Below are 864,906 nucleotides of genomic sequence, written 5' to 3'. Positions count from 1 at the left end.
CTCTCAAATTGGGCTTTTCCTCCCTCTACTCTCTTGGGAAGTGAAACGGATGAAGATTTCTCCCACAAGACAAAAAGCTTGCTCCTACGGGAGAGACAGGGAAGGCACACCGTATTTGCCAGAGATTCCAGGCCGGCACCTTTCTTTCTTGCGCGCAATCGCAGTCATGCCTTAGGAAAACCTAATCACTCCAATTGTGTGTCTTTCCTGCCCCTTCTCCTGAGAGAAAAGAAGGAGATGATGATTCCTTTGAGAACTAACGTGGCAGGAAGGAAAACTCTCGTATCTTATAGAGGGGCAGGAAAGGCACATCAGCTATTCACCTGACAGTCCAGCCCTGCAGCTTTCTGTCTCGGCGCGAGGCACAAAGGCTCCTTAGCAGAAGCTCGTCTTTCAACTTGCGGTGTTCTTCCAGTTCCCTGCTGAGCACTGAAATATAGGAAGACACCGCTCAGGTAAAATGTGTCAGGACAGAAAAGGCTTGTGTCTCTTGAAGGGACAGGGAAGGCAGATCGTATTTATCTGAAATTCTCAGCGTGCATTTTTCTCTCTTGGCAAAAAGCAGAATCGTTTCTCATCGGAAGCTCGTCTTTCAAATTGCGTTTTTCTTCTCGGTTCTCTGCCGAGAGGAGAAACGGATGGTTATTTCTCCCAGAGGAAACATTAGGACACAAAAGCCTTTTATTTCTGGAAGCACGGGGAAGGCACATCATATTCGTTTGAGGTCCCAGGACTGCAGCTTTTTCTCTCGGCGAAAAGCACAACCAGTCCTTAGCAGAAGCTCATCTTTCAGATTGCGTTTTTCTTCCCGCTTTTCTGCCGAGAAGCGAGACGGATGATGACATCTCCCAGACAAAGCAGCTGAAGACAAAAGCTTTTTGCTTGTGGAAAAGCACAGGGAAGGCCGAGCATACGCATCTGTTATTCCGGGCCTGCAGCTTTCTCTCTAGGCGAAAGGCGCTGTCGTTCCTTAGCGGAAACGAATCTCTCCGGCTGTGCTTTTCCTCCCAGTTCCTCCCAGAATAGAAGTCCATGAAGATTACGTTGAGACATAACGTATTGAGACAGGAAACATTTGTGTCTTTTGGAGGGACAGGGAAGGCACATGGTTTTCACTTAAGATTGCAGGCCTTCTGCTGTCTCTCTTGCCTAGAAGCATCATGGCTCCTTAGGAGAAGCTCATCTCTCCACTTGTGATTTTCCTGCTAGTTGCCTGCCGAGAAGTGAAACGGAGGAAGCTTTCTCCGGCAAGACAGTAAGGTTTGCTCCTTGTGCTGGAGCCCTAAGGAAGGCACATCACATTCCTGTGAGATCCCAGGACCGCAGCTTTGTCTCTTGGCAAAAAGCTCAATCGTTTCTTAGGAGGAGCTCATATCTCAACTGCTGATCTTTCTGCCTGTTGTTTCCTGAGAAGTGAAGCTCATGATTGATTACTGCCAGGCTAAAGGAGCCAGGCTAGGAAATGCTTTTTTGCTGCTGGAAGGACAGGGAAGGCACAAGGTATTCATCCGAGATTTCTGGTTGGCAGCTTTCTCTCTAGGCTGAAATCACTAGCGTTTCTCAGCAGAATCTCATCTCTCAAATTGGGCTTTTCCTCCCTCTACTCTCTTGGGAAGTGAAACGGATGAAGATTTCTCCCACAAGACAAAAAGCTTGCTCCTACGGGAGAGACAGGGAAGGCACACCGTATTTGCCAGAGATTCCAGGCCGGCACCTTTCTTTCTTGCGCGCAATCACAGTCATGCCTTAGGAAAACCTAATCACTCCAATTGTGTGTCTTTCCTGCCCCTTCTCCTGAGAGAAAAGAAGGAGATGATGATTCCTTTGAGAACTAACGTGGCAGGAAGGAAAACTCTCGTATCTTATAGAGGGGCAGGAAAGGCACATCAGCTATTCACCTGACAGTCCAGCCCTGCAGCTTTCTGTCTCGGCGCGAGGCACAAAGGCTCCTTAGCAGAAGCTCGTCTTTCAACTTGCGGTGTTCTTCCAGTTCCCTGCTGAGCACTGAAATATAGGAAGACACCGCTCAGGTAAAATGTGTCAGGACAGAAAAGGCTTTTGTCTCTTGAAGGGACAGGGAAGGCAGATCGTATTTATCTGAAATTCTCAGCGTGCATTTTTCTCTCTTGGCAAAAAGCAGAATCGTTTCTCATCGGAAGCTCGTCTTTCAAATTGCGTTTTTCTTCTCGGTTCTCTGCCGAGAGGAGAAACGGATGGTTATTTCTCCCAGAGGAAACATTAGGACACAAAAGCCTTTTATTTCTGGAAGCACGGGGAAGGCACATCATATTCGTTTGAGGTCCCAGGACTGCAGCTTTTTCTCTCGGCGAAAAGCACAACCAGTCCTTAGCAGAAGCTCATCTTTCAGATTGCGTTTTTCTTCCCGCTTTTCTGCCGAGAAGCGAGACGGATGATGACATCTCCCAGACAAAGCAGCTGAAGACAAAAGCTTTTTGCTTGTGGAAAAGCACAGGGAAGGCCGAGCATACGCATCTGTTATTCCGGGCCTGCAGCTTTCTCTCTAGGCGAAAGGCGCTGTCGTTCCTTAGCGGAAACGAATCTCTCCGGCTGTGCTTTTCCTCCCAGTTCCTCCCAGAATAGAAGTCCATGAAGATTACGTTGAGACATAACGTATTGAGACAGGAAACATTTGTGTCTTTTGGAGGGACAGGGAAGGCACATGGTTTTCACTTAAGATTGCAGGCCTTCTGCTGTCTCTCTTGCCTAGAAGCATCATGGCTCCTTAGGAGAAGCTCATCTCTCCACTTGTGATTTTCCTGCTAGTTGCCTGCCGAGAAGTGAAACGGAGGAAGCTTTCTCCGGCAAGGCAGTAAGGTTTGCTCCTTGTGCTGGAGCCCTAAGGAAGGCACATCACATTCCTGTGAGATCCCAGGACCGCAGCTTTGTCTCTTGGCAAAAAGCTCAATCGTTTCTTAGGAGGAGCTCATATCTCAACTGCTGATCTTTCTGCCTGTTGTTTCCTGAGAAGTGAAGCTCATGATTGATTACTGCCAGGCTAAAGGAGCCAGGCTAGGAAATGCTTTTTTGCTGCTGGAAGGACAGGGAAGGCACAAGGTATTCATCCGAGATTTCTGGTCGGCAGCTTTCTCTCTAGGCTGAAATCACTAGCGTTTCTCAGCAGAATCTCATCTCTCAAATTGGGCTTTTCCTCCCTCTACTCTCTTGGGAAGTGAAACGGATGAAGATTTCTCCCACAAGACAAAAAGCTTGCTCCTACGGGAGAGACAGGGAAGGCACACCGTATTTGCCAGAGATTCCAGGCCGGCACCTTTCTTTCTTGCGCGCAATCACAGTCATGCCTTAGGAAAACCTAATCACTCCAATTGTGTGTCTTTCCTGCCCCTTCTCCTGAGAGAAAAGAAGGAGATGATGATTCCTTTGAGAACTAACGTGGCAGGAAGGAAAACTCTCGTATCTTATAGAGGGGCAGGAAAGGCACATCAGCTATTCACCTGACAGTCCAGCCCTGCAGCTTTCTGTCTCGGCGCGAGGCACAAAGGCTCCTTAGCAGAAGCTCGTCTTTCAACTTGCGGTGTTCTTCCAGTTCCCTGCTGAGCACTGAAATATAGGAAGACACCGCTCAGGTAAAATGTGTCAGGACAGAAAAGGCTTGTGTCTCTTGAAGGGACAGGGAAGGCAGATCGTATTTATCTGAAATTCTCAGCGTGCATTTTTCTCTCTTGGCAAAAAGCAGAATCGTTTCTCATCGGAAGCTCGTCTTTCAAATTGCGTTTTTCTTCTCGGTTCTCTGCCGAGAGGAGAAACGGATGGTTATTTCTCCCAGACGAAACATTAGGACACAAAAGCCTTTTATTTCTGGAAGCACGGGGAAGGCACATCATATTCGTTTGAGGTCCCAGGACTGCAGCTTTTTCTCTCGGCGAAAAGCACAACCAGTCCTTAGCAGAAGCTCATCTTTCAGATTGCGTTTTTCTTCCCGCTTTTCTGCCGAGAAGCGAGACGGATGATGACATCTCCCAGACAAAGCAGCTGAAGACAAAAGCTTTTTGCTTGTGGAAAAGCACAGGGAAGGCCGAGCATACGCATCTGTTATTCCGGGCCTGCAGCTTTCTCTCTAGGCGAAAGGCGCTGTCGTTCCTTAGCGGAAACGAATCTCTCCGGCTGTGCTTTTCCTCCCAGTTCCTCCCAGAATAGAAGTCCATGAAGATTACGTTGAGACATAACGTATTGAGACAGGAAACATTTGTGTCTTTTGGAGGGACAGGGAAGGCACATGGTTTTCACTTAAGATTGCAGGCCTTCTGCTGTCTCTCTTGCCTAGAAGCATCATGGCTCCTTAGGAGAAGCTCATCTCTCCACTTGTGATTTTCCTGCTAGTTGCCTGCCGAGAAGTGAAACGGAGGAAGCTTTCTCCGGCAAGACAGTAAGGTTTGCTCCTTGTGCTGGAGCCCTAAGGAAGGCACATCACATTCCTGTGAGATCCCAGGACCGCAGCTTTGTCTCTTGGCAAAAAGCTCAATCGTTTCTTAGGAGGAGCTCATATCTCAACTGCTGATCTTTCTGCCTGTTGTTTCCTGAGAAGTGAAGCTCATGATTGATTACTGCCAGGCTAAAGGAGCCAGGCTAGGAAATGCTTTTTTGCTGCTGGAAGGACAGGGAAGGCACAAGGTATTCATCCGAGATTTCTGGTCGGCAGCTTTCTCTCTAGGCTGAAATCACTAGCGTTTCTCAGCAGAATCTCATCTCTCAAATTGGGCTTTTCCTCCCTCTACTCTCTTGGGAAGTGAAACGGATGAAGATTTCTCCCACAAGACAAAAAGCTTGCTCCTACGGGAGAGACAGGGAAGGCACACCGTATTTGCCAGAGATTCCAGGCCGGCACCTTTCTTTCTTGCGCGCAATCACAGTCATGCCTTAGGAAAACCTAATCACTCCAATTGTGTGTCTTTCCTGCCCCTTCTCCTGAGAGAAAAGAAGGAGATGATGATTCCTTTGAGAACTAACGTGGCAGGAAGGAAAACTCTCGTATCTTATAGAGGGGCAGGAAAGGCACATCAGCTATTCACCTGACAGTCCAGCCCTGCAGCTTTCTGTCTCGGCGCGAGGCACAAAGGCTCCTTAGCAGAAGCTCGTCTTTTCAACTTGCGGTGTTCTTCCAGTTCCCTGCTGAGCACTGAAATATAGGAAGACACCGCTCAGGTAAAATGTGTCAGGACAGAAAAGGCTTGTGTCTCTTGAAGGGACAGGGAAGGCAGATCGTATTTATCTGAAATTCTCAGCGTGCATTTTTCTCTCTTGGCAAAAAGCAGAATCGTTTCTCATCGGAAGCTCGTCTTTCAAATTGCGTTTTTCTTCTCGGTTCTCTGCCGAGAGGAGAAACGGATGGTTATTTCTCCCAGAGGAAACATTAGGACACAAAAGCCTTTTATTTCTGGAAGCACGGGGAAGGCACATCATATTCGTTTGAGGTCCCAGGACTGCAGCTTTTTCTCTCGGCGAAAAGCACAACCAGTCCTTAGCAGAAGCTCATCTTTCAGATTGCGTTTTTCTTCCCGCTTTTCTGCCGAGAAGCGAGACGGATGATGACATCTCCCAGACAAAGCAGCTGAAGACAAAAGCTTTTTGCTTGTGGAAAAGCACAGGGAAGGCCGAGCATACGCATCTGTTATTCCGGGCCTGCAGCTTTCTCTCTAGGCGAAAGGCGCTGTCGTTCCTTAGCGGAAACGAATCTCTCCGGCTGTGCTTTTCCTCCAAGTTCCTCCCAGAATAGAAGTCCATGAAGATTACGTTGAGACATAACGTATTGAGACAGGAAACATTTGTGTCTTTTGGAGGGACAGGGAAGGCACATGGTTTTCACTTAAGATTGCAGGCCTTCTGCTGTCTCTCTTGCCTAGAAGCATCATGGCTCCTTAGGAGAAGCTCATCTCTCCACTTGTGATTTTCCTGCTAGTTGCCTGCCGAGAAGTGAAACGGAGGAAGCTTTCTCCCGCAAGACAGTAAGGTTTGCTCCTTGTGCTGGAGCCCTAAGGAAGGCACATCACATTCCTGTGAGATCCCAGGACCGCAGCTTTGTCTCTTGGCAAAAAGCTCAATCGTTTCTTAGGAGGAGCTCATATCTCAACTGCTGATCTTTCTGCCTGTTGTTTCCTGAGAAGTGAAGCTCATGATTGATTACTGCCAGGCTAAAGGAGCCAGGCTAGGAAATGCTTTTTTGCTGCTGGAAGGACAGGGAAGGCACAAGGTATTCATCCGAGATTTCTGGTCGGCAGCTTTCTCTCTAGGCTGAAATCACTAGCGTTTCTCAGCAGAATCTCATCTCTCAAATTGGGCTTTTCCTCCCTCTACTCTCTTGGGAAGTGAAACGGATGAAGATTTCTCCCACAAGACAAAAAGCTTGCTCCTACGGGAGAGACAGGGAAGGCACACCGTATTTGCCAGAGATTCCAGGCCGGCACCTTTCTTTCTTGCGCGCAATCACAGTCATGCCTTAGGAAAACCTAATCACTCCAATTGTGTGTCTTTCCTGCCCCTTCTCCTGAGAGAAAAGAAGGAGATGATGATTCCTTTGAGAACTAACGTGGCAGGAAGGAAAACTCTCGTATCTTATAGAGGGGCAGGAAAGGCACATCAGCTATTCACCTGACAGTCCAGCCCTGCAGCTTTCTGTCTCGGCGCGAGGCACAAAGGCTCCTTAGCAGAAGCTCGTCTTTCAACTTGCGGTGTTCTTCCAGTTCCCTGCTGAGCACTGAAATATAGGAAGACACCGCTCAGGTAAAATGTGTCAGGACAGAAAAGGCTTTTGTCTCTTGAAAGGACAGGGAAGGCAGATCGTATTTATCTGAAATTCTCAGCGTGCATTTTTCTCTCTTGGTAAAAAGCAGAATCGTTTCTCATCGGAAGCTCGTCTTTCAAATTGCGTTTTTCTTCTCGGTTCTCTGCCGAGAGGAGAAACGGATGGTTATTTCTCCCAGAGGAAACATTAGGACACAAAAGCCTTTTATTTCTGGAAGCACGGGGAAGGCACATCATATTCGTTTGAGGTCCCAGGACTGCAGCTTTTTCTCTCGGCGAAAAGCACAACCAGTCCTTAGCAGAAGCTCATCTTTCAGATTGCGTTTTTCTTCCCGCTTTTCTGCCGAGAAGCGAGACGGATGATGACATCTCCCAGACAAAGCAGCTGAAGACAAAAGCTTTTTGCTTGTGGAAAAGCACAGGGAAGGCCGAGCATACGCATCTGTTATTCCGGGCCTGCAGCTTTCTCTCTAGGCGAAAGGCGCTGTCGTTCCTTAGCGGAAACGAATCTCTCCGGCTGTGCTTTTCCTCCCAGTTCCTCCCAGAATAGAAGTCCATGAAGATTACGTTGAGACATAACGTATTGAGACAGGAAACATTTGTGTCTTTTGGAGGGACAGGGAAGGCACATGGTTTTCACTTAAGATTGCAGGCCTTCTGCTGTCTCTCTTGCCTAGAAGCATCATGGCTCCTTAGGAGAAGCTCATCTCTCCACTTGTGATTTTCCTGCTAGTTGCCTGCCGAGAAGTGAAACGGAGGAAGCTTTCTCCGGCAAGACAGTAAGGTTTGCTCCTTGTGCTGGAGCCCTAAGGAAGGCACATCACATTCCTGTGAGATCCCAGGACCGCAGCTTTGTCTCTTGGCAAAAAGCTCAATCGTTTCTTAGGAGGAGCTCATATCTCAACTGCTGATCTTTCTGCCTGTTGTTTCCTGAGAAGTGAAGCTCATGATTGATTACTGCCAGGCTAAAGGAGCCAGGCTAGGAAATGCTTTTTTGCTGCTGGAAGGACAGGGAAGGCACAAGGTATTCATCCGAGATTTCTGGTCGGCAGCTTTCTCTCTAGGCTGAAATCACTAGCGTTTCTCAGCAGAATCTCATCTCTCAAATTGGGCTTTTCCTCCCTCTACTCTCTTGGGAAGTGAAACGGATGAAGATTTCTCCCACAAGACAAAAAGCTTGCTCCTACGGGAGAGACAGGGAAGGCACACCGTATTTGCCAGAGATTCCAGGCCGGCACCTTTCTTTCTTGCGCGCAATCACAGTCATGCCTTAGGAAAACCTAATCACTCCAATTGTGTGTCTTTCCTGCCCCTTCTCCTGAGAGAAAAGAAGGAGATGATGATTCCTTTGAGAACTAACGTGGCAGGAAGGAAAACTCTCGTATCTTATAGAGGGGCAGGAAAGGCACATCAGCTATTCACCTGACAGTCCAGCCCTGCAGCTTTCTGTCTCGGCGCGAGGCACAAAGGCTCCTTAGCAGAAGCTCGTCTTTCAACTTGCGGTGTTCTTCCAGTTCCCTGCTGAGCACTGAAATATAGGAAGACACCGCTCAGGTAAAATGTGTCAGGACAGAAAAGGCTTGTGTCTCTTGAAGGGACAGGGAAGGCAGATCGTATTTATCTGAAATTCTCAGCGTGCATTTTTCTCTCTTGGCAAAAAGCAGAATCGTTTCTCATCGGAAGCTCGTCTTTCAAATTGCGTTTTTCTTCTCGGTTCTCTGCCGAGAGGAGAAACGGATGGTTATTTCTCCCAGAGGAAACATTAGGACACAAAAGCCTTTTATTTCTGGAAGCACGGGGAAGGCACATCATATTCGTTTGAGGTCCCAGGACTGCAGCTTTTTCTCTCGGCGAAAAGCACAACCAGTCCTTAGCAGAAGCTCATCTTTCAGATTGCGTTTTTCTTCCCGCTTTTCTGCCGAGAAGCGAGACGGATGATGACATCTCCCAGACAAAGCAGCTGAAGACAAAAGCTTTTTGCTTGTGGAAAAGCACAGGGAAGGCCGAGCATACGCATCTGTTATTCCGGGCCTGCAGCTTTCTCTCTAGGCGAAAGGCGCTGTCGTTCCTTAGCGGAAACGAATCTCTCCGGCTGTGCTTTTCCTCCCAGTTCCTCCCAGAATAGAAGTCCATGAAGATTACGTTGAGACATAACGTATTGAGACAGGAAACATTTGTGTCTTTTGGAGGGACAGGGAAGGCACATGGTTTTCACTTAAGATTGCAGGCCTTCTGCTGTCTCTCTTGCCTAGAAGCATCATGGCTCCTTAGGAGAAGCTCATCTCTCCACTTGTGATTTTCCTGCTAGTTGCCTGCCGAGAAGTGAAACGGAGGAAGCTTTCTCCGGCAAGACAGTAAGGTTTGCTCCTTGTGCTGGAGCCCTAAGGAAGGCACATCACATTCCTGTGAGATCCCAGGACCGCAGCTTTGTCTCTTGGCAAAAAGCTCAATCGTTTCTTAGGAGGAGCTCATATCTCAACTGCTGATCTTTCTGCCTGTTGTTTCCTGAGAAGTGAAGCTCATGATTGATTACTGCCAGGCTAAAGGAGCCAGGCTAGGAAATGCTTTTTTGCTGCTGGAAGGACAGGGAAGGCACAAGGTATTCATCCGAGATTTCTGGTTGGCAGCTTTCTCTCTAGGCTGAAATCACTAGCGTTTCTCAGCAGAATCTCATCTCTCAAATTGGGCTTTTCCTCCCTCTACTCTCTTGGGAAGTGAAACGGATGAAGATTTCTCCCACAAGACAAAAAGCTTGCTCCTACGGGAGAGACAGGGAAGGCACACCGTATTTGCCAGAGATTCCAGGCCGGCACCTTTCTTTCTTGCGCGCAATCACAGTCATGCCTTAGGAAAACCTAATCACTCCAATTGTGTGTCTTTCCTGCCCCTTCTCCTGAGAGAAAAGAAGGAGATGATGATTCCTTTGAGAACTAACGTGGCAGGAAGGAAAACTCTCGTATCTTATAGAGGGGCAGGAAAGGCACATCAGCTATTCACCTGACAGTCCAGCCCTGCAGCTTTCTGTCTCGGCGCGAGGCACAAAGGCTCCTTAGCAGAAGCTCGTCTTTCAACTTGCGGTGTTCTTCCAGTTCCCTGCTGAGCACTGAAATATAGGAAGACACCGCTCAGGTAAAATGTGTCAGGACAGAAAAGGCTTGTGTCTCTTGAAGGGACAGGGAAGGCAGATCGTATTTATCTGAAATTCTCAGCGTGCATTTTTCTCTCTTGGCAAAAAGCAGAATCGTTTCTCATCGGAAGCTCGTCTTTCAAATTGCGTTTTTCTTCTCGGTTCTCTGCCGAGAGGAGAAACGGATGGTTATTTCTCCCAGAGGAAACATTAGGACACAAAAGCCTTTTATTTCTGGAAGCACGGGGAAGGCACATCATATTCGTTTGAGGTCCCAGGACTGCAGCTTTTTCTCTCGGCGAAAAGCACAACCAGTCCTTAGCAGAAGCTCATCTTTCAGATTGCGTTTTTCTTCCCGCTTTTCTGCCGAGAAGCGAGACGGATGATGACATCTCCCAGACAAAGCAGCTGAAGACAAAAGCTTTTTGCTTGTGGAAAAGCACAGGGAAGGCCGAGCATACGCATCTGTTATTCCGGGCCTGCAGCTTTCTCTCTAGGCGAAAGGCGCTGTCGTTCCTTAGCGGAAACGAATCTCTCCGGCTGTGCTTTTCCTCCAAGTTCCTCCCAGAATAGAAGTCCATGAAGATTACGTTGAGACATAACGTATTGAGACAGGAAACATTTGTGTCTTTTGGAGGGACAGGGAAGGCACATGGTTTTCACTTAAGATTGCAGGCCTTCTGCTGTCTCTCTTGCCTAGAAGCATCATGGCTCCTTAGGAGAAGCTCATCTCTCCACTTGTGATTTTCCTGCTAGTTGCCTGCCGAGAAGTGAAACGGAGGAAGCTTTCTCCGGCAAGACAGTAAGGTTTGCTCCTTGTGCTGGAGCCCTAAGGAAGGCACATCACATTCCTGTGAGATCCCAGGACCGCAGCTTTGTCTCTTGGCAAAAAGCTCAATCGTTTCTTAGGAGGAGCTCATATCTCAACTGCTGATCTTTCTGCCTGTTGTTTCCTGAGAAGTGAAGCTCATGATTGATTACTGCCAGGCTAAAGGAGCCAGGCTAGGAAATGCTTTTTTGCTGCTGGAAGGACAGGGAAGGCACAAGGTATTCATCCGAGATTTCTGGTCGGCAGCTTTCTCTCTAGGCTGAAATCACTAGCGTTTCTCAGCAGAATCTCATCTCTCAAATTGGGCTTTTCCTCCCTCTACTCTCTTGGGAAGTGAAACGGATGAAGATTTCTCCCACAAGACAAAAAGCTTGCTCCTACGGGAGAGACAGGGAAGGCACACCGTATTTGCCAGAGATTCCAGGCCGGCACCTTTCTTTCTTGCGCGCAATCACAGTCATGCCTTAGGAAAACCTAATCACTCCAATTGTGTGTCTTTCCTGCCCCTTCTCCTGAGAGAAAAGAAGGAGATGATGATTCCTTTGAGAACTAACGTGGCAGGAAGGAAAACTCTCGTATCTTATAGAGGGGCAGGAAAGGCACATCAGCTATTCACCTGACAGTCCAGCCCTGCAGCTTTCTGTCTCGGCGCGAGGCACAAAGGCTCCTTAGCAGAAGCTCGTCTTTCAACTTGCGGTGTTCTTCCAGTTCCCTGCTGAGCACTGAAATATAGGAAGACACCGCTCAGGTAAAATGTGTCAGGACAGAAAAGGCTTGTGTCTCTTGAAGGGACAGGGAAGGCAGATCGTATTTATCTGAAATTCTCAGCGTGCATTTTTCTCTCTTGGCAAAAAGCAGAATCGTTTCTCATCGGAAGCTCGTCTTTCAAATTGCGTTTTTCTTCTCGGTTCTCTGCCGAGAGGAGAAACGGATGGTTATTTCTCCCAGAGGAAACATTAGGACACAAAAGCCTTTTATTTCTGGAAGCACGGGGAAGGCACATCATATTCGTTTGAGGTCCCAGGACTGCAGCTTTTTCTCTCGGCGAAAAGCACAACCAGTCCTTAGCAGAAGCTCATCTTTCAGATTGCGTTTTTCTTCCCGCTTTTCTGCCGAGAAGCGAGACGGATGATGACATCTCCCAGACAAAGCAGCTGAAGACAAAAGCTTTTTGCTTGTGGAAAAGCACAGGGAAGGCCGAGCATACGCATCTGTTATTCCGGGCCTGCAGCTTTCTCTCTAGGCGAAAGGCGCTGTCGTTCCTTAGCGGAAACGAATCTCTCCGGCTGTGCTTTTCCTCCCAGTTCCTCCCAGAATAGAAGTCCATGAAGATTACGTTGAGACATAACGTATTGAGACAGAAAACATTTGTGTCTTTTGGAGGGACAGGGAAGGCACATGGTTTTCACTTAAGATTGCAGGCCTTCTGCTGTCTCTCTTGCCTAGAAGCATCATGGCTCCTTAGGAGAAGCTCATCTCTCCACTTGTGATTTTCCTGCTAGTTGCCTGCCGAGAAGTGAAACGGAGGAAGCTTTCTCCGGCAAGACAGTAAGGTTTGCTCCTTGTGCTGGAGCCCTAAGGAAGGCACATCACATTCTTGTGAGATCCCAGGACCGCAGCTTTGTCTCTTGGCAAAAAGCTCAATCGTTTCTTAGGAGGAGCTCATATCTCAACTGCTGATCTTTCTGCCTGTTGTTTCCTGAGAAGTGAAGCTCATGATTGATTACTGCCAGGCTAAAGGAGCCAGGCTAGGAAATGCTTTTTTGCTGCTGGAAGGACAGGGAAGGCACAAGGTATTCATCCGAGATTTCTGGTCGGCAGCTTTCTCTCTAGGCTGAAATCACTAGCGTTTCTCAGCAGAATCTCATCTCTCAAATTGGGCTTTTCCTCCCTCTACTCTCTTGGGAAGTGAAACGGATGAAGATTTCTCCCACAAGACAAAAAGCTTGCTCCTACGGGAGAGACAGGGAAGGCACACCGTATTTGCCAGAGATTCCAGGCTGGCACCTTTCTTTCTTGCGCGCAATCACAGTCATGCCTTAGGAAAACCTAATCACTCCAATTGTGTGTCTTTCCTGCCCCTTCTCCTGAGAGAAAAGAAGGAGATGATGATTCCTTTGAGAACTAACGTGGCAGGAAGGAAAACTCTCGTATCTTATAGAGGGGCAGGAAAGGCACATCAGCTATTCACCTGACAGTCCAGCCCTGCAGCTTTCTGTCTCGGCGCGAGGCACAAAGGCTCCTTAGCAGAAGCTCGTCTTTCAACTTGCGGTGTTCTTCCAGTTCCCTGCTGAGCACTGAAATATAGGAAGACACCGCTCAGGTAAAATGTGTCAGGACAGAAAAGGCTTGTGTCTCTTGAAGGGACAGGGAAGGCAGATCGTATTTATCTGAAATTCTCAGCGTGCATTTTTCTCTCTTGGCAAAAAGCAGAATCGTTTCTCATCGGAAGCTCGTCTTTCAAATTGCGTTTTTCTTCTCGGTTCTCTGCCGAGAGGAGAAACGGATGGTTATTTCTCCCAGAGGAAACATTAGGACACAAAAGCCTTTTATTTCTGGAAGCACGGGGAAGGCACATCATATTCGTTTGAGGTCCCAGGACTGCAGCTTTTTCTCTCGGCGAAAAGCACAACCAGTCCTTAGCAGAAGCTCATCTTTCAGATTGCGTTTTTCTTCCCGCTTTTCTGCCGAGAAGCGAGACGGATGATGACATCTCCCAGACAAAGCAGCTGAAGACAAAAGCTTTTTGCTTGTGGAAAAGCACAGGGAAGGCCGAGCATACGCATCTGTTATTCCGGGCCTGCAGCTTTCTCTCTAGGCGAAAGGCGCTGTCGTTCCTTAGCGGAAACGAATCTCTCCGGCTGTGCTTTTCCTCCAAGTTCCTCCCAGAATAGAAGTCCATGAAGATTACGTTGAGACATAACGTATTGAGACAGGAAACATTTGTGTCTTTTGGAGGGACAGGGAAGGCACATGGTTTTCACTTAAGATTGCAGGCCTTCTGCTGTCTCTCTTGCCTAGAAGCATCATGGCTCCTTAGGAGAAGCTCATCTCTCCACTTGTGATTTTCCTGCTAGTTGCCTGCCGAGAAGTGAAACGGAGGAAGCTTTCTCCGGCAAGACAGTAAGGTTTGCTCCTTGTGCTGGAGCCCTAAGGAAGGCACATCACATTCCTGTGAGATCCCAGGACCGCAGCTTTGTCTCTTGGCAAAAAGCTCAATCGTTTCTTAGGAGGAGCTCATATCTCAACTGCTGATCTTTCTGCCTGTTGTTTCCTGAGAAGTGAAGCTCATGATTGATTACTGCCAGGCTAAAGGAGCCAGGCTAGGAAATGCTTTTTTGCTGCTGGAAGGACAGGGAAGGCACAAGGTATTCATCCGAGATTTCTGGTCGGCAGCTTTCTCTCTAGGCTGAAATCACTAGCGTTTCTCAGCAGAATCTCATCTCTCAAATTGGGCTTTTCCTCCCTCTACTCTCTTGGGAAGTGAAACGGATGAAGATTTCTCCCACAAGACAAAAAGCTTGCTCCTACGGGAGAGACAGGGAAGGCACACCGTATTTGCCAGAGATTCCAGGCCGGCACCTTTCTTTCTTGCGCGCAATCACAGTCATGCCTTAGGAAAACCTAATCACTCCAATTGTGTGTCTTTCCTGCCCCTTCTCCTGAGAGAAAAGAAGGAGATGATGATTCCTTTGAGAACTAACGTGGCAGGAAGGAAAACTCTCGTATCTTATAGAGGGGCAGGAAAGGCACATCAGCTATTCACCTGACAGTCCAGCCCTGCAGCTTTCTGTCTCGGCGCGAGGCACAAAGGCTCCTTAGCAGAAGCTCGTCTTTCAACTTGCGGTGTTCTTCCAGTTCCCTGCTGAGCACTGAAATATAGGAAGACACCGCTCAGGTAAAATGTGTCAGGACAGAAAAGGCTTTTGTCTCTTGAAAGGACAGGGAAGGCAGATCGTATTTATCTGAAATTCTCAGCGTGCATTTTTCTCTCTTGGCAAAAAGCAGAATCGTTTCTCATCGGAAGCTCGTCTTTCAAATTGCGTTTTTCTTCTCGGTTCTCTGCCGAGAGGAGAAACGGATGGTTATTTCTCCCAGAGGAAACATTAGGACACAAAAGCCTTTTATTTCTGGAAGCACGGGGAAGGCACATCATATTCGTTTGAGGTCCCAGGACTGCAGCTTTTTCTCTCGGCGAAAAGCACAACCAGTCCTTAGCAGAAGCTCATCTTTCAGATTGCGTTTTTCTTCCCGCTTTTCTGCCGAGAAGCGAGACGGATGATGACATCTCCCAGACAAAGCAGCTGAAGACAAAAGCTTTTTGCTTGTGGAAAAGCACAGGGAAGGCCGAGCATACGCATCTGTTATTCCGGGCCTGCAGCTTTCTCTCTAGGCGAAAGGCGCTGTCGTTCCTTAGCGGAAACGAATCTCTCCGGCTGTGCTTTTCCTCCCAGTTCCTCCCAGAATAGAAGTCCATGAAGATTACGTTGAGACATAACGTATTGAGACAGAAAACATTTGTGTCTTTTGGAGGGACAGGGAAGGCACATGGTTTTCACTTAAGATTGCAGGCCTTCTGCTGTCTCTCTTGCCTAGAAGCATCATGGCTCCTTAGGAGAAGCTCATCTCTCCACTTGTGATTTTCCTGCTAGTTGCCTGCCGAGAAGTGAAACGGAGGAAGCTTTCTCCGGCAAGACAGTAAGGTTTGCTCCTTGTGCTGGAGCCCTAAGGAAGGCACATCACATTCCTGTGAGATCCCAGGACCGCAGCTTTGTCTCTTGGCAAAAAGCTCAATCGTTTCTTAGGAGGAGCTCATATCTCAACTGCTGATCTTTCTGCCTGTTGTTTCCTGAGAAGTGAAGCTCATGATTGATTACTGCCAGGCTAAAGGAGCCAGGCTAGGAAATGCTTTTTTGCTGCTGGAAGGACAGGGAAGGCACAAGGTATTCATCCGAGATTTCTGGTCGGCAGCTTTCTCTCTAGGCTGAAATCACTAGCGTTTCTCAGCAGAATCTCATCTCTCAAATTGGGCTTTTCCTCCCTCTACTCTCTTGGGAAGTGAAACGGATGAAGATTTCTCCCACAAGACAAAAAGCTTGCTCCTACGGGAGAGACAGGGAAGGCACACCGTATTTGCCAGAGATTCCAGGCCGGCACCTTTCTTTCTTGCGCGCAATCACAGTCATGCCTTAGGAAAACCTAATCACTCCAATTGTGTGTCTTTCCTGCCCCTTCTCCTGAGAGAAAAGAAGGAGATGATGATTCCTTTGAGAACTAACGTGGCAGGAAGGAAAACTCTCGTATCTTATAGAGGGGCAGGAAAGGCACATCAGCTATTCACCTGACAGTCCAGCCCTGCAGCTTTCTGTCTCGGCGCGAGGCACAAAGGCTCCTTAGCAGAAGCTCGTCTTTCAACTTGCGGTGTTCTTCCAGTTCCCTGCTGAGCACTGAAATATAGGAAGACACCGCTCAGGTAAAATGTGTCAGGACAGAAAAGGCTTTTGTCTCTTGAAAGGACAGGGAAGGCAGATCGTATTTATCTGAAATTCTCAGCGTGCATTTTTCTCTCTTGGTAAAAAGCAGAATCGTTTCTCATCGGAAGCTCGTCTTTCAAATTGCGTTTTTCTTCTCGGTTCTCTGCCGAGAGGAGAAACGGATGGTTATTTCTCCCAGAGGAAACATTAGGACACAAAAGCCTTTTATTTCTGGAAGCACGGGGAAGGCACATCATATTCGTTTGAGGTCCCAGGACTGCAGCTTTTTCTCTCGGCGAAAAGCACAACCAGTCCTTAGCAGAAGCTCATCTTTCAGATTGCGTTTTTCTTCCCGCTTTTCTGCCGAGAAGCGAGACGGATGATGACATCTCCCAGACAAAGCAGCTGAAGACAAAAGCTTTTTGCTTGTGGAAAAGCACAGGGAAGGCCGAGCATACGCATCTGTTATTCCGGGCCTGCAGCTTTCTCTCTAGGCGAAAGGCGCTGTCGTTCCTTAGCGGAAACGAATCTCTCCGGCTGTGCTTTTCCTCCCAGTTCCTCCCAGAATAGAAGTCCATGAAGATTACGTTGAGACATAACGTATTGAGACAGGAAACATTTGTGTCTTTTGGAGGGACAGGGAAGGCACATGGTTTTCACTTAAGATTGCAGGCCTTCTGCTGTCTCTCTTGCCTAGAAGCATCATGGCTCCTTAGGAGAAGCTCATCTCTCCACTTGTGATTTTCCTGCTAGTTGCCTGCCGAGAAGTGAAACGGAGGAAGCTTTCTCCGGCAAGGCAGTAAGGTTTGCTCCTTGTGCTGGAGCCCTAAGGAAGGCACATCACATTCCTGTGAGATCCCAGGACCGCAGCTTTGTCTCTTGGCAAAAAGCTCAATCGTTTCTTAGGAGGAGCTCATATCTCAACTGCTGATCTTTCTGCCTGTTGTTTCCTGAGAAGTGAAGCTCATGATTGATTACTGCCAGGCTAAAGGAGCCAGGCTAGGAAATGCTTTTTTGCTGCTGGAAGGACAGGGAAGGCACAAGGTATTCATCCGAGATTTCTGGTCGGCAGCTTTCTCTCTAGGCTGAAATCACTAGCGTTTCTCAGCAGAATCTCATCTCTCAAATTGGGCTTTTCCTCCCTCTACTCTCTTGGGAAGTGAAACGGATGAAGATTTCTCCCACAAGACAAAAAGCTTGCTCCTACGGGAGAGACAGGGAAGGCACACCGTATTTGCCAGAGATTCCAGGCCGGCACCTTTCTTTCTTGCGCGCAATCACAGTCATGCCTTAGGAAAACCTAATCACTCCAATTGTGTGTCTTTCCTGCCCCTTCTCCTGAGAGAAAAGAAGGAGATGATGATTCCTTTGAGAACTAACGTGGCAGGAAGGAAAACTCTCGTATCTTATAGAGGGGCAGGAAAGGCACATCAGCTATTCACCTGACAGTCCAGCCCTGCAGCTTTCTGTCTCGGCGCGAGGCACAAAGGCTCCTTAGCAGAAGCTCGTCTTTCAACTTGCGGTGTTCTTCCAGTTCCCTGCTGAGCACTGAAATATAGGAAGACACCGCTCAGGTAAAATGTGTCAGGACAGAAAAGGCTTTTGTCTCTTGAAAGGACAGGGAAGGCAGATCGTATTTATCTGAAATTCTCAGCGTGCATTTTTATCTCTTGGTAAAAAGCAGAATCGTTTCTCATCGGAAGCTCGTCTTTCAAATTGCGTTTTTCTTCTCGGTTCTCTGCCGAGAGGAGAAACGGATGGTTATTTCTCCCAGAGGAAACATTAGGACACAAAAGCTTTTTATTTCTGGAAGCACGGGGAAGGCACATCATATTCGTTTGAGGTCCCAGGACTGCAGCTTTTTCTCTCGGCGAAAAGCACAACCAGTCCTTAGCAGAAGCTCATCTTTCAGATTGCGTTTTTCTTCCCGCTTTTCTGCCGAGAAGCGAGACGGATGATGACATCTCCCAGACAAAGCAGCTGAAGACAAAAGCTTTTTGCTTGTGGAAAAGCACAGGGAAGTCCGAGCATACGCATCTGTTATTCCGGGCCTGCAGCTTTCTCTCTAGGCGAAAGGCGCTGTCGTTCCTTAGCGGAAACGAATCTCTCCGGCTGTGCTTTTCCTCCCAGTTCCTCCCAGAATAGAAGTCCATGAAGATTACGTTGAGACATAACGTATTGAGACAGAAAACATTTGTGTCTTTTGGAGGGACAGGGAAGGCACATGGTTTTCACTTAAGATTGCAGGCCTTCTGCTGTCTCTCTTGCCTAGAAGCATCATGGCTCCTTAGGAGAAGCTCATCTCTCCACTTGTGATTTTCCTGCTAGTTGCCTGCCGAGAAGTGAAACGGAGGAAGCTTTCTCCGGCAAGACAGTAAGGTTTGCTCCTTGTGCTGGAGCCCTAAGGAAGGCACATCACATTCCTGTGAGATCCCAGGACCGCAGCTTTGTCTCTTGGCAAAAAGCTCAATCGTTTCTTAGGAGGAGCTCATATCTCAACTGCTGATCTTTCTGCCTGTTGTTTCCTGAGAAGTGAAGCTCATGATTGATTACTGCCAGGCTAAAGGAGCCAGGCTAGGAAATGCTTTTTTGCTGCTGGAAGGACAGGGAAGGCACAAGGTATTCATCCGAGATTTCTGGTCGGCAGCTTTCTCTCTAGGCTGAAATCACTAGCGTTTCTCAGCAGAATCTCATCTCTCAAATTGGGCTTTTCCTCCCTCTACTCTCTTGGGAAGTGAAACGGATGAAGATTTCTCCCACAAGACAAAAAGCTTGCTCCTACGGGAGAGACAGGGAAGGCACACCGTATTTGCCAGAGATTCCAGGCCGGCACCTTTCTTTCTTGCGCGCAATCACAGTCATGCCTTAGGAAAACCTAATCACTCCAATTGTGTGTCTTTCCTGCCCCTTCTCCTGAGAGAAAAGAAGGAGATGATGATTCCTTTGAGAACTAACGTGGCAGGAAGGAAAACTCTCGTATCTTATAGAGGGGCAGGAAAGGCACATCAGCTATTCACCTGACAGTCCAGCCCTGCAGCTTTCTGTCTCGGCGCGAGGCACAAAGGCTCCTTAGCAGAAGCTCGTCTTTCAACTTGCGGTGTTCTTCCAGTTCCCTGCTGAGCACTGAAATATAGGAAGACACCGCTCAGGTAAAATGTGTCAGGACAGAAAAGGCTTTTGTCTCTTGAAAGGACAGGGAAGGCAGATCGTATTTATCTGAAATTCTCAGCGTGCATTTTTCTCTCTTGGCAAAAAGCAGAATCGTTTCTCATCGGAAGCTCGTCTTTCAAATTGCGTTTTTCTTCTCGGTTCTCTGCCGAGAGGAGAAACGGATGGTTATTTCTCCCAGAGGAAACATTAGGACACAAAAGCCTTTTATTTCTGGAAGCACGGGGAAGGCACATCATATTCGTTTGAAGTCCCAGGACTGCAGCTTTTTCTCTCGGCGAAAAGCACAACCAGTCCTTAGCAGAAGCTCATCTTTCAGATTGCGTTTTTCTTCCCGCTTTTCTGCCGAGAAGCGAGACGGATGATGACATCTCCCAGACAAAGCAGCTGAAGACAAAAGCTTTTTGCTTGTGGAAAAGCACAGGGAAGGCCGAGCATACGCATCTGTTATTCCGGGCCTGCAGCTTTCTCTCTAGGCGAAAGGCGCTGTCGTTCCTTAGCGGAAACGAATCTCTCCGGCTGTGCTTTTCCTCCCAGTTCCTCCCAGAATAGAAGTCCATGAAGATTACGTTGAGACATAACGTATTGAGACAGAAAACATTTGTGTCTTTTGGAGGGACAGGGAAGGCACATGGTTTTCACTTAAGATTGCAGGCCTTCTGCTGTCTCTCTTGCCTAGAAGCATCATGGCTCCTTAGGAGAAGCTCATCTCTCCACTTGTGATTTTCCTGCTAGTTGCCTGCCGAGAAGTGAAACGGAGGAAGCTTTCTCCGGCAAGACAGTAAGGTTTGCTCCTTGTGCTGGAGCCCTAAGGAAGGCACATCACATTCCTGTGAGATCCCAGGACCGCAGCTTTGTCTCTTGGCAAAAAGCTCAATCGTTTCTTAGGAGGAGCTCATATCTCAACTGCTGATCTTTCTGCCTGTTGTTTCCTGAGAAGTGAAGCTCATGATTGATTACTGCCAGGCTAAAGGAGCCAGGCTAGGAAATGCTTTTTTGCTGCTGGAAGGACAGGGAAGGCACAAGGTATTCATCCGAGATTTCTGGTCGGCAGCTTTCTCTCTAGGCTGAAATCACTAGCGTTTCTCAGCAGAATCTCATCTCTCAAATTGGGCTTTTCCTCCCTCTACTCTCTTGGGAAGTGAAACGGATGAAGATTTCTCCCACAAGACAAAAAGCTTGCTCCTACGGGAGAGACAGGGAAGGCACACCGTATTTGCCAGAGATTCCAGGCCGGCACCTTTCTTTCTTGCGCGCAATCACAGTCATGCCTTAGGAAAACCTAACCACTCCAATTGTGTGTCTTTCCTGCCCCTTCTCCTGAGAGAAAAGAAGGAGATGATGATTCCTTTGAGAACTAACGTGGCAGGAAGGAAAACTCTCGTATCTTATAGAGGGGCAGGAAAGGCACATCAGCTATTCACCTGACAGTCCAGCCCTGCAGCTTTCTGTCTCGGCGCGAGGCACAAAGGCTCCTTAGCAGAAGCTCGTCTTTCAACTTGCGGTGTTCTTCCAGTTCCCTGCTGAGCACTGAAATATAGGAAGACACCGCTCAGGTAAAATGTGTCAGGACAGAAAAGGCTTTTGTCTCTTGAAAGGACAGGGAAGGCAGATCGTATTTATCTGAAATTCTCAGCGTGCATTTTTCTCTCTTGGTAAAAAGCAGAATCGTTTCTCATCGGAAGCTCGTCTTTCAAATTGCGTTTTTCTTCTCGGTTCTCTGCCGAGAGGAGAAACGGATGGTTATTTCTCCCAGAGGAAACATTAGGACACAAAAGCCTTTTATTTCTGGAAGCACGGGGAAGGCACATCATATTCGTTTGAGGTCCCAGGACTGCAGCTTTTTCTCTCGGCGAAAAGCACAACCAGTCCTTAGCAGAAGCTCATCTTTCAGATTGCGTTTTTCTTCCCGCTTTTCTGCCGAGAAGCGAGACGGATGATGACATCTCCCAGACAAAGCAGCTGAAGACAAAAGCTTTTTGCTTGTGGAAAAGCACAGGGAAGTCCGAGCATACGCATCTGTTATTCCGGGCCTGCAGCTTTCTCTCTAGGCGAAAGGCGCTGTCGTTCCTTAGCGGAAACGAATCTCTCCGGCTGTGCTTTTCCTCCCAGTTCCTCCCAGAATAGAAGTCCATGAAGATTACGTTGAGACATAACGTATTGAGACAGAAAACATTTGTGTCTTTTGGAGGGACAGGGAAGGCACATGGTTTTCACTTAAGATTGCAGGCCTTCTGCTGTCTCTCTTGCCTAGAAGCATCATGGCTCCTTAGGAGAAGCTCATCTCTCCACTTGTGATTTTCCTGCTAGTTGCCTGCCGAGAAGTGAAACGGAGGAAGCTTTCTCCGGCAAGACAGTAAGGTTTGCTCCTTGTGCTGGAGCCCTAAGGAAGGCACATCACATTCCTGTGAGATCCCAGGACCGCAGCTTTGTCTCTTGGCAAAAAGCTCAATCGTTTCTTAGGAGGAGCTCATATCTCAACTGCTGATCTTTCTGCCTGTTGTTTCCTGAGAAGTGAAGCTCATGATTGATTACTGCCAGGCTAAAGGAGCCAGGCTAGGAAATGCTTTTTTGCTGCTGGAAGGACAGGGAAGGCACAAGGTATTCATCCGAGATTTCTGGTCGGCAGCTTTCTCTCTAGGCTGAAATCACTAGCGTTTCTCAGCAGAATCTCATCTCTCAAATTGGGCTTTTCCTCCCTCTACTCTCTTGGGAAGTGAAACGGATGAAGATTTCTCCCACAAGACAAAAAGCTTGCTCCTACGGGAGAGACAGGGAAGGCACACCGTATTTGCCAGAGATTCCAGGCCGGCACCTTTCTTTCTTGCGCGCAATCACAGTCATGCCTTAGGAAAACCTAATCACTCCAATTGTGTGTCTTTCCTGCCCCTTCTCCTGAGAGAAAAGAAGGAGATGATGATTCCTTTGAGAACTAACGTGGCAGGAAGGAAAACTCTCGTATCTTATAGAGGGGCAGGAAAGGCACATCAGCTATTCACCTGACAGTCCAGCCCTGCAGCTTTCTGTCTCGGCGCGAGGCACAAAGGCTCCTTAGCAGAAGCTCGTCTTTCAACTTGCGGTGTTCTTCCAGTTCCCTGCTGAGCACTGAAATATAGGAAGACACCGCTCAGGTAAAATGTGTCAGGACAGAAAAGGCTTTTGTCTCTTGAAAGGACAGGGAAGGCAGATCGTATTTATCTGAAATTCTCAGCGTGCATTTTTCTCTCTTGGTAAAAAGCAGAATCGTTTCTCATCGGAAGCTCGTCTTTCAAATTGCGTTTTTCTTCTCGGTTCTCTGCCGAGAGGAGAAACGGATGGTTATTTCTCCCAGAGGAAACATTAGGACACAAAAGCCTTTTATTTCTGGAAGCACGGGGAAGGCACATCATATTCGTTTGAGGTCCCAGGACTGCAGCTTTTTCTCTCGGCGAAAAGCACAACCAGTCCTTAGCAGAAGCTCATCTTTCAGATTGCGTTTTTCTTCCCGCTTTTCTGCCGAGAAGCGAGACGGATGATGACATCTCCCAGACAAAGCAGCTGAAGACAAAAGCTTTTTGCTTGTGGAAAAGCACAGGGAAGGCCGAGCATACGCATCTGTTATTCCGGGCCTGCAGCTTTCTCTCTAGGCGAAAGGCGCTGTCGTTCCTTAGCGGAAACGAATCTCTCCGGCTGTGCTTTTCCTCCCAGTTCCTCCCAGAATAGAAGTCCATGAAGATTACGTTGAGACATAACGTATTGAGACAGGAAACATTTGTGTCTTTTGGAGGGACAGGGAAGGCACATGGTTTTCACTTAAGATTGCAGGCCTTCTGCTGTCTCTCTTGCCTAGAAGCATCATGGCTCCTTAGGAGAAGCTCATCTCTCCACTTGTGATTTTCCTGCTAGTTGCCTGCCGAGAAGTGAAACGGAGGAAGCTTTCTCCGGCAAGACAGTAAGGTTTGCTCCTTGTGCTGGAGCCCTAAGGAAGGCACATCACATTCCTGTGAGATCCCAGGACCGCAGCTTTGTCTCTTGGCAAAAAGCTCAATCGTTTCTTAGGAGGAGCTCATATCTCAACTGCTGATCTTTCTGCCTGTTGTTTCCTGAGAAGTGAAGCTCATGATTGATTACTGCCAGGCTAAAGGAGCCAGGCTAGGAAATGCTTTTTTGCTGCTGGAAGGACAGGGAAGGCACAAGGTATTCATCCGAGATTTCTGGTCGGCAGCTTTCTCTCTAGGCTGAAATCACTAGCGTTTCTCAGCAGAATCTCATCTCTCAAATTGGGCTTTTCCTCCCTCTACTCTCTTGGGAAGTGAAACGGATGAAGATTTCTCCCACAAGACAAAAAGCTTGCTCCTACGGGAGAGACAGGGAAGGCACACCGTATTTGCCAGAGATTCCAGGCCGGCACCTTTCTTTCTTGCGCGCAATCACAGTCATGCCTTAGGAAAACCTAATCACTCCAATTGTGTGTCTTTCCTGCCCCTTCTCCTGAGAGAAAAGAAGGAGATGATGATTCCTTTGAGAACTAACGTGGCAGGAAGGAAAACTCTCGTATCTTATAGAGGGGCAGGAAAGGCACATCAGCTATTCACCTGACAGTCCAGCCCTGCAGCTTTCTGTCTCGGCGCGAGGCACAAAGGCTCCTTAGCAGAAGCTCGTCTTTCAACTTGCGGTGTTCTTCCAGTTCCCTGCTGAGCACTGAAATATAGGAAGACACCGCTCAGGTAAAATGTGTCAGGACAGAAAAGGCTTTTGTCTCTTGAAAGGACAGGGAAGGCAGATCGTATTTATCTGAAATTCTCAGCGTGCATTTTTCTCTCTTGGCAAAAAGCAGAATCGTTTCTCATCGGAAGCTCGTCTTTCAAATTGCGTTTTTCTTCTCGGTTCTCTGCCGAGAGGAGAAACGGATGGTTATTTCTCCCAGAGGAAACATTAGGACACAAAAGCCTTTTATTTCTGGAAGCACGGGGAAGGCACATCATATTCGTTTGAAGTCCCAGGACTGCAGCTTTTTCTCTCGGCGAAAAGCACAACCAGTCCTTAGCAGAAGCTCATCTTTCAGATTGCGTTTTTCTTCCCGCTTTTCTGCCGAGAAGCGAGACGGATGATGACATCTCCCAGACAAAGCAGCTGAAGACAAAAGCTTTTTGCTTGTGGAAAAGCACAGGGAAGGCCGAGCATACGCATCTGTTATTCCGGGCCTGCAGCTTTCTCTCTAGGCGAAAGGCGCTGTCGTTCCTTAGCGGAAACGAATCTCTCCGGCTGTGCTTTTCCTCCCAGTTCCTCCCAGAATAGAAGTCCATGAAGATTACGTTGAGACATAACGTATTGAGACAGAAAACATTTGTGTCTTTTGGAGGGACAGGGAAGGCACATGGTTTTCACTTAAGATTGCAGGCCTTCTGCTGTCTCTCTTGCCTAGAAGCATCATGGCTCCTTAGGAGAAGCTCATCTCTCCACTTGTGATTTTCCTGCTAGTTGCCTGCCGAGAAGTGAAACGGAGGAAGCTTTCTCCGGCAAGGCAGTAAGGTTTGCTCCTTGTGCTGGAGCCCTAAGGAAGGCACATCACATTCCTGTGAGATCCCAGGACCGCAGCTTTGTCTCTTGGCAAAAAGCTCAATCGTTTCTTAGGAGGAGCTCATATCTCAACTGCTGATCTTTCTGCCTGTTGTTTCCTGAGAAGTGAAGCTCATGATTGATTACTGCCAGGCTAAAGGAGCCAGGCTAGGAAATGCTTTTTTGCTGCTGGAAGGACAGGGAAGGCACAAGGTATTCATCCGAGATTTCTGGTCGGCAGCTTTCTCTCTAGGCTGAAATCACTAGCGTTTCTCAGCAGAATCTCATCTCTCAAATTGGGCTTTTCCTCCCTCTACTCTCTTGGGAAGTGAAACGGATGAAGATTTCTCCCACAAGACAAAAAGCTTGCTCCTACGGGAGAGACAGGGAAGGCACACCGTATTTGCCAGAGATTCCAGGCCGGCACCTTTCTTTCTTGCGCGCAATCACAGTCATGCCTTAGGAAAACCTAATCACTCCAATTGTGTGTCTTTCCTGCCCCTTCTCCTGAGAGAAAAGAAGGAGATGATGATTCCTTTGAGAACTAACGTGGCAGGAAGGAAAACTCTCGTATCTTATAGAGGGGCAGGAAAGGCACATCAGCTATTCACCTGACAGTCCAGCCCTGCAGCTTTCTGTCTCGGCGCGAGGCACAAAGGCTCCTTAGCAGAAGCTCGTCTTTCAACTTGCGGTGTTCTTCCAGTTCCCTGCTGAGCACTGAAATATAGGAAGACACCGCTCAGGTAAAATGTGTCAGGACAGAAAAGGCTTTTGTCTCTTGAAAGGACAGGGAAGGCAGATCGTATTTATCTGAAATTCTCAGCGTGCATTTTTCTCTCTTGGTAAAAAGCAGAATCGTTTCTCATCGGAAGCTCGTCTTTCAAATTGCGTTTTTCTTCTCGGTTCTCTGCCGAGAGGAGAAACGGATGGTTATTTCTCCCAGAGGAAACATTAGGACACAAAAGCCTTTTATTTCTGGAAGCACGGGGAAGGCACATCATATTCGTTTGAGGTCCCAGGACTGCAGCTTTTTCTCTCGGCGAAAAGCACAACCAGTCCTTAGCAGAAGCTCATCTTTCAGATTGCGTTTTTCTTCCCGCTTTTCTGCCGAGAAGCGAGACGGATGATGACATCTCCCAGACAAAGCAGCTGAAGACAAAAGCTTTTTGCTTGTGGAAAAGCACAGGGAAGTCCGAGCATACGCATCTGTTATTCCGGGCCTGCAGCTTTCTCTCTAGGCGAAAGGCGCTGTCGTTCCTTAGCGGAAACGAATCTCTCCGGCTGTGCTTTTCCTCCCAGTTCCTCCCAGAATAGAAGTCCATGAAGATTACGTTGAGACATAACGTATTGAGACAGAAAACATTTGTGTCTTTTGGAGGGACAGGGAAGGCACATGGTTTTCACTTAAGATTGCAGGCCTTCTGCTGTCTCTCTTGCCTAGAAGCATCATGGCTCCTTAGGAGAAGCTCATCTCTCCACTTGTGATTTTCCTGCTAGTTGCCTGCCGAGAAGTGAAACGGAGGAAGCTTTCTCCGGCAAGACAGTAAGGTTTGCTCCTTGTGCTGGAGCCCTAAGGAAGGCACATCACATTCCTGTGAGATCCCAGGACCGCAGCTTTGTCTCTTGGCAAAAAGCTCAATCGTTTCTTAGGAGGAGCTCATATCTCAACTGCTGATCTTTCTGCCTGTTGTTTCCTGAGAAGTGAAGCTCATGATTGATTACTGCCAGGCTAAAGGAGCCAGGCTAGGAAATGCTTTTTTGCTGCTGGAAGGACAGGGAAGGCACAAGGTATTCATCCGAGATTTCTGGTCGGCAGCTTTCTCTCTAGGCTGAAATCACTAGCGTTTCTCAGCAGAATCTCATCTCTCAAATTGGGCTTTTCCTCCCTCTACTCTCTTGGGAAGTGAAACGGATGAAGATTTCTCCCACAAGACAAAAAGCTTGCTCCTACGGGAGAGACAGGGAAGGCACACCGTATTTGCCAGAGATTCCAGGCCGGCACCTTTCTTTCTTGCGCGCAATCACAGTCATGCCTTAGGAAAACCTAATCACTCCAATTGTGTGTCTTTCCTGCCCCTTCTCCTGAGAGAAAAGAAGGAGATGATGATTCCTTTGAGAACTAACGTGGCAGGAAGGAAAACTCTCGTATCTTATAGAGGGGCAGGAAAGGCACATCAGCTATTCACCTGACAGTCCAGCCCTGCAGCTTTCTGTCTCGGCGCGAGGCACAAAGGCTCCTTAGCAGAAGCTCGTCTTTCAACTTGCGGTGTTCTTCCAGTTCCCTGCTGAGCACTGAAATATAGGAAGACACCGCTCAGGTAAAATGTGTCAGGACAGAAAAGGCTTTTGTCTCTTGAAAGGACAGGGAAGGCAGATCGTATTTATCTGAAATTCTCAGCGTGCATTTTTCTCTCTTGGTAAAAAGCAGAATCGTTTCTCATCGGAAGCTCGTCTTTCAAATTGCGTTTTTCTTCTCGGTTCTCTGCCGAGAGGAGAAACGGATGGTTATTTCTCCCAGAGGAAACATTAGGACACAAAAGCCTTTTATTTCTGGAAGCACGGGGAAGGCACATCATATTCGTTTGAGGTCCCAGGACTGCAGCTTTTTCTCTCGGCGAAAAGCACAACCAGTCCTTAGCAGAAGCTCATCTTTCAGATTGCGTTTTTCTTCCCGCTTTTCTGCCGAGAAGCGAGACGGATGATGACATCTCCCAGACAAAGCAGCTGAAGACAAAAGCTTTTTGCTTGTGGAAAAGCACAGGGAAGGCCGAGCATACGCATCTGTTATTCCGGGCCTGCAGCTTTCTCTCTAGGCGAAAGGCGCTGTCGTTCCTTAGCGGAAACGAATCTCTCCGGCTGTGCTTTTCCTCCCAGTTCCTCCCAGAATAGAAGTCCATGAAGATTACGTTGAGACATAACGTATTGAGACAGGAAACATTTGTGTCTTTTGGAGGGACAGGGAAGGCACATGGTTTTCACTTAAGATTGCAGGCCTTCTGCTGTCTCTCTTGCCTAGAAGCATCATGGCTCCTTAGGAGAAGCTCATCTCTCCACTTGTGATTTTCCTGCTAGTTGCCTGCCGAGAAGTGAAACGGAGGAAGCTTTCTCCGGCAAGACAGTAAGGTTTGCTCCTTGTGCTGGAGCCCTAAGGAAGGCACATCACATTCCTGTGAGATCCCAGGACCGCAGCTTTGTCTCTTGGCAAAAAGCTCAATCGTTTCTTAGGAGGAGCTCATATCTCAACTGCTGATCTTTCTGCCTGTTGTTTCCTGAGAAGTGAAGCTCATGATTGATTACTGCCAGGCTAAAGGAGCCAGGCTAGGAAATGCTTTTTTGCTGCTGGAAGGACAGGGAAGGCACAAGGTATTCATCCGAGATTTCTGGTCGGCAGCTTTCTCTCTAGGCTGAAATCACTAGCGTTTCTCAGCAGAATCTCATCTCTCAAATTGGGCTTTTCCTCCCTCTACTCTCTTGGGAAGTGAAACGGATGAAGATTTCTCCCACAAGACAAAAAGCTTGCTCCTACGGGAGAGACAGGGAAGGCACACCGTATTTGCCAGAGATTTCAGGCCGGCACCTTTCTTTCTTGCGCGCAATCACAGTCATGCCTTAGGAAAACCTAATCACTCCAATTGTGTGTCTTTCCTGCCCCTTCTCCTGAGAGAAAAGAAGGAGATGATGATTCCTTTGAGAACTAACGTGGCAGGAAGGAAAACTCTCGTATCTTATAGAGGGGCAGGAAAGGCACATCAGCTATTCACCTGACAGTCCAGCCCTGCAGCTTTCTGTCTCGGCGCGAGGCACAAAGGCTCCTTAGCAGAAGCTCGTCTTTCAACTTGCGGTGTTCTTCCAGTTCCCTGCTGAGCACTGAAATATAGGAAGACACCGCTCAGGTAAAATGTGTCAGGACAGAAAAGGCTTGTGTCTCTTGAAAGGACAGGGAAGGCAGATCGTATTTATCTGAAATTCTCAGCGTGCATTTTTATCTCTTGGTAAAAAGCAGAATCGTTTCTCATCGGAAGCTCGTCTTTCAAATTGCGTTTTTCTTCTCGGTTCTCTGCCGAGAGGAGAAACGGATGGTTATTTCTCCCAGAGGAAACATTAGGACACAAAAGCTTTTTATTTCTGGAAGCACGGGGAAGGCACATCATATTCGTTTGAGGTCCCAGGACTGCAGCTTTTTCTCTCGGCGAAAAGCACAACCAGTCCTTAGCAGAAGCTCATCTTTCAGATTGTGTTTTTCTTCCCGCTTTTCTGCCGAGAAGCGAGACGGATGATGACATCTCCCAGACAAAGCAGCTGAAGACAAAAGCTTTTTGCTTGTGGAAAAGCACAGGGAAGTCCGAGCATACGCATCTGTTATTCCGGGCCTGCAGCTTTCTCTCTAGGCGAAAGGCGCTGTCGTTCCTTAGCGGAAACGAATCTCTCCGGCTGTGCTTTTCCTCCCAGTTCCTCCCAGAATAGAAGTCCATGAAGATTACGTTGAGACATAACGTATTGAGACAGAAAACATTTGTGTCTTTTGGAGGGACAGGGAAGGCACATGGTTTTCACTTAAGATTGCAGGCCTTCTGCTGTCTCTCTTGCCTAGAAGCATCATGGCTCCTTAGGAGAAGCTCATCTCTCCACTTGTGATTTTCCTGCTAGTTGCCTGCCGAGAAGTGAAACGGAGGAAGCTTTCTCCGGCAAGACAGTAAGGTTTGCTCCTTGTGCTGGAGCCCTAAGGAAGGCACATCACATTCCTGTGAGATCCCAGGACCGCAGCTTTGTCTCTTGGCAAAAAGCTCAATCGTTTCTTAGGAGGAGCTCATATCTCAACTGCTGATCTTTCTGCCTGTTGTTTCCTGAGAAGTGAAGCTCATGATTGATTACTGCCAGGCTAAAGGAGCCAGGCTAGGAAATGCTTTTTTGCTGCTGGAAGGACAGGGAAGGCACAAGGTATTCATCCGAGATTTCTGGTCGGCAGCTTTCTCTCTAGGCTGAAATCACTAGCGTTTCTCAGCAGAATCTCATCTCTCAAATTGGGCTTTTCCTCCCTCTACTCTCTTGGGAAGTGAAACGGATGAGGATTTCTCCCACAAGACAAAAAGCTTGCTCCTACGGGAGAGACAGGGAAGGCACACCGTATTTGCCAGAGATTCCAGGCCGGCACCTTTCTTTCTTGCGCGCAATCACAGTCATGCCTTAGGAAAACCTAATCACTCCAATTGTGTGTCTTTCCTGCCCCTTCTCCTGAGAGAAAAGAAGGAGATGATGATTCCTTTGAGAACTAACGTGGCAGGAAGGAAAACTCTCGTATCTTATAGAGGGGCAGGAAAGGCACATCAGCTATTCACCTGACAGTCCAGCCCTGCAACTTTCTGTCTCGGCGCGAGGCACAAAGGCTCCTTAGCAGAAGCTCGTCTTTCAACTTGCGGTGTTCTTCCAGTTCCCTGCTGAGCACTGAAATATAGGAAGACACCGCTCAGGTAAAATGTGTCAGGACAGAAAAGGCTTGTGTCTCTTGAAGGGACAGGGAAGGCAGATCGTATTTATCTGAAATTCTCAGCGTGCATTTTTCTCTCTTGGTAAAAAGAAGAATCGTTTCTCATCAGAAGCTCGTCTTTCAAATTGCGTTTTTCTTCTCGGTTCTCTGCCGAGAGGAGAAACGGATGGTTATTTCTCCCAGAGGAAACATTAGGACACAAAAGCCTTTTATTTCTGGAAGCACGGGGAAGGCACATCATATTCGTTTGAGGTCCCAGGACTGCAGCTTTTTCTCTCGGCGAAAAGCACAACCAGTCCTTAGCAGAAGCTCATCTTTCAGATTGCGTTTTTCTTCCCGCTTTTCTGCCGAGAAGCGAGACGGATGATGACATCTCCCAGACAAAGCAGCTGAAGACAAAAGCTTTTTGCTTGTGGAAAAGCACAGGGAAGGCCCAGCATACGCATCTGTTATTCCGGGCCTGCAGCTTTCTCTCTAGGCGAAAGGCGCTGTCGTTCCTTAGCGGAAACGAATCTCTCCGGCTGTGCTTTTCCTCCCAGTTCCTCCCAGAATAGAAGTCCATGAAGATTACGTTGAGACATAACGTATTGAGACAGAAAACATTTGTGTCTTTTGGAGGGACAGGGAAGGCACATGGTTTTCACTTAAGATTGCAGGCCTTCTGCTGTCTCTCTTGCCTAGAAGCATCATGGCTCCTTAGGAGAAGCTCATCTCTCCACTTGTGATTTTCCTGCTAGTTGCCTGCCGAGAAGTGAAACGGAGGAAGCTTTCTCCGGCAAGACAGTAAGGTTTGCTCCTTGTGCTGGAGCCCTAAGGAAGGCACATCACATTCCTGTGAGATCCCAGGACCGCAGCTTTGTCTCTTGGCAAAAAGCTCAATCGTTTCTTAGGAGGAGCTCATATCTCAACTGCTGATCTTTCTGCCTGTTGTTTCCTGAGAAGTGAAGCTCATGATTGATTACTGCCAGGCTAAAGGAGCCAGGCTAGGAAATGCTTTTTTGCTGCTGGAAGGACAGGGAAGGCACAAGGTATTCATCCGAGATTTCTGGTCGGCAGCTTTCTCTCTAGGCTGAAATCACTAGCGTTTCTCAGCAGAATCTCATCTCTCAAATTGGGCTTTTCCTCCCTCTACTCTCTTGGGAAGTGAAACGGATGAAGATTTCTCCCACAAGACAAAAAGCTTGCTCCTACGGGAGAGACAGGGAAGGCACACCGTATTTGCCAGAGATTCCAGGCCGGCACCTTTCTTTCTTGCGCGCAATCACAGTCATGCCTTAGGAAAACCTAATCACTCCAATTGTGTGTCTTTCCTGCCCCTTCTCCTGAGAGAAAAGAAGGAGATGATGATTCCTTTGAGAACTAACGTGGCAGGAAGGAAAACTCTCGTATCTTATAGAGGGGCAGGAAAGGCACATCAGCTATTCACCTGACAGTCCAGCCCTGCAGCTTTCTGTCTCGGCGCGAGGCACAAAGGCTCCTTAGCAGAAGCTCGTCTTTCAACTTGCGGTGTTCTTCCAGTTCCCTGCTGAGCACTGAAATATAGGAAGACACCGCTCAGGTAAAATGTGTCAGGACAGAAAAGGCTTGTGTCTCTTGAAGGGACAGGGAAGGCAGATCGTATTTATCTGAAATTCTCAGCGTGCATTTTTCTCTCTTGGCAAAAAGCAGAATCGTTTCTCATCGGAAGCTCGTCTTTCAAATTGCGTTTTTCTTCTCGGTTCTCTGCCGAGAGGAGAAACGGATGGTTATTTCTCCCAGAGGAAACATTAGGACACAAAAGCCTTTTATTTCTGGAAGCACGGGGAAGGCACATCATATTCGTTTGAGGTCCCAGGACTGCAGCTTTTTCTCTCGGCGAAAAGCACAACCAGTCCTTAGCAGAAGCTCATCTTTCAGATTGCGTTTTTCTTCCCGCTTTTCTGCCGAGAAGCGAGACGGATGATGACATCTCCCAGACAAAGCAGCTGAAGACAAAAGCTTTTTGCTTGTGGAAAAGCACAGGGAAGGCCGAGCATACGCATCTGTTATTCCGGGCCTGCAGCTTTCTCTCTAGGCGAAAGGCGCTGTCGTTCCTTAGCGGAAACGAATCTCTCCGGCTGTGCTTTTCCTCCCAGTTCCTCCCAGAATAGAAGTCCATGAAGATTACGTTGAGACATAACGTATTGAGACAGGAAACATTTGTGTCTTTTGGAGGGACAGGGAAGGCACATGGTTTTCACTTAAGATTGCAGGCCTTCTGCTGTCTCTCTTGCCTAGAAGCATCATGGCTCCTTAGGAGAAGCTCATCTCTCCACTTGTGATTTTCCTGCTAGTTGCCTGCCGAGAAGTGAAACGGAGGAAGCTTTCTCCGGCAAGACAGTAAGGTTTGCTCCTTGTGCTGGAGCCCTAAGGAAGGCACATCACATTCCTGTGAGATCCCAGGACCGCAGCTTTGTCTCTTGGCAAAAAGCTCAATCGTTTCTTAGGAGGAGCTCATATCTCAACTGCTGATCTTTCTGCCTGTTGTTTCCTGAGAAGTGAAGCTCATGATTGATTACTGCCAGGCTAAAGGAGCCAGGCTAGGAAATGCTTTTTTGCTGCTGGAAGGACAGGGAAGGCACAAGGTATTCATCCGAGATTTCTGGTCGGCAGCTTTCTCTCTAGGCTGAAATCACTAGCGTTTCTCAGCAGAATCTCATCTCTCAAATTGGGCTTTTCCTCCCTCTACTCTCTTGGGAAGTGAAACGGATGAAGATTTCTCCCACAAGACAAAAAGCTTGCTCCTACGGGAGAGACAGGGAAGGCACACCGTATTTGCCAGAGATTCCAGGCCGGCACCTTTCTTTCTTGCGCGCAATCACAGTCATGCCTTAGGAAAACCTAATCACTCCAATTGTGTGTCTTTCCTGCCCCTTCTCCTGAGAGAAAAGAAGGAGATGATGATTCCTTTGAGAACTAACGTGGCAGGAAGGAAAACTCTCGTATCTTATAGAGGGGCAGGAAAGGCACATCAGCTATTCACCTGACAGTCCAGCCCTGCAGCTTTCTGTCTCGGCGCGAGGCACAAAGGCTCCTTAGCAGAAGCTCGTCTTTCAACTTGCGGTGTTCTTCCAGTTCCCTGCTGAGCACTGAAATATAGGAAGACACCGCTCAGGTAAAATGTGTCAGGACAGAAAAGGCTTGTGTCTCTTGAAGGGACAGGGAAGGCAGATCGTATTTATCTGAAATTCTCAGCGTGCATTTTTCTCTCTTGGCAAAAAGCAGAATCGTTTCTCATCGGAAGCTCGTCTTTCAAATTGCGTTTTTCTTCTCGGTTCTCTGCCGAGAGGAGAAACGGATGGTTATTTCTCCCAGAGGAAACATTAGGACACAAAAGCCTTTTATTTCTGGAAGCACGGGGAAGGCACATCATATTCGTTTGAGGTCCCAGGACTGCAGCTTTTTCTCTCGGTGAAAAGCACAACCAGTCCTTAGCAGAAGCTCATCTTTCAGATTGCGTTTTTCTTCCCGCTTTTCTGCCGAGAAGCGAGACGGATGATGACATCTCCCAGACAAAGCAGCTGAAGACAAAAGCTTTTTGCTTGTGGAAAAGCACAGGGAAGTCCGAGCATACGCATCTGTTATTCCGGGCCTGCAGCTTTCTCTCTAGGCGAAAGGCGCTGTCGTTCCTTAGCGGAAACGAATCTCTCCGGCTGTGCTTTTCCTCCCAGTTCCTCCCAGAATAGAAGTCCATGAAGATTACGTTGAGACATAACGTATTGAGACAGGAAACATTTGTGTCTTTTGGAGGGACAGGGAAGGCACATGGTTTTCACTTAAGATTGCAGGCCTTCTGCTGTCTCTCTTGCCTAGAAGCATCATGGCTCCTTAGGAGAAGCTCATCTCTCCACTTGTGATTTTCCTGCTAGTTGCCTGCCGAGAAGTGAAACGGAGGAAGCTTTCTCCGGCAAGACAGTAAGGTTTGCTCCTTGTGCTGGAGCCCTAAGGAAGGCACATCACATTCCTGTGAGATCCCAGGACCGCAGCTTTGTCTCTTGGCAAAAAGCTCAATCGTTTCTTAGGAGGAGCTCATATCTCAACTGCTGATCTTTCTGCCTGTTGTTTCCTGAGAAGTGAAGCTCATGATTGATTACTGCCAGGCTAAAGGAGCCAGGCTAGGAAATGCTTTTTTGCTGCTGGAAGGACAGGGAAGGCACAAGGTATTCATCCGAGATTTCTGGTCGGCAGCTTTCTCTCTAGGCTGAAATCACTAGCGTTTCTCAGCAGAATCTCATCTCTCAAATTGGGCTTTTCCTCCCTCTACTCTCTTGGGAAGTGAAACGGATGAAGATTTCTCCCACAAGACAAAAAGCTTGCTCCTACGGGAGAGACAGGGAAGGCACACCGTATTTGCCAGAGATTCCAGGCCGGCACCTTTCTTTCTTGCGCGCAATCACAGTCATGCCTTAGGAAAACCTAATCACTCCAATTGTGTGTCTTTCCTGCCCCTTCTCCTGAGAGAAAAGAAGGAGATGATGATTCCTTTGAGAACTAACGTGGCAGGAAGGAAAACTCTCGTATCTTATAGAGGGGCAGGAAAGGCACATCAGCTATTCACCTGACAGTCCAGCCCTGCAGCTTTCTGTCTCGGCGCGAGGCACAAAGGCTCCTTAGCAGAAGCTCGTCTTTCAACTTGCGGTGTTCTTCCAGTTCCCTGCTGAGCACTGAAATATAGGAAGACACCGCTCAGGTAAAATGTGTCAGGACAGAAAAGGCTTTTGTCTCTTGAAAGGACAGGGAAGGCAGATCGTATTTATCTGAAATTCTCAGCGTGCATTTTTCTCTCTTGGCAAAAAGCAGAATCGTTTCTCATCGGAAGCTCGTCTTTCAAATTGCGTTTTTCTTCTCGGTTCTCTGCCGAGAGGAGAAACGGATGGTTATTTCTCCCAGAGGAAACATTAGGACACAAAAGCCTTTTATTTCTGGAAGCACGGGGAAGGCACATCATATTCGTTTGAGGTCCCAGGACTGCAGCTTTTTCTCTCGGCGAAAAGCACAACCAGTCCTTAGCAGAAGCTCATCTTTCAGATTGTGTTTTTCTTCCCGCTTTTCTGCCGAGAAGCGAGACGGATGATGACATCTCCCAGACAAAGCAGCTGAAGACAAAAGCTTTTTGCTTGTGGAAAAGCACAGGGAAGGCCGAGCATACGCATCTGTTATTCCGGGCCTGCAGCTTTCTCTCTAGGCGAAAGGCGCTGTCGTTCCTTAGCGGAAACGAATCTCTCCGGCTGTGCTTTTCCTCCCAGTTCCTCCCAGAATAGAAGTCCATGAAGATTACGTTGAGACATAACGTATTGAGACAGGAAACATTTGTGTCTTTTGGAGGGACAGGGAAGGCACATGGTTTTCACTTAAGATTGCAGGCCTTCTGCTGTCTCTCTTGCCTAGAAGCATCATGGCTCCTTAGGAGAAGCTCATCTCTCCACTTGTGATTTTCCTGCTAGTTGCCTGCCGAGAAGTGAAACGGAGGAAGCTTTCTCCGGCAAGACAGTAAGGTTTGCTCCTTGTGCTGGAGCCCTAAGGAAGGCACATCACATTCCTGTGAGATCCCAGGACCGCAGCTTTGTCTCTTGGCAAAAAGCTCAATCGTTTCTTAGGAGGAGCTCATATCTCAACTGCTGATCTTTCTGCCTGTTGTTTCCTGAGAAGTGAAGCTCATGATTGATTACTGCCAGGCTAAAGGAGCCAGGCTAGGAAATGCTTTTTTGCTGCTGGAAGGACAGGGAAGGCACAAGGTATTCATCCGAGATTTCTGGTCGGCAGCTTTCTCTCTAGGCTGAAATCACTAGCGTTTCTCAGCAGAATCTCATCTCTCAAATTGGGCTTTTCCTCCCTCTACTCTCTTGGGAAGTGAAACGGATGAAGATTTCTCCCACAAGACAAAAAGCTTGCTCCTACGGGAGAGACAGGGAAGGCACACCGTATTTGCCAGAGATTCCAGGCCGGCACCTTTCTTTCTTGCGCGCAATCACAGTCATGCCTTAGGAAAACCTAATCACTCCAATTGTGTGTCTTTCCTGCCCCTTCTCCTGAGAGAAAAGAAGGAGATGATGATTCCTTTGAGAACTAACGTGGCAGGAAGGAAAACTCTCGTATCTTATAGAGGGGCAGGAAAGGCACATCAGCTATTCACCTGACAGTCCAGCCCTGCAGCTTTCTGTCTCGGCGCGAGGCACAAAGGCTCCTTAGCAGAAGCTCGTCTTTCAACTTGCGGTGTTCTTCCAGTTCCCTGCTGAGCACTGAAATATAGGAAGACACCGCTCAGGTAAAATGTGTCAGGACAGAAAAGGCTTTTGTCTCTTGAAAGGACAGGGAAGGCAGATCGTATTTATCTGAAATTCTCAGCGTGCATTTTTCTCTCTTGGTAAAAAGCAGAATCGTTTCTCATCGGAAGCTCGTCTTTCAAATTGCGTTTTTCTTCTCGGTTCTCTGCCGAGAGGAGAAACGGATGGTTATTTCTCCCAGAGGAAACATTAGGACACAAAAGCCTTTTATTTCTGGAAGCACGGGGAAGGCACATCATATTCGTTTGAGGTCCCAGGACTGCAGCTTTTTCTCTCGGCGAAAAGCACAACCAGTCCTTAGCAGAAGCTCATCTTTCAGATTGCGTTTTTCTTCCCGCTTTTCTGCCGAGAAGCGAGACGGATGATGACATCTCCCAGACAAAGCAGCTGAAGACAAAAGCTTTTTGCTTGTGGAAAAGCACAGGGAAGTCCGAGCATACGCATCTGTTATTCCGGGCCTGCAGCTTTCTCTCTAGGCGAAAGGCGCTGTCGTTCCTTAGCGGAAACGAATCTCTCCGGCTGTGCTTTTCCTCCCAGTTCCTCCCAGAATAGAAGTCCATGAAGATTACGTTGAGACATAACGTATTGAGACAGGAAACATTTGTGTCTTTTGGAGGGACAGGGAAGGCACATGGTTTTCACTTAAGATTGCAGGCCTTCTGCTGTCTCTCTTGCCTAGAAGCATCATGGCTCCTTAGGAGAAGCTCATCTCTCCACTTGTGATTTTCCTGCTAGTTGCCTGCCGAGAAGTGAAACGGAGGAAGCTTTCTCCCGCAAGACAGTAAGGTTTGCTCCTTGTGCTGGAGCCCTAAGGAAGGCACATCACATTCCTGTGAGATCCCAGGACCGCAGCTTTGTCTCTTGGCAAAAAGCTCAATCGTTTCTTAGGAGGAGCTCATATCTCAACTGCTGATCTTTCTGCCTGTTGTTTCCTGAGAAGTGAAGCTCATGATTGATTACTGCCAGGCTAAAGGAGCCAGGCTAGGAAATGCTTTTTTGCTGCTGGAAGGACAGGGAAGGCACAAGGTATTCATCCGAGATTTCTGGTCGGCAGCTTTCTCTCTAGGCTGAAATCACTAGCGTTTCTCAGCAGAATCTCATCTCTCAAATTGGGCTTTTCCTCCCTCTACTCTCTTGGGAAGTGAAACGGATGAAGATTTCTCCCACAAGACAAAAAGCTTGCTCCTACGGGAGAGACAGGGAAGGCACACCGTATTTGCCAGAGATTCCAGGCCGGCACCTTTCTTTCTTGCGCGCAATCACAGTCATGCCTTAGGAAAACCTAATCACTCCAATTGTGTGTCTTTCCTGCCCCTTCTCCTGAGAGAAAAGAAGGAGATGATGATTCCTTTGAGAACTAACGTGGCAGGAAGGAAAACTCTCGTATCTTATAGAGGGGCAGGAAAGGCACATCAGCTATTCACCTGACAGTCCAGCCCTGCAGCTTTCTGTCTCGGCGCGAGGCACAAAGGCTCCTTAGCAGAAGCTCGTCTTTCAACTTGCGGTGTTCTTCCAGTTCCCTGCTGAGCACTGAAATATAGGAAGACACCGCTCAGGTAAAATGTGTCAGGACAGAAAAGGCTTTTGTCTCTTGAAAGGACAGGGAAGGCAGATCGTATTTATCTGAAATTCTCAGCGTGCATTTTTCTCTCTTGGTAAAAAGCAGAATCGTTTCTCATCGGAAGCTCGTCTTTCAAATTGCGTTTTTCTTCTCGGTTCTCTGCCGAGAGGAGAAACGGATGGTTATTTCTCCCAGAGGAAACATTAGGACACAAAAGCCTTTTATTTCTGGAAGCACGGGGAAGGCACATCATATTCGTTTGAGGTCCCAGGACTGCAGCTTTTTCTCTCGGCGAAAAGCACAACCAGTCCTTAGCAGAAGCTCATCTTTCAGATTGCGTTTTTCTTCCCGCTTTTCTGCCGAGAAGCGAGACGGATGATGACATCTCCCAGACAAAGCAGCTGAAGACAAAAGCTTTTTGCTTGTGGAAAAGCACAGGGAAGTCCGAGCATACGCATCTGTTATTCCGGGCCTGCAGCTTTCTCTCTAGGCGAAAGGCGCTGTCGTTCCTTAGCGGAAACGAATCTCTCCGGCTGTGCTTTTCCTCCCAGTTCCTCCCAGAATAGAAGTCCATGAAGATTACGTTGAGACATAACGTATTGAGACAGGAAACATTTGTGTCTTTTGGAGGGACAGGGAAGGCACATGGTTTTCACTTAAGATTGCAGGCCTTCTGCTGTCTCTCTTGCCTAGAAGCATCATGGCTCCTTAGGAGAAGCTCATCTCTCCACTTGTGATTTTCCTGCTAGTTGCCTGCCGAGAAGTGAAACGGAGGAAGCTTTCTCCCGCAAGACAGTAAGGTTTGCTCCTTGTGCTGGAGCCCTAAGGAAGGCACATCACATTCCTGTGAGATCCCAGGACCGCAGCTTTGTCTCTTGGCAAAAAGCTCAATCGTTTCTTAGGAGGAGCTCATATCTCAACTGCTGATCTTTCTGCCTGTTGTTTCCTGAGAAGTGAAGCTCATGATTGATTACTGCCAGGCTAAAGGAGCCAGGCTAGGAAATGCTTTTTTGCTGCTGGAAGGACAGGGAAGGCACAAGGTATTCATCCGAGATTTCTGGTCGGCAGCTTTCTCTCTAGGCTGAAATCACTAGCGTTTCTCAGCAGAATCTCATCTCTCAAATTGGGCTTTTCCTCCCTCTACTCTCTTGGGAAGTGAAACGGATGAAGATTTCTCCCACAAGACAAAAAGCTTGCTCCTACGGGAGAGACAGGGAAGGCACACCGTATTTGCCAGAGATTCCAGGCCGGCACCTTTCTTTCTTGCGCGCAATCACAGTCATGCCTTAGGAAAACCTAATCACTCCAATTGTGTGTCTTTCCTGCCCCTTCTCCTGAGAGAAAAGAAGGAGATGATGATTCCTTTGAGAACTAACGTGGCAGGAAGGAAAACTCTCGTATCTTATAGAGGGGCAGGAAAGGCACATCAGCTATTCACCTGACAGTCCAGCCCTGCAGCTTTCTGTCTCGGCGCGAGGCACAAAGGCTCCTTAGCAGAAGCTCGTCTTTCAACTTGCGGTGTTCTTCCAGTTCCCTGCTGAGCACTGAAATATAGGAAGACACCGCTCAGGTAAAATGTGTCAGGACAGAAAAGGCTTTTGTCTCTTGAAAGGACAGGGAAGGCAGATCGTATTTATCTGAAATTCTCAGCGTGCATTTTTCTCTCTTGGTAAAAAGCAGAATCGTTTCTCATCGGAAGCTCGTCTTTCAAATTGCGTTTTTCTTCTCGGTTCTCTGCCGAGAGGAGAAACGGATGGTTATTTCTCCCAGAGGAAACATTAGGACACAAAAGCCTTTTATTTCTGGAAGCACGGGGAAGGCACATCATATTCGTTTGAGGTCCCAGGACTGCAGCTTTTTCTCTCGGCGAAAAGCACAACCAGTCCTTAGCAGAAGCTCATCTTTCAGATTGCGTTTTTCTTCCCGCTTTTCAGCCGAGAAGCGAGACGGATGATGACATCTCCCAGACAAAGCAGCTGAAGACAAAAGCTTTTTGCTTGTGGAAAAGCACAGGGAAGTCCGAGCATACGCATCTGTTATTCCGGGCCTGCAGCTTTCTCTCTAGGCGAAAGGCGCTGTCGTTCCTTAGCGGAAACGAATCTCTCCGGCTGTGCTTTTCCTCCCAGTTCCTCCCAGAATAGAAGTCCATGAAGATTACGTTGAGACATAACGTATTGAGACAGGAAACATTTGTGTCTTTTGGAGGGACAGGGAAGGCACATGGTTTTCACTTAAGATTGCAGGCCTTCTGCTGTCTCTCTTGCCTAGAAGCATCATGGCTCCTTAGGAGAAGCTCATCTCTCCACTTGTGATTTTCCTGCTAGTTGCCTGCCGAGAAGTGAAACGGAGGAAGCTTTCTCCCGCAAGACAGTAAGGTTTGCTCCTTGTGCTGGAGCCCTAAGGAAGGCACATCACATTCCTGTGAGATCCCAGGACCGCAGCTTTGTCTCTTGGCAAAAAGCTCAATCGTTTCTTAGGAGGAGCTCATATCTCAACTGCTGATCTTTCTGCCTGTTGTTTCCTGAGAAGTGAAGCTCATGATTGATTACTGCCAGGCTAAAGGAGCCAGGCTAGGAAATGCTTTTTTGCTGCTGGAAGGACAGGGAAGGCACAAGGTATTCATCCGAGATTTCTGGTCGGCAGCTTTCTCTCTAGGCTGAAATCACTAGCGTTTCTCAGCAGAATCTCATCTCTCAAATTGGGCTTTTCCTCCCTCTACTCTCTTGGGAAGTGAAACGGATGAAGATTTCTCCCACAAGACAAAAAGCTTGCTCCTACGGGAGAGACAGGGAAGGCACACCGTATTTGCCAGAGATTCCAGGCCGGCACCTTTCTTTCTTGCGCGCAATCACAGTCATGCCTTAGGAAAACCTAATCACTCCAATTGTGTGTCTTTCCTGCCCCTTCTCCTGAGAGAAAAGAAGGAGATGATGATTCCTTTGAGAACTAACGTGGCAGGAAGGAAAACTCTCGTATCTTATAGAGGGGCAGGAAAGGCACATCAGCTATTCACCTGACAGTCCAGCCCTGCAGCTTTCTGTCTCGGCGCGAGGCACAAAGGCTCCTTAGCAGAAGCTCGTCTTTCAACTTGCGGTGTTCTTCCAGTTCCCTGCTGAGCACTGAAATATAGGAAGACACCGCTCAGGTAAAATGTGTCAGGACAGAAAAGGCTTTTGTCTCTTGAAAGGACAGGGAAGGCAGATCGTATTTATCTGAAATTCTCAGCGTGCATTTTTCTCTCTTGGTAAAAAGCAGAATCGTTTCTCATCGGAAGCTCGTCTTTCAAATTGCGTTTTTCTTCTCGGTTCTCTGCCGAGAGGAGAAACGGATGGTTATTTCTCCCAGAGGAAACATTAGGACACAAAAGCCTTTTATTTCTGGAAGCACGGGGAAGGCACATCATATTCGTTTGAGGTCCCAGGACTGCAGCTTTTTCTCTCGGCGAAAAGCACAACCAGTCCTTAGCAGAAGCTCATCTTTCAGATTGCGTTTTTCTTCCCGCTTTTCTGCCGAGAAGCGAGACGGATGATGACATCTCCCAGACAAAGCAGCTGAAGACAAAAGCTTTTTGCTTGTGGAAAAGCACAGGGAAGGCCCAGCATACGCATCTGTTATTCCGGGCCTGCAGCTTTCTCTCTAGGCGAAAGGCGCTGTCGTTCCTTAGCGGAAACGAATCTCTCCGGCTGTGCTTTTCCTCCCAGTTCCTCCCAGAATAGAAGTCCATGAAGATTACGTTGAGACATAACGTATTGAGACAGAAAACATTTGTGTCTTTTGGAGGGACAGGGAAGGCACATGGTTTTCACTTAAGATTGCAGGCCTTCTGCTGTCTCTCTTGCCTAGAAGCATCATGGCTCCTTAGGAGAAGCTCATCTCTCCACTTGTGATTTTCCTGCTAGTTGCCTGCCGAGAAGTGAAACGGAGGAAGCTTTCTCCGGCAAGACAGTAAGGTTTGCTCCTTGTGCTGGAGCCCTAAGGAAGGCACATCACATTCCTGTGAGATCCCAGGACCGCAGCTTTGTCTCTTGGCAAAAAGCTCAATCGTTTCTTAGGAGGAGCTCATATCTCAACTGCTGATCTTTCTGCCTGTTGTTTCCTGAGAAGTGAAGCTCATGATTGATTACTGCCAGGCTAAAGGAGCCAGGCTAGGAAATGCTTTTTTGCTGCTGGAAGGACAGGGAAGGCACAAGGTATTCATCCGAGATTTCTGGTCGGCAGCTTTCTCTCTAGGCTGAAATCACTAGCGTTTCTCAGCAGAATCTCATCTCTCAAATTGGGCTTTTCCTCCCTCTACTCTCTTGGGAAGTGAAACGGATGAAGATTTCTCCCACAAGACAAAAAGCTTGCTCCTACGGGAGAGACAGGGAAGGCACACCGTATTTGCCAGAGATTCCAGGCCGGCACCTTTCTTTCTTGCGCGCAATCACAGTCATGCCTTAGGAAAACCTAATCACTCCAATTGTGTGTCTTTCCTGCCCCTTCTCCTGAGAGAAAAGAAGGAGATGATGATTCCTTTGAGAACTAACGTGGCAGGAAGGAAAACTCTCGTATCTTATAGAGGGGCAGGAAAGGCACATCAGCTATTCACCTGACAGTCCAGCCCTGCAGCTTTCTGTCTCGGCGCGAGGCACAAAGGCTCCTTAGCAGAAGCTCGTCTTTCAACTTGCGGTGTTCTTCCAGTTCCCTGCTGAGCACTGAAATATAGGAAGACACCGCTCAGGTAAAATGTGTCAGGACAGAAAAGGCTTTTGTCTCTTGAAAGGACAGGGAAGGCAGATCGTATTTATCTGAAATTCTCAGCGTGCATTTTTCTCTCTTGGTAAAAAGCAGAATCGTTTCTCATCGGAAGCTCGTCTTTCAAATTGCGTTTTTCTTCTCGGTTCTCTGCCGAGAGGAGAAACGGATGGTTATTTCTCCCAGAGGAAACATTAGGACACAAAAGCCTTTTATTTCTGGAAGCACGGGGAAGGCACATCATATTCGTTTGAGGTCCCAGGACTGCAGCTTTTTCTCTCGGCGAAAAGCACAACCAGTCCTTAGCAGAAGCTCATCTTTCAGATTGCGTTTTTCTTCCCGCTTTTCTGCCGAGAAGCGAGACGGATGATGACATCTCCCAGACAAAGCAGCTGAAGACAAAAGCTTTTTGCTTGTGGAAAAGCACAGGGAAGTCCGAGCATACGCATCTGTTATTCCGGGCCTGCAGCTTTCTCTCTAGGCGAAAGGCGCTGTCGTTCCTTAGCGGAAACGAATCTCTCCGGCTGTGCTTTTCCTCCCAGTTCCTCCCAGAATAGAAGTCCATGAAGATTACGTTGAGACATAACGTATTGAGACAGAAAACATTTGTGTCTTTTGGAGGGACAGGGAAGGCACATGGTTTTCACTTAAGATTGCAGGCCTTCTGCTGTCTCTCTTGCCTAGAAGCATCATGGCTCCTTAGGAGAAGCTCATCTCTCCACTTGTGATTTTCCTGCTAGTTGCCTGCCGAGAAGTGAAACGGAGGAAGCTTTCTCCGGCAAGACAGTAAGGTTTGCTCCTTGTGCTGGAGCCCTAAGGAAGGCACATCACATTCCTGTGAGATCCCAGGACCGCAGCTTTGTCTCTTGGCAAAAAGCTCAATCGTTTCTTAGGAGGAGCTCATATCTCAACTGCTGATCTTTCTGCCTGTTGTTTCCTGAGAAGTGAAGCTCATGATTGATTACTGCCAGGCTAAAGGAGCCAGGCTAGGAAATGCTTTTTTGCTGCTGGAAGGACAGGGAAGGCACAAGGTATTCATCCGAGATTTCTGGTCGGCAGCTTTCTCTCTAGGCTGAAATCACTAGCGTTTCTCAGCAGAATCTCATCTCTCAAATTGGGCTTTTCCTCCCTCTACTCTCTTGGGAAGTGAAACGGATGAAGATTTCTCCCACAAGACAAAAAGCTTGCTCCTACGGGAGAGACAGGGAAGGCACACCGTATTTGCCAGAGATTCCAGGCCGGCACCTTTCTTTCTTGCGCGCAATCACAGTCATGCCTTAGGAAAACCTAATCACTCCAATTGTGTGTCTTTCCTGCCCCTTCTCCTGAGAGAAAAGAAGGAGATGATGATTCCTTTGAGAACTAACGTGGCAGGAAGGAAAACTCTCGTATCTTATAGAGGGGCAGGAAAGGCACATCAGCTATTCACCTGACAGTCCAGCCCTGCAGCTTTCTGTCTCGGCGCGAGGCACAAAGGCTCCTTAGCAGAAGCTCGTCTTTCAACTTGCGGTGTTCTTCCAGTTCCCTGCTGAGCACTGAAATATAGGAAGACACCGCTCAGGTAAAATGTGTCAGGACAGAAAAGGCTTTTGTCTCTTGAAAGGACAGGGAAGGCAGATCGTATTTATCTGAAATTCTCAGCGTGCATTTTTCTCTCTTGGTAAAAAGCAGAATCGTTTCTCATCGGAAGCTCGTCTTTCAAATTGCGTTTTTCTTCTCGGTTCTCTGCCGAGAGGAGAAACGGATGGTTATTTCTCCCAGAGGAAACATTAGGACACAAAAGCCTTTTATTTCTGGAAGCACGGGGAAGGCACATCATATTCGTTTGAGGTCCCAGGACTGCAGCTTTTTCTCTCGGCGAAAAGCACAACCAGTCCTTAGCAGAAGCTCATCTTTCAGATTGCGTTTTTCTTCCCGCTTTTCTGCCGAGAAGCGAGACGGATGATGACATCTCCCAGACAAAGCAGCTGAAGACAAAAGCTTTTTGCTTGTGGAAAAGCACAGGGAAGTCCGAGCATACGCATCTGTTATTCCGGGCCTGCAGCTTTCTCTCTAGGCGAAAGGCGCTGTCGTTCCTTAGCGGAAACGAATCTCTCCGGCTGTGCTTTTCCTCCCAGTTCCTCCCAGAATAGAAGTCCATGAAGATTACGTTGAGACATAACGTATTGAGACAGGAAACATTTGTGTCTTTTGGAGGGACAGGGAAGGCACATGGTTTTCACTTAAGATTGCAGGCCTTCTGCTGTCTCTCTTGCCTAGAAGCATCATGGCTCCTTAGGAGAAGCTCATCTCTCCACTTGTGATTTTCCTGCTAGTTGCCTGCCGAGAAGTGAAACGGAGGAAGCTTTCTCCCGCAAGACAGTAAGGTTTGCTCCTTGTGCTGGAGCCCTAAGGAAGGCACATCACATTCCTGTGAGATCCCAGGACCGCAGCTTTGTCTCTTGGCAAAAAGCTCAATCGTTTCTTAGGAGGAGCTCATATCTCAACTGCTGATCTTTCTGCCTGTTGTTTCCTGAGAAGTGAAGCTCATGATTGATTACTGCCAGGCTAAAGGAGCCAGGCTAGGAAATGCTTTTTTGCTGCTGGAAGGACAGGGAAGGCACAAGGTATTCATCCGAGATTTCTGGTCGGCAGCTTTCTCTCTAGGCTGAAATCACTAGCGTTTCTCAGCAGAATCTCATCTCTCAAATTGGGCTTTTCCTCCCTCTACTCTCTTGGGAAGTGAAACGGATGAAGATTTCTCCCACAAGACAAAAAGCTTGCTCCTACGGGAGAGACAGGGAAGGCACACCGTATTTGCCAGAGATTCCAGGCCGGCACCTTTCTTTCTTGCGCGCAATCACAGTCATGCCTTAGGAAAACCTAATCACTCCAATTGTGTGTCTTTCCTGCCCCTTCTCCTGAGAGAAAAGAAGGAGATGATGATTCCTTTGAGAACTAACGTGGCAGGAAGGAAAACTCTCGTATCTTATAGAGGGGCAGGAAAGGCACATCAGCTATTCACCTGACAGTCCAGCCCTGCAGCTTTCTGTCTCGGCGCGAGGCACAAAGGCTCCTTAGCAGAAGCTCGTCTTTCAACTTGCGGTGTTCTTCCAGTTCCCTGCTGAGCACTGAAATATAGGAAGACACCGCTCAGGTAAAATGTGTCAGGACAGAAAAGGCTTTTGTCTCTTGAAAGGACAGGGAAGGCAGATCGTATTTATCTGAAATTCTCAGCGTGCATTTTTCTCTCTTGGTAAAAAGCAGAATCGTTTCTCATCGGAAGCTCGTCTTTCAAATTGCGTTTTTCTTCTCGGTTCTCTGCCGAGAGGAGAAACGGATGGTTATTTCTCCCAGAGGAAACATTAGGACACAAAAGCCTTTTATTTCTGGAAGCACGGGGAAGGCACATCATATTCGTTTGAGGTCCCAGGACTGCAGCTTTTTCTCTCGGCGAAAAGCACAACCAGTCCTTAGCAGAAGCTCATCTTTCAGATTGTGTTTTTCTTCCCGCTTTTCTGCCGAGAAGCGAGACGGATGATGACATCTCCCAGACAAAGCAGCTGAAGACAAAAGCTTTTTGCTTGTGGAAAAGCACAGGGAAGGCCCAGCATACGCATCTGTTATTCCGGGCCTGCAGCTTTCTCTCTAGGCGAAAGGCGCTGTCGTTCCTTAGCGGAAACGAATCTCTCCGGCTGTGCTTTTCCTCCCAGTTCCTCCCAGAATAGAAGTCCATGAAGATTACGTTGAGACATAACGTATTGAGACAGAAAACATTTGTGTCTTTTGGAGGGACAGGGAAGGCACATGGTTTTCACTTAAGATTGCAGGCCTTCTGCTGTCTCTCTTGCCTAGAAGCATCATGGCTCCTTAGGAGAAGCTCATCTCTCCACTTGTGATTTTCCTGCTAGTTGCCTGCCGAGAAGTGAAACGGAGGAAGCTTTCTCCGGCAAGACAGTAAGGTTTGCTCCTTGTGCTGGAGCCCTAAGGAAGGCACATCACATTCCTGTGAGATCCCAGGACCGCAGCTTTGTCTCTTGGCAAAAAGCTCAATCGTTTCTTAGGAGGAGCTCATATCTCAACTGCTGATCTTTCTGCCTGTTGTTTCCTGAGAAGTGAAGCTCATGATTGATTACTGCCAGGCTAAAGGAGCCAGGCTAGGAAATGCTTTTTTGCTGCTGGAAGGACAGGGAAGGCACAAGGTATTCATCCGAGATTTCTGGTCGGCAGCTTTCTCTCTAGGCTGAAATCACTAGCGTTTCTCAGCAGAATCTCATCTCTCAAATTGGGCTTTTCCTCCCTCTACTCTCTTGGGAAGTGAAACGGATGAAGATTTCTCCCACAAGACAAAAAGCTTGCTCCTACGGGAGAGACAGGGAAGGCACACCGTATTTGCCAGAGATTCCAGGCCGGCACCTTTCTTTCTTGCGCGCAATCACAGTCATGCCTTAGGAAAACCTAATCACTCCAATTGTGTGTCTTTCCTGCCCCTTCTCCTGAGAGAAAAGAAGGAGATGATGATTCCTTTGAGAACTAACGTGGCAGGAAGGAAAACTCTCGTATCTTATAGAGGGGCAGGAAAGGCACATCAGCTATTCACCTGACAGTCCAGCCCTGCAGCTTTCTGTCTCGGCGCGAGGCACAAAGGCTCCTTAGCAGAAGCTCGTCTTTCAACTTGCGGTGTTCTTCCAGTTCCCTGCTGAGCACTGAAATATAGGAAGACACCGCTCAGGTAAAATGTGTCAGGACAGAAAAGGCTTTTGTCTCTTGAAAGGACAGGGAAGGCAGATCGTATTTATCTGAAATTCTCAGCGTGCATTTTTCTCTCTTGGTAAAAAGCAGAATCGTTTCTCATCGGAAGCTCGTCTTTCAAATTGCGTTTTTCTTCTCGGTTCTCTGCCGAGAGGAGAAACGGATGGTTATTTCTCCCAGAGGAAACATTAGGACACAAAAGCCTTTTATTTCTGGAAGCACGGGGAAGGCACATCATATTCGTTTGAGGTCCCAGGACTGCAGCTTTTTCTCTCGGCGAAAAGCACAACCAGTCCTTAGCAGAAGCTCATCTTTCAGATTGCGTTTTTCTTCCCGCTTTTCTGCCGAGAAGCGAGACGGATGATGACATCTCCCAGACAAAGCAGCTGAAGACAAAAGCTTTTTGCTTGTGGAAAAGCACAGGGAAGGCCCAGCATACGCATCTGTTATTCCGGGCCTGCAGCTTTCTCTCTAGGCGAAAGGCGCTGTCGTTCCTTAGCGGAAACGAATCTCTCCGGCTGTGCTTTTCCTCCCAGTTCCTCCCAGAATAGAAGTCCATGAAGATTACGTTGAGACATAACGTATTGAGACAGAAAACATTTGTGTCTTTTGGAGGGACAGGGAAGGCACATGGTTTTCACTTAAGATTGCAGGCCTTCTGCTGTCTCTCTTGCCTAGAAGCATCATGGCTCCTTAGGAGAAGCTCATCTCTCCACTTGTGATTTTCCTGCTAGTTGCCTGCCGAGAAGTGAAACGGAGGAAGCTTTCTCCGGCAAGACAGTAAGGTTTGCTCCTTGTGCTGGAGCCCTAAGGAAGGCACATCACATTCCTGTGAGATCCCAGGACCGCAGCTTTGTCTCTTGGCAAAAAGCTCAATCGTTTCTTAGGAGGAGCTCATATCTCAACTGCTGATCTTTCTGCCTGTTGTTTCCTGAGAAGTGAAGCTCATGATTTATTACTGCCAGGCTAAAGGAGCCAGGCTAGGAAATGCTTTTTTGCTGCTGGAAGGACAGGGAAGGCACAAGGTATTCATCCGAGATTTCTGGTCGGCAGCTTTCTCTCTAGGCTGAAATCACTAGCGTTTCTCAGCAGAATCTCATCTCTCAAATTGGGCTTTTCCTCCCTCTACTCTCTTGGGAAGTGAAACGGATGAAGATTTCTCCCACAAGACAAAAAGCTTGCTCCTACGGGAGAGACAGGGAAGGCACACCGTATTTGCCAGAGATTCCAGGCCGGCACCTTTCTTTCTTGCGCGCAATCACAGTCATGCCTTAGGAAAACCTAATCACTCCAATTGTGTGTCTTTCCTGCCCCTTCTCCTGAGAGAAAAGAAGGAGATGATGATTCCTTTGAGAACTAACGTGGCAGGAAGGAAAACTCTCGTATCTTATAGAGGGGCAGGAAAGGCACATCAGCTATTCACCTGACAGTCCAGCCCTGCAGCTTTCTGTCTCGGCGCGAGGCACAAAGGCTCCTTAGCAGAAGCTCGTCTTTCAACTTGCGGTGTTCTTCCAGTTCCCTGCTGAGCACTGAAATATAGGAAGACACCGCTCAGGTAAAATGTGTCAGGACAGAAAAGGCTTTTGTCTCTTGAAAGGACAGGGAAGGCAGATCGTATTTATCTGAAATTCTCAGCGTGCATTTTTCTCTCTTGGTAAAAAGCAGAATCGTTTCTCATCGGAAGCTCGTCTTTCAAATTGCGTTTTTCTTCTCGGTTCTCTGCCGAGAGGAGAAACGGATGGTTATTTCTCCCAGAGGAAACATTAGGACACAAAAGCCTTTTATTTCTGGAAGCACGGGGAAGGCACATCATATTCGTTTGAGGTCCCAGGACTGCAGCTTTTTCTCTCGGCGAAAAGCACAACCAGTCCTTAGCAGAAGCTCATCTTTCAGATTGCGTTTTTCTTCCCGCTTTTCTGCCGAGAAGCGAGACGGATGATGACATCTCCCAGACAAAGCAGCTGAAGACAAAAGCTTTTTGCTTGTGGAAAAGCACAGGGAAGGCCCAGCATACGCATCTGTTATTCCGGGCCTGCAGCTTTCTCTCTAGGCGAAAGGCGCTGTCGTTCCTTAGCGGAAACGAATCTCTCCGGCTGTGCTTTTCCTCCCAGTTCCTCCCAGAATAGAAGTCCATGAAGATTACGTTGAGACATAACGTATTGAGACAGAAAACATTTGTGTCTTTTGGAGGGACAGGGAAGGCACATGGTTTTCACTTAAGATTGCAGGCCTTCTGCTGTCTCTCTTGCCTAGAAGCATCATGGCTCCTTAGGAGAAGCTCATCTCTCCACTTGTGATTTTCCTGCTAGTTGCCTGCCGAGAAGTGAAACGGAGGAAGCTTTCTCCGGCAAGACAGTAAGGTTTGCTCCTTGTGCTGGAGCCCTAAGGAAGGCACATCACATTCCTGTGAGATCCCAGGACCGCAGCTTTGTCTCTTGGCAAAAAGCTCAATCGTTTCTTAGGAGGAGCTCATATCTCAACTGCCGATCTTTCTGCCTGTTGTTTCCTGAGAAGTGAAGCTCATGATTGATTACTGCCAGGCTAAAGGAGCCAGGCTAGGAAATGCTTTTTTGCTGCTGGAAGGACAGGGAAGGCACAAGGTATTCATCCGAGATTTCTGGTCGGCAGCTTTCTCTCTAGGCTGAAATCACTAGCGTTTCTCAGCAGAATCTCATCTCTCAAATTGGGCTTTTCCTCCCTCTACTCTCTTGGGAAGTGAAACGGATGAAGATTTCTCCCACAAGACAAAAAGCTTGCTCCTACGGGAGAGACAGGGAAGGCACACCGTATTTGCCAGAGATTCCAGGCCGGCACCTTTCTTTCTTGCGCGCAATCACAGTCATGCCTTAGGAAAACCTAATCACTCCAATTGTGTGTCTTTCCTGCCCCTTCTCCTGAGAGAAAAGAAGGAGATGATGATTCCTTTGAGAACTAACGTGGCAGGAAGGAAAACTCTCGTATCTTATAGAGGGGCAGGAAAGGCACATCAGCTATTCACCTGACAGTCCAGCCCTGCAGCTTTCTGTCTCGGCGCGAGGCACAAAGGCTCCTTAGCAGAAGCTCGTCTTTCAACTTGCGGTGTTCTTCCAGTTCCCTGCTGAGCACTGAAATATAGGAAGACACCGCTCAGGTAAAATGTGTCAGGACAGAAAAGGCTTGTGTCTCTTGAAGGGACAGGGAAGGCAGATCGTATTTATCTGAAATTCTCAGCGTGCATTTTTCTCTCTTGGCAAAAAGCAGAATCGTTTCTCATCGGAAGCTCGTCTTTCAAATTGCGTTTTTCTTCTCGGTTCTCTGCCGAGAGGAGAAACGGATGGTTATTTCTCCCAGAGGAAACATTAGGACACAAAAGCCTTTTATTTCTGGAAGCACGGGGAAGGCACATCATATTCGTTTGAGGTCCCAGGACTGCAGCTTTTTCTCTCGGCGAAAAGCACAACCAGTCCTTAGCAGAAGCTCATCTTTCAGATTGCGTTTTTCTTCCCGCTTTTCTGCCGAGAAGCGAGACGGATGATGACATCTCCCAGACAAAGCAGCTGAAGACAAAAGCTTTTTGCTTGTGGAAAAGCACAGGGAAGTCCGAGCATACGCATCTGTTATTCCGGGCCTGCAGCTTTCTCTCTAGGCGAAAGGCGCTGTCGTTCCTTAGCGGAAACGAATCTCTCCGGCTGTGCTTTTCCTCCCAGTTCCTCCCAGAATAGAAGTCCATGAAGATTACGTTGAGACATAACGTATTGAGACAGAAAACATTTGTGTCTTTTGGAGGGACAGGGAAGGCACATGGTTTTCACTTAAGATTGCAGGCCTTCTGCTGTCTCTCTTGCCTAGAAGCATCATGGCTCCTTAGGAGAAGCTCATCTCTCCACTTGTGATTTTCCTGCTAGTTGCCTGCCGAGAAGTGAAACGGAGGAAGCTTTCTCCGGCAAGACAGTAAGGTTTGCTCCTTGTGCTGGAGCCCTAAGGAAGGCACATCACATTCCTGTGAGATCCCAGGACCTCAGCTTTGTCTCTTGGCAAAAAGCTCAACCGTTTCTTAGGAGGAGCTCATATCTCAACTGCTGATCTTTCTGCCTGTTGTTCCTGAGAAGTGAAGCTCATGATTGATTACTGCCAGGCTAAAGGAGCCAGGCTAGGAAGTGCTTTTTTGCTGCTGGAAGGACAGGGAAGGCACAAGGTATTCATCCGAGATTTCTGGTCGGCAGCTTTCTCTCTAGGCTGAAATCACTAGCGTTTCTCAGCAGAATCTCATCTCTCAAATTGGGCTTTTCCTCCCTCTACTCTCTTGGGAAGTGAAACGGATGAAGATTTCTCCCACAAGACAAAAAGCTTGCTCCTACGGGAGAGACAGGGAAGGCACACCGTATTTGCCAGAGATTCCAGGCCGGCACCTTTCTTTCTTGCGTGCAATCACAGTCATGCCTTAGGAAAACCTAATCACTCCAGTTGTGTGTCTTTCCTGCCCCTTCTCCTGAGAGAAAAGAAGGAGATGATGATTCCTTTGAGAACTAACGTGGCAGGAAGGAAAACTCTCGTATCTTATAGAGGGGCAGGAAAGGCACATCAGCTATTCACCTGACAGTCCAGCCCTGCAGCTTTCTGTCTCGGCGCGAGGCACAAAGGCTCCTTAGCAGAAGCTCGTCTTTCAACTTGCGGTGTTCTTCCAGTTCCCTGCTGAGCACTGAAATATAGGAAGACACCGCTCAGGTAAAATGTGTCAGGACAGAAAAGGCTTGTGTCTCTTGAAGGGACAGGGAAGGCAGATCGTATTTATCTGAAATTCTCAGCGTGCATTTTTCTCTCTTGGCAAAAAGCAGAATCGTTTCTCATCGGAAGCTCGTCTTTCAAATTGCGTTTTTCTTCTCGGTTCTCTGCCGAGAGGAGAAACGGATGGTTATTTCTCCCAGAGGAAACATTAGGACACAAAAGCCTTTTATTTCTGGAAGCACGGGGAAGGCACATCATATTCGTTTGAGGTCCCAGGACTGCAGCTTTTTCTCTCGGCGAAAAGCACAACCAGTCCTTAGCAAAAGCTCATCTTTCAGATTGTGTTTTTCTTCCCGCTTTTCTGCCGAGAAGCGAGACGGATGATGACATCTCCCAGACAAAGCAGCTGAAGACAAAAGCTTTTTGCTTGTGGAAAAGCACAGGGAAGTCCGAGCATACGCATCTGTTATTCCGGGCCTGCAGCTTTCTCTCTAGGTGAAAGGCGCTGTCGTTCCTTAGCGGAAACGAATCTCTCCGGCTGTGCTTTTCCTCCCAGTTCCTCCCAGAATAGAAGTCCATGAAGATTACGTTGAGACATAATGTATTGAGACAGAAAACATTTGTGTCTTTTGGAGGGACAGGGAAGGCACATGGTTTTCACTTAAGATTGCAGGCCTTCTGCTGTCTCTCTTGCCTAGAAGCATCATGGCTCCTTAGGAGAGGCTCATCTCTCCACTTGTGATTTTCCTGCTAGTTGCCTGCCGAGAAGTGAAATGGAGGAAGCTTTCTCCCGCAAGACAGTAAGGCTTGATCCTTGTGCTGGAGCTCTAAGGAAGGCACATCACATTCCTGTGAGATCCCAGGACCGCAGCTTTGTCTCTTGGCAAAAAGCTCAATCGTTTCTTAGGAGGAGCTCATATCTCAACTGCTGATCTTTCTGCCTGTTGTTTCCTGAGAAGTGAAGCTCATGATTGATTACTGCCAGGCTAAAGGAGCCAGGCTAGGAAGTGCTTTTTTGCTGCTGGAAGGACAGGGAAGGCAGAAGGTATTCATCCGAGATTTCTGGTCGGCAGCTTTCTCTCTAGGCTGAAATCACTAGCGTTTCTCAGCAGAATCTCATCTCTCAAATTGGGCTTTTCCTTCCTCTACTCTCTTGGGAAGTGAAACGGATGAAGATTTCTCTCACAAGACAAAAAGCTTGCTCCTACGGGAGAGACAGGGAAGGCACACCGTATTTGCCAGAGATTCCAGGCCGGCACCTTTCTTTCTTGCGTGCAATCACAGTCATGCCTTAGGAAAACCTAATCACTCCAATTGTGTGTCTTTCCTGCCCCTTCTCCTGAGAGAAAAGAAGGAGATGATGATTCCTTTGAGAACTAACGTGGCAGGAAGGAAAACTCTCGTATCTTATAGAGGGGCAGGAAAGGCACATCAGATATTCACCTGACAGTCCAGCCCTGCAGCTTTCTGTCTCGGCGCGAGGCACAAAGGCTCCTTAGCAGAAGCTCGTCTTTCAACTTGCGGTGTTCTGCCAGTTCCCTGCTGAGCACTGAAATATAGGAAGACACCGCTCAGGTAAAATGTGTCAGGACAGAAAAGGCTTGTGTCTCTTGAAGGGACAGGGAAGGCAGATCGTATTTATCTGAAATTCTCAGCGTGCATTTTTCTCTCTTGGCAAAAAGCAGAATCGTTTCTCATCGGAAGCTCGTCTTTCAAATTGCGTTTTTCTTCTCGGTTCTCTGCCGAGAGGAGAAATGGATGGTTATTTCTCCCAGACGAAACATTAGGACACAAAAGCCTTTTATTTCTGGAAGCACGGGGAAGGCACATCATATTCGTTTGAGGTCCCAGGACTGCAGCTTTTTCTCTCGGCGAAAAGCACAACCAGTCCTTAGCAGAAGCTCATCTTTCAGATTGCGTTTTTCTTCCCGCTTTTCTGCCGAGAAGCGAGACGGATGATGACATCTCCCAGACAAAGCAGCTGAAGACAAAAGCTTTTTGCCTGTGGAAAAGCACTGGGAAGGCCCAGCATACGCATCTGTTATTCCTGGCCTGCAGCTTTCTCTCTAGGCGAAAGGCGCTGTCGTTCCTTAGCGGAAACGAATCTCTCCGGCTGTGCTTTTCCTCCCAGTTCCTCCCAGAATAGAAGTCCATGAAGATTACGTTGAGACATAACGTATTGAGACAGAAAACATTTGTGTCTTTTGGAGGGACAGGGAAGGCACATGGTTTTCACTTAAGATTGCAGGCCTTCTGCTGTCTCTCTTGCCTAGAAGCATCATGGCTCCTTAGGAGAAGCTCATCTCTCCACTTGTGATTTTCCTGCTAGTTGCCTGCCGAGAAGTGAAACGGAGGAAGCTTTCTCCCGCAAGACAGTAAGGTTTGCTCCTTGTGCTGGAGCCCTAAGGAAGGCACATCACATTCCTGTGAGATCCCAGGACCGCAGCTTTGTCTCTTGGCAAAAAGCTCAATCGTTTCTTAGGAGGAGCTCATATCTCAACTGCTGATCTTTCTGCCTGTTGTTTCCTGAGAAGTGAAGCTCATGATTGATTACTGCCAGGCTAAAGGAGCCAGGCTAGGAAATGCTTTTTTGCTGCTGGAAGGACAGGGAAGGCACAAGGTATTCATCCGAGATTTCTGGTCGGCAGCTTTCTCTCTAGGCTGAAATCACTAGCGTTTCTCAGCAGAATCTCATCTCTCAAATTGGGCTTTTCCTCCCTCTACTCTCTTGGGAAGTGAAACGGATGAAGATTTCTCCCACAAGACAAAAAGCTTGCTCCTAACGGGAGAGACAGGGAAGGCACACCGTATTTGCCAGAGATTCCAGGCCGGCACCTTTCTTTCTTGCGCGCAATCACAGTCATGCCTTAGGAAAACCTAATCACTCCAATTGTGTGTCTTTCCTGCCCCTTCTCCTGAGAGAAAAGAAGGAGATGATGATTCCTTTGAGAACTAACGTGGCAGGAAGGAAAACTCTCGTATCTTATAGAGGGGCAGGAAAGGCACATCAGCTATTCACCTGACAGTCCAGCCCTGCAGCTTTCTGTCTCGGCGCGAGGCACAAAGGCTCCTTAGCAGAAGCTCGTCTTTCAACTTGCGGTGTTCTTCCAGTTCCCTGCTGAGCACTGAAATATAGGAAGACACCGCTCAGGTAAAATGTGTCAGGACAGAAAAGGCTTGTGTCTCTTGAAGGGACAGGGAAGGCACATCGTATTTATCTGAAATTCTCAGCGTGCATTTTTCTCTCTTGGCAAAAAGCAGAATCGTTTCTCATCAGAAGCTCGTCTTTCAAATTGCGTTTTAGTTCTCTGTTCTCTGCCGAGAGGAGAAACGGATGGTTATTTCTCCCAGACGAAACATTAGGACACAAAAGCCTTTTATTTCTGGAAGCACGGGGAAGGCACATCATATTCGTTTGAGGTCCCAGGACTGCAGCTTTTTCTCTCGGCGAAAAGCACAACCAGTCCTTAGCAGAAGCTCATCTTTCAGATTGCGTTTTTCTTCCCGCTTTTCTGCCGAGAAGCGAGACGGATGATGACATCTCCCAGACAAAGCAGCTGAAGACAAAAGCTTTTTGCTTGTGGAAAAGCACAGGGAAGGCCGAGCATACGCATCTGTTATTCCGGGCCTGCAGCTTTCTCTCTAGGCGAAAGGCGCTGTCGTTCCTTAGCGGAAACGAATCTCTCCGGCTGTGCTTTTCCTCCCAGTTCCTCCCAGAATAGAAGTCCATGAAGATTACGTTGAGACATAACGTATTGAGACAGAAAACATTTGTGTCTTTTGGAGGGACAGGGAAGGCACATGGTTTTCACTTAAGATTGCAGGCCTTCTGCTGTCTCTCTTGCCTAGAAGCATCATGGCTCCTTAGGAGAAGCTCATCTCTCCACTTGTGATTTTCCTGCTAGTTGCCTGCCGAGAAGTGAAACGGAGGAAGCTTTCTCCCGCAAGACAGTAAGGTTTGCTCCTTGTGCTGGAGCCCTAAGGAAGGCACATCACATTCCTGTGAGATCCCAGGACCGCAGCTTTGTCTCTTGGCAAAAAGCTCAATCGTTTCTTAGGAGGAGCTCATATCTCAACTGCTGATCTTTCTGCCTGTTGTTTCCTGAGAAGTGAAGCTCATGATTGATTACTGCCAGGCTAAAGGAGCCAGGCTAGGAAATGCTTTTTTGCTGCTGGAAGGACAGGGAAGGCACAAGGTATTCATCCGAGATTTCTGGTCGGCAGCTTTCTCTCTAGGCTGAAATCACTAGCGTTTCTCAGCAGAATCTCATCTCTCAAATTGGGCTTTTCCTCCCTCTACTCTCTTGGGAAGTGAAACGGATGAAGATTTCTCCCACAAGACAAAAAGCTTGCTCCTACGGGAGAGACAGGGAAGGCACACCGTATTTGCCAGAGATTCCAGGCCGGCACCTTTCTTTCTTGCGTGCAATCACAGTCATGCCTTAGGAAAACCTAATCACTCCAGTTGTGTGTCTTTCCTGCCCCTTCTCCTGAGAGAAAAGAAGGAGATGATGATTCCTTTGAGAACTAACGTGGCAGGAAGGAAAACTCTCGTATCTTATAGAGGGGCAGGAAAGGCACATCAGCTATTCACCTGACAGTCCAGCCCTGCAGCTTTCTGTCTCGGCGCGAGGCACAAAGGCTCCTTAGCAGAAGCTCATCTTTCAACTTGCGGTGTTCTGCCAGTTCCCTGCTGAGCACTGAAATATAGGAAGACACCGCTCAGGTAAAATGTGTCAGGACAGAAAAGGCTTGTGTCTCTTGAAGGGACAGGGAAGGCAGATCGTATTTATCTGAAATTCTCAGCGTGCATTTTTCTCTCTTGGCAAAAAGCAGAATCGTTTCTCATCGGAAGCTCGTCTTTCAAATTGCGTTTTTCTTCTCGGTTCTCTGCCGAGAGGAGAAACGGATGGTTATTTCTCCCAGAGGAAACATTAGGACACAAAAGCCTTTTATTTCTGGAAGCACGGGGAAGGCACATCATATTCGTTTGAGGTCCCAGGACTGCAGCTTTTTCTCTCGGCGAAAAGCACAACCAGTCCTTAGCAAAAGCTCATCTTTCAGATTGTGTTTTTCTTCCCGCTTTTCTGCCGAGAAGCGAGACGGATGATGACATCTCCCAGACAAAGCAGCTGAAGACAAAAGCTTTTTGCTTGTGGAAAAGCACAGGGAAGTCCGAGCATACGCATCTGTTATTCCGGGCCTGCAGCTTTCTCTCTAGGCGAAAGGCGCTGTCGTTCCTTAGCGGAAACGAATCTCTCCGGCTGTGCTTTTCCTCCCAGTTCCTCCCAGAATAGAAGTCCATGAAGATTACGTTGAGACATAATGTATTGAGACAGAAAACATTTGTGTCTTTTGGAGGGACAGGGAAGGCACATGGTTTTCACTTAAGATTGCAGGCCTTCTGCTGTCTCTCTTGCCTAGAAGCATCATGGCTCCTTAGGAGAGGCTCATCTCTCCACTTGTGATTTTCCTGCTAGTTGCCTGCCGAGAAGTGAAATGGAGGAAGCTTTCTCCCGCAAGACAGTAAGGCTTGATCCTTGTGCTGGAGCTCTAAGGAAGGCACATCACATTCCTGTGAGATCCCAGGACCGCAGCTTTGTCTCTTGGCAAAAAGCTCAATCGTTTCTTAGGAGGAGCTCATATCTCAACTGCTGATCTTTCTGCCTGTTGTTTCCTGAGAAGTGAAGCTCATGATTGATTACTGCCAGGCTAAAGGAGCCAGGCTAGGAAGTGCTTTTTTGCTGCTGGAAGGACAGGGAAGGCAGAAGGTATTCATCCGAGATTTCTGGTCGGCAGCTTTCTCTCTAGGCTGAAATCACTAGCGTTTCTCAGCAGAATCTCATCTCTCAAATTGGGCTTTTCCTTCCTCTACTCTCTTGGGAAGTGAAACGGATGAAGATTTCTCTCACAAGACAAAAAGCTTGCTCCTACGGGAGAGACAGGGAAGGCACACCGTATTTGCCAGAGATTCCAGGCCGGCACCTTTCTTTCTTGCGTGCAATCACAGTCATGCCTTAGGAAAACCTAATCACTCCAATTGTGTGTCTTTCCTGCCCCTTCTCCTGAGAGAAAAGAAGGAGATGATGATTCCTTTGAGAACTAACGTGGCAGGAAGGAAAACTCTCGTATCTTATAGAGGGGCAGGAAAGGCACATCAGATATTCACCTGACAGTCCAGCCCTGCAGCTTTCTGTCTCGGCGCGAGGCACAAAGGCTCCTTAGCAGAAGCTCGTCTTTCAACTTGCGGTGTTCTGCCAGTTCCCTGCTGAGCACTGAAATATAGGAAGACACCGCTCAGGTAAAATGTGTCAGGACAGAAAAGGCTTGTGTCTCTTGAAGGGACAGGGAAGGCAGATCGTATTTATCTGAAATTCTCAGCGTGCATTTTTCTCTCTTGGCAAAAAGCAGAATCGTTTCTCATCGGAAGCTCGTCTTTCAAATTGCGTTTTTCTTCTCGGTTCTCTGCCGAGAGGAGAAATGGATGGTTATTTCTCCCAGACGAAACATTAGGACACAAAAGCCTTTTATTTCTGGAAGCACGGGGAAGGCACATCATATTCGTTTGAGGTCCCAGGACTGCAGCTTTTTCTCTCGGCGAAAAGCACAACCAGTCCTTAGCAGAAGCTCATCTTTCAGATTGTGTTTTTCTTCCCGCTTTTCTGCCGAGAAGCGAGACGGATGATGACATCTCCCAGACAAAGCAGCTGAAGACAAAAGCTTTTTGCCTGTGGAAAAGCACTGGGAAGGCCCAGCATACGCATCTGTTATTCCGGGCCTGCAGCTTTCTCTCTAGGCGAAAGGCGCTGTCGTTCCTTAGCGGAAACGAATCTCTCCGGCTGTGCTTTTCCTCCCAGTTCCTCCCAGAATAGAAGTCCATGAAGATTACGTTGAGACATAACGTATTGAGACAGAAAACATTTGTGTCTTTTGGAGGGACAGGGAAGGCACATGGTTTTCACTTAAGATTGCAGGCCTTCTGCTGTCTCTCTTGCCTAGAAGCATCATGGCTCCTTAGGAGAAGCTCATCTCTCCACTTGTGATTTTCCTGCTAGTTGCCTGCCGAGAAGTGAAACGGAGGAAGCTTTCTCCGGCAAGACAGTAAGGTTTGCTCCTTGTGCTGGAGCCCTAAGGAAGGCACATCACATTCCTGTGAGATCCCAGGACCGCAGCTTTGTCTCTTGGCAAAAAGCTCAATCGTTTCTTAGGAGGAGCTCATATCTCAACTGCTGATCTTTCTGCCTGTTGTTTCCTGAGAAGTGAAGCTCATGATTGATTACTGCCAGGCTAAAGGAGCCAGGCTAGGAAATGCTTTTTTGCTGCTGGAAGGACAGGGAAGGCACAAGGTATTCATCCGAGATTTCTGGTCGGTAGCTTTCTCTCTAGGCTGAAATCACTAGCGTTTCTCAGCAGAATCTCATCTCTCAAATTGGGCTTTTCCTCCCTCTACTCTCTTGGGAAGTGAAACGGATGAAGATTTCTCCCACAAGACAAAAAGCTTGCTCCTAACGGGAGAGACAGGGAAGGCACACCGTATTTGCCAGAGATTCCAGGCCGGCACCTTTCTTTCTTGCGCGCAATCACAGTCATGCCTTAGGAAAACCTAATCACTCCAATTGTGTGTCTTTCCTGCCCCTTCTCCTGAGAGAAAAGAAGGAGATGATGATTCCTTTGAGAACTAACGTGGCAGGAAGGAAAACTCTCGTATCTTATAGAGGGGCAGGAAAGGCACATCAGCTATTCACCTGACAGTCCAGCCCTGCAGCTTTCTGTCTCGGCGCGAGGCACAAAGGCTCCTTAGCAGAAGCTCGTCTTTCAACTTGCGGTGTTCTTCCAGTTCCCTGCTGAGCACTGAAATATAGGAAGACACCGCTCAGGTAAAATGTGTCAGGACAGAAAAGGCTTGTGTCTCTTGAAGGGACAGGGAAGGCACATCGTATTTATCTGAAATTCTCAGCGTGCATTTTTCTCTCTTGGCAAAAAGCAGAATCGTTTCTCATCGGAAGCTCGTCTTTCAAATTGCGTTTTTCTTCTCGGTTCTCTGCCGAGAGGAGAAATGGATGGTTATTTCTCCCAGACGAAACATTAGGACACAAAAGCCTTTTATTTCTGGAAGCACGGGGAAGGCACATCATATTCGTTTGAGGTCCCAGGACTGCAGCTTTTTCTCTCGGTGAAAAGCACAACCAGTCCTTAGCAGAAGCTCATCTTTCAGATTGCGTTTTTCTTCCCGCTTTTCTGCCGAGAAGCGAGACGGATGATGACATCTCCCAGACAAAGCAGCTGAAGACAAAAGCTTTTTGCCTGTGGAAAAGCACTGGGAAGGCCCAGCATACGCATCTGTTATTCCGGGCCTGCAGCTTTCTCTCTAGGCGAAAGGCGCTGTCGTTCCTTAGCGGAAACGAATCTCTCCGGCTGTGCTTTTCCTCCCAGTTCCTCCCAGAATAGAAGTCCATGAAGATTACGTTGAGACATAACGTATTGAGACAGAAAACATTTGTGTCTTTTGGAGGGACAGGGAAGGCACATGGTTTTCACTTAAGATTGCAGGCCTTCTGCTGTCTCTCTTGCCTAGAAGCATCATGGCTCCTTAGGAGAAGCTCATCTCTCCACTTGTGATTTTCCTGCTAGTTGCCTGCCGAGAAGTGAAACGGAGGAAGCTTTCTCCGGCAAGACAGTAAGGTTTGCTCCTTGTGCTGGAGCCCTAAGGAAGGCACATCACATTCCTGTGAGATCCCAGGACCGCAGCTTTGTCTCTTGGCAAAAAGCTCAATCGTTTCTTAGGAGGAGCTCATATCTCAACTGCTGATCTTTCTGCCTGTTGTTTCCTGAGAAGTGAAGCTCATGATTGATTACTGCCAGGCTAAAGGAGCCAGGCTAGGAAATGCTTTTTTGCTGCTGGAAGGACAGGGAAGGCACAAGGTATTCATCCGAGATTTCTGGTCGGCAGCTTTCTCTCTAGGCTGAAATCACTAGCGTTTCTCAGCAGAATCTCATCTCTCAAATTGGGCTTTTCCTCCCTCTACTCTCTTGGGAAGTGAAACGGATGAAGATTTCTCCCACAAGACAAAAAGCTTGCTCCTAACGGGAGAGACAGGGAAGGCACACCGTATTTGCCAGAGATTCCAGGCCGGCACCTTTCTTTCTTGCGTGCAATCACAGTCATGCCTTAGGAAAACCTAATCACTCCAATTGTGTGTCTTTCCTGCCCCTTCTCCTGAGAGAAAAGAAGGAGATGATGATTCCTTTGAGAACTAACGTGGCAGGAAGGAAAACTCTCGTATCTTATAGAGGGGCAGGAAAGGCACATCAGCTATTCACCTGACAGTCCAGCCCTGCAGCTTTCTGTCTCGGCGCGAGGCACAAAGGCTCCTTAGCAGAAGCTCGTCTTTCAACTTGCGGTGTTCTTCCAGTTCCCTGCTGAGCACTGAAATATAGGAAGACACCGCTCAGGTAAAATGTGTCAGGACAGAAAAGGCTTGTGTCTCTTGAAGGGACAGGGAAGGCAGATCGTATTTATCTGAAATTCTCAGCGTGCATTTTTCTCTCTTGGCAAAAAGCAGAATCGTTTCTCATCGGAAGCTCGTCTTTCAAATTGCGTTTTTCTTCTCGGTTCTCTGCCGAGAGGAGAAACGGATGGTTATTTCTCCCAGAGGAAACATTAGGACACAAAAGCCTTTTATTTCTGGAAGCACGGGGAAGGCACATCATATTCGTTTGAGGTCCCAGGACTGCAGCTTTTTCTCTCGGCGAAAAGCACAACCAGTCCTTAGCAGAAGCTCATCTTTCAGATTGCGTTTTTCTTCCCGCTTTTCTGCCGAGAAGCGAGACGGATGATGACATCTCCCAGACAAAGCAGCTGAAGACAAAAGCTTTTTGCTTGTGGAAAAGCACAGGGAAGTCTGAGCATACGCATCTGTTATTCCGGGCCTGCAGCTTTCTCTCTAGGCGAAAGGCGCTGTCGTTCCTTAGCGGAAACGAATCTCTCCGGCTGTGCTTTTCCTCCCAGTTCCTCCCAGAATAGAAGTCCATGAAGATTACGTTGAGACATAACGTATTGAGACAGAAAACATTTGTGTCTTTTGGAGGGACAGGGAAGGCACATGGTTTTCACTTAAGATTGCAGGCCTTCTGCTGTCTCTCTTGCCTAGAAGCATCATGGCTCCTTAGGAGAAGCTCATCTCTCCACTTGTGATTTTCCTGCTAGTTGCCTGCCGAGAAGTGAAACGGAGGAAGCTTTCTCCCGCAAGACAGTAAGGCTTGATCCTTGTGCTGGAGCCCTAAGGAAGGCACATCACATTCCTGTGAGATCCCAGGACCTCAGCTTTGTCTCTTGGCAAAAAGCTCAACCGTTTCTTAGGAGGAGCTCATATCTCAACTGCTGATCTTTCTGCCTGTTGTTCCCTGAGAAGTGAAGCTCATGATTGATTACTGCCAGGCTAAAGGAGCCAGGCTAGGAAGTGCTTTTTTGCTGCTGGAAGGACAGGGAAGGCACAAGGTATTCATCCGAGATTTCTGGTCGGCAGCTTTCTCTCTAGGCTGAAATCACTAGCGTTTCTCAGCAGAATCTCATCTCTCAAATTGGGCTTTTCCTCCCTCTACTCTCTTGGGAAGTGAAACGGATGAAGATTTCTCCCACAAGACAAAAAGCTTGCTCCTACGGGAGAGACAGGGAAGGCACACCGTATTTGCCAGAGATTCCAGGCCGGCACCTTTCTTTCTTGCGTGCAATCACAGTCATGCCTTAGGAAAACCTAATCACTCCAGTTGTGTGTCTTTCCTGCCCCTTCTCCTGAGAGAAAAGAAGGAGATGATGATTCCTTTGAGAACTAACGTGGCAGGAAGGAAAACTCTCGTATCTTATAGAGGGGCAGGAAAGGCACATCAGCTATTCACCTGACAGTCCAGCCCTGCAGCTTTCTGTCTCGGCGCGAGGCACAAAGGCTCCTTAGCAGAAGCTCATCTTTCAACTTGCGGTGTTCTGCCAGTTCCCTGCTGAGCACTGAAATATAGGAAGACACCGCTCAGGTAAAATGTGTCAGGACAGAAAAGGCTTATGTCTCTTGAAGAGACAGGGAAGGCACATCGTATTTATCTGAGATTCTCAGCGTGCATTTTTCTCTCTTGGCAAAAAGCAGAATCGTTTCTCATCGGAAGCTCGTCTTTCAAATTGCGTTTTTCTTCTCGGTTCTCTGCCGAGAGGAGAAACGGATGGTTATTTCTCCCAGAGGAAACATTAGGACACAAAAGCCTTTTATTTCTGGAAGCACGGGGAAGGCACATCATATTCGTTTGAGGTCCCAGGACTGCAGCTTTTTCTCTCGGCGAAAAGCACAACCAGTCCTTAGCAGAAGCTCATCTTTCAGATTGTGTTTTTCTTCCCGCTTTTCTGCCGAGAAGCGAGACGGATGATGACATCTCCCAGACAAAGCAGCTGAAGACAAAAGCTTTTTGCTTGTGGAAAAGCACAGGGAAGTCCGAGCGTACGCATCTGTTATTCCGGGCCTGCAGCTTTCTCTCTAGGCGAAAGGCGCTGTCGTTCTTAGCGGAAACAAATCTCTCCGGCTGTGCTTTTCCTCCCAGTTCCTCCCAGAATAGAAGTCCATGAAGATTACGTTGAGACATAATGTATTGAGACAGAAAACATTTGTGTCTTTTGGAGGGACAGGGAAGGCACATGGTTTTCACTTAAGATTGCAGGCCTTCTGCTGTCTCTCTTGCCTAGAAGCATCATGGCTCCTTAGGAGAGGCTCATCTCTCCACTTGTGATTTTCCTGCTAGTTGCCTGCCGAGAAGTGAAACGGAGGAAGCTTTCTCCCGCAAGACAGTAAGGCTTGATCCTTGTGCTGGAGCCCTAAGGAAGGCACATCACATTCCTGTGAGATCCCAGGACCGCAGCTTTGTCTCTTGGCAAAAAGCTCAATCGTTTCTTAGGAGGAGCTCATATCTCAACTGCTGATCTTTCTGCCTGTTGTTTCCTGAGAAGTGAAGCTCATGATTGATTACTGCCAGGCTAAAGGAGCCAGGCTAGGAAGTGCGTTTTGGCTGCTGGAAGGACAGGGAAGGCACAAGGTATTCATCCGAGATTTCTGGTCGGCAGCTTTCTCTCTAGGCTGAAATCACTAGCGTTTCTCAGCAGAATCTCATCTCTCAAATTGGGCTTTTCCTTCCTCTACTCTCTTGGGAAGTGAAACGGATGAAGATTTCTCTCACAAGACAAAAAGCTTGCTCCTACGGGAGAGACAGGGAAGGCACACCGTATTTGCCAGAGATTCCAGGCCGGCACCTTTCTTTCTTGCGTGCAATCACAGTCATGCCTTAGGAAAACCTAATCACTCCAATTGTGTGTCTTTCCTGCCCCTTCTCCTGAGAGAAAAGAAGGAGATGATGATTCCTTTGAGAACTAACGTGGCAGGAAGGAAAACTCTCGTATCTTATAGAGGGGCAGGAAAGGCACATCAGCTATTCACCTGACAGTCCAGCCCTGCAGCTTTCTGTCTCGGCGCGAGGCACAAAGGCTCCTTAGCAGAAGCTCATCTTTCAACTTGCGGTGTTCTGCCAGTTCCCTGCTGAGCACTGAAATATAGGAAGACACCGCTCAGGTAAAATGTGTCAGGACAGAAAAGGCTTGTGTCTCTTGAAGGGACAGGGAAGGCAGATCGTATTTATCTGAAATTCTCAGCGTGCATTTTTCTCTCTTGGCAAAAAGCAGAATCGTTTCTCATCGGAAGCTCGTCTTTCAAATTGCATTTTTCTTCTCGGTTCTCTGCCGAGAGGAGAAATGGATGGTTATTTCTCCCAGAGGAAACATTAGGACACAAAAGCCTTTTATTTCTGGAAGCACGGGGAAGGCACATCATATTCGTTTGAGGTCCCAGGACTGCAGCTTTTTCTCTCGGCGAAAAGCACAACCAGTCCTTAGCAGAAGCTCATCTTTCAGATTGCGTTTTTCTTCCCGCTTTTCTGCCGAGAAGCGAGACGGATGATGACATCTCCCAGACAAAGCAGCTGAAGACAAAAGCTTTTTGCCTGTGGAAAAGCACTGGGAAGGCCCAGCATACGCATCTGTTATTCCGGGCCTGCAGCTTTCTCTCTAGGCGAAAGGCGCTGTCGTTCCTTAGCGGAAACGAATCTCTCCGGCTGTGCTTTTCCTCCCAGTTCCTCCCAGAATAGAAGTCCATGAAGATTACGTTGAGACATAACGTATTGAGACAGAAAACATTTGTGTCTTTTGGAGGGACAGGGAAGGCACATGGTTTTCACTTAAGATTGCAGGCCTTCTGCTGTCTCTCTTGCCTAGAAGCATCATGGCTCCTTAGGAGAAGCTCATCTCTCCACTTGTGATTTTCCTGCTAGTTGCCTGCCGAGAAGTGAAACGGAGGAAGCTTTCTCCGGCAAGACAGTAAGGTTTGCTCCTTGTGCTGGAGCCCTAAGGAAGGCACATCACATTCCTGTGAGATCCCAGGACCGCAGCTTTGTCTCTTGGCAAAAAGCTCAATCGTTTCTTAGGAGGAGCTCATATCTCAACTGCTGATCTTTCTGCCTGTTGTTTCCTGAGAAGTGAAGCTCATGATTGATTACTGCCAGGCTAAAGGAGCCAGGCTAGGAAATGCTTTTTTGCTGCTGGAAGGACAGGGAAGGCACAAGGTATTCATCCGAGATTTCTGGTCGGCAGCTTTCTCTCTAGGCTGAAATCACTAGCGTTTCTCAGCAGAATCTCATCTCTCAAATTGGGCTTTTCCTCCCTCTACTCTCTTGGGAAGTGAAACGGATGAAGATTTCTCCCACAAGACAAAAAGCTTGCTCCTACGGGAGAGACAGGGAAGGCACACCGTATTTGCCAGAGATTCCAGGCCGGCACCTTTCTTTCTTGCGCGCAATCACAGTCATGCCTTAGGAAAACCTAATCACTCCATTGTGTGTCTTTCCTGCCCCTTCTCCTGAGAGAAAAGAAGGAGATGATGATTCCTTTGAGAACTAACGTGGCAGGAAGGAAAACTCTCGTATCTTATAGAGGGGCAGGAAAGGCACATCAGCTATTCACCTGACAGTCCAGCCCTGCAGCTTTCTGTCTCGGCGCGAGGCACAAAGGCTCCTTAGCAGAAGCTCGTCTTTCAACTTGCGGTGTTCTTCCAGTTCCCTGCTGAGCACTGAAATATAGGAAGACACCGCTCAGGTAAAATGTGTCAGGACAGAAAAGGCTTGTGTCTCTTGAAGGGACAGGGAAGGCAGATCGTATTTATCTGAAATTCTCAGCGTGCATTTTTCTCTCTTGGCAAAAAGCAGAATCGTTTCTCATCGGAAGCTCGTCTTTCAAATTGCGTTTTTCTTCTCGGTTCTCTGCCGAGAGGAGAAACGGATGGTTATTTCTCCCAGAGGAAACATTAGGACACAAAAGCCTTTTATTTCTGGAAGCACGGGGAAGGCACATCATATTCGTTTGAGGTCCCAGGACTGCAGCTTTTTCTCTCGGCGAAAAGCACAACCAGTCCTTAGCAGAAGCTCATCTTTCAGATTGTGTTTTTCTTCCCGCTTTTCTGCCGAGAAGCGAGACGGATGATGACATCTCCCAGACAAAGCAGCTGAAGACAAAAGCTTTTTGCCTGTGGAAAAGCACTGGGAAGGCCCAGCATACGCATCTGTTATTCCGGGCCTGCAGCTTTCTCTCTAGGCGAAAGGCGCTGTCGTTCCTTAGCGGAAACGAATCTCTCCGGCTGTGCTTTTCCTCCCAGAATAGAAGTCCATGAAGATTACGTTGAGACATAACGTATTGAGACAGAAAACATTTGTGTCTTTTGGAGGGACAGGGAAGGCACATGGTTTTCACTTAAGATTGCAGGCCTTCTGCTGTCTCTCTTGCCTAGAAGCATCATGGCTCCTTAGGAGAAGCTCATCTCTCCACTTGTGATTTTCCTGCTAGTTGCCTGCCGAGAAGTGAAACGGAGGAAGCTTTCTCCCGCAAGACAGTAAGGCTTGATCCTTGTGCTGGAGCCCTAAGGAAGGCACATCACATTCCTGTGAGATCCCAGGACCTCAGCTTTGTCTCTTGGCAAAAAGCTCAACCGTTTCTTAGGAGGAGCTCATATCTCAACTGCTGATCTTTCTGCCTGTTGTTCCCTGAGAAGTGAAGCTCATGATTGATTACTGCCAGGCTAAAGGAGCCAGGCTAGGAAGTGCTTTTTTGCTGCTGGAAGGACAGGGAAGGCACAAGGTATTCATCCGAGATTTCTGGTCGGCAGCTTTCTCTCTAGGCTGAAATCACTAGCGTTTCTCAGCAGAATCTCATCTCTCAAATTGGGCTTTTCCTCCCTCTACTCTCTTGGGAAGTGAAACGGATGAAGATTTCTCCCACAAGACAAAAAGCTTGCTCCTACGGGAGAGACAGGGAAGGCACACCGTATTTGCCAGAGATTCCAGGCCGGCACCTTTCTTTCTTGCGTGCAATCACAGTCATGCCTTAGGAAAACCTAATCACTCCAGTTGTGTGTCTTTCCTGCCCCTTCTCCTGAGAGAAAAGAAGGAGATGATGATTCCTTTGAGAACTAACGTGGCAGGAAGGAAAACTCTCGTATCTTATAGAGGGGCAGGAAAGGCACATCAGCTATTCACCTGACAGTCCAGCCCTGCAGCTTTCTGTCTCGGCGCGAGGCACAAAGGCTCCTTAGCAGAAGCTCATCTTTCAACTTGCGGTGTTCTGCCAGTTCCCTGCTGAGCACTGAAATATAGGAAGACACCGCTCAGGTAAAATGTGTCAGGACAGAAAAGGCTTATGTCTCTTGAAGAGACAGGGAAGGCACATCGTATTTATCTGAGATTCTCAGCGTGCATTTTTCTCTCTTGGCAAAAAGCAGAATCGTTTCTCATCGGAAGCTCGTCTTTCAAATTGCGTTTTTCTTCTCGGTTCTCTGCCGAGAGGAGAAACGGATGGTTATTTCTCCCAGAGGAAACATTAGGACACAAAAGCCTTTTATTTCTGGAAGCACGGGGAAGGCACATCATATTCGTTTGAGGTCCCAGGACTGCAGCTTTTTCTCTCGGCGAAAAGCACAACCAGTCCTTAGCAGAAGCTCATCTTTCAGATTGTGTTTTTCTTCCCGCTTTTCTGCCGAGAAGCGAGACGGATGATGACATCTCCCAGACAAAGCAGCTGAAGACAAAAGCTTTTTGCTTGTGGAAAAGCACAGGGAAGTCCGAGCGTACGCATCTGTTATTCCGGGCCTGCAGCTTTCTCTCTAGGCGAAAGGCGCTGTCGTTCTTAGCGGAAACAAATCTCTCCGGCTGTGCTTTTCCTCCCAGTTCCTCCCAGAATAGAAGTCCATGAAGATTACGTTGAGACATAATGTATTGAGACAGAAAACATTTGTGTCTTTTGGAGGGACAGGGAAGGCACATGGTTTTCACTTAAGATTGCAGGCCTTCTGCTGTCTCTCTTGCCTAGAAGCATCATGGCTCCTTAGGAGAGGCTCATCTCTCCACTTGTGATTTTCCTGCTAGTTGCCTGCCGAGAAGTGAAACGGAGGAAGCTTTCTCCCGCAAGACAGTAAGGCTTGATCCTTGTGCTGGAGCCCTAAGGAAGGCACATCACATTCCTGTGAGATCCCAGGACCGCAGCTTTGTCTCTTGGCAAAAAGCTCAATCGTTTCTTAGGAGGAGCTCATATCTCAACTGCTGATCTTTCTGCCTGTTGTTTCCTGAGAAGTGAAGCTCATGATTGATTACTGCCAGGCTAAAGGAGCCAGGCTAGGAAGTGCGTTTTGGCTGCTGGAAGGACAGGGAAGGCACAAGGTATTCATCCGAGATTTCTGGTCGGCAGCTTTCTCTCTAGGCTGAAATCACTAGCGTTTCTCAGCAGAATCTCATCTCTCAAATTGGGCTTTTCCTTCCTCTACTCTCTTGGGAAGTGAAACGGATGAAGATTTCTCTCACAAGACAAAAAGCTTGCTCCTACGGGAGAGACAGGGAAGGCACACCGTATTTGCCAGAGATTCCAGGCCGGCACCTTTCTTTCTTGCGTGCAATCACAGTCATGCCTTAGGAAAACCTAATCACTCCAATTGTGTGTCTTTCCTGCCCCTTCTCCTGAGAGAAAAGAAGGAGATGATGATTCCTTTGAGAACTAACGTGGCAGGAAGGAAAACTCTCGTATCTTATAGAGGGGCAGGAAAGGCACATCAGCTATTCACCTGACAGTCCAGCCCTGCAGCTTTCTGTCTCGGCGCGAGGCACAAAGGCTCCTTAGCAGAAGCTCATCTTTCAACTTGCGGTGTTCTTCCAGTTCCCTGCTGAGCACTGAAATATAGGAAGACACCGCTCAGGTAAAATGTGTCAGGACAGAAAAGGCTTGTGTCTCTTGAAGGGACAGGGAAGGCAGATCGTATTTATCTGAAATTCTCAGCGTGCATTTTTCTCTCTTGGCAAAAAGCAGAATCGTTTCTCATCGGAAGCTCGTCTTTCAAATTGCATTTTTCTTCTCGGTTCTCTGCCGAGAGGAGAAATGGATGGTTATTTCTCCCAGAGGAAACATTAGGACACAAAAGCCTTTTATTTCTGGAAGCACGGGGAAGGCACATCATATTCGTTTGAGGTCCCAGGACTGCAGCTTTTTCTCTCGGCGAAAAGCACAACCAGTCCTTAGCAGAAGCTCATCTTTCAGATTGCGTTTTTCTTCCCGCTTTTCTGCCGAGAAGCGAGACGGATGATGACATCTCCCAGACAAAGCAGCTGAAGACAAAAGCTTTTTGCCTGTGGAAAAGCACTGGGAAGGCCCAGCATACGCATCTGTTATTCCGGGCCTGCAGCTTTCTCTCTAGGCGAAAGGCGCTGTCGTTCCTTAGCGGAAACGAATCTCTCCGGCTGTGCTTTTCCTCCCAGAATAGAAGTCCATGAAGATTACGTTGAGACATAATGTATTGAGACAGAAAACATTTGTGTCTTTTGGAGGGACAGGGAAGGCACATGGTTTTCACTTAAGATTGCAGGCCTTCTGCTGTCTCTCTTGCCTAGAAGCATCATGGCTCCTTAGGAGAAGCTCATCTCTCCACTTGTGATTTTCCTGCTAGTTGCCTGCCGAGAAGTGAAACGGAGGAAGCTTTCTCCCGCAAGACAGTAAGGTTTGCTCCTTGTGCTGGAGCCCTAAGGAAGGCACATCACATTCCTGTGAGATCCCAGGACCGCAGCTTTGTCTCTTGGCAAAAAGCTCAATCGTTTCTTAGGAGGAGCTCATATCTCAACTGCTGATCTTTCTGCCTGTTGTTTCCTGAGAAGTGAAGCTCATGATTGATTACTGCCAGGCTAAAGGAGCCAGGCTAGGAAATGCTTTTTTGCTGCTGGAAGGACAGGGAAGGCACAAGGTATTCATCCGAGATTTCTGGTCGGCAGCTTTCTCTCTAGGCTGAAATCACTAGCGTTTCTCAGCAGAATCTCATCTCTCAAATTGGGCTTTTCCTCCCTCTACTCTCTTGGGAAGTGAAACGGATGAAGATTTCTCCCACAAGACAAAAAGCTTGCTCCTACGGGAGAGACAGGGAAGGCACACCGTATTTGCCAGAGATTCCAGGCCGGCACCTTTCTTTCTTGCGCGCAATCACAGTCATGCCTTAGGAAAACCTAATCACTCCAATTGTGTGTCTTTCCTGCCCCTTCTCCTGAGAGAAAAGAAGGAGATGATGATTCCTTTGAGAACTAACGTGGCAGGAAGGAAAACTCTCGTATCTTATAGAGGGGCAGGAAAGGCACATCAGCTATTCACCTGACAGTCCAGCCCTGCAGCTTTCTGTCTCGGCGCGAGGCACAAAGGCTCCTTAGCAGAAGCTCGTCTTTCAACTTGCGGTGTTCTTCCAGTTCCCTGCTGAGCACTGAAATATAGGAAGACACCGCTCAGGTAAAATGTGTCAGGACAGAAAAGGCTTGTGTCTCTTGAAGGGACAGGGAAGGCAGATCGTATTTATCTGAAATTCTCAGCGTGCATTTTTCTCTCTTGGTAAAAAGCAGAATCGTTTCTCATCGGAAGCTCGTCTTTCAAATTGCGTTTTTCTTCTCGGTTCTCTGCCGAGAGGAGAAACGGATGGTTATTTCTCCCAGACGAAACATTAGGACACAAAAGCCTTTTATTTCTGGAAGCACGGGGAAGGCACATCATATTCGTTTGAGGTCCCAGGACTGCAGCTTTTTCTCTCGGCGAAAAGCACAACCAGTCCTTAGCAGAAGCTCATCTTTCAGATTGTGTTTTTCTTCCCGCTTTTCTGCCGAGAAGCGAGACGGATGATGACATCTCCCAGACAAAGCAGCTGAAGACAAAAGCTTTTTGCCTGTGGAAAAGCACTGGGAAGGCCCAGCATACGCATCTGTTATTCCGGGCCTGCAGCTTTCTCTCTAGGCGAAAGGCGCTGTCGTTCCTTAGCGGAAACGAATCTCTCCGGCTGTGCTTTTCCTCCCAGTTCCTCCCAGAATAGAAGTCCATGAAGATTACGTTGAGACATAACGTATTGAGACAGAAAACATTTGTGTCTTTTGGAGGGACAGGGAAGGCACATGGTTTTCACTTAAGATTGCAGGCCTTCTGCTGTCTCTCTTGCCTAGAAGCATCATGGCTCCTTAGGAGAAGCTCATCTCTCCACTTGTGATTTTCCTGCTAGTTGCCTGCCGAGAAGTGAAACGGAGGAAGCTTTCTCCCGCAAGACAGTAAGGTTTGCTCCTTGTGCTGGAGCCCTAAGGAAGGCACATCACATTCCTGTGAGATCCCAGGACCGCAGCTTTGTCTCTTGGCAAAAAGCTCAATCGTTTCTTAGGAGGAGCTCATATCTCAACTGCTGATCTTTCTGCCTGTTGTTTCCTGAGAAGTGAAGCTCATGATTGGTTACTGCCAGGCTAAAGGAGCCAGGCTAGGAAATGCTTTTTTGCTGCTGGAAGGACAGGGAAGGCACAAGGTATTCATCCGAGATTTCTGGTCGGCAGCTTTCTCTCTAGGCTGAAATCACTAGCGTTTCTCAGCAGAATCTCATCTCTCAAATTGGGCTTTTCCTCCCTCTACTCTCTTGGGAAGTGAAACGGATGAAGATTTCTCCCACAAGACAAAAAGCTTGCTCCTACGGGAGAGACAGGGAAGGCACACCGTATTTGCCAGAGATTCCAGGCCGGCACCTTTCTTTCTTGCGTGCAATCACAGTCATGCCTTAGGAAAACCTAATCACTCCAATTGTGTGTCTTTCCTGCCCCTTCTCCTGAGAGAAAAGAAGGAGATGATGATTCCTTTGAGAACTAACGTGGCAGGAAGGAAAACTCTCGTATCTTATAGAGGGGCAGGAAAGGCACATCAGCTATTCACCTGACAGTCCAGCCCTGCAGCTTTCTGTCTCGGCGCGAGGCACAAAGGCTCTTTAGCAGAAGCTCGTCTTTCAACTTGCGGTGTTCTTCCAGTTCCCTGCTGAGCACTGAAATATAGGAAGACACCGCTCAGGTAAAATGTGTCAGGACAGAAAAGGCTTGTGTCTCTTGAAGGGACAGGGAAGGCAGATCGTATTTATCTGAAATTCTCAGCGTGCATTTTTCTCTCTTGGCAAAAAGCAGAATCGTTTCTCATCGGAAGCTCGTCTTTCAAATTGCGTTTTTCTTCTCGGTTCTCTGCCGAGAGGAGAAACGGATGGTTATTTCTCCCAGACGAAACATTAGGACACAAAAGCCTTTTATTTCTGGAAGCACGGGGAAGGCACATCATATTCGTTTGAGGTCCCAGGACTGCAGCTTTTTCTCTCGGCGAAAAGCACAACCAGTCCTTAGCAGAAGCTCATCTTTCAGATTGTGTTTTTCTTCCCGCTTTTCTGCCGAGAAGCGAGACGGATGATGACATCTCCCAGACAAAGCAGCTGAAGACAAAAGCTTTTTGCTTGTGGAAAAGCACAGGGAAGTCCGAGCATACGCATCTGTTATTCCGGGCCTGCAGCTTTCTCTCTAGGCGAAAGGCGCTGTCGTTCCTTAGCGGAAACGAATCTCTCCGGCTGTGCTTTTCCTCCCAGTTCCTCCCAGAATAGAAGTCCATGAAGATTACGTTGAGACATAACGTATTGAGACAGAAAACATTTGTGTCTTTTGGAGGGACAGGGAAGGCACATGGTTTTCACTTAAGATTGCAGGCCTTCTGCTGTCTCTCTTGCCTAGAAGCATCATGGCTCCTTAGGAGAAGCTCATCTCTCCACTTGTGATTTTCCTGCTAGTTGCCTGCCGAGAAGTGAAACGGAGGAAGCTTTCTCCGGCAAGACAGTAAGGTTTGCTCCTTGTGCTGGAGCCCTAAGGAAGGCACATCACATTCCTGTGAGATCCCAGGACCGCAGCTTTGTCTCTTGGCAAAAAGCTCAATCGTTTCTTAGGAGGAGCTCATATCTCAACTGCTGATCTTTCTGCCTGTTGTTTCCTGAGAAGTGAAGCTCATGATTGATTACTGCCAGGCTAAAGGAGCCAGGCTAGGAAATGCTTTTTTGCTGCTGGAAGGACAGGGAAGGCACAAGGTATTCATCCGAGATTTCTGGTCGGCAGCTTTCTCTCTAGGCTGAAATCACTAGCGTTTCTCAGCAGAATCTCATCTCTCAAATTGGGCTTTTCCTCCCTCTACTCTCTTGGGAAGTGAAACGGATGAAGATTTCTCCCACAAGACAAAAAGCTTGCTCCTAACGGGAGAGACAGGGAAGGCACACCGTATTTGCCAGAGATTCCAGGCCGGCACCTTTCTTTCTTGCGTGCAATCACAGTCATGCCTTAGGAAAACCTAATCACTCCAATTGTGTGTCTTTCCTGCCCCTTCTCCTGAGAGAAAAGAAGGAGATGATGATTCCTTTGAGAACTAACGTGGCAGGAAGGAAAACTCTCGTATCTTATAGAGGGGCAGGAAAGGCACATCAGCTATTCACCTGACAGTCCAGCCCTGCAGCTTTCTGTCTCGGCGCGAGGCACAAAGGCTCCTTAGCAGAAGCTCGTCTTTCAACTTGCGGTGTTCTTCCAGTTCCCTGCTGAGCACTGAAATATAGGAAGACACCGCTCAGGTAAAATGTGTCAGGACAGAAAAGGCTTGTGTCTCTTGAAGGGACAGGGAAGGCACATCGTATTTATCTGAAATTCTCAGCGTGCATTTTTCTCTCTTGGCAAAAAGCAGAATCGTTTCTCATCAAAAGCTCGTCTTTCAAATTGCGTTTTTCTTCTCGGTTCTCTGCCGAGAGGAGAAACGGATGGTTATTTCTCCCAGAGGAAACATTAGGACACAAAAGCCTTTTATTTCTGGAAGCACGGGGAAGGCACATCATATTCGTTTGAGGTCCCAGGACTGCAGCTTTTTCTCTCGGCGAAAAGCACAACCAGTCCTTAGCAGAAGCTCATCTTTCAGATTGCGTTTTTCTTCCCGCTTTTCTGCCGAGAAGCGAGACGGATGATGACATCTCCCAGACAAAGCAGCTGAAGACAAAAGCTTTTTGCCTGTGGAAAAGCACAGGGAAGTCCGAGCATACGCATCTGTTATTCCGGGCCTGCAGCTTTCTCTCTAGGCGAAAGGCGCTGTCGTTCCTTAGCGGAAACGAATCTCTCCGGCTGTGCTTTTCCTCCCAGTTCCTCCCAGAATAGAAGTCCATGAAGATTACGTTGAGACATAACGTATTGAGACAGAAAACATTTGTGTCTTTTGGAGGGACAGGGAAGGCACATGGTTTTCACTTAAGATTGCAGGCCTTCTGCTGTCTCTCTTGCCTAGAAGCATCATGGCTCCTTAGGAGAAGCTCATCTCTCCACTTGTGATTTTCCTGCTAGTTGCCTGCCGAGAAGTGAAACGGAGGAAGCTTTCTCCCGCAAGACAGTAAGGTTTGCTCCTTGTGCTGGAGCCCTAAGGAAGGCACATCACATTCCTGTGAGATCCCAGGACCGCAGCTTTGTCTCTTGGCAAAAAGCTCAATCGTTTCTTAGGAGGAGCTCATATCTCAACTGCTGATCTTTCTGCCTGTTGTTTCCTGAGAAGTGAAGCTCATGATTGATTACTGCCAGGCTAAAGGAGCCAGGCTAGGAAATGCTTTTTTGCTGCTGGAAGGACAGGGAAGGCACAAGGTATTCATCCGAGATTTCTGGTCGGCAGCTTTCTCTCTAGGCTGAAATCACTAGCGTTTCTCAGCAGAATCTCATCTCTCAAATTGGGCTTTTCCTCCCTCTACTCTCTTGGGAAGTGAAACGGATGAAGATTTCTCCCACAAGACAAAAAGCTTGCTCCTAATGGGAGAGACAGGGAAGGCACACCGTATTTGCCAGAGATTCCAGGCCGGCACCTTTCTTTCTTGCGTGCAATCACAGTCATGCCTTAGGAAAACCTAATCACTCCAATTGTGTGTCTTTCCTGCCCCTTCTCCTGAGAGAAAAGAAGGAGATGATGATTCCTTTGAGAACTAACGTGGCAGGAAGGAAAACTCTCGTATCTTATAGAGGGGCAGGAAAGGCACATCAGCTATTCACCTGACAGTCCAGCCCTGCAGCTTTCTGTCTCGGCGCGAGGCACAAAGGCTCCTTAGCAGAAGCTCGTCTTTCAACTTGCGGTGTTCTTCCAGTTCCCTGCTGAGCACTGAAATATAGGAAGACACCGCTCAGGTAAAATGTGTCAGGACAGAAAAGGCTTGTGTCTCTTGAAGGGACAGGGAAGGCAGATCGTATTTATCTGAAATTCTCAGCGTGCATTTTTCTCTCTTGGCAAAAAGCAGAATCGTTTCTCATCGGAAGCTCGTCTTTCAAATTGCGTTTTTCTTCTCGGTTCTCTGCCGAGAGGAGAAACGGATGGTTATTTCTCCCAGACGAAACATTAGGACACAAAAGCCTTTTATTTCTGGAAGCACGGGGAAGGCACATCATATTCGTTTGAGGTCCCAGGACTGCAGCTTTTACTCTCGGCGAAAAGCACAACCAGTCCTTAGCAAAAGCTCATCTTTCAGATTGTGTTTTTCTTCCCGCTTTTCTGCCGAGAAGCGAGACGGATGATGACATCTCCCAGACAAAGCAGCTGAAGACAAAAGCTTTTTGCTTGTGGAAAAGCACAGGGAAGTCCGAGCATACGCATCTGTTATTCCGGGCCTGCAGCTTTCTCTCTAGGCGAAAGGCGCTGTCGTTCCTTAGCGGAAACGAATCTCTCCGGCTGTGCTTTTCCTCCCAGTTCCTCCCAGAATAGAAGTCCATGAAGATTACGTTGAGACATAACGTATTGAGACAGAAAACATTTGTGTCTTTTGGAGGGACAGGGAAGGCACATGGTTTTCACTTAAGATTGCAGGCCTTCTGCTGTCTCTCTTGCCTAGAAGCATCATGGCTCCTTAGGAGAAGCTCATCTCTCCACTTGTGATTTTCCTGCTAGTTGCCTGCCGAGAAGTGAAACGGAGGAAGCTTTCTCCGGCAAGACAGTAAGGTTTGCTCCTTGTGCTGGAGCCCTAAGGAAGGCACATCACATTCCTGTGAGATCCCAGGACCGCAGCTTTGTCTCTTGGCAAAAAGCTCAATCGTTTCTTAGGAGGAGCTCATATCTCAACTGCTGATCTTTCTGCCTGTTGTTTCCTGAGAAGTGAAGCTCATGATTGATTACTGCCAGGCTAAAGGAGCCAGGCTAGGAAATGCTTTTTTGCTGCTGGAAGGACAGGGAAGGCACAAGGTATTCATCCGAGATTTCTGGTCGGCAGCTTTCTCTCTAGGCTGAAATCACTAGCGTTTCTCAGCAGAATCTCATCTCTCAAATTGGGCTTTTCCTCCCTCTACTCTCTTGGGAAGTGAAACGGATGAAGATTTCTCCCACAAGACAAAAAGCTTGCTCCTAACGGGAGAGACAGGGAAGGCACACCGTATTTGCCAGAGATTCCAGGCCGGCACCTTTCTTTCTTGCGTGCAATCACAGTCATGCCTTAGGAAAACCTAATCACTCCAATTGTGTGTCTTTCCTGCCCCTTCTCCTGAGAGAAAAGAAGGAGATGATGATTCCTTTGAGAACTAACGTGGCAGGAAGGAAAACTCTCGTATCTTATAGAGGGGCAGGAAAGGCACATCAGCTATTCACCTGACAGTCCAGCCCTGCAGCTTTCTGTCTCGGCGCGAGGCACAAAGGCTCCTTAGCAGAAGCTCGTCTTTCAACTTGCGGTGTTCTTCCAGTTCCCTGCTGAGCACTGAAATATAGGAAGACACCGCTCAGGTAAAATGTGTCAGGACAGAAAAGGCTTGTGTCTCTTGAAGGGACAGGGAAGGCACATCGTATTTATCTGAAATTCTCAGCGTGCATTTTTCTCTCTTGGCAAAAAGCAGAATCGTTTCTCATCGGAAGCTCGTCTTTCAAATTGCGTTTTTCTTCTCGGTTCTCTGCCGAGAGGAGAAACGGATGGTTATTTCTCCCAGAGGAAACATTAGGACACAAAAGCCTTTTATTTCTGGAAGCACGGGGAAGGCACATCATATTCGTTTGAGGTCCCAGGACTGCAGCTTTTTCTCTCGGCGAAAAGCACAACCAGTCCTTAGCAGAAGCTCATCTTTCAGATTGTGTTTTTCTTCCCGCTTTTCTGCCGAGAAGCGAGACGGATGATGACATCTCCCAGACAAAGCAGCTGAAGACAAAAGCTTTTTGCCTGTGGAAAAGCACAGGGAAGGCCCAGCATACGCATCTGTTATTCCGGGCCTGCAGCTTTCTCTCTAGGCGAAAGGCGCTGTCGTTCCTTAGCGGAAACGAATCTCTCCGGCTGTGCTTTTCCTCCCAGTTCCTCCCAGAATAGAAGTCCATGAAGATTACGTTGAGACATAACGTATTGAGACAGAAAACATTTGTGTCTTTTGGAGGGACAGGGAAGGCACATGGTTTTCACTTAAGATTGCAGGCCTTCTGCTGTCTCTCTTGCCTAGAAGCATCATGGCTCCTTAGGAGAAGCTCATCTCTCCACTTGTGATTTTCCTGCTAGTTGCCTGCCGAGAAGTGAAACGGAGGAAGCTTTCTCCGGCAAGACAGTAAGGTTTGCTCCTTGTGCTGGAGCCCTAAGGAAGGCACATCACATTCCTGTGAGATCCCAGGACCGTAGCTTTGTCTCTTGGCAAAAAGCTCAATCGTTTCTTAGGAGGAGCTCATATCTCAACTGCTGATCTTTCTGCCTGTTGTTTCCTGAGAAGTGAAGCTCATGATTGATTACTGCCAGGCTAAAGGAGCCAGGCTAGGAAATGCTTTTTTGCTGCTGGAAGGACAGGGAAGGCACAAGGTATTCATCCGAGATTTCTGGTCGGCAGCTTTCTCTCTAGGCTGAAATCACTAGCGTTTCTCAGCAGAATCTCATCTCTCAAATTGGGCTTTTCCTCCCTCTACTCTCTTGGGAAGTGAAACGGATGAAGATTTCTCCCACAAGACAAAAAGCTTGCTCCTACGGGAGAGACAGGGAAGGCACACCGTATTTGCCAGAGATTCCAGGCCGGCACCTTTCTTTCTTGCGCGCAATCACAGTCATGCCTTAGGAAAACCTAATCACTCCAATTGTGTGTCTTTCCTGCCCCTTCTCCTGAGAGAAAAGAAGGAGATGATGATTCCTTTGAGAACTAACGTGGCAGGAAGGAAAACTCTCGTATCTTATAGAGGGGCAGGAAAGGCACATCAGCTATTCACCTGACAGTCCAGCCCTGCAGCTTTCTGTCTCGGCGTGAGGCACAAAGGCTCCTTAGCAGAAGCTCGTCTTTCAACTTGCGGTGTTCTTCCAGTTCCCTGCTGAGCACTGAAATATAGGAAGACACCGCTCAGGTAAAATGTGTCAGGACAGAAAAGGCTTGTGTCTCTTGAAGGGACAGGGAAGGCAGATCGTATTTATCTGAAATTCTCAGCGTGCATTTTTCTCTCTTGGCAAAAAGCAGAATCGTTTCTCATCGGAAGCTCGTCTTTCAAATTGCGTTTTTCTTCTCGGTTCTCTGCCGAGAGGAGAAACGGATGGTTATTTCTCCCAGACGAAACATTAGGACACAAAAGCCTTTTATTTCTGGAAGCACGGGGAAGGCACATCATATTCGTTTGAGGTCCCAGGACTGCAGCTTTTTCTCTCGGCGAAAAGCACAACCAGTCCTTAGCAGAAGCTCATCTTTCAGATTGTGTTTTTCTTCCCGCTTTTCTGCCGAGAAGCGAGACGGATGATGACATCTCCCAGACAAAGCAGCTGAAGACAAAAGCTTTTTGCCTGTGGAAAAGCACTGGGAAGGCCCAGCATACGCATCTGTTATTCCGGGCCTGCAGCTTTCTCTCTAGGCGAAAGGCGCTGTCGTTCCTTAGCGGAAACGAATCTCTCCGGCTGTGCTTTTCCTCCCAGTTCCTCCCAGAATAGAAGTCCATGAAGATTACGTTGAGACATAACGTATTGAGACAGAAAACATTTGTGTCTTTTGGAGGGACAGGGAAGGCACATGGTTTTCACTTAAGATTGCAGGCCTTCTGCTGTCTCTCTTGCCTAGAAGCATCATGGCTCCTTAGGAGAAGCTCATCTCTCCACTTGTGATTTTCCTGCTAGTTGCCTGCCGAGAAGTGAAACGGAGGAAGCTTTCTCCCGCAAGACAGTAAGGTTTGCTCCTTGTGCTGGAGCCCTAAGGAAGGCACATCACATTCCTGTGAGATCCCAGGACCGCAGCTTTGTCTCTTGGCAAAAAGCTCAATCGTTTCTTAGGAGGAGCTCATATCTCAACTGCTGATCTTTCTGCCTGTTGTTTCCTGAGAAGTGAAGCTCATGATTGATTACTGCCAGGCTAAAGGAGCCAGGCTAGGAAATGCTTTTTTGCTGCTGGAAGGACAGGGAAGGCACAAGGTATTCATCCGAGATTTCTGGTCGGCAGCTTTCTCTCTAGGCTGAAATCACTAGCGTTTCTCAGCAGAATCTCATCTCTCAAATTGGGCTTTTCCTCCCTCTACTCTCTTGGGAAGTGAAACGGATGAAGATTTCTCCCACAAGACAAAAAGCTTGCTCCTACGGGAGAGACAGGGAAGGCACACCGTATTTGCCAGAGATTCCAGGCCGGCACCTTTCTTTCTTGCGCGCAATCACAGTCATGCCTTAGGAAAACCTAATCACTCCAATTGTGTGTCTTTCCTGCCCCTTCTCCTGAGAGAAAAGAAGGAGATGATGATTCCTTTGAGAACTAACGTGGCAGGAAGGAAAACTCTCGTATCTTATAGAGGGGCAGGAAAGGCACATCAGATATTCACCTGACAGTCCAGCCCTGCAGCTTTCTGTCTCGGCGCGAGGCACAAAGGCTCCTTAGCAGAAGCTCGTCTTTCAACTTGCGGTGTTCTTCCAGTTCCCTGCTGAGCACTGAAATATAGGAAGACACCGCTCAGGTAAAATGTGTCAGGACAGAAAAGGCTTGTGTCTCTTGAAGAGACAGGGAAGGCAGATCGTATTTATCTGAAATTCTCAGCGTGCATTTTTCTCTCTTGGCAAAAAGCAGAATCGTTTCTCATCGGAAGCTCGTCTTTCAAATTGTGTTTTTCTTCTCGGTTCTCTGCCGAGAGGAGAAACGGATGGTTATTTCTCCCAGAGGAAACATTAGGACACAAAAGCCTTTTATTTCTGGAAGCACGGGGAAGGCACATCATATTCGTTTGAGGTCCCAGGACTGCAGCTTTTTCTCTCGGCGAAAAGCACAACCAGTCCTTAGCAGAAGCTCATCTTTCAGATTGTGTTTTTCTTCCCGCTTTTCTGCCGAGAAGCGAGACGGATGATGACATCTCCCAGACAAAGCAGCTGAAGACAAAAGCTTTTTGCCTGTGGAAAAGCACTGGGAAGGCCCAGCATACGCATCTGTTATTCCGGGCCTGCAGCTTTCTCTCTAGGCGAAAGGCGCTGTCGTTCCTTAGCGGAAACGAATCTCTCCGGCTGTGCTTTTCCTCCCAGTTCCTCCCAGAATAGAAGTCCATGAAGATTACGTTGAGACATAACGTATTGAGACAGAAAACATTTGTGTCTTTTGGAGGGACAGGGAAGGCACATGGTTTTCACTTAAGATTGCAGGCCTTCTGCTGTCTCTCTTGCCTAGAAGCATCATGGCTCCTTAGGAGAAGCTCATCTCTCCACTTGTGATTTTCCTGCTAGTTGCCTGCCGAGAAGTGAAACGGAGGAAGCTTTCTCCGGCAAGACAGTAAGGTTTGCTCCTTGTGCTGGAGCCCTAAGGAAGGCACATCACATTCCTGTGAGATCCCAGGACCGCAGCTTTGTCTCTTGGCAAAAAGCTCAATCGTTTCTTAGGAGGAGCTCATATCTCAACTGCTGATCTTTCTGCCTGTTGTTTCCTGAGAAGTGAAGCTCATGATTGATTACTGCCAGGCTAAAGGAGCCAGGCTAGGAAATGCTTTTTTGCTGCTGGAAGGACAGGGAAGGCACAAGGTATTCATCCGAGATTTCTGGTCGGCAGCTTTCTCTCTAGGCTGAAATCACTAGCGTTTCTCAGCAGAATCTCATCTCTCAAATTGGGCTTTTCCTCCCTCTACTCTCTTGGGAAGTGAAACGGATGAAGATTTCTCCCACAAGACAAAAAGCTTGCTCCTACGGGAGAGACAGGGAAGGCACACCGTATTTGCCAGAGATTCCAGGCCGGCACCTTTCTTTCTTGCGCGCAATCACAGTCATGCCTTAGGAAAACCTAATCACTCCAATTGTGTGTCTTTCCTGCCCCTTCTCCTGAGAGAAAAGAAGGAGATGATGATTCCTTTGACAACTAACGTGGCAGGAAGGAAAACTCTCGTATCTTATAGAGGGGCAGGAAAGGCACATCAGCTATTCACCTGACAGTCCAGCCCTGCAGCTTTCTGTCTCGGCGCGAGGCACAAAGGCTCCTTAGCAGAAGCTCGTCTTTCAACTTGCGGTGTTCTTCCAGTTCCCTGCTGAGCACTGAAATATAGGAAGACACCGCTCAGGTAAAATGTGTCAGGACAGAAAAGGCTTGTGTCTCTTGAAGGGACAGGGAAGGCACATCGTATTTATCTGAAATTCTCAGCGTGCATTTTTCTCTCTTGGCAAAAAGCAGAATCGTTTCTCATCAGAAGCTCGTCTTTCAAATTACGTTTTAGTTCTCTGTTCTCTGCCGAGAGGAGAAACGGATGGTTATTTCTCCCAGAGGAAACATTAGGACACAAAAGCCTTTTATTTCTGGAAGCACGGGGAAGGCACATCATATTCGTTTGAGGTCCCAGGACTGCAGCTTTTTCTCTCGGCGAAAAGCACAACCAGTCCTTAGCAAAAGCTCATCTTTCAGATTGTGTTTTTCTTCCCGCTTTTCTGCCGAGAAGCGAGACGGATGATGATATCTCCCAGACAAAGCAGCTGAAGACAAAAGCTTTTTGCTTGTGGAAAAGCACAGGGAAGTCCGAGCATACGCATCTGTTATTCCGGGCCTGCAGCTTTCTCTCTAGGCGAAAGGCGCTGTCGTTCCTTAGCGGAAACGAATCTCTCCGGCTGTGCTTTTCCTCCCAGTTCCTCCCAGAATAGAAGTCCATGAAGATTACGTTGAGACATAACGTATTGAGACAGAAAACATTTGTGTCTTTTGGAGGGACAGGGAAGGCACATGGTTTTCACTTAAGATTGCAGGCCTTCTGCTGTCTCTCTTGCCTAGAAGCATCATGGCTCCTTAGGAGAAGCTCATCTCTCCACTTGTGATTTTCCTGCTAGTTGCCTGCCGAGAAGTGAAACGGAGGAAGCTTTCTCCCGCAAGACAGTAAGGTTTGCTCCTTGTGCTGGAGCCCTAAGGAAGGCACATCACATTCCTGTGAGATCCCAGGACCGCAGCTTTGTCTCTTAGCAAAAAGCTCAATCGTTTCTTAGGAGGAGCTCATATCTCAACTGCTGATCTTTCTGCCTGTTGTTTCCTGAGAAGTGAAGCTCATGATTGATTACTGCCAGGCTAAAGGAGCCAGGCTAGGAAATGCTTTTTTGCTGCTGGAAGGACAGGGAAGGCACAAGGTATTCATCCGAGATTTCTGGTCGGCAGCTTTCTCTCTAGGCTGAAATCACTAGCGTTTCTCAGCAGAATCTCATCTCTCAAATTGGGCTTTTCCTTCCTCTACTCTCTTGGGAAGTGAAACGGATGAAGATTTCTCTCACAAGACAAAAAGCTTGCTCCTACGGGAGAGACAGGGAAGGCACACCGTATTTGCCAGAGATTCCAGGCCGGCACCTTTCTTTCTTGCGTGCAATCACAGTCATGCCTTAGGAAAACCTAATCACTCCAATTGTGTGTCTTTCCTGCCCCTTCTCCTGAGAGAAAAGAAGGAGATGATGATTCCTTTGAGAACTAACGTGGCAGGAAGGAAAACTCTCGTATCTTATAGAGGGGCAGGAAAGGCACATCAGCTATTCACCTGACAGTCCAGCCCTGCAGCTTTCTGTCTCGGCGCGAGGCACAAAGGCTCCTTAGCAGAAGCTCGTCTTTCAACTTGCGGTGTTCTTCCAGTTCCCTGCTGAGCACTGAAATATAGGAAGACACCGCTCAGGTAAAATGTGTCGGGACAGAAAAGGCTTGTGTCTCTTGAAGAGACAGGGAAGGCACATCGTATTTATCTGAGATTCTCAGCGTGCATTTTTCTCTCTTGGCAAAAAGCAGAATCGTTTCTCATCGGAAGCTCGTCTTTCAAATTGCGTTTTTCTTCTCGGTTCTCTGCCGAGAGGAGAAACGGATGGTTATTTCTCCCAGAGGAAACATTAGGACACAAAAGCCTTTTATTTCTGGAAGCACGGGGAAGGCACATCATATTCGTTTGAGGTCCCAGGACTGCAGCTTTTTCTCTCGGCGAAAAGCACAACCAGTCCTTAGCAGAAGCTCATCTTTCAGATTGTGTTTTTCTTCCCGCTTTTCTGCCGAGAAGCGAGACGGATGATGACATCTCCCAGACAAAGCAGCTGAAGACAAAAGCTTTTTGCCTGTGGAAAAGCACTGGGAAGGCCCAGCATACGCATCTGTTATTCCGGGCCTGCAGCTTTCTCTCTAGGCGAAAGGCGCTGTCGTTCCTTAGCGGAAACGAATCTCTCCGGCTGTGCTTTTCCTCCCAGTTCCTCCCAGAATAGAAGTCCATGAAGATTACGTTGAGACATAACGTATTGAGACAGAAAACATTTGTGTCTTTTGGAGGGACAGGGAAGGCACATGGTTTTCACTTAAGATTGCAGGCCTTCTGCTGTCTCTCTTGCCTAGAAGCATCATGGCTCCTTAGGAGAAGCTCATCTCTCCACTTGTGATTTTCCTGCTAGTTGCCTGCCGAGAAGTGAAACGGAGGAAGCTTTCTCCCGCAAGACAGTAAGGTTTGCTCCTTGTGCTGAAGCCCTAAGGAAGGCACATCACATTCCTGTGAGATCCCAGGACCGCAGCTTTGTCTCTTGGCAAAAAGCTCAATCGTTTCTTAGGAGGAGCTCATATCTCAACTGCTGATCTTTCTGCCTGTTGTTTCCTGAGAAGTGAAGCTCATGATTGATTACTGCCAGGCTAAAGGAGCCAGGCTAGGAAATGCTTTTTTGCTGCTGGAAGGACAGGGAAGGCACAAGGTATTCGTCCGAGATTTCTGGTCGGCAGCTTTCTCTCTAGGCTGAAATCACTAGCGTTTCTCAGCAGAATCTCATCTCTCAAATTGGGCTTTTCCTCCCTCTACTCTCTTGGGAAGTGAAACGGATGAAGATTTCTCCCACAAGACAAAAAGCTTGCTCCTACGGGAGAGACAGGGAAGGCACACCGTATTTGCCAGAGATTCCAGGCCAGCACCTTTCTTTCTTGCGTGCAATCACAGTCATGCCTTAGGAAAACCTAATCACTCCAATTGTGTGTCTTTCCTGCCCCTTCTCCTGAGAGAAAAGAAGGAGATGATGATTCCTTTGAGAACTAACGTGGCAGGAAGGAAAACTCTCGTATCTTATAGAGTGGCAGGAAAGGCACATCAGCTATTCACCTGACAGTCCAGCCCTGCAGCTTTCTGTCTCGGCGCGAGGCACAAAAATATATTCATTTGAGGTCCCAGGACTGCAGCTTTTTCTCTCGGTGAAAAACACTACTAGTCCTTAGCAGAGGCTCATCTTTCAGACTGTGTTTTTCTTCCCGCTTTTCTGCCGAGAAGCGAAATGGATGATGACATCTCCCAGACAAAACAGCTGAAGACAAAAGCTTTTTGCTTGTGGAAAAGCACAGGGAAGGCCGAGCATACGCATCTGTTATTCCGGGCCTGCAGCTTTCTCTCTAGGCGAAAGGCGCTGTCGTTCCTTAGCGGAAACGAATCTCTCCGGCTGTGCCTTTCCTCCCAGTTCCTCCAGAATAGAAGTCCATGAAGATTACGTTGAGACATAATGTATTGAGACAGAAAACCTTTGTGTCTTTTGGAGGGACAGGGAAGGCACATGGTTTTCACTTAAGATTGCAGGCCTTCTGCTGTCTCTCTTGCCTAGAAGCATCATGGCTCCTTAGGAGAAGCTCATCTCTCCACTTGTGATTTTCCTGCTAGTTGCCTGCCGAGAAGTGAAACGGAGGAAGCTTTCTCCCGCAAGACAGTAAGGCTTGATCCTTGTGCTGGAGCCCTAAGGAAGGCACATCACATTCCTGTGAGATCCCAGGACCGCAGCTTTGTCTCTTGGCAAAAAGCTCAACCGTTTCTTAGGAGGAGCTCATATCTCAACTGCTGATCTTTCTGCCTGTTGTTCCCTGAGAAGTGAAGCTCATGATTGATTACTGCCAGGCTAAAGGAGCCAGGCTAGGAAGTGCTTTTTTGCTGCTGGAAGGACAGGGAAGGCAGAAGGTATTCATCCGAGATTTCTGGTCGGCAGCTTTCTCTCTAGGCTGAAATCACTAGCGTTTCTCAGCAGAATCTCATCTCTCAAATTGGGCTTTTCCTTCCTCTACTCTCTTGGGAAGTGAAACGGATGAAGATTTCTCTCACAAGACAAAAAGCTTGCTCCTACGGGAGAGACAGGGAAGGCACACCGTATTTGCCAGAGATTCCAGGCCGGCACCTTTCTTTCTTGCGTGCAATCACAGTCATGCCTTAGGAAAACCTAATCACTCCAATTGTGTGTCTTTCCTGCCCCTTCTCCTGAGAGAAAAGAAGGAGATGATGATTCCTTTGAGAACTAACGTGGCAGGAAGGAAAACTCTCGTATCTTATAGAGGGGCAGGAAAGGCACATCAGCTATTCACCTGACAGTCCAGCCCTGCAGCTTTCTGTCTCGGCGCGAGGCACAAAGGCTCCTTAGCAGAAGCTCGTCTTTCAACTTGCGGTGTTCTTCCAGTTCCCTGCTGAGCACTGAAATATAGGAAGACACCGCTCAGGTAAAATGTGTCGGGACAGAAAAGGCTTGTGTCTCTTGAAGAGACAGGGAAGGCACATCGTATTTATCTGAGATTCTCAGCGTGCATTTTTCTCTCTTGGCAAAAAGCAGAATCGTTTCTCATCAGAAGCTCGTCTTTCAAATTGCGTTTTTCTTCTCGGTTCTCTGCCGAGAGGAGAAACGGATGGTTATTTCTCCCAGAGGAAACATTAGGACACAAAAGCCTTTTATTTCTGGAAGCACGGGGAAGGCACATCATATTCGTTTGAGGTCCCAGGACTGCAGCTTTTTCTCTCGGCGAAAAGCACAACCAGTCCTTAGCAGAAGCTCATCTTTCAGATTGTGTTTTTCTTCCCGCTTTTCTGCCGAGAAGCGAGACGGATGATGACATCTCCCAGACAAAGCAGCTGAAGACAAAAGCTTTTTGCTTGTGGAAAAGCACAGGGAAGGCCGAGCGTACGCATCTGTTATTCCGGGCCTGCAGCTTTCTCTCTAGGCGAAAGGCGCTGTCGTTCTTAGCGGAAACAAATCTCTCCGGCTGTGCTTTTCCTCCCAGTTCCTCCCAGAATAGAAGTCCATGAAGATTACGTTGAGACATAATGTATTGAGACAGAAAACATTTGTGTCTTTTGGAGGGACAGGGAAGGCACATGGTTTTCACTTAAGATTGCAGGCCTTCTGCTGTCTCTCTTGCCTAGAAGCATCATGGCTCCTTAGGAGAGGCTCATCTCTCCACTTGTGATTTTCCTGCTAGTTGCCTGCCGAGAAGTGAAACGGAGGAAGCTTTCTCCCGCAAGACAGTAAGGCTTGATCCTTGTGCTGGAGCCCTAAGGAAGGCACATCACATTCCTGTGAGATCCCAGGACCGCAGCTTTGTCTCTTGGCAAAAAGCTCAATCGTTTCTTAGGAGGAGCTCATATCTCAACTGCTGATCTTTCTGCCTGTTGTTTCCTGAGAAGTGAAGCTCATGATTGATTACTGCCAGGCTAAAGGAGCCAGGCTAGGAAGTGCTTTTTTGCTGCTGGAAGGACAGGGAAGGCACAAGGTATTCATCCGAGATTTCTGGTCGGCAGCTTTCTCTCTAGGCTGAAATCACTAGCGTTTCTCAGCAGAATCTCATCTCTCAAATTGGGCTTTTCCTTCCTCTACTCTCTTGGGAAGTGAAACGGATGAAGATTTCTCTCACAAGACAAAAAGCTTGCTCCTACGGGAGAGACAGGGAAGGCACACCGTATTTGCCAGAGATTCCAGGCCGGCACCTTTCTTTCTTGCGTGCAATCACAGTCATGCCTTAGGAAAACCTAATCACTCCAATTGTGTGTCTTTCCTGCCCCTTCTCCTGAGAGAAAAGAAGGAGATGATGATTCCTTTGAGAACTAACGTGGCAGGAAGGAAAACTCTCGTATCTTATAGAGGGGCAGGAAAGGCACATCAGCTATTCACCTGACAGTCCAGCCCTGCAGCTTTCTGTCTCGGCGCGAGGCACAAAGGCTCCTTAGCAGAAGCTCGTCTTTCAACTTGCGGTGTTCTTCCAGTTCCCTGCTGAGCACTGAAATATAGGAAGACACCGCTCAGGTAAAATGTGTCGGGACAGAAAAGGCTTGTGTCTCTTGAAGAGACAGGGAAGGCACATCGTATTTATCTGAGATTCTCAGCGTGCATTTTTCTCTCTTGGCAAAAAGCAGAATCGTTTCTCATCGGAAGCTCGTCTTTCAAATTGCGTTTTTCTTCTCGGTTCTCTGCCGAGAGGAGAAACGGATGGTTATTTCTCCCAGAGGAAACATTAGGACACAAAAGCCTTTTATTTCTGGAAGCACGGGGAAGGCACATCATATTCGTTTGAGGTCCCAGGACTGCAGCTTTTTCTCTCGGCGAAAAGCACAACCAGTCCTTAGCAGAAGCTCATCTTTCAGATTGTGTTTTTCTTCCCGCTTTTCTGCCGAGAAGCGAGACGGATGATGACATCTCCCAGACAAAGCAGCTGAAGACAAAAGCTTTTTGCCTGTGGAAAAGCACTGGGAAGGCCCAGCATACGCATCTGTTATTCCGGGCCTGCAGCTTTCTCTCTAGGCGAAAGGCGCTGTCGTTCCTTAGCGGAAACGAATCTCTCCGGCTGTGCTTTTCCTCCCAGTTCCTCCCAGAATAGAAGTCCATGAAGATTACGTTGAGACATAACGTATTGAGACAGAAAACATTTGTGTCTTTTGGAGGGACAGGGAAGGCACATGGTTTTCACTTAAGATTGCAGGCCTTCTGCTGTCTCTCTTGCCTAGAAGCATCATGGCTCCTTAGGAGAAGCTCATCTCTCCACTTGTGATTTTCCTGCTAGTTGCCTGCCGAGAAGTGAAACGGAGGAAGCTTTCTCCGGCAAGACAGTAAGGTTTGCTCCTTGTGCTGGAGCCCTAAGGAAGGCACATCACATTCCTGTGAGATCCCAGGACCGTAGCTTTGTCTCTTGGCAAAAAGCTCAATCGTTTCTTAGGAGGAGCTCATATCTCAACTGCTGATCTTTCTGCCTGTTGTTTCCTGAGAAGTGAAGCTCATGATTGATTACTGCCAGGCTAAAGGAGCCAGGCTAGGAAATGCTTTTTTGCTGCTGGAAGGACAGGGAAGGCACAAGGTATTCGTCCGAGATTTCTGGTCGGCAGCTTTCTCTCTAGGCTGAAATCACTAGCGTTTCTCAGCAGAATCTCATCTCTCAAATTGGGCTTTTCCTCCCTCTACTCTCTTGGGAAGTGAAACGGATGAAGATTTCTCCCACAAGACAAAAAGCTTGCTCCTACGGGAGAGACAGGGAAGGCACACCGTATTTGCCAGAGATTCCAGGCCGGCACCTTTCTTTCTTGCGCGCAATCACAGTCATGCCTTAGGAAAACCTAATCACTCCAATTGTGTGTCTTTCCTGCCCCTTCTCCTGAGAGAAAAGAAGGAGATGATGATTCCTTTGAGAACTAACGTGGCAGGAAGGAAAACTCTCGTATCTTATAGAGGGGCAGGAAAGGCACATCAGCTATTCACCTGACAGTCCAGCCCTGCAGCTTTCTGTCTCGGCGTGAGGCACAAAGGCTCCTTAGCAGAAGCTCGTCTTTCAACTTGCGGTGTTCTTCCAGTTCCCTGCTGAGCACTGAAATATAGGAAGACACCGCTCAGGTAAAATGTGTCAGGACAGAAAAGGCTTGTGTCTCTTGAAGGGACAGGGAAGGCAGATCGTATTTATCTGAAATTCTCAGCGTGCATTTTTCTCTCTTGGCAAAAAGCAGAATCGTTTCTCATCGGAAGCTCGTCTTTCAAATTGCGTTTTTCTTCTCGGTTCTCTGCCGAGAGGAGAAACGGATGGTTATTTCTCCCAGAGGAAACATTAGGACACAAAAGCCTTTTATTTCTGGAAGCACGGGGAAGGCACATCATATTCGTTTGAGGTCCCAGGACTGCAGCTTTTTCTCTCGGCGAAAAGCACAACCAGTCCTTAGCAGAAGCTCATCTTTCAGATTGTGTTTTTCTTCCCGCTTTTCTGCCGAGAAGCGAGACGGATGATGACATCTCCCAGACAAAGCAGCTGAAGACAAAAGCTTTTTGCCTGTGGAAAAGCACTGGGAAGGCCCAGCATACGCATCTGTTATTCCGGGCCTGCAGCTTTCTCTCTAGGCGAAAGGCGCTGTCGTTCCTTAGCGGAAACGAATCTCTCCGGCTGTGCTTTTCCTCCCAGTTCCTCCCAGAATAGAAGTCCATGAAGATTACGTTGAGACATAACGTATTGAGACAGAAAACATTTGTGTCTTTTGGAGGGACAGGGAAGGCACATGGTTTTCACTTAAGATTGCAGGCCTTCTGCTGTCTCTCTTGCCTAGAAGCATCATGGCTCCTTAGGAGAAGCTCATCTCTCCACTTGTGATTTTCCTGCTAGTTGCCTGCCGAGAAGTGAAACGGAGGAAGCTTTCTCCCGCAAGACAGTAAGGCTTGATCCTTGTGCTGGAGCCCTAAGGAAGGCACATCACATTCCTGTGAGATCCCAGGACCGCAGCTTTGTCTCTTGGCAAAAAGCTCAATCGTTTCTTAGGAGGAGCTCATATCTCAACTGCTGATCTTTCTGCCTGTTGTTTCCTGAGAAGTGAAGCTCATGATTGATTACTGCCAGGCTAAAGGAGCCAGGCTAGGAAATGCTTTTTTGCTGCTGGAAGGACAGGGAAGGCACAAGGTATTCATCCGAGATTTCTGGTCGGCAGCTTTCTCTCTAGGCTGAAATCACTAGCGTTTCTCAGCAGAATCTCATCTCTCAAATTGGGCTTTTCCTCCCTCTACTCTCTTGGGAAGTGAAACGGATGAAGATTTCTCCCACAAGACAAAAAGCTTGCTCCTACGGGAGAGACAGGGAAGGCACACCGTATTTGCCAGAGATTCCAGGCCGGCACCTTTCTTTCTTGCGCGCAATCACAGTCATGCCTTAGGAAAACCTAATCACTCCAATTGTGTGTCTTTCCTGCCCCTTCTCCTGAGAGAAAAGAAGGAGATGATGATTCCTTTGAGAACTAACGTGGCAGGAAGGAAAACTCTCGTATCTTATAGAGGGGCAGGAAAGGCACATCAGCTATTCACCTGACAGTCCAGCCCTGCAGCTTTCTGTCTCGGCGCGAGGCACAAAGGCTCCTTAGCAGAAGCTCGTCTTTCAACTTGCGGTGTTCTTCCAGTTCCCTGCTGAGCACTGAAATATAGGAAGACACCGCTCAGGTAAAATGTGTCAGGACAGAAAAGGCTTGTGTCTCTTGAAGAGACAGGGAAGGCAGATCGTATTTATCTGAAATTCTCAGCGTGCATTTTTCTCTCTTGGCAAAAAGCAGAATCGTTTCTCATCAGAAGCTCGTCTTTCAAATTGCGTTTTTCTTCTCGGTTCTCTGCCGAGAGGAGAAACGGATGGTTATTTCTCCCAGAGGAAACATTAGGACACAAAAGCCTTTTATTTCTGGAAGCACGGGGAAGGCACATCATATTCGTTTGAGGTCCCAGGACTGCAGCTTTTTCTCTCGGCGAAAAGCACAACCAGTCCTTAGCAGAAGCTCATCTTTCAGATTGTGTTTTTCTTCCCGCTTTTCTGCCGAGAAGCGAGACGGATGATGACATCTCCCAGACAAAGCAGCTGAAGACAAAAGCTTTTTGCCTGTGGAAAAGCACTGGGAAGGCCCAGCATACGCATCTGTTATTCCGGGCCTGCAGCTTTCTCTCTAGGCGAAAGGCGCTGTCGTTCCTTAGCGGAAACGAATCTCTCCGGCTGTGCTTTTCCTCCCAGTTCCTCCCAGAATAGAAGTCCATGAAGATTACGTTGAGACATAATGTATTGAGACAGAAAACCTTTGTGTCTTTTGGAGGGACAGGGAAGGCACATGGTTTTCACTTAAGATTGCAGGCCTTCTGCTGTCTCTCTTGCCTAGAAGCATCATGGCTCCTTAGGAGAAGCTCATCTCTCCACTTGTGATTTTCCTGCTACTTGCCTGCCGAGAAGTGAAACGGAGGAAGCTTTCTCCCGCAAGACAGTAAGGTTTGCTCCTTGTGCTGAAGCCCTAAGGAAGGCACATCACATTCCTGTGAGATCCCAGGACCGCAGCTTTGTCTCTTGGCAAAAAGCTCAATCGTTTCTTAGGAGGAGCTCATATCTCAACTGCTGATCTTTCTGCCTGTTGTTTCCTGAGAAGTGAAGCTCATGATTGATTACTGCCAGGCTAAAGGAGCCAGGCTAGGAAATGCTTTTTTGCTGCTGGAAGGACAGGGAAGGCACAAGGTATTCGTCCGAGATTTCTGGTCGGCAGCTTTCTCTCTAGGCTGAAATCACTAGCGTTTCTCAGCAGAATCTCATCTCTCAAATTGGGCTTTTCCTCCCTCTACTCTCTTGGGAAGTGAAACGGATGAAGATTTCTCCCACAAGACAAAAAGCTTGCTCCTACGGGAGAGACAGGGAAGGCACACCGTATTTGCCAGAGATTCCAGGCCAGCACCTTTCTTTCTTGCGTGCAATCACAGTCATGCCTTAGGAAAACCTAATCACTCCAATTGTGTGTCTTTCCTGCCCCTTCTCCTGAGAGAAAAGAAGGAGATGATGATTCCTTTGAGAACTAACGTGGCAGGAAGGAAAACTCTCGTATCTTATAGAGTGGCAGGAAAGGCACATCAGATATTCACCTGACAGTCCAGCCCTGCAGCTTTCTGTCTCTGCGCGAGGCACAAAAAAATCGTTTGAGGTCCCAGGACTGCAGCTTTTTCTCTCGGCGAAAAGCACAACCAGTCCTTAGCAGAAGCTCATCTTTCAGATTGTGTTTTTCTTCCCGCTTTTCTGCCGAGAAGCGAGACGGATGATGACATCTCCCAGACAAAGCAGCTGAAGACAAAAGCTTTTTGCTTGTGGAAAAGCACAGGGAAGGCCGAGCACACGCATCTGTTACTCTGGGCCTGCAGCTTTCTCTCTAGGCGAAAGGCGCTGTCGTTCCTTAGCGGAAACGAATCTCTCCGGCTGTGCCTTTCCACCCAGTTCCTCCCAGAATAGAAGTCCATGAAGATTACGTTGAGACATAATGTATTGAGACAGAAAACATTTGTGTCTTTTGGAGGGACAGGGAAGGCACATGGTTTTCACTTAAGATTGCAGGCCTTCTGCTGTCTCTCTTGCCTAGAAGCATCATGGCTCCTTAGGAGAAGCTCATCTCTCCACTTGTGATTTTCCTGCTAGTTGCCTGCCGAGAAGTGAAACGGATGAAGCTTTCTCCCACAAGACAAGAAGGTTTGCTCCTTGTGCTGGAGCCCTAAGGAAGGCACATCACATTCATCTGAGGTCCCAGGACCGCAGCTTTGTCTCTTGGCAAAAAGCTCAATCGTTTCCTAGGAGGAGCTCATATCTCAACTGCTGATCTTTCTGCCTGTTGTTTCCTGAGAAGTGAAGCTCATGATTGATTACTGCCAGGCTAAAGGAGCCAGGCTAGGAAATGCTTTTTTGCTGCTGGAAGGACAGGGAAGGCAGAAGGTATTCATCCGAGATTTCTGGTCGGCAGCTTTCTCTCTAGGCTGAAATCACTAGCGTTTCTCAGCAGAATCTCATCTCTCAAATTGGGCTTTTCCTCCCTCTACTCTCTTGGGAAGTGAAATGGATGAAGATTTCTCCCACAAGACAAAAAGCTTGCTCCTACGGGAGAGACAGGGAAGGCACACCGTATTTGCCAGAGATTCCAGGCCGGCACCTTTCTTTCTTGCGTGCAATCACAGTCATGCCTTAGGAAAACCTAATCACTTCAATTGTGTGTCTTTCCTGCCCCTTCTCCTGAGAGAAAAGAAGGAGATGATGATTCCTTTGAGAACTAACGTGGCAGGAAGGAAAACTCTCGTATCTTATAGAGGGGCAGGAAAGGCACATCAGCTATTCACCTGACAGTCCAGCCCTGCAGCTTTCTGTCTCGGCGCGAGGCACAAAGGCTCCTTAGCAGAAGCTCATCTTTCAACTTGCGGTGTTCTGCCAGTTCCCTGCTGAGCACTGAAATATAGGAAGACACCGCTCAGGTAAAATGTGTCAGGACAGAAAAGGCTTGTGTCTCTTGAAGAGACAGGGAAGGCACATCGTATTTATCTGAGATTCTCAGCGTGCATTTTTCTCTCTTGGCAAAAAGCAGAATCGTTTCTCATCAGAAGCTCGTCTTTCAAATTGCGTTTTTCTTCTCGGTTCTCTGCCGAGAGGAGAAACGGATGGTTATTTCTCCCAGAGGAAACATTAGGACACAAAAGCCTTTTATTTCTGGAAGCACGGGGAAGGCACATCATATTCGTTTGAGGTCCCAGGACTGCAGCTTTTTCTCTCGGCGAAAAGCACAACCAGTCCTTAGCAGAAGCTCATCTTTCAGATTGTGTTTTTCTTCCCGCTTTTCTGCCGAGAAGCGAGACGGATGATGACATCTCCCAGACAAAGCAGCTGAAGACAAAAGCTTTTTGCCTGTGGAAAAGCACTGGGAAGGCCCAGCATACGCATCTGTTATTCCGGGCCTGCAGCTTTCTCTCTAGGCGAAAGGCGCTGTCGTTCCTTAGCGGAAACGAATCTCTCCGGCTGTGCTTTTCCTCCCAGTTCCTCCCAGAATAGAAGTCCATGAAGATTACGTTGAGACATAATGTATTGAGACAGAAAACCTTTGTGTCTTTTGGAGGGACAGGGAAGGCACATGGTTTTCACTTAAGATTGCAGGCCTTCTGCTGTCTCTCTTGCCTAGAAGCATCATGGCTCCTTAGGAGAAGCTCATCTCTCCACTTGTGATTTTCCTGCTACTTGCCTGCCGAGAAGTGAAACGGAGGAAGCTTTCTCCCGCAAGACAGTAAGGTTTGCTCCTTGTGCTGAAGCCCTAAGGAAGGCACATCACATTCCTGTGAGATCCCAGGACCGCAGCTTTGTCTCTTGGCAAAAAGCTCAATCGTTTCTTAGGAGGAGCTCATATCTCAACTGCTGATCTTTCTGCCTGTTGTTTCCTGAGAAGTGAAGCTCATGATTGATTACTGCCAGGCTAAAGGAGCCAGGCTAGGAAATGCTTTTTTGCTGCTGGAAGGACAGGGAAGGCACAAGGTATTCGTCCGAGATTTCTGGTCGGCAGCTTTCTCTCTAGGCTGAAATCACTAGCGTTTCTCAGCAGAATCTCATCTCTCAAATTGGGCTTTTCCTCCCTCTACTCTCTTGGGAAGTGAAACGGATGAAGATTTCTCCCACAAGACAAAAAGCTTGCTCCTACGGGAGAGACAGGGAAGGCACACCGTATTTGCCAGAGATTCCAGGCCAGCACCTTTCTTTCTTGCGTGCAATCACAGTCATGCCTTAGGAAAACCTAATCACTCCAATTGTGTGTCTTTCCTGCCCCTTCTCCTGAGAGAAAAGAAGGAGATGATGATTCCTTTGAGAACTAACGTGGCAGGAAGGAAAACTCTCGTATCTTATAGAGTGGCAGGAAAGGCACATCAGATATTCACCTGACAGTCCAGCCCTGCAGCTTTCTGTCTCTGCGCGAGGCACAAAAAAATCGTTTGAGGTCCCAGGACTGCAGCTTTTTCTCTCGGCGAAAAGCACAACCAGTCCTTAGCAGAAGCTCATCTTTCAGATTGTGTTTTTCTTCCCGCTTTTCTGCCGAGAAGCGAGACGGATGATGACATCTCCCAGACAAAGCAGCTGAAGACAAAAGCTTTTTGCTTGTGGAAAAGCACAGGGAAGGCCGAGCACACGCATCTGTTACTCTGGGCCTGCAGCTTTCTCTCTAGGCGAAAGGCGCTGTCGTTCCTTAGCGGAAACGAATCTCTCCGGCTGTGCCTTTCCACCCAGTTCCTCCCAGAATAGAAGTCCATGAAGATTACGTTGAGACATAATGTATTGAGACAGAAAACATTTGTGTCTTTTGGAGGGACAGGGAAGGCACATGGTTTTCACTTAAGATTGCAGGCCTTCTGCTGTCTCTCTTGCCTAGAAGCATCATGGCTCCTTAGGAGAAGCTCATCTCTCCACTTGTGATTTTCCTGCTAGTTGCCTGCCGAGAAGTGAAACGGATGAAGCTTTCTCCCACAAGACAAGAAGGTTTGCTCCTTGTGCTGGAGCCCTAAGGAAGGCACATCACATTCATCTGAGGTCCCAGGACCGCAGCTTTGTCTCTTGGCAAAAAGCTCAATCGTTTCCTAGGAGGAGCTCATATCTCAACTGCTGATCTTTCTGCCTGTTGTTTCCTGAGAAGTGAAGCTCATGATTGATTACTGCCAGGCTAAAGGAGCCAGGCTAGGAAATGCTTTTTTGCTGCTGGAAGGACAGGGAAGGCAGAAGGTATTCATCCGAGATTTCTGGTCGGCAGCTTTCTCTCTAGGCTGAAATCACTAGCGTTTCTCAGCAGAATCTCATCTCTCAAATTGGGCTTTTCCTCCCTCTACTCTCTTGGGAAGTGAAATGGATGAAGATTTCTCCCACAAGACAAAAAGCTTGCTCCTACGGGAGAGACAGGGAAGGCACACCGTATTTGCCAGAGATTCCAGGCCGGCACCTTTCTTTCTTGCGTGCAATCACAGTCATGCCTTAGGAAAACCTAATCACTTCAATTGTGTGTCTTTCCTGCCCCTTCTCCTGAGAGAAAAGAAGGAGATGATGATTCCTTTGAGAACTAACGTGGCAGGAAGGAAAACTCTCGTATCTTATAGAGGGGCAGGAAAGGCACATCAGCTATTCACCTGACAGTCCAGCCCTGCAGCTTTCTGTCTCGGCGCGAGGCACAAAGGCTCCTTAGCAGAAGCTCATCTTTCAACTTGCGGTGTTCTGCCAGTTCCCTGCTGAGCACTGAAATATAGGAAGACACCGCTCAGGTAAAATGTGTCAGGACAGAAAAGGCTTGTGTCTCTTGAAGAGACAGGGAAGGCACATCGTATTTATCTGAGATTCTCAGCGTGCATTTTTCTCTCTTGGCAAAAAGCAGAATCGTTTCTCATCAGAAGCTCGTCTTTCAAATTGCGTTTTTCTTCTCGGTTCTCTGCCGAGAGGAGAAACGGATGGTTATTTCTCCCAGAGGAAACATTAGGACACAAAAGCCTTTTATTTCTGGAAGCACGGGGAAGGCACATCATATTCGTTTGAAGTCCCAGGACTGCAGCTTTTTCTCTCGGCGAAAAGCACAACCAGTCCTTAGCAGAAGCTCATCTTTCAGATTGTGTTTTTCTTCCCGCTTTTCTGCCGAGAAGCGAGACGGATGATGACATCTCCCAGACAAAGCAGCTGAAGACAAAAGCTTTTTGCTTGTGGAAAAGCACAGGGAAGGCCGAGCGTACGCATCTGTTATTCCGGGCCTGCAGCTTTCTCTCTAGGCGAAAGGCGCTGTCGTTCTTAGCGGAAACAAATCTCTCCGGCTGTGCTTTTCCTCCCAGTTCCTCCCAGAATAGAAGTCCATGAAGATTACGTTGAGACATAATGTATTGAGACAGAAAACATTTGTGTCTTTTGGAGGGACAGGGAAGGCACATGGTTTTCACTTAAGATTGCAGGCCTTCTGCTGTCTCTCTTGCCTAGAAGCATCATGGCTCCTTAGGAGAGGCTCATCTCTCCACTTGTGATTTTCCTGCTAGTTGCCTGCCGAGAAGTGAAACGGAGGAAGCTTTCTCCCGCAAGACAGTAAGGTTTGCTCCTTGTGCTGGAGCCCTAAGGAAGGCACATCACATTCCTGTGAGATCCCAGGACCGCAGCTTTGTCTCTTGGCAAAAAGCTCAATCGTTTCTTAGGAGGAGCTCATATCTCAACTGCTGATCTTTCTGCCTGTTGTTTCCTGAGAAGTGAAGCTCATGATTGATTACTGCCAGGCTAAAGGAGCCAGGCTAGGAAATGCTTTTTTGCTGCTGGAAGGACAGGGAAGGCACAAGGTATTCGTCCGAGATTTCTGGTCGGCAGCTTTCTCTCTAGGCTGAAATCACTAGCGTTTCTCAGCAGAATCTCATCTCTCAAATTGGGCTTTTCCTCCCTCTACTCTCTTGGGAAGTGAAACGGATGAAGATTTCTCCCACAAGACAAAAAGCTTGCTCCTACGGGAGAGACAGGGAAGGCACACCGTATTTGCCAGAGATTCCAGGCCGGCACCTTTCTTTCTTGCGTGCAATCACAGTCATGCCTTAGGAAAACCTAATCACTCCAATTGTGTGTCTTTCCTGCCCCTTCTCCTGAGAGAAAAGAAGGAGATGATGATTCCTTTGAGAACTAACGTGGCAGGAAGGAAAACTCTCGTATCTTATAGAGGGGCAGGAAAGGCACATCAGCTATTCACCTGACAGTCCAGCCCTGCAGCTTTCTGTCTCGGCGCGAGGCACAAAGGCTCCTTAGCAGAAGCTCGTCTTTCAACTTGCGGTGTTCTTCCAGTTCCCTGCTGAGCACTGAAATATAGGAAGACACCGCTCAGGTAAAATGTGTCAGGACAGAAAAGGCTTGTGTCTCTTGAAGGGACAGGGAAGGCAGATCGTATTTATCTGAAATTCTCAGCGTGCATTTTTCTCTCTTGGCAAAAAGCAGAATCGTTTCTCATCGGAAGCTCGTCTTTCAAATTGCGTTTTTCTTCTCGGTTCTCTGCCGAGAGGAGAAACGGATGGTTATTTCTCCCAGAGGAAACATTAGGACACAAAAGCCTTTTATTTCTGGAAGCACGGGGAAGGCACATCATATTCGTTTGAGGTCCCAGGACTGCAGCTTTTTCTCTCGGCGAAAAGCACAACCAGTCCTTAGCAGAAGCTCATCTTTCAGATTGTGTTTTTCTTCCCGCTTTTCTGCCGAGAAGCGAGACGGATGATGACATCTCCCAGACAAAGCAGCTGAAGACAAAAGCTTTTTGCTTGTGGAAAAGCACAGGGAAGGCCCAGCATACGCATCTGTTATTCCGGGCCTGCAGCTTTCTCTCTAGGCGAAAGGCGCTGTCGTTCCTTAGCGGAAACGAATCTCTCCGGCTGTGCTTTTCCTCCCAGTTCCTCCCAGAATAGAAGTCCATGAAGATTACGTTGAGACATAATGTATTGAGACAGAAAACCTTTGTGTCTTTTGGAGGGACAGGGAAGGCACATGGTTTTCACTTAAGATTGCAGGCCTTCTGCTGTCTCTCTTGCCTAGAAGCATCATGGCTCCTTAGGAGAAGCTCATCTCTCCACTTGTGATTTTCCTGCTACTTGCCTGCCGAGAAGTGAAACGGAGGAAGCTTTCTCCCGCAAGACAGTAAGGTTTGCTCCTTGTGCTGAAGCCCTAAGGAAGGCACATCACATTCCTGTGAGATCCCAGGACCGCAGCTTTGTCTCTTGGCAAAAAGCTCAATCGTTTCTTAGGAGGAGCTCATATCTCAACTGCTGATCTTTCTGCCTGTTGTTTCCTGAGAAGTGAAGCTCATGATTGATTACTGCCAGGCTAAAGGAGCCAGGCTAGGAAATGCTTTTTTGCTGCTGGAAGGACAGGGAAGGCACAAGGTATTCGTCCGAGATTTCTGGTCGGCAGCTTTCTCTCTAGGCTGAAATCACTAGCGTTTCTCAGCAGAATCTCATCTCTCAAATTGGGCTTTTCCTCCCTCTACTCTCTTGGGAAGTGAAACGGATGAAGATTTCTCCCACAAGACAAAAAGCTTGCTCCTACGGGAGAGACAGGGAAGGCACACCGTATTTGCCAGAGATTCCAGGCCAGCACCTTTCTTTCTTGCGTGCAATCACAGTCATGCCTTAGGAAAACCTAATCACTCCAATTGTGTGTCTTTCCTGCCCCTTCTCCTGAGAGAAAAGAAGGAGATGATGATTCCTTTGAGAACTAACGTGGCAGGAAGGAAAACTCTCGTATCTTATAGAGTGGCAGGAAAGGCACATCAGCTATTCACCTGACAGTCCAGCCCTGCAGCTTTCTGTCTCGGCGCGAGGCACAAAAATATATTCATTTGAGGTCCCAGGACTGCAGCTTTTTCTCTCGGTGAAAAACACTACTAGTCCTTAGCAGAGGCTCATCTTTCAGACTGTGTTTTTCTTCCCGCTTTTCTGCCGAGAAGCGAAATGGATGATGACATCTCCCAGACAAAACAGCTGAAGACAAAAGCTTTTTGCTTGTGGAAAAGCACAGGGAAGTCCGAGCATACGCATCTGTTATTCCGGGCCTGCAGCTTTCTCTCTAGGCGAAAGGCGCTGTCGTTCCTTAGCGGAAACGAATCTCTCCGGCTGTGCCTTTCCTCCCAGTTCCTCCAGAATAGAAGTCCATGAAGATTACGTTGAGACATAATGTATTGAGACAGAAAACCTTTGTGTCTTTTGGAGGGACAGGGAAGGCACATGGTTTTCACTTAAGATTGCAGGCCTTCTGCTGTCTCTCTTGCCTAGAAGCATCATGGCTCCTTAGGAGAGGCTCATCTCTCCACTTGTGATTTTCCTGCTAGTTGCCTGCCGAGAAGTGAAACGGAGGAAGCTTTCTCCCGCAAGACAGTAAGGTTTGCTCCTTGTGCTGGAGCCCTAAGGAAGGCACATCACATTCCTGTGAGATCCCAGGACCGCAGCTTTGTCTCTTGGCAAAAAGCTCAATCGTTTCTTAGGAGGAGCTCATATCTCAACTGCTGATCTTTCTGCCTGTTGTTTCCTGAGAAGTGAAGCTCATGATTGATTACTGCCAGGCTAAAGGAGCCAGGCTAGGAAATGCTTTTTTGCTGCTGGAAGGACAGGGAAGGCACAAGGTATTCGTCCGAGATTTCTGGTCGGCAGCTTTCTCTCTAGGCTGAAATCACTAGCGTTTCTCAGCAGAATCTCATCTCTCAAATTGGGCTTTTCCTCCCTCTACTCTCTTGGGAAGTGAAACGGATGAAGATTTCTCCCACAAGACAAAAATCTTGCTCCTACGGGAGAGACAGGGAAGGCACACCGTATTTGCCAGAGATTCCAGGCCGGCACCTTTCTTTCTTGCGTGCAATCACAGTCATGCCTTAGGAAAACCTAATCACTCCAATTGTGTGTCTTTCCTGCCCCTTCTCCTGAGAGAAAAGAAGGAGATGATGATTCCTTTGAGAACTAACGTGGCAGGAAGGAAAACTCTCGTATCTTATAGAGGGGCAGGAAAGGCACATCAGCTATTCACCTGACAGTCCAGCCCTGCAGCTTTCTGTCTCGGCGCGAGGCACAAAGGCTCCTTAGCAGAAGCTCGTCTTTCAACTTGCGGTGTTCTTCCAGTTCCCTGCTGAGCACTGAAATATAGGAAGACACCGCTCAGGTAAAATGTGTCAGGACAGAAAAGGCTTGTGTCTCTTGAAGGGACAGGGAAGGCAGATCGTATTTATCTGAAATTCTCAGCGTGCATTTTTCTCTCTTGGCAAAAAGCAGAATCGTTTCTCATCGGAAGCTCGTCTTTCAAATTGCGTTTTTCTTCTCGGTTCTCTGCCGAGAGGAGAAACGGATGGTTATTTCTCCCAGAGGAAACATTAGGACACAAAAGCCTTTTATTTCTGGAAGCACGGGGAAGGCACATCATATTCGTTTGAGGTCCCAGGACTGCAGCTTTTTCTCTCGGCGAAAAGCACAACCAGTCCTTAGCAGAAGCTCATCTTTCAGATTGTGTTTTTCTTCCCGCTTTTCTGCCGAGAAGCGAGACGGATGATGACATCTCCCAGACAAAGCAGCTGAAGACAAAAGCTTTTTGCTTGTGGAAAAGCACAGGGAAGGCCCAGCATACGCATCTGTTATTCCGGGCCTGCAGCTTTCTCTCTAGGCGAAAGGCGCTGTCGTTCCTTAGCGGAAACGAATCTCTCCGGCTGTGCTTTTCCTCCCAGTTCCTCCCAGAATAGAAGTCCATGAAGATTACGTTGAGACATAATGTATTGAGACAGAAAACCTTTGTGTCTTTTGGAGGGACAGGGAAGGCACATGGTTTTCACTTAAGATTGCAGGCCTTCTGCTGTCTCTCTTGCCTAGAAGCATCATGGCTCCTTAGGAGAAGCTCATCTCTCCACTTGTGATTTTCCTGCTACTTGCCTGCCGAGAAGTGAAACGGAGGAAGCTTTCTCCCGCAAGACAGTAAGGTTTGCTCCTTGTGCTGAAGCCCTAAGGAAGGCACATCACATTCCTGTGAGATCCCAGGACCGCAGCTTTGTCTCTTGGCAAAAAGCTCAATCGTTTCTTAGGAGGAGCTCATATCTCAACTGCTGATCTTTCTGCCTGTTGTTTCCTGAGAAGTGAAGCTCATGATTGATTACTGCCAGGCTAAAGGAGCCAGGCTAGGAAATGCTTTTTTGCTGCTGGAAGGACAGGGAAGGCACAAGGTATTCGTCCGAGATTTCTGGTCGGCAGCTTTCTCTCTAGGCTGAAATCACTAGCGTTTCTCAGCAGAATCTCATCTCTCAAATTGGGCTTTTCCTCCCTCTACTCTCTTGGGAAGTGAAACGGATGAAGATTTCTCCCACAAGACAAAAAGCTTGCTCCTACGGGAGAGACAGGGAAGGCACACCGTATTTGCCAGAGATTCCAGGCCAGCACCTTTCTTTCTTGCGTGCAATCACAGTCATGCCTTAGGAAAACCTAATCACTCCAATTGTGTGTCTTTCCTGCCCCTTCTCCTGAGAGAAAAGAAGGAGATGATGATTCCTTTGAGAACTAACGTGGCAGGAAGGAAAACTCTCGTATCTTATAGAGTGGCAGGAAAGGCACATCAGCTATTCACCTGACAGTCCAGCCCTGCAGCTTTCTGTCTCGGCGCGAGGCACAAAAATATATTCATTTGAGGTCCCAGGACTGCAGCTTTTTCTCTCGGTGAAAAACACTACTAGTCCTTAGCAGAGGCTCATCTTTCAGACTGTGTTTTTCTTCCCGCTTTTCTGCCGAGAAGCGAAATGGATGATGACATCTCCCAGACAAAACAGCTGAAGACAAAAGCTTTTTGCTTGTGGAAAAGCACAGGGAAGTCCGAGCATACGCATCTGTTATTCCGGGCCTGCAGCTTTCTCTCTAGGCGAAAGGCGCTGTCGTTCCTTAGCGGAAACGAATCTCTCCGGCTGTGCCTTTCCTCCCAGTTCCTCCAGAATAGAAGTCCATGAAGATTACGTTGAGACATAATGTATTGAGACAGAAAACCTTTGTGTCTTTTGGAGGGACAGGGAAGGCACATGGTTTTCACTTAAGATTGCAGGCCTTCTGCTGTCTCTCTTGCCTAGAAGCATCATGGCTCCTTAGGAGAGGCTCATCTCTCCACTTGTGATTTTCCTGCTAGTTGCCTGCCGAGAAGTGAAACGGAGGAAGCTTTCTCCCGCAAGACAGTAAGGTTTGCTCCTTGTGCTGGAGCCCTAAGGAAGGCACATCACATTCCTGTGAGATCCCAGGACCGCAGCTTTGTCTCTTGGCAAAAAGCTCAATCGTTTCTTAGGAGGAGCTCATATCTCAACTGCTGATCTTTCTGCCTGTTGTTTCCTGAGAAGTGAAGCTCATGATTGATTACTGCCAGGCTAAAGGAGCCAGGCTAGGAAATGCTTTTTTGCTGCTGGAAGGACAGGGAAGGCACAAGGTATTCGTCCGAGATTTCTGGTCGGCAGCTTTCTCTCTAGGCTGAAATCACTAGCGTTTCTCAGCAGAATCTCATCTCTCAAATTGGGCTTTTCCTCCCTCTACTCTCTTGGGAAGTGAAACGGATGAAGATTTCTCCCACAAGACAAAAATCTTGCTCCTACGGGAGAGACAGGGAAGGCACACCGTATTTGCCAGAGATTCCAGGCCGGCACCTTTCTTTCTTGCGTGCAATCACAGTCATGCCTTAGGAAAACCTAATCACTCCAATTGTGTGTCTTTCCTGCCCCTTCTCCTGAGAGAAAAGAAGGAGATGATGATTCCTTTGAGAACTAACGTGGCAGGAAGGAAAACTCTCGTATCTTATAGAGGGGCAGGAAAGGCACATCAGCTATTCACCTGACAGTCCAGCCCTGCAGCTTTCTGTCTCGGCGCGAGGCACAAAGGCTCCTTAGCAGAAGCTCGTCTTTCAACTTGCGGTGTTCTTCCAGTTCCCTGCTGAGCACTGAAATATAGGAAGACACCGCTCAGGTAAAATGTGTCAGGACAGAAAAGGCTTGTGTCTCTTGAAGGGACAGGGAAGGCAGATCGTATTTATCTGAAATTCTCAGCGTGCATTTTTCTCTCTTGGCAAAAAGCAGAATCGTTTCTCATCGGAAGCTCGTCTTTCAAATTGCGTTTTTCTTCTCGGTTCTCTGCCGAGAGGAGAAACGGATGGTTATTTCTCCCAGAGGAAACATTAGGACACAAAAGCCTTTTATTTCTGGAAGCACGGGGAAGGCACATCATATTCGTTTGAGGTCCCAGGACTGCAGCTTTTTCTCTCGGCGAAAAGCACAACCAGTCCTTAGCAGAAGCTCATCTTTCAGATTGTGTTTTTCTTCCCGCTTTTCTGCCGAGAAGCGAGACGGATGATGACATCTCCCAGACAAAGCAGCTGAAGACAAAAGCTTTTTGCTTGTGGAAAAGCACAGGGAAGGCCCAGCATACGCATCTGTTATTCCGGGCCTGCAGCTTTCTCTCTAGGCGAAAGGCGCTGTCGTTCCTTAGCGGAAACGAATCTCTCCGGCTGTGCTTTTCCTCCCAGTTCCTCCCAGAATAGAAGTCCATGAAGATTACGTTGAGACATAATGTATTGAGACAGAAAACCTTTGTGTCTTTTGGAGGGACAGGGAAGGCACATGGTTTTCACTTAAGATTGCAGGCCTTCTGCTGTCTCTCTTGCCTAGAAGCATCATGGCTCCTTAGGAGAAGCTCATCTCTCCACTTGTGATTTTCCTGCTACTTGCCTGCCGAGAAGTGAAACGGAGGAAGCTTTCTCCCGCAAGACAGTAAGGTTTGCTCCTTGTGCTGAAGCCCTAAGGAAGGCACATCACATTCCTGTGAGATCCCAGGACCGCAGCTTTGTCTCTTGGCAAAAAGCTCAATCGTTTCTTAGGAGGAGCTCATATCTCAACTGCTGATCTTTCTGCCTGTTGTTTCCTGAGAAGTGAAGCTCATGATTGATTACTGCCAGGCTAAAGGAGCCAGGCTAGGAAATGCTTTTTTGCTGCTGGAAGGACAGGGAAGGCACAAGGTATTCGTCCGAGATTTCTGGTCGGCAGCTTTCTCTCTAGGCTGAAATCACTAGCGTTTCTCAGCAGAATCTCATCTCTCAAATTGGGCTTTTCCTCCCTCTACTCTCTTGGGAAGTGAAACGGATGAAGATTTCTCCCACAAGACAAAAAGCTTGCTCCTACGGGAGAGACAGGGAAGGCACACCGTATTTGCCAGAGATTCCAGGCCAGCACCTTTCTTTCTTGCGTGCAATCACAGTCATGCCTTAGGAAAACCTAATCACTCCAATTGTGTGTCTTTCCTGCCCCTTCTCCTGAGAGAAAAGAAGGAGATGATGATTCCTTTGAGAACTAACGTGGCAGGAAGGAAAACTCTCGTATCTTATAGAGTGGCAGGAAAGGCACATCAGCTATTCACCTGACAGTCCAGCCCTGCAGCTTTCTGTCTCGGCGCGAGGCACAAAAATATATTCATTTGAGGTCCCAGGACTGCAGCTTTTTCTCTCGGTGAAAAACACTACTAGTCCTTAGCAGAGGCTCATCTTTCAGACTGTGTTTTTCTTCCCGCTTTTCTGCCGAGAAGCGAAATGGATGATGACATCTCCCAGACAAAACAGCTGAAGACAAAAGCTTTTTGCTTGTGGAAAAGCACAGGGAAGTCCGAGCATACGCATCTGTTATTCCGGGCCTGCAGCTTTCTCTCTAGGCGAAAGGCGCTGTCGTTCCTTAGCGGAAACGAATCTCTCCGGCTGTGCCTTTCCTCCCAGTTCCTCCAGAATAGAAGTCCATGAAGATTACGTTGAGACATAATGTATTGAGACAGAAAACCTTTGTGTCTTTTGGAGGGACAGGGAAGGCACATGGTTTTCACTTAAGATTGCAGGCCTTCTGCTGTCTCTCTTGCCTAGAAGCATCATGGCTCCTTAGGAGAAGCTCATCTCTCCACTTGTGATTTTCCTGCTAGTTGCCTGCCGAGAAGTGAAACGGAGGAAGCTTTCTCCCGCAAGACAGTAAGGCTTGATCCTTGTGCTGGAGCCCTAAGGAAGGCACATCACATTCCTGTGAGATCCCAGGACCGCAGCTTTGTCTCTTGGCAAAAAGCTCAATCGTTTCTTAGGAGGAGCTCATATCTCAACTGCTGATCTTTCTGCCTGTTGTTTCCTGAGAAGTGAAGCTCATGATTGATTACTGCCAGGCTAAAGGAGCCAGGCTAGGAAGTGCTTTTTTGCTGCTGGAAGGACAGGGAAGGCACAAGGTATTCATCCGAGATTTCTGGTCGGCAGCTTTCTCTCTAGGCTGAAATCACTAGCGTTTCTCAGCAGAATCTCATCTCTCAAATTGGGCTTTTCCTCCCTCTACTCTCTTGGGAAGTGAAACGGATGAAGATTTCTCTCACAAGACAAAAAGCTTGCTCCTACGGGAGAGACAGGGAAGGCACACCGTATTTGCCAGAGATTCCAGGCCGGCACCTTTCTTTCTTGCGTGCAATCACAGTCATGCCTTAGGAAAACCTAATCACTCCAATTGTGTGTCTTTCCTGCCCCTTCTCCTGAGAGAAAAGAAGGAGATGATGATTCCTTTGAGAACTAACGTGGCAGGAAGGAAAACTCTCGTATCTTATAGAGTGGCAGGAAAGGCACATCAGATATTCACCTGACAGTCCAGCCCTGCAGCTTTCTGTCTCTGCGCGAGGCACAAAAAAATCGTTTGAGGTCCCAGGACTGCAGCTTTTTCTCTCGGCGAAAAGCACAACCAGTCCTTAGCAGAAGCTCATCTTTCAGATTGTGTTTTTCTTCCCGCTTTTCTGCCGAGAAGCGAGACGGATGATGACATCTCCCAGACAAAGCAGCTGAAGACAAAAGCTTTTTGCTTGTGGAAAAGCACAGGGAAGGCCGAGCACACGCATCTGTTACTCTGGGCCTGCAGCTTTCTCTCTAGGCGAAAGGCGCTGTCGTTCCTTAGCGGAAACGAATCTCTCCGGCTGTGCCTTTCCACCCAGTTCCTCCCAGAATAGAAGTCCATGAAGATTACGTTGAGACATAATGTATTGAGACAGAAAACATTTGTGTCTTTTGGAGGGACAGGGAAGGCACATGGTTTTCACTTAAGATTGCAGACCTTCTGCTGTCTCTCTTGCCTAGAAGCATCATGGCTCCTTAGGAGAAGCTCATCTCTCCACTTGTGATTTTCCTGCTAGTTGCCTGCCGAGAAGTGAAACGGATGAAGCTTTCTCCCACAAGACAAGAAGGTTTGCTCCTTGTGCTGGAGCCCTAAGGAAGGCACATCACATTCATCTGAGGTCCCAGGACCGCAGCTTTGTCTCTTGGCAAAAAGCTCAATCGTTTCTTAGGAGGAGCTCATATCTCAACTGCTGATCTTTCTGCCTGTTGTTTCCTGAGAAGTGAAGCTCATGATTGATTACTGCCAGGCTAAAGGAGCCAGGCTAGGAAATGCTTTTTTGCTGCTGGAAGGACAGGGAAGGCAGAAGGTATTCATCCGAGATTTCTGGTCGGCAGCTTTCTCTCTAGGCTGAAATCACTAGCGTTTCTCAGCAGAATCTCATCTCTCAAATTGTGCTTTTCCTCCCTCTACTCTCTTGGGAAGTGAAATGGATGAAGATTTCTCCCACAAGACAAAAAGCTTGCTCCTACGGGAGAGACAGGGAAGGCACACCGTATTTGCCAGAGATTCCAGGCCGGCACCTTTCTTTCTTGCGTGCAATCACAGTCATGCCTTAGGAAAACCTAATCACTTCAATTGTGTGTCTTTCCTGCCCCTTCTCCTGAGAGAAAAGAAGGAGATGATGATTCCTTTGAGAACTAACGTGGCAGGAAGGAAAACTCTCGTATCTTATAGAGGGGCAGGAAAGGCACATCAGATATTCACCTGACAGTCCAGCCCTGCAGCTTTCTGTCTCGGCGCGAGGCACAAAGGCTCCTTAGCAGAAGCTCATCATTCAACTTGCGGTGTTCTTCCAGTTCCCTGCTGAGCACTGAAATATAGGAAGACACCGCTCAGGTAAAATGTGTCGGGACAGAAAAGGCTTGTGTCTCTTGAAGAGACAGGGAAGGCACATCGTATTTATCTGAGATTCTCAGCGTGCATTTTTCTCTCTTGGCAAAAAGCAGAATCGTTTCTCATCAGAAGCTCGTCTTTCAAATTGCCTTTTTCTTCTCGGTTCTCTGCCAAGAGGAGAAACGGATGGTTATTTCTCCCAGAGGAAACATTAGGACACAAAAGCCTTTTATTTCTGGAAGCACGGGGAAGGCACATCATATTCGTTTGAGGTCCCAGGACTGCAGCTTTTTCTCTCGGCGAAAAGCACAACCAGTCCTTAGCAGAAGCTCATCTTTCAGATTGTGTTTTTCTTCCCGCTTTTCTGCCGAGAAGCGAGACGGATGATGACATCTCCCAGACAAAGCAGCTGAAGACAAAAGCTTTTTGCTTGTGGAAAAGCACAGGGAAGGCCGAGCATACTCATCTGTTATTCCGGGCCTGCAGCTTTCTCTCTAGGCGAAAGGCGCTGTCGTTCCTTAGCGGAAACGAATCTCTCCGGCTGTGCTTTTCCTCCCAGTTCCTCCCAGAATAGAAGTCCATGAAGATTACGTTGAGACATAATGTATTGAGACAGAAAACATTTGTGTCTTTTGGAGGGACAGGGAAGGCACATGGTTTTCACTTAAGATTGCAGGCCTTCTGCTGTCTCTCTTGCCTAGAAGCATCATGGCTCCTTAGGAGAAGCTCATCTCTCCACTTGTGATTTTCCTGCTAGTTGCCTGCCGAGAAGTGAAACGGATGAAGCTTCCTCACGCAAGACAAGAAGGTTTGCTCCTTGTGCTGGAGCCCTAAGGAAGGCACATCACATTCATCTGAGGTCCCAGGACCGCAGCTTTGTCTCTTGGCAAAAAGCTCAATCGTTTCTTAGGAGGAGCTCATATCTCAACTGCTGATCTTTCTGCCTGTTGTTTCCTGAGAAGTGAAGCTCATGAGTGATTACTGCCAGGCTAAAGGAGCCAGGCTAGGAAATGCTTTTTTGCCGCTGGAAGGACAGGGAAGGCACAAGGTATTCATCCGAGATTTCTGGTCGGCAGCTTTCTCTCTAGGCTGAAATCACTAGCGTTTCTCAGCAGAATCTCATCTCTCAAATTGGGCTTTTCCTCCCTCTACTCTCTTGGGAAGTGAAACGGATGAAGATTTCTCCCACAAGACAAAAAGCTTGCTCCTACGGGAGAGACAGGGAAGGCACACCGTATTTGCCAGAGATTCCAGGCCGGCACCTTTCTTGCTTGCGTGCAATCACAGTCATGCCTTAGGAAAACCTAATCACTCCAATTGTGTGTCTTTCCTGCCCCTTCTCCTGAGAGAAAAGAAGGAGATGATGATTCCTTTGAGAACTAACGTGGCAGGAAGGAAAACTCTCGTATCTTATAGAGGGGCAGGAAAGGCACATCAGATATTCACCTGACAGTCCAGCCCTGCAGCTTTCTGTCTCGGCGCGAGGCACAAAGGCTCCTTAGCAGAAGCTCATCATTCAACTTGCGGTGTTCTTCCAGTTCCCTGCTGAGCACTGAAATATAGGAAGACACCGCTCAGGTAAAATGTGTCGGGACAGAAAAGGCTTGTGTCTCTTGAAGAGACAGGGAAGGCACATCGTATTTATCTGAGATTCTCAGCGTGCATTTTTCTCTCTTGGCAAAAAGCAGAATCGTTTCTCATCAGAAGCTCGTCTTTCAAATTGCCTTTTTCTTCTCGGTTCTCTGCCGAGAGGAGAAACGGATGGTTATTTCTCCCAGAGGAAACATTAGGACACAAAAGCCTTTTATTTCTGGAAGCACGGGGAAGGCACATCATATTCGTTTGAGGTCCCAGGACTGCAGCTTTTTCTCTCGGCGAAAAGCACAACCAGTCCTTAGCAGAAGCTCATCTTTCAGATTGTGTTTTTCTTCCCGCTTTTCTGCCGAGAAGCGAGACGGATGATGACATCTCCCAGACAAAGCAGCTGAAGACAAAAGCTTTTTGCTTGTGGAAAAGCACAGGGAAGGCCGAGCATACTCATCTGTTATTCCGGGCCTGCAGCTTTCTCTCTAGGCGAAAGGCGCTGTCGTTCCTTAGCGGAAACGAATCTCTCCGGCTGTGCTTTTCCTCCCAGTTCCTCCCAGAATAGAAGTCCATGAAGATTACGTTGAGACATAATGTATTGAGACAGAAAACATTTGTGTCTTTTGGAGGGACAGGGAAGGCACATGGTTTTCACTTAAGATTGCAGGCCTTCTGCTGTCTCTCTTGCCTAGAAGCATCATGGCTCCTTAGGAGAAGCTCATCTCTCCACTTGTGATTTTCCTGCTAGTTGCCTGCCGAGAAGTGAAACGGATGAAGCTTCCTCACGCAAGACAAGAAGGTTTGCTCCTTGTGCTGGAGCCCTAAGGAAGGCACATCACATTCATCTGAGGTCCCAGGACCGCAGCTTTGTCTCTTGGCAAAAAGCTCAATCGTTTCTTAGGAGGAGCTCATATCTCAACTGCTGATCTTTCTGCCTGTTGTTTCCTGAGAAGTGAAGCTCATGAGTGATTACTGCCAGGCTAAAGGAGCCAGGCTAGGAAATGCTTTTTTGCCGCTGGAAGGACAGGGAAGGCACAAGGTATTCATCCGAGATTTCTGGTCGGCAGCTTTCTCTCTAGGCTGAAATCACTAGCGTTTCTCAGCAGAATCTCATCTCTCAAATTGGGCTTTTCCTCCCTCTACTCTCTTGGGAAGTGAAACGGATGAAGATTTCTCCCACAAGACAAAAAGCTTGCTCCTACGGGAGAGACAGGGAAGGCACACCGTATTTGCCAGAGATTCCAGGCCGGCACCTTTCTTGCTTGCGTGCAATCACAGTCATGCCTTAGGAAAACCTAATCACTCCAATTGTGTGTCTTTCCTGCCCCTTCTCCTGAGAGAAAAGAAGGAGATGATGATTCCTTTGAGAACTAACGTGGCAGGAAGGAAAACTCTCGTATCTTATAGAGGGGCAGGAAAGGCACATCAGATATTCACCTGACAGTCCAGCCCTGCAGCTTTCTGTCTCGGCGCGAGGCACAAAGGTTCCTTAGCAGAAGCTCGTGTTTCAACTTGCGGTGTTCTTCCAGTTCCCTGCTGAGCACTGAAATATAGGAAGTCACCGCTCAGGTAAAATGTGTCAGGACAGAAAAGGCTTGTGTCTCTTGAAGGGACAGGGAAGGCAGATCGTATTTATCTGAAATTCTCAGCGTGCATTTTTCTCTCTTGGCAAAAAGCAGAATCGTTTCTCATCAGAAGCTCGTCTTTCAAATTGCGTTTTTCTTCTCGGTTCTCTGCCGAGAGGAGAAACGAATGGTTATTTCTCCCAGAGGAAACATTAGGACACAAAAGCCTTTTATTTCTGGAAGCACGGGGAAGGCACATCATATTCGTTTGAGGTCCCAGGACTGCAGCTTTTTCTCTCGGCGAAAAGCACAACCAGTCCTTAGCAGAAGCTCATCTTTCAGATTGTGTTTTTCTTCCCGGTTTTCTGCCGAGAAGCGAGACGGATGATGACATCTTCCAGACAAAGCAGCTGAAGACAAAAGCTTTTTGCTTGTGGAAAAGCACAGGGAAGGCCCAGCATACGCATCTGTTATTCCGGGCCTGCAGGTTTCTCTCTAGGCGAAAGGCGCTGTCGTTCTTTAGCAGAAACGAATCTCTCCGGCTGTGCTTTTCCTCCCAGTTCCTCCCAGAATAGAAGTCCATGAAGCTTACGTTGAGACATAATGTATTGAGACAGAAAACATTTGTGTCTTTTGGAGGGACAGGGAAGGCACATGGTTTTCACTTAAGATTGCAGGCCTTCTGCTGTCTCTCTTGCCTAGAAGCATCATGGCTCCTTAGGAGAAGCTCATCTCTCCACTTGTGATTTTCCTGCTAGTTGCCTGCCGAGAAGTGAAACGGAGGAAGCTTTCTCCCGCAAGATAGTAAGGCTTGATCCTTGTGCTGGAGCCCTAAGGAAGGCACATCACATTCATCTGAGGTCCCAGGACCGCAGCTTTGTCTCTTGGCAAAAAGCTCAATCGTTTCTTAGGAGGAGCTCATATCTCAACTGCTGATCTTTCTGCCTGTTGTTTCCTGAGAAGTGAAGCTCATGATTGATTACTGCCAGGCTAAAGGAGCCAGGCTAGGAAATGCTTTTTTGCTGCTGGAAGGACAGGGAAAGCAGAAGGTATTCATCCGAGATTTCTGGTCGGCAGCTTTCTCTCTAGGCTGAAATCACTAGCGTTTCTCAGCAGAATCTCATCTCTCAAATTGGGCTTTTCCTCCCTCTACTCTCTTGGGAAGTGAAACGGATGAAGATTTCTCCCACAAGACAAAAAGCTTGCTCCTACGGGAGAGACAGGGAAGGCACACCATATTTGCCAGAGATTCCAGGCCGGCACCTTTCTTTCCTGCGTGCAATCACAGTCATGCCTTAGGAAAACCTAATCACTCCAATTGTGTGTCTTTCCTGCCCCTTCTCCTGAGAGAAAAGAAGGAGATGATGATTCCTTTGAGAACTAACGTGGCAGGAAGGAAAACTCTCGTATCTTATAGAGGGGCAGGAAAGGCACATCAGATATTCACCTGACAGTCTAGCCCTGCAACTTTCTGTCTCGGCGTGAAGCCCAACTGCTCCTTAGCAGAAGCTCGTCTTTCAACTTGCGATGTTCTTCCAGTTCCCTGCTGAGTACTGAAATATAGGAAGACACCGCTCAGGCAAAATGTGTCAGGACTGAAAATGCTTGTGTCTTTTCAAGGGACGTGGAAGGCAGATCGTATTTATCTGCGGTTCTAGGCATGCATTTTTCTCTCTTGGCAAAAAGCACAATCGTTTCTCATCAGAAGCTCGTCTTTCAAATTGCGTTTTTCTTCTCAGTTCTCTGTCGAGAGGAGAAACGGATGGTTATTTCTCCCAGACGAAACATTAGGAGAGAAAATTGTTTTTCTTCTGGAAGCACGGGGAAGGTATATCATATTCGTCTGATATCCCAGGACTGCAACTTTGTCTCTCGTCAAAAGCACAACCAATCCTTAGCAGAAGCTCATCTTTCAAACTGCGTTTTTCTTCCTGGTTCTTTGCCGAGAAGCGAAACAGTTGACGACATCTCCTAGAGTAAGGGGCTGAAGATAAAAGCTTTTTGCTTGTGGAAAAGCACAGGGAAGGCAGAGCATATTCATCTGATGTCCTGGGCCTGGAGGTTTCTATCTAAACGAAAGACGGCATGATTTCTTAGCAGAAACTAATCTCTCCAGTTGTGCTTTTCTTCCCATTTCTCTATTGAGAGGTCTAAAATATGAAGAGTACTTTGACACGTAAGGGAGGTGGCACGAGAGAAAAATGCCAGTGTTTTTTGGAGGGACAGGTGAGGCACATCGTATTCATCTAACATGCCAGACCTTCTTTTTTCTTGTGAGAAACACCATGAGTCCTTAGCTGAAGCTCGCCCTGCAAATTACTGTTTTCTTCCAAGTCCTCTGCCGAGAATAGAAATGGGTGATGATTCCTTCCATACTAAATATGCGAGGATGCAAAGATCCTGAATCTTTTTGAGGGATAGAGAATGCACAAAAGAATCTTATAGGCCAGGCTTGCAGCTTTCTCTCTTGGGGTGAACTATAGCAGCACTATAGTTTCTCATTCTCTCAAATTGTGTTTGCCTCCCTGTTCTCTCATGAAGTGAAAAGGAAGAAGATTTCTACGAAAAGAAAAAAGCTTGCCTCCTTTGGAAAGTGTCCTAGTTCAGCAGGAGGGACCAGCTAACCCTGTGTGGGGGTGATCAAAGCTGTGTATTCTACCCCCTCTATTCATTCCCCAAGGACAATGGGCCATTAGCAGCAGCTGCCCAGGGAGCCATTATCACCGTCACACCCAGCCTGAGGGGGGCGGAGCTGCTAATGGGCCATCAACAGTTCAATACTCCCTGGCTCCCAGAGTTGATCACCCATTTTGTGAGTCCCCTCCCAGGGGGAGGGACTGGGTGCTCCCTGAGGGTACATAAGTGGTGGGTAAGAAGACCTCGGGAACTTCTCGTCGGATCCAGAGGAGCAGCAGGACCTTGACAGGAGGAGATCACCGCTCTCGCTCAGACCACAGCCCTCGCCTGCACCAACAGGTTTTTCATTTCCTTTTGCTCTGGACTTGAGGGAACCACAGGGGTCTCAGCACAAGGGCAAACAAACCCCCTTGGGTTTGTGCCCCAGGACACTGGGTTATACTGCTGGGGTTTTGTGAGTTGAAAGCAATTTCCCTTTTGTGTCAGTGTTGTTATTGTAATATTATTATTAAATTTTAGCTCTGACTTATACTCTCTCTCGTGGTGAGTTCATTTCCCCTGCTGGTTTGCCTTTAAACCAGCACAGAAGGACAGACACCGACCCAAGCAGAGAGAAAGACTAAGAACAAACATTTTACTTCCCTAAGAAAACACGGTGGTAAGACGGTGCTCTGGGCCTGGTCCTCCCGTCTCTCCCAGGACAGCACAGTGCATCCTCCTGAGTTCACCACTAGAAGGAACTGGCGAAGTCACTCCCACACTGGCTTTTACAGGGCTTTTATCAAGATTGGCAGCAGCTGGTCAGGAACTAAGCTTAGCAGGCGTCCCCACAGAGCCAACACAGTCTCGATGAAAAGGATGAGTGTCTCTCAGCCCACCGGTCCTATTTTCTCCATTTTATTGGCTCTTCTTTATGCTATGTAGGGCCTGTCCATAGCATAAGGTGATGCCTGGGTGGCAGCCAAACACCATCTATTCATTACATAATTGTCAACAGTCTGCGTATATCCTACTGTAGGGTAGAGGGGCATATGACCCCTGCCCTTATAATCTTCCTCTCATCTTCAGCTGCCTCATCTCCCTGTACATCCTCTACCACTGTATTGCAAACAACTTTGTGTCTCTCTTGCACCGTGGAGCCAAGCCAGAGTAACTCAGCTCCGGTAATAGGGAACATCTGGTGCCTTGCTAGTGTTACAAGAGACCATACAGTTACTTTGTACAATACTTTGACTGGTTTCACACCTTACTATAATTATCCTGCATGCCTCTATGCTCCATTTATCATCTAAATTAAAAGGACTCCTCCTACCCTAGGGGGAAGACATGAAGAAATGGAATGGTGAACCCACCTTCAAGCTTGACGCCCAGGTACACAAATTGAGAGGGAAGAGAGCTAGTGAGAAAGCTGTCCACGCATTTGCTGCAGAGACCCCAGAAAGAAATCAGCGCCCTCTGAAACACAAAAGGATTGAGAGTAACTCCTTTGATCCTGGTGAGGGAACATTTGGTCTGGCATCACAAAGGTCAGACAGTGAGTACTCTGACCAGGAACAGGAACAGAGGGGCCCTGCCTTCAGCCAGGAGGAGGAAAGAGATGACCAACTTTACTGGACTGTGTGGATTCAATGGTTCCCCACATCAGATCTGCAGAGATATAGATATGGGTGCACAGTGAACATTGATGCCATTGAGGCCTAGAAAGTGCAGAGCCCTTCTGGACCTCTGGAGGGACAGGGCCATATAAGGAATTATTAATGATAGAGGCAGAAGTGAGTTGAACAGGTGATAAGTGGGAGAGCACCCCACTGTGACTGCCCCAGAGGCCCCTTGCATCTTTGGTATTGATTACCTCAGGAGAGGATACTTCAAAGTTCCTTCAAAGACGGGCTTTTGGTGTAGCTACAGTGGCTACAGAGAAATTCAAACAATTATCTACCCTGCCTGGCCTCTCTGAAGATCATTCTGTTGTGGGAATATTGCAAGTCAGAGACTAACAAGTGCCAATTGCCACCACAACTGTGCATCAATGACAATACTGAACAAACCTAGACTCTGTGCTTCCCATCCATAAGATAACTTGATGGCTAGAAAGCCAAGGGGTGGTCAGCAACACCCACTCACCCCTTAAAAGCCCCATCTGGCCCGTGTGCAAGTCTGATGGAGAATGGATACGGACTGTGGGCTATCATGGCTTGAATGAAGTTACCCCACTACTGAGTGCCACTGTGTCAGGTGTGTTGGAGCTCCAGTATGAACTGAAGTCCCACGCAGGGACGTAGTACACCACACTGATATTGCAAATGAATTCTTCTCCATCTCCGTAGCAGCAGAGTGCAGACTGCAGTTCGGTTGCACCTGGAAGGGCGTGCGGTATGTCTGGAACATACCGCCACAGGGATGGAAACACAGTCCCACCATTTGCCATGGACTGATCCAGGATACACTGGAGAAGGGTGAGGCTCTGGAACACCTACGATAGAGTGATGACACCATTGTATGTGGGACACAGCAAAGGAAGTTTTGGAGAAAGGAAAGAAAATCATCCAGATTCTTCTCAGAGCCAGTCTCACCCTCAGAAAGAGGAGGATCAAGGCACCTGCCAGAGACATCCAGTTCTTGGGGGTGAAATGGCAAGATGGACATTTTCACGTTCCAAAAGTAGTCATCAACAAGATCAAAGCGATGGCTCCACTGACCAGCAAGAAGGAAACACAAGCTTTCCTGGGTGCCATAGGTTTCCGGAGGAGGCCACATCCCTGAGTATGGCCAAATCATATGCGCACTCTACTTAGTGACTTGAAAGAATGAATTACACTGCAGCCCCGAACAGCAGCAAGCCTTTAAACAGATCAAGCAGGAGACGGCACATGCTGTGGCCATTGGACCAGTCAAGACAGAACCAAACATGAAAAATGTACTTTATTCTGCAGCCAGGGCTAATCATCCTTCCTGGAGTCTCTGACAAGAGGTGCCTGGTGAGGCCCAAGGCTGACCACTCAGATTCTGGAGCCAAACATACAGATTTGAAGCCAAATACACCCCCACAGAGCAGGAGTTCCTGGTGGCTTATGAAGGAGTACAAGCAGCCTCAGAGGCGACTGGCACAGAAGCACAGCTTCTCCTGACATCCAGTTGTCTGTTCTGAGCTGGATGTTCAAGGCAAAGGCATCATGCCACTGAAGGTGCATGGAGTAAGTGGATTGCTCTCATCACACTGCGTGCCTGGTTTGGAAATTAAAAAACACGTAACTCCCCACTCCCTACCAAACTCAATTTCCCCGAGACCAACCCAAGCAGAGAGAAAGACTAAGAACAAACATTTTACTTCCCTAAGAAAACACGGTGGTAAGACGGTGCTCTGGGCCTGGTCCTCCTGTCCCTCCCAGGACAGCACACTGCATCCTCCTGGGTCCACCACTAGAAGGAACTGGCTAAGTCACTCCCACACCGGCTTTTACATTTTGAGATGATGTCAGAATATGGTATGGAACACTAGCAGCTATAGCAGTCAGCTGTCAGTGGGCCCAGCCCAGCTCAAGTCAGCTGATAGTCCCAGGACTAGTCTGAAATCCAAAGCCTAAATTTAGGCCTACCTAGCTAAAGCTAAAGCTGTTGTTATGACAACAGCCTTTATTGCAATCCTAGCTAGCAAAAGAGAAGAAAAGGGTGCAATACTTGATAAAAGCATACCAAAAGGATACAAAACATTGGCTCTTTCAGTAAGCAGTAAGCGGTGTGCGGTGCACCTGCTGTCTAAGTTCTTCAAGGTATCCCATTTTGTCTCTCTTGCACTGTCCTTGGAATGTCAAAAGTTCCTAGCTGCACTTTGCACAGGAAAATGTAATCAGAGAAAAATCTGGTGGGACTTTTTCTCTGCACCTTCCTTCTCAGATCTAACTACACAAAAAAGTCAGCTATACTGCCTTGCATGCCTCTTGGAGCGTTGAGTCTCTTTCATGGTTCTTCCAGCTGAGAAGCAAAAATAAATGTGAGTGAAGTTCTTATGCTGAGAAAGGATGAGTAGTGTCACTTGATGGTGATGTGAATTAAGGTTCTGAAGAGAAGAGGTAAGCTGAAACATAGCATTTTGTTTAAGCATATTTGTGTGAGTGATATTTCTGTAGTATGATTCTCCACTGCTATATATATATGAGCACACAAGCGTCTGGAAAACTGCTTCTATGGCAGGAGGCGAATGCCTTGCACTTTTTTTCTCAGGCTTAAATCTTTTAACTCTACTTTGCACAGGAAAATGTTAGAGGAAAACTTGGTGGGACTTGTGCTCTCCAGTGGTCTCTTTTCAGCTCTAACTAACATCACACAATTTCAATCTCCCAAGACGAGAAGTCTGCTGTACTGCTCTATCCGCAGTTATCTGTGCCCTCATATTGTTTCCAGGTCCCTTGAACATAGTCTCAGATTCCCAATATGAAGTAAAAGTGGTTCAATGAGTTGAACATTGTTTTCTTTAAGAAATCGTCCATGAAATATTGATTTGTTTAAAAATCTATTAGCCACTGATGAAAAACTATCCTCATTTTATATAATGCATGTATGGTCCCATACTTTGCTCTCTGGTCCATTCTCAGAAGGTAAATTATGTGCTGATGCTATCACAGGGTTAGTGATATTACGCCAATTATTTGAAAAGCTAAATTCTCATGCCACTTTTCATCAAAAGCATTAAAAACATCAGTTTGGCCTTTCATTGGAACAGACCTGCTCTATTTTAGCATCTTGTCCAGATTGCCAGTTAATAACAGCTGTAATACCTGAAGGACTCAATCCTCATGGGTTAGAACTCCTGCAACTTTGGCAAACCGATGCAACATATGTTCCTACTGAAGGTAAAGCAGAAGAAATAATTAAGAATCCATTTTCAGGACAATGGCAAGGTCCATATCCCTTTATAACCTGGGGAAAAGGGTTATGCTTATGTTTCTACGTATTAAGGACCTTGATGGGTGTCTTTGCGCTTCGTGAGACCATGTTTTACATCATTCCTTTGACAGCAGCCATGCCTCCTGACTAGTCAGCAGAACATCTTGGTAACACTTGCCATTGCAGCCTGAACAGACACATTGTGGTTGTCCACATTTACTCCATCTGATATGTTTTGTAACTGTATGGTAATCCTTCCCCTCAATCACAGAAAATGGGTTACATTTTTACACAAATATCTGCCACATTGTTCTAGTCCTCACAAAATGGTGTTTACAGGATACATCAATAAGCAAAGTTTTCCTCACTTCCCCATCGGACCTCGAGAGGTAAATATCATAGACAGTCTGCCTGTACATTTTTCTTCCATTTTTATCCCTTTCACCAGCAGGTCAACCTGCTGGCAAATGATGTATCTCCTCCTAGTGGAGTGTATCAGAATGACAGTTTCTGGTGTCATCTACCCAGCCCAACAACCACTAAAGCAGACTTACCGCAACTTGGCTTTCCTGAAGTTATTTTCTTAATTTGCAGGTCACGAGCGTGCAAAGGTATTCCTAGCAAAGCAGGAGGACTTGGCATGATTTAAAGAGCCAAGAGGTTGATGCTGTTTAATCCTTACAAACTGCCTGCAGATAGGCTCATCAAAACACGCAGAAAAGATTTGTGCAACAGTATGACAAAGACTGCAAATCATTTCTGCATTTCTGGGACCTGGACAAAAGAGTATATTCTCGTCTCCTAGCAGGTTGTGGTAGCTTTTGACTTTTGACTTTTGACTTTAGGCCTTAGTTAGGCCTAAATTAGTTAAGGGTAATTGTAGGTGTAGGTTTTCAGCAAGAAGCTACAGAGATGAACACAGAACTCAGCAAGAAAACCTGGAATCTGAGCAAGAGTGAGGAAGAACTGCTGACTCTGCCATTCTGATACAGTGCCACATCTTCCTGGGACCAGAAGCAATTTTAAAGTAAAAGAACTCTTTATTTTACTTCCTACATGGACTATTTTAGTCAATTAACTCATGGTCACAAGAATGTCAAAAATTGATTTATTAAATGTTTGAATAGTTTCAAAAATATTTAGTTCTATTATAGAAGAGTCTATTTGTTTTCCCACCCTCTAGTTTGCTTATCACTCTGCCAGGTATTATAAATTGTTGCACTTGCATTTAATAAATGATTGATATTGCGCCAGCTCGAACAGAGTCAAGTTGTTTCCTGTAGTACATTGAGTCACTACACAGCCCCATTTATTTATCATGTTAATAAAGATGGTTTATGAATAGGGACTGAATCACAGCACCTGATTCACATTATGGTTGTTTCACGGGTGGAATTCGTTTGCATTGTTCTGTTTATGGAAGTTTAATACAGTTTTTACCTTGATGTTTAATAATCAAAAGGCAAGGGGAGATGTAGGGAAGGGGTTTGGTATCTGCAAGATGGCTACTGCATGGCCATTGATGGGAATTGAAGTCCACACCAAACCTGGAAAAAATATACCCAACTGTTCATGCCCAGGAGGTGGACTTTGAACCTCAGGTTCAGGTATCATGAACTCCACCCCATGTAACCACCCCTTCCCCAGGGTTTATAAGCACAGGTTTGACCGTTAATAAATGATTTACATGTATATGTCTCCCAGGGAGCAGTGGGTCTGTGTCATCACTGTCACATCCATTAGATGGAGGTATGTACTTGAAAAATACCTAAATGTATCATAATTCTCTCAGGCCACAGAATGTGAAGATCCAAATTTATATCCTCCACTGCCCTCAAAAAAAACATATCGACACAAAAAATTTCACTAACCTGACATTGGTTTTGCAACTCTGTGTTTGTACAACAATCAAGCAGCAGTTCCTTTTCCTTGCAGACTGAAAACTACAAACACAACCAACCATGGTGTACTGCACCTTCAATCTCTTCTGTTTATAGCATCATGTTTTTTTCATTTCAATCTCAGAGAGTCTGAAATGCCCATCTACTTCTTGCACAGAAATATGTATAGGACAGAAGCAGTCCAACAAACTGCTTCTCCTGAAACATGCCAACGCCATGCCTTTTCCTTGTCAGCTCCACATAGTATCCTGTTCTGTTCCTCTGATAGTCTGAATCTAAACTGTGGGAGAAAATTTCTTATAGAGAATGGAAATGTGAGCAATTGTGCCTGTTTGCATTCTCTGAAACTGGTGTAGAGATAAGCTGAAGCCAGACACCTGCAGTTAATGATGGGAAAGAATAGCTTTGTAATAATTCCAGAATGCTGAAGCAAGAACATAAACACGGCACTCATGGATTTTCTATGTAACCAATAAAAAGCATTATCCTGTTGTGTGAACATACTCATTTAGTCAATTCGGATAAGAAATGGGGCACATGAACAATGATTTGGGTCTATATTAACTGCTGCAGACCATGAATGAATAAATGGCATTCACCTGCTCATATTGGTCTTTGCGTGGTGTCCATTCAATCCTCAACAACATTCTGCAGCACTAAATGGAAAACTTTCCAGCTACATCTTGCACAGATTAAATGTCCCAGGGTAAAAAGCTTTCTCAGACCTTGATGCTTAATTTTGAAAATTTGTATTCATCAAGTGGCAGTCCTTTCCTCTTGAAATACCATTGAGCTCTGCCATTCCTTACTCAAGTACATGTACCATCAAACACTTCCAGTCTTGCAGAATCTGATACACTTCTTGCACAGACCAAACAGAGTTGCTGAATCTCCCCATCACCTTGTAGCCTTTCATGTAAATACCATGAAATTAGGCTATGTACCTTCCTTCTCAGCTGTATGTACTGTCAAAATTTTTCACCATCAGATCCCAGTTTCAAACCTTAAAACAACCAGCAGATGCTCCTATAGAAAAAAAAAAGTAGCAGAACAAAAAGACAGCATTGGCATTATACTTCCTCTGTTGCCTATAAACTACACCAAATACATTCCTCGGCACTTTTCTTCTCAAGTCATCACACTTGATCTCTCTGAATCCATACTGAAAATTTTCCAGCTACAGCTCACACAGACAAATGTGCCAGGACAGAAAACTTTTGCTGAACTTCTCCCTTACTATTCCTAACTTTCAATTCAGACCACTTTCAAGTGGCAGTAATAGCATTCTTGCAGCCTGTAACTTGCACATTCTGCTCATTCAGCTCAGCTATATACACTACCAAGCACTTTCACGCTTGCAGAGTTTAGTGTCCATCTCCGTTAAAGAAAAATGTGTCAGAACAAAAGCAGTTACTGCAACACCCTTTCTCAAGACAGCTTTTCAAGTGCACATCTCACACTGGGGCTATGCTCACTCCTTTCAAGCTCTAGGGATGCAATCTTTTCTTACTCTTGCAGATCCCATTTTGTAATTTTCAGAGTCTGTTCTCTTGTTACCTGACCTAAGAACAGAGGCTCAACACTGGCATTCCCCTTCCTCTCTGTCGTGTGTATACATCTTGCTGTGCTCTGCATCTCTTTTCCCTAATTTGTATGTAACACCACACAGTGTCAAGTTTCATAAGAGATCAAAGTGTCCTTTTCTGCCTTGTTCTTCTGTGAGAGAGGTATAGCAGCTTAGGCATTGAGAGCTGGAAGAGGCATGATGGTATTTAGAGCTGAGAAGGAAGGTGCAGAGCATGAGTCCTGCCAAGCTTTTCTCTCAGCACATTTCTCTGTGCAAATGGTAGCTGGAAACTGTGGGCTTTTCAAGCACACTGTAAGTGACAGAATGGGACAGTCTGAAGAGTTGAGAATGCAAGGCACCAGCTTGCTGCCACAGAAGCACTTTGCTGGACTGCTTCTGTCCTTATCCGTTTTTCTGTGCCAGAAGCAGATGGACATTTTGGACTCCATGAGACTGAGAAGGGTGTGATGCTACCGAGAAAAATGGGCCAGGACACTCATGGCTTGAATTTACCTTTTGCCTTTCATGAACATGCCACACACTAGGGCAGCATTCCTTCCTTCTCAGCTGTGTGTACCCTCACCATTTTTCACTCTGTCAGATCTCAGCTTCAAACCTTAAAATTTCAAAGAGATGATCTCTTAAGAAAAAGGTACTAGAACAAAAAGGCAGCATTGGCATTAACCTTTCCGTGCTACCTAGAAGCAGCACGCAATAGAGCACTGATCAGCACTTTCCTTTTGACCTTCCTTTCTGATCACACCCTTGAAATCTGAATGTAAACTGAAAAGTTTCCAACAACAGCTCACACATATAAAGTGTTTCCTCGCACCCTGCCCCATATGCTTTCTGTCTTGGAACATTTTGTGAGGAAGTCTTTCCCAAACCTCTTCAAGTTTTGCTTGCTTTATGCAAGTTTTCAATGCAGGCTCCCTTAGGGGATGACAGTGCCTTTCTTCTTGGTAAGGTGAAACAACCTAGTCCCAGTCTTGGTGGTGTCCACCACAGACTACCCAGGAGGGGGAAAGGCCAGTTACAGCTTCCTGTTCTGGCATGTTTTGTGTGAGAACAATCAATAGACATTTGCAATTTTGGATATGGTCTGTAAAATTCTGAGCTGGGATTCCAAGAGATGATGCAAGTCTCTTCCCTCTCCCCCTGGTGTTGGTGCAGAGGACAGGCAAGAGGAGCTAAAGGCCTGCAATAACTTGCTTTTCTTCTTACCATTTCTGCAGGAAGTCTCCATAGAAGTTTGGGGAGTTGGAGATTTCATTCCAGCTTCAGAGGTGAGCTTCTAAGCAAGGGTGATAGTGCCTTTCCTTTGAATGGAAAGCACTTATGCCCGGTAGTTTTGGTGAGAGACACGTTGTCCAGGAGATGCAATGGCCTGTAACAGGTTTCTTGGCTTTTGTGTGGGAGCACATCCTCAGTCCCATTCTCCTCTGGGGGTGGTATTCACATTTCGACACCTTTCTTCTGAAAGGCAACGGAAGGGCCTTTCCTCAGGCTGGAAAGTGCCTAGCCCAAGCCTTGGTGATGGCAGATGTTTAGCTAGGCTGCCCAGGGGAGGTAAAGACCACAAACAACTTGCTGTCCTGAAATCTTCTGCATGCAACTCTTCCCCAAATAAATCCCTTCAGGTTTTGGATGCTGTAGTCAAATCTCTGATGTGGGCTCATGAAGGAAATGAGAGTGCATTTCCTTGGCAAGAAAAGCACTTAGTCCCAGCCCTGTTGGTGCTCATGCTAGGCTGGCTGCCCAGGATAGGTAAAGGCTCTCAGTTTTTTGTGAGCGCATTCCTAGACATAATGAAATTTTGACCTGAGCTCCAAATATCTCAGGTAGGCTTTTAAATAAGGCAGAGTCTTTTTCTTTGGCAAAGAAATCAGGCTGCTCTAGTGTTGATAGCGAAAATGATAGTCTCCCCTTGGGTGGGAAGGGCCAGCAACAGTCCTTGTACCTTTGGTGTAGGAGCAATCTCTGGACATTTATAATTAGCTCGGTCCTAAACCAACACAGGGATACATATTGCAAACAGAGCCAGGAAGGTGGTAAGGTGCTATTGCTTTCTTTCTCTTGGTCTTTAGAACAAAGGTTCATATATTGATAATAAATAACTTGGAAAGGTCAAAGTTTTTCTTTTAACATACAAGTCTATATTCTCTTTTTAAACAAGCATTCTAAGAAGCCCAGATGGAAGAAACACTAATGTGGGATCTGATCACAATCTGCTACTTGCTGGTTTACACACCACAGTACCACCTTGTGAAAAGTCATCTCTACTTCCTGACATAGTAGCTCTGGTGTTTCGAGGATGGTCTGGAAGTATGACCCCATGCACTGGGCTTCTTTGGACAATCTGTGACACAAGATGTCATTGCAAGATGTTTGTTTTTCAATTTTTCTTCCATTCCAGAAATTATCACGAAACAGCACTTTTGTAAAGCTAACATTAGTGCATCTTAAAAGCTCATGTCTTCAAAGAAAGCACTGTCCACAGAACTGACATATTACAATTTTCCCTAATAATTTTTAAAATATTGTCATTAAAAAAAGAACACACAAAATATATTCATTTAAGCATTATTTATTTTATTGTATTCTGTACAATATACCGCATTTTGTTCAGACCTCTGGAAAGCGATCAATTTCTTTATTATTTTTCCTCTTGAACAAACATTCACATGAATATTAATACTTTGTCTAATTATGCAGCCCATTTATTTTGTTTAAGTAATTTCATCCCTACCCGAACTCATTTTAACCAGAATTATAATGGCATGTGCTACAGGGTTTGAAGGCTTTTTAAGCTATTAATTTGTTCCTTGACTACTAAAATATAAAAAAAAATACATTAAAAAAAATCTGCCATAGCAGTAAGTTTAGTGGTAATGCTCTGTGGACACAAAGACAGAAAACCAATAAAACGCTCATCAGGATATACCTCATTCCAGTGTAGTAAGACGTTTATGAAATCCATGTGGAGTGCTAAGCCATCAGAAAATACATATCCTTTTTATATTTATTTCTACTGGCTTACTGCTACTGCTAAGTAGCAGTAATGACAGATTCAAGAAAGCATTTATGTATCAAAGTATAATGTCATTCTGAATTGGTGCTACAGCAGCAAGGACTGTGACCAAGAATAAGCAAACCTAAGTCCTGCTATAATTACATGTTTCCTTAAGCAGAAGAGCTACTACCTAAATCCTACCTTCTTCCAAATGGTTTGTTGTCACAACCCTGCAAAAATGTGAAACAGTATTTTTATGTTAACTCTTCAATTCTGTCTTCTCTGTTTACATATTAGGTTTCAGTTCTCCACTCAATGATACATTAAGCATTGACAAGAATGCAATAAATTGTCTCAAAACCCTCTCAAAGAAGGAAATTTCTGTAAGATAAGACACTATGGCAGGAACGTGTGATAAGAGCAGATGGCAACAAGAGGAACCAGGCCTGGTAAGGCAGATCTGGGTAACCTACTTGAGCAAAGATTCCTACTGTGGAAAACTGTAAGAAAGGAATGTGTTAACGACAGACCTAAATGAAGGCGAAGTTTTGAAATTAGCACATTGGACAAAATTCCACTGTGTAAGCTGGGGGAAAATTCCATTGTGTAAACTGCTTACAACCATGCCATTCCCAAGCTGTGGGAACATCTGAGATGCCTCCCGAATATCCGGGACTTGGACTGTATAAAAATGGCACTCCAGAAGCATGACTTTTGGATCTCACCACTCAGAAGACCAGAAGAAGGACCATCGGGATGCTGTCGGAATCCATGTGCTGGTGGTATCTTTATTTTTCTACTTAATCTGTCTCTCTCTCATTCTCCCTCTCTCTCTCTCTCTGTACCTCATATTTACTGTTAAATAAAACCACACTACTGACTTTAGCATATGCTCTCATTTCCACCTTAACTCAGGCAGTCACCTTTCAATAACCGGATCTTAACAAGCATTTACTTGCAGAATCTAACTGTGTAACAGAGATTTAGTCAAGCAATTTTCATCTTATCCTATGCAAATCACACTACCACTTTTCAGAGAACTGCTCAACACAGAGGTTTGGATAGAGCATTTTTTATTTTTAATTTCTGAGTGTGACCATGTTATGAAATTTTAAACAAGCAGGGAGTAGTAACTACCAGATCCAAAAGCAAGAGATTAGCAGGCAGATCTTGAAAAGATGGAGTCAATCATGTATATGATACAGAAACGCTGGCATGGTTAAGCACTTGAATAAATTGCATCTATGTTCAGACTAATACTTGTTATTAACTTTTTGATTATATTTTAACTGCTATAATTCCTGTGGTAGTTTTAGTTAGGCCTTTTGGTAGGCCTCAGTTTTAGTAGGCCTGATAGTGCTATGTAGATTAACAGATACAGGTGCCACCTGATTTAAGCGAAGAAGTATTTCATACCAGATGACGCAAACTGGGATATAAATAACAGTAGAGTAAGAAGTGTTCTTGCAGTTCCCATCATGGCTGAAATAGAGGCAAGACACGTAGCTGCTGTCTTGCTGAAGTGGGCCTTGGCTGCAGCCAACTGGTACTTTGCATTTTGAGTTCAGGGAAGTAAAACATTTTATTATTATTCTCTCTCTTTGGCCTTGCTGGGTGTCTTTTTTGGGGTGCTTTATGGATCTAGAGTGATGGGATCTGTCTTTGGTGGGAAGTAGAGAATTGTTGTTATATCTAACTTGTGTAGGTGTGTGCTGTATTGTAGTTTTAATTTTTTGGTTTTTTGTATAAATATATACAGCTAGTTTGAGGGTTTTTTCGTTCTCCCTTTTCTCAGCGAGAAGGGAAGGAAGATTGACTCTCTATTGGACAGTTGGCATTTTGCCAGCTCAACCCAAGACACTTCCCTAAAGTGGATGAATACGTATTCAGTGTGGATTACAATCAATCCAGCAAATTCCACTGTAACTGGTAGCTAATTTCACTAAATTTTGCTTTACTTTGTCCTTATAAATGTAAATTCCTACTGATTTCTAATGCTTAATAATTTTTGCAATCAGCTAAATATTCCATACACATATTTATTTTTTACATATTATCCTTCCTGTGTCTCGTAGTTTTAGTTAGGCCTTAGTTTAGCAGGCCCTGATAGTGTTATGTAGATTAGAAGGGACAGGTAGCACCTGCCTTAAGCAACCAGAGATATTTCATACCAGCTGATGTCAACACAAGTATAAAAGCAAGTGGAGGCGGAGGTGCTTAGTCTTTTGCACATGGCTGTGGTAGTGAGTGGACCTGCTGTGCTGTCCTATGAGGACAAGGCCTCACTGCCGCCTACTACTACTTTGCATCAGTTTTATCTTAGGGAATTAAACATGCTTATTTAGTCTCTCCCTTTTCCTTGCTGGGTGTTTCTCGGGAGAGTCTTTTGGGGCATTTTGTGGTTGATGTGGTGGAATTTGTATTCAGTGGGAGTGGGAAGTTATTGTTGTTTCTTTCTACCTTTGTATATATGTGATATATTGCATTTTGCTTTTAATTTTCCCTCTTCTGTGTAAATATATAAACTAGTTTTAAGTTTTAGTTCTAGGTCTTTTTTCCCTCCCTCCCTTTCCCTTGAGGGGGGCACTTATCTGACCCTGTAGTCAATACTTGGAATTTTGCCAGGTCAGCCCACTACACTGTGTGCACCTAAGTGTTTCTGAACAATAACATGTAAAATTCCAGTTTTGTTGTGCTGCCTAGTTACATAAAATGCTCTTGGCTTCCTAACACAAGGCAGTAACTGTCTGGGATACTTTGTTTTAAATAGCTTACAAAAGACAATAATTCTAACACTCGAAATACCTATGCATAATGTTTTCATATCCTCAGTCATAATAAATACAGGTTGTTTATATCTAGTTCCCAAGCCACTTGTCAATTGCATTTTCAAATGTTTTTTGTTCCTTTAACCAGTCTTGATGCCACCTAAGGTTCGCAATAACACTTGAGTAATTCAGACCCAAACTTTGTTTCCAATGGATAAACTCTCGTTTGTTATACTCCTGAACAGAAGAAGAAACCTTTGGGTAGTTTACTACAGAGCGGAGTATTTTGTCCAATGAATGTACAATTACTGGAAATCTTATGGCAACATTTGTTAGCTCATCTGGATCGGCAGTAAGGTCTGGAACAAACAAAAAGTCAGTTAATATTGCATTTAAGTAAATTAATGAGTTGGTCAGGACATAAAATTTGTAACATACCAAATAGTTGTGGCAGTACTGAACAGCCATCTGAGTAAGCAATGTATTTCCATTTGCCAGTTCGCAGCATATACACAGAAGAATTCACATTGCACCCATGGAATTCACTCAGCACCCAAGAGGGCCGAGGTCTTCTTTGTGACACTTCACTCTCAGTCTTTTCACATAGCAGCGGTATAAGAGAATACCCACTGAGGTTCTGTGGGACAGGAATTCTTGCTATATCTAAGGAAAGACATACAAAATCAAAATGCAAATCCAGTTTCCGTGATTAAAAAAGGCTAATGCAACACTACAGGTGTCCGAACATTTTATTTTGATTAATTATTCTTTTTGTAGAACAAAGGAACCCCAAAATACTCAATGGAAAGAGCCTTAAGGAACTTCCTAAGGCAAGCTGCCCACCATTAGGATGAAATGCACTATCATCTGTGTCTAACAGAAGTTTCCAAAAAGCAATCACAATGGCCTCATTTGATGGATAGTTCTTTTTTATTTTTTAATTATGGTTATAAACATATCTCTTCCTCTCTGACTAGATCAAACAATGTCATAGTATGAAAAAGCTCCACATTCATTCCTTAAAGAACAATGGTGGTGCTAAGCTCTTACGTAGCATTCTTCATCAGTGAATACTGAAATGCTTTACAAAGCCATTATGGTTATCATCTGTAACTGGTGGGGAAACTGAGGAGCAGGGACACTTGCTTCTTAGGCAGGATTAAAGATAAAGATGGTATCAGAGGTGGTATCAACATGGTGCATGCGAGGAAAACACTATTGACTCCATAGCCCACTAGATGGCCCTCAGAAGATGCTGCAATATCCATAAGCTCCTCAGCATCAACTTTTATCACAAATGCCTCTAGATGCCAAACATCAAGTCAATATTAAAAGGCTGCCAAAGGTTTGTCAGAGAAATTTTGAAAAACATGACTGAGGATCCCAACCATGTCCCCTAAACTTCAGCATGTCCTAAACAGGTATGACAGTGCTGCTATTTTTTTAATCACTCCACTGAATATCACCCCTAGACATTCAATATGCAACACCTTCCATTTCACAGAATGCCGTGTGGTAGTATTTAATCTTCAGTTCTATGCTGAGTGGTGATACTCTGCATATAAATTGCCCATAGATGACTTCTTCCTTTATCAGCACACATCTTACTTTTCATCCTCTGTCCAGCCAGCATCTGACTAAGCACTAGAAATACCTGGAGTGTGCAAATCCAGCAATTCCCCATGAACTTGAACAAATACATACTACATTTCAACAAATGAAAAAGGGATATAGGCTTTTCTGTTATCTTAAACTTGTAATGCAGTTGCATTAACTGCATTTGCAAAGAATGCTCCAGGTACCTTCAGCAGCTCCAGCTTTTCCAATAGAAAACCAAAGGTACTTCCATACAGACCGACAAAACCAAAATTGCCTGGAGGAAAGGTTATGCTACATCCTGTTAAAAAATGCAAGAGCTGCTGCATTTTTGGCTGAATTATGCCTATCACACAGATTCTGCTGGAATCAAAACACCTGTGCCTATTCACAGTCAGTAAAAGAGGCAATCTTGAGCAAAGCATTTGAATGGTGTTTTAAGAGCGATTATTTCCCTGAGACAACACAAAACAAAGTGACTACATTTATCACAAAAATAGACTTGAAATCTGTTTCCTCACTAGCCAGCAGTAGCATATAAACTGAGGACATAATAGACAACAGAAGTGGTTCTCCATGTTTTCACATTCATCTCGACCTATATGCTTTTTGACATTCAGTATACAGAAAAGTGAAAATGCCAGAAGAGAAAGAAAGGATTACACACATGAAGTTCTGGGGAAAGGGTGGAGAAAAAAAGAAGGAAAGATAGAAGGATGTTAAACCACCTGACTAATTACTTCATTCAGGGAAAAGGGACAAAGAAGATAAAAAAAAAAATTTAACTCTTTCTATGTGATACCAAAACATATAAGACACATATCCAGTATAAAGATATGCATATAAAGATTTGATGTCAAATTTGAAAGAGAAGGCCACTCAGATTTTATGTAATATTTTCAACTGGTTCAAAGTTTTTGAGAAGACACAGATAAATAACTTTTGTTCATTTAAAAATAAAACCAATTAAAATAATAAAAAAGGGATATTTTGCTGAGACATTTACTGCTAGAAGTACAATGTTATCTACTACCCTATACTCTCTCAGCCCACCGCACTGTACAGGTGACACCCCTTAGAGAGCCAGCTTTGCAGGCTGGCTTGAAAAGAACACTTCTTCTAACTGGGAGCCTAAAAGATTATACATAGTCTCAAAAGGCAACTTCACCTGATGTTTAGTTCCAACTAGAAACATCTCTTGCATGATTTATGACAGATAACTGCTTAAAAGTTAATTCTTAAAAGTGATTTTGATCAAGGAAATAATCCTTGGTGGGCAAAACAAATAATCCTATATATAATCAGTAAGTGTAAAGACATTGAGGACAGTAACAAGAAACATCTTTATCTCCTTGATTGATTTTTTCATCCATTCTTTACTTCTTCTATTTAGTCTGTATGTATGCTCTACCCATAAATTATCTCCTGCTGTGACTCAAAAAGTGGAGGCATAATTCTGACAAATGCATAATAATGGTAACTGGAAAAAAATTTCATTTGAATTTACTTAACTCACCAAGCATAGTAGGATATATATCCACAAGAGATACTACATTTGCTATTTCCTGCTGTTGTTTTACACCTGGCCCCATAACTAAAAGAGGAACATGGGAACTTCCTTCATACATGCTCATTTTATAGAACTGACGATGTTCCATAGCAAGTTCTCCGTGGTCTGCAGTGAATATAACAACTGTTTTTCTAAGAAGCCCCATATCTTTGAGAGCTGAAATAATCTCACCTGCAATGACAAAAAGATACTTAAAAGGATAGCTTCAAAATACTTCTTCCAACTTCAGTACCTGCAAACCAGTATGCAAACCTCAAGGAATCATCCTAGTCAGAGGGCTGGAAACTCCTCTCTTTTTGCACATACATTTGCGCAATGAAGACACAATATATATTCCCGTCTTTTTGCATGTACATTTGTGGAACAAAGACAGGACCAAGATCAGTGAAGCTGGTAATCAAGCGAAGCACTTAGGCATTTTAAATACTAAAACACTAGAATGGTTCTTGGTTAAACAAACTGGTCAAAATATGTCATAAAATTAAAACCCCAGCTTACAATCCTTTCATTCCCTAACACTGTCAGGGTTCCTTTAACCTTTTAATTCACAAAATGAGGAAGAGTAATTCTGTGTCTTTTAAATCAACTTAACAGGTGTATAAGATTAGCTGATCTATTAAACTTCATATTAGTATACAAGTAAATTTTTTCATTCATGGTCATTTTTCAAATCAAGAAAAAAAATAATACCAATTTGCATTGATATTTTTGTGTATGTAGACCTTACTGCAAACTAGGAAGAATTCTGAATGTCCAATTATTTCTTTACTTCATGCTAAGGGACACTCCAAATCTAACCTTATTGTTTACTTTATGTGTAACAACTGTTATCCAGTCTACACACTTGAAATCAATCTCAAGGAAACCTACTTATGCCCTAAAATGCATCTTCTCTTCCAGCTTTGCTTTGTCAGTCTCTTCCCTTCACAAAAATGTTCCCATTATTTCAGTTAGCATTTAATCAAAGAGCATTTAGTTCATCTTGTACATGGGTCATGCAATGTTTTGTTGCTGGTTTTCAACAGAGCCTTTGACAGGTGGTTGAGATTTCTTTTCAGAGTGCACTGAATTCACCTTGCAAGAATCCAAAAAGCTATCCCATTATTTATCACATAGACTGATCAACCACGATCCACATGACTTGTTTTCTATTTTTTCTCCAAAGATTAGCTGTATCAGCATTTTTCTTAAAATGTCAAAACTAGAAAATCCACTGTATAATGACATATTACCTACCCAGCATGGCATCTGTCTCTGCACACATAGCATAATAAAATGCTCTTATATTTCTCACTTCTTCCTGTGTAAACTCTCCTGTGCAATTCTTGGTGTACGATGAGTAATAGTCTACTGGATGCATCTCTGAAAGAGAAGACCACTTGGGTATTTTAATAGCTTCATAAGTTACCTAAAATAAGAGGAAATTAACATTACTTTAGCAACTGAATTAAACACATTTTTTACACAGATGTAATTAAAACTTTTTAGCAGAAATGTACAGTTCTCAGTTTATGGTCCAGGAAACACCAGCTGCTTATCTGTTACATGATGCTGCTACCTTGTCTGGACTTCCCCGCAGCTTCCACACGTATCAAGTAATTAAAAAAACTCACTATAAAATCACCTAGAAACTAAGGCTAGGAGCCAGAAATATGTGTTTTATCAGCTGCTATAAATTTTTTCTTTTGAGAGAGCACAGAACAATTTTCTAGTACTGTACTCCAGATTAAGTAAAGAAGTATCGGCACAGTGTTTTTATTATTTGTAGGACAACTATAAACCTCATGTACCAAAGAGATTGAGTGTTATGTGAGAAAATACAGACATTAATGCATCCTCGGAAAATCTCCAGGACAGTGATGACAAGTCTTTACATCTTGACTATGTTAATCCAATTTTCTAATACTTTTCTGCTTGTTTCTACATGTATCAATTCATTTAGTTATAAAGAAATTTAAAGATCCATGTGAAACTAAAAAAACAATTAATTTCAAGTAGGGATGGATTTGTATATTCAAACTGGCACACTCATAGATATTGCGTGCTGCAGTACTAGATTTAGAGCCTTGACATTTGACACATACATTTAGCCTAGACTGTCATAAGCATTCCCTTATGTAAGTGCTGCAGTTAATTATTTCTATATTGTAGATTTAAAGCACAAATTACTACAAAGGAGAGAAAATGTAATCTTAGTATGAAAAACGTAAATTTATTAAATTCTAAGCCCACACCTGTTGCCTTTATCTCTGAAAATCTCTAACAAACAGATCAGAGGACTAGATTATGGCACAGCAACACCAGTGTCAGTGAAGTACCATTCCAGGGCTGCAGCCACAGCTCCACTTCCGGGCTGGGCCCAAAAATGGGTAACACTGGTTCCTGATAAAATAACTGAGATACTTACTGTCCAAGGGGCTCCATACAGCACAAAAGCAATCAGACCAAAGTTGTCTCTAGAAGCATTACATTCCTGTTTACTGGTGTAGCAACTTAAGAGTATCAGTCCCATGTTGTGGGTATTGGAACACATGGAAATTAACATCATTGATGGTGAAAGATACACCGTATGCTCAACAGACAGACAATGCACTACAAGCTCCCCAGACAGCTCTTCATTATCCATATTTGGCGGTGTGTTCCAACACCCACAACACTCCACCTCACACAATATTCTCTCTTAATATCTTGTAGATGTATTAAGTGATACAATCATTAAGGCTGGCCAAGATCTCTAAGATAATCAAACCCAACCACTAACCCACTACTGCCAAGCCCACCACCCAAACCATGTCGTCAAATGACATCTACATGTCTTTCAAATTTCTCAAGGGATGGTGAATCCATCACTGCCTTGGGCAGCCTGTTCCAGTGCTTTTCAGTGAAGAAATTTATCCCAATATGCAATCGAAATGGTCCCCGGTGCAACTTGAGGCCATTACAGACAACTGCAAGAGTTAAAGTGCCCACAGGAATGAAAACTGGCTTTGTAATAGTCAAACAAACACATCAAAATCTAAGTTTCCTGAGGCTCTATAGAAAATAGGCTGCTAGAAGAAATCATGGAAGATAAAATAATAGCAGACAATTGCTGCAGTCATCTTCCTACTGCTCAAGGTCCTTGGCTACACGAAGCTACATTTTAGACTTCTCATATTTTATTTCATCTCCATCATCATCATCATCATCATGGTTTGGCTTCGCGAATGAAGATTTGGGAAGGGCACTATCCATGTAGGTGTACCGTTTGAGCCTGCATAGTGGACTTTTTTTTTTTTAGTTAAGGCACAGCATGCGTGAAACTGGCCCCATCCTTTTAACTCCTAAGGCTCATCTGCCACGGCCGAGCAAGCTTGGACTGTGACAGTGAAGTCCTCAGGACTGGAACCTACAGCACCTGGTATTCCCAGGAGGTCTCCCATCCAAGTACTAATTGGGCCTGACCCTGCTTAGCTTCTGAGATCTGACAGCATCAGGTGTCAGGGAGGCATTTAACTGCCTGGATATTGTACTTATTAGCTGCTTAAGATATAATGGGAGCAAGAAGTGTCTCTCTCCATCCATGATTGTTTTCTACAGAACTACAACCTGGATACTCAAAGTCATAATCTCTTTGTCTGTTATAATTCATACCTAGGAAAGAAGTCACATGCCCTGAAAAAGTGACACCTTGTGCTAAATACAGGGGACCATCTGCTTAACAAAACAAGGTTTCACAAACATATCATGTTGATACCCTGTTCTGTAATAGAGCCTCAGTAAAAAGGACATTTAATTCAGTTCTTCATCTATGCAATCAAACTTTTTTATGAGATTATCTTTGTGATTTTCAAAGACTGCTTCTTCCATGACCAAAACACAGCTACACCCAGGAAGAACCAGCCCATGGCCAATAAATGGTAATATGTGGTTCACACAATGCAGTATGTATAAATATAGTTGTGCAAAGGACCTCAGCAAACTATGCTTAAGAACTCTAAATGGATTAAGGATGACAAAAATTTGTCTAAGATGATATAACTGTGTCTGTGACTTGAAAAAAGGTACTTCCGCTTCCCCAGACGCATCTAACCTAGCAATTACCACATAGCAAGTTTTCCTTAATAACTGTGCTAGATCTTGTTTATGGAAATGAAGGGATTTTCCCCATGTTTTTCCTCTCCCTGCAAAATTTTCATTAGTCCCAGAAGAACCCACAACCCTCACTATTACAAAGAAATTTGTGTGTCTCAACCTTCATTTGTATATCCTTTTTTTCTAAGGATCTGCATTTTTGATGCAGCTGGGTAAAGAGCTTTAGCAGTTCTCTGTTACAAAAGGCTGCAAGTTATACAAATCGCATAGAATCATAGAATCATAGAATCATAGAATTGATTGGGTTGGAAAAGACCTCCAAGATCATCGAGTCCAACCCTTGGTCCAACTCTAGTTTATTTACTAGATCATGGCACCCAGCGCCACGTCCAATCTGTGTTTAAAGATCTCTAGGGATGGTGAATCCACCACCTCTCTGGGCAGTCCATTCCAATGCCTGATTACTCTCTCTGTAAAAAATTTTTTTCTGATATCCAACTTAAATTTCCCCTGGCAGAGCTTAAGCCCGTGCCCCCTTGTTCTATTGCTGAGTGCCTGGGAGAAGAGACCAGCCCCCACCTGGCTATAACTTCCCTTCAGGTAGTTATAGACAGTGATGAGGTCACCTCTGAGACTCCTCTTCTCCAGGCTAAACAACCCCAGCTCCTTCAGCCTCTCCCCATAGGACTTGTGCTCCAGTTCCTTCACCAGCCTTGTTGCTCTTCTCTGGACCCGCTCCAGCATCTCAATATCCTTTCTGAACTGAGGGGCCCAGAACTGAACACAGTACTCAAGGTGTGGCCTCACCAATGCAGAGTTGGAGTGGAGTTGCATGTGGAGTTCTTTTTCAAAGCAAAAAGTATTTTCAAACGTAATTCTACTGCTTAAGCTGCAGAGAATATTAAAGTCTTTTTGTAATGAAATCTGTTGTAACACATTTATATTTTATGGCAGATAATGGCAACTGGACACCATATAAGACAGAGAAAAAGGTATTTCTTCTTTGGAATAGAGTGCTATTTGTTAGCTTTACACATACAGACATAACAACTTTTTTGTGTTCTAAAACCATTGAAAACCTACAATAGCACAGAAAATAAAGACTTCTGTTGTGTTTTATGTGGCTTTATGTTCTAGTTTCATACTGCAGGAAAAGTCAATCTTTCACTATAAAACTCAGATAAAATTATAAATAGCATCACTTACAACAAGCAGAATACAGAATATTCACAACAATGAACTTCAGACCATTACTGAAAATAATTTCCAGCTAAGAATAGCAGTATTTTTTTTTCTTTTTAATGTAGTTCTAGCCACTGAACTCCAAACTTCTTTATTGATTCAGTGACTGTGTTCTAGGTGAAGCTGGCAAAATGCCAACTGCCCAACACAGAGAGAGAGTCAGTTTCCCTTCCCCCACCAAGGGAAAAGGGAAAGCAGTGAAAAAAAAACTAGAAGTAAAACAGAAAACTTAAAATGGCGAGGTTTTATATTTACACAGAAGAAAATTAAAAACAAACTACAATATAACACATATATACAAATATAAACTCCACACAAGTTGTCCACCCAAATAATAGATTCAACCACCCCAGCCAAGAAATATCCAGCAAGAGAGGAGAAAACATAAGACAAACAAAAAAGTTTATTTCCCAAACCAAACAGCTGTGGTGACAAGGTCTAACACTGTCAGTAGCAGTTATAGTAGGTCTGCTCAGCACCTGGCCATGAAGGGGAAAGAGGGCTAGGCACCTTTTACACCTTCTTTTATACTTGATTTGACATCAAATGATACGAAATATCTCTTTGGTTGCTTAAGTCAGGTGATGATTGTCCCCTCTAATCTACGTAGTATTTTCAGGGCCTACTAAACTGAGGGCTATTAAAATTAAGGCCTAAACTACCACATACTGCTATACACTCTTTCCTATACTTCTACATGCTTTCCTCACTTCTATTTGCTTAACCTTAAATCAGAAATCTAACATCTCATTCAAGTCCTTTCTTACTGTGTACTGTAATATCAAAACTGGGTCTGACTTGAAAAATCAGGAATAAAATACTCTTATGTAAAAAGTGCAGCTATTAATAAATTTATATTTAAATTTCATCTTCACATACCTGTTCAAGCCAATAGGCAGATGTTAGAAATGTAGAGGATCCAAAATTTTCTCCTGCATAGGGTGATGGATATGGGTGTGGTAAATTTAGTCCCAAGTAAAGAAGGAAAGGTTGAGTAAGGTTAACTGCTTCTTCCTTTATCCAATTAACTGCTTTATCAGTATTCTGCCAATCTGCTTCCATCACTCGAACCTGTTTCCTATCACCCGTAAGGTTTACCATGGGTCTTCCTTCTTGACGGAGTAGGAAGTGAACATCCCTAGTCCAAGCTTCCACACGGTTACTGAAAATATACACACAAAATACATACTCAGCAGAAAGTGTTTTCTTCACTTCGCCTCCAAGCAAAAAGCACTATGAATTCCTGAATAACATCCCCTGTATTTTTAGCTGCAATCTGTTTATAATTCCTACCTAAAGGAGACGACTTGTTCAACTGAGATATAGCTATTGTGCATCTATTTTGTAGTCAAACCTTCAGCCTTTTTTTCCCCTGCTTCTTAATCTTCTTTCTGACTTACTACCACTTCATATCAGAATGGTTCTTCTCACATCTGCAAAATAATATTTAGAAATAGTCTCCATCTTATTGATACTGCTGCACATTCTGGCACGGATTCACATGCTATTTATTTGGTGAGGAGGACCTTAGATTTCTGTTATTTGAAAGAGTTCAATGGGAAATAACTTGCCTGGTGAGGCTCCCTTTAGAAACAACATTCTAGATTTGCATTGTACTATTAAAACATTTTTAAACACACTTAAGACAAAAATAGTTAGAGTGATTTATCTTGTTCAATTGCTTTAGATGTAGTTGGTAAGTGCTATTGAGGGAGTAATAGAGGAGAAGGGTGTAGAGAAAGCAAGAAGAGGGAAAAAAGGCAACATTTTAATGATAAAATACTTTTGGATCAGATTTTCTACTGTAATAACATTTTTTACCTCTCAAAACCACTGGGAAATATGAGCTGCAAATGTCCTTGTTTCTTTGCTATAAGGAATGATGCTACAACTAGAGGAGGAAACAGCCCATCTAAGACCTTGACTAATCTTTATTTTGTTCATGACAATTTCAATATAACAAAAGAAATTATAAAAGAAAGTATAAAACTGCTCGAAGTTTGATCATATACTTTCATCAAAACACAGCATTGTTATCATATAAAGAGCACCAAACCACTTTTATCCCCACAGGAATTTTACCAGCAGTTTTTTAACCTTCAGAAAAGCTATTCAGAATTATCTGTAACAATCCTTTTTATTGTTTTAACTCCTTGTTAAAGCTTATACTTCCAAGCTAAACAGGCTCAAACAAATTACTTAGAACAAATAAAGATCTATAGAGAAAGCATGTTTCACAAACATTAAAATGAAATAATGGTAAAGAAGTGTGAGCGTGTGTCAAATTGCATCTGATGTCATAATACTGACTTATACAGAAAAAAAATACTATGTAGGCCATAGGCCAGTCTGACTATCTAATCAGATTGAGATTTGGATCAAGTTAAAAGAACAAAACCCTTTCAAAATCAGAAAAAAACCCCAAACTCCAACAAACCACACCCAAAACCAAACCTAAAACCCCAATCCAAACCAAAACCACCCCCACAGAAGAACTCCAACAAACCCCACTTCAGACTTTTCCACATTCTGGAGCCACAAAGGAGATTTTTTGACACATCCAAGAGGAAAACTAATCCTCAGGCAGAAAAGAAGATGACCTGTCAAAATAAGACTCTTCAAAAAACCAGGTGGAGAATTGAAAAAGGGTGCAATACTACATTCAAATCTAGAGTTTAAATTGAAAGAGCAAGGACTTGACAGGTAGTTATTTAAAAGCTTTGGAAATTAATGCCAATTTTCAACATTTTCAATGGGAATGAAAAGAGATCATATGTCCTTTGCTAGCAGTTAGTACTCCAGTGATTGTAACAAATATACAATGGGGGAAAAAAGCCATATATAAACAATAGAGCAATGCAATATTGAAGTTTAATGAACTACTGCCATTACTGACCCAGAGAAAGTGACCACATGGCAGTCAGTAACTGTATGTATTTTAAGTGAAATAGCCACCAGTACTCAAAAGCATACACGGAGTCTTTTTGACGGGAAGCAGTCTTGATGTATTCAATAGTTCAAAGACTGAAGATATAGTTCTTTCCTTCTGTTACTATGTATTTCCTAGAAAACCCTCTTCTGCAAATCTCATTCATTCACATCTATGAGTAATTATCTTATTATAAGCAAGTCACATTCAAATGGCTACTTTCCATTATATATTTGTATTTTTAAGATACGTAAACTTCCATAGTTAGAGAGATGATTTGTATTAGCAATGGACAGTTTGCAACAGGTTAGAACAAACCAGAATTAATTTCTCACACACTTAACTTGCAGGAGAAAAGTTAGTATTTTTTTTAATTAGGTAAACATGGGATTAAGGAGCAGAAGTGTTTTTACTGTCTAAAGAAACAACATATATGCTTAAGTAAAATTTCTAAAGAGCTGATACTGCCTGCTGAATCTTGCACTAGCCGAAGTGTTCTATATCCCTTTCCTAGTCTCTCTTTTAACAGGAAATTAAAATAGCAGGACATTTTAAATATTTCCACAACAAAGAGGAATCTTTGTTATAATTCTTTTACACTGTTGATAGATTCCTTGGCTACTTAGGGTTGTCAAATGTCTACAGAGATGCCATGCTGGGAACAAGACATGTATTCTTCTCTGACTGAGGAAGTGTATTTGTAGTTCTCATTTTTTTTAATTAAAAATGTTGTCAACCGCCATTTTCAAATTCTTCTTGAGTAGGTATAGAAAGGCTGACTAACTATGGTTATTTTCTTTTATTCTCAACCACTACATACATTTATTCATCTATACAGTAAGTATAGATCTCAAACTCTCACTGAATGGAAAGCAAAAAAAAAGTATAAAAAATTTGTACCAGGTGAAAAGGTAAAGACCTAGAAAATAAAGACAATTAAAAACTGCAACACCATGGACTTCATAGTCTTTCCCTATTATATTTAAAACATTCATGAATTCAGTCTCATGGGACCTAGCCCTAGGCAAACATGATGTCATTATATGGTTATACCATAGTATGTACTTGTGAAACTCAAACCCATCACTGAAGTAGATAAATCTATACATGCCAGAATTAGGAAAAAGAGTATGTGAATGTTACTCCACTGATTGTCTTGGTTTGAGGGGAAAAACCAAAATGTTTACCCACAAGCAGGGGAGGGGGCCTTCTCCACAATAATCATGCCACTCTTTATCAAATTTAAGAAGAGGAACTTTTAATACAAGAAGGATAACTGTTCTTAACTGCTATATATATATATGTAAACAGACTAGTGCAAACTGCTTCCCCAACACCACAACAGAGAAAAAAAACCAAAACAACAACAAAACCCAACACGTTTTCCTCCAGGAGGAAAGTTATACTTAGGCAGAGTCAGTGTCACGGCCCGGCTGGCTGCGGAGTGAGTTTCCAGACCCTCTCCAGCAAGACAGACGAGTGGTGAGCTCTCAGATGAACTCTGTCTCTTCCTTCTGTGTTCCTTGTCCAAGAAGCAGAAACACCAGCAGCCAGGAGCAGCAAAGAGCAGCAGCAGCAGCGAGCAGCCAGAAGCAGTCCGGGGCAGGCAGTGGCAGCAGCGAGCAGCCAGAAGCAGTCTGGGGCAGGCAGTGGCAGCAGCGAGCAGCCAGAAGCAGTCCGGGGCAGGCAGCAGCAGCAGCGAGACGGCTTCTCCTCAACCCCGCACACACACACAACTCCCAGCCGTGTGTGGTCCCCAAGAACAGAAGAGACAAACCTGCCCCCACCCAAGTGATCAGCAGTTAACTACTTTTTTTGTTAACCACTGGCATGGGCAGTTAGTGGCAGGGGAGAGAATTTACATAATAATTCCAAACTACAACACTGATACTGGTGCTGCCAGTTTTGAAAAGCACTGAATTGGCTTTATTAATTTCTCATCTGACCCCTGACATAAACATTTAGAGTAATACAACAATAACGATGCAAATGTAAAAGTACAAGACACAGTAACATCAAGATTAAAGCATTGATAGCCAGGAAACATGACTGACATCAGCAAAACAGAGCAGCACTGAAGAAGGGGATGATAGTGTTAAGATCACTGTACAGATGATGAGTCAGCAGCATTCTGATAGGAGGACGGCAACTAGTTCATCGGGCACTCTGTGTGCCATTCTTCCTGTTATTTCAAAGGACAAAGTAAAATAGGATAGTCATAATAAGTAAACAAAAAAGGTATTTGCCAAATGTTCCTGTAGACCGAACCTAGCAAGATTTCACTTCAAAATATCACACCACAGCAACTTTTCACTCCTAAGAAGTGCAAAATGCCATTTCATCATTCATGACCAAAAGAAAAATAGGAGAGATCTCACTAGGTGACATTAGTTACCCTATGACATCCCAGCAATCCTGTTCAGACTATTTGAACATGAATTAGTATTTGTGTGTCTGTGGCTATGAGATTGTGAGGTGGCACACTTTACCAACACAAAAAATTAAGCAACATAAAAATCACATTCCTCTTCTATATAGTCTCACGTTACAGTTTTCTTTGCATTAATTTCCATATAATAAAATTTATTTGAGAACTAAGGAGTATCTACTTGTTCAGATTGGCACTCCCCAATCTTTGTACTGGAGTGAGAATTCACCCATGATTGGTGACAATGAAAGCAATACTTCTGGACACAACCGACCTTTATTTCAGTGCAACTTTGTGTTCGAGTTATCATATGAACAGCTATAAACTTCTGCAATTATTTAGAGCTGCTCTTTTAAACCTGGAATTACTTTATAGATTAAACAGATTTCAATGTTATAATACATTTACTTTATCTCAGTAAAAGGCAGGGTCAATATATAGTAGTAGTTTAGACAACACAGAATTTTCTCACAAAATACTCACAAAAGTGATTCAGAAGAGATGTATAAGGGTCTGTATATTACAGCAGATAATTTTAATTTGTAGGGGTAATTTTACTTTACTGAAACACTGAAGCATGATGCATCCTCAGAAGCATTTCTGTCTTGCTTCATTACACAGAACAAAATCTGACTCTACCATCTCAAAGAATCATCTGTTATTGCCTCTTTACAGTATGTCCTTTTAAAAAGCATGAATGCCTGACATAGTCATAACAAACAATCTCTACGCTACAATAATACAAGCATCTGTAAGCAATCATTTAATGTTGTTTCTTGCCAGGGAGAAGAATTTCACAATATTCATACAAGGAGGCACACAGAATCAGAACAATACTACAAGCGATAACTTTCTAGTACATTGTACAAATACTTGTTTCTCATTGGAAGGAAAAAAAAATCAAGAAAAATTGCAAAATATTACAAAAAAGAGCAGAGGTGGAATACTCATCTGATAATAGTTATATGCTGAGTTACGACGAAGAGCTACAGACAGTGACAAGGAAGAAGCACAAGCAGCACACAAATATGTACACTGAGTTGTAAAATACATAAACATGAAATTCCTGCTGTAAGTCATTTGAATAGTCTTTTACATCCACCATAGAACTGGTATATAGAAAAAGAGGGAAAATACTTGCTTTTTTTTAACACTCTCTTAAACCTGAGAAGTTATTACTTTGGCCAGATTCTGAAGTGGATACTATCTATAAAGTACTTTGCAGTTAAAAGCAGTGTGTACACACAACATACTAACTACTCATGTCAGCTTTCAACTTCTGACAGCTCATTTTACTGACGGAAATGAGGAAATTTTAAGTAACTGTAACCTTTTTAATATGAAAGAAAAAGCTATTATGTTTTTTCAACAACAGACATTATTATTAATCAGTGAGACAGAGCATCTTCATAAACACTACATAGAAGGAAGACACCAACTCCTACTCATAGTAAGCTTTAAAACATAGGAAGTACAGCTTCACTGGTTTTGCATGGCAAGGTTTTGGTAACAGAGGGTCTGCAAAGTGGCTTCCCTGAGAAGCTGCTAGAAACTTTCCCCATGTCAGACAGAGCCAATGCCAGCCAGCTCCAAGATGGACCCACCACTGGCCAAGGTCAGTATCATGAGTAATGGTGGTAGTGCCTGTGGAATAACACATTTAAGAAGGAGGGAAAACTGCACAGCTTCAGCAGCCAGAGGAGAAGGGAGTAAGCATATGGAGAGCAAGGAAGGAAGTGGAGGAGCTGCTCCAGGTGCCAAAGCACAGACTCTCCTAAAGCCTGTGGGGAAGATCCTAGTGAGGAAGGCTGTCTGCCTGCAGTCCATGGAACAGATGGACCGTAGACCATGGTGGACCCCATACCAGAACAGGTGGACATCCGAAGAAGGCTGTGATCCTGTGGGAAGCCTACACTGGAGCAGACTCCTGAAAGGATCTGTGGACCCGCCGAGAAAGGAGCCCAGGCTGAAGCAGGTTTGCTGGAAGGACTTGCAACCCTGTGGGAGACCCACACAGGAGCACTGGAGTGCATTCCATGGAAGGGATCCATGCTGGAGTAGTCTGTGAAGAATCTCAACCCATGGAAAGGACATACATTGTAGAAGTTTGTGGAGGACTGTCTCCTGTGGGAGGGACCCCACACTGGAGCAGAAGAATGCAAGGACTCCTCACATTCCCCTGAGGAGGAAGGAGTGGCACAGACAACATGAGATGAACTGACCACAGTCTGTGTTCTCTGTTCCCCTACGCTGCTGAGGTGATTAGCTAGAGAATTTGGGAGCAAAGTTGATCCTGGATAGAAGGGAAGGGTGGGGGTAAGGTGTTTTAAGATTTGGTTTTACTTCTCATTGCCTTACTCTGAATTCTAATTGGAATAAATGAAATTAATTTTTCTGAGTTAAGTCTGTTTTGTCCATGTGTCTGAGTGATCTCTTGATATCGTTAGTTTCATCATTGAGTCTTTCACTATATTTTCTCTTTCCTGCCCAGCTGAGGAGGGAGAGTGATAGAGAAGCTTGGGTGGACATCTGGTGTCTATCTGGAGTCAACCCACCACAACACCAGAAGTCTGTGAACACTTTCAGCCTTCCAAATAAAACCCCACAAAACTTAAATATTTAATAATTTTAATTATGTTTTTTTGGTTCTACTTTTCCTACACTGCTATTACACCCAGGAAGCCAAGAAGTCTCAAGGCAAGGCAAAAACAGTTTATGAATTTCACTTAGGGAGCAATATCAATGACAATGCTGAGCAAACCCAGTTTTGATATCACCTTCCACCTACAGGTAAAAGCCAAAGTGCAGTGGCATAGGTGTTGTAGTTTCGAATGATAATGTAAATTCCCTCTCTGCCACTAACTGCCCATGTCATTAGTTAACAAAAGAAGTAGTTAACTGCTACCAATTCCTTCTTGATCATTTGGGTGGGGGGCAGACTGTCTCTTTTGTTTTGGGGAGATTCCATTTTAGCTCGGGCTGAACACGAAAGTTGTGTGTGTGCTGCTGTGGAGGAGAAGCCGTTTCTCCTGCTCCTCGCTGCTGGTTCCTTTTCTTCTTTGCCATGGCTGTTCTGGTTTGGCACTGGGGCCGCGGTTGTTGCTCCGGTCTCAGTGCCATTGCCCACCCGCCCCCGCCGCGGCAGCGACCCGGGAGAGAGAAAACACAGCTGCTCTCCGGGACACGCTGCAGTTCTCCACTCCCAGTTTTCCTTCTTCGTTTGGGACAAAGGACACACAGAGAGAGACAGAATTCATCTGAGTGCTCATTGCTCGTCTGCCTCACTGGAAAAAAAAAGACAGAACTCACCCTGCAGCTAGCCAAGGTGTGACACTGACACTGTCCATAAATATAACTTATCCAGGAGGAAACCTACCGGTTTGGGGGTTTTCTATTTTGTTTTTGCTTGTGGTGTTGGGGGAGTAGTTTGCTCTGGTCTGTTTACAGTTATATCTATACCTTCATATATATATACACAGTAGTTAAGAACAGTTATCCTTCTTATATCAATTTTCTAATTAAAGTTCCTTTTCTTAAATTCAATAAAGAGTGACGTGATTATTGTGGAGGAATCCTCTTCTCTGCTTTTTGGTAAACATTTTGGTTTTTCCCCTTAAACTAAGACAATAGGATATGCTTGCTTCTGCATAAAATTGCAGGACAGATACCTGCCAAGTACCCAACCAAACTTCTTTTAAATTAAAGCTACTACTATTTCAATCAGAGAAGAAACCATGCAACAGACCATTATAAGATTCATAGCAAGAGAATCTATCTAATTACCTAACTGAATGATGTCCAGAAGTATAGTCCAATTTTCCAAACTTCTGTGCATGGTAGCCATGGTTCTCCATGAGATCCATCCATGTTACGTAACCTGGATCTAGACCTTTGAAGTTATTCCAAGACTCTGTTAAATGAATAAAAAGACCACTCCACATAGCTGGGAACAAAAAAAAAAAAGATGAGTGATTGGTATCCCCTACCTCTGTACTTGAGGCTGGATTAATCTTATTATTATGGAGGTTAAAAGTCCACATTGTAATGCAATAGAACATGGAAAACAAACCATTACTCTTCCAAATCTCATTGTCATAATCAATTTAAGTAACAAAATTTACTCAAATAATCCCCAGAATCGCAGAAGGTGGTCTCATCCTTCCAGGTGCTATGCAATCATTAAGTCAATGTTTTCTTAGATCAGAAAATATTCTTACTGATATCTGAAAGAAAATGGCATGATAGTACAGATCTTGATGAAACAGTCCTGTATTTACATGTGTTTCAGAGTATTATTTCCCCTTACTACAGTTAGATTTTAATATCCATTGAATCATACTTGCAGAGGGAATTAGAATATAGTATTTTCATAAATACAATATGACCTCAATTTTATCCTTTTTAGGTAATCTATTTCACTACCAGCTGCAGAAACAAAGTGAGAATATTAAAGAAGATATCAAGAAGAAATTAAGCCAATGGAAGAGTTGCAAAGGAACTATAAGGGAAGATTGGCTTAGTCAATTCCTATTTCTTTGCCGCTTATTGCAAATTTTTCACTCTTTCCTATGCTAATTTAAAGAGAATCCTAAAATGAAATGAACTCATTCTATAAGCAATAGAAATATCCTGCAAGCATAATGCATCAACCCCATGTGGCAATACTCCTCCTTTCCCCACCCCAAAGTCCTCTTTCCCACTATGTCTTCTGGTATCATCCCTGACACCTCCACAATAGATGCACCCTCAGTTCCTTGAAGATGTCCAAAACACTGGCGAAACAAGACCTGTCCTGCTGGTTCAGAGTCCCACATATGATGACTGATCAGTGGCCACAGTCACGCAAAATGCTACATAGCTGATGAACTATTGAATTCATCATGCCGTCTCTTCATCACTTGGAATACTAGCTGTCATTTTCACAAAACTTATTAAAATTAAATAACACAAAGGTATTGCTCTCGGCAACAAAAATTGGCTGAAAGACTCAAAATCAAGAAAAAGAAAAAAGACTGAGTGCTTGTTCATGTGACCTTGGCCACTTAAAATGTGAACTTCAGAAAAAGAATTGGTGACCAGGTTATCAATAAAGGGAATATTAAAAAGGTTGAACTATATTTGACAGGCTGTGTCTGCTGTTTCTTCCAGTGTATGCTTTGAGAGAAAAGAGGAACCCTGTTACAGCTACAGTGTCTTTGCAACTGTAAGAGTTAGAAACATTTTATAATGTAAGTTTTGATTGAGGAATATAATTTCTTTATCTTTCCAGCAAATTCTGCAAGTCTCCAATGAAATATAGAACATCTACAATAAATAAAGAAAAATACTGTAGTATACAATGAAAGATACATCATGTATCTAAGAGTGTGTTTGGAATAAATGTCATTGGAAGACAGTGACAACAGCCATCATATTATTCAGCTGTTACGATTTATTACTTTTTGCCAAGAACAGGTAAGACATTTATTAACTTTGTATTGGGAAACAAAAGTAGTTTGAGTGTACTTTCAGCATTGCAGCAGACAAATGGATGATTTCTGTATAAATGTTGAAGATTTTTAAAAAATCTGATGCTTCAGTGGAGTTTGCAAAAAAATTTGGGAGCTGAAAAAGGCACCACAAAACCAAAAGACAGGAAGAAGCATAAGAAACAGAAAAGAGAACCAGATGGAACAGGAGAATACTGTAAAAATTCAGACACAAACTGAAAAAGAAAAGAAAGAAAAACAAAGCAAAATCCCCCTCAGTTAAAAACTTTGAAATTTCCCATCATTACCACATTTTTAAATTGATACGTGCAATCTAATGTTTGGCTTTGGTCTACCTGCACGGGAAGGGCAACAAATTGGAGAATTGGTATAGGCATTGAGAAAGACAGTGCCATATCTTTTCATAAAATTTATGAAAGGTAAATCCACAGTCTGATTTCCTGGAAAAAATGTCAAGCGTCCGTCCTGCAATCAAACAGAGAAAAACAACCTATAAACAAGCATTAACACAAATGGCTGCATTAATTCATAGATTTGTTACTTGATCTTGAGTTGCTGAAATGGTGCCACTTCTACTCAGGTATGAAAAATAGTGTTGAGAAGCTTTAATTAGATCAATATAAAATGGATTGCTTATGAAAAAGTGCAATATAAAAGATAACTGGGCTTCTTCATAGTAAAATTCATTTCTTTCTATAACTATATGTATTCTAAGCTCTAGTTCTTCAGGAGTAGGGTCCTACCATGACACATTCAATGGGAACAGGTATGGTGAAAGATGACAAGGAGTCAGGCTGAATCTCAACACAGATGTATGCACTGATATGTACTCATATGAAACCCCTACTGATCCCTCATCGTTATCCACACCATAGCTCTGAACTAATTTTAAACTATGGACTGAAAAGTGAAGGAAAAGCTGAAGAAAGGCTATTCTCCCAGTGACATGCCACCCACAATGGTTCCCTTTTGATAATTGCATAATGATAATTTCAGTTTTGCCTATATGTTTAGAGAGTTTTTAATCAGTAACTTTAAAAAGACTCAACATTTTGAATAGGTACTTTTACAGGAAAAAATTATGATCACTTGAAATCATGTTGCATGTAGACTGATCAATTTCAGGCGATTTTTTTTCCAGTCACTTTTATTAATTTCCTTGCTTCAGTAAGAAGTCCCAACACAGTCCCAGCCTGACTGGCTCTTCAGTGAACAGACAGGTGACAGCGAATCTACACAGCTTTAATTGCAGAAGAAAGCAATTCTCTTCAATTGTTTTCTGGCAGAAATACTCTTGGGATACCGTGGCATTGTAGAGAGTCATTTTATTTGGCACCAGTAGAGCTAACTGTGGCATCCCAGACTCTGAAATCAGAACATGACAAACGATCCATCCACCTAATTTTGTACACTACTACAAATGGCAACTAGAAAAAGCACTGAAAGTCAAGCTGTAATCTGCAATAGGAACTTGAAAGAAATTTTGGACTCAAAGTGCTCTTCAGAGAGTTGTCCTGGTTTTGGCCAGGACGGGCTTAGTATTCACATGAGGGGGCATGGCTAAACATGAAAGTTATTTTATACCACCTCATGTCATTTTTCGGGAAGGTGTCCCTTCTGGGTCAGGGAAGCATGGCAGCAGTACTGCTGTGCTCCTGTACTGTCAGGCTCTACATGATACAGGGGTGAGTACAAATGCATGTGAATCGTTCACCTCTCTTGTACACTCTCTTATTAATATTGTTCTTGTTACTGTTAGTTTCCATATCCTATTGCTGTGTCCAGTAAATTGTTCTTATTTCAACCCGCGATCGTTATCTTTTATGCCTTCAGTTCTCCACTCCAGCCCATCAGGGAGAGGAAGAGAGATGGGAGAGTGAGCAACTGGCACATGGTTTGCAGTGGTTTCAGTGGGAACACTAAATTGAAGAATATTATTCCTAAACTATGACAAAAGTACACAACTGTTGCGTAATCCCATCAGCAATCCATTCTTAAATTTCTTCAAGGAGGCTATGGTTAGCACAGCTGGAAACAGGAGTTCATTATATATTGATACTGTGACATAATATTCACTGACACCTTAGCAAAAGAATTCTGTATACTTTGTGTCATTGTACACTTGGTATATTGAGACATGATTACTATTTCTATAGATGATGCAGGTATTTTCATTGAAAGCTCTGTTCTTGAACAGGCTGAGAAGGTGAAAGCTCCAGCAGCTATTTCAGGAAATCTTCCCTCTAAGAACTGTACAGGATTTGCAGGGTTTGAAATACCTAAGGAAATAAAATTAACACAAACAAGCACATCCATCCAAAAACTTGAGCTGCTTTGCAAGAAAAGCCTGCTATCACCCAGTTTACTCCAAGTAGCAATTCAGGAGTTGAATTGCCTACTAGTACATTTCTTCAGGAAACGTGCAAAAACCAAAATGCCTGATGTGACACAGCAGCAGAAAGCTGGCTGTTCAAGCAAATGGTCACTGTTCTGGAGGTCAAATACAGTCCAGTATCACTGAAAAGAAAATTTTTGTCACACTTGACAAAATAGATGTGAGTCTTTCAGAGGCAGCATGACACAGAGCAAAGGCAAGTACACTTCCTAATGAAAGCCTACACTTTTCAACAGTCTGCAGAACTTAATCTTTTTTCCAGAAAAACTCTTAGTTTCAACAGTACCCAGCCCTTCCTGTTCTCTATTAGTGATGTAATCAAAATGATTAACTTATTTCTGCCTTCAAATCCATGTCAGAAAAAAATCTTACACAACACAACCTTTAACATATTCTTCTTTGTATGCACTATGCAAATACGACACTTTTCAAAGACAGTGCTTTGTTTTTAATTGTTTATGAAAGAACATCAAAACATCTGGAGTTTTAACTTTCTTTTTTGTAAGGGTTACCTCATTCATCCCTGTAATACAGTCATGAAAACATTCCTGTTTACAGGTGACAAAGAGAAGTATAACTAAGACTTGTCTGGAGCTTCTGCTAGTATCTGTAGATAAAATGGACACTGACCAACTCCCGGGACCCTAAATACTGTCAATTCAGCTATTGGTAAATAACAGTTTTAGTAAAAGATGAAAAACTGGAGAAAAAAACATGCCTTACTTTGGAATGTTGAGATGATATACTCAAAATAAAATAAATGAAGAATACAGTCAAAGAAAGGAAAGTCTATAAGAAGCTATTGTACGAGTAAATTAGTTATTCCTTTATCTTTGAGATCACAGCATATGTCTTTTAAGATAGGGTCTGAAAAAAGATAATACATGTTTACCAAGCACGTAGGAAGAATTCATCCCAAGAAGGACAGGGAGCAGGCACGAAGTCAAGTGTTCTGTGCAGTCAAGGCTGGCATTCTGAGAAGACTGGGAATTAAGATGTCTCAGCAGTGAATGAGAAATCATGAGATGTAAAAGCCCTTGGAAGTAATACCATGGAGCTTATGTTTGAATCCTCAATAAGGAGAGCTCAGATGAGGCATAGTGTTCCTCAGAGAAAAGCTTACACTTTCAGTATGCTAGGTGGGCAACTAGAAGCATGGTGAAAAAAGTGTGAAAAATGTGCTGTCTTTCATTGTGTGCAAGGAAACATACACAGTATTTGTGAGTGGGGGGAAAAAAGAGAAATCTTTTCTACCTTTCTAGATGTTAAACCACATGCATCAATAAATCACTGTAATGAAGACACTCAATACCTACCAATTCCTTTTAGTTGCAGATACACATCTGACAAGTTTATTGTGTTGTTGTACCTTCTAAGAGCTGAGTAAATCAGTATGTGATGCTCAGTAAGTCAGTCATTTCATCTGTGATACAGAAATTCTCTATCCTATCTGTTGAGGAGCATTGTTATGATTTTTAATAGGATAACAGAGATTAATGACCTTCCTTTCCTTTTAGCTTCTCAAGTAACAGAAAAGCATGCACTCTACACACCAGCTCTATTCCAGGAGCAGCTGCTGTGCCCCACAGTCCTGATGATATGCCCCCCTGCACCTTAAGTTGTGGTGATAAGTTGTACATATCACACCACACTGGGGGACTCACCTGTTGCAGAGGTATCTGACTATTCTAATGCATCTGACGCAAGCAAGGAACACATTCCTGGGACGAAAGCCGAGTTTGGTTTAGAACATTAAATGCTACCGAGTGTCTCTGCGACACCGAAGGCCTGCCCTTCTAGTCCCAAACGAGACTTCCGCCCCGTGGAAGTGCTGGAAAGTAAACGCCAGCCTTGCTTGCGCACGCCTGTGCGTAGGTAAAGCATCGGTAGGGCCTCGTTACCACATCCCCGGCGGTAACATTCAGGCTACCGCCGAGGGTTTTCTCGCCCTCCTTCACCCATGTGGCGGCCTAGCCTCGCGCCGCCGGGCTGCTCCTCGTCCCCGGCCACTCACCAAAGAGTCGCAGACCACCAGCACCACGCTGGACCGGGGCTGACCCCCAGAGGCGGCGGGCCGCGGCCTCGCCTCCACCCCGGTGGCCATAAGGAGCAGTGCCAGCCCGGCTAGCCCCAGCGGTTCGCTGCCCCACATTGCCCCGCCACCGTGGCCACCCGCTCCCGGACCAAGGGGAGTAGCAACTCCGAAAGCAGATCCCGGGACCCCGGCCGCAGCGAAGGACTTGACGGCGAAGAAACGCAGCCTGCAGCTCCCAGGGTGCCACGGAGATGCAGGCAGACTACAACTCCCAGCGCGCCTCTGGAAGTGGGAACTACATCTTCCACAGTGCCCGAATTAAATTGGCGGTTGACTCGGCGCCTCTCTACCCTGAGGTAAGAGTGCGCCTGCGCACGATCGGCGACGACGGGAGGCGGAGGCGATGGTGGGGTAAGCTAGAACTGTGGCGAGGGGTGGTCGTGGTGGTGGCGGCCCAGCTCATTCTGCCGCGGCTTCCCCTCTGCCACGAGACCTGGCGGCCCGGCTCACGGCGGGGCGAGTGGTTGCGATCTGAGGGACTGCAGACCCGAATCTCCTCCCTAGGCGCCCCGCAGGCCCCGGGCCCTACCCGCGGCCCGGGCTGGGCGCCCTCCCTCCGGCGGCTGGCCGCCACCGCCGTGCCCGGTTTTGCGCTAAAGTGTGTATTTTCTCCCTAGGTGACAGTGGAGCTTGTGCTGAACCGTGCCCGCGGCGGGATGTGCTTGTGGTGACCGAGACGTCAGTACCCGCGTAGAAGCAAATTTGTGTACAGGAGCTGCTGAACAATGCAAGTTTGACAGATGTCTTTATAGGTTTTACAGGGAGCTTTGCAATTCGCTATCATCCTATGTCCTTTCATTACTAAGTTATCAATTGGCCTTTCAACAATTATTTTTGCTTTTCAGCTGCTATAATTTTTTTTGTTCTTCATCTGGACGCCGTTCCCATCTCTCTTGGTGCTGGCACCAGCACCCTTTCTTTTTCAGCCTCATCCCATCTAGGCAGTTTGACTATGGTGTTTTGAAAGTTCATTTAAGATAAAATATCACACACACCAAAACAGTGCATGATTGTGTTGCATTTCAAAAGTGTGAATGTCTCTTAAATGCTTATTCTTTTTCAATTCACGGCTGCAGACAGAAGCAGAATCTGCCGTATGTGTGTGAGAAGGGAGAGGACTGGGCTATGGTGAGCCACACCAGAGTGTAAGTGACAGGCTGGACATGGTGCTGCATACAGAGCATGCTAGAAAAACCCTGATCCCTTGCAACCCCTTGAGCACATGTCTAGGGCAATATGCTGCTTATGTGCAGTTCACTGCTTACTTTGTTTTGTAAAGAGGAATTACTATATCCAGGGAGTTTGCTCATAAGTCTAATGAAGGACTCTTGCAACACTTCTACTGAAATTTTTCTTAACTTGTAACATAAGTTTCATTCTGGGGTACCTATATTGTATCATTTAACTGTTTGGAGTATTGATGGAATCCTGCCTTGCAGCTAAACCTAAGTAATTTTACCCCTGTTATTTTTTTTAATCAGTTTTTGTGCTGTATGCATTTTGGCATATTGCATTATATGTCTGTGTTTAAAATGCTCTCTATGCAATTGCAGTAGGATACAAACATTGTGTATGTGTCAGTATATTTGTTTACAAGAACTGATTATATGCCCTTTTTACTTAGCAGCCACAATGTCAAATAAAGATGTGAAGGCGGCATTAAAAAGTGCGAGAGATGCAATACGAAATAAAGAATATAAGGAAGCCTTAAGACATTGCAAGGTAATGAATTTTTTTACTTGGAAGGTAAGGTGGTTTTTTTGCACTCTTTTTCCTTTTCCTATATCCCTATGGGTGTATGGAAATGCAGAGCATGGAGTACCTTATTGATGTAATAGTTGAGATGATCATTCATGTTAGTTTTCCATACATAATCTTGTATTCCCCTTTCTTTTGCATTTGTAATAAATGCATGTGGCAATAAGAGTAATGTCTAGAATGAGAGAAATAGCAATCAGTTTCTAGTCTAGACCTCACAAGTGTCCTTTAGTTGCTGAGCTACAGATACGGTTACTGGCAGAACACTTCAGATACAAAGCATTCTCTGGCATAAAAAAACTGAAGTTACTAGTCTTAGTGTCTTCCTTAAAATTATTTAGCTTCTAGTATTGCCGTATGGAATGATTCTCCAAACTGTAGTGACAAAACTCAATACTTCGATCTGTAAGCTATATTTTTTTCATCAGTTTAACTTAAAATTGTGTAACTCTAGGCAGTCTTGAAACAAGAAAAAAATAACTACAATGCTTGGGTATTCATTGGCCTGGCAGCAGCTGAGTTAGATCAACCTGATCAGGCCAAAGGAGCATATAAGAAGGCTATTGAACTTGAACCAAACCAGCTACTGGCATGGCAGGTATGTGAATGTGTACTTTTTGTTTCCCTGAAAAGTGTCATGAAGTTAAATATAGGAGCAAAGCAGAATTAAGACTTGCATATTGTTTTCTTGAGGCTCGTAGTTCCACAGAAACTTTGGAGTAGGTGAGGTTCATATTACTTCTGTGTGCAATGTTAAGCCATGGTGAACTTTAGTTTCAGTGTATTTGAATTTGTATTTCTTATGTAGACTACATAGCTGTGAAACATGCAAGGAAAAACATGAATTGAAACAAATACAGTAAATCATTGATGTAAAAATTTCTGTGTTTGTAGCTCAAGAAACCTTTAACAGTGCTTGTCTTATAGGAGAGAAAATGTTTCATCTAGTAATGTATTTTCCACCTTTCAACATCAAGTGAATTGTTAATGAATTTTATTGTTACTTAAAAGGAAAAGTATATGTTTAAAATAGCTGTGTGTGGGTAGTGTGTGCATTACAGTCTATTACAATACAGAGTTACAACGTACAGTTGTGGTATTGGGAGATTTGTGAAGCATAAGATTGCATATTGAGTCTGTCACTGATATCAACAATCAATGTTTTTATAAGGTAGTGAAGTTCTTAGAATTTTCCATATAAATACTATTTTAAAGTATAATTGTTGGGGCCTGAATTCAGTGTATGTTGAAATTGCCTCACTTTTGCAATCAGATTCTGGCCTTATTGATACAATACTTGGGGCTATATATATATATCTACATGTAATATCTTTTGCATATTATATAGATTTTTATTATACAGCCTAATGTACTTTGCATATTGTCTATTCTGCAGACAAGATTATGTAATATATGTAAGTTTCAAAGAGTTGTTGGTATGAATTAAGTGAGGAAAGCTTTTCACCTAATATAAGTAGATCCAGAATGTTACATAGAATTCTGCTCAACAATTTTTACAATAACACTTCATTTAAGGCAATGGAATAATTTTTATAGGCAGAACTGATAGTGTTTTCATGATACATAACCATTGACATAAAAAATTACTTATTTTTACTCTTGATTTTTTTAGGGATTAGCAAATTTATATGAGAAACCCAACCAAACAGATGCCAGAGGAGACTTAGCAAAAGTTTACCAAAAGCTCTTGGAACTCTACAAAGGGTAAAAGATATTGAATGTCTTAAGATTTCTAGTTTAGTGAATACTATTGCTGATATACTGTACAGACTTTGATTTTTTTTAAAAGCCTTCTCATGTCAGTGGGTCAGCACTTTTTGCTAAGGTTTTCTGAAACTACATAAGGTTTCTTGTTCTTGTCCTTTTTGGTAGGGCAAAAACTCTTACTTTAATTGTAGTGAGTAGTTTAGAGAATTCCCTACTATTCTATTCCAAATTCACTGCCTTGAAGCATTTAGCTCTCATAGTTAATTGCCTGCATTAATAAATAGGTTTATTTTGCTCTGCTTTAAGATCACAGCATATATTTCATCTGACTCCTGGAGGTGCAGTTCTAAACAAGTTTAACTCAGCTGTCACTGTAGTTGACAGAAGTGTTTGACTTGTTTCCTTAATTTGAAAATTGATCAAAAAGAAATGTATGGTCCCGAAAAGTAATTTTTTTTCTTATTCAGAGCAGCAATGAGTAAAACTTAGAGGGTGATCTGGAGTATTTATTCTCAATAATAGTTTGACAACTGAACCTATGGAAAATTTTATAATTTTAGCTTATTGGTTGGGGATTTTCTTCCTCCTTTCTAGTGGTGACAAGCAGAAATGGTGTGATGTATGTAACAAACTCGTGGAACTATATCATCAAGAAAAGAAATACTTAGAGGTAAGTCAAGTATTTTCTCTCTTCTAACAAAAATTTTCTGTTTGATTAGAACTATTGTTCATCAGGGAATTCTCACTTGAACTCAGTCTTATATACTGCAGTCCCAGCACTATAAGGCTGCTCAAGAGCAACACAAGCTTTGCAGAAAAGAATATGACTCCTGTCAGTATCATAGGGTGGAGTTGTTAAATACCTGAGTGGTTCAACAGTATTACTTTTTGTACTCTCTATAATAATGTTACAGAATTAATGTTTTGGAAGTATACTTTTCAGTTTTCCTTTGCTATTTGAGAAGGTTGCTTTCTTATAAAGTAGTACATCGTTATACTTCATGTCGTCTTCCCACCTTACCTCCAACAGTGAAAAATTACATAACATAACAGCATCAGGCTCAAGACTATTAATTTGCTCCAAAGCCACTTTTTATACCAATTTCTGAAACTCAATTCAATGCTAATAATTTAGAGTATGAAGCTAGACTTGCTTTGTGTGGAACAGGAAACCGAAGTTAGCTTTTGGAGTTAGTTGACTTTTCCACACTGGAATTTCAACTTGGGTTGTTGCTGCTGTTCTCTTTCTGTTCACAGTGCTGTAGATCCAATAAGGCTTACTGCTTCAGAGTTTATTGAAAGGACTGCTTAGGTCTATTTCTACTGTTGTTTTCCTCCAGCAACCAGAGTCAGAATTCATACTTTTGATATTCTCTACTTTATTTACTGTACCTTGAAGTTAGACAAATCCCACGCAGTGCTTTGTGACTTGTAACTGCTTTAATCAGAAAGCAGGTAAATCTGGGCTGTTACTTTAAATGTTATCTGTTTATCCTAGTATGGTAGAGTTGACTATACTTACATTGGACTCCAGTTCTTTAAATAACAGCATGGTTCAATTGTTCCTGTTGACAGGTGGCTGAAACATGGCAGAAACTAATACAAATGAAACAGGAGGAAGGTGCAGAAAAGGCAGAGCTTCATCAGCTGTGGAAGAAGATGATCCAGTTACTGAAAGACAGTACAAGGACCCAGGATAATAAGACTGAGCAGTTGGTAATGTTTCTCCCTCCTCCTTCAGCTAGACACATATATATATCTACAGTGCAGCTAGACCTCAGTTGAAGCCTATTTGTCTGAATTGTCTCAATGTTCAGTGGTACTAAGCTTCTTTTGTAAATAAAAAACTTTTAAATAGAAAAAGATTAGCATGAATATCAGAAATGAGTTTCACATGCAAATCTGCAGTACACTTTACTGCAGTTTTGAGTAAAGCACCTGAACCTGGAAGGATGCGGCCCTGAAGGCCACACACTATTCAGTATTTCACAGACAAGCTGTGGGCAACTTTTTAGTTAGCATGCTTGTTTGGAAGCCTCCCCTCTGATGCCTTTTTTCTCCAAAATAGATGGAATCAAGAAAAAAAAGACTAGATTTCTAGATAAGAGCAGGGAGAAGGGCTGGCAGCTAACTGTAGAGGATCGTAACCTAAGTTCCTTCTTTGAACTGGGATTAGGTTTGAAGAAGAAGGTATGTTGTTACAAATTTTGCCTTCCTTGTACCATTTTATGTTATGTAGCAGTTTATTATTGCATCATCTTGTACTAGACAATTAATGTGCTTTGGTTCTTGAGTACTGCTTCATGTCAAGGAACTTGCTTCATGAGTTTCTCTGTTCATAGTACAGTGTAAACCTAAATAAAGAGTTGGATCCAGATAATAAGTAACTATCCACCTAGCTATGGAAGGGCTAGAAGTCATGTCCTCTAAGGAGCAGATGATAACTTTGGGTTTGACTTGTTTGGAGGAGACTGGAGTGACCTGGTGTCTGCAGCTTCCTGAGGAAGGGAAGTGGAAAAGGAGATGCTAAGCTCTTCTCCCTGGCATCTAGCGATCTAATATGGGAATGGTTCACAGATGAACTGTGAATGGTTCACAGAACTTGACATGTGGGAGCATTTCTTTACGGAAAGAGTGATCAGACATTGAAATGGCCTTTCTAGAAAGCCACTTGATGCCCCAAACCTGTTGCTGTTCAAAAGGCATTTGGTCAAAGTCCTTAACACAACATGATTTAGCTTTTGGTCAGATCTGAAGTGGTGAGGCATGTGGACTAAATAATTGTGTCTTCCTTCCAACTGAAATATTCTGTTCTATGAAGATAACATTTCCTTGGAGTCATTGTTTTTTGCACTTGTATTTTTTTTTATACAGCTTTTGACTGCATTTGAGCATGCAGTGAACTCTGCTGACACTGTTCCTGGTGAAGACCACCAAAATCTTTACAAGGACTTTATCCAGTGCTTGTCAAAAGTAAGGTTATGTTAAGGTATCTTAATCTGTGAATAGATTAAATATTTCACATCTGGTAATTCACAAAAATAACTATTTACTTCTCTTCCTTTCAAGTTTCCTCATGAGGCAGATAGGTTGGAAAAGGCCTGTAATGATATGATGGCTTTGTATCCTACCATGAGTTTTCCTTTAGAAGTACTTTGCTTGCACTTTGTTAATTCAGGTGAGTGGGATGGATTTAGGCCTTTCTGGGTCTTAAGTTATTTTTTTATAGTTAGTTTTGTGGCAATCTGTTTACAAGTTTTTGTGCCTCACAGCCCAATACAAGTACACTGTCATGTTTCTGTGTCATGTTTCTGGAAATGAAGTATTTAGTCCTGTGACTTGCTATTTTGGTGCTCTGTAACTGAGTGTGACTGTAAATTGACAAAAACATTCTCCAAGTTAAGTCCAACTCTGGCAATGTGTGAGGTGTCAAAGAAAGAATGCCTTACAAAACTTGAAAGCAGCCTCTCCAGACAAATGAAGGTTAACTTCTTAAGCTTATAATAAAAAAGAGTGTTAGCCAGTACTCCAAGGCAGAGGATGAGCTACACTTAACATTAGTCTTGACACAGGTTATCTCCCTTGGCAGAAAAAAACCAGGCAGACAACAATTTCTGAAACTTTCTTAAAAAGTGTGCCTTGTGAATAGGAAATAAGCAGATCTGTTTAGATATGTCTTCTAAGTAGAAAAAGAGAATCTTTGCAGGGGGAAAAAACAAATCATGGTGTGTTCAGAAGTGCAGGGATCTGAAAGTACGCAATTGCTATTTTCAGTACGTCACTAAACATTGCAGTGGTGTTGGTTACTTTCTCAGCATTTCAAAGATAATGACTAGATCTTGTTACTTCATTTTGTTTTTGAAGGCATCAGAAGTTTTAAAACGAAGATTAGGAAAAAGAGTCCTCTGGTTTATATAAAAAGTTAAGACTTTCAACTTAGGCAGAAAAATACCTTTTCCAGTTTTGAAGTCTAATAATGTACCAGCATAAAACAAAAGAGAATTTTTGACTTTTATTAGAAAAGATGAAAGCAAATGAGGCCCAGACTCTAAAATTCTTAAAACATTTGAAAATGCTGAATGTTTTGGAGAAACAGGCAGAAATTAATTTTCAAAGGAAGAAGTTGGCACAGTTCTTGTATACCAATACTGTGACAACGTCTCACCATTCACATGCTTCTTGGAGTGGAGTGGATGCTGGTTATGTTTTAGTAAGGCTGTTTCTTTTTATCTGAGTCATTTTGACTATGCCTTACTCCTTCATGCTCCTCACTTTACAGGCTTGTAACTCATATGCATTGTTATGTCCCCTTTATCAAATGCAAATCAAAGGCAACCATTATGTCAACATGAATCACTAATTTTTAAAAAGAAAATAGTCCCAAAGGTTGTTGCTGCAAGTCACAATTGTTCCTTTTAGCGCTACCAAGACTACAATCACAGCTAAATACAAGTGTCAAAAGTTAGTGACATCAGTTAAAGTTAAACAAAGACATTAAATTATATCGTTTCACAACAAGGTTCTTTCAGCAAGTGCATCAGTCCAGATTTGTAGGTATGCAAGGCTTACTCTGGATGGAAATTATTTTGATTTACTTGTGGCAAATTTTGACATGTGGGTACTCAGCTGGACTTACATGAAAAGCATATGAAGGAATTAGTTTTTATTAACAAAGGAAGTGTACCTGTAATAATTTAACAAAAGTGGATATTGAGGTTTCAGATTGTCAGTTACTTTGTCTGGAGGTAATGAATATTTAGACTACTGCTTGTTTTTGGGGTTGTTTATGGGATAAAGGGTGATAAGTATGTAATGGCTTTGGAAAATTACTTGGAACTGTAGGTATTTATGTAGATAAGGTATGCTGCTGCGTTTTTCAACATTTAAAACTATAAAATGTATCTTTTTCTCAAACCAGGTAGTTTGTCGGAAGAGGCCCTGCACTGTTTTTCTAGGATTGTGGAGATGGACACAAGTAGTGGTCCAGGTGTCATTGGTTTTGGTCTAAAATGCCTCCAAGAAAAGAAATACAAGGAGGCTGTTAAGAGTCTTACTGAAGGTAAATGTGTAATACGCAGTACGAGTAGTCTGTAGTTTGAATAGACATTATTAATTAAAGAGATACAGAATGTTTATACAGCATAGTTAGGGAATCTTATATAGTACTTTGACAGTTCTAAGACCAGCCTTTAAAAGAATACTCACAGTTTCTCTGATTGTTGAAAATTTTTTAAATACAGCTCAAATATAACATCTCTGGAGTCTGTTACTGGTGGTGGTCAGTTCTCTGGTGTTTTAATGTAAGCTCTTTTTAATCCTGCTGTTACTGGGAAAATACCTAGATGAAATAATAAATATAGCAATAGCAATAAACGAAGGAATATGGAATTTATAAAGTAAAATGTAATGCAGCTTCTCTAATTGAGTCAGTGCATTTCTTCACCTGAAAAAAGATTTATTTCCTTTGAAATTACTTCATTTTAAGATCTCTTTAACACTTGAACTGGGTAAACACTTATACTGAGTATCTAAAAAGAAGTATTCAAAGAGTTTCTTTTTTTTGTTGTTTTACAGTAGCCATATTTACTGAAGAGTTAGCTTACTTGTCTGTAGTTAACTTGCTTGCATTGAAATGGCAAAGCTCTTTGTCTTCAGAACTATGCTAGTGGGCAAATGAGACTACCCACCCTCACTCTAGTGGCTATGGCAACTTATTTTCAACATTGCGTAAATAACTATTTGGGATCTAAGTGTTCATGAGTCAGTCAGACTATGCTGTGATATCCTGCATCCATTCTCTTGGATTTAGAATAAAATTGTTTCTGAAATTGAATTTTGGAATACTCTACAGTAGCTTACCCACAGTGAAATAATGACTTGCCTAAAGTGTGAAGTAAAAGTCTCATGTGCTTAAGAGGAAAAAGTGCTCCATGAAAAGCAAATTCTTCTGGCTTAAATGGCCATTGTATGTTTTGACAAAACGTACATCCTGGTTTTGACTAAAGATAGTATTTTATTTTAATTATTTTTTTTCCTATTTTTACTGTTATATGTAGTACTCTGCTCATGAGGGGAGAATACAAATGACAAAGGCTCTTGGTATAATGTATAAATGTATAAGCTTGGAAATTATGTCTTTCCCAATGAGCCAAGCAAGTGTTTGCATCTTAGGCATTATAGTTATATACTAGAGGACAGAAATTCAGATTTATTGATGAATCTTTAATTAAGGCCAGTTCACCAATAAGTTTCAGTGAAACACTCTTGCCATCATATTTTTTGCTGTCTTGAAGTTTTATAGGCCTTTTCTGGTTTCTAAGAAAAACTTGATAAAGCAGTCTACAGGTTTCTGATGGTTGATCAACAACCAAGTGAAGACTTTTTTCTTTTTGAAACAAAAGTGCACCTTAAGCCGGTGTTGTGTATTTTCTCACTTTATACTTGCTTTTTCAGTATATATGTCATTATGTGCAGAAGTAAGCCTAATGCTTATTATTTTTTGTCTTGTTGCATGGATGCCTTTACATCTCAAACTGTCTAAAATAAGACTCAAAGAAGAAATTAACTGCAAGTCTTGTTGTCTGATTGATAATACGGTTTTGATGGCGTTATGTGGTAATACGGCATCTACCAGCTACAGTGTCTTAGTAACTCTAATCAACTTTTGTGATTGCCTTTTTTAAACTCTGACTAGGTTTGCAGAAGACTAACCAGTGTCCAGCAGCATGGCATTATTTAGCAGAGGCACAAATGAAAATTCACAAATACAGAAATGCTGTCCTGTCCTGCAATCAAGGTAACTGCTTGCTAATTGAAAGCGCAACTGCAGAGATACACTGCTTTATGTAGTCCAGCCAAATGGGGCCTTTGTGTTCTAGGTCTGAGTTAGTAGCAGGCATAGTCCCTTGCTTTTTGTAGTCTCATGGCTTGTGCTGCCTCTTGGTTTATGACAGTGGAAAAGCACCTCATGCTGCTTAGTCTTAGGAACAGAGAAAATACTTGGCTAATCGGAACCAGAGAGCTGGTTAACATTTAGAAGGTTTACATTTTCTGGTGTGCTGCTTTGGCTGGTGGTTGACAAATGGTGCCAAACAACAAAGAATTTCCTGAAACTGCAAGGGGTAGGTGTCACATATATGTAGTCTGGTAGACTTCATATTTCAACCTGAAAGATAAGCTTCTAATCAAATTATGTAAAATGCAGAAATGATGCATAGGACATCTGCATCTGAAGAAACCTCATTGAGTATAAAACCTGCATCTGTGCTAGCTGGGAATGAGGAGGGTTATTAGGATCTAGTGATGCATGACCCTGAGATTAGCTCAGTTGGTTAAAACTTGGTTGTAATAATGCCAAGATCATGGGTTCAATCCCCTATGTTGGGCCATTGACTTAAGAGTAGGACACTATGATGCCTGTGGGTCCCTTCCAACTCAGAATAGTCTGTGATTCTGTGATATCTAATCTGAACAGAGCCACTATCTGATGGTTATGAAAGAAGGAGCAATCAAAATGGACATTTTTTGTGACAGGGACAAACGCAATGAAAAATTTCCCAAGAAAGGCTTGAAGAGATAGAAGTATGCTGACCTGGCTGAACAGTCATGGGAAATTATTGATGGCAAGGGAAAGTATTTGCCAGAAAGGGATATTGAAAAGACCTATGAATTTGTGTGGAGGAAATATGAAAACTGAGCAGAGTAGGTAAAAAGAAATTTATTGGAGAAAGAACGAAAATGAGGTAATTCTTTTCCTGTCTTTCCCTCCTTAAGAACTGGCTGAGGATTATAAAGATGAAAATGATGAATTATTAAGGGATTCAAGTAATTGCTTGCTTAAATTGTCTTGGCACTGAAATGCTTGAAAGTATATGGTGTGGCCCTAACTTTTTAAAAGGGTTGTAGGAAATTTCAGGGAAACCACTGACAAGTCTGGTATGTTTAATGGTTTATTTAGTTAAAACTGGAACAATAGAGCTAGGTAAGCGATGTAGAAAAGTATTTTGAGTATAGACAGCATGGATTTCGTTAAGTCGGTTGTTTTGGGTTTTTTTTAGAACCCCTTGAAGGAGGTTATGAACACATAGATAAGGTAGATTTCCAGGTGGTAATTGGTAAGATTTCTTAGCTGACTGTTAAAGAAAGTGAGTCACCTTGGGTTAAGAAGTTGTTGCATTGAGTGTTGGGGTTAAGTTAAAAGGTAAAGCACAGTAATAATTATGTCTGTTTTCAGGCTGGAAGGAGGTGTCTCTGACGTTTGCACCAACACCTGTGCCTTTTTAGAATGTTGAGTAATAAGGTTACACTTCTATTCAAAGCAGACTGCAAAGCTTTGAGAGGATTACCACAGTGTGTAACTAAGTGTTAATTAATAAAATTCTATAGTTTTAAGTGCAGAAGCATAGAGCTGTGGGAAGAAGTGTTCTTACAAAGGTGCCCTACAGTCTTGTTGAAGTAGAGTTCAGAAGAGTCCTTATTCTGTATTAGAAAGAATTAGACTGTTTCTTCTGTGCTTTGCAGGCAAGTCAAATATTAGCAATTTCAGGGAAGGAAATAGTGAAACAGAGTGTCAACATGCATTAAGAACTTCTGCAGCATAGTGAAATCTGTATGCAGTTCTGGTATCCATCCACCCCATCTCAAAAAGAAAATAATAGTAGAAGCCAATAGACTAGTAAATAAGGATGATCAGATACATGAAAAATGCAGCATATGAGAACAAGTCCTTTCCAGCCTAGAGAAGAGATGTTTGTGACATCTGTGAAGGTGCGAATGATATGGAATATAAATAAAGTTCAAGTGTTTTGTTTTCTTTTGTGAGATCTGGTTAGTACCAAATGCAACTAAAATGACAGACTCAGAACAAACAAAGTAAGTTTTATTCCTCCATGCAAGGGGTAAGGTATTTTTAGCTAAAAGATGCTGTTCATGCAGAAATTTTTGGGGTCCAAAGAATCTGTGGAAAGCTGGAGAGAATTCTGGAGAAACATTGCTTTTTGCTTGGCCAGTCTTAACTGTATCAAGTACGACAAAAGTTCATCATACATGCAAATACACACTAATATTAATAAGTAATTACTTGAGTTATGCAGGAACTTCTTGCCTTTGGAGAATCCTGAAGCTCAACAGAGATACCTTCAGTCTCTAAAGTGAGATTATACTGTGCATTGGAAAAGTTATCGGTACTGTGTAGAAAGGTACAAAGTAACCTTCATGCAAGCACAGAGATAAATCTCTGATTTCAGTAAGATTATTTTCTTTAAATACTGAAATGTAAACCAACATATTTGTTGAAAAGTCATTGAGTTCTTCAGAACTCAGATGGGAAAAAGGTGGCATTCTATTCATATGGCCAGCAGCTGAAAAGCAGTCAGTGTCCATGTGTCTGAGAGGACCTCCCTAAAACTGGCTTAGTTCTAAAACTAAAATGGATTGAAATTTTACAGAACAGTTTCTTGAATATGGGGGAGAGTACTTCAAGTGGTGCTATATTAGTCTGAAAAATTGTGATTAACAAGATTTTACAAATACTTGGAACAGTGATGATCTTTATAGTTTTGGGGTTTTTTTAGTTTTACTTGAAAGGTTTTCCTTGCCAACAGCTCTTGAGGGTCTTGGAATTCCTGAGGATCATAATCTTCAGTGGAAGAATCTTGCCCTTCAGTTGAAAGCAGAGTGTTTGATTAAAATAGCTGATGCTGATGCTGCAGAAGAAGCCATTAAAGCACTTGAACAGGTATTTTCATGAACTAAAATGTAGGTTTTTTAAATTTAGAAAAGTGCCCATCTTTCTGTACCCGGGCTGTGTATTTTCCTCCTTTCTACATTCTGTGTGGTTTAGACCATTCCTACCAGCTATAGTGTAATCCAAATATTTCTTTCATCTCTGCTTTTTTGGTTTTGCTGTAGCTCTTTTTCATTTGCAATTCTAGTTTTACAGGTTGTCACTTCTGACATTGTCTGGTTTTGCTCATTTCTTCTGGGCTTATGCAAGTTCTATGGCTGTTGTTCACCTTCATTTGAATTATTGTTATAATCCTGCTTCCTGTGTCCTTCATTCACTTGTCATTAGTCTGCCTGTTTTCGACACCTTTGATTTCTCAGTGTGGGGAGAGAATAAACTGATTCTGGTTTTGTTTGGTTTTCTAGATTATAGGTGCAAGCAGTGACCCAGTGATTTCAGCTATCAGGGGTCAGGCTTATCTAAACAAAGGTTTAATGGACGAGGCTTCTAAGGTTAGTGCTGTGTTGTTATTCCTGTAAGCTATTTTGTAAGTGCAATTCTTAATTTCCTAGAGAAAATAATTAGGGAAAAATTACATTCTTTTTCAGATTTCACAAGAGCTTCTCTTGTCCCATCCTGATCTGGCTGAGTCCCACGCTCTAGCAGGTTACATCCATTATTCCCAGAAGAACTATAAGCAGGCAGAAAGAAGGTAGACTTTTTTTTCCTTTTCTCTAACAGAAATGTTATACGGAGTAGAATATATAGTTTGCGGCTTTTGAGGATTTTTCTGATCTGACTTAAGTTCCTTTCATTTAGTTTTCTAAATGCTATTGAAAGAAATGCAGAAACTGCAGAGTATCATCAGTACCTGGGGCTCACATACTGGTTCATGAGTGATGAGACAAAAAAGGACAAAGGAAAAGCACTCGTTCAGTTCTTGAAGGTAATGGCTACTTTAAATATTCACGTAGGATTAGTGTTTTCTTATGTCAGAAAGCAAAACCAGAAAATATGCTGACTGGAGTGACAGACTTGAATGTTCTGCTTGTTACAATGTATAAGCCTGCAGACCTGTAAACCAAGTTCAGCGGTGCAAAGTGGCATTGTAGGGAGCTGTGCAGTTACCTGGAATCTCCCTGCTTTTATTTTCCTCTTTTCATCTAATTCTTGAGGCCTTTGAATTAGACAGACATAGTGGTGATTGCCTCAGTCTTCATTCTTGTGGGCTGATACATCAAGACCTCTTGATGACCAGCATAGATATTCGAAGACATTTAGAAATGGGGAGGGCAATATTCAAACTGGAAGAAAAGTGAGGAAGGAAAAAAGTTGAGAATGCTGTTAAGAGATTCAACGTCTGGATTTAAGTCTGTAACCCCCCCTAAATTTATATGCTTTTCTAATCTTTTGGTTTTTAGTGATTATGGCTTTTTCTCTGAATATAGGCTATAATGTGAATCCAAAAGATTTAGTCTGATATCTGTATTGATAATATGGGGGTATAGAAAATAAGGCTAGGCATGGTAAACTCACCCTATGACTTCATGGCAGGTACTGGCAACTCAAATCATTGCCTACTGTTTGCAGCTTAATTACACCAGAGTGTCCTGGTGAATGTAGTTGCAGTGGACAGCAGTTTTGGTTCTAAAACATTTTGTATGTTCTTTATTATTGACAAAGCTGTTTTCTACTGCTTGAAGGCTGTTGGTTTCTTATGTATAAACAAATCTGCCAAGTACATCTAAGAAGGAACTTAAACTTTAGAAAAGGCTGGAGTTAATTGTGAGGTAATGTGATAATCTGCCAAGTACATCTAAGAAGGAACTTAAACTTTAGAAAAGGCTGGAGTTAATTGTGAGGTAATATGATAAAAGTATGAGCATAATTTTTGAAACAGTAGAATATGAAAATTATGGGATGTCAGCTAGCACAGCTAGTTTGTAAGTAGTTCATGTATAAAATGCTTTGTGTCATGAGGTGTGCAGCAAATTTTGCAGATACTTAAAACTTGGGTAATCTGCGCCATTTTAAAATAAAGTTTTACGACTCAGATGTGTCACAGAAGGGGCTTAAAAAAGTTGATAAGGAGAGATTAAACAACTAGTTACACTGTACCTGTCTATCAGTGTAATCTTTCAAAATGCTGTCTTATGTTGCATTCGTATTTCCTTACAGGCCGCAAAATTGGACAGCTACTTGGGAAGTGCCTTTTTTTATTTAGGTAACTACTACAGAGACATTGCTGGCGATACAAGTAGAGCTCGTGGTTGCTATAAAAAGGCTTTTGAGCTGGATGAAATGGATGAAGAATCTGGAACAGCAGCTGTAGACTTAAGCGTGGAACTTGGAGACATGGTATTGTGCTTTCAGAATTTCAGATTACTGCTGTTTTGTTCTTCTCTTAATCCTTCTCTTTGAGGAATCACTTCAGGTTTCCTTTGTATTTGAAAATAAGATCCAAAAACAGATACTCTATCATTGCTTAGTAGCTTTCACAGTTGAACCTGCTTCAATTTGATTCTCCTGTTTCAGACTAAATTTATGCGGGGAGGAGGGTAGGAGAACCAAACATAGCATTGGGAGTCATCACATGTGTGATTTAAATGAAGAATTTCTTCAGCAGGAAACATGAAAAGAAAGCTAGAGGGGTTTCTGTATTTAAATTGTGTGACCTCTGAAATTGTCTCATGCTCCACCTTGCTGCTTGCAGGAAAAGCATACAAAGTCATCAGAACGTTTAAAAAACATTTCTTGTTTACTAATCTGGCATTTTTTGTGCTTTGTTAGGATACTGCTCTGTCAATCCTGAATGAGGTAACTGAAAAAGCGAGGCCTGGTACAGCAAAATGGGCCTGGCTTCATCGTGGACTTTACTACCTGAGAAGTGGTCAGCCGTCACAAGCAGTGGTTGAGTAAGAGAACTGGTGGCTGGTTTAAGTCCTTTTCTATAAATCCCAATGAAATGGTCTTTGATCATAGCAAATTTTGAAAATAAGTTAGCTGGTTGCTCGTTCTAAACAATGGGAAATGGGTCTGAGCAAGCTGTGTCTCTCTTCTGTTTCAGAATTCTTAGAATGTAGTCTTGTTAACATAGCAGTGTTCTGTACTAACAAGTGTTTTGATTTAGCTTGGCAAAATGCCAACTGCAGAGAAAGAGAGTGAAGAGAGAGAGGAAAAAAACTAGAAGTGAACCTTTAAAATGGCAAGGTTTTTATATTTACACAGAAGAAAAAAAATTAAAAACAGAATTCAGTATAACACATATATATATCCAAAGGGCTGGAGTGAAGAGCAAAAAAAACCAGAAGCTCCGCCTCCCTCTTTTTTATACTTGCTATGATGTCAGATGATATGAAGTATCTCTTTGGTTGCTTAAGTCAGGTGATGCTTGTCCCCTTCTACCTACGGCACTCTGTCTCGGCCTGCCAAACTGAGGCCAGCTAAAACTAAGGCCAAAACTACCACACAAGCCTGGTGACAGGCACAGACAAGCATTGCATAGCACTGAATAATGAGCCAGGGTTAGGTACAATGCCTAAACTTATATAATATGCTATGAAGATGAAAGTGCCACTGTGCTGTGTTTAAAAGTTGTATATAATTATGCATTTGTGTCATGAAGGTGTATAATACAAAGTTCTACTTTCCAAGTCTTCTGAGAGTATGTAATGCAAGGAAATACTTTATGTTAAATTTTATCACCTTTTATTTAAATAAGTTTATGTCTTGATATCTTCAGTTTGCAGGCAGCTCTCAGGGCTGATCCAAAGGATTCCAACTGCTGGGAGACTCTAGGGGAGGCTTATTTGAACAGAGGTAGCTACTCAACAGCTCTGAAATCCTTCAGGAGAGCAAGTGAGCTGAACCCAGGGCTCATGTACAGCATTTATAGAGCTGCAGCACTTGAGCAGATTCTAGGCAAATATGAAAATGCTATAGCTACCTATCAACAAATTTTAAAGAAGACAGAAAACTATGTGCCTGCACTGAAAGGTAATGTGTCTGAATTTGAAAGTGTTCACTCTTTCTCCCTCTACACACTGTAGTGCTTCAGTCTTTTGAAAGGGTTCTTGGTGTATTGAAGTTTTCCTGCATGGAAGGGATAGGGTTTTATTTTGGCTATGTAGAGCAATGTGATCCCCTGTATGAAAGCTAGTTTGTAGTAGCCCTCAAATATCTGAAGAACTCTTAAGTCATGATGAATGGGACTGATTATTTCTCTTTAAAGTAAGTATGAACAGTAATTAATCCTTGGCCTAACAGACCAAATGCGAAGAATTGAAGATAGGTAGAGGAAACCAGCGAACAGTGCTGCAGTTTCACCTAAAAGACTGGCTCAACAGGCAGTGGAATCAGACTGCCATTTCAAAGAGGTGGGCTTATACTAATTTTCTGCTTCTCTTGATCATTCCTCACTTCTTGTGTTAGCCTAGTTATCCCGAACACTGAGCTTCTTCAAGTAAGGAAATATCCCAGGGGGTCTCACAAGTGTTAAAGGTGACAAGATGTAGAAATTTTCAAAATATATAGCTAGAAGCAGAGAGAAATGGGGCAACTGGAACTTCTTCCTGGTGTTAGAACTGTGATTCTGAAGTTACGGGGATTACTGAAAATTTTAATAACAAATAAATAATTGTTCTGTTCACATTCCTCCTGCCACTTAGTCTTCAGTGATTCTCACCCCACACCCCATATACCTTTCTGAACCAGATGTTGTTTGCTCCTTGATACAAGTATACTTTAATTGTGTGAAAGACCTTTTAATTTTTGGGTGAATCTGAGGTGATTCTTGTAGGACTTAAATCAGAAGTGTTGAGTTACTATTGCAACAGTAAGTTTTTCATCTGAAAGAGTCTTGTTGATACCTCTACTCCTGTATAACTCCATCTAATGGAGTTTGCCAGACTAAGGCGACATGGCAAAAACTCCATGATGAAGTTCGAGAGTATTGTAGATAGACAATTTTACTAGTCATTAGGCAAGAAGGCAACAGCTGACTGCAGCAGCAGTTTGCAAAGGTCTTGTATAGAAGTATGCATGTGTGTATGGCTTTTTTAGTGTCTGTAGGTAACTTTTGACAGTGTTATTTGGAATAAAATGCTTCGAGAATACATAAGTACACAGTATCAAGATTTCCCCCTAACAGTTGCCTTTATACCTACACTTTTCTAACATCTCCGAAATCTTTTCTTCATAATCCCTCCCATCTTAATCTCTGGTTTATTAACTCTAGATCCCACATTGAGTCTCAAAATAGTCTTTGCTTTCTTAGAGGCTGTTTATGATATCTTGTGTGCTAAGTTCTGTAGACCTTCTTAAAACTCTCTGAAGTTCTTTTGCTTTCCTGTCAGTGTTTCCTTGCTACTGTTCTGGTGGGTTTATACAGTTTCTGAGTTGAGTTGTTGGAAACATTGTCTCCTAGTAGGTGAGAAAATAACTGTACTTGAATGCATCTTTTGAATGTGTTTTGGTTTTGTGTTACTAAACAGTATGTTTATTTTGCCTCTGCTCTAGTATATCTTCTAATGAAAATTTTGGGGAATAAAGTTAAGTTTGGTTGTAGATTATAAAGTGTCTTGACATCTGATAAGTTTATGATCTTGGGACTTCCGTGTAGTCAAGACATACCTGTTGGTGCCAAGATTAATATACTTGCAAAATGTAAGTTTGGTATAGGTACGGGGTACATGAGGAGGATAGCTTTAGAACTGTCAAAATAATACTGAGAATAAATGGTACTCATATGCAGTGACTTACTGCCAGATAGAATTACTTCAGGTGCCGGCAAGATATGAACCAAGTAGTTACTGATTCCAAAATGCTAGAAACTGTGGCATTAGATTCCTTTTTATCAGTGGAATTTATTTCTGTTTCTGATGGGTTGACCCATGCATAATTGTCAGAGCGGGGAGAAGCATATTTTGTGTCTTGATCCACAAGTGTGGAGAGGAGAAAAGTTTGCATATAGCAGGAGTGAGATTAAGACACAAGCGAGGCCAAATGTTTGTAACCAAAACTATAGTTCACTCTAACTATACATTCCCTATAAAGAGAAGAGAAAGGAGGAAATGGGACAGAAGGAAGGAGCAAGGTATAGTCACCACCATGGATCCAGTGGCATCCTATAGATCCATTCCTTATCTGCCCTTTTATGGAGGAGATCTCTGTCTGGGTTTGTTGGGTACTTGATTATATATAGGCTAGGTGGCGCGCTTTAGGATACACTATAGTAATGGCACGTTTGACACATAGTCTGTAGCAATGAAATACTTTCTGCACATAGGCATTGGTATTCATGTGACATTCATGTGATATTAGAGCCTATAGGTTAAAGCATTGATACCTGTGTGATGGTTGCATGATCTATCTTGTTTGTGCACAGTCTGTAGGTTGTGGTTAACTGAACATGCTGTTTTTGCAACCATTGTCTTAACTGCAAGTCTTTCCAATGGAGCTTAGGCAATGGTGAAACAAATTGGTTTTTAGTGGTTCTCTATTTTTTTAACAGTTCTCTACACCTTGTTTGGATACCAGCTGCCCAGCAAGCTTCTCTGTCACTTACCTTCTTAGCAGGATGTGAGCAGGGGAGAAAATAAGATGAAAAAATCTCATGGGTCAAAATAAATACAGTTTAATAAAGCAAAAGCAAATGCCAAATGGGGAAGCGAAGGAAAACAAAATTTATTCTCTACTTCCCATCAGCAGTCAAAGTCTAGCAACTTCTCATGAAGTAGGACTTCAGTTTGCCTAGTGCCTCTCTAGAACAAATGTAATAACAAATGCCTTTCACCTCTCTCTTAGCTTTTATGGCTGAACAGATGTGATATGGAATGAAATATCCCTTTTGTCAGTGTGGGTCAAATGTTCTCCTGACTGTGCCTTCTCTCAAGATTTTGACCACCCCTAGCCTACTACTGAAGTAGGGAATGTCAGAGACTGCCTTAATGCTGTTCCAAACATTGCTCACCGGCAGCTGGAACACTGGTGTGTTACCACCAACTTTCCAGCTAGCAATACATATGAGGTTTGCTGTGGGAAAAATTAACTCCATCTCAGCCAAACCCAATGCACCATATGAAGTAAATTCTTACATAAATAGGATTAAATAATGTTGGCTTTGAGTCTTGAAAAAATATTTCCTCTTTTGCGTACTATGACATTTGTTCTTCTTTTTTTGTGTTTCAGGATTCATTTTTGATGTGTGTAAACTGCAAGTTGGTGTGTTTGTCAAAGACTTAGCAGTGCAGAGCAGATTGTTCATGATGGGTTTACTTACTGTTATGTTTATTTTAGTAAGCAAATTATTCCACAGTTCACACTTGACAAGATAGATTAAAAGCAAATTGTCTGTTTTGACCATTGTGAGTCTTTTCATTTTGTGATAAGTTTATAATTTCTGCAGGGCATATATATTTTTCTAATGAACAGGCTTCCACCTTCCGTCACCAGCTTAATTTTTAACCATATCGTAAAAGCATCTCTTTTCATAGAGGATATTTTCTTGTCTTTTCAGGACTTGGTGAGTGCTATTTCATGCTGGCAAGATCAGCCCTTGATAACTATTTGGATAGGAAGGCTCTGGATTACATAGAGCAGGCTCTTGAATATTTTGCGAGGTTAGTACTAAATACTCATTTAATTTCATCTCGGATTGTGCGTTGACAGGCAGTAGAATCAGATTTAAGTGTTTGAGGATTTTCAGTTAAACTGAATTGAATGGACCAGGGCTTCTAATGTGGAGGTAAGAATATACTTATTGAAATGGTTTGAATAATACATTCTAAATGTAGACAGCTTAAATGCATGGTATATACAGAGTTTTGGGTTTTTTTTCTGTTTAATACAGAATCATTTGATTATAACAAAAGTGTGAAATGACTTGCAGTTCTCTTCAGCTGTTCTCCTGATATATGGGTCTGGAAAAAGGGGATTCCTATCAAAAATATTGTATAAGAAGGAAATATTCCTTCCTTCTCTCAATCTTTTTTTTTTGCATTTCATACAGAATGTTTTCGTGTCATAAATTAAGTCTTGGAATAACTACTGTTAGAAAAGAAGGTCCATCACATGTCTGCAGATGAGTAATATGATAGTTTTCTAAAATCCAAGAGTGTATGTAGTCAGCTGACATGTTGATAGATCATGGCTAATTTTTAGAATTTTAGGCCAGACAATGTTGGAATATATTGACATTTTGTGGTTTGTTTTTTCCCCATATTTAATTTTTTGGTTTTGACTGTTTAGACTTATAGCTTGAATAGGAAGAAAGTGAATTAAAGAAAATGAAACAGCTCACTGATGAATTGCATTTGAGTTTGTGCCACTCTTCAAAGTGGCAAACTTTTCTTCAAAAAAGGATATTGAAATACCTGAAGAGATGTTGTGTGGGTTTTCTGTATAATTAATTACAGGGCAATAAAGCACCGTCCTGATATATCTTGCCTCTGGAAACTGTTTGGAGATACCTGTACTACTGTGCATGTTATTTCACCAAGCAAAGTGTGTGTTCAACTACTAGGATCCCTTCTTTGGGGAAAAATGGGTCAAAATGCAGACAAACAGATGCTGAAGAAAAACGAGCTGCTCATTCTGGGAGGAAGGTAATACTTTTTTTATTATCAAGAGCTTCTACGCAGTATAGAGTCTCAAATATTCTACACTATTTAATTTCTAGAAAATTAAAGACACGCTGATCTCTTGACACCTACGTAGTGGGTAAATAGATTCATGTGTTTCTTTCAAGTTACACTACTCATTTCAGGGTAATTTTCCTGTATCGCGTCAGTGGCTCTCAGCACTTCATCTAGCACATGCTGTTCTTGTTTCTGTCTCCACAGCATGACTACATCCTCCAAACTATACCACAAATTGTGCCTCTTTAAATGGGGTGATTGCAGTATTTGGTAACTAATTCTCCCAGGACAACTGAAGTCCAAGATAATAGCTTTCTGTCTGTACTTCTTTCTTGTAAAAATGTCATAAATTCAGAGGTTTAGAGTACATTGGAATAGGGAATTGCTTGTTTTGAATTTCATGATCTAGAAAATATTTGCAGTATTTCCTCCCTCTGAGCTTTTTGCAGCTGGATGTGTAAGGGAAAGAAATGCAGCTGCTTAGTGAATCTCAAACAGTATCTGTAAAGTTATATACTTTCTAGGGAAAGTCTGATGAGCTGTAAAAATTACTGATGTTTAAATAAAAGCGTGCATAATGTAACTGACAGAGCTTTTATTTAATACACACCTACATAACCACACCTGTGGCTTCACAAGTGGTGGGCATTACAGACTACCTCTAACCAGGATAGATTCTGTGACATTGTCTGAATTAAAAAGTGTTGTTTGTTTGCTTTCCATTTTTGTCTGGTGTTGTTTTGATGGTTTAGATTTTTAAGCACTCTTTTGAATGTTCTTTCAGCTTTCTGCTCTTTATGTAGAGACTTGGAATAATTGATTCTGTGATTCCTGTTTCTGTAGGTGTTACGTCACAGCTTTAAAATTGATGCCTTTGCCTAGCATATGGTGTGATCTTGGAATAAATTATTATCGACAAGCAGAGCACCTCACAGCAGTGGGCACTGACATCAAGGAGATCAGTGAACTTCTAGAGAAGTCTTTGCAGGTATTACCTGTTTTTCCTGGTACATCCTTTAAACTGATGGTCATGCTTCTCTGCATACTCACTCTGTCCACAATAAAACGTACATCTCTGAATAAGTAAGTGCGTAAAGTCATAATTTTAGCTCTCCTAATGATTACAATTCACATTTGATTTTCTTCCAGTGTCTCAAAAAAGCTGTAAGACTTGACAGCAAAAGTCATCTTTATTGGAATGCACTTGGTGTAGTTGCTTCTTGTAGTGGTAAGTCTTCAACAACAGACCTAGGTCCTAAACTGGAAGGCAACTTGACTAATGGTATTTTGAAATTCAGTTAGATCTAGCTCTCCTTTTTTTTTTCTTCCCCCAGCTATTGGGAATTATGCTCTTGCTCAACATTCGTTCATCAAATCTGTTCAAGCTGAGAAAATGGTAAGTGCTGTAGGAAGCTTCCATCTGTTTCAAGTAGGCATTTAAAACTTTTCCCCTTTATTTTTGCATAGTGGTTTTAACTTTGCTTTTTCTGTCTAGAATATTGTTGCCTGGACCAACTTGGGGGTTCTGTATCTGGCAACTGGAAATATTGAGGTAGTCTTATTTCCCATTCTCAAGTATAATTTACCTTTTTTTTTTCAAGTGTGTATATGGGGTTGGGAGTGTGGGGAGACAAAAGAAAGTCCGTTTCAAATTCAAGAAATGTACTTTCTTCAAAAGAAATTAAATTGGCACCCACACTTTACTTGAGGAATGCAAATGAATTATTTTTTTCTGGAGGGGATAAGGTTAAGTGAACTGTGAACTGCTGCTGAATTGACAAGGTTGCTTTCCAAGTAACTGGATGGAATGAAAACTTACTGGAAGGACTGAGTAGTGGTTAGTCAAATCAGAGCATGTCAGGTTTGACCAAGAACTTCTAGTTGTAGGTCAGAGACTGAACTTTCAGTGTTTGAGTTCCCATAAGTAGCTACTTTCTGCTCACCAGCAGATGTATGATGTATTGTGACACTCTAACCTTACAGAGTTTCTCTGGAGAAAAATTAGAGTATATTGCAAGGGAAGCCTGGAGCTCTCACGCAGCTAAAGTACATCCTATTTGCTGGTTAGAATTAAATAAATTTGGTTTAACTGAAAATCTAATGATCAGAATTTTTTTCAATAAAAATAACTTGATACTACAGACAGCTTTTATTTTTAAATTTTACTGAAAATTTACTTTTAAATTTAATATTTTAAAATATTACTTGTTCCAAGGGCTAATTTAGCTTCTGAACTCTCTTGGTGTTATCAGAAGTTTTAGAAGGGAGGGTAACTTTCCTGTTGTAAAGTTTTTTATTTTTTTAAAATTTTATTTTAGAGTAAACTGGTTTATTTCTCTGCACAATACATTGTTCTGTGTGGCACGGTAGATATTTTAGTAGTGACCTAATTTGGTTCATTAAATCTTTTATAATACCTGTTAATACCCGTGTGTACTCAGAAGTACTCTGTTAGCATGCCAGACAGTTTAATAGCACTATTATTTTTGTTTTACAGCAAGCTCATGAAGTCTTCAAGGTAGCCCAATCTCTGGAGCCTTCGTACTTGCTGTGTTGGATTGGACAGGTATGATGAATAATATGAAAACTGTGCACCAGACCTAGCTGTCAAAGAGTGGATTTGAACTTCACCCTAATAATTGGCACTTATTTGTGTTCCTAAAAATTTCTGTGGTAAGGGGAACTTACAGTTCCTTGAAGGTGGATAGGACCCTTTGTTTCCATAGTGGTGATACAGTGGAAACTATACTCATCGATGCATTTGCATAATGGCTGATGTTGTAAGTACAGTAAGAAACTATCAACAAAACAACCACTGTTTGTGCTCTGAGGCTTTTATTGACAACTGTCAATAAAGCGTTGTCTTTACAAGGTGATAGTTATTTCAGCTTCAGCTGTACCACTCACTAGCTGTACTCTCTTCTCAGCTCTCCCTTTCTACCACCACTGTTAGAATGAGTAAGCCTCTAATGTAAGTGGGACAAAGCACTTCTCACTTCCTGGGAAGTCCCTTTCTCCCCTACCATTGACAGCTGATGTGGTCCTGCTGATATCTAGGCCATCTGTGAATAGTTGAGGTACTTGTGACTCATACTTCTATGATCATTATAGGAGCACTTCATAATCCCATGCTACTGACCTGCTAATGATAATCTAATTGAAACTCGATTCTAGAAAAGGATGTCACATGTTGAAATTCAGCTCCTGTCAGATGTTGTTATAAGTTGTTCTAACACAAGTCTTTGTCCTGAAGAATGTAGAGTAGCAGCAGAAGACTTGAAATTACTGATACAGTGAAAACTGCTTGTGCCCCTTTTAATTGTGTTTGTTTCTAAAACCAATCCTCCTTGAAGAGTATGAGGAAAAGAAAGTGTCGTCATGTTGAATGTTTAAGAAATGCCTAACATAACACCTACTGAGTATTCTGTCGTCATGATTTTTAAAGTATCTGACTTCAACTCTTGCTTCTCTGTAGGCTCTTATTGCAGAGATGGTAGGCAGTTATGATACTATGGATCTCTTTAGGCACACAACTGAACTCAATATGCATGTGAGTATAACAGTTGTATTGCTAAGTTTTTGTATATCCAATCTCTCTACTTAGGAGATTAACTTTTTTTAAATAGTTGTGTCTTCAATAGTGAAACTTTTACAGTCATGTTTCAAATGAGATTGTCTTACTTCCATGTTGTTCCTGGCTTACATTGGTACAGTATAACAGGTGGTTATGGTATTAAATGCTTTAGTCTCAAGGGCCCAAGAAATTACTTCCATAAATTATGAAAAAACATTCTTCATGTTCCTACAGAATTGGACATAAATCAAAGGCTTAAATTGTAAGTATTTTAGGAGAGAGCAAGGACCCTGAGTTATAAGAAAGTGAAAGCCTTACTCTCGTAGCTTTTTTTGGTTGTCATCCCCACAGTGGTGCAGAAAATTATATGAAGATGTAAGAATTCATTTTGCCCAAAGGGCAAGCTAAAAGTGTGTGTGGAGTAATTTAGTTTGGTATTTTCTTCTTCTTGACACTGATGCAAATTTTTGGCCAAAACTGTCCTAAAACACAAAATTTGTATTATAATCTGTAATTATTTTGCTGTATCTTGAGCAGGTTTAATGACTCGTGTTTTGGGGGGGTGTGTTTGTTTCTTGAGGCTGAGGGAGCAAAAGGCTATGCCCACTGGGTATGTTCAACACTGCAGGACAAAGCCAACAGAAACACTGAACTGTATCTGTACAACATTATTCAAATGAATGCTATTCCAGCAGCCCAGGTGGTCTTAAGCAAATATACAGGTAGGTAATTTAAATACTTCTCTAACCTGTCATGCATAATGTATGCATTCAGAATGAACAGATAAACCTGTACTTTGTATCTGGAGAAGATAGGCTGGCTAAACTGGGGAGAGGCTTTTGAGCTGTAAAGTAATCAAAACAGGGTAAGCAGACCACTGACTTTTCCTGTCACAAAAATGAAACAGATGTAAGTTCTCTTTGCCTACTCAGTTGTGTAGACTTTATTTCAAAGACTAACGAAGATAGAGACCAGAGCCTTGTCATGCTTGTCATAAGGTGCTTGCTCTCAGACTCCCTTTGCGTTGGCTGTATGCATAGGTACGGATAGATGCTAGATCCTCTGCCTCTGTGCCATGATGCTTGGAAGAAGTCTGTTCCTGTGTGCTGTGTAACTCCATAGCCTCAGACATACGACAGTGTTAACCTTCCGTAGGTGATGAACTATGTCTTTTTTGCACATGGTTACAAGCCAGCCTCCCTATTGGAATAGGCTTGAACATGTCTAACCTGAAAAGTAGAGAGAACTAATACGGATTGTTGTTAATCTGCAATGATTACTGTAAATAAATCCTTGGAGTAATCTGTTGCTGACTTTTGAGAGCTAAAAAATAAGGTGCAAGCACTCTAAATGAGATAGATATAAGATTGTATTTCTTTGTGCCATCATTGTTCTTAAGTGAACTGCTGGAGATACTTGCTTCGTAATCTGGGAAGAAGAGTTAGAAATCTGAGATGAGATGACAGCTGAGAAGTCTGTGCCTTACCCATTTTTTGATTCTGTGATTAATTGCTAAGGTTAGAAGAGACCAGAATGGGTCATCTGGCCCAACCTCCCTGCTCAAGCAGAGTGATCCTGTAGTACTTTGCACAGAATTGTTCCAGAGATCTAGTATTAAAAATAAACAATAGGATTCTACCAGTATTTTACTAGAGTCAATATGAGATGAATACTTTGCTATTTCATTACAAAAAAAGAAAAAAAAAGAAATCATGGTGTACTGAGAAACTTAAAATATATTGAGTGCATTAATTCTGTCATAATATTTTAAGCATTTTTGAGCTAACCTGATGTTACATTCTTCTGTATTTGCCTGCAACCTGTCAAAATTATTCTAGTGAGCAACTGACAGAAATACTTAGCAAACTGTTTTGTATATATGCATACACTGTAGTTTCAGTGTAGCAATCTTTGTAATGCTTTTTCACAGCTCTTTCTAATCTTGTTCTCCTGTTGTCAATTCTGATTTTCTAGAAAGAAATCCAGATGATGTATCTGCTTTTACAATGCTTGGTTATTTGAATGAATATTTACATCTAAACCAGCAGGCAGCATATGCCTATGAGAGGTAAACTGTATACCTTTGGAAAGCTTACTTGACTTCTTTTCCATGCATCAGCAGAAAAACTTAAAGTTTTTTCTTTTCCTTGAAAAAACCCTCCTTACTGTCTCAGTTCAGCAGTACGTTTTAACTAAGTGTGTTGTACGGGGAGGTATGGGGATGTTTCTATACCAAATTTGGAATGCAGAACACAAACTGGAAAAGATGTTCCAAGGCTTCTGTGTCTTACCAGGAGATTTAACTAATTCACTATGTGGGATTTCAATAAAATCTTGGGAGTAGGTAAGCTTGATTTTAGTGTTTTAGTTTTATTCTCCATTCCATTCTAATTATTGCAGGTTGGTTGGGTTTTGGTTTTTATTGTATTTTGGCTTTTTGGGTTTTGGGGTTTTTTAGTTCTCTTGTTTTCAAATGGTAGAGGAAGGTGGCAAACAGGAAAATAAGCTCTGTTTGTGTTTAATTAGCATAGAAAAGCTTCTGCGTAAAACAGTTGTCCATTCTGCTCTGAGAACTATTCTCAAAATATGCATGTTACAGTCAAAGGGTGATTATTTTTCACTGTGGTTAATTTCAGGGCAACTTCATTGCTGAAAAACTCTGATGATACTGAGAAATACAATACAGCAATGCAGAACTATGGCAGGTCACTGTGGTAAGTGTTTGTTGACATATTTTCCAAGCCCCTAACTTCAGCTTTGGTTGGAGTGAGTGCAATGGCACTAAACATGATGAGGCTTAAAAGATGGAAGGTCATTGCTAAAAATAATCTATTAAACATCATTCCTAACTGTAGACTGAATTTTCAGTAGGTTTGACTGAATTTTGTATTTGCTCCAGAAATGTGCAGTGAATTAAAAAAAAATCAAATTGCAAGAATTGCTGTATGTCTTCAGAGGTATCAGTGATTTTCTTATCCTTAGCTTGATACTGTAGTCTCTTATTCTAGTCCATACAATGTAGTTGTTGTATGGTCTCCAGAATAAATTGTGATTTTTTTAAATAATTTTTCTTTTACAAACTCCACATGTGAGATATGTAATAGACTTAGTCTGAATGAAGTAGCTACTATTACATTTATTCAAAATACCTCCACCTGCCCTTTGAATTTGTATTGACTTGTACAGCTGGAAGCATGTGTGATTGGGGTGGTGTGTACATCTGTGTGATTCTTCTGCTTGTAGACCCCCTCAGCTGTAGTCCTACTCTAAATTCTAAGTTCCGTTCATGATACCCTTCTGGTTCAGAGGGGATGCAGGGTGCCAGTCTTAACAGATGAAGACTTTCAGACTTCACTGTGATACAAGATAGCTCAAGCTCTGCTAATTAGATATTTGTTAGCTCTCTTCAGAAACTTTGTGTATTCTTAAGTTTGTGTATGTGACACTGGAACTTCCAGCCCATGGTGATGTGGTAATTCATTAACTTCAGATATTTTAGAAGCTATTCTTTAGATTCCCACATCCAAGATGTATGTGTGTTGATTTCTGTGTGCAACTTAGGCAAGAGGAAGCTCTAGTAATTATTAATTAGTTTAATAAAAACAGTATCCTGCATTATTTCTATCAGAGTAGTCTTAGAACAAGAATGCTGTAAGGTCTGCCTGTATGTGCACTTGCCTGTCTGTGTGTGTTCATTGTTTGATTTGCTTTTTCCATGTTTCTCCTTTGCGATTTTATCTCCTTCTTTTGTGTTGACCTTTAAGTGACATCCTTTTATATATATATAGCTGTTGTGCAGATGGGGAGGACTTTTTCCTATCAATTACTTTTTGTTCAATGGATAGTTTGAAAGAGTAACTGCTGTAACTGAAGAAGGGTGGGGAATACAGCGCATTCTTGTCCTAATATGGCTTTTTTCTTGTGGAATCTGCTTAAAACTACTGTGGAAAAGAGAATACTGGTCTTCAAAGACGGTTTGTCTGAATTATAGCAGCTGTTGCTACGTCCTTTATACCAGTAATTTTATTTTTTTCAGTGTCCTTGGTCTGAGTGATAAGGCCATTGAAGTTTACGCATCAATACCCTTAACTGAGTTTGATGGCATTGTGGGATTAGCTTTAGCTTACTTCAAGAAAGGACTCTTAGAAGAAAGTATCAAAGGTAAAATTCTCAGCATTATGGGGCACCTCTCTTGAGGTTAATCTTAAAAAAACCTGTTTCTCTTACCAGCCTAGTTATTCAGTTTATTTTGCTCTTTCAGTCCTATTGCATAAGTACAAACTCCACAATTATTTTAATACGTTGAGTACCATGTGCAGTTTTGGGTACCACATTCAGTTATTAGAAAGCGTACAATGGAGTCATAAGGATGGTGAAGGGTCTGCAGGGGAAGCCTTATGAGGAGTTGCTGAGGTCACTTGGTTTGTTCAGTCTGGAGAAGAGGAGACTGAGGTGAGACCTCATTACAGTCTTCAACATCCTTACAAGGGAAAGCAGAGGGGCAGGTACAGATTTCTTCAGCCTTTTGAAAAGTGACAGGACTCGAGAAAATGGCATTAAGCTGAGTCAGGGGAGGTTTAGGTTAGTTAATCAGGAAAAGGTTCTTCACCCAGAGGGTGGCTGAACACTGGAACAGACTCCCCAGGGAAGTGGTGACAGCACCAAACCTGTCTGAGTTTAAGAAGTGTTTGGACAATGCTCTCAGGCACATGGTGTGATTCTTGGAGTGTCCTGCACAGAGCAAGGAGTTGGACTTGATCCTGATGAGTCCATTCCAACTTAGCCTATTCTATGATAATCATTAGGCTGTTCAGCAGGGTACTAGAACTATTCAAATGTATTAAGGGAAGCTACATTTCTTGACGTGCTTAATTCTTGTCCATTAAGCTTTTTTTCTCGTAGCCCCCCTTCATCTCAAATAAAATGACTTTTCGTGGAAGAATCAGGTCTAGTCAAGATAAGACTGAGAGGTGATCTCATCAATACAGCTATCTCAAAAATGGGTCAAGAAGGTAGTGCCAGACTCTTTGTGGTGGTGCCCAGTGACAAGTCAAGGAGTAATGGACATAAACTAGAACATAAGAAATTCCACCTCAACCTAAGGAAGAACTTACTTACATTAAAGGTGTCTGTGCACTGGAACAGGCTGCCTGGGGAAGTTGTGGAGTCTCACTCTCTGGAGACTTTCAAAACCCACCTGCGCAAGTTCTCTGTCACCTCTTATAAGGGACCCTGCCTTGGCAGCGCAGTTGGACTGGATGATCTCCAGAGGTCCTTTCCAACTCTGAACTGTTCTGTGATAGGAGATTAATTTGTTGTTTTAAGCACTTTAGCGATAAATACAATTCTGTGTCATGGTCTCCACTGCTAAGATGTACTCACAAAAACATGTACTGAATTCTAAGTGTTGAAGTGTAAGCACTCAGAAAGAAGCAGCCGTCTCTATGTTTTAAGTAATCTTTTATTTTAATTAGAGTGATGTGTGTCCATCTGAAGTACCATTTCATAAATGAACTGTCACATGAAAGTATTGATACTGTGTCCTTTCAGACTTTTTCTGAATATCCTGATGCTGCTTTTCAGTTCTGTTTTCACTTGCTACATATAAAACAATTTCCAGGCTTTGAGTAGTAAATCTGTAAGTGTTAGCTGAATTTTTTTTGTCTTCTGCCTATGATTTGAGATGTGAAAATACAGTGAACCTGAATGCAAAGTGTCTCTCTAATACCATGCTTTACAAAGGTTGTATTTTTGATTATACTTCATTTCTGAGTCTTTAATTTTTACCAGCCTATGTAAAAGCCTTGTCTTTTGCTGAGTCTGAAAAAGATAGAGCACAAATCCTGACTGCCTTGGCAATAATAGAATATAAACAGGACAGAGTGGATGCTGCAAAGACACTGCTGTTAAAATGGTGAGTAAAGATAATGGTAATCTGAATATGATATTTTACTGTACTGCTGAATCCTTACATTTCATTTTTGTGGGAACTCAGGTGGGTATTTTCTTTTGTACTGCAGAATAAAAGTGAAAATGGATGCAGTGCTCCTACTGCTGTGATATATCTGGTTTTGTTTCATGGCTTATGTCTTCCACATTTTTAAAGCAGTATGGAGTGGAAGGGCTGGACAGTTCAGGTGTCCAACATACTTGAATGGTAGTTTTAGAAACTTTATCTTTTAAGGTAACATTACTTTGTAGTTTACCTTAGCACTGGGCAGTATTTTTGGAAGAGCTCTAGATGGCTAGTGAAAACCATTTCAGTTAAAACAGTAAGAAATCTCCAGAACACTTATGTTCCAAGAATGATAGACAAGGACAGTCCTGTAGCTTCACCATGAAAAGAAACAGATCTGTATTAGTTGGGCAATTAAGTCATGGATGTCTGTTTTTTGATCTGTGGAACCTAAAAGACTGTTCATCATTGTTAGTCTTCTGCTAACTACGGATTAAGAGTTAACTTCTTAGCCTCTCAGCGTCAACCCTCTGTCAGTAGAGAACTGCAGTAGTGGCAGTACAGCACATCATCTTGCCAGCAGACTCCTGAGGTTCCTGAAGTAGTGAAGTCCATTACCTGGTACACTCTTAAATCCCAAGTAACTCATGATAACGTAGTAGGAATCTGATATTTCCTACATCCTATAAATCACTGCAGACTTCTGTTTTTGTCATAAACATCAACAGTGAGAGTTTTCTAGATGACCTTGTGTGTGCTTAAAAATAAAAAAGTAGTAAAAGTAGGTTTGGGAAGGAAATGTGTAAATATGTTGAGATCAGAATTGGGAGCATAGTGCTGCAAAGGTATATGGTGGGGTTTAGTAGTAAGAACAAAAATGGTGCATTCCAATTCAACAGACAGATGTCTCTGCTGTCTGCAATTCATAGTAGATGACTTAAAGGGCCTCAGTAGGAACTTGAAGAAGCTACCTTTTTAATTCCTCATAGCCAGCTTGACACAGAGGTTTTCAACAGTGAATATGTCTTGATAGCTAATAAGGTAGAATACCATTTCTTACTTGTCAAAGGGTGCCTTCTGCTTATGTTTAACAGCTCTTAATTTTTTCTTTCTAAGGTCTGAAAATAAAACATAGAAACAGAAGCTTACATTCTTGTATTTTTTGAAGGCAAAAATAATCATTAAGAGCTTGATTAGGGAGCTGTAGCTGCCTGATCCTGATCCCACAGTGAGAGACTGTTATTTCCGTATACCATTCATGATTTATAGGTGCAAGAGGAGTCAGAAGTACACAAGTACTTTAATGTTAGCGGTAAGTTCAATTTGTGCTCCAGAATAGTGTCTCTTTCCTTCAACAGCTCATTAAAGGAACCTAGTATGGAAAGTCTGAAGGCTCTGTGCACACTAGGACTGGTAAAGCAGGATGCAACACTTGCAACAGCAGCGCTAAAAGAATTACTGAAGTATGAAAAAGGGAATGATGGGATTTATGAGCAGTGTCTTACTGCATCTGCTATTTATGCATTACAAGGTAGAAATGTGAGGGTCCAGCGAGTAGTCTCCAAAGCAGTACACAGGTAGGTAGTTTGTCTTGCTTTAGATTCCCCTGTAAATGTATTGCTTTGATTACCTTGAAGAGTAAGCAAACTTCTGTTTAGTTATCTCTTAGCCTAAAAAAATTTTAACAAGATTGCTTTTCAGAGGTGAACTCCTCACTTAAGCATCAGCTGACAGAAATTTGCTTTCTGATATATGGAACCAAATGGCAGAAGTTTCATGGCTAACTCAGTTTTTTCTGGTTTTATTTTGGTGGCTTCTTTGATAGCTAGATAAGTTCATTGTTCTATGAAAGCATCTTTCATCATATGTAGCATAAACTTCAGCCTAGAGAATTCTCTAAGGTTTTTACTTAATATTTAAAAGCAGCCTTCAAAGCTATCAGTCCATTAGCTAAATGTCTCTGTTTAAATGTGTTGTGATTAGCATTAACCATTCTATGCCTTTAAGCAAAACACACCTCAGTCTCTCAAGTGTTTTTGGAAACTATTCTGCATGCAAATTGCTTTTCTCCCACTACAATTAAAATTCCTTGTTCTTCACACTATGAGGACAAGACCTGTGGTCCTGAAGTTTATTTGTTTTCTTCCCATGAATAGTGATACGCATATTGTACATTTTGTTTCTTTAGTTAGCAATATAACTTCAATATTGTGTTGTTTGTTTCGAGTTGCTACCCATGTCTGTTTTCTACTACACTGCATTGTTTTCATAATAGAGAAGGATCCATTTGGTGTCTGTAGCCACTACCTACTGAGTCATGGAAGACCAGGTGGATATCTAAACCAGAAAGTCTAATACCCTTTTCTTTCCCCAGTAACCCTGATAATCCTGCCCTCTGGTCTCTTCTGTCTCGACTAGTTCCACTATATGCATCACGAAAGGCAAAAGTAAGTGCATTGCTGCAACATGTGTGCTTTGTACCTTCTGAGTAGAATCTGTTGTTTTTTAACTAAAAAAACCACCACCTCTCAGTATGTGAACTTTCAGTATGTGTGAACTTTCACTAGTTAATATGAAATCTTAAGGCTTTCATACAAAGCAGTGCACAACCACATACAGAAGTTATATGCACTGTTATTTGCATCTTTCTTGAGGTAACAGTTCTGGATCTTCTTGAAATAAACTTAGCAGAAAAGTCTGCTAAAATTATTCCAACAATGAAAGGATATATATTTTTTTGTTTAATTTTATAGAGATGTATGTCTGTAAATATATATTTAAATGTTCAATTTGGTTAATCCAGCCAATTTCACTTTTTGCATTAGCCAATGTTTCCATATTTTTGTTTATTATTAGATTTTCTCCAAATAAATACTCTTTGTCTTAATTTATGTTAATTGTGTAAACAGAAATAGCACCTGAAAAAAACTACTTTATATATAGGGCTAAAATCAGAAACACATCATATAGATAAGCTCTAACCATTAATCTCTCTTCCTAATTTTTATAAAGAGATTGTGATGTAAGCAAGGAAAATCCCTCATTGTGAAAATTCTGTATTTCTGGTTAACAAAGACAAAAAGATACTGACATTATATTTTGCATAAAATACATTAGTCCTGTAACCAAATCAATTGGATTTTTTTAATCTTGCAGGGGGGAGCTGTGGCAGGAAGTGTTGCACATATACTTGATGTAAAGCACGGAAAGGTTTGGCTTTCTTAAAATGAAGATTTTGTAATTCCATAAACAATCCTAAAGTTAGTTCCATCTGATCACTTACAGTTTTAAGTGACTCTTATGTTCTCTTTTATAGGAAGTCCTGCTGAACATTGCAGTTAATCAGTTGGCAACAGGCTGTCATATGATAGAAGATGAGAAAAACAACCCTATTAAAAATATTCAGAAGGCCATCCACATCTGTCCAGGTTACTCTTGTTCTTGAACACAACAGTAATTTTTTAATTTTTACCTATCAGAAACAATTACTGGATTAAGAAAAGTAGATTGCTTTTCTTGGGTTGATTTGTTTGTTTAGGGTTATCCATGTCATTTTGGAGAGAATGGTTAGAGTTGAAATTTTCACTGGCATTCCAAGTTTAGACTATGGGAATTAAACCAGACAAGAAGAAAAATATCACTAGGTTTTAATGTGAAAATATGGGCAATTTCTTAATCTCTCGAAAGGAGAAGATGTAAGTATTATTTACTATGTTAGACAAAATTGAAAAACAAATATTCCCTTACAGTCAATATGCGACACCAAGCAGGAAAGAATTACTCATCTAGCTTCAGGTTAGCACGCTGGTGTTAATGTGAGAAATACTTTAGCTGGCTTTAGGAACAGAATCTTCCTTTTATAATCAGACAAATACTACTAGTTAGAGGCAAGTTATTAACAGAGTCCTTGGGCTGAGTTCTATTACTTGTATTTCTTGTGCCTATCTGTTATTTACAGTGTGTAGTTCCATTGACGGCTATGTTTTTATGCTTTATCTGGTAAATACCATTCTAAATGAACTACCAGCATATTTAGAATGGGCATGAGTTGCCTTTGACCATTCTTTTCTAGATAATCCTGCTGTCTGGGCAGTGCTAATGGCAGCCTGTCATGCTGAAAACACTGTTGTCTGTCTAAACAATGCACAGCTGAAGCGAACAGGTCTAGAGATGACACTTGTGTCTACAGTTTCAGCCAAAAGTAAGCTTTACAAGTTTTCTATTTTAAAAAAGTAAATAAAATTGAAATTATCTAAGCATGCCATTACCATTTTGAACTTGCAGATAGGCTGAGGATTGCTTATTACTGATTTGAGCTGTAACTGTATTTTACACACAAAATTTCTAATGCACAGCTAGGGTTAATTACTTAACAGCAGCTTGCTTTCCCCTCCAGAGCCTTAAGTAGTTTTTAAAATAGTACTTCTGATTCTGATGCCTAAATGGATGGTTGTAGGTGTATTACATTGCAGCAACACTGCTTACAGGGAAAGACTATGGTACCCTTGAGTTCTGTAATTTTTCCAGTTGAGGGTCAGTCTTGCTCAATGTCCGTAATGTTTTGAAAACTGAAATTAAAATTTCATGTTTGATTGATTGTTCCCGAATCAATAACTCAAATGGTGTACAACTTTCCCCCCTCTTGCTCTTAATTTTGCCATCTTTCAATGTTCCTGCTAAAGAAGGAAGTCATGTCAGACTAACACTCCTAGAAGTTCTTGCAGAGCGTATGGCCATGGTGTGGCACTACAGCATAAACACTAATCTGTTTAAGTGTTTTATCTGTCTTTACAGCTGGGAAAAGTAACCTTCCACAGAATTATGTCCATATTCTTGAAGACTGGTGTCTCCGTCAAGCTATTACCAGTCTAGAGGAGACTGATAAACTCTCAGAAGCTGAAGCTCTGTGTAACAAGGTATGATGGCATTATACTGGCAGATTGTGGTAGAATTGTATAAAAATATTTTGTGCATTATACAAAAGAAGTAATCTGTGAATTAGCAATGGTCTGTTCCATCAGAGCTACAAAATACAGTAGTTCACAGAATATTCTGAGTTGTAAGGGACCCACAAGGATCATCGACTCCAGCTCTTAAGTGAATGGCCCACAGGGGCATTGAACCTGTAAGGTTGGTATTAGTAGTATCTTGTCTACCCAACTGTTGGCATATTGTCCCCTCCCCAAGATGGTTATTCTGTTGGCAACACTGAAACTGTGCTAATAGTTAAAACAAGTCGTGTATGTCATGAGAAAGCTAAGTCAGCTCTTCCTGCCTAGAATTAACCTGTATGTATGTATGGCCAGGCTTCATGAATGAAGATTTGAGAAAGGCTCTCCCCATGTGGATGTGCCCTTCAAGCCTGTGCAGTGGGTTTTTTAGGTGAGGCACTGTGTGTGCAGAGCTGGCCCCACCCTTTAAGTCCTAAGGTCCATTTGCCTTGCCATGGCTGAGTGAGCTTGGACAGTAACAGTGAAGTCCTCAGGACTGTCTACAGCACCCAATACTAACCAGGGCTGACCCTGCTTGGCATCTGAGATCTGATGGGATCGGATGGCAGGGAGGCATTTAACTGCCAGGGGATGGTCCCCACTGAGACTCGAATCAGGTCATTTGGGTTTGGAGTCCAGAGTGCTCTTCATTACACCATGGGACCACCCCTAGAATTAAGCAAAACATTACAGAAATTAAAGGCAAGAAGTCCATGTGGAAGACTTGCCTGGGACTGTACTTTCTGTTGAATTGTGTTGTTACTTTGTTTCAGACCCACAAGTATATGCCAGGAGTTTAATTTGTGAAAAGTCTTGAGGCAATGCAGTTGAGGAAGGAGGCTGGGGTGTTAACAATATTCAAGCATGTGTTTCCTGTGTTCATGAACAGAAGACTTGGCAAAAGAGAAGCAGAAAAGCTGTTGAACTCAGCAGTACACATCCTTGACTTTGAAAATCCCATGCAAATGTGCTCCTTGTTTTCAGCAATTCTGTATTAACAGGGATGGTAGTTGGAAAAAAAAAGCAAACCACAAAAAAAGCCAAAACAAACAGATCATTGAATGTGGTTTTCAGGGGAAAGTACTTTCTTGTCTGTCTGTTTGGTGAGAAGGTATTTTCCTTTTCTGGCCAACATATCTACTGATCTGTCTTATATTAACAAGGATCTGAGATTTCTAAACATACAAGGTATGTCCTTCCCCCCATCTTGGCATGGGAGAAGGTTATTGAAGGGTTTTGCATGTGTTTTGTTGATTAAATAACTTGGTGAGAGGGCAGTCAGTGCCTACAATTAGTGAAGAAAAAGGGGAGCATTTTCTGGGACCATAACCTCTCAGTGGCAGTTTTGGACCCTGAAATTCTCAGAAAGCCATATAACTGTTATTCAGTTTGAGACAGGCAATGTGAACTGCACTTGTTCACAGGGGAAAATGGCAGCAAATTTAGCAGCTTTTATTGTGTTTCAGAAGGTCTCTGCATTCTTCATAAAGCAGCAGCTTGTTAAGGATTCACAGGCAACATATTTCAGTTTTTTTAAAAAATGTGTGAAAAGTACAAGTGTTGTTTTTTTAAATTTCTTTGAATTACAATTCTTGGAAGTACTGTGATTTGAGCTGTGAAAATAACATTCAGTGAGGCTTGCAGAAGCTTCATGTACTTCACCTGAGAAGGATAAAGCCACAGATGGCTAGTTTTCTGTCTTTGCTTTTTTGTGTGTATTTATTCAAAAAAATGCTCTATAGGTATCTGATATTACTGAACAGGAAGTGTTTAGTACAGTGTTTTTGTCCAGTGAGAATAAAGCATCTTACCTGAGAGAACTGAAATTGCTTGAAACACAGCCAAGGTCCCTTTTAGCCACAGTACAAGTTTTTGCCCCTGTTAATAGTCCCAAACTTGTAATGATTGACAAACCAGTAAAAACTGTCTTTCAGAAACCTGTAAAAGTAGGAAAAATACAAAATTAAAGATTGACTTCAAATGTATTTTAAGAGGAGTAAAAATGTTGCCTATTTTTATGGTTCAATCCCTGGAACACTCCTTTGTGCAGAGGAGGAAACTGCTGTGTTCCAAGCATCCTAAGAGTGCTTTCAAATGCTGTTTTCTGTAGAGGACAAAATGGAAAGATCTAAGTATCTGTGATATTTGGGAATGATAATTCTTATTGTTTTGGTCTTAGGCTTTAAAAAGCTGCCCTGAGCACCCAGCTCTGTTTTTGCTTTTGAGACAAGTTCAGTGTAAGCAGCTGTTGCAGTCTCACAAAGAACTTCCAGGCAACATTGTGGAGGAGCTTCGCAAGACTGTCATGACCAGTTCAACTTCAGTTGCTGCCTGGCAAGTAAGTGTGCATCCTTTTCCTGACTGGTGTGCCACTCTCACACCCACTATAAAAGGATAAATATTTATTTCACTGCTTGGTTTTATTTATCTGCTGACAGTCAGTGACAGAAAAACTGTATTTAGTTTGTTATAAAGTTCAAACATCATGTTAACCTTCTTACTAGCTGAAATAATACAGACCATTAGTAAGGATGAGTAGACATGGAGACAGGAGAATGAAAAACCTGAGGTGGATCCCTAGCACCTGTGTCTTTAGGGACCTGTGATTTAACATATGAGCAGAAAACAGTGAAATATTTCATAACCCATAAGAATAGATAGAAGTAAAGGATTTCCTAATGTAGTAATTCCTTATGCAGGGTCTGAAAACCTGAGGAAGTCTTTCTTCCAGTCACCTTATCTGGGAGAATTGCTTGAAACACAGTCAAGATCTTTCTCCATAATTTCCTGACTTCAGATGTCACTATTCTTTTAAGTAAGTTGATTCTACAGAGAAGAGAAATCACTGCCAGTGATGGGCTGAGAAAATCTATCAAAAAGGTGTTAGTGAGTGGTCTAGGGACCTCCCAGTTAGTGTTCACTAACTCTCTTCCGTGGCATCATGAGTGATCCTTTGTAGTAGACATTCACTTCTTATGTTGCTTCTGTGAGACAATCTGTGAAGTCTGTCTCCCACATGCCAAGTGATCTTTCTGGTGATGCAGCACATATATTTGTTTATTTTCTAAGAGTTGCTTTTAGGTACAATTATTATCTTCCTTTTCCAAGGTAAATAGCGTATTGTTCAGAAAAATTCTGTGAGGCTTTAGAGTCCTTCATGTACTTGAAGGATTTATGGTGCTCCCTTTCCCTCTTGATAAAATAAAACCTTGGCAGTGGTAAGATTCACTGAAGTTGATTTCAGTCTTAGAAAATCAGTGCAAGGCTGCCTTAGAGATTATCTCATTTGTGACAGGGCTACAGATCTTCTGAAACATCAGAGTATAATTCCTGTAAAGGTGCTTTTCTTGATTTTTTTTTTAATTTGTGATACTTTGTCTTTCTGATGCATAGAACTCATTCAGGCTGGATTTGCAAAATAGAAGGCAGGCAAGACATGACTGTAGCCTCTATTTTAGTAAAATATTTTGGAAAGAAAATTGGGGCTTGTATACATTCTTCAAGCATCTCTTGCATAGCCAAGTCATCTTGCTTACAAGCAGGGAGAATAAGTGAACTGGAAGTGTATGTGGGAGTGGGAGGTCTTGACTGTATTGGTCTTCTTAATCCAGGCCACAGATAAGCTACTTCTGAGGAAGATCATTTCAGTCTTCAATTAAAGAAGGTATTTCTCAGCCCTTACGTAGTGTTTTGAAAAAACCTGGCTGCTACATCTGTTCATAGTAGATAAGTATATATTTTTATGTTTTCTGTCTCCAGACTTCTTAAGAGTGTGATAAATATTTTATCTTACTCAAAAGTATCCATTCTAGTGCCTTACAGTTTCACTAGGTTATAGGGGCCCCTTACTTTTCTTTTTGCTGAGGTTTTGGCTTTTGTTTAAATTTAGGAGTGCTGCTGAATTGCTGTTTTTATGGCTATTCCACTTTTTCTGCGGTGGCTTATCAGGAAAGTAGAGAAAAGCACATCTGGTACAGCTGTCATTGTGCCTTTGCATAAGGGTTCTCTTCTTCAGCTCTCTTGAGAGCTAGACATCTTCTGCTGCAAAGGACTGGCAAGGCAAGCTGGGTTTTTTTCACATGAATGGATATTTTACTTTACGAATGCACAATCTCACTGCTGCTAATTAATACTTTCTAGTGTGTCTAGACGATAAGTTCTGTGCACCAGAAAGGGTTAATAATTTTTGCCTCTTCTACCATCAGGCAGTCTTTAGCTAGCAAAAGTCTAAAGACCATTGCTCAAAAGCAAGGAAATAGGTTTTTTGACCACAACAACCCCATGCAGCCCTACAGGCTGGGCACAGAGTGGCTGGAGAGCAGGCAGGCGGAAAGGGACCTGGCGGTTTTGGATTGACTGGAGGCTGAACTTGAGCCAGCAATGTGCCCAGGTGGCCAAGAAGGCCAATGGCATCCTGGCCTGTGTCAAGAACAGTGTGTCCACCAAGATGAGGGAAGTGATCCTTCCCCTGTACTCAGCGCTGGTGAGGCCACACCTGAGTATTGTGTTCAGTTCTGGGCCCCTCAGTTCAGGAAAGATACTGAGGTGCTGCAGCAGGTCCAGAGAAGAGCAATGAGGCTGGTGAAGTGCAAGTCCTATGAGGAGAGGCTGAGGGAGCTGTGGTTATTTAGTCTGGAGAAGAGGAGGCTCAGGGGTGACCTCATCACTCTACAAATCCCTGAAAGGAGGTTGTAGCCAGGTGGGGGTTGGTCTCTTCTCCCAGGCAACCAGCAGTAGAACAAGAGGGCACGGGCTTAAGCTGTGCCAGGGGAAGTTTAGGTTGGGTATTTGTCTTGGGTTGAGCTGGCAAAACACCAACTGTCCAGGACAGAGTGAAAAGGATTCCTCCTCCCCCTAACCAGCTAAGGCAAAAAGAAGAGTGAGAGGAAAAGAAAACCCTCCAAACCAGGTTTATGCTGATACTAACTATATGTATTTATACAGAAAAGAGAAAACTTAAGAGAAAACTGCAATATAACACACACATAAGTTACATATATATAACAAGAAATAACTTCCCACTCCCCAATTAATACAAAGTGTATCACTCTAAATCTATAAGTATTCTAAAAGACACACAGCAAGAAACAGAAAGAGTAACAACAAAAATGTTTCCACTTCCCTGAATTCAAACAAAATGCAAGCAGAGGCAGCAGGAGCAGGAGCAAGGCCTAACAGAAGAGAACAACTGTAGCACGTCTTCTCTGTACTCCAACCATGGTGGAACCGAACTAACACCTCCCACTACTGCCCCATATCTTAAGTTTGCATCATCTGGTATGAAATACTTCCTTGGTTACCCAGTCAGGTGATAGCTGTGTCCCAATCCGCATAGATTCTCTGTGCCTGCTAATTTGAGACCTAGATAAAACCACTACAACCTCCACCCCTTATTTCATACCAAATGCCGTCAAACTTATATTTTATAAGTCTACATCTATTTATTTCCATGCTTAAACAGTTGTTGTTCTTTCCAGGGCTGTCTTCCACCCCTCCATATTGTAGGCAATAGTCCATTAGGATGGGGTAGGTACTTCAGGCAGGAAAAAACAGTTCATCATTGGACACTAACACCAGTTCAGCTCAGGTCTTCTTCATCTGATGGTTCATGTTCTGCAGCACAGAACTCAAAATGGAAGTTACCTTTTTTCTCAAGGGTAAATATCCTTGAGGCACACATTGAGATCATCCCATCCCCTTTCCAGGAGTCACTATACTCTCATTAGGGTCTCCATCCCCACACCGGGGTTACTATCCCCACAGTGGAGTCTCCCTCCCCTTCTCAGGGGTTTCACAATAGCGGATAACCTGGGAAATAATGTCCATGGTTAAATCCACCCCTCGGCCTCATCCACCTGCAGGTGGCCTGAGGCATCATGGGCCCATTGAGCCAGGAACAATCCTCCCTCATTAGCTCAGCCTTTGGGCACATGGCCATCCACATGATGAATCTCTACAGATTCTACTCAAGCAGCAGTGTTCTGCCACACACCAACAGCCCACATGGGCCTCTTTATGCTTCAAATAATCTTCTTTTATTGATCCAGCCACCCTCAGAGGGGCACTGGCTGCATCTACAAGTTAGTGTAGAGGTACAGTCTTGACTAGTTTTCTGGTTCAGCAATGTTCAGTAGACTTGGTTGTTCTCCTCCTCCTCTTGGCTGGAGGCAGGGCAGCTTAATTGCTGTTCTTGGCTCTGTTCTGGAATCTCTGCTTCAACCTGTGGACAGCTTTTTTTTACCAGCGTTCTTACATTTTGATTTCCATACTTGGACTTCAAGCACAGAAGTAGATGCCCTGTCCCACCTCCTCATGTCTTTCCCCTGGTCACACAGGAAGGACAACAGTTCACTATGTGGCTCACACTTGGGGTTTGCTCTTTGTCGAGGTGAAGCAGGAGAGAAAGACAGCTTGCTTTGGCTGTAAGGCTTCTCCTTGCAGTGGCTACATTCACAGCAGGTACGAGTCGAGCTGTCTGAACTCACAAAAACAGTCAGTGAAAGGAATAAAATGAGGATCCAGTGGCAAGAGAACATCTTTTATCTTACTTGTTCTAGATGTACCAAAGCAATGCAGATATCAAGGAATGTTTCTATAACAATGCTCGCGGGAACTCTGCCAACCTTCTGGGACACTTGCCAGTGGCCTTCGTTTCCCGGCCAACGCACCATTTATCTGTCTTTGGTTGAGCTGGCAAAACGTCAACATTCCAAGACAGAGAGGAAAGGGTTCCTCCTCTTCCCAACCAGCCAAGGGAAGAAGAAGAGGGAGAGAGAAAAGAAATTCTTTAGAGAAAGAGTAATCGGGCATTGGAATGGCCTGGCCAGAGAACTGGTGGATTTACTGTCCCTGGAGGTTTTCAAGTTGAGACTGGATGTGGCACTTAGTTACATGATCTAGTAATCACAATGGTGTTGGATCAACACCAATGTCCTCCAACCCAGTTCATTCTATGATTCATGCATATCATGTACATGTCAGGACTTTGCAAACTTGTGGCTGCATCTGCTTCAAAAAATGTGACATGAATATAGAATTAAAGATCGAGGAGTTAGATTCCTTATCCTTCTCATTGTGAGGAAATCCAAGGACATCTTGTGGTGGCAGAGCAGGCAGCAGAAGCATGAAACTCTGTATCTGAGTTTCTTTTTTCATTTGTTGTATCTGTCACCTCCAGTATGATTCAGCTGGATTGGGAACTCTGTGACACAAGTGTACACCCATCACCTGTACTCATGTTGTAAGGTGTTTGATGTTCCTGGTATAACTCAGATGGGCTGAGAAAATCTATCAAAAACGTGTCAGTGAGTGGTCTAGGGAGCTTCCAAAATAAGTTTCTGTAGTGAGCCAGCTCTGCAGCCGACTACATTTTTCTGCAGATGGGTACGAAGCATATTGTTGGAATGATGTATGGGTGTGTCGTGGTGTTTTAGCTAATAGTATGCTGTGGTACTCTCATAAATTGAACTAAATGATTATTACCTAAGGGATGTGTGTTTTGGTGACTTCATAACTGATTTTGTTGGATGTTTATTTTCAGTGGCTGGCAAAAGTATATCAGTCTCAGAGAATGATGATTGGAGCAGAGATGTGTTACAGAAAGAGTCTGCAGCTGGCATCCCAACAGGGCAACTGGAATGGGAAGTTGTCTAGTCTGCTCAGGCTAGCCATGCTCGCACTGGAAATCTGCATGGTAGGATAACCAGTATAACATAACTGCATGATTTAACAGGAGTGGATGGGATGTAGGACTTCTGTAATCTTTAAATGAAGTCCCTGTTTAAATGACTTGGCATTTTATGAATGAAAGCTAAAGTATAAAATGAAACTTCAAGAGGCAGTGGAGTATTCTTAGAATGTCTTTTTGTAAGAGAGGCTGCAGTGAAAGAATCCCACAGAACCGCTCTGCACATGAAGAGGCTAACTTGTTCAATAAGGCTTATTTGTCTAATAACAATTCAGTTTGATCATCCAAATTGATGTACCCTTCAAGTATCTGTCCTCTTGTTCAGATGACTGCCTTAATAAACATTTTTTTTCTGCACTGGTGCGTGGAGACACCAGTCACATTTCAAGTAATTTTATGCCATATGTAATTTCCAGATATGGTGCCTTGCCTTGTAGTGTAAAAGCAATCTAAGCAAAGTGTACCTTGTGGTGTAAAGAAAATCACTCTGTTCATTGCACTGAGGGGCACGGTGAACATGCCTCAGATTCGTGGCAAGTGTTTATTCTCTTAAGCAGTGTCACTCTAGAAACTTGAAGTGCACTACAGACTGCTTTAAAGCCTCATGTAAAATGTAGATATTGCTGTGACCCTGGCTAATGCTTTTTCATGTTTTTTAACAGAGAACCCAGCTAAGAGCCATAGTCAAAATCAGGCAAAGCAATCTCTTATATTCTGAGATCTATGGAGGAAAAGGCAGTCAGTTTTACTGAGGATAAAGCTGCAAAGCTGTTGCATTTTGGGGGGAAGAGAATCGCCCTCAATGTAGACAAGTGCTTCAAAAGGCCGAATTTATCAAGTGGCAGTATTTTTCCTGCTGTGGTTCTTCTGTCAGTTTTCTAGTGGTTTGCTCCCTGTCTGCTATTGCTCTTAATGCTTCCCAAGTCAGAAGGTACCTTCTAACTTAATCCTACTTCTTTAATTGCTGGCCTGAATGGCTTAAGAATACACACAACTTTGTTTAAAATGTAATTAGCATGAATTTGATTATCTCATCTGTGCTTTCTGAATGAGCAGAGCAGCTGATGTGAGGGGATTTCTTTGCAGACTCTCTAATCTGCACTGGTTTTATTAAATGTGCAAAACCCTGGTGAAAACCTTGCTCAGGACCCAGAAAGCTCTCTGTTTGAAAATTATTTCTCTCCCAGTTATCTGTCCAAATGAAGTACAGGAATTTGAATGCCATCCAGACACAATGGTGATAATAAGGTTTTTCTTAAGCCATTTTTTCTTTTTTCTTTCCTCTTCTTGTAATCTTAAGATGCATGGCTTTGCCTAAAAGTTGCTCCATTAGATAATGACCATCTTGGAGCTGGTTTTCCTTGCTGGTGGAAAATGTCACTTCTGGGGATAAATTCTACATTCTAGAATAGTCTTGTATATAAGATGCAGATTTAAAAGCTGAAGAGCAAACAAGGGTTTCTGAAGCATTACTAAAACTTGTATGGATAAAACAAAAAGATAATTTGCATAAATGAGGAAGTGGAATGCTGGAAAAGCTGGTGCTGTGTCAAGTTAATGTGACTTTTTCCATCGCTTTTAACAACTACTGGTGTGTGTTTCTTTAAAAAGTATCTTTCTAACCTGCTGAATACTTTATATAACTCAGAACAGTGTGAATTAAACATACTTTCTAGAGATCTGCAAACACACTACTATAAAGTCCTTATTTTCTTTTTTTCCCCTCTTTTTAAATTTATTTTATTCTTTTTTTCCTTTATTTTTCACTTTTATAATAGGCTAATGTCTCAAATGAGCACTGGCCATCCTTGGTTCAGGAGGCAACAACTGAAGCTTTGAAACTTTCTCCTTGCCCCCTGGCAGCTCTACTTCAAGCTCTGCTACAGTATAATTGCAAAATTGGAGCAAGGTATGCATGAACTTTTGAGTTCTAAGTGGAATACACTGTCTAAAAATACATGTGGTCATTATTTCCAGATCTAACTCCAAGAACTAAAAGAAAATTGAAAGCAGGCATTAATTCTTGAAATACTATGGGAGTAAAAAAGGGAGAGGAGAGAAGAGTTTAGTAGTGCGGGGAGCGGCTAAATCTTCCTTTATTTGTGAAAAAAATGTTTATGACCTTCCTATCAAGAGAAGAACAGCTGTCATACAATTTTTATTTTAATAGTATGTTATCTAAATAAATTAATCGGGAAGACTACACATTGTCAAAAGGCATGTAAAATAGCACAGTGGAAACAGATTATCACTACCTTTATATACTGTTGGGATTAATTTTAATCCTAATTTGGGCTCCCAGTCAAAGTTCATGTCCATTCCTGAACAAGCAGCTGCTTGTTGTGGCATTTTGAGGAAGGGGAGGAAGATTTGGGGAAGGGGTACTTGGAATCTTTCTATTTTGCCTTTTATAGTATTTTTGTTTCAGCTATGGAAAATTGGAAATTGTTTATGGTTCTCTTCAATAATTCACCTGTTCTGCAGATAATTCTAACAACCTGGCTTACTTCTGTGTGGTCCTTTAAGAAGGCAGCGTAATGTCATTATGTTGGTTGTCGATTATACTAAAATTGAGATAAAAATTAATCAATTAAAGTCAGTCTTACTACAATTTCAAATATTAACTTATGCGAACAGTATATCACAAGATCTAATTGATCTGCCTAAGTGTTTCAAAATCCTGAAAAAAGAAATTAATCTTAAATACAAATAACACATAAAACGTGTAACCTCTCAACAGTTAAGTCAACAAGGTACTGGAAAATCTTATTGGTTATAAAGGACAGAATATAAAGAACAAGAGTCAAAGCTGATGGATGATTATGAGATTCCTAAATGTAATTGGCAGTTTTTCCCAAATTGCTAATGACACTCTGAATTTGAAAATGTCTTGGTTAGGTATAAACTGTTGGTGTTGGAAGGTAGTATCAGCCAAATAGAATTTTAGACTTGAGTAGTACTCTACTGAGATTTCCTTTTGTTCTGCACTTTCAAATCCTCTCTCTGTTTTTGCAGGAACTGCAGTACATTTTGTGAGTGCATGAGTTAAATATATTTGTGCATAATATTAAATTCTTTCAGTATTACTAAGATTCTAGTACCTGCTTCTCTGAGGTGCACCATCTTCCAGAAGATTTGTTTCATAGGTCTTAAAGAGGAAAATACCTGCTGTACTTGTTCAGCAGATACCATACTGAAATCAGAGATTGTGCTGAATTCACAGGTACGATCTTGTAGTACTTGTGAACTCTGCTATGTCAATCTAATTAGGGTTAGTTACTAGTTAAAGAACTAACTTGAGTGTAATATATTAACCACAACAGTGGAGGCAGAATTCCTTAGCATTCTAAATGCAACTACAAAGGAAAGAAAGGAATGTACAACTACTTCTTCGCTTACTTGGGCAGTATGGATATAAGGATTTGCCCTTACATTATTTCTGACTGTTGTTGCTTGTTCTAGTATGTTATATGCAGCCTAGTCAGTTGCACTTGATTGGGATTGTGTTGTAATTATGTTTCTAGGGAGACTCGGCGAATGTTGGATAGAGTGGTTTATCAACCAGGAAATCCAGAAACTATCGTATCGGTGGCACGCTGGTACCTCCTGCAACATCTATATGCCAAGGATGATTGTGAATTAATAGATGTAAGATTCCATTTTATACAGAAATTCAATGTATTTACATTTAATATTACACTTGCAACTTGAAAGTGGGTAGAAGGAGATTCTGGCTAACCTGCTCTTAAGGTGCAATGTATAAAGGTGCTATATTGAAAAAATGTACTTAAGTTTTTGAACTTTATACCAGTTTGTTTGAAAGTCTTCCATTCCTTCATGCATTAGTAATGAAAAATAAACAAAGTGTCTAGTCCAAACTTACAAGAATTCTACTAGTGGCCCTTCTTGAGGACAATTTTATCAAAATTTTACCAGAACATTACAAATTTACTAAAAGATGTCACTTCCCTTGCCTGGGTATAACTTGTAGTATCTCTGACCCAAAAGATCTGAGTGGTAGGATGCTGCACATTCTGTATGGAAGAGTTATATCTGTAATGGTACTTTATTTTCAGTACATAGTAAATGGTACGTTAGTTTTTGTTGGCAGTACTTCAGCGATGGATTTGGCCAAATTTATAAATCCACACAGCTCTTTCATGTAGTGCAAATGAGGGGTCATTCATTTTGACTTGTAATTTGAATCACTTTGCTGCTCAGACTCTGAATACACTCTCCTAATAATCTCCTCACTTGCTGCCATTGTCAAGATGAGGTCTTTTTCCCATATTATTAGCTGTTCCTTGGTGAATGTTGAATCCAATATAAAGTACATTTTTTTTTATTTAGAGGTACAGCATATAAATAGCTCAGCACTGACAAAAAGCCATACACAGACGTGCAGGTTCATATAAAAAAGGCTAGAATTAATGATTTCAGATGATCCTGGTATGATCTCATTGCACTTGCTTCTGCAAAGCCATCTGTACTCCCTCCTAATGAATATGGCAACAATAAAGACTAAAAATTTGCTTGATTCTGCTTAGTGGTTTTCCTTGTTAATATGCATAATGTTATTGGATTACAAGAGAAGTGCCAGAAGCTTAGGAACATTAGTTTGTTATGGGAACTTTTTTAACTAACAGGAAAACTCTAAATATGGTATATGTAAAAAAAATCAAGGAAGTGTGAATTTAAGAGGAGGAGGAAAAAGAATATTGTGGCAGGCTTTTTAAGTAGCTTCAAAGAATGCTTTAGTTTGTCAAATGGAGATTTATACAAAGGCGCTAGCAGGAGACAAGTGTATGTCAGCAGGAAGATAAATCTTTAATTGCCAGCAGGTAACTAACTTGTCAAACTTAGTTTTAGCCTCAAATAACAAGTCATGCTGTTAACAGAGCATTGGAACTAACTACAGGCTTAGCAAGTCACTATAGTATAGGGGTTTGATCTTTTAAGAAAGCTTGTGTGTAATGTTGAATATTTTTCTATCTGAGCTTTATAGGTTTCTATTAGGGAAACTGCCTCGAAGGAATGGAAATACATTTGAGATTGCCAATGAAATACTAGCAGTAAAACCTTAAATTCTCAGGTTTTTATTGTTCGTTTTTCTATGCAGGTGCTTATAGAGAATGCCAAAGCTAATGGAGATGTTAGAGCTCTGGAACTAAATGAGAAGTTGTCAGCAAGTGCCTAGTATGGACTGTCTAAAGCAAAATAATCTTCCATTCATCTAAATTAACTAGTCCACCTTCCAGAAAGATATTTTATTTGCTTATGTTTTATTTTTTCTGTTTCATCAGCTGCAACTTTGTTTTTAGTTTTACTTTTTTTGAACGAAAGTAAGTTATTTTCTTGTTGAGTTACATAATACATAAAAACCACACTTTATTTGAAAAGAAAACCCCAAAATTTGCTTTTGTTTGCTTCTTCACTTAAATTTCATCACTATTCACAACAGACAGTATTTGTCTGTGTTTCCCCTTTGGCCACACACAGAAGTACCGCATTGGCAGTGATGGTGCCAGGCTTTTTTGGCACAGAATCTTAAGAGTTAAGTAGCAGCAAACTTTTCTTCTCTCTTGGTAATTCAGCTGCTGACTCTGTAATTGGATGAATCATGACAGAGTTTCTTAAGAAATGTTGTTACTCTAACTTTATATATGTAAAAATAAAAAAAAAAAATAAAGAACTGACTAACCTGTTGTGGTAGTTTTGGCTTTAGATTTTGCTAGGCCTCAGTTCAGCAAGCCCGGAGAGTCTATGTAGATTAGAGGGGACAAACATGAACTGACTTAAGTAACCAAATAAACATATCATTTTGACAGAAAAATCAAGTATAAAAGAAGATGTAGGTGGTGCCTAGTCAGTCCCTTGATGGCCAAATGCTGAGCAGACCTGCTATCACGGTTGCTGGGGGAGTTGGGCCTCATTCACCACCTCACAGCTGTTTGGTTTGGGAAGTACCTTTTTTTCCTTGCTGTTTTCTCCTGTCTTGGTGGATATCCTCTGTTGGGAGTTTGTTGGGAGTATTTTTGTGAGCTGGGGTGGTGGAGCTCTGTATTGTTGGGTGGGCGACTCAGTTGTTGTTAGTTTGTTTTTTCTCACATTTGTATACATATGTATTATATTCTGTTTTTAATTGTCTCACTTTTGTATAATGCTATTTTGGGTTTTGGGTTTTTTTTCCTCCTCATTGGTTTTTTTTTTTCTCCCTCCTCTTCCCTTGGCATGGGTTAGGGTTAGGGGGAGGGTGGACTCTCTCTCTGTCTTAGGCAGTTGGCATTTTGCCAGCTCAACCTAACACACCTGTTGAACTTACCATGAGGATTTTCACACTGCAGCAAGAGTCGTGATAACTGTCCATCTTCTGGTTTAAAGCTTGTTAAAATTTCTGTCCATCAAAGTCTTAAAATGACTTATGTGATCCTGTATTACAGGATAGAAAGGGCACTTTTAAAGGCATGCAGTGGGACTGCATTGAACATAGACTTGCTTTTGGAATCAGTTGTTCTGAGCTTAGAGTAAACATGATTGCTGGGGTGTTATGGTCAGTAAAATACGAACTCCATCTCAGGGAAGAATGAAGACCTTTATTGTAAAATTTTCAGTCTAATATAGGGTTAGCAACATTGAGAGGCAGGGTTATGCTAAACGTGGAGGGTTTATGTTAACTAAGGGATTATCGTATGTTAATCATGGGGAGAGCAGGTATCTAGAGCTAATCTATTATTCATGAACACAAGGCAGAGGGGAACAAAAGGATGTTGCCAAACAGGTTCAATACAGAGCAAAGAATACACAGAAACTGCAATTCTTGTCAAATGCAAAAGACGGAAGATAGGCCAATATCTGCAAAATGGATTAAGTCTTATCATCTGGGGAGGCTTCTTGATGTTTTTCAGATTTGAATCCCAACACTGGGGGGTGCATCTCTACAACCAGTCATGCACAGTGATCTCTGGAGAGTGTGCCACTATCATTTTAACAGGAAAGCTAAGCTCTGTAGGCTAGGACTTGCCTCTGCAGAAGTGAATAGAAACTTCTGAATCACTCCTTATCTCACAAACTTTCATTCTTCCACATGCTTTAAAAAGATGATTTACTGTAAATTTAGACTGATTGTGTTTTCCTTCACAGCCTGCTGTCACATAGTCTTGAACTATCAGTAACTGCAGACATTAAAAGGGAAAAAAGCAAAAGCAAATTGGTGACTTTTTTTATCTGGCTGCTATTAGAAACCAGGAAAAATTCTTGCAGCCTGTAGTTTGTATCGTTGGCATATGGTTTTGATATATGTTCCACTGTAGTGTCCTCACCAGCCTGATGGCAACACTGTGAGTGACTGCCTGCCCCTGTGAGTCCTAAGTGAAGTCTATACTTTGCTAGCACTAAGCCTTAAATACTTTCTAACATCTTAAAGAATGAATGACAACAGGCCAGAGAAATCAGCTAAGTAATGGTCAACTGTGAATATTCTGTATTAGAAAAAAAAGTACTACAGTTTTTTTTCAATGCAGAAGACTGTAGACACATTTTGGCTAGAAGCAGCTATAGATGAGCTTGGTAGGGTATAAAGCAGACAAGACAGCTGTGGTCAAGGCTGGGGTCAAGGAAAGCAGAATGTAGACTTTAATTAGAGTTGTGGTCAAGGAAAACAGAATGATGAGCAAAAGGCTTGTGATCACAGAAACAGGAGGAAGAACTTGATAAGGGGAACTATGTTATATAACTTTTAACCAATCATCCTGAAGATTGTGAAAAATTTGCTTTTACAGTGCCATCTGTTCATTTACATGCTCCAGCAAAGCAATATCATTGGATGGTTCTTCCCCAAGGTATGAAAAATTCACCTACTGTATACCAGTGGTACGTTGATTTGGCATTGCAAAAAGCTAGAAAACTACGGCCAGAACATCTCATCTATCATTATATGGATGACCTATTGATCTGTGCACAGGAAATGGACAAAGAAAAGGACCTAAGAGTTATCCCAGGCTGTTTAAAAGAATATGGTCTTTTGATTGCTCCCGAAAATATCCAAATGACTGCACCATACAGATATTTAGGATGGCAGGTCATGAACATATGATAATCATAAGACTGCAGAAGCTTCGATTGCATACTCTTACTCAAATGGTAAATCATGTTGAAAAATTGGTTGGAGATATCCAATGGATAAGAAATCACTGCAGAATATCTAACTCAGATTTAGAGCCTTTTTTGAGATGCTTCAATCCTCTACATCGTTATCAGATGCACGGACTTTAAATGAAGAATCGCAAAGGGCACTGATAACCATCCAAGACAAAGTGGCCCAGGCATATTCAGGCAGGTATCAACCACACGAACCAGTCTATTTAGCCATACTAAACTCAGACAAAGAAGTAGCAGGCGTCCTATTTCAATAGCTGCCAGAAGCAGAAAACCCTCTTTGGATTCTTGAATGGATTTATTTGCCCATGCAACATAACAAAACTATTATTACATGATTAGAGGCCTTTGGGATGTTAATTCAAAAAGCGAACAAACGATTTAGACAAGTATCTGGGTACTCTTTGACTAAAGTTATTCTTCCATTAACTGAGGAGCAAATGCAAATAGCCTTAGAGGAAGCAATGACTTTTGCAATAGTCATGATAATGCTGTGATGCCTTCAAATTCATACCCACCTCACCCTTTGTTTAAAACACAGGTCACAATGGAACCAAAAGAAACTTGTTGCATAGAACCGTTACAAGCCATTACGATTTTTTCAGATGGAAGTAGTAAAACAGGGAAAGCTAGTTTTGTTTGGAATGAAAGAGGGCAGTGGCAGTCAGAGCTTGTATTCACTAAAGGATCTGTACAAATAATGGAACTAACAGCAGTAGTTCACATATTCATCGGTCATTGTTAAAACACATGTCTAATCCTATGTTGTTTGTTAGATTAACCCAATTATGGCATTTGCTGAATGCCAGAACAAACCCCTTTTTCATAACACATCTTAAGAGTCATACTAGTAAAGTAAAAAATGTCGATATTTTGAGCTCTCCAGGTTTTGGCGCAGAGTCAAAGATGTAACCTCCATAGGAGTATGGTCAGTGCTCTGATTTATTATTTACATTACACACACACATATTGCATATTTTCTGAGTCCATGAATAGTACAGAAATATAATTGGTCAATGGCTAGGGTGTGCTACCAGCTGGACTGGTACTTTTCTCAAAACTATGCCCTTCTGTATCAATGTGTTTACCTGCTTCTCCCAACAGCTGCTGCATTCTTTCTATTGTTTACTGCTCTTCTTGAAGCAGGCTCAAAGATGCAGGGGCCCCGTTTCCCTCTCCATGGCCTGGGTTGTGCACAAAAACTTCTAAGTTCAAATTTCTTCCTACAATAGCCTTTTTCTTTTTGCACAACCCTGGCTTGGTTAATTGTCTTTAACACTAGCCATTTCATATAACTTAAGGCACAGCTAAGCACAAGCAAGCAGATTAAAGTAGTAGTTAAACACACAACACTTTGCTTAAATAACGTTTGTAGCTACTTGGTAATACACAATGACTTAAACCAATTACTGAAGGGAGAAGTTGAAACTGTTAATTGCTAAAAACTTTCTTGCAGTTGTCTTTTAGCCATCTTAAATTTGCACAAAAAGCCACTGAATGATTTGACAAATTCATGCAGCATATCTATTCAATTTTTCAAAACCAAGGCCTTGAGTTAAAAGCTGTGCTGAAAGCAATGAAAATTAAAAGCAACTCTAATTTGCAGTAATGGATACTTAATACTTATCTAAATCAGTGGTAAGACAGGGCATCTAAATTCTTCAGGTAGTTCTTTGGTGTTATGGGTTTGGCCAGATGGGCCTAAATTTAGGTTTTAAAAGTTCAGCTAGGCCTGGGATTGTCAGCTGATTTGAGCTGGGCTGAGCTAGCTAACAGCTGACTTCTTCTAGCCAATAATATTGTATTCCATACCATACTACATCATCTCAAAGGGTGTAAAATCCAGTGTGTGGGGGTGGCTTAGTCTGTTCTGCTATGGCTGAGGTACAAGCCGGATGTGAACCAGCTTCTGTCTTGGAGCAGGCCTAGCTCCTGCCCCTGCTGCCTCTGCTTGCATTTTGTTTGCATTCAGGGAAGTAGAAACATTTTTGTTGTTACTCTTTCTGTTTCTTGCTGTGTGTCTCTTAGAGTACTTACAGATCTAGTGTAATAGACTTTGCTTTGTATTAATTAGGGAGTGGGAAGTTATTCCTTGTTATATATATATGTAACTTGTGTAAGTGTGTGTTATATTGTAGTTTTCTCCTAATTTTCTCTTTTCTGTATAAATACATGTAGTTAGTTTCAGCATAAACCTGGTTTGAGGAGTTTTTTTTCCTCTCCCTCTCCTTTTTCCCTTAGCTGGTTGGGGAGAGGAGGAATCCTTTTTACTCTGTCCTGGACAGTTGATGTTTTGCCAGCTCAACCCAGGACATTTGGTCTTTTAAAGATGCATTCATCAGTCATTACAAACATCAGAGGATAGATACACACACACACACTGTCCCTTTTTGTAATTGTGCCATAAAACATAGCAACAATAGCTTTCTACAGGGCCCTTGCAGAAGACCAGTTGCACTTGGTGGTAACTACAACATAATTGTCACAATTACAAAAAATCTCCAATTTAGTTTTCACCATAGATAAAAACTTTTTACTTATAATTTATCTATAGTCCATTTTCAAGCAATTTGTTTAGCTATTTTTATTTATCATTCACTCTATTATTCACTCTGTCATTCACTTTTACTGTCACTTTTCTCCCCCTTTTTATTTTTAGAACTAGTAACTTAAATGTTGTTCTACTTGTAAAGCAGCAAGCTTAACTTCAAATAGGAAAAGTACTAGTTAACAATATAGTTAAAGCTATAAATGTAACTTTAATGACTTAAGCTTTTACTAAATTACTATTACTTTGCTAACTTAATTAACATTTTAACTTTTAATTTATTTTGCTTAAGATCTTAGCTTTTTAACAAATTAAAAATATTATTTTATTAGCTTAACAAATTAATTATTTTTAAATTTTTTTAACAAAGGAAAAAGCATTTTTTTTTTGCTTAACATTATTATCTATAACAAATGAAAAAATATTTTTGCCGGCGTTGTCATTGATGCATCAAGAAAAACTTAAAAACTTTAACAGAAATATAACAACACTACACAACATTACTGTTATAAACTGGTTATGTTGCATTGAGTTTTACATTCATAGAAACAGATTTTTAATACTTTTAAGTCTTGCTTTTGTAGTGCTACTTGTGGCAAACACGCATTTTTGCATTCAAAAGAACATATTTTAACCAATTTAATGCTTTATAACTAAAACCATTATTTGTTTTAATTTACTTTGACATTTTAAAAGGAGCTCTTTTTTCTTGAAAATGCCTAATAGATGGAAACACATTAAGCACCGCCAGGTGTTATGAATCTTGAATCTGAGGGATCAAACTTAAAGCTTTAGTTAGTCACTTTAAAGTTCTGTCATCTGAGCTTGATTCAGTCAGAGGAACCTTGTTGTTCTTATCCTATGTTGACTTCAACCTTTGGAGACAAAAGTAGAAACTCTTTCCTAGATTATTAAATGCTTACAACACTTTATAGCCATTTAATAAATGCTGAATTAATAAGGGAATCAGATTAACAGATTTTTCTTAGGCTTTTGTGTTGCTGTCTGAATTGCTGGAGAAAGATGCTGCACTTGGTTTTGCATGTTGTATTGATCGCAGGGCATTAGGTGCTTGTGTCCCGTCGTCTTAAAGGCAAACTCTGCTGATGTGTGTTAAGGTCTGTTTAGGCTGCTTGTTGTCTGGTTAATTGACACAGCTTTCAGTCTGTCAGGGAACACAGTCTGCTGGAACCACAATTCCCAAGGGTCTTTGCCAGACTACATTTCCCATAAGACGTTGCAAGGAGCTGATGATGCAATGCAAAGCTTTGCCTGTCCAACTACAAAAACCACAATGCCCTGCGAGACTTGCGCATGACAGAAAGCTCGGCGACGCATAGGAGGGAGCTCACCTCCCCCTCATCGGAGGGGAGGCTGGTCTCTCCCATCTCGAAGCAGGAAGAGCTATTTTTAAATTACTCAGGAAAAATTCTCTCGCATCAGAAAGCTGGCATACAACTGGTAACAAGGTTTTGCAGCTTCCACAGATGAAAATGAAGCAAAACAGAGTTAAGAGAGCAGTTTTTGGCAACTTACGGCTATTTTGCAGGCTGAAGAGAACGTGTGGAGCTTGGAGACGATACAGAACAAAGCCCATGTGGTGCGATCGGGGCTATACTGTCCTTTGCAAGTACAGATTCGTGTCCCATGTCCTGTTCTGTGCTGTCTTTCTTTTTTGTGCTGACTTTGGGATTGTGTGCCGTGCAGCGAGGGGCGGCGGGAGGGGAAAAGCAGTGATCCCAAGGCAGTGGAAAAAAAAAAGCAGCAGGCGGGAGCGGCGTGGGGCGGTCGGGCAGCAGTCTCCAAAAGCGGTGAGAGCTGGAGCTGTAGCGGTAGTGGCCAGGGCTGAAGGGGTAAAGAGGCAGCAGCAGCTTCCCACGGAGACTGGAGCCGGACCTGCAATGCCAGCTCCGGGCCGGCGAGAACTAGCGGCAGGAGCGAGGGGAAAGCCAGCAGTTGTGCGCGACTTCTAAAGGTGTCCCCTCCAGGGTGGCTTGCAGCGGGGGGCTGCGGCGGCAGGAGCAGGAGCCGATCACGGCTAGCACGGAAAACTGCGGCAGTCCCTTCGGTTTTTATGTTCCACCATGGGTCCCTTGCAAGTTTCCTCTTATTTCTGAGTTCATACCAGAGGTTCTTTCTCATGGCTTCCCACATAAATAATGTGGGCAGGCTTTGGAAAAAGCCTTGCTCTTTAGCCCATACAACGAGCTTTTAAAAGAATTTTTCGCTGACTGCCTCACTTCGCTTAGCTAGTATACCCAGCAAAAGCCGTATCGCAAAAGCTGTCTTGGCTTCCATCTGTTCAATAAGGCAAGACCTTTGGTAGGAGAGAGAGAGCGACTCTCGCTTTTGCTTACCACGACCCGTGCACCTCGCTCCCCCGGCAGCCTCCCCTACCCCGCCTCCTCAGCGTGAACAATCAGCGCAGTTGCACCGGCACCGATCTCAGCTATCTGGTCCAGTCTCCGGTATCGACCTGTGTGGATAATTTATCACCACTTCTTTGCCCGCAAACTCCACCAATTAAAGTAAAAAATGTCGATATTTTGAGCTCCCCAGTTTTCAGCGCAGAATCAAAGACGTAACCTCCATAGGAGTTATTGTTTACATTACACACACACATATCGCATATTTTCTGAGTCCACGAATAGTACAGGAAGATCATTGGTCAATGGCTAGGGTGTGCTACCAGCTGGACTGGTACTTTTCTCAAAACTATGCCCTTCTGTATCAATGTGTTTACCTGCTTCTCCCAACGGCTGCTGCATTCTTTCTATTGTTTACTGCTCTTCTGGAAGCAGGCTCAAAGATGCAGGGGCCCCGTTTCCCTCTCCATGGCCTGGGTTGTGCACAAAAACTTCTAAGTTCAAATTTCTTCCTGCATACTAGTTTGCCCAGACCCACAGTAGAGGGAAATCGATGAGCTGATCAGTTGGTTACTTCTGCCTTTCCTGTTCCCAGTGTTTTGCAGCAAGCTTGCATGTCACATTGTTTTTTCCACCAAAATACTTTGGCTCTAGTACCAGATTTCAAGCTCTCCCTGGCCCAAGTGAGAAACATTGTAGCTGCATGCTCAGAATGCGCTCAGTTACCAAATTTGCAGCTGCAGGGAGTTAATCCACAAGGGCTGGCCCCTCTTCAATTATGGCAGACAGATGTTACTGAATGTTCTAGTTTTGGGCATTTTAAGTATATTCATGTGTCTATTTATACATATTCTTGTCTCACGTGGGCAACTGCAAATGTTTCTCCATCCACTAGGGATACTATCAATCACTTTCTCCATGCTTTTGCAGTTAATGGGAGTCCCTTGAGAGATAAAAACTGATAATGGTCCAGCCTACCGTAGTACACAATTGCAAATCTTCTTCCAAGATGTGGGTATTAAACATGTTTTTGGGGTGCCTCATAACTCTACTTGCCAAGCAATTATCGAGTGAGCTCATTGCACATTGAAACAACATTTGCAACTTAAACAGAAGGGGGAGATGGCTCCCCGCATAAAAAATTGCTAAAGACCCTGTATGTGCTAAATTGGTTGAACTCTAGGGGCAAAGACAATGACACACCAATTCATAGACATTTACAAAACCAAAAATCTGATGACATCATCTATCCACAAGTAGATATTTTTGATCCAGTACAAAACAATTGGAAAGGCCCCTGGAAACTCATTACATGGGGAAGGGGTTATGCTTGTGTCTCAACAGGTTCCGAAATGACCAAGTGGGTACCTGTAAAGTGAGTGAGACCGCACCTAGGTGATAACGCTCTGCCAGGAAGCACAGAAGAGAGAAGCGTTCAGGGAAAAGAAGATTCTGCAACTCTGGGAGAAGGGACTATTGAAGTTGGAAATTGATCCTGATGTGGTAGTTGGACTAACAGGCCTTACACCTGCATTCGGGGCCAGTACAATATTACAACAGCAACAACAAAAATTGGCTTGTCTTTGTATTTGGCATGGCTATGAGTGTACACCTTGGATATGATTAGATTGTCAGAATTGTAAGAAAAAGGTGTGGAGGGCAGCCATTCGGGAGCATGGTGAGTCAAATTTTATTTGTTTAAACTGTTATGCCACTGCTAGCGGGCAGTGGACTCCCGCTGTTGGGCTGTTGGGCTCAAGATGAGCTAGGGTGGACTGGGACTATCCCTCTGTTACTATCTTGCATTGAAAACATTGAGGTAAAATAATTGGTGAGATTTTTATTTGGTGTCAATTCCCAAGTAATACAAGAACAGATCAGAGTAGCCACCACACTCAAAAAGGCAGAGTGTGGAAACAGAATCTTTGTCCCCAGAGCAATACTAGTTGCAGACCAGGAATGGATTCGGGAAAAGGCCTTCTGGAGAAAATACGAAAAACAGGGCTGATCATATTAATGCTTATGTACTCAGTGCTTGTGTGCTCAGTGCCTTATAGCTTAGCGCAATTATTACAGATTCAGCATGGAGAAAATATATGGGTAACAATTGCAAATGAAACAGGTCAAGAATCCTTTTGTCTTTCTATGGCTATGCCTAGCGACCCTCTTCTTACCTGTTTAATTGGATTGCTGTATTTTAATCCCAAAGACTTTGAATCCTTTGGAAGCAAACTAAATTAAGTGGAAGTTTGAAAAAAGTGTCATGAAATGTATAATTGTTCAAAAACTCAGCAACAGGCAGCTTGTTGTCTGGGGGATGAAAATCTAACTGGAGTGGCCTCAGCACTTGTACTCTGGCAATTAAATGTCACCTTATCTTGGGATCCACAAGAATTAGATTTATTGGGATCTATACCTGGGAACCAGTCATGCTTCATGTTTATGGGATCGTATGTGATAGAGATTAAGAAATATAGACAATGAGGTAATGTTAGCTGGAAAAATGTTAGTAGCATGTTCAATATTTATGATTGTGGATCCAAACAAGATTGGTGCCAAAGGGCGATAGGGGATGAAACACAGGGATCACAGTACCAGGTAACCACAAAAGGCAGGAAAGCTAAAGCGCTGCCACATGGGTACTTTTTAATTTGTGGAGACAGAGCATGGCCTGGTATCCCCAGTTATGGTGTTGGCAGACCATGTTATTTGGGCAAACTTAGAGAACTTATGAATCATACAGTCTCCAAAATTACACAGAAACCAAAAAAAAAGGTAAAAGAAGCATCATTCAATTAGGACAGATTGCAATGATAATGTTCAATATTGGGGTGGTATGACCAACTGGTTTGCTACCATGTTTGCTCCAGTGGGGACAAAAAAGGCTTTACAGTTAGTACAAAGATTAGTACTAAGTGCTAAGCAAATGAATTTAACATCTAACATTATTTCAAATCACCACTGATGTAGATAACGTAAGACATGCTATTTTGCAGAATAGAGCAGCTATTGATTTTTTGCTTTTAGCACAAGGACATGGATGTGAAGATTTTGCTGGAATGTTGGTCTTTGTGTGGTGTGTCTGTGTCTCTCTCGGCTCTCTAGATATGGTCTCACCAATGCTGAGCATAAGGGGAAGAATTGTTGAGTCACCACGCAAAACTGAAAATAAGATGTTGAGAAAGGAAAGAAGGGGTCATGAAAAACTCCCTTAAATTAACTTTTTCTAGCATCTTATTTTACACTTGAAATAGATTTTCAAGTGTTACTCTCTACTTGCTTTGTTGAGTTCCTTTACACATTTAGTGTATTTTTAAAATTACCTTTCAGTTAGAAGCTATCATTCTGCAAACAGTTGTGGGAGTTTCTGGTAACTAAAGACTGAGAACGGTAATCAGCCTCCCCTTCCTGGGATAACATAGCCTTGGGTTTTTTTGCAAGTAGGATAAAAATGATGAAAAACAAAATTTCCCCTAGAAATATTTCACATACTATATATTTGGGTTTTTCCCGGTAGTTAATGAAGAGTGGTGTTATGGGTTCACCTAGGTGGGCCTAAATTTGGGCTCTGAAGTCTGGACTAGGCCGAAGCTGTCAGCTGACTTGAGCTGGGCTGAGTTAACAACTGACCTCTTCTAGCCAGTAATTTTGTATTCCATACCACATTATGACATCATCTCCAGGGAAGTAGGAACCAGTGTGGGAGTGGTTAAGGCAGTCGCTTCTCAGCCCTCCTCTTGGGAGGACGCACGATGCTGTCCCAGGGGGGATGGAGAGGAGCAGGCCCACCACTGGCTCACAGGGTATCTCAGGAAAGTAAAATGTGTTGTTCTGGGTCTCTCCTTTCTACTTGGGTTTGTCTCCCTGGGGAATAAGCTTCTTCTTAAGTAATGTGTAGTTAAGACAGTAGAATTTGTGTGTTCATTCAGAAGTTGAGGTGGGGAACTGGACTTTGTTGTTGTTGCAGACTTGTGTGATTGTATATTTGTACTCTCTTCTAATTGTCTCTTTCTTTCTGTGAAAAAATATATGTAGATTTAGTATAAATGCAGTTTGAAGTGATTTTTCTTTCCCTTCTCTTTTCCTCCCTTTCCCTGGTGTTAGGAGGGAGGCTTTTCTCTCTGTGCTTGGGGGGGGTTGGCAGTTGCTTATCTCAAACCAAGACAGTTAATGGTGCCGAAACCTGGGAGCGACGGAGGACCTTGGCGGGTGTCCCAGAATCTTGGCAGGCTTCCCGGGAGGATTGTTGTAGAAACATAGAGTGATAACTGCCTTGTTTAAGTACATCCAGAACAGAAAATGTAAACAACTCTCCCTTACTGTTGAATGCTCCTTTTCACTGTTTCACTGTCTGTGAGTTCAAACAGCTCGACTGGTGCCTGCTGTGAATGTAGCCACTGCAGAAAAGAGAGGCCCATGTAAGCTGTTCGTGTGTGGCAAGACACGGCTGTTTGAGTTGAATCCCTGAGGACTCATCATGTGAATGCTGATGTGCCCAGGAGCCGAGCTGATGAGGAGCATCTCACCTGGACTGGCATGGGGAGGAGGTGTTCCTGGCTCAATGGGCCCATGGTGCCTCAGGCCACCTGTAGGTGGAGAAAGTCGAGGGGTGGATTTACCTGTGAACACTATTCTTAAGGTTATCCACAGTTGTGAAGCATGCTTGCCATTGTGAGACCCCAGTGAACGGGGAAAAGAGGTGCTGCGGAACCCCCTGCAGAGAACCCTACAGATGCGGTGCCCGGAACCAGCGCCTGCAGTGCTGAGCGACCCGCAGGAGCCAGAGCTGTCACTGGCGGGGCTGCCGCCAGGGCTGCGAGCAAGCCGGGGGAGGCTGCGAGCCATGAGAGGCTGTGAGCCGTGAGAGGCTGCAAGCCATGAGAGGCCGTGAGCTGTGAGAGGCCACGAGCCGTGAGAGGCCACGAGCCTTGAGAGGCTGTAAGCCATGAGAGGCTGCGAGCCATGAGAGGCCGCGAGCCGTGAGAGGCTGCAAGCCGAGCCAGGGCTGCGAGCGAGCCAGGGCTGCGAGCCGCCGGGGCTACTTCTGCCTCTGCTGCTTGCTTGTGCTGCTGTCGGGGCTGCTTCCGAGGCTGCCAAAGCTGTTAGGACTGCTGCTAAGGGGGATGGGGTCACATGGTGAACTGTAGTACTTCTGTGTGACCAAGGAAAAAGACATGAAGAGAGGCCTGCGTAAGCTGTTGATGTGTGGTGGGACACTGCCGTTTGAGTTGAATCTTTGAAAACTCGTCGTGTGAGTGCTGATGTGCCCAAGAGCCGAGCTGATGAAGAACATCACACCCTGGACTGGCTGAGGGAGGGTTGTTCCTGACTCAATGGGCCTATGATGCCTCAGACCACCTGTAGGTGGATGAGGCCAAGGGGTGGATCTGACTGTGGTGCATTGGCCGGGAATCGAACCCGGGTCAACTGCTTGGAAGGCAGCTATGCTCACCACTATACCACCAACGCTTTTTTAATATTATCTTTTTTATCCTCTTTTTTAATATTATCTCCAGAACTAAGAGTAGGCTTTTGTAACTCCAGGTTTTCCTTATAGTTAATTTTTGCTCGGTTTCCCTCTAAAATAAAAGTGAACAGAAGAGGAAAGGGAAAGGGATTAGGGAGGATGCTGTTAGTCACCAGATCAGTAATTATTGGGTCAGAGCCATGTTTTGAGGGGTGTGTACATGTGTGTGTGTGTGTGGAGAGGGAAGGGATGGATCAAACCTCATGGAGATGGGGTGACACTGTGTCCCTCATGGCAGGCCCAAGGAGCCCACATGGGGAATCCCCAGAGAAAGCAGCAGCCCCAAACAGTCTAGGCAAATTATAGCACTTCACACCTTCTGGAGCCCCTAACCCAGGCTCAGATTGTCAGGGAAAGTGAGAACGCTGCCTCTCACCCTGGCTTGGAACCCCAGTGTAAAGCAAACTGGACTCAGCTATTCCCTCAAAGAATGGTAAGCAGTGGAAAGGATTCAAAAGGTTTATTTCAGAGGTGAGAATGCTGAAAACTTATAGATCCTATCAGCACTGTACTGTATGGGCAGCACCAGGCCTCAGAGCAAATTAAAAAAGGCAAGGCTTTTGTTGGTTCCTTGGCTTTATCATCACTTCCCCCACCTCGGTTCCCCCATTGGCTGTCAGGGCCTTGCAGCACATCTGTGAATGTTACCTCTCTTGTGCCGGGGGAGTAGTCTTCTGTGAATGCATACAGAGAAACATTCCAAAACTGTGTCTGTGAAAGATGCCTCGTTCCAGCCAGAAAGCTTCCTTAGTGAAAACTAACTGCCTTCTTGGTAGTAGTATCTTTCAGAAAAGAGCTATTTATCACTACACCCAGAGTGGTCAGTGGGTCAAAGGCCCTGCCTGGGAGGTTTGGCTACAGAGACTAAAAGAGAAAAGAGACCAAAACCCCTAGTTATGTGAAATTTCTAATTCTGCTTTGCAAAATGTTGTTTGCATAGCAAGGCCACTTAACTCATGAAAACAGCCATGAAGTGATGGAGTCGCTTTTTTAATGGTACGTACTGTCTAGCAATTATAGAGACCAGTGTACCGTGTATTAGGAGTAATAAATCAAGGTAAGCTAGACACTTCAATAAGATGAAATGGTAAAGATCCAAGATTTTGTATAGTTAAAGTCAAGATTTTACAAGTTTGACAGGTGATGTCATTGAACAAAGAAAAGGCATGAGTCCAGCAGTGATGAAGACACTTCAAGACCACCTGAGGGATGAAGTCAGGAGAACACTACTCAAATTTCAAATCAAAAAGAAAGTTCTGCCCAAGATTACACCCAGTCATCAATACGGAAATTAAAAAGTGTAACTATGAGCTCAAAACTATATAAATGGCTTATTTTACACAAACCAGCCAGCCAAGTTTTTGCCCAGTATGAACTGGCTTGCCTCCAACGTTGTCAATAAATACCTTTGCTGCTAAAAAGATGAAAAGCTTCTTAGTTATTTATTTCAAGGCATTTTTCACTATCAAGACCATAGAGGTGGCATGTGTTGGAGCCCTGCCACCTGGATGTGTGAGAGCTGGTCTTCCACAAAGGCTTGGTGGTAGCTATCTCTCCCTCATTCTCTTTCTCTCTCTTCTTACTCCCTTTCCTTCTTCTTTACTCCTTTCTTGATGCTGTGGGTGGCTTGGAGGTGGAGGGATTGGATTTGATTAAAGTGTGATGAACTGACTGAACATTGACTTCTGTGTTGCTCATTAATACATGCTGAGTTGGTATTGTGGTGTGTGATGGCTTTGATCCATGGCTTCTGTAGTAACCAAGTGTAACTAGGGAAGTGGACATTACATAAGTATTCCACACATGTTTTCCACATAACAGAGGAGGAGGGGAGATAGGAAGTTGTTTAGTCTTCCTTCTTCCAGCAAAGCTTGGAGGAGCAGGAGGAACCTAGACGGTCCCTTGTTTCAGTTGGTTTCCTCGTAGTATAGTGGTGAGACTGTATCTTGGCCAGTTTTCCCTCCTTTCTAAAGGTTTTGACTGTATTTGTCTGTTTTGTGTTTGTTTTTTAACTTGTTTTTGTCCTTCCTTATTCCTTGTTACCCGTTCCCTCTTCCCTTTTCCCCTGGGGGGCCCCCAAATGGTGTGTACTAATTGCATACGTGGTTGTGGATGTTAGAAAATATAATTTCTGTTTTAATTCAATTCGCTTTCCTTTGAGTTTCTTGCTTTCTTTTTTTTTTTTCTTTTGCTGGGAAGACTTTGGGAGGGAGGGAGGAGGGCAGCTCTGGCTTGGCAGGAGAGGTTGGGCTAAACCTAGACATGGGGGCACTGATGCCTCTGTTGCCTGTACCCCTGTGAACAAAGACACTTTGGAAACAGGTAAATGGAGTAATATATATATATATATATAATGGAGTAAGGTTACCTTTATTAGAAGCTTCTAAGATTCAAACCCAAAAGGTCTGACCCCTGACTAGGAAGCTTACATATTTTATACCTGATATTAATGTCCAATCACTATTCTCATTTTCCCATCAGCCCACCCATAGGGGCCTGCCGAACTGCCCCCTTTCCATGGCGGGGGGAGGCAGTTAGGCCCTCTTCTGAGGTTTTGTCTTCTGTTATCTGCAGGTGGCCTCTCACAAACATGTGGCCTTCGCTGAGCCTGAGAATAGCACCCAAACTTGTGAGAAAGACAGTTAATATGTGCACTTAGGATTTGAGCAGTTTAGAAGAACTTATGTGTTTTTAAATCTACCAAAATACATTTAAATTCTTAGGCATCAGCACATTTTGTCTAGCTTGTTGAACCTTTGTCAAGTTCCCTTATTTTCTCCCCTAAATTAATAAAGGAACTCCCAGGGAACAGGTCCATAGCTTATTCTCTCAACACTTTCTTAAGGTATTAAAGAACAATATGTATATAAATATTAAAGTAAAACTCTCAGCAGAGCCTGTGAGCCCACAGCTCCAGGGTTGGAGCATTACAGATGCTGCAAAAAATTTCAGCCTCTTTGGTGAAATTTCCCTAGGTTTCAAAGTAATTCCTGTTCTGTTTAACAGTCCTCTTTGAGGAGATTAACACATATAGAGAATGGACATATAGGTAGAGCCAGTAAAGTATATCTGTAGTAATGCAAAGAAGGCATCTCCTCTGGTAGCCTGCTTGCAGTTGAGACATCTCTAATTTTCTGTGAATATCCAATGGATTTCTAGCAAGATGTCTGCATGTGGAGGAAGATCAGTTGTTCTCCTTACTCTGCCATGTTTGGGCATTTGCCTGTCCATTTGTAGTGCACAGCTTCCTAGTCAGCAATACGCACGAGGCAAACCTGGAACTACCACATATGGCATTGATGTTTTAGGAGAAAGAGAAACTCCCAGGGTAAAGAGATTCCTTCTCCAAGTGAAACTTGAGCCAGAGCATTTAATTTCTCCAAGTTTCTGACCTCACCTGTCCTTAAAAATCAGTAGTTAAGAGCCAGTTATTTGGTTATTTCTTTATTTTCTATTTTATCTTGTGAGATTTGCATTGTGCCTCTCATTATGAGATTCACTGTGAGGCTGTGACAGCAATAGCAGATGTTGATTTCTATCTGATGGAACACCAACATGCCTGTGGTGGGACAGCAGGTTCTCTTCCTGCAGCAGAGGCCTGGGATAAAAGACTTCAGCAGACTCACTGGTCAATAGTCCAGCTGAATTTATGGCAGGCATTTGGGATGTGGTTTTTGTCATTTCAGTTTCTCCTGGACCAGCATTGTCCCCAGCTCCCTCTGGTGTTAGTGGTGGCTTGGCAGGGACTGTGCTACTGTAGTTGTAAGATGGAGCCCTGTAATGTTCATATGCTCTTACAGGGAGAATGAATTATCTCATAATATGTATGTGGTTCACAAAGTTGGCAAAGTGTTGGTAGTATGAGCAAAAGACACTGAACGGAAGGACATGTTCATCTGTTACCTTCATGCTGGTTCCTGTGAGCTGAGTGGTCAGAATGCCTTAGAATCAAGGAATCAAATAATGATTTAGATTGGAAAAGACATTTTAAGGTCATCAAGTCCAACTGCAAACCTAGCACTGCCAGGTCCACCACCATATCTCTTTACAGATTGAGAAGGGAATCATCTTTTTGAAGGCAGAGTCTTGAACTATGAACTGCCTCCATAAAAAGTGCAAGGGCTAAACCATCTGATAACTCAGTTTTCCTTGTTTGTCTCTGGATGACAAAGCTATGGTAACAGGCCATGCTGTCCAACTAGAGAGTATTAAAACATCTTTAGTACTTGTTAGAGGGGAATGGCAACGCAGCCTTGCTTGTATATTCATTAAGAAACTGTTTTCCCTAAAGCTGTGGGCTGTCCACACTTTTCAAGAAATAAAGTGCTTGTAGATTGTGTTTCGCTAAAAAACTGTTAGAGGACTAGAAGAGAGCTTGCATCAAGCTACTTATAATGGGTTCATTTCTGCTTCGGAAATTAGTATTACACTCTTGGGTCAGGTTTGTCTGTTCTCTTTGCAAAGATGTTTTTCTGCCTCAGATATCTGATGAATCAGTTTGAGATTCAGATGGATTCCTGAAAGAATGAGTATGGTCCAACCCCACTTTTCACAGGATTTCAGGACCTTTCTCAAGCAGATTCCTTTTTTTCATCTTATTCAGTGATGGAGCTAACATCTGAATTGTTTGTCAAGTCTTTGAATGACAGGTGTGGTTTTCTACATTTAGTACACTCTAGGCAGCCATGTGTTTTACCATTAGAGGACTGGACCTCCTGTTCTCCAACCCAAGAGCAACACTGGTACCTTTCACTAGCAAACAGTATCCTACTTCGTAGCTGATTTCCCTCCTGCAAACTGTCTGTATATATCAGAATTGGGTTAAGGAATGACAAACCTACAGAAGTACCAAGGTGATGACAACTTTTTCTCATCTCACAATGTTTGTATCCACCTGGATCTTGTAGTTTCTGTTATCCCCAACTTCTCATGGCCACAGAATGAGAACGCTGACAGCAGTCATCATCACTGGGGCCTCCATGAAGTTCTTGAAAGGCCTGGGCCAATCCATCCTTGAGACTGTGAAAATGCTCATCTTAGTGAAGAGGTGCAATCTTCTGTCATGGGACTAATAGTCTCACATTTCAGCATTAGCTTTCATTTTTAGTGTGTAACTATGGCATTATCCTGGTTCTGACAGGACAGATTTTATTTGTTGCAGTAGCTAGGAGGCAGCATGGCTAGGACAAACGGGTTATTCTGTACTACCTCATGTCATCGCCACAGGTAGGGGAAAGTGGTTGTAACAAATCACTTTTTTCAGAGAATATAATCTGACGTGTCAAACCGATGATCTTAGCAAAACCATGTTTAACTAAAAGCAGTAGTTGTACTGGTATGACAGCAAAATGGGTTATTTCAGAAAGAATAGACTGATACAGATAGGTCTGCACTTACGATCTTGATGAAATTCTGCTTGCAAATTTGTAACCCAATAGTTGAAATAGTATTTCTAAACTTTGCATCCTACAGAAGAATTGCTCATCACTAGTGATTAAAAACTTAGAATTTATCAAAGCAGAACTAGACAAAGGGAAACAAAGCAATAACATGTATATTTAAAAAAACCTGTTACATAACCACTTAGAAAGTGGTCAAGGTAATATACTCTTAAGGACAAAAAGAGGAATAAGAGTGTGGAAATGCAATAAATAATTATCCATGGTTACCTATATTTAAAACAAATATCTCCTTCAGTCATTAAAAAGCTTGCATTCCAAATCCCTGTGCTAGCAATTTGATTTTTGTAGGTGAAACATTGTGTTTGTCAGAAACACTAATAACCCTAGAAAGGTTTGTCATGATTGCAGCTGTTGCTTTTCACAGAGGAGAACATAGAGGTGATCCAGCAAGGGAGGATAGTAACATGGGAAAAAGGTGGAGAGGCGAGGACAGCCATCTAGCAGAACTGGTAAGGACGCAGTAGTTGCTTTCTTGAACAATAGATTTGTAATCTAAAGAAGGGACTATTTGTTCCTATTTTCTGTTTGCTGTACTGTGTTAAGCTCTGTAACGATGCTATGGAAGTAAAATTCTATAGTAGATTTTGATGAATAAATGTCTGCAACCTGATTTTTTTTGGTCTCAGGGTATGGAGGCAGAAGGAAGGAGGAAGAACTTGATGGTTTCTTTGCCAGTATCTGTATTTGTTTACTTTCTTTTGCTGCTGGACAAGGTTAGTGCTTCAAATGAAAAATGGAATTGAAGTATACTTCTGAATACTAAAAAATTTCAAAATGTTAACATGTTTGCATATTCAATTATTATTTCTGCATCTGTTCATTACATTTTCAGAAAGAAATGTAGCAAGCTGACAGTAATGAGTTTGATACTGAAAATGAGCACTTGCTTTTCATTGTTTTCAAGTAAAATCAAAGAGCAAGAGTCAGTACAGTTGTCACCAAAAATATTCTGGTTATCCTGTGGATGTAAGTGATCAGTCTTGCCATTTGGTTTTTAAGTGCTTTCAGCAATAGCCAAAAACTTTGGAAATAGGATGACTTTTTAAAGCACTGATAAGTCTGGTTTAGCCAGAGTGTATTTCCTGACAATTTGTAGATGGTCATATACAGAGCATTATGACATATGTAAAAGTATGTATCTGTATGTATGTGACTAATGCTAACAATAAAATATATTTATTCTGCAGAAATAACATTGAATTTATAGTTTTTGTATGGAGACATTGCAGAGAAGCAGATATGCACTGCTGCCATTATGTGATAATGCCATCGTGTACATAAAATCTGACTTTTACATCAGTATGTTTTATCTGATTCAAAATCTTCACAACAGTTGAGACTTTTCACATTTGTTATACATATTCATATCTTTTCTATGGGGAACAGCTGTTTTATGACAAGCTTCAGTAAAGTAGGCAGTTTCATCTGAAGCCATACATGTTTAATCACAAAGCATATTATTAGTGCATATAAAATGGTGCTAATAATTTCTGCACATTTCCAATAATATTTAAAATCCCAGAATGTTCTTTTACATTGCTGTTCAAATGAATTCACATCATACATCTGCTTTTTTATTTAGGGAGTAAGGAGAGTGGAATGAATGAGGTGAAGTGAGCTGTATAGCTGTTTTTACTCTGAAGTTCCTCAGTTTTCTCTGACTTGCCATCAACCAGAACACTAGTAAAAAAGTGTTGTTTAGGGCATGCTCACCGTAACTCTTAAATTAGGTAAGTACTTTGAGCAATTAAAAATTCCTTGTCACTTGACTTCATTGTTGTGACTTTTGAAGCAGTCATTCCCATTAGTTGCTCTGGCAAGGCTTTGATAGCCATTTGGATATTCAGTTTCTGAATTCTTGTAAGCAGGTGTTTTCAAAGCATAAAGCTTTGACAAGTGACCTGAAGAAATCAGTGTAAGACACATAGTAACTGGAGTGGAAAGTTATGCTTATGTGATTTTAAAGACATGGTTATATCACTTCAAATTTTTTTTAATCTTTAATTTTTAAATTTAAAAAATTGTTATATTTTTAAAAAAATCTGAAAGTTGGTAATATTTCATACTCTGCTGTGAACCTGTGACTATTGATGTTCTGCTTTTTTTAACTTGCAGGGAACTTTGTTCTAATTTCATCTGTTGTGTGTAACTATGGAAAGGAATGCTGGTTTCTTTTACTATCCCACTTCCTGAAAAAGACCCCAGCATATGATGGTTGATGCAGCCTTGACACTTGACATTCTTTATATAGCTTTATCTACCAAAGGAAACATTGTTGCTGATGCCTTTGTTGTATGCTGGAAAAATATAATTGCTTCATTGCTTATCTTATCAGTGGCAGAATATTGAAATGGAGCTCCAAATCAATAGAGCTAGTGCCTAAATGACTCAGATAAGAATATCACTTCAGTCTTATTCATATGCATTTACAAAATATACTTTGAAGTGCAGAGGTGTAGTTCTGTTTTGGTTTTGGTTTTTTTTTTAAACTGCTAAATATTTTCAGTTTTGGCATTGCACAAATTAGAACATTTTAGAATCTGTTCTTCTGAAGTTGTAATAGTTTTCTGCAGCAGAGAGTTCCTTAGATCTCTTATATCCCTTGAATTCCTGGCAGAGTGTCATGCTGATGTATGGTATACAAATTGTAGGAGAGCAGCAAAGCCATTGATTTCTTTGGTTGGTTTAGCTGATTAATTTTTAGAACTATTAAGAGCTTTGAAGGAGAATGTTGGTATTCATCATTATATAAAATGGTGATAGTTTCCAGCAGCAAAAATAGTGGTAATCTTCAGGGCATCAGTCTGGAAGAAATTAAAGAGTTAGCCTGAAATTTTGTGATGTGCTTTGTAAGAAGACAGCACAAATGTTGTTACTGATTCTCACCTTTCAGCCATAAATTGCAAGTCTGATAGATTTCAACAGATTTACCCTTGATTTTAGCAATGCACAGTGACCAGAATCAGATTCACTATCTTCTTGTTTTATAGTGTGTTTTACATGAACTGTGGAAAGTGTTATGATATAAGAATGGTGATGATTTTAGCCATCCTATCAGTTTCAAACAGGCATCATTTTTCTTGCATGCTAAGGTGGAACTGGGTTCTGTCAAACGAACTCTTCACTGGGCGCTCAAATAGTGTGTGAACTTTTTCCTTTCTTTACTGGTATGAAGCTACTCACAAGTATCAACCTATCAGCTAGCTGATAGGCCTCTTACAAGCTTGACTTTTATTTCAATTACAAAAAAGTAGTTTGTTCACTTAGTCATTTAACTTCTAAATTTGGAAAACCTATTGAAGTGTCTGTCACGATGCGAACAATGGAAGTGGAAGTACTTGTCCAACTTTTCATGTCACTGAATCACAAAGGATTTAGTAATCAACAGCTTCATGTTGTAGCTGTAGTCAGAGCTTCCAGCTGCTCTAGAACAGTTTTGGTTTAAATAGAAAATATTTTTTCTTTACATGCCACAGAACTGGAATTTAATAAAGAAAGATCAAAACGTTTAATTGTCTTTTTGACCTTGTTTGGGTTTTGTGTCAGTTTGGCTATCAGAAACTAATGAATACTAGTCACAGGCATCCGAAAACTACTTTTTTTTGAGGGACAGACACTGCATTGGCTTTTTTGTGTCCTCTAATGTGACAGTGGCACAAGGCCAGTACCAAGGCACGTTTCTCTTCAGCTCCCTTTGATTTCACATATCTCCAGACTGGCAGATGTCTCAGTAAATATCTAAACCCTAGAGCTTCTGTAAAGTGAGCAAACCTGTTATTTTACATTGTTAGACTAGCAACTTTACATGTACTTTATTACACATGCAGTAATGCTGTCTTTGATCTGAGAACCACTTAACAGTGCTGGATGTTTTTTAGTTAGAAGTTACCCATTCTGTTGGTTTTGGTAGTTTTGAGCATCCTGTGTCCACTATGGGCTTGCCTTGTGTACTGTAATATAAAAGAGTTCAGCTGACTTACAGCTGTTAAATAAATAACCCAGCTCAATAATGGTTGTTGGGCTGATTTGGAAACTGTAAAATTATTTTCTTTCAGCTTTCTGGCTGTTTGGAAATAGTCTTCTTTGAGATCTCAGTTTAGTTCGTTTAATATGGATATAGTTCTTGAAAAACAGACTCTTAAAGGAGGACTGCTGTTTGTAGGAGCCATCAAAAGCATGACCAGTGCGAGCTCTGCATTCAGTTTGGCTCAACAAAATGTTGCATTTTCTGGGCATGTTTGAGCATCACTTGCTATGCCACAAGTCAGAAGGGAGTTGCAGCTGCAGATTCATTTAAGTGCTAGGTATTGAAGAACTTCTCTCAAATGTCCTACAGAAAGTGAAAGCAGGTCCTGCTGTTCTTGTTTGATAGGAGAACAACCCAGGTGGGTTTCTTATCTAGTAAACAGCAGAATGAGACTGAGGACAAGTATGGTCGTCAGTTCCTTTGTCCTGACTTTTGTACATGACCTGTTTTCAAGATGACCAGTGTTTTTTAAACTCTGTATTGAAATACAGGGTTTCAGTGTTTGTGCCAAAGAATAAATGTCCCTTAAAAAATGACTAATTTTGATTTTATGGGTAATTTTATGGTCCAAGAATTTAGTCACATTTAAAGTGAAAAAAAGTATTCTGAAGTACAATACTAACAGGCCACACCTAAGAATTAATTCAAAGGATTTAATTCAGGCACTATCTTCCCCTAGATGAAAATATGGTTATTGCCTTTCTGGTCTTTGTCTGGAATCTCAACATTTTTGTTAAAGATTTATTAAAAGTAATTTCAACACCTTCTATACATTTTAGACACAAAAAATGAAAGTACCCTTTCTTTGTCAGATTTGGGTTCATCCTGTAAGCAGTCAGTAAGAAGCAGCCTTGAGGCTATAGACTTCTAACTGTGAGGGGTTTGTGTTTTAGTGGGGCTTTTATGGGTTGTCCACCCCCTTCCCTCCTCCCTCCTTCCCCTTTCCTCCTCCCTCCCTCCCCCCCCTCGGCACCCCCTCTAAGTATAGAGAGCTTTTTTCTTGACACTGTTAGAATTATTCTGAATGCAGAAGTTCAGAAAATCTTGTTTTGAAAGGGTTCCATGGCTAGGGCAATTGTAGGCTTTCATGCATGCTCCCAAGTTGCTCTAAATATTTCTAACTTTAGTTCATTACTACAGGCCACACAAAAGTGGTTTTTTGTTTCTATTTTAATTTTTGGAATCATTAATTAAAAAAGATGATTGAAAAAATGATTTATTGACAGCTGTATTTATTATGGCAGCCTTCAGTTTTAATAGAATGATACTTCAAATGGTACTATTGGGATGCAGACATACTGGTTTGACTTTCCATATGCTTACAGATTGTTAATATCTATTTGCTTATTGTTTAACTGTTTACATCCTGGAGGCTTGTTACATTGCTCACTTAGGTGTTTCTAGCCTCCTTGAGCAGCTGAAAAACTGATTAATAAAAATATTAAAAATAAAGTGGAGCTCTGTAACAAGAGAAAAAGAAGGAAAAATGTTGAAAAAGAGGTGAGAAAGAAAAAAGGAAGCAATATGGCACTGTTCAAACCAAGAAATTTTAATGTAGAGCTTGCATTCTACCTCAGAGGGAAAGAGAGAAGGGAGCTTGGCAAGGAAGAATATATGTGTTGGGAGCCATGATGTTCTTTTTGTGACTGCAAAATCTTGTAGAAGGGCAAGAAAGGGGAAGGAAAGTTTTGCTTTTTGTGGTTACTCCAGAACATATTTCTTTGTTTCACAATATCGTGATGAATGCTGTGGCCATAAATGAGGCTGGGGCCATTATATAGTTTTTTCCTTATTTCTGACTGGACTAGATAATAAGCACTGCAGGAATGAGGTCACTGTTGTCAGTCTGGTATCCAGCAGACAGTGGACTAAACAAAACAGAGAAAAAATGAAATGGTGAGTGAAGAGTTAGTTATTTAAAAGAAGGTGGTGGCTGCCTTCTGCAAGAGTCTTGCAAGTCTTTTGATATTTTCAGGCATGCCTCAGCAGTTACTTTACAAGGACAAAATGAGGAGATAAATGTTGCTAGATTTCAAGAACAACACCCCCAACCAAATCAACACTCATCTAACTATTTTTTTGGAAATGCGATAGTGGTGAAAAAATTTCATTGCTGTGGAACTGGGGAGCATATCAGCATGCAATTTGGCCAGCATTGTATGTGTGGCAGCAAAAGGTTAGTATTTTAGGGCTCATAGTTATGACTGGAATAATGAGAATAAGCCATATGTTGAAGTGCCTTTATTTTGTGCCTTTCTTTGTGCTTTTGCTTCATTGGGTTTATTAGGAAGAAAGAAGACAAAACTTGTTTCTTGTTGAAATGGTATAGCACTTGGTACACATGTGGTCTCTGAGATGTTTCTATCATGCTAGTGTTTTTTTTTCCTTGCAGAGGACCCATAATCACATAATAAAATATTAATAGCACTGCTTTAAAAAGATTTTCCCCCTAGCATGAGCATATGTAAGTATGGTGTTCAGTGTAACAGATAAAGCTTCTGTACATACTGTGAATGTATATTCAATATAGTTGTTCTAGTCTTAAAATTAAATGTGATGTTCTAAGCACACACTTGTCTTGGGTTGAGCTGGCAAAATGCCAACTGTCCAATACAGAATCTGTCTCACTCCCCCTACCCTGCAGAGAAAAGAGAGGGAAAAACCCACCTCCAAGATTTAAACTTAAACTCGTTATGTATATTTATACAGAAAAGAGAAAATTAAAATAAAACTACAATATAACACACACACACACCTACAAAAGTTAAATATAACAACAACCCTCTACTGCCCACTGAAAACAGATACCATCACTCAAGATCCATAAAGCACCCCAAAAGACACCCAGCAAGAAACAGAGAGGAATAACAATAAAATGTTTATTTCCCTGAACTCAAACAAAATGAGAAGTAGCAGTGGGCAGCAGCCAAGACCCACCTCAGCAAGACAGCAGCTGCATGTCTTGCCTCTACCTCAGCCATGATGGAAACTGAGAGAACACCTCTTACTCTACTGTATTTATATCTCAGGTTGTGTCATCTCGTATGAAATATTTCTTTGGTTGCTTAAGTCAGGTGACACCTGTCTCTCCTAATCTATGTAAGACTGCTAAACTAGGGCCTTCTAAACTGAGGCCTACCAAAAGGCCTAACTAAAACTACTACAACACTGTAATTAGATTCTACCTACAGAGAGGTGTCTTAAAAACTATTTTGCAAAAGCTTATGTATAGTAAGAAATACAGTTTCTCTCTTGGTCATTTGGGACAGAAATGTGATTATTGTTCATGCAGCCTGGAGGTCCAGAGAGTTCCTTGCATTCTTATTTCCTTTATTGGTTTGGTTAGGGGTTTCTTTATGATATATTTTATACAAATAACTAATCTAAGAGTCATTGTCCTGCCATGCAGAGCTACAGCTACATTTAATATCTATATGATTATTTCCCCCTCACAGCTTCCCCCAAAACCCTATGGAAAAAACCCAAAACGCTGCTGTAGCTAGCAAAATCTTAATTCATATATATTTGTTTTATGCATAGATTATCACTATTGGATAAACACAGCATTTGAGGGTACTGGTAATGATTAATCCAAATCATACTGTAAGGTCTGGCTTTGTTTTTTCTTATTTATTTTGCTTTAGTGGGCCAGGACTGTATGTGGATATAATTAAAAGTGGAGACTCATAGAATCATCAAATGGTTTGGGTTGAAAGGGACCTTAAAGACCTTAGTTTTAACTCCCTTATATCAAAGAACTACTTTTTCAACCACGTTTTAAAAATAATATATTTAACTATCAAGCTGTCAAACAATTAATTTTTGGGTGGTTGTTCATCTGTTTTTGTTAAAGAAAAAGGAATCTCAGGAATTCCTTGGTGTTGGGTATTAGCTCTGAGGTGGGGGAATGGAATACGACCTCATATTAGTTCAGTAGGATGGTAATACCTTACATGAAACTCTTAGTAACATTAGCTATTGTGTTTTTATTTCCCCCCACAACCCAGAGAACAAATTTGGTTGGAATGAATAGTGCCGATTTTCCCTCTGGGGACCCTGGAATGTACCAGTTGGATGTTACTCTAAGAAGAGAACAAAACCTAGCCGCTCAGGACCGTGGTGGTAAGTGTGCTGTTAAACACTACCTTAATGATTGCACAACTACATGTTCATTGTGTAAAATTACAATTAAGATTTGTCTTATAAGTCTGTTAGTTTAACTCTGCCTAAAACTTTGTACAAGTTCTTTGACTTAAGAGCGTGAAGTGAAAAGACCTAGCCCCACACAGGTGGAGTAATAAAACTTAGCTAATATTGACTTAATGCTTCTAGACAATTTTTCTCCCTTTCTGAATATTTCAAATGAAGAAAGGTGCATTAGATTTATTTTAACCATTTAGCTTTGTTCTTTCTTGCTCACACATGTGCCACCTTGCTGTTTATGTTTTTCCTTCCCTGCTTAACTGTTAAACCCCGGAGTTGTGTTTAAAAACAGAAAAGTAAAACCCCTGTATTGGTTGTGTCCAGGCTTTGCCTGTTGACCAGTGTGCCGATCTCATATTGGCATTTTTCAGTCTACTGTCAGAAGTGTACTGCACACATAGTTCACATGAAGAAAGGATCCCTAAAAGTGTTTTTGTTGCATACAACTCAGTGTCTTTGTCCATACAACTGTAGCTCATATTTAAAATTAGGTAAATCAGTAATCCACTTTCTGAACAGTGATGTAAGCATGATAAATCTAGCTAACAGTGTATTTTGGATTAGCTGTAGTACATTTTCTGTGAGAGAGAAGAATCCATATATTGCGCAGGACCTTTTCATACTTACATGATAAAGCTATATGACTGCTTTCAGATCGCAGATATGGCAGCAGAAACCTAAAAGGCTGTTTACACTAATAGGAAATTACTCCACTGATATTTATGTCACTGAAATCAAAATTTTAATACACTCAGTGTTATAAGAATAAACTTTTCCTGCTCTAGATATATTGATATTTTGTCAAGCTTTGCTTAATATTCATTAAACACGGATACTCAAATGTTTTTGTTGCATTGCATGAGCTAGAGAGACTTCCCCAGTTTCTGAATTATGCTTTGAAATTGTCACATCCATTATTCATATTATTTAAAAATAGACAAAAATGGAATGTAAACATGATTCTTATGCAAGGGAGACATATGTAATTTTGTCTCCCACAATAACGGAGTCTAGGTCTAGAGTAAACAAAGAAAAAGAGATCTGATCCCGAGGTGGAATCTCTCACTGTCAGAAGTGAATACCAGGTTCTGTATAAAATGCCAAGTGCTTTAAAAGGCAATTTCAGAAAGCTACTGCTTTAGCATCAAGGAAGCCTGCAAAAGCTAACTGGGAGGCAACATGGTGGTATTTTTTCAGTACTTATTAGTCCTAGAGTTCATACACAAGGGCTACAGTGCATGGTCTTCTCCCACCCTGTTTCAGAGCCAATAATTTGCTTTGGATGGTATATACTTACAACCTCCCAGAAGCCTGAGCAAGTGTTAGTTCTCCTTTTGAAAAGGTACAGGGGAAGGTTGTTGGGCTCTGGAATCACAGAATAGTCTCATAACTTGAATTCTTACCAAAAAAGCAAGATACATGGATTATTTTTTGCTCTCTTTCTGAATTTTTTCTTCTCCCTGAAACAGCTCAGCAGTCCCATCTTAACCAATCAAGGGAATGTTTTACCAAGCTTGTCAGGAAGGAGAGTGTGCGTTGCACCTTAGTGAAGTATAGAATTTCCTTCAGACCCAGTGGGAACTACAGGTGTGTTCCCACCTGCATTGGCCAGCTTTAAGATCTCAGTTGGGTTTGGGCTTCTAGCAATGAGCTTTTGTTTCTTAAGGGCAAAATACAGAAACTGCATTTTGTACTGGGATATCAAATCAGGACCCATCCACTTTTGACTCAATGTCCTGGCAGCTATCCAGCGTTTCCCTTCCTTTTCTTATGCAGCTCCCTGGAGTGAGATTTAGGAGCACTTGCAGCATCTGAATTGAGGAGACTTTACAGGCATTAGTCAGGCACTTAGTGGATTCAGATAGCAGCTCAATAGGAAGTGCATGGAAAGAGGCTTGATTTGCGTAGTTGGTTTTGTCTAAATAATTTCTTGAGTATAATAGTAGCTCTTCTTTATTTATGGCTGAATATATCACTGTGGTAATCTGGTGGTGTTTCACTAAGAAACTGACAGGTAGAAGTCATTTCTTACTGGAAGTTTATGTGGCTGCAGAGGCTATTCAGTGAGTTCACAAAAGAATAAAACGCAAAAGGCTTTGAAATCTGAAGGTCTCTGCTGCAAGTTCTTGATGCCTGAGAGGGCATTGAAAGGATATTTACCTGTCATCTTGGTTTTTTATTAGTGTCTGCTTATGGCCCTGATGGAGACAAAGCACTGAACTACTAGGACCTTTGGTCTAGGCCAGTATCTGTGTTTCTGTGGCACTGCCAGCGTGCTGCAGCAGTGCTTACAGCAGGGGTTACAACACAGAAAGTGATTAGAGGGCAGTCTGTGGAAGGCACTGTGTAAGAATATATATCCAAATTCTAAATGGATCTACTGAGACAGGTGTGATATATATTAAGACATCTTAGAAGATTTATCCCAGGACTGTCTCAAAGGAGTCTTATACTATAAGTCTGTAACATTGCGTAACACTCCATTGTTCCACATTCTTTCTCAGATCCTCCAGTTAAAGTCTGATATTAGAATTTTTCCCAAGTAGTGTGAATTTCACTCTAGAATAGTACTTGAACTTGACTTTCAGTTTTGTTTTAGCTTTTTGTTCTTCAGTTTTTGAACTGCAATTTGATGTCACTTTTTAGAAACTTGCATATTGCAGTCTCGGAATTCAAAGTTGAATTCTCATTTGTGAATATTCTGCTCAATTTTTTCCCCCCAAATTTATAAAAAGAGATACTACAACATTTTCAGAGGAATAGGGGGAAGATTAAAGGCATATTTATGTGGCTAGAAATATCATGACTATTCATTGATAAATGGCAGCACCGATAGTCATAACAAAAGGGGAACAAATGTTCTTCATGAGAAGGCCAACATCTTGCTGTTGTCTTCTCAAAGGACTAAATATCCTTTGTTATAACAGGCAGTATTAAGTTAAGGAAACTTCCCAGTCCAACCATCGAGAAGCCGCTCTGGCAGTCACACTCCCACCGCCTGAACTGGGAACGAGGCCTCTTCACAGCTACGTACCCCATACTCACACAGTCAGACCAGGTTTCCTTACCAGCTCGAGTCCAGGTTTCCCATAGCAGAGTATCAGACATCCTGATCTTTGAAGTTATTTAATCTCAGTGCAATAAGTAAGTAACAAAATCATAGCTTGAGCTGAGTGCCTGCAATGAGAGAGGACCCCAAACAAAGGAAACACTGGACTTATATATCCTTACGGTCCAAAAATGTGTAGGTCCTTTGCTCCTGCTGTCTCTGAGTGTCTGGTCCTGAAGGCCTTTGTTGTGCAAAGCATCAGCATTTCATGGCCTACTTATACTGCAGCTGCACACTGAGCTACCTGTGAATGTATTCCTCAACAATTAATGCTCTGTTGTGTGCAGTATGACAGAAGGAAATGTAATTAATTTTAACTCTTCTTCACAGGAATCCTGGTCTTCAGTCTGATCAAGCTTTCCTTCCAAATACCCTGCAGCTGTGGTATCATAACTTCATCTCAGCTTATGTAATGAAAGAGTTTATATTTTAGCTTCTGGAAAAATTCCATAGTAGTTTATAACACACTATCGTGGTTTAACCCTAGCCAGCAACCAAGCACCATACAGCCACTTGTTCCCTTCCTCATCCCTCAGAATTCAGGGCTTCTAAAGTTTTAGCTAGCTTTTCATCTTGGGCATGGCACTCCAGGGTTACATTTGAAAGTTTCACACATTTTAATGGAGTAACCACTAGGATGCTTTTCTGTGCCATCTCTCTAGCATTTTCATCTGCTAGTCGGTTCCCAACATTAGGTGATGTGTTTCCAAACTGATGAACTTTACAATGCATAATAGCCACTTTGATTGGTAACTGAACAATTTTTTGTTTCATTGTTTAATGATGTCTCCATACTTGACAGGAGAAACTTGTGCTGAAAGAAGCCCTCTTTCTTTCCCGATAGGTCCATAGGCATGTACTACTCCAAATGTAATTAGAGTCAGTCCAGTTGACCTTCTTACCTTCAGAGAATTCTAGGGTTTGCTGCAGAGTGATGAGCTCAGCTTTGTGTGCAGAGGTGTTAACAGGTAATGGGTTAGCTTCGATTAGCTCTGTTTGAGTTACTGCTGCATACCTAGATTTCCATTCTCCTCACAAAACTGCTCCAATCTGTGAACAGTTCTGAGTCTGGATCTTCTATTGGAGTGTCGTCTTCCCTGCTGGAGTCAACCTGCTCAATAGTTAGGAGACAGGCATGTTGTAGGGCCTCTTGGTGCTCTGGTACAGATTCAAGGAACACAGCTGTGTTCAAGGCAATAGTCGTTTTCAGTTTCACATTGGCCTGTTTCAGCAAGACAACTTGATACTCATGCATTTTATTTGGGGACATCCAGTAACTCCCCTTTTATTGTAGGACATGAACAGTTATTTCCTGGCCTATGGTCGGTTTCCAGAATTCATGTATTAAAAGGACAGTTGCTGCTACAGCTCTTAAGTCAGGTGGGCCATCCCTTATTTACATTGTTCAGTTGTTTGGAAAATTATCCCATAGCCCTTCTCCATGCCCTCAATCTCTGAGCTAGTACTCGTAATGCAAGGTATAAGCATTACGCACAAACAGTTCAAAAGTTTTGGCCAAGTCAGGTAATCCCAATGCAGTAGCTGACACGAGAGCACTTTACAAGTCTCTGCCACCTGTCTGGCATTCTGGAGTACATTGTAGTATCTCTTTAGGGTTTCTCAGGGCCTCATATAAAGCTCTATCAGCAGACCATTATTCAGAATCCGTGGCTGATACTAATGAACTATTCCTAAATATGTTCTTAATTCACATACAGACCTCAGCTCTGGACTTTGGCAAATCATCTCTGTTTTTTCAATTCTGGGTCTTTGTAGTCCCTTAGAAATTGTGAATTCCAGATACATATCTTATTTTCTAACTATTTGGGCCTTCTTCTTGGATACCTTGTAACCAGCTTGTCCCAAAACGTTTAGTAAAATTATAGTCATTTCAATACATCCACTTTGGATTCATTATAGCTATTGGTATCACCTACAAGCTGCAGCCAATGTGATTTCTTCATTTTCCTTTTTTCATGCTTCCAATTCTTTTGCCAGCTGGTTCCCAAACAAAGTGGGGCTATTTTTGAACCCTGGTGGGAGGACAGTCCATGTTGATTCAGTTTTATGTCCTATCTAGTGACTTTTCCATTCAAAGCAAACAGAGATTGACTTTCTCTTTCAAGGGATGTGTAGAGGAAAGCATCTTGAAGATCCAAAACTCATCAGATCCTTAATTGTGGCTAGAATTATACAAGGATTTGTTACTACTAAGTGTATTGCACTATTTTATTAATAGCTCTTGTACTACTCTGTATGCATAATGAATATGTGGCATTTTTACTGGTAAGATGGGAATACTATATTCTGACTCACATTGCTGCAGTAAACATGTTGCACACATTTAGTAATTAATTCCTCTGACCCTTGTCTATCTCCTAATTTCAAAGGATATTGTTTCTGCCATACCAATCTGATGTCTGGTTTCAGCTTGATTCTGTCTGGCTCTGCTGCTTTTGACCTCCGTGGAATTCCAGGGTAACAGTTTTTTCCACCTCCTCTGGGATATCCTTTGTTGTGTTTGGTTCTGTAACAGCATAAAATCCTGTGTCAACAGCTTTTCACTATAAAAAATTAGATACTTGTATTTGTTAATTTTCAAACATTGTCTCTTTCTAACAAAGGCATTGGGCATTCAGGCATATATAGAAATTGATGTGTTGACCACTGTTTCCCTATCTGGAATTTTTAAAGGTTGGAAAAAATGGCAAATTATTGCTTTTCCCTGTTGCACAGTGGCATTTACAGTATTTTAGCTCACAGCTCTTTTGCACGTATTGAAAAATAATAAACTGCCCTTTATCCACCACAAAAATACCAGTTCATTCCCCAGCATCAAAGAGTCAGCTGGAAATGCCTCCCCCTTGTTCTCTATCTAATTTATTGTTAATTCTTTATCTGCTGGTTTCTGCAAAATGTCCCTGGGAGTTCATTCCAGATGTCCAACATCTTTCTTAGACTTTGTTAATGGAAGCAGATCAAAGTTAGTTTAACGAAACTTACACTCTTAGTACTTTTCCCATGCTATATTCTTACATAACTATCTTATAACAATTTTTCCTATATGCTGGTTAAAAGTGATATAGTGCCTAACACAGCTTATGATTAATTAAAACTATATGTCAAAACGAAGTATTAGAAAAGTTGTATTATTTTCCACAGTAGTTCCGCTTTGTTCAAAGGGTAAAAATACTGTAGAGGAATATGGAGGCTCTTGTGTCATCCTTTCCATCTCACTAGCAGTCTCAAGCTCATTACTCATTCTTGTACTTACATTCACACTTGTGTTCACTGTTGAATTTTGTGCAGCTACCAGTTTATCACACAGATTGCATTAAGGAAAAAGCCTGTTCAGCAAATGGCCTGTTATGAAGCCTCATGAACCAGTTAAGAAAACATATATAATTTTATGGGGAATTCATATTCTTTTTATCCGATACAACCTGGATGCTGGCCAAGTTTGTCATCATTGTAGTTCCACTCTATTAACAGCTGTGGTTCCTTCCAAAAAGTAGTTAAGTATGCCTGTCAGCAAATATCTCCAGAAAAATATTTTTAGTATTCCTTCTGTGTGCTTATCAGATCTAATCTATGTCCTGAATTTGCAAAGTGAAATGCATTTTAGGAGATACCTGCAAAAAGAGAGAGGAATGTTAGACCTTGATGTTAGTGCTGGAGTTGGACCTGCAGGACCAAAGGAGAGCTTACTTAACCCAGTCAGGTTAGAGTGAGTGCAATAATGTATAGATTCTCTCCTGGACACTGGCAACATTTTTGAGTGAATTAAGCCAGTGTTTCCTAGGAATAGAGAGATTGCCACCCTGTGCCACGAGTCCTTACTCTCTTTACACAGGTAATGTTAGGGCTTCAGCAAGAGAGCAGTCTCTCACAATTTGGTTTTTTTTTGGAGAGAAGGTTTTCTGCTGTTTAAATCAATTCTTACATACATGCACATAGACACAAAGAAGTATGTACAAACGTATGCAAAGCGAAAAATTCCCCTTAAGTGAAATAGGTTAGGTGCCTTGGCATTTTTCAAAGGCTAGAGGACTGAGCCTTGAGAATTACGGGAATTATCACCTGTCCAAACTGTAGGCTATCAGCTTCTCTGAGGAGGATGTTGTGGGAAACATTATTAACGACTTTACTGAGGTCCAGGTAGAGAACATCCACAGCTTGTCACTCATTCACTAGGTGGGTAACCTGGTTCTAAAAGGAGATCAGGTTGATCAAGCAGGACCTGTCTTTCCTAAACCCCTGCTGGCTGGGCCTGATCCCTTGATTGTTCCATATGAGTCATGTGATCACACACAAGTTAATCTGTTCCATAACCTTCCCAGGCACTGAGGTCAGGTTGACAGGCCTGAAGTTCCCTGGATCCTGCTTCCAGCCCCTCCTGTGGATGTGCATCATACTGGCCAGGACAGATCATGGAGAGCTCCCTCAGTATCCTTGGATGAATCCCATCTGTCCCACAGACTTAAAACTATCAAAATGGCTCAGCAATTCATTAACTACTTCCTTCTGGATTACATGAGGTTTATTCTGCTTCGTGTCCCTGCCTACAAACTCAAGGACTGGTTTCCCTGAGGATAACTGGTGTTGCTATTAAAGACTGAGGTGAAGAAGGAATTAAGTACCTCAGCCTTTTCCTCATCCTTGGTGACAATGTTGCCCCTCACATCGAATAAAGGATGGAGATTTTCCTTGACCCTCCTTTTACTGTTAACCTATTTTTAAAAACGCTTATTATCTTTCACAGCAGTATCTAGATTGAGTTGTAGCTGAGCTTTTGCCTTTCTAATTTTTTCTCTACATGACCTAGCAACATCTTTGTACTGTTCCTGAAATGCCTGCCCTTTCTTCCGAAGGTCGTAACACCTCTTTTTTTCCCAAGTTCCAGCAAAAGCTCCCTGTTTAGCTAAAGTAAACAATATTTAATAGCGGAGGAATAAGGACACCACACACAGACCAATGTGATCGAGCGAATCCCATTTATTACACACAGCACACAGTTTATATAGGGTTAAGGCTATGTTCTATTGGCTAAATTGAACCTCACACCATCTAACTGCAATCTCTTGGTTATAATCCATATCTCACAAGTCCAGTGTTTTGGTGAACTCATCCTGACTGTTTTCAGGTAAACCTCCAGAGTCCTGTGGGAAGTTTGGAGAGTTCTCATGAGAAACTTCTGGGGAGTAACTGAGAGCTCCGCAGGAGTGATTTCCTCCCTATCACTCAGCAGCAGCTGTGGCCCTGTTTATTCTTAGCTGGCAGCTCTTTCAATCCCACAGGGTCCATATAGATCTGAATTGTTCACATTTCATTTCTCAGTACCAACATTTAGCCAGGCCCATCTTCTTCCCTGAGAGCTCGTCTTTCAGTAGAGAGGGACATCCTACTCCTGCATCTTTATGATTCCTTCTTAAAGTATGTCCAGCCTTCCTGGACCACTTTGTTTCCCAGATATTCTCTGAACCAATATCATGAACAAGCTAAAGTCCACCCTCTGGATGTCTAAGATGGAGGTTTTGTTGATCCCCTTCCATTACCATGAATCGAAAACACTATCACTATGCCCAAGGTGGATTCTGACCACCTAATATCCCACCAGTCCTTCTCTGTTCATAAACAGCAGGTCTACCGGGGCCTTACCCCAGTAGCCTCACTTACCAGCCACAAAAGGAAGTTGTCTTGCACATGCTCCAGGAACCTCTTGGACTGCCTTTACTCTGCTGTGTTTTCTGCAGACAGCTGTCAAGTTGAAGTCCTCCACAGGAACAACTTCTGGTGATCATGAAATGTCAGCCAGCCATTCAGAGAATACTTCACCTGCTTCTTCATCCTGGTTGGGTAGTCTATAACAGACTCCCAACAGAATGTCTGCCTTGTTAGCCTTCCCCCTGATTCTTACCCATAGACATCCACCTTATCATCACTATCCTTGAGCTCTACACAGTCAAAACACTCCCTTAATGTAGAGACCCACCCCACAGTCTGATCTTCCTCTTCTGTCCCTTCTGAAATGCTTCTAACCATCCATTGCACTCCAGTCATGCAGTCATTGTACAATGTTTCTGTGATGGTGACTATGTCATAGCTTTCCTGCTGCACAATGGCTTCCAGCTCCCTTTGTTTGTTGCCCCTGCTATGTGCAGTGGTATAGAGGCATTTCAGATGGGCTATCAATTTCACTCCCAACACTGGCATGCTACCCCTAGGCTTATCTCTAGTGAGCCTGGTCTTATCCCTTTCTGCCTACAAACCTAGTTTAAAGGCATCTCAGTTCAACCTGTCCTACACACGAGCTAATATCCTTTTCTCCCTTTTAGATGTTCCAGGGCTGTAAGGGGATGACTGAAATTGCCATCTCCTGTCTTTCAAGTCAGTGCCACTCTCACCTTAGCCATGCAATAGTTCCTAGTACAATCAAGGGGGGGGGGTTCATTGCCAAACTCCTTACACAAAGGCCAAGGCCTAATGGGATTCCTGATGTTGTAGAGTGGTCCTGAGGAGCATGGGGATGGGTGTAATGTGAAGAATATTCAAAATATTCTTCACATTACACAGAATTAATTCAAATACCTGATCCCTGTCTTCAAAATCACCACCACTAAATAACCAAGGAACAAGTTAATTGTGCTAGACAAAAAATTTTTATGCCACAGAAACTGTGCCCAAGTAATGACAGATGGAAATTACTGTCAACTGGTCACATGTGACACCATGGTTTGCCACTGCTATAGCTTTTTTAAAGGGAGATGTAACTTTAGGTAAAAAATGCTGACATCTTCTGACTGGATGAAATAATGCAAAGTGCTCTGATCATACCCCTCTTATCTATGTTTAGAAGAATGTTTTGCAATTTTAAGAAAAGTGAGTGATTGTATTTCCCAGTGGATACAAATGCAAACTTGTAAAATATGCCAGGCTTGTGAAAAGTCTTAAAAGTTTAAAAAAAAAAGCCTTATCATTTTACTGCTGTTCATGAAGATGCAACTGTTATGCCATAGTTATTTTTTATTTTAAGGTCATCATGGCTAGGCTTTGCAAACGAAGATTTGGGAAGGGCACTACCCATGCTTGCTGCAAGCATGCTGGTGGCTAAAAAGGCCAAAACGGGATAGGCAGGTCCGGTCATAAAAGGCACAATGGAACGTCTCTTTTGGTGATATTGGTGAGGAACAGTTCTTCCTGTGTTGTCTTTTCTCATCGAGACTTACTCTGCGTGCATACTCAAAAGAAGCAGCAGCGTTGTGAATGGTGTGTCTCCGTGAATCCCAATTGGAGGCCAGAGTGGACCATTGATGGCAGTCAATATGGCCAAGGCTGAGGTGTTGTTTCAGGGAGTCCTTGTATCTCTTCTTCGGGGCTCCTCTCTTGTGGCAGCTGCTGGTGAGTTCACCACAGAGCACAATCTTCGGGAGGCGGTGATCCTCCATCCTGGAGACGTGCCCTGCCCAGCGCAGCTGCGTTCTCATCAGCATGGCCTTGATACTGCTGACCCCTGCCTGTTCAAGAACAGACACATTGGTCACGTAATCAGACCAGTGATGTTTAGGATTGAACTGAGGCAGCGCTGATGGAAGCATTGGAGAAGCCGCAAGTGGTGGTGATAGATGACCCAGGATTCAGACCCATATAAGAGAGTAGACAGAACTCAGACTCTGTAGACACTGATCTTTGTACTTTTCTTCAGATGTTTATTGGACCAGACTCTTTTATGGAGTTTTCCAAAGGCTCTGTATGCCTTTGCTACTCTGTTGTCTATCACTTTGTCGATCTTACCGTCTGAGGAAATGATATTTCCCAGATAGGTGAACTGATGGACTGACTTAAGCTCTGATTTGTCTATGGTGATGTGCGGATGATGGAAGACTTCCTGAGGTGCAGGTTGGTAGAGAACTTCTGTCTTCTTCAAGCTGACTTCCAGCCCAAAAAGCTCAGGAGCCTCTGCAAAGCAGGATGTTAGGCGCTGCAGAGCTGCTTCTGTGTGAGCAACAAGGGAGGCATCATCAGCAAAAAGCAGGTCACGGACAAGGTGATTCAGGGTCTTGGTGTGGGCCTTCAGTCGCCTTAGGTTGAAGAGGCTTCCATCGGTACGATATGAGATGTAGATGCCGTTTTCTTCATCGAGGTTTGCTGTGGCTCTTTGGAGCATCATGCTGAAGAAGATTGTGAATAGAGTTGGTACAAGAACGCAACCTTGTTTCACACCGTTGGTTATTGGAAAGGGCTCAGAGAGTGCATCGCCATATCTGACTTGTCCACGCTGATCCTCATGTAGCAGGATGATCATTTGAGGAACTTGGGGGGGACATCCTAAACGTTCCAAGATCTGCCACAGGCCTATTCTGCTTACAGTGTCAAAAGCTTTAGTGAGGTCAATGAAGGTTACATAGAGACCTTTGTTCTGCTCCCTACACTTCTCTTGCAGTTGTCTGAGAACAAATACCATGTCTGTGGTGCTCCTATTGGCTCTGAAACCATACTGGCTTTCAGGTAGAAGTTCTTCTGCAATAGTGGGTACTAATCTTATCAGAAGTATTCTTGCAAGGGTTTTACCAGTAATGGAGAGCAAAGTAATACCTCGGTAATTTGAGCAGTCCTATTTTTCTCCTTTCTTCTTGTACAGGGTGATAATCACTGTGTCACAGTGCCACAGAGATCTGATGGTAGTTCCCCTGGGGAACACCCAGCAATGCACAACAAGCTCGTGGAATTTGGCATGGAGTGCTTGACCTCCATGCTTCCAGATTTCGGGTGGAATTCCATCAACCCCAGCTGCCTTGCCAGTCTTCACCTGTTGTATGACCTTAAGTGTCTCTCCCATAGTAGAGGCTGCATCCAATTCATTTTTCACTGGTTGTTGTGCCATGTGCTGAATTGCTGAGCCTTGTACTACATGGCTGGCACTGAAGAGAGTCTGAAAATGTTCAGACCATCGGTTCAGGATGGAGGTTTTATCTGTGAGAAGCATTTGACCATCTGCACTGAGTAGGGGGCTTTGAACTGGGTGTGTGTGTCCATACACTGCTTTCAGGGCCTCATGGAATCCTCTTTGGTCACCCAAATCTGTGCATAGTTGTGTCTTTTCTGCTAGGTTGAGCCACCATTTGTTCTGGATGTCTCAAAGTTTCTGTTGGAGCTTACTGCATGCAAGACGAAAGGCAGCTTTTTTCCCATGGCGAGATGGCTGAGCAAGGTGTGCTTGGTGTGCAGTTCTCTTCTTCTTCAACAATTCCTGGATCTCTTGATTGTTTTCATCAAAACAGTCTTTGTTTTTCTTGGAGGAGAACCCTAGGGACTCTTCAGAGGACTGCAGGATGCAATTTTTAATATGTTGCCAAAGCACGTCAGGAGAGGGATCTATGGGATTATCTGTAAGTCTAGTTTGAAGGTTTACCTGGAAGCTGTCTCTCACTGTGGCTGTTTGAAGATTGCTGACTTGGAGCCTCCTCCTTTGAATGCCGCCTCTCTTAGGTTTGGGCTTGAGTTGGAGGTTAAGTTTGCAGCGCACAAGGCAGTGGTCTGTTTGACATTCTGCACTAGGCATCACTCGGATATGACAGACATCGCTGACATTTCTCTGTTGCACTAAGATATAGTCAATGAGGTGCCAGTGCTTGGATCGAGGATGCATCCAGGTTGTCTTCAGGCTGTCTTTCTGTTGAAAGATAGTGTTGGTGATGGTGAACTGCCATTCTGCACAAAACTCTAGCAGGAGGCATCCGTTGTCGTTGCAGTTTCCAACGCCATGCTTGCCTAGGACTCCTTTCCAGGCTTCAGAATTCTTACCTACTCTATCATTGAGGTCACTGAGGATTATGATCTTATCATCTTCAGGAGCCTTTTGGGTGAGGCGGCGCAAGTCAGTGTAGAATCTGTCTTTTTCCGCTGGGTCAGCTTGGAGAGTTGAGGCATAAACGCTAAAAAGAACAACATGTTGCTTGTTGTGTAGAGGGAGCCATAAGGACATAATGCGGAACCCTTCAAGCCTGCGCAATGGATTTTTTAGGTGAGGCACAGCGTGCGCAGAACTGGCCCCACCCTTTACTCCTAAGGTTCATCTGCCACGGCCTAGCGAGCTTGGATGGTGACAGTGAATACCTCAGGACATAGGTTTGGTTAGAGTATCCTTCTCTGAGATGGATGGCCTTACAGGGCTAAGCGAGCTCCATCTGCCTGGGTTTGGGGTTGGAGTTGTCCTTCTCCTAGGACGGTTGCCAGACGGCTAGTGAGCCCATCCTGCCCGTGGACACACTTTGTCTGACCCTTCTGGCATGGGAGACCCTACTGGTGGCACAAAACCACCGCCAGCATAGCTCTCAACCTCATGAGGGCATGCAAGCTTCTCCCCCACGACAAGGGGGTGTCCCTGGAGAAGTATTTTAAGGTAGTCTTTGATCAATTGGTCTAACATGTGCTCCTGAATGACTAGTCTCTGTGCCCACCAGAGAGTCCTCCTTTCACAATTTTTTTCTTGTGACACTACACCCACATCCCATGCATTCTCTTTTCATGCCATTTTTAACATTTTTCTTTCAGTATCCTTCAGAGTTGTCTTTTTGGTCACAGGTAGTTGTTACTCAATTGTATCAGGGGGCTTAGACCTGTGCTCTCTGACAAGTAGGTGATTGCTGCAAGAAACATGTTGTGGACCTTATGGCCTGACTTTAGAGTTGATTTTCATACTGTGAGTGTTGTAGGAAGTGAGTCTGGACACAACAGAGTCAATGGAGAGTTACAATAGTGGTGTCAGTGGACCATGTGCCTTTTCAAAGACACAAGATAGTTAGATTAATATTTTACAGTAGTAATTTCAACTATATGAGCTAATTTGTGTGGTTCTATTAAGATAATATCCTAGCCTTAATAAAGACATTGTTCTGTTAAGTAAAACCAAAACTAAGGTAGCCAGTATTTCATGTGTGACTTTGAGAATGGATTGCAAACAACAGAAAGTGATGCAAACACCCATTTGATGTTGAGTCAATTACCTGAGTAATAACACCCTGGAAAATAACAGGTTGTGAGAATACAAAGTTATTTCATCAGATGCTGTTTTCAATTTTACTATCTATAGAAATTAAATTTTGTTCTGTGTGAAGTAATTTAGTCTCCATTCCCTTACTGTAGTACAAAGATATAATTAACAGTATATGTGTCTTTAACAGGAACTAGTGATCCATATGTCAAGTTCAAACTTGGAAGAAAAGAAGTATTTAGAAGTAAAACAGTATACAAGAACCTCAATCCTATGTGGGAAGAAAAAGCCTACATTCTTATAGATAACCCAAGAGAACCATTGTATATAAAGGTAAGACACTATCTTATATGCCAGACAATTAAAACAGAAGAGTTATTGAAAGATTTTAATTTTGTGATTTTTGTATACTGAAAAATTTGTTATACAATAGTGCATTTCTAAAGCCTATTTAGAGTGAAAATTATTTAAATTACACCTGCAGAAAGATGATGTCAATGTTTTAAAAAGTGGAATTTTTTTCATGTCAGGCACATCATTGTTTTGTATTTCTTTAGTGTGATTTTAGCAAGAGAACACAGAAAGGAAACTGATTTATGGTGATGGGATGCCATTTATTTATGGAAATACTGCATAATTCTGATATGAAACGTAACCTGTCCTATTAGAACCATTCTCTGTTGAGGTCAGTTTGAGAATTTATCAAGATTTATGCCTGATTTTCCTAAGTTTTCTAATTTTTCTGTTGGTACTAAACACAGTGGGTTTGTTTCTATATTAATCTGTATCTCTGAAATTTTTTTTTGTATTTTAACTGCCCTTAGTATGTCATAGGGAGGATGCTTTTGTCATATAAGCAACACCTTATTACTCTGGAATAACAGATAGCTTGAGTTTAAATCAAAAAAAGCCCAGAGTGATAAGCAGCAGTGCCACTAGTACTTAGCTCTCTGCACGGAATGGGAACTAGAAAAGCTGTGATCATTGTTTTATACCCACAGAACAGAAAGTTACTTTTCTGGCCCCAGTAGTTTGTGGTGATCTATATCCAAAACTGATCCTTAATTGTGTACAGCAAAGTAGATAAAAATCAAGTTCTAAAAACTGTTATCAGAAAAACTGTAGTCTTAGGATTCGAAGTAGTTAAACCTTTGAATGGATATGAAATTTGGTGGTGTTTGGATCAATATCAGTTCTAATCTAAAATTTGTGACAGATTTTTTAACAGAAATATCAGTGAGAGAAGGAGATGCAAAAAAGGACACTTGTGCCAAGTACCAACCCTGCAATAGGGTAACAAGGTGTGTGTGCAATTTTTTCTTCCCTAGAAAAAGTGTGTCAAGTGGTATAATGTTTATCATGGTTGTATTCTGAACAGTTAAAGGCCACCCTGACACCCAATCCCATCTGATCTCAGAAGCTAAGCAGGTTCAACCCCGGTTAGTACTTGGATGGGAGACACCTCCAGGGAATATCGGGGGCTGTAGGTTCTAGTCCTGAGGAATTCACTGTCACTGTCTAAGCTCACTTGGCCGTGACAGATGAGCCTTAGGAGCTAAAGAGTGGGGCCAGTTTTGCGCATGCTGTGCCTCATCTAAAAAATCCACAGTTCAGGCTGGAAGGGTACACCTACATGGGTAGAGTACTTCCCAAATCTTTGTTTGCAAAACCTAACCATGATTCTGAACATACTGTGAGAAATATTTCAGGTTTTATAGCTGGTTCAGATACTCTTAGACATGACTGGAAATAATGACTCTTAGCTGGAAATAATTATTTGGTGTTTTCCCCTTGGTAATTTGTAGAAGGAGAAAGGGAGAAAATAATTCATCTTTGCACCATGAACTGAGATTTCGTAATTTGTTTTCTTTTCCCATTAGAATGAATAATAGACATACAAAATGTGAGGGTACATACTCCGGTAGATCAATGCATGTGAGGGGCTTGTGGTCCCATACTTGCATTCAACACTTTGAGTTCTGCAGCAATGTTGCAGCTTTTGGGCCACAGGATTTCTGTTACTGCTGTCTTAAAACTGTTCATATATTAAGGTGTTTGTGGAAGATGAACTGTCTTGCCTCCTGGAAAAGAAATTCTGTAATACAATAGTTGGAGTATTTGCATTAATATTGAAGAACTTGAACTTAGTCCTGTCCTAGCTCAGTTAAATGTTCTCCTGACAAGGTGTCACAACTCTCACTCTTACTTAGCTGAAGGTATATTCTAGTCCTCAGAAATCCTCAGGACAATGTTTACCAAAAAAAAAATTAATTTACCTTGAAAGTTGATTTTGATAATTGATATTTCCCCCCTTGTCCTAGTTTAAAGGAAACCAAGGTGTCTAGCAAGACTAGAGGAGGGGACTCCTCCTCAATAACCACTTTACCCCTCATTAAATTTAAAAGAACTTTAATTTGAAAATTTATAGAAAGAAGAATAACTGCTCTTAACTACTGTATATAGATATATAACTTTAAACAGACCAGAGCAAACTACCCCACTATACCAGAACAACTTCAAAACAGGAATCTCTTCCTGTTGCCATTGTATTTCTTGACAGCAGGTGGCAGTGTCACACCTGGGCTGGCTGCAAAGTCAGTTTCCCAGTCTTTTCTCAGCGAAGTAGAGACAGGAGGCAGGAAGAGGTGCCGGCCTTTGATGACTAACATGGTAATGGCAGTCATACAGGACAGGATGGAACCTTCTCTGTGAGGAAAAGTAGACTTTCTCCTTGTCCTTTGTTCAAAGAAGGAAGTGCTGGGAGTTGGGGTGGTGGTGGCTCTTAGCAAACCCCCTGCAGCTGAACTCAGTCCTGAGTAAGTCTGCAGCTCATCCAAAAGCAGCCATGACATTCACTCTCTCTCTCTCTCTCTCTTTCTCTCTGAAGCTCAGGGCACACAAAGTTGGAGGGGGAAAGGGGGGAATAGCAGAGTCAGAAGGAGCATCCTCCAAGGCGCAGTCTCGCCAGCTCAGCAAAACAGTGGCTTCTGGTCACTGCAGGTGCCCAAAACAAAGTGAACTCCAGCACCAGGAAAAAACTCTCTCCCTCCCACCTACCGCCCTGCCATTAAGCTGGAATCTAGAGTCATCAACCACACTTCTGTTCTTGGTCTTGGCCCTTCAGCTCCCAAAACCTTTGTGTTGGTAGGGAGAGAAAAATTCACTGAAGGACCCCCACACACCTTTTTTTATTTTGAACCTTTAACACCCCTTTTTTTTCAGTTTGTGTCACATCTTTTCTTTGTTGTCATACACATTTTTTATTTTCCTGCTAATGCTGTCCTCAGTTTATTTGTTGTTCTTTCTTCTGACTTAGAAATGTGTAACCCATCTCAAAATAATCTGTACCACTCAATGCACTGGCCACAGATTTCTGTCTGGATATCAGTCAATTTGTTCAGATGCTTTCTCTTTAGGTAACAAATTAGCAGGCAGGGTTCTCATAGTAGATTATTGAAAGTCATTGTTTCCTTACACATATCCATTAAGTTTTAATCTTAGACTGTAGTATTTCTAAACCCAGAAACTTACACAACCTTCAAAATGTACAATTACATTATTCTTAATACTGACACAAGTGCTGTAATAACCTGCTTTTCATAACCATATTCTGCCCTCTATTTTGAAGAATTGATAAAGGAATCAATGTATGGCAAATCAGTGATTTTGCTTAACGTAATTATTCTTTTGATCTTCCTTCTTTCAGTGCTAATGTTTACCAGAATGCTTTGCTTTTTATAAAATTAGTATTTTTCACATACATAGTCTAACAGTAGTATTTGCCAGTGTCTCTATGTGATGCAGTCTGACTTTAAAACAAGCAGTTTCAAGCTTGATTTTCTGGCCAGAAAGTTTCAGATTACTTTCAGTTTGTCCTGGTGAGAAACGTGAAGTTATAACTCTGGGAAAGGAGATTTAAGAACCATTCATGAAGTCAGAAAAGCTCAAAGAAATTAGATTTCTAGTACTGAAAAATGCCTCTGTGCATCTTAGGTGGACTATGTCTTCGGACTTCAAGATGACTTCATTGGTTCAGCGGTTTCGTGTAGGGAAAAAGCTCAGCTGTTGTGGTAGTGAGAGGTTTTTCCTTGTGCCAGCCTCACCATCCCTGACGACACCCTGGGTTTCAGCATCCGGATACCTGGATGAATTCTCACAGACATAAAGGTCCACAGTCCAAAGTGGGTTAAAAGAATGTTCAGCATTACTTTATTGAGGGGGGTGAACAGCTTCTATAATGTTTTCTGGGGTACATGTGAACTGGGACAGCTTAGGGATAGGTCAAGAGGTCTGTGCACGAGGCAAGGGTCTCTTTTCATTGGCTGAAAGCCAGCTACCACGACCTGGCCACACGTTGGACAGCCCAACCTCTGGCGACAGGCTGTCGCTGTCTTGGGGTGTTTACCTCCTTCTTCGGGCTACCCCAAGGTCAGGCTGACCTTGCTAGCTTGCTAGGTCCTAACGTGAGGTCGTGCATGTGCAGGGCCTGGGGCCAAGCCTCTCCTACAAATCCCCCACTGTTTTTGTGCACGAACACACGTTAGGTTTGCTGAGTACCTGTTGGTAACCTTATTGCCTTCTTAAGCCTTTGGGGTACAAGACTTTTGAACAGGGTACAGTAACATTTATCAAGTCATAGTACAGTACCTCTTTAGCCAGGTGGAGTAAGTGAGATTGCTAATGTTAGCAACACACAAACTGAGGTATGTAAGGCTTGCTTATTACTAACAACTTACAAACTTACAACCGTTATGTTATGCGCATAAACATGAGCTTTTTCTCACGTGAGTTATGAAGATCCATTTGTGCGATTGTCACTGCACGGCCCACTGTTTCTGTGCCAGGAGACCAAACTAAACAAGGGCTCCTTAGCAATGTCCATTTTGTGGAAAGTGTCCATGATGAGTACAGAGTGGCTTCAATTAGCAAAGAGGCAGCTCCAGTCCAGCTGAGCCAAATTCTCTTATGCAGCCTTTCAAGGTCAGTTCTCAAAACTTCTGCGTGGCCACTGTAGAGTTTACTGAGAGAAAAGCTTTGATTCTCAGTCACTTTAGACACTCCTGGGACTACAGCAATGCTGTCTGGAAACAAAGTGTTAACATGCAAAGAAAATTCACAGAGGCTAAACATGGTTAACACTGTAAGTAGAGCAAATGCTGATGATCTTACACTCTCTAAAAGATGTTCTGCAGCTGAGGGGATAGGTGTTTTTACCTCTGCAGCTCTACTGAGTAGCCAACTTAGCAGTGCAATGAGCTGAAAACTGCTCAAGCTCATTCTTTTTCACTTAGCTGAAATTAACAGTGTTCACCTGACAAACTTTCAGACACCTTTGTGCTTTTTGGAACTATTTGCAATTTGGAAGTACAGGCTAAGAACATACCAACTTGAACCGGACTGTTCTTATTTGATTGACGTTAAGGACAGTTAACGACAAATCCTACTAATAATAGCAATCAAACAAATCATAGTAACAGCCAGAACTAAAGCTCCCTGTTCTACTAAAGCATCTTGCCAACTGATTAAGCTCAGGGAATAAACCCATCTTTCTAAAGGAGAAATGTTGGTAGTCAACTTGTTAAAATTATGTTTAACTATTTGTATTTTATCATGAACTTGTTTGGAATGGATGGCTAATTCTGTGTGACACATTCCTTTAAATTCATCACATCTGTAACCATGAATCATTAACAAGAAATTTAGAGTTTCTCTATTTTGCAATACTGCTTGCTGTATCTTATCTGTTTAAAAATTATCAACCATTTTGGTAATGATGTTTAGTTGTTCTAGTACCCAGTAGTTTAACATTCGTACCAAATGTAGTGCTCTGTCTACACTAATTGGGGCAAACACTGATGCTAGCAAATTTCGTGTGTCACTCTAATGTTCTAATGTGTTATTGTCAGCTTGAGGGCTAAAGTCTTTAGACCACCAAACACGATTTTGCATCGATTGTGTAAATTTGGTTAGCTTACCTAAATAGCAAGGTCCACCTTGTACCTGAGCAGGTATGCTATTCCATGCTCTAATACCACAAATCAAGAAATATCCAGGAGGCAATGCTCTTCTCTGGTTATCTTTTGTACAAACAACTCTCATTTCTGGAAAACTTGTATCTTTTGAACCAATAATATTCCAGCACCATCTGCCATTGGTATAACTTTTATTATGAGCCGTAATGTCTGTGATTCCCACAGGAAAGTATTGCTGAGACTAATGTTCTTTTTTCCATTCTGTCATACTAGAATAGACAGGATGAAACTCAACACAAGACCCATTACCGGGGAAAGACTCCACTAACCTTAGCTCTTGGGGTTCCCTCTCAATTGAGGTATTTAACTTCCACATGACTCTTTTGCCTTATCTATGCCATATGGAATGAGGGGGCGTTCCTATAAGGCACACTGTTTTGTTCATTGACATTGTTACCTGAACAGAAACTTTCCAGATCTACTTGTTGAGCAATACCAACCACATGTTTTGATTTACACCCCAACCAGTAGCAACAGCAACAAAGCAAAACACACAAATAAGAAATACACTTATTTCTGGTGTTAGACCATTCAGAGGGTCAGCAGCCTGATGAGGTCGGGCTGCCTCTACCCTAACCAGTCTTCTCCACTCCTTATCCCACAGGATCAACTGGGAAGGAGAGAGCAGATACCTTGCATTGTTTTTACAGTCAGTTGGACAGTTGGTCTGTGTGGTGTGTAACCAGTCTAAAATTGCTGTTCATGTCTCTGACCATAACCCATCTCCTTTTAGGGTATTCTTAGCTTGCTGCATCACTTTCCACTGTTGTGGCTCATACTGGCGTGCGACATTAATGTTTCTGACCACTGGGCATGCCACAATTGATATTACATTGCCTGTCCCTTTAAGAAGTGTTCGGTCTTTGCAAGCTGCGGCTCTGTTTGCCTCAGTCTCTCTGCTGATTAGGGAGGCTGAAATGGGCATGGCGGTCATCGTGGGAACTGGAGGAGGCGTGAGAACCACATTTGAGTGACAGCTAAGTCTGGCCCCTTCTGTAAGAAAACTTTCTAGGGCTTCTGGGTTTACCGGCAGTGTGTCTTCAGCCAGAGGGGAGGGCATTTCTGCCTCTGCTGTTTTCGCGGGCTTTTCGGCCATGCGGCAGTCCCTTTGTTCCTACGGCCACGCGGCTTGGCTGCCTGGCACGGCGCGCGGCTCTCCCCGCCCCGGGATACACCTCTCCCCCCGTTTTTTCAGATTTTAGATGGAGCAACAATTCACTCACGCTTAATCTCGGCTGGGCCACCATCCCTTTCACCGCGAAGCTGCTTTTTGCAACTCTGCTTGGGACTGGCTCCAGTGCCGTCGCGCCTGCCCCACGGCCGCGGTTTCCAGCGGCTTGGGCAGCGCAGCAGCTCCAGTCCCGTCGCGCAGGTCAGAGCCCAGCGGCGGGACGATCCCAAACAGCGGGACGGCTCCGGGTGGTGGCGGGGTGGCTTGGAAACACCTGGCAGCTCCATCCCTGGCGGTGTGCGGCTCTGGCCCTGACGCCGTGGCGGAGAGCAGACACGGTGTTTCACACAGCGGCGCAGAGGGGAGCAGAGGTGGCACGGCAAGGGGGGCCGGCTGCATTAGCTCTAATGGAGGAGCGGAGGGGGAAACTCGGTCCCCTCCACGTGTAAGCAGTCCCATTACTTCGGCAGCTAGCCTGGTCTCTGCTTTGAACTGATTTAAAGCGTCATACACTATTTTCCAGGTATTGCGCAGAGGGGCTCTGTCTTTATCTTGGTTCTCGAGGTGTTCTTTTCACATTAATTCACCCAAATCGTTCCATTTTTCCAATTCAAACAGGGCGGGAGGGTTGGAAAGCTTCTTTTCCGTGCCCACGTGATCAGGCTACTAAGGGATTTTTCATTGGCTGCTTCGCCTCTCTTTGCCGTAATATTAATTAAGAGGCTCTGAGCTGTGGCATATCCAAGCTCCATTTTTGTTCATATTAATGATCCAGGTTCCAGTCGCTCACGATGAACCAGTGATCTCCCGGTCCCTTTCCCTAGTGACCGGCCACGACAGAGGGGAAACTTAGAATTTTTCCTACCCGGTTCAGGCATGTTTAGTCCTGATCCTTTTTCCTCTGTCCGTCTTTCCAACTAAAGTGGGCTCCTTCTGCCCGACGACAGGGAGAGGATGCACGCCTCCTCTTTCCAGGCTCGACAAGTCCGTCTTTGGCCCCCTGTCCCGCTTTCTGCCTCTACGTCTTGGCTCGGCTCGATCCCCCCGTGGTCCCAGCCCCGCGGCGGCAGTTCCATGCCAAGGGGTGGTCAGCAGAACACACTCACCCTTCAACAGCCCTATCTGGCCTATACGTAAATCAGATGGAGAATGGAGACTGACTGTGGACTATCGTGGCTTGAATGAAGTTACGCCACCGCTGAGTGCTGCTGTGCCAGATATGTTGGAGCTCCATTATGAGCTGGAGTCCAAAGCAGCAAAGTGGTATGCCACTATTGACATTGCTAATGCATTCTTCTCCATTCCTCTGGCACCACAGTACAGGCCACAGTTTGCTTTCACCTGGAGGGGCGTGCAGTACACTTGGAACCGATTGCCTCAGAGGTGGAAACACAGTCCAACCATTTGTCATGGGCTGATCCAGGCCACATTGGAGAAGGGTGAGGCCCCAGAACACATCCAGTATATTGATGATGTCATTGTATGAGGAGACACAGCAGAAGAAGTCTTCGAAAAAGGACGAAAGATTATTCAGATTCTTCTCAAAGCTGGTTTTGCCATGAAAAAGAGCAAGGTCAAGGGATCTGCCAGAGAGATTCAGTTCCTTGGGGTGAAATGGCAAGATGGATGTCGCCAGATTTCAACCGACGTCATCAATAAGATTGTAGCAATGGCTCCACCGACTAACAAGAAAGAGACCCAAGCATTTCTGGGAGCCATAGGCTTCTGGCGAATGCACATCCCAGAGTACAGCCAGATCGTGAGCCCTCTCTATTTTGTGACACGTAAAAAGAACATTTTCCAATGGGGTCCTGAACAACACCAGGCTTTCAAGCTGATCAAGCAAGAAATCGCACATGCCGTGGCTCTTGGACCAGTCAGGACGGGACCAGATGTGAAGAATGTACTTTATTCCACAGCTGGAGATAAAGGTCCCTCCTGGAACCTCTGGCAAAAGGTGCCTGGTGAGACACGAGGGCGACCACTTGGTTTCTGGAGCTGAAGCTACAAAGGCTCTGAGGCCAATTACACCCCTATGGAGAAGGAAATCCTAGTGGCATATGAAAGCATATGAGCAGCCTCAGAGGTAATTGGTACTGAAGCACAGCTTTTCCTGACACCTTGACTACCAGTGTTAAGCTGGATGTTTAAGGAAAAAGTGTCCCCTACACACCATGCCACCGATGCCACGTGGAGCAAGTGGATTGCTTTGATTACACGACGTGTTCGAACTGGGAGCTCGAATCGCCCTGGAATTCTAGAAATTATAACCAATTGGCCTGAAGGTGGGAACTTCAGCCTGGCAGATGAAGAAGAGGAAGAGTCAGTGAGTCGAGCTGAAGAAGCTCCACCATATAATCAGCTGCCAGATGAAGAGATGCGCTACGCCCTTTTCACCGATGGTTCCTGCCTTATCGTAGGCAGGAGCCAGAAGTGGAGAGCAGCTGTGTGGAATCCCACCCAACGGGTGGCAGAAGCCACTGAGGGGAAAGGCGAATTAAGACAGTTCGCAGAACTCAAAGCTGTCCAATTGACCCTACACATTGCAGAAAGAGAAGGATGGCCAAGGCTCTACTTGTACACCGACTCATGGATGATAACAAATGCTCTCTGGGGATGGCTAGACCGGTGGGAGAAGATGAATTGGAGGTGTAGAGGGAAGCCCATCTGGGCCGCAGATCTGTGGCAAGACATTGCTGCCAGGGTAAAGAAATTGAACCTGAGAGCACGCCATGTAGATGCCCATGTGCCCAAAGGTCGAGCTAATGAGGAACAAGACAATAACAGACAGGCAGACCGAGCTGCACAGATTGAGGTGTCACAAGTAGATCTCGATTGGCAGCAAAAGGGAGGATTGTTCCTAGCTCAATGGGCCCATGATGCTTCAGGCCATCAAGGCCGGGACGCAACCTATAAGTGAGCATGAGACCGAGGGGTGGATTTAACCATGGGCACTATTTCCCAGGTTATCCATGATTGTGAAACCTGTGCCGCCATTAAGCAGGCAAAAAGGTTGAAGCCCCTTTGGTATGGTGGACGTTGGGACAAGTATAAATACAGAGAGGCCTGGCAGGTTGACTACATCACATTGCCACAGACTAGCCAAGGTAAGCGCTATGTGCTTACCATGGTTGAAGCGACCACTGGATGGTTAAAGACATATTTGGTACCACATGCAACGACCTGGAATACTATCTTGGGCCTTGAGAAACAGGTCTTGTGGAGGCATGGCACTCCAGATCGCATTGAGTCAGATAATGGGACTCATTTCAAGAACAGTCTGCTGGCCACTTGGGCACAGGAGCATGGTATTGAATGGGTATATCACATTCCATATAATGCACCTGCTGCTGGAAAGGTTGAAAGGTGCAATGGACTGGTAAAAACAACTCTGAAGGCACTAGGTGGAGGAACCTTCAAGAACTGGGATAAGCATTTAGCCAAGGCCACCTGATTGGTTAACACCAGAGGCTCTGTCAATCGAGCTGGTCCTGCCCAAGCAGAATCCCTCCACACGGTAGATGGAGACAAAGTTCCAGCGATTCACTTGAGAGGCATGTTAGGGAAATCTCTTTGGATTACTCCTCCCTCGGACCAAGAAAAACCCATTCGTGGGATTATTTTTGCCCAAGGGTCCGGAAACACCTGGTGGGTAATGAGGAAAGATGGTGAGATCCAGTGTGTGCCCCAAGCCAATCTAGCCTTGGGGAAAAACTAATTATGTGCTTTGAGTTGTGTTTTTCAGGAAACCAGACACCAGATGAGAAAGACCGAAACAAAGCCGGTACTGGTATCCCATGATGTCCAACAATAAGGCAGCCCTAAACTGTGAACCAGGCCTAAACTTGGAACTGTGACTTCAACCAAAAGGCAATGGAGTAAAGCTGAACTGATGCTGGTGTTGATCCTTGATGACAAGACATCTGCCTTGAAGGACCGCATATGAACTATATATATATACATAAATACATATATATATATATATATATATATATATATATATATATATATATTTATATATATCTATGTGCGGGATGTAAGCAAATGCAAGAATACAAGGATCGCGTGAAAAGACCAGTGTGGAATAAGGGGTGGAGAATGTAATGGTTTGACCCATGGCTTCCGCGGTAACCACTGTATTTAAGGAAGTTACAAGTATTCCACACGTATCTTCCACATGGCAGGGGAGGAGGTGTTTAGGCTCTCTTCTTCTCTCTTGGCCGAGGAGCTGGTGGGAGGTGGTTGGAGTCTGGTCCTTCCGGTTGTTGGTGGTTCTGCTGTCCTGGGTGAGATTGTTTCATTCTTGTTCCCCTTCCTTGAGGTTTTTAATTGTGTTTGTTTTCATTCATTTGGTTTCTTTAAGTTGAGTTGGTGTCTTCCCTATTTTCTGGCTAATCAATTCCCTTTTTTCCCTTCCCCTCTCCCCTGGGGGTGGGATCCTATGTACTGTGTATACAGTGTGGTTTGTAAATGTTAGAAAATATAATTTATTCTTTTCATTCAGTTCAGTTTCTTTAGAGTGCGTTTCTTTTCAGTGTTTTTTTTTCCTTTCCTTTGCTGGGAAGGTTCTGGGAGGGGGAAGGGGGACCAGTCCAGGGTTGGCAACAGCTAGGCCAAACCTGCAACAGTGACTTAGAGCACAAGAGTAAACTTTAAATTCTGAGATCAATTTGAGTTTTCTTATTCCTAAAATAGCACTGAATAGTGTTTCTGGTATAGTAGTGCATGCGTCAGCTGAGTTGGATCCTTCCTGAGACAATAATGAGGGATCCAGATAGAACATAAATGCTTAGCAGTTTTAGATAAAGTCAGCTGGTGAATGGTACTGATTAATATGGAGAAACATCAGTACACCGCTGGTTAAGAACTTGGACCTAGTGTAATTTTCTAGGTTTATTGTAATTCCTTCATCAGTCTTAGTTTTCTGAGCTGCTTAGTAAAAATAGTTTCCAGTTTTTCAGGTTGTCCTGGTTGTGATTAGTTGGATATATTTTACCAGCATTCTGTATGTTGACTTTTGACTTGGGTAGTATAATTATGGCAGAAACAGAAGAGATGGCATCTCACTTAGAGGTTGTAAAATAATGTGAATTCCTTTGATTTCAGAGAGGCTGAAGTAAATCTCTTGGACCTTGCAGCTAAATTTTGCCATGAACAGGCTGGTTTTGAATTACAGGAGAAATTGCTATTAAGCAATAGGTCCTGTAGAGACAGGGTAGTGGGTTTTTTTGTGCCAGTCTCTTTCCTGTACCAACAGCCACCAGTGTGCAGCCACAAAAATCAGAACATTTACTCAGAAACTTTACCCAGACACTCAGACACACAGACACACATACTGAACCCCATCCCAACCCCTCATACCACCAGACTTCCAGCATCTTCCAGAAAGAACACTGCAAATAGTCAGAACTCATCCAGAAGGAGGTATTGGGACATTTACTGGGAGAACCAGGATCATAAATCCCCAATTTTTGACATGTATGGGGGCCCCCTACAGACCATGATCACCCATGCATCACTGGAGCCATGGGTGGTGGTACCTTTCTCTCTCTTCTCCTATCTCTTTTTCTCTATTTTTCTCTTTCCAATTTTCCTCTCTTAGGATGATCATACACTCCAGAACAGCTATACACCCCTTTTCCAATCCATTACCTTTTTTCCCATTTTTGATTTCAAAGCAGTTGTTTTAATAAAATTTGGTTTTATATTGGTTATTTATCATAATTTTGTTTTAATTCCCCCACAAGGATCTGTTAACAATGAACCTGGTTGCCCTGCCTCAGAAGTGCGTTGCAAGAGGCTGAGACAAAAGCATTGATCTGATGAAATTTTCCATGGGTATGGTCAACTACAGGTTTTTTGTAAGAACATATGTTTCTATATACTGTTGTGTGAGACATCATCCTGTTCCATATCTGAGGACTATTGACAGGTTATAATGCTGTTCTTTTTCTACTTTTCTCCCAGATAATGTTAAATAACCTAGTAAGTCAGTTACTGGAACTAGGTGTTTGGTATTTAGTATAACAGTGATGTAGAGTTATGCAAATGGTTTTCTCCTCTGTTAATTTTCCTCATAACAATTCTGTTAGCACTTAATAAAAATAATGGATTATGGTAATAGTGTACATCTACCTTGTTTAAACAGTATTTTATTCATTTTTAGCAATATGGTTGTCCAATCAATTCAGAATTCTGTCTTGCAAATTTGCACCACAATAGTGTTTGTTACTCAAATGAAAAAAAGTTATTTAATTTCAGATTTTTTTAAGACCAGCATTTCTGAGGCAGCTGGTAGTTGCCCTGTTTTTCCAAGTGGCTTTGGCACTGTCCTGCCATAGTCCTAAATCATGAGGCACAGAAATACTGTATTTTTATGTTGGATGCCATTATGTAGACAGCACATTAGTTTCCTTTTTTCATCATACAGAGAGAATAGTACTGTGCTGGTCCATGTTGTTGGCTTTAATACAGAGAGTGCTAAAGACAATTACAGGTGAGAAAGTGAAATTAAGACACTACAGTGTAACCTGTCTTTCGTAAGCATGTTGGTGATTTAGCAACAGAATGTCAAAAGTATTTGGAATGCCATAGACTTGCTGGGTAGCAATTCGTTTTTATATCCAGCTGATTAGTGACAATAGGTGGAAGAATTGGGTTTTTGCTATTACATATTTCACTGTGAGCTTTTTTTTAGTTTACCTCAAGTGAACAAATTTTAATCCCATTCAAACTGTTAAATGGGACTTAATTCTGAAAATGTCCAGGATTCCAATAAAGAATCTGATTCCTAATCTGAATCTTAATATCTATTATTAGAAACCAGTCTTCCAAAGATACAGATCTTAGAGCAGTTCTGGCAAAGTTGCAGTAAAATCAGAGAATTTATGTCACAATGCAGGAAAGATGACCTACAAAATTAATATTGAATTGCTGTATATGATTGTATTAGTGGGTTCGTAATTCAAGACTCAGTAATCTTTTACTCGGTTAACACATGTACTTATTTATTTATTAGTTTTCATTTACTCTGTAAGGAGAAGATATATTACAAAATGTATCACTCCAATTAAACTGTCATCTTTGGTTATTTTTGACAGGTTTTGTAATAATGAGGATAATTTTTATTGAAATTATTATGATTGAGATCAATCAATTTTCAATTGTTATAAGATCAAGACTAATTCTTGTCCACTCTTGAAATGTGTACCATACAAAGCACCAGTTAAAGCAACTCTTACATTCACAATCTGTGTAACATTCTGTTTGAATGATTGTGTCTCCCTCACTTCTTGGATATATCTATTTAAGTAATAGTTAAAGTATAGTTAAAATGTATAGATAAAAACCTGTGAACACCTTTAAATATGCTTTAATGACTGCTGCATAGAAGACATGATGTCTTTTCACATCATGTGCATTTTTTTCCTAAGTAATTTCAAATTTACTTAAATCCCATTTGTTTGATATCCCTATATAGCTTACATTTCCAAACCATATTTCCTTCTGAGTAGGTTTGATTTTCCTCAGGTTGCTAAGCGGTGCAAGTCATTAAGTAATTTAGGTAATGTTTTACCATTTTACACCATTTATATGTTGTCACACATAAAGGGTATGAAATGGTTAAATCATAGAGATGAATATTTCAGAAATTAACTGCAAGTACTTAAATTGAAGGTAGTATAATTCCATATATTTAAAATGAGAGTGTTTATTAAGACTATTGGGGAAATTAAAAGTAGGAACAGCTTCAACAAAAGAAATGTTAGGTTTCCCATGTCGCCAAAGAAGCCACATTACATTTTGATCCTGTATTTTGGGCAGGTCTATAGCCAGATTTCAAATCCCCGTTGAACAAGATGATGTTTGTTATGTGTCATTTGCTAACTTGATGTGGATGACACTTTACAAAGAGATCCTTTCACTACCTGAACTGCAGTGAGGCCTGTTTTGGATGTCATGTATTGATGCACAGGTAAAGTTTTTGGAGGGTGTATTTGTGTGTCTGGAGAAGAGGTCCGGTAGCAAATGTTTCAAAATAGTGTATTTGCATGCTACAGGAAGATGCATCCTGTCACACTGCCTAAGAAACAGTGATGCTGCTGGAGGATAAGATATTCACAAATGAAAGTTTGATGTTACATGGGACAAAATTGAGGGCCTTGTTGTATTTTGCCACCTGTCTTTGAGAGAGTTATTATTGCAAATGATTTTAAAAATAAGCAATCAATTTTAAAAAGTAATAGATTATTTTGTTTTGTGTGAAACCTTGAGGTGTGAAAAGAAATGAGAGAGATATTTGATCCACACTGGAGAATTTTCTTCCTTATTTTAGTGAAAAAAATTCTGATAAAGTTCAGATTTTCTGCATACTGACTGATGAGATGATATTCAGAGTTATAGGTGCAAGGTCCCATTTCCTCAGATCAAAACAGTATGTTTTTGGATTCAGATATCAATTAAGAATATTAACGTGTACATATGTTCATATCATGTAAAATTATACTGCACTGACATGGAAAGGGGAATATTTATTTTTCAGTCCCGGTGGACTGTGTAAAACAGTGCTTAAGTAGTTTGTCATTCGGTTTTTCCCACAGAAGAATATTGGACATAGTTTTAATTGAAGGAAATTCAGTATGCTAGTTTCATAAATAAGAACACATTATTCGATTTTGTGGTACATTTTATGTGAAGAAAATGCAGAAATAGTCTGCAATTATTGAATATTAATGTAAGAGTATGGGCAGGGAAACAAATCAAAATTTCTAGCAAATCTTGTGTCTAAGTATCCCTGCCTTTTGCTACCTAGTGCTTGTTCTAAAGGAATAAAAATGTGAACATTTGAAGAAATAATCTTGTAATGTCTCATTCAAGCTATGTACATGAATAGAAACGTAGCCTTTATGAAGTTATTAGATTGATTTTTGACAAATGAAGGCAATCTGATGTGTTATGATTTTTGAACAATCATAAATTGTGAATCAAAATTGATTAGTGAATTTTTCTTATTACACTATAAAAATTTGAAAGTTTTTAATATTTGTGAAAAGTATAATCCATTTCCAGTCTAACACAATTAAGTTACTAGTTCCAATAATTAATTTGCATTTGCTCTGTGCTGGTAACACTACTTGTTCTTCACATTAATGCAGAATTTTAACCATATTGCTTTGAGAGAGCAGATAACTTAGGCAAACTAAAGATGTAAAATTTATTTTACAGAATGGAAAAAGTATGTACATATAAAAATGTTAAAACTTTGAACTCTAAAAATTCATTAATTTAAACTCCATTTCTGAAAAATAATGTGTTTATGATGTACTTTCTGTATTTTTCATTAATTTCTCCTTTTGATGACCAGTTTAAAAGAAGTCAGAGCCAGCGATTACTCTTTTTTTGTTCATGGACCTGCTCCAACTAAACTTATTTTGTTTCTTTAATTCTGAGAGTGTTCTGTTAGTATTTCTCTGTGGATACATGTAGTGCTGTGCATGCTGTTGTGCTGTATGGAATTGCACGCATGTGCATGGGCTTCTTGCGGATTCTGTTTGGTGTTGTAGTTGTGGGTGTCGCAGTGCATGTGACTTTTTATGTCTCTTTCTCCATCAATGTTCAGCACACAGATTTCACCACTGGAAAACTTCCAGTGACTGTAACTTCTTCAAGAGCTGCATGTTACTTCACTGCAACAGCTGTTTCCTACCTGGGTCTTACAGGCAATTTTCTGCTACAGGAGATGATGACAAAGTTGGTAGCTTGATGAGAACTGTTGCATAGGGACCAGCAGAGATTGGGGAGTACTGTTCACCACTGTGAGCTGTCTAAGAAGCAAAGAAAATGGGAAAAAAGAAACATAAAAGTACTGCTTGAATGTTGTCATTTAATGAGATTAAAGTTCAAAGCATTCTTTTTTCCCTAAAGTGATCTATCTCAAAGGCTGATTTTTTTTGCTTCTTATGAAAATATTAACAACATTAATATGCTGTCAGTTTCCTTCCTGTTTCAAAACTTATCATACAGTATTACTGTTTATTTATTTAGTTATTTATTTGCCAGAGGGATTGTCTTGGTTTGAGGGGAAAAAACCATAATGTTTACCCACAAGCGGGGGAGGGGGCCTTCTCCACAATAATCACGCCACTCTTTATCAAATTTAAGAAAAAAGGAATTTAATATAAGAAGGATAACTGTTCTTAACTGCTATATATAAACAGACTAGTGCAAACCGCTTCCCCAACACCACAAGAGAAAGAAAAAAACAACAACAAAACCCAGCAGGTTTTCCTCCGTGAGGAAAGTTGTACTTAAGCAGTGTCAATGTCACAGCCCAGCTGGCTGCTGAGTGAGTTTCCAGTCCTGCTCCAGCGAGACAGATGAGTGGTGAGCTCTCAGATAAACTCTGTGCCTCTTGTCCCAGATGAAGGAAAAAGAAAGCTGAAAGTTGGGGACTGCCACGTGTCCTGCAAAAGCAGCTGCACACCTCTCCCTCCCGGGTCACTGCCCCAGCTGGGGCGGGCAAGCCGTGACGGTGCAGGCAGTGGTGAGACTGGAACAGAGGCCGGGATCCCAGATGCAGGCACCAGGAGAAACAGTCACTGCGAGGAGAAAAACAGCATCTCAGTCAGAAGCCCCAGCAGTAGCCAGCAGAGGAGCTTCCCTCCTCGGCAGCCACCGCTTCCACGTTCTGCCGAGCTAAGAATGGAATAATGTCCCCAAAAACAAAGAGACAAACCTACCCCCACCCAAGTGATCAACAGTTAACTACTTCTTTTTGTTAACTGCTGGCATGGGCAGTTAGTGGCAGGGGACAGAATTTACATAATAATCCCAAACTACAACAGGGATAATAACATGATAGGAGAAAAAAGATGGAGACAGACTGAGCATATGGAATATTTTCCAGTTAAAAAGTTCCATGTAGATCATTTATCCTAATCTGCTCTATGCTATATATTTATTTTTTTAACTTCTAAGGATGGTTGCTATCACTTCAGCTTATCCTGCTCTAACTGGTAACGATGCTTAAGAAGTATGGTCATATGTTTCTGTAGCTACTACTCAAATTGAACACCTCAGAGTTGAAAAAATCATAGAATCAGAGGGTGCTTTGGTTTCCAAGGGACCTTAAAAATCATCTAGTTCCAACCTCTTCCACTAGACCAGCTTGCTCAGGGCCTCATCCTACCTGCCCTTGAATACTTGCTGGGATGGGGCAGCCACAAGTTCTCTGGGCAGCTTATTCCAGTGCCTCACCACCCTCATGGTGACAAATTTCTTCCTAGTATATAATCTAAACCTACATAGTCAATTCAGCTGTTGGACCATATTCTCTTCCTTGTTTACATCCTGGTCTGAAGTCCAGTGAAGCTGTGTTTGTGCTCTGACCTGTAGCTGTGTAGGATTCAGAAACAACGAAGAAGGGAGGAGCTGTGCTGTGCTGGACTGGACCCAGGAACTCAGATATTTTCATCAGGGCCTGCTGTGGACCTCAAGCTGCATAATTTTTATGTGTCTCTCCTGTAAAATTGAGTCCAAGGGCTTTCTCCAGCTTTATATAACATTTGGTATCTGTATATATTTTTCAAAGCCACAGTGCTACAATTACCATTAACTTACAGCAAAGCCTTTGGGATGTAACTGTCCACAGCAACTTAAAATGTTTCCTCAGCAGTGGTTTTTCTTCTCCCAAAAAGCTGTGCCTATCTGAAAAAAATTCTGGATACTTCAAGCATGTAAGTCCCACATATTTTATTTTAATTTTTCCTCAAGATATAATTTAATTTCTTAACAAGGAAAATGTTTGCCTTTCAAAATTTATTTCCATTATCTGAAAAAGAAAGTTGTCTGCGTTTAACAAGACAAAAGTGTCTGCTAAGGAGCCTTCCTAGTGTAGAAAGATGGAAAGCTCCTCCCTGCAAGTTCTTTCAAAATTAAGAGGCTTCAGGCACAAAATGTAGAAAAGGGAAATAACAGTTCTTTACTTTTATATATATAAACCAAAACCAGAGCAGAACAACAGCAACATGGTAACCAAAACTTTCAAATAAAGCCCCACATTAGCCCCTTCGGTGGAGTTATATTTACAAACAGCAGGGCGGGGGGCCTGCCGGGCTCCTGCGAGGAAAAGACACTGAGGGAGTGGTGTCACTTCCAGAGCTCATGTGGGAATGGCGGCCACAGAGAGAGGCTGGAACCTTTCCCGTGGGCAGTGTAAGGACCCTCTCACACCCTTTTCTCCAAATCGTTGAGGGAGTTTAGAAACTCCTGTGCAGATGGTGTCAGGCCCTTGATAAGTCCGCGGCAAATCCAGGCAGGGCTGGCAGTCTGCTCAGGGGAATAGCATGGAGTCAGGGGCGAACCAGGAACCCACTCCCAGCACTGCCACCAGCCAGCAAGCGGCAGGTGGGCACCCAAGCAGATGAGAAACATAGGTGTAAGGCACTGCCAAAAAATGAACACAGAGAAACCTCGCTTTGACCACTTCCCAAGCCAGAGAAAAAGTGAAGTCCAGAAAAAAAAAATCCATGAAAGATTTTGAAACAATAACAAAAGCATTTTAAAAATAGCTAATAAAAATTAAAAATTATGTTTGCCTTTCATTACGAAGGTTCAAAAGAGATTAATGGCCTTTGATTTATTCTTGCTCAATGTCTGTAATAGGGTGCTAGATGTTATTAAGTTGTAGAAAATGAGTTCTCTGGGTTTCCACAGAACTGCTTTAAGCAACGGTTGTGTTCATAGATAAATTGTACCCAATCTACTTGACCATTATGTCTCCTTGATTTAATGATGAAGAATGTCGACAATTTGCCTCCCGGCATGTCAGAGCATGATGCCTAGCAGTGCCAAGGTTTTGTGGGTTATTTAGATACTGGGACAGGGCAAGTAAAATTTTGATTTTTTAAGGAGTGAAAGTATAACTTTGTTTTGTCCCTCGTGCATAATTATCAAACTAATCAAACTATCAGCTGTTTTTACTGCTTTGAAATGAGCTAGCATTGGTAACCTTAAGAATTTTTTAATAGGTTCATAAAGGAGCTTTATGCAGGACTTCTATTATATGGCTACACTTGTGAGTTAAACAGTGGTATTCCAAAAAATTGTGTATCTGTTGCTGGAGTGTACATGTTGTGGTTTCAGTTGTAGTGGTGGTTAAATGTAAATTGTCCTGTTGGAAACACTTAGACTCCTTTTCTGTATTGCAGAGGAAAGGTAATTAAAATGCTCTATTCCATTTTCAGACAAGGCTAATGTGGAACAGTTGGAAAAGACCAAGTAAGGTAACTGTTATTTTTAGCATGGAGTCTTCTGACCTTTTTTTTTAAAATGGAACAACTGTGATGTTTTACCAAACATGACATCTAGGACTATAAAATTCTGACTCGGGATTCACTTTCCTTAAACATTTTTAATGACATTGTTTTTGTTTCATCAAATCAAAATCAGGAAACATTTTTTAATATATCAGCTTTCACTATAATCATAAAACCTGTGAACTTTGTTACAGCATTTTTAACCTATCTTGAAGTCATCTAGTAACTCAATGTAAATTGCCTTTGTTAATTGCCTCAACTTATTGCCTTTGTTAATGTAAAAAAGCAATTCATGCCAGAGGATAACTTCCATTTTCTTATTACTTACTCTTCTTACCCATTAGAATTTTGGTATGCTGTTTTCACAGTGGTGCTTCTCAAAGATAAAGTTCCTCCATCACTGGTCATGCATAGGTGACAGTCATAGCTAGGCTTTATAAGAGCAGAATGCTTAAGCAATCATTCTTGCTCTCAACTTTTTAAAACTCTTTAGATGCCTGTTCAAACGAATTCAGTATCTGGCTTTTTCTCTCTTAGGAAGTGATAAAAAATGAGCACTGTATACTCTTTTCCACAGGGGAAAGGCTGAGGGTTTGACTGTAGTGGAACACAACCAGTTTTTACCTTTCTTTTTTGCTGTATGTGTCTCCAAATAGATAAAGAAAATGTGTACAATTTCTTAGTAGTTTTCTAGCCAGTCTTACCTAATGCTACCATTCTGTTTTAAGCCTTCTCAGTATTTCCATTGATAAAAATAGAATTAAAATTGAGCTTGTGTGGTAGATACAGGTTTTTTGGAGATGCTATCATGTAAATGAGAAGTGAAATAGCTATGTAGAATGATTCACTTATCTTGTGAAGTTGTTTACTCTTCTAGCATATTAATGCACAAATTTAAATACAAGGTTTTTAAGAAATAATGTTGCATATGGTGCTCACTTGAATATTTGTGAACTTTTTAATCTTTAAAAAATAAAAGGGAGCAGTGTTCATAATTCTTGGGTTATGGATGGGTTTTTCACACAATCTGCTTCTGTGATGCAGGACAATACCTCTGTTTCCTTTTTGAAATTTGTGAAGCAAAGATATTTAGTGAAGTGATGATATGCAGTATTTTGATTCTCATATTGTTCATGTAACTTCATGAAATTCTAAGATGCTCATACTCCTGAAAAAGGTAAGGAAGAGCTGTGAGAATGGTGAAGGGTATAACTGTTTTGCACAATGAAAGTGATGTATGTTAACTACTGGTGTGCTAAATATGTATTTGTTCCTGTACTTCAAATTACAAATTGATCAAACTTTGAGCTTCAATCATCCAGAATGAATGGCACAACATGAGAATTGGAAATTCTTTAGAGCTCTTCAAGTGAGTTATTTATCCCTGATACCCTATGTTACATTCATTTGATAACATTTCGTTCAGTAGTTGGCATTTTTCCAAATCAGCCTAGCAAACTATTTGTCAAATAGTGAATGTACAATTTTAAATAGTGTAATTTTCTATGGTTATCTTAGCCAAAGTAAAAATTTAGGCTAGAAGCGTAATGTATGTACAATATCTTTCATGCATCGTTGCGTTTATGATTTATATACAGAAGAATCTCAGCTAAAACACATAAGCTCATTGACCTTGTAGGTCTATTCCAGACTTCCAAATATTTATCTACTGTCAGAAAAACAAATGAAAAAATATTTTATTTATGAAGAATTGCTTCAAAAGAGTTGCTGTTCTCTAGAGTGCAGGATAATCAGTGTTAAATAAGACGTCCTTTGCAGATTAAAAAAAGTGTCTAAAAATAGGTGCTTAATCATGTTAGGTAATAGAGAAAGTGCACCCTATTTGAGATCATTCTTCTTCAGCAAGTGTTTGTCTTATGCTCCTGAGAACTGAGAAAAAAGCAGAATACTAAAATTTTTTAAAGATTTCATTATACAATTTTCTATACCTATGTTTTAGGTCTCTAGAGACTTTACCGTGACATGTCTAGTAAAAATTAATCTGATTTTACACTATTCTTCACTTTTTAGAGTTTATGCCCTTGAAACCTATCTTTTGTGTAACATAGCTTGAAGTTAAGGTGTAACAATGCAGACCACTGTGGCTTTCCTTGTGGTCATGAACTGCAGTTTACCTACAATTCCTTGGGCATGTGTAATAGCTATAAAAAGAACAGTAACTAATCGCTATTATAATGTTAACATGTTCAGGTACTTGCAGACAATTACTTTGGACAAATTCTGAGTCTCTGCTTTAAATACTACTCTCCTTTGAAGTTGGGGTATTAAGAAATACTCAGGTCAATGCAGCTGTGCATTTTATCTGTGTGTAAACCAGTGTTTTCAAACACAGTAGTGTTATAAACACTTGTTAGTGCCATTGTAAAAATGAAACACCACTTATACTTTTATTGTAAGACTTTTTCCTCTGTTGCTGTTGGGTTTTTTTGTTTTAGTTCTCCCTGTCATGTTTGCTTTTTACCAAACATATTCATTGTCAAAAGTCATGGAAACCAGATCACTCCCTATGTTGTCTAGGTCAGAAGGAGTACTCATCTTTCACTGAATCTAACAAAAATTAAATTCATGAAATTTTGAATTAGAGCATTTGTGTCCTTCTCTTGTGAAAAGAAAATTCATATTTCCTGTCTTCGTTGACAGGCTGTTGGGGAAAAACTGTTATTTAAAAAAAAACCAAACAACCAACTTCTGCTGGGAAGATATAATTTGCTTTTAGTTTTAAATTGATTGTTTTGTTTCATCCACAAGTGTTTTGATTTGAATACTTTGGCAAAATGCCAAGTATAATCCAAAGCAATGAATCTCTCTTCTGCCAAGAAAAAGGAACTAAAAAAACCTCTAAAACCTAACCAGTTTCTAGAAAGAAGGAAAATGAGAAGTAAACTACAATATAACACAATATAAGAATATATACGAAGGTAAAAAGAAACAACAATAACTCCCCACTAGTTGCCCACCCAGTAATACAGATTCCACTACTCTCATCTACAAAACCACCCAAGAGAAAGCTCAACCTCCTGAGGGACAGACACAAGCAAACTAAGAATAAACATTTCACTTCCCTAAGATAACATAGTAGCAAGTGGTCATGCTGGGGCCTGATTTGGAGATAGAGAAGCTCCTTCTCTCCATTCTTTTATACTTGAGATGACATCAGAATATGGTATGGAATACCATTGGCCAGTAGAAGTCAGCTGTCATCTGGCCTGACCCAGCTCGAATCAACTGATAATCCAAAGCCTACTCTAAAAACTAAAACCTAAATTTAGGCCTAACTAAACCCAGGACAACAAGCTGGGTGTTGCATTAAATCAAACTAGAGGCTAGTGATTACATTTTGACAGGTTGGGCTGTTTGGTGTATGGTCTGGGAGAGGAAACACTACACCAGTGGTTGAATTTTCAACCACTACTGCAGATATCTGTACTAGGATCCATTACCTTTACCTCAAGTAAAGGTGGAAGTGACTTATTCAATGTTTCATGCATTTTTAATGCTACAAGTGTTTGTTTAATAACCTCAGTGTCGCTGTGCCTCACTTTAGGGTTTAGTTTGTTAGATATTATATGAGTTTGCAGACAAGCGCTACAGCAAAAAGATGGTGCTTGTATAATCTGAATAGTCAGTCATTCTTTTAAACCAAATAGAGTATCTTTTACCTTCGTTTTTCTTTTTAAAAAGCTATTGGAAAAGCTTTCACGTGTGCAAAATGGCTTTTCTCTGTGTATGGATCTGACCTGTTCTACTTCTTTGTTTCTCCACTTCCATCTCTCCTTAGGGTAGATTTCCTTTTTGCATTAATTCCTCTGCTGCAGATGCAGTCTTTCCTGATGCCTTCCTGCTTATCTCTTTCTTTCTTAACTGCCTAGATGCCAGATCTAATTTGGTACAACAATGGTTGCAGTTCAGGGAATAGTCAACACCACCTCTGATAGTGAGATGAATAGTGCTAATTGCAGAAGCAATTTCTATTACAGAATCCCTGAGGTATCAGCTATCTGTGTGATGAGAAATAAAACTGCTATTTCCAATAGAAGCTATCACAGACTAGTTGGGAAGAGTTATTTTCTACTTTGTTAAGAAAAGAATACCCATAGCTTGTATTTTTGGGAGTTGTCAAGTTTTTCTACCTTCATTGAAAATTATTTGCTTGCAATAACTCAATTAGAAGCCTTTCTTTGGACATGCTCTCTCCAAGACCATTTCATTTTATAGAGAGCAGGCAGAATTCTCTCTAAAGAATCTGTGGATACCAGTAACTATTTTATTAAAAATCACTTATTCCTTCTACTGCTGTACAATTTGCTGCATGTTTACAGGAGGTTAATTCAGAAAAGCATAAGGGGTAATGGTTTCAGGGGATGCTGTTTAGTTCCAGGGTAATGCACATAAAGCTTGCTTTGAAAGTTTTGAACTCACTGTGCTGAATGGGGGAAATGGAGGCAAAAAGATATGAGACAGGGACCCTTGGAAAGTAATTGTAATGCCTCTGGAAGATGAGACTGATGGTAATGCAGGTATGTGCTGGTTTAAAGGTAAACCAGCAGAAGAAATGAATTCAACACAAAAGAGATTAAAGTCAGAGTTACAATTTAATAAGGGTATTACAATAAATGCAATGATACAAAAAGAAATTGGTTTTAACCCACAAACCCCAGAAATATAACCCAGCACCCTGGGGCACAAACAGGGTTTGTTAGCTCCTGTGCTGAGACTCACGTGGTTCCCTTGAGACCAAAATAAAAGGAAGGGAAAAACCTCTTGGTGCAGATGATGGTCACAGTCTAGTTGAGAGTAGTGGTCACAGTCATGTCGAGGTTCTGGTCCTGCTCTGAATCTGATGAGTGGTACCAGAAGTCTCCAAACCCCAAGATTTATATACCCTCAGGTTCAGGTGGGACCACCCAGTACCTCCCCCAGGGTGGGGAGTTCCACAATGGGTGATCTGACTCTGTGAGTCATGGAGTATTTTTGGAATCATTGATGGCCCATTAGCAGACATGACCCCTCCAGCTGGGTGTGAGGGTGCCAATGACTCCCTGAAGGAGAGTTATCTCAGCTCCTATCTCATGGGCTTCTTAAACACTCACATTTTAGCCTGAGGGGTCAGGTGTGCCCTGGGCAGCTGCTGCAAATGGTCCATTGTGAACAGTTCATGAGAAATTGCTTAGAGGGTGTAGAATACAGAGCTTTGGTCACACCCACACAGTGATAAACTGGTCCCCATTGCTAAACTAGGATAAGGTAGTGTTGGACATACCAAACCTCTCCAGAATTTTGGATGTCTGTGATACTAAAAAAATCTAAGTGTGTGCAGGGTAGGTATGAAAAAGACAGAAAATAGAATTAACAGACTGGAAAGTTGTCTTCCTACCATGAAATGGGAACAATGACAGCTAAACTATGTTTAACAGGTGTTTGTTTAATTTGTCCTTAAAAATCACAGCAATGGATATTTGACAGCTTCTCAGAGAGCCAATTCCAGTGTTTAACTATCCCTCACATTAAAAGCTGTTCTTTTCCCTAGTGTATAACAGTATCTGCCATGATGCAAATTAAGCTCATCTCTTCCCACAATACAGATGGATATGTTTTATTACAGTGATTTGGGCACAATTTATATATACATTTTAGAGCGAGCCTGAAAAAGTGATTCTTTGAAATACATTTCTATATTTGTATTTGTACACACACCTTCATTCAGAGGTAAATTTTGGGTGCTCAAATACTAATGATTAGGGGCATGTGAGAGGAAACAAACCAGTGATATTTGGAATGAAGTTTTACTGTGAGAAGAAAATACGTCAAGATGAATAGTGAGAAGATGGGAAAAATTACCAGGTTTGTTGGGCTGGACTCACCCATCATGAAGCCTTGATGGTGTGCGAGCACTGATCACCAGCAGCCAACATATGGCTGTGTTGTCAACACTGGTTTAAGTACAAATGTAAAGTATGTCTTCCCCTTTCTGCTGTAGCAGAGAGGGACTTGACACAATGTGGATGTACTGGACATTCCCATCAAAAAGATGAATGTATTTGGCTTTCATCTGAGAACATTCATAAACATCATTGTGTTACTAGACCTTCAGGACAATAAATTACACATCTAAGATGAGAGCACCAAAGTCTGACACCTGTTGAAAAGTTCTGGTAGTTTATATAGGGCACATAGAGTGTGCTACTCAAGTAAGCAAAATATCCATTTTTATCAAAATAATTGATAGGAAAGTTCAGCATCTGAATGTTCCTGTCCTAAGCTTTCAGTGTGAAAAACATCTGGAAATTAAACTTGGTTTCTTCGGTGGTCACCATGTCTCCCCTTTCTGCTTACTTAAATGACAAGGCAGGAGTATGAGAATGAACAAGCTCAGTCTGTCTATTAATTTAGATCTGCCAAACTGAAGATGATAAGATAGCACTGTAATTTTTGCCTCATAGGCAACAGTTGTCCTCCCTGCTTGGGAACTTGGATAGTAACTTTGTCTTCAGTAGGCTGTACTGATGAGTTAGTGATTCTGTAGATACTCACAGAGAGGATGGGTATCCTAAAACCATAATATTGGCTTACCAAGTTGTTTATGTTCCTCTTTTTTTTTTCAAAGTTCTGATGAAATTGGCATTTTCCCACACAGAGGTCAGATTTTCTCAGAACAGTATTTTCTGATGGTTTGTCAGGAAAAATCAGCTCCAATAGTGGATGTGTGAGGTGTCGTACATATAAATGGTTTATTTTAACAAATCCTACACTCCTAGAGAACAAATGAATATACTTGCTATCTCTTCTCCCAGCTGAACAACCTCAACTCTCTCAGTCTGTCTCCATAAGGCTGGAACTCCAACCCTCTGAGCATCTTTGTGGCCTCCTCTGGCTCTGCTCTTTTCAGTCCATTCCCTTCTTATATTGAGAGCCTCAGAGCTGCACACAGTAGTCCAGATGGGATCTCACTAGAGTGGAGTAGTGTAGAATCACCTCCCTCAACCTACTGGCCACAGATGTCTTGGTGCAGCCCAGGACACAGTTGACATTCTGATCAGCAGCAACATATCACTAAGTCATGTTGAGCTTTTTATCCACCAACACCCCCAAATCCTTCTCCTCAGGATTGCTCTCAAACTATTCTCTGCCCAGCGTGAATTTGTACTTGAGTTTACCCTGGTCCAGGTGCAGGAGTTTCAACTTAACCTTGTTGAACTTCATGAGGTTCACATGAGCCCCTCTCAGTGGCAACTGAGAAGCTACTTCTGATTAATTAGAATTGGAGATAAAAGTGTGTATTTACTGCCTAGAGCAAGTGAATTAAATTGATTTTTAATTTGCATTTAGATAACTGTATTTGCTCTAATTCAGCTTTAGAAAATTTTGCATATACTTCTAACCTGAAAAATAGAAGTTGTGAACATTTTAAACAAGAATTGAATGGCAACATGTATGGCTTTTAGTTCCTAACTGCTGACTGATTTTCAAATTTCTTTTAGAAGCTTTTCTGAAATTATGTGTGTTCCAGTTGCACAAACTAAAGTGCCAAAACCTATGGCCTTAATAACTGATGCTTTTATGCCTGACTCAAAATATTTATTTTCTGTGGCTTCTGATTTGCATTTTCCTAGTATCAAAAGCCTTATGAAACTTTTTCTGGTTCTTTAAAATTGAACCAAAATGCTTTTCCACTGAAATTAGATGCCTCTTGAGTAGAGACTAAAATTATTAATAGCAAATCATGGTATAAGTATTGCAAACACAAACATAAGCATAGAGTTGTATGATATTTCTTAATTGAAGAGATTTACAGTCAGTTCAAGTTTTTAACCAGAATCTTTCATCTAAAACTCTGTGGAATTTCATAATAGAGGATAGAATTCCTGCATTTGGGGTTTTGTGAACAATCTTCTAAGACTGAGAAAATATACCTGTTTTTTGTAAGCTGTGAGGTTCTAGATGTCAGTGTATCGCTGTAAATAGTGCTTGAAGAAAAGCTGCTAATAGAATAGAAGTAAAAAAAAAAAGTCACAATAGAGACACGTGTCTGCTAGACTTCTAATTATAAGAATTATGCAAATATTTGGTGAGGCTTATATTTCCATTAATTGCATGTGAATGATAACAGATGATCTAGTTACAAAACCAGCAGAGTAACACTTCAGTGTGGGGGTTTCTGGATTCATGCCTTTAGTTTCAAATGCAGTGGGAGTTTCCTTTAAGTATCAGTGGCCACCATCCTGCTATGTATCACATTGTACTTGTTTGAAGGTAAACCAGTAGAAGAAATGAACCTGACTCAAGACAGATTACAAGTCAGAGTTATAATTTACTTTAAAATATTACAGTAATACACTGATACAGAGCAAAATTGGTTTTAACCCACAAAAACCAGATATATAAACCAGGACCATGGAGCCTAAACAGAGTGGTGTTAGCACCAGTAAAAAGCAAAAGGAATGAAAAAACGTATTGATAAGGACAGTGGTTGCAGTCTTGTTGAAAGCGGGAGAGTAGAATCACCTCCCTCAACCTGCTGGCCACAAATGTCTTGATGGAGCCTGGGACACAGTTCTGGTCCTTCTCTGGATCTGACAAGTGGTACCAGAAGTCCCAAAACACGAGGATTATGTATACTCAGATTTAGGTGGGCATGCCCAGTACCTTCCCCAGGGTCAGGAGTTTCACAATGGGTGATATACTCTGTGAGTCATGGGGTATTTTGGAACTGTTGATGGCCCCTTAGCAGACATGACCTCTCATGCTGGGTGCAAAGGTCCTAATGCCTCCCCAGAGGGAAGTTATAACAGCTTCTTTCTCACAGGCTTCTTAAACACTCATGTTGTAGCCTGAGGGGTCAGGTATGCCCTGGGCAGCTGCTGCAAATGATCTGTTATTAGCAGTTCATGAGAAATGACACAGAAGGTGTGGAATACACAGCTTTAGTTACACCTACACAGTCATAAACTGGTTCCAGTTGCTGAACTAGGACAGCAGTCCACAAGTTTCTGCACAATTCTGGACAGAGGTTCTCCAGCATTGTTTTGAAACTCTGAAACTTATGTGATGATATTTAGTGCATGTTTCTGAGAATACCATGCTATTTTAGAGGCCAAGATGGAGGAATTTACATTATTCTAGTGGAAGTTTTGTATTCTCACTAGTTTTTATGTTTATTTTACTGTTTGTTCAAATTCATTCAGTCATATACTACTAATGGTAACATTTGTAACATTTTTTTTGTTCTACCAATAGAGGGAGAAGTGATGCAGAAAACTCAGCTTTTTTTCTTTAATGCACATTTCCCTAGGTAAAATTTGTTCTGTTTGCTTTTTTAAAAGCAGCATATGACACTACCTGCTTAATTGTCACTACTTTTTTCCTCCCCAAGTAATTCTATGGAACATAGTTTATTATTAAATAACTTCAGAATGGCTTAAAGTGGTTGTTTTACATTCATAATCATGTGAAATTAAAAGCAAGGATGTTTTTGGAATTGTGTAAACAAATCTATGCTTTTGTTTCCCTAAAGTTCCAGACCCAGAGTTTACATCTCTCAGATGTGCACAGAAGGTCTCAGCTGTGGAGAGGGTTAGTTAGTGTTACCTTAATTGAAGGTTGTGAACTTAAGGCGATTGATGCAGGTGGGCTAAGTGATCCTTATGTGAAGTTCTGTTTGGGGCATCAGAAGTACAAAAGCAAGGTAGTTTTAGCTGTGACTTAAAATGTTTTTGAAATACTTTGCTCCTGTTTGGGATTTTTTAGTTTTTAATGATATTCAATGGAGGTCATCATCATCATGGCTAGGCTTCACGAACGAAGATATGGGAAGGGCACTACCCACACTTGCTGCAAGCATGCTGGTGGCTAAAAAGGCTAAAATGGGATTGGCAGGTCCGGTCACAAACGGCACAGCGGAATGTCTCTTTAGATGATATTGGTGAGGAATGGTTCTTTCTGCATTGTCTTTTCTCCTCAAGACTTACTCTGCGTGCATTCTCAAAAGAAGCAGCAGTGTCATGAATGGTGTGTCTCCATGAAACCCGATTGGAGGTCATAGTGGACCATTGATGGCAGTCAATATGGCCAAGGCTGAGGTGTTGTTTCAGGGAGCCCTTGTATCTCTTCTTCGGGGCTCCTCTCTTGTGGCAGCCGGTGGCAAGTTCACCACAGAGCACAATCTTCGGGAGGAGGTGATTCTCCATCCTGGAAATGTGCCCTGCCCAGCGCAGCTGCGTTCTCATCAGCATGGCCTTGATACTGCTGACCCCTGCCTGTTCAAGAACAGACACATTGGTCAAGTAATCAGACCAGTGGATGTTTAGGATTGAACGGAGGCAGCGCTGATGGAAGCGTTGGAGAAGCTGCAGGTGGTGGTGATAGATGACCCAGGATTCAGACCCATATAAGAGAGCAGACAGAACTCAGGCTCTGTAGACACTGATCTTTGTACTTTTCTTCAGGTGTTTATTGGATCAGACTCTTTTATGGAGTTTTCCAAAGGCTCTCTATGCCTTTGCTACTCTGTTGTCTATCTCTTTATTGATCTTACCATCTGAGGAAATGATACTTCCCAGATAGGTGAACTGATGGACTGACTTAAGCTCTGATTTGCCTATGGTGATGTGCGGATGATGGAAGACTTCCTGAGGTGCAGGTTGGTAGAGAACTTCTGTCTTCTTCAGGCTGACTTCCAGCCCAAAAAGCTCAGGAGCCTCTGCAAAGCAGGATGTTAGGCGCTGCAGAGCTGCTTCTGTGTGAGCAACGAGGGAGGCATCATCAGCAAAAGCAGGTCACGGACAAAGTGATTCAGGGTCTTGGTGTGGGCCTTCAGTCGCCTTAGGTTGAAGAGGCTTCCATCGGTTCGATATGGGATGTAGATGCCGTTTTCTTCATTGAGGTTTGCTGTGGCTCTTTGGAGCATCATGCTGAAGAAGATTGTGATGGAGTTGGTACAAGAATGCAACCTTGTTTCACACCGTTGGTTATTGGAAAGGGCTCAGAGAGTGCATTGCCTTATCTGACTTGTTCACGCTGATCCTCATGTAGCAGGATGATCATTTTGAGGAACTTGGGGGGACATCCTAAACGTTCCAAGATCTGCCACAGGCCTTTTCTGCTCACAGTGTCAAAAGCTTTGGTGAAGTCAATGAAGGTTACAGAGAGATCTTTGTTCTGCTCCCTACACTTCTCTTGCAGTTGTCTGAGAACAAATACTGTTGCAGACCAAGCTCTAATGAGACTGCACACACCAATATGATGTTCAAGCAAATCCAAAGTTTATTCAAAAACACAGGTATATATCACCTTAAGTGACCCCACCCTAGGTGCGGAGGTCTGACTCCAATTGGTTGAGGCTGGAAACATGTCCTTTTAAGGTGAAAATGAAACTTGTAAGGTGGTCCTTCAGACCCACCAAAATCAGGGGCTGCAACATCTCCCCCTTTTGTTTGAAAGAACAAAGCAAAAATGCAAACAACATAATATACGTAATAACACTGCAGTTTTAAATCTTAGCTCCTTAGCTAACATCCAATGGGAAAATTGTTACCATTACGATCATGCATATTGCAACTTGAACAGAAAGGCTGAAAAGTTTGAAAATTGAGAAAAAACATTTTGAAGATTTTAGATTTTGCTAATTCAAGACTTAACAGGGTATTTTGCGGGTTACATATCCCTACCTCCCCCTCTCTTTTCCAAATAGACCTTTGGAAGGAGGTACAGTAACCTTTGTAAACTAACACAAATTAATACATGACTAAGACATGTATGTTTGGAATTTGCAAACTTACAACTAGTGCAAAACAAGAAACTTTTCTTTCACACGGGAAATTGTGGTCTTTTTGTGCAGTCGTCACCGCACAGACCACTGTAAACAAAACTACAAATTTTATTAAATTTTGTGCAAAGTGTCCAAGAGTGCAGAGTGACTTTACTTTGCAAAGAAGCAAGTTCAGTCCAGCTGAGATAAACTTCTTCATGCAACATTTCAAGGTCAATTCTCAAAACTTCTGTGTGGCCACTACAGAGGTTTGAGAATAGCCTCGAGTCTCAGTCACTTTATACATTCTTGGTAAAGCAGTAATGCTGTGTGGAATTTCAAAATACAATCTAAACAACATGCTAACTTGAACTGGACTGTTCTTGTTTGATTGGACAGTTAATGACTAGTCCTGCAAATAAGAGCAATCAAACAAATTATAATAACAACCAGGATCAATACTCCTTGTATCAGTGCTGCTTCTTGCCAGCTTATTAGGCTCAGGGAATGAACCCATTTCTTTAAAGGAGAAATGATAACTGTTAGCTTGTCAGAATTATTTTTCACTCCTTGTGCTTCTTTGGAGTGTTTGCTTAATTCTTTGTAACATATTCCTTTAAACTCATCACATTGGTAACCATGAACCATCAACAAAAATCTTAGGGCTTCTCTGTTTTGTAATACTGCTTGTTCTATCTTATCAGCATCTGTTGAGAAATCATTAAGCATTTTGGCAATGATGTTTAGTTGTTACACCAGCTGGGGAAAAAACTGATGCTATCAAATTTCCTGTATCACTCCAATGTTCTATGGTGTTTTCCTCAGCTTGAGGACTAGACCACTTAACATGCTCTTGTATTGATTGTGGAAATTTGGTCAGTTTGCCTAAATAACAAGGTCCACTTTTTACCTGGGCAGGTATTCCAGGCCATGCTCTATTACCACAAATTAAGAAATATCCAGGAGGCAATGCTCTTCTCTGGTTGTGTGAACCAATCTTGGTTTTGGGTAACTTGTATTTTGTGAACCAACAACATTCCAACAACAACTGTTATTGGTGTAATTCTTATTATAAGCAGTGACATCTGTGCTTCCCACAAGAAAATATTGCTGTGACCAGTGTTTGTTTGACTATTCAGATACACTACAAGGCACAGGGTAAAATTTAACACATGACTTATTTCTAGGGAGAGCTCCTACTAACTTTAGCTCTTGCGGATCTCTCTCTAAGGAAGTATTTAATTGCCATATGATATCTGCTTCCTCAATACCAAAAGGAATGAAATCTTTGATGTTATGATAAGGTATTCCTATAAGGCACACTTTGTTTGGTTCTCCTGCTTTAACCATGTTATCTGAGCAGAAATTTTTCAGATTTGCCTGTTGAGAAAGCCTTATCCATACATTTTGATTAGTACACTTAGATACTGTCTGGATTTAACTACCCTTTGTATTATGGTGGCTAGATGCTTTTCATCTGGCTTGAAAATAGCTGTGAAAGCTTCTGAAATGATCTTTTGAGTTACCAGAGTCTTCCCTGTTCTAGGAAGGTTAGAAAAGGCAGCTAGGGCAGCATTTTTGGATCTTTCAAATCCCTTTTTTACTTCATCGTGATTCCTGGCTCCCCCTAGCACGTCCCAAACAGAGGCTTCTTTTTCTTTCAGTGCCATGCTTTTAAGCGGCTGTGGTGTTGCTTTCCATTTTGGGATGCAGCCGGTGGGTGTGGCTGTCGGTTATGGAGGCTGCAGGTACCAGCCTGTCAGCGCAGGGGGTTCCGGTGCCGGTGTTGGTGGCTGCGGGCAGCGCGCGGCTATCCAGGAGGGGGTCCCCACCGGCGCTGCAGAGCTTGGGTCCTGTGCGCCCGGCGCTGTGGGAACTTGTTCCCAGGACACTTACACTGTGGAGGGCGCGCAGTGAATGGGATGCCCGGGGGGGCTCTGCTGCCTCTGCTTCACTGGGGAGGAGCGTCTCCCCTCTCCATGACGCAGTCGATGGGCGTATCCATCCACGCAGGAGGTGGTGGGGGTGGCACGAGAACTGATGTGCCCCAGGGGCGGTCTAATTCCTCCCGTACCCCGGCCCCTGCGGGCTGTGGGGGACTCACGCCTTGCACATGCGCCTTGATTGGCAAGCAGTAGGGAGGGGGGTTGGGCGGTCCTGGCACCTTGTGGTAAGCGCGCGCAATTCCTTTGTTTGATTTCGCGGGCTTTTCAATCACGTGGTCTCTTTGTTTTCCTGGCCACACGGTTATGGCGGGCGGCTGTAGCCCTGTTGGAATGTCTCTCGCGGCAGTCTTCTGCCTCAATGGAACGACTCCGGCGTACCTGCGGGGCGGCAGGGAGCGCAGTGGAGCGGCCCCAGCCCCAAGGTACCCTCAGGGCATTGGCGGTGGCGGCGGCGCCGAAGGTGGACGGACGGGGGAAAGCTGCTTTCCCTCATCTCTCTCTCGGCTGAGGGCACTCCCCATCGCGTTTTCTCGGACTCAGGATATAAATAAAAGTCACTCACGGTTTGGAATGGCTGGATGTTTTCTGCAGTGTGTCTTGTGGGGTTCCAGGGTTACTGCTGAGGTCCTGCCACTCCTGCAGCGGCAGCCGGTGGTACAGGCAGGTAAAACATGGGCTCTGGGCTCATTTGCTGTGCATAGGCTGTTTCTTGGTAGTTATAAGCTGGTGCAAAGATAACTTTTTGTTTCTGTTGGATGTCTGTGCTTTTTGCAGCAACGAACGGCGTGGAAAAGCCTTGATTGCATGGTTGCTGTGAATTTGTTGGGTTTTCTGGAGCGGGAGCGGGCGGTGCCGTGTGTGGGTACAGGAACGGCACAGCGCTGGCTCCGCGGCTCGGCTCCGGGCTCCACGCTTGTGGATAAGGGCGGCTGCGATGCTGAAGGGAATGGCAGCGGGGGTCCGACAGGCGGCATGGGCAGAGAGGGGTACCGCGGCGGCATTTCCACGAGCAGCAGTGCCCGCAGTGGTGAAGAAGGATGCTTAGGGGAAAAGCCACCCTGCAGAAGCAGGCTTTTTTCCTTTCTCTCAGGTAGTTCGAGGTTTTCTCGGGCTTGCTCCACTTGAAGGAGCATCTTTCTCATAGCTGTATATGACAGAATAAGCGGCAAAAATTCTTCAGGAGCAGTTTGCACTAAATTCCACAAATCTGCCCCAATATTGTCACATAAGTCTATGGAAAACATGGAATTGGCATCAGTTAAGTGCCCCCGACTAAAGCACCAGTCCAAAAATTTTTGTAATGCTTGTCTTTCAATGTTTGTTTTTGTAACTTGAGCTAATTTTTCAAATTTATCAAGCAATAAGTTTGTCTTAGTCGACTTGGAATTTCCCATGGTTCTTTAACTCACCAGTTTGAAGGTTGTGGTTCCTTCAGTCCACATTCTTCCAGCAGCTCTCAAGGCCACTACAACAAACTCCCTAATTTACGGGAGACAGAAGCTCTCAAAGGCTTCTCCACAAAGCACCCAAAAAACTGGGGCACAGCAGCTCTCGGGGCCACTCCTTAAGGTTCTAGGCAGGTCTGCAGATGGCTTCCATGTTCTGAGACACGTCAGGGTCAACCAATTGTTGCAGACCAAGCTCTAGTGAGACTGCACACACCAATGTGATGTTCAAGAAAATCCAAAGTTTATTCAAAACATACAGGTATATATCACCTTAAGTGACCCCGCCCTAGGTGTGGAGGTCTGACTCCAATTGGTTGAGGCTGGAAACATGTCCTTTTAAGGTGAAAATGAAACTTGTAAGGTGGTCCTTCAGACCCACCAAAATCAGGGGCTGCAACAAAATACCATGTCTGTGGTGCTCCTATTGTCTCTGAAACCATACTGGCTTTCAGGTAGACGTTCTTCTGCAATAGTGGGTACTAATCTGTTCAGAAGTATTCTTGCAAGGATTTTACCAGCAATGGAGAGCAAAGTAATACCTGGGTAATTTGAGCAGTCCGATTTTTCTCCTTTCTTCTTGTACAGGGTGATAATCACTGCGTCAAGGAGATCTGATGGTAGTTCCCCTTGTTCCCAGCAATGCACAACAAGCTCGTGGAATTTGGCATGGAGTGCTTGACCTCCATGCTTCCAGATTTCGGGTGGAATTCCATCAACCCCAGCTGTCTTGCCAGTTTTCACCTGTTGTATGGCCTTAAGTGTCTCTCCCATAGTAGGGGCTGCATCCAATTCATTTTTCATTGGTTGTTTTGCCATGTGCTGAATTGCTGAGCCTTGGACTACACGGTTGGCACTGAAGAGAGTCTGAAAGTGCTCAGACCATCGATTCAGGATGGAGGTTTTATCTGTTAGAAGCATTTGACCATCTGCACTGAGTAGGGGACTTTGAACCGGGTGTGTGTGTCCGTACACTGCTTTCAGGGCCTCATAGAATCCTCTTTGGTCACCCAAATCTGTGCATAGTTGTGTCTTTTCTGCTAGGTTGAGCCACCATTTGTTCTGGATGTCTCAAAGTTTCTGTTGGAGCTTACTGCATGCAAGACGAAAGGCAACTTTTTTCCCATGGCGAGATGGCTGAGCAAGGTGTGCTTGGTTTGCAGTTCTCTTCTTCTTCAACTATTCCTGGATCTCTTGATTGTTTTCATCAAACCAGTCTTTGTTTTTCTTGGAGGAGAACGCTAAGGACTCTTCAGAGGACTGCAGGATGCAATTTTTAATATGTTGCCAAAGCACTTCAGGAGAGGGATTTATGGGATTATCTTTAAGTCCAGTTTGAAGGTTTACCTGGAAGCTGTCTCTCACTGTGGCTGTTTGAAGATTGCTGACTTGGAGCCTCCTCCTTTGAATGCCGCCTCTCTTAGGTTTGGGCTTGAGGTGGAGGTTAAGTTTGCAGCGCACAAGGCAGTGGTCTGTTTGACATTCTGCACTAGGCATCACTCGAGTATGACGGACATCGCTGACATTTCTCTGTTGCACTAAGATATAATCAGTGAGGTGCCAGTGCTTGGATCGAGGATGCATCCAGGTTGTCTTCAGGCTGTCTTTCTGTTGAAAGATAGTGTTGGTGATGGTGAGCTGCTGTTCTGCACAAAACTCCAGCAGGAGCCATCTGTTGTCGTTGCAGTTTCCAACACCGTGCTTGCCCAGGACTCCTTTCCAAGCTTCAGAATTCTTACCTACTCTGGCATTGAAGTCACTGAGGATTATGATCTTATCACCTTCAGGAACCTTTTGGGTGAGGCGGCACAGGTGGTGTAGAATTTGTCTTTTTCCGCTGGGTCAGCTTGGAGAGTTGAGGCATAAACGCTAAAAAAACCCAACATGTTGCTTGTTGTGTAGAGGGAGGCGTAAGGACATAATGTGATCGGAATGACCTGGCGGCAGATTTTCGAGTTTGGAGGCACTGGAGTTTTTAATCATGAAGCCATCTCCTGAAAGGTGTCTTTCAGTTTTGGGTTTGCCAGACCAGTAGAGTGTGTAGCTGGCACCATGTTCTTTAAGGCTGCATTCCTCATGAAGATGAACTTCACTGAGAGCAGCAATGTCAATGTTGAGCCGTGACAGTTCGTGGGCATTTCGAGCAGAACGACGCTCAGGACGTCCACTATCCCCAGTATCAAGCATGGTTGTGATGTTCCAACATGTGAGTGTTAGTTTGAGCACACCTTTGCAGGCAGGTGTATGCCTTTGAAATCTCTTTGTTCCTGTTTGACCGCACGGAAGATGCCGGTTGGCCGCGGTTATCCAACCGAGTGTGGAGATGAGTTTTGTTTAGGCCACCTTTTCCAGACCCCTCTCCATGTGGAGCAAGCAGTGCTGTCCTTAGAAAAGTCTGCTTGGTCATTCAGGATGCAACCCCACGAGACTGTCATCTCCATGGTCAAGTCTCGAATGACCAATATCCTGAACTGCCTGCATGCAGCTGCTTCCTATCACTTGCCATTTTCGACCCTTGCCTGTTGCTACGGGACTTTGCAAAGAGGGTGAACCCTTTGAGCCTGCGGAATGGATTTTTTAGGTGAGGCACAGCATGCACAGGACTGGCCCCACCCTTTACTCCTAAGGTTCATTTGCCACGACCTAGCAAGCTTGGATGGTGACAGCGAATACCTCAGGACATAGGTTTGGTTAGAGTATCCTTCTCTTAGATGGATGGCCTTACAGGGCTGAGTGAGCTCCATCTGCCCGGGTTTGGGATTGGAGTTGTCCTTCTCCTAGGACAGTTGCCAGACAGCTGGCGAGCCCATCCTGCCCTGTGGACACACTTTGTCTGACCCTTCAGCTGAGACCTGTCTGGCATGGGAGACCCTACTGGAGGCACAAACCACAGCCAGCATAGCTCTCAACCTCATGAGAGCACGCAAGCTTCTCCCCCGCGACAAGGGGGTGTCCCTGGAGAAGTGATGGAGGTATATTGCTGTAATAAAAATTTGCTCTCAGAGCAGCTGGAGGTTTGTTTAGATGTCTCTTTTTATTTCATTAGAAACAAAAATAGTACTAGATGGTGAAAAATGTAGCACTGAAAAATGTGGGTTTGCAGGGGGGCACACCTGATATTCCATACGTATTTTGTTAGTTTTTATTTCCTGTTAGGGGTTATTCATGGGAGGTGAAAGATGCACAGTGATTGTGACAAGTATCTTCCTGGCTTGATGCCGATTGCCTCTTGGATCCTTTGCATTGTCTTATCCTCAGACTATATCTTGCTCATATTCTCACTTTCCTCTTTGTGTCCTTACATCAAGTTTCATTGAAGTTTTTTATGTATGATCTTCACAGGTGGAGAGGATTGATGAGGGAGAAAATTATTTTGGTACTTGTTTGGCCTTCTTGCTATTATTTTTTTGTTCCCCTGCTCCCCAGTGTTTTTAAAATTGCTGTTTATGGAAGATGCTGGGACTGCCAATGATGCATATGACCTTCCTCTCTCAATGGTGATGATGGCAGCTGTGTTTTTCACAGCCAGATGAAGGGGAAATCGAGGAAGAAGGCAGGAACTTATAGTTGCAATATTTACAGAGCTCTGAGCCTGCATTAGGGCTGTCTCTTAATCTGAAATTAGAAGAAATCAATTTTCCTGCTTTTGTGAATTAAAAAATTTCATAATCCTCTCTGCATTTTCCATTTTTTTCAAGCCAGTAGAACTGGTGGGTGTAAGAAGTAGTGTTTCCTTAATAGGGAAGGTACTAGGTAGTGTCTTGCTCAGGACAGGTGTGACTGCTGTAAGTACTGCTTTTGCATCATGGTAGAAAAATCTATAAGCTTTCCATTCAGCACAGTGTGCTCAGAAGAACATAAACTGAAATTCACTGAAGTCAGAAGTAACTGGCCTGAAAATGATTGAGAAATCTACTTTCATCTGAGTTTTAAAGAAAAAACCTGATTTTATTCCCTGCAAAGTAAACCATAGCATCATGTTTCTCTCAGTATTACTGCAGCTGGGGAAAAAAATACATGGTAAAATGGTTTGTTAAAGTACTTAGAGTCACCATTGACTTGTTGTCTCAAGTGCTTTGTTTTCCTTTGGGCTTAGATGCACAACTTTACAGCTGTCACTTAAAAGAGGACATAATTATTCTAGAGAGAAATGGCTCCATTCCCAGAGCAAATCCTTTGTTCAGGAGGCTTTTGAAGGTGGATAAGTTGCAGGATTTTGGAGGTTGCTGTTAAGTCAGAAAGGCATGAGAGAACTGGCCAGTAGTCTTTCCTGATAACTATTTTTTAATTCTCTGCTCCAGCTACTGATATTGAAGACAGAAAAAACTCCATGAGCAGACTGTAAAGATCAAATTTACAATTCAAGAAAGTGTATTCCTACACAATGCAGTATGACTTTCTGTTTTGATCTCCTTTTAGATTGTGCCAAAAACTTTGAATCCTCAGTGGAGGGAGCAGTTTGACTTTCATCTCTATGAAGAACGAGGTGGAATTGTTGATATTACTGTGTGGGACAAAGATGCTGGTAAAAAAGGATGATTTTATTGGCAGGTTTGTGCAATTCTGGCTTCCTTCCTCCCTGGGGATGAGAACAGATGATTAAAATGAGCCTCGCTGTTGAAACTGTATCTTATGACTGTTTCTTGGTTTTGTTGTGTGGTTTGTTCTTTTTGAAATTCTAGGAGGATTTTCTGCAATGTACAAGAACAGTTTGCTGCACTGATGTAATTCTTTGATGATTTAAACTAGTTTTTATTGACCAGTAGGTGGCAGCCTTTACCAACTGATAGACAGGTTTCTGAAAATAAAAATCCCCGGTTTAGAGCAGTTACCAGGATGCAGGAGGTTCCATACAGCACCATCCAGTTTGGAAGAGAAATAACTCTTTTAATTTGTAAGAGGTGCATAAGACCAAATTTATGTATCAATCCACTTGGTACATGAAAATAGAATATTGAAAAACTACACCCATATTTTAGGGCAAAGAAATAAGATCATTCACTAATTCATATTCAGGAAAAGAGAATCTGTCTTAGAGCCAAGAAATAGTATGTATTTGTGTGGCTGTGGTCCATTTTACAGAGTAGGAAGTGGCATTAACTGTTAGCTAATAGGGAAAAAGCTGTGCTTTTAGATACTACAAATTAGGTGATGTTTGGAAAGCTCAGATATTTGTTCACATTGTACTTTAATTGATATCCATACAGTTATAACAATAGTATTAATAATTATTAATCCTGTATATTTTGGTTGTTTGTGAGAGTATTGGTTGTAGGTGCTTTCACTAGGGCATTGATACTGTTAACTAGCAAAAATGGGGGGGGGGGGGAGGGGTTAGTAGTTAAAATCAGGAATGGAAATCCCACACACCAAGCCTTGTACTTTTATTGTCAGTATGGCAATGTTTCTGCTGCCTTTTCCTCCCTCTCATGCCATTTAAGATAGTGGCTTTCTTTATCAAATTAGGTGAGTTGAATAACAATCTCTGTTTATTTCCTACTATGAATTGTTCAAACTCAGAATATGTACAGAGTCTGTGGCAAGCAGACAGCCTTAACATTGACAAAAACATTTCTCAAAAGTATACACAGTAGGATTTTATTTTACACAATGAAACTCTTTGGGTTGGGTGGTTATTTAGAGTTTATATTGTATTTTTTTCCCTTGCTTGATTTCAGTTGACTTATATGGTAACAGTAAGTTATTTTCTGAAGCACTGTAAAGTTTTCATGTGTGACTTTTCAAAACAGCATAATTCAAGCAGCACTTGCTGAAATCTTGCTCATCTTGATTTTTGTAAACTTATTGTCAGTGTTTGTATAATTGTTTTTCAGTTTGTCCTTTCAGACCATCTCTCATATCACCTTCTGTGAAACAAATTCCTCTTCCTGAAGATTTCCATGAAAAACCATAATTTGGCAAGCACAATTTGAATACAAAAATGGGTCTTAATATTTCCCCCTCCTGATATTATTTTCCAGTCACTGTGGATAAAAAGCACTAACACCTGTCAGCTCCACTTAATAATGACCTCTCTTCTCCAGTTTTTCCTTTAAAGGCTGCCTCTAAGAACTGGAAATACTTTGGTGCAGGCACTACAGATTTGTGCTTTGTGTGTGTGTGTTATGATAAGTGTATATTAATTTTTAAAAGCATGACTGAGTTTGACTCCATGACTAAGGCTCTATGGCTCTCAAGGCACAGGCACATGTAATACATTGAATATTTTGATTCAGATTCCAGAAGAAGTGGTAATGAGGCTGTGGAAGGAAAACAAAAGACCTCCTGGTAGCATTCTAGCATTGCTCAAGAATAGAGGGTAATTCATTTCACCTGCTTGCTTGACTAATGTGCAAGCAGCAGCTATAATATTATATAAGAATATTTCTATTAAATGCAAATAAAACCAATTGTTTCTTGAAGATGTCCTGCCTGGCCAAAGAATGGTTAGGGAGAAGGCACACTTGATGGAATAGATCCTATTCATTGAAAGAACAAATCAAATTGAGAAAACAGAAGAAAAGGTTTCCCAGGTGGAAAGTTGAAGGAACAAATTCCAGGAATTTCACTGAAAATGACACAGGAAACCTGTGTTGTTACTGTGCTAAACTGAGTTACTTGCCAATGCTATTCCAAACCAGAATGCCATAAACTCTCCTGGAATGATACTATGTCTTAGCTGTACTTTTGGGAAATAAAAGAAGCATGGAGTAAGAGGCAAAGACTTCTGTGGACCTTGTACATTTTTTAGCCTGGAGCATGGTAAGGGCCAGGTGAAAGCTGGGATTGTTGACACAGTGGTGATGGCATGTGTGTGAGGGCTTGGGCTTGGTATAAATTTCTGAGGATAAGAAGATGCAGAAAAAGATTCAAGAAGCCTGAAGACATGGAAGTGAGATTCTGGTTTTGGGGTGACATAACAGAGGGACAGAAGTGGAAAGGGGTGGCATGCGAGAGGGAGGAAAGTGTTAAGAGGGTGAGAGCAACAGCATGGCATCCTTGTTGAGCAAAGGAGAAGAAGATATCTGTCACATAAGGCTCCATCTTCATTTGGATGCCCATGCACCTTCAGCATGGTGGTTCCTGAAATGAAATGCTGACTGGTTGATTTCTATTCTTCACTTGGAGCACTAAATGTTTATAAAATTCATTTGAGTTTCAGTTGTGTGCATTCTCCATGAGAGTTTAAGGGCTGTAGCACCTTGTGAACTTCCATCTTAGAATACTTTAAAAAAAACCCAAAACCCTAGGACCAATTCAATGTTTATTTTAGGTCCTCAGAAATCCTGGGAAAAGACCTCATTCAAAAGCTTTGAGGAAAATGTATTTCCAATCATGTGCCGCTTTGTATGAGAAATCACTGGTCTTGACCAGAACTGAGCTGCATTTTACAGGAGGTGAATTTCTAGCATTCTTAATATAATTTCTTTAAAAAAAACAACCAACATTCTAGGACCAAATACATGAGGTCTAGAGGTTCTTTTTATGGAAAGCACCAGGAGCTAAAGCTACACAGGCAGCCCTCTTGCATTCGAATATGCATGTAGACTTGCGTAAGTGGTATTATTCATTGCTTTGGCTGATATGTAGAAATACGTATGTATGTATATATATTGTTCACTCTGACTACATATGATATTCATATTGTTTTGCTATGAGCAATTAATTTATGTTCTGTATCATGTCATTATGATCCTGTGATTAAAAACACATTGCAGTAAGGTTATGTATTGTCATGTAATTATTTGATTTTCTTATAATTTGTATTTTTGAAGGCGACTCTGACTATCATCTTTACGATAATCAGTTAATAAATCCTCATGGTTTTTACACCTTTATGCATAGCAGTAATCTGAACAAATTAGCTGCTGACAGCTGCAATGAATTACCAAGAATGAGTGCTGTCACAGAACAAGTTGTTTCTGTGAACATACAGGATAAGTAGATACCATGTCATGCAGTTTTATTCAGCTGAAGTTATATGCAATCCAGTGCAGCAGGATTTATAACATTATTTATTAGTATGAAAGATACATATTTATCTTTACACTGACATGGACTTTTGTTCCTATTTTCTGCCAGAAAATTACTGTTTTTATAGATGCTACTGTCTTTTTTCCCATGTGATGCAAATTAAGAAAAAAGAGACACTGTGTATAGTATATTCATTAAGGCTATGTATTAATTTTATCTGTAGCAAACTGAAATTTCCCACAAACTCTAAAATATCGAAAATAAAGTATTTAGATTTTCATATTGTCTGTTTTGTCTTCTCTCAGTAACAAAGGTATAGTTTTTGGATCTACATAAATAAAATCAATATGCAACTAGGATTCTCTGATTAATCTGAAAGCACTGGGATATGCTATCAAAGTTCTAAACTAAAGTGAGATTTTATTTTAAAAATATAAAATTTTAATGTTTACGGTTTGGAGTTTTTTCCCACTAACATTTATGTGGTTTCACTATGGAAGACTGAGCATTATCACAGAGAACTGAGTGATGCTGTAAAGCTGTGTATGTGTACTCCAACATGCATAGAAAGTTGGGTGAAGGACACTAAATATGCCACTGCAAGTGCTTCTTCCCAAATTTCTTTCTAGAGATCATGTGGACACTGTGATAAAATAGCAGCAATTTTATTTTTAAAATATTGTTGTCCAAGAAGAAGGTTTTGAACGCTATTTGTGAAAGTCAATGTTAATGTTGAAATTGCCAAGTCTTTGAAGTTTTCTTGATTTTTGCAGAACTCTGTAGTGAAGATTACTTCCTCTGGAATTGTAGGTAGTAGTTTATTATGCCAGTCTTTAAAAAATGCTTTTCACATAGTAGTTTGAAAATTTCTGCATGTTGAAGTAACTTTGGAAGGATGTATTGCATTAAAAATGTAAATAATACGCTGTTGTAATTTGAGATTTGAACTCTGTGAGCACGTGAATTACACAGCAATTCTGTACAAACATAGAGAATCACACAACCAACAGCCTGTCTGTATAATCGTTTGTTGATTTTACATGATAAAGGCAGTTAAATGCCACCCTGATGTCCGATACTGTCAGATCTCGGAAGCTAAGCAGGGTCAGGCCCAGTTAGTACTTGAATGGACGCCTCCCGTTAATACCGGGGGCTGTAGGTTCTAGTCCTGAGGACTTCACTGTCACAGTCCAAGCTTGCTCAGCCGTGGCAGATGAACCTTAGGAGTTAAAGGGTGGGGCCAATTTTCACAAACGCTGTGCCACACCTAAAAAATCCACTGTGCAGGCTGGAAGGACATACCCAAGTGAGTAGAGCCCTTCCCCAAATCTTTTTTTGCGAAGTCTAGCCATACATACATACATACATACATGTTAAGTAAAATTACTGCAGATGAATTTCTTGACAGAAAATAAAGATTTTTCTTGAAGCATTAAATTCTAAAAATGCTATTGTAAGGCCTGCTGTTGAAAAAGCCTGAGATGTTCTGAGCCATCTCCATTTCTGATCATTGTCAAAAAGAGCTAAATGTAAACACTGCATCTCAAAATTTGGCCTTCAGGTGTTCCACAACTTACTTATTCCTATCTCTGCCTATATTTACTAATGCAGAGGCACTTCTGTTCTGTTAGAAAGCCAAAAAAGTTTCAGTTTTGTGTCACAAATATTCAATAACTTTCTCTTACTGGATACTTTATTATTTAAAGCTTTTACTAACAATTGTTATTGTCACATTCTATTGTGAAATTGATAGTATTCCCCAATGTATTCTGGTAGACAGGGAGAGGGAGCTGAATAGCCCTCCTGTATTCCAGGAAGATATAGTTACTGACTTACTGAGCCAGATGGATCCTAACAAGTCTATGGGACCAGACGGGATCCATCCCAGGGTGATGAGGGAGCTGGCAGAAGACCTTGCCAAACTGCTCTCCATCATCTTCCAACAGTCCTGGCTCTCTGGGGAGGTCCCAGATGACTGGAGGTTGGCGAATGTCACCCCAATCCACAAAAAGGGCTGCAAGCAGGACCCTGGCAACTACAGGCCTGTCAGCCTGACCTTGGTGCCTGGCAGTGTTATGGAGCAGTTCATCCTGAGTGCAATCACACAGCACCTTCAGGGTGGACAAGGGATTAGACCCAGCCAGCATGGGTTTAGGAGGGGCAGGTCCTGTCTGACCAACCTGATCTCTTTTTACGATCAGGTGACCCATCCGGTAGATGAGGGGAAGACTGTGGATGTGGTCTATCTGGACTTCAGCAAGGCCTTTGACACTGTCTCCCATAATATACTCCTGGAAAAGCTGGTAGCCCATGGCCTGGACAAGTGTACCCTCTCCTGGATTAGGAGCTGGCTGGAGGGTCGGGCCCAGAGAGTGCTGGTGAACGGAGCTGCATCCAGCTGGCGGCCACTCACTAGTGGTGTTCCCCAGGGGACTGTGTTGGGTCCAGTCCTGTTTAACATCTTTATTGATGATTTAGATGAGGGGATTGAGTCCATCATCAGCAAATTTGCTGATGACACCAAGTTGGGAGGGAGTGTCAACCTACTGGAAGGCAGGAGGGCTCTGCAGAGGGATGTGGATAGACTTGAGAGATGGGCTGATTCCAACGGGATGAAGTTCAATAAGGCCAAGTGCCAGGTCCTGCACTTTAGCCACAACAACCCCCTGCAGCGCTACAGGCTGGGCACAGAGTGGCTGGAGAGCAGCCAGGCGGAAAGGGACCTTGGGGTACTAATTGACAGGAAGCTCAACATGAGCCAACAGTGCCCAGGTGGCCAAGAAGGCCAATGGGATCCTGTCCTGTATCAAAAATAGTGTGGCCAGCAGGACCAGGGAAGTGATCCTTCCCCTGTACTCTGCGTTGGTGAGGCCACACCTTGAGTACTGTGTTCAGTTCTGGGCCCCTCAGTTCAGACAGGATATTGAGGTGCTGGAGCGAGTCCACAGAAGAGCAACGAGGCTGGTGAAGGTACTGGAGCACAAGCCCTATGGGGAGAGGCTGAGGGAGCTGGGGTTGTTTAGCCTGGAGAAGAGGAGGCTCAGAGGTGACCTCATCACTGTCGAGAACTACCTGAAGGGAAGTTCTAGCCAGGTGGGGGCTGGTCTCTTCTCCCAGGCACTCAGCAATAGGACAAGGGGGCAGAGGCTTAAGCTCTGCCAGGGGGAATTTAAGTCGAATATCAGGAAAAAAATCTTTCCAGAGAGAGTAATCAGGCATTGGAATGGGCTGCCCAGAGAGGTGGTGGATTCACCATCCCTAGAGATTTTTAAACACAGATTGGACGTGGTGCTGAGTGCCATGATCTAGTATAGTAAATGGACTAGAGTTGGACCAAGGGTTGGACTCGATGATCTCGGAGGTCTTTTCCAACCCAATCGATTCTAGGATTCTAGGATTCTATGATTCTATGAAATAATTGAATGCTACATACAAGCTGGGTTGCTTATGGATCCTTCTTCTGACTCTATGTCTTCCCACATGTGGAAATGTACTACTAATTGATGAGTGGCAAAATAAGAGGAAGAGAGAAAGAAACATGGAATGGCTGCTTATATATGAGGAGTGTGACAGTATGTGGAAAATGGTGAAGGGTGCAGATAGGGTGTTATGAGGATTTCTGAAAGGCACAGATTGCAGCTGTGGAAAAGCTCTTGCAAAATTTCTTGGACCAACTAGTAAGGGAAGAACCATATAGGGAAACATAATGTTCATCAAAACAATAGAATGGTTTAGCAGATGAAAGTGTTACTTTTGCTGCAAAGGAATTGGTTTGGTGACAGCACTAACAGTCTGTAGTGTATGGCTGTGTCATAGGGACAACATAGGAAATATCACATCTTAAACCATTTTAAGTATGTTTTTCTGCCTGTGCAATTTCAAAAGTAAATCTGGAGTTTTATAATGAAGAGCTGTGCTTTGGAAGAAGTTAATTTCTCATTTCCAAGTTGGAATTTTTGTGGCATGGATTGTATTTATTTTAACAAGCAATAAACACTTGTTCTGTATTCAGGCATTGCTTGATGACTGGTGAGATTGTCCTGTATTTTATGTATTTCTTTTGCCATGACTTACTCACCCAGTACTGCAGGCCTCTTTCCTGAGTAACATGTGTTGCTACATGGCAACTGACAGCACTGTTCCCCAGGTCTTGCTGAGGTCTTCCCCCATAGCTTCCCAGGAATCCCCTCCAGCTTACCCAGCTCACTACCACTCTTGTCCTCAGTCAATGTCCTACTTAGATGAGTTATGGTCTCCAATTCCTTTGGGAGCTTTCCTGATTTTCAGTATATCACCTCTATCAAACACCTCTCACAAGCATAGTGTGAAGTCCTCAATTTAATTTATTTTTCATTATCTTTACAGTTTGAAATGTCATGCTCTGATTCTTCTAAGAAGTTCACATTACTGCAGTCAACATTGAGTGTTTCTGAGATGTGTCATTTTCTGCCAGTGCTTTGCTGAATTTTCCCTCTCCTTTTGTTCCTTGGTTGTACTGTAACATTTTACTCTGCTCATAAAGGATAAGGAGTTTAACTAATTGTAGCAGTTCATGCCTCACTGCTTCTGATGTGTCCAGCTCAGTTCTAATTGTGGAATCATGCAGTTTCCTCTCCTTGGCATCCTTTGGAGCAGCATAGATCTGGATCACAGTGGAGTTGAAAGGCTGTGTTCCTGAACAAGTTATGATGGTAATTAAGTTGCCTGGTTTGTAGCCAAGTAGTGCTTTTCTGTCCCTATCACTTAGGATTGTGCCAGTTCCTCCTTTATGCTTTATTTTGTCATGTGAGAAAATGATCTCACTGTTGCTGTCTCTCACTTGCCTGGCCACCTGGCTTTTAAGAGGCCTTCTGTGTCGTGTTGCTGCCTTTGTAATTCATTCATTAGCAACGATATTTCACCAGGGTGCCATCGCAGACTTACATTCAGGTTCTTTTAGAATTAGAGAGGGGAGGTGATTTTTACCTGTTAGACATACTGATAATAAAATGCTACATAGAGTTCTGTCTTCCACACTTTAAAAAGGATGCAGGAGAATTTCACTGGATCAGAAAAGTTACAAAAAGTCATTTGAGGCCTGTAGGAGATACCTTCCTAGGAAATGTATAGGGAGCTGAAAGTGTTTAGCATATCAAAAGGAAGATGAAGAAGATACATGATTATAGTGTATGAGTACTTTCACTGGAAGAAAACATGAAACACTAAAGGCTTTTTCAACTGGATAAAGAAAGGCATAAAAAGAACCAAAGGCCAGATATATTCACATAAAAAATAAATCTGAAATATATTTCTAAAGGTTTGGATGATTAACACACTGAACAGACAAGTGGTATATTCCCCTTGAACCTTCAAAATTTCCTCCATGTGATCTGTTTCTGATCAATTTACCTGTAACAACTTTGGCACATTAGCTTGAAACATTTACCTGTTTTTTCACCCTTCTGTTCTCTCAAGGCCTGAAGATACAAATACACGTGGTACTTGATAATGTTCATATGCAGAACTGATGGGAGGAAGCATGCCCCCAGTGCATCTTTCTGAGGGGTCAGCCAATCATGGAGACGGTTCCCGTGCCCCAGCACACCAGATGTAGTGCTGCCACCGGTGTGCACTGAAGGGGCCATACAACATGGAAGATGTGGAAATACTCAAAGTGCCCTAAAAACTATAGTTCTCTACTATGTGATTTATAGCCATGCTTGGAAATCTGTCTGTGAAGTTAATGGCAAATTTTTTGCTCTATTTCTTCAGGCTGACCTCCTTACAGGCAGAGAACTCTTGCAGCAGCATCATGTAAATAATAATTCCTTAAGAAACTGGATTGGTCAAAGTTACTATTATCTTATGCTTTCACTGTAACAGCTGCTGGTCTTATGCAACTTATGGCCTTCTCAAAATGGCTGTAATTTTTCATGGTCCTCAAGTTGAGAAAATGGAACAAAAATTTCTCACTCATTCTGCACCATTTTCTGATAACATTGAAGTTCACCTTCATCCTCAAAGCATCTCTGTCCTCCATGGAAACAGTTATAGGTGAAAACTGTCTTTTAAGAGAACATCTTGACTGATATAAGTCAGCATTACTAAGCTTTAAAGCTTGGAGTACTTGTACATACTGTCAGTAAAATGAATAGGATCATCATCAACTTGAATTTTCCAAAGATATTCACATTTAGAAAATAGAAATTTTCCAAACAGATACTTAACTTCGGAAGTATTTTATTAATTCAGTCCTCCTAAGAAAATGTAATACAAAAAGAAGTTTTGTAGTGTTCCTATTGTTGTCTGTCAAGGTTATTCTAGAATAGAGATGGTGTTTAGATAATGACTTAATAAAACCAGACTTCAGTCACGTTTTTTTGGTCCTGTACAAAGATCTGGTGAGGACAAAGTAGATATAACAAAAAAATTTTTTTTTCATTATTTTAAAAGAAAATTTGACATAAGAGCAAAGTTGATTTTTAGCATGAAAAATTCAAATACTAATGGGGAAAAAATTGCAATTTTTCTTATAGTGTCTGTAAATTGGAAAGTCTTATCATTTAGCTGAATCATATGTTTTGTAGATGCACTCACCTTATGCTGGATGCTCCTTGAGCATCAGCACCCTTGAGTTAGGCACATGTGAGCTGCATCTCCTGCAACGCCAGGGGAGAGAGGATCTGGCAGAGAGTGAGAAATGTGCTTTCACCTGACTGTGTATGCACTGGGACTCTCTTAACCTGGACTTCCATAAAGCACAGGGGTGATACTTCTTGATGGAATAACCCTAGAACAAGCTCATGATGGGCTGTTCATAGAGATTTATCAAGCAGATGATAGAGACATACTTCTCAGGTAATCTATTCTAGATATGGTGCATTTAGGAGTATTTCATAGCTGTAGGAAGGGAGCACAGATAAAATTGATCAGTTGCTTCTCTTAACCTAAATAAAAAATAACATGGACTCCTAGTGTTCCAAAAGTGTTGTAACTTCAAGAATTGGAGGAATTGTATTTTGTAGCTCTGATGTAGACCCTGAAGTTTAATATTTCATTTTTCTGATGGATGTAGGTGGGTTTTTCTCCAAAAAAGCTTTTTTGCCTATTTTTGAGTGAGGGCTGGATTATTTCTGCATCACTAGGGCTGGATTATTTCTGCATCATAATGACTTTCTGATTCTTTTACTGACTTTAAGAGAGTTTAGGCTGGTTCTTTAAATGATTATTGGTTGAAGTCTCAATATTGTTGCTGGGCCCTGTTTTTGAGGGGTATCTCTTTTGAAATAAATTGTCAAAGAGTATTTAAGACCAGGGGTATTTTTACCTTCTCAAGCTTCAAATGCTTGATTACATTAGTTTTTATGTTAAGGAGGGCTTTAAATTTCTCACTTTATCCTAAATAAAAATTGGACAGTCTGTGTACGTGTCCAAGATTTGTATTGACCATCAGCCTGCACTGACAGCAATAGCTTTATTATTACTTAGTTGTAAATTTAATTTCTCACTCCTTATCATATGAAGACTTCAAAACAGAAGGTGAGCATTAAGCTTAGAATGCTATGTCAGTTAGAAATTTTTCATTGTAATATAATTGAAGCTTTTTACTGCATAGGCTTTGTAGTAGTTTGGACAGCTGCATAACAGACAGTAAATTAAAAAAAAATGACAGTTTTTCTGTAGCAAATCTAATCTGCCTGTGATAGCACAATGCCCATTTTATAAGTGTTATGGGTTTAGCCAAGTAGACCAAGAAGTTAGGCTTTAAAGTTCAGATTAGGCTTGGGGTTGTCGGCTGGCTTGAACTGGGCTGAGCTAGCTAACAGCTGACTTCTTCTAGCCAATAATATTGTATTCCATACCATATTGCATCATCTCAAAAGGGGTAAGAGCTAGTGTGTGGGTGTGGCTTAGTCAGTTGCTTCACACCTGGACTAGCATAAGGGAGAGTTGTTCCTGGCTCAATGAGCTCATAATGCCTCAGGCCACCTGCAGGTGGACGAAGCTGAGGGGTGGATTTAACCATAAACATTATTTCCCAAGTTATCCACTATTGTGAAACCCCTAAAAAGGGGATGGAGACCCCTAAGAAGGGGATGGAGACCCCAGTGTGGGGGCAGTAACCCCAGTGTGGGGTTGGTGACCCTAATGAGGGTATAGTGACCCCTGAGAAGGGGATGGGATAATCCCAATGTGTGCCTCAAGGACATTTAAACTTGAGAAAAAAAAAAAAGGTTTTTTTTTCCTCTCCCTGTCCTTTTTCCCTTAGCTGGTTGGGGGGAGGAAGAACCCTTTTCACTCTGTCCTGGACAGTTGGCATTTTGCCAGCTCAACCCAAGACAATAAGGCTGCATTTATTCTCATGACTGGCTATTTCTTGTCCTTAAATGGCTAATTATTCATTTCTGCCATGTTTTTCTTAGTTTATTGACCCTGTGGTGACCAGTTTCTCTTTTTCTTCAATATCAACTGATATTTTATGAATAGAGTCTGCGAGATGTTTAGTGAGTTAGTGGCAAATAGTACATGTGCTTGTCACGTTAAGTAATCACTGTTGATAGTAGAATATTCAGTGGCTAAACTAGATATAGAATATATGCATTTATTTCAGTATTGTTACTGTTTTTAGAGTAATGAGTTGGAAAAACTTATTTGAGGATGCTACAAGTATTCCAAATAGTGCTTTTTCACAGAAATTCCTGTGCATTGCAAGCTGGCATTACATGTGGCATGGACACTGAATTTCTATACATGCTCAGAGTTGTAGTCTGGGAAATTTGAAACTTGTGTATTATACAAATTAAAATATTAAAACCACTAGGTGTGCACAGACTAATTACTAACCCCAAAGTGCTACTGTTTTATTTAAACACTTATGTTCAGGTCTTTGATAGAAGTTCTCCTGTTTTTCTTTCCATGCTTTGCCTTATATTTCTGAAGGTGTTGCAAAGCTGTTTTTGCTGTCTGGCATGTGTAGAGTCATTCTTCATTAGTCCAGTTGGAGTTAATCAGAAAGGGATCAAGCAGGGCTGATTGGCTTCAGCCACTCTGCACAGTTATAAGCAGTCCCTGCTCATTACAAAGTGAGACATCTTATTATATTGAGTGTTGTGGCATAAGATTTTATCCTGGCTGCCTGCATGAAGCTTTGATCCTGAGCCACACACAGCTTACTGCAAGAGAGCTGAGTCTTTCAGGTGGTGCTCAAGTTGAGTTTTTCTATGCTCAGTCATTTTAATGCCATCACATTTAAGTCCACACAGATTTATTTTTTTAAGAAAGTATTGTTACTGTTGTTAGTTGAACAGTATGAAAAATGTTCACATCAGAACTTACATTTTTTCTTTATACAAGAGATAGTTAAAAGTAAATTTGATCTGAAGCAGAATTTTTTAAAATTGTCTTTGTATTTGAGTAACCTTATGTCTAGTATCTATACATTCTTTTTAATATTTATTGTTCACTTCAAAACAGGTTGTGCAGCCTTAAAATAAAAAAGAAAATTAAAAAAACTGTCATGGATTAAAGCTGAAAATAAATTTGGAAACTTTTCCAGAAGCTGGGAGGAAATTTCTACTTACTTGTGGGGGGGTTGTCCATTTGAATGCAAGTAAGTCAATGTGCTCTTGTTTAATGTAAGGAAAACCACATGCTGATGTAGAATGTGTTTCTAGGTGCCATGTTGACCTGTCGACTCTGAGTAAAGAACAAACCCACAAGCTGGAGATGACGCTGGAGGAGGGAAAGGGATGCCTGGTGTTGTTGGTTACTCTCACAGCCTCAGCTGCAGTCACTATCTCTGACCTCTCTGTTAACTCCCTGGAGGACCAGAAGGAGTGAGAGGAGATACTGAAGAGATATGTATGAAGTTCTCTATTAACCTTTGTTTGCAAAATGTTTGCCTATATAGAAAAATAACTATCAAAAATCTAAATAAATCTCTTATATTCTAATAACACATAGATAATGACAGTCATTTAAACTAGTTAATAATGTCAAAATAGTTAGGTAACATCAAGGAGGCTACAAGTGCTCTTCATACAGTAAGGTAGTTTTTACATGGTAATTCAACTGTTTGATCTGATGTCATATAAGGAAGTTAGTTTTACTGCCTTGCAGATAATTTTTACTAAGCATAAAGTGACTAAGGGGTCACTCAGTGAATGTATAGTTTCTAGTGATTTTTATATCAAATAGTTTGAGTTCCCTATAGTTTTCATTTTTTAACATCAGTGATAGAGCAAGAAAACTTATTTTTTGTCTTCCTATTTAAGGCTGAAGCAGTATTTTATATAATCTAACTAATTGTTGTAAACAGTATTTCCACTTCAAAATATTCTGAAGTAAATTACTTCCATTTCCCAGCATCCTCACATTACACAGAATCTTTGTAGTTTTATCAAAGCAACAGAGAGGGGAGCTCTTACTCCAGCATTTGCTAGTTCCTGAATCCCTAAAAGTAACTATCTCACTATGCATGGAAAAAGAAAGAAAAAAAGCTATTTCCACCTACAATTACAAAGCTTTTATTGTAAGGTGCTGCCAGGTGTTTAGAAAGGCTTCTCTAGACACTCAGCCATTAAACCAAGCTCTGACTAACAAAGAGCTGCTTAATTTATTTTCAAGATTTTAAAATACTCCTATTCCATGACTGACATCCTTTCAATAACTGAATTTAATAAAGATGTACCTTATCAGGCTGTGCAGATAACATGAAGTGCTAGTACTAATGCTGTACAATATTCTTCAAACAGATTAGCAGGATGTGTGCTTCAGCAAATTTATTCTGGCTATCTCCAGTGAATCAGCTGTCTACTAATGCTTGTACAACTCATATACCAATAGTGTTATCATAAACACAGTTTAATAGAGGTGACTTAGATAAGCTAAATATAATATTCCTAAGTGAACTGAAAGTTAAAGTATTATCCAACATATTTGAAAAATAATTAAGAGAGTTATTGCAAATTTTGGAATCCACCAAGACAGTCTGTGGTTGTCAGAATAGATGTCTGTAAGCAGAATAAATTTCTGATGGATATGTTTTTGGGGTGTCATAGTTCTTGCTACCAAGAGCAACAATATCCTGTTTCTGGGGTTTATTCTGTGTGATGATATCACAGACAAGTGATATTGATAATTTTGATTATTTCAGTAGCAGTACAGAAACATGTTATAGCTGTGTACTATTGATCAGTTTTCCTAAACTCTCAATTTTTTGTACCCAGTTTAAAGCAAAATTATATGGCGTAATATTGATCTGATTTATTCCTGATTCTTGCATATACATGGATATATGTTTTTTCTTACACTGCTGTATGCATTTGAAAATATTCGTATTTTAGGAAGGGATTCATATTTCTGAAGTGTGAATATCTCATGTGCTTCTGAAAATTGTGGCATCTAGATACCTTTTTGATAAATTCTACTGGTTTTATTAAAATGACCAGCAGAAGAAAGAAATTACCAGGATTAGCATAATTCAAGTAGTTTATTTTCACTGATGTTCAATTTGTGTTTGATTTTCTTATCTCCACTTCAGAACTGATACAAAGACAACATATGAGAATTAGCAAGACCTACAGTTCTCCACTGAATGGCTGTAATTTTGGTTGTATTTTTTATCCACGTAAAAACACCCCCCAAATCTAGTTTCCATTACCAAAATGTATTTTCCACCCTTTCTGCAGCCGAAAACAGTTAATGAACTGACCTTGCCATCAGACCAAATAGCCTTAGAAAATTACTCTATTACTGTCATTTAACTGTTTGTAGCTGAACATCAGAGCCTTAAAAATTAAACAGGCATTACTGTTTGAATAATCATTTTACCACAATTGTCTGAAAATATTAATTTCTTTTGGGGTGAGGAGAGGGGCACATTAATGGGTACAGACCAAGAGAGATTTTGTAACCTTTTCAGAACTGGTGTGCTGAACCCATGGTCCCCCTTGTCACAGTTTAAAAACCAGAGGAGCTAGTTTAGAGAAGTTGTTAGCATTCCATTTTTATTATGACATTTCACAGTCATCTGATTTAATGTCCCTTGGCCAGATTGTCCACTGTGAGATGATGGGCTTGAAATGTTATTTAGAGCATTGATAAAAGGTGAGCAGTTCTAAGATGACAGCAAGTCATAAAGCTGGTGGTGTGACATTAATTTTCTCCATAACAGAGATGGAATAAGACATCATGGTGACAAGCTGTCAATCAGTACTGGCCCCTTAGTGTATCTCGATGCCATAGGATGGAGTATTGCTTCTCCCATAATAGAGCTGAACTGAGATGCTCTTCCTGACAGCTGCTGCAGCCATACAGAAAATATATTATACTGGCTTTCATTAAAAAAATAAAGAGGACTCATCTCCAGAGCATTTCAATCTTTACCCATCTATTGAGGGCTGAAAGATTCCTAGCAAATCACAGATTCTTCTGCTATGGAAATTTCAGTCTTCAGAAACCATGTGGATTTTGATATCTTTAACTATAATCATAAATAAGAAGGCAGAATATCATCTGATAAATCATTACTTAAAGTTAGGTATTTAAAGTAATATATTAAAGTACTATGCTTCTCCAAGAGCCTCTGCTGTGGCATTATATACTTTTTCAGCAGTATCCAGAGTTATGATGTGCTGTAAATGAATCTGAAGCAGCTGACTTGTCGGAACTAAAAGTTCAAAAATAATTATTCTGCGGGATTCTAACAAAAATTGCAATGCGAAATACAGCACTTGTGCCCTTCTGAAGAGTGATCTTACCAGGATAAAATTTGGAAAAAAAGGGACTGTATGGCATCCTAGGAAGTGGGGGCAGTCACTTGTCTTACTTTGTATTTGGTTTTTGCTTTGTTTTATTTCTACAGCTTGGTGTTTAGTTTGGTCATTGGGAAACTTGGGTGGAATGTGGAAACATTTTTGTAAGGCCTTTCATTCTGATCATGGTATTAGAACAGAGTTATCTCTGTTGTGGCATCAATTCTGATAAGCTCTCAAACCCTAATGATTATTGTAATAAAGGAGGGATGGTGCCAAGATGCATTTGAATTAAAGCAGTGCTATCTGTAACACCATCTCTGCCATCCTCAGCTTGTAAGGACATAATCAGGGGGTTGAGTGTGTGTTGATTCAAGTTGACCATCAGTATTTTGAAGTCGTATTTATGATGATTAACTTATTAAAATAGGTAAAAATTTATTAACTGTTATCCTGTGATAACATGCATGCATGTGTTTGTATTAATGTAATGTGGACTGCTACATTTAGCTGGATTGCTCAGTTCAATATAGCAAGGTCAAATTTTCAGTGTAAACAGTAAATAAATGGTCAATTGGGGCTTGTGAAGTTAATATCAGTGTGATTTAACTGTTTGAATTGTTTTATTAATAGAAAGACAGGGATGCATATTATATGTCTAACATCTTAATGTGTAGTTTGTCTATATATAAACATAGCGTTGTTTTTGCAAACTGACATTTAATGTTTCATTTAAGCAACATGTGTGGTTCTTAGATCTAATGTTGTTACTTATTCTGGTTTTCCATAACAGTAAGTTTTGCCTTTGTAATAAATAAAAGAATTGCTGATTTGGTGTTTTATTTGATGTTTGCATTTTGTAGAAATCTGGACACTGTAATAGGCAGTGGAAAAGGTTTCACTAGATTTTAAAATAAAGTTATCTACTACTATTTATAAACAATGCTTGAAAAACCAACCAAAAATTAGGCCACATACTTATATATGATTTTAAATGAATTTGCAATCCATAATTTTAGTCTATTCTTTTGGAGTTCCTCCCCTAGGTTATCAAACTGAATTGTAAAGCTAGGTTAATTACTAGTTGATGGAAGACTCAAAGTTGCACTCAATGTTGTATCATTTGAAACTTTGCAAATTTTAAATTATCTTCAAAGTTAGAGGCTGAGAATTATAACATGTCACACCTAATTAGTGCAATACTCTCAGTTTGTTAGTTTTAGTTACTGGGGAAAAAATCAACAACATAACATGCCTTTCAATGAGCTTTCTAAGTCAGTGTTGGATGAATAAACATAAATGTTAGTCTACTCTTCAGTTTTTCTTTCTCTTTTTAATATATGTAGATATTGGAGAAATTTGTACTAAAGAAATATAATGATTTATGGTAAAAGCTTTTTGCAATTTTATTTGAAACATACTTTAATTCCTTTTTTATACTTTTTTGCATGTGATTTTGAAAATTATTAAGTTGTTGCTATCCTCTTTTGATTGCTTTTGCTCATGCTATTTGCAAGCTTATATAGGCATATATGTTATATGCAAGCTTTCCTGGAACAGTCAACTACAAAAAACCCTAGGTCACTGTTAAGATATTATTGGAGCCATCAAAAGGAAAATGTGAACATAGATTTTGCAAAATAATTCAGGGAGAAGAATACTTTCATTATTTGTGTTAATTTTGATAATTCACTGCTATAATTTCAAATTTTGAAGTACAGTTGTTTATGTACTATTATGGGATTATTTCACTAGAATTAGTGTTATATATAATCATTCATATTTTAATTTTTCCTTTGTAATTTTCATTAGTTAAAATTGCAAAGTACAGAAGGAAATGCTGACAGTTGTACTTCTTCAGAGAATGATATTTAAAAGTCTGAGTATATAGATATAATTACATAGTAATTTATGTCTGGGCTAGGGAGGAGACTGTTAATATTGCTTTTGGTTTGTCTTTTTCACAATCCAGAATTATTTTTCTTTTTATTATTTTTAGAGTCCAGTAATGATCCATAATATCAATGATGTGGGGTTTCTCCAGAAGAAGGTCATCAGAGCAGAAGCATTGATGGCAGCTGATGTCATAGGCAAGGATCCATTTAGTTTCTGTGACAGTAAATACCATAGTAAAACTGGGTCTTTTTTAGAAGTGGGAAAAGATGTTTAAAACAGAAGTTAATCTATAGATTATATTCTGTTTGTGCAGTGTCACCTTTTGCTCAGTAATGAAAATTTTAAACACAAAGAAACAAAACTTTTGTAAGCAAAGCAGCAAGTCATTCTAATGCTAGCATAGCCCTGGATAGGTTATTTCATAAGTGTGAAATACACATTTTTCTCCATTAGATACCCTGTAAAAATGATATGAAAAACTTCCTTTTCTTAGTAGATGAAACTATACAAAATTATCAACATTAAAGCTGAATTGCAAGTAACAAGGCAAATGGAAGGTTCTAGACTTAGATACTACTTTAAAGTTGCTAAAAGAACCCACTAATACCTGTCATATATTTAGCGAGGCTGTTGTTGGTTTCAGTCATTTCAAATACATGCAGTTCATTGTAACTACTGCTTATCTTTTTAAGAAGGGGAACAAGAAATTTTTTGTTATTTTGTTATTATTTGTTATTTTTGTTATTTTGTTATTTTATGTGATGTCAGTTAAATGATTAATATGACATTTTGTTTTTCAAAATAAAGGAAAAGTATTTGAGCCATACTGACCATATTTCTCCAGAAATGTCCAAGTTTTCTATTCTAAAGACAATCACCCTCATACTGCACACATTGACTGAAGGAAAAAGAACTGCATCTGTGCGAGAAAATAGCTATCTCTGCTTTAAAAGAAGGAAGACAGGCAAGGCAAGGCAGAAAAGAAAGAAAGAGAGAAAGAAAGAAAGAAAGAAAGGAGAAAGAAAGAAAGAAAGAAAGAAAGAAAGAAAGAAAGAAAGAAAGAAAGAAAGAAAGAAAGAAAGAAAGAAAGAAAGAAAGAAAGAAAGAAAGAAAGAAAGAAAGAAAGAAAGAAAGAAAGAAAGAAAGAAAGAAAGAAAGAAAGAAAGAAAGAAAGAAAGAAAGAAAGAAAGAAAGAAAGAAAGAAAGAAAGAAAGAAAGAAAGAAAGAAAGAAAGAAAGAAAGAAAGAAAGAAAGAAAGAAAGAAAGAAAGAAAGAAAGAAAGAAAGAAAGAAAGAAAGAAAGAAAGAAAGAAAGAAAGAAAGAAAGAAAGAAAGAAAGAAAGAAAGAAAGAAAGAAAGAAAGAAAGAAAGAAAGAAAGAAAGAAAGAAAGAAAGAAAGAAAGAAAGAAAGAAAGAAAGAAAGAAAGAAAGAAAGAAAGAAAGAAAGAAAGAAAGAAAGAAAGAAAGAAAATAAGAGGAAACTGGTTTAATTGCTGTGAGGACGTAAATGTTCTGTTACAGGAGCAGGTGTAGATATATAGCAACTTACTCACTTCTAATATTCTTTTGATAATTAGCGTGACTACCTGTACTTCAGACAATGTAACAGTGGAAATATTTTATTGCTGAAACTGATACAGGTTTTGGCAAACAAAATAAGATATTGTATTTTTGGGGAGGTTGGAGGAATGCTTCTAAAGACTCCTCACTCTGCTTTGACCTTGTAATTCAATGTTGTCTGAACAGAGAGAGAGAGATTCAGTTATTCAGGGTAAATGGGATAATTCAGTTGCTGATCTCATTCAGTTTTTGACTTTTCCAAATCAACAGGTTATTTGTGTTGGTTGAGCAAATTTTTTGAGACACGTTTGATGCACTTAAACATGTACAGAGCTCCCAAAAATTTTCAAACTTTGCATTTAGGATGACAGTCAGGAAAAAGATGAACACACAATATCTTCCCGTGTCTTATAATAACTAAATATTCTGTTTGTTAGTAACATAGAGCATTTATACAGCAGGTATGTTTACTAAGATGGCTGCACATTTCAGATATGACAGAGGTCATTGTATATTTTGGACAAAAGTATCTGGTATTTTGAAAAAAGGGCCAAGGGGATTTATCATCTACTGTAATTTAAATTTAAAGCTATTTTTAGTAACTTGTTGGTATGTACAAATCATTCAATTAAAATTAAACTTTGAATAGTAATATTGAGAAATAACATGAAGTAGCTATTTGGTGACTGTCAATAAATCATGTTTGCAAAAATTTTGTCAAAACTTGCCTTTTTTTAACTGAGCAATAGTCAATGAGGAGAGTGCTTTTTTAACTAGTCAATGAGGAGAGTGCTGTCATTAGTGGTGTTGCTTAGACTACAGGATTGCTTCTGTAAATAAAAGCTAAGGACTAGTTTGCTTTTCTTACTGTATTGTGTTTTCAGAGTTAATCTTTTGCCCATGAGTCTGAAAAGTAGCTAAACAACTGTATAGTATCTGTGTGATTTGCTCTGCTTCCTGCCTGCTGAACATATCCCATTTCACTTCCAGGAATCTTTGCATGTGAAGTAGTAAATCAAATTTTATTATTTTGGGCTGAGTATATTCTTAAAAGCCTTAATATTCCATCATTAAGCATAAGGACAGACAGAAAAATATTTCTGTAATCTTTTAAGTAGTCATCAATATTACTCCTGTTGCAAGGATTCTTTTTTCCTTTCAAAACATGAAATTTTTCTTTTGTTACTATACATTCATTGAGCAGCATTGTAATATTGTGTGAATAAAGAGCAATTGAGACTCCTGTTGAATGAATGAGTAAAAAAACACAAATTAATTTTAACAAAACCCTCAATTCTTCTTCTGTCAGAAAGCTCACAGCCTTTTTCAGCTGAATGCTACTACAGTAGGTCACTTCAGTTAAACCCCTAAATAAACCATTGGTATCTAAGAGCAATTTTTTTCTCCAGTTTCAACACCCGGTGTTGGACAGTGCACTTTAAATCTTTAAAGTTAGTACAGAATTTTTTATTAAAAGGGAATGATTAAGGATGGTGGTTCAGACCTCTGCTTACAAACCTACTCTCACACACATGCACTGAATAAGGTGCCCGGGTAAGTTGAAATTTCAGTTGAATTGTGGGCATTGGAGCAAGTGGGCACCACCAGTTTTGAAATGGGGTGCTGATAATTAGGTATTGAAAACATCCTAATAAAGGACAAAGTCACACTTCTCAGTCGAACCACTTGCAAGGAGGTCTAGAAAAAGAAGAACTACTGAGGGGCTGAGTGATTTCACACTGATGCTTGAAAGCTCACTTTGATTTTGGGGAGAACTGAAAAATAGGGCACCATTCAGGACCAGGGCTTTTGGGAGAATTGCTGTGTCTGTGAGGGTGTTTTCTCCCAGAAAACCAATGTCTTTCAATGTTCAAAACACAATTTTAAGGATTCTGCTAATGCAAAATTGTGTTCTGTTGGAAATTATGGTCACAGCAAATACACCTTCCTCAAAATTACATTTTTTTAGGGTGACTTTTTGAAACTGTAGTCTAACAAATGGAGGGACATTGAGCATGGAGTTTACTTTTTTCTTCTTGCGCTGAGAAGAAATTTGCAACTGAATCTTCCACTGTGTTTTAGCTATTCAGGGCATGGCTATTTCTCCCTAAATCCTCTGTTAAAAGGAGTTATATTTTCCTTTTCCCCTACAGCTTTGCTTGTTTGTGGTTTCTCTGACAGACCTTCTCAAGGGTTTGGCTACTTGTCTAGCCCTCTGATGGCGCAGTGAAACCTGAAGGATAATGGACTCGTCATGACAGTTGGCTTCTGACATATAGTTTTCACCTAAAGCCTATAAATTTCAGAAAGAAATAGGTTCTCTACTGTGACAGAGTTTAGGTTTAGGAAAGAGTCAGATATATATATTCCTTTCTCAGCATAGTTAAATGTAAGTGGGTTGTGGTCGAAGGCTGCTGACTTTGCAAGACAGTGAATCCCTCCTTAACCTTGTGTCACAAAATAAAATTCAAAATCTCTTCCTTATGAGAAGCAAGCAGTGTGGAAAAAGATGTGCCACAGGTCTGATCTATTTCAGTAAAAGTACTGTGTTTTTAAGGAATAATAGCGACTCAGATTCATTAGCAGAGCAAAACCCAAACTCCATGAGATGGCCTGCCTAGAAAACAGTTTGTTTTGCTGTCTTTGGGCTTTAATTAAGATGTGTTCTATTCTAGCCACTAGATCCCCCTCTTCCCCTACTCCCACCCCTCTTGCTGTGTTACAGACCACCGATCAGACGGTTTCAGATGGTCCAGCCCATAACTTTGACCTTCTGTGCAGTCTGGCGTTCCCTGGGGAACCGTTCAAGCTCATGAGATCTGATTTCACACTTCCAGGATGCCTTGACTCTCATAACAATGACAAGGAGACAAAGGCCTTTAGAGTGAGCTGCATGGGGACTTGTTTAAATTGGAAACTAGAGAGGAGTCAAGGAACAAGGTTACAGGCTACCAAATAGTGTTTTTAATAAAGAGCTCACAGCTCTGGTTCAGCTCAGAGAGGACTACCTCTGTACAATTAATTGAGACATTTATATGGAGCATCTTAGGTCTCCACTTTCTCACAGAATTATGTGGTAAAGAGGCAAATGAGATGTGCATGAAATGAATTTTTAACACTTTGATTACTGTGTCTCCAGTCTTCATTAGAGGTAAATTTATGTGTATTTCTGACCTCATTATTAATCAATTGTCTGCATTTTTTCTGGGTACTGTAATTTCAGAACTGGAATATGAGATGGACTTTACTAAAGTGCTCAGTGATATTTAGGTTTGTGGTCAAAACTTTTTAGGCTTCTCCTCCTCTGAAGAATAGAAACTAAGCAAAGAAAATTAGTCCCATTTTTCCTTTTTTTTTTGGTCGCATTTTTTTTTCTTCTTTTTTTCACCCTTCAGTTTTATGCCTGGAATTCAGCCCCTCTTCTAAGAAAATCCCATGTTAAATTTTTGATTACAATACTTGAAAGTACAATAAAGACACCAAGATGTCTAATTGTGCAGAATGTAAATGACTTTTCTAAAATCTGTTCTATTAAACTGTCCTAGCATGACATGTGCAAAAATGGTCTTTGAAATTGTTCTTCAAAGGCTAGGAAATGTCAGACTACATAGACATTAAATTTGTGAAGATATGGAACCCCACGCATGTAAAATTAAAGAAATAAATTCAGACGCCCGTTGGAAATAAAGTTCCAATATCACATACTGCAGAACTACTGTTTTCTTAAGTACCAGTTCTAGGATAGTAAAGGCACAATTAGAATTTAAAAGATATTTTTAGAACATATTTTATTAAAAGGTATTTTTTGTTAACTATAACATTTACAATTAAATATACAGTGAAAGGATGACTTGTGTTTATTAATTTTTTTTCTGTAAATATTCAGTGGAAATGAGTTTAACTTGATATGGCACTACACTACCTCACCTAGTAACATACCTCAAGCATTCATAATATCGGTCTGTTGAACATGTTTGCATCGGCACAGATAGAGTGGAATGATAATTTTCATTTTAAAGATGGAACACTTATAAAGGTTAACTGACTCAGCTAAGGCCAACAGAACAAGGCCTTCTCAAAGCTGGCATTTGGCTTGGGTCCTGCACTTAATCCATTAGGCAAGGCAGCTTCTTATGCTATTGAGCCATTCCTCCTCCTGACCAAAGGTCAGACTGACTGTTCTGTTGCAAGCAGCTGGCTGGCAGGGAGCTTGGAACAACATTAGTGACATTAGTGTCTGCATGAGTAGCACTGACCCCCAGAGTCATGAACTGGCTGTCTTGTCTTCTCAAAAAATAAAGGCTTTTCTTTTTGCCGTGGAGACTTAGATCCATAATGGATAGGCATGGCCAGAGGTAGGAGAGAACCATAACAGCTTATGTAATATTCAAATAATAATATTTGGGTTTTAAACTGTCTAAATCATTTTTAGTTCTGTTCTGATAATGTAATTTCAATAATACAAAAAATGATGTAATATTTAGTTTAGAATAAGGTTAGAAATTTGCTTTAAGTTGGTTCCTGGTCTAGCTAATGCTGAAGTTGACTTTCTATCAATTTATATAACTTTATGGACTGAGCAGTGGCAAGTAGATGTTAAGTGCCAATCTATATCTAGCCTGCCACATAGTTTCTTTTGTTGAGAATACATTTGATAAGGCAAAATTAGGAAATTATTTTTGTCCCTGGAGGTATACTCTAGCACTGTATGTTTTCTATAGCCATAGTAGAAGCACCTCTGCAGGGCTCATGAGTATCCAGCCCAATGTTATCTGCTGTCCCTTGTGAGCTAATATATATGAAGTGCAGTAAGTTTTTGAGGGTACAGATGGGTCTGCCATGTGCTCCTTTGCCTGCATCTTTTCTGAAGAGCATTTACATCCATGGTGGTTGCTAGTAAGAGCCCAAGGCAGCCCCAATTAAGAAAGAGAGTCTGTCTACAGTGACTGATGATCTTTCTGATTTTTTGTTTTCTTTACTAAAGGCTGACATTTCAACAATGAAAATAGAAAAGCATGTTTATTACTGTACACAAGTGTTTTCTTTCTCTCTAAAACAGAAAAACATCCTAGTGCATAAAATATGGATGTTTCCATGGGTTCGTTTAGTATCCTTTTTTTTGCAATAGTAACTGAATAATATGCAAATGACGTGCAGTTTTCTGGAGACAAATACCTGCACTTAGTAGAGTTTTATCATAAAAGGACATCGCAGTCGAACTTCTGCAAAACCTGGCAAGCAAGAATTGCAAATTCATGCTGTGATAGCTTTTCATCAAGGAAAATTCTACTTTGTGTACAAGTGGAACTGGGAATTGAGTGCGGAAGTGCAGTTGTGTCGAAGTCTGTTTGAAAGAATTGCTATGCCACAAAATGAATTTTTGCTGGGAAAAGAGTTTACCAAGAGACAAAAATTTATTTTGGACATTTTCCCCCTCAGGGACCACTGAAGGACAGATTTATTTAACCTGCCCAGAAATATGAATTATGTCGTATTGCAGTTTGACAGCTCTAATGTTCAGGTGAAGTTCAAAATTGTACAAACAAAAGATCCTTGCATCTGAATTTGTCACATGTCTTTACCTCCTCTTTTGACAAAGTAGTACTTTTGTAGTTCAATTTGAGATGCCCTCTAAACTGGACAGAGTCCAGCTCACCTCCATCCTGGAATATGAGTTGCATTGGTGTGTGTCCACCAGCCCATGACCATAATTTCACATGGGTTCGCAAGTCACCTAGTGTGTTTGGTGCTTGCTTATGAGTTCCAGCACAGAGAGTCATCTGATCTACAAATGTGGAAGTCCTGTGGTGTTTGAACTGATGAAAAGGGCCTTTTCCAAACTTTTCCAAGAGAAAACCACAGACAATATGGTTCTGTAGCTACTTGAGAAGAAAACTCAGAAGCTAAAATTGTGTGGAGATTTAAGTTTTGTTGATTTTCTAAGTATTTTGAGAGTCAATTAAAAGTTACTTCTATCGGTCACTATTTAGGTCTCTTTTCCTTGATGAAAAAGCATATTTTATATACTTGCAGGAGAAAAATGTTTTGGTGGCCAACCTTCCAGGATGCAGATCTAAGCTCTGAGCTAATTTTAATTAGTTTGTGAAGGACTTCCTGGGCTATGGGGGACACTTGAGTTTTGAAGCGAACAACAAATAAGACATCTCTAGTTCCTGATTGTCCTCTGTTAGAGAGTTGGGCTAATTTCAGGTTATGGGTGTTCATCCAGGGACTTGTGGTAATTCTGAGAAATAATGCGACAAGTAAATGACTGTAATTGTGATTACTGTATGCATCATGTATAATGTGAGGAACACAGTGCTAACTGAAATAAAATAGTTTTCTTAGATTGAAGTAGTTTGTGCTCTGATCTACTGACTGTCTAAAGATTAAATGCAATACAGCCTAGCACAAACAAGGGTATCTGTTGAACTAGATGCAATGTGTGGCATAAAATGGGAAGTTTCAGAAGATGAGTAGTTTTTTATGTTAGTGTACATTATAAAGTAAAAGTCCTTTAGATTTTCAGATAGTCCACTTCTGTAATGGATAAAGGGGGAAAAAGGGTGAGAGAGATCTATCAAAAGGCATACTATTTTCCTTTCCAGTTCTGAATATTATGTAAATTAGATGTTTGTTTCTGTAATTTCTTGAGCCCTTAGGACCATACAACTAGAGCCCAAAAAGCATGAGATGTTACAGCAACAGAACAGATTGGTGAGATTTGTTGTGCTTTGTGTTGAGGTTTTCTGCAGGTCTGATTTCAGTAAGTGGGAAGATGTACTTCGCTTTTTACTACTTACTTTTATGATGGCTTCCTTTGAATGTTGGTAGGCGTAATAGCAGCTAGTCCCACTGAGGCCATGGGATTACTCAACATTTTAAGGGCTGGTGTTGGTGCTGCTGGGAACATGCTTTTACCGTATAAGTGCCATGTGCAGGTGGTGGTTGTCTTACCCTTGCATAGTGCTGAGCACGTGCTTTGGGCTGTATTCAGAAGTCTTTTGTAGATGTCCACCTGGTCAATAGCTAAGTGCCTCTAAAGTCACTGGAATAGTAGCTGGAGACCTAGTAGCATGGAGCAGGGGCTGCTAGTTGGAAGATCCTTGAGTAGACACAGAGGTTTGGGTAGACTTTCTTGACATGCGACAGGTTGTATATAGGTATATACAACAGTTGTGATTTAGTCTCTAGTGAAAGGCATAGTTGTGATGACAAATAGGCAACGCAACTCTTATCAGAGATTTTTAAGTGTACTTTTAGAAAAGCTAAATGGAGAGCATATGCTTTTCTGAACATGCTTTGTTCTTTTATATAAAAATGAGGTAAACTATTTCTGTATTGAAATTGCTAATCCCATTGAAACAGGCATTCAGCTTTATAGAGTTAACTGAGAAACTGTGAAACTCACATTCCATGTGAATGGTACTACTACCTTATCTAAATGCTGGATAAATTGTTCTACCCTAGATGTGTGTCAAAATGTACTTAAAACATCCTTTTAGTCACAGATTGATAAGATGTTCACTTAAGGAGGACATGAATCAGAAAACTGCCTGATGTCAAGCGCCGTGAGTCAAGAGAACAAAGAAAGTTGAAAAGTTCAAAGCAAGGAAGATGAGTAAGAAGACCCCTAGCGAGGCTGAAGGCACAGGAAAGACCCCACAAACCATTCCCTGAAAGAAGATTCTAGCTAGACTCCTCCTCTAACTCTGCCTTAACCCCACCTCTTATGAATATGCATGTAAAATGTCAACCCCATCCCAATACTGCATAAAATCCCCCAAATTCCTACCCAAAGTTGGAAGTGAACTTTCAGCAGTATCCACTGCCTCACTTCCCCTGCACAGCAAATAAATACCTTCTGCTAAAAGATAAAAACTTTCTCTTAGCAGCATTCATTTTGGCCTTTTCTTGGCATCACCATTAACTGACAGAAGTCTAAGTCTGCCTTGTTTAGAGTATGTATTATGCTTAAGGTACTGGGCTTGAATGATGTAGTGGTGCTGGATCTTTTTGGTCATTCTAGGAACCAAGGACCTAAGGACATCTTCTAATATTTTAGGGCTCTCTTAAGGCTTTCATTGGGAACAATCTCATTATTTTGAACACTCTCACAGTGCAGCAGGTTGCCAAGGTTGTCAGTGAGAGTTAAGAATGCAGTTAGTCTTTCTAACTTGAAAGATGACAAAGGGATATGAATTTCACCAAGTCTTTGTGCATTGCTCTGTCTTCATCTCTCTGGATCATGTTCACTTATTTGAGTTAGTATCCTAAAAAGTGAGGAGTTGTGCCTTTCTGATACCCATCTTGATTATGAGTATTTTAGCATATGGAAGAAGTGCCCATATGCAATAGTGAAAGGCTTTCCATATGGGAACTTCATAGCCTCTTTATATGATAAACCCAGTATTCCTGAGCAGGGATGTTGAAATGTCTACTTGTCAGCTGTGATATTTGGACCTTCTTTTAAACCATTTCTTGATATCGCCTTTATTCAAATTTGGTCTTAAACAGTTTTCAGATGATAGGGGAGAGGAGACATGAAATGTTGACTGAATCATGGATTTTCTTATTTCTGAAAACTGTTTGTCTTTGGTTTGTTTGAGGAGCTCTGTAATTAATGTTACATATTATTGGTTGATATCCATATAAATCTATAAGAAGAGTCATTGAAAATTCACATGCCATCAGGTGCAGAAAATAAATATATGTAGTAAATAACCTCTCTTTGTTTATAGGAGATGGCCTGTATATGCTGCAGTGAGTTTTCCTGTGTCTGTATACAATTAATAAGCTCAACTCACATTGCATCACCATATGCAAATATGATTGATAATACTTTAAAAAATGAGATTAAGTTTTGTGCCTCCTGTGTCAGTGCTGCCATGTTATTTTAACTATCTTTTGAGTGTTTCGTTTTCAAATACTGAAACCTAAAGAACTCAAATAATATGAATTGTTTAAGGTTCCTACTGCCTTTCAGCCTTGTGAAGTAGGAGAACATTGAGATGTGTGATATGTCCATCTCTGTTGAATAATGAATAATTTTTCAAGATAATGGGAAATATTCAGCAGTATATTGTTTTCTAGAGAAAGTAAACATCAATTAAATGTAATTCACAATGTGTTTAAAAGAATTATTCTTATCATTAAAGTTAATAATTTGTACATTAACCTCTGATGTAGTCAGAATCAATATTACAATTTGAAAGATGTGACCCCTGCAGAGCTTTGTCTAAATATTCACTTCAATTTCATTGGTATAAGGTATGAAACAAATTATGTGGCTCCCTAATATTGTTAAAGTAGCCACATTAATTTAGCTACTCAATTTATGGCTTCTGATAATGCATGAAAAACTCATGCAGTGTTATGGAAGACATTGTGAAATACAGTTGCTTAGTGTCCTGGATTTGATTTTGGAAGGCCAATGCCAACATTCAATATCTTTCAAACATTTTACTGTCCAAAGAAAGTCTAGAGACAAGCAAACCATGCTGCAGTATGCAACTCAGTTAACAGTTTTCCTCAGACAAAGTTCTCTTGGACCCAGGGAGCAGCAATTTGTTGATTATCTTTCTGCTTACATGTTTGTAGACTTACATGAAAATTATGTATATGCACTTATCTTCCATGCTGAAGGCAAAAGTTACTCCCTTCACTTGCTGGACAAGATAAAAATAGCATCTCTCAGTTTGGAACAGTATTCATACAGTTGTCATTACTATCAGAATTTGAAATATGAGTTAAATAACTTAGTCCACAATGTGATTTCTTTCCTTTATTGCCTCTTTATTGCAACTGTCCATACACCATGACCCTCATATTTTCTTTACTGCTCTTTCCACCATAGCTGTTCCTCAGGTTTATCTCGCAACACCTTCTTACCCTTCCAGGAATTTCAGGAGTGGCCTGAAACCCTGGAAATACCAATCTTGCTGCCTTTTGCTTCCTCCCCCTTTGAAGAGCTCCTTTTTACACAGCCAAGCTGTTGTTAAGCATCAGATTCAGTTGTCTACTTTTCTTCTTATCCTTTTGTCCTAGTTTCAGCCAAGGATATGGGGTGGCAGAGCCTGGAGCCATGTGGGCATCTCTATGTTGTTATTCTATACCAGGCACATCCTTGCTAAGGGGATGGGACAGAAGTAAGGGATTCTCACTTCCAAGAAGAAAGGGCATGACTTTGCCTGGAGGAAAAAGACAGCACATAGAGGTTCCATGGCCAGTTCATCCTTTTCCAGGGGAATAGACAGCAAGCAGAGTGGTCGGGTGGTGCTGGTCCCAACTGCAGGGTTTGTCTGCATTATGGTTATTTTGTTGTCCTGGGCTTGGGGGAAAAAATGGGGTGGTGGTGTAGTGCCAGCTGCAGCCACAGTTGCATCAGCCTTGGTGTGCATTTTGCGTATCATCACCATCTTTTATACACTGTTGTTATTAGTATTGTTGCGTTAGTTTTCTTAACTCTCATTGCTGTTTTCAGTAAATTGTTATCTCAGCCTGTAATCTCTGGCTTTAGTCTCCCTCACCTGAAGTGGTGGCAGGAGGGGAGCAGCTGCATGTGGCTTAATTTCTAGCTAGCTTGACCACAACACTTTAGGGTAAGTTTCATGCTGTACCTCCTAAAGTTGTGGTCAGGATTATTTTTCATGCTCTTAGCTGTGTATATTAGCCCTGTTAACCTGAAGTATTTTGCTATAACTTGCATATTTCACATTTAAGCACACACACACACACACTTTTTGTTTCCCCATTTTTTGTCTCTTGATTAAGAAAAAACAACCTTCATATCCATTTCCATTGTCCAGCTTCCATTTTCAAAGCAACATCTTCATACTTTCTCTTCTGGTGGCTTTCATGCTGAAGGACCAACCTCTTTGTAAATATATGCAAAGTTACTTCATTGTATAGCTCAACCATATTTTACCTTGTGTTGTTCTTTGGACTACAGCCCATTAGTCCAGCTGGTATCATCTTACTGTTTAATTGTACTTGCACTCTTTCTCTGGTGTTTGGCTTTTATATGAGACTATCTTTAGGGCTCTTTGACTTTGGGGAGAGGATTTGAACACTGTGAAACATGTAGGGCATAGTAATCTTTGGATAAGTCTCATAGGGGCTGTGTTATTACAAATAATATGAAATAATAATTTTTCTTCATATCAAAATGTGCTGATTATGTTGTCATTACAGTCAGTGGAGGATGGGCACCATTAAAGTAAAGTTCTCTTAGATGTCTTAGAAGGGTGCTCGGCACCTTTTAGAAACATTCTGGTTTTTTCATCAGAAAAGTCTGTATGGTATTTTTTTTCAGACAAAAATACATTCTTTTAACAAAGAATGTTGATAGATTACAGAGATGAAAGCCTGTTATGAATATCTGGAATATAATGCAGACCATAGGACTTCACTGAATAATTCTTGAGAGAATTACTGTATAGCTTAGGAGAAGAGAAAAATCAAACAAACTAGTTTTTATTTAAACTTTTCTCATCATGTGTTTTCTTAGTTCATAAAATTTGTTCCATAATTTCCCTTATAGATAAAAGTGACCCATTTTGCATAGTTGAACTGAACAATGACAGACTGCTGACACATACCGTCTACAAGAACCTCAATCCAGAATGGAACAAAATCTTTACATTGTAAGTGTTTGGATTTAGTTAGGAGAGGGGTAGGCAGTGGCTGTTTGGGTTGGAAGAGGGGGCAGTGGTTTTTGGGTGGGTTTTTTTGGAGGAGTGGTGTGTTGAAGGGGATACATACTGAGAGTTTTGAAGAAAAGTAGTGGTGACATAATGATGTTTCTATCTGAATACTTTTTTGAGGATTAAAAACATGAAAAAAATAGAGAAATTATATCATTTTTAAAGGTAAAAAACCCAAGTCTGTTTCTTGGAAACCAGGTATATGTAATGTGGAGCACTCAATGAGAGTTTCAAGGGACAAATCCAGTGTGATGGATTTGCCCCTGAAGTTTTGGGAGGGAAAAAAGAGATATTGTGGTTATGACCTTCATTAAAATGGAGGTGTTAACTTTAAAAAATATTAGATAACCATATAAAATTAGAAATTCTAAATTTACTCATATATCTCTGAATGAAGATCAAATACTTTCCACTTCTTTCCATTTAATAATTGCACTTTTCACCATACTCTCTACTATGATACCCATACACTGCAGTTGTTGGGTAAAATGCAGTCTAAACTATTTAGTTTGTTGTGAAATAATGCTATTGGATTTTTTATCCTTCTGTTATTTTGAAGACTGTAAAAGGCTTTAACAAAGTAAGAAAAAAATTCTTGCATAAAGAAAATGTCTTGCTCAGTTGTCTTCTTTTTCTTCCTTCTCTCTGATTGCAGTGTGACACTAGTGAGTAGAAAAAACTGATCATTGCAGAGTCTCATTGCTGCTGAAATCAGCAAAAAATCCTCTGCAAAACCAGTGGAAGCTTTAGCTTTGCGTACACTTACTTCACTTTATCATAAATGAAAAGGCAATATTTTGCTCTTGATCTTAAAATTCAATCTGCTCTTAATATTTTTCCCTTCTGAATTTGTCAGTCATATATTTGGCATCCATAGGTTTTCTTGACCTGCAGTGAGCTCTCAGGAATGAACTCAGGACAAAAGGAAAAATCTCACAGTAGTTTTACTTTTCAACAGCTTATTATTATTGTTCTCATTTCTATATCTGCAAAACCATACTAAATTCTTCATTAATTTACTTTTAATTATACACAAATAGAGCCAATAACTAATAGTCCCCTAATGCTCCGCAGTGTACTTTGCCCAAGGAATTGTCTGGATTTGTACAGGACAAAAGACTGAAAAGGAATCAAATAGAAAACCTCTAAAGGCCTTCAGGCACTTTTTAACTATGTATATTTGCATTGAATATTTTATTGAGCTCCAGATTTGTTAATTAATTTTTGGTCTAGCAATCCCTCATCTGGAGGCATATATTTTACTGAAATTAAACTGCTTTGCTTGAATTTGTGTTTGCTGGATCAGTCACTTGATCAAAAATGAGTTCTCTCAAATAATTATTTTTCTCCAAATAAAGAATAGGAATTTTTCACTCAAGAATTTACAATGTACAGTGATGTTTCTAGCACATGGCAGTGGAGTGTTCAATAGCTTGCAGACTGTTTTGCCTCAGTATTAGCTGAGAAATGCATTGTTTCTATTGTTTGTTCTTTATTTGTTGTAATGACTGTTGTTTATTTGTAATTAAGCAAGGATTTCAGAAATAAAGAGCTTGTTTTCAGTGCAAGGATATGATCTTGCAGATTTTAATTATTTTCATTTACAAACCTACAGATTTCACAGTATTTGCAGTAAGAATTGCAGCACTGGCAACAGTGTATAAGGGATAGCCTTTAAAAGCTCTCAGTCCTGCTACTGGTGGCTGTAAATCTCCCAGTGCTGCTCCTTACAGGTCATGCAGTGCAAACCCTAGGTAGGAGATTTAAAGCAACATCTTTCAGAAACCTTGTGCTGGGAAAACCTTGCAAAGACAGAGGGAAAGTGCGCAATCTCAGCAGCCCTTAGAAAACATTTTGGTTATATACAGGGAGGCCTCATTTACTTAAGTTCTGTTCTCCTCCATAGGTTGGAAAAATAGATGGATATCTGTTTGTGCTTTCACACTTTAATTCTTGGTACCTGCTGGTGTAAGTGACTTCTCTCTACTGTGTGCACTACTTTCTTTGTAGTAATATAAAAGACATCCACTCAGTGCTTGAAGTGACAGTTTATGATGAAGACCGTGATCGAAGTGCTGACTTTCTAGGCAAAGTTGCTATACCATTGCTGTCTGTAAGTTTCATTCACCTGACATACTGCTGAATTTTTCTTGGTGAAGGAGGGAAAAAAAGAAAAAAAATTGCAGCTCTGTATCTGTCATTTATCAACCAAGGTCTGTAACAAGAACACTAAAATTTTAACATACTCTATTCATGGCCATGTTGAATCCCATGATAGTTAATTTTTCCTGACAGACTTGGTCCTGGTAATGAACAGGTACTTGTCAGACTTGCCACAGTTGTTTTGGGTTCTCTGTCAGTTTCAGCAGCTGGGGGTCAGGGGTCACTGGGGGGTGTATTCAGCGGAGACTGTGAGACAGACGGCTGTCATGTCCTTTTCCTGCAGATTCAAAATGGTGAACAGAAAGCCTACGTCTTGAAAAACAAGCAGCTGACAGGGCCAACAAAGGGGGTCATCTATCTTGAAATAGATGTGATTTTTAATGCTGTAAGTCTTAACTTTGGCTTTTTTGTACTGCTAAAGAGTTCACTTTCATGAGGGCTTTTGTTTCTGATTTGTAAAGAATTTCTGTCATTTCTCATTTTCTCAAACCTTGATGCATACTAGAGAATACTCTTCTGCCAATGCCTTACACACCCTCTCTTTTTGTTGCTGCTGCCACTATTGATGCTAATGTATCGAGCAGTAACCTTGTCTCTATGTATGCTTACGTGTTGCGGGCTTGGCAGCCATGACTTTGAAAGTTTGTAATTTTTGCAAATTGAAGCATGTGCTATTAGTAAGGAATAAGTAAGTTTGAAATACTGACACATATTTTAATGTATAGGTGAAAGCCAGCATAAGAACATTAATGCCTAAAAAACAGAAGTACATTGCAGAGGAAGACAGACTATCTAAACAGGTAAAGAGTATGGAAACACTAATCCCTTCAAAATCCTTAATAGCAAGTGTGCACGTCCAAATATCTGGTCTCATACTACTGAAAGTAAAGAATAACATTTGCATTGCAGGTTTACAGAAGAATACGATAGGTTGAAGAAGGCAGAAACAAAATACATGGGTTTATTGTGTCTCCTCTATAAATTGCAGCTTAATTTCCATGAAATACATGAATAAGAACACAGTTGAAACCAGCAGGTTCCACACATATCGGATTATCACCCAGGTGCATGTAAACTAAGTCTTGCATAAATTTTTGCTGGGAACTTTGACCCAAAAGTTCTTCATTTGTTACAGGATGAAGAGTCTTTCAACATTCTTTGAGCCAAATTTTAAATAAGTTATTTGAATCAAAGGTGAAAGCAGACTAAACACTTGACATTACGGAGAGTCGTGGGTGTGGGAAGTGTCTGGACTCTTTCCCCTGGATATTTTTGCTACACACAGTTTTAACATTTTGATAAAGAATATTTACACACACATGTTTTTCTCCACTTCAGCTATTTTAGATTCAGTTTTTCATGTTCCACAAATGATGTCTTTTACATAAAGTGATCTGGGCTTTTTATTGGATTGTCGGGACAAGATTTTTGTTGTTTTCAGTGAAAAGGCAAAAGTCTCAGGGAGTGATTTTTATTTTGCTGAAAGCTTATAGGTTTGAGCATATTTTAAATTACCTGCTGGATGAATTTTTCATCAGTTATGATGTAGTTCATTAGAAAACATTTCAAAAGGCAAAATATTTCTTTCTTTACTGTTGGGAGTAATGCTGTTGCTAAAGCTACATTTTGCACTACTTTTCCAGAAAAAAAGCAACAAGACCTTTTACTCAAGATTAATACTTCCCACTTTCTTACTGGAAAGTGGCATTGTGACTTTTGCAGGTGGCAGGAGGAATGATCATTTTCTATGCAAATCAGTACACAAATCATTCACTTGTTTGTTCTCTTTTTTTTTTTTGGTTGGTCAAGTCATTTTGAAGGATTTAAGTACATTTTTCTGAATCAAAACAGAGCTGTTATGTTGTGTGTCTGTGTAGTCTGGAAGAATGCAATTAAAAGTTACTTTGGTAAATACTTAAAACCAGGTTTTAAAAATACATGACAGCAGACAAATTTGTTACAACTGTTAAAGGGTGAACATGATCTTCATTAGATTAGAATATTAATTTTGCATGGTTTTGGGTTAGTGTTCTGCAGCATCTCTATATTAAGAAAGACCAACATTTGTTAAGAAAGTCTCGATAGAACTGAAATTAATAGAATAATTTGTGAAACTTTACAAGTGGCTCTTTTATGTTAAACAATTTGTGTACCTTCTAGAATTAAGTTCAACAAATACCAATTCACAAAACTAATAAATTCCCTCTCTTTTGAGAATTTTGAGATTTTAAAATAACTTGATCAATTTGTGAGCTAGAAAGCTTGTTATATTTTCAGTCTTCACCTTAATTAAGAAATTAAGAATGAAAGCATTGTAAGCATGAGCCTCTTCTGAAACTTTTTGGGGTTTTGAAATATTTTCATTCTTCCATCTGTTTTACAGCTAGTGTTAAGGAACTTTATCCGGATGAAGTATTGTATCATGGCGCTTGTAACTGCAGTCTGCTACATTAGCAGTTGCTTTGACTTGGATTCTCCCTCAAGGAGTGTAGCTGCTCTTTTGGTATGATCTTCTTTATACCATTTCTAATCACCCGAGTGTGTTTCTGTTCTAGACTAAGAAAATACAGTGTAAATATGGGGGATTCCTTATTTTATTTAATATCATGTTTGTTCAGGGTTTTTTAAAAAGTAATTAAGTTTAAAAGTCACACAAAAAAGATAGGGGTTTTTTAAAAATTTATATCTATATAGATATATAAATAAATGTATAAATATAATTACATATATAATTTGTAAGTGAGTGATGCAAATCAACACTGAGTGGGTGAACTATGGATAATATATCTTAAGCTTCTCACAAATTACTTCCATTAAATCTGCTTTGGTGCCTTTGTATATTGCATATTTACTCTTCTACTTGTTTTGAATGTTATTTATTTATTTACATATAATTAATATAAAATTAGTGGTCTTTTGTCCTCCACATATCAGTATATGTTACACCTGTAGCTTTTTTAGAAGTACAAAAGTACAAAAAGAAGTACTCTGGACCCAAATACCTGCTTTCCTGTTAAGAGGTAGTGTTCCTGAATAAAAAACAAACTCCTTACAAAAGAAAGCCAACTTGAAAACCATTAATGTAAGCTTTTAGTACCTTTTAGACAGCAAGCTCTCATCATAATTTAGTTTTTAGTGAATGGATTTTTAGTGATTTAAAGAAAACTGCTATTAGTCTTACCCTTTATTTTCTTGTTAATTTTGAAAATTCCAAGCATAGATATAGAATGAATTGTGTTTCAGAGATAAATATCCTTCTATTTTCAAAATCATAAGAGCTACAAACAAGGCCAGAGTGTCCATTTGTTTTTTTCATGAGGGAGTCCCACTAGGAGTAAAAGTGTATGCATGGACACACTTTCTGGAAAGTCTAAATTTATTAAGTTGACTGAAATATTGAGATTATGAGTCTGTCCACCATGAATATGAACAGGGAGTGGTTTGCAATCTAACTTTGAATAATTATGGAGGGAGTCTGGTAACAGTACTCTTTACCTGTGTGCCTGATGGTCAGGTACCTCAAATCTGGAGAAATCAAACCAGGTGTTGAAGCTGACTGTGCAGTAAAATGGAGTAGTTATGTGTGTTGCTAAGTCATGATGTTTTGCAGGAAATTTCTTCTAGTAGGGCTCCACTTGTACTGTGCTACTTGTTTAACCACCTTTTGCCTGTCAAGGATGGCAGCACACTCTCAGTTATTGTTGCAGAGTTCATCAGAAGTACAGGAGATATGTGTGCTCTTCTAAGAGTTGGGGGGTTTATACTGATGTTTATAGCCATGACACTTAGATGTGAAGATCTAAATATACTTGCTGCTGTTTACTGTAGAAAGGCAATTTGTCATTTCAGTTAAAAGTTATCAACATTTTTCATAGGAAAGTGTAGGCTTCTACGTAGAAGTATAATGTTCATATAGCTATTACTCCTCCAGTTAGTAACTACTCTTCTCTCTAATTCTCATTTTAATTCAAATGTGGAACACTCACCAGATGCCAGTGGAAGAATGGGAAATGGAAAGACATGTTATTCTTTGGAGCAAATTAAATTATTTTTTGCCCATGGCACACTGCTGTAGCCATGGAAGACATTGTGTTGCTGTTAAAATAGAATTGGTTTTGGTCATAGAAAAAAATCAGTGTCATAATAAGTAGTTGGAAATACATAAAACATGGAATTTGAGCCGGTAGGTCTATAATCAGTATACATAGTTGTTGTAGTTACAGTGTATTGCAGTAAAAACATGTTTTTATATGTGTATTCATATTTTACATATCACTTGCATATATAGAGAGAGATATCAAAAGTCTGATTTTCTTAGTTTCCTTGCAGCATTTGTTTTGCTGTGTAGTGCTTGTGGTAGTTATGGCTGTATTACATTTACACTAGTGTTGTGACTGCACAGCTGTATTCCTTCTCTGTATTGAAAATGCATCCTGTGCTTTTTGACTTGATGTTATTCTCTCCAAGGATCCGTCGGGCAAAAAAAGCTTTTGGTAGCCAAGTGAAATGTATGTTGTGGTTAGTCAGGCCCAGACCAGGCTTTAGTTTCTTATAGTAGGCCCCAAAAGTGCTACATAGATTAGAAGGGACACAGGTTGTCAGGCTGACTTTAAGCAACCAAAGAAATGTCACACCATATGACATAAGCCAGAGTAAAAAAGGGGGGTGAAGATGTGGGGGTTTGTGAGTGTTGCGTCAACTAGTGAATACTTGACATTCTGCCAATGTCTAAACCACAACATATGTGAATTTCTATCATGATTATAAGCTTTCTGTTTAGATTGTTTCTAGACCTCCATAAACTCTTGAAATCTTGAGCGTGGTCCACTTGCATGTGTAATGCTGAATCATACTTGCACCAAGGTTATGTTTGAATTTAGTAGAGTGCATAAAATAAATGTACCTATATGTATCCTTTTTGTCTCTTCACTATTATACAAATTATATCTCCTCTTGTCTAGCAGAGGTTAGAGAATGTCACAGTGAAATGTCAGTGCCAGAAAGGATATGAGAAGTAATCTATTCTGGATGTTTCCAGCTCTTTAGGCAGACTAACAAAAAATGTACAAGAAGTAAACTTTAAGCTAACCGTTTCTTCCGTCCTGTTGGATTTGAAGATGTACCTTGATGGTTAACATCCTGATGCAGATTTACAGCTATTTCACATAAGTTACATATGTGTGAGTTGATTTTTCATATCTCCCCAATGCCCCAGGTCATTAGCATTACAATTACAGGTACTTCTGTCTAGAAGCTTACCCCATCACTTTACTTTCTGATGGGGATGCGCAAGACCACAGGTGAAGAAATACTAGCAGATTGGTTCAGTTTTCAGAATTACAATTACTAAGATCAATCTGGAAAAGAAAACTACTCTTGGAAACCTCCAGAAAGGCTTGATTGATACTATAATGAGCTACTGTTATATGCTTTATACACCTTGTACACTCTTCACTACATCTCTTTCTAAAGTCATTCTCCTTGGAGAGTCACAATATTAGTCATCAAGACTAATAGTGTTTATTGAAGGGGCTTGCTGATTATTTGTATTCCAGAACTTAGTGTCTCAAACCTTAGGTAAGGAAATGCTGTATTAAAGGTTTAGGGTGATTCTTTCTAAAATCTGTCCAAAGGCACCAGCCCAATGACTGGTGTTGCCTATGCTATACCTACAGGTAGAGAAACTTAGAAGTTAAATCTTCAATGTTCTGGATTATGTATTTCCTCAACTAAACAATATTTTACCTATTTCTGTTGAACTTCATAAGCTCATCGCCTTCACTGGGGATTTTGCCTGAATGACTTAATGCTTTTGCTCCATTTCTTTTTTCTGTGCTTAGGTAATTCACAGCAGAAGAATAATTGCTACCAACATGTAACTTTTAACATTTTCACTGTGACATACTACTAGCTGTTATTTTTCAGATATTCAAAGATATTCATAAATAGCTCATGAACTGTAGGTTGATCTGCCTAGCATATGACTTTGGATTAGAACAATAGGAAAATTTAATATTCTCTCCTGCTTTTTCATATTTATTTCCTGTTAAATAAAGGAAGTGCATATCAACAATGTTAAATTAATGTTTCAATTCCAGCTCAAGAATGTGTTATGTACTTGTGTTTGTGCTTCTTAAGCACCTAAATGCAATGGAAAAGAATAGAATATGTACAGAGAGCCTTTGCTATAAACTTACATCATTTTATGTATTTAAAATAGACCTCTAGAGTATTTAGCAGGGGCTTTTTTGTTGTTTTAATTCAGTAAATAATATGGTATGTTTGAGGCAGAACTTTATATGAGTATGCAAAAGTAGGTGGGCTTTTTTTTCAGATTAATCCCCTGTGGGAACTGAAATGTCTTTTAAAGTGGGCCTAATTACCATCAGCTTCTAGACCAGACATTTCTGTTCTTGTAGATCACAAAATTAAATGAACAACTGAGCTATCAGTAAAAGGAAACACTTCAGTGTGAATGAAAGAATTATTTTACGGCACAAACTTCAATCTTTAATAGTGATTGTGGATAATTTGTGCTACTATCTGTCTGTTTGAAATTCTTCTAGCCTTTTCAGTCATTATACAGTAAGAACTGTTGTATAACACTAGCTTTTGATACACATTTAATCTCTGTAGTGCTGCATGGTCCTTAGGGAGCTTTACTCTAGTGCTACATGAGAGACAAAGTATTGATCAGTTAACATTTCAGCTACATTTATGTATGTTTCAAAATTAATGAAAATGCCAGACAAAAATGTCAGAGTGCACAAAAAGGTAGAATTTAAATCAGTAGTTTAATGAAAAGTTTAAGATGTGCATTATCAAAAATGTCCTTTTGCCTTTAAAATACAATTCACAACTGAGTAACTAAAAGGAACCACATATTTTACTTAGAGGAACACTAAATATGAAATATGCGGGAATATAATCTTCGGAGTGTTTGGTATCCCAAAATGGCCTCAGCAAAGTACTTTAATTCCCTGCTTGAACATTTAACTGTTGCTCATGAAATAAACCCTTTTCCTTTCTCACTTGGAAGCAGAGTAGCCTCACACAATCACACACACATCCTCAAATTAAAGCTTTCTATTAATATGCTCTCCTATTCCTGTTTTATTCCTCTGATTCTTTCTATATGTGCATATGCATGCATAGAGAAAATCCTTTCTCAGCTTTTCAAATATTGGTAAAATTACTTTCCCTGCATCCAAGTAATTTGTCAAGTTTAACTCACTTTGACTTTGTCTTCTAACATTACAGAATTCATGTGTAAAAATGACATAATAGTGTCCCTAGCCTTTATTCAAGTGTTTGTTCTCTTGCACATCCATCATTTAGTTGTGGAGGTGTCGTGCTAATTTACTGTAAAGGAAAAAGGATTGAAAAGAGCTGGTTTCTAAAAGGATGTGAGGCAATAAAGCAGTTTTATCAACTTGCTTAGCTTTTCCCTGTTAAAAAGGGAAATGATCACTACTGCATATTTTGGAAGAAACATTCACTCACAGCTGAAGAACAAAGATTATGTTTTGGGAGAGACTTGATATGACACCATCAGGAGTTGGAATGACTTGTGCTAGTTATTACATATTTTTCCTTTTTTTTCACATTGTAATTGTAGGAGAATCAGACTTTTCAGACACGTTTAAAAACTTGTTGATACCCATATTTGAAGATATAACATATAAGCACCTTCAAATTACTTTTTACTAAACCTGATTGAAATTATCATCAACTTTTCTTTGCCACCTCATGTCTGGAATTTGAAATTGAAAGAAGTGATGATAAAGTAGTTGAAAAAGCTTCTTACATTTCAAAAAAACCCTTTCCAAAATTTTCTGTTGCTGTCCAAACTTCCTGTTCTCAAAAGAGAGATTTGCAGAGGTAAAGTGACACGGCAGTGAGTAGCAAGGCCAGGTGCAAGATTCATTTCTGATGCACATTGCACATACGTGCAAGAGTCAGCTTTTTGTCAGCTCTATTTTCAGCACTGGGAAAGAGAAAGAACTGGACCAGACATCTGTGGCATTTTGTTTGGATTTTTTCTTTGGTTGGTTGGGTTTTTCCAAAGTAAAGCAGACAAAAAGAAAACTTGTCTAAGTTCTGTTTCCTCTTTTCAAATTTTCCATAGACGAGCAGAACTGATCTTGAACCTCTGCAAAATTACAGTGGAATTTGAGCTTTCTGCAATGCTTAGCTATACTGTGTGCCAGGTTTTAGAAGGTAGGATAGGAAAGAGGAACAGTAAATAGTGGAACCTCATATATATGACCATAGAGAACCCCCTTAAGTATTCATACTGAAAGAACCTATCCGGACAAGCCGTGATTAAAAAATCCCTCTTTTAGTTAACTAGAACAAATGAGGAGTGATGCTAGTGTGGAAAAACTGGTGTAATCAGTCCATATCTTGTCACATTGTGTGTTTACCAATCTGATACAAAGAAAGAACTAGGAAGTATTTATATACAAAAAAACTTCTTTTAGTATTTTATTTTCTTTCTAAAAGAAACTGTCATTTGACTTTGTTCACAGAATGAATGCATACTTGCTAGCCAATTTAACAGTGAGATTCATTATCCAAGCACAGACCTGGTATTGTTTTCAGTAATCTAGAGCATCCTGTGTGCTGCTTAACTGCTGTACCAACTTGTATCTGTCTTAGTTTCTCTGTCATTTCTGCCATCACCGTTCAGGTGACTGGGGTGCCCACCTGAGGGTGTCTAAAATGGCACCAGCTCTACCCTTAGGCACTTCACTTGCTCCCTTAGGTGTTTATTTTACCTGCATATATATTTTAGGTGCTGAACTATATTCTCTTCTGAGTTTCCTCATAATTTTACAGTGTTAAATCTGAAAAATACCTATGCAAAGTGGGGAATTACTTTCCTTACTTTGTGATTTCTGAAACAAGAAAGAGACAGCAAAATAGAGCAATGGTATCCCAAGTCTTGGACTTTTCCCTCCACTACCAGATCATTCTTCTCACCTGTTTTCCTTAGAAAACTGGTATTTTAGTGTACTGAAAGTATTTTATTATCCATGAAAATGGTTAATTAAAAATTGTAGAAATTGACAAAAACTATTACTTACTCTCCTGTATTTAGAGTTACCTAAAAAGTTCTAAAACTAATTTTAGATTTCCTGTTAATACAGTGATGTGACTAGAGATCTGAGCGGCCAATTTGTGTGAGTTGCAATTTTACTCTGCATTATGTTTCTGGTAACCCAAGGCATGTATTAGGCAATCTCCCGCTGCCTGGTGTTAGTGGAAAAGTTGCAGAGTAAATGCATCATGGTTATGTGTCTGGAGAGGGCTTGCACTGCATCATGTATTTGTACTCCCACTGTGCTGAATGGAAAACTTTGCACTTCAAGGAATTTAGACATCAATGATACTGATTTTGGTTAATTATTTAGTAATAGTGATCTAAGGTAATTGTGTGCCCTGTCATCCTTGTGTTCCCTGAGGTGCTCTTTCACAGCTGTTGTAGGAAATCTTATCCATTTAAACTTTCATGACTTAAATAGTGCACACAGTTTGCTTTTAAGATATCTTACTTTTTCATCATTTTTTAGTCATGACTCATATGAGAAGAAACATCTTCACATAGCCACAGCCACCTTACTGGTAAAGCCTGCATGTTTTCAATGACCTGTCTTGCACAGTAACTTCTTTTACTGGTCATGGCAATATAAAGAGGAGCAAAAACTGCCTTGAAAATCTTGTCTAGGTAGTATTTTAATATGTGAAGGAGCATGGATGGAATGTTAAATTTTTACCAAGTGTGTTGCATAAGTGATTGCCCTTCAGCAGGAAAGGGGAATTTCAGTTGACCTTGAAGTAAAAAGTCTGTAAATGTCATAGCCATTTATGTGATAGAAGCAGAAATTTTTATTTTTAGCTTATTTACATATCAAAAGAAAAATAATAGATGTTTATATTGTTGCCGTAAAAGTCTGTAAAAAAGACTCCGAGCCAAGTTTTTGTAGGAGATAAGATAAAGGGTAGTCACTTTAATGAGCAACCCCGCTCATCCAGGAATACATAGACGCACGCGTGTGCAAGCTTTAATTTCTATAGCTTTTATAATACTTTTATAATCACAACCTTACACATGTCCAGTTCCACCTCTGTCCCCTCCCAGAGGCTTGGGGTGTCAGGACCCTCTGTCTTCATCCACCTCCTCTTCTTCAGCACATAAAGGTCTTTTGGATGCTCTCCAGTGCTTCAGGTCACTCTGCTCTATGTTTATGTTTCCCTCTGATATCCTCCAATCTTGTACCTTGAGAAAGAGACTAAATAGCTGGCAGATCTTAGCTGCCTGTTCTGGAGCAGGGGTAGAGATAGAAGGACCTTATACTATAAGCTGCTAAATATTAACCCACTAAAATTTACAGTGTTAATTCCTAAAATCTACAAAATATGAAAATTGGAAAATCAAAAACCTCTCCGGCATCTTGTCCCCCCTTTTAGAAATGGACAAAACTCAAATTTTGTTCACTTCTACTTTCCATACTTGAAATTGTACCAAAGAGATGACCAGCATTTGCAACATTTGATCATGCAATAAGTGATTATGCAAACATCAATTACATATATCACTAACAAAAACAGCTGTTTCCTCCTGGTCCAGTTCGGCAACCATGAAGTGAGCTTGTGGAAAATATCATCCAGGCCCAGTGAGACATTATCAAGGGTTATCTGATGTAGAATTTTGGTTTGATTTCAAATTGCAGCCAAATCTTTGTCAATTCTTCCACTTTGGTCTATGTAGGAACAGCAACTAGTGTTAACGACTTTACACACATTTCCCTGTGAGGCTAGTATCAAATTCAGGGCCATTCTATTTTGTAGGACTACACGAGAAAAACTGTGGACCTCTTTTTTTAAAGCTGGAATGGCATCTGTGGTTTCATCTTGCAGATTTTCAAGGATAGCTGAGATGTTAACAACTGCTTTCTCTAATTCACTTACTCCCAGGGATGGAATCGCAGCCCTGATTATGCTGTGGAAAAGTGTGGGACGATCTATAAGGGGATTATTGGTTCTCTTTACCCTTCTTCGATAGATTCTTCCCCATTCCTCTTGTTCATCAGTTCGGTCGAGGATTGTTATGTTTGGTATCACAGTTCCTAAGGCACAGACCCTATGTTTATTGAGGGGTAAAACTTTCCAGGCTTCATTTTCATAGATCCAGTACCACCCTGACCCCTGTTTAGGGACTATTCTCCAGGGTCGTGCTGCCATTTTTATCACCATTTTTGGGATTAGCCCTTTAGTAGCTGTGCTTGTGTCACAATAGGTAGGAAGGGTGACATTTCCTGTAACATTAAACAAACAGATAGGGAACAGTTTGATCGACTTGACCAAGAATTACATTGCTCAGGGATATTGAATAATAGCCTCTCTCAACTGGTTTCCATGTCCCCGGGACTCCGAAAGTCTCACCAAAGTTTGTTTCATTCATTAAAATGCCAATTAGGGGTCAATCACTTTCTTTATCATTAATCACTAGCATTTGTGTACAAATCCAGCAGTCAGCTTTGTGAAGGATTTTAGACACATTTTGCACTAGGGTCACATGTAAATTTTGATTCCACACTTGCATCATAGTTACCAGCTGTACAGACCACATGTACAGAAGAAGCAGTCTTAAGCCACATCGGTGTCTGGTTCTGATTTGTTGGTCGTCCCAGGAATCGATGCTTTATTCACTCTGGAGTAATGAAACCAGGGTCCTTTCCTGGCAACTTTAACTGCAGTAAAAGAAGTCAGCAGGACTTGGAATGGTCCTTTCCATTTAGCTCACAGTGGATTTTTGTCCCACCATTTAATGTAGACCCAGTCTCCGGGCTGGAACTGATGAGCAGGTGTGTCTAGTCCGATTGGTCTGGATAGTTCAAAAAATTTCTTGAGTTTCTGTAAAGTAGAGCTTAAAGCAATTAAATACTTCTGCAAATCAACCTTCCCTTTTATGTGAATGTCCCCTGGGAGGTGCGGAGCTTGGTATGGTCTCCCATACAATATTTCATAAGGACTTAAGTTATCCCTCCACGTGGGTTGTATATGAATTCTCAGGAGAGCTAAAGGCAGAGCTTGAACCCATGACATGGATGTTTCTTGACAAATTTTACTGATTTGCATTTTGAGAGTACCATTCATGCGTTCAACTTTGCCACTTGCCTGAGGTCTGTAGGGGGTATGCAAGTCCCAAGTAATCCCCAGGGTGTGACACACTGCTTTAACTACGGTTGCAATGAAATGTGTCCTTCTGTCTGATGACATTCCCAGAGGAACTCTAAATCTTGGAATTATGTGGTTAAGTAAAGCTTTCACCACTTCTCTTGCTGTGTTTGTGCAACAGGGGTATGCCTCAGGCCATCCACTAAATGTGTCAACTAGTACCAGTATGTATTTGTACTCTTCTCTGGGTGGTAACTCAGCAAAATCTATTTGCCAATAATCTCCAGGAAAGTCTCCAGTCTTTGTTACCCCTAGCACCACTTTCTTAGTTGTGTCAGGATTATTTTGCCTGCAAATTTCACATTTGCTATCAATGGATTGCACAACCTCGGTCATGCCTGTCCCTATTATTACCCTTTTCAAGTGCTTTAGAAGGTTTTTTCCTTCCCAGTGTGTAGCTTCATGTTCCCGCAGAGCTATTTCCCTAAGGATTGGGGGTGTAACTACGACCTGTCCTGTGGGTGTGATCGTCCATCCACTTTCTTTGATTTCTGCATTAAGGGACTTAATTAACTGCTGGTCTTTTTCATGGTATTTTGGAGTAAATCCTGTCAAGTCAATTTCTTTTTGTGGTATTACTGGCAGGATCCCTTTTTCTGCAGCCCTTTTTGCTGCCTGATCAGCAAAATGGTTTCCCAATTCAGGGGCTGTTTTTCTCTGCAATGAATGATAGACACCTTTTCTGGTTTCCAAATGCTTTGCAGAAGTGCATTATTTGTTCTGCGTGTTTGATTCCACTGCCCTGAGCAGTTAGCAGGCCTCTTTCCTTCCAAATTGCTCCGTGGGCATGAACCACGCTGAAAGCATATTTAGAATCTGTCCATATATTTACCTTCTTTCCTTCACTTAGTTCCCGGGCTCTTGTTAATGCAATTAGCTCTGCTTTCTGGGATGATACATCTGCTGGTAAGGCTTTTGCTTCAATCACCTCGTCCTTCGTTGTGACTGCATACCCTGTCAAACACTTACAATCCTGCATGAAGCTGCTCCCATCTGTGTACAGCTCCCAGTCTGGATCCTCAAGGGGTGTATTCCTCAGGTCTGGTCTGCTGGCATAGACCTCCTCTAGTGTCTGTAAACAATCATGCTCAGGCACACTGTCAGTTAATGTTGAGGACAGAAACATGGCAGGATTTACATTGGATGTTGTTTTCAGGGTAACATCATCCTGTTCCAAGAACACAGCTTTGTTACTTGAGCATTCTGCTAGGGGACAACCAGTGACCTCCCTTTTTTTCAAGCACTGCCTGAACTGCATAGGGTACATACACGACAATGCACTGCCCCAGGGTAAGTTTCTGAGCTTCTTGGATCAGGATGACAGCTGCAGCCACAGTTCGCAAACATCCTAGCCATCCCTGGTTGACATTGTCTAGCTGTTTGGAGAAGTAAGCCACAGCCCTGCGCTGGCATCCTAGGGTCTGTGACAGTACCCCCAGGACAACACCCTGTTGCTCATGTGTGAACAGTTCAAAAGGTTTGGTTAAGTCTGGCAGTACCAGTGCTGGAGCTGACATCAAGGATTGTTTCAGCTGTTTAAATGCAACTCTAGTTTCATCTGTCCATTCCATGACTCCTCCCCAGGCTGCTTTCAGTGCTCCATATAGGGGTTTGACTAATAATCCATAATTAGCCACCCAAAGTCTGCACCATCCTGCCATGCCCAGGAAAGCCTGCATTTCTCGGACAGTGTGGGGCTCTGGGAGATGGCAGATGCCTTCTTTTCTGTCTGCACTGAGCTGTTGATGTCCCTTGTATATTTCCAGCCCCAGGTAGATGGCCGCAAAGTCGCAGTCCCATCAGTCGTTTGTGGAGCATCAGCTCTGCTTCCACCAACCTGCTCGCTCTGTGTCGCCAGGCATCCTGGTTTTGGTAAGGGGACGAGCAACCCCCCGTCTCCAGTATCTCCAGCAGCCACTCCTGTGTCTGCTCCACCAGGTCCCACCGGCACCCCTGGTCTGGGAATTGCTGCTCTAACAGCCCATGCCCCTACGCCAGGACCAGATCCTGCAGCCCCTCCCTCTGCTCCAGCCCCATAACCAGATCCAGCCCCTCCGGCTGCTCCAGCCCTCACCTTTGGAGCAATTAGGAGGTCCCAATCCTCTTCCTTAGGGATATAAACCTGGCTAATATCCTGTTTCTCAGATTTTTCACACCGTTTCCTCTTTGCCTTTGCCAGAACAAGCACAGGCTCTCCTGGGTCCCCAGCTGGGGAACCATCCTTGGAATTACCCTTCTCATACCCTCTCATCCATTCTGGATGGGACAAAAAGGCCAAAAACAATTCAGCATACTTCACTTCATTCCATCTTTCCTCTGTATGCAAGATTGAAATTAGCTGTAACACTTCCTCTAACACAAAAGACTCAGTCTTGGGCCAAAACCTTTCCCCCATGCTTACAATGCAGTGACCACATATTAAGACAGAACCTACACAGTTCCTGCTTTTTCAAAGATGTTTCAGAACCAGTAAGAGGACTCCAGTGATCTAAAATCAAGGCCAAAGGGGAATCTTTTGGTATCTCTTCCACCGAACTCTGAACACAGCCCATAGTGACTACAACAGGCAAATCCTTCTAGCAGCACCACCAGTGCCTCAGGCTAAACCAGACAGCTTTGACTCGGGAGTTTTCAAGAGGTGTCCCTCCCGCAGCTAGCTTCTCAGCCAGCCACCCTCCTGCAAATGCTGTGTGCTTTGCCCTTCCCAAGGCTCAAGGGACTACTCTGTCCCTCCCAGGCCAAATCCCTTGCCCTCCAAGGCCAGGAAACTGGCTAGGCCCAAGGCCAGTTCTCCCTCCCGGCCCCTCTATATTCCTACCAGGGACAAAAATCCCCCCTTTCCATAGCCAAATGCTACAGAAACCCAAAGTAACTGCTTGGATGACCCTCAGTGGTCTGGGGTGCAGGCTTCACACCTGTAGCTGTCTAGCGACAGAGTAGTTCAATTCCACCTTTCGGGCGCCAAAACCGTTGCCGTAAAAGTTTGTAAAAAAGACTCCGAGCCAAGTTTTTGTAGGAGATAAGATAAAGGGTAGTCACTTTAATGAGCAACCCCGCTCATCCAGGAATACATAGACGCACGCGTGTGCAAGCTTTAATTTCTATAGCTTTTATAATACTTTTATAATCACAACCTTACACATGTCCAGTTCCACCTCTGTCCCCTCCCAGTTCCCACTCCCTGTTGAATTGAGGCTGGGCGTGTCAGGACCCTCTGTCTTCATCCACCTCCTCTTCTTCAGCACATAAAGGTCTTTTGGATGCTCTCCAGTGCTTCAGGTCACTCTGCTCTATGTTTATGTTTCCCTCTGATATCCTCCAATCTTGTACCTTGAGAAAGAGACTAAATAGCTGGCAAATCTTAGCTGCCTGTTCTGGAGCAGGGGTAGAGATAGAAGGACCTTATACTATAAGCTGCTAAATATTAACCCACTAAAATCTACAGTGTTACATTTACTGTGTTCCTAAAATCTACAAAATATGAAAATTGGAAAATCAAAAACCTCTCCGGCATCAATATCCCCACATCTGTTTAGTACTTAGAAATAAATAAGGCAGCATAATTTAAAAGCATTGCTTATTTTGAATTTACTGGTATTTATTGTATTTATTCTAGAATAGCTATTTAGTCCAGATTGTATTTATTCGAGAATAACTATTAACACTTATCCAGTTGAGATAACTAATGTTGTGACCACAGTTGCTACTAAAGGGGAAAAAAAGTTAACAACTTTGAGCCAAATGGCAGCAGCTGATACTGCATAGGCTTACAACTGCATGGCAGATCTTTGAGTTTGTATATTTCCATGAATGACATCTGCACAATTACTGTAACTTTGAAGTTACAAAATTCCGACCGCTTTTCAGAGACACAAGTACTGTATGAAAAACCCACTGATTTTCAGTAGTAAAAAATCGACATAAAGCAGTCTGGTTTATTTGAGATTGACCACTGCTCTCACGGCTGTTGTTAGCACTGCAAAGTTCTCTGATTATATAGTTTGAACTTCTTTGACATTTAGTGTGTAACACTGGCTGAATAACAGACAAGATTCTCAGGTGTATAGTAGCTCTGATGAGATGTGCCAGATCTAATTGGCTGGCCTCTAAGTAGACACTTCTCATTAATGGCTGGAGAGAGAGACTTTCTAACCCCATTAAAAAAAATCAAATAAATGTGCTCAAAAATGAAGAAAGTTAATTCTGTTTTGATATACAGAATACATGTTTTGCATTCATCACTACAGGCAGTGGCTCTGTGTATTTGGGAAAGCTATGATTAAGACAAAAATCAAGCTTACATCAATGCATATCTGTGATTCTCTGCACTCAGTATGTCTATTATAACTTGAGGGGTAAACATGTTAAGTTGAAGGTAAGTATCTACTCTAATAATACACTTGTGTCCAGCCAGGAAAAGGTTAATTTATGCAGTAGCCAGGAGAGGACATGACTAGGACCAAGAGGTTATTCTATACAACCTCCTATCATTGCTGGAGGTGAGGAGAAGGAAGAGGTGAAGCCTCCAGGGAGAAGGAGTCCCTTCTGGGTTGGTGTAGTGTGGTGGAGAGAGCAGTTGGGTATTGTTGTTTTCAGGAGCATCATTCACCTCATTCTTGTACCCTCTGTCAATAGTGTTGTTGCTGTTACTGTTTGTTTTCTTATCTAATTGCTGTTTCCATCTCCAACCTGTGATCTTCTGTGCTGGTTTAAAGGCGAACTAGCAGGGGAAATGAACTTACCACGAGAGAGATTATAAATCAGACCTAAAATTTAATAATAATATTACACTAAAAACACTGACACGAAAGGGAAATTGCTTTCAACTCACAAAACCCCAGCAGTATAACCCAGTGTCCTGGGGCACAAACCCAAGGGGGCTTGTTAGCCCTTGTGCTGAGACCCCTGTGGCTCCCCCAAGTCCAGAGCAAAAGGAAATGAAAAACCTGTTGGTGCAGGTGAGGGCTGTGGTCTGGGTGAGAGCAGTGATCTCCTCCTGTCAAGGTCCTGCTGCTCCTCTGGATCCGACGAGAAGTTCCCGAGGTCTTCTGACCCACCACTTATGTACCCTCAGGGAGCACCCAGTCCCTCCCCCTGGGTGGGGACTCACACAATGGGTGATTGACTCTGGGAGCTAGGGGGTATTGAACTGTTGATGGCCCATTAGCAGCTCTGCCCCCTCAGGCTGGGTGTGACGGTGATAATGGCTCCCTGGGCAGCTGCTGCTAATGGCCCATTGTCCTTGGGGAATGAATAGAGGGGGTAGAATACACAGCTTTGATCACCCCCACACAGGGTTAGCTGGTCCCTCCTGCTGAACTAGGACATCTTCACCTTTTGTGGCTCCAGTTCTCCTCTCCATCAGGGGAAAGGAGAGCAGGAAGATAGAAGAAACAATTGAGTGGTGTGTGGTTATGAGTATCTCAGTGGGAGCACTAAATTGGGGAATATCATTCCTAAACCATGACAAGTAACAAGGACAATTGACAGGATGTTTTTTGAAGTTGAGTGTATTTTTCAAAAAAAATGGTATTCATTTAAGGCTCAGGCACAGTGTATTTTCTGCCAGTGAGTAGAAATGCATTAGGGTTTGGTATTTCCTCACATTTCTCCTCAGTTTTTAAGGATACAAATACATAGTGTCTGTTTAGTTTGAGATGCTGTTTTCTGGACTACTCTCATCTTAATAAAGTCAATTTGTATGATTCTGTTCTTGCTCTGTTTCTTTCTGGTGCTTTTTTACAACACAGAGAAGAAATCTCTTCCTTATCTCAGACCAGAAGGCACAGGTGTACATATTTCAATCTCTATTTTCCAATGACAAATTCTCCATTTTCCAGGAAAAATGTGTTTTTAATAATTAAACACAGCTAATTCCTTTGAAGATGAGTGATCAATACTATAAGGGATACCATTAATGATTAAGTCTGTTTTTAGTAAAAAAGATCGACTAACTTTTTTTTTTGGTACACAGTATTTTTGTGCTGTTTTATCTTGGAGAAAAAGTAATACCAGCAGATACTTATTCATTTAACATGACTTAAATTTAAAAGTAGGTGTTTTTAATATTTGCTACCATATTAATTATTACTTGCGTAAACCACCTGTGTTAGCAGAGGCATTCTGAGTTAGTAAGAACATCATAGTATTAGTATATAAAACACAATATAAATTTTCCTAGACAGTGATTACCAGCACAAGAAATCATTAACAGCACTTAATTCTTATTTCTTAAATGTTCTTGATTTTCATTATTTAGTAATACTATCACAGTATTGTAGCAAGCAAACATGGAAATGTATTGGAGGGATTAATTTTATGGTAGAGGTAACTAATGCCTTTTTTGAGTTTTGTTTCTGTATTGTATCAATGTCTTCATAGCATTACAGCTTCACACCAACCTGAATAGTGGTTTTAATACTGAATATTAGGCTTTTTTAACACAACATCAGTGACACACATTAAGAAAGTTATTTCTTCATCACAGTCTATTAGTTGGAGCATCTGGAAAATAATGTGCTGGTAGGCCCTTATAATGTAGTATTTTTTCACATTCAGGAAATGCTTGGGGTGTGATTTATGGGGTTTTCAACCTTTTAAGACACTTCAGCTTTGCTCAAAGAGTTCTTCAGGTTTTTATTAACTACCTTGATTCCATCAGTGTGAGCAAGATACATCTCTATAAATTACTGATTCTCTGAAGCATATTTCTTTGTGTGTTTAGAGTTGAGAGATCTATCAGCCTCATCCAATGAATGGTGGGCAAATCTGGAGTAACCTACCACAGCCTGGCCTCCTGACCCAGGTCAGGCACCGTCTTGCCTCTCCACTGGAGCACCTGCAAACTGAGCTGTACCCCATTGAGCCCTGCAAGAACAGCTCCATTGTCACATTTTCTGAGGGAAAATTATTCCAGTTCTACTTCTGAATTAAAGGCAAGGCTGTTATTACTGAAGGGATGTTAGGCCTCACTGCTTTTTAAAAAAAACAAATTTGCTGTAACTTTATCTGTAATTTAGTATGGCTAGGATGCATATAGAGTCTACATTGTACAGAATACAAGGTAGAAGTAGGGATTTGTTAAAGCCATAAAAAGGTTGGGTAACTATTATATTTCCAAAAGAGGCCTTATCAAAGTCATAGGCTAAGTAAAGAAACCAAAACCAAAAAAACCCACCCAAAACCCCAACCCACCATCCCCTCTCAATAAACAATAACCAAACCATCCCCCAACAAAAACATTCATTATAGCTTTACCATTAATGATCTATTTTGAATTTGCTTCAAAGGTAGAATTAAAGAAGTAAGCTTTCTATCTATTTGGAGAATATGGCAAAACTGCAGATTTCCCAAAAGTCAGCATACAAAATTTGCCTTGACAAACATCTTAGCCAGAGAATGGGTATGATAAAGGCCACTCAGATATTTTTCTACAAGTGTTTTTTTGCTTTCTTACAGTAAATGTAGAGAACCTTGTTGTTCTCAAGTTTCACCTTCTTGAAGAATAGGATGTCAAAATGCTTAAATGCTCTTTTGTTGGTTGATTCTCAATGGTCAGCATTTAATAGGAAGAAATAATACTGCTTAGAACATTCATCCTCTAATACATAAGAAAACTTAACTCTTGCAAATGATGCTGTTTATGCTGATCCAAATAAGTCGAGTATTTTATTCTAAAATTAGTTTTTACAACTGTGTGCTTGTTTGCTGCCTTACATCATGATTAGGCAATTGACAGTGCAAACTACTTTCTGCATATTCTTGCTCTCTTTTTTTTTTTTTTTTCCCCCGCAATGGAAAAAATACAAAAAAATCTAGTCCAGTCGTAGGAGTTTGATCTTGCTGATTAGCAGTGGTAAAGTTGAGAACTTAATAAAGTTTCTAATTATTTGGCAACTGTTGTTAGTGAGTGACAATGTAGCTAATCCTCCCTGACACACAACCCTGCTCCTCCATTCTCCCAAAAGCAGCAGCAGCCACCTCCAGGCACACTCTTGGCAAGAGCTGGGAGCAGGGAGTGCATATCTGACCTGGAATCTGAACCTGAGAATCTCTGGTTAGTATGCTTCATTGCGTCCGGATCACAGCTCTCACCCTTCTCCTCCTTTACTTACAATGTCTAATATGCCTAATTTAAATGAAATTATTTTAATAAATCATTCCACTGTTTCTCACAGTTCAAGATAGTTAGGAGCTGTAGTTGGCAATGTTATATATCGGGGTCTCCCCTTGACTGGGTCAAAGTTAGCGAGCCAAAGATGATTAGAGTCTGGCATAGGCAGAGAAAAAAGGGTATGTAAAAAGAATCAGCACTTAAACTCGTACAGAGAGATACAGCAGTTACTTTTACTAGCATCATTAGCATTCTTGCTGATATTTTTCTCTCAGCATTTTGCCACAAGCACTGGGTTCACTGTTTGTGGGAAAGGCAAAAGGCTGAGCAGGGAGTTTGTGATTTCTGAATGGAAATAAAGCTCATCTTGGTTTATCTCTGATTTGAGCAATCCTGTCATTTGCCAGTCAGGGAGTGTAGTGAATTCTCACCTGCATCACCAGTCAGAGTTTTTCATAGATTACCCCTTGACAGTTGATGATGCTGCACTGTGGTACTCTGAGACTTGTATTTACTTTATTTTCTGCAGACATCCACTCTTTCTCACATTATTTCTATTAAAAATCTGAAATGCTACCCTCCCTCAAGTGACAGACGGGAAAGTAAAATCCAAACCCTGAAGAATTCTAATGCAGGAGGAGCACTTTAAAACAAGGCTGTCTGTGCTCTAAAATGTGATTATTGACTAATTCCATTCTGTTGTCTGTCCTGCAATGACAAAGATGACACTTCTTCAAGACCACTGTAAGGTTTGGAAGGTAGAACCAACACTCCCACTTACCCCTGAGGTACAGGAGTACTCCTTGCTCCTATCTCATCTCTGCTGCATTTTGATTTTTAGAACTGATAGATATAAATCAGTTAAAAAATAACAGATTATTTCTTGGGCACTTTCAGTATTCAGTATTCAACTCTATGAGAGTTGCAATTTTTAAGTTAATGCAGCTTAAAAATGATTTTAAGTTTCCCAACATGAAGGAAGGATGTAGTGGTTTCGCAAACAAAAGCTTTATTGGTTCATGACAAATAATCCATCTTTTTGCATTAGTGTAGCTTTCTACCCCAGATTATTTTTCATAATTGATAATTTATGAGTCATATATGTTATTTATTCTTTTATGGGTTTCTAAATAGTGAAAAATGGCAAGGGTCATCAAGATTTCATAAAGGAAATGTCTTTAATTTTATTTTTATAGTTTTGATTGGTGTTTTGAAGAATTTTGTGAACATTTCAGAGAAAACTACAAATGAAAAAAGTGATAGCCATTTTCCTGGAAGGACCTTCACACAAGTACTGTTACAGCAATTCAAAGTAGAAATGAATTTCAGGATATACATGAAGTACTATGGCAAGGTGAAAATGTTCACCTAAGCCAGTTATGTTTTATGAGATAGTGGTTAGCTTTTAAAAGTTGGAAATGCATGTATTGTGTATACATGCAGCAAAATTAGGAATGATATTTGTGTGTGACTGAACCATTTTGATAATTTCCCCATCAGAAACATTTTTACAGTAGTTTTCATTCTACCAGGAAACTAGGGGGAATTATAGACATATGCTATCTGCACTCTTCGGAAGAATTTAATTAGTTATGGGTTAAGAAAATCTAACAAGGAAAAAACATCTTTGCTTCTAAAATATTAGAAAGCACCAAAATGGGATTATGTGTTGATGCATTAGTCTGTCACAGGGAAGCAATTAATAAAAGGATTGGGGCATATAATTTAAAATCTAGTTATCCTGAGCAGAAAGCTAGTAGGAACTTTCTCTTTACTAATACTTCTCCAGCTACCCATGAACATGTTACCACTAACTGCTCACAGGCTTTCTGATGCAATTAAAAACTGTGAGAACTGAATAAAAGATGAGTAAGTTCAATTAGTGAGAAAGGCAACCTGAAATAATTTACAGACAACTATATAGGAGGCATAAAGTATTTAAAAATTAATTAAATACTAATTTCACACTGAAGTTGTTAGGAATATCCTGCTACAGCTTGTGTGGTTCTCTCTTCAACAGTCATTTAAATGTACTCTGAATATTTTAATTGTAATGAGACATTTCTATTAAAAAATGATCAAGGATTATCTTCAATATTCAAATAGAATTTTGAGCTCATTTAATAGGAATGTAACTATATGATTATATGTAGAATATGATTACAATAATGTGAATTGTTTTTCCACCCCTCAATTCCTAAAAATTAATAAAAAGGAATAGCTGATGGGTTTTGGTAAAACTATTCTAGAAATTTCATCTGAAAATCATGAATAAATCAACAGCTTGTGAAAAAAACTTCAATCTCAAATCAAGAACAATTTCAGTAGGATCTTGTCCTTAAAAGATACTTCAGTTGCCTAAGATTAAAGAAAAAAGATAGGTATTGTTGTTGGACATTTTTTTATTTCATTTTATGGCATACTCAATACTATTGAATCTTTAAGGCTTTGCGTTTTTTTAGTATTGACCAAAGCTTGTGTTGTGGTTTTTTGTTCTTAATAGTGCTTCTAGCCAAGCTGGAATTAGTTACTAATGCATCCTAACTATTTCAGAAAAGATTATCTATTCAACTGAGATAGTAAACTAAGTTACTTTTTCAACTTATCAAATAATTGATTTTGAATGTCATATTGATACAAACAAAAATTTATGTGGACATTTACTCCCTACAAGGAATTTAGGATTTGGACAAATGGACATACAAAAAGCATTGTTTTAGAATGCCCACTTTTATAGCATGACAGTAATTTTAAAACTTATGTAATTATACATGTGAAAGGGTGCTGTTCCTTCATCACTATAGATATTAAAAATACAGAACTGCTGAATTATATATCTGAAAGGAAAAACATTTTCAATTATTACTGTTTTATTATATAAAATCCACTTAATAATATGAACATTTTATTTTCTGTTTTCACACTACTTTAAAACTGTCCCCCCCTCAAAAAAAGGAAAAAAAAAGAAAGGATGTCAGAAATTTTTTGAAAGGTGGAATGTATTACTTTTGAATGGCATGGCTTGGGTTCATCTTAGCTGAAGATACATGCAAGAGAATGCTTCTGCTACTGCTGTTATCATTATCTGCTAGATGTATACTGCAGTGGTGCCTGCAGGGTGGGTGGTGGGCACACCTTTGTCCGTAAAAGTTAACAAACTGAGCCTATACTTTTAAATTCATATCATTAAGTTCAATTCAAATCACTAAGGCTATCTCCAAGAGTAAATTTACATGACTGCATAGGTATTTGCCTTATCTGATCTGCTTTGGGAAGAGTAAAATGTGTAAAAGGTATGAAAAAGCATGCCCTTGGGTTAATGCAACTCCCCAAGCATCTCTTCATTATCTCAAAAATATTGGATATACTGTTGTTTTTTAGGCTAAGTACAGTTCCAATGTATTGAATGAAGCATTTTTTATTCAAGAGAGATAGAATACATACAGACTTAATATGGTACAAATACTTCCTATCTTGCAACTCTCTATATTTGCAACTCTCTGTATTTGCAAGATCAAGCATAATTTTGGTCTTTGAATGAGATCTTTCAATAGTTATGGCCAATTTTATTTGTCAACAAAAATATGCCTGTAATCTATGTCAGAGGAGCACAGAGCTTATTTAATGTTTGTTGATTAAAAAAGAAAGCCTATTTTTCATGCTATTGTAAATGATTTAAATAAAAACATAAAAACAGTAACACCATTGTAAGACTTTTGAATTAAATTATTAGAATAAAAATATTTGATATTATGAATTTTTAAAAAATTTGGTAGAACATGTTCTTTAGCCTGAAATTAACAGATTTAGTGTTAATTAGTTCAGTTTAGTGATAATAGTAGTTCTGTCCTATTTCCTCATAAAAACAGGATCCTTTTTCTTATTTCTTTGCATGTCATTCTCCACTTAAGCCTGTAGGTTGCACCCTTGTATCACATAGAAGTCATTGCCTTTCTTGAGAAACAATTACTATTTAAGTGGGGAAATCTTTACTGATGCAGACCTCTAAATGTAGCTAATATTATTTGCATAATTTCCAGACTTGGATGACAATATGTGATCTTAAAACAGCAGATCACTCTCATGGGGAACTTCATAGATAAAATGTTCTCTCATAATTATTTGTTTTAATATACTCTTCACATAATTCTGTATTTCTGTTTCACATTTGCTTCTCTGTTCTTCAAAATACATGACACTAGAGGTCTCTTTCATCAGTTGAGTAAGGTAAACTCTTTTAATTTAACCAAACTCTGTTCATTCTTCTCACTCTGTGCTTGATCTGTGACTTAAACCAATCAGCAACTGGCCCTAGAAGTGCTGACTACTGTCTTGGTGGTGATGGAGTTTCACATAAACCACTGTACTGCAGGATCAGGCCACCCTAGGACAATACTGGCCTTGGTGGAAGGTGACCCATTACCAATGCTGCTGTTACCTGCCTTTTCAACTTTGATATGCAATATCAAAAAATTTAATATAGGTATTTTAAATCCAAAGCAGCTCAGATAGAAAATTGTATTGCAAATAACGTTTAGAGTTTAACTTTTTTCTTTCTTTTTCTATCTCAGTATGTGCTTCATAATATCATTGTTTATGTTTCTAGAACCCAGTGATAGCGTACTGTCTCTTAAAATGGAATTCATTTTCCTTCAGAGTTTCTCTTCAGAGTCACACAATGCAGAATGTCTCTAGATTTGTTACTTTTTTTCTTAGGAAGTCATACCAAAGAAAACATGGTTATCATTCTTAGCCATGATCACAGTGTGCTGAATAAAACAGTTGACATTTACTCTATCGTACTAAGATTGTCTTTAATTTTAGTGAGAGTCAGTAAGTAGGATATAACAAGAAAAATGTCATGCAAAGCTCTTGCTAATTACAAGTAATAATTTTGTCTGTGTGCTGGACTGGGATATTTGAGAAGGGAATACCAAATATCTGAGAAAGTCTCCCATGAGCAAGCTGGTTTTTCAATGTATTGTCTAAATGCTTGGCTGTGTATTAGAAGAAGCAAAGCGTGATGCAGTTGGGAGGGAACTAACCTTTGACTCACCGTAGCAGCAGAAAAAGATCAGGACTATCACCATGGGAGTTTCCAACCTTTCCATTTCTTGCTAGAATAGAAGGCATTGTTTTTGTTGATGACAGAGGCATGGATTGAATTCCCACATGCACTGAGCCACTCTTTGTCTGGGTTTGGTTTTGGTTTGTTTTGGGTTTCTGTGTTTTGCTGTTTTTTTGGTTTGTTTTTTTTTTTTTTTTAACTACAAACCTTCTCAGCTTTCAAGTTGTTACAGGGGCCCAAGCATTTAAAAAAAAACAACAACCAACAAAACCAAAACTGAGAAGAGAGTATTCTTTATTGGTTGTTTTGCCTTGGCAAATGCTGTCTAGCTAACAAGGAAAGCTGACTTTTTTCTGAAGGCCCTGCTTCAATTTGTCGTGTCAGTGTCCAAGTTAGAAGGGCACTTCTGTCCGTAGAAAATGCCCATATCATGACTCATTAGACAAGGGAATAATTTACCACCTTTGGGAGCATGATCCCAAAAGGAGGACCTCACTGTGTATCACCCTTGTCAAAGTAAAACATATACTTGTGCAGACCAGAGAAGAAAAAGGATTAGCAATGAAGAAAGGAGACTACTCTATCTACACATTAAAAAAAAAAAATCTTGGTTTAGTAATTATTTTGGGTATTTTTCACCCTACTGTTACATCCTTACGATAATGCACATCTCCATGTCAGGTATATTATATGCAGATCATACATAGGTATCAATTTATGTAGCAAGGGAAAACTAAAGGTGTACAGACATAGCTGGTAGATTTTTGTCTGCATTTTGCATTCCCTTTATTTCTGTTTTCAGTGTGTTGCAAAATAAAGCTACACAAACCAAGGTAGAAAACTGTTTAACTGCTTGTCTGGATGATAAAATGTACGTTATCCTTTTTAACTTTTTCATAGTTAGATAACAGTAGGTAGAAATCTGTTGGTTCTGTGGCAGAAAGATTACAGAGAAATACACTTATATGCCTCTACGGTAGATTCCTTTAAAGAAGATTTCTCAAGTGATGATATAAAACATTGCCACATGATAAACTTATGCTAAAACTGTTCTAGTGCAATTTGGGTTTTTTCTACCCTATTTTCTCTTTTTATTTTTTTAAAGTAAACTGGTTTTTAAGAATTATATAGAAGATAAATACTACATAGCTGTCACTGGCATGTGATATAGCACAAAACTTGCATTTTACAGATATCCCAATATCAGTATCTTAAGAAAAATAGCCATTTTCAATGTTTGAACTAATCTAAAATTTATCTGGTAACCTATTTTAAGATGCTGGGTGCGATGATGACATTCTAGCAATTAGAACAAACTCTTTTTCTGTATAGGGCAGACTCAGTACATGTGAATGTGTTTACCTGAAATACTCCTTCTCTTGGGGAAGAATATCTTCTATTATTAGGAAGGTCCGCTGAGCACAGAACTTGTGATTTGTCACTGCCAAGACACAGCATGAATTTTTCAAAGGAAAAAACGGCAATGCAATCACAAGCTCTTGTGAAGTACAGTAGTCCTACTTCTCTAGGGACAACCCCCCCTTGTCGCAGGGGAGAAGCTTGCGTGCCCTCATGAGGTTGTGTGCTATGCTGGCAGTGGTTTGTACAGCCAGTAGGGTCTCCCATGCCAGACTGGTCTCAGCTGAAGGGTCAGACAAAGTGTGTCCACAGGCAGCATGGGCTCGCCAGCCCTCTGGCAACCATCCTAGGAGAAGGACAACTCTAACTCCAAACCCTAGCAGATGGAGCTTGCTCAGCCCTGTAAGGTTGTTCATCTAAGAGAAGGAAACTCTAATCAAACCTACACTGTCACCATCCAAGCTCACTAGGCCATGGCAGATGAACCTTAGGAGTAAAGGGTGGGGCCAGTTCCACACACGCTGTGCCTCACCTAAAAAATCCACTGCTCAGGCTCAAAGGGGCCACCCACATTGCAAACCCCTGTAGCGACAGGCAAGGGTCGAAATGGCAGATGATAACAAGCACTGGAAGCCACAGACCCAACCCTGCATGCAGGCAATTCAGGACATTGGTCGCTTGAGACTGACCCTGGAGATGACAGTCTTGTGAGGCAGCATCCTGAACAATCAAGCGGCCATTTTAAGGAAAGCACTGCTTGCTCCACATGGAGAGGTGCCTAGAAAAGGTGGCCTGACCAAAGCTCATCTCTACTCCCCACCTGGTTGGCTAACCTTGGCCAACAGGCATCTTCTGATGAGGTCAAACAAAGAGACAAAGGCATACACCTGCCTCCAAAGGGGTGTTCAAATGCACATGCACATGTTGGAACATCGGAACCATGCTTGATAGTGTGGATAGTGGATGTACTGAGCATCATTCTGCTGTGATTGCCCACGAACTGTCATGTCTCAACATTGACATTGCTGATCTCAGTGCAGTTCATTTTCATGACAAAGACAGACTTAAAGAACATGGTGTGGCTACACACTCTACTGGTCTGGCAAACCCAAAACCACGATACCTTTCAGGAGTTGGCTTCATGATTAAAAACTCCATCACCTCCAAACTTGAAAATCTGCAGACAAGTCATTCCAATCGTATTCAATCCTTAAAGTTCCCACTACACAAGAAGAAACCTATTGTTCTTTTTAGCATATATGCCCCAACTCTCCAAGCTGACCCAGCGGAAAAAGACAAATTCTACACCGACCTGTGCCGCCTCACCCAAAAATTTCCTACAGATGATAAGATTATAATCCTCAGTGACTTCAATGCCAGAGTAGGTAAGAATTCTGAAGCCTGGAAAGGAGTCCTGGGCAGCCATGGCGTTGGAAACTGCAACAACAATGGACACCTCCTGCTAGAGTTTTGTGCAGAACGGCAGCTCACCATCACCAACACTATCTTTCAACAGAAAGACAGCCTGAAGACAACCTGGATGCATCCTCGATCCAAGCACTGGCACCTCATTGACTACGTCTTAGTGCAACAGAGAAATGTTTGTGATGTCCGTCATACCTGAGTGATACCTAGTGCAGAATGTCAAACAGACCACTGCCTTGTGCACTGAAACTTAACCTCCACTTTAAGCCCAAACCTAAGAGGGGCAGCATTCCAAGGAGGAGGTTCCAAGTCAACAGTCTTCAAACAGCCACAGTGAGAGACAGCTTCCAGGTAAACCTTCAAACTAGAATTAAAGATAATCCCATAGATCCCTCTCTTGAAGCGCTTTGGCAACATATTAAAAATTGCATCCTGCAGTCCTCTGAAGAATCCTTAGGGTTCTCCTCCAAGAAAAACAAAGACTGGTTTGATGAAAACAATCAAGAGATCCAGGAATTGTTGAAGAAGAGAACTGCACACCAAGCACACCTTGCTCAGCCATCTTGCCATGGAAGAAAAGCTGCCTTTCGTCTTGCATGTAGTAAGCTCCAACGAAAACTTTGAGGCATCCAGAACAAATGGTGGCTCAACCTAACAGAAAAGACACAACTATGCATAGATTTGGATGACCACAGAGGGGTCTGTGAGGCCCTGAAAGCAGTGTATGGACCCACACGCCAGGCTCAAAGTCCCCTACTCAGTGCAGATGGTCAAATGCTTCTCACAGATAAAACCTCCATCCTGAACCGATGGTCTGAACATTTTCAGACTCTCTTCAGTGCCAACCATGTAGTACAAGGCTCAGCAATTCAGCACATGGCACAACAACCGGTGAAAAATGAATTGGATGCAGCCCCTACTATGGGAGAGACACTTAAGGCCATACAACAGGTGAAAACTGGCAAGGCATCTGGGGTTGATGGAATTCCACCTGAAATCTGGAAGCATGGAGGTCAAGCACTCCATGCCAAATTCCACGAGCTTGTTGTGCGTTGCTGGGAACAAGGGGAACTACCATCAGATCTCTGTGATGCAGTCATTATCACCCTGTACAAGAAGAAAGGAGAAAAATCGGATTGCTCAAATTACCGAGGTATTACTTTGCTCTCCATTGCTGGTAAAATCCTTGCAAGAATACTTCTGAACAGATTAGTACCCACTATTGCAGAAGAACATCTACCTGAAAGCCAGTGTGGTTTCAGAGCCAATAGGAGCACCACAGACATGGTATTTGTTCTCAGACAACTGCAAGAGAAGTGTAGGGAACAGAACAAAGGTCTCTATGTAACCTTCACTGACCTCACCAAAGCTTTCGACACTGTAAGCAGAAAAGGCCTGTGGCAGATCTTGGAACATTTAGGATGTCCCCCCAGGCTCCTCCAAATGATCATCCTGCTACATGCGGATCAGCATGGACAAGTCAGATATGGCGATGCACTCTCTGAGCCCTTTCCAATAACCAATGGTGTGAAAGAAGGTTGTGTTCTTGCACCAAATCTATTCACAATCTTCTTCAGCATGATGCTCCAAAGAGCTACGACAGACCTTGATGAAAAACAGCATCTACATCCAATATCATATCAATGGAAGCCTCTTCAATCTAAGGTGACTGAAGGCCCACACCAAGACCCTAAATCACCTTGTCCATGACCTGCTTTTTGCTGATAATGCTGCCCTCGTTGCTCACACAGAAGCAGCTCTGCAGCACCTAACATCCTGCTTTGCAGAGGCTGCTGAGCTTTTTGGGCTGGAAGTCAGCTTGAAGAAGACAGAAGTTCTCTACCAACCTGCACCTCAAGAAGTCTTCTATCAACCCCACATCACCACAGGCAAATCAGAGCTTAAGTCAGTCCAGCAGCTCATCTATCTGGGATGCATCATTTCCTGAGACTGACAAAGAGATAGACAACAGAGTAGCAAAGGCATACAGGGCCTTTGGAAAACTCCACAAAAGAGTCTGGTCCAATAAACACTCGAAGAAAATTTTGTACAAAGATCAGTGTCTACAAAGCCATTGTACTGTCTATTCTTTTATATGGGTCTGAATCCTGGGTCATCTGTCGCCACCACCTGCAGCTCCTGAAACACTTCCATCGACACTGCCTCCATTCAATCCTAAACATCCACTGGTCTGATTACGTGACCAATGTGTCTGCTCTTGAACAGGCAGGGGTCACCAGTATTTAGGACATGCTGATGAGAATGCAGCTGCGCTGGGCGGGGCATGCCTCCAGGATGGAGGATCATCGCCTCATGAAGATTGTGCTATGGAGAACACGGGCTCCTCAAGAGAGGAGCCCCAAAGAGGAGATACAAGGACTCCCTGAAACAATACCTCAGCCTTGGCCATATTGACTGCCACCAATGGTCCACTCTGGCCTCCAATCAGGATTTATGGAGACATACCATTGATGAAGCTGCTGCTTCCTTTGAGAATGCATGCAAAGTCAGTCTTGAGGAGAAAAGACAACACAGAAGGAACCGTTCCTCGCGAATATCACCAAAGGCGATTTTCTGCTGTGCCTTTTGCGACTGGACTTGCCTATTGCTCGTCAGCCTCTTTAGCCACCAGCACACTTGTAGCAAGCGTGGGTAGTGCCTTCCCAAATCTTTGTTCGTGAAGCCTAGCCATGATGATGATGGTGATGTAGTCGTACTTTTAACATATTTTCCATTGTGATATCTGACATTGAAGTACTGTTTTAGGGGATTACTGGTATTACTTCGTTGTATGCTGTGAAAAACCCACAGAGGAATTCTGCTCTAATACAGCTACTTTTACATCAGAATTTTGCTCATGTTGGATTCTTCACTTGCTTACACTCTTTTTTTAAATGAGTGTTAGGTATTTTGTTGATAAGGCTAGTTTGCTGGGGCAGATTGACAGTGATATTCTTTTAGGGAAGAAATAACGGCATATTTTAGCAATGGCACTTTATTTCAGTTAGGCATGTTCTAGCAGGTTCCAGAAGCCACTGTTTTCTGATTCCTGACATTAGAATGCATTTCTGTCATTTATGTTTATTGTCATATTATGTTTATTTTCCAAGCTAAGAAAAGCGTTTCCATTTCCTTCTGTTGGGATGCTGTTGCCTGAAGTTGTAGTTTGGTGAAATAAAGACCCAAGAGAAGAGAACTGAAGAGGTTTACAGCCAGTTCTTTGTGATCTGAAATCTTTGATATTGGTACGGTGGTTTTATAGTGCGATGTAAGCGTGGCTCTGTTTTTGGCTTTCTGCTCTCTGAAATAACTGGACCTTATCTAGTTAATTTTGCCCTCGTAAAAGAAAAGTCATCAGATTTTTTTTTTAACCCAACTGTTTTGAGAAGTCTATTATCTAAGAGCCCCTGCTGTAAAATATTCAACTATCTGAAAAACAGTAAACACCTTGGGGGTGTGGCTGGGCAAGGTGTCCTGTGCTAGAATTGTGTGAGCCTGATTCCTGCTTATGTTGTCTAGGTTAAGATGCTGAGGGCATTTGCACTGGAGCGAGTATACTTGCGTGTATATATCTGAGAAAAACTAATGGTGAGGTTAGGACTAAGTCTTGTGTCCTTGGGTGCATTTGGCAACTGTTTTAACATCTTCAGTGTTATGCTTTATTTAAGCTACAAGGATGTGGAGTGCTTGTTGTTTATTTAGTACTTTATAAGAGGTTTTGGTTGGTTGTTGTGTTGCAGTAGAAATGGATTTTTTAAGGGGTATCTTTAATGTTTAAAGTAAATATGATAAGAAATAGGTTAGTAAAAAAGAGGAGGGAATCTGGGTAAAGTGAATTTTTGAGAAATTTTGGGGGTTGTGATGGGATTTTAGTTGTATTAAGTGAAAGGAGAATGTTCTTGTAGTTGGAGAGACAACGATGGTTTTTCAGGCCATTAAGTCCTGGGTAAAAACTGGTTGAAAACTTGTATGATGTATTTTGTGGGGGTTTTGAGTGTTTGCTTTGTTTTAGGGGGATTAGCAGTTGCGTTGAGTCCATCACCTTATTAGGGGGTACCATGGTTGATGTTAGGGTCTGTTGTGGGATACGGGTGACTGATAAGTTTAGGTCTGTCCTTTGTGTCGTTAGTATTTGATTTGGAAACATCACGGATCTTAGAGGTCTGTGACCAGTTGATACGTGAAAGTCTTGTCTTATACCACTGCTACCCAATTTTCTCTTGATCCATGGTGTTTGTGTAGAAGTTATCATCACTCTTGGTAGTGCCAAGATGCAATCTCACCAACTACATCTTAAAATTATCCTTTTTGGGGGTTTTTTTGAGTGAATTTAAATAATAATTGTGTTCCTGTTTTTAAAATCTTTCACGAGGTACTTAATAAACTTTTAACTAATCTGAAGTCTTCAAAAGGAAGCCAATCAGCAGTTCTAGTGTATTAGAATTTATTCTTCTCACAGATTGAAACAGGATCATTTTACTTTGAAGTGTATTAATTTCTGCCATCAGTCAGTGTCTTTGTTACCCAACTTTTCATTTTTGCAAATAAAATGTCTCCCCATAGATGCAGAAATAACTGCTCTCTTTAGGTAACTTAAGGGTAATCATGGTTAGTGATAAAGTTGTAAGCAGAAAGCCTTTCCAAAACTGCTTTTTATAGTTTTAAAGCTTTATATGTAATGTGAAATATCCTCTTCTACTGGGAAGATCAAATGGTTCTTCCACTAAGAAGCATAGTTTAGTTTATTCTTCTACTGGGATGAACACTAACTGTTCCACTTCATCCTGGGGATGCCACTGAATCTCCTTTTGTCTCCACATTGTTAGCAGTAACAGCCCAAATGGCAAAACACCCATTCTGTTGCCCATATTCCTTTCTCAAACTCTTTATGCTGAACGAATACGTCAGCTTTTCTGACAAAAGAAAGGAAGGACATGAAGTGGAAGACAGCAAATGGCGAAACCAAGTAGCTGTCTAGTAATGATCCCAAATTTGAGAACAGGAGATGAGTTTGGTCCCTGCCTGACCTTGGACAATCAATTCTGGCTTGAATTCTGATGGACTGAATTTGCTGGACCAAAGCTTAGTGGATACAGTTTTCAGACTGTTTGCTGTTAGACTATTGGAGGCACTTAGCAAATAGAAAATGAATTAACTTGTTGACAGAAAAGATGCCCCCTTGCTCTGATAACACTTTTGGAAAACAGGGCCAATGCAGTAGGGAATATGCATTTCTCAGGTGTCACCCAAACACAGAGTCCCTCAGCTGGATGTTCGCTGGGTGGTGGTTTTTCGTGACCATCTGGAAATCATCCTGTTTTCAAACCAGAATTTGCATAGCTAAGGGCCTGCACTCTATGTGATGACTTAAGGACAGAGCTTCACAACTCTTGTTTCTTAACTGTGATTAAGACTTTCTAATTTATTCAGTGCTTTCCAAAAGTTACAAGTTCTGGTTGTATATTTTAATGCTACATAACACTGAGCTCTGAAATTTTACAATTTGGATGTAGGGAATTAGTTTTCAGAATTGCATGTCTATTCGGTAGGTAGTCTTGTTCCCCTCTGCCTTTACCACAAGTACACTTTGACATTTGCTGGGGTTGCATGCCTGAAGTTAACCCTAGCCTCCCCATCCATGCTGTCAGCAAGACTGCAGACTCAGTGTCAGATTGTGTGTGTAATGTTACTAAATGAAATGCAGATGCCTGAAGACATGGCTGTCATAGCCGTGCCTCTGTAGCCATTCTGTTTTGAGCAATGCAAGGTGCACAAGTCAACACCAGCTGAACACACCCCAAAAGTGCTACAGATACCACCTCAGTTTTCCTTGGGTATTTCTATGACCTCTCCTCAATTTCTTTGCAGTCTTGCTTAAACCTCTTGTGGGTGTGTGAGCCATCTTCAGCTGTTTTTTTCTCCAGTCATGTCTCTTATTACTCTTCAGTAGTATCTGTGAACTGTTCATGAAATAAGTAGACTCAAGTTAACAAGCTAGAAATGCATCAAATCTTTGGAATAATTTCAATTAATATTTAAGAGTGGTAACAATGCTTAATAAGATGTGTAGCTGTGAACATTTGGAGATGTGTTCTCATGCCCTACTTTTCATACAAGTTAATTTCTTTGTGTTTGAGAGTGTGTGTGTGTGTGTGTATAGAAAGTAGAATTTATGAAATGGCATCATGCTTTTTCTCATAATACAAAAGTTCGAAAGGAAAAGAGAATTGGGTGGGGGGAAAGAGAAGAAAAGAAGAAGGAAAAGAGAGATTTTGTTGTCTTACGCTATGAGATTTCAGGCCCAGTTGTTTTCACATATTAATTATATAATTTTTAAAATAGAAATCACATGCAGTGTAGTGCTTATCTGGTTTCTAGCAGGATTTTAAGTCACAATAACTTCTACCTCAGCAGCCAATGTTGCTGGTAAGAGAAACACTCTATTTACACAATCTTACCTATTGAGTAAAAAAACTAATGTTTGTAACCTGAAACAGAGGCTATTAATTTAGACTTTGTCAAAAGCAGTTTTAAAATCAAGAGACTGTACCTTTTAGCTATTTTTTATTAAAAAAAGAGCAGTAATGTCTTATGCTGTCTTGTTATTCACTAGAAAACTAATCCATCAAGTGAATCTGAGCCTGTTTATACCACAACTACTTTCATTTTACCTTTCTTTTTTTTCCCCTATCTGTCTGAATGTTTGAAAAGACCTTTTCTTTCCAAGTCTAAGCGATGCAAGACCTAAATTGATCCTAAGTGGCAACCACTTGTGTTTCGTGTGGTTGTGTGTTAATTAGCTGAAATAGATTATCCCCTGGTGTGTGGCATAGTATTTGTAGTAACTTTTAGTGTGCATAGTTTGCAGTGGGTTGAATGTTTATTTTCACATACCAAGGCAAATTCTCAGTATGTCTTCAAATTATCTCCTTGAGGGTGTTTTCTCTGAGTTAATCCTGACAGACTCTCCCTGCCAGATAGGCTCATCATCTTCAAGAACAGTAGAACACTACACATCCAGGAACCTCTGTGCTTGGGGCTCTATGCAAATTTAATGCCTAGCACGTTTCTCTTTCTCTTGCATCAATGATAGACATTTTAACAATAAGTTTTGCATTTCCTCATAGAAATCACATTTTATTACTGTATGTATATGAGTGCATATGTGCATTTACTTTCTGTATGTGTTTGGACACAATACTGGGAATAGCTATACTTGTAAATATGTTTTAGCCCTTTTTGAAATAAAGATAAAATGCATCTGAGAAAGCTTGTGTCAAGAATGCAGTCATGAAACAGCTCTTTATCAGAGATATATAGCTAGATCCCAGAGAGACTTATCAGATACTGAAAAACAGATAGGGTCAAAAATGTGATAAATAAGAAATTGACATTGAAAATAATTCTACAGCATTTGGGGTTTCATGGCTTCATAGGGTAGTGAGAAGCAAGAGCATAAGAAATAAGCTTTTTGGTTTCTGATGTTTAAAGCAAGTATAGTCAGAGTAAATGATATTCCAGTAATTGCGAACTGAGCTTTCTCCACATATGTCACAGCCTTCATGACTGAAATGAGTTCTCCCAGGCGCTACAGGTTTTGGAACAGCTGGGAGTAGCTGAAGAGCTACTAACTGTTTTCTGCTTCTTAAAGGCAAAAACCACAGTGTGGGTGCTTGGACACCAACATTTATATATAAGTGCTGAAGTAAGTGACTTGGTTGGCAGGGGTGCAGCAGAGTGTATCCACATCCCCTCCCTTCTTCCTCTGTATGTGATTTTGAGTGTGCAGGTATGCCTCTTCCTGAAAGGAATTATGTGAGGAAAGGACTGCATCTTTGTCGCAAATGGAGCGTGGGAGATGTAGTTTTCCCCCAGTCTCTGGGAAACCAGCTTTCAGTTATGCTGGTTTATATGTTTAAATTCAGTTGTACAAAAGTCACTCTACAGAAGAACTTTGAAATAGAAATTCCAGAAATATGAGGAGATGTTTTAAAGGTATTTTAATACAAGGAATTCATACAGACAGTAAATACTATTTTACTATTTTTCTTTTGATAAGAATTCTTTTTCTCTGGATTTTATGGTCTTATCTGTATGCCAAAGTTGTGTTTCAGTAAATCCTCTTCTTCTCTACAAGTCATCATTCACACTTCATTTGGGGGTTTTAAAAGCCATCATTATTGGCATACTATTTTTTATTTTAATCTACTACTAAAAAACTGATTCTGCTCTTTTTCTTTCTGCTTGTGATACAACTTACAATTTCATGATGGCGGTGTGCAGAAGAAAAGCAACAAAAAACACCCACCTACTTAAGTATTCAAAGATTGAAACCACTGTCAAGAACAAGTTCTGTAAAACTATTAGTAATATATCCAAATATAAAAATACACTGTAGAAGTAACTCAACCAATTTTTATTCTTGGAAATGAAATTGCTGTTAATATGGAAAGATATAACTAAACCTATGTTTGGATGTAGTTGCAAAATATATATGTATATAATACATATAATATATAATAAATATTTTATTTTTCTCTACCATCTGACACTATTTGCTTTGGAGTTACATTAAAGAAAATTAAAGAAATTATCTCAAAATTGAGGTTTATTCAGTATAAGATGCTATACATCAATGTTAGTGTTCTTTCACAAATAATTAATGCTAGCTAGTAGTATTGCAGGTAATGAAGTAACAGGAATGAAAGAAGTGATATAATTATCTGGTGAGATTTTGACACTGCCTATATTTTTGAAACTGCACAGGTTGATCAGTTTTAAAACATAAAGATTACATACAACTTTCTGAAATGTCTGTTGCTTCAACATGTTTTTATACTTAATAGTGTTACTTCTCTTTTTGATTTCATTATATGCCCTTCTTTGTTTCAAATTGTATTTCTTCTGTTGCTTATTTTATCTTTTATAGTTCTATATAATAAATCCCTACACCACTATTTCTCATACTGTAATTTGTAGTTGCTTTCCATAGTTAATACTACCCAGTTATAAATCCACATTAAAAAGCATGTATTTAAAAGTCTGATGATAAAGCTGTGTGGTAGTGTGAAAGAAAATGTGATAACTTAAAATGGCATGTGATTTCAAAAGCCTGAGAAACATTGCTGTAGGCAGTACAGATGCAGAGGTATAGCCATGTCTTGTGTAATAGGAAGGTAAGGGGAATACCTCATGGCATACCGTCTCATAAAGTTTTCATAGTTTCCAAATTTAACTGCTGGCTAACAGTTAGCTGCAGATGCCACATCAAAACAAAACATTCCTGACTTAATATTGTCTTATGCATTCTGAAATCATGTTGGAAAAAAGGGTATTCTAATAAAGCAAAAGGAGAGCACAAGAAAATTTTCCAGCCCTGTCTGTAAAATTAAGAGTTGTCTTCCATTCAAAAGGAGTAAATGTTGTGTATCATTTTCACACAGGCAGAACAAGTACAAAGTAGGAGACAGATGCTCTACTTTGTCTCATTTCTTAACCGTGCAAAGATGTAAATGATCCAATGTGGTGCTGGGGAATGAAACCTCATCCCATTAATAAGGTCCCAGAGGACCTATGTAAAAGGTATAAAAATGTGTGGAGAAAAGATTGCTGTGCTATATAAACATAAAGTTATATCTGAGTGTGTATATATAAAAAATATTTATGCACATAATGTATATTTATCTCTTTGTCTGGAGCTCATTCATTTCAGTTTATGTTGGTATGTGTTGGGAGCGCAGTGAACAGGAGTGGACAAACAGGGGCGTGGCACGTCAGTGAGGGCGTGGCACGTCAGTTTGCATGGCAGTTCGCACAGGCAGGGCGAACAGGCAGGGCATAAGCCTAGGTATTTCTGCGGCCCTTTTTTTTTTTTCCGTTTGTTTATTTGTTTCTCTTTTCTAACTTTCCCCACAGCTCAAGGCAGTCATGCCTCCCAAAAAAATGAAAGCTGTTGCTCCTATTACCAGTAGAGGGGTGTCAATACAGACAGAACCCTCTAAAAAGGATGCAGCCACTCAGGCCTCTGGCTGCATAGACTGTTTGAGCCTGGACCTACTACCAGAGAACAGTGTGAGAAGCACTTGCATACGATGTGAGCAGGTGAACGATTTTCTGTGTCTGGTGGCAGAGCTAAAGGAAGAGGTGGATAGGCTCAGAAACAAGGGAAAGTGAAAGGGAAATTGACTGGTGGAGTCTCACCCTTTGCACTCCTAAGGAAGCCCAGCAGGAGGTGGTGAAGCCCAGCCCCTCCTGCCATCAGGCAGACAGAACAGACCATATGGATGGGGATGAATGGAAACAGGTGCCTGGTCGTAGAGGCAAAAACACCCCCTCTCGACCCCTTTCACCTGCCAGGATGCCCTTAAAGAACAGGTATATGGCCCTGGACTCGGACAGTCTGTTGGAGGACAGTCAGGAGGAAGATCTGTCTACAAGGTCTTCTGGTTACCCCCAGTCTACCAGATGGGTTACAACTACAGGTAAGAGGAAAAAGTGAAGGGTTGTTGTAATCAGTGACTCCCTTCTGAGGGGAACTGAGGGCCCTCTATGTTGGCCAGACCCATCCCACAGTGAAGTTTGCTGCCTTCCCGGGGCCAGGGTGAGGGATATTACCAAAAGACTTCCAAAGCTTATCCGACCCTCAGACTATTACGCGCTGTTGGTTGTCCAGGTTGGAAGTGATCACAGTAATAAAAGGAGTACCAGGGTAATTAAAAAAGATTTCAAGGCACTGATCCAATCACTCCATGGGACAGGAGCACAGGTAGTAATTGCCTCAGTTCCTGTGCTAGCCAGGATGAATGAGGAGAGGTTTAGGAAATCCCAGTTTACCAATAGGTGGCTTAGGGGATGGTGCTATCGTCAAAATTTTGGGTTTTTTGATCATGGGGCAAACTCTGTGTTGCCTAGTCTCATCGAACCAGATGGGCTTCATGTATCTAGGAAGGGCAAAAGAACTGTAGCCCATAAGTTGGCAGGGTTGGTTAGGAGGGCTTTAAACTAGGTTTGAAGGGGGAAGGGACGGCAACTGGGCTCTCCAGAGATAAGCCTAAGGGCGTAGAGCCCGAGTTGAGAATGAAATCAATGGCCCAGCTGAAGTGCATGTACACCAATGCACGCAGTATGGGAAACAAACAAGAGGAGCTAGAAGCCATAGTGCAGCAGGAAAACTATGACATAGTTGCTGTCACAGAAACATGGTGGGATGACTCATACAACTGGAGTGCTGCTATGGGGGGCTACAAGATCTTCAGAAAGGACAGGCAGGGAAGGAGAGGTGGAGGGGTAGCTTTATATGTTAGATAGTCTCTTGACTCTGTTGAAGTTGAGGTCAGCAGTGACAAGGTTGAGTGCCTGTGGGGCAGAATCAGGGGGAAGGCCAAAAAGGCTGACACCCTTGTGGGTGTCTGTTACAGACTGCCCACCAGGATGATGAAGGAGATGAATTGTTCTACAAGCAGCTGGCGGATGTCTCAAAATCTCCAGCCCTTGTTCTTATGGGTGACTTTAACCTGTCAGATATCTGTTGGGAGCTTCATACTTCAGAGAAGAGGCAGTCAAGGAGGTTCCTTTAGTGTATAGAGGACAATTTCCTTCATCAACTGGTAAAAGAGCCTACCAGGGGTAAGGCCCCGCTAGACCTACTGTTTACAAACAGAGAGGGGCTGGTAGATGATGTAGTGGTTGGAGGCCGCCTGGGGCATAGTGACCATGAAATAATAGAATTTTCAGTCCTCAGGGATGTAAGGAGAGCCACCATTAAAACCTCTACTCTGGACTTCCTGAGAGCAGATTTTGGCCTATTCAAAAAACTGATTCAGAGCATACCCTGGGAAACAACCCTTAAAGGCAAGGGGGTCCAGGAGGATTGGACATGTTTCAAGAAGGAAATTTTGAGTGCACAGGAACAGGCTAGACCAGTGTGCCAAACGGCCAGCCGGAGGGGAAGACGGCCAGCTTGATTAAATAGGGAGATTCTGAAAGAAATCAGGGATAAAAAGAAAGTTTACAGACTATGGAAAAAAGGGCTGGCTACTTATGAAGAATTACAGATAGAGCTAGGTCATGCAGGAAAAAAATTAGGGAAAGAAAAGTGGACTTTGAAGTAAATTTGGCTAATTCAGTTAGGGATAACAAAAAGTCCTTTTATAAATACATTAATAACAAAAGGAGGGGCAAGAAAAACCTCCATTCTCTGTTGGACTTGGAGGGAAATATAGCTAAGGAAGATGAGGAGAAGGCTGAGGTACTTAACACCTACTTTGCCTCAGTTTTCACTAGTAAGACAGGTGGCCCTCAAGACAACTGGCCTCTGGAGCTGGTAGACAGGGAGAGGGAGCTGAATACCCCTCCTGTATTCCAGGAAGATATAGTTACTGACTTACTGAGCCAGATGGATCCTAACAAGTCTATGGGACCAGACGGGATCCATCCCAGGGTGATGAGGGAGCTGGCAGAAGAGCTTGCCAAACCGCTCTCCATCATCTTCCAACAGTCCTGGTTCTCTGGGGAGGTCCCAGGCGATTGGAGGTTGGTGAATGTCACCCCAATCCACAAAAAGGGCTGCAAGCAGGACCCTGGCAACTACAGGCCTGTCAGCCTGACCTCCGTGCCGGGCAGGGTTATGGAGCAGTTCATCCTGAGTGCAATCACACAGCACCTTCAGGGTGGACAAGGGATTAGACCCAGCCAGCATGGGTTTAGGAGGAGCAGGTCCTGTCTGACCAACCTGATCTCTTTTTACGATCAGGTGACCCACCTGGTGGATGAGGGGAAGGCTGTGGATGTGGTCTATCTGGACTTCAGCAAGGCCTTTGACACTGTCTCCCATAATATACTCCTGGAAAAGCTGGTAGCCCATGGCCTGGACAAGTGTACCCTCTCCTGGATTAGGAGCTGGCTGTAGGGTCGGGCCCAGAGAGTGCTGGAGAACGGAGCTGCATCCAGCTGGCGGCCAGTCACTAGTGGTGTTCCCCAGGGGACTGTGTTGGGTCCAGTCCTGTTTAACATCTTTATTGATGATTTAGATGAGGGGATTGAATCCATCATCAGCAAATTTGCTGATGACACCAAGTTGGGAGGGAGTGTCAACCTACTGGAAGGCAGGAGGGCTCTGCAGAGGGATGTGGATAGACTTGAGAGATGGGCTGATTCCAAAGGGATGAAGTTCAATAAGGCCAAGTGCCAGGTCCTGCACTTTGGCCACAACAACCCCCTGCAGCGCTACAGGCTGGGCACAGAGTGGCTGGAGAGCAGCCAGGCGGAAAGGGACCTTGGGGTACTAATTGACAGGAAGCTCAACATGAGCCAACAGTGTGCCCAGGTTGCCAAGAAGGCCAATGGGATCCTGTCCTGTATCAAAAATAGTGTGGCCAGCAGGACCAGGGAAGTGATCCTTCCCCTGTACTCTGTGTTGGTGAGGCCACACCTTGAGTACTGTGTTCAGTTCTGGGCCCCTCAGTTCAGAAAGGATATTGAGGTGCTGGAGCGAGTCCACAGAAGAGCTACAAGGCTGGTGAAGGGACTGGAGCGCAAGCCCTATCGGGAGAGGCTGAGGGAGCTGGGGGTGTTTAGCCTGGAGAAGAGGAGGCTCAGAGGTGACCTCATCACTGTCGAGAACTACCTGAAGGGAAGTTCTAGCCAGGTGGGGGCTGGTCTCTTCTCCCAGGCACTCAGCAATAGGACAAGGGGGCAGAGGCTTAAGCTCTGCCAGGGGAAATTTAAGTTGAATATCAGAAAAAAGTTCTTTCCAGAGAGAGTAATCAGGCATTGGAATGGGCTGCCCAGAGAGGTGGTGGATTCACCATCCCTAGAGATTTTTAAATGCAGATTGGACGTGGTGGTGAGTGCCATGATCTAGTATAGTAAATGGACTAGAGTTGGACCAAGGGTTGGACTCGATGATCTCGGAGGTCTTTTCCAACCCAATCGATTCTATGATTCTATGATTCTATGATTTTTGGTGCTATGGGAATTATCTTTCAACTATGGTGATTTCCATGTCAACAGTATTTAAAAAGTAAAGGAACTCTGGAATAAGACACTAATATTTCTTTACTGGCTAAATTACCCCAAGGGTTTTCAAAGACCCAAGAAGTTTCATTCTTTTGACACATGAAGAGAGACTTTGGAAAGGGACTCCTGATGGTTGTTTTACTTTTGGATGAACCATACAGCACTTTACCTAGGAAGAGAGCTTCTGCAATTGTCTCAGATCTCCACAGAGACTTTTTCCAGTAACTCAGACCCTGTTGGGGTTATATACCCAATTTCTTTCTTTCTGCTTTATATTTATCATTGTTTGTTTCAGAAGTGCTCTCCACAGTTAAGATCTATCTGTAATTTTCTTGGTTGCCTTTGACTTTGTCAGTCATAGAATTCTGGGGCTGAAATTTCACTGAGCTGTATTCAGTGTAGTCATGTGCTTTATTTGTTTCTGATGTACAAAAATTGATGTACTTACTTTAAAATACTTGCAACCATTTTGACAATGTATTCCCGTAATTTAAAATTTATCATGACTTCCAAAAATAGGTCAATTTCTCATGTTGGTATTTTGCCTGTTGTTTTCTGTCTGTGCATGTATGGAATTGGCCCCAGCTTGCACCAGCAGAGGTTTACATTGGATATTGGAAAGATTTCTTCAAGAAAAGTGCTGTCAAACACTGGAACAGGCTGCCCAGGGCAGTGATGGAGTCACCATCCCTGGAGGTATTTAAAAGACACATAGGTATGGCACCTAGGGACAGGGTTTAGTGGTGCATTTGGCCACACTGGGTTAACAGTTAAACTTGGTGATCTTAGAGGCCTTTTCCAACCTAAATGACTCAGTGATTTTATATTGGCTAGCTCCTGAAAGCTGCCCTGCCTGTGTATTGTGCTGGTTTGCCCCTGGGAGGACACAAAGTACCCACCAAAGCTGCTCCATCACTGCCCATCACAGCTGGACAGGGAAGAAAAAATGTAACAAAAGGCTCAGGGGTTAAGATCACTGTCACAAAGGAACTGTTGTAGAAAAACAAGACTTGTCTTGGGGAAATTAGTTGAGCTTAGTGACAATCAAATCAGAGTAGGATAATGAGAAATAAAATCAAATCTTAAAACACCTTTCCCCCATCCTTTCTTTCTCCATGGGCTCAACTTCATTACCAAATTCCCTCTTCTCTCCAGTGGTACACAAGGACCATGGGGACTGTGGTCAATTCATCGCACATTGTGTCTGCCATTGCTTCCTCCTCAGGAGGAGGACTCATTATAATCTTCCTCTACTCCAGCGTGAGATCCCTCTTACAGAAAACAGTCCTCCACAAAGTTCTCCATTGTAAGTGTGAGTCTATTGGGTTTGCGTCGCCAGGTTTTGGGGGGGTGGGAGGGCGGGAAGGGCTACAGGGGCAGCTTCTGTGAGAAGCTGCTAGAAGTTTCCCTTATGTCCAGAGGAGCCAATGCCAGCTGGCTTCAGGATGGATCAGCCACTGTCCAAAGCCAAGCTACTCAGAAATGATAGTAAATGTTTTTATAATAACATATATAAGAAGGAAAAACAAAGTTATTGTGAAAATATAATTGCAGCCATGGAAGAGCAAAATGAGAGTATGTGAGAGGAACAATTATGCAGACACCAAGGTCAGTGAAGAAGGAGGAAAAGGAGGTGCTCCAGGCACTGGAGCAGACATTACCCTGCAGTCCATGATGAAGACCATGGTGAAGCAGGTTGTCCTCCTGCAGCCCAGGGAGGACTACAGGGATTCAGAGATCCACCTGTGGCCCTTGGAGGAGACCCATGTTGGAGCAGGTGGTTTCCTGAAAGAGGGTTATGAACACATGGGAAACCCATGCTGGAGAAGGCTCCAAGTAGAAACCTGCATACCTATGGAGAGAGGACACCACAGTGGAGGAGGTTTCCTGGTAAGACTTGTGACCCTGGGAGGGCCCCACATTGTGACAGGCTGTGCATGAAGGACTGCACTTTGTCCCGGTGGAAGAGTGACCAATGTTGGAGCAGTTTGTGGAAAGCTGTTGCCTGTGGACTGGACTCACACTGGAGAAGTTCATGGAGGACTGTCTCCCATGGGAGGGTCCTCATGCCAGAGCAGGAGGAAGAGTCTTCTCTCTGAGCAGTGACAGAAACAATCTGTGATGACTTGGCCATAACCCCCATTCCTTGTCTCTGTGGGCCACTACAGGGAGGGAGGCAGAGCTCGGGAAAGTGTTTTAAAGATTTATTTTACTGCGCATTATCCTGCTCTGATCTTGTTAGTAACAAATTCAATTAATATCCCCAATCTGAGTTTGTTCTGCCCATAAATATATCTGATGAGTGATGTCTCCTGGACCTTATCTTAACCTGTAAACGCTTTGTTATGTTTTCTCCCCCCTGTCCAGTTGTGGAGGGGAGTGATAAGAGTGGCTTTTTGTAGGTACCTTGCATCCAGCCAGGGTGAACCAACTACAGTGAGTCCTTCCCATATGGGCTGCAATTCTTCACAAATTGCACCAGCGTGGGTCTCTTCCCGTGCTGTCCTTCAGGGATAAAATGCTCCAGCATGGGTTCCCTGTGGGGTCACAAGTCCTTCCAGCAAATGTGCTTCAGCATGAGCTTCTCTGTCCATGTGGCTACAGATCCTACCAGGATCACATAGGGTCACAACATTCCTTGGCTATCCATCTGCTCTGGTGTGGGGTCCTCCCTGGGCTGCTGGTAGATATCTGCTCCACTGTGGACCTCCATGGGTTGTAGGGGGACAGCCTGCCTCACAGTGGGGTGCAGAGGAATCTGCTTCAATGCCTACAGTGTTTCCTCCCCCTGTTTTTTCACTGACCTGGGTGTTTGCAGAGTTACTTCTCTCACATATTGTCACTCCTCTCTCCAGCTGTAGTTGTACAGTTTTCTTCTTCTCTTTCTTGAATATGTTATCCTGGGGTGCTGCCACCCTCACGAGTAGGCTCAGTCTTGGCCAGCTGCTTGGAGCCATCCTGGAGCCAGCTGGCATTGGGCCTGTTGTACATGTGTGACAGGTTTGGCCTAGCTTTTTACCAGCCCTGGACTGGTCCGCCTTCCCCCTCCCACAATTTACCCAGCAAAGGAAGGGGAAAGAAACTGAAAAGAAATGAACTCAAAAGAAACTGAACTGAATAAAAAGAATAAATTATATTTTTCTAACATTTACAACCACACTGTATACACAGTACGTAGGATCCCACCCCCAGGGGAAAGGGAAAAGGGGAAAAGCGGACTGATCAACCAGAAAATTGAGAAGAAAACAAAACCAAACCAAAAGAAACAAATGAATCAGACAAACACAATTAAAAACCTCAAGGAAGGGGAACAAGCATGAAACAATCTCACCCAGGACAGGAGAACCACCAACAACCGGAAGGATCAGACTCCAGCCTCCCACCAGCTTCCCGGCCCAGGAAAGAAAGCAAGTCTAAATCCCTCCTCCCCTGCTACGTGGAAGACACGTGTGGAATACTTGTAACTTCCTTAGATAGAATGGTTACTGAGGAAGCCATGCGTCAAACCATTACAACATGAATGAAACTTCTGGCAGCTACAGGCCCCATGCTGCCAAAATCTTGCCACACAAAATCAGTACAATGTGTCCATCTGACTGCCATCTTCTTCTGTAGACTCTTTTCTCCTACTAGAAGCCTTGATTCTCTGTCCGGAAGTACTGAGGGCTGCAAGTGGTCCCATGCTGGGGAGGTCCACATGCAGAAAATGATAACTAGAAAATCCCATGTGTTTTTGTTCTCCTTTGCAGGGGAAAAAAAAAAGTACTGGGGATCCTGATTTGAAACTAGAAGTTTTTTGGGAAGGAAGGATAGTGATGTTAAGGTTGAGTGCCTAAGGGTAAGAAGCAAGGGGAAGGCTAACAAGGCAGACATTCTGGTGGGAGTCTGTTAGAGACCACTCAACCAAGATGAAGATCAAGTATTCTATAAGTGACTGGCTGACACTTCATGATCACCAGCCCTTTTTTTGGATGTTTGCTGGAAACTCAACACAACAGAGAGGAGGCAGTCTAAGAGTCTCCTCAAGTGTGTGGAAGATAACTGACACAGCTGGAAAGCAAGCCTGCCACGGATGATGCCCTGTTAGACCTGCTGTTTATGAATAGAGAAGGGCTGGTAGATGTGATGGTCAGAAGCCATCTTGGGCATAGTGAGCACAAAATGGCACAGTTTTAGATTCTTGATGAAGTAAGGAAGATGGTCAACAAAACTCCTGCCTTTGATCTCTGGGACGCAGACTTTGGCATTTTCAGGACACTGATTCAGAGAGTCCCTTGGAAAAGAGTCCTTAATAATAAAGGGGGTCCAGAAAGGCTGTAAAGATGGAAATCTTAAAGGTGCAAGAGTAGGCCATCCCTATGTGCCAAAGACAAGCTTTCAGGGCAGAAGACTGGCCTGGCTGAATGGGGAGTTTTCACTGGAAATTTGGGGCAAAAAAAGTTTACAACCCTTGGAAGAAAGGGCAGGCAACTCAGGAAAAACACAAGGTTATACTTAGGTAATGTACAGAGAAAATACGAGAGGTAAAAGCTATGCTAGAACTCAACCTAGCCACTGCTGTGAGAGATAATAAAAGTGTTTTTTTAATACAACAACAAAAAAAGGAGGGCCAAGAGAAAGCTCCATACTGTATTGGACGTGGTGGGAAACATTGTCATGAAAGGTGAGGAAAAGGCTGAGCTACTTCATATCTCAGTGTGTAACAGAAAGACCTGTTATCTTGAGTGCAACCTGTCCCCTGGACTGGTAGACAGGGACAGGGATCAGAATAAACCTCATGTAATCCAGCAGCAAGGAGTTAGTGACATGCCGTACCACGTAGACACTCATTAGTCTGTGGGGTCAGATGAAATTCACTTGAGAGTACTGAGGGAGCTGGTGGAAGAGCTTGCTGAGCCATGCTTCAACATTTGTAATCAGTTCCAGCTAACTGGAAAGCTCTCTGCCAACTGGAGGTTAGACTATGTGATGCACACCCATAAGAAGGGTCGGAACGAGGATTCAGGAAACTACAGACCTGTCAACCTGACTGCATGTCTTGGTTTAAAGAAAATGTAGGTCAAGAGGCAGGACCTCTAATGAAATAGAAACTTCTCCCTCCAAATTACTGTAAATTTGAAATTGCAAGACTTTCAAGCAAAGTGTAGAAATGAGTAACAGTTTTACTTAAACAGAGAACAAAACAACAACCAAGCAATAACAGAGAAAATGGAACCCAAAAATCACTCTTTCATCTTCACACTGGTGAGGCGACAATGCAGTCCTGGCGTGGTCTCATACAATGGACCCAGAGCAGAGCCATGGCTGCACTAGGCAGGCAACACATGAAGGAGTTCACAAAGAAGGGCTCCTGAGTTCTCCCAGTGTGGCTGCAGCAGTGGTGGGGCAACAATGAGATGGTGTGGACAAAAAGTGGCAAGAAAGCAGCAGCCACTCCAGCAATGGAAGAGCAGCAGAAAGTGGCAGCCATGGTCAAGAAGCACTGATATTTCAAGCAGTGCTGGTGGCAAGAGTTCAGGACCAGTGCCTCAGCTCAGATGGCCAGCAACGAAAAGCGCAGGGGTTCTGGGGAGAGATGGTGCAGCTCCGGCCAGAGCTGAATGAGAAATAAAGATGAACAACATTCAGGAGTTTGGTATTTTTATTTAAATAAACCATCTCTGTTTTCCCCAAGATATCACTTTTGTTCTTGCCCTCGTTAAACAGGTCAGTTATGCAGATATGCAGAGAAACTTTTTAGGAGACTGAAAGTTCATCAGCCATTTTTAGGTGTGAGTAGTATATTTGTTAACCAAGTATCTGACTCTTTCTCTTGTGCACCTCCCAACAGTTCAGGATGTTGCTCTTGCAGGCAGTACTGCATGAGTCTGATGTCACTCCTCAATGCACCTGAGGGAAACATGCAGACCAGAGAAGTTTAGCAATGGCACGAAGAAGTAAATTCAAACAAAGACTGAGTGGTGATACAGCAGTAACTATAGTAGTTGTGTTTTAAATTAACTACAGCCATCCTACCCTGACACTCAATCCAGATCTCAGAAGACAAGCAGGGTCAGCCCTGGTTAGTACTTGAAAGGGAGACCTCCTAGCAATACCGGGTGCTGTAAGTTCCAGTCCTGAGGACTTCACTGTCACCGTCCAAGCTTCCTCGCCCGTGGCAGATGAACTTCAGGAGTTAAAGGGTGGGGGCAGTTCCGCACACGCTGTGCCTCACCTAAAAAGTCCACTGCGCAGGCTCAAAGGATACACTCAGGTGCGTAGAGCCCTTCCCAAAATCTTTGTTTGTGAAGCCTAGCCATGATGATGATCTGCTTTAAATTATTTTTATTTATTAATTTATGACTGATTATACTGAATTCTAAAGGGATTGTTAATAGACATCTTTAGACTCCATTGTGCCATGTTTTACAACAAAAAGAGTCAAAAATCTACAGGATATGAACATTTATGAAATGTATTCTAATTACTGTCCTGTTTATCCCATATAAATACTTGGAGTTTGGACTATTCATGCTGATAGCATAAGTAATTTTTTTCTTAATATAGTGCAATTTTATAACTTCTACCTAAAAGTACATGAACATAGTCTAGATTTCTTGGGATCAACTGTAGTCTACTGGAGAAAACTGCCAACTAAAAATTACCTTGGAGAGTTTTATTTTGCATTTTGTTTAAAGAAAACATTGCGGAATATAATTATAGAATTCCTACTAGGGAACTAAAAGTACTGCTTGTCTCAGTGACATCAGCCTGGGGACAGTCTTATCACTACAGAATTCAGGTTGTTCAAACACCTGGAGCTGTCTTGTTCTCCTATCTAAACTAGAATTTTCTGTTAAGTTCTCATTTCTGCAGCCTACAATCATACTCTGCACAGGGAAGTTTAAAGGCTTGGTAAATACTGAAGAAAAACTCGTAGCCAGCATGTTAACACTTCTGGCATCAAAATAACTTTAAACAGATTATTCAAGTTGAAAGAATGGAAAACTACACAATATCCATAGGGGTAGAGTAAAACACTGTAAATAAATTAGGAGTTCGTAACATCACCCATCAATATTAGAATTGCAACAGGAACAGTTATGCATAGCTAGGCACACTATACATAATTCTGAAAACTTTCAAATCTGAAGTTTTGGGGGAAAGTTTTGAGATCAGTAAAAGAGAAAATTTTTAAAATTACAGGATAGACTGGGAGATGAAGTTACAAAGTGTGGCCAAGTAGCTGACATTAATCATTTAAATGAATTTATTCATAAAAATATGTTAAATAGGTATATTAATAGGTAGAAAAACATTTCTTGCCTAGTGTGAACAAATTGCAGGTTATGTAATTCAAAGCTGGTCAGTGAAAGAGGAACAAATCCTTGCTCATTTATTTACTGTTTTAGTTATACCCAACCAATACTCCAGACATCATAGAATAACATAATTAAGTGGGTCATCAATCATGAGTAGGAAAATCAGCCTAAAGAGCACTTTAAAATTCTCTTATGGTCTTGAAAAGTTGAAATAATTTAACATTAGACCCAGTTAGTTGATATCAAGTGACAACTGATGCCAAGTGGCATCTTCTAAAACCATTCCTAATAGGTAAAGATTTTAGAGACAGTGTGAGGAAAATATGAATGTCTTCATGTATTAATGCTCTAATGAATGCTCTTGGTGATTATTCTGCCAACCTATTCCTTGGTGCCTCTATCTCTTCTTGCAAAAAACCCCTAAAACATATCAGATTTTTTTTTTAAGAATTAAAGGGACAGATTCAGCATGGGATTTCTCTGTGTGAGCAGTTGACATCTCCAGGACATCAGAGAATCCAGTGTGTGGATGCTGCTAGCGTGGGGCTGCACATAGTGGTGGAAACAGAACTATAGGATTTAGCCCAAAGTAAAAATTTAAGACAAAATTCCTTCAATATAGTAAAAGCATTACAGTTCCAATCTGTGAAATGAGACTTCAGAATGGCATATGGAAGTGTCCGTGCTTGTCTATGGAAGCCAGTGTTTGTGTTTGTTCCAGATATATGGAAAAAAAAATCAATATTTTATGGAAAAAAAAATCAATATTTTTGCATTTTATTACTCGAACTCACAGGCTGCCCTTATAATTTTAACCACATCATTTTAGTCTTCATTCATACAATTTAAATTCTATTTTTGTCCCTTTAACTCTGACAATTGGTAGTGTTGGTTTTCCTAAAACCAAACTACTTACTTTATCAAAGGTTGCACTTCTTAATATCCTAATGGTCCTTTCATTTTTACTGTGGTTATTTCTGAATGAATAGTAAGGAGTGGTTGTTTTGGTTTTCTGTCACACCAATGAAGATGTCCCCAGTTAAAAATTTTGTGAGGTTTTCATTCATATTCAGGATTTTTGAAGTAAGTGACTTACTTTTCTTTGAAAAAGTTACTATTTTCTATTTTGCATTTGAAAAATCAAGTCTGCAAGTCTTCTATTTTCCTGTATTTGGGTAATAGTGACTATTTCTCCCTACTAAAATTTTTATAGTGTTTTCTTAAAATGCTGAGTGGTTTTCCTTCATCTTCAAAAATGGATGAAACATAAGGAAGTGAGCAGATTAAGACAAAGTTAATTGGATGCAGTATGCGATGTAAAGGAAGCATAGCATTTGGAACAACTTTCATATAGATGCCTGGGGACTATGTAGGCTGTCTGGACTACATTGGATGTAATTCTAATTAAGCTGAACAAGGTACTGAATATTATTTCTGTATATCCAGTTTAGTAACTTTTGATGGATAATTTAGTTTCACAATCTTCAGTAATATATGGGAGAAACAGGAGGCAGGTTCAAAGTCCATCAACCTCTCCAAATGTAAGAAAGAAAAGGGGAAATAATAACACTTCATTCTTGGATTATCTGAAGAAATTACATTTTTCAAAATGCCTACAAAATGAAGATAAATGTGAATATGTAGATCCCTGGTTATATGTGATCTTTTTAAGCACAACAGAATTGAAATCTGTACAGAGCTCTTAAGCTTACTGATCCATTCTGCATAAGTAGCTGCAGCTATTTAGCAAGATCCATTTTGTGATTTTACACTTCTTACAAAATCAACACTTTAGATTTTTCTTCTAAAGTGACATGTACATTTACACTTTCAACAGTCCCACCCTCACAGAAGTGAAATTGTAAGAGGAGAAATCTGCCAGATTCCAATTTTTTGTGTGAAAAGAACATAAACATAGATTTGTGACATAGACCTGTATGTGCAAAAAAATTTAAATAATTATATGAAATGTACTTTTTGAAAATGTCTTTCATAGTATGACACCTCCAACAGAAATGGCATGTGTGATTCTGAAACAGCCAATGTTAAGAAATTTTGGAATTGGAAAGGATGTGATTGAATTCCAGAATGCAAAAAGGAATGGGGAGAGGCCCAAAGTGAATCTATTTTAAATACCCAGAGTGAAATTGGACACTTAAAGTTATAAACAGGCTGGAATCTTACTGTTGATGACTACCCTTCTCACTGAGCTAAAAAGAATAGATCAATCTAAGTGTTGTATATCAAACTAAAGCAGAATCCAGTAAACTTGATGTCCACAAGCCCACAAGTGCTGATGGGATGCATCCATGAGTGCTGAGAGAGCTGACAGACACCATAGTGAGGCCACTCACAATCATATTTGAAAGGTTGTGATGATCAGGATAGCTGCCTGAGAATTGGAAGAAAACAAATGTCTACCTGGTCTTTAAAAAGAGCAAGCAGGGTGACCTAAGGAAATACCCTCCAGTTAACCTCACTTCAATCCTTGGAAAGGTGATGACCACCATCATGTAGATAATGATGGAGAGCAGTGGATATTGTCTATCTCAACTTCCGTAAGACTTTTCACTGTCCTGTCTCTCCCAAAATCCTTGTAGACAAACTCAGAAAGTGTGGACTGGATGGGCGGACAGTGAGATGGATTGAGACCTAACTGGTAGGTAGATTCCAGAGAGCAGTAATCAGTGGCACAGGATCTACTTAGAGGCCTGTCACAAGTGGTGTCCCCCAAGGTTCAATAGTAGCCTCAATATTGCTTAACTTATCCAACAATGACTTGGATTAAGGAGTAGACTGCTCCTCAGCAAGTTTGCTGATGGCACAAAGCTGGGAGGAGTGCTATGTAGCCCCTCAGAGGGACCTGAACAAGTTGGAGAGATGGGCAAAGAAGAACTGTCTGAAGTTCATCAAAGGCAAATGCAGGGTTCCTGCACCTAGGGAAGAATAAACCCATGCACCAACACAGGCTGAGGGCTAGTCCGCAAAGTCGGTCTGCAGAAGAGAACGTGGGGGCCCTGGTGGACAACAAGCTATCCATCCACCAGCAGTGTGCCCCTATGGCTAAGAAGGCCAAAGGAATCCTGGAAAGCATTGGTATACAAGCATTGCCAGCAGGTCAAGGAAGGTGATCCTAATCCTCTACTCAGCCCTAGTGAAGCCACGTCTTGAGTGCTGTGTTCAGGTCTGGGCTCCTCAGTGCAAGAGAGTCATGGAGATTCTGGAGCAAGTCCAGCAAAGGGCAGCAAAGATGATTAAGGGGCTGAAGCATCTCTCTTACAAGGAAAAGCTGAGGGAGTTGGGCCTGTTATCCTTGAGAAGAGATGACAGAGAAGACCTCATCAATGTCTGTAAGTACCTGAAGGGAGGGTGCCAAGAACATGTAGCCAGGCTCTTCTTGGTGCTGCCAAGCAAAAGGACAAGAGGCAACAGGCAGAAAATGATGCTCAATAAGTTCCACTTGAATAAGAGGAAGAATTTCTTTACTGTGTAGATGACTATGCACTGGAACAGATTGCCCAAAGAGGTTGTGAAGTTTCTCCCACTAGACATATTCAAGAATTGTCTGGATATAATCCTGTGCAATGTGCTCTAGGATGACCCTGCCTAAGCAGAGAGCTTGGACCAGATGACCCACTGTGGTGCCTTCGAACCTTACCCATTCTGTGATTCTGTTAAGTCAATCTGGACACTGGCATTAAAAGCACTTTTTTACTTGGAAACCAAGACTGTAGAACAGTCTTCTAGGTAATGTCACTTACACAGACATGGGTCATTCAGTAAAAGGGTATTGTTTGGGAAATACAGTATTAAGATATGATGAAGGTTCAATGAATCTAGTAGCTCCATTCTCAGACATGCCTTTCATCTAATGTATCCTAGTTGGTCATTTGTCATTTGATGCCAGGTTAGTGCTCATAGGAAAAATACTAACAATTCCTCTCAGTTTTCCAGCATTTTTGCACTCTGACAGAACAATTCCATCTTTAAGTGCCCTGAGAATGGCAAGGGGTTGTGTGGATGGGAATGACCTCAAATGAACCATATTTTGCCCGTCTACTTTTATCCTGGATACTAACTACAGAGCTGTAACAATACAGCTCAGAAAACCTTTATGAAGAGGAAACAAATGACCCAAGAGATTCCACAATTTGTAAATATTTTTGGAGGGTGTAATATTTATTTCCACCCAACTTTTGCCATTGATTAAAATAGAAACTGGTTATAGCAATACAAATTTTATATCCTTAATCCATGTCCTGTTTAAAGTAGCACTGCATTCATGCTCTGAGATTTACATTCCTGAAGTTGTTGGTTGAGGTACTTCTAGAAAATGGTTGTGAAACATACGTTAAAAGTTGTAAGAAAAATGTAAAAAATTCAATGAAAATTTTCAAGCTTTTCACTGGAACATTTTGTTAATGCTGAAAATCTTGTATAGAGGTGATGAACATTATGATGTGATTGGAAAACAGTGTCAATATCATTAAGGTTATGTCTGTAGGTGTGTTTCACAAATAACTGCGTGGGTTGATGTGCCTCAAAGTGAGTCACATTTAATTGTCAGAATTGTTTCCTTAATAACTAGTAGTATTTTCTATTTCTATATGAAATAAATTGAAAGAATTAAAATAAAAGTATAAATTGCAGTGAACTTGATTGTTCTAATTCCAGCAAAGAGAGGAAAAATTCAGGAAATCCCATAAGTTTCTTCCTAAGTTAAAGGAAAAGTTCTTAGAGGATCAAAATCCTAATTATTCCATTTTTTCCAGCTTACCAAGATCTTAGGCATTTAAAATAGATAACAAATTCTAATCCAAGGTTGAACTGGAAATCTGTCAAAATAAAGCAAATGGGAATTTTATGATTTCTTTTTTTTTTACATATTTTATGCTTTTGCTATTTTCAAATTCACTTCTGCCTGTGTACAGAAAAATGGAGTAACAATATGTTTTAGACTCAAGTCTTTCCAACTACACCTTCTCCTGGCACTCAAGTAACTGAAAGCAAAATCGCAAGACTGATGAGAAAAGCTATGGAGGATGATTTAGAGTATGCATAAAAGGCCTGTTTCTTCCAGACTTACCTGAATGAAGGCACTGCATTTCGGATGAATTCCTGTAAGTGTTTACCATGCAGATATGTGGGTTATCTCTCATTCTTTTTAGTTTGTAAGAATATGTCCAATGGACAAAGCCTTAAGTAATGCAACTGTCCACTTAAGCTTAAAGGGTAAGTCTTGTGATTAAGGCAGAATATTTGAAGCTGCAGACATCATCTGTTTGTGACTGTGCCAAAATGCTGTGCAGGCAACTTTTGTGTTTCCAGGGTAATCAAGAGACTGGTCATGAATATAAAGGCAAGGACATGGGTAATATGTAAATGAGGCTGTAAGGATGTTCTGTGAAAAGGATGAGAGAAATCCACTACTTGAAGAGGAGACTGCAGCATGAGCGGTGTGCCCCATGTGAGATGATGTCAGTGGGGATGTCTGTGCCTTGCCACACAGCCCAGCACTAACCATGATTCTGGATCCTGCCATTGCAAATCTCTGGTCCACCAAACAAGCATTTCTAGTTTTGTCAGAAATTTCTCAAACAGTTGTTCTTGCAACCCTCCCTTGTGATGTTCTCTGCTCTCTCCTGGACCTGAGGATGGGGTTGGTGTCTCCTACGAGGGATAATCCTTTTTTTTTTAAGTGCTCTTCTTTGTTAGCTGTCAAAACAAAAATAAAAAAGAAGGACTGGGAAACACAGGGGTTAATGATGTGAAGTCTGTGGGTGCAGAAAAGATTTTGTTAAAAGTGAAATGAGATTGGGTGGAGGTAGATAAAAAGAAATCTGAAATAATTGTTCTGTAGAATATGACCTTTCCACATAGGCAGAAATTCTTCTCTTCACTTCTGTCTGAAGATAGTCAAAAAGAGAATCTTGTCTCTTAATTAGAAAGAAAAATACGCATCAAACACATCTCATCACTGGACAGTTAATGATCCACAGCTGCTAGTCTAAAAGGGCAGGCTTTTTTTCTGAACAGTAGGAAGCATTAATCATTTTGGATGAGATTTCATTTTAAAATATACTGTAGTTTTCAAAAGAATATGATATTCAATATCCTAACTTAAATTATTTTTTGAAGTGTTGTACACTAGGGATAGTTATGTGTCTCCCTGAATGATGATTTAATGCATATGCCTCTCAGTAAGGGCATCAACTGATGTGATGTTGTAAATGGCCAGTTCATGCCTGTGACTCTGAAAATCCTGATCTCATGAGGGAGAAGAAAATGTCCTTCTTCTGTGTAGGAAATAGCAGCTATATTAAACTGTAACCTTTGAGACTCCCACTCCTCTCTTGAAATAGTTAGTTTGCTTCAGTAGTGATGAGGATCCTTTTTTTAGACAGAGTTAGAGGCATTATTTCCTTAGAAGATATCATGACAGATACAGTCCATGTTCTACTGGATGCTTTTATAGGCATGGCAACTCACAGAACTGTTCTTCTGTACTTGGTCCTTAGCTTTTCTGATTTATCTGGGGCTTTCTTCTGGCCTATATTTGTTTAAGGGATGGATGTGTAGGTCTACTTCCCCATCATAGATGAAGATTTCTACATACGATTTCCCTTCTTCTCTTTCACCCCAGCTGCCAGGCCATCAGGCCTTTTGTGTCCCTGGATTTTCTTGCTATTCTGCACCAGATTTTGTGTTTGCTAATGTTTACTTAAAAATTTTGTCTGATACCAGAAATCTGCTTGTTTTCTCCCTGCATTTCATGAGTACATATCTTGTCTGGGGAGGACAGCAAGGCCATTTGGTTTGCAGCGCCATCACTGTGCTGGTCTCACACAGCATACATATCATTCGTGTCACACTGCTTGCTAGCGACTGGCTGAGACAGGTGCCCAAAAGGAGGAATTGATTAAAATTCAGGCAGACTAGATGGATATTAAGGTGTCAGGTCAGGAAGATCGTCCTCAGGAGATGGCAGCTGTAATATCCACACTTTTGAAAGGTATGTCCATACAAGTTTTAAAGTGGTAATATCTTAATATAATGTTTAACTGGCCTTCAGAGTACAGTACTATAAGGAATTAATACCATTAAAGATCATTTGGCACTTAGAAACTCCAAATGAGAAGTGCTTGGATGAGAATTCATTGATATTCTGGAGTACAGTGTACATGACCATTTTCCTCATTCTCCTGTCAGGTCCATATCTCCTTGAGACTGTGTAAGTTCTTGGTTTCTTTTCTCTGGGGCTGGGAACTGAACAGTACTTGGTTTTCATTCCATTTTCTAACCAGTGTTATGCTGGTTATATATCAGGAATATAGGATTCCTTGCCATTTCTCAACAGGTAATCTCTAATATTTGCTTTTCTGATACTTAGTATTATTTGCTGGTTTCCAGAGCACCTTTCAGTGTGCACCCATTGACTTAGGACATTCTGGAGTTCAAGCATGCAACAATGTTTTTGCTTTTCTGTTGAGACATGAAATCTGTTATTAAGTTGGCTACATCAAATTTATAAGTTTTCTGTTGACAGCAAGCTCATTGAAGAGCTCTTGAATTCCATGACCTATTCTTTTTCTTCATTATCAGTTCTAATAGGTTTAATTTTAAACTAAACAATCTAAAAAAGGCATTTTTCTTGAAATTTTTTTTCAATTTCATTTTCAATGAAATACTTTTAGAACCACCAATATACTCCTGTGTGTCACACACACTGCTTTTTCATTTCTTTTCATGTTTGTCTTGCCATTTCATAGGACTTTCATATACATAGCAATTAGTGCTAGAAAGTACAGGGGTGTGATAAATTAGCTGATCTCAAGAGAGAAGATTACCAAAGATACAGATTTTTTTCCCTTCTTTGTGGGAGCTTGTATTTGATAAGAGCATTTTGTTTTAGCTCCAAACAAAAATCCAGCAGAAGACTATTGAAATCCTCATTTTATTCTTCCTAGGTTTTATATATATCCTGTGACTGATTTGGGAAAATGAGCCCAGTTTTGGTTTACCTAAAGAAAAAAGGTATTTGCATTGCTTTAGGTTTGTGAGTTTTGTGGCACAACACCTTCCTTCATTTCAGTAGATATAAAACCCCCAAACATTCTAATGTAACTATTTGAACGAAAAAGGCTTGTTAAAATTTCTGGTTGGTTATCCAGCTGAGGTACATAGTATGATTTGCTCTCACATTTGTTTTTTGTTGTATTAGAAGAAAACAAACCCAAGTAATGGCTATAGTTGGCCTTTAAGCTATAAAGGGAGGGTTGTTAATAGGGAAAACTGGAGGTAAAAATGGTTTTAGTTTGACCCCATCCAAGTAAAATTATTTTTAGTTCTTTCCTGCAAACCATTAATTTTGTAGCAGCATCAGTAGGGGATAATATCTAGACAGTGGTGTATGGAGCTGACAGTGTGGATGGGTTTCTCCTGGGGTGTGATCCCCATTTGGTCTCCACACTGAAGAGCACCCCAAGTTATTTTAGTGCATATCTCTAGGAGATATAAGCCAACCAGGCTTTTAGCAGTCCCCAGTCAGGGAGCACTCAAGCTGTTGGGGAAAACACTGCAACAAATCAAAGTTTTCAGAGAGGTAGACTTACATGGTTTCTCAGCATTTTTTTAATCCCATTTTTGATGAGTCTGTGGCCATTTTGGTTTTATTATGCTTTCATTAAAATAGGTGTACACTTTTAGCTTTTACTGTGATTTTCGTTAGTTTTCCAAAGAGAAGTTTTCTTTCAGATTGCCACTTCTGCTTTTTTGTGTGGCATTACCATGAAGTGACCATGTTCTTTCTTCTAAATAGCTGATTAATCTTTATTTGCTCTTGTGCCAACTTTCTACTGCTACAGGGTTGTTTCTAAGCTAAAACCAGATTCACTGACCTATTGAGGTCTTCTTTAAATTAATCACATTTCTGTGACATGCAAGAAAAATGGAGAGGGACTTTTACAAGGGTATGTAGCAATAGAACAAGGGGTAATGGCTTTAAACTGAAAGAAGGTTTAAATTAGGTATTAGGAAGAATTTCTTTACTGTAAGGGTGGTGAGACACTGGAAGAGGTTGCCCAGAGAAGCTGTGAATGCCCCATTCTTGGAAGTTGTCTTGGTTTGAGGGGAAAAACCAAAATGTTTACCCATATATATATATATATATATATATATATATATATATTAGGTATAACTATAAACAGACTAGAGCAAACAACTTTCCCAACACCACAGAGGAAAAAAAACAAAACAAAACAACAACCCCCACAAACAACAATCCCCACAACAACAAGTTTCCTTCGGGAGAAGAGTTATACTTATGGCAGTATCAGTGTCACAGCCTGGCTGGCAGCAGGGTGAGTTCCCAGATGAACTCTGTGTCTCTTATCCCAAATGAAGAAAAAGAAAGCTGAAAGTGGGGAACTGCCATGTGTCCTGGAAAGCACCTGCAAATCTCTCTCTCCCGGGTCGTTGTCCCAGTCGGGGCAGGCAGGCCGTGATGCTGCAGGCGGTGGTGAGACTGGAGCAGAGGCCAGGATCCCAGGTGCAGGAACCAGGAGAAACAGCCGTGGCAAGGAGAAAAAGCAGCGTCTCAGCAAGAAGCCCTAGCAGTAGCCAGCAGAGCAGCTTCCCTCCTTGGCAGCACACACCCGCTCCTGAGTTCCACGGAGCTAAGAATGGAAAAATGTCCCCAAAAAACAAAGAGACAACCTGCCCCCACCTAAGCGATCAGCAGTTAACTACTTTTTGTTAACTGCTGGCATGGGCAGTTAGTGGCAGGGGAGAGAATTTACATAATAATCCCAAACTACAACAGAAGTGTTTAAGGCCAGGATGGATGAGGCCCTGACCAGCCTGATCTAGTGGAAGGTGTCCCTGCCTGTGTTAGGGAGTTTGGATCTAGATGATCTCTAAGGTCCCTTTCCAATCCAAGTCATTCTATGGTTCTATGATTCATGAAAATAACTGACCTAATTTTTATGATATTTTGCATTGTTTTGTCCACAAAAGCATTATTTTATAAAAGAACAATTAATATTTCCCTTAGACCATAGTACATAACTTTTCCAAGAATTAAGGTAGTGTTACAAATATATTCGTAAATCTAATCGTGGAAGTAGTTATGCTAAGGTTTACGGGGTTTAACTGGGCCCGAGGTGGGGAAACTTGAAACGGTAGTGGGATCCTAGAAACTATTGGGAATTTGCTAAGAACAGCAGGACAATAATTAAAGGGATTAGTGAAGTAAATAGAACCTGAGGAAGAAAACAAACTGTTGCTTAAAGATAAGATTAGAATCAACATATGTAAGGGGTTTTGCAAATGGTTTGGTAGTGGGAGCCTAATTAACCAGTATCCTGTGTTAGACGAGCGTGGTAGATTTTTAACCCTTGGAGATGTACATCAATTGTATACGTATAACCTATGTAACTGATTTATGAACGAGACCGTGTGTCTTTGTGCACGTACAATGCTGTAGAAAAGGTATAAAAGCTGTCTTCAAGAATGGCTCATTGGAATCCTGGCTTAGGACACTAGTCCCCAGGTTTCCCGGGCCCAGCAAATAAAGCACCGCATAAACTGATACTCTGTCGGTTTGTGTTTCTGTGAACAGGCAACAGTAGGAAGCAATAGGAAAAAGTTGTTTTATGCAGGTGTTGAGTCAGCAAACTTATTAAACAATTTTCCTATCTGAGAATTGTTTTAATTTATTGGCCTTAACTGTGCACTAGAGTTTAATGTAATGCTGACTTGAAGACATTTTTTTCCTGCTCTGTCTTCTAGCTTTTTCTTTTTGTGGTCTAGAACTTTGAGCTCTACATGATACTACTGGCTTTGTTGCTGCTACTGGCATGGAACTACTTCTTGACCAAATAAGGGAAAGATAACAGGCAACATGAATCAGTAAGTCTTCTCTACTTCAAAGGCACACATGTCTGTCCTTTTTTTAGGTAGGTAAAATTTTAAAACTGAATTTAAATATTGCATCTTTTTGAAGATCATTTAAAACACGAGAGGTTCAGACTGGAGAATCTTTTTTGCCATAAGAATTGTTAAGCATGGGAAGAAGTAGCCCAGAAAAAAATGGAGAGAGCTCTGAGGAACCTGATCTGATTTCATGGCTGACTCTGCCTTAAGCAAGAAACTGGAGATCCCAACCAGTCAGAGTGATCCCCTAATGTCTAGCAACTGCAATTATTATTGACCAGAGGAACCCGTACAACCCTGATTTGAGCACTGTTGTTACCTGTCTACATATCGAAGACTGTTACGCTTCCAAGGGTTATCTAAAACTAAGTGTGGGGATGATAGAGGTATTCCCTAATCCCAAATGTTGTTACATTTATGGAAAAGGCCTAAAACCAAGATTTAAAATATGCAATACTTAAAACACAGCTGTTAGTCTCCTGCTGCCTGAAATACTTAAGGCTTCTCAACCTAAGGATTTTCCAGTAACCAAAATACCTTGTGAAAGATTTCACTTGTGAGCTGCAATACACTTAGTTTATCTCTGAAACACCACCTGCCTGTGAAGACTAATTGGGTTATGTAACTTTTCTAGTAAACTAATGAAGTTAGTGATGGACTTTCTGTTGAGAACATGAAATTATGTTCCAAAAATGTTCCTCTTGCTGAGAGTGTTTCCAACCAAGCCATGTATCAAGCAGCCATGTTGATCCCAAATCCTTGATATCTGTGCTATTAATAACTATTTTGTATTTATGTTTATCACAAGTAAGCCGGGACCTCGATCTTAATGACTTGAGTTTGGTTATCTTCATGCTGTGCATCTGCAGACTTATTGGATGCCTTTCTAATTAAGTCTTCAGTAATACCACAAGTCCTTAGTTCCTATCATTAGCACAGTATCATTAGAACATAAGCAATTTAAAGATTTCTGTTTTCCTATGCAGAGTGTAAATATTAAATAAATTAACTGTGCAGTGTTTCCTAGTGGATAGAGATTGCATCAGCATTCACATGATCTGGCTTCTGTTCCCAAGTCTTCAGACATTGTTTGCGTGCCTCAGTGAAATCATTGATTACTTTCTCAGAAATATCATGCGTCTCTAGAAGTTACTTTGAAATACTAAAGCTAATTATAAAGATAAATATATTTGTGAGCTTCATTTATTCAATTAACATCAGACAAGTATAGTTTAAAACTATGTTTGCTTTGTAATTTTTTAATGTCTATGGAACATACTTAAATTTGGGACCATGAAAGGACCTTGGAAAAGTTGTTTTGCATTGTAATATCCCATGAGAAAACAATTGTCAATTGTCTCATCAATTCAGGCTCTAGTGACCGCACTCTTCAGCAGGACAATGATTAGTTATCAGAGTTTCTGTCCGGGTATGACAGATAGACCAGCTTTAACTCATCATTGTTTGACCATGTATCAAGATATCATTTGCTATCTCCTCTTGGGCAACAGGTTTTTTAAAGTAGTTTGGAACTTATTTCCTTGTGGAATAATTTACCTGCCAAACAAGGATCTGGGTTACTCTGTCATAGCATGAGCCTGTGCTTCTTGTTTGAGTGCAAGTATGATTATTTTGTCATTTACTCAGATTCTAATAAGTTATATATCTGAGTCCGTTCTTGAATTCAAGGTGTAATGAGACTGGGGCAAGAGGTAGTCCCAAGTGTGTTTACTAGTGGGAGGTAAGTCTACTGGAATGCCTGACAGAGAGGTGAAGCAGCATATTAGGCATTATTGCCTTCATGGATTCAGTTGCACTCTTCATAGGATTGATGATCATTGTAGTTTTAGTACAACACTGATGCAAACTTCCAAAAGATGCTTTGGATTCCCTATTCTTCATACATTTAGATGAAGATTAGTCGTGTTTCTGAAGGATATGCTTTCATGAAATGGGAACTTTGGTGTAAGCAACTGTAGATAGAAGTAGATTTTGTGGATGGTTCTTTAAATGAATTTTTGAGAATTTAGAACTGAACTAAACCAATGAACTTCTGGTATTAAATCATGTGGCAGGTATAAAAAAATCACATTTTAAGTATTGCTTGCCAGTAATAAATGAGGAAAAATTACCACTAGAATGGAATTTGTAATGCTTTCCTCTGAATTTTGCAATAACATTTTTGCCTGAAGTATACCCAGCTGCTTTCAGGAGTATAATCATACTCCTGAATATCTGACCCCAGAACATAGTTTATTTTTGGCACAACTGCTCTTCTCCTATTAAAGAATGATCACCTAAACACACAAGAGTAGAGAGTGGATCCTACTTGTTTGGTTTTATGCTCTTCCCCTGCCTTTTTTCAATTATTTTTTTCACATCCTCTGTGGGAGAAGTGTTAATCATTGTCATGTTCTGTCCCCACTGCCTGTCATCTGTGCTGGATCTGTGTGGTGGGGAGCAGCATGGAAGTGCTACCCCTACAGATTGCCAGCCCTGTGTGAGGTACAGGGTAACAGATCATAGCATGGTGACAGACAGCAAACTAACAAAAAGTATGAGGGGGTTTAAAGCTTATTTTCAGTATTTTTAAGAAGCTACTTCATATTTCAATGATTTCAAATATCTTGCACAAAAAATACCTCTCACCTCTGTAGCCTAGAGAAAGCAGCAGTGTTGCTATCTGGTGTCTGGGGTCTTTTCCTGTTTCTAAGCAAATGTCAGTCAGAACTGCATGAAATCAATGGAAGGGGGTGGGGGAAAATCTTTTTTTCCTTTACTCCTGCATTTCTACTTCTGGCTGTGTTTTGTGTGTTCTGACTGCCTGCTGAAGCTGCCTAATTTAAGAAATAGTCAGATAATCCTTCAGAATGACTTAAAGATGTTCCCACTCTGTAGCTGCTCATGCCTATGGAACATTTTTACCCTGTAGGGCTGGCTACCACAATTAGGACAAACTGCAACAATCTCTCAGCTGTTGGACTGTAATGCTTTAACAGCTTTAAAAGGCAAATTGGATCTCCTCGAGTGACAGTGCAAATTCTTGTTCTTCCATGACCAGATAGGTAGATAGGGAGCCCAGGTCATCTTCTCCTCTGTACTTCGTTGGAAGGAAGGGAGAGGTCTCTGCCTGCCTCTAGAGCCGAGGGGGTGCAGAGAAAGGACACAATGGAACCAGTCTGAAGAGTCCAGACTGGCAAAATGACGTTTATTGGGAAATGCACACAGCTTCTATAAGTTCTCTGGGGGATGGTGCCACATGTAGGACAGGATTGGGTAAAAGCTGAGGAAAGGGTCTTAGGTACTTCAGCTATCCAGTAGGAGAAACGGAGAGCAAGAACCATTAGAAAACGGGGGACTGGGGGGATAGACAGGGGCGGGAACCAATGGAATTGGTACAGGGGCGGGGCTGGCTGAAGCCCCGGCCATGGTGTTCCGGCCACGAAGCAAAGGGAATTCTGAACACGGGGCTACCTGTCTTGGTCCGGCAGGGCAAGCCCAGTTATGTTTCCCTTGGCTCCTGTTGTAGCTGTGTAGAAGAGGGGAGGGAGTCTGGGAGCTTTCCAGTCCTGGAGGTTTCCCGTGGGGGGAGGCTGCCGTGATGGCGCAGACCCAGGGGTCCACCAAGGGAGGGGGAGGCTGTTGCCCAGCCTGAGAAGAAACCATAACATGCTCACCGAGCAGGCTTGATGACTCATTTGGGGAACAAAAAGCCTCCGGGAGACACAAAAGAGACAGGGATGGGTAGATACAACACAAGGCAGGGTGTGTTGTAACAGCCCTGCAGGAAAGCTGTAACAAGCTAGGAAAGGTGATACAGAAACTTTGCAACTAAAAAACCCTGTTACAAGTGACACTACAATTTTAAAACTTCAGCAACAAGTCTCTTTAAGGTGCTTCTCCAGCGCTGTCCTTGAGATCCACAATTAAAATCCGTTTTTTCCACTCTTCATAATTTGATGTGTTTCCCACACTCCTCCATCTTGCCATTGAGGAGGAAGGGCTGGCAAAGGAGCGGACAGATCTGGAAGGGCAAAAACCACTCGCATAGCTTTTGTTGAAGGCAGAGACTTGTGTTTTACAACTGTAGGATCCTCCTTGAGGACTGAGGACTGCTCAGAAGAGATCCACCCTCACCAGGTAGAGCAAAATCTTCTTTGTCAGAAGGCTGTCCAACCTGATAAGAACAACATTAAACTAAAAATAAAGGGAGATGGAGGTGATGATGACCTACAGAAGTGAAGAATCACAACACAGCTGGATGTGGAAGGGACTTTCAGAGAGAGACCTTCTATCAGACAAGGTTGTTCAAAGCCTCGTCCAACCTGGCATTGAACCAGGGATGAGAGATCCACAACTTCTCTGGGCAACCTGTACCAGTGCCTTACCTCCCTCACAGTCAAGAATTTCTTCACAGTATCTAATCTGCCTTCTGTTGGTTTGAAGCTATTACCCCTTGTCCTATCAAGAAAGTGGTAGTCTGATTTGGCAAGCAAAGGGTGCAGGAAGAATGGACAAAAAACCAACCCAACAGGGCAGAAGTGCTCCACTGCAGGTGTAGGCACACAAATGCCTCTGAAAGAGGCTCTTGTGCCCTCCCTGAGAATGCAGTATGCCAGAGGTCTCTCTCTGAAATGCCTGTACATTACTGTGCTCAGCATAGAAACCAGTAGGAGTTCAGAGGTCCATGTGCGGCTACATTGAGGATGATCCTAGGAATGTGGTGAAATTGCTCTTGTGTCCATCATGTGGTGAATGTATACTGGCTTTTTAGTCAAGACAGGTTAGGAAGGTAGGGAGAGAGAGTTGCTCTTTGTGAGAAATATAGGCTTGTGTCGAAAACATGGTGAAGCATTCTGTGTAGCTTGCCAAATTGTTTTCTGGGATTCTGAAAGCATTAAATATTATACATCTGGATGTTGCGGAATATGTGGTAAAAATGTGGCATGATGTTTTATATGTGGGCTTAGTTTAATGTATCAAAAAGGGATAAGAGAACCAAAGTTTATGGCTAAGCAGCCTTTTGAGATAGGATAGATACAATGTAGACAAAGAAAATCCAGGTACCTCAACACATTAGAGAGGCAGACGAGTGCCTCCAGGCAAGAGAAACAGAGCTCTTTAGTTAAAATTTAAGCTAAGAAAATCACAATCCTCCCTGAGACCCCAGCCCCACAATTGCCAAGAAGCACCACACAGAATCAGATGGGAGGATTTAAAGACAATCATTTAACAAGAAATAAAGAATATGTATGTTTTAACTGTATATAAGCAGAGCCTGCAAGCTCTAACGTTGTGCTTCTGACAGAGCATTGATTCTGCTGTGCACCCACCGCTAGTTTACTCTGTAATTTTCATTACTTATAAAATTAAACTACCCTTTTGCTGAGTGATTTGGTCATTTGGGTGGTCATTTATAACACTCTTCAACCTAGCAACAAGAAGATGAATGGATCAGAGCATCTGGCATATAAGGAGAGGCTGAGCAGGCTGGTACTGCTCTGCATAGAGAAGACTTAAAAAGTTCTTGATGATGTATATAAATGCCTGAAGGGAGAGGGAGAGAGGCTCTTCTCAGTAGTAATCAGTGACGGGACAGTATCAATGGCCAGAAACCAAAATACATGAAATTCCATCTGAGCACAAGAAAGTACTTTTGCTGTGAGTGTGGTTATAGCCAGGACCAGGTTGCCCTCAGAGGTTGTGGAACCTACATTCATGAAGGTATTCATGACCTTTTGGGACATGGGCTTGGGCAACCTGCTCAGAGGTGACTGTTCTTCCGTGGGGAGGTTGGGCTTGATGATGGTCTGCTGGAGTGGGAAGGACAGGATATCCCAACCAACCAATCTGCCACTCTGGTATTCTCTGACTGAAGATACTGTTCTTTCTCTACTTTTGGTCTATTAGTTTCCAAGCAATTTAAAATTTAGTAGAAGAACAATGCACATCCCTGGAGTTACCTGTATTTTGTTCTTCTGCCATATGTATCCCTGTGGAGAATAAGTTTAATCACTTCACATCCTGCATTGACAGTTAATACTCAAAAGCCTTTAAGGAAATATTAAACAGCTAATTTCCTCTCAAAGTTTTGAGGTGCACATGTCATTGCATAGAAGATGACAGTGAACAGCTGTGAGCTAATGTGCCATGCACAGATTTTTATGAATTTGTGTATCAAGTATATATATATTATTTATTTTGTAAGAATTATATAAAATGACAGAAGGTATTTTTTAATTTCATTGTAGATTTTTTCCTACACAGAATTTGAAGACTTATATGCAAAACCAGTTACAACCGGTTGCAACAGGACATGTTCTGGATGAAATTTTCAGAGTAAAAGAAAAATAATTTTGTTGAAGACAGTCCTTCATTTTGAGATTTTAAGCATTTTTCTGTGGGTGCTTTCTATATAGTCCTTTAATATGACATGTATACTCAGATCTTTATGTGTCTTCTGGAAATTGCCAAATGAAGATAAATAAAAGACAGAATGGGAAGAATGATGCTTATGAATATATCCAACTCACTGGATTCTTTCTTCACTCAAGAAAATGTGCTAGGCAAACTGAGTTTGTCATACCAGCCCTGCTCAATTGCACCTAGAAGACCTTTTGTGGTTAGAATCCTACCACTTTTTCCTGTCAGAGCTTTTTGGTGGATTTATTGCTGCTCCTGTTTGGGGCGGAACAGTGCCGCTTTGCTGTACATTCGATAGAGAAATGTGACAGTCGATATAGGCACAGACACTATGTCAGGGGATATGAGAGAATCAATTTATTGAGATGCATGTGCAGGTTTTATGCCTGGGAATAGGGGCAATTCCATGGGCATGGACACGTGGTATCCTTGTCAATAGGTTTAAAGTCCTTCCCCTGGGGCACGCACCATTGGGTATCCTTTCCCTGGGCTTCCCATCAAGACCTGCAGTGTCTCTTCAGTGTCCATCTCTCAAGGGGTTACCCCACCCCCACATACCCCCATTTTTATTAATTAACAACCAGGAAACAGCCATACAGAATGACCAGTTTAGAACTTGAACCTTGGAACAGTGTTGTTACAAATGCCTACTTAGTTGAGAACCTGTTTCGAAACTGCTTTCTTTAACCTTTATTGAAATCTTTATTGAGACCTTTAATTGAACTAAATCTTTATTGAAATCTTTATTAGAACTGAACTTTTCTTTATGAATGTTTTAATTCTGAACCAGGATTTGTGACCTTTAGTTTCTGACGGTTTCCTTGTTTAACTGGAGTATAACATATAGAACCTTGATTGAAAAAGCCTTGTGTCAGCGGGGTAGTAAGTATTTAGGAGACTTTATTAACTGAGCAGTGTATGATGAGGTAAGCATGGTTGTATTTTCATGTGTATTTAGGTGCATAAATAAATTAAGAGGTTCTCACTCTTGCTGACTCGCACACTCACATATCTCCCTCATCCTGGCAGCTGCCTTTTTCATAAACTCATGCAAACAACCTGAGACCTTTGTTTCTCTGTGCTTTGTGAATGTCAACTGAGAAATTACAAATTTTTCTTATTATCCCTAAATTAGCAATACTTAGCCACACCCTTCCCTGGTCCCTGGATTATTTCTGTGGTCTACTCTGATGAAGGAACAGCTGCAACAGAGAATTTATGAAAACATAAAGGTGTCTGTAGATTAGAAGTGTGAGTAACAAAGTCTCAACCTAGTAGGTTTTCAATTAAAGTTTATTATATGATAAAAGCAATTCAGCATGCAGGGTGCGAGCAAAGCATTGCTTCACCCTCCCACCCCGAACACAGTGTAACTCTAACATTTATTTTGTCTCTACATACATATTCATTGCACTCGTGCATAGACATTCTGAGTACATTGTTAAGCAGTTTAACATATACCACTATAGCTAAGTCACTTTTGCAACCTCAGTGATAACCCCACCATAAATTCTGTCCCCCTTAGATGCTGGAAAATTTTAACTCTTCAAACTTCCGGCTACAATTCATTTAGTTCTTGACAAGGTTGTAGGAGATAAAGTGATTTAACACTATTTTGTTTATTTCTTCATGTGGATGTAAGTTGAATTTTTTGTTTAATTGTCTGGCCATATGTTTCTTTTCATGTCTCTATAGGAACCCCAAACACTCATTTGTTTTTACCGACATGAATCACATTCATACTTGTCACAGAAGTAAACCCAGTCTCCCCCGTTTTTTTGTCTTTCATTACAGAAACCATTCAAACCATTCAAACTTGTAACATACCCATAATAACAATCACATTCATAGAAATTGAAAACTAAGTTACCAAGTAAATAAACAAAGCAGTAACTTGATTTTTTTTTTGTTTTGTTTCTTCATATTATGGTGTTAAGGATTGAATCCTTACAGTTCTTACATTCAAAGGGTTTCATCTGCAGATAAAAACAGGACCAAGTGCTTACCTCTATGGTACTCCGGGATTTTGAGCTTCAAGTCCAGAAGTTCTCTTCTGTCAAGGAGTCTCTAGAGATTTCTAAGTGAGGACTAAATTCTTGCTATGAATTTATGGCAAAGATAAATGCCATTATTCCTGTATTATAGCTAGACGGTATCTGGAATATGTAATTTTCACAAATTATATGTAAGGATATTGTCAGGTTGGCAACTACATCCTAACTTCTTTCTGACTGTACTTTTCTTGAGAAGTTTTGCTTCTAGTATGATGACAATAGCTGCAGCCACAAAATCCCCAAATCATGAGAGCTAATGGGAGATGACAGAGTTAGCAGTAGAATAATATGTGTATGAAACTAGCCTTGGTTATGTTACATCTAAAAGTAGGAAAAATACTATTGTGTCTATAAAATGATTTTCAGTGTTATGCAGAACTAATTTTACCTTATGTTTTCTAGACCTAGCTAATCACAAACTTTGTCTACATTTGTTATCATCAATAAAATAAGTTAGAAAGCTTTTTGCAAAGTGGTCATCATCTGTCTATGTGCTGTCAAGGAACAAAGACCACTGGCAACATGTGTCTGAATATTAAGTCATCTGCTGAGAATCATTGTTGTCTTCATGAAGCTGTGTGTGCTTTCTATATGATCCATAGACCTGATAAATAAAATACACCAAAGTGCCCTACTAAGTGATAGGTTTGGGGTTTTTTTTTATATATCGGAAAAGAAACTTGAAAATGTCATCTTAAGATTTAAATTTTATTAATCGAATCTGATTTTTATGAATGCAAATAATCACTAAAGCTGGAAAAATTTGCTTTAAATTGGACCAGAAACATAATTTTAATATTTGATGGCCTGCTGAATTTAAATGGAGAATTATCTTTATGAAACATGCTCTTCATAATTTTGTATTAAATGAGAATTAAACAAAACAACATAAATCTTCTAAAAAGGTATTAAACTAAATGGTAGTATTATAAATATGTTAAATGCATTATGTTCTGATTTAGCAGTCATACAGTATACTATGTAAGATATATATTTGGCAGTTCTCTCCTGCTGCATGATAGAATCTGATCCTGCAAGTTGCTGTCTGGTCTACAGTTAAAAGAGTCTGTCCATGCTGAAATCATAATCCCTATGTCGAATATTTACATATAGTATCAGAGTATGTAGCAACTGGTTGGTAAAACTTTTTGAGGCTGTTCCCATTCCAGTAGCAGTTACAAAACCCAAATGCAATACAGAATTGGAATATTTTGGCATGTTTTGATCACCTGAAGACAAAATGCTAAAACCATAAACCCACCCTAACTATATCCAGCATTAAAAAACCCCCAAACATTATGTCACAAACCAGTTGGGTTTTTAATAATTTATATTTTACCACTTTTTTCCACACACGGTCTTTCAATAGTCTTTCAATATTGCTGGCATCTAAAATAAAATTGGAGTTCACTGCACAGAGGAGACTCTTTTTTGTATGAGAATTTTAATTTTTTTTTCATTTGCATCGAGATTTACATGGCAACAAGATTCACTAGACAGAGTTAGAGGTTATTATAAATAGTCAAGATTATATAACCTAACATCACTTTAGTTTCTAGTAAAAATTCCCATAGTCATGTGAGATTTTTAATTCATTTGTCATTTGGTTTTCTTTAGCACAGTTTAATGCAGCCAAGACTTTAAGAACTTTGGGATTGTATTGTATTTGCAGAAATGCATAAATACCTTGGGGAAAAAACCTAACTAAAATGACGACAAGATGTGTATTACATAAATTTTCACCTAAAACATCTAACATACGTTTTTTCTACCAAAAAGCTTGTCAGCTTCAAATTTGAGTATGATAGACTGGATCACACAAACTTAAAATAACTTGGATAAATGCTGATCTGTACGAGCAGCATATTTGGTCTTACTAGAATCTGGAAACTATGTGAAGAGGAACAAATAATAACAGTGAAAACCTATCATGAGCTATTGTGTTGCTTATAAGATAGTTTGTAATGAGGTTTTCCCCAAGAATTCTAGCTCACAAAATTTTGTGAAGGTTTTATTTTTAATATTCCTGCATAGTAATCTTACTGAACTAAAAATTAAGCCTCCTGAGACATCTAACACTGAAAGTGTACAGTACACACTGAAGCCTTTATATGGAGACGTACTTCAAATAAACACCTAATATTCAGTTCTCAGCGCATTGCGTAAATCTAAAATAAAAGAGAAACAAATATTGAAAGAAATACAGAGAAAGAGATATGCTACTTGGTGCATATAATGGCAAAAATTACTTGCTGTTAACTACATTGGCAATTGAATATTGAGGGCATATAAAGCTGACAACAGGAAAAGGGTTACATGTTCTTGTATAATTAACTGTATTTACTGCTGATGCATGTTCCCTAGAAATGTATTCTACTGTAAATAAAAATTCTGTTATGACATTACAAAAGTCTATGTAATTAGCAACATGCATCAAAAGGCCTCTGATAGCTGTATTAAAAGTAATTTCCAATTAGGAAATAAGGAAATAAGGAAGTGTTTTAGCAGTAAAGTACTAATGCTTTTCCATTTGGTCTGCTGTCTTCTGTACTGCAATATATTCAACCTTACTGGCAAGCTGATCACACTAATTATTATTACATCTAGTCATTCAGCTATTCTGATGATTACTGCAGATGAATACCTTAGGGTCACAACATCAGTGATACAAATCAGAAGTAACTGTAGTCCAAATATACTACACTCCTAAATAAGAATTCGTTAATTTGATTTTTATTTTCTTTATAAATGTGCTATTAAAAAGTTGGCCATTTTAATTAGTGTGTATCTCCTGTAAAATTTCTCCTTGGCAATTCCATGAAGGAAGCAGACTTCCTGTTGAGAAAATGGGCACAAAACTGCTGCTGTAGTGGGCTTGTGAACAATGGATATCTTTGCTTCAACTTAAAACACCTGGAAATTACCTGAGAGAGCCCAAGTGTTTTTATTCATCCTTCATCCATACATGTTGCACAATGTTAGATTATATTTACAAATAAACACTGAATTGCATGGCTTGCAAATTCACAGTACATTGTATGTCAGGACCATAGAAATCATCATTAAATCCAAACAGTCCTGAACAGTACAATTCATTACATATCTAAAATGCATTTAATTTGGAACCAAATCTTGTCCTTCTTTTGTTTTCTCTTATGAATTTGAATACTTATATATGAAACTATAAATGTCTGTAGATATTTTTATAGCATAACACATATGTGGCATAAGAAGTGTTTTTTCATTTGAATCTATATTTGAAGGACTATATCAGGTAAGGTATAAGCAGATCTAGAGAAGTTCTAATGTGGGTAGCATTTCTTCATATTAAAATATTAAGATAACAATTATCAGGGTTATCTGCAGAGGTAGTGCCTTTTTTTTTCTTCTTCCTTTTCTTTCTTTCTTTTACATCCTAGTACAGATAATGGTATTACATCCTAGTACAGATAATGGTATTACTAACATATAAGACAAAACTATTTTCTGTGCAGGTGTTTCTGTTGGATCAGCCAAAATACATAGAACAGAGACAATGGAGTGACTTGTGGGTTGGCATGTTTTGTGTGAGGGAGAGCAGGCTGATGCTAAGAGAGGACTTTTCATTAAAAATGGTGTTGAGTTTCAGTGTGTCACTTTTTCATTGATTCTTTTGATTCAGGAAGTATTTCTAAGTTCTCTACATTCTTGGATTTTGATTCAACATGCTTGTAAATAACTAGAATCCAACCCTGCTTTGCAGGTTTTGAGGTTAGAAGTCAAAATTAATTATTTTCTCAGGAATTCTGTCCTGTTTGTTAGTCAGTAGACCTTTAGAATAAACACAGGTTTTATCTAATGTCAGCTTCCTGAGAAGACTGCTGTCTACCCCATAGATACTGAGGTTTCTTTGGTGGGCAAATGTGGTGGTGGTTATGCTTCCTTCTTGTGACCTGGTCTAAGGTATCTGCTGTAACAAAGCTAGTGATCCTCCAATCTGTTAGAGATTATGAGTCATACAGTATTTTTGGCCTGAGTTTCTTGAAGAAAGTGAGAATGGACCAGGAATAACAGCAGTACATAGGAATTAGACTACACACTGCTTCTGATTTATAAGCTTTTAGTAGGGCTGTTTTTCAGGGGAAGGATTTTACTTTGCAACATTTAAATATCGTCTGCTTACTGTTTGTCCGTAAAGTAGTTTATGTGCCATATTTGAGGCCATCTATGTGTATTTTTTAAAATGTCATCTCTATTCATATTATGTTCAAGGGACAGCACTAAAAAACAGTTTCTTTTGAGACGTTCTACCAGTATGTGGCATATAGATCTGTGACAAGTGATATTAGAGAAGGTCATGTCACATTTAACTGGCTGCATTAGATCCTTCTGATTTCCCCAGTGTTAATCAGACACTGATTAATACTACTTGATTTCAAGCAAGGTATCAGAAGGCATAACTTAGAGTGAATATTCTCAGGCCAATGTATTTTTACCTTAGAACTTTTATTAAAACAAGACTAACATTCCATTTTATCTTAATATCCTCTTTTTATCCACCCTCTCTCTCTCCTTTCCCTCCTTCCCCATAGCCTCCCTCCATCCATATACCTCCTTGAGGTACAATGCTTGACACAGAGATCCAAATAAGTACTCTGTTCCTATAAAACAGAGGAGCACGTGTGCACTTTATTTGAATAGAAATGAGGCAGAATCAAGGAAGAAAAAATTCCACTGTGGATTCTTTTTCTACTGTAATGTTGAAGTGAAATCTGTGTTCAGATCCACCATACCTCTCTTCAACTGCCTTGCTTTGTTCTACAGAAGTAGATTGCCCTTCAGTATACAATTTTTGTAAAGCTCCAGGCTGTTTATATCATAAAAATATGAAGAATCTACTTACATTGTTTTAATTTGTGACGAAGCTCTGAAAACACTAGTTTTGGTGGTTTAGTGAATTGTATTACTGTGTCTGTATTTTCTGTATGTTCATGTGTATTTTTTTCTTTCTACTCTTCCTTTTGAATTTCAAGGCAAGTGAAAGCATGAGCTATATATGGTTCATGTACTTTAAAGAATTATTTATGAGTCTTGGGCATTGGCACACTTTTACTACATTGTATTTTGCTACAACAGCTGAATGCTGTTTTCCTTTTCAAACAACTCAGTGCTCCAAATCTCAATGTAATTGATTATATGACTAACCTAGAACAAACTTTTGAATTTAAAAACTGAGTGGAGGAGCTGATAATCCGGACTTAGTCTGATACTTCAAGTAATTTCAAAGGACTTTTTATGTCCTTTGAACAAGTTCAAATTTTGCCAGCTATAGAAGCTTGTAAAGTAATGTGAGGTCACTAGATGTGGAAGACAACCACCTGAGTCTTAAGTATTATTATGCAGATAATTTAGCATGGGTATGGTCAAGCAAGTGATTTCTGTGCCATCATTTGCAATAATTTTACAGATTTTCAATTCAGCCGATTGTCTTATTGCTGACTTTAACACTAATGTGAGATGGGCTTTCGGCTATTCAACACTGTCAAGACACAAAATTTCTGGATGTACATAAAAGAGATCTTTAAGTGTCTGGGAAATATTGATGTTGAAAAGCAAGAGACTTAGTGAGTGTAGTCAGCTCCAAGTGTTAGGCAATATGTGAACCAACTTTAGTCTAATAATAATGTAGTTAAGTGGGTTTTTTACCTGTGACAAAACTGATTTAAGAGGGCTTCCACCTTGCTGCAGCCCTTAACTGTTTGGTTTTGTCCTCGCTTCTTAGTTCACCATTTCCTTGGTGGAGCTGGTGGAGTGTTTCTAGATCTGCCTGGTAAGCTGAGTCCCTGAAACCATCTGCATTAAAAGTTTGAGAGTGAGGTTTCTTTAAGAACTCAGCCCAGTGTTGCAGTTTACAGCTCAGTTCCCCTAAGACTTGGAACAGGACAGGGAAGATGACAGTAAGTTACCAGGTGAGGATCAAGGAGGTGATGCAGGTGAATGGGAAACTGGAAATTACTTTTTCTGTCAGAGAGATCAGTGAAGACAGGACCTCTCAAACATCTCCAAATGGGGTGTGGTGTGTAAGATGGTGTAATGAGCTAAGCAGGACTTGACATTCATTTCAGCAACATGCTCTCAAGATTTCCCTATGAACAAAACTCCCTTGTCACTGTTTTTGATCCCCTTTCTTTGAGAGATGGAGCAGACCTGGCCTAAATGGCTGACAAAGAGCAGGAGAGATTTCCTTGTGGATAGTGGTTAAAGCAAGTAGACTTGCCTGGCTGGCATCAGGTCAGAGGCTGCATCAGATTCGGTCAGTCGGGCTCCTCCTGATAAAATTGTTATTCTGGGCCTCAAGGACTTAAAGAGTAATGCCTTCCTTTCTCAGGTCATGCTTTGTCCTCATGCTTCTGGACATGCTGTCTTTCTACAGTTGCTTTATATTCCTAGTTTTATCTTTGATTCTAAACTCCAAGACAGAGCAGGCAGTAGACAGAAGTAGACATTCCTTTCCCTCAAAAGTACTGTTGCTAGAGGTGTTTTGGGACAGAGTTCAAACAAGGAGGAGCAGCTGAAACTGGAAATGCTTTGAACTGTGCAGTTGACTTCCATGTATACGCAGTGCTCTACTAGCTGTGCATGTTACATCAAACCGTACATTGTTTGTGTTTTGCACTGGCCCCTATAACATGGCTAACTGTGACCTTCTTGATGGTTGATCTAACTCAGAGACAGGAAACTGATACACACAGATATTTTTCAGTTCTTCTCTTATCTGAATTTGTTAAAGTCCCTTAAATTCTTGGGCATGGATTTGGGAATATCCTTGCAGCTGTATCTGGGGTAGTGATTATGAAATTATAATTTTGATATGTTGTCTTAAATGACAAGTACACTAAAATTGTTTGTAGCTTCATCTATATCATAAAGTAAACTACCATTCTAGTTGGCAACAAGTCTGTAAAACAGGCCAAATTATTGTTTCATAGCAATGACTTTTTTTTTCTCTTTTCCTCTCTATGCATATTTTATAATACATAGTATACAATTTGTGCATTCATAATAGGACACTGGGCTAGGTGGATCTTTGTTGACCTTTGTTATGGCTATTATATCCTAATACGTACTTATATATAGATAAAGATCTAAAGAGACACAATATTTTGTGGTTATAAGGAGGTACAGCTTTCTTGCATTACACTAACAGAGAATTTTCCCCTTAGGGTGATTGATCACAGTGTCATGAGAGAGGGATTTTTAAGTCTGAATCTGCCACTGCCCATCTTTGGAAAGTCATTTAATAGCTCTGTAAACTAGATTTAGTGCTTCATTTCATGCTCATGGTGTGATGAATGATGATTAATATTTGCAGAATGAATTCAATGTATGCATGTATTTCATAGTGTCAGATGAAAAAACTTCATATAGAAAAATACACAAACATATGTGGCAGCTGCAGCTAGCAAAGAATGTGTATAAAGTTAGATGCACAGTTTGTATAAAATTACTGTAAAGAAACACAGTGCTAATGCTGATACAGCATGTGGCATATATTGTTGTTGAAGATTATAAGGAGGTAAGCTACTATGAATTTATTCCCAGCTTTGCATTCTTCAAAAATCTCTTTAAATTCTATTAAAAATGTTGCACTTTTATGTAGGTAACTGTCCTAGTTCAGCAGGAGGGACCAGCTAACCCTGTGTGTGGGTGATCAAAGCTGTGTATTCTACCCCTCTATTCATTCCCCAAGGTCAATGGGCCATTAGCAGCAGCTGCCCAGGGAGCCATTATCACTTCACACCCAGCCTGAGGGGGGCGGAGCTGCTAATGGGCCATCAACAGCTCAACACCCCCTGGCTCCCAGAGTTAATCACCCATTGTGTGAGTCCCCGCCCAGGGGGAGGGACTGAGTGCTCCCTGAGGGTACATAAGTGGTGGGTAGGAAGACCTCAGGAACCTCTTGTCGGATCCAGAGCAGCAGCAGGACCTTGACAGGAGGAGATCCCCGCTCTCGCCCAGACCACAGCCCTCACCTGCACCAACAGGTTTTTCTTTTCCTTTTGCTCTGGACTTGGGGGAACCACAGGGGTCTCAGCACAAGGGCAAACAAACCCCCTTGGGTTTGTGCCCCAGGACGCTGGGTTATACTGCTGGGGTTTTATGAGTTGAAAGCAATTTCCCTTGTGTGTCAGTGTTGTTATTGTAATATTATTATTAAATTTTAGGTCTGACTTATAATCTCTCTCATGGTGAGTTCATTTCCCTTGCTGGTTCACCTTTAAACCAGCACATCTTTTGGCGCCCAACGTGGGGCCACGAGAGAGAAGTCAGAATTACAATTTCATTTTGTGTATTTGGATACAGAAACTCCCTGACTACCACGTTGCTTGATGTATTCATGTGGATGGTGTATCTGGGCCTGTTCATACTTCAACACATGGGGAACCATTTGCCTATTTTGATGCTCTCTTTAATACCAGGGAGAAGGATCAAAATTGCTTTATTAATATACTATGTTTATGTTGTCATAACATCAGAAGCAATGAATTTCATTGTGAATGTATATTCAGTCTGGTCTGCCTGTCCTGGTTTGGGTTGTTACCTCTGGGGTCTCATTAAAAATAGCACCCAGACTGTGGGGAAAACAGGCGGAGATGGTTACTTCCACCTTTTCACCTCTGCTACAACAATCATTGAAAATATTGAGCTTCCTTTTGATGTTAGGGACAGCATAATCCTACTGTTAGTGCTGTTAGTGTTGCTTTGTCTCCTCTGTACTGTATTCACCATGTTTAGGGTCAGAACTGGGCTTTCTAAGGAGACTTGCTGGAGGCCTGCCCTGGGAGCGGATGATGTTGAGTGGCACGGGAAGTGGGAAGATATGGGCCAGTATTTGGAGACCTTCTCTCCTCAAATGATCTGGAAATTCACCCCAGAACAACTGCAGGACCCTGCCAAAATGCTAAGCTATGTGAAAGGAAGATGCTCTGGTAGTCCCAGAGATGTGCAGCTCACAGCAACCTGCTGGGCCCTGGCCACTGCCTACCGCACACTGCTTGGTGTGGTACAGCATCATCAGGAGGAGGAGAAAAGGAGCAAATCCACAGGCACCATGTCCACCCAAACCACAGCTGAGCCAGAGAGGAAGAGAGATACATCAACCAGCACCATGTCCGCCCAAACCATGGCTGAGTCAGAGAGAAGAGACACATCAACCAGCACCATGCCCACACAAACCACAGCTGAGCCAGAGAGAAAGGGAAACAAATCAACCAGCACCATGTCCACACAAACCATGGAGGAGCCAGAAGGACAACAGAAACTGATAGCAGTTGCCCCTGTCCAGAAAAGAAAATCAAAGACCAAATCAGTTCGTATAGCGCATGACGAGGAAGAGTCAGGACCTTCATCTCAAGCAGAAGAAATGGAGCCAGAAATAATCACCCGCTCCCTATCCCTGGGAGAGCTGCATGAGCTCCGGAGAGAGTTCACACAACAGGCAAATGAGTCCATCTTGACCTGGCTACTTCGAATCTGGGATGCTGCAGCCAATGATACAATTCTAGATGGGAGTGAGGCAAGGCGGCTGGGATCCCTTTCTCGAGATGTTGTCATTGATCAGGGCATTGGAAAGAGACAGGAAACTCTCAGCCTCTGGCGGCGACTGTTGTCAAGCGTGAGGGAGAGATATCTTTGTAAGGAGGACCTCCACGTACAGCAGGGACAGTGGAATACGATGGAACAAGGTATCCGGTGCTTAAGGGAATTAGCCGTACTGGAGATAATCTTTTCAGAGGATGAGAGATTCCCTAAAAGTCCAGATGGTGTCCAGTGCACATCCCAGATGTGGTTAAAATTTGCACGACTGGGGCCAGAAATGTATTCTCGCTACCTTGCAACATTGCAATGGAGAGAGGGAGAAGACAAGGTGGGTGCACTGGTCAGCAAACTCAGGATTTATGAAGACACTGTCACTGCTCCATTACGAGCCCACGTCTCAGCTGTGGAAACAAAACTGGCTGAACTGGAAGAGAAGATTAAGGAAGGACTCTTCCATATCTCTCCAAAACAAACGAGAGTCTCGGCCATCAGAAGCAGGCGTCTTCCAGCTAAGGAGAAAGGGTACACTCCACGCGGCAATCTGTGGTTTTTGCCTCCATGAGCATGGAGAAGATATGAGGAAGTGGGATGGGAAACCCACCTCTTCCTTAGCAGCTCGGGTACGTGAATTGCAAAGAGGCACAACTAACACAGGGAATTCTTCAAGGTTGAAGGCTGCTCCGGTCTCTCGTGGGCAAGGCTCCAGACAGTATAGGAATGATGATGTTATGCCCGATCCTCTTGAAGGAACCTCCCGGTCATATTCACAGGGAGAGCGCAGTGAATACCATGACCAGAACTAGGGGGGCCCTGCCTCTAGCCAGGTAGAGGAGAGGGACAATCGGGTTTATTGGACTGTGTGGATTCGGTGGCCTGGCTCATCAGACCCACAGAAATACAAAGCTTTAGTGGACACTGGTGCACAATGCACGTTGATGCCATCAGGATACGTTGGGGCAGAATCCATCTCTATTTCTGGCGTGACAGGGGGATCCCAACAGCTGACTGTACTGGAAGCTGAAGTCAGCTTGACTGGGAAGGAATGGCATAGACACCCCATTGTGACTGGTCCAGAAGCCCCATGTATCCTTGGCATAGACTACCTGAGGAATGGATATTTCAAAGACCCAAAGGGACTGCGTTGGGCCTTTGGCATAGCTGCTGTGGAGACAGAGGAAATCAGACAGCTGAGCACCTTGCCTGGCCTCTCAGAGGACCTTTCTGCTGTGGGACTGCTGAAAGTTGAAGAACAATTGGTACCGCTGGCCACAGCCACAGTGCACCGTCGGCAATACCGCACTGACCGAGACTCTGTGACCCCCATACACAAGATGATTCGTGAGCTGGAGAGCCAAGGGGTGGTCAGCAAGACTCACTCACCCTTTAATAGCCCCATATGGCCAGTACGAAAGTCCAGTGGAGAGTGGAGGCTGACGGTGGATTACCGTGGTCTCAATGAGGTCACACCCCCCTGAGTGCCGCTGTGCCGGACATGCTGGAGCTTCAGTATGAGCTGGAGTCCAAGGCAGCCAAGTGGTATGCCACCATCGACATTGCCAATGCCTTTTTCTCCATTCCGTTGGCAGCAGAGTGCAGGCCGCAGTTTGCTTTCACCTGGAAGGGGGTGCAGTACACCTGGAATCGACTGCCCCAGGGGTGGAAACACAGTCCCACCATTTGCCATGGACTGATCCAGACTGCATTGGAAAAGGGTGAGGCTCCAGAACATCTACAGTGCATCGATGACATCATTGTATGGGGGAACACAGCAGGGGAGGTTTTTGAGAAAGGAAAGAAGATAATCCAGATTCTCCTAAGAGCTGGTTTTGCCATTAAATGAAGTAAGGTCAAGGGACCTGCTCAGGAAATTCAGTTCCTAGGAGTGAAGTGGCAAGACAGGCGTCGCCAGATTCCAACAGAGGTGATCAACAAAATAGCAGCTATGTCCCCACCGACCAGCAAGAAGGAAACTCGGGCTTTCCTAGGTGCTGTGGGCTTTTGGAGGATGCATATCCCTGAGTACAGTCAGATTGTAAGCCCTCTCTACCTTGTGACATGGAAGAAAAATGATTTCCAGTGGGGCCCTGAACAACAACAAGCCTTTGAGCAGATTAAACAGGAGATTACCCATGCAGTAGCCCTTGGGCCAGTCAGGACAGGACAGGATGTGAAGAATGTGCTCTACACTGCAGCCGGGGAGAATGGCTCATCCTGGAGCCTCTGGCAGAAAGTACCTGAGGAGACTTGAGGACGACTGCTGGGATTCTGGAGTCGGGGATACAAAGGATCTGAGGCCAGCTACACCCCAACTGAGAAGGAGATCCTGGCAGCTTATGAAGGAGTTCGAGCTGCCTCAGAAGTGATTGGCACTGAGGCACAGCTCATCCTGGCACCCCGACTACCAGTGTTGGGCTGGATGTTCAAAGGAAAAGCTCCTTCTACCCATCATGCCGCTGACGCCACATGGAGTAAGTGGATCGCTCTGATCACGCAGCGAACCCGGATAGGGAATCCTAATCGCCCTGGGATTTTGGAAATCATCACTAACTGGCCGGAAGGTGAGAGTTTCAGATTGTCCTCTGAAGAAGAAGAGGAGCAGGTGACACGAGCTGAGGAGGCCCCACCATATAACCAGCTACCAGAAGAGGAGAAGCGATATGCTCTCTTCACAGATGGCTCTTGCCGCATTGTAGGGACAAGCCGGAAATGGAAAGCAGCTGTATGGAGTCCTACACATCGAGTTGCAGAAGTGACTGAAGGACAAGGTGGATCAAGTCAGGTTGCAGAGCTGAAAGCTGTTCAGCTGGCTTTGGATATCGCTGAACGAGAGAAGTGGCCAAGACTCTACCTTTACACTGACTCGTGGATGGTGGCCAATGCTCTGTGGGGATGGCTGGAGTGTTGGAGAAAGGCCGGCTGGCAGCGCAAAGGGAAACCCATCTGGGCGGCTGAGATGTGGCAGGACATCGCTGCCCGGGTAGAGAAGCTGAGTGTGAAGGTCCGTCACGTAGATGCTCATGTACCCAAGAGCCGGGCTAATGAGGAGCATCGTAACAACGAGCAGGTGGATCGAGCTGCCAGGATTGAAGTCTCTCAGGTAGATCTGGATTGGCAGCATAAAGGTGAATTGTTTCTAGCCCGATGGGCCCATGATGCCTCTGGTCATCAGGGCAGAGATGCGACATACAGATGGGCTCGTGACCGAGGGGTGGATCTAACCATGGACAGTGTCTCACAGGTTATCCATGACTGTGACACATGTGCTGCCATCAAGCAGGCCAAGCGGGTGAAGCCTCTATGGTATGGTGGATGGTGGTCGAAATACAGGTATGGGGAGGCCTGGCAAGTTGACTACATAACACGTCCCCAAACACGCCAAGGCAAGCACTACGTGCTGACCATGGTAGAGGCAACCACTGGATGGCTGGAGACATACCCCGTATCTCACGCCACTGCCCGGAATACCATCCTGGGCCTTGAGAAACAAGTCCTGTGGAGACACGGCACACCAGAAAGAATAGAGTCTGACAACGGCACCCACTTCAAGAACAGCCTCATAGACACCTGGGCCAGAGAGCACGGCATTGAGTGGGTGTATCATATCCCCTACCATGCTCCAGCTGCCGGGAAAGTTGAGCGATGTAATGGACTGCTGAAAACAACCTTGAAGGCGTTGGGTGGGGGAACTTTCAAACACTGGGAGCTGCATTTGGCAAAGGCCACCTGGTTGGTCAACACCAGGGGCTCCATCAATCGAGCTGGCCCTGCCCAATCAGAACTCTTGAATACCGTAGATGGAGATAAAGTCCCTGTGGTCCATATGAGAGGTATGTTAGGAAAGACTGTTTGGGTGAGTCCCACCTCAAACAAAGGCAAACCCATCCGAGGGATTGTCTTTGCTCAAGGACCTGGTTGCACTTGGTGGGTAATGCAAAAAGATGGAGAAACACGTTGTGTACCACAAGGGGACCTAATTTTGAGCGAGAAGAGTTTGTAATGTTTCATTGTATATATGTGTATATATATGTATAGGTAAAAAGGGGATTAATTTGGGAATGACTAGATGGAGTAGAATAAGGGGTGGATAATGTCCTAGTTCAGCAGGAGGGACCAGCTAACCCTGTGTGGGGGTGATCAAAGCTGTGTATTCTACCCCTCTATTCATTCCCCAAGGTCAATGGGCCATTAGCAGCAGCTGCCCAGGGAGCCATTATCACTTCACACCCAGCCTGAGAGGGGCGGAGCTGCTAATGGGCCATCAACAGCTCAACACCCCCTGGCTCCCAGAGTTAATCACCCATTGTGTGAGTCCCCGCCCAGGGGGAGGGACTGAGTGCTCCCTGAGGGTACATAAGTGGTGGGTAGGAAGACCTCAGGAACCTCTTGTCGGATCCAGAGCAGCAGCAGGACCTTGACAGGAGGAGATCCCCGCTCTCGCCCAGACCACAGCCCTCGCCTGCACCAACAGGTTTTTCTTTTCCTTTTGCTCTGGACTTGGGGGAACCACAGGGGTCTCAGCACAAGGGCAAACAAACCCCCTTGGGTTTGTGCCCCAGGACACTGGGTTATACTGCTGGGGTTTTATGAGTTGAAAGCAATTTCCCTTGTGTGTCAGTGTTGTTATTGTATATTATTATTGAATTTTAGGTGTTACTTATAATCTCTCTCATGGTGAGTTCATTTCCCTTGCTGGTTCACCTTTAAACCAGCACAGTAACAGTAAATTTGAAGGGACTGGATGTGTGTGCTGTGGAGACACTGTTGGAGCTGACAAAGGATTCCTTTAATTAAGCAAGCATGTACTTGTTGGGATTTTATATGCTCTTAGATCTAAAGTGTGAGTTGTGTATTGAACTTGTTTCTGTACTTAGCGTGTTGTAGCTTCAAGGACTAGTTAATGAGGTCAGCAGCTCCTGCCACCCTCTCAACAGATGTGTGTAATCGGCCAATTAGAGCGGGCATTGTCATGTAAACAGCATTGTTAACCAATTATCAGTGCCAAGGTGGCAGAGCTGTGGAGGGATTCAGCTTTTGAAGTGTATAAGAGTTTTGTGAGCGGATGAATAAAGTTGCCTGTTGCAGTAACTTCTGTGAAGTCGTCTCAGCAGGTCACAAACCCGCCTCCCTCTGTTACAACTGGCGCCCGAAAACAGTTTGCTAGCGTTTCGCAAAATCTGGCTGGACCAGACGTGCAATTTTAGTCCGCGGAATCTGAAGAATTCAGACGTGTGGACCCTGTCCCGCAGAATCCGGTACCTGGACGTGTAGGACGTTGCCCGCAGGATCCAGCTCGTCTGGCTATGTGAGTGCCCCTCGCAAGAGTAAGTAGTGGGAGGACAGGTTGAACACGCCAAAGGTTTTGTCGACACCCCGGACGTGAAGGGCTGTAAACGAGTGAAAAATGGAGAAGGATGCAGCCCAGCAATTGTTCTTAGAGTTTCTCGCTGTGCGAGGCGTTGCTGTGTCCACGAAAAAGCTGTTATGTTTGCTCGCGTGGGCTAAGAAAGCAGGACTCTTTAATCTGTCATCGCAACTTTTTGATGTGTTGGAATGGGAACAAGTAGGTAATAAGCTCCGTGAAAAAGTAATAGATGGAGGGAAAGAGGCGAAAGAACTAGGACCAGCCTGGCGAGAAGTTATGAGCCACCTTAAGCAGTACCAGGCTGAGAAAAAAGTGGCTATAGCAGCTCAACATATGCTAGATGACAATGAGGACCGGCATGGCCAGTCTGGACTTTTCAAGACGGTTCCTCTAGTCCCTGGTGTGGAAGTACCAGTCCTTCAGAACGCTGGTGAGGTGCAAGAGGCAGGCGCAGCTGCCGAAGCCTCAAATTCCGCTACGTCAACTGCCGATGCTAGGGACGCTGGCTGCCGTCCGAAAACGCCGAGGTCGACCCCGCTCCCGCCCAGCGGCCCCAGCGGCTCCAGCGGCTCTGATTCCGATGATGACATCGCCCGCAAGCGCCGAGATCGGGGCTCTCAGATCCCCTCCGCTCCGCGCTATCCGCTGCCGCCGTGGGCTCCACCACCCCCTTCCCCCGCCAGCATCACGGATAATCTGAGGGCTCTTGACTTCGGGAATGACGTAATGATAGAGTCGGGTGGGGGGTTACTACTGCGTCCTAGGAATGGGGGGAATTGGTCCGGGATAATACGGGATGCCTTGCTGGAGGGTGATTGGGCGGCGGTAGGGGCTTTGGGGTCTCATTGTGGGTTTCCCGTACTGCAAACTACCAACCCGCAGGGCCAGGCCGTAGGAACTCACAAGCCTTATGAATGGAAGTTGTTACAGCAGCTACGAGCTACGGTTACTCAATACCAGCTGCATAGTGAACCGGTAAAGCAAATGCTGGGGTATGTCTTTAGCGCAGAGCTTTTGTGTCCAAATGACTGCATGGCCTTGGCAAAATTGCTATGCACACCATCTCAATATGTGCAGTGGGAAAGGTTATGGGAGGAGGAATGCAGAAAGGTTGTGAATACACCAGTCCCACAGGGGCATGCATTGCATGGGTTACAGCTCGATATGCTAATGGGGCAAGGCCCGTATGCAGCGACTCCCAGACAGCTCCAGTTTCCTGCTGAGTTCCATAGAGCGTCTGCAGAGGCAGCTCATAAGGCGTTGTTGCGTATCCCAACAGAGAAAAAGGGGCCAAATTGGGCGAATGTGCGTCAGGGTGAGCGAGAGACTTATGAGACCTTTATTAATCGCTTAGTCAGTGCTTTAGAATCTGACGCGGATTTACAGGAAGGTATGAGGGAGAATCTCCTTAAGACCTTCGCCTTTGAACATGCAAATGGCAAAACTAGATTGCTCTTAAGCACTTTGCCTAAGGAGGCCTCGCTGGTGGATATGCTGGACCGTGTTTCCAGAGCTCAGGCACAACAGCAAAATGTATTTTTAGCTGAGGCTGTGGGGGAGGCTGTGAAGGAGCAGAATAAGTCTATCACAAATATGCTTCAACAGCTTCCCATGCTCATGGCAGTTGTAACACGGCCGCATACCAGAAAGGGGGATGGGCGTCGCAATGGCAACCGGGTGTGTTTTCGTTGCGGCAAGCCAGGGCATGTTCGTAAACAATGCATGGCTGGACCAGTGTGGTGCACCCTGTGTCAAAGTAAGAGTCATGCTGGCGAAGCGTATAGAAGGTTGGGAAACGGGATAGGAAGCGCAAATGGGGGTCGCGCGGGGACAACAGTAACTCCCAATGTTGTGAATGGGGCGCTCCCGCCACTGCCGGGAGCCTCGGGATTGACCTGGCAACAACAGTAGATGTTGTCTTGACTGACACGTCTCCTCAAATGATTCCTACTGGATGGCAGAAACCGAGAGACTCCTTTGGAGCATTGCTGTTAGGTCGATCGTCGGCAGGGCTTAAAGGGTTAGTGGTGCTGCCAGGCTTGATTGATGCTGATTACACGGGGGAGGTTAAAATAGTAGCACACACCTTGCAACCCCCCATGGTCATCCCAGCGGGAAGCCGCATAGCCCAAGTCGTGCCGCTGAGCAACCTGCTACAAACAATGTCCTTAGGCAAAAGTGTGAATAACATTCGGGGTGATCGTGGTTTCGGTTCTTCAGGACCAGTGTCGTGTTTGTCGCTGCAGCTAAAATCGCAACCCATTTTGAAAGTCATTCTCTCCTATAACGGAGAGCGGTACCCTATTCAGCTGCTGCTAGACACGGGGGCAGATGTCACAATGGTTAGCCAAACCTTGTGACTGCCGCATTGGCCGTTACAGGTGGCCACGGAAGGGGTTACTGGCCTCGGGGGCATAACCACTGCAAGGACATCCCTTGGTCCTGTACAGATCGCTACCGAGGAATCGGTGGCTTCCATAGTCGTCTATGTCTGTCCCCTTCCCCCCGGACTCCCAGGCCTTCTTGGCAGAGATGCGATGGCGCAAATGGGAGTAACACTGTCTACCATGGGAACGGTTTTTTCACAGCGGCCATTGGAAAGCCACCACCACCCCGGCCACTCATCTGGCTGACCAATGAGGCTGTCTGGGTGGAGCAATGGCCGTTGACAAAAGAGCGGCTGGAAACTGCTCATCAACTCATATCAGAACAAGTTGAACAAGGCCATTTAAAGGAGTCCGTTAGTCCATGGAACACCCTGATATTTGTCGTGCCAAAGAAGTCAGGGAAGTGGCGTTTGCTTCACGACTTGTGAAAGGTTAATGAGCAGATGCAGCCTATGGGGGCAGTGCAGTCAGGTCTACCAAACCCGGCTATGCTGCCTGAAAATTGGCCGCTGCTGATTATTGATCTTAAGGATTGCTTCTTCACAATCCGTTTACACCCTAATGATACTCAGAGGTTTGCATTCACCCTGCCTTCGCTTAATAGGGCAGAACCGGCAAAACGGTTTGAATGGACCGTCCTGCCCCAAGGCATGAAGAACAGCCCCACCTTATGTCAGCTCTATGTAGCGGCTGCGCTAGCTCCACTAAGGCAAACATGGCCACATGTATTAATTTACCAGTACCTAGACGATGTGGTTTTCTGTCAACAACAGTCCTTTACTTCTGAACAAACTCAGCAAATCCTTGATACCTTCTCTGCCTTTGGACTTCAAATAGCACAGGAAAAGCTCCAGACTAGCCAGCCTTGGAAGTATTTAGGGTGGGCTATCTCAGATTCAGTGATCCGTCCCCAAAAACTGACCATATCAACAGAGGTTGTTACCCTGCATGATGCTCAGAAACTATTAGGGGATCTGCAATGGGTACGGCCAGTGGTAGGCTTACGGAATGAAGACCTTGCACCTCTGTTGCCACTGCTGAAGGGTACAGACCCTACCCAGCCTGTCTGTGTCTCTGATGCACAACGTATGGCCCTCCAAAACATTGTAGACAAAGTTAATAATAGATGGGCACACCGCAGAATTCTCAATTTTCCATTTTCGGTTTTTGTTCTCCTGTCAGCCCCATTCGTGAATGCAGTGATTGCTCAATGGCAAAAGAAAAAGGGGGGAAAACAGAAGGAGAGAGTGTGTTTGATAGAGTGGGTATTTGGTCCAGTTGTGCCCAAGAAAAGCATTGTACCACTCATTGAGAGCATGGCAAACCTCATCATGAAGGCTAGAACAAGAACAGTTGCCATTTCGGGGCAGAACCAGAATATGTCCATCTGCCCATGACACCAACAGAACTTGAATGGTCCTTGAATAACTCAGAGGTGCTCCAACGAAGCTTGCTAGGATGGTCAGGTTCCATAACCACAGAATTTCCTACAGGGAAACTTGGGGCCTTGTTAACCACGCAGAGATGATCAGGCATACCCTTGTGCTCTAGAACACCGCTGGTGGATGCTATCACTGTGTTTACTGATGCAGGGAAGTTATCGAAAACTGCTGCCATTGTGTGGAAAACAGATAATCAGTGGCAAAAGAAAGTGCTAAAGGGAACTGCTGAGGATACATTGCAGACACTAGAACTTACCGCGGTATGTTGGGCATTTAATCACTGGATGATGAGTTCATTGAATGTAGTAACAGATTCATTGTACGTTGCAGGTGTGGCCCAGCGCATTGAGGATGCAGCAATAAGAGAAACTGGTAGGCCGAGATTAGTACGATTGTTCCAACAGCTCCAGCAAGCTATTCGACAGCGCAGCTTGCTGTATTGTGTAATTCACATACGGAGCCATCAGTGGAGTTTGGGTCTGGGACAGGGCAATGCAAAGGCAGATGCACTAGTCTCTGCAGCAATAACGATCCACTGTCCACTTAACAAATTCGAGTCTGCCAGGATGGCGCATAATCAATTTCACCAAAATGCTAAAGGTCTGATGAGGGACTTTGAGCTCTTTCAGGCAGAGGCCTCTGGAATTGTGAGAACTTGCCCTCGGTGCAGCCACCATGGGCCTGGAATTGGCATGGGAGCAAATCCACGCGGGTTAAAAGCCCTAGAAATATGGCAAATGGACGTCACACACGTACCTAGTTTTGGGAGGCTTAAGTACGTCCATGTCACAGTTGACACTTACTCGCAGTTTGTATGGGCCACTGCACAAACAGGAGAAAGGGCTTTGCATGTTAAACGGCACCTGACGCAGTGTGTGGCAGTCATGGGGGTTCCAGAAACCATCAAAACAGATAATGGGCCTGCATATGTCAGTCAAAGTGTGAAAAAGTGGTTTCAACATTGGGGAATTAAACATGTAACAGGGATTCCGCACTCCCCTACCGGACAAGCTGTAGTTGAACGAACCAATAAAACCTTAAAGGAATACTTGGATAAATTTAAGGATGAATTAGATATTCAGGAGAAGCTAAACAAGGCACTCTTTGTAATGAATCATTTATGTATTTTTGGGGATAATGCAGAACCTGCAGCTGTATTACATGGTAGAGCTCTGCCCAAAATACAGCCCAACTGTACTGTCAAGGTTACTTATAGGGATCCTAAAACAGGTGAATGGGAAGGCCCTGCTGAAGTGATATTCTTTGGGAAAGGCTATAATTGTGTTTTGACACCAACAGGACCTCAGTGGATTCCGGCAAAGTGGACCAAACACCAAGATAAAGACTCACCAGACGACGACAATCAGCGTGGCGACGATATTACCTTTCGAGATCAACCTGTTGGACTCTGCCAATTGTTTGGGTCTGCTTAGGTCATATAAGTTGTCACCTGCAATAACGATAGAACTGTGTATGTTTGGTAGTTCTGCTGTTATGAGTGAAGTTAGCCTTACTCTACTGCCAACTCAGGATGTTTGGTTTGTCTTGCCAACGTAACTAGACTGCAAGAGACTTGTATTAGCTAATATCAAGTAAGAAATCCTTTTATCACATGGTTAAGTAGTATTTTAAGTCTTCTTAACTCTAATCAGTGCCTTATAACTCTTACTATACCGGCATTTATCTGTTTTAGTGACTAGTGTGGATAAGGTTTCTCTTTTAAGTTTTTAGTTTAGTTTCTTAAGATTAATAAGTTAGCATTGTAATTCGGTTAAGTTAAGTCTTAATGATTTTATTGCTGTGTGTGTTTATATTATGCTCTTAGGATGTTAAGTTAGTGTCCTGGGCTGAGCTGGCAAAGTGCCAACTGTCCAGGACAGAGTGAAAAGGGTTCCTCCTCCCCCCAACCAGCCAAGGGAAAAAGAAGAGGGAGAGAGGGAAAAAAAAAACTTCCAAAGCCAGGTCTATGCTGAAACTAACTACATGTATTTATACAGAAAAGAGAAAATTAAGAGGAAACTACAATGTAACACACACTTACACAAGTCATGTATAACAAGAAATAACTTCCCACTTCCCAGTAAACACAAATTCTACCATTTTAACTACAAATCATTCTAGAGAAGTTGGTTCTTCAGAGACAGACTTAAGCAGAGAGAAAAGCTAGGAACAAATATTTTACTTCCCTCAGATAACATGATGTTAAGCCGGTGCTCTGGGCTTGGGCCTCCCCATCCCTCCTGGGACAGCAGAGTGTCTTGCTGGCACCACAGCTGTGAAGCAACTGACCAAGCAACACCCACACACCAGCTCTTACCCCTTTTGAGATGATGCAATATGGTATGGAATACAATATTATTGGCTAGAAGAAGTCAGGTGTTAGCTAGCTCAGCCCAGCTCAAGTCAGCTGACAATTTCAGGCCTAATCTGAACTTTAAAGCCTAATTTAGGCCCACCTGGCTAAACCCATAACATATTCCACCCCTTATTCCATACCATATTACATCACTCATACCTTAGATCTATCTATTCCCGTGCTTAAACAGTCTTTGCTCTTTTCAGGGCCATCTTCCACCCCTCCATATTGTAGGCAATAGTCCATTAGGATGGGGTAGGTACTTCAGGCAGGAAAAACAGTTCATCATCGGACACCAACACCAGTTCAGCTCAGGTCTTCTTCATCTGATGGTCTATGTCCTGCAACACAGAACTCGAAATGCAGGTTACCTTTTTTGTCTCAAGGTTAAATGTCCTTGAGGCACACATTGGGATCATCCCATCCCCACACTGGGGTCTCCATCCCCTTTTTAGAGGTCACTATCCCCACACTGGGGTCTCCATCCCCTTTTTAGGGGTCACTATCCCCACACTGGGGTCTCCATCCCCTTTTTAGGGGTCACTATCTCCACACTGGGGTCTCCATCCCCTTCTCAGGGGTCACTATCCCCTTCTCAGGGGTTTCACAGTAGTGGATAACCTGGGAAATAATGTCCATGGTTAAATCCACCCCTCGGCCTTGTCCACCTGCAGGTGGCCTGAGGCATCCTGGGCCCATTGAGCCAGGAACAACTCTCCCTTATGCCAGTCCAGGTTTGATGTTCCTTCATTAGCTCAGCCTTTGGGCACATGAGCATCCACATGATGAATCTCTACAGATTCTACTCAAGCAGCAGTGTCCTGCCACACACCAACACCCCACATGGGCCTCTCTGTGATTCAATTAATCTTCTTTTATCGGTCCAGCCACCCTCAGGGGCACTGGCTGTCATCTACAAGTCAGTGTAGAAGTACAGTCTTGGTTAGTTTTCTGGTTCAGCAATGTCCAGTAGACTTGGTCGTTCTCCTCCTCCTCTCGGCTGATGGCAGGAAGGCTTAATTGCGGTTCTTGGCTCTGTTCTGGGATCTCTGCTTCAACATGTGGACAGCTTTTTTACCAGCTTTCTTACGTTTTGATTTCCATACCTGGACTTCAAGCACAGATGTAGATGCACTGTCCCACCTCCTCATGCCTTTCCCCTGGTCACACAGGAAGGATGACAGTTCACCATGTGACTCACGCTTGGGGTTTGCTCTCTGTTGAGGTGAGGCAGGAAAGACAGACAGCTTGCTGTGGCTGTAAGGCTTCTCCTTGCAGTGGCTACATTCACAGCAGGTACGAGTTGAGCTGCCTGAACTCACAGAAACAGTCAGTACAAGGAATAAAAGGAGTATCCAGTAGCAAGAGGACATTGTTTATATTAGATGTACCCAAGCAATGTAGATATCAAGGAATGTTTCTATAACAATGCTCCCGGGAACCCTGCCAACCCTCTGAGACACTTGCCAGTGTCCTTCGTTTCCCGGCCAATGCACCATTTATCTGTCCTGGGCTGAGCTGGCAAAGTGCCAACTGTCCAGGACAGAGTGAAAAGGGTTCCTCCTCCCCCCAACCAGCCAAGGGAAAAAGAAGAGGGAGAGAGGGAAAAAAAAAACTTCCAAAGCCAGGTCTATGCTGAAACTAACTACATGTATTTATACAGAAAAGAGAAAATTAAGAGGAAACTACAATGTAACACACACTTACACAAGTCATGTATAACAAGAAATAACTTCCCACTTCCCAGTAAACACAAATTCTACCATTTTAACTACAAATCATTCTAGAGAAGTTGGTTCTTCAGAGACAGACTTAAGCAGAGAGAAAAGCTAGGAACAAATATTTTACTTCCCTCAGATAACATGATGTTAAGCCGGTGCTCTGGGCTTGGGCCTCCCCATCCCTCCTGGGACAGCAGAGTGTCTTGCTGGCACCACAGCTGTGAAGCAACTGACCAAGCCACACCCACACACCAGCTCTTACCCCTTTTGAGATGATGCAATATGGTATGGAATACAATATTATATGTTAGATAGTCTCTTGACTCTGTTGAAGTTGAGGTCAGCAGTGACAAGGTTGAGTGCCTGTGGGCCAGAATCAGGGGGAAGGCCAACAAGGGAGTCTGTAACAGACCACCCAATCAGGATGATGAAGGGGATTAATTATTCCACAAGCAGCTGGTGGTTGTTTCAAAATCTCCAGCCCTTGTTCTTGTGGGTGACTTTAACCTGCCAGATATCTGCTGGGAGCTTAATACTGCAGAGAAGAGGCAGTCTAGGAGGTTCCTGGAGTGTATAGAGGGTAATTTCCTCCATCAGCTGGTAAATGAGCATACTAGGGGTAAGGCCCTACTAGACCTACCATTTACAAACAGAGACGGGCTGGTGGGAGACACAATGGTAAGAGGCTCTCTGAGGCACAGTGACCATGAAATAATAGAGTTTTCAATACTCAGGGATGCAAGATGGCCATCAATAAGACCTCTACACTGTACTTCTGGAGGGCAGATTTGAGTCTGTTCAGAAGACTGGTCCAGTGCATATCTTGGGAAACAACTCTCAAAAACAAGGAGGTACAGGAAAGATGGACGTCCTTCAAGAAGGAAGTCTTGAGTGAGCAGGAACAACTGCCTCAGGGTGCTGAAAGGCAAACTGGTGGGGAAGACAACCAGCTTGGTTGAATAGGGAGATTCGAAAGGAAATCAGGGAAGAGTTCTTACTGACTGTGGAAATAAGGGCTGGCTCCTGATGAAGAGTTTAGAAATATAGTTAGGTATGTAGAAAGAAAATTAGAGAGACAAAAGTACAATTTGAAGTCAATTTAGCTAGTTCTGTTAGCACTTGTATTAATACATTAATAACAAAAGGAGGGGCAGGGAACACCTCCGTTCTCTCTTGGACTTGGAGGGAAATATAGTTAACAAAGATGAGGAGAAGGCTGAGGTACTTAACACCTACTTTGCCTCAGTTTTTAGCAGTAAGACTGATGGCCCTCAAGACAACTGACCTCTGGAGCTGGTAGACAAAGAGAGGGAGATGAATAGCCCCCTGTGTTCCAGGAGGAAATAGTGACTTACTGAGCCAGCTGGAACCTCACAAGTCTATGGGACCAGATGGGATCCATCCCAGGGTGATGAGGGAGCTGGCAGAAGAGCTTGCCAAACCGCTCTCCATCATCTTCTAACAGTTCTGGCTCTCTGGGGAGGTCCCAGATGATTGGAGATTGGCGAATGTCACCCCAATCCACAAAAAGGGCTGCAAGGGTGACCCTGGCAAGCACAGACCTGTCAGCCTGACCTTGGTGCCTGGCAGGGTTATGGAGCAGTTCATCCTGAGTGCAATCACACAGCACCTTCAGGATGGACAAGGGATCAGACCGAGCCAGCACAGGTTTAGGAGGGATAGGTCATGTCTGACCAACCTGATGCCCTTTCATGATCAGGTGACCCACCTGGTGGATGAGGGGAAGGCTGTGGATGTGGTCTATCTGGACTTCAGCAAAGCCTTTGACACTGTCTCCCATGACATGCTGGTAGCCCATCGCTTGGACAGGGGCACTCTGTGCTGGGTTAAGAGGTGGCTAGATGGGCAGGGCCAGAGAGTGCTGGTGAACGAGGCTGCATCCAGCTGGTGACTGGTCACCAGTGGTGTCCCCCAGGAGTCAGTGCTGGGCCCAGTTTTGTTTAATATCTTTTTGATGATTTAGATGAGGGGATTGAGTGCATCATTAACAAATTTGCTGATGACACCAAGGTGGGAGGGAGTGTCGGCCTGCTGGAAGGCAGGAGGGCTCTGCAGAGGAATCTGGATAGGCTGGAAAGATGGGCTGATTCCAGTGGGATGAAGTTCCACAAGGCCAAGTTCCAGGTCCTGCACTTTGGCCACAGTAACCCCATGCAGCGCTACAGGCTGGGGACAGAGTGGCTGGAGAGCAGCCAGGTGGAGAGGCACCTGGGGATTTGGATTGACAGGAGGCTGAACATGAGCCAGCAGTATGTCCATGTGGCCAAAAAGGCCAATGGGATCCTGGCCTGTATCAGGAATTGTGCGGGCAACAGGACGAGGGAAATGATCCTTCCCCTGTACTCTGCATTGGTGAGGCCAGACCTTGAGTATTGTGTTCAGTTCTGGGCTCCTCAGTTCAGGAAGGATATTGAGGTGCTGGAGCAGGTCCAGAGAAGAGCAATGAGGCTGGTGAAGGGACTCGAGCATAAGTCCTGTGAGGAGAGGCTGAGGCGGCTGGGGTTGTTTAGTCTGGAGAGGAGGAGGCCTCATCAGTCTCTACAAATCCCTGAAAGGATGTTATAGGCAGGTGGGGATTGGTCTCTTCTCCCAGGGGAGGTTTACGTTGCATATTGGTAAGAAATTGTTTAGGGAGAGAGTAATCAGGCATTGGAATGGCCTGCCCAGAGAGGTGGTGGATTCTCTGTCCCTTCAGGTTTTTAAGACGAGACTGGATATGGCACCTAGTGCCATGATCTAGTAATCACAGTGGTGTTGGATCAAGGGTTGGACTTGATGATCTCAGAGGTCTCTTCCAACCCAGTTCATTCTCCAATTCTGTGATTCTGTGACTCATGCTCACAGGTGTGTTGTCTTCATAAACAGTGAGTCTTCAGTGTTTTCATCCACATGTTTATATACTTTTTATTTTGCCAACTTTTTACTGTGTTAAATATGGAATTACTGCTAGGGAATAACAGTTTATTGCTTCTTTCTTTAATAATCATGACCAAAAATATAATTTCTTTCTGTAAAACCCTACTCTTCTAATTATTATGTAGTTTTCTCCATATTTTAAAATTCTTGACCTGATTTCAATTTAGACATGAGCAATTATTTTCAGATCACATCACCATGCACACATAAAGATCCATGTAGCAGGTAGACTTTAGAAATGATATATTGAACATTTGTAAACAACTGATAGTGTTAGAAAAGACTTAGGAGCTGGCTTACTGGAAAGGGGGAAATTACTAAGCCTTTAAGGTCCCACTGAAAGGTTATAATGTCTCCAAGAGTCTCCCTATACTTTTTCAATTTAAGTATTGGCAGGAACAAAGTTGTTGTGATATTCCACAAGTGACAGACTGCAAGAGGGAAGAGCAGTAAAAATAACCCTCTCAGTTCATTATAGGATGTAATGGAGGTGGCCATTTTCAGGTCACCCTGTGCACCCTTCCAGATCCTACAAATCTTTCAGCTTTACCTCATGATCTTACTCTCACAGTGAGTTTTAAGGCAACAATATAATAATGGTTGTCTTCATTCCATTTACCTAAGAATATGATAAAATAATAAAATAATAACTTATCCATGTATCCGTCACCAGATCTGAAGCCTTTTGATAGAGATTCAGAAGACTTTAAGGAGATTAAATGTCTCCGGAGCTGGAATAGTGTTGGCTTGTATCTTGGTTGCAAAGAGTGGACAGAGTTTTGAGGTATTAGGCATGGTTGCTTTTCTGTACCACCCATGTCATTGCTAGGGGTTGTGGAGGGGGAAAGAAAAAGATGGATACGCAAATGATGTGTGCCATCTTGTTCCGTCAATTCCTCGGAAATGTTGCCAGGGCCAGCCCCATGGACTCTGGAAAGGGTGCAGTTTGTTTGGAGTTTGATTTCCAGCTGGTCCTAAACCACCACAGTTTACTACCTTCTTATTAGTGAACCTGCCAGAAAGCAGTGGTTAGAGCCTGGGAGTTAGTTGCTGAGGTGAGTTTTTGAGCAGTGACCAGACCATAGGCCACTATTCCATACTCCCTGCCTGCATGCTCTTTTTTCTGGGAGATTATTAATGATTCCTGTCAGCAAAGAACTAATACATTTCCTACTGACACTTCTGTCAGTCGCTGTGGAGAGGTCTTACAGGGTATTGCAGCTCTGTGCATAAGTAGGTATCATTCTAGGGGATGATTCCAGGGTGCCTATTTATGGGCTCTACTTTTGACATCAATTATTAGTTGAAATGTTCTGAAGAGTTTCCTCCTGGAAGTAGTATTCTTCTGTTGAAGCAATAGAGATTTATAGGCTTGTTACTAAAAGTACAGGGATGTTGAGAGGGGTTGCTCACTGATAACAGGAGAGCTTTGCTTTTGTGGCCACAGGTAGTCCAATATGACAGGATCTTGCACTTAACAGCATACCAAAGTGGGGCGCTTGCTCTCAGCGGTGACTTTGTATCCTCTCTCTGTACCTATTGCAAGTTATTCTCTCTTTGCCTTGGTTCCTATCATTTATGCAGAGGTGTTCTATTATACCCACTGGGGCAAGAAGGGTTATTTTTGGGAGATCAACCTGGAGTCTTTTTCCCAGACAGCATCTTGAAAAATTTCAGCACTTAACTTCTGTTCTTGGAACTCTCCTATTGCATTGTTTATGTGATCTGTGCCTTTGTCTCCAAGTTATTAATAGACAGTTATCCACCAAAAGATGTTCAAAGTTTTACTCTTTGTACTTAAAGCTTTTATTTTTCCCCTGGCTTAAATGCATTACTTTTATCAGAGTTTGAGTCTGGCATGTTTATTTCTCCTGTTTTCTTAGTCTTTTGAAATGTTTGTTTTATAAATGCACTTTAACTTGGTGGAGAGGTTTGGAGTTAGAGATATAATCCTTACATAAATCACCCTTTTTTGTCATGGGATTGGAAGCACAGTCTGCTGAATAAAGAGACTCACACAACATGGGTTGTATTGAGGTTTTCATATTAATTAGCTCCACATAATCTAGAGCGAGTCATTTACTTTGTTTTGCTTTGGTTTTACCAAATGTGAAATATGGTTTTGGTTGAACATCAATATGCAAATATTAAGTAGTATTATTGGCCAAACAGCATATCAATCTTTAATCTACAATTTCCTATGAAAAAGGAGGACACAGTCTGCCTGTTATTTGGGTTCATTCCCTTTTTAAATTCAAGTCAGACTATCAACATCAATTTGACTTTGCCTTCACAGTTTGTGCTTAAAGTCATCCCCTAGCAAATATCTTGGTTTTCAGATACCTTTAGCCTATTGCAAACAGATAAATAATACAAATGAAATAGTAATAAAGCTATTCTTAGCTTTACATAATACATTTTATCTACTGTTTAAATGAAAATTAGTTCTAGAAACTTGGCAATTGTAGTCATGCAAACAATGAAATTTATTCCAGTCGCAGCCCATCTTTCTGTAGAAAGGAAATACCAGTACTGTTTAGAAAATGGATTGTTGAGAACCTCGGTTTACTCAAGGTGGGCCATGTATTGTATCTGCTAACACAACTTCTTGCTGGAAAGAAGAAAGTCCAGCTTTTCCCTACCCTAGATTATTTTTTTCCACAAATCTTTGAAGCAGGAAATAAAAAACAGCTAATAGTTGTGAGGCATGTGGAATTAGTTTAAACAAAGCTGAACCATGATCATTCTGTCTGCCTTCTCTTTCCCGGGCTGTTTTTTCTAATCCTGCCTCAGAGTATGTCAACAAATATTCTTTAAGCTCAGAAAGTGCAGGGAGGTAGAAATAGTGATCCTTTCTCCATCTCTTTGTATATTTGAGGGTTTTGTGGGGATTGATTTAAAACTGATGTATTTTGAAACCGTCCTTGTTCTGGCCAGAACAGGGTTAATTTTTGCAGTAGCCAGGAGTGAGCATGGCTGGGACCTGAAGGCTTTTCTATACCACCTCACATCATTGCTGAGGGTGAGCAGTAGGGACTCTTCCCTGGAGAGAAAGGGTTCTTCCAGTAGAGTAAGTATAGGGCCGTTTCTCACCTGGAGGGAGCTGTTGGGTACCACTGGTTCCAAGCCAGAGGAAATGGGTGGGATGGCATTGCTGTGCTCCTGTCAGGCTCTGTGGTGAGCATTTTGCATGTGAATCACTCTCTTTCATACACTTTTGTTACTAATATTATTGTTGTTACTGTTGGTTTTTTTATCTCATTGCTATTTCTAACAAATTGTTCTTGTATCAATCTGTGATCTTTGCCTCTTGTGCCTCCAATTCCCCTCTCTAGCCCACCATAGCAGGGAGAGAGAAGTTGAGTGAGTGGCAGCTTGATTTAGAGAGTCTCAGTGAGTGCATTAAACTGGGGAGTGCCATTCCTAAACAAAGGTACAAATTTGTCCTGTAAAATATTTGTAAAATAAAACAGCCTCAGGACTTCTGAATGTAACCCTAGCTGAGTTCTGTAGATGTCACAGAGTACTGGTTTTGTTACAGAGAAATAATTCTTTTCTCACATAAGTTAATTACAAATTAAAATAACTTGACAGAGAGGGCAGAATCTGTTCAATAAAATAGAAGAAGCAAAGTGTATGCATATTTGAAAAGCAGAAAAATACCTACGGTTTCTGTATGGCCTGTTGTTTACTTCTGGTATATGAGAAAACATTACTTTCATATTTCTCCAGTACTGGAAACATGTGCTTTACATGAAGGATAGAGCAGGTACCTATTTTCTGATGACAAATGAAGCACACTGGATATATACTTCACCTCTTCAGAAGCTGTATACCTGAGGACAATGGTGTCATTGTCAATAATGCTTTAAGAATGCAGAAAATATTAAGGAAATAACTTACAACAATGACTGTTTTGCTGTGCAGCACTGGATATAGTTGATACAACTGATTATGGTTATAGTCATCCTCAGAAAACATAAACATTTCTTTGTGATATAATAGTTACTAATCTTAAATGAGAACATGAGCTCTTTCACATTGCCTGAGTAACTGGTGACTTTGCTTTGTCTGAAGTATTTAGTTTATAAATTACACTCAGTCACTGAAGACAGTTTTGCCATCTCTGTTTGCTCTCTCATGATTGTTTATTTTTAGACAATCTGTGTTCTGTAGCTGAATACTTTCAACATCTTCACAAGTAATCTTGACAAGCAGCACCAGTGTTGTTAAGGTGATTTCAGGTGATTAAATGTGAAATGATATTTTCTTCCAATCTGGTTTAAGATAGCAAAAATATCAGCCAAATAAATGAACTACTATACTGTCTGCTAGTTAAGCATCAGGATAAGAAGAGAAAAAATTAATGCAACATAGGCTAATTTCTTAGATGCTGAACTTTAGAGTCAATGACACTGTCATGTGGTTTCTGATGATTTCAATCAAAACGAAATGTTGAACTTTTTTAAAGAAAATGTTTTTCTAATAGTGAAAGATTTTCTTTCCATTTCTTATTTTCATCAGTCACATTCAAACTAGATACGGTAATATGGCATCAACCCATTGGAAATGCTGAACATAACCTTTTGGCTTCACTGTAGTCTGGAAAAAATGAAGAGAAGCTAATTTTTTTTCATGGCGATGCTTCATTTTTATCCCATCTAACACAGTATTGTTATGAAAGTGCTGTTTTGTCTAAGTAGATTTGATGCTGAAGCTAGTCTGGGTTTAGAGGTAGAAGGATATTTGGGGATAAAAAGAGGTTTTCAGAATGGAAGCCTGTTTGAGGAAGGGTCCACAGAGTGGATTGATGTAGCTGGGCACCATCTTGTTGGGTTCTTCTAGGAGGCAAAATCTCCTTGGGTTGCCAGAAAGAAGGACAACATTCACTGATGGCAAATCTATCAAAGACCCTAGAGTATGTCTTACTGAGGGTAGTTCCTCCTTTTTGAGGTGCAACCAGCCACTCTGTTTATGAAAGAGGTCCCATATTTTTAGGGACACAAGTAATCTTGACAAATTTAGTAAAAATGAAAGTACTTTTAGGTTTTTACATTACCATAAATTGATAACTTTGTGAATAAAAGTCCTAATAGTGAAACCTGAACAAGTTAGGAGGTAATTAAATTAATTCCTACAATGACACCTCCCCAGCACCTTTCATTTTGTCCATCGCTGGCATTTTATATGCTTTTGAGCAGCAGTAATCTCCGTATTGTAAAGGCAGTTGCACTTACATCTGCCATAAAGTTAATGTGTTGCAGCTCTTGAATATTAGTAAGCAAAAGTGAAAGACAAGGAGCATATGCTCACCAGCCAAGTTAGAGTAGATGATGGGAAGGGGGGCACAGGTGGGTGTGTCTGACAAACACAGACTGGAGACAGAGGGAATTGTCCCTATACGAGCTGAGGTCTTTCTGGTTTCTCTCACTCAATAACTCCCACCAGGAATGTTTATTTTCCTAGTGCCTACATCAGTACAAGGAAGAGCATTTCAACAAAATGCCCTTACTCTACCTTATGACTCTTATCACTTGAAAGAGCACAAAACATACAAGGTTGGCACCTTCAGCATATATAAAACCTAGAGACCTGGCTTGTTGAAATATGTTTAGAAACTAATACAGTGACAAACAAAATTGTGGGGAGCTCAGCATATATATGAAACCTTATGCATTGCCAATAAGCACAGCTTAAAGGACAAGACAACAGTTGCCAGATTTTAGCAACTCCTTTTAAACGAATCTGTAACATGGGCACTTTTGAAACTTAATTTATGAATATACAATTCTTTTCTTACAGTCAGAAATTCTTTTATTCAACTACTCGTATTCTTTTCTTTAGGAAGGTGGAAAAAAAGGATTTATGAATAGACTTTATGCCATCCAGGAGGTGTGTGTCACTATTCAGAATATCCTTGATGAAATAGCTTCATTTGGTGAAAGGATCAGGAAGTAAGTGCTGATACAAGTGCATACTGTTCATATCTTTTCCACACAGAGGTACAAAATGTTAGACCTTTATTTATTTATTTCAGTATTGAGAAAGGAAATAGGAAGACCTGAGTAGTGTTTTAACAAAATGCATGTTCACTTGCTGAAAGTTGTATTTATGTGACTTAGCAAAACCTTTCCTTCTAGAGTATTTTTAATTTGTAATACCTAATACATGACATACAAGAATTGCCAGCAAATCTAGGTGCTAAGAAAGAGAGGCTCTGGTATTTACTGAAGGACATTTGGGGTATTTCTGGCATAGTGTTTTGGTTTGAAACCTTGGCCAAATGCCAAGTATAAACCACAGCAATGCAGTCCCAGAGGAAAGGAAAAAAACCAACTAAAACTTAAGCTTAAACCAGAAACTGGTTTATATATTTACACAAGATGGAAAATTAAAAACAAACTACAATATAGCACACATCCACAAAAGTTAGAAATAATAACAATAACTCTCCACTCCCCATCAAATACAAATCTCACTATTCCGGCTACAAATCACTTAAGAGAACTTACTCTCCCAAGGAACAGACTCAAGCAGAGAGAAAACTAGGAATAAACATTTTACTTCCCTGAGATCACCTAGTGGTGAGGTGGCACTGGGGCTAACTCAGCAGAACAGCAGCCACATCTTGTCATTACCCTGGCCATGATCAGTAAGATGAAAGTTCCATCCTTCCTCTTTTTATACTGAGATGATATCAGAATATGGTATATAGTATCATTGGCCAGTAGAAATCCGCTGACCTGACCCAGCTTGAGTGAGCTGATAATTCAAGGCCTGCTCTAAAAACTAAAGCCTAAATTTAGGCCTAACTAAACCCAAGACACATGGTCAGTGAATAGCAGCACAAGGTTTATTATTTGAGATGACAGGTTCCAGAAAGTGACCTTCCAGCTATCAGCTGCAAAGCAAGAATAGGATTGACTTGGTTTTCTGTGCCTCAAAAGCCAAGAGCATCTCACGAACACCTGATTCACTTCTGGAATTGACTTTTAGGAAACGGGTGCAGTGGGTGGGGGTCAGCCTGCAGGAATCCTGAGGATCATCTCTCATCTGATCTCTTCTGTCTTGATGACGAGGAGGTTACTGTTTATGTATTTAAGAGCAAAGTCCGTAATAGAAAAGCCTGGGAAACATTCTCATAAGGACACTTCCAGGCAGGCTGTTTTCACAGCAGTAGAGTCAGGTGCATGCATATTGAATTGCACCAGTTTTCCAGGCCAAAAAATGAGCCTATGTCTGAAGAAAGTCTTTATCAAAAGGCTATTTGTGGAAGTTGTCCTGATGATTAGGGTTTTTTAATTGTGAATTTTGGAAGTGGGATTTGTTCTATTATACACCAGATTAGAGCAACAGAATTTTTTAAACTGAGCAAGACTATAAATGTTTGGAACTTGCTCCTAAAACTATAATGGGAAGCCTGTTCTGAATGCTGTGATAACACAGCACATAAGGAGGTTTGCTAAGTGAGGAGACAGTGCTCCCACACATGGCATGTCTGTGATCCATTGCATAAAGCCGTGTCACAGGAACTTGAGCAGACCCTCTACCTTCTGTTCATCCCAAAGGCATACAGAAGAGGGAAAAAGATCAGGTGTCCCTTGAGGGTAAAAGGAGGGATCCTACACATAATGTTCATTCTGGAGAACTGTCAAAATTGCTAGAAAAGAAGACAAATAAACACAGGAAGCCAGAGCTCATTATGAAAAATATGGCTAGCAAATCAGATGATTGCAATTATTCTGCTGGAGAAGCCAAAATAATGTAATCATATTGATCAGGGATGTAGTTAGTAGGAATACTTCAAAGAGTATCATGAGGCTATTTAGAGCCAGAGCCACATTTTCCATGTGGATAAATGTCATGCAACACTTTTGACATGGTGGTGCCTCCGTGGAACAAAACCACTGAGCCAAGTTCTCCTTAACCAGCATTCTTGTGGGACACACATATGAATTGATAATCTGGTCTTTCTCTCTTTTCTGCACACAGAGGTTGGAGAGCCACAGCACACTGTTTCAAGACTCCCTCCCTCACATCCCAAACTCTGCAAAATGAAATGGCCAGCAGTGTTTTGTCACAAAGCAGAGTTTGGGACCCTTAGTAAGTATATTTTAATCTGTGACTTTGAAACTCTGATGGAAACCCAGAAAATGTCTTCCTTTGTCCATAGACAAATAAGCTGTACTTATTTAATATTATTTTATTTTATTTTATTTTATTTTATTTTATTTTAGCTGGTAGGTAAGCTTTTCCTGAGCTTTTTTTTTTTGTTACTTTACCTTATGCCACTCCCCACTTTTTTTCCTCCTTCTGTCCTTTTTCTTCTTTTTTCATTTTTTTCTTTTGTGGCCATTATTTCCTTCCTTCCTCTAGTGCCATTGACTTATCCCTGGCTTGAGGACTGACATACCCCCTCCTTTTTTCACCCTAACTCTCTCTTGCATAAGCTCATTGGATTAGTTTGCACCTTTGCATGTCCATAGACATGACTTTTTCCCCCAAAACAGAAGGACACCTGGTTGAGGAGTGCACTTACACCGCAGACAGAGGGGAAGGTTCCTGCTCAGCATTTAACTGCCTATGCTGCCCTTACAGTGGGGCAGGGAGGTGATAAAACAGAAAGCTTTAGCAGTAGTTTTCCAACTATTATATCCTACCTCTACCCTGGCATTGAAGAAGGGAACCTGGGTTGCCTGTGTGAGTATATCTGGGGAGTGAGGAGCTCTGTGTGTTTTGCCCGATGCTAAAACTGGGTGCAGACACTGAGATTTCCAAAAAGCAGAGCAGTAGTTCACCTGGCGGATGTACACTGTTGGGCTGGGAGAGGTGCCATTCAGCACCCAAGTGGGTGAAGTGAGGACCTCCTTTCATTTTTGCTAACAGTAGTTCCAAGTCCAAGCCCTGCATGACATCCAACATCCATACATGAATTTGTAGACTTTGTTCAGCCTCTTGGAAACTGGCACTTCTCCCACTGTCCTGCCCATCAGTTGCCTTTTTATTGGCTCTGTTGCTGACCTCAGTTCTGACTTTTGTTAATTTTTCTTTTAGTACATTCAACTGGACTGTCCCATTCCTTAGCTGGCTGGCAATTGTTGCGGTCTCTGTGTTCACTGTCATCCTGTATTTCATTCCACTGAGATACATTGTCCTTGTCTGCGGTAAGTAAAACTTTTTTAAACTGCCTGTGCCACTTTAAAAAAAACCCTCTTTTTTAAGGGATGACTTACATTGTCAATACATTTTGGTATTTATGGTCATGAAGCTGGTTCATGATGGAAATAAGCAGGTTATTTAAAAATTGCAACTATGTAAAGAAGTAGGCCCATCTGCAAAATGCATTTTTGTTGACTGGCATTCTAGACTTAATCATACTGTGACCATGTAGCCATGAGGATTTTTCATATATCAAAGTGTGGCTTTGTCCAGCTATTACTCTGATTTATTTTCACTACTTATCCACAAATGGACATACTGATTTTAAAAAGCTACTGTTAGCCCATCTGTTGTGAATAATGCTCCAGGTTTTCATTTGTACATCTTTTCATACATCTTATACCAGTAGCAACTGTACCCTTACTCAGTACTACAGACTTGTGAAGAGCATAGTCTCAGTTAAATCTGTGGCTAGATTTTTTTTCTAAAGAAACAATAACACTCACGCTTTTGTAAAAAGCTTTTGAATTCAGAAGACAACATAAAATCATCTAACTGACTTGTCTTGGGTTGAGCTGGCAAAACGCCAACTGTCCAGGACAGAGTGAAAAGGGTTCCTCCTCCCCCAACCAGCTAAGGGAAAAAGAAGAGGGAGAGGAAAAAAACCCACTCAAAGCAGGTTTATGCTGAAACTAACTACATGTATTTGTACAGAAAAGAGAAAATTAAGAGAAAACCCCAGTATAACACACACCCACACAAGTTAACAAGAAATAATTTCCGACTTCCCAGTAAACACAAGTTCTACCGTTTTAACTACAAATCATTCTAGAGAAGTCAATTCTTCAGAGACAGACTTAAGCAGAGAGAAAAGCTAAGAACAAACATTTTACTTCCCTAAGAAAACATGATGGTAAGCTGGTGCTCCGGGCTTGGGCCTCCCCATCCCTCCTGGGACGGCAGAGTGTCTTGCTGGGACCACAGCTGTGAAGCAACTGACCAAGCCACACCCACACACCAGCTCTTACCCCTTTTGAGATGATGCAATATGGTATGGAATACAATATTATTGGCTAGAAGAAGTCAGCTGTTAGCTAGCCCAGCTCAAGCCAGCGGATAACCCCAGGCCTAATCTGAACTTCAAAGCCTAACTTCTTGGCCTACTTGGCTAAACCCATAACATGACTCCAAGTCATTATTTTTTTATTTATCAGTCAGTATTAGTAATTTTCTTGAAATGTTTTCACAAATAGTCATAGCAGAATATATAAAATGGAGAAGAAACAATAAAGAGGATATGAGCAAAAGTATTTCTACAGAACTAACAGAAGCAAGCAGGAGGGCTTCCTTTCTTTTCCTGTCTTGAGAATTTTAGTTCTCCCCCACATACTCTGTAACACTTGAATGTAACCCAAACTCTTAGTTTGTTATTCTTCCTAGCACATATACATGAAGTTTGAAGTACTTGGTCTATGTCCTTTTTCTGTCGTTTCCCAGACGGTTCTGACATCTTGCTTTCTTACATCCCCTTTGTTTGAGGCAAGAACCTGAGATTATAGTACTCTGCCAAGACCCGCAAAACTATAGAGCCAGAACTGTTCTTTGAAAACCTCATTACTCCAGTCACGCTCCCACAGAAATGTCTCTGTTTCAGGTAAGACAGAGCCTCAGCTCCCAAGCCTCCCAAACCATAGATGGATAGCATAAGTACAAATTATTATAAATGCACCTTGTACTCTTTCCATCTCTTCACTACTTGCCCCTGAGTTATATACTCTACCTAGATATGACTTCAAGGCCTTTTGTTCCCTGGAGGTTTCAACTTCGTGTTTTTCTCCTGCATTTCAGTTTATGTGCCTTCTTATTCAGAAAGTTTGTGTGGATCCCTTCTTTAGGGACCTTTTTCTTTTGCATCGTGCCAAGAGACCAGACAAGTACTACATAGCCACAGCTCCCAAAGTCCAGACCTTCTCAGGATGAAATGCTTTGCCATGCCATGCTGAGCATAGCTCTGGGCATCTGTCCCTTCAAAAACTGTGGTATTCCAAACATGTGCCTGTTTTCTTCATCGTCTGTTTCTAGTCTCCCATGTATATACATTTCTTCATCCCATTCATCCATTCTGCACTTGGAAACCTTGGATGCCTCTGTTTTCTGACCTCTTTCCATAGGAGTGCTTGAACTAGTCTGTAGCAGCATTTGCTTGTTTCATTCTTTGCGAAGGCAGAGGTTTTAAATGAAAATTCCTTCATGTTATGGCTCATCTTTTGTATAGTCGTCTTTCTTCTTTGAATCCATAGGGGCTGTCTCTTTCAGCCTTCTCTGGCAAGACCAGACCATGGAGACTAGCAGTCCTTGAAGATGTGATGTATTAGGTGGAGTAGAACAGGAATCACCTCTCCATCCTAATTGCTTTAGATGTTGTGCAGAGTCCTGGTAACAGCTACAGCTGTTTATGAGGGAAAACTATAAAGATAATTATTTTATTCATAAAACTTTCAAGCTTTAGGAAAAGATCAATCCCCTTGTTGTATTCTGCTTCCCATGTAGTGTCTCATCTCATCTGTACATTGCTTTTCCTTCCTCAAGCCTTGATAATGATTTATTTATGCACTTACTTTCACAGATTGACTGATATTTTTCTTTATCAGATGTGACAAAGTGAGACCATATCAGCTCCTGAATTCACCTGTGGATGGTCCACATGCAACGAACAGTGGGGTTGACCTTGAATTTCTCAGTCACTTGCTGATGCAAAGCATCCACTTAAAGGCATTGAACCTCAAATGTTCCTTCTGAATACTCACTGTTTGATCACCAAATAAAGGGATGGCAGAACTGAGAATTCATGCAGTGGCAGGCTGTGGGTTTTATCAAGACTGAAGCTTGCATGCTCCCTCCCAAGGCCATCCTTGCTAATTCTTTCTGAAAGGTCTGGGCACCAAGGACTTCATGGAAGATAAAATACATTGTCTTATATGACACAGAAAGGCACATTTTTGATGCTATCCTGGCTTTTTCCTGCTCACAATAGAGTCTATGCAGTTAGTACTGTTCCTGCCCATGTTTTAGATATGTCTTCCCAGAATCCACAAACTGGTTTCTCAAAAAGTGTATGTCTGACTAGGTGTGTTTTGATAAGAAAATAAGTCTAATTTAAAAGCCTTCTTTCTGCTCAGTCTGGGGAGAACTTTTCTTGATGCTTCTGAACAATAATTTGCCAAATGGCTTTATAAGACAATGATGTCTAAGGAAGATATTTTTCTTCTCTGCACTGCCTTCAGCTCATGTGTATCTGTCATTCTTAGACAGAGGTTTGTGCAAACTTCTCTGAAGCCTTCACGTGGTGCAGATTTCTCTGTTTCCCATATGCTTCATTGCCCTTACCATAAAGAAGATTTTCCTTGAATCTCCTGAATCTTTTGTGAATGTTCTGTCCTAGAATTAAGCCCATTTCTCCTCATCCTGTCCAGAACAGAAATGAAGTACTCTTTATTCCTCTCCTTTTTCTGACTTCCTCTAAATAATCGCAGTTCCTGATACTTTCCAAAAAAATGTATTGAATGAATTAAAAAATGTCCCTCAAACTCTCGTGTTTTCAGACAGAGGGAAACATGGCACCAGCTTTCAACCTTTATAGTCTGCATTTGAAGTTCGTTCATTCATTCATTCATTCATTCATTCATTCATTCATTCATTCATTCATCCATCCATTCATTGTTAATCTCAGACTTCAAAATGGATCCTAAAGCCTTTTTTAAAATTGTGCCAAAAATATTTTCTTTAAATGATGATGGCAACATTTGAACTTTCACTTCTGCAGGCATCAATAAATTTATGAAGAAGATTCGAAATCCATATGCAATTGATAACAATGAGCTACTTGACTTTCTGTCCAGAGTTCCTTCAGATGTGCAAGTGGTGTGTATCTATTTTTTGTGTCCTGTTTTGTAATTTTTTTAATTTAAAGCAGTTATTTTTAATCAATATTATATTCTTTGGCACAACAAAATTGCAAACTCAAGCTAGGGAGAGTCCATGAAGCATGAGAAGCCTGCTAGGCCTTTTTCCAGGGAGAAAGTAGGTACAACCTTGGTTATACCTCTGAGGATACTTAGGACAGTAAAAAGACAAGTATCTGAGAGATGATAACAGATGCTAGAGCTTATATTAAACAGCCTCCAGCACAGTGTGAAGCTGACAGGGATAAGGCACTGTGTAGAAGAACCGTAGCTGAGGCTTTTGGGACATGCAGTGGAGGAGTCAGAAGGCCAAATGATGGAAGAGGCAGCAGCAGGCAGCATTGCCCAGTGTCTCATGACCACACTCTAAAGGCACTTTGGCCCTTCCTTTTCCGGGATGAAAGCTTTTGCTGTGGCCATGGTTCAACTTTGTTCATAAACTTTAAAAAAAGGTGATTGTGAATTAAAAACTTTTGTGATGCGGTACACAGTCTCCTGAAAGCATGCAAGCTTTGTTTTAAGATAACATCAGACACATAAATCACATCCAGTGTCACGAAGACTGTAGACTTTCTCATATTTCTAGTTTGAGTTCAGAGCTGGTATAGGTAGGAGGTATGGGTGCACATACCTTCTCTGAATTTGATACCCTCTGTAATAGGCATTTGGAAATCAACAAGTTTTTGAGATACGTCATGAGGAATGTTCATCCAGCTCAGTCAAGAAAATACTGTTTATTGTTTGTAAGAGGTCGTGGCGAAAACAAAAAAAGATTAGCCTTTTCAAAGCTTACGGCAATGCACAGTGTTATCTCCTGGCAGGATTTTCCTAATGTTGGTTTTCCTTCTTACTCTAGATCTGTCATTCCATTGTTGTTGAATCACATCTGCAAATCTTGTGTAGTTTTTAGGGGGAAAAGTTTTCTTTTTTTTCCTTGGGGGAAAAAATGTGTCTTCCTTTTTTTCTAGGAAGCACCACCTGACTACTTTCTTTCTGAACTTTGTGTTTAAACAGATGCAGTACCATGAATTGAAACAAGATCCTAGTCACAGCCCGAGCAAGAGGAAGAAGAACAATCCTGCCTAGCCAACTTCACATGTTGAGGAGACCAGCATCTCCCATGGAAGAATAAAAGAGCAAGTCGAGGCAGCATTTCCATTCTCTAAGCTTTTTATTTATTTCGTCTTTTTATCTAGTAGGGAGATTTTGTAAATAATGTAAAAAGGTGTTTCTCACTGAATATCTATTGCCATTTGAAAGCCTGGTTAAAAACACCATAATGCATTAAAGGAGTCAATCTAAAGTGGTAAATATACACTGATACTTGGTGGTTGAAGATACACGAACTATTCAAATCGTGCTGACAACTTGAAAAAGGTGTGAATTTAAATCTTATTCAAAAATTCATCAGATTTTATTTGGGAGCATTAATATTCTAATACAGGAAGTCACGATTACTATGTTTTGTACATTTCACGAGAAATACAATGTGGTGGAGCCTACTGCACTTAAGTTTTAGCAGATTTTTTCAATTTTCAGACCTTGATGTTAACTCCTGGTGCAAAAATTTCCTGTGCAGGTGGGCTGCTTATAAGATAATGAGAAACACAAAGTGCAAATCTCTTTCTGGAGCTCCCAAAAGCAGTTCCTGCTGTCTTTATCATTCCTTAGAGATCTAAAAATCTTTGTCTCTCTGAAAATACTGTCAGTTTGTAACTGATTGCCTGTCTGATTTTTCTCTGTGTACCAGTAATCTTCATTTGTAGTACGCTGTTTAGTGAATGAAGTTCATAGTTTTGATGTAATGGAAATACTATCACTAACTCCATATTGCTTTGGGTGTCATGCTATGAACACTTTTTGTACACGTAACTATTTGAATATGGAAACCTTGTGGAAAGTGTTTTTCTTTCAAATCACGATATCATATTAATACACTTTCTGGTATAACATTACCTCTTAGCAAGCAATGTAGAGGAAAAAAATGATGTTGTGGTAAAACTGATATACTGGTTTTATTTTCTTAGCTAATAATGTCAGTTCTTCTAGTATAATCAATTACCTACTGCATGAAAACTGCATTAACTTGTAAATTACGTGGAACATAGATGACAAATATTTACATTTCAAATGTTTTAGTGGCCACTGCATAATGAGTACTTGGGGATATATTCTGGTAACTGCATGCAGACTTCCACACTCAGCTCCCCACGTAGTGAACAGAGATTCATTCCTGAGGAATTACCTGTGCATAGCTCCTCATTGTAGCTCCTGGTGACATTAAAGGGGATTTTTGCCCAAGGAAGAGTGGCAGGACTGCATCCTCAAGGGGAGCTGTGGTCCTCTCTGGGTTACCTATCATTGGTTGCAATTGCAGAAAATGTTGTATTGCACTACTCTAACAATACTTTTGAAAAGACTATTTAGAAATGCTTTGCAGGGACACATTTATATGTATTTGTCTAAAGAATTGTATGTTAGCTGCATTGGTCATAAAAGTTCATTCTGGATTTATTTATTTTGCAGATTAGATTATAGCCAGGCTCTTATGTGACAGTTTCATCTTTCTGTTTGTATGTTTCAAAGAATGCCAATCAAATGAATGTTCTGCAGAAAGTCTAGTTCTTGTTACATCATTACTTCAAAAGAGTTTCATTTTGAAGCTTGTGTAACTACCTTTTGACTGTATGATACCTGAAGACCAATATACTATTGATGAAATCAGAATCAATGATCAGCCTACTTTGATTTAAAAAAGTCAAATTTTTGATTTAACAGTATGTCAATGTTTGTTGCCTGTTGTCAGTTTTGCAACGTTCTGCAGTACACTGCCAGATTTGTACCTTCCCAATGTTGCCCACCAGTCTTCATGTGATTTCCTTGTCTTTTCTTTTCGTGCACCCAATTTCAAATGTCTACTTTGATGGTAATGTCTGAGTTAGTTATGCATGTTTCCTGCATTAAACACATTTTTAAGCATCACTCTTTTCTATTACGAAGCCTCTGTCTTTTAAATCCTATGCTATCAGTTTTCCATGAGTGGTGTGACAGGCAAGTGAATGAAAACATCATATTTCTGTGTGCAGCATCTCAGTATTCTAAGCTCCATAGCATGCAGGAGGAGGGAGCAGGGAGAGTAAAACATCTGTTAGATGAAAATTGGTCAATTCCTTTTAAATATCTCAGTGACTCAAAACTGATCTCATTGAAAATATAACACACAGAGGCAAGGGTAAGAATGCATGTTGATTAAGTACAATTCTCATGCCACAGCAAGACAATTTAAAATCACAATTTAAAATAGGTTGTGAGTAAACCAGTTCTCAGTATTTGCAGTTTTCACTACTCTGCTTTGTGTGGGTGGCTTCTGTAGAGAACCAGTCCTGCTTTATGCCATAAATATTTCAACATACCTTCCTTTTGCAAATTGGCTCTGAAGTCCATTTCCTGTTAGATTTACCAGGCTTTTTTCTTAAAGCGGCTTGTCTTTTCACAAACAGTCACAAAATAATAAGGCATCACACGATCATGAAACTCTTTCTGATCTCAAGGCTGATTATCTGAAAGGCTTTAGTTACATTTCTTCTGATAACTCATAGTACAGAGGTTGCTTACCCTGTTTTTACAGTTCTTTCTCTTTGTAGTAAGGAACATCTATGTGTTTTTCATAATAGCAGTGAGCTTTAACTGGAAGAGCTGTGTACTCTAACTTAGTATTTTAAATCCAAGTTCAATAACCCCCAAGACTTTTTTTCTATTGCAATTAAACCAACAGTGGATTAATGAGAAAGTGATTAAGCAACTTTTGTATAGTCTACTGGCTAATGGGGTCCCTGAGAGCAGACAGTCTACCAACAAGACCCTCCTGCCTTGTCTCTACCTTGGCCTGCATTCTCTAGCTGATCATTCTCTAGCTGACCATTCTCTAGCACTTCATTTCCTGGTCACCACTGATACTAGCAATTAAACCTTAATTGGAAACTGTTTACCTTGTCATCCTCCCCTGCTTTTTCTCTTGATTTTTTTTTTTTTTTGATGGGCTTCCTTTCCTTATCTGCATTTTTTTACCACTCCACATTCTTGCAGATGTAACTCCTTGATGATATGGTCACAAAGCTTCAGTTGCTGGTTTTGTGTCAGCACTTCAGTTTCCCTTACATACCTCCTACCTCTGAAGTTCAATGTTTGGTTTCTCACTGCTGCATCAAGCAGTCATATATACCTGTCTTTCACCAGCTCTGCTTCTCTTGCACCTGCAGTGAGTGTTATCTAGTCGAGCCTCATGGTGGTACTCCACATTCAGACTTTGTCGTATTCTCTCGGTAGTGATGATTTTGAAGTCGTTCCCTGTGATAGTGCACTAAAAAAGAGTAAAGAAAATTAAAATCTAAGTTTAAAGGAAGGAAATATCTTCTGGAAGTTGTATAACCGTTTCTGCAACAGAAATGCATCTTGCTGTTGTTTACTGGCTTCTGAGATATCTGAGTTTATCATTCTACTCTGCTACAGTTAAAGGACTTGAATCTCCTCCAGCCAGCTCCTAATCCAGCAGAGGGCACGCTTGTCCAAGCCATGGTCTACCATCTTTTCCAGGAGTGTATTGTGGGAGACAGTGTCAAAGACCTTGCTGAAATCTAGATAGACCACATCCACAGCCTTCCCCTCATCCACCAGGTGGGTCACCTGATCGTAAAAAGAGATCAGGTTGGTCAGACAGGACCTGCCCCTCCTAAACCCATGCTGGCTGGGTCTAATCCCTTGTCCATCCTGAAGGTGCCGTGTGATTGCACTCAGGATGAACTGCTCTATAACCCTGCCCGGCACCAAGGTCAGGCTGACAGGTCTGTGCTTGCCAGGGTCATCCTTGCAACCCTTTTTGTGGATTGGGGTGACATTCGCCAACTTCCAATCGCCTGGGACCTCCCCAGAGAGCCAGGACTGTTGGAAGATGATGAAGAGTGGTTTGGCAAGCTCTTCTGCCAGCTCCCTCATCACCCTGGGATGGATCCCATCTGGTCCCATAAACTTGTGAGGTTCCAGCTGGCTCAGTAAGTCACTATTTCCTCCTGGAACTCAGGGGGCTATTCATCTCCCTCTCTTTGTCTACCAGCTCCAGAGGTCAGTTGTCTTGAGGGCCACCTGTCTTAGTGGTAAAAACTGAGGCAAAGTAGGTGTTAAGTACCTCAGCCTTCTGCTCATCTTTGTTAACTATATTTCCCTCCAAGTCCAACAGAGAATGGAGGTTTGCCTTGCTCTTCTTTTGTTATTAATGTATTTATAAAAGGACTTTTTGTTATCCCTAGCTGAATTAGCCAAATTAACTTCAAATTGTACTTTTTTTCCTGCATAACCTAGCTATCTTTGTAAATTCTTCATAAGTAGCCAGCCCTTTTTTCCACAGTTGCTAAACTTTCTTTTTATCCCTGATTTCCTTCAGAATCTCCCTATTTAACCAAGATGGCCGTCTTCCCCTCCGGCTGGCCTTTTGGCACACTGGTCTAGCCTGTTCCTGTGCACCCAAAATTTCCTTCTTGAAACATGTCCATCCCTCCTGGACCCCCTTGTTCTCAAGGGTTGTTTCCCAGGGTATACTCTGAATTATTCTTTTGAGTAGGCCAAAATTTGCCCTCCAGAATTCCAGTGTAGAGGTCTTATTGATGGCTCTCCTTGCATCCCTGAGGATTGAAAATTCTATTATTTCATGGTCGCTGTACCCCAGGCATCCTCCAACCACTACATCCCTCTCTGTTTGTAAACAGTAGGTCTAGCGGGGCCTTACCTCTGGTAGGCTCATTTGCCAGTTGATGAAGGAAATTGTCCTCTATACACTAAAGGAACCTCCTTGACTGTCTCTTCTCTGCAGTATTAAGCTCCCAGCAGATATCTGGCAGGTTAAAGTCACCCACAAGAACAAGGGCTGGAGATTTTGAGACATCTGCCAGCTGCTTGTAGAATAATTCATCCTTTTCATCATTCTGGTTGGGCGGTCTGTAACAGACACCCACAAGGATGTCAGCCTTGTTGGCCTTCACCCTGATTCTGGCCCACAGGCACTCAACCTTGTCACTGCTGACCTCAACTTCAACAGAGTCAAGAGACTTTCTAACATATAAAGCCACCCCTCCACCTCTCCTTCCCTGCCTGTCCTTTCTGAAGAGCTTGTAGCCCCCCATAGCAGCATTCCAGTTGTATGAGTCATCCCACCATGTTTCTGTGACAGCAACTATGTCATAGTTTTCCTGTTGCACTATGGCTTCCAGCTCCTCTTGTTTGTTTTCCATACTGCGTGCATTAGTGTACATGCACTTCAGCTGGGCCTTTGATTTTACTCTCAACTCAGGCTCTACACCCTTAGGCTTATCTCTTGAGAGCCTGGTTGCCGTCTCTTCCCCCTTCAAACCTCGTTTAAAGTCATGTAAAGACCTTCTCATTTTTGTTTAGTTCCCAATGCACCTAAATCACCTTTCTCTTTTATTTAAAACCAGTGGATATTTTTCCAAGATATGTAACTATCGTGCTGTAAAAAATTGAGGGAAGGCAAAGCTAAGTTAAAAAAAAAAAATTAAACCAAACTAGAGATTTCTGTATTCAAAATTGTGGACCTGCAGTGCCAATAACTTAGCTTGCTGGTTTCACAGGGTTATTAGAGTTTCTGATATAGTGGTTTGGGGTTTTTTTCCCTTGCAGGGTGTCAAACAGGCTAGGCTTGATGGGGGGCCCGTAAGTTAGCAGAACCAATCAGGGGCTGCTGCCAGGGAGGGCTCAGCTGGGGAAGGGCCTTGATAGGAGGAGCTGTTGACCATTTAGGAGAACTGACGCAGCAAGAAATTCACCTTATAAGGGAAGACACCAAAGAAGGAAGGGGCCGAGATACCCGGGGGAGGGTAGGGGGCATGGTTAGGAGTGTATAAATGTAGCAACCCTCCTTCTCAGGGGTGTGATCCCTAGCTTGTTACTAGGTGATGCACCCTGCACGTGCAGCTACAATAAATTCTTGCTCTGTCCTTTTAAAAAGCTGTCTTCTAAATTGACTGAAACAGGGATTTTTTCTTACATTTCAAGGTTACACTTTAAAATACTCAAGACTGATTGCTTCAGGAGTCAGGGTATTGTCAGACCCCTGTCAACCCCATTAACCCCAACAAGAAAGAACAGCCTGGTTGGGCTCTGGTTAGGCAACAGTGGCAGTGCCATGAGAGAGGGCTCGTGCTGAACCAGTGTGTGTGGACTGGTGTAAACAAAAGACTTTTTCCAACAAGTCTTTGCATCAGCAGGTTTTGAAGGTATTCTCATTAGTGTTTTGGGCTTCAAGTTCAACTTACTTACTTTTCTAGTAAGAGCAGTTGCATATGATTGTTATTATGGGTGTTGTTACAGGTTTGAATAGTTTTGTATGGTTTCTGCAATTAAAAACAAAAAAACTGGGCGAGACTGGGTCTCCTTCTAACCCACTGGAATATTTATGTTTTTGCAAGTTAAATTTTTGGGTTAAACTTGGGGAAAAAATATGTTTATGTTGTTACAGATTCTTAGTTGGGGTTGTCTTGTCATCAAGACAGGAGGGACACTCACCAGACATAACAAATGACATATCTGACCCTAGAGAGGCAAAAAATTAAAGACTGACACTAACCACTACTGTACAATTAGTACATACAAACCCCAAAGTTCTCAGAATGTTTGCATGAGTGTATTAGAAAGGCAGCTGCCATGGTGAATGAGATGTGTGCCAGCGTGTGAGATGTGTATCAAGAGTGTGAACTCCTCAATTTATTGATACACAGGAAAATACAATCTTCCTACCTCATTGTTAAAGGTTCAAAACAAAAAAAAAAGGTGGTGGTGGGAGGGTCTCCCTACAGACACAAAGGTTTTGGGACTCGAAGGACCAAGACTGAGAACAAAGGTGTGGTTGATGACTCTCGATTCCAACTAAATGGTGAGGGGAAGGTGAGGAACAGACCCCCAGCAACTGGGAGGGGTAGAGGCTTCTCTGAGTTTCTGAGGTTTTCTGAAGTGCTGAGTTTACTTCGTTTTGGGCAGCTGCTGGGACTAGAAGCCACCGTTTACTGAGCTGGCATCTCGGAAGGAGCTCCTTCTGGCTCTGCTCTTCCCCCTTTCCCCCTCCATCTGTAGGTACCCTGAGCTTCAGAGAGAGAGAGAGAGAGAAGGGTCACAGCTGCTTCAGGATACACTACCGACTTTTCCTGGGGACTGACTTTGGCTGCAAGGAGATTGCTGGAAACTACTACCACCCCTCAACTTCCAACGTTTCCTTCTTTGAACAAAGGACAAGGAGAGAGTCTGCTCTTCCCCAAGAAAAGGTTCCATCCTGCCCCCACATGAGTCATAAGGCTGGCACCTCTTCCTGACTTGTGTCTACTTTGCCTGGAAGACTGGGGAACAGACCTCACAGCCAGCCGAGGTGTGACACTGCCACCTGCTGTCCATAAATATATTTGCACCAGGAGGAAATGACTGTTTTGGGGCTGTTTGGGTGCTGGGAGAGTTGTTTGCTCTGGTCTGTTTATATATCTATGTCTATCTATATCTATATATAGTAGTTAAGAACAGTTATCCTTCTTCTATATGTTTGCTACTTAAAGTTCTTTTAAATTTAATAAGTGGCGAAGTGGTTACTGAGGACTACTCCCCTCCTCTAGTCTTGGTAAACATTTTTCTTTCCTTTAAACTAGGACACTCATCATACCCTGCTCACTGAATAATGTCTCCTAAATGATTTCTACCCCACTAACACAAGGGTTCTTCAATAAGGGTTCTATATGTTATACCCCCGTTACACAAAGAAACCCTCAGAAACTAAAAGTCACAGACCCTGGTTCCCTCAGAGTTAAAACATTCATAAAGAAAGGTTCAGTTCTAATAAAAATTTCAGTAAATGTTTAGAGTGAATAAAGGTTTCAATAAAGGTTTCAATAATGGTTAAAGAAAGCAGGTTTGAAACAGGTTCTCAACTAAGCAGGCACTCATAACAAGGTTGTTTCAAGGTTCAAGTTCTAAGTTGTATTGTTCTCTACGGTTATTCCTGGTTATTAATTAATAAAAATGGGAGTATGTAGGAGTGGGGTAACCTCCTGTGGGATGGACACCACAGAGACACCGTGGGTCTTGCTGGGAACTGGTGTTCATGCAAAAGCCCGAGAAGAAACTACCCTATTGTGTGTGCCATGTCCTGAGGTTTTAAACTCATTGGTCAGATTGTGAGCATTCCCGGGATATGTCAATGTCCCCAACCCCGGGTATAAAGCATGTGCACACACTTCAATAAACTGCTTCTCTCATGTCCTCTGACACAGAGTGTCCATGCTTATATCAACTGTCAGACATTTCTCTATCTTTATCTGAATGTGAGTGCAGAGACTAATATTTTCCAAAGTTATTTTTTCTTGGAAAGGTATAATATCATATCCTGGTCAATATGATGATAAATTTATGAATTTCTAAGGATCTTTATATATTATAGTTTTGTGATGGTAATTACTTTATATACATTTAACAGATTAAAAAGAAGCTATTTGACAGATTTAAAACTGTATTCATTTGTGAATAATCACTGAGCATGAAATGTAAGACCATGCAATGAAGGCTCTCCTTACTGGAAAATAAACTGGAAATGGATCTCTTTGAATTTACTGGGCACTCTTGACCACATGGGAGCATGGCACAATGCTAAGGCAAAAAGGCTCTGTGTGGTGCTTGAATGTGTGGGCCAAGGGGCTGTTGGTCATAGAATAGTTTAGGTTGAGAAAAACATTTAAGAACGTCAAGTCCAATCCTTAACCCAGCACTGCCAAGCCCACTACTAAACCATGTCATAAATGCAACATCTACATATATTTTAAATCCTTTCAGGAATGATGACTCTACCACTGTGCTGGGCAGCTTGTTCCAGGGCTTGATGACCCTTTCTGTGAGGAAAATTTTCCTAGTATCCAACCTAAACCTCTCCTGGTGCAACTTGAGGCTGTTTCTTCCTGTCCTGTCATTCGTTACTTGGGAGATCGACCCCCACCTGTCTACACCTTCCTTTCAGGTAGTTGTAGAGTGATAAGCCTCCTTTTCTTCAGCTGTCTTGGGTTGAGCTGGCAAAATGCCAACTGTCCAAGACAGAGTGAAAAGGGAAAAAGAGGGAAACACCCACAGATCCCCCAGCTGTTCCTCACACAAGTTGTGCTCCTAACAATTCCTCAGTTCTGTTGTCCTTCTCTGAACATGCTCTAATACCTCAATATGCTTCTTGTCATAAGGGACCCAAAGCTGAGCACAGTATTAATTGTCGAGAGCAGGGGGATGAGGTATGTGTGGGATTATGGCCCTGATAAGGTCTTGATGAGTTGAGGGAATAGCCTCAGCCTCAGCCCCCCTGGAGGGATGTTGACAGGATTGATGGTGTTACCAAAGAATAGAGTGTTATGGAAATAACATAGCTTTTCTTTGTTGTACCATGTGGCACCCTGCAGAGACCCAAGAAGCCACCCCTCAGGCATCTGTCTATCACCCCCAAAGTACTGACTTTAGTCACACAAACCACCTAAAAGAAAATAAACAGTATAAAGAGAGACCGAGCATAAGGCAAAATTGGGGAGAAAAACTTCCACCATCTCTGGGAGGGCAACCTATGAGCTACCATCTCCCCTACCCCCACCCCATTGGACATTGCAGGGGTAAGCAACCAAATTCTTACTTTATTTTCCTGTGCCTTACTAATTATAAGTTGTTACAGCTCACTGGGTGTATACGTGCTAGGAGAAAGCAGCTATATTCTTCCTGTTGCTTTTCTTTTGGGTTACTGAGTGGTTTAAATGTGGTGTTGAACTGTTGTGTTTCTGTTTAGTAATCCTCTGTTAGTAAAGTTAGTCTTGGGATAGGTATACTGCTGGAGTTGCCTGTAAAATATGTTTTGTGCCGGTTTCTTTGGGGGTATTTTGTCATCAATTAAATACAATCCTGCAGCTAAATGATATCACCGCCTAAGTAACCCATAAAGTCATTGTCACATACTTGTATTAATAAATGTTATTTCAGGAGCTGTTGTGGGGAAAGTTCTTTTGTTGCTATTACGTGTGGTCTCATATGAGAGGTCAGAAACCCTTCCAACCTGTGTGCTATCCATGTCGATAGGCAGCATTAGGACCATAAGGCTCTGATTTTCTGGAGGCGCTTATTGCTATTAAGTTCTCCCTGGTGTAAGTGTGGTTCTCACAGGAAGGTCAAAAATCTTTCCAGCCTGTGTTCTGTCCAGTGTTTGACAGGCAGTGCTGGGTTCATAAAGCTTTGATTGTTCTGAGGACACTTACAGCTTTTATATTAATGCAGGTGAGACTAGAAATCTTTGCATTTCTGTCTCTTCCCCCTTTCACGTGACAGATGTGGTTCGATACTAACCTCCACAGGGCATTTATGATGCTGCTCTTTTGCAATACAGCTGTTTAATAGCAGTCAGGATTGTAGATGTTTCAGAAACATCTTCAGGACTATTTAGAATTAGACAGTTTAAAGTGAGGTCAGGCTCTGAGGTTTGAAACTGCCCTCTGTTATAAAAAAATCTAAATGATTATTGAAACTACAGTAATATTTAAATTCTATGTGCTAAATTTTCCCACTACATAAAGCAAAAAAAACCAACAAAACTTCTGAGCCACCACTCAGTAGTGATTTATTTGACAGTGCGACCATTTCGAAACCAAGAAAGACTCCACAAAACTTCTTACAAATAACACCAAGATTTTTGCACATGAATTGATGTGCTTCATATCTTGTAATGGAAAAAAAAAGAATATATAACAGAGAAAATACAACACTGAAATTTGGCTTAATGTAATATTTTGGAAACTTTGAGCCTTGACCAAGACCTTTGTATGCTACCTAAATACCTGACTGCATATCCCAGTCTGCTCTACCTTCTATTTATTGCTCTCAATTCTTGTGCTGCTGACCAGTGTTACTCACCTGACTGGCATTCTTTACAAAGTATACACATTGCTTTTCTTTCATTGTGTCCTCCAACAGGAAATATTGTTTATTTGTCCACCTCATATGTGACAAAGGTGTTTTTGGCGTTGCTTTCTTACTAGAGTAACATTACAAATGCATAGACAGAAACAAATCCACAGATGAGTCACTAATAAACACAGAACAACAGCAATGAGGGTCTGATACCAAGATCAACTCAGTGTTGTGAGCATCTTCCATGGATTGCTATGAGATCATGTATCTCAACTGCAGAAAGTCTAAATGGAAATTTTAATGTTCTGCAAGCCAGCTGCCATCAATGGAATTATTCCTTCCAGTTAAGCAACACAAATTTCAGAAGCACCTATTAATCCACACTCTTTTAGTTTTTTTTTGTTTTGTTTGTTTGTTTTTTTTAATATTATAAATTGCTTTTAGAGAAGAACTGGAATCAGATGGGTTGCTAATTAATACCTACCTTTTGAAGACTAAATTTAAAATTACTACTGAATCCCCCCCAGGTATCTTTACTCTAATGCATCACTTCCTTCTCTTCCCTTGGAAGTGAAAAGGATAGACTTCCCTTTGTTTCTCCTCCCACATCCTAGCGTGGAATTAGTTTGGATCAGTACTAAAAAGCAAGGCAGGAAGAGTAGCTTCTGCCGTATAAATGAGCAATAAGGGCTCTCCAAAACACATAACTCTTCTGCATCAGCTACACCATAAGCACAGTTAGGTAGCTCAGTTGCCTTGCAAGCCTCAATACCTTTAAAGAACATCCTGGGAATTTCTCTTTTTCTCAAGTAATCATAGCATATGTAGCACACAATCCTAAATTAGGCTAGAGGATTTATTTAGAGCATTTATTGTGTGTAGTTTGCATGTCTTCAAAGAATGGAAACAAAAGTTTCAAATTAAATGGGGTGAAATTTTTAAGGAGATCCACAGTATCAGAATCTAACATCCAGTACATACTTAAAACTATCTTGTATAAAGTTCTCTGTAAATTCCCCTGCCAACATAACTAGGTTTCTGCCACTGCTTTCACTAGCATCTTCAGTGAGGGAATCTAAGCAGTGTTACCAGATCATTTTATACACTGCCAGTGTACTTGACTTTATACACATCCCTTTAAGACATGAGTTAGAGCAGAGCCAAGGACACCCTCAAGTTTTGCTGAGGGTGGATTCGGCCCTTCAAAACATCATTGTCCTGGGAAGCAGCATGATGACTTGATTGTTTTAAAGCTCTACTAAGTGATACCTGCTGGAACTTCGTAAATCACTTGGGTGTCTGGACCAGTCTTCTCAAGTCGGTCACTGAATGTGACCACAAGTGACATGGTGCTGATGATATTTTCCACACCTCTTTGTATTACCGTTTCTATCAAACAAAGACAAGGGAATGCTAGTATATTGATTCTGTAAATATAGTGCCTTCTGTTTTGAATTTTACAAGACATAATTAATCTACATAATTTTAATTTTTATAAGGAGAAATAAAACAAAAACTGATGTAAGGAATTTGTTTCTCCATTTGTTTTTATTTCATGACAGATATTTACAACATTAGCTTTATTAAAGGATATTAAGATATGAAGGCACAAGATTTTCTCAGGGAATGAAACAATCAACTACTTAGTTTAAATTTAGGGTCATTACCTCTGAAAACCAAAGTGATCTATGGCATGAGACAGGTAACAAAGACTTCCAAGATAGAAAATACAAAGTTGTGTATGTGTAAATGGTATAGCACTCTCCTAAGAAGAACACAGATATCCAGATGTGTCAGGCAACTAGATGGCATTGGTACTGGAAAAATTTTGCCTAAAAAATGTGTTGAATCAGTGTATGCGACTTTCAGGATCTGCCATAGGAAACTACTAACAATATGGGAGATACCAACATGTAGGGGCTTGTGTAGGACTGTGAAATTTGTACTTCTTTGGTTGTTGGAGAAAAGTTAGGTCCCTATCAAAGGTTATCACTCAAGATTCAGCCAATGTGGTTGGTAGGAAGTTAACTGCTAAAAAGTTTTAAGAGCTGATATGCTTCTACCATAGTTTGCAGAGTTGCTAACAAGGCTTTCATCTGTTCTCCAGGGAAGAAAAGCATGTTTGCAGATACTTCTTGAAGAAACTGCGGTAGCTTTTGAAAAGTTTCTAGCTCTCTAAAATATGTATCTACCAACCAATCTTCAGAAAATGCATTTTTCGTCTTAGAGTTACTAAAAGCCATCAATGGAAGTACATTTGAACAAGCTACCTCTTTGAGAGTTAAAGTCAAGGGTGAAGACAAATTATAAACTGAACAAAAATTCAGCAGCATCTTATTAAATAAAATCAAACACAGTTCTCTCTGCTGACTGCAAAACTCTTGTTCTGTGCACTCATAAAAGCTTTCAATACTCTCATCTGGGTGAACAAGATTCAAAAGTTCTTCCTTTACTACTATCGACTCCACACAATCTAGTGGCAATTTTCCACTGGAGCTCCTCTGCTGTAGAAGGACTGGTCCTGCAGAGAAAATATAAACATTATTAACAACAGCACATTCGATTTAGCAGACAAGCAAGATTTTGGAATGTTTTTTGCCAGTAGCTGGGAGTCTGTTTAAGTTCCTTTTCATGGTTAATTATGTTGATGTAACTGATGAATTATATATTTGCAATACAATCTAGAACATGCAGAAAGACACTTTGTAACGTTTTCTTTAGCATATTGTCTTAATTTACACAGCGTATGGAAAAAGGTAATCTTACTACTGTACCAAAATTGTATTAAGTACTTTATATATGAGGTTTTTTGCTGACACTTCAAATTTAAGGCATGTTACTGTGATGGTTTTTATTTTACTTTTCTGGATGGTGTGGCCAATCTTGCCTTAGGATATGCAGCAAGGTAAACTATTGAAGTAGGAATCCAAGTCTTCCCCAACAACTGAGTTTCAAAATTTGGTCTTGACAGACTTCTGAAATGCAACCCATAATTTCTCTAATAAATAGAATTGAAGTAAGTAAATGGGATGCTTACTTTTCAGACTACACTGCATTCTTTTGGTATTTCCTGTTTAATAAATGGACCTAATAAATGTTCAAACAGCTTACACATTTCTTGATACGTTTAAGACAGGCTGCATCAGTAAGAAAAAATGATGGTTGCTAAGACACTATAGGTGTTTTGCAATGATGAACACATCAGAAATCTACTTATATAAATTTGGGTTACTAGGCTAAAGTAATGATGTCACTTTAACTTGAATACTTCTTCAGAAATACATTTTATTGCATAAAGTTACATATCCCCGCTTTACATATCCATACTAGACATTTTAACTTTGCTCTGATTTAAGCTGTAGTATCATTACTGATTATTTAGTATCATTAAATCTCCTGCAAGCTGAAGGTTTTTAGAGACAGAAAACCGAGTAAGTTTTCAGATAGATGTGTCCTAAGTTATTGAGCTAAGTAAATCCACACTGAATTGGGTAAGATGTTTTCTATCACAGTCTTGTCAGTTGCTCATCAGGCCATAACTCAGAGTGTCAAAGGCAAAGATAAGAATATACACAGTCTTACAGTTTCCAGAAAACCTTGATGAATGCAAGTGCAAGTAGAACTCTTCCTCTAAGACAATGTTGTCTTAAAACACTGCAGAGAAAAACCTCCAGGCCAATTTTAGTAGGAGATAAGATAAAAGAGCAGAAGTTTTACTGAGCCTCCCAGGCGTCAGGAATGCATATCCACATGCGTGCCCTGACACACTGGTTCCACGGTTTTTATAATAATGTCCACCCAATCCTCATTCTGCCACACCCCAGTTCTGCCCCATTCCACCCCCTGGCACACCCCATCAGGAATTGAATCTGGGGGAGTTTGGGACCCCTCCTTCATCATCTTTGTCTTCCTCGTATCATGTCAGGTCCTTGGAGGCTTTCCAGCATTCTGGACTTTGAGCTCACTCTGCCTATGTTTATGTCTCCTGGTGCAGGCCTTAAGATGTTTTTATGCATTTCTACCTTGAAAAGAAGATTAGATAGCTAATGGAATTTTAGGAAGATTAGATAGCTAATGGAATTTTGAGGGATTGATATGGGGATATCGGTATGGGGTTTCTTTTGCTAGAAATACTGGTGCATTAAAATCTACATTCACGGTAGCTACTTTTAAAATCTATAAAAATTTAAAAAATCAAAAAACTCTAAGCATCAACAAGAAGACCATCCTCTACCAATTCTTTACAATAGCCTAGGAAAACTGCACATCTGCCAGTGCAATGCCACTTCCAGCTGAGGAGCTGGGCTTTCTAGAATATTGGCTGATGCATCACTTAGACTGATTGAACTGAGCCCAGGTATTGGTTTGGCATGCTAGATACACGGTTTAGTAAATATATAAAACACCTGGGAGACACAGAACTGAGGCTCCTCCAACACAGAGGTAGAACTGCACAGGAACGTATTGATTATGATCCAGTACTTGCACAACATAAACAGACACAGCCCTTAGGGGGCAGGAGAAGACAGTAAATACAGACTGAAATAAAATTTTGTTTCTCTACCTTATTTAATAGGCCATCTAAACACAGTGCACTCCTATTCCTCAAGACTATACACAGAAGATTTTTATTGAAAAAATTGACTTGGCACATAAAATACAGTTTATGCTGATAGAGTAGGTCAATTGTACAGATATCAAAAAACATTCACTTCAGTAAATTAACTAAAGAAGGAAGAGTTGATACCCAAGACCATTCTTTGCAGAGGTTTGGTTTTGGGGTTTTTTAAATATGCTATGTTAAATACATTGATATAGTACATATTTCAAAACAAGATACGAATACCCTCTCTCTGAACAAAAAATAGTTTAAAACATTTATCATGTGTTTAAAACATTTGTCATGGCATGCCTAAGGGGCAAAGTATCTTTTTTTAGAAACTAAGGCATCCCTCCCACTATTATCCCTAAAGAGCAGTTATCATCATTAAAATATAGATTCCTTTCTTGAACCAATTACCAAGCTAAATGTGTTCTTCAAAGACCATCACATTAATTTTCATAAATGCTGAACAAATTTATATTGAAACATATGATTTATATAGAGATTTACTGATCTATTTTGGCACTGTGGTAAAAATTGATCAAACCAAAAGAAAATCCTTAGCCTTGCTTGCTGGCTAGGCAATCTTCAGCTTCATTAATGAGTACAGAGAATATAGTTACAATGCATATGGTGTAAAATGCAGAATAAAAACATCAACATATTGGAAAAAATTTGGGAAAATCCCAGTTAACTTCATAATCAGCTGACCAAGATAATTGTGAAAACAGTAATATTTTTATTGTAACCAAACCAGCTTGGCTTAAAAATGCTTTAAAATACATGTTCCCCAATAACACTGCATTTTAAACAACTATTAAGAAAAACATCATGAACGTCATATAGGTAATTTCTCTACACCAGTTTAGCACAAATGCACTCACCCCCATGCTGAAGTAGCAGCTTGCCAATTTCTATGTGTCCATTTGATAGTGCATCATGCAAAGGAGTCACGCCGTCCACTTGACTGAGCAGGTCTACCTCTGGACAACGCCGCAAAATTTCACTGACACACATTATGCTGCCATGGTTACAGGCTTCATGCAAAGGTGTCCAGCCAGCATAGTCTGCATTATAAATGAAGGGAAGTTTTAAAACAGCAGAAATAGTACTAAAATGTTAACATTAATTAGGCAGCAAAATACTTTACTTTTTAGTGTTCATGATGGCTAGAGTGGCAGCCTATGATATCAAAACAAGAAATTCCAATGAAAAACATCTGAAAAAAGTAAATAGCATTTTTAAAAATCAGTAGAAAAGGTGATAGTAAAACACGCTCTACTTATAAATTCATCTTATGTCAATGTTTGCTATAAAGTCTTCATTTTGTGTTGTTTAAAATAATAAAGACAGTCTCAATAGTATAAATACAAACTTTATTACCAAATAGATATTAAGAGAGTTCTTTATCTGGCTTAATTTCTTAGTTCTCTAGAGAAAACAAATAACTTACCTTTAACATTTATGTCTGTTCCAGGGAAAGCAAGAAGCTGAATCAGTCTCTCCACATTGTTACTTATGCAAGCTTTATGGAGGGCTGTCTCTCCTATCATGAAAAATTAATATATTACACTAGAGTAGAAAAGATAGCAACTAAGGAAAATACTCAAAGTGCCTGGAACTAGGAGACCTGGCTATGTACCAGAAAACTCAATAAGTAAGATTTTTCTTTATCCTTTTTAACCATCTTTTAAGAAAAAAAACCCCCACAGAGCTTCTGTTCCACCAAAGATCCAGCAACAAAATTGTAATGCAAGCGGTTTAACACAAGAATTATCTCCCCTATGGTTCAAGGTTTAAAGCTTCAATCACACTACAAAAGCACCAAATGATCACAGAACACCAAAAAATACCAGGTTTTGAAGCAATAAAACTTCAGAGCGCAGTTGCCCTCCCTTAAATTTATTCATGAACCTACATTAAAATGTATGGTTCTTTTTACACAGCATTTATAGCTTAATTCAAATGAATATTTCTGGCTAAGCACGAATGCCTCGACACACTTAAGTATAATTCAGAACTTCAAATCTGTTAACAGATGGTTTGCTGTTTCTTAATAGGCTGTCTGACTTGGCTACAGTAGTGAAGGAGGGGGAAAAAGAAATAAATAATAATAGTAATAATAAGAAGAAAATGATCTGGAAAAAAATCCCTAGCCCTAGTACCATGTAAAGCTGAAATAAGTGTGAAAAATTAAAACAACAAGCAACTGAGAGCTGATGCTTATATGTAAAGACACCATTAGTTTCTGCCTAATAAAAACTTCAGTCCCATTCTAAATGCTCTTTGGATTTCAAAAATTGATTAGATCTGAAGAAGAGCCAGAAGAAAATCCTGATGCCAGGTGAAAGATGACACACCAAACATCTCAGAAATTCAAAATATCTCAGGCTAAATCTGTCAGCCTTTGTGATTAAGACTTATATAGAACACTTCATTATATTAATACCTTCACTACATAAATCTATCAACTCCATACTCATTCTTTCAACAGAAGACATTACTTGCAATTTTGGCAGAAGAAGAATAGAAACAAAGCAGGGTTTGTTGCTCCCCCCCCCCAGTCCTTCACCTCACTTGTCTTTGTAGAAGTCAGCATGTAATAATTCACACCAATTTTACTTGCAAAAACAAAAGAAAGGGAACCAATTTTAAAAATTGGCTCTGTTACTGAAGCTCTCTTAAATAACAAAAGGGAATGAGGTTTTCTTTTGTCCTTCAGTGTTGTGATACAATTTTTTGTTTTTTTGAACAATCCCAGCTTGCTTTTGCCAGATCTTTTTCTGAGCCTTCTCTTGGGTGTCATATTGATATAGTCGTAGGTAAATTTCTGATGATGAAGATGACAAAAAGAAGTTCCAGCCAGTAACTCTGTTCAAGCAAAGGCTCATGCAAAGTAGAATTTATTAAATTTGTGTAATAAGTAGGAATTGAACAAATTACTACAGTGCTGTTTTATTCCTTAGGTACTTGAGTTCCAGCATAGCTAAGACAAAAGCCAAATGCCTTTCATAGTCTGGGCTGAATGCCTGGAAGAAAACAGTCCATATGCTTAACACAGCTATGTAACATAGTATACTCCTCAGTCTTTGTTCACAAAATGTCTAGGGCTCAGAGCGATGAAGACTGAATTATACTTTAAAATCAGAAGACATTGATCCTACCAAGCACAGGTTGAGGTGGATTAGCAAAGTAAGGCAGGAAAGACTGGAATATGCTCACACAAGCTGTACACTGTATTTATTATTTGGGAGGAGGAGGGTAATGAAGAAGGCAACTTTATTGCACCATATGTAACTCCACATTTTAAAAAGACATTGCTAAAAAGAAATACAAACTGTAAGAAAACTGGGCATAAGCCATCATTTTAGTTCAGCATTCACTGGGATACGTTTTTAAACCTGAAACTGTTCATACTAACCATTTTAAAATTCTTAAAATTAATCAGAGATATAGAATACCTTTAATATTTCTCTTGTATATCTCTTCAGCCAGAAGACAGCAATTTGCCTTGGTGTGTGCAGTCTGAACTTCTGCTTTTCCTCTAAGCTTACTAAAGGTTCGGTCTCTGAAAAGAGAGGGATAGGTTTAAAATCCCTATTTCATATTTTAAGATAATGTATATATACTTAACGCTTTTAAATTTGTATATATTGCATACTTAGATCTACTCATTTCAGCGTCATTTCTCAAATATCTTAATTACATAATTTCTATGTGATTTAATTGTAACTATTTAAAAGAGTAATAAAATTGCATTGCCCACATTTAAACTTTCTTTAAATGTAAACCTATGAATAGTTCAACTTCTCTGTGTACCCTCATAAATTTAACATTGGGCAAATTTGACTACATCAATCTGCGTATACACTGAAATTGACTATCAAAGCAAATGGGGGAAGTCCCAGCCCAGAGGTGTTACAGGTTTACTATGGAGCTTTCTGTCAGTTGCAGCAATTTGTAGAAAACAAAACAGGTCATATAAAGTTCAAGAAATTTGTCAGGTCAGAACCTGTTATAGGTATTACTTACGGTACATCAGACAGCACTTTGACTTGGTTCTGCTTATCACCGCTTAGCATCTGTAAGGCCTTTTGAGACTCAGGGAATGGCTGTTGCCCTATTTTCCTTTTCTCTGCTTTGTGTATCTTTGTTGCATGCAATGCTATCTCTCTTAAAGCAGGCGAATAGGAACAGACCTGTTGCAAAAGTAATATTTTTAAAATGAAGTAATTTTCTTTTGTTGCTTTTGCTGCAAAGCAGTCATCTATGACCCACAGCTTGCTGTATCAGTTTTCATAAATCTGATCCCTAAGTCATTGTACATAGAGATAGTTTAAAGGTGTGTCTTTAGGAATCCTTTTTGATATTCTTGCAATTCACTTTTTATGCTGGCCTCAGAGGTGAGTGGCTTGTGTCTGAGCCAGTAAGTGTGCAATTCTATACCTCTCTCTTGGGTTTCTGGTAGCTGAGAAAATTTGGATCACTTTATCTGGACATAAGACTGGAGTACAGTTAACTGATTTTTATGCATTTAATGAAAGAATTTACAAACTTTCTGTTCCCAACTCAGGGAGCAATTTGATAAAGAAATACTCCCCTCCTTTATCTCTTCTAAGATGAGGGGCTGGATTAAATCTTTAGGCAAATAAAGACAATCAGCCAGGGATCTCTTAGTGCTCTCTCAATAATAGGATAATGTTGGCTGTTCTAGAAAAGTTAGCTTCTTTCCAGTAACTCAGGCCTTCAAACTTACTTATACAGTTCATTTAAAAATTCATATAAGTTTCTGCAGTTTGACAAGACCATAGGAAGAAGTCCACTGAGGGGATTCATTTATTGAAAACACAATGATTGTATCTGAAGAAAGGCATTAAGGAAGGCTCTTAGTATACAGTACTTAGATTATTTGAGATCACTGTAGATTCTGCAGGCAATGTGCATATGTTGGCAATATACATTAAATAATAGATATATAGTTGGTTTATTTTTAAAATTCTGAATCTTTTGTTTGAGCTCTATTTAAAAATACTGTATTAATAAACAATGACCTCTGTTCACAATAAACTCCTGTAAAATTCACAAAAATTCATGCATGGTAAATGTATTAAAGTGTGAATTTATTTTTCTGTGACTCTACCTGTAGAGTTTTAGGATACAGAGAAACAGTTATGGATTCCATATTCTATTCAGTCATTAGTACTAAGATTACTGAAATGAGGCTCCAGGTTAGGGCACGTCATTATCATGTGATCGTCCTGATTTGTCTGCAACCTGCCAGAAGTCATGGTTTTGAGAATTTCTTTCACAGCTTTCATCATGTAGTTCCTCACAAACTATCTGAAATTGTGACTCGAAGGCAGGCAAAGGTTTGTAAGTAGGAAAATTTTTAAGATGAGAAATTCATAGAAATACATTGGGGTTCAAAATCATAAAATCTTGTATGTAACAAATGCAAAGACACAGCAGAATACGACTGTTACCTCTTAAAAAAAACGGAAGGAAAAGGTAGCCCAGGAAAATCACACAATATTTGGCATTTTCCTTTATTACAAATGTAACATTGCAGTAAACTATTTATATCAGAGATTATTTTAAAAAACTTTTATTGTGTTCACCGTTGTTGCATTGTTTCATATTCATGTTAACTGCATGTAAACAAATTAATTAGGTGTGAAAAACTCTCTGGTAAGAAAAATCTTATCATTGTTCTGGAGCCAGATCTCAAGCAAAAAGATATTCATATGCAATGGAACACATGGAAGACAATGCATGCAACAAGAATGACCTTAGACCACAAATAAAATAAGTTCTTCAAGACTTTCATGAATCCATTTACTTATAAAATACTGAAGTGTGATAGGTTATTAATGAGTAGAAGAGTTACTTACTATTTTCTGAAGAGAAAGAGGTTCTGAAGGTACAGTTATATTCCTCTGTAAACACATTTGTTTTAAAATTGCTTCTGCAACAAACATTTGAAGCCAGAGGGATGGTATGGCGCAAATAAACATTTTTAATTCACATATAGAAAAATCTGGATAAAAGCAATAGGGGCAAAAAATATAAAGTGAGTATCAGAATGAGAATACAGAAATCTATACACCTAGTTATCTGGAATACAGCTTTTCCAGAATTTTTTTCCTCCTGTTACAGACACAGAAGCTATTCTCCAGAAGAATTACTAAAAGTAATCACATTAAGAAACATTTTATCCATCATATAAGATAATGACCAGCTACTAAGAGAATGTTTAACATGTTTTAAAAGACAAAGCATCAATCTTATGTGAAATTTTTTAAAATGCTCTCAATATAATCTTATAAAGTTACTCCTTTATTTTGACAATAAAACTACTTATTTGTGAAGTTATTCAAGTGATCACCTTTTAAATCTCTAAGTGACACAAATTCAAATTAGATCTGTAGCACATAAACAATAAGTCTTCAAGTAATGCAGGGTGACTTACAAGTTCAACATTAAAAGTGACTGTAGGCAAATTGCAATCCCATTCAGATGCATCAAATAGCTTATACTGTTAACAAAAGAGAAAACCACTCAGTGGCAGATTATATATAGATATACATACGTATCTATCTCAATATATATCAGGAATATGTCTGGCCTACCTTTCTTTTTGTGGAAAAGGAGGTAGAATGACTGATATGAATTTGCATTTTGATCCTGGCATAGTAATTTTGTCAAAACAATAACTAAATCAGGTGGAGACGAATATGTGCCATGAGGAAGGAATTCTTTACTGTATGGAGGGAATATTTTAGTCTTCTAAGAAGTGCTCATAAATTAACTGATCTGAAGACTCAATAAAAACACAAGTTTTAAGAGTACAGATGTTCTCTACTGTAAGAGTAACTGAATTTAGAAGAACTCTGCAACAATTTTGCTTTGGATTGTGCCAGGTGGCACAGGTCAAAGAATCTTTATTCTTTATAAGCAGACAGTGAATGCTGTTTTTATTTTCCATTTGTGTATAAGAAAGTAAGGAAGTCTTACAGAAATATATAACTAAAATTCTCCCTATTATAGGACAACTAGAAAATATGTTGGAGAGGTGGCAATAGCCGTACAAACTAGAAGCACCATTAATTTAAATACTACAAAGTTCCAAGTGCTTTGGCCTTCTAAAATGCAAGGCAGGCTATAACAGTTCTGATAATTTGCTTTCTGTAAGACTGGAGTGGAAATATTTGTACAGAGATTAAGATTTTAGTTTAATTTTTTTCAGCATATTTCTGAAGGGCCCAGGTAGAAGGCAGATACACTTTAAACGAAGCCTACATACACACCTGTTACTACAGAAAATAATGACTGAAACTAGAATATCCATATTTGTTACATGGAGGGTAGTAGAAAGAACGGGGGGGAAGCTTTGGAAGGAATTAAGTTTGGAAATGAAATTAAAATTCAGTGTTTCTCTTGAGATTATTTTTTTTGCTTTTTGAGTTCCACAACCCCTAGTTGTTAAAAGTACAGATACCTCTACCAACATTACATGGTAAATGATAACCATGACATTTCTCTTTAACCAGTATATTTAATGAAGGAGAAAAATAATTCACATTTATACTTACTGAGATTTATTTAGAGTGATTTTAATGCAAAAGCCTGTTCTCTGTAGCCTTTGCTTAACACTGACAGACACACACACAGTGGAAAACTTTCCTGCATATGTACACACAACGTTAAGAGTGCACAGCTGCAACAGGAGGTAAAAAGTAACTTGAAAGTTGTTCCACTTCAGCAAGCTGGAATCAGTTTATCACTGTGTGGGTGTGACCAAAGCTGTGTATTCTACACCCTCTACTTAATTTCGCATGAACTGTTAACAATGGACCATTGGCAGCAGCTGCCCAGGGCACACCTGACCCCTCAGGATGTAAGTTGGGTGTTAAAGAAGCCTGTGAGATAAGAGCTGTGGTAACTCCCCTCCAGGAAGTCATTGGCACCTTCATACCCAGCCTGAGGGGTCATGTCTGCTAATGGGCCATCAACGATTCCAAAAATATCCCATGACTCACAGAGTTAGATCACCCATTGTGTAATTCCCTGCCCTGGGGGAGGTACTGAGTGGTCCCACCTGGACCTGAGGGTATATAATCTTGGGGCTTTTGGGACTTGGGGAACCACTTGTTGGATCCAGAGGAGGACCAGAACCTCAGCAGGAAGAGATCACCACTCTTGACCAGACAGCAACCATCATCTGCACCTACAGGTTTTTCACCTCCTTTTACTTGGGATTTGGGGGAACCACATGGGTCTCAGCACAGGGGCTAACAAACCCCATTGTGTTTGTGCCCCAGGATGCTGGGTATACTTCTGGGTTTTGTGGGTTCTCTTTGTGCCATTGCATTTATTGTAATATTTTTATTAAATTGTAACTCTGACTTAACCTCTTTCGTGTCGGGTTCGTTTCTTCTGCCGGTTTACCTTTAAAGCAGCACAGAAGTAAACAAAGGATTTTAGTTAGGACTTAGTGTATCTGATCAGAAGACTTTTGAGAGGTCTTGCTAACACTTACCATCACATGAAACGGCAAGGTACTGTGCCAAATCATCAGCTACTTGATGAAACACATTTCTGTCCATAATAAAACCTGTGATGATCCAATACTCCACTACAATTCCAAGAAGCGCATTTAGTATATCAGCAATTTCACACCTGAAAGCCTAAAAAAAAAAAAGAGCATCTATATTGTACTGTATAACAAATTGAAATTGATAATGTACCATCTATAAAGTAGAGAACTGGTCTATGATGAAGATGATATTTTTAGATAAAAAGCCCACTCTGTTGCCATGTCACTCCTTCACTGGCCTTTCTTTTTCTTCTCAAAAGCTAACTGTTGCAGACAGGTCAACAAAATAAATGTCATTGATGCCACACCAATTAAGATTTAGCACTAGAGAGAAAGAAGTTATTGAAAACATCCTATCTAAAACTATAAACAAAATGGGATCAAAGCTTACAATTACGTGATTTCTTTTTAAATTAGGTTTTGTTTAGCCGTGAGATTTCAAGTACTGGACTTATTCCAGTCAACCTCACATTTGACAATTACGAGGATCTTCTCCCTACTTTATCAGGATTCTCTTTTCCTAATAATTTCATCATGAAATTAAAGCTCCTTTTTTGACTAACCATGTATGTCTACACCAAAAAGGAAAAGGGTATAAGGTGTTAGTTTCCTGCAGAAAAAACATTGGCAGCCACTTTGCAAGAGGAAACTCTTCTTTCCTAAGAGACTAGCAGGTCCAAATTCAGAAAAAAAAAAAACCCACATATCTTTGGGTATTAGCCTCACCATTTTCCCCCCTTAATTGGCACAAAATGGTCATGTATAAATAAAAAAGCCGAAGTGTATTTTCTTCAGGACACAACAAGAGAATATACAGGATTCTATCTATTATACTTTTCTCCGGGGACACCCCCTTGCTGTGGGGGAGAAGCTTGCGTGCCCTCATGAGGTTGAGAGCTATGCTGGTGGTGATTTATGCCACCAGTAGGGTCTCCCATGCCAGACAGGTCTCAGCTGAAGGGTCAGACAAAGTGTGTCCATGGATAGGATGGGCTCACTAGCCCCTTGGCAACACTCCTAGGAGAAGGACAACTCCAACCCCAGATCCAGGCAGATGGAGCTCACTTAGCCCTATAAGCCTATCCAAGAGAAGGATACTCTAACCAAACCTACGTCCTGAGGTACTCACTGTCACCGTCCAAGCTCGCTAGGCTGTGGCAGATGAACCTCAGGAGTAAAGGGTGGGGCCAGTTCTGCACACACTGTGCCTCACCTAAAAAATCCACTGCGCAGGCTTGAAGGGTTCACCCACATTACAAAGCCCTGTAGCGACAGGCGAGGGTCGAAAACGGCAGGTGATAGGAAGCAGCTGGAAGCCGCAGACACAACCCTGCATGCAGGCGGTTCAGGATATTCATCATTTGAGACTTGACCCTGTTGATGACAGTCTCTTGAGGCAGCAGCCTGAATGACCAAGCAGCCTTTTCTAGGGACAGCACTGCTTGCTCCACATGGAGAGGGGCCTAGAAAAGGTGGCCTGAACAAAGCTCATCTCCACACCCGGTTGGATAACTGCGGCCAACCAGCATCTTCAATGCTGTCAAACAGGAACAAAGAGATTTCAAAGGCATACACCTGCCTCCAAAGGTGTGTTCAAATGCACACTCGCATGTTGGAACACCAGAACGATGCTTGATACTGGGGATAGTGGACATCCTGAGCGTCGTTCTGCTCGAATTGCCCACAAACTGTCATGGCTCAACATTGACATTACTGCTCTCAGTGAAGTTCATCTTCATGAGAAAGGCAGCCTTAAAGAAAATGGTGCCAGCTACACACTCTACTGGTCTGGCAAACCCAAAACCGAAAGACACCTTTCAGGAGTTGGCTTCATGATTAAAAACTCCATTGCCTCCAAACTTGAAAATCTGCAGACAGGTTATTCTGATCGCATTATGTCCTTACGCCTCCCTCTACACAACAAGCAACGTGATGTTCTTTTTAGCGTATAGGCCCCAACACTCCAAGCTGACCCAGCGGAAAAAGACAAATTCTACACTGACCTGTGCCGCCTCACCCAAAAGGTTCCTGCAGATGATAAGATCATAATCCTTGGTGACTTCAACGCCAGAGTAGGTAAGAATTCTGAAGCCTGGAAAGGAGTCCTGGGCAAGCATGGCATTGGAAACTGCAATGACAACAGATGGCTCCTGCTAGAGTTTTGTGCAGAACAGCAGCTCACCATCACCAACACTATCTTTCAACAGAAAGACAGCCTGAAGACAACCTGGATGCATCCTCGATCCAAGCACTGGCACCTCACTGACTATATCTTAGTGCAACAGAGAAATGTCAGCGATGGCCATCATACTCGAGTGATGCCTAGTGCATAACGTCAAACAGACCATCGCCTTGTGCGTTGCAAACTTAACCTCCACTTCAAGCCCAAACCTAAGAGAGGCGGCATTCAAAGGAGGAGGCTCCAAGCCAGCAATCTTCAAACAGCCACAGTGAGAGACAGCTTTCACGTAAACCTTCAAACTGGACTTAAAGATAATCCCATAAATCCCTCTCCTGAAGTGCTTTGGCAACATATTAAAAATTGCATCCTGCAGTCCTCTGAAGAGTCCTTAGGGTTCTCCTCCAAGAAAAACAAAGACTGGTTTGATGAAAACAATCAAGAGATCCAGGAATTGTTGAAGAAGAAGAGAACTACAAACGAAGCACACCTTGCTCAGCCATCTTGCCATATAAGAAAAGCCGCTTTTATTCTTGCATGCAGTAAGCTCCAACAGAAACTTTGAGGCATCCAGAACAAATGGTGGCTCAGTCTAGCAGAAAAGACACAACTATGCGCAGATTTGGATGATCAAGGAGGATTCCATGAGGCCCTGAAAGCAGTGTATGGACCCACACACCAGGTTCAAAGCCCCCTACTCAGTGCAGATGGTCAAATGCTTCTCACAGATAAAACCTCCATCCTGAACCGATGGTCTGAACATTTTCAGACTCTCTTCAGTGCCAACCATGTAGTACAAGGCTCAGCAATTCAGCACATGGCAAAACAACCAGTGAAAAATGAATTGGATGCAGCCTCTACTATGGGAGAGACACTTAAGGCCATACAACAGGTGAAAACTGGCAAGGCAGCTGGGGTTGATGGAATTCCACCCGAAATCTGGAAGCATGGAGGTCAAGCACTCCATGCCAAATTCCACGAGCTTGTTGTGCATAGCTGGGAACAAGGGGAACTACCATCAGATCTCTGTGACGCAATCATTATCACCCTGTACAAGAAGAAAGCAGAAAAATCAGACTGCTCAAACTACCGAGGTGTATTACTTTGCTCTCCATTGCTGGTAAAATCCTTGCAAGAATACTTCTGAACAGATTAGTACCCCCTATTGCAGAACTTCTACCTGAAAGCCAGTGTGGTTTCAGAGCCAATAGGAGCACCACAGACGTGGTATTTGTTCTCAGACAACTGCAAGAGAAGTGTAGGGAACAGAACAAAGGTCTCTATGTAACCTTCATTGACCTCACCAAAGCTTTCGACACAGTAAGCAGAAAAGGCCTGTGGCAGATCTTGGAACATTTAGGATGTCCCCCCAAGTTCCTCAAAATGATCATTCTGCTACATGAGGATCAGCGTGGACAAGTCAGATATGGCGATGCACTCTCTGAGCCCTTTCCAATAACCAGTGGTGTGAAACAAGGTTGGGTTCCTGCACCAACTCTATTCACAATCTTCTTCAGCATGATGCTCCAAAGAGCCATGGCAGACCTCGATAAAGAAAACGGCATCTACATCTGATATCGTACCAATGGAAGCCTATTTAACCTAAGGCGACTGAAGGCCCACACCAAGACCCTAAATCACCTTGTCCATGACCTGCTTTTTGCTGATGATGCCGCCCTCGTTGCTCACACAGAAGCAGCTCTGCAGCGCTTAACATCCTGCTTTGCAGAGGCTGCTGAGCTTTTTGGGATGGAAGTCAGCCTGAAGAAGACAGAAGTTCTCTACCAACCTACACCTCAAGAAGTTTTCGATCATCCTCACATTACCACAGGCAAATCAGAGCTTAAGTCAGTCCAGCAGTTCACCTATCTGGGAAGTATCATTTCCTCAGACGGTAAGAACAACAAAGAGATAGACAACAGGCTAGCAAAGGCATACAGAGCCTTTGGAAAACTCCATAAAAGAGTCTGGTCCAATAAACATCTGAAGAAAAGTACAAAGATCAGCGTCTACAGAGCCATTGTCCTGTCTACTCTTTTATAGGGGTCTGAATCCTGGGTCATCTACTGTCACCACCTGCTGCTTCTCAAATGCTTCCATCAGCGCTGCCTCTGTTCAATCCTAAACGAACACTGGTCTGATTACGTGACCAATGTGTCTGTTCTTGAACAGGCAGGGGTCAGCAGTATCGAGGCCATGCTGATGAGAATGCAGCTGTGCTGGGCAGAGCACGTCTCCAGGATGGAGGATCACAGCCTCCTGAAGATTGTACTCTATGGTGCACTCGCCACCAGCTGCCGCAAGAGAGGTGCCCCAAAGAAGAGATACAAGGACTCCCTGAAACAACACCTCAGCCTTGGCCATATTGACTGCCATCAATGGTCCACTCTGGCCTCCAATCGGGATTCATGGAGACACACCATTCACAACGCTGCTGCTTCCTTTGAGAACGCACACAGAGTCAGTCTTGAGGAGAGAAGACAACGCAGAAAGAACCGTTCCTCACCAATATCCCCTAAAGAGACATTCCGCTCTGCCTTTTGTGACCGGACCTGCTTATCCCGTACCAGCCTTTTTAGCCACCAGCACACTTTCAGCAAGTGTGGGTAGTGCCCTTCCCAAATCTTCGTTCGCGAAGGCTAGCCATGATGATGGTGATCTATTATTCTACTTTAGCATACTATCCAGACATACCGTGACATAGACCAATGCATATTTTCACCCATGTCAGAACTTAATCAGTACTTGTTGCGTAAAGCAGCGTTTCTAGTGTCTGAGTTAGTCTGTGCAAAGTGAAGTCATCTCCGTCTACTCAATACCTTTCTGTGCCATGTGGAAGTATTTTATGTAATGATTCTGAAGTTATTCCTCTGACCACGTGTAGAACCACAGAAAACTTAGTTATGACTGAAATAGCAACTTGGAAGAATACATGCACCATAGTAGGAACACACAAAATTAATTTGACCAAAAAAGAAACATATCTAAGGCTCTACCAGAGAATCACTACTGTTACACTAGAGCACCAGTTGATATTTGGCATGTAGTGAAAGAGAACGAGTACTTGAAATTGGACTGTTTTGGTTAACAGGGAAATTTAACTGAGTATGTTTGTCTCATACTTCTTTGAGAACAAAATATGTTCAACCTTGGTTTAAAATAGTCTAATAGGACTCCCTCAGGAGCTGAAAAGCACCAAAACCAGTTTGAGCATCAATAGGTCAAACAGACATGTATATGAGCAATGGAGACCCTTGACATAACTAAGTTGTATAATAAAAGGATTAGAAAGTAATTTGTCAGAAACCTATGTAAATACTGTCCCTACAGTTAACAGTTACTTGTTATTCAAAAGAAAAGCTATAAACACAACTACAAATAAACATGGTGTGGGGTGGTAGCATAACCTCCATCACTGAATGTTTTTAAGAAGTGGCCAAACAAAATCGGTTAGGATTGTGATCTCCCAGACTGCTTCCAGCTGGATTTCCTCTTTAAATAATATAATGAATAATAAATTTTATTCATATTAAAATTATATTCAATATTGATTTGAAAAGCTCAAGAGATACAAAAACTTCTATGTTCTTCAGCAGTGCCTTTTTATCTTCAAAAATAGTTTCAGTTTCATTCCTTCAAGTTGTCCCAACAGATTAATGGAATGATCACGAAAGGCATCCAATTTCTTGTCACAAATTTCATTCTGGAACTTTCATGCTACTGGAAATTCTATCTACCACTAGAAAGCAAAAGCACTCATATATGTAACTTCAGTCTTTATAGCCCCTCATACTTAGTTTTTTTTGATTGCTCTTTTTACATGGTGTGTTTACACTTACACACATATAATACATAATTTTGCAACAAATCAGCACCAGAAGAGAGGAAACAATTATTTTCCCTGCACTTTAAGGATTATTTGTTGCAATCTCTTTGTATCACAGAGAGAGAATTAAAAGTAAATAAAAATAAATAAAATTAAAAATTAGTAACTTCCCACTTTCAACAGTTAAAAAAGATTATGTTAGATATGTCTCAAGAAATAATTTAGTTAAAATATTCATCTGTTTCTATTTACAGATGTTTTTGCTGCAGAACTGCATGTATGTTTGGTATATCACAAGTGGCATGTTTGTTTCTTCTCACAAGCTAGCACACTGGGAAACACGGTCACCCCTTTAAACTGTGCTACAAACCACATCCTTTGTGTGACCATGGAGATAGTAACAATACTTAAAAGTCATTCCTTTTAATTAGGTTTCTGAATGGTCCTTGTCAAGATGTTGCCTCTTAAGTGAACAGCTTTTAAAAACAAAAACTGGTAACAATGGCTCATACCCTCAAACCAAGGGTAAATTTAGCACTGTATATGCTACATTTAGTGACATGGAAATACTGTGGATTTATTTATGCATCTCTAAAAAGATAAAAAAGGAATGAGAAAACACAGTGCTGCCTGCACAGCTGGGGAGGATCTGCTCTTTTGGCTTTCTGAATGACCTTTCAAACTATGTAATGGAATTTTAAAAGGAGTCTCTGAGTATACAGAAAAAGCAGTGTAACAACATTGACAGTGAAAGAAGGGATAATGACAAGCTGGATTGTAAAAATATGGAATTTTGGTTTATTTTTCCCAAAAAGTGTAATGGGAAAGAGAGTACAGTGCAATATATAAATAACGCTCTTAGAAGTAACATAAAAACTCTATGGATATGAGGCAACAAGCTTCTTTTTAAGGCTAGAATTCACATCTGCAGGGATATTGTACATTACAGTGCATAAGTTCAAGGTGAGAAAGTAACAGGCATCTGGGTTTTGTGCTGAAACTACAATTCTTACATATATAACGCAAAAAGAATCTAAACAAGAGGTAGGTCTCTGTGTTTTATGTTATGTTTTATTCCTTTTTTTAAGGTTATTTTTCATATATAGACTCTGACACAAGTGATTATTCTATGTAAAGAAAGGTTTAAGAAAAAGGTATGACTTACAGTGCTTGAACATACTTACTTGAAAAGAAGGCATAGCAGAAAAAAAAGCCTGCTTGGTGCTCCCTAAGTTTGAAAAGGTAGGTTGTTTAAATATAAATATGAGCATAGAAGCCTAATTTTAGGCACTTCTAAGATACTTTGACCACGGAGAAAAAGCAGCACTGTTTCAGAATGTCTTGCTTTGATAGCCCTCAAAAAAGGTAGGAGGTCTGCCTAGGTAAGATGAGTGAAAAGCTCTCATTATGTTTCATCTTTTTGCTTTCATAACATAATAAAGAACTATTAGGTATTACACTGAAAATGCTTTTTTTCCAGAATACTTGATTTGCTATTGTTCTGTTACTGGATTGAAAAAGTGCATGAATTACCAATTTATTCTGTGCTTTCACTATAATTTAAAAGAGAATGCAGAGACAGCAGTTAACTTTTTATTTTATGTGAGAATCCAGAAGTCAAAGGTGTTTTATAAGGCCTCTTGCTTCTGAAAATAAAGAGCTGCTATAGAGGACACTCAGTACTTTTCAGGTCAATGTCCTGCTGGTCAGTAGGTCACAGAACAGCAATTAAGTTGCCTTCAATTCCATTTTTATGAAAAGTCCTAGGGAAGATACCAAATGAAACTAAAGGACTTGGGAATAAAAAAAATGTGAAGAAAAAGGGCATTTATTAGAGTAAAATAATGCATATCTGTAGAATAGCAAAAAGGTATTAGTTTTGTTTAGGTTTCTCTTTCAAACATTTCCTGAATCCACCAGTGTAAAACAAGATAATCACCTCTTTCATTACATCATGTTTTTTGACAGGATTTTTTAAGCTGGTGTCCCTAGTAACTACAGTAATACCTGCTGGTAAGGGTACATGAACATCTGAATGTAGCCAACAAACTACTCATGACTCGTTTCTTCTCTGCACATCTATATGAGAATCTTATGGATCAATTCATTTCCTTTAGTGGAGCAAAACCCAGCATGCTTCACAACAAAAGGCAGCTATAACAAGCAGCTGTGATATTACATATAATTCCATACAAAAGAATGAACAAAAAATGTCTTTACAAAAAATATGTCAGTCTTCATTATTTTAAAGTGTAAAAGTCATACTCACATCATTTTTTCTGTTCAATTCTCTATGGGAAAGTATGACCCAATCTGCCAGAATATTTATGTGTTTGGTAAAAAGCACTGAGGTTCCGCTTCCCACCCAAAATGTCTTCAAAAGAACTGTCTGTGGCATGACTTGCTGATGCTGTGAACTGGTCCCTTCAACCAAACTGTAAAAAAAAAAAGTGAAAAAATCCCAAAATTTTATGCTGCCTTATTACACTGCAGTTACCAGACAGAAACCTTGTCCTCTATCAAAACACACACAGGTTTGGCAATTTTTAAGTATGGAAGGATAAGTCAGAAAAGTTACCATAATGATGACTATTACTATTAGACTAGGGGAATTCTAATATTGTGCTAATATTTACATAAACTAAAGGCCACCTTTAGTGTATAAAGGTAGTGGAAAACCACGACTTCTTTTATACTTCACAAACCAAGGAAAAATAATTGTTTCCCTAAGATAATAGGGAGATAAGTTTATTGAATTAAAAAACCCCAAACAACATAAAACTCAGTATCTTCAAAATGCTGCTTGTTTACCTCTAAGGACGAATGCTGAAGCACTGCAAGGCTAAAAATACAACTTTGTGAGCAAAATTAAGTGCTTATGAAACTTGTAATACAGTAAAATAACATGCTGCGAAAAGCAAGAGGCCTTAAAACATGATTAGAAAAAGTCTATATAAATAAACTAAGAATTGATAGATATAAAAGGAAATGCTCAACAGCCATCTCTGTAGAACAGTATACTAATAGGGATATACAAACACCGGGATACAAGCTGCTGCAGATAAAGAAATGTATGTGAAATTGTGAAAAATAAAAAAGTAATATCCTAAAAACCCCACCTTTTTTTCAGAAACTCTACTTCAGCTTTTACTAAGTCAAAGAAAAACTTCAGTAATGTTTTGTGAACTATCTTCTGTTCATCTTCTCTCCCTGAAATTGGTTCCGCATGGCAAATGGTTTTGCAATAAAGGCATGACCTGAAAAATAAAACCCAAAAAATTCATTTGTATGACAGAAATCATAGTTTGATCTTTTGTCAAAAATGTCAGCTTTGAATTTTGACTGTTTTGACAAGGAAATTACTTGCTCCCTGGAAACATTCAACATTTTAAAGCCTGATTTTCTGGCTTTAAAGCTATTTTCAGAGAATGAAAAAAAAATCAACATGTTTGTGACTCAGCTTCTGTATTTCAGATGATTTTGTATGATAGTGTATATTAAATAATTTCACTGTTTCATTTTTACTGTTTCTACGTGTGTTATTGTACAATTACTACATTCAACAGAACTTCTTTAACATCTTTTAATACAAGATAATCTTGTAATATTTTACAGACATTGTAAAATTCTACAAACATTATTTCAGATAACAGTTCACACAGAGCATTTGACAGGACTGCATACTACCAAACACAATGGAGATAATTCTGAAGTAACATGCAGACACATTTTTTGGCTAGAATTGAGTACTAGAACCACCAGGTAAACAATTGCTGGGAACTGACACTGCAGAAAAGACAAAACACTTCATCTAAAAGACCAAATCTCTTCCATTCCATGTGACATGTTCCTAGTGAAAACTATTTGATAGCAAATTACAGGCATTCAATGCCCTTCAAGACATGCTTACAATCATACGCATTCATGTATCTCTAATCACGGTTGTATCAAAGTATTTAAATGTTACTTAACATTTTACGACAGCAACAAAAAGAGGTTTAGTTCTCTTCCAAATGAACAGAAGAACTAAATTCTGTTGATGCAAATTACAAAAAATGAGTTCTTAGGATAAAGCAGAGACTAATTACCAAAACAACTCCTATGTGCTGTGTTACATTTGTAGATGTATAAGATATAATCAGACTTCGCAATAAGATGGTAGAGGTTATGATTAAAATCAAAAACAACATGAAACTTCATGTTGAGTAAGATAAAACTTTTATTTTCTCTGTAACTGCAGGCATATGTATGTGTGTGTGTCTATACACAGACAAACCATGACAGCAATAATAGATGGATTATTACATGTTGTGGAAAGCATAAAAAGTAAAAGATTTTTTTAAAGGAATAAGGCTAAGAAAATGTACATATTTTTCTTTCCACAAAATCTCCATCTGCCTGCGAGCCAATGCATTGTGAAACACAAAGTGAAATGTCCATATCTGTTACAATTCCAGACAGTCATAGCTTGTTCTCTTGAAAATGCAAATTTGAGGCAACAGAAAGCCAACTCTCCTCCCTTGTTCCTGAGTTTGGAGTAACATAAAAACTATAGCATCCAGCACCTCATTAAACTTTCTTACCTTACAAGCATCTCTATCAATGACCATGTACCTTTCTTACAGATAGGACACTGAAGAAGATCCAAATAATATTTTAACATAGACAGGGACTTCCAGGGAGGATCATGTTGGAGAATAAGGTAGAAAATGTGACAAAGTTTGGCAAAAAATGTTGCATTGGTATTTCCCTGTAATAAAATGAGAAAATAATAATGGCTCCATACTAGCTAAATATTCATAATCACTAAGAGTTTATTTATTTTCCTTATTCTTTACAATCCTAAGAGACTGAAGTAACATTTAATTTAATGCATAACTACAAGCAGAAAAAAATCATACTTAAGAAAAAAAAAGGAAGAATAACTTGCTCTAGTGAGATATTCCAGCTGAATGCACTATTTAGAACAAACCTTCTCAATTGATGTCTCTACCTGTGGCCTACTAGCATAGTGCTGTGTATAAATGTGACAAAAAATATTTGTGACCAGGTCTTCCAGAATAGAGTACTACATTAATACAGTTGCAAACAAATACAAATTAAAACAAACCTTGAAGTATTAAAATGTTTTGGGTTTTGGGATTTTTTTTGTAACACAAACACATTGGTGAACACATAGAGATGAGCGAACACATCACTAAAACTACTAAATACAATGTCAGAAGCAAAGATCCATTTACTTCCATTTATTGCTTTAATTTTTAAAATACTTTAGTCTTCAGCTCTCACCAAGAAGACATATTCTAGAAGAGAATGAAGAAGTTGCACAGGAGGTGCACGATACTTCTGACCTGAAGCAAGTTCTGTGATTACATCAGGAAATAATTGCTCTTCCACTAATCCTTGAAGTATATACCAGCTGCCTCTGGATAAGGCACTTTTAACCTAGAAATGAGATATCTTTGTAAAAAAGAGTAAATAAAATAATACCTTAAATAAAATCACCCCATAACTAACTAACATAACCAACAGGCAATGTCTAAGTAAAATATTGCTAATATGTATCTTGGTTGCAACAGGGTTCATTTTTGCAATAGTTATGAGAAGGCATGGCTAAGACAAGGAGGTTATTCTGGAAGTTATTCTCACATCACTGCCAGGGGCAGGGAAAGGGGACTCTTGCTTCTGAGATGGGCGTTCTAAGAAAATCTGGCAGGGGGAGCTGTCCACTGGTTTATTGTGGCAGGCTTTCCATATTGAATCCTTTTTTCTTATGCCTTTTGTTATTAATATTGTTGCTGTTACTGTTCATTTTCTTATCTCATTGCTGTTTCCAGTAAATTGCTCTTATCTAGACCATGATCTTTGCCTTTTGTGCCTCCAGCAGGTGAGAGGCAAGGGGAAATGGCCCATGATTTTAGCAGAAGTACTAAATTGGAGAATATAATTCCAAAACCACAATGTAACAGGAATGATTACAAACTAAAAGAAAAATTACTTATTGTCTCATCCAGTCTAAATAATTTTGTTTTAGAAGGGCCCTCCCGCTACCTGAATAAGGCTTTTAAGTAGGTTTCAGAATATGCTTCTCTTCTTAGATCAGACTACATCTAGCCTTTAAAAAACAAGTTACAGTTCACACATGCGGTAATTTGTCTGTAACTTATTCTGGAAAGCTATACAAAAGAGTTTTAGAATTTCCAAAAGTGCAGAGTACATCCCACAACATATAGCTGAAGAAAGAAAGATAATGAGTAGCATGGAACAGTTAAGAAGGCCACAGAAAAGTATGTATGTATGACTCAGCTTCGTGAATGAAGAGTTGGGAAGGGCTCTACCCACACAGGTGTGTCCTTTGAGCCTGTGCAGTGATTTTTCAAGTGAGGCACAGTGAGCATGAAACTGGCCTCACCCTTTAACTCCTAAGGTTCATCTGCTACGGCTGAGAAAGCTTGGATGGTGACAGTGAAGTCCCCAGGACTAGAACCTACAGCCCCCAGTATTCCCAGGAAGACTCCCATGCAAGTACTGACGGAGGCTGACCCTGCTTAGCTTCCGAGATCAGATGGAATCAGGTGTCAGGAAGGCATTTAACTGCCTCCAGAGAAAAGTACAAAACCATGAAATACATAATTTAAGGGTATACATCATAAAACCAAAACCTATATAACTGTTTTATCTCCCTACCTCTCCTACTCCCATATAGAATGTCAGAGAAGCATCTAACATTACAGATTACACAAGCAGCAATCCCAATGGATTTCAAAACTCTGAAAATCTTAGTGGCACAGTGCTTCCTGCTTGTTCTCTGCCATTCATAACAGCAAAACTTTGCAGGCTTTCCAAGAATTCACATAGATCTAATGGCTTTCATGACATGCTTTATCTGCTCTGCAACTTCCCTGTTACTGTCTGTACTTTCAAACCTTCCAAAAATCTCAGTTAATGATAATAATGAACTAACGAAGGCCTCACCTACATTCCTATTTACATGTTTCCTCTAGTACAGGTTCAAGCCAAAGCTGATGCACAAACCAGTAGCAGAGATATCGCTAACTGAAGCATAGCTTCCCTCTGCCCAATAACTTCTCTTTTGAAATCCGGCTTTTGCATTTCACCACACAGCCTGAGGCTCTCCTTAATTCAAAGAAACTGGGATAACGAGTCACAACTGAGAGAAGTAGTAAGATAACTGATTGGACTGCTGGGAATTATAGAGTTACATAAATTTATTGTTCCTTTAGTACCCGGCAAATTGTAGAATTTATGATCTCTGCCAAAACCCTCTGTTTTTTAATGTACATTGGGTAAGGTTACTCAAGACATGGAATCCCAGAACCAGTTTAGGTTGAGAAAAAACTCTAACACATTGAGTCCAACCAATCACTCAGCACCACCAAGACCACCAGCAAACCATGCACCAGATTTGCCACATCTACATATCTTCTAAATCCCTCCAGATATGGTGACTCCATTACTCCAGCCTATTCCAGTGCTTGACAACCCTTCTGGGGAAGAAATTTTTCCATTATCTAAACAACCTGCAAATTGTTTTAAAATTAGTTTAAATTTTACATTAACATGGATTTTGAGTCCAGTTGTGGATTTGCAGTCTACTATAATGCTATAAGATAGCTTCCAAAAATGTTCCAGTAGTAAGCTAAAAACATTTGGACCTCTGGTAAAACATGAAAAAAATTCAGAACAAAAGCCTCAGTGAATGAACTCCACCTCAGCATTAGATATTTAGTTTCTCTAAATATTTCTGATTCCTAATGCACGTGTTGTTACATGACTAAAGATGCTTATTTATACTATTTTCTTTTAATTAAGTTTTTGTATATCTGGTGTTTGCAACTCATATTTACTTCAATTTTTTCATTCATATATGCACCATTATAACCTCCACTAAAGTTTCCATTGGAAATAATGGTTGCACTGACACTTTTGTAATGTTGATTATATGCAAACAGTACATCTAAAGAACAATCAAAACCTTTTTAATGACAGTCAAAGAACAACCTCTCTGCTGCCTGGATTTAAGCTGTGTGAAGATGACAGTATATTGTGCAAGTACAAGCATGTTACCAGTGCGTCACATCTGGTTGATTGCACCAGTGTCCAGCTTTTTACACTGTGATTGAAAGCTTTATCTCTTGAAAATTCTGGTACTAGAGGAAACAGCAACACTGATGCATTATTTTGAAAGTACACTAAAATAAAGACATTTTGGAAAGTGTGTGAGGCCTTTAGCATTACATTCAAGACAAGAAGGAATTGGAGAACTTGCTTTCAGCATACTTGTAAGAGGTAAAGAAGGATGATACAAAACTGAGGTGACATTTGTTTCAGTATCAGGAGACGGCTATTAGCAAAGAGACTTAATAACCAACGAGCTGTACAAAGCTTGGCAGGCTTGCATTCTGACTGATAAGGAATTAGCATTATCTTGTGAAGCACTGCTAGTACAATCATTAACACCTTGAGAGGAGACAAATGAAAAATTCAGGTCCACACACAGTAAGTTGTGTTTTACATTGTGTAATGTGGAAGAAAAGCTAACAAAAGAGATATAAATATTTTTGGGATAATGATAGAGAATAGAACACTTAGCTGAGTTAAGTCTTCCTAGCGGATGCAAACTGAGATGATGAGATATATCAGGTAGTTCTAATGTGTTAATTTAGTTTGTAGGTTTGATTTTACTTCATTACTAGTATTGGAAATGTTTATTGGAGCTGTTTATAAAAGCCATAAATATGGCTGTTTGTACTGCCGATAAAAGTCCAGTATCAGATGAAAAAGCTAGCAATGAATATTCCACAAAACACTACAAGGCAGCGATAGGTTACACATAAGAAAAGTACTACAATTAGGCTTAAAGAATACAGAAAACTAATTTTGGCTTGCAAGACAGCTAAGTTTTTTAATCCATTATTCAAGAAACTAAATACTAGGATTATATTTCAATGCAAATCTGTTCAGAAGCAGAAATGCATACAGCATTTTGCTGATCATTAGTGGTGTTGGACCATGACAAAGGCATTTTTAGTGCTCATGTTTTAAAACTATTTTTCTCCTCCCTTCCTTATTGTGTCAATAGAAAGAAATCAGATAAAGAGATTTCAAGTAACTATTTATGTAGTATGGTTCACACTTAATCTTCAGCTACCAAGAAATATAGTAAGCTAATAATATTTTAAATGTTTCCCTTTTAAAGTAACAGAAGTTACCATATAAAGCACACTACTAGTAGCTTATATTTATTATGTAAAATGCATTTTAAGTACTAAGAGGCAATGTTTCAACATTTTTTAAAGCTTTATTCCTAGTATTAGAGGTAGAAAAGGGAAATTTTTAGAAGTATTTATTTGTGTGTGTGTGGCTCAGCTTCGCGAACGAAGATTTGGGAAGGGCTGTCCCCACATGGGTGTGCCCTTCCAGCCTGCGCAGTGGATTTTAGGTGAGGCTCAGCGTGCGCAGAACTGGCCCCACCGTTTAAGTCCTGAGGTTCATCTGCCATGGCCGAGCGAGCTTGGACAGTGCCAGTGAAGTCCTCAGGACTAGAACCTACAGCACCCGGCATTTCCCAGGAGGTCTCCCATCCGAGTACTAATCCGGGGCTGACCCTGCTTAGCTTCCGAGATCTGACGGGATCGGATGTCAGGGAGGCATTTAACTGCCTTAAGAGGCAATGTTTCAACATTTTTTAAAGCTTTATTCCTAGTATTAGAGGTAGAAAAGGGAAATTTTTAGAAGTATTTATTTACTTCAAATATATTTAACAAAGACTTAACAAAACCTATTGCTGACCTATACCTGATTTATGGCATGTATTAGGCTTAATGAAAATAAAAAAGAGAAATTAAATAGTACAAAAAAAGAAATCAAGTCAATTATGAAACAAGATTGAAAATGTATTCTACTTGCAATCTGAAGGTACTGAAGGTATAACAAGAACAAACAACATTCAACATCTAATGATGCTCTTTAATGCTTCAATAATTTTATTTGAGTTCTGGATGTTTCTTTGACAGCTACTTTTACAATGAAATTATGGTTGCCCAACTTCATAATAAAATACCATATATGCAATATGCCCTCTTTGTTAAAATTCTTACCTGTGGATCACATTTGTTCAGCTGGTCTGTTTGAGCAAACCTGTGCTTAAAAGTCTGTAAAACAGGATAAAGAAAACCTACACACTGGATACAAGTCAACATATTCAATAAATACCGCATAAATCTGTCCCATGACTTTAGTTAAACACAGTTTAACCACAACATTCAACACAGCAATATTTGTTTTTTAATACTTGGATGGTAAAACCATGAAGTAGAGGATTAGTGACTCAAAAGGAATAAAATATGGTCAATTTTTTCTTCCCATTTTTTCGTGTTATTATCCGTTTGTTATTATGTGGTTGCTACGACAGGACATTGTTCCTAGATTAGATATTAAACACTAAGTGTTTTCAGTTTTTCTATGGCAGAATGCAGACTTTGGATTCCTCTTGCAGGTTACCCATAATGCAAAGATATGGCAGTAGGTGCAAAAATGTATTACTTTTATTGCTATATTTGGTTATCACCTAATGTCACAACTTTACTAAAAGATGTTACTAAAACAATCTTTAGGAGAGAATGTATTTAGGATTAGGATTATTCCATCTGCACACTATTATATAATACTGTGAACAAATACAGTTGTCGTGTGTAATGTTCATGAAAACTCAACAACAATTTTTTAAAAAATATCTGGAGGTAAAGTCCTGATAAAACATCACTGATAAAAGATTTGAAGATGCACAGATTTAAACAGCACGAGCCTTCTATTTGCTGATCTTGTTTAAACATTGTGTACCTTCAGGACTTAAAAATTCTATTTTTTTTGCTAATAAGAACTTATAGTGCTTCATGTAAACACGCTCCTACAAAAGTACTTATAGACCATCATCTGCATCACTGTAACTTAACAAGATAATATATCCTAACTCAGAGTAATTACTTTTTTTCTAGATATGAAATAGTGAGTTTATTTACTAATGTACCACTTTTATCAGGATGAGATATGTGATAACACAGGACCAAAGGAGTGCATTAGCTCTATTTTTGACTTACGATAAAAAACATTCACGTGAATCAACAGAATGATATTAGTTTGAAAAATGTGCGACTGTAAGTCAGCAACAAAACAGCGAATTCAAAGACTGTAATTCAATTTTGTTGTACAACATTTGCCACTATTTATCTCATATATTCCAGCAAGATTCAAGTGGTTTTTAAACTATCTACTTCATTAGTTCAGTACTATAATGAAAGATATAGTCAATAATATACATTTTACATTTTATGCTAAGAAAGCATTAACTGTTACTTACCACAGCAAAATACATATGTTTTATAACAGCATTTTTCATTTTAGCAAGTTGCATTTTAGACACGACTTGGTATGTTTCTTGTGCAGCCGGGAAATGATTCATTTGGATATCTTTAGTATTTTGTATTTCATTCTGTGCAGAGCAGAAAAACATAATTCCTTTGATTCAAAGCTAATAGTCTAACCAACTTTAATGTGCTAAGTCTATCTATACGCTGTATTGTAAACCCTTGCATGTCTATGTATGTTTATAAAGTTGTTTAGGGGTCTACACTAAGTGCTAGATAAGCAGCTGGTGGCTTGGAAACAAATTACTGATGCTGAAGGAAGCTGTAGCATAACAACTATCAAAGAAAGCTTCCCTATATTTATTTTTCCTAAGTGACTTTAACTCAGTCACAATCCCTGTGGCTCAAGCAAGAGCTGTGTTTCCATAATGGACTCTCTCTCAACACTTTTTGAAAACTAAAACCAAAGCCCATTTTCAACTAGTCAAATATGTAGTAAGGATTTTTTAAGACTTTTTTTTCAACTTATTTTATATACACCACTATAATGAAATCTTTTCAGTTTTGCCTATAAAACTAAAATAAACTAGTAACTTAAAATGTAAAAGGGTCTTTCACCTTTTTAAATGGTTGTTGGTTGGGGTTTTTTATATTTTGTGTTTAAATAATTTATTCTTTGAGTCCAGCTATCATTTCCAGGTATTTCTTCAGCACAGGAAATGAGCAAATATTTCTTAAATGGGTTTTCAGCTCATTCTGAAAAGACTCTGAGTGACATCATGTAATGGGTTTGATCCATGGTTTCCTCAGTAACTAGGTGTAACTAAGGAAGTGCACATTACAAAGTATTCCACACATGTTTTCCACGTAACAGTAGGAGGAGGGGAGATAGGAGGGGGTGGTAGTTTTCCCTTCTTCTGGGAGCTGGGAGCAGGGAAGCCTGGACGGCCTGTTCTGTTTCTGTTGGTTTTTCTATCCTGGGACGTGGTGAGATTATTTCATACTTGTTCTCCTTTCCTGAGGTCTTTAATTGTTATTTATCTGTTTCATTTATTTTGTTTTGGTTTTGGTTTTTTTTTCCCTATTTCTGGTTGACCAGTCCTTTTTTTTTCCCTTTTTCCCTTTTCCCCCTGGGGTGAGGATCCACGTAGTGTGTACAAATTGCAAATGTACTTGCAAATGTTATAAAATATAATTTCTTTTTAGTTCAGTTCCGTTTCTTCTAAGTTCTTTTCAGTTTTTTTTTCCTTGCTGGGAACACTCTGAGGGGAGGGAGGAGGCAGTCCAGGGTTGATACAAAAATAGGCCAACCTGAGACATAATCTTTGGTGGCCCGTACGGGGAGTGACCTTCAGATGTTTTAGTTCATTCTGTAAACAGAGTCCAGGACAACTGCCAACTGAAGTTGTATTTACAAAATAATTACCAGGAAGGCAGCCAAGAGTACTTTGCTGATATAAACAAGGGTTTTTGTTTGGGAACAGAGGGCTCAGAATAAGGTAAACAACGGAAAGAATAGTTTTACCCTTTTCTAGCAACCACCTGAGGGGTACCAGAGGAGGTCACTCTAACCATGGCCCCTAAGTTGGCATGGCCCCACGGCTTCTTATAGTGAAAGGCCTCTTGTTAGAAGTCATTCTACTCTTCTACATACTGATGTTGGTAACACTTGTTCCCGTTTTGGGAAGTCCCATAGTGAAGAGGCCAAGTCTGGATGATGAATGTAACCCATGTGAGTCTGTCTTCAATGGTGACATTAAAGGCCTGTTACAATGTGGCATTGGTGGCCTGTTGAAATGTGACTTTAACGGCCTGTTAAAAGGGATTCCTATTGTTACGATTGGTTCCAGTTATTACCTAAATTGTATTGTGACAGCCCTAGTGTTTATGAAGGTAATGGAACTGTTGTTTAAGATTGGAAGAATGCTGGCACTCTGTTGCTTCCCCTCTTTTAGATCTAAAAAAGGCCATGCCTCTGGGGGACTCGCTGGAACTTTGGAAGGGGCTTCGGACAGGCCAGTCCCTGGGTGGGATGGAGCTTGGTTGGATCTTGGTAAAGTGCTAGGGCGTTTGGCACCTCCCATTAATTGGGAGTTCACATCAGAACAAGTGTGTGATTCTGATGAGCTGGCCTGCCACTTATCAGAAGGAAGCTTTTCCTATGAGGATCCAATTCTCGGCTTTGTGTTGGGGCCTGGCAAGTGCTCATCGATTTGCCATGGACCACTGTCAAAGGGTTGAGGACAGGATAGGAAATGGAAATATGCCGTCTGAGACCCGTGTAGTTCCCATCCAGCCTACCAAAAGCGGAGTCCAAACACAGCATAAGGCCAATGCTGTTTCTGAGACCCAGACTCAAGCCGAGGTCAACAAAGCCCCTGTTCACTCTGTAGAAACCCAAACTCAAGCTGCAGATCTGGACATGGCTATCTCCGCTGTCCCTGCTAAAACCACAGTTGAAACTCAGATTCAAGCTGAAGCTAACACAGCCTCTGTCCGCTCTGTAGAAACCCAAACTCAAGCTGCAGAGCTGGAAGTTGCCATCTCTACTAAGCCCACAGTTGAAGCCCAGACTCAAGCTGACGCTAATACAGGCTCTGTCCGCTCTGTAGAAACTCAAACTCAAGCTGCAGAGCTGGAAGTTGCCATCTCTACTAAGCCCACTACGACCACAGTTGATGCTCAGACTCAAGCCGACGCTAATACAGCTCCTATTCGCTCTGTGGGAACTCAAACTCAAGCCACAAAATCGAAGATTACCATTGCCCCCATAAAGAAAAAGACGGCAAGAATGAAGGAGACTACAAAACCCATAGAGCCACCCCTGCAATTGGAACATGAAGAAGAAGAAGAAAAATAAGAAGAAAAAGAAGAAGCAGACGAAGGAGTAGCTGCGAGAGAGGAAGACACTGCTGTGACAATGGAAGGAGCGACTGCAAGAGAAGAAAGAGTAGTCACAGTAGAGGAGGGAGCAACTGCCAGAGAGGGAGGAGTGGTCACAAGAAACGGGGCACATCTAATGGGACTGGGACGCGTCCATAAGAGAGCAGAGGGGTGTCCAGATAAAAGAAGGAGATGGTGCAAGTGACCTGGGATAGAATAACACTCGATGATTGGTGCTCTGACTACATACACCAGTTCCCAGTAGAGGAAAGGAGGAGGTCAACATGTTTCCGTCAGCCTGAGAAGAACTGCTTCTACCCATCCAAATGCAACCCTCCCTTGGAGGTGTGATTCCACCTCCCCGTACTAAATCTACATTTGAGAGAACAGATGACTGGGGAAGGCCCTTACTCTGGCCTTCCATGGACTATGTGCTACCTTCAGTCATTGGATCTGATAAACAACGCAGGAGTCCCCTTCCATGGGTGGATGAGCTAGGAGTCTTTCCCCACCGCTTGAATGAGGTTAGAAGTCTCTCTCCACGGCATGGGCGACGTAGGAGCCCATCCCCCTGGAGTGAACAGCATAGAAGCTCGTCCTCGCAGTGCGAACAGTCCCCATCTTTGCGTGAGGGTCAAAAAAGAGATGAGAGAGGTTCCACGAAAGAACGGAAGAGTAAAAACACAAGTGGAGAGAACAGTACGTGGGAGAGATGGATGGGAAATAATGAGGGAAAGTGAAATTACGTGATCACTGACCCCAAAGGAGATTTGGGATATATGAAGGGATTACAGTTGGTTGCCCGATGAACGAATCCTCACCTGGCTGGTGTGATACTGGGACAATGGGGCTAGTAGTCATATGCTGGAGGGTCATGAAGCACAACAATTGGGATCTTTTGCCCGAGACTGAGAAACAGAACAGGAAATAGGACAGGGGGAGATGGCATCCAGTCTCTGGATCTGAATCCTCTGTGCTGTGAAGGCAAGATACCCATTTAAAGAGTATCTGATGAGTGCTCCGAAAGAGTGGAATACCGCAGAAGAAGGCATCCAGTATCTGTGGGAATTGGCCATGCTAGAGATTATATTCTCTGATCCAGGTTACTATGACATCATGGTCTCAGAGAAGATTGCATGCACACGACCAATGTGGGATAAGGTAATGGAAGGTGCCCCTACGCTTTACATGTCTTGTCTGATATCCGCATACCCTCTAAGCTTAGACAAAATAGACGTGGACAAAATGTGTCAATGAATACGGAGAAGATCGGAAACTACGAAGGTCCCATCCAAACTCTGGCATTCTTCCCTCTACAGTGGGGAAGGGGTAGAGAGAAATACTAAACGCTCTGTGTATGAAGAAGAACCTAAAGGCAAAAGTTCTAAAGGTCGCAATGAAGGATCTTGTTCTCATTCTCGTTCTAGTTCTCGTTCTTGTTCACCTCATGCGACATGAGGGAAAACTGGAAGTCCCAGGAGTAAGACACAGGGTGAGCGTAGTGTCTTGTAGACCGTTCTGCGTAAACTAGGGAAGAATATGAAAAAATGGCACGGTGAACCCACCCCTAAACCTGAGGCCCGACTGCAAGAATTAAAACAGAAATTCGCTGGCAAGAAAGCTGTCCACATAGTTGAAGCAAAGACCCCGGAAAAGAAACATCGATCTCCGAGATGCAAAAGAAGCAACTCCCTCAATTCTGATGAAGGAGCCTCTGACAGAGCATTGCTTAAGTCAGATGGAGAATACTCTGACCAGGAACAACAATAGAGGGGCCCTGCCTTCTGCCAGGAGGAGGAGAGGGACCAGGATGATAATCGGGTTTACTGGGCTGTGTGGATTCGATGGCCTGGCACATCGGATCCTCAGAGATACCAAGCTTTGGTAAATACTGGTGCCCAGTGTACATTAATGCCGTCGGAACATGAGAGTACAGAGACCGTTTCTATTTCTGGAGTAACCAGAGGGTCTCAAGACCTATCGGCGGTAAAGGCCAACATGAGCCTAACAGGAGACCAATGGGAAAAGCCCGTTGTGACAGGGCCAGAAGTCCCTAGCATCCTTGGTATAGACTACCTAAAAAAAGGACATTTCAAGGACCTGAAGGGGTATCGGTGGGTTTTTGGTGTAGCCACAGTGATTGAAAAGGAGTCCAAACAGTTGTCTACCCTCCCTGGTCTCTCAGAAGACCCTTCTGCTGTGGGATTACTCCGAGTCAAAGACCAAGAAATACTGATGGCCACTGCAACTGTACATAAGCGACAGTGTCGTACAAACTGAGATGCTGTGATCCCCATCCATAAGATGATCAGAAAGTTGGAGAGTCAAGGGGTGGTTGATAAAACACACTCACCCTTCAACAGCCCTATCTGGCCTGTATGTAAATCAGACAGAGAATGAAGACTGACTGTGGACTATCGTGGCTTGAATGAAGTCACTCCACCGTTGAGTGCTGCTGTGCCAGATATGTTGGAGCTCCAGTATGAGCTGGAGTCCAAAGCAGCAAAGTGGTATGCCACTATTGACATTGCTAATGCGTTCTTCTCCATTCCCTTGGCAGCAGAGTGCAGGCCACAGTTTGCTTTCACCTGGAGGGGTGTGCAGTACACTTGGAACCGACTGCTCCAGGGGTGGAAACACAGCCCTACCATTTGTCATGGGCTGATCCAGGCCGCATTAGAGAAGGGTGAGGCTCCAGAACACATCCAGTACATCGATGACGTCATTGTATGGGGAGACACAGCAAAAGAAGTGTTCAGAAAAGGACAAAAGATTATCCAGATTCTCCTCAAAGCTGGTTTTGCTGTCAAAAAGAGCAAAGTCAAGGGACCTGCCAGAGAGATCCAGTTCCTTAGGGTGAAATGGCAAGATGGACGTAATACTTGTTTGAAAATAAAAACAGCTACAAAAATATTTTACTGCATGGATTGAGAACAATACATTTCAGTAGGAGTTTCAATGTATGCTTTTCTTCAAATACACACAGATAAAGAATACAACACCTTTTTTATTTTAGATAAATATACATCTAACTACAAAACCAGACTCCTCTTGAAGTGTGATGAATTAAGAATGTAGGTACAGGTGAAATGTTTTGTTGGTCATATACTGATAGCCAATTTTTATTGTGAGCAGGTGTGGAAGACTTGGCATAGCTTGCCTACTAGTTCTAACACCTAAACTGGATGGATGAATCAAGTATGGGAAATATGGGAAACACCAGTATGCAATGACAAGATGTAAGCACTTTGTACTTTTAAGTTCTTAAGATAGTGTTTCAAAAGTTACATGCCTGATTCTTTTTTCAGATTTTCCCTTAAATGTGTAGTTCAAAACAAACGTATTTGGCATGTGCATAACTGTATTTCTAAACAAATATTGAGTTTGTTGCACATTTAGAAGATGGTGAAGTATTTCTGGTAATTACTAAAGAGTGTAAGTAGTTTTTGGTGAGCCAGGAACAACTGAACTCTGATGTATTAACTACTCTTTACTTCTTGTGGCCCTTTGCACACATTATTTTCAATGCGCTCAAAAAAATACTTACATTCAAACAATTTATGTACAATCAAGGCAGAAATTTATGAACTCCAGCATGCATACGACAAAGCATTTAAAGTCACTATTTGAGACTAGCTTTATAAAATCATGCATGTGTTATAATATCCTGAACCAATAATTTTGACACCTTGCAGAATCAAATAATTAATGACAATCCCACAGATTATTTCAACAGTAGAGTTATGAGGCTGAGGTAACTAGACACTGAAATATAAACACGAAGCAAAGACTAGGTTAAAAAAATTCACATTGAGAATAGTCTGAATACCAGTGCAGTTCCACTGAAAAAAAGAGTATAATAATGCTACTTGATGAATAATAATGCTATTTTGCTGAATTCATCATTTGGATACATATATGGATGGTTATGAGAGGAAGAGGATTTACATTTGCTAGAAGTAGCAGTCAAATAGCATGTCTACAAATTTACAAAGCTGGAACAATCTAACAAATTATGTGCCAAGTACTTCTGGGACAAAGAAAAGAGCATGTGTGCAATATTCTTTGATACAACCTAATGCATTTGGACAGGTGCTGTGATTTGATTTCCTGTTTTATTCTTTTCCTTCTAGGAGACTAGGAGTCCTAGCAGTTTTCTCAGTACTTCAGTTTCATTAAACAGAAAACTAGTATTCTCTTGGCATCTGAGGTGAGTTACTTTAATGAAATCTAAGAAAAAGAAGTAATGTGGAAGTTAATGGACTGGTTAAGATTGAAAGCTGTTATCAGAACAGTTTCCCTGAACAAGTTTCACTAAGAATAAGCACCAGAGTAAGATGTGTTTTATTAAGAGTGTAAAAATTATGACCTTCCAACCTTTTCACCTTTTGTAACAGCTTTACTACAGGGAGAACAAAGTGTTTTGATCTGAAGAATCCAAAGGATTTTCAAATGGTAACAAACAGTTTTGGCTCCTACATGCTTGCAAAGATAGTACTGTCAATTAGCAGTTGACTGAAGTCATCTCAGAGTCTGAGGAACTACCATTCTGAAAGGATATTCTGATGTCTTTGAGTATTCCAGACCAAAATACTAAGTTCTGAACAGTGCATCCCATAAGCAAACAACTATGAATCATTGGGCATTGTTCTTAAGGGAAAGAGTAACAAAAAATTCTAGTTCTACTGAATTCTGCACTAGTCTGGGACCACGTCCAGACAGTAGTCTGTAGACTTTATAACCTCTTCAGACAACCAGTTAGTGTTCCATCACCCTCACAGCAAAACAAACAAGTGGTTCCTGACTTTCACAGAGAACCTCCTGTGACTGTTTGTACTCACTGCCTCTTGTTCTGTAACAGAGCACCACAGACAACAGCCTGGCTCTGTCTGCTTTGCACCCTCCCATCAGATATTTGTGTACATTCATGAGCCTTCCTATCTTTTGGATACACAGTCCCAGAATCAGAAAGTTATCTTACCTTGAATTAAATTATAAAGCAATCAAGCTGATCATACTCCCCTGTGTTATCAACACTGCATTATTTACAGTAATCAGTAAATTAGCTTACTTACCTCAAAAAGGTAATGTCCTAGATATTGAAAAGGGTAGTATCGATCTTCAGAGAGACATTTTTTGTTTTGCAGAGGACAAACTTTATTGCCGATGAATATATGAGTTATATTGTGCTCTGCATTATGAAATGAACATATGGTTGCCTTTCCAGCTTGAAGAACTCTAAATAAACACATTTGGAAAGATTTATTTACTGCATTATATTAATACTGCCTAAAGCTACAAGAGAATTCACAAATTACAAGCATGTAAGTGCAACCGAGTAAGACATCTATGTATGTATGGCATTGCACAAACTTCATTAGAAAGATAAAAAGGGCACTTCATAGCCTTCAGAAAATGAAAGAGCCCACCTAACAAGACATCTGTCTCCTCACAATTTAATTCTATTAATTAATGTACACCTCCTACATATCTCATAGAAAGCTTTACCTGTGCACTTTCTCAAATATCAAATTTGATAGCAGCTATAATTTATTTCATTATTTCCCCTAAAATGATGACGGTCTTTCAATTAAGTCTTCCTATAAATTAAGCAGTTTACAAAAAAGGAACACCACTTTTTTGAACTGTAACACAATATTTTCATAATATGTAGAACACACTTTCACAACACATTTACAGTATTGGTGCTGTCCAGTATCATATATAGAGAACAGATTTGTTTGTCTTTGGGACACCATTACACAAGAGTTTTCCCAGGGACAATTTCCAGAGCTGTACTGGTGCAAGTATTCCTGTGTTTTAGAACAAGATGCCAGACAACAAAATGCTGCAAAAATAAGGTCTTGTGACATTCAGGTATGTAAACAGATAATGCTACTGGTCTCATGCACTTACTAATCCAATAGCTAGGCACTAAAAGCAAAAGAGCATATAAAGGCGGAAAAAGGCACAGTATTGTTAAATACTAGAAAAAAATTGTTTTTTTCCCAAAGCTATAGAGGCCTTTATGATTGAAAATAGTACTTGCTGAAGACAAGTATATCTACCTGTCAGTGTTCTGCAACTGAGTAAAAGGATTCTCATGTTGACTGTATAGGAATCAGTCTGGGAAAAAAGACATCTTCCACAAAACTGCTTGTTCACCTGCCTTGCTGATATAGTTCCTGTAAAAGGTTATTTCTATTGCAATCAGATGGTTGTGCAAGACAGCATTTCAACATTGTTATCAGGAAGATCTGCATAAGCAGTTTTATGGAAAAAGAAGCAGCATTTTTCTCAAGTGTAGCAGGACATAATAAACTCTTCCACTCAGCCAGGAAAACAGCATACTTAGAATGCTTTCAGTTGGCAAAATCAAAAGATGGTAACTTCAGCTACACCTCACTTTGTCTTTATGAATTACAGACAGACAGGCATTCTGTGATGTAGCATACAACCTCATGGTATGTTTCACCAAACTGGACTTCTCTTCTTGCCTGTACATCTGTGGAATGTCCAGATCAGAGCACTCCTAACACTAGGATTTCAGCAGAGAGCGGGACAATTTTTGATTGATCAGAAAGCTCTAAAACAGTGTCAGGAGACGCTTCTTTTACTCTACCAGATGCAATCATTAAATATGCTCTGCTTGTAATTTAGTCCAGCATTTAAACCAATGAATCCAAATGTGTAGGAAGAGTATGGAAAAGAAAAATAGTTCCAGAATTCTTGTACTTCAATTGTTTTCTCTCTTTTCCTTTACACCTTTGTCCTTCCATTCCAAACTGTTTGTATTTACAATGTATCAGAAACATCTGATACAAATTAGATCTTCAGAACTACAAGAAGCTGTTATACAGATGTGACACAAAGACTGACCAAGTCAGTAACAGTGTGGCCCAGAGTCATAAGACACACTCTCAGGTCAACCAACCAAGTGAAGTAAGATATCTTGTTACAGCTAACATCCACACAAAATGAACCATAAAGACTGTGTATCTTGCCTCATGAGGGGAGTTTCTCTTGGCAGCTTACTTGACAAAAACATACACAAATGCATTTGGTTTTGATACTACACTAAAAAAGTAAGAAAAGCAGTGATGTTACAGACTTAAAGTCATTATAAAAACACAGAAGTATGTTAATGAAACGAATTCAGAATATGGAGAGCTAGAGGTTGCTGTGGACCAAATTAACTGGGATGGAAGAACAAAAATCTGTTCAACTGTACAATAAGTACCCCATTGTACATCATTTAATCTTAAAGACATATACTCCTACCTTCTAATAGATGCAATTCGTTTACCATCTTTAACGAGGAGGACAACTTTCCATCTGTGGAAGGCCCCTGGAGCACTAGAGCGTGTCAGTTCTTCCCGCCACCTTTTAGGTGCTGATTGCATTTGAAGTGAATAATGGGTATCCTTTTCAATTTTGTATCCCCATTCATATGTTATTTCATCAAGCCATCTGCCACTTTCAGCACTATTAATTATGTACTCCTTCGTTAGTACCCACTTTCCTAAAAAGCAAATAAACTGTCAACCACAAGAGACTTTTTTTGTGCAGACAAATGGCAACCAGCTGAAGAACTAATTTACGATTACCTTAAGCCTTCCTTGTGCAAATGATAGCTGGAATTATAAGTATCATTTTAAAAACTTCTTCCTGTTATAAGGGTTCTCAATTTCGGATTTTAGAATCAAATATCTCACAAGGCCACTGAAAATGATTGTTCTGTTTTCTTTAAATGATACAACAATAAATGTCCATCTCCTCAAAAATCTCCAAATACATTTTTTCAGCTTCCCAGATTTGGTTCTTAATGAATTCCATAGAATCTCAGTACACACTTTATTTTTAATATCATTTGACACTCACACAAATGCACTAAAATGAAGTAATATTTTAATACCAATGATTTAGAAAAAACTAAACTTTTAGCATGTAAGCTTCTTCTCTTATATTTACTCAATATTACTTGCACTGCTAGTATAGTGAATATCAATATTCAGGGGACATAGTATTAGACTTTTTTCTGTCCCCTTTCTTCTTTTCACATCCTTTTCTCTCATCCTTTGGCTCCACTTCCTCCACCTCTCCTCGTTCATCTTCCACATGTATGCTTTCGATATAGTATGTAATGGTCTTCCCCTTTTCTCTGTCTCTTCTTACAGGTTCAGGTCAAAAGCAGTGGTTAGTATGCTGTACATGTATTGAAACACTACCTACAGAAGACACTGTAAGAGAAATTGACTTGAATTGTGCAAACCTAATTGGTTTCACCAAACAGCAGGGTTGACTGGCAAAATGTCTCAGTGAAGGACCACAGATGGTACTTTTATAGAACTAGCACAGGCACCAGTAGAGTTATGACTGGAAAAAGTATGTTGTGCACAATCTGTGTGTTAAAACCACTTCCATTCAAAGTTTCCATGTCAAAACTTCTGTCAGCATGACAACTGGCATCCTTTAGTATTACTGCTCAACCCTACAGAGTTCTACATGTGTTTAATCATCCGTCTTCATTACTTAGAAAAACTTACAGTAGGAATGAATACCCTGTCTCTTCTATCAAGAGTTAAGAGCAAGGATTATGCAAAACTAGCACCTCTTCAGGATTAAAAACTACTAGATGGTATTGGTGAAGATTTCTAAGTAGAGAAATATAATAGAGTTTTGCATGACCCCTACACACAAGCATGAAATCAAGAAATTTACATGCATCTTTAAACCCAAATATATGTTTAGTTATTTCTATTAAGATAATCTGTTCTAAAAATTGCTTTAACAGTTTGGTATAATATGATATATGGAAAATAAAGATCATGTTTAAAATCAGTACTGTGATACCTCATAACTACAAGATAGTCTAAACTCATTGTAGAATCACCACATGTAATTAGTCTATAATGAAATCTTAAAATACAGAATTCTCATGCTAAAAACATCTAACTTGTTTATGTATGGGATTTCAGCACCAGGCCTCAGTTAAAGGGAAAGCAAGAGGAAAGACCAGAGTCTGAAGACCAGTGTCAGAAGTCTGGAAATTTTTCTTGCTGGATAAACAGGAATATAGAGACAGTGGCCTTTACCAGTGAATGTTGTGCATGAATTTGGTGTCAAAAGCCACTCTGACCAGGGGTGTCCATACTCTCTCTGCCCTCTTAAGCATTTCATTTTTAAGTGTGCATGTGTAACACTGAAATCACATAAAAATGTAATAAATAATGTTTTAACCACTATTTCTATCTAACAAAAACATCCTCTGTCAAAAAAGCATCTTATCACAAAAGTTATGTGTTAGCAGTTCTTGCTAGAAAACTCTCACAAACAAAACTTTCTGCTGAAGCCTGCCTGCTACTAGAGTTTCTTACAAAGCATCTGGCCAGCACCAAAATTTCCTGCCATTGTGAGGTCTTCGAAACGTCTGGATAAGCCACATGCCAAAGATCATGTACATGGTTTTTCAGACACTATAAAAACCTCAAAAAAGACAACTTGGAAATTAAGTCGGGGGTGTGGGGAAAAGAGAGAGAACCAGCCACTACAGTTAAGAATCACTCTTCCTACCTCCCCCTTTGGCCTCACCTTCCCATCTTCTTTCTCTGACAAACAAGCTGCCTGCCATCAGAGACTGGGGCTCTGGTGACCTGAAGAAAACAGAGATCTGGCATGCTACATGCGTGAGTTCTTTCTCTGCTAAATCAAGACCTGGCCCTGCTCGGCTTGGGGTAGACTGCGACACAGCTTCACGTGTTCGACAGATCCCTCCACAGAATGCGGACCAGCCGTGTTGCATTCCTAAGTAGTGAGGGGCCAGGCACCACATCTGCATTTCAAGACTGCTGCCAGACCCCCCTGGAGCCACAGAGATAACATCGAAAGCAACAGAGAAACAAAGACAAAAAAAAGGGTAAAAACTGCTTTTCCCCCCCCATAGTAATTTGGCAACAAAAGGTAGCTTTTTGGTGGTAATCTTAGTATTTTCTTTGCTTCTAAAAGTAATCTTAGCGTTTTTCTAACTTTTCCTTATTTCCTCTCTCTAGGCATCTCTTAGCAATTAATTAATTAATAATAATATATCAGTTTTTTAAATTAATGGATAACTTATTTTGAGTTTTAATTTTGTTGCGGAAAATATTCAAACCTAAGTTCTTTCTGCAATAATTTGGGTATGACTTCAGGATCTAATACACAACAAAGCTTTCTGTTTGGGAACATATGTAAATCCAACAAAGGCAGATAGCAGGACTATAATCTAGGAAAAAAATTCAAACAAAAAAGAAGTAAATCATAACCTGAACATATTACTATGTTAAAAATCAAAGTTATTGGAAGAAGAATGAGACAGTTCACTCACAAAATGAAAGCAGATAACCCTGTTAAGGGTTCTTTCCAGACCTATGCTGTGATGCTACGAAATATAACAGCAAACCTTCTACTCACCAGCAGCACAGGCAGCTAGGATCTTCTCACTCTTGCATAGCTTTTTTGCTACAAGATGTGTACAATTTCTGTATTTCTAACAAAACAAAACCAAAACAACACACTTGTATTACTAGAAACAGTTTAAATTCCTTGGCTATTTATATACCACTGAATTACTGCAGTTTTTTTCTTTTAAGGCTTGCATTTTTACTTTCTGTTCTAACCCTCTTTATTGTACTTTAGTGAACAATACCTTACAGTCTATGAAAACACAGTTCAGTTTGAACAGCCATTTGAGCAGGGTCTTTTTCTCTTGATTTTTAAATCCAGTTATTTGGACTATGCGTTTCTGGCTGCCACTTGCCACCTGGTCAAAGAAAAAAGAACCAAAAGCAAACATTAGCCCACAAAATATATACCATGAAACGTTGCTTGCAAGGTCTTTCTAGGATTTCCTACTTCTTTTCCGTTACAATGGGAGAACACACAGAGGGGAAAGACAGCTGCCAGAAGCATAAAATGTTCTCCCTGCCTGCCACTGTTAGGACACCTGAAAGGCGATAACGGGGTAGGCCTGAAACCCCCAAACTGCGGCCTACAATGGGCCGACCACTCCGACTCTGGCATCTCGGCTCCGCACCCGGATGCCCGTAGGCTCCGCCGTTCAAACCCTTGCTCCCCTGCTGCGCGGTCCTGGCAGGTGCGGGAGGCTCTTCTCGGCCCCCGGGGGGTAACACGCCGCCCCGCCCCGCCCCGCCCAGCGCAAGGAAGCGCCACCGAGGTGCGGTACAGTGGCGCCCGTCCCGGCCAGGATCTGTGGAGCGAGCTGCCATCGCTGCGGTGGCGAAGCCCTCCGGCCATCACGTACACAGTCCATGGGCGTGGGGAGCGGGCGCTGTGCTAGCGCCCTACGGTCCCTCAGTTCGCTTCGGTCCGGCTCGGCCGCGTCCCCCGCTGAGCTCTGCACCCCACTTTCAACCTGCGGCGTGTTCCCGCCTTCCCCCGGCCCGCCCCGGATGTGGCGGAACGGTTGTTCCCGGACGCTGTCACGGACGCTCCGTGGTCGCCGCGGAGCCGCTGGGGGAGCCCGGTCGGGTAAGTGGCTCTGCCGGAGCTGCCCTTCCTTTTACCTTACCGTGCGACCGGGCCTTGGCACCGAGCGGTACAGGGCTGGGATCCGCTGCGGCCGTCCGTAGAGCTCCGGGGTTCCCCTCGGCCGCCTGCTCTCTTCCGCGGCATGGCCGCGCGCTGCGCAGTTCCCCGGGCGGCCGAGGCTCTGGTGGGTACCCGCTTCTGTAGCGGGAGAGCTGCGCTGGTGTCCTGAGCGGCCCTGGCGCTGTAGGCCCGTCTTCCCACCTCAGCGTGGAGTGGGAAGGGGCGGTCTTCCCGCAGACTGAGATGAGGGACCCCTCAGGGCTGGTGGAGGCGGGGGCAGACTGGGGACACGTGGTAGAGGGCGAGCTGGGAGGCGCGCCGGCCCTGCCCGGAGTATAAAAATCACCATCTCTGTTGGTCGGCAGAATTAAAATTGCGGAAGGCGGGCTCATAGGGGTATGCTGGATGACGGAAGAGACCTCAGAGAGTAGAGAAAGCTGACAGATGAGCTAGGTGGAATTCTGTCTAGATGCCAGATAAAGTTGGTTTCCTCTGGAGAGCCAGGAAAGGGACCAGGGAATTGTGACCCTCAGTTCCATTTTCTCGGTATCTCAGAGAAGCTTTAAAAGTGTCTTGTGCCACATGATGGTTGGTCCGCTGGGCAGGTGACCAGATGCTGCTGCAGCCAGATGATCAAACCACGTATTGGGATTTCCACCCCGTTGGTGCAGGCATTCCCTACCCCACTGATCAAGTTGGTACAGACTCTTCATTATGAGAGTCAGGGTTTGATTTTTTAAAATTAGAAAGCAGTACAAAGAGGTCAGAATATTATTAAACTTGTATCTCAAGCTCTCAGTTTAGGATTTAGAAATGTAGAAATGTCAAGATGATGATGGTTTGTCAAACTTTGGTTTAGTGTTCCACACTTCATTTTGGTCCCTTCCGTATTTGAGATACGACTTTTGACTATTCCTGTGTTATGTAATGCACTGAAAGGATAGTGCATAAGAAGTCTGTGAATACTTCATATCAAATAAAAGTAGCTTTGTAGAACACTTTTATTCCTTTTTTTTCTACTATTTGAGACTAGAAGACATGCATCCTCATTCAGATGGGAAAGAAAAAGATTGAATTTGACTCCTTAGAGAATTGAGTGGTACTTTCTCCCCTTTCAAATGAATTTTCCACAAATGTTATAGTGGGCAAGTCACAGTCGAGGTAGCTTTTAAGACTTGCAAGTTGAGTTATGTGTAGCAAAACTTTCACAGGTACTGACTTTTTTTCACCACCACTTAAATCAGTAGACACAGTGCTTTGAACTCGTCACTGCTATAAAGCATAGGTATTCTTTTGGAAACTAAAACCAAAACCACCTAGCTGCAGACATGTAAAATTTGACAGCAGATTGGGCACTTGGTTTTAAATCTGAATTTCCCAAATATTGAAACAATTCTTCCAGGCCTCAGATGAGTCCTGTGTTGCTGTTTATAAAGTATTCTCGTACCCTTAATGCTTACTGAAGTTTGTCCTATCTTTTGTTTCCTTAACATTGCATTTATATTTTTGTATGCAAGCATGATGAAATAACCATCAGCAACTTTTGTCATTAGTTTATTTATATAAATGACACTGAAAAAAACTTTAAATATTCAGAGTTAAATAACTACATTCATTGCTTGCACTTCTTGATTGAGAATGAAGGTTAGTTGTGTTTTCTGTTTTGTACTTGTTGCATCTCTATACCTTCACTATTGATTTGTCAGGACTGTAGGGGTATTAATTTAATTTTTGTATACTTTATTTTAAACAGTTGATTCTTCCTAACTAGAGCTAGCTATTAGTCGTTACTTAATTGAAAACTAATAGCAGTTTCTGCCACAGGAGGGGAGAAGAGTGCAGCGTATAATACTGTAAACTAACTCCTAGGGAGAAAGTTGCATAAAGCTGTGAAACTGTCAGGGGAGGTTTAGGTTAGAAAAGGTTCTTCACGCATAAGGTTGTTGGGCACTGGAACAGACTCCCCAGGGAAATGGTCACAGCACCAAGCCTGACAGAGTTCAAGAAGTGTTTGGACAATGCTCTCAGGCACATTCATAGTTCAATTGCTCAGTATTATAAACTATATTTAAGCAGTTTTAGATGGTATCAATTTTTGCACATTCTCTTCTACAGCACAAGTGACATCTTTCATAAAAATTGAGAAGTGTTTTTCAGTGCTACGTAAATAGTATTTCACTTATAAAACTTCTAATTACATTTAAAGGACTATCAAGAATGGCTGTACAGCTCTCATGGCCTCAATTCATTAAGAAGCCAAGATCAGAGAAATAAATATTCCTTTTACTCTTTCATAAAAATAGTTTACTTACAATGTATGAGGTGCCCATCTCTTTCAGACTGTCTTGATTTTATTTAGGGACACAAAAGAGAAATTTCATTTTTGTTATGCTTTTCTAGCTTTCTACCTTCTACTTTTTGTTTCCTTTATGTTCTACATGTAATTGTATTATTGCTATGTCTTTTACCATGAAATTTTCCTTCTTACATTTCCCAGAGATAGCTAGTTTACTTCACATAGTATATAGAGTTATCTTTCTCCAGGCCTCAGTGGTGCTGCTGCCATTAGTGGGATCATTATTGATCCCTGTCTGTTAATCTCACAGCCTTTTTCTGTAAGCCTCTACCACTTTTTTCTTTAATTGTGCAACTTTGTGTTTGAGAGGGGTTTTTTTTGGTCTTTTGTTTTTGGTTTTTCTTTTTTGCAGTTTTTTGTCTCTCACTAAACTTTTGACTTCTTGTGTTGAAAATTTGCTGTAATTTCTTGCAGCAATTGTGATAGTGGTAGTCCATGCATAAGCATCTCTTCCGATGTGAAATATCATCTGTCGGATTTTTTTATCTAGTGGAAGATATTTTGCATTATGTGATTACAATCTTTTCTATATCAGCTGACTGATTACAATTTCAGAGTTTAATAAAATTATTCATTAGATCTGTTTTACTTCTGTTGTCTAAACATAACATGTATTCTTTTAAAAAAGTATCATTTGACAAAACAAAACTAGCAATGCTATAGACAAATTTTGTCAAACATTTAGTAATCACAGTTTTGTAAAAACACCAGTCCTGAGACTACACTGCAAATCAGTCATAAAAGCTACTAAACCAGTATGAAGTGTCTCCACACTGCCTGCATGTGGAGAAAAATCTTTGTTCCTCTTTAAGTCCACTTTGTCAGTCCATCTTTAGTATGAAGCACTATCTCTGGCATTGTTAAAACTGAAGGAATTTGAATTTTTTCTATATTGTTAAGAGATTAAAAGAATTTAAAAAAAGTAAGTCCACAGAAGCTATAATAGCTTCATCATCATCATCATCATCATCATCATCATCATCATCATCATCATCATCATCATCATCATCATCATCTTTCTATAAATGTACCTGTAATTTCCTTCATGTAGAAGAAATGCGAAACAGGCAGCATGACAGTTGCAGCTTTTCTTAAAGCCTTACTGATTATATAAACTCTCAGTAACTTTGTACTTGGTTTTAAAAACCAAAGAGGTATCATTTTTCAGTATGTTCTTTTCAGGAGGTATCATTTGTATTTCTTTCATTTAACCATTTTTGTTCCAAAGGATGTTTATTTTCCTGTTTATTATTAAGCTCAGCCTGTCTTATCTCCTTGCATTTACCTACCCTTCTTCCAACTCACATTCTGTTAGTGTAGGTCCGTGAGTCTGTTGATGATTGAATATAGAGAATGCACAGCATTCATCAGCTTGCTCAATAACTATTCTGTGCATGAAGCTATGCTTTATGCTTTATTAGTTCAGTCAATTAGTGAACTGTGTTTTATTAGTGTGTATTTGGTCACTCATGACTTGGACTAAGGTTTTGTTTCTTTTTTCTTTTAAAATACAGGTAGTGGAATGGTTTAATTTTGCATTTAATACTATTTTTTCCTACCAGATAAAGTTCAACTTTCTTTTATTTGTCTGACATGAGTTAGTCCCTCACTGCTTGGCCCTGTCCTAAATCTGCTGTAATGCCTGGAAGACTTAATTGACCTAATTCCCCCACTGACTTTCTAGTATTTTTTCCTACATGGGAGATCCATTCTGATATGGCCAGCAATTTTTCATTCATCAAAGTCCTCTAACCTAATTTTTTTTTTTTTGAGAATACCTGTAAGCTAGTCAGATTGTGTTTGCTGATTTCTTATTTTTTGACAGTGTGGTAAAATGCGTTTTCTTTGTTTTTTGTTCTTTTTCTTTCTCTAAGTAACTGGTGTTAACATTGCGAATGTAGGCAATGCTAGCAGATATTTTAACTTTTTCTTAATAATGGTATGTTGTTAATAGCTATATATATAATACGAATATTTCAGAATGGTTTCTTCTCTGCAGTAACACCTCTCTTCCCTCTCTTCCCAACTGCATGGCTGATGCCCAGAATGGAGATGAACCCTGGCTCACAGATAATAGAAAATCAATTTAATATAACCAGTGGGGTAACATGTTGCATGTACACTTTTTACCTTCTTTGTAGTTCACCTGAGCTCTGTGCAGAGGGTAGGGAATAGGTATAGATGATTGTGGGTGGAAGGAGTTAAAAAAGTCCTAAAAAGAAGTCCAGAGAAAGCATGGTGTAAATTATTGTAGGGAAGATAATGAAGGTGCAACAACTGCAAGAAAGTGTCAAATATGCGACAATATGTGTATTTTATCAATATGTAACTGGAAGATTACATAAAGTTGCGACATACAAGTGTAGGATGTAGATTTGCTGCTTAAGGTAAGGTTCATAGGATGGATTGGGTTGGGAGAGGCCTTTATGTAGTTTCAAGCCTCTATAAGCCCCCTTTTAAGTACTGAAAGGCTATAGTGGGGTTCCCCAGAACCTTCTCCACAGTGAACAGTGCCATTGTGTCCACTGTTATCTTTGTCACCCTCCTTTAGACTTTCAGCAGGTTCACATCCTTAGGTTGGGGGCCTCAGAGCTGGATGCAATGCTCCAGGTGAAGTTTGAGAGCAGAGTAGAAGCCTGAGCAGTTAACAGAGCGTTATAGAGGTTCCTTCCAACTGTTGAGTTGTTCCTTTAGGTGGAACCCCTGTTATTAGCAGGTCTTGCAAGTAACTGTTGTATTCTTACCACTTAAGTCATCCATGCCTAGTGCCACCCAATGGGAATTGCAGGAAGAACTATGGATGCTTGCATTTATGTATTCCAGAGATGGGGGAGTTCTGATGATTGTGATTGACTTTGGTGCACCTTGACCTGCAAAGTGGTATAAAATGCTGCTGGAGACTGAACAAACTGGTCTCCCAAAATTACGAGTGGCTCTCTGCCACCTCCCAGCAGGGATGCCTGCAGGTTACATCAAGCCCTCAAAGCAGGGAATGCTCACTTTTGGTTAAGTAAAAGCATGAATATCTAGTCATATGGAAATAAAATCCTAAAGTAGCTCCAGAGGTACTTCATTACTTTGTAATTGTGTGTTCTGTGAGGGCAAAGACCTGTATGTTTATAGCTGAGCCTGCTGATACTATAGCCCTTTAGACCTGCTTATATACTGACAGTAGATGCTGTATTAGCAGTAAACCTAACCAAAGTCATCCACATAATCAGTGTGGTATTTCTTGTGCCTGACCGAGTCAGGCTACTCTGCTACAATTGGCGTAGTTGACAAGCATATTGTGGTTTGGCTAGGACCTTTGGAAAGAAGTTTGTGTATTCAAACATAGAAGACTAGAAATGGGCAGAATGTTGTCTCTCAGAACTTTTACAGTAAATTATTCTGTTGGATTTTATTTTAAACATTTAGATTTACTTCCAAATACTGATTTGCTGCAATCCTCGGAGGCATAAAATAGGCCTTGATGAATTATATTTGGAAGTGTTTCCATACTTAAGTTACTTACAAGCCATTTTTTCAAAGTGAGACATCCACCTCTTAAACTTTCACAGTACCTGTTATATTGACATGACTTTGTCTTTGCAAGAAGACAGTAAAGCATTAATCTGAGACTTTTGATCTAGTTAAAAATGTGTATGTGTACCTGTGTCTGTCTAGAAATATCCCAGATGGTATAATCTGCTCTTCATGGGCTTTTCTGGAACAAGACAAAATTCTTTGCTAATCCAGCTAATTCATTAGAAAATATTTGTACAGGGTACGGACATATTGAAGTATGATTATGCATTCTATGCAAAAATTTCTAGTTTTTTTTTTTCTCCAGTTAGTACATTTAGGTAATTTTTAAGAGACTAAAAGAAAAATTACATTACGTAAAGAATCCTTGATTAAGAAATTTTGTTCTAGTTTGGTTTTTATGTTTACAGTGTTGTTCAGAATTTTGTTATATATGTGATTAGTGGAATTTCATAATAACTTGTATGTGTTTAGTCCTCAAAAGTATCCTTTTTCACTTTATTTTTCAGTGATTCAGCCAAGTTCCTGCACTGTGGTTTGGGTTTTAAAGACAGCAGTACTTAATTCTTCCTGATCCGAAGATAAGAATTTAAATGTTCTCACAAACAATATTCTAAGATGGAATTTGATCAGGTTTTGACTGATTATGTTTTTTATCTGTGGAAGACTGCTCTAATGGGCCATGCTTCAAATACCAGTTTAACTTTATTTGTGGACCATTCTATAGTTTTTAGTTCCTGTATAATTTTTGATCTTTACCTAAGAATCTGAGTAATACAGTTAGCAACTCTTTCTTTTATAACTAAATATGCCAGCCAGCTGTCAGCTATGTGATGTGCCTGTCCTTCTCTCTTGCAGAATTCAATTCAATATCAAATCTGAATAGCAATGCAAAATGCTGCCAGAATGTTACTCTGTTGTACCATGTAATTTTCTCTTCTCTTAATTTTTAAATTTTATATTTGATAAAGCTGAGAGTCTTATACATTATTGTTTAATTTTCTTTCTCATTAATTAATATTGGTGAAATAATCAGTGTGATTGTTTCTGCTTACAATTTCAGTTTTAGTGAATAAGCTACTTGTTTAACTTGTCCAAACATGTTGAAGGTATTGAATTTCAGGGCAAAACATTCAGTCTGAAAAGGAAACAGTGTCAAAGTCATTCAAAAGGGAAAAGAAGAATAATTTATTAAAGGAACTGTAGCTAATGATGCCATCCAGTTGCTTTAAAAGAGCTTCTACCTCACCTGCAATGAATTAGATTTGTCAACAGTGTATGTTTTATGCACTACTTCTAATGAAGTGGCATACCAGCACTACCGTATACTTTGAGGTTTGTTCCATCAAAGCTTTTTCCGTCTTAAAGTAGACCTTTTTAAATAATAGATACTAAAAACTATATTTAAATAACATTAAGGTTGTGACACAAACACCAAATAACAAACTTCAGGGAATTCAAAGTTAGGGCTGACAATTTGCCATTACTTTGCATTGTCATTTTAAGAAAGATAAGCACAGTTGCATGATTTAAAGATGGAATGTCAGACTAACTTTAAGTTTCTTGGCTTTTGTGGGTTGCAGTTACCACCTTACTGTCATTTTTCACATAGGTTTTTTTACATTCCCTGTTTTCAGAAAAATAATAAAAGCAGTGTAAACAGTACAAGCTTTGTTGGCTTTGTTTTTTTGTTTTAAACAGAGATGAGAGACTGTTGGTTAAAGAGCAGGGGCTATCCTTTCCTATTGTCAGACTTATATGCATAAGTATGTACATGTTCATTTAAACTTTCTTTGCTTTTGTCTTTGCTGATTCCTCTATGGAATTTAGGAGTTACAGGAGCCTTAGTCCTGGGATACTTTAGCTAAACCCCCAGAAAGTACTAAGAGTCTCCCCAGTTCTTTTCCACATAAATAATCAGTTCCTTTATACTGAGCAGTGCTGAATAACCCAAAAGTATACATGTAGAAAGCCTTGTTAAAAGATTTTTAATTAGTTAAAATAATATGAAACAAAAGCAGGTGAACAGCTTCTGTTATTTCTTACATATGATTTCCCATTTTGTTGCTGATAAACATAATGGAACTTTCTGTTCAGGTATTGTAGCATGGATATGTAAGAGTAATCATTTCATTTCCTCTGCAGAGATGATTTCTCAAGGTCTGTAAGTCTAATGAAGGTAATTTATTATTTTCATCATCGTTTTCTCAACTTAATCTGGCATAAACTGGCACTGCTGCCAAGTGGTCAGGCCTGCACCAGTCACTCACTTCAGTCACGTGCCCCGTTCCACCATCAGTGCTTATGCAGCTGCCTGGTAAATAGGGATAAATTGTCTTGCACAGGCTAAGTGACTGCTACAGAAGCTTGGTAGGATCCTGTGGAAAAAGGGTCAGAAAATGTGGCCTCTCTTTCAAGTAGTCTGAATCCCTTTTCTTAGTACAGTCAGTTTCTCATAATTCTTTTTATTGTGTTGCCATTAGTGAGTAATAACACAAAACACCAACTTGAATAAAAATTTGTGATCTTTCCAAGAAGAATTGGTTTAGGGAGCTATATCATCCACTAGTACAGATAAAGAAGTGGATTGTTTGAAATAAGAATAGTAGTCTCTAGAATGTTTTTAACTCTTCAGATGCCATTTGACAGGAAACACGTAAGTTATGTCAGGTAATGCAGATATAGAGTAGTGAGGAATACAGCCCACTTTGTTCTTTTCCTGTAATAGGCTTATCTCTGGTGTGCACTGTGATAGAGAAGGAAAGTGAAAAAATCATCCAGCCTGCCTTGATACTAAAAATCAGAGTATTTGTTCAATACCATTGCATGATACACAGTTGCAAAGCTATTGACTTTTGATTCATTTATTTGGAACAAACTTTAAGTTTCTGAGTAATATTTAATTCTTAAGATAAAGGTGTTGTGATGTCACCAGCTTATCTAGGAAAACTGCGTCATTTCAATAAATGCTTGCTCCCTTTTTTATCCTTGAATATTTTCTCCCTTATTCAGAATATGTGCCATTAACCACTTTTCTCACTGGATAATTTGTGCTTGTAACATCATCCAAATTGTTTCATGGTGATGTACCAGGGAAGAGGATTCTTGGGTTAGAAATATTTTATTGGCTGACTCACAACAAACATAATTTATCTTACAGGTTAATAGAATAGAGATGAAACTCTATTTCTGTAGAGTTCTTATATAAAGATAATCTATTCACAACTCATGCTTCTGAAGGATATTCTGCTAGAGTTATTACTATACTCAGTTTTAGGCAGTTAAACCAAAAAATATATAGATTAAAATTTAAAAATTGGATTATAATATACATTTCAAACTTTTATATAGCTTATTAATGTTTTATTTTTAAGACAAGTTGTAACATTCTTTGAAATTAATATAAAGAAATTTGCTAAAATGTTACTGTTGTGGGCCTAAGAAAGAAATTTTACTCCTAGTTTGTGAAGTCCCCCTCTTTTTCAAGAAACTTGAAACCTAGTCTTCCTTCAAAACAACCAGAAATTGATCTGAAATAATGGGCAAGTAGTGTATGTTGTTTACATTGTAATTCCACTTTGTAGCTGGTTGCACAACTCATTTAAGTCTTGTAATTGTAAAAATGTAAGAAATAATATGATACACGGTGCTCACTTATAAGATATTTATGAACACTTGCTCTCTTAATCATGCAACCAAAGGGTAAATGATTTCTGCACTAGAGAATGTAGTATAAATTTTGCAGCAGCTGTTTAAGGTAGGCGGGATGGACCCCTTTCTGCATCACAAATCAGCTGATTGTCTTTCTTTTTGCATAGTAATTTATGACCTGGTCTTGTTCCAAAGAATTATTTCTTTTCCCCTGTGTGAATGCACTTATTAATGATTCATTCTCTCACCTTTTTACTCTCTTGCCTTTATCATGTTTTGAAATAGTATTCTTGATACAGTATCTTCCCAGAAGAGATGGTTGAATGTATTTAAAGCTTTCTGAGTATTCTTCAGTTGTACCCACATGGCATTTCTATGGTATATGTAGACTAATAGTAGTATAGACGTAAATGAACTTAGAGATGAATACAGGATATTTCTTTTGTGAGCTGACAGCTGCAGGACTCTTAGTTACCCTATGATAAGGAGCTTCAGGCTAAAGTGTGAAAATGCAGTTTAAGATGTCTTCAAGAAGAAGGAAGTTCCTTTCACAGTAACTATTCGTTTGTTTTCCTTTCTTCTTCAACATCAATGGAAAGGCACTGTGGATAAGTAGTCTTTAAAATTGCTACTTGGTTATGTTTCTTTTTTGTTTGCTTTTGTAGCATCATGGTTGAGATGTCTTGCACTTCCTGTCAAGAAATAAAGATATAAAGTCTTATAATGTAAGTTATCAAGTAAGACCAAACTGGGTTGAAATACAGAGCTAGTACTCTGGGAATATAAAAGCTACCTCTAATAAACTAGAAAAACTAAGAGTGCTATTGATATATGTGTTACTTACATATGTTTTTCTCATTTAGGGGATCTGTTGTTTTTTTTTAAATAAAACAACATGCCAATCTAATCTGATGCAGACCTGTGGTAGGATCAATATACTGCTGAGTATCAAGATTGGTCTTTGACTAGTCATGCTAAAGGAGAAGAATATGGTGAGCTCTTCCTCTTCACTAGGAAGGAGAACACAATTAAAAGGGAGGCAGGAGGTTGTCTGGCCATGAAGATGTGTGAGTGATCATGAAGAGCCAGTTTTCAGCCCAGACTGTTACAAGAGCACTAAAAGGCTGCTATACTAGTAGAAAGCATGATTCTCTTGCTATGAAACTCTGTACATTGTGTGTATATCTCTGCATTTTTTTGTGATCTTACAGATTCGTCAGAGATTGTTTTGGTATATGCTGACTAGTTACCAAAGAATCTTTGAAAGTGACTTTGGTTAGTCTTAAATTAGGCCTGTGCATGAGACAGTCATATGAGATATTTAAACGAATGCTTGTCATGAGGCTTCTAATGGGAAGCATCTTGGTTATTCTGTTTTCTTTTTTCATAGCTAGTAACCTTTCATAACCTGATTGTGACTTTAAGTCAAAATACTAACAAGCAATAGACTTTCAGATGATTAGGGACTGGTGTGTCTGTGTGAAGAAAATATTTTATATTAAAATGTGTTATGCTGTGATTAATCACATAAAGTTCAAACAGAATGCTAATTAGACAATACTGCGCCTCATCAGAGAAATCAATTACTTTTAAACTGATGTATGTGAAACAGCGCATTATGTTCTTGAGCTTTCTCTGAAGACAAGCCAAGATAACATCCTTCTGTGGAACTTACTTGCCTTGAACGTATTTCCTGTTGTCTCATGCTAACCCTTTCTTAGACAGTTGCTAATGTTGTTGAATAAAAAGCTGTCCTCCTTGAAGTTCTGATTTATATTACATTGCTAGCAACAGCCATTTGGTCAATGTTAGAAATGTAAAATGATATCAAAACATCCTATAAGATCTACTAAATTCAAATTATTTGTATAATGCTTTTCTTAATTCAGTTGGCTGATGATATGCAATTGTCATCTTCTGTGAGCAAGTTTATTTTTTATGTGAAACTGCTGGCTTCTTTAAACACAACTACAGTTGTTGGTGTGCTAATCCTGTGAGTCAGTTGACAGGAAACAAGAAGCTTATCTCAAACCCTTGGCAGCTTCAGTGAAAATTCAAATGCATGCTTTATTGTAGATATTGCCAAGAGTGGAAATAGTATTTGTCCAGTCGGACAGCTTGTTTTGTAGTCACTAAATGAAAGTTGAGATTCTGTCTCTTCCTTGAAAGCTTCTATGTCAAGAATATAATTTGGACTGTTTGTGGTTTGACAGGAATTATTAAAAATCAGAGGAAGTGAAAGGAAGGAAATGTAAGAAAGCAAAATTGACAGTGACACTCTCTATTTGCAGATTGGGTAGTGATGACTATGTTGATATGATAGGTTCTAAATGTTAGGTTCACTGTGGGTATATGTTAAGGAGCAAATACAGTAAATGCAGTTATAGATGATTTTTCTGACTTAACAGAAAGCCATCTGGCATTTATTAGGAAATTTGGGAGGAGAAGTGTAGCAGAAAATGAAATATTACAGGGCAAACAGAAAAAGGGACTGGTTCAGGAAGGATTTAATTTTCTCCTTTGTGATGGAACCACTCATAAAATTTCTTTTTGCATCGACTTGAATTTGGTAGGAATTTTTTAGCAGTAATAGTTTTGCTTAAAGTGAGCTCAAGTCTTAGATTGCTGTTTCACATCAATTTTTCATGACTTGCATCTTGCATACTATTTTTAAATAGTGATCTTTTCTGCCACTCTGAGATAAATAATTTAAACACTCAAATTATGGCAATATTCATATAGCTGAATTTTTAATTGCTGAACATACATTAACTGCCAACTGTATCCATCTTTTCGTCTCTAATGAATATACAATATATTGTTTAATCTTAATCCTTTGTTTAATCTTATAGTTGTAAGGTAAACTTTAAATGTTTGAATAGGCAAATCAGTGCAGAAGTAAGTCATCTGATTAGTGAAGTTTGAAGAGTGCTGTAATTTCTGTGTGGTTTCCTTTTCTTTTTTCCAATATTGAAACTTTGCAAAAAATTATATTTTGGGACAGTTTTTAGTGTAGAGTAGATTTTTAGTGTAATGTAGATTTTATAGGAAGTTAGGGAACTCAAAGGAAAACAGGTCATACAAGAAAGCCTTTGCTGTTATTTGGCATAGCCATAGATTCATGTTTTTCAAACAATGTCATGTAACATTTGAACAGTTAAGCCATGCCAGCATGTCATCTTCACCTATATTCACATTAGAGAGAAGCATATTAGCTATCTGGAGTGGTAGAACAAAAGGGATAAGGGGAGCAGAATGGCTGAGAGAAAAGAGGTTACATAGAGTTGCACACTTGCAAAATAAAGGCTGTCATGAGAAAAGATGGTGGTATTAAAAACACAGTGGGAACACTGGTAAAGGAGGGTTCTGGTAACAGAACTTGAGATGTGAGAGGAGGGTGCCAGAACCTCATGTGGGCTGCATGGGGAAATGTGAAACACAGACAACCAGCCTAAAATATGAGAGGATTAAACATGTTTGTAAGGGTCAGGCTTAGAGGGAGTTACAGATCATCTGTATATCTTCACATTTACTTTTGTATCCATGTCACTGTAGTTAAACCCACCTGTTTGATCTAGGAAGGCCAGTAGATGTAATCTTTTTGGACTTCAGCAGAGCTTTTGATACTGTCTCTCACTGGATCCTTCTGGACAAAATGTCCAGCATACAGGTGGATAACCATTGTGTTACATGATGGCTGAGCAGTTAGATCACAGGTCAGGCACAAAGAGTTACAATGACATCAGGCTGGCAAACGGTTGCTATTGGGGTTCCACAGGGCTTCATCTTAGACCCTGTGCTCTTCAACATCTTAATTAACAACTTAGACACAGAACTTGAAGGAATACTAAGGAATACTAAATTGGGAGGAGCTGTCAACTGTCTTGAGGGCAGAGAGGATCTGCAGAAAGACCTCGACAAATTAGAGAGATGGGCAATCACCAGTCTGATGAAGTTAAACAAAAACAAGTGCCAGATTCTGCAGCTGGGATGGGGAAACGCTGAATATATATACATGCTGGAAAATTAGGGGCTGGAGAGCAGCCCCATGGGAAGGGAGATGGGGTTCCTGGTCGATGGCAAGTTGATTCTGAGTCAGCAATGCCCTGGCAGCCAGGAGGGCCCACCATGTCCTGAGGGGCATCGGCAAAGCGTTGCCAGCTGGTCAAGAGAGGGGATTGTCCTGCTCTGCTCTGCATTGGGGTGGCCTCATCTTGAATATTGTGTGCAGGTTTGGGCATCACAACACAAAAAAGTCATTAAGCCATTGGAGAATGTTGGCAAAGATGATGAAGGGTCTAGAGAAACTGGATGAGGAGCAGCTGAGGTGACTTGGTGTGTTCCTCTCAGAGAAGACGAGACTGAGGGGAGACCTCATTGCAGTCTTCAACATCCTCACAAGGGGGAAACAGAGGGGCAGGTACAGATCTCTTCGCTTTGGAGACAGGACTTAAGGAAATGGCCTGAAGCTGAGTCAGGGGAGGTTTAGTTTGGATACCAGGAAAAAGCTTTTCACCCAGAGGGTAGTTGAGCACTGAAATAGATTCTTCAGAGAAGTCATCGCAGCAGCAAGCCTGTTCCAGAAGTGTTTGAACAATGCTTTCAGGCACATGGTGTGATTCTTGGAGAGTGTCCTGTGCAGGACAGGAGTTGGACTTGTTGGTCCTGATAGGTCCTTTCTAACTCAGGATATTTCATGATTCTGTAATTCTGTGGTGGTATTCTTTAGATGCTTTATGTGCACAAGTACTTCCAAGTGCAGAAATAAAAAATTATCACAAACTATAGCATTCTTAAATAGAAGAGCATTTAAAATTCAGTTCACAGTTAGTGTGAACTTACTCTAGCCTAGTTAGGGCTGTGGAAGAGCTGCTTATGTTGCTCAGTCAAACGCCTGTAATTTTGAAAATATCCCTATTCTGTTGCAATCCATCTCTTGTTTTCTGGTCTCTAGTGTTCATCAAAGGGGAGATTAGTTGAATCAAGCTACATTTTCTACTTTTTGTTTTCTGTGGAATGAGCAAGGAGAGGGAAATACTGAACTAAAACCCTATGATTTCAGTATTTGCAATGTTTTCAAGTATAAAAAGTAATTGTTTAGAGATTCAGAACACAGCAGATTAGAGGAGATCCTCCTGTTAACAGCGACTATGAATTATTTTGTAAACTTCCAGAGTTCATGTCAGATTCATCATTGCTTGTTCATGTTAGCATGTAATGGTTGTACTGAATTTTCTTCTTAATCCAAACAATGAAAATGCATTTCACAAGTCATACAATGTAGTATTTTAACTGCAAGTATAAGGCATGTTTATATTTTGGCATAGGTTAGTATGTGAAGATGTCATTTAACATTTCATCTCCTACTGAGATGTGTAATTCACCTTACATCCCTTTCCTTGCATAATTAATTTTGAGAGCAGAGATTTCAGTTGTGGCAAAGTTGTGTCTTTATAATTTTTTTTCAAAGAACCAAATGTAGCACCAGTGTTTGTAATTAGCAGAAGTTTTCTACCCCTTTTTCTTCCCTATATTCTTTCATACAAGTGTAAGGGAAAGGGCTTGAATCTTTTCCTAAAGACATATCCTGAGAAAAGGAGATGAAGAACATCAAAGACTTCTGGTGAACCATGGTCAGCAGAATCTAGTCCACACAGTGATTAAACACTTGGTTCTAAGGCTTTACGTTTCTGTCAGTGTTTTATGTAAAGGGATGATTTGATAGTATGTAGTAGCTGTTTTTCCTACTGGAGCTAGAAACTAATGCTATATTTTTGTAAAATATTAATCCCCTGCCTTTTTCTGATACTAGCTGTTAATGACTTGTTGGAATAGTAGAATAATGTAAGCAGAAGAAATTTTTTAAAGCAGGGACATTATACTAAATAAGCATTTTCAGTATTTTTAAAACATCCTGGTAGGATGTCAAAGTGAAATAAACTTCCACATTTCAGAATCACATAAGTGAAATGAAGTTGAATAAAAAGTACATGATAAAAAATAGCATTTTGTATTTTTCTCTATTTACTGTCCCATCATAATTGTTTTGATACCATAGAAGATCATCTTATTTATCTAGCAGGGACTCCTATATATATATATTACAAGGCTTTTCAGAAAATTCTGAGATTGGTTAGTATTTTTTAACTGAGATTTTTTTAAACACTGAGATGCTCTTGAAATTAATATCTGAAGAAAAAGATTTCTGTTTCTAGATTATTTTCATCATCAGTAGCGTGAATAACATCCAGATTCACTACTTAGATCTTTTTAACAAGTTAAACAAGAGAGAATTAGAGTTATTTTCTGGCACTGATTCTGGTATCCATTATAATTATGCAAGCATGGTGACTTATTTGTATATTAAGAAGGCATCTGAAATAGCAGCCTGGAAACTAGGCGTGATTGAAATTACATCTGAGAAATAAATGTCTAAAAATTGAGTTGAGATCAACAATGGAATTTGTAAGAAAGAGGACAACAAATATGTATTAAGAAATGTGTGTGTGTGGCTCGGCTTCGCGAACGAAGATTTGGGAAGGGCTGTCCCCACGTAGGTGTGCCCTTCCAGCCTGTGCAGTGGATTTTAGGTGAGGCTCAGTGATTAAGAAATACAATTACTTCAAATGAGGATGTGCACATCGCTCGAGCTGATGCATTGATCAAGGTGAGATGCAGCAATTCATGTAGCAGTTCACATAAGTGGGGCATGTAGGAGGATGCAGTCACCGTACTAAATCCTGAGACAAACTTGCCTGGTGGTTTTTTTCCACCTCGCTAGAACAGGCCCAACAATGGATTCCACATAGTTGAAAGCTGTCCCTAGAAAGAGCATGATGACTCAAATGGAGCTCTCTCAGAAGAATGCAACTGTCCAGGTCTCTGACTGCAGGGAGCATTTGAGCCTGGCATTAGCATGCAGCGTGACCAGGTGGACAATCTGCTCAGCCTGGTGGCAGAGCTTGAAGAGGAAGTGGAGAGGCTGAGGAGTATCATGGAGTGTGAGAGAGAAGTGAACTGGTGGAGTCACACCCTTCCATCCTTGAGAGAAATGCAGCAGATGGAAGCTCAGCAAGAGTCAGAGGAAACATGATGCTCTCTCCATCAGGCAGAAAGAGGGGACCTGAAACACACGAGGAAATAGAAACAGGTCTCTACTTGAGGCAGCAGGGTAATCTCCTCCCAAGTCTCACTTGTGTTCCCAAGTTGCACATCTGGAATAGGTATGAGGCTCTGGAACTTGAGGGTCAGGCAAATGATAATGAAGGTGAAAGTCTAGGTCTACCCTGAGGGTTGCGCAGAGCAAGTCAGTCAACCAGACACCTTCCAACTACAGCTGTTGAGAAAGAAAGAAAGGGAGTTGTTGTAGGTAACTCCCTTCTGAGGGAACTGAAGGCCCTGTATGCTGACTGGACCCATCCCACAGACAGTGAGGAAATCAGGCCCAGCCAGCAGGGGGTTAGGAAAGGCAGGTCCTGCTTCACCAGCCAGATCTCCTTTTGTGACCACGTGACCTGTGTCATGAATGAGGGAAATGTGGTGGATGTTGTCTACCCAGACTTCAGTAAAACCTTTGATACTGTCTCCCATTACATCAGGAAGATTTTCTTTAGTGAAGGGGTTGTCAGATGTTGGAATAGACTGCCAAGTGGTGGCGTCACCATCCCTGAAGTGTTCAAGAAAGGACTAGAAAAGGCACTTAGTGCTTTCGTTTAGTTGACCTGATGGTGTTTGGTCAAAGGTTAGGCTCTATAATATTGGAGGTCTTTTCCAGGCTTAATGAATGTGTAGTAAGAAAAGTAAGTATTAGTACAGTTTGTCAAGAGCTGTGTTTTCTACTTGTGTTTAACTAAACTCTTCCATCTTCTTCCATGTCCCTCCGAGTATTCAGTTTTAGACTGCAACTTACTGCACTTCTTTCTGAAGCTGAAATAGGCCTGTAGATTAAAAAGCTATGGACTGCAAAGAGCTCTCTGATCAAGGAAGCCAAAATAAGGTACATGTGGAACAGCACTGTGTTCCTTTGTTGAACAATTACTCCAGTTATTTTTGATTGAGTATGAAGCATAAGAATGTCTATGAAAAATCTTGAGATTCAGTCATGTAGCAGATATTGCAAGGTAGAAATACCAGCTGAATATTTTGAGAGCTAACAAATCCACAGGTTTGTTAAGAACTCACCCTCTATTTTCTTTTAGTCATCTGTTGGAAATAATCTGACAAGAACCTGCCACAGATGCCTTTAAAAATAGTTTTAAAAAGCCCAATCAGTGCTGCAAAAATGCATTTCTTTGGATCTGTAAGATTCCCAGTTTAAGAAAGTGTAAGTGTGTAAGTTTAAGGAAGTGTGTGTTTGTAAACTATTAATCTTTATTCAAAAAATGATATAATAACTCTTTAAAATTATAGTTTATCCAATTTTGCTTTTTTCTTACTTACTCCCTAGTAAGTGTTGTACCCAGATGATATCTGAATGAACTTTTGATATTTTGAAATCCAGCACAGAAACATCTGGCCTTAGGTCTCATGATGAGCTATCTATAAAACTTGCCATTTTTTATACCATAGGTTGTCATACTTTTTGTACTTTGACTAACACACAAGCCTAGGCAATCCTGTTTTTTGGTAGTTGAGAATTAAATGCCAGGCAAGAAAACTGTTATTGAGGATTTGCTTGCCCATTTAGCCTGCTGTATTCAACAGAGTGGCAGCTGGATGTAAGGAATAACCCCGGGGATACTTATGTCAGTGTGGCAGCATTGGTTATGAAAAGGGAAAGTAATGACATTTCTAAAATGTTCATTTTTGAAAGATCTTAATATCAACAAAATGTTTATTTGCAAAATATTTATTGCACTGCATTTTTAATAGAAGTTAAATATTTCTCATGTAATATAGGAGTTTTGAAGAAAAAATCCCTATGTGAAGAATTACTCTCAGTGCCAGACTTTTATCTTTCCTGAAAAAAGTGAAAACTGAAAAAAGTGGTAGAGAACAAAATTTGAATATTTAAAGTAATTTTGTGTGCAAAGCACTAGATGAAATATTTGCAGTATAATCAATACTGCATTCATTATAATTGAAGATGCCAAATGCAGCCTTTATACTATGATTTTAAACTAGACTTCAAGAATTTTGTTAACTAAAAGGGGAAAAAAATGAACATGAATAAATCAGAAGGCTGTATTGCTGTGTTGTGGTTCTGGCAGAGACAGGGTTACGTTTTTACAGTAGCTAGGAAAGGGTGTGGCTAAGGCCCAGATGTTATGCTGTACCACCTCCTGTCAATGCCAGGGGCAGGGCAAAGGGAGTCTCTTCTGATCTGGGGTAGTGTGGTGGTGGTTTGCATATTTCAAGTTACTACATGGTGAGCTTTCTCATGGGAATTTTTCAACTTTCCTGTACACCCCTTTATTACTATTGTTTCTGTTACTGTTCATTTTTTTATCTCATTGCTGTTTCCAGTAAATTTTTCTTAGGTCAGCCCATAATCTTTACCTTTTGTGCCTCCACTTCTCCTCTCCATCCTGCTGTAGTGAGAGGCAGGAGTGATCGCGCATCACATGATTTGGAGTAGTTTCAGTGGAAACATGAAACTGGAGAACACCATTCCTAAACCATGACAACAGGAAAAAGCATTTACTGTTATTATTTTACTTATGGGATGTTTTTTTTTTCGAGAGAAACAGAAGCTTAATGGGGCTTTTGAAGGTGAAAAACAGAAGAAGCTTTATATGACTGCATTATGCTTTAGAGTCTGAGTCATGGATTGAAGCATGAAATTTCACAAGATGAATTATGACAGCAAAAAAATACAAATTTTTTATTTAAGAAATGAAAAATTTTAAAAAAGGGATATTTAATGGACATTTATAGTTACCAGTGAAATGTTTCATATGACCCTGTATAAAATTTAGTAGTATAATAATAATATTTGGGAAAAAAATCCCAAATCCATTACATTTATGTACTAAACAAGCTTTTAAGACTGTGACAATAAGCATGGACCAACTTAAGAGACATCTCTATGGAGAGCTTCTGTTTTTAATTTTTTATCATGGCTAGTTTTCAAGCTTTTATCTTTGAGTAGTAATGAAAAAAATAGAATGTGTGGGAATGAAGGGACTGAAATGCAAACTATCTTTTAAAAGCTGTGGTCACAGACCTTTGTGTAATTCTTTTTAAATGTAATAGTTTCCCATTTAAATTCCTGTTAAAATTCTGACAACGCTGATCTACTGAACTACAAGACCCTAGAGGTCTTGATATTTCTGTCTTTTAAATGCCATAGTCCTTAAACAGTATTGTCTCAGGATGGAGGAATTTTCCAATAAACAAGAAAAGAAAAGGTTTTCATGGTCTAGTAAAGCATTTTGTAAGTTTTTTAGTTGAAAATTATGTAGTTTTGGTTCTTTACCAGAGTGTTGAAAGATATGTTCTTTCAGTACAGTTCTTATAAATCTGTGCCATTTTAGACGTTAATGACAAGCAAGATAGGAATTCTGCAGCAGCTGTTTTTCCAAGCAGGGTTCTTTGAAGGATATGGGGGATTTATAAAGTATTGTCTTTTCTTTCTAAGTTTCTAAGTGAGACAAAATGAGAAAGCTCAAACGTTATACCTAAATGGCATTTCTTATTGCCACAGTTGGAAAGGCAGTTCTGTAGAGGATGCACCATACATACCTTCCATTCTTGTTCCTCAGGAAAAAACCACAATGGCATGCAGTCTTTCTCGGGAAAGTAATTATTCTCACACATTATCTCATACCACTATGCAAATTTGACTCAATACAAATGACTCTCATCTGAAGTAGCTGAAAATAAATTAGATACTATAGTCTATTTTGAAATTATTCTATTTATTTTATATTTTCTTGACTAAGAAGATTAAGAAAACATATAGCAGGTATTTCTAATTAAGCTTCTAAGAATCTCTTTTCTGTTATGTGGTGATTACTTTAGTCTACTAATTGGTAATATTGTTGTAATTGAAAAGAATTTCTAAAACATCAGTCATTCATAAAACATATTTATTCAACAAAGATATTGATTTGTGTAGTCTTAACTGGGGACAATGCAAGACTAATTCTGTTCTGTATTTGTGTATGGCAATGACAGAAAAGTTGATTAGTGAATTTTTTTCTAAGACTAAACCATACCTAAGGTAGACAACATTGTACCATGTTTATCCTTTTTTTTTAAAGTTATTAAATAAAATATAACTGAAAGCACAAAAAAATTTCTGAGAAGAGGCATCTTGAAAACCAGAAAAGGAAAAATATTTGCACTTATATACAGAGAGTTGTCAGACTTACAGGTTTAGTAACTGTAAAACTAATAAGGAGCTAGCGAGAGCCAGTGGATTTAGGGGACAGATTCCTAATGTTTGTGGACTTCTTGTTTAAGAGTGGTTTGTTTATAAATATTGAATCTTGGAAGTTGTACACTTTGGGGTTCCTGCTTCAATAACCAGGTGAGAGACAGATGATGCAGGACTGTTTAACTCAAAAGCTGCTCCAAAAATAGCTATTTCTTCTTTACTGAAGCTTATGAAATCACATTACCCTTTTTTCCTTTTTTCTGGCATGACTACTCAGAGTTTCATTGCAACACCAGATGACATGTTCCCCTTTTGAAGTCACTGCCTTTGACCAATAGAGTTTCATGAAGTTTATGTAAATGAGAATTCTTTCCTTGTCTTTAAACATCTCTTACCAGTCCCGAGTAGCAGCAAAACTAAAAAAGCAGTGGTGATTCCTTTGCTTTCTGTTCTCCACATTTCACTTTCTGTGGCTCAAAGAATTTGGGAGAGACAATAGGGAGAACTTAGGATTTTAGTTTGAAATTCTCGTGCCTAGAAATGATAAGAAAACAGGACTAAGCTGCATAGTTTGAAAAACCCATAGATACTAAAAATACTAGCATATATTGTTTGTCAGAAATGTACATTTTCACAGTCCTTTTTCAAGACTTTTGACAGTATTGTGATTCAATGACTGCTATAGCTGTCTTAGATTAGAGCACCAGATTCTGGTATTACAGCTTTAGATGAAAGGCACAGATTTTGCTTTCATCCACAGTGAGGACGGTGGTTCTTCAGTTGTACTTTATTCCCGCTCTCTTATTTGTTGACTGATAATGGCAGAATTTGGGAAAAAAACTGTTCAGTAGGGTTACAAATTTAATTAGAGATACTTAAAATCTCTCTTTGAAAAATATAAAGGAACATGTCTTAAGTGTGTACTGGATAATAATTGATTAATCTAAAAGTAACAAATATAAGTTTATGACAACACTAAATGTGGAAAGTCTAGAGGGAAAACAATGCAAGATGATTTTATTAAAACTTACTTCAAAATTCTTTGTGGCATTCAAAGTATTTAGTAAGTAAAACCATCACGAAGACTATTTTCATTTGTACGCATTAAATATAATTTTTTTACTGAAAGAATATGGTATTGTTTTTGCAAGTGTTACGTATGCTTCAGCAAAGTGTGGGAAATTGATGAAAGGTAACTTGGAAAATTTAAAAGGAAATCTTGAATACATAGCAGAAACAAACACAAATTATGTTCTTTTATAAAGAGAATTTTTAATTTCTTCCCTTCTTCTTTTTTTACAAGTCTTTATTTTAAACTAATACAATTTTTAAAGGATTTTTACCACAAAAAATGGGGTAAAATGCTTTTACTATGTCAGAGTAGAGTACAGCTTAAGAAATTACAGTTGTTAAATGGATTTCTTGTGTAAGCTCTATGTGGTTTTCAAAAAAAAAAGAAATACTCAGACTACTTAAATATTCAGAACAATAGAAATTTGACACTGAACAGTAGTTTCTCAGGCCATTGCCATCACTGCTGCTGCCTGCTGTGTGATTACAGATGACAACTTCTGTGCTGTAAAGCAGTTGGAAACAGTTACGCAACTAGACAGATAAAGGAAATCACTGTTAAGGTGATGGTTTGAAAGTGTAATCTGAGTTACGAAAAATCTTATCAATTGTCTCCTTGTAGTTTTGCTAGAGTAATAAAGAGATATATTCTATAAGATAAGAAGCTGTATCAGAAAAAAGCTTCAGTGATTTAGCTAATTCTCTGTACTTACAGTACTTCATTTTGACATAGCCCTGTTTTCAAATTATGGGTACATTGACATTCTCTTTTTTAAAGTAGTGCCTAGTGGTAAAAATTTTCTTTTATTGTCCTGGATATGATTGGAATGGGAGCTCCAGGGATAAAACTAGAGGAAGTTCTCAAATACTTGGATTGGCTGTAAAATCATCCAGAAAATTTGATTGCCATAGTGCTTCAGGTGTACCTAGTCAAAGCATTTAGTGCTGAAGTGTTGTAATATTATATACTGAAAAAGTGTTGGTAAATTAATAAATTTATTAGGTTATAGTTTCTAAGTATTTTATATGTGCAAGTTATTGTTTGAAGTAAATGTAAATGGTTAGTTATCTAGAAACATGCCACAGGTAATATTTGAAGCATTTGAAAATAAGGATCTCATACAAGAATTAAAATAGTACTTTGGCTTTAACTGAAATTAATAATAGGTCATGAGTTCTTTAACTCTGGAATGACTTTAAATACTGAATTGCGGAGTTGTAAAATAATGAGATTATTTTTTACAAATCTTGGTTTAGAAGAAGAAATATCAATCTGCTGCTTTTTTATCCACTGACGCGGCAGCTTGTTTACACACCGTTAAGCTGTGGATTCCATTAAATATCTGCCAGTGCATAAGTAGTAGATTCTGTTTAAGTTTAGATAATGTCTTCAGATTATTTCATACACAGTGGTCTGGATATAAAGGTCTACCTCTGGATTTCATTGAAGCATTGATGGTTTGTTTTGTCTTTTTTTTCTGAAAACCTACTGTGTATTTTACTCAGGTAGGTACTGTAGTGCATAAGGACAGATCTCAGATCTGCATAATAGGAAATTTTATACTGCCTAAAACTTTGTATTTTACTTAGTGTTTGCATAAATGTAGACAGGGCATTTGGAAGCACATGAAAGTTTAATGCTTAGTTCTAAGCTTACCAAAGTGCTATCAATCATGAGAAACCATGTCTAACTTTACACTTAATTTTTTTAGTTCTGCTGCGATTTTCTTGAACACGTAAGTACTATAATTTTTTTCAAAGGGACCAACAGCCCAGCCAATTAATTTTTCTCTAGAGTTAAGCAATTGATTCAGTGAAAACTCCAGGTGAACTGAAGTTTAAAATGTATTTAGATTTTTTTTTGTCCCCCAAGGTTTTCTGTGTAACTTAAGTCCAAAATTTGCCTGACATGCTCTGTGAGTGATGCTGTCCTGTCATATGTGAAACCCGCTAAAGTCAAAGCAGGGCTCTTTAGCTGGCTGAAGTGCATAGGAAAATAAAGAAGTAACAGTTCTGAGTGTTTAGCATTAACTAACTCTGTCAACACAAAGATTCTAAAAATGCTGGAATGGATTTGTATGCTTTGAACATGACCCAGTAATGTTTTACCCATTGTAATGAAGGAATCATAGCTTGTATTTAAAAGAACGTGTGTTGCCGCCCACTTACTCCAGTGGGTCCAGAAGAACCACGTGACACCGACTCAGAGGTCAAACAACAAGAAGCCCAGCAACCTCACCCAGAACAGGCTTTGGATTTTACCTTATAAGTACATGTTTCTAACCTTAGCCTATGGAGTCAGATGTGCTGTGCCTGGGGCGGGGTTTATCTCAGGTTATATATGTTGTCTAATTTGAATAAAGTTGAGATTTGCCTGAACACCGTATTGGTGTGTTAGGTCTCCCTTGGACCCGTCGCAATATTTGGTGACCTCGACGTGATGTTTGGGAACATAGAAGCCAGCTGTGGACAGATCCAGAACCTTAGAAGTAACCCCTGAGAGTTGCTGGTGTGCCGAATTTCGGGCACTTGTGTGTAGCAACCCCTGAGAGTTGCTGGGCCCTGAGAACTTCAGGTGGTTTTTTATGTGTAGCAGCCTGAGAGCTGCTGAAAGACCGTGACTATAGAACACAGGCCACGGAACACGGAAGATTGGAATGTGAGTTCATCGCGGTAATCTGACCAAGAGTCGGTGACAGCTTAAAAAACTACAGCGTTGTTACAACATACCACTGGATGACTACAATTCTCTGACCAGTGAGTCAGGGAAAAAGAAAAAAGCATGGGAAATTCAGAATCGGTAAAGAAGCCCAAGCTGCTTGAAAGCTTCGAGAAAATAGCCCATATTACGGGACATAAAATAGATAAGCTGGTGGCTTTTATTTTGGTGTCAGAATAATTGACACTTAACCGATGCTGGCCATGCATATTGTATGGACGCATGGGAAAATATAGGAGCAGATCTGTGGGAAGCGATCCAAGCTGCTTCCAGAGATGCCTTAGAATTAGCTCCGACATATAAAGCTGTCGGAATGATGCTGTTTCAGCTTCACGGCAATACAGGAGCCGCCGGGGCCAAGATAAACATGGGGAGGAAATTTTTCTCCGTGGAGCGGCTTTTCCCTACAGCATCCACCGCTGCCCTATGCTCCACTGATGAGCACGCCGCTCACCGGAGCCACCCCACCGCCCTATGACTACCGAGAGGCAGTCTATGCTCCACAAATGAGCCCAGAGCCAACATCCTACCTGCCTATGCCACTGATCCCCGCGGCAAGAGGAGAGGCGATACCAGAGCAGTTACCCTGGAACCAGAGCATCCCCACAAGAAACGTCCAGCCATACCAGAGCGTGGGTGACCTTTTATTATATCCTGGGTCCAAGAAAACGCGAGGAGAAAGCCCTCAGCTGAGAGAGAGATGAGGGAAGGGGGACAAGCCCCGTGGAGTGGTTTTCATCTTGTGCATCTCCCTTCGGTGCCGCCAATGCCCTGCGGGTACCTCAGGGCTGAGGCCGTCCCGCTGCCGCGCTCTCCGCCGCCCCGCGGGGCCGGAGCCGCTTCATTGCTGCTGGAGACTGCCGTGGCAAGCAGCCCGGCAGGACTGGAGCCACGTGCCATAACCGTGTAGCCGGGAGAACAAAGAGACCACATGGTCGGGAAGCCCGCGAAAAATCACCACGCGGCAGAGACCCGGCTTCCAAACAAAGAACCTGTGCGTGCACCCAGCGGCATGGCCCTGGAACCTCCCAACCCCCCTCCCTACTGCTCGTCTATCAAGGCGCATGCGTGGGACACGGGACCCCCACAGCCTGCCGAAACAGGGACCGGCCCTGCGCCGGCCCGGCAGAAGGAGGAGAGCCAAACCGGGGGCGGATCCAGCTGCCAATCAAATGCAGTTCCCACACCACACCCTCCAGCTCGCACGATGATGGCAACACCTACTGCCTGCGCCGAGTACCAGCCACTGACAGCAGCAGACGATTACATGCTGGCTGTGAGGGACGGCGTGGGGGTAGGAGGAGCTCTACCAAAAGTTTTGAGGAGAAAGCTAACCCACCGATCTGAAAATAATTCTTTTTTCGAGTTGTCTTCCCTACAGGTGCCAGCAGATCCTGCCAATGGAGCCACTCCAGCTACTCTAACAACAGTTTGCAGCGAAGAAGTGCCATTTCTTAAAGAGAGAGGCAGCTTAACATCAGAAGTGCATTCCATCACGGCACAATCGGCCAGGCAAGATGCAATGCCTGAGGCTACTCCGTTACCTTCTTTCACCGCAGTGAAACAAGAAAATCAACACTTAGTAGACAAGCTGCATCAAGCTATAACTTCACATGCGGGACTGGAAAACCACGAGAAAAAGTTCATGTTCCACCTGATGGCACTTGAGAATGCCAGGCAAAAGACCATTTCAGAAATGCTTGAGATGGCTGGCAAAGTCAACTAGTGCAGTCAAACTCAGGCTGTGGCAAAAGCTTTCACAGCTATTGTCAAGCCAGATGGAAAGCATCTTGCCACCGTGACACAAAAAGTAGTTAAATCCAGAAAGCGTTTTAAGTATATCTCTTCTCTTTGTGTCTTATCTTGTTGCTGTTACTAACCAAGATGTATGGATAATATTTTCTCAACAGGCAAATTTGGAAAGTTTCTGCTCAGGTAACATCATTAGAGAAGGAGAACCAAACAGAGTGTGCCTTATAGGAGTGCCTTATTATAACATCAAAGATTTTATTTCTTTTGGTAGTGAAGAAACAAAAGTGTCTATTAAAGATTATTTAAGGTGTGCAAAAACAGGTAAAAAACATCCCTGCTGTGCTAATCACACAGGTGCTTGTATCGGGGAAGTCATTGCAAAGGTCATGTGACAGTTAAATACCTCAATAGAGGGAACCCCAAGAGCTAAAGTTAGTGAGGTCACTTCCCGGTAATGAGTCCTGTGTTGAGTTTCAACCTGTGTATTCTAGAGTGACAGAATGGTCAAAGAAACACTGGTCACAGCAGTATTTGCCTGTGAGAAGCACAGATGTCACTCCTCATAATAAGAGTTATACCAATAGCAGTTGGTGTTACAATGTTGTTGGTTCACAAAATACAGGTTACCCAGAAATGAGACTGGTTCACACCAAAGGCAACCAGAGAAGAGCATTGCCTTTTGGATACTTCTTGATCTGTGGTAATAGAGCATGGCCTGGAATACCTACTCAAGTGAGAGGTGGCCCATGCTATTTAGGTAAGCTGACCAAATTTACACAGTCAATGCAAAAGCATGTCTGGTGGTCTAAAGATTTTAGTCCTCAAGCTAAGGAAAACGCCATAGAACACTGGAGTGACACAGGTAATTTGCTAGCATCAGTGTTTGCTCTGATTGGTGTAAACAAAGCATTACGTTTGGTATGAATGCTAAACTACTGGGTGCTAGAACAACTAAACATCATTACCAAAATGCTTGATGATTTTTCAACAGATGCTGATAAGATACAACAAGCAGTATTGCAAAATAGAGAGACCCTAAAATTCTTGCTAATGATTCATGGCTACCAGTGTGATGAGTTTGAAGGGATATGTTCCACAGAATTAAGCAAACACACCAAAGAAGTCCATGATAAAATACAAGTCGTGAAAAATAATGTGCTGGTACAAGGAGTATTAAATTCTGGTTGTTAATATGATTTGTTTGATTGCTTATTTATAAGAATAGTCGTTGACTGTCCAATTAGACAAGAACAGTCCAGGTCAAGTTGGCATGTTGTTTAGCCTGTATCTCCAAGTTGCAAACAGATCCTAAAAGCTGCCAGTTTGTTAAGTCTGTTAATTTTCAGTTAAGTGCAATTTTAAGCTTATTGCACTGCCAAATTGCCCAGCAAGCTGCAGGAGTAAGGACACCTGCCCCCCTCAGCTGCTGAACATTTTCTGGAGAGCTTACTCTCTTTCAGTGTTAGTTTTGTTTAGTCTCTGTAAATCTTCTCTGTGAATTCACACTTGTTTCCAGACAGCATTACTGCTGTACCTAGAGTGTCTAAAGTGACTGAGATTCAAGGCTACTCTCAATGACCTCTGTGATGGCCACACAGAAGTTTTGAGAATTGACCTTGAAATATTGCATAAGGAGACTTAGCTCAGCTGGACTGAACTTGCTTCTTTGCTAAGTGAAGTCACTCTGCATTCATAGACACTTTGCACAAAATAGACATTGTTAAGGAGTTTGTTGTTTTGTTTACAGTGGTTTGTGTAGCGACGACTACACAGAAGGGCCACAACCTCACAAGTGAGAGAAAAGTTTCTTGTTTTGCACTAGTTGTAAGTTTGTAAATCCCAAGCCTACATGTCTTAGTCATGTATTGGTTTGTGTCAGTTTACAAAGGCTACTGTACCTCCTTCCAAAGGTCTATTTTGAAAAGAGAGGGGGATGTAGGGATGTGTAACCCGCAAATGCCCTGTTACGTCTTGAATTGGCAAAAGCTAAGATCTTTCAAATTTTCCCCATTTTTCAGAAAATCTGTGCAATTTTTCAGCCTTTGATGTTCAAGATGCTGATACATGAATCTGGGTAGTATTCTAACAGTAACAATTTCCCCATTGGATAAGTGGCTAAGGAGCTAAGACTTAGAATTATTGTGTTATTATGTGCATTGTGTTATTTGTATTCTTGTTTTGTTTTTTGAAACGAGAGGGGGAGATGTTGCTGCCCACTTACTCCGGTGGGTCCAGAAGAACCATGTGACACCGACTCAGAGGTCAAACAACAAGCCCAGCAATCTCATCCAGAAGGGGCTTTGGATTTTACCTTATAAGTACATGTTTCTAACCTTAGCCTATGGAGTCAGATGTGCTGTGCCTGGGGCGGGGTTATCTCAGGTTATAATTTGAATAAAGTCGAGATTTGCCTGAACACCATATTGGTGTGTGCGGTCTCCCTTGGACCCGTCTGCAATACAATGTGTGTGTCAAAAAGTGGGAGATGTCTCTAGCTGCGTTTCTACAGTATGTTAGTCTATGAATCTATAGTTAAACATTGTGATTCACATGTACATAGAGGTATATTTTAGCTGTGCACTACACTGATTTTATAAATCCATACATAAATGCTTCCTTTGTCAATCTAATATTTCAAGGGAACAAAATGTTGTACATGTTGCTTCGTCTAGTCTGCATTTTTCATTATTTAACCATTTTGCTGTATCTGTTTTACAGATTCTAAAAATGGAATGGGGAGGAGAGTATTCTCTTGATTCTTCCAACTTAGACTGTTTGTTAAATGTCTTTCCTGGAGAATTGGAACTCCAACAAATCCTGAGTGATGTTGATGAGAAAATAAGGAAGAATTCTTCCAGGTAAAGAGTATTGTATTTGTATCCAAAATATTAATGAAAGTCATTAGGAAGAAATGTGACATATCTGTTCTAGTTGTACATTAAAATTCTGATAAATATTTCAACAGTAATTTTATCCAAACCACTTGAACATTTAACAGAGTTTAATGCCATATAATTATTATGCTACAGTCTTTATGGTATTTTTAACAGTTGAGTCATCTTAATCTTGGGTTTTATTGCAGTAGGTGTGATGGTGAAGGTAGAAAATGTGAATTCCCATGACAGTTGTATTTCCTACAGCTATGAGATAGAATTTTTGTTCTATAAAAGAGCTACAGAGTTTGACAAAAGCAACATTTGATCTCAATATGTTCTATATGTATTTCTAAAGGAAGTAAAAAAAAGGAAGTAAGTTAATATGTGTGGAATTTCTTACATAATCTGTTGTTTTTTCTATTTCAGTTAAAACTCTTGTGCTGCAATAGAAAGCTTTCTAACTGGGATTTGTTATGTATTTCTTTGCCCACCTCCTTGTAACATACTGATTTCCAATAATAAATCCTACAGAAACAGTGGACTTCTGAAAAAATTAATTATTGATGCAGATTTTTTGCATGACTGCAAAATAATAGCTCAAGATTCTGTGCCTTACGTGTGGCTTAACTCTTTAATATCTTTTTAATACTTTGATTGTGAAAGATTCTCTTAAGCAAATAGACTTATTGTCCATTTTAAAAAATAAGTGTACATTCAGAGGTATAACACATAGCATGATTTAATACTGAATTTTGAAAATGCTCACCTTTAGATAATGATCCATCTTACGCAGTTACAGGATTTCAAAGAACGCCCTTCATGACATCTGTTTTGTGATAGTATAATTTTAATGTACTCCAGTACTCCACCTTTGTGAGAGGTGTTTGCTGCTCCAAAACAGCTTCCTGAAGGATGGAAATAAGCCATTGCCATATCTTGCTGAAAACTGACTTAGATAATCTCTGAGTTATTGTCGTATTTGTTACTCTGGGCTGAGAGATTTTTCCTGAGGTGTTTATTTATATTACTCTAATGTCATATTTTAATTTAAAAACTTAGTGTTTATTAAAGTACTTAGAATATGAATAATCCCAGGGTAACAATGATAGTGAAGATCTGGGAAATATGCTGTTGTGGACCACTGCATAATACAGTTTCATATTACAGTTTTCTGGCAGTTGACATGAGCGAAATGTAGATGCCTAGAGTTTAGTTGATGTCACAATACAGCTAATTACACAGGAAAACAGCATCAGTGTTTTTAGCAGAACTGTTGTCACCTTTTCAACTACCACATAAAAGTGATTCTGTTGTCATTATACAGAGACAGCCTGAGAGTTAGGAAGATTATTATCAAGTTGAACCTTTAGAATGAACGCTTTACTATTATTTTTGGGTTTAATGTGTGTGAAATGTATGCTGCTTGTGGCGCAAACATTTGGCTGTGGGAAAGCAAGCCAGCTGCCCATTCCTTTTCATGGTACTTTGTATCACTTACCATTATATGTTACACTTTACATTAACATTATATGAACATTAATGTTAATAGCAGAACTGTTCATATGTTCTGAAGAAGGCTGATTTCAGTCTTAGGTACCTAGTGGTACAAATTAGAAGGCCCTTTCACTTAAAGTTTTGTAAGATCCAAATGACACTTTATTGAAGGAAAGCAGGAAACTGGATTAGAATATGGTTCATAGTGATGCATGTCAGGCAAATTTTTGTATTTCTCCTAAATTGGCACCTAAGCTAGTTTTTAATCTAATTTTAACAAGGAAAACAAAAAGTAGCTCTGTAGTTACCAGCTGATATTTTGCTCCGCTAATATGTCAGTTTCAGAAATGGAGAAGAGCTTAAAAGAAGGTGGTGACAGCAGCTGATGGGAGTTTAAACTAAAAGGAGTCCTTTTATTGCTAATGTATTAGGGGTAACATGGAATGAAATAATTTTCAAGTTACCACTGATCTTTAGGAGTGGGATAGTAAGAGCAGATCTGTGTGCTGTGATGATACAATTGGAATTCAATCCATTTTTCATTAGGTAGATGTATGCTTTTATTAGACCGCAGAGAATGAACACGTTAGTATACAACATATATATATATTTTAAAATGAAATATTGTGTAAAAAATACACAATTTTGTAAGGCAAAAGTGTGTAAATCACTGGAATGCTCATTTATTGCCTTCCAACTGTGAATAGCTTATATAAAATTGTGTGACATGGCAAATCAGATACGCTTTTCAGTAGTCGAATTACCTTCAGTATTTTTCTGTTGTACCAATTCTGTTTCATGCTTTAACAAGAAAAATCCATCTGTGCGAAATTCGTTTTATTTGTACATTTGAAGGTTGTAAGTGGTTCATTCATTCATTCACTATTATGTAACAGAACTCTTTCTACACTTGAATGTTAGCTTTATTTTTATAGCAGTTTATAGAAACAGGTAAATAGGAACTCTCAGAACTATTGTCATTGATGGCCAGTTTTATGTACAGTGATAGTCTCAGGTTATTCTCAAGCATGAAGTTGTACTCATCAGGATAGCCTTTAGTCTTCATTCTTTCCCTTCACATTTACTTTAACTTTTACTATGTATGAAAACTGAGTATTTGGATAATTTTTCCTAATTGGTATTTTAAGAATTCCTAAGACTTAATTTCTGAGTAATCCACAGAAATAATTTTTCAGCTCATATTTAATACTGCTAAGTAGGAAATACAGTACAGGACTTGAAATTAAGCTTATAGTTCGTAAGTGATCTAAGTGATTGTAAGCATGAAATCTCTTCAGTGTTTGATTTTCTTTTTGTGTATTCAGTGTTTTCTTCAGTGAGTGAATGGCTGCCTGTTAGAGGTGACAAAGCAATAGTAGATACTATGAAGCTGTAGGACAGTGTGAGGTATTCTGGGAGTTCATCAACAGAACTGCTCAGAATTCAACAAAATTATTTACTAATAATTGTGTCCCCACAATACAGTGGAGACTACAACTTTGTGAGGCTTTTCACAAAGCCTTAATTTAATATCAACCTGTTAAACTTTCACCTGATCCATTGTCTAATTAGCAGTAACTTAGTCATCAAAGATTTTGAAGAAGATCTTTTTGCCAGGCTTCAGTGAGGTCAATACTAATAAGTGCGTATAGCATTGCATCTTTTTCCACAAATATTCAATATAAATTGTAGTAATTATTTGAGAACTACCAAGACTGTTTCCTTGTGAGTCATAGACTGTCTGGAAAGTATCTTAGTAAGGAAGTTAGTATGACACGCTCCAGCTGTTGATGATAACTTTGCATATTTTCCAAGAAATGCATCCCACTATCAATACCTTACCACAAAGGAATGGGGAAGTTTCAAGCAGGATGTTAAGTCAAGCTATCTCATTCCATTTTCCTGGAGTGTGCATAGGCTTATGTGTTTTTAAACTTCAGGACTGGAGTGTGCATGGGCTTATGTGTTTTTAAATTGAGATGTGCTGCAAGAGTTACCTTTTCTTTTATTTTGAAGAAAATCTTGGCTTAGTCTTCTCTGGAGTTATCAGGAAGTGGCTTTCCTTTTATTCAAGAAATTTAGCAAAATCTTGTCACTTCCAACCAAAATCCAAAGAGTAGCTGAAAATTTCAAATTAGGGCTAATTGCAGAGGAATAAAAATGAAAATTTTGTCAGTTTTATCAGTTTTACTCAGATCTAATATTTATCACAGCTTGAAAAGAATTTGACTCTTTTGAGTGAATGTAACCCGCTTACTGTACAAATACATTACTTTGGTATTTACTTGATAATTTAGTACTTATAAAGATATTAGAGTAATACTACTAAAATCTTTACCAAAAAAGTAGCTGTCTAATCACTTCACTGGACAAATTGCTATAAATAAGTAATTAAATTGAGAAAAGAATGTTTTTTTTCCCCTGTGCACACTGTGTTCTCTTTGTGCATAATCATCGAGTTTGGAATAGTTGTTTCTTAACAACTTATTTGCTGGACACCACTGAGTTTCTCAGAAATTGGCATTTACTGACACTCAGTTTCTTTAATATTCAGTGATTTTAACTTTGTCAGTATCTTAGGTGGTTAGTTAGCTGCCCTGTACATATGTAGAATCAGATCTTTGACTGCACGGTAAAGTATCTCATTTCATGTAATTTCACAGGACTATATATGAGAGGACATTTTTTTAACCATTATTTGTCACTCTTGTGTTTTCGTCAGTGGAGCTAAAAGACATAGATTTTACTGTTTTACTGCCAGTCTTCTGAAATAACTTACCAAAACAAAGTGTACATCTTGTGGCTTGGTTAGAACTTGTTTTTATATGGTTAAGCTGTTGAATACCTTTCTAAGGTGCAGCATGGTCATCACCATTCTGTTTCTTAATACTTACTTTACAGTTTCAGTGGATATGTTTTGTAAGTAGCTAAGTTAGAGATATAAGTAGTTTGTAAAGTCCTTAAACCACATTCTTTCTCTTTGGTTTACATCTTAAGGTCCAAGAGTAAAATAAGAAGAATTTGAGAAAGCAAATTTTTCCAGCCTTTTAGCTTTATAATTAGCCTGTAACTTTCAGACTCGTATTTTAAAGAATTACTGGTTTTAAAAACAAGTATCAATACATGTCTTAACAGAATTTTTCTAAAGAGATGATGTGTTTATAGTCATTATTGTCAGCAGTTTTGTATTGCTGCTTACAAATAACTTCATTCTTACTGGTCTTATTTTCAATAGAACTCAGATACAAAAAGCTATAGTCAGAGTATGGGAAAAAAAGCTAACAAATATGAGGTGGTATCAAAACCTGTATTATTAGCAATAAAATGTTACTTTCTTGCTTTTTCCTCTGCTGTTGAGGTTACTATTGTAAAAGAACATCAAACATGAAAGGTAGTTACATTTGTGTATGCAAATGAGTTGATGACTGTAAGATAATGGACATCCTAGAAAGAATAAACTGGTGGTGAGATAGGCCTGGAATTCTAACAATCATTTTTTTCAGAATTTTATGAACCCTAACATATGCATTTTACCATGACTGTTACTTTAAATTGTTATAAGCATTGCAGGAACATGAAAGATGGTAAATAACCATTTCTTGATAAACCTCTTTTGTCTCTTCAAGGTATGGTCAATCAAAACATTATTTGCATAACCCTTTATGATATTCTTTTCAGTTAGATTGTATGTAACAGTTAAAAAATTGCAAGAAAAGTTATTTATGGTTTTGTTCAGTTGCTTTTATTAACACAGTAGTGCTGGGGCATCAGCAGTAACCTCATGGAAAGTTTCCATTTTGAAAGGTCAGTTTTGTGAAATAAAGCAAAATAATTCTTTCATTGTGGGAGAAAGTGTAACAATGAAAATACCTGTTGAAATTGTAGTCATAAATATCTTTCTCCAAATATTTTTACTACTCAAAGTGTACAGCAGGGCCTCTGAGACACACATTTTCAAAGGATATAACTGTTTTTTGTACAAAATGTCCTGTTCCTTTAACAGTCAAGCTTTTTAATGAGTAACAGCAAAGTAGTATTATGTTAGAGCTTTTATCTTCAAAACCAGTGGAAATAGTTATTTCATTTCTTTTAAAACAGTCTGTTCTTAATGAAAGTTATGTCAGCTGATTCTGAAGACAGATCTGCATGAATATGAGGATCTTAAGCATAAGGAGCATGAGGTTTAAAGATAATTTCACTTCATAGCTTTGCAGTTTAATTTAACCAATCTCACTGTCATTTTATAGCTGCTCCATGTGCTATATGAAGTAAATTGAAATGTCCTTGTTAGAAATTGAAAGGATTTGGGAGATCATACTTTAAACTTATTCACATAGTAATCTTAGGCAATGGAAAATAATATCTGGAGGGAGCAACCCTCATTTTGATACTGTACTTTTCAAAAGAATGCTGTGTCAATGACAGTGCTTACATGATCAGTTACATTACAGTACTGTTTTAACTGTTGCATTGTAGTTGTTTGTCCATAGGTGCAGCCACATGTAAAGCAGTCTCTCCACATGTTGAGGCTATTTGTAAAAACTGTCATAATTTAATAATTAAGAGTTCCTAGGGGTTCTTATATTGAGACTGTCTCCTTGCAATGTGAGTACCAAATGCTACTCCTCAAAAACACTTCATTATGAACACATAAAGCATAAAAGAACTTTGCTTTAATTTGTAAAAAAAAAACAAAAAAAAACCACAAAGGCCCTCACCTGTAAAAAGGGGAAGGTATTTCAGTGAAATCATTTCCACTTGCATAGTGTTATGCTAGTAGTACTAGCTATAAATAATAGTATCCTCAAGATACTCTATGAGTGTGACTAAAAATTTCTTTATTGAAAAATCATGCTTTAAAAAAAAATCCATATAAGCGTAACAGTCAGATTTCTTTGCTACAGAGTAGTTTTTTTCTTTGAGCTTTTATATTCCAACCCTTGTGTAGAAGTTTGGTGACTGTTCTATTTATGTCTGAACAGTTCCACAGGTTCAAAAAAAAAGTTGAAACCTCTCTGGAAAAAAAATTACTTGAGGGCTGTTAACTTTGCACTCCCTTTGTGTGTATATACTGTGTCAGTTTGCATCATCTGTTTTAATGCCTCAGTTGGTACAAAAAAAGAACTAATTTACTGCATTAAAGTTTAAAAAAAAAGTTACAATTAATGGAAAAGGATTACTGAAGAACAAAGGACTGTAAAATTTATATGGCTTTTTTATTGTACTTTTAAGACTAAAATTAATTAAATGCATTAAACATATTTTTTCACATCAAAATTACGTTTTTTTTCCACAGGTTCCAAACCCTCAGCAAATTTCTTTTCTAAATCAAAGAAATCAAAGTCTTGTTCTCCCTCCACTAATATGAAATTATAAAGTTTTGAAGAGTTTACCAAGAGTAGTGTCTCTTAACATTGCACAATGTTAGCTATTTGGGTATGTTTGAATGAAGCACATCAGCACACCACAGTAAAAGCCTTTGATAGTGTCCCAGGGATCAAGGTGTATGAAGGAGTTCAGTTTCGTCATCCTGAGAACAGTTTTCACAAATTAAAAAGGTATTTTTGTCAAGTTTAGAGTTGGTATTCATGACTAGCTGATTAAACCTAGTTTTGCCTCTATCTAGTCCATACTATTTGCTAACTACATTTAATATTGAGCATTGCTTTTGAAAAAAAAAACATAGTCACGAAATACGGAAAAGTTGTTTTTGTAGAAAATATATAGAGTTAGATTGGATTTTTTTGTTTTGTTTTCATATAAATGAGATAAAATATAAATAAATAGAAATAAAATAGAAATAGACACACAAATAGAAATAAAAAAATTCTGCATATACAGTTCTTGTTCTTGCAACTGTAATAACCTACCAAATACATCTTGTTTCCTAAACAGGGATATGATTCTAGATGAATGTTAAGGAGTGGATAATCTCCTTGAAAACAAACTGTTCTCTTTCAGGTATTCTAATGACAAAACAAGAAAGAAAAGATCTGCTTTTTCAGTACAACTGATTTAAAATTTTTTTCAGCATTTTCTGTGATGTCAGTGGGTCTTTAGAAAGTTTTTAATTTATGTTAGGTTTTATAGAAAAACTGCTGATTGCTAAAGGAGAAAAATTCAGTTTATAGTCTCTGCATTAGCTAATAAAGTACCGAGGACCAGATCTTGGTTGGATGCTGTCTTATTAATTTAATTAATTTATTAAAAAGAATAAGATTATTTGAAACATGAGGTCGTACTTACTCTTGCTGAGGATGGTACCTGAAGGAAATTTATTTTAGCTCTAGATCAACTGCATTTAAATGTTAATCCTGCAAATTCAGGGCTTATTTTTTTGTGAGTAATTTAATCTATGAATAAGAAAGTCTAGTGTTACATTGATTTGAAGTAGTTTTTGTTTTTTTAAATACAGAATATATAAAATGCTCTTATCTCCAAATAATGAAGAAAAATCTTGGTATTTTTGTTTGTTTTTTCTTAGCATAGAAAAATGTCTTAAAGACCTGCAAAAAGAAGTAAATGAAATATGTACTGATGAAATTCTACAAGGCTCAACTGACTGCATTCAGTGGCTAAATAACTGCAATTTTAGTTCTCTCAGACCTTCTGCAACAGACCATGGAGAGCTGATGGAGTTCCTTAGGACCCTGGTAAAATTTATTTATTGAAGACTTTAACATTTGAAATATGGTAGTCTGGAAAATTGAATTGGCTAGATAATTGAAGGATAAATGGCAATAAATGACAGCCTGCAAGTTTATATATAATCTATATATATATGTATGTATGTGGCATGATGTACATGTGTATGCGTGTCAAAACAAATAAACAGTATCCACTGGATACTTTGTCACTTCCATGCTATGATTTAGACCATGAACACCTTTAGGCTAAGATTAGCTGTAATGGCAGAGGAAAATTGTTATAGAGGAAAAGAGTATTATCTCTGGCTAGAACACAAGTTTCATCAAATTGCCTCTTGTTTTTCTAATGCCTAGAACTGGTTGTTGCTTTTTCAGTCACCCTTGAATCCACTGGATATTGAGCTGTGTCAAATGAGGAAGTAATCTCTAGAAATGCCAGGTCTTTAATATTCATGTGATGAAGAAAGTTTTGTCACCTTTTGACAGAGCTGATCAATATGAATGCTGCTGTTAATTAATCACCCTACTCAAAGGTGTCAAAGACTGCTACATGTCCTACTTGATCTAGATGAAATTAGAGAATCCTAGAAAATGCTGACCTATGAAGTCTTTGACTTATGAGGTCTTCTGTTACTCCTCTTAGTCCAGTTAGCTCCTTAATTCCCTCCACAGGTGCCATGGCAATGGTGACCTACTTGTGTCCATTCCCTGCTTTTTCCTTTTCCAAGGTCTATTTAGGCCATATACTGGAACATCAGATGGCAGCTTTTGTTTGGGAAACCCTGAAACGTCCCCATCTCTGGAATATCTTACATAAAACATTATTTCTAGCTCTTCAGCTTCCCAGGATATTACTAACTGCATGACAGTTTCACTGTGAGCTGTAAAATCCAGTTAAGCCTTGAGAATGGTTCTATGGCAGGCTGCTAAACAGACAGCAAAGTGTGAGAAGCCCTAAAGTATCAATTCAAAATAGTTTATCAGGAGAACATTTTTAGAGCGCAGGAACTTGGACATCACTATTTCCAGGTTCATGGCTTCTTAGACAACCCAGCCTGTTGCTTAGATGAGACTACAGATCAAAAGTGTATCTGTATTAGCATAGACAGCCCATCTCTAAGAATTCATATTCACAGTAGATAATCTTTAGTTCCAGAAACAGGTCCACAGTAAAATATTTTCAATAATATTCAGCATTAATGAGATTATTATGATCTAACCTTTCTTAAATGTCTCTCCACTTGTTGAACCCATTACTCAGTTAATTTCTTCTTGCATGCTTGTAATTAAATATATATAATACATCTACAATAACAGCAACCTTCTTCTACTTTAGGACAATATCCCCATTCCTTGTTACCCTTTATTATGTGTATTTAGTTTGTTAGTAATTTTCTATATCTTCTAAGAAGCTGGGGCAATGCAAAGTTCTTTCTGTGCTTTGACTGGGGTGCTGGATTAAGGTTTATTGCTATTCTCATGCATTTGTAAACTCTTGGGAGAATACTGAATTTCTTCATGAAGTCTGAAAATGTCAGTTATGTGAAATTTCGTCCTTCTGTGTACTGTCTTGTAATGTATTTAAAATCTGAATATGTGCACAGACACATCTTTATTAAATTCTGTTCTGCTAAAATAATGACCAGTTCTTTTTTTAACAAAGTCTAATCTTGCTGTATTTGTATATTGATATGTAGTAATTTTAGTGTCATAGAATCAGCCAGGTTGTAAAAGACCTCTGAGATCATCAAATCAAACCCTTGATCCACTACCACCATGGTTACTAGATCATGGCACTAAGTGCCACATCCAGTCTCCTTTTAAAAAACCCCAGGGATGGAGAATCCAACACCTCCTTGGGCAGCCCATTCCAATGACTGATCATCCTCTCTGTAAAGAATTTCCTCCTAACAGCCAACCTAAACTTCCTCTGGCAGAGCTTAAGCCAGTACCATCTTGTGTTACTGGTAGTTGCCTGGGAGAAGAGACCAATCCCCACCTGGCTACAACCTCCTTTCAGGTAGTTGTAGAGAGTGATAAAGTCTCCCTTGAACCTCCTGTTTTCCAGGCTAAACAACGCCAGCTCCCTCAGCCTCTCCTCAAAGGTCTTGTGCTCAAGTTCCTTCACCAGCCTCGTTGCTCTTCTCTGAACCTGCTCCAGTACCTCGACATCCTTCCTGAACTGAGGGGCCCAGAACTGAACACAATACTCAAGGTGTGGCCTCACCAGCGCTGAGTACAAGGGAAGAATCACGTCCCTGGACCAGTTGCCCACACTGTCCCTGATACAGGCCAGGATCCCATTGGCCTTCTTGGCCATCTGGGCACACTGCTGGCTAATATTCAGCCTTCTGTCAATCCAAACCCCCAGGTCCCTTTCCATCTAGCTCCTCTGCAGCCACTCTGTCCCCAGCCTGTAGCGCTGCATGGGGTTGTGGTCAAAGTGCAGGGCCCGGCACTTGGCCTTGTTGAACTTGATCCCATTGGAATCAGCCCATCTTTCCAGCCTATCCAGGTCCCTCTGCAGAGCACTCCTGCCTTCCAGCAGGTTGACACTCTCTCCCAGTTTGGTGTCATGTGCAAATTTGCTAATGATGCACTCAATCCCCTCATCTAAATCACCAATAAAGATGCGAAACAGCACTGAGGTAGTAGTCCAGTTGGTAGACTGTGACAGGTTTTCTTTATATTGTTGTCACTAACTTTCTGGGCTCATAAGGGAACTTTTCATTCTTCTCCAAACCATTGAAAACTAATTTGTATCTTTTTCTCTGGAAGAGTTTTGACTTCATCTTTTGAAGTATTTTTACACATTATTTTTCAAACAGAAAAGTCTATATCAATACAGGCAATGTTTTACGAGACTTGATGACACTCTTCAGAGCTTCAAAGTTCACTTCAGGGACTGTTTTTCAGAATAATACTAAGTCTAAAATGACATCTGCAAGCTCCCTATTTTTACTGCCCTAGTTTAAATTGCAAAGGGCTTGGAACAATCCCTGGATATATAAAAATATTTCTGCTTTGTCTTAAAAAACAGTAGTGGGGATTTGCTTAGAAGATGATTGGATTCATCATCCAACAGCATCAGTTACATTCAGTGTTTTGACAGCTTCTCTTGTACTTTTTTCAGAATATAGGCTTTGAGCATGATTAATAAAAAAAAGTAACACTTAAACTCCAGAAGTCTACCACTGAAGACTTCTCTTCAACACAGTGGTTGGTAAAATCAGGATTTTTGGTTTGCAGCTGGAGATGTACTTTCTCTGAGGTCACAAAACTTTATAGAATCATGGCTAGGCTTCACGAATGAAGACTGGGGAAGGGCACTACCCACGCTTGCTGCAAGTATGCTGGTGGCTAAAAAGGCCAATACGGGATAGGCAGGTCCGGTCACAAAAGGCACAGCAGAAAGTCTCCTTTGGCGATGTTGGCGAGGAACAGTTCTTTCTGCATTGTCTTTTCTCCTCGAGACTGACTCTGCGTGTGTTCTCAAAGATTTTGCGGCAGCTGGTGGCGAGTGCACCATAGAGTACAATCTTCAGGAGGCAGTGATCCTCCATTCTGGAGACGTGCTCTGCCCAGCGCAGCTGCGTTCTCATCAGCATGACCTCGATACTGCTGACCCCTGCCTGTTCAAGAACAGACACATTGGTCACGTAATCAGACCAGTGTTCGTTTAGGATTGAACAGAGGCAGCACTGGTGGAAGCGTTTGAGAAGCAGCAGGTAGTGGCAGTAGATGACCCATGATTCAGACCCCTATAAAAGAGTAGACAGGACAATGGCTCTGTAGACGCTGATCTTTGTACTTTTCTTCAGATGTTTATTGGACCAGACTCTTTTACGGAGTTTTCCAAAGGCTCTGTATGCCTTTGCTAGCCTGTTGTCTATCTCTTTGTTGTTCTTACCGTCTGAGGAAATGATACTTCCCAGATAGGTGAACTGCTGGACTGACTTAAGCTCTGATTTGCCTATGGTAATGTGAGAATGATGGAAAACTTCTTGAGGTGTAGGTTGGTAGAGAACTTCTGTCTTCTTCAAGCTGACTTCCAGCCCAAAAAGCTCAGCAGCCTCTGCAAAGCAGGATGTTAAGCGCTGCAGAGCTGCTTCTGTGTGAGCAACGAGGGCAGCATCATCAGCAAAAGCAGGTCATGGACAAGGTGATTTAGGGTCTTGGTGTGGGCCTTCAGTCGCCTTAAGTTAAATAGGCTTCCATTGGTACGATATCGGATATAGATGCCGTTTTCTTTATTGGGGTCTGCCATGGCTCTTTGGAGCATCATGCTGAAGAAGATTGTGAATAGATTTGGTGCAGGAACCCAACCTTGTTTCACGCCATTGGTTATTGGAAAGGGCTCAGAGAGTGCATCACCATATCTGACTTGTCCACGCTGATCCTCATGTAGCAGAATGATCATTTTGAGGAACTTGGGGGGACATCCTAAACATTCCAGAATCTGCCACAGGCCTTTTCTGCTCACAGTGTCGAAAGCTTTGGTGAGGTCAGTGAAGGTTACCTAGAGACCTTTGTTCTGTTCCCTACACTTCTCTTGCAGTTGTCTGAGAACAAATACCACGTCTGTGGTGCTCCTATTGGCTCTGAAACCACACTGGCTTTCAGGTAGACGTTCTTCTGCAATAGTGGGTACTAATCTGTTCAGAAGTATTCTTGCAAGGATTTTACCAGCAATGGAGAGCAAAGTAATACCTCGGTAGTTTGAGCAGTCTGATTTTTCTGCTTTCTTCTTGTACAGGGTGATAATGATTGCGTCACAGAGATCTGATGGTAGTTCCCCTTGTTCCCAGCTATGCACAACAAGCTCGTGGAATTTGGCATGGAGTGCTTGACCTCCATGCTTCCAGATTTTGGGTGGAATTCCATCAACCCCAGCTGCCTTGCCAGTTTTCACCTGTTGTATGGCCTTAAGTGTCTCTCCCATAGTAGGGGCTGCATCCAATTCATTTTTCACTGGTTGTTTTGCCATGTGCTGAATTGCTGAGCCTTGTACTACACGGTTGGCACTGAAGAGAGTCTGAAAGTGCTCAGACCATCGATTCAGGATGGATGTTTTATCTATTAGAAGCATTTGACCATCTGCACTGAGTAGGGGGCTTTGAACCTGGTGTGTGGATCCGTACACTGCTTTCAGGGCCTCAGGGAATCGTCTTTGCTCACCCAAATCTGCGCATAGTTGTGTCTTTTCTGCTAGATTGAGCCACCATTTGTTCTGGATGCCTCAAAGTTTCTATTGGAGCTTAACTGCATGCAAGACGAAAAGCGGCTTTTCTTATATGGCAAGATGGCTGAGCAAGGCGTGCTTGGTGTGCAGTTCTCTTCTTCTTCAACAGTTCCTGGATCTCTTGATTATTTTTGTCAAACCAGTCTTTGTTTTTCTTGGAGGAGAACCCTAAGGATTCTTCAGAGGACTGCAGGATGCAATTTTTAATATGCTGCCAAAGCACTTCAGGAGAGGGATCTATGGGATTATCTTTAAGTCCAGTTTGAAGGTTTACGTGGAAGCTGTCTCTCACTGTGGCTGTTTGAAGATTGCTGACTTGGAGCCTCCTCTTTGTAATGCTGCCCCTCTTAGGTTTGGGCTTGAAGTGGAGGTTAAGTTTGCAACGCACAAGGCAGTGGTCTGTTTGACATTCTGCACTTGACATCACTCAGATATGACGGACATCACCAACATTTCTCTGTTGCACTAAGACATAGTCAATGAGGTGCCAGTGCTTGGATCGAGGATGCATCCAAGTTGTATTCAGACTGTCTTTTTGTTGAAAGATAGTGTTGGTGATGGTGAGCTGCCGTTCTGCACAAAACTCTAGCAGGAGGTGTCTGTTGTTACAGTTTCCAACACCATGTTTGCCCAGGACTCCTTTCCAGGCTTCAGAATCCTTACCTACTCTGGCGTTGAAGTCACCAAGGATTATGATTTTATCATCTGCAGGAACCTTTAGATGAGGCAGCGCAAGTCAGTGTAGAATTTTTCTTTTTCTGCAGGGTCAGCTTGGAGCGTTGGGGCATATACGCTAAAAAGAACAACATGTTTCTTGTTGTGTAGAGGGAGGCGTAAGGACATAATGTGATGGGAATGACCTGTCAGCAGATTTTCAAGTTCGGAGACAGTAGAGTTTTTAATCATGAAGCCAACTCCTGAAAGGTGTCCTTTGGTTTTGGGTTTGCCAGACCAGTAGAGTGTGTAGCCAGCACCATGTTCTTTAAGGCTGCATTCCTTGTGGTGACAAACTTCACTGAGAGGAGCAATGTCGATGTTGAGCCGTGACAGTTCATGGGCAATTCGAGCAGAATGACGCTCAGGACGTCCACTATCCACAGTACCAAGCATGGTTCTGGTGTTCCAACATGCGAGTGTTAGTTTGAACACACTTTTGCAGGCAGGTGTATGCCTCTTTGTTTTTGTTTGACATCATAGAAGATGCCGGTTGGCTGCAGTTAAACAATCGAGTGTGGAGATGAGCTTTGTTTAGGCCACCTTTTCCAGACCCCTCTCCATGTGGAGCAAGCAGTGCTGTCCTTAGAAAAGGCTGCTTGGTCATTCAGGATGCTGCCTCAAGAGACTGTCACCTCTGTGGTCAGTCTCGAATGACCAATATCCTGAACCACCTGCATGCAGGGTTGTGTCTGCGGCTTCCAGCTGCTTCCTATCACCTGCCGTTTTCAACCCTCGCTTGTTGCTACAGGGCTTTGCAATGTGGGTGAACCCTTCAAGCCTGCGCAGTAGATTTTTTAGGTGAGGCACAGCGTGCGCAGAACTGGCCCCACCCTTTACTCCTAAGGTTCTTCTGCCACAGCCGAGCAAACTTGGACGGTGACAGCAAATACCTTAGTATGTAGGTTTGGTAAGAGTAGCCTTCTCTTAGATGGAGGCCCTTACAGGGCTAAGGGAGCTCCATCTGCCCGGGTTTGGAGTTAGAGTTGTCCTTCTCCTAAGGACAGTTGCCAGAGGGCTAGCGAGCCCATGCTGCCTGTGGACACACTTTGTCTGACTCTTCAGCTGCAGTCTGGCATGGGAGACCCTACTGGCAGCACAAACCACCACCAACATAGCTCTCAACCTCGTGAGGGCACGCAAGCTTCTCCCCCGCAACAAGGGGGTGTCCCTGGAGAAGGCTTTATAGAATACTTCAGCAGATAATATAAGAAAGGTCAGGATTATGTGTATGCCTACTGATACATATGATTTAAGATTTTCACTAGGTGCACATGTTTCTATTACGTGTGCATGCTTTTATAGGATGGTATTTTACTGATAATTTCCTTTGTTATTCTGTCTGCCTCATAATAGACGGCAATAGAAAGGTTAAACTCTTCCTCCATAAGATCACAACAATTTTGTAACATCCAGAACAAAGAATACAAGTTGTAATTTTGAAAATTTTTGTGACTCAAAACCATAATTATCTGTCGAGAAAAGCTTGCTATGGTGGAAAATATGAATATTTTTATTTGGCAATTGTATTTATCAAATACATACTCAAATTTGAAGTATCTATCACTCTTTCAGGATGGGAACAGAAATAAAACTAATAATTTCCTCAAATACTGCAAATTAAATAAATCAGTAATTCTGAAGTGGAAGACTGCCAACAGTTTCTTTAGCATCTTTGCTTTATAGGATAGAAGACCCAGATAAAGGATATGAGTGGAAAGAATTCTCCTGAAGTGGTTTACCACAGTGCTTTTCTCTGTTGGAGAGAAGCACAGGAAGGTGAGGGAGCAAGTGAGAGGGCATGTAGATCCTTATTCACTTAGGGCTTGCCAACTGAAAATTACGAGTACCACCAATTTCACTCAGTTTTCTTGTTAACTGTGACAGCAACCTGTTTGCTGCGTGACCTCTTCAGTCTGAAGCATCTCTAAGGTCAGAAATCCTGACCCTGGACCAAGAGAGAGCTCTTCAGACTAGAATGAAGTAGGACAGCAAATGCATCCATTTCACTTGCTTTGCTAACTGACTTCCTTCTCCACCCCATATAGTGGAGCTGTATATGGAGGTTACTATATTGTTTATTTATCAAATCTGCATCTTGGTTTGACAGGATAAACGGCTTCTTATTCTTCTGTCCTGTGTGATCTAAGCCTCTTTAATTCACAAGTTTTTGATTTCAGTTCTTTAAGAGAATCCTGGGAAGACTATTTTGTCCTTAGAATGGCCCTCTTGAGGGTTGCCTGCTGAGCTATAGAAAGGGACCTGTCATCTTAAGTAATTTTTCATAAAATTTTCTTTCAAAGATGTATGTGTGACCAGAACAAACAGCCTGCCAAGGGTTGCCCTTGAACTGTGGTCTAGAACTGGTTGAGGAAAGGTATTGGGCATATAAGAAAGATGGCAAGGGGAATATGAATTATTGGCAGAGGTAAACAAGGAAATTAATTGGCACATAAATCCTGTTTTCCACAGGGTTTATAATTTCTGTTGTATATATAGCAATTTATCTCGTTTGCTGGTAAAACAATTAGTATTGGAAACATGAAGATGTTCATTTAGTGAAGCAGAATTAATAAAACATCTGTAAAATACTGTTGATTTACCTTTTTTAGCAAAGTTTGCTGAAGAATGAGCAAAATCAAGAAGAAATGGTACTTCAGTTCCTTCAGGATCTCTCTAGTCAGTGTGGCGTCTCATTTCCCTGCACTCCAAGTGGGACATCTTTCGAGTTAACGTCTTCCCTTCATACCATTGTGGATGATTCAGGTATGGATGTGAAATCTCTTTGGGATGATGTGAGATTGCATCTTCGACAATTTTTAGTAAATAGACTGCAAAGTCAAGAAGAAACAAACACTACTGCTTTGCAACAACAAATGGAGTTTAAAACTCAGTGCATACAACAACTTTTGTTTCTTTATCCTGAATCAGAAGTCTTAACGAAGTATCAAAATATGCAGAATAAACTGGTTAGCGATCTTCTACAGAACTGTGTTTTGTCTAGTTGTGGTGAAACAAATTTTGATAAGGTAGTTCATGGTTACCAAAGTTCCATACCCACATTATGTGCAATGATAAAAGAGGATCTGTATATACTGAGTGGAACTATTGATCCTTCTTCATCATTGAAGTTTATTAATGAAACTTACCTGGATACCATCACAGAAGAAATGACAGCTCTTCTTGAAAGACTTTGTGAGCTGCAGTTCAAAGAAAATGCGCTACATAAAGCAAACAAGGTTTCAAAGAAGCATAAAGGAACAATTCATGCTGTGGGTTAGTAGTTTTATTTTATATTCTTTGTAGTTAGATATTATTTTAATCATATTACTTTTTTCAATACACTTGATTATTTTCTATGAAGAGAGAGACCTGAAAATATTAATTACAGCTTTGTTTTAACAAGTTACTGCAGTTGAATTCTAGACTGTGTCAGAATTGTGATGTAAAAGGTCTTAAAGTAAGAGAATGTAACTTATGCTTATGTAATTTGCAAAAACCTCATTATAATTCATTGGATAACACTGTCAAGTCATAGTAATTTTTTTTAGCCTACCTTATTCCCATTGCTGAGGTATATGATTGAATAACAATCTAGTATTTAATCCAGGTTTAAATAGACACAAACTGTTCAGTCTTCTACCCCTACTTCTTTCAAATTGTCAGACATTTAAAGGAGATTATTGGGAAGACTGAGCACAATGTCTGATGTTGTGTATTTCATACTTTCTGTTTACAATTTGTAAGTCTGATGTGCTAATTTCCAAAGGGAAGAATCAGCACTTAAAAAAATAATCATACGAAGTGGAAACTTGCATGACATAATTGTGTGATTGTATGTAGTTGCTTTTTCAATGCAGAGTTTTGAGCATTGCTCTGTCCAGGAGCTGTTTGTTTAAAGCATAGCTTTCCATAAAGAGAAAGTGATTTGCAGACAGAAAATACAAAATTTACAGTCATTTGAGAAAAAAAACTTTGGGTTGTGCAACATACAAAAAAGATAAGTGAGGTGATGATTTATCATATCGATGCAGAAGAAAATGACGCTTGAGAGTTTTGAAATCAGCATATATGCTAGTGCAAGTCAACTAGAAATTACAGTGGAAAAAATCCCAGAGTTAATTTTTCAACAGGAGCTGAAATATGGAGGAGTATGAGGAACATATGAAAGACCAGGTAAGAGAAAAGACATGCAGGCAAGTTGAAAGGATGAGAATATCAGCGTAAAGTTGACAGATTAGTGGGATGGTATGTTGGTGGGACACAAGGAGAGGTAGTATCAGAGTGGAATGAATCAGAAGAAAGGTATCTTTGAATTACATAGTGAGATGGGAGTCAGTGAAAAGACTGACTCAGTCAGAAAAAGAAAGACCTGTAGGGAATGTGAAGTTTTTAACTAAATTTTAAGATAGATGTGCCTTGTTAAATTTTTGTACCAGCACATCTATCAGGACAAATTTTCAGTGCACATTTCTTTTGTATTTTCTAAAAAACAGAAGAAGGTGAAAATAAAAAATCTTAGGAACCTTCTTGCAACTTTAAAACATTTTCTGCAAGTAATTTGGATTTTAAAAAAATCTCAGTATTTCATAAATATGAAAGCAGATTTTAATTTTTCTTGAAAATACAGTAGAAGTCAGGTTTGGAGGCACAGAATCTGTCCCATTAGCACCAATAAAATGTGTTTTGAAGTGCCAGTTGTTAATACCATTTAATCCTCAAAGTTACTTTCTTTACAGAGCCTGTTGTGTTCATGTCTTCATATTATTTTACTTCAAGAAGGGTTGTATGGGAGACAGGCATTGATTTGCCTATGGTCTGTCGCAGTAGTTTGTGGCAAAATCAGGCTGCTCTAGATTATCTGTGGTTATAAACTGCAGGCAGCCAGTCTATAAGGCATGAACAGTGAAGTCAGCAGGCTAGAGCAAAATAGGAGGTCAGAGTTGTGTAGTTTTGAGTATGGTTTGTTTTTTCATTTTGTGGACATGTCACAGCTTGTTATTAGGCTATTAAGGGTTATTATTATTCTTAATCAACTTAAAAATTATCTTTGTATCATTGCTAAAATAATTATTATTTAGTAGTTTATTTGAGCTCACGTGTGAAGAGTCTTTTCTGGAAAGAGATTTCTTAAAGTGTTTGAATGTACTCCATTTGCACCATGCTAAGTCAAAAAATGCATTTTTCCTGTGGAATTAAAGTGTTCACAAGGCAGTTCACACTAAAATTACTATTTGGGAAAAAATACTGCAGCCTAACTATTTTAGGAGGTTTTAATGGTAGACAAGTTCTTAACATCAAGTAGCTTTTCCTGCTTGGAACTCTAATTAAATTCTGACACCTTTTCTGCCCTCCCACAAATAAGAGTGGAAGTCTGTATTTTTACATAGGTTAAGTTAAAAGACAGCTTTATTAAGTTGCCTTGACAGTGATAGCCAGTTTGCCAAGTATGAAAAAACTTTGTGCTGTAGTATGGACAGAAGGAGAGAAAGAAAAGAGGTTTTTTCCTTAGCTGAAAGACAGACCAGTGTGTTTTTTACTTTATATAAAGGGCCTCTGCCAGAACCACCAAAGCAGCACATTTCAGAACAACAAAATTGTCTAGGGCATTCAGTTGGGACTGTTACCCCAGAGGTGATAAAAAGGTTTGTGTTTGCTTAGTCCAACCTCAGGGTAATGTGTTTTTTGGTTGATTGTTTATTGTGGTTTTTTTCATAAGAACTACAGTAATGGATCTTACTATGTAGCAGAGGAAAAAAATAACAGAAAGTAATTAAACAGTGCCAGAACCTCAGAAAACCTTCTATAGACAACTTTCTTCTGTTGGGAAAATACAGATACTCTATAACAAGCTGTAAACAGAGTTTTAAATCTTTAAAATATTTCATATATGACAATCTATTTGTGAAGTAAGGAATTAATGTTTTTCTTTTCATATTGTATTAGAACAGTTATTTGTCAAATACTGTAAAAAGATTGTATCCATTTATCTCTCATGGTTTGAGAGAAAAGCTCTCAAAATGGCATGTGAAAAGAAGCAAGTTTTTTTGAATTCGGCATCTTCAATTGCCAGCTCTGGTGGAGGCAGGTGGTTTTATGTTATAGCTTGCTTCTATTCCCTGTTCCATCTGTGACTCCTATTACCTTTAACAGTGCAGGATTTAGCCATTGGTATTTGGGCCAAGTTATTGTAGAAGGTTTTCATATAACATGAATTACAATTTCTCTGCATACTCTGAGCACATAATTGATGTTTCCAATCTGCTAAACTAATATTGAAGGAATGGTTCCCAGCACCTCCAACCCAGAATATTTTGGGTTTTTTTCTGGACTTTATTGTTTCAGACTTCCTATCATATTAATCATATGTCTTTCAAAAGCTTATGTAATGTTATGGTATTTACAAATATACTAAAAACATCTGCTAACGTACTTAGCATGGAAAGAATAACATCTGGTTTTCAGCTTATCTCTTATAATTTTTTGCTTCAAATTCCAATGTGATATTTCTCAGAAATTATTTCCTGTAAGTCTGTATATTAAATGTGTATTGTACTTTTACTTTTTGAACCCTTTTTGTGCTTCTTTGCAAAAATGTTAAACTAGTTTAATTGGTCATTACTAACCTATCTTAATTCTTCACTATTAGATGAAGAAACAGCTACTCTTATGAGGGATAAAGCATCTTGCAAAGAATTGTAAACTCTATGAAATTTTGCAGTTTATGTGTTAGTGGAAGGTTTTATATATAGAGAGCGTGTATATCCATATGTAGACTAATTAGCACTATTTTTTTTCCTTTCCTGTGCTTGCAACTAAGCAGAGATTAGAGCTCTGAGTTTTATCTTTTATGACATACTCAAATTCATTGGTTTAACACTTTCAAATAGTCACACACTTTCCAGAGACCCTTAAACATTTCAGATCCCAAATGAAATTTGTTTTTAAAATCTGAGGCAATACATTGTGTGCTCTTAAATATCCCTAGGATATTATTTTTAAGAATATTATTGCAAAGTTGAGGTAAACTAAAGTCATGCATATTTGACTGGTTTTAGCTACAAAGTAATTAAACACCAGCGATGTATTTTAATATTCATATTTTACACTCTTACTGCAGTATGTCGTCCTGTTACTTACATGTCCAGCAGGTTTCCTTTCTCTTTTCCTTCTCCAGAATATAAGCAGCTTCCTTTCTATTCCAAATATCTATTCAAATGCAAACTGTGGTTTAAATTATGATACTGTTAATTTATTCTTTTTAACTATTCATGAGTTTCTACAGAATGCAGTCTATTTGTGGAATACCTAATGTGAATTTGTTGTATATTTAAACTTCAGTAAAAGGAGTTAGTATTATTTAGCTGAATTTGTGCAGTAGAGTTGAGAGCAAGAAGAGAAAAGTGCTCTGGAGCAACTTGTTGAAATGAAGACAACTTTGGGATGTTAAATTTAAGCTATTTTGAACTCAGTTGTCCTTACACATTTCCAGCAATTTGTTGACCTAACTTGAAATGCAAGTTTTGGATTTTGCATATTGGACTGGTTTTAACACCACCAGGAAATTAAACTCCAAATAAGCCACTTTCCTTCTCCTACCCCTTCTGGTAAGGGAGGGACAAAAAAAGGAGAGACTATCAGTTGAGATAATAGTTCAGTGAAAGCACAAAGCAATGGAATAAGACGCATACAATAACAACAGCAATATTAATAGCAAAAGTATACAAAAAGGAGAAGCTGTTTCACCCACAGAGAGGTACTACCAGGAACAAAAACAAGATGGTGGATGTTCCCTGCAGGATGCATCCACATGATTTCCCCAGAGAAGGGTAATACAGTGGCCATTCCTGCACGCAGCACCATGTGGTATTCGGAACAAAGGCAATATGACAGGGAAGTTCCCATAGCTAATGCATCCCACTCTTAAGCTAATGTATCACACCTCTCAGCTGATGTGGTAGTTTTAGCTAGGCCTCAAATTAGCAGGCTCAGAGAATGACGTAGATTAGGAGAGACAGGTATCACCTGACTTAAGCAACCAAGGAAATATTTCATACCAGATGGCGCAAACCCAAGATACGAATACAGGAGTAGTAGGTGTTCACTCAGTTCCATCATGGCCGAAGTAGGGGCAAGACATGTAGCTGCTGTCTTGCTGTGACGGCCCTGCTGCTGCTGCTGCTACTTGCATTTTGTTTTGGTTTGAGGGAAGTAGAAACATTTTGTTGTTATACTTTCTGTTTCATCTGGGTGTCTTTTGGGGTGCTTACAGATCTAGAGTGATGGAATATGTTTTCATTGGGAGGTAGAAAATTGTTGTTATATCTAACTTACGTAAGTGTGTGTTATATTGTAGTTTGCTTTTCTCTTTTCTCTTTTCTGTATAAATATATATATAGTTAGTTTAAATCTAGTTTCCAGAGGGTTTTTTGTTTTACTTTCTCCCTTTTTTCGGCAGGGGGAGAGGGAGGCTCTAACCCTCTGTGTTGGGCAGTTGGCATTTTGCCAGCTCAACCCAAGACAGCTGAAAACAACAAAACACAGGGACTTGTGAAGAGTTTCTTCCTAACATATAATCTAAACAACTGCCCAGAAGCTAGGTTGTCTGAGTCAGGGTCCCTTAGTGTTTCTACTGAGGCTCAGTTCCACACAGGTACCCACACTGCCATTTCTACCACTTCACTGCACTGTAGGTTGATCCTGTTGCTCATCTGTGCTTCTTCCAGCTTGATTTGGCAGGATACCTTTTCTCTCAGTTGGATGAGCTCAGCTGGGTCGAGGTCGCCCCCACTGCTGGTCTGTTCTCTTCTGGCAGCTTCCCTGCTGGTGCTGTCAATTCTGCGCTACGGTCAGTTGTTTTTTTGCTACTGTCTTTTCAGCACCAAAGGTCCATAGTTGTGCTCCAGGGAAAATGGAAGAAGTGACTGACAGAGTAGTAGAGGAACCAAATCCACAGGGGTTGATGCTGACATATTCCTAGAGGGCAGCAACATGGCCTACTTCTGGTAAGGGCACTCTTGTCTTTTCCTACTGATACCACACCTCCCATCAATGAGATGGATGGTATAGAATAACTCACTCACACCTATACCACCCCCCTCTCATAACCAGAATGTACATTTAACTTAAGATTTCTTCTTTACATTAGTGTGCATATGGCTTCATTTCCCCTCATTCATAATTTCTTCTCTTTGAAATAAAGAACTTTAGTTTCAGAATTTTTTTATCCTTCCATTTAATTTAAATTCAGTTAGCTTGTGATCTATTGAAGCCACCATTATGGCCTACAATCAGTGTTCTATGATCTTTGTCTTATCTATCAAAAATATGCCTACAATAACATTCATACCTTCTGGTTTAGTGACTGTGTAATAAAACCCCCTATTATTCATGTCTAGGAATATTTAGGTTTTGATAACTTTAATATAATTTATTCTCCCCTTTGTTTCTGGAAAGAATTCCAAATTTGGATTCATGTAATTAATATTTGTTTCTTTGCACCTTTTTGATATTTTTGTGCAGATTACAATTTATAGCAGATAATTTACAGTATTTATGCTGTAGTTACAATTGGTTTTCCATCATGTTTTCTCATTTCTTCTCACTGTTGAAATCTGGTTTTTTAGAAGTATTATGATGAAGGGGGAAAGCGTCTCGGTCACTTGTCTTACTGCTGTTCTGCCCTGGAAAGTCCTGTTGCATCTTTCTGAAGTGCTGCTAAGGCATACTAATAGAAAGTAGACCATATGAATTCCAGATTATAATATCCAGTATCACTACCTGCTTCTGCAGTTTAAATTCATTCTATTGTCTAGGTCCTTGGGCAAATTTTCAGGTTTTTATATCTCTAATGTCTTGTTAAGGACCAAATATTTAGAAATAAAATATTTTAAATACTGAAAATATTTGAAGTTTATTTTCATTAATTTAAACTTTAAAATGTTTCAAGTTCCACGTAGACATTGTAGTGACTTTTAGACATCATAAAGACAAAAATAAAGGAATGATACCAGAAACTGAAACTTCACCCTCCCTGCTTTGTAGCACATCCTTCTCTTTCTTCTTATTCCAGCAGACCCTCAATAACCTGTTCATCTCTTCTTGTGGACATGCTGGTTTTACTTCTGTTTGTACATGACAACAATATCTTTATGTACTTTCATTATATTTCTGCCTGCTTGGCACTTTTTTCTCTTTTCTATGTCTGATCTCTCTGTCACTCTACAGTTTGTCTGGTAACACAACTTTTATAGGAGCAGGGCTTTAGGGGCCTGTATGAAGCAAAGACATGGAGCACTTGGTGGAAAGTGGTACCTGTGTGCAAGTGAGCTTTGCAACTATTGACTCCTTGAGATGCATGTATACTCACAAAATGGTTAGGGTTGAAAGGGACCTTAAAGATCATCTAGTTCCAACCCTCCTTTCATGACCAGAACACCTTCCACTAGATCAGGTTGCTCAGAGCCACACCATCCTGGCCTTGAACCCTCTCAGGGATGAGGTGTACACAGCTGCTCTGGGTAACCTGTTCCAATGCCTCACCACCCTCACAGTGAAGAATTTCTTCCTAATATGTAAGCTAAAGCTACTCTCTTTCAGTTGGAAACCATTGCCACTTGTCCTGTCACTCCATGCGCTTGTCAAAAGTGCCTCTCCAACTCTCTTGTAGCCCCTTTAGGTACTAGAACAGGCTCTAAAGTAGTCTCCCCAGAACATTGTCTTCTCCATGCTGACAACCCCACTCCTCTCTGCCTGTCTTCATACATGGTGATCTATGGCACAGTCTTCCCCATATCTTACACAGGTAGAGTGAAAAAACGTACAATTTCCATTAATGAAAAATGAGGAAGTAACAGGTATCAAGTAAAACTATAGCATTTTTCTCTTGTGCATGTATAACCTTCACAGAAGGCATGAGAACAACAGCAAAAATTATTACGTCAGGATTGAGTAAAAATGCAGATACAATTATTACAATTTTTTTCTATATACCAAAGATTGCTAATTTTTTATTATGAGCCAATCAATATTGAGATATTCAATAGATTTAATTGTCACCTATTTAAAATACTGGAGCAAATAGTTGGTGGGAATTTATATTAGGAAGTTAAAATTGAAAACCAGTGGACATACAGAGATGGTGCAGATTTATGAGGTTGTCTTCATTCCTTGGGAAACCTATGAAATTTTGACAGCCTCCTGTTACTCAGGGGAAACAAAATAAATATCCTTGAATATAATCTAGGTAATATGTTTATGGCTTCTTTGTCACATATTATTTACTTCTTATCTTTGCAATATTGTATTTGATTTCTTCTAAACAGTTACAATAAGTGGAAATATTGGTAGTGCTGAGGAGAAAATAAAGCCATGTCTTTGAACATGCAGAGTTGAAGTTTTAATAAAAAAGAAGTACTCTTTTAAAGGCCACATGAACACAATATTCTAGGACCACAAATGTGTTTCTAGTGGGAGAATGACATTTTTGTGAAGATTACAAAAGCATTAAGCTTGTTACTGTTTAAGTGTATAATAAGGGGTAAGATAACAGTATCTCAGTTACTGAGATATGAGTTGAACAGACAGAATTTCAAAGCTGGCAGTGTGCCTGAATACCTTCCATCTTTTTAGAACAGTTACTTCAAAGTGCTTATTAAGCCCGTAATATGAAGACGAGCAGGGAAATCTCATTATTGAATCTTTGTCATATTAAACATATGCCTATTCTGGAATTTTATTATCATTATTGAATCTTTGTCATATTAAACATATGCCTATTCTGGAATTTTATTATCTAGTTTATTTAATGAAAAAAGTAAACACTATTTTTAAAAAATAAATTTTTAAATATTTTTAGACATGCAATTCTTGAAAGGAGCATAGTTTCATTCTTGGTTTGTTTGTATGGGCTTTGGTTTTGATTTTTTTTTGTTTGTTTGCTGTTTTTGTGGGGTTTTTTTTGCTTTCCAAATGTCCATGATTAGCAAAGACCAACTATCTTCCTTTATGCTTTCACAGCACACCTGCATTTTCTTCTTCAACCTGAAAAGAGCCTTTAACTCACTATCCTCTCTGTTGCATTCTCTCACAAATTTAAAAGATTAAACTGATTGATTCTCTCATCTGATACTTTGAGAGTGATCAGAAATCAATTTGAAATTTATGTAGTGTAGTTTTCTGTTTAATAATAAATAAAGGGATGTTTAAGGAATGCCTGCTATTATGATAATAGCAATATTATGGTAATTATATTATGATATTATATTATCAATATTATGATAATTTTCAGAAAATTATTGGATACCATCTGCTAAATTCCTTAAATGGACCCATCATTAATTAATTTTAATTTAGAGATTCATTTATTTGTTTACATTTGAATAGTTTAAAATCTCATTGTCTACCAGGAACTGCAGTGCCTAATCAGAATGTCTTGTAATTTATTAGAGGATAGGTGTGGTTTTGATAATTAAGAAGCAGATTGAGTTTCTGGTTTCAGGGCAAATTGAGTTAGGTATCTATGTATAAACTGATTTTATTAGACATGACTACAGAGCACTTCATCCTCAGAGCACTTGAGGAAGTTTGTAATTTGTTTATCAGAGTTGTAAAGTAGCTGTATGCTATCATGGAGTCAGATTGATGAGATAATGTGCTTGAGATTACAACATGAATTGGATGTCAGAGTGTGTAGATGTTCTTTTTCTTCAGCCTGTGTTTCCAGCAGTGGTCTATCCTTTCTTTCATCCATTGGTCAGTGAATATGATTTGCAAGTAAAGGTTTAATTTTGACGAACACATAATGTTAGCAGAGGACCTAAGCATTTGATAGCCAACATCTAGCAGCCTAATATAGAATCAACCTTCACTATGAGATGGAAACGGATCTCATTTTACTGGGAAGATGTTATGGAACAGATTGATTAAAATTTCATGTGTAGTGAATCTCTTTTAAAACATTAGTGTGGTCTTCACCTATCTTTAATAGCTGGCAATAACATATCTCTCTCTTATCACAGACATACTCTGTTTATTAAATATATGCAAATACATACATGCTTATCATGTTTGTACTTAAGTTTAAATCCCTTACATCACTGCTTTATCAGATTATGCTGGAACGCCTGGGTTTCACTGGAACTAGCAGGGAGCTGCAAAGCAAGACAGATGTTTAAAAACCTTAAGCTCTTGGATAACAGTTTGCATCCTTGTGGTTTCCTTTGCTGCACTAATAGTTTTTTCTGTCAGTTTCAATCAGCAGAGCGCACATGTGATCAGTGTATCTGATAAACTTGTCAATACCTTTTAAAAGCAGGATTCCCCAACCTATTCAATTCTTCTCCCTCCCTTTCCTTTTTCATCATTTCAAGTTTCATCTTGGAAAGACAGAGATATGTCACAGGCAGATATGTATAGCTAGCTCAGGCTACAACTAATTTGTGCAGAAAAAAATTAAATCAGAAGGTAAATTATTTCATGATTGCTCATTCCCAACAGAGCTGGGCATCATTCTGAAGAAAATACCAAATAATTGATTTCAGGCCATGTCAGACACATGCAATTCCCTTCTCTAATGGCTATGTGAGTGAGCACTAGGCCTCAGGGGTCATCAAAGAACTGAAAATAGCTTAGTGCCAGGTGTAGCAATAGAGACTGATCACATAGGAAATGAAGGGGCAATAAATGCAATCTAGAGGGGAAATGTGCTTCACTTGGAATTTAATGTATTGGCTTAGAATCTGGTGGTAAACCAGGCAACAGTTATTTACATTTCTGTCAGCATCTGCATCTGTTCTGCTTTGTAAATAGTGCTTATCTTTCAGTCAGGAAATGGTGAAATCAGTAAAAACTGTTAAGAGATTTCCTTTCTTTTTTATAGTTCATAAGAAATTCACACCACAAACAATGTAACCTTAGATTTATAAGAAACATATTAACAGGGTCAGAATATTTTAGGAAATTTTTATAGCTTCTTGGGTTTGCAGTAATTGTATCTGTGTGACTTGAACATATCTTGTAGCCTATTCAAATCAAAAACATGCTAGTATGCAGCAATGAAGATAGTTTTTTATAATTATTTTAGGTGCTGTGCATAGAAGACTGCTGGCACTGTTCGTAATACTTTAGTTCTGTGTAATACCATGTATTACATCTGCTATGCTGAAATACTGAGTTCCATTTTACAGTATGGGGAAATTAGTGATCATACCCAGTAATATTAATTATTTAAACCTAGCAGCTGCATTAAAAAACATACACCAACATGCAGTTTGAGAAAACTGTGAGCCAGATGTCCATAAAAATTGAAGATGTCATCACTAAATGCAAATGAAAGAACAATACAGATTACATACAAGCCCCGTTTAGGATCTAGTGTGCAGATGAATGCTGTCGTAAAGGCAATATTGTTACAATACTTACAGTGTCACTGAAAAGTTAATATCATTGAGAGCTGAGGAACACATTATTGTTAATGGAATTTATGTAAGTAACTCCTTGTTCATTGCTTTGAAAATTTACCCCTCAAAATACCTCTGTACACAGTGATTATCAGCAGCTATATTTGTGTTGCTTTTTATTAGGCTATTTTCAGATTTTAACAATATGATAGTTCTATTTATTATGTATGCAGGTTGTAGTTAGACTTTAATACTGAACTTTTTACATTTTATTTTCTTCCTTATATAGCCTTATTGGATGAAATCTGTGGCATTGCCTTCTTGTGTCTCTTATAGAATAATATTGTAGATCCTTCTTATATAAAATTGAACCTTTTAAATGGGGCATATTTAATGTATTGGGGAAGGAATTTATAGTGTTAGTGATTTTCAAGGGTTTTAGACCCTTGGTTCCTGCTCAGGGACAAATCCCCACTGTAATCACTGAAGAAAACAATCATCAGGTTGCTTTCCAAGGATTCCATTATGAGTCTCAGAAGCAGTTTGGCTATATGGCTCTGTACAGGGAGTAGTAAAGGCTAATTAGTCTGAGATCAATGCTGTCACAGTGTAGCTATTGTTGAACACCCACAGCCACCTCACCTCTGATGCAGGGATTTCTGTACTACACTTTACTGTGTCACATGTCTGGATGGGCTGAAATATTTGGAATTAGCCATTCAGTTTTTGAGATATTGTGAATTCAAAATGGTTTAAAATATATATGATGCTATGCTCATTACAAAAAAAAAAGAAAAATAATGACAAAAATTATATTAAACTTGCAGGACTCATTCGTACACTTTTTGTTATGCTTTTTGCGATTTTGGAACACTTTTTTAATGGTTTCAGGAGCTAGAGTTTTGAGGACAGAATCACTTTGAAACTTGCTATAAAATCACAAATTAGCAGGTGCACAGAGGTCGCCTAGATCTATCTCAGCATTTTTTCTCATGTTTCTTCATTTTAGAGGTGATGAAAAATCCCTAAAAGTGGTAAGATAAAGGCAGATACCTTGCTTAAGTATTTATGAGAAGCTCAGGTACTATGATCAAGTGCTTTGTGGAATGTATGTCTTTTCACTCTATGTTGCTTGAAAAATGCTTTTATTAACTCCTAGCTTTCTTAGAATTCATATGGACACATCTGAAATTCATCACTGGCTAAGTGAAATTCTACGATACCATCTTTTTAATTACTAAGATCTCCCATGTGGTCATGTTGTTTTCAGAAAATATTTTTATATGCAAATATGTAAGGAAAATTGAGATTCAGTGTTTAAGACAAAGGGCATCCCCACCTAATTTAACCTTGACATTTGAATGACATGCTGATTTTTTGTTAGAATTAATATTGAGTAGAATTAGCTTTCTAGCATTCTGCTCTGCATTTGCCACTTTTTTGATATCATGAGACTTGGATGAGATCTGAACAGACACTTGAGATCCAATGTAGTCTGTCTGTTACCCTCAGTTTAGCAGGATGGTTGATCAGCTATGTCAGAGTGCTCACTCCTGTCTCCTGAAGACTGGCATGCTTCTGTCCAGCTACAAACAGCCCAATGGTCTCTTAACATGGACTGCTCTATTCTTCAATAAGAGTAGCATGTCCTTTAGATCTTCAGAAAACTTCTTCAATTTCAATCCATTCTGCTAAAATGAAAGGCCAAACTTAAAAATAATTGCCCCTAGTTTCCCTGATGCTGTATGACTGTATCAGCTGCTTTGGCACCAGCACACAAACCTTGCACAAATTTATAGTTATTCAGTATTGGTTTTACTTGGACCTTCTTCTATAAGAAAAAATTTCTAAGAGTAACTTTGTTTGGGAGAACTTCTACTGTCTGTCATTTGATCGTTGTAGTGGTAAATCAGCCTGAAGAAATTAAATGCCTTTTAAGTCTCCTTTGTGTGACAGGAAGTCAAGCATACAGATTATCTAAATGCAGAGATATTAATTGCATGAAAGTTTGGAGCTTATTCCTTTGCTTCCTTCCACTTTTGTGTAGTGAACCATCAAGATTTACTTACTTGCTACAAATAAATGCAGTGCATGTTTAAGTGAGTTCAATGAAATTTTTTTGTCTTTAGCCATTCATCTCCCTCCTACCCCCTAGAAGGACTACAGTCTAGATAGTAGAAACCTCAAATACTTTCTCTTCTTTCCTTCTAGCAAAATAATTGTGCTGTGGTGATGCAGAAAGACAGTTTTCCAGAAATTACCTGTTGTTCTACGGTTTTAGTCTGAAAACTGAAATTCCTTAAGAGCTATGTAACAAAGCCCCAGTGCACTGGAGGGCCTTAATGGCCCTGGCCAGTTTCTTCAGAGGCCTAAACTAGAGCATATCTGATTGTACTGACTTAAATCTATCTGCTGGCAGATTCAGCCTTTAGAGCAGTTTGGAAATCATCAGTGTAGGGACTGGTTTGGTACAGCAGTATTTTTGTGATTCTCATTCTTCAGAAATGGAAGCCTGACCCTATGTTCAGGAGCTCAGAACCTTTTTTCACTTTTCAATGTTGTTTAGGTTCTGATCTCTCCTCTATTTAGAGCAGTATTTGCAAAATTGGTCTGTTGGCACATTGGCAAAGGGTGTATGATCCACTTTTCTGCTCTGCAGTCTCTGTACCTTTCTGTAGCCTCTGTACCAGCCTTTCTGTCTCTTTTCAGAAATTCTTCTCATGAGGTATTTCTTTAACAGGAGGTCAACATGTTGTTAGGAGACACTATGGAGTCCTGTTGGTGTTTGCCTGTACTGAAAGATCCTACTGCAGTTATTTCCTTGTACAAGGACTACATATATTGAAGTCAGACCTGCAGAAAAAGTCAAATTTAGAAGAATGATAGCAAACTGCACGTGGTTCAGGAAGGAAGTTGGTTTGTATCATGTAACTTTTTCCATGCTCCCTTCCATTCTGCAGTTAGACTGGAATGCCATGGCTTGGCTGGTTGAGATAAGGCTCATGTACTTTCAGTCACCCTGCATATGGTCCTCTGTGAATAGAACAGTGTGCTAGCAACAACTACAGAACATTTTCAGCACAGAGGGATGCTTCTCTTGCCATACAGTGTCACCTGGATAAAGAGATTAAGTTAGTTTTCTGATCTAACATCGTAAGTCATAATCTATTCTGCAACCTTTTTAGACTCTGTGAATATGGCTGATTTTTCTCCAGATGGGTTGATGGAACTAAGATTTGGTTGAACATATATCACAGTAAGTCCTCATGTCTATTTCATATCTGTCCACATGGAGCAATCTCCTACAAGATTTACAAACCTATTTTGAGATTTTCTGTCATCTCATTGTCTGCTTAGTTCTTGGCTGTTACACAGTTTGTAAAGATTTCTGTCCTTAGTTGTCTGGTCAGAACAATGTCAGAAAAGAAGTGCCTTTTCATTCTCTGCTGCTAAAAAATGGACTGTGATATGCTTGTTCAAGCAGCCTGGTCAGTGGTCTTTAAAGTTAAATGCTGCCTTCAGTATTTTAAACCTAACAGTCTAGAGGTATATATCTTTCAGTTAAACTTCGGATACTCAGGTGTGTGCACACAATTTGATCAAGAGGCACTAAATACATGAGTTGTCATTTCTGAGAAACAGTAAAACTGAAATATACTTTGAATGATCATTGAAAGTAAAATTTAAAGTGTTTTTTTTTCTTTTTTCTCAGTTTAGTAGTATATTCTAAAAAATAGCATTTCTGTGGTCTTCTAGGTCCACTTCCTTTCAGGCTAATATCGTTTGTGGCAATCAATAATTGGAAGGTTTCGGTGCTTCTCAAGAGAGGAGGCAGGAGCATCACAAGGTTTTCAAATTTTAGATAGAACTAATGTTTCAGTCATTTTTGTGATGTTCTTACCCTGTAGACTCATGCAGTTATTTCATGTCAGTTAAACTCACATTATATTCTCTAGTTTTCAGATAAAGAGTAAAATTTGCTGAATAGCAGAATGTGCTTTTTTGTAAATTTAAGACTGAAAATTAGAAATCCAATGATAGAGATATTACTTACTTGTTATTCAGAGAAGAAAGGCACTGACAGAGGCAATTATGTATAACTCTTTTCTCATTCTTTGAAATGCATGGGACTAGCATGAATACATCTGTTTTAAACTTCGAGGAAATTCAGATGTGGATGCAAAACCTACCAATCTTTAAGGCTACAAAACTGTAATAGTAGATTAGAGGATTAGTATTCAGAGCTCAGCTTTGCTTCTTAGATCTGTGTCTATTTAAAAGTGATTAGTGAATGCTTAAAAATAATATCTAGGAACTTTGGGGAAAACAGAAGGTACGGAGTACTTCAAATTTGCAAAGGTAAGAGAGATTTGACACATGAAAATACATCTTGATCAATTTCTATTTGTTTTCATCTTTCAGAGCTTCCCTTTCAAACTACTCTGGCTCTCGCTCTGGCATTTTCTAGATAAACTGTTCTGCTGGCATTACATCTGCAACAGGACTGCACAGGAACCTAGTATCAGCTTGTGGCAATTTGCATGGAAGTGCAAATCTGTTACATTGAAAGAAATTATAAAATTAAAATACTCAAACCCATGTGGTTAGGTAATACTGAGTTGGAAACATCTCACAGTCATTTATAGTCTGACTGTGCTCAAATCAGAGTTGATGTGACAGGATTATATGTTGTGATTACATGTGTTAACCTTTCAAAATTAAATGTTCGATTTCTTCTTTAAATACCAAATGCTTATAGTCATAGTACTTGCTGATATTTAATATGCTCACTGACAGTCTCACTTGTTTTCAAAACCCCACATATTTAAGTAGTGGAGTGTTAGACTGATGTTTCTTTTCACTCAAATATTGTATTCATCAACCGTATTGTGCTAGGAGATTGTTAAACAGACAAGGTGACTTGCAGAGTGACATGTGATGTGATGTCCCAAACCTTTAAATACAGTAATGACATGTTTTTTCCCTGTTTGACTTTTGCAACACAGTGGGTTTTCTGTTAAACACAGGTGCAAAAGTTTCTGGGTAGATCCATTTCTTGGAAAAAAAATCCTTAGTTAATGAATAACAAAACGTAGAATTCAATTGTAACTTCCAAGATAATGTAATGGTATTTTACAATGAGAAAAAGATACATTATGCTATAAGAAAAATGAAGTTACATGATATATTACATTCTTTTACGTAATCAATTTTGAAGGATCATTTTTTAAGCTATAATAAATGTTATTTTATTATTTTACTTGTACAGCCTCCCAGGAATACCAGAAAAAAGGAAGGAACTTCTGCTTAACATTGTATCAACTCAAATGTCTTTCTCAACTTACCAACCTTTTTTTATTAATGGAGGAAAAAATTGAAGAGCTCTGTGCAGAGATTCTGTTGCTGCCTTCGTTTATGAAGAGGACTAAGAATGTTCAAGGTAATGAATAAAGTAATTTTTTATTTACTTTGTGCAAATGTATAATTCTTTATGATTTTCAGCATTAATTACCTAAATTATGTTACCATATTTTGAAAATAAATTTGTTACCCTATCCACTGAAAAAATCTTTGTATTATGCATATTTATATTTGAGTACAATGCCTTGCATAAAAGACCGCAGCTGTATGTAAAGATGTGATGTAGTGACTGTAGGTAATGATGGAGAATCATTGTGAAAAACTATCAAACACTGTAACATATTTGCTACTGAATTATCTATAAAATCCTGTGCTTCATGTTGGACACAACAATACATGCAGTCTGAATTCTTTGAAATTGATTGTTTCTGACCTTGTCCTTCAAAGTCGCCTTTTTCAAGAGAGAAAAGCACTGTCTTGAGCATCAGTTTAGTTGATCATAATATACATGCAACTAAATATTTAAGGATATAGTCCTGGTTTAACCTGTAGTTCTCACTAACACTTACTGATCTGTGCTATGTTTACCAGCATGCTTATCCCATTGGCTTCAGTGGGTGTTTAATAGAAGTAGGCTCTATGTCAGTAAAATGCTCAAGCCTTAAGTTTGCATTTGCTACAGATTCCAAGTTTGCTGTCTTTTTCATCTAATTGTATTCAGGAGAACCTGAATCATGAAAATGCAGGTGAATAACACCTTTCAGGTTACAGTATGCTCATAAATATTCTTCTACTCTGCTACTACTGTCAGTAGAGAGACTCCAAGTCATCAGAGACCAAGCAGTTTCAGGAGCTTTGATTCTATTGGAGGAAAAGATCAGACCAGAAATGAGTCCGAGCTGCTCAGGAAGAGAGGATAGGTGGAGTCAAATATTTACTGTCTGCATAGTCAAGCTGCAAACTGAGGAGAAAGTTGTTTTGGGAGTGTAGTCTTAGAATACTAAACTGATGAAAATAAAAATATTAAATAAGAAGAGTTCCAAGGCACACATTTTGTTGATGGATTCTTCATCTGTAATACTAACACTCTGGAATAAAGAAATATAGGTTAGTCTCTGTATTTTTAGACTATACATCAAAGCTCTAATAAAATTTGCATTCAAGTTCCATTTTTGCTGGTGATTTCAATGTGTTTCTGCCACCTTTAATCTCTCGGTTTTACTAATTCTCAAGAAATGTTAAGCTATTATAAATTATGATTTATGTTTTATGATCTTGATCATACAAAGAGGTGTTAGAGTAAACTTCTCCTATTGTGGAGACCTTTCCATATGCAAGGCAGTGTGTACATTCAGTAAGGGTGATTATAGGTCTTCTTTTTATTAGTATGTTCTGTGGTAAAGTATAAAGAAATTGAAAACCTCTTGAGTGGGAAGTCTGTTTGACATTTGACTAGGTACACTATAAGACATGTGATCTTCAGTAATTGAGAGAACGTGAAGATTTCGATATTAACAACTTGAAGATTTCAACATTTACTTTCCAGGAAGTGTATTTACGTTTTTATCCTGCAGGCATTTTTCCAAGCTTAATTACTTGCCGAATTGTTTCTCTAAGATTTGTTAAGCCTCCTTCTTTGAGGAATATTCTTTTAGGATAATTCTGTCTATGACAAGTCAGTTCTTAAATGGTACCTCTGCTTAATCAAATCTGAATGGGAAATACTGTTAGATCTTGTTGGAGGATGCAGTCCTTGGGTAGAAGGTCCATTCTAAAGAAAACATAAAATTACTTTTATCCTGAAAAACAAATGTAAGTAAATATTTTACAGGTGCTTCTAGTGAAGTCTTCAGACATACCTTTGGTTTTAGTGTTATTCTGATCAGGTGGTTCTATTCACAAAACTTTGCTAAGTTATATGTTTACAAGCAGTATGTGAAAAGAAGACATGTCCAGAGAAATTTGTAATAAAATGTCTGACTAGAATAAGGGTATATTGGTGTTACTTTCACATCCTATTGTGAGAAATCTCAGTTGTAGTGATGTAGTAAAAAATTATTTAATGTGGGAGAATAAAAGCTATATTTCCAGTAGTTCCAGGTTCTGTTAAGTATCAAAAAAGATTGAAGATTTTCTCTGTTAATGTCCTGTATTGGACTGATAATCTTATTTTGTCACTGATGAAGGCTGAGTTTTGATAAGAAGGATGGATTAGAATCCTTGTTTTATTTTCATCAGAACAAGTTATAATATGTGACCAGAAAATATATGGCCATCTTCTGTACTTATTTAGAAGCCTTATTACTAGAAATTTTGTTTAATTTAACAGATTCTAGAGTGTAGATGAGTCCAAAGTAGCTTTAAATTAACTTGGATACCAGTATCAGGTTTACTGTGCAGCACAGACTTCAGAACTAGCCTGAGAAGCAGAGCAAATTAGCCCAGATTCAACTAGTTGCTCTTGGTACTAGACAGTTACCTGTACTCTCAGTGGGTTAAAGCTAGGCTGGGTGTATCCAGTCTACCCCTCAGTCACTGCAGTGAGGGACATGTGAAATGTCAGTCCTCTGCAAATATTACTTCTGGCAAATTAGGGGTAATTGGCCAATTCATAAAAGGTAGGCTAATGTCCAAGTGAAGTAAAGTTTCCCTAGGCATCACATAGGAAGGAACTTGCTTGCTTCCTTTTCTCCTCACACGAGCCTTTTTATCTGTGTAACTCATGCAGAGATGCAACAATAATAATGTTTTTTTTCAGGTGCTTGTGTCTATAGCTATTTCATTGGCAGTTTCAATTGTTTTTTTGTTTTATATCCCATAGTACTTCAATCTTGATATTTAGAACATGTGTCAAGTTCCATCAAAAACAAAGTAGTTCTTTGGATGGTTCCTGTTTTTAAATTTTTTTTTGGCCCGAAGATGGCATCTGAGTTTTATCTAAACTAGACCATTTCTTGGCCCTCATTTTTCCCTAAACCTAGCAATGACAAAGAGCAATGGCTGCATAAATTGGATGTAAGAAGAACACTTAGGGTTTATCACAGAAAAATCAAAGATTTCATATCTTCTGACAGATTGTTTGTACTCTTAGGGGGTCTTAAGAGGGGTCAAATGGCTTCTAAGAGTTGCTTAGCTAGATGGTTAAGGGATTGTATTAGGGAGGCGTATGTAGTTAAGGGTAAAGAGACTCCCAGGGTTTGTAAAGCTCATTACACTGGGACTATAGCTGCTTCTTGGGCGGAGAGGTCGAAGGCTTCCACATTGGAAATTTGCAAGGTGGCCACCTGGGCTTCTTTTCGTACTTTTTCATTGCATTATCGCTTGGATGTAGTCTCTTCTGCAGATTCTGCTTTTGGTAGGAGGTTGCTTGTGAACCAAAAAAAGAACAGTGAAGAAAAGAAAGACATGTAGTTCAGAGTTCTAGCTGGCAACAAGACAAGTTTCTTTGCAGTGTGCACAATGGAATCCTATGAAGACCAATTTAGGCGGTTGAAAATAGATATTAGAGAGAAGTACTGCGTACCAGTGTTCTCTGATGGTAACCCTGTGGCAGACAATAGCACCAAAGGAAACAGTGAACCAGAGTGAACTCTGTGGGGAGATGGATGTAGAGACGTTTTTATAGGTGATACTGAATTCAGTTAGAGAGTTCTGTATCTGGCATCTTCTGGAATATATTCAGAATCCTCATTTTCACAAATTGTTTTTCATAGATTGCAAAAAAATTTCTCTGAATTGCATTTTCTTCTCTTTTCACTGTTCTCCATCCAGTTCTTCCTGATTTTATTTTTTGACTTGACTTTACTGGAGCTAACTTAGCTTATATCGCTCAATGAGCAGTATGTATGTGCCAAGTTTTGAGCTTGATTTAAAATTGTATTTGCGTTATCTAAGCACAATTTTAAAGAAATGTGGTATAAACACACACTTTATCTACTACCAGTGTATTCTTCAAGTTATCCCTTAAATTATATAAAAGAAGAAAATAGTGAAAAGTTCTTGGATGAACAAAGGATGATGTGATTTTGTTCCATCCCTAAACTTTATATTGGCATCTGAACAAGACTGCAATTCTGCCATTCAGAGGAAAGGATCTGTATTTTTCTTACATTTAAACTTTTATTCTCAGTGTTACATAACCTCACTTTGTTCTGCTACAACCATTAAATTTCATAACATTAAAACAGTAACTACCTTATTTTTTTAATTGGCTAGACATTTAACCCTTTCTTCTCTAGGTATCTTGTCAAACCTATTGTGATGAAATAGTCTACTTCTCTATGTACATTCAGTTGAGTTTCTGAGGTGTTCTGACATACCTAGAACTTTCAGCATCACAGAGATTGTTCCTTTTGAAGTAATATGGAACATGGTCAGCTGCAGTCAAGGGTTAGGAAGGAGATTTTGGTTTAGAATCTTGCCAAATTGCATTCCCTTCTCATCTTTAAGGTAGATTTCTCTTTCCTCTTGATTTTCAGAAGCCTTTTGTTGAGACTTTTAAAAAAATCAAGAGTACTAATGTGCTTTCATCTGCCTCATTTTTTTCCATTCTGCTGGGAAAGGTGAGCATTGCACAGGTCAGATGAGTACCCAAAAAAGCTTTTTCTGATGCAGCGCTTTGAAAATACGGTGAGCAAAGTTGTCAGGCCCTTAGGTTTACCTGCTTTGCTTCACGGGACTGGGAAGATTTGCAAAGGTCTTTCCTTCACGCCATAAGAAGAAATCTTTATATCCATTTCTGGAAAGCGTAATAAAAGGAGTGTAAAATTAAATGTATGAGGGGTATTCTCCTAATAGACTTTTATTGCCAAATTGCAATATTGGAACAGTTGCAGAAATTGAAGAAAGTTGTGATTCTTGCTTTAGTTTCAAAGCAAGATGTGCAAGTAGCTTCTTCAAGAAATACATAGCTTCAATGGATAATTCCAAACTGAAGATTACACTGGGATACATTTTCTATATTTGTGTGATTGCAGTTTGCTCAGTATAGTACAATAAATAAAAAGTCCATTATTGAAGATAGAAAGCAGAGTGGGGTTTTGATCTACAGCTAGTTAATTTTTTTCTTGTGCTTATTTATATTTCTGGTGGAGTGATATTTCCCACTTCTGCAAGACGTATGATTTCCAGTGCAGTTTCAGTAAAAGTTCTGAGTGAGCTGGCTGAAGTCAACCACTTTGATGGCACTGATACTTAGCTTATGCACAGATGGTAAGTTGCCTTACAAAAGGTTTCCTTGATACTTTGCTTTTCTATGCTACATGGAAGATGGCATTGCAATGAAAAGGGGGAAAAAAAGGTAAATTTAAGGTATCAAGCATAGAATAGAAAAGAGGGAAAATACCTAGTCATGTTTTTTTTTTTAATTCTGGAGTATTTTCTGAAGTAAACTTTAGGAAACTTCATAACAAAATACATTAAAACATACTGAAATACATGAAAACATACTGAAAAAAAGCAGGAAGTTATGATTCTGTTTGCAATGTGTTGAATGATCAGGGAATTAGATTACCTGGTTAGTCTCTTCTGGTTTTATGTTCTACCTTTTTATCTTTCATCGTTCCCAGCTCAAGGCTGTCAATGTCTTTTGAAAATGCAGGAGGAAATGGTACTTGGAAAAAACTCCAACCAGACAAAAAACCCCACACCCAAACCAAATTAAAAAATCCCACAAAACCCTTGAAGCTCTAGAAAGTTGTATAGGTGTATGAAACGCCGAGTGTTCATTTTAACATTACAAAGTGTTTAGGGGAAAGATAAAATCCATTTTGGATATATTTAATCCTAGGTATTTGCAAATACTGGAAATTCTATAAAAAGAGAAAATCTCTTTAAACTTTGGCCGTGTACTATCAGTAGCTTCAAATCACTTAAGATCTGCAAGTTTATGCTTAGAAGGTAATCTTAACAATGCTTTGGCAGCTCCTGGTGATCTAAAACCTCTTGATTTTAATTTCATATGAAGTACATTACCTTAAGAATATCAGGGGCACTGTTGTTTACCAGCTTTATGCTACAAGACAGATGTTAAAAATACCAAATACTTTGCTTTTATTCTTACACTTCTTTTGAAATGTGGACTCAGAGAATTGCAAAACAGTTGAGGTTGGAAGGGTTGGTTGGAGGTCCAAACAGCCCCTGTTCAAGCAGGGCCCTTACAGCCAGTTGCCTACTATCATGTCCAGACAGCTTCTGAGTATTTCCAAGGATGGAGATTCCATAGCCTCTCAGGACAATCTCTTACAGTGCTGCCACCCTGAGCTTTCTCTTCACTTGGATAAGAGTCCCAGTGCTCTCAGCCTGTCCTCATGGGAGAGATGCTCCATTCCCTTTATTGTCTTCCTGGCCCTTTCGTAGACACCCTCCAGTATGCTCATGTCTGTCGTGTACTGACATTGCTCCAGGTGTGGTCTCACCAGACTTGAGCAGACAGCAAGAATCATTTTCCTTGACCTGCTAGCATTTTGCCTGATGCAGCCAAGATGCCATCAGCCTTCCAGGCAGCAGACATACATTGGTGGCTCACATTCAGCTTTGTATCTTTCTGGACCTTCAGATCATTTTATCCAAAGCTTTTGGATTTCAGTAAAGCTTTCAATACTGTCTCTCCCAAGATCCTTCTGGACAAAATGTCCAGCACACCTTTGGATAAACACATCATGTGGTGGTGAGCAGCTGGCTCACGAGTGAAGCACAGAGGGTTATAGTGAATGGGGTAACAAACTGGCTACCTCTTGCTGGTGGGATTCCAGAGGCTCCATCTTGGGCCCTGTACACTTCAACATCTTCGTAAATTACTTGGATGCAGGACTGGAAGACATACTCAACAAGTTTGCAGATGACACAAAACTGGGAGGAGCTGTTGACTCCTCGAAGGCAGGGAGGCCCTGCAGAGAGACCTTGACAAATGAGAGGACTGGACAATCACCAACCATTATGAAGTTCAACATGGGAAGACTGCTGAATTCTGTACATGGGATGGGGCAAGGGTGAAGGGCCTTGAAGGGAAGCTGTATGAGGAGCAGCTGAGGTGACTTGGTGTGTTCAGCCTGGAGGAGACTGAGGGGAGACATTGCAGTTACAACTTCCTCATGAGATGAAAAAGAGGAGGAGCAGGCACTGATCTGTTCTCTGTGGGAACCAGTAACAGGACCCAAGGGAATGGCCTGATGTTGTGTCAGGGAAGGTGTAGGTTAGATATTAGAAAGAGGTTCTTCACCCAGAGGTTGGCTGGGTTCTGGAACAGGCTCCCTAGGTCACAGCACCCAGCCTGACAGAGTTAATGAAATGGATGGATGATACTCTTGAGTACATGGTGTGACTCTTGGGGATGGTCCTGTTCAGGGCTAAGAGTTGGACTCCATGATCCTTGTGGGTACCTTCCAACTCAGCATATCCTGTGATTCTCTCTGGCTTAAAGACCTCCAACATGCCTGGATTTGTTCCACCCCAGATGTGTCACTTTGCACATATCTTTCTTGAACTTTATGGAGCCCTTTTCTCCAGCTTGTTGAGGTCCCTCTGGATGGCACCATGACCCTCTGCCAGCCAGTTTGATGTCAGCTACAAACTATCACCTGAGGGCAGACTCTGGTCTGTCAGCCAGGTCATTAATGAAGGTGTTAAACAGGATTGTACCTAGTAAGATTTTCTGATCACAAGGTCGTGAGTTCGAGTCTCAGTGGAGACCGTACCGGGCAGTTAAATGCCTCCCTGCCATCCGATCCCGTCATATCTCGGATGCTCAGCAGGGTAAGCCCCGGTTAGTACCAGGTGCTGTAGACAGTCCTGAGGACTTCACTGTCACCGTCCAAGCTCGCTTGGCTGTGGCAGATGGACCTTGGGACTTAAACTGACCTTGGGCCAGTGCTGTGCACACTGTGCCTCACCTAGAAAATCCACTGTGCAGGCTCGAAGGGCACACCCCCATGTGGGGAAAGCCCTTCCCAAATCTTCGTTCGCGGAGTTTGGCCATACATACATACATACATACGTAGTAATGATCCCTGAGGCAGATGGCTAATTAATGGCTGCAAACTAGAGTTTGTGTCACCAGTCACCATGTTTGGTAGTCTAGCTATTCAGCCAATTTTTGACTCACTTCACTGACTGTTTATCCAGCCCAAATATCAACAGCTTGTGTACAGCTTGTTTTCTAATAGGATCTTAGGGGAGACAATGTCAAAGGCTTTACAGAAGTCCTGGTAGTCAGTATCTACCACTCCCTCCTCATCTACCAGACCAATTATTTCTTCATAAAAGTTTATCAAGTTGGTCAAGCAGGAGTCATGCTGAGTATTCCTAATGTTTTTTTTTTCTGTACTATGCCTGAAAATGCCTCCATCACCTTCCCAGGGACCAAGGTGAGATTGACAAGACCCTGATTCTCTAAGTCTTGCCTTTCTTGAAGATAATGATACTTGCTTTCTTCTAGTCTTTGGGATTTTATCCCAGTTGCCATGGTTGATCAAAGATTATGGAGAGTGGCCTTGCAATGACATCTGCCAGCTCCCTTGGCACTTGTGGGCATCCCATGAGCGCCCAAGGATATGTCGAGTTTGATTAAGTTATTCAGGTTTTCTCAGACCTGATCCTATTCCACTAAGGGTACATCTTCCTTGCTCCAGCCTTGTCTTCTGGTCTCTGAGGCCTGGGATTCCTGAAGGCTGCTCTCACTAGTAAATATTAAGTCAAAGAAGACAATTCGCTACCTCAGCCTTTTCCAGGTTCCCCATTTTGTTAAGCAGTGGGCTCACATTTTTCGTAGTCTTCCATTTGTCACCTGTGTACTTATAGAAGCCCTTCTTGTCTTTGACATCCCTGGCCAAATTTAGTTTCATTTGGGCTTTAGCTTCCCTAATTTGTCTGTGCTCAGATACTGTTTGTGTGTCCCTCCCAGATTACCTGTCCTTACTTCCAGTCTCTATATGCTTCATTTTGTGTTTGAGTTTGGCTACGATCTTCTTGTTCATCCGTGCAGGCCTCCTGGTGGGTTTTTTTTCCCAACTCTGTTGAGCTTGGCAGAGGTGATCCTGAATATTAACCAACTTTCTTGTGTCCCATTACCTAGGATCTAATCCCATGGGACTCTTCCAAGCAGAGGCCAATCTCTGCTCTTTGGAAGAGTTGTGAGCTTGCTTTTCACTCTCCTTCCTGCCGTCAGGATTCAGAACTCTGCTATCTCATGGTCACTGCAGCAGAGGCAGCCTTTGACTTTCACATCCCCAACAAATGAATCCATTTGTGCCTGTATCTCTTGGAAGAGGAAGTTATCATCAATGCACTTCAGGAACCTGAATTGCTTGAAAAAACTGGTGAAAGTGATATCTACCCCAGATACTGGTTTGTCCTTTTCAAAACTGGGGCAATATTCCCATTACTCCAAGGTTTACGAGCGACCTTTGTACCAGCCCTTCTTAAAGAACTTCACTTGTTCCTTTTGCCACTATTTTGCTTATAGTAACTGTACTAATTAACTATCTTTTTTGTCTTATCATGTTGGCATTTCCAAATAGTAAAAACTATAAGAATACATTTGTGTTCAATTTATACAATTTATTAAAAAAGTAATAGAAATTAATTTCTGCACAGCTCGTCTAATGTCATCTATTCTCCCTCAGAATAGATGACTGCCCAATCAGTATAAAAATGAATTAATGATAAAAGAAAAAATATTTTACACATTATATGTGTGTTGGTATAAAATATTATTACAATGGGATATGGATTTCATCATGTTATATAAAAGGAAGGAACTGTATATAACTTGAATTTGACTTTATCATATCATTACTGTTCTCCCAGATGTTGAGAGGTTTTTATGCTTCATATTGACATATAAGAAGGTGTTGTAGGCTGACTTTTCCACAGAATTAGTCTTAACTTTGATCTCTTTTACCATACTGTGCAGGAGTACTGAAGAGAGCTAGTGGGGAGCTTTTAATAGGAGAAACTAGAGCAAATGAAACCAGCGTGCTTCCTGAACACTTAGTTCAGGTAGAAGAGGTAAGTATGAAAAGAGTTTTACACTTTGAATGGGATTTTCTTTTGTGTGTGTCTCCAGCGTAGTCTGTCATCATGTTCGTTATAAACACATATTTCCATAGTTTCATTATTTTAGCTACTGTGATTAATTTTAGGTGCAAAGTCTCAGGTAAGATGAAATAAAATCTGGCAATCTCAAAGAAGTGGTTGGTACTTAATATTTAATAACAGAAAGAATTTAACAGAAGTAAAAGATGGCTCAAAACAAAACAAAAAATCACTGAAATATGATAACTTTCTTAGTATTATATGTATTATCAAATACAGCAGAATCTTAAAAAATATCTATGAAATTCTTAGAATTTTATTAAACTTCTCTTTAAGGGGATAGGTACTTACACAATGTGTAGTTTCTTTGATGAAAACAAACTACTATGTAGTAAGCACTATGATTTGTAGTATATATGTACAAGATTAAGTTTTGTCTGGCTCCTATTTACTACTATACACATTTTTTATTGTTGATTTTATGCAACCTAAATGCTCTAACAAGTCTGATACTTTGTGATAGTGGAATTTAATTTTTTAATGTCTTGATTTTAATGCTGATATTTTTAAAATGTGCCTTGAATCAGTTTGTGAGACTAATGTCCTGTCAGATTACAAAGAAGAATATTAGTAGAGTGGGCTCTACTTGATCCTCCCAGTCTCCCCAGAAAGAGGAAGGAGTGCAAAATGTGTTCATGGCGGCTGTCTCTGTGCTGACTGGAGTTGAATGCTGGGAGTGGAGAAAGGGAAAGGAAAGAGGATACAACTTTTCAATTGAATTAAGGTGGAAGGCTTTCACTTTTTAGCCGTTCATTGTCTTGCAGTTTAGTATTCTAGCTGCAGCTTATTAGGAATCCTTTTTTTCCTACTATGCTCTCCAGGTGGAGAAGCTGTATTTGCTGAACATTACCTCATGTCATTAAAATATGTCTCTTAGAGTGGTGCAGTTCTCAATTGGCAAGTTCTGCTAAGGTTTAATTCTGTTGTATGTCATGAGCAGTGCAAAGTCAGGTAACTCGAAAAGTAGTGACGTTGTACTATGTCTGCTTTTGGCAACTGTTACGCTTCAGACAACTTCAGAAGCCTCTAAAGAAGGCAGGGACTGATGTAAACCATAGTAAAAGTCAGTGTTAGCTGAAAACTACAAATCTCAATTTAAACATTTTAACCTTTGCTGAATGGAGCTCTAGAGAAGAGAAATACAGTGTGACTGTGTTAAAACCAGCTTCTGCTATGTGTTTCCCATAAAGTTTCATGGTTAGTAACTTCCAGTTTCAGTTGCAGTGAAAATTATTACAAGGTATACATTCCTAGATTACTTGTTATACTATTGAAAAATGATTGTAAATTCTTTTGACTTTGTTACATAGATTCTGTTAAAGATTATAAATCAAGTAAAGATGAAACACCTTTCTTTTAAAGCTGTCTTGTTCAAACAGGATTTTTTTCTTAAAAATTTGATGATAAATTTACCTTATGCATGTTCATTTTTGTTGAGTGTAAATACTGCTTTTAATATGACTTCAAGGCCAGCAGACTATATTTTAAGTTCTTGGTGTCCTGTACTTTAAGTATGGATGTGCATTTAATTTTCAGACAATAATAACACTCAATAATGACTTTGGATTGATTTAGTCTTAATATGTTTTTCAGCCTATTTTACTGAACTTTGGCTGGAGAAATGCATTTAAAGACCTGTCTTCTTCTGTGGCTCACTGTGTGACAATAGGAATTGAGGATTTTTCATCTAAAATTTTTCAACATGAGCAGAAAGAAGAGTTTTCAGCTTCAGGCTGTTCAGTGAGTCTTGTAAACCACCAGCAAATGAGGGAGTCCTGTGGAGCAGTCCAACAGGAGGAGCAACCAAAACGAATTGCTAAGGCAGGTATCAAAAAGATCTGAAGTTCGAGAGGAGACAGAATGCCACGGCTGTTTCCATCTACACTTTGAAGTACTTACAGTACTATTAATATTCTATATCTTATATAAATGAAATTATAAAGTAAGTGAGAGGCATTACAATGTGAAGCTGAAGAGAGCTTTATAGCCCATAGTGTGTACTTGAAAGAACTAACTTATAAACTTCACTGGCCTAATATTTTTCAGCAAAAATTTCTAAAACTTTCTGATTTATTCTAACATTCATTCTAACATTCTACTCTGTTACCAAGTATTTCAGTGGGAAAATGTTGAAAGCTTTGGAACATGGCTATGAAGGGATTTCTTCTGTTCATATCATTAGACATAGCATTCAACTAATTATAACCAGTAATATGGCCAATTTTAAAGTTCGTTGATTTGGCTGAAAGTTCACATATTAACTAAATATTTTTTCTGAGGGAATATACATTTGAGACTATTTTAAAGTAAGATTTGCAACTATTCTAGCAGATTTGGAATGCTGTTAATGAATGTTTGCTTAAACTAACACATAAATTAACTCTTTTGGGAGATAATTTCACGAAGATCAGTGTATGAACTTATTAAGAGATGAAGTTTGTTTCCAAATTCAATGTTAAGAAATCTGTTTGTTTGTTTTTCAAAATAAATTAGTTTAGAAAATTATCTTTGTTTACAGGGAATTAGCTTTGAATATACATTTAGTGAAATTAAAACCAAAATGAAGGCATTAGTAGCGTAAGATAGTTTTAATTTTCTACCACAATATACACTGTACAGTTTTAAAGCAGAAATAAATAAAAGAATAATTAATTTGCTCTAGATAAATGTTTCTCCCCTGATTAACAGATTAAAATGGATGTAAAGCTGATTCAATATATATATATGTTTTTTGCCAATTTTAGTATTCAAGAATCTGACCACAGTGTGTATAAATTAAACAATGCTGTTAGAATACAAAGAACTCAATGCCACATTTATTTTCTCAGTTTTGTTCTGACATCATGGAAGAACTTGACACATTGCTTCCATTGGCTCTGGCATGCAGAGATGATTCTCTTCAGGAAATTAGAGCAAATTTTGTAGAAGCCTGCAGCAAAGTGGCAACTGCTATCCTAGCAAGACTAGAGGAGAAAAGCAAAGATGTTCCCTCCAAGGCTCCCCTGCAAGACTTGTATGCTGTTCTTTCCACAGCGATATATGTTTTTCAGCATTTTACCATGTATAGAAATTTAATGAGAGAAACAAGCAAAACGTAAGTACTTTTTATTTCTAATGTTTAATTCAAACATAAGTAATATGTGACTTCATTCCATTTTGGTAATACATTGTGGTGGTGGTTTTCCGAATTGCGTCTTATTTTTTAGTACACTCGGTGTGTGTAGTGTTTATGGAAAGACCTGAATCGAAGTTATTGACAGTCTAAAGCTGCCTTAACAAAATGAATTATTTATGTTCAAGATTCTACATTTGATTGGATTAAGCTTGAGAAAACAGTATTGTCCAGGAAACTTAACGTACTCTACTCTCATATTAATAAGGGGCTAAGGCCTTCAGTTCCTTTTCTGACCTTTGTAATGGCTGTATTTTCATAAAATCTAATTTAGTCCATAGCAAATCTTAGAGGACAATATAAAAATACATTTCTGTTCTTCCTTACACCAGTTGTATTCAGGCATGTAAATTGTTCAATGTAGTTTTGAATTTATTTTTCTTTGCATGCAGAAATTAGAGGAGATAAGAAGTAGGAGTGTAAAGTCAAAGGCAGTGTTTGACCTGGGGGGCAATATAACTTCATGTGCTGTGCTTTTAGGAGATTGAGACTTAAGATACTAGGAATCTCTTTATTGGTCCATGTATTTCCAACCCTGTGTAACTGAAAAGTAGAAACTGTGCCTTTTGGGAGGGACCCTGAACTAGCCCAATTTTCAAGGAATGTATGATTTCTGAGTAGTTGTGTGCACTGTTGAGCTACTTTCCTTCTGATGTTTTAATCTTTTCTGTGTGAAGAATATCTTTGTGAATGGGAAGTATGAGAAAAATACTGCTTAGTAATTCTACTTAGCTGTATTATCAAAGAGTTTTAGTAGATACCTACCAAAAGCAATCTCTGTACCCTGTGCTTATGTTTCCTTTATCATACTTAGTGCTGATGTAATAATTGCCAATGCAAGTATGCTGCAACACAGAGTCTTAAAATAAGGGAATAACAAATGTACTTTTGTCTCAGAAAGTAGGATGAAGTAATTTATTTCTCAGTGACTTAGGCAAATGAAATTTATAGACAAGCAGACCTATTTAAAGAACTTTTGAAACAAAGAGTTTCAAAAGTGAATGCTAGGTTCAGACTTCAGGATCAAGAGGAAATGAATGATTGATACCTAATAATCTAGACTATTTGCAGTGCTGGGGATTGTTACCTCCTACTGCAAAGCCTTTCAATCACTGTGTCTTTGATCATTCTCTCTGAACAGCCCCCTGTTTCTAGTGACTCTCCAACAGTATCAGGAATTCATCAGCGTTCTCCAGTTTCAAGTTACAAACTACTGCATCAGAGTTTGTGCTACAAGCATTTTACAGGATGCTGAGAGCCACGACTGGGATGACTACAAAGCTTTCTATGAGGTGTGAAGTTAAGTTTGCTATGCCTCCCTTTTACAAAATGTGTTTTACTGTTTGCCAGCTCTCTGGCTAATCAGAAACATAAGATCAGCATTATTTTTACGTAAAGATTGTTGGAATTTACTCTTTTGAAATATCTATTATTGCAGTGAAATGTCTCTCTAGAAAGGACGTAGGAAAACAGTTATTTAAAAATGAGATAGAATGTTGCCATGAAGTGTTTGTGTCATTTACTTTGTAAAATACTATGTGTCAAGGCACATATAGAACTCAGTAAAGAAGACACCATCCTCTTAACTCTAAGAACTTTACAGAAAGTGTAACATTTGAAAATCATTTTCTGGGAAATTTTTTATCTGATTCTTTAATTTTTATTTTCAATTAGTTCCCCTATTTACTTTTTGGGAGCAAAGGATGTAACAAAGAAAGATAGTCAATATAGTCATCTTAAATATTCACCAGTATATTTCTGAAATAAACAGTGCCATTTCACCCGCATTTTGAAGTCAGGATAATCCTAATGATTCTAAAAAAAAAAAAAAGAGAATTATTTTCATTTATTTTTTTCCTTCATTGCAATTAAAAGCAAACACAGATTGACACACACTGAAATTATTCTCAGTGGATTCCAGAATAACATGGGCTTTTTTACCAGAAATAACTGAGGTCTCCTGGAGACAAAATCCTGTCCTTCCTTTTATCATTTTTTGTGTGTGAAAATTAGCATGGTTTTGTTAAGAGTTTTCTAGGATTCTTACAAGAGAGAAAATTCTCTTTGATACATGTATTCTACAGATGTAGTAGAGAAAGCTTCTGAGTCAGTGACAAACTTTTGTTTGACTGTTGACCCAAATGATAAGGTAAGGAACGTCGTGGCCTTTGGCAACTGGGAAATCATGATACCATCTTCACTGTCTTTACTCCATATGGTGCTGCTGTTTGTAAGTTCACCATGGATGAAACCTAATCATGAGAAATAATTGTCTGAAGACAGAGGAATATGGAGTATGTATGGCCAGACTTTCGAGCAGTTAAACAGTTTAGTCATTACTGAGCAGAACTGATGTGTGTTGGAAGGGATGAGGAAAGCTGGTTTCTCACCTCTGTAGATTTGCAGGACCTGAAGTGAAAAGTATGTAATATTACATCATTACTCTGCTCTTTTTTTGGGAGATAGCCCAAATGTGGACCTTGATCTGCTTTGAGTACCTTCAGGAGGCACAATGCTTAGCAAATGTTACTTCCATTGGCCTCTTGTAGGCATCCCAAATGAAGGAGATTGGGTTAAGATTTACTTGTTACAGAGGCAACATTCTGCTGAAACTTCTAGCAGTGAGAGGTGGCTTCTTCTGAGTTCTAAACTCAGCAGGAAGAGTGTGCTGCTGGGCAGGCTCTCCAGATTATGTTTTTGAATTAAGCTTTTAGCATAGCAGACATCTGCTGTAGCTGTGGGAACTTCTTTTCTAATAGTCAAAGAATAAAGAATTGTCTGTTCAGAGATAATACTGAGTGGCTTATATAATCATAGAATCATAGAATCAATTGGGTTGGAAAAGACCTCCAAGATCATCAAGTCCAACCCTTGGTCCAACTCCAGTCCATTTACTAGATCATGGCACTCAGTGCCACATCCAATCTGCATTTAAAAATCTCCAGGGATGGTGAATCCACCCCCTCTCTGGGCAGCCCATTCCAATGCCTGATTACTCTCTCTCTAATAAATTTTTTCCTGATACCCAACTTAAATTTCCCCTGGCAGAGCTTAAGCCTCTGCCCCTTTGTCCTATTGCTGAGTGCCTGGGAGAAGAGACCAATCCCCACCTGGCTAGAACTTCCCTTCAGGTAGTTCTCGACAGTGATGAGGTCACCTCTGAGCCTCCTATTCTCCCGGCTAAACACTCTCAGCTCCCTCAGCCTCTCCCCACAGGGCTTGTGCTCCAGTCCCTTCACCAGCCTTGTAGCTCTTCTCTGGACCTGCTCCAGCACCTCAATATCCTTTCAGAACTGAACACAATACTCAAGGTGTGGCCTCATCAATGCAGAGTACAGGGGAAGGATCACTTCCCTGGTCCTGCTGGCCACGCTATTTTTGATCCAGGACAGGATCCCATTGGCCTTCTTGGCAACCTGGACACACTGTTGGCTCATGTTGAGCTTCCTGTCAATTAGTACCCCCAGGTCCATTTCTGCCTGGCTGCTCTCCAGCCACTCTGTGCCCAGCCTGTAGCGCTGCAGGGGGTTGTTGTGGCCAAAGTGCAGTACATGGCACTTGGCCTTATTGAACTTCATCCCATTGGAATCAGCCCATCTCTCAAGTCTATCCACATCCCTCTGCAGAGCCCTCCTGCCTTTCAGCAAGTCGACACTCCCTCCCAGCTTGGTGTCATCAGCAAATTTGCTGATGATGGACTCAATCCCCTCATCTAAATCATCAATAAAGATGTTAAACAGGACTGGACCCAACACAGACCCCTGGGGAACACCACTAGTGACTGGCTGCCAGCTGGATGCAGCTCCAGCTCCAGCAGGTGGGTCACCTGATCGTAAAAAGAGATCAGATTGGTCAGACAGGACCTGCCCCTCCTAAACCCATGCTGGCTGGGTCTAATCCCTTGTCCACCCTGAAGGTGCTGTGTGATTGCACTCAGGATGAACTGCTCCATAACTCTGCCAGGCACCAAGGTCAGGCTGACAGGCCTGTAGTTGCTAGGGCCCTTTTTGTGGATTGGGGTGACATTGGCCAACCTCCAATCATCTGGGACCTCCCTCAGAGAGCCAGGACTGTTGGAAGATGATGGAGAGTGGTTTGGCAAGCTCTTCTGCCAGCTCCCTCATCACCCTGGGACGGATCCCGTCAGGTCCCATAGACGTGAGGAGCTAGCTTGCTCATTAAGTCACTAACTATATCCTCCTGGAATACAGGAGGGGTATTCAGCTCCCTCTCCCTGTCTACCAGCTCCAGAGGCCAGTTCTCTTGACGGCCACCTGTTTTAGTGGTAAAAACTGAGGCAAAGTAGGTGTTAAGTACCTCAGCCTTCTCCTCATCTTCCTTAACTATATTTCCCTCCAAGTCCAACAGAGAATGGAGGTTTCCCTTGCCCCTCCTTTTCTTATTAATGTATTTATAAAAGAACTTTTTTTTATGCCTAACTGGATTAGCCAAATTTACTTCAAATTCCACTTTTCTTTCCCTAATTTTTTTCCTGCATGACCTAGCTCTGTCTTTAAATTCTTCAGAAGTAGCCAGCCCTTTTTTCCATAGTCTGTAAACTTTCTTTTTATCCCTGATTTCTTTCAGAATCTCCCTATTTAACCAAGCCGGCTGTCTTCCCCTCCGGCTGGCCGTTTGGCACACTGGTCTAGCCTGTTCCTGTGCACTCAAAATTTCCTTCTTGAAACATGTCCAATCCTCGTGGACCCCCTTGCCTTTAAGGGTTGTTTCCCAGGGTATGCTCTGAATTAGTTTTTTTGAATAGGCCAAAATCTGCCCTCCAGAAGTCCAGTGTAGAGATTTTAATGATGGCTCTCCTTACATCCCTGAGGATTGAAAATTCTATTATTTCATGGTCACTATGCCCCAGGCGGCCTCCAACCACTAAATCGTCCACCAGCCCTTCTCTGTTTGTTAACAGTAGGTCTAGCGGGGCCTTACCCCTGGTAGTCTCATTTACCAGTTGATGAAGGAAATTGTCCTCTATACACTAAAGGAACCTCCTTGACTGCCTCTTCTCTGCAGTATGAAGCTCCCAACAGATATCTGACAGGTTAAAGTCACCCACAAGAACAAGGGCTGGAGATTTTGAGACATCCACTAGCTGCTTGTAGAACAATTCATCTCCTTCATCATCCTGGTGGGCAGTCTGTAACAGACACCCACAAGGGTGTCAGCCTTGTTGGCCTTCCCCCTGATTCTGGTCCACCGGCACTCAACCTTGTCACTGCTGACCTCAACTTCAACAGAGTCAAGAGACTTTCTAACATATAAAGCCACCCCTCCACCTCTCCTTCCCTGCCTGTCCTTTCTGAAGAGCTTATAGCCCCCCATAGCAGCACTCCAGTTGTATGAGTCATCCCACCATGTTTCTGTGACAGCAACTATGTCATAGTTTTCCTGCTGCGCTGTGGCTTCTAGCTCCTCTTGTTTGTTTCCCATACTGCGTGCATTAATGTACATGCACTTCAGCTGGACCACTGATTTTACTCTCAACTTGGGCTCTACGCCTTTAGGCTTATCTCTTGAGAGCCCAGTTGCCGTCTCTTCCCCCTTCAAACCTAGTTTAAAGCCCTTCTAACCAACCCTGCCAACTTATGGGCTACAGTTCTTTTGCCCTTGCTAGGTAAATGAAGCCCATCTGGTTTAATGAGACTAGGCAACACAGAGTTTGCCCCATGATCAAAAAACCCGAATTTGTGATGATAGCGCCATCCCTTAAGCCACCTAATGGTATGCTGGGCTTTCCTAAACCTCTCCTCATTCATCCCGGCTAGCACAGGAACTGAGGCAATTACTACCTGTGCTCCTGTCCGATGAAGTGATCAGGCCAGAGCCTTAAAATCTTTTTTAATTACCCTGGTACTCCTTTTATTGATGTCATCACTTCCAACCTAGACAACCAATAGTGGGTAATAGTCTGAGGCTTGAATAAGCTTAGGATGTCTTCATAATATCCCTCACCCTGGCCCCAGGAAGGCAGCAATCCTCCTTGTGAGATGGGTCTGGCCGACATACAGGGCCCTCAGTTCCCCTCAAAAGGGAGTCACCAATTACAACAACGCTTCTCTTTTTCCTCTTACCTGTAGTTGTAACCCGTCCGGTAGACTGGGGGTAACCAGAAGACCTTGTAGAGAGATCCTCCTGACTGTCCTTCATCAGACTTTCTGAGTCCAGGGCCATATACCTGTTTTTTAAGGGCACCCTGGCAGGTGAAAGGGGTCGAGAGGGGGTGTTTTTGCCTCTACGACCAGGCACCTGTTTCCATTCCTCCCCAACCATATGGTCCGTTCTGTCTGCCTGATGGCAGGAGGGGCTGGGCTTCACCACCTTCTGCTGGGCTTCCTTAGGAGTCGAAAGGGTAAGACTCCATCATTCAATTTCCCTTTCATTCTCCCTTACGTTTCTGAGCCTTTCTACCTCTTCCTTTAGCTCTGCCACCAGACACAGCAAATCGTTCACCTGCTCACATCGTATGCAGTTTCTTCTCACACTGTCCTCTGGTAGCAGTTCCAGGCTCAAACAGTCTGTGCAGCCAGAGGCCTGAGTGGCAGCATCCCTAAGTTTTTTGGGAGGCATGACTGCCTTGAGCTGTGAGGAAAGGTAAAAAAAAAAACGAACAAAAAACCCCAAACAAACAAAAAAACCCAAACCAAGCCACAAAAATACCTAGGCTTATGCCCTGACTGTTCGCCCTGCCTGTGGCAACTGCCATGCCACGCCCTCAGTTATGTGCCCAGCCCCTGTTTGCCCTCTCATGTTTGCTATGCTCCAGGTTGCTCACGCTCCCTAGAGATGTTTTTAAAGCCTTCTGAATCTCCAACTCACCTCTGAGTCACCTGCTGACAGCTGAAGGAGCAGCAAACAAAGCCTGGCAGGAAATAAGGCATAGCTGGTTTTTTCCTGATGCATAAGCTAAATAAAAGCTCACGTCTGTTTGTATTACATGAAGCCTGTATTAATAGAATTGTCTAGAAATGGCAACAAATACAAAAACACGTCAGAGGACGGGAACGAATCTGATTTAAATCTTCAGTGAAACTGTTGCTTCTGCAGTGGAGATTCAGTGCTAAGAAAGAGGGAAAAGGATATGATTTAAATAAAGCAGAGACAGAGAGGCAATATGTGTTTGTAGCTACATAGTTAAAAAGTAAACTCACCAACATTCAGTTACTGGAAAATGTAAATACCCCGTGTCAAAAAGTCAATTTAAAATTATGTTTTTGTTTGTTAAATCTGCATGGGGTTTGGAAATTTTTTAATTCAGTTTTGAAGTTAAAGCTAGTGCCAAAAAATTTGCTTACATTAGGCATTCAAACTAATTATTTTTTAACTGTCACATTTATTCTGTAACAGTTGAAATGTTTTTGCAAAGAAAGGGAGATATCAGTAAAATGTAAGGTAGAGCCTAGGTACTTATTTCTGGGTAGGTTCTACTTAAATGTACCTCAAGAGTAGTCATGATATTCTATTTAAAACCCAGCCATCTAGAAATGTATTATCTTTCAAGTTACACAAACTTATGAAGCTATGGGTTGAGTTTATGAAGTAAAATTGCACTTTCTTCCACGTGTTATGCAGTAATAGTGTAATTTTATTTCATATAAGAAAAATAGGACATTATTTTGATATGTCAGTTATTTTATCAAGTAAATTTCTGGTCAATGTGTGACCATTTTATTGGTATGGAAACTCTTGTCAGGTGCTTGCTTGTTCAAAATACTAGTGATTTTCTTTAGTTTGATTTCCTATTGAAATAAGATGTCTGTGGTTGATGGGAAAAGATAATTAGTCATATGTTTTCCTTTTGAAACTCAGCATTACTATTTTTCTGTTCTGCATTAGTGAAACCTGAAAAATTGGACGCCTGAATGATTTGGTTTTCTTTTTTTTCCCCTAAATGAAATTTAAGAGATGTCTACACCAATCATAATCTTAATGACCAGAGTGGTAGTCACCAGTTTGTTACTTTTTTATCTTATCATAATTTACCACTTTCTAATGCAAAATGCACTTCAAATATAATGGCAGAGAAAGACAAAATAATTGCGACATCCAATAATATGCTTATGCAGTGTATTTAAAAAGAAGCCAGATTATTTTGGATTTTTAGCATTAAAGAATACCTGTGGAAGTCTGAAAGTGTTTTAAAAATCATGAGGTTATTTCTGATGATGCTAAAATATCAACAAATTCTTAAAATATTGCTCTGTTCCTTTGGAATGTGGGAAGTGGAGATTGCAGTCTGTCTTCTCACAGCTTCATCATAATGATATTTTCTCAATAGATATTGGTTGAAATATTTAAATGTAAGTTATATTGTCTACTTTTTGGATATATTGTGGATTAACTGCAGTGTTTTTTACTCCTTGTATTTATTTCTGTGTCTTAATGAGGTAGTTGTGTATAAACACAGCAATATTAATACCAATGATGATTCCTTCCCAGAAAGTGTTTGATTTCAATGAATTACCATTATAACATGAAAAAATATCTTACTGAAAATTTCTGAATATCTCTTACTAGTTTAATAGGTCAATTGTTCTTTCTTTCTGTTCTTATTGCATATCCATTATACATAACCAAAGTTTCATAATCATGGCTATGCATATCATTTATGAATCTGGATAAATACATATGCTTAAGTAAATTAAATAAATACATACTTTGCAGACAAAGAAACTGTTACATTAAATTTCTGTGACTAATCTAGTGAGTAGAGAGGTCAAATGTTGTGGCTTGGTTTTGTAGCAGAACTGTAATTTTGTGACTGAAATGCAACATGTGTTTCCTTGCAAATAAAGATGTTTCACATCTTGTCAAGAACCATTTTTTGGTCATCATGTTCCTGAAACTCTTGAGCTATTTCCTTTCAGACTGATTTAATTAGACTTAAATTATTACGAATTAAACTGACATTTGGAAGGTGTGTTTTTTTTATTTAATGTGTGGTGATTTTGCTAGGGGGAAAGATGCTCATTCTCTGTCCAGATGTGGTATTACTTCTGCTGTGCTCTTCATCATGATCTATGCACTATTCTACCTCCAAAGACAGCCCAGGAGATTCTTGCAGATATACTAGAGCAATCTTTGGATATTCTGTCCTCCAGATATTGTCAGGTGTGTCCCAGTTACAAGAGAACACCTCAAATCAGGTAATGGTTGTATATTTAAGGCACAGTTTTAATGGATGTAAATTTTAGTTTTCTGTTATGCACTGCTTTGATTCAGATTTAAATGTTAATAAACACAGCAGAGGGCATAGACCAAATTTATGCATTTTGATATTAATTTTAATTCAATATATTTTGTATAGTTAAATATTTTTGGTAGTCATATCATAAATGGGGCAGAATCAAAGACCTCTTTCAGCTCTTGGTGAAATTGTTCTATGAACTGCTCGATTGATTTGAAAGATTCACAGTGAAAATGCATCGAAGACTGGTGATACCACCAAAAATAGGAGCAGAATTGGCAATATCAGTATTAAAAATCAAGCTGTTGATTCATCAAGATGATTTCAGTACAATTCATGTTTTCCTAAGACTTTTCAAGTGAAAGAGCTACGAGGTCATGTCAAAATATTTGCAGAATGAAACCAACGGTGCAGAAGCAGAGAGGAGAAAGAGACTATTCTTCTCCTGTCATTTTAGGAAATAAGAAGCTGAAGTTCCTTGTGTAGGAATTTTTATGTTTTGCCAGAGAGGAGGGTATTTTTGAGAAACACTAAAGCAGATGTCTCCAGATGGAAGCTTATCCTACCTTGTCCTTTCATTCAATGTCTTGTTTTACCCCATAATTTGATGTACTTCTCATAACAGAATGACACAGAATCACAGAATTAATAAGGCTGAAAGGAACCACAGTGAGTCATCTGGTCTAACCTCCCTGCACAAGCAGAGTCTTCCTAGAGCACAGTGGGCAGGGTCTTATCCAGGCAGTTCCTGAATATCTCCAGTGAGGGAGACTCCACAACCTCTCTAAGCAGTCTGTTCCAGTGTGTCATCACACACATAGTAAAGTTCTTCCTCATATTCAGGTGCATCAGTTTCTGCCTGTTGTCTCTTATCCTGTTGCTTGGCACCACTGAGAAGAGTTTAAAAGTTTATAATTTCTATTGAGTTAGAGATACTCAGCAGATATGTGTTCTATGTGAACTGATTTACATGCTGTCATCTGAAGTTCTATTATGAAAAGTTGTATTGTTATGAAAGGTAACATCAGACTGGCTACTTCCCACTAGTGGGATTCCACAGAGTTCCTTCTTGGGCCCTGTACTCCTCAACATCTTCATAAATTACTTGGACGCAGGACTGGAAGGGAGACTAAACTAGTTTGCAGATGACACAAAACTGGGAGGAGCTGTTGATTCTCTTGAAGGCAGGGAGGCCCTGCAGAGAGGCCTCAACAAATTGGAGCACTGGGCAATCACCAACCACAAGAGCAGCATGGCAAAGGGCCGGATTCTGCACCTGAGATGTGAATGTATGTATAAACTGGTGAATGAGATGCTGGAAAGCAGTTCTGTGGAAAGGGACCTGGTCTATGGCAAGCTGAATATGAGTCAGTGCCCTGGCAGCCAGGAGGGCCAACTGTGTCCTGGAGGACCTCGGGCAAAGCATCACTGGGGAGGGGATTGTCCCACTCTGCTCTGCACCAGAATGGCCTCACCTTGAATATTGTGTGCAGTTTTGGGCATGTCAATATAAGAAATATATGAGCATCAAAAGGATGGCAAACCAGGTGGTGAAGGACTTTGAGGGAAAACCATATGAGAAGCAACTGAGGTGACTTTGTGTGTTCAGCCTGGAGAAGAGGAGACTGAGGGGAGACCTCATTGCAGTTACAACTTCCTTGTGAGCAGTGACAGGACCCAAAGAATGGCCTGAAGTTGTGTTAGGGGAGGTGTAGGTTAGATATTAGAAAGAGGGTTTTCCCCCACAGGGTGGTTGGGCAATAGAACAGGCTCCCTATGGAAATGGTCACAGCACCAAGCTTGCCAAAGTTCAAGAAGCATTTGAGTGATACTGTTGGGCATTTGGTGTGACTTGGGCTAAGAATTGGACTCAATGATCCTTGTGGGTTCCTTCCAACTCAGCATGCTCTGTGATTCTGTGTTTTTGTGAAAGCTCAAGTAACTTGCAAAAGATCAACTTCTCAGAATGGGTAGGAAAAACCAAAGTTATATTTTACGTATTAAAATACCTGTTTGTATGCCCTATTTCTGCACTAATTTACTGTGATCAGGCTCCTCTATATCTTTTAGTACTGAGAGGTTTCCTGGAAATGTTTCAGGGAAGAAAATGCCCTGAAACATGAAAAATACAATATATCTTAAATGTAATTTTAGTCAATTCTGTATTAGTTTGCTTCAAAATACTAAAACAGAAAACTTTTTACATTGTCATTTTGTAGAAAAGTCATTTCATTCAATAAGGTGATTCTTGAATTTTTCACTAACTAAATTGAACTATCCAGTCATGAACAAAACAAAACAGCAATTTACTCGATATAATTTTTATCACAGAGGTTTTGCATATTTTTTTATAATGCTGTAGTTTGTGGGGGTTATCTTTTTTTCCAATGGTTGCTAGAGAAAACTGATCTGTAATGCATCTGTTCATGTATGTTTGCCTAGCTTTTTAAAATATAAGATGATCCATAAAAAGTGGATGATCACATGTGCATCTGTTGGCTTTTAGATACTAGGTTCTTTTTTCAGTCCAACATCATGCATCCCATGTATTTTGTGTTATCCACATGTTGCATGTCAGCATAGTCTTGTAAGATTATGTTGTTGTAGTTTGGGTTCTTGCTATTATTCATGATGCTCTGCCAGCCAATACCAATAGGCAGCAGACTACTGACATCAAAATGTTCCACGTTGTAATATTTTGTATGGTAGTTATAGTTTTGCAAATTGAAGTTCTTTTGTCATTACTTTTTTGGTCAAGCATGATATGAAAATAGTATGTACATTCTAATGGTATGTTATCATGAAGAAAAAAATGTATTGACTTGTAGTTTAGAAAGTAAATTGTTCTTGCCTAGTGATACTGTCCTTCGGAAAAGGACATTTCCAAGTTTTCAAGTTTTTAAACTTCTTCTTTTGAGTAGTTTCAGTAATGACTTTTCTGTGTAAGTCTTGAATTTTTACAGAGTAGTGGATTCAGACTTCTGTATCACTGAAGAGGAAATTTAAAGTCCATGCTATAGTTTAGGTATTTTATGTTGTGAGAGGAAAGGTCTAGTTAAAAAAATTGCCAGCATCAAGATGTCCTAAGTAATTTTATTCTTGCCTTTTTCTTTTTTCCTAAAGAATTGATATTGCAGCAATTTTGTTGTCCACTGAAGATATGCTCTGGTCAATTTGTAGTTCTGTACAGGAGTTTCTGAATCCACGTGAAGACAGAGATCTCAGGATCTTTAAAATACATAGCCACTGCAGTAGTCTGATCTCTGTGCTGGCTATTTTAACTTCACCACTGAAGAATTTGTATGAGTAAGTATGAAATAAATAAATAAATGTCAAAACAATTAATTAATTAATTAATTAACTTTTATATAAAATTTGTTCTTGACTTTACATGGATGGATGTAGAGGATGAATATTTGTGTTGAAATAAATGCAGTGCATAGTGTTGACACATTTTTATAATCTTTGACTGTTTCTCAATTTTGTCTTGAACTTACCTATGTGATCTTACCTAAAGCCCACTTATGTCTGCTGGAATTTTATTAGTCTTGGATAAAACTCATATACATTTTTTTGGTGTATTATTAACATCGACCATAGTGAATGTCTGGATTGATTCGCTCTGTGACACAAACAGTAGACTTTCGCTATTATTTACTGTCGCAGATTTGAAACTTACTTTTCAGTTAGCACACGTGTTTTTGGAAATGCAGTCTTATCCATCCAGAAACATTTACTACTGTGGTACCAAAGATTTTGTTAAGGTTTTCAAGGACTTAGTCATTCATCCATTAAAAAAAATCATCTCACTAGTTATAATTTATCTACCTTTGGCTTTCAAGTAATTAGAATGTTCTGCTTTCATTCCATAATATTTTTATAAGTACTAAAATGTAATTATAATTTACTGGAATGATCATCTGGTTGCATGATCAGTATGCTTCAACGAATAGTAATATAGTTTAAAAAAGAAAGAATATTGAATGGCCATATAAAATCCTGTCTTTCCAAGTCACAACTGTAAACAGAAGGACACATTACTTGCACTGAAATTAGGTCTGAGTCTTTTGATGCTTTGAGAGACCCCAGAAAGCAGGGCTCCGAGCCAAGTTAGTGTGGGATAAGATAAAAAGGTAGATTCTTTAATGACTGGGCTTAGGACCTTCAGAAATACATGACAATGTGCCCCAGAACCTTGGTTTCCATGGTTTTTATAATATTGTTCCCCCTATCTTTACATATCACTTTGATCCAGCCCCATCCTGCCTTTGGCAGACCCCATCAGGATTTGAGTCTGGGGGAGAGTGGGACTCCTTCTTCATCATCTTTCTTGTCCTCATAGCATGCAGGAATATTTGGAGGTCTTCCAGTGTTCTGGCTTCGAGGTCATTGGCTTATCTTTATGTCTTGTAGCACAGGCCTTAAGATATTATTCAACCTTCTACCTTGAAAAGAAGTCTAAATAACTAATGGAATTTTAGTCATTGATATGGGATAAGGGTTAGAATACATAAACATTGAACTTAAGTTGTTAAAAATACTAGCACACTAAATCTGCATTTTACTACAGTTACAAGTACTTCTAAAATCTATAAAAATTTAAAAATCAAAAAACCCCTGCGGCATCACTTCCATTGCTAAAATTCTGGTGTAAGTTTGGTGTAACCGACGATACAAAGTGAGATCACAAGTTAGAAAAAACAAGGACAACAAAACTGCAAACTATCAAAGCCTGTCTTGGTTTGAAATAAGCAACTGCCAACCCCCCAAGCACAGAGAGAAAAGCCTCCCTCCTAACACCAGGGAAAGGGAGGAAAAGAGAGGGGAAAGAAAAAAAAACACTTCAAACTGCATTTATACTAAATCTACATATATTTTTCACAGAAAGAAAGAGACAATTAGAAGAGAGTACAAATATACACTCACACAAGTCTACAACAACAAGTTCCCCACCTCAACTTCTTAACGAACACACAAATTCTACTGTCTTAACTACACATTACTTAAGAAGAAGCTTATTCCCCAGGGAGACAAACCCAAGCAGAAAGGAGAGACCCAGAACAACGCATTTTACTTTCCTGAGGTACCCTGTGAGCCAGTGGTGGGCCTGGTCCTCTCCATTCCCCCTGGGACAGCATCATGCGTCCTCCCAAGAGGAGGGCTGAGAAGCGACTGACTTAACCACTCCCACACTGGTTCCTGCTTCCCTGGAGATGATGTCATAATGTGGTATGGAATACAAAGTTACTGGCTAGAAGAGGTCAGCTGTTAGCTCAGCCCAGCTCAAGTCAGCTGACAGCTTCGGCCTAGTCCAGACTTCAGAGCCCAAATCTAGGCCCACCTAGGTGAACCCATAACAAAGCCACATCCTATTCAACTGTCTTTTATTATTTTAAATAAGAATATTCCAGAGTGGCGACCTCCTGCATTTAAGCTTCTTTAACTAGATTTTTTTTGTTGTATATGGGCTCCGTTTAGTATTTGTGGGCTCTAAGGAACATGCAAAAGTCGATTGTAACAGGATGTTTGAGCTTATGCAATGCAGGTTTATGAAAAAGTAGCAATTAAGAAGGTGACATGAATAGATTATGTAGTCTGGCTGTGGCAATAGTAATGGAGGAGGAATGGATATTGTGGTAGCTGTAACTGCTTCTACTGTCAATTTTTACATTTCATGTTTCTTTTATGAAAGACTTAGAATGATGGTAAAAAATAAATCTATAGTATAATTTGTTTCTTTTAGTTAGTCTAGTCTCCTCCACTAGTCAATATTGTTTACAGATTTATTTTTACCTGTAATGACAAAAAATATTGCTAACTTGAGAAGTCACTGAGTTACAGAACAAAGTGCCAGCGAAGAGATGGCCTGTGTTGTATTTTATGTAAAATGTTACAGATAAACAACTTGGTCATATAGCTTTCATAATTAGGCATATGAATTTTGGTATCCTAATTTGCTTTTTTAGAGGTCAAAAACTTAACATGTGCAGAAGGATGTAGCAGGTCATTTAATTTACAACAAAGTACTCTGCAAATCACAACCAAAATTTGGCAGCTTTGTTTAAGAATAAAAAAATCTGTCATATGTTGTTATTAACATTGAAGAATATTGTGATATAGATAATGTATATTTTTGTGTAAATAAAAGAAGATTTTTTTAAATGAACTTAAATTCACAACTTGTGTTCTCAAAATAGTGAGGCTTCATTATTAAAACAAGTCTTTTACATTATATGTTTCATTACAGCTAGTATTTGTCAGGTAACCTAATACAGTGGCCAGTATAGAAAGAAAAAAGAGGATTAGCAAATTTGCTTCCTGAATTACTATATCCAATTGGAAACACTGAATTTTATGTTTAATACTAGGTCTGTTGTTCGCTAAGGTGTGCATAGTCCATCACATTAAGAATCTGTCAATAACAAATTTAGAAGTTATGCCTGATTTTAAAGGAATACTTGTATTTCATCAGTTCTCTGTTCAACTATAGTTGTATAATCACAATTTCCAGCTGGTAGCTTGGCTTTATATATTTCAAAGTTTTGATAAAGTTAACTGGAATTCAAATACGGGTTTTTCTTTTAATGCTATAATGCCTTCTTTTGTTACTAAAATTTTTCTGTCAATTAATCTTTAGACTTTTTAGGAAAGTCTTGTCTAATCATGAAGATGGCTATGACAGAACATTGTTTTCCAGGAGTTGTTAATAATAGGACTGGCTCATTTCTAACTTACTAGAAATGCTGTGTTAACTATTGCTTCCAGAGAACTGAAATTATTCAAGTTTCTTTATCATGTTCTTGAAATGAAACAGAACAGTAGTGGTACTGAAAAATTAGTAATATCCTTAATTTCAACTAATGTGATTCTTGCATGTGCTTTCTCATTCATAATTTTGCGATGAAACATGCATTTGGCTATCACTTAGGGTTTCTTTTCTGTCTGACTAGGTTACTTAGACCTGGTCCAAAATTCACATACAAATCTTGGGTCATCAGTTTTTAATATTAATTTTTCTGTGCTTTATTTTCCTCCACCCTTCTGTAACCTTCCTGAAGTACCTTTAGTATAATGGTTGGAAAGGACTGCTGAAGGTCATCAAGTTTAGCCTCCTGCTCAAAGCAGAACAGTCACTAAGCAGTCAGACATGACTGTCTCAGCTGACCCATATCGACCTCCAGAAAATGAAGTTTTACAACCTCTCCATGAATCCTGTTCCACAACTGTGTTGCCTTACTGCAAAGTATTGCCTAGTGTCTATTGTGAACCTTCAAGGCTGCTGGTTATGACTTACTGTGTCACATCAGCTGCCACTGAGCAAAGTTTGTCAGTTGTCTTTGTAGACTGCCATTAGATTAACTGACCCTTTAGCCAATCCTTCAACCAGAGTAAAGGAGCCTAGATCCCTTAAATAATTCTTACAGATGATTCAGTCTAGTCTTTTCCAGTTTCCTCATGTCCTCCTTGAGCTGTAGGCCCAACAGCTGGACAAAATATTGTATGTAAGGCTTAACTGTTGTCAAGTGGATGAAGCAAATCAATATCTTCATTTTGCTTGCTGTCCTCTTCCTGGTGCAGTCCAGTTGAGTGGTTTGCATTTTTTCTAGTGACAGTACAGTTGCCTTGTCTTCAACACTATGCTGGCCATAAATTGCAGGCTTGGGATTGGGTAGGGTTTGCACTAGACAAGTCAGTTCCTAGCCTAAATTATTATAATTCTGTTATATCTCAATCAACTTTGCAAGTTTCTGTTGGCCCAGTCATCCATGACTTGGCACTCTACTGTTTGTTAACTTCTCCCAGTTTAGTGCCACCTTTCCTAAACATGTTCTCTGTCCACTTTTGTCCAGATTGTTGAGGACTTGTTGAAGAACAGAAATCTTCAGAATTACTCCCCAAATCTATATGGTGTTGCTATTTTCTTGCTTCTTACTCAAACCTCTGAAAGAAGAGGATTTTCATACCTCAGAATTTCCAGTCATTATAGTCTTACTCATTGACAACCTTGTTGTCCGTTACTCAGTTGTAGTAGCTGGGATTTTGTGCAGGGGATTGAAGTTTCAATGCTGCCTCTTAGTTACACAGGAGAATCCAATGCAGTTCTTCATTATTTTGGACAGAATTAAATTATCCAGGCCTTAAAGTAGAGACTGCCTTCTGCATAGGTTAAGCGTTGCTCAGTTTGGGCAGATCTGGTTTTGTGCTTTTTCCTATACTATTTAGTGTCTTGTACTGAGTAGGAGATGACAATCTTTCTGTTAAGAAAGAACATAAAGAGTAAAGTGGATGCACTTTTTTGTGATACTATGAATTATTATATCTTACTTTCTCAACAAGACATCAAGTAAAGTATTTGAATGCTGAGAGAAGAATTGAGAGAGTCTATTGGCAAGATTTCTCCCTACTGGGTAAACATGTCTGTGATTCAATTTCAAAACCTGAAAATATTTCTCTTTAATATATGAGTTATCATGCATGAAGTTGCTTTTTAGTCCTGTGTATTCCTTATACAGAGCTAAATCCTTTGAAGACTACAAGGAAATACCATCAAGATGCATCTTGTTGACATCTCATTTCTTTATAATTGCACTGAAACTTACAGGGTCAATTATCATGTTGTTGTACTCTACTGAAGAATAAAACTACTGTAACTTGGAGCCTTGCTCTGGTATTAAATGCTTTCACAGATGCTATCCTCTGCTTTGAGACTACAGGCGGCTGTATTAACATAAATTGAAGTAAAACCAAATTTCATACGAGCTGTTATTAATACTTCTGTCAGAAGAGTAGTTGAATTAAAGAGTCTGGCACAAAATTGGATTTTGCTAGCAAGAATTACATAGCCAACAGTGAACATTAAGAAATTCTAGCATGAGAATTACTGTGTTATAATTTGATACTTGATTTTTGTAGTAGTATTTTAAGTTATTCTAGTATTTAAACAATCTTTAAAGTCCTCAAAGTATCTCCATCTCACTTAAAAATTTCTGTAGAGATTTCCTTATAAGCCTCAGAATCCAAAAGTCTGTCGTATGTCTCTACTTAGGATACAGCTAAGAAGACATACAAGCTGCTTCAGCCCAGAATTCTCTCAAATAGTTCTACACAATCAATAGAAAAGATGTAGTCTTTTTTGTTAGATTGCTACCAAAAATGAATTTATCATGCTTTCTTATAGGATTTTTGCTCTATGATTTGCTGTATTCAGAAAAATATTTCAGTGGATGAGAGACAATAGGATTTCTTTTTTGTTTTAATTTTCTCATAAAGTTGAGATTACTGTCTTTAAAATAATTACTTTCCACTTTAACTTCTACCATTATCAATATTAGAATCTCAGCTTTATCTTCAGGTTTTCACAAATTCAAAAAGAGCACTTTGCTAGTCCTTCTGCTCAGATATTGCTTACTTAAGATCATTTAGATGTCTGTAGTAAATTCGTTCTACTAATTATTTGTTATTAGTAAAGTTAATATCCAAATAATTATCTCTTGGAGAAGTTCAGAAATTTTTACCTCTACTTGTTAAACAGGTGTAATTCTCACTCTTTCATCTGGGGTCTTTTAGGCAGACAGTGACCTAACAGACATTTAGCTACAGTTCTAAATTACTTACATGAGGTGTGAAAAAGAGCTGAGAAGTAACTTTAAATAAGCAAATGACAAAACACAAGTGCTGTTAATGCCATGGTGGCAAAGCACCCTATAAAAAAGGAAGATTATAACTTTTAGGTTAGGAATGCCTGAAGGCTGTATTCTGGACGGTTTCCATCCTCTCTCCTGTTTTAAGTGTTTAGAACCACTCTCACTGTTTCCATTGCATGGCTGTGGGTTTTGATGGTCATATAGAAACGTTCTCTTGTCCTGATAAAAATCCTCACATCTTTTCCTGAGGTTCTTCTCTTAATGCAATAGAAAGAGTGCTGACTTGAAAGTGGAAATGACATTGATTCACTTCAGAAAGTAAACCAAATATACTGTAAAAGAATTTTGTATTAGTGGGCATTTTTAAAGGTAGTTACTTTATATAAGTTAGAAAATCACAGCCGTGATACATAAAGAAACAAACTTCACAGAAGAAAAGTTACTAAGGTGAAAAATAAACAGCCAAATAAGATGTTAAGTAAGGTGCTTTGGAAGTGGTAATTGTTTATAGTCAATGGATGGATGTAACAGGCTATATCCTCTCTGCTGGAATTGTACAGTATAAATGAGAGTAAAAAGGGAAAAGGCCAAGGGGCATCTATTCCTATCACACATTATTGCATCCTAGTGGTTCCTACAGAATTGTACCAATACTATTAATGTAATGCTAAACAATAATTAAAGGCAAATATTAAATTATAGAATTCTGTTCTTACATATATTTATAATACTTTCATATAATTAATAAAACCAGTTAATTTTTAGTACCAGTGGATTGGACACATCTTGATTTTTTCTGCACACATCCTTTCAGTAAGTGGAATACTGCAGAAGTGACATCAAACTAGTTTATCTAGTTCTTCACCAGTTTCTTATATTTGAAAGCAACTGGTATTCCATTTCTTACATGCTAGTGAAAGTCCAAAACTTCTGGTTCAAATTTTTGTCCCATTCAATCCACAGTCTACTGGTACTTGCGTGTCAATCACTATCACTTCAAAAGGTACTTTACTTATCATTGTTCTAAATGATGCATTTGTTATGCAGGAAAAAAAAAGAGCAGTAGAAATGAATTATTGAAGACTGAAAGAGAAAAGGGATGAAAAATCCTATTTTTTTTCTGAAATTTGTAATTCTGCTTTGCAAAGTGTATTTGTTGCATAGCAAGACTTCTTAACCCATGAAACAGCATGAAGTGATGGAGTTGCTTTGTTCTGGTACGCACTGTCTAGCAGTGACCAGTGGACCATGTCTTAGGAGTCATAAATTAAGGTAAGCTAGGCACTTCAATAGGATGAAATGGTAAAGATCCAAGATTTTGTAAAGTTAGAGCCAAGATTTTACAAGTTTGACGAGTCATGTCATTGAACAAAGAAAAGGCATGCATCCAACAGTGATGAAGATGCTTCAAGACCACCTGAGGGATGAAGTCAGGAGACCACTACCGAAATTTCAAGCCAAAAGGAAAGCTCTACCCAAGATTTCACCCAGTCATTAATATGAAAATTAGAAGGTATAACAATAAAGACTGTATAAATAGCTTATTTTACACAAACAAGTTAGGCAAGTTTTGGTCTGGTATGAACTGGCTTGCCTCCAACATTGTCAGTAAATACCTTTGCTGCTAAAAAGATAAAAAGCCTCTTAGCAGTTACTTATTTTGAGGTGTTTTTCACTATCAAAACCAGTTTACTTATTGAATGCATTTTCAAACATAGTTTGAAAACATACTGTATAGGAGTAAAAATATGAAGAAAACTTCTTTAACAATATTAGATACCAAGTTTTAAAGAGTGGAAGTAAAAAAAAATATAATGATATTTTTAACAATACAGAAGAGAAATAGATTTGCAATTAGGTGTATGTAAAGGTATATTAGCACTAGTTATTATGAGGTATTTTCAGTCTTCATATATAAATATACATATAAATATGCCTGTATTTAGTTCTAGTGATCCAAAGGGATTTTCAGTCCCTCATGTAATTCAGAAATATCTGGTTTCTTTCAGGACATTACTGAATAGTTGTGGTGAACATCTTCCCCAGGAGTTTTCGGAAGTCTTATATCATCCATCACGTTGGTTATTTTGCATACCATCAACCTGTTTTTTCTTAATGAAGTGAGTAGCATAAGTTGATTGTTGTAAAGGCATCACTGGATAGTCAGTATCAGTCAAATACTATTACAACATTTTTGAAAAGAGCATATCTGAATAAATGTCTAACTAAAATTCTGATTTTAAAAAGCCGTAGAAGCATTTTTTAATTCACTTAATTAAAAGGGAGATGAAGAATGTATGCCTTTCTGTTCCTGATTGCTGGTTAAAAAAATGTGATATATAAATTACTCATTGAAAATTAATGCTGCTTGATCATAGTTGATTTTTTTGAAGATTACGGAATGATTAGAGGCAAAGGCTTAATTCCTTCCTCTGTGTCACTTCATATAATGACTAGTTACATATGAAATACATGCTACCAACTGTGCTGTCATTTCCTTTCTAATTTTGAAGCTGAAGTAATCACACACCAGTGTAGATCCTCTTCTAACCCCTCCACCTCTTCTTCCTCCTTTTCAGAGTTATTTCCTGAGAGATTTTCATTCCCCATTTTTATGAAAAGCTGCTTTTGTGAACTCTTACTCTGTGTTTTCTGAGGAAGTGTTTTTATATTTTGTAGGAATATATTATCATATGAGTGGTGACCTATGGTGACTTAAGAATGGCCAGTGTGCTGTGGATTTATTATCTCTTACCTTGTACACACGGTATCTTGTACCATGTACATAAAAATATTTTCCCTATAATTTTGCCCCATAGTACACAAAACACACTAATTTCTCTTCACGGCCTTCACTCCTAGCTACATGTCATCAGTAGTGTTATCTCCTTCCCTGGTGCCTCTGCTATTTGCTGAACCAGAGGCAATATATGTTTTGACTGCATCAAAGTCATGTGGCTGGCTAAGTAAGAGCCAAACAGAGTTGAATAACTGGTGAATTCATAATGTGTTCTTTTCCCTGCTAGAAATAGTAATTTAAGTTCCTCTAAAGCTTGGCAAATCATGTATGTTTATCAAGCTTCAAGGAATTTTGTTGGTGGCTTTTTAAGTTATGCATGGTTGAAGAGAAAGGAGAAGGGGGATATGGGAGAGGGAATGACTGCATGATCCATTACAAAGGGATCTTCTCTGTTTCTGGGAAAATTTATGCTTCATTAAGTCTTCATTGTAGAAAAGAGAAGAAGCTTTTTTATGCCCTTATCCAAGAACAGTACTCAAAATTTAAATTATAGTGTGAATTAAGGGTTTTGGAAGATGACTTCAAAAGTGAGTACCCTATGCTCTGTAAAAGTACGTAAAGGAAATGCTGGTACCACTTCAGTTTCACACAATTATCCTTTATGTTATCTTTTTTAGGTTTTTCTGTCTTGGATACGAACCAGAATAATGTAGTTGATTATCAAACTAAATAATTACTGATAATTTATATTACAGTTCCTTTAGTAGTAATTGTGATTCTTTTAGTGGCAATTGTGATTCATCCTTTGCCTTATTTGGGGTTTATAATCACACCATTTGTAAATCAAAGTTGTTTTTTTTCTTTTACTCTACAAAACTGAACATTTATATGTGTGATATTTATGTGTACTTCACCTTTTGTCACTTTTTATGTGGGTAGTCGTATTTTCGCTAGTACTGAGCTACGAAGATGGGAGAACATATGCCTCTCCATATGCACGTTACAAAACTTCTCAGTGCATTTGTTGGTGCTAGCTTCATGGCTGTAGGGAATGTCTGCTGTATTTTATTTTTCCTCCAAGTGAGTCACACAATTCATTGTACACTTCAATTTGCAGGATGCTTAAAAAGCCAAGAACTGGTGAATATTACAACATGATAATTTCCCATCTGGTCAATTACAGACAAGTTTTTTTCAATTAAAATACTCTAAAACCGTAATTTATTTCTATAGTAATTTAAAATAATATCCTTAATAAATTTAATTGACCAAACTTGGCCCTTACCTTATAGTTTAAAGGCAATGAGTGACCTGATTAGATATGATAACATGACATTCAAGGGAGAAAAAAATATTAAATTGGCTGCTGTATTTTAACTGAATGAGTAAAGTGTTTTGTTTGCCATCAGCCACAGCACTAATTCTAGTGAGAGTATGGCAGTTGTTAAAATAGCAAAGGCTGGCATGTATAAAATCTTGCTTACTAAATTACTATTACAGTGAAGTTTTGACATGATTGTGTGAGGGTCCTGGTGGGAAACGATGGTTTGGAAGCTTGGTTTCCTTAGGTTACTTAAGATTGCCCTGCAAGATATGTAGCATGCTGCTTTTTCTGTTGTTGGAAACATAGAGACATGTGAGGGGGAACTATATTAGAGGAGTGCATCAGCTGACATTTTGATTTCCAGGTGTTACAGGTTTGCATTGAGTATATTGTACATATGGTAACCTTAACTGAACACCAAAGGCCTGTGCAGTCATGTCTGGTTTTTTTCATGCATGCAGTCAAGCAGAGTTGGGCAGTGACACACATGGCTGAGTCAAGTGGCTGTAGAAATATGCAATGTAATGAAAAGGTTCCTCTGTTAGAACAGCATGAGCCCATTTTTATTCTGTCTCAATAATTGTGTGTAAGTGGCGCATAAAGTGTTTGAGCAGAATCATATAAATCCTTCTCTAGTCTGATGAAGATTTTAGTGATGCTGAAGGTATTGTGTGCATACTGACAGGTAATATTTACACCTGCACAGTTAACACATCAGTCCCATATCTAGTTTTTACACTGGTGCATGTAAAATTTATGTGCACAAAAATTTACATATGAGGTGCATAAAGTTTCAGTATTAGTAACTATTGTTGTATAAACTTGTAGCCAAAATAAATAAATACAGTGGTCAAAATTTAATTTTTAAGCCTTAAAAAAAATCTACAATCCAATTCTGAATTTTTTCTTCTAAAAATGTTTCAAGAAGAAGAAAATACTAAATGCAATAGGTGATAAACATCTTGCAGGACAGAATTTTATGGGTTTTTTAAACTATGATGTGAATTCAGTGTTTAGTGTTGGGTTGTTGGCTGAGTTCAGAGGAAGCCATTGAATATTTTTATTTGGAAACCTCAGTTTTTGCAGAACATGGAAACCACAAACAGAAAATAAACTGCAATCTCTTCAAAAGCAAATGAGATTAGCTCAGTTGGTTATAACTTGATTGTAATAATGCCAAGGTCATGGGTTCAATCCCCTATGTGAGCCATTGACTTAAGGGTTGGACTTGATAATCCCTGTGGGTCCCTTCCAACTCAGAATAGTCTGTGTCCGTGTCTGTGTGAGTTTGTATTACACTTGCTTGCTTCTCCCTGCTGGCAAAGCAGTAACTCAACCAGTCTAATATTTCATGGATTTTTCATGATATGTAAGCATTGGTCAACCTAATGTGGAATTTTGCAACCCTTTTGAGCATTTTCTCTGTTCTTTTTGTTTAGAGCTTCATGCACTTCTTTAAGAACAGACATTACATTTCAGTTCTCTTGCTAAAGAATTAGTGTAATACTGAACTAAAAAGTAATAGCCTTAAATTTATTCAAGCACTGAAAAAAATCTCCTTTTTACTTGGTAGAGCAAGACAAACCTGGTTCCATGAGAGAGATAAGTGAAATTGCTTTGTATCAGTTATACTTTTGGCAGACTATCAAATGTTAATTTGCTTTTACCTAATTTAGATTAAATGTAATTCCTTCCCTTTAGATTAAATGTAATGCCTTAAAGTAAGCAAGCATGAAAGCATTTTCAGTGTAATCTGAGAGGAACTGACATTTAAGGGAGTTAGCATTACATCTGTAATTTAAGAATATAAATTTCGTAGATAAATTAACAACATTATTCTGTCTTTATCTTACATTTTGAAAGGATTCCATCAGCCAGAGAAATGGCAGCCCAGGGTCAGCTGAAACTGCTCTTATCCCAGCCATATTGTAATTTGAACTTGCTTTTGGAAACATTGCTACATCATGATTGTCTCTTAGTGAAAATTTTGCTGAGAAGCTCAAGTAAGTATTTATACTGTCAATCCTTATAAGAATATCAGAGAAAACACAAATTCATTTCTAACTACTTAAATGCTGAAGGAAGGCTGTGAACTATTCTGGGTTTAGGTAGCCATTGAGTTAACAGTAGGACACTTCTTGAATGGGTAAAAAGATAGAAAAAGTCACTGATTTTTTAGTGAGAATGTTTGTGCTCAATCTGTGCATTAGTAGTTTCAAAGCAGGCTACAATTTGGTAAAATAGGCTGCTATCATAAGTGCAAAGGAGTCAAAATGAGTTTGAATTTAGTCGTGCTGTGATACCACAACTACTTAACACCAATTTTTAAAAGTGTGGATTAGTAGTCTGAAAGATCACTTTCAAAATTACATTTCAACAGTGAAAAGGTTCTTGGATATTTTGTTAAAGTTATTATATGTTTGTCACTGTAGACATTCTAGAATTGCACTTACATGCTTCCTCTTGTTAATCCTTTAATGCCATTGTGAAAGTAGAACAAATAAAAGAATGGCTTTACAAGTCCATTCTGATTGTGTTGTGTTTGAAGCAATGAATTTTATCACATCTTCCCTTTAATATTGTTCAGATCTTGTTGAAGAGCTAATGGTATAATCATGTGTTTGACATAACTTGCAGGAAGAGTGAATGAGAGTCTTGGTTCTATCTCTCTTTGGCAAAAGAATTCTTCCTATTTATTAAAAATTCTGTTATGTCCACATAATATCAGATATAACATAATTTTTTATCTTAAAGTCATCTAATACTTGTCAAGGTTACAACATAGCTTCACTGCTGTCATGCATCTTATTGAGAGTTGCAGTGCATACATTTGCCTGCTCAAACCCCTGTCAACTTTTACAAAGACTAGCTAAAGTTTCATCAGGGTCATATTCTTACTCTAATGTTATCCAGTATTGAATTTTACTATCTATTTAAATTATCACATGTAAAAAGTGACAGAATATATTAATCTATTGACTGACCAACATCTTAAGCATCAGGGAAATCCAAGTTACTTTTAATTGCAAAATGTGCTGTTTAAACAGGATTGTCGTAGTTTGGAATTATTATGTAAATTCTCTCCCCTGCCACTAACTGCCCATGCCAGCAGTTAACAAAAAAAAATAAGTTAACTGCTGATCACTTGAGTGGGGGCAGGTTTGTCTCTTTTATCCTTGGGGACTACACACGGCTGGGAGTTGTGTGTGTGTGCGGGGTTGAGGAAAAGCCGGCTCGCTGCTGCTGCCTGCCCTGGGACTGCTTCTGGCTGCTCGCTGCTGCTGCCTGCCCCAGGACTGCTTCTGGCCACTCGCTGCTGCTGCCTGCCCCAGGACTGCTTCTGGCCGCTTGTTGCTGCTGCTGCTGCTGCCTGCCCCGCACTGCTTCTGGCCGCTCGCTGCTGCTGCTGCCTGCCCCAGGACTGCTTCTGGCTGTCTTGCTGCTGCTGCCTGCCCCGGACTGCTTCTGGCTGCTCGTCTTTCTGCTTCTTGGACAAGGAACACGGGGGGAAGAGACAGAGTTCATCTGAGAGCTCACCACTCGTCTGTCTCGCTGGAGAGGGACTGGAAACTCACTCCACAGCCAGCCGAGCTGTGACACTGACACTGCCTAAGTATAACTTTCCTCCCGGAGGAAAACCTGCTGGGTTTTGTTGTTGTTTTGTTTACTTTTCCTCTGTGGTGTTGGGGAAGTGGTTTGCTCTGGTCTGTTTATAGTTATACCTATACCAACATATATGTATGTGTATATATATATATATATATATATATATATATATATATATATATATATATATATATATATATCTTTATAGCAGTTAGGGACAGTTATCCTTCTTGTATTTAAATTCCTTTTTCTTAAATTTGATAAAGAGTGGCGTGATTATTGTGGAGAAGGCCGCCTCCCCCCACTTGTGGGTAAACATTTTGGGTTTTTTCCCCTCAAACCAAGACATATTTTTGGCGCCCAACGTGGGGCTAGTAAACAAAGAAGGATAACTGTTCTTTTGCCACCATGTGTGTATTGAGTTTAGGACTCATCAGGACCATCCTGTATCATATATTGGCTTTTTGTTCGTACACATTTATGCCAAAAGTAGCGGCAGGTTTAAGTCTTATCAACAAATTAATAAGTAGAACTCAAATAGCCGCAATTATTATTGAGTTCTTACTTTGGATTTATGGTGCTATGAATTCAATGCCTGTGGGCGTCATTTGGATGCTGTTCTCAAGGCTGTTTTTCTGCTGTAACCTAAGCTGCTACCTCTGAGGATTTAGTGATAATAGTACTGACCCTTGGGAAGGAACAAAGGGAAGTGTTTTCTCCCAACCCTTCGCCCACTCCTCCTTTAAGTCTGTTACAACGGCTTTTGGGATGTTTCAATTCTCCCTATATGCCAGAGATAGCTTGCTCTTTATGGTTGCTATTCAAAGTTGTATCATAATGGTATACCTCATGTTTGAAGATAGGGCCAGGGCCAGTTTTTTTCGAGAACTCATTCAGAAGTCCAGCCCAGTGCAGGGGGGAGAGGAAGAGAGTCAAATCCCGATGTCATAGTGAGGGGGAAAAAGGAAGAGAGTAAAACTCCTGACATCGAAGTGACAGGGAAAAAGGAAGAGAATAAAACCCCTCATGTCACAGTAAAGAGGGAGAAGGAAGAGGACAAAAATCCTGATGTCACAGTGACACAGGACAGGGCTAAAAAAAGGGAAGAGGGTAAAACCTCTGACATCACAGTGACGCAGGACGAGGCTAAACCAGGAGGACAGTCCAAGCCTATGGAAGGGCAACCTTCACAGCAAGCAGACCCAGAGCCTGAGATCATCACTGAGTCATTGTCATTTGATAACCTCCGTGGTTTGCGGAAAGACATTGCTAGACACTCGGGCGATCCCATCCTGACTTGGTTGGTCTGAGTTTGGGACCTTATGGGTGAAACCTTACAACTGGATGGTGCTGAAGCCAGGTTTTTGGGGGCTCTGACTCAGGATGTGGCTATTGAACAGGTGTTTGTGAGGGAATCAAAGCCCCTTTCACTCTGGGCACGACTTCTAATGAGTGTAAGAGAGAAGTTTGTTTATAGAGAAATCCTGCAGGAACATCACATTAAGAAGACTTGGAAGACCATGGAAGAAGGAATTTTACACCTGAGGGAGATGGCAATGATGGACGTGCTTTTTGGAAGGGGTGGGCAAACCAGTATTGACCCTGACAAGGTCAGATGCACACCACATACGTGGTGGAACCTTTCACACTCGGGGCCAGCTGAATACACCGATTTCTTGGCATCTATGTATAGGGAAGAGAACCAAGAAACAGTGGGCGCTGTAGCAAAAAAGCTGCGGATATATGGAGGCATGACCCACAGCCCAATGCAGGCCCGTATTTTTGCTGTAGAGACATTGGTTGAGAGTCTCAAGATGCTGCCTGCAGAGGTAAAAGCAATTAGAGAGGAAATTAGGGAAAGTCTTCAAGTGGCACCAGTGCAAATGAGAACCTCTGAAATCAGACTCAGACGCCCCCCAGCCAGAGGAAGTGGACAGGCCTCACAAACTGAGATGTGGTACTTCCTGGCCAAACATGGAGAAGACATGGGACAGTGGGATGGGAAACCCACCTGTGCACTTGCAGCCCAAGTACAGGAACTGAAGGAGAATGGAAGAAGGTCAGTGAGAGTAAGTGCAGTCCCAGTTTCCCATGGGCAAGAATCTGACCCACAGGAGGGCACTTCCTAGGTGTACTCATCGAGAAAAGGTTCCGACTGGTATGACCAAGATCAGTGTTAGGGGGGGCCCTGCCTCTAGCCAGGTAGAGGCACTAGACAACCGTGTCTATTGGACTGTGTGGATTCGATGGCCTGGCACATCAGACCCACAAAGGTAGAAGGCTTTGGTTGATACCGGCGCTCAATGCACATTAATGCCATCAGGACATGTGGGCTCAGAAGCTATTTCTATTTCTGGGGTGACAGGGGGATCTCAAGAGCTAACTGCTAGAAGCTGAAGTGAGCTTGACAGGGAGAGATTGGCAGAAACACCCCATTGTGACTGGTCCACCTGCCCCATGTATCCTGGGCATTGACTACCTCAGGAATGGATATTTTAAGGACCCAAAGGGACATAGATGGGCTTTTGGAATAGCCACTGTACAGACAGAAGGGATTGAACAATTGAGCTCATTGCCAGGTCTCTCAGAAAGTCCTTCTCCTGTTGAACTGTTGAAAGTTGAGGAACAGCAGGTGCCAATTGCCACCACAACAGTGCACTGTCGGCAATATCGAATGAACCGCAATGCTGTGATTCCCATCCATAAGATGATCCATGAACTGGAGAGCCAAGGGATGGTCAGCAAAACCCACTCACACTTCAACAGCCCCATCTGGCCTCTACGTAAGTCTGATGGAGAATGGAGATTGACTGTGGACTATCGTGGCTTGAATGAAGTTACCTCACTGCTGAGTGCCACTGTTCTGGACATGCTGGAGCCCCAGTATGAGCTGGAGTCCAAGGCAGCAAAGTGGTATGCCACTATTGACATTGCTAATGCATTCTTCTCCATTCCTCTGGCACCAGAGTGCAGGTCACAGTTTGCTTTTACGTGGAGGAGCGTGCAGTACACCTAGAACCGATTGCCCCAGGGGTGGAAACACAGTCCCACCATCTGTCATGGACTGATCCAGACTGCACTGGAGAAGGGTGAGGCTCCAGAACACCTGCAATACATTGATGACATCATTGTGTGGGGGGACACAGCAGAAGAGGTTTTTCAGAAAGGAGAGAAAATCATCCAGATCCTTTTGGGAGCTGGCTTTGCCATCAAACGGAGTAAGGTTAAGGGACCAGCCCAAGAGATCCAGTTCCTGGGAGTGAAGTGGCAGGATGGACGCCATCAGATTCCAACAGAAGTCATCAATAAGATCACAGCAATGTCTCCACCTACCAGCAAAAAGGAAACACAAGCCTTCCTGGGTGCCATAGGGTTCTGGAGGATGCGTATCCCAGCATACAGTCAGATCGTAAGCCCTCTCTACTTGGTAACCCATAAGAAGAATGATTTCCACTGGGGCCCTGAGCAGCAACAAGCCTTTGACCAGATCAAGCATGAGATTGCTCAGGCTGTAGCCCTTGAACCAGTCAGGACAGGACCAGACATACAGGACATGCTCTACTCCGCTGCTGGGAATAATGGCCTGTCTTGGAGCCTTTGGCAGAAGGTGCCTGGTGAGACTCGAGGCCGACCACTTGGATTCTGGAGCCGAGGCTACGGAGGATCCAAAGCCAACTATACCCCAAGAGAGAAAGAGATCCTAGCTGCCTGGGAAGGAGTTCAAGCCGCCTCAGAGGTGATTGGCATGGAAGCACAGCTCTTTCTGGCACCTCGACTACCAGTGGATGTTGGCAGGACAGGCTGCCTCTACACATCACACCACTGATGCTACCTGGAGCAAGTGGATTGCCCTGATTACGCAGCACGCCCGTATGGGAAAACCAAATTGCTCTGGGACCCTGGAAATCATCACGAACTGGCCTGAAGGTGAAAATTTTGGTCTAGCAGATGAAGAGGAAGAGCAGGTGACAAATGCGGAAGAAGCTCTACCATACAATCAGTTGCCAAAAGAGAATATATGCTACGCCCTCTTCACTGATGGCTTCTGTCGCATTGTAGGGACTAATTGCAAATGGAAAGCAGCTGTATGTAGTCCCACCTGACAAGTTGCAGAAGCTACTGAAGGAGAAGGTGGGTCGAGTCAGTTTGCAGAGCTTAAAGCCGTGCAGTTGGCCCTGGACATTGCTGAACGAGAGAAAATGGCCAAAGCTTTACCTCTACACTGACTCATGGATGGTGGCCAATGCTCTCTGGGGATGGTTAGACCGATGGAAGAAAACCAATTGGAAACGTAGAGGGAAACCCATCTGGGCTGCCGATATATGGCAAGACATCGCCACCCGAGTAGAGAAGCTGATTGTGAGAGTCCGCCACGTAGACGCACACGTGCCCAAAAATCGAGCCAATGAGGAACATCGCGAGAACCAACAGGCAGACTGAGCTGTGCAAGTGAAAGTATCACAGACAGATCTGGACTGGCAGCACAAGGGAGAGCTGTTCTTGGCTCGATGGGCCCATGATGCCTCGGGCCATCAGGGCAGAGATACCACTTACAAATGGGCACGAGACTGCGGGGTGGATTTAACCATGGACATTATCTCTCAGGTTATCCATGACTGTGAGACATGTGCTGCCATTAAGCAGGCTAAGAGAGTGAAGCCCCTGTGGTATGGTGGATGCTTGGATGAGTATAAGTACGGGGAGGCCTGCCAGGTTGACTACATCACACTGCCAGAGACCCGCCAAGGCAAGCGCTATGTGCTCACCATGGTGGAAGCAACCACAGGGTGGCTGAAGACACACTCAGTGCCTCACACCACTGCCCGGAACACCATCTTCAGCCTGGAAAAACAAGTCCTGTGGCGACATGGCACCCCAGAGTGAATTGAGTCAGATAATGGAATTCATTTCAAGAACAGCTTAGTTGCTACCTGGGCGAGAGAGCACGGCATTGAGTAGGTGTATCATATCCCCTACCATGCACCAGCTGCCGGGAAAGTTGAACGGTGTAATGGACTGTTGAAAACCACTTTGAAGGCATTGGCTGGAGGGACTTTCAAACACTGGCATCAACACTTAGCAAAGGCTACATGGCTAGTCAACATTAGAGGCTATGTCAATCGAGCCGGTCCTGCCCAATCAGAACCCCTTCACACTGTAGATGGAGATAAAGTCCCCGTAATACATCTGAGAGGTATGCTAGGGAAAACAGTCTGTATTAACCCTGCCTCAGGCAAAGGCAAACCCATTCGTGGGATTGCCTTTGCTCAAGGATCTGGTTCCACCTGGTGGATGATGCAGGAAGATGGAGAGACACGATGTATACTTCAAGGGGAACTTATCTCTGGGTAAACGACTCATATTGCTGCATTTGTAAACATCTAATATATTTGAAAGAAAATTTAAGTTTAATGTAGAGTATTGGCATGGAAGAGAATTTAGGGGTGGATAATGTTGTAGTTCGGAATTATTTTGTAAATTATCTCCCCTGCCATTAACTGCCCATGCCAGCAGTTAACAAAAAAAAATAGTTAACTGCTGATCACTTGGGTGGGGGCAGGTTTGTCTCTTTTGTTCTTGGGGACCACACACGACTGGGAGTTGTGTGTGTGTGCAGGGTTGAGGAGAAGCCGGCTCGCTGCTGCTGCCTGCCCCGGGACTGCTTCTGGCCGCTTGTGCTGTGGCCTGCCCTAGGACTGCTTCTGGCCGCTTGCTTCTGCTGCCTACCCCGTACTGCTTCTGGCCGCTCGTTGCTGCTGCTGCCTGCCCTAGGACTGCTTCTGACTGTCTTGCTGCTGCTGCCTGCCCCAGGACTGCTTCTGGCTGTCTTGCTGCTGCTGCCTGCCCCGGACTGCTTCTGGCTGCTCGTGTTTCTGCTTCTTGGACAAGGAACACAGGGGGAAGAGACAGAGTTCATCTGAGAGCTTACCACTCGTCTGTCTCGCTGGAGAGGGACTGGAAACTCACTCCACAGCCAGCCGGGCTGTGACACTGACACTGCCTAAGTATAACTTTCCTCCTGGAGGAAAACCTGCTGGGTTTTGTTGTTGTTTTGTTTGCTTTTCCTCTGTGGTGTTGGGGAAGTGGTTTGCTCTGGTCTGTTTATTGTTATACCTATACCTACATATATATATATATATATATTTATAGCAGTTAGGGACAGTTATCCTTCTTGTATTAAAATTCCTTTTTCTTAAATTTGATAAAGAGTGGCGTGATTATTGTGGAGAAGGCCCCTTCCTCCGCTTGTGGGTAAACATTTTGGGTTTTTTCCCCTCAAACCAAGACAAGGCTTTATTAATGCAACTACAGTATTGGTATGAATAAACTTTCAATTGATATCTGTGATGATCCTTATCTTCTAAATTAATTTCAACATGGTTAATTGTAATATGGCAAAATGTTTGTATTCTTTATTCCTTTTCCTGTACAACTAAGTATACCTCAGTTTTTGAGTGTTTTGCCCTAGTGGTAACAAAACTCCCTGGTATTTTAACTATAAAAGAATTCTTTTAAATAACAAAAGCCTTCTTGTATTTTTTACAACCAGTCTAGAAGGCAAAAATTCTCCATAAAGAGGTGCCTATATGTAGATGGTTTTAGGTATTGATAGTTTTTTTCTGTACTTTGCGATACTTAAAGCAGACATCATTCAAAAACTTGGAATTTCATTGCAATTCCATTTTTCTCATGGTTTTACTATGACGAGGTTCAGAAATAATGTATGGTCCCTATCATAGTAGGGAATATTCCTGGGTTTGGCAAAGGTTTTTCAGTAGAAAGAGTTATTTTGCGACAATGCATGTCTCTTGGTTTATAGACAAATATGTGCCAAGAGGCAGGACCTCCAGTGAAACAAAAACCCCTCCCTCCAAGTTGTGAGAGTCTGAAATTATGACACGTTTGAGTATAGTGTAGAAACAAAGAACAGTTTTTACTACAAAACAAAAGAAACAAAGCAGCAAAACCCAGTAACCACAAGGGTACAGGGAGAAGATGATCTGTCTCCACTCGTTCCCTGAAGAGACTTGGAGACCACCCAGTCAAGTGGGTCTCCCCTGCCCCTGGCCAAAGGGAATACTAGGAGTATGGCAGAGAGCTTTTTCGCCACTGATTCCACCCTCCTAAAAATAAAACAAAACCGGGGTAGTTTTTTCGTTCCTGCTGATTGTGTGATTTTGGCTCCGGTGGTCAACTGTGTCGGATGCAGGGCTCCTGTCTGAGCACCGGCAGCTGGTGGCTCAGGAGCAGCGAAGGGAAAAACTTTCATTCTGGTGCGGCTTGTGCAGCGGTGGTTTTCATCCCCTGGTGGCTGGTGAGCAGAGACAGCGTGGGTCTTGCTGATGCCGTGTGGGAGTGAGGCAGTGAAGAGTGAAAGGTGGCGGCGGTGCCGATCAGAGTGGCAGAGCTGGCCCGGGCAGCGACGAGGCGGCTCTGGTTGAAAAGTGGCAGCAGTGGTCGGGCAGGCGGCAGAAGTGGTGGCCATGCTGGCAGCTGGAGATGAGCAGCGGTGGCTGTTGTGGCAGGGGAAGCACTGGTATGCAGAGCAGTGCCGGCGCTGGGAGCATGAGATGGGTGCCTTGGCACGAAGACATGGGGGTGGCAACCCCAGGTGCCACGGATTGGGCGGCTAGCAGTGAAAGCACTGGGTGGGGGGGAAGGGGGCAGAGGCTGTGGACTGGCCAGCAGTGGAAACATTGCTTCAGCGGCAGTCACAGACCTTGCGGTTCTGTCCTGGAGGCAAGAGAGAGCAAACTGGGCTTGCTCTCCACTTTTATTCCCCCCACTTCCCGTGGTATTTTTGCTCCAGAGATCCCATCTCAGTTCCTGTGGTATTTTTGCTTTAGAAATCCTGCCTCCCCCTCTGCCTGCCCTTCCCCAATACTGCATGGTGGCATGGAAAAATTCAACAAAGTAATCTAAACAACAACATTTATGCATGATTTAGTATTGCTAAATATCATAAGAAAGTTATCATATTTATTGAAGCTGTTGAAACTCCATGTATGTAATGTATGCTTTCTGGATAGGAAGGTGACAGATTTTGACTTCTGTCATTTTTATGTGCAGTATGATATCTGAAGTGTACATAAAAATTAAAATATGAAAATAAGTAGTTATTGCTTCAAAAATACTAAAACCAATGAATCAGATGACCCCAAACTGAACCACATGTCTCCAGAGAGTATGGCCACTGGGTAAAGGCAACTTTGAAAAAATAGTTGAAAAATTAGTTTGTGTATTTTACCTCTGTATCTTAGGCTACAAGTCTAAATAACCCAAATGCGTTCAAGTACAGTTAATTACAGTCATATAATCATAGAGTTGTTTTCTATAGGTCAAACATTCAGAAAATTTCTTTCTAAGGAATGTTCTTGAGTGAGTGAAGGGTCTACAGTCTTTGCTGTGGTTTTGCAGAGAGAAATAGTGAGGGTAGCTGGTACTGTGTTAATTTTCTGACAAAAAAACTGTTATACAACTTACTTGGCAGAATTTTTTACCATATTTGCTTTATCATCGTCAGTGGATAAATATGAAACACAAATTAATTATTTTGACAAGCAACAAATAATAGAGAAAGTGATGCTTGTATGATATGAGTAATTGAGTCCAGCATACACTGATAAGAAAGCGTGAAGGATGAAAGTGAATGCTGAGAATTTCTGCTGGACTTGCTCAAGCATGCCAGCAGAACAGTCTATGACTTCTTTAAAAGCCATTATTTCCAGGAACCAGGAGTGATTCTTTTCATGATGAAGCGAAAAGCAATAGCTTTACTGAATTACATTGGCCCAACACAGGATCAATATCAAAGGGGACATCATCAGTCAACAGACACCTGGCTACTTATGAATAGAAGATAAGAAAGAAGTCACTGAGAAGTTGTCCACAAGGTACATCCGAGGCCTTCAGTCAGTCCTTGGGCCTCATACATAACATTTGTTTAAGAAGAGTTGGTGGTGTCAGGGTGATGATGAACAATAGAAAATGCAATGTGTTGCCTTTTAGCTTTATAAATAATCTTATTCATTACAGAGATTTAATTTCACTTTCTGCACACAACTTTAAAGTGAATACTAGCATGTGGAGATAAACTGGAAGATAACTGCTTTCTCAATAGGAGCAGACCACTGACAGTTTCAGCTAATGTTTTTGACTTGCACAATACATATTTGAGAGACTAAGAGAAGCGGGTATTGTGTAGTCTGTACATTTAAACCTAGATGATATTCTTCTCCCCACTAAAACTTTGAAATTACAAACATTTCAAACATTTAGAATATTCTGTGGTAAGTTTAAAGTTGCAAGTCTGCAATTGGACCCAAAGAAATGTGAGCTGCTTCAAAAAGAGATAATTTGCCTTGCACATATAAGCAGGTTGGAGAAGGGAGGGTTTCCACTGAGAATAAAAAGTTATGTGGTACACTATCAGCCAACTCCCTAGATACTAATAGCTATAAATATTTTTCTGAGACTGTGCTTTTATTAACCAATATCTGGAAAGAGAAATGACTTGCAAATAAGAAAGATTTTTTCATCACTCCAATTCTTTGCCCTCTCTAAACCAGTTCTCTAACTGACACAATATACCATTTTAAGGTAAACTGATCAAATTTAATTAATTTAATCAAATTTAATTAATTGTATTTTAGACACTACAGATACATAGCAATACTTTCTAAGTTACCCTGAAAGAACAGTGAAAAGTGTTAACTACCAATTGATCTCACTTAGGAATCAGACTGTACTCTTTGTGACAGTAGTGAGTTATTACAAAAGAAAATGCATATGCCTTACATAAATCACCAACTCCAATAAAATTCTGGCATTGGCTAAATCTGTAACAATTGGACACTTTTATTTTAAGTACTTGAAGGTCATTATTTTTGTACTTCTTTCTAATGACTTCTTGGATTTAATAATCCTGAGGCACAATTTATCAGACATGGAAAAACTAGCAGCTATGCTAGTCTCATGGTTCAGCTGCACACTATTTTGGAGAAATAGTCTTGCAGGTTTTTTCACAGAACTTTGGTGTTAAGTCTGTAACCCTGTCCTCATTAGGAGAGCAGAAGCAAATCTCTTACAGGAATTTATATGCTTGTACAGAGATAGGTCTCTCCTCCACCTGTTTGTGGATCATCCAGTGGGAGGCTTGTGAGTACACCTGAAAGTTTTCTTAGCCTCTTCATGAAAGCAATCTGTGTCATGGTAGCATAAAAAATGATTAGAAGATTACTTTAGAAGTGGCATCTCCTCAAAATGTCCATCTGACCAGTAAGCTTATTGGAGTCTGTACTTACATAACCAATGAGAATTTTACTGAAGTGATGTTCTTCTAGCTGGAAGGTAGGTAAAAAAGGGACATTAATCAGATATCCTGTCCCATTTGATGATTTTCCAGTGATAACCTGAAGAAAACAGTAAACAGACTTTATGGACTTTTTGAAAACTTGAATAGGAACTCTGGTCTGTAATAGAGCTCTGCTGCAATTCATATACATTCTCTTGACAAAGTGTGACGATAGTCTCTGATACATGTGTGATAGTCTCTGTGTCTGTGATATAATGGTCATATAGATAGCTTTTCAAAGAGTTAGTAATTTCTGGTAGGAACTTCCTGCTGGAATAGAACTCTAGACTGACTAAGTTTCAAGAGGGTAGCCCAATATATGGAGTAACACGAAGGAGCTAACATGGCCATACTACTGAATTCAAGATTGCCTTATCTAATTTTGGCTGTCAGAATGTCACAATTTCTGCACACCATCCCATAAAATCAGTGCTGGAGGTATTCTGAGAGTACTTGGATTTTTTCTATAGATTTCATGGAAGTCACTAACTCAGAGATTCACTAATGGAAGTTTCTTCTCAGATAGTTGAAAATAAAATCTTTAGAGAGAAAAAATTCTCCATGGAGTTGAATCAGATTGAAATGCTTTAGGATTGGTGACATATATAGGGGCAGAAGTAGTCTGCTGATATGTTAGAAATTTATGGGCAGATTATATAAATGTTACAGCCTTTTTGACATGTTGAGCCACAAAGTTAGGATTTATTCACAGGTAGGAGGTAATATGGGGCTTATTATTTGGAATGCATTAAATTGAAACAGGTCTATTTAAGATCTGAATTTTATTAAGGATAGAAGGAATATGATACAAAATTTCTCTTTGGAACTTAAAACTTAAATAATATACTTTCTGCCAAAATGAAGTCATATTCAAAGTTACAGCAGATTGTAACTGTCCTTGAAGAGGACCAATGTAGAAAGACAAGTAAAATAATGTACCAGAACAGGTACAGTAAAAGAACAGGAAAAAAGTCCGTGACAGAAGAAGCACTGAGGATGAAGTGTACTGAAAGGTGCCTGCTTAAAGATTTGGTTCTATAAACACATAAAGTAATGGTAACTGATCAAGGGGAAATGCCTCCCTAGAGAACACTCCACACTCAGTGTGAACGTGAACCAGAAAGCAGTTTATGAAAGAAAGTGCCAACCTGTAAAGGGTTGGTTAGGGGAGGTACTCAGAGCTGAATGGATACCCAAGGGGGATTGGGTGAAACATGTGTCGGCAACCATTAAACATCCAGTAAGAACAGAGTTGAGGAAAGAGGAAGGAAATCTGAGGGGGTGAAGGCTTTGGAACTAGAATGCAATTGGTTGAGGGTAGGGGCAGAATGCATAACTGACAACTTGAATAGCTAATGAGGAAACATTCGTCAAGTGACAGGAGAACTGACCAATAGGGAGTCAGGGACTGGGGCAGGACAGGCGGAAGAGACAGGGAGCATATGCAGTGGACTGCTGGCAGCAGTGCAGAGATGATTCCCTTGGGAGGGGCCACCCTAGTTCAGACCCTCTGGCGGGTCCTGGAGCTGCTACATGATAGCGACACACACCGCTGTGGCTGCATTGGCAGTGTGTGGCAGGCACTGTGCTCAGGAGATGGCCCCAGTACCTGTGCTGGTTTAAAGGTGAACCAGCAGGGGAAATGAACCCACCATGAGAGAGATTATAAGTCAGAGCTAAAATTTAATCATAATATTACAATAAATACACTGACACAAAAGGGAAATTGCTTTCTACTCAAAAAAACCCAGCAGTATAGCCCAGTGTCCTGGGGCACAAACCCAAGGGGGTTTGTTAGCCCTTGTGCTGAGACCCCTGTAGCTCCCCCAAGTCCAGAGGAAAAGGAAATGAAAAACCTGTTGGTGCAGGTGAGGGCTGTGGTTTGGGCGAGAGCAGTGATCTCCTGTTGAGGTCCTGTTGCTCCTCTGGATCCAACGAGAAGTTCCCGAGGTCTTCTTACCCCCCACTTATGTACCCTCAGGGAGCACCCAGTCCCTCCCCCTGGGCGGGGACTCACACAATGGGTGATTAACTCTGGGAGCCAGGGGGTATTGAACTGTTGATGGCCCATTTGCAGCTCCGCCCCCTCAGGCTGAGTGTGAAGCTGATAATGGCTCCCTGGGCAGCTGCTGCTAATGGTCCATTGTCCTTGGGGAATGAATAGAGGGGGTAGAATACACAGCTTTGATCACCCCACACACAGTGTTAACTGGTCCCTCCTGCTGAACTAGAACATTATCCACCCCTTATTCTACACCATCTAGTCATTCCCAAATTGAATTCCCTTTTTACCTATATATACATATGTACAATGAAACATTACAAACTCTTCTCACTCAAAGTTAGGTCCCCTTGTGGTACACAACGTGTTTCTCCATCTTTTTGCATTACCCACCAAGTGCAACCAGGTCCTTGAGCAAAAACAATCTCTCGGATGGGTTTGCCTTTGTTTGAGATGGGACTAACCCAAACAGTCTTTCCTAACATACCTCTCATATGGACCACAGGGACTTTATCTCCATCTACAGTAATCAAGAGTTCTGATTGGGCAGGGCCAGCTCGATTGATGGAGCCCCTGGTGTTGACCAACCAGGTGGCCTTTGCCAAATGCAGCTCCCAGTGTTTGAAAGTTCCCCCACCCAACGCCTTCAAGGTGGTTTTCAGCAGTCCATTACATCGCTCAACTTTCCCGGCAGCTGAAGCATGGTAGGGGATATGATACACCCACTCAATGCCGTGCTTTCTGGCCCAGGTGTCTATGAGGCTGTTCTTGAAGTGGGTGCCATTGTCAGACTCTATTCTCTCTGGGGTGCCGTGTCTCCAAAGGACTTGTTTTTCAAGGCCCAGGATGGTATTCCGGGCAGTGGCGTGAGGTACGGGGTATGTCTCCAGCCATCCAATGGTTGCCTCTGCCATGGTCAGCACGTAGCGCTTGCCTAGGTGTGTTTGGGGAAGTGTGATATAGTCAACTTGCCAGGCCTCCCCATACCTGTATTTTGACCACCGTCCACCATACCATAGAGGCTTCACCCGCTTGGCCTGCTTGATGGCAGCACATGTGTCACAGTCATGGATAACCTGTGAGACACTGTCCATGGTTAGATCCACCCCTCGGTCACGAGCCCATCTGTATGTTGCATCTCTGCCCTGATGACCAGAGGCATCATGGGCCCATCAGGTTAGAAACAATTCTTCCTTGTGCTGCCAATCCAGATCTACCTGAGAGACTTTAATCCTGGCAGCTCGATCCACCTGCTCGTTGTTATGATGCTCCTTATTAGCCCAGCTTTTGGGTACATGAGCATCTACGTGACAGACCTTCACACTCAGCTTCTCTACCCAGGCAGCGATGTCCTGCCACATCTCAGCCGCCCAGATGGGTTTCCCTTTGCGCTGCCAGCCGGCCTTTCTCCAACGCTCCAGCCATCCCCACAGAGCATTGGCCACCATCCACGAGTCAGTGTAAAGGTAGAGTCTTGGCCATTTCTCTCATTCAGCGATATCCAAAGCCAGCTGAACAGCTTTCAGCTCTGCAACCTGACTTGATCCACCTTGTCCTTCAGTCGCTTCTGCAACTCGACGTGTAGGACTCCATACAGCTGCTTTCCATTTCCGGCTTGTCCCTACAATGCGGCAGGAGCCATCTGTGAAAAGAGCATATCGCTTCTCCTCTTCTGGTAGCTGGTTCTCTTCTGGTTCGCTTCTCCTCTTCTGGTACGCTGGGGCCTCCTCAGCACGTGTCACCTGCTCCTCTTCTTCTTCAGAGCACAATGCGAAACTCTCACCTTCCAGCCAGTTGGTGATGATTTCCAAAATCCCAGGGCGATTAGGATTCCCTATCCGGGTTCGCTGCGTGATCAGAGCGATCCACTTACTCCATGTGGCATCAGTGGCGTGATGGGTAGAAGGAGCTTTTCCTTTGAACATCCAGCCCAACACTGGTAGTTGGGGTGCCAGGATGAGCTGTGCCTCAGTGCCAATCACTTCTGAGGCAGCTCGAACTCCTTCATAAGCTGCCAGGATCTCTTTCTCAGTTGGGGTATAGCTGGCTTCAGATCCTTTGTATCCCCGACTCCAGAATCCCAGCGGTCGTCCTCGAGTCTCCCCAGGTACTTTCTGTCAGAGGCTCCAGGGCCATTCTTCCCGGCTGCAGTGTAGAGCACATTCTTCACATCCAGTCCTGTTCTGACTGGCCCAAGGGCTACTGCATGGGTAATCTCCTGTTTAATCTGCTCAAAGGCTTGTTGTTGTTCAGGGCCCCACTGGAAATCATTTTTCTTCCGTGTCACAAGGTAGAGAGGGCTTACAATCTGAGTGTAGCCAGGGATATGCATCCTCCAAAAGCCCACGGCACCTAGGAAAGCCTGAGTTTCCCTTCCTGCTGCTCGGTGGGGACATAGCTGCTATTTTGTTGATCACCTCTGCTGGAATCTGGCGATGTCCGTCTTACCACTTCACTCCTAGGAACCGAATTTCCTGAGCAGGTCCCTTGACCTTACTTCGTTTAATGGCAAAACCAGCTCTTAGGAGAATCTGGATTATCTTCTTTCCTTTCTCAAAAACCTCCCCTGCTGTGTTCCCCCATACAATGATGTCATCGATATACATGTTCTGGAGCCTCACCCTTTTCCAGTGCAGTCTGGATCAGTCCATGGCAAATGGTGGGACTGTGTTTTCACCCGTGGGGCAGTCGATTCCAGGTGTACTGCACCCCCTTCCAGGTGAAAGCGAACTGTGGCCTGCACTCTGCTGCCAATGGAATGGAGAAAAAGGCATTGGCAATGGCGATGGTGGCATACCACTTGGCTGCCTTGGACTCCAGCTCATACTGAAGCTCCAGCATGTCTGGCACAGCGGCACTCATCAGGGATGTGACCTCATTGAGGCCACGGTAATCCACCATCAGCCTCCACTCTCCACTGGACTTCCACACTGACGATATGGGGCTATTAAAGGGTGAGTGAGTCTTGCTGACCACCCCTTGGCTCTCCAGCTCACAAATCATCTTGTGTATGGGGGTCACAGAGTCTCGGTCAGTGCAGTATTGCCGACGGTGCACTGTGGCTGTGGCCAGCGGTACCAATTGTTCTTCAACTTTCAGCAGTCCCACAGCAGACGGGTCCTCTGAGAGGCCGGGCAAGGTGCTCAGCTGTCTGATTTCCTCTGTCTCCACAGCAGCTATGCCAGAAGCACAACGCAGTCCCTTTGGGTCTTTGAAATACCCACTCCTCAGGTAGTCTATGCCAAGGATACATGGGGCTTCTGGACCAGTCACAATGGGGTGTCTATGCCATTCCTTCCCTGTCAAGCTGACTTCAACTTCCAGTACAGTCAGCTGTTGGGATCCCCCTGTCACCCCAGAAATAGAGATGGATTCTGCCCCAACGTATCCTGATGGCATCAACGTGCATTGTGCACCAGTGTCCACTAAAGCTTTGTATTTCTGTGGGTCTGATGAGCCAGGCCACCGAATCCACACAGTCCAATAACCCGATTGTCCCTCTCCTCTACCTGGCTAGAGGCAGGGCCTCCCTAGTCCTGGTCATGGTACTCACTGCGCTCTCCCTGTGAATACGACCGGGAGGTTCCTTCAAGAGGATCGGGCATAACATCATCATTCCTATACTGCCTGGAGCCTTGTCCATGAGAGACCAGAGCAGCCTTCAACCTTGAAGAATTCCCTGTGTCAGTTGTGCCTCTTTGCAATTCACATACCCGAGCTGCTAAGGAAGAGGTGGGTTTCCCATCCCACTTCCTCATATGTTCTCCATGCTCATGGAGGTAAAACCACAGATTGCCGCGTGGAGTGTACCCTTTCTCCTTAGCTGGAAGACACCTGCTTCTGATGGCAGAGACTCTCGTTCTGGGGAGATATGGAAGAGTCCTTCCTTAATCTTCTCTTCCAGTTCAGCCAGTTTTGTTTCCACAGCTGAGATGTGGGCTCGTAATGGAGCAGTGACAGTGTCTTCATAAATCCTGAGTTTGCTGACCAGTGCGCCCACCTTGTCTTCTCCCTCTCTCCACTGCAATGTTGCAAGGTAGCGAGAATACATTTGTGGCCCAAGTCGTGCAAATTTTAACCACATCTGGGATGTGCACTGGACACCATCTGGACTTTTAGGGAATCTCTCATCCTCTGAAAAGATTATCTCCAGTATGGCTAATTCCCTTAAGCACCAGATACCTTGTTCCATCGTGTTCCACTGTCCTTGCTGTACGTGGAGGTCCTCCTTACAAAGATATCTCTCCCTCACGCTTGACAACAGTCGCCGCCAGAGGCTGAGAGTTTCCTGTCTCTTTCCAGTGCCCTGGTCAATGACCATATCTCGAGAAAGGGATCCCAGCTGCCTAAACTCACTCCCGTCTAGAATTGTATCATTGGCTGCAGCATCCCAGATTCGAAGCAACCAGGTCAAGATGGACTCATTTGCCTGTTGTGTGAACTCTCTCCGGAGCTCATGCAGCTCTCCCAGGGATAGGGTCCGGGTGATTATTTCTGGCTCCATTTCTTCTGCTTGAGGTGAAGGTCCTGACTCTTCCTCGTCATTCACTATATGAACTGATTTGATCTTTGATTTTCTTTTCTGGACGGGGCAACTCCTATCGGTTTCTGTTGTCCTTCTGGCTCCTCCATGGTTTGTGTGGACATGGTGCTGGTTGGTTTGTTTCCCTTTCTCTCTGGCTCAGCCGTGGTTTGTGTGGGCATGGTGCTGGTTGACGTATCTCTTTCCCTCTCTGGCTCAGCTGTGGTTTGGGTGGGCATGGTGCTGGTTGACGTATCTCTTTCCCTCTCTGGCTCAGCCGTGGTTTGGGTGGACATGGTGCTGGTTGACGTATCTCTTTCCCTCTCTGGCTCAGCCGTGGTTTGGGTGGACATGGTGCTGGTTGATGTATCTCTTTCCCTCTCTGGCTCAGCCATGGTTTGGGTGGACATGGTGCTGGTTGATGTATCTCTTTCCCTCTCTGGCTCAGCCATGGTTTGGGTGGACATGGTGCTGGTTGATGTATCTCTTTTCCTCTCTGGCTCAGCCGTGGTTTGGGTGGACATGGTGCCTGTGGATTTGCTCCTTTTCTCCTCCTGACGATGCTGTACCACACTAAGCAGTGTGCGGTAGGCAGTGGCCAGGGCCCAGCAGGTTGCTGTGAGCTGCCCATCTCTGGGACTGCCAGAGCATCTTTCTTTCAAATAGCTTAGCATTTTGGCAGGGTCCTGCAGTTGTTCCGGGGTGAATTTGCAGATCATTTGAGGAGCGAAGGTCTCCAAATACTGTCCTATATCTTCCCATTTCCCGTGCCACTCAACATCATCTGCTCCCAGGGCAGGCCTCCAGCAAGCCTCCTTAGAAAGCCCAGTTCTGACCCTGAACATGGTGTATACAGTACAGAGGAGACAAAGCAACACTAACAGCCCTAACAGTAGGATTATGCTGTCCCTAACATCAAAAGGAAGCTCAATATTTTCAATGATTGTTGTAGCAGAGGTGAAAAGGTGGAAGTAACCATCTCTGCCTGTTTTCCCCACAGGCTGAGTGCCATTTTTAATGAGACCCCAGAGGTAACAACCCAAACCAGGACAGGCAGACCAGACTGAATATACATTCACAATGAAATTCACTGCTTCTGATGTCATGACAACATAAACATAGTATATTAATAAAGCAATTTTTATCCTTCTCCCTGGTATTAAAGAGAGCATCAAAATAGGCAAATGGTTCCCCATGTGTCGAAATATGAACAGGCCCAGATACAGCATCCACATGAATACATCAAGTAACATGGTAGTCAAGGAGTTTCTGTATCCAAATACACAAAATGAAATTATAATTCTGACTTCTCTCTCGTGGCCCCACGTTGGGCGCCAAAAGATGTGCTGGTTTAAAGGCGAACCAGCAGGGGAAATGAACCCACCACGAGAGAGATTATAAGTCAGAGCTAAAATTTAATCATAATATTACAATAAATACACTGACACAAAAAAGAAATTGCTTTCTACTCAGAAAAACCCAGCAGTATAGCCCAGTGTCCTGGGGCACAAACCCAAGGGGGTTTGTTAGCCCTTGTGCTGAGACCCCTGTGGCTCCCCCAAGTCCAGAGCAAAAGGAAATGAAAAACCTGTTGGTGCAGGTGAGGGCTGTGGTTTGGGCAAGAGCAGTGATCTCCTGTTGAGGTCCTGTTGCTCCTCTGGATCCAACGAGAAGTTCCCAAGGTCTTCTTACCCCCCACTTATGTACCCTCAGGGAGCACCCAGTCCCTCCCCCTGGGCGGGGACTCACACAATGGGTGATTAACTCTGGGAGCCAGGGGGTATTGAACTGTTGATGGCCCATTTGCAGCTCCGCCCCCTCAGGCTGAGTGTGAAGCTGATAATGGCTCCCTGGGCAGCTGCTGCTAATGGTCCATTGTCCTTGGGGAATGAATAGAAGGGGTAGGATACACAGCTTTGATCACCCCCCCCCACAGTGTTAACTGGTCCCTCCTTCTGAACTAGGACAGTGCCTCAGTGGCACAGCACTAGGGACAAACCAGAGGGGAAAACACAGGAGTGAAATGAATGTGGGAGGTAGAAACAGCGGGTGAATACAGAACTTTTCTGACCTTCAACCATATAGAGAAAATGCATTAACTTTAAACTCTAACAAGTCTCTCTTGCATGCAGTTTGTAGAATTCAGGGTGCCTTTCAGGGCTGTCTTTCTCTGGGGTCCATTTCACAGTGTATTACCACAATAAAACATATCCTTTTTGCATTCCTTATATCCTCCTCAGCTGCTGTGATTTAAAGAAATCTTTAAATTCCATAAAGAAAGCAGGAGTTTCATGCTCTTTTGCAAATTAAAGACTTGTATCGGAAGTAACTTGCTCCATCTTCAATTCCTGTTTCTAAATGGAAGACCATGTAAGAATTAAGGGCAAAAGAACTGTAGCCCATAAGTTGGCAGGGTTGGTTAGGAGGGCTTTAAACTAGGTTTGAAGGGGGAAGAGACGGCAACTGGGCTCTCAAGAGATAAGCCTAAAGGCGTAGAGCCCAAGTTGAGAGTAAAATCAGTGGTCCAGCTGAAGTGCATGTACATTAATGCACGCAGTATGGGAAACAAACAAGAGGAGCTAGAAGCCATAGCGCAGCAGGAAAACTATGACATAGTTGCTGTCACAGAAACATGGTGGGATGACTCATACAACTGGAGTGCTGCTATGGGGGGCTACAAGATCTTCAGAAAGGACAGGCAGGGAAGAAGAGGTGGAGGGGTGGCTTTATATGTTAGAGAGTCTCTTGACTCTGTTGAAGTTGAGGTCAGCAGTGACAAGGTTGAGTGCCCGTGGACCAGAATCAGGGGGAAGGCCAACAAGGCTGACACCCTTGTGGGTGTCTGTTACAGACTGCCCAACCAGGATGATGAAGGAGATGAATTATTCTACAAGCAGCTGGCAGATGTCTCAAAATCTCCAGACCTTGTTCTTGTGGGTGACTTTAACCTGCTGGATATGTGCTGGAAGCTTCATACTTCAGAGAAGAGGCAGTCAAGGAGGTTCCTTTAGTGTATAGAGGACAATTTCCTTCATCAACTGGTAAATGAGCCTACCAGGGGTAAGGCCCCGCTAGACCTACTGTTTACAAACAGAGAGGGGCTGGTAGATGATGTAGTGGTTGGAGGCAGCCTGGGGCATAGTGACCATGAAATAATAGAATTTTCAATCCTCAGGGATGTAAGGAGAGCCACCATTAAAACCTCTACTCTGGACTTCCTGAGAGCAGATTTTGGCCTATTCAAAGAACTGATTCAGAGCATACCCTGGGAAACAACCCTTAAAGGCAAGGGGGTCCAGGAGGATTGGACATGTTTCAAGAAGGAAATTTTGAGTGCACAGCAACAGGCTATACCAGTGTGCCGAAAGGCCAGCCGGAGGGGAAGACGGCCAGCTTGGTTTAATAGGGAGATTCTGAAAGAAATCAGGGATAAAAAGAAAGTTTACAGACTATGGAAAAAAAGGGCTGGCTACTTATGAAGAATTTACAGATAGAGCTAGGTCATGCAGGAAAAAAATTAGGGAAAGAAAAGTGGACTTTGAAGTAAATTTGACTAATTAAGTTAGGGATAACATAAAGTCCTTTTATAAATACATTAATAAGAAAAGGAGGGGCAAGGGAAACCTCCATTCTCTGTTGGACTTGGAGGGAAATATAGTTACTTAACACCTACTTTGCCTCAGTTTTTACCACTAAGACAGGTGGCCGTCAAGACAACTGGCCTCTGGAGCTGGTAGACAGGGAGAGGGAGCTGAATAGCCCTCCTGTATTCCAGGAGGAAATAGTTAGTGACTTACTGAGCCAGCTGGATCCTAACAAGTCTATGGGACCAGACGGGATCCATCCCAGGGTGATGAAGGAGCTGGCAGAAGAGCTTGCCAAACTGCTCTCCATCATCTTCCAACAGTCCTGGCTCTCTGGGGAGGTCCCAGATGATTGGAGGTTGGCGAATGTCACCCCAATCCACAAAAAGGGCTGCAAGCAGGACCCTGGCAACTACAGGCCTGTCAGCCTGACCTTGGTGCCTGGCAGAGTTATGGAGCAGTTCATCCTGAGTGCAATCACACAGCACCTTCAGGGTGGACAAGGCATTAGACCTAGCCAGCATGGGTTTAGGAGGGGCAGGTCCTGTCTGACCAATCTGATCTCTTTTTACAATCAGGTGACCCACCTGGTGAATGAGGGGAAGGCTGTAGATGTGATCTATCTGGACTTCAGCAAGGCCTTTGACACTGTCTCTCATAATACACTCCTGGAAAAGCTGGTAGCCCATGGCCTGGACAAGTGTACCCTCTCCTGGATTAAGAGCTGGCGGGAGGGTCAAGCCCAGAGAGTGCTGGTGAATGGAGCTGCATCCAGCTGGCGGCCGGTCACCAGTGGTGTTCCCCAGGGGTCTGTGTTGGGTGCAGTCCTGTTTATCATCTTTATTGATGATTTAAATGAGGGGATTGAGTCCATCATCAGCAAATTTGCTGATGACACCAAGCTGGGAGGGAGTGTCGACTTGCTGAAAGGCAAGAGGGCTCTGCAGAGGGATGTGGATAGACTTGAGAGATGGGCTGATTCCAATGGGATGAAGTTCAATAAGGCCAAGTGCCGGGTCCTGCACTTTGGCCACAACAACCCCCTGGGCACAGAGTGACTGGAGAGCAGCCAAGCAGAAAAGGACTTTGGAGTACTAATTGCCAGGAAGCTCAACATGAGCCAACAGTGTGCCCAGGTTGCCAAGAAGGCCAATGGGATCCTGTCCTGTATCAAAAATAGTGTGGCCAGCAGGACCAGGGAAGTGATCCTTCCCCTGTACTCTGCGTTGGTGAGGCCACACCTTGAGTACTGTGTTCAGTTCTGGGCCCCTCAGTTCAGAAAGGATATTGAGGTGCTGGAGCGAGTCCACAGAAGAGCTACAAGGCTGGTGAAGGGACTGGAGCACAAGCCCTATGGGGAGAGGCTGAGGGAGCTGGGGTTGTTTAGTCTGGAGAAGAGGAGGCTCAGAGGTGACCTCATCACTGTCTATAACTACCTGAAGGAAAGTTCTAGCCAGGTGGGGGCTGGTCTCTTCTCCCAGGCACTCAGCAATAGGACAAGGGGGCACGGGCTTAAGCTCTGCCAGGGGAAATTTAAGTTGGATATCAGAAAAAAATTTTTTCCAGAGAGAGTAATGAGGCATTGGAATGGGCTGCCCAGAGAGGTGGTGGATTCACCATCCCCAGAGATTTTTAAACGCAGACTGGACGTGGCACTGAGTGCCATGATCTAGTAAATGGACTGGAGTTGGACCAAGGGTTGGACTCGATAATCTTGGAGGTCTTTTTCAACCCAATCGATTCTATGATTCTAATTTGAATTTTTACCACCTCTTTTGGTCAAAAAAGACTGCATAGCTGTTTATAGCTTTTGTGACATATACAGATTCAGTAGAGATGAGAAATATGGAGAAATAGCATTTGTATCTCCACCTTTCTGAAGACATGTTTTTAAAATATGTGGTAGTTTCCCCAGAGGTTTAGTGCATTTTTTGTCATAGAAGGAATGTTTCATTTTGAATGGTATAGCTGTTATTCAATAGATAAATTTATCTTTTGCAAAGATATTTATTAAAACCAATAGTATTTTAATATATTTTTATACAATTTGTGCATATGGAACATTATGCTATATGGAAATAACAAAGAGCAGATTTAACAGATATCTAGAAAAATATATAGCCGCATTTATGAATGGATGGTAAGTCCTGCTAAAATGTTAAAGAAGCATTGCCTTTGAGCTACCTATAGGAGATTTATATTCCCTTCACAGATTATCTTTTCCTATACAAATGCAGTCTGTGAAAAAAGATAAATGTGTAAAGGGAAGCATCAGTGGGCAGTAAGTATGACGCCTATCATATAAATTCTGTTCTTATGTGATAATTAACAAGGAGGCTACATTGGAGTTCAAACTGAGATGAACATTCAATGTTATGGCAGGTGAGCTAATAAACATAAAATAAAAAATCTAAGGCAAGAGAAACCTTTCTCTAGACTCCTTATTTACAATATTTATCCAGCTATACTGATCAGCTAGGTAAAGTTTTCAACTGACATTATCCTTTAAGATCCTTTCTAACCCTAAGAATTCTATGATTCCATGGTCCATGCTTGCTTATCAGTCAGAAAACTTATTTTAACCTGAGCTTTCAAGAGTCAGCTATTCTTACAAAGGCAACATTTACTTCAGGATAAAACAAGAAAAAGCTTGCATATCATGTTTAGCTGCAGAATACACTACCAGTGGATTAATGAAGATCTTTGTTTAAAAACATGGAACTTAGTTTTTGTAGATAAGATGTATGTGTACTCCCCTCTACATAATTCTTTTATACTCCTTTCCCTTTATCTGAATCTATTGGTAACAGTAAGTTGATTAGAAGAGTTGTGATTCAAACTTTGCATATGGCATGGTCATAAAACAAATTTAGGCTTAATTTCAAGTCATAAGCCCTTTTAAACAAAGCCGTTTCCCATCATGTTTTGAAAAGACAGTTTAAATAATATTTAAAATGCCAGCAAGCCCTCCTCCCTAGAATTTGGTTACATTAATTTAAAAAATAAATACTTATATTATTGAAGTTTAACTCAAATTTTCATGTCCAATTTTAATATCTCTAGGTTTTCTTTTCTGATCTGCTTTTTCTTCTTTTGTTATTATTTGTCATATTCATATTAGACAATATGTCCCTGGTGTCTTGGTTTAATGACCATGTGTTCAGGAGGTGAGACCTCTAATGAGATGAGCCCTTCTTTTTTTTGAATTTCCCTTCCCCCAGTATAGAGAAGGTAAAAATCATGAGGAGTCTGAAGGAAGAAGGGAAAATAAGAATTTTACTAAAAAAAGAGAAGAAACTAAAAGAAAAACAGCAGTAGAAAATAATTACCTAGCCACCTTCCTCTGCCCAAGGTTAAAAGAAAATCTGGAAGGATATTTTGTCCAAAGAAAGTCCTATGCCACTAAGGAATTATCTAGTGGTATGAAATATTCATCACTGAAAATTCTTTCCATTTAACTAAAACTGCAACACCTAGTTGTGAGTGAATTAGTGGAATCTATTTGATTTTTCACTCAGAAGCATCTAGCACTGGAAGCAATATATGCCAGCTCATTCATAGGATAAAAGCACGACTAAAAACAATATTATTGCTGATCTGTCTGCTGCCTTGTAAAAAAAAAAAAACCAAACAAACCAAAAAAAAAGCAAAACCCACACAGCTTGTTAGTTATGAAATCTGATGCCGTGAGTGCCCCCCACAAAGCAGGACTCTGAGCCAAGTTAATGTGGGATGATATAAAAAGGGATAAAAAGTACATTCTTTAATGTCTAAGCTTAGGGCTTTTAGGAATACATGATGACATCTTCGTGCCCTCCCCGAACACTGGTTTCCATGGCTTTTATAATATGATACCTTCAATCATTTCTTTACACATTTCTCAGTCCAGCCCCAGTCCCACCCCTATGCCATCCCCCAGGATTTTGGCCTGGGGTCACTGGGACCCTCTGTCTACATCAGTTCTTCTCGTCCTCTGGCTTTAGGAGTTCTTCCAGTGTTCTTAGACTCAAGGTTGTTGGCTTATGTTTGGTCTTGTTCTGCCGGCCTTTCTGATACTCTTCAGCTTTTCTGCCTTGAAGAGAGCCTAAATAGCGAAAAGAATTTGAGCTACTAATCTGTGGTGGGGGTTAGGATATATAAACATTGAACTTAAGCTGTTACAAATATGAACACTACATTTGCTTTTGTTATTGTGTTCCTAAAATCTATAAAAATGAAAAATCAGAAACCCTTTCAGCATCAATCAACTGATCATATCTTAGCTTTCTACATCGTCTATGCTGTTTCCATTAAGGGTGCACACTATTCAGACTGAATGATTTATAATAATGTGTGAATTAGGTTGTATAGGAATTTAGAAGAGAGCAAAATGAGACTTTTTAATTTTACAACATTCTCAAGTCATTCATTCAAAGGTAAGTGGAAAACAATAATTTCCCATTGTGGTAGATTTTGAAGGCTGTTTGAAGTGCTAGAAGAACACAGGCTAGAAATTTAGTCTCTCCCGTCTTTCTTCTGCACAGGTTGCTAAAGGCAAGGACAGCTAAACCGACAGAATGCAATGACATTTTTTAAAGTATTTTATCTAAATTTTTACAAAAAATTCCAGTTTTGCAAACTAGAAATTTAAATTAAAAGTACTTAACAGGTTCTGGCTTTGGTATTTGTTATGATTGTTAACATCAGAAGCATATTCCACAAATATGTGGGAAGCTGAGGTCTTTGACACAAGTCAAAGCCACTGAGTCACATTGACTCCAAGAACTTTAAACTCATCTGTCAGCTGGGAGATTGCCTTGTAGTGATTATGACAAATATTTGGAAATACATATTTTGTAACCCATTATCACTCAACTCTATGAAAACCACTAGTTGTCTTTAGAATCCGTACTTTAGTAGGGCTGAGATTTTGTTTTGTGGAATTGACTGAGATTTTGTTTTATTCTAAGTTTCATGTCTTACCAAAAAAGAAAGCCAACACATTTCAGGGAGCATGCAGCTGATACTTTTTTATGATTTATATAATTAAATAGAATTCTATTGTTTCCTATGATCAATGTACCAGTAAGAGTTAAGCAGGGATTCTACAGAAGTAGTTGTTGCAGTCCAGGCAGAAATTATAACACTGTTCTTTTAACTAATTACTCTGAAGGCTAGATTAAGGCACGCATCTCCCAATGTTAAGTCTCAAATAGGTAATCGCTTTATTTTAACACTAAACAGGGAAATTAACAGGGGAAAATGCAGGGGAGAGGGAGAGGTAGGGAAGGGAGAGTCTATTACCACCACCAGTGGGAAGGGTCTCTGAGACTCTCAGCCAAAGCAGTTGCCAGTGACTGACGAGGCAGGCAGTAGCAGGGCAAGCACAGCGAGGATGAGGAGTTGTGGCGAGGATGAGGAGAGGCTGGTGGGACTGAGAGACGAGGAGTGGGGCCAAGAGCACGAGCTGGAATGGCCAATGGGCACCTTTGGGCACGGTCTTAAATGCCCTCTGGTGGATGCTTATTGGTCGGTGTGGCTCCAGACAGACCTTTCTCTGATGTTGGTTGCTTGAGCTGGTGCCCAGTCAGGCTGGCTTGGCCAAGTCAGGAAAATGTATCCAGTTTTGCTGTCCATCATGCATCGAGGGCTTCCCCAAGATGTCAGCCAGAAGCCCAGAATGGCTCCTGGGTCTGCGAAGACAGCCCTGCAAAGGGCTGAGGTCAGTGTTCACCACTGTGTTCGGTCCCTGGGCTCTGTGGGGGCTCCTGGATCTGCAAAACCTCCATTCAGCAGTGCCTCAGCTGCTGGAAAAAGCTATGTCTTTTTGGAGTGACTGATTGCTGCTTGTGCCAAGTTAAACAGTTTCAAAGTAGCCTTACCTAAGGCACTTAATTGCCCCTAATGCTTATCGTGCCTCTGTGAGAGCAATCCCTAATTATTTAGTTCCCCAATCAATGTAAACATATTAACAAGTCTCTTACAGTTGTACATTTTAATTCTGATTAAAATTTAGTAAATAATTTCTGATTATATGCTGAGCTAATTTTTAATTAAAAAGTCATATTCCGTAGTTTGATGAAAACATGCTTGAGTCTTTTAGTAATGGCTACACATAATTCAGGAAGACAGTCAACTGTCATTATGCAGAGGAAGATCTGAATCCAGTGTGTTATTGTTGTTTAAAATATTGTTCAGGTATAGTTTGAAGTTGTTTTGGTTAATGATATCTATGAGTAAGAACTTGAATTACATGGAAATTATTGAAAACATGTTTATTTTGAAGGAAATGAAGCATTGAACCGTGATGAACAAAATTCTCTCTTAGAACTGATAAATAACAAGGAGCCTACTCTGATTGAAACAATCTTCACAGTATTGTCTTACTGCACTTTGTCACCCAAATCTCTTGGCATTGCTTTTGAGACCTACATGGAAAAAGAGCAGTTGTGGAATTACTTATACAGTATTACAGGTATTTAATTTAATTTATTAGCATTTAAAATCTTGTTGGTTTTCAGACATGTAGGGAATATTTTTTTCCTTAACAATCCAGGTAAAAATATGGTAGTTTATTTCAAAATTATAATATAGTTGAACTGCTTTGTGCAATCACGCTATGGTAGGAGTGGTGAAAATTTTTAAGAATGCAGAGGTTTAGGAGTAGTGTGGCCAACCAGGAGTCTGATTACCTTAAGTGCCTGTCTTACCAGCAGGCTGGCTGCAGAACGTTTTTGTAGATGTCTACCAGTAAAGGTTCTTTCTCGCTCTGCATTTAACAACTCCAGACCTGTGCCATGATTTAAAAGTAAGATAACGTTGAAGGAGGGTGGGAAAAGAGAGGGAAGGACTCCTATTGAGGCAGAAGTAGTCTGATAGGCATATAAACTCTTCTGTCAACAGACAAAGGGCTCTTAATTTTCATGAGGAAAGAGAGCTGTCCTCACAATTAGAGCAATTAGCACTGCCCCCAAGGAAAAGTAGTATTCAACCAGAAAAGAGAAGTGATATTTAGAAGGGTGATAATGCAAATTATGCATTAAAAACAGGAAGGCTCAAAAGAAAAGAAAGGAAGAAAATGGGAGAATTCCGATGTGCTCTGCAACACTTTTCCTGACAACTACAGCTCCATAGCAGTGGAGAAACTTCAATTTATTGTAGTATTGAGAATGTGGAGAAGATTGTAATATCAATAGTTGTATTGTTTTGGTTTGAAAACCTTGGGAAAATGCCAAGTATTCAACCAAAGCAGCACAGCCTCCCTCCTCCCCGCCATGGGAAAAGGGAAAGAAAAAACCCTAAAACTTAAAACAGGTTTATATATTCACACAGAAGAGGGAAAATTAAAACTACAATTTCACACATCTATACAAAAGTAAAAAGAAACAACTTAGTAGCCTACCCAATAATACCGATTCTACCACCCTGGCCTCAAAACACTCCAAAAGACACCTCCCAAGAGACACCCAGCAAGAGAGAAGAAAAACTAACAATAAAATGTTTACTTCCCAAGGTAACTATAACATAGCGGTGGGGCCTAATCTCAGCAGAGCAGCAGCAGCACATCCTCCTAGTACTGCAGGCAGGATCAGAAAGTCCAGAGTCCTCCTATTCTACTGTATTTATACTGAGATGATATTAGAATATGGTATGGAATACCATTGGCCTGCAGAGTCAGCTGTCAGATGGCTTGACCCAGCTCAAGTCAGCTGATAATCCAAGGCCTGCTCTAAAAACCAAAGCCTAAATTTAGGCCTAACTAAACCCATGACACCTACTTAAACCCCAGATGTATATTTAGGATAGACTGTTTTCAACATGTAATCTCTGATGACATGCTGTGTTTGTATTTATGACTATTATTTGTATGTATTTTTGTTTCCAAAATACCTTTTTTCTTTGCTGTTATCTAGTATAACAATGTGTGTATCTAATAAATGCAACTTCATTAATAGTTCAAAACAAGGAAGTAGGGAAAAATGTTTATCTCATTGATGCCTAACAAGTTATTATATGTTTCCATATAAAAAGGAAGACATTAATCAGCTTAATTTGAATTTTTATAAACCTATTGATAGAGAAATGAGGAAGAAGAAAATAAATTGTATTTCTTTTGTCAATACTGTATTAAGATGGTACAAGATGGCTGTATTATTTTGCTTTATACTCTTTCTTTAATTTGTAACACATGAAGAGGTCTATTTTACTATGAATCATAATGTTGTTATTTTTCTTTCTGAAACACATTTACACAAATGACTACACTTATTGAATATTTAATAATTATTCCTTCTGAAGTTTCCAGTTGTGGTGAGTCAGAGCCAGAAGTTATCAGATGCTTGAAGTTGACTTTGATTAATTCAGTCAAGGGTGTAGTGAAACAGATAATTTCTTTGATGCATTCATGGGAAGCAGCAGAAAACTATGGAATGTACCAGCACAAGCAAATAGTTCCTGAAAGTTTACTGAAAACAGTTCCAAAGGAATGGAATTACACTCCTCGGGAAATGAAGAGAAAAGAATCTGGGAAATGTAGGTGGAATTTACACTGTTTTATAAGTTTGTCATAAGAACCTGTTACACCTTTAATGCCTGAAACAGATTTTTACAAATTTTCTGAGTGTTGTAGTTTTGACAATGAACAAAACTATTTCCAAACATTCTGTGGTAGCCTTGGGGGTTTTTGACTGCTTTGCATTAAAATTCAGTTACTCTTTCTTGAGGCTTACAGCCATACATACACAAACAAGGTTTTGAAAATAATCAGTATTGCAGTACTGATAATAATAGTACTGAAGACACTTTTAGCATATGGCAGCAGTAAGGTGGGATTGAAGGCAAAGTAAAGAATAATGCAGGACAGTCCCATGGTGTAAAGGAGAGCACTCTGGACTCTGAATCCCAAGGACCCGAGTTCGAGTCTCAGTGGGGACCGTCCCTGGCAGTTAAATGCCTCCCTGCCATCCAATCCAGTCAGGTCTTGGATGCTCAGCAGGGTCAGCCCCAGTTAGTACTGGGTGCTGTAGACAGTCCCGAGGACTTCACTGTCACTGTCCAAGCTTGCTCGGCTGTGACAAATGGATTTAAAGGGTGGGGCCAGCTCTGCGCACACTGTGCCTCACAAAAAATCCACTGCGCAGGCTGGAAGGGCACAGCCACGTGGGGAGAACTCTTCCCAAATCTTCCTTTGCAAAGTCTGGCCATACATACAAAGAATAATGCTTATGCTTTGGTCTCAGTGGTTGTAACCAGGTTTTCTTTTCATTATCACCTTCTCAATCAGGATTGTTATTCATCCCAACTTTGCAACACAGCAATTCATGTTTGAATAAAAAAGCACTGGAACTGTTATAGAATAGGCTACTGTTTGGTTGTTGAAACAGCAAGTGAAGAAAGACATAATATACATAACAGGAGATGTTTTGAAGGTGATTAGATCTAATGTTGATTTCTGGTACATATTTTCACAGTCTACAGTGCCTAAAATATCTGTCATTTCAGAAAGCTGACTTTTTGAAATATTTCATCATAAATTATTGCCACCAAAATATTACCTGATATAGTAAATGCTGTAGTATCACTGTAGTATATTCTGTCATGAATTTTTGAATATGTGGAATGTGACTAAGCCAGAACATCAGTGTGTTCTTTCTTTCCATACATATTCTCTTAACTGCATTCTCACTTTAAGCTAGAACTTGTATGGCTATTTTAGATTACTGCTTAGCATAAACTGATATGCAAACTGAGAGGCTTGAAGACAAATTAATTTTTCTGTGTGATATCTAGAACAGATATGGCTTCCTTTTTTTAAATTAAAAAATATTTAGAATGCAGATGCAATGAGTCACAACTTTCTTGGATTGTTTGGGTTTTGTTTTGGTGGTTTTTTGAATCTTCATTTAACTCCATGTTGTAGATCCCTTTTTAATATATTTTTTCATTTTAGATATGACTTGAGTTTTGAGCAGCATATTTTCTGTAGTTACTTCTATACTTATTTTTAATATCTCAAATCTATAAAATGCAGTGCTATCAAGTGTAGATGTGTATATGAAAGATGATAAACTGAAATTTTGTGAGCTTGAACAGAGGAAAGATTGAGAGTAAACAAAAGATTAGAAATATAAGTAATATCCTGTTACAGTGAGTGCAGTGTTCCAGTCATGAAGTTGCAAAAATAATACAATTTTGAAGACAACTTTTTTACCATTCAGAATATCTGGGTGTTGTCTTTCTCATTTATCCTACAATGACTATGTACAGCAGGATTAACTTAAAAGAGTCACAATCTGTATTTTAAATTTTCTAGCTTCTCTGCTTTTGATTCATGTAATTGTTTACATTTTTTGGGATTTATGTGCAGAAACTGTAATAGAAATCAAGCTACAATGTTGAGTACTTAAGCATTTTACCCATTTTCAGTTCAAAAGAAAGTCATCATACAACATTCAGAAGCATGCTGTGATAGAACTGTAAAGTTAATGTTAATCATATCTTTTCTTTCTATTTTTAAGGCTTCACAAGGCTTGCAGCTCAGGCAGTATCTATTGTAATCAGCAAGTTACCTACAGTGATTGCATGTTTGCCTCCCCCAGTTAAGTACTTCTTTTTTCTGGCTGAGAGAAAAATGTCAAGAAACTTTGCTGAATTGAAGAAAGCTGGTCTACTTGTCTGGAACTTGATTCTAATTATATGTTGGGTATTTGAGGATGGAAATACTGCAGAACTTTTAACAGGTGCAACACTTGACAGATGGAGCAAAGAAAAACTCAGTTTAGTTCGTGTGTGCTTAGAAAGTATTATGGGAAAACAGAAAAGTGGTCCTAAGCAGGTGACCCAGAAGATCATACAAAGCATCGAACAGCAAAGACCAAACTGGATTGAAAACCAGTTGCTGAAGGCAAGAAAATTGAGCACAGACTGGTAAGAGCATAGTATTTTTCAAATGCTGTTTGCTCTTTCTTTTAGTGGATTATTGACATGTTTATGGCTATTGCTCAGTTTTAAGAAAAAGAGATAAGCAATGATCTTTCATGAAGTAGATTAGTTCTTAATAATGGCTTTGTACCATGTGTTTGTAAATTAATTGCATTGTTAAAACAGTAAACCGTGGTTGTTTCATCAGAACATTGCCTTAATAGTACTTATTTTCATGATGCTCCAAAATCTGGAAAAGTTCATTGTATTTTTCAGAATGTCAACAGGTACTAAATATATTTATAATTCAATTTTACTATGGTGATTAAATTAAGAGGGACTATGAAAAGCTTTCAGTGTTCATCTGTGAATAAAAAGTAACCATATTCATTCTAAAACATAACAAGCCCTGAGGACAAGTAGGACATATCAAAACAGACAAGAATACCCTGCTGTGGCTTTTTGAGAAAATACCAATCTTTCCTTCAGATTTGACATTAAGATCCAAAGTGTGTTTAATCCTTACAGTGATTTTTCAAGGAGTTCTGCACAAATCAGTGTGTTCCTAGTCCAGTCTGTTTTAATGTTGTAGTCATGTATCATTCTGTAAAAATACCATTTATCAACATTCCAATATTAGATTTATTGGAGTTTCATGACTTACTGAATTAAATTGTAACTACTGAAAGTAAGATGACAGCTCTTCTCAATGAATATTCTTGAAGGTTGTGGTCACTGCTGTCCTGACAGCAACGTTTGGATTTGTCCATATAAGCAAAGGTGTTTGTGCAATGCTTTAAAGGAAAATAGGCTACTGTTGATATGCGCAGTCAACTTGAGTAGCACTAAGCAGTAATAGCATCACAAAAATGCTCATTGATATTGACCTTTGTAATATTTGCTTTTGTATTTAAGGCTAATTTACAAGCTCTAATCCAGCAATTCAGATTGAAGCCGGATACCAGTGACTGAAAGAATTATACAATAAAAATCCCATAATGTTAACATGTAAATTGATAGTTAACAGTATGGTTCCATAATACAATTTCTAAAGTCACTGAGAGAATAGATAGTTCTTAAAAAATACAAATGCAGGATGGGACAGTATTGTGAATAACATCTAAAAATTAGAACTGTAGTATTTGCACTTCTTTTTACGCTGAGAATTTTAAGTTAATATACTACTCTATTTTCTAACATACTGCAAAGATGTTGTATTATACCTTAGTTATCAGACTGTGGGAAATGAACGTGCGAAAATATTTTCTGTATTTGTACAGTGTCAACCAAAGAGAGAACTAGCTTGTGAGTAGGACTGCTAATTTTAAGCTTAAGATAGTGAAGAGTGAATTACCTGCTCTTCAAGTGATTAGTTATTTGATGGAGTTATAAAATTGAGTCCCATGACTTCAGTTGCTTTTCTGCAATCAAAGTCTAACATAATTTTTCCATTTTATATTTAAATATTATGAATTAGTATCTCGGGAAAAAGAAAAAGAACCAGTTTATAACTAGCTGAGATATGCAATGTAGATCTAAATATTATTAAAAATGCAACTTATAAAACTATCTATTAAAGCTGAAATTCAAATAGTCAATTAAAGTAAGTAGCAGTCGCATAGTCATTAAACTAAGGACTCTGTCAAGAAGGCACTTACAATGTTCATATGATTTCTTTGACACAGAAATGACTATATCAGTAAATCTAAGTTGGTGTTATGTAATGTTTTCATACTTAAAGGATTTTTTGGAGTAGATGTCTGCACATGCATATATATGTACTTGTGTTTGTAAATGTTCATAGACTTCTAATAGATACAGTGTGTGAAAGAAAACAAAAACTGTAAGTTTCCAAATTTTACTTGGGATTCACCTACACAACTGTGGAAACAGCTTTGAAGTTCACTGGCTTTTTATAAACAAACTTCTTGCTTGACTTTGTGTTACGTTAGTGTTATCAGGACTGCTACTTAAATAAAAAGTCTAAATTATATATAGATTCATCCATTGTGGTGTGCAAATTGAACTTAATTTTTAAGAAAATTTAAAAAATTATAGTCTTAGTTGGAAGGTTCAGAAAATGGTAGTTGCACTTGTTGCCTGTTTTGTGTACTGCCTGCAAGCATTACCATTCATTAAAATAACCTTCCCTTTACAGCTGTAAGCAGTCATGTTAGATTCTGAAGAACACACATCCTGAGAAGAAATGTCTGTCTTTGCAAAGTAATTTGTCGAATTGAAGATTATTGTTTTTCATCATGGTGACCCTGACCTTGCTGGTTGGGTGCATATACAGATTAAGATGAATGCAGTTATTTTGTGGCTGAGGTCTGCCTCTTTCAGGGGCATATTCTTCCTAATGACATGATGGATAAGCAGTCTTAAAACCAGAGGGGAAGTCATTAATCATAGGGCTGACTGAATCCAATCATCTGCTTCACCTGCACAGTGATGGGCAGTAAAGGATACAATTTGGGTGCTAGCACTGATATACTTCTTTGTCAGAGGTCCTCAGCTTTTCAGTGTCAGTCACTAAGAATTTTGACAATAAATTTAGGTTGTATCTGTGCATGGCATCAAATATCAGCCTTAAGTGTGCTTTAATTTTAAACATCTATCACTGTGAAGCTTTTCTGTAAAATACACGATAATAACAGAGTATCACTTGCTTCCAGTCAGCAAAGAACAAAATGATGGTTTATATTTTGAAGCTATTTGCTCTGTAGGATGTTCTGAAACTGCATGTAGAAGGAGTTTCAGCTTTAATGTCCAACAGCTGTGCGGCATTTCAGAGACCCTGCAGGTCAAACAGCAACTTTCAGAAGAACTAACTTTGTGATCATGGCACACTTTCAACAGTAAACTGCAACCACAATTTGTTGGGTTTTTTGTTTTATTTTGTTTTATTTCTAAAACAATAAAATACTGATTTTTTTCTAATTCAGGATGTTTCTTTGGTATATTTAAAATTAATCCAAGAATGACTACAGAAAGAACAATGTATTCTTGTTGATCTTTTGAGTCTTTGATACATATGTGTCAAGGTGCAAACAAATATCTGTGTTGCAGCTATAGTATTTGAGGAAAAAAATAGGTTTAGTACTTTTTCTTTCTTAGACTTGATCAATAACAATACTAAGGTGGTATTTTATGCTTGTATGCAGAGAGAGCAGTCTGGGAATGATCAGAGATTTGAATGCGCAATTTTGAAGGCATTTGGGAATGCCATCTTCAGATTTTATTTTGGTGACCATTTCACACAAATGCAAGAAAAATAAGGAACAGTACAGGGCAAAAAGTTCAACAAGTGGCAAATAGGTGCCTTTTAAATGGTTAACAACATAGCAGTAGGAAGAAAAAGACTTTCACTTTAAAACTTCTAACCTATACTTATAGTAATGGCTACCTTTCTGACATGTTAATTAGGCTTTATTATGTGCAGTAGCGACAGGCAAAGAGAAATGCACAGATCGAATGAAAATGCTATTTCTAGTAGCAAAGGTACTTCTCTAGTGGAAAAGAAAACTAAAAAAATACTTGCTGCTCTTATGTCCTTAGAGTAAAGAATGTTTTATGTGTTCATCCTTCCCATTAAAGTGATTATAGTTAATATAATAATGTTATTTAGCATGTATTATGTATGTAAAGGCTTATGAGGTATATGTACAGCAACATTTGTGCAAGCCAAGTATTTTCAAGTTTTTCCTAACATGTAGTTTTAGCTGAGGTTGTATTAATATTTTTTATTTTTAGAAATTAAGCTTTCAATTGCTTGCTTCTTTTCTATATTCTAGTGCCTCAGTCACAGTAGCAGGTGCAAATTTAGAGGAAGAAGGTGTTGCACTTGGATTCACTGAGCAGAAAATAAACATGATGGTCCTGGATATCTGCCACAAACCAGGTGGCAGTGAGTACCTGAGACAAATTTATCACATCATCCGGCTCAATGAGGTAGGGAAATGGCCTTTTCACTGAGCAATTAGGTGTGTACTGGCCTGGCACAGCATCTGCTGGCAGCTAAGGGTTAGTGAAGGAGGAGATAATGGTTCTTAAAAGCAATATGATATCCTATATTGTATTGTAATAGAATCCATTCAGTTTAGGTGCTTCTGCATTTCTACGGAAAAGATTATAGGAAACACTGTAGATTTTATTTAAGTACTTGGTTAGTAGTGTGGCTCATAAAGTTACTTCAGTTTCGTATTGTAGGCGTTTGAGCACAGTAAAAAAACTAAAAATTTCAAAGATGAAGTAATTGTTGAAAAAGTCATGGTTACAAAAAATAAAATTAAACATGGTAAATTAATTCTCCTAATTTAAAAAATAAACAAACCCTGTGGCTCTGCTGAGGAAGTAAATGCATCCACATGAAATCTTACTGAATCTAGGCAACTCTGCTCAGCTAAAGTGCTTTTGAAATTACAGTCAACTAATCCTGATTTGTTTGCGGCGCATGGAACTTTAGCAGTGTAAAAGAATTCTCTCATTATTTCTGAGCTGTACTAAATTGCCCCAAGTTAGCAAAAGCATTCTGATTTTATTCACTGAAATAAACATGTTTTTTCTTAAATTGTATGATAACACAGACCTACACATCTTAATTAAGAAAGTTGTGTTTGTTAGGTTTAATTACTAAATTACTATTCCTTGAATGCTTAATAAGCAGGTGCTCTTAAGACCACTGAAACTGTACAGAAGTGTTTGTAATAAAATGCAAAATAATGCAAATATAGGCAGAGACCAGGACTTTTAAAAAAAATTGAAAGCTAAAAACCCCAATTAGACAGCTATAGCTATGTCTGTATGAAGGCCATAGATAATATCTTAGTACTGGTACATTGTTGCTGAAAATGAGAAAAACTGTTCGGTTCCGAAGTATAGGCTTAAAAACAACCTTTATACATCTGCATTTGCAAGTGTTAGAAGCAATATAAGTATGTATGTAGAGATGGCAACCTAACATTAATACAGAACAGAATCTTTTCAAGTTTCATCTGAAACAATTAACTGGTTTGGGAAGTGAAGTGAAAATTATTACTGTAATAAACAAAACCTTTTCACCTGAAGCACATTCAGGATTACACTTACGTATAACTGAGTAAGGAAAAGATGATGAGCAAGACTTCTGAACATAGCATGTAATCCAGTAGTCAGGATGATCTCCTAGGGGAGAGGATATGCAGGCTCAAATCTTTTTTCTTCCTGGTTTAGAGCAGGGAATTGAATCTGCTTCTCCCACATCCAAACTAACTCCCCAAACCTCTAGATCATTAGCTACCAACATGGAACTCCTTCCTTTTCCCCTGCCCGAGTTGTTTCACCACATAGAAATTTCTGTAAAAATGCATTCTGTAACTTTTAGGGTCAAAATTAGAAACATACTCTAGTTAAACTAATAGGATACACATACTGGGTTTTGGAGACCCTGATCCAAGATCTGACTCCTGTGAGTATTTGGTTATTTACATGAAGTGGAGCAGCTCCAATAGGAGGTAAGAGGCTGGGAGAATTTGGTGGAAAAGGGACTTCAGCCTGACTTTTGACATCCCAGGTGTCTCTCCTTGAATTTCTGCAGCAAGTAAGAGGTTGTTAAATATAGAACATTTCTCAGTGGGAAAAAATGTTATTTTTCTTTAAAAAAAAGGAAAATAGTTCCTAACCATATTGACTCACTGAAGGACCTAACTGTATTACTTTTAATTGCCTTTGAAACCATTACAAAACATTTTAATGCTTAGCATGGTATTATGATAATGCACTTTTCAATATTCTTTTTCAAAACTTAAATTATGTTTAATGTGCCTGACTACCAGTAAATAGACTTGATTGTCTGTACAAAGGTCCACAGTTTTGTTTAAGACTCCTTGAACTGTAAAGGGATTGTCTTCTTAAAATTAGTTTAGAGATCTTTATGCTCCACTGCTTAGTAATTTTGTGTGAGCAGAGAACAAAACAATGAGACAGAAAATTGTAATCATTAATAATATTCCTTAGAAAAGCAGGTATAAAGGGATATGGATTCTTGGAGACTGTATTTGAAAATAGTGATATGGTGTTATAAATTTATAATAGATTCTGTAGTACTCAAAACAGCCTGCAGTCCTTAATGTGTCTATTAAAAATAATAATAATTTTAAAAAGCATTTTTTACTAATGGCAGCCAAAGAGAAAAATCTTCTGAACTGTCAGGCTCAACAACATTCTATCTACTTGGTTTCATGCCTAGTCAGTTCACGTGTTTTCCAAGCCTACAATATACTAACAGAGATCTCAAAGTAGTATATTTACTGTGAGAAAAAATTTCTATTTATTGAATTTTTGCAAAGATAACGAAGTCTGTGAAGCAAAGAAAAATAACAATCAGAAAGGGTTACTTACAAACATGTGTTTGCGTGCTCTGGCCAAATCCAATCCCCAAAGAACACCTCCAAAATCAAATTTCCCTCCTTTAAAGCCTCCTAAATCCCACTCCATCTACATAAGGGCATAGATAAGGGTGTTCCCTTGCCTCTAATTGGTTATGTTATGTTAAGATGCAGGGTCTTCATTAAGATGGCTCCTTCTACGGTTGCCAGGTGGTGGTGGGGTTTACTTCATTTCCATTTATTTCAAAGTACCTGATTCCCAACTGTACATTACCACAATACGCCTATAGGTTAGTAAGACAAAGAAAAACCCCTTTAAAATGCATGCATTTCCCCTTTTTTGTTTGTAACTTTTGGTTAATTCATTTGCTTGGAAAAACCCATTTATTTATTTCTCATATTTACCATTGAATATGTCTCTTCATGAAGTATCTCAAAGACAGCAAAATGCCTGTAGTGGGAGATAGGCTGTATGTCAGTTGAATTGTTTGAACCCTAGCAAGCATGGACAGCTATTTCCAGTATCACCTCTGAAAAACTGACACGATCTACTTCTGCTGACTCTGTGATGTCCAGAATACTGAATTGCTTTGGTGCTCTCTACAGATTTTGTGAAAATATGTACATGGAAGCTAGTATGTTTATGAAAATCTGATAAATTTATAGAAATTGCTTTTAAATAACTTCTTCAATCATGACTATAAAATCTTTGTTATGGCATCAAGTCATGAATGAATGGTGAAAAAACCCAGATGTTTTTGAAGGCTGAAAAAATATGGGTAAGATATTTAGAGTGTGTTTTCACAGCTGGTTTATGATATTGTTTTAGACCAAAAAAAGCTAGTTTTTTTCTTTTTATTTGTTTTTGTTTGTTTGTTTGTTTTCATTTAGGGTATTTTTCATTTGTTTTTTTTTTAATACACTGAGATGATTTTGTTAGTCTTGGTCAGTCCTAACATTTGACTGCAAGCAGCAGAGAGAGAGAGATCTTTCTCTTTCCCTTGAGCTTTTCCACTCCTAAACCCCACCTTTTTACTTATGCTAGAAATTGTAGGGCTCGTTTATCAGAATGAAACTTTTTCTTTTTTTCTGACTAGTTTCACAGCATATGCTAGTGCCAACAGAAGGGAGAAACAGCTACAATCTGTGTGGATTGAAAGGGAATTTGTGCCTTTCAGGCCAGGCCACAGTTGGATAAGTTTAAAGGAATAATGAAATTCTTTAGAAAGACCACTGAGGGTCACAAAGTGCCTTAGTAGGCAGTTTACACGTTCTTTCTTCTCAGTAGCACTGCAAATCAGAGAAGCATTTGATCCCATCTTATTGAAGACCCACCTTGAATATGTGCTCAATGTTGTGGCATTCCAATCATTATGGACTTCATTTTAATAACAATATTTAAATCAGGGTAGCTCTTCCAGCATTATCTAGCTCTTTATAAAATGATTCTATTTAATCAAAACACTGTATTGGCATGCAGTGATGATTTACTTCCTTAGTAGTTCGAGAAGTGAAAGCAGAAAAGATTGTGTCCAAAATAATCATGCTTCGGTTACAGAATAGTTTCTAAAATTACTATATAAATAATAAATTACTTCTAGTCTTTGAGTGCTTAAATAGTTAAAAATAGCTTTGAAGAGAAGAGTGGGAGAATATTTATTTCCTATGTTTAAATAACTGTTTAGAACATGTTCATGAAACAATTGATTCACAGTCATGTAGTAACTATTGAATGTTGTCCAAAAAGTTTAACAGAAAGTCATAAACGTTTTTTGTTCACTTCAATGTATATCTAACATATATATATTAAATGAGAACTTAAACACATAATTTGGTGACAGTTTCAAAACAATGGCTTAGATTATTCTGATTTGTTTCAGTTAGATATTCTTGGGGGTTATTTCTTGTTTGTTTTAAAATGGCAATTTTGTTAGAGATTTTGTATTCCCTACAGTATTGTAAGGAACTTCTATCAAGCATACTGTAAAGTTATGCTTAAAATTTCACTTAGAAAGCTATGTGGCCTATACTGTTTTGTGGTTTCTTTTTGTCACAAAAGGAATATTTGAAAGAGCAGCTGTCTTGTGAAAATTCATCTCAAGATGGTGTTACATCCAGTCAATGCCTGTCTTTGATGCTGAAAGGCAGAGAGGAGCAGCCTATCTTCAACCCTTTCCAGGTGTACAGACAATCTTGTGCAAAAGTATTCAATCAGGTTTGTGAAAATATGAAACCTATTTATAGCATAGTTTTTACCTGTCCATCTTATTATGATCATGATAATGACAGAGACTGAATTTATGAAAACAGAATTAATTACGTTGCATGCACATGTGATGAAGTGCAAAGAAATATTTTAACTCAGGAATCTAGTGAGGGTGCCATCTACAATAGCATGATGTTCAAAAAGCCATTATTTTCCTTTTCATTTATCACCATTTGTGCATTTAGAGGTGATTTGCATTTACTTAAACGTTATGCATTCAGTATAGTGAAGGAAAGACTATTCGTAGCAATGACATTTATTATATGTGTGCAGTGGTACATAGGATTAGTCTTAGTCCTTTGAAAAATCATGACAAACTGCAAGTGCACGTTTGGAATTTTTCGGATGGGTCTTTCACAAAAATGTCAAACAGTTAAAGCATGCTTTGGAAATACAAAGATTTTGCAAAAAATGTCAAACAGTTAAAGCATGCTTTGGAAATACAAAGATTTTGCAAAACAGTGAGACTAAGCAGTGGTAAAACACAAAACCATGAAAGCATCCATTTCTCCATTTTTTCTTAAGTCATGATTGTAATATGTGAAGGGTTATAATTTAGTTATAGAATTTAGTTTCCTGATAGCATAACAGTTAAAGAAAAGAGATCTTGTTGCCCAGACCTCTGCCAAAGTACACCATGACCAATTCATTATACAAAATGGTATATAGTACATAGATTCTGGTAGTACTTTGATACTTTAAAAAATCTTATACCATTATTCCTCATATGTTCTTAATAAATCATCTACAGTTTTGATTCCAGCCCTCAATTCCAATATTTGAAAGAAAAGGTATTACAGTGGTGTGAAATTCGCTCGCAGTAGACAGGCTTCTTTTTTAAGCACAGATCTGCTTATACACATTGTAATCTCCTTTCCCAGTTTTGACTAGTTTGGACTATTTCACTATTTTACTTTTTTCACTTACTTGTTTAATGAATGCTTTATCACTGTCATGTTCCAAAACAAGTGTTAATATCCTGAAAAAGGACATGATGACCGGTTCCACAGGGCTTCTCAAGGCTTCTCACTCCAGAGAAACATGTTTATAGAATCATAGAATCTACAGAATTATACAATGGTTGAGTTAGAAGGGACCTGAAAAAAGTCACAGAAGCACAGAATGAGTAATGTTGGAAGGGACTGTAGTGGGCCATGTGGTCTGATCTCCCTGCTTGGGAAGCGTCATCCCAGAGCACGTGGCAGAGGACTGCATCCAGATCGTTCCTGAATATGTCCAGTGAGGGAAATTCCACAACCTCTCTGAGCAATCTGTTCCAATGGGTAGTCACTTACACAGTAAAGGATTTCTTCCTTATATTCAGCCCAGAAAGCCAACTATATCCTGGGCTACATCAAAAGAAGTCTGTCCAGCAGGTCAATGGAGGTGATTCTACCCCTCCACTCTGCTGTAGAGAGACCTCACTGGAAGTACTGCATCCAGCTCTCGGGTCTTCAGCACAAGAAGGACATTGACCTATTGGAGTGAGTCCAGAGGAGGACCACCAAAATCATTAGAGAAATGGAGTACCTCTTCTATGAAGAAAGGCTGATAGCATTAGAACTGTTCAGACTGGAATGAGAAGGCTTCAGGGTAACTTAATTGCTGCCCTTCAGCAACTGAAGGAAGCCTACAAGAAAGATGGAGAGGGATTTTTTACAAGGACAAGGACAAGGACAAGGGGGAATGGCTTTAAACTGAAAGAGAGTAGGTTTAGATTAGGTGTTCAGAAGAAATTCTGCCCTGTGAGGATGATGAGGTACTGGAACAGGTTGCCCAGAGAAGTTGTGGATGGCACATTCCTGGAAGTGTTCAAGGCCAGGCTCAATGAAGTTCTGGAAGGTGTTCCTGCCCATGGCAAGGGGTTGGAGCAAGATGATCTTTAAAGTTCTTTCCAACCCAAGCAGTTCTGTGATTCTATTCTGTGATTCTATTTCCCAGGCTTAATAATATGATTAAATAATTTAGTTCCCTTTACCATAAAATTGCAGATTTACTTGTTAGTGTGGGAATGTTCATTTATAAAGCAGTGGTCAGTATGGCTGAGTGTCCTGTTTTCTGTGAAGACTGTTACCAGTGCCTGTAGAATATGCCAGAGCACTGACAAGGAACAATTATCCTTCTCAAAGGATGTATTTCTTCTTAAATTCTTTTATTACTGGTTGGCAACTGCTATGAAGCTTGGGAGTTTAAAATTAATTTTTTTCTTTAAGTCTGTTGTAACTAGATATGGTTTTAATACATCAGTCTATATTTTATCCTTTTATAAATTCTAGAGCAGAACAAGCTACTGGTTTCACAACATATTTTGTCTGTGCATTAATTATGTATTTTTTAATAACTTTCTCTTAAAAATGGCCAGTTTTAAGATACTGCCTAGTGCTTCAGCTCTAAACAGAGAGTGTATGTTGTACTGTATATATTGCATATCATAATGTATTACATAACTCTATAAGAGCATGTCTGCACTGTGCAGTGCAGACATACTCTTAGCTTCCTCAGTAAATGGTTTCTTAAAATAAATTAATTCAGAAGCTTCCCAAAAGATAATTGTTGGTAAACAATCTATGTATGGTTTGTTGATATATGAAAAATACACTCTACAGCAGGGTGGTTGACTTTTGTTTGAGGAATACATTTAATGGAGATAGGTCAGTGTAGAGCTGCAGATTGAGCTCTGCATCAGGGAATTGGTGGAAGCCCCAAGAGGCTGTGAACGGGCCCAGTATCTTTGGATAACCCAGGGCACGGGGACCTGTCAGATGGCCAGACACTCAGAGAAAGCAAGAGCCATTGATTCAACTGGAAGACACAGGGCTATCCAGCCCTTAGACTGCCAGAGTGTAAAATCATGGGTAGTTCTTTATTCAAAGTCCCTCCTTGAAGGCACCCAGCTCGAACTGTTATTTTGTTGTTGCACCATGATAAAATTACTTAAAGAAGCCAGACATCTGAAACTGCTTTGGGAAACCTTGTTTGGCTGCATGAGAGTGGGGTGTATGGAGAGTCAAGCAGGGAACCCATCAACTTACTGGAGCTGCCTGCTGCAAAGTGGCCTTGGTCCCAGCTGTTAAAGTTCTGATTGTGGGAGAGTAACTGCCAGAGTGTCCCTGGATGATCATATAGGAGTTTCCTTAACTTTCTTCTGAAGTTTTGCAAAATTTTCCCAATCATGTCAAATTTAGCTAAGTACTTATTCATAGTTCTGTGAATTTTACTGCTCCTGAAACAATGACCACTGAACCACTATTTGAGATCAACTCTAGCATTTAATGATAAGTAAATTTCTTGCCTTCCAACTCTCTACTTCAGTAGACGATTCTATGAAGTGTGTAACTTCTGTTAACAATTTAACCACTTCCTTCTTATTTTCCTGTAAAAATCTTGAATAATAACTATCTGGTCCTTGTAACCTGTTGCTCTTGGTTTTATCTATTTTTCCTGACCTTAACCTCAGTCAGTGCTGCTACTCTGCTCTGCTGTTGTCTAATAAGCCAGGATATGCAATGCCTCAACAGTATCAACAAAGGCTACAAAGAAATTATTTCCCTTTCCTCAAGTGACCTGTTAGAAACTGATTCTTTATATTTTTCACAGAACTGATCATTCTGATGGATTAAATGTTCATCTGGTTTACTTATAAATTTTCCTCTTTGTTTCTGTGATTGTTGCTACTGGCTGTTTAGCTTCTCCTTTTTCTCCTGCTTGGTTTTACAAGTACTTCCTTCATGTTTATTTATCTGTTTTTAATTCAGTGTAGAGCACAGAACAGTCTCCTGTTTTCTCCTGTGTTCTTCCTGTACTGTTCTCTTAGTTGATGCTTTCCCCCTTATTTTTTGTTTATCAGATGTTCACCATTTCTTCTTCATTCACTGTCCACTTTCACACTATTTTGTTCTTTCTTTAGCTACCCTTATTTCCCATTTTGCTTGGTATTTCATTATTGTTTTTCTACTTTACTTTAAGGTGCATGGCAAAGATGAGAATTAGGGAATAAACTAAGTAAGAAGAAAGTAATAAAATAAAAATGAAGGAATAGGAAGCAATGCACTGATTCTGCTCTCCCAGGAGGTGCTGTCTGTAAGAAGAAAAAAATGCACTACAAGTTATATTTGACTGTTATTTAGATCTATTTCCCTTGTTTTGAAAAATCATTATGAAGAAATGAAAGCCTTTAATCATTAAAGCCATGCATTACTTTTTTTTGGCCAGAGATAGGCAGCAAATAATTCCAGCTCCTTATGTCCCTTTCAAGACTTGTCATGTATTTATACATTTTAGCAAACAAAGAAATTAAGATTACTTAATTTTAAATTACAGACTCTCTTCACTTAATTAGTATTCTATCCTTTATTGGCTGATTTAGTTCACATTCTTTGGCCCTCTTATCATTGTTCCTTAAGCAGAGAGTTTCCAATTTTCAGGCTGTAATGTCTTTGTTAATAGCCTCTGTATCTTCTGGTTACTCCATTATGTCTTTGAAGGACCATAAATTTAAGATCCCAGATGTCCAATCCTCAGGTCCCTCAAGCCTTGTTTACTGCAACTTGTCAGGGCTAGTCCAGAGAAATGCAAAGCTTTGAGGATTTAAAGATCAAACCATCAAGAATCTGTAAAAAGAAACCTAGCCACTTGTTACCATTAATTAAAATCTAGGAAAGTTAAATCATTTGCAACATTACAACAATAATTTCATCCAAAAAATGTTTAATTCTAGTAATGACTTGACTATTGCTGACAATGAAAAGTAATATTATTCAATAGGATTTCCTGTTTTGTAAACACGAGAATATTATAGGCAGTCTTTTCATTGCCTGCTATTATTTTGAATTGCTTCTATTTATTAAATAAGCAATATGGAGTTATGTTTGTTCATATTGTGTAGATGTACTGCTGTTTGTAATAGCCATCTGCTGACTGGAGTACCTTACAAATCAATAGGCAACTAAACCTTCACTGTAATTGAATGATACAAATTGCGTGTTGAATTCCTGCTATACCTAGATTTTCTTGACAAACTTTTTGCTGACAACAGAAAATGCAAATTTGCTGTTACATTAAAAGTTGTGAATTATTTTGCTTTTCAGATAAAGAGTCAAGCTCTCAGACAAAGTGGTTGGGCACAATGCCTTTAACAGTTGGAAGAATAACAGTTCAAAAAATTGATTTATCTTTCTATAAATAATGGCTACATACCTAAGTGATTTATAAACTAATTGCTGTCTTACTGAAATAAAAACTTTCTGCTGTGGATATGACTGATGTTATCTTTCTAAGTCCTTGCTCCAGACCCATCTCCTTCTTGGTTTGTATATCACAGCTGGAGCTTTAATGTAGTAATCACACTAATGCTGATGAATAACTAACTGGCTTCTTCTATGTATCAACAGTCAACCAGTACTGAATGGAACTGGGATTGGTCAAAGTTACTGCCAAGTTATTTGGGATTGAATCGGATTACCTTCAGGGTCCTGCTGACACACAGGTAAATGGGATTTTGACAAATAATCGTACTTTCCTCTTGTCTTTTTGACTTTGTGATAGTCAATACACAAAGATTATACTGGTGAAATGTATAAAGTAGATTTTATAATTCTTTTTAAATATGCAATTTTAAGATGGAGTTACTTATTTTCTAGAGTATTTAATCCATACTGAGATGGTTTGCAATTCCTGTTTTGAGGAATTGAATATGTTCTTTCTATCTGAGACAGAAGTATATGAATATATGTTGATATTACATGTAAATAGTGCTTTGAAAAGCAATGAATAACTTTTGCAGATATGTTCTGTGCAGGGAGATTTCAGCACAGAATATAGAGGATGTTTACTCAAGTTGCAAGGTATCTTAAATTCATTTTGGGGCATGAGAAGTGTAGCTAGAAATAAAAAGTGTTTCCTTAATAGTTAATGAAACAAATTAATGAAACTATTATCAAATATTTTATCAATGTTTTACTTGTAAAATTTAACTGCTTAAATTTTAGGCAGATATATTTACTGCGAAATTGCTACTTGTTGAATTCAGAAACAGCATGTCTTGGTTTGAGGGGAAAAACCAAAATGTTTACCCACAAGCGGGGAAGGGAGCCTTCTCCACAATAATCACGCCACTCTTTATCAAAGAAAAGGAACTTTAATACAAGAGGGATAACTGTCCCTAACTGCTATAAATATATATATATATATATGTATAGGTATAACTATAAACAGACCAGAGCAAACCGCTTCCCCAACACCACAGAGAAAAAACCCAAACAATAACCCCCACTACAACAAGTTTCCTTCGGGAGAAAAGTTATACTTATGGCAGTATCAGTGTCACAGCCTGGCTGGCAGCAGGGTGAGTTCCCAGATGAACTCTGTGTCTCTTGTCCCAAATGAAGAAAGGAAGCTGAAAGTGGGGAACCGCCACGTGTCCTGAAAAGCAGCTGCAAACTTCTCTCTCCTGGGTCGCTGCCCCAGCTGGGGCAGGCAGGCCATGATGCTGCAGGCAGCGGTGAGACTGGAGCAGAGGCCGGGACCCCGGATGCAGGAACCAGGAGAACAACCGTGGTGAGGAGAAAAGCAGCGGCTCAGCAAGAAGCCCCAGCAGTAGCCAGCAGCAGGAGCAGGAGAAAAAAAAAGGAACAGCTTCCCTCCTCGGCAGCACACACCCGCTCCTGAGTTCTGCCGAGCTAAGAATTGAAAAATGTCCCCAAAACCAAAAGAGACAACCTGCCCCCACCTAAGCGATCAGCAGTTAACTACTTCTTTTTGTTAACTGCTGGCATGGGCAGTTAGTGACAGGGGAGAGAATTTACATTATAATTCCAAACTGCAACACAGCAATTTATTAAATTCAGAAAATTTTAGGTGGAAAAATTGAGTACATTTCTAAGATATTTGCTGCATATTGCAAACTAGACATTCGCTTCTTAATTCTGAATCCTACTGATGATACCTAATATGGTCCTACCATTCATCTTTTAAACTGTTTTATTGCTCTACCTAGAAACCAGAGTGACAATTTCAAAATTCAATTTGCATGTCAAAAATGTTTTGGAGTTTTTATGCCATTTTCTCAATTTATCACTAGCAGTTAGTCTTAAACATTTACTTCTTCCTTCATTTCAAATATAAAATATTTGTACAGTCTATTTCTAACCTTCTTTCTTAATTTTGCTAAGATTATATTTTTCCTCACCCAAATGGTTCTTTTTCAAAATTTTTATGCAATTGCAGAAAAAATCATGCTGGCAAAAATTTGCTATTCAATTCTCCTCTCCATGTACTCTGTTACCCACTACCAGGGAGAATGTGAGATTTCACAGACTTTTTTGTTTTTACCCAGTAGTCTCATTTTTATGTTAAATGGCCGAGACAATTCAGTACTAATGTTTTTTTGATGGTTCTCCTCCTGATTTCTAATTCTTCATTAAAAATGAAGTAGTTTGTCCTTTAAACATTGCCACAGAAAGTCTTAGAATCAGACTGGTTCTTGAACTTCCCTTCATGTTGTTGTCATCAATATGAGCCACAGTGAGCAGAGGACTGCTGTGATTTGTAGACAGAATATTTTCTGAGGACATTAATCTTGTCTAGTCTCTTGAAACACACTTTATTTTTCTTTTGGTCTCTTGGTAGAGTTTAGAAAGTAGTCATGTGTATGCTTTCTCTGTCCTTCTATGTATTTTATGCCTTTGTTGTGTCATCTATTGCTTTTTTTTTTTAAGAAGTGCCCTAATTGTTGTCATTCTTCCTAATTTGAAAATGTCTCCATTCGTTGCCTTTCCACATGATATGAGAATTCTCATCTAGAAGTTACTTTATGCAAGCCATTAATGATTAGCTCATGGGTTTATTATTTTAACCACTCTACTTTACAGACAAACAGATCGTTTAAACCCATAGTGATCATTAACTAGAACTGCTGATGCAGTATCTGCCATTGCGACCAACATCTCCAACACAGTTTGTCTTTACCTGATGTAGTTTTTAGCATCCATAATGTATGTCTGCTCATATTTTCCTGCTTACTAGAATGGTTCTAGCTGGTTTTGTGGCTACTCAGGCAAGGTTTTCAGTGAGACTTCAGTGAGCACTACTGGTAGGTGATGCTCCATGATGCTTCCTAGAATTGCATCAATTTCCTCCTTACTAAAGCTCAGGAGGTAAGGCTCAAGATGAATGTGTGATTATTTTGACCTCCCATTTATGATGGACCATTTCTGTTTCTACTATCTGCCTTCTGAGATGAGTAAAACAGAACCAAGGGCAGTACTTGAAATGGGTCAGAACCACTAGTTTATAAAACTGGAGTGCCATAATATTTCAATTACTCCTTTTTTCAGACATGCCAAAGCTCTCCCTGATGAGTTACTTCTGTGCAGGTGCAAGTATTTTTATCAGTTCACAGTAATACTGGAGATTATATATATATATATATATATATATATATATATATATATATATATATATATATTTCCTTTTTTCATATTTAAAGAGAAAATACCATCAGTTGCATAGGAAATAAAATAACTATGGTCTACTCTGGCAGAAAAAAAAAAGAACTGAAAATGCTTAAGGGACTAATTTATAAGGGAAATACCCTAACCTATTTAATGACTGAGTTAGATGAGAGGGGGTTATGAGGGCATTGTCCCAGAGCCAGCAAGTGTTAAGCAAATTAATTGGTTGGTGGTTAGGGGAAAGTAAGAGGGTTTTAGGACTGGTTAAAAGGGGAATGAATTGCTGTCTGCTGCTCATTGCTGGCTCCACACCCCTGTGTGAATCTAATCCACATATTCCTATAATCCTCAATGTTAAAGTGTAGAGGTAAATTTTTCAAATTAGGGTTGTGGATGGTTAATGATATGGTATTATTTTATTTCAAGGTTTAAAAATATAGAATGCTATCAGGAAGAATCTAATTCTGTTGAGCAGTAAAGAGTAACATGGAAAACTTAATGTTCCTCTATGTTCACAGTTAATACCTTTAGAATATGTAAGAAAGTTTTTCTTTTGGAAGAAAAGGGATAGATTCCTTTCCTTCCTAGTTTTGCTTCTGATTTTTTTTTACATAAATATAAATATATATAAATATATGTGTGTGTGTAGTTTGAGCTGCAAGAATAGAAGTTAAAACATACCTTTCAATTACACTTGAAATAATATTGGTTAATAATAAATCCATTAACATTCAACTAACTTATGAACTTGTCTAACCTAAGTTTTAAAAAATATCCTGCATATTTACACAGACATGTACAGCTTTGTTGGATTTTGGCACTCACTTGTACATTCTGAGATATTTCAATACCAAATTGGAGTTCCTTACCACTAATACATACATTCAAGCAAGAAGAGCAATTAGTATTTAATTCACCTCTATATCAACTATTAATAACAAATGCTCATAAAGAAACAATTGTTATTCTCTGTCTAAATCAGCATGTTGAAACTGTTTCTGAAGTTTAGTGTACCAATGCTTAGTGTACCAGATCTCTTCTTTTTAACTTTCTGATCATTGTCTCTCTTCCTATTGTGTTAGTGACTGTGGTGAGTTGTCCCTGGCCAATGTCTGTATGGCTGGTGGCTTGCTCCCCACTCAGTGGCGCTGGGAAGAGAACTGGAAGAGCAAAGTGAGAAAATGCTAAAGACGCTTTAGTACAAAAGCAGTACAAGTAAGCAAAGAAAAACAAGGAATTTATTCAGTGCTTCCCATGGGCAGGCAGGTGTGCAGCCCACTTCCTGGAAAGCCAGGCTTCATCAAACATACAAGAGCTAGGAAAATGCCATAGCCCCAAACATCCCCCATTCCTTCTACTTCACCCAGTGTTTATTGGTGAGAATATTTACATAGCATGGAATATCCCTTTGGTCATTTTGAGTCAGCTGTGCCCCCATCCAGGTCCCTGCACACTCCCAGCCCGTGAGCTGTGAGGGCAAAGTAGGAAAAAAGAAATGGCCTTGATGCTGTGCAAGCAGTACTCAGCAACAGGCAAAAAGCTGGTATTTTGTCAACAGTGAGGCACAAATCCAGAGTACAGTACCATATATTACCCTTCTTGTTTATGTACTCTCTTTTATGCTGATATACAAGTTAAATTTTTGGTCACTCATTTTTAGAGAAGTACCTTAGCAATTTGTACGTAGTTACAAGATAGTATTATTTGAGATGTGACCTTCCTTCTGCAGTTTTACAGCACTTTCAGGTGTACTGAATAGTTTACTATGAAAAATAATTACATTCCACTCAGTATAATGATAAAAATGAGACATTTTTGTAACATGTGAAACCGTTATCCAATATTGCGGTAATTTGCTGTTCTGAACAGGAGTGGCTAAGTTTTCCTCCTCTGCCCTTAGGGAAGTTTCACAGAGCACTCATGCCAGTGCAGTGAAATAAATAGTGATTTGATTGTAGCAATGTAGATCCTGCTGCAGAAGAACTCTGAGAGAAATAGGAACAGACAGAGAAGAACTCATAGCTGGCAAAGCCAATGACAATCAGGTAAAAGTTCTTCAGAACAGAAAACATAACAACTTAATAACTGAGAAAGGAATGTATTATTTTTGCCATAAATGCATCAGGTGAGAAACAGTACTAAGTTAGAGAAACTACACATGGCAAATTGATATGTTGCAGCCTCTAATTCAGGTAGGTCCAAAGGACCACCTTACAAGTTTCGTTTTCACCTCAAAAGGACATGTTTCCAGCCTCAACCAATTGGAGTCAGCCCTCCGCACCTAGAGCGGGGTCACTTAAGGTCATATATACCTGTGTTTTTGAATAAACTTGGGAGTTGCTTGAACATCATATTGGTGTGTGCGATCTCACTACAGCCTGGTTGACAACAATTGGTGCCCCGACATGATTTGAGGACATGGAAACCATCTGCAGACCTGCCTAGAACCTTAAGTGGTAGACCCCAAGAGCTGCTGTGCCCCAATTTTTTTGGGTGCTTGGTGGAGAACCCTCCGAGAGCTTCTGTCTCCTGTAAACTTGGGAGTTTGTTTTAGTGGCCTTTAGAGCTGCTGGAAGAACGTGGACTGAAAGAACCACGACGTTCAAACCGGTGAGTTAAAGAAACACGGGAAATTCCAATTCAACTAAAACGAACTTATTGCTTGAAAAATTTGAAAAATTAGTCCAAGTTACAAAAACAAATATTGAAAGACAAGCATTACAAAAAATTTTGGACTGGTGCTTTAGTCGGGGGCACTTAACAGATGCCAATTGCGCACTTTCCATAGAATTATGGGAAAATATTTGGGCATATTTGTGGAATTTAGCGCAAACTGCACCCAAAGAATTTTTGCCGCTTATTCCGTCATATACAGCTGTAAGGAAAATGCTGTTAGAGGTAGAACGAGCCCGTAAAAACCTCGAGCTACCGGAGAGAAAGGAAAAAAGCCTGCTTCTGCAGAGCGGTTTTTCCCCTGAGCACCCTTCAGCACCACCGTGGGCACCGCTGCCCGCGGGACCCTGGCCGCGGTACCCTTACCTGCCCGTGCCGCCCTTCGGACCCCCGCTGCCGTTTCCTTTGGCATCGCCGCCGCCCTATCCACAAGAGCGGAGCCCGGAGCTGAGCCATGAAGCCAGCGCTGTGCTATTCCCGTACCCACACGCGGCACCGCCCGCTCCCACTCCGGAAAATCCGACGGAATCACAGCAACCATGGAATCAAAGCTTTTCCACACCGTTCGTCACCGCAAAAAGCCAAGAAGTTGTCTTTGCACCACCTTATAACTACCAAGAAACAGCCTATGCACAGCAAATGAGCCCAGAGCCCACCTTTTACCTGCCGGTACCACCGGCTGCCGCTGTAGAAGCGGCCGGACCTCAGCAGCAACCCTGGAACCCCATGAGACACGCCACAGAAAACATCCAGCCGTTCCAAACCGTGAGTGACTTTTATTTATATCCTAAATCCGAGAGGGCATGCTGGGGAGTGCCCTCAGCCGAGAGAGAGATGAGGGAAAGCAACTTTCCCCCTGTCCGTCCACCTTCGGCGCCGTCGCCGACGCCGCCAATGCCCTGCGGGTACCTCGGGGCTGGAGTCGTGCCTCCGCCGCGCTCCCCGTCGCCCTGTGGGTATGCCAGAGTCGTTCCGTTGTGGCTAGAAACTGCCGTGGGAGACATTTCAGCAGGGCTGGAAACCGCGTGGCCAGGAAAACAAAGAGACCACGTGATTGCCAAGCCCGCGAAAAGTCACCACGTGGCTGAGCCAAACAAAGAGGCTGCGTGCGCATTCAGCAACGAGGCGCAAGGACTGCCCAACCCCCCTCCCTACTGCACACCAATCAAGGCACATGCGCAAGGCGTGAGTCCCCAGCAGCCCGCAGGGGCCGGAGTACGGGAGGAATTAGCCCGCCCCTGGGGCGGATCAGTTCCCGCGCCACCCCCACCACCCCCTACGTGGATGGATATGCCCATCGACTGTGTCATGGAGAGGGGAGAGACTCCACCCCAGTGGAGCAGAGCCAGCGAAGCGTGTCCCATCCACTGTGCGCCGTCCACAGCGCATGTGTCCCAGGAGCGAGTTCCCACGGCACCGGGTGCGCAAGACACAAGCTCTGCAGCGCTGGCGGGGACTCCTTCCTCGATAGCCGCTTGCTGCCCGCAGCTGCCAACACCGGCACTGGAACCCCCCGCGCCGGTAGGACTTCCCCTGTGCCGGCAACCTGGTACCTGCAGCCTTCATCACTGACAGCCACACCCACCGGCTGCATTCCAGAATGGAGAGCAACATCACAGCTGTTTAAAGGCACGGCACCGAAAGAAAAAGAAGCCTCTGTTTGGAACAGGGTGGGAGGAGCTGGGAATCGTGATGCAAATAACTTAATCTCAAAGCTTTCTGATACCCAGGTACCAGATTCTGCAGATGGAGTCACAGTGCCACCTCGTGACCTTAGTTTTAGTAGCCAACAGAGATATAAAGATTTAGCCGAAGCTGCAATAAATTTAGGTATTCAGCTACCAATAAGTGCACCAGTGATTACCACTGCCCAGAGTCCAAAATGGGAAGCACTGGATTGGAAGCTTGTGCAAAATATACAATCTGTAGTAATGCAATATAGTTATGATAATGCCTTGGTTAAGAACCGAATTTCTGCTTTTATGAAATAAAACAATTTGGTTCCTGCTGATATAAAGGATTTAATGGAGTTTATTCTACCTTCTACTGCTTATATAATATTTATACAGAAATGGAAAGAGCAGTTAACTGAGGAAGAGGCAAAAAATATACACTTAGGAACTGGACATCCCTTAAGATTAGCATCTTTAGACCAGCTAATGGGATCAGGAGCTTATGAAGACCCACAAACACAAGCTGCATTACATTTTTATATTTTGCAACAGTCAAAGAATGCTGCTTTGACCGCATTCTCTAATCTACCTAAGAAGGGAAAACCTTCCCTGCCTTATATGCAAATAATGCAGAAACCTGGACAAACATTCATGGAATTTGTAGATAAGGTAACAAAAGCTTTGGATGCTGCTCCAAATATTACCCCTGACATGAAACCAGCTTTATTAAAGGATCTGGTAACTAATAATGCCAATGCTCAATGTAGGCAATTAATTGCCTCCCTTCCTGCTACAGCTACTTTGGTACAGTTAATTGAAGCCTGTGCCAAATTGCCCTGGATAGAAGAGGAAGAAAAAGCAAAGCTACATGCCTCTGCCCTAGCCACAGCTCTTAGCAAACAATCTACCCAAAAAAGGGGGAAAAGACCCTGGAGTTTAACAACAAAATCTTGTTCAGAACAACCAAAATATAGCAGAACTCAAAGCTTCACTGGAGAATGTAACCGTTGTCACAGACTTGGTCACAAAGCCCAAGATTGTCATTCTAAATATAAAAAGGATGGTACTCCTCTAACAAACATGAGGTGGGGAGCTGGGCCTCCAGAAAACCAGAGGGGCTGCAGGCCATGGAGCGCAGCCAGTCAAATACCTCATGGAAACTGGAGCCAGGCTGCCTTCCCCATATGGCAACCACAACCACAAGCAGTGGTAGCCTAAGACTAGTCATTAACTGTCCAATCAAACAAGAACAGTCCAGTTCAAGTTAGCATGTTGTTTAGCCTGTATTTTGAAATTCTGTTAATTTTCAGTTAAAGTGCAGTTTTAAGTTTGTTGCACTACCAAGTTGCCCAGCAGGCTGTAAGGGTAAAGACACCTGTCCCCTCAGCTGCTGAACATTTTCTGCAGAATGTAAGTGGTTATGTTGAGCCTTTGTGAATTTTCTCTGTGAATTCACACTTGTTTACTGCTTTACCAAGAGTGGATAAGGTGACTAAAAATCAAAGCTTCATTCTCAAACCTCTGTGATGGCCACACAGAAGTTCTGAGAATTAACCTTGAAATACTGCATAAGAAGATTTAGCTCAGCTGGACTGGACTTGCTTCTTCGCTCTACACTCTTGAACACGTTGCACAAAATTTAATAAAATTTGTAGTTTTGTTTACAGTGGTCTGTGCGGTGACGACTGCACAGAAAGACCACAATTTCACGCGTGAAAGAATAGTTTCTTGTTTTGCACTAGTTGTAAGTTTGTAAATTCCAAACATACATGTCTTAGTCATGTATTGGTTTGTGTTTACAAAAGTTACTGTACCTCCTTCCAAAGGTCTATTTTGAAAAGAGAGGGGGAGGTAGGGATGTGTAACCTGCAAAATACCCTGTTAAGTTTTGAATTAGCAAAATCTAAAATCTTCAAAATGTTATTTCTCAATTTTCAAATTTTCAGCCTTTCTGTTCAAGTTGCAATATGCATGATCCTAATGGTAACAATTTCCCCATTGGATAAGTAGCTAAGGAGCTAAAATTTGGGATTGCAGTGTTGTTATATGTATTATGTTGTTTGCATTTTTGCTTTGTTCTTTGAAACAAAAGGGGGAGATGTTGCAGCCTCTAATTCAGGTAGGTCCAAAGGACCACCTTACAAGTTTCATTTTCACCTCAAAAGGACATGTTTCCAGCCTCAACCAATTGGAGTCAGCCCTCTGCACCTAGAGCGGGGTCACTTTAGGTCATATATACCTGTGTTTTTGAATAAACTTGGGAGTTGCTTGAACATCATATTGGTGTGTGCGATCTCACTACAGCCTGGTCGGCAACATTGATATTTGCTGAAGTCGATAAGAAATACAATATGATTTCCAATAGATATACTGGTGTAGCTCAAGAAGAATTTTCCAGAAAGTGTTTACACAGTGAATTGACCTTAAATAGTTTTAGGTTAACACCAAGTGTCTAGTCAACTTTCAGTCATGTGTTCCTTTGATATTCTAAACTGCCCAGCAACTTCTGAAAGCAAGTAGAGAACCTAGAACTGTTTATATACTGGCTTTAAGGAAATTATGAAATGAGTAAATTTGTTTTCTACTAAAACTGGGTAAAATAAGTAATTATGCTTTCTAGTACATTTACTGCATAGTATACACAAACTCTCACATCCCTTGAACTCCACATCTTTTCTTAACAGGGTACAGACTACATTCTCTCTCATGAATTACTGGCATGTTTAAAAGTGAAACTGCTTTTTAGGGAGGAAAAATGCTACCGATGGCAGCACGATTTTGAACTAAAATTAAGACAATCTTGTATCTAGTGTCTCTTTTTTTAAATCCTTTTTGCCATATTGCCTTTTCAAATACATTTGTTAATACAGTTGTGGTATTTGTTCCCTGTGTTAGAGCTAGGTAAAAAAATGATATGTTTACCTTTGATTAACATAACTGGAATTAAGTAAAAAATTCTTGCTTAGAATTCTGAATGATTGCAGAGCAAAATTTGCATAGCTCTTGTATATTCTAGTGAATACACAGACACATCTGTTGAGAGTGGTAGCCATATGGTGAACTATTTATAGAAAATGGTTATATTCATTGTAGTGTTGATTATCTAGCTATCTAGAAAATGCTCTTTTAAAATCCAATATATCAGCACTTGGAAAAATTTATTATGTGGTTTTGAAATTGAAAAGAATGTCATGTGTTTTATTGTCTGTGAAAGACTTTTTATACAATTTTACAAAAGCCTGAATCTGAGAAATGAGTGAAAAAGTCTCCCAGGGTATTAAAAGGTAGGAAGGTCTCTAATAACTTTTTTTTTGTAGTAGATGATGGAAGAACAGTTACTGACATGATGCCAAGAAGGGAGCTTATCTGCATGGCTGAGGATGTCAGTGTTACGTCTAGTGTACTTTTGGATGTGTTAGTCCCTCTAAACTGCAGATGCTTCTAGACATTTTGTATCCAAATTGCTGGATATTGTAAATTCATTGTAAATTCATGCCATTGTCAGCATGTAGCACTTAACTTGGCGAGTTTGCCTTCCCATATTTATATTGGAGTCATTGTCCACTATACCACAGATACTTTACTAGCTTGGCCTGCTTGATTGCAGTGCATATTTCACAGGTATGAATAACTTGGGAGATAGTATCCTGTGTTCAGTCATGAGCTCAACTGTCTGTTGCATCTCTTCCCTGACAACCTGAGACATCATGGGCCCACCAAGGCTTAGGTAATTAACTCTTATGTTTTCAGTCCAGATCACCGGAAACACTTTATTCCTCGCAGCTCAATTAGCCTGTCTGTTCTTGTAATGTTCTTCAGTAGCCCAACTCATCAGTACTTGTGCATCTACATGACGTTCTTTTACAGCCATTTTCGCTACCTGGGCAGTGATGTCTTGGCACAATTCAGAAGTCCCAATGCATTTACTTCTGTCCTGACAGTTGGCCTTTTTCCATCAGTCCAGCCTCTCCCTAATGGGAACTAATGGGGGAAGAACAGTTCCCCAGGAACCACATGCACATGAGGTGGAGGGTAATTCAAAGAGCCTTTATTTCCTGGTTCAGTCAAGGTTTAAGGGCTCATATAAGGGAGTGGCTTAGAACGGATGTAAACTTGGAAAGGATTGGGTAAACATTGGTCAGTAACTGTTAACATCCATTGAGAAAACATCTGAGTCAGGGTCCAAGAACTAGTCAATGATAGGCTCAAGGGGCAGAGACAAGCAGCCCAAAGGACCAATAGTGGCTTAGGGATTGAGGCTGGACAGGTGGAAAGGCCGGGCACCCTTCCGCCCATGTGGTCCAGTGATGGGACTGTAAACATGGCAGCCATGGCTAGCATCTGCTGGCAGACTGCAAATGCCGTGGTCCCAGCATCCCACCACCCACTGGTGCCTGTGCCGCTTGCGCAGGTGTAGTGGTTTTTCCCAGTGGGGGGTTTGCTGCTGCGCTGCTGCCACAGCACCAGCAGGGGTTGGGGCAGCCCTGTGTGGGAACCACACCAGGCAGGACTGCTCCATGCTGGTAGGGGCTGCACCGGGGGTTCTCGGTGCCAGGGCTCATTAGGAAAACCCCTCAGGGGGATACACAGAGAAGGAGAAACATAGGGAGATACAGAACTCTGGGCAGGGAGCAGGAGGGGATCCTTGAGAGGTTGCATACTGCTGGTCCTGCCGGGGAATGACTGCCACCTTGTGCCACCCCAGGAGTGGTGGGGTCTGCTGTGGCAGGGCAGGGGTAGGGTGCAGGGCCACCCCAGACCTGGGGAAACCATTGTGGTACCTCTGTAGCATGGACCATTAGGAAGAACCTCAGGGAAAAACACGCAGAGACAGGGAGGGAACATGAGGGGTTGAGAGACTTCAGATCCTTGGGGGTTGCATCTTAGTGTATCTTGACAAACCCCCAAGAGCGTTTGCTGCTCTCCATGAGTCAATGCAGAGGTAGAGCACTGGCCATTTCTCTGATTCAACAGTACTTAAAGCCAGCTGGATGGCTTTCAACTCTGCAGCTTGACTTGATCTACCTTGTCCCCCAATACCTTCTGCGACTCACGGCATTAGACTCCATACATCAGCTTTCCATTTTTAATATATCCATACAATATGGCAGGAACCGTCAGTGAAGAGATTGTATCGCTTTTTGGTTTATGGTACCTGATTATATGGTAGGGCCTTCTCAGCATGTGTCACGTTTTCCTCCTCTTATGATGATGACACTCTGACATTTTCCCCTGCAGCTCTGTTGATGATGAATTCCAAGATCCCTGAGTTGATGGGGTTTTCTATCCGAGATTGCTGTGTGATCATTGTGACCCACTTACTCCACATAGCACATGATGTGTGGAAGGCATTTTCTCTTTGAACATCCAGCCCAGCACTGGTGGTTGGGTTGCCAGAAAGAGCTGTGTTTCAATACCAGTCACTTCTGAAGCAGCTCGAACCCCTTCATAAGCTACTCTTTTTCCCTTTACAAGCTACCCTTCATAAATATATCTTTTGCCATTGTATTGTAACAGGCCTCAGATCCTTTGTATTCCCAGCTCCAGAACCTTGGGGGTTGTCCTTGAGTCTTCCCAGGTACTTTTTGCCAGAGCCTCCAGGAAGGACCATTCTCCCTGGTTGCAGCATAGAGCACATTTTTCACATTGTGTCCTGTTCTGACTGCTGCAAGGGCTACTGCATGAACAATCTCCTGTTTGATTTGTTCAAAAACTCATTGTTGCTCAGGAGCCACCCCCACTTAGAAATGTTCTTCTTCCATGTCACATGATAGAGAGGGTTTACAATCTGATTGTAGTCTGGAGTATGCATCCTCCAAAAAACCACAATGCCTAGGAAAGATTGTATTTCCTTCTTGCTGGTTGGCTGGAACATAGCTGCTCTTTATTTGACCACATCCATTGGAATCTGACATGGTCCATCTTTATTCCTAAAAACTGAATTACCTGGGCAGGTCCCTTGACCTTACTTTGCTTTATGGCAAAACCAGCCTTCAGGAGAATGTGGATTATCTTCTCCCCTTTTTCAAAAACTTCCTGGGCTGTTTTGCCCCACAAAATGATGTCATCAGTGTATTGCAAGTCTTCTGGAGCCTCATCCTTTTCCTGTGCAGTGTGGATCAGTCCATGGTAAATGGTGGTGCCATGTTTCCATGCCTGGGGCAGTGGGTTCCATGTGTATTGAATACCCCTCCAGGTGAAAAGTGAACTGTGATTTGTACTCTGCTAACAAAGGAATGGAGAAAAACACATTAACAATGTTTATGGTGGCACCACTTTGCTACACTGGACTCCAGTTTGTACTTAACTTCCAGCATGTCAGTTTCCACTCTCTACTGGACTTACACACTGGCCATATAGGACTATTAAAGGGTGAGCACAAGGGTCCTCAGAGACCAGGCAAGGTATTCAGTGGTCTAATTTCCTCTGTCTCCACAGCAGCTATCCCCAAAAGGCCAATGATACCCTTTTAGATCCTTGAAATACCCTCTCCTCAGGTAGTGAATGCCAAGGATTCAAGGGGCTTCTGGGCCAGTTAAAATGGGGTAATTTTGCCATTCTTTTGTAGTCAGGCTGACTTCAACTTCCAGTACAGTCAGCTGTTGGGATGCCCTTCTCACCCCAGAAACAGAAATGGATTCAGCTACCTCCATGTCTTGCTGACATCAGGGGACATTGTGTGCTGGTGTCAACCGAAGTCTTATACTCTTGTGGGTCTGATGTGCCAGGTTATTGGATTTATGCAGCCCAGATGGTCCCTTTTGTCCACCTCGCTGGAGACTGGACTCCTCTAATTCTGATTGCGGTACTTGTTGCTCACTTCTTGTAAATATGAACTGGAGGTCCCTTCAAGAGGATCAGAAGTAACACCAGCGCTACTATTGTGTCTTAGGGCATGCCCACTGGAAACTGGAGTGGCATTTATCCTTGCAGGATTTCTTGTGGTGTCTGTTTTATGTCTCAACTCACATACCTGTGCTGTTAGGGCAGAAGTGGGTTTTGCATCCCACTTCCTTGGATCCTGCTAGCAGAGGCTCAGGTCCATACTGGCGGGGCATGGAACATTTCCTCTCTAACTTGCTTAAGTCTTTCAAGTCTGGCCACAGTCTTTGACAGACTTTCCACAGCCAAGGCACAGTTTTACAGTCGGCTTAAATATTGCAGGAACTCAGGTTCGAAATATTTTCCCCAACAAAATTAAAACTCAAATAAGTTATCTGTTAATTCCAAAACCTGATTTATTATTTATTAATCAACTAATTGCTAAAAGTTGCAGAGAGGGAGAAAGGAAATAAGAACAGTTAGAAATGTGCTAAGATTTCTTTTTAGAAGCAATGTATACCACCAAACAAACTACTTTTCGGCCATGTTACTGTGTGTTTGGTGGGGGGAGGAAAGCAGTTTGACCTTTTTCTTTTGGTTCTTTTGGTGTTATTTTTTCCACTCTAGGAAGAGGTTTGGAATGCAGCTTTTGAAAAGCAAATGTGATTCTTGATTTCTACTGCTGGTCTCACTCTCTGGTCTCTGCTGCTCAGGCTGTGGTAGTCATACAGCTGCAGGGAAGAGGCAAGAACAGGATGTTTCACAAGTCACATGTGGAGCATGTCTGGCCCCATTGCATGTAGCATGGCAGGTCCCAGTTTTCTTCAGGCTGGCAGAGCTGTGTTCAGTGGCAGACAGGCAAGCAGCTTGGTTGACTACAAAGGAAGAAGGTGAAGTGAGGTGAAGGCGGGGCAGAGGTAGGAGTGTGGTTCTCTCTCTCTTTTCTCCACACACACCCTACCTAGTTTGTAATGTGTCTTTTCAGAGTCTTGCTGGAGGAATAATTGTTTTATATTCTGTAGTGCCTAAAGGTATTGGACCGTATTTTCTTTCATGATTGATTAATTCTTGTGCCATTTCTCCCCATGTCCAAGTTTTATTTTCTCCATAGTATTTACTAGGGGTTAAGTTTGCTTCTGTGTATATATGTATGGCCAAACTTTGTAAACGAAGATTTCGGAAGAGCTCTCCCCACGTGGGTGTGCCCTTCCAGCCTGCGCAGTGGATTTTTAGGTGAGGCACAGCGTGTGCAGAACTGGCCCCACCCTTTAACTCCTAAGGTCCATTTGCCACGGCTGAGCAAGCTTGGACAGTGACAGTGAAGTCCTCGGGACTGTCTACAGCACCCAGTACTAACCGGGGCTGACCCTGCTGAGTGTCCAAGATGTGGTGGGATTGGATGGCAGGGAGGCATTTAACTGCCAGGGAATGGGCCCTCCTGAGATTCAAACTCAGGACCTTGGGATTCAGAGTCCGGAATGCTCTCCATCACACCACCGGACCACCCACTGACCTGGAAAATATGCCAGCAATTATCACGCATTGAATTTTAGAAATAATCCACAGTTTCAGAATTGAGTACGTATGCTGCAGTACTTAAATGATAATCTCCTGCAAGAAAAAACAAATGCAGGCTTCTAAAAGAAAAAAAAACCTAGCAGCCATAAATCAAATTTGAAATCCAGGGGGTGCACAGCAGGACCACACAAAAATAATTTTTGTGGCAATGATTTTCACTGCCTCTTCACAGAGCTGCCAAAGCTCCCAGCTCCAGCCCGAAGAGCCTAAATGACAAGTTCCTTGCTCAAGGAAAGTTAATCTGCCTTTGGCGCCTGACCAGCCACCGTGGAAGAAGATGGAACTCCTCTATGTTAATGAATGGAAAGCAGCCCACACAGATGTCAGAAGGATTTAAATGGAGCATGTTAAAAACACAATAATGTTCTCACACTTGGGGGAAAACTGCAGAATCTGATACCGTGGCTGATGATCAGGCCTTAAAAGGCAACACATAGGTTTCTCTGACATGCATGATCAAGGGATTTCAAATAAAATCTGTCAAATAATATTTGAATGACCATCATAGACTCACGTCAATTAAGCTTTCACCTGTTTGCACGTCAAGGGGACTGGAATTCTTGGTCCTGTATCCATTTATAGTCCCTACATTAGAGGAGCAGCATCAGCCAAGGAGCAAACAATTACAAGAACATTTTACAGAAACACATGTGAAAACTCTATTTGATCCTTTCTAACTCTGGAATTGTGAACTTGAAAGCACTTAAATATATTTGCTTGAGTTGTGAAAATAGGAAATCTCAGAAGGATTCAGCCAGGTGTCTGTAACACAGCTTATTAAAGAGGTTTTTCAAGAACATTTCACATATTTTCTATATATATACATATACAACATACACTGTTATTAGTTTGATACAGCTATTAAAACTTACATATAGGATTTTATAATCATCATCATCATGGCTAGGTGTAGGGAAAAAACTCAGCTGTTGTTGTATCAGCAAGAGGTTTTTCAGCGTCCCGGCCTGCCCATCCCTGACGTGACCACGGGTTTCAGTGTCCGGATACCTGGATGAATTCTCACAGAGATAAAGGTCCGGGCTCCAAAGTGGGTTAAAAGAATGTTCATCATAACTTTATTGGGGGGGGGGTGAACAGCTTATATAATGTTTTCTGGGGTACATGTGAACTGGGACAGCTTAGGGATAGGTCAAGAGGTCTGTGCACGAGGCAAGGGTCTCTTCATTGGCTGAAAGCCAGCTACCACGACCTGGCCACGCGCTGGGCAGCCCACCTCTGGCGACAGGCTGTCTGGTCCGTTTATGGTTCTGGGGTTGTTTACTTCTCCTTCTGGCTGCCCCAAGGTCATCTTGATCTTTCTAGCTTGCTAGGTCCTAACGTGAGGTCGTGCATGTGCAGGGGCTGGGGCCAAGCCTCTCCTACAGCTAGGCTTCATGAACAAAGATTAGGGAAGGGTACGACCCACGCTTGCTGAAAGTGTGCTGGTGGCTAAAAAGGGCGATACGGGATAGGCAAGTCTGATCACAAAAGGCACAGTGGAACGTCTCCTTTGGCGATATTGGCGAGTAATGGTTCTTTCTGTGTTGTCTTTTTGTCTCGAGACTGATTCTGCATGCGTTCTCAAAGGAAGCAGCAGCGCTGTGAATGGCGTGTCTCTGTGAATCCCAATTGGAGGCCAGAGTGGACCATTGATGGCAGTCAATATGGTCAAGGCTGAGGTGTTGTTTCTGGGGGTCTTTGTACCTCTTCTTTGGGGCTCCTCTCTTGCCGCAGCCGGTGGTGAGTTCTCCACAGAGCACAATCTTCAGGAGACAGTGATCCTCCATCCTGGAGATGTGCCCTGCCCAGCTTCTAGTGTGGGAGCAATTCTTTCTTCATTTGTAAGGCTTACTATCTCTCCTTTTAGCTGAATGCCAGTGGCTTTCATAGCCTTGGGGAGGCCTCTGATTAGGTGGGTCTTTCTTTCTCGGTCTACAATAACATCATAGGACATTCACATCTTGGTGTTAATTTTCTGTCATACATCATCTGTAAACAAGCAGCTATTTGCACACTTTGTACAATTTGATTAACATTTCCTATTATAGCTAGGGGATCTCCACACTCTAAAGGGTTAAGTCTGCTGGCCCAGTAAGCTGCTCTTGGGGTAAGAGGTGAGGGAGCTCGGTTATCTCCCATAGTCAGAAAGACTCCAGCACCCCAGAAGCCTTCAGCATCTTTTTCTGATACAGGATCTGATCGCAGCTAGTCAGGGAGACCCTCCACGCATATTCTGTTTCAGATTCTTTAGAGGTTCTGCTATATTCTTTTTTAAATGTAGCTTATTCAGTTGCTGTATAAGGGATTTCTTTATTTGAGTAGTGTTGTCACCTACCCCTTTGTATGTGTATTCATCTGGGAGTGATTATTAATAGACTCCTAGAGGTAGCACCCAGAACCAGGACAGGATAACAACACTGAACATGTTGCAAATGTCCCTTGATGTTATCATGTTATAAGCTGCTTTCAATTAGTACAGCAACAAAGGAATTCTGATCCCTCTCCCCGCTCTTAAAAATATCATCACGAGAAGCACATATTGCATGTATCTGAAGATATACAGGGGTAGGTACAACATCCACATGAACAGACCAAGCAACATTGTGATCTGTGGTTCTGTAGCAAGTACAACAATTGCTTAGATCAAAATTGTTTCCAACCCGATCTGGATGCCTAGTAAGGCAGTCATGGTTTAGGAGTGGTACTGCCCAACGTAGGGCTCCCTCTGAGACTCTCCAAAGCAAGTCCTCTGGCTCGATTTCTTCTCCCCCTTCCCCCAGTGGGATGGAGAGAAATGGAACCAAAGAAGGAAAATCACAGGTAAAGATAAGAACAATTTACTGGAAACAACAATGAAATAAGAAAACAAACAGTAATAGGAACAATACTAGTGACAGAAAGTACAAGAAAGAGGCTAACCATTGACAGGAAAACCCCCTGACAATAAACAATACCCAATTGCTCCCTCCACTATTTTATGCTGACCCGTAATAGAGCCCTTCCCCCATCCATGGAAAATGATAGGAGGTGGAATAGAATAACCTCTGTGTTTTAGCCATGCTCCCTCCTGGCTATCCAAGAATTAATTCTGTCCTGGCCTGTCAGAGACTGAAATGGTTAATGGCTTAAACATTGTTCAGATCACCAAAAGACTTTTGTAAGAAACAGCTGCTCATCCAGCCCACCCCTCCCTGAATATACCTAGTGGGAAGGGCCCTTCAGGTAAGATAAGGGGATGCTGTTGTCCAGGCATCCCAAGTACAGAAGGGCCTGTATACGTGAAGTTACAAACTGGATTTCCAGGTAAGGGAAGAGGCTTATAAGAGGCAAATCCTTCAAGGTGGGATAATGGTTCTTAATCATGCCGTTGTCCTCCCTTACATGATGGCTCTTCTGTGAAGATACCTCCAGGAAGCATCAAAGACATTAAAAACTTTTCAACCCATGGGAGGTACTAGACATTCCCACCTGAGCCTGATTGTATAGAACGGGTGAAAAATCTTTGAGGGGTGATGGGAGAGGCAGGTGGGCAGTTCCCCCGATGCGAACTAATCAAGACCATCACTTCTGCAGGACTTTGAATACCACTGCAACCAACTCACATCAAAGGTACAACTACCAAGTTTCAATGCTTGATCCATTGGGTTGTGCCTATATATGTCTTTCCAGTTCTATCCTTTCTTTCTCTTCCTTTCCTTATGCATTTCCTTAAGTGTCATTTTTATGTTTCAATATTGCTGTGTTACTATAGATGAAAACAACAAAATCTCTACATACCTGTTTTCCTTTGAAACAAAATTGTTCTAAAAAACCCCTATGTATATATAGTTAAAAACACGAATCATTCAGTTTCATTTCACTCTAATCCACCCCCAGAGATTTATTAACAAGAACCTGGATTACCCTCACCTTCTGGGATGGGTCTTAACATGGCCAGAACCAGAACAGCTGTGATGGGAATACTGCTAGGTATATGCAATGTGATGATGGCTAGGCTTTGCGAACAAAGATCTGGGAAGGGCTCTCCCCACGTGGGTGTGTCCTTCGAGCCTGTGCAGTGGACTTTTTAGGTGAGGCACAGTGTGCACAGAACTGGCCCCACCCTTTAACTCCTAAGGTTCATCTGCTGCAGCCGAGCAAGCTTGGACAGTGACAGTGAAGTCCTCAGGACTAGAACCTACAGCCCCCAGTATTCCCAGGAGGTCTCCCATCCAAGTACTGACTGGGGCTGACCCTGTTTGTCTTCTGAGATCTGACGGGATCGGTTTTCATGGTGGCTTTTAACTGCCTATATGCAATCTATTGTGTTAGTAATGCGTACGTCTGTTGTTAGGATTCACATTTTATTGGTTTCTGTAAAGGTTTGTATCTTTTCTTCATAATTGGGTATTTCCATATACTTCAACCACAAATTATATTTGGAAATATGGGACTTTGGCTTTTATATCTCTATGTAATTAAACCGTCACTTGGCTGACTGTCATTAGTATTTCCTTTCATGTGCAAATAATTTGTCCTCCTTTCACCTGTGTCTTACATACTGTTCTAATTAAGGATTCTGAAGTGAAGATAGTCATGTTTGTTTTCCTGTTATTTTCTTTTTCAGAGCCTGTATGATCCAAGTTTTCATTCTTAATAGATATATAGTGATATAAGTGTGTACAAATGTCTAACTGTTCAATGTGTAAATGTGTATTGATGCATTCAAAGTACTGACTACCCTAACTGTACCCACTGTCTTAGCTTAAGGTAATTTTGTCCATTGTGTTGTTCCGTTCGTGCTTCTTCTAGATAATGGATTTTCATCAAAGTGCTGAAGTAATGTACAATGAATCAATTTCCATAAAGGGATCTCAATTTCTTTGCATGAGTTAATGAGATGAGACATGCTAATCCCATGTAAGGTAGAGTGGGAAGTCTTAATATTAAACAGATGGAAAATCTGATCATGCAAGTCACCTTGGAGGTTTCTTCTGCACTGCAAAATTAGCTTGTAGCAAAGCAAAAAACAGAACTTAGCTCTTTTGACTAAATTTAAGGTACAATGATATAGTAGCTGATCTGTGGTAGCTGTTGATGTGCACAATCCTAAGTGGTAACTAAAGGTTAGTGACACTTAATTGCTTAGTTAATTTGAATTACCTTGCATTCTTCTTAGGAAGTGGTGGTCCCATTAGTTTTCTTCTGAATGAGATGGGGAAGAACTGTATGCTTTCTCTTGACCTTGAAACATTCACCGTTGCCATCACAAAACCTATTAAGGACTGGTGGTTGCTACAGTGCAGATCCCAAACCTTCATAGTTGTAAGTGCTGTCTCTCAGAACTACAACTTTCCCAAAGTTATTGGCTTCTCACCTGGCTATCCTGTATGAACTTCCTCTGTCCTGTCAGGCTTACACTGATTCAACTGCTAATTCCTTCAGAAAGGATGACAAGTCCCAAAGATCTTATTGCTTCTTCCCCAAGTCCAGTTAAGGTCAAACTGACCCTCAGAGTCTTAAAATCATGATGCAGTTGGTCAGTTTCACATTCTTTAAGGTATTGTGAAGTGAGTAGGAAGTTTAAAGTCTGCCTAGACACTGTAATTTGGAAGTTTCTGATACAGACTGATAATTTGACCCAGAAATGGTTGCTTTTTTTTTTTCCTCTGTAAACTTCCTCCTAGAGTCTAACAACTCTAGGAGGATTTAGTCTTTGTGAAGAGCAGGAAACCATTATGCATCCAGCTTTATATTGCAAAAAGGGAATTCAGAATTGTCATTCTAACAGTTGACTTTGTAAAATGTCATTGAAGAAAGCTTTTTTATGTTAGTCTTTAGATTGACAGGTTATGACAAAATTGCATTCATGTTGCTTGAATACATCTTTTGTCTAGTTTTACACACTTTTTTACCTGTCTAGAAAATGACATACTGAAGTTTTCACAAGCCTTAACCAGGTGTGATTTTCTTTATGGAAGATACATTTGTAGGAACTACAGCTGAAGGTGAGTAAACATATGCAGCTTAGAAAGGCCACAGCGCTTCTTCAGGTGGTGGCAGTGAATTGAAAGACTCATTAATTAATAGCTGAGTCAGAGGTGTGATGGCTTCCTGCAAACTGCCAACAGCCTGTGAAAGTCATATGCAACATGCAAAACTGTTAAACAAGGCACATCTATAAACATTCTTAAACTTTTGTGTTTCCATTTTAGTTAAAAAATCCTTGCATGTTTTCATTATTAATTTCTTTCTTTTAAAACAAAAATATTTGTTTGTTTTTCTAGGAATAATATTGTGTTTAGGAAACAAAAGAAAAAACAGATACTGTTTACATCTTTTGCTCATTTAAATACAATAACAAATTAAATGAACATGGTTTCGATAGCAATTATCAATTTAACTGGTTTTAATATTATGAAGTTTTATACACAGAAAATGTGCACAGAAACTTTCTCAGAAAAAAATAATACAGGGATTTTCTGGATCTAAATGTCTGTCTGTTTTCTTCATGATATTCCAGTATTTTCTCCTAGTACAAAAATTACCTGGACCAAAGATTCTATTATGCTCTCATACTGCAATGTAGATAGTCATAAAATGTTTAAAGTTAAATGACTTAAAAGATTCTATTATTTAATCAACCTGTACTGAGTTTTTCACCTGCACTGATGGGAAAAAAATCATAATAACAAGCTAAATGAAATCTCAATACAATTTTTCTACATCATTCTTCCTTAGACTCTGTGGATCCCCTGGAATGAAGTAGAGCCTAGTCAGGAGTCTTATACCTCCTCACTGATTTTTTTCCCCAAGATTATCCTTAAATTGATATACTCCCTTTAGATAAAAATTAATTTTGCTCTGTCAAAGAGCAATGACTATAAATTTGCTAGAATTTTTGTATTTGCTAATTCCTGGTCTCCCTAATTTTCATATTTTTCCAAATATGGATGCTCCTTGTAATAAAAATTCTTCTTTAAAATCTGAAACAGATGAGAATAGTCTCCCATCTTCGTCTGGGATGAGGAATTTCTTAATAGCCATAGTCTGATCTTCTGTTTCCCTCCTTAGAACATCTGTATCAATTTTGATCTTTATATCTAGAAACTGATTTTAATTTGCAACCTGTATTTCCACTTTTTTCTGCCCATATTGCCAGTTGGAAAGTTTTTTTGGTCTTATTTCGTTTAAGTCAATCAGACCGTATGTAATTATAATGCCTGCTGGCTCAGCCACATGGTAATGCATGCAGAAGAGAAGGAAGCAATGGTGCTGCATTTATTGCAGTAATAAGGTCTTGTAATAGTGGTACATGAAAAGTGATATTTGCTTTGCCTTGGCAAGGCTCTATAAGCAGATATTTGAATATACTTGTCTTTAAGATGTAGTTGTAACAGGTTATTTCTGTTTACTCAGTGTAGTGCTACTGCTTGTTACTGGAGGATTTTTTAAGGCATATGCAACTGTCATGTTGTGTCACCCATCTTAGAAAGAAATAGTGTAATTTCACTTTAACAAGAATTAGTTGTATTTTAAACAGATTTCACTACCGGGATCAGGAAGAATTTTGGTTTTGTTTCAAGTTTGACTATAGATTATTGCCTATATTTTTGCTCATTAACTTTCTGGTTGCCTTAACTCATTAAGTAAATGCCTCTGCAAAAGTTACCACCCTCTAGAATAATACAGAAATGATCCCTTTAATTGTACTAATAATGACTGTGACAGCTGGATTTTAATACCAGCAAACTCTTCCCACAAAAGTGTTAGTGAATTTTTCAATAAGTATAATGATTTGTTTTGGGATAATAACATGGGTAATTTAAAAGCACATTTGAATAAAAACTGACAGTGTGTATGTGATATACAGGTAAACCTGTAAAAAGTTTGTAGAAAGTAGAAGGTTTTCTCATTAAAAATGTGAAGCAGTAGCTCTTTAAAAGTAGGTTTATCTTTCATTTCTCTCTTATTTTCAGCATTGTATTATTTATTTTTATTGTTATTATTTATTATTCATGTGTGAAACAGGAGTCACTGTCAGATCATACTATAGAAATAACTAATGGACTTACTAGTCTCAAAATGAATAGATAGCTCAGTGGAAAAATGGTTGTTGAATAAGAAATTTTGATAGCATAGTTTTGGAATTTGAGCAATAAAAAGTATTGGTGTTTGAGTTGTAAGTGTGTGAATTTGGAGAAGAAATACGTAACAGTGACATTATAGGAATTCTGCTTCAAAAGAAATAAGCCACAATTTCAAATGTGAGCTGACTTTCCATTAATATGCTACCATGGTATTGCAGATGGTACTTTGTTTAGTCTTCGCATGCTGCCCATTGGATGCTGTGTTTGCCTTAAGTAGAGAAATCGGTTTAATCTGGCAGATGGTCCTGGATTTTTTAAAAAATTATATATTCTTTTCTTTTTTGTGGTGGGAAAGCAATTAGTCTCTGACGTGTCTCTGCTACACTCACGCTATTGCAATTCATAGCTGGAAAGGCAGTTCTCCAGTAGGCCAGGCACAAATTAATAATTACTTTTATTGGGTCATAATGATCACCTTAACTCATCCAGGGACCAAGGGGCTTTGATGATGATAAGAGAACATCTGATAAACAGTATTTTCATTAAGTGAATTGATGCTTGCTGCACGTGTCATTTTTTTAGTTACTTTGTATTACAACAACAAGCTCCACAAGCTGAAAAGTGTCAGCTCTCTCTTTCCACAACTCCTGAATGTGGCCTCAGAGAAACAAGCAGAAGTGCTCTGTTCAGAATAAATCATACAGATGATTCAGGCTAAGACCAGACTCATTTTTAGACATGGCCCCAACTGTCTTGGGTTAAGCTGGCAAAATGCCAACTGCCCAATACAGAGTCAGTCTCCCTCCCCTTCCCAGCTGAGAAAAGAGAGAAAGGGAAAAAAACCCTCAAACCAGATTTAAACTTAAACTAACTATATATATATTTATACAGAAAAAAATGAAAGCAAACTACAATATAACACATATTTATACAAGTTAGATATAACAACAATTTTTTACCTCCCACTGAAAACAGATTTCATTACTCTAGATGCATAAAATACTCTAAAAGACAGCCAGCAAGGCAAAAGAGACAACATAACAATAAAATGTTTCTACTTCCCTGAAACTAAACCAAAATACGATGTAGTGGCGGCAGGAGCAAGGCCCAGCACAACAGAACAGCTGCAACAAGTCCTGTCTCCACTGCAGACATGATGGAACTGAACAACTCTTCCTACTTATCTCAGGTTTGCGTCATCTGGTATGAAATATTTCTTTGGTTGCTTAAGTCAGGAGATACCTGTCTCTCCTAATCTACATAGATTCTCTGAGTCTGCTAATTTGAGGCCTAGCTAAAACTAAAGCCAAAACTACTACAGCAACTCTACTCAACATTAGTTGAAGCATCAACCTATATTAAGCAAAGACAAGGAAAAAACACATGATCGAAAAGTCTTCTAAGTATAAACAGCCAGTGCCAACAGCAAGCATCTGTCTCCTTTTTCTAATAACCTCCTAAAAAATTTCATGTGTTCCTTTAAGAGTAGCAATGACAGAATGGCATTTTATGGAATTCCAAATGTAAGATCTTCTCAGGTCCTTATTCTAACGACTTATCTCTGTGAATTCAGTACAATAACATGAATTCAACATATTAGACTAGATTGAATGTTTGCAGTTTTGGGGTATGTGAAGAAGCCTATTTAGAAACAGTGTTTTTTGGGCCATCAATTTGTCATATGTTTGGTTATGTATCTGTAGTCTGCCCCAAAGCATACTGTTTTTATCTTGTTCATGTAAGTACATTGAAAATAACTAGCCATTGAAACTTTAATTAGTTATGAGGGCTTCCTAGGTATTCTGAGCATGCAGAAATCTTATGTATTGTAAAAATAAGACCATAGGGATCTATAACATTAAAGTGTCCATTAAATTTTGTCCATGCCAAGAGGAGTTTTGAGGGATGTTTTTTTCAACTTGATTCAGTTCTGATTTATTAGAAATTTTTCTTGAATGTTGGTAACAGGTGTGACATATCTGTCCATAAGAGAACAAATCTATGTCTGAACGATATACTCTTTTACTGGTTTCAGAACAATAAATGTTTAAGTGAGTATTTACCATGATGCAACAAAGTAGAATTTCAGAAGTGATGCCTTATATCTCAAGTATTATGCATTGAATCTTTAGTTGTATCATCTATTGGTTTGGACTGATGATTGTTAGAACAAGTGAAAAATAATATAAACAACATACGGTTCCTCCCACTGGACTAAGAAATGGCAAAGTCATGGTTTCACAAAGTTGATGTCAAATATTCCTGCATCTGATGTAATAAAGAAACTAGAATGAGTTTTTCTTAGTGCAATGAAATAACTTAGGAAAAAAAGATGAAAAAGAAAAGATAATTTTTTCTTACTTATAGTACTTTTTCCATAGTTTATTTAAATAATAGTAAGACTAAAAGTGGTATAATTGAATTTTAAAAGCTAGGTTATTACAGGGAGTGTGCACCTTGTAAACTGAGTGATTTTTCTTTAATGACATCTTCTCAGCACCTGATAATGACATAAAAACAATACTTTTAAGTCTTCTGAAGCAGACGTCACATTCTCAGTGGCATCTTGTAATTGTGAAAAATAATGGAATATGCTTTAACTCCTGTCAATTATGCATCTATTTCTGGGGTTTTGCATGCTTCTCCATAGATGTAAATGCATGAGAGAACTTGATCAGTGTCCTTTTTATATTCAAAATTAGTCACCTTCTGTCTCAAAAGTCTCTTACTGTCATGATGTCACTACATCTCAACATTTGTAACCTTTTACCTCCATATGGATTCATGGTAGACCTTGTATTATTGCAACCTAGATTGCTTTTGTCTCCCTACTAGGGGGATATCAAAGTGTTTTGGACTGAATTTTTATGTATTGGTAGGTTTGCAAATAAATAAATAAAAATTAAAATTAATATACTAAAAATACACCAGGACAAATGAAAACACACAACAAAGAAAGTTTATGCATAATGAGGACCACCAGATGTCGCAAAGGCATCGTTGATGAAGTGGTTTTTTATCCAAAATGTGGCACTTACATGAGGAACAGAAGTATTGTGTTTGAGAGTTGCAGAGGCCATAACAGGTCAGTGACATGTCCTTCAATCATTTGAATTTTACATTTAAGACTAGGCCAAGATGAAAAGATAACTACATATCTGACATTGACATTGCTGCTATTTAGATGACTGATGCAATTGCCTTAGTCAGTGGGCTCAGTCAGATCTTTATTACTTTCAAACCCATAACAGAATTAATTTTTGTGGGTTATTTTCTTGTAAAAAATTAACGTTCTGAATGTCACCAAGTCACAAACATCTGTGTGTAAAATTATTATAATAATATATAGTTTTATTTTCTGCCTGTACTTTTAAAATGTGAAATCATATTAAAAACATTACCAAGAATAACAAGTAGAATTGGAAGAATTTGAACTGGATTGAACAGCATGCATAAATTTGCAGTAAGATAAGTTGAACTTAGAAACAAGTATTTGATGATGGATTTTTTATTGAGACAGAACGAGGATAGTAGTGGATAAAATGATTTTCCTTATTGAGAGAAAATAGAGTGTTTTTCAACATGTCTTCAGTAAGAACGGAAACACTGTCAAAAAAAAGTGAGCAACACATAATGTCATTTAAAAGGTAAATTAACATAAGTATATCACTTAGTTTGTGGATCAAATTTTACACTTGTCAGTTTTATTCATATTGTCATAAAGTTTATATTTTAAAGATAGTATTATTACCTTTGTTATGTCCTGGAAAAGCCCAATGTTAACTGAGTTCATTGTAGAATTTAAATTATATTCAACGGAATAAATGCCACTGCAGAAAATTAAGTGCAAAGTATGTATTCATGTGCAGATCTTAGTCAAATGCATAGTAATTTTAAATACTTGAAATACATTATTCAACAAGTAAGCTGCTGTATGCCTGTGTTTCATGGGCTGTGCCCAAGTATACCAAAACTGTCAAGTTAAAATACACAACATGCATCATTCTAATTTAATTATGATTATTCTTAAAAATAAAATAAATATGTCTCCATGTGGTGTTGTGTTGTATGTGGAAATGTGCAATCTTTATTGCTAAGATAGAATATGATTTTGTTTTGTACAATTTTTGCTGATTTCTCTGTTGCTTGAGCATATGTGCACCACATAAACATAATATATAAGTATAAAAATCGTGTTGATCCAAATGTTGAAGATGTTCCAAATGTTAATTTATACTGAGTGCATCCATATATACTTGATACATTTCTGCTTTTACATGTTATACTTAAAAAGATGAATTAGTGATATAGTTATGCATACATGTATTTCCCTAATTGTTATTAAACAAGTTAACTTTAGACCCTGAATATTCTTCAACTAAACTTAAGTTGAAATCCAACTTCCTTGGACTTTTCCTTCAAATAAAATGCTTGTTGAGAACTGATATATTGAAGCAAGAGCATCTTCATCTCTGATGATGATTTTGATGACATTGTGCTTTTATAATGGTGATGCCAGTGGAGTTCTGAACTTAATAGGCAATTCCTAACTTAGTAGATGTAGTTGCGTAATATCCATAGATACCATAATTTGACCCTTGAAGTCTTAGTGTGACTAAGGAGGGTTTCTTAAGGTCCTGGGTTTTTGAACACAAACAGGTTTATGTATATTTGTGTGCTCTGATTATGTGCTGCATATGTATGGAATACTTGTGTATTGTTGTAAGATTTTATGTATGTTTAACCTTTAATTTAACTAGCAAATTGTAAGATTTCCATAAACAGTAGATGAGCTTTGAACTCACTAAATCTTTTTGCATAGCTTAATCATTCACTTTTAAGGTTGATGGTGTTAAAGCCAATGAGAATATTAGTCTTATTTTTAATAGTTATATTAGTAAAATTATTTAGCATAAATATGGAATTTATATCCTGTTCTCTGTATTAAATCTATATTGACAGTTGTCAAATAGCAGTTAATAGGTTTTCTTATCAAAATTGAAGGGGGGAACCCACAAATAGGTATTTATATAAACTTCTTCTTGTTATGACTAAGATAGTTGATGGTATGGTAGCTGTGACATCTTTCTAAAGCTAAGTTCATCTGGAAGGTAGTACAATTTTTTGGATATTTTTACTTTTCGGCATCCTGTTCTGCTGTCTTTTGATAAAATAGGGCTTATCCTATTTACAGCATAGACACGATTCCTTAAATAATAAGTCAATACCTGACAGGGGGGAATGGAGGGCATGGAATTTCAGATGGTGAAAAACCTGTGGTGGAAACAAAGACGGAATCCATCCCTGTGTTGCATAGCTTCCTGATCATCTCTTTAAACCTGACAGTAACAAAGAATGTTTATTTTGTTGCCAGGTTATTGTAGGATTTATCCCTGAACTTACATCCCAGTTATCAAGAAAATTGCATCTGTTTTATCTTGCAGAAGGTTGTTATATTTGGTTACTTGCTACTATAATTTTGTTAGCTTACTTGATGCACATAGTCCCTCTTCATATATAAGAAAAATCTGAACCATTTCAATAAATTAATAAGGATGAGAATACCAATCCATCGTCCTTTTCAGAGGTTCACATACATTATGATGAAATTTATTAGGAGTTTTCTTTACTTGAAATCCAAATGAGACCCATTTTGGCTCACACCCTTGACAGTGTCTATTACAAACACTGCTGTCTCCCGTTCATGTGTGGGCTTAGTAAAATGCTTCCTTTGTAAGATGCGCAGAGACAATATAATGCCATGAAAGGCAAAAGTGCCAAAACACAAAGTTAGAGGAAATCTAATCCTTGCCTCCTGATTTAGCCTTCGAAGGCTCTCTTCATTAAAACTCTTTAATTGTGAGGCTTATCTTGAGGTAGAGCTGTTACTTAATATTTTTCAGTGTCATTCTTTGGACAGTCATTCGCACTTTTTAAACATAATTTCAATATTCATTGTTTTGTAAATTGGATGCCTTGTTAGCTATAGTGGTGGTATGAATGACTTGCATTCAAATGATTGAAGGTAGTAGTGTATAAATGCTTCGTTCTCTCCCCATGGAGTTTAGTCTGTTTAATTTCTATGCATGTCATTATAAAATATATGGTTTTCATTATGAGTCTTTTTGTTTCTATGTATAGGAATGCAGGTTGGAGTATTTTATACTATAAAAGTCTTCTAGCTGAATATTTCTTTTTAAAATTTTAATTTTCAGTGCAAACATGATAAATTCTATGTAGGTGGTGAAAAATGTGATCCAGTATTATGTTATTCTAAGTAAATTTTGAAAAGGTATGAGATAAAATAGTACATAGGCTTTTCTCACAAGTGATCATAAAGTTGATAGTGGTTGCTAGAAAGCAATTTCTGGAAATAAGTTGAAAAGAAGGTGTGTCTGAAAGCAGATAATTTGGAAAATGCTTTTAAAAGAAATACTTTCCACCTGAAAACTGCCAACTTATAAATAAGTTAAAGCTTACAATACAAGTAATCTTTTTGTGTGTGTCTGTGAGCTACATCACATATATTGTTTGTAAAAACCTTATTTTTTCTCTGTGTGTATTGAATTGTAATGTAGTACCACGTGTATATGCATGTAATGCATGTATGTTGTAAATCAGCAAATGCATTTTCATATTACAGTATTTAGTTTTAGTCCTATTAAAATTTCAAAAGATTTATTGGAAAATGAACATTGCATGTTTTTACAATCTGTTGTAAAAATAAAACTTACAACTTTTTAATGTCTGGAATATGAAGAAAGCTAAAACTCTCTTATATTTCCCTTAGATTAATCAACAATTAAAATAATTTTAATGTGTTTTTTTAAAAAAGGAAAAATATAAAGACTATGGAACTATTTTGCAGAAATTCTTGAAAATGGAAATAGAATTGAGGCAACTTTGACCTGACTTTTAAATGACTAGTGTGTAGAGTACAGCTGCTCTTAGTAATTACTTGTGATATGTTGTTTTTGAGTCCCATATGTATAGCAGCTCCAGGCTTGACCACCTCAATTGCTGGCACACAAACAGATTCTTCCAGGTGCTGAAAATTAAATTTTAATGTATTATTTAAATATTAAGACAATTACAGTTTCAGTAATTTTACTGCTGCAGCTGAAGTGTGAAGTGTGCCTGTACACTACAGAGGTTGTTGTGTAGTGTACTAGAATGAAAATTGCCATTGGCTTTAAGTACTTCCAAGGAAGTAAATGTTTGATGTAAAGATAAAAACATACCTTTGCTACACAGTGTATTTTTAAAATATTGTACACATCTTGACCTAATTATAGACTAAGATTTTAACATGTTTCATTTCAAGGTTTAAGAGAAATATCTAGAGCTAACTGACTGGCTTACACCAACCTTTTACCCTGAGAAAATTAGGGAGGTTATCATAAAACAGTAAAGTAAGTTTTCGTTGTATTGTGGGAAAGTACAATTGTACTGAACTGAAAATGAAAAGTATAGTTTTAATTCCAAGGATGTTCTGTGATGCCCATTCCTTCTGTTTATTCATTCCAACAAATTTTTACTTATGCTTGGAGTAAATGGCAACATCCAAGTTTAAATGTGAGTTAAGAAGGGTTGGAATGCCCTCCTGAGTACTTTTTCTTGTTTCCAAACATAATAATTGAGTGTAAATGTGTGAAAAAACCCCTACTGCTGTCCTACGGAGATTAGCAGTTTACAGTCATATCTTGGGATGGTATCTCCTGTAGTTCTGTGGTCATCCAAGAGTATTGCAATTTAGAATCTCTTTAATATGATATCAATGAATTTATTAATTTATTATTGTCATTGTACGTCATCTGAAATCTGTGGCTCATTGGAGTACCTTCAACCTTACACTGTACTCAGTTTTACTCATGAACTTTAATTTTTACTTTTTAAAACCTAACCTCTTTCAAAGGGCCTTAAACAGACTGTATTGTCAGCAGTCTACACTCAGTGTCATTTAATTTCTTTCTGAGCTTTTTGAATTCTGAAAGATTTTTTAAGTGAAGTTATGGATTTAAGTTCTCCACTGATCACTCTTTGTGAAGGGTAATTCTTTCCATTCATTTTGATTATAGTACTGAATATTGATATAGATTCATTTTAATAGCGAATGAATCTTTTATTCCATTGTAACAAGATTATCACCCCAGCAGTAGTTCAAAGTCCCTCTCACTAAAGCCATTAATCTTTGGATTAGATGATTTTTCTGAAAATAGGATAGGCTGTGTAGTGTTAGTACAAGGTCATGCTTAAGGCATTACAGCAGCTTTTAGAACACATTCTAATCTTCACAAAATCAGAAAGAAGTAAATTGCAGTGCATTTATCTTAATTATGTAGTTGTATTTTGCGATGAATAGTTGCAGCAATATTTCTGCACTTCTTTCTGCAATTTTTCATAGTTATGAGGTCTTTTTCAGTTGGAAAGTTCAAGAAGAAACACTAATATAAAATTAGAGAAATTAATTCCAGAGAACAGAATCATCACCATATGTCTCATAACCTTTTACTATTTATAAATCTAATTTTCTCCATCTATTCAGTGCCTAACATTTTTTTCAAAATATCTAATCCTGTGTTGTGTACATATTGGCTTTATTTTCACTTTTACTGTGATTTAAATATCTATATCTGCTAAATTAAAGCAACTATTTTAGGTTTCTGAATAGCTTTATTTAATTAAGCATCCACATTTTTTTTGTAGGATATATGTTGATTTCACTGGTACAGCTCAGTCTCTAATCTTTCATCCTATTTAAAATACCTTTCAATTATAATGAACTATTGCTGTTAATAGTTTAGCATAACGTATTTTTGAACAGTTCTTTTTGATTGCTGTAAGGTATTTCTTCCCATACTGACAGGTTCATTTTCTTCTAATGGGGAAGTATCTGATTCAGAATTACAAAATACGTATGTAGTCCTATATTCATGAAATAAATTATGGCTTTAAGTGTCTTTTCAGATCCAGTCTCGTGATAGCAATGTTACTGGTGGATTTTGTAACATGAATCTTTTGTAGCAGGTTTGGCCTAGCTGTTGCCAACCCTGGACTGGCCTCCCTCCCCTTTCCCCTCCCAGATCCTTCCCAGCAAAGGAAAGGGAAAGAAAAAAAACAGAAAAGACACGCACTCTAAAGAAACTGAACTGAATAAAAAGAATAAATTATATTTACTAACATTTACAAACCACACAGTATACACAATACATAGGATCCCACCCCCCAGGGGAGAGGGGAAGGGAGAAAAGGGGAAGGATTAGCCGGAAAATAGGGGAGACACCAACCCAACCTAAAGAAACCGGATGAATCAAACCAAACACAATTGAATACCTCAAGGAAAGGGAACAAGAATGAAACAATCTCACCCAGGACAGGAGAACCACCAGGGACCGGAGGGACCAGACTTCAACCACCTCCCTCCTGCTCCTCAGCCAAGGAAGGGAAGCAACAACAAGACCACACCCCCCCCCCCCCCCCCCCACGTGGAAGATATGTGTGGAATACTTGTAACTTCCTTAGATACCATGGTTACTGAGGAAGCCATGGGTCAAACCATTACATTCTCCACCCCTTATTTCACACTGGTCTTTCCGCGCAATCCTTGTATTCTTGCATTTGCTTATCTTCCACACACATATATATATATAGTCCATATGTGGTCCTTCAAGGCAGATGTCTTGTCATCAAGGATCAACACCATCATCAGTTCAGCTTTAGTCCTTTGCCTTTTGGTTAGAGTCACAGTTCCAAGTTGAGGCCTAGTCCACAGTTTAGGGCTGCCTTATCGTTGGACATCATGCGATACCAGTACCGGCTTTGTTTGGGTCTTTCTCATCTGGTGTCTGGTTTCCTGAAAAACACAACTCAAAGCACATAATTCATTCTTCCCCAATGCTAGATTGGCTTGGTGCACACACTGGATCTCACCATCTTTCCTCATTACCCACCAGGTGTTTCTGGACCCTTGGGCAAAAACAATCCCACGAATGGGTTTGTCTTGGTCCGAGGGAGGAGTAATCCAAAGAGATTTCCCTAACATGCCTCTCAAGTGAATCGCTGGAACTTTGTCTCCATCTACCGTGTGGAGGGATTCTGCTTGGGCAGGACCAGCTTGATTGACAGAGCCTCTGGTGTTAACCAACCAGGTGGCTTTGGCTAAATGCTTATCCCAGTTCTTGAAGGTTCCTCCACCTAGTGCCTTCAGAGTTGTTTTTAACAGTCCATTGCACCTTTCAACCTTTCCAGCAGCAGATGCGTGATATGGAATGTGATATACCCATTCAATACCATGCTCCTGTGCCCAAGTGGCCACTAGATTGTTCTTGAAATGAGTCCCATTATCTGACTCAATGCAATCTGGAGTGCCATGCCTCCACAGGACCTGTTTCTCAAGGCCCAAGATAGTGTTCCGGGCCATTGCATGTGGTACTGAATATGTCTCTAACCATCCGGTGGTCGCTTCAACCATGGTAAGCACATAGCGCTTACCTTGGCTAGTCTGTGGCAATGTGATGTAGTCAACCTGCCAGGCCTCTCCGTATTTATACTTGTCCCAGCATCCACCATACCAAAGGGGCTTCAATCTTTTTGCCTGCTTAATGGCAGCACAGGTTTCACAATCGCGGATAACCTGGGAAATAGTGTCCATGGTTAAATCCACCCCTCGGTCTCGTGCCCACTTATAGGTTGCGTCCCGGCCTTGATGGCCTGAAGCATCATGGGCCCATCAAGCTAGGAACAATTCTCCCTTTTGCTGCCAATCGAGATCTACTTGTGACACCTCAATCTGTGCAGCTCGGTCTGCCTGTCTGTTATTATCTTGTTCCTCATTAGCTCGACCTTGGCCATCCAGTAGTAGTAGAACCTTGGCCATCCTTCTCTTTCTGCAATGTCTAGGGCCAATTGGACAGCTTTGAGTTCTGCGAACTGTCTCGATTCGCCTTTCCCCTCAGTGGCTTCTGCCACCCGCTGGGTGGGATTCCACACAGCTGCTTTCCACTTCCGGCTCCTCCCTACGATACGGCAAGAACCATCAATGAAAAGGGCATACCGTGTCTCTTCATCTGGCAGCTGATTATATGGTGGAGCTTCTTCAGCTTGACTCACTGACTCTTCCTCTTCTTCATCTGCCAGGCTGAAGTTCCCACCTTCAGGCCAATTGGTTATAATTTCTAGAATTCCAGGGCAATTCGAGCTCCCAATTTGAGCACGTTGTGTAATCAAAGCAATCCACTTGCTCCACGTGGCATTGGTGGCATGGTGTGTAGGGGGCACTTTTCCCTTAAACATCCAGCTTAACACTGGTAGTTGAGGTGCCAGGAAAAACTGGGCTTCAGTACCAATTACCTCTGAGGCTGCTCGTATGCCTTCATATGCCACTAGGATTTCCTTCTCCATAGGGGTATAATTGGCCTCAGAGCCTTTGTAGCTTTGGCTCCAGAAACCCAAGTGGTCGCCCTCGTGTCTCACCAGGCACCTTTTGCCAGAGGCTCCAGGAGGGACCTTTATCTCCAGCTGTGGAATAAAGTACATTCTTCACATCTGGTCCTGTCCTGACTGGTCCAAGAGCCACGGCATGTGCGATTTCTTGCTTGATCAGCTTGAAAGCCTGGTGTTGTTCAGGACCCCATTGGAAAATGTTCTTTTTACGGGTCACAAAATAGAGAGGGCTCACGATCTGGCTGTACTCTGGGATGTGCATTCGCCAAAAGCCTATGGCTCCCAGAAATGCTTGGGTCTCTTTCTTAGTCAGTGGAGCCATTGCTACAATCCTATTGATGATGTCGGTTGGAATCTGGCGACATCCATCTTGCCATTTCACCCCAAGGAACTGAATCTCTCTGGCAGGTCCCTTGACCTTGCTCTTTTTGATGGCAAAACCAGCTTTGAGGAGAATCTGAATAATCTTTCGTCCTTTTTCAAAGACTTCTTCTGCTGTGTCTCCCCATACAATGACATCATCAATGTTCTGGGGCCTCACCCTTCTCCAATGTGGCCTGGATCAGCCCATGACAAATGGTTGGACTGTGTTTCCACCCCTGGGGCAATCGGTTCCAGGTGTACTGCACACCCCTCCAGGTGAAAGCAAATTGTGGCCTGCACTCTGGTGCCAGAGGAATGGAGAAGAATGCATTAGCAATGTCAATAGTGGCATACCACTTTGCTGCTTTGGACTCCAACTCATACTGGAGCTCCAACATATTTGGCACAGCAGCACTCAGCGGTGGCGTAACTTCATTCGGGCCACGATAGTCCACAGTCAGTCTCCATTCTCCATCTGGTTTACGTACAGGCCAGATAGGGCTGTTGAAGGGTGAGTGTGTTCTCCTGACCACCCCTTGGCTCTCCAGCTTCCTGATCATTTTATGGATGGGAATCACAGCATCTCGGTTTGTATGATACTGTCGCCTATGTACAGTTGCAGTGGCCATCAGTACTTCTTGATCTTTGACTCGGAGTAATCCCACAGCAGAAGGGTCTTCTGAGAGACCAGGAAGAGTAGACAACTGTTTGGACTCTCCTTCAGTCACTGTGGCTACACCAAAAGCCCACCAGTACCCCTTTGGATCCTTAAAGTGTCCTCTTTTTAAATAGTCCATACCAAGAATGCTGGGGGCTTCTGGGCCTGTCACAATGGAATGCTTTTCCCATTGGTCTCCTGTTAGGCTCATGTCGGCCTCTACCACCGACAGGTCCTGAGACCCTCCGGTAACTCCAGAAATAGACACAGTCTCTGTACTCTCATGTTCCGATGGTATTAATGTACATTGGGCACCAGTATCTACCAAAGCTCGGAATCCGATGTGCCAGGCCATCGAACCCACACAGCCCAGTAAACCCGATTATCATCCTCATCCCTCTCCTTCTCCTGGCCCCTCTATTGTTGTTCCTGGTCAGAGCATTCTCCATCTAATGTGTGCGATGCTCTGTCAGAGGCTCCTTCATCAGCATGGGGGGAGTTGTTTCTTTTGCGTCTCGGAGATCGATGTTTCTTTTCCGGGGTCTTTGCTTCAACTATGTGGACAGCTTTCTTGCCAGCTACTTTCCGTTTCAATTCTTGCACTCAGGCTTTAAGTTTAGAGGTGGGTTCACCATGCCATTTTTTCATGTTTTCCCCTAGTTCACGCAGAACAGTCCATAAGACACTACACTCACTCTGTGTCTTACTCCTGGGGCTTCCAGTTTTCTCTCGTGCTGCATGAGATGACCGAGAACGGGAACAGGAACGAGAATGAGAACTGGAACGAGAATAAGAACGAGACCTTCCTTTGCGACCTCTAGAGCGTCTGCGTCTAGATTCTTCTTCATACACAGAGCATCTAGTATTCCTCTGGTGGCTTCTAGATTTCCCTCGTGCTGCATGAGGTGACTGAGAATGGGAACGGGACCGAGAACGGGAAGGAGACCGAGAACAGGAACAGGACCGAGAATGAGAATGAGAACGAGACCTTTCTTTGCGACCTCTAGAACCTTTGCCTCTAGGTTCTTCTTCATACACAGAGCGTCCAGGATTCCTCCCTACCCTTTCCCCACTGTAGAGAGAAGAATGCTGGTGGTTAGAGGGGACCTTCATGGTTTCCGATATTCTCCGTATCCAGTGACACATTCTGTCAACGTGTATCTCATTCTCATCCACACTTAGAGGCTATGCAGATATCAGACACGGCATGTAAGACTTAGGGGCCCCATTCATCACCTTATCCCACATTGGCTGTGTGCATGGCATCTTCTCTGGGAACAAGATGTCATAGGAATTTGGATCGGAGTATATAATCTCCATCATGGCCAGTTCCCGCAGATAGTGAATGCCTTCTTCTGCAGTATTCCACTCTCTCGGAGCACTCACCAAATACTCTTTAAATGGGTATCTTGCCCTCACGGCACGGAGGATTCGGGTCCAGAGACTGGATGCCATCTCCCCCTGTCCCATTTCCTGTTCTATTTCATGGTCTCGGGCAAGAGATCCCAATTTTTGTGCTTCATGACCTTCCAGCACATGACTACTGGCCCCCTGGTCCCAACATCACACCAGCCAGGTGAGGATGCGTTCATCAGGCCACCGACTGTAATCCCTTCGTATATCTCGAATCTCCTTTGGGGTCAATGATCGTATAATTTCACTTTCCCTCATTATTTCCTGTCCATCTCTCCCACGTACTATTCTCTCTACCTGTGTTTTTACTCTTCCACTCCTTCGTGGAACCTCTCTCACTTCCTTTCTGACCCTCTCACGTGAAGGTGGGGATTGTTCGCGCCGTGAGGACGAGCTTCTATGGTGTTCACTCCGGGAGGATGGGCTCCTACGTCGCCCATGCTGTGGAGAGAGACTTCTACTTCGTTCGAGCTGTTGGGAAAGACTCCTAGCTCGTGCACCCCGTGAAAGGGAGCTCCTGCGTTGTTCATCAGGTCTGATGAATGGAGGTAGCACATAGTCCTTGGAAGGCTGGGGTAAGGGCCTTCCCCAGTCATCTATTCCCTCAAATGTAGGTCTAGTATGGGGAGGTGGAATCATACCTCCAAAGGAGGGTTGCCTTTGGAGAGGCTGAAATGGTCCTTCTTCAGGCTGACAGAAGCGCGTTGACCTCCTCTCTTCCTCCACTGGGTACTTGCGTATGTAGTCAGAGCACCAATCGTCGAATGTTATTCTATCCCAGGATGCTCGCACCGTCCCTTTCCTTTCTCCAGGCATGCCTCTGGTCTCTTTTGGATGTGCTCCCAGTCCCATTAGGTGTGCCCCATTCCTTGTGACCACTCCTCCCTCTCTGGCGGCTGCTCCCTCTTCTACTGTGACTATTCTTTCCTCTCGTGTCGTCGCTCCTTCCATCGTCACAGTAGTTTCTTCCTCTCTCGCAGCTGCTTCTTCGTCTGCTTCTTCTTCTTTTTCTTCTTGTTCCTCTTCTTCTTCTTCTCGTTCCAATTGTGGAGGTGGCTCTATGGGTTTTGTAGTCTCCTTCGTCCTCGTTGTTTTCTTCTTTATGGGGGCAATGATAATCTTCCGGTTCGTAACTTCAGTTTGAGTTCCCACAGAGCGAATAGGAACTGTATCCGTGTCGGCTTGAGTTTGAGCTTCGACTGTGGTCTTGGTGGGTTTAGCAGGAATGGCCGCTTCCAGATCTACAGCTTGAGTCTGAGTTTCCACAGAGCGAATAGAAACTGTATTGATGTCGGCCTGAGTCTGAGCTTCAACTGTGGTCTTAGCAGGCTTAATAGAGATGGCAACCTCCAGATCTACAGCTTGAGTCTGAATTTCTACAGAGCAACCGGAAGCTGTATTAGCTTCAGCTTGCGTCTGGGTTTCAGCTGTGGTTGTAGCAGGGACAGCAGAAATGGCCTTGTCCAGATTTGCAGCCTGAGTTTGGGTTTCTGTCAAGCAAACAGAGACTGTATTTGCTTCAGCCTGCGTCTGAGTTTCAGCTGTGGTTGTAGCAGGGAGAGCAGAAGTAACCTTATCCAGATTCGAAGCCTGAGTTTGGGTTTCTACTGAGCAAACAGAGGCTGTATTAGCTTCAGCAACTTGAGTTTGGGTCTCTACAGAGTGAACAGGGGCTTTGTTGGCCTCAGTTTGAGTCTGAGTTTCAACTGTAGTTTTAGCAGGGACAGCGGAGATAGCCATGTCTGGGTCTGCAGCTTGAGTTTGAGTTTCTACAGAGCGGACGGAGGCTGTATTAGTTTCAGCTACTTGAGTTTGGGTCTCTACAGAAACAGTATTGACCTCATGCTGTGTTCGGACTCCGCTTTCGGTAGTCTGAACGGGGACTACATGGGTCTTGGATGGCATATTTCCATTTTCTATCCTGTCCTCAAGCCATTGACAGTAGTCCATGGCAGAGCGATAAGCACTAGCCAGGGCCCAACACAAAGCAGAGACTCGCGTATACGGGTCCTCATAGGAAAAACACTCTTCTGATAAACAGCGGGCCACCTCAGCAGAGTCACACACTTGGACTGACGTGAACTTCCTATGAACGGAGGGTGAGATATGCCCTAGCACTTTACCGAGATCCAACCAAGCCCCATCCCACCCCGGGACTGGCCTGTCCGAAGCCCCTTCCAAAGTTCCAGCGAGTTTCCCAGAGGCATAGCCTTTCTTAGGTCTGAAACAAGGGAAGCACCGAAATGCCAGCATTCTTACAATCTTATACAACAGTTTCATTACCTTCATAAACACTAGTGCTGTCACAACACAATTTAGGTAATAACTGGGATCAATTGTAACAGTAGGGATCTCTCTTAATAGGCCGTTAATGTCATATTTTAACAGGCCCTTAATGTCACATGTCAACAGGTCTTTAATGCCAAGATTCAGGAGGGCCTTACATGGATGACAATTATCTGGCAGACCTAGGTATGTCCCTAGGAGACCTCTCAGAGTGGGAGTAAGCATTAGCACCATCAGTATGTAAAAGAATAGAAAGACACTTTACAGGAGGCCTTTCACTACGAGAGACTGCCAGGCCATGCCAGCATGGTTGGAGTGACCTCCTCTGGTACCTCTCAGGTATTTGCTAAAAAGGGTGAAAACCATTCTTTCTATTGTTTACCTTATGCCTGAGTCCTCTGTTCCCAAACAAAAACCTTGTTTATATCAACAAGATACTCTTGGCTGCCTTCACGGTGATTGTTTTGATAATACCACTTCAGTTGGCAGTTCTCCCGGACACTGTTCTCTAAACAGAGAACTATTTACAAAACAATCCAAGGTCAGTATCTCGGTGGGACCTCCAATAATGTAGCACATTTGGCCTAGCTGTTGCCAACCCTGGACTGTCCCCTCCTTTCCCCTCCCAGAACCTTCCCAGCAAAGAAAAGGGAAAAAAAAAACCAGAAAAGACACGCACTCTAAAGAAACTGAACTGAATAAAAAGAATAAATTATATTTACTAACATTTACAAACCACACTGTATACACAATACATAGGATCCCACCCCCCAGGGGAGAGGGGAAGGGAGAAAAGGGGATTGATTAGCCGGAAAATAGGGGAAACACCAACCCAACCTAAAGAAACCGAATGAATCAAACCAAACACAATTGAAAACCTCAAGGAAAGGGAACAAGAATGAAACAATCTCACCCAGGACAGGAGAACCACCAGGGACAGGAGGGACCAGACTTCAACCACCTCCCTCCTGCTCCTCAGCCAAGGAAGGGAAGCAACAACAAAACCACCCCCCCCCCCCCCCCCCCGCTACGTGGAAGATATGTGTGGAATACTTGCAACTTCTTTAGATACAATGGTTACTGAGGAAGCCATGGGTCAAACCATTACAAAAGATGAATTTACTTTTGTATCAGTTTGTTTTGGATATACATCCGGAATAAAGATAATCACAGTCATAAAATACTACAAACAGCATTTATTGCAATACCAGCTGGCAAAGGAGAGTGAAAAGATAAAATACTTAAAACTTAATAAAAGGATACTGAACTATATAAAGTAGTTTATGTTTCAGCTGCTACTTCCTATCACTGATGCTCACTCGAGCAGACAGGCCAGGACTACCAGAACTGGCAGAAGCTGGACAGCATCCATGCTTAGCAGGTGCCCCTACAGAGTCAACATGGTCTCGGTGGAAGGATGGGTATTGCTCAGCTCCCCAACTCTTGGTGTCCTTATTTATAGGCTCTCATTATACTATGTAGGACCAGTATGCAGTATAAGGTGATGCCTGGGTGGCAGCCAACCACCTTTTAATTACATAGACAGCAACAATCTGCGCATGCTTGCCTCTTGTGGGTCTAACGACCCCTAGCCACATAATCTTCCTCCTACCATCAGCTTTCTCACCCCTACGTACAACCTCTACCATTGTGTTTTCAAGGGTATTTGTATCTATGTTGCAGCATGAAGCTAAGCCAAGGAGGAACTAGGCCTTGATAATAGAGAACATCCAGTGTCATACAGTTTTTTGTACAATACTCTGACTGGTTTCCCAGCATATTATAACTACTTTCTCACCTCTCTATGCTCCACTGATCATCTAAATTAAAAGATCTCTCTTTACATTTGTGTTTTTCTATAACTTAGCAGGCAGCAAGGTCAGACATGTACCAAAATAACAACATTTTATTACACTCTATTAAAACTTCATATATAACTAAGATTGCTAAGGACAATGATGCAATGTTATTCTGGTTCTGGCCAGGATCAAGACAATTTTTTCAGTAGCTGGGATGCAGCATGGCTGGGACATGGAGGTTATTCTATACCACCTCATGTCACTGCTGGGGGCAGGGAAAGGGACTTGCTTCTGGGAAGAAAGGTGTGGTAATTTTGGCTTTAGTTTTAGCTAGGCCTCAGTTTAGCAGACCCAGACAATCTGATGTAGATTAGACGAGACAAGCATCACCTGACTTAAGCAAACAAAGAGATATTTGATATCAATTTGGCATCAAATCAAGTATAAAAGCAAGTGTAGGAGGGGTTTAGTCTGAGTTCTCATCATGGCTGCAGTCCTGAGAGGATGTGTTGCTGCTGTGGTGCTGTGTTGGGCCTTGGCTGCTGCCCGCCGCTACTTTGCATTTTCTTTAGTTAAGGGAAGTAAACATTTTATTGTTATTCTCTGTTTTCTTGCTGGTTGTCTTTTGGGGTACTTTATGGATCTGGAATGATGGGATTTGTTTTCAGTGGCAAGTAGAGGATTATTGTTATATCTAACTTGTGTAGGTGTGTGTATGTTATATTATAGTTTTCATTTTCTCTTTTCTGTGTAAATATATATATAACTAGTTTAAGTTTAAATCTTGAAGGGTTTTTTTTTCCTTCTCTCTTTTCTCAGTGGGGCAGGGAAGAAGGGAGCCTTTGTTGCTCTGGTTTATACTTGGCATTTAGCCAAAGTATTCAAACCTAAACAAAAGGGTTACTCCTGGTTGAGAAAACGTGGTGGAGGGACCTCTCTGGTATCTATTACCAGAGGAGGGTTTTTTTCCATGTGAATAATTTTTCTTATACCTTCCATCATTAGTATTGTTGCTGTTACTGTTAATTTTCTTATCTTGTAGCAGTTTCCAGTAAACAGTTCTTATCTCAACTCATGATCTTTATCTTATATGTCTCCAATTCTACTCTGCATCCTGCTGCAGCAGGGATAGGAAAGGGAAAATAGGGGAGGGAGACAGAACCAGTGTAGTTTGAAGAGTCTGCGTGGGGACACTGAATTGGGGAGTACCATTCCTAAACCATAACATGTTTATAACAAGGCCTGGAGGAATGTGGACCCCTTTGCTTTCCTTGGTGGGATATGTTCCCCATCCTATGACACACAGGTCCACACATCTCTGTGGTCAACATCAAGGCTGCCTCCAGCTTAATAATGGGTCTGGTCATTATCCAGTCAGATAGCTTTACACTGCAGTTTGGTGAGTACTACTAATGATGAAGTAAATTACATTTTCTCTTCCATGTTTTTAACTATTATTGACATTTATCAAAAATTAGTTATCTTACCGGATTCTCTCTCCTCAGTGATGCTTGGAAAGATCAAAAGCCACATCAGCTGTTGCATCACAGTGCATGATGTTGTGGAAAACATTTTTTGCTGAGATAAAGCAACCCCTACTTTATAAAAAAATGCAGAATCTCTAGTTGAAATCTATGTAGGTATTTCTGTGTATAAATGTTAAAAAGATTAAACTGACCATCCTTGAAAGTATAACACAGCCACCACTTTATTAAATTGAACTAAGGGATTTATCATGCCACGTATGTCTCTTTTTAAGGCAATAAAATAAAAAATAGCCACATGTTAGAAATCTGTCTTAAGAACTGAAAATGCATTATCTGAAGTAAATTCAGAGCTCAGTTTTGTAATCTCTCTATTAGATGGCAGCAAACGGTTAATATGATTTGCTCTTAAGTGGACTTTCACAATGGCCTCGAACTTTGTTTTTTATTAATTTAATAAGAGACATCCCCAGACTGAAATTGTGACTCTAATGAAGACTGATCAAATTTCAGTAAGGCTCTGATTTGCTCTTCGGTGACTAAGTGAATAAGTTATTTTTTTTCTTTTGGCATTTGAAGTAGTGTAAAAAATTTGTTTGAAAATGTAATACAAATTTATAATGTATAAAATTCCCGATCTGTAAAACCATCAGAGGAGAGAAGAGTGACAATTCAGAAGATACAGGAAGTGGGTTTTTTACTTCTCTCTCCTTCCAATCAGCAACACCTTAAGAAGGCAAATCCATAGAGAAGTCTCACAGAATTAATATAGTGCAAGAGGATTTTTAGGGGTTTTTTCACCAAATTGTGACTAGTTCTATATGATTATGACCCTTAGACTCCTTAAAACTATCTTTCCTTTATGACAACTGCAGATATACTGTAGATTTCAAGTGAAGTATCCCTCGTTTTTCAGGGAATTGTTAAAGTGTGATATGTAACTGAATTTTCCTTAATGCTGAGATAAAAAGTACTGACCCTTCAACATGGAACATGTCTAATTGGAAGTAGCATAAAAGATGATCATATCAATGGTTTTCAATGTAGTATAATTACATATTGAAGGAGAACCCTGGAACTCTATTACTGCACATTCACAGGCAGAATAGTAAAAGCCAAAGTCAGGAAGCTAATTTCCATAGAAAATAGTAGTAGGCGGATTTAATACAAAATATGTATCTTAATTATAAACCATCATAGTCTAAACATCAACCTCCCTTTTTTTTTTCCCTTTTCTCTTTTTTCTTTTTCCCACTCGTATTTTTTTGTTTTGTTTCCTTGTATTTCAAGTGAGATTTTAGAGCTAAAATCCTGGCATTCTCAGATTGTAAGGGCCTACAAAACTTACATTCAACTTCTCTCCTTTTTTCATGCTCAGTAATTAAAAATGGCTGTGGGCGTTTTTCACCCTTTGAGATTTAACAACTGCTATAGCATTTGTAGTATGATTTCTTCACCTGCTTTCAGTGGAATAACTAAAATACTGAAACAGCTTGAAGTACTTTTAAAAAAAGGTTCACCTCTAGGCTTCTCATTTTGAGCACATAAGCAGCTTTATCACTAATTTAACCATTCAATTAATTTTGAAATGCTAAAAAAGAAGTCATTAGTAAATCTTTTGTCATGGATAAAAAAAGTGAAATTTGGTTTTAGTATTTGAATTTCCTCATATTATGCCTAGAAAATTAGCCTAATTCATTATTTAAAACACCAGTGGAATTCCTAATTGCATCCATCATTAGATATGACACATTTAGAACTGAGAACCATATCCAGTGAGAATTTTCAAGTTTGAATTTTAAAATAAAAATATTTTTCAAGAGATCCCTAGCTATTGCTTGTTACTATGGAAACAGCCCTATTTGTCTGAGAGCTCTGCCCACTTGCCAATGGGAGTGCGAGCAGCGTCAACTAAACATAGGAATACATCAAAGTCAAATTCATATTCTCAATCTGATCAGCTCAATTAAGCAGAAGCTGAAGGGGGTTAAAAGAGGGCAGTCATTCAGGATAGATGAAGCCTCTTTTAGCAGAATACTTACACTGGCCTTTTGGAGGAGGAATTTAGCACACTGTCAAAAACATTACCAGAAAGGAAAGTACTAGGCCTCCCACACCTAACAGATATGAAGCTGTCAGACAAAGAATAGTACTATTCATTAAATGACACTTATTTTCTCCCACTATACAAGAATGTAGTGAACAAAACAAGCAGGGGAGCAGCTGAGAGAGACACTTTTTTCTTTTCCTGGTGATGACAGACACACAGCAATTATGGTGAAACTAAGGAATACTAAACAAGAAGGCAGGCTCCATTCTGTTTATCATCTAAAATTTTGTTACTAAATTTGCATGCAACTCTTGTTTTATTATTTATATCTAGGACAAATTAGATGCTTTTGTTTTTAACAGGGTGCTTTCATTTTGGTGAAGAGTGCTGCTATACTATACACATTCTCCCATTCTTCTTGTTAAGTGGCCATATCAAGTTGAAGTGCTTTTGTAGTGAGAGTTTCAAAGTGCAACAAAACTGCAGTTTCCAGAAGAGAGGAAAAGACCATTAATGTAATGGCAGATATTGTGTACTATTTCTGCCATACATGACAGTTAAGGAAAATTTCTGCTAATTCTCATCTTGACTTGCAGAAAGTAATGCGGCTTTGTTACTTATTTTTAATGCTGCTATTTACATATTCCTATAACCTTTTTAGGTGTTATGTAAGTTAGTTTTATAGAAGATCGAAGTCAGCAGGAAGTCCCATGAGGCTACTGGTTTTTAAGAGTCTCATACTTACACCACGAATATTTTATTTAAGGTATGTTGTCAATAGTTTGCTACTTTTATCTGCAAATCTGGCCTGATTGATACTGACTTTGTAGTCATGTACTCCATATTTCACTGTCAAGCAATGCTGACAGCTTCAATGAAAGAACAATAAATGTGGGGCAGCGGTAATGTAAAGGTCTAGCCAGTCTGTGTGAAACCGGATAGCTGCTATATTGACTCCTATGTTGCCACATGTACCAGTCCTTTAAGAATTTCTTGGTGAGTGAATTAAAATGGTCTTCTGTTACACAGATAGAATGTGGGGGAAGGTCGTTAGTTAAAAAAACCTGCACATTGCTAACACCTTGTGCCAAAGTCAATGAGAAGACATAAAACAATACTTTGTGTCTGAAAAGTGCACAAAAATTTCTGTGGGTATATATATACTGGTAACATGAGTACTTATTATGACTAAATCTAATGCAATAGTTTAAAGTTGATAGGACCTGTTTTCTGCTACTCAAACTAAGTTTTTGACCAACATTTTGATTTTCATTTATTTTTACATGTGTTAGTTATAATGCAGCAAGAAATCTGCATTTTCTAGTGAAATCGTAATTACAATGTAATTAAAACTCCCTTATCTTATAACTATTACTTTAATCCTATTCATTACATGAATCAGTCCTTGATTTTGTCTGTATTACGTACTATTTCAGTATTATTTTCTGTATTATGTATTATTTTAGTATTGTGTGATGTAATGAATGCAGTTCTTCATTCATGTTGTGAACAAATGTATGTGTATGGCCACTATTAAAGAAACTAGTAAAATGGAAATACATCAGCCACTATCGAAGTTCATAATAGAATATTATGATCCTGTGTCTTTGATTTACAGCTTTATTGTGGTGCCAAACACTTTGAGAAACTGTAGGCCAAACAACAATATGTGGCTTGTAAAGACAAATGAAAAACATGTTTTCTTGCATTCTCAACCATATTACCTAATAATGTTTGGATGTCAAAACCAAAATAGAATCACAACTACTTGCATTTTTTTGATAATTTTATTGTATAAGAGTCAGTCAAGTTCAAATCCTAGTTTTGTGAAAGATAAGAAACAAGTTCCTTGCCTAAAAAACGTCCCTATTACAAAAAGATATTGAAAGAAATAGATACGAACTATGCTCCTTTAGAGATATCTTTAGTTACTTTAATATATTTTAGCTCTAACTGAACTCAGAAAACCAATACTTTCAACAACTCTGTAAGTTAATGGCTTTGTAATGCCATAATGAAAATGCTAGTACATCTGTCCTTCTCGGAAAGAAAGAAAAAATTTGTTCTTGTGTTGTTCAAATCTTTTCTGATCTTGATACAATATATTGAATCACCATTCCTTTTACTTAGATCTAAGTTTTGACGTGTTCGTGTACAATAAACATAGTGTTTACTAGCATCTTGTGCGGCCTGGGAGTTTGCTCTGTTCTCTAGCCATTTTTCATTTAGCATTCACTGTGGATAATGTGATTATTTGATGTTAGTGTGAGACAGTTTGTGTGCTGTTACTGAGTTTATGATGCACTGCTTCTTAGTAGAGAGAAAATCAGTTTCTGACTTTATAATAATCTACTTCATAAACATTTTAAAATATAGGTCATACAATATAAAGGTATGCAGTATTTACATAGTCCTGGTGATGTATGAAGGTACTTTATATGAAAAAAAAGCAAAACCAAACAGGTCTAGCCTGATACCTTGCGCAATATGCCAGGAATCAGCCTGAAGCACATTTTAACTTTCATATTATAACCCTCTGAATGTAGGGATGTATAATGGCTGACAGACCCTGAATAACATTGTATTGACACAGTAGCCCTACTAGGCACTCATAATTAGATCTTTTGTGTTCTTACAATTATCTAAAAAATGCTCCCTATTTTATTAGAAAAACCATTTCAAAATGAATCACCAAAAGGTAAGTTGTGTACTAATAATGAAAATTAAAATGATAATGTTCCTAATTTTGAATTCATTATGATGTTTGTAAGTTTTTTGTTTAAAGACACCCTATTCATAAACGTTTCATTCAAAGATATTCTTCTGACACAACCCATCAATATAATGAATTTAGCTTTTGGAACATGAGCTTTACTTTTTGCTTGAATAGGTGATACTCAGTTATAGGTATTTGTGGAGTTTATTAGGCACTGTACCATATGGTTTATTACCGAGACACATGAAAATATCTTTTCCATAAGTTCTCATAAAGCTCTTTCTGTTGTTGTAATTTCTATATATTTCAAATTTGCTCAGATTTGCAATGAATTGCATGTAAGTTGAACAGTGAGCTGAGGTATTTGGAACACAGTAGTAACACTATTAATCTTCTAATGCAAAAGCTTCTGTAGTACATTAATTTTAATTACTCTTATTCTAGAAGAAAAATTTAGACTGTGATAATCTGCGTTTGGACAGGAGCAAAACCAAATTTTCTAATTTTTCTGTTTAGCCAGTTATTTTTGATACTGTTCACTGTAATACAGTGAAGCTCAGAAGGTTTTCGGAAAATCGCAGTTCAATGCAGAAGTCAGTGTTTTCAATTTTTGTATTGTGCACAAGAAGTGAAGCTGGTTTTGTAGGATGATTGAAGTTAATAGTAGGCCATGAAAACATTTAGTTATCTGTAAGATGTAAGGACAAAAACTTAATTGCACACTGGATGTCACCCTTGCTACTGCAATTTTTTAAACATTTTTCTAGCAACAACAAAAACAAAAAAGCAGGCAGTGTATCTTTTAATATGCATGCTGAGCTTTCAAAAATACTTCAAGCAATAAAAGAAATAAACCAAGTAAACATTTTTTATCCTGTTAGCTCTTTCATTGTTTAAGCAGTATGTAGTATATGCATAGATCTTCAGAAAAAGTTTTGGGTGTTACGTTTGTCTTAAGTCCTGTGAGGATTCTGTCATCTGCTTTGCAACCTCTGATACAGGCAGTTGCTTTAGCACTTTCCAGGAAAGTTGTGATTACTTTGATTACCTTGAGAACCCATTCACAGTTTTATAGAGGTATTAAACTACCATCAAAATAACTGTTATGCTCTTACATATGTACAGTTAAATGTTCAGTTGATGAGCAAAGGTGCAAGTTTTACTGTTGATTAAGAACAGAGCTGAAAGGTCTTAGGAAAATCTGTCTACTGTAGCCATTGGCGTCTCAAAGAAGAAATTTAAAATTAAGTCAGTGTCCTTATATTTTCAGTGCTTTCCATGTCAGAAATTCTTCTGAGAGATCAGAATGCAATTGGCACGTTCTTCAGTCTGTAGCAAGACAGTCTTAAGCTGAGAACCCACAGTATTGAGCAAAAAAAGAAAAAAATGCAAAATATTATCTTTCTTCAGTCATACAAAAGATAGGTTTAGCACTCACAGAAAAATCTAAAATCATTGAAAATGCAGCTTACTCATTTCTAACAAATATAATACAAATATTTCTCACTGAAACATTGTGTAGGATGTTCCATTAGAGGAAATACAATACTTAACAAATTGTAATTCACATAGACCTGTAAAACTTTGTAGAATTCTTCAGTACTATTTGGCAAGTGTTTTCACTTTGGAAAGAGAGATGTCCGAATTTGGGCTAAGATGTAGTCAGATTCCTCCACAATCCAACTTTGCAATCTCTTAGCTGAAAGCAAATATATAGGACAAGATGGGAAACCTGCCTGGCCATAGAACAAAGCAGTTGATTTACTAAATCAGAACTTTTTACCTGGTCCCAGTATCTTGTCTCTAACAAAGTCTCAATCCAGTGACTTCAGAGGAAGCTGTGTTAGATTTTCTAATAAGCTAACTGTGATTTAACCATTGTGATGTTCAAAACTGCAGTGCAGGTTTTAAAGTTTATGGGCCTGTGCTTGTTCAGGAAGCCATCTGTGACTCTCTAAGTTATTTTTCATACTTAAAATTAATCTCTCAGGGAAAAATATAAAAGATATTTTGCAAATGTATTGCTAATTAATATTGTAAAATACACTTTATGGAGAAATCTTGTGATATCTAAACAGAATCATCTAAGTTTTGGGTACTTTGTTAGGAAGTAGGGATGCTAAGTTGCCCTGCATTCCCCAAGTATGGGGATGCATTTAAAGAATTAGATTCTCTTTCCTACCCTAGCAATTTAGTAGCTCCCACAATGCCTGTAGTGCAATGGCCCCTATGTGTGCTGTGTGGCACCATTCCTCACCAGGGTTTTTAAGAACAGATTATAATATCTACAGGCTTTCCCTGGGTTTCTGAGAGGGTTAGCCCTCATATTCACTGTTCCTTCCTCACATCCAAACCCATGAAAGGTCTTTTCTCTTGCTTTTCAGAAATAGCAAAATACTAGCATTCTATCAATACCAACAGTTAGTATCCTCTGGACTGCAATCCAAATTTGAAAAAACACTGGTCCACAAAGAACTTCTAGTTCAAACAAAGCATGTCTTAAAAATTACTCTACAATGAAAGCAGTCATTTGTCTTTTCTAGCTCAGGATCCCAGCTGGAGATATTTAGTCACTCAATACTTGTCACCCAAACTTTTCATACTGCTCCGCATGATCCTTCCACTTTGCAACAGAGTCTGTGGGAAGGGGCATTTATACAAGATGACTGTCCCAGTTCTGTGCTCTTTCTGGAATCATCACTTGGAAGGCCATGTAGAGAAAAATAGGCCAAGGGATCAAAGTAGACCCAAAGTATTGATTTGCAACAGTTGAAGTCATTACTTCAAACCATTCTACCTAAAAGTCTACATAGGATTGCAGAAGTTAAATTTCCCCATATATTGGGCAATTGTCTCCTTGATGCCCACTACCCTCTGCTATGTGTTTCAGACTCTATTTTTTACATCACTTGCCAAAATGCAATTTCTGGTATATGTTATATAATTTCTGGTCCTATTTCTTACAGTTTCTAAAACAATTATTTTAAAAAAAGTTTGAATTGTGTTTTCTCTTCCCAGTGCTTTTCTCTAGCAAATTAAGTTAGGGCTTTATTACTTAGTTAATGTTGTTGGGTAACAGTGCTAAACTCTAAAGATCTAACTTATGTATTGAAAAGTGATGGAATTACAGGATCATTCAGGTTGGAAAAGACTTCTAAGATTATTGTGACCAACCCTTAAATCAGAATTACTAAGTCCACCACTAAACCATGTCCCTGCATGGCTTCACTAGGAATGGTCAGTCTACCACTTTCCTGAGTAGGAAATCTGAATCCTTCCTGAGAAGTGAGCTTCAAGTCCAATGTACAAACCTAGAATCCTGGAGCCACCAGTATCCAGGAGGAAAAAACATCACTGCTGGACAGAATGATGAGGATGGAATAGTCTGAAGTAGCTCAGGAAAAAATGTGCCTGGCCCCATCAACACATTTAGCCAGGAGCCAGAAGGAGAAGACTGGAGTTGTAGCAGGGACCTCAAACATACAACCAAATGACTTTATTTAAGATTTGTAATCCATAACCTGTAACGGTCCACATGCAAGCAGTATAAGGAAAATGTCTTTTTTTTTCCACCCCCACATTCTACTAAGTCTTCATAATTCAGTTAGTCTTCAGTAAAATATGCTTTCTTGGACAAGGATAAAATTGGTCCCAATTCATAGTTGATGTGCTGCTGTGAATATAGCTGAATTTAAAAGGTAAATTTTACTATGAATTTTAGTCTGTTGGGATGGAATAGTAAAGTCACAATTCTGAAAAAGGCCTGTAAGTTTTGTATAGTATTATAATCATCATCAGTGAGAAAAAGATGCCTTCCCAGTAGCTTTAACTGAACTGATAATGAGGAGGTGGAAGACAGGAGGAGAATTTGTTATTGACTGAGAAACAAGAATGCACTTGTTCTCACCAGTTCCCCATGTAAAGATTTTTTTTTAATATTCTGGCATCATGCCAACATGAGCAAGTCATGCTTTTTGGCTACCCATTAAAGCACTCCAGTCCATTTCCTTGCCAAAACCAAGTAGTGACCCAGTACAGGTATTGAAAATTCAAACTTTTTCTTCACAAGAGTACCAGAGTGTTTGGAATTTTTTTCTTGACTTACACCAACAAACACAAGAATCCCATAATAGAATGCTTTCTGAAAGTGAGATTTCATGGACTCTGTAGAAATATATGAATTTAAATAAACCAGTAGTAAAATTTTAAGTCCATAATTTCTTTAAAATAGCATAATTATTGCAATCACTGAGTCATATCTAAAATCAAAATGAAATCTGTGAAAAATTAACAGACATGCAGTCGCTCTATATTCTCATGCAGAAGAGAAAACAGATGTATACAACTCATAAAAAATTAGACAAGTGGATTGTGCTGGTTTGAAGGTGAACCAGCAGGGGAAATGAACTCACCACGAGAGAGATTATGAGTCAGAGCTAAAATTTAATAATAATATTACAATAACAACACTGACACACAAGGGAAATTGCTTTCAACTCACAATACCCCAGCAGTATAACCCAGTGTCCTGGGGCACAAACCCAAGAGGGGTTTGTTTGCCCTTGTGCTGAGACCCCTGTGGTTCCCCCAAGTCCAGGGCAAAAGGAAAAGAAAAACCTGTTGGTGCAGGCGAGGGCTGTGGTCTGGGCGAGAGTGGGGATCTCCTGCTGTCGAGGTCCTGCTGCTGCTCTGGATCCGATGAGAAGTTCCTGAGGTTTTCTTACCCACCCCTTATGTACCCTCAGGGAGCACTCAGTCCCTCCCCCTGGGCGGGGACTCACCCAATGGGTGATTAACTCTGGGAGCCAGGGGGTGTTGAGCTGTTGATGGCCCATTAGCAGCTCCGCCCCTCTCAGGCTGGGTGTGAAGGTGATAGTGGCTCCCTGGGCAGCTGCTGCTAATGGCCCATTGACCTTGGGGAATGAATAGAGGGGGTAGAATACACAGCTTTGATCACCCCCACACAGGGTTAGCTGGTCCCTCCTGCTGAACTAGGACATGGATGAATCACTAATGTAACTAATGTATTTGAAAATGAATTACAGTTTAGTTGTAGATTTCCAGAAAAGGCATACAGAATCTACATAATCTGTGACATTATGATCTCTTGTCCTACAAAAGCTTCTGAGATGCTTATTATATCCTTTTAAATAGGAATTATTACATCACTGAAAAATAATCAAAATCTTGTAATTAATTAGTATCAGTTTGGGGGGTTTATGATAATGAGGAGAAATGAAAACTTTAGGGGATATTTTATGTATTTTTAAAGTTGTCATTTTATGATGCATAGCATATTAAAAAGCCATGGATGATTTCAAATCCATTTTTACGTATTCTGAGTTCTCTATCCATGCTACCATGAAAAACCCATTGCAAATATTTGAGTTATTTTTAGTCTTTATATGTACAAATTAAATTAAATTTTCCTTGGCGATTAATAGTCCTAACTGGAAGTAAAACTGCTGATGCAAGTAGACAATAACTCTCTTACAATTGAATGGCACTCATCAATGAATTGAAGATGTGAGAAACGTCAGTAATAAATTACAGATGTAATTTATCTTTGGAAATTTACCTGATTTCTGACAAGGTATTTCTAAGTTTGATATGAAATCTTATTCCTAATAAATGTGCACATTTGTCTGGAAGTTAAAGAGAGTCAAGTTACATGATTAAGATCATGGCTTGGAAACCCAAAAGAAAGCATTTTAGTACTGTTTCAGTCTATGAAGCTAGTAAGTGTGCTTCTTCACTCACTGTTTTACAAATAGAAATGTGTACTCAGTGGAATACCTAAATTAATGTTCTTGGGATTTTTTGTTTAAAAATATTATAAAATGTGCAAATTTATGGAGCAAGATATATACAAATATGTACCAATAAATATAGAACCTATTTGTTACATATAGAAGTACATATGAGTATACATATTAATTATAACACTATGGTTACTTGCAGAGGTGGGATTTCTGATGATCTGTAGTTCCTGACATTATTCAGTTTCAGAATAAGCACAGAGAAGCTTATTTTCCCTTACTGGAGCTTTTCCTTAGGTCAGAGGACTACTGTCTGGCTTTAGTCAGTCTTTTAGGTGAGTGATGACATCTTTTTAATATTTTAACAGACTTTGAACATCACTTAAACTCTAGGGGAAGCCACTGTGGCCAGTGGAGAGGCTCAAATTTAAGAATACACCACCTAAGAACCCTAATGGTAAGAATGCACATCTTGTTAAGGAAAAATGCACTATACTGGCCAGTTTTTAGAATGAAAATGTGTCCTATTACTGCATATAGCCAAACCAAGAAGTGGATGTAATGAGGATGGGACATCACTCATTCAGCCATTTTTGGATAACCTTGGTCTGACCTCATGGGTGACCTTGCTTTAAGCAGGAGGTTTAGCTAAAGACCTCCTAAAGTCCCTTCGGAGCAGAATTTTCCTATGATCTTATGATCGCCCACCAACATTGGAAGAAGTTTTTTAGTAACAAGAAACTGAAGGCATTTGTAATAGATGAAACCTAGTGTTGGGGAAAAATTCAATAGTTCTAATATGTGAATTGAATTGAACAGTGTTATGTATGTCTCCCTTAAAGCAAAGGAAACTGTTCATTCATTGGGAATCCTTTGAAATGCTTTTTCTCTGCACATTTGTCTTCTTCATTCACCTTCATGTAGATTGCTTTCTCTTTATTTTCAGTCTGATTTCATCTGTTGACTGGTCGGTGATACTAATATAATTGTTGAAGGATAAGTAGCACTGCAGGACATCAAAATACTGCTGGTCCTTCCTTCTGTGATATTTCTTCCAAATCATCCACTGGGTGAATGCAGAAATTAACAGGAACAGAAAGTTCTGGGACTTACTGTATTCTCTGGTAATAGAGTAGGCATATTGAGAAATTACTCAGTTTTAGGAATGTAACTGGGACTTCATGCATCTCTCTTAAGAGGGATAGCTATTGTTTTTAGTCAGTAGTGTAGTCAATTATGAATTATGACAATAGCACCAATTCTGTGGAAACATACCAAGATTAATATGAATGTCAAACCCTCTCCACAGGGAGAGAAAATTCCACGACAGTGCCACTGGCTTGTCCCATTTCCATTTCCATGAGCTTGTAACATTATTCATCAGTTCTTAGATTTCTTTTGGCTTTTCAATAAGCTTTTCAGGATTTTGTCTGAAAAAGGAAAGGTTAATGCTGAGTCATGGTTAACTTGAATTTGTGTATTCTCAGTATATTTTTGACAAACTCTCATTTTTACATTCCTTTGTTTTTGGAAGTTAAAGGAAAGCTTTTCTCCCTGAAGTAATATGTTCACTATTCCATTCAGTACTGACAATTGCTACTTACTAGCCAGATGTAAAGCAGAAAGACACTAGTGTGAGTGATAAATATTGGACTGAAACCCTTTTGTTGCACAATACTACCTGAAGAGGGAATATAAGAAACTGTTAAAGTGGTAGAACATAAGAAAACAATTTCATGAGAATACTCAATTTCAGTTTCATTAATCCTGTTTTAATGTTCTACTTAGAACTGAATGACATAACAGTGAATGTTTGGCTGTAAGCTGAAACTTGTCAGGATTGATTAAAAAAAAATTAGGAGTAAGTCTTTGATATAGACCTTCCCAGATGCAATGGAGGCTGATAAAAATAATCTTGCCCTATAATGAAATTTCAGTGCAGCCTTTGAGAAAATGCTTGCTTTGATATTCTGCTTTTTATGCACAAATGTGTCACAATTTCTCTTCAATATACATTATCAGTAAATCAAAGAATATCTGTTTGAGAAATGCTACAATATACAGAGTGGATATTAGAGTGATGGTTGAGGTCAGTGTACAAGACTTCAGTAGGTTCTTGCTCCTTAGTTTGTGTGCTTGATGCTCTTCATGTCTAGCAAGCAAATGAATATATCAGAAACAGAAATTTCTGGTCAAGCATGAATCATTAATTGATTTTCTTGTCATGGAGGGTAATCTTTGGTCATTATTTTAATATGAAAATAATCTCTTTAAAATATTGGCTGGGCTGGACTGTTCTGAATCTTGATCCCTACAATGAGTATTTTATTTAAATTCATCAGTCTGCTTGGTTTGAGTCAGAAGTTAGTTTAAATTGTGAGATGCCAAGGAAGCAACTAAGAATCCAGATGCATGAAGTTCTTGAGAAGTACTGTTACTTTGAAAAAACAGGCAGCTCATTAGCATGAGCTAAAGGTATATGTGATTTGATCAAGTATTCCATTTTAAGCATTTGAATATGTAGAACGCATGTTTTCATATAAATAAATGGTGGAAGTTTTTCAACTGTATAGAGGCTGTTGTAAATCCTTTGGGTCTTTGTATTTTTGTTGTTTTTTTTTCAAAATCTTGATAGGAATAGTTTAGGTACTGTTGCCTCAACCTGGTCTTGATACTGCAATTTTACTTTGGTTAGATCAGTTATTTCCCAGGTTTTTAAGTCCTAACCATGCAAAGGCATGCAATAAGTGCTTGAATAACCAGACCAGTTTTTGTTCTTGCTTTTCCTGTACAATTGTTCTGCCCTCATACCTATTGAAGAAGCGTCACATTTTCAACCATTCTTTTCACTTTAATTGAAGAAAATTTGAAAGTTTTACTACTGAAGCAGTAAAATAGTGTATTTTTATTAGAACTATCTGGGGAAAAATTAGAGTAATTGTATGAACTTGCAAATTAATGATCAGCATCATCTTTTAACATATCCTTTTAGTGCAAGTCTTTAATGTATTGCTTATTGCGACATCTGATAAGGTATAATTCAGTGTACTTCTCTCAATGGTCTATAATTTTTAATCCTTGAGATTCTTTAGAACTAGCTAAAGGTGATCTCTAATTTTACTTGAGTACTGTGATCGAGCAACATTTAAAATGTTGGGAATATATGTTGCTTACTTTCGAGGTGTTTATTATGCTGTCAGTTGTTGGGTCTACCCATTGATACCTACTAATCTAAGAATTAGTTTCTTCCATTTCCTCAGATTTCTAATTGTATAGCATGGGGTTTAAAAATTAACGGCCAGATATGGTTCTCTGCTGTTTGCAGTTTTTAAGAAAAACTCTAACTACAGATGTAGAAAGATCAGTAGATAGATAGAAGGTACATGACTAAATAAATATAACTGATAAAAATATTCATAATTCTAATTATGTTACATATCCACAGCTGGAGTTAGCAGTTAAGTACAGTGCTCACCAGTAAGTCCAACTCTTTTAGCTTCTGTTTGTCCCAACACCATCTCCCACTGCAGCTGGATAGTAAAAAGAGCATGGAATAATCTCTGGTACACTAGATAAAATTTATATACCATGAGCAACAACTGTGCAATGGCCATAACATGGCAATGTTTTCTGGCACTTAACTATATCAATGCAAATGTATGAGACAGCTAACACCTAACATAAAAGGTGAAACTCATTTCTGGTCAGTAATTGAAAATGATAAATTAAAAACAAAAAATCTTTAGTTGTACTTATATTATCCTATGCTGGCTTACCTATCTCTGTGGATATTTAGAGATGAAAGTTTCGATCTTGCAGTTGCACTGCAGCTAAGTCAGTTTATATAGTAAGGGCTATAACCTATTTCTGGGTAAATAGGTTACAATAACAGTTTTTTCAGTGATTTGAACTTCATTATTTTTATTAAATGAAAAACAGGGACAAATTCTCAGCATAAAAATACACTTTTTAATAAGTGGAAATGAAATTCTAGAATATTTTTCATCTACATAGAATTATAAATTTGTTTCATAAAATAATTAATTTTTCATAATTTTGTGTTTTAAAATAATGCCACATACATATACATCTTGTATATGTATTACATTTATTTATATTTTTCTATGTAATGACTAAGCAGCAAACTTTGAACATTGTTAAGCATGAGATCATCAAAACAGTAGATATGGTATTTTTGTTTAAAAATATTCATATATGTTGTTGAATAAGACAGTGTCTTCAATCTTATAAACATTGTATTTAATAATGAAAAATCCACAGGAAACAGAAAAAATGTATTTATCCATAAGCATCCAGATAAGAAATGGATTTTTCTTCTATCAGATCCTTTTAGTCAGTGAAACAGCACTTTCATGCATACTGCACTCAAGTGATAATTAATATACTCTAATTCTGAACATGTTGCCTGATTTCGTGTACTGTCATCAATACCGCATGTTAAAATCAAACCTTGACAGGGACTTAACACCCTGGAACAGGTCATCATATGCTAATACTCTTTTTGACTTTTAGTATTTGTCTTCAACCAAGCAAAGTATTACAAGATGAGGTGGGAAAAAGGGAAATAATTACAAATGAAAAGTGACGCAGGCTCTGAATAGAACATATGTTAGGCTAGGCAGTGGTATCAGTGAATTATATAATTTCATGATGAAGTGGCAGTGGGGCTGAACGGACCTATTTTAAACCTTGATGTATTTTATCTCTACTGTATTTTGTCTGTCATTTTTGGAGAAAGACTTTGTGTAATTGAGAGTCATCTCCAATCTGCATGACTTGAGCATGAACTGTAAGGCAGATGAACAGTGCTATGGAAAAAAGGGAAGCATCTAATGAGGTATAAATGAAGAATAACTTTTATACCTCAGACATTTAAATGTGTTTTAGGAAATATGATGTTTGATGGTATGATTTTCATGGTGCTATTAATAATACAAAGAGGGTTTGAAAGTACTTTAAAATTTATTTAATTTTATTTCATTGTTTTAATAAAACCTACATATTTACATGTGAGTCAGATTGAGCATAAAATTATAACAGAACCAGTTTTTCCTTGCATAATTTTTATTAATGTAATATATTTTTGCTCTTGAATTCAAGGTTCACCTTCATAGGCTAAGGTTATAGTCTTATTTATTAATTTTGAGGGGAATTTGTTTTAATTGTGTCCTTATCTGCAGTGCTACAAAGAAGAGCTCCCAAGGAGACTGTATTCCATATATTTTGCATTTAGTATAGTTAAAAATGTATTTGAAGAAACATTAGTTTTTTACTTTTCATTTATTGTCCAGCAAGAAGATGGCATATTGATGGTGTATGATACATATTTTATCCTCAATAGGAAGAATTTGTGATAGTTCTAAGACCTTAGTAAGTCTTTAAGTAGGTTTCCTTTCTGATATAAAAGCACACATGAATGCCATGTGGTATGCCCAACTCAAGGACCATATTAGAGACTCACTTATTTAATTGTATCAAACCTTTAGTTTGGATCTGATTTTATCAGAAAGATTCTTTAGACAACTCATCTCTGGAGACAGAACAGGTTTTTATCACAGGTAGAGATAAGAACAAGTGATAGCATCTGTAAAGAAAGGTACCTGTTCCATATAAAACATTTTCTTTTGAGGTCATTGTAGTTACACAGAAGTGCAATGAAGTTACACAGAGATTGTACAAAAGTACAATCTCTTGTGCTTCTTCTGCATAGTTAGCCAACAATTTCAAGGTTAAAATAAGTGTCATTAACAAACAGCTATTCAGAAGAAAGAGGTACAAAAAAGGCCTAATAGTCCAGTATATAAGTCTTAGTACTGAAAAAAACTCTTTATCTATTAGCCAGTGGATGCATGTGGGGCATCCTCATAACCAAACAAATTCCATGTGGGAACAGGACAGGTCTGACTGCATAGCTTTGATGACTGATTATGGGTCACAGAGGTTTTGGCAAGTTCTTCATCCTCAGAACCTGTGCATAAAAATGGATTGTTGCATAAATTCCCTTACATTCTCTTCTTCATAGAAAAAAGAGGCTTTGCCACAGTTGAACTGGTGGTCTTATTATGGCAGGGTTTTTTTCTATAGGTCATGGCTCTAACATACTGGGGTAATATTTTACTTAGAGGTCTGTAATATCAGACCAAAATGCTTTGCTTTTGCACCTCAGTTTGAGCTCTATATAACTACCTTCTTCCAACAGTCTGTAAATACTATTTCCATTAATGTTTTTGAGTTGTTATGCTCTGTTAGAGTAAGAACAAGAATTTCTTACGAGTATAACAATTATGACACAGCAACATTTAACATCTTTTCCATAATCAGTTATTGGGATAAACTGCATAATGATCTGCCACGAGTACAAATAAGTAACCCTGTTTCAGCACACATCCAGGCAATAAAATTAAGGAGTTTAGGAGTTTTTTAATTATAATAAGCTTGCTTAAAAACAGAACAGAGGGTTCAAAGTGGACAGTAGAAATGAAATCTAAGAAAGTCATAGAAGTCATAGAGGTGAACAGAATTTGAAGCCTTTTTTGGCCTCAGTTCACTGTGCCCCAAGTTCTATGGGTTTTTCAGTTTCCTTCAGACTGATGATATTTTTGCAGCAATGTGCCTTACAGTCTCATCTTACTATATATTTAGGCATTGTGTATGACTTCGATACATTTCTAATGGCTTCAAATTATATGTGTGTGAATACACACACATATTTAAAGAAGGACAGCTGTCATAAAAGTTATCTGTTATTGAAAGACCGAATGTACTGTTTTTTGAACTGCATCATTTCTTCTAATTCCAGAGTGAAAATGCACTTGAATCTGATATTCTTTTTGCATATCAAAAAGAAAGATTAATTCTAGATGGGGAGAAAAGAGTAACATTAGCAGAGTCTGCAAGATATGGACATTGGACAAATGAAGGATAAAATTTGGCCTTAAAACAGCAAAAAACTTTTGTGTCTCCAGAAACTTTACCTTCCCCTTCTCCCCCACCCCCCCCACCTTCCCCAGTATTTTTGCCTTTTAGAGGTCTTACTGTAATAAAATAGTATCCTGAGTTAAGAACTGATGACTTGTTAGAGTCAAAATGAAAGTTATATGTTTTTGTCCTATATGTTTTTGTTATATATTTTAGCTTAGTTCAGTTCACACAGTGCAGTGAAGTAGGTTTTCCTTTTTTTAATATAATATATACATGTAGTGTAAAAATGTGTTTGAGAAAATGCATAATCACAGCTACATGGTGAATTTGAAACTGAAATGTAGCTGTTTATTTTCTCAGTCTGTGCATCAATTGAGATATTCCTTTTGAGTTTCACACTGAGAGTGGCAGAAACTTGTCAGTCAGTGGCAGTCAGATCACTTGAAGTGCAATTGTCTGTCTAGAAATATGCACAGCTCACTGAGTTAGAATATGACTCATAGAGTAAAATCAAAACTGCTCCTCTTTTCATTGAACTTTGGAGAAAATTATATCTAAACAACAAAAATCTGAATTTTATTCAGAGCCTAGTATACAAATGGGCTGTTATGTTCTTTAGATCACTTTAGCAGCTTGAGATTTATATCTGTTTTCTTTTACATTCTGTAAAGACTTGTATCTTTCCTGCTAAATTTTAGATGCTACAATTGTATTAGTAAGCAATTATATTTGTTGAAGCTATTACAGAGAAGTATCTTGGGTTAATTTACACCTTATTTTTCCTCTGCCTGTCTTTATGCCGTACGCCATGTCCCTTTTGCACTAATGGAATATAAGAAACTGCTCTGTACTTGTGGTGTTTACATCAGGATTCCCATTCCAGATTCCAGGACAGTGAAGCAGCTGGAAGTGTTTAGTGACTGTCAGTACCAGTATTGCCATATTTCTAGCATTAAGATTAATTTTCCTCATCTTAGCATACAAAGAAGCCAAGTGTGTACCTTACCTCATGACCTGAAAATGTAGAGTGAAACCAACAGCAGGGAATGTGGTGGAGCAGCATTTTGGATATCAAAAGTGGAAGCTGTGGGAGTATTCACTTGAATAGACATTGCAGTTCTTGTAGCCTTTAATAGGTTCTTCAGGACTGCTGATGGCTGGATCAACATGGATGAGTATCATCCAAGTTTTTCCATCATTCAGAAAATGTGCAATTTTCATACCTAAGAGAACAACCAGACACACATCTGAAGATTGTAATTGGTGTGTGGTACTAATCAGCAATCTGTGCTGACTGTCATAGAGGAGGCTGAATAACTGAACATGTTTATTTATGTATACTGTAGTGTAGTGAAATACTTTCTCTAAACATGAGAGCAGCCTTTGAGAAAGCAATGATAAACAAAGGAAAAAATAAATTAAGGAACTACAGACAGTACTTTAGTTAATATAATTGTGATGATAATAATAATCAAGTATAATCATTTTAAATGTATTTATTTTAATGATTGAAATTTAAATATAATTTAAATATATATCTTGAATGCATTTGCATAAAATAAGCTGAAAATTAAAGTGGGGGAGGGGAACAGGGAGGAATAGAAATAATTGTACTCTTTGATAGAAATGTAGTCCTGAAAACTGTCTGTATCTTCTGGAGTTTTAAAATTTTTATTCTTATTACAGGTAAGCATTTTTATTAAAACCATATAATCTATCCACCTGAATAATAAATCGGTGTTTGAAGACAGGAGTTCAATTTTCAATACATTATTTTCTATATTACTTGCTTCAATTGATAATTTTACAACCATCCAAAATATGCAAGAGCTGCACAAAATACAGTTTATAGTGCTGGAAGGACTTGTAATAATAATTTGGAAAAACATGAAAGCTTCTATTTCACTTTTTGAGTGTTCAATGACTTAGTTATTGATAACGGGAGGAAACAATTATCGAGAATCATTAAATTGAAAGGCAAATGACAGCCTGTCACGTAAACACAGTATCTGAGTGACTCAAGTATTTGGAGAATCAAGATCTTATGACAAGAGTGTACATTATCCTTCAGTTCAGCATTATTTTATACTTTTTGATCAAAGCTGCAGATGGTAGCTTGGAAAATTGAGACATCTTAGTATATTTTTATGCATAAAGTACTGTGAAATTCATACAGACATTTTCTTTCATTTTTGCTTTTTGCTTTGGTTGTGTATTTTAAATAAGTTCCATTGAAACGAGTAGCAATATTTTATTAAAAAATTGGTTGTTTACCTCACAACCGTTATTACAGAAACCTCTCCCTAATCTCAGATGCACAGGCCTCATTCCCATCTCCCTTAGCTGTACTTGCTTTGTCTGTTATTGTCATAAAAGTCAGAAAGAAATAATGGCTAGGATGGGGCCATTCTTTTATAGAATAAAAAGAGAGATTAAAAGAAATGTCGGAGTAACACAGCTGTAGATATGGCAATGTGACTCAGAAAGTCTGTGAATGTACTTTCACTGTTAGTGTCTTTTAATTCTCCTTCCTCAATTTTCTCAACTTCTTTTCTAATTCACTTGTCATGTGGTTGGCAATGTAAACATATCTAGTTGTCAGACTACCACAGAAATACCCTAATGCTGTTAAAATTGTGCATCCATTTCTCTGTGACAGAAATAGAGTCTTCCTACAGCTTTGAAGCATGAGCAGAAGCTTCTGGATAATACTTCTATGCAGATTCATAGTTATATTAATAATAATGTGGAGTGTTTACAGTATGTTATTTTTATTTATAGAGTATGCTGCAAGATACCTCTTAATAGATTAGTTAAAAATAACACAATTCCATTGTGAATATGTTGTTACTAATATACACCACTGTATTCAATTTTAGATAGGCAGTAATATCAGCCAGATTGGTGAAATAAAGAAATTTCCCAAGTTTCCAGGTTTTCTTTCAAGTATCTCTCCTCTGTTCTGTTGAAAATAGACTTCTCTAAATTGGTATATATTCAGTAAGTTGTGGGAGTTTTTGTGTTTTCGCAGGTTTTTTGTTTGTTTTTGTTGTTGTTGGGTTTGGGTTGGTTTTTTGTTTTTTTTTTGGTCTAGTACATTTCCAGACATCTAGCACGCAGTGAAGGTTTTGTAGTCAGTGTGCAATGCAGCAGATGTTATTCCATTTCCCTAAGTCCTGCTGACACTTGGAGTTGTGGATTAATTGAGCTACAGAATGAAATTTAATTAAAAATTAAATAGAGACTTACAGGCTTGGCCATTGTATCTGTTATTTTTTTACCCTCTGGTGTGTACACTTGCAGTCAGTGCCAGAGTTAATTTGTTCAATCAGGATGGTATGTGGGAAAAGCTGCACTTTATTTCAAACTGAAATTGTGAATGATGCCAAGCAGAGTATCATTCCTGTAATTTCATGTGCTACATGCCATGTAAATGATGCCATTAATATGCCTTGGAACAACCTGATGTGTGTAGATTATTCTATTTGTGGAGTTATTGAAAAAGAAACGACTATAAAAAGTGGGGGTTTGTTTGTATTTTTGAAGTAAAAGTTTTGTTTAAGCTGATTTTTTAAGTACTCTGATAATTGAGTTTGCTTACTAAAAATATATTGGAAGTCAAAGCATTACAGAAATGCAATTTATTTCTCTCAGAAAATACCATTGTCAGAATCCTTGAGATTAGCCTTGAGATAGATCTGTAATGGAAATGTCAACAGAAAGCATTAAAAAAATGCCAATACTTGCTCCTAAGATTTTTTTATTAGTAATTGAGTAGGTGTATATGTGGGAAGCAGTCAAATCTTTTTTCTCTGTGACCACAATAGCATCTGGCAAATGCTAGGTAAAGTAAAACTAACACTGGAGGGAATATTTATGGATTTTGTCTTCATGCATGTAATTTGGGTCCATCTAGAAAGACTTCTGCTCCTTTATACGTAGGTAACACTAATTTTAGGTATTCTGATTCAGTCTAAATTAGATGCCTCAGACAGACAAAGTAGATGGTATTAATACTTCTTCATGTATTAAAATAAAGAAGATGTTCATAGATGCCATCCTGAATATTGCATAATAAACTTCAGTGGCACCTTTTTACTGTGAAATCTTTGGACATAAAGTATCTCATTTGCAGTTTACTGAATGAACACACTTCTTAAAAACTGAGTCTGTTTATTGAACTTTGTTCTTGATTACTACAATGAAAAATGTTCAGATATAGCATGCTTTTCAAAAGCCAATTGAAATACCAAAATATTCCTGGATATTCACTCACTTTCCAACAACTCTTCACTCACAGCTTCCTTTAAACTGAGGAAGCGTCCTTCCATTTAATAGATAATGAAGGATTTCTCTTCCATGAACTTGCCCTTTCTCCATTTGAATCCACACAAACTCTAAGCATCTCCAGCAACACGTATCTTTACTGCACATTGCATGAAGCAATTTTTTTTGTTTTAATGTGATGCTGTTCTCCGTGCTTGAGGCTAAGTTATAAGATTGGTGTAAAGTGTGTTCCCTGTCTCTAAACTGTGCAGCTCTCTAGGTTTCTGAACTTCTTTTATATCCTCCTATGCCATTTCCCAACCTTTTCTAATCCCACCCATTTTTGTACCTCGTTCAGTTCTATTATGTCTTTTCTTTTTCCTGAAGGTAGAGGGGTGATAGAACAAGAAATGTATATGGTATTCAACATGTGAGCAAGCCATGAATTTGAATCCATTGCTTAATATGTTACTTTTATTTTCCTGCTAAATGGAAATGCTTAAATCCCAAGGTTGTTTTTTTGTTTTGCTCTGGTTTTGTGTTTTTCTTTGTTTCCCCATTCTACTCCTCATTGAACTTACATTTTGCCAGAACTTTTTAAGGCCTCAAGACTTCATGAATGATTGGCAATAATGAGCTCAGAGTCCATCATTTTACCAGTACAGTTAGGACTGAGATTTCTGTGTATATAACTTCACATTTGTCTTTTCCAGTTTCACTTACCTTCCTAACACCCAGTAGATCACTCTCAAGGGCTTTCATGATGTTTGCATCATCAGTTCTTGGTTTTACAACTTGTATAACCAACAAACTTTGTCAATTCGCATTTGACTCACCATCTTTTCATCATTTATTAATTAGTTACACAGCATGGTTCCTTGTGGAAATTCTCTGGCATGCACCATGACTCCTTTGCTTTATCCAGATTTATCCATGTCATGACCCCTTTTTCCACTATGACTGCCTAGTTAGTTTACAAGACTTTGGTGAATGACTTTGTCAGAAGCTTTGAAAATCTGAGCAGACTATATTCAGCAGATCTCCTTTATGAACTGAATTGTTGATAAGTTTTTCATAAACAACTTCCCTGTAGCACCGTGGGCTGACTCTTGGTATGAGCAATTTATACATCTGTATACAAGTTCTCTTCCTTGTTACAGTATCCACTTACTGGCCTGATACACTCTTGAGGCTTACGTGTTTGCAGGTACTCCCCAGAAGACATTTCAAAGATGTGTGGTACATTTACCATTCTTCAGGCCTTAATTAAGTGAGTTTAAGTAGCAGGTTGCACACAATTAGTGGTTTAGCTATTACATTCCTTTGAAACACAGATATTGTTTTGTCCTGGCAATTTACTACTCATCCTTTTTCCTCTGTTTCTCTAATAATGTTTTCTATTGACATTCATTTTACATAGATTTTCTGCTGAGACCTATCTTAATAGAGCTTTAATTAAGAAAGCTCCAAGTGTAGGAACTTTCTCAAGTTTTCCATAGTTTATTCAGAAGGACAAAAAAAAAAAAGAACAAAAAAACCAGCAAAAAACTTGCTGGCACACTGATGGTCTTCTAGCCAAGTGAACATTCAAGCAGGATTCCTGCTTCTGATGTATTTGAGAACACATTTTTCTATTGTAAACTTTTAATACCAGCATGGGTTTTTATTCAAACTCTCTTCTGGACTGCCTTGCTGTGGTTTTATAACTAATTTGCCACAGTTTATGATACTACTTTGAATATTCAGAATGATACCTTCTTGGTTTTAAAAACTTCCATTCCCCTCCTGTTGTATTACTTTGAGTTCTTGACATATCTGCTCCCTGAAATGACCATTCACTTTCTGCTCCTGTCCTAGTTGAGCAGCTGGGACCAGTTTATCACTGTGTGTCTGTGACCAAAGCTGTGTCTTCTATGTCATTTCTAACAAATTCCTAATAGTGGATCATTTACAGCAGCTGTCCAGGGCACACCTGACACCTCAGACTACAAATTGAGGGTGTTAGAGAATCCTGGGAGACAGGGGAGTGTTTCCTTGTTTTCACACCAATGTGTGACTCCCTCCAGGGAGTCGTTAGCACCTGCACACCCAGCCTGAGGGATCAAGTCTGCTAATGGGCCATCAAAGGTTCCAAAAATATCCCGTGAGTCACAGAGTAAATCATCCACTGTGAAACTGGGCATTTCCACCTCTAGGTACTGGGCAGGTACTGGGCATTTCCACCTGCACCTGAACATATATAATCTTGGGGTTTGGGGACTTCTAGCACCACCTGCCAGATCCAGAGGAGGACCAGAACCTTGACAGGACTGCAAACATCATCCTCATCAACATGTTTTCCTTTCCTTTTATTTTGTACACGGGAGAACGATGTGATGCTCAGCACAGGGGCTGATGAACACCATTGTGTTTGTGCCTCAGGGTTCTGTGTTATACATCTGGGTTTTGTGGGTTAAAACCATTTTTTCCTCTGTATTACTGTATTTATTGTAACCTTTTTAGTAAATTGTAACTCTGATTTGTAGTCTTTCTTGAGTCGGGTTCGTTTCTCCTGCTGGTTTACCTTTAAACCAGCGCAGCCTCCTACAAGATGCCCCTTCCTTTTAGGCTGCCTCTAGGGATTAAACACTGGCTCTCTTTAGTATATAATGCTTTCTGTCTTAGTGCATAGAGAGTTGCAGTTTTTTAAGGGAAGGCACAGTTGAATGTTATTTTGGATGTTTGCCCAAGAAGAGTAAAATGCAGTGCATTGTAGCTGCTGTTACAGAGTGAATTCTTTATAGTATTTCCAATCAAGTCTGTTTTCTATTCAAAACCAAAGCAAAGGTCTCTCATGGGCTGCTAAACAGGACTGCTTGATCAATCAGTTGCTGACAAGGTCTACAATGTATCAGGTCAAAAAATTGTATTTTTTTCAATACACATATGAGATAATAACTCACGTTTCATATTACCACAGCGTCCTCACTGCGTCCTCACAGTGTCTGCTCTACCTTTTTGTATCACAGGCAGTGTCACTAGTTCTGGTCAGGCAGTCAGCAGTATCATTCCAATATGAAGCTGTTACTGTTTAGGGCTTGAAGACAGCTGCAGTCAAGACAAAATGTGTTTAGTCCCAGCTGAACTGGATTCTCTAAAACTCTCTAACTGCATTATCCATAAAAGTAAATGTATTCTGAATATTTGTGCTGTATAACATTTCTTTCCTCTTCTCAGCTGTAATCACTTGAAGCCTGACTTCTTTTGCTGTTCCTGGTTCTATCTTACTGCTCATTTACAGAGTAACAATTAGGAACATGGCACTTTACAGACAAGAATAGACTTTCTGAAATTCAGTAAATGCCTTACAAATAATTGAGTTTTAAAATGCTTTAAAAGGGCTTAAATATGGCCTTCTTATGCACATGACAAGAAAGGGATCAGCCAATAGGTTAATGCACTACAGATGCTATTATTGAGTTGGATCTTCATAGGACATGAATTAGGATCAAAGAAAGGTAGTTGGTTGGAAGAAAGCACCATTTTTTGGGCTCAAAGCTGAGAGAGTAAAGAAGTAAAAAGACTTTACCTTTTGAGTTTGGAGAACCAGCAACACATTAATTTGGAAGGGGCCATTGTAGTGAAAAAGGTTCATCCCTGTCTGCAAGAAAGTGGTCAGTGGGCACAGTGCTTCATGAGAGTCCTCTTACGGTGAGTTGTGAGTTGAAATTTGTCCTTTTTTCAATTGTAGGAATGGAAAGGAAAGACTTTTTGTGTGTGTGTGAATTTACCTTATACATTTAGAGGATGCTGAGCAGTCCCACAGGTGACAGAATGGTGGGTTTGAAACTGAAGAGATTTTTTTTTTAAGGGATTAGAAAGATTTTTAACCTAAATTCCAAGATAATAACATGACATTGAGGAGAATGTAGCAAAGGGGCTGGTGGAGAAAAGACACAAAACAATATAAGGAAGAGTTAGGTGTTTTTTGAGGCAGTGATCAAAATTCAGTGCTAGGACTGAGAAGAGGAACACAGGAATGATACTGAGAGTAATAAAATTCTAAATAAGAGGTGCAACTGTGAAAGAGATAAGTAGAAGACATGAAGAGACACACTAGAGATACAGATACCAGAGAAGAGCATTCAGTAGTAGAAGGGGCATATGAGATAGTCATGGCAGCAGAGTTGGAAAAGATGCTGAAGAAGAACAAGCAGATCATAATGATGAAGATGAGAGTAGGAGGAATACAGTGGATATACTTAGGGGTGTTGTTATGTTGGGTTTTTTTAACTCTTTGAAGGGAAGAGGCTAGTGATCCACCAGGGCAAAGAGCCTGTGTTCAGCAAAACAAGTATTATGTGGGTTTTTTACCCTACTGAAGGGAGACATTGAAAGACAAATTTGATTTTATGGGAAGCATCTTCCTGTGTATAGAGTGGGTCATTTAAACTCACAGCACAATAGCCCTGTGTAGAATAGTTTTGATTTTAAATTATAGGTGTCTTGTCCATGATTCATGCAATATCTATTGTTTTTAAATTGTACTGGTCTGTTACTGTCAGCTATCTGTCAGCCTTGAGTTTCAAGGTAACTACTCAGTGATTTTCCTTTTAAAGTTTTAAAGTGATTGTGAGTTGGACTAATTGTGTGCCTTTTCATTCATCTATTCAGGATCGTAAAATAAGATGCATTTACAGATACTACTGTATTACAGGCTTGCAAAGTTTGGGTTTACTTATTTTGCAATGTACAATTGTAAGACATTCAGTTATGTGCTAACATTGAATAGATAGCCAGTGGATCCATTCTTCAGTTTTGTTCATTTAGAAGCAAAGCTCTCATCTTTCCCATTGCAACCTTGCAAATATGAAGTTTGTTTAAACAAGCTTTACACTCTGGTTCACCTGAAAGTCAAAATAATTTTAGTGCGTGTTTGCAATGCTTGCAACTTAACACACTGTAGTGGTTTTAGCTAGGCCTCAAATTAGCAGGCTCAGAGAATCTATGTGGCTTGGGTGACAGCTATCACCTGACTGGGTAACCAAGTGTCCTAGTTCAGCAGGAGGGACCAGCTAACCCTGTGTGGGGGTGATCAAAGCTGTGTATTCTACCCCCTCTATTCATTCCCCAAGGACAATGGGCCATTAGCAGCAGCTGCCCAGGGAGCCACTATCACCTTCACACCCAGCCTGAGGGGGCGGAGCTGCTAATGGGCCATCAACAGCTCAACACCCCCTGGCTCCCAGAGTCAATCACCCATTGTGTGAGTCCCCGCCCAGGGGGACGGACTGGGTGCTCCCTGAGGGTACATAAGTGGTGGGTAAGAAGACCTCGGGTACTTCTCGTCGGATCCAGAGCAGCAGCAGGACCTTGACAGGAGGAGATCCCCACTCTCGCCCAGACCACAGCCCTCGCCTGCACCAACAGGTTTTTCTTTTCCTTTTGCTCTGGACTTGGGGGAGCCACAGGGGTCTCAGCACAAGGGCAAACAAACCCCCTTGGGTTTGTGCCCCAGGACACTGGGTTATACTGCTGGGGTATTGTGAGTTGAAAGCAATTTCCCTTGGGTGTCAGTGTTGTTATAATAATATTATTATTAAATTTTAGCTCTGACTTGTAATCTCTCTCGTGGTGAGTTCATTTCCCCTGCTGGTTCACCTTCAAACCAGCACACCAAGGAAGTATTTCATACCAGATGATGCAAACTTAATATATGAGGCAGCAGTGGGAGGTGTTAGTTCAGTTTCATTATGGCTGGAGTGCAGAGAAGACTGCTGCAGTTGTTCTCTTCTGTTAGGCCCTGCCCCTGCTGCTGCTGCTTGCATTTTGTTTGCATTCAGGGAAGTAGAAACATTTTTGTTGTTACTCTTTCTGTTTTTTTGCTAAGTGTCTTTTAGAGTGCTTATGAATCTAGAGTAATGGGCTTTGTATTAACTGGGGAGTGGAAAGGTATTTCTTGTTATACATAACTTGTGTAAGTGTGTGTTATATTGTAGTTTTCTCTTAATTTTCTCTTTTCTGTATAAATACATGTAGTTAGTTTCAGCATAAACCTAGTTTGAAGTGGGTTTTTTCCCCTGTCTCCCTCTTCTTTCTCCCCTAACTGGCTGGGGGCAGGAGGAACCCTTTTCACTCTGTCTTGGACAGTTGACATTTTGCCAGCTCAGCCCAAGACACACACACACACACACACACACACACACACATATATATTTACACACACATAAGCATTGTTCAATGGGAAAGAGTCCCCTTACCCTGTCTTATATCCTGGTTCTTGGTGCTTCTGGAAACACACAGGTTTGCTTTCATATTAAGAATTGAAAACTATAATGTGAGACAAAAAAATGTCTTGCTCTTGTCCCAGCTAGAAATTAATAATCTGCATATATAATACCCCTTTTTGTAAGTGATATAGAGTCTAAGATCTCTGACATTTGTTGCAGAAATTGCTCTGTGGGGTTCTCTGCTTCACATAGTTTAGGCTTGCCACAAGATTACTTAATTATGGAAGAGAATTTTGTGCTGTCATTCAACCAGCACTGGATGTTTCAAATGAAACCAACAAATGCCAAGTTTACATAAATTATTATGTCAGATTTGACCTAAATTTTTCCTTTTAGACATTGTGGACAACCATCTGTCTAGTCTAGAACATATAGTCAGAGCAACTGTTCCTATCCTGGAGTAGGTATTGCCTAAATAGAAATATTTTTAATTTTCTGTTTTGAAAATAAGACAGGGTCAAAAGACAAAAATTGGAATTTCAGAACCTCGTAAAAGTATATGATTGTACCAGTAGACTTAAGCTTATGTAAGATGGTCTTCTAAGGGTATACTCATGTTTTAATAGATTTTATCAGGTGAACACTGTGGGACCATTCTTCTACTGTATTATTCAAGATTGCACTGTTGGACTTTAAACATTGCATACTATCAGAACTGTTTTTATCAATCTTGAGAACAATATATTTTATTTTCTGGGTTTTTTTTCTTTAGCATGGCATTCTGTAATTCATCAACTATCCTGAGAAACTGACATGCTTTTGTTTTCTCTTCAGTAAATATCTTACTTTCATGACCTCTGATCATTAGGCAGAGTATTTCAGAGGAGAAGAGAATGAAAGTCTGTGAAAAATGCCATTCTTTGGTGTGTTTGATGAAGAGATGCGTCATGGAGTCAGTATGACACACAACGTGGATTTAATCCTTGACTACAGACTGACTTTAAAACATGTGTCAGCTGTGGTCAACCCTGCATTTTTAAGGGTGCTTTGGGGCTGGATTTTTTTTAATGATGTAAGGATGCAGACCTCGTATTTAGTAACCATAAGGCAAGGCTTTTTAATAAGCGCATGGCATTATCATCACCTATGCTGTAAACTAATGCTGCTGTACTAGTGACTGTGTAATGATCAGGCAAAGAAAATGGATAGGATTATAGCCATATTATTATGGAATCCTTGAAAATATAAACTGTTTTACTATTGACTTTTACAGTACTACAAGCCTTTTGGGTAAGCTGTGTCAGATGCATGTTATCTCACCATTGTGAAGATTTAGTGTGTATAGTTCAGGCCATTTGTGAGGTTTTAGGAAATTTTCAATTTGGGGGTGGGTTTTTTTTTGGGGGGGTGGGGGGTGTTGTTTGGGGGATTTTTTTAGGAATGCTAAAAAGTTATTTATAGGAAGTGGTTTTTTCCTGTGAAGAAAATGGTCGTTTGACATTGACATGCTTGCATAAAAAAGGAAAAGACTGAAGAGACAACTTGGAATTTCTAAAATCCTCCCAAAATTTTGGCTGTATAGTTTGTTTTAAACTGAGCTGTGCTCTGTAAAGACATAAAGACAATAAAAAAATCATTCTCAGTTTGAATCACACCCTAAAAAGTCCTGTATTTATCTAAGGATAGTGTTGCTTTATTGAAGGTTTTTCTCCATTTTTTTGTGTGATTGCTTTTAACTCTGTGAATGTTTATGGGTCACATTTTCCTGTTAGTTTAAAATTTTACTTTTAAGAAAAAGGAAAATCTTTCTTCATTTTGGTAGAATGAACTATCTGGAGACTTTTCAAGTAGTTATGGAAGAAAGTAAAGTAATGCTATACCACCTGTTCTAGGTGTTGCGTAAAGGTGGGGTAGTGCCATCTGTCTCCTTTTTGCTTTCAGTGATGTCTTCTTCAGAAAGAAGTAGAAAAAAATAGACTTGTTGTCTTCAGCTCTTCTCTTTTAGAAAACTGTTTTGAGAAATTGAACTTTTGGGTTGTAATGTTATAGTGAGTGATATTCTGCAGATCTTACTGTGGTCATCTGGTTCAATAAATGTGCAGCATCACCAAGAAAATGATGTGAGAAGTATGGGGTAATGCATGTTCATTCATGTTAAGCCATTGACATGGAACCATTTCCTGATTTTTGTCTCATAGACTCACTGAATGTATTCCCCCAGCCATGCCTATGCTGCAGACTGGAAGATAGCAAAAGTGGTGTAGGGGTATTACACATGAGGTGCTTTAGGTACCACAAACTTAAGTAGTCTGGAGCTCCTCACAGACTAATTTTCTTTGCTGAAGCAGTGTAAATTAGCCAACACGAGCTTGTACTGCTTAGAGTGTTTCTAGTACCCAGGTTAGTTCATCTAAAAATAGGTTTGGAAATTCTGTATTCTTTGTGAGTTGCAGTGTGGGCATGCATTTAATGTCTGGTGATGGCTGGGGCATGCATGGAACTGAAACAGTTAAAGATCAAAGAGACTCTGGCTGTCAGTAATTTTAGACACAGTTTAAGTGATCAAGGTAGAATGTAGGTGAATGTAATCCCCCTCTCAAAGATAAGAGATACAAATTTATTGACCATAATACATTTTTATTTTTATATGTTTATTTAGTAACCATAATATAAATGTCCAATTAATTCAAAATATACTGTTTAAAACATGCTTTTAAAATAACTATTTGCTTTCACATCTGTATCAAATTGATTTTTGCTGGAATTAGAAGTTTTATTTTCACTTGAATTGTCTATGAAATCTAGACTTCTGTTAATTGAAAGGATCACTAATAGGAAAAAAAAAAAACCCAAACACAAACAACTCTGCATCTGCCAATCTATTATATTGGTATATCAATTTTTATTAGAAAACATGATTTTTTAAAGTAAAAGAGGCACCAAATCTATGTGTTATTTTAGTGTTAGATGTAAAATTACAATGTAGGCTATAAAACCTGTAATTTTTCATTGTGATGGCATAAGAAATGTTGGTTTTCACTGCTGTAAGACAACTTCCTAAAATCCATAGTTATTCTGTTATTTTCTTTGAAATATCTTTTTGAAAGCATACAGTGGTCTATGAGAGTGCAAATCGGTGTGTATATAGTCAAATAAGTAAAGTTTATTTTGTTATAATTGTGGAATATTTAAAGCAAGAATAGTGCGAACCTCCCTCCATTTATTAAGAGTAGTTAGAGAAAACAAGCATGAATATGGGTTTTACTTCAATTTTCTTGTTGGATATTTTGTTTCTACAAGTGAAAGTGTTTTGGTGATAGACTGTACTGTCTTGAGTAACTTCTAACCTCAAATGAAGACATGCAAAACTATTTCAGAAAGATTTTGAACCTCTCTAACTGTCTGCAGTTATTGAGAGTTGCTGTATTTCTGAGCTATAACAAGAAGATTTTTGAAAAATGTTCTTCATTGCAGAACTTGTTTTATATAAGAAGTATACCTGAAAAGCTAATTTCTTTTCTCCTTTCTACACCGCAATCCACAAAGTGTGATTAATAGTAGATTTAAATTTGCTAAGTGCATTTACTCCTTTGTGCCATCATAAAGAGAATCTATTACTGTAAAATTGAGGCTTAGTTCCAAATTGCACCATTATGAAGTTGTCTTCCAGCAATGTTTTGTCTCTAATACACTTCCCTCATTGTAATTCTATTGCAAAGCTGATGTCTAGCATCAAGTCTCACAATAATTATTTTAAATTGCTACTAGGAACAGTAGTCCTGGTGGGATATATTACTACTATTCTAACAAGATGAATTTCAATGCACTTGTAACCGTGTTATACTATATTATGAAAAGAAGAAAATCCTTGGGTTGTAGGTAGATATGCAGATTTAGAATACTGCAAAATTATTTTTATCAACTTCATAACACTTCACGTTGCACTTTTATAAATTAATATTAATTATATATTAAAATGCACGATAAACTGACACTATGTAGTGGGGTTTAAGTGAAACTTAGCAATGAGATAGGGAGGAGCTTTAGAAATTAAATTGTTCTGCTGAAATAGCTTCTAGACTCAAAGCTTGGAAGTCTCCTGAACTTGTGTCAAGAATAATTAAAAAATAAAGTGTAAACTAAAGGACCACACTGTAAACATTCACAAGCCATGAAGTTTTGAGGCTATACTTCAGAGTGACATCAACAATTAGCTCCTAAATTCATCCCAATTACTCTAGAAACTTTAAGACAGATATTTGCCAGTTATTTTAAAATGAGTACTCGGCTAATGTAATACAAATTCAGTAAGGTACTTTCTGTAGTTTTATTTTATTGTGCAGTTCTAAATTTCAGTGCTTGTGCTGTAATTAAATAATAACATGTAATTATTTGCACACCAAAATTCAGTATCATTCCAAAGTTATAGTCAGATAAATCTGTAATATCTAAATCTAAAAGGAATCCTTACACATCAACACTTAGAATATGGCTAAAATTTTGAACTTCCACAATTTCGTATTTAGAACATTCAGAACTGAATGTAGTTTAAGCAACAACAAAATAATCTCCCCAGGCAAAAAAGAGAAGACAAACTTTTACATTACTCTGTCTTGTGCAGCACTGCCTGCAGTGCCTTCATCCACAGATACAACTATGAAAATTACACTCCTCTCTTGGTTTGGGAAAAAGAGTGTTTGGTTGGTGGAAAAAATTACAAGAAACAGGAAGTGCCTTGAGTCTAATGGACTGTTTTGTTTGACTGCTCACATCCCTCCTCCTAAACATTGTATAATGTCTTTCTCTTCTCCCTCTCATTTCTGAATTCAGTATTTTTTGTGAATTTATGAAACAATTTACAGTAAAAAGTATATGTTATGTTAGGACCTACAGTCCTAATGGTGTTTGAAGTTCAGCATTCTGTGTGTTTGCACTTTTTTATTTTTGTATATAAGTTCACAGTTACCATGCCCACATGTACAGGTTGCTCATACATTTCAAAGGAGTTATAAAATGAGATTTTCACATAACTGTATATCTTGTCATCATAAGAATTTAAATAAAAAACAGTAAAATGTATGGAACTCTCCAAACTCAAATAGCTATTGCCAGTGACCAGATTTTCGCATTAGGCCTTTGCTTGCTGACTTGTGTTGTAAGGTCACTGCAGACTATAATTTGTTAAATTTGATTAAAAGAGAGCTCATATTCTCAAAGGAAGTGGCCTCTCATCCAGTGTGAAGTAAAGTAAAGGTCTGTGCTGAATCCAGGCTAAAAGTACTTACCTTGTAGAGCTGATGCCAAGAACTGAGAAGCAGTTTGCCAGTAAGTACATTGCTGCCATTGATGTTGCTCCATTAAAAATAAATACATAATTTTGCTTTTGCGCTTTGGCAATTTGAAATGCTGAAAGTAATTTTGTTTGTTTAGAGAAAGTACAGAATGAATGCAAATGGAAGCAGTAAGTCTAGGTGCCACGCAGCTTCAACAGTGTGCCATAGACAACTTTTCAGTGGATGTGAAAATAGTTCAGTTTTCATATTCTACTTCTATTTATCTGCTTGAACACTTAGTAGAAGCTTTAGAAATCGGATATGACAACTTATACACAATTTTTCTAAAAGTTTGTCAATAATGGTGAGTTGCACCAGCTTTTCTACAAGTCAAAGAAGCAACTAGTAAAATATTTCCCCCCTGCCTGTTCTGGCAGCCATAAATCACATTAATCCAAAAATTAAGTGTATCTTTCCAATTAAAAGTGGTCATGCTGGACTGAAAAGATCAGGGACTGGAATAGTAACATACTACCTTTGCACAGATATTTCAGTTCTTCTTGGTGGTGAAGTACTACAAACCACACAGTTCTAAAGATTTAAGAAAAAATTAGACACATTACTATATTAAAATTAAATATTGTATAGTGACACCTTCTCCGGTTAAATTGGTTTCAGTATATGGAGATTCCTGTACAGATGCACATTGTTAGAAATAGCGAAAGAGTACTTTTGACTGGACTGAATATATAGTGGGCCTGAGAGCCTGCTGGTAGGCAAAAGTCAAACTAGAAATCTCAGATATCTTCTGATAAATATAGGACTACCATTAATGCTAAACAAGGTATATTCCACAGCACTTTTCTTTGTCTAGCAGAGTCTGTTAAAGAGAGATAAACAGAATTTCATCCAAGGCCCTGTGAATGTTAATACAGTAAAACCAAAGATTCATAGTGCTACTAAAAACACTCCTGAGTGCTAAATAAAAAATTCTGTCAGAATAAGCCCATGAGTTCACCTCTTGGGATTGTTAACATCCTTTGGCTTAAAATATCAAGTGAGGCTTAATAAGAAATTGAAATTAGCTTGGAAATTTTAGTAATTTTTACTTCTTTGAACCTAGGAAAAGAGTTATTCATTAGCTAGTTCAAGAAGTAAGAAAAAATACGTGCTGTTGAAATATTTTAATAGTACTTAACTTACCAACACTAGATGGGAAGAGATATACTCTATTTTATGTTAAGAAAGTAGGATGCGAATTTACCGATATGTGTATCATCTTCAGATCTGGAGAGTGTTGAATGGGTTACTGTCCAGAGCTAGATAAATCTGAATTCCATAGAGCTGAAAATTAGCTGTATGATATATGAACTAAATAATAGTGTTCCTGACATAGGAAAAAGTGTTGGAAATTAAATATCTAGTTAGAAACACTGTGTCTTCACAATGTGCTGCATGCACTGCATGTGCTAGAATTTCTTAGTTCTTTTTTTTAATCTTTTATTCATAGCATTGCAGGTAATGAAAAATTTATGCCTTGTCTGGCATTGAAATTAAATGCAAAATGAAAACAGAAGCAGTTTATACTGACAGTTTAAATGTCTTTATCTAGCATACGGTTGCACTATAAAAATCACTGTGTGACTTTTAAAGTCTCCCACGTGCAAAAATGCAAACATCGCACAATAGAGGATAAAGTTAGGACTCTCTGTATATTAACAGAAAAGTTTTCATTATTATTATTCCCTACTAATTTTTCCGAATTATTTCAGAACATCAGATAAATGTGAATACAGATCCCCACACCACCCAGCGACTGACACTTTTATATGACATCTGGAAAATGATTGGGTTTTGCATAATGTTTTATAAAGGCAATTTCTATACTTGCCTTATTCAACTTGCCTTGAATTCAATTAAAGGCATAGATCTTCTACTTGCATATTGCAGAAGTAAAAGATTATTCAGATGAGTCAGTTAAGGAGGATTACTAAGAATGAAATTCACAATCCATATAAGACACATTTTAAAAAAGTGTAAAATAGTTTTTGAAAAAACAGTTTTTATTGCAGCAACTTTAGCTATAAATTACTATAATTAAAATTCTACTTTATTTTGAGTGATTCAATTACTTCTTGAGGTGTATACCTGCAATGATTTTTTGGTGGTGTTCTTTTTTGTTTTCTTGTTTTAACTGTTTCTGTAATGTCAGGTCACTAGTTATAATTTTAAAAGTAAAGTTAATATCAGGAAAATAATTGCAGTGAACTTTTGTGAGTAGTGTATTATTATGTATCATTAGATAGATGTCCTAAGAAAAATAATTCTTTTAAAAATGTTTTAATAACTGAAATGTGAAATGTACTGTCTAATAGGAGTCACATACAGTACTAACTTTAAACTACCAATTACATTTTCATATGCAGAAGCCTATTCTCCGGTGTTTACCAGTTTTACATCCAGTTTCTGATTTGTGACTTTTTGCAATGCCTTATATAAATGTTAGTATGTATAATTACAGAGGTAATTTTATATAATATTAGTTGTGCTAAGAGTGTACTGAAAGTCTGTTTAATTCAGTAGTTCATTTGCATTGTAATGATTCTAACAGCATAAGGCTACAAGTAAAATTGAAACATCTTATTGACTGCTGCTGCGGTGTGACAAGAGTTGAAGTTCTTATTTTGTGCTCTTATGTATTTAAAAAATACTCACATTTAAAAATATTAGAGAATGCTTATGTGAGAATTACTATAATCAGCTGCTATATGTCTTAAAGTCTGTCATGTAACAAAAAGATATTTAAAACATATTGGATTTTGATATCCATGGCGTTTTATTGCTGATTTCAGGATGTTCACTACCAGAATTACACACTTGAACAGATAATTCTGGTAGAGATGGTGGACTGAATTTATCACATGCACTTGAGGAAGGAGGCTAAGATACCTTTCAATGGGAGGGAGGAATGTGACAATAACTTTTTTATTTTTAAATCAGATGTTTTGAAAACATAAGATGCAGTCTAGAGAGTTTTATACTGAGAAGTCAATGTGCCAGCTTTCACAGATACAAGGAAGAACACATTTTGTTGCTCTGTATATTGATACAGATTTTAAGTTAGCTATGTAACATTTCTGTCATTTTATTTTACCATATACAGATTTAATATCAGTATAAATAAATCTAAATGATTTGCTTCTTTCTTCCTAATTCAGAAGCAATGTGAAAACCTGAAGACGTTTGAAGTGACAGCATTACAGGCAGTCTTTTGCATACATGGCCTTTAGGGATGACTGGCTACCTTGCATCTAATAAACAAGAAAGTGAATTCATTGAATAATAAATTACATGGCATAAGTTGTGATAACAAAGAGCAAATGTAACTTTAGATGAATAATATTTGCTTTATGTGGGATTTTCTGAGATGGCTGTTTCTTCGCCAAGAGATATCATTAAAAGGTTCATTATATTAAGATGTTCTTTCATAGAACACAGCCTAAAATGATGTAGCAGGGTTTTTCATTTTTCTGAGCATCTTTGTGTGTGCCTGTATTAAACTCACTGTCTGCACCAGGGGGATAACTGGGATTCTTTTAGGCCACTGAGGTTTGTTTTTAATGAAAATGCCTAGTCATTTTAAGATGGGTCACCCAACAATTAAATAGAGATGTCTAATTGGTTCATCCATATTAGGGTCAGCAGCTGGTTACAGAATAATAGCTTGCAATGCCCCAATTGCACAGCTCTGAACCAAATTAAATTAATATTCTACTCTTTGTTTCAATGTAGCTTCTTGGGGATCCCTAGCCTGCCACACCAAATAAAGCAGAACTACTGTTTTACATTTTCATTATGATGAGTTATGTTTTAAATTGCAAATACATCCTATTTAGTTTGCATGGAATATAATTTTTGGTATCTTGACTTTCTTCAGGTGGTTGGTGTTTATGTTTAGTTTGCTAATTCCAGTTATTAAATGGACCTGGGAATTCATGGGATTACAGTTGGTATAAATAAACAATTGAAACAGTCAGAATATGAAAGTTTGAAGGGAAGAAGTTTTACTCAATTAGTGTTTTTGAAATTGAAAAGGATTTTATGTATTGAAGTGGTTTATAAGTTAACTCACAATTAAACACAATTATATCATTGTAGCGGTAGTGGGGAAGCAGGTATTTTAACTTTTCTGCTGTTAGATACTTATTTCAATTTTGTGTTATTTAATTAGTGAAAGCTGATGCTCATCATATGTCAGTACACTAAAGCAGATTATTATTGTCTGAAAAGAACTATGTGTTCTCAAATAAAACTTGCAACTTTTAGTGGTTACACTTTATAATTCATAGAGAGCAACAGCTGTGGTGAATCAGATTCTACATTAGTGTTAATTCTTGCCTGGTGAGGAAGAATTAAAGTGCTTCTTTATTCCTAAAGGCAGAAAATATCCAGCTATGTGATTTTCATTATTTTTAAATTAAGTATCAAAATATCCAAGTGCCAATTCCCATCAGATTAAATGGTCTTGGCACTAGATCCTGTTGCTTTTAAAATATATATTGATATATTCTGCCTTTAGGAATAAAGAAGCAGTCATGTTTTTAGGTTAAAAATGAGATTTCAAGCTTTTATGTCACATTAAATACGGAGTGCTACTTGTTGAGCAGGGGACCTGGGAAGGAGATAATCTAAAGCGATTGTTTTCTAAATTGTACCTTGAAATTTGGGCAGCTATTCTAATGATTTTCACTGATGGTGGGCCCAGCCACCATCATTAACAGGATTAATCCTGTTGTGCCTGTGCATCAGTTACCTACTACTGAAGTGGCACAGTATTGCAGTTTACTCCTAAACTAGATATTAATGGCTGTTTCTTATGTTGTGGATCTCCAACTACAGAACTTTTGATCACAAAGTGGTTTTGCTGACACTTTCAAATAAACTTGTTATTCAGATCTTGGGAGACAAGTTTCAAACCTGATGTTGATGAGCTTGGCTTTTGTGTTGTTTTGCTTGTGAGGTTTATTTTTTGTTTTGTTTTGTTTTTTTCTGAGTTAATCAAGTCCAGAGAATAATCATGACCAAGTCAAATGGATGGTAGGAGCAGTGCCAGATGAAATGTAGAGTAAAAGATGAGAAAAATTTGAAGCATTTGTGTATGTTCCTTAATTCTTACTGTATTAGCAATATTAATTTAGAAAAGTGGAATTTTCTGTTAACAGTGAGGTTACTGTCAAAAAGAAATTACGATATGTAAAAAGGATAGGCTAGAGAATAATACAGAAATATCATTATGGAAGCTCTGTCCCATTTTTAACAATATTTCCTATGGTTGGATATCCCTCTCATGATGGATGTGGCAGGCTGAGGAGAGCTCAGAAAAAGGAGTGCAAAGTTAGAAAGTTTATGTTGTACCTGAAAACAGTGAAATGTGTGTGCATCTAATATGTAGGTCATACATAGAGTTTCTCTTTTGCTATTAGAAAAGAACAAAAGATAAATGGAGAAATAGAAAATTCTTAACAGGAATAACCTATATTTTCATACAACATAAAAGTAGCCTGAAAGTAATTGCCACAGAAGCTTCTAGTAAGCAAGTCTTGTAAGGAGAGATTCCTTCAGAATCATGCATTTTAATAGGTACTGTTAAGGAAGAGATACAGACTGGACATATAAAAAGTAGCCTTGCACCATTTTCTAAGTGGGAATGACTGGGAAAAATATTTTGTGGAAAGGGATGTCGACATACTACATCTGGTTTCATGTGCCCACCTTCTAACTTTTTCTTCTTTAAATGTTTCTGGAAGACTTTTTGTAAAGGAAACTCCTCTTTCTTTCAACTTCCAAAATACATTCCTGCCGAGCAGAACTTTGCACCAGTAGCTGGTTAGTTCGGTGCTCTCTTCATACCTCTCACTATCTGTTTTCTTCTCCTCTCCAAAACTGTAAAGCATTTGCTGTTTATGCAAATTATTGTATAGATTTCATGCATATAATTTATCTTTTTACTTCCAAAGTATTTGCCATATTCTAAGCCTTTTTAAACTAACAGCAGACAGTGACCAGCGTTGTTGTCCTTGTTGAGGTTCTCCTTTTTTTTTCTTTCTTGCTAGGGCCCAGAATAATGTAACTCCATTTTTATTGATACTTAGATTGTTTGAAATCTAGTTCACCTAGGACTATGTAATCTATCGTCATACCTCTTCAATTCAGAATAACCCTACCCTAGTTTATTGATAAATAGCTTTTAGCTGTTCTCTGCTAGCCTCTTCTTGATAAGAACAAATTTAAGAAAAAAGTCGTTGAATGCTAATTAAATAACACGATTAAAAAGCTCTATTCTGCTTTAAAACTTTAATATATAAATAGCCATAAATATAATAATATTACTAAATTCACTGTGATTGCTTTTAATCAGCCTATGGGTTATTGAGAAAACGTTCAGTTCACATAGGACAAAAAATTTAGTTTTTATGTATTTTTATAAATGCCTGCTTGATCTTTCTGATCTGCAATAGTCTGTTAAACAATTTTTATCAATAATGAGAAATAAAATGATTGTTTTCCCATACCAGAAGATTTTGAAGCATTTTCAAGCATGGTTTCATATGGAACATCTCTGAGCTGATCTTTGCGTGGTTTCTGCTCCATTCTGAATTAAATAGAAATGTTTCATTTGATTCATTTTAGCTATGTTGCATTTCAATCTCCTACTCACTAACCCAATGATTCACGTTCAGCATAAAAGTCTTTCCCTTAAGAAATAATGAGAGATAGCAGGCATTCGATAAATAACACAGTCCATCTAAGGTGTAGGAGTAGCCCAAATAAGCTTACATTATCACTGAAGTGATGTAAGATGAAAGTTCAATTTAATCAAAATAATGAACAGAAATAGGATGGGGGGTTTTTTTAGTTCTATTCTTCACTTTAAAAATAAGAAATTTCAGTTAAAAAAAATTTTCCTGCAGAGGACTTTATTTTTGCTTAAACAATTTTTTTTTATTTTCTATCAAGACATGAAGTTCCATATCAGCTCTACTCATTAATTATTGTTAATTTTTTTGATGTTTTTCATTTTGATAAATGATTGTAATTTTTAGCTTATTGTTAAATTCAATGATACTTTTCTAAGCACTCTTCATGGTAATTTGAGAGAAATTTGGAATGTTTCCATGAGTAAAAGGAAAGTTTACTGATAGTAATTATGTAAGCAAAAGTAGACAGATTTTGTCCTACTGAATACCCACAAGTGTGTTCTGAAAGCAAGTTGTTTATAATGATGTTGTCTCAGACACTTCATTCTCAAAAAGTTAGTGCTAAATAGAAAGACTGGTATTTGTTTCCCTTCCAGGCCAAGAAAACATCTAAAATAAAACACTTGAAGTCAAAAGCATGAGTAGGAAAAAGCAGACCTTCCCATTGAGTTTAACAAAGATGTGGTTCCAGAGAGTTGTGATTCTGACTTAATGGAACCCACAATAATAGCCTTGAGGCCTCCTGATAAAGAGAACCCAAAAGTTCCAGGACCCAGCAGAAAACTTTTGTCTCTTTTTTTAAGTAGATGTTATGGTTTGAAGGAGAAATTTTGCTTACCACTATTTGACTTGAAATAAAAGTGCTTTGATTGGTTGATAAGTTTGATTTTTCAAAAGTGATTTTCAGTTCATGTATGTCATTATTACTGCAGTTATGAATCTCATTTTCTTAGCCAGGGTCTTGTTTTTATCATTTATAACAGGTTGTATGCCAGGTAAGGGGTTTTTTAGACCATCCTTGGGATTATCTTTACATACACATTTTGAAGAGTGAGAGATGTGTATTTGGGGATGAAAATTGGAATAAACCATGAGCACTGTGGGAATTCCCATACTTGCCCTCTTTTTGTGGATGATTCAGAATGTAAATTGCCTATCTGAAGGTTTGGCTGAAGTGCACAGACTACATTTGATAAAGTACCATTGAAATGTACCAATTCACGATTTATTTTCTATTTCCTTTAACTTGCTGGTTTGTTGGGTTTGGTTTGGTTTGCTTTTGTTTTGTTTTCAGAAAATGCATATAACTGACTTGAATTGGTACATTAGACAACTGTAAATGATTTAAGAAAAAACTTTTTAAAAGTTCTGGCCTTTTCAGTCCACAAATGTTATCGAATACCAACTAGGTGATACAAACAATGATTGCCATGATGCTTTAAACAAGACAGATTCTACCATATTGAAACAAGCAGATTAGCAACAGGCCTGGGTATGATGGGCAGTGAGTAAATCTAACACTTGCTTAACCCACTACATTTATAATAAAATAGTGATAATATCAAACAATAGTATAAAATCAATACACTTTAACATCTTTCAGTTTGGGAATGTCATCATTTTACATTTTTTTTTACATTACAACCGCTACTTAATTAATTTAATTTTTTGGAGTCTCTAGTTCTTAACTGAAACTTCAAGCTATGGAAAGATAATACAACTTACCACAATTGCATTTTGCTTAGTTTTTCAAAATGTAATAGAAAGAGTTCCTAAAAATTCTAAGAATATTCTTTAGCAGCATCCTAGTCCTGTTTCAGTTCTGTGGGTATGTTTGGGATTACTTCATTTTCCTCTGTTATTTTGTCTTTTACACTCAGAAAATTCCTCTGAAACCTCATGATAAACTGCTGAAATGCTCAGCTTTATTTTTACATAATCTCACTTAAACTGTCAAAATATGATTTTGCAGTGTCTATATAGAAAGTTTGATGATCTCAAATGCTACTTGATAACATGCATGCTTGATTTTAATTTTGTAGCTAGTATGGAGTGTGCTTTAATTTACCTTACATTTTGGCAATCCATGGAAGAAACTGCCAAGTGAGATGTGCTTTATTGCGTGTTAATCTGTCATCAACTGCTCTGATACATATTTGCATGTTTTTATGATAGTATTGAGAGCTGGTCAGTTCTCTTCAACCCTAGCTTGAATGCTAAGGCCATGTTTATTGACTGTCTCAAAGGAAATTCCAGTAGCCTTGTCATCCAGAAGTCCCTGCCACTGAAGAGACCTCTCAATTCTGTGTTTTCTGCTTTCATAGCAGAAGCACAATAGTGACAGACTTACATTTGGTCCTTACTTTAATTATTTTTTCTGAATTGCAGAATAAAACTGAACAGCCATTTTGTTGCCCCATACTTGCCACTACATAATGCCCCATGAGCAGCAATCTTCATATAATTAGATATCAGAAGTAAAAAAGAACCCTTTTAGTTATCAGATATGTCCCTTACTTTGGTGAAAAACAGAATGAGATTAGAACTGAAATATGTTTACTGTAAGAAACAACCTTCAGAAGTAATCGGAGCAATGTCAACTTGTGTGATTTTGCCTTAACAGAATGTTAAGTCTTGGCTAGTGTTTCAGTAGAATGGTAATGTCAGCATTATTGTTTTTCCTATTTTCTCATATGAGAGGTAGTAATGAAACTTTTGTGTACTTTTTGCTGGGAAAGAGAAGAGTGGGCATTGTGTGAAAAAGTTAGGCACATTTCAAAGATTCAGATAGATCTAATAGCCATAATTAGTAACTTTTTGGGCAAACAAATAAATACACTGAATCTTAAAATCAAGATATTAAAATGAAATTTATTCTCTGACATATCCAAAGTGGAGAAGCAGTGTTTCTGATACAATTTTCTTTCCATTGTAGTGATTGATTTCTGTCAACAGTTTTTAAAACATTTGACATGAAGCAACAGATTTCTTCTGTTTAAATTATTTTGTATCTTTTATAATAATAATAGTTGCTCTTACCAGTTAGAGGGGAAAACACCAATTTCTTAAGTTGTTAGAGAACAGAACAGTTTTGTCAAGAATTGAGTAACAAATAAGTTTATATTGTGTTTCCTTGTTGGAAATGGTTAGGTCTTTCTGAAAGATTTCCTGATATCTCTGCACACTGTTTCACTTTGAACTGATCAAGAGAGTTAAATCAGATGTAGACCCGACACTAATTTCACAAAAAAATTTCACAAAAAAATTTCACAAAAAAATTTCACAAAAAAATTTCACAAAAAAATTTCACAAAAAATTCACAGATCACAATAAGCACATTTCTGAAAGAAGAACAAAAAAGATTAGAATATATTTATTATTTGTCAAATCTGATAGTACAGTCTTAGTGTTATTAAAAGTCAAGAGAACTGAGCAGATGTCTAGCAATACTGAATTATACAGTCTGAGTAACTTCTGTAGCTACCAGATCCTGTGCAATCTTTTCTTGACTGTTAAATGTCAGTCGGTGAATCCTTATGCTTAATATCAAGTGATTAACAGAACCAGCTGTGTACTGTTCATGCTTAATAGAAATGAAAAAAATTGAAGATTAACATATAACAGGTAAATTGCACTGCTTTACTGAAATGATGTGACATATAATAATTTTAGTTGCATTTTAAGTGAACATTCTGAGAGACCCACAATGGGTTAAGCCTGTTGATCAAATGATTACAAAATACCCTTGCTAATTTCTGTGGATTTGTTGTGTTGGGATTTTTTGTTGGTTTCTTAGTTTGTTTGTAGTTTTTGATGTTGCTTTTTTGGGTGCTTTTTTGTGGGTTTGGTTTTTTTTATTTGTTTGGGGGGGTTTGGTGTGTTGTTGTTGGGTTTTCTTTGTTTGGTTTTGGTTGTTTTGGTTGGGGTTTTTTTCAGATTTATTAACCTTATGGTATTGTTGACCATATTTTGACTTTCAAGGAATTACAGTGATGTAAAAATATAGTGATGTAAACCTTTTGGTCTGTCAAACTATTTAACAGACAGTGCAAGTTTTGTCCCAAGATTTTGTGAATAATCTGCTTTCTTGATGTTTTTTAAAACACAGTGGGAAACCTTTACAACTTATAGCATGCATTTAAAAGCCCAGACCATAATACTTAAAGATACATGTCTATGAAAGAATAAAAGTCTCCAGAAGAAGTGCAAAATATACTAAAACCAAAAGCTTTTAATGCAGTATATAGTAGAAGAATTTGGCTTGCACGAAGCACTTCATGTCTGCTGCTACAAAAAGCAGGGGAGGCACAAACAAGCCAGAAACCTCTTCTAGGATTCCAAGACATGACTCAGTAGGTACCAAACCTTTATTCCAAATTGTGTGCTGTATTACTAACATTTTATCTTAATAGTGCCAATGAAATCACATGCATCTGCATGCTTTTTCAAGAGTAATAGATGGACCTAAAGAGTTTGCTAAGCAAGATATCAGAGTTTAAAACTTTAGAGGAAAGTGAGAGGTGGTTAGACTTAATAGAAATTCAATGTATTCCACAGTCTCACTGTTCAAAGATTTACTTGATCTTTTAGCAACTGATGTGTTCAATGGAACAAATTAACACAAGTAGCCACATTGAAAGGCTCATGTATTCAATAGTTCTGGTTTAATTTATAAAAAAATATTTTATGTATATTCCTATTGAAGTATCAACTTGCACACAAAGCATTGAGCTACAAAGGTATCTGAGCAGTAAGTACAAAATCACTGTGATAATCACTGTTGATAAGGCATTAGTAGGCAAAGTAGGTAGATTAATTTACTTAGAGTAAGCTAAATGCATTCTTTACTCATAAAGGGAAATAGTTTTCTCACTTAGGCCAGATACCTGACTTTTGACAGCAAATGGCACTGCCTGGATTTCTCTTTGACAATTTGGCAACCCTGCACCTCTGTTATAGTATCCATTTATTTTTCTTGTTTTCATCCAGATTAATCCATTCTGTTTTGACAAGAAGACTGATGGGTAATTGATAACTGTGATAGACACAAACAGAAGAGTTGGATGCTGAATAATTCAGTACTTTTCAGTATCAATAAGACTGCGGGCTGAAGAATTTGTGTCTCTATTTGCACTTTAACTAAACTAAGTCAGCCCAGTCACTTATGCTGCCAGGCTATCAGAAAACCAAACAGTGTACATTCAGTTTCCACCCGACAAAATGTTTTATAAGCTTGTAACAATATGTGTGAAGCTGCCAGAATAATAAATAGGTACAGCAGCCCATGCATGCTAATGTTAAGTTGTAAGCAGTTTCATTGACAAGTGCTAATACTTCTTTCATACTGTCATCAAAAGCGGCTGATACAACAGCCATTATTTGCTGACTTTCCAAGCAAGACATGATGGATTGTGACCTTAATATGGGTTAGCCAAGTTTTGAAAGTTAAACAACTTGTAATAAATCATAGAATTATTACAATGCAGTTTAATTGGTTAAGGACTGTTTATTTCCTAAATAGAGTGAAAAATTTCTGTTTTGGCACTTCTAATTTGCAAAGTGCATTTTCATGCATTCATAAATGGCAGTTTAATATTCTGCTCTTTTGTCATGCAAAGAATGCAACACACAGACAATCTATTAATTGGAAAAAATGCATTGCAAGCATAAATTATCTTTCACTTGTGAGCTTTTAGATCTATTAAGTGCATTAAGTGGAACATAGTTACAGGTTTTACAACTTGCAGGTTAGACATGAAATCTAAGTCAAGATTCAAGATAGTTTTTATGTCCTTTATTTTTAGCAAAGTGAAATAATTAAGTAATGTAGATACAAAGAATAATTTAAGTTATATTCTTAAGACTTGTTATACTGATTCTATTGATTAGAAAGTCATAAAAATTCTAACAGTTGTCTCTATTATTATCTTTCTTTGGTAAAAAGGATGGTGGGATATCTGCCTCATTTGTTTTCTTTCTCTAAAACAAAATGTGAAATATTGTAAAATTAATTTGAACAGAGTGATTTTCAGTAAAAAAACAGAAATTTCAGTAGCTTTCTAAAATTTTGCAGGATTTGGAACTGTATTTGAAACACTAATAGTATTTTTTGTTGTAATGGTTAAAATACATGATAAAATAGCATATCTTTACAAACTTGAGAACCTTATTCTAGTATTGCTGAAACAGATAGAATGGCATGGTGTTTTAAAATTAGTACATAATGCAGCCTGCTGATGCTTTAATTTTGTTTAAATATAGAATTAAACTTACGGTAGATACCACCTCAGTGGTCCACATTATTTTTAAGAGAGAAACTAAAGATCTAAAATTGACTGGCTATCTGTTTTAGTCGAGAAATTTAAAAGGTGCCTAACAGGAATTCAGCAAAATAGGCAGAATCTCTAGAATTGTTAAAAATAATCTGTTCTAGTAACAATAGTTGGACATGGACCGTGACATGAAAAAGTAAGACATTTTTGGACACAACACTTTGCTGAATACTGCTTTCTTTAGTAGTTTATTGCTAGCCTAAAATTCAAATTAGAGAGTACATGATTTATTCCTTATTTATATTTCTTATAAAATGCTAGTGATTTTTAGTTGTACAGTAATCTTCTTTTAAAGCAAGCGAGGCAAATTATCTGAGAAAATAGTCTTAACCTTTGATAAACGATGGTGATTCCATTATCTCCACACCCTCCACCTGGAATTGTGATTGGGATTATGTTGGCTAATTAGCATAGATGAAATTTAAAGATCATTGTAAATACTTGACAATGAATGTTGCTAACATAGAAAGATGTGTCTTCTGTGTGGTACAGTAAGGCAAGAATGAGTTAAATACAGACTTCTGGGAAGAGGAAAAATAAGTAATGTTGAATATCAAACTATATATATTTAGTATAATCCATCAATAATAAGTGAAGCACTTGGAGTGCTCATAGGCTAATGGAATAGTGCAGGATGGAAGGGAGCTTTGGAGGTTAACTGTAGGGTCAGAGGAGGGGTGAAAACCCCTCTGAGTGGAGACTGCAGAGCATCTCTGCTTCCAATACCGCTGTTGCAAAGTTAGTTCAGGATTTCCTTATTTGTGTACTTTTCTAGTGGAAACTTTCTACCCTGACTGCGAGCAACCAGTTGATTTGGTAGATTTAAATATGAATTAATAATGATGTTTGTTACTGTTAGTTGTAAAATTTGGACATGCCATCCAGGATTGTTGTAGCAAAATATGAAGTGATGATGCTCGAGAAGGACTGAAATTTTATATCTAGCAAAATAATCTTATATAAGGAGGTCCTAGAAAATGTTCAGTATACTTATAAAACATGTTTTGTGATATATATGCCTGTGTTGTGTTATGTTAATGTCTCCCCTTTTTTATCTTTAAACTGTTGAAAGTACAATTTTAAGCTCCAGCTCTCTGTAAAACACTGTCCTTGTAGTCAACAATCTCCAAATACAGAGTATGTTATATTTTGCAAGGGACAAATCTGTGCCCACTCTCTTTCAGGTATCTGTGCATTTTCTTGGTTTGTAACCAAGACCTTTTGCCGTGATTTCTCCATTTTGCTGCTAAACTCATTTACCAAGTTCTCTAATATGGAATAGAAGCAATGGAACATGCTGCCCAGGGAAATAGTGAAATCATCATCTCTGGAAATGTTCAAAAGAGATGTGAATGTAGCACTTGAGGACATGGTTTAATGCTTGAACATGGTAGAGCTGAGTTAACGATTGGACTTGATGATCTCAGAGATCCTTTGAATCTTAACCATGCTACAATTCCATTTCATCAGTATGCATTTACCTCTTTTCAAATGACTAGTCTAACCCTTATAAAACATCTTTGGAGAGATATTTTTAGGTAGATGCAAATAATGAATAACATTTTTGGCTGAGGATATGAAAGAGACTGTGAGAAGTAATGATTATCTGATAGCAAAGAAAGACTTGGTGAGAATTCATCTGGGCTGTCTTCTTGACTACCTTTGGCTATGAAATCTGTACTTCAATGCTCTTGACAATTAGCGGCAGAAAGCAGGGCTGAAAGCACTCTTGTGAGGCTTGTTTACTGTAAATATTACTAATCACATGTAATGATAAATTGCAAGCCTGAATGTATTCTGCTGACATTTCTTTCACTAAGGAGGCCACCACTGGGGGGGCAATATGAATGTTAGAAGTGAGGAGGCTGGAGAAACCAAAGAGCATATCAAACAGAAAGATAATGCAGATAACTTTATCAGAGGCCAATGCAAGGTGAAATATCCCTAGTCATATGTACTGAAGTATGATGAGAAGATTTCAGGACTGGAGAAAGACTGGTTAAGACAGAACTTTGAGGGGATCGGTAGGAGTAAAAGGACACTTTGTTAAACACAAATGCTACTTTAACCTATTGCTATGATGAGTCCCAGAAAATAACCAGCTCTTTTATACCTGGGTTTTGTTAGGCTACTGGTCAAGATGATTGCCTAGTATCCAGCAGTACTGAACACAGCCAAGTGTTTGGTTGCAGAGCTTTCTTTCCAGGCAGGATCTAATAAAATCTGACAGCAACAGTTCTGGGAGATTTTCTTGTGGTGCCTTGTCCTTGGAAATACCTGACATTGGTTCTTTATTTTAATTCATCAGTGACCAAGGTAATTTCCTCCATTTTATCACCATAGTATATGATGCTAAAGATCATAGACATTTCTAGAGGCTAGTCCAGTCTAGAGTTCCTGAAGGGTCCAACCAGCCAGCTGGGCAGGAGTGACAGGTGTTAGTCAAGGAGACTAAATGTGAGACAATGACGTATATAGCGTAGTAGTGAAAGGGTTTCAGATGCTACCTAGATATGAATTGTGCCATGAACTGAAAGAAAATAAAAGCTACAAAGTGATTTTAGTTTTCCAAAAGTAGTTGATTTGTAGTAACAAAAGCCAAACAACTTTGTTTAAAATATGCTGCTTATATAAGGCCATCTTTGTGGAACAGCTATGTTACTGTCAATCTTTCACTGGAAAAAGCCTAAAACAAGCATTTTGAGGCTGAAGGAAAACCATTAGGCTCTGCAACTCAAAGAAGGAAGTGGCAGATAATTAGCAAGTCCTCTTAGTTGAGTACACTAAACAGCTACTTGACAACAGCTACTAAAACTATACTACATTTTTGTAAGGATTTAGGGTCAGATTTGAAGGCAGGTGGATACATCATTTGTATGTGCATCATTGCAAAGAAGTATCTCTAAGACAGGATGTAGGACTTACTCTGGTTCTTAACTGTGCTTCATCATTGCGAGGAAAATGTTATACTGATACTACCATGATAATTTCCGGCAGCTATGTTATGCTCTTATTTATGTATAGGTTCAGGAACACGCCACAAAATAGCTTCTTTTGTCAAGTTGAAGTTTAAAACGGGTGTGCTGAAGTATGTCTAGTGTCTCAAAATGAATTTTTTTTTTCCCCACAAAGAGTATTTTCTCCAACAAAAAAGATACAGTGAATTCTGTTCTGCAGCCAGTTGTTACAGTACTTAGTAATATTTTTTTATTCTAGATAACTTAGATAGATGTTGAAAAAAGAAACAGCACATGTTTACTTGAATTCTAGGACAAAAGATTCTGTTTTTCTTGAAAATGTGAAGACTGCTTTATCACAATGCATTATTGTGCAGCCTTAAATAAACTGTGAAAATGCAAGAGCTTGCTAATTAGATGATAATACAGACTCTTTCTCTTACATATCTTTGTTAGTATAGTATTTTGGTTGTACGTGCTTGTGGGTGTGGAGTTTTAGGTGATTATTTTATGTTTGATCAGTGAGACTATAAACACCATTTCAGAAAACCAAGCCATGGCTCCTTGAACTTAGTTGTCATGGCACTGCACTAACAAGTTACTACAAGTAGTTTTCCTACAGCAGTCTCTTTACAGATGAAAAAATTGGCTGAAAAGAGAAAAATAATCTTATTTTCTATCTAAATTACTGAGTTCCTGTAGAAATGCATCCATATAATAATGCTGTTCCATATATTACTGAAATTTGGATCTTTTGTCTTCATGATTAATTTGATCTCCTTTGAGAGATGTAGTTGAAATTAAAGGTAAACCAAGCAGAAATGCAATATCAAAAGGGTCTCAGAGCATGCTGCTACTGGGTTTTGGAATAGATGTAATAAAACATTCAGTCTGAGAAAAAAATCTGGTAGAAGAAGGGTTCTTTTACTAAACAAAATAAGATGCAGTTTTGCAATTTGTATCTTCTGCTTCTGTATCCATTTTTTAAACTGTGTTCAGCAAACTTAGCCTTGGTCATACAGCTTACATGTTTTTGCAACATGCAGTACAAAAGTAATTTGCAGGAATGTAGCAGGCAATTAGTTTTCAAATCATGATTATTAAGTAAGTGCTGAATTTTATCGCTTGATGTAACTGGTGAGATCCTTGTAAATTTAGGGACTATGCACTGGGGTACAGTAGAAAATTTGAGCCAATAATTTAATTACTAAAACCTGCAGGACAGAGCTCTTGCAACTCTTTACTTAGTTTAATCAAATTTATCTGATGGACTTAGCCATGAAAAACAGGAGTATTCATATTGCACATCAAACAAGGAAGACAAGCAGCACTCACCAACTGGGACAGCTAAATGAAGGAGTAATTTCAGTGCATTCAGTTCATTCTTAAAGGTGGTCAGAAGAGAATCCTTATGAACACAGCAAATAACTATTCAGATTTTCTGGTAACACTTCAAAATGCAAACAGAAAATCACAGAACCATAGGATTGGTATTGGAAGGGACCTTGGAAATCATCTTGCTCCAACACCCCTGCCATGGGCAGGGGCAGCTTCCACTAGACCAGGTTACTTAGAACCCCATCCAGTCTGGCCTTGAACACTTCCAGGGATGGGGCATCCACAGCTTCTCTGGTGAAGCTGAAAGAGCTTCAAAATCAATAACTGCTAAGAGACTTTTGATTCTTTTAGCAGGAAAGGTATTTATTAGCAAAGTTGGAGGCCAGCCAGTTCATCCTGGGCAAAACTTGCCTGGCCTGTTTGTGTAAAATAAGCCATTTCTACAGTTTTGGGTTCATAGTTACACCTTCTAATTTCCATATTAATGACTAGATGGAATCTTGGGTGGAGCTTTCCTTTTGGCTTGAAATTTGGGTAGTGGTCTCCTGACTTAATCCCTCTGGTGGTCTTGAAGCATCTTCAGCAGTGTTGGACTTCTGCCTTTTCTTTGTTCAATGACATGACTTGTCAAATTTGTAAAATCTTGGCTTTAAGTCTACAAAATCTAGGCTCTGGGCTCTCATACCTGTTTTAAATATCTAAGTTTATTTAATTTATGGCCTAGGAGTCAATTGTGTTAGACTTTGGTTCAGTGAGTAGAACAGAACTACTTTAGACAGAACATGCCTTGCCTAAAATAGAACATGCCTTGAGTAATTCTGGCAATTTTCTTCTTTTAGCAGAACTAGGCACTTGAACTCTTTTAGGCCTTGTTCTGCTTTCATTCGCCCCTTTCTTCAAAACTTACAAATTCTTTCATCAAGCTCTAGTGACAAAGTGGTTTGGTATGAGTTTAGTATTGCTTACATAAGGTCCATCTTCTTGACCACAGTACTTAATTTGTACTACCGCCACACATTGAGTAGGGTTAGCAGAATTACTGCTTACAACAGAATTATGATAGGATGTATCAGAGAGTGAAACACTTGTGTTGCAGTAGGAGAATACTGTACAAAAATGTCTCACTAATGATGTTCTCCTACTTGTTCAACTTTGGTAAGTATGGTTTTTATACTTTCAGTGTCATGCTTTACTTGCCAAAGCACGTGTTGAGTAGTTCTGTTTACTTTCTGGACCATTTTTTTTCTATATCAGAGTGTTTAAGAATTTCTTTGAGAAGGTTAATGTCCATGCCTATTTGAAATTTGGGTACATCATAATACAACATATAATCAGACAAAAATTCTAACACATGCACAGCTATTGCCTATATAAAGTACTTGTCCCACCATCTCACACTACCAAAGTACCTAATAAAGGCTTAAGACTATGGCCATTCTAAAATGGAAGCTTGTGTTAAAGTCATCATACTTATCAAAAGTCCAACAACTAGTGTCAAGTGAATTTGAGGGTGGACGGTCTCACAGGTTCTGAGGTCTAATTTTGTTTCTCTGGAGCTTTCTTGACTCGAGAGTCATGAATCCAGGTAGGCCTCTCTTTTCTCCAGACTACTGTGAACGAGGTCTGCAACACTTGAAACAGTCTATCTCACTTTTCTTGTAAAGGATCTCCTGAAAAATTCTTAATATATACTTGATCACCAGGGGTAAATGGATGCATTTTACAATCATGTAGCATTATTTAATTTAACAGAATCTTAACTACTTTGGATTTGTTAGTTTTGCACAGGAATGTTTCTGATCACTCAGGAAAGGTATCTGTAAAACTACAAGATAACTGAAGACCCCTTTTTTGCGAGCTCAGAAAAGTCAATTTGCCAAATTTCACCTGGAAAGTGTCTGTTGCTTATTTCTTATTGCTTTATTTTGGTTCCAGTATTTGGGTTGTTTTTCAAACGTGTATCACATGTGACTTGTTTCATGGTGGTAAACAGGTTTGGCCCTGCTACTCAAGTTCTCAAATATTGATATAATGAATTTAATCCCCAGTGTGTTTTGTCATGCTCAGCATTCACAAAATGCTAAACTAATTTTTCAGGTAGTACTAACTGACCTGTTTTCAATTGACCCCTAAATTATCTAAAAGTTTTCCTTCGTGTATTCATTTGTAACCTGATTCTCGCTCTGTCAGTTTTTATTTCCTCTGGTACTAGGACTGCTATTTGCTCTTTACTGTTTTTCAGCAGCTCATTTTGCTTAACTGTCTGATTTTCTGTTAACTACCTCTTGAGCAGTTTACCCTCTGGTTTCTTCTGCAGTGCATAATGGCCACTTCTGATGGTAGTTGCACTGCTTTTAACAAGTGTAGAATGTCTTCAGCATATTTTATGTTTTTTCCTTGTGCAGTTAAAAGTCCACATTGCTCCATAAGCATGGATGATGCCAAAGGCATATTTAGAACCAGTCCAGATGTTGATTCATCTTTCTTTTGCGAGTTCTAGAGCTCGGGTTAGTGCTGTCAGTTCTGCTTTCCGAGCTGAGGTTCCTGTAGGGAGAGGATTTGATTCGATTACCTTGTTTCACAAAGCTGCTACTGGCAGAAAACCAATCTTTTGCTTCCAGGAGTTGTTCCTCTTTAAGGTCTGGATGACTGGAATAAACTGCTTCAGTGGTCTCCAGGCAGTCATGTACAACAGGTTCAGCAGTTGATTCACCTTTTAGGAATGAAGCTGGGTTGACAATCTATGTGATTTCCTGGCTTCTTCTATGTTTATGATCACTGCTGCTACTGCTTTCAGTGAGCTGGGCCATCCTCTGCTTGCTTCCTCCAATTGCTGAGAGAAGTAGGCTGCTTTTGTCTGGCCCCAATTGCTGGGCCAGGACCCCCCCCCCCGGGCCATTCCTTGCTGCTTACTGGAAAACAGCCAAAGGGCTGGAGTCCTCTTAAGTTCTTGCTTTAGCTGCTCAAAGGCCTTATTTGCTCCAGGGCTCCAGGCTATGTTGTCTTTAGTAGCTTTTAGCAGTTCATACAATGGTTTTGCAATGAGTCCATCTGCCAGGATAGCTTGGTGTTTTAGGAATAGAGAGAGTGACAGCCAATGGCTATCTTTCTGCTCCAGCACTGCTAACACTATATGGGAATTGACAGCAACCTGTCATGCCTAGAAAGGCTCAAAGATCTCTAAGTGTCTGTGGTTTAAGTGTCTGGCAACTGGCTTCTTTTCTTGCTGTTCCTAGGGAGTGTTGTCCGCCAAATATTTCATATCCCAGGTACAATACTTGCTTCTACACCAGTTGCTTTCTGTGTTGAGAGACTGGGTGCCCATTCAGGCCCAAAAGTTTAGCAAACTTACTGTCCACAGAATACAATCTTGGTTTTCAGTGGTTATTAATAAGTTGTCTCTATATTGCAGAAGTATACCTTCTCCTGGTGGCAACTGCTATTGTTCTAATTCTTCAGCTAATTGATTTTCAAAAATTGTTGGGCTATTTTAGAATCCTTGAGGTAGCACTGTCTGAGCCAGATAGGGGTTTCATGATTTGTTCTTGGGGTTTTTTGTTTGTTTTGCTTTTTGGGTGTTATTTTATATTACAGTTCTCTTACATTGATACAAATATCTTTTTACTTTAGCTAAGGGAAGACAGAAGAGAGCATTTTTAAAATCTAATACTTTTAATTTTATTCACAGGTTATATGGCCGTATGGGTTTTGGCTATTATATTTATTGCTCCTAAATATTGAACCAGTCTACAGGTTCCATTTGGCTTTTGACTGGTAAAATTGGGGTGTTAAATTCTAACTCACATTCTACTAAAAGCCTTAACTTTAAAAGTTTTCGATTATTGGTTTAAGTATTTTTCTATTCTCTAGCCTAATTACTGGTTTTGCTCCCGGTTGTAATTCTATTTAGATTGGGGTTGCCCATTTTCACTTACTTGATGTTTTAGTAGCCCAGACCCAGGATGCACTTGATCCAAAATTTGATTGATATTTTGATTATTCTGGTTTGGTTCCACACAGTTTATGGCTAAACTCAAAGCTTTTATTAATTGTTTATCTTTTATATTGAATTTCATTTTACCTGGTTAAATTTTGATTACAGCTTCTAAATTTTCCAGCAACTTTGCCCAATAGAGATTTGGATAAATTTGGTAAATATGAGAACTAATGTACTCCATTTGTTTTCCAATTTTAAACTTAGGGGGTTTAAAAAACACCTTTATAATAAGTCAGAATAAATGTATGTAAATACTGGTTTATCTTCAGGGTAAATTTATAGATATATTAATCTATCTGTTCCACAACAAAAATAGTGCATCCACTGAGTTTAATTTTTGATTAGAACCACACTGTATACACTTCAAATTTACAACTTCATCAGACTTACTTCTTGAGTTCTCTTAGGCCTGAAAAAAACATGCACCACATCTATTGCATAAAACCCTAACATATAATAAACAATCACAAACCAGACAAATTTTAATTTTAGGTCTTATCCAGTGCTGTGCTGGTTTAAAGGTAAACCAGCAGGGAAAACAAACCACCCATGAAAGATATTATAAGAGTTACAAAGTAATAAAAATATTACAATAAATGCAATGGCACAAAGAGAAATTGGTTTAAACCTACAAAACCGAGAAGTATAACTTTGCAATCCGGGGCACAAACACAGTGGTGTTTGTTAGCCCCTGTGCTGAGACCCACGTGGTTCCCTGGAGTCCAAAGTAAAAGGAAGTGAAAAACCTGTTGGTGCAGATGACAGTCACAGCCTGGTCGAGAGTGGTGGTCTCCTCCTGTTGAGGTTCTGGTTCTCCTCTGGATCCAACAAGTGGTACCAGAAGTCCCAAAACGCCTCAGGTTCAGGTGGAAGCACCCAGTACCTCCCCCAGGGCAGGGAGTTCCACAATGAGTGATCTCATTCTGTGAGTCATAGGGTATTTGGAGTCATTGATGGCCCATTAGCAGACATGACCCTTCAGGCTGGATGTGAAGATGCCAATGACTTCCTGGAGGGGAGTTATCACAGCTCTTATCTTACAGGCATCTTTAACACCCAGCTCACAGCCTGAGGGGTCAGGTGTGCCCTGGGCGGCTGCTGCAAATGGTCCAAGATTAACAGTTCATGAGCAATGAGTAGAGGGTGTAGAATACACAGCTTTGGTCACACACACAGAGTGCTCCCGGTTGGTGAACCAGGACATATGCTTATAGTCAATCTTTCAAAATCTCCTCCCATAGGGCATAAACCCTGGAACACTACAGTTTACTTATGGTATACATCTCAGACATATAGTGACTTGCTCTATAACAGACAAGACAAAGCAAAACAACAACTATACAAAAAACTAACAAAATAATAAAGACGTCCAAACCCCATGTCACAGGGTAAAACACAAGGGACATAGCCTGTTGCCTCCAGGAGGAATTAACACCAAGGATACAGCCAGTACTCCCAGGAGGACTTAAACAAGGATCCTTAAATTCTTCAAGCAAACAAGTGGAGGGGGTTTAACTCTTTGAGATGTCTCTCCCCCACCCCCTGCAACTGAGGCATCCCTTGTTGTCTTGTGGATTAAAACCAGACTAGAAAAGAAAAATATAAATACCTTTTATCGAGATGCAGAAGTTCTTGTCCACTTTTGCAAGGATCCAAGAGGAGAAAGGGAGCCTCTCCAGGTGAACCATGTCTAGGGCCCCTTGAGGGTCCCATGCCCCAGGCACCTGCAATGAGGTGGAGAAGACCCTTCTGACAGTGCCAAATATGAAGCCAAAAAGTCGGAAAGTAAAGAAAACTAAGAGAAGTTTGAATCTGTTAGCAGCAAGATATTTATTTTCTGCGCAGGGAAGTGAGAGAGCTTGTGCCACTCAAACCCACTTCCAAGCCGCAGTGCCAAGACAGATAAATTTATACAGTTACAGTACATGATTACAACATCCTATCATGCATAATAATTTGCATTAACATAATTAACATATTCATGCATAGGCATGGCTTGAGATGGAGCTTTCTAGATTTTTCTTTGGGCATTGATTCTTGGGATGCTTTTCCAAGTTTTTGGCCTTGGTCCTTCATTTTCCTCAGTTTGACCTTCTCCACTTTCTTTCATAAGTGACTTTGCAAAAATTCTGCTCAAAAATCTTGGCTTGTTACCATTTTCTTCTATTCATGTGTCTAAGTTATCTTATGATTTCTACTATATGGTACAACAATCTCCAGCAATTGCTTAAGTGTCAGGTCCAGTAAGCATAACAGAATGAGCTAGCAGTTCTTGCTATATTCCCTTAGTAATATGAGTTAGGCAATTTGCAGAGCAAGGTAGAAAAAGATATTTTACAAACTCAGTGGTCTTTTAGGCTTTATTCTCTTCACTGGGCAACTTACTGTAGTGCCTCACCATCCTTACAGTGAAGAATTTCTTCCTAATATGTAATCTAAATCTGTCTTTTGTCAGTTTGAAGCCATTACTCCTTGTCCTATTAATATAGACCATGGTAAAAACTCTCCATCATTCTTATAAGCCCCTTTATATATTTCAATAAGGCTCAATAATGTTTCTCTGGAGCCTGAATCATGTAAGGTGTGGCTGTATTAGCTGAATTAAGTTTACACCACTATGAATAAGAAAAGCTTATTCAAAGATTTGATCAAATCTTACATAAGACATGTAGGAAAGTCTAGGATGCTTTTGAGGTCTCAGGATACTCCTTTCCACTGTTGGAGCTGTCTGATACACAGGAGAACAGTCTGTCCTGGTCACCACAGGTTAAAGATGGTGATCGTATGCTAGACCCTGTATGCATGCAATAAATGTTCTTATGCAGCAGCAAATTATTTTTGTCTATGATTTTGGTATTCTTAGAGTCCTTCCTTTATACAAAGATTTCAATGCTATTTTAAGAAAGCAAAATAGATGCTCTTTTATTGCAAAAATTTGCATTGAGGAATATTTTATTTATAATGTGTGTTTTAAAAGTGCCATGGCAAGAAATGGCTTTGATTTTGAAGAAGAATCGTTTCCAGTAATTAACCATGAATTACTCTACTTAGAAGAAAATAATTATAGGTTGGACATGGCTGCTACAAATGAGACATACGGAGTTAGTGACTATTGAAAAAGTAGTGCCACCTTCTAGAAGCTGAACTAAATTGAAAAAAAGAATTTTCTCTTACAGTCAGGCTTTAACTGTGGTATTTTAATATGTCTCCAATTTCAAACATGCAAATTTCTTCAAGACACAATTATTAGTAGGACTATATTGTTGAATTACAAAATCCTCAGTGTAATAATTAAATAACGTAGTTTTATCTTTTCAAAGAGACTTGTGATTAAGTCTTGTCTTAATATCTTAGGTTTTGCTCAGAACTACTGAGAACACTATAGATACCGTTTCAAATCATAGAAAGGTTGATCTTGCTTACCCAAGGTATTTTTACAAGTAAATGTTATATAATGCCATTTCAAACATATGTTTGTGTTCCATATATAGATATACATGTAAGCAACATAGCTGCCTTCTGTTTCAGGTGTAAGAGATTTCGCATCCATGCACCATTAAATTTCATTAAGTTGAAAAGAATGATTTAGAAGTGGTTTTTTTTTTCTAAAATCATACTGAGGAAAACACAGATATGCTGAATAGTCTAGGAATGTGTACTTTTTTCAAGACTCTTTTGTTTATTTGAAAATCACCTGACTACTGCAAGAAGAAATCCTTTTAATTTAATTTTTTAACTACTTATTCACAGTTCAGGTTTTTGTTGCATAAATACATGGTTGAACCCTTTCATAACTTGAAATTTTCAATGAAAGATTTAAGTGTTACAGTGAATTGATGATTTTTGGTGCCTTGGTAAATGTCATTCTCAATGTGATTATTGCATGCCTAAATAGCCTGCTGTACTTTCTTTCCAATGAATTTTACATGCATATATTCATCATAATGATATTGCTTATGCATGTTACTAGGCTATAACGTGTTGTTGAAGTCTGGTTATGGGAGCAAAAGTTCTCCTGAGTATTTATCCTTGTTACAATTGTCATTGCAGTTCTACAAGACCCACTGATGTTTTGGCTTGTTGCCAGTACAAGTAACTGATGGTTTTTTCTAGTTTAATCTTCTGTTTCATTCTTTGCCTAACTAGTGTGCTTTAGAAAAAGGTAGTAGTGACATGTACCCAAAGGCAGGTGAATGAAACTTGTGACATGTGTAGCCAGACACACAGAAATTTGCTGTTAGAGAAGCTAAGATGATAGTCTTCTTCTAAACCTTAAAGCCAAAATTATTTGTCTGGGGGGGTGTGATAAAAATTTAACAGTAACTGAAAAAATTTCAATAAGACTATATGTATCTCTTCAATGGTGGCTATTTCATTTTTAACTTCTTTCTTTTTTTTATGGCACAGATCAGAACACTGAAAAGCCAGTGAGAGACTGTTCAAGTGTTTACACTCTGCATCTGTATGAGCACAGTATATGAGCATTAGTTGCATTAACTCACTTTAGAGCCAGTGTATATTACCTTAATGCAAAATGTGAGAGTGCTCTCATCTTTTGTTTGTGGTTAAACTGGTGTCATCTTGGCTTTTCCTTTACATGTGAATAATATCTTCTGTTTATTTTTTGGGTGTTACCTTTCAGATGTTTCTAAAAGGATTGACTTGGGACTTGGGAAAAAATTATGTGGAGCACCTAACCACAGAATGTGTACTGTCACATGAAAAGGAGGGGCAGAAATGCAAAGATTTCTTGTCCCACCGGTGTTATGTAAAGTTATTAGCTGTAAGGGTCCCCAGAACATCAAAGCCTTGTAAAACCCAAAACAGCCTGTGTCTCACTTAAAGAGACGATGCTGAACAGATCACTGGAAGGAATTTTGACACTCCTAGTAGAACCACACTTAATAGCAAGAAAGAATCTTCTCCATAGCAGTTCCCAAAATAACTTTTATTAATGCCAGTATGTGACAGTTATTGTGGGTTTCACGTTGTGGGTGGTAACATTTAGCTGCATGATTGTATGTAATTGATGACCAAAAACCCCAAAAGAAACCAACACACTCTCTACAAACAGCACACCAACCTAAGTCTTGATACAGATTCAAACTTAACATCCTCCCCTCACCACTACATACTTAACTAACAAAAGAAAACTACTAACCAGAAGCACAACTACCTAAAACACCAATCTAAACCTTCTCAGTAACATAAAGCAATGAAATGAACTGCAAAAAACACTCAGTGACACAAAGCAAAAGGAAAACATATAGCTGCTTCCCATTAACACACATATGAAAAGGAACTACACACTTTCAAGGAACGCAACAACTAATATAAAATAAGATATATACCTGGAAAGTTATGAAGTATAAAGCAAGATATAATTATACAGTTAGTAAATAAGATGCCTATAGACTAAAGATATAGCCAGGTAAAATTAGTATCAGAGTATCTAATAGTCAACACATTATATAAGGGTATAAGTACCTCATAAAGTAATAGGTACAGTATAAGACACAAGACATATAAAGTAATAAGCATTGTAAGAGTGCAAAGTATAATATGTAAGGTATAGAAAGTACATAGTTTTCTCACTCCTACATTGTCCGAAGAAGTTGGAGGGGACAGGGCAGCTCCCTGCCTACCCCCTCAGAGACAATGCCATTTCTCCCCAGCTTTTGCTCACATCCAACCTCTTTTTATGCCTTTTTTTCTTAGGCAGTTTGACTCACTACAGTCAATGATCATTTTGGCAGGGTGATAGATGACATAGGCCTAAGGAGCAGCTCCCTGTGTTCCCAGAAGATGAGGCAAAGGAAGGCTTCACCATTTCCACAACACTCCATCCTTTGTTAATCTTATCAGTCTGGCTTTTTAGCACTTTTGGAAAGCCACTGGGGTTTCTTTGTCCTCTGACAACAGTTCTGGGAGCATCCCTCCAGGGGGCTGAGGCATTTCCCTTAACTTACCAATAAGTTATCAGGGTTATCACCCCACAGTAGGCTTTCTAGAAGATCATTTAGAATTTCTAAATTCTGCAGTAATTTCCAAACATACAGCATGTTGCGTTGTTTTCATATTGAATTATTTTAAATTACTTTATCAACTTTGTACCTTAATAGTATTTAGCTGTGCTTTACCAATTTTCCCCTCACATTGTTGTTATAAAAAACCCTTTCCTTATAGTGTGGATATTAATCTGTTATCATTTCACCTCAGTGTTTCAAAACTTCCATTCTTATTTGATCTAGAAGCCTATATAAATTATGAGCAACTTTAAACTACTTGAAAGTACTGTGAAAGAGTGAGATGAAACTAAGGATAATGTTTCCTTTATGAACAATACAGCCTGATCACTCTGGGTAAGGTCTTTCAACTTTCCAGAATGAGTAAGTGTCTATTCTCATTGTTTAGAAATCTAACTTTAAAAAAGGAGGAAAAAAGGCTTCTTTCAGAATTTAAAAGCCAAAATAGGCAATGAAAAAATGCGACATTTAATTATAATTTAAAATAATTTAAATTCCAGTGCACCTGTTTAATCAAGAGAAAGTCTTTCTATTATGCTTCTGATGACAATAACAGGTATTAAGAAACTATAATGGGAAAAGCCTAATGTTTTATTATGTCAAGAGACATGAAAACTATTGTATTGGGTAAGTTTTACAAATTTCTGCTGTATGAAGCCATAAATTTCCAATTCAGCCTCATCTGATTACCTTCTAAAGTTAAATGTTCCCCTAAAAATACAAATACAATGCCTGGTATGCTCATAAGAAAAATGTACTAGCCTCGGATGCATACATCTGTGCAGAGTATTACAAAGCTGTTACCCTGACATATGAGCATTTCCTGCTTACAGTACAGGAGACCTGTAATACAGGGTTCAGTACTTTCTCCTTTGCGTATAATTATATCTTCACTCTATGAAGAGCATGGGTTATGCTGTTGGTGGACTGTGATTTTACAATGAACAGAGGTCCTACACGAATAACCTCTGCTTACTTACTGCTGGGATTGGAATGTGTGGAGGGGTAGGCTGCTGCAGAAAGAAATAGAATTTGCTGAATTCTTTCCCTCTTGCCTCTGGGACAGTGTGCACAGTGCAGATTAGGTTGCTGGAAGTGGAGAATATAACTTGGAGCAGACATGAGCATTCATATGTGAGCATTTGTCAGTGGATTGAATCACTGGGAGAGGCTCTTCCAGAAAGGAAACCACTGTGTGGTGCCAAGTATTCTGCAATAGTGCATTAAAGGCATCTCCAGCTGGGAACTCAGATTTGGTTTTAATCCCTGTGCCAGTCTGATGATACATTAAATAGTGTAGTATCTATTCATCAAAGTACGTTGGTTAAATATTTTCTAAAATGTTTCAAATATTTTAAAGTGGTTTAAATATTATTTTAAATATTTTCAAAATATTGTCATCGTGTTTGTGAAGAATTAATGCAAGCTTTAAAGTATGTTGTAAGTTAGATATAAGGTTATCCATTAAATGCTTAGGAGATACAATGTTGAAATAAGAGGTTTATCTTTATTCCGTGCTCCAAAAGATGGGTAGGTAGAAGATGGTATATGAAACTTAAAATTCATGGTTAACATCAATTCCAGCATTTTCAAACTTTTTACATATCTGACTTTTAAAATTTTAAGAAAATTTTTCTCCGTGGGAGATAATTCTTGCATGTCTATTTATGCTATAGCATTATCATACTAGATAAGGGGGAAAGCACTTGTAAATGAGTTAGCTTTTTGTAGGATGAACTGAAACCAGGATACTGAACATTCTGGACAGGCAGTTCAGAAAGTTTGTGAAAAAGGAAAAGGATTTAGTATCTCTTTAACTTTAGTCCAGCTGTTTCTCTCTGATTGCATACCTTGCTTTCAACAACTTCACATTACTGAAATTGTTGAAAATTCTTAATATAATTTCTGGCTCAGTTTTATTGCCCAGTTCTGAAACAGATTATGTATCTGTGTAGTCTTAACAGGTACACAGAATAATTACCTTTTGTGTAATGGTTGTATATATCATTTTTTTATCTGATTCACTTACAATCCCAAGCAGAGTTGAATATATTGAGATTTAAAGAAATAATTCATGTTAGTTTAACTTGTCTTCTTATTGTTGAGCTTTTAGCCTGCACACATTCAGCCTTTCCTTCAAAGTATGAGTCCCATCACTCCAAGAAGCACAATTCCATGAGCAATTCACACTTTGTCTGCTAGAGTAGTATCCTGGTTCCAGACAGGACAGGGTTAATTTTTGCAGTAGCTAGGAGAGGGCATGGCTAGAAGAGGGGTTATTCTATATCACCTCACATTGTGCTCAGGTGTTTGTGGAAAAGGGGCCCCTTTTCATTGTGTAGCATGGCGGAGTGAGCTGTCAAGTAGCACTGGTTTCATGTGTTGAGCACTTCCATGTGAATTGTTCACCTCTCTTGTACACTCTGTTATTAATATTGTTGCTGTCACTGTTAATTTTCTTATTTCATTGCTATTTCCAGTAAATTCTTCTTATCTCAACCTGTAATCTTTACCTTTTGTGCTTCCAATTTTTGTCTCCATCCTGCTGTGGGGGGAGGGGGAAGGGGAGAGGGGAGTGAGTGGCGCTTGGTTTGGAGTATTTCAGTGGTGTCTCGGTTTGAGGGGAAAAACCAAAATGTTTTACCCACAAGCAGGGGAGGGGCCTCCTCCGCAATAATCACACCACTCTTTATCAAATTTAAGAAAAAGAATTTTAATACAAGAAGGATAACTGCTATATATATATATATATATGTAAACAGACTAGTGCAACCCACTTCCCCAACACCATAAGAGAAAAAAAAAAAACAACAACAACAAAACCCAGCAGGTTTTCCTCCGGGAGAAAAGGTTATACTTAAGTGTCCTTGTCACAGCCCGCTGGCTGCAGAGTGAGTTTCAGTCCCTCTCCAGCGAAACAGACGAGCAGTGGGCTTTCAGATGGACTCAGTCTCTTCCCCTGTGTTCCCCGTCCAAGAAGCAGAAAGGTACGAGCAACCAGCAGCAAATCCAAGGCAGGCAGCAGCACGGCAGGAAAAAAGTAATCCGAAGTAGGCAGCGGCAAGACAGCCAGGGAAAACCCCAGCAGTAACCAGCAGGGCAGCCTGCCTCCTTGGAGCCCCCACTCCCCCGTTCCGCCGAGCCAAGACTGAGGAGAATATCCAAAAAAAACCAAAAGAGACAAACCTGCCCCCACCCCAGCGATCACAGTTAACAGCTTCTTTTGTTAACCGCTGGCCTGGGCAGTTAAGTGGCAGGGGAGAGAATTTACATAATAATCCCAAACTACAACATTATCCACCCCTAAATTCTCTTCCATGCCGATACTCTACATTAAACTTAAATTTTCTTTCAAATAATTAATTGTTTACAAGTACAGTAATATGAGTCGTTTACCCAGAGATAAGTTCCCCTTGAGGTACACATCGTGTCTCTCCATCTTCCTGCATCACCCACCAGGTGGAACCAGATCCTTGAGCAAAGACAACCCCACAAATGGGTTTGCCTTTGCCTGAGGCAGGGTTGATCCAGACTGTTTTCCCTAGCATACCTCTCAGGTGTATTACAGGGACTTTGTCTCCATCTACAGTGTGAAGGGGTTCTGATTGGGCAGGGCCGGCTCGATTGACAGAGCCTCTAGTGTTGACTAGCCATGTAGCCTTTGCTAAGTGTTGATCCCAGTGTTTGAAAGTCCCTCCACCCAACGCCTTCAAAGTGGTTTTCAACAGTCCATTACACCGCTCAACTTTCCCGGCAGCTGGTGCATGGTAGGGGATATGATACACCCACTCAATGCCATGTTCTCTCGCCCAGGTAGCAACTAAGCTGTTTTTGAAATGAGTTCCATTATCTGACTCAATTCGTTCTGGGGTGCCATGTCGCCACAGCACTTGTTTTTCCAGGCCTAGGATGGTGTTCCGAGCAGTGGCGTGAGGCACTGGGTGTGTCTCCAGCCACCCTGTGGTTGCTTCCACCATGGTGAGCACATAGCGCTTGCCTTGGCGGGTCTGTGGCAGTGTGATGTAGTCAACCTGCCAGGCCTCCCCGTACTTATACTTATCCCAGCGCCCACCATACCACAGGGGCTTCACTCTCTTAGCCTGCTTAATGGCAGCACATGTCTCGCAGTCGTGGATAACCTGAGAGATAATGTCCATGGTTAAATCCACCCCTCGGTCTCGTGCCCATTTTTAAGTGGCATCTCTGCCCTGATGGCCCGAGGCATCATGGGCCCATCGAGCCAAGAACAGCTCTCCCTTGTGCTGCCAGTCCAGATCTGTCTGTGATACTTTCACTTGCGCAGCTCGGTCTGCCTGTTGGTTGTTGAGATGTTCCTCATTGGCCCGATTTTTGGGCACGTGTGTGTCTACGTGGCGGACTCTCACAATCAGCTTCTCTACTCGGGTGGCAATATCTTGCCATATATCGGCAGCCCAGATGGGTTTCCCTCTGCGTTTCCAATTGGTTTTCTTCCATCGGTCTAACCATCCCCAGAGAGCATTGGCCACCATCCATGAGTCGGTGTAGAGGTAAAGCTTTGGCCATTTCTCTCGTTCAGCAATGTCCAGGGCCAACTGCACGGCTTTAAGCTCTGCAAACTGACTCGACCCACCTTCTCCTTCAGTAGCTTCTGCAACTTGTCGTGTGGGACTCCATACAGCTGCTTTCCATTTGCGATTAGTCCCTACAATGCGACAGGAGCCATCGGTGAAGAGGGCGTAGCGTATTTCCTCTTTTGGCAATTGATTGTATGGTGGAGCTTCTTCCGCACGTGTCACCTGCTCTTCCTCTTCATCTGCTAGACCAAAATTTTCACCTTCAGGCCAGTTTGTGATGATTTCCAGGATCCCAGGGCGATTTGATTTTCCTATACGGGCGCGCTGCGTAATCAGGGCAATCCACTTGCTCCAGGTAGCATCAGTGGCGTGATGTGTAGAGGCAGCCTGTCCTGACAACATCCACTTCAGCACTGGTAGTCGAGGTGCCAGAAACAGCTGTGCTTCTGTGCCAATCACCTCTGAGGCGGCTTGGACTCCTTCATAGGCGGCTAGGATCTCTTTCTCTGTGGGGGTATAGTTGGCTTCAGATCCTCTGTAGCCTCGGCTCCAGAATCCAAGTGGTCGGCCTCGAGTCTCACCAGGCACCTTCTGCCAAAGGCTCCAAGACAGGCCATTATTCCCGGCGGCAGAGTAGAGCATGTTCTGTATGTCTGGTCCTGTCCTGACTGGTCCAAGGGCTACAGCCTGAGCAATCTCATGCTTGATCTGGTCAAAGGCTTGTTGCTGCTCAGGGCCCCAGTGGAAATCATTCTTCTTACGGGTTACCAAGTAGAGAGGGCTTACGATCTGACTGTATGCTGGGATATGCATCCTCCAGAACCCTATGGCACCCAGGAAGGCTTGTGTTTCCTTTTTGCTGGTAGGTGGAGACATTGCTGTGATCTTATTGATGACTTCTGTTGGAATCTGACGGCGCCCATCCTGCCACTTCACTCCCAGGAACTGGATCTCTTGGGCTGGTCCCTTAACCTTACTCCGTTTGATGGCAAAGCCAGCTCCCAAAAGGATCTGGATGATTTTCTCTCCTTTCTGAAAAACCTCTTCTGCTGTGTCCCCCCACACAATGATGTCATCAATGTATTGCAGGTGTTCTGGAGCCTCACCCTTCTCCAGTGCAGTCTGGATCAGTCCATGACAGATGGTGGGACTGTGTTTCCACCCCTGGGGTAGTCGGTTCCAGGTGTACTGCACGCCCCTCCAGGTAAAAGCAAACTGTGGCCTGCACTCTGGTGCCAGAGGAATGGAGAAGAACGCATTAGCAATGTCAATAGTGGCATACCACTTTGCTGCCCTGGACTCCAGTTCATACTGGAGCTCCAGCATGTCCGGCACAGCGGCACTCAGCGGTGGGGTAACTTCATTCAAGCCACGATAGTCCACAGTCAATCTCCATTCTCCATCAGACTTATGCACAGGCCAGATGGGGCTGTTGAAGGGTGAGTGGGTTTTGCTGACCACCCCTTGGCTCTCCAGTTCACGGATCATCTTATGGATGGGGATCACAGCATCACGGTTCGTTCGGTATTGCCGACGGTGCACTGTCGTGGTGGCAATTGGCACTTGCTGTTCCTCAACTTTCAACAGTCCAACAGCAGAAGGACTTTCTGAGAGACCTGGCAATGAGTTCAATTGTTCAATCCCTTCTGTCTGTACAGTGGCTATTCCAAAAGCCCATCTATGCCCCTTTGGGTCCTTAAAATATCCATTCCTGAGGTAGTCAATGCCCAGGATACATGGGGCGGCTGGACCAGTCACAATGGGGTGTTTCTGCCAATCTCTCCCTGTCAAGCTCACTTCAGCTTCTAGCACAGTCAACTCTTGAGATCCCCCTGTCACCCCAGAAATAGAAATAGTTTCTGAGCCCACATGTCCTGATGGCATTAATGTGCATTGAGCGCCAGTATCAACCAAAGCCTTATACTTTTGTGGGTCTGATGTACCAGGCCATCGAATCCACACAGTCCAATAGACACGGTTGTCCCGTGCCTCTACCTGGCTAGAGGCAGGGCCCCTCTAACACTGATCCTGGTCATAGCGGTCAGAACCTTTTCTCGATGAGTACACCTGGGAGGTGCCCTCCTGTGGGTCAGATTCTTGCCCGTGGGAAACTGGGACTGCACTTACTCTCACTGACCTTCTTCCATTCTCCTTCAGTTCTTGTACTCGGGCTGCAAGGGCACGGGTGGGTTTCCCATCCCACCGTCCCATGTCTTCTCCATGTTTGGCCAGGAAGTACCACATCTCAGTTCGTGAGGTCTGTCCACTTCCTCTGGCTGGGGGGCGTCTGGCTCTGACTTCAGAGGTTCTCATTCGCACTGGTGCCACTTGGAGACTTTCCCTAATTTCCTCTCTGATCGCTTTTACCTCTGCAGGCAGGGTCTTGAGACTCTCAACCAATGTCTCTACAGCAGAAATACGGGCCTGCATTGGGCTGTGGGTCATGCTTTCATATATCCGGAGCTTATTTGCTACTGCGCCCACTGTTTCATGGTTCTCTTCCCTATACATGGATGCCAGGAAATCGGTGTATTCAGCTGGCCCCGAGCGTGAAAGGTCCCACCACATATGTGGTGTGCATCTGACCTTGTCAGGGTCATTATTGGCTTGCCCACCTCTTCCAAAAAGCACGTCCATCATTGCCATCTCCCTCAGACGTAAAATTCCTTCTTCCATCGTCTTCCAAGTCTTCCTAATATGATGTTCCTGCAGGATTTCTCTATAAACAAACTTCTCTCTTACACTCGTTAGAAGTCGTGCCCAGAGTGAAAGGGGCTTTGATTCCCTCACGAACACCTGTTCAATAGCCACGTCCTGGGCCAGAGCCCCCAAAAACCTGGCTTCAGCACCATCCAGTTGTAAGGTTTCACCCATAAGGTCCCAAACTCGGATCAACCAAGTCAGGATGGGCTCACCCGGGTGTCGAGCAATGTCTTTCCGCAAACTACGGAGATTATCAAATGACAATGACTCAGTGATGATCTCAGGCTCTGGGTCTGCTTGCTGTGGAGGTGCAGCAGCCCCCTCATCGTCTGCTGGATGGTCTAATTTGGTCTTATATTTCCTTTTCTGAATAGGGGCAACTTCCATAGGCTTGGCCTGTCCTCCTGGTTTAGCCTCATCCTTTTCTCCCTTCACTGTGGCATCAGGGGTTTTATTCTCTCGCTTTTCCCCCTTCACTGGGCTAGGTTTCTGAATGCATTCTGGAAAAACCCTGGCCCTACCTTCAAACATTCTGTAAGCTGCAGGGATACAACCCTGCAGAAAAACCATAAAGAGCAAGATATCTCTGGCATCCAGGGAGAATTTAAACATCTCAAAAGCTGTTGTAGCAGACTTGAATGGGGAATGGACAAAGGGTTGGGAGAAGAGATTCCCCTTTGTTCCTTCCCAAGGGTCCGTACTATTATCACTGAATCCCCAGAGGTAGCAGCTTAGGTTGCGGCAGGAAAACAGCCTGGAGAGCACCACCCACATGACATCCAAAGGCATCGAATTCATGGCACCATAAATCCAGAGTAAGAACTCAATAATAATTGCGGCTATTTGAGTTTTGCTCATTGATTTGTTGATAAGACTTAAACCTGCCGCTCCTTTTGGCATGAATTTGTACCAACAAAAAGCCAATATATTATACAGGATGGTCCTGATGAACCCTAAGCTCAAGACCCACATGGTGCCACAAAATAGCAGTTATCCTTCTTTGTTTACAAGCCCCACACGTTGGGCGCCAAGAAATGTCTCGGTTTGAGGGGAAAAACCAAAATGTTTTACCCACAAGCAGGGGAGGGGCCTCCTCCGCAATAATCACACCACTCTTTATCAAATTTAAGAAAAAGAATTTTAATACAAGAAGGATAACTGCTATATATATATATATATATGTAAACAGACTAGTGCAACCCACTTCCCCAACACCATAAGAGAAAAAAAAAAAACAACAACAACAAAACCCAGCAGGTTTTCCTCCGGGAGAAAAGGTTATACTTAAGTGTCCTTGTCACAGCCCGCTGGCTGCAGAGTGAGTTTCAGTCCCTCTCCAGTGAAACAGACGAGCAGTGGGCTTTCAGATGGACTCAGTCTCTTCCCCTGTGTTCCCCGTCCAAGAAGCAGAAAGGTACGAGCAACCAGCAGCAAATCCAAAGGCAGGTAGCAGCACGGCAGGAAAAAAGTAATCCGAAGTAGGCAGCGGCAAGACAGCCAGGGAAAAACCCAGCAGTAACCAGCAGGGCAGCCTGCCTCCTTGGAGCCCCCACTCCCCCGTTCCGCCGAGCCAAGATTGAGGAGAATATCCAAAAAAAACCAAAAGAGACAAACCTGCCCCCACCCCAGCGATCACAGTTAACAGCTTCTTTTGTTAACCGCTGGCCTGGGCAGTTAAGTGGCAGGGGAGAGAATTTACATAATAATCCCAAACTACAACAAGTGGGAACACCAAATTGGGGAATACTATGATGGTCGGTTTCTTGTAGCCTCATTATGCTGTGTGCTGAAGGAATCTGCAATGATATGGAACTTCTCCTGGTCCTGAATTATCAGTCCCATTAACCTAGAAGAAGTGAGTGCTCTCTGCTTACCCCGACCATGTGGTCTCTGAGAGCCCCCAGAAAGGACACACAGGGACCACTAGTGAAGGCAGGAACAAAGAGGAAGTTTAATAAGGGGTACAGGCTTATATGGACTTTGGAGGGATACTAACTCACCAATAAGGGACAAGGGGGGGAGTCTGGCTTTGGGCCAATAGGAATAAGGGGATTTACATTCAATGGGAGGGGGTATCAGGTAACATGAGGTCACTGTCCTTCTCCCAGCCCCTGGCCTGGCAGGGGGTTATGGGAAGAAAAAGGAATGACAATGCAGTTTCTACATTCAGTACTCTCAAACCACATTAAAAACATCAGTTGTTAAAGCATTCTCAGTGGCTGGTGGATTTTCTTCATCAGCCCATTTCTGACATGACATTCTCCAAGACATGTATTGAGAATGCATTGCTACAGAATACCATTCTTAAACCTTCACATATTTAGCACCCAGTGTGGGGCTAAGAGGGTTTAGATAACAACTGATCTGACTGCAGTCACTTGGAAACAAATTTGATTTAAGCATTTGTTGTATTAGGTCCAGAAGCACTGGTTACAATGTTGCTTGGCCTAGTCACATCGTTGTGGTACCCAACCCTGTATCTGTTTCCATATATGCACTACGTGCCCATCCCAGTGCTCTTTTTCAGAGCAGAGTGGGAATCAGAAATGCTTTGGAGGAATGAGTATCATGACCACAACCAAAGGGGCCCTGCCTACATCCAGGTGGAGCAAAGGGACAGTCAAGTCTGTAGGACTTGGTGGATCCGATTGCCTGACACATCAGACCTGCAAGAGTATAAGGCTTTAGTTGACACAGACACACAATGCCCCCTGATGCCATCAAGATATGGAGGTAGCTGAATCCACCTCTATTTCTGGGCAGAGAAGGGAATCCCAACAGCTGACTGGACTGGAAGCTGAAGTCAGCCTCACCATAATCATCATGGCTAGGATTCATGAATGAAGATTTTGAAAGGGCTCTACCCACATTTGCTGCAAGCGTGCTGTTGGCTAAAAAGACCGATGCGGGATAGGCAAGCCTGACCATAAACAAGTGGTGAAACCCCATTGTGTCTGGCCCAGAAGCTCCTTGAATCCTTTGCATAGATTAACTGAGGAGAGGGTATTTCAAGGATCTAAAAGGGTATCGCTGGGCTTTTTGGGACAGCTACTGTGGAGGCAGAGGAAATTAGACTCCTGAGTACCTTGCCTACTCTCTGAGGACCCTTCTGCTGTGGGACTGCTAAGGGTCAAAGAACAACAGGTACCGATCCGTACCACAACAGTGTACCATCACCAATACCTCACCAACCACAACTCTGTGAACTCCATCCATGAGAGGATTTGTGAACTGGAGAGCCAGGGAATGAATGGTCAGAAAGATGCACTCCACGTTTAATCATCCCATATGACCAGTGCAGAGTGGAGACTAACAGTAGACTATCGTGTCCTGAAGGAAGTCACATCACCACTGAATGTCATTGTGCCAGAAATGCTGAATTTCAGTGCAAACTGGTGTCCTCCATGGAGTTAATTGAGGATTCATGAACTGCAGAGCCAGGGAATGATTGGTCACAAAGATGCACTTACTCTTTAATACTCCCATATGGCCAGTGTGTAAATCCAGTGCAGAATGGAGACTGACCGTAGACTATCGTGGCCTGAAGGAAGTCACATCACCACTGAGTGCTGCTGTGTTGGACATGCTGGAATTTCAGTAGGACCTGGAGTCCAACACAGCAAACTGGTGCCATCACCAACATTGCTAATGCATTTTTCTCCACTCCTTTGTCCACAAAGTGCACTGCATGGGAAAAGGATGAGGTTCCAGAAGACTTGCTTGACATCAGTGATGACATTCATGTGTTGGGCAACACAGCAGAAGAAGTTTTTGAGAAAGCAGAAAAAGATAATCCAGACCCTCTTAAAGGGGGGTTTTGCCATAAAGCAAAGTAAGGCCAAGGGACCTGCTCAGGAAGTTCAGCTTTTAGGAGTAAAATGGCAAGATGGACATTGTCAGGTTCCAATGGATGTGGTTAACAAAATAGCAGCTATGTTCCAAGCAACCACTAAGAAGGGCACACAGGATTTTCTAGGCATTGTGGTTTTTTGGAGGATGCATATTCCAGATTACAGTCAGATTGTACACCCTCTCTATCATGTGACATGGAAGATCTTTTCTAGATGGGGTGGCTCCAGAGCAACAATGAGCTTTTGAGCAAATCAAACAGGAGATTGTTCATGCAGTAGCCCTTGCAGCAGTCAGAACAGCACACAATGTGAAAAATGCGCTCTATGCTGCAGCCAGGGAGAATGGTCCTTCCTGGAGGCTCTGGCAAAAAGTACCTGGGGAGACTCAAGGACAACCCCCAGGGTTCTGGAGTTGGGAATACAAAGGATCTGAGGCCTGTTACAACCCAAAGGAAAAAGAGGTACTAGCAGCTTATGAAGGGTTCAAGCTGCTTCAGAAGTGATTGTCATAGAAACACAGCTCCTCCTGGCACTGCAACCACCAGTGCTGGGCTGGATGTTCAAAGGGAAACTTCCTTCCACACATCATGCCACTGACACTATGTGGAGTAAATGGGTCACACTGATCACACAGCGAGCTCATATGGAAACCCCAATCACTCAGGAATCTTGTAATTCACTATAAACTGGCCTGAAGGTGGAAATTTCTGATTATCATCAGTAAAGCAGAAGGTGGCACATGCTGAGAAGGCCCTGCCATATCCTCAGCTGCCATAAAACAAATGACGATTCCTGCTGTATTGCAGGGATACATATAAAATGGAAAGCTGTTGTATGGAGTCCAATGCTGAGAGTTGCAGAAGCTGTTAAGGGACAAGGTAGATCAGGTCAGGTTGCAGAGTTGAAAGCCAACCAGCTGGCTTTAGATACTGTTGAATGAGAGAAATGGGCAGTGCTCTACCTCTGCACTGACTCACGGATAGCAGCAAACACTATAGGGACATGTCTGGACTCATGGAAAAAGACCAGTTGTCAGTACAGGGGGCTTCTGAATGGTGGCAAGACATCACTGTCTGGATAGAGAAGTTGGCTGTAAAAGCACGTCATGTAGATACACATGTACCCAAGAAGAACATCACAACAACTACATCACAACAACAGATGGATTGGGCTGCCAAGATTAAAATGTCTCAGGTGATCTGGGCTGGCAACATAAGGGTGAATTATTTCTGACTCAGTGGGCCCATGATGTGCCAGCTCATCAGGGAAGAGATGCAACAGACAGTTGGGTTCATGATTGAGGGTACGACCTAACCATGGGCACTGGCTCTGAAGTTATCCATACCTGTGAAACATACACTGCAATCAAGCAGGCCAAGCAGGTAAAGCCTCTGTGGTGTGGTGGACAAGGATTTGAATATAGATGTGGTGATACCTGGCAGATTGATTACATCACACTCCTGGAAACCCACCAAGGCAATTTGCTATGTGCTGATGATGGTGGAAACAACCACTGGATGGATGGAGATGTACCCTGTGCCTCACACCACTGCCTGGAACAGCATCTTGTACCTTGAAAAGCAGGTCCTATGACGACATGGAATCCCAGAAAGATTTCAGTCAAACAATAGGACTTATTTAAAAAATGTGTCATAGACACCTGGGTCAGAGAGCACGGGATTGAGTGGTTATACCATATTTCCAATCATGCAGCAGCCTCTGGGAATATTGAATGGTACAATGAACTGTTAAAAAACACATTGAAAGGAAGAGGTGGGGAAACCTCCAAATATTGTACTCAAAGGCCGCCTGGTTAGGCAACACTAGAGGCTCTACTGTTCAAGCTGTCCCTGCCCAATGAAAATTTCTGTATACTATTGAAGGGGATAAACTTCCTGTGGTGCATTTGGGGAACTTGTTAGAGAAGACGGTTTCGATTAGTCCTGCCTCAGACAAAGGCAAACCCATCTCTGGGATTGTTTCTGCTCAAGGACCTGAGTGCACTTGGTGGGTAATGCAGAGGGACAGGGAAACCCAATGTAAATCTCCAGGGGATTTGATTTTTGGATAAGAGCAATCTGTAATGTTGAATTCTATAGTACTGGTTGCTGAATGTCAATGCCACTCTGTGACTTCATAACCATGAACAATGAGGACTGCTCCAGATACACCAGTTGTGAGCTGCTGGTGCAGCTTGCAACCCACTGAGACCATACCAGCCCTCCTGCCCTGAAGACGTCAAGGATGGCTAGAACCCCCATGTCATGGACTAAATGAACTCAATAGACACTAACATATAACTGTATAAATATATGTACATAGTTGGAAGGTGTAGGATTTTGGTATGGAATAAGGGGTGGATAATTGTGGGGTGATGGCCCTGATGGTCTTGATGAGTTGAGGGAAACGCTTCAGCCTCCCTGGAGGGCTGCTTGCAGGAACCATTGTCTTCCTGAAAGTGCTTATTGATGGGGTTACTGAGCAATGGAGTGTTGTGGAAATGACATGGCCTTTTTTTAATGCACCTTGTGGCACCCTGCAGAGACCCAAGGAGCCACCCCTCAGGCATCTGTCTATCACCCCCAAAATATTGACTATAGTCACTCAACCTACCTAAAAAAAAAAAAAGGTATAAAAAGAGATTGGGCATAAGCCAAAACTGGGGAGAAATCATCATCGTCTCTGCAGGGGTAGCTGCGAGAAGCGGTCCTGTCTCCTTCCACCTCCTTGGACAATGTAGGGGTAAGAAACCATGTGCTCTCTATACTTTGTATTTTACATCTTATACTTTACTCTCTTACAAAGCTTGTTACTTTATACATTCTATCTTATATCTTATGCTTACAGCTACTTTGATTCTTACTCTATAAGCACCTTATTTACTAACTGTGTTTTGCTACTTTAATACTAGTAACAGTAACTTGCCTTACACTTTGCAACTTACTAGGTATATATCTTACTTTATATTAGTTGTTGTGTTCCTTTGCAGTGTGCAGTTCCTCTTCAACATGTGTGTTGATGAGAAGCAGCTCTGTTCTTTCTTTTTGCTTTGTATTACAGAGAAGGTAGTGTGCAAGCTATTTTATTACCCTGTGTTACTGAAGGGGGGTCTAGATATGTGTTGTGGGTGATTGTGTTTCTTGTTGGTAGTTTTCTGCTGTTAGTTTCTGTCTGTTGTGGGAGTGAGATACATTGCTGTATTGAAACTAAGTTTGGTATGCTTGTCTCTGTAGAATGTGTTTTGTGCTGGTTTCTATTGGGGTCTTTTGTCATCAATTAAATACAATCCTGGAGCTAAACGTTATCACCAGCAATGCAAAACCCACAATAACTGTCACATACTTGTATTAATAAATGTTATTTTGGGAGCTGTTGTAGAATAAGTTCTTTTCTTGCTATTAAATGTAGTCTCATAGCAGAGGTCAGAGATCCTTCCAACCTGTGTGCTGTTCATAGTTTGACAGGCAGTGTTGGGTCCAAAGACTCTGATTGTCTAGAAGTGCTTATATAGCTGTAAGTTCTCCCTGGCTTAAGTGTGGTCTCATAGCAGAGGACAGAAACCCTTCCAACCTGTGTGCTGTCCATAGATCAATAGACAGTGTTAGGACCATAAGGCTCTGATTTTCTGAAGACGCTTATTGCTATTAAGTTCTCCCTGGCTTAAGTGTGGTACTCACAGGGAGGTCAAAAATCTTTCCAACCCGTGTTCTGTCCAGTGTTCAACAGGCAGTGCTGGGTTCATAAAGTTTTGATTGTTCTGAGGACGCTTATAGCTATTAGCTTTATATTAATAATACAGGTGGGACTAGAAGTCTGTATTTCTGCCCCTCTCCCTTTCATGTGACAATAATGTTCTAGTTCCAGCCAGGACAGGGTTAATTTTTTCAGTAGCCAGGAGGGGAATGGTCAGGACCCTGTGATTATTCTATACCACCTCATATCATGCATAGGTGCATAGATGTTTTTGGGTTAAGGGGCATTTTCTAGTTGGGTAGCATGGCGGAGCAAATAGTCTGTTCTGCATGGTGTGCACTCACATCTGAATTGTTCACCTCTTGTACACTCTGTTATTAATATTGTTGCTGTCACTGTTAATTTTCTTATTTCATTGCTGTTTCCAGTTAATTGTTGTTATTTCAACTGAAAAGCCACATCCCTAATTTGAGCCTTTGAATAGTCACCTTTTTTTAAACTGCAGTTTAGGTGCCCATTTTTTAAAATACACTTAAATTTTTTTAAAGAATTGTTCTCATTTTGTCTAATTCTTCTTTATTGAATGTCACTGAGTGTCTTTTTTATTAAGATGAACTCAAGAAAATTTTCCACTTTTCTTTAAACTGCTATCAGTCAATCTCTTAAAAAATATTCTGAATATGAAATACTATTGGGTATGGTCTCAAGTCCATTATTTATATACTGAAGATTAGGACAGATGATTCTGGGCTTCTTGCCACTGTGATCCAGATGTAGCCATTGTGGAGAATACGCTATCTTTGCTTTTGCCTATGTCCTATAGCAGTTACCTTGTGACCCACAGTGTCTGCATTTCAAAATCCAAATTAATCCCATATATTTAAGCTAGTTAATTCTCTTTTCTATGGTCTAAGGAAAACAAAAGGATTTTTAAAAGCTGATGTATTGCTACAGTGTTCATTCAAAGAGGTTAGCTACAACTCATAAAAATTGTAAATAAGCTGCCATTTGAACACTTTTGTAGCTATATTTTTTCAGACATATTTGCATGTCTGAGAAAATAACTGTGAAAACAATTTTAAATTATTTCACTTCTACATGTAGTTCGCCTTTCTGCCTTTAAGATTTGTGATCTTCCCAAGGTTATTCTCCTCATTCAGATTATTGCACTCTAGCATTATTATATGTTCTTTGCACATACATGAGTGCTGCAACCTTTAATGCCATTTACTCATGGCATTAAAATGAGTGAATAAATATTGGAATTGAACAAGTCTTGATGGTCAAATGTAAGCTTCTCTAGCATTCATTGCTAATGGTGTAATCATTGGTGCAAAACATTGAAATAATTTGCTTTCCGTGCATGTTTTTGCTGGCCAGGGTGCATAGGGGAGTGGTGTGCTAAGTCATAATCATGCTTCTGCAAAGGCTGGAAGTGTTCCCCTTGAGCTGCCAATAGGTGGGCCAGACAAACTGAAGACAAGCCCATTGACAAGTGAGAAAGGCAATAATTTATTTTCTGTTGATGGGTATAGACATACCATTTTTTGGATCCCTGGCTGCAGTACTGTGAGGCTACATGAAGGAAGATGGTAATGGTCCTACATGAGACTCTTCACAGCCCATTTAGCCCAGATGTAGTCACTTGGGTGATGTATTGGTTCCAAGTACCAGCCTAGGCATTTCCCCACAAAATTTTTGTGCTGTCAAAATGTGGATTGGAACATAAAAAGGATTAAAATGCAGGCACATGAGAAAATAAGGAAGCTAAGCATAGCTTCACATGTTTGGGGAGTTTGTAGTTCTTTTCATTTTGTTCATTGCCTTGGAGGAAGCTAAGCAGGAAGAAACAACCAGAAGGGCAAAGTTTCTTTTATCTTCAGAAAAGCTATGAAGTAGGCATATCTCCTCTCTGGCTTGTGCTGGAACAGTATCTCCCATGGTAGCCCCATCCTTTGCCTGAACATACAAAAAATAATTTGTGCTTATACAAGTAAGAATTTTATATGGCTAGACATGTAAATGGCAGAATTAAGGTTTTTTCTTTGTCACACTTCTAAAAATTGTTCTATTTAAACTATTGACAGTATTTTTTAATTTACTTAGAATGAGTAAAAGGCTCTCATATCTAGTAATATGGTTTAAGTGATCTCAAATGTAATGAGCAAATACATATTTAACAGTGTAAATATCTACACATTGTATTTGTCTTCTAATCATGTTAAATTATAACTTACTTGAGAAAATATAAAATAAAGAGAGCAGATCTAGAGTTACTATGTCTTTTAGGTAATACTGATTTCCCTGTTTCTGTACAAAAAAGTTCAGTTTTATGATGGTTTATCATATTATGTGCAATACAGGGGCAAGTATATAAAATTTAATGTGCCAGGGAATGTGTGAGAAGCATTATATATGTCAGTAAATTTTATATATTGCTGAGCTTCCTCTAAAGGGACATCTGCCTTTCCTCTACTTCTTTAAGGTAACTGTATAACATAGTGATGATTAGAGGCACACGGAAAAATCCAGTGGTTGAAAGGTAAAAAAGTAACATTATCTTTCAATATAGAGACATATTATGATGAAATATATGTGGTTTGCTTATACTAGGTAACAAGTTTTGTAAGTTTTCTGTCTGTGTTTGTTTCATTAATCCAAAAATAGCATGAAAACATTGTACCCTGTATGCAGCTCTATATGTTGTGCATGTTGCACTAATATTGGAAATATATAGTGAATTTTTATAAATAATTCATTACACTAGGCACTTGAAAAATTTTCTTTTAATTGGTATTGTTTGTCCTCTCAGGTAACATGACAGGAAAACTGTCTTGCATAAAACCTAAGATCATCACTCTTTTTGACTGCCTATCAACTAGTTTATGCTTAAATAAGCCGTGATAACAAGGTCCATAAGATTACAACACCAGAGATAAAAATCTCTAAGACAGACTTTCTAAGTAATCATTGAGAGCATTCAAGAAGGTTTTGTGATTTCTGTGAAGATTGGAATTTATGTAGTCTATTAAAAGTGCTGATTGCTACAACTGCAGCTCATTTTTGTTTCTTCAGATCTGTAGCTCTTTTTGTGCTTAACGATACGATTCTTATCCTTCTGCTTGGAAACACACACAGAAGGTGTGTATAGAGGGAGACAGGTCTAACTTGTTACCTGTTTACCCCTTGAGCACCGGACAAAAAAATTATGAGAAAGGGATAAAAAAAGGAATGTCAAGGGCAGCAGTTTGATGGCTGGGGCTTTAAGTAACATAGCCTAGTGGAAGGTGTCCCTGCCCATGATGGGAGTTTGGAATGATATGATCCTTGAGGTCTCCTCCAACCCAAACTGTTCCATGAGTCTGTGAATTTCAAATATGGATGATTGAGGAGGGAAAAGTAACAATATAAAAATCCCATATGAAATCAACAATCACATAGTTGACAAACCATGTGGAGTGAAAATCCTACAAAATAGCTCAAGATTTACTCTGTATGCTACATTATTTTGTCAAAAATGTCAGAAGCTGCTAACAGTGCCCATTTAATGAGATATGCTAGGTAGTATGCTTCTTTTTGTTCAGGCTGGACAGAGAGCTCTTGCTGCTGGAATACAGGCACTCAAGAACCAGGAAAGTTGGAGAAAGATTCTCAACCCTCATAATATCCATGGGCTGAGATTCCTTATTAAAAATCCTTCTTTTGAAATCGAGTTCTGGAAATTAATCTCTGCCACAGCAGTGGTTTTGCTGCTGAATCACTGTCCAGTTTTAGAGAAGTTCACCTGACACTATGACCAGGAGGGATGGGGAAGGCAGAGGAAACACCTATTCAGTTACACCTTTTACAACAAAGTAAAACTACCCAAAGTGATCTTTATGAATGTAATGTTTCTGTATTTCTAAATGAAATCATTTGCAGCAAAGAGAACAGGTAGAGCACAAGCAAAAAGGTGAAGGATTATTTTGTTCCTTTGCTTCTTCAGGCTAAACCAGAGTGCACCACTGTTAAATAGAGATACATTTCACTATGTTGCTGTTTTGAGAAAAATAGACTAAAAAATCAAATGTATGGATTTATAGTGCCACTGGAAATCTCCATATAAAAAGCTGAAGAACTGCATTGCCAATTCTCTCACAAGGAGACAGAAGTCCTTTGACCATCTCTCCTTTTTCTGAGCACCTCAAAGACGGAAAGATGTATTTTTCCTTATCCCATTTTCATGTATCAGTGTAGTTTTGCCCTTACCTATGTACAAACTTTCTTCCTTTTCCATGTTAGCATGTCACTCTTACCATCTTATCTACATGCTTTAGTCCTATAACCCTGGAGCTCTATGAGTTTCAGCCTTTTTTTGAATAGGTTATTTTTCCAAAAGGCTATACTTACCTCCCTGCAGGTGAGATGTAGCAAGGAAAATTCTCCTTTTTTCTGCCCTCTGAGTTTTTCCATGTTTCATCAGATCACAAGAGGGAGCCTTCATACTCCTGAGTGTCACCAAGTACCAGAGAGGGGCCTCCACACTGGATTTCTATCTCCTTAAAAAAAGCTAAAGATTTAATTGCTCATGTTCATTGCAAATATATGGAGAAAAAGCCAAACTTTGATATTTCTTCCTTTTTTACTGATAGAAAGCTCTCCACTTTCTTTTCTCTTCTTAGCATTTGTAGCTTGATCATTTCTGGATGCAAATATTAGTTAAAATTATGTAGGCAATATTATCTTGTTTGGAATGAACTGGAGGAAATTACTTGCTTTTTAGTTCCAAGCATAAACCAACTCTATTTATTTCACGTTGACCTTTCTGTGAAGAGTTGCAATACAGCAGTGGAAGACCTGAATGACTAACAATGGAAGCACACTGTGAACAGAGATCCTGCTTATGTATCTTCACCCCCTCTCTGTTTTTTTAATTCACCTGTTTGCTAGTCTGAAATTGTTAGGCTGTGTAAATTTTTATCTGCTGGTGTCTCTGCTTCACCTGGTTGTTGTGCATGATGCCACAGTAAAATCAAAAGGGAGCAATTCAGATCTATAGAAAACCCTGTGAGACTTAGCTATCAGCCAGAGGCAGCATGGAGCTCAGCTGCTGCTGGCTGATAGGGAGGAGGTTTACTCCCCAAGAATGCACAGAGTAGGAATTCACAGGACTCTACATGTGCATGAAAATAGCCAGGATGAAATAATATAAACATGGGACTTGTGAGAGATAGGTCCTAACCAATTGAAGTATCTAGCATGGTGGTGTGTAACACTGTTAGTCAATAAGCTGTAGTTCTAACCCTATATAAACTGTGTGCTTTGTGTAATAAAAGCTCTTCACTATGAATCTCATAGATTGGTGTGAAGTCCAGTTCCTCCGCCATTTATTTTTAGTTTACTTTAGTTGCATTTTCAATTTGTCCCTGGTAATCCTCAGGGAGAGTAAGAATGAGTTATATAACCAAATATCAACTGTTGAAAATAGAATAGGAAGGAGCTGCTAGACTTCTGGGCTTGTTGAATTCAATTTTTCTTTGGTCCTCACAGGAAGCTGGGCTATTCTGGCTACAGGCCAGACAGCAGTGGTTTTAGTTTCTTATGAACATGAAAGGACCAGATTTTTTAGCAGCCCATCATTTGCTCAAATTTGAATAAAGCTAACCAATAAAAGTCATCTTCCTGGATCCCTAAGTGTTCTACTTAGACTGTGAGTTTCAAACTGAGTGGAATTCTTTTAAAAGAATGAAGAATAATTGTTTTTTAAAATTGAATGTATTAAGAAGGGGATTATACTACTGCTGTAATCTTATGTTTTCAAAATATTCATCTTTTTGTGCTATCATAGTAGCCCATTCTTACCAAATGGATGAAGTTTCTTGTTGACAAAATATGAATTTTTTATACTCTTAAGCCACAAAGCTGTCAAATTATCAAATATAATTTATCAGCAGATGTATCTTGTGTTTGTATTTACAGAACATACATATGCCACAGTAACCACATTTGAAAGTTTGATCCTTTAAAGTATTTACACTGGGTTTTCAGCATTCATTATGGAAAGCCTTTTTAAATTGAAATAAAAAGGGGAGGAGTGAAGAGGGGGAACAAATAGTACATGATGTGAAGAGCAAGATCATTTTACTACATGCATTTCTAGCATGTATAATCATATGCAGGTTTATCATATTCATTTTGCTGAAGGAAAAGATTGCTAACAGTGTGATCATAGTATACTTCCTTTGAGCCTCTTGATTTTCTTGAAAGTTTACAGTAAAGCTCAAAATAATTGCATTAATTTCATGTGATGATTGCCAAATTATTTTAAATTATTTATATAGTCTTTTGAGTAGTCATCTCCAAGCACTTCACTTAGATGTAGTCATATTGATCTCATTCTTCCATAAAATCAGCTCTCTTGAATGCCTGCTCTATGGATATGTATTTGAAATATATGCAGTTACACAAGCATACAGTGTTCTTCGTTTACGAAGTCAGAGAAGCAACTTCATGAATACACTAGAGGTTTGAGAATAGTCTAGAGAAGAAATAAAATAATGGGGGCACAATAGAATCTGCAAGCAGTAAGAACATGTGACCCCAGCAAAGTTATTTCTATGAATGCCATTATAAGAAATTATCCTTGGTGAATAAGCTTTGCTTAAGACTTTAAGCAGTGATTAGATGTCTTTTGGTCCAAGCCTGAGTAAGGCACAAGTCCAGCAAACTGAAGCAGTACAAATTGCTGTTATTAGAGTTGTTTAATTTTTTATTTTGCTCTCTTTTATTTAAACTTACTTTAAAAGAAATAGCAACAAACCAAAGATCTTTGTTTTAAATGTAACATACTTTTCAGAGCTAGGCTGGATGGTGCTTTGAGCAGCCTGGTCTAGTGGAGAGTGCCCATGGCAGAGGGCTTAGAACAACATGATCTTCAAGGTCCCTTCCAACCCAAACCATCCTATGATTCTGTCATTGTATTCCTGGTTACCTGAAAAGCTGAAATAACAGTTTGGGTTATAAAAATAAAATTGAGATTAAACCCCCAAACCATATTGAAATACTCTTTTTAAGTAAAAACTGAAATAATTTACTTCTAGAATATTTAGTGTAAAAAAGGAAATCTGAAAAAAAATCAGAAAATAAAATTAAGAAGACATTCTGCTGCTGCAGAAATCTAACGAACAGAATATCTACTTTCAGAATAAGATGATGATGACTTCAGCAAAGCTGGGGCAGTTTGATCCCAGTTCTCTCAATTGTCCTGTAGTTAAAGATACACAGTTAAGAAAGAGTTTTAAGAATGCCCTCGAAAACTGAGATTAAACTTAATGATTTTTTTAAAAACTACTGAAATGTTGTGGATGTAGATATTTCCATTTTTCTTCTGTGTTACAAATGTGAATGAAAAAGGTTAAATTAAAAAAAAATACCTAAAAGGAAGTTTCATCCCATTGCTATATGTTCCCAGTGCAACTCATGTCTTTATTCACCATACATCAAAGATATATGCTAGCAAACACCAGTAATAGGGTGGTAGATAAATACTATCTCTCCTTTTTTATTTCAGCTGGAAACCTTCTAAAATCTTTGCTGTGTGCCTTTCACTGCCCTTAACAACATCCTTCCTAGCTGTGTTCTTGCTGTGGGAAAGACTCTTTCATCATTTCATTTCAACACTTGTGAAATTTCGATTTCAATTGAAAACTTCTTAAATATCCTTCTAATGTCTTAACTTCATAGCTGGGACAGGTTAACCTGTGAGTCAGAGCTCTATTCTCTTTTCATGACATACTTTCTACAATGTTCTACTTGTAGTGTTTTGTTCAACACTTTGAAATATTGTCTCTTCTTTTCATTTGCTCATTTATGTAGGAACATAACTCTATTGATCCCTTTTAGCTGTGTCTTCCTTGAATTCTTTTCCCCTTGTTTCCAATGTTGTGGTGTATAGATAATTAAAAAAATAAATAATAATTCTCACGGTGTCTTCCTCCACATACTCTAGGAAATAAATGAGTTTATTGTATTGATCAGAACGGTTTTGGAAGAACATTTTTCCTGGTGTTTGTGGATATGTGAGAGAGGAATTTGGAAAAATGTATTGAAATTTTCAGGTTTGATTTATTTCTGAATATGGTAGAAGACACTGATTTTCATGCAGGTTGGCCTGAAAGCAATATAACTTTCTACTACAGGTGGCTATTGTTTGTTTTCAATGAAGAAAGAAAATGGAATTGTTTTGCATTAGAAAGACATAGAAATGTTGTCCCAGTTGGTCTGATTTCACTATGAAGATCACCACCAGAACCTTTACACACATAGCATTGTTCCTCTGTGTATTAATGGCTATTCACTTCCCTGTTTTTTTTTGTGTCCCTCAAGGGAGTATGTTTTTAGTGCATGGATTAAACATATACCAAAAAAATCTGAGAAAATTACTACTTAAATCACTGATACAAAGCAGAGAGTTTCTGAATGGTTAATGTTTAGAAATTTAAATGCTAGAAATAGTAGACAAGAGGGCTCTGCAGAGGGATCTGAATAGGCTTGAGAGATGGGCTGATTCCAATGGGATGAAGTTCAATAAGGCCAAATGCCGGGTCCTGCACTTTGGCCACAACAACCCCCTGCAGCGCTACAGGCTGGGCACAGAGTGGCTGGAGAGCAGCCAGGCAGAAACGGACCTGGGGGTACTAACTGACAGGAAGCTCAACATGAGCCAACAGTGTGCCCAGGTGGCCAAGAAGGCCAATGGGATCCTGTCCTGTATGAAAAATAGCATGGCCAACAGGACCAGGGAAGTGATCCTTCCCCTGTACTCTGCATTGGTGAAGCCACACCTTGAGTACTGTGTTCAGTTCTGGACCCGCTCAGTTCAGAAAGGATATTGAGGTGCTGGAGCGAGTCCAGAGAAGAGCTACAAGGCTGGTGAAGGGACTGGAGCACAAGCCCTATGGGGAGAGGCTGAGGGAGCTGGGATTGTTTAGCCTGGAGAATAGGAGGCTCAGAGGTGACCTCATCACTGTGTGGAACTGCCTGAAGGGAAGTTCTAGCCAGGTGGGGGTTGGTCTCTTCTCCCAGGCACTCAGCAATAGGACAAGGCGGCACAGGCTTAAGCTCTGCCAGGGGAAATTTAAGTTGGAAATCAGGAAAAAATTCTTTCCAGAGAGAGTAATCAGGCATTGGAATGGGCTCCCTGGAGAGGTGGTGGATTCACCATCCCTGAAGATTTTTAAACTGAGATTGGACGTGGCACTGAGTGCCGTGATCTAGTAAATGGACTGGAGTTAGACCAAGGGTTGGACTTGATGATCTTGGAGGTCTTTTCCAACCCAAAGAATCTATGAGTCTATGATTCTATTCTAAATCAATTATTTTAAGTAAATGCAATCCAGAGGCTTCCCTTTTAATTTAATTCTACCCTTACAAGAATAAAACATTGAACCACATGGAAATCTAAAGATTTTTCAGGATCTGAGATTATGAATATACACTGGATTTAGCTGGCTGTCTAACATTGATGTAAAATGTATTTCATGTTCTAAGATTTTCATGTTACAAAAATAGTATTTACAACTGAAATATTGAAGTGAATTTTACAGAGATTTATATTTTTCTATTCCTTAAAAATGGCACAGAAGATACCATCTGCTGAAATTTCTTGTTTTGTGGTGAAGTATAACACACTAGACATTGATAAAACTACTGTTTCACAGCTTGCAAAACTTAATCCACAGCTATGTCTCTTAAAAACTTCATGAAGGAAAAAAAGGTGATTCATTAAAATGTTCCATGAGCTGGTAGCAAGTCTTTATATTATAATTAAGTGTATGATTTTTATACCCATTGCAGCTCAGTGTAGATAATATTCCTGGATTTATTGGCAGTATTCCAATAAATTCAAATGTATAAGTTTATTTTGGATTAAAATAAACAAATATATATTTCAATTTAAATGTATTGTTTTATTATAAGAAAACTCAAGAGCTATGTGGAAATGCCAGATTCCACATGCTTTCCATCTCAGGTATGAATAATACAGTACAAAGGAATAATGGTTGATTCAGCCAAAGGCAATTGAATTCAGCAAAGGTCCTGCACAGCTGTAAGAAAAGAATGTGTAATGATGGCTTGTAAGTAGTGTGGAGATTGCAAAAGGCAAAACAAAACACCAAAACACCTGTCTGTGCTTCATGCCTACTTTGTCACATTCTTCTTTCTCAAGAGATGACAAAAAAAATGGTCAGTCTCATCTTCAGCAAGCTGCTAATATTTATCATAATGATATTTTATAAGGAGCATGTATAAGGACAATTAAGAAGACCCCTTTTGGAGAAAATACAATTAATCATTTCACATCTGTTCAAGTTTAAAAGGCTACAGGAAGTACTAGCACTTTAGAAATACTCTTTAAACAGAAAGGGACCAGAGGACCAACTGAACAAGAAGCGTACCACAGCTGCATGCACACAATGTAAGAGAATCTGCCACAGCTGGCAGCATATCATAAGGCTAAGTTACTTGCAGAAAATCTGCATCTATTAAACAGTAGGAAGAACTTCTTATCAATTTCACAAAACTGCATCAATTAGATGTTTATACACAAACCGTTGCTTTCTTTGCCTCCTTCCATTTATAATGTTATTTGGAAATAAATGTTGGAAACAAATGCATTTAGACAGAAGTCTGAAAACTACAGCAAAACACATTATTGAAGAAATTGAAGGTGAATATGTGGAAAATATTTTCATATAGATTACATGGAATTACTCTTACATTATAAAGATAAAAGGGAATGTAAGTTAAAGTATCTTTTGTTTGTTTTTTCCTCACCATTCTTACACAGTACTTGGCACAAAAAGACCTTCTCTACTTGTGCTCAGTTTCTATTTGTAATCCACTGCATGAACAGAAGATAAGTTGATGAGCTTGCCATGCTGAAAGTCTGAGTATTTACCCATGTTAGGATGTTTGAATGGCACTTTCTTTGTCTGATTTAGATCAGATGTGAATTTTGTCATCTTTTTAGTTCATTTCTGGTTTTCTGATACTAGTGACTGTTAAGCGTAGCTATTATTCAATATAGAGATGAATATTTTCAGCTATTTAATGGACAGCTCTAATGTTAATATTCCTAGATTTGCAAACAACTCCCTACAAGAAGACCTGAAATACTAAGTTTTGCATAGGAAATAACAATGGTGTCATTGTTTTCTTTTTGTAGAAATTCTGTAGAATTATGTCTGATATAAAATTTTCCAAGACATAAAGAAATGTAATAGATCATAAAATACTAGATAAGCAGTTAGCAATGCATAAAGTACCACTATAAATGTATATTAGTGTGAACCTTTCTATAAACTGTTCACTTTTTTTAGCTGCTGGCTTGTATAAACTTTAGAAAATGACATGGTTATATACTGTAATACAAATACTGACATTTTTCAAAGTTGAAAATACACCTGTGTTAAAACATATTCTTACAATTAATTTAAATTTTGTTCATGTTTATTCTTACTTTCAACATTTTACATATTTTCTCCTCTAATATTTGCACACTTGTTAAAACTAATTACCGTTATAAGCAAACCTGGTAACTAAGCAAAGAGTAATTATTAATGTATTTATTAATGTAGACTTTTTCCTGTCAGAGACTGGAATGGTTAATGATTTATGCATTCTAAGAGACTTTGCAGGCTTTTGACTTTTGCATTATACTCCTGATGGGCAGTTGGGGCCCATCCCTCTAAAAGTGTCAAGCCCTGAAGAGGCAAGAAGAGTCTTTGCCCTGCCCTCCACATGAACCTGGCGAATTTTGGGGTTTCATAGCCCGGCTGGTGACACTGCTTAATGGAAAACAACCCCTGCCTCGTGGGAGGTGCAAAAGGCATGCTGAGGGCATAAAAATGGACTGGTGACTTTGGGAATTGGGTGGGTTCTGTTCCTGGCCCCCACTACATGCAAATGGAGACCATGGTCTGCAGGACTGCTGAGATGCAATGCTGGATCCCTGGGCGGTGAATATGTGAACCTTTCTATGTGACTGATCTTTTCTTATCTCTTCGTTTTCCTTGCTGTCCTGGACTCTTCTCCTGTCTTTCTTCCTCCTATGCATCTCCCCCCCCCACCCCCCCCCCACCCCGCCCACTAAGGTTATTTTCTATGTCACATTACATGGAATTGTTAAAATAAACACTGATTATCTGGTGTCGTTTCACTTTAGTCCACCCTAAAGGGAATGATCGATAACAACCAAGGTTACCCCGGTCCCCTTTCCGAGGAGTGGGTCGTAACATTTCCTCTCTTGCTTCTTATTTATAAGGAGAAACAGAAGCTCTCCCACTTGTAGTCATACTCTTGGACCCCATGATCTAAGGTCCAAACCAGCAGAAAACTTCTGTGATTCCTATAGTTGTCTGTACTAATGTGTTTTGCTGTATCTATCTGAAAAAATATACTGCTTCTCCCTGGCCTCTCTTGATGAGCCACTTGCAACACAGAAAGGAGAAAAATGTGTAAGTGATTCACGTCAGGTGCACACAGTATACATTATTTGACATTTCACCACATTTTAAAAATGTATTTAAATTTTTTCTCTTAAGTACACAATTACTATTGGCTACCCTAAAGATTACAAAGGTGATGGCATTTTATTCTTAACATATGCTTTCTTTGAAATATGAAGAATATACTGCAAGTTGGGCTTTCTGGAGAGTTGAACTTATCTTTTTAGATGAACTTACATATGAAATCTAAGCAAAATGTATGTGATGATATGATGGATTGGTTCAAGTAATTCCAGTTTCCTTTTGAAATGTTCCAAGATATAGCCAGAGTGAAATAAAACATAAGCCACGTATGAATTTGGAAATTTTATCTAAGAGCTGTGTTACTAATTATTTAAAACAACAGACTTGTGCAGGTTGGCTCTTCAACTGATGAATCTTGCATTTTGAAAGTAATTAATGATAGTAATTTTTAATTGGATATGTACCAAGTACTATTGCCAAAACAATTGTCACATGTTTTTTATATACTAGTAAAAACATCTGTTTTGGAAATTTTCAACTAGTAAATGTTGACTTTTTCCACTTACTCACAGAACTAACAGCTAATTTCTCATCCCATTTAGAACAATAAAGATGTGTTGTGACTTTGTTCCTTACTGTGTAGTAGTCCTTTAAAAAACTATATTGTCCTCAGACTTTAAGTGTAAAAGTGGAAAAGTTTCTAAATTAGATGAGAGACCACGTTTGTCAAGCTCATTTCATAGTTATTTCATGGATACTCTTAAGTGAATGCATATGAGACAGTCTTATCCTCATTGGACCTGATTAAATGCTTTGAAAATAGACTATTTTTGAATAAAATGGTAATGTAAGGTATTAGAAAACGTCTTATAAAGTGAATGCTAAAGAAAGGCCAAACGGGATGACAGTGAAGATTTTTGCCAACACTAATGTTTAAGATTTGATGACATGTGCTGACAAGCATGAAATCACTATCTTTGAAAGTAATCTGCTGCTTTATTGTTAAACTCCCATTAGCCAAAACTTCCAGATTTCTGTGTTGTACCTCCAACATTAACCATTTTGGATGTATTCTGTCCAGAATTTTCAGTTATTGTCCTTCTAAGCAAACAGCTCCTCTACTTAAAAATATGCAACAAATCAAATCAAATAAAGTTAACAAATTTCACTGGTGTAGTGGCGTTTCTGAATGACTCTTAGGACCATAAAGTGAAATTAAGGCCTACAGAACTTCTTCCTAGGTTTAAAGAGAATGTACATTAGGAAAAGGAAAAAGGGAAACCAGTCACCCTTTAAAAAAGCATTTGTCAGGGATGCTTGCAAAAGTAACTGTCCTGAAGACTTGTACAGCTAGGTTTTATAAATACGTCATAAACCAGAGAATGAAGCAGACAGACATAGCAAGTAATTGTACTGATGGTTAATATTCACATAAGGTTAAATATGATAGCAGTTGTGTATGAATGGAGTAATAGAAAGATAATTATTGCAAAACTTTGATGATAGGCATTCAGTGCTTTTAATGTTATTCATAGTATGCTTTGCCTCTTCTGATACTTTTGTATGTCAGGCACAAATATGGGTTGTCAGATTTCACTTTTAAGGTAAAGGTGTTATGGATATATGCTAATTTATACATGTTCATTGAACATATTTTTTTCTAGTTGTTTTTTAACAATGAGATTGTGCCACAGAGTGAGCACTTGTTCTATTGCTGTTTTTAGTAAGCTTTTAAATAGTTACAAAAAGTGTTTGTTGCAGCCCTAATTCAGGTGGGTCTGGAGGACCACCTTACAAGTTTCGTTTTCACCTTAAAAGGACATGTTTCCAGCCTCAACCAATTGGAGTCAGACCACCGCACCTAGGGCGGGGTCACTTAAGGTCATATATTACCTGTGTTTTTGAATAAACTTGGGATTTGCTTGAACATCACATTGGTGTGTGCAGTCTTCCTAGGACCTGGTTTGCAACAAATGGTGGACCCCAACGTGTCTCAGAACATGGAAGCCACCTGCAGACCTGCCTAGAACCTTAAGAAATGGCCTCCGAGAGCTGCTGTGCCCCAGTTTTTTGGGTGCTTTGTGGAGAAGCCTCCGAGAGCTTCTGTCTCCTGTAAACTTGGGAGTTTTTTGTAGTGGCCTTGAGAGCTGCTGGAAGAACATGGACTGAAGGAACCACGACCTTCGAACCGGTGAGTTAAAGAAACATGGGAAATTCCAACTCGATTAAAACGAACTTACTGCTTGATAAATTTGAAAGACTAGCTTGTGTTACAAAAACAGACATTGAAAGACAAGCATTACAAAAAATTTTGGAATGGTGCTTCAGTCGAGGGCATTTAACAGATGCCAATTCCACGCTTTCCATAGAATTATGGGAAAAAATTGGGCAGATTTGTGGAATTTAGCGCAAACTGCACCAAAGAATTTTTGCCTCTCATTCTGTCATATGCAGCTGTAAGGAAAATGCTGTTAGAGGTAGAATGAGCCCGTAAAAACCTCGATCTACCGGAGAGAAAGGAAGAAAGCCTGCTTCTGCAGAGCGGTTTTTCCCCTGAGCACTCTTCTGCACCGCTGCTTGCAGAAACGTGGCAGCGGTACCCCTCTGCCACACCGCTGCCACCTGTGCCGCTCGCAGAACCCCCGCCGCGGTACCCACACGCGGCACTGCCTGCTCCCGCTCTGGATAACCCAGCAAGACCACAGCAACCATAGAATCAAAGCTTTTCCACGCCATTCGTCACCGCAAAAAGCCAAGAAGTCGTCTTTGCACCGCCTTACAACTACCAAGAAACAGCCTATGCACAGCAAATGAGACCACCGGCTACCGCTGTAGGAGCGGCCGGACCTCAGCAGCAACCTTGGAACCCCATGAGACACATCGCAGAAAACATCCAGCCATGCCAAACCGTGAGTAACTTTTACTTTTGTCCTCAATCCGAGAAAACGCAATGGGGGGTGCCCTCAGCCGAGAGAGAGATGAGGGAAGGCAACCATCCCCCTGTCCATCCACCTTCAGCGCCGCTGCCGCCACCGCCAATGCCCTGAGGGTACCTCGGAGCTGGGGTGCCTCTGCTGTGCTCCCCGCCGCCCCGCGGGTACGCCGGAGTCGCTCTGTTGCGGCAGGAGACTGCTGCGGGAGACATTTCAGCTGGGCTGGAAACCGCGTGGCCAGGAAAACAAAGAGACCACATGATCGCAAAGCCCGCAAAATCAAACAAAGGAGTTGCGCGCCCTTACCTACCACGAGGCGGCAGGACCGCCCAACCCCCCTCCCTACTGCCTGCCAATCACAGCGCATGCGCCAGGCGTGGGTCCGCCGCAGCCCGCAGGGGCCAGGGTCAGCTCCGAATTCGCCCGCCCCTGTGGCGGATCAGTTCGCACGTCACCCCCACCACCTCCTGCGTGGATCGACTGCGTCATGGAGAGGGGAGAGACCCCTCCCCAGTGGAGTGGAGCCAGCAGAGCTCCCCCTGGGTGTTCCCTTCACTGTGCGCCCTCCACAGCACAAGCGTCCCGAGAGCAAGTTCCCACAGCACCAAGCGCGCAGGACACAAGCTCTGCAGCACCAGCGGGGACCCTCTCCCCGGTAGCCACGTGCTGCCTGCAGCCGCCAACACCGGCACCGGAACCCCCCGCACTGGCAGGGACTGTCCCTGCGCCGGCAACCTGGTATCTGCAGCCTTCATCACTGACAGCCACACCCACCAGCTGTATCCCAGAATGGAGAGCAACATCACAGCCATTTAAAGGTACGGCGCCGAAAGAAAAAGAAGCCTCTGTTTGGGACATGCTGGGGGGAGCTGAGAATCATGATGTAGTAAAAAAGGGATTTGAAAGATCCAAAAATGCTGCTTTAGCTGTTTTTTCTAACCTTCCTAGAACAGGGAAGACTCTGGTAACTCAAAAGACCATTTCAGAAGCCTTCACAGCTATGGTCAAGCCAGATGAAAAGCATCTAGCCACCATAATTCAAAGGGTAGTTAAATCCAGAGAGTATCTAAGTGTATCTCTTGCATTTGTAACTTGTCTTGTTGCTGTTACTAATCAAAATGTATGGATAATGCTTTCTCAACAGGCAAATCTAGAAAATTTCTGCTCAGATAACATGGTTAAAGCAGGAGAACCAAACAAAGTGTGCCTTATAGGAATACCTTATCATAACATCAAAGATTTCATTCCTTTTGGTATTGAGGAAGCCAAAGTGTCCTATCGTAGTACTGGAGAAACCATAGCAGACATCATATGGCAATTGAATACTTCTTTAGAGAGAGATCCGCAAGAGCTAAAGTTAGTAGGAGCTCTCCCTGGAAATGAGTCATGTGTTGAATTTCACCCTGTGCATCCTAGTGCATCAGAATGGTCAAACAAACACTGGTCACAGCAATATTTTCCTGTGGGAAGCACACACGTCACTCGTCATAATAAGAGTTACACCAATAGCAGTTGGTGTTGGAATGTTGTTGGTTCACAAAATAAAAGTTACCCAAAACCAAGGTTGGTTCACACAAAAGGTAACCAGAGAAGAGTGTTGCCTCCTGGATATTTCTTAATTTGTGGTAATAGAGCATGGCCTGGAATACCTGCCCAGGTAAAAACTGGACCTTGTTATTTAGGCCAGCTGACCAAATTTACACAATCAATACAAGAGCATGTTAAGTGGTCAAGTCCTCAAGCTGAGGAAAACACCATAGAACATTGGAGTGATACAGGAAATTTGCTAGCAGCAGTTTTTTCCCCAGTTGGTGTAGACAGAGCATTACGTCTAGTGCAAATGCTTAACTACTGAGTGCGGGAACAACTAAACATCATTGCCAAAATACTTAATGATTTCTCAACAGATGCTGATAAGGTAGAACAAGCAGTATTACAAAACAGAGAAGCCCTAAGATTCTTGCTGATGATTCATGGTTACCAATGTAATGAGTTTAAAGGGATATGTTCCACAGAGTTGATCAAACACTCCAAAGAAGCACAAGCAGTGAAAAATAATTCCGACAAGCTAACAGTTAACATTTCTCCTTTAAAGAAGTGGGTTCATTCCCTGAGCCCAATAAGCTGGCAAGAAGCAGCATTGATTCAAGGAGTATTAATCCTGGTTGTTATTATGATTTGTTTGATTGTTCTTATTTGCAGGACTAGTCATTGACTGTCCAATCAAACAAGAACAGTCCAGTTCAACTTAGCATGTTGTTTAGCCTGTATTTTGAAATTCTGTTAATTTTCAGTTAAAGTGCAGTTTTGAGCTTATCGCACTACCAAGTTGCCCAGCAGGCTGTAAGGGTAAAGACACCTGTCCCCTCAGCTGCTGAACATTTTCTGCAGAATGTAAGTGGTTATGTTGAGCCTTTGTGAATTTTCTCTGTGAATTCACACTTGTTTACTGCTTTACCAAGAGTGTATAAAGTGACGAAAAATCAAAGCTTCATTCTCAAGCCTCTGTGATGGCCACACAGAAGTTCTGAGAATGGACCTTGAACTAAAGCATAAGGAGATCTAGCTCAGCTGGACTGGACTTGCTTCTTTGCTATGTGAAGTCACTCTGCACTCTTGAACACTTTGCACAAAATTTAATAAAATTTGTAGTTTGTTTACAGTGGTTTGTGTGGTGACGACTGCACAAAAAGACCACAATTTCACTCGTGAAAGAAAAGTTTCTTGTTTTGCACTAGTTGTAAGTTTATAAATTCCAAACATACATGTCTTAGTCATGTATTGGTTCGTGTGAGTTTACAAAGGTTACTGTACCTCCTTCCAAAGGTCTATTTTGAAAAGAGAGGGGGAGGTAGAGATGTGTAACCTGCAAAATACCCTGTTAAGTCTTGAATCAGCAAAATTTAAGACTTTCAAAATGTTTTTTCTCAATTTTCAAAATTTTCAGCCTTTCTGTTCAAGTTGCAATATGCATGATCCTAATGGTAACAATTTCCCCATTGGATAAGTTAGCTAGGGAGTTATGTGTATTATGTTGTTTGCATTTTTGCTTTGTTCTTTGAAACAAAAGGGGGAGATGTTGCAGCCCTGATTCAGGTGGGTCTGGAGGACCACCTTACAAGTTTCGTTTTCACCTTAAAAGGACATGTTTCCAGCCTCAACCAATTGGAGTCAGACCACCGCACCTAGGGCGGGGTCATTTAAGGTCATATATTACCTGTGTTTTTGAATAAACTTGGGATTTGCTTGAACATCACATTGGTGTGTGCAGTCTCCCTAGGACCTGGTTTGCAACAAGTGTTTACCATGCTCTATTTCCAGTAATTACTGTCTTCTTGAAAATATGAGGAATGGAATATAGTCTTTCCATCATTCTGTATTATATTAGATTTATTGACCAAACTAAACTTGTACATGGCTTCTGGTTTTTACAGTCTGAATGAAGACCTAAGAAGTGTGAGGACAGGATTAAACTATTGCTCCTGACATTAATTTCCTAAAAGCAGTCTTTGTTATGTTGCTTTTCTGTGTGTCTCCTACTTTTCAGCATCATCTTATAACTCATTTATAACCTATTGGATTTAATACTTGAAAATCTGACCTCTGTATCTAGTATTCATGCTTTACCTTTTGTCTGAACTGGTATGAATTGTGAGGCTACACTTCATTATCTATGTAGAAGAGAAAGGGATTAATATTAAAGATATATCAAACTCTTAAATATCCACAAAACCGAGCTACATAACTGAGCATAGTGTTGGCATAATTAGTTACAGAGTTTAGCTGACTATGTATCAGCACTATTTCTGTGTCTATTATCCTGATTTGCTTCAAGGGAATGGTGCATGGCTTTTAAGATTCAGTATTTAATTACTAGGGGTGGCAGAAAAAAATATTTTTGTATTCTTTTACTTTTTCAATTTTAGTAGTATTACCTTAGCCCTAAACTAGAAATGAGTATTCATGTGGGAAGAGAAGAGTCTGATGTAATTTATTTCTGGTTGTGATAGGTATACGTGATGGTTTAAGAAACAAAGAGCCTGTCAGTTTTGTGGCATTTTGTAATATGGTACCTCGTTGCCAGAGAATTATTACAATCACATTAAATATTTGGGTTGGATGTCATGTGGTGACCTTTCACTGCAAACTGAGAGAGTATTGAGAGCATCTGCTTAACTTCCAAAACGTATGTTAGCTCTTCCACTTTTTCTCTTCTAGTTTTACTAGGCTTCCACCTCTATTAATGTGTGTGTGACATAAAACAAAAAAAAAAAAAAAAGAAAGAAAGCACTATTGCAAAAAATATAAGTAAGATTTTGTGATGGCTTTGACAATTTATGTCAGTATCCTCATGTTAAGTTATGTGTAGCAAGATTTTTGGGGATTGTATTTTGTATGATTCAGTAATCTCAACCAGTGTAACCCACTGCTAGGGAGGTCAATGAATTGATAGTAACTACTTCTTATTTTCTTGTTCTAAAGACTGGTTTAAAACACATTAAAAATTAAGAAAAAGTTATTTTTCTTTCAGGTGGGAGATGGAAGAAGATGCAGATCTTGAAGATGAGGAGAAAGTTATGGTGAAACACTTAAAAAGTGTTTATTTGACACAGAACACTCCTATCTCAGAAAATAAAGAAGGGCAATTACCTTGACAGATTTTGGGTAGCACCTTTTTTCTGAATTCAACATGATTAACTTAATGGCTTAGTTATAACTGACAGGACTAGAAAGCTCAGCAATATGAATCTTGATTAGGAGTTTTAAACTAAAGTGTTCCCCTGTTACTGTCCAGTAACCTCATCCAGGCAGCAATTGTTCATGCACGCATAAGGTGAGCAATATATGAAAATGTCAGTGTCCCAAAACAAGGAGGGTATATCTCAATACTGTGGAGACATAAACCTGAATGGCAAACCAAGAATTATTTTAAAAGTATAAAACTCACTCTGAAAATAATGCAACTTTAAACATATGCTAAGCAAATACTCTTGCCTTCTATCCACCACTTGAGTTGGAGTCAGCCTGCCCTCAGTTAGTGTTGCTCAAGGACCTTTTCTCTCCTTTTGCTGCTTGTTTATTAAATCAATTAAAATACAAGAAAGGGACAGGTTTAGACCATAAATCTGCAGTCCTCTGTGTGTTGCTCCAGGATGATTATGCTTGGCCATCATTCTCAATCAAAAATGCCCTCACAGATCCTAATTTTACATCTAGTGTATGTTACGGCTTTTAAAGACACATTATAGATAAACTAGAATTTTTAGGAAGCATCTTTTTATTTTAAAAGAATTATTGTCAGGCAGTTCTCAGAGGACTATCTTAACAGTGAACTGACAAAATTATGAATAATATCTATTTGTGATAAATATAACAAAATTTCATTTTCAAAATAATCCTTGTTTGGTATTCAAATTTTTCTGAATATTAAGTATTTTTCTTGCACATTTGTTAAAACTATCAGTGTGACAAAAATTTTTGTATAGAACCTGTATTTAGTATTTCTTTATCTCTACAGAAATAATCCATAATTTTTCTGTTTATTTCTTGCATGAAGTCAAATGGAACTATTTTCTCTGCCTGATAAAAGACTAAAGCTAAAGCTGCAATCTGTGCAGCAACCATTCCTGTTCCCAGCACATTTTCACACAGATGCAATTACAGACATAACTTAAGCCACTTAAATAGGAGGAAGGCATCTTTTCAATCTCTCCAGGCATGGTGACTCCACCACCATTACACAGTTTCTGCAGTATGTTGACCCAAGCTCAAACAGACAGCAGCCAACAGCCAAAGTGTCTACACTGCCTTGACTCATATCCAAACTCTATCTAGAAAGGAGGCAAAGAACAGGATTGTATTCAACAGGTTTGATCTTTTGCAGTTACTAAGTCAAACAGACGGCCATATCTGCCATGCCGGACTCAGGTTTCAAACTTCATTGATGGTGGAAGTTTTCTGCAAAAGAACATAACTTTTGCTTTTTAGGACAATCTTTTGACAAAATAATCTCATTTCAGTTCTCCCAGTAAATAAATACATTGATTAAAATTACTTTTGTAAAACAAGTGCTCAGTCATTAGAAAGCACCTGATGAATGATTAGCAATGCACCCAAGAGTGTTCCTTGCAATCAATAATGGTTAATGACATCATTATGTATATTCTATCACTAGATTAATTCACTAGAGGATGGAAAAGTGGTGATACAATCAACTTTGGTAAATTTTAATTGCCTGATATTCAACTATTTTATTCTTTTGTCACAGAATTTGTGGGTTTGATGTAAAAATCTAATAACTTTTGAGTATTTGGACTCCATAAAAAATAGGATCACATAGTTGTTTATGGGTCAGATGATTCTGTTTTGTTTTCCACCTCAATACTGTCTTTCAGGCATCCTTGACAAAAAATTACTAGTTAATTTATGTTTGCTGTAATTTAGACTGTATTGCTGCCATTCATTTATACACGGATAAATAATTAATCGTCCAGGTTAGCTGTACACAGACTTAGAGCAGTGTGTAGGGCCTATATGGACAATAATTTCAGGTTTAGGATCTGAACACTTCTGCTCCTAATGTTGGACATGAATTCTATAGTATCTATGTTCTTCCATTGTTCTATGCTACCTCTGTTACCTGGAATAGTGGGAGCTATGCTGCTAGTGAGTTATGTTTTTTCATACCCTGATGTATTTTTTCAGGTATTATTTTCTTTGATTTCTTTGAACTTTTAATTTACACTTGGAAATCTATAGCACATCTGTTTTCACAACCTACAAATACCTAAATACTTACCTGGAAAGTCTATGCCTTCTTAAACCTGATACCGAATCTTAGAGAAGCAAGAATTCAATAAATGTAAAATTCAAACCAACCACCTGCAAGGTTGTCATTCAAGAAATGCAGTAGCTGTTTTCACTTAGATTTTCAATGTAAATGTATAAATGTTAATCACCTAGCCTCCTCTACAGTTAAAAAATGAACCAGAACATGGCAGGCTCTTTTTATAAGTACCAGCTATGCAGGATCCTTATCATTACTGACTGTACCTCCACCAGACTTTGGTATCAGCACACAGTTATGTTCACCAAAAGGTGCACTTAACTACATAACAGAAAAGGAGGTACAAACTGTTTAGATAACAGTTGTACTTTTTTTTTTTTTTACCATTATGGAATACCCTGAAGCAGTCATCTACTCTAAAATTCATAACTTGTTCAAAGAACATGGTGGAGGTGAGGGATTGATAGTTTGAAATGAAAAAATTGTAGGTATGCTAAGTACTTTCTTGCAAAAATAAATCATGTGATTGTGGGTGAGGATGGATATAAACCATGGAAGAAGAGATTGAACCCTGTCTTTCCCTACCCTTTCCACTCCCAATTAGTAAGAGAAAAACGACGGGTGCCTGCCTGTCATGAGACAAGAAGGACTCATAAAAAATTGAAAAACCTGATAAAACAGCATGGCCATCCTGTTGATGTGGCCTCTTTAAAAGCTGTGGCCTGATGGTTGGAAAGGAACTGAAAATCTGTCTCTGAAAACTTAATTCTTCAAGACTGGGATGATATTGGTGCCATTTTACGGATATCCCTCTCAAAGGGGAACCAAGAAGCCACACAGGGAGTTGTGGCTTGGAGGTTAATCCTCAGACTTCTGTAATTACAATGAAATTTAATCTCCTAAATTTTCCACAAGATTGTGGCTCTGAAGTCACATTTTGGAGCAGGACACATAATGATTGGGCTGGTACCATCATCCTGGCAGTAGGAACTGCTCATGCCCTAGCCATGTGGAACAAATTAAGCTGCTGGCTGGCTAAGGAAGTCCATGTGACCAGTTCAGCCTCAGCAGGCCTTCTGGAAGATAATCAGATGCTAGAAAAGGCCACACTGCAGAACAGAGCAGCGATAGATTTTCTGTCACTGGCTTGGGGGCACGGCTGCCAGGATTTTGAGGGCCTCTGCTGCCTTAATTTTTCAGTTCATTTGCAATCAATTCATTGCAGCATTGATGCCCTACAGAGCCCGGTAGATCAATAAAAAATTAGCAACAATAATGGGGTTGATGAATGTTTAATTGGCTAGATTCACTATACATTGGTACAGGTTTTAAGAAATAGTTATGTTTGGTTTATTTGTGTTTCTATGCCTATCATTATGTATACCCTCTATTCTTATGTGTTTTCAAAGCATGATTGACCAATCCTTTTCCCAAGTGTATTTGACCTTAGAAAAAGGGGGAGATGTGGGCAAGGATGGATATGAATCATGGAACAAGAGCATTGAACCTGACACCCTCGGCTCAAGAGAGACCATTGTTTAAAGAGACTGTTCTGTTTTTGTTGCTTCTTGGGTTTTCAATGGTTATTATAGGTTGCTTGTTACATTAACTGTTTTCTTATGGAATGTTCAAGAAAGTTTCCCCTATCCCTTATGGCTGAACCCTTGTACCCTCATTGGTTGTTGCATATTCTACCTCTGGTACTCCCCTACTTTTCTAATGGTCATTCCCAAGCCTATATAAGGCAGAGCGCACCTCAATAAACTGCCAATTCCACCTTGTTCTTCTTGGATTTCCAAAGTGTGTATTTCTTTCCCATGCATTTGGGCCACATGTAATCATATATTGAGATGCACTATTTCAAAACTCAAAGTACAATTAAATTGTTTGCACATGAAACAGCAGTGAAATAACTCACAAGGTTTGGTTTATGTTGTAAACCCATATATCTACAGAGTAAATAATAGAGCACAGACCATTAAGTTCTGTCAATAGTATTGCTTTCAAATTTTGTTTCATTCCACCAAAACGTTTCTTATCAGTCTGGCATTTTTTGAACAACTATATGCAGTACTAAAGAATTACAAGTGGTAACTTGAAATGTAGATCATATATACTTAATCTTTACAACAAATGCAAAAGCAGTAAGTGAAAAACAAAGGCATAAAAGACTGTAAAAACTCTTGAGAACATACAATGAAGCATAAGAGTGAATGTCACAGCAGATTTATGTATCTTCAAGTTTCAGCAAAAAGTGCTGAATATGAATTAGAGAATACTTGTGTATCATACTTTTGGCACAGTAGCAGGAACCAAAATAAATTATCCAGGAATGACACATAAGAAATGGATTCAGGAGGTAAATAACAAGGCATATAAAATTTTTGAATTACAGGAAAATCTTTCAAGCCAAAAGAGAGGTTTTGCAGCCCTGCAAGAGCACTCAAGAACAATTTTGTTTTTCATAAGTTTCAATATTTTACTTTTTTTTTTTCTTTTAATGTTTGTAATTTAAGGAAAAGTGTTTCCCAAAAGTCATCATCTTTTTCAGGAAAGCTAATGTGTTTTTATTTTTCATGAAATGCATTCTCTGTATTTATGCACTATAAATGGTACACAAAAAGCCTATCTCATCAATGTCAAGCCAAAAGAGCAAATGAAAAGAAACTGCAAAGGAAATTCTAAAGAGAATGTTTTTTTCTCCATTCTTTTTTCTTTTAGTCTTAGCCTCAGAAGGAACTTTTTTGTCCAGAAAGACAGAGAATAATTTTTGCAAAGAATCACACATCCTAAAGGTTGCTATTCCAGTTGCAACTGATTGATGGCAGGACTATGCCTTTTTTCCCCTCTTTTTTTAAATTAATCTCTTGAAATAGCAGGTAGCTTAACAGGAACAACAAAACCAACAAAAATTAAGACTAAAAAATTTGTTTTCCAGATAGGGTTTTGACAAGAGCTTGCTTGAAATTGCATGTTGCTCATCTTTAGTATCTTGTGATTTTCATAAAGTAGGTGACATGAGATGCTCAGTAGGACACAGCAAAAGGATAAGGCAATTTTTCATATGATTCTTCTCTGGCCTGATATCCTTTGCATCCTTTTATCATGGAAAAGTATTCCAATTTCAGGATGCAGAGCAAAGGTCAAGTAGAATAAACAGACCACATTTATTGCAAATACAAATCCAACCAAAACTAACCAGTATCAGTACACTGAGCTCCGTTGTGAGCTGTTTGCCAGGTTTAGTGTGTCCTTTACCAGCAGCAATCTGACTGAGAAGTAAATATTTAGCAACTCACAGTGCCAGGTGCTGACAGCAGAAACATCAGTATTTCTGAAGAAAGCGCCATAGGGTTTGTTATAGTTTAGAAATCTTCCATGGAATTTTTTTCTCTCCCTTACGAAAGGGGAGGTTTGGGAGCTAGGGTCCTGCCCCTCCCCTAGTTACCCTTGGAGGCAGCTAACAAAGGATGTATAACGGCTCTGAATTCCAGTTTGATCGCTGGAGAGGATGTGGAGGAGGTGGGGTGGGGCGAGAAGTGGAGAGATATTTTTTTCCAGCTTTTTGCTTCGCCTTTTCTTTGGCGGCTGCTGTGAGTGGGACCCACCATTTTGCTGGGCTGGTGGAAGCATCTCGGAGAGACCTTCTTTGGCTTGTCCCCTACCTCCGACCCCACCCCCCAGCCTAACTCTGGGCACCCTGTGCTTCAGAGACAGAGAGTCACTGCTACCCTGGATTTGCTATAGACTTCCCGAGGGCCAACTTCAGCTGCAGAGAAGTGGCTAAAAACCAACCCCCCACATCCCCAGCGCTTTTTTTTCTTCGACCAAAGGATGAGCAGGGAGTCTCTACACTGCCCACATGAAAGGTTTCATCCCACCCCTTGTGGCTGTCATGTGAGTTATCAGAGGAGCCAACGTCTCTTCCTACCCTTTGTCTTTCCTTCGCCAGAAACCGGGGAGTGACCCTTGAAACCACGGCCTTCTGAGGCGCCGCATCGCCCCCTCCTGTCCATAAATAGAACTGCACTGAGAGGGGCAGAGAGAATTGTTCAAAGGTTTTGGTTATGGTCTGTTCTGGGTTTGGGTTTACATATATATATATATATATATATATATATATATATATATATATGTGTGTGTGTGTGTGTGTGTGTGTGTGTGTGTGTGTGTGTGTATAGATATATGTAGCAGTTAAGAGCTGCTGTCCTTTTTCTATACATTTTCTGATTAAAATATATTATTTTTAAAGGTTGTAGTGCTTTATGGAAAGAGGCCCCCTGCCTAGTCTAAATAGACATCTTAGTTTTCTTCTAAACTAAGACAGTGTTCTACCAGCACTGAACTACAGGACGATTTAACAGCTGTTTATAAAAGTTGTATTGCAGGATAGCCATTAAAATCAGACATCCTACTTCCCATAATCATCTACTAGCTGCTTCTAAAATCCTGCCCACCTTTTCTGTGTCATCTGGAGGAGATAAAGTTTTCATTGTGAACAGGTGGTATAAGGAAAAAAAATAGAAAATACAAGGTGCCTTCTTCTCTTATTGTGTGTTTTGTGTTGCCGGTGATAATGTTTAGCTGCAGGATTGTATTTAATTGATGACCAAAAACCCCCAAAGAAACCACCCTAAAACACATTTTACAGAGACAAGCATACAGCAGTGTTTCAATACAGTAGTGTATCCCACTCCCATGACAGACAGAAACAACAGAAAACTACTAACCAGAAACACAACAACCTAAACCACAAATCTAGGACCCCACTCGGTAACACAGAGCAACAAAATGACCTGCACACCACCTCCTCTGTAACACAAAGCAAAGAGAAAGAATATAGGTGTTTCCTATTAACACACATGTTCAAAAGGAACTGGACACAGTAAAGGAACACAATAACTAATATAAAGTAAGGTATATACCTTGTAAGTTTTGAAGTGTAAGGCAAGTTATTGTTATTAGTATTAAAGTAACAAAACATGGTTAGTAAATAAGGTGCCTATAGAGTAAGGATCAAAGTAGCTGTAAAGTAGAAGTAATGTATAAAGTAATAGGTGTTGTAAGAGAGAAAAGTATAAGATATAAAATATAAAGTATAGAGAGCACATAGTTTTCTCTCCCCTGCATTATCTGAAGAGGTGGGAGGAGACAGGGCAGCTGCTCTCAGCTACCCTCACAGAAACGAATGGCATTTCTCCCCCTTGTTTTTGCTCATGCCCAATTGCTTTTATACATTTTTTTTTCTTTTAGTGGTTTGGGTGGCTCTAGTCAATAATTGGTTTTGGAGTGATAGACAGCACAGGCCTGAAGGGCTCCCTGAAAGGATGGCCATGTCATCTCCACAACACTCCATCCTCTGCTAATCTTATGGGTCTGGTTTTAGCACTTTTGGAAAGCCACTGGGATGTCTTTGTCCTCTGACAATAGTACTGGGAGCATCCCTCCAGGGGGATGAGGTGTTTCCCTCAACTCATCAAGACCTTATCCGGGCTATCACCACAAAGTTACTGTAAGGACTGTCTTCAGACTGTGACCACTTGTCATTGACATGACAAATATTTGGCTCTCTTGGTATGCTTCCCTTAGATATGATGATGAAGTCTTAACTTCCCATCTTTTATATGGTTTGAGTTAGACTTTTTTACTCTAAATTACAAAAAAAAATTAATACTGACAGTACTGAAAGCCACATTCTGTGTCATAGACTGCAACCCTCAGTGAGAACAGCTTTTGTCATCTCTATTATACAGACAGACCCTGGCAGAGCTACTCGCCTAGGTCGGTACTATCTTCATCAGCTGGCTGACTTGCCTATCTCACATTCCCAGAGCATCCCAGAACCCTTTCTTACAGGGTATTATTAGTTTAGTGGCTTTCTTGAAAATCTCTGAGTCTTGTTTCTAAGTTTGATTTTTTCCTCTATGCTGTTTTAAGGGCAGTGTCTCCACTATTTCACGTGACTGGCAGTTGACAATTTTTCTCTTTAAAACTCCTTCTTTTTCAAATTCAAATTTCTAATTGTTTCATGGGAAAGGAACACAGTCTCTGGCCTTTGTTTTATTATTTGTATATTTTGAGAAGAAAGATAGCAAAGGCATGATAACTGAAAGGACTGTAGCCATCAAGTCCGGGTGAACAAGTGATAGCTGTTTTGGTGATACTAGAAAAATATGTCCTGGCCACGCTCCCTCCTGGCTTCTTGTGCACCTCCTTGTTGGCAAAGCAAGAGAAGTTGCAAAGTACTGGACCTAGGTAAGCACTACTGAGCAATAATTAAAACACCATCGTGTTAGCCACATTGTTCTCACACTACATCCAAAACACAGTACTGAACCAGCCTCTAAGATGAAAGTTAGCTTTATCCCTGCCAAAATGAGGCCATCACATTTTCTATTCATATCTGCTTACTATGGAGTAACTGAGCATGCATTCCAAGGGGAGTCATGACAACTGAATGAGTTGATTCAAGCCAGCATATTTAGAAAGAATTTAGGCAAGAAGGATGTTTTATTTTATGCAGTTTTAACCTTGTCATATTCCCTTGTGGTCGTTTTGGACAACTACTGGAGAACTAGAACTCCAAATAAGTCACTCCCCTTTTGATTTTTTCCTTCTCTCACTACCTCCAGTAACGGAGGGGCAATATGAAGAAGTATAACCAAAAATAGCAATTTACTAAAGGAAATAACTGTAACTGCAAAGAGACAGAGGAAAATGGCTTAAACCAATAAACACAAAAAGTGTTACCCAATCCCACTCCAACTAGGACAAATATGGCAGAGGAATTTCCTTCCCTCCTCCCCTCCCCCCCAATTACGTGATCGGGAAAGAGAAACCAAGAAAAACTATGTAGCAAATGGCTGTCTGCGGGAGAACAGCAAAACAGTAGCAGATTACGTGCTCTTACTTAGTCTGTGGCAGGGCAGCAAACGGCAACAGTAACAGCAAAACAGTCCACAACAGCCCTAAGCAAAAAGTGGTTACCGATAAAAGAAATCTGGAGCAGCTTGAGACAGAGAGCCATTGTGAACCCTCTGAAATGGCTACGGTTGGGGTGGCCCCTCCCCCCTCTTGGTGGCAATGACAGCGACAGTGACAGCAGCAGTGGCAGCCCACCCATTCCAGGCCCTGCACTTTGGCCACAACCACCCCATGCAGGACTACTGGCTGGCCAGGCAGAAAGCGACCTGCGGGTACTGGTTGACGGCAGCTGAACATGAGCCAGCAGTATGCCCAGGTGGCCAGGACCAATTACATCTTAGCCTGTACCAGGAATAAATAGCATGACCAGCAGGACCAGGGAGGTGTACAGGTGAGGACCTGTACTCAGCGCTGGTGAGGCTGCACCTCGAGTACTGTGTGCAGTTCTGTGCCCCTCAGTTTAGGAAGGATATTGAATTCCTGGAGTGTGTTGAAAGAAGGGAAAAGAGGCGGCTGAAAGGTCTGAAGCACAAGTCCTATGAGGAGCGGCTGAGGAAGCTGGGGTTCTTTAGCCTGGACAGGAGGAGGCTCAGGGGAGACTATCGCTCTCTACAACTACCTGAAAGGAGGCTGTAGCCAGGTGGGTGTTGATCTCTTCTCCCAGGCAACCAGCAGCAGGACACAAGGGCACAGTCTCAAGCTGTGCCAGGGGAGGTTTAGGTTGGACATTAGAAAGAAGCTCTACACAGAAAGGGTGATTGGAGATTGGAGGTGGCTCAGGAAGGTGGTGGGTCACCATCCCTCAAGCTTTTAAGACTGGATGAGGCTCTTAGTCCCATGGTCTAGTTGACAAGGTGATGTTAAGTCACAGGTTGGACTTAATGATTTCAGAGGTCTTTTCCCACCCAGCTGTTCTGTGATTTGAAATCTGATTCTCTTCTGCAATTCAGCCAAGGAAAAAGCAGTTCTGCCTTCTGTGTTTAAAGAGACAGTCCATCAAAAATGAGGAAGTGGGATAGATACATAATTTGTTGCAACCACTTAATGCTAAACTCTGCCTCGTTTCCATCTAACTAGGACATCCCTCACTTCCTTTACACTCTCAGAGGCCATCTTGATTTGAAGGTTAGTGTAACAAATGCTGAATCCACCCATCACTTTTAACTAGGTCTGTAGCATCCTACAGACTGACATATTGACAGTCATTAATAACATGCAGCCCAAGACATTTTTAATTACAATACTGTGTACTCTTTTTGTAGAGAACTGTTATTTTATAAACCACATTCTTTTCACTACATTTTTTGAAATGCAGCATTTACGAGACATGGGTAAAGTCCTAGTTTTGAGGATATTTTATGAAACTAATTTCTACTGTATCTAAGTGTTTCAAACTTGGCTTCACTTAACCCACGTAAATAAATTCTGTTTTTACTTAAATTGTGAACTGAAGTTAAGAAAAGCAGTTTTAATAATCTTGGACGCTCAATCAAAAATAATGCAGACCTGCCTTTTAACACATCTGATATTCTACAGCACCTCGTGAGCAAAGCTTCCATCTATTTCAGATGTAACTATTAATACTTCATATTCCTGAAAACTAAATTCAAGAACCTTGATGGACATTCATAAAATCATAGAATCATAACACAGTTTGTGTTGGAAGGCACCTTATGATGATCTTGTTTCAAGGCTTCTGCCATGGCCAGGGAACCTTCCACTAGACCAGGCTGCTCAAAGCCCTGTCCAACTTAGCCACTAAGAAGCATGCACATCAGTATTTTTGCTAGTATTAGCCTATTACTGGTATTATTGTAGATCACAGAAGTCTATGAAGACACCAGAACTTCACAGTTCTACATGCAAACAGAAGATAAAAGATCAGCTTCAGCAAAAGGCTATTTACCACACATGCTACTCTCTGGTTCCTCTTCACTGCTGATATTTGGAATTTTGGGGCCAGTCTCTGAGATTTAGAGACTTCCCCTTTTAAACTGTTCCCTCTTTGTATTATGAAGAGCTGCAAATCTGTGGGGGTTTTGCGAGTCAAGCATCTTCAAACCCACTACATCCTCAACTCTTATTTTGATAAACTCTCCCTCCTTGAATCCTTCTCTGGACCTGAAATTACAAAGGGCTGTATCAAGATCACAGACACAGCAGTTTTTTAGCCATACTGCTCACACAAGTGGTCCCTGAAACTTGTTCAGACTCCTACTGGTTTATTTTTGGGGGGGATTGGGGTTTTTTTCAGTGGGTACTGCAAGAGATGAAGAATGATGGTGAACCAAATTAAGACCATAACAAAAAATGCTGACTACTTTTAACATAAGTCAGTACTGAGCAGGTTCAGTTTGCAACTTAGCAGTACTTGCAAAGAGAGATGGCATGAACTTGAAATAAGAGGATAGGATGGTTTATGTCAATACACTATCAAAAATGTTTATAAAATGATTCCTAACCTCGACTTCTTCTCTGCTACAAGAAATTGTCAAGGCTGATAAACTACATCACAATCACAGCACTGTGGTATGGCATCCCAGATGTCTCATCACAAGACAGACATCTAAGCACCACTTTTTTCCAACATGGGAAGTACAGGGAAAAGTCTCAATACAAGAGGCTCAAAATAATCAAATATAATTTCTAAAATGTAAACGGACTAGTTGTCTCTCACATCTTCTGCATTGAAGAAGAAAAATACTTCACATATTCCTTCCTTAGGAGTTGCAGAAAACACATGTTGCCCATAGGTGGTGTCCCTGAAAATATTTAAGGTCAGTCTGGATGATGCTCTGAGCAACCTGCTATGTTTGAAGATGACCCTTCCACTCATTGTAGGCCTTTAAAGATCCCTTTCTACACAAACTATTCTATGGAATCCAATGAGAGCAAAAATACATAGCTGCTTTGGTTCATAATGGAGAGAGCAGCTGAGAACAATATTGATCAAAAATGTTTCTCCCATGTAGGCCTGTCCATGGCTCTAGTTCACTAGATTTTGACATTAGTCATGACTGGGAACTAATAGGGAATGAAACATTTCAGTTGCAAATATGGTATGTGGCATTTCAGTTGTCCTTGGGACAGGAACACCTCACGACCGTCTTGTGCAGACAAACCTATGAGGAAGCTGGGTTTCTCTTCAAGGGAGCGAGACCTTGCATCCTTGAAATGAAACTCAAGGTGCTTCTTTCCTATGCTAGTGCAAAAGTGTTGGGGTGGCTTGAGGTGGTTGATGCTTTACTGTAGGCCAGTGCAACACAGCCCTCATGTATTTCTGAAGACGGCTGAAAAATATGACACAAAAAAATTTACTTCAAGTCTTCTCTTTTTCCAAATTCCTAAGTGATCAAAATTGAAAGCCAGGAGTAGAGCCCCCTTTTTCCCAGTGAGATCTCCCAGCACCTGAGTGACAGGCGCAGGTGTGGCTGCCTTGCCCTGCACTGCCCTGCCCGGCCCTGCACTGCGCTGCGCTACCCTGCCTGGCCCTGACCTGCCCGGCCCTGCCCTGCCATGCGCTGCCTGCCCTGCGCTGCCCGGCCCGGCCCGGCCCGGCCCGGCCCCCGAGCCTTTGTTTCCCCCGCGCTGCTACCCAAGCGCCTCCGCGGGAACGGCGCGCGCGCTCCCGGCTCCCCGCGCGCCGCGGGCGTGACGTAACCCTGCGCGGACCGCGGAAGTGGAACCAGCAGGAGGTGGGCGGTGCTACGCACGGAGCGGGGCCCGGAGCGGCGCGCGCTCCCCGGTGACGACGGCGCGCGCGCCCCGCCCCCACGACGGGCGCCAGGTACGTGTGTCCGGAGCCGCGCGGCCGGCTCGGGGCGCGGGGCGGGCGCCGCCAGGCGGGGGGCGCGGCGGGGCCGCGGAGCTTTCCCGCCATCGGCGGGGGGCAGCGAGTCGGGACTGCGGCGCAGCCGCCTCTCGCAGCCCTGACCCGCGATGAAGACGCCGCGCCCGCCCGCGGGCCTTTTGTGTGCGCGTCGTCAGGGCCTGAGCGGGTTGGCGGCGGCTGCCCGTGGCTGGCCCTAGCGCTCTCCACGCCGCCCTCGTGCTCCGCGGGAGCGGGTGTGAGCAGGAGCGGGCTGCCCGTGGCACTGCGGGAGCGGGATATGGCCGCAGTGTCACCGCCCAGGACAGGCCGCAAAGGCCCCGACCATCACCGCGCTCTCCCTGCGGCTGCTCCACATGTTGGCACCTTCTCTGCTGCTTCGTCCTGTCACGGGTGTCGCATGAACCAGAAACAGGGAATAACTGTTACCACTTCCAGTATTCTAAATAACCTATAAAGCTTTTGTTCTTTGTAATGTATACTCAGTCGTTGCTTCAGTTTTTGGTGCTGTCAGCTGCTTTTGCTAAACGAGACTTGTCAGTTTTCTCTTTTACCAAACCACAAACTTCCAGTACAGTCGTAAACGACAAAAAGTCCTTGCTTGACAGTAATTCTCCTGACTTAATAACATAGCTGGGCTTGAGTGGTAATTTTCATTTCAAAAAATTGCTTTCCTAATTGGGTGGGATTGAAAGCTTCTTTTTGGACTGAAGTTACTTGTAGTTATTCTGGCAGCTTTAAAATATTGAAAATACATGCATGAAGTATTTGTAATTTCTGAGTTATCCAGATGCAGGGAAATAATTTTCCAGTTTGAATTGGTATTTTACTTGATTTGGCAATGACAACTCAAAATTGGTAATTCTAAAACAGGAGATGCTGGGCATCTGTAGTTCCTTTCCAAAAATTGCTTACTTTGCTTTTTAAAGAATTGTTGCTTTCTTTTGAGAGAGAACAAGCTACTTTTCTTCCAGGTAGCTGACTTTTAACTGTGGTGTTCTGTGACCCAAACTGCTTGGAACCATGTAAGCCAGCTTGTCAAGTCTTCACAGACTGTATCTTCCTCTGTTTCTGCATGAAGTTTTTGGTTAAGGTAGTCAGTTTGAATGAGCAGGTCACAGGACAATACCATCTTTTGCAAAAGAATTATTATAAAATTGTCAGCAATGACAGCTAACTGGGTGTCTGAGCTTAATGTTGCAGTAATTCGGTGACAGTGAAGAGTGGGATGTTGGCAATATTTGCCATCAAAGAAGCATAAAGACCAGTAGGACAGTAAAAAGGTGACGTTCTTTTGCTAATTGCTTGTATTTTCTTCGCATCCTTAATTGAGACTGTGGGGTAAAGAGTGTGGCAACATACTATGGTACCAATGACAAAGCAGCCGTATTATAGCATTTTGGTTAAATGTAGGAAGAAGTCAAAAAGGTCTTGTGTAGGAAAACTAAAATCTTAACAATTAGAGATATTCAGGAGCTAGGGGTGTGTCAGAGTGCTATTGATGTTAAAATACAGTAAGCATGTCTTTGTATGGTCACTTGGGTTTGGAATTGGACAGATCTGGTCTTTTGAGTGTTTCAGATGTTACTACACGTACTTTCAAAAAAAACCCAAACCATTCTTTGTTTGCAAGAGTACCAGTCTTCGCGTGGGAAGCTCCAGATAAAACCTTCAGGTGATGACTGTTTCTGTGGCTGAAGTCACTGCCAATACTTACTGCCTGCCTGTCTGCTGGAGGTGTGATATGCTGCCACCTTTGTTATTCAGGACACTCTCCAGCCCACCTCTGTCAAAACATGGCGGGTTAAGAGAGATGTAGTGTTTATTGTGTTCAAGTTGACCTGACTTTTTGTGGGAAATAGGTTAACAGATGTGGGTAGGCATAGGAATAAGATGAAAACTTGCAGCAAGCCAGGAGTACAGAGCACCTGGAGGTGGACAAGGACATCATCATTTCAGAAGCATAGCACACACTCAGAGTGCTGTCTGCCATAGTGAAATGCCTTTAGTTGTTGGAGTTTTCTTGCCACTGCCTAGATTTTGTCTGTTTTCTTGAGACAGCTTTTTCAGTGATTGTAGCCAATTATGGCTAAATTTAAATCTGCAAGTTGACTTGACCATGGTCTTTACTGAATTGCCTTTTATGTTCTAGTTAGCAAACAGTTCAGGAGAGCTTCTCCTTATAATTATTCAGTGGGGATTTATCTTTTAATCTTTCTGCTTTTAAGTTCACAACCTTATTTTTTTTCCCTTGAAGACTGAGCACTGACTTTGGAGGTTTTGCCCATTCCTGGCTCTATAGAAAAAGTTCTGAATACAACTCCATTGCTGGTACTTTGAATTTGACTCACTGTTCCTTTGGGGAACAGTGTGGTGTTGTGACTGAGAAGTTTTTTTAGATTTACAATAGATTACTGGACTTCATTGAAGTAAAGCATACATACAAAGAATGAATAGATATGTTTTTAAAATTTTTTTCCACTTGCTTACTGAAACAATGCGCTTAACAGAGTGGACATTAAAACATCCTCCTATAAAATTTAATGCTGCCCTATGAATTGTTTTTGTGCATTAGAAGGACATTTTTCTGTGATTGTACATAGATCTACTTAGCCTGTAGATCAGTTTCACAAATGCACACTGACTGGAATCTGGAAGGACAATTTAATAGGTTTAAAGTTGTTGTTCTTCATGGTTATTGTTCAGTGGTTTATGTGCTGTAGTTAGAAAATGCGTTTTATATTTGAGAGGAAGGCTCTGGAGTGAGGATTTTGAAAACTTAATGTCTGACTACTCACAGCATTGCTTAACACTGTTCTTGTAATATGACTGAGTTTTATTGGAAGGTGAAAAGATGGAGTGTTCACTTTTGTATTGTCCTTGCCTTTCTGCTCAGCTCCATCATCAAATACTTATTTGTTAATGATTTTTGTTTTATGGCTGACTGCTTCTAGGAATTAGACTGAGACCGCAACTTACTTCCTTTCAGCTACAGACCCACTCTTAAAAAAGTGCCTGAGGTGCAGTTTCACAGCCTGTTCATATTAGATCCCTGTTGCTGGAAGGGGTAGAACTCCTCTCTGCTTCCTGCCCTGTTCCTCCTGGCCATGTGTGAGATCGGCTGGCAGCATGGTGAGCCAGGTAAGGAAGGTAATCCAGCTGATACAGAACTGGAGATATGAAATGCTCCTTTCTCACTGCATCTACTCACTCACTGGCATGAGTGCCATTATTAGTAGTAGTGATAAGACAAGGGTAATGGCTCTAAACTGAAAGAAGGCAGGTTTACATTAGATACTAGGACAAAATTTTTTACACTGAGGGTGTTAAAACGTGACAGCAAGTTGACTCAGAGTGCCCCACCCCCAGGCTGGATGTTATTTTGGGCAAACTGATGTAGTGGAGGGTGTCACTATACATGGCAGAGGCATTGTACTGGATGAACATTTAAATTCCCTCAAAACCCAAATAGTTCTATAAGAAATGATGTAGGAGTGGAGTGGGGCGTGGAGAACCTATGAGAAGGGCTGAAAGTGTTATGTCATATGGACTTCAGGGCTCTGCAGTCTGAGTCACCTTGTACCTGATGTGCCAATGGTGAAAGCCTCTCTACTGGTTTCCTGAGCAGTCTGCTCCATTAATTAATTAGTAATGATACTGCTGGTAGGGCTGGTGTCCTGCTCTGGGCTTTAGTGAGGTCTTCATGCTTTTATTACTCTTAGACTCTCCTGCTTGACCTCCAGCTTGATGGAACTTTTCTGGTACTGCAGTTTGTATTCTATTGAGTGTGTATGCAGAGGGGAAAGATAAACTCTTCATGGTTATGGGGCTAATTTTAGGCATTTCTGCTACTGTAGTTTTGGTGCTCTTTCAGGTTCCTGTTAGCCAGCAGAAATTGAAGGGGACCAGTCTGCTGTATAAAAATTTGAGTATTCTAGGTATTGATTTTGAATACTTTGGTGAAGTAAGTACTGTCTCAGAAACCACAGTATTAGTTGAAACAATATATTTAGTGTGGTGGTTAATTTAGGAAAGTCTTTCTGCAGACAGAGTTTATTCTCAGTGTCATTGTTTAACCCCAGATGGCAACTTAGTACCGTGCAGCTGGTTGCTCACTCCCTTCCACTTTCCCCTGCCTCAGTAGGATAAGGAGTGAATCAGAAAAAAACATGCAACTTGTGTGTTGAGATAAGAACAGCTTAGTAATTTAAAGAAAGCAAAGTACAGTAATACTAATGATAATAATAATTTTAATGAAGAGAGAGGGAGAGAAATGAAACTTAAGACAGACAAGTGATGCACAGTACAATTCCTTACTACTTGCTACCAATACCTAGCCTGTCCTTGAACAGCCATTGGCTCCTCTTTTGAGTAGGTCCCCCAGTTTATATTCTGGACATGATGTTCTATGATATAGAGTGCCCCCTAGGCCAGTTTGGGTCAGTTTTCCTGACCATGCTCCCTCCCACATGTTTTTTATGCAGCTCCTCACTAGGAGAGCATCAGACACAGAACAGTTCTAGGTTTAATAGTGAGCACTACTTAACACCAGTGTGTTATCAACATTATTTTCATCCTGTATCCAAAACACAACACTGTACCAACTACTCAAAACCAGCCAGAACCAGGACACTCAGGCAGGCAAATGAGAAAGAGAGATGATGGTTAAAATAGGAATTAGCTGTATACATTGTCAGTTGTACTGCAAATTAGGCAGTTCCAGTGTTGACTGGAAGCAGGTCCATACCTGAAGCACCAGTAATACTGAATGTTAGTGTTTATGTTTCTTGGTGCATGTGCATTTAAAGTCAGGCTTGTCATTGTTTAAGTTTTTACATTTTTTTATGTGATTAATTATCAGTTGGTAATAAGGAGGTTTTCTGTTTACTGCCTATTTCAAATCAAAGTTTAAGCTTTTTTTTTTTTGAGAGGGACATACTGAAAAGTGTTTTTGACTGTATTGAAAATATTCTTGTTTACTCTTAAGTACCCTTGGACATTTCTAAAATATAGACAAGAAATATGCAATTTAATAAGAAGATAGCTTTGGAAATTGTGAACAATTTCTCAGGACAGCTAATCTGGATTTGTGTAAATTACAGGCTTCATAAAGCTGCCATTTTCTATTTGCAACTAAATCTTTAGAGATACTTATTTTGAATTCTCTGGACATTTCAGCTGCAGTGTATGTACTCTGCTGGCTGAGCTTTCTTCACCATGTCAGCTTTATTCAGTATGAATGATGAAAACTCCTCCTGGGACATGGGAAAAATACGTTCTCCAATTTCTTCTCACAGGCATAGTGAACCTCATTCTTGTGTTGTTTTAGGTGCATGAAGAGAGTTATGTGGTTTATTGTAATTTGGAGCTGTTTTATACTTCTGTGTCTTGGTTTTTGGAGTAATAACTGCTTGTTTGAGAAGGTGAACAAGCTAATTCTGGCTGATCATGTTGTCAGTGTGCTGGATGCTCTCTGATTTGTCTTGAATATTGTGTTGAAGGCCAAACCCAACAAATAATGTAGTTTCTTTTCAAGTTCTGCAAGCCAGGCTTTGTAAAGGCTTGAATGCACATTTGAGTGGCTGTCATATTTTTGCACAGCATGATTAGCATACAATACATGCAAATCTTAGTCTTCTTGTTTAACTGAAGAAGATACTAAAGCATATTCTTGCTTTGTGTTCTTCCTTCTTGTCTTAGGCACAATATATAGCCAATCTGGGAAGCATCTAGCTTTTTTTCTAACAAATGGACATGTCATTACTCTTGTAGAACATGTGTATTACAAAGCCATCTCAAGAAGTAAGATATTAAGTGGACTAGATTTCAATAAAAACAGGCAACACAGTCAAAAAGAGAAGTGTTTTCAAAGGAGAAATACAGTAGCAAGAAGTTTCAGTAGGGAAAGAGCCATTATGTAGAGGCTTTATTACAATTTAACGAATGAGGGATAAATAGGTGTGTGCATGCACCCAGTCTGTATTGGTCTTGAGTAATGGTCCTTGTACTGAAAGAGTGTGTTCCCTCTGATGCATACGATTCAATCTTGTGAAATAAAATCTGAATGAAAAGAGAGTTGTGTATCTGTATGTTGATAATTCTCATGTTGCAGGAATGTATTAACAGCTGCCAACCTCCAAGACAAAGAGAAAGATCTCAGCAGGCACAGGCATCAAAATCAACAAAGCTACTGTAAATGCAAACTTATGCTTCATACATGCTAATCAATAAATCAGATTTTTTTTGAAGTTTCTTGAGACTTCATTTTAAATGTTTGTATTTTGGAATAGCAAAGTTTGAAATTTGGAAACATAAATTGTTTCCTACCACAATGATCACTTCCTGAATCCTTCTTTTGCTTTTTCTATATTTCTTTCTTTGCCATGTTGATGAATCAGGCTAAAGTTTTCAGGCAGCAGCTGCATCCCTGTTCTGTCCCCTCAGTTGTACCAGGTAATGAACCAGATATGAGAACTGATAAGTTAAAAGTATACAGTTAAAAAAAAGGGGTGAGGAGGGGGAAGAAAGGAAGGGAGGGAGGAAGAAAGTGCATGCGGAAGGGCAGGAAAGAAGGAAGGGCAGGAAGGAAGAAAAGGAAGGAAAGAAGGGCAGGAAGGAAGGGAGGGAGGAAGGAAGGAAAAGGAAAAGGAAAGAAATGTTAGCTCAAATCAGGTCCTTGTTTTGGTTTAATTTAGGTATGATTACCTGAACTGGTTCACAGTGCATCACTACAGACAGTTCTGTTAGCTGAAGGGATAGCATGGGTAGGGGATGGGACTGCTAAAGTTGTTTTGCAAAGATATGTTTGGGAATATGTGCTTTGATTGTAAGACCTGGGGGCAGGAATAGTCTTTGTTCTGTATTTGTTCTGTATGAAAGAGTGGGGTACTTGTTATCTGTCTGGATGAAGTTGAATAAGCTTTCGCTTGGCTTGGATTTAACATTTCTCAGTATAAGAAATGGTCCTCAATTTTTAGAAACTTTGAGCATGTTCTGATAAATGGCAACGTGAAAGCTCCAGGTTATTTCACTTGGTGTTTTGTCCACTGTGATAATGAAACCTTTATTTCCAAAAAGAAGCAGTAGATGCGTAACCACCTTGCTGTGTGAGACTTCCTATCTGTAGCAAACCCCAGCTAGTGTCCTGACTTGTACTTTCTTTATTAAGACATGATTTTCTGTTGTCAGTGACTCAGAAACAGACAGTGACATTTTTGGCACACGGTACCATTTGTTCTCCATTGTTTCTCCATTGTTGCTTTTTCTAAATAGGTTATATTGCTTGAATTCTAGCATTACCTTCATGTGAATCATCCCACCAACTTCACTAATATCACATAGGTTGAATGTACTGCAGGAGAGCTTTAAGTTCTTCAATGTTTTCCCAGAATAATTCTTGTGGCAATTAAAGGGTTTTTAAATTGTTCTTTTCATTCTTTATTCTGTTAGTTACATTTTCCTTATCTTTTTGGTGAGTGTTTACGTAGTCATAAAAATTAGGACAACTTCCTAAGGAATAACTGAGAGGACTACACCAAAATAACCAGAAGCTTAAATTTTTGCCTGTATGAGGTAGTTGGTTGAAGGAGGAGGGGAGGAATGGAAATATGCTGAGATAAAACTATTACCTGATTTGTTTCCGACAGACTCTGAATTTTTCAAAGCTAGTAGCACATTCCTTTTTGAGAAGCTCCTATTGCTGACTACCAAGGAGTATCCAGAGGAAACAATTTTTTAAGAACATAGTTCAGAAAATTTCAGAGAATCGTGATCTTTAGTTTGCTACTAACAGGAATACAAGAAAGGTGAACATGCATGGGCATGTAAAGCTATCTAGCTTTCAGAAAAGAAGCATGATATAGATACTGTAGTATTTTTTCTTTGTTCTACATTGCATTTATCTGCTGTTAAATAGCAGTATAGTATATGTTTTACTTTGTAAGAAATTACGGTAGATCTATCCCCAAAATACCTACTGGGGGTGTTCAAACATAGTAGTGGGGCCCAGAGAAATTTGGGAATCACCACTGTTGAACATTTTCAAAATTTGACAAGTAAGATGTTCTTAGACACTGAAACTGAAATTGATACCTGACTTAAAAGTAGACTTTACCAACTATCTTGTTTCTTATCCAAAACACAGAAACATCATAGGACTGTGTATAAGGGAAAATACAGATCCATGTGTATTTTTGGAGGTCCACTGAAAGGCGTTACCAAAACAAGCTGCGTAGGCACTTGTGCAGGCAGTCTTACTTTTGATATTTTCTGTTACCTGTGGGCTGAGTGTTGTTTTAGTATTGTGTCTTTGGGTAAGAAAGGCATGCATATGAAGTGTATGCTATCATGTATGAAAACATTAAAAATTATTCATCTGCAGAGTGCTTTTAACCAGCCTGAATGTGTTTTAGTATGCTTAAAATTTTGAGTGATGTCAATAGAATGAGTAATATCACGTGCTGTCAGCTTTCACAGATTTCTCATGGCTGTGGCCCCGATGGTTTTGACAGTTTCGTGATGATAAATTTTGGCTGTTTCATGCAAATTGAACCAGAAGGGAATTCCTAAGAACATAAAATTGAAACCCCTGAGATCACAAACTCTTAATTCTTGCTCTACTGCACATGGTTCATCATGATTCCTCACATCTTTTGTTATAAGCTGTTCATTGCTATTGTGGGAGGTAACTAATATGTAAATACACACACACACTTTGTGCGTTTTCCTTGGTTATGCACTTTTGATTTTTCTTCTCTTTACAGAATGGTGGGGTGGTTCCAGGGACCTCTGGAAATAGTCCAACCCCAGTCCTCAGTATTACCTAGAGCAGATCACTTTGTGGCAATGTTCAGTAAGTTTTGGGTATCTCCAAGTACAGAGACTCTTTATCGTCTCTGGGACCTCTTCCAGTGTTTGACACCCTTAGAAGTTTCCCCTTCTGTTCAGATCTCCAGTTTGTGCCCATTGTATGGTGCCTTCTCACTGGACAGAAATGAGAAGACTGAATCAGTGGGTTTTTTTCCCCTTAGGCATGTAGTAGATAGTGCTGAGATTCCAACCACTGCACCCTAAGTCTTCTCCGCGCTGAATAGTCCCAGCTCTCTCAGCCTCTGCTCAGATGTCAGATGCTCCAGGGCCTTAGATGTCTTTGCAACTCTTTACAGGTCTTGCTAAAGTATGTATGTGTCTGGGCAATACTGGGGAGTCTGTAACTGCTGCAGTATTTCAGATGTGTTTCACCAGTGCAGAGAAGACGATCATGTCCTCCAACCTGCAGGCAATACCTTTCCTTAAGCAGCCCAGGATGTAGTTGAAAGGATCTTCTTCACTAATTTGTTTCTTTAGGTCTCATTTTAAACATTTTAGCAACATGACATATGTAGTCTGGAAAAAGAACTTTTTTCTAAATTCTGGATTTTTCCGGTTCCAAACTATATTAGCTTGAAATAATATTAATTTCATTTAGTGACATTTCAGAGACAGTAACAGAAAAGGTGTTTTTATTGGAATGGAGATATTTGCTTCACCTGATTCTTACAAGACTGATGAGAATTTTGAGGCTGAGTTAGTTATCACTTTAATTTGGTTGTTGTTTTCTGTTTAGTTCATACCCTATGCTCATAGTGGTTAAACACCCAGCTGGTTAAAACACATTTTACCAGAAATTTAAAAGTAGTATTTCTCTGCTACAGTGGGCTTGGTTTTAAAGCACTTGTATCCTAATTTCGAGTAACTTTCCATGGTCAGTTCATGCTGCTTAAGGTTTTGGGTTCTTTTAGTTTTGATTCTCTCCAAGGACAGTGTTCTATCTCCTGTCATTTTCCTATTCTTTTTTTTTTTTTGGATCTTTGTCAGATTTTTTTTGTGTCACCTTCAAAATTTGTACAATCTGCTAAACTTTTGCATCAGGTAAGCATCTATTTTTTCTTGCATTGCTGATCTTTTACTAACAAAGTTTGGAATTTTTGTTGCTGGTTGTTTCAATTTTTAAAAAATTACTTTCCATCTGCTTTTTCCCTTCATTTGTGGAGTAGAATTTAGTAACAAAACATGGTGAGTCTGAAAGTTTTGGTTTATCTAAGTATTTTTCTGTTCCTTTTTGCTCTCTTTCCGGCACAAGGAATTTAGAACAAAAGGTTTTTACTTCTTCATACTATGTCACATCTTTAAGCTGCTATAGCTGAGATGTTTCTTCTGCTTTCATCTGGGAGTAAGTTAAAACGTAAAGGACATTATTATGCAAATGCTTGCAACATTTTTTTGCTTGCTGTAACTGTTCTTGGTAGTTGATTTAGTGCTTTTCTTTGCAGATTCATTTTGTCCTATGTGTATACTGCTAATGTGACCATGTGAGGCTCGGTAAAACATTCATTTAATTGCAAAGGCAAAGAGTTCTTGTTTACACAATAATACTTTCAAAGTGCTGCTATTTCTGTGTGTATTTTGTTGAAAATTGTCAGTTGTGTGAGGAATTGTACTGCCTATAAGGTGAGTTATGCTCAAGTGGGGCTGGTGCTTGTTTCTGTTTTTCTCATGCAGTATGCTGTATAATGTATCCCTGCTTTTCTTGTTTATATTTTTGTCTTGGGAAGCAATATGATGAGCTGCTGTAGAGGTTGACATAAAGTAAGAATTTTAACATAGACAGCCCCTAGCACACATGTATTGTTTACATGACTTTTTATGACTAGATGTTAGCAATTTGATCATAAGGTGACATGGAGGTAAAATAATTCAATGGATGGTGTACCTTTTTCCTGTAATTACAGCTCATTTATCTATAAGCTCTGTTGCAGCTGTTACTTTTTTTAGCTACCACTCTATTCATAAAGTCAGTAAGTTGTTTTTAACAGCAACAGTCTTTCCAAAACGGCACGTACTAACAGTGTGAAAGATGTATGAAGAGTCCACTGGTTCCTGTGACTTAATGGTTAATCCTTATTTCTAAGAGTGATTAGCGCAAAGAATGATAAAATTGACCTTAAGGGAAGTCCTTTGTTACTCATTTTAAGTAATATTTGGAATGATAAGCAAATTCTAGCAAATGAGAAAAGTGCTGAGGATGTGTCAGTACAAAGGCGTGATTCAAATGACAATACCAAGTGGTCTAGCTGACTGTCACAAAATAAGAGGATCCTAATTCTGTGAATAAAATTAAATGATTGAATAATTTGATGGAGTTTGCTTCATTACAGTTATTGCTTTGGTATATAAAAGATATAAAATTTTATAAAGGCAATACTTTAAAATAAGTCTAATTCAGACCTCATGAGTGTTTAGTATCAGTAAAATAGCCATGTCATGAGGCATGTAATACCTTTCTGAAAATGTTTTAGGTAACAGTTTTTAGGAATTATACTCTTCAATAAATATGTCTTAGGAGCAATCTTGAGCAGTAGTGTCAAATCATTACTAGTTACACTTTGTTTAAACTCAACATTAATAAAATGATAAATAATAAAGAATTTATTTGATGTTGTCCAGTTATTTGGCATGTTAGATCTATAGTTTAAATTGTAAAAGCAGATCAGTTTTCAGTATTGAAACAAGAAATCAGGGAAAAAATGGGAAACTTCCTGAGAAGTTGGTACTCCAGCAGTGTCTGTCCTGTGGAATTTGACTTGCATAATGCTATCAGTGGGGATTTTGAAAATCAAATGAAACAGAGAAACTGGAAGAATTTAACTTTGGGTTAGAATCAAAATTTCCTAGAAAGAGACTCTGTTAAGCTTGTTTACCAGAAGAAAGAGACAGTACTTTACTGTGGTATCTGCATAAAGGAAAAATAGGGACAAAACTTAACAGACAAAGGTGTAGTAATAATTAGAAACTAGTGACTGAAGCCTGAAGCCAAAGTAATAAAGCTGGACATAAAGTACAAAGGACAGTGACTAGCCTTCCAGGCTATCACGGTAACTAGTGGACTCTTTATCACTTGATAATTTGAATTTTGCTGTGGATGCCTTTCTGTAAGAAGTGCTATGGTTAAGAAGTGCTATATTTAGTGGTCTTAGAGGTTGGTAACTGAAGGAAATAAAAGGCCTCTGTTTAAGTGGACATCATTCTGAGTTTGTGAGCCTGTGTGCCCTGAAACGGTGAACCTTCCAAGGAAAAATCAGGAATTTATAGTGAGGGTTATTTGTTGTTAAACTAGGTTGCATCTCCAGCCTCCTCCTCCTGCTCCTCTTGTTTTTTCTGGACCTTTGAGTTTAGTGTTACTTGGCTGATCTCTGTTAAATCACACATTCTGCACCTACAAAAATTTAAGACAGTTTTCCTCCTTAGGGTTTCCCTCAAACTGGTCGGACAGAGTGCTAGGACAGAGTGTTCAGGATGAGGCTAAACCAACCCCATAGATACATCTGTTCAACCTCATTGAAGTAGTTCATGAAACAGGTAGAAATTAATTTTTTCAAGGACTTTTCTTAATAGCATGGCACATAAAAGCTCTGAGTCCATAGGGCAAAAGACTTGAGAATAAAAACAGAACAGTTCCTCCACAGAGTTTTTTCTTCTGAAGTTCAAATCACAGGTGCAAATTAAACTACCAGATTCGTTGTTGTAATTATCATCTGTATTTATGCACAGTGGTAATCTGTCATGTAGGGTGGAAGACTAGGCCAGGAAGAAGTGCCTAAGGCTTAACAGATACGTGTGAAGTTTGGTACTGGCAATGGCATCATTCCCAAACAGCAGCGCAGACTGGGCTGTGGCTGACTGGCATGTAGTTCTGCTAAAAAGAAGCTGGCAATGCTGTTGAATGGCAAGCTGAACAGTGCCAGCACTGTGCCCTTGTGGCAGTGAAAGTGAACTGAGTCCTTTCTTGTATTGGTAAGAGAATATGCAAGATCCTGTGTCTGGTTTGTCCCCTGATTTCAAGAGAGCTATTGAAAAATTGGAGGTACTGCAGGTGGCCGCTAGGATGATTTGTATGTTAGAAGGATGATTGTCATGTTAGAGAATTCAATATTTGGAGAAAGGTTCAGGGAAGTTTGTATTGGAATCATAGAATGGTTTAGGTTGGAAAAGACCTCTTAAGATAATAAAGTTCAAGTGTTATCCCAGCACTACCAAGTCTACCACTAAACCATTTTCCTAAGTGCCACTTCCACACATCCTTTAAATACCTCCAGGGATGGAGGTTCCAACACTGCCTCGAGCAACCTATTCCAATAAGCATTTCAACCTTTTCAGTGAGGAAATTTTTCTAATATCCAATGTAAACCTCCCTTTCTGTAACCTGAGGCTCTTTTCTCATGTTTGGGAGAAAAGACCAACCCCCCACCTTGCTATAGAAAGCTAGAAAATCCCCCCTCAAAGCCTTCTTTTCTTTAGGCTAGACACCCTCAGCTCCCCCAGGGGATTCTCAAGACTTATGCTCCAGACCCTTCACCAACTTCGTTGCCTTTCTTTGGACATGCTCATGCATCTCAAAGGAGAGAAGGCTTGGAGAGATTTCATCAATTATCCAATACCTAGAAGGTAGTTGTGAAGAACTTGTATTCTGTTCAGAGGGATGTGTAGTGAGAGAAGTTTCATTTTGGTATTAGTAAAAGGAACTAAACATTGGAGTAAGTTCCTCAGGAAAGCATGGTGGAATCTCCCTCACTGAAAATATTGATGGCTCATCTTTGCAGCACCTTAGCTTTCCTGATATAAGGCCCTCTTAAAAAGTAATGAAATAAAGTCCAGGGCAAGGTTGGAGACCCAATAGTTTCCAGAGATCTTTTCCAGCCTAGACTGCTCTGTGATTCTGTGGTTAGAACTGCTTTGTACTCATGACTCTGGGCAGAGGTAGCAAGGTTGTAAATTAGACAGTTGCAAAACTGTGTGAAGAAAGTGTGATTACAATTACTGGCAGGCACTTGAATTATTTTTGTATAAATACTGGATTTTCAGTTTTTAAAGCTGAACCAGTAAGGAAAATGAAATTTACTTGCATTGCTTTTTATCTTTGTCCTTTTTATTGTTTTGTAAGAGAAAATAAAATATCTACTTATGTGAAGAAAAAAATGCAAGTGTGATGCAGTCAGAATTTTAATACCAAGTTTATTTAAATATTGAGCTCAAATAAAGAGTATATGTACTGCTTTATGATGATGCAGCAGAAGCAGATCTGTGAACTGTGTGTGTCTCTCAAGGCTATTTGCTTTTCTAGTCAGATAGTTGAACTGAAGCAGTGCTTAGTTCAGCTGGCCAGATAGCAGGTTCTGCCTCTCAGGCAGAGGGTAAAGACACCTGAGATACTAAGTTAGTAAAGCTGGGAGAAATTATAAAAGTTGAGGAAGCAGGTGTTCTACAGCAAGGAAAGCTGTGGGCAGAGCTATAAGGTGGATTTTTTGAGGCAGACATTGCTGCAAAGAAGAGATATGTATACTATGGGAATTAGGAATACTTTAGACTGATTCTGAAATAGGTATCCAGATCATGTACCGATGTCCTCAGTAGCCCCGAGTGCTCTTCTCAGAGGATCCCTCTGTTTTGTATATTTTTGTGCGTCAGATCTCAGAAGCTCAGCAGGGTCAGCCCCGGTTAGTTCTTGGATCGAAGACCTCCTGGGAATACCAAGTGCTGTAGGTTCTAGTCCTGAGGACTTCACTGTCACTGTCGAAGCTCGCTCGGTCGTGGCAGATGAACCTCAGGAGTTAAAGGGTGGGGCCGGTTCTGCGCACACTGCGCCTTAACTGAAAAATCCACTGCACAGGCTGGAAGGGCACACCCAAATCTTCATTCGTGAAGCCAAGCCATACATATACATATAGACATACACAGTTATCCGCATTAGAGGTGGAGTAGTCAAGTGCATGGTGATACTTCCTCGCATGTTCACATTCTAAAAGGCGTTGGAGGAAACAGTTGTGGTGCAGAAAGCTAAGTGCACCTCTACTTTTCTTTCATCTCTTTTTGTGCACCTACTCAGCATGGATTCTGAAGTAGAATCAGAAATACCTTGCTGTGCATAAGGACCTCCGCTATAGACCTGGGTTCACTGCATTTTCAGCTGATTCATATGTGTTCATTTCAGGAGTCTTCAGTTAATGGCAGACAGTCCTTCTGAAAGTTGCAGTGTTACTGAAGAGCGAAGCGGGGAGCAACAGTATTTTTAAAGTACTAGGCCTATGGTTTTTTAGCAGCTTTACATGGTAGCCTAAGCAGAAACCATTTCCCTAGAGTTTTCCAGTCTCCATCTCTCTCCGTCTCTCTCCATCCCTCTCTGTCTCTCTTCTTTTGTGGCTCTCTGTGAAGTTACTTCCGTGTGTCTCCTAAGAGAAGACTCTTTTAATAGTCTTCGAGTTTTTCTGTGTTCAGAGGCATTTTTCTCTCCCATCTGACTCACAGGGTTGCTTAACAGAAGACAACATTAAAAAATGAGTAAAAATTCTACCTTTGTCCTGTAACTGCTTAAGATGTACAGAGATGATACTATTGAGAGTCAGTCTTCACTCCCATCTTTCAAGACAAAATCCTGTTAAAACCAACAGTCTAACACAGCCATCTTCATCTCATCCAAAACAAGGGGGTTTTTATAAACTATCACAGGGAAATTTCAGTTAGTTTATAAAATAGTATTATACTAAGTCCTTGTGACTTATCCTTGTAATGTACACTGACAGGAAAATCTGATTCTGTAATTAAAGAGCTATTCACACAACTGTTTTCCAAATAACTCCATTGCTTCAGCTTTTCTTTCTGTCCTCATCAGCTCAGGTATGACACCATGTGCTAATGGAAAGTAAGTTGTCCACGGAATATTGCATTATTACATGTTGCATGGGCTTTTCCTGAGGCTTCAATTGCAGGGTGTTAGTTCTCTATAAACATTAATTCCTTGAATTTTCCATAGTATCTTCTGTTTATGAAGGATTCTCTTTGATCTTTTAGAGGTGAAGGCAACTTGAAATGAATGTCCTACTCTTCATTGTACATTCATCTTGGGTGCTGAGATTGGGAAAGCTAGGGAAAGTTCTTCAGAGTTCTTAAAGCAGGAATCCAGTGGTCCATAGCTCTGAACATTGAAGGAAATCAGTTGGGCTGAATGCCCAGAAAATGAGAAATGCACAAAACCAGGTTATCTGAAAGCATTTTATTTTTTAGGAGTTGGGTAATAGTCACCTGGAAATTCCTTAACGCAATTCTCTGGACAGCATTCTCCTGCCTTCATTGCAAGATCACTTTTTATGTCCCCAGAGTTGATGGCCTAATTCATTAAATAACTACCCATCTACATCAACAGAAGTAGTGTTATCTGTGCACCTAATGATTGGTATTCTGCATATTTAAGAAAGTATTTTATTATGTGTTGTTGTGGATTAGCCAAATTAGGCAGCAAAGTCCTTCCCCCAGCCACTCATCTCACTCTCCACACAGTGGGATTGGGGAGTGAACTAGAGGGTAAAAATGGGAAAACTTGTGGGTTGAGATAAAGGCAGTTTTATAAGAACAGGAAAAGCTGTGCGCACAAGCAAAGAAAAATAAGGAATTGCAGATAAGCAGCCATCTCCATGAAAGCACACCTTGGGAAGACAAACACCATCAATTTGCATGTCCCCTGTTTCTTCTTCTCCAGCTTTTTATTGATCAGCGTGATGTTATGGTTCAACTGTCCTGGCTGTGTCCCCTCCCACTTCTTTGTGTGCACCCAGCCTGCTGACTGGAAGGGCAGTATGTGAGACAGAAAAGGTCTTGATGCTGTTCAGCCGTCTTATCAATGCTGTTTTCAGCAAAAATCTAAACCCTAGTCCCATACAGCCTACTATGAAAAAACTAACTCTATCCCACAGAGGACAACTCTTCAAAGCATTTGCTACTGCAGGAAAATTCTGGATGACCATTTTGAACCTTTTGTTTTGTTGATACACCATCATATTTTAAACTTCACACAGGTTGTGTTGAGGTTGTGCTGCCTCTTTTTCTGTTATTGAAACGTTTTATTTGCTCATGTTTACATGCGTAGGTTTTATGAAGGTAATTTCCAGCATTTTAAGGAAGTTAAACTGAAACAGTTAAAATTTCACTGTGTGGAATTGCCTTGACTCTGCCTTGTGCAAATAACTATGTTGCTGACATACATTGCTAATGCCTATAGCTCCTAGTTCTCTGCTATTTGGGGTAAATAACACTGGAAGGTAGTTGCTGTGCAAATCAACCTTTAGTGTGTCAACTGCAGCTATGTATTTTGTCAGCTAGTTGCACCACTATGTGGTAGAACAGGATTTGGGAACTTTGGAACTGTTGCCAGTTTCTGTGTATTCTAAGTGGCTACAGATCATGCTCTTCCAACATTTGTACCCTCCTGTGCATCTTCCCCCTGCCTTTTGCAGCTGTGTGGAGCATGGTCTAGGCAGCTAGGTAAATTTTCTGGATAGATAAATTTTCTGATAAGTGTTAGTAGGTCTATATTAAATGTGTGAGGAAAGCCATTTTAACTTTAGCAGATCTGTGCAGGCTTTAAGGGTAATGTCACTGCTAAGATGATCTTCTGATCCTAAAATTCTGATCTCTGCAATATGGAGGTGCTGTAGGTACTCATTAACAACAGAATTGAGCACAAGAAACTGTCTCTGAACCTTCTTATACGAGTGGTAAACATTTTAGCTGAACCTTTTCAAAAGGATTTTGCCTGGAAATTGGCTTTCAGAGCTGAAGTTGGGCAAACCTATAAGCACTTGAAAATATGCCCTTTTAAGTGAGAGGAAAATCTTAATTGACACACTTGTTACTGATGTCATCTGTAGTGTCCTAAAAGCAGGAAAAGATAAAATCTAATTAGACAGAAAATACTGCTAAGATTAAATTATGGTGGTTTTTTCGTCTATTGAGCCCATATGGAGAAGGGACTGTCATCCAGCCATCTCTTTGAAGAAAACTTGGGTCTTAGTCATCAGGCACATTGCACAAATCTAACCCATAATTGATCCTAACTTGCTTGGGTTGTCAGTTTACAAAAAGTAATTCTCTACTTCAGCTGTGTTCTAATAGAGCAGGGCAATACAAAGAGGCATTCTGATAACACCTCTTCAGATTGCATCCAGATAAGCTTGAAGAATTTGTTTAAAAATACTTGTGTGTTTTCTTTTTATGTTGCCCTTGTAGTGTTGCCAGCATTACACTTATTTATGGCTTTTATTTGGAATATTTTTAATACCAACTTAATTTCAGGGATTTATAGCAAAACAGGGATTTATAGCAAAATACTATGTTTTTCATCATGTCTGTCTGCATTTGTGCAATGAAGAATAATTGAAGTGTGCGTGTGTGACATATGCATGGTATATGATATGGTGCCTCCTTTGATTTGAAAAATAGGACTATTACATCATCAAAAGCTCTGTGGTCCAAACTTCTAGTAGCACGTTACAGGCAGGAACATTAAATATGTGTTTATATTGGCTTATGTTTGCAAAGATCTGTTGATGGGAAGAGGGGCTTTTTTTTTTAAATGAATTCAGTGACCATTTTATTGTGAATCCACCAGTTCTGTTGTTGCACAAATAGGGGTATAATGAAGTCTATCATGTGAAACCATGAAACCAGAATATTTCTGCTGTCAAATAATTTTAAGCATTGCTGGGGGTGGAGTTATAGAGGCACAGAATATGTCTAAGATATTTTGTGACAGAATACTTAAGTTTGCATGTGTAAGAAAGATACATACAAATTCATATACATAAATATATTGATTAAGTGTTTCTTCCAGTGAACTGGTAATATGTGTTTGGTGAAGTATGCTTGCTGTATGTAGCTAATGCAAAAAAAATCACTGAAAGATGTTTTTAAATTAATTATCTAAGTAGCTGTACAGAATAGCACACTAAAAGTCAGTATTTATTACAAGAAACTTGATGATGGCATTTGGGAATCATGAATTTTCAAATACTGTGTAGAGAGAACACCCGATTTCTATGACTAGAATAATTTGAACCTGGGCTATTAACAAAACTGTCAGTGTAATTTTCTAGCACTTCTAGTAGTTTTAACTGAAATTAGTCCCTTTTCTTTATGACTTCCGAGAATAACAGGGCTTTGTGCTGAAAATGAACAAACAAGAATGGACAATACGTTTTACTTGGTAGTCTTCTCTCAGTGGACCGTTCAGAAGCATCTGACAGAAGTGTTTAATACTATCCATTTGTGTGAATCAGCATTCAAGTCATTTTAATATTTATGACATCATATACTAGAAAATACACAAGAAAATCTCTGGTTTTGCAGTTATTTTTGAGCCTGCCATTGTTGTGAGTGCTAATGTGATTAAAGTGTTAGCACAAAGATGCACATTTTATCTGAAATGTGTTGAATTGTGTCATAATTTGCAAAGTATACAATCTAAAGAGAGCTTTCCTCATGGAGTTTTGTCTTTAAAAGGCTTTAATAGTGTACTGCTATTTCCCATCAGCTTAGTCTGAACAGCCTTCTACAAATGAATGCGTCAAAGTCTGCCATAGTTTGAACTTGTGAAATGGATTATTGGACTTTCTAGGCCCCTAAGTTAAAAAAATAAACCACAACAAACCCTCAAAGACCCTCTCCTTAGTTAATATCACCCTCTTAAATTGCTGCATTATTCCTTAATCTACAAGAAAATATTTAATGTAGTAGGTTTTCTCTAAAGATGGTAGAAAAATAGTCTTTATTATGCTTTTTTTTTTTCCTGCTGTCTTTACAGTATATTGCTGTTACTTTAAAGAAACCATTTTGGTGTTCCTTCTTAGAGGTGTAAGTATTAGGGAACCAGTAGCAGAGTTGGTGAATCCTATTACTCTTTGGCAAATTTATACAGAGACGGTGTTTATGCAAGCTCATCTATGATAAAGTATATGGGGAAGAAGTATAAAACAAATAGGTAATGACTGACAGATAAAACAACCAAAAAAAGATTAAGGGAATAAGAATTCAGTGCACAGAAATCTTTCTATTTAGAAGAAGCAGTGATTGTGATGTGGTAGTTCACTTCCTTGGTGTCAAATTCAAGATGAAAGAGACTATGGATTTGAGTGTCTGGGCTACCCTCTTGTACAATAGGTGAAGTTTAGAATTAGATTTTTTATGTACATTCTCATCTTGAATACACTGAGGTTTGTTCTTTATGCATTTCAATCTTGATTTTCAATACTTGTATTGTAGAAATCACAGTGGTTTAAAACTTCGTGCTTCATGTAGTTTTATTAAACGAAATTGTATAGTACAGTAAGAACAACAAAGTGGAATTAATTGATGAAGAAAATCCGTAAAGATTGTGGAAGTTCTGTTGAGTATATTTTGATTTTCTTGTATCCTCTACTTTGGACTTAAAACACTCCCCTTCCTCACAGCATTCTTTAACATCCAGCTTCTAGCCTGAGGTGTCAGGTGTGCCCTTGGGCAATTGCTGCAATGATCCATTATTAACAGTTCAGCAGAAATTACAAAGAGGGTGTAGAATACACAGTTTTGGTTATACCCACATAGCGATGAACTGGTCCTGGCCCATGTAACTAGGACACTGATGTAAATTAGAGTCACACAGAAAGAAGTGTTGGTTAGGTAGAAGTCCATTTAGGGTTAGGGAGAGGTTATTGTTCATTCTTGGGAACTTGAATTTTTGACCAAACTTGGGGTTTATAATATGCAGACAAATTATGCTTTCAGAGCAAATTCTGGGTATTTTTGTGGTGTAAACATTAGCAGATGAGATCTTTTAAAAGAGAAGTCAGTAAATTTGTTAATTTCCGACTCTTGTTCTCTTTCAGATTGTCCTTTGAAGATAAATCTGCATTTACCTCAGTATTTTAAATCTGTTGACAGATTGGGTAGTGATGGCTCAGCTCCAGCAAGGAGGTCCGGATGAAAAAGAGAAGACCACTGCATTAAAGGGTATGAATATTTTTGCCTTTTTTACTTATATTAACATTTCACAAACAATTAGTAAGGAAAAGAAAATAGTTTGATGTAGGTATGGGTTAGAGCTTGGAAATTACAATGGTAGAAGAGACTATTAGTCCCTCTATGCTAATGCTTATTGTCTAGTGGTATGTCCCTTACCAGCATTTTCGTAAGATGATACAAAATGTAATTATCTGCAGTAAGGAGTTAAAAGAATACAATATCCATTAATTTTTTAAATTTTCATAATTGTCCTGTGGGAAGGTTGGCTGGTGTTTTTGTGTTCTTAGTTTTTGGGAATTTGTATGATGCTTTTGTTTTATAGTTACACAATCATATTACAGCTTTTAAAAGTCTCTAGACTAGAATGTTAAGAGGGGAAAAACTTTTCAGGACATTTATTTATGGTTATAAAACCATACTGGTTTTATAACCTTCCCTTTGTATTATATGTTATAAAAATAAGTGGACTGAAGTGATTGAGTGGAAAAAACATGACAGAAATACATACATAGATAGTGATTTTCGATTTTGGAAGTATCATGGAGTTGGTTAGACCTACAAGTAAGCTAATCAAACATTGGATTTAAAATACTTGCATCACACATTTGGACTCTAAATTGTCTTTCAAAGGAGATAAAAGAATATAGTTTGCAACTCCAGTGTACGTCCTGGATTTCTACCAAAACATTTTTAGAAAGCTATATTCTATGTGATGATAGATAATGTTTCTTCAGTTGCTGTATTTCTGTGAAATGTTTGGTGAAAACCTATGTAGTGCTTTTATGAAACCTTGTACTAATTCTATCAAATTAGTGTATTGTGAGTAGGTTATAGTTCATGGTTGAAAAAGTAAAACTTCCATTTTATACATGGCATTATTTAGATCTTCATGAAGGATTAGTGTAATTGATGTGATTAAGTGATCTCCCGTTGTTCTGTAGAAGGTCTCCAGAAAATCTCTCAATTTTCAGCTCTGTTGAACTGTCTCAAATTGAGTTGTAAACTCCAAGATCTGAAGTGACAGTGGTGGATCATATATTGAAAGAATCTCATAGTTCTAAGAACACTTTAGCTAACTGAAAAGTTTCACAGGAAGGAAGTGACTGTGTCAGTGGTTGCAGCACAAACCAAGGGCAGTCTTCCACAGTGACTCTGATGGAAGCTGTGGATCATGACAAGCTGTGCATAGTGCATATAAGCTTTCATATACTACTCTTCCTGCTGCTCAGGAGACAGATATTTTATTATCTAGTAAATTACTTTTATTATAAGTGAGTGTAAACACATTTCCAAATAAGTCACAGTAAGAAGATATGAAAACTCCAATGAAACTAAATTCTAGAGGTGTGATGTGATGGATTCTTCACCAAGGAGAGAAAGACTATTTGCTACCTTGATGTTGTGAAAGTACAGAGGAAGAAGGGGCATGCTTTTTACATCCTATTGTGAAAAACTTCTTTGACAAAGTTCTTTTCTTTCTCTTGTCATTTGGTTGAGACCCAAAGCAGCTCCTACAGAACTTTCAAAGGATAATGCACAAGAACATGCATGTGAATGCTTAGGTGAATTGAATTTCATGGGATTTCCTGTTAAACAAGATGTGGTGGTTGAGAAAGGCAGATTTAGAAGTCATCCAGTCAATATCCGATGGTATATAGCCATTTAGATACCACAGAGATGCTCAGCTACTATAATATCTTTTGGAGAAATGTTGAATTCCAACAGCCATACAAGATGACTTTTGGTCCTCCAGCTGGAGTGACTGTCAAGTTGAAGTGGAAGAGGTATAAAAGAGAAGGTCAAGGAACTCTCAAAAATGTTGAAGATACTTTTCAGTACTTTTCAAACATTTTAAACAGTATAAATTTCAAAGGGCTAAATGTGTCAATACCGAGTTCAGGTAATGTGGGTAACCTATTGGCAAGAAGAGTAAATAAAAATAATGGTGCAAAACCTATAAAAATAATTGTTTTAAGTATTGAAAGGGTGAAAACATAGTTAATGCCAAACCAAGCTTAAAGAAAATGAGTCTTTTCAAATTGTTTTCTTTGAGGTACAACTTTGGATGGTAAAGATAAGAAATCAATATACTTAGAATATTTAATGCATTTCCTGGGTAATACATGGTATATTGATTTATGAAACAGTAATAGTTCAAAGCCAGTGTAGCGGTCTTGAACAGAATGTGTGGTCTTCAAATTCGTCAATGAGGAAGTAGGAAAATACATTTTGGTGGAGTTGTGCTGAATTGTTTCATAATGGTTTTTTGAGTAATAATCAGAAAATATGTCAGAAGGATAGCACCGGGTTGCATGGGTGATAAGCAATGACGAGAGGTGATTGTTCATTATTATCTGTGCATGCAGTAGTTGCTTGGTAGTTACATGTAAGCAAAAGATGTCCCATAGGCTGGCTTTTGGTTAAATCTTGGGTAGAGAATGTAGATTATGCTTACTGTAATGTACTTGCATTAGTGCCTGCAGGCTGTACTAGGTTATACAGTCCCGATCAGAAAAGGATGTTTGTGTCATGCTTTGCTATAATGTGAATAAGAGCTTACCGTGAGAGCTATTAAAGGAGGGTGGTTGAGATAAGGATTCAGATCTAACAGTCTACTTGAATATCAAAGGAAGGGCTAAGAACTGATATGCCAGTGAGATGATGTGCATCAGATAATCTGAACTCCTCAAGAAGGCAAGCAAGACTGTATCAATGATTTGATATTGAAGCTAGATAAGTTTATTTTAAAACATAAATTATGTATGATTTTATGATTGTATGATTTATGAATTTGTGTATGATGCATACCAGAGATTTCTAACGTTGAGGTAACGAGTCATTGAAACAAATCACTGTATCTTTGGTGACTTTTCTGTCTCTAAACATTTTTTATCAACATTAGAAATATACAGGCAGGTAAATAAATAAATAAGGATGTATACTGCCAGTGAGGTCCCACTTTTGAATCTGGAACAGCATTTCCCATGAAAATGTCCTATGTTTAATAATATTGGAATATTCTTCTGCCTTTAAAATCTACAAATCTGAACAAACATGCTTTGTCAGTGTTAATAGTGAAATAAGAAAGACATAGCATGCATTTTGTAATTTTCCCCCCTTTTTTTTAGATTTATTATCTAGAATAGACTTGGATGAACTGATGAAAAAAGATGAGCCACCACTTGAATTTCCTGATACTCTGGAAGGATTTGAGTACATTTTCAATGAAAGTAAGTCATATGTGCTTTGTAAAGACTGTGCTTAGAATAATGTTGAGAGGTTATCGGAACTTGAATTACACCTTCTAAGTCTCCATTAGAATTTCACACTTTTCTGTTAAGAATAAAATTTTAAACTTTTGTGGTGATAGACTTTTAAATCTAGCTAAGTACTATTTTTTATTTAATAAAATTATTGCAAAAGTCCCTTATTTTATATAATGTTGTAAATTTGTATGGTGCCTACTTTATGACTTAGAGAAGTCTTTATACAAAAATGCTCAAAGACATTTCTGTAGCATCAGTATTTAGAAAACTTTAGATAAAGAATGTAGATTATTCTTACTGTAATGTACTTGCATTAGTGCCTGCAGGCTGTGCTAGGTTATACAATCCTGATCAGAAAAGAATGTGAAAATTAAAATTAAAGAATGATCACTCATTTAAGAAATATTTTATTTACTGATTCATTTTTATGGATACAGAAAAAGATATTTAGACAGTAAGTTATCCTGGCTATTTCTTTAATACCAATAGTAAAATGCCTATTTATATTGATGGAAGGATGAGAAATGTGATAGACTGTCTTTTCTGGTGTGGGTCATGATTTTGCCTTGCAGTGCAGTGTGTCATGACTATAAGTACTTCCAGCTAGCTCGATCTGTGTGTTAAAGGAGTTAATAGTATTTTTAATTTCCAGTGCATGCATTTTAAAATCCAGGTGAGCAATAAACCTCTGAACTAAAATAATACCAGACTCCAGGAAATGGCTCTTTGAAGACTGTTTGAAACCTGTAGGACAAATGGGAATGTTTACAATTCTACTTCTTTGCAGTGCCTGTTCTGTGAACAGAGGAACTTTAGTTTCTAAATCTGCCTGTCTTATATCTTCCATGAAAAAAAAAAGGCACTCTCCTTTCAGTGATAGTCATTTATGCAACACTAAGCTTTTTAATACCCTGATGGCTTTCACAGGAAGGTACTTAGAAGACTAAAAGTGTCATGAAAGTGATGCTCTTTCTTTGATGGAAGGGGTTCAGCTCCGTCACTTTTCAGCTCCTTATTTTTAGATCTGCACAGTGTCTACTGTCTTACTTACTTACTTCAGAATTAATGGTTCATATGTGGCTGATAAAAAGGGATGAAATTTGAATTTTGGGGAATGAATTATGATACTGAATATTCCATCACTAACCTCACAGCCTGAGTGATTTCCATACAACAGAGTAAAACCTATTACATATGGTACAGGTCAGCAAAGCAAAAGGGTCTCCATTTTGTCTTTGAACAAGTAATTCAAGTATTCAGTCATGTACTCTTATGTCATAAACATGCTTCTTTTTGTGATGGAAAAATACAAAAGATTTTTACTGGATTATTTAAATCTGAAGAAGACCAAGGTTCCAGGAAGCCAAAGAAAAAATATACCAGATACTTGTTCCACTTAACTTGTGGAGAGGGGCAATTCGTGTACTATTGAATGGTATCTTTGAAGAGTAACTGGCTAAGAAGAAAGCTGAAAGTAAAGTTGTGATAAAAATGTGGAAAGGATATTTGGACCTGACACAGGGCTAGGAAGCTATGGAGTAATATTTCCTTGGTGTCTAGTACATGGGATAAGGCAGATCTGGGAAAAAAGTTAGATCAGGAGATAAGGATAACTATTATAGATATCGGATCTTAAATATTTTATTTAAAACATCAAGAATCAAAGTGAAAATGTTCTGAAAATATGTGAATGAAGCAATTTTTTTTCTGTTCAAGAGGAAACATTGCTGAGAAACCTTAGTTTCATCATAGAGATTTCAATGTTCAAAGCAGTTTACATGTACCTATCCCTGTTTTTAACGTTTGTCTGATTTACTGCAATTATATGATGCTCTGAGATCATAACCCATGTTTTGACTGCTAAGCTGAAACATTACTGGTAAGATACCAGTTTTCCTCAGTTTGTTGCCTACTGATTGCCATTTATTATTGTTGTTTTGTCACAGTCCATGTCTTCATCAGTGGTTGGGTAAGCTATTAACTTGTATTGTAAACAGGGCCAGTTACAGGAAGTTCCATTGGAATGTAAGAATAGCATGGGGTTTTGCTCTGATCAAGCACTTGGCTTCATTCTGCTGTTGCAATCTTCATGCACCCTGAACCTAGGAACTCTTACTTGATTTCATTGTGCTAGAAGTTAAGATATTTACCCTGTGGACATGGGTTTTTTTCAGATTACTTTAGAAGTTGTTAAGCTTGAAAATAAACATTTCCTTTACTTTCAGCTTCCAGGCCATTTTGTACTGACATTTCTTCATAGTATAGTTGGTTTTGAGATAGTGGATTTGTAGCTACAATTCAGTCACCTAATTAGTACTGAAGATCAGATATTAAATGCTAATGTTTACATTTCAATGTTAATCCATAGCAGTTGAGACAAATATTTCTGCATGTAATTTTGCTGCTGTCATAATTTCTATTTAGCTTTATCTAGCAATATGTACCATACAAAGGGAATGCATTTTGGTGTTCGGCTACAATTGTTTTTCTTCAAAAATCCCATAACCAAAATTGAGGAGAAATTCGTAATAGCCCGATTTTTAGATGTAGACTTCTTTTAAAATTTTCAGCTATGAAATGTGTTCTAGTTTTACTGAAGAAATATACTAAATGTAATGATTTTGTTTCTTTTACAGAAGGTCAGTTGAGACACATAAAAACTGGGGAGCCATTTGTGTTTAATTATCGTGAAGATTTGCATAGATGGAACCAAAAGCGCTATGAAGCTCTAGGAGAGGTATGTAATTTGTGTTTGTATGTGTGTATATATCTATGTCTATATCATCTATATCTATGTCAATATCTGTATCTGTTATTGGTGTACTATGGGCTTTGGTTTTTTTCCAGGTAGAAGTGATACTTTTATATATGTTAATAAAGATTTAGTGAGGTTTCTGTCATTTAACAGATGGTATTTCAGGATTTTTTGAATATTAATGCTCTAATTTCCATTGTTTGTTATATAGCTTAAGGTGTGATTTAGACTGTCAGACTTTAGTATATCTTCAAAATAGAATATCATCTAGATTACATAAATCAGAATATTATACATTGCAGTATTTTCTTTAACTTTGGTCCCCTCAGAGTAAACATATCGAGTACAAAATAGTGGCATTTTACTTTCTAGGTGAAGATAAATCCTTCAGTTAGTTCTCATGTTGTTAGGAGATACCAGAAGCCATTGGGTAGATTAAGAAGTTATCTAATAATTAGTTGATTAAATACTTGTTTCTGTATTAGATATTTAGATGCTACTAGTATTTCCTAGGCTTTTTGGAGGTGTAAAAGCCACTGACCATAGTTCCTTTTCTATGCCAAATGTACTTCAATTTCAGTGTCAAGCTTTTTGTATTGCTTTTGAAGTCAGAGCACTGACTTGTTAAGAAAGGCAGCTAATCTCAGTGAATGCAAAGCTATGTGCTAAGGTCTTCCTTGCACTGACACAACCCCCTCACCTTACAGAAAGAACAGTCTCAGCATGCTGACCTTAAGGTAATAATGCTGCTCGTGTCAGAGTGACTTTCAGCGAAAGAAGGTCCAGAGTTCTGTTTAGAGACTAGGACCTTTTTCTTAGAGACTCCGTAGTGTTGCCCAGTGATTTCTGCTGGAATCATCATGTTGTGTCATTCAAGAACTGCTTTTGCCTCACACTTGTCTACTTTCATTAGTGCTATTGTTTTAGTAAGGATTAAAAACACTTATTTACCATTTACTCTTTCTGTTACAGTAATTCAGACTACTTAAAGATATACTTGATTATGCATGTTTAACCATTTCATCTTTTAGACTTTCTTGTCATAGTTTACCCCTGTGGGCAGTTCAGGCACTCACAGCTGCTGGCTTACTCCCCACTGTGAAATTAGGGAATCAAAAGGGTAAAAGTGAAAAAAAATCACAGTCCAATCACAGTTTAAGAGGTAAAGCAAAAGCTTGTGCTCACAAGCTGTACATACAAGCAAAATAAGAAATCAATTCACTTCTTTCTATCAATAGTCAAGTCCAGGAAAGCAAGACTTCTTCTTGTATAATGGTGTCTTGGGAAGACAAAAACCTTATTCACAGAGTCCTAGAATCGTTTGGTTTGGAAGGAACCTTGAAGATCACCTAGTTTCAACCCCACTGCCATGGGCAGGGACACCTTCTACTATACCAGGTTACTCAAAGCCCTGTCCAGTATGACTGTGAAGACTTCCAGGGATGGAGCATCCCCAGGTTCTCTGGGCAAACTGTTCCAGTGCTTCACCACCCTCACAGTCAAGAATTTCTCTCATCTCATCTAAACCTACTCCCTTTTGGTTTAAAGCTATTACTCCTTACACTGTTGCTCCCTGTCCTTGTCAAAAGTCCCTCTCCAGCTCTCTTGTAGCCCTTTACTCTGGAAAATGCTCTGATGTTTCCCCAGAGCCTTTTCTTCTCCAGCCTGAACAACTCCAGCTCTCAGCCTGTCTTCACAGGAGAGGTGATCCAGCCTTCTGGTGATCTGGTGGTCTATTCTTGCTTTCTCAGCCCCTCTGTTTCATTTGTATGTCAACCTGGGCTCTCTGCTGGCTATGCTGGAGCTGCCCACCTGTTCAGAACAGCTTGTCCTGCTAGAACTTTGTTACAGGTGTTGAGGAAGCTTGCTTTTTACCTGCTCATTCCTCCAAGAGCCGTGACATGAATCCCATTGATTTTGTGTTGTAGTTTGGGATTATTATTTAAATTCTCTCCCATGCCACTAACTGCCCATGCCAGCAGTTAACAAAAGAAGTAGGTAACTGCTGATCTCTTGGATGGGGGCAGGTTTGTCTCTTTTGGTTTTGGGGACATCATTCCATTCTTAGCTCGGCACTCGGGAGCGGTGGCTGCTGAGGAGGGAAGCTGCTCTGCTGGTTACGGCTAGGGCTTCTGACTGAGACACTGTTTTCCTCCTCACCGCCACTGTTTCTCCTGGTTCCTGCGTCTGGGATCCCAGCCTCTGTTCCGGCCTCACCACCGCCTGCACTGTCACGGCCTGCCCGCCCCAGCTGGGGCAGTGACCCGGGAGAGAGAGGTGTGCAGCTGCTTTTGCAGGACACGTGGTGGTTCCCCACTTTCAGCTTTCTTTTTTCTTCATCTGGGACAAGAGACACAGAGTTCATCTGGGAGCTCACCACTTGTCTGTCTCGCTGAAGAGGGACTGGGAACTACTGGGAACTCACTCCGCAGCCAGCCGGACTGTGACATTTGACACTGCTTAAGTATAACTTTCCTCCTGGAGGAAAACCTGCTGGGTTTTGTTGGTTTTTTTTCTCTTGTGGTGTTGGGGAAGCAGTTTGCACTAGTCTGTTTATATATAGCAGTTAAGAACAGTTATCCTTCTTGTATTAAATTCCTTTTTTTTCCTTAAATTTGATAAAGAGTGGTGTGATTATTGTGGAGAAGGCCCCCTCCCCTGCTTGTGGGTAAACATTTTGGTTTCTTTCCCCTCAAACCGAGACATATTTTTGGCGCCCAACGTTTGAGGCTTGTAAACAAAGAAGGATAACTGTTCTTGTGGCACCATGCGGGTATTGAGTTTAGGGTTCATCAGGACCATCCTCTATAATATATTGGCTTTTTGTTGGTACAAATTTATGCCAAAAGGAGCGGCAGGTTTAAGTCTTACCAACAAATCAATGAGTAGAACTCAAATAGCTGCAATTAATTTTGAGCTCTTACTCTGGATTTATGGTGTTATGAATTCAATGCCTCTGGGTGTCATTTGGGTGGTGCTGTCAAGGCTGTTTTCCTGCCGTAACCTAAGCTGCTACCTCTGGGGATTTAGTAAGAATAGTACTGACCCTTGGGAAGGAACAAAGGGGAATCTTTTCTCCCAACCCTTCGTCCATTCCCCCTTCAAGTCTGCTACAACGGCCTTTGAGATGGTTAAATTCTCCCTGGATGCCAGAGATATCTTGCACTTTATGGTTTCTCTGCAAGGTTATATTCCTGCAGCTTACAGTATGTTTGAAGGTAGGGCCAGGGTTTTTCGAGAACACATTCAGAAGCCTAGCACAGTGAAGGGGGAAAGGAAGAGAATAAAACCCCTGATGTCACAGTGAATGGGGAAAAGCAAGAGAATAAAACCCCTGATATCACAGTGAAGGGGAAAAAGGAAGAGAATAAAACCCCTGACGTTACAGTGAAGAGGGAGAAGGAAGAGGGTAAAACCCCTGATGTTACAGTGACGCAGGATGGGGCTAAAAAAGGGGAAGAGGGTAAAACCTCTGATGTTACAGTGACGCAGGATGAGACTAAACCAGGTGGACAGTCCAAGGCTACGGAAGTAGCCCCTATCCAGAAAAGGAAATATAAGACCAAACCAGCCCGTCCAGCGGATGATGAGGGGGCTGCTGCACCTTCACAGCAAGCAGACCCAGAGCCTGAGATCATCACTGAGTCATTGTCATTTGATAACCTCCGTGGTTTGCGGAAAGACATTGCTCGACACCCGGGTGAGCCCATCCTGACTTGATTGATCTGAGTTTGGGACCTTATGGGTGAAACCTTACAACTGGATGGTGCTGAAGCCAGGTTTTTGGGGGCTCTGGCCCAGGATGTGGCTATTGAACAGGTGTTTGTGAGGGAATCAAAGCCCCTTTCATTCTGGGCATGACTTCTAATGAGTGTAAGAGGGAAGTTTGTTTATAGAGAAATCCTGCAGGAACATCACATTAAGAAGACTTGGAAGACGATGGAAGAAGGAATTTTACGTCTGAGGGAGATGGCAATGATGGAAGTGCTTTTTGGAAGGGGTGGGCAAACCAATAATGACCTTGACAAGGTCAGATGCACACCACATATGTGGTGAAACCTCTCACACTCGGGGCCAGCTGAATACACCGATTTCTTGGCATCCATGTATAGGGAAGAGAATCAAGAAACAGTGGGCGCTGTAGCAAATAAGCTGCAGATATATGGAGGCATGACCCACATCCCAATGCAGGCCCGTATTTCTGCTGTAGAGACATTGGTTGCAGAGGTAAAGAATGAGCAGAGGAAACTTAGAGAGGAGATTAGAGCGGAGATTAGAGACAGTCTCCAAGTGGCACCAGTGTGAATGAGAACCTCTGAAATCAGAGCCAGATGCCCCCCAACCAGAGGAAGTGAACAGACCTCACGAACTGAGATGTGGTACCTCTTGGCCAAAAATGGAGAAGACATGGGATAGTGGGATGGGAAACCCACCCGTGCACTTGCAGCTCGAGTACAAGAACTGAAGGAGAATGGAAGAAGGTCAGTGAGAGTAAGTGCAGTCCCAGTTTCCCATGGGCAAGAATCTGACCTACAGGAGGGCACCTCCCAGGTGTACTAATCGAGAAAATGTTCTGACCGCTACGACCAGGATCAGTGTTAGGGGGGCCCTACCTCTAGCCAGGTAGAGGCATGGAACAACCATGTCTATTGGATTATGTGAATTCAATGGCCTGGCACATCAGACCCACAAAGGTAGAAGGCTTTGGTTGATACCGGCGCTCAATGCACATCAATGCCATCAGGACATGTGGGCTCAGAAACTATTTCTATTTCTGGGGTGACAGGCGGATCTCAAGAGTTGACTGTGCTAGAAGCTGAAGTGAGCTTGACAGGGAGAGATTGGCAGAAACACCCCATTGTGACTGGTCCAGCCGCCCCATGTATCCTGGTCATTGACTACCTCAGGAATGGATATTTTAAGGACCCAAAGGGACATAGATGGGCTTTTGGAATAGCCACTGTACAGACAGAAGGGATTGAACAATTGAACTCATTGCCAGGTCTCTCAGAAAGTCCTTCTCCTGTCAGACTGTTGAAAGTTGAAGAACAGCAGGTGCCAGTTGCCACCACAACAGTGCACCGTCGGCAATACCGAACTAACCGCAATGCTGTGATTCCCATCCATAAGATGATCCGTGTACGGGAGAGCCAAGGGGTGGTCAGCAAAACCCACTCACACTTCAACAGCCCCATCTGGCCTGTGCGTAAGTCTGATGGAGAATGGAGTTTGACTGTGGACTATCGTGTCTTGAATAAAGTTACCCCACCGCTGAATGCCGCTGTGCCGGACATGCTGGAGCTCCAGTATGAGCTGGAGTCCAAGGCAGCAAAGTGGTATGCCACTATAGACATTGCTAATGCATTCTTCTCCATTCCTCTGGCACCAGAGTGCAGGCCACAGTTTGCTTTTACGTGGAGGAGCGTGCAGTACACCTGGAACCGATTGCCCCAGGGGTGGAAACACAGTCCCACCATCTGTCATGGACTGATCCAGACTGCACTGGAGAAGGGTGAGGCTCCAGAACACCTGCAATACATTGATGACATCATTGTGTGCGGGGACACAGCAGAAGAGGTTTTTCAGAAAGGAAAGAAAATGATCCAGATCCTTTTCAGAGCTGGCTTTGCCATCAAACGGAGTAAGGTTAAGGGACCAGCCCAAGAGATCAAGTTCCTGGGAGTGAAGTGGCAGGATGGACGCTGTCAAATTCCAACAGAAGTCATCAATAAGATCACAGCAATGTCTCCACCTACCAGCAAAAAGGAAACACAAGCCTTTCTGGGTGCCATAGGGTTCTGGAGGATGCATATCCCAGCATACAGTCAGATCGTAAGCCCTCTCTACTTGGTAACATGTAAGAAGAATGATTTCCACTGGGGCCCTGAGCAGCAACAAGCCTTTGACCAGATCAAGCATGAGATTGCTCAGGCTGTAGCCCTTGGACCAGTCAGGACAGGACCAGACATACAGGACATGCTCTACTCCGCTGCTGGGAATAATGGCCTGTCTTGGAGCCTTTGGCAAAAGGTACCTGGTGAGACTCGAGGCCGACCACTTGGATTCTGGAGCCGAGGCTACAGAGGATCTGAAGCCAGCTATACCCCAAGAGAGAAAGAGATCCTAGCTGCCTATGAAGGAGTTCAAGCCGCCTCAGAGGTGATTGGCACGGAAGCACAGCTCTTTCTGGCACCTCGACTACCAGTGTTGAAGTGGATGTTGTCAGGACAGGCTGCCTCTGCACATCACGCCACTGATGCTACCTGAAGCAAGTGGATTGCCCTGATTACGCAGCGCGCCCGTGTGGGAAAATCAAAGCACCCTGGGATCCTGGAAATCATCACAAACTGGCCTGAAGGTGAAAGTTTTGGTCTAGCAGATGAAGAGGAAGAGCAGGTGACACGTGCGGAAGAAGCTTCACCATACAATCAATTGCCAAAAGAGGAAATACGCTACGCCCTCTTCACCGATGGCTCCTGTCGCATTGTAGGGACTAATCGCAAATGGAAAGCAGCTGTATGGAGTCCCACACGACAAGTTGCAGAAGCTACTGAAGGAGAAGGTGGGTCGAGTCAGTTTGCAGAGCTTAAAGCCGTGCAGTTGGCCCTGGACATTGCTGAACGAGAGAAATGGCCAAAGCTTTACCTCTACACCGACTCATGGATGGTGGCCAATGCTCTCTGGGGATGGTTAGACCGATGGAAGAAAACCAATTGGAAACGCAGAGGGAAACCCATCTGGGCTGCCGATATATGGCAAGATATTGCCACCCGAGTAGAGAAGCTGATTGTGAGAGTCCGCCACGTAGATGCACACGTGCCCAAAAATCAAGCCAATGAGGAACATCGCAAGAACCAACAGGCAGACCGAGCTGCACAAGTGAAAGTATCACAGACAGATCTGGACTGGCAGCACAAGGGAGAGCTGTTCTTGGCTCGATGGGCCCATGATGCCTCGGGCCATCAGGGCAGAGATGCCACTTACAAATGGGCACGAGGCTGCGGGGTGGATTTAACCATGGACATTATCTCTCAGGTTATCCATGACTGTGAGACATGTGCTGCCATTAAGCAGGCTAAGAGAGTGAAGCCCCTGTGGTATGGTGGACGCTGGAATGAGTATAAGTATGGGGAGGCCTGGCAGGTTGACTACATCACACTGCCAGAGACCCGCCAAGGCAAGCGCTATGTGCTCACCATGGTGGAAGCAACCACAGGGTGGCTGGAGACACACTCAGTGCCTCACACCACTGCCCAGAACACCATCCTAGGCCTGGAAAAACAAGTCCTGTGGCGACATGGCACCCCAGAGTGAATTGAGTCAGATAATGGAACTCATTTCAAGAACAGCTTACTTGCTACCTGGGCGAGAGAGCACGGCATTGAGTGGGTGTATCATATCCCCTACCATGCACCAGCTGCCGGGAAAGTTGAACAGTGTAGTGGACTGTTGAAAACCACTTTGAAGGCATTGGGTAGAGGGACTTTCAAACACTGGGATCAGCACTTAGCAAAGGCTACATGGCTAGTCAACATTAGAGGCTCTGTCAATCGAGCCGGTCCTGGCCAGTCAGAACCCATCACACTGTAGATGGAGACAAAGTCCCCGTAATACACCTGAGAGGTATGCTAGGGAAAACAGTCTGGATCAACCCTGCCTCAGGCAAAGGCAAACCCATTTGTGGGGTTGTCTTTGCTCAAGGATCTGGTTCCACCTGGTGGGTGATGCAGGAAGATGGAGAGACAAGATTTATACCTCAAGGGGAACTTATCTCTGGGTAAACGACTCATATTACTGTAATTGTAAACATTTAAATATTTGAAAGAAAATTTAAGTTTAGAGTATTGGCATGGAAGAGAATTTAGGGGTGGATAATGTTGTAGTTTGGGATTATTATTTAAATTCTCTCCCATGCCACTAACTGCCCATGTCAGCAGTTAACAAAAGAAGTAGTTAACTGCTGATCTCTTGGATGGGGGCAGGTTTGTCTCTTTTGGTTTTGGGGACATATTTCCATTCTTAGCTTGGCACTTGGGAGCGGTGGCTGCCGAGGAGGGAAGCTGCTCTGCTGGTTACGGCTAGGGCTTCTGACTGAGACGCTGTTTTCCTCCTCACCGCCACTGTTTCTCCTGGTTCCTGCATCTGGGATCCCAGCCTCTGTTCCGGCCTCACCACCGCCTGCACTGTCACGGCCTGCCCGCCCCAGCTGGGGCAGTGACCCAGGAGAGAGAGGTGTGCAGCTGCTTTTGCAGGACACGTGGTGGTTCCCCACTTTCAGCTTTCTTTTTTCTTCATCTGGGACAAGAGACACAGAGTTCATCTGGGAGCTCACCACTTGTCTGTCTCACTGAAGAGGGACTGGGAACTACTGGGAACTCACTCCGCAGCCAGCCGGACTGTGACATTTGACACTGCTTAAGTATAACTTTCCTCCTGGAGGAAAACCTGCTGGGTTTTGTTGGTTTTTTTTCTCTTGTGGTGTTGGGGAAGCAGTTTGCACTAGTCTGTTTATATATAGCAGTTAAGAACAGTTATCCTTCTTGTATTAAATTCCTTTTTTTTCCTTAAATTTGATAAAGAGTGGTGTGATTATTGTGGAGAAGGCCCCCTCCCCTGCTTGTGGGTAAACATTTTGGTTTCTTTCCCCTCAAACCAAGACATTTTGGAAGGAGATGGCAGGCAGGGCTACTTCACCTGTTTCTCATATGTTTTGACTTTGTATATTTTTCCAAAAAATAGATGGTGCTGTTAGATTGTCTGTGCATTTCTTCCTCATTTTGCAAGTATGTGAGTTGGACAAGACTCGACTATAAAAACTAAGTGTGTTTCTGTGTGTGTTCCTATGCCACCACCCCTTCCCATGCACATTTGGAAACATAATCGAATTTTTGATTTTGTGTATCTGAATAGGATGTGCACAGCTTCAACCCATAGTAGTATGAAGGACGTTTTTTGATTTTGGTTAAAGTAGGTGTATGTGTTCATGTAGTGGGTGTCTTAAATCTGTAGTTTGTCTTATGTATTTTGCAGGTTTGAATGGTCTTTGAAAATGTGTTTTATTTGTATTGGTAGGTGAAAGGCAAGGAAGGCTTGAGGTCAGGTATTGTTCTAAGAGAATTATTCTAAGGGGTTTTTTTTGTGTTTTTAGGATAAAAGAAACTCATGTTTCAGTCCACTGTCTGTTATGTGCTAGGTACTACACAGTTCTTCCAACAAGCCCCAGATTTATAAAGGCTCCATTGTCTGTTTCTTGCATAGTTTCTGGGCACACAGGGAATGATGGTCCTTGGCATTTATTCATGTATCTAAATCGTTATTTTGTGCCATAGATTAGTGGGTCACTAACTTAGAGGTTGAATAGTACAGAAGTGGTGTGTTACCATCTGATTAGCCATTTTGTAGTCTAAGGAAAAAGATGTGTTTAGCAAACTGTGATAGCTTAATAAGCACCTGTTGTATGTTTTCCTGATTTTAAGAGGTGAGTATACTCTCTGGACTTATGGTACTTAGCATCATTGTGTCTTTCTTGGAGCATTAAGAAATTGCCATTTGTTTATCCATGCTTTTTTTGCTTTTAAAAATCATGAATACAATATCTGTGATGTTGTGCCATATTTGTGGCTGTATGGAAGTAGATTATTCAAAAATTAAAATGGTTTGTCAGTGTCTCCGCTCCTTACATTTCTTTATTCTTCCTTCACTGATCACTTATTTCAGGCACACAGTTTGTTTTGTAACCTCTTGATATGTATTGCTAATAGACAATTTAGTGAACTGTTCATAATTTTGTGATTCTCGTTCAGTATCTGGTATTGCAGCATTGAATTTTGTGGAGAGCCTCTCCATTTGCTTTTTAAAAATTAAAATGGCAGCAGAAGTGCATAGAACATGATGTTGCAGCTGCTTTGAACTATTGATTAATCCACCTGGCAAGTTTGACGTACAGCTGAGAAGGGTTTTGTGACAACAGTTCAGTTCTTGCAGACATACCATTCAAGTTCAAGATTGAACTTTTGAATTTTTTTCTAGCTTCAAGTTACAGAGATTTGGATTCAAGGTTAAGATCCAATTAGATTCACATGATGTATACCTCCTGGCATTTTAAGTAGATACATGTGCTTATTACTTGATGTGCAGTTTCAGTTGATAGTGATGCCGTGAGTGCCCCCCACAAAGCAGGACTCTGAGTCAAGGTAATGTAGGATAAAATAAAAAGTAGAGGTCCTTTAATATCACAGGCCTATGGCCCACAGGAATACATAGTGTTATGCATGTGCCCCGGTTCTTGTTTCCATGGCTTTTATAATATGATCCCTCCAATCATTACTTTACACATTTCTCAGTCCAGCCCTGGTTCCAACCCTGGTCCAACCCCCCTGGAATTGAGGCTGGGGTCATCAAGACTTTCTGTCTTCATCCACCTCCTCTTCTTCAGCACATAAAAGTTTTTTGACGCTTTCGAGTGCTCCGGGTCACTCTGCTTCGTGTTTATGTTTCCCTCTGATATCCTCCAATCTTGTACCTTGAAAAAGAGACTAAACATCTAGAAGATCTTAGCTGCCTGTTCTGGAGCAGGGTAGAGATAGAAGGACCTTATACTTAAGTTGCTAAATCTAACTCACTAAAAATCTACAGTGCTACATCTACTGTGTTCCTTAAGTCTACAAAATGTGAAAATCAAAAAATCAAAAACCCCTTTGGCATCAATAGCATAACTACTGAAATTGCGAACATTCATCTTCAGCCACTGCCTCGTCATTACATTGAAATTAGGTGCAATTATAAAGAAAATATCTGTTCCTGGGACTTTACTTAAATTTTGCCAGTCACATAGGTTGTGTTGATAATGAGATTTTGTAGGAAAAAATGTACATTGACTTTCTTCTTCCACAGTCATATAGTACCCAGAGTATTCGTACCATCAGAAGCCAGGTGTTGTTATAATTTGTTGATTACTTAGAGGCCATTTAACATTGCCATTAATATTTTTGAGAGTGCTATTACTAATCAAGAGACTTTTACTCATATTGACAGTTTGTTGGTCTACCCATGTCTTGTGAAATTCAAAGAGGATTTGTAAATATGTAGATTAAAATGACATAAGTCTTTCTGCTGTGATCTTGTTCAAGTTTATGCCAGGTAGCAGAAGAATTGTGCTTGTTTTTTAGTTACTACACCACAGCACAATACCTTGTATTTATCAGAAATAAATAAATACACTTAAATCAGAAATTTCTGGCATGTTTCATGTATGATAAGGTAGAATTAATTTTATGTCATCAGAGAAGTCCCTATTAAATAAACTGCTTTAAAGTATGAGTACAATGTTAGGTCTAGCTCATCATAAAGTAGATTAACCATCAAGTTTAATATTTGAGAGGAGCAAGGGGGATAAGTGTGCAGAATTATGACAATGACAACCCATAATTAAGATGGCTAAGTAGTAAAATGGGATTTTTTTTCCAGATCTCCTTTAAGTTAAAGAACAGCTTGGTCTCAACATAATTTAAAAAATAAGCGTTCACCTGCTACTAATTTCCTCCTTGGTTACAAAGGCCATTATTTGTTTCAATGATTGAGAGAGAGAGGCTATTTACATAGCACAAATGGAAGCATAGAGAAGCAGAAGAGGACATGTAAGTTAATGAAGAAGGAAGCATTAAGTAGTCTGCATTTGAAAGGGTAGCTTCTTGCATGAATAACCCGAAATCTGATGATAGGGTACACGTGCACCTGATAGTACTTAAGGTCCAATCTTGCAGCCAAAGCTCATGTGAATAAACTCAATAGGTCTGATCTTGTGAAGCAGGGCTGGAGGATCAAGTTTCAAATAAAATTTGCAGATGATTATTTGAAATCCTTACACTTCAGTTTCAGTTTCATTGCAGTTTATCATTGTACATTCCAGATTTTCTCTGGCTAGTGAGACTTAATATAATAAAGTGTATGCTGCACACCATGGATTAAGCAAAATATGATTTATTGTTATGTAGTTGCTGTTAGCTATTTAGTGATTGGAAAAATTTGTCTTAATGGATGAAGTAAATCTGTAGTGATGTAATGTGCAGGGAGATTCATGGACATTTGACTTGTATTACAGTCAAATAAAGGTGAACTTTGATGGAGGTTACAAAAATCCTCACTGAGAGCCTAACGAACTTTTCCTAACTCCTGTTTCAGAAGTAAAATGAAAGCATCTAATTGAAATATCTCCCCTGTCCTTATTTTTGGAAGTGGAGAAATCCCATTTGGGGTGGTCTCCTTTAATAGTGCTGTTTCTGGGCAAGTTGTGCCCCATGGTTGTGGTTTAGGAATGGGACTCGCCACTTATTTCCTCCCACTGAAACTCTCCAAATGATGTGCTACTTGCTTGTTTCCCCCCCTCCCTCCTCCTTCCCTATGGCAGGATGGGGAGAATTGGAGGCAAAATAGTAAAGATCATGCATTGAGATAAGAACAATTTACTAGAAAGAGCAGCAAGATAAGAACACAGTGACACAAAAATGTTAATAATAAAAGTGTACAAAAGAGAGAGTGATTCATACACAGAATGTTTGTTTGCTGTGGAGCTTGACCCCCTCCACAGCCATGCTCCCCCAATCTGTTCTTGCAAAATGAGGTGAAGTGGTACAGAATAACCTCTGTGTCCTAGCCACACCTCCTCCTGGCTACTGAGAAAAAATTAACCATGTTCTAAGGGGAACCAAGACATTATACACCCCTTGTTCTACACCTTCCAACCATATACATATACGTACATATTCTACTGAACGGTTTTCATTTCCTTGAGGCAGGACTAATACAGACTGCCTTCTCCAACAGGTTTTTCATACGCAGCATGGGGACTTGGTAAGGAATATGACATACCCTCTCAATCTTGTGCTCTCTGACGCAAATGTCAATGAGGCTATATTTGCAATGAGTCCTGTTGATTGACTCAGTTCTTTCGGGGATGCTGTGTCACTTTTTGCCAGAGCCTCCAGGAAGGACCATTCTCCCTGGCTGCAGCATAGAGCGCATTTTTCACATTGTGTGCTGTTCTGACTGCTGCAAGGGCTACTGCATGAACAATCTCCTGTTTGATTTGCTCAAAAGCTCATTGTTGCTCTGGAGCCACCCCATCTAGAAAAGATCTTCCATGTCACATGATAGAGAGGGTGTACAATCTGACTGTAATCTGGAATATGCATCCTCCAAAAAACCACAATGCCTAGAAAATCCTGTGTGCCCTTCTTAGTGGTTGCTTGGAACATAGCTGCTATTTTGTTAACCACATCCATTGGAACCTGACGATGTCCATCTTGCCATTTTACTCCTAAAAGCTGAACTTCCTGAGCAGGTCCCTTGGCCTTACTTTGCTTTATGGCAAAACCCCCCTTTAAGAGGGTCTGGATTATCTTTTTCTGCTTTCTCAAAAACTTCTTCTGCTGTGTTGCCCAACACATGAATGTCATCACTGATGTCAAGCAAGTCTTCTGGAACCTCATCCTTTTCCTGTGCAGTGTGGATCAGTCCATGGCAAATGGCAGGGCTGTGTTTCTATCCCTGAGGCAGTTGGTTTCAGTTGTAGTGGACGTCCCTCTAGCTGAAAGCAAACTGTGACATGCACTGTGCAGACAAAGGAGTGGAGAAAAATGCATTAGCAATGTTGGTGATGGCCCCAGTTTGTTGTGTTGGACTCCAGGTCCTACTGAAATTCCAGCACATCCAACACAGCAGCACTCAGTGGTGATGTGACTTCCTTCAGGCCACGATAGTCTACGGTCAGTCTCCATTCTGCACTGGATTTACACACTGGCCATATGGGACTATTAAAGGATGAGCAAATCTTGCTGACCACTCATTCCCTGGCTCTGCAGTTCATGAATCCTTTCTTGGATGGGGTTCACAGAGTTGTACTTGGTAAGGTATTGCTGATGGTGCGTTGTTGTGGTACTGATTGGTTGTTGTTTTTCAACCCTCAGCAGTCTCACAGCACAAGGGTCCTCAGAGACCAGGCAAGGTATTCAGTGGTCTAATTTCCTCTATCTCCACAGTAGCTATCCCAAAAGCCAAAAGATGCCTTTTTGGGTCCTTGAAATCCCTCTCCTCAGGTAATCTATTCCAAGGATACACAGGGCCTTTGGGACACTCACAAGGCATTTTTTTTCCTTTTCTTCCCAGATAGGCTCACATAAGCTTCCAGTGCAGTCAGCTGCACCCCAGAAATAGAGATGGATTCTGTCCCTACATATCTTGATGGCATCAGGGGACATTGTATGCCGATGTCAACTAAAGCTTTATACTCTTGTGAGTCTGATGTGCCAGACTGTCGGATCCACACAGTCCAGTAGATCTGATTGTGCCTTTTCTCCACGTGTCTCAAAGCAGGGCCCCTCTGTTTCTGGTCATGGTACCTGTTGCTCACTTCTTGTAAATAGGAACTGGAGGTCCTTCCAGGAGGATCAGAAGTTACATTAGCCCTCCTGTTGTGTCTGAGGACTTGCTCACTGGAAACTGGAATGGCATTTATCCCTGAAGAATTTCCTGTGGTAGTGGTTCTTTCTCTCAACTCCCGTACCTGTGCTGCTAGGACAGAGGTGGGTTTTTCATTCCACTTCCTCATGTCCTGTCTGTGGCCATGTAGGTAAAATCACAGATCACCTCATGATGTGTATTCTCTTTCTTGAGCGCAGTGGTGCTTGTTGGCATTAGTAGAAGCTGTAGTACATAGTGACGGGACATGGGAGAATTGTTACATTGCTGGAGGTCCTTGGACATTCTTTTGACGTACGAGACGGAGGCTTGGAGTGGGGATGAAATGCTTTCTTTATACAGTGACTGGATCTCATCTAGATCTACAGTGGACTGACTGCTTGTATATATTACCTCCAGCACAGCTAATTCTGTCAGGTACTGGATACCTTTCTCCATGGCATATTATCTATCTGGATGCACTATTAGATAACCCTTGAAAAGGTACCTTTTCTTCATACTGGACTGGAGTCAGATTTTCTGTCCTTTTTGCAGTCCCATTGTCAGTGCCTTTGTCCTGGAACAGAGATCTCAGCTGCTTGGGTTCACTGTCATCTAGTGATACCGTGGGCTGCACTATCGCAGCATTGGAGTAGTGCAGGTCACCAGGAGCTCTCCTGATATATGGCTGAAGTATTTTCATATATTTTACAGCTCTCCCAGGGATAGTAATTGGTGATTTTCTCTGGCTTTGCCACTTCCTCCTCTTGTGAGAACCCTACTTCCTCTTCATCCCTCACTAAATAAACTGATTTGGTCTTGGATTTCTTCTTCTATATTGGGATGACTGCTACTGGCACAGGTTATTCCTCAGGTTCAGCTGCAAGGTTGAATTGGCCACAGTGCCTGTTGGTGTGCGTTTCCTCTCCCTGAAGGTGCTGCCTAACATTTAACTATATCCAGTAAAGAGTACCAGGGCCCAACACACTGCAATAAATTGCTTCTCTCCGGAGTTGCCACAGCATTCTCCTTGAAAATATTCTGTGGCTTTATCAGGGTCCTATAGTTGTTCAGGGTGAAATTCCAAACAATTGGAGCAGGGCTTGCCTAGTTTCTCCCACATTCCATGCCAGTCATGCCCTTGGGGCAGATCCTTGAAAGACCTTCCTAGAAATCTCTTTCTTGACTATAAATATGGTGCAGACTGCACTGGGGAGACCTGAGAGTCTTAGGTACAAGAGCATGCTTTCCTTAACATCCAAGGGAAATTCAAAATTCTCAAAAGCTGTTGTAACAGGCCTGAGGGAGGAAAAGAGGATGAAAAGCTGGGGAAAATCATCCTCCCCTGTTCCACCTGCAGACCGGGTATGGTTATTAATGGATTCCCAAGGGTAGTGCTTGAGGTGTAATGGCAGGAGAACAGCACTGAATACATATTGCAAATGACCCACATTGCCCATGATGTTATCGTGTCATTAGCTGGTATCACACAGTATGGCAACAAAGCAATCCTGATCTCTCTCACTACTCTGAAAAATATCACGAGGAGAGCGTATTGCACATACGGGAGTATATACAGGGGTGGGTACCACACCTACATGAATAGATCAAGCAACATTGTGGCTCTGTACCTAATGCAACAAATTCTTAGATCAAAATTGTTTCCAACCCACTCTGGTCAGATCTTTTGTTATGTCAACCCTTCATGCCTGATGCAGGGCGTCAAAGAAGGCTGTTAGAAGTGTTATTGCTCCTTCTGAGACTTTTCAAACCATGTGCTTCGCGTTTGCTCCTTCGCCCCTCCCCTCCCCATTGTGATGTGCTGGGGAGATGAATTGCAGGCACAAATAAGGATCATGGGTGGAGATAAGAACAATTTACTGGAAACAGCAGTAAGATAAGAAAACAAACAGGAACAATATTAGTAATACAAGTATACAAAAGAGAGAGAGTGATTTACATGCAAAGTGTTCACCACAGAGCCCAACCCAACCCCACTGCAGCCAGAGCACCCTGACTGGATGAGACCTCTTCTCCCCAGAAGAGACTCCCTTCTGCACACACCAATGATGTGAAGTGGTATAGAATAATCTTTGTGTCCTAGCCGTGCAAAAATTATCCTGGTCCTGTCTGGAACCAGAACACTCATCTAATGAGTGTTGCAGAAGGATTTTTGCTTTAGTAAAATTTTGCCATAGCCTAAATGTCACAAAAACCATTTTGAGTCGCAGTATTTGGACAAAAATAGACAGGTAGGTAAAAGAGAGAGATTAGCCAGAATATTTAAAATATATGAGGGTGTGATCTTTTCTTGTTAGAAGAATCTAATAGAGACATTGGAGCATACCAGTTGAAGGAAGAGCTTAAATGGCACCTATCACTTTATGGACAGCAGGTTCAATCATCAATGCAGTTCTTTAGTAATCTATGCCTTATTTGTTGCAGAGTTTTTCTTACACTGGCTTGATTATTTTCAATTTTTGTTAGGTAAGTGTGAAATAGAAAACTGACACAGAAGACTAAGCAAAATAGATAAAACAACTAAAAATTGGGCATGATACTGAATTTCTCTCTAACGGTAATTCCTAAGCTGTAAGTTATAAATTTCCAGGAAGTTCTAGTCTGTTTACTTTTCTCATTCTTGAAAAAGTGCCTTCGATAATAGAAAGAGAAAGCTAGTGGAGACAGCACACAAAAGCTTAATTACGTATGTGTACTATCTGTAGAATTTTGGAAAGATTTCAGCTTCTAACAATCCGTATTTTCAACAGTTTTTGTTGAGTGAAGTAGATGGACAGACAGTGAGGATTGAAGACTACTTAATGGTACCTAAGTAAATTTAAATATGAATCTTCATCGTGTGCAGTATATTCATTTGCATATGCTTATTTGACTTTCAAAATCTGGTGTTTGTGAAGACTTTTTACTGGAATGATTATGTCAGATGTGCTTCAGTGAACTCTCCTAGTTTGCAGGCAGGAATTGGCAGTAGGTTGGTTCATCACAGAAACATGAAAGTACTTGAAAGATTCAGAGATAGTTTCATAATTATTGTTAGCATAATTCTTGAAAGAAATGATGAGCATCTTGTAAACCCAGATGGGAATTTGTTACATTGTTGATAAATGTGTTGATAAATGTGTTTTACATTTTTAAATTGATAAACAGTGAAAAGCAGAGAAGATGCAATAAGGCAGATGGTTGTTTATAAAGCAGTTGCAAGTTGCTGCAATTCAAAGAATAGTACTAATTGTTAAAAAGAAGACAAAAATTGGAGTAGGGGGAATGTTTCAATGAGTTAATCATGAGCTTTTTAAAAATAAAACCTTTAGCAGCTTTAGTTCAATTAGACCCATTCTTGCCATTCTTGTTTTACATGCAAAAGCTTGGAGTCAGTTCTTATTAAACTTTTGTATCAGCCATTTTCATGTAGTTGAAATTAAAATTACAACTAATCTACCTGTTTCTATCCATTCTATACTTTTTCTGATTAGGAAAATAAAGGTGAATTATGACTGGACTTAATAATCATTTCCATTTAAAAACAATGAACACAGTAGTTAACTCCAAAATCATCCGAGTTTGCACCAAGGAAATAAAAGGGAGATAGTGAACTTATTTTTTGTTAAAGGAGTGATTAAAAGAACCTTTTTTGCCAACTAGGTGACTAGAATGAAGATATGTTTAGGTAGTTCATAGACAGAATAGAAATCAGTATATGTCATGAAATCGGTGCACCTTTATCTGGTGAATGTTCAAGTCATGTTTCCATCAGTGATATTGAAAGTTTCCATGAAAGGCAAAGTATTTTCCTACTGTTTCAACATGAATATTTTTAAAAGCAGATGTATGGATTACTGCTTTCATAAAGCAGCTCTTCTAAAATATGGGGGTTTTTTTCATCTCAGTTGCAGAACATCAGAAGTATATTCTCTTTCACAGTGTTTTCAGCTTTTCCATGAGGAAGAATTGAACATTTTCTGTGTTTTAATCAAGAAACCTGTGTGTTTCTGTTTTCTGTGAATACTTCTGTTAAAATTTAGCAGAACAGTGATATTTTTAAATATAGCTGTATCAGCTATGTCAGAGGTTAATAGGAATAATTTGAAATGAAACAAATTCAATTATAAATCAATAGAGGATTGTATTTTTCTATGTGCAAACAGCCTAAAATTACATTAAGATGCTCCAGCTGCTCTATCTCTATTTCTGGGGTGACTGGGGGATCCCAACAGCTGTACTGGAAGCTGAAGTCAGCTTGACTGGGAAGGAATGGCATAGGCACCCCATTGTGACTGGTCCAGAGGCCCCGTGTATCCTTGGCATAGACTACCTGAGGAATGGATATTTCAAAGACCCAAAGGGACTGCGTTGGGCCTTTGGCATAGCTGCTGTGGAGACAGAGGAAATCAGACAGCTGAGCACCTTGCCTGGCCTCTCAGAGGACCCTTCTGCTGTGGGACTGCTGAAAGTTGAAGAACAATTGGTACCACTGGCCACAGCCACAGTGCACCGTCGGCAATACCGCACTGACTGAGACCCTGTGACCCCCATACACAAGATGATTCGTGAGCTGGAGAGCCGAGGGGTGGTCAGCAAGACTCACTCACCCTTTAATAGCCCCATATGGCCAGTACGAAAGTCCAGTGGAGAGTGGAGACTGACAGTGGATTACCGTGGTCTCAATGAGGTCACACCCCTGAGTGCCGCTGTGCTGGACATGCTGGAGCTTCAGTATGAGCTGGAGTCCAAGGCAGCCAAGTGGTATGCCACCATCGACATTGCCAATGCCTTTTTCTCCATTCCGTTGGCAGCAGAGTGCAGGCCGCAGTTTGCTTTCACCTGGAAGGGGGTGCAGTACAACTGGAATCGACTGCCCCAGGGGTGGAAACACAGTCCCACCATTTGCCATGGACTGATCCAAACTGCATTGGAAAAGGGTGAGGCTCCAGAACATCTACAGTACATCGATGACATCATTGTATGGGGGAACACAGCAGGGGAAGTTTTTGAGAAAGGAAAGAAGATAATCCAGATTCTCTTAAGAGCTGGTTTTGCCATTAAACAAAGTAAGGTCAAGGGAGCTGCTCAGGAAATTCAGTTCCTAGGAGTGAAGTGGCAAGACGGGCGTCGCCAGATTCCAGCAGAGGTGATCAACAAAATAGCAGCTATGTCCCCACCGACCAGCAAGAAGGAAACTCAGGCTTTCCTAGGCGCCGTGGGCTTTTGGAGGATGCATATCCCTGAGTACAGTCAGATTGTAAGCCCTCTCTACCTTGTGACACGGAAGTAGAATGATTTTCAGTGGGGCCCTGAACAACAACAAGCCTTTGAGCAGATTAAACAGGAGATTACCCATGCAGTAGCCCTTGGGCCAGTCAGGACAGGACAGGATGTGAAGGATGTGCTCTACACTGCAGCCGGGGAGAATGGCCCATCCTGGAGCCTCTGGCAGAAAGTACCTGGGGAGACTCGAGGCCAACCACTGGGATTCTGGAGTCGGGGATACAAGGGATCTGAGGCCAACTATACCCCAACTGAGAAAGAGATCCTGGCAGCTTATGAAGGAGTTCAAGCTGCCTCAGAAGTGATTGGCGCTGAGGCACAGCTCATCCTGGCACCCCGACTACCAGTGTTGGGCTGGATGTTCAAAGGAAACGCTCCTTCTACCCATCACGCCACTGATGCCACATGAAGTAAGTGGATCGCTCTGATCACGCAGCGAACCCGGATAGGGAATCCTAATCTCCCGGAGATTTTAGAAATCATCACCAACTGGCCGGAAGGTGAGAGTTTCGGATTGTCCTCTGAAGAAGAAGAGGAGCAGGTGACACGAGCTGAGGAGGCCCCACCTTATAACCAGCTACCAGAAGAGGAGAAGCGATATGCTCTCTTCACAGATGGCTCTTGCCGCATTGTAGAGACAAGCCGGAAATGGAAAGCAGCTGTATGGAGTCCTACACGTCGAGTAGCAGAAGCAACTGAAGGACAAGGTGGATCAAGTCAGGTTGCAGAGCTGAAAGCTGTTCAGCTGGCCTTAGATATCGCTGAACTAGAGAAGTGGCCAAGACTCTACCTTTACACTGACTCGTGGATGGTGGCCAATGCTCTGTGGGGATGGCTGGAGCGCTGGAGAAAGGTCGGCTGGCAGCGCAAAGGGAAATCCATCTGGGCGGCTGAGATGTGGCAGGACATCGCTGCCCGGGTAGAGAAGCTGAGTGTGAAGGTCCGTCATGTAGATGCTCATGTACCCAAGAGCCGGGCTAATAAGGAGCATCATAACAACGAGCAGGTGAATCGAGCTGCCAGAGTTGAAGTCTCTCGGGTAGATCTGGATTGACAGCATAAAGGTGAATTGTTTCTAGCCCAATGGGCCCATGATGCCTCTGGTCATCGGGGCAGAGATGTGACATACAGATGGGCTCATGTCCGAGGGGTGGATCTAACCATGGACAGTGTCTCACAGGTTATCCATGACTGTGACACATGTGCTGCCATCAAGCAGGCCAAGCGGGTGAAGCCTCTATGGTATGGTGGACGGTGGTCGAAATACAGGTATGGGGAAGCCTGGCAAGTTGACTACATCACACTTCCCCAAACACGCCAAGGCAAGCGCTACGTGCTGACCATGGTAGAGGCAACCACTGGATGGCTGGAGACATACCCCGTATCTCACGCCACTGCCCGGAATACCATCCTGGGCCTTGAGAAACAAGTCCTGTGGAGACACGGCACACCAGAAAGAATAGAGTCTGACAACGGCACCCACTTCAAGAACAGCCTCATAGACACCTGGGCCAGAGAGCACGGCATTGAGTGGCTGTATCATATCCCCTACCATGCTCCAGCTGCCGGGAAAGTTGAGCGATGTAATGGACTGCTGAAAACAATCTTGAAGGCGTTGGGTGGGGGAACTTTCAAACACTGGGAGCTGCATTTGGCAAAGACCACCTGGTTGGTCAACACTCGGGGCTCCATCAATCGAGCTGGCCCTGCCCAATCAGAACTCTTGAATACTGTAGATGGAGATAAAGTCTCTGTGGTCCATATGAGAGGTATGTTAGGAAAGACTGTTTGGGTTAGTCCCACCTCAAACCAAGGCAAACCCATCTGAGGGATTGTCTTTGCTCAAGGACCTGGTTGCACTTGGTGGGTAATGCAAAAAGATGGAGAAACACGTTGTGTACCACAAGGGGACCTAATTTTAAGCGAAAAGAGTTTGTAATGTTTCATTGTATATATGTGTATATATATGTATAGGTAAAAAGGGGATTAATTTGGGAATGACTAGATGAAGTAGAATAAGGGGTGGATAATGTCCTAGTTCAGCAGGAGGGACCAGCTAACCCTGTGTGTGGAGTGATCAAAGCTGTGTATTCTATCCCCTCTATTCATTCCCCAAGGTCAATGGGCCATTAGCAGCAGCTGCCCAGGGAGCCATTATCACCTTCACACCCAGCCTGAGGGGGGCGGAGCTGCTAATGGGCCATCAACAGTTCAATACCCCCCTGGCTCCCAGAGTTAATCACCCATTGTGTGAGTCCCCGCCCAGGGAGAGGGACTGGGTGCTCCCTGAGGGTACATAAGTGGTGGGTAAGAAGACCTCGAAAACTTCTCGTCGGATCCAGAGCAGCAGCAGGACCTTGACAGGAGGAGATCACCGCTCTCGCCCAGACCACAGCCCTCGCCTGCACCAACAAGTTTTTCTTTTCCTTTTGCTCTGGACTTGAGGGAACCACGGGGGTCTCAGCACAACGACAAACAAACCCCCTTGGGTTTGTGCCCCAGGACACTGGGTTATACTGCTGGGGTTTTGTGAGTTGAAAGCAATTTCCCTTGTGTGTCAGTGTTGTTATTGTAATATTATTATTAAATTTTAGCTCTGACTTATAATCTCTCTTGTGGTGAGTTCATTTCCCCTGCTGGTTCACTTTTAAACCAGCACACCGGCATAGCCAATACTAAAGAGGTGCAAATTCACCTCCTAAATAAAATTTTGGTATTTCTATTAAAGTAGCTGCCAAAATATTATTTAAAGAAGTGGTCAAGTCTCAGCAGAACTCATGAATCCTTTTCCAGTATTACAGATTTGTCATTATGTTTGATGATAAATTGAGTAGTCAGTGTAGTGAATGCATCTTTTGGTGGTTTCTGCAGTCAGATGACTGATAACTGTCACATGCATTACTAAAATGTAAATACAATAAATATCACATATGCTGTCTACTCAAATCTTAAGTGCAAAAGGACAGAAGCAAGTCCCTATGTCGTATGTATAAAGTGTATGGCAAGGTGGATCATTGTGATCCAAACTCTCTTATAGTCATGAAGCTCATGCTGGCATAGACTATTATAGAAATGGCTGGGGATTGTATTTTCTTTTCTAGGTATCCATGTGGGTATTAACACTTTCTGTCCCAACAAAGGTCTAAGAGAATTTACCTTGTGGCTAAGCCTGTTAATGTGAAAAGGAACGTTTTTTTCCGTTTATGTGTTATATGTTTTATGAAAGATATTTTTGTTAAATATACCTTCAGATAATTATTCAGACATTGCCAGGAAAGCTGCCAGCAAAGAACATAGCTCTTGTTTGTCCTGGATTTTGATTTACTGTTTCGTTTACGGTGTCACACCTCTTCTCTTTGGAATATTTTAGGTATAACAGAGACCATTGGATGCTACTTTGAAACAGCTAGATAAGAATTAAACATAAAGTGTGAGGTCTGGTAATTTCTTTCACATACCAGCATAATTCAGTGTTCTTGGTCACAGTAGTGTCTAGTATTCAAAAAATATTTCCAGATGTGTATGGTTCTAGGTAGGTAAAATTCAAATAATTTTGCAGCAGATACATTGAATTCAGCTTGTGAAAATTACCAAGGTGCATATTGAGTTGCAAGTATATGGCTTCAGGTTTTATCAGTTCTACATCAGTAATATGCAATAAAACTGTAAGTTAATAAAATACATGGTTAGTATTTCCTGCTGGAACAAAATTTTCTTTATACAGATGCTCTATGATTGGATCATTTCAAAGTAAATCTGTAATATGGTGCGCACCTGATTGTCCCATAAGACAAAACTGTTTTCAGTTCACAGTCTGCCTAAGAATAAAAAAAGTGTTTTCTTCAATTCGCATTTAGAAAGTTAGAACCTTTTGTGAAATGCTCAATATATTCTTGTGTTTTTAAATTTCTTAGGCCTACATTTCCATTTTCACAGGAAACGAATTGAGGATATTGTCAGAGAGCCGAGAAAGCAGAATTAATTTGGCTGCAGTATTAAATGACCTACTAACAATTTCTGATATAAAATAGCCTGCAACCCTAGAGGTAATATGGGTAAAGTGAAGAAAAATAAGTAAATCATAGGGTGAATACAAATGGAAGTTGATGCACATTTTTAGTACCTTTTAATGGAGATTTTGTTAAACAGGTTACATTCAGTAACAGAAAAGTTCCTAACTTAGATCATAGAAAAATATTCTGGGATAATTAGCAATATTTAGGTATGCTCTTAGAAATGTTCTTGATTCTTCATTCTTCATTACAGCTCATAATTTTAAGAATACTGTGCTGGGAAAATAAGGCACATTAGCCTGCAACATAAATGGCAGAAGAAACCATATTGTTCACTCCTTAACCTAGCAAAAACCAGATTATTTGGCTTAGTACTATGAAAAGGAACAGCAGTAATTGTTTCCAGTATCAGTTGGAGGGATTTTGACATTTAAAAAATCCAAAGCTTCTGTTTCATTAACCCAGGGTGTGCTTTCTGCCATCAGTTAGGGGACAAAAATGAGATTTTCGTGGCAAGTTGTAGGTTGCCGTCTGCTTCTGCCTTGCTGTTCCCCATGAACTGCTGCAGGTGCTGCTGGGAGCTCCAAGTGCTTGTGTAGCAGCTGCTTGCCCTCTGCAGATTCTGTTTCACTTGGATGCAGTCTGCAAGAGCATCTTCCCAAGTCTGGACCGTGAATGTGGTAGGACCTGCAGTTGTATGTGGTGAAGTGTCCATGAGCTCAGCCAAAAATAGAACCACCTTGTGAACACTGGCCAACTGGTAGCTCAGGTTTGCGACTCAGTCTCAGTTTGTTGAAGAGAAAAATGGAAAAGAAGGAGCATGGTAATCAAGGTTATAGACAAACTAGATGTTATTGTGATGACTTGCCATTTGTGCCAGACTCTGTTGTCATAGAACAAGTTGCTTGTAGGCAAAAATCTGTCTTGATTGCTATTCGCACATTTGCATTTTATTCTGTTGACTTACTTGTGTTCACTTTACTTTGTCCGAAAAATGATGGATTTGAAATGTCTTTTATGTCACTCTCTATTTTATAGTACTCTTCACCAAACACAGGACTTTGCAGGCTAGCAGTTATGGTATAGCTCACAAGGATGCTGCTCACTGTTGTTGATGTCTGATTTTAAACCTGTATCTGGGTGATAAAATGGCCTACTTAATTTTTCTATGAAATGCTACAGAATTTTCAGAAACTAGATGTTAGGAAGAAGTTTTCTTTTCAGACAATATTTTGGTATCTGGTTCAGTAGGAATTAGCATTACTTCATTCTTGATATATTTTTTTATTGGCAACTGCTGTTTTGAACCATTTATTTAATGAAACAGTCATTTTTCTGCATGTCCCACCTCACCAAAAGAACGCATCATGCAACTGTCTGTTGGGGAATTGATAAACACCAACTTGAACATTGACAAATCTTCATCACATAGTTTATAAATGGGCATTAAAACAGACTTTTAGTGACTTAGGGCTGTTCCATAACTTCACAGACATTTTAGAAGTAGCTGTTTAATTACTTGTATACACTAAATATTTTACTGTTTTTAATGCAAAATTTCCATTAAAGCTTGTGAAATGTCCTATTTGATTGCACAAAAGGTTTTTCTTCTCACCATATTTATATTCAGCAGAAGATCAAAAACACAAGTGTTCGTACCAGAGGACAGTGGAGAAGATACCTGTGTGCAGTGTGAACAGGTAGATGATTTGCTCAGCTTGGTGTTGGAGCTTAAAACAGGATATGGAGAGGCTGAGAAGTATCAGGGAGTGTGAGAAATATAGACTAGTGGAGTCACACCCTTCCGTTCCTGAGAGAAATGCAAGAGATGGAAGTTCAGCAATAGTTGGAAAAGCTCCAACTCTCTTGCCAGCAGGCAGAAGGAGAGGACCTAGAAGATGGGGGAGAATGGAAACAGACCCTGCTCAGGAAAGTAGGCTTCCCAGGTGCCCCTACAAAATAGGTCTGAGGTCCTGTATCTCAAGGGTCAGGCAGATAGCAGTGGGGAAGAAGGTTTATGTGGAGGGGTTCCCAAAATCAACACAGTCAACCAGATGGATAACAACTTCTGGTGTTATGAATAAAAAAAGGTGGTTGGGTGACTTGCTTCTGAGGGGAACTGAGAGCACTGTGTGGTAAATGGACACATCTCACAAGGAAGTTTGCTGCCTCCCTGTGGCCTGGGTAAGGGATATTAACAGAAGACTCCCTGGATTAATTTGGCCCACTGATTACCCACTGTTGGTTGTCCAGGTTGGCAGTGACAAGGTTGTTGAGAGAAATGCCAGGGTAATCAAAAAGGACTTCAAGGCAGTAGGTTGTCTGGTTGAAGGGACATGAGAACAGGTGGTGGTCTCAATTCCTTCTGAAGCATGGATGAATGATGACAGAAACAGGAAAACCCATGTGATCAATAAGTGGCTTAAAGACTAGTGACATCAGTGGAATTTTGGCTTTTTGGATCATGGGGCAGTTTATATGGCACCCAGCTTGCTGGAGGCAGGTGGAGTTCACCTGTCTAAAAGGAAGAAAAGAATTCTAGCCTACAAGTTAGCAGGGCTGATTGAGAGGTCTTTAAATTAGACTTGAAGAGGGAGAGGTATAACACTAGGCTCCCTAGAGATGTGCCTAGGGATGGCATGCCTAAGTTGGGAGCAAAATCAATAGCCCAGCTGAAATGCATCTATACCGATGCACTCAGGAGGGGTTAACAAAGAAGAGGAGCTGGAAGCCACTGTGCAGCCCGAAAGCTATGACATAGTTGCCATCATGGAAATGTGTAATAACTCGCATGACTGGAGTACTGCAATGCATCATTAGAAGTTCTTCAGAAGGGACAGGCGAAGAAGAAGAGGTGGTGAGATGGCTCAGTATATTAGGCAGAGTTTTGACTCTGTAGAGCTTGAGGATAGTGATGATAAGGTTGCGTGCCTGTGGGTAAGAATCAGGGAACGTTAACAAGGCAGACATTCTGGTCAGAGTCTGTCTCTGGGGAGACCACCCAACCAGGATGAAGAGGCAGATGAGTATTCAGGAAGCGTCTGGCTGATCACAACTGCTAGCCTGTGTTCTTGCGAAAGACTTTAACCTGTGGGATATCTACTGGAAACTGAAAGGGGAGAGGAGGCAGTCTGGGAGGTTCCTGGAGTGTGTGTAAGGTAACTTCCTGATGCAGCTGGAAAGTGAGGCAACAAAGAGTGAGGCACGACATAGACCTGTTGTTTATGAGCAGAGAATGGCTGATGGGAGATGTGGTGGTCAGAGTCCATCTTTGGGCATAGTGACCACAATACGATAATTTTGAATAATTGATGAAGTAAGAAGAGGTGTCAACAAAATGTCTACCCTGGACTTCTGGAGGGCAGATCTGGTCTGTTCAGGGCACTGAATCAGAAAGTCCCATGGAAAACAGCCCTTAAAACAAAAGGGCTCAGGAAGGCTGCACATACTTTAAGGGTTAAATCTTGAAGACACAGGAGCGGGATGTCCCTATGTGCTGAAAGGTGAACGGCCAGGGAAGACCAGCTTGGCTGAAATGGGAGCTTTTGGAGGAACTTCATCTTCGGAAAAAGGAGTGGGCAACTCAGGAAGTGTTTTAGTGTTATTAGGTCATGTAGTAAGAAAATCAAAGAAGCAAAAGTTCAGTTAGAACTTAATCTGCCCACTTCTGTAAAGGATGATAAGAAGTGTTTTTATAATTACTTTAATAACTGAAGGAGGGCCAAAGAAAACATTCTTTATCAGATGCAGGGGGAAATGTAGTCATCAAAGATGAGAAAAAGACTGAGGTACTTTAACACAATCTTTGCCTCTGTCTTCAACAGTTATTCTCAGGACAACTGGTGCCCTAAGCTGATAGACAACAACAGAGAAGAGAATAGATGCCTTGCAAATTCAGGAGGAGGTAGTGACCTGCTGTGCCACTTAGGTGCTCACAAATTTATGGGACCAGATAGGATTCATTCTTGGGTGATGAGGGAGCTGGCAGAAGAAGTCACTATGGTGTTCTCCATCATTTATCATGAGTTCTAGCTAACTGAGGAGGTCCCAGATGACTGGAGGCTGGAAATTGTGTTTCCATCCACAAGAAGGGCCGGAAGGAGGATCTGGGGCACTATAAGCCTGTCAGCCTGACCTCAATGTCCGGCAGAGTTATGGAGCAGATCATCTTGAGTGTGATCACACAGCATGTACAGGACAACCAAGTGTTCAGACCTAGCCAGCAGGGGTTTAGAAAAGGCAGGTCCTGCCTGATGTCCTTTTATTACTGGGTGACCTACCTAGTGGAGGAGGGAAGGGCTGTGGATATAATCTGCTTGGACTTTAGCAAAGCCTTGGACACTATCTCCCATGATGTATTCCTGGAAAAGCTGGCATCCCCCATCTTAGACAGGTGCACTCTTTGATGAGTTGGGCCCAGACAGTGGAGATGAATAGTTTTACATCCACTTGCTCTCTGGTCCCTGGTGGTGTCCCCCAAGGAACAGTTTGGGGCCTAGTCCTGTTTAATATCTTTATTGATTATCTGGATAGTGGGATTGAGTTCACCAGTGGCAAATTTGCAGGTGACACCAATTTGAGTTGAAGTCTTGTTCTGCTGGAGAGCAGGAGGGCTCTGCAGAGGATCTAGACTGGCAGGTTCGATGGACTGAGACCAACGGGATGGGGTTCAACAAGACCAAGTGCCAGGTCCTGCACTTTGGCCACAATAACCTGATGCAGTACTACAGGCTGGGGGAACAGTGGCTAGAAAGCAGAAAAGAACCTGGGGGTGCTGGTTGAGTGAACATGAGCCAGCAGTGTGGGCAGGTGGCTAAGAAGGCCAAAGGCATCCTGGACTGCCTCAAAAACGGTGTGGCCATCAGGACTAGGGCAGTGATTCTTCTCTTGTACACGCCTTGAGTTCTGTGTCCAGTTCTGAGTCCTGCAATTCAGGGAAGACATTGAGGTGCTGCAGCGGGGCCAGAGAAGGTTAATGAAGCCAGTGAAGGGGCTGGAACATGTATTCTGTGAGGAGCAGTGGAGGGAGCTGGGTTTGTTTAGCCTGGAGAAAAGGAGGCTCAGGAAGACCTATTGTTCTCTCTACCTACTCGAAAGGAAGATGTAGTGGGATAGGGGTTGTCCTCTTCTCCCAGGCAACAAGAGACAGGACAAGAGGACAACTGTGCCAGGGGGAGTTTAAGTTGGACATTAGGAATCATTTCTTCACATAAAGAGTGGTTAGGAATTAGAATAAGCTGCCCAGGGAGGTGGTGGAGTAACTGTCTAAGGATGTATTTGACAAAAGACTGGGAATGGCACTTAGTACCATGGTCTAGTTGATGTGGTGGGTTTTGGTCATGGGTTGGACTCAGTGACCTCAGAGGTCTTTTCCACCCTGATTGATCTTATGATATGAAATGTGCATAAAATCTTGAATTGTTGTGATCCTTGTTAATCACTGGCATGTTAAACAATTGTATGTGTAACTGGACTATACCTTGATGGTTGGACTGAGAAAAATGTGAGTCCTTTCCAAACAAAGTTCATAGTTAAAATCCATTAAAACACAGTAAATTCTAGTGTATGGAGCTTCACTATTCACTGTTCTTCTCCTGATACTTGTGCCCACACACCATAATGAGAACTGATGTGCTGTCTTTGAACATATGTGTACTGCATGATTGGTTACATTAGTTTTTCAGTCATAATTTCATAGGAAGAAAGGATCTGCTGTGATTTTTTCATAGGATCAGCATAAATATTCTTAAACAACTAACAAGATTATTACATACTGCCCTCTTACTCTAAGTGAAGTAATACAGTCTATGAAATTTATTTTATATGCCTGTTACCAAGAGTGTTTCTTTCTCAAAGGATTGTTTTAAAAACAAAGTAGAAAAAAACACATAAATTAGCCTTTCAAGTTTGTATTTAATGATGACATTTTAAATAATAATTTATTTCACTGTGAAATTAAATTATTTCCTGTATTTTACACAAGAGCTTACTTGTCACATATGAAGCCATCTTACTTACAACTTGATCCAGAAGTTCTCCTGGCATTTGCTGGGTCTTTGGGTTTGCCTGCCAGCAGAACAAAAAGTTGGGTTAGGTAGTCTCAATCATGTGGAATAGAAAAGGGAAGTATTTTCTTGAGAAACAGTGAGGAAGAAGAATAAACAAGTTTCACTGATATCCAAGGTGTTTTCTTTAAATTCAGCTTGATATCCTGGGAAAAGACAGTGGCTTCAGAGCAGATTTTTCTCTCCTTAAGGGGAAGTTTCTTTGAGAGTACTAAGTATCACAACTACAGGCTGGAAAAGCAGAAATCAAGTTAGCCATTTGTTTTAGAAGTTAACTGCTGGCTTTTGTCAGTTCACAGACTAGTGAGAGATTCACAGACTATTCTGAGTTGGAAGGGATGCACAAGGAACATCAAGTCCAACTCTTAAGTCAATGGCCCACATAGGGGACTGAACCCATGACCTTGGCATTATTACAACCACGTTTTAACCAACTGAGCCAATTATTCAAAGGAAGGGAGTCTCCTACATTTACTGCTTGTGTGCAGTGTGTTAAAGACCTATTAACTCATACAAGCATCTGTTTGGTTTACTTGACCAAATAAAAAGGGTGCTGGTATAATTTTATAACAAATCATAAATGTTTTTGTGATTTGTGTACAGAGGGTATCGACTGCTATTTATGCAAATAAAAGGAAAAATGAAAGGCTACTGGTGGTCAGCACCAGGGTCCTTTTCAGGTAAAATTAAGTAAACCCTATTTATTTTGACCCACTAGTATTCGGGAGCATGGTGGCAAAACAGTAAAGTCATCTTGCTATGTGAAGAAGATGTTGAGTTCTGCTCTGGAATTTACATAAAATTAAACCTTCAGTCCATCTATGAATGTTTATCTAGTAATTTCTGCTGAGGAATCAAAGATGGCAAAAATTAGATGCTTGACACATCACTGGTATTTTTGTCTGTGCCTATGAAAGCTGATGTGCCTTAACTATGTTCATTTGGTATGTCAGTTGGTTTTGGCATGGATTTTTAACCTTTCAAAACTACATAGTACTACTTCACGTTGCCTAAACAACATTTTTTTTCCTTAATAGTTGGAATAATTGAAACTGCTACTGTTCTTTCTTCATAACTCATCTCTACTATGAAGTTTGGGGATATTAGTTCTTGAACTGGAATATTAAAACATTTATTATTTCGTGTTATTCTTTTGGGCTTTTCTTAGTTTCCTTTGTTTAGCAAACTTTTCATGCCTGTGTTTCTTACCTCAGCTTGGGGATAGAGGTCTTGCTTTCTGCTAATGTAATTGCTTCTGGTGCAAGGTGCTTGATTGAATTCTCTGCTTAATACTAATACATATATATGGATATGTATATTTAAAAAGAATTGAGAATTTCCATAAGATGCACTTTGTAATGAAGGCATTTCTAAAGCCAAATAATTGTCAAGTGATTTCTAAAATTAGATGCTTTTCCTAAAAAAGAAAAAAAGAAGAGAGCAGAAAATAAACCAACAGGTGTCAGCAAAGACCATGTAACAAAACATTGATTCAAATCACACCAACAATAGATGCTGCATTCATGACAAATCCCTGTTGTCTATCATTTAATTCTTTCAAAAGATCTTAAGAACCTAATTGTGATCAGTCAACTCCCAAATCCAGAATATCACAACTGTATATTAAGGTTGAATTGCTTTCTGTAGGAAACACAGGGAATCCTATAGAGATACTGTCAATTCCATTTCAATGAGTTGTTCTCCCACACTGTAATCCAAGTAAGGTCTTTTGTGGATTTTTTAAAATGCTATTGATTTTGTTTTTCTATCTCCTTTTTTTTTTCTGCTTGAACTGAGACTTTATTTAAGTCCATTCAGCTTTTAGGATTTTTTGTTGTAGAATGGTGATGATGGGGTTTTTTGTTTATTTGTTCCAGTTCTTAACTAAATCTGTGTACAAGAGCAGGATGTCAGAAAGTTCCTTGCGTTTCTCATTGGTACATATTGGCAGTTTTGTCACATCAGGGTCAAAACAAAGCTAATTCAAACAAGACTGTGGTTGGGCTGGACAGTAGCAAGCCTCAAGTCAGTCCCATCACTTGAGATTTGCTGCAGGACAGTCTGTTGGAGTTCATTTTCCATTTGTTTCACTGAACATTATTACTCTTACACTGCAAAGAAGAAGAAGTTATGGGTAGACTACTGTATGTTATAAGGATTGTTTCCTTCTTGTGCATATTTTCTCTTTTTGCATTAAAATGCAAATTACCAATAAGGAGACAAATCTTATAAAACACGAAAATCCATTACTCATAATTACATTGCTTCTAGTGTTCTATACTTGGGTTTTTTAAGATAAATTACAAAGCATCCAACCAGTGCACTCTGCCTTGAAGTTCTTAGAAAATTTTAGTAGTGCTGAGGAGCTGAATCTCTTAGGCTGCATATAAATCACTTGAAAATAGTATCGTTTCTATGTCCATGAAAGGTCTGTTTTTTGAGAAACTTAGATTTGAGAGATTGTAACTTGTTATGTCAGGTCTGAATTAATAATTGAAATAATTTTAGAAGTCTGAGGAGCTGACGTGAATCTCTTGCTGTACTGTGTGAAGTCAAATCAAACATACTGCTTTATGAAAGAAAAGAACACATAGGCAAATGAGGTTGATTTTGATCTATATGTGGATTTCTCAAGTGAACTGATGGATGTTAATTTTAAGTGCAGTTCTGTTACAGAATGGGACAAGTGAACCTAAGACTGATTTGGTTTTGCATGTCTAAATTGAAATGAAAAACCTTGCATTTTTCTTCACTTTGACTCAAAATATAGCAAGTTATGTCTGAGTGACTTACTGTAGAGAGTAGGGACTGCAGTGGTTTCTGAGCTAATAATTTTGCTAATAATATTAATTCTATTTTTTTCCCCTTGTCCCCTCTTTTTCTGTAATATATGTTCATGTAGAAAATTAAACTTAGGTTAAAATATAGTTGACTCATAGGGTTAATGGAGAAATAATAAATTACTAATGACACTAATAATGTACTAACTCTTTTTATGATATGACTTAGGAAATCCAAGAAGTCAATCAAGATGGAAAATGCCATTGCAACTATGTTTCATTAGCTAAAGTTAATTTTAAATGTACTATCTATATTATTCTAAAAAGACTCATAAAAATGTGTAATGAAAATTATTGCCAGTAGATTCTCTTACTCTCTACACTTTCATGTACTTTGAGAACTGTGTTTAAAATTAATGAAAAGTGATATGATGAAGTGTTTAAGGAGTGTTTTTTCACAAGCTGACATCTTTGGAGGCACATGCCTCCTATCCACTGAATAAATGTGTAACTGCCAGCACATCTCACTCATGATAGGAAGTACCCTCTCCTAACATCAAGACAGTAGTTCTATCTCCATTCCTGTTTAATCCTGGAGCAGTGAAAAGTGTAGCAAGAGTAGTAGTGGTGGATATAATGGATTATGGAATTCCATTTGTGTTTTGAGTATCTGTAAATGAGGAATATGATGTGGAACCAGCTGGATCTGGTCCACCGGAAGAATGCATTTAGTCTGTAGTTTTCTCCATTTTCCTTTTTCCCTGAAATCTACCACACGTGTGGACGACTTAAGAGCTTACACTCCCATCCTTTCTCCAAGGTCTTGTAATCTGTCTTCTGTCATGTGAGTGGTTGTAATGGGAACTGATCACTTGCACTTCATCTTTTGTCATGTCACATGTGGTTTATTCTTTATCATGTGTTAGCTGTACACCAATCATTTGACAGGGTTGTTGGCATTTTGTTCATGGGGGATGCACATATGGGAGAAGAAAGGGACATGTGGCATTTGATTGTCTTCAAAGAGACTTTGTGGTTTGCACTGACCTAGGGGTTCCTCACAGCTGTCATCAGTCTATGGATGTTTGTTGTATGGTAATGATTTCAAGTGACTCCTGATAGATGCCAGGTGAGAAGCGAAAGGCTACAAATCACACAGGCTTATGTCATTGTTTAGTATATTTTTAATTGAGAATTCACTCAAGAAAGCATTTTGCCAGTTTGAGTAGTTTACTTTGTGTTTTTTTTTCCCCCTCTATTTGTATATGTAATTTTGTAGTAGGTTACCTGGGGTTGGTTTTGAAAGTGGTAGCACATTCAGGGGGAGAAAAGAGAATTCAGAGGACTTGGGTTGTAAAGCATAGCAGGTGAGGGGAACTTGATGAGCAAGGCTCAGGGCACTTTGCTGTGTCCCAGCATGGGTTTTGGTGTGGTACATACTGAAGCAGCTCCTGTGAATTAGATATAGGTGTTTTGAATCAAGCCATCAAGCTGTGATTTGTTGGCTGTATACCTGGCTGTCTCTGTTATGAAAAAGTTCACTAGTGGGTCAGCTGCAATTCTGCTCTTCCTTGTGTGTGCCAGGATGGTTCTTGATGCTTTTGATACGTGGTATAAGGCTTCTTTCAGTTTCTTTTAGACTTAAAATAGGGAAATACTATTATAAACTGACTTATTTTAGAATTGCCTTCTTGCTTTGTGGCTATGCTTTTTTCCAGCAGTCTTCTCTGGACTTCTCACTGTTTAAAGATCTCCAATACTTCATGAATTAGAGAGTCTCTGTGGTATTTGTCTCCACTTACAATCGTGTTTAGGCTTCAGTACCTTCATGATCTTTGTAACTTTAAACAAGTTTGTGTCACTGGCTTTTAGTCTTTAATTTCTCTTTTCACATAGTTCTATGCAGTTACTGATCTTTGGATCATGTGGCTTCTGGATGGTGTATTGTAAAGATTTCACAAATTATGCTGCTAACAGACTTTTTCGATGCTTTTTGATAATTGAAACAGTGCTGAAGAAAGTCCTTTACATGAACAATAGTCTTAAAAGAACACATGTTGTATGAAGCCAGGACCTGACTATGTGATGTGTACTGTATGAGCATACCAGAAGTAGGTTTCAACCTGGAGCTTCAGTTTTGTTCTTTAGACTGCATGTAGCATTATTGTCTTGCCACCATTAAGCAGAATATTTAGCAATGCAAGGGTAAAACCTTGGCTCTGTTGTAAGATAATATGCTTCCTTTTTTTTTTCCTGTGGTCTTCTCTATCCTTTTGGCTGTCTGTCCAAGTAATTTATTTTCTCAGTGATTAAAACATGGTCACTGGTCATGACATAAGTCTATCTCCCAATTATACTTAAGGCTGTTGAACTTTGCAGATGACTTTCTGGGTCCAGTAACACTTGGAAAAGGTACTCTGGAGGTATTTACTTGGTTATATCTAATATAAATGAGAAGACTCACTTATGTTAAGCTCCTCAGAAGGGCAGTTGTGAGCACTGAAGTTTGGTTTCTCTCCTGAACTGTAGGTAATATGGCTCTCAACCTTGTCCACTGTAGATGGAGAACTGTAACAAGGAAATGGTAGCAGAGATTAGGTGCTTATGCTTTTAATATGTCCAGGATAATCTGTTGAGTTTACTGTTCTGTCTTACTGATAGAAAGAACTTGGAAAGGAATGAAGAGCAGAGATAGTCTTGGAGAGTTTGTAAAGTGTAACCAAAATCAACTTCTCATGCAAGAAGTCAAACGACACTTTTCAACATTCTACAATAGTTTTCAATTCTTAAAGATACAACATGCACAAGGCTACTTAAAGAAGCTGTGGCAATATGGATTGTATAGATTTGAAATAGTAAGTCTAGCTAGTGCTGTATAAACAATATAACAGAGTTCCCTTTTTAATACCTATAGAAAAGATATTTCAGAAACTAATTTTCATAAATTACACATCAGCCATAAAATCACAAGAAGTACAAGCATAGAAATCTGAAAGTAATTCTGGATATGTAGCATTTTCAGTACTTTCAGCTATATTCCTAGGCAGAATAGAATTTTTCTTGATTTTCATGGGCAGGACAGGATTTTGCCAGGTTTTCCAGACACATCCATGCAAAGTGCCAGAAATCTGGTCATTACAGTGTTTTCAAATCTGGAAAATTTTGGACTTTCACACCACTTCATGAAATCTTGTGTATCAGTTTACATTCTTTAAAACTTAAGAGTGTACCAGCCATTACTAGGGTATGGGAGGTTTGTGGGAGGTTTTTTTCCTCACACCTGTCTGGACTGCAGAGGCCATCCAGGTGCTGAGTTGCCTGAGGATCATTATCTTGCACTTTTCATTTGAGACTCCAACCTACTCTATCTTACTTCATGTTTACTTATTTTTAAAAGCACTCATTAGTTGAATCCTTGCTACACCAGGGTGCTCTATTGTCTTGGTTTGAGTTAGCTAACTGCCAGCCCCCCCAAAGTACAGAGAGAAAAGCTGTCTTCTGAACAATGCACCTGGGAATCCTGCCAACCTTCTGGGATGCTTGCTAGTGTCCTTGGTTTTGCCCACATTCTCCACCATCATTTTAACCCCAAATCACCTTTGAAGACTTAATCTCCAGAAAGACAGACTCAAGAACAAACATTTTACTTCCCTAGGGTTGTATGGTGCTGAGCCGATGCTGTGGGCCCGGGCCTCCCCCAGCTCTCTCAGCACAGCACAGCACAGCACACTGTTTCAGGAACCACAGCCATGAAGCAACTGTCCCAAGCCTACACTAGTTCTTATCCTTTTTGGAAAGGATGTCGTAATATGGTATAGAATACAATACTACTGGCTAGAAGCTGTCAGCTGCTAGTCCAGCCTGACTCCAGTCAGCTGACAGCTCCAGGCCCACTTCTAGATTTAAAGCCTAAATTTAGGCCCACTTAGGTAAACCTATGACATCTATTGATTTAACAGTCCCATTTTTAAGGCTGATATTACTACTTACTATATTACAATAGTGCATAAAGTGTCAGCTAGGATCAGAGCCCAGTGGTGACAAACGGTGGAAAAAATGAGTAAAGGTTTACTTCTACCCTGAAGACACCACAGTCTAAATAGATAAAAGAGAAAAAGAAATAGGTCTAAACACTTAGCTGCAAAAAGGGAGACTTTTGCAAGTGGTGTTTAAAATTTGTTTTTCCATAGCAATTTGTTCCTCTTCCAAGTGTTCTTTTAGTGATTCTGAGGGTTAGTAGATCCCTGGATTGAGAGTAAAAAATAAAATTTCTGTGTTTGAGGCCATATTTTCATTATATTTATTTTAATGTCTGTACAACATCAGCATCTGAGACTGCAGGAACTTAACTGCTTTACTTGTTGGCATTACACTGAAGGTGATTTTGGTGAACCATAAAAAGTTTGCCCCTGAAGGTAAAATAACTTTATATTCATGATCCTACCATATTGCTTTGAGGATAAACATGTCTTAAATCAACTCATTGCTCACAGCTAAATTGCTTCTCCGAATGCAATTTCCCTGTAGATAATAATGTTCAAAAAGACTGGTTTTCTTTAAAACCATGAAGATTTTTGAACATAATTCTATCAATAGACATATTTGAGCAGAGTAGCAAAGAATTCACATAATCCTAATCGATTTGGGGATTTAGTGAAAGGAAGTAGGGGCATACACCAACATAAGTAATTAGCTTTCATCAGTACCTCTGTTTTGTTCAGATGTGTTCCAAATGTTTGCATGCTGTGTTTGCTCGCTTTTACATAATAAAAACTTTTGGACTTCACTGAAACTTTTTTTGCTAATTGTGCACTTGGAAAATTGACATTGAAATTTATTGTACTTTGGCTTGTACTTGCTTATTTAATATTGTGTTGTTAAGATGGCATGACTTAAGAGCTTTATTACAGTGATGTTTCTGTTGGGGCTTAATATACTGTGGATTCAGATGGATGTAATTGTGGCCTTAAGGGATTGGACTAAAGAATACCACCTGGGTTTGTATCCAGATTTCTTGGATTAATATTTTGAGACTTAGATCTTGTCCTGTCTGAAATTTAAATACAGTTCACCAAGCTTTAAAGAGAAGGCAAGCACCATTTGAGCCTCTTAATGAGTCCTTTTTTTTCTTCTTTCATTTGCATTTTTTTGTTTTGTTTTTTTTTCAACTCTTTAACCAGTGAAATCCAGGTAGTTACTTGCAAACCATTTCTACAGCCCCATGTTGACAAAGTGCTTTATTTTGTTTTTCAGTTTAATTCCCAAATTAACAATAGTTGAAAGTTCTTACATTGGCATCTCCATTTTTCTTAAAATATATAAGGGCAGAAAAAAAATTCCCTAGATACTAGGCAGGACATTGAACTGTGGACAACTTGTTTTTTGTTTGGTTGGTTTTTTGATGCGTGGCTTTTTGGTGTTTTTTGGTAGTTTGTTTTTTGGGGTTTTTTAGGGTTGCTCTTTGAAATGATTTCTTATGTTTCAGGTCTAAAATTTCAATTTGATTTCTACATGGTGACAAGAGACTTAAACTCCCCCATGGTGGGGAATCAGTCAGGGTTTTCCTTCTATCCTGTTCAGTGAGTATAAATGGCAGTGCTGATAGTGATACAGATCTGCTCTCCACATAACTCATGAAGTGAACCTACAGGGGAGAGATTTTCAGGAGTCTTCTTATGGAAAAACTATGCTTTAAAAGTATTTTGTTACAAAAGAAAGTCTTTCTTGTACCTCTGAGTGTATATTATTTGGTTATAAACCTTTGTTTTGAGTCACCTAATTATTCACACTGTCACGGTGCATTCACAGGCAGAGTTACAATTGTACTAGCAAGCTGCCTTTTTTGAGGGGTAGAGAGAATTTTTTGTCAAAAGTCCAAGTTCTATATTTAGTTACATAATAAAGGATTCAGAAAAGTGGCAAAACATATGCAAGTGCTTAGAAGTTTAACCAACTAGCCTTTAAATTGTCTGCCTGGATGTGTCATTATCTTAAGTGGTTTAGCATCTGTTGGCACTTTTTTTTTCTTCCAGATTATTACTAAATATGTTTATGAACTACTGCAGAAGGAATGCCACTTGAAGAAAGTAACTCTCCCAGTAAGTATAATTTATTTTTCCAAAGGCATTGTTTGTTTGGATCTTTTCACAGCATAGCCTGCAATCCCACATTCAGATATAGACAAGGTGTGCCATTGTCTCAGGATACTGCCTTCGCATTTGCATGTGCGTGCATCTGAAGAAGCAGTTCCACCTCACTTCTCATGTGTTTGATTTCTCCAGCTGAACCTTTCTTGCCTTACCAGATACCAGAATTTTCAAAATATGGTTTTGACAGAGGAGCCATAACGTTTTTGAAAAGTATTGGTGAAAAAAGTTTTGAGACCTGTACAGCTGGATGTAGAGAACAAACCTGTCTTTTCACAGAAATACACTCACATTGAGTTTCAGTGAACTACTCCAAGTTGTTTTTTAGATGACACTCTTTCAGTAGTGTCCTGGGTTGAGCTGGCAAAAAACTCCAAGTGTCTAGGACAGAGTGAAAGGGCTCCTCCTCCCCCCAAGCAGCCAAGGGAAAAAAGAAGAGGGAGAGGAAGGAAAAACCCCTCAAAACCAGGTTTATGCTGAAACTAACTACATGTATTTATACAGAAAAAAAAGAAAATTAGGAGAAAACTACAATATAACACACACTTACACAAGTTACATATATATAACAAGGAATAACTTCCCACTCCCCAATTAATACAAAGCAAAGTCTATTACACTAGATCTGTAAGAGACACATAGCGAGAAACAGAAAGAGTAACAACAAAAAATGTTTCTACTTCCCTGAATACAAACAAAATGCAAGCAGAGGCAGCAGGGGCAGGAGCAAGGCTTGCTCCAAGACAGAAGCTGGATCACGTCTGCCTTGTACCTCGGCCATAGCAGAACTGACTAAGCCACTCCCACACACTGGATTTTACACCCTTTGAGATGATGTAGTATGGTATGGAATACAATATTATTGGCTGGAAGAAGTCAGCTGTTAGCTAGCTCAGCCCAGCTTAAATCAGCTGACAATCCCAGGCCTAACTGAACTTTAAAACCTAAATTTAGGCACACCTGGCCAAACCCATAACATTCTACCCATTATTCCATACCATATTATGACACTCATATCTTAAATCTATCTATTCCCACGCTTAAACAGTCTTTGTTCCTTCTAGGGCCATCTTCCACCCCTCCATATTGTAGGCAATAGTCCATTAGGATGGGGTAGATACCTCGGGCCGGGAAAAAACAGTTCATCATTGGACACTAACACCAGTTTAGCTCAGGTCTTCTTCATCTGATGGTTCGTGTCCTGCAACGCAGAATTCAAAATGCAAATTACCTTTTTTTTCTCAAGGTTAAATGTCCTTGAGGCACACATTGGGCTTATCCCATCCCCTTCTCAGGGGTCACTATACCCTCGTTAGGGTCACCATCCCCACACTGGGGTTACTATCCCCACACTGGGGTCTCCATCCCCTTCTTAGGGGTCTCAATCCCCTTCTCAGGGGTTTCCATCCCCACACTGGGGTCACTATCCCCTTTTCAGGGGTTTCACAATAGCAGATAACCTGGGAAATAATGTCCATGGTTAAATCCACCCCTCGGCCTCGTCCACCTGCAGGTGACCTGAGGCATCATGGGCCCATTGAGGCAGGAACAACTCTCCCTTATGCTAGTCCAGGTGTGATGTTCCTTCATTAGCTCAGCCTTTGGGCACATGAGCATCCACATGATGAATCACTGCAGATTCTACTCAAGTGGCAGTGTCCTGCCACACACCAACAGCCCACATGGGCCTCTCTATGCTTCAATTAATCTTCTTTTATTGGTCCGGCTACCCTCAGAGGGGCACTGGCATCATCTACAAGTTAGTGTAGAGGTACAGTCTTGGCTAGTTTTCTGGTTCAGCAATGTTGTTCAGTAGACTTGGTTGTTCTCCTCCTCCTCCTGGCTGGAGGCAGGGCGGTTTAATTGCAGTTCTTGGCTCTGTTCTGGGATCTCTGCTTCAACATGTGGACAGCTTTTTACCAGTTTTCTTACGTTTTGATTTCCGTACTTGGAAAGCACAGAAGTAGATGCACTGTCCCACCTCCTCATGTCTTTCCCCTGGTCACACAGGAAGGACAACAGTTCACCATGTGACTCACATTTGGGGTTTGCTCTCTGTTGAGATGAGGCAGGAGAGACAGACAGCTTGCTTTGGCTGTAAGGCTTCTCCTTGCAGTGGCTACATTCACAGCAGGTACGAGTTGAGCCGTCTGAACTCACAAAAACAGTCAGTACAAGGAATACAATGAGCATCCAGTAGCAAGAGACCATTTTTCTTTATCTTATTTGTTCTAGATGTACCAAAGCACTGCAGATATCAAAAAATGTTTCTATAACAATGCTCCTGGGAGCCCTGCCAACCTTCTGGGATGCTTGCTAGTGTCCTTCGTTTTCCCGGCCAACGCACCATTTATCTGTCTTGGGTTGAGCTGGCAAAACGCCAAGTGTTCAGGACACAGAGAAAAGGGTTCCTCCTCCCCCCAACCAGCCAAGGGAGAGAGGGAAAAGACCACTTCAAACTAGGTTTATGCTGAAACTAACTACATGTATTTATACAGAAAAGAGAAAATTAAGACGAAACTACAATATAACACACACTTACACAAGTTACATATATATATAACAATAACTTCCCACTCCCCAATTAATACAAAGCAAAGTCTATTACACTAGATCTGTAAGTACTCTAAGAGACACATAGCAAGAAACAGAAAGAGTAAGGACAAAAATGTTTCTACTTCCCTGAATACAAACAAAATACAAGCAGAGGCAGCAGGGGCAGGAGCAAGGCTTGCTCCAAGACGGAAGCTGGATCATGTCCAGTTTGTACCTCGGCCATAGCAGAACTGACTAAGCTACTCCCACACACTGGATTTTACACCCTTTGAGATGATGTAGTATGGTATGGAATACAATATTATTGGCTGGAAGAAGTCAGCTGTTAGCTAGCTCAGCCCAGCTTAAATCAGCTGACAATCCCAGGCCTAACTGAATTTTAAAACCTAAATTTAGGCACACCTGGCCAAACCCATAACCAGTAGCTTTTATTAGGTGTGTAATATAAAGTGATTATATTGCTTAATGGAAATATTTGATCAACCCTTTAAAAAGAAGTCTTCTCCCACGTGTCAGAATGTTTGTAAATACATGCGATGTGATATAATGATGTTCAGGTATTTTTATATTCTATACTAAAGAGTGCAGAGAGGAGACTGTAGTGTGACAACATGGTGTAGGTTTTCCATTGTCATAAAGGATTCTTACTTTCTTTCACAGGCTTATGCATTACTCTTGGCTTCTGCCAGTCCTTCATATTCAGTCAAGGAAAACCCATTTAGGGAAAGAAAGGAAACAGTCCTTTGCTTCAGCAGTTCTGTAACATTTCACCATTGCCATTTCCGTTCCCTAGGTATTATTTAGGGAATGTTTTGATAAACTGCCCAAACTATTAAAGATTTTGCAGAAAGTCTTTTTCAGTGTCTTCTGATCATGGCAGAAGGAACTGAGCTAAGAGACTGATGGAGCAGTTGAAGGGGAAGCAGCAGCTCTCCTCTATAGTCCCAGCCTGCTAATTGCATGAATGCCCCAAGACTCAAGACTGTCTGAGAAAGCATTTCCCCACTTCAGATTTCTTTGTGTAGGCAGACAAGAGGATTGTGTTCATCATGGCACTCTGCCTGGTACAGTGATCTCCAGCTTTGCACAACCAATATTCTTTATTGGAGAAGTTTTTGTCTGAGAAGTTCTTTGATGTACCAGATAGGTAATGTGTCAAAAGACTGCCTCAGGCCATGTCACACTCTGTTTGTGAAACCACGAAGCTATCATAAATTTTATAAACTTCCAAATGCCTAAATTTTGAGGCTGGAAGACCTATCTTTGATTGTTAAAAAGTAATATAAGGAATATGCATTGTCTTGGTTTGAGATAAGCAACTGCCAACCCCGCCAAGTACAGAGAGAAAAGCCTCCCTCTTAACACCAGGGAAAGGGAGGAAAAGAGAGGGGAAAGGAAAAAAAACACTTCAAACCATGTTTATACTAAAACTACATATATTTTTACAGAAAGAAAGAGACAATTAGAAGAGAGTACAAATATACACTCACACAAGTCTGCAACAGCAAGTTCCCCACTTCAACTTCATAACGAGCACACAAATTCTACGATCTTAACTACACATTACTTAAGAAAAGACTTATTCCCCAGGGAGACAAACTTGAGCAGAAAGGAGAGACCCCCAAACAACACATTTTACTTTCCTGAAATACCCTGTGAGCCAGTGGTGGGCCTGGTCCTCTCCATCCCCCCTGAGACAGCATCGTGCATCCTCCCAAGAGGAGGGCTGAGAAGCGACTGCCTTAACCACTCCCACACTGGTTCCTACTTCCCTGGAGATGATGTCATAATGTGGTATGGAATACAAAATTACTGGCTAGAAGAGGTCAGCTGTTAGCTCAGCCCAGCTCAAGTCTGCTGACAGCTTCGGCCTAGTCCAAACTTCAGAGCCCAAATCTAGGCCCACCTAGGTGAACCCATAACATTCTCCACCCCTTATTCCATACCATATTATGTCACTCATATCTTAGGTTCTCATGCTTAAACACTCTTTATTTTTTCCAGGGCTGTTTCCCACCCCTCCATAATGTGGCTAAGAGTCCATTAGGATGGGGTAGATATTTCAGATGGGAACAAAGCAGTTCAACTCAGGTCGTCATATCTGATGATTCATGTCTTTCAGTAGGGTTACCACCCTCTCCTCAGGAGTCTTTAGTTTCCCACTGGGGTTAGAATAGTGTTCACAGTCAGATCCACCCCTTGGCCTCATCCACCTACAGGTGGTCTGAGGCATCATAGGCCCATTGAGCCATGAACAACCCTCCCCCAGCCAGTCCAGGGTGTGATGTTCTTCATTGCCTCAGCCCTTGGGCACATCAACACTCACATGACGGGTTTTCAAAGATTCAACTCAAACGGCAGTGTCCCACCACACATCAACAGCTTACGCAGGCTTCTCTTCGTGTCTTTCTCATTGGTCATACAGAAGTACTACAGTTCACCATGTGACCCATCCCCCTTAGCAGCAGTCCTAACAGCTTTGTCAGCCTCAGAAGCAGCCCTGACAGCAGCACAAGGAAGCAGCAGAGGCAGAAGCAGCCCTCGCGGCTCGCAGCCCTGGCTCGCTCGCAGCCCTGGCTCGGCTCGCAGCCTCTCACGGCTCGCGGCCTCTCATGGCTCGCAGCCTCTCACGGCTTGTGACCTCTCACAGCTCACGGCTTCTCATGGCTTGCAGCCTCTCACGGCTCACAGCCTCTCACGGCTCGCAGCCTCCCCCGGCTTGCTCGCAGCCCTGGCGGCAGCCCCGCCAGCGACAGCTCTGGCTCCTGCGGGTCGCTCAGCACTGCGGGCGCTGGTTCCGGGCGCCGCATCTGTAGGGTTCTCTGCAGGGGGTTCCACAGCTCCTCTTTTCCCTGTTCACTGGGGTCTCACAATGGCAAGCACGCTTCACAACTGTGGATAACTTTAAGAATAGTGTTCACGGTTAAATCCACCCCTTGACTTTATCCACCTACAGGTGGCCTGAGGCACCACGGGCCCATTGAGCCAGGAACACCTCCTCCCCATGCCAGTCCAGGTGAGATGCTCCTCATCAGCTCGGCTCCTGGGCACATCAGCATTCACATGATGAGTCCTCAGGGATTCAACTCAAACAGCCGTGTCTTGCCACACATGAACAGCTTACATGCGCCTCTCTTTTCTGCAGTGGCTACAGTCACAGCAGGCACCAGTTGAGCTGTTTGAACTCACAAAGACAGTGAAACAGTGAAAACGAGCATTCAACAGTAAGGGAGAGTTGTTTACATTTTCTGTTCTGGATGTACCTAAACAAGGCAGTTATCAATCTATGTTTCTACAACAATCCTCCCGGGAAGCCTGCCAAGATTCTGGGACACCCGCCAAGGTCCTCCGTCGCTCCCGGGTTTCGGCACCATTAGAATGTTATAGTTTGAGCTGGCAAAATGCCAGCTGCCTGGTACCCAGTCAAAAAGTCCACTCCCAGAGCAGGAGAGTGAGGGAAAACAGCAGAAACAAGGCTTTAGACACAGTGAGGTTTTTATATTTATACAGAGAAGAGGAGAGCTTAACACAGAATATGAAATAGCACATAGTGACAGAAAACAACAACAGGCTCATCGAGGTCGCCCCAGCTAACAGGTGAAACTCCAAACCAACCAAACCCCCTCCCCAAAGGAAACCTCCCAGCAAGAGGAAAAGAGGAGTTAACAGGAATGTGCTCATGTCCCCGGCTAAACAGACGTGCGGACTGGCAGCAGGGCCTGATATCAGCAGTCAGGGAGCGGGAACCATCCTGGTCAGAAGCGTGGACCGAAGAGAGAGAGACTCCTCCCACCTTGCTTGTTATACTCCCTGAGACTTCCTGATGATGTCAGATGATATGAAATACCTCTTTGACTGCTTAAGTCAGATGATACCTGTTCCCTCTAATCTGTGTCACACCCTTTGAGGCCTGCTAAAAACTGAGGCCTAAATGGGGACCTATGCTGACTAAAGCCAAAACCACTACAGCATATAAATAATGCAGTGCTAAGACTGATCAACTGGCTCCAAAAAAATGAAGAAACTTGGAATAAGTACTACAACACTTCCATTACCTCTGTCATACATGTGGGGACTCATCTGCCTGGCTCTAAGGTTTGAGTTTCTTGTCTTGGGAGAGGAATGGCCCTGTCTAGCTCCCACTGTTGAATTAATCTGTAATTTCCTCATATTTATAACTTATTTAGTAAGCACTGATGCAGTTTAAGGTTTCTTAAATGTGTTAGTTCTGACTTCTGCAAAGTGTCATAATTTAATAGCATTTTGAAGCAAAGTAAGAACTCAGGTGTTTCATTTTGAGCATTGTGGAAAAACTGGCACAAGGTATGAGCATTGCTCTTCAGTAATGACTATTATGCATAGCAAGCCCTCAACATACTAAAAAATAAATTAGGAAGACATGTACAAAAATGAGAAAAATTAAACAATGTATACAGAGGCTGAAAAATTAAAGCTATCTAAAGGCTCGTCTTAAATCACTACTTACAAACTCCCAAATAATAACACAAAACCCCCTAGTTTAAACTTATAAAGGAGACTAACAGAAGTAATAAGACAGGTTTTAGGATGAAAATAGTCAACAGTGTAAATGTTGTCAAGTTACGTATAAAATCACAGTAAGATCACCATAAAATAAATTTGAGGAGTTGCATAGTTGTAAAGACTAAAAATAAAAGACAGCTGATGAGGCTGATACTGACAAACTGCACATAAAATGAAAGCTCAGCTCAAATAAGAAAAATAAATATTATTTCCAATATAACTTGTCCAATTTTCACACTTTTTTTTTTTAAACAAATCAGAGCTACGGTCTGAAATTTGACTTATTACTAGGGGAGACCTTAGGACAAATGAATATATCATACAATAATCAAATTCCGGAATGAGATTTTTTTCAGATCAGAGTTCTGTAAGAAGTCAAATATGAATCTGCAGAACAACCAATTTGTATTTAACGTACTGCTGGAATCAGCTAATAATACTACTATACTATAATAATATATTGGGGGAAATGAGTATAGATTTCTTTTTGAAAGAACTACAGAATTTGTTGAAGAAGTTTGAGATCATGCTAAAAAGAAAAATCTTGATAATAAAAGAGTATGTGTGTTTCCAATGAGCTGTCAACAAACTTAACAAATGCTTTTAAAAAAAGAGAAGGGAGTCCTCTTATGAGTTAATTGGTTAAAAGGGAAGAAAGTGTTCATGTTTTACAGATAAAGTAATCTGTTACTGGTAGAGTGCTACTAAGACCTCACATAGTTATAAATAAAAGGAAAAAATGGAAGTTAACACAAGGTAACAAACTTGTCTGGGGGTTTTTATAAAAATTTTTTGGTGTAGTTAATACAGCTGATTGTGATGAATTGGGGAGTTATTTCATCATGCTGAATTACTGGATGATTAAACAACAAGAGATTCAATTCTGGTAAATACAAAATTATGGGGAAGATAACTCACTCTATAAACACAACAGTGGCCTCTAAATGAGCTATTACAACTCAGGAAAGAGCTCAAAGTGATTGTGAATAGTTCTCTGAGAACATCAGTTAGTGCTCAATGGCAGTCAAAAACCCTCAAAGCAAATAGGATGTTAGGAGTTATGAGGTATCAAGAACAAAACAGAAAAACATCATCGTTCTCATTATGTGAGCCCTCATCTTGAACACTGCATGGCATCTGGACACCATATCAAAAAGAATATGAAGAATTAAAAAAAAATACAGAGGAGGGTTGCAAGGAAGATCACAGGCTTGAAATGCTTTTCAGGCAAAGAAAGATTAAATAAAGATTCTTCAGCTTGGAAACTAGATGACTGAGGAAAGAAGATGACAAATCTATAAAATCATGAAAGGTGTAGAGAAGATGAATAGGGAACGGGTTTTTGCTTTTTTCATAATAGAGATCCTAAGGGGCATCAAGTTTAAATTATCAGGCAGGAGATCTCTACAGAAAGAGAGGCAGTACTATTTCATATATATCCCAATTATATTGTGGAACTCATTGCCACAGAATGGAGAAAGGTAAAAATGCATTAAAAAAGCCCCCGTTTGAAAATACTACGTGGAATAGTTACATTGAACTATTGTACATGTGTGTCCCGTTATGTAAACTCTGGCTTGCAAGGTTCCAAGGTTTCTGGTTGTCAAAACCAGGGAAGAATCACTTTGTAACCACCTTGTTCTCTTCCTGTTAATGCTAAGCAGTCTGCCAGTTGTCAGAAATAGGACCCTAGGACCTTGATCTGACCAAGATGGCTCTTATATGTCCTTATTATATGAATATTTTAAAGGTGAATACAAAACCGTTTTTTCTTTAACCTCGTCACAGGCCATCAGTAAGTTGGTATATTGGTTCCTCTGTCAACGATAATGAAGTTGGCAGTATAGTGATGTTTGAGTATTTGAAATGCTTCAGGACTGTTAGGTAAAGTGCACTTTTTTTTAGCATGAGTTTAGTAGGGAGTGAAAACACTATGCTTCAAAGGTTTAGCATGATGGCATTTTATGTCCTCTCATATTTCTTAATTTCAATGTTGTGTGCAAAATCCAACCTTCTGTCTTTACTTTGCTCTCTCAGGTGACACCTGCAGTTTGGGATACAAAAAATTAATAAATTTCTTTTCAGATACAAAAATAAGACCTGTTAGCAAATCAGAAATCTCACCCATTATTTTATTATGGCAGCATATTTGACAAAACTTTATTCTTAACATTTTTTCCTACACAGGGAAACTGAATTAATGTAAAATATTATATTTCTATTAATGTTCAACAGGTGCTACTGGACTTGAAAATTTGAATGAAAAGTTGCATATTCAGGGAGAAGCCATACAGTTACTGCTTTTAAATTTTTCATTTTTTGCTCCATGGAAGGTTATGCTAGGAATGTAAAGAAGACTGCAACTTTTTTATTCAGATGAAGTATTTGTATTTCTCTAGTTTTAATGGCATCTTCAGTGATTGATCTTTGCTCTTCTTTAGCTATTGAGGACAAATAGAGCGTGCTTCTGAATTAAATATACCTTTAACAGCTTCTGGAAAAGCTTGAGATGGAAGTTTAAATAATTACTAACATCATCTGGGCTTAAGCCCACCTCAAAATTAAACTCTGCAGAGCTGCTTGCTCAGCCTCACTTTGTCCCCACTATCCTGGTGGAATGGGAGGACAATGAAAGTAAAACTCATAGGTTGAGATAAGAACAATTTAATAATTAAAAAAGGTAAAATACCATAATAATGGTAAATTATAATAATGATAATAAAATGGTAAAAACAACTGGTGCACAATACAATTGCTCACCACCCTCTGACTGATGCCAGACCCCCACGTTCCCAAACCCAGATCAGCTTCCCTTCTGGGTAACTCCCCCCTAATTTTTATACTGGGCATGACTTTATATGGTTTGGAATATCCCTTTGGCCAGTTTGGGTCACCTGCTGCAGCTGTTCTCCCTCCGAGTTTCTTACTGCCGGAGCATGAGACAAGAAAAAAAAAAGAGTTCTTGACTTAGGGTAAACATGACTTAAGAACAAACAAACTTCAGTGTGTTATCAATGACATTCTCATTCTGAATCCAAAATACAGCACTGTAACACCTACTGAAAAGAAATTAATTCTATCCTAGCTGAAACCAGGACACATGTTTTATTGAAAATGGCACTGAAAGGTTTCACTTTGCAGTCTTCTCAGTTATCACTTCTTTCCTCTCTCACTTCAATAGTTGTCTTGATCTACTAGACAGCCAGGAACTACTTTTATTTGGAAAACAGTGGTCTGTTATCTCCACTGAATGTTTCTTTTGTCTATTTTGTTACCTAAGTAAACTGAATACTTGTTTATAAAATTTCCACTGATACTGGATTTGTTAAGTTAGTGGGTAATGGTCAGGTGTTAATTAAGTGCCTATAATACTGATCAGCAGTTCTCAGTTTTTAGTGAAAAATTCTAAGTCAGGATTTTCAATATTGTGAAGACTGTAACATAAGGGAGTTAGTGAGCTTTATGTAGAAACACAGAACAAGACTTTCTTATCTTGTGAAGCAAATGAGCAGTTTTTCCTCTCCAACAGCTGCTGACAATTCTCGCAATCTTTTAGAGTCTTCAGTTTTGATTCCATTTATTTGCCATGTTGCTTCCTTCAGTTACATTTTATACCTTCTTCAATTCTTTGTAGGCTCTATGCTCATAATTTTTATTGTATTTCTTAACTGGAATAAGAAAAATATTAATGGATTTTTTGTCATTTTTCATGTTCAGCCTTCAATTTAAAGACTTCCAATATAAAAAATAAAAGACTTCTAGAGCCTAGTCAGATTTCATATGTCTGGGTTGGTAATGGCTAAGAACTGAAAATTGATTCAATGTCATTGTGGTATCGTGGATGTCAGTAAGTTTAGATTTCAAGTGTAGTTTGATCTTACTGTATATATTGAAAGCAGCTGTGCAAAATACTAACTAGTATGCTTCTGAAATACTCTGTAGACTGGTACTACTGTCTTAGATGTTAGCTCATTTGAGAGAGAAGTCATATGAAAAAAGAAATTCAGTGATTGAAAACCTTGAATGTCATAATATTCATAGAAAGCTCACCATAACTGCTTACATTCATAAACTTTAAGTTGTTGTTGTGCATTGGGAAAAAAAATCTTAAGAAAAAGAAATTAAACTTTAAACAGTCGTTTTAAACAGTAAATTATCAGCATAACTTAGGTTTGACATGCCTAGCTACAGATTATTGGAAGATTCCTTGTATGTGAGTAAAATGGTTAAATTCAAAAACTTTTTTTGATTTATTCAATTTGGATTTAAATAAAGGGTTGTAAATTAGTGTCCTTGAGTAGGTCCAGAAGAGCAAGTGTCTGATAAAAACAAATTATCTTATGCTGTCTCAATGTGTCCAACATTAAATGGTATTCTACGTTGATTTGTTAATAAAGTAAGGTTGTGCACAGGACTGACTGTTATGTACATTCTTTAGTGAAAGGTGGATGTACTAAATTACTACTGTCTGAAGATCAGTTATCTTGACAAAAAGTTTCCAAATGAGACTAATTTGGGGAAAAGAATGACGAGTTAGTTTTTATGACCTTGGTAGATATTTTTAACTGTTAAAAATTAACTAATCTGCAGAACTGTGAATAGTTATATCACCCATATGTGCCTATAAATCTATATATGCAATCATATGCATATGATTCCTAAGTGCTAGTATTTCCTATATACTACACAAAAATATATTTTATAAATACTGAAACATGCAGCTTAGTTATACATTTTTCTGAAATGCAAATTCACAGTGTTTTTTCCTAATTACAGTGTTCAGTATATGCATAAAAGTCCATTACACCGTGCCAAGTACTGTCTGAGATTCAGTGTTGGTTGACTTTTTACTTAATCCATGGTACCTTTAAGGTATCAATACTGCTATTTCAGAAGCAGCAGCGTGATCTGATTGTAGCCCCAGTATAGCACCTGTTGTACTAAGGTATTTTAAACTCATTTCAATAGAACATATTCTTTACCATATTTTCTATTTTCACACAGAGTGTGAGAGAAAGTGGGTAGGTTTTCTGGTGCAGACAGTGCAAACTGAGGCACATGAGGCATTTCTTTATTTTGGAGCAGGGAGCAAGGTCTTCAGTGATATGGCTGATATTGAAGAGAGACATGACTGTTCTCCACATGGGAATTCCTTTTGTTCAAGTAGGCTCACTGACTTCATTAAAAAAACATTTGGTAGGACTCGCATTAAAAAGAAGTCTGGAGATTCATGCAGAATTAATTTTTCCTACGGTAAGGGTAGTTAGGAATACGTACCCCTATCTGAGAAAAAATTAGCATAATCCAAATAGCCATTTCTTCTTTCTCAGTGCGAGGGTCATGTCCTGGTCTGCCTTTATTCCTGCTTGCAGAGCATGTTCCTAGCAACTGTACAGTTAGCCTGTGGGGTATGGAGGGGTGAGGAGTACAGTAGGATGGGGAGATTTGTCTGTTCTGTACTTCCTTTTCCATATATTCTTATGGTGAAAAGGGAAGAATGAGTAGACAGGAGATTTTTTTTTGCCCTCATGGTATTTACATTATCACAATTCTTTTGTCTTGAGACAGGCTTCCTAAACCAAGTGTAAAAGCTTCAGTATTTACTGTACAAATGGGGCTTTCTTCTCTTAAAGACAAAATGTGGTATTAGGTTATGATTTACTGAATATCAAAGCTGATTCTCTGTCTGTTCTATGACAAAGTAGCTAAGCATTTACCCAGGTACAAGACTCTTAATGAAGCTTTTATGTATACCCATACTGGATTTCTATATAATATTGGGCCTATCCTACTAAATTTATAACTTGCAATACTGGCTCCTATGTAGCTTATTGGGTATTTATATTGAGGTGACTGGTTTGTAATTCTCCAGGACTTTTTTTTTATTATGTAAGAGCTTTATTGTTGCTTCGGGCATATCAAAGGTGAGAAACTACTTGATCGCTTCCGCTTCCCACCCCTATTTGTTAATTTGTGGACTTCCTTTTTTTTCCAGTAAATTTCTGTTAATAACTGATTCTTCAAAGCTTAAGCACACTTTTTACCCCTTTTTTGGTTTAAATCTCTCTTGGATTGCTGTTGTAAAATGTGATATGTTTTTATATTTCAAAGTTATATTGCACAGGTACTAGCTTTGGCTTTATTTTTATTTACTTTTGGTGACATACTAGTCTTTATGACATGCATTCATATAATTGTTGTGACTGGTTTTATATAAATTTGGTAGATAACTTTATAACTACAGATGTTCTTTAAAATATTTTTTGTTAATGCATTATAGTGCATGTTGTCTGTAATTGCAGGTTGATGCAACTGAAAGTGAACCAAAGAGCTTTATCTTTATGAGTGAAGATGCACTAATAAATCCTGACAAGCTGTTGGTCTTAATTCATGGTAATGGTGTTGTCAGAGCTGGTCAGTGGGCAAGGAGACTTATAATTAATGAAGATCTGGACAGTGGCACACAGATACCGTATATAAAGAGAGCTATTGGGGTAAGTAAAAGTGCTGTGTGTGCAAATGGATGTGCATGTATGTACCTGTGTGTGTAAATCTGTGATATTTTAATTTTTTAATCAGTGTTCTGTATTTTACTATCTGATAATTTTATTTTTGATGAGAATATTTGTTTGGTTTTATTGGAACTGTTTTCTAGGGGAACCAAGTTTCTGTCTTAACAGTGGCGGCACTGGCATATAATTTAATATGGCAGATAATGTGACAAGAGCCCTTAGCAGTTGATGAGATGCAATAGAAAATTTTGCACTACAAAAATTTGTTATGATTTGAAGTGTTTTCTTTTATAATTCATTAAGTTTGTACATATTCTCACTCAACATCTCTTGTAATCTCATGATAACATGAGCTTTCATGGTAACGGCAGCAGGCTTTTTTCCTAGGCTTGTACTGAGTTTATTAGAGGCACAAGTCTTTTTCAGTTTTGTTCTAAATACTGATTCATTCTGATTCACTTACCAATATGTAACAATAGAAAACATGTACATTTTATGGACACTATTTTGTTATATTTACATCTGTTTGAGAGACAGTGGACAATTTGTGTTATGTTTTTAACACTGGAACTTTGTAAGTGTAACTCATCACTTACACCGTCCTACTTCAGTGGAATTTCCTGTAGTAAATATTAGAGAAGACTATTTAAGACTATTTCTATTACATTACCAAGTTAAGCCAATGTACTACTCTAAATATCAGTGTTGTCATTGTAATTGATCACAATTTGCTGATTGAAGTTTATTTTTTTGCACTTGTCTTTAAAGTATTCAGTATATAAAATGGCTCTCTCTTTTTTTTTTTCCCAATGAAGGGAAGGAATAAAACATATAAAACATTAGGCCATTAAATTATTTTTCGTTTGTATTACCCACTATCAAAGCACCAGACTACACTTCGTGTGAAAAAGAAGCCTAGTCTTGTGGAAATGAGACTTGCCACCTTCTAACAAAATGTTTTTTATTTATTTATAATCAAGACTCAAGAGACAGAACAAAAAATACTTTAAAATTACAGAGAGCAATATAAGTGTATGGTGGTAGCATATAGGACCTCTAGTGCAGGTTTCTAAACCTTTCCCAAGAAATCCAGATAGCTATAGCTACTTAGAGATTTGTAGCAGTGCTTACAATGCTTGCATTTTTGTTCTTTCATAGAGATGCTGCTGTGTTGGGTAGCATGAGAGACTTGAGTATTTAAAACTGGGATGCTCACTCGAAATTAACAGCTAATTTTTAAGGGTGTATTTCTAGTAGAGTTACACTTCCTTTTGCTGTTTTTAAGTTTTATTTATTTTGTGCAGTGGTGGTGCAAGTGTGACAGATAACAGATATCTGTTCTCTCAAATGGTTATTATACTTACAACCAGGTTGTTTATTTCTGCAGCTTGAATGCTTCTTAAAAACACACAGGAAAAAAGCTCCAAGTGTTTGATGAGAAAGTATCTTTAAAATGTAATCACTAGATCACATTAGAACATCAAATTTTATGTTCTTATCTTTGAGTTTTTTCTTAATAGGGTTTTAAAATTAGTAGTTTTCTTTAGTTCTCTCTAGTTCCAGATGCTGTGAAACACATTCTCCCTTTTTGTGCATATTAAAATCCTGGTAAATATACTACATAACACATACTATTTGCAATGATTTTTTTTCATGCAAAATGAAGATTAGATTGCATTTGATTGTGTTTTGATCAGTTGAGTCATGAAGTGCATTGCTATTTTTTTGTATCCTTTAATCACTGTAGTGGGTGTTGGTAGTATTTCTGATTAAATAAGGCAATATTTTTAGGAAATTTGACCCCACTGAGGGTATGTAGAATTATTAGGTTATGACTAAAAAGAGAATACAGATAGGTATATCCTGATACCAACTTCTGTCTCTAGTGAAATGAAATTAGCTAGCCTAGAATGATAAAATGGCCTGAATAAAAATAGTGATAACTTCTCATGCAGCTTTGCCAGTTTGAAGTAAGAAATTATTTTCCTTGATCTTCCTGTTTCTTCTAAGGAGAGGTCTCATCTTTAAATGAAACCAACAGACCTTATTAAAGCACAAGATTACAGTGCTGGTGACAAGAAAACATGGATTCTTTTTCTAATAGACTTATGTGAATTTGAAGTGAATAATGGCATCTAAGATTTTAAAATTCCACTGATCTTTTGTGAATTTAGAACACATGCAGGCTTTGTAGGCACCATAAAACATTTGCTGAAGACTAGGTTTTGGTTTAAATAATAAAAACTAAAACCTGCAAATGTAGTGCTTAAATCTCCTATGTGCAGGAAGTAGTTCAGAAATACCTGCTTTTCTTAAAACCAGAGAGACAAACAAAAAATAACCTTCTAAGAAGGCCAAAATTTTCCCTTTCCCTCTACTGCTTTTCTCTCACTTCTCTTTTCAGTTCATTTATTGGGAAAAAATGAAAACAGGGATGTAACAGCTGGAGTTGTCAGTGAGCAGTGGATTGAGCCGGATCAACTGATACTTCTCTTCTAAGCAGGAAGTTAAGGAAAGAGTAAAAACTATTTCTCTATGATGGAGCACTTGAGGAAAAAAGAATTAAGAAACTCTGCTTTTCTCTTAGAGTACGTATGGAATAAGGGAGTAATGCACAGACTTGAAATTTATCATGCTTCCATTGTTTTGGAGCTGTTACACATTGTAAAGGATTCAAGGGGAAATATCCTGGTGAGAATTCAAGTTACTAGAAATGTGTTTCTGATTTTCATCTGTGTGGTTTCCTGTAGGTAATGCTTCTCCTTCCATGTTTTATATCAAGCTCCATTGTGTAGATTCAATCTTTGGTGGAAGGATTTATGTGAAGAGCTAACATGATAGTGGTAATTGGAAAATTCAAAATTGGTGGTGTAAAAGAGATGTTGAAATGTGAAAGAAGAGAACAAATAAGCAACTAGATAGACAACAGACTGTAGGAAAAGGAGGAGGGACAAAAGTGTATACTATGTGAGAAACAGATACATATAAATGCATTAAAACACAGTAGGACGAAGACCTAGTTCAGAAAAACAAGTATGAAAAAGTCAAATCTGATAATAAAGCAGTAGGACTGTAAAAAAAGCTGGATTTTTTTAAAAAATAGTTATTTTAAAGATGCTTTAAACTAAAAAGATGTTGTGTTAAAATAGAAATTTTCTGCTGAAACTTCCTGCAGTGGAAAATACTGATTTTTGACAGAAGCAGTCATCTGGCATCTGAGAGACTGAAGTTTAAGTCCCTCCTCCAGGAATGAGAGAATATTCCACTTAGGATGAGAATTCTCCACTGGAGGTATTGCATTTCTTATTTTAAAAAAGGGTAAATTATATAAACAAATAAGTGTAGATTTGAAGAGTAATTTTACTCTGTCTCTTTTTTATTTTGCCTAAATGGCTTGTCCATTGTCAATACAATCAGGCTCTTCTCAGGCCAGTTATTAGTCAGTCATACATCCAATGACTGAAGCAGTGCCAGGAGCAGATGATGAGACAAAGGTGAATTCTTAAATTCAATGAAAAGGTTACTTGGGGTATCAAGAATTAAAGATTTACATGCCTAGTCTCCTAATGGCAGTTGAGGGGCTCCCATGTTTCCTATGTTAGAGAAGGAGAAGCTGAAGTTGATGAACTTAGGGAGGAAATTGTTCCTTGGGGAAACAGGAGCTTGCCTTACCTTGGTTTGGACTCTTGGATACCACTCCTTTAGGGAATAAAGAATACATCAACTTCCTGCATGAATAAAAAGAAATTGTTGAATGTTTTTTGTGTCTTTTTAAATAAAGGACCTTTGTTACCTAAGGTACCTGTGGTCCCAGGTATGCTAATAAAATTCAGCCACAGCAACTATCACTTATTTTATTAAAAAAAAAAAATTAAAAACCACCCAAGAATTGTTGACTGATTTCAAATTTAGATATTTAGGTATCCTTGATATTTTTATCATTTTTAAAGGGGAATTAATATTTGACACAGATCAGGAAGACAGGTTCTTCAAAGAACCTGGACAAGTTTTTCAGAAGAAATGCAGCATCACCTAAAAACCTGACTTTCCATGAACAAACAAAAAAACCAAAGGTTTGCATGAGATGGGTATTCACTGTGGAAGTACTTCTTTAATGAAGCATAAAACATGATTTTCAGCTTCAATTTTCTGTTGTGTTTATCTTGTTCTTCATTTTTTTACAATTTCTGCTATTAAAAAGATTTTTTATCATAATACTGGATTTATTAATTTATATTAATACTATTCGTTTGTACAAAACTGTCAGATTGACAGTATTTACTAAGAATTGGTAAGGGTTATTACTTCCTCAGCAAGGAGTAAGATGTCTTTAGTTTTGTAAGTCAGTTGAATAAAACAACAAAATCATTCAGTTTAACAGCAGTAAATTTCCCCACCATAACTTTTGTGTGATTTAGTAGTCTTAATATTTAGTAACTAGTATGGTACCACATACTTTCTTTTATTTTGTATTTCTATTTTGTAAAAATAATCAGTTTCAACAGTGGATATTTATGTATTGTTGCCCAGAAATTATACTTTGTTTGAACTACACTAACAAAAATTCGTGCTAACAAACTTTTAAAACTCACTTCTAATCATAGAAT

The 864,906-nt window shown here is 40.4% G+C and overlaps 6 protein-coding genes and 2 non-coding genes across 28 annotated transcripts in view; 5 read left to right on the top strand and 3 right to left on the bottom strand.

Moving 5' to 3' along the window:
* Positions 1-125,012: 125,012 nt before the first annotated feature.
* On the bottom strand, positions 125,013-152,201 carry ARSK (arylsulfatase family member K). Of its 5 annotated transcripts, none has more exons than XM_071580286.1 (8): positions 151,954-152,201; positions 147,880-148,009; positions 145,839-145,998; positions 137,578-137,860; positions 132,619-132,790; positions 131,329-131,553; positions 128,655-128,879; positions 125,013-128,575 (listed from the first exon to the last, which is right to left on the bottom strand). In XM_071580286.1, exons 1-8 carry the CDS (start codon positions 152,089-152,091, stop codon positions 128,307-128,309), a joined length of 1,602 nt encoding a protein of 533 aa, XP_071436387.1. In that variant the 5' UTR covers positions 152,092-152,201; the 3' UTR covers positions 125,013-128,306. The 5 variants fall into 5 exon arrangements, with proteins under 5 accessions (XP_071436387.1, XP_071436389.1, XP_071436390.1 ...); XM_071580288.1 differs by lacking the exon at positions 151,954-152,201 and adding an exon at positions 148,594-151,932; XM_071580289.1 differs by lacking the exon at positions 151,954-152,201 and adding an exon at positions 150,832-151,932.
* Positions 152,202-152,326: 125 nt separating this feature from the next.
* SKIC3 (SKI3 subunit of superkiller complex) lies at positions 152,327-201,800 on the top strand. 5 transcript variants are annotated; one of them, XM_071581735.1, is made up of 43 exons: positions 152,327-152,385; positions 152,652-152,761; positions 153,111-153,162; positions 153,659-153,756; positions 154,247-154,390; positions 155,426-155,517; positions 156,115-156,190; positions 157,096-157,236; positions 158,395-158,493; positions 158,590-158,698; positions 160,439-160,579; positions 162,215-162,316; positions 165,123-165,256; positions 165,670-165,756; positions 165,853-165,956; positions 166,064-166,190; positions 167,423-167,602; positions 168,035-168,159; positions 168,987-169,240; positions 172,761-172,863; positions 173,659-173,847; positions 174,724-174,868; positions 175,030-175,108; positions 175,215-175,276; positions 175,376-175,432; positions 176,378-176,446; positions 177,356-177,430; positions 178,035-178,176; positions 179,429-179,522; positions 180,091-180,168; positions 181,491-181,615; positions 183,245-183,368; positions 184,769-184,987; positions 185,785-185,857; positions 186,567-186,620; positions 186,727-186,838; positions 187,483-187,611; positions 188,205-188,326; positions 190,581-190,739; positions 195,942-196,094; positions 197,867-197,997; positions 199,613-199,736; positions 201,208-201,800. In XM_071581735.1, the coding sequence occupies exons 4-43, from the start codon at positions 153,667-153,669 to the stop codon at positions 201,283-201,285; spliced, it is 4,701 nt and encodes a 1,566-aa protein (XP_071437836.1). In that variant the 5' UTR covers positions 152,327-152,385; positions 152,652-152,761; positions 153,111-153,162; positions 153,659-153,666; the 3' UTR covers positions 201,286-201,800. The 5 variants fall into 5 exon arrangements, with proteins under 5 accessions (XP_071437836.1, XP_071437835.1, XP_071437834.1 ...); XM_071581734.1 differs by having other exon boundaries at positions 153,111-153,179; positions 153,662-153,756; XM_071581733.1 differs by having other exon boundaries at positions 153,111-153,179.
* An 8,296-nt stretch (positions 201,801-210,096) lies between these two features.
* On the top strand, positions 210,097-425,104 carry MCTP1 (multiple C2 and transmembrane domain containing 1). The gene is given in 27 exon segments (XM_071581543.1): positions 210,097-210,834; positions 220,510-220,594; positions 220,772-220,858; positions 221,728-221,875; positions 228,180-228,294; positions 242,665-242,807; positions 246,468-246,519; positions 249,805-249,972; positions 250,601-250,810; positions 251,810-252,093; positions 272,526-272,696; positions 282,568-282,675; positions 282,677-282,699; positions 295,776-295,962; positions 300,856-300,946; positions 313,854-313,956; positions 316,027-316,129; positions 316,463-316,564; positions 316,905-316,979; positions 318,563-318,682; positions 350,092-350,109; positions 356,614-356,634; positions 397,452-397,466; positions 416,742-416,851; positions 419,952-420,061; positions 423,880-423,977; positions 425,033-425,104. Coding segments are annotated over 23 exon segments (2,481 nt in total). The 5' UTR covers positions 210,097-210,834; positions 220,510-220,594; positions 220,772-220,858; positions 221,728-221,875; positions 228,180-228,197.
* On the bottom strand, positions 214,554-214,625 carry TRNAG-UCC (transfer RNA glycine (anticodon UCC)). Its single transcript has one exon. It is a non-coding gene; the product is annotated as a tRNA-Gly (tRNA).
* TRNASTOP-UCA (transfer RNA opal suppressor (anticodon UCA)) lies at positions 331,297-331,383 on the top strand. The gene has a single exon. It is a non-coding gene; the product is annotated as a tRNA-Sec (tRNA).
* Positions 425,105-437,488: 12,384 nt separating the features above from the next.
* Positions 437,489-480,892, bottom strand: SLF1 (SMC5-SMC6 complex localization factor 1). 4 transcript variants are annotated; one of them, XM_071581647.1, is made up of 18 exons: positions 480,759-480,892; positions 480,144-480,257; positions 479,909-479,984; positions 476,741-476,981; positions 474,535-474,697; positions 466,570-466,701; positions 465,311-465,364; positions 460,479-460,634; positions 459,773-459,939; positions 458,309-458,446; positions 457,459-457,624; positions 449,128-449,275; positions 446,480-446,625; positions 444,621-444,787; positions 444,050-444,156; positions 442,042-442,134; positions 441,473-441,655; positions 437,489-438,506 (listed from the first exon to the last, which is right to left on the bottom strand). In XM_071581647.1, the coding sequence occupies exons 1-18, from the start codon at positions 480,765-480,767 to the stop codon at positions 438,010-438,012; spliced, it is 2,757 nt and encodes a 918-aa protein (XP_071437748.1). In that variant the 5' UTR covers positions 480,768-480,892; the 3' UTR covers positions 437,489-438,009. The 4 variants fall into 4 exon arrangements, with proteins under 4 accessions (XP_071437748.1, XP_071437751.1, XP_071437750.1 ...); XM_071581650.1 differs by lacking the exons at positions 480,144-480,257; positions 480,759-480,892 and adding an exon at positions 479,051-479,112 and having other exon boundaries at positions 476,741-477,699; positions 479,909-479,928; XM_071581649.1 differs by lacking the exons at positions 480,144-480,257; positions 480,759-480,892 and having other exon boundaries at positions 476,741-477,699; positions 479,909-479,979.
* Positions 480,893-480,917: 25 nt separating this feature from the next.
* KIAA0825 (KIAA0825 ortholog) lies at positions 480,918-772,089 on the top strand. 4 transcript variants are annotated; one of them, XM_071581646.1, is made up of 20 exons: positions 480,918-480,985; positions 510,158-510,297; positions 518,294-518,462; positions 527,025-527,178; positions 544,081-544,251; positions 554,083-554,177; positions 555,858-556,085; positions 557,093-557,358; positions 558,578-558,728; positions 566,401-566,591; positions 569,756-569,938; positions 578,286-578,396; positions 582,204-582,343; positions 610,674-610,862; positions 612,686-612,919; positions 614,905-615,313; positions 619,102-619,258; positions 623,732-623,887; positions 629,329-629,423; positions 768,051-772,089. In XM_071581646.1, the coding sequence occupies exons 2-20, from the start codon at positions 510,167-510,169 to the stop codon at positions 768,172-768,174; spliced, it is 3,354 nt and encodes a 1,117-aa protein (XP_071437747.1). In that variant the 5' UTR covers positions 480,918-480,985; positions 510,158-510,166; the 3' UTR covers positions 768,175-772,089. The 4 variants fall into 4 exon arrangements, with proteins under 4 accessions (XP_071437747.1, XP_071437745.1, XP_071437744.1 ...); XM_071581644.1 differs by having other exon boundaries at positions 527,025-527,688; positions 610,716-610,862; XM_071581643.1 differs by having other exon boundaries at positions 527,025-527,688.
* Positions 772,090-780,927: 8,838 nt separating this feature from the next.
* The window catches only part of ARB2A (ARB2 cotranscriptional regulator A), a 304,397-nt gene continuing 220,418 nt past the window's right edge, over positions 780,928-864,906 (top strand). Inside the window, exons 1-7 of one of the 7 annotated variants that reach the window (XM_071580196.1) lie at positions 780,953-781,017; positions 784,049-784,200; positions 801,844-801,912; positions 805,053-805,154; positions 807,827-807,927; positions 846,576-846,641; positions 860,090-860,281. In XM_071580196.1, the coding sequence (XP_071436297.1) occupies positions 784,167-784,200; positions 801,844-801,912; positions 805,053-805,154; positions 807,827-807,927; positions 846,576-846,641; positions 860,090-860,281 (564 nt within the window). In that variant the 5' untranslated portion in view covers positions 780,953-781,017; positions 784,049-784,166. Of the gene's footprint in view, positions 781,018-782,266; positions 782,343-782,661; positions 782,735-784,048; positions 784,201-801,788; positions 801,913-805,052; positions 805,155-807,826; positions 807,928-846,575; positions 846,642-860,089; positions 860,282-864,906 lie in introns of those variants that run through there. The other 6 variants (XM_071580197.1, XM_071580199.1, XM_071580202.1 and 3 more) reach the window with 6 other exon arrangements.

The sequence above is a fragment of the Pithys albifrons genome, chromosome Z, assembly GCF_047495875.1.
Source record: "Pithys albifrons albifrons isolate INPA30051 chromosome Z, PitAlb_v1, whole genome shotgun sequence".
NCBI lineage: Eukaryota > Metazoa > Chordata > Aves > Passeriformes > Thamnophilidae > Pithys > Pithys albifrons.
The sequence above is the reverse complement of the archived record's forward strand: the minus strand, read 5'-3'. Positions and strand labels throughout refer to the sequence as shown.

What these genes read in the sequence shown, in the direction of transcription:
- ARSK (XM_071580286.1), bottom strand. Translation starts at nt 152,091, where the DNA reads ATGTGGGGCAGCGAACCGCTGGGGCTAGCCGGGCTGGCACTGCTCCTT. An exon ending in TTGTTGCCCTTCCCGTGCAG is followed by an intron (nt 145,999 to 147,879) that starts GTAGACCAAAGC and finishes TTTTGTTCCCAG; the next exon opens with CTATGTGGAGTGGTCTTTTT. An exon ending in AGAGACAGATGCCATGCTGG is followed by an intron (nt 131,554 to 132,618) that starts GTAGGTAATATG and finishes TTGTCATTGCAG; the next exon opens with GTGAGATTATTTCAGCTCTC.
- SKIC3 (XM_071581737.1), top strand. Translation starts at nt 153,667, where the DNA reads ATGTCAAATAAAGATGTGAAGGCGGCATTAAAAAGTGCGAGAGATGCA. An exon ending in GTCTCCAAAGCAGTACACAG is followed by an intron (nt 184,988 to 185,784) that starts GTAGGTAGTTTG and finishes TTCTTTCCCCAG; the next exon opens with TAACCCTGATAATCCTGCCC. An exon ending in GTCTACAGTTTCAGCCAAAA is followed by an intron (nt 187,612 to 188,204) that starts GTAAGCTTTACA and finishes CTGTCTTTACAG; the next exon opens with CTGGGAAAAGTAACCTTCCA.
- SLF1 (XM_071581647.1), bottom strand. An exon ending in CCTAGCTGCCTGTGCTGCTG is followed by an intron (nt 476,982 to 479,908) that starts GTGAGTAGAAGG and finishes TTTGCTTTTTAG; the next exon opens with GAAAGTGGGTACTAACGAAG. An exon ending in AACAGACATAAATGTTAAAG is followed by an intron (nt 441,656 to 442,041) that starts GTAAGTTATTTG and finishes TTTATAATGCAG; the next exon opens with ACTATGCTGGCTGGACACCT.
- KIAA0825 (XM_071581643.1), top strand. Translation starts at nt 510,167, where the DNA reads ATGGAATGGGGAGGAGAGTATTCTCTTGATTCTTCCAACTTAGACTGT. An exon ending in GAGGACTAAGAATGTTCAAG is followed by an intron (nt 544,252 to 554,082) that starts GTAATGAATAAA and finishes CATACTGTGCAG; the next exon opens with GAGTACTGAAGAGAGCTAGT. An exon ending in AATTTTGCTGAGAAGCTCAA is followed by an intron (nt 582,344 to 610,673) that starts GTAAGTATTTAT and finishes TTTATTTTGAAG; the next exon opens with GAAATGAAGCATTGAACCGT.